At 37.5% G+C, this 1078070-nt stretch overlaps 2 protein-coding genes and 1 pseudogene across 6 annotated transcripts; 1 reads left to right on the top strand and 2 right to left on the bottom strand.

Moving 5' to 3' along the window:
* Positions 1-145244: 145244 nt before the first annotated feature.
* Positions 145245-1049745, top strand: IMMP2L (inner mitochondrial membrane peptidase subunit 2). 5 transcript variants are annotated; one of them, XM_067746751.1, is made up of 7 exons: positions 145245-145318; positions 145850-145922; positions 188310-188446; positions 229342-229445; positions 774288-774353; positions 850949-851051; positions 1049088-1049745. In XM_067746751.1, the coding sequence occupies exons 3-7, from the start codon at positions 188312-188314 to the stop codon at positions 1049223-1049225; spliced, it is 546 nt and encodes a 181-aa protein (XP_067602852.1). In that variant the 5' UTR covers positions 145245-145318; positions 145850-145922; positions 188310-188311; the 3' UTR covers positions 1049226-1049745. The 5 variants fall into 5 exon arrangements, with proteins under 5 accessions (XP_067602852.1, XP_067602854.1, XP_067602853.1 ...); XM_067746753.1 differs by lacking the exon at positions 1049088-1049745 and adding an exon at positions 854800-854993; XM_067746752.1 differs by lacking the exon at positions 774288-774353.
* Positions 464923-473900, bottom strand: LOC137229542 (mitochondrial import inner membrane translocase subunit TIM14 pseudogene; annotated as a pseudogene).
* On the bottom strand, positions 583809-621169 carry LRRN3 (leucine rich repeat neuronal 3). The gene is made up of 2 exons (XM_067746750.1): positions 620648-621169; positions 583809-586817 (listed from the first exon to the last, which is right to left on the bottom strand). The coding sequence occupies exon 2, from the start codon at positions 586457-586459 to the stop codon at positions 584333-584335; it is 2127 nt and encodes a 708-aa protein (XP_067602851.1). The 5' UTR covers positions 586460-586817; positions 620648-621169; the 3' UTR covers positions 583809-584332.
* Positions 1049746-1078070: the final 28325 nt, after the last annotated feature.

The raw sequence follows: 1078070 nt of genomic DNA, 5'->3' as shown, positions 1-1078070 counted from the left end.
AGCCTCATTACAATATGAATAGCTTCTTTTCCTACCTTAGTAGTCTTCTCTTCAGATTGATATTTTCTCTACAAAACAACAAAGAACATAACAAGTTACACAGCTTTGCCTTTATTTGATCTTTACACATTAAAAGATGGCTTTATCATCAGAATAAATAAATTCTTAGTTACTGAATGAAATAAACTTTGTCCTCATTACATAAGGATACCGTTCAAAAGACTTGAAAATTTGACAGAATACCAATCCCCCAACATAACTATTATTTTTACATATTCCTTTTGTCTTTTTCTTTATGCATATATGGCATAGTTTTCCTCCTTTGCTGAGTGCTGGTTTCCCACGTATCCCAACACAATCTAATGATAATACAGGGCTGAGATCACTGCCCACTGCCATAAGGGGGAGCACCACCTCAACAGAGCTTTGGCAGTGTCTTAGAGAGGCAAGGGCAAAAGCAGATTTTATTGAAATTCTGGAGTTTTGTTTAAGGTAGATCTTTCAATGAGCAGACCTTAAGATTGGGTAAAGATCATGATATAATTGTTGAGGGTTGGTTAGAAACAGCAGGTTTGAGGGGTTCTGTTAACTGATACTTTCTATTGACAATTTGATGGGTCTGTTGAGAAATTACGTTATGAAAAATAAACTTATTTACCTGGCAGAGAGACTCCTGGAAGAGTAAAGTTATGCCAGCAAACATTGGAATAGTGAGGTCATGTTCATGTAGACATAAGCTGTATAGAGTAGATGGTTTCAGTTTTCAACATGTGTATTTTACATAGTGCTAATCACGGTGTACCTGGATGGACTACTCTTATTTTTTGTTTAACGTTACAGTAAGTATTTTCATGTTATTACATGTACATAAAAAGCGAAGTATATATTCCCGCCATTTAATTAGCCATTCCCCTATTAATGGACATGATATCGTTTCCACTTTTTCACTACTACAAATAATACCACTGGGACTCTTCTGACATACAGCTTTTTCCATGTTTTGGTTTACTTCTTTAGCATGGAGTCCTAGACTAAAATTGCAAAGGCAAGGGAAGGATGATTTTTGTATTACCTTGCATACTGGCAAATTATTTCCCAAAAGAGTTGTACCAATTTTAGTGCCACCAGCAATATTTTTCCAAGATTGGATATTGATGGAGTGATTTTTTGCCGTGTGGGAAGAAAATATTGCTGCCTTACCTAAACTTTGAGAAAATGTTACTAAACCAGGTAAGTATTTTACAGAATTGTGTGTAAGGAAGTTGATACCCTACAAAGAAAATGAAAAGGAGAAATGAGACAACATTAAAGTAACAGGCACTAACAGTATAGCGTCTACTGAAAATACTTCATCTCAGAGAAGAGCTTGCTAGGAAGGCATTTTAGATTCTCTATTTGTATAGAATACTAGAAAATCCCCAACATTCTGAACACAAGTACCATCTCACTTATCCAGTTTACCCCTGTCATTCACAATCAGTGAAGAAGCCAAAAACCTAGAAGTGAGGGCACTGACCTGAGCAACCATAATAAATGCCAGAGTGCAATGTCCCAAAGAAGATGAGGCTAATGAAATGCTTGATGTGTTTCAATTTACCGAGAGGAGATTATACTTTTGTAAGATAGTTGAGGGATGGATAAGAGAGGTACCTGGCAAGCTATGCAAGTCAAGGGGGAAAAAATGAACTCCAGAAAAAACAAAAAAAAAAAAGTTTAGATAAGTAACGTAATTATAGTATACCATGGGGGTCAGCTATACGTAATATTTACATAGTCATGGAAATGCAAAATATATATTGGTCTAACTCCAAATTATATTGGAAGGATGAGGGTAAGGAAGGAATCTGTGTATGTGGAGAATAACAAATTCTCATCTTCCATATAGGGATGTCAATCAGTAATGCCTAAAATTTAAATACAAGCAAAAAGTAGCAATTTAATATACTTTAATTTAGATAAAAGAGCAAAAGTTAAGAAATAACTTGAAAATGATGGCCCCTCTGGAGTGAAAATGGCTGCAGGAGAGGAATGTTGCAGGAAACTCCTGTTTTTCACAATGGTTTAAACAACTGTATGCGTATTTGACTGATTTATTTTAAGAGATTTTTAAAAATGATTTCTACAACATTCATTCAGATACCACTACACTGGTTTCACTTATTTTTTTTCCCCTCCAAATCCAAAACAGATGTGGATTTGGAGCTCTTTGCGAAGCACATGCAGAGTTTGCCAGGAGATTTCTACTTCAAAGTCATGGATGTGGCAGATAGTAGGAAGTGAAGGGGAGGAGTTTCTGGTCCTATATGAAACTCCTCTGGGAGAAGTGGTTGGCAGTAATACAAGCAAATTTTAATTCCATTCATGAGTAAAGCCCATCTGTTAAGTCATTTGCAATAGGTTTAAGGGGCTGGCTCCTCTTTGTTCGTTAGCAGCAGCACTAAGCAGCCAATAGAAACAACTTTTAGACAGGTCTGAAAAGAATTCTGCACATATCCCCAGTTTACAAGTTCCATTTGTGTCAATAATGTGAATTTTCTCATCCTGAAAAAAGCACACACAGGTCTTAGCGTGACTGACTTGGGAACAAGAGGCGACAGTCCCACATTATTTCCCTCCAAGAGGGAGAAAATTAGCTTATTAGAAAATAATTAATTCTTTTAAAAAAGGTAAATACACAGCATTAAAAGAACTTCAAGCCTGTAATGAAACTTGGCAGAGGGTCTCCTGGTACATCCATCATCCCTCCCCTCACTGTACCTCAACCTCTTGCCTCACCACCTACAACTTACCCAAGTCCTTGTTCCAAACCCAGAAGAAGGGGCTCCCCTCATCAGGATTATGCTCTCTACCCATGAGTTGACCCCACCTCACCTCCCTCTGAATCCTTCCATATCTATGAGGAATCTATGAGGGGGAATCTGGCTGTGACTTTTGATCGAATTAATGCAACTGATCTGATGGCTGGGCCTGAAGACAAGAACAAATATAACTAAATGTTTACCAACTTCAGTTAACTTTTCTTTTCTCCCTTTTTTATTCCTCTTGGTAACGCAACTGTCTGAGCTTAAGAATTTACAAGTTGGCATGAAATTTCAAAACTTATGTAAGAGAAAAATATAGCCAAGATGAAAGAGCAAACAGACTAAAAAAACATTTGCACCATATATGACAATGTTAATATCCTTATGAAGAATTCACCTAAATTGATTTTTCAAAATAATAATTAAGACTGTTAAGAGACATAAGTATTGGAAAGGAAGGGAGAAAATATGCTAATAGGCAAATAAATAATTTACAAAAAATGAACCATAAACAAACATAGTAAAATAACTAACTGAACTACTAATCAAAGAAAAACAAATGAAAACAACAATAAAGTAACATTTGTTACTTATGAAATTAGCTATATGTATAAAATGACAGCACCCAATTCTGGGAAGAGTATGGTGATAAGTTGTCCTCATTGATCTAGCTGGTGGCACTAAATTAGGATAACCTTTTTGAAATGCAATTTGGCAGTATGGATCCAGAATCTAAAAAATGGTCATGTCCTTTGAGCTGTAACTCATGACTGGAAATCTATGAGAAGAAAATAATTCAAAATGCAACATGGGTATATGGAGAAACAACAGGCAAAAATTTAAAGTCATAGAAACGTTAGTATGGAGATGGCTACATAAAATATAACATCCAATCAAAAGAATGGGGGGGTGGAGTCAAGATGGCGTACTAGGAGGATGCAGAATTCACATCTCCTCACAACTAGGGCACCGGTGGGGGACCACGGACACCTAAGGGGACGGGAGGAAGCCCCAGCGACTGGGTAGGACGTGGGGCGTGGGGAGAGTGAAGAGGGAGGAGAAGCGGAGGCGGGATGGGACTGGTGCCCCTGAGGGGTGGGTGGGGGAGGGGAAGGGATCCCACGCCCAAAGGGGGAAATTGGGGAACCATTGGGAGGTCAGAGGATCAAAAGGCACCATGGCCATGTTTCCCCTGTCCACTTGGACACCCAGGAACCTGTTGAGATCCCGGGCCTGATCCTCTGCCCACCGAGGCCCCCTCCATCCATGTGGGTCCTAAGGGAGTGGGAGGGAAGGAAGGGGGAGCAAAAGTAAAGGCCAGACCTCCAGACCAGGACCCCTGAAGGGTGGTTGGGGGAGGGAAGGAGTTCCTACACCTACCACCCATGGTTAGGGGTCCAGTGGTGATGGGGGAGACCCTGAGGGAGACAGTGGGGGAGGGAATGAAGGAATGGAAGGGAATGGGGCCTGTCCACTTAGGCACTGGGAAGCCTGTTGGGCTCCTGGGCCTAATCCTCTGCCCTCGGAGCCTCCCTCCTGCTGCACAGAGCCCAAGTCCCGCTCTTACACCCCCTCCCAGGACCCTACTTCTACACTCAGAGACACCCTCCAACAAGCTGGGCCTAAACCCCACCTACACACCCTCACTCAGAGCCCTACCTCCAAACTCCAGAAACCCACTGTCCAGAGGCCCTCCTTTCAAGGTGCTGCCTCTCCCATTCTGCGCAGGTCCTAAGCAGAGGCCCCACCCCATGCTCAAACGTCACCCTCCAACCCACCTAGGTTCCACCCCACCCAAAACACGGGCCTTGCTTAAGTTCCAACCCCCACCTAAACTCTGCCCCCATAACCAAGGCTTTTCTTCTTTTTTTTCTTCTCTTTATTCCTCTTTTAGATTGAGGTTATATTTTACCTTGTTGATTCATTGTTGTTGATTCTTTTATATTTTTCTTTTTCCTAATAACCTTATTTTTCTAATTTTATTTTATTCTTTATACTTTGTTAGTGATCTCTCCTTTGGCTTGTTCTCCCCCCGCCTTTTTTTTTCTTTCTTTTTTCTGTTGTGGTTCTATTTTACCTTGTTGCAATTGTTTCAATTATACTTTTATTTTTCCTAATGTATTTTTTATCTAATTTTATTTTGTTTTTTATTCTTTGATGTTGTACTGCTCCTCTTTTCCTTTCTTCCATTTTTTTTTTTTTTTTACTGCACCACAAAGCTTGCGGGATCTTGGTTCCCAAGCCAGAGGTTGGGCCTGAGCTCCTGTGGTGGGAGCTCTGAGTCCAAACCGCTGGACTAACAGAGAACCTCAGAAACCAGGGAATATCAATAGGAGTAAGGCCTACCAGAGGTCCTCCTCTCAGCACCAGGACCCAGCTCTATCCAACTGCCTGCAAACTGCAGTGCTGGATGTCTCAGGCCAAACAACCAGTAAGACAGGAATACAGCACCATCCATCAAAAAAAAAAAAAAAGAAACAACAAGAAGTTTGTTACAGAAAAAGGAGCAAGGTAAAAACCTACAAGACCAAATGAAGATGAAATAAGCAACCTACCTGAAAAAGAATTCAGAGTACTGATAGCAAAGATGATCCAAAATCTCAGAAACAAAATGGAGAAAATACAAGAAACATTTAACAAGGATATAGAAGAATTAAAGAGCAAACAAACAGTGATGAACAACACAATTACTGAAATTAAAAATACTCTAGAAGGAATCAGTAACAGAATAACTCAGATAGAAGAACGGATAAGTGACCTGGAAGATAAAATGGTGGAAATAACTGCCAGGGAGCAGAAAAAAGAATGAAAATGAAAAGAATTGAGGACAGTCTCAGAGACCTCTGGGACAACATTAAATGCACCAACATTTGAATTATAGGGGTCCCAGAAGAAGAAGAGAAAAAGAAAGGGTCTGAGAAAATATTTGAAGAGATTATAGTTGAAAACTTCCCTAACATGTGATAGGAAATAGTCAATCAAGTCCAGGAAGCACTGAGAGTACCATAAAGGATAAACACAAAGAGAAACATGCCAAGACATATTAATCAAACTATCAAAAATCATTAAACAAAGAAAAAATATTGAAAGCAGCAAGGGAAAAGCAACAAATAACATACGAGGGAATCCCCATAAGGTTAACAGCTGATTTTTCAGCAGAAACTCTGCAAGCCAGAAGGGAGTGGCAGGACATATTTAAAGTGATGAAAGGAAAAACCTACAACCAAGATTACTCTACCCAGCAAGGATCTCATTCAGATTCAACGGAGAAATTAAAACCTTTACAGACAAGCAAAAGCTAAGAGAACTCAGCACAACCAAACCAGCTTTACAACAAATGATAAAGGAACTTCTCTAGACAGGAAACACAAGAGAAGGAAAAGACCTACAATAACTAACCCAAAACGATTAAGAAAAAGGTAGTAGGAACATACATATCAATAATTACCTTAAACATAAATGGATTAAATGCTCCAACCAAAAGACATAGACTGGCTGAATGGATACAAAAACAAGACTGGTCTACAGACTGTCTACAAGAGACCCACTTCAGACCTAGGGAAACACACAGACTGAAAGTGAGGGGATGGAAAAAGATATTCCATGCAAATGGAAATCAAAAGAAAACTGGTGTAGCAAGTCTCATATCGGATATAGCAATTCTCATATAGACTTTAAAATAAAGACTGTTACAAGAGACAAAGAAAGACACTACACAATGATCAAGGGATCAATCCAGGAAGAAGATATAACAATTGTAAATATTTATGCACCCAACATAGGAACACCTCAATACATAAGGCAAATGCTAACAGCCATAAGAGGGAAAATCAACAGTAACAATATAATACTAGGGGACTTTAACACCCCACTTTCACCAATGGACAGATGATCCAAAATGAAAATAAATAAGGAAACACAATCTTTGAATGACACATTAAACAAGATGGACCTAATTGATATTTACAGGACACTCCATCCAAAACCAACAGAATACACTTTCTTCTCAAGTGCTCATAGAACATTCTCCAGAACAGACCATATCTTGGGTCACATATCAAGCCCTGGTAAATTTAAGAAAATTGAAGTCATATCAGGTATCTTTTCCGAACACAACCCTATGAGACTAGATAACAATTACAGGAAAAAACTGTAAAAAATACAAACACATGGAGGCTAAACAATATGCTACTAAATAACCAAGAGATCACTGAGGAAATCAAAGAGGAAATCAAAAAATACCAGATACAAATAAAAATGAAAACACAATAACCTAAAACCTATGGGATACAGCTAAAGCAGTTCTAAGAGGGAAGTTTATAGCAATACACTCTTACCTCAAGAAACAAGAAACATCTCAAACAACCTAAGCTTACACCTAAACCAATTAGAGAAAGAAGAACAAATAAACCCCAAAGTTAGCAGAAGGAAAGAAATCATAAATATCAGATCAGAAACAAACGTAAAAGAAATGAAAGAAACAATAGCAAAGATCAGTAACTCTAAAAGTTGGTTCTTTGAGAAGATAAACAAAATTGATAAACCATTAGCCAGACTCATCAAGAAAAAAAGGCAGAAGACTCAACAGGATTAGAAATTAAAAAGGAGAAGTAACAACTGACACTGCAGAAATACAAAGGATCATGAGATAATACTACAAGCAACTATACGCCAATAAAATGGACAACCTGGAAGAAATAGACAAATTTTTAAAAATGCAAAAACTTCTGAGACTGAACCAGGAAGAAATAGAAAATATAAACAGACCAATCACAAGCACTGAAATAGAAACTGTAATTAAAAATTTTCCTACAAACAAAAGCCCAGGACCAGATGTCTTCACAAACGAATTCTATCAAACATGTAGCTAAGAGCTAACACCTATCCTTCTCAAACTCTTCCAAAACGTAGCAGAGGGAGGAACACTCCCAAACTCATTCTACGAGGCCATCATAACCCTGATACCAAAACCAGACAAAGATGTCACAAAAAAAGAAAACTACAGGCCAATATCTCTGATGAACATAGATGGAAAAATCCTTAACAAAATACTAGCAAACAGAATCCAACAGCACATTAAAAGGATCATACACGATGATCAAGTTGATGCAAGGATTCTTCAGTATACGCAAATCAATCAATGTGATACACCATATTAACAAATTGAAGGATAAAAACCATATGATCATCTCAACAGATGCAGAAAAAGCTTTTGACAAAATTCAACACCAATTTATGATAAAAACTCTCCAGAAAGTAGGCATATAGAGACCCTACCTCAACATAATAAAGGCCATATATGACAAACCCACAGCCAACGTCATTCTCAATGGTGAAAAACTGAAACCATTTCCTCTAAGATCAGGAACAAGACAAGGTTGCCCACTCTCACCACTGTTATTCAACATAGTTTTGGCAGTTTTAGCCATAACAATCAGAGAAGAAAAGAAATAAAAGGAATCCAAATCAGAAAAGAAGACAAAAAACTGTCACTGTTTGCAGATGACATGATACTATACATAGAGAATCCTAAAGATGCTACCAGAAAACTACTAGAGCTAATCAATGAATTTGGTAAAGTAGCAGGATACAAAATTAATGCACAGAAGTCTCTTGCCTTCTTATATACTAATGATCAAAATCTGAAAGAGAAATTAAGGAAACACTCCCATTTACCATTGCAACAAAAAGAATAAAATACCTAGGAATAAACCTACCTAAGGAGACCAAAGACCTGTATGCAGAAAACTTTAAGACACTGATGAAAGAAATTAAATAAATTAAATAAACAGATGGAGAGATATACCATGTCTTGGATTGGAAGAATCAACATTGTGAAAATGACTATACTACCCAAAGCAATCTACAGATTCAATGCAATCCCTATCAAACTACCAATGGCATGTTTCACAGAACTAAAACAAAAAATTGCACAATTTGTATGGAAACACAAAAGACACCAAATAGCCAAAGCAATCTTGAGAAAGAAAAATGGAGCTGGAAGAATCAGACTCCCTGACTTCAGACTATACTACAAAGATACAGTAATCAAGACAGTATGGTACTGGCACAAAAACAGAAATATAGATCAATGGAACAGGATAGAAAGCCCAGTGATAAACCCACACACATATGGTGACCTTATCTTTTATAAAGGAGGGAAGAATATACAATGGAGAAAAGACAGCCTCTTCAATAAGTGGTGTTGGGAAAACTGGACAGCTACATGTAAAAGAATGAAATTAGAACACTCCCTAACACCATACAATAATAAACTCAAAATGGATTAAAGACCTAAATGTAAGGTCAGACTCTATATATAAAATTCTTAGAGGAAAACATACGAAGAACACTCTGACATAAATCACAGCAAGATCCTTTTGACCCACCTCCTAGAGAAATGGAAATAAAAACACAAATAAACAAATGGGACCTAACGAAACTTAAAAGCTTTTGCACAGCAAAGGAAAACATAAACAAGACCGAAAGACAACCCTCAGAATGGGGGAAAATATTTGCAAATGAAGCAACTGACAAAGGATTAATCTCCAAAATTTACAAGCAGCTCATGCAGCTCAATAACAAAAAAACAAAGAACCCAATCCAAAAATGGGAAGATCTAAATAGACATTTCTCCAAAGAAAACATACAGATTGCCAACAAACACATGAAAGAATGCTCAACATCATTAATCATTAGAGAAATGCAAATCAAAACTACAATGAGATATCATCTCACACCAGTAAGAATGGCCATCATCAAAAAATCTAGAAACAATAAATGCTGGAGAGGGTGTGGAGAAAAGGGAACACTCCTGCACTGTTGGTGGGAATCTAAATTGAAACAGCCACTATGGAGAACAGTATGCAGTTTCCTTAAAAAACTAAAAAGAGAACTACCATACGACCCAGCAATCCCACTATTGGGCATATACCATGAGAAACATAATTCAAAAAGAGACGTGTACCACAATGTTCACTGCAGCTCTATTTACAATAGCCAGGACATGGAAGCAACCTAAGTGTCCATCGACAGATGAATGGATAAAGAAGATGTGGCACATATATACAGTGGAATATTACTCAGCCATAAAAAGGAATGAAACTGAGTTATTTGTAGTGAGGTGGATGGATCTAGAGACTGTCATACAGAGTGAAGTAAGTCAGAAAGAGAAAAACAAATACTGTATGCTAACACATATACGGAACCTAAGGGAAAAAAAAGATTATGAAGAACCTACGGGCAGGACAGGAATAAAGACACAGACATAGAGAATGGACTTGAGGACACGGGGAGGGGGAAGTGTAACATGGGACAAAGTGAGAGAGTGGCATGGACATATACACACTACCAAATGTAAAATAGATAGCTAATGGGAAGCAGCTGCATGGCACAGGGAGATCAGCTTAGTGCTTTGTGACCATCTAAAGGGGTGGGATAAGGAGGGTCGGAGGGAAACGCTAGAGGGAAGAGATATGGGGATATAAGTATGCATATAGCTGATTCACGTTGTTATACAGCAGAAACTAACACAACACTGTAAGGCAATTATAATCCAATAAAGATGTTTTTAAAAAAAGGAATGGTATATGCTAATTTGAAAAATGTATTTAAGGAATAGGAACAAGAAGGAAAAACTAATAGTGTTTGAAATGAAAAAAAGCAAGATTTAAAGTATATGCACACTGGTGGTATAGGAGAAGGAGATAAGATGGCAGAGTAGAAGGATGTGAGTTCACCCCTTCTTACAGAAACACCAAAATCACAATTGCTGAACAACCAGTGACAAAAAAGTGCTGGAACCTACCAAAAAAGATACCCTACATCCAAAGACAAAGAAGAAGCCACAACAAGACAGTAGGAGAGTCACAATCGTGATAAAATCAAATTTCATATATGCCAGGTGGGCAACCCACAAACTGGAAAACAATTATACAACAGAAGTTGTCCCACAGGAGTGAAAGTGTGTGTGTATAGCACAGGGAACTCTGCTAAATACTCTGTAATCATCTAAATGGGAAAAGAATTTGAAAAAGAATAGATACATATATATGTATAACTGAACCACTCTGCTGTACACAGGAGATTAACACAACATTATTTATATTGGAGTATAATTGATTAACAAAGATATAAATAAATAAAAGTATATGCAAACTATGATTACAGCAGTGTTTTCAAAGATGCATACTTAAAAAATACACCAAAGTGATACTAGTAATAGTTGTTTTAAGGAGTGAAATTATGGGTGACGTCTTTATTTTGAATTTTCTAAATTTATGAATAGTTATTTATATATATTTTTAAGTTTCAATGGAATTAGACGAGAAAGCCAAGGAACAACCAACTTAGAGTATCATCTAGAAATGGGTAAATTCTGGATCAGGAGAAGCAGGAGCAGCCTCAGGCCTGGATCTGGTCAAGTTCATCAATCTCCCAGAAGTGAGTGGGATAGACTGATTCCTCCTACTCAGTAATGCTGGGGTCCCCTGGCAATGGGGTGTAATCAGGATATCTGGGATGCAACTTAAAGGAGATGACTGGGGAGAAATAGAGTTAAGAGGCAAGAAAAAGGGGTACTGGCCCACAATAGAATCAGTGCACCACGGGCTTCAAGAAAAAAGATGTGTAAGCAGAGGAGGAGAAGTACTTGGGGAGGGGAGCAGGAGAGTGGTGGCCCAGAACAATAGACTGGAAACAGAAAGAAAGGAGTGTGGTTGGGAAAAGTGACAAGCAAACCAGCGCAGACTAATGGAGCTCCTCAAACGCCAATGTTGCTCCACTATGAAGTTTTCACACATTTTTTGTAAAATGAGAAAAATATATTTGGCTTATATACTGGCTTAAATTTCCAATTGTCTTAACTTGCGAAGAACTTTTCTTTGTGGGATCTTCTTTATCTAGGGTATTACAGTATTCTGTTTTTGAACTGTTAGTGGTAGTAGATGAGGTTTTTTCCCTGCAATATCTTTACTTGCACAATTAAAAGGTAACAACCTTATCACTGTCCCCCCATTTTTTTGTTGTTGTACTGCTTCATGAAACCTCAAAGGCTGAGAAGTAGGGTAAGAGGAGTGGAGGTGGAAGCCCAGTTCTCTGAGTGGAGCATTGTTTGGGTGTGGGTAGGTGACTAGGGGCTGGGGCTTCCATTACTCTTGATGAAATAAGATGGGACAGATGCAGAAAATACCTTTTTTTATTTTCTTCTTGGACGCATGGCATGTGGGATCTTAGTTCCCCGAGCAGGGATCAAACCTGCATCCCCCCTGCATTGGAAGCTCAGAGTCTTAACCACTGGACTGCCAGAGAAGTCCCCAGAAACTACTTTTAATACTCCTAATCCAAGAGTCAAAAGGACGCAACTAGAAATTACCATACTAAGTGAAGTAAGTCAGAAAGAGAAAGACAAATACCATATGATATCACTTATACGTGGAATCTAAAATTACCATATGATATCACTTATATGTGGAATCTAAAATATGACTCAAGTGAACTTATCTATGAAACAGAAACAGAATCGCGGACAAAGAGAACAGACTGGTGGTTGCCAAGTGGGAGGGAGGTGGGGGAGAGATAGAGTGGGAGGTTGGGGTTAGCAGATGTGAGCTTTTATATATAGAATGCATAAACAGTGTCGTACTGTACAGCACAGAGAACTATATTCAACATCCTATGATAAACCACAATGGAAAAGAATATTAAAAAATGTATCTATCTATCTATATATATAGATATATACATGTGTGTAGCTGAATCACTTTGCTGTACAGCAGAAATTAACACATCATAAATCAACTATATACTTCAATTAAAAAATTTAAAAAATAAAAGTCAAAATTTCAGAAATGAGCTGATTAGTTATCACCTTGACCTCATGTATTTAGTGAGATGTAGCCTCTTAATAGTAATTTTATGTTATTTAGTAAGTTTCAACCTGTTTTACTTCTTCCTCTCTACCTCATCATGCTCAGCTGTGATTTCAAAGACTTTCTAGACTAAGATCGTGGGGTTCATTTTGAACCTTGAGTGCTTGATTGCTGCAGATTTCAAGTCAAAAGCACTTGAGCAACCTGTTGAGGGGGTAATGGCTCCCATATTCCTGCTACTGGCTTTTAAAGAACATTCCCATATTCTTTAAATTGGTGGAAGGCTGTGTGTTTTTCAGAAAATTTGTTCAAGTCAGACGCATAAAATATTAGGAACACTGGTGGCACAGTGGTTAAGAATATGCCTGCCAATGCAGGAGACACGGGTTTGAGCCCTGGTCAGGGAAGATTCCCACATGCTGCGGAGCAACTAAGCCCATGCGCCACAACTACTGAGCCTGTGCTCTAGAGCCCGCGAGCCACAACTACTGAGCCCACGTGCCACAACTACTGAAGCCCATGTGCCTAGAGCCCGTGCTCTGCAACAAGAGAAGCCACCACAGTGAGAAGCCCATGCACCGCAGTGAAGAGCATCCCCGCTCAGCACAACTGGAGAAAGCGCATGCGTAGCAACAAAGACCCAACCCAGCCATAAATAAAAAAAATATATATATATATATATGTATTAGGAACATAGTGAAGAAACTAGTGGGCTGAAGGGTGGGGGCTGGGTGACAACAGTAACTATGCATTTATTTTGAGGTGCTGAAATTGTCCTTGACCTCCTATGTGACTCCTAGCAATGCCCACCAGCTGCCTCAGGCAAGACCATCCACTCATTACCACCCGTGAGTGACACTGAGCAGTCAGTTCCAACTATATTTAATGAGGATGCTGAGGGCTCACTGTGAAAGGCAGCTAATTCTCTTATTTGGCCCTTTATGAGGGGTGAAAACATTAGCAGAATGAGGCCCATGTCCCTCCCCCTAGCAGTTTCATGATCAAGATTAGATGTATTGGGGTAATTAAAAAATATTTATTGAGGGCCTACTGAGGGCACAAACTTACAGGCATACAAAGAAGTATAATCATCCGCATCTTCCAGGAATTTATTCTTAATTGAGAAAAAATGGAGGTATGTATGTTAACTAGTAAAAAAAAAATCACAAGAAGTGCCATGGAGAGCATGCACAAGTGATTAATCACCAAAGGAGTGGCAAGGCCCATAGATGCAGAATTTACATGATATATATCCCATTCAAAACATAGGTTCAGGGCTTCCTTGGTGGTGCAGTGATTGAGAGTGTGCCTGCCGATGCGGGGGACACGGGTTCGTGCCCCAGTCCGGGAAGATCCCACATGCTGCGGAGCGGCTGCACCCGTGAGCCATGGTCGCTGAGCCTGCGTCTGGAGCCTGTGCTCCGCAAGGAGAGAGGCCACAACAGTGAGAGGCCTGTGTACCGCAAAAAAAAAAAAAAAAAAAAAAAAAAACTTATGTTCAAATACCCTGTTTATCAGACTGTGTTGTTGATTTATTTCCATGAAAACACTGGAACTAAGTTTGTCTAGGGCTAATTGATCTTGACCTGTTTTGTGTTTTCTTATTCCTAGAAAAGGGCGATCAGCCAGATGGCATGAATCTGACATGCTTGATGTGAGGCAGTGATACTCCCAAGTATGGTCCTGGGGACACAGAAAATAACAAGACAATGTGTCCAGCTTGTAGGAGTCTCTACCCTGATGGGAAGGAAGAGAAATAGACCAATCTTTAAACAAAAGATGATTTTCCTATTGGGCAAATAACTACCAGCACTCTCTAAAATTCTCCTTGATCCAGAAATTGAACTTCTAAAAATTTATTCTAAGAAAATACGCTTATCAGAAATGTACACAAATATTTATGCATATCATTGCAACACTGATTATAATAAAAACTTGAAATATTCTAAATGGCTAACTGTAGGGAATAGCTTTAATAAAATATGTATACACTAATTCTCAGCAGTTATTAAAAATTATGATGTGTATGTATTTTTTTTGACATGGTAATATATTTATAACACTGCTAACTCAAAAACTATGATATAAAATGTTTATTTTTAAAGGGTAGTACAGGGACTTCTCTGGTGGCGCAGTGGTTAAGAATCCGCCTGCCAATGCAGGGGACGCAGGTTTGATACCTGGTCAGGGAAAATCCCACATCCCACATGCCACGGAGCAACTAAGCCTGTGTGCCACAACTACTGAGCCTGCACTCTAGAGCCCGCGAGCCACAACTACTGAGCCTGTGCGCCACAACTACGGAAGCCCACGTGCCTAGAGCCTGTGCTCCACAACAAAAGAAGCCACTGCAATGAGACGCCCATGCACCACAACAAAGAGTAGCCCTGCTCGCCACAACTAGAGAAAGCCCGAGCAGCAATGAAGACCCAACACAGCCATAAATAAATAAATAAATACGTTTTTTAAAAAAAGTGTATAATATATACAATATAAGCCCATTATCAAATAATTATTTACACATACATACTTGGAAATATATTCTAGAGTATATGCCCAAAAGTTAGTATTGATTAAATCTAGGTAGAGGAATTTTAGGTTTGGGTTTTTCTCTTTTTGCTTATATGTATTTTACATTTTTCTATGATTGATTTACTTCTGTAAAAACTAACTAGCTAAAATGATGAATAAATGATAAGGCATGATGAGGCCTATAAAAGAATCATGAGGAAGATGCTATGGTAGTTTTGAGGCATTTAACCTAGAGTGAGGGGGTACTGGGGTAAAGTGGGACAGAGCAGACATCACAGAGGTGGTAGCTCTTGATCAAAGACTTGAAGAGCCACCAGGAATGACATGACAGGGAAAAGACATTCCAGGAAGAGAAACCTGCACAACAGAGACCTGGGAGCAAGCATGTAGTGTTTAGGGGATGCTAAGTGGACTCTGACTGCAGGAGCACCTGGTAGCAAACCAAGAGTAGAGAGATGGAGCTAAAGAGGTGGGCAGGGACAGATTATGAAAAGCATGGTTTGTCATGCCAGGGATCTTGGGACATTTTTTCTAGTGGTGATGAGGAGCGTTTAAATGATTTCAAGCAGGAGGAAAGCATGCTCAGACTTATGTTTTAGAAAGATTGCTGTGCAAGATTACTCACAGTGGTGAGGAGGATAGACTGGAAGAAGCAAAGAATGGAGGAGGCTGGAAGACCAGCTAGGGGCTCCTTTGGGGGTTTGCAGGAAGGTCAGACTGACCTAAGGCAGAGTTGTGGAGAAGCAGGAAGGACAAACAGAACAGATCTGTCTGCAACAGAATACATCTGAGAGAGAAATCTTTGGCCTATAGGGTAGGTGAAGATGTTCCTGAGGATGAGAAGGAATCCAGAGGGTGGATGAAAAGGAGGGATGCCTATTCATCTCGAACTCTTGATGCTGAATATAGAACAGTAGAGATGTAGCAGGAGTTTATACAGTTTACTACTAGTGGCCCTCTTTTATCCATGTAGCAGGAAGAGACTTATTTACTGAGAGTAAGGACAGTGAGTTGGTAAAGTAGGCCTGAGGAGAGTTGCGAAGTTTTGGCCAAATTTGTTAGAGTCAGTGATGCTTAAATACCTATAAGAATCACCAGGCAGTGGAGGGCCCACTGAAATTAGAGATCCTGATTTTGTGATAGCACCAGTTGGTGCAATTTTGTAACTTTCTCCAAGGGCATTCAGTGGCCAAGGTCTAGCTCCCAGGAAGGCGGATGAAAGTTGCCTTTATCCTGGTTCATCATAGTTGAGGATTAGTAGGGCATGAAAGACCAAAGCCCAAAGACACATGTAAAGCAAAGGGTCATTGGGCTAGGCCAGGCAGGGAAGGAAGTAAAAACTTGTGGAGGTCTAACAGACTTGGAGGAATGTGACTGGAGGTTTAGATAAAGCCAAAGAGAGGATGTGGAAGGAGTGAGAACTGGAAGGAGAGGAAGTGGTGGGCCAAGGGTAGAGTATTGGGGATTATTTCAGAGCAGTTCTGGGGGATCAGCAGTCCATAGGATGCAGTGGAAGGGAGTGGTTGATGTTAAGGAGAAGTGAAAGTCAGAAATCAAAACACAGCACAATATATAACACTAATGTTTGTTCTAATGTAGATTGCTGTAATGGCCCTTGATGCAGTCTTTCTTGGAATACTTTACTTTTGATGTTTTATTATTTGAAGACTAATACAATTTCCTACCCCAAATATACTATTGCTCATGTCTTTAGAGAGCTTTTATTTTCCATTGGTCAGAATACTCAATTATTCCTCCTATTCTGTAGAGTCAGAATTTCTGGGAGGCGGGAGTGGCGGGGAGAATGAGGTGGAGTTTCCTGGCTCACTCACTGATACACACTGTAGACTTCTTCAGACCTTAACCTACATTTGGGAAGTTTCTTTATAACACCTTGATAGATTCATCACAGGAAGTTTTGGACTCTGGGACCCTTGTTTGGAATTGCTGAAAAACTCTTCTTCAGTGGAAATGAGCCAAGTTTTCAAACATTTCTATCTCCAAAGACCTGACAGTGAATCCAATGAACTTTTATTGACTCAAGCCCATGGAGGTACAATCTCAGAGGTATCTCTCTTCATGAACTGGTCCTAAGTGAGCCCCTCCACCTATATTTTTAGTCTCTAGATGACAATTTGCCATTTCTTTGTACCATCTTTTCTTATGCATTTCTTCATGCTCCAGTGCTTTCTTACTGACTAGTCATCACTTCAAATATGACCCCCCAGAATGTTGATATTCCACTAAAAACAGCAATAGGAAGATGAAAATGTTTGTTTCCTCTCCTTATTAAAAAAAAAAAAAAGCCCAAAGCAGCTTAGTTTCAGAGCCTTGGGAACCCCATGAGATATAATGATCCCAGAAACATCTGATCAACCAGATACATGCATTAAACCCAGGATGTGGTGCCCATAAGGCCTGAGTGGATTCTGAGTAGCAGAGGTGACCACAAAAGGCCTCAAAGATTGGATTTTACATTAAGCTTCTTTCCTATTTTCTACCATGAGGTGTCCAGATCATCTGTGTCACATGTGGAATCACTAGCTTAAATGCTGAGATCATTTTTCCCCCATGGAACTACAGCCATAAATCATGGTGTTAATCAGACAAGACAGCACTGGAAAGAATTAAAGACTCCTATTTTCCTTATCAATTACAACCAGACCACACTCCCTGAAGCTGTTCAGAAGACAGACTCTGAAAATAAAGCCCTGTTTTTACTTTGACCTCTGGGTTTCCCTGGTCTTAGTGACTTATTATCCATTCATTCACAATTATTAGGAGCCCAGTATATGTTCATATTAATACAAACAGCAGTTTCAGGATATTTTAATAATTAAAAATGTTAGCTAAAAAGCAATTAATTACCCCCAGTGGCTGCTAGGATATAAACTAGTATCAACTGAATGCTTGCAATAACCCAGGCACCGTTCCAAGCATTTTTCATTTCTATCATCCTTATGAGGAAATAAAGCACAAAAAAGTGAAGTCATTTACTCAAAGTCTCAGAGCCAGTACATAACAAAACTTGAATTATCAACCCAGAGATTTCCCATGCTCTTGACTCTAATGTTCAATTGTTTCTTCCCTCTAAAGAGCAGACAGGAAGAGTTTCCTTGTTCAATAGGACATTCTTCTCTGCACTTTATTGTAACAAGAATTGAGTCAACTGTGGAAAAACTGGTAAACTTTCACACATTAGCTGTCCCCTGATTTGGTGAAGGTTGCTAAACTAGTATCCATTTTTTCCTTCTTCCTTGAGGACTAGAACTTGTTTCTTTTAGCTGGGCTCATGGCAAAGACATTTCTCAGCCTCCTTTTCAGCTAGGAGTAGCCATGTGACTAAATTCAGGGCAATGGGATGTGATCATAAGTGATGTAAATTCTGGGGCAAATGCAAATTCTGGGGCAACTCTAATGTAAAGACAAGTTGCTTGCCCTGGACCACAGCCTTTCCTCCTTACTGCCAGTTGGAAATGGGATGAGCTATAGCAGTGGCCTTGGGTCTGGAGATGGAAACCACACACTGAGAGCAAAGATTACTAGTATGGAGCAGAGCCATTTACCCATCCTTGAATATTTAGATTATTATGTGGGGAGAAAGGAAAAAAAAACATCCAATTTAATCCACAGAACTTAAGCAGCTTAGGCTAAACCCTAACCAGCACATGTAGAATTTAAATTAGAGAATTGATGCAAGTGTGTCAGTAAAATTAAACCGTGTTTGCCAAGCGCTTCTTGTTGGATTTTTATACTGCGGCAAGCAGCCATAGGTAGAATGGGAAAAATCAAAGCAGATGCCTAGCATATTTTTACATATACAGGAAAGATTATTTTCAATGAATCTTCTTTATATGTGGATGCATGGGTTGAAAATACTTTAACTCCAGGAACATATGATGCCTTAAAAATACTTTTGAAGATTACACTCTCCCCCCACAATCTAGGCTGATCTAATTCATACCTCAAACCATCTAGACTAAGCCTATAGTTACAAGTGACAGCAAATCAGATATTTATATGTGAATTTGACTTATATTGAATCTCTGTCACTTAGCCAAGAGAATTTTATCTAAAGCATTCTTTTAAAGTAGACACAAAAATTTAACAAATAGTCTATGTATTTTTTGTTTGGGGAGGAATAGCAACCCAGAATCCAATTTCCATTCCCAATTGTGGATGCCTCCATTGTGGGTAGTATTGGTAGGAGGTAGTACTCAGTTTCCCACTATATAAGCCAAGAGTGCTAGACCTTATTTCTCTCTGCTCCCTGGAAGAAAGAGGTCTCTTTAACTGGATGGATCGTCTCAGAATTTTGAGTCTTGGTCTTGTGACACAAAGACAAAGGATACATTTAGAATTCATTCAGGCTTGCTTTCAAAGTGGCCCAATCTACCAGTCATACCACAGCCCCATAACCCTTTCTTGTGCCTTCTCTAACTTTCCAACACTGATCAACAGACTGTCTTATGTTTTTAACCTGTTTCCTGAACATTCCCTTGACTCTCTCTCTTAAGTAAAAAGTTGACACCTCAGGACATCGCCCTTGCAAGTTACAGCCCTGTCAAGTGGAGGCTGTTTTCTCTTATACCCCATGGACTTCTGGACCAGGACTTGGCTTAGGTGTTCTCCTTAGTCCTTCACAATTTACTCCAGCAGGAGTCCAACCTCAGCATTTTATAAACCTTCTTCCAAGGTCACAAATGACTTCCTGTTGCCAAACCTGTGGCTATTTCTCTGTCTTTGCTTTACCTGATCTCTCCCAGCGGGCAAAGCACAGTTGACCATGACACCAAAAGCACGAGCAACCAAATTAAAAACAGTTAAGTTGGACTTCGTCAAAATTAAAAACTTTTATACTTCAAAGTGCATCACTAAGAACGTGAAAAGACAACCCACAGAATGAGATAAAATATTTGCAAATTATATATCTGGTAAGAGACTGTAAGAATTCTTACAATAATAAAAGACAAATACCCCAATTAAAAATCTGCCAAAGGATCTCTCCAAAGAAGATTGACAAATGGCCGATTAACACGTGAAAATATACCCGACATCAGTAATCCTCAGAGAAATGCAAATCAAAGCCACTTCACATAGACTAGGATAGCCATAATCAAAAAGACAGACAATAACAAATGTTGATGAGGTTGTGGAGAAACTGGGGCCCTCGTTCACTGCTGCTGGGGAGAGTAAAATAGTGTAAATAATAAAATAGTGAAGCCATTTTGGAAAACAGTCTACCCGTTCCTCAAACAGTTAAACTAGAGCTACTGTATGACCCAACAATTCCACTTCCAAATATACCCGAGAGATCTGAAAACACGTATCCACACAAAAACTTATATATTAATGTTCCTAGCAGCATTATTTGTAATAGCCATAAAGTCAAACAACTCAAATGTTCATCAACGGATTAATAACAGATAAATAAAGTGTGGTATACTTATGTGATAAAATGTTATTTGGCAATAAACAGGAAGAAGGTATCAATAATGCTAAAACACGATGAATCTTGAAAACGTATGTGTAAGAAGTTAACCATAAAGGACTGCATATTGTATGATTCCATTGACATGAAATGTCCAGAATAGGTCAATTGATATTTTGGTGGGATAAAAATATTCTGGAATTAGATAGTGATAATGGATGCTCAAGTGTCTGAATTGTGTACTTTAAAATGGTAAACTTTATGGTATGTGAATTATTTCTCAATAAAGCTGTTATTAAAAAAAACCCTCAGTTGACCACCCCAGCCCTCCTGAAGCACTCTGGCTCCCAGCATACCACCACCTCCTAATTTTCTCTATGTGGCTGTTCTTCCTCAGTCTCCTTTGCATGCCCTACATTCTCTGCCAGGTCTCTAAAAGGAGATTTCAAGCTCATCCTAATTTCTCTTCTCTGTCTTTCCTCTCTCCCTAGAATATCCTCAACCCGTTCCCATGGTTTCATATAGCACTTTTATACTAACATCAGCATTTCTTTTCCAAGTTCACGATTGCTTGATCAAATAGCCTACTTGAAATCTCTTCTTGAATATCTTAGAAGCATCTTAGGTTTAGTTTGCCAAAAACCGAACTCTTGAAGCACACGAAATACACAAACTCTACTGGGAGCAAAACTATAGCTTAGGAGAGCTGCTAGGAATTTGAGTAGGTGACCACTGGGGAGGGAGAAAATAGAGGGATGCACCATAAAAACGGACAAGATGTAGACAGGAGACATTCCAAGGTCAATTTGTGCCCTTGAAATCCTTGACTGAATGCACAAGTGCTTTAGTTGTATCTGATACGACTTATGCATTGGGAGAGTGTGTGTGAATCCAGATAAGATATAGCCCTCACCATACTCTATCCATAATGAAGCACATAATAAAGCCACAATCTCTCTTACCCACAGGGAGGAGACAGAAAAATGTGGAGAAAGTCTTACGGCAAACAAACAAAATCAGCCTGGTACAAGTCCAACATTTTTCTGCAAGCAAGGCCTTGTGACCTAACTGTATGTTATAGCTTGGGTGTCCAGGAAACAGCCTCTGGGAAAGAGATTTGGGTGCAGGATTTTATTGGGGAACTCAGGAACAATGTTGTAAGGGGTAAGGGAAGCAAGATTAGGCAGAGGGAGAAGTTGAGCTGAGATAATCTTGCCAAAGAGCCTGAACTGATCCCATGGGGACCTCTGTAGCAGAGGTCATGTAACAGAGACAGGCATTTGCCTTTGACTAAGGGCAGTTCCTGGGGGAGGTGGGAGAGCACATCTGTGAGCCATCCCTGCCCAGACTCCCAGCAGCTGGGGAAATGAACAGCTTAGTCCTGAAAAGGACCCGAGTCAGGTACAGCAGCTCCACTACTCTGCCTGTTGTCTCACTGCCTCACTGCCATTATTATGCTATGTCACCATAGCTGGAGCCAGTTATCACAGCAAAGCAAGCACTTCAAGCTTCAGAATTCTTTGATGTGCAGCGATTCATTGACTGGATAAAAGAGAAAAGGGCTTAATTTACTTCCTTGGGTTTGGAGCAAGAATGGAATGGTTTAGATCTCCACCAACTGATTTTGGAAAATTGTTTTCTGGTTAGGGGGCCATAAATAAGTTGAGACGTAGGCAACCTTGGATTATACTGATAGATGAACTGTAAGTTCTGTGCAGGGCTGCTTGAAGGGGCCTGCACTAAACAGCGTTAACATTTCATAGAGCATAATATGCTCTACCCAGGAAGAGAAATGACAGCAGATGGTGAGGTCAGCTTGTTAGCTATATTTATCTAATTAAAGGCTTTACACACATTGTCAGGTAAAAATCAGCTGTCAAAGAGTCCACCTGGTCATAATAGATCATCATTACTAAGTCTGTTCTAGCCACTGCTGCCAAAATCTTTATGATCGTATAACCTCAATTAATTAAGAAAACAACTCAAAAAACTGAGCTTGGCATTACTTTCCTGAACAGGAATGAAGTGATGACTGACAGCAAGGAGGGGGACGGGACGGAGCATGTTTGTCATATGGATATACCTTGATTCTAGAGCCAGGTACCATTACAAATCAGGGAGATATGGTCAACCTTCTCTGCTGAGACTGAATTTGATTATGACGTGTATTGTGGGGGCAGCAAAATAATGATGAAAACAAATGATTCTGGAGTTCCCATTTGCCCTCTGAAACCAAATGCAGTTCAGGGTGTGGTCTTGACCTTGACTTTAGATATCTTCATCTAAAATATCAATTTGCATAAATCCATCTAGTGAAATTAGCCTTGACTTGTCAAGAGAGAAACCTTGATACCTGCTCTCTCTTCAGAGAAGCAAGGAAGACTGATTATGCATTTTCATTTGAAAGGAATTCCAAGCATCAATGGAATGTATTTCATCAATTCTTTTTCTTTTTTTAATTAATTAATTTATTTTTGGCTGCATTGGGTCTTCGTTGCTGCACACACGCTTTCTCTAGTTGCAGTGAGCAGGGGCTACTCTTTGTTGTGGCGCATTGAGGTGGTTTCTCTTGTTGCGGAGCGCAGGCTCTAGGTGTGTGGGCTTCAGTAGTTGTGGCGTGTGGGCTCAGTAGTTGTGGCTCACAGGCTCTAGAGAACAGGCTCAGTAGTTGTGGCTCACAGGCTCTAGAGAACAGGCTCAGTAGTTGTGGCACACAGGCTTAGTTGCTCTGCAGCCCGTGGGATCTTCCTGGACCAGGGATCAAACCCGTGTCCCCTGCATTGGCAGGTGGATTCTTTTTTTTTAACATCTTTATTGAAGTATAATTGCTTTACAATGGTGTGTTAGTTTCTGCTGTATAACAAAGTGAATCAGCTATATGTATACATATATCCCCATATCCCCTCCCTCTTGCATCTCACTACCACCCTCCTTATCCCACCCCTCCAGGTGGTCACAAAGCACAGAGCTCATCTCCCTGTGCTATGCAGCTGCTTCCCACTAGCTATCTATTTTACATTTGGTAGTGTATATATGTCCATGCCACTCTCTCACTTCATCCCATGTTACACTTCCCCCTCCCCGTGTCCTCAAGTCCATTCTCTATGCCTGTGTCTTTATTCCTGTCCTGCCCCTAGGTTCTTCATATCCTTTTTTTTTTTTTAGATTCCATATATATGTGTTAGCATACGGTATTTGTTTTTCTCTTTCTGACTTACTTCACTCTGTATGACAGTCTCTAGATCCATCCAGGTCTCAACAAATAACTCAGTTTAGTTTCTTTTTATGGCTGAGTAATATTCCATTGTATATATGTGCCACATCTTCTTTATCCATTCATCTGTCGACGGACACTCAGGTTGCTTCCATGTCCTGGCTATTGTGAATAGTGCTGCAATGAACATTGTGGTACATGACTCTTTTTGAATTATGGTTTTCTTAGGGTATATGCCCAGTAGTGGGATTGCTGGGTCATATGGTAGTTCTATTTTTAGTTTTTTAAGGAACCTCCATACTGTTTTCCACAGTGGCTGTATCAATTTACATTCCCACCAATAGTGCAAGAGAGTTCCCTTTTCTCCACACCCTCTCCAGGGTGAAGAAAATTTACTGTTTGTAGATTTTTTACCGAAAATTTACTGTTTCTCCACCCCTCTCCAGGGTGGAGAAAATTTACTGTTTGTAGATTTTTTGATGATGGACATTCTGACCGGTATGAGGTAATACCTCATTGTAGTATTGATTTGCATTTCTCTAATGATTAGTGACATTGAGCATCCTTTCATGTGTTTGTTGGCAATCTGTATATCTTCTTTGAAGAAATGTCTATTTAGGTCTTCTGCCCATTTTTGGATTGCGTTGTTTTTTTGATATTGAGCTGGCAGGTGGATTCTTAACCACTGTGTCACCAGGGAAGTCCCTCATCAATTTTTTTTTAATCAGTTGATTTTTTTAAAATTAATAAATTAATTTCGGCTGTGTTGGGTATTTGTTGCTCCATGCCAGCTTTCTTTTGTTGTGGCGAGCGGAGGCTACTCTTCTTGCGGTGCGTGGGCTTCTCATCATGGTGGCTTCTCTTGTTGCTGAGCACAGGCTCTAGGCGCACAGGCTTCAGTAGTTGCAGCATGTGGGCTCAGTAGCTGTGACTCACGGGCTGTAGAGAGCAGGCTCAGTAGTTGTGGCACACAGACTTAGTTGCTCCACGGTATGTGGGATATTCCCTAATCAGGCATCGAACCCGTGTCCCCTGCATTGGCAGGAGGATTCTTAACCACTGTGCCACCAGGGAAGCCCCATCAATTCTTAGAGATATCAAATAATTGGTAAAATTCAACCCTTTGGTATAGCTTCTCTACCCTCTTACATGACCCACACCTGCATTTCAAAAGCAATCTACCAGTGCAACAGAGCAAAAACAGAACACGTGTATCTTATCTGTGCATTCTGCCAATGCTGTGGACTGTATAGCTGTTTATAAAACACATACCCTAGTATTTTAAATACATGCTGGTATATTTTTGTTATTATATGTATTACAATGTGCAATTTGTCAGGAGTACGCCAAAAGAATTTTTCTTAAAATCTATGCAGTTGAAGCAAAGAGGAGAGACATTAATGCAAACTATCATGGGAGCTGTACCTATCCATTAATACACAGTCCACCAGAATTTTCAAACATCAAGGAACTAAAAAGAAGTAAAGAGAAATGGGAGATCACATAAGGGTAATATGCCTAGAAACATGATCTGGTTTCTAAGATGGGCAAAACTCCTTTTGAAGTCAAAAACAATTTTACTTACCTACAAAACAAAGGACTTAGTTCCCAAGGAATATTATATGAAATGATGTTAGCTTAAATTAGCTCTCAGTAAGTAGAAAGTAAATACGTCTATAATTGGCTTTGTCATATAAAAAAAATCACACCAACTCAGACCTTAGAGCTCTGTAGATTATATTTTCCTGTAAAGCAAATTTCTGAGCCTCTGGGCCTGTTTTAACCCCATTGGGATGGTTTCAATATTCCCAGTGAAAGTTTTACTGAGAAGTGATGGATGATTGTAAGTAAAATATTGAAGTTTACCTAATACTTTCCAAAAATGACTTCAAAGATGTAACATACTCAACAATTCTTGTTGCTTTTAAATTATTTTTTTGGTCATTATGTGGAAACAAACTTGAAATGTTCAAGGAAGTAGCTTAGCTCTATCTTATTTGACCAAAAATCAATGTTACATATTAGGAACTGCCTATTGAACTCTTGGCTCTTTTTCTTTTTTATAAGTTGGATGTGTTTAGGAGAGAATTATATCTCTGACATTACTGAATTTAAAAATCCAACTTGACTTATTAATAGTGATCTTGGAAGTTTGCGATATTATAAATTGGAACTTTGTTAAGACAATTTTTTTTATTGTAGTTGATTTACAATGTTGTGTTCATTTCTGCTGTACAGCAAAGTGATTCAGTTTTATATATATATATATATATATACACACACACACACGCACACACGTTCTTATTTTTTCGTTTTTTTAAATTTTATTTTATTTTTGGCTGTGTTGGGTCTTTGTTGCTGTGCGTGGGCTTTTCTCTAGTTGTGTTGAGTGGGGGCTACTCGTTGTTGTGGAGCACAGGCTCTAGGCATGTGGGCTTCAGTAGTTGTGGCGTGCAGGCTCAGTAGTTGTGGTGCACAGACTTAGTTACTCCGCGGCATGTGGGATCTTCCTGGACCAGGGCTTGAACCCATGTCCCCTGCATTGGCAGGTGGATTCTTAACCAATGAGCCACCAGGGAAGCCCCATACATTCTTTTTTATATTCTTTTCCATTATGGTTTGTCACAGGATATTGAATATAGTTCCCTGTACTATACAGCAGGACCTTGATGTTTATCCATCCTATATATATACTAATTTGCATCTGCTAAACCCAAACTCTTAATCCATCCCTCCCCCTCCCGCCTCGGCAACCAAGTCTGTTCTCTATGGCTAAGACACAAATTTGAATTCCATGAACTTCCAGTCACCTAACTAATATACGAGCCTAGTTCACCCCATGCAGAATCCCTATCTCAGGTCAACATTTTTGTCCTCTGTAATTGTTATTATGTTCTATATAATTGTAATTATACAATTATAATTAATTAATTGTAATTAATCTAAATCTAACATTAATTTAGCAATTACTATGTATCAAGTACTGTGATAAAACTTCCTATCACCTAGGTATCTTCTCTGTTCATTAACTGCTCTCTTTCTCTGAGATCTAACTTCTACCTATAGAGACAAACCCCAAGACCACATTTATACCACACACCACTGACCATCCAGAGCAGGTATGCATACCTTATCCAAACTCAGCCAATCAAAAATCTTTGCAAGAAATTTAGAAATTTGGAAATGGCTTTAAGCTTGCATGTAGAACTGTGAGGCAGCACTGTGTGTGGAAAAGCCAAGATAGCTCATCTGCCAACAGAAGAATGAAGCTAATGGGCTGATTACAGGTATAAAAAGACCACGTGGCCACAGAGTTCAAGATATACAGAGAGACAGACATGGAGGGAAACAGAGTGGCTGCCTTATGGCTCTCCCAGTTTGGATTCCATCATACATGACTGTACTTCCTGCCTTGTATTTTGTGAAATACCTCTGTTAAAACTTAAGAAAAATTTCACATTTTTCCTATGCTGGTTTGAAGTAAATGTCTTTGATTCACAGACACAAGAGCTCGATTCTCCAAGCAGGAGGTTACATGGCCCCAACTGCAGAGGCCAGAAAGCCTGAGTGTCAGGGCACCATGATATTTATGCACCCAACATAGGAGCACCTCAATACATAAGGCAACTGCCAACAGTTATAAAAGAGGAAATCAACAGTAACACAATAATAGTGGGAGAGTTTAACACCTCACTTACACCAATGGACAGATCATCCAAAATGAAAATAAATAAGGAAACAGAAGCTTTAAATGACACAATAGACCAGATAGATTTAATTGATATTTATAGGACATTCCATCCAAAACCAGCAGATTACACTTTCTTCTCAAGTGCACACGGAACATTCTCCAGGATAAATCACATCTTAGGTCACAAATCAAGCCTCAGTAAATTTAAGAAAACTGAAATCATATTGGGCATCTTTTCTGACCACAACGCTATGAGATTAGAAATGAATTACAGGGAAAAATACGTAAAAAACACAAACACATGGAGGCTAAATAATATGTTACTAAGTAACCAACAGTTCACTGAAGAAATAAGAAAATACCTAGAGACAAATGACAATGAAAACATGATGATCCAAAACCCATGGGATGCAGCAAAAGCAGTTCTAAGAAGGAAGTTTAGAGCTATACAAGCCTACCTCAAGAAACAAGAAAAATCTCAAGTAAACAATCTAACGTTACACCTAAAGGAACTAGAGAAAGAAGAACAAACAAAACCCAAAGTTAGCAGAAGGAAAGAATTCATAAAGATCAGAGCAGAAATAAATGAAATAGAAACAAAGAAAACAACTGCAAAGATCAATAAAACTAAAAGGAGGTTCTTTGAGAAGATAAACAAAATTGATAAACAATTAGCCAGACTCATCAAGAAAAAGAGGGAGAGGACTCAAATCAATAACATTAGAAATGAAAAAGGAGAACTTACAACAGTCACTGCAGAAATATAAAGCATCCTAAGAGACTACTACAAGCAACTCTATGCCAATAAAATGGACAACCTGGAAGAAACGGACAAATTCTTAGAAAGGTATAACCTTCCAAGACTGAACCAGGAAGAAACAGAAAATATGAACAGAACAAGCACAAATAATGAAATTGAAACTACGATTAAAAATCTTCCAACAAACAAAGTCCAGGACCGGATGGCTTCACAGGTGAATTCTATCAAACATTTAGAGAAGAGCTAACACCCATCCTTCTCAAACTCTTCCAAAAACTTGCAGAGGAAGGAACACTCCCAAACTCATTCTATGAGGCCACCATCACCCTGATACCAAAACCAAACAAAGATACTACAAAAAAAAGATAATTACAGACCAATATCACTGATGAATATAGATGCAAAAATCCTCAACAAAATACTAGCAAACAGAATCCAACAACACATTAAAAGGATCATACACCATGATCAAGTGGGATTTATCCCAGGGGTGCAAGGATTCTTCAATATATGCAAATCAATCAATGTGATACATCACATTAACAAATTGAAGAAGAAAAACCATATGATCATCTCAACAGATGCAGAAAGACTTTTGACAAAATTCAACACCCATTTATGATAAAAACTCTCCAGAAAGCAGGCATAGAGGGAACTTACCTCAACATAATAAAGGTCATATATGACAAACCCACAGCAAACATCATTCTTAATGGTGAAAAACTGAAAGCATTTCCTCTAAGATCAGGAACAAGACAAGGATGTCCACTCTCACCACTATTATTCTACATAGTTTTGGAAGTCCTAGCCACGGCATTCAGAGAAGAAAAAGAAATAAAAGGAATACGAATTGGAAAAGAAGAAGTAAAACTGTCACTGTTTGCAGATGACATGATACTATACATAGAGAATCCTAAAAATGCCACCAGAAAACTACTAGAGCTAATCAATGAATTTGGTAAACTTGCAGGATACAAAATTAATGCACAGAAATCTCTTTCATTCCTATACACTAATGATGAAAAATCTGAAAGAGAAATTATGGAAACATTCCCATTTACCATTGCAACAAAAAGAATAAAATACCTAGGAATAAATCTACCTAGGGAGACAAAACACCTGTATGCAGAAAACTATAAGACACTGATGAAAGAAATTAAAGATGATACCAACAGATGGAGAGATATACCATGTTCTTGGATTGGAAGAATCAATATTGTGAAAATGACTGTACTACCCAAAGCAATGTACAGATTCAATGCAATCCCTATCAAAGTACCAATGGCATTTTTTAACGGAACTAGAACAAATCATTTTAAAATTTGTATGGAGATAAAAAAGACCCCGAATAGCCAAAGCAGTCTTGAGGGGAAAAATACGGAGCTGGAGGAATCAGACTCCCTGACTTCACACTATAGGACAAAGCTACAGTAATCAAGACAATATGGTACTGGCACAAAAACAGAAACATAGATCAATGGAACAAGATAGAAAGCCCAGAGATAAACCCATGCACCTATTGTCAACTAATCTATGACAAAGAAGGCAAAGATATACAATGGAGAAAAGAGTCTCTTCAATAAGTGGTGCTGGGAAAACTGAACAGCTACATGTAAAAGAATGAAATTAGAACACTCCCTAACACCATACACAAAAATAAACTCAAAATGGATTAGAGACCTAAATGTGAGACCAGACACTATAAAATTCTTAGGAGAAAGCATAGGAAGAACACTCTTTGACATAAATCACAGCAAGATATTTTTTTTTTTTTTTGGCAAGATATTTTTTGATCCACCTCCTAGAGTAATGGAAATAAAAATTAAAATAAACAAATGGGACCTAGTGAAACTTCAAAGCTTTTGCACAGCAAAGGAAACCATAAACAAGACGAAAAGACAACTCTCAGAATGGGAGAAAATATTTGCAAACAAATCAATGGACAAAGGATTAATCTCCAAAATATATAAACAGCTCATGCAGCTCAATATCAAAGAAACAAACAACCCAATCCAAAAATGGGCAGAAGACCTAAATAGATATTTCTCCAAAGAAGACATACAAATGGCCAAGAGGCACATGAAAAGTTGCTCAACATCACTAATTATTAGAGAAATGCAAATCAAAACTACAATGAGGTATCATCTCACACCAGTTAGAATGGGCATCATCAGAAAATCTACAAACAACAAATGCTGGAGAGGATATGGAGAAAAGGGAACCCTCTTGCACTGTTGGTGGGAATGTAAATTGATACAGCCACTATGGAGAACAGTATGGAGGTTCCTTAAAAAACTAAAAATAGAATTACCATATGACCCAGCAATCCCATTACTGGGCATATACCCAGAGAAAACCATAGTTCAAAAAGACACATGCACCCCAATGTTCATTGCAGCACTATTTACAATAGCCAGGTCATGGAAGCAACCTAAATGCCCATCGACATACAAATGGATAAAGAAGATGTGGTACATATATACAATGGAATATTACTCAGCCACGAAAAGGAACGAAATTGTGTCATTTGTTGAGACCTGGATGGATCTAGAGACTGTCATACAGAGTGAAGTAAGTCATAAAGAGAAAAACAAATATCATATATTAATGCATGTATGTGGAACCTAGAAAAATGGTACAGATGAACCGGTTTGCAGAGCAGAAGTTGAGACACAGATGTAGAGAACAAACGTATGGACACCAAGGGAGGAAAACCGCGGTGGGGTGGGGATGGTGGTGTGCTGAATTGGGTGATTGGGATTGACATGTTTACACTGATGTGTATAAAATTGATGACTAATAAGAACCTGCAGTATAAAAACAAACAAATAAAAAAACAACTTAAGAAAAATTCCACATTTTTCCTATGCTGGTTTGAAGTAAATTTCTTTGATTCGCAGACACAAGAGCCCGATTCTCCAAGCAGGAGGTTACATCGCCCCAACTGCAGCGGCCAGAAAGCCCGAGTGTCAGGACACTATGTCAATGCACACAGATGTCTCTAAAGAGGGTTTCAACATTTTTTTTTTCAAGTTCTGAGTCACAACTAATATTCATCACTGAGCAGAGAATGAGTCCTTGTTGAACCTTCAGTGCTTAACACAGAATAATTTGTTAATTTAATTGATAAGTGTTGTCATTTAGTCAATGAGTTTCAGAACCTGAAGGGACTTTCCTATAATTTCCCTAGCAGATGGCCACCCAGCCTCTACTTGACTCAACTCACCCCCTCATGAGAAATTGCATTCTCTCCCTGAGGAGCTTTGGGGCACTTTGACAGAACAAAAGGCTTTCTTGCTGCAACATTAGCCCACTAAAGTCTAACTCTTTGGCAAACCAGTCTCTCTCTGCCCAAGGACAACTCTTCATGTGTTTGAATACAACTTAGTTGGCTGGGTGCCAGACTATATATTCCTTCAAACATTCTGTGTGCCATGGATCCAGGACCCCTTAGTACTCTGAGACAAGCTCTAACGTCATCTCCTCCACAGTGTGCTCAGAACCGAAGTGAGGTTCTGGTGTGCTCTGAGAGGATCTGGAATATCATATACAGTTAGGCACATTTTAAGAGAGACCATTATTTACAATAACCTGAATTCCAGACATATATGCAGCTTTTGAGTGCCTTAACCATTTTTTTTTGATGTACTGATTTTATTTTAGTTATGTGTTTATTTTTATTGTGGTAAAATAAGTGACATGAGATCTACACTTAACAAAAATTTCAGTGTACAGTACAGTATATTAACTATAAGCTCAGTGTTGTACAGCAGACGTCTAGAACTTTTTCATCTTATATGACTGAAACTCTAAACCCATTGAACGGCAACTTCCCATTTCCTCCTTCTCCCAGCCCTTGCAACCACCATTCTATTTTATGTTTCTCTGAGTTCAACTATTTTAGATACCTTATATAAGTGGGATCATGTGGTATTTATATTAATGGAAATTATATGTAATTACACAAGAAAGGAAATCCTGTCATATGCTACGACATGGATGAAGCTTGAGGATATTATGCTAAGTGAAATAAGCCAATCATAGAAGGACACCCAGGACAAAATTGCTTCATTGGTGAATTCTATCCAACAATTATAGAAGAAATAAATATAATCTTTCTCAAACTCCTCAAAAAAAATCTAAGAGGAGGAAACACTCCCAAACTCATTTTATGAGGCTGACATTACCTTGATACCAAAGACAGATAACAACACTGCAAGAAAAGAAAACTATAGACCAATATTTCTGATCAATTAGATGTAAAAATTCTCAACAGGATACTAGCAAACCCAATTCAACAGCACATTAAAATTATCATACACTGTGATCAAGTGGGATTCACCCCGGGATACAAGGAGGGTTCAACATGTGCAACTCAATCAGTGTGATGCATCACTTAATAAAATGAAAGATAAAAATCACAATCATCTCAATAGATGCAGAAAAAACATTTAACAAAATTAAATATCCATTTATGATAAAAACTCTCAAACTGGGTATACAAAGATCATACTTCAACATAATAAAGTCTATATATGACAAGCCTACATTATACCAGATGTTCTATGATCTATGGCTAGAATATTATACTCAATAGTGAAAGATTAAAAGCTTTTCTCTTAAGATCAGGAACAAAGCAAGGGTGCCCACTCTCACCACTCCTATTAAGAATAGTGCTGGGGGCTTCCCTGGTGGCGCAGTGGTTGAGAGTCCGCCTGCCAATGTAGGGGACACGGGTTCGTGCCCCGGTCTGGGAAGATCCCACATGCCGCGGAGCGGCTGGGCCCATGAGCCATGGCCGCCGAGCCTGCGTGTCCGGAGCCTGTGCTCCGCAACGGGAGAGGCCACAGCAGTGAGAGGCCCGCGTACCGCAAAAAAAAAAAAAAAAGAATAGTGCTGGAAGTTCCAGCCAGAGCAATCAAGCAAGGAAAAAATAAATAAATAAAAGGCATCCAAACAATCAGGAAGAAGTAAAATTTTCTCTATCTACATATGAAATAATCTTATACAGAATATCCTAAAGCCTCCACCAAAAAACTGAGAACTAATAAACCAATTTAGCAAAGTTGCAGGTTTCAAAATCGATATATAAAAATCAGTTGTGTTTCTATACATTAGCAATAAATTATCCAAAGAAGAAATAAAAAAGCAATTCCACTTACAATAGCATCAAAATAATAAAATACTTAGGGATAAATTTATCCAATGAGGTGAAAGATCTATACACTGAAAACTATAAGACATTAATGAAAGAAACTGAAGAAGACACAAATAAATGAAAAGATATTTGTGTTCATGGATTGGAAGTCTATGGCACCTCGCCTTTTAAAGAGAAAAGTGTCAAGTGAGAGAGAGGCATGGACATATATACACTACCAAACGTAAGGTAGATAGCTAGTGGGAAGCAGCCGCATAGCACAGGGAGATCAGCTCGGTGCTTTGTGACCGCCTGGAGGGGTGGGATAGGGAGGGTGGGAGGGAGGGAGACGCAAGAGGGAAGAGATATGGGAACATATGTATATGTATAACTGATTCACTTTGTTATAAAGCAGAAACTAACACACCATTGTAAAGCAATTATACTCCAATAAAGATGTAAAAAAAAAAAAGAAAAAGAAAAGTGTCAAAGAATTTGTGGCCACGTTATTAAACTGCCACAATTGGCCCAGTGGCCATAAGTATTTACATTCCTCCCACATACAAAACATACTCTCTGTCAAGAACTCACAAAAGTCCCATGATTCTACAATATTAAGTTCAGGATTGAGGTCTAGGATGTTGTTATCTAAATCAGGTCCAGATGTGGATGAGACCCCTGGGGTCCTCAGATATGATTTTTCCTGGTTTAAAAACCTGTGAACTGGGGCTTCCCTGGTGGCACAGTGGTTAAGAATCTGCCTGCCAATGCAGGGGACATGGATTCAAGCCCCGGTCCAGGAAGATCCCACATGCTGTGGAGCAACTAAGCCCGTGCGCCACAACTACTGAGTCTGTGCTCTAGAGCCTGCGAGCCACAACTACTGAAGCCTGTGAGCCTAGAGCCTGTGCTCCGCAACAAAGAGAAGCCACCACAATGAGAAGCCTGTGCACCGCAACGAACAGTAACCCCTGCTCGCTGCAACTAGAGAAAGTTCATGCACAGCAATGAAGACCCAACGCAGCCAAAAATAAATAAATTAAATAAATAAATTAAAAAAAAAAAAACCTGTGAACTAAAGGGACAAGTTATCTGCCCCCTATATAGCAAACATACAGAGGCAGGACAGGTCTAGAGTTACTGTGATACTCTTGATCAAAAATAGGGGAACCAAAAAGAAAAAAGAAAAAGAAGGGAACCAATAAATAAACAAGTGTATATTGTACAGCACAGGGAAACATAGCCATTATTTTGTAATAACTTTAAATGTAGTATAATCTTTAAAAATATTGAATCACTATGTTGTACACCTGAAACTAATATAATGTTATAAGTCAACCACACGTCAATTAAAAAAAGGGGGTGGTGGGGAGAACCAGAGGCACACAGCAGTCACTGGCCCATAGCAATTCTGAAACCAGTCAAGCCCATGTTGCCAGTTCCTTGATCAGGGTCTTCTTGGAAGTGGATCATCATGATTCTAGGTTCCATACTTTGGGTTCATGGTTTCACTTTCTATGTCATCCTTCTTTTCCCAAAATAAATCATCCAATTTTGCATCTGTTAAGTATTCTCAATTTGCTTCATGCCCATAGAAGTTCATGGGTTCAAAGCCCTCCTTTCATTTTATATTATTTCTGTCCCTTTTATTCCAAGCACATATAATTTCTTTAAAAATTATGTTTCCTGTTTATCCATTTATATTTCATTAGACATACCTAGAAATCTCTGCTAGGAAGCCTTTCTCTACTTTGGGCCTCCTCTGAGCCTGCTGTGGAACAATGCCTTTAAGGTTCTTAGGTTTGTCTATCATTACATTCAGCTGTTCTTCTTAGAAAGCCTATGTTTAATGGAGAATGTCTGTAAGGCACACCTTTAAGATCCCTAGAATATTTGGGGTTTTTTTGGGAAAGAGTCTGTGAGGTCCCACCTTAAATTTTTGTGAGTTTTAAACACAGGTTTATAAATCACACCCTGAGTACTGTCTTTTCCCCATGTTCCCATTTTCCTGACAGCAGCTAGGATCTGATCTTTCTTCTGAGGTCCTTTCTTACTTTGAGAACACTACTACTTACTAGCTGGGAAAACTCACTTGTGTCTTTTTCATTTTTTTCCAAACTCTACTCTTTAGTGTATCCTTCTTTTATCACATTTTTAAACAGGCAGATAGATGAAGCCAGGAGATACCTTTGATATTCTGCACAGAACGCTCTTCAGCTAGATCACTGAGTTCATTAGGTATATTTTCCATTTTCTATATTACCACAGGTGACAGTGTTACCAAACTTTCCACTAAGAGTAACAAGGATCCTCTTTCCTTCAACTTCCCAAAACATCTCTCTCAATTTCCTTCAATATTTCCCCTCAGTCCCCCAATGTCCATCAAGCTTCCATCTGCTCCCTGGCCCCAAAACCAATATAACATTTTTAGGTTTTATTATGATAGTCCCCCCTTTTCAGGTACCAAGCTACCTTCCAGTTACTATTACTGAATAACAAAAAACCCTAGAACTCAGAGGCATTTTATTGTGCTCATGGATTCTGTAAGTGATGAATTCATACAGAGCATGGTGAGGATGGATTGTCTCTGTTTCGTGATGTCTGGGACCTCAAGCTGCGGAGATGTAAATAGCTGGAGGTGATTCAAAGGACTGGGGACCAGAGTTCTATGGAGACATCTTTACTCATGTCTGGAGGCTTTGTGCAGATGGCAGGAAGGCTGGACTCAACCAGAACTGTCAGCTAGAAAACTTACAGGGAGCTTCTGAAGCATGATGCCCTCCAGGTAGCTGAACTTCTTACATGTGGCTTAGGGCTCCAAGAGCAAGTTTGCCAGCAAACAAGTTTCAGGTTTTCATAGATCATTTAATGTCGCTGCTGAACTATATCGTTGAAATCTTCAAAACCTACACAAATTCAATGGGAGGGGTATATACTTCACCTCTTAATGGGAGGAGATTCAAAGAATGTGAGGCCATATTGTAAAAGCTTTCTAAACAACCACAAGCTTATTTTATGTTATCATGTTTACCATAGTTCAGAAATTGAAGTCTTCTTAAGTTTCTTTACTTGACTAGCACATACTCTTATTTTTAAACACAATTTACTAAAATCATATCCAACTACTTATGAATAGAATAAGATGTCATGAATTGGAATTTCATATGAACAATAAGTATCATCATGTAGCTGGAGGAAACAGTTCAAATAACTTTAAGGAGCTGCTGAAATTAGATCTTGACTCAACATTAACCTCAATAAAAATGATATACGACTTGGGGAACAATTGTATTTAACCTTATGAAGTAAGATCAATGCAATTAAAATGAATTTTCTCTTTAGACTGCCATATGACTGTGCTGTCTCTTATATCATTTGCCTTTGGTTGGGGTAACAGAAAAGCAAAACTCTCAGAGAAAAGACTATTATTTGGAGCAGGTAATTTTAGTTGCCAGGACCAACATTTTTTATTTTATTTTATTTTTTTTTTTACTAAGAATCAGTATGCAAATACAAAGCTTAGAATATTCTAATTATGAATAACTCACAAAGATGAAATAGTTCTTAGAACTTCATCCTCTTAAATTATGAGTAAGATGGTTTTTGTAGGGAAAAAGTTACTATGTTTTCCCTACTCCCTAAAATTCCCTACAAGAATTTTAAATTCAACCATAATATGTGTATGTTTTTACTCCCTTTCATATATATTCCATACTTATATCAAAAAATTATATCAGGGAAAAGAATTTTATTTTCTCTGTATGAATATTAGAAAATAAGACGTTCTTAGATACTCACTGGAAATCTATTTCCAAACTGGTTATCTGGGGACTACTTACATTTAAAAGGGAAGAAAAATGGTGATTTGGTGCTTTAAAAACCATAGATAAATTTTCAAAATCACTTTTACTGAATTCCAGTTAACAAATTAAATGGTAAAATTCTTAAAAGACCAAAGCTGTTTTTGAACCTTTAAACTGGTCTTCAAACTTGGAAAAATATGATATATGAAATTGGAAATGAATTATGTAATCCATTTTATTTTGGACTTGTGCAGTCAGAGGCAAACAATTTTGGATTAAGGAATCACAAGCACAAAAATTGGCAAAACCTTATCGTGTATTTTGTGAAATTTATTTTTAACAGATTATAAAATCTCATGGAGGCATACAGTTCTAGTGGCTGTTTCTGTGAAATATGTAAGGCAGGAAAACTTTCCCTTCTTCCCTTTGTAGGGGAGCAAAATTTGCCATCCCAAAATATGTTTCTTTGACATATTAATTATTTTAAGCTGGTTATTTTCTAAGAAACAACAGACATGGGAAAAACTGATAACCAGGTAGGAGTTACCATTTTGTAAGAAACACTTATAAGAGAAATCTCCATTTGTAAGGGTATCTCCCTCCCTGTTCCTGGAAGAGGAGGAGAACTGAACCTCCAGGAACTTAACAATGGAGAAGGCCAGGACTTACATCAGAATAACAAACTTACCCTCATTTACTGTGCTTTTCCTGGTAACCTCCCTAACTGACTCCCCATTCTCAACATCCTCTTTTGTCTGTAGCTGAGGATGGTATTTAATGTGAGGGTTTCAGTCATTTTAGTGAGTTACTCAGTTTTCCTGAGTCTCTCCCATGTATACGTGTCATTAAACTTTAGTTTGGTTTTCTCCTGTTAATCTGTCTCATGTCAATTTAATTCATAGACCAGAAGAACCTAGAAGTGTAGAGGATAATTTCTCCCTTTCTGACACCTTCTAGGTTATTTGGCTGGCCTAATAATTAATTTGACATAATACAGATTGAAGGAGAAAAAAAAACTTTGTAAATGCTGAAGTCCCATAAAAATATCAGACTCAAAGGCAGTCAGGCAATTGATGCTTATGTGCCATCCTGAGCTAAAAAATGGAAGAGGGCTCTGGGGCTTCAAAGGGAAAGAAGACAAATCAGAGGCAGATGACAAGAGCAGATGTTTGGGAAACAAATGTATGCCCAGCCATGCCGATGAGTCTTTCTGATATAAAAAGTTATCTTTGGTACTAGCTTTCTCCTGGTACAGGCCCTCTATCTAAATTCTTTTAGGCAGTTAAGAGAGAGGCAAAGAGACTTTTCCTGAGTCTGCTTGGTCTTAATTGCCTTTAGCTCAAAAGAGTCCACGTGCCAAAGTGGTACATTTTGGAGTGGCGTATGCTGCTCCCCCTCTCAGGTACCTGTATTAGTTTATGCTATATCACCTTAGGTAGGTAGATAATATTGGGTTACGTGAAGAAGAGAAGTAATGAGGTTTGCTAGCACCTTCACAAAACTGAATTTAAATTTCATACTTGGGTAGCCCAAGAAGTAATGTGAAACCAAAAAGACAACTGCTACATTATAAATAAGGGGAGAAAATTGAAAGCATGTAAATGCTAACTGGGAAATGACCAAGCACATATGTATTTCCAGAAAAGATTACAGTAAGCATAGCAAATGCATAGTACTCATGCTGCCACTCCCTGCTCCAGAGCCTGTGGGAGACATCTCTAATTAATCATCCTTTCCTGAGAAACCCTGAAACAGTCTCCCAATGCAGAGCCCTAGGTAGTTTCTGCCTGTTGTTTGGCATTGACATTCAGATGAAACCTATCTGTCATCTCTGAATGAAATGGTCATAGTGATCCCAAACTGAAAATGAGTCATGGGCATACTGATTTGATTTTATCACTTGGAATATAGCAAGTAGGAACCTCGAGGCAGGGCTACCGCGATCCTCAGCCATGACTTGACTACTGAAAAAACTCCAGCTCATTCTCAGAGGCAGCACTGAGCAGGGGTGAACAAATGGGCCAGTTAAATCCTAGCTCTGTATTGATCAGCTGAATTTTCACATCATCTGTGAAGTAGGGATCATGATACCTATTTCTCAAGTTTGTTATGAGGATTAATAGAGACAGACCATGTAAATTACCTTAAAATAGGTGCTTGCTAAACGTCAGTTCCAAATTCTAACTGCACAATTTTTAAAGGGACATGGAGGGAGGCCCAGAGCAACACATCTGAAGTGGTTAAAAGGGATGGAAAGTAAAATAGGGAAGATGTTAAAGTAATCAGAATTGTTTGTGGCACATAAGTGAAAAATATCTGTACTACTCGACACAGATAGTAACAAGGTTTTCAACTATTTTGAGACTGAAAACTCCAGCAATGTCATCCAAAGTATGGTACATGTATCAGCAGTGGTCCGTGACACCATTGATGGCAATGAAAAAATTAATCAATGGTCGATCTAAAGAAAAAATGGGAATTTTTATTCGAACCAAACAGGATTATAACCTGGGAGAGAGTCTCTCAGAGAGTTCTGAGAACTGGTACAAAAAGATAAAGGGGGAGGTCAGTATCTATGTGATTTTGGCAAAGGAGTACATGCAATCGCAGGAGAAGATTGCTGCTGCCACTAGGAACAGATAGCTTAAAGGTTTAGTGCTTTCTAAGATGCAAGAATCCAGGTTCATAAAAAGTAGCTCCTGAAAATATCTAACTATCCGAAGCCCTGTTCTGCCAGTTTTCCTAGAGCACAGAGTGCTTCATCCTGATCTTTGCCCTGAAGTCCTTTCAGTGTGTATTGTAAGTCAACGATTGTAGTGGCTAATGGCTCGATTCTTGTAGAACTGAATGGTGGGCAACATTATTCCACAATCCCTTCCCTTTCTATCTTAATTTCAACCAAATTTGGGAAGCGTCTCGTGACCAATTTGTCCCATGGTGCTGGGAATGCTCATTCCCAGGTAAGGCAAGGATTTCATTGATGGGCCACTCAGTGTGCTATTACTGGACTAGGTCCTGTTAACAGTAGCCAAAAGCCTCTCAATCACCTGTCTTACTAGTCATTTATGGTCCAGGAAATGGTTTCCATCTAGTTGCTTCTTCCTATATCGAAAGTTACACTATTACAATCATTGATCTTATAGAACTATATATTTGGTCAATTGTTTCAAGTCACCTAATCATTAATTGTATCTGAGGCTCAGTCACACATTTGGTAATGCAAGAAACAATCTTGTAAAATAGGCAGAATGCCAGTAATATAGCTACTAACATGAATAGGTCATAATTAAGTATTTAAGCTAAGAACTTACATTAGGTGAGGCCTCGTACCTCCTTAGGTCATCTAACCAGTCTGTTCTGCACCAGTTGCTATCTCTAAGGGCAATGATATATTGGCATTTTACATAAAGTTTACCAAAGATGTCTGCATATTTAAGGTGAGTGCTGGGTCATTGTAACCCCTTACAGAATTTAGAAAGGAATATTATCATCTAAGGAGTTACATGGCTGGCACCAGAAGGAGAAAAACTGATCTTCATGGTTGAGCAGGTATTTCTGCCATTGAGGAGGTCTGGTTAACACATAATGCAGATGCACAAGGCACACTAGAGGGGAGGGAGAGAACAGGCAAGGAAAAATTTTGTTTAAATTTTTCTTGCCTTGGCTTAAAATGATGACTTGTAAGCTACCTGGCTTTAGGTAGGCCCTGAATGGTAATTTTAAACACAGCCTTTCAGCTCATGCAAAGCAGAGAATCCTCTAGAGGTAACCAGGATCCTAGGGAGGGGCCCCTTTGGAATTTTTCTGCTCCATCAGGGTGGAGATTTCCTGGCAGGCTAGAAACCTAGGATATGTTATATAGTTTGGGGGTGACTTTTGGGTCATGACACGCAATACTGGTTACTGTTTAAGGTAGTCACATCAAGTTTGCCTTTTGTGTGCATTGAGAAAATGAGAAAATAAGACATGAGCCACATAAAAATATAAATGGGACGTAAAATTGGCAGAAATTTTAGAAGTATCCTCTGTGGTAATGACTAAAATTTGGCCAAGAGTGAACTAAAATGTGAAAGAGAAAAAAGAGGAAGGCAAAAGAGAAAAGAATGTAGGGAGGGAGACCCTCATTTAGGTAGCCCAAGGTTTCCTTCTCGGGGCCCTGTTTTTGACATTGCAATGCCTGCCCCCCAGCTCTAATCTGGAGCTGAGGCCGGAAAGAAACTGAGGATGAATCTAAGAATTCAGCATGGTCACTTTAAACGATTACCAGATCATATAATGCAATTGCTTTCTCTCTTTAATTAAGAGACAATTCATGCTTTACAATTTAGTCTCTTTTGACATTTAATTAGGGCTTCTCATCTGTAAAGGGTGAGAGCTATCAATCAAATCAGAACAGCAGCAATGCTCATTCCCACATAAACAGCACAAAGGTGGTTATTGCCATAGCCCATCCACTTTAACCCTATGATCATTAATCAGGCAGATTTTTTTCCAGCAAACATTTATGAAGTACTTTCTCACCACATACCACATTACCTTGGAGTCTAATAGGGTTTTATCTGTTTCAAGGTAAGTAAATGGGAGACTTATAACACAATATGCCCAAACTAGTGTGGTAAGTACTCTGATGTAGGTAAACAACGTGCTATGAGTTGTGGAGGGGATTGAGGAAGGCTTCCAGAAAGGAGGGGATAGCTCTGTTTAGTCTTGAGGGATGATTTGGGACTAGCTGGAAAGATGAAGTGGGCAAGGAGTTCTGCCCAGTTGGTGTAGCTTGTGTAAATGCAGAGAGACCCAGGAGAACGTGGTGCTAATTGTAAGATGTGAATAGACCATGGGGCTGAGCACAGGGTTTGTTGGAAGAGCAGCAGAAGAGGAGCCTGGACTTGGACCATGAAGGGCCTTCTGTGAAATGCTAAAGAGTTTGGACTTGTGAAAGAAAATGCATCCAACAGTTAAGGAAATGATTTTACTCAGGCAATTTCAATAGAGAGAATATTCATTAATGAGGACGGTCTCAGAGAGGGAGAAAACAAGGTTTTATAAAATAGGCAAGTCCCTGAGGAAAGGTGGAGGTGGGTCTTATCTGGGACCATGCGAGCCCAGGTTAGTCCTTCAGTGAGTCTTTTCTCAGAACACAGAAGGATCACAAGGATAGGAGGGTGGTTTCTCTACCGCTGCTGCCTTGGGTAGCATGGAACCCAGACAGAGTTCAGGACTGTCAGATTTGAGCCTGGTTGTACCACAGAGGATATTCAAGGTACTCAAGGTTTGTAAGCAGGAGGGAGAACTAATCATGTGAGTGCTGTAGAGCAACAGTACAAGCAACCCAGCTGCAATTACTTGCCCCATCAGAAAAACTTGCCTTTGGCCCCTGTTCCTTGCTTTTGAAACTGAGTTCCCCTAAAACTGAGCTCCCCTGCAAAGTTTAAGATTAACCTCTCTATCAAGAGAAGTAATGATAATAGTTCAGCAATAAAACAATCCTAGTTCCTCCTCAAGGAATATAGCTAAAAATCTGACTCATATCTTTGAGTTGTTCTGAGAAACTAAAGATGCTGGTCCAGGTAGAAGATGGTGACCCCAGACTGGTTGGAACCAGAAGGTTGATTATTAAGATTCCCGAAACATCACTCTGTTACCTCACTACCAACAGATCAGAAGAAAGCCATGGACCTGGCAGCCCTCACCCCTAAGTTTGCCTTTAAAAATCCTTCCCGGAAAGCCACAGTGGATCTCAGGTCTTTTGAACATAAGCTGCCTGTTCTCGTTTGGAGCCTGCAATAACGCTGTATTTGCCTTCACTACAGCCAGGTGTCAATAAATTGGCTTCACAACAAGGCAGGAGAGCAGAACCAAGTTCAATTCAGCAACACTTTTGTCTTTGACATCATCTCTGGGTTCTCTGGATCCCACTCCAAGCAACATGTCTTAGTTTGATGACCAGGGGTCTCTAGTTCCTACCTCTTGCCCTGAGACTTGCACACACCTGAAACTTCAATGCCTAACAAAATCACCACCATATTTTGGCCTGTTCTCTTAGAGAACATTATCTTTTCACTCCCCTCCGTCTCACACCTGGCCAGAGCTTCTAATCCATTCCAGGAATGTCTTGGATCAACAGCCCTTCCTGGGTAAAGAAAGTTATTGGCAAATCCTGCATTGCTGCAGCAACCCAGCTGCTCTCCCAACAGTTGGGGGCATTGTCCCACAGACTGGGCAAGGGCTGGCTCTTGGGATCTAGACTCCAGCTCCTGTAGGTTGGTGTGTAAGCAGAAGTGTCTTTGGACCCAAGAGAAAGCACCGTTTGAGTTGGGTTGCTCAACTCCCAGCCATTCGAGCCCTGAGCCACACAGTAACTGGGGTTTGCAAACCTTGGTTTCTATGAATTGGCTTGAATAATGAGTCTACTTAATCCATTAGCCCTGAAGTGAGAATCAACAGATAAGATTAACATTGAACCATAAAATGGTCTGGGGGGTGGGGAAACCACTACAAGTTACATGGTTATGAAATTGTGTTATCAGACAAACAAGTTCAGCTCAGATGTTCTGCTTCAAAAAAAACCCAAAACTAATAAAATGCAAGTCACTTCTGATGTTGCTGAAGTTTGCCAAGAAATAATCCAACAAACACAATATGCAGCTCTGACAGACATCCAAAAGATATGTGGAGAAAGAAAGACCTCAAAGTAAATCCAATTACGATCTTGGTGGCTGGGGTATGTTTTCTGGTTCAAATTCATAGAAAACTAAATATCCTTATGCACAAGCATGTTTTTAGGAGACAGATATCATATAAACAGCAGATCTTAATCTCTGTAACAAATGGTTTTAATGTAGGTGGTTAGGTTTGTACTAATACTTGAGTTTAAACAAAATTAAACAGAGCCATGAGACAATACTTTGGATTTATAGACCATTATTCTTAAGATAACTCCCTTTATTCCTGGGTGCTTATAACATCAGTGCACTTCTGTCTGATATAATTTTCAAAGTAAAGCATAAGGTTTACCAATTAAACCCTCTTCCTCTCCTAGTAAGATTTACTAACATTTTCCCTCACAGTAATCTTTTGCAATTACATAGTAATTCTGTATAAGGTCCTCCAAGTGTTTTGCAAACATTAATCAAGCTTTGCAGTACCCCAGCAAGGAAGAAGACCAGCATCATACCCAGGAGTCCTCCTCCTGCAGAGAGGGTGATTGGAATGACATTTGTTCCTGTCACTCAGAATCAGCACATGGAGCTCTAACCTGTGCGAGGAGAGGATGTGCTGATTCTGCCAGAATTACAAATGACACTATGATGCCTCTGCTGGCTCCAACGGGAAGATGGGGTGACTTTTCCTATTAAATCATTTCACTTTTATAAAGATTTATTTTTATCTAGGATTATAACTGATCTGATTTTTCATTAATGTTTTGAAATCAGCTGAAATTCAATGTTCTACCTATACTGTTCTATTCATATATATTGTTTCAGTAGCACCACTTTAAATTTTATGCAACCAACCATTTGATAATGAGAAATTACACAGAGCATAGAGAGAAGTGTCTGCGTTTAGATACACATGGATCTCATCCCACCTTTGAAGGTACAATATATAACCTTAGCTTAAGAACAACAGGCACTTAAACAACAAGGATCAACTGTATAGCACAGGGAACTACACTCAATATTTTGTAATAACCTATATGGGGAAAGAATCTGAAAAAGAGAGATTCTATACTTCAATTAAAAAATAAATATAAAAAAGAAAAATAAACAAAGCAAAGCAAAAAAACAACAAACAAACAAACACCAAAAAAAAAACAGGCACATGGAGAAATGAAGAAAAGAAGGTACTAACTGGATAAGTCGATGACCCTTCTCTAGCCATGAGATGTGAACTGGAGAGATCAAGATGCTTAAACAACTAGATCCTTAATTTGTTTAGCTAAGTTAAAATTTACATGGGAATTCTTTTTAAGCTTTCTTTCCAATGTTATTTTACCAGTTATTACGGTGGTCACCCCTGGCCCAGGAATCTAGGCTGCCTGTTTCTCAGGAGACAGACAACACAGCTGGCCTAATCAAGCTACCAGCACAGTCTTAGCATCTAACCCTGGAGGAGCCTGCTTCACCTTCCCATCCCCAATCCAGGCTGGGGTCCTTGACTGCTGTTAAAGCCCCAGCAGTGGACACAGTCTGTTAAGTATGATGACTTCTTGGCTCTCAACCTTGACTGTACCTCATAACCTCTTGGGGAGCTCTTTGAAAATACTTCTGTACCTACTCCCCACCAATTAAAACACAGTCTCTAAGAATGAGGCTGGCTGTGGGCATTTTAAATGTCCCCAGGTGATTGATACCTGCAGCCCTGGTTAATGCCCCTTGGGGGGCAACTGTGGAGCTTCCCAGGAATCAGGTGAAGCTGCTAAGCTTCCCCTGCAGGATAATGACTATGTGACCAATTCTCAGAAAGGTCTGCTGTTAAAACCTTTTAAAGTCTTTGTGCTTGTCATGCTGCCTTTTACAATTTCCATCTTTCTCATGTTGTAAGTACCTGGCTGTTGGCTTGAAACATTGGCCAGTAGTAGGGAAGGACTGCCTGGGCTGAATCTGTTCTCACCTTTGAGGTCAAGTTATGTTCCTGCTGATGTATAATCCTTGGGGCATTGCCTAGTGCCCATCTGAGGCTTTGTCGGCCACCCCCATGATGATATTCCAGGCTTGGGTGCCTAGAGCCCTTGTTGAGCCAAAGGAGTATTGCAGAGGGGAATGAACTTAGCTTTGAAGAGCAGAAGGCAGATGCTGTGGTAATATAGGTCAATGGGTCAAGGGATACACACTATAAATACAGTTTGCAGAAATATTGCAAAACAGGTCAGCTGGGATGATCCCAAAAATGTTACCTAGATTAGCTTTTAGTGAAGTAAGACATTTTTTACTCCTATCCCCTACATAAATCTTTTGATAAGTCAGATTTTCTACATGAATTTTAATGGAGGAAGATGTACAATATTAGTTGTGAAAAAGAGGGGACATTTTGCTTCACAGCTGTTTGATACTCCTTTTGGTTTTAGGTGGTGCCACTGAAATGGCATTATGTATATGTTGAATTATAATTTTTTCTATTCTTTTTCAGTTTTCTTAATATTCAAAATTCTTTTAATTCTACCTTCTGATTTCCCAAGGTGGAAGACTCAGTTTGGTGTTACTAAGTCTGTAACATCTTTCTGGTACTGATAATATCTCTTTCTAACAAAAAATTTAGGAAGCAGTGGTAACCAGCTGGAATTTAAGAACAGTTTTTATGTGTATTTATCTTTTCCTCATGACAAGCAATACCGTTATCCAGTTTACAGTAGTGATTTAGAGCTTCATAAATTACATTTAAGCAAATATGAGTTGATTTAAAGAGATAATAATAGAGTTAGCACACATACATAGCAAAAATTGTGAAGGGGATATATAACTTTAGGTGAAAAGAATCTCACCACCACCTTTTTTAAGAGGGGATCATGTTTTTAAAACAAATATCATTGCCAGCTTGATCCTAGGACAAATGTAAAAAGCATCAGGTCTAACTTTTAAAAAGCAATTAATACTTTAAATTTAAATGCACCTTAGATGTATCATGCACACCTATCCCTAACTTTGTTTTCAAGTAGAAGCCCTTAATAGTGTCATATTTGACCATGCAAAAATCCAACAAATACTGGCAAACTGAATTCAACAACAAATTAAAAAGATCATATACCATGATCAAGTGGGATTCCAAAGTTGCAAGGGTGATTCAACATGCACGAATCAATAAATGTGATATATCATGTTAATACTGTACAATGAAGGATAAAAGTAACATGATCCTCTCAATAGAGGCAGAAAAAGCATTTGACAAAATTCAACATCCATTGATGATAAAAACTCTCAACAAACTGGGTATTGAGGAAACTTACCACAACATAGTAAAGGCCGTATATAGTTAAGTCCACGGCTAACATCATACTCAATGCTAAAGTGCTGAAAGTTTTTCCTCTAAGATAAGGAAGAAAATCAGGGTAACCACTCTCACAACTTTTATTCAACACAGTACTGGCAGTCCTAGCCAGAGCAATTAAGCAAGAAAAGAAAGTAAAAGGCATTCAAATGGCAAAAGAAAAAGTAAAATGTCTCTATCTGCAGATTACGTGACATTTAATATAGAAAGCTCAAAAGACAATACCTCCCCCCAAAAAACTGTTAGAACTAATAAATGAATTTAGTAAAGCTGCAGGCTACCAAATCAATATAACATTATTCACATTTCTATATACCACCACCAAACTAACAGAAAGAGAAGCAAATAATTCCATTTACAATATCATCAAAAGCAATACCTACAAATAAATTTAAGCAAGGAGGTAAAATATCTGTATTCCTAAAACTATAAAACATTCATAAAAGAAATTGAATAACACAAATAAATGGAAAGATATTCTGTGCTGATAGATTGGAATAATTAATACTGCAAAAATATCCATACTACTCAAAACCATCTACAGATTCAGTGGAATCCCTATCAAAATTTCAGTAGTATTTTTCACAGAAATAGACAAAACAATCCTAAAATTTGTATGGAACCACAAAAGAACCTGAATTGCCTAAGGGATCATGAGAATGAGGAACTAAACCTGGAGGTATCACACAGAGAGATAAGAAAACAGAGTAAGCTCCTTTACATCAGCCTTGGCAATGATGTTTTGGATTTGACACCAAAAGCAAAGGCAACAGAAGCAAAATAACCAAGTAGGACTCTATCAGACTTAAAAGCTTCTGCCCAGCAAAGGAAACAATTAACAAAATTAAAAGGCAACCAAGAAATGGAAGAAAATATTTCCAAACCACATCTGATAAGTGGTTAACATCCACAATATATAAGGAATACAACTCAATAGCAAAAAAAAGCAAATAAATCAATTTAAAAATGGACAAAGGATCTGACTAGACATTTTTCTAGAGAAAACATACAAATAGTCAATAGGTACATGGAAAGGTGCTTGACATCACTAATTATCAGGGAAATGCAGAATAAAACCACAATGAGCTACCACCTTATACTTGTTAGGATGTCTATTATTTTAAAAAAGATAACAAGGCAAGGATGTGGAGAAAGGGGAACACTTGTACGCTGTTGGTAGGAATGTAAACTGGTACAGCCACTATGGAAAAGAGTATAGAGTTTCCTGAAGAAATTTTATCTAGAAGTACCATATGATCCAACAATTTCACTTCTGGGTATATATCCCAAAGAAATGAAATCATCTCGGAAAACTATCTGCACCTTCATATTCATAGCAGCATTATTCACAATAGGCAAGGTATGAAAACAACCTAAGTGTCTGGCAACAAATGAATGGATAAAGAAAATATGATATATGGGGGAAAAAAATGTGGTCAAACTCATGGAAATGGTAGAAAAGTGGTTGCCAGGGGCTGGTGGATGGGAGAAATAGGGAGATGTTTGTGAAAAGGTACAAATTTTCAGTTATACAGTTATAAAACAAATAAGGTCTAAGGATCTAATATATCACACGGTGACTATAGCTGATAACACTATTATATAATTGAACTTTTCTAAGCGAGTAGAACTTAAATATTCTCACTAGAGAAAATATTCTCACTAGAAATATTTAAGTAGAACTTAAATATTCTCACTAGTGGAAATTGGTTCAAGATGGCAGAGTAGAAGGACATGCACTCACTCCCTCTTGCGAGACCACCAGAATCACAACTAACTGCTGAACAATCATCCACAGGAAGACACTGGAACTCACTAAAAAAGACACCCCACATCCAAAGACAAACGAGAAGTCACAATGAGATGGTAGGAGGGGTGAAATTACATTAAAATCAAATCCCATTACTGTTGGGTGGGTGAATCACCAACTGGAGAACAATTATAACAGAAGTCCACCCACTGGAGTGAAGGTTCTGAGCCTCATGTCAGGCTTCCCAACCTGGGGATCAGGCAACGGGAAGAAGAATTGCCAGAGAATCAGACTTTGAAAGCTAGCAGGACTTGATTGCAGGACTTCAACAGGACTGAGGGAAACAGAGACTCCACTCTTGGAGGGCACACATAAAGTAGTGTGCACATGAGGACCCAGGGGAAGGAGCAGTGACCCCATAGGAGACTGAACCAGACCTACCTGCTAGTGTTGGAGGGTTTCCTGCAGAGGCGGGGGTTGGCTGTGGCTCACCATGGGGACAAGGACACTGGGAGCAGAAGTTCTGGGAAGTACTCCTTGGTGCGAGCCCTCCCAGAGTCGGCCATTAGCCCCACCAAAGAGCCTCTAGGCTCCAGTGCTGAGTCTCCTAAGGACAAACAACCAACAGGGAGGGAACACAGCCCCACCCACCAGCAGACAAGGGGACTAAAGTTTAACTGAGCTCTACCCACCACAGCAACACCCAGCTCTACCCACCACCAGTCCCTCCCATCAGGAAGCTTGCACAAGCCCTTAGATAGCCTCATCCACCAGAGGGCAGAGACCAGAAGCAAGAAGAATTACAATCCTGCAGCCTGTGGAACAAAAACTACATTCACAGAAAGACAGACAAGATGAAAAGGCAGACGGCTATGTACCAGATGAAGGAACAAGATAAAACTCCAGAAAAACAACTAAATGAAGTGGAGATAGGCAACCTTCCAGAAAAAGAATTCAGAATAATGATAGTGAAGATAATCCAGGACCTCGGATAAAGTATAGAGGCAAAGATCGAGAAGATGCAAGAAATGTTTAACAAAGACATAAAAGAATTAAAGATCAAACACCTAGAAAGAATTAAAGAACAAACAAACAGAGATGAACAATACAATAACTGAAATATAAAATACACAAGAAGGAACCAATAGGAGAATAACTGAGACAGAAGAATGGGTAAGTGACCTGGAAGACAGAAAGGTGAGATTCACTGCTGTGGAACAGAATAAAGAAAAAAGAATGAAAAGAAATGAAGACAGCCTAAGAGACCTCTGGGACAACATTAAATGCAACAGCATTCGCATTACAGGGGTCCCAGAGGGAGAAGAGAAAGAGAAAGGACCTGAGAAAATATTTGAAGAGATTATAGTCGAAAACTTCCCTAATGTGGGAAAGGAAATAGCCACCCAAGTCCAGGATGCACAGAGAGTGTCAGGCAGGATAAACCCAAGGAGAAACATGCTGAGACACATAGTAATCAAGCTGACAAAAATTAAAGACAAAAAAAATTATTAAAAGCAACAAGGGAAAAATGACAAATAACATACAAGGAAACTCCCATACGGTTAACAGCTGATTTCTCGGCAGAAACTCTACATTCCAGTAGGGAGTGGGATGATACATTTAAAGTGATGAAAGGGAAGAATCTACAACCAAGATTATTCTACTTGGCAAGGATCTCATTCAGATTTGATGGAGAAATCAAAAGCTTTACAGACAAGCAAAAGCTAAGAGAATTCAGCACCACCAAATGAGCTGTATAACAAATGCTAAAGGAACTTCTCTAAGTGGGAAACAAAAGAGAAGTAGAGGACTTACAAAAACAAACCCAAAACAATAAAGAAAATGGTAATAGGAACGTACATATCGATAATTACCTTAAATGTGAATGGATTAAATGATCCAACCAAAAGACATAGACTGGCTGAATGGATACAGAAACAAGACTCATCTATATGCTGTCTACTAGAGATCCACTTCAGACCTAGGGTCACATAGAGACTGAAAGTGAGGGGATGAAGAAAGATATTCCATGCAAATGGAAATTAAAAGAAAGCTGGAGTAGCAATACTCATATCAGATAAAATAGACTTTAAATAAAGAATGCTACAAGAGACAAAGAAGGACACTACATAATGATCTAGGGAATCAATCCAAGAAGAAGATATAACAATTATAGATATGCACCCAACATAGGAGCACCTCAATATATAGGCAACTGCTAACAGCTATAAAAGAGGAAATTGACAGGAACACAATAATAGTGGGGGACTTTAATACCTCACTTACACCAATGGACAGATTAGCCAGACAGAAAATTAATAACGAAACACAAGCTTTAAGTGACACAATAGACAAGGTCGATTTAATTGATATTTATAGGACATTCCATCCAAAAATAGCAGATTACATTTTCTTTTCAAGTGCACACGGAACATTCTCCAGGATACGTCACAACTTGGGTCACAAATCAAGCCTCAGTAAATTTAAGAAAACTTAAATCGTATCAGGCATCTTTTCTGACCACAATACTATGAGGTTAGAAAGCAGTTACAGGGAAAAAAACTGTAAAAAACACAAACACATGGAGATTAAACAATGTTACTAAATAACCAAGAGTTCACTGACAAAATCAAACAGGAAATCAGAAAATACCTAGAGACAAATGACAACAAAAACACGACGATCCAAAACTTATGCGATGCAGCAAAAGCAGTTCTAAGAGAGAAGTTCATAGCTATACAAGCCTACCTCAAGAAACAAGAAAAATCTCAAACAATGTAACCTTACACCTAAAGGAACTAGAGAAAGAAGAACAAACAAAACCCAAAGTTAGTAGAAGAAAAGAAATCATAAAGATCAGAGCAGAAATAAATGAAATAGAAACAAAGAAAACAACTGCAAAGATCAATAAAACCAAAAGCTGGTTCTTTGAGAAGATAAACTAAATTGATAAGCCACTAGCCAGACTCATCAAAAAAAGAGGGAGAAGACTCAAATCCATAAAATTAGAAATGAAAAAGGAGAAGTCACAACAGCCACTGCAGAAATACAAAGCATCCTAAGAGACTACTACAAGCAACTCTATGCCAATAAAATGGATAACCTGGAAGAAACGGACAAATTCTTAGAAAGGTATAACCTTCCAAGACTGAACCAGGAAGAAACAGAAAATATGAACAGGCCAATCACAAGTAATGAAATTGAAACTGAGATTAAAACTCTTCCAACAAACAAAAGTCCAGCACCAGATGCCTTCACAGCTGAATTCTATCAAACATTTAGAGAAGAGCTAACACCCATCCTTCTCAAACTCTTCCAAAAATTTTCAGAGGAAGGAACACTCCCAAACTCATTCTATGAGGCCACCATCACCCTGATACCAAAACCAGACAAAGATACTACAAAAAGAGAAAATTACAGACCAATATCACTGATGAATTTAGATGCAAAAATCCTCAACAAAATACTAGCAAACAAAGGATCATACACCATGATCAAGTGGGATTTATCCCAGGGTTGCAAGGATTCTTCAATATATGCCAATCAATCAGTGTGATACACCATATTAACAAATTGAAGAAGAAAAACCATATGATCATCTCAATAGATGCAGAAAAAGCTTTTGACAAAATTCAACACCCATTTATGATAAAAAAAACTCTCCAGAAAGTGGGCATAGAGGGAACCTACCTCAACATAATAAAGGTCATATACGACAAACCCACAACAAACATCATTGTCAATGGTGAAAAACTGAAAGCATTTCCTCTAAGATCAGGAACAAGACAAAGATGTCCACACTTGCCACTATTATTCAACATAGTTTTGAAAGTCCTAGCCACAACAATCAGAGAAGAAAAAGAAGTAAAAGGAATACAAATTGGAAAAGAAGTAAAACTGTCACTGTTTGCAGATGCCATGATACTATACATAAAGAATGTTAAAAATGCCACCAAAAAACTACTAGACCTAATCAATGCATTTGGTAAAGTTGCAGGTTACAAAATTTAGGCACAGAAATCCCTTGCATTCCTATACACTAATGATGAAAAATCTGAAAGAGAAATTAAGGAAACATGCCCATTTACCATTGCAACAAAAAGAATAAAATACCTAGGAATAAACCTACCTAGGGAGACAAAAGACCTGTATGCAGAAAACTATAAGACACTGCTGAAAGAAATTAAAGATGATACCAACAGATGGAGAGATATACCATGTTCTTGGATTGGAAGAATCAATATTGCGAAAATGACTATACTACACAAAGCAATCTACAGATTCAATGCAATCCCTATCAAATTACCAATGGCATTTTTTTTTTTTTAACAGAACTAGAACAAAAAAATCTTAAAATTTGTATGGTGACAACAAAGACCCTGAACAGCTAAAGCAGTCTTGAGGGAAAAAAACGGAGTGGAGGAATGAGACTCACCTGACTTCACACTACAAAGCTACAGTAATCAAGACAATATGGTACTGGCACAAAAACAGAAATATAGATCAATGGAACAGGATAGAAAGCCCAGAGATAAACCCACGCACCTATGGTCAACTAATCCATGACAAAGGAGGCAAGGATATACAGTGGAGAAAAGACAGTCTCTTCAGTAAGTGGTGCCGGGAAAACTGGACAGCTACAGCTACAGAATAGAATTAGAACACTCCCTAACACCATACACAAAAATAAACTCAAAATGGATTAGAGACCTAAATGTAAGACCGGACACTATAAAACTCTTAGGGGAAAACATAGGAAGAACACTCTTTGACATTAATCACAGCAAGATCTTTTTTGACCCACCTCCTAGAGAAATGGAAATAAAAACAAAAATAAACAAATGGGACCTAATGAAACTTCAAATCTTTTGCACAGCAAAGGAAACCATAAACAAGACAAAAAGACAACCCTTGGGCTTCCCTGGTGGCTCAGTGGTTGAGAGTCGGCCTGCCGATGCAGGGGACACGGGTTCGTGCCCCAGTCCGGGAAGATCCCACATGCCGTGCAGCGGCTAGGCCCATGAGCCATGGCCACTGAGCCTGCGTGTCCGGAGCCTGTGCTCCGCAACTGGAGAGGCCACAACAGTGAGAGGCCCACGTACCGAGAAAAAAAAAAAAAAAGACAACCCTCAGAACGGGAGAAAATATTTGCAAACAAATCAATATACAAAGGATTAATCTCCAAAATATATAAACAGCTCATGCAGTTCAATATTAAAAAAACAAACCACCCAATCAAAAAATCGGCAGATGACCTAAACAGACATTTCTCCAAAGTTGACATACAGATGGCCAAGAGGCACATGAAAATGTGCTCAACATCTCTAATTATTAGGAAAATGCAAATCAAAACTACAATGAGGTATCACCTCACACCAGTTAGAATGGGCATCATCAGAAAATCTACGAACAACAAATGCTGGAGACGGTGTGGAGAAAAGGGAACCCTCTTGCACTGTTGGTGGGAATGTAAATTGATACAGCCACTATGGAGAACAGTACGGAGGTTCCTTAAAAAACTAAATATAGAATTACCATATGACCCAGCAATCCCACTACTGGGCATATACCCAGAGAAAACCATAATTCAAAAGACACATGCACCCCAATGTTCATTGCAGCACTATTTACAATAGCCAGGTCATGGAAGCAATCTAAATGCCCACTGACAGACGAATGGATATAGAAGATGTGGTACATATACACAATGGAATATTACTCAGCCATAAAAAGGAATGAAACTGGGTCATTTGTAGAGATGTGGCTGGACCTAGAGACTGTCATACAGAGTCAATTAAGTCAGAGAAAAATATCGTATATTGATGCATATATGTGGAATCTAGGAAAATGGTACAGATGAACCTGTTTGCAAGGCAGAAATAGAGACACAGATGTAGAGAAGAAATGTATGGACACCAAGGAGGGAAAGCATGGGTGGGGGTGGGATGAATTGGGAAATTTGGATTGACATATATACACTAATATGTATAAAATAGATAAGTAATAAGAACCTGCTGTATAAAGAAAAAATAAAATTCAAAAAAACAAAAATCAAAACAAACAAATAAAAAGTGAATATGTGACTTGATGGATGTATTAATTAACTTGACAGGGGAATTCTTTCACAATGTATATACATTTATCAAATATATCAAATCATCACATTGTATACTTTAAAAACCCTACTATTTTATTTGTGAAATATACCTCAGTAAACATGGAGAAAAACTTCTGTGTAAAAACAAACTAAATAATCATATCTTTGCAGAAAATGAAGTTTTTTTTAAGTTTTGCATTTTTGTGATATTAGACATTGAATTGAATCAAAGAGTATACTTCATAGCAAGATCACTCTTGGAATTTATCCCAGAGTAATGAAAATTTATGTCCTGCAAAAGTCTGTACATCAGTGTTCACAACAGCATTATTTTTAATAGCCCCAAACTGGAAACAACTCAGATGACCTTCAACAGATAAACAGTCAAACAAGGTTTATATCCATACAATGGAATACTACTCAGTAATAAAAAGGAATGAGCTACTGCAAAAACCTGGATGGTCCTCAAGGTCATTATGCTGAGTGAAAAAAAACCAATCTTAATAGGTTTACTCAGTGTGATTCCATTTATGTAACAGTCTTGAAATAACAAAACCATAGATATGGAGAATGGATTAATGCTTGTCAGGGGATGGGGAGAGGGATTGGGTGAAAATATACAGCGATAGCAAGAGAGAGTTCTTTTGTGGTGATGAAAATTTCTCTACCTTAATTCTGGTAATGATTACACAAACCTATACATGGGATAAAACTGCATAGAACTACGTGCACACGCGCACACATGCATGATTTCAAGTTAAAAGAAAGTGAGGGGGGCTTCCCTGGTGGCGCAGTGGTTGAGAGTCTGCCTGCCGATGCAGGGGACACGGGTTCGTGCCCTGGCCTGGGAAGACCCCACATGCCGTGGAGCGGCTGGGCTCGTGAGCCATGGCCACTGAGCCTGCGCGTCCGGAGCCTGTGCTCCGCAGTGGGAGAGGCCACAACAGTGAGAGGCCCGCGTACCGCAAAAAAAAAAAAAAAAAAAAAAGTGAGGGAAAACTCGCTTTTCCTCTCTTCTCAACAACACTTCTGACACCCAGTGCTTGGGGTTCTTCCCGACCCCAACCAATTCTCCAACTGACTGGGTACCAATTAGGTGTCCTACAATTCAATTATGCACAGGGAATTACACGACCCCACAGGTTAAGGGTTCAGTCTCCTAAAACTGCTCCCTCCTTCAGATGCCAATGCCAAGTACTCAGTTCCCAGGTTGCCTACAAATTGGTGTTTCCTATGACCCCCTCCTCAGGTTCAATAATTTGTTATAATGATTCACACAACTCAAAGGAAACACTGACTTACAATTACTGGCTTATTATAAAGGATATGATAAAGGATACAGATGAACAGCCAGATGCACAGGTACAGAGGGTGACATTTTGTGTCCCTGCCCCATTTCTCTGCAGGATACTCCTGCATTTTGCCCTGACCGGTCTGCAACAATGTTGGGATAAGAGTGACACATTTCCCCTTTCTCCCTTGAGAAACTGATTACAAACACAAAATAAATAGGCTTCAACCACAGTGAAACTCTGATCCTCCTTCCCGATGGTTTTTCTTGTTTTCTTTCTGTGGCCTTTGTCTAATCAGGCCCTCAGCGTGTGGTCACTCTGAGATTAGAAACAGGTGTTCTCATGCAGTGACTCTCCCCCCCACCCCTTAACTAATTCAAGAATTCTTTTCATCTAAAATCCTGGGACTTCAAACTCAGAAATTGTGTCTGAAGCAAAAATAGCAGATGGAGCTTAATATCAAGACAGATTCTCATCCTTTCAGGTGGTTCCACTTGCAAAACAGAGGGAAGAATCTGGAAATGAGCTTCGTTTTGTGGAGTGAATTGTGCTTTCCGTGTTCTGCAGTTGCTAAAACACCAGAACGTGCTTCTTGTGGCAGTTACCTCTCAGTACACCGGAAGGTCTGAGGTCTATATTCACATATACATCAAGAGGAGAAGAATTAAGGTTCATACCTGGATAACTCAGGTCTTCGCAAACCCTTCTTACCCTTCTTACCCCTCAGGCACAGGTGGCTTAGGGCTTAACTCGGTTTACACTTCCTATGTGGCTCCATAAAACCATTAGCGTCCCTGGTACCTGAGGAGCATTGGCATTTTATTTCCTCCGTGGTGAACACAGATTGATCAGGAACCCCACAGGCATGAGTGTATGCAAACCAACAATGACTTTGTTGTAGAAATGGTGTGCTGTATACTGACGGCCTTGTGATCCACTTGCTGTTTTCTTTTTTCTTTTTTCTTTTTTTTTTTGCGGTACGCGGGCCTCTCACTGCTGTGGCCTCTCCCGTTGCGGAGCACAGGCTCTGGACGCGCAGGCCCAGCGGCCATGGCTCACGGGCCCAGCCGCTCCGCGGCATGTGGGATCTTCCCTGACCGGGGCACGAACCCGTGTCCCCTGCATCGGCAGGCAGACTCTCAACCACTGTGCCACCAGGGAAGCCCCAGTTGGTGTTTTTTTAAAGAGTTTTGGTTTTTCTACTTACACACGGCCAGGAGTTAGGCTACTAGTTCTGGGACTGTTTTTCAAAGGCTACTCTCCCTGATTGTTTTGCTGACACCCAAAACAAAACTTTTTCTAACGATGAGGTAGATATTTAAAAAAACAACAGTGTGAAGCATCAGCCTACTCTCAAGGGACACTGGTATGCAATTGAAAACAGCTTCTACCCTAGAATCTGCATAGATCCGATGCTTAAAGACTGATGCTTGGCGCTTATTGAACACCTTGATGTCAGTCATCACACATCCAGAAATGTATATACCGAGAGGCTTGCTTTCTAACCCGAAACAAAAAGATGAAGGGCCTTGTATTACTTTTCTATTTCTGCCCTAACAAACAACTGCAGCAGCGTAAAACAATACAAACTTATTACCTTATAGTTCTGTAGGTCAGAAATCCGATATAATGGTCACTGGGCTAAAATCAAGGTGTTGGGAGGACTGCATTCCTTTCTGGAGGCTCCCGAATAGAATTGGTTACCTTATTTTTCCAGCTTCCTGAGACTTCCCACATTCCTCAGCTCACGGCCTCCTTCCTCCATTTTCAAAACCAGCAAGATGGGTTCCACTCACGCCCTCCGGTTCTCAGCAGCTGAGAGTGGTTCTCTGCTTTTAAAGACTCATGCGAGTAGATTGGTTCCACCTGCAAATCCAGACTACTCCCACCTTCTCCAGATCCTTAACGTTAACAATTCCTGCAAAGTCACTGTTGCCATGTAAGAAAAATTCAAAGGTTCCAGGGAGTAAGATGTGGGCATCTTTAGGGGGCATTTATGCTGCCTACCACAGGCCTTTATACAGAAGCATGCCAGGCTCATTGCATACACCATGTGTCTTAGTTTGCCCGGACTGCTATAACAAAGTGTCATAGACTGAGTAGCTGGTAAACAGCAGAAACATATTTCTCACTGTTCTGGAGGCTGGAAGTCTGAGATAGCAGCGCCAGCCTGGTCAGAGTCTAGTGAGAGCCCTCTCCTGGGCTGCAGACTGCCAATTTCTTATATCCTTACATGGTGAAGAGCAGAGAGAGAGAGGAAGCAAAGCTCTCTCCTGTCTTTTCATAAGCGTACTAATCCCATTCATGAGGACTTCACCCTCATGAACTAATTACCTCCCAAAGGCTCCCCTCTTAATATCATCACACGGGGGGGTTAGGATCTCAAAGCATAAATGTGTGGGAACACAAACATTCAGTTCATAGCACCATAACGACCTCCTAGTGCTACTGTTTTACCAAAACACAGGTAATTGAGAGCTTACAGGATGACTGCAGTCTACTCTCATCAGCTGTTACTGTTGGAGATTTACATTCCAAATCACGCACAGCCTGATGAAAGCCCTGTTGCCTTGGTGACAAAGCTGTGGCCCTTCTCTCAACAGTAAAATTTGGGGCTTTTTAGATCATGTGTTGAGAAACACACGATGCACAATCCAAGAGGAAGAGGAGTTTACATTCATTACGTTTCTACTCTTAAAAAAGTCTCACCTTTACGAGCTGTATCTCACAGGTGCCTCTGTCTTCTGCCTCAGGGTTGAGTTTGGACAATGGGATGCACTGGCAGATCAGAGGGTTTGATGAGAGCTCGAGGAATATATTCTGTCACTCTCCACCCCTTTGGGGCTCAGTTGGGCGGTGTCCGCTTTCCTCTCCCCAAGATGTCAGGGTCTATTGGGAATCCCCTCTCCTGTTCCCTGCCCTTGGCCTTGGAGGCCTAGGAGTTGTCATGGCTCCCATTGCTGATCCTGCCTGTCCCTGCCCACACCTCGACAAGCACTTCCTTCATTAAACTCTCCTCCATTATCCGGTTTAGGTGTGCCAACCTTGTCTGGCCAGAGCCCTGTCTGATACACCTGGGGCGCCAGCATCTCATGATCTTGGACACGTTACTTAACCTTCTCAAACCTCAGTATTTCATATCTGAAATGGAGATAAAAATAGCTACCTCATGGGGCAGTGATGATGACTGAATTATTTAATTCATATACATCTTAACACAGTCTTTGGCACATAGTAAACATTTAAATGTATTTTTTTGCCAAAACAAAGGAAATAGATCCTCTGAGGAACTGCAAGTTCCATTTGGATCCAAATATTCCGCCAAGTTATTTCTTAAAATGCACTTTTTGCTCCAATGAAAAAGTTATTTTGAGCAACTATTAAACTAAGGTCTTTGGATTTACCAATAAACAATTGCTAGTGATGTTGCTGGAGGTACCCAAACAGTCCCCACCTACTAACTGAGGGACGTTCAAATTCAAGCATCTTTACTTTATAACTTGATGCTTCCGAAATTTTCTAGTATGACACTGAGATTCTGCTTTCTAGTTTTCTGGATATAGAATGATTTAAATAATGTAAGCAGAGAACTGTGATGGTAGAATAGGTAATATTTCTAATGAAAGTCCGTCTATAAGTCAGTTCAGATGCATTAGCTGCTTCTCAGCTTACAAAGAGTTTACATCATGATCTGCTTATAAGTATAGGAATATAAAGGTAGAATTTTTAAAAGCACACTCAACATTTACAAGGCGATGCTTATCATGGAATCAGGAGAAGGATGAAATTGCAAAAAACTACAGCAAGTCTTTAGTATTTTGGTGCATAAAGAAACAAGTTCAGGGCTTCCCTGGTGGCACAGTGGTTAAGAATCCGCCTGCCAATGCAAGGGACAGGGGTTCAAGCCCTGGTCCAGGAAGATCCCACATGCCGTGGAGCAACTAAGCCCGTGTGCCACAACTACTGAGCCTGTGCTCTGGAGCCCACGAGCCACAACTACTGAGCCCGCATGCCACATCTATCAAAGCCTGTGCACCTAGAGCCTGTGCTCCACAACAAGAGAAACCACCACAGTGAGAAGCCCACGCACAGCAACGAAGAGTAACCCCTGCTCCCCACAACTAGAGAAAGCCTGTTCGCAGCAATGAAGACCCAACACAGCCAAAAGTAAAAATAAATTTTAAAAAAAAGAAACAAGTTCAGAGACAGGTAGATTTGGAATTGGAGCTTCTCATGTCACCTTTTCAGATATAGATGGAAAAACTAATTTAACAGCTGGCACCAGACCATTTAGGCAGTGTTGCTATTGTTGGTTTAAGACTACACACTGAAAGATCACCCTCAGAGGAAGATAAGGCCCTGAGGGTGTGATCTATAAGAAGACTGAACTGCTCTGAATAAGAAATAACAGAAATTTGGTGGTGAGGGAAAGCAGAGAAGGGAAGGAAGCAAAGGTGGGGTTAGGAGATACAAGAGGAAAAAGCCATGTTAGATGGCTAGAGCTGGAAAAAGTTAAAGTTGCGTGCCTTGCTGCTGTGGTTTAACCACCAATTCCCCAAATCATCGATAAAGACTGCTACACACTCAAATTCCTCACCTGTGAGATTTTCTCAAGAAGGAAATGGGGCAGTTGTCCACATCTGGGTCAGCACTCAGCAGAAAAAAGTGGAGTAGGAGTGAGGGTGGGGACCAGACAAAAGTGACACTAAGAGTTCAGCAGAAGTGGGAACTCAGAGCAGATACGTCCATAGAAATGTGAGTTCTAAGATCTTTGTGAAAATATCAGGGAAAGCATTAGACTTCCCACAGGGCAGAACAAAAAGACTTAGACCAATTTTATTTAAATCTGAAAGGGCAGGATGACCTCAGCTGATATCTGAATTACAATTTATCAGGGATCCAAGTGAAAAAAATAGAAATATGAAATTAGAGCTACTGGTGTCTATGTTGAGAGAGCTGTATTCTTATTGTTAGTATTTTCTGGAACCCATATTTTGGTAGTTCTTGCTGAATCCATACTAAACAGAGAGTAAGAGCTTCAAGTCTGTTAAAAGATCACTCAAATTTTTTCTTTGATAAGAGACAGCCATTGCTGAAACACTGTACCAACAGCGGGGAAAATGCAGTTCATGGCATTAGATTTACACACATGAAGGCTTTAAAATGGTTTATTTAATTAGTTGTTTACTGTCAAGCATCTATTGACTTCCAAATCTATGCTGGCACATTGAATGAATACAAACCATTGCCTTATTCTGTGACAGATCACCTTTTAGGGGTCAACTACAAAATACCACATGGCATCAGTGTTCACTCTTCAAGAACACTCTTTTCAATAAAATAAAAAGACACATGCACAGCATACACACAAACATACACACACCCACACACACATCCTCTTATTTTCTGAATCAACATGTTTTACAATGATCTCCAAAGCCATGTAGTTTGCATTGATCGTAACGGTTGCTAAGCTTTTGCAGTTTGCAACGATCATAGCCTCTTTGTGGACATTTTGTGTGGCTTAAGACTTTTGCCCTGGGCTTACGGCTTCACATTTTCGTCCAAGCGAAGAAGAGCTGTATATAACATTGATGTTCTAGGCCACTGTCAATTAAAGAACCCAGACTCTGTTGGGCCACCTCCAGTGGAAGTGTTGATGTTGGAAGATTTTCCATACTCACCTCTTAGCTTGTGAAAGGATATAAATGATCAAATATGACCTTGTTTGGAAAAACAACTGACTGAGCAATTTAGCAAGCGTTTCCCCAACATGATGGAGACCCCTCATGGTGAAAGTAAATTTTTCATTGTCATTCACCATGTTTCCTTGACCTCATTATATGAAAGTCACCTCACATCTATCAATCACCTGTTCTCCTGAAAACCAGTGTGCCCAGGGAGCTTATAAATAAGTGAAGAGACAAAGCAGGCAAAGCCTATATATATATATATATATATATATTCAGAATAACCTATCTGTGATGTCTAATTTTATGTGTCAACTTTTCTGAGCCACAGTGACTAGATTTTGGTCAAATGTTATTCCAAATGTTTCTGTGAAGGTGTTTTTTTTGGGGGGTGAGATTAACGTTTAAACTGGTAGACTTCAAGTAAAGAACATTACCCTCCATAGTGTGGGAGGGCCTCATCCAAAAAGTTGAGTCTTAATAGAACAATGACTGACCTCTCCTGAGCAAGAAGGAATTCTGCCAGCAGACAGCCTTGGGACTCAAACTACACTATTCCCTGAGTCTCCAGCCTACTGGCCTCCCCCATCAGACTTGCCAAACCTCCACAATCACATGAGCCAATTCCTTGAAATCAATCTCTCTCTCTCCATACACACACACACACACACACACACACACACACACACACACACACACACACACACAGTTGGTTCTGTTTCTTTGGATAACCCTAATGAATATACTACCAAAGCCATTTTTATATTTTAGTAGAAGTAACACCCACAACAAAAGTCTTGGCCTAGAATTCACACTTACTTTGAAGAATTATTCTAGAGAAAAATTTGGGTGTTATATATTGGTTTTTAAAGTATTCTAACTAATCCTAGCTTCAGCTCAATCTTCTGAAGCAAAGGTTGCAGCTATGAGCCATTTCATTGGCAGTACTTATGCGACAAATATTTTTGGAATACCTATTTCATGCAAAGCACTGTTCTAAATGTTGAGGATAAAGCAGAGGATAAAGAGACCAAAATCTCTGCTTTCATGGAGTTCATATCCTAATGGAAGGAGATAGAAAGGAAACAAATTTATATTAGTCAGGTGGTGATAAGTACAGAGAATTGAACTAAAATAGTTACCCTGCTTTAGGCTGGAGAGTGATGAGATAAGGTGTGTTTGTAGGATTTTATATGGAGTGTTTGGAGTAAGTGACTTTTTTTTTTTTTTTTGCTGTATGCAGGCCTCTCACTGCTGTGGCCTCTCCCATTGCAGAGCACAGGCTCCGGATGCACAGGCTCAGCGGCCATGGCCCACGGGCCCAGCCACTCCGTGGCATGTGGGATCTTCCTGAACTGGGGCACGAACCTGTGTCCCCTGCATCGGCAGGTGGACTCTCAACCACTGCGCCACCAGGGAAGCCCAGTAAGTGACATTTTAGCAGAGATCTAAATGAAGTGAAAGAGAGTCATGCAGATTGATGAGTGGGAAGAGATCCCAGCACAGAGCGCATCAAGGGCAAGCGCTGTGGGCAGAAATGTGTCCAGGGTATTAGAGAAACACAAGGAGGGCAGTGTGTCTGGAGAGGAGTGAGCAAGGGAGCGTGATAGGAGATGAAGCCAGAGAAGTTCCCAGGACTTGATCATGTAGGGCCTTGTGGGTCATGGAGATGACTTAGGATTTTGTTTGGAATTAGCTGGAAAACAAAGGGAATGTTTTGAGCAGACGCTTTACATAATTGAACTTAAGCTTTAGCAGGCTCCCTTAAGCTACTCTGGAGAACAGAGTACGTGTGTATGTAGAGCATTTGCAAAGGTTAGAGAGAGAAATGGTGGATGAAGGGGACTAGTTGGAGACGATGGCAATAATCCTACCAGGAAATGATGATAATGGAACAGTAGAGTTGGGTATATTTCAAAGGTAGAGCTGACAGAACTGAAAAAGAAAGAGAGGAGTCAAGGATGACTTCATGTTTTTTGACTTGAACAACTAGAAGAATGGCGTTGACTTTATTGAGACCGAAACGTCTGGGAGAGGAACAATGCGGGGGAGGGGTGTGAGTGGAGGCACAGGAGAATGCATTAAGGATCTGGTTTTGGACATGTTGCATTTGATACGTCAATTAGGCAATGAAGTACAAGTGTCAAGAAGATAGTTAGGTACATGAGTGTGGAGTTCAGGGGTGAGGTCTCAGCCCAAGATATATATTTGGGAATTGTCAGTGTTTAGGTGGTTTATAAAGGCCATGAGATTGGATGAAATGCCCCTGAAGATAAATACAGAAATTGAAAAGTCTGAGGACAAAGTCTTGGGACACTCCAGTGTTTAGAGGTCAGAAGAAGAGCTCCGTCAAGGCAAGGAGACTGAGGAGGAGCGGCCAATGATGTAGAAGAAAACCTCAGAGAAAGTGAGGTCTTGGAGGACAAGTGAAGGAAGTGTTTCAAATAAAGCAAAGTGATCGACAGGTCAAGTATAATGAGGACAGAGACTTTAACACTGGATTTATCAATGTGGAGGTTTATCAGAATCTTGTTAACAGGAATTTGAGTACAGTAGAGGAAACAAAAGCCTAATCAGAGTCTAATTCAAGAGTGACTTAGAGGAGAAGAGTATAGACAAAAATATAGACAACTCTTTTCAACAAAGAGTTAAAAGGGAACAGAGAATGGAGTTCTGGAAATGTTAACTGGAGAGGGATCTAGGGAGGGTTTTTTTAAAAATGTTTTTTGGATTTTTAATTTTTTAGGTTAGAGACTTAACAACAAGCATATAACCTAATGGGGATGATCAGGGTGGGGGGGCAGGGGGCAACTGATAAGGCAGGGGTGAAAAGGAATAGAATCAGTGCACAAGGTTGGATTAGATAGGGAAAGAGGCAAAGATGCAGAGAGGCTGGTAGATTTGGTGGTGGAAGTGTGGGGAAGCTCTCCTTTAACTGGCCAATTTATTTCAGTGAAATAAAAGTGGTAAGCCGAGAAAGAAGATAAGTGGAGAGATGTTAAATGCCAGAAACTTTCTTTTCTGGCAGTGGTTCTCTATTTTCCGTAGTTGAATTTAAGGAATTGGGAGAAGGAGACTTTTTATCTAATCCTTTACAAGCAGAAGGTGTTTACAGTTGAGAACATCTTTGAGTTTACTTTGGAAAGAGATTGACCAAGAACACCTGCCAGCTCTCTCTTTGCCTAACCTGCCTTTCACTGTTCCAAGCCCCAGCGTCTGTCCGGTGTCATTACTAATGGGAATACAAACTTGACTTTTTCTATCTCAACCTAGATAAGAATTTATGAGTGGTCCTGTTAGCAGTACCTTTCTGATGAATAATAACTTTTTTGCTCAAGTAAGGTATGAGCCTTTGAGCACGACTGTCATTTAGTATACGTGTTGACCAGAGATGTGCCCACTCTGCCCTGGAAACATACACAGTGTGTCACTGATATGTCTTTATGAAATTCCAGCAGGCTATCATTTTCTAGCAATAAAGATGGAAATATAGCAGCACTATTCACAATAGCCAAGACATGGAAACAACCTAAATGTCCATTGACAGGTGAATGGATAAAGAAGATATGGTATATATATATACAATGGAATACTACTCAGCCATAAAAAAGAATGAAATAATTCCATTTGCAGCAACATGGATGGACCTAGAGATTATCATACTAAGTGAATTAAGTCAAAAAGAGACAAACACCATATGATATCACTTATATGTGGAATCTAAAATATGACACAAATGAACTTCTCTATGAAACAGACTCACAAACATAGAGAACAGACTGGTTGCCAAGGTGGAGGAGGGTTGGGGGAGGGATGGATTGGGAGTTTGGGATTAGCAGATGAAAACTATTATGTATAGAACATATAAACAACAAGGTCCTACTGCATAGCACAGGGAACTAGATTCAATATCCTGGGATAAACCATAATGGAAAAGAATATGAAAAAGAGTATATACGTATGTGTAACTGACTCACTGTGCTGCACAGTAGAAATTAACACAACACTGTAAATCAGCTATACTTGAATAAAATAAATTTTAAAATGGAAAAAAAAGAATTTATGAGTAAAACTTGTTACAGGTGCTGCACTGGCCCTTGCTACTTGTTCCTTGTTCTCAAATGAAAGTCTAATCCCCAAAGGAGTTAAGAACACCTGCTTTGGAGTTATTACTAAGCACTCATTTTTAAAAACTCATTTCTCCTGACAACTTACAAAGAAAATAAAACAAGTACCTGTTGAGTACTCACTGTATGCATGGGACTAATTTTTTATAAGATCCGTGAAGTAAAAGAAGCAATAATTCTCTGACTCAACTGCTGAAGGTAAATTTCTTAAAATTCTTATAACTACTCATATAACTGCTCATCCTTGAAAAAGTATTCTACTTGATCGTTAAAATATTATTAAGGGGTAACATTTTGATGTGCCAGAGGGTGCTTTAAGGTTCAATACCAGTATTTTTGTTTCTTGGAAGATCCTTTTTTCCTTTTGAATTTCTATATTGAATTCAGGGCTTTCCCTTCCTGGGGCTGGTTCCACTATAACAAGTGTGGGAAAACAGGGAGGAGGAAGGAAACTAACATTTAGCATCCAATATCTGTCAGGCATTTTCAAGGAGTTATTTAAATTTTAAAAGAATATGGTGAGACATGTCTTTGAGTTTCTATTTTGCAAATTAGAAAACTGGTACAATAAAAGTAGCTCTAAACCACTGGCATCATGGAGAGTTGTTAATTAATTACAGTGCCTCAGAAAATTTTCGAAATAAAGCACTGCCGCGTTACACTGCAACATGCCGTAAGCCCTCCTGAATAGGAAATCTGCCCACTGTGTCTTGGCCTGGCATCCTGGCTTCGAGATTGTTCTACTCTACCAGCCCGACTTAATCAAGGTCATTGAAAACTATCCCCATCTTGCCAGGTGTAAGAGGCTGCTCCAGATTGGTGTTATCAGCAAATTTATTGAACTTATGCTCACTTCCATCACCCTGTGGATGACTCTGGCCCTCAACCAGCCATTATGGATGGACACCCCTGGATAAATGTCCTCAGGATGACAAGAAGTCACTGATAGCTCCTCTTTGATTGCAACTCTTCAGCCACTTGACAGCCCAGTGATCTAAGCTATGTATTACCAGCTTGTTGAAAAGATATGTCATGTGAAATGGTACCAAAAGCCTTACTGAAGTCTGGATATATTATATCTCTTACTTCTCCTTTGTCAGTGTGTCAAAGAAAGAAATTAAACTTCCTTGGCTGGTTCCTTCCTAAAGATATGTAGGTGACTACTCAACACCTCTTATTTTGTTAATTTGCCAGTCAATGGATTGTTTGTATCTTGCCACAAGTTGAGGTTTTTGCATGACAACTGCAAGCATCCCTAACACCATGTTCTAAAAATCTCTGGACACTTTCAGACTGTCTTTCATTAAATTTCTATTCTGATTCTATGAGGTATAGGAATAAGCCCTTAGGATCCAGGGAGTAGTGAAAATATTCCCTCTGTCCATTCACAAGTCCTGTATTTAAGGTCATTTCAAAAAAATAAGTACTGGCCACTAGAGAAGCGTTGTCCAGTTCTGACTGCAATATCGCAGGACCAAGAAGAGTTCTTATTTGTATGAAATCAGTCAGTTTTGTGAGATGAGGAGGACTGAGCATGTGAGTGTATGTGTGTGCACACGAAGGATGGTACGGAGGAAAAAGAGCCATCCTTTTTCAAGGAAAGGTGAATTCTTTCTTACCACAATGCCTTGCTTTCTTCCCTTAAACAAACTCAGAAAGATTTTTCCTCCAAATTTTCTATATCGCCAATGAGTATAATTCAATCCACAGAATAGAAAACTAAACTTAATGCACTTCTATTTGGAATGATAGACTTGGTTTTATGTTTTCTATCATCCCCACCGACAAGTCGTCTCTTTTCTGTGACATCACTCCCCCCCTCCTTGTTACCAACTTTTTTGACTTCCTATTCAACATCCTCGCATTTCTGGTGGAGATCATTAGGTGCTGGATTTGACACTGAAGCTACTCTTTTCCATCTCATACCTCCCGTCACGCTGTTCTGACTTCTGGGCAGGGCACAGAGCAGGCCTGATAAATATACGACACTCTTCCTCTGTGAACATAGCAGACATAAAAAAAAAATAAATCTTAGCATTCTTTCCTTCTAAGACTAGCGGAGGCCACAGCAGTCTTCCCAACATAATATTCTAGACCAGGAATCAGCAAACATTTTCCATAACAAACTAGACAGTAAATATTTTAGGCTTTGCGGACCATACAGTTTTTTGTTGCAGCTACTCAACTCCGCCCCTGTAGGGTGAAAGCAGCCACGGACAATAAGGAATGAATGAGCCTGGCTGTGTTCCAACAAAGCATTATTTACAAACAAAAGACTGGCTGGATTTGGCCTATGGGTTATAGTCCTGTGGTTTACTAGCTGTCATTTGCAGGTGCCTGCTCTAAATACCTACCACCAATCAGAGTTGCCGTCTGAAGATGGGACCCACCTGCTGTTCCTGGGCTGAAGTACAGGATGCTACAACATTTAAGTGTTGACTCCTTTCACGTGTTGATTTCCACCTGAGGAGCTGATTTACCTTAGTTTGGGGCCCTCTGCTCTGAGTGTCTTGAAGTTAAAAGTCACTTTGGGACCAAGGAGAGCAAGTTTCAGGCTTTACTCATTCTCTAACTTTGACATTGCTGGGGCTAGCATTGGATTTCTTTACATTCTTTTTTCAAAGATATGAGAAGAAATGACATGAATAGCTCAAAGTCATTGCCTTAGAATAGGTACTATTACATATATAGCAGTTCAATCACCAAAAGCTTTTCCCCGTAGATTTACAAACAAGAAAAAAAAAACCACCAATAAACATAAATTACATTACAATGGGATAGGATGAAATCAACTGCAGCCTAGCAACCATCCATTTTATCTCAATTATTTATGAGATTTAAAATGTGTGGAAGTAGTTTAACGGTCCTATTCCTGATTTCTGTGGGCTGACTCCTTAGTCAAATGGATGTTTGAAGAGAAGGTAGGTAGATAAGGCTTTGAAAACCTAATGGGACATTTCAGGCAAAAATTAAAATAAAATAAAATTTAAAAATAATAAAAAGAGAGATTAATTTTTCTCAGAAGAATATTGTTTGAATAGAACTTATCTTTTATTGTCTTCTAGCAAGGATAATTAACAAACCTCTTAGAACTGTTAGATATTATTATGTAGCACATCTTTATATTTTAAAAAGAAAACTGTGATTTCAATGATAGAATGTTAACATGGGCCCTCTCTTAGGAAGTTATTTAACAGAATTCATTCTCTTCTCTCAAGCTGGCGCTTATCCCCTATGTGATTTTTACTCTTGACATCACTGCCAGCAGAGGTCATAAATGTCCGCTTCCCAGATTATTATCCAGAAGAAAAAGTACAAAATACCTCATTTGATCCTTCCAAGTCTGACATTAAAAGAAAAGACAAGCAATCTATTTTTATATCCACTCATTACCTTCAAACTCTCTTTAATGTAGCTTTATCAATTTGGACAATAAAATCTCATTCATTTGTACTTCATCACCTTGGAATATGAGATAATTTGGGCAGGGTTAGCTTAAAGATGATCTGTTCAATATTTATGGGAAAATAAAATTATTCTAGCTGCTGATTAATGCAAATAACTTACCAAAGCAAGCTTAAAGTTCAACTCTTTGGTAGACTCTCAAGGTTCTCTCTGAATTAACCAGAACATACTTCTTCAGCTTCATAAGCCAACTCCATGTAGCTTCTGCCACAGCCATAGCCAAAGATCGTCCTGTATTTTCCTTTTTTATGCCCACTTTGTACTGTTCTCTGTATTGGGAATGCCTTTTTCTTCTTCTTCTAGTTCTCCATTTCAAAATTCTATTCTTCTTTTTAAAGCCAAACTGAAATGCCACCAGCATTATGAAGCCCTCTCCAATACTGCAGCCAAGATGAACTCTCCTCTAACATTCTGGAACATGGTGGTGTAGTGGGAAGTATAGTGGAGTGTGTTGATCTATGTGTGTGGCTGTGTCACTGACAGTGACTTCACAAATAGGTCTAAACCTCTGACTACTTCTTAATGGTTTTTCATAGCCATGCCTGAACATTTGCATGTTGATATAGATATTTTGTCCTCAATTACTTTCCTTTAGTTTATACTTTATCTTACTGTTGGGCCATTATGTTAAAAGTTTAAGAATGCTCTATATAAGTAGGTTATATTATCCATAAATTTTCAGTGTATGCAGGGGATATTAAAAATTTTTTTTACTGTAAAACAAGTGTGTTGGGTCTTGATAAACTGAGAACATCTGAAAGAGATTCTGGAAAGATCTGTTCCCCTTTCATTAATTTCCATTTCAAAGAATACCAGACACCTATTTGCCCAAGCCAGAAATTTTGGCAACATCATAAATTCTTCCTTCTGCCTCCTCTCTTCAGATGATTAATTGCTAAGACTTTTTGGTTCTACCCATGAAGAGTCCTGTCATCTCCAGCCCTACCACCACAATTGCTGTAGCTCACCAGGGTCTCGTTATCTGTGAACTAGATTATTTCAACTCCATCCAATTTCCTGAGGATCTGATTATGTGATATTCCCATTGAAAATTCTTGGCCATTCCCTATTGCACATAGTATAAATACTCAGCTTGTGAGCGTGACAAGTAAGACATTTCATGATATTACCCCATCTCCCTATCTAGTGTCATCTATCTAGTCTCATCTCTTGTTCCTCCAGTTCTCACCTTGCAGTTTCCACTCCAGCAACATGAATTACACTTTGATTTCTAACCTGCCTGCTCTTATAATCCTCAGTGACTTCACATGTTACTTCCTCTATGCCGCCTGGAAACCCCTTCTCTAAAAATATCCCTGACTTTTTCTAAAAGCAATTTTTTTAAATTGTTTTTTAAAAGCAATTGCCCTGTATTGATCTGTGTATGTATTTTGTATCTGTATTGCTATAGACAGTAAACTCATTGAGGGTAAGACCTATCTATATCTTTCCTCCCATACAGCCTCAAACTCAGCACAGTGCCTAACAATAAATGTTTATTGAATAAATGAATGAATGAACAAATGAATACATTTAACTTTCACTGAAATAAGTTATTATGTATGTTTGAAATAATCACCACTGCTTGAATAGTCTTCCTTTTAATAACTCTTATTGCGTTAAGTTTTCTTTTCTGGGTCTCTTTTAATCCTGCCTTCTTACAGTTTTGCTAAGTTTGCTCTGTTTTCTTCCATTTTGCCATATTCCAATTTAGTTGATTCTTTCTTTTGCATTTGTGGTCCCATTAATTTAATAAATGATAGGATTATGTGCTTCTACAATTATGTGTAGTTAAGTTTAACTCAAATAAAACACTCACTTCTTTAATATGAACCATGCTTACTAAGAATCTTTCTTTTCATTCTAACAGAAATGAGATTAAAAGAGGGATCTAAATCTTCTAGAAAACATAGAAGTCTCTACCTGGGTAATTTTAATACCAGATTTACAGTTTGAAATAGCACAGTCAACATATTATATAAATATATATCATATATAATATTCAGGGCAATATTGTTTATAATAATAAAAACTGGATAGATAAAAATGTATTAAACTTTAGTGCATATATTTAATGAAATACAGTGCGGCAGTTTAAAAGAATGAGGTAGAGCCCTATATACAGTATAGAGAGTTTGAGTGATACATTAAAAAGATGGAGAACAGTAAACATAGTATGATTCACTTTCTGGGCACAATACAAGGTATATGCATATATATGGTAACATTTTTCTGGGGGTAACAAGAAACTTGAGAGTGGTTATTTAGAGGAGGAGGAGTGTTTACACGTGTGTTGGGGGGATGTTGGTGATGAAGGGTGTGGTACAGAGGGGGATTTTACCTCTAACTTTCTATTTTACTGGAATTATTTAATGCACATTTTAATTTTTATAACAAGAGTAGAATTATGGGCCATTTTTACTTGCTTTTGTGTCTCTATTAAAATATGTATGAACATTACATTAAAAATGAATATTCTCAAGTGATAAACTTTATTGTGCACCAGAATCACCTGAAGTGCTTATTACAAAGCAAATTCCAGATTACTACCTCAAACCTCTGAGTTAAAACCTCTGCATGTTGGGAGCCTAAAAAAATGAATTTTTAATGGGGTCTCAGGTGATTCTGGTACAGGCAGTCTGAGCAATATACTTTGAGAAATACCGCAGAGCAACTAATTGATACTTCACGTTCATACCTCTGCAGGTCTTGGATATCTTCACCAGCAGTAATGATAATAGTACGTTGCTGTGAGGATAAAATTAGAGAGTCCATGTAGATCTCTTAGTACAGTGCTTTGCACACAGCAAATGCTTATTGGGGTTGGGAGCTATCTGTCGTTTGGTTTGGTTTGGGGGTTTTGTTGTTATTTTTGTCGGCCGTTATTAATTTTAGTTTAAAGATTACTGGAAGGAAACCAACCTATTTTTAAAAACTGAGATGAGAAAGCGTACTCTGAGAAAAACTGTTCTTTGAGAACCTTTAAAAAAGGCTTAGTGTTCTTTCCTATTCTTCACTGACAACAACCACTTTTTCATTAGGACAGCAGTTATATTTAAAATCATGTTTATTTAATGCTATTATTTTATTATAAAGTTTTATTTTTCAGTTTAAAATATGAATCTTTCACAATGTTTTTGAAGTTAAGATTTATGCTGTGAGGGAATATATACCTTAGAAAATGAAAAATCAATGGCAGAATATAATTTGATTTATAAGAGTGTGGTTTTCTTCAAACTTTTCAAAATGTGTTACTATGTGAAGTGGGATACACAAGACTCCGGGGAGGGCCTGAGTCGATTCTCTGCATTATGATTCATACTGTGTTTGCCATTTCTCTGGCCTGGAGAATGTTTGTAAGTCCTGTGGTCAAAAGGAAGACAGGATATATGCTGGCAAACATAGAAGTCAGCCTCTCATGCTTCACGTCTGCCAGAAAACTGACTTAGCAAAACACAGCGGACAGCACAAAGAAGAGCCAGGCAGATTTAGAGCGAGTTGTAAATCCTGATCAGCTAGTTCCACTTAATTCCATCTCTGATGACATATTTTGGAGCCCTGGGGACAAGCGGAAAAGTCTGCCACATATAACCCAGTTGATCCTTCAAGGCATTGCTCAAATGTCATAGCTATAAACAAAAAAGGGGCACAAGCCACCTCTTTTTCAGGGCATTCCAACCTTTTTTTTTTCCACAGCTGCCTGGGATCCCTTTTAGTGGTGCCTTACCCGAGGCTGCCCTCAACAAAGAGCTCTGCCTGGGAAGAATCTTGGTTTCCTCATCAAATGTTAACTCTACTAGAGATTTGGACCAATCTGATAAACGATATGCATAAAAGTACCAGTAGCTGAATTGCATTGTAACAGGAACCCTTTGTTTCCTTAATCCAAAGATTGAACTAAGATGGAAATTTCAAGCCCTAAAGTCAGTTGGTAGTGTTAAAAAACAAAAATTAAACTGAGCAAATTTTAAAGATCTAATTGGATTTATTGAATGATTCATGTATTGGGCAGCACCCCATCTAGTGAACAGAGGGACTCTACGGAAAGGGAGAGATTTTTAAAGGCAAGGCAAGGAAGCCAAAAACAGAAATGTTTATTTCAGGCTTAGGTAACCTACCTACAGGGGATGGAAAGGGTGAATGTGGAAGATTACCTCATCATCCTTTGGGGAATGGAGAGGGCCCATGTGACAGATTGCTTCATTAGAGCTGACCAGAAATTTCCACACCAACTGACCAATTAGGATTACATTCCTGAGGAAGGTTGTAACTGCAGTTAAGTTAGGTATTCAGTCTTGATTTCAGCACAAGTGAATCCATTTGGGGCCTGTTGTTTCTTTGTTAACAATTTCCCCCCTTTGATCAGACTCTCAGCTTAACTGAGAGATGTAATCAAAACTTAAGGCTTTCACGCCACTCTCAGCTACTGCTCTTAAGTTCAGCTTTGTTTTCCCTTGTGTGGTATTCGCAGGTCATGATGTTTTTGCTTAATCCCTGTGATATTCACAGGTCATGGCTTCAGGTTCAGCCTTTAAGCTGGTCAATTTCTTCATTCCTTTTCTACATTCCAGTATTGAAGAGATCATTGCTTGGTAGTTAGTGGCTGTGAACACACATTTAAAGCTGTTGAGAGAATACAATGCACCAGGGAGATTATTATGATTATAATAAGCAGGATAATTCCCAATGTTTGCAGTGCACTCTGGAGCCACGTCCCCAAGAATGAAACCAATCAAAAAAATCAAATAAGTCAAAGAAAGACCTCATTGAAGGAGTCACTTTTTAAGCCAATTGGCTTACTTAGTGACCTTATGTAATTGCATTTCACTTTCCAAGGAGCGTTAATCCAGGTGCAGTAGGTGGTGTTGGCCACAGCACAGATACCTCCTTATCCACTAGAAGATAATCAAGTGCTATCATATTATTATTATTTTTTTAAACATCTTTATTGGAGTATAATTGCTTTATAATGGTATGTTAGTTTCAGCTTCACAACAAAATGAATCAGTTATATATATACATATGTTCCCATATCTCTTCCTGCTTGCGTCTCCCTCCCTCCCACCCTCCCTATCCCACCCCTCCAGACGGTCACAAAGCACCGAGCTGATCTCCCTGTGCTATGCGGCTGCTTCCCACTAGCTATCTGCCTTACGTTTGGTAGTGTATATATGTCCATGCCTCTTTATCGCTTTGTCACCGTTTACCCTTCCCCCTCCCCATAGCCTCAAGTCCATTCTCTAGTAAGTCTGTGTCTTTATTCCTGTTTCACCCCTAGGTTTTTCATGACATTTTTTTTTCTTAAATTCCATATATATGTGTTAGCATACGGTATTTGTCTCTCTCTTTCTGACTTACTTCACTCTGTATGACAGACTCTAGGTCTATCCACCTCATTACAAATAGCTCAATTTCGTCTCTTTTTATGGCTGAGTAATATTCCATTGTATATATGTGCCACATCTTCTTTATCCATTCATCCGATGATGGACACTTAGGTTGCTTCCATGTCCTGGCTGTTGTAAATAGAGCTGCAATGAACATTGTGGTACATGACTCTTTTTGAATTATGGTTTTCTCAGGGTATATGCCCAGTAGTGGGATTGCTGGGTCATATGGTAGTTCTATTTGTAGCTTTTTAAGGAACCTCCAAACTGTTCTCCACAGTGTCTGTATCAATTTACATTCCCACCAACAGTGTAAGAGGGTTCCCTTTTCTCCACACCCTCTCCAGCATTTATTGTTTCTAGATTTTTTGATGATGGCCATTCTGACTGGTGTGAGATGATATCTCATTGTAGTTTTGATTTGTATTTCTCTAATGATTAGTGATGTTGAGCATTCTTTCATGTGTTTGTTGGCACTCTGTATATCTTCTTTGGAGAAATGTCTCTTTAGGTCTTCTGCCCATTTTTGGATTGGGTTGTTTGTTTTTTTGTTATTAAGCTGCATGAGCTGCTTATAAATTTTGGAGATTAATCCTTTGTCAGTTGCTTCATTTGCAAATATTTTCTCCCATTCTGAGGGTTGTCTTTTGGTCTTCTTTATGGTTTCCTTTGCTGCGCAAAAGCTTTTAAGTTTCATTAGGTCCCATTTGTTTACCTTTGTTTTTATTTCCATTTCCCTAGGAGGTGGGTCAAAAAGGACCTTGCTGTGATTTATGTCATAGAGTGTTCTGCCTATGTTTTCCTCTAAGAGTTTGATAGTTTCTGGCCTTACATTTAGGTCTTTAATCCATTTTGAGCTTATTTTTGTATATGGTGTTAGGGAGTGATCTAATCTCATACTTTTACATGTAGCTGTCCAGTTTTCCCAGCACCACTTATTGAATAGGCTGTCCTTTCTCCACTGTACATTTCTGCCTCCTTTGTCAAAGATAAGGTGACCATAAGTGCGTGGGTTTATCTCTGGGCTTTCTATCCTGTTCCATTGATCTATATTTCTGTTTTTGTGCCAGTACCATACTGTCTTGATTACTGTAGCTTTGTAGTATAGTCTGAAGTCAGGAAGCCTGATTCCTCCAGCTCCATTTTTCGTTCTCAATATTGCTTTGGCTATTCGGGGTCTTTTGTGTTTCCAAACAAATTGTGAAATTTTTTGTTCTAGTTCTGTGAAAAATGCCAGTGGTAGTTTCATAGGGATTGCATTGAATCTGTAGATTGCTTTGGGTAGTAGAGTCATTTTCACAATGTTGATTCTTCCAATCCAAGAACATGGTATATCTCTCCATCTATTTGTATCATCTTTAATTTCTTTCATCAGTGTCTTATAGTTTTCTGCATACAGGTCTTTTGTCTCCTTAGGTAGGTTTATTCCTAGGTATTTTATTCTTTTTGTTGCAATGGTAAATGGGAGTGTTTTCTTGATTTCACTTTCAGATTTTTCATCCTTAGTGTATAGGAATGCCAGAGATTTCTGTGCATTAATTTTGTATCCTGCTACTTTACCAAATTCATTGATTAGCTCTAGCAGTTTTCTGGTAGCATTTTTAGGATTCTCTATGTATAGTATCATGTCATCTGCAAACAGTGACAGCTTTACTTCTTCTTTTCTGATTTGGATTCCTTTTATTTCCTTTTCTTCTCTGATTGCTGTGGCTAAAACTTCCAAAACTATGTTGAATAAGAGTGGTGAGAGTGGGCAAACTTGTCTTGTTCCTGATCTTAGTGGAAATGCTTTCAGTTTTTCACCATTGAGGACGATGTTGGCTGTGGGTTTGTCATATATGGCCTTTATTATGGTGAGGAAAGTTCCCTCTATGCCTACTTTCTGCAGGGTTTTTATCATAAATGGGTGTTGAATTTTGTCAAAAGCTTTCTCTGCGTCTATTGAGATGATCATATGGTTTTTCTCCTTCAATTTGTTAATATGGTGTCTCACGTTGATTGATTTGCGTATATTGAAGAATCCTTGCATTCCTGGAATAAACCCCACTTGATCATGGTGTATGATCCGTTTAATGTGCTGTTGGATTCTGTTTGCTAGTATTTTGTTGAGGATCTTTGCATCTATGTTCATCAGTGATATTGGCCTGTAGTTTTCTTTCTTTGTGACATCCTTGTCTGGTTTTGGTATCAGGGTGATGGTGGCCTCGTAGAATGAGTTGGGGAGTGTTCCTCCCTCTGCTATATTTTGGAAGAGTCTGAGAAGGATAGGTGATAGCTCTTCTCTAAATGTTTGATAGAATTCGCCTGTGAAGCCATCTGGTCCTGGGCTTTTGCTTGTTGGAAGATTTTTAATCACAGTTTCAATTTCAGCGCTTGTGATTGGTCTGTTCATATTTTCTATTTCTTCCTGATTCAGTCTTGGCAGGTTGTGCCTTTCTAAGAATTTGTCCATGTCTTCCAGGTTGTCCATTTTATTGGCATAGAGTTGCTTGTAGTAATCTCTCATGATCTTTTGTATTTCTGCAGTGTCAGTTGTTACTTCTCCTTTTTCATTTCTAATTCTATTGATTTGAGTCTTCTCCCTTTTTTTCTTGATGAGTCTGGCTAATGGTTTATCAATTTTGTTTATCCTTTCAAAGAACCAGCTTTTAGTTTTATTGATCTTTGCTATCGTTTCCTTCATTTCTTTTTCATTTATTTCTGATCTGATTTTTATGATTTCTTTCCTCCTGCTAACTTTGGGGTTTTTTTGTTCTTCTTTCTCTAATTGCTTTAGGTGCAAGGTTAGGTTGTTTATTCGAGATGTTTCCTGATTCTTAAGGTAAGATTGTATTGCTATAAACTTCCCTCTTAGAACTGCTTTTGCTGCATCCCATAGATTTTGAGTCGTTGTGTCTCCATTGTCATTTGTTTCTAGGTATTTTTTGATTTCCTCTTTGATTTCTTCAGTGATCACTTCGTTATTAAGTAGTGTATTGTTTAGCCTCCATGTGTTTGTATTTTTTACAGATCTTCTGCTGTAATTGATATCGAGTCTCATAGCGTTGTGGTCGGAAAAGATACTTGATACAATTTCAATTTTCTTAAATTTACCAAGGCTTGATTTGTGACCCAAGATATGATCTATCCTGGAGAATGTTCCATGAGCACTTGAGAAAAATGTGTATTCTGTTGTTTTTGGATGGAATGTCCTATAAATATCAATTAACTCCATCTCGTTTAATGTATCATTTAAAGCTTGTGTTTCCTTATTTATTTTCATTTTGGATGATCTGTCCATTGGTGAAAGTGGGGTGTTAAAGTCCCCTACTATGAATGTGTTACTGTCGATTTCCCCTTTTATGGTTGTCAGTATTTGCCTTATGTATTGAGGTGCACCTATGTTGGGTGCATAAATGTTTACAATTGTTATATCTTCCTCTTGGATCGATCCCTTGATCATTATGTAGTGTCATTCTTTGTCTCTTCTAATAGTCTTTGTTTTAAAGTCTATTTTGTCTGATATGAGAATTGCTACTCCAGCTTTCTTTTGGTTTCCACTTGCATGAAATACCTTTTTCCATCCCCTTACTTTCAGTCTGTATGTGTCTCTAGATCTGAAGTGGGTCTCTTGTAGACAGCAAATATATGGGTCTTGTTTTTGTATCCATTCAGCCAATCTGTGTCTTTTGGTGGGAGCATTTAGTCCATTTACATTTAAGGTAATTATCGATATGTGTGTTCCCATTCCCATTTTCTTAATTGTTTTGGGTTAGTTATTGTAGGTCTTTTCCTTCTTTTGTGTTTCTTGCCTGGAGAAGTTCCTTTAGCAGTTGTTGTAGAGCTGGTTTGGTGGTGCTGAACTCTCTCAGCTTTTGCTTGTCTCTAAAGGTTTTAATTTCTCCATCAAATCTGAATGAGATCCTTGCTGGGTAGAGTAATCTTGGTTGCAGGTTTTTCTCCTTCAACACTTTCAATATGTCCTGTCACTCCCTTCTGGCTTGCAGAGTTTCTGCTGAAAGATCAGCTGTTAACCTTATGGGGATTCCCTTGTGTGTTATTTGTTGTTTTTCCCTTGCTGCTTTTAATATGTTTTCTTTGTATTTAATTTTTGACAGTTTGATTAATATGTGTCTTGGCGTATTTCTCCTTGGATTTATCCTGTATGGGACTCTCTGTGCTTCCTGGACTTGATTAACTATTTCCTTTCCCATATTAGGGAAGTTTTCAACTATAATCTCTTCAAATATTTTCTCAGTCCCTTTCTTTTTCTCTTCTTCTTCTGGAACCCCTATAATTCGAATGTTGGTGCGTTTAATGTTGTCCCAGAGGTCTCTGAGACTGTCCTCAGTTCTTTTCATTCTTTTTTCTTTATTCTGCTCTGCAGTAGTTATTTCCACTATTTTATCTTCCAGGTCACTTATCCGTTCTTCTGCCTCAGTTATTCTGCTATTGATCCTATCTAGAGTACTTTTAATTTCATTTATTGTGTTGTTCATGGTTGCTTGTTTCATCTTTAGTTCTTCTAGGTCCTTGTTAACTGATTCTTGCATTTTGTCCATTCTATTGTCCATTCTATCTCCAAGATTTCGGATCATATTTACTATCATTGTTCTGAATTCTCTTTCAGGTAGACTGCCTATTTCCTCTTCATTTGTTACGTCTGGTGGGTTTTTATCTTGCTCCTTCATCTGCTGTGTGTTTTTCTGTCTTTTCATTTTGCTTATCTTACTGTGTTTGGGGTCTCCTTTTTTGCAGGCTGAAGGTTCATAGTTCCTGTTGTTTTTTGTGTCTGTCCCCAGTGGCTAAGGTTGGTTCAGTGGGTTGTGTAGGCTTCCTGGTGGAGGGTACTAGTGCCTGTGTTCTGGTGGATGAGGCTAGTACTTGTCTTTCTGGTGGGCAGGTCCACGTCTGGTGGTGTGTTTTGGTTTGTCTGTAGACTTATTATGATTTTGGGCAGCCTCTCTGCTAATGGGTGGGGTTGTGTTCCTGTCTTGCTAGTTGTTTGGCATAGGATGTCCAGCACTGTAGCTTGCTGGTCGTTGAGTGAAGCTGGGTGCTGGCGTTGAGATGGAGATCTCTGGGAGATTTTTGCTGTTTGATATTATGTGCAGCTGGGAGGCCTCTTGCGGACCAGTGTCCTGAAGTTGGCTCTCCCACCTCAGAGGCACAGCACTGACTCCTGGCTGCAGCACCAAGAGCCTTTCATCCACAGGGCTCCTTAATTTGGGATGATTCCTTGTCTATTCAGGTATTCCACAGATGCAGGGTATATCAAGTTGATTGTGGAGCTTTAATCCGCTGCTTCTGAGGCTGCTGGGAGAGATTTCCCTTTCTCTTCTTTGTTCTCACAGTTCCCAGGGGCTCAGCTTTGGATTTGGCCCCGCCTGTGCGTGTAGGTCGCCGGAGGGCGTCTGTTCTTTGCTCAGACAGGACGGGGTTAAAGGAGCCGCTGATTCAGAGGCTCTGGCTCACTCAGGCCGGGGGGTAGGGAGGGTCACGGAGTGTGGGGCGGGCCTGCAGCGGCAGAGGCCGGCGTGACGTTGCAGCCTGAGGCGCGCTGTGCGTTCTCCCGGGGGAGTTGTCCCTGGATCCCGGGACCCTGGCAGTGGCGGGCTGCACAGGATCCCCGGAAGGGCGCGTGGCCAGTGACCTGTGTTCGCACACAGGCCTCCCGGTGGCCGCAGAAGCGGCCCTAGCGTCCCATGTCTGTCTCTGGGCCCCGCACCTTCAGCCGCGGCCCGCGCCCGTCCCTGGAGCTCTCTCAAGCAGCGTTCTTAATCCCCTCTCCTAGTGCACCAGGAAACAAAGAGGGACGTAAAAGTCTCTTGCCTCTTCGGCAGGTCCAGACCCACCCCCCGCCGGACTCTCTCCCGGCCAGCCGCGGCGCACCAACGCCCTGCAGGCTGTGTTCACGTCGCCAACCTCAGTCCTCTCCCGGCGCTCCGACAAAAGCCGGAACCTCAGCTCCCAGCCCCGCCCGCCCCGGCGGGCGAGCAGACAAGCCCCTCGGCTGGTGAGTTCCAGTCGGCCCGACCCTCTGCGCTGGAATCTGTCTGCTCTGCCCTCCGCACCCCTGCCGCTGTGCTCTCCTCCGCGGCTCCCAAGCTCCCCCACTCCGCCCCCGAAGTCTCCACCCGCGAAGGGGCTTCCCAGTGTGTGGACACTTCTCCTCCTTCACAGCTCCCTCCCGCTGGCGCAGGACCCGTCCCCATCCCCCTGTCTCTGTTTAGTTTTTTCTTTTGCCCTAACCAGGTACGTGGGGGGTTCCCTGCCCCCCAGGAAGTCTGAGGTCTTCTGCCAGCATCCAGCAGGTGCTCCGTAGGAGCCGTTCCACGCGTAGATGCACCTCTGGTGTATCTGTGGGGAGGAAGGCGACCTCCGCGTCCCACTCCTCCGCCATCCTCCCGGAAGTCTATCCTATTATTAATAACAGCTTTCACCAGAGAGTCTAAGGATTTTGGGGGGACAGTTATTGCTTTAGCAGCAGATTCTGGAATGTTTTCAAGAGTTAACAATAGATTCCTGATCATAGCCTTATTTACGTTTACTCCTAACCAAGGAATTAGGGATCTGTCAAAGGAAGCTAATTTTGCATCATGAATGCCTCCTGATAATTTCTGTTTGAATCTGTGGCTCAGGACTGGAAAGATGACAGCCATGGAGGTAGTTTTATTTGGGTTACTTTTGCCTTGTGTTCCTTTCTTTTCCCAAGTTTGGGGTGTTAAGCAGAGACAGGGAAACAGAACAGGGGGTCTCTAGCGTCATGAACAGATCATAGTTTCTAATGACAAGTCTAGCAGTATGGAAGGTTACTCCCCTTAGCAATGGCCTGGGAGATATGAACAATGGCATTATCTTTCCAGGCCAACGCCAGAGTAAAGAAAAGAAAGAGAAGAGAATGTTTCATGTTTGGTTAAAGTATCAAGTCTTGATCTGATGTCTTGGGAGGAAGCAGTCTACCTTGATGTCAGATTCTTCTCTTCCTAGTCAATTTGATTGACTAGGTCTCCAGCATTTAGATGTGACCAGATTTCAAGAGGACTCTTCTTTAGCTGTGAACTGTGTACCCAAAGCTCGAATCCCAGAAGTTTGACTGCCATCTGGGTGGTGAGGAGAATATGGTGTAGTCCTTTCCAAGGAGATTCAAGGGCAGTGTTTGCTCTTGCCAGTTCAGTTTTACAATCTTAAAATTATCAGACTTGTACCTGTCAAAAAGTCTATTTCTTGCATTTCTCTGAAGATGAAACACCTTTGTAGGAACACTTTTCCAAAGAATCAGAGTAGAATAATAACTCTCTCTAAATGACAAAATACCTAAAATACCCATTATTAAAGATCTGATGGAATTGACAAGGAAATTTATTTATTTATGTGACACACAATGTTTTTAGATAATAACTGGAATTACATCTGGCAACATTATACCAGGACATATCAGATTTCTAGGAATTTCATAGTTTCTGAAATACTTATAACATATACCTATATAAATACAACATGAAGAAGGATTTGTAGTACTTCTCATTAGGCAATGCTTCCCATGTAATTTAACATATCAAATAAGTCTAATTAGTTTAATATCTCTCTTTTTTATAAAGAGGGAGAACAAATCTTTTAAAATCTTCCAGGGGTCTTCTGGAAATTTTCAAAGTTAATTTAAGGTCAAAAAGATTTCATTTAGAATTTGATTTGTGGGAAGGGTGTCAAAAATGTCAAAAAAGTTTTATAACACTTGATCAAATAGGATCATAGGTTACTGTGAAACAATACTTAGTTATCTCTTCAACTAAAATAACAGTTAAAGACTTCATAGCAAATTTAAAAGCTTACACAGTACTGAGCAAAACCTAGCTCTTTTAATATTAAGAGGATTGGGTAAATTCAAGTAATACAAGATCTAATAAAAACAACATAAAACATAGGTGATTATTTTGATTAGACACAAGATCTTTTTTTTTTCTAGGCAGATTACTTAAAGGTAAAGAAAAATCTTCCATAAGATCCTATTATCAAGAGAAGAGTTTAAAAAAGAAAAAAAAAGAAAAAAAGAAACTTTGTCCTTTTAACAGAGAGAAAAACAAATTCCAATTTTGTATCAGATGACTTTTTTTTTTAATATATTTTTTGGCTGTGTTGGGTCTTCGTTGCTGCACGTGAGATTTCTCTAGTTGTGGCAAGTGGGGGCTACTCTTTGTTGCGGTGTGCAGGCTTCTCATTGCGATGGCTTCTCTTGTTGCACCGGCTCTAGTTGTGTGGGCTTCAGTAGTTGCAGCACACGGGCTCACTATTCACAGCACGCAGGCCCCAGAGCGTGCGCGCTTCAGTAGTTGTGGCGCACAGGCTCTAGAGCACAGGCTCAGTAATTGTGGCGCACGGGCTTAGATCCTCCACGGCATGTGGAATCTTCCCGGACCAGGGGTCAAACCCATGTACCCTGCACTGGCAGGCGGATTCTTAACCACTGAGCCACCAGGGAAGTCCCCATCAGATAACTTTTGATATTAAAACTCATTTACTTAATTAAATTTATTCCAATCTTATCCAGTCCTCACCACACATAAAATTTCTTTTCCTTATTATTTCTAGTAATTTTAATGACATATATTAGAATTATTAATCCTTAGAAACCTTTAGTTTCTAGTGAAAACTAAGAAGTAATCAATTATGAACTTTTACATTAGCATTCTGCGGATTGGCAGACTTATACTTTTATAGTTTCTAGAAACATGCTTCTCGGCATGACATTAAACATGTTTGCTAATAGACCAAAATATCTTTAATTCCTCTGTAAAAGGAAGTAAAACATGACTAAACCTATGTTCAGTAATTGATGTTTCAGTATTTTATCTTATTTGGAAGTGATCTGGATATTCAACGACTATCCATCATTTAAGTTAATTTAGCAAAACTTTAAGGTTTCAGCGTACCAAAAGGATTTAGGAAAACTAGTTTCAAAAGTTCACCTAGAAACTTTTGTCTCCCTTACACCCATTTAATTATTCTCAAAAATTATGTTTAGACCACACACAAAACTTCATGAGACATTAGACAAAGTCAGTTATCATTCTAGGTTATTTTTCTGGCAGAAAATTTTGTAAGAGATAACGTGAACTTATTTGACTACCAAATCAGGTAGAATAAAAAGTTGTATGCCTGCATTATATTCAATGTTGGCAACTCTAAAAACATACCCCCTTTAATTAAACCAACAAAGTTAAACTAGCTTTTTTTTTTTACTAAAGTTTATCCCAGATCACGTAAACTTGAAAAGCATTTGAGTTAGTTTTAATACTAAATTTATAAAAGCTCTTAATTTGTTCAACCAATTAAATAGAGCTCCTTACAAATTTATTTTATCAGTATCATCTGAAGGTAGAAAAATACCACACATCTACAACACGTTTATAGACACAAATGAACATACAGACAAAGGTAAACAGAGATCTTATAGTTTTTGTTTTAATATTTTCCTTGAATTAGGTTTTTGTGCGAGGGTGCTTCTATAGCAGTTCATATTTCATAATAGTCCCCTTTTCCCTTTTTCTTTCCTAGAGCTATATTTCTAGTTATGTAAAGTTTTATAAGATAAGGAGAATTGATCTCAGTTCCTCAAAGAACTGGGTTGTAGCCTGGGTGCTAAAGGGCTGACACACCCACCCACCTATGTTGGAATATTTCTCTCTGGTTACATTTAGCTAAGAGGAGATGGTCACAAAATTTTTTTCTTTCAGCCTCTGAATATCAGTTTTCAATTTGGCCAGAATTCTGGTTATAAAGTTATGAAATCCTTTTAAATATCTTGTCAGGTCTCAGCTGGGACAAGCAATGGTTATTTCTGGCAATATTAAACAACCTCTTGGACTCAAGAGGTGTCTCCCAAAAGGGTGCAAAACACATTGTCTTTGCAAGATCTAGAGTCACTCCCAAAGGTAGCCAAAAGAAAGAACTGACAACTTGCATGGCCCAGGCAGGCAGAAAGCCAAGTCCAGGTACTTAGGATGTAAAACAAGACAAGCAAGAAGGCAATAACTATCCCTAGGAGAGAAAGGATCAATAAACAATGGGTTTGGATTTGGAAAGGGAGGGACAGTGTGAAATTTTATTTCCCTCTCACAACTGGGCATTACAGACAGAGATTTGGGAGAACTTGCTCTGGTAAGAATTCTTACTTTTGCTGGCTTCTGCCAGTTTTCCCAGAGCCTTCTGCAGGCTATGGTTTTTCATTAATTTTGATTTAAGAGTCCCTTGGCTGTTTAAGGGAATAATGTGGCAGTTTATTAGAAAATTCTTCAGAGTCTCATCAACTCTGGGCAGGGTCCATACAGGGGTCCCCTTTGAAGGTAGATAGGGGGTGTCTAGAAGGTCATTAACTTCACTGTTAGAATGTTACTCAAAGGAACTCTAGTTGAGGAGTTCTACTTTTTTAAATAAAGTAATTTACTATACCAGTTCAAATTGTCCTGGAAAAAAAATCATACCCTTCTCAAAAGAGAGCAATTTACTGGCTTCTTACCAGCAAGCTCGGGCTGAACTCAAATGTCTTTTGAACCTGAAAACTCATAAGTGAGTGATTTCTTGATTGATTTTTAGGCTTCTAACAATGCTCTTTGGTGTTCCCATCCCAATCACTCCCTGAAATGTCACTAACCTTGGTTCTAGGGTACTGGGAAGTCTATTAGAAAAGGTAATCTAGAAAATGGGATTCTTATAGCCTGAAAGAGTTAGTGTAATACTAGAGAGCAAAAACTTAATTGCCTCTCATCTACAGGTGTCTTAGATTCTTAAATGTTCTTCAAATTGTAGCAACCTGTCAATAAATAAAGCAAAGATATCAACAGGCTAAAGAACCTAAATAATGGAGATTTGTTATATTCACAAGCAAGATTTATGTCTGATGACATACATTGTTAATTAAATATGAAAAGGTTTAAGAAAATATGAAAAATGGTAGATATATCTAAAAGCATTTTGCATTGACATTTTTTAGCCTTATGTATACTTTTGTATAATACTATATATATATATACACGTATATATATTAGATAACAAAATAAGTGAACAGTTATTATTTGATTGTTTAGAAACAGAAACTGTGTTCTTTCCTCTTGAATATTCTTGACAGAGTGTGAAACAGTCTTTCAGAGAATAATTACTTTTTTTCTAGCATTTCTAAAATGCTTAGGTAAACAGAATTTAAAGTTGCTCTCTAATCACTAAGATACTTTGAATGTGTTTTGAACTGTGTTGTTTCCATTAAAATCTGAAACTACACAGCTGGAATAATGTGGAGTAGAATGCTTAAAAAACATCTGCAGCAGAAAGTTAACCAAAAACTCTGTTATGAGCTACCAATGACAGATATGCACCTATTTCTTACAATCAAGCACTTCAAGGTAGTCATCTCCCTATTAAAATCCTTTTTTTTTTTTTTTTTTTTTTTTTGGTACGCGGGCCTCTCACTGTTGTGGCCTCTCCCGTTGCGGAGCACAGGCTCCGGACGCCCAGGCTCAGCGGCCATGGCTCACGGGCCTAGCCGCTCCGCGGCATGTGGGATCTTCCTGGACCGGGGCACGAACCTGTGTCCCCTGCATCAGCAGGCGGACTCTCAATCACTGCGCCACCAGGGAAGCCCTTAAAATCCTTCCTACAAGAAGAGATGTGATCACATACTGCTGTGAGCAGAAATATCTGGGCATTTTCTCCCCTTGGCTGACATTAAATAATAAGAAACCAACATGACATTACAAATGAGAGCTTCTTTATCTGCTTCCAGGAGTCCAGGCCAACCAGCCTGCCTGATAGTCTGGAATCATTTTGATGCAATTTACAAACACTCCTTCCCGGGAGAAGATGAATTGAGGTTAGCATTGAACAGCCTGAGATACATGGCAGCAGAGCTGAACACCATCGTGCTTGTAATGTCTTCCTGTTAAAGGTATTTTGTCTGTTCTTTTCCTTTCTTCTTTGGCATTTGGGAAAAACCTGGTGGATGTGTTAGTAAAATATTTTGCAGATTTTAAATGTACCATCGATACTGTCAATAAGTCCTCCACCGTGCTCTAAACTGAAGTAGGGCTCTTGTCCTTAGCTGCACCTTAGTCTGTGAATATTTTTCACCAGGTAGCCCATTCTTTCCAAGTCCCCACAAACCAGGACAGATTTCATAAGAAGTTCATCTAAGGGCAGTATCAGACATCCACAAAGATATAAAGTTTTCTCAAAAGAATAAATTGGTAACGTTTTTAGAGAGGAGGTTGATAAGAAAAGAAAATGGCATTGCAAGAGCATAGTAATGAGAAGGAACACGGTAATGAGAAAATGGCTGAGACTCAGGTTCTTAAACTATTTTTTGAGCCACTGATCCCTTTGGCATGCTGTGAAGGCTATAGACTCTCCTTTTCGGGAAAACTTTCAGATGCAGGGAGATACCGATTATTTTCCCATGTAAATGCACAGAACTGTTCTTCCCCAGGCTGAGACTCTCCTGAGGGTGGATGAACTTGGCCCTGGCTAAAAGTGTAAAGTGGGCTAAATATGTTTTGGGTGCTCGGCAGGTCTTCTCCTTCCACATGCACCTCCCCCTCCCAGGTTCCGGTGTCCATCGAGGCCCCTCGTTTTGATGTCCTGTCCAGGCTTAACCTCTCTGAGCAACACTCCATCTTTATACCCTTTCCCTCTCTTCTCACCTTTCCCACCCCCTCAATTCTTTTTTTTAAAAAGATTTATTTATTATTTATTCATTTAATTTACTTTTGGCTGCGTTGGGTCTTAGGTGTGGCATGTGGGATTTTTCGTTGCGACGCGTGGGCTTCTCTCTAGTCGTGGCATGTGGGTTTTCTCTCTCTAGTTGTTGTGCATGGGCTTAGTTGCCCCACAGCATGTGGGATCTTAGTTCCCTGACCAGAGGCTGAACCCGCATCCCCTGCATTGTAAGGTGGATTCTTTACCACTGGACCACCAGGGAAGTCCCTCCCACCTCCTCAATTTTATATGCTCCTCTCTCAGGTTTTATTCTCATAGATTAGAAATTCTTAAGAGTGGGATTCACTTTCTAGCAAGGCATATCAGATTGGGGAGACAGCAGTTTTTTGAATCACATCCATCACACACACACACCCCCCAAAAGATGTGTTTCCATGCGCATGCTGGGGGAGGGGTATCCCTGGCTTCTACTGCTAGTCCCCACTGAAAATTAGTGAAGGGAACAAGAGTCGTGATGATTGCCTTGTGTGGAGGACTTGTGTAGAGTCAGAAACAAAGCCCTGTGACCTCACGAAAGTAACTGGGGCTTGTTATTAATCAATGAATTTATACTAAAGTGTGTCCAAAGTGGAATCCATTTCAGTTAAAACAGGATTACGTTTTAAAAATAGAATTGATTTGGGCTTCCCTGGTGGCGCAGTGGTTGAGAGTCCGCCTGCCGATGCAGGGAACACGGGTTCGTGCCCCGGTCCGGGAAGATCCCGCATGCCGCGGAGCGGCTGGGCCCGTGAGCCATGGCCGCTGAGCCTGGGCGTCCGGAGCCTGTGCTCCGCAACGGGAGAGGCCACAACAGTGAGAGGCCCGCGTACCGCAAAAAAAAAAAAAAAAAAAAGAATTGATTTCAATGCTAGGAATTAGGATAGCACAGGGAGGCCAACATGGCACTTTTCCATTTAGTAAGAGGCAAATGCCTACCCCCTCACATCAACCTGAATAGGTGGAGTTAGCCATCAAATATGGACTCACACAATAGACTAGTGTTTCCTAACAAGAGAAAAAAGCCAAAAACAAACAAAACCCCTGCCACAACCCACACAACAATGAGCTCCAGATTATAGCCCTAAGAATAGCTCTTCCTAGAGTAGAGGTACAATTTGGAGAGTTCCAGCCAATACACTGATATGTACCTAGGAATGGAGTATGACCAGAGAAAAGCAAAGTGTGAGGGAGAGGAGTGGAAGTGAAACCACGTACCTCAGATTGGAACTTGAACCCACAAGGCTGGGACTTGAACCCGGCCAAAACCCAGACTGGGGACTTGAATCCACACAGCCGGGACTTAAACCCAGCCCAAATCCACAGTCTTCCAACTGAGATCACACACCTGGTTTCAAGACTTAATGAAACTCAGGTTCTTGATGTCTCATCACAGACAGAATTCAGTGAGAGACATAGTGATAGGTAAGAAGTGGATTCATTTAGAGAGAAACACCCTCCACAGAGTGTGCGCCATCTCAGAACGTGAGAAAAGGCACAAGGGTGTGGCGTTGTCAGTTTTTATAGTGGTGGGTAATTTCATAGGCTAAAGAGTGGGAGGAGTATTCCAGCTATTTTAGGAAGGGGTGGGGATTTCTAGGAATTGGGCCACCACCCACTTTTTGATCCTGATGGAACTGTCATGGAGCCTGTGGGTGTGTCATTTAGGTTGCTGACGTGAGCATATACTGAGGCTCAAGGTCTAGCGGAAGTCGACTTGTCCGCCATCTTGGACCCATTTGATTCTAATTAGTTTATGTCATGTCCTCGGGCTATGTCATTCTTTCAAAGGTTGTGCCTTGCCGCTCTCCCTCCTGTTTCATTACCCCTCAGAGATTTTACTCCCATATTGTCATGGGAAGCAGAAGGGTGATGGTCTGTCTTCTGTAACTGCTTCAAGGCAGAGTAGGGGAGTCGACCCTGCCTGTCAGGGAGTAAAAATCTCTGGATGCCTGATCTAGGGGCCCCAGGGGCAGGGCAGATCCCTGTTTTAAGTCAGTATGGGCTGGAATCTTCGCATAGCCATCATCTTGTTGTAGAACTGTTGTAATTGTTTCCATTGCCTTTCTATGAATCTTTCTGAAGATGAAGCACTTTTTATAACAGCATCAGAGTACAAAAATATCCATAAATGACAAAAGACTTAAAAGGCATGGTTAAACCTCTGATTACAGTGTAATCGATAAAGAAACTTGGTTACAATAACCACAATTACGAACGATTACATTGAACATACCAAATAATCCTAGTTAAATATTTCTCTTTAAGGTACCTCAGGGGACCTCTAAAGTACCCCAAAGTTAGCTGGAAATCAAAAGAAACTTAATTGAAATTTGATATTTGCGAAGTTTGTCAAAAAAGTTTGAAACACTTGGTCAAATAAGATCATAGGTTACTGTGAGACAATACTTATTCCTTAACCAAAGTTAACCAAAAGCAAATACAAGTCACTTAGAGGCAAAGAAAATCTGTTGTCAAAAGCATCATTTCAATAATACTCTGGAGGGAGAAACCAAATCCAGTCTCGTTCTAGCCCATTCCAAACAAAATCCATTTACCCAACTAAATTCAATCCAGTCCTAGAAAATCCTGATAATGCATAACTCTTTTCAGTATTTTTCATTCTTCACACCTTTTTTTTTTTTTACTAAAAACACATATCGTACTTCTCTTAAAAGTTTTTTTCATATATACACCACCAAACGTAAGGTAGCTAGCTAGTGGGAAGCAGCCACATAGCACAGGGAGATCAGCTCGGTGCTTTGTGACCGCCTGGAGGGGTGGGTTAGGGAGGGTGGGAGGGAGGGAGACACAAGAGGGAAGAGATATGGGAACATATATATATGTATAACTGATTCACTTTGTTATAGAGCAGAAACTAACACACCACTGTAAAGCAATTATACTCCAATAAAGATGTAAAAAAAAAAAGGAATTCCCTAACACCCAAAAAAAAAAAAGTTTTTTTCACACTGTGTTACTTTTCTTGTTGACAAATTTGTAACAGAATAAGGTCTTATTTGACCTCTGATAAACCTAGGTACAACAGAAGTATTATACTTAACATGGATGACTCTAACATGTCCATATTAATCAAACCAACAAGCTTAAGCCACGTTCAATACCAGATATCAGTTTAGTACTGAATATTTTCCAGATGACATGAACCTGAAATTCATTCTGGCCAGATTGCTTTTTATTTCTGAGTATTTATATAAGCGCTTAAATTTTTAAAAGCCAATTAAGTAGAACTCTTTTACAAAATAATTTTTGGCAATACCATACAACTACAACGCACATATAGATACATATGAACACACAAACAAACACAGAGGCCACACAGTTCCCATTCCAAAATTCAGCCCTGAGTCAGGTACAACATAAAAGCTATCATTTACAAGGGGTTGGATTCAAATTGGGCTTCTAGGAGGTGGAACAAATCAAGGTCACCTACCTAGATGGCTAAACCCTTTTTACTAGTTTTTACAGAAAGGATACTTAAGATTTCTATTGATCCTTGACAAGTCAAGTTCTAAATTTACTTTAAAATTTGCATTTAAAAAGGTGGCAGAGATATGCGTTCCTGAGAAGACCAGATAGGACATTTGCATCTCGAAGTTACAGGCAAGTTCCTCCTAGGATGACTCTGTTTCCCCTTTGTTTAATATTTACAAGCCTCTTAAGATAAATAGGGAAGGTCTGGGGAGTGGTAAAAGGATTGGTGGGTTTGGGATTATTTTTGGAGCCACACCTCTGGTCCTATATAGACTACATTTGTAAAACAAGGACAGTTTTGTTTTCTTTTTCAAAGAATTGGGTGGTTACCTCAATGGTATTGAAGGACTGACATACTCATTCACCTCTGTTGGAAAGTTTTACTTTTCCTCATTTAGCTTAGGGGAGAAGGCCTCTTCCAAAATTCCTACCAGGCTCTGAATATCAGCTATGGTCAGTTTACGCAGACCAGTGGCCTCCTATTTTGATAATCTACTTACAAACATTTTTAAGGATCTTCCCTACGTTTAAGAAATTTGTACCTTACATTTAGACACTATATTATCCTTTTTATTTAATAATCACTGGCTGGATATCTTTGGCCAAGCCCGGAACCTCGATATTCCACATTCCAGGGTCTACTAAGGCTTCTATTTTAGCTTCAGATTTTATCTGTTCCTTTTTGCTTTTTGTTAGAACCATTTGGTGATGAGAGTGGTTCCCCTGCCCCTCGAGAAACAGAGTGGCCCCTAACTTAGTTAATAAATCACTTCCCATTAAAGGGATGGGACAGTCAGGCACAAACAGGAAGGAATGTAAAAACAGCTGGCCATTGACCTTGCATAAAAAGTGTTCCAGGAAAGTGTGCCCATGTCTCTTCCCTGACAACCCCATTACATATTCCTTATGATTGCTAAGGTTTCCAATCCTTTGGGTGAAGACCGAGAAGGTTGCACCAGTGTCTATAAGAAATTCTATCACATTGATTTGCCACATCAATGACCACCCGAGGCTCAACATTAGTTATGTAGATGGTATCTCTAGGCCTTGGGTCCCTTCAGTCTTCTGATTGCAAAACCATCAATGGCCGAGGGGCCGGCATTGCTCTCTGGCATCTGGGGCATTCCCTCTTCCAGTGACCTGGCTGTTTGCAAGGGACACATGGATCACAATCCTCCCAGCAGTGCCCCTTTTGTCCACACAGGGTCCACTAGCCTTGTATGGGTAACCATGGGCCTTGTGGTCTGCCAGGGCCAGATTGGCCCAGAAAAGCTGGCTGCCATTTGGGTCGTCTCTGAGCGGACACAGACACTGCAATCATTTGGCCATTCTGCATATTTCTCTGGGTGTGTTCAGCCTTTTTCGTCATATCCCTATTACTGCAAACCAAAGCAGCCAGTTGGAACAAATCATTCATTGGACTCTGAGGACTAGCAGTTGCTTTCTGAATTTTGCACCTGAAATCTGGGGCAGACCGGGCTATGAAATGCAAAGCCAAAAGGGCCTGTACCTTGGGGGAGGAGGGATCCACATTCGTTTGGGATCCATGGCCCTGTAGGGTGGGTCAGTTAATGTCTGCTGTGTCCTTTTCAGAGTTATCTCTCCCGAACTACACATGCCTTAAATTCCTTTTGGGTTCCATTGTCTAGATAGAAGGCCATGAAAATTTGAACATAAGGTACTTAACTCCATTTTAAATTTCCTAACTCATATTGTGGCCAAACCTGATTACATAACCTACTAAGTTCTTTCCTTTTAATTCTTGTTGTCCAAATCTTTCCCAACCCTGGTGTATATGGCCCAGAAGGGTATTGGTTGGGATTGATGCAGCCTGACCCATTTCAGACAAGCCTGAGGTGACATCTCTAACTCCCGGGCTATCAAAAGTTCTACTCTCAAGTCAAAATCCACCGTGCAATTTAGTCAAGATTTGCACTTACGATTTTAGATGCTATCCCTTCCAAGGTAGTCTCCCAACCAGGTTTTAGTGCCCCAAAAGTTGCAAAGAAATGGCACAGAAGACATCCCCAATGGTGTTGATGATGAGCTGGAGTTGGTCTAGCTATAAGTTGGGAATAAAGGGTCAGCACTTGTAAGGGTCAGAGGAAGGGGAGTAAAAGCAATAAAAAGTACACCTTGGTAGTCACACAGGTCTTCTGGGGTTAATAGAAGAAAGAAATAGAGCAGGAATGAACAAGAATACAAGAATGTAGGAGAAAAACCTCAGAGTCAAATTGAAGAGTATAGAGATTAATAATTCTGTCCTGGACTTACTGTTGGATGTGCATAAGTATACGGGGTTGACCCGCTGGTCAAAAATGAGCAGACATCGGCAGAGCGTCTTCCCCAGTATACCTGGCTCATGGCATCCCACGGGCCTCTTTAGGACCAAGACCGAACTCTCAACATTTTCTTACCTTATCACTGTCCCTTCGTGGTTGCCAGCTGAAACCGTGCACCTCAGATTGGGACTTGAACCCACGTGCCAGGACTCGAACCCAGCCAAAACCCACATTGGGACTTGAATCCATGTGGCCGGGACTCGGCCAAAACCCACAGTCTTCCAACTGAGATCACACATCTGGTTTTAGGACTTAATGAAGCTCAGGTTCTTGATGTCTCATCACAGACAGAATTCAGTGAGAGACAAAGTGATATGTAAGAAGTGGATTTATTTAGAGAGAAACACACTCCACAGACAGAGTGTGCGCCATCTCAGAAGGTGAGAAAAGGCACAAGGGTGTGGCGTTGTCAGTTTTTATAGTGGTGGGTAATTTCATAGGCTAAAGAGTGGGAGGAGTATTCCAGCTATTTTAGGAAGGGGTGGGGATTTCCAGGAATTGGGCCACCACCCACTTTTCGATCCTGATGGAACTGTCATGGAGCCTGTGGGTGTGTCATTTAGGTTGCTGACGTGAGCATACACTGAGGCTCAAGGTCTAGCGGAAGTCGACTGTCCGCCATCTTGGACCCATTTGATTCTAATTAGTTTATGTCATGTCCTCGGGCTATGTCATTCTTTCAAAGGTTGTGCCTTGCATCCTTCACTCCTGTTTCAGAAGAATTAACTAAGAGGAGATGGGGAGGGCAGGGAGTGTGCTGATTTGTATTAAAAATCTGAAAGAGAGGTTGACTGGAGAGTAAGAGAAATAAGGGATGTGAGCCTAATACTAATTTTTCTCAGAGCTGGCTAAAACTTGACTGGGATTTATGGAGGTTTAAAGCGCTTTCTCTATGCCTGCTCCACATTTTTTGTATGGCTTATTTTTTCTTTCTGGTTTATTTTTTTCCCCCCTTTGAATCTTGTTAACTTTAGAGTTTCTTTAGGATTAGTAAACCAAATAAAAGTTCTTGGAGTAGGATTTTTGGGGTGAGAGTTTAAAGGATTGATGAGCATTTCATGTGACATCCATACAGAGTAGTGTAAGGCCAACTGGCCCGAGGCAGGGGAACACAATCAGATTCACAGGTTGCATCAGACCGAAATTCTCCGGACCACCCAGTTCCAGAAACTGCCCTGGAGACATTCCGGACGACCCAGTTCCAAGAACTGACCTGGGGACTTTGAACCCAGCCCAGCCTTCCCACCTTTCGAGGGGCGGGACTAACCGTCCTCCAGGATACCCGAAAAGACCACCAAATAAGGAATACCCTGCGCCCTCCCAGATTCACCACACCCCTTTCCCTTCTTCCCCTATAAAATCTTGCCCAACCCTCGCCGGGGTGCGACTTCTCTGGCCCCTTTCTCTCGGACCAGTGAACCTCGCCCGGGAGTGCTCCCTAATAAAGCTCACTTGAAGCTTTCCTCTGTTTCGCGGTGCCGTTTGTTAAGATCTGACCTTACAAGTAGTATAATGGGAATATGGTCACAGTGAAACAGGAGGGTAGTGGGCAGGGCACAACATTTAAAAGAATGACATAACTGTTGAGGACACGACAGAACTGGTTAGAACCGATTAGGCCCAAGATGGCAAAAGATTTGACTTCCGGTAGACCATGAGCCTCATTATAAGTTCACTGTAACACTTTAGCATAAGCTAAATGACACCCCCACCACCACCAGGACAGTTCTGAGGCCTACCATACAAGGCCAAAATGTGGGCGGTGGCCCAATTCCTGGATATCTCCACCCCTTCTCCAAAATAGTTGGAATAATCCTCCCACTCATTAGCCTATGAAATTACCCAGCCCATAAAAACTAACCATCCCATATTTTGGGGCCTCTTGCCTTCTGAGATGGTCCACACTCTGTTTGTGGAGTGTCTCCCTCAGGGCCACTCTTGCCTTTTGAGACAAACCACAATCTGTCTATGGAATGTGTATCTTTAAATAAATGCATTTCACACCTATCACTTTGCCTCTCACTGAATTCCTTCTGCGCCGAGACATAACCTAAGCTTCATTAAGTACTGAGACCAGGTGTGAGATTTTAATTAAAAGACAGTGGGTTCGAGCCCCAATTTGAGTTTTTGCTGGGTTCAAGACCCATCTGAGTTGTGCGGTTTCTACAGATTTGATTTTATTGTCAAACCAGGAAGAGCCCTTGCCTGAATACAGGATATCAGACCTTGAAGCAGGAAGGAAGGGGGCAGGGCACAACATTTAAAAGAATGCCATAGCCCGAGGACATGACATAAACGGATTAGAACCAAATGGGTCCAACATGGTGGACAAGCCAACTTCCACTAGACCTTGAGCCTCAGTATACACTCACTGTAACACATCAGCAAGCTAAATGACACACCCACAGGCGCCGTGAAGTTCTAAGGCGACCATAAGGATCAAAAAGTGGGTGGTGGTCCAATTCTTGGAAATCCCCGCCCCTTCCTGACATAGCTGGAATACTCCTCCCACTCATTAGCCTATGAAATTACCCACCACTATAAAAACTGACAACCCCACACCCTTGTGCCTTTTCTCACCTTCTGAGATGGTCCACACTCTGTCTGTGGTGAGTATTTCTCTCTAAATAAATCCACTTCTTACCTATCACTTTGTTTCTCACTGAAGTGTTTCTGCAATGGGACATCAAAAACCTGGACTTCATTAGGTCATAAAACCAGGTGTGTGATCTCAGTTGGAAGACTGGGTTTTGGCCGGGTTCGAGTCCCAACCGAGTGGGTTCAAGTCCCAATCTGAGGTGCACGGTTTCAACCTTGCACCACACTTGCTAAACTATAATTTTCAAAAAGGTAGAATTATGACTCTTAGACAAATAAAGAATGAATACATGTCAAATATTTTCTTTAACTCATTAATTGGTAAATGAACTAGAAAGATGTTAAAAACAGTTCAAAAATGTTTTTGGGGCTTCCCTGGTGGTGCAGTGGTTGGGGGTCCGCCTGCCGATGCAGGGGACGCGGGTTCGTGCCCCAGTCCAGGAGGATCCCACATGCCGCGGAGGGGCTGGGCCCGTGAGCCACGGCTGCTGAGCCTGCGCGTCCGGAGCCTGTGTTAAAAATAAGAAATTTCCATCCCCTCCTTCTTAAAACATTTACTTTGGAAAACTTTTAATCAGAAGTACTTTCTCCTCTCTTTGAAATGTATAAAATCCTTTTGAAAAGTAGATAGGCTTTATGTCTGCTTTATGACCCAGTAATCCTTTCTGAAGGACATGGGAGCCATCTCTTTGAAATGCAAACATTAAGAGATAGCGCCACTATCTCCTAATTTCTGTGGAAAGTGCAAGCCTCACTTATTTAGTCACCTTGCTCCAAGTTGCAGAACTCCTCCTGTCATGAAGCCACAAGAGGTTTGTGTTTCCTCTGAATAAAACCAATTAGCTAACATGGATGGTCATCCCAATTACCAGGTACAGCTAAGATGAATTATGTGTCACAGAAGGTGCCGTCCAGCCCTCTGAGTTGAGAACTAGTTACTGTTTATCTTGAGAACATATATGTCAAGGGTTGTATCTGTTTGGCTCCAGAAAAAAAAGTAAGTCTTCCTTCTGTCTTTGCAATCAATCTGTTAGTGGATTGAATGTGATGTGCATCACATTCTTGTTTGATGCTTATTTGATAATAAAACTGTTTTCTTTCTCTTCTCTCTATGGAGAGGTTTTCTGGGTTGGCAGATTTCACTTAAACTATGTTTCCCCAACAGTCTGTAACCTTAGGCAAGTTACTTTTAACTGTAAACCATGCCTCAGTTCCTTTGACTATAGAATAAGCATCCTAATAGTACTATCCCTGGAGTCACTGGGGAGATTCAATGAATTAATACCATAAAGAACTTCAGGCAGAACCTGTGGGGAAGAAGTGAAGGGCTCCCTGCCACAAGTGCAGAGCTCGGCCACCGAGAGCTCCACGTGCCGGCGCAGGTCCTGGAGCTGCAGCTCCGAGGGAGGAGCTCACGTGGGGCCTTCCCTGGTCTGTAGCTGCGGTCCCTGCAGGGCACATGGAAATCCCAGGCGGGGCAGAGTTCTCCCAGGCACACCCACACTCTGGGGATGGCCCTGGAGAAGGAAGGGTGAGGGGTGGCCCAGGTGGGCAGAGGAGCAGCTCCAGGCGAGGGTGAAGGGGGCCCGGGGGCCCGCCCTCCATCCCTGGACACGGATTCAGACAGAGACAGTGTATATTGAGCGCCTACCCTGTGCTGGGCGCTGTTCAAGGTGAGTCCTTGTCTTAAAGGGACAAAACCACGCAAGCAAATAATAAAATTTGAGGTATTGGTGAGGGCTGCAAAGAAGACAAAATAGATAATGTGGTGGATGAGCAGCTGGGCTGTTTTAGGTAGTTGGGCAGGGGACTATCTCCTGCTGGTAACCACTAAGACACTGTTCAACACTGTGCTGTTGTCCACTTGAAATGAGGCTGGTCAACACTGAGATGTGATGTCACACTCACACTGGATTTCGAAGATTTAGTTGGAAAAAAATGTAAAATACATTATTAATAATTTTATATTAATCATATGTTAAACTAATAATATTTTGGATATATTTGGTTAAATAAAATATGTTTTTACAATTTCAAAAAAAAAACCCACACAAATGCCTGTTATAAATCAAGTACTCAAAACACGTTGGCTGTTAATATCATACAAAAGTAATCACTATAGCAGCTTCTGGAGTTGATGCTCCAAGACATACCTGCATTAGAAATAGATCCTGGAGGCCACAGTGTTCTAGATATAAGTATTGATGGGGATTTGACAGGTAGAACGGAGAATGTTGCCACTTATCCAACGTCTGTGCTTTGCTGCATGTTGGTTAACTGTCTATCCAAGACTTATGGACAGTTCTGGACATATGTTTTCACATATTCTATACCTTAACTATTGATTATATATTTTTTAAAGGCCAGGACAGAGTTTTTATTCTTACTTGTCTTTTCAAACTCATCTAATAACTCAATATTCTCCCTGGTTCCAAATTACCCCTTTTGGTTACCTGCTGATTCTACACTTAGCCATTTCTGTTTTAGCTGCATTTTCAATATTCCAGTCTTGTATTTTTAGCAGTTCTCATTCCATTATGTTTCTATTTTAATTTCTTCCCAACGTAATTTTTTTTAAAAATGTATTATTAAATAGGAGGCGAGGCAATTTGAAGGGGAAAGCAAACTATTTTAGTGATAATACAATAATTATACTTTTGTAACAAATTATCCCTGTGGGTTCTATGATAAATTCTAAAGCAATAAAGTATGTTAGCTGCAAAGACTTGCAATAAAGCCAGTGCCAAGTGAATGGAGGTTGTTCCAGCAGTTGTAGGTCAGTGTCAGGGCTGAATTCAGTTAACGGGAGGCAATCCCTTAACATTTTAGCTGATAGGGCCACATTAGAAGTGCTGTTGTGTGATCACATTTTAGTGCCTATTATGTCTTGATTAAGACTCCCCTGGATACTCCTTTTTAATGGAATTTGAGGAATTAAAAATGGCTTCACAAATCACTTTTTAATCTGGTGAAGTAAGCAGGGAATGAAAAACACCACGCTGTTATCTTCAAGTGCAAAGAAAGTTGTAAATAAAGAAAACAAATTAGTGGCTGGTTCACACCTCATCAGCTACCTAACAACCTGTTACCAGTTAATTACACACCTTTAAAATGCACGTACAAGAGAAATTATTCAGAAATCAGTTTCTCTAAAGGGGAGGATGGCAGACAAGTACCATATCAGAAGAGGGTATATTTAACTATTTAGATAACCAACCATGAATGGGGAAAAATTTTTTTTTTCTCAAGGATTATAGTCCTGAAAGTGCCATCTATCAGTGGTTTAGCTTCTGTGGCTTCCACACCAACAATTCACTCTGGACAGATAAATATTTGTTGAGCACCTCCTGGGAAATAGAGTCTCCAGTATCCCTTTGGGACCCACTGTAATATTCTTGCTCTATCAGTAGCACCCACTGGTTGTTTACTATGTTCAGAGCCCAGTCCTGAGCAATGTGAGAATTAGACCACAGAGGACAAAGCTAAACATCACCATTGCCAAAAAGTTTGAACAGTCTGGTTGCATGATTTTTACTGCACAATATCCCTGTTGCCTCTTGTTGTAGCATTAGTGTAAATAGAAAGCAATTGGAAACCATGTACATTGAACAAAAAATAAATTTGGGATGGAAACTGTTGGGGACGATTATGTTATCTCGTCTATATACACAGCCTTGTTGAGGGACTTATATGTGTCTGTGTTTGATTTATTTCTCTAAAATTGTTTTCAATAAGTAAAAGACTCCAAAATATGGCTTCATAAATACTAACAAAATTATGGAGCTGTCCTACAGGAGATTGGTCTGCACACTTTATCTGGAATCAATCATTTTCTTGTCCTGTGCCCCTAGTTACCCCCTGTTAAACCAGGATAATCATAACCTACTTCACTGGGTTGCTTGGATGCACAACTGACAGAAGTAATTTCAATGCACTAACCCTGTGGTAAATGTTAATTATTATTTGCCATGGTATTTATGAATAGTGAACCATGACAGTGGTTTGGTTGGCTGATCAAATCTATTTCCTATAGCAGTTTAGTGTAACTTATGATCTAAATTCTTAAAGTGATAATATGTTATTCATCTAATAAGGGTCAGTTGCAAATTAGCCTGTTTTGAAATTGGAAGTATATGCAGTTTGAAATCAATTAACTCCACAAATAACTTTTAAAAATATATTGATTCTATCTGTATTATATTCACTTGGAAGTGATTATTTACATGATGAATATTCAGATCTTTTAACATTAATTCATCTTCTGGCAACTTAATTCTTCCCTGGGTATTACAGTCAAAAGACAATTAGTCATTTTCAATTTAAAATATATATATACACACATACGTACACGCACATACACACGCACACACTCATACATATATATTCCGTAGTCCATAAGTTATTCAAAATCATGTTGGTAAAATTCTCATGCTTATTTGCCCAAAGACAAATAGTCAGGTAAAGGGTATGATTAGTTTGGGCAGGGTGCGTGGATCTTTATTAGATCCTAGTCTGAATATTGTGCACATCCATAGAAAAATCTCAGAGAGTAATGACCTCTTTCCATCCCATGTAGGTCAATTTAAGAATGCTGTTCTACAACCTTCCCCATTCCTGCTGATAAACTTCCACTGAAGCATTGAAAAGATGAGTTAATTTGTATGATACGGTCCATCACATAATAGTGGACAAGATACTGCATCAAGTTTAAAAGATTGGATTTTCTTATAGTTACATCTTCACTGGATTATTTTTGCATGTTACAAAAGTAATACAAACATATAAAAAAAATATGTCTACTGGCGGACTTCCATAACTGCAGCCCCCTAAGATAACTACTTTATATATATGATTTTTAAAAAAATACATTATATGTACTCTATTCTGAAGCAACCCCTTATTTATGGAAATGTAGGGTATTCCCAAATTTTTCTAACAATACTAGAAATAAGTGTCCTTGAACATATATCATCAAATACTGTTGCCAGTCTTTCACTGATTAAATATCTAAAAGTAGAGTCACTGGGTTAAAGAGTAGCTGCATTTAAATTTTATTAAATATTACTAAATAGCCACCTAAAGAGTTTATAACTTACACACTCACTCACAAAGCAGGAGTGTGCCTATTCCAGCAACACCTTACTTGCTCTGGGTAGTATCACTCCTTTAAGTTCTTGCCACTCTCTTAGATAAGGAGATTTGAGGCCATTATGGGATTGAACATTTATTCACATGTTTTTGGTGATTTTACTATCTTTTCCATTAATTGTTGTTTACCCTTTACCTTTATCTCACCCCCATTTTCTTCTTCTATCACTTTGGGCAAGTCAATCTCCCTGAGGCTTTGTTCACTGTCTATACATTGTCCAAATGAGACACATTCAAAACCTGTGCATTTTGCTTGTCCCTTTCTCTCTTACTTGATTTTGTCTCCATCCCATTCTGAAATGTATTGTTAAACGATAATTTTCAAAAAAAAATAAAAGAATTATGACTCTCATGCAGTTACAAAGATGAACATGTGTTAAAGATTTTACTTTACTCATTTGTTCAGGGACACTGGCACATGTTATACCAGTTCGAAGAAAAGTCAAAAGGCACAAATCTATATGGAGTAAAGGAATGGAATAGCAAATGGAGGAAAAAGTGTTTTTTTCCTGAGGAAAGAGGGAAGTCAGTTGAAACTCTATCAGAATATGGCAGTCTATCAACTTAAAAGTTTTAAAATAGCTCAAAGACTATGAAAGGCTAGCATCTGTTAATACAGAAAGCTATGCTATATGCATATAATGCATAGTTTCCATCAAAACACAATTTTTTTCTACAATCTCTCCCCTTTTGATCAAAATTAATCTCAAAAGTTTATTCTTGATTACAAAATAAGATTTCCCAACAGCATATTAAAAGGATCATATACCATGATCAAGTGGGGTTTATCCCAGGAATGCAAGGATTCTTCAATATATACAAATCAATCAATGTGATAAACCATATCAACAACTGAAGGAGAAAAACCATATGATCATCTCAATATGTGCAGAAAAAGCTTTTGACAAAATTCAACACCCATTTATGATAAAAACGTTCCAGAAAGTAGGCATGGAGGGAATTTACCTCAACATAATAAAGGTCATGTATGACAAATCCACAGCCAACATTGTTCTCAATGGTGAAAAACAAACATTTCCTCTAAGGTCAGGAACAAGACAAGGTTGTCCACTCTCACCACTATTATTCAACATAGTTTTGCAGGTTTAAGCCACAGTAATCAGAGAAGAAAAGAAATAAGAAGATTCCAAATCAGAAAAGAAGAAGTAAAACTATCACTGTTTGCAATGACATGATACTATACATAGAGAATCCTAAAGATGCTACCAGAAAACTACTAGAGCTAATCAATGAATTTGGTAAAGTAGCAGGATACAAAATTAATGCACAGACATCTCTTGCATTCCTGGGTTTCCCTGGTGGCACACTGGTTAAGAATCTGCTTGCCAATGCAGGGTACATGGGTTTGAACCCTGGTCAGGAGGATCCCACATGCCGCAGAACAACTAAGCCCGTGTGCCACAACTACTGAGCCTGCACTCTACAGCCTGTGAGCCATAACTACTGAAGCCCACATGCCTAGAGCCCATGCTCCGCAACAAGACAAGCCACCTCAATGAGAAGCCCACACACTGCAATGAAGAGTAGCTGCTGCTCGCCGCAACTAGAGAAAACCCACGTGCAGCAATGAAGACCCAATGCAGACAAAAATAAATAAATACATTTATTTAAAAAAATAAAAAAGAAATCTCTTGCATTCCTATACACTAATGATGAAAAATCTGAAAGAGAAATTAAGGAAACACTCCCATTTACCACTGCAACAAAAAGAATAAAATACCGAGGAATAAACCTACCTAAGGAGACGAAAGACCTGTATGCAGAAAACTATAAGACACTGATGAAAGAACTTAAAGATGATACAAACAGATGGAGAGATATACCACGTTCTTGGATTGGAAGAATCAACGTTGTGAAAATGACTATACTACCCAAAGCAATCTACAGATTCAATGCAATCCCTATACAACAACCAATGGCATTTTTCACAGAACTAGAACAAAAAATTTCACAATTCGTATGGAAACACAAAAGACCCTGAATAGGCAAAGCTATCTTGAGAAAGAAAAACGGAGCCAGAGGAATCAGACTCTCTGACTACAGACTATACTACAAAGCTACAGTAATCAATACAGTATGGTACTGACACAAAAATAGTAATATAGATCAATGGAATAAGACAGAAAGCCCAGAGGTAAACCCACACACATATGGTCACCTTATCTTTGATAAAGGAGGCAAGAATATACAATGGAAAAAAGACACCCTTTTCAATAAATGGTGTTGGGAAAACTGGACAGCTACATGTAAAAGAATGAAATTAGAACACTCTCTAACACCATATACAAAAGTAAACTCAAAATGGATTAAACATCTAAATGTAAGGCCAGACACTATAAAACTCTTAGAGGAAAACATAGGCATAATACTCTATGACATAAATCACAGCAATATCCTTTTTGACCCACCTCCTAGAGAAATGGAAATAAAAACAAAAATAAACAAATGGGACCTAATGAAACCTAAAAGCTTTCACACAGCAAAGGAAACCTTAAAAACAGACAAAAAGACAACCCTCAGAATGGGAGGAAATATTTGCAAACGAAGCAACTGACAAAGGATTAATCTCCAAAATATACAAGCAGCTCAATATCAAAAAAAAAACAACCCAATCCATAAATGGGCAGAAGACCTAAATAGACATTTCTCCAAAGAAGATATACAGATTGCCAACATATGAAAGGATGCTCAACATCACTAATCATTAGAGAAATGCAAATCAAAACTACAATGAGGTATCACCTCACACAGGTCAGAATGGCCATCATCAAAAAATCTACACACAATAAATGCTGGAGAGGGTGTGGAGAAAAGGAAACCCTCTCGCACTGTTGGTGGGAATGTAAATTGGTGCAACCACTATGGAGAACAGTATGGAAGTTCCTTAAAAAACTAAAAATAGAACTACCATATGACCCAGCAATCCCAATACTGGGCATATACCCTGATAAACCATAATTTAAAAAGAGTCATGTACCACAATATTCATTGCAGCACTATTTATAATAGCCAGGATATGGAAGCAGCCTAAGTGTCCATTGCAAACGAATGGATAAAGAAGATGTGGCACATATATACAATGGAATATTATTCAGTCATAAAAAGAAACGAAATTGAGTTATTTGTAGTGAGGTGGATGGACCTAGAGTCTGTCATACAGAGTGAAGTAAGTCAGAAAGAGAAAAACAAATACTGTATGCAAACACATATATATGGAATCTAAAAAGAAAGGTTCTGAAGAACCTAAGAGCAGGACAGGAATAAAGACGCAGACATAGAGAGGGGGAAGGGTAAGCTGGGATGAAGTGAGAGAGTGGCATGGACATATATACACTACCAAATGTAAAATAGCTAGCTAGTGGGAAGCAGCCGCATAGCACAGGGAGATCAGCTTGGTGCTTTGTGACCACCTAGAGGGGTGGGATAGGGAGGGTGGGAGCGAGATGCAAGAGGGAGGGGATATGGGGATATATGTATACATATAGCTGATTCACTTTGTTATACAGTAGAAACTAACATACCATTTTAAAGCAATTATACTCCAATAAAGATATTAAAAAATACTTTAAAAAATTAACAAAAATAGAAACAAAATAAGATTGTTGTTAGTGGATTTGGTCTGGTTGTTTATATAGATGCAGCAAGAATACCATACCACATAGGCCTTCTTAAATTGGCTTTGCTGGAGGTTTTCATAAGGAATCTCAGAATGAACTTTTAAAAGCCTCTTGTTATGTGCTATTCTGAGGTTAGGAGGCCAAAGTAAGAACTCACCACCAGATTTCACATGCACTACCTATAAATGTGGGCAAATTCTTTTCTTTTCCAGTTCTCCCAAATATTCTAAGATTCTTGGGCCTACCAGGAAGTAAACTTCCACATTCACCTGGAAGGTTGGGAGCCCTGTAAGCCAAGTACCAGTCCAGTTTACCCAAGAGAGCTTTGTAAACATTTGTTTATAAAATCTAAAATGTTACTTGCTTAAAATACATGGTCATATTTGACTAAATTAGCGTCATTCTCAAATATAACAACTGAATATCCACATACAAAATAATAAAGTTGGGGGCTTCCCTGGTGGCGCAGTGGTTGAGAGTCCGCCTGCCGATGCAGGGAACACGGGTTCGTGCCCCGGTCTGGGAAGGTCCCACATGCCGCGGAGCGGCTGGGCCCGTGAGCCATGGCCGCTGAGCCTGCGCATCTGGAGCCTGTGCTCTGCAACAGGAGAGGCCACAACAGTGAGAGGCCCATGTACCGCAAAAAAAAAAAAAAACAATAAATAAAAAAAGATAAAGTTGGATGCTTTTCTTACATTATTCACAAGATTAATTCAAAATAGAACATAGACCTAAATATAAGAGCTAAAAAAATAAAATTCTTGGAAAAAAATATAAGAGGTAAATCTTTGTGACCTTGGGTTAAGCAAAGCCTTCTTAGATATAACACCAAAAACACAAGTGACCAATAAATAAAATAAAATAAAATAAGATGAGTTGGACTTCATCACAATTGTGCTTCAATGGACACCATTAAGAAAATGAAAAGACAACCCACAGAATGGGAGAAAACATTAGCAAAACATATATCTGATAAAGAACTTGTATCTAAACTATATAAAGAAGCCTTACAACTCAATAATAAAAAGAAAAGTATTTAAATTTTAAAATAGGCAGAGGATTTGTATAAAGATTTCTCAAAAAAGATGTAAGAATGGCCAATAAACACATGAAAAGTTGAACAATATCATTACCCATCGGGGAAATGTAAATCAAAATCACAGGGTGATACTAATTCACATTTATTAGGATGGCTATAATCAAAAAGACAGAAAATAACAAGTATTGACAAAGACGTAGAGAAATTGGAATCCTCATACACTCCTGTACATAATGTAAAACGGTACAGCCACCATTTTGGAAAACAGTCTGTCAGGTGACTGTGTGTTTATACAGTCACCATAAAAGCAGTTAAACACAGAGTTACCATATGACCTAGCAAATCTACTTCTAGGTATGCACTCAAGAGAAGTGAAAACATATGTCCACACAAAAATTTGTGCATGAATGTTTATAGCAGCATTCAAAAAAATTGAAAATGACACCAAATGTCCATCAACTGATGAATGGATAAAGTGTGTTATATTCATACAATGGAATAATATTTGACAATTATAAGGAATGAAATCCTGGTACATACTACAACATGGATGAATTTTGAAATGTTATACTAAGGGGAAGAAGTCGATTACAAAAGATCACATATTGTATGATTCTATTTATATGAAATGTCCAGAACAGGCAAATCTGGGTTGGTGGGTTTGCAGGGAAATGGGGAATTATTGCTCATGGGTACAGTGTTTAAAGGTGATAAAATTTTTCTAAAATGTATATGGTGATGGTTGCATAATATACCAAGGACCATTGAAGTATATACTTTAAATTGTATGGTATGTGAATTATACCTAAAGCTGGATAAAAAATAATAACTAAAATTATGACCTATAACTTTATACTGTTGTCTGATATTAAGCAAAACTGTAGCAGGACTCTGATAAATGGAAATACATCATGGACAGTGACGGCATTGACAGATCTCTAGAAATGTTTCATTTAGGTTTTAATTTCTGAAGTGGTTGTATTAACAAGCTTTTACTCATATAAATTTAACCTACAGTAGGCTAGCCATCTCTTCTGATTTGACAACTCTTTCTACATGACTCATCAATAATAACATATCAAATAAACCTAATTTTTTTTCTAGCACCTCTCTTTTCATAAGGTGAAAGAACAAATCTTTTTGATTTTCAAGGAGCCCTCTGGAAAATCTCAAAGACAGTTTTAGTTCTCTGAGGTCCTCAAGAAGCTTGATGATCCCAGAGGGGGTTGGAGACCACATATACCTGACTCCTTTAGGACAATATTACTCTTTTTCTCAAAAAATGGAAGTACATATGCAGCTGTATTTCTCTGAAGCGATGACTCCTAAGTATAGTCTAAACCATATAGTATTTATAACTTTTACCCCAAGTTGCTAACTTCTATTTCACAGAGGAAGCTGGGGAGTGGATAATTGTCTGCCACGCACCAGCATTCTGTAGCACATTTGCAGAGGCCATGAACACACCTAACACAGTTTTCTAAGCCACACACATCATTTATATCTGCCTCTCAAAGTGGTGAAAATGAGCACATCCATTACGGACTCAAGAGATAGAGTCATAACAATGAGAAGTAGATGGATATTAACTTAAAATTATGATTAGTAATCAGTATTTCAGTACTCTATCTTACTGTCTTAAGATACTTACTATCATATGAAAGTCCATTAATTAACTCAACTTAGTGTCAGCCCAAGGTTTTAAGTTACCTAGAGATCTTAGAACTTGTCTTGAAACTGACATATGACAAAACAATTATTGTTGACATAAGTTTATCAGAATAATAATTTAATCTGGGTAAACACAAATTTACATTTTTCATAATCTTAAACATTCAGTGGAAGTAATATTAAGTTTATTCAATCAGCAAATCTATTTAAGATTATGAAGTACATATCCAAGTAGAAATCTATACTTATGTATTATGCTTTTTAACACTGACAAATCATAGATGACATAACTTTTTTTTTATAAAACCAATAATATTAAACTTGTCTCATTAACTATATTATGTGAAAGTGAATTCTTAAAATATTTCTGGGCTGAAAACTTTTAAAATCTGGCACATTGAAAGTATGAGAAGTTCAATTTCCTTATTTTAGGAATATTCTAATTATATAAATACTTATTTCTTTAAGATATATATATATATATATATATTTTTTTTTTTTTTGCGGTATGCGGGCCTCTCACTGTTGTGGCCTCTCCCGTTGCGTAGCACAGGCTCTGGACGCGCAGGCCCAGCGGCCATGGCTCACGGGCCCAGCCGCTCTGCGGCATGTGGGATCCTCCCGGACTGGGGCATGAACCCGTGTCCCCTGCATCGGCAGGCGGACTCTCAACCACTGTGCCACCAGGGAAGCCCTCTTTAAGATATATTTTATAATTTAATTTATTAGTACTATTTGGAGTAATAAAATACTATACACTCACATGATGAGAGGTAAAAGCCTTTCTAAATTATAGTCACATACAAATATACACAGCGAGAGGGAGAAAGCTTATAGCTTTCATTCTAAAATTTTAGCCATGGGTCAAGAGTAAACATAGAAATATAAAACTCACCAGTGGGCAAGAAATTCTTAATTGATTTGATCTCAAAATAGGCAAACAGAAAAGACTAACACACTAGATTCTCTGTTGTTTCGCAGCCAGCTGAGTTCTCTATTAACTATTAATCCATTTATAGAGATGGTCAAATGATCAGGTCATAAAACCAAATTTTCAACAATTACTGGGAAATAACTTATTGGCCCCAAACAATCCAAACACAAAACATAAAATTGGTAGAGAGGAAAATTAAAACTAGAAAAGCAGAGAGGAAGCAAAGTTTTATTTCCATTTTGGATTCACATTTGGGAGCCAAAAGAAGGCTGCCATGGGCGTAGCTGCCCATGGAGTGTACTTCCCTCCTTATGAAGTTTTCCTGGTTCTGGTACATGAATCCACTGAGCATCTCAATGGAACCTCCAAAACTGTTAAAAGATAATTTTCTGGAAAAGGTAAAATCATGACTCTCATATGGATTTAAAAATGAGCATGTGTTGAAGATTTTATTTTACTTATTCAATGAGGGAACCAGGTAGACGGTATAACTGGTTTAAAGGAAAAGTCAAAGGGCACTAATTTCTATGGAGTAAAGGAATGGAGGGAAGTCAGTTGAAACTCTTCCAGACCAGACAGAATGTGAGTGTGTATCAACTTACAAAGAGTTGTAAAATAGTGCAAAGATTATGAAAGACTAAAACCTAATAACCCAGAAGGATATACTGTGTGTAGATAATGTATAGTTTTCCACTGAAACACAAATTTATTTTTTTCTACAGTCTGTTCTTCTGGATGTCTTTATATAGCATCTGTTCATGTCTCCTGCAGACCCCATAAATGTTTAATTGCTCTTCAAATAAAACCTTGTTCTCATATGACTAGCAGTTGAGAAAAGATTCCTACTTATGTGGTAAATGCAAAGCAATTTTATTAATAGTTTTCTCCTTTATATGATATTGAGGTACTGGTTTAACTGATTTTTAAAAAATTTCTCTATTAGTTGTTTTGGGCATCCTTTATAGATAATATGCAAAAGAAAAGAGATTGCTCATAGTTGGGAATCATTGAATTTATAGGCCAAAGTGGAAGGGCCCAAAGCTCATTTAATTGATTGATTGATTTAATAATCACTTATGGATTGTTCTTCATGTGCTAGGCACCATGCTTTAAGCTTTCAAGAATTTAATATTTATCAGGGGCAACAGACAAGGAAATAATCATTTCTAGATAGTGGTGAGAATATTATAATGCAGATATATAAATGGTGTCTTGAGAGCACAGCCTGGCAATCAAAGTCACCTAAGACACCTAAGCTCAGTCCTCTAGGAGTTATTTAGCAAGGTCAGGGTTGCTTATAGAAGGTTTCAGGCAAAGTGAGTAAACAAGTGCATGGGTTGGAAGGCAAGAAAGCAGGTAGCATTGTGAAAATTATGATTCCCTCCATGTAGCTGGAGCATAGAATTTGAGAGGAAGGGATGGCAAGAGATGTGGCTGGGAGGGAAGCAGGGTCAGCTGTGGGATGAGCCAATTGTGACAAGCTAAAGAGCTGGCTGTCTGCTGCAGGTAAAGCATTTTAAGCTAGAGAGTTCCAAGAGCAAATCTGCATTTTAGAAAGAGGTCTTAAGCAGCAGGATGGGGAAAGGATTGTTAACGCTAATGGTTTCCAGTGTATATTCTATTAATACTTTAGCACAGATTTTTTTTTTATATATATAGCGGTACGCGGGCCTCCCACTGTTGTGGCCTCTCCCCTTGCGGAGCACAGGCTCCGGACGCGCAGGCTCAGCGGCCATGGCTCACGGGCCTAGCCGCTCCGCAGCATGTGGGATCTTCCTGGACCGGGGCACGAACCCGTGTCTCCTGCATCGGCAACCGGATTCTCAACCACTGCGCCACCAGGGAAGCCCAAGCACAGATTTTTTCAAACTGATTTTCAGGTTCCCCCCCTGCAATCTTTGTTTACAATTTTTGGTCTGTAGCCAGTTTTTCTGCATTTTGAGTGCAAGACTGTGACTTTGTGGTAGAGGGTGAATGAAAAGAAATGAAGGGAAAGAAATGATGCTATGAGGCATGAGTCAGCGAACTAAGGCTTGTTGGCAAAAGTTCGTTGCCTGTTATTGTAAATAACGCTTTATTGGAACACAACCATGCCCGTTCACTTCCATAGAGCCTATGGCTGCTTTTGAGTCCCAACAGCAAAGTTCAGTAGTTGTGAAAGTGTGTCTGGAATGCAAAGGCTAACATATTTACTATCTGGCCCTTCAGAGAAAAAGTTTGCCAATCCCTGATACAAAGAGTTAAAAATTTGTATGTTAACTTATTTAGTTTATTTGATCATTTATTATTTATTCCCTGATTCAAAAGGATTTATGCAAATGTGTGTGGCCAGTCCCATGAAAAATTTTAAACCTTGAAAGCTGTGCTGGTAATACTACTTATCAAGATGACTATATTAACGCCATGTAGAAGAGCATTTGCATGACATTAATTCTTCTCGACACCTTCCAAGAAGAAGGAGCAGTAAGATCTGGTTTATATGCTATTGAGCTTGATTTATTTTTGTTCAAGGAAAGATACTTGATTACAGATACATTTTAAAATATTCTGCATAACTTTTAGGACCTTGAATTTGAAAATCTCGAGTTTGAGGATTGAATATAATGTTACAATTTTTCCTGGATTCCTGGTGTGATGTCTCTGGCCTTAGCACAATGCCTTATTTGTGGGAGAAATACACAGAAGTATTTTGTCATTGACAAATTTTAGTCACCTCTTAGAGTCCCTATTCTAAATGAGACTACCTTGGACTGCACTTACAGAGAGTACGGGACTCAAAGAGGTCAGACACAAACACTTCACAGCTAGTGTCCCACAAGCTGCCTGCTCAGCCATCCTTAGCTAGAACACCTTGAATATTTGAAAATTCAGAAAAGCAGCAAAAACCTGTCTCATTGTTAAATCTTCTGTAGTGCCTCAGTACTCATCTTGGGAGACTGTGACACAGGCATCAGTAGCATTTACTTAATAAGAAACTCCTTTGACGCGTTTAAGGCCAGAGAACAGTGATGTTAAAAAAAAAAAAAGTGTATTTCAGTCCTTGATTGAAATTATCCAACATTTTGGGAAAAGTCAATTTGCATAACAGTTGGTGTTTTACCTCCTGGTGTTAAACCCATCTTGCCTATGCTGTCTTTGTGGATCTGTTAATCAAGTTTCCTGCCTTCTCTAGACAGCAGCCTAACTGTTTATGTCCTGCAGAAACCCCTCACTGAGAAAGAGATTTAATTTGTAGCTGAATCTAATATTTTTATGCAGTATGGGAAAACACTATCACTTGTGTTTTGTCAGCCTCATCATTAGTCTCCTAATAGAATCCCTTCCTTTGATCTTAATCTGACTTCTCTTTTTCTATTCCCTCTGTCACAACTTTTGGTTTTGTTCTTTGACCCAGAATACCCTTTCCTGCCAGAGAAAAATCATCATCATCACTGTAAAGAAGTATTGATTGTTTGCCCACGGGGTGCATTTCATTGTACCGGGTGCTGTGGGATTTTTTACCAGGTTTCATTAGCTTTCTTCCCTGATGTAGCAGAAATAAAATAAAATAAAATAAAGCAACAAAAAAACCCCAAAACTACACACACAGACACAAAACCTTTACTTTGTGTCATTCCTTGTATTTGAAGAAAGTGAAAAACAGGAATCCAAAGTGTGAACCAGACATTAATATGGATCTCAAAACTAGGTGATTTAATTAGAAATGTATTCAAGCATGTAAGTATATTAGAACTGATCTTCCACCCTATTTGGTTTTCTGTTTCTTGCCAGCATGACTTTCTCTTCCATCTACCCTTTTCCTTTTTGCCCCATCTGGCCTTCTGACAGCCACAGAATGAGTGTTAGCTATGTACTATTATTTGACATCCTTCTTTTTATAAAACTGAATTTCTTTTGATAAATGTCAGAAGGGGACACACATTCTTCAGTAAAATGAGCTAAGCCTAGAACAGATCTGCCACTGCCACCTCCCCAGTCATCTCTTTGCTTCTGACAAATACAGTATGTCCTGAGCTTGTCTGTCCTTGGTGACCTTAAAGAAATGGAAAAGTGATTCCATCATTTCTGATTTCATCACTGTGAATTGTCACAGATGGCAGTTAGAAATGATTAAAATGTTTACATATTCTTCCTTCATTGCTGTCCTCTCTGGACAAATGTATGGACGTCAGAACAAAGCAATGGGAAAGGCTTTCTGGTAAATAAGACTAGCTTGCATTTTGGTTTGGAAACTTTTAATACTGTAAAGATTCTATTAGTTTTTATTTCCCAAATCCTTTTCAAGTCCCAAAAGAGGGATTGATTTTAAAAACAGCCAATTCTTCATCATTGAATTCCCCTCTATATGAACCACATTGAAAAAAAAGAAAATTCCCATAAAATAAACTTTATTCCAGTGGAGGGGAGGAAGAATATCTTTTTCCTCTACCTTTCTAAGTTCTCTGTTGGGACGCCTATAACAAAAGAAAGATTAACAAGGAAAATGCATAGCATTTAATGTAAGGTTTATGTGTCACAGGAGCCTTCATAAGGAAATGAAGACTCAAAGAAATGATTAAACCTGAGTGTTTTTATGCTGGGTTTGATGAAGAGTGGAAAATCCTGGAAAGACACAACAGGATAAAGAGTATGGGCCGTACAGTAAAAGGGGTGGCAGCGGGTAGGGGTGGGAGTGGGACTTAGAAAGGGCTGTGCGTTCAGATTCCTCTCCTTGGCCTTTTATCTTTGGAGATAAGGATACTCCTTTCCTCCAGGTATAGGGAGCGCCCTTCTCACATGAGCGTTTTATGACTTGCTTCAGGGGAAGGTAAGAAAGTCCTTCCTATACATGCCTTTTTTCAAATCTCATCAGCTAAAAATATCTAATATGCTAAGCTGCTGTATATTGGGGGTACCCTGTGTAGGGTGTCAGCTCATAGAAAAATGCACAACATAAGAGTTGTGAGTTAAGTTTTATTCAGGGTCTTACTGAAGACTATATAGTCTGGGAGACAGACTCTCAACTCTGAGGAAATAGCTTTGAAGAAGTAGGAGAGGAGCCAGTTTATATATGACTTTTTTTGGTTAAGAAATACATGCAGGAAAACATACATCTTGGTAAAAGATTACTGCTAATCACAAAGAACAAATATCTCAAGTTAATGATTTTAGAGCTTTTCTATATATGGAAGGTGCAAGAATCTGGGGTCATTGAAATTCTTCTGAGGTACGCATCTAACTACCTAAGGACTTGTTTATGCGAAGTACAGAGTACCTCCTGCTGTTTTTCATCCTGAATTCCTCTCTGATTGCACTGTTGGTCATGACTGCTGTGGGTTATGACTTAACCATTGTAGAACTGGGTGGTAAGCAACACTCATTGGTTCTTTGTTCACATGGGGAGGAAGAAATTTTCCTCTGTCCTTCTAGATTCTTCTGGCTGATCTAAGAATTAAATTGGCATGAGACAGATTAAAAGGAGAAAATCAAACAAAAGTTTAGTAACATGTATGCATGGAAGAGACCCAGGAAAACTGAGTGACTCACCAAAATGGCCAAAATGCTCACTTTACATACCATCTTCAGATAAAGACAAAAGAGAATGTTGGGGGTAGTGGTTCGGGACTTCAAAGGGGAGGAAGGCAATTCCCATGAAGATGAAAAAGCAAATCTTTGGTAAACAAATATTTGCTGGGCCATATGCAGAGACAATGGGACATAGAAAGAATTTTACAGTCTTTGCTCGGTTCTTCCCTGTCTACCACACCTAGTTCATACTATAGTTTTCTATGGTGATAGCTGCCTTCCTGGAACAGGTCCTCTATCTTATTCTTTTAGGTATCTAGGGGGAAGGTCAAAGTTTCTTCCTGAGGCTTTTGGGCATTGATTGTTTTCAGCTCGAAATAATCTGCAAGCCAACAAGGCACTTCAGGGCGGCAAATTTTGCTCCCTGAACCTGTCCTGAACCCTCTCACCCGTGAGTCATCAGTCTTTCTCTAAGAACATAATATTATTGTTAGTTGTTCCAATGTCAAAACTGCCCTGGAGCAGAAACAGGAGATAAAATGAGTATGTTCCTATAGTGATATAAGATATTATCTTATTTTCAGGTAGTTAGTCCTAGAAATGAGAGGAAGTCCTTCTTTCTCAGATCTGCCTGAAGGTCTGTTATGGCGCATTGCCTTTCTTTGAACTTCAAACTAGGAGTTTCAGTGTGTGAACTAAAAATGCCACCTGCCATATCACTAAAGGATGTTGCAGCCATCAAGCCATCACATTACAGTCGCCCTGATGGTGAGCCCTGAGGGAACTCAGGATGGACGCAGGATTTGTACCCCCATCTAGCAGTCAGCCACTGCAGCCATCCCTGATGGTATACCCTGAGGAGACTCAGGATGAGAAGCACGGGATACTGGCCCCAGATAGCTGAGGTGCATATCAAAGGGTTGATTTCAGTGAGCCCAGACTTTTGCATCTTCCCGTACACAGAAAACCACTAAATTCCTTAACTCAAGATATCTGGTTTTCTTTAATTAACAATGATCTTCCAATGTTTCAACTACCTGGTTTTTGTTGCAAAAACTCCTATATTTCCTGGCTTCTCCCCTTGCCTCTTCAGAGCAGTCCCTCAGAGTTATCTGAGATACTGTGTCCCGGGCTTAAGTCCTCAGTTTTGTCCGCTGAATAAAACATAACCCTCAGGCTTCCCTGGTGGCGCAGTGGTTGAGAGTTCACCTGCCGATGCAGGGGACACGGGTTCATGCCCCGGTCCGGGAAGATCCCACATGCCACGGAGTGGCTGGGCCCGTGAGCCACGGCCGCTGAGCCTGTGCGTCCAGAGCCTGTGCTCTGCAACGGGAGAGGCCACAATAGTGAGAGGCCCGCATACCGCAAAAAACAAACAAAAAAAACCACATAACCCTCAACTTTTAGGTTGTGCTTTTTTTTTTTCAGTCGACAAATGTTAGCTATGTGAGAAAGAGTTCAATTAGACTTTACAGATGAGTCATTCAATGATCATGGAATGAAATGGATCATTCATCAATTTATTCCTTTAACAAACTGTTGCTAATCTCTACTGTATGCAGATGAGGGGTTAAGCATGGACTACGTGGAAAACTAAACAGACAATGTTTTTGCCCTCATGGGATTTGTCAGTAGACAAGTAAGTGAATCTACAGATTATAATATTGTCATGAAGGAAATAGGAAGATGTAAAAGAAAATACAGAAGGCCTACTTTGGATAGCAGTATGGAATGTCAGAAGGCTTTATTCTACTTAATAATTCAATAGCATATTTACAGATATTGATCATGTATTGAGCATCTACCACATACTTAGTACTTTTCTAAGTGCTTTAAATGTGCTAATTTATTTAATCGTCACAACAATTTTATGAGGATTGCCTTGTTATTCCAGATTACGATGAGGAAACTGAGGCACCGAGAGGTTTAGTAATGTGCCCAAGGTCACCAAGATAATATGTAAGAGGCAAGATTTATCCTAGTTGGTCTAGCTCCAGAGCCTGGCCCTTAACTACTATTGTTATTGCAATTCATGCAACAATTATTACATAAATTACTTAAAGTATTGAATATTGCGCTAGGTAATTGAGATACAAATATGTATTAAAATGGTGCATTGCTCTCAAGAAACTCACAATTTAGAGTGGGAGACAGAATGAGAATTACAATGCATTGGGACAAATATAATACTAGAAATATGAACAAATTACATTATGAGCACTGAGGATATAGCAATGCTATGGTTAGTGTTTATTGTTTTCTTATTAAAACAAAAAACTAATAGAGACAGTACTCCATGGTGAACTTTAGAAAGGGCTGCTGAATTTGTTACTAGGGCAAATGGGAAGTTAAAGCACTGCTAGTGACTCTTTCTAAACTTGTGGAAATTTGTTGGTCCTTATAAACCAAATTCACTAACCCTCAATGATGCTAGCTTTCTCTCTACCCCTGACATACAGAAATAGACTTTGGAAACAGGAGGGAAACAACTGTGTTGAAGTGGGCAATTCAATACTATACTTATGTTCTAAGTTATAAACTATTGTTTGATGAAATTTACTTTTCTTTCAGCAGCAGTCTCTTTATTCTTCACTCTTCAAGCCTTAATCCACAACCCCAATCCCTGCCTAACATCCCCTCATGAATATTTCCCAGATGTCTCTTAGTCACCATGTTCAACCCACGGTATTGATGTCTTCCCAGGCTCCTATGCTTTGAAGCTTCTCTCCTTCACTCTGTATATTAGTTTCCTAGAGCTGCTGGAACAAATTGCCACAAACTAGGTGGCTTAAAACACCAGAAATTGGGCTTCCCTGGTGGCGCAGTGGTTAAGAATCTGCCTGCCAATGCAGGGGACACAGGTTTGAGCCCTGGCCGGGGAAGATCCCACATGACGTGGAGCAACTAAGCCCATGCGCCACAACTACTGAGTCTGCACTCTAGAGACTGTGAGCCACAACTACTGAAGCTCACGTGCCCTGGAGCCCACACACCGCAAATGCTGAGGCCCACGCGCGCCTGGAGCCCGTGCTCTGCAACAAGAGAAGCCACTGCAATGAGAAGCCCCCGCACTGAAACGAATAGGGGCCCCCACTCACCACAACTAGAGAAAGCCCGTGTGCAGCAATGAAGACCCAACGCAGCCAAAAATAAATAAATTTATTTTTAAAAACCCAGCAGAAATTGACTTTCTCAGAGTTCAAGAGGCCGGAAATTCAAAATCAAAATATCAGCAGAGCCATGCTCCTTCCAAACGTTTTGTGGGAGGATCTTACCTTGCCTCTTGCCTCTTCTGATGGCTCCTGGTGTTCCTTGGTTTGGGCAGCATAACTCTGATCTCTGTCTCCATCTTCACATGGCCCTCTTCACTGTGTCTGTCTCTTACGACAAAGATTCTCTCTTTTACCAAACTCTAGTCAGGCTCCTTTAAGCCATCTTCTTGACCAGGCCTCTACCTTGGTCTATTAAAACTGCAGGCTTGGGCTTCCCTAGTGGCGCAGTGGTTGAGAATCCGCCTGCCGATGCAGGGGACACGGGTTCGTGACCTGGTCCGGGAAGATCCCACATGCCGCAGAGTGGCTGGGCCCGTGAGCCATGGCCGCTGAGCCTGCGCGTCCGGAGCCTGTGCCCCGCAATGGGAGAGGCCGCAACAGTGAGAGGCCCGTGTACCGCAAAAAAAAAACAAACTGCAGGCTCAGCACAAATGATTTTTCCATCCTCCCTTCCCACCTACACACAAAGACTTGAATAAACACTAGTGTAATTTCTAACAGTTCAAGGTTGAATTCCTAGGATGACCAGTCCAGCCCTCTTAAATTCCTGCCTCAGAAAACTCAAGGCTGCCAAAAGAATTTACTGTTTGTTCCAGCCAACGCCTGAAGATAGGGCCTTTTCTCCCAGGCTCTGTGTGAGAGTAGGAGCCTAACTCTGATAAGTGCCAGTTAACAAACCCAGATGAATTTCACATGGACCAAATCTCCCTCCCACTTCACACTTTTTATAAATTTCTGCTTCCTTGACTCTTCTCAAACCCCTACCTTTCTCTTTCCCTACTCCTTCATTCTGCCTTTAGAACACCCAGTCACCTCTGCACAAATTGAATTCATGAAGGAGCCTCTTCCCTTTTATGATAGTTTATTACCGATTAAAGTCTGTCCTTACAACTTTAGCTACTGTCTGGCTTTATCTTTGATATTTACAAGGACACGCTCATTGTATACAGGGCACATCCTAATCCAGTAATGTTCTCATCACAATCCTTACCTTATTTACTTCTGCAAAGACCCTTTTTCTAAATAAAGCCTTATTCTCAGGCTCTGGGTGAACAGAAATTTTAGGGGGACACTATTCAATCCACTGCACCCTCTATATCCAGTTAGTCACTGTGGCAAACTCTATTAATTGTCCACCTACTATCCAATGCCTATTTATTCCATGCTAATTTTTTCTTTTTCCAAAAAGACATTGTGATCAGCCCCTAGTTATGGACCATGGGCAGTCTTAGGCAATCAAGGCCCTCCTGTCCCCTACTTTCCCAGCCTCCAATGCAGGTAGAGGCTGCCATGTGAGCCAGCTCTGGCCAACGACACCTAGAGCTGGCTGTGAAAGAGAGGGTTGTTCAATAGCATGAGGCAAAAACCGAGAGAACTGAGAAATGTCCCTGATATTGGTATATGGTCAGGCCACTCAAGATGGCTGTTCTCTTGCTCTCTGTACATCCCCTGCCCACTCAGTGTCTGCTTCACCTACACCCGACACACGTGACTGATCTTCCTACATACTTGCCCCAGGTTCCAGTTTGTGATTGTTCTTATCAAAGGGGCAATGAGGGGCGTGCCCCTCTACTGGTTTCTCTGGTAACTAATGAGCTTACCTGGCCCAATTCCCCTATAACTGGAGATCTCCCCTTCCCCCCGGGAGGGAAGCCTGCCACCATGTCCTGCCTACCTTCCATGGCGCGGGATGTGGGTGTCGCTCAAGGACCTTGCTCCAGACGTGTAAGTTCTCCCCCATCCATTAAACTACCAATGTCTCTGTTGCTGACTCCAGGCTCTTTCTTTGGTCTTGAAGCTGGGCAAGCACAGGCCTCCTGAGGCTGTGGGGTGCAGCCCAACAACTGGCGATTTTCTGCACCAACACCAGCAGCCACCTGCATTTACTTGAGTAAAATAAGTCCCTATGTGTTAAGCCCTAGTCAGCAGAAATTCTGTTTATTGCATCCAAATTCATTTCTAATTGATTTGCTCACCAAGCTCAGTTAATTTTCTTTTTGAAATATCTCTCCTATTTATTGCTTCCTTTCCATTCAATCAAATCTTCATCGTTTCTCACTAGACAATTATAACATCCTAATTAGGCTCCCAGCCTCCCTGCTTTATTCCAGACTCATCTATTCCCTGTGGGTCCACTAGAGTAATTGTTCTGAAACACAGATCATGCCCTCTGCTCAAAAATGTTCCTCAGCTCCCAATTACTTAGAGAATAAAGTCTAAAATTGTCAGCATTAATGACCTGGCCTCAATCTATTGTTTTCTAGTCTCATTTCACTTCCATATCCTCACTTGCTCTACCTTTTGCGCCACCAAATGGCTTTCCCAGACGTACTATGTATTTTCACATCTCAGCCTGTCTCGTCCATCTGGAATAATTTGCGGGAATCTTATTTATCCCTCAGAATCCAGCCCAAATATATCCTCCTCCATGAAGGCCTGTAGTCATCCAGTAGGAATTAATCCTTGAACTCACATAAGATGTTGTTCCTCTATTTCAGGCAGCTGCCAGCTTTGGAATGCTTTACTTTCAGAAAATTTGCATTTACACAGCTAAATACCAGTTTCCTATGCTGAGTGTACACTTTCATCCTTCACTGATAAACATTTCACACCGTCACAAGGGCCTTCTACCTGACAGCCAAATGTTTAATCTTGGCAGCTTCATCATCCCGTCCCTTTGTAATGCGCATGTAATTATTTGAATATCCTAATGCATTTAGTCAATATTTTATGAACATGAAAGTGATACTACTAATGAAAATATAATTGGGACCAACAGTAAAATCATGAAATGGGCTCAGATTTGCTGTATCTTTGGCTTTAATCAGATACCCATTTCACTTAAATTGGTCCACCATGTTTAATTGTGAAGAAATGGTTCAAAATTAGAGAACATGTAGAAAATGTGGGAGTATATTGTTGAAGGTTATGACTTGAAGTCCAGGTCTAGTAATGGGAGAAATGGAGACGTATATTAAATGATGGATTAAGAACAAGCTGCAAAATATAGTGCGATTATCCAAAGGCACGGATAATATCACAGGTCCTTACAGCTGTTAATCGGAATACAACTTAGTAGAAATATTGTACTTTTATCAAGAAAAAAAAATGAGAATTTGTGCTTTATTTTTTGTTAATTAAAAAGGTTTAGAAGATACAGACCACAAAGTCAGCATCACATTTTCTGCAAAATCTCCATTAGCAAGCCCTTCTCCCCAAAATGGAAATAACTTTTTAAAAAGAACATTAAAAGCCATCTAAAGGAGACAGTGAACTCTAAATTGAGGTAAGAAATTACTTTAGAAAATTACTTTTATTGTCTCTAACATTTAATCTATATTTTTAATTTTTTAAAAAATGTTAAAAATAATCATGTACACATGCTAGAACACTTAGGGATAAAATAAAATGCACATTCGTATCATAATCACACCTTGCATAACATATCTAGCCCTGCATAAAGAGAATCCCCGCCCCCCCATAGCTGGTACATCTGTAGCTCAGCTCCTGTATGCACAGTACAAGGGAGATATTAATTAACTGGGCTCCAAGAGGACAAAGAATTCCTGATCAAATAAGTTTAGGAAGCCCTTTACTAAGTCCCTGTCTTGGAGATTCAAAATACATAATAGCATATTAAAGAAGTCCCACATTTTAAAAACTCCATTTAATTTTCTTTCCCCCTCAGCACCCCTGTTAACAACACTTTCCCAACAAAAGAACACAAAACCATATTAAAAACGGAACAGCTTTCCTTTAATCGTAATTTAGGAAAACTAAATGATGGATTTCAGGGAAAGAAAGATGCCTTACTTTGACTTTTCTGCTGTGCCTAGCACAGTGTTTAGTACAAAAGCTCTCAACAAATGCTTAACAATTAACTTGAGAGGAAAAAAAGGAAGACAGTTTGGAGTGTTTGGAGCTCTGAAAAAGCTTTAAAACCGACTTGACTTCCACCGAATGAGCTTCTTTGGTGTGTGTTCAGTAAAATATATACAACATAAAATTTACCCTTTTAACTTTTTAAAAGTGTACAATTCAGTGGCCTTAAGTATATTCACATCATTGTGCAACCACCACCATTGTTTCTTTCTAGAACTCTGTGCCTATATAGTATGGGAGGAAAAAAAGTTTTCCTCTACCCTCTTAGGGTCCCTGGATGGGTCTGAAAATTAAACTGACAAAGATAGATTAACAGAAGAAGAGCATACAAACTGATTTAATGTAACTAATTTAATGTAATGTAAGCACATGACATGGGAGCCTTCATAAGGAAATGAAGACTCAAAGAAATGGTTAAACCTGAGCGTTTTCATGCCAGAAGTGATGAAGAAGGAAAAGTTGTGGGAAGATGTGATAGGACAAAGTGAGCCAAGTGTGGTAAACTGGGGGAAACCTAGCAAGGCCAGTTAGTTCAGATTCTTCTCAGTGTCCTTCCTTCTTAGAGATACTTGACTTGCTTTTGGGGTCTCATATTTTTATGGACTCCCGTATGTACAAAATTAAATTGGTTTTCTCCTGTTAATCTGTCTTATGCCAATTTGATTATTAGACCAGCTAAAAAACCCTAGAAGGGTAGAAGGAAAAGTGTTTCTCCCCTACAGTATCTATATACTGAAGGGGAGCAGAACATGCCATCCCAACGTATGCCACTTTGGCATATTAATTATTTTGAGCTGAAAGCACTTGAGAAGCAACTGATGCAGGAAGGGATCTCTCTCTCTCTCTTTTTTTGGCTGTGCTGCTTGGCATCCGGTATCTTAATTCCCTGATCAAGGATCGAAACTGTGTCCCCTGCAATGGAAGCACAGACCACCACTGGACCAACAGGGAAGTCCCACGAAGGGATCTCTGATCTCCCTCTTTCTACTTAAAAGTGGATCATAAAATTTCCCATGAGAGAGGTACCCTCTCTGTACCAGGAAGAGAACATTCTTATCACTGGAGACTGGGAACCTACACCAAAATGGATCTATACAAACAAATCTACTAAAATAAAACAAACCTATTAAAATAACTTCCATTAGTTTCCCTCATATATTTTCAAGTCACTGTTCCACAATTTACTGCCCCTACCCCAAACCCCTTTGTCTTGTCACATCTGCACGATTTCTCATTCTTTGTTTAAAAAGGTACTTAAGTTTTGGAACCTAATGGTTTATTCCAGTCTTCATTTTCCTTTTGAAGATTTCCTGTGTACATGAAAAAATATGAAATAAAATTTGTATGTTTTTCTCCAGTTGATCTGTTTTGTCAGTTTAATTCTTAGGCCCAGCCACAGAGCCTACAAAGGTAAAAGGAAGTTTTCCTATAATACCACATTTTGTTATCCATTCATCTGTTGATGTACACTTGGGTTATTTCTACTTTTTTTTTTTTTTGCTGTACGCGGGCCTCTCACTGCTGTGGCCTCTCCCATTGCGGAGCACAGGCTCCGGACGCGCAGGCTCAGCGGCCATGGCTCACGGGCCCAGCCGCTCCGCGGCATGTGGGATCTTCCCGGGTCGGGGCACGAACCCATGTCCCCTGCATCGGCAGGCGGACTCTCAACCACTGTGCCACCAGGGAAGCCCGGGTTATTTCTACTTTTTGGCTGTTGTGAATAATGCTGTGTAGAGCAAAGATGTTGCCCACCATCCAGTTCTATAAGGATAAAAGGTTCAAGTCATTAGCCACTGCAGTAGCTGACTGACAGTGCACACTGAAAGAAATTCAGGATGAAAAACAGGATAAGGCAGTCTGTGTTTTGGAAAAACAGACCCCTTAGATTGTTAGAGATATCTCTGGAAAAATTTTTAATGAACCCAGATTCTTGAATCTTCCCATACATAGAAAAGCACTAAAATCATTATCTGAGATATCTGATCCTTGTGACTAGCAATAACATTTTACTGAGATGTATGCTTGACTGCAAGCACTCCCTAACCAAAATCATATATATATGGCTCTCCTCCTACCTCGTAGGAGCATAACCTCAGAGCTGAGAGGCTATTTCCCAGGCTATAGTCCTCAGAAAGGTCCCTGAATAAAACAGAAGCCCACAACTCTGGCATTGTGCCTTTTTCTTTGTAGACAATTTTTATGAACATTGGTGTGCAAGTATCTGTTTGAACTGCTTTCCATTCTTTTGGGTATATTCCTGGAAGTGGAATGGCTGGATCTTATGTTTAACTTTATGAGGAATCACTATACTGTTCTCTACAGTGGCTCACCATTCCCTTCGGCAAAGCACAAGGAGTCCAATTTTTGTCATCCTCCTCACAAACACTTGTTATTTTCTCCTTTTTGATAAAAGCCTTCTAATGGGTATGAAATGGTATCTCATTGTGGTTTTGATTTGTATTTCCCTAATAACTAGGGATGCTGAACATCTTTTCATGTGCCTATTGGCCATTTTAATATTTTCTTTGTCCAGTTTTGAATTCCAACTAATCATCTTTTTTTTAAAACATCTTTATTGGAGTATAATTGCTCTACAATGGTGTGTTAGTTTCTGCTTTATAACAAAGTGAATCAGCTATACATATATCCCTGTATCTCGTCCATCTTGCGTCTCCCTCCCACCCTCCCTATTGAACCTCTCTAGGTGGTCACAAAGCACTGAGCTGATCTCCCTGTGCTATGCAGCTGCTTCCCACTAGCTATCTTACATTTGGTAGTACATATTAGTCCATGCCACTCTCTCACTTTGTCCCAGCTTACCTTTCTCCCTCCCCGTGACCTGAAATCCATTCTCTACATCTGCATCATTATTCATGTCCTGCCCCTAAGTTCTTCATAACCTTTATCTTTCTTTCTTTTTTTTATATTCCATATATATATGTGTTAGCACATGGTATTTGTTTTTCTCTTTCTGACTTACTTCACTCTATATGACAGACTCTAGGTGCATACACCTCACTACAAATAACTCAATTTCATTTCTTTTAATGGCTGAGTAATATCCCATTGTATATATGTGCCACATCTTCTTTATCCATTCATCTGTTGATGGACACTTAGGTTGCTTCCATGTCCTGGCTGTTGTAAATAGAGCTGCAATGAACATTGTGGTACATGACTCTTTTTGAATTATGGTTTTCTCAGGGTATATGCCCAGTAGTGAGATTGCTGGGTTGTATGGTAGCTGTATTTTTAGTTTTTTAAGGAACCCCCATACTGTTCTCTATAGTGGCTGTATCAATTTACATTCCCACCAACAGTGCAAGAGGGTTCGCATTTCTCCACACCCTCTCCAGTATTTTTTTTTTTTTTTTTTGCGGTTCGCGGGCCTCTCACTGTTGTGGCCTCCCCCGTTGCGGAGCACAGGCTCCGGACGCGCAGGCTCAGCGGCCATGGCTCACGGGTCCAGCTGCTCCGTGACATGTGGGATCTTCCCAGACTGGGGCACGAAACAGTGTCCCCTGCATCGGCAGGCGGTCTCTCAACCACTGCGCCACGAGGGCCATTGATGATGGCCATTCTGACTGGTTTGAGGTGACACCTCCTTGTAGTTTTGATTTGCATTTCTCTAATGATTAGTGATGTTGAGCATTCTTCCATGTGTTTATTGACTATTTGTATATCTTCTTTGGAGAAATGTCTATTTAGGTCTACTGCCCATTTTTGGAATGGGTTGTTTGTTTTTTGATATTGAGCTGCATGAGCTGCTTGTATATTTTGGAGATTAATCCTTTGTCAGTTGCTTCATTTGCAAATATTTTCTCCCATTCTGAGGGTTGTCTTTTCGTCTGTTCTTAAGGTTTCCTTTGCTGTGCAAAAGCTTTGAAGTTTCATTAGGTCCCATTTGTTTATTTTTCTTTTTTTTCCATTTCTCCTAGGAGGTGGGTAAAAAAGGATCTGCTGTGATTTATGTCATAGAGTGTACTTCCTATGTTTTCCTCTAAGAGTTTTATACTCTCTGGCCATACATTTAGGTCTGTGATCCATTTTGAGTTTATTTTTGTGTATGGTATAAAGGAGTGCTCTAATTTCATTCTTTTACATGTAGCTGTCCAGTTTTCCCAGCACCACTTATTGAAGAGGCTGTCTTTTCTCCATTCTGTATTCTTGCCTCCTTTATCAAAAATAAGGTGACCATATGTGCATGGGTTTATCTCTGGGCTTTCTATCCTGTTCCATTGATTTATATTTCTATTTTTGTGCCAGTACCATACTGCCTTGATTACTTGGCCTTTGTAGTATAGTCTGAAGTCAGGGAGCCTGATTCCTCCAGCTGTTTTTCTTTCTCAAGATTGCTTTAGCTATTCCGGGTCTTTTGTGTTTCCATAAAAATTGTGAAATTTTTTGTTCTAGGTCTGTGAAACATGCCATTGGTAGTTTAATAGGGATTGCACTGAATCTGTAGATTGCTTTGGGTAGTATAGTCATTTTCACAATGTTGAGTCTTCCAATCCAAGAATGTGGTATATGTCTCCATCTGTTTGTATCATCTTTAATTTCTTTCATCAGTGTCTTATAGTTTTCTGCATACAGGTCTTTTGTCTCCTTAGGTAGGTTTATTCCTAGGTATTTTATTCTTTTTGTTGCAATGATAAATGGGAGTGTTTCCTTAATTTCCCTTACAGATTTTTCATCATTGGTGTATACGAATGCAAGAGAATTCTGTGCATTAATTTTGTATCCTGCTACTTTACCAAATTCATTGATTAGCTTTAGTAGTTTTCTGGTAGCATCTTTAGGATTCTCTATGTATAGTATCATGTCATCTGCAAACAGTGACAGTTTTACGTCTTCTTTTCCAATTTGGATTCCTTTTATTTCTTTTTCTTCTCTGATTGCTGTGGCTAAAACTTTCAAAACTACGTTGAATAATAGTGGTGAGAGTGGGCATCGTTGTCTTGTTCCTGATCTTAGTGGAAATGGTTTCAGTTTTTCACCATTGAGAACAATGTTGGCTGTGGGTTTGTCATATATGGCCTTTATTATGTTGAGGTTAGTTCCCTCTATGCCTACTTTCTGGAGGGTGTTTATCATAAATAGGTGTGAAATTTTGTCAAAAGCTTTTTCTGCATCTATTGAGATGATCATATAGATTTATCCTTCAGTTTGTTAATATGGTGTAACACATTGATTGATTTGCATATACTGAAGAATCCTTGCATCAACTTGATCATGGTGTATGATCCTTTTAATGTGCTGTTGGATTCTGTTTGCTAGTGTTTTGTTGAGTATTTTTACATCTATGTTCATCAGTGATATTGGCCTGTAGTTTTCTTTCTTTGTGACATCTTTGTCTGGTTTTGGTATCAGGGTGATGGTGGCCTTGTAGAATGAGTTTGGGAGTGATCCTCCCTCTGCTATATTTTGGAAGAGTTTGAGAAGGATAGGTGTTAACTCTTCTCTAAATGTTTGATAGAATTCACCTGTGGAGCCATCTGGTCCTGGGCTTTTGTTTTTTGGAAGATTTTTAATCACAGTCTCAATTTTAGTGCTGTGATTTGTCTTTTTATATTTTCTGTTTCTTCCTGGTTCAGCCTTGGAAGGTGGTGTGCTTCTAAGAATTTGTCCATTTCTTTCAGGTTGTCCATTTTATTGGCATATAGTTGCTTGTAGTAATCCCTCATGATCCTCTGTATTTCTGCAGTGTTAGTTGTTCTTTTTCATTTCTAATTCTATTGACTTGAGTCTTCACCCTTTTATTCTTGATGAGTCTGGCTAATGGTTTATCAATTTTGTTTCTCTTCTCAAAGAACCAGCTTTTAGTTTTATTGATCTTTGCTATTGTTTCCTTCATTTCTTCATTTATTTCTGATGTGATATCTTTATGGTTTCTTTCCTTCTGTTAATTGTGGGTTTTTTTGTTTTTGTTTCTCTAATTGCTTTAGGTGTAAGGTTAGGTTGTTTATTTAAGATGTTTCTTGTTTCTTGAGGTAGGCTTGTATTGCTATAAACTTCCCTCTTAGAACTGCTTTTGTTGCATCCCATAGGTTTTGGGTCATCGTGTGTTCATTGTCATTTGTTACTACATATTTTTTTTGATCTCCTCTTTGATTTCTTCAGTGATCTTTTGGTTATTTAGTAGTGTATTGTTTAGCCTCCATGTGTTTGTATTTATTACAGATTTTTTTCCTGTAATTGATATCTAGTCTCATAGCGTTGTGGTTGGAAAAAATACTTGGTATGATTTCATATTTCTTAAATTTACCAAGGCTTGATTTGTGACCCCAGGTATGGTCTATTCTGGAGAATGTTCTATGAGCACTGGAGAAGAAAGTGTATTCTGTTGTTTTGGGATGGAATGTCCTATAAATATCAATTGAGTCCACTTTGTTTAATGTGTCATTTAAAGCTTGTGTTTCCTTATTTTTTTTCATTTCAGATGATCTGTCCATTGGTGAAAGTGGAGTGTTAAAGTCCCTTACTATGATTGTTGTACTGTCTATTTCCTCTTTTATAACTGTTAGCAGTTGCCTAATGTACTGAGGTGCTCCTATGTTGGGTGAATATATATTTATAATTGTTATATCTTCTTATTGGATTGATCCATTGATCCTTATGTAGTGTCCCTCCTTGTCTCTTGTAACATTCTTTATTTAAAGTCTAGTTTATCTGATATCAATATTGCTATTCCAGATTTCTTTTAATTTCCATTTGTATGGAATATCTTTTTCCATCTCCTCACTCTCAGTCTCCATGTGTCCCTACGTCTGAAGTGGGTCTCTTGTAGACAGCATGTAGATTGTTCTTGTTTTTGTATCCATTCAGCAAACCGGTGTCTTTTGGTTGGAACATTTAATCCATTCACATTTAAGGTAATTATCGATATGTATGTTCCTATTACCATTTTCTTAATTGTTTTGGGTTTGTTATTGAAGGTCTTTTCCTGCTCTTGTGTTTCCTGCCTAGAGAAGTTCCTTTAGCATTTGTTGTAAAGCTGGTTTGGTGGTGCTGACTTCTCTTAGCTTATGTTCGTCTGTAAAGTTTTTAATTTCTCCTTTGAATCTGAATGATTACTCTTGCTGGGTAGAGTAATCTTGGTTGTAGGTTTTTCCATTTCATTACTTTAAATATGTCCTGCCACTCCCTTCTGGCTTGCAGAGTTTCTGCTGAAAGATCAGCTGTTAACCTTATGGGGATTCCCTTGTGTGTTATTTGTTGTTTTTCCCTTGATGCTTTTAATATTTTTTTTTGTATTTAATTTTTGATAGTTTGATTAATATGTTTCTTGGCTTGTTTCTCCTTGGATTTATCCTGTATTGGACTCTCTGTGCTTCCTGGACTTGGTTAACAATTTCCTTTCCCATACTAGGGAAGTTTTCAACTATAATCTCTTCAAATATTTTCTCAGTCCCTTTCTTTTTCTCTTCTTCTTCTGGGACCCCTGTAATTTGAATGTTGGTGCGTTTAATATTGTCCCAGAGGTCTCTGAGACTGTCCTCAATTCTTTTCATTCTTTTTTCTTTATTCTGCTCTGCAGTAGTTATTTCCACTATTTTATCTTCCAGGTCAGTTCTCTGTTCTTCTGCCTCAGTTATTCTGCTATTGATCCCTTCTAGATAATTTTTAAGTTCATTAATTGTGTTGTTCATCATTGTTTGTTTGCTCTTTAGTTCTTCTATTCCTTGTTGAACATTTATTATATTTTCTCCATTCTATTTCCAATATTTTGGATCATCTTTACTATCATTACTCTGAATTTTTTGTCAGGTAGACTGCCTATTTCCTCTTCATTTGTTTTGTCTGGTGGGTTTTTACCTTGCTCCTTCATCTGCTGTGTGTTTCTCTGTCTTCTCATTTTGCTTAACTTACTGTGTTTGGGGTCTCCTTTTTGCAGGCTGAAGGTTTGTAGTTCCCATTGTTTTTGGTGTCTGCCCCCAGTGGCTAAGCTTGGTTCAGTGGGTCGTGTAGGCTTCCTGGTGGAGGAGACTTGTGCCTGTGTTCTGGAGGATGAGGCTGGATCTTGTCTTTCTGGTGGTGGGCAGGACTGCATCCAGTGGTGTGTTTTGCGCTGTCTGTGGCCTTATTATTATTTTAGGCAGCCTCTCTGCTAGTGAGTCAGGCTGTGTTCTTGTCTTGCTAGTTGTTTGGCATGGGGTGTCCAGTACTGTAGCTTGCTGGTTGTTGAGTAGAGCTGGGTCTTAGTGTTGAGATGGAAATCTCTGGGAGAGCTTTAGCCATTTGATATTACGTGGAGCTGGGAGAACTCTGGTGGACCAATGTCCTGAACTTGGCTCTGCCACCTCAGAGCCACAGGCCTGACACCCGACCCAAGCAACAAGACCCTGTCGGCCACACAGCTCAGAAGAAAAGGGAGAAAAAGAGAAATAAAATTAAATAAAGTTATTAAAATAAACAATAATTATTAAAAATAAAAAAAATAAAAAAGGAAGAAGAGAGCAACCAAAGGGAAAAAAAAATCCAGCAATGATAACAAGCGTTAAAAACCATACTAAAAAAAAAGAACACCACCCCACCCCCAAACAAACGGACAGAGAGAACCCTAGTACAAATGGTTAAAGCAAAGCTATACAGACAAAATCAGACAAAGAAGCATACACATACACACTCACAAAAAGAGAAAAAGGAAAAAAAAATATATATCGTTACTCCCAAAGTCCACTGCCTCAATTTTGGGATGATTCGTCGTCTATTCAGGTATTCCACCGTTGCAGGGTACATCAAGTTGATTGTGGAGATTTAATCCGCTGCTCCTGAGGCTGCTGGAAGAGATTTCCCTTTCTCTTCTTTGTTCGCACAGCTCCTGGGGTTCAGCTTTGGATTTGGACCCGCCTCTGCGTGTAGGTCGCCTGAGGGCGTCTGTTCTTCGCTCGGACAGGACGGGGTTAAAGGCGCGGCTGATTGGGCGCTCTGGCTCACTCAGGCCGCGGGGAGGGAGGCGTACGCATGCGGGGCGGGAGGCGTACGCATGCGGGGGGAGCCTGCGGCGGCAGAGGCCGGCGTGACGTTACTCCAGTCTGAGGCACGCCGTGTGTTCTCCCGGGGAAGTTGTCCCTGGATCGCGGGACCGTGGCAGTGGTGGGCTGCACAGCTCCCGGGAGGGGAGGTGTGGATAGTGACCTGTGCTCGCACACAGGCTTCTTGGTGGCGGCAGCAGCAGCCTTAGTGTCTCGTGCCCGTCTCTGGAGTACGCGCTGGTAGCCGCGGCTCGCGCCCGTCTCTGGAGCTTCTTTAAGCAGCGCTGTTAATCCCAACGAAGAGGCAAGAAAAAGTCTCCTGCCTCTTCAGCAGCTCCAGACTTTTTCCTGGACTTCGTCCCGGCTAGCTGTGGAGCACTAGCCCCCTTCAGGCTGTGTTCACGCCGCCAACCTCAGTCCTCTCCCTGGGATCTGACCTCTGAAGCCCGAGCCTGAGCTCCCAGCCCCGCCCGTCCCGGCCGGTGAGCAGACAAGCCTCTCAGCATGGTGAGTGCTGGTCAGCACCGATCCTCTGTGTGGGAATCTCTCCGCTTTGCCTTCCGCACCCATGTTGCTGCGCTGTCCTCTGCGGCTCTGAAGCCTCCCCTCTACCACCCCCGTCTCCGCCAGTGAAGGGGCTTCCTAGTGTGTGGAGACCTTTCCTCCTTAACAGCTCCCTCCCACTGGTGCAGGTCCCATCCCTATTCTTTTGTCTCTGTTTATTCTTTTTTCTTTTGCCCTACCCACGTACGTGGGGAGTTTCTTGCCTTTTGGGAGGTCTGAGGTCTTCTGCCAGCGTTCAGTAGGTGTTCTGTAGGAGTTGTTCCTCATGTAGATGTACTTCGGATGTATTTGTGGGGAGGAAGGTGATTTCCACGTCTCACTCCTCTGCCATCTTGAAGGTCTCCCAACCAATCATCTTTTAACACAAGATCAGGGAAAGCTTCAGCTTGTCATTGATCATATGGACATATAAAATAAGTTATATAACACTACTTTTTTAAATATAATTTTTGGCAGATGATTGAGAAGGTATATGAATAGAATTTATTACTTTTCTTTCCCTTTTTTCCAGTTCCCATCTTACCTTGTGTATGGTGAGTAACCAGGTTTATTTGAAGAATGTGACAAAGAAGAATCTAAGAAAATAATTTTATGATTTTTCTGGATTATTCAGTTTCTTGTAGATTTTCACATGTTTTTTAAAAAAAATATAAAATATTTCAAGCTTTGTAAATTTTCATTTAACCCAAGACTTTGTCAGTTTTTCTCCTTCATATCCCGTTAGGAAACCCCATCAGGATGAATTGTGAAAGATTTTGAAATGGGCGCCATTACTGGGTGTCCTTTCAATGGACTCTCTGACGTTGCCTGGCTCTCCCTTCAGGTTTTCTGATTCTCTTGGGGCCTGTGCTTTGAACTGTCCTTGATTTAGGTATTTTGTAACTCAGAACATTATAGAAAACCGACTGATAGTAAAATGCAAATAATTCTTGTTCGTAGACATGTAAATAAATTTTGTCATAGAAACACAACTGATTTCCTCTCTGTAGTAAAGATGATTCTAGCATTATAATTTAGTGCCTATAGGATCTATTTTTTTGCATCTATTAGCAAATTTACTTCAGGATTCCTGATTGCCTTACATATGTCTGTTCTGATTCTTTTTTGAACAGGTTGCAATATCTTACTGGTTCCCTTGAGGCAGGAGATAGTTGGGCCTTAGGCTGAGCTGTTGCGCTTTGTCCCCTGTGGACAGATACTCCAAAATAGCAGGAGCAGAGAGAAGCTGCACCCTGCCCAGATAAAAGATAGAGACCACATGTTTCTCATTTTCAAGGTCAAGGAGATCTTCCTTGCTATACATGCACAGGAGAGGCTCCTTGGAGGTCAAAAAGGAAGTGATGTCAACCTATTCATAGGCCTCTTCGCTAGAATCCTTCTTGGCTAAGAGATGCATGCACACACACACCCTGAGATAAACCAGATATGAACTCAGAACCAGGCAAAGCAAGATGATTGGTCAAAGGAAACCTGGAAGAAATGCCCCATATAAGTGATTCAAACTACCACGAGGGCACAACTCTCTCTCTGAGCCCACCCGTTTGTCTATCCACATGTACTCTTTTTCCTCCTAATAAACACTTTACTTATTTTACTACTTTCCGTCTCTTTGTAGGAATTTATTTCTACAAAACTGACAGGCGGGGGCCCTGTCACTGGTCACTGGTCTAGTGGCTAGGATTTAGCTCTCTCACTGCCATGGCCTGACTTGAATCTCTGGCCAGGGATCTGAAATCCTGCTTCATGCCACTTCATGCAGAGGCCACCGAGATTACCCTCATTAATTAATAAGTTAAATAAAATCTTTAACATATGTTCACTTAGTATTTTACCATTTTGAAAATCATCCTTTAACAACCTTCTTATTATCAATAGTGATTATGTACTTAGTTCTCTTGTCACTTTAAGTAAATTTTTAATGTAAGTAACACTTTACCTTTGAACAAGTTCAGTCTTTTCCACTTATAAAATAGTCAACATTTATAAAGTCAATATTGCCTATTTACCTATTAATAAGATAAATGCTTATTAATTTTAAGAAGCTTTATTTAATGTCCTCTCATCTTCTCTCCCTCCCTGCCCCGCCAAAACATTCTAATTGTCTGCTGCTTATCCAATCTAGGAGTCATTTCCCTTTTTGACCTTGTCTACAAGGTCACTCAGCTAGCAGATTAAGGAAATGTTGTAAAACAGTTTATCTGTATAGCTGGAGTTAACTATTATGTTTATTCTTTTCTTATAGTTTCTGTATAAATTAGAGAAATTCAAACTGGGTGAGAATACAATTAGTGCTGGCCCTGCCTTAATTAATATTTTATCAATGACTGTTATGCCCATTGCCGGGATGATTTAAATTAATTCTTATTGAACACATGCTGTTTTTTAGGCACTTTTACTGTACCATCTAATTTATGAAATATTATATTTATCTTGTGTTCAAGGGCCAAATTAAGATCTGTAACTGAAAATTACAGGGAAAATAATTTCACTGAATATAAAAGAGCAACTTTTTAGTAATTAGAGCTCTCTGAAAACAGAACAATATATTTCATGAGGCAGAAGATAGCAGAGTGGCTAAGAGCATAAAGTTTGATGTTAGGCAGACCTGTGTTTGTGTGTTCCAGGTCCATCATACACTAATTTTATGACCTTAGGAAAGCTTCTTTTTAGTTCCCTAATCTGTAAAATTAAAAAATAATAGTAGCTACTTCATAGTGGGTCTTTTTTTCCCCTTTCTTTCCAAGCAGTTAACCATGTCCTCACACCTTTCCTTCTATAGAGTATGCCTTTACCAAGTCTCTGTCCATTCTGTTGAAGTGGATATTCTGGTAGAACGGAAGGCAATTTGGTACTAGGATTGAGAGTCAACTTACTAAGATTTTTTATTAATACTTCAGAGATAGGTCGAGAGGCAGCTGGAACTTCCTGGGAATTTTCATCGATGAACATTGGAGGAGACTCCAGGGTCCAGTTTGGGTTAAGCTTTGATGAGTCCACTGGGAGTCTAGTCACAGCTTGAAGCTCCTCCTAGATCTTTGGGTTCCAAAGATCTTTGAGTAGGAGAAATCTTTACAGACTTCTAATAGCCTCCTTCACATCCTCAGGAATTTAGGAGTTCTCAGTTTATTTAAGATTCTAGTTCATTTTAGTTATTTATGCTCAACGATAATCTCTGTGCTTCATATCTGGTTTACTTTGAATTTTTAATCTAATCTTAGTCTTGTACAGTAAAATACAAATAGTAACTCTTGTGTATTTGGGACTGATTATTCAAGTCATTATTTCCCTTTCTTTTTAATTTTGCTCAATTTCAAAAATTATCTCCCTCACAGAAATCAAATAGGTCACTAAAAAGAGATAAACTTAGACCACACAGTTTAATTTTATATTACATGATGGAAAGTATTAGAATATTTTAAACATAATTTTCAATTAACTATGTGTTTAATCAGTAATTCATTACTTTGTCCTGTGTTAGCATAGTAGTGTTTAGGATACGCTTATATAGTTGAAAGAAATAGTAAAGTTTAATTAAGTAAGAAGTTATTTTGAAAGAACTGAGTTGTTGAATTGAATTCAGCCTTTTCTTCTTCTAAATTGTTTTCTAAGTTTGGTGGAAGAGTAGATTATTGAGATTCTGAAATGCTTATATTGGTTTTTCTATTAAAAAACCCTAGTTTTCACCACTAATTATTAATTTACAAGTTAAAATTAACCCTAAGGATAAAAGAATAAACTCAATGTTGATTGCTAAGACTTTTTTTTTAGAGTTCTGATATTAATCTCCTCTCTGGTCTTGGACAACTCACTGAATATCTGTGTAAAAAGATGCTTTTGGGGGGTATTTTCCCATCCTTTTTTTCCTGGGAATTGCTCTTGACATTCATGGGGTGGATCTCTGACAATCATGTTTCCTCTACAAGGGCCTGACCAACTGGTATAGCTGATTGCAAGACAGGCAAGCTCTGAGTTGTAAACAACACAAAATGATTCTGGCATATTTTAAAAGAAGAAATAATTATTTCAAGAATTTAAGAATGCTCACAGAATCCCTGAGAAGACCTGAAGAGCTGGGCTTGGGAAAAAATGAGCAACAACTAAAGAAGACAATAACATAGGAAGGACAAAGTCATGCTGCAGAAAGAACTTGGGTAGAATATGACTGCTGTCATTGCCCTGTAGTCATCAGTATATCACCAGATACTGGAAGCTGCTACTGTCACTACGGCCACAGAGAACTAGATTCTAAGGTTATTGGTGCCACAGTTATTGAAAAAAAATTCCAAATTGTTTGTATCACTTGCTCCAGATTCAAAGTTCCAGACAAGAGGATCTGCCTTTGACCGAGTGAGTTCAGTTCAAGGGAAAGTTGTAGAAAACTCCATTTCTGCCCCAAGAAAGATACAAGTCACATTATCCAACTCAGTTTTACTGTGGTTATTTATCACTTGGCATAGGAATCAGAAGGGAGAACGATGTGATGAATTGGTACCATAAAGTCCAAAATAATTGAGGCAGTCAGTCGTCCTGGGCTGGTCTCTTGAATGATAGAGATGTAAACTAGGGGGCTGTGGAATAAATATCTTCTACCTATCATGTGGCTGGGAAGCACAGAAAATACATCTGTAGAAGCAGAGAACAAAGCAATTTATTGAGAGATGCAGAGTCAGGACAGAGAGAGAGTTCTGCTGGCTTCTGTTTTCAGCTGCATTATACTAACCTTGGTTTCTATGAAATTGCATTCAATCTTATACTGTCTTTCATTTTTGCTTAGGCTAGCTCAAGTTGCTTTTATAATTTACCAAGGGTCCTAACCAATATACTCTCTGAGTTTCATTATTCTTATCCATAAATGGCAATTTTAATACTTGTCCTATGTATCTCACTAGGAGAATAGCATGAGATAATAGAGACGGAAAGAATCATAAACTCTTAAAGAGTCCATTTGATACAATCCCCAATAAGTGGTTATCCAGTCTTTTTCCTTGACAGGAAATCACTATTTCTGGAGGTACTCTTTTCAGAGTTCTCTGGTTGCTAGAAAATGGGTATACATATAAAATCAAAATTTTCTTCCCTGTAACTCCCTCTCATTTATCCTAATTCTATCCTCTTGGGTGTTAAAGAATAAACGCAGTTTCTCTTGTTCAGGACAGCCCTTGAAGTTTATGAAGATAGCTATCAAATTCTCACCTAAGCCTTTTCTTCTAAAGGCTGAATATTCTCATGTTCTTTAAGAATATGTCATGATTTCCCTGCATCAGAGAGCCTACAATGACCAAGTAAGTTTGGATATATGAGTTAGAGAGAGAAAAAATTTTGATTAAGGTCTGCATCATTGAAAAAAAAAAAGACTTTGTTAATAAGGCAATTAGTCTGTGTATTCACATTTTTACAGTGATTTCAAATTCCCAACAGATACTTTCATGATTAAGGAAATAAATAGGAATTCCAGGAATCATATGTTAATATGTATTTTTTAATGCACTTATGTTTTTAGATAATGATGGGTGACCATAATAATAAGGAGTGCATCATTTTTTGATAATAGGGTTATTCTAAAAGTTTTAGAGGTTTTCTGTAAAAATAAAGAGAACAAGTGCATATTACAAGAGTATATATTTGAATAACATATAAAAATGATCTCTACCTGATAATAGAAAAATTGAGATGAGAAAATTAATACCAATAATAAACACCAAATGAAGCTGACTAAAAATTGAAATTTATTAAAAAGTTATCATTCTTAAAATAAAAAAATTAAAATACAGAAAACATAAATTGCCCTGATAATCTTAATCTTTGTTTTGTAACAAATATTCTAGATGTAGAAAATTTTATTTTGCCTTGACACTTGTTGAATTGTTCAGAGTGTCTAAAAGCATCTTGAAGTTGAGTATTATTGCACATATAACGTCATATTAGCATCCTTATTTATTTTTATTTTGTCTGCTTGCCTTGCTTTTGGAAATTGATATTGCTTTAGATAATTGAGATATTAGATCAGTTTCAAATTTCATGCTGGAGTATTTCATAACAATTCATATTTTTGCATTTCTTCTATTAAAGTATTTACAAAGATGACTTCTGGTTCTGGTGAAACTGAAATAACCTCATTCCACCCAGGTCCTCCTTCTTAGAATGAAAAAGCCTGGGCATAACTCAACAAACAAGCATAGGAAGTCTCTGAAGTCTCAAAAGAAGGTGGACAATTTAGACACCTTGGGACCTGAGGACTGAGATGGCAGTGGGTTCCCTGAGTTTCCTTGCTGCCTCCCTTAGATCCCAGACAAGGCCTTGCAGAAGCTTCCAACCTGGAAGCAGCAACAGACATATACCGAAAAAGCTCCAAGAAAAGCCTGTTTAGCCAAAATTTTCCATAATACCCGCCCTACTCCAGTCAAACAACAATGGAAAAACCATACCCCTCTCTCTCTGGAGGTTTCATGGAGGCCAAGCAGAAAGCTGATTTTCCACCGCACTCACTGGAAGCAGGCAGCGGCACTCTGCTTCTCCCACAGGGTGGTGTTGACTGGTTGAGGGGACAGCTGTTCTCAGTCTGGCAGAAGCAGGTCTTCCTCAATTCCCTGCCAGGATAGTGTCAGCAGGGTCCAGCAATGAGCTGAGCTTACATCCACTCTTGGCAGCAACCAGACTTAATGAGGCAGTAGGATGCAGGTTTGTCACAACTATGTCTCAATTCACATGCCACCCCCAGTGCCAGCATCAACAAGACTGAACAAGAAGGCGTGACTCAAGTCTAGTCACATTCCACTTTCTCCTCCAGCCCCCCATTCCCCCATGGAAGCTGTGCCTTAGCCCAATGGGTTCTGAGCCTCCACTCCCAGAGGCAGGGCTAGTTGGCCCTCTGTTTACGGCCCTCTCCTCCCCTGGTGTCAGTGAGGCTCAAGGAGGAATTGAGAGCTGAGATTCCACTCAATTCTGCATCAACCCAATGCTGTCAATAGGGTGTCTGCTTCTCAGCTCCCTGGTGGCACCCCCATTAAGAGGTATCTAGATGGCGTGAGTGCCTTACTTCTACGGTGAAGGTGTCAGACTCAACCATGACAGGCAGTGTGAATGAGTGCTCCACTTTTGCCTGGGTGATGTTGGTGGAGTCCAGTGGGGGACTAAACATACAAAATCCCCTGGCTTCCTGCTATATGTCAACAGGGGGGACTGTCTGTTTAAAAAAGAAGATTAAGTGGGATTCAGAGTCCTATAATAGCCACAATATCCAAGATATAATTGAACATTACCCATCATACCAAAAACTAGGAAAATCGCCACTTGAATGAGAAAAGAAAATCAACAGATGTCAAACCCAAGATGAATTAGATGTTGCAGTGATCTGACACAGATTTTAAAGCAGCCATTATAAAAATGCTTCAATTAACAACTATAAATTATCTTGATACAAATGAAAAAAATATCAGCAAAGAAATAAATGTTATATAAGAAAAGAACCAAATGAAAATTATAGAACTAAAAAAATAAAAACAAAATAAAAAACTTGTTAGATGGGTTCAACTATAGATTGGAGATAACTATGGATTGAATTGGTGAACTTGAGGACAGATCAATAGAATTTACCCAACCTGAACAACAGAGAGAAAATCAACTGGGACAAAAAAATGGACAGAGTCTCAGGAACCTATGGGCAATAACAAAAGAGCTAACATTTGTGTCAGTGGAGGTTCAGAAGGAGAGGAGAAAGAATGTGAGATTTAGAGAATATTTGAAGAAATAATAGCTAATAACTTCCAAAATTTGGCGAAAGGCATAACCCTACTAATTTAAGAGGTTGAACAAACCCTAAGTAGGAAAAAAAAAAAAGAAAAAGAAAAGAAAAGAAATCCATGCCAAACTATCCCAATGCTTCTGAAAACTAAAGACAAATAAAAAATGTCTGGAGAGCAGCCAGAAACAACACACTATTTATAGAAGAACAACAATTTGAATGAGAGCAGATTTCTCATCTGGCAACAATGGAGGCCAGAAGGAAGTGGCACCACATTTTTCAAATACTGAGAGATAAGAATTGTCAATTCTATATCTGGTGAAAATAATCCTTTAGGAATGTGGGGGAAATAAAGGTATGCTGAGATGAAGGAAAACAGAATTTGTCAATTATGAATTATGCATTTTAATCATGTGCAGTTTTAGCCATTGCTTCATCATTTTGTACTGATTATTCCTACTAAATCTACAGTTCAGTGCTTTTTTTTTTTTTTTGCGGTACGCAGGCTTCTCACTGTTGTGGCCTCTCCCGTTGCAGAGCACAGGCTCCGGACGCGCAGGCTCAGTGGCCATGGCTCACGGGCCCAGCCGCTCCGCGGCATGTGGGATCTTCCCGGACCGGGGCACGAACCCGTGTCCCCTGCATCAGCAGGCGGACTCTCAACCACTGCACCACCAGGGAAGCCCCAACTGTTCAGTGTTTTTAGCTTTCAGAGTTACCAACAAGATATGGATCTTGTTTATTTTCCCTTTTAACAAATTTTTACTGTGTGCAGTTTTATTTTGAATTTTTCTCCCCATAAGTAGTTATTATGGATTTGTGGTTTGTAATTATTATATGGCTAATTCATGAGAAAATTTAAGCAATTCTTTCAGATATGTCAGAATTGTCAATCAAAAGCAAATTAAAAAACAGCAAAATGTGAGGCAGGCCAGGGTCCTCCAGGTAACTCTTTCCTTCCTTCGTGGGTCTAAGTACTTTGTTGTTGGTGATTTCTTTTGCAGTGAAGAAGCTTTTTAGTTTATTGTAGTCCTATTTGTCTATTTTTGATTTTGTTTCTTGTACCTTAGGAGTGATTTCCAAAATATCATTACCAAGGCCTATGTCAAAGAGCATTTGTCCTATGTTTTCTTCTACGAGTTTCACGGTTTCAGGTCTTAACATTTAAGTCTTTAATCTGTTTCAAGTTAATTTTTGTGAATGGTCTAAGACAGTGGTCAAATTTTATTCTTTTACATGTGACTATCCAATTTTCCCAGCATCATTTATTGAAGAGACTGTCTTTTCTCCATTGAGTACTCTTGGCCCCTTTGTCAAATACTAGTTGATCTTGTGTGCTTGGGTTTATTTCTGGGCTCTTGATTCTGTTCCCTGGGTCTATTTGTCTGTTCCATATTGTTTTAATGACTATAAAATAGCTTGGAATCAGGAAGTGTGATGTCTCCTTTGGTGTTCTTTCTCAGGATTTCAAAATTTATAGTGTATAGGAACACTACTAAGTTTTGAATGTTAATTTTGTGCCCTGCAGCTTTACTGAATTCGTTGACTAGTTTTAACAGTTTTTTGATTGAATCTTTAGGATTTTCCATATATAAAATCATGTCATCTGCAAATAGAGAAAATTTTACTTCTTCCTTTCCAATTCTGATGCCTATTGTTTCTTTTTCTTCCTGACTTCCCTAGCTAGGACTTCCAGTACTATGCTGAGAGTGGGCAATCTTGTCATTCCTGATCTTAGAGGAAAAGCTTCCAACCTTTCACCATTGAGTATGATGTTAGCTGTGGGCTTGTCATATATGGCCTTTATTATGTTGAACTATATTCCTTCTATGCTTAATCTGTTAAGATTATTTTTTATCATGAATAGATGTTGAAGTCTGTCAAATGCTTTTTCTGTTTTTATTGAGATGATCATGATTCTTTTCTTTCATTCTATTAATATGATGTATCATACTGATTGATTTGCCTATGTTGAACGATCCCAGGGATGAATCCTACTGGTTCAAATATCTTAAAGCAAATCCCAGATAGTATGTCATTTAACTTCAACACACTTCAGAATGTTTCCCCAAAGAAAATGGACATTTTCCAACATAAACACAATGCCATTATTACACCCAATACAATATCAATATTTCTTTGGCATTGTCTAATACCAGTCCATACTCAAATGTCTATGTGTGTCTTAAAGTTTTTTAACTGTTGTGATGTTTGAATCACAACAGTTGAAACTAAACAAGGTCACACCTTTCATTTTGCTGCTATATCTCTTTAATCCAGAGCTCTTCCTCACCTCTTCTCTCTCCTTTTTGCCCTGTTACTAACTTGCTGCAGAAACAGTGTCAGTTGTTTTATAGAGTGTGTCACATTCTAGACTTTATCTGTTACCTTCTTTGTGGTGTCATTTAACTTGTTCCTCTAATCCTCATGTTTCCTGTAAGCCTTTAAGTGGGAAGTCAGTTCTAAGGCTTGATGAGACTGTTTTGTTTCTGGTTAGCTTTGTTTTGTTTAGGGAAGAACACTTCATAGGTGTGCTGAGTACTTCAGATGGCATAAGATCAGGCAGCACACAATGGAGTCCCTTTTGTAGTGATACTTAAGAGTATTAGGCTGAGGTAGTGACACCCTGATCTCCATTGTAAAGTACCTTATTGACCTTCCATTTAATGGTTTAATCCATTGATGATTGTTGCCTGAATCATTTATTTCACAAAGGATTGCTAAATGGCAATTTTCCAATTCTGGTATTTCTTTCTATATTATAAAAATCAACTTACCCTCAACAACGATTTGGCTTTCTGAAATACAATTAAATCAGGAAAGGTAGTGTAAGTTCTAATTCTTTCCTTTCAATTGACAATTTTATTTTAATTTTTAAATTAATTTATTTTTTATTTGTTTATTTTTGTCTGCGTTGGGTCTTTGTTGCTGCATGCAGGCTTTCTCTAGTTGAGGCGAGCAGGGGCTACTCTTCGTTGTGGTGCGTGGGCTTCTCATTGCAGTGGCTTCTCTTGTGGAGCACGAGCTCTAGGTGCACGGGCTTCAGTAGTTGTGGCACACGGGCTCAGTAGTTGTGGCTCACGGGCTCTGGAGTGCAGGCTCAGTAGTTGTGGCACACGGGCTTAGCTGCTCCGCGGCATGTGGGATCTTCCCGGACCAGGGCTCGAACCTGTGTCCCCTGCATTGGCAGGTGGATTCTTAACCACTGTGTCACCAGGGAAGCCCCACAATTGACAATTTTAGAATAAGGGGTGTGTGCCCTAGTTACTTGCAGTAGTGTCCAGTGAATTGTTTTGTTTTTGTTGATTTTTGTCTCCCTCCTTTGGAGCATCATTAAGAATTCATGGATTTTTATATATTCAGTATGTTTCAAACAACTGTATTTATTACTTGTTTTGATTGTCCCATCTTTGACCAAAGAGATCCTTTGATTTTGGTTTCTGTTACCTTTTTTTTTTTTTTTTTTTGCGGTACGCGGGCCTCTCACCATTGTGGCCTCTCCAGTTGCGGAGCATAGGCTCTGGACGCGCAGGCTCAGCGGCCATGGCTCACGGGCCTACCTGCTCCGCAGCATGTGGGATCCTTCCGCACCGGGGCGCGAACCCGTGTCCCCTGCATCGGCAGGCAGACTCCCAACCACTGCGCCACCAGGGAAGCCCTCTGTTACCTTTTGACACACTTATTTATTGTGAATGGATTCCTTGTTTTGTGTCACAAGATATCCCACACTTGTCTTATATATATCTTGCCCCAGACCTGAAATCAGACATTCCTCTGAGTGGCCCTGGTTTCTTTTAGTTGGAAATTGTATTAAAAATTAGAACCTAGTATTTATTTAGGTAATAAAACTGTAATTGCCTGTTTTATTTTTATTTTAAGCTGACTTTTAAATTATTTATGTAAAAGGAGATGTATATCATTTATTATAAGTATACCTATAATTGGTTAATAACCATATACCAATGTTTCATTTTTCCAGATGGCACAATTTACATTCAAAATTTCCCAAAAACGTTTGAAATGAGGGATATAAATGAAATCTTAAATGTTTTTACACGTATTCAAAAAGAATATCAATTTAATCAGAGTTGCTATAGTAAAAGCCTTGAAAAAACTTTCAGATATGTGATGGGTTTGACATGAGCTGTCAAGTTTGAGTTTTAGCTTGGAATAAGAGAAGGGCTATAATTTCAGGTGTTAGCAAACTCTGATGTGGGAATGCATGATATTCAAATAAATAAAATGCAAAACGCTATTTGGCAGGAATTCTCAAAGTGAGGTCTGAGGACCTCTGGGGGTTTCTGAGACCCTTTTAGGGGATTTGCAAGGTCCTCCTTTTTTCAACCATGATTTTAATGAGGGCCAGTTTTCCTCATAATATCTTAGCTATAACAACATATCACAAAAGATTGAATGCAGAAGCAGAATGTGAGCTTCCAACACTCTCTCTTAAGCCGGAGAGTAAAGAGATTTGCAAAAAATGTGAAAAAGGCCACTTTTCTCACTAATTTTTAAAAAAATGTATTCATTATTCAAAAAAATGTTCTTTATAGTAAACATGAAATGGGTTTATTATTTAAAAATGAGTTAATAAACATACATCTAAATTTTTTGTTTTAATTTTTAATACAGTAAATATCGACATATATAACCCACACAAACAAAAGCTCTTTAAAGTCCTCAATCATTTTTAAGAATGTAAAGAGATCTTGAGACCAAGAATTTTGAAAACCTTTATTCTATGATATCTTGCACTGTTTGCTTACTAATTGTAAGTATGTATGAATAGGAGTAGATTCAAAATATAAATGTATTCATAGAATTTATAAACTTTATTTCAAGTTAACTTTGTTTAAATATCTCCTTGAGCATTAGACATGATCTCTAACCACAGTTCAATTTTATACCTTAGGAATAGATGATTCATTTTCTTCCTGATGACATAAATGCCAAACAGAATGCTGCTCTCATCTAAGGAAACAACTCATTATGTTTCAACTCCACACATAAAGCCAAATATTCAGTTTATAATTTAACTGATGAATTTGAAGAATATGGGATGTTCTGAAGTTTTAGCCAGCTTCTTTTTCTTTAGAAGTCTTTTTTTTTTTTAAAAGAGCAGTTTTAGGTTCACTGCAAAACTGAGGAGAAAGTACAGAGACCCGACACTTGCAGAGCCTCCCCAACTATCAACATCCCAGCATCAAAGTGGTACATTTGTTACAACCGATGAACCCACACAGACACATCATTATCACCCAGAGTCTATAGTTTACATCAAATTTCACTCTTGGTGTTATCCATTCCATGGGGTTTGACAAATGTATAAGGACATGCATCACCCTGACAGTATCATACAGAATATTTTCACTGCCCTAAATATTCTTTGTGCTCTGCCTATTCTTCCCTTCTTCCAGCATAACCCTTGTCAACCGCAACTCTTTTTACTGTCTCCATTGTTTTGCCTTTTCCAGAGTGTCAGATAGTTGGAGTCATATAGTGTACTGTACCCTTTTCAGATTACCTCAGCTTCCTAAGTACATTTCATGAATCTTAGTGACAAAGTCTGATCAGACTTATCAACTCTTTTTGTATGTTTATTTACATTCCTTTATAATAAAAATCACACATACCTGTCTTTGTTGTTTTTCCACATACATTCCATTCCACACAGTCAGCTTCTGGTGGCCAGGAGCTCCATCTATTTAATTTGGGACCACTTAATTAATTATTAATATTAATTATTAGTGCCAATAGATCCCAGTCCAATTTACAAATTGGTCCCCACTGCTATTCCATGAGGGTGGTCTTCCAAGCTAAGTGTTCTTGGAATTAAGTCCTTAAGCATTAGCAGAGAAGAGCTTACCTTACAGTAATTATTTCAGTGACAAATAAGAAAAACTACAAAACTGCTACACAACCCCTTCACAGGAGAGCAATTTTATTCTCCTCAGGAGACTAATAGTTCTAGTTATCAGGACCGTTTAAGTCTCTGACTAGGTTTTTAAAACTTTAGAATTAGTTTTGAACCCAAAGTACCAGAATGTCTGGTACTTAGATTTGTATTGAATGATTTGCACAGAATAGTTTGTCAGTATCCAGAAGGATGATAAAGACAGACACAATCAAGGATATAATTGGCGAAGGGTTAAAAAAAAAAAAAGTAGTAGGTTTCACTTTCTTCGAAGGTTTTAATAACCCAGTTAAGAGTTTGTGTCATTTGAATGCAAAAGCTTAGGTATGAAATTCCAGTTTCTCCAAAGTAAAACACTTGTTCTGGGTTATTCCTTCTGGCTTGTTTAGAAGCAGTAACATCGAATAGTTTTCCCGTACCCACATTAGTAGAAAAAACGCCGAAAGGACGAGTCCAGAGGGGAGAGCCCCAATAAGGCAGCTTGCCACTGTAGCTGTGCACTCAAAACAACTGCTGGGGTCTCGGTTTCCTCATCTGTAAAACAAGGGGAGAGGATGAAGTCACAGTCTCACAGATTTTCAACTCTTTGTTGCCCTCTCTCAGCCATTAGTACAGCGCTGAGCTCAGGGCAAACGGTCAATAATAGCCTGCTAGGCAAGAGTTGTTTTTCATCCGTTTCAGATCCAGGCCGGGTTTTGGGCCTATCCCGCGCAGGCGTTCGGAAGTACAGCTTTACCGCTGGGGGCGGAGCTTCGCGAAGCTCCCGCGCTCCGGGGGCGGGGGCGGAGCTTGCCGCCGGCGGAGGGCGGAACCCACGCGGGGACTTCTCTTGGGCAGAGCTGCGCAGCGGGTGCGGAGGGCGGGGGTTTGGGGGCAGGTAGGGGGCTGTGAGGTTGGCTGGGGTGGGCAGGTGGGGTGCCGCTGCCGACCCTTGGTGGCCCCCAGGGCTTGGGCCCCTCAGCCCGGAGTTAGCCCCAGAGGGGACGAGTGTTGCTGGGAGGCGGAGGGCTGCTTGGCCGCGAGTCCTGTGGTGACCGCGAGCATGTGTGCGGGCGCGTGTTTATCTGAGGCCCCCGCGGGGCGGCCAACCCCGGACCCCTCCTCCTTCCGCCAACGCGGGTAGGAAACCGGAGCTCAGAGACCGGGACGCCAGGCCTGGAGCCGACGCGCTCCTCCCCGCTGGCCAGGCGCCCCCAGGTCGCGCCCTCTCTTCGTGCCCCCCACCAGAGGGGACAACTCCGGCCCAAGTCCTGGCCGAGAGGGAGCGCTGTGGAGACGCGCTGCCTTCTGTCTGGACACGTTGGGCGAGTGGTGGGAGTTCCAGAGGCTTGAATGTCAGGGTTTTAAAACACGTGTTTGTCTCTGTCATTTTTACTTTTAGGGTTTTGGCCAAATTGGGCGAGGGCACAAAGTAACCACTTACCCCTTCTCACCGAGGAGGAACGGGAGAAAGGGTAAGTAAGGAATGGTTAGGGGTGGAAGGAGCTAGGACTTTATCCTGAAAGAGAGCGAGCCAGAGAGAGAAGGTCTAGATCCAGAACTGCCCTTGGATCTTGGGGCCAAATTGTACGTTTTCAGCAGGAACCGAAGGCCCACCTTCAAGGGTCACAGGCTCCAAGTCGAAGAGGTTTTTATTTTCAGGTGTTTTGGAGTCCGTAAGTTGGCTGGGACTTTGACAGCTGGCATAGGTCCCTGTTAGCCACTTGACCTGGCAGAAAACTGTCATTACCCTTCACCTCTCGGTAGTTGTCTGTCTTGTAGTTGTCCTGTAGTTGTCTGCCTCAGGCCCCCATCTCTTAGCTAACTTGGAATAATCTCTGAGACTGTGAAATTAAAGCATCATGGCTGTCCTTGATAATGAACAGGAACCCCTCCAAGGATCTTTACATTTTAAAAGGGGACTCCTGTAAAAATCCTTTAGGACTCCAAAGCATAAAGTTAATAACAGTGTTACAAGTGTTGAAGTTCTTTTGGGATCTTCTCTTAAGCTCATAGAGAAAGGTATTTTGGGAGGGAGAAATGACCAGACTGGGCGTTTTCTTCTTGACTTTCCCTTTGATACCTCCTCACCAGCATTCTTTTCACTTCTGAAACGTTGCCAAACAGCATATTGAAGTCTTTGAAGGTTTGCTGTGATTTTTCAGTGTGGGCTCTTTTAACAGTTCTTCTCTGGAACTTTTCCATGATCCCTCCCACCCCTAGTATTAGTGAAATGAGACACAACTGCTCTCAGAAGTTTGGAAACACCTTATGCATCCTCTGTGTCCCATATAAAGAAATGTTTTGAATTAGTTAAAACTCAGGTAAGCCACAGGCAAGGATTTTGTAAATCACATTCTTGGATACTTACACAGGAAAACTGGAATTGCCCTCCATGGCATCTTGACATTGTCTGCCTGTGTCCTGAATCTTTATTATTTGTGTGTGCTCAACTGGCAGATGGCCACATAACTTCATTTCTGAAAAAAACAGGAAATAGTTGTTTATTGGTGATAGGTTCATTTATTGATTCAATAGATATTTTTTTTTTACCAGAGTGCTGAGCACTTTGATGTGAGTAAGGTGGTGAGAATGAGGAGACTGTTGGAGATGACCATTTGGGGGCAGGCCTTTTACCGGTTTTCTGTGGTTTTTCTGAATAGTTAAGTGTTAATGTAGAAGACATTCACTGTACTGCTGATGGTGGTTGCAGTGGTGTGGGAGAACAGCGTTATTTCCTGCCTTACTGATACTTTCAGAAATGAACGTTCAAGGATGACTGACCATGGTGATTTGTGTCCTGTAGTAAAGTTATAGTCATTTTCCAGTGTAATAAATGTATTGAACCAGCATTATAATTAGATGAGGATAATGTTTTGAATTGTTTCAGAAAAATGACCTACGATTAGAAAGCATGGACAATGTTAAGGATGATGCACTTAGGAAAATAAATGCTAAAGTAGGCTGTGCACTTGTGTGGGTTTCTTTACATTTAGCCTCACTTTTTTTTGTTTCTTTTAATTTTTAAATTTATTTTTGTAATTTAATTTATTGGAGTATAGTTGATTTAAAATGTGTTAATTTTTGCTGTACAGCAAAGTGAATCAGTTATACATATACATATATCCACTTTTTTTTTTAGATTCTTTTCCCATATAGGTCATTACAGAGTATTAAGAGTTCCCTGTGCTATACAGTAGGTCCTTATTAGTTATCTGTTTTATATATAGTAGTGTGTATATGTCAATCCCAATTTTTTTTTTTGACCGTGCTGAGTGGCTTGCGGGGTCTTAGTTCGCTGACCAGGGATTGAACCCCAGGCCCCCGGCAGCAGAAGTGCTGAGTCCTAACCACTGGACTGCCAGGGAATTCTCATAACCTCTTTTTTTTTTTAAATTGAAGTGAAACAAGTTGTCTTTTTTTGGTTACAAAAGTTATATAAGGTAAAAAAAAGTTACTTAAAATTAAATCTTGCAAGGTTATAAAAGGTAGAATGTGAGTCTCATCTGAAATCAGTCTCAGACGACCACTGCTGGGTAAAAATGGTAGGTTTCTGCCTTTTACCTTCATATTCTTGGCTATTTACCTCTGCTCTTTGTTCCACTCCAAATCCTGTGTGGAAGTAGCATGGCTTTTATAGTCTTTCAGATATGGATGTGAATCCTGACTCTTCTTATATTAGCTCTGCGACTGTAGGCCAGTTAAAACTTCTTTACCCCTAACTTCTCATCTATCAAGAGAGAACAATGAGTATACTAAAAAGAAAGTGTAAAAACAGTGCCTGGTACACAGATACTGTTAACTTCCCTTCCTGTTTCTCTGTCGGGTCACCCACTTTCTTTTGATCTTGCTTGTGATTGTGGAAAGCATTCTAGTACTTACTTTCCTAAAGGTGCTAAGCTTCCTGGGTATTTGCATTTTCACAGGTGATCACTTTTTCTGTCTGATCCTAGAATTTCTGGGACAAGGACTGACACCTGATTCCCTCTATCAGATCATTCCACAGCGGAAAGAGTGTCAGCTTGAAAAGTGAAGAGGAAGGGTTTCCATAATGTGTTTAAAAAGCTCTGACGCTGTTCCCACAGTGAGAAAGACATACTACCACATTTAGCTGAGTGTTTAAAGTTAGGATTTTTATTTCAGAAATGTCTTTGGTTTATAAGAATTACAATAAAAATTCTGATGCTTCATGTCCAAACTGTCATGATTTTGCCAAGTCGTGGGTTTAATATACAGCTAAGCTGTGTATTTAGTGTAGCTAATACTGTTCTGGAAGCCAAGAAAGACAAGTCCACAGACATCTGATTTCACACCAGACATCTGGCTTCACTTTGCTAAAGACTACATTTTGTCAGTAGATTACAGGCAATCAGCTGTACTGCTGTAGTTTGTGGCATTTCTATCATAAGCTGCAGTCTGTAGGATTTAGTATGATGTTTTATTCAAATGACAGCACACTGTAAATGAGCACCTGGTCAGATAAGCATATTTCCCACAGGTGTCTTCTAGTGTCATGGTTCTTACAAGTTAACAAGGTGAAATAGTTTCTATCCTTGGTGATTTTTTGTGGAAGAAAATATTCTTAAGGAAAAGCCTCACTTAAGAACTCCTTGTATTCCTCAAATTTTCAAGACCACTTTTGTTTGTCATGTTGAACAAATAAAATAACAAATAGCATTTGGATTTCCAGGCCAGGACTCCAAAGCTTTCCTAACTCATTGTGTGCCTTTGTGTATTAGTGATACTATAGACTGTAACCAACACTTATAATAGTGTTTTGGAGAATAATGTATTCTGAGTTGCAACCTAGAATGGCTGGACCACATCTCTCCATTTCGAGGTGGTCAGGGGTGTAGAAATACTCTGGAGAAATATTCCTGGGTTCTTGGGCCAGCGCTGTCATTGCTGTGTGACCTTGGACACAAATTTCCCATCTGTAAAATGGGGTACTAATTATAAATGATTATTGTGAGATTTAGGGAGTGTTTTTTTTGCCTCACCTCGGAAATGCAGGATCTTAGTTCCCTGACCAGGGATAGAACCCGCACCCCCTGCTGTGGAAGCATGGAGTCTTAACCACTGGACTGCAGGGAAGTCCCAGTGAGTGTTCTTAAAGTAGCACAATGCCTGGTACGAAATAGGTTCTCAGTAAATAGCACTTTCATTTTCTTTCCTCTAGGTCCTGGCCACGAGAACAAAGACTTCCCCTCTCTTATATCCCAGGCTTGTGGCTCCAGCTGGAGGGAATCACCCACTGAAGCTGGGACTTGGTAGTGGGGCTGGGAAAGGGGTATGGAGAATCATGACAAAGGGGAGGAGTGGTGAACTGAGAGAGGAAGGTGCCAGTGTTTTGCTTAGTCCATGGACTCAGGTTGATGAATTACTTGACTCAGAGTAAGAACCACCTTTATCTCTGACCTTTCTGCTAATCTTTTGTCAGCTGCTCCCTTGGAGACTCTTAGCTCCTTATTGCCTGCTTAGTCTAATGACAGATTTTCTCTTTGTCACCTTTGTACTATGTTAATAACCATATGTTTCTATTTTTTAATGGGTGGGACTTAATAATAGATGTCTGTACTTCCTTAAGATCTGGATTCTTTTTCTATACTTAAAGTTCTGTTGATCTTTTTTCCTTTCATTGGCCTACAGTTCATACATTAATTCCTTTTTAAAATTTTCTGTATGCTGTGTGCATTGAACTAGTGCTGAGGATAGAAAGTTGAAAAGTTACTTTCCTTGACCAAGGAGCTTACAGTCTATAGGACAGTGGACATCTTGACCAACAGTTCAAATATTGTGTGCTATTTGCTCTAATGGAGATACCTACACATGCAAAACAAGCCTAGCAGAAGCTCTTGATCCCTGACAGGAATGCCAGAGAAGGGCTTTAGCCGTGGTTGTTTGAGCTGAGTCTTGACAGCTGAGTAGGATTGGGCAGGGTGACAAGCAGCACAGAGCATTTCCAGGTGGAGCTAATAACATGAATAGTCGTGTGGTATTATGAGAGCACAGTGTGTTCTGGGAACTGTAGGCAGGTCATTATATTAGAGTGTGAAGGGCAAAGTCAGGAGTGAAAGGAGATGAAAGTAGAAAGCTAATTCAGGGCGCATTTCCCATCCCATGTGTTGTAGTGAGCCACTGAAGAAATGTCAATGGCCCGAAAGATCACCCTGAAAGCAGTGTGCTGGGTAGATTGGGGTCCAGTGGGGTGGGGATGGGGTAAGATTGGGGGCCGGAGTGGACAGTGCAATTACTGTGGATGACAGGAGGTTGAGAGCACAAAGGCAGAAGTAGTAGGGGTGCTCAGAAGTGAGAATGTGTAGGAGAATATCTAGCAGGAGGGAGAGCTGGCTGGTCTTTGCGACTGTTTGAATGTGAAGGGAATGGGAGAGTGAGGCTGACTAGAATGCCTGCCAGGTTTCTGGGTAGTGGGAGGGAAAAGAGAAGAGGAAGCAGATCTGAGGGGGAAGGTGATAGTTCAGATTTGGACACGTTGTGTTTAACGTGCTTGTGGGGCATGTCATTGGTGAGTTGGAGGCATCTAGGGGGCAGTTGATAAGGTCTTGGAGCGTCACAAGAGCTGGGGAGGCTGGAGATACAGATTTCTGAGTGCTTGCCACATGGAGAGTGGTTGAAGGCATGGGTAAGGATAAAAGTGCTCAGAGGAACTGCATAGAAAGAGAAGAGAAAAAGGCTGAAAGTAAGTCCTAGAGGATATTAACATTTTAGGGACAAACCAAGAAAAAGAAAGATGTAAGGATGCTGAAGGAGAGTGGCCAGAGAGGCTGGGAGAAAAGAGAAAGCAAAACTTTTCAGGTTCTGGGCAGAGTAAACTGCCCTGGGTGAAGGGGTAAACAGGAGGGGAGGGAGTGGGGCTAGAGTAGATAGGCCTGGGTTCTTTCTCAGAGCTTCTGGCTTCATTGGTCTTCAGTTCAGAATTTTAAAAGCTCTGTCGAAAATACGAAAATATGGTTGCCTGTAATCAGTGTTCTTAGTCACACCTTCTTGTGAATGAAAATCAAGTTGTCCCTTTGCCTAATCTCTTGCTTAAAAAAAAATTCATACCTGATCTTACCTTCGGGTATCTCATTTTACCCCATTTATCCTATTCTTTCTTGGCCTAGGGTTCCACTGCTGTCTTGCTCTCAGCATGTCTGGCCTTTTTGCATACATTATGAGAAGTTGAAAAATTTCAGAAGAGTGTCTACTAGGAGGCCAAGGCGGAAATAACCATACCAAACATAAAAAAACAAAAACCATACAATTCAGCAAATACTTTTTAATATCTACTATCTATCTTCAAGGCTCTGGATACAAAGATATATAAATGGGAAGGATGAATAATATAGGGACCCTACCGTTAAGGAGCCCTCAGGCCAGTAAGAGAAATGGATGTGTAAATAAATGCCTTGTGCAGTATGTGCTATTTAGAGGTAGAGTTCAGGGTAAGATGGATGCCGAAAAATGGGCTTATTTTGTGTGATCCTGAAGGCTTCATGGAGGAGGTGATGCTTGAGTTAAAGCTTGCAGTGGAGTTAAGGTGTGGGGTGATGGGGTTCAGGGAGAGGAATCAGGGGAATAAAATATTCCTTGGTGGCTCCATGAAAGCAGCAGAATGGGTTTGAGTTTCCCATCTCTTCTTCCTTCTTGTTCTGCTTCGTTTATTGCAAGGTATCTTTGTCTTAGGAGATAAGGATGTTTTAGCTAACATGTAGGGATATCCACAGTTTCTCCCTTTGTGGCATAAACTTTCTGTGAATTTATCACTACTGGTTTATTATATATTAGATGGCTAAAACAGACCAAAGCAATTAAATCAGAATTTCTGGGGGATGATGTCCAGGTATGGGTAATTTCCAAAGTGCCCTAAGCATTCAGAGTAGAGAACCACTGGCTAAAACATGGTACAGAAGAAAAGTGTCAGGTTTGGGGCTAAAAAAATTGTAGGTTGAATTCTTGCAATTCCTTTTAATAATAATGTGTCCTTAGTTAAGTTACATTTACATGCAGATGTGGTTGTAACAGTGAAATGTTCCATTGACTTTCTCTAGGAGTAGACAGACTAAGAGCTAGCCACCTTGTCCTGCAAGATAGTAACCATTTTATGGATGGGACTTAAGATTTCACCATCATGAGCATTTTGATACTATATTTTACTATGTTTGTGTAATGCTAAAAGTTGAAGACTTAAAGCAAAAAAGCAAATCCTTAAAGAAACAATGAGCAGTGGAACTTTTCGTAGTGTGACATATTAATTCTGTTTAAAATTACACAAATGTTTATTGTGATTAAGGTTGTAAAGTGTATAAATATCCTCAATGTCAATAATATAATTGTTTAGTGTTAACATGCTATAAATATGTTAGGTTTTTATTTTCAAAATCTGTACACTTAAAAAAACCCCAGAATTCTTTCAGAAGATAGTAAAAACCCCAAAAAGTACCATGAAGAGTCACAAATTCAATTATATTGCAGGTCTCATCATGTCTGTTAAGTATGCGGCGACATGTGCTGTATCTCTGTGCTGTGGAAAGCCTGGTGTGTTAGTGCCGGTCGTGTAATCATACAGAAATGATCATTCTTACAGTATTATAACTTATTTTACTTGAGAAGTGGTGTCACTTAATGACAAGGAAACTGAATCTAAAGCCTAGAGACTAGGTTCCCGACGTGGTTTAAGTGCTAACTCCTATGTGGTAGTAGGTAAGTTAGCCTCTCTGAGCCTTTTATGTAAAATCTGGATGCATTTGTTCTCTGTTGCTTTGTACCATATCGAAAACTTTGTGGCTGAAAACAACAGTAATCGTTTATTATCTCATGGTTGCTATGGGTCCGCAATTCAGGTGGTTCTGGCTCAGGGTCCTGTGAGGTTGTCAGCAGATACCAGGTGGAGGTGCAGTTAGTGGAAGGTGTGCCTGGGGCTAAAAGATTCACTTCCATAGTGGCTGGCAAGTCGGTGCTGGCAAGTTGGTTCCTCTCCACGAGCTGTCCTCACTCAGGCTTCCCCAGAGTCCCATACCAAGAGACCAAGTTCTCTTCAGTGTCCTGCAGCACCTTTACCCTAGCGCTGGGTACTTTGTTGGTGCTTACTTGGTATTTACTGAACTGAGTTGGATCCCTGGTGAAACTCCAGCCTTTGTGCCTCCCCTGAAACTTTAGATACAGAAGGTTGATTTTTGCTCAGGTGGTGGTGGTGGTGATGGTGGTGACTCCTGCCAGAACCATTCTTAAGCCTGTCTTATGGGTCCCTGTTTTGCCACTGGAGTCCTTAGCCTCTCCCAAATGACTCAGGTGTTTGGGTCTGCTAGTGCTTAGCCCTGCCTCGTCTTTGATGAACAGAGCAAACAAGCACACACACCCCCCGCAGTGGTTCCGTGTGACTGTTTCAAGATCTCAGTGAACTCCTGCTCAGTTTGGTAACTCATAGCGTGTTTCTGACGTCTGAGATTAAAAATACCTAGAAGATAAAAATGTACGTCTTTCTTCCATGTAATATATCATAAAAATTAAAATTTTGCAATTTTATCCAAAACTTTATTCTGAGAGCCAGGTCTTTGTAATGGCACTTTGACACACACACTTTTATGTATCTTTCTGTTGAAAAATGTTTATAGCATTTACGGTCAACTTTTGAAAAATCATCTTGCTTGTGGCCGGAGGACACATTTTAAACACATTATCAAGTTCTAGTTTTGGAATCATGTTCAGCAAAGACATTTTTTAAAGAAGGGAAATGCTTGTAATATCATGTTTTGTATTTTAGGACAATTTAATTTCATATGATTTTCGCATTATGTAGACCAGTAAGTTCAGAGCATCTCAGGATTGTTTTCTCCTTTCTGTGCTCTCTTGTGGATTTTTCTGCAGATTTCCCTCTTTCGGAATTCTTTACCTTCTTAGCCACTACCTTCCTTCTGCATCTGTTGTCTATACTTAATTTTCTCCGAGTCTTTGGACTTAGTCTACCAATGTCATGTTAGATGCTGAGCAGGCTACGAGTGGCAGAGCAGGATTGGGAGGAGTGGTGGGTGTGTGAGGCAGAATGTCTCTGGAGGTTAGGGTTGATGGCCAAGGGTGTTCTTTTCTAAACAGGTGAAAGTGCACCTCTGAAGCAATGACTGAACAGATTAGAGTTGCCACAGATAATTTACCTTAATTTTTAAAATATACTTTATTTTTTGGAGTAGTTTTAGGTTTACAGCAAAATTGAGTGGAAGGTACAGAGATTTCCCACATGCTCTCCACCCCTACCCATGCAGAGCCTCTCCCATTATCAACATTACTTCCCAGAATGGTACATTTATTACAATTGATAAACCTACATTGACACATCATTATGCCTAATGCTCATAGTTTACATTAGGGTTCACTTTTTTTATAATTTAAATTTATTTATTTATTTTTTTAATTTTTGGCTGTGTTGGGTCTTCGTTTCTGTGCGAGGGCTTTCTCTAGTTGCGGCAAGTGGGGCCCACTCTTCATCGCGGTGCGTGGGCCTCTCACTATCGCGGCCTCTCTTGTTGCGGAGCACAGGCTCCAGACGCGCAGGCTCAGTAGTTGTGGCTCACGGGCCTAGTTGCTCCGCGGCATGTGGGATCTTCCCAGACCAGGGCTCGAACCTGTGTCCCCTGCATTGGCAGGCAGATTCTCAACCAGTGCGCCACCAGGGAAGCCCCTAGGGTTCACTCTTGGTGTGTACGTTCTATGGGTTTGGACAAATGTGTAATGTCATGGATTCACCATTATAGTATCATACAGAGTAGTTTCACTGCTCTAGAGATCCATTGTGCTCTACCCATTCATCAGTCTTTCCTAATCCTTGGCAACCACAGATCTTTTTACTGTCTGCATAGTTTTGCCTTTTCCAGAATATCATGTACTTGGAATACACACACACACACACACACACACACACACACACACACACACATACATACATATGTATGCCTGAATTTTTAGTTTGCCTGTGGTAGCAGGTTATTTACTAAGCATTTTGGTATTTTTCCAAGAGCTTATTTGTTTAATAGTTACTTTAATAAGAGTTTTATTAGTGTCAGATTAAGATACTAAATACCTATTATTTGGTTTGTTAAGTATTAACAATTTAGTGTTATTATCTAAGAGTAGTTTGAAGCACTTTATAAACTAATTAGCTTGTGTTTTTAATGAGTCTATTTTTTATGGGTAAGAGAAGTACTATAATCTGAACAAATGGGTTATGAAAACACATTAGAAGATTAATAGTTTGAGGCATATCTGGTGTATATGGCTGCATGACATTAATACTCTAAACATTTTATTAAAACTATTATTTTGAAATTAAAAAATAGGCATTAAATGTAAATTTCTAGACATTAAAGTGGTGATGTATAGTGACAAAAATATGGAATGGGGTTATGAAGACTTTTTATTCAAGTGCTAGCTCTACTATCAGCTATGTGAACATGAACTTTTGGTCTCTGAGTTTCATTTTCCTTTTGGGAAAATGGAGATTAAAGTGTACTTCATTGGTTAATTTTGAGGACTGTGTATGTAAGGTGTTTATTTGAAACCTATGTAAATTTTAACTCATTACAAAGAAATGTGAAGAATTATTTGGTTAATGAGTCATACTTGGTTACTGTCTCCAACTTAAATTTTTTTTTCTTTTTTTTTTAGTTTTGTAGAAGAGTCCTCAAGGGAAATAATGATTTGGGGTTAAGAAGGTAGTACTTCTGAAAAGATGCTTATTTATCTGTGCCTGGGGGCGGGTGCGGGGAACTGCATTTTTTTAATCTGAATTTATCTTACTGATTAAGCCTGCTTGTGTCTTCTTATGAAAGGTGTACATTTTGGGATATTCTGCTTGTGTGCTTGGCTCCTAATCATATTTATTACCTAGCTGCCAACTTGAAATGTTAGTCCTCCTTCCAAAAGCATGAATTATAGTGTCACATTCTGTATAGAGTCAGAGACACATTATTTCCTGGTTATGGTGAGAAAAACCTGGATTCTAAAGCTCTTATGACCAGGCTCTGTGTGGTTGAAGCCACTAGGGCAGGGTAGAGTTTGGTAGAGAGATTCTGGGGGGAGAGCATAAAAATAGTCCTGTGAAGTTGAAATCCTGAGGCAGTTGGTGTATTGAATATAATCCTAGTTTTCAATCAGAATGTCCCCCTCTTTTATAATACGTAGACCTGTGGTCAGTGACATTCTAATGAATTAAAATTATAGAAAACTTTACACTTCTGAGTTTGAGAATGCTCAAGAGAGCTTAATTAATACAAGACAAAACTGTAATAGTCATTTCCTGTCAGGACAGTTGATATCTTTATTATATTGTAATCTCAACTTTTTGTGTCTCTACTAATGTACAATATTTTAAGAGGATTAATCTGACAAGTGTATAGGATCAGTTGGAAGGTAGAGGGAGTAATGAAAAGTAGACCAGTTGGGAAGCTGTAATTTACTTACAAGGTAGTGAGGATTTTCACTATGATAATTGTGGGAATAGAAAGTAAGAAATGCACAGAAACCATAAAAGAGAAGAATAGTGAAACTTGACTATATTAAAATTCTGCACTGCCAAAAACAGATTAAAAAAACTATATCAAAAAGCAAAGGCAGGGCTTCCCTGGTGGCGCAGTGGTTGAGTCTGCCTGCCAATGCAGGGGGCACGGGTTCGAGCCCTGGTCTGGGAAGGTCCCACATGCCACGGAGCAACTAGGCCCGTGAGCCACAGCTACTGAGCCTGTGCTTCTGGAGGCTGTGCTCCGCAACGAGAGGCTGCGACAGTGAGACGCCCGCACACCGCGATGAAGAGTGGCCCCCGCTCGCCGCAACTAGAGAAAGCCCTCGCACAGCAACGAAGACCTGACACAGCCAAAAATAAATAAATAAATTTATTTAAAAAAAAAAAAAAAGCAAAGGCAAACTAGGATGATTTGCAATTCATATCATAGGAAAAGGGCTAATTTCATAAATATATTAATTCATATAATTGGAAAATTCATACTGTAGGAAAAGGGCTAATTCATAAATATATTGAAAATAACAACTCTGGGAAAAAGACCAACAATCAGAAAAATGGACAAAGATATGAAAGGATATGAAAGGCAGTTCATAAAAGAGAAATGCAAAATAAAACTTCAGTGAATACTCATTTTTCAACCTATCAAATTGGTAAAGAAACAAATTTTGAACACATGAGGTGTTACTAAGGGTATGGGAAAATAGGCAATGTCATTATTGCTAATGGATGTAGGAATTTTTGTAGTTTTTGTTGAGACCAACTTAGAAATAGTTATCAAAACTTAAAATACACATATTATTTGATCCCCCTACCAGAATTTAACCCACAAATCTTGTACTTATGTGAAATAATGTATATTTAAGGATATTCTTGGCAGCAATTGGAAACAAGTGCTCATCCTTAGGGGACTGGATAAATAAATTATGGTACATGTAGTGAAATATTTAGTGGTTGTTAAAAAGAATAAAGCAATTTATGTACACTGAAATGGAATAATTATTAAGTCAAAAAGGCAAGGTACAGAACAGTGGGTATTAGGTTATTTTGGAGGAGACTAAATTAAGATATGTATTTTCTTGTATATGCACAGAGTATCTCTGGAGGGAATTATAAGAAAATGGAAAATGTCTCTGGGGGTTGAAACTTGGTGGCTGGATAACAGGGATGGGAAGGAGTTTCATTTTCCACTGTATACCCCTTTTTGGATATCCTGAATTTTGTATTATACCCCCCGACCCCCTCCAAAAAAAAAAAACCTAAAAAAGGAAGAAACATCTTCGACTCAAAATATATTTCTGTAATACTTATAGCCAACTCTGAAAAATTAGGGAATAGAAAAGTGAATTAAAAAAGAGCTCTGGGGTTTCCCTGGTGGCGCAGTGGTTGAGAGTCCACCTGCCAATGCAGGGGACACGGGTTCGTGCCCCGATCCGGGAAGATCCCACATGCCGCGGAGCGGCTGGGCCCGTGAGCCATGGCCGCTGAGCCTGCGCGTCTGGAGCCTGTGCTCCGCAACGGGAGAGGCCACAACAGTGAGAGGCCCGTGTACCACACACACACAAAAAAAAGAGCTCTGGTTCATATATCTGATGAGGGGTTAATATCCAGAGTATATAAAAATTCTTACAACACAACAACAAGCACAAACAGTCCAATTAAAAATTGAGCAAAGGACCTGAAGAAACATTTCTTCAAAGAAGATATATAAATGGCTGATAAGCACATGAGAAGCTCAAAATCACTAATCATTAGGGAAATGCACGCTTGTTAGGATGGCTATTATTAAAAAACATAGAAATTAACAAGTGTTGGTGAGGATGTGGAGAAATTGGAAAATTTGTGCACTCTTAGTGAGAATGAATGCTACAGGTGCTTTGGAAGGCAGTTCCTCAAAAAAATGAAAATGTTTCCATATGATCCAACAGTTCCACTTCTGGGTATATGCCCTAAAGAATTTAAAGCAAGATCTCGAAGACCCATGTTCATAGCAGCACTATTCAAAATAGCCAGAAGGTGGGAGCAACCCAAGTGTCCATGGGCGGATGAATGGATAAACAAAATGTGGTATATGCACACAGTGGAATTTTATTCAGTCTTAAAGAGGCAGGAAATTCTGACACATGCTGCAGATGGATGAACCTTGAGGACATTATGGTAACCAAAATAAGTCAGTCATGAGAAGACAAATACTATATGATTCCATTTATATGAGGTACCTAGAATAGTCAAATTTATAGACACAGAAAGTAGAAAGTTGGGTGCCAGGGGCTGGATAGGAGGGAATTGGAGGAGGTGTTGCTTATTGGGTAAAGAGTTTCAGTTTTGCAAGATGAAGAGTTGTGGAGATTGGTTACAGAACAATGTGAATATACTTATCACTTGAACTGTATACTTAAAAATGGTTAAGACTGGGGCTTCCCTGGTGGTGCAGTGGTTGAGAGTCTGCCTGCCGATGCAGGGGACACGGGTTCGTGCCCTGGTCCGGGAAGATCCCACATGCCGCGGAGCGGCTGGGTCCGTGAGCCATGGCCGCTGAGCCTGTGTGTCTGGAGCCTGTGCTCCACAACGGGAGAGGCTACAACAGTGAGAGGCCCGTGTACCGGAAAAAAAAAAAAAAAGGTTAAGACAGTAAATTTTATACCATGTGTACTTTACCACAATTAAAAGAGATAATATAACTCCACCCCCACAACCCTGTGATATGGAGGTAGGGAAGATGAATATGTAAATAAATATCTGTGATTCAGAATATAATCTGTGTCCAAAATGGGTATAAACAAAGCTCTGGTGTAGCACAGAATGAGATGTAGCTAAGGGAGATTGCCTATGACTTTGCACAATAGGAGGTGATATCTTGAGCTGGTGTTAGAATGCAGTACTTATGCTGTAGAGAGGATGGAAAGAAATTCTAGGCTGAAGGAGTAGCACAAGTAAAGGCAAAAAAAGGGAAGGTGAAGGACACTATCATAGAACAGAACAAGATGATGCTGGAAAAGAATCAGGATAGATTCTCAACGTCGTTGAATGGTGGGTCACAGAATTTGGACTTTTTCAATGTCTAGTCATGAAAGATTTTGAATTGAGTAGTATCATGGTCTACGTTTTAGAAAGGTATATTTTTAGAAAGGATAGAGGGTCATGTGGGAGGTAAGGAGATTACTTAGGAGCCTGTTGAGATTCTGTGGACTCCTTAAATGTAGCCATTTTGCAGGATTGTGCCTTTGCTTTACCACAGTGGCCATGAATCCCTCTCTTGTCAGACAAAATTGGACAAACTCTGTGGTTGACTCTGGGAAATGAAGATGTGGTCAAAAGAGGTTCCATGGGGGCTTCCCTGGTGGCGCAGTGGTTGGGAGTCCGCCTGCCGATGCAGGGGACACGGGTTCGTGCCCCGGTCCGGGAGGATCCCACATGCCGTGGAGCGGCTGGGCCCGTGGGCCGTGGCCACTGGGCCTGCGCGTCCGGAGCCTGTGCTCCGCGACGGGGGGGGGACCACAGCAGTGAGGGGCCTGTGTACCGCACAAAAAAAAAAAAAGGAGGTTCCATGGAGTTTGTAGGAAACCTCTGTGGGCAGAGCTGACCAACCAGGCATAGCTGTTTTCTTCTTGGTCTTCTGTTAATGTTGTAAAATATGTTGTCCCTTTGCTCTGAGAGTATGAGAGAGAGAGGAGAGGGAGGGAGGGAGGGAGGGAGAGAACCAGAGCACCTGAATTCTAGGTTGAGACTTCTTTGTTGTTGGTGGTGTGTCTTATTCTGTCTCTCAGAGTAAGAGAGGCAGTTGGAGTTTTGTCTTTTTCCTACCTGAGTTTGTCTCACTCGTTTCTTGTTTGGGGGTGTAAACCACTCTCAGGCCTACTTAATCCTCTTGCTGTTTTGTTTCTTGCCAAGGTGATTCCGTCTATTTCATTCTTAGTGTTGCCGGTTACATTCCTTTCCCAGTAAAAAGCCAACGTGTATGATTTTTACATAAGTGGCATATAAACCTTCCCTCCCCAGCTGCTTTTCTCCCGTCTTGTTTTGCTTCTCCGTTAAAGTATAGCTTGAGTCCTATTTGCCCTCTACCCAGAGGCCATCTTCTTAAAGTTTTTTTCCAGCCAATGGAGCAGAATATGTTTAGTACACAAAAACCTAAAGACATTATATTTCAAAGTTTTTCCTTAAGTAAGTCTGTGTACAATATAAATTCATTGAGCCTTATTGATTTTCTCTGTGACAGGTGAGGTATCTAATTTAGTTGCTTTGTTGATGTTTCTCTGTTTTGTCTCTTCATGCTGTAACATTCTTCTTTCACTCTTTGAATTAAAGAAATATGAACTGAATTCCTAGAGTTGATAGAAACTGTATTCAATTTTTTTTTTTTTTTTTTTTTTTGAGGTACGTGGGCCTCTCACTGTTGTGGCCTCTCCCGTTGCGGAGCACAGGTTCCGGACGCGCAGGCTCAGCGGCCATGGCTCACGGACCCAGCCGCTCCGCGGCATGTGGGATCTTCCCAGACTGGGGCACGAACCCGTGTCCCCTGCATCGGCAGGCAGACTCTCAACCACTGAGCCACCAGGGAAGCCCTGTATTCAGTTTTAAAGATAGAATTTGTCCTTTAGCCAGATATTAGATTGCTCAGTTTGTTTTTCCTTGAACTCTTTTTCTTCCTAATTCTCAGGTGTTAAAGGCAATGGGATATACACATCTACACCATTTAGTAAGTGGGAATGGGGTGGATTCTGAATTCATTTTTCTTGCTAATTTTTCTCTACTGCTAGGAGCGGTGCAGGAAAAAAAAATAGTCTGAGAAAAAGTATTTTCTGATCAGCTTCTATTGAAAATACTTAATCAAAGTAGTCAAAAGGGAAAGAGAGGTTCTCAAGGATTGCTACTTGATTATGAAATAAAAAAATTATGAATGGCGATTTATCTGAAGTGTGATTCTCTCGGGGAAATTTTGCCAATCCATTAGCATTGATTTGCATATCGTTACTTTTAACAAATGTATGATAGGATCTGAAGATGGAAGACTACATTTGCTCTCATTCAAAATTTAATTTTATGATAATATCGACTACCTAATTATTATCTTTGCTTAAAGTATCTTTGGCTGAGGAGTCTGGTTGGTTTGAAAATGTGCTGTTGAGACCAGTGCCTTGGGGATTAATCAAGTGTGGTCTTGTTGGCTCACAGAGAGGGCCCATCTTGGCCTTTTGCCCGATACATAGTTTTGTTCTCAAGCAAACTAATATGGGTAAATTGGGGGAGAATTAGTCATTCAACTAGGCCCTACCAGTTGCAGGAGGTGACTGGGGTAGGGTGACAGTGGTTTCATCAGTTTTGTATTTGAAAAGCAGAGTACCCTTATAGGTTATGAATGTTTAAAATATATATGATGTAACTACTACGGAAAAAGTGGTAGTTTAAAATTAATTGCAGTTTTTGTTTAAAAAATGTGGTTGAGGGCTTCCCTGGTGGCGCAGTGGTTGAGAGACCGCCTGCCGATGCAGGGGACACGGGTTCCTGCCCCCGTCTGGGAAGATCCCACATGTCGCGGAGCGGCTGGGCCCGTGAGCCATGGCCGCTGAGCCTGCGCGTCCGGAGCCTGTGCTCCGCAACGGAAGAGGCCACAACAGTGAGAGGCCCACGTACCACACACACACACAAAAAAAGTGGTTGATTTTTAAGTACTTTGTTCTGTATTTGCTTTTATATTTGCTTCAAATATTACACATGAAGATTATGCTTTAAACACTGTAAAATGTTTTTCTAGTATTAACTAAACGATTGTGGGAAATGTTACACTTTAAAGGTCACGTTGATTTTGCAGCATTTCCAATTTTACATTTTACATATATCTTTGAATTGGTTTAGCTTCTAGTTGAGTGTTTTAAAGATCTGGGTAATAAATATGGAAGGGAAATTGCAAAAGGGTACAATGCTTTGGAATGCACATATTTTCCACCTTTCTTTTGTTTCAGCAGTGAAATGTCAAATTCTAACAGGCAACTGAAAGGGCTGAAAGGACAGCAGGACAATAAGCGTTTTCAATACTTGCTAAGTCCAAAGAGAACTCTAATTATATTTTTCTGTTAATTGATATGATATATAGATTTGTACTTTTCTTCCTTTTGTATCCTTTCCCAATTTGAAAATTTATTACAAATGAATGAGACTTAAGCATTTACCTTTTATATAGTGGATTGAACTAATTGTGTATTCAGACACTTCATATAAATTGCATCTCAATGCTATAATGGCAGTTATGGAATTAATAACTCATCCTGCTCTGTGTTTACTGGGAGTGGTGAATATTTACTGGGAGTGGTGACTAACTGGGAGGCAATGGAGAATAGTACTTAAGTGTGCAGGCCACCGGCCAGAAAATCTGGACTCAGCTCTGCTGCTTAATATCTGTGTGACCTTAGGAAGATTACTCAAATACGCTGAGCATAAGTTTACATCTGCATTTAGGGATAAAAATAGAGTTAGTGTAGGGATTATTTGATGTAATTAAAATAACAAAAATGTTTATTGTAATATCATTTATATAGTGATATACTATTTTAGACAATACAAAATGAATTTTCTTCACTAGACTAAAATTTTTATTTCATTGGTTTCACAAAATTGTTTTTTTACAGTTTTTCTTTCTTTCCAGTTAATGCTTCTTTCAGAGTTTATAGATTTGATAATAATTTGTGGAAGAGTACTTTTGGCTGATTTTGTATGAGTGGCAATCACTCTATCTCTGTTAAAAATGAAGCAAAACCTCATTGTTCTGTTAGTCAGAAATTTTTATGCAACTGTTTAATATTGGTACTAGGGTTAACAACCAAGATGTAGCAAAATGTTGGTCTAATTTTGGCCAAGGAAAAATAACATTTAAATATTTCCTGGAGGATTCAGTTACCTACATCTCACTTCTAAAACTGACCTTTTCATCTATGATTTTATCATGGTTGTTTTTGCTAGACAAGAAGAAGTGAAATTGCCACCTTCCTTTTTAATTAATTGGATAACAAGTTACTTGGCTAGGGAAAGGTCTGTGTGTTATATGCCTAGTCTTTTTGCAGAACAAAACTACATTAGGTTCTGAAAAACTTCTTCATTATTCAAAACTGATAGATATTAATTTAAATTGCTTTGAATTTCTATATGGCTCATATATTCTTATCTAGCTCATATATTCCCCCAAATCTATCAAAATTGTTACTGGCTTTTCTTTCTAAGCCATTTACTGTAACAACCATTGTGACATTCCCTAATATCATTTGATGTTGATTAGCCAATAAAAATAAGTTTCTTACAAAATTGGAAAGGTCAGGGAATTATTCTCAGGGCCACTGAGCTATTGATTAAGTTGGAAAGAACCTATCTCGTGACCAACATGAAAATAGTTTAATTTTATTTATTATTAGTGGTGCTTCTTTGTAAATAGGGTCGTACGTGTCTTTGCTGCTGAAAGCAGGAATGTATTAGAAATTTCCCCAAGTGTGTGTGTTGTCCTGTATTATCCAATTAGCCACGCGATGTGTATTTGTTAAATGAGCACAGGTATGAAGTAAAGATCAGATGAGAAATTTAAGTGTCATCATTAGACGTGAACATACTTTCATGAATATGTTAACCTTGCAGCCAAAGTCAGAAAGGTCTTGGAGCACAGGTGCAACAATGATGATGATGGGCGGTATCACGAAAGACAGGTAATTTTAGTTCTGGGAGAAACGGGCCATTCCATGGATTTCGGATATGGAAGGAAAAGGCTTGAAGTTAGTCTCATAGAATCATAGATAGTTAGAGCAAAGAACCTTAGAGGTAGTCTACTCAAGTAGATGAAATGAATTGCCCAGTCCCTGGCATAACTAAGACTTGAATCCAAGTTTTCTGATTTCTAATTTGGTACCTAGCATGGGAAGAGGAGGAAAGGTTTAGCTCTAGAAGAGGATGGGTGCTTTGTTCTTTGGGGGTGACACATGCATGGAGGTACTTTCAGATGGATCGGGTGGCTCTCAAAACAGCCTGCTCTGGTCACCCAATTTTTCCCTTACGCTCCTGACTGTCATTTAAAGGAATGGAGTGTCTGACACAGCCATACCAAGCTGTCTTTCCATCAACATTGTAAGTGGGTATTAATATAAACCACATCTAAAATGAAACAAGCAGTCAAAAAGTATTTATTTAGCACCTGCAAATGCTCAGTAAAATTCTCATATCTTCAGGGTGTATAGGGAGGAATGAGACATGGTGCTTACCCTTTCGTGGTTTACAATCTAGTTGGAGAGAATGGACCTTCTACAAAAAGTTAACTAACAATACTGGCTAGCAAATGTGGGTGTGGCTAGTACATGCCAGAGGAGTTTGGGGGTGAAAGATGGCTCTGTAAGTCAGAGTACTCATGTAATGTTTCCTGGAAGAGGTGAAAATTAGGTTGGTTGTTCTGTTAAATTAAACAAGGAGGCCATTAGACTGAGGTAGCTCTAATGCCGTGGGGTGACCTACTTAAGCCGAAATCTAAGCCTGTAGATGCCTCAAGGTTACAAAGTTGAAACCTAAGGACCACCAGTAACCAACGGCCAACTAGGCTTTCACCTATAGCCAATCAATTATTTCCTTTCTTTGCTTCCTCCTTTCCCCTGAACTCCTCTTGGTGGAGCACTTCTAACCACTTGCAGTTCGGCACTGCCCTATTTGAATTGATTTTTGCTCAGATAAATGCTTAACATTTTAATATGCCTCAGTTTATCTTTTAATCCTGCTCAGCTCAGTAGATCTTATAAATAATTATATGTGTTCACCTCTAAAGTTTTTGGATTCACCCAACTTACTGTTACAGAGCTGGGACTTGATTGCAGGTGTTTATCAGGTGTTTTCCAGTGAGTACCATTCCACAATCCCCATGCTGGTGTGCATAGGACAGCAGAAGGTTTCTGTCTGAGAGAATCCCATTTCTCCTTCTCATCCATGAGTGTATTCATCAGCAGATCAAATTCTCCCCACTGGTCTTCTGAATGTTGCATGAAGGAGGACCCCCTGGTTTCAGTTACCTTGTTCCCCTTTTGTTTCTTGGTAAAATAGCTAAAGTTGCTAGTTAAATGTGAGTTTGGTGGGGTTTTCCATTTAAGACGATCTTTTTCCTAAGACAATATTAAAGCAAGATGAGATATTTGTTGATAGTACATGAAAATATAGCAGCAGCTGGCATTTACAGTGGGCTTTTCTGTTTTTCAATTAGATTATTTTGGTATTCTGTGTTATGAATCGTTAGCTCGAAGATTGGTACATAAATAATGCCATTAAACATTATAAGAGAAATTAATTTAGAAACAGCTGCATCAGAGAATAAATATACTTCTCAAAACTTGTTGTTTTCTCTCTACCTGGATATTTCTGTATTCAAATGGTATTTCTCATTTTAGAAATAAACCAGCCAATAAACCTGACAGAGATGAATGTACAAGAAATAAACTACAAATATGAAAGACATTAAGGACTTGAATTATAGAGTGTGAGCCTCAATCCACCACTGATTCTTTAAGGTGGTGATTTTTAACCTTTTTCTTTTCTTCTTATTTTAGTGTAGTGAACTCTTCTTCAAGGAAAATCTTTTTTGGAATTCTATTATTAAAAAAAACAGATAAAAGCAGAGTGGCTCAGACTGAAGCAGGGAGTCGGGGCTCAAAGCTCTGCTCACTTAGTGCCTGCTCCTTTTGGCCCCTAACCCTCTAGGGAATCCTCAGGACACCATGGAGCATGGATTGAAAAACACTGCTTTTAAAGGAAAAACAAGCTAAATACTTTCTAAAAGTAAGCTGTTAATTGAAAAGAAAATTCATAATGCCTTATAGTTGAATGGGTTGTGAAAAGTTATTTGATTCTTGTTACCCATCTTTACTGCCTTTATACATGAGTGCTGTGCTATGATTTATTGAAGAAAAAAAGCACCCCCCGCAAACCTCTTGAAGTTACACACACACGCACACAAATTTTTTTTTAGAAAACCACTTTCTCCATAAATATCTTCAACTACCAAGTAGAACTATCAGGTGAGAGATGGGGATAATCAGATAAACATATGCACATGCTCACGTGTGTGCACACACATACACACAGTTTGTTGCATGTGATTGGGTAATGCCTTATTCTCAACCCATGCATCCCCAACATCCATCACATTCTGAATCTAATGTTTAGATAGTTTACATGGACAGGAAATTTTGGTAATTCTTTAATTACCAAAATTGTTAATTAAAGAATTATTTTTAGTAATGTTATTGGAAATGTTTTGTTAATTTCATTAATAACACTGTATTGAATATTGAACACTTCAGTGCAAGGCACTGAGGTATGGCAGTGAACAAGAGTCCCTCCCCTCACAGAACTCACAGCCAATTGGAGGTGAGGATGGGAAAATCAGGTGTGATAAATACTACACTAGGGGGAGCATAGGCTTTTTGTGAGAACACATAGGAGGGGCATCTAATTCAGCTTTGAAGAGTCAGGGTGGACTTCCAGTGGAGTGACATCTAAGCAGACCTGAAAGATGCATAAGAGGTGGCCAAGACAAGAAAGGTAGGGAGAGTTATGAAGACAAAAGGGAGAACATGTATAAGGGCCCAGAGACAAGTAAAAGCATGACACAATCTAGAAATTGTGTGTTGCTGGGTTTGGCTAGAACGTGACGTGCTAACGAAAGAGTAGAAGTAATGAAACTAGGGACCTAATCATAATTAGCTGTGTATGCTAAATATAAAGAGCTTGATATTATGCTATAGGAAGTGGAAAGTTATTGAAGGATTTCAAGCCAGAGAAGTTATGATTTGTATTTTTTCAGGAGAGGGCCCTTTGGTTAACTACCATGTTGACCTTGGGGCAGCTGTTTGGCTGATGGAGTCATTCTCTGAGAGTAGATGGGCCGAATATAGAATACTGTGTAGTTTGTCTTTCCATAACATCCCCACTTGCTTCTGTCTCTTACGAAATCCATCTTTATTTTATTTTTGTGGCCCTCACAAGGCTAGAGTAATTCAAAAGAACAATGGTTAATGTTCAGTATCTATATAGATGCACAGATACATCTTCACTCTTTCAGTATAGAAACTGGTATGATGCCCAGCACACAACAGGTACTCAATAACTGTTTATTGACATGAAAATACTGAAGGAAGAGATGCCAACTTAGTTCTCTTTTTTTGGTAATCATCACTCTGGTGCCCCGCCCTGGCCCCATGTTCTTTAGGTTTAGATAATTTTAACATCAGCTGTTTCTTAAACCTGCAAAGGTCCAATCATTGTATGCTACTGGTACTAATGATAATTACTAAAACTGTACGTTTTAAATAGTTCAGATTCACAAAATCTCCATTTTACGCTGGATCCCAAATTCACTTGACAGTTGGATGTGCTGATATAGTAATCAAAGAGCAGTGGAAAACTTTATTTAGTCAGGTCAACAATTATACTTTGGAAATTACGTAGAAGGATACTATGAATTGAAAAAAAATTCCCTGCCAGGAAACTGCATTTCTAAACGTATATCTGAGAATGATCACAAAGGAAAACACTATTTTGCATTTTATTAAACAACAGTTTATAGAATACTTTCATGGTATTAATTACTTATATGAAATTAAATTAGCATTACCCAGTTTACTTTTTGAGGCTAAATACTCAGTTCTTTTAATATTGCCCAATTTCAGAAGATAAGCAGATCCACAGGTATTTTTCAGTGGTTTATAATCATTACTGACCTTATTTATTTAGATGGTCACATTTTTTCATATTTAACCAGTAGGAACACCTTCAAGCAGGCCCCTGTGTCCTTTTGATGTGCTTCCATTGTTTTTCTGAGCACTTCGCGTAACAAGATGTTCCAGGCTCATTCTATACCTTGCTTGCCCAGCCCTGGAATCAACCCTTTCTTGAAGAGCCCTAGTTCCCTATTGTGAGGAACGGTATTAGAACCTAAGATCCACGTACTAGATATAGTCGTTGCTGCCAGGGTATCTTTGCTTTTATGTCTCCAGAGGGTTCTTCCTTGGCTCCCTGCTGTGTATTTATATCTCCCTTTTTCCATAGAGAGCACCCTGGCTCCCAGCTAACACGGGTTTCCCATTTGTTCAATGCTACAATGTATCTAAAATAGTTTCAGACCTGCTTCCCTCATTGTTTGCATTTCTCCTCCACTTACCTAATTTGAGGATATATAATTAAATACGATGTTCAAAAATTAATGGGATTAAAAGAGGGTGGGAGGAAACTTTTGGAGGTGTCTGGTATGTTTATGGAATATATTGTGGTGATGGTTCCATGAGTGTATACTTATCTCCAAACTCATCAAGTTGGATACATTAAATATGTGCAGCATTTGGTATGTCAGTCATACCTTAATAAAATAGTTAAAAAAAAAAAAAAGAAAGAAAGATGATGGGTGAATTGCCATGGTGGACAATACAGGGTCAGTTTGAATTGCCTGCCTGCAGAATTTTTTTATATGAGAAAGAAATAAATCTCTTTACTGTTTGTGCCACTTAAAAAAAAAGTTAATTTGATTAATCCCTCCTTCATCTACCACAATTGATGCCTGTTTAATTCTCTGTCTTGCTTAGATTTTAAGTGTCTAGTGGGGGCAAGGACCATTTCTCTTTTCTCTCTCTCTTCTTCCCTCCCTCTGTGTGTGTGTGTGTGTGTGTGTGTGTGTACATATGTATTTTTATATATATATATAAATTTGTGGTGTAAATCAAGATTATTGCGATTATTTTGTCCTGTGTTTCACATCTTTCATTAGAAACTATTGCTGAAGCAAAATAAAGTTTAATGTTTCTTTTCCTTTTTTACTTATGGAATGTTTCTCTACATCTTTGAGTTTTCCTCAGAACAGCAGAGGCATTTTTCTCTTCCTGCCATGTTTGCATTTCTGAAAAACCTTTAATTCTGCAAAATCATGTGCTAAACGTGATAGGGCTTCTAGAGGAAATGGGGTGAGGAACAGATGGTTGGAAACCAGTAGAATTTTGTAAACAGACCCGGCACCAAAAAGTGACAATTGTAATAAAAACAACAACGTGGTTATATCTCAACTGGCATTTATACCCAGCATCACAATCAGTCCTTGGCCTTAAATCCTGGTTTTCCTCCTTTAAATTGTTGGTCCTTAAAGTCACCCACTTCTAACAGAGACCAATTTCATCAAAGTTAAAAATCTGATCCAGGGTGTTGACTTAGTTTTATTTTAAACACAAGGGGAAATATTTGGATTTCTTCGTCTGCACTGTCAACTTCCTTGGATAGCTTACCTTAGGGGAGGGTCTTGAAGACAGGAAATACGACTTTCCTGCATGTGAACTAACTTACATTAAAGAAACATCTGTTGTAGCAGAAAAGGCTAATGTTAATTTGCTTTAGTATATAAAGATAATATATACCCATTATTGAGAATTTAAATAATATGGAAAAGAACAAAGAAGAAAGTAAAAATCTCTTGACTGCCAGTAAATACTACTGTCATCATTTGTGTGCCTGTTGTTCCTCACCCCACCCTTTTGATGATGATGTGTGTGTATAAAATTTCACATAAATTAGTTCATATTATACTTATAGTTTTCCAACTTTTTTTCAATACAGAATGTCAAACAGTATAGCTATACAATGTCCTTTTTAATGATTGAAAATTATTTCACTGTATGCCTGTTGTAGTTTATTTCTTTATTTTTTCATGGACATTTAGGCTGTTTTCAGTTTTTCACCGTTGTAAACAGTGGCGTACTGAAAATTCTTGATCATATCTTTGTGCCCTAGAAGTGGTGTCTCTGCATCAGAGGTGTGTGTTCATGTAACACTTTAGTACATATTATAATATTACTTTCAAGAAAGGTTGTACCCATTTACACTCCCAGGAGAGCATGATAAATTCTATGCTCCTACACTGGGTAGTTTTAGTTTTCTGAATCTTTGCCAGTCTGATAGGTTAAAAAGGTGATATATTTTTTTTATTTGTATCTGTTTTATTATTAATGTGGTTGAACATCTTTTTATATCTTTATATACTATCCATATTTTGCTTTTGGTGAAATGCCTTTCATGTATTTTACTCACTTTTCTCTCAGAACATTTACCTTTTTTCTTCTAAGAATTGTATAATTTTAGCGATATTAAACCTTTGGGATTAATATATATTGCAATTTTTAATATCATGCTGATTATCTTATAACCTTATTTATGGGATGTTTTGATTTTTATGAAGTTAAATCCATCAATCTTTTTTCTTTTATGTTTCCTGGGTTTTATAAAATGTTCAAAAATGCCTCTTTCCACTCTTAAAATACTGTCTGCCTTTATTTTCTTTCGTTGCTTTTATGTTTTTATTTTTTACATTTAACCTTTGAATTATCCAGAATTTATCTTTCTATAATGAGTAAAATATCCACCTTTGGTTTTTTTTTTTCTCCCTCCAAACTGTGGTTAGTTATTTCACATCATGTGTTAATTCAGGCTCCTCCCTATCAATGTGAACATCTCTGTCATATACCAGATTTCTTTGTGTCTTTGGATTTATTTCTGGGTTTACTATTGTATTAGTTATTTCTGCAAAACAAATTACCCTCAAACTCAGTGGCTTGAAACGTTTATTCTCTCTCACAGTTTCCACGGGTCAGAAATTTGGGAGCAGCTCAGCTCCACAATTCTAGTTCATGGTCCCTCTTAGGGTTGAAGGAAAGATTTCAACCGGAGCCACAGTCATCTGAGTGCTTAACTGAGGTGGGAGGGTCTTGCACCTTGCAGGTGGCTCACTCATGGCTGGTCAGGGGGTGCTGGCTCTTGTGGGGAGGGAGGCCTTAATTGCTCTCTAATTGGGCTTTTGCCAGGGTTGGCTGTCCTCAGGACATGGTGCTGGCTTGCCTAGAAGTAGTCATCCAGGAGAGAGAGGCAGGAGGAAGCTATCTGTTTTTTGACTAGCTTCAGTCATATAGCATCACTTCTGCCACATTGTGTTTGCTAGAAACAAGTCACTAAGTCCAGCCCACTCTTAAGAAGATGGGAGTTAGGCTCCTCGTTTTGAAGGGAGGGCTGTCAGGGGTTTGCAGGAACATTTTTAAACCACCACAGCTCCCTTGACTGTTCCATTCATGTATTTGACTACTGCACTAATATCACATTAATTCATTTAAAGAGTCTAATATTGAATTGATGGAATGTTCCATAATACCATGCTCGACTGTATGTGAGAGCCATTGACTCTTATTGGTCAAGTATCTAATAACAGATTCACAAAATAATATTGATAATAATGTGGTGACATTTAAGTTGCTTTATTCCCCCAACTTCTGATGCTTCTTTGGAATTATACAGTAGGGATCATTGTATTTCATTGCAGATACCTGCCTACAGTATTAAACAGTTTTTTGTTTTTTACACTATTTCATATTTCTATGAGTAATTTTAAATACTTTGATAGGCAGATACATTGTAACTTCAGGGCATTGCATGTTAATGAAATTTCACAGGTATCTTAAACAGAATCTTCTAATATACCAGCAAGTAGGCAAAATCAAAATAGGTCATTTATGTGTGGGGAGCAATCTAAATAAACATCTCAGCTCCATTTGCTATAATGTTCACCAGGGGCTCATTGTGATCCCTGGACTTTCTGTGCAGCAGTCTCTTTGAGTCCAGAGAGTGCTGTGCTCCATCTGCCTTAGTTCCCAGGCTGTACAGAAGGAGCCTCTTTGTACTCTGACCTCTTGACTGCCTTTCTTTTGTTGTTAAAAACATGTTGCCAGCCTGGCCTTTGTTGCCATTTCAACAAGTGCATGTGCCTGAGTGTGGGCTTACACTTGTAAGTTTAAAGGACCACAACCAGTCATTCCAAAGACCTTGGTCACTGTTGCTTTCACTTTAAATTGCATAAATCTTCTCATCTGGCTGAGTCTTTATCCAGTACTGAGCCTGCACTGCCACTGTTTGAGCGTCCCGTGGACATGCAGCTGCCATAGATGGGCCGTGGGCAGCCTTCCAAAACTTCCAACCATAGTTTGGACAGGCTTTATTTTTGACAGACTAATCAGAGCCTTAAAGTGTTTACCCTGCTGGGGGAGCCTGTGTTTCTAATTTTTAAATTTATCATTCTGTGAGAGTAGTATCAGTCCCTGGGCTGGCTGTAAGTTTTGCTGGTTACATTGTATTTCCCAGTCTTACTTTTTTGTGACCTTACCTTCCCATCTTTGCCCGTCGGCGGGCGGGCGGGCTTGGCTATTTTGAGAAACCTTCCTATTTCCTCTTCTCAATCCTGATCAAAGGAAAAGCCATGTTTTTGTTCCTTATCTCTTGATATGAATTTGAGTTAGTGTCTGGTTAAAGAAAGCAACACATTTGAGGCATGAGGGATAGGGGTCAGGATAGGATTTTCATGAGACCCTAAAATCACGTATTTAAAAAAAATTGACTATTCCACTTTACTGCTCAACCCATTGGAGACGCTTGTACCATTTAAAAATAGGGCAGAAGCAGAGATGTTGTGAAAAGTAATTAGGAGAAACGAGTATGAAGTAGTATTAGACAGTAGGCCAGGATCGGAGGTAGCAAGATAGGTCAGGGACAGCTGTGCTCCGGGAACTGTGTGTCATATGGAGTTTTAGGGGACATTTCCCCGGAAACTCATATTATCGCCTGGCGCTTACTTCCTATTATTCTTCTTGTTGATCTTGTGCCCTTCTTTTATAGGTTCTCAGTGTTATCATCTTTTCCTTATTTCCTCTGACTTCTATTGCTTAGTTTTGATTTTTGAAGGGTTTTGAGATTTTGTTTTTGGAAAGCATACTTTTTCCATTTACAGGCTCTCAATTTTTTAAAAACCAATTTCACTCACAGTCTAAATGCTAAATAATGCTGTATTTTCTTTTTAGCTGTTCAGCAAGTATTCTGATGCTGGAAATACGTTCTTTAGCTAATTCAAAGTATTATTGCTTCAGGAATAAATAGGTTTATGGTGAAATAGTCCAAAGTCCTCTAATTACTTTCTTTGGGGTGTAGATAAGTACCTGGTCTGTTTCATTTACACATATATTTAAGTTGCTACATTGTTAGCTTAATATCCACATTGCCTTTAGCTTCTACTTAATGACAGCAGTTATACTTTTCTATTACATTGGAAAAAAAATAGAGTACAGTGTTGAAATCTAAATTTTGTGGTTATTAGAGTTTAAATCTTGCCAAGCTTCTCCCTGCTAATGGTCATCATTTAATACGGTTTTCCTCATTTCATAGAAAGCTATTTTCTGTCCTGTTAATTTTTATGGTAAACTACTTTTGTAGAATCTATGGCATCTTAATAACTGAAATTTTAGATTGGGCCTTACTTGTAAATGCAGTCAAATGGTGTCTACATGGACTTAAAGGATAAGGATATAGGATTAGGGTGGCCTGAGCCAGCTCTTAGAGAGGGCAACTGTTGTGATGTGGATCTTGTTTTATATGGTTTCCAAAAACATTGGGACGGTGATTTCCATACTGCTAAGAAACAAAACAAAGCAAAATAAAAAATAAGCATTAAATCCAGTCTTATTCCTCACTGCTCTTAATATATCTCCTGTTCCCTGGTCTGGCCCGTATTCTCACTATCTGAAATAGCCCATTATGTACCTTTACTCTCATAATCACATTTTCCTCTTGTCTGAGAAATTTACCAAATGTAATTTATCCTTCTTTTAATTTCAACATTTTAATGAAAAATTTTAAACGTACAGAAAAATTGTAAGAATTTTAGAGTGAACATTCTTAAACTTACCACCTACATTCTAATTCATTTTTTTCTTTTCAGCTTTTTGCATGAATTTTTTTCTTGCAATTCAGCTCTTATTTTTCTTTTCTTTTTTCCCAATGTCTATTATATAAATTATTCCTCTGGTCCAATTTTGTTGCTAAGTCATATGTTTCTTATATTCTGCTTAAAAATAATTCTCAAAACACCTAGGACAGTGCTGGTGTTGGGACTCCATAATTCTTGTTATTTGGCAAACATCAGGAAAGATGATCATCCCTAACCCATCAAATCTGAGAACAAGATTAGATTCAAAGTAGAACAAAACTATCACTCTGGATATTAGGTGTCCCATTATTTAGAAGATAGGCTTTATAGGTTTTATTGTATGTAATGGACATCCTTAAGTCTCTTGCCCTTTTTTGATTTGTTATTGCTAGTCCTTTTCTTTGGACATGGCTAATGCTTTTATCTGAAGAAACACCTTTTATTTGATGATCTAGCCATTGTTCTCTAATACATTACACATAATATGTTCAGATGCTAGTTTTATGGGTTTTTTATTTCCCTTAATATTAATGCTTATTTTTTTAAAAAATGCCACACATCTGAACATTCTGAACTTCCAAAACACCCCGCAGAGTTTCTCATGTGGAAAAATTGTGGCTCAGGAAGATGAAGGAATTTGTCCAAAGTCACGTGATTGAATCATGATTTGTGCTGAGGTCTTTTGGATTCTCAGGGAATCCAGGGAAGTCCCACTATGTGGACTTTTATTTATTTATTTTAACATCTTTATTGGAGTATAATTGGTGCTTTACAATGGTGTGTTAGTTTCTGCTGTATAACAAAGTGAATCAGCCATACCTATACACATATCCCCATATCTCCTCCCTCTTGCGTCTCCCTCCCACCCTCCCTATCCCACCCTTCTAGTTAGACACAAAGCTCCGAGCTGATCTCCCTCTGCTATGTGACTGCTTCTCACTAGCTGTCTATTTTACATTTGGTAATGTATATATGTCAATGCCACTTTCTCACTTCGTTCCAGCATACCCTTCCCTCTCCCCACATCCTCAAGTCCATTCTCTATGTCTGCGTCTTTATTCCAGTCCTGCCCCTAGGTTCTTCAGAACCATTTTTTTTTTTTTTAGATTACATATATATGTGTTAGCATATGGTATTTGTTTTTCTTTTCCTGACTTACTTCACTCTGTATGACAGACTCTAGGTCCAACCATCTCACAACAAATAACTCAATTTCGTTTCCTTTTATGGCTGAGTAATATTCCATTGTATATATGTGCCACATCTTCTTTATCCAGTCATCTATCAATGGACATTTACATTGGTTCCATATCCTGGCTATTGTAAATGGTGCTGCAATGAACATTGTGGTACATGACTCTTTTTGAATTATGGTTTCCTCAGGGTATATGTCCAGTAGTGGGATTGCTGGGTCATATGGTAGTTCTGTTTTTAGTTTTTTAAGGAACCTCCATACTGTTCTCCATAGTGGTTGCACCAATTTACATTCCCACCAACAGTGCAAGAGGATTCCCTTTTCTCCACACCCTCTCCAGCATTTATTGTGTGTAGATTTTGATTATGGCCATTCTGACCTGTGTGAGGTGATACCTCATTGTAGTTTTGATTTGCATTTCTCTAATGATTATTGATGTTGAGCATCCTTTCATGTGTTTATTGGCAATCTGTATATCTTCTTTGGAGAAATGTTTGTTTAGGTCTTCTGCCTGTTTTTGGATTGGGTTGTTTGTGTTTTTGATATTGAGCTGCATGAGCTACTTGTAAATTTTGGAGATTAATCCTTTGTCAGTTGCTTCATTTGCAAATATTTTCTCCCATTCTGAGGGTTGTTGTTTTGTCTTATTTATGGTTTCCTTTGCTGTGCAAAAGCTTTTAGGTTGCAGTAGATCCCATTTGTTTATTTTTGTTTTTATTTCCATTTCTCTAGGAGGTGGGTCAAAAAGGATGTTGCTGTGATTTATGTCATAGAGTGTTCTGCCTATGTTTTCCTCTAAGAGCTTTATAGTGTCTGGCCTTACATTTAGGTCTTTAATCCATTTTGAGTTTATTTTTGTATATGGTGTTAGGGAGTGTTCTCATTTCATTCTTTTATATGTAGCTGTCCATTTTTCCCAACACCACTTATTGAAGAGGCTGTCTTTTCTCCATTATATATTCTTGCCTCCTTTATCAAAAATAAGATGACCATATGTGCATGGGTTTACCTCTGGGCTTTCTGTCCTCTTCCATTAATCTATATTTCTGTTTTTGTGCCAATCCCATACTGTCTTGATTACTGTAGCTTTGTAGTATAGTCTGATAGTATACTGATAGTATACTGTGTAGTCTGATGTCTGGGTCCTCCAGCTGTCCTCCAGCTCCGTTTTTCTTTCTTAAGATTGCTTTGGCTCTTTGGGGTCTTTTGTGTTTCCATACACATGGTGAAATTTTTGTTCTAGTTCTGTGAAAAATGCCATTGGTTGTTGTATAGGGATTGCATTGAATCTGTAGATTGCTTTGGGTAGTATAGTCATTTTCACAATGTTGATTCTTCCAATCCAAGAACATGGTATATCTCTCCATCTATTTGTATCATCTTTAATTTCTTTCATCAGTGTCTTATAGTTTTCTGCATACAGGTCTTTTTTCTCCTTATGTAGGTTTATTCCTAGGTATTTTATTCTTTTTGTTGCAGTGGTAAATGGGAGTGTTTCCTTAATTTCTCTTTCAAATTTTTCATCATTAGTGTATAGGAGTGCAACAGATTTCTGTGCATTAATTTTGTATCCTGCTACTTTACCAAATTCATTGATTAGCTTTAGTAGTTTTCTGGTAGCATCTTTAGGATTCTCTATGTATAGTATCATGTCATCTGCAAACAGTGACAGTTTTACTTCTTCTTTTCCAGTTTGGATTCCTTTTATTTCTTTTTCTCCTCTGATTTCTGTGGCTGAAACTTCCAAAACTATGTTGAATAATAGTAGTGAGAGTGGGCAACCTTGTCTTGTTCCTGATCTTAGAGGAAATGGTTTCAGTTTTTCACCATTGAGAACAATGTTGGCTGTGGTTGTGTCACGTATGACCTTTATTATGTTGAGCTAAGTTCCCTCTATGCCTCCTTTCTGGAGGGTTTTTATCATAAATGGGTGTTAAATTTTGTCAAAAGCTTTTTCTGCATCTATTGAGATGATCATATGGTTTTAATTCTTCAGTTTGTTAATATGGTTTATCACGTCAATTGATTTGTGTATACTGAAGAATCCTTGCATTCCTGGGATAAACCCCACTTGATCATGGTGTATGATCCTTTTAGTGTGCTGTTGGATTCTGTTTGCTAGTATTTTGTTGAGGATTTTTGCATCTGTGTTCATCAGTGATATTGGCCTGTAGTTTCTTTGTGACATCTTTGTTTGGTTTTGGTGTCAGGGTGATGGTGCCCTCATAGAATGAGTTTGGGAGTGTTCCTCTCTGCTATACTTTGGAAGAGTTTGAGAAGGATAGGTGTTAGCTCTTCTCTAAATGTTTGATAGAATTTGCCTGTGAAGCCATCTGGTCCTGGGCTTTTGTTTGTTGGAATATTTTTAATCACAGTCTCAATTTCAGTGCTTGTGATTGGTCTGTTTATATTTTTTATTTTTTCCTGGTTCAGTCTCGGAAGGTTGTGTTTTTCTAAGAATTTGTGCATTTCTTTCAGGTTGTCCATTTTACTGGCATATAGTTGCTTGTAGTAATCTCTCACGATCCTTTGTATTTCTGCAGTGTCAGTTGTTACTTCTCCTTTTTCATTTCTAATCCTATTGATTTGAGTGTTCTCCCTTTTTTTCTTGATGAGTCTGGCTAATGGTTTATCAATTTTGTTTATCTTCTCAAAGAACCAGCTTTAACTTTTATTGATCTTTGCTGTTGTTTCCTTCATTTGTTTTTCATTTATTTCTGATGTGATCTTTATGATTTCTTTGCTTCTGCTAACTTTGGGTTTTTTTTTTTTTCTTGTTTCTCTAATTGCTTTATGTGTAAGGTTAGGGTGTTTATTTGAGATGTTTCTTGTTTCTTGAGGAGGATTGTATTGCTATAAACTTCCCTCTTAGAACTGTTTTTCCTGCATCCCATAGGTTTTGGGTCGTCGTGTTTTCATTGTCATTTGTTTCTAGGTATTTTTTGATTTCCTCTTTGATTTCTTCAGTGATCTCTTGGTTATTTAGTAGTGTATTGTTTAGCCTCCATGTGTTTTTATTTTTTACATATTTTTTCCTGTAATTGATACCTAGTCTCATGCTGTTGTGGTCAGAAAAGAAACTTGATACAATTTCATTTTCTTAAGTTTACCAAGGCTTGATTTGTGACCCAAGATATGATCTGTCTTGGAGAATGTTTCATGAGCACCTGAGAAGAAAGTGTTTTCTGTTGTTTTTGGATGGAATGTCCTATATATATATCAATTAAGTCCATCTTTTTTAATGTAGCATTTCAAGCTTGTTTTTCCTTATTTATTTTCATTTCAGATGATCTGTCCATTGGTGAAAGTGGGGTGTTAAAGTCTCCTACTATGATTGTGTTACTGTCGATTTCCCCTTTTATGGCTGTTAGCATTTGCCTAATGTTTTGAGGTGCTCCTATGTTGGGTGCATAAATATTTATAATTGTTATATCTTCTGGATTGATCCCCTGATCGTTATGTAGTGTCCTTCTTTGTGTCTTGTAACATTCTTTATTTTAAAGTCTATTTTGTCTGATATGAGAATTGCTACTCTAGCTTTATTTTGATTTCCATTTGTATGGAATATCTTTTTCCATCCCGTCACTTTCAGTCTGTATGTGTCCCTAGGTCTGAAGTGGGTCCTTTGTAGACAGCCTATAGACGGGTCTTGTTTTTGTATCCATTCAGCCCGTCTCTGTCTTTTGGTTGGAGCATTTAATCCATTTACATTAAGGCAGTTATCAATATGTATGTTCCTATTACCATTTTCGTGACTGTTTTGGGTTTGTTATGGTAGGACTTTTCCTTCTCTTGTGTTTCCTGCCTAGAGAAGTTCCTTCAGCATTTGTTGTAAAGCTGGTTTGGTGGTGCTGAGTTCTCTTAGCTTTTGCTTGTAAAGGTTTTAATTTCTCCGTTGAATCTGAATGAGATCCTTGCTGGTTAGAGTAATCTTGGTTGTAGGATTTTCCCTTTCATCACTTTAAATATGTCCTGCCACACCCTTCTGGCTTATAGAGTTTCTGCTGAGAAATCAGCTGTTAACCTTATGGTGATTCCCTTATATGTTATTTGTTGCTTTTCCCTTGCTGCTTTTAATATTTTTTCTTTGTATTTAATTAAAAACATTAAAAAAATTTTTGGCTGCATTGGGTCTTCGTTGCTGCGCGTGGGCTTTTCTCTAGTTGCGATGAGTGGGGGTTACTCTTCATTTTGGTGCACTGGCTTCTCATTGCGGTGGTTTCTTTTGTTGCGGAGCACAGTCTCTAGGCACACGGGCTTCAGTAGTTGTGGGTCATGGGCTCTATAGTGCAGGCTTAGTAGTTGTGGCACACAGGCTTAGTTGCTCCATGGCATGTGGGATCTTCCTGGGCCAGGGCTCAAACCCCTGTCTCCTGCACTGGCAGGTGGATTTTTAACCACTGTTCCACCAGTGAAGCCCTGTATTTAATTTTTGATAGTTTGATTAATATGTGTCTTGGCGTGTTTCTTCTTGCATTTATCCTGTATGGGACTCTGCACTTTCTGGACTTGACTGACCATTTCCTTTCCCATATTTGGGAAGTTTTCCCTTATAATGTCTTCAAATATTTTCTCAGTCCCTTTCTTTTTCTCTTCTTCTTCTGGTACCGTTATAATTCGAATGTTGGTGTGTTTACTGTTGTCCCACAGGTCTCTGAGACTGTCCTCAGTTCTGTTCATTATTTTGTCTTTATTCTGCTTTGTGGTAGTTATTTCCACTATTTTATCTTCCAGGTCACTTATCTGTTCTTCTGTCTCAGTTATTCTGCTATGGATCCCTTCTAGAGAATTTTTAATTTCATTTTTTGTGTTCATCATTGTTTGTTTGCTCTTTAGTTCTTCTAGGTCCTTGTTAATCGTTTCTTCTGTTTTCTCCATTCTGTTTCCAAGATTTTGGATCATCTTTATTATCGTTACTCTGAATTCTGTTTCAGGTAGACTGCCTATTTCCTCTTCTTTTTTTGGTCTAGTGGGTTTTTACCTTGCTGTTTCATCTGCTGTGTATTTCTCTGTCTTCTCATTTTGCTTAATTTACGGTGTTTGGGGTTTCCATTTCACAGGCTGCAGGTTCATAATTCCCAATGTTTTTGCTGTCTGCTCCTAGTGGGTAAGGTTCGTTTAGTGGGTTGTGTAGGCTTCCTGCTGGAGGGAACTGATGCCTGTGTTCTGGTGGATGAGTCTGGATCTTGTCTTTCTGGTGGGCAGGACTGCATCCCAAGGTGTGTTTTGGGGTGTCTGTGGCCTTATTATGATTTTAGGCAGCCTCTCTGCTAATGGTTGGGTTTGTGTTCCTGTCTTGGTTGTTGTTTGACATGGGGTATCCAGCACTGTAGCTTACTCATTGTTGAGTGGAGCTGGTTCTTAGCATTGAGATGGAGATCTCTGGGAGAGCTTTCGCCATTTTATGTTACGTGGAGCTGGGAGGTCTCTGTTGGACCAATGTCCTGAACTTGGCTCTCCCATCTAAGAGGCTCCGTCCTGACACCCAGCCAGAGCACCAAGACCTTGTCAGCCACGTGGCTCAGGGGAAAAGGGAGAAAAAAAATGAAATAAAAAGTAAAATAAAATAAAATAAAGTTATTAAAATAAAAATTAAAAAATATTGTAAAAAATAAAAAAATAAGGAAGAAAGAAGAGAGCAACCACACCAATAAACAAATCCACCAATGATAACAAGCACTAAAAACTATACAAAAAAACCAAAAAAAACAAAACAGGCGGAACCCTAGGACAGATGGTGAAAGCAAAGCTATATAGACAAAATCACTAAAAGAAGCATATACATACACACTCACAAAAAGAGAAAAAAAGAAAAAAAAAATATATATAAAAGGAAGAGAGCAACCAAATCAGTAAACAAATCTACCAGTGATAGTAAGCTCTAAATACTAAATGAAGATCAGCATAAAACCGGAAACAAATTAGATGCAGGAAGCAAAGTCCAAGTCTGCAGTTGCTCCTAAAGTCCACCTCCTCAATTTTGGGATGATTTGTTGTCGATTCAGGTATTTCAGAGATGCAGGTACATCAAGTTGATTGTGGAGATTTAATCCACTGCTCCTGAGGCTGCTGGGAGAGATTTCCCTTTCTCTTCTTTGTTCACACAGCTCCTGGGGTTCAGCTTTGGATTTGGCCCCACCTCTGCATGTAGGTCACCCGAGGTGGTCTGTTCCCTGCGCAGACAGGATGGTGTTAAAGTCGCAGCTGATTAGGGGACTCTGGGTCACTTAGGCCGGTGGGAGGGAGGGGTACGGAATGTGGGGCAAGCCTGCAGCGACAAAAGCCAGCATGATGTTGCACCAGCTTGAAGCACGCCGTGTGTTCTCCCGGAAAAGTTGTCCCTGTATCACGGGACCCTGGCAGTGGCAGGCTGCACAGGCTCCCGGGAGGGGAGGTGTGGATAGTGACCTGTGCTCGCACACAGGCTTCTTGGTGGCGGCAGCAGCAGCCTTAGCGTCTCATGCCCGTCTCTGGGGTCTGCGCTGATAGCCGTGGCCCACGCCCATCTCTGGAGCTCATTTAGGTGGCGCTCTGAATCCCCTCTCCTTGCGCACCCCGAAACAATAATCTCTTGTCTCTTAGGGAGGTCCAGACTTTTTCCCGGACTCCCTCCAGGCTAGCTGTGGCACACTAGCCCCTTTTAGGCTGTGTTCACACAGCCAACCCCAGTGTGGACTTTTAAAATTGGGTTTCTTTTCCAGAACATGATTCACTTTATGTGTAACCCCATTAGATTTCTTTCTTTCTTTTATTTTTTAAAATAAATTTATTTATGTATGTATTTATTTATTTATGGCTGTGTTGGGTCTTCGTTGCTGTGCATGGGCTGTCTGTAGTTGCACTGAGCAGGGGCTACTCTTTGTTGTGGTGCTCAAGCTTCTCATTGCGGTGGCTTCTCTTATTGCGGAGCATGGGCTCTAGGCATGCAGGCTTTGGTAATTGTGCCTCATGGGCTTCAGTAGTTGTGGCTTGTGGGCTCTAGAGCGCAGGCTCAGTAGTCGTGGCGCATGGGCTTAATTGCTCTGCGGCATGTGTGACCTTCTTGGCCCAGGGCTTGAACCCGTGTCCCCTGCATTGGCAGGCGGAGTTTTAACCCCTGTGCCACCAGGGAAGCCCAGCTTTCTTTCCTTTATTATTTTTGACTAGTTTTTCTTCATACTTTATTTTTTCTTGCTGTTTTGTCCTTTCTGCACATTTTTGAGTGAGAACTATTAAGTCACACAAGTTAAAAGATAAATAATTTCATGCTGGAGTTCACATTCTAAAGATTACCAATTATCTATTTTTATAGTATTTATTTATAATCTGAAAGGAGGAAGGTGGCCCTGTAATTTATTTCAAATTGGTATCCATCAGTTACTTTCCCAGATCTGCTTCCAGTGGAATCAAAATTGTTCTAGTTCATCAGTTATTATTTTTCCCTTGATTCAGTGTAAACGTATCCTAATGCTTCCTGCCTCCTATTGCACATGCTTATACTTTGTTTGCAGAGTGAGGTTATTGGTACCAGGAGCTCCTGGAGAGATACATGGAGGAGGGTAGCCTGATCGTGTGTGGTCATCTACTCATTTCTTGTGATCTTATCACAGGGCCTTTGGGAAGGAACTATGACTCAGTGTACCATTTTACTTTTGGTATCTTAGCATAGTGAGTAGCACAAAGTAGGCACTTAATGTAGAGAGAATGAAAATGTAAGCTCCACGTGGCCAAGGACCAAGCCTGCCTTGTTCTGCATTATGTGCTCACCCCTTAGCACAGTTACATAGTAGGTGATCAATAAATATATATTGACTGAGTCAGGAATTGGGTGTCAGATTTGTTTGGGTCCCTGCTCTTTTATTCTCTGATATTCATAGTTTGAATTTACAAATAAAATCTTGATTTGGCTATCCAAATGTGCAGGCTGATTTCTATGATAGAAAGGTTACATTTTATATAAGATACTGCTTTGTAATTTATTGTTTTCCTCTTACCTTCAAACCTGCCACACAATTTTAAAATAGTTTTTATAATTAGGATGACTTGAGTTGTATTTATTCACCTGGTTGCTATGGATGAGTGACTTTGTATAAGCTAAAATATATGCAAATTTAAGAATGATTTTAGATGAATTCATGTATGATCAAACCATAACAAGTTGTGAGAGGAAAGAGAGGTATTTAGAGTATAGGTCATTATGTGGTTGAGGTCAGTAGCACCAAAAAACCTTTTACTTGCAGGTGTTTTATACCAGGTGGCAAATATGATTTCAGTGAACTCTGAAAGCTTATTTAAAAATATTCTCAGTTTATGTACTTTAGCAATGAACCAGATGTGCCTGCTACTTAAGCAATAATTTTCTCAGGAGCAGTGTTTTGAACCTAAATGACTTGCATGGTTACTAGAAGAATTGAGTTCACTAGTTCACTAGGAATAAAAATTATTCCTTTTTTGCCGGGGATGGTCACATTATTATTGCTTAAAGGAAATTTTGGCAGAGGAAGTGGATGCTAGGTGCTTATTAGTATGGTACTTTTAAACATTTAAGGTGTGAACAAAACACCAGATCATCCCAATGGTTCTTTATAGAAAAAGAAATACATTAACTTTAATGAAGTGTGAATGCCATAGCACTTTAAACATTTTATTTGATATGACTTGACATAGAAGTATAATATTCATTTCTTCATTTATGTATAGCTTTAGTATTCTAATGATAGTGAGAAGCTTCTAAAAGCGTTTTATTATGAGGTAGAGGTGTGGTTCACAATTCGGGTAGGACAGGACTGTACTGAGACTTTGCTTTTAAGCCTCTGAAAATAGTGACCCCTTATCTGCAAGGCAGCTTTTATTTTCCCCCTTGGCTTGGGGCAGAATCTGCACACCTTCAGATTGGCACACCTCCCACAGCTCCCACATGCTCTTTGAGAATCTCTCAGTAGAAAAATATTTGTCCTTACCGTTGTGCAGGACATGGCAGCAGTGCCCTGATGAGCAGTGGAGTTGTGAGTGTGAGAAGGGAAAGGGCAGTGGCTTTCAGGTCTTTACCTGTATTTAAAATGTCCTTTCACAGAAATTGCACTAGTTCCAACTTCCTCTTTGCTTCCCTTTTTAACTATTTGTTTAATAAAAGCAAAGTTATTTTTTCGTTTCAACATTAAAAAAAATCTCAAACCTAAAAGGCAACATAACATTTCTTCTTAGTCAATAATAATCTAAGTGCTTTTCTTAATTTTAGTACCTTTTCAACGTCCTGGAGAAGCAATCAAAAAATGTATAGAAATATAGAATGTTAACCCTAGAAAGGATCTTAGAAATTGAATCTAACCCCTTTCTTTTTATAGATGAGGAAACTGAGGACCAGAAGTGAGTTGATCAAAGTCATGCAGCTATTTGTAGACATAGAGAGGACACCACCTCAGGGCCCCTGACACTCGTTACCATGCTCCTTCCTGGGTGCCACAGTGACTGAATGGAGTAGCAGTATAGGGGGGAGTTTATATTGGAAAAGAATTGGAGGTGTAAAATTCTGGGAACCTGAATTTAATGCAACTTATGTTAATGTATTTTTCCCCTTTAATTTACATTGTAATCATGCATGCTACCTTACAACTGGGATAGCTGTGGCGTCATCGTATTTGAAGCTTTCCTAGTTTCTATCCTGCTGCTATCCCTAGTTATTTAGTGAAGGTGAAGGTCCATGCATGCAGGGCACAGGGAACAGCCAAGAGAACACATTATATTTTCATTCTGTCAATATATTTGCTACTTTTATTCTAAGAGCCACAGATATATAGAAGCAAGTTTTTCTATTTGTACTATCCGTTTTTTTTTTGAGTCTAACTCCTCTGGTTATCTAAGTCTCTTTGACCTGATTATTAAAATATATTTAAGCAAGCATAGGTTTGTGTGTTTAAAGCCAGTTTATTAATTACTTAAATAGTCAAGTGGTCAGGTTAGTTGTTATATGAATTGTCAGTATTTTTTTCCTGTTTGAACTGAAGTACTTACTATGGGTGAGTAGAAAGGTAAGAATTTCCAAGGCTCTTCAGACTTTCAAGATGTTTTCAAAAGCATGTAATATTCTGTCATAGTCTGAATCGGCTACATAAAAGAATTGCAGTCAGTTATAATATATCGATCGGTGCACAAACAGAGAAGAATCTTACTTGTTCTACTTGGAGCAGCAGGGACTAGACTGCAAAAGTGTGGTTTGTTTATTGTGATGGGAAAGAGAGCAAGACTAGTTTTACCCCATAGTATCTATACATTGAAGTGACTTCTGAGGACCATCTTTCTTTTTTAAATATTAGAAACCAACTGAAGTTCAAAGAAGAAAATAGTTCATCATCTACTTTCTCAACATCTAGAATGAACCATTTTTAGCATTTTGGTAAACCTGCTTTTTTATGTCTCTCTATATTTTAATAATTATTCAAGTGACATATGGGTGTTTATTAAATGATTAAAACAATACTGCAGATAACTATTTAAAATGCTTTTATATGCATACATTTATATAGAAAATATATTTAGTGAGAGTTTTTAAATATTATACTGTATATGTAGCTGCCTTTATATCCTCTGCACTTAGCATTGGTGTTTAGCAGGCAATGAATAAATGTTTACTGAATTAAAAATTGAGAATTAACATGGTAAAGTTTGTGTATACTCCATCCAAACTGAACTTCTTTTAGTTTCTATAATAACCATATTTTATTTTGCTCTGAAGACTTCATACATGCTGCTCCTTTTGCTGAAGAGCCCAGGTCTCACCTCAAATGCCATTTCCTTTGAGAGACCTTTCTGAATCATTTTCTGATGGATAGACTTCCTTGCTCCATGTTCCTGTGCTCCAGAGACATTGGCCCATTTTAATGCTCATTTCCATTGGAAATATTTGTTTAAGGGCAGTCTTCCCTGGCACTTTGTAACTCCTTGAGTGCAAGGACCGTATCTCCTTTTCACTCCTGTATCCCTAGCACCCACCTTATGACCTTGTACTTATTAGAAGTTTGAGGAATTGAATCATGAGCATGTTTTTAGTACTTTGGAATGCAATCCAAGGGAATGACAAAATAACAGTGCTTGGATAGGTCACAACTACCCCTTGACAGTTTTCTTGTCTCCTTTCCTCTCCCCAGCCTTTGCCCATCCATTTTCAATCCTGTCAGTTTAACTTCCAAAATAGGTATAAGTTTGCCCATGTTGGTCCCTCTCCACCACCACCACCACCACCATAATCCATCCTACCATCATCTCTTGCCCTGGACTGCTAGAATAATCTGGTCTCCCTGTATCTATCCAGTCCTGTTCAAGAAATAAAACAGACAAAAATTATAGTCTGTTACACAGTATGAATTAAGTATTGTTTTGAGAAACTGGTGAACTGGTCATTTGTCTTTTCCAGCCAGGAAGATTCTTCATCTGTTGGACTGAGTTTGGGTCCATTGGATCTTCTAGGGTAGCATATTTTGATCTCTCACTATTTTGTTTTTCATTGCTTGAGACAGTTTAAGGATTGCCTTAGCTAGGCAATCTGAAATCTGAAAATTAATCAAGTTACAGGGCTAAGTGAGGGCTGATAATTTTCTGTATTGAATTCATATGCAGTGATTTTTTTTTCTTGATTTTTCGTAGATTTCATTGTTGTATTAGTTAGGATCAGTCTGGCTGCTATAACATAGGCCCTATAGCATTGGCTTAAATATGATGGAAAATGATTTACCTCTTAATTAACAGCTCGAGTGTAAGCGATGCAGGGCAATGACAGTGTCTGCATGGTGCTGGGGACCTAGGACCCTTCTCTTTTGTTGCTTTGCCATCTTTAACTTGAGATAGCTACTCCTGATCCTACAACCACGTCCTTATCACAGGTATCACAAAATGGGAACAGAAAGTGGAGGGCATCCTTCTTTTAAGGGCACAGTGTGGAAGTATGTAATTGCTGCTCATATGCCATTCATCATACATAGTCACATGGTCACACTTAGCTGCAAGGGAGGCTGGGCAGCCATGTGTCCCACTAGAACTTCTATTATTGCAGAAGAGAACAGATATCAGGGCTTTAAGGAGCATCTCCACCATAGTCAGCAACAGGAAAGGATTTACTTTTGGAATGCTTATTTTTTTTCTAACTCATTGCTTTGTGAGGAGAAGTTTTCTATTGAAATTAGTAAGCTACTTGAGCTACTGAAAAGAGTTAACCTAAGTTAATGTATTTGCCTTTGGGATTTTAAGTCAAATTTATTCCAATGGTTATAGGGATGAGTGTGAAACATATTGAGATGAGGTTGCTTTTTCTTAACTCTTATTTTTCTTGGGCTGTTTTTATGTTTTTCTTTTTCACCTTATTGAGGCTAATTTCATATTTGTTTTCTTTGTGCTTTTAGGTATGGCACTGTCTCAAGGCTGGGTGAAGAGATACTTCAAGGCATTTTGTAAAGGCTTCTTTGTGGCGGTGCCTGTGGCAGTGACTTTCCTGGATCAGGTTGCCTGTGTGGCAAGAGTGGAAGGAGCATCAATGCAGGTGAGACTAATATGACTTCGTTCTTTAAAGCACATGCTTCACTGTTTCTCAGGCATTAGAAATGATATTTCTGTGTATTATCTCTATGCTGGAACTGAAAGGTTTTAAAAAGGCCTTGAACTGAAATTTAACATTGCTAAATTTCTTTACAAGGTCTTTTAATGTAGTCATATTAAAATCAGAGCAGAGGTGAATAAAATTAGCTATCAGATAGTTCTCTGTATCTGTGGCTTTTTTTTTTTTTGGAATTGTAAATGGAGATTCTAAAGAAATTTTACTACATGATACCATTTTTTGTGGCTGTGGCTTGAGATTTTAAGATTTTTAAGTTATCCATATTTGAATACATACTTAAATATCCTTTTAGGATCAAATTATTAGTACAGCTGCAAGATGGATTTGGCTCAAATTCAGTTACTCTATTGTTACACACACACACACACACACACATACACACACACACACACACACATACACACACACACTTCTGATAGGTAGAAAAGTCTAGAGCACTGATCTCAGATATTCTAGTGTATTCTTTAAGCCTGTTGCTGATTGAAAACATTAAGTGCTATTTACATTGAAAGAAATTTGGAGTGGAGATTTCCAAAAGTTATATGCAAATAGTCTTCTGGAGTAACTTAGAGAAAACTTGATTATTCTAAAATTGATGTCTGGAACCTAGCTGTTTAAGTAAGTTTATGCAACTAAGAAGAATTTGCATTTTGTAATATAATTTGTTTTCTTCTGTTATTAGCATGTATTAAGTTCATGCGTTGTGCTCAATATGTGTATAAAACATAAATAAAATGAATGTATAAGCTTCTAAAAGCTTAAAATTATACAGAGAATAAACAGCTTACTTTTTTTCTTTTTGTCTTAGAACTAGGTGAGGGCATAGACATCAGCTCTGAGGAGTTAGAATGAATTTGCTTTTTTAAAAATTTTTTGAATTTTATTTTATTTATTTTTTTATACAGAAGGTTCTTATTAGTCATCAATTTTATACACATCAGTGTATACATGTCAATCCCAATCGCCCAGTTCATCCCACCACCATCCCCACCCCCTGCCACTTTCCCCCCTTGGTGTCCATACATTTCTTCTCTACATCTGTGTCTCAATTTCTGCCCTAAAACCGGTTCATCTGTACCATTTTTCTAGGTTCCACATATATGTGTTAATATACAATATTTGTTTTTCTGTTTCTGACTTACTTCACTCTGTATAACAGCCTCTAGATCCATCCACATCTCTACGAATGACCCAATTTCGTTCCTTTTTATGGCTGAGTAATATTCGATTGTAGATATGTACCATATTTTCTTTATCCATTCATCTGTCGATGGGCATTTAGGTTCCTTCCATGACCTGGCTATTGTAAATAGTGCTGCAGTGAATATTGGGGTGGATGTGTCTTTTTGAATTATGGTTTTCTCTAGGTATATGCCCAGTAGTGGGATTGCTGGATCGTATGGTAGTTCTATTTCTAGTTTTTTAAGGAACCTCCATACTGTTCTCCATAGTGGCTGTATCAATTTACAATCCCACCAACAATGCAAGAGGTTTCCCTTTACTCTGCACCCTCTCCAGCATTTGTTGTTTGTAGATTTTCTGGTGATGCCCATTCTAACTGGTGTGAGGTGATATCTCATTGTAGTTTTGATTTGCATTTCTCTAATAATTAGTGATGTTGAGCAGCTTTTCATGTGCTTCTTGGCCATCTGTATGTCTTCTTTGGAGACATGTCTATTTAGGTTTTCTGCCCATTTTTGGATTGGTTTGTTTTTTTAATATTGAGCTGCAGGCTTCCCTGGTGACGCAGTGGTTGGGAGTCTGCCTGCGATGCAGGGGACACGGGTTCGTGCTCCAGTCTGGGAAGATCCCATGTGCCGTGAAGCTGCTGGGCACATGAGCCATGGCTGCTGAGCCTGTGCTTCCGGAGCCTGTGCTCTGCAACGGGAGAGGCCACAAGAGTGAGAGGCCCATGTACCGCAAAAAAAAAAAAAAAAAAAAAATATATATATATATATATATATATATTGAGCTGTTTATATATTTTGGAGATTAATCCTTTGTCCTTTGATTCGTTTGCAAATATTTTCTCCCATTCTGAGGGTTGTCTTTTCATCTTTTTTATGGTTTCCTTTGCTGTGCAAAAGCTTTGAAGTTTCATTAGGTCCCTTTGTTTATTTTTGTTTTTATTTCCATTACTCTAGGAGGTGGATCAAAAAAGATCCTGCTGTGATTTATATCAAAGAGCGTTCTTCCTATGTTTTCCTCTTAGAGTTTTAGAGTGTCCGGTCTTACATTTAGGTCTCTAATCCATTTTGAGTTTATTTTTGTGTATGCTGTTAGGGAGTGTTCTAATTTCATTCTTTTTCATGTAACTGTCCAGTTTTCCCAGCACCACTTATTGAAGAGACTGTCTTTTCTCCATTGTATATCCTTGCCTCTTTTGTCATAGATTAGTTGACCATAGGTGCGTGAGTTTATCTCTGGGCTTTATATCTTGTCCCATTGATCTATATTTCTGTTTTTGTGCCAATACCATATTGTCTTGATGACTGTAGCTTTGTAGTATAGTCTGAAGTCAGGGAGCCTGATTCCTCCAGCTCTGCTTTTTTCCCTCAAGACTGCATTGGCTATTCAGGGTCTTTTGTGTCTCCATACAAATTTTAAGATTTTTTGTTCTAGTTCTGTAAAAAATGCCATTGGTAATTTGATAGGAATTGCACTGAATCTGTAGATTGCTTTGGGTAGTATAGTCATTTTCACAATATTGATTCTTCCAATCCAAGAACATGGTATATCTCTCCATCTGTTGGTATCATCTTTAATTTCTTTCATCAGTGTCTTATAGTTTTCTGCATACAGGTCTTTTGTCTCCCTAGGTAGGTTTATTACTAGGCATTTTATTCTTTTTGTTGCAATGGTAAATGGGCGTGTTTCCTTAATTTCTGTTTCAGATTTTTCATCATTAGTGTATAGGAATGCAAGAGATTTCTGTGCATTAATTTGTATCTTGCAAGTTTACCAAATTCATTGATTAGCTCTAGTAGTTTTCTGGTGGCATTTTTAGGATTCTCTATGTATAGTATCATGTCATCTGCAAACAGTAACAGTTTTACTTCTTCTTTTCCAATTTGTATTCCTTTTATTTCTTTTTCTTCTCTGATAGCCATGGCTAAGACTTCCAACACTATGTTGAATAATAGTGGAGAGAGTGGACATCCTTGTCTTGTTCCTGATCTTAGAGGAAATGCTTTCAGATTTTCACCATTGAGAATGATGTTTGCTGTGGGTTTGTCGTATATGGCCTTTATTATGTGGATGTAGGTTCACTCTGTGCCCACTTTCTGGAAATTTTTTATCATAAATGGGTGTAGAATTTTGTCAGAAGCTTTTTCTGCATCTATTGACATGATCATATGGATTTTATTCTTCAATTTGTTAATATGGTGTTTCACACTGATTGATTGGCATATATTAAAGAATCCTTGCATCCCTGGGATAAATCCCACTTGATCATGGTGTATGATCCTTTTAATGTGTTGTTGGATTCTGTTTGCTAGTATTTTGCTGAGGATTTTTGCATCTATATTCATCAGTGATATTGGTCTGTAATATTCTTTTCTTGTAGTGTCTTTGTCTGGTTTTGGTATCAGGGTGATGGTGACCTCATAGAATGAGTTTAGGAGTGTTCCTTCCTCTGCAGTTTTTTGGAAGACTTTGAGAAGGATGGGTGTTAACTCTTCTCTAAATGTTTGATAGAATTTACCTGTGAAGCCATCTGGTCCTGGGCTTTTGTTTGTTGGAAGATTTTTAATCACAGTTTCAATTTCTTTACTTGTGATTGGTCAGTTCATATTTTCTGTTTCTTCCTGGTTCAGTTTGGAAGGTTATACCTTTCTAAGAATTTGTCCATTTCTTCCAGGTTGTCCATTTTATTGGCATAGAGTTGCTTGTAGTAGTCTCTTAGGATGCTTTGTATTTCTGCGGTGTCTGAGGTGTCTTCTCCTTTTTCCTTTCTAATTTTATTGATTTGAGTCCTCTCCCTCTTTTTCTTGATGAGTCTGGCTAATGGTTTATCAATTTTGTTTATCTTCTCAAGGAACCAGCTTTTAGTTTTATGGATCTCTGCTATATTGTTTTCTTTGTTTCTATTTCATTTATTTCCACTCTGATCTTTGATTTCTTTCCTTCTGCTAACTTTGGGGTTTTTTTGTTCTTCTTTCTCTAGTTCCTTTAGTTGTAAGGTTAGATTGTTTATATGAGATTTTTGTTGTTTCTTGAGGTAGGAATGTATTGCTATAAACTTCCCTCTTAGAATTGCTTTAGCTCCATCCCATAGGTTTTGGCTCGTCATGTTTTCATTGTCTATTGTTTCTAGGCATTTTTTGATTTCCTCTTTGATTTCTTCAGTGATCTCTTGGTTTTTTAGTGACGTATTGTTTCACCTCCATGTGTTTGTGTTTTTTTCCCTGTAATTGATTTCTAATCTCATAGTGTTGTGGTGTGAAAAGATGCTTGATATGATTTCAGTTTTCTTAAATTTACTGAGGCTTGATTTGTGACCCAAGATGTGATCTATCCTGGAAAATGTTCCGTTCGCACTTGAGAAGAAAGTGTAATCTGCTGTTTTTGGATGGAATGTCCTGTAAATATCATTTAAATCTATCTGGTCTGTTGTGTCGTTTAAAGCTTGTGTTTCCGTATTAATTTTCTGTTTGGTTGATCTGTTTGTTGGTGTAAGTGAGGTGTTAAAGTCCCCCACTATTATTGTGTTACTGTCGATTTCCTCTTTTATAGCTGTTAGCAGTTGCCTTAATATTGAGGTGCTCCTATGTTGGGTGCATATATGTTTATAATTGTTATATCTTCTTAGATTGATCCCTTGGTCATTATGTAGTGTCCTTCCTTTTCTCTTGTAACATTCTTTATTTTAAAGTCTATTTTATCAGATATGAGTATTGCTACTCCAGCTTTCTTTTGATTTTCATTTGCATGGAATATCTTTTTCCATCCCCTCACTTTCAGTTTGTATGTGTCCCTACGTCTGAAGTGGGTCCCTTGTAGATATCATATATATGGGTCTTGTTTTTGTATCCATTCATCAAGCCTGTGTCTTTTTGTTGGAGCATTTAATCCCTTCACGTTTAAGGTAATTATTGATATGTATGTTCCTACTACCATTTTCTTAATTGTTTTGGGTTTGTTTGTGTATGTCCTTTTCTTCTCTTGTGTTTCCCACTTAGAGAAGTTTCTTTAGCATTTGTTGTATAGCTGGCTTGGTGGTGCTGAATTGTCTTAGCTTTTGGTTGTCTGTAAAGCTTTTGATTTCTCCATTGAATCTGAGTGAGATCCTTGCCAGGTAGAGTGATCTTGGTTGTAGTTTCTCCCCTTTCATCACTTTAAGTATATCATGCTACTCTCTCTGGCTTACAGAGTTTCTGCTGAGAAATTAGCTGTTAACCTTATGGGAGTTCCCTTGTATGTCATTTGTCATTTTTTCCTTCCTGCTCTCAATAATTTTTCTTTGTCTTTAATTTTTGCCAATTTGATTACTGTGTGTCTTGGCGTGTTTCTCCTTGGGTTTATCCTGTATGGGACTCTCTGCACTTTCTGGACTTGGGTGGCTATTTCCTTTCCCATGTTAGGGAAGTTTTTGACTATAATCTCTTCAAATATTTTTTCGGGTCCTTTCTCTCTCTTTTCTCCTTCTGGGACCCCTATAATGTGAATGTTGTTGCATTTAATGTTGTTCCATAGATCTCTTAGGCTGTCTTCATTTCTTTTCATTCTTTTTCTTTATTCTGTTCCGCAGCAGTGAATTCCACCAGTGTTTCTTCCAGGTCACTTATCTGTTCTTCTGCCTCAGTTATTCTGGTATTGATTCGTTCTAGTGTAGTTTTCATTTCAGTTATTGTATTGTTCATCTCTGTTTGTTTTTTCTTTAATTCTTCTAAGTCTTTGTTAAACATTTCTTGCATCTTCTCGATCTTTGCCTTCATTCTTTTTCCAAGGTCCTGGATCATCTTCACTATCATTATTCTGAATTCTTTTTCTGGATGATTGCCTATCTCCATATAGTTGTTTTTCTGGGTTTTTATCTTGTTCCTTCATCTGGTACATAGTCCTCTGCCTTTTCATCTTGTCTGTCTTTCTGTGAATGTGGTTTTTGTTCCACAGGCTGCAGGATTGTAGTTCTTGCTTCTGCTGTCTGCCCTCTGGTGGATGAGGCTATCTATGAGGCTTGTGCAAGTTTCCTGATGGGAGGGACTGGTGGTGAGTGGAGCTGGCTGTTCCCCTCGGGACTCATTTATTTTTCCAGCATCTAGAGGTACCTGCACTTCTTGGCCTGTGGCCCCTTCATCTGCAGAGTGGGAATTGGCAGGCCAGGTCCTTATCTCACTGCCATCTCTCCGTTTCTCCTGCTTCTGCTGAATTTGCTTTTTTTAAATCGTAATTATTGTACTGAAAATCATGTCTCTTCCTGAGTTCAGGTGGTCAATGAGATCCTTAGCGTGTGTGCTCTTTGGGTGAAGCTAAACTTCTAAAGCAGGGCTGTCTGAATATTTACTTCTGCTTTCATCATTTGAGGGTGATTTAGGGCCTTCTCTTGGGCAATGGATTCTAAGCTCAACCCTGTCTCTCAGGTTCCCTCTAGGGTGGGTCACCAGCCCCAAGCAAACTGTTCACTTGCGTTGAATGCAAAAATATTGTATTGCATGGGGTACAGCAGGCATAGGAGGAGGGATTTACAGGTGTATGGCTTTATTTCTAAATGCAATTTAATACTTTGAACACAGATGGGATTTTACATTTCCTACTTCTTCAATTGTGAATTCCTAGCAGCCTCGTCTTAGACCCAATTCTTAGGGAAAGCTAAACTTTCTTTGTTGAGCTTTTGAGTCAGATGCTTCATTTGAGATTAAAACTGCCTTCTCCATAGCAAATTAGCGAAATTCCTTTTTGGTCCCTTTCATCCCTTTGAACCCATCCACAGGTATTATCCTTTGGTAACAAATAATCATGTGAATAATGATTATTCTCCAGTTTAGTTAGTGCTATCTTGCTACACAACCCTCACTGTCCTTAGATGGATTTTTCCAGAACACAAAACCTCCTAACCTGGGATCTCATGACATTCCAGAGGATCATATGGCAATCATAGTATCCCAATCTTCATGTTTGTAGCCCAGTATATACCCACGGAACATCTATGTTCATGGCTTGTGCTCAGAGGAAAAAAACACAAGGAACCAACCATGTTATGAAAAGAGAAGGCTTATCCCCAGTGAAGAACGTGTTAAATAGTGTCATCCTTAAATGCCACGTCTGTTAATTAAATAGTAAGTTTGTTGAACATACATTAGAGTTTCTTACAGTATTCCTGAACCACTACCCCCAAGAAGTCAAATTTGTTAACTTGTAGTTTGTTTGGTAGATTATGTAGAATATCCTTGGCTACTCGTTACAGAAAAACAGCTTGAATTGACTTAGATCTACAGGGGAATTGATTGGAAGGCTTATGATGTACCTAGGAGAAAGGAAGGAGTGTGGCAATTGTCAGAGACAACTGGAACCAGGGATTTGAATGCTGCCAGGGTGCTCAGTCTTTTCTATTTCAACGTCTGCTTCTGTCTGCATCTTGGCTTAGTTCTCTCAGACCAGCTTTCTTCTCAATGCAGGGCACATGGCAGCTGGCAGGTCTCATGCCTTTAGATGCCAATTTCATCACCGCCTGAGAGAGACTTCTCCTTATGACTTAATTTCACTTTGAAAAATCTTGAGGAAGGACTGTGATTGATTCTTCTTGGGCCATATGCCCTTACCCATACAAATACAGATCAACTTTGGCCAGAAGATTAGGGTGCCATGACTGGCCCAGCTTTGGACAGGTGCACACGCCTAGCCTGTGGCTAGTTGGAGTGAGAAAATGACAGCGTATATTTGAATCACATTGTGGGCTTTCATGGTGAGGTAAGGGTGACACTTCCCAGAAGAAGAGGGGGTGCTATTTTTGGAATAAAAGGGGAAAGAATATTCTGGGAAGAAAGGAAAAAAATGTATGTTTATTATGGTTTGACCTATATTTTAGGAATTTTAGACCACTTTTAAGTATAATAGATAACTTGTTTACACTTTCATTAGATATCACTAAATCATACTTAAAATTATTTAGGAGCTGAAAGTGCAATAAGAAATATGGTGATTAATTAATTCAGCATAGTTGAAGAGATCTTTGCTACTATACAGCTTTTATAACTGAACATGTTTAGACCATGGGGTTCAGCAGAATTTTTGGCAAAAAATTTGAAAAAACTCTTGTCTTCAAATTTCTTTAATGATTCAAGTACTAAATAGTTGGCAGGGTGTGTGGAGCTCTCTGGAAGTCCCTGAGCTTCCTTCAAGGAGCACATCTGCTTTTATTGACTCTGAGGCCTGAAAATTATATCCAGGTTATTGCAGTTGGTTGATTTGTTGTGGAACAGAAGGAGTATTCTGGATCCATGGTGATGTCTTCTTGTACCAAGGCTTAAAAGTATGAAAGGAAGGCAGAAAAAGCAATAGGCAAGAAAGAAGAAAAATGTGAAGAAGAGGTAAGAAAATAAAAGATCAGTTGGGTGATGGAGAAAATTAGATAACTGGGACACTGAGCAGGAGACAGAGTGGCACAGAGGACCAGTGATGAACAGACTCAAGACAGAAAAGTGCTCCAGTGAAGGGGCTCACGGACCCCTTTCTGGAAACTCCCTTGGAATTGTACCCTTGAATGCTGACCCATCTCTGCTACATGTTTGTGTGTAGCACCGTGAGATTCATCATCCAGGTATCCATTCTAAATCTCAGTATTCATTAAAGGAATCTGTGTGCCATTTTGAGGGAATTCCTACTGGTATAGGTTATCAGTCTTGAGCATCATTCATTGCATAGTACTTTAGTTCCCCTGTGTATTCAGGTAGAAAGATCATATCTGGTCATTTCTGTCATTTCAAATATATGAGTAATTTTGTGACTCGGGGTCATTTTGAGATATGGAAAATAATAATAAGCACTGGTAACTGAGAGTTGGAATAGGGAGTCATTTATCAAATGGCTAGTATGTGCAAAACTATTTTAGGTGCTATAGGGGTGGGTGAATCAGTTACAGATTCTGTCTTCAAGGTACTCTTGCTTTAGCAGAGGAGGTTCAAGAATTACTAATCCTAGTTGACAGATAAATCTTCAGATGAGATTTAATACAGAAGATATCAAGCTGTCAGACAAATGTTTGGTCAGTGCCTGGTACATCCAGAAATGAAAAAACTTGATTGGTTTAGCATACTATTTTAGAGAATGGACTTGGAAATTTTAATTTGAGACAGAGTGGTACCAGAAAAATAATACCTTTTATGGTTGGACACTGTATTAAGTTTGTTACTGTGGCAACAAACAACCCCAAGATTTCAGTGGTTTACTTAACAGGTCTTTATTTCTTACTCATGGGTCTGTAGATTGATTGTAGTCACTCTAGACTAAGGGTTTGGATCAGTCTGCTTCCTGTGTCTCTCACTGGAGCCTCTGCTGAAGGAATAGTGACAGCTTGGGACGTGCTCTTCTTATGGGTGATAGCAGGACACAGGCGGGTGAGTGGAAACACTCAGAATGTCTTAAAGCCTCAGTTCAGAACTTCTACCCTTCTGTCCACATTCCATTGGTAAAAACAAGTCACATGGCAAACCCCAAAGCAATTAGTTGGAAGTATATTCCACCCACAGGGAAGTCATGACGAAGGTGGGGAGGGAAGGAGGAATTGTGAATAGGTAAGTAAATCTACCACAGCTACTAAGATGCCAAAGACACATGATTGATTTCAGAGGTAATCTAAAAAGTTGTATTTACCTTTGAGTCTACCTAGAATGACCCTAGTCTTTGTAGTCCAAGTCCGACAAAATTGGAATAGATTGAAATTCTGAGTCACTGAATTCTGGAATGGATTGATCCAGTTTAGATGCCTTTAGGTTGGAAATAGCCCAGGGCCAATTGGTTCATCACTTTAGTGTGGCTTTTTTCAAAGGTCACTCTGCAACTTGTAGACGTGTTATTTAAGGAAATCCAAGAAATGAAAGTTAGAATTTTATTTAAAGGACATATAATACCAATCCTTTGGAGTTTATTGAATAAATACTGTTATAACAACACGAAATTCACTTTGAGTGACAAATTTTACATTAGAACTCTTTTTATGTCTTTAAAAAAATTCTGTTGGCTTGAGATTTAATAGGACAAGCTCATTTTCAGGATTCCCTCTTATAAGAAATAATTCTTTACTTTTTAAACAATACTCAGTGGTTCTTTTTTGAGGTTAGGTTTTCCAGTATTAATTTACAAATTCATTAGATATCTGACTAGAAGGATAGAGGTGATCAAACATGGGGAGTCACAGCTAGTTGAAGGTAAGTCATAAATGCAAATAAAGTTAATGATATAATTCAGTGGAAAATAGGATTCAGTTTATGAAATATTTGATTTTTTATCAAGTTATATAGGCATATCCCTTTTATTGGATGAGATGTAACTTTAGCAATGCTCTGCACACAAGGAACACTAGCAGATATTGTTGGTTAATGATTATTCATACTGACCTATTCCCTTCTCATGCACATGAATCACTTCTACTGGTTGCTTGAAAGGTTACCATGAAAGTAGATGCACTTTTTTTTTTTTTTAAAGAAATGCCATGTTACTCAACATTAATTTAACTCAGGAAACGAAAACTGGTATTGCATACAGTTGAAACTACAGAGGGAATTTATATTGGTGAGATGAAATTACTCAGATTAGGAGTTCAATCGCTTACAGAGACTTTTAGAGTAAAAAGTTACCCTAGGAAACGTTTAATGACCTCACACCAAAGTTTTAGATTTTATTTGAGTGAGAATGCCTGCAGCAGGGTCACTGGTTCTTATAAAAGGTGTATGCCTTCTACGTGTAAAATTAAGATTTAAGACATAAAAAAATAAGTGAAAGAAATAATTGTAAGTGACATTGTCCTGTTTTTGTTGCAGTTGCCACACAATTTTTAGGTAGTATGCCCTTTTCCTTTTACCATTTTTCATAGCCAGAAGGGAAAATACTTGAAAACATTACACAATACTAACTCTCTAGCTCAGACTTCAGGGAAGGATTTATGCAGAATAGATTAGAAAATTAGAGAATGTGAGGGAAAATAGAGTCTAATCAGCATTTAGGTCTTTATTCATCAATACCACACATTCATTGGTTCAAAATTGCCTTGACTTTCAGCTACCTGCAAATGATCTTGAAGAAACTCGTTTGTAATAAACCTCTTCGACTTCTACCTGGCTCTTTGCAGTCATTATCTTGTTCCCTGCTGAGTTTAAAATTAAAAGTTCTATCAAAAAAGCAAGCAAAGAGGCTGATGCTCTTTCTCTCTTTCTGTCATATTATTTTATTTTATTAAAAAAATTTAAAACCTATAGTGGGCTTAATATACAATGGTTATAGTGGTTGTAACTATTATTTTGACATTCTGAGAAGCTAGATACAAATAGACTCTCAAGAAAAGAGATGTACTGTGATTTATATGCCAGAATTTAAGGTGGATTACGGAGTTTTATGTTACTTGCTGAATTTTCGCTTCTAAGATGCTGGGAACCGCTGGGCACACATTTCCTGTGATGCTGACTGCTCTGTGCTCTTAGTCCCCTTGGTTGGCTGAGGCTGACTTTGAGGGAAGCCAGGTGTTAATGTTGGAAGGCTTTATTAGCTTACACGTGTGCTTTCTTCCCAAATTACTTTTCGCTCAAAAATCTCACCTGAGGTTTTTACCCCTTAGGATGTTATGCATTTTTATGTAGTTCTGCAACCTGTCATTAATAGAGAGTTTAAATAGATTAGTTTGTATTTATAGCAACAAACATATGTGATACTGAAACAGTGAGTGAGTGATAACTTTATAATGTCCCTTCATGGATTTTCTTCACGTCCCTTGATAGAATAGCAGTGAGCTTCTGTTCTATATAGCCATGGTTAGGTCTGTTGTTTAAACACTGACTTCACAGCACTCTCTCTTTTTTTAACGTTGAAGTAATTTTAGATTTACAGAAAAGTTTTAAGAGTAGTACAGATAACTCCCATGTGTTCTCTACTCAGATTCACCAGTTTTCAGTATTTTGCCGGGTTGATTTTATTCTCTTCCTTTCTCTTTCTTTCCTCTCCTCCCCCCATATATAACATATAATAGATAACATATAATATATGCATCTATGTTTCTATGTGTATATACTCACACATATGTATGTGTGAGTATATATACCCACAAACGTTGTTATTGAACCAGTTGAGAGTAGGCTGTATGCATCATGCCCCTTTAACAGTACTTCTGTATGCTCTGCTGAGTATACTCATGATGCTTGCTGATTGGTATAGTAATGATTTTTACAGATTTTTAAATTAAAAAAATTTTAATTAAAAATTTAAATTTAACATTTTATTCAGATTCATATGCCTAGAATTTTTGATACATTAAGAGATATTGATTCAGGTTCTAAACTTTACATTTGAGAAAACTGAGGCCAGACATTTGCTATGATTTACATTAACTTACATAGCCATTAGGTTTTAGAAGTGATTTGAACTAACTCTGATAATGCTTTCCATTTTACTAAATAATAACCAATAAAAGTTGTGCTTTATCACTGTGCTATAATGCCTCCTGATAGTATTCCTGTTCACAGAGATATTTCGTTCCATTTTGTTTTGGTTTATTGAATGATGTAATTAGTAAGTTATTTAATTTGGAGATGGTTTCATAGTACATTTGGCTTTTTTTTTTTTTTTTTTTTTTTTTTTTTGCGGTACGCGGGCCTCTCACTGTTGTGGCCTCTCCCGTTGCAGAGCACAGGCTCCAGACGCGCAGGCTCAGCGGCCATGGCTCACGGGCCCAGCCACTCCGCGGCATGTGGGATCTTCCCGGACTGGGGCACGAACCCGTGTCCCCTGCATCTGCAGGCGGACTCTCAACCACTGCGCCACGAGGGAAGCCCAGTACATTTGGCATTTAAACAAAGATAAAAATTAAGCTTATGTTATTTTTTTTGAATTTTATTTTATTTATTTTTTTATAGAGCAGGTTCTTATTACTCATCCATTTTATACACAACAGTTTATACATGTCAATCGCAATCACCCAATTCATCCCACCACCACCACTACCCCTGCTTCCCCCCTTGGTGTCCATACTTTTGTTCTCTACATCTTTGTCTCAATTTCTGCCCTGCAAACGAGTTCTACTGTACCATTTTTCTAGGTTGCACATATATGCATTAATATATGATATTTGTTTTGTCTTTCTGACTTACTTCACTCTGTATGACAGTCTCTAGATCCATCCACATCTCTACAAATGACCCAATTTCGTTCCTTTTTATGGCTGAGTAATATTCCATTGTATATATGTACCATCTGTTGATGGGCATTTAGGTTGCTTCCATGACCTGGCTATTGTAAATAGTGCTGCAATGAATATTGGGGTGCATGTGTCTTTTTGAATTATGGTTTTCTCAGGGTATATGCCCAGTAGTGGGATTGCTGGGTCGTATGGTAGTTCTATTTTTAGTTTTTTAAGGAACTTCCATACTGTTCTCCATAGTGGCTGTATCAATTTACAGTCCCACCAACAGGGCAAGAGGGTTCCCTTTTCTCCACACCCTCTCCAGCATTTGTTGTTTGTAGATTTTCTGATGATGCTCATTCTAACTGGTGTGAAGTGATATCTCATTGTAGTTTTGATGTACATTTCTCTAATAATTAGTGATGTTGAGCAGCTTTTCATGTGCTTCTTGGCCATCTCTATGTCTTCTTTGGAGAAATGTCTATTTAGGTCTTCTGCCCATCTTTGGATTGGGGTGTTGGTTTCTTTAATATGGAGCTGCATGAGCTGTTTATATATTTTGAAGATTAATCCTTTGTCCATTGATTCATTTGCAAATATTTTCTCCCATTCTGAGGGTTGTCTTTTCATTTTGTTTATAGTTTCCTTTGCTCTGCAAAAGCTTTGAAGTTTCATTAGGTCCCATTTGTTAATTTTTGTTTTTATTTCCATTACTCTAGGAGGTGGATCAAAAATGATCTTGTGATTTATGTCAGTGTTCGTCCTGTGTTTTCCTCTAAGAGTTTTATAGTGCCTGGTCTTACATTTAGGTCTCTAATCCATTTTGAGTTTATTTTTGTGTATGAAGTTAGGGAGTGTTCTAATTTCATTCTTTTACATGCAGCTGTCCTGTTTTCCCAACACCACTTATTGAAGAGTCTGTCTTTTCTCCATTGTATATCCTTGCCTCCTTTATCATAGACTAGTTGACCATAGGTGCGTGGGTTTATCTCTGGGCTTTCTATCTTGTTCCATTGATCTATATTTCTGTTTTTGTGCCAGTACCATATTGTCTTGATGACTGTAGCTTTGTAGTATAGTCTGAAGTCAGGGAGCCTGATTCCTCCAGCTCTGCTTTTTTCCCTCAAGACTGCGTTGGCTATTCAGGGTCTTTTGTGTCTCCATACAAATTTTAAGATTTTTTTGTTCTAGTTCTGTAAAAAATACCATTGGTAATTTGATAGGAATTGCATTGAATCTGTAGATTGCTTTGGGTAATATAGTCATTTTCACAATATTGATTCTTCCAATCCAAGAACATGGTATATCTCTCCATCTGTTGGTATCATCTTTAATTTCTTTCATCAGTGTCTTATAGTTTTCTGCATATAGATCTTTTGTCTCCCTAGGTAGGTTTATTCCTAGATATTTTATTCTTTATGTTACAATGGTAAACGGGAGTGTTTCCTTAATTTCTCTTTCAGATTTTTCATCATTAGCATATAGGAATGGAAGAGATTTCTGTGCATTAATTTTGTATCCTGCAAGTTTACCAATTCATTGATTAGCTCTAGTAGTTTTCTGGTGGCATTTTTAGGATTCTCTATGTATAGTATAATGTCATCTGCAAACAGTGACAGTTATACTTCTTCTTTTCCAACTTGTATTCCTTTTATTTCTTTTTCTTCTCTGATTGCTGTGGCTAGGACTTCCAACACTATGTTGAATAATAGTGGTGAGAGTGGACATCCTTGTCTTTTTCCTGATCTTAGAGGAAATGCTTTCAGATTTTCACCATTGAGAATGATGTTTCCTGTGGGTTTGTCATATAAGACCTTTATTATGTGGAGGTAGGTTTTCTCTATGCCCACTTTCTGGAGAGTTTTTATCATAAATGGGTGTTGAATTTTGTCAAAAACCTTTTCTGCATCTATTGAGATGATCATACGGTTTTTATTCTTCAATTTGTTAATATGGTGTATCACATGGATTGATTTGTATATATTGAAGAATCCTTGCATCCCAGGGATAAATCCCACTTGATCATGGTGTGTGATCCTTTTAATATGTTGTTGGATTCTGTTTGCTAGTTTTTTGTTGAGGATTTTTGAAGTGATATTATATCACATATAATATTTGCAGAAAATTACAGATCATTAGTGATATTGGTCTGTAATTTTCTTTTTCTGTAGTATGGTTATCTGGTTTTGGTATCAGGGTGATGGTGGCCTCATAGAATGAGTTTGGGAGTGCTCTTTCCTCTGCAGTTTTTTGGAAGACTTTGAGAAGGATGGGATTAGCTCTTCTCTAAATGTTTGATAGAATTCACCTGTGGAGCCATCTGGTCCTGGACTTTTGTTTGTTGCAAGATTTTTTTTTTTTTGTGGTACGCGGGCCTTTCACTGTTGTGGCCTGTCCCGTTGCGGAGCACAGGCTCCAGATGCGCAGGCTCAGCGGCCACGGCTCATGGGCCTAGCCACTCTGCGGCATGTGGGATCTTCCCAGACTGGGGCATGAACCCGTGTCCCCTGCATCAGCAGGCAGACTCTCAACCACTGCACCAGCAGGGAAGCCCTGTTGCAAGATTTTTAATTACAGTTTCAATTTCATTACTTGTGATTGGTCTGTTTATATTTTCTGTTTCTTTTTGGTTCAGTCTTGGAAGGTTATACCTTTCTAAGAATTTGTCCATTTCTTCGAGGTTGTCCATTTTATTGGCATAGAGTTGCTTGTAGTAGTGTCTTAGGCTGCTTTTTATTTCTGTGGTGTCTGTTGTAACTTCTCTTTTTTCATTTCTGATTTTATTGATTTGAGTCCTCTCCCTCTTTTTCTTGATGAGTCTGGCTAATGGTTTATCAATTTTGTTTATCTTCTTAAAGAACAAGCTTTTAGTTTTATGGATCTTTGCTACTGTTTTCTTTGTTTCTATTTCATTTATTTTTGCTGAGATCTTTATGCTTTATTTCCTTCTGCTAACTTTGGGTTTTGTTTCTTCTTCTTTCTCTAGTTCCTTTAGGTGTAAGATTGTTTATTTGAGATTTTTCTTGTTTCTTGAGGTAGCCTTGTATTGCTATAAACTTCTCTCTTAGAACTGCTTTAGCTGCATCCCATAGGTTTTGGATCATTGTTTTTTCATTGTCACTTGTCTCTAGGTATTTTTTTGATTTCCTTTTTTATTTTTTAGTGATCTCTTGGTTATTTAGGAACATATTATTTAGCCTCCATGTGTTTGTGTTTTTTATGTTTTTTTCCCTGTAATTGATTTCTAATCTCATAGCATTGTGTTCAGAAAAGATGCTTGATATGATTTCAGTTTTCTTAAATTTACTGAGGCTTGATTTGTAACCCAAGATGTGATCTATCCTGGACAAGGTTCTGTGCGAACTTGAGAAGAAAATTTAATCTGCTGTTTTTGGTGGAATATCCTATAAATATCAATTAAATCTCTCTGGTCTATTGTGTTACTTAAAGCTTGTGTTTCCGTATTAATTTTCTGTTTGGTTGATCTGTTTATTGGTGTAAGTGAGGTGTTAAAAGTCCCCCACTATTATTGTGTTACTGTCGATTTCCTCTTTTATAGCTGTTAGCGGTTGCCTTAATATTGAGGTGCTCCTATGTTGGGTGCATATATGTTTATAATTGTTATATCTTCTTCTTGGGTTGATCCCTTGATCATTATGTAGTGTCCTTCCTTGTCTCTTGTAACGTTCTTTATTTTTACGTCTCTGTTATCTGATACGAGTATTGCTACTCCAGCTTTCTTTTGATTTTAATTTGCATGGAATATCTTTTTCCATCCCTTCACTTTCTGTCTGTATGTGTCTGTATGTGTCTGTATGTATCTGAAGTGGGTCTCTTGTAGACAGCATATATATGGGTCTTGTTTTTGTATCCATTCAGCAAGCCTGTGTCTTTTTGTTGGAGCATTTAATCCCTTCACGTTTAAGGTAATTATCGATATGTATGTTCCTACTACCATTTTCTTAATTGTTTTGGGTTTGTTTTTGTATGTCGTTTTCTTCCCTTGTGTTTCCCCCTTGGAGAAGTTCCTTTAGCATTTGTTGTAGAGCTGGTTTGGTGATGCTGAGTTGTCTTAGCTTTTGCCTGCCTGTAAAGCTTTTGATTTCTCCATCGAATCTGAGTGAGATCCTTGCCGAGTAGAGTGATATTGGTTGTAGGTTTTTCCCTTTCATCACTTTAAGTATATCATGCCAGTCCTTCTGGCTTGTAGAGTTTCTACTGAGAAGTCAGCTGTTAACCTTATGGGAATTCCCTTGTATGTTATTTGTCGTTTTTTCCTTCCTGCTCTCAATAATTTTTCTTTGTCCTTAATTTTTGCCAATTTGATTACTGTGTCTCTTGGTATGTTTCTCCTTGGGTTTATCCTGTATGGGACTCTCTGCACTTTCTGGACTTGGGTGGCTATTTCCTTTCACATGTTAGGGAAGAGACTATAATCTCTTCAAATATTTTCTATGGTCCTTGCTGTCTCTCTTCTCCTTCTGGGACCCCTATTATGCGAATGTTGTTGCGTGTAATGTTGTCCTAGATGTCTCTTATGCTGTCTGCATTTCTTTTCATTCCTTTTTTCTTTATTCTGTTCCATTGCCATGAATTCCACCATTCTGTCTGCCACGTCACTTATCCATTCTTCTGCCTCAGTTATTCTGGTATTAATTCCTGCTAGTGTATTTTTCATTTCAGTTATTGTATTGTTCATCTCTGTTTGTTTTTTCTTTAATTCTTCTAAGTCTTTGTTAAACATTTCTTGCATCTTCTCGATCTTTGCCTCTATACTTTATCCGAGGTCCTGGATCATCTTCACTACCATTATTCTGAATTCTTTTTCTGGAGAGTTGCCTATTTCCACTTCATTTAGTTGTTTTTCTGGGGTTTTATCTTGTTCCTTCATGTGGTATATAGCTCTCTGCCTTTCATCTTGTCTTTCTGTGAATGTGGTTTTTGTTCCACAGGCTGCAGGATTGTAGTTCTTCTTGCTTCTGCTGTCTGCCCTCTGGTGGATGAGGCTATCTATGAGGCTTGTGCAAGTTTTCTGATGGGAGGGACTGGTGGTGGGTAGAGCTGGTTGTAGCTCTAGTGGGAAGAGCTCAGTCAAGCTTATGTTATAAGTGGGAGATGAAAGATTTTAAAGTTTGAAACTCAGGATGATGGAAGACACCCTATGTTAAACTGAAGATTATAGATTTTCTAAGAAGGAATTAGAATTCAGTTTCTGGAAAGACAGCAGAATAGACATCTTGAAAATATTTCCCATGCAGAACTCATTAAAAAGTAAAAATATTAAAAATCTTTAAAAATGCATAGTGACCTTGCAGGAAGGTAAGGGAAATGACCAGAGACGACACATAAGGGGGAATACATTCTAGAGTAGTAAGTACACATTAAAATAATCAGCTATCTTCTGGACATTTGTCGTTTCCTGGTAACTTAGAGTTTTGGTTTTAATGGCCACATGGGGATCAGGTAGAGAGTTGGGACAGAAATTCTGAATAAATTCAGGATCATGGAAGAGACACATCTTTGGGGAACTGATAAACTAAAACCAGAATCTGTTATGAGAGAAAAATGGTCAAGTCTCTGAGTACAGAGTAAAAGCCCTAATGTGGAATTGAGATTTGAATTCTCTTTCACTGTAACTGAAAAACCCTAAACAGAGATAGTAATTTACAGTGGACAGGGGTTTAGGGCAGCCTCAGGCACCTGGCAGAAGCTATCAGCAGTCCTCCTGGGCACATGCAAAGTTTGATGAACATGATATCACAGTAAAAAATATCATACAAGGAAGTGAGTGCTTTAAACGAGAGTCAATAACAACCCTTGCTAGAATCAGACCTTAAAGACTTTAGATATTAGAACTATCAGCTGTTAAATGTAGTTTGTTTAAAGAAGTAAAAAAGGAAACTGAAAATATGAGAAAGCAACAAAATATTATTTAAAATGGTCAAGCAAAGTGTGCTTTAATATATTTTTTAAGATGTAAAAATGATATTGTGATTAGGTTAAAAATCCTTATCTTCTATACTATGAATCTAATAAAATTTGCAATGAAATATACATACATACCTATACATATATATATATAAAATAGCTGAAATTTATTTTAATATTAGAGGAGGAAAAGTGGAGTGGGGTTACAGATGAAACAAGATTGGCCATGAGTTCATAATGTTGAATCTAGATGATGGATAACATGGTAGTTCATTGTTTTATTCCATCTAGTTTTTAAAAAACAGGTTTATACCCATTCTGAGTGACTTAATGATTTTTATTGAATTTGTAGCACTGTACAGTCATCACCTTTTAGAAAGTTTCCAAGATCCCTCATGCCTGTTTGAAGTTAATTCTTGCTTCCACCTTACCTTAGGCAGCCACTGATCTGCTTTATAGATTTGCCTTTTCTGGACATTTCCTGTGAATAGAACCAAACTATATGTGGTCTTTTTGTCCGGCTTCTTTTACTTACCATAATGTGTTTTGAGGTTTATCTATGTTGTACCATATATCAATAGTTGGTATAATTTTATTGCTGAATAGTATTCCATTGTATGGATATATCACATTTTGTTTATCTGTTCACCAGTCGAACATTTAGGTTGTTTCTACAGTTTCATTATTATGAATAATGCTGCTGTGGACATTTGTGTACAGGTTCTGTATAAACATGTTTTCATTTCTCTTGAGCAGATACCTAGGAGTGGAATTGCTAAGTTGTATGGTACATTTATGTTTAATTTTTAAAGAAATTGCCAAACTAACACTGGGGTAGGAGGAAGTGTGCTGATTAGCACTGCCTGCACTCTCATTCTACCTCTTTGTTGCTGAGTCAGGGGAAGTGAAGGGACCCTGCCCAGTCTCACTGCTGCTGGGTGAGGCTGGAAGTCTAGGTCCCTGCTCAGCCCACCGACACGACGGTGTTGGGCCAGTTTTTCCTTTGGTGTTTGGCTGGATTAGGACAGGTATCATAAAAAATGGTTTTTTTTGTTGCACTTGGCCATCCTTTTCCAGTCTTTTGGGTAAAAAATAGGCTCTTCTTCAGGCTTTTTTGTCCTGACTATTGGTGGTTCCTGGTTGCAGGCTTCTCCAGCACCTCATCTAGGATGCACGGGAAGCAAAAGGAAAACCCAGGGAACTCACCACCGTGTCACTCCTCAAGTCCTAAGGTCCCTAGCCTCCAGTATATCTTCTTTACATCTTTCAGAGTCTTCCTGTATTTGTTAATTACTTCTGGGATGTTTTAGTTGTGAGAGAGAGCTAGTGATGAATGGAGGTACACCATTTTGGTCCTAGGCTGTATTTTTTCCTTTCCTAGTAGTCAAATGTGACTGAGTTCTGGCTAGTGAAAAAAGACCAGAAAAATGAGGTGCCATTTCCAGGCCTGACCCATAAAAGCCTTCTTTGTAATCCATGCTCTCTCTTCTGTCTGCTGGCTGAATGCAGAGGATCCAGTTGAGGACTTGGAGGCCACAGGAGATGGTGGATCTACAAGATAGAAAGAACCTGGGTTTCCCAATGACTGGGTGTAGTACTGGGTGTATTGTACTACACCCAATAGTGGGTGTAGTAAATCCACTCACTATTGTATTATAGACTGAGTTTTGGAGATTCTTTTTATAGGCAGTTAGCCTAGTTTGACTATACAACAAGACTTAATACTGTACCTTTTCCTGTCTGCTTTTTCTTTATCTTACACTTCTTTTAAGGCTAAACTCAAGTCCTATCTTCTTTACACAACTTTCCCTAATTCCATCATTCACTTATTTGAAATCCTACAGCCCTGTAAATTTAACTTATGATTATAAATTCTTTTTTATTGTCATCTAGTCATCTTAACTATGGGTTAATACTAATTACTTTGTAAGCTTCTAAAAGAAAGGGACCATATTTCTCTCACCTACCTGTTCAAGGGGATGGTGAATAACTGCATATTAAATTTGTTCTTTGAAGCATTAAAGTGCCTGAATAATTAAACCCTATAGCAATATGATAAAATGAAATTATCATCATTAAAATTTTTTTCCTTTAAATTTGAGGGTGTTTCTGCACTTTGCACCTGAAAAACTTTTTAGCTCCCTGATGGATCCATCATATTCTTTATAGCAGAAATTTTCAAACCTTTTTGCCCATGACTCATATTATAGGTTTTCATTGTACACACAGACACACGACTGAAACAAAAGTTTCATGTAACAGTGCTTAAACTGTAATTACCATCATTATGTGCAATGCCCTCTGATATTTTCTATTCTGGTCACAACCCATTAAATTGATTCTACGACTCACTCACTGGTCATGACCTGTAATATGAAAAATGCTGCTTTATTGCTGGAGGGAGGATTGAAAGGGTGAAGCTGCTCAAATTGAGCTATAACTAAGGGAGTGGAGCATGTTAGCTCTTGATTCTGAAATTTTAAATGTGCACTTGTCATAACGGCTTCAAGCAGTAAATGCAACACAAAGGATAAGGAGGCGCATGGTCTGAGAAAGCCCTTTTGCAGTTAGTGTGGTTCTTGGGCCTTTTTTATTAACACTACCTGTGTACCCAAGCCCTATTTCAGATCTTTGAAATTAGAATCACTGCTAGGATCTTGGAATCTGCATTGTGACAAGCCTGTAAATGCTCAAGTTTGAGAACTGGTTTTTTACAGAGAGCCCCAGCTCGTGGGTATGACAGATTGTTGGGGGATTTGCCAAAATGCGAACAACTTTTGCTTGAAAAATCCTGATTGCCTTGGTTTGTTAAGCTTTTGAATTCTAACTCTTAGTATTTTTTAAAAATATATTTTTTATTCCCCATCCTTTTGTCTATTGAATTATTTACCATATATCTGTGCTAGTTTTAGCTTATTTTCTTGTTTCTAATCTCATACCAGTTGTTTTATCAATTTATATTATTTTCATTGTAGATTTTCTTACTAGTTTATAAACTTTGTTTTTATTTCCTCTTCCTAATTTTACTTTTATATTATCTTCCTACTTTATTAAAACTTTAAAATGTGTGTTCTGCACTTTGTAGCTTTAAGAATGTTTTTTAATTTTTTAAGACATTTTAAGAATGTTAATTTTTTTTGCTTTATTTAGTTTACTTGTTTTACCAGCTAATTTTCTTCCTCCCTCCCTCCTTTCCTTCCTTCCTTCCTCTCTTTCTTTTTTACAATATAAACCATCTTTTATTTCTGTAGTTTTTAAAATGACCGATAGGAAGCACAGAGTGTCAGCTGAGAGAATGGCACATTCACTTAGGGTGGGAGACTTGTAGATTTTTACAGTAATAGCTTCTCATTGATTTGTATAGTTCCCCCCACATTGACTCTGGCCATGTGACTTGCTTTAACCATGGGGCATCAGCAGATGTTATTCAAGTGGAAACATGGTGAGCACTTGTGAACTGGGAACATGCAAGAAACTCAGGCTGTCCTGCTAGAGGGCACATTGAAGGACAAATGAGACATTCTGACCAACAATCCCCAGGTAAATACCTGACATATGACTAGGGCCATCTAGGACTTCCAGCCCCATTTGAGCCCCATATGGTTACAACCACATGAGTGACCACAGGAGAAAGCAGCAGAGGATCTGCCCCCACTGAGTGGAGCCCGAATTGCAGCATCATGATCAAATAAATGGTTATTCTTTTAAGGCACAGTTTTGGAATGGTTTGTCATGCAGCAATAGGTGACTGAAACTAAAATTGGTATTATTAGTGAGGTGATGCCATAACAAAACCCTAAAATATGTTGCATTGGTTTTGGGACTAGGTTGCAGTTAAGGTCTAGAAAAACGGTAAAGGGATTGTTGGCAGAGGCTGGAAAAATGACAAACAACTGTTAATGGAATTTGGAGAGGTGGTGAGGAAACTGTTATTGGAGATTGGAATGATGATGATGCATTTTTATGGTTCTGAAACAATTTTAAAAATTGTCACTTACAGGAACTTAGAATACAGAAGATGTATGTACTGAATTTGCGGATCTGGCTTAAGGATCCAGGCAGAATGTTGAAATTGTCAACTGGCTTCTGATAGCTTTGTATAAGGTATGGGAAGAGAGAAATGAACTTAAAGCAGAAATTAGAGGAAATACAGGGTGTCCAGGAATTTCTGTATTGGAAAATAAAACCGTTTCTTTAGTAGTCTCTGGCAGGCAAAAGGTTCTTAAAGTAAAAAGTGGCCTGGAGTAAATATCAAGTACTCTTTATTAAGATCTTAGAAAGATTTAAGGTAGATCCTTTTATCTAGATGAAAGAGATGATAAGATGAAAAGAATCTTAAGGGTTTTGTGCCCTAACAACCTAACACTTCCAAATTAGAGCAAGATCTAGTTTGAAAGATTTATGGATATAGTTTTAGGGGGAATAGAATGAACCTCAGTTAGATGCATAGGAAGTCTACAAAATTTTAAGAGATTAGAATTGGCTTATACTAAAAGGGATGGTCAGTTTAAAAAGAGGCCTCTTGGCCTCAATTTACTATGAGTAGGAGCATTTCTGTTTAAAAAGAACCCCAAAGCCCAGACGGCAGAGCAAAGAGCCATGGAGAAGAATAGATTAGGAAACCATTCCAGATAACAGAAATGGGCCCTAATTAAAAGAATATTCCTGTCCCTGTGTTAGGAGGCTCTGACAACATCTGCTGCTGGATTTTAGACCTGTACGGATAAATGACTTCTGTGTTTCTCCTATTCCCTTTTAAAATCTATTGTAGTTATCCTGTCCCCTGTCTTTCCATTGTATGTTGGATATTTGGGGGACAGACAATTTTTTCTTTTTGCTTTGTAAACTTCTGATTCAAGATGAGCTGCGTTCAAGTTGTACCCTCATCCATACTTGGAGCTGATGCATATTATGAGGTAATAAAATTTGATCCTTTTGCAAAAGTCAGAGGAGATGTTGGAAATCCTGGGAAGGGTTGCATGGGTTTGCGTGTGGGAGGGATATGATTCATTGGGTCCAGATGGCAGAACTTTGATAGATTGTTACATTAACATCCCCTCCCCTCCCCCCAACTCCTATAAGCCATGCCTCTTGGTTCTCAAGCTCTTTTGTAGACTCCTACCCTGACTCTTGGCTTGGCCATATGACTTCCTTTGGCCAGTGGAATTATAGCGAACATGTCTACAGAGGTTTGTTAGATGCTTACACAGTGGAGCTTGTCCTCTGGGATCACTGCTATTTCTATGATTGCAGTTGCCTGAATGATCTCAGGTCACACTAGCTTACTAACCACCTGGTTAGTCATTTAGCATAGCCTAAATGCAGAGAATCAAGAGCAAACAGCTGATTACTGTTTTAAGTTTTGGAGTAGTTTGTTTTATAGCAGTAGATGAGTAATATAAGGATTGTATGCTTTTGTCCCTTTTATCTACCACAATGCTTTTTGATTCCTTTCAATAGATTGTTTTCTTCACAGTCGATCCCTTGAATTCTAATAGCTTTGATTTATGTAATTCAGAGGTCCCATGGACCAAAATTTCTCTTTATACCCACTTGTACTGCTAGAATGGGGGCTTTTTTTTTTTTCATATGATGCAGTATCAGGTTCAGCAATGAAAAGCTGAAGGATTTAAAATCCATGGTCTCATTTTCACAGATTTGTTTATAGATATTGTACACGTGAAGTGAATAGATTGCTGTGCACTGCACCTACTTGGGAGTTTGGCCTCTTTGGAGTTATGTACACCTGGGGAAATCATCCCAACAGCCTCCTAAAAACCTTTTTTTATTTGTTGAACCAAATTCTTTCTGTTGCTACACATCTTACTATGAACTTCTTTTTGGGTCAGGAGGGCACATCAGAGGGAAATGTGGTTTCTTCTGGGCAATGGAGAAGGATGTACTAGTGAATAAGAAGGCCTTATTCAGTTTTATGAGGACGTTAAAGATTCATCAGTATATAGATGTATCTTGGTGTCAGTACATAGATGTATCTATGTAGCTGGTTTAGATTACATATAGTAATCTGTCTTCTTGTTACTATGTAGAAATGTTTATTTATATCAATTTAATATTTCATTAATTATACATCATCTATTTCATTTTGTGATTAATTAGAACTATTAATTTGAATAGCTGTCTCAGTATGTTTTATTAGCAGGGAAACACCATACACATATTTAATGGTAGTGTTTTGTAGTAATTGCATTATTGCATTGAACCAGAAAGTTTGCAGATTGTAACCTTGCAGTCTAGTTACAGTGATGTGAATAAAGCGGATGCTTAAACACTAAGGAACTTAAGAAAGCAAACTTCAAAAATATTTGTAATAAAAAGATATAAGAATCAGATGCTTGGGGCTTCCCTGGTGGCGCAGTGGTTAAGAATCTACCTGCCAATGCAGAGGACACGGGTTCAGCCCTGGTCCAGGAAGATCCAACATGCTGCGGAGCAACTAAGCCCGTGCACCACAACTACTGAGCCTGCGCTCTACCCATGAACCACAACTACTGAGCCCGCATGATACAAATACTGAAGCCCGTGCACCTAGAGCCCATGCTCCACAACAAGAGAAGCCACCGCAATGAGAAGCCTGTGCACCACAACGAAGAGTAACCCCCGCTTGCTGCAACTAGAGAAAGCCCGTGTGCAGCAACGAAGACCCAATGCAGCCAAAAATAAATAAATAAAATAAATAAATAAATAAAATTGTGAAAAAGTATAAATAAAATTAGATACTCCTCTATTAAAAAAAAAAAGAATCAGATGCTTTTTTTCCTTTAAAAAGTTAATTGCTTCATTCTCTCTAAAGCACTGCATTTTGATTGAAGAAAACTTGGACAACATAGAAAAATACACAAATAAAAATAATTTACATCACCTTCCAGAATTAATTACTTTAAGATGTTATTGTATAATACTAATAGTTAAAAAGTACTGAGTGATCAGTGTGTTCCAGGTATTATAGTTTAGTATTCAGTTTAAATATAATAGTTTGTTTAATATCCCCGAAAATCCTATGATGAAGGTACTATTACTAATCCATTTTACAGATGAAGAAACAGGAGCAGAGAGATTAATCTGTTGAAGATTACACAGATTTAAGCCCAGACTTTTGACTAAAAGTTTGCATTTCTAAACCATTATAAGTTCTTCTCATACCTTTCTGCAGTTTTCCTTCCTCCTTCCCTCCCTCCTTCTCTCCCTTCCTCCCTTCCCTTTCTAAGCTGGATCACACCAATTTGTTTTTTTCCATTTATCACATTTTCATCTAATTTATTTTGCCAGACATATCCAAATATCCTTAAATATTTCTCTGCAGTGTGATTTTTAATGGCTTCTGGTATCCATATATAATATGGTTTAACCATTACTATTTTAATCAGTTTTCTATTATTGGTATTTAAGTTGGCTCAGTTATTCACCTATCATAAATAATATGAGCATCCTTGTACATATTTTTGATTATTTCCTTAGGATAAGTTTCTAAATATGACATTTCCAGGCCTAAGGATAAGACCACTTTAGATACATTTTGGCAAATTACCTTTCAGATAGTTTGTAAAGATTTTTATTTGTACAAGCAATATATGAGAGTGCCTGTAAAACTTTGATGTGTCCCTATATATACATAGAAAATATAATCTAAAGAATGAAAAATTAGCAACTCATTATTCTTCCAAGTTAAAATGGTATATGTCCATTTAAAAATTTTATTAATACAGCTTTAAAGGCTTTTTTAAAAAAGTTAAGAAATTTAGTATCTACAGAAATACAAATTATTTTTCAGTGAATAAAACTTCATGCAGAAATATCAAAAGGATGAGAAAATATTCACCTCAATTTAAAGTGAATATTTTTTAAAAGGCTCTTAAATCTCTGACTAAAATGTGATTCGAATCATATTTGGATTTTCAAGGGTGAGGAATCCCATTGCCTAGCACAATGCCTAGCAGAATTGGAATTCAGGAGTTTTTCAGCAATGAAGGAATGAATGAGTAAAAGAAAGCGTGAATTAATTTTTATAACTTCACTTCCTTAACAAAGGCATCCTTTGTTGTCTTTTAAGTTGGGCATATAAAAATATATCTCTGTTCCAGCTCATGTGAAACCTGTCCAAAGTCTACATGTGTGAACAAAGAGAGGCTGCCAGGATTATCTGGTCAAGGTGGAGTGACTGGTCTAGGCCAGAGCTCTAAAGTGACTCTGTGAAGCGGGAAGGTTTCTAATGGGGACTTCCTGGTATTGCCACATGCTCCTGTGGGGGCCTCTGGAAGCTGGAGCAAGTGTGAGGAGCCCATTATTCTAAACTTATTAATGAAGTGTCATATGTAACTAGGACTGAATAAGTTTACATTTCCTAAGATGCTTTATGATATGAATTTCTTCCCTTTAGCACTCAAGTGTAACTGAGTATGTATGTGTGAGTCTAGGTTTTAATCACCTTGCCAGGTTAAGGGCCCTGAGGTCAAAAGTTTGAATAATTTTTGAATTAGATGGATGGTCATTGTAGGGGGTCAAGTATTCAGGGCTATGGGTTATAAGTACCCTTTACCTGGAAAGAATGCTCCACTTCCAACTTAAAGCTTCATGCAGACTTGGGTACAGTATAGTCCATTTTATTATGCATACCTTGTAAGACAAGTCTGAGAACTCTAGAAGCCATGCAAACAATAAGACACCTGAATAGCAAGAGAAGGAAGATGACATTTTACACAATTTTATGCATGTTTTTTCAAAAGTATGGCATGTAATAATAATAATTGTTCTGTAATCAGAATATACTTATTTTACATGTACCTCATTGCTTGCTGGCTAGTGCTACAATGTTAGAAAGTTTACAATGAAGTATTATTTCAGTTTCTTCTCTTACTTTAACAGTCCCGCTCTGCCGCACCTCACCCCACCAATCAGTTCTCTAAAATAATGGTTCTTCCAAAGAAGTCTGGGGGCTGCTGTTGGTTCCTGTGGCTGCCACTGGGGACTGTCTTATTGAAAGGCACAAAATACTATTTAAACATTTTAGATTGAATATAGTCAGGGCGGGTAGTGCTCGTTATAGGTCTGAAAAGATTGACAGTACTGCTCCCAAAGATGTGAGGTTAAAACCGGGCTTTATTGGTAGACTATAGGTAGTGAATTGTGGCTGTGGACTTCTTTTGTTTTAATTAAAAAGTGAATGAGAGAATAAATGAATAAGAAATTTGTAGAAAAAATCAAAACCATAGTAATATCATTTATTATTTGGCTGTGGCTAAATCTTACAAGGTGAGAAATCTATCATGTCTCTGTTTAATTCTCTAGGGGAGTTGTATTTTCCTAAATCAAGACATATATTTCCCCCAAACTGTCATATGATTTGAACTTAGACACAAGCTGAGAATTTAGGATACCTTGACAATAATATTTGTTTTTAGGAGAAATAAAAATCCATCAGATTGATCAGAGAGAACGTTAAAGCTCAACTCCTGTGTTATATTTGTTTCAAAAGCAGGTTTGATATCTGCCATTTCAAGGTTCAACATAATTTATTAACATCTGTTGAATTCTGCTGACTTATATTGTCTTTCTTAGAGTGAATGATATAGTACTTTGGTCAGAGCAAAGCATATAACCTCTTTTTAATGTAACTTAAAGTTTTTCCAAAAAAAAAGATAGAAAAAGAAAATTATAATCTCATCAACCAGAGCTAATTTAAGATTTTTTTTTTACTGTGTACCTTTATTTATATATGTATGTATGTTTTAAAAATGAAACTTAAAAACATAATGGATATAATGTTTTGGGTTTTTAAAAAATTTTTATTTATTTTTCACTGCGTTGGGTATTCGTTGCTGCACACAGGCTTTCTCTAGTTGCAGCGAGCAAGGGCTACTCTTCGTTGTGGTGCACGGGCTTCTCGTTGCAGTGGCTTCTCTTGTTGTGGAGCGTGGGCTCTAGGCACACGGGCTTCAGTAGTTGTGGCTTGTGGGCTCCAGAGTGTAGGCTCAGTAGTTGTGGCGCACGGGCTTAGTTGCTCCGCGGCCTGTGGGATCTTCCCAGACCAGGGCTCGAACCCGTGTCCCCTGCATTGGCAGGTGTATTCTTAACCACTGCGCCACCAGGGAAGCCCAGGCATCATGGTTTTCTAGAAGATATTTTTCAATAGTTATGCACATTGAAATTTCATCTGGATTACTTCCTAGAGGCAGAACAATTGAGATCCAAAATAGAAGTATGCTTACTTTATTTGCTTAGCTGAAATGAAACAATGCACCAAGAATTTAGTAGTCGGTGCGGGGGGGGGTGATGGTGGTAAAAATTTCAGCCTGAGGACTTCCAGTTTAGTTCAGGCGTACCTCAGAAGTATTGCAAGTTTGGTTCCAGACCACCGCAATAAAGTGAATAGCACAATAAAGCAAGTCACATGACTTTTTTTGTTGTTGTTCGTTTCCCAGTGCATTTAAAAGTTATGTTTACATTATTCTGTAGTCTATTAAGTGCAATAGCATTATGTCTAAAAATAACAATGAACATATCTTAATTAAACAATACTTTATTGCTAAAAATTGCTAACCAGCTTTTGAGCTTTTAGTGAGTCATAATCTCTTTGCTGGTGTAGGGTTGTGCCTCATTGTTGTTGCTGCTGATTTATCAGGGTTGTGGTTGCTGAAAGTTGGGTGGCTCTAGCAATTTCTTTTTTTTTTTCCACAGCATGTATGTTTCTTTATCAATAGTAGAAATAGTAGACAAAAAAAAAAGTTGAAAGTTGAAATTCCTCCTTGATCCATGGGCTACAGAATGGATGTTGTGTTAGCAGGCATGAAAACAACATTAGTCTTATACATCCATCAGAGTTCTTCGATGACCAAATGCATTGTCAATAAGCAGTAATATTTTGAAAGGAATATTTTTTCTGAGCAGTAGGTCTCCACAGACCTTAAAATATTCAGTAAACCAGGCTTCCCTGGTGGCGCCGTGGTTGAGAGTCTGCCTGCCAATGCAGGGGACACGAGTTCATGCCCTGGTCTGGGAAGATCCCACATGCCACGGAGCGGCTGGGCCCGTGAGCCATGGCCACTGAGCCTGCGCGTCCAGAGCCTGTGCTCCACAACGGGAGAGGCCACAACAGTGAGAGGCCCGCATACCGCAAAAAAAAAAAAAAAAAAAAAAAAAATTCAGTAAACCATGTTGTAAAGAGATGTGCTGTAATTCAGACTTTGTTGTTCCATTTACAGAGCACAGGCAGAGTAGATTTAGCATAATTCTTGAAGGCCCTGTGATTTTCAGAATGGTAATTGAGCACTGGCTCTTTCATCTACATTGAAAATCTGTTGTTTAGTGTAGCCACCTTCATAAATTATCTTAGCTAGATCTTCTAGATAATTTGTGCAGCTTCTACATCAGCACTTGCTGCTTCACTTTGCACTTTGATGTTATGGAGATGGCTTCCTTCCTTAAACTTCATGAACCAACCTCCGCTAGCTTCAAACTTTTCTTCTGCAGCTTCTTCACCTCTCTCAGCCTTCACAGAATTGAAGAGAGTTAGGACCTTGCTCTGGATTTGGCTTTGGCTGAAGGGAATGTTGTGGCTTGTTTGATCTTCTCTCTAGACCACTAAAACTTCCTCCATATCAGCAATAAGGCTGTTTCACTTTCTTATCATTTGTGTGTTCACTAGAGTAGCACTTTTACTTTCTATCAATAACTTTTCCTTTGCAGTCACAATTTGGCTAACTGACCTAAGAGGCCTAGCTTTCAGCTTTTCTTGGCTTTCCACGTCCTTTAGTCACTAAGCTTAATCATTTTGAAACAGGAGGAAAGGGGGCAGGGCACAACCTTTAAAAGAATGACATAGCCCGAAGACACGATGTAAACTGATTAGAACCAAATAGGTCCAAGATGGTGGAAGATTTGACTTCCAGTGGACCTTGAATCTCATTATATGCTCATTGTAATACATTAGCATATGCTAAATGCACACACCCACCAGCTCCATAACAGTTCTGAGGCTGACCATCAAAGATCAAAAAGTGTGCAGTGGCCCAATCCTGGAAATCTCTGCCCCTTCCCCAAAATAACTGGAATACTTCTCCCACTCATTAGCCTATGAAATTACCTGCCCCTATGAAAACTGACAACCCCATACCCTGGTGCCTCTCTCGCCTTCTGTGATGGCCCACACTCTGTCTATGGAGTGTGTTTCTCTCTAAATAAATCCACTTTTTACCTATCACTTTGTCTCTCACTGAATTGTTTCTGCCATGAGACATCAAGAACCTGAAGTTCAGTAAGTCCTAAGACCAGGTGTGTGATCTCAGTTAAAAGAATGTGGGTTCAAGTCCCAATCTGAGTTTCATGGTTTTAATTTCTAGCTTTTGATTTAAAGTGAGATACCTATAACTCTTCCTTTCACTTGAACACTTATTGTAGGGGTATTGACTGACCTAATTTCAATATTGTTGTGTCTCAGGGAATGGGAAGGCTGGAGTGGGGGGAATGACCAGTCGGTGGAGCAGTCAGAACACACACAACATTTATTATCGATTAAATTTGCTGTTTTATATGGACACAGTTTGTGGTGCCCCAAAACAATTATAATAACAACATCAAAGATTACTGACCACAGGTCACCATAACAAGTATCATAAATGAAAAATTTGAAATATTGCTAGGATTACCAAAATGTGACACAGAGACACGAAGTGAGTATATATTGTTGGAAAAATAGAGCTGATAGACCCTTGATGCAGGGTTGAAACAAACCTTCAATTTGTAAAAACAAAATATCTGTGAAGCACAATAAAGTGAAGAGCAATAAAAAAAGGTATGCCAGTTTTTGAAAGGAAAAACATTCAGGGCAATAAGCAAAGGCTTAATCTTATCTTGAATCTTATGGAAAGGATGTTGTACTTGATTTTGTTTCCCTTTGTCCTGTTGTTGCTGTAGTCATCATTATCATCTTATTTGTTGACTGGTATCATGCACTGTTAAGAATGTTTCCTGGATCCTCTGATTTAATTCTCATATGAGAACCCTATGAGGTGGGTGGTACTGCAATTCCCCACTTTATAGATGTGGAAATCAGGTTTAGAAACGTTAAATAGTTTGTTTCAGGTAATCTGGCTAGTAAGCAAGTGGAGCCCAGTTTTGAACATAGTTTTCTGTCTTTAGAGCAAGGGCTATCCAAAAGACTTATCTAAGTTGTTTGATTTTTTTTTTCTTTTCTTTCTTTTTTTCAGTTATACATAAACATGTGTCTATTTTTTTCAAATTCTTTTCCCATTTAGGTTGTTACAGAACATTGTGCAGCGTTCCCTGTGCTATATAGTAGGTCCTTGTTGGTTATCTGTTTTAAATACAACAGTGTGTACAAGTCCAAAAGACTTATCTAAGCTGTTTGATTTTTAATCCTAGTGCTCCACAGTAGAAGCTAAGGAATTGATTGTGTGAGAATGTAAATCACTGAAGTAAAGAAGGGCAGAGCTGCTTTTGGGTTTATTTTCTTCTTTATGGGTAATCCCAATGACTAGCAGTGTTTTCCCCCTTGCTGCTGGAAATCTCTTTGACTGCAAGCAGGAACATCTGACACAGTCACACATTTTGAGATACAGGTAGAAACTCCTAGATTGGACAGGTTGTGGAGGAAAGGGAACCCTCCTACCTTGTTGGTGGGAACGTAAATTGGTGCAGCCACCATGGAAAACAGTATGGAGGTTCCTTAAAAGATTAAAAATAGAGTTGCTGAGTTGCTGTGTGATCCAGCACTCCCACTGCTGGGCAGATATTTGGAGAAAACTCTAATTCGAAAAGATACATGCACCCCAATGTTTATAGTAGCACTATTTACAATAGCCAAGACATGGAAGCAACGTAAATGTCCATCAACAGATGAATGGATAAAGAAGATGTGAGATATATATATATATATATATACACACACAGACGTGCGTGTGCATGTGCGCACACATACACACAAAGAAATATTAGTCATAAAAAAAGAATGAAATAATGTCATTTGCAGCAACATGGATGGACCTAGAGATTATCATACTAAGTGAAGTAAGTCAGAAAGAGAAAGACAAATATCATATAATATCACGTATGTGGACTCTAAAATATGATACAAATGAACTTATATACAAAACAGAAACAGACTCACAGACATAGAAAACAAACTTATGGTTACCAAAGGGGAAGGGGCGGGGAGGGATAAATTAGGAGTTTGGGATTAGCAGATACAAACTACTACATGCAAAATAGATAAACAATAAGCTCCTACTGTATAGCACAGGGAACTATATTCAGTAAGAATACATTCAGTTTTATATATATGGAAAATACTCTAAAAAAAATATATAACTGACCCAATTTGCCATATACCAGAAACTAACACAACATTGTAAATCAACTATACTTCAATTGAAACAAAAAAAGAAACTCCTAGATTAAATATTCTCTGAGGTTTCTTACTTCAGAAAACATTGTTATTTTCAGTTGGTTATAATTTTGACGTAATCTCTGGGAATCTAGGATTTAAAATATTAACAACATGACAAGAAAATATGGACTCTTTGGTTACATTGGGTTTCCAAAGTTTATGACTTTTAATTTAGATTTCATGTGTATACCTTTGGTTTGAAAAGATTGCTTTCTCTGTCTGAAGCAAACTGCCCTTCCACAGGGAAAAACAAGTTGTAAAATTTCCAAGAAATAACATGGTTTACTAATTTTTCTAAAATTGCATCATCCAAATGAAGTTTTCTTCATTTCTTATATAAAATTTTCATTTTGAAGTTAGTGCATTATTTTTCTTCTGAAAAGTTGTTTTAGAAAACTCAGGAAGTAAAGTGTACTTATTTTTTAAAAAAATTTTAATTGAAGTACAAACAACTATGGTTTTTATAGTGCTATAGGAACAGTTTCCCAATTACAGAAAGTTTCTCTTTATGAAAAGTGTTATTCATATTCATAAGTGTTATTTACACTTATAAATGAATTGTAAAGAAAATTTTATTCTGTTTTGATTAGCATTATCTTATTATGGCTACTAATAAAGCACTGTCCAACTTTATTCCTAATGCTTAAATTGCCTACTTGATGCAACACAAAAAATTTCTCACTGAACTTACTCATCCAGAGTATATTTTCTTGGAAGATGTATACATTGTTTATTTTTTAAAAATTAATTAATTAATTTTTGGCTGCGTTGGGTCTTTGTTGCTGCACGTGGGCTTTCTCTAGTTGCGGCGAGCAGGGGCTACTCTTCATTGTGGTGTGCGGGCTTCTCATTGCAGTGGCTTCTTTGTTGCAGAGCACGGACTCCAGAGCGCAGGCTCAGTAGTTGTGGCGCACGGGCTTAGTTGCTCTGAGGCATGTGGGATCTTCTCAGACCAGGGCTCGAACCCGTGTTCTCTGCATTGGCAGGCAGATTCTTAACCACTGTGCCACCAGGGAAGTCCAAGAGATGTATACATTGTTTAGATAACGTACATTGCTTGGGAAACATCTTAGTTAAATATGCTTTCAAACACCTTTAATCTTTTAAACTTCAAAGCATAGAAATACTATTTTCCAGCCACTGTTCTGGGATTGGGGATACAAAAATGAATAAAGTATGGTTCCTGCAACTGAGAAACTTACAGTGAAAGAGTCATATGTATAGGCTGATACCTGTAATAAGGTTTTAAGAGCTATCCCTGAAGTTTACCTAAATTGCTAAGGGAGCACAGGTGGGGGAATGATTAATTTAGCCTTGTGGAGGAGAGGAAAGGTAAAAGAAAACTATTGTTTCCTTTGTAAAAATCAAACAAGGTCTTCCAGGTGTTGACTAATGATTCTAATATTTTACTTCTTGAAATTAGACGTGCTTCCTTCTGGGTTTTTTTTCCCCTACATAAATCTTTTGTTTACAATGCATTACCTTTTGGTTCTAACAATTAACATTAGAAAAGTTGGTAGATGATTCATTCTGTAAGGGAAAGATGAATGCAAGTGTCAAGATTTGAGTCTATAGGGATTATTCGGTCCCTAACCATGGAGCACCAGGATGTAATTTCCTAATTTCTGCAAGGGAACTTCAAGTTTTGTTGTGTTTTGTTTTAAGGCTTCACAGAGAAGTCACCATCATCTGAGCTGGGCTTTGAAAGATAAACAGAATTTTTCCAAGTAGGGAAAAGGCATTCTGGGAAGAGGGAAAGTCTGGTGATAGGTGACTCGGAGAGAGAAGTTGAGAAGGACTCAGTAGTTTTCTAGTATGGGGGATAAGGTGAGTGGTGATACTGTTAACTAAGGAGGAGAGTATAGAAGTATATTCTGGGGCTAGGATGGAATATGGTCTCTGTTTTGGGCATGTTGATTTGGGGAGTCTTTGGAAATTTCATTAATTGATTTTTAAAAAATTCTTTCCACTAAAATTTATTAACATCCTTACTTGCCCACGTATCAAGAACACAGACATAAGAAATAATCTATTCTCAAAATGCTTATGGACTCTTGGAGAGAGAGAATCCAATAATTATAATATGTGCTTAAAACTGCTATGATAGCAGCAGTCACAGGTTTTGATGGGGAACTTGGGAGTTTTGATCACCTAATGGAGACTGAAGATGGGAATGGGGAGGAGAGATAAGGAGTGATAGGAAAGAATTCCTATGAGATTGCCTCATGGAATTCAAGTTTTTTTTTTTTTTTTCTGGATTTTAATCTTTAATATATAACATTATTGCTTTAGGACATGTTTTCCCTGAACCAGGAACAGAATGCTAATTATATAAAAATATACACATAGAAAAAGTAGTTCTCCATTTTCCCAGGGAAAAAACAGTAACTTCTAGAACACTCAAGTGTTTTGTTTTAATTATAAAAGTCTTGGTCATCTCATTTATTAGCTCTGTAACATACATATTTAAATTAAACATTATTAGACAACCATTACAACTTATAAATGTAAGGTGCCATTACTGAGTAAATAGAGTCTCCTGTGAGTGGATGTGTCCCTTCTCCCGCCCACTAACAAGGCAGTAATATGGTTAGTTTAATTTTATGAGTACATGATCCATCCCTGCAAACACTAATTCTCGTCTCCACCCTGTGCTTATCTGTGCAAGTGTATGAGCTGGTTAGATCTCACGGGCAACCTCTCTAACTTCAACAGCAAGATGAGCTGGGCTTGGGCTTTCAGTGCAGACTAATTGTGTCTGTCTGAATCAAGTGATCTGACCTATACTCGGTAGCAAGCACTCTTCGAACTGCTTCCTCAAAGGCCGCTGTGACATTCGTGGCATCTTTTGCACTTGTTTCAAAGTAAGGATGGTCGCTGTTGTCCCTGCACCAGGCTTGAGCTTCTTCTGCAGACACCTGCCGCTCGCTGATGTCAACCTTGTTACCCAAAATCACAAAAGGAAAGCTTTCGGGCTTTGTCACATCCGCATAATATATGAATTTTTTCTTCCAGTTTCTCAAGTTCTGGAAGCTTTGAGAATCATCGACGCTAAAAGTATGCAGACAACAGTCAGAACTTCTGTAAAATGGCGTCCTCAGGCTTCTGAATCACTCTTGACCGGCCGTGTCCCAAATCTGTATGGTAACAAAATGTCCATCCATGCAAAAAAAAAAACAAAAACAAAAACAAAACTATGGGGGCTTCCCTGGTGGCGCAGTGGTTGAGAGTCCGCCTGCCGATGCAGGGGACACGGGTTCGTGCCCCGGTCCGGGAAGATCCCATATGCTGCGGAGCGGCTGGGCCCGTGAGCCGTGGCCGCTGGGCCTGCGCGTCCGGAGCCTGTGGTCCGCAACGGGAGAGGCCACAACAGTGAGAGGCCCGTGTACTGCAAAAAAAAAAAAAAAAACAAAAAACAAAATGTCCATCCACCTCCAAATCTTTATTTAAAAATTCCACACCTATTGTATAGAAGAGCTGGGTATCCAACTTATTAGACACATATCTGTTCATTAGAGAACTCTTCCCAACTCCACCATCTCCAAGGAGAATTACTTTAAAAAGCAGTGATTTTCCTGCCATTTTTAATCTCAACATCTCTGATTTCAGAACCCTTAATTGTTCAGTTCAGATATCATCATTATCCCTAGGGCTGTCGGGAAAGATCCACTTGGGCACGGACCGCAGGAAAAGCCGTTCACCACTGTGCCAGGGTCATTATAGGAGTGCAGGGAGTTTCTCGCGGCCACACGGAGGAAGCCCGGGAGATCCGGGCCAGCCTGTCCGGGTGCAGAGAGGAAAGAGAGAAGGTCGAGGACCCGGCGCGCAGGAGGCGTCGGCGGCACTGCCCGGGTCCAACTGCAGTTGCTCCCGTCCAGCACCGAGGGAACAACGTGGCGACGGGGCGGGGCCCTTAAGTGTTGTTTTGAAGTATGAGTTAAACAGATTGTGGGAAGAGGGAAAGAGGGGGAAACATTTCAGGCAGGAATTTTGCTTAGATGATGCCTTGGGAGTGTGAGGAACTAACCTGTGTATAGGGAGCACTGCTTGTGGTTTAGTGTTAACTTGTAGGAACTATGTAAGTGGGGATTGGTAGGGTCCTGCAGATCATATGTCTCTTGATTTTTATGTTGAAGACAGTCATGTTGGTAGTGTCAGGAAGCTAGTGAAGGATTTTAAGTAGGGGAATGGCTTGATCAAATTTGATGCCCAGCAACCAGTTAGAATTATGTTCTAGAATTTCAGAAATGCAGTTGGGGGGTAGGGTATAAATTTAACTAGGGGTCACAATAATGGATAAAGTGCTTCCTGTTTAGATGTGGAGACAGGTTAATAAAACTGACATCACAGTATGCGAAGTGTTGTAGTATGCAGTGCTATGTATTGAGTATAGAGGAGGAAGTGATTTGGGACTTCACTTTTAACAGTCATAGGTATATGGGTGGTATTTGCAACTGAGAATATTGATGATCTTTTCTAAGGAAATAATATAAAGCAGAGATGAAAGAACTGATGGTAGAATTCCAGAAGAAAGCAGCTTTCATGGGATAATGGTTAAAGAAGAATCATCTAAAGCTATGATGTTAGCACTGTGGGCTACAACTGATTTGTAGGTTGCAAATCAATAATAGTGGATGGGAAATTAATATGGTTGGCTATAGACAGAATTTTAAAAATATGGATTAAGAGACAAAGAAAATATCAGGGTGTATGAAGTAAAGGTAATTATTATTTTGTGGCATTTTGTTCAGATGTGTGTATTCGTGCATGTGTGTATTGGGTAAAGTGTAAAATGTCTTTCTTATTAAGAGTTGTAATCACAAACTTTTGAAAAACAATAAAAGACACTAAGGAAGAGCAGTTGGAAATAATTAAATAACTTTTGTTCTTCACTACTCTGATGGCAAGGAAAAGAAATGGACCCAGAGCAAGTGCAGTAGAAAGGAGATTTTCTCTTTATGTGCAGGTGGTCTCCCCCAGGCCGCCTTTGCCACAGCAATTATGTAGGAAGAGAAATACAAAGAAATAAGGGGAAAGGACTTGCAAGATACAGAACTCAAAGACAGAGAGGGAGAGGAAGAAATAGAGAATATGAATGGGAAATATGGGTGAGAAAGAATAAACCCCTATGGAAGCGTGACTTTCAGCTTAACCCTACTGTGTGATGGCAAAAGCTCCATACCCTAGCACCATGGCCCAACAAAGCCCCTTGGATTTATCCTGCCATATCAGCTCTGTTCCTTATTAGGGATAGAGCCAGAGGAGGAACCTGGGGAAAGGGTACAAAACCACCTCTAATTAAAGTTGTGATTTAGTAATATCAATAATAGAAGTTATTGAGAGCTTAACTATGGGCTAAGAACTATTCTAAGCACTTTAAATGCATGATCTCACCGAATAAGTTAATATTTGTAAAGCCCTTAGAACGATGTCTTGCACGTGGTAAGTACTCGGCAAATATTGGCTATTATTATTATTTAATTATTAATTAGAGAATAGTTACTAAATATCACCATTTTACTAGTAAGGAAATTGGAGTATAATAAAGTTAAGTAACTTAAGATATTATAGTTATAAAGAAATAGAATCATGCACTTTTGAGTTGGAGGTGAGAGACTGACTAGTATAGGTGCATGAAGTTGTATGATGACTGGTGCTTGAAATATGATGGTAGAGAGGAGACAAGATGGGCCATAAGTGAAAGATATTATGAAAAGAAAATCCCTTTAGCTTGGTGACTGGTTGGATATGAAGTAAAAAGATAATTAAGATTTTAAGTTGGTTGACTGGGAAAATGGTAAATAAGGATGTAAGAAAATAAGGAAGAAAATTGTTTTGGTAGGAAATGATGACAAATTCCATTTAATCATGTTGAATTTTATGTCAGATAGTCAAGTGATGATTAGCAGGGAATTCAAAACTAAAGTTAGAGATATTTAGGCATTATCACATAAAGGAGTTGCAGAAGCTGTAGAAGGGTTTGAGACCCCCAAGGATAACCAGTATTTTTTGGCCACAAAAAATCTGGGGAGTCAAAAATAAGATCATGATAATAGCCCCCATGCAAAATTTCCACAGCTTTGCCCACATCTGCTTTGTAGAACCTACAAGTAATACCAGGAATCTTTAAAAAAGAGTATGTCACTACTGCTCCAGGGATGGGCTGTTGTCTGGCATGCACTGTTTTCCTCGCTCCTGCCCTGGTTGCTGTGGCTGTGTCTCCTCTTGCGGCCACCATCTGTGAAGGTGGAGCGCCTCAGCTGTGGTTTGGTACCTTTCCTACCACCGCAGAAATTGCTGTTTCCCCTATGACGTTCTCAGAGACCCTGGAGGGTCAATGGTGATAAAGCTTTCCTACTTTTTCTCATTCTTTTGTCCACCCTCAGGTTTCAGACTTGATATCCATTGGCTTTTTCTGCACCCCTGTCCAGGTGACAGGTATGTTGGCTTTATGGCTCCTCAGTCAGTTTTTTATGCCTAGATGATTCCTGACCTTCAGATGAATTCTTACACGAAATGTTTCTCAGTTTTTGCCCCATCAATCCTTAGGCACATCTAGACTTGTCTGAATCCTAAGGTGAAGGTTACTTATTAGGCTTAAACTGGAGCCAGGACCCTTGTTGCATGCTCTCTGGAGAAAAGAGAGGTCAAATAGGCAAATTCCCATATTTTCCAAGATTATCCCATCACTCGTTTCTTCTGGTCCCTTTACTTCTTCATGTGGGTGTTTTCCTGGTTGATTTGAGATTATTTCTTCTTTTCTCCAGATGGAATGATAATGTGTACTTACTGTGGAATTAGATCCTATCCGAATATTTTGTTGGGAGGTTTGATTCACTTTTTCCTTTTAATTCTTCTTACAGGTTTCCATGCTCTTTGTTGGAGTTTAGTAAAGATTTGAATATCTAGCACGTTTTCCTTTCAAATAAGTATTGGTAATGTATTTTTTTTTTCTGGTTCTCTGTGAAGAATCCCAATGAGCCTTTTTGAAAACTCATCATTTGCAGTTATTTTAGAAGAGCAATTTGTTGAAAGCTACCATATTAGAAATGTTTTATTGCACAGCACTACAGCTATGAAGTGCAAGGAACCATGAAGAATGAAAAATACAAATGATAGATGTGTCTCTTTCATCTTATTTTTTAGCCTTCTTTGAATCCTGGGGGGAGCCAGTCATCTGATGTGGTGCTTTTGAACCACTGGAAAGTGAGGAATTTTGAAGTACAACGTGGTGACATTGTGTCATTAGTGTAAGTAAATCAGAAACATACTATATTCATATATAAGATTATTTATAATTATCTGATTTAACTAGTAATTCACTGTTTATACCATATTGTCAATTATTAAATTAATAGGTCCATTTAAAATATTGATATAATGCATTTTTCAAAATCAATTTTGAAATGTAACAGTGCTATAAGAAAGGATTTTTCTTTTATACTTAAAATATATCAGTTGACTGACATACCTGGATTTGGTAGAACGTGTTTAATGAAATGTTGATTAGAAATTATTATATTGATGAGCTAGAGTACATGAACTTGGTATTTGGGTAATTTTGAAATTCCACATTTTGGAAGCAACTGTTAAGTTACTCTCATGGTTTATTAGCTTGTGTAGCTACAAAATATTTCTAGACGATGATAATTGTGACATGAAATTCAGTGGCATTTATATATATCGGTAATTTAACTGAAAAAAGGAAGTTTGGAAGACTAGTAGACTGGAGGCTTTTGTATGGGACCAAAAGGTGGCACTGTTTCTCTGTTAAAGTATTAAGACTGGTCCAGAACAAAAATTTCATAGTGTAGAAAAGGAATGTCAAAATGTACATAACTGACACAATGATAGTCCTAGTACATGCTTGAGATTTGTTTGTTTATTTTAAAAGTAAATTTACATTGAGAAGACTGCAACAGAACTTGCCTAATTTCTTCTGGTTTCAGCTACTTATAAAAATGTTTTAATATGATTCCCTGTTATGCCAGTTAGTGCTTAGTAATGTAGCAATTACTGTTACTTGTTTAGTGATAGTAAAAATCCTGTTTGATGAAGACTTCCAACTTATAGTTCTGATTCTTGAATTGGAATGATTGTTTTTTGTTGGGTGATAATTTATAATTGGTAAAAGCAAAACGTTATCTACTGGTTCATACTTACCTTTGGCTAGTACTTTGTGGAAGTAGATATTTTCTAAATGTGTCTCAGTCAAACCTGTTCTACCAAGATTTGAAAACATATTAAGTAAATCTGGTAAGTAACTAATGAAATAAATTTGAAGTTTTGTATGGCAGCCATCCGAGGATGGGAATTAAATGCTTCTCATGTTCTTGAGTGCTTTCTTTAATATTAACCTACTCTTTGGAGTATACTTTTATTTTGTCATTCAGGGAACTGTTTCTGCAACCTCCTTAACAACCTTTCCATGCTGGGTTAGCCTGTCGTGCACTCATTATTCTTTTGCCTTTGGTTTGACAAGGTTACATCCTCGCTTAGTGGTGGAGAGGATACCCACCCAAGTGAAAGAGGTCACACTATAAGCAGACAATCGTGCAGTAACTTTTTTCTCTGAGAAACATACTGACTATCTCTAACCAAGTGAATTTGAATAGGTAGTTGGGAAAAAAAAAAAGGCTGCTTAAAATTCAGGGTTGCGTGGGTCCATAACAGTACCCTAGCATATCATAGACTATGTAAAAAAGAGAACACTATTCATTTATGTAAATATTAAAGTAATTGATGTTTATTATATAAATTAATTTCAGAAATAGTGTATTCAAATTAAGGTTGATATACTGAATTGTAGCTACTTCGGTTGAACTGTATTTTTAATGAGTTAATTGTGCTATATCTCTGTCATGTACAAATAACACAAATTTTCTTTCATAATGCTTGTTGCTAGCAGGAACTATTTACATATATGAATGCTTAGTGATTGGTATCATGTTATTTAATAACAAATAATCATTAAGCAGTAATTGTTGCTTTCTTTTTATGAACCAAAAGTCTTATACTAAAATCTTCTTTAGCATGATGTAATATAGTAAAAGACACTGTTTAAAGTATCTTTTTAGTTTTAGAACAAAAATGCTTTCTAGACACATGTCCTTACATTAGAATATCCTATCTATGTAAGAAATGTGTGACTAATACGGAAATGCATGACTAAATTTTGAATTTATGGCTAAATATAAAATATGATAAATATAATATTGGTATTAATAACACATTTTATTGATATATAAGTAATCTTTGGAAACAAGGTAGTTTGACAGTTTATATTTTAAATTATCCTCGGACAGCATTTTATGTATTTAGAGTATGTGGAAATGCAGCATTTCTATGATAATATTATATATGCATTTCTGGAAAACGTAGTTCGTAAATTCATACTTAAGTTACTAGGGCTTATGCATGTTTGTAACCAGAGCACTAATGAAAATAACAACAATTCCAATAGCACCATTTAAAAGACACATGAACTTTCTAGTAAATAAACACTGCAGTAAATGTCGAATTTTACTTAAAAAAGGTGAAGGTAGCTTGATGGAAGACTATATAAGGAAGGGTTGAGGCTATCTATATTTACAAGGGCCAGGGGCATTATTATCAGAAGTTGCAAGTAGAGGAAAGATTGCAAGCTTTGTACGAAATGTACTGATCCCAGAGATGTATGCTCAGCTCATTGTTTTGTGTTACTTTGTTTTATTTATTTATTTATAACTTTATTTTTTAATGAAAACAAAGATCCCGGTTAACCTTGCTTTAAGCACTTCTAGGAGAAAGGTTGAATGTATAATACTGATTCCTTCTTACTTTGCTGCCTTTAGTGTACTTAGCCTTCAGCTGTTAATTATTAATGAGGCAAAACATTAATGATCTGGGAAGAAAATCAGATGTGAACCAGTGCAGCTTCTGCTTTGTACTGAAAATTCTTTCTCCATTCTTTCTCACCAGTTGCCTATGAGCTAATTCATGTTACAGGAACACAGGATGTAGCAGAGGAGACTTCTATTGTAAGAAATTTCATTCAGAGCTTATTGACCAAGGCCCGTTTCCTAAACCAAGGAAGGTCTGGGTGGGGGAAGTGTGCATATTGGAATACGCTTCTTTGCATCTCTTCCTTTTCCTGTCACTTTCTTTCTGTTGGTAGCAGTGGGGCTACTGTTTAAGCACATTATTCAGTAATGTTAAATCAAACGGTGTATTTGTTTGATAACGTTACTGGTCGCACAAAACATTATTTGCTGTCATCAAGTCCTCAGTGTTAGAGTGTAAGTAGGTGACATCATACTCTCTTAGTGGATTTGCAAACTAATAGTGGTGATTAAGGTGGATTTTCTATACCTTGGAATCGACTTTTCATTAACCTGTGTGATGGCCTTACTGCCATAGACTTAGCATAAGTAGCACTATTTTATAATGATATATCAATTACCATCCATTGGGACAGAGGTTCCTTCATAATAAAGTTTCAGATAATCACATTTAAAAGTGTTTTAACTTTTCACTTTGAAATGACTTAAAGAAAGGTTGTAAAAATAGTATAGAGAGTTCCCATATACCCCTAATTTTTTTTCCTGTTTTATTAAGGTAAAATTGACAAAATTGTAATATATTTAAAGTGTACACTGGGATGAATTGATATATGTATACATTGTGAAAGAATTCCCTCCATCAAGTTAATTAACACGTCCATCACCTATTTACGGTGAGAACATTTACTCTCTTAGCCAAGTTCATTATATAATACAGTGTTATTAACTATCATCACCATGTTATACATTAGCTCCTCAGACCTTACTCATCTTATATCCCCCCAATTTTAACATTATGCACAACCACAGGACAATTATGGAGACCAGGAAATTGACATTGATATAATACTATTAACTACTCTACAGACCTTGTTTGAATTTCACTGGTTTTCCCACTAATGTCCTCTTTCTATACCAAGATCCTACCCAGAATCCTATATTTCATTTTTATTTTTCGTGTCTCTCTAGTCTCTTTTAATCTGTGACAGTTCCTTGGTCACTCTATCTTTTTTGACCTTGACACTTTTGGAGGGTCTGGCCAGTTGTTTTGTAGAATGATCCTTTTCAGTGTTGGAGGGTCAGTCTGTCTCTGGTGACGAAGCATTGCTGTTGATGGCAGTTGCCGGGGAAGCTGCAGCAGTGGCAACTGCTGGGGAGATGGATGAGACAGGGTCAGAGGAGAAGGAAGTTTTCAGGCACAGCTCTCTTCATTTCTTAGGACCACATACTTAGGTCATGACTAAGAGGTTCCATGGCTTCTAAAAGTCCACACAGTGAAGTTTATAGATGATAGGAAGCCAGGAGGTAGAGCTGTGAAGGTGGGGGAAAAGGCTATAGTTTGTAGTAGGGGTAGAAGGGAAGGAAATAAGGCTAGGGCACAGAATATTCTATATTGAGCCAGCATTCAGTTTTAGAGTAGAAGGTTAGGGTGAGGGAATTCTCATTTAATGAGCACCCCTGTATGTCAGGCCTTGCATTAAGTGCTTTGTGTATGCCATTTTAATTCTCATAACAGTATCTGGAGATAGTTATTATTTTATTTTTGTGGGTGGTAGACATATTTACTTTTTAATTTATTGTTTATTTAGGTAACTGGTTTATAACATTATATGTTTCATATGTACAACATTATATTGCTACTTCTGTATACACTAAATCTTGTGGACATAGTTATTTTTACTGTGATGAAACTGAGATTTGGCAGGTAAATGGCAAGTAATTGGCAGAGCTAGAATTTGAATCCAGGTCCATTTGACTCTAAATCTCTATTGCCTGATATAGTAGGCATATGTGGCTATTGAGCACTTGAAGTGTGGCTACTGCCGCTTGTTAAAATGTTAATATTTTGGATATATTCAGTGAAATAAAATATATTATTATAGTCAATTTCACCTGTTTCTTTTTCCTTTTCTAATGTGGCTTGTAGAAAATTTGAAATTACCTATGTGATACACATTACGTTTCAGTTGGACAAATTCTGTGTCTAAACCTTTTTCCATTGTACACTGCTGCTTTCCTGGAGTGTTTCTAAGGTGAACTAAGATGAGATCCTAAAGTCTGAGGTGGAAAAATACTGATGTATCTCCTATGAAGCAAAGCAGACTCCCAAAGACAGGAAAACACTGTGTTGGTGAGAGTGTTGGGATGATCAAGTTCAAAGGGAAAGGGAAAAAGACATGCAATCTACAAAGAGAAAAAAAAGTAACCACAATATTTTTTTTCTTGTAGCACTGAAGTCCCTTTATTTTAAAAAAATCATTTATTTATTTATTCTTTACTGGAGTATAGTTGATTTACAATATTGTGTTAGTTTCAGGTACACAGCACAGTGATTCAGGTTATTTTCCACTACAGGTTATTACAAGATACTGAATATTGTTCCCTGTGCTATATAGTAAATCCTTGTTGCTTACCTATTTTATGTATACAGTTTGTATCTATTAATCCCATACTCCTAATTTATTCCTTTCCACCTCCTTTTCCCCTTTAGTAACCATAAGTTTGTTTTCTATGTCTGTGAATCTGTTTCTGTTTTGCATATATTCATTTGTATTATTTTTTAGATTCCACATGTAAGTGATATCATATAATATTTGTCTTTCTCTGACAACTTCACTCAGTATGATATTTTCTAGGTCCATCCATGTTGCTGCAAATGGCAATATTTCATTCTTTTTTTATGGCTGAGTAATATTCCATTGTGTGTATGTGTATGTTTGTGTGTGTGTGTGTGTGTGTGTGTGTGTGTGTATCTTTCTACTCACATCTTCTTACGTATATCTCACCAGTTGTCTCTTGATGGCCATTTGGATTGCTTCCATGTCTTGGCTATTGTAAATAGTGCTGCTATGAACATTGGGGTGCATGTATCTTTTTGAATTAGAGTTTTTGTCTTTTCCGGATATATGCCCAGGAGTGGGATTGTTGAATCATATGGTAGTTCTATTTTGAGTTTTTTAAGGAGCCTCCATACTGTTCTCCACAGTGGCTGCACCAATTTACATTCCCACCCACAGTGTAGGAGGGTTCCCTTTTCTCCACACCCTCTCCAGCATTTATTGTTTGTAGACTTTTTGTTGATAGCCATTTTGATTGGTATGAGGTGATACCTCATTGTAGTTTTGATTTGCATTTCTCTAATAATCAGTGATGTTGAGCATCTTTTCATGTGCCTCACAACAGTTTTTAATAGTTACTGACTTTATCATTTTCCAGTCACTGGGCTTAGTTCTACATTCATTTTTATTTAATCCTCATTAAAATAAACCCCAGTAAAGTAGGTACTGTTGTTATTCCTATTTTATAGATGAGAACATTGAGGTACAGAGAGGTAAACTAACTTGCTTGTGAACGTACAGCTGGCTGGTAAATGGAAGAGTGAAGGTTTGAAGGGCTTCCCATCAAATCCAGTGTTCTTTACTGTCAAACTATAAAGCCTCTGTATACTGTGGTGATGGTTTGGTTGAGGATACTTACTCATTCTTAGCAAAGAAGTCATGCAGACCCTTGTATCTCTGCATCTATCATATTATCCCCATTTCTGTAATGAAATTTCTGATACAGTGGTTCCTGAAATGTCTCTTTATTAATAGCAATAATACTTTATTACGAACATACAGTCTGCATACAGTTTTGACAGCTGGTTTGCAACATGGTAGACTAATTGCCATTTTCTGACTGTGATGGCTACGTCTGTAGTAGTAAATATGAGCAAAGAGTTATGAAGAATTGAGCCAGGGAAATAGATGACATAGAATAGAGCCCTTGGGGGCGGGGGAAAGGTGCTAGTTCCTTTGTGTCTTGAGCGCTTATAAATCTTTAAAGGTCCCTTGACCCACCAAGGGAAATTAATTGCAGTCTGCTAAAATACGAAATTCACGTTTTGAAACAAATGCCCAGGGCAATGATAATAATGAATAATGACCTATAATTGTATTAAAAGCCAGTTAATCTGTTGAGCTGGGAGAACATAATTGTGATTAGTAGTGTGATACTAGTCTATCTATACTTATTCCTAGTTTTTTTTTGGTTTAGAGCCAAATTTTTTTTTTGTTTGTTTGTAGTTAATATCGTACATTTCAGGAGCACAAATTTAGAAATAACATGACTTTCAAAGAAAGGTTCTATAGGTAGGAAGAAGTGCCTAGGTTTTTGTTTTTTGTCTTTAATTGATAGTAAAAGTGCTGGAGAGTGAAATCCTGGGCTGCAATTTGTTTTGATGAGAGATTTAGTTTTTGGCACTTTCAATTACACATAATAATTTGCATTCGTTACAAAGTATATTTACAAATAATACTTAAAAAATGAGATAGTGTAAGTATTGTTGCTATTGTCTGATATAGATTAAACTGATTTTATAAATACTCTTCAGAGGCATACAGAAAGTTGGTGCCCTTAAGGTAGTCCTTAAAAGCAATTTCCTTTCTTGAGTAGGATAAACTGCCTTCACAATTTTTATACATTTAATTATACAATAAAACATTTTCTTAGTTCAGGCTCAAATTATAGCATAGAAATGTTTCAGTGATCATAAATTTCAATTTTGAATTACTGAGATTTTATGGCAATGTAACTATAGGAGATATCCATAGCTTCTGCTCAACCCATTTCATAAATCTTATATGCTTTGAGAGATGACTAGAAGTTGTCAAAGAACAAAGTTATACATGCAGCATTCTTTGAAATAGTGGGTACTTACGTAACTTATTGTGAAAAAAAATCCAGTCTCTGTGAACACTATTACCCTATTTAAAAAAAAAGTGCAAGACAGCATTTACAATGAAGGTGCTCCCAAATGCTCCCAAATACACCTTTTATGTTATACATAAGGAGTCAGGTTGAACTATTAAGGAGAAACATTTGAATATAAGTTGAAATAATAATTCTAACAGAGAAATAATTGAAAAATTTAAGAAGTAAATGGTTTAGCTTTCAAGCAGAAGATAAAACACAGAAAAGTAAACTATCCCATAGGTATGTCAACCTGTGTTTAATACTTTTGGAACCAGTAAGATATGGATGCATACATAAAGCGAGGCCATTAAGATCACCAACATCTGATCTCCACTTTCAGGTACGATAGATTAGTTTATTTCAAGCTAAGGCCCATACTGAAAAAATGAGAAAGCTGTATTAAAAAGAGTATCTACAGGCATTGTAGTACTACCAAAGGGCAAAGATCCCAGAGTGAAGAGAAACACACTGAGGTGATCCCTGTATTCAGTGCCACTTTTCACCTTGGGTTATTTGTCACTTAATAACAGTACGGGCTGTGAGGCTGAGAAGCCAAGCAGCGGCAGCTAAGATGGGGGATGCTGGGTGTAATTTTTGGCAGTTTCACATTGCTAAGAGGTCACAAACTAGAATTCAGGGAGGAAGATGCAGGACCCTGGTAAAACACTCTAAACTTTTAATTGGGACCCCTGAAGGGCTACATCCTAGGAGTTACAGAGAACTAGAAATAGACTATTAAGTTACAAAAATTGAAATGCAGCCTCTGATAAACTCAATTGATTTTAAGGTGATCTTCCTTTACTTTAACTCTCTGTCATTGCCAGAAACAAGAGACATCATGCAGAATCTCTGTAAGTTTTAAACACAGTACATGACATTCTATAAAAATAAACCATGCCTATCGCAAGCCAGGACCAAGATTAAAAAAATATAAAACAACAATCGTTAGAAACATTCTCATAGTGTTCTAGCTTTTGGAATTATCAGACATGGGCTATAAAATAATTATAATCAATATATTAAAAAATTGATGAAAAGATGGATTTCATTAGAGAATCAGAATCTAGAAAAAGAATTGAAAGGAATTCTAGAAATGAAAACTAGTATAACTGAAGTGAAGGACTCAATAGATGAGTTTAACAGCAAATTAGACACAGCTGTGGGGAGGATCGTGAACTGGTTGATAGGTCAGTTAGAAAGTATCTAGGCCATGGGTGAGGGGAATAGCCTGAATAAATAAAGGCTAAGAATTTTGTAGAACTCATGAAAGATATCAACCTAAAGAATCAAGAAGTACTACAAATCCTATCAGGATAAATACAGTGAAAAACCACAATTAGGGCACAGGGTAGGTAGTCAAACCACTGAAAACCAAAAAAAAGAGAAACCTCTTAAAAGGAAAAAAAAGATATTACCTTCAAAGAAGCAAAAATAATAGCCGACTTTTCAATTGGGGGGATACAGGAGAGAACTGAATGACATCTTTAAAGTGCTAAAGGAAAAAAAAAATCCCAACCTAGAATTTTGTACCTATTGGAACTATTCTGCAAAAATGAAAGAGAAATATACTCTTTTTCAAACAAACCCTCAGTACATGCTCCATTGTCTATAGGACTTTACTTACAAAATAAAGTATTAAGAATTTCAAGATAGCACCTGAAGAGCATTAATTAAGCCCCAAGTGTGGGGCTTTTCTGAGTCTAGGCCCATGGGTGATTGCACTGGTTATGTCCCTACGAAGCTGGCCCTGTGATTGGACCTAAGCAGGGCCAATCTGAGCCATTCCTGGAAATGGACGTGTAAATGTTAGGGGTGAAAATTTACATTTTTGTTAGAGTTGTTAAGTTTGAACAATAGGATCTGTTAAAAAAAATGTAAATCTTTAAGGTTATGTTAGTAAAACAGGTGCTAAGTGTAGTAGGCAGAATTTTGGTCCTCAAGATTCCATGCCGTAATGCCCAGGACAGTGAATATGATGAGATATTGTGCTCATGAATATGTTACCTTGTACTGACAAAGGGACTTTGTGGTTGTAATTAAGGTTGACCTTCAGTTGTCAGTGAGGAGGCTAGCCTGGGTTATCCAGGTGGGCCCAATGTAATCTCAGGAGTCCTTAAAAGCAGAGGCAGAGGAGGAAGTTAGGAAGATGCCGTGAAACAAGTCAGAACGATCCAAAGCCAGAGAAAAGATTCGATGTGCTTTTGCTGGCTTTGGAGATTCAGGGGCCGTGAGCAGAGGAAAGCAAGCTGCCTCTAGAAACTAAGAATGACATTTAGCCAAAGGCCAGCAAAGAAATGAGGACCTCAGTCCCACACAGAATTGAATTTTGCCAACAACCTAATGATCCTGGAAATGAACTCTCCCCTAGTCTCTAGATAAGGGCCCAGACCAGCCGGCAGCTTGATTTTGGCCTTCTGAGACGCTAAGCAGAGTACCCAGCCGAACCTGCCAGACTTCAGTCCTGGAGAACGGTGAGATTATAAATGGCTGTTGTTTTAATTTTAAACCCCTTTGTTTGTTTTAATTTGTTAGAGTGGCAATAGAAAATTGTGTTAAGCAATGAAAAGATACAAACAGTTATACTACTACTGTTAGAATGTATAAGGAGATGAACTTTTACAGAAGATTCTTATTAAGCATTTGAAAAACACTTTTATTAAGTTACTTGCCTAACTAATTAAAAGTTATTATTTTCTTTTACATAAAACAAATTTGTAAGCCTCTACCTGCCAGTTCCTTGGTGCAAGAATATAGGAGTAGGCTTCAGGAAATCTTACTACTTTCAGCTGTTATCACTTATTAACTGGCTGAGTGACCTGGGAGAGGTTTTCTTAACTATGCTTAGGGTCAAGTCTTAGCACCTGCAAAGTAAGAGGTATAGACTAGTTGATTTCTAAGGTCTTTTCCATTTAAAAAATTGCATGAAAATAGTTTTAGAATCCAGATGGAATTGTTAGAGAGCTGGACATAAGAATCAATCCCTCAGAATATTGAAAAAATATTGTTCCATACTTTTGAAGCTGGAGTCAAATTTGATTTTTGTAAAGAAGAGAATGTACCATGTTGGTACATTAAACAGAAATTTTAGAATAGATAAGGAGACTTTGAACACCAGAGCTTTTTTAGTCAAAGGGATCAGATGAATAGGGCTTATTAAGGTTGAAATTATTGAAAATCAAAAAATTAAAAGTTGGCAGGTATTTTACAAGAGGATGAGCACAAAATCCTTTCCTTTCTGTTTAAAATTATTCAAAATAAGAAAGCTATAGAAATCTTATTTCTTTATCTCTTGTCGTTTATTCTGGGAGTTGAGTTTTTGGCTCTAATGGTTAATCTTGTTCTGGTTATCTCCATCTCTTTTGTCAACTTCAGATGCATTTCCCACCAGTCAACACTATGCACTTGTTCTTAGAAAAGAACTGATCCTAGATCCCATATTCTGTTTCATAGCTTAGGTCCCGGAAATGTGGAAGAAATCTCAAAATGAAACTTAAATATCACCTTATTTGATCTAAGGTCAGTAGCTACCTTTCCACTTTTTTTTTTTTTTCCCTTTTACAAAAAAAAAAAAGGCACTGTTTTGGAGAGGGGGTGGCAGTTCTTGGGAAATGTGTCTGTGACTGATAAGAAAAGGAAAGGACTTAAAGCGATAGCCCCCAAACTTTATCAGTGTTTTGGAGTTAAGGAAAATATTCTTTCCAAGAAGAACAGGAATACTTTTTTTTTTCTTTTTGGTAATTGTTTATTTACATTAATGAGACGCCTCAATGACCCATTATTATGAAAGGTAACTCTGCATAATCTAGTGACAGGTTACTCACATTCGGAGGTCACATTGATATTTACTGAAGGCACAATAAGTATAGGTTGCACTTTATTAAAAATTGTATAGCTCTTGAAATTGCTGACAGAGAGGCTGACTCAGTTTGATTTGGCTACGGATATGATAATTGTAATACGGCTCACTGTGGTTTTTAGAGGTCATAAGTTACATTGCAAAGATTTGTGTATTTGGATTGCGGGAAAGTTACCGTGGAGTACTAAGACAATACAATAGGAAATACTTAAGTGTGAGTAGTATGTCTCACATAAATTGTACCATAGAATTAAATATGAATCATTAAACTATTCCAGGTTTATTAAAAATTTATTATTCTAAAGCATCTTTAAAGAGCAGTAAGAACTTGAAGAAATAATAGGAAAGCTTTGCTAACTGACAGTGTGTTGAGTTGAAAGAAGGTAAATAATTTATTAACAAAAGGCATACAAAAAGATTTGTAGTAAATCAAGGGGGGAGATCAGTTAATAAAGAGGCCAGGGAGACCTTCAAGATGGCGGAAGAGTAAGACGTGGAGATCACCTTCCTCCCCACAAATACATCAGAAATACATCTACATGTGGAACAGCTCCTACAGAACACCTACTGAACGCTGGCAGAAGACCTCAGACCTCCCAAAAGGCAAGAAACTCCCCACGTACATGGGTAGGGAAAAAGAAAAAAGAAAAAACAGAGACAAAAGAATAGGGACGGGACCTGCACCTCTGGGAGGGAGCTGTGAAGGAGGAAAGGTTTCCACACACTAGGAAGCCCCTTCGCGGGCAGAGACTGCAGGTGGCGGAGGGGGAAGCTTCGGAGCCGCGGAGGAGAGCGCAGCAACAGGGGTGCGGAAGGCAAAGTGGAGAGATTCCCGCACAGAGGATCAGTGCCGACCAGCACTCACCAGCCCGAGAGGCCTGTCTGCTCACCCGCCGGGGCGGGCGGGGCTGGGAGCTGAGGCTCGGGCTTCAGAGGTCGGATCCCAGGGAGAGGACTGGGGTTGGCGGCGTGAACGCAGCCTGAAGGGGCTAGTGCGCCACAGCTAGCTGGGAGGGAGTCTGGGAAAAGTCTGGACCTAAGAGGCAAGAGACCATTGTTTCTGGGTGCACGAGGAGAGGGAATTCAGAGCACCACCTAAACAAGCTCCAGAAACGGGTGCGAGCTGCGGCTATCAGCGTGGACCGCAGAGACAGGCATGAGACGCTAAGGCTGCTGCTGCCGCCACCAAGAAGCCTGTGTGTGAGCACAGGTCACTATCCACACCTCCCCTCCTGGGAGCCTGTGCAGCCTGCCACTGCCAGGGTCCCGCGATCCAGGGACAACTTCCCCGGGAGAATGCATGGTGTGCCTCAGGCTGGTGCAACGTCACGCAGGCCTCTGCCGCCGCAGGCTCACCCCGCATCCATACCCCTCCCTCCCCCCGGCCTGAGTGAGCCAGAGCCCCGAATCAGCTGCTCCTTTAACCCCGTCCTGTCTGAGCGAAGAACAGACGCCCTCAGGCGACCTACACGCAGAGGCGGGCCCAAATCCAAAGCTGAACCCCAGGAGCTGTGTGAACAAAGAAGAGAAAGGGAAATCTCTCCCAGCAGCCTCAGGAGCAGCGGATTAAATCTCCACAATCAACTTGATGTACCCTGTATCTGATCTGTGGAATACCTGAAGAGACAACGAATCATGCGAAATTGAGGTGGTGGACTTTGGGAGCAAAGATATATATATTTCCATTTTTTCTTTTAGTGAGTGTGTATGTGTATGCTGCTTTGTGTGATTTTGTCTGTATAGCTTTGATTTTACAATTTGTCCTAGGGTTCTGTCTTTTTTTGTATAGTTTTTAGCGCTTGTTATAATTGGTGGATTTGTTTTTTGGTTTGGTTGCTCTCTTCTTTCTTTTTAAATTACTTAACATTTTTTAATTTTTAATATTTTTAATTTTAATAACTTTATTTTATTTTTTTCGTTCTTTGTTTTTTTCTCACTTTTCTTCTGAGCTGTGTGGCTGACAGGGTCTTGGTGGTCTGGCCGGGCATCAGGCCTGTGCCTCTGAGGTGGGAGAGCCAAGTTCAGGACATTGGTCCACCAGAGACCTCCCAGCTCCACGTAATATCAAACGGCGAAAATCTCCCACAGATCTCCATCTCAACGCCAAGACCCAGCTCCACTCAACGGCCAGCAAGCTACAGTGCTGGACACCCTATGGCAAACAACTAGCAAGACTGGAACACAGCCCCATCCATTAGCACAGAGGCTGCCTAAAATCATAATAAGGCCACAGACACCCCAACACACACCACCAGACGTGGACCTGCCCACCAGAAAGACAAGATCCAGCCTCATCCACCAGAACACAGGCCCCAGCCCCCTCCACCAGAAAGCCTACACAACCCACTGAACCAACCTTAGCTACTGGAGACAGACACCAAAAACAATGGGAACTATGAACCTGCAGCCTGTGAAAAGGAGACCCCAAACACAGTAAGTTAAGCAAAATGAGAAGACAGAAAAACACACAGAAGTTGAAGGAGCAAGGTAAAAACCCACCAGACCTAACAAATGAAGAGGAAATAGGCAGTTTACCTGAAAAAGAATTCAGAATAATGATAATAAAGATGATCCAAAATCTTGGAAATAGAATGGAGAAAATACAAGAGATGTTCAACAAGGACCTAGAAGAGCTAAAGAGCAAACAAACAATGATGTACAACACAATAAATGAAATTAAAAATTCTCTAGAAGGGATCCATAGCAGAATAACTGAGACAGAAGAACAGATAAGTGACCTGGAAGATAAAATAGTGGAAATAACTACAGCAGAGCAGATTAAAAAACAAGACTGAAAAGAATTGAGGACAGTCTGAGACACTACATTCAAATAAAGTCCTTTTAAGAAACTGGCTATAAGATTTAGAGAATGGACTTGAGGACACGGGGAGAGGGAAGGGTAAGCTGGGATGAAGTTAGAGAGTGGCATGGATATATATACGCTACCAAGTGTAAAATAGATAGCTAGAGGGAAGCAGCCGAATAGCACAGGGAGATCAGCTCGGTGCTTTTTGACCACCTAGAGGGGTGGGATAGAGAGGGTGGGAGGGAGACACAAGAGGGTGGAGATTCGGGGATATATGTATATGTATAGCTGATTCACTTTGTTATAAAGCAGAAATTAACACACCATTGTGAAGCAATTATACTCCAATAAAGATAGTATAAAAATAAAAAAGAGAGGCCAATTATCAGTGAAGGGGGGGTGTATTTAATGATTCTGAATGAAAGGTTAAACTGCTGTGAATTTCCGTTTAACAAAAAGGATGAAAAGCAATATGGATAATTAGACAGTAATAAGATCATACTGAAAAATATCAGAGAACTGCCTTAGGTGTTAGGGGAATATTGGCTAATGAACGTAACCTCCTGAAATTATCTTCGAATATTCACTTTGCTCTAGAAACAGAGGGAGTGTTGTTCTTAGTCATTTTCAAGGAGTTATGATTCTTTTGCACATTTATTTTTTTGTGGATTTAAAAAATGGTAGCAAATAATGAAATAGAGAATTTCTCATGAGAAAAATATCTAACATGTAATTTGTTAAAATACTGTAATTTTCACTATGTGTATATGTTATTGGTTAGTTGTTTACATTTGGGTTCTACTTATCTGTTTCATAATAGAAACAACTTGAGAGACTGTCAACCTACTTGAATCATTTATAGAAATTCAGTACAGGATATTATGATTCTTAGAAGAAAAAATATTTCTTTAGACAATATTTGGGATTTTTACTTATGTGTTTTTAATAAGACCTTAATTGAGATACACTTCTAGTTAGCCCAATAAGATATATATATAACATATGTATAATTGTATGTATAACATATATATAAATAATTGAAATCTTATAAAGATGTTGGTAGATTCTTGGCCATTTTTGAAGCTTCTTATGCCTCTGAATTAAGAGACGATCTTGGAATCTTTCTAGAATCAATATAAGGACTAATTTTATATGACCTCTGTACTAATGATCAGCTAGAGGGAATAATAACTAAGATAATTAAGTTCATAGATGATTCCAAATTTAAAGATGTTGTGAATATAGAAATTGAGCTAATCTCAGCTCCTATGATGCTTTGCTGAGAAAAAGGTCATTTGATATATAGAGAACTATACTTTATAATTATAGTCTCTCTTTGTCACTGATATCTTATGATTAGCTTGGCTTTTCTTTTATTAGATAGTATATCAAATGCAGTTCTGCACTGTATATTAATGTTGAAAACCAATGAAAAAATCTGCTTTTCATAATGTTAGCAGCTTCCCAACAGGTTAATAGCTCAAATAGGTAATAACCCAAGGGGCAGTTAATGATTATCTAGCCAAAAAAGATTTGGACCAGATACCAAGAGACCTGGGTTCTAGGCTCACTCTGGCACTGTGAGACTTTATGTCAATTAATTTGTCAATTAACTTCTGTGGATAGGTTTTCCTTTTTAATAAAATGAAGGGATTGCACCTGATAATTTTAAGGTAACTTTTAATTTTACAGTTCTTTTCTCTATGATTTTATTTCCCACATGTGTAAGTTAAATTTATTTTATGATGGGAGGCATATCACAGCTTCTATTGGATATTTATAGTATTTTCTTATATTTAAATTATTGAGAGTTTGTTCATTTGGCAAATATTTTCCAGGTGTTTACTCTGGGTACAGAACTATCTACTATGATACAGCAGTAAAGAAAATAGACAGGAAAAGCACCTTTCCTCATGGAACTTACTATTCCACTGGATAGATGTGTCTAGAATGAGCCAAATTGAAAAGAGACATTTTTGAAACTTGTCAAAAATGTAACAGGTGGGCATATTAGAAGGGAAGCTTGATATTCAATAAATCAGCAATTGTGCCAAGCATGGTACAGTGCTTTGCACTGGTTCCCAAGAGTCAGTCTGCCTACATGTTCCCATTCCAGCATTCAGCAACTTCATTTTTGTCGCTGAAGTCAGTCATGGTGGGAGTGTTTATATCATGAAAACTGGCAAACACTTCACATCCAGGCTTACAGTTAAAATTTTTTAAATTATGCTATTAAAATGGTTTGGTGGTAAATGTTGTCAGGTGGCACAGCAGAAATAGCAGACATAATTTCTCTCCATAGTTTCTATCCGCACACCTGGTGTGTGAGTTTATTGAGCCACGTGAACAACTACTGATATGATACTGAAAGTAATGAGTTAGTGAAGGGAGAGGAGCTGAAAGAAAAATAGGTGTGAATTTGTAATCCAATTTTAAAGATGGGGTGGTCCATGCTTGACCAGAGAAGAAGCGAGAGTTTCAGAGATGGCATGTGTAACAGTTCTGAGGCCAGAGTTAATAGTTGTGTGGGAGAAGTGGTTAAGTAGGTTTGTTGATCTTGAACAAGGTGTCAAAGCTTCACTTCATGGGAGCGTAACAATGTCTGAATCATGTGTTAGCCTGTACCAGCCAAGTCTTAAACATGGCCACGTTTTCGCTAGCAGTGAAAAATGGAAGACCGTTCTTGAATTTTGTGACCTTATCTCTTAGTGATCCTTTGAGAGTTAAGGAAATAAAAAAAATCCTTTATAGTAGATTATAGGCTCTATACCAACTGAAGGCGTATAAAATGTTGCCTGTGGTAAAAAATTTTGAGTATTGATACTGAATGTACCACAGATATTTATGTGATTTCCTCACCGTGAACTGCAAGTTACTCTTTTCATGGAGCAGGTTGACATAAACAGCACTGTGACTGGGTCTGCAAGCACTGAAGAAGCAGTGACTGTAACACCATGCTGCATTATGGTAGATGACAGTGGGACACCTAACACCTAGTATGTGTAGTAAGCTGAAAGAGGCCAGTACAAGCAGGGAAAACTGGAAAAATCTTTTAAAAATGTGCTGAAGCTCTGCTTTAAATGAGATACCTGGATGTGTACTTCTGGGAACTAACAGCAGCCAGTGGACAGGCTTCCATATAGGAATCTGGAATAGAATACCTTTAAAATAGATGAGTACACTAACTCCAGTTATGTGAAGAGCGGTCACAAACAGCAAGCAAAGAAACGAAAACATGTGGTTCAAAATTGAAAACACCTCTTTGGAAAACACAGTTGCTCTGTGCATGCCTGACTCCATTAGCTAGATTTGTATCAGCCTTTTATCAGTGTGGTACAATGAGATAGCACGTAGTCAAGAAATGGAAGCTGGTATTCTTTGTTTCTCTCAATAATGTCATTTTGGAATACCAATAGTAGTTTTATTAAAATAAATGCAGGGTGTATATATATAGAATGAAATAAACCTGCTGCCTAATCATTTTTCAGCACTGTAGTTTGGAGCAATAACTCTACAATGAAAATAACTATCATAATTTTGGTAGTTAATAGCTTAAGAAACTATCTCACAGAATTAAGTACTATGTACAGTTTAAAGCAATAAGTTTATTTTTCAATTTCTCATGGAAAATTAGCTTGAAAAGAAAATGTCATTAAAAATCTAATTGTGCCCTTTTTTACATGTGAAGTTTAAACAGATTTATAGTAGCTTGGAATATTGAAGAAATTACAACCAGAGAGTTTTGGTTGGTTATAATTATTGGAGATCCTGAAACTGTGGCTGACCTGTAACATAGAGGTTGAGTGAGCTTTGAAGATTTCATTGGGCAAAGTCAGACTTTAAATTCTACAAGAATTTGAAATATATATTAATATATACTGTAGTTTTACTTTGAACTTAGTAATTTTTAAAAAATAGACCTCTTTCTTAAAATAAATTTATTGATTGATTGATTGACTGATTTTGGCCGTGTTGGGTCTTCCTTGCTGCACACAGGCTTTCTCTAGTTGTGGCTAGTGAGGGCTACTCTTCGTTGTGGTGCACAGGCTTCTCATTGCGGTGGCTTCTCTTGTTGTGGAGCATGGGCTCTAGGCACGTGGGCTTCAGTAGTTGTGGCATGCGGGCTCAGTAGTTGTGGCTTGTGGGCTCTAGAGTGCAGGCTCAGTAGTTGTGGCGCACGGGCTTAGTTTCTCCACGGCATGTGGGATCTTACAGGACAAGGGCTTGAACCCATGTTCCCTGCATCGTCAGGTGGATTCTTAACCACTGCGCCACCAGGGAAGTCCCTGAACTTAGTAATTTTTAACTTCTCATGAGTATAAAAAGCCCTGATATTTTAGTGAGTTACCAATCTTGAATGGCAGACAACAACGCAAGAGTTGAGAAGTGAATTCTTTGAGCTTTTTCAAATGTTTTCTTAAAACTATTTTTTAAGAGACATATGCTTGAATGGATGATACTGTCTTTAATGTGGAGTTGTGTTGTTCAGAGTATATATATGTCCAAAACAAAAGCAAAACCTAGCATGGCTACCTTAAAAGATTAGTTACAATATGGGTTGAGCGGTGAACATAGGACACTGTTTATTGAGGTCATAATTTTAATATGTTTGGAGGTTGTGTTTTTTGCTACAAGCAAGATATTTTATTGGACATGGCATAGAACGAGATGGATGTATATAACAGCCCAGCTACTGTTAACTTTTTTTAATTCAAACTTTTAAATTTTCACTGATGTTTCAAGAGGTGGAATAAAAGAGGTAATACCCATGGTGAGTTATAGTTTGGGTTTTGCTTCGAACTAGCCAGAGGACCTGAGTAAGCAACCTAATCAGTTAGGACCTTAGTTTCTTAAGTTATACCATCATGAAGTTGTCCTGGGTGACCTCTTCATAAACTTTACCCTAATGTGATTCAGAAGGGCTGGTTTCGACAGAACCTTTCTGAATCCTGCCCTTATTCCAATTCCAGTGTTCATTCTCTAGGTCAGGGCTGTCCAATAGCAATATAATGTGAGCTCTGTGTAATTTTAAATTGTCTACTTGGCACATTAACAAAGTAAAAAGAAATAGGTGAAGTTAATTTTAATAATATACTTCAGCTCAACATAGTATATCCCCAATATTATTTCCATATGTAATTAATATTAAACTATTAATGAGACATTTTACCGTGTTTGAAGTGCTAAGTCTTGAACATCTGGTGTGGATTTCAGAGAACACATCTCAATTTGGACTCGCTACTTCCAGTGCTCAGTAGCCTCACTGAGGCTCATGGCTGCTGTATTGGACTGTGCACCTGAGGTGGCTGGATCCTCATAATCACTACCCATCAATCAAATTTAGGGACTTTGGAGTCACCTTTAATTCCTTTTGTTTTCTCCCCTTTTCTATTCAGTAGTGACAGATTGCACTTCCTAGAATCTGTCAGAATTTAGAGCTGAATGGGCACATTTTCTCTTTATTTTCAAACATCCAGAAAGAGTAACCTGAGTTCTCTTCAGTTCCTTAACTTATGAAATCAGACTTCTGTGTTCAGTAATTGACAGAAACTCCTTGAAAAAATTCCCAAACCTTCTCAGTGCTAAATACAATGGGCACAATATGAACGCTTCCTGATGCCATAGCAAACTCAGGCGCTGTAAATACTTCCTCCTGGAAATTTCCTTGTCCCTCATCACATTACACTCCTTTCTTGGTTCTTCCTTGAGTTCTCTGTTTTGCTGATTCTTTTCTTGGATCTCTTTTCTTTTCCCTTTGCCCTCTGTCCTTGACTTCTTGCCTGAGAATCATGCCTGTACTTTTAGCTATTTATTGGACATATCTATATGATGATATTCTGTGGATTCTCCCAACCTAGCCTTTGCTCCATACCAAACTTGTTTTCTTCCTCCGTGTTACTATTTTGGTTCTTGACATTTTTGCCATATTTGGTCACAAGTCAAAGTTAGAGACTTCACCATAATCTTTAACTTCTTCCAATTTTTTTTAACCATCTGTATGCAATTAGATACACAATCTTTTTGGGTCTACCTGTGAAATACATTCTGAACATTTTTCTTTCTTCTTTTTTGCAGTGTTTCACTTCATGTCCCCCTCACCCTTGCTAAGATCCCACCTGGTGCCTCTTACTTTGACTCTGTTTCCTCTAATACATTTTCGACATCGCTACCAGAGTTCTTACCAACACAGTTGGATAATACCGTTTTCCTGTTTGAAACTTACAGTGATTCCATTTGTCCTCTTCTTACGTGGCATGTAAATCCTAGGCTACTGTTCTATCTTTAACTCTAGACATTCTCTTCAGTATTTTCCTCTCCTCTGAAAACCATTAAGGCCTAAATTTAAAGATGAGATTTTAGTCTTCTTGATGATTAGTGGAAGAAACTAGTCATCAAGTGTGGATAGTATGGCCTGACAGCATTCATATACTCATAAGAAATGGGGAAATATATGGTATGCTTATGTAATACTCATAGCTAGGTTAACAAGCAGATTTCTGTATTTCCCTGTACAAGAAGCCCTGTATAGATATTTCAGTTTCCGAGCAGCAAGAATTAATAGCATCCTGGAAACAATGAATGATGTATGTCTTACTTACAGATATACTTTCTGTACTTGGAAACTAATGTAGAGAAATATCTTAGTTAAGGTTCGCAGCTTGGTTGAGTTTTACAGGAAAACAGTAGATCCCCTGAGGTAATACTAATGTAAGTAGAAAGTAACTGGCAGTTAGTACATCTGGTTGGGTTGAGAAAGAATGACTTTAATTGTCACCTATTTTCTAATATTTTTACAATTGGTTGTCTTCTGGACTCTTTATTCTCCTAGCATATTTCATTTGAATGAGATGTTAGTTCTTTATAATGCAACGTGTTATTTCATCCAGCCCAATCCTATTATTATTAACCTCACGTGCCTTAGCTGGCAATGGGCTTCCCTTAGGCAGCATAGTCATTGATGCTGTGGGAGGAAATGGATAAATATTAATTGGAAGGTGTTGCTTCTGGGAGACCTTAAAGAAGTACTAAATATGCTGAGGAAGTCATTTTTGCTGCTATTTCATGTGAGTTGGTTTAAAATCTAATTGCTTGATTTGAAAGAAAACTAGAGGTCAAACAGCAATGAATAAATTGTCAACAGGAAAATTTTTGCATATAGTGAAACTGTTTTGCCCTTTTCTCAAAAGGAAAACAAGGTAATAGCCAATCATTATATTTAAAATGGTAATTAACCTTCTCATCTCTGTAATTTCAAGCAAGTCTAGACATGAACTCAGGATTCAGCATATTGTTTTAATGTAAACATGGGTCATCAGTGAAAACTTATTCTCTAAAATCACTAATATTGTGCTAAAGTATGAGCACTGTGACTCATAAGTAGGAGAAAAAAGCCCCAAACTGTAACTGCAACAAAATATTTCCTTGAAAGTAAAAATGATCTCTTTTTTAAAAAAAAAAACAGTCACTACCATTTATTTGGCACATACAATCTGTTACACACTCTGCTAAATACTTCATAAACATTATCCCTCTTAGTTCTCAAATAATATCATGAAGCAGCTATTGTTATTTTCAGTTTAGAGGTTGAGGCCTAGAGAAATAATTTGCTTGGTTCCATTTACCTAGTAAGTGACAGAGCTGGGTTTATCTCAAATATGACTCCAAAGTTTAAGCTCTTTGTGCCATTTTGCTGTTAATTTTTAAGGAAAAAAGATGTGTGTTTCCCCCCCAGACTGTGTGCCAGGTTTCCTGTGGAGGATTAAGCATGAGGATGTTAAATGAATAAAATGGTTGACGTTCAGGTAGTCCCTCTCCCGATACTTATGGCTCTATTACTGGGAAATTTAGATCCCCCATGATTTCCTTATCACCACCACGTGCTCTTCCTCCTCCAGAGACTAGGGTGTAACAATGAGAATGATACATTGTACTCAACCTGGGCTTTATATAGTCATTGTTTCATTTGAACATCACAAGAAGCCCTTGAAACTAATTCCTGTTTTACTCATGAGGGCGTTGAGGCTAAGGGAAGTCAAGGAACCGGCCCACATTCTCAGCTAATAATTGGAAGAGCTGTCTGGAATATTATAAAAATGATCTTTTATGGAACTATATAGTTCTGGACTATTTATATACAGTTGGAAGTTATAGAATTAGAAGTGGTTGAGGGCTGGCTTTGTGTCAGGAGTTCTAAATGCTTTGTATATATTATGTCATTTAATCTTCCCAATGACGTGTGAGGTAAGAACAGTTATTTTACAATAAGGAACTTGTGGCCCATGGAGGTTTTAACTTGCCCAAGGTCATTTAGTAAATGTGGGAGTGAGGATTTGGACCAGAGCCTTCTCACCTCAGGGCTGTGCTCTTGGTCGCTTGGCTCTTTTGCCAAATTCGTAGTCACGTAGTCAGCCAGCCAGTCCATCTGCTTCTATAACAATGAACTCTATAGCTACCACTCAACTCATAGCTAGTACTCTCATTTCTAAGTTGAAGCTTTCTTGGGATGTAGATAAGATATTTTGATGTATTGGTAAATAAGTGCTTATATAAACACAAATACAGTACATTTAAATGTATCTCAAAGCCATTTTATACAGTAACAGTAAACACTTTTTGCAAATTAGTTATTGCAGTTGAGGTGTGTTTGGCTAAGTCAAGTAATGGAATATTTTCTAAAGTTTTTTGTTTATTTTTAACTTAAAAAGAAGGCTTATAGTTTGCAAAGATCAATGAGGGTTTCTTTTCCCAGGTTCCCTCCCCAATTACTTAACCCTTTCTTAAAATGCTACTGAATTTGATGATTTTTCATGTCCTTTTGGAGTGACATCTTCTCCACAATTAAACAAAACCAAGCATATACATCTTGGGATGAAAATCACTATTAAGGGCTGTCTCTGGCTGAAGGAGGGGTTTGATAACCGTTTAAAAGGCTGAGTAGAGCTTGGGGTAGGGGGTGGAGTGTGGTGTCTCACGTGTAGCCTGGAGTAGCCCAGGTGGGGGATTGATGAACGTCACACACTTGTCTGACAGCACGTGAAGTCATCAAAAATGAATTGTAAGGCAATAAAAATCCTAACGATTTAAAATGTTCTGCCACAGGGGTCAGAGAGCCAGGTATAGCAGGAGGGACAGGTCTTATTGCCCTTTTGAAGGACTGGTAGGTTGGTAGTAAAAGTTACATGCTTGGCTGTGCTTTTATATATTCCTAACATACCTTTGACTGGGCAGGTGGGGTCCACATAAAATGATGAGGCTAGATTGACTTAAAGCATAGATCAAGCACAAAACATCAAAGGAAAAGTTAATAATAGTAATAGCAGCTAATACAAAACACTTGTATAAGCCAGGCATTGTTCTAAGCACTTGATCTATATTAATTGATTTAGTTACCATAAAATTAATGTAAGTATCAATAATTTGATGTCTATCTCACGTGGCAACCCTATGACCTGTATACTATTGTTTTTATGTCCATTTTATTAACATACAGCAAGGTTAAGTAATTTGCTCAGTTTACACAGTCTAGTAAGTGGTGGAGGCAAGAGTCAAAGTGGAGTAGTCTGCCTCCACAATCCATGCTCTTAACCTCTGTCATACTGCTTCTCTAGAGGAAGACAGAAATGAGAGAGCGCCAAAGAGTCGCAAATGTGTATATGATACAGAGTGGTACCTTTACTACCAATTATTTTAAGTGTCGATTGGAGGCCTCCATACCTGAGGTTACACTTCTATTTAGAGTTTTGAAAAACAAATCATGTAGATCATCTGAAGTAAAGAAGTGGCTTATCCCAATATATCAGATGGGGTCTTTGTGAGAAACAGATGGTACATGAATGAGGGTGATGAAGAGAGGTTAATGAAGGGGCTGTTCACAAAGGAGTGGGCCGGATTCAACTGGGAAGAAATACTGAAGCACTCAAGGACTAGTAACAGTGGGAAGTCATGACAGCCTTATGCCGGAGGGTCAAGGAGAGGAAATGGAATTACTGTACTGGTGAGAGCTGGAAGCATGGAAGAGGGGCCAGTGGACAGGAATCGGGACCTTGAGTGACTGAATGTAGTGACTCCCAAAACAGCGTCCTGGTGGGAGGTCGGGGGTGACAAATTCCTCACCTTCTCTTTTCTATTAGCTTGTGATCTCCTGCAGGTGCCTCCCATTGTCTGAACCCAGCTGGAAGCTAGAAGTCAAGGAAGCTTGGGTAATGTAGTTCACAGACGTCAGCCTCTGGGGTAGAAGTCAGAAATGATCAGGAAGTGGATCTGGAGGGCAGCAGATTAACCAGTGTGCTATTTGTTATGGGTTGAATTGTGTCAACCTTCCCCTCACCCCCCAAAAAAACCAAAAAAAGAAAACCAACCAAACATATGTTAAAGTTCTAAACCTCAGTTTCTCAGAATGTGGAACTTATTTGGAAATAGGGTCTTTACAGAGGTAATCAAATTAAACTGAGCTTGTAAGGCTGAGCCCTAATCCAGTATGACGGGTGTCTTTATAAAACGGGGAAATTTGGACACAGACATACACAGAAGAAGTTGTTGACACAGGGAGAAGATGGCCATCTATAAGCCAAGGAGTAACTGCAGCTACTAGAAACTATGTGAGACGCCTGGAACGGATCCTTCCCTAGCCTCTTCAGAGGGAATATGGCTGTGCTGACACCTTTATTCACACTTCTGACCTCCAAAACTGTGACACAATACATTTCTGTTGCTCTAAGGCACCCAGTTCTTAGTACTTTGTTACAACTGCTCCAGGAAACTAATATACTGTATATCATGATAAAGTTTCTTATTGACCAACTTTATTTTCCATTTCTTTTAAGTTTATATAGAATCATAGAGTTCAAAGGCTTTAGAAATGAGCTAGTGTAAAACACTGATTTTGGAGATGAGAGCCTTGCCCAAGGTCACGAAACTTCATTGGCAAGGTCAGAGCTAGGGCCATACAGGTAAAGTATGTATCTAGACATTGTATCACTGAATTTTTAGGTAAGAAAAGCCTTGTCACTATAAATTTACAGGTTTCAATATCCTAATAATTAATTTGGGGGCATTAATTAATTATGCCTTGTTGGTATGTTCCTAATTCATTTTTGAACCAACATTTTCATGTTAATATGAGGTAAACAACAAACAATATGATAAACATCCCTGTAGGTAAATCATTGTTACCAATTCTTGTTCTGCATAAGATCATGTTTGCATGATAAACAACAGAGCATCAAAAAAGCAATTGCCTGTGTCCAGAATAAGTGAAAACTCAGTAGCATATCTCAATAGAAAAAAATTTCAGTAGGTTGGAGAGATGTGCTGAAGTCAATGTATAAACAAAGACTTCAAAGTTAAAAAGACTTCACAATAAAACCTTAAGCTATATGTTGGGAGTAAAAATGATTACAGCCCTTTAGGGAAGCAGTTTGGCAATGTGCAGAAAGAGCCTTAAACTTTCACTTTGCTATATTATATAATTTTGTATATATATATATATATATATATATATATATAAAATATACTTTTTTCTCCCTTAGGATGCTATCTGCTTTTTGTTTGAACACTGTTCTGGAAAATTTTAAATATATACAATCTTGTTTCATCTGTAACTCCCATCTACTTTGTTACCCTGTATAATTTTGATACAAATCCCAGACATCATCTTGCCCTTTGATTATTGTTTTTGATAAGTAGTTCAGTTTTGAGGAATATATTCTAATACAGGAATTTGAAATTATTGAAAAACTTTATACCCATTGTGTTCCTTACAGAATTATTTGTAATGGTGGAAGAAATTGAGAGCAACTATCTGGCACTAAGGCAAAGTATAAATTGTAAGATGTCCATTTGATGGAATGATGTATTAAAGTGAAGCCTGTGAACAGTTGTAGGTAACATGAGTAAAAGCTTACATTTAAATGATGAGAATTGAAAAAGTGGATAGAATAAAATAAGCAAGGAAAAACTTGGCTTGGAGAAATCATGAGAAGGAAATAGACCAAATATGAAATAATGATTTACTTGGATCACAGTGTTGCAGGTTATTTTCCCTTTTGTCTGCTCTTCAGTATGTTCCATATCTTCTATATTGATTAATTAGTTTTATGATGGGAAAAATACAATAAACTTGAATTGTGATTTAAAAATAAGGAACATCATATTCGGCTTTTGATTATCATACTACCTGGCTGTAAGCATTTATGGTAATTGTGGGACCTAATTATAAGAACAGATACCGTCACAAAAGGATATTAATAGGATTTTTCTGGATTGCAAAATTTGCAATTGACTGCTCTCTTTCCCTCCTTTTCTTAGTTAACTTTTCTACCTTTACCACTTAAAAAAAAAGGAGAGAAGGCAAACATTTATTAAATCTCCCACAAACACCTTTATTTACGAAATTCAAACAAAAAAATGATAAAATACCCGTTCTTCTAACTTCTGAAATGTTGATTGGCCTTAAACTTGGTTCTCATTTCTGATTGGGCTTCCTCTAATTCCTTGTACGTCTTGAAATTGCTACTAAAACTTGTAATCTCCAATGTGTTTAGCTGTATTTGTAGAAGAAATATTCCTTATCTCGTAGGATTTAGATAGTAGCAGTTAAAATGTCTTTAGAAACTCAGTTTACATGCCCACATCTTTATATGTTTATTCTGTTTGCTTTATTCATTGCAATTGAAATATATTGAGTTACATTCTATATCTGAGTTTCTGGCTGCTTTCTCTCCTTTACCCCCTCTACCCTTATGCTGGGGTGACATTTCAGCCCATACAGCTGAATTGTAACATGAAGCATTTTGCCTGGTTTCTAGCTGCCTTTTTGGAGCCTGTAGAGCTGCAGTAAAGCTATCTTAGAGCCATGCTATGAAGCATTTTTATTTCACTGAAATCTATCAAAACTTGATTAGAATTCTCTGATGTTCCAAGTCAGCTTGATTTCAACGATGCCTTCTAGGTTTTAGCAATTTCCTTTATTGCACCACATTTTATCTTAGAGGGGACCGCACACCTGCAATCCTCCTATCAAAGGGCCTCCTTGCATTGAGCTCTTTGTAAGGGAGTTCCCTGTGACTTTCTGCTCAATAAAGGGGATATGTTTTAAGGAAGAAAACTACATTTTACCATATGAAATATAATAATGATGATTAATAATAATAATAAAAGTAATAGAAACTTTTGCCTGTCATTTTGGTTGCTGTGACAGAGGGAAAAATATGAAAATACAAATGGCTCTTAAAACTTTTGTCTAGAAGTATCACAAGTCACTTTTGCTCATATTTTATTGGTCAAAGCAAATGACATGGTCACTTTTAAAGGTAAGTGGAAAAGTATAGTGAGTATATAAAAGAATGTTAAGTATTTGTGAGTACTTTCATAGGTATGATTGGTTGATTAATTTATTTAGCTAAACTGAGTCCTTTTGCTCTTCATTGTTGTATTACCATGCCTGTAATACGTACAAAACAAACAATATCTCAGCTGTCCTGGAACCAACATTCTTGTGACAGCACTATTCTGGAAATCAGCTTGTCAGTATTAATCAAGAAACTAACAAAAAAAAAAAAAAAGAAAAAAAAAAAAAAAAAGAATCTTAACCATGCTTCTGTCTTTTGGCCCCATAATTCCACTTCTGGATTGCTATGGTAAAGTGATATTCTTAAATACAAAATTATGTGTAATGATAAATATTGTAACTTGATTTGTATATACTGAAAAATTAGAAACAAATGTCCAGTAGGGAAATAGTGAACTATAAAAAATTTACTCATAGGTTATTCTGAGCTCATCAGTTAGTATTGAAAACAGTTGTTACATTTTAAGTGGCAACTTGGTGACCATTTTAGCCTCCTGTGATTAAATAAAGCAGGTAACATAATTGATTTTGGGCTTGGACTGGCAAGATGGTGAGGACTTTAAATAGGATTACATAGAAGGATTAGATGTCCCCAAGTATGAGTTTATGGACAGGGGGGTGAGGATTATGGAGAGAAGCTAGACGTTTTAAATTCTAATAGGATATTGAGTCATTCATGTAGACATATCCTGAAGGCAACTGGAAATCTGGGATCAGAGATTGGTTGGAGATTAGGACTAAAAACGTTCTTTGGGGATTCATCAGTATAGAAATGTTAATTGAACCTGGGGAAGTAGATGAGCTACCAAGAAGTGAATTAAGAGGAAGAGGAATGCAGGCAGAGAATCAAAGGTAAGTGGTGGCGGGAGAAAGGATGAAACGGATCCTGAAGAAAGTGATGAAAAGATCAGAGGGACTGGAGAACCAGAAAAACACGCAGTTTTGGGAAATTTCTAAGGAAAGAATTTTTTGGAGGGAAATAGAGCTGAGAGGCAAAGGAGAAAGAGATTGGGGGGGTAATTTTATTGGTCATTTCAAGCAGTTTTTTTTTGGTAATAGGGCGGTACGTGGTAGGTTACTTATTAAAATAGAAGCATATCATATTATTGATGGTAATAATGCCATTCCATAAAAATTGACCAAAGTTTTTTGTCCATTTTAAAACTACTTTTAGTAAAAGGCCCAAGTGATTAAGCAGAAATAATTTACATCTTAATAGACATTTACTCATGCAAAGAAAAAGTACTCATACAAGGAAAATTCATACAAAGCTTTATGCTAACCAAGTGGTCAAAAATACCAACCTTATTCACATATTGAAAAAATAATTGGTATCTCTGAGATCAGAGCAGATTAAGTGGTCTGAAAGATGTAAAAGAGAAAAGCAAAAGGTGAGAAATCTTAAAAATCTTTTAGGCAAAAATATCTGGGTAGTACGGTTCTATTCAGCAACTCGGTGATTTATATGCTATATCTTGAAGCAACTAGAGGACATGGTGACCATTTTTCATGACACAGAGTATTTTCTTCGTTTGCTTTAAAGGACAAATGAGTGACATTTGAAGACTTTACAATAACTTTGTGGGAAGAACTAGGGCATTTGCAATGAGAAAAATGTAGTTTTGCCATGTACAAAAAAATGCTATAAGCTAGTAAAATGTAACAGCATACTGTATACCCAGAAGGGCTGCTGTAACACTTGTATCTATGTAGATCTCTTTTATCCTCAAAACTTTATGGTTTTAAATGAGTACAGTTTTCTTAGGTAGTATGGCTGGAATGTATTTAAATTTTTGTTGATGGATTCTATGTTCTTCTCCCACTATAGAATCTAACGGCTAGGTTTCTGTAGTTTCCTCCTTTTCTTTGAACACATTACGAAAGGCTAAATATTAAGAAGTAAAAATTAGCAAGATATGCTTGGTATCACTGGTAAGGTTTTAGAATATTAGGTTTTTGATTAGGGAAAGACTTGGATTCTCTACATTTTACCTCACTTTTGCAAATGAAGAATTTGAGGCACAGGAAAATTAAGTGTTCTAGTCCTACTAGAACCTGGCCTTATCTGTCACTATTAGGTATTTCCAATAGACTGGGCTGTACCTAATTTTACAATATCAGTGCTAAAATGCTGGTGTAACTAGGTCGAGAATTTCCTCATGAGTAATGATGAACTCACTGATGTGGTTTCAGTCAGTAACTGAGCAAGCCATATCCATAGGGCAAGTACCATTTGTTATCTAAAGGAAGGGAAGGGAGGGAAGGACAGCTCCTAGGTAGGGGACATGGAGTCTGTGATAGTAAGAAACGTTCAGGACTCAGAGTCAGAGGGCCTGGGATTCAGATTTGATGGTGCCACTTACTAATGGTGTGACTTTGGGCAAAGTCCTAAACTCTGTAAAGTTTCTTCATGTATGGGATGGGAGTCATGATTGTTGCCATACTTACTTCATAGATTAATTGTGAAAATCAAGCTATTGTGAGAAAGAATCAAGTTTAAGTTTACCAGTATTCACGACTACTGCTACGTTCCAGGCAGTACTGCAGACCCCAGTAATAAAGGAGACAATTAAAACTTTTGTAACATATTATGAAAGGCCAAAAATTAAGTAAAGTTTACCAGGAAATCTGATCGATATCATTGATAAGTATTTAGAATAATAGGTACTTTTTCCAAGTTACAAACCTGACTATTCAAGACAGGACTTTGTCTTCTTTTATGCTCAAGGAGATTACAACTAGTTGTAGCTGTGTGTTGATGGAGATTGTTGTTATAATAAAGCAGTTTTACAAACTGTTAATATTAGATTGAAGATGGGAAATGAATGTCAGCAGTATATCAAAAAGGAGGAGGAAGATTATTTGCTTAGGAAGGATGGGGGTAATTCTTTTTTATTTTTCATTGTTTTATTTTAAACCATACCTTTTATGCTGTAACATCTTTCTTGTTCTTCTACTAGAGACCAAAGCACTATTACTACTCTTTGAGTCAGCAAGAGATTGAATAATTGTGCTTCAGTCAAGGACCTCATCTTTTATTTTTACCTCTAAAGGATTATTTGGCTTCACTGAGATTTAGGGTCTCAATTTTAAGGTCCATACATTGCTGGCAATCTTTATGGACTATACTGGCGCTAATATTTAAGCAAATGATGACCATCTAATGTTAGAGTTTCTGATTCTAAGCTATTTTTCATTTATAATTGTGTTAAATATTTTTTAACAACAACAACAAAAATCTTGTAAATTAAGAATTGACACATACTTACTGATCACATACCTTGTTAAATCCCAGCTAATTAAAATCATATTTTGTCCCAAGAATTAATTCTTAATAATGAAACTGTACAAATATTAAAATTCTAGCAATAGTTTCTAAAAATGTTTCTTAGAAAAGATATAAACAACAGATTCTTTTTTTTTTTTTTTGCGGTCCGCGGGCCTCTCACTGTTGTGGACTCTCCCGTTGCGGAGCACGGGCTCCGGACGCGCAGGCTCAGTGGCCATGGCTCACGGGCCTAGCCACTCCGTGGCATGTGGAATCTTCCCAGACCAGGGCACGAACCCGTGTCCCCTGCATCGGCAGGCGAACTCTCAACCACTGCGCCACCAGGGAAGCCCTTCTTACTGTTTTTGACTCATTAGTTTTGGAAACAGGTATTTCATTTTCTGGTAGGTATATGACTGAGCATAAATTGTCACTTGAGAATTACTTCAAAGCAAAATTGTTTCAATTTATTGTTATAAAATTGTCTTTGTGTTGAATATATGAATGCATACAGTTCTTATTGAGTATCCAGACACATTTATTTATCAATTGGTAATATACATTTTTGAGACATAACACTTTACATTTAAAAGTTTGGCATTTAATTTGGGCTGAACTTCCCAAACCACAAGGAAATACTCATTGATTCATTATTTAGCAAATATTTGAGTGCCTACTGTATATTAATCACTTACAAATGAATGTTATTTTAGAGAGCTTTTTCTTTCCACAACTTAAAAGAACAGGGATGATTGGGCTTTACGGTGTGAGAGTGATTTGGGGTTGGCTTGAGACGTTGGTAGGAGGTAGCCAATCAGTTAATACCTGCACTGCTCAAAATCATCCTGTGCACTAGTGGCAGCTCCCCTCCAGTCTTTTTTTCTTGTCCCTCACTGACTCAAGGGCAGATAGTTGAGTCTGTATTAATAGTAAGAGTCATCTTTGTTTCATCATGTCCTGTAGGTAGCCTTCACCTCTATATGTACTTTATCAGTTTAAGGCAGGATTTGACATCAAATAAAGCTACAACTTAATTTGAATACTTTTACAGTAATACCTGTCATAACATCTATTTATATATGTTAAATAGATTCACAAATGTGTCTATGAATCTATTACTAATGAACTTTTTTTTTTTTTTTTTTAACCGTACGCGGGCCTCTCACTGTTGTGGCCTCTCCCGTTGCGGAGCACAGGCTCCGGACGCGCAGGCTCAGCGGCCATGGCTCACAGGCCCAGCCGCTCCACGGCTTGTGGGATCTTCCCGGACCAGGGCATGAACCCGTGTCCCCTGCATCGGCAGGTGGACTCTCAACCACTGCGCCACCAGGGAAGCCCCTGAACTTTTTGATCTTAAACAACAGAAATTATTTTCTCAGAGTTCTAGAGGCTAGAAGTTGAGATCCAAGTGTTGGCAATGTTTCTTTTGAGGCCTCTCTCCTTGCCTTGTAGATGGCTAACTTCTCCTTGTGTCTTCACCTGGTGTCTCCTCTGCGCACAAGAATCCTTCCAAATTTCCTCTTCTTATAAGGAGACCAGTCAAGTTGGATTCGGGTCCACCCTAATGATTTAATTTCATCCTAATTACCTTTTTTGCTTTTTTAGTTTTTTTTTACTAATGGGCTTTTATGGAGATCATTGAGGGACTGTTTTGATCAGGGAAAATTCAGAGGAGTAGATCTATTGTAAAGGTGGGGAGAAGGCATAAAGGAAACAAGCTAAAGGATTAGATGCTTTGAGTTTTTATGGCCATAAAATGAAATCAGCCAAGAACAGAAGTATTGTGCTCACCTGTACTGTACAGATATCACTTCCAATTGTTGTAGCAACAGACTGTTACCCATGATAACGACAATAGGGTGAGAAAAGTCAAATGCAAATTAAGTAATCAGAATTGGAGCAACATGTGGTTTAGTAAGTGCTTCCCCAGATGGGGGATTTGTTACAGATAGAGCCTCAGGCAAAGTAATAGTCCCTTCCTTCATTATTTTTGAGTACCTGCTATGTGTCAGGCACTGCTCTAGGTACTTGGGATAGGTCAGTGAACAAAATGATATGGATCCCTGCCCTGTGAATAACGTAAGAATGTAGTATCTCCTAGAAGTATCTTCCTTCCTCAGACCCACTGCCCATTAGTGACTAGAATTGTTTTAAGTCTGTATGGAAAGACACTAGTTTTATATTTCCTGTGACCTATATATTTTCTCTTCTGCTTAAGCCTTCCTTTAAAAAAAAGTATTTACTGATTTCTTATGCTACTAGTGGTATGTCCAGAGAAAATGTAGGATTTCTTTCTTGATTAAGTAGTATTCAGGCATTTTGTTTTGGCAATATGGTGTTTCAGTCTCTAATTAAGCTCTATTAATTTGTGGCCTTTACGCAATTGGTCTGTTTAATAGCATTTCTTCCTTTAATACTAAATAAGTTTGCATTTCCTCCTCCTTTCTTTCCTACTTTATTTTCCTGTTGTTCCTTTTTCTTCAATTAATTCTGTTTTCCAACCTCTACTCTTTCAGCACTCCACAAAAAGGATCATCTAATTTGAGCTCTAAAACTTATTTGAAAATGCTCATAATATCTTGAGTGTGCTTGAACTCCTGTTCTCTATTTGTACTTTAAAGTTTCATTATTCTTAGTCTTCAAATTTGTGCTTTTTATTTGCCATGACCTTGTATGGTATTGCTCCTCTGAAGCCTAAAGTGCTTTAAACTAGTGTGTGTGTGTGTGTGTGTGTGTGTGTGTGTGTGTGTACGTGTGTACGTACATACACATGTTTGCCAGCGCATTAGCTGAGCTACAATAAAAATGTGTGTGTGTATTAACAGATATATGAATATGCAGGTTATTTTAAAACATAAGAGAAAGGACCTTATAATTAATGGAAAGAAACAAATTCGAGTCAGATAGTAGGGAAACAAAATTAAATAACAAACTTAAACTTCTCCCAAGTGATGAGGGAACTGGTTTTTTTTTTATAAAACGGCTGCATTTAAGAATTACTTTCATAGAAATTAAGGCTATACCTTTAATATTTACAAAGAAGTAATTTAAAAGCTTATTTAAACATTTTTTTATCTTTCAAAGTTGGTTACTGTCAAGATGCACACACAATATTCTTTACACTTAAATTTTCACATCTATAATGCATTTAAAAATTTCCTTCCTTTATAATTAGAAAATCAAGTCACTCACCTTCTAACTCCCCCACTTCTTTCCATTGTGCCTGTGTAGAAAAAATTGAAGATAAGTTTTAGAATGTTTACAGTGATTCACACATTTAAAAATGGAGGGAAAATGGGTAGTAGCTGAACACATTTGAATTAAATATAATATTGGGCTGGCCAAAAGGTTCGTTCGGGTTTTTCCATAAGATGGTTCTAGTAGCACTTAGTTGTCTTTTAACTCTTTCAAAACAATTTTGTTAGATTCTATTGTGACAGCTGTGCATTTAAAAAAAGACATCAAAATTGGTGAATTTTTGTGTAACCATTTTAATATTGAAGATAGAAGGAAAACAACATTTTCGGCATATGCTTTATTATTTCAAGAAAGGTAAAAGTGCAACCAAAATGCAGAAAAAGATTTGCGCAGTGTATGGAGGAGGTGCTGTGACTGATCGAATGTGTCAAAAGTGGTTTGTGAAGTTTCGTTCTAGAGATTTCTCATTGGATGATGCTCCGTGGTCGGGTAGACCAGTTGAAGTTGATAGCGATGAAATTGAGACATTAATTGAGAACAATCAACGTTTACCACGCTGGAGATAGCCGACATACTCAAAGTACCCAAATCAAGCGTTGAAAATCATTTGCACCAGCTTGGTTTTGTGAATCACTTTGATGTTTGCGTTCCACATAAGTTAAGCGACAAAAACTTCTTGACCATATTTCTGCATGGGATTCTCTACTGAAACGTAACGAAAGCATTTTGTTTTTAAAACTAATTGTGATGTGCGATGAAAAGTGGATACTGTACAATATTGTGGAACAGAAGAGATCGTGGAGCAAGGGAAATTAACGACCACCAACCACACCAAAGGCCAATCTTCATCCAAAGAAGGTGATGTTGTGTATATGGTGGGATTGGAAGGGAGTCCTCTATTATGAGCTCCTTCTGGAAAACCAAACAATTAATTCCAACAAGTACTGCTCCCAGTTAGACCAACTGAAAGCAGCACTTGATGAAAAACGACCAGAATTAATCAACAGAAAACGCATGATCTTCCATCAGGATAACGCAAGACCGCATGTTTCTTTAATGGCCAGGCAAAAGCTGTTACAGCTGGGCTGGGAAGTTCTGATTCATCTGCCGTATTCACCAGACATTGCACCTTTGGATTTCCATTTATTTCGGTCTTTACAAAATTCTCTTAATGGAAAAATTTCAATTCCCTGGAAGACTGTAAAAGGCACCTGGAACAGTTCTTTGCTCGAAAAGGTAAAAAGTTTTGGGAAGATAGAATTCTGAAGTTGCCTGAAAAATGGCAGAAGGTAGTGGAACAAAAGGGTGAATACATTGTTCAATAAAGTTCTTGGTGAAAATGAAATATGTGTCTTTTATTTTTACTTAAAACCCAAAGGCACTTTTTGGCTAGCCCAATAGCTTTTGAGACCTTAATAATTTCAGCCTTTTCAGTGTTGTGTCAGAAGATTTGAAAAAGTAGATTGTGAAGTCCCACTTAGATATTTTGAGAATTCTGTTGTGTGAAGCTTGGACTGGGAAGGAATGTAAAACAGTACACTAAGATGTCCTCATACTGAGAACTGTTCAGAGGAGACTTGATACATGTTTGAGCTCTACGTGCTCAGGTTTCCTGGGAAGTAAGGTTTACCAGGTTTCCTGGGAATTAAGTTCACACCATTAAGCTCTCCATGATTGTGTCCTCTGCATCCTTTACTAGCCCACTCAGGTTTCCTCCTCTGGTGACCGTGGTCATAATACTGTTTTTGAAGGTAGCCTGGTACTTGGAGAGACTCACAAAATAAATTATTCTATTGTATTTGAAAAATGAGCTATGTTATGGGGATAGGTATAAATAGTTAACAGAGGAAAATTTTTGTTTAATATAGTGTGTGGTCTTGTGTAACTCGCACTTTCTAGGTTTTATTTTCTCACTTTTAAAAGGGGATTGAATGAGATAATGTTCAGATCTCCATCTTAAAAAAATTCTATGCTATTACATGTATATATTTTCACTAACTGATTTAAAAGTTTTGTTGGATGTTCTGGAAAGAAAAGTGAAGTGAAAAACCCTCAGTACTTCCAAAGCATATGTGTAATTGAGACATTCTAGATGGTTGTGTTCCGCTTTGATGTTCTTGTCAACATAGAGGCTTTTGTTCTGTTGTATTTAAATGGTAATTATAACTAGGACCATGCCAGCTCAGTTTGGCTTTTCAGTTCACAGGATTTGCTTGGGTAGCAGCGGTTAATTATATGGGAAAACTTAAGGTTAAAAACACTTTTCCTTCTCGCATATAACTGCTCGCATATAACTTTAGAAAATTTTGTTAGTATTTACATTCAGCATTACAGTGTTATGTGCTTCATTAGATGCATCCAGTCCTACTTTATTTGTACCAGAGTTTTTTGGTTGGTAACTGGCAATTTTTTGAGGTAGCTACACATATATTGCAAGGAACATCTGGGCCTTCTACTTAGCACAGGTCACTACTGAAGATTAGAGATGTACCTTGTAGCCATCCTTAATCTGACGGATGGTTTCAGGGTTATTTCGTCCAATATCCTGGCATTGATGAAAATTTATATTGGGAGCAGAGGGCCATTAACGGGGTAAAATTCAGTATTTGGAAGGTCTAGAAAATCAGTCAACTGTAAATGATGAAGTTCTCAAATGTATGTCTCAAAAGCAACTTCCAGTGATTGAAACCAATTTTGAAAAGGCAAAAACTTGAAATAGTTTCTGATAAAACTTCCGGTAGAAAACATGCAATAAGACTATCTTGGGACTGATTTGTGGAACATGGTAGGTGGCTCCCAGAAGGGAATCTCTACTCTGCAGTGAACACTTAACTATATATCGTTAGATGTTCCTGAGATAACTAGCTCAGACGACAGTACCTGCAGAGCTCTTAAGCATTTTCACCCTGCCTTGTGTTCTAGGTAGCTGTGTACTTGTCTTTCTCTGACGTAATATGCAGACACAGGTTTGCCCTCCACAGGTGGTCAAGTCTGGGAGTGCAGTTTTGAGGAGGTGTGAGAATAGTTGAGTCAGAAAGAGTGCCTGAGATGGGGACCCTAGGGTGATAGAATGGAGATTGGAAGGGGTGATTGGGAAGAATCACTTTTGAAAACTAGAGATGAGAGGATTAGCTGTGGAGTATGCAGATGCCAATAGCTGGGCAAGGAGATAAGCTCCAGGGGGAAGCAGTTCCAGAAGAAGAGTAGATACGGGGGTGCAGGATAGCATGGTTTGAGATGAGTCAGCCCTGGGTCTAGGCATAGCAAGGCTGTTTCTAACTGCTGGACCCCACCTTGATTTGATAATGTGTCCATTGCTTCTTTGTTGCCAAATAATGTCCTCATAAGAGTGCGAAGCTCCTCTGGGGGCAAATAGTGTTTCCTAGTCATATTTTATCCTATCGTTGCCTAGCACATAGTGGACAAATTAAAAAATTGTTGAATGTAGTTCATATTTTCCAAGTGGGGAATAAGGGTTGTAATTTCTATTTTATGTGTGTGTGTGTGTGTGTGTGGATGAGAAAGTTATTATTCAGTAGCTGATCGCCTTACTGGTGAGCATCTGTCTTCTAGGAAGATGAATGACCAAGCCTACACATTCTTTTCACATTGGCCTTTGTATGCTTTTTGTTGGCTGTCAGCTTCATCCAGATTATAAACAACAACCTAGAAGACAAAGGTTTTATATTCCATTATCATTTCTTCTAGCCACACAGTTTTATGTGAATAGGACAGTCTAGTAAGGGAGAGGTTGTTTACCTTGAATTAGACTTCCCAGGAGATAGTTCTAGCTTTTACTTTTGATTAAAATTTGAGTTTTTGTTTTCCAGACATTATTATAAAAAGAACCATGTTTGGAAAGAGTGAGTATGGGACTCCTGAATAAAATACTAAACTAAAATGTCTTATTCTAATTAGTTTTATAAGTAGTTGTATAACTTTATTGTTTAAAATCCCTTTCTATGCTTAAAATTCTAATGGATTAGACTGTGTGTGTGTGTGTATTTATATATAAACAGTATTCTTTGAAACGACTAGGAAGTCACTTTAAAAATAATGAGACTTACCCAGTACTAAGAAACTCTGTGTTTTTTTGTTTGAGAGATACTTTAAAACATTTAATACTATCATAACTCATTATGATTGGCCTTTAATAGGTAAAGGATTGGTTTACCAATCTTGTGGATTGGTTTCTGCCTCAGGAATATTTTGCTTTTATAAATTCCATGGAATAACAAGGAACAAATTCATACATGCTCATGTGAAATAATGTTAAAGAAAACTTAGGAGTTGAAAACTTGGAGGAACAGCTTTTTCTGGCATACATGCTGAGAGTGGTGTTGCATCATCAGAGATACTGACATTGTTAAGATCCTGGTGCTTTATGACATGTATATAGTTAATCATTCATAAGCAGGTCATATTCAGTTGTGCAGGTTGTGTATTGCATAACTATAGTGATGTATGTAGAGCTTACAAGTTTGTATGAGGCAGCTCTGAGGGTGAATAAGACAGAATATATTCCCTCACTTCTAAAGTCTACGTCCTAGTGGGCCAGATAGATAATAAACAATTAGATAAATAGATATTTCTGTCAAATATATCAGATAAAAATAAGTGCTATACAAATAATAAAAAGTGTGATGTGGTAGTGGCCTGATAACTAGTTTAGATTAGGTGGTCAGAAAGAAATAATAAAATGAAAAGAAACAATTTAAAAACCTTTAATAAGTGGCACAATTAAAATTGTTTTATATACATCTTTCGAGATTGTCATTTTTATACTTCTTATTGCTGAGGATACTGAGTCTGTCACAGTTCTTTGTTTTCACTCTGGATTTTTTCAAACTGTTTTAGCAGTGGATGTGTTTTTTAAAAGATCCATTTTGGCTTTTCATAAATAGAGAACAACTATGTAATTTAATGTCAAATTCTTTGAGTTTAACTCTGACAAGATTCCACGTATAAAACAGGGTTTTGAAAAATTTGAGTAACTTTGTGTTTTTACACAATAAGAAAAATTCTTTTTTAAGTATTCAGTGATATGTATATCTAAGCTTGAGAAGAAAAGACTTGGAAGATAACTTAGTCCTGTCTTAGTTAAAAATGCATCTTTATTTAACTTTTCTACTGTCATTATGAAATGTATGAGCAATTTAGTTTTTGTATTCTTACATTGTTTGCTTAAAACTGTTTTTTTAGGGGGTAATGTATTTCCTTCCAGCCTATTTTCTATCTTTTTTTTTTTTTTTTTTAAACCAAGTGTTTCCATGTTTCCGCTTGGGTTTTATGTCGATCATTTTAAATAGCTTCAAAATAGAAGATCAAATTGGTATGCCAATTTGATATTTATGTAATCGTTCTCTTATTTTAATGATTTTTTTTTCTGGACTTTTGCTGTTATAAGTAATTCTGTGGTAGACATTTTGTGCTTACAGATTTTTTTCTACATATTGGATATCTTAAGGGAGATTGTCCAAATGTGAATTTCTAAGTACTAATTCCTTTTTTGCCAAAAGATCATAAACATTTTTTAATATAAATTAAGGAAGTTTTGATTTTATGATTATTAAAAATTATGATTAGCCATTCTATGAGGGTTTTAACTAGAAAAAAACAAAGCAAAATTTCTGAAAGAGAAACTATACTTTGTTCTACAAAGTTTAGAACTAGAGTTTTTGGTATAGTTTTGATAAAGTCTGATGGAGGCAACACGTTAGGAGGGTAATCAAAGCTTGGAACTGCTTATGTTTATCAAAAAACAATTTTAAAGTTCAACTGATATATAATTTATCTGCTCATGTCTTAATTTCTGTCTTTGGGATCCTCTAAAACTTTCTAGTAACAAAAAAAGATAAAAGCAGATAGTTCTTCAGCTAATCCTCAACTGTGCAAGTCATTTCTTTCTCTTATGGTCTTCAATTCATTCTACCACACTTTTATGGACCTTCCATGCTCTTATTTCTTCTACTACATTTTATGGACTTACCCACCCAAGGGTCAGACTTAAAAAGTCTTAGATTGAAGATTAAGTAGACTGGAGATTAAGTAGACTGGAGCCTTTGTCCTCTTGCAGTTTGAACGTTATTTTTCTGGCCACCTATTGTGCGTGGATGGGTATTAGGATACTATGGTCTTTTGCCTATAAAGAGTTTACAGGTTAATAAAATTAATAAGTAAAATACTTTATATGAGAACCTGAGATCCAGTAGGCAAAGTGACTTGCTCATGAGGATACAACATTCTCCTTTTCCATTGACCAGTGATATCATGAAAAGGCCTAAAGTACATTAGTGGTGGTTGTTACCAAGCAACGAATTGCGTTTCTTCTCGTGTTTATCTGTATTTTATTATCTAACAAAAGCACTATAAATCCTGGCCTTACACTATGGGAGTGCTGCATGTGTAGTAGCTGTTACTGAGATGGAGCATTTTTTGTCCTCAACATAAAATAGGGCACAGTAATTAAATTTAATAGTGTCTATTGTTTGTTTACTTCCTGGAGTAAAAGAGAAAACAATACAAATATTCATGAGCTGGTAAAGGTTCTTATTTTGTGCATCCAGCATCCAGAAAATACTTGGTTACCCTGCTTAGATCCTTTCAAACAAAGTTCAGGGACTTCTCTGCTGGTCCAGTGGTTCAGACTCTGTGCGTCCATTGTAGGGGGCATGGGTTTGATCCCTGGTCCAGGAACTAAGATCCCACATGCCATGCCGCAGAGGCGTGGCAAAAAAAAAAAAAAAAAAAATATATATATATATATATATGTGTGTGTGTGTGTGTGTGTGTATATATATATAATTTTTTTAATGAAGAGTTTAAAATAGAAAGTAGTGGGATAACTAAGTGACTAATTGGCTTAAGTAAGGATTTTGGCTTGAGGATGGAGTATCTGGTAATTTAGCAAGTTTTGGTGTAAAGTACAAAAATTTTATCTTCAATTACTTATCTCTTCCATAGGCTAGCAGCAACAGATACTCTCAGAGTTATAGAACTGTTATAAACCCAGATTAAAAAAAAAATTGGACCAGGTTAAAAAGCATACTCGATATCTAGCTTTCCCTAAAAATTTATATTTACATGCTTTAAAAACTTTTTTTTCCTACCAGGAAAGAAAGGAAGAATAATATTTTAGTGTGCACTGTTTTTAGATAAAATAGCAGTAGTTTTCGGACATATGTCATTTAGCTTATTTAGGAGGCATATTGCAGAAGTTGTGAAAATATCAAATACATTTTCCTCATCTGATTATTAATTTCCAATATCCTGACCTTATTATGTATTTTCCAATTTCACTTTTTTTTTTCCAATTAGAATGTTCTAATCAGGACCTCAAACAGGGCTTTGTTATTTATGAGATAAAGCCAGACAGACAGGAAGTAGAGTGACTTGAGTATAATGTGTTACCTTATGTTTGCTTTGTCTACATGTGGTTCTTGTCCAGGAACTCATGTCCATCCACCTAGTTTTAGAGCTAAGACCCTAAGCCTTCTGATGTGATTCTGGTCCAGCATGCTTTCCATGTTTCCTTCTTCTCTGTGAATTTGATTCTTGAGTCTGCATTTCTCAAAGTGTGAGCTGACCTGTCCATTAAAGAAACTTATGAAATTATATGCCATTATTATAAATGTTTGTGAAAAGCTTGAAAAGATCCCTGGGAAGGTATCATTTCTCTAAAGTTCTGTTGCCATTGAAAGGCAAGATTCAGCTGTTGAAGTCTCAATTTAAAAAAAACTGTTTCATCTGGGTTGAAGTTAAATTAGATGTGAATATTTAAATTCTTAATTCTTCTGGGCTATTGTGAAAGGATGATGCTTAATAAGTATGAAATCAGGACTGTTGTGTTAATTTTTTTTTTTTTTTAAGCTGACTTTCAGTGCTTTTGTTATCTACTAGGTAGATAGTATCCTGTTGCTCTTGATTCAGGTCCCATGCCTAGCACCATCTGTGAGTGCCAAAGCTTCCCTAGTCTGTGCATGGGAACTTTGCTTGTTCAAGCTGCCTAGTCAGCCTCTTCACTCAGGCCTTGCTGCTTTTGGTGACAGGTGAAAGACTCTGATGAAGTAGACTTTTAAAAAAGAGTAGGTTAATGTGTTTCTAGAGATCAGAAGAAGGGGCCCTTTTTGTGTGTGTACTCCAGTTATTAGAGAGATCGTTCTGTGTGCCTGCATGTTATCTTCAGGCACATTGTGGGAACTCAGGCCATGCTATGAAGAGTTTTCCCTGCACAAAGTACTGAATGCTGACACTTGAGAACTTTTGTGTCCTAACTTCAGTCTCATTAAAAGTAAGTTTTGAGAACATTAAAAGTAAGTTTTTGCCCATTTAGGATTTTAATTTCATTTTAAAAAAATGCTTTTTATGTTAAAACAATGCAATTTCTCACCTGTTTAGGGTAGCTAAGAGCTCTGGTAAATGAGAGCCCTGAGTTTGAGTCTGTCTTTAAGTTTGCTTGAAATTCTTAGCATGGGTCCCCAGCTTTGAGAAGACTACCTAGTATTGCCGTACCATTTAATTAACTAAGCAGAACACTTTACAGTAGTGGGTCTTAACCTTCTTCTAGGTCATGATACCTTTAAGAAGCTCTTAATTTACTTCAGAGATACATGCATGAGTGGATGTCTACACACACTCACCCCCACCCCCACGCCATTCATGTGTGTACCCGTATCACCATGCATCCCCATCCTTCATAGTTCCTGGAGATTCATAAATCCTCTCCTGAAGTGCATTGACAACCTCCAGATTAAGGACTTCCACAGGTATTACTTAAGTAAAAGGAGGAAAGAAAGACGGTGTGTGGTATTTTTTGCCCCCCCCCCCCCGTGCATGGAAAGCAGCTTATTTATTCATTTACCTGTCCTTCTTGAGCATCTGTTCATCCATCTACCTATGTATGCACCCACCCATCTATCCATGTCTTATCGGATACTTTCTTTTTGTCAAACACTTTGTGTTTTATTTTTCCGCTTTTCCTTTCTTTTCTTTCCTCTTAAATCAGGAACTAGACTGCTTTCTAAATACTTGTAGAAAATGAAAGAATGATTCATGGCAACTATAAAGCTGTTCAGGTAGAGAATATGTACATATTTGTTTGTGATTGTATAATACTATACTTTTAAGCATTTACAGATTTGGGAAGGTTATACAGATAGTCATTCTAGCTGTGGCTTGGTTTATCATCAACTTTTTTGTACTTTGGAAAGTATTCCTTTGAACTTTTTGTTCTGCTCTAGTTTTAAAATAAAGCACATTGTCAGTAAAGCAGAATAAGATCTTCTTGTGTAAAAATTCTATCTCCAAGTGATAATGTAGTTTTCTATTAAATAGTAACAGTCATTATTATATGTACTAATGGACAAAATCAGCCTTTCTATTTCATTTTTTTGTCCTAGAAATTTCTTTTCCCTAGAATTTCTGAATATTTAGCATCTCCTTTAATAATGCAGTGTTCAATCTTAAGAACTCTCCTAATATTATCTTTCTGACCTGACTTTTTCCCTAAGAACAAAAAACATCTCATTCAGCCTGGGGATCATTTGACAGTACCGATAGAAAATGGTTTGAAACAAATTACAGAGCATCTTGAGTCTGAACCTCTGGCCCAACTCAGTCACTCAGAATTTTTTTAGAGGATTATTTGAGGTGAAGGTCCAGTGATATTTCTATTCTCAGCCACTAACGGATAAATGATAAAAGAATTTTAAGGTCTTTGCTAGTGAACTCTGTAAAGAGTTCCAGTCTTGGGTGAGCAGTGAAGTAAGGAGTTTGGATCTGAAAGGGAGCAAATGAAAAACTGTCATGACATTGAAGTGATCAGTAATGCAGTGAGACTACGAGCTGGGACTTTGTAACTAAACTGAAATGATAAAATGAATTCTGGCTCACCTGGGCTCATGGCCCAGATTAAAAAAGCATGTCTGTGCAATTGTGTGAATATGCATGTGGATAAACATTTTTATTATTAATTACTATTATTTATTGAACAGTAAGCCCTAACTGCTTTTATTTTTAAACGACATCTCATTTAATCCTCATATTAAGCATGTGAGTATTTAGTGATACCTACATTTTGTAGATAAGGTACATTGAAGTAAACCCACATGAGCTAGAATTTTGCTGGAGTTGGTTAGAGAGGCAAACTGCTCATTAAAGGAAATGGGACCATCCACATGCCTTAAAAAGGAACATACAAAATATTTAAAATATCTAAGTAGATTATAGACAATTTAGACAGTACTTTGGATATTTGTCCTTTGTGCATTTTATAGTGGGCTAAGTTGCTATGTGAGACACTTGCATTTTCATTTGCTGTCTGGTCTAGGAAACCTTTCTAATCCCAGGGTATTCACTCTTGGGATTTTAACAGTTTAGAGCAGTGTTTCATGTAGTGAGTTCAAGGTAAAATTTGTTACGGAAAAAAATCCCAAAGAAGTAATAAAATCAGCTGTCGTCATACTTTCAATTACTTAAAATACTTGCAGCTTGGTTTGAATGGTAAACAAGAGACACCCAGATTATATTGGTAACTGAAAAGATTGCAGAATCTTTCAAAAGCAGTATATTAGATCGTAAAAGGAGGATCTAATATATATACATTTATTTAAAATATCTTGATATATTCAAGAAGCAACTACCATAAATATGTTGCTTTTTGCTGTAAATTTTTTGTATTATATGCTTATGTACACAATTTTCTACAGTCTAGAATGAGCTTCCTCCATCTGGAAAAAATTCACTTATCCTTTATGGTCCAGAAGATGCCCTTTCAGATACATTTAATTAATTTAAAAAGATTTTTAACCAGTTTTAACTGTTTGGATCAATTTATATAAATACCTGAAATGTTCAAGCAAACAAGCAACTAAGATCATAGTTCAGAGTCTTTGGGAACATTTGCTGATTCCTCTTTCTTTACTGGGTAAATTTTAAAGTAAAAAGGATTATGAATAATGATCTTCTAAATTTTAAAACATTGTGGAAATTTTCAAACATAGAGAAGTTGGAAAAATTTTACAGTGAATACCAGTTTACCTACCACTTATTTTAGCGAACATTTTTCAATTATGTATCTGTTCATCTGTTCATCTCTCTATTCATCCATCAATCAATCTTATGATGCATTTCAAAGTACATTGCAGGCATTTCCTCCTAAATACTTCAGCATGCATATCATCTAGAATTCAGTAATAGGCTCCATTATTTTTTCTTCTTGAGGTAAATTGAAATACAGTGGACATGCATAAATCTTAAGTGAACGTTTGCTGAGTTTTGACAGATACGTACACCTGTTAACCCAAACCTCTATCAAGATAATGTTACCATCTCCCCAGAAAGTTCCCTCTTGTCCATTACCAGTCAGCCTTTACCCTCACATGCCATAGGCAACAATGTGATTTTTTTCCTCTCCTGATTAGTTTTGCCAAAACATGAAATCTTTAAGGAATCAAAGTATGTAAATGTTTAACTGAAAAACATAGGAAGGTGACAAATTATTGTGTGAAATGATCTTAAGAATGACAACTGGGAAACCTGAGAGGGCAGTTGATGAAGGAAAGCTAGAAGGACTTCATGAAATGACTAATGACACAAATATAGGGCAATGCCAGAAGTACACACAACTAGCGGCCATTGAGCCTTGTAATTCCTTATAAGGGCATCAGACCATATAAACGAAAGTCCCTTGACAGAGATTTTTGCCTCTTAGTCAGCAAAAGTGACATAATTCTATGACCCAAATAAGCACATATTTTTACAAAGGTTATGAAGTTGAAATACGGCACTTGTTTCAGGTGTTTTGCTTTTGTAATAGAGTTGGTTAATATTTGGCTTTTAAAATGATCTATTATAAAATGGTGAAAATATAAAATTTTAATTGTACAATGGAGAAAAATATTTTGGAATATATAAAATCACTTTGTATTAAGAGTCTGCATTTAAAATATAATTTTAATAGTGTAGTTATACATCATACACAAATTATACAGGTGTAATGGATCAAAGGCATTAATCAGGTACTTTGTGTCTATCACTAATATATTTAAATTCTGAACTCCAGGCAATAGAGAAAGAAATCACCAATAAAATCTGTAAAATAGCACAGCCTAGTCTGGGAACTGATCCTCAGTTTATCATTACTTCTAGTCTCTAGCCTCTCTGACTTTTTGCATAAAGGCTGAATACTAGCTGATGGTTTGTTAGAAAATGATGGTATGTAAATTCTAACAAACCCCATACACCCCCCACCCTCCCACCTTCCCTCTCTTCCTTTTTTTCCTTAATTCTCTCCTTCTCTTTCTCCTTCCTTGCCTGCTAATTAAAAAGGTATTTATTGTGTGCCAACTGTGTAACACCGTATAAGATGCTGGAGATACTGTGATGAGTGGAAAGTATCTTAATGTAAATCAGATTCTACAGATGGTACTTAGATTTGTAAATATTAAATTCTAATGAATCAGAACTCCCTTTAAAAATAATCATGCATCTTAGAATTTGTCAGTAGGTTTTGTATTATACAGGACATTATGGTATACAGGATAAAGATAGATTCTTCGAAGTTGATTGAATATTTGTACTGTTGACGTAATTGTTTTCTTTTCACAACTGAAATGCTGGACTTGATTTATTGTGACACCTGCCCTGCCCCATCAACTCTTTATGCTCAATGTAGTCATCAGTACATTTAGCTATCTTTTACTTTAAAAAAGATTCACTTATGCCTTTACTTGTACAAATAGTTTTTTATATGTTTTAAAAGAACTATTCTTGGTCAGAGTTAGGAATTTCTTATGTGATCTCTCAATTTGCATAGTGTTAGAGAACAAAGTTCATGGAGCCAGAAGTCAGGAAATTGATTTTCTCCATCTTATTAGCTATGACTTGGGACAACTTAAGAGCTTAGTTGCTGTTATTAATAATGAAGTACTTTCCAATTCAGGCTGAATTGCAGAAAAGAAAAAAGTATATAAAAATAAAAGTATAATTACTTTAGCATGATTAAAACTTTTTTTATTGTGGTAAAATATACATAAAATGAATTACGTTAACCATTTTCAGTGCTATTAAACATATTCTCCTTGTTGCACAACTGTAACCCCCATCCATCTCCAGAATTTTTCATCCTTCCAAACTGATAGTCTGTACCCATTAAACAGTAACTCAGTAACTTCTCATTCCTCTCTCCCTGCAGCTTCTGGAAACCACTATTCCATCTTTTGTCTTTAGGAATATAGAACAAATGTTTTGATTAAGAATGCTAAGTTTTCTCTTTCCATTCGTCTTGGTTAAGAAGTGTTTTTCTTTTTAGTAACTGTATCTATCAGGGTTAACTACTAGAATATCTACATTCCAGGTCTAAATTCAGTTCTTTAAATTTTTTTTTTTTTTTTTGTGGTACGTGGGCCTCTCACTGTTGTGGCCTCTCCCGTTGCGGAGCACAGGCTCCGGATGCACAGGCTCAGCGGCCATGGCTCACGGGCCAAGCCGCTCTGCAGCATGTGGGATCCTCCCGGACCGGGGCATGAACCCGTGTCCCCTGCATCGGCAGGCGGACTCTCAACCACTGCGCCACCAGGGAAGCCCAGTTCTTTAAATTTTTAACATAACCTATAATTTTTATTTTACAGCTGTGGCAGGCATAACAAAAACACTTTGAAATAAGTGTGCCTAGGCAATTGTATAAATGCAATCCATTTAAAACTTTAGCCATTTATATGATATTAGGCATTTCATTTGATTTCCACCTGTGGTATGGCTTTGAGAAGTTTGCTTTACAATTTTTTGATATAATTTCAGGCTGAGAATATCTTTGCAATACAATAACTAGAAATTAGGTTATTTGAAGTGTGGCTTAATGAAGTGTAAAGGGTATGAAATGAAACATAAATAAAATGTAACCTAGGGAATATTTGTATAAAAGGTCTTTAGCTATTGGGCATTTTTATATTTATACTGTAAGTGTATTTTCGTAATACATAAAGGTAGTTTTACTAATGTTGGTATCATTTAGAACATTTTGTCAAGGTAATTAGATGATTGAAATTGTTGTTTTTTATTTTCTTAAATGAATTGGTATTTTCAGGCCAGCATTTGGTTCAATATATCGTGTACTAAAAGAAAAGTCTTAGTCATTTGAATACTCATAACTGTAATTATATTAAGAATTTCACTGGTATTAGCAGTACAAAGCTCAAAGGCACTCATTGTAACCTAATTACCAGGAATGACATTTGTTTAGTGCTAGTGAGATGTGAGTTTTTTGTGGTGGTTTTTTTTGGAACTGAAGGTTGAAGAGATATCAGGTAAAGTCCATAGTGGGGGGAACACGTGTTCCAAATTAACCTTTTTAAATCCTGGGATTCAATGACAGTGATGTATCTGGGTTATAAAATGTAACTCGTGGAATGAAGAAACAAAAATGTAGAGATTGCTAATTGGTAAATACTTATTTTGATCAAGACATAATTTCCTAGCATCGGGGCATTAAGGTTTTGTTGGGGATCTGAAATTTAGACTTTTTATGAGGGCAACTCCTCTTTAAGAAAGAAAATACAAAATTACGAATTGATATACAGAAGTTAAAACTTAGAATGAAAAAAGAAAACAGATGACAGACTTTTAAAAATGTGGCTAGTGGGGCTTCCCTGGTGGCACAGTGGTTGAGAGTCTGCCTGCCGATGTAGGGGACACGGGTTCGTGCCCCGGTCCAGGAAGATCCCATATGCCGCGGAGTGGCTGGGCCCGTGAGCCATGGCCGCTGCGCCTGCGCGTCAGGAACCTGTGCTCCACAACGGGAGAGGCCACAACAGTGAGAGGCCCGCGTACGCAAAAAAAAAAAAAAAAACGAAAAGGTGGCCAATGACATAATCATAATACTTAGAAATGTGGACATTTTAGAACTAATAACACTTTTAAAATACTTCTTAAAAATTTACATCTGTAGGATGTATAGTCTTTGATTGCCTCTCCCTGTGGCAAGGCTATTACAATATGATTACCTGGAAAGAGATTAGAAAGATGAGTTAGTCTTTCCTGTAGCCTGGCTAACAAATTTTTTTTTTATTACTGATAGTTGAAGTGTATAAAACATGCAGCTTCACTCAAAAAAATACTCAGTTGCTTGTAGAACTGCTACAGGTTTGTGCTCTACAAAGAGAGTTTGAGAAGTTCTATTTCGTAGGAGTCCCATAAAAAGAAAAAAGAACTGTATGATGCATTTATAATTATATAAGCCTTATCAACTATACTACAATAAGAGAGAACTTCTGATTTGACTAGGCACTGACTAAAAACTGAATTCTCTGCTTATACTATTTCATGTATCATGAATGGAAGAATTTACCATAGACTAGCTTCTAGCTGTGTACATTTCAGACTTTTTCTCCTCCACTTATCACATAACCTGTAGTTCTATTTTCCATGGGACACATATATGTCTCCATAGACCTCAGGCTCTGTACTTCCATTTAATGACTCCAGGTGAATTGGAGCAGTGGGTAAAAAGGTGTATTCCTTGAAGCCATTCCCACAATGGATCAGATGGCAATAATTAAGTACACATGGAAATAAGTGAGAACCACATACATATATTTCACTAAACCCAAATTGAATGTACCACCAATTTACCTTCCTCTTTGCTGGACCCCCAAGTTGCATACTGTGACTCATACCATTTGACACAAGAGAAAAGAATCCTGAAGCCTAAGCTTCATGCAGCAAATTTATGGTAAATCCACCTCTGTGGATTCTGTAGTGCTATTTCTACAGTGATGGAAATCTGCTGTCCAATATGGTAGCCATGAGACACATGTGGCTATTGCACACTTGAAATGTGATTCGTACCACTGAGGAAATGAATCTTTAATTTTTTAAAATTTTCTGAAGCCTTCTCTTGTGGCTTCTATTTTTTTATTTATTTATTTTTATACAGCAGGTTATCTATTTCATACATATTAGTGTATATATTGTCAATCCAAATATCCCAATTCGTCCCCCTGTGCCCCCCCCCCCCAGTTTCCCCATTGGTGTCCATACGTTTGTCCTCTACATCTGTGTTTCTATTTCTGCCCTGCAAACTGGTTCATCTGCACCATTTTTCTAGATTCCACGTATATACGTTAATATACAATACTTGTTTTTCTCTTTCTGACTTACTTCACTCTGTATGACAGACTCTAGTTCCATCCACGTCTCTACAAATGACCCAGTTTCTTTCCGTTTTATAACTGAGTATTATTCCATTGCATATATGTACCACATCTTCTTTATCCATTCGTCTGTCGATGGGCATTTTGGTTGCTTCCACGACCTGGCTATTGTAAATAGTGCTGCAATGAACATTGGGGTGCATATGTTTTTTTGAATTATGGTTTTCTCTGGGTATATGCCCAGGAGTGGGATTGTCGGGTCATATGGTAATTCTATTTTTAGTTTTTTAAGGAACCTCCATACTGTTGTCCATAGTGGCTGTATCAATTTACATTCCCACCAACAGGGCAAGAGGGTTCCCTTTTCTCCACATGCCCCCAGCATTTGTTGTTTGTAGATTTTCTGATGTTGGCGATTATGACCGGTGTGAGGTGATGATACCTCATTGTAGTTTTGATTTGCATTTCTATAATAATTTGTGATGTTGAGCAGCCTTTCATGTGCTTCTCGGCCATCTGTATGTCTTCTTTGGAGAAATGTCTATTTAGGTCTTCTGCCCATCTTTGGATTGGGGTGTTTGTTTTTTTAATATTGAGCTGCATGAGCTGTTTATATATTTTGGAGATTAATCCTTTGTTGATTCATTTGCAAATATTTTCTCCTATTCTGAGGGTTGTCTTTTCGTTTTGTTTATGGTTTCCTTTGCTGTGCAAAAGCTTTGAAGTTTCATTAGGTCCCATTTGTTAATTTTTGTTTTTATTTCCATAACTCTGGGAGGTGGATCAAAAAGATCTTGCTGTGACTTATGTCAGAGTGTTCTTCCTATGTTTTCCTCTAAGAGTTTTATAGTATCTGGTCTTACATTTAGGTCTCTAATCCATTTCGAGTTTATTTTTGTGTATGGTTTTAGGGAGTGTTCTAATTTCATTCTTTTACATGTAGCTGTCCAGTTTTCCCAGCACCACTTATTGAAGAGACTGTCTTTTCTCCATTGTATATCCTTGCCTCCTTTATCATAGATTAGTTGACCATAGGTGTGTGAGTTTATCTCTGGGCTTTCTATCTTGTTCCATTGATCTATGTTTCTGTTTTTGTGCCAGTACCATATTGTCTTGATGACTGTAGCTTTGTAGTATAGTCTGAAGTCAGGGAGTCTGATTCCTCCAGCTCTGTTTTGTTCCCTCAAGACTGCTTTGGCTATTCGGGATCTTTTGTGTCTCCACATAAATTTTAAGATTTTTTGTTCTAGTTCCGTAAAAAGTGCCATTGGTAATTGGATAGAGATTGCATTGAATCTGTAGATTGCTTTGTGTAGTATAGTCATTTTCACAATACTGATTCTTCCAATCCAAGAACATGGTATATCTCTCCATCTGTTGGTATCATCTTTAATTTCTTTCATCAGTGTCTTATAATTTTCTGCATACAGGTCTTTTGTCTCCCTAGGTAGGTTTATTCCTAGGTATTTTTTTCTTTTTGTTGCAATGGTAAATGGGAGTGTTTCCTTTATTTGTTTCAGATTTTTCATCATTAGTGTATAGGAATGCAAGAGACTTCTGTGCATTAATTTTGTATCCTGCAAGTTTATTTAATCCATTAATTAGCTCTAGTAGTTTTCTGGTGGCATCTGTAGGATTCTCTATGTATAGTATCATGTCATCTGCAAACAGTGGAAGTTTTACTTCTTCTTTTCAAATCTGTATTCCTTTTATTTCTTTTTCTCCTCTTATTGCCGCGGCTAGGACTTCCAACACTATGTTGCATGATAGTGGTGAGAGTGGACATCCTGGTCTTGTTCCTGATCTTAGAGGAAATGCTTTCAGTTTTTCACCATTGAGAATGATGTTTGCTGTAAGTTTGTTGTATATGGCCTTTATTATGTTGAGGTAGGTTCCCTCTATGCCCACTTTCTGGAGAGTTTTTATCATAAATGTGAGTTGAATCTTGTCAGAAGCATTTTCTGCATCTATTGAGCTGATCATATGGTTTTTATTCTTCAGTTTGCTAATATGGTGTATCACATTGATTTGCATATATTGAAGAATCCTTACATCTGTGGGATAAATCCCAGTTGATCATGGTGTATGATCTTTTTAATGTGCTGTTGGATTTTGTTTGCTAGTATTTTGTTGAGGATTTTTGCACCTATATTCATCAGTGATACTGGTCTGTAAATTTCTTTTTTTGTAGTATCTCTGTCTGGTTTTGGTAGCAGCATGATGGTGGCCTTGTAGAATGAGTTTGGGAGTGTTCCTTCCTCTGCAATTTTTGGAAGAGTTTGAGAAGGTTGGGTGTTAGCTCTTCTCTAAATGTTTGATAGAATTCACCTGTGAAGCCATCTGATCCTGGAGTTTTGTTTGTTGGAAGATTTTTAATTACAGTTTCAATTTCTTTACTTGTGATTGGTCTGTTCATATTTCCTGTTTCTTTCTGGTTCAATCTTGGAAGGTTATACGTTTCTAAGAATTTGTCCATTTCTTCCAGTTGTTCATTTTATTGGCATAGAGTTGCTTGTAGTAGTCTCTTAGGATGCTTTGTATCTCTGCGGTGTCTGTGGTGTCTTCCCCTTTTTCCTTTCTAATTTTATTGATTTGAGTCCTCTCCCTCTTTTTCTTGATGAGTCTAGCTAAAGGTTTATCAATTTTTTTTATCTTCTCAAAGAACCAGCTTTTAGTTTTATTGATCTTTGCTATTGGTTTTGTTGTTTCTGTTTCATTTATTTCTGCTCTGATCTTTATGATTTATTTCCATCTACTAACTTTGGGTTTTTTCTGTTCTTCTTTCTCTAGTTCCTTTAGGTGTAAGGTTAGATTGTTTGAGATTTTTGTTTCTTGAGGTAGGATTGCTTAGAACTGCTTTTGCTGCTTCCCTCTTGGAACTGCTTTTGCTGCATCCCATATGTTTTGGATCATTGTGTTTTTGTTTTCATTTGTCTCTAGGTATGTTTGATTTCCCCTTTGATTTCTTCAGCGATCTCTTGGTTAGTGAGTAACGTGTTGTTTGGCCTCCATGTGTGTGTGTATTTTGCATTTTTTCCCCTGCAGTTGATTTTTAATCTCATAACGTTGTGTTCAGAAATGATGCTTAATATGATTTTAGTTTTCTTAAATTTACTGAGGCTTGATTTGTGATCCAAGATGTGATCTATCTTGGAGAACGTTTCATTTGCTTTGAGAAGAAAGTGTAATCTGCTGTTTTTGGATGGAATGTCCTATAAATATCAATTACATTTATCTGGTCTATTGTGTCATTTAAAGCTTGTGTTTCCTCATTAATTTTCTGTCTGGATGATCTGTCCAGTGGTATAAGTGAGGTGTTAAAGTCCCCCACTATTATTGTGTTACTGTTGATTTTCTCTTTTGTAGGTGTTAGCATTTGCCTTATGTATTGAGGTGCTCCTATGTTGGGTGCATATGTATTTACAATTGTTGTATCTTCTTCTTGGATTGATCCCCTGATCATTGTTTAGTGTCCTTCCTTGTCTCTTGTAACAATCTTTATTTTAAAGTCTATTTTATCTGATATGAGTATTGCTACTGCAGCTTTCTTTTGATTTCCATTTGCATGGAATATCTTTTTCCATCCCCTCACTTTCATTCTGTGTGTGTCCCTAGGTCTGAAGTCGGTCTCTTGTAGATAGCATATATATGGGTCTTGTTTTTGTGTCCATTCAGCGAGCCTGTGTCTTTTGGTTGGAGCATTTAATCCATTCATGTTTATGGTAGTTATTGATATGTGTGTTCCTGTTACCATTTTCTTACTTGTTATGGGTTTGTTTTTGTTCGTGTTTTTCTTCTCTTGTGTTTTCCACTTAGAGAAGTTCCTTTAGCATTTGTTGTAGAGCTGGTTTGGTGGTGCTGAGTTGTCTTAGCTTTTGCTTGTCTGTAAGTCTTTTGATTTTCTGTCGAATCTGAATGAGATCCTTGCTGGGTAGAGTAATCTTGGTTGTAGGTTCTTCCCTTTCATCACTTTAAGTGTATCGTTCTACTCCCTTCTGGCTTGTAGAGTTTCTGCTGAGCAATCAGCTTTTAACCTTATTGGGGTTGCCTTGTATGTTATTAGTCATTTTTCCCTTGTTGCTTTCAATAATATTTCTTTGTCTTTAATTTTTGTCAATTTGATTACTATGTTTCTTGGCGTGTTTCCGCTTGGGTTTATCCTTTATGGGACTCTCTGTGCTTCCAGGACTTGGGTTGCTGTTTCCCTTGTTAGGGAAGTTTTCGACTATAATCTCTTCAGACATTTTCTTGGGTCCTTTCTCTCTTTTCTTTCTGGGACCCCTATAATGTGAATATTGTTGCATTTAATGTTGTCCCAGAGGTCTCTTAGGCTGTCTTCATTTCTTTTCATTCTTTTTTCTTTATTCTGTCCCGCAGCAGTGAATTCCATCATTCTGTCTTCTAGGTCACTTATCCGTTCCTCTGCCTCAGTTATTCTGCTATTGATTCCTTCTAATGTAGTTTTCTTTTCAGTTATTATATTGTTCATCTCTGTTTGTTTGGTCTTTAATTCTTCTAGGTCTTTGTTAAACATTTCTTGCATCTTCTCAATATTTGTCTCTATTCTTTTTCCGAGGTCCTGGATCATCTTCACTATTATTATTCTGAATTCTTTTTCTGGAAAGTTACCTATCTCCACTTCATTTAGTTGTTTTTCTGGGGTTTTATCTTTTTCCTTCGTCTGGTACATAATCCTCTGCCTTTTCATTTTGTCACTCCTTCTGTGAATGTGTTTTTTCCCACAGGGTGCAGGATTGTAGTTCTTGCTTCTACTGTCTGCCCTCCGGTGGATGAGGCTATCTAAGTAGCTTGTGCAAGCTTCCTGATGGTGGGGACTGGTGGTGGGTAGAGCTGGGTGTTGCTCTAGTGGGCAGAGCTCAGTAAATCTTTAAGCTGCTTGTCTGCTTATAGGTGGGCCTGGGTTTGCTCCCTGTTGGTTGTCTGGCCTGAGGCGACCCAGCACTGGAGCCTATATCACTCTTTGGTGGGGCTAGTGGCAGACTCTGGGAGGGCTCACGCCAAGGAATACTTCCCAGAACTTCTGTTGCCAGTGTCCTTGTTCCTGTGGTGAGCCACAGCCACCCCTCGCCTCTGCAGGAGACCCTGCAACACTAGCTAGCAGGTAGGTCTGGTTCAGTCTCCTGTAGGGTCACTGCTCCTTCCCCTGGGTTCTGATGTGCACACTACTTTGTGTGTGCCCTCCAAGAGTGGAGTTTCTCTTTCCCTCAGTCCTCTCGACGTCCTGCAGTCAAATCCCTCTAGCCTTCAAAGTCTGATTCTCTGCGAGTTCTTCCTCCTGTTGCTGGACCACCAGGTTGGGAAACCTGACGTGGGACTCAGAACCTTCACTGCAGTGGGTGGCCTTCTGTGGTATAAGTGTTCTCCAGTTTGTGAGTCACCCACCCAGCAGTTATGGGATTTGATTTTATTGTGATTGCGCCCCTCCTACCATCTCACTGTGCCTTTTTCTTTGTCTTTGGATGTGGGGTATCTTTTTTGGTGACTTCCAGTGTCTTCCTGTCAGTGATTGTTCAGCAGTTATTTGTGGTTTCGGTGGTCTCACAAGAGGGAGTGAGTGCACGTCCTTCTACTTTGCCATCTTGAACCAATTTTGAATGTTTAATTTTATGTAATTTTAATTACTTTAAAGTTGAAGAGGTATTTGTGATTAATGGCTACTATATTGGACAGTATAGGTCTAGCATCTTTTTTATTGTTTTATGTAAAATTAGTGCTTATGTAATTCCCTTGAAGATACTATGTATTATATCATATTCTGCTTTACTTAGTTTATTTAGGTATAAACCTCCATTGTAACCTAAATTCTTTATTATATATGCTGTTGCCTACTGAGCAAAGCAGGCAATTCTTATATTTATAGAGAAGATTTATATTTGAAGATCTATTTAAATTAAATTGAAAAACAACTTTAAAGTGTTTCTTATGGTGGGGATATTTTGAGTCTTGCTGGAAAATTATCTTGAACCAGTCTTATTAAAATATTAAATTATGTGTTAAAATGTGTGTTTTCCAAGCAGGGGTTAAAACCTTTTGTATGAAGTATTGTCTTTTATTTTTCTCTTTGGAAATCCAATGGAGCATTTCCAAAGACAAAGGGAAAGTGGAATGTTTGGTTGACATGCTTAATATTACATTTGACTGATTAGTTTGCTAATCCAGGTGCTCCAAACCAGATTCCAAGATTTGGGCTAGATCTTGTCTTGCTATGACTTGGCATTTGACAGTAATTTATGAATATTTAAATTGGTAGAAAAAAGAGAAAGCATGACTATTGTTCAGTAGAATTATGTGAACTACCTCTATGGTGTATCATTACCTGTAAGTTTCTGAGATTTTGCAAATTTTATTTATTATATGCCTACCACAGGATCTAGCATTTTTGTAATTGTTGCTGCAGTGGTACAGGTGACCTTTCAAAATTTGTGTATAAAATTTCAATGTGTACTGAAGTGGGATATTTAATGATTTTCTGTTCATGTGCTAGTGACTTTTATTTGAACAGCTGAGGGTTGATAGAAATTGGGATTAGATATTTTCTGTACATTTATATGTTATAATTGTAATTAATATTTAGATTTAGTAGATTGACTTTTTTTAGTTGAGGTAAAATTCACGTAATATAAAGTTAACTCTTTTAAAGTATAAAATTCATTGGCATTCACAATGTTGTGTCACCTCTGTTAAGTTTCAAAACATTTTCATCATCACCAAAGGAGTCTCCCATATCCAGAATGGATATAACCATTGCAAATATTTCATATAAATGAAATAATACAACACATGGACCTTTGTTTCTTGGCTTCTTTCACATTTTAGCATGATGTTTTCAAGGCTCATCCGTATTGTAGCATGTATTAGTGTTTTAATTCTTTTTAAGGTTGAATAATATTCTATTTTGTAGATATTCCACATTTTGTTTTTCCATTCATCCATTAGAATAACTTTAAATAAATTAAAATAAATTTCAAATTGAAGTATAATTGATTAACAGGGATATGTAGAATAACTTTCAAATACAATTGAAACTAAGTCCTTAAGTAATTTTTCTTAATCAGTTCTAAACCTTGACCATAAAAACTCTTGTTTATAGTTAGTTATTCAATACTCTTCAGGTTGAAATGAAATATGACCAGTATTCAATTTTTACCCTCAGTCCCATTCCCATTCATTAATTTTTTACACACTGTTTTGTGCTAAACCAACCTCCTTTAAAATTATTTTTTAATGTTAATAAGATAGTCTAATGCAAATGCTCTGAATTTAGTCTGATGAATCATAGAATGATAAAGCTGGAAGAAAGATAAAACTTGATCTATGAGACTGATAATCTTTTAAACTATAATTTGGTAAGAAAGTAAACAATTAAATCAAACATCCTTCTTATCCACCAATCATAAAAGGAAAGTCATAAAAATCTCCAGATATTAAATTTTTTATATTCTCTTTCATATCAGTGAATATAGAGTTTTTTAAAAAAATGGTGAGCTTCACCAGAATTTTAAATTCTGTGATATAAGATGTGTTGCATCATCTTGTAAGGGCTCATTGTTTTTAATCTTTTGTTCCACTATGCTGGGCCTCACTTTTCTGTTCTAGAGATTGGTACATAGAAAGACATGAACATTGACTTTGCTTATGGTAAATTTCTATTCAGAAACCCAGGACTCATGACATGTTTTATTTGCAGAGCTTTAAAACTTTTCTCTTGGCATTTTTTTTGGGTCAGAACCTGTCTGTTTGTTTTTAAACAATTATCACTTGGTTACCATTTACAGAATTCTCAGTAGCATCTTAAGAAGTTGCTTCCTGTTGGATTTGTTGTCGCATATTTTCTTGGTTGTGGATTTTTTTTTAAGAGGCTGTGGTTGTGTCATATATGCTAGTTATAATTTGGCTTTTCAAAATGTCAAATGCCAGCTACATGCAAAATAAAGTAATTTACATTTTTATGACTGTACAATTAAGTTCATTTTTCAGAGTAAACAAAAGCCTCAAATGACTTCTTTTAGTCTAATTTGTTGACTTTGGTGTTTTGTCAGTGTGTGAGTAACAGGCTGTATCAATTTTCCATCCCTAAATAACAAGTTCCCACAAACTGGGTGGCTTAAAAAACATAAATGAGGAATGTCAGTTTCCATGGGTCAAGAGTATGGGTCCAGTATAGCTGGATTCTGTGCTCAGGATCTCACAAGGTGAGATCAAGATCTTACCTGGGCTGAGGTCTCATGGGGTCTTCTTGCATATTTGTGTTGTTGTTGGCATAATTCAATTTCTTGGGGTTGTCTGAGGTCCTAATTTTTTTGCTAGCTTTTGACTGGAGACTGCTCTCAGTCTTTAGAGGCCCTCTTAGGGCCTTGCTACATGACCCCCTCATGAGGCCCTTTCCTTTCAGGCCAACAGGAGAGCCTCTTTGAGGCTCTTACTTCAGGAAAGGCCTAGTCCCTTCTGAGAGCTCACTTGATTAGCCCAGAATAATCTCCTTTTGACACACTTAAAGTCAACTACTTTGTAATTTTAATTACATCTGTAAAATCCTTTTACCTCTATCATAAAATGTCATCTAATACAGGGAATTGACCATATTTACAGTCCTGCCCATACTCAAGGGATAGACTGTGTACACCAGGGAGTAGGAATCCTCTAAGATGGAGGCCATCTTAGAATACTGCTGACCACACAGAAGTTAGGTGACAATTTTAAAGTGTATCAGTATATGTTTTAAAAATTACCATGAAATACAAAATAAAGATAACACATCAAAAAAAATAGTAGACTATATATATATTTTTTCTTTCTTTCTTTTTTTTTTTTTTTGCAGTACACGGGCCTCTCACTGTTGTGGCCTCTCCCGTTGCGGAGCACAGGCTCCAGACGCGCAGGCTCTTCCTGGACCGGGGCACAAACCCGTGTCCCCTGCATCGGCAGGCGGACTCTCAACCACTGCGCCACCAGGGAAGCCCAATAGACTATATTTTTAAGAGCAGCTTTAGGTTTACAGGAGAATGGACCATAAAGTACAGAGTTCCCATATACCCCCTCTCCCTCTACACAGTTTCCCTTATTATTCTTATTTTGCATTAGTGTAGTATATTTATTAAAATTGAACCAATACTCAAGTCCATAGTTTACATTAGGGTTTACTCCTCGTATTGTCCTATGGGTTTTGACAGATGCATACTATCATGTATCTACCATTACAGTATCAAACAGAATAGTTTCACCTCCCTAAGGATCCCCTCTGTTCTACCTGTTCATCATTCCCTTCTCCCTCCCCTGAAGCTCTGGCAATCTCTGGTCTTTTTGCTATCTCTAATAGTATTGCTTTTCCAGAATGTCATATAGGTGGGATCACAAAATAAATAGCCTTTTCAGACTGGCTTCTTTCACTTAATAGGCTTTTAATGTCCCTCCATGTCTTTCTGTGGCTTGATAGCTTATATCTTTTTATTATTGAATAATACTCCATTGTATGGACGTACCACCATTTGCTTAATCCAGTAAGCCGCCCTCTAGGTCCTATTGAGACTTGCTTGGAATTAGCCTGTAGAGGTGTCACTGAAACTCCCTGGGAGGCCTCCTTTGGGTAAGGAGGAAGGGGCCTCTCTTTCTGGTTTCAGTGTGCTTTATTCTCTTGCTCCTGTGATGTGTGTGGAGGTGAGCCAATCCCTGAGGAGTGGACAGTATCCACTGGGAAGATGCTCATGGGGTGCTACTGAAACTCTCTGGGAGACTGCTGTTTGGGGACATCTGTGAGACTTGCTGGGGAAACTACCTGGGGTGCTGGTGGAACTTGCTGCAGTGGGCTTATGGGGGTGTGGCTGAAAGCTGCTGGGGAGTGAGTGCCACTGGGTGCCCCTATGCTAGTGGCTGCCACGTGAGCAAGAAGAAAATAAAGCATACTGGAACCAGCAAGAGAAGTCCTTTACTCGAGCAGTGTTCCTCTAGCACCGTCTACCAATAAAGCTTAATGTTATGGCTACTGGCAAAGATGAAAAGATACAGGGTCCAGCTTCAGTATCACAAAGCAGGACAGTGAAGGGTAGAAGGACAGTTTGGAGCTGACAAGCAAGAAGTTGATAACCGACACACTTTCTGTTTCTACTTTGCTGAGAGTTTTTTGTTTGTTTGTTTAAATCAGGAGTGAGTATTGAATGTTGTCACATGCTTTTCTACAATATCAAGATAGTCATAAGGTTTTGTCTTTTAATCTGTTAATATGGTGTTACATTAATTAGATTTTTAAATGTTAAAGGAATCTTGCATTCCTGCATAAGCCATACTTGATGTAATAGCATTTAAAAAAATTTTTTTATTGGAGTATAGTTGCTTTACAATACTGTGTTAGTTTCTACTGTACAGCAAAGTGAATCAGCTATATGTATACATATATTCCCTCTTTTTTGGATTTCCTTCTCATTTAGGTCACCACAGAGCATTGAGTAGAGTTCCCTGTGCTATACGGTAGGTTCTCGTTAGTTATCTATTTTATACACAGTATCAATAGTGTATATATATCAATCCCAATCTCCCAATTCATCCCACCCCCCCCCTTTCCCCCTTGATATCCATACTTTGTTCTCTACGTCAGTCTCTATTTCTGCTTTGTAAATGAGATCGTCTATACCAATTTTTTCAGATTCCACGTGTATGTGTTAATATTCCTTTTTATATATAGTTGACCCTTAAACAATGCAGGAGTTAAGGACACTGATCCTCTGAGTAGTTGAAAATCCAAATATAATTTATAGTTGGCCCTCTGTCTCCCTGGTTCCTCTGTATCCCCAGTTCTGCATCTTTAGATTCAATAACTCGAATCTTACAGTAGTGTAATATTTACTCTTGAAAAAGAAGTCTGCATTTAAGTGGACCTGGGCAGTTCAAACCTATGTTGTTCAAGAATCAACTATATTGCTAGATTTGATTTGGTAATATTTTGTTAAAGATCTTTGTATCCATAAGCTATATTGGTCTATCATTTTCTTCTTCTGTAATGTCCATTTGGTTTTGGAGGTTTGATAGCTTCACAAAGTAGGGAAGTACTCCTTCTTCCTCTTTTTGAACAAGTTTATATGGGATTTGTCTCAATTCTTCCTTAAATGTTTGATAGAATTTGCCAGTGAAGCCATCTGGTCCTGGAATCTTCTTTCTGAGAAGACATTTAGTTATAAATTCAATTTTTGAGATTGATGATGGGCTTCTTTTTGAGTTAGTTTTGTACTTTGCATCTGTCAAGCAATTTATCCATTTAATCTGTTATCAAGGATATCGGATTAAAATTATTCTTAATATTCCCTTATTGTTTTAATATCTGAAGCATCTGTAGAATGAATCCTTTTTTATTTCTGGTATTCATAATTTGTGTCTTCCTTCTTTTATTCCCTGAGTCATTCTAGCTAGTAGTTTATCACTTAAAATTTTTTTTCTTTTAAAAAGCATCTTTGGTTTGTCTGTTTTCAATGTCTTTGATTATTTACTCTTCTAAAAACAATTTCCTCTTTTCTATGTACTTTGTTTTTAAGTTGCTTTGCTTTCTCTAATTTCTTAAGGTAGAAATATGTCTTTTAAAGCTACAAATTTTCCTCTAAACTAGTGGCTCTGAAGTTTTGTTGTAAATGAAAATGATCTAAGAGTCTTTAAAGTATACTAATGGCTTTTTCCCAACCCCAGACACTATGATTTAATTGTTGAAATATATATGGTGTACAATGGGATATTTAAAAACTCCCTAGTGGATTCTAATGTGTAGCACATTCTGTGAAGCACTGCTCTGAGCACTACTTTAGCTTCTCCCACAAATTTTGATAGGTTGTGTTTTCATTTTCATTCACTTCAAGATATTCAAAAATTTCCCTTGTGATTGTCTTCTTTTCTCCATTGGTTATTTAAGCATACTGTTTGGTTTCCAAATATTTCAGGCTTCTCTTTTTCTTTAATTTTTCTTGATTTCTAGTTTAATTCCACTGTGATCAAAGAAAGTATTGAGTGATTTCAACATTTTAAAATTTACTGGACCTTTTCTATTCGGGCCTGTCATGTGATGTCTCCTGGTTAACTTTTCACACGCACTGGAAAATTATGTGTACTCTGCCATCACTGGATGGAGTATTCTACAAATGTAAATTAGGTCAAGTGTGTTGATGGTGCTAATCAAGTATCCTGTATACCTACTGATTTTTTTGGTCTTTTTGTTCTGTGAATTACTGTGAGAAGTGTGTTAATCTCCAGGTATTACTGTAAGTTTGTTTATTTCACATTTAGTTCTGTTAGTTGTTGCTTCATGTGTCCTGATACTCTGTTATTAGCTGCATATACATTAAGGATTGTTAAGTATTCTTGATGAATTAACTCTTTTGTCATAATAAAATACCCATCTTTATCCTTGGTAATATCACTTGTTCTCAAATCTACTTCCATCTTTATGTAGCTACTTAAGCTTTTTTATGGTTAGTGTTTGCATGATAAATCTTAAAAAAATCATTTTTTAACGTCTGTTTTTATAATTAATTTGGGTTTAACTTAGCATGTATTGGGGCTCATTTTATTTAACTTAGCATATATTTGGTTTTGTTTTATTTACAATCTGACAATCTGTGCCTTTAAATTGAATACATACTAGCCTCACTCAGCTAGACTTCTGCGGGAGGAGTACCTACAGAAAATGGTTTGAATGGATATTTTCCCAATTTTCCTGAGTGTGGGACAAAGCAAGTCCCACTGTAGGTGCAGAGAGGAGAAGTTAATTTACTGCATACAATAAATGACTTAGGACATTAGGGCTTAATTCTTTTGGGGAGCCCTGCTAGAGAGGCTGGTTTAGGTTTCTGTATAAGGTAACTGCTTAAATCTGCCATACTGCTGTTTGTTTCTTTCTCTTTGTCTATGTTTTTGGTGTTTGTAATTTTGTCTTTTCTTGCAGCCTTTTGAGACAATAGAGTACATTTTATGTGCCATTTTATCTCCACTATTATATTGCTATATATTGTTACTTTTTTAGTGGTTACTTTGAAGTTTACATCATGGATTAATATATATTAGTACATCAATACCTTATGTATGGTATGTATTAGTAACACTTCATAGTATACTTTCAAATAATTTTATGCCTTTTCACTTATAATTATCTTACATTAGTATACTTCCAGTAGTCCCTTCCATCTTTTGTGCTATTATGGTCATACATTTTACTTCTACATGTGTATAAACTCCACAATGCATTATTTTTGCTACACACAGTCAATTATCTTTTAAAGAGATTAAAAATTAGGAAAAAGTCTTAGGTTTATTACACTTATATTCTTTCCACTGTTCTTTATGCCTTTATGCAGATGCAAGTTTCTATCTTGGTATTATTTTTCTTTTACTTGAAGAACTTCTTTCAGTGTTTCCTAAAAATATAGGTATGCTGACAACAACATATCTGCCTTTATTTTTTGTTTATTTTTGAGAGACATTTGGGCTGGATATAGAATTTTAGTTTCATTAATTTTTTTTTTTTTTTTTAGCATTTTAAAAATGGCATTCCATTTCCTCTGGCTTGCATAGTTCCTGACATCATGTCTGTGGTATTTTTATCTTTGTTCCTATGTACGTAATGTATCTTTATATTTTCCTGGCTGCTTTTAAGGTTTTCTGTTACTGGCTTTTAGCAATTTGGTTATAACATACCTTGTGGGTTTTTTTTTTTTTCCCTTTATAATTATTCTGCCTGGGCTTTGAACTTCTTGGATTTGTAGGTAGATGGTTTTTATTAAATTTAGAACATTTTTGGGCATGGTTTCTTTAAAATATTTTTAACCCTCTTTTCCTTCTCCTTTTAGGACTCTTAATTACACAAACGTTAGCTAATTGATACTGTCTCACATTTTACGGAGGCTGTATTCACTTCTTTGCCTTTTTTTCCCTTCATATTTGATTAAGACAATTTATATTGCTATGTCTTCAGTTCCCTGATAATTTTTTTTCTTCAGTGCTTAATTGCTGATAATCCCATCCTGTGAAATGTTTATGTCAAATACTATATTTTTTACCTTTAGACATTTAATCTGGTTTGTGTTGGTATCTTCCCTCTCTTATTATTCTCCTTTGAGTCTTTAATCTTATCAAGCCTATTTTAATAGCTATTTTAAATTCCTTTTATGTTAACTTTATCTGTTAATTCTGAATCTATCTTTATTGACCGATGTTTCTCCTGGTTATAGGTAACGTTTTCCTGCCTTTTGCCTGTTTCTTTTTTTTTTAGATAGGTAATGAGTATTAGGATTTATATTTTTTAGCTGAATTTTATGGTTTCCTTTAAATAAGGTTTAACCTTTATTTACAGATCAGTTTAATCATTTTGAGGCTCATTTTCATGCTTTTTATATTTCCATGATCTATGGTACTATTTACTCTAGAGCTAGTTTAGCCTCACTACTAAGAGTGATAGAGCTTTCTAGAGTCTTCACAGAATGCCCTGGTTATAAACAAGGTCTCTACATTCTGGAAATTGTTAAGTTTACAGCTCCCCTGAAATTGCTCTTTCCTTTCTTGTTTTTCTTCACTTGGCCTCTTGGAGTTTCACCCTATTCAGCACAGATGGGTACTCAAAGCCTGTCAGGATTAATGCCAATTACTGCAGCTTTTTTTTTTTTTTTTTTTTTGCAAAGCTCCCCACACCTTTTTTTTTTCTTTTTTTTTTTTTTACCAGACCCACAAATTCTGGCTATTTCAGCCTCCCCAAAGAGTAACTTTTGTTTCTTAACTTAGGCAGTCTCTGAGTTCTTTTTGGGTTCCCCATCCTATACCACAGATTGGACTTTGCCTTTAGGATAAAATATGGGCAGTCTTAGCCCCTCATTTGTTTCCTTTCTGTTATTTCGCAGGCCTGTATTGCCTTTTGTTCAATATTTGAAATAGCTTTATATATTTTGCTCACTTTTCTAGTTATATACGGAATTGGGAGAGCAATCTTGTAGCAGTCCAGCATAGTTACTTTTCCCACTTAAATTCATTGTGGTAAATGTAGTTGCTCCAAACCTGATTATTGAATCTGGTTGCTTTCAGAAGGAAGCTTTTGTGGTATATTATTTTCAGAGATTTTGAAGAATTTTTATAGATACCAAAAGATTATTTAATGAAAGTTATACCAATATCTTAAAATAATACCAACAGAGGTTTTATAGAGGTTAAGATACACTTTAGGTCATTCCTGCCCCCACCCCCAACCATTTTAGTGCACATTGGTTGTTTAATTCATTACATTGACAGCATCTACAGGTTCTTATAAAATTGGATTGGGACTCAAAATGAACACATGCTGTTGTAATGTTTCTTACCATAGTGTGTGTTGAATTATGAGAGTTACTCATGGTTATATGTTGCCCAGGAGGACTACTTAATGTGCTTGGTTATATAGATCTGCAAATTTTTAGCTATGGGCTGATATCCATATTGAATGATAAATTTATTATTGATGCATAGCTTTCTAGGCAGAGATGTTACACTCTAAGAGAATTAAAGATAGGAATTACATTTTTCTTATAGGATGGTTTCTTCAGCTTTAAATGAATGCTTTATATATTCACATTACTAATTTGTATAGCCAATACACAGAAAGAGTTGTTTAATTATTAGGAACATTAATTACAAATTTTTCTATTAAAAATACTAGAGAAAACATTTTGGGAAAAATATTTCCACGTAAAAGCAATTTAACTGACTGAAGCTTGTCAGCCCTTAGAAACATTTATTCTCAGTTATAAATGGCACATTTTTAAGCACCATTTTTATTCTAGCTTTCATCAATATATCATTTAGACAGAAAGCTGACGTGGATTTTTGTCTTGGCTTGGAAAGGTATTGAAGGCGAATTTGGTTTTAGTTACACATCCTATTTCTTCCACATTCTGAGGATTGTGTGGCTGGAAAATTAAATTGTCAAATATATGGGCTTGGTGATCATTTATACGAGGTGCTTTAATTAAAAAAACTACTAACTACATACAAGGTAGTTCATTTATCAGCTTTCTTATCTAGAGCTGTCTCTAAATTTGAGAATGTTTTACTGGAAGATGCACAAGAAGTTATTGTCCCCAAGTTTTCCATTCACGTTTACTGCATTGTGAAATTTATAACTAAACTTTCGTATGAAAAAGATAAAACACACTGTCATCTCATCTTGTCTCGTACTTTTCAGTTAAAGGAGCAATGATATGCCTTCAGTTTTGTGACACATTGCACTAGAATTTTTATTATAGAGTGTATGTGACTCAGTGTGTGTTTGTGTATGTTTATGCCTGACTCTTAGAGAATAAAGTTGTATTTACATGAACTATAGTGATATTTCTGTATATGTATGAACATATTGATTCAGTAGACAAGATCATAGGTGTTCTTTGTATTTGTTTACAATAATTCTCTCACTGAATATGTACCAGTTACTGACCAAACAGTCCTATAATGACATATTCATTACTGGTTTCAATGGCTAGTGGAGATAATTAGAAGTGTTGCAACATGGTCACTTATTGGACCGTCTTAAATGTGCTGTTTATGGTAAACTTACCATGTTTATACACATTTTGTACATATTGTGCTGTTTTCTGGTTTTGCTGGTAAGTTAGCTAAAGGCTGTTACTTAGCATTGTAAGGTAGAATGATTTATTTTTATGAGTATGAGTCAATTAATATATTTTCTTCTGTGGTATGAGCATGTTACTTAAATTTCCCTGAGCCTCAGTTACCTCATCTCTGAAATGAGGGTGAAATAGGTCCTGCTTAATGGGATTGTAGTAGAAATTAAATGAGTTAACACAAGTGAAGTTCGTAGAACAATTTTTGACCCCTAGCAAACTCAGTGAGTATTAGCTATTACCATCCTTACACTATTACTTTAGTTAATTTAAGAATTACTTAGCCAACAATCTTTTTTGTCCTTTTCCTTTACATCCCATAAAATTCACGCATGCTAAGTGTGGAAAACAATGATATTTCATGAATTCTGAGAGTTGTGTAGCCATCACCACAATCCAGTTTTAGAACATTTCCATGAACGCCAAAATATTCCTCATGCCTATTTGCAGTCACTCCTCTTTCCTACCCCCAGCTCCAGGCAACCAACAATCTGCTTTCTGCCCTTAATGGACATTTCATTTAAATGGAATCGTAAATTGTCTTTTGTGTCTGGCTTCTTTTACTGAACATAATGTTCTTGGGGCTCATCCATATTGTAGCAGATACCAGTATTTCATTCCTTTTTATTGCTGAATAGTATTCCTTGTATGGATGTAGTCCATGTTTAAAATTTATTCGCCATTTGATGGACCTTTGGTTTATTTGCAGTTTTTAGGTATTATAAAATGCTGCTATAAATATTCTTTACCAGTCTTTTCATAAACATATATTTTTGTTTGTTTTGGTAGGTTCCTAGATGTGTGATTGCTGGATTGTGTGATAAGTTTATGTTGAACTTTTAAAGAAACTATTAAAATGTTTTCCAGTGCAGCTGTAGTACCATTTTACATTTCTACCAGGAATTTATGAGGGTTCTAGTTTCTCCACATCCTTGTCAACACTTGTTATTTTCTTTTTAATTATAGGTGTTTTGTCACTGTGTAATGTAGTATTACATTCCCCTAATTTCCCTAAAGCATGTTCTCATGTGTCTTACACAAAATTATTCCCTCTGTCTGGAAGTACCCTGCATCTCATAATGCACCAGTATGTGGACTCAAAGACCTCTCAGGTTCTTGCCTCAGTTGGGAAATTCTGAAGGCCGTTCCCATTCAAGGTTCCAGTGGCTTTGACCGAAGCCTCCGTTACAACTGCATTGCAGTTCAACTTCTCTGTCTACCTGTCCTACTTTCTTCACTCCCTTCCAGATGTTGTTCCTGAAAGTGTTCCTCTAAATGCATGCAAATCTCACAGTCTTGGAGTCTGTTTCCCAAGGCATCTAACTACAGGGATATAGAGTTGACAGGAGTCACTAATTCAGAGAGAGTGATTGAGGGAAGGTAGTCTCTAGCTTAAAATAATATTTGAGCAGAGACCTGAATAAAATGCGGAAGCATGCCAACTTGGTATCTGGAGGGAAGAATTTTTCAGAGAGAACAGTAAGTGCAAAGAAACTGGGCAGGACCATGCTTGACAGTAAGGAGGCCCATGTGGAGAAACCAAAGGAGCCAGATCCTGAAGGGCTTTGATGGTTATACCCTGTGTGGCCTTTGAAGTATTTTCAGCAGTGGGATTCCATGATCACTCCAGATGCTTTGTGAAAATAGAATGTAAGGGGCTGAGAGCAGCAGTAAGGAGCCGGTCAGGAGCTATTGTAATGGTCCAGGTGAGAAATGGTTGTGGCTTGAGTTAGAGTGGTAGCATTGGAGTGGGCAAGAAGTGTCCGGATTCTGAGTATATTTTGAGAATATAATATTTTTGGTGGTTGGGATAAGGATGTGAGAAAAATGTGAGAGAAAGAGAGGAATCAAAGATGATTCTGAAGACTTTGGCCCGAGCAATTGGATGAATGCTGATGAGTGTGTTGAGACCTGAAAGGCATAGGAGCAGGTGGGGGTGGGTAGAAATCAAATTTCCAGCTTTAGACATATTACATTTGCTTGCCTATTAGAAATATGAGAGTAGATTGGTCTGAAAAGTTGGAATGCAAGTCTGGGTCCAGACTGAAGATAGAGTTTGAGGAGCTCTCAGGGTACACGTACAAAGTCGTGGATCTGAGTGAGTTCCTCTTGACAGGTGTTCAGATGCACCATGTTGTCTTTGTTGCAGTCATTAAACTCTGCTCTGGTATTGGTAAATACTGTGACAATAGTTAAACAAATGGGTGTGGCTGTGTTGTAATAAATCATTATTTATAAAAATTGGTGGTAAGTTGGATTTGGCCTGCAGGAAGTAGTTTGCTGACCTCTGAGTCAGATAGTGAATAGAGAAAGAGAAGAGATCTTAGCTTTTCACTTAGTGGGGCCCTGGGGTAGTATAACACGTAGAGCCAGGGAGATTGGAAGGAAGACACTGATGTAGAAGGAAAATTCAAAGAATGTGTTTAGGTTACAATTTATGTTTACCTTAATTTAACTTACATTTGTAATTGGATAAATAACTAATGTAAAAATATAAATATGAAATATTTTAATCTCTTTTGGTCTTAGACATACTATTTCTTTAATGTTATACTTTATTAATCATTCTCTAGAATGTATGGGGTAGTATCATGTAAAATGCTCAGAATTCTTTAGACATTTGAGTGTGAAGCTCTAATCAAAATTTTTAGTGCATTGTTCCAAATACATTTTTTTTTTGTGGTATACTCTGATATGTGCTGTTATTTGTTAAGATGATGTGGTTGGAGTTCCCTGTTCCTGAATTTTCAGCCAGTCTTTTTGTTTGGGGCACCTACATATTCAGAAATAGTGAAAGTAGAGGAAGAGAGTTTGAAAATAACAGATAAATCCTTTAAATTTGAGCATTTTCCATGTTTAAGGACCTTTGGAGTCTTAAAGAATATTGTTGCACACTTCCTATTAAGTAACTAAAGAACAAACTGTGTAAGCACATGCGAACTCACTAAACTATAGTTGGTATAAGGAATTTCACAGACTTGTAGTGTCTTAGCTTAGAAACATGACTGATAAGATATTATAAGAAATCTTGGTTAAACTTGCATTTAATTTGTAGAATTGGAGTTCTTGCAAGCTATACCTGGTATAATTTTTTTTTTTTTTTACGTTACGCAGGCCTCTCATTGTTGTGGCCTCTCCCGTTGTGGAGCACATGCTCCGGACGCGCAGGCTCAGCGGCCGTGGCTCACGGGCCCAGCCACTCCGTGGCATGTGGGATCTTCCCAGACCAGGGCACGAACCCGTGTCCCCTGCATCGGCAGGCGGACTCTCAACCACTGCGCCACCAGGGAAGCCCATTGGTATAATTTTAATTTTTCTGATACTGCAGTAAGCAGCAGATACAGGTGAAGTAGGAATTAAGGAACTGCTTAGACATATCTTTTTGGAGTTTCGGCACCAGAAGTGATTCTGAATTTTTTGCATTGCCTACTGATAGACATTATGTATAAGGAACTCACATTATTATAGGTTACTGAATTAATTTAAGAAATAGCAATTGACATGACTCCTTCCGGGAATCGTGGGCTGCTATTTGATATTATTGTCTTTGTCAAATACGGAAGTGTGGAATGAACTTTATTTCTAGTGTGTAGGGACTTTAAGAATGAATTGATTTTTTCTCTCCAAATTTAAATTTTTTCAAATGGATCAGAAGTGAAGTTTATAGACTTTCTTTCTACCTCTCTTCACTGAGATAGTTAAGTGTTTGAGTTTTCCATGAACTCTGTTGTATGTACTAGATTATTCCTAAATGAAAAAAGAGTTCCAAAAAGCAGTAAAAATGGAGTTGTGCTCAAAAGTCATTTTTTATTTGTGGGCGAGGGCGGTCATAATTGGTATTCCTTATGTGCCTATTATATTTGACAGCATCTATATGCTGTCAAATATAATGTGTTCCAGATGAGATCATTAAGAAATAAAATTTTTCATTGTCATTACAATAGCAGTTGGGCAAGCCCTCTTTTGCTAAAAGGCTCTCAGTAACTCCTAATACTCCTAAGGCTCTCTGTAATTTCTAACACTCCTAATGTTTCAGCTCTTTGTGGTAACCAATTTTAATTGTATCACATGAACCTGATTTTTTGTGTACTGGTTATCTTCTCAGATGAATTTATGTCCTTTATTCCAAAATATTTTAGATTGACTAGTGTGAATTTATGTGGGCTTTTATTTTCTAGTCAAGTAGATAAAGTACTGTGAGATACAGCAAAACATGATGGGTAGGTCATGCCTCCATGGTAAAACTCCTTCTATGTTACACTGTCATTTGATATTTATTAGTATATGTGTTTGGAGTTGTTGCAGGTATGGCCCTTACAATAATATGCTGGTTAAAAAAAACAAAACATAAACCATTCAGAAGGCTTCAAAACAGCTAATTTTGCCCAAATATTACCTTACATTTAACTATGGTCATTTCACATTTTGAATTCAAGCTACTTTTTAAATCATAGGATCCAAACTTTTAACAGTAGTATGTGAAAAATAAGGGATCTTTCCTTGTGCCCTTTTAGGGACCCTCTGCAGGATTCTTGGTAACCTGAATACAGAATTCTAGCTGTCGGACTTGGCTCTCAAACTCTTTGTGATTTGCAATAGCTATTTAACTTTTGTCCTGTTTTTGTTTCTGTTTTTGTTTTGTCCTGTTTTTCATGTGTAAAGAAATTTGTTAGACCAGATGATTTTATTGATGAATTTAAAACAGCACATACATTTTGAATACTTACTATCCAACAACTGGTATACTAAATATCCTAGGAAGTACAAAATAAATAAACGATAAACCATCTGACTTTAAAAATCTAACCTAGTTGGTATGAAAACAGCAGATAGTAATTTAAAACATGAGATTCATTACCAAAATGAATGATACACAATAAGGAAGAAAGTAGTATGGATTTGGATGATCAAGGAGGACTTTCTGGAAGGAATGGTGCTCGAGTTGAGCTGGAAAAAGTTTGGATAGGAGGGAAAGGATTTGTTGTGTTAAGATGACCATAGAAAAACAGATGTCAATAGATGTAAATGAAGATAATGTGCTTAGTACCAGGAGGGCATTGGGGTTGGAACAGAAAATTCCTGTTGGGAAGGTAACAGGAAACAAATTGGATGTTTAGAGAGATGGAGGGTTTCGAATGCCACCTTGTGAAGTTTCAGTTTGATTTTGCAGTATACGGAAGTTTTAAAGCTTTTGACCAAAAAAGTGATAAAAGAAACATATTAAGGAAAAGGGTGATTGCATTTCATTATGTGAATAATCTATAGATATGGAAAAGCACTTGATATTAGGGACCAGGAATACCAGCTGAGGTGTTTTATAAAGGTCGTTTCGGAGCAGAAGGCTTTTGCTTTGTTTTGTTTTGAATACATGGGACATTTACAGGATGAGTGAGTGAAGGATTGCTCTCTGAATTTATTATTATTATTTTTAGACCATGAATATATAACATGGGAGACAGTCTCCCAGAGTACATGTTTCCTGGATTTTATTCACTGATCTAGTGTTTTGCACAAAGGCTCTAAATAAAAGTTGGTTTAATAACGAAACTGTAGTTTTCCTAATTCTATTCCTTAATAGCATTCCAAGTTGTTCCTTCCACCTGACCTTGTATGTAGCTATCTAGTCCATGTTTTACCAATTGAATTGCTCTGTATGACCGTGCCTCGCCTGGTGTTTTTCCATTTTAGTCTTCACAGTTACTTGAGGAATCTCCTCAACAGCAAGCAGTGGTCCACTGCTAGTCAGGGCTCATTTGTACAGAAGTGCTACAGGAAGTATAATCTCCAGTGTACCTTTGAAAGGACATGGTTGGGTAATTTTTCCCTTATTTATTGCTCAAAGAAGTACCTTAAAATTTGGAAGGGTATTGGAGCTACAGTTTTAATCCTCTCTATTTATCTGTATATCCTTTAATGCTAAAACTTTTGTGCCGCTACAGAATTCATTTATTTTTCTTTAAAGAACCATTTTATTCTACCTTGTGTTATTGTTAGGTGAGCACAGGTCTCTCTATTTTACCAGCATGTACACTCGTTGGGACAGAAAACTGGTTTTAACTGCTTTTGCTCCCCCATAACTCTCAGCACAGGTAGGCAATCAGAAAATATTTAAGATCCTATCCTTAATAATTATACATATTCACTAGAAAATTTTATTTTACTGACTTCATTTTAAATCATGTTATAACTTGGTGGATTACACTTGGAACATAAGCTAAATTTTATTGCATCTCAGTGAGATAATCTCAACACATGTCATCAAATCCTTAGAAAATAAAAGCAAATCTGTTCAGTCCAAAGTGAAGTTATTACATAAATTTATGTAAATATTTAAGAAAAACTAGACTAGTGCAAGGAAAGCAGAAAATACAAAAATAAAAACAGAACCTTTTTTTTTTTTGACATTTTGGACAATGTGGATGGCCTTTGAGAGCATTATGCTAAGTGAAATAAGTTGGACAGAGGAAGACAAATAGTGTATGATCTCACTTATATGTGAAATCTCCAAAAAACAAAACACAAAAAATACTGAACTCATAAATACAGAGAACAGGTGGTTGCCAGAGACTGGGGGTAGGGTGTTGGTGAAGTGGGTGAAGGTAGTCAAAAGGTACAAACTTAGACTTATAAAATGAGTAAGTCCTGGGGATGTAATGTATACCATGGTGACTATAGTTAATAGTACTGTATTGTATTTTGAAAGTTGCTAGGAGAGATCTTAAAAGTTCTCATCCCATGAAAAAATATTTTAACTACGGGTGGTGATGAATGTTAACTAGAATTATTATGGTAATTATTTCACAATAGATACAAATATTGAATTATCATATTGTATACCTGAAACTAATAAAATGTGTGTCAATTATATCACAATTAAAACAAATAAACCCCACCCCCAAACAACATAAACCTTTCCTCATCAGAATATATTTGAGAAGGACTTAACAGAATAACTTTTTTTTTTTTTTTGGTGTGACTCTAAAATGTCTGTGTTATTTCTACTGGTGATCATTATGGAAATGAGAGTTGTAAAATTATAAAATGATATTAATAATCTTTACTACAGACATATTATTTCAGAGTAGAAATGCAGTCATGCCTCATGCCATATGATTTCCAAAGATGTAAGCAGATAGGCTGAGAGCTCTTCCCCAAGCCTCCGTGCCTGAATGTTCCACGTCACTAATACCTCTCCGTTGAGCCATGCAAGGTACCTGAATGTAAATTTAGCACAAAGAAGGTACATTAAAAGTTACTGTCATTCAGACTACATATATAGATGGTTGATCACATAGAAAAGCCTGAAAGAGAACAGGATAGGAACATTTTAAATGGACAGTGGGGTAAGGTGGAGAAGGTCAAGGGTGGAAGGTGGGAGCAAGGGAATTACCACCAAGGTGGAGGTGCAGCAGCAGGGAGTGTAAAACTGGATTCTGGAAATAGAGGTCATGTCGTCATTGAATCTTTAAGTTGAACAGACTTAATAGATAATCTTGTTAAGAAATTACCCATTTCTGAATTGAACACCATGGCCTATAAAGGTTAAATGACTTGTTTACTGTTGTAGTTACAGTTGACCTTTGAACAACACAGGTTTGAACCGGTGGGCCCACTTACATGCAGATTTTTTTCAGCAATACTACAGTACTACGCACTCCTATGTTTTTGAATACTCTTCAGGGAAATTTGCTGCTGTTAAATTGTGAAATTAAAAAAAAAAGCAAGCTACATGATGTTGCCATAATCCCAATAATTGAAAAATAAGGTATATATGTGTAGAAAAAGACTGCAGGAATATATAATATGTAGACATTGTGGATATGCCTATTAAATGTGATTTGTAATTTGAAAAAAATTTTTTTTTCTGTAGCCTTAAACATAACGACTGGCATTATATATTGAATTATATTGTATTTATACAAATAATTTGCTAACCAATATTTCTCTATTCTTAGGGCTACATGATACATCAACATTAAATAGTTAGAATTATGGTTTATGTAAATTTGTTGAATAACATTGTTCAGGCTTGGGTCCAGATTGAATCACTATTTAATAGGTTTTATTTAGGAATGTTACAGAATAATGTTACCACAGTTGGTTGTGTATTTTTGATATACCAGAGGTGAAATTATATCATGCTTTCAATTAAGTTATTTTAAATAGGGGAAAGGTTAAAATGAACAGCAAAATAAAGGTATAATTTCATCTATAAAATACCATAAAACTGTACTGTCTGTATTATTTTCTTTTAGAAATATTGTAGCTGTACTGTATTTTTCATTAAAATGTGGATATTATTAAACATTTTTATTGAAGTATAGTTGATTTACAATATTTTGTTAGTTTCAGGTATACAGCAAAGTGATTCAGTTATATATATATATATATATAATATATAATTGCAGATTATTTTTCCATTATAGGTTATTACAAGATATTGAATGTAGTTCCCTGTGCTATACAGCAAATTCTTGTTGCTTACCTATTTTATGTATAGTAGTTTGTATCTCTTAATCCCATACTCCTTCTTTATTCCTTTCTACCTCCTTTTCCTCCATGGTAACCATACGTTTTTTTCCTGTATCTGTGACTCTGTTTCTGTTCTGTACATAGATTAATTTGCATTATTTTTTAGATTCCATATATAAGTGATATCATATAATATTTGTCTTTGTCTGACTTCACTTACTATGATATTCTCTAGGTCCATCCATGTTGCTGCAAATGGCATTATTTCATTCCTTTTTTATGGCTGAATAATATTCCATTGTATATATATATCACATCTTCTTAAGCCAATCATCTATTGATGGACGTTTGGGATGTTTCTATGTCTTGGCTATTGCAAATAGTGCTGCTATGAACATTGGAGTGCATGTAACTTTTGGAGTTAGAGTTTTCATCTTTTTGAGGTATATGCCCAGGAGTGGGATTGCTGGGTCATATGGTAGCTCTATTTTTAGGTTTCTGAGGAATTTCCACACTGTTTTCCATAGTGGCTTCACCAATTTACATTCCCACCAGCAGTGCAAGAGGGTTCCCTTTTCTCCACACCCTCTCCAGCATTTATCATTTGTAGACTTTTTGATGATAGCCATTCTGACTGGTGTGAGGTGATACCTCGTGGTTGTCATTTGCATTTCTCTAATAATTACCAATGCTGAGCTTCTTTTAAAATGTGGATATTTCTTATACTAGCACATTCATTAACAAGAAGTAAAATGATTTTGCTGAAATGACTGTATGATACAGTATAAAGTAAAAATGAGTACCAGTAATGTGTGATCAGGCAAACAAAATTGGGCTACAATTTTTAAATTTAATTGACTGCTCTCTGATTTAAGTAGAAATACATTTCAGGTTACTGTGTATGGAGACAGAGAGAAAAAAATGTCAAAGTGTAGGAGAGTATGGAAGAAAAATAACTTATATCATTTGAAATTATGACTTGGTACTTTTAGTTTTAAAAAAAGTTTGAGCCATTTTCAAAGACTCCTAACTGTGGAATTGTCTTATAGTCTGTTATCTAGTGAGATATTTTTATAGTCTGTTATCCAAATAGTCTTTTGATTTGGTAGCCAGTGAAAGGATCTTACAGGATCTCAAAGGATATTAAAGTCCTTTGATATGAAAAGATCCTAATCTGTCAGGCTTGGATACTCTGAGCCAGATCATTTAGCACAACCTTTAGCAATTGCATCAGATTTTTTTTTTCAGTCGTCTCACACATGGAGACAAATGCAAAGTATAGAAAATTAGGACAGAAACAAATAAACAAAAGGCACTTAGAAAAAGTTGAATAAGGAGAATGCATTAGAACTCTAACTTAATCTATGTTTATTTTTAAATTTTCTGTTATTTGTTTAGAAACATGATGATGAACACAGCAAATTTATTGAATACTTCCTGTATGCCATATCCAATGCTAAGTGCTTTACATGGGTTATCTCTGGTGGTCAGCCAGAGGCTGCTGGGAGAGGAACTTATTATCAAATCTAAGATGAATCCTTATTTTTATATACCACTAAGAAAGAAAAAGGTACTGTTACTTAAACTATGCTGTGATTGACTAAAATAAATCCTGATTCCAGAGATGACAGAATATTTTAAAAATTGTATCCTAATAAATGAAATACGTTGGTTGGTGGATGGGAGAGTGGGCTAGCAAACTGATCAGTTGCTGATCCCTATCCTGAAGGTCAGTTTTTAACAAGGTTATTATCACTGAAAGGAGAAAATTTTGAAAATGTGAGAACAAGGCAATAAAAGACATTGGTGATTCAATTCAGAATGAAGTTTAATTGTCTATCTTGCATCTCTTGGCTATCTTTGGGTGTCTTCTTGTTGGGAAAAGTTTACATATATAGAACCCATTTATGTGAACAGAGAATCAGAGCAAAAAGATTCTGAGGGGACTGTGTATCTTCAGGTAGGGATACTTTTTTTATGTAGGCAGAGGCTAAGCTTTAATTTTCACTACTTGTAAACATTAGACTGTGAAGTTGTACCCTTGGCAGTCAGGAATGGTGATGGGAGGATTTTAAAAATAAAACAGTCAATGAACATTGAGCAACAGATATGTTCTTCCCAGAGGAATGGTCTTTCTAGACACACTGAACCTGTAAGCAATTCTTTCCTACATAAAATGTCAGGAGCAAAATTAAATAGCTACTTCTAGCATGCAGAGTTTACACACAGCAGATAGTCTGAGCAGAGCAGACAACAAAGTAAGTCTAACTGAAAATGTGTAATGATCTAAATCTTGCCTGTTACCTGGTACAAACTTGGGAAAGGTAGAGGGAAGGGAAGGAGAAATGGGAGAAGTTTCTTATAAGAGATAGTGTGAGAGGAGCCATTAAAGGGACTAGGTCACAGTAGAGAGCTATTACTTACAAGGTAGTTTGTGGAAAAATGGAAAAACGAAGAAAGAGTTAATGTATTATGGTACTAGAGAGAGAGAATTGGTCTTTGTCTCCACTTTCTGGCAGAGCTGCTAAAACACTTGGAATTTTCTGAGTGGTAAGAGTGATAAGAACATCTTTTGTTCTAATAATAACTCTTGATGGGCCCTATCTAGCTTTTGCATAGGGCTGGTCAAAGGACAGCAACCCTTGACTGGAAACTTAGAACTCTGAGCCCCACCCAACAACCTCTGGCTACTGGAGAGAGAGGGACTGGAGATTGAGTAGATCACCAATGGCCGGTGATTTAATCAATCTTGCTTGTGTAATGAAACCTCCCTAAAATCCCGTAAATGACAGGGTTCAGAGAGCTTTGCACTTGGTGAACACACCCACATGCTAGGAGGGTGGCACACCCCTTCTCCAAGGGGATGTAAGTCCTCGTGCTTGGGACCCTTTCGGACCTCACCGTATGTACCTCTTCATCTGGCTCTCCGCTTGTATCCATTATAATAAGCTGGCAATAGTATGTAAAGCGTTTTCCAGAGTTTAATGAGCTGTTCTGGTGAATTGTTGACTCTTGCAGTAAGAGTCAATTGTGGGAACCCCCTGACTTTGTAGCCAAGTTGGACAGAAATGTGGGTAACCCGGGGATTTGATACTTGTGACTGGCATTTGAAGTGAAAACATTTTGTGGGGAACCTGACATTAACCCCAGGAACTTAGTGTCAGAATTGACCAGAATTGTAGGACACCCAGTAGGTGTTACAATTGGTTGGTGTCAGGAGGAAAAATACTTCTCATTTGATGTCACAAGCGGTGTGAGCAAAACCTGTTCAAGCGTAATAAGGGAATTACCAAGTTACAGGCCAAAAAGTCCAAGGAGGGAGGTAAGGATATAATAGGTTGGTAGGAAATGAGGTGAGTGGTGGCTAAGGAATGTAAGACAATAGGCTAGAATAAGTAAAAAATAGATTAGATGCTTTAGGAGCTAAAGCTACAAATGCTGGGCCCATAGCAGAAAATTCAGTTTATGGTAGCTCTTGTACATTTCCAGTGTTCAGGGAACATTGACCATTAAAATGTGGCTAGAAGAAAAAGAGGCTTCAGTGGCCCGGGTACCCTTTTTCCTAGTTAGCCAATATATGCATTGGCAAGGGTGCTTAAAGCACTGGAAATGTGTCTAATCAAGTAATTGCCCACGTGGCTGTGGAGTCAAGAATAAATTCTTGTCTGAATGCCATCTTGGGGAGCAGATGTCCAAAGGGAAAATGCAGTTTGCAGATGGGATATGCTGGACACAAGTGAAATCTAGTTGGTAGTGAAGAATCCATATATACAAAGCAAGGCAAGGACTGTGAAGCAAGCAGGCGAAGAACACTTGCTGAGCTTCACCACAAACCAGGAAGAATTAGCCTGAGATGGAAGCAATGCCTGTTGCAGTCGGGGATGAGGGAGCAGTGCTGCATGTCATCCTTAAGAACAGAGGACGGGAATCCCACCTAGAGAGTGGAGGCAAATGAAAGAGGGGTGTGGTTGATTGCTTAATATTAAAGAATCCTATCCAGGCTTCCTTGAACTCCTACTCTTATCTCACTATTTATGTGTTTGCGAGTTTCTTTTGTAAGGCTGAAGTTCTCTCCTTTAAAAAGTCTGGAGGTTTGCATAATCGTTCTTGTATAAGGCACAGACACAATGGGTTATCTACAGTACATTAGTTTGGTTGATTAACAAGAAAAATTTAAGACACAAAGCATTCTGAGTATAGAATCCTTTTAGATTTGAATAATTTTTTTCTAATTGTCCAGTCTAGCCTTGTTCATACCCAGTATGTTTATATTTTTAGTAATTCATCTTTATTAAATCTTTGTGATGTATAGTACTTCTTTTTCTTAGATGCAATCATTCTTGCCTTTTTGCTCTTTGATTTCATCAGCTTGTGAACAATTTAAATTACACAGCAACAGGAACAACTGATAATAAGTGTGGGACCAAAACAACCACCTTTGAGTGTACAACTCAGGGGTTTGGGGGGTGGGGAGAAAAGCGGTGTATGGTAGAGAGAGTGGCTGCCCAAGGGTGTCAGCCTGCATGTTTCACAGGGCTTCTGAACAGAAAGGGCCAGCTAACTGGGTATGAGGCAAGAGATCTGCTATCGTATTTGTGATGCTCACAAACCCTGCAGTTCCTCTACTCCTGTGCTTTCTAAAGATTCTGTTGTCTTTTGAGAATCTTTCACTTACATATTAGCCATAAACCATACTTGTTTTTTTTGGGTTTTTTTTTGCGGTACGCGGGCCTCTCACTGTTGTGGTCTCTCCCGTTGCGGAGCACAGGCTCCGGACACGCAGGCTCAGCGGCCATGGCTCACGGGCCCAGCCGCTCCGCGGCATGTGGGATCTTCCCGGACCTGGGCACGAACCTGTGTCCCCTGCATCGGCAGGAGGACTCTCAACCACTGCGCCACCAGGGAAACCCCATACTTGTTTTTATTAGTAAAAATGAACGTAATGGGAGACATTAGTAACTGGAACTGAAATTATAGTAGATAATAGAGTTGCAAGTAAAAGTTGTAAAAAGGTCTCAAATTTCTAAGTAAAAAATTTTTTGTGATAGTTGAATGTATTTTGGTAGTAATGGTAGGGAGTGATAATACAAACTGATGATTGAGGTATAGTTTTTAAACTTTTACTATAATTAGAGTTTCACTCTTCCTAGTTCTGTGTGTATGAATTTCTGTTTTCTTTGTTTCAAAATGTGATACTAAAAGTACACACATGGAAATTAAAAATTTAGTCCCACTACAGTCCCGTAATCTCCTCTTATATTCTTCTGTTGGTAAGTCAGAATTCACATTTACTATATTATTCTCTATTGCCATGGAAGTCATTTTGTTATATTTCAATTCCACTTCAAGAACAAGCCGCAGGAGCTAATGGACCGTAAGAGGGAAATTTGCTGTTTAAACAACCATTATCTTTTATATTTGGCTAACATGAAAAGGGGAAAGTACAATTTTTCTGTCACACAGCATGAGAAGGTAAATGGATGGGAGTTAGAGGCAGAATTCACCTTAAGAAAATTCATACCTGTCTTATGAGTCAGAAATAATGTTACTCCCTCACAAGACAAAATTATAAAATGTGTCCATATCAAGCTATGTTTTAACAAATAGCGAAGGAGGGCCTGGTTGTAGGTTGGGTTCGCCAGAAGTAATCACTGAGATGGAATAGGGGTGCAAGATGTATGTCAGAAATCAACTGCTGTGAAAGGAAGGGGAAGCTACAGGATTGGGTAGAGAAAGAAGCCAAACTTCCACGCAAGCCTGACAAAGCCCCAGCCAGGCCAGTAGCAGGGGAGGGGTTTGAGGTGGTACTGCCCTCAGCATTGTCTCAGGTCACCCCTGCTCTGTGGAAGGATGTGGAATGCCCAGGGCAGGGCTGTCTGCAACTGAGCCACATGTTCAAGTCGGCTGACCTGGAGACCCTCTACTGACCACAATCCCCCCGGGCTCATCCTTGAAGCAGGATCTGGGTGACACATTTCTTTGTCTACGTGGGTCATCTTATTTCATGAATAGCAGGGATTTTCTGCAATTTTATCCTTAAAATATTTGTAATGCCCATAAAATATGTCACCTTTAATCAGCCAAGTGTTGCATAAGCATTACAATTTTTTTTTTTTTTTTTTTTTGGCCACGCTGTGCAGCATGTGGGATCTTAGCTCCCCGACTAGGGATCAAACCTGTTCCCCCTGCATTGAGAGTGCAGAGTCTTAACCACTGGACTGCCAGGGAAGTCCCATACAGTTCACATTTTTCAGACTTATTGATGATAAAAGCCCTTTTAATGTCCTTATTTTGTTTGAGTGCTTTTAGAATTATGTAGGCCATCTTTTGTCTGTAGCCACAGCATACCTTTTTTTATTTTACTTTTAAAATTTACAGCAGATTGTGGCCCTTCATAGAAAGTTAAGGTTTTTCTTAATAGTATATGAACATTTATGACCAAACATTTCTTTCTCTTTTAAACTTTTAATTTTACAATGATTTCAAACTTACAGAAACATTCTAAGAATAGGACAAAGAACTCTCATATGTTCTTTACTCGTATTTCCCTAGTATTAACATTTTATTACGATTGTCTTATCATATTCCCTCTCTTCTCTCTCTCTATCCCTTAACTCTCACAGATGATTTTGAAGATTTTGTTTTTCTTTTTTTTGGCTTGAGAGTAAAAGTTGCAGCCATGGTGCTCTAGTAATCTCTTAGTAATTCAGTGTTTCCTAAAAACAAGGACATTCTCCCACATAACCGTAATATAACCATCAAAATAGGAAATGCATATTGATATAATATTACCATCTAACCCACAGATCCCATTCATAATTCACTAGTCGCCCCAGCGATGTTATTTATAGGTCCAGCATCCAGTATCATGCCTTGTATCTATTATCCTGCCCTTTGGTCTCCTTCAACCGGACTGTTCCTTAGTCTTGCCTTGTCTTTCATGATCTGAACGTTTTTGAAGAATACAGCCAAATTATATTTGGGTTTATCTGATGTTTACTCATGAATAGCTTCAGATGTTGTTTTCAGACAGAATTACCACAGAACTGGTGCTATGTTCTCAATTCATTATATTAAAAGGTGGTCCAGGCGTATCTTATACTTTTTCTGCCTCAGCCTTGGAATTTTAGGCTTTCTGGTTCCTTTGGGTGGAAATGACATTTAGAAACCAAGGGGTTTCTAGAGGGTTCTAGAGGTGTCATTGCTGTTAGGATATCTTTGCTTCTAGATCTTCTTAGTAAATAAACTTAGGAAATAGAGGTTTGTATGTATGTGTGTGTATGTATATATGTATGCATGTATGTGTGTTTGTATATATACGCCATATACACGTATATATCTCTATGTATGTATATATCTATAGATCTATGTAAAAAAATAGTTTCACACTGATATCTCCAACTCCAACCCCAAACAGCAGGATTTATTCTTCCTTTCCCATTTTTATACTTGTAGATTCCTTCTGCAGTGTTGAAAACCTTGGCTTCCATTATCCTAAGTATGTTTACCTACTTGCTCAATTCCCCCTGTATGTAACCAATCTCTTATTGATTGGTCACCTCTTTTGGCTTGGCCCTACCATCTCCAACCAGCACTGTTGAATATTTGGTCTTGGCTTTGGTGACCCTGCCAGCTAATTCTTCTGCCTCAAACAAGAGGAAGAGGCCCTGATGCTTCTTATGTTTTCCCGCCCTGTTATTAACTTTCCTTTGGATATAAAGTGCTATACGGTCTCTAAAAGTGATTCTACTCAGGGTAGCATTTGTTATGGGTTATATCAAAAAAGAAATTACTAAGTTAAAAATGGAATTCTCTAGTATTTTAATTTTTTAAAAATTGAAGTATAATTTACAATGTTTTGTTTCAAATGTACAGCAAAGTGATAGTTATACCTATACATATATATACTTTTTCAGATTCTTTTACATTATAGGTTATTACAAGATATTGAGTATAGTTCCCTGTGCTATACAGTATGTCCTTGTTAGTTTTTTTTTTTTAATCATTATTCTAAGGTATGAATGACAAGGCTTTAGTGCTTAGTTTACGATTCTATTGTGGGTGATAATGATAGCAGTGGGATATGTGCTAGCGGTTTCTGATATTAAAGATAGCTTCTGAATAAGAAACCGTCTATATCGTAAAGGCAGATCTTTCTTTGGTTTCTTTTGGATTTATTTCTTGGCAGCTCAGTAAGCAACAGCTATTGGCAAGAACAGTTTCTGTTGAGCCTTGTTTATTGGTTTGCCATAATGAGCACAGTTATTGAGTCACAATAATTTTGTGCTTTTATTTTCAAATAACAAAGTGTTCTTGTTTTGTGATGATACCAAGGAAAGGTAGTTTAAAAGCTAGTTTGAAAGGATCTGTAGCTTTGAGAGGTTATAATGTAGAATGGAGGCATGGTGGTCAGAGGAAATGAGCCAAAGTTAAAAGCCTTTTCTGTGCCATTGCATCTGTAACCATCCTCAAAATACTCTGCACTTTATGTCACAAAACAGCCTCAAATCCTGTGTGTAATGTTATCTGCAGGAACCTCATCATTTCTAAAAACAGTTCCTTTATTCTTACAGTGTTTGAACAAGAAATACAACTAATAGTGTTTTATTTTTGCAGGACAACATATGGATATAGGGATTCTTCTCCTATTTTTGAATAAGTGCCTTGTGATGTAAAGAAAAATCAAATTTAAAATTAATGGATGGCAGGACAGAAACTGAAGGTGTTATCTTGGTTAAATCTTTTTTTTTTTTTGCCTCTTTTATGGAGCAAGGTTATTAGTTCTTATTTTTCTTGGGATTGTTTTATACCTAATTTTCTTTTGAAGGATAAAATATAATTACTTGTCAGCTAAAAGTTAATGGGAGAGATGTTTTTACAAGTAGCTTTAAAGGTAGGTCTTGATTATATTTAACCTGTAAGGAACACAGGGAGCGTACAGGATATGGGCAAAGCAGTTGATGTACAGTGAGTATGATTGTACAGGGAAGACAAGTGAGTAAAGGCTCACTTCATTCTTTTTCTTTTTAAATTTATTTATTTTATTTATTTTTGGCTGCGTTGGGTCTTCGTTGCTGCACGCGGGCTTTCTCTAGTTGCAGCAAAGGGGGGCTACTGTTTGTTGCCGTGCGCGGGCTTCTCATTGCAGTGGCTTCTCTTGCTGCAGAGCATGGGCTCTAGGGCTCAGTAGTTGTGGCACGCGGGCTCTAGAGCACAGGCTCAGTAGTTGTGGCACGCGGGCTCTAGAGCACAGGCTCAGTAGCTGTGGCACACTGGCTCTAGAGCACAGGCTCAGTAGTTGTGGCACCCAGGCCTAGTTGCTCCGTGGCATGTGGCATCTTCCTGGACCAGGGCTCAAACCCGTGTCCCCTGCATTGGCAGGCGGATTCTTAACCACTGTGCCACCAGGGAAGCCCTCATTCTTTTTCTTTAAATACATTTGCGTTTTCTCATGAGCCTTAGGATTTCTCCTGTCCTCGTCTAATGTAACTTTAGTTGTTGCTTATCCCATTCCCCTTCTCTTTGTTTCTGCCTCTCTCTCTGATACAGACTCACTCACACGTATATACACATACATTCGCACTTGAATCTACATAGTTGACATGTATAGAAATATTCCCAAATGGATCTCACACAGGACCTATGTATATAATTGGTGTGTGCTTTTGTGTATGTGTGTGTGTGTGTGTGTGTGTGTGTACACATGCACATACTGTTTGCAAGTAGTTAACCACTCAAAGTACTTGGCTTTTTGTAGGTATTCAGCTCAGTTCATTAAGTGAATAAATATGAGCTCCAAACCAGAAGTGATTGGAGCTCCAAACCAGAGCTCCAAACCAGAACAGGTGCAGATTGTAATAAATATGAGCTCCAAACCAGAAGTGATTGGAGCTCCAAACCAGAGCTCCAAACCAGAACAGGTGCAGATTGGGCAAAGGAAAAGGGCAAAGTCTCATGGAGACATCATTCATGCAGTGAATATTTATTTATTTGTTGTAGAGGTGGTTACTTCAGGTCACTTAGTAATTGTATGCAACAATTGTTAGCTTGTCTGCTCCTTTACCTCACCTTTCTGAATGGTACTTTACTTTTGATTGGTAGGGGGTGATTAACAGAGCTGGACAAAAATTTCACTGGGAAAAGTAAATCATGCCTTGGGTGAAGACATGATACGGGACCAGAATTTGTACTTTTCCCTCCTCTGAATAAGCTCTTCTTATTGCAGCCCATTTTCTGTCTCGTGATAGCCAAGTAACTCAGAATAGAGTCAAACGACTTTTGTATGATAGGAACCATAACAAAGCACTTAGGACATTCCCCTTTAAAAACAGCAGTAAAAAGATCAGACATTCTCTAGTTACAACTTTAACATTTTGCTATTTGCAGTGGTGCTGCTACTCCTGTGAATGACAGGTACCCCTTGGCATCTTTTTGGAGTATCCAACTCTGTGGTTGGGGACCCTTGTGGCCATGGGATAGTGTTCTCTGTGCCTTGTTCAGGATTTTTTTTTCTGATCTACTTTCCTAATGTGCCCTAAATGCTAAGAACAGGGCTCTGTTTCTCCTGCTACTTGCCTAAATGTCAACATCTTCCTCTCATAGAGGGAAGTTGCTGTATTTTGAAAAAGCATAAGCAGCGGGAATCCAAGATTTGGGTTACAGTTCAGACTGGGACACCACCCACTTAAGTTCTTTTCCTCCCCATTCTGGTCTCTGCTCTAATACATCTTGTCATGGAGGACTTCCTGGGCCATCAAAACCCCTACCTTCTGCCTAGCCTGCCTTATTTTCCCATTAGCACCATTTGACATATTTTATATTTTACTTCTTTTATTATGTCTCCCCCATAAGAAAAAGCTCCACAAGGGCAGGTCTGCTTCAGTCCCAGTGCATTGCATATGGGAGGAATTTATTGAATATTTGTTGATGAATGAGGCCTTACAGAACTCACCCAATTTATCGAAGACTTCACTTCCTTAGGTGTAAAATGGAAGTATTTAGAAGTACTTCATGTGCTTTATAAGGTGTGCTTTATAAGGTGTACTTTATAAGGTGCTTTGCCATTATTAATAGTCAAGTTAGAAACTCAGTATTTAGTAAGCACAATCTGTATACTTCCTAACTTACTTAGCCAGGTTGAAAATGCAAAGGGACAACCTCAACTGCTGGCTGTCTTTTTGGCTTCAGTCCCCATTGACTCATGACTGATTTCTACTGTCTGTGGACTCTCCTTTGAGCCTGATGATTTAAGAATTTCCATAGCTCCAGGCCAAATGGAGCACTGACTGGCTGATGAGTCAAAAGATTGCTCCTTTAGTTCTTCCTGTCTGGGCAGTCAGATTAATTCAGATTGTTTATCCGTGATACAGAATCCTTCTGGATCTTTCTTTCTTGGAAAAAAAGAGGGATAGTGGTGATTGTATGCTACTGGGCCCAGTAGCAGCCCCCAAAATTGTTGTGGAAGTTCAGGGGAAGGAGAGATGAGGTGTGACTTAGAGCAGAGACCAACCTTGACAATGTGCTCAAGGTTGGAGATACACAGCTGAAGTTAGTGATCTCTATCTGTTTTACTAGGAAAGATATATTTAAATAACTTATTATAACAAAGTACTTAATAGACATATAAATAAGGCCTATGAGAGGATAAACGAGGTGGTGATACTTAAATCTAACTGGACAGGTCGGGAAGACTTCCTTGAGAAGATGACATACGAAATTCATGGATTTGAACGTGTGGTAGTAGAAGAGGAGAGGACTTCAGGAGGGTCAGACTGAGGAAAAGAAAAATGAAAAATAGGCAGAAAAACTGAGTGCAAATTTTATTCTGTCTGTTGCTGAGGGCTTTTGGATGAGGGAGTTTCAGGGTGGTATTTTGATGTTTTAATCTTCCACTTTTACCCTTCCTGTGTTCTGGGGTTCTGGACTGAAGAATGATTTTTTCCCCCACCAGCAGGGAAATAACATGCTGCTTCATAGCTGGATGGATGCTTGGTAACCCTCCATGTCTGGCTTTTCCAGTGAGGGATTTGGAGGCTAAACTGTGTTTCCTACTCCGAGGAGCCTCAGTCCCACTTATCTCCCCAGTTGTAGGTTGCAAATTGGAGCAGAGGGGAGATGAGGAAGGCCAGATCTGATTTTTTAAAACCACACAAAATGATCATGACCGTTCTGCCTGGAGGTCCAGATTCTTCCTGGGCATGCATACTCACCTTTCCAATGCCAGAAATGGGAAGAGTAGAGGTAGAGGGAATCTGGGTTCCTGTCTTGAAGGCACAATAACTCCACCCACAAGGTTTAAACTGTGGCTCAGTGTGACAGATGTGACTCTTCCTTGGGAAGGAGCTAGTGAGGGGTTAGGCAGAGAGGATAGAAACTCTCCCACACCTTCCACTCCACATGTACACAGGTGGAAACCCTAGAGGGATAGAAAGGTTTTCTGTCCCTCCAATCCTCTTTGAGACTGACAGTCATTTCTGAGAGGTTACCTAATAGGTACTAGAACCTATTAAGTCAGTGGTCATGGAGTAGATTGAAGTTGACTTGCCCTGTGATAACTCTGTGTCCTTGGCTTTAGAACATTTGCTATGCATAAGTATTACTCAGATACTTGGAACTGTGGAGCCACATTTGCAGTTACCATTAATGAGAGGAGCCCAGTGATTCCTCTATACCATGAGTAATATTTTAATATAGAAACTAGAGTCCTTATTTGCATCAGAATTGATCGTTGTCTCTTAAGCCACCTTCTCTTCCATCTTTAGGGGAAGAGATGTTCTCTCTCCTGGTCAAAGTTACCTGTCCATCTGTGTTCTAGGTTTTCTCCTCGCCCAGCTCCTCAGGACTTTGATCCATTAGTTACTCCATTTCTTGCCTTTTTAACCACCCTCTCTGCACTAACTGCTTTTCTGAGCTTTTGAACATGTTGAAGTCTCTCTCATATCAAAACACAAAGATAGGGCTTCCCTGGTGGCGCAGTGGTTGAGAGTCCGCCTGCCAGTGCAAGGGACATGGGTTAGTGGCCCGATCCGGGAAGATTCCACATGCCGCAGAGTGGCTGGGCCCGTGAGCCATGGCCGCTGAGTCTGCGCATCCAGAGCCTGTGCTCCGCAACGGGAGAGGCCACAACAGTGAGAGGCCCGTGTACCGCAAAAAACAAAACAAAACAAAAACAAAAACAAAACACAAAGATGAAAGCACCCCAAACCCTCCCTCAAATCTGTGCTCACTACTTTTTTGTTCTTTTAGGGTTTTAGAAACAGCTGTCTCTGCTTGGCCTCTCTACTTCCTGGCCTCCCCTGTGCTCTTCAGCCTTCTGTAGTCTTGCTGTTTCCCACACTCTGCTGGAATCACCTTCATAAAGGTCATCAGTGATCTCTGACTTAGCAGATTTTGTACTCAGTGCTTCTCTGAAATTATTCTTCCAGTTTGATTTTATGGAATGTTACTTACTTAAAAACATTCTTCTCTTTTGGCATCTGTGACTCTACCCTTTATGGCTTTTTCTCCTTCATGTCTGGCTACTCCCTGTTAGTGGACTTGCTCTCTTTTTCTGCGTCCTTAGTAGTGTTGTTTCCCCTTGGACCTTGTGGCCCTTATCCCTCTACAGCCTCTCTCTGAGCAATCTCAACCCCTCCTAAGAATCTGCTGCCAAACTCTGTAGCTTCAGCTTAGACCTTTCTCTTCACTTCAGACCCTGCAATCCAAATGCTTTCCCAGATACTTCCATTTAAATATCCTTTAGGCTTCTCATTCTTGATGTATTTGATAACAGACAATTTCCTCCTCCTTCATTTGCTATTTCAGTGGATGGTAACAACCTCCACTCCATTCCCCACTCCAGAATGTTGATAAGCATTTTTGACTTTTATTTAGCTCCCTGTAGCACAACCAGCATGGGACGCAGCATATCTTAGGCATGCAGTGGTATGTTTGGATGAATGAATGAATGAATGCATGACTTCATCTCTCTCATCTCTTTTTTTTTTAATATTTATTTTTATTATTTATTTGGTTGCACTGGGCCTTAGTTGTGGCAGCTCATCTCTTATAACCAGTCAGTCACCAAGTCCTGTCTCTTCTTTCTTTTATCCTCTTAACTTTTCTCTCCTATTCCTTTGCATTCCTACTGTTGTGGATCAGGCTGTCGTCTTCTCTCACCTTGGCTATTTCAACAGCCTAACTTTGACCTAATCACTGTTAATGTGTTTTCCTTTCTCCAGTTCATCATCTACCACATTACTGTCCATTAAAATTTGTTATGCAAGCCATATATATAGTTTTACATATTCTAGTAGCCACATTAAAAAATAAGGAAGAAGTGATGTTGATTTTGCTAATATATTGTATTTGACCCAGTATATCCAAAATAATATTTCAGCATGTGGCCCTATTCATATTTTAGTGTGCTCAATCTGTACAGACTCTATTCTTCTTGTCTGGAAGCCTCCTATCCTTGTACTGAACAAACTTTTTCATATAGTATTAACCTGAATGCTGTTTCCTTGATGAAGCCTACCTTGACTTATTCAGGCAAATTTCATCTACTTGTGACTTTCAAAGATTTTTGACCATACCTAGGAAGAGTATTTTACATGGTGACCCAGATATATGTATGTACACACACATATAGAGATAAATATATACTTCTATATTTTTGTCTATAGCTATACTGAAATCTGTCTCTATGTTTACATCTAAATCTGTATCAATGTAAAACTGGAACAAAAGTTTAAAACAGTGTTTTCTTTCACGAGGTACATTTTAGTGTTTTGTATCCTATGCTATTATATTAAAAAAAATGATTGTGACTATGTTGATTCCATGGCTCACAAAATAAGTCAGAATCCATGGTTTGCTGCTAGTGTAGACCCATGTTTTTCAAACTTATACATAAGTTTATTACTGCATTTACCAGGTTACACTAAATTTTATTTAATTTTTTGCATATATCTCCTCACCAGACTCTAAATCTTAAAAAAATATTTTTTTAATTAAAAAAAAATTTAAAACCTTTATGTTTCTGTTGACAAATCCAATGCCTGGTGCAACATGCCTGCTCAGTATAAATATTGGATGACTCAAGTCCAGAAGTGTTGTTCACATGCATTCAAAGGCAATATTTTAACCATCCAAGTTAACTAGCTACAGCAGTTTGTACAGTGTTGTCTCAGCACTGGCTGACTGAAACACAAGCACCTGGATGAAAACATGGTTCCCTTTATTCCTAGATCCACTTGTATCTGAACAAGGAGCTCAGATCTGTTCTCTCATTCTAGCACTATGGAAAGTGGATAGCAGTGAGAACAATTGATGTTTTTCACTTAGAATCAACTCAGATACTTAAAAGAAACATTTGGGTTTTTTTGTTTTGTTTTGTTTTGTTTTTTACTTTTTGTAAAGGGAGCTGAACTTAAGTTTGTACTCTGAGGTTAGCAATTTATGCCTGGTATTCTAAAAAATTTCTGGTGACATGATACAATCCCAGAGTATATCAGAGATACGCCAGATGACTCGTTTCTAGACCAGTTTTACTGCTAATTAAGGGGCTAACTTTTCTCTCACATACTCAAGAGTGTGAATGTATTTATGTCAAAATATTCAATAGCTGGACAAGCTAATTGGTCTAGGAAAACCTAATTGGGTATTTTCCATCTTGCATAATTCTGGTGCTTCTATCTAAGAGAGCCTGGGGAATAGCTGTTAGTAAAGGTATTGATTATAAGTCTGCTACTATTTAATAGCTGTGTATTAACTTCAGTTAAATTTCAAGGGACTAAAATTTTAAAGAAGAATAAAAATCTAAGCAGTTCGAAGTAGTCCTGTCACTACCATTTAGGTGAATAGTTTTGCTTTGATTACATTCTGAGCATTGCTGTCAGTCTGTGTGAAGAGGACCACATGACTGGGTTGCTCTTATTTTGACAAAAGATCATTATCTGGCTGGAACATGTCCTAGGAGCCAATGAATAAATAACAGGCTATTTGAGATTCTTTGAAGATATTAAGCATAATCTCATTTTGACTGTAGACGGTGTTTCTTAGTAAATGTTTAAAAACTTTCTTAGCAGGGCCTTAATATGACAACTAATAAATATATCGTTGGATAAATAACAGAAAAACGTGTTACAGTGAAGTACCTTCAAATTATCTACGTGCAACAATAAAGTATCATTTTTTTTCTTGATAAATAAATTAGCAGTGAGTGACTTCTTTCATGTTAATTTATGTTGAGAAATACAGAAGTTTTTGCTGGGGTTATTTTTACTATCTTCTGGTAATTCACTTTTGATTTTTATTCAGGTAATTTATAATGCTAAATTCTCTTGAAGAGAACAGTTGCCACTGGCAATATGTATGGATTTTATTTTTTGCTTAAACTTACCGTGTATTTGTGAATCTTGTTATTAATGTTAGGAAAAAATGTAACCAAGATCCTGGCTTGGAAAGTTGCTCATGAATGCTCTTTCATCTAAAAATTCGACTTAAACCGACTTGCTACTTTTCTTAATCTTAAAATGAGTTCCTGTTTATTTGATGAGCAGAGAGTTTGCAATTAAATGTTAAGTAATTTTGTTATTTAGAGTTTGATATGTGCCATTTTGATATCTCTGGAGTTTTCTCTTCTTGAAGCTGAAAGCCTTCAGATACATATTGTTATGACTATTACCATTATTATTCAAGAAAGTGACTGGCATTTTGCTTGCCTTTCAGCATGGTGTCTTTCCACTATATTCACATGATTAGGGAACTACTTTTTGGCTCAGTGAAATATCAACAGTGTTTTTGTGAGATGCAGTAATCTAACGTGAGATTGTCTTAAAGTGCAACATTATGAAATTTTATTTCACCATGTAAGCATTATGGCCTTTTTTTTTAAAAAAAAAAAAAATTTATTTATTTATTTTTGGCTGTGTTGGGTCTTTGTTGCTGCACATGGGCCTTCTCTAGTCGCGGCGAGCGGGGGCTACTTTTGGTTGCGGCGCGCGGGCTTCTCACGGCAGTGGCTTCTCTTGTTGCAGAGCACAGGCCCTAGGTGCGCGGGCTTCAGTAGTTGTGGCGCACAGGGCTTAGTGGCTCCGCGGCATGTGGGATCTTCCCGGACCAGGGATCGAACCCATGTCCCCTGCATTGGCAGGTGGATTCTTAACCACTGTGCCACCAGGGAAGTCCCCATTATGGCCTATCTTGCAGTTTAAAAAATGACGTGTATTTAAATACTTATAACAACTGTAATCCTGAAAAATGTATATATAATTTACATATTATATCTAATTTATATACGCTCATTATGTAAGTTCTTTGACTAGAATATAAATTTGCCTTTACCTGTCAGTTTAAGTGGGAAGCTGACATTGTACATGGTCTTTCTTATCTGTGATATGACTTCTTTACTGGAAGGTTTATGAGAAGCTTTCAGTGATACTTTATTTTTAATTTCAGTCTTCTCTGACTTTGTACAGATGTCACATATCTTGTTCTTCAGTTAATAAACAGCTTGTATTCTACTGTCTCGTTAGCCTTTCAGTAAATGGGTTTCAAAATGGTCTCATTAGCCTTTTGATAAATATCATTTTAATTAAATATGCATAAATATGGAAAGATCTACTGTGTAACAATGCAGTAATTATGATGCATTCTATATTATTTTGTATTCTCATGGAACTGTGTACCTATTTCTCATGCAGAATAATTATTTCATTAAGAGTCTAGACTAACCTGTTTTCTGTGTTTGTAAAAGATCACAAGTCTATCAAGTAGGTAGCTTGAATTAATATGATTTCACCTTTATCAGAATGCTGAAGAAATTGATACTGTAACTTTTCATGTGCCAAGAAGTAAAGAACTCAGGTTTAATAACTGTGCTGATTCAGAAAAGTAATTTGTTGCTTGCAGGATTTTTGTAAATAAAGATGTTTTAATGTAATATTATAAAAACTTCAGTTCAATTCTTCAGCTAGTCATTAAAATCATTGTTAAGATATTACAAAGGTATTGGTTAAGAAAGGAACTTTTGAGATAGAAAGACTTGACTTTGAATCTGAGATTTGCCAGTTAAAACTATAATGCCCTTGGGTGATTATAATAACAATACCTGCCTCCTAGGATTGATTGCAGACATAAATGAGATAATAAGACTTCGTAAGTACTAAAAGATGTAGATGATTATTATAATCACAATAATCAAAACCCTAAACTTTTGTCCTAAATATATTTAATTTTGCTGGAAATTTTGTTTATCAACCTTTGTATATGTGACAGTTACAAAATGTTGACTAGTGGATGAGTATACCAAGCTGTAAACTATTTTTTGGATGCCCTGAAGGACAATATAATCAGCACATTGAAAAATATTACATAGTTGACATTTAATAAAATTGAATTGAATTTGCATGGCTTTAGCTGGTATGATTGTCGTACAATTTTGCTTATTTCCTGATATGTAATTGTTTTGTAATTGTTATATATTCTCTGTCAAACTGAATTGTAAACAAAAATAGATTAGAAATTATTTTTCAGCTTCCTCTCATCTAAAAGTATGTAAAAAAATTTTTTTCCAACCACCAAGTATATTCAGTAAATGTTTGTTGGATTTTAAGCTGATACATTTTTAATGGATGCTCCCTACTCCCCTTGATATTAAAAGAAAATGGAAAAATAAGACAATTAACTATTCATGGAAGAATGACAAAATTGATTACGGTGTAATCATACTATGCATAGTATCATGCTGTTAAGACATACATTTATATATGTGGACAAGTAACTATATATGCGTAGAAAAAATAGTTAGGATTTATAGCCCATTGTTTATGTAATTACTTTTAGAGAAGAGATTGGAGAAGTGTAGAGTATATACTAAATAGGGTGTTGGGATTACAAGCAACCTAAAATGAGAGATTAAGCAAAGAAAGAGGGGGGGGTTATTTGATAAAGTGCGGGTACATCACAGAGTGGAAAGCAGAGTTGAATAAGTAGGCCTCAGGAAGTAGAGAAATAGAAACCACTCCAGAGTTAAGTGGCAGAAAATTGTGAGCAGTTACTGTGGCAAGAGTGGGGTTTGAGGACTTCTTGTAAGTGACAGCCAACTAGAATTACAGAGAATGGGGGTAGTGGCAGTTCATCAAAGGAAAGGGTGCTGGGCATAAAGGGATGTTTTCCTTCTTATTTTAGATAAATCTTTTTAAAAAATAGCTTGAGATTTAATTCATATACCATATGATTCACCCATTTGAAGTTTATAATTGAGTGGCTTAGTATATTCAGAGTTTTGCATTCATCAGCACAATCAATTTTAGAATATTTGTATTACCCACAAAAGAAACCCTACTACCCCTTTAGCCATCATCTCCACACCACCCCACCTCTGCCCCTGGAAACCACTAATATGCTGTCTATCTCTATAGATTTTCCTATTCTGAACATTTTATATCAATGGAATTAAACAATATGTGGTCCTTTGTGACTGACTTCTTTCACTTATCACAATATTTTCAGGGTTTATCATGTTGCAGCATGTATCAGTACTCGATTTCTATTAATGGCTGAATAATATGCCATGATATGGATAATACCCCATTTTATTTATACACTCATCTGTTGATAGATGTTTGGATTGTTTCCACTTTTTGATTCTTATGAAAAATACTGCTATAAACATTTGTGTACAAGTTTTTGTTTGAATACTTGTTTTCAGTTCTCTTAGGTGTAAGGTCGGATCTTAACAAACGGCACTGCGAAACAAAGGAAAGCTTCAAGTGAGCTTTATTAGGGAGCGCTTCCAGGCGAGGTTCACTGATCCGAGAGAAAGGGGCCAGAGAAGTCGCGTCCAGTACTGGATGAGGGGGATTTTTATTGGGGTAAAAGCAGAAGGCGGCTTGCAAGGGGAGGGGGTGGTTTGCTATACAGAGTAATTCCTTATTTGGTGAGGATACAGCAGGGCCAGGTGTTGGTTGGTCTGTTGTGGGGCATAAGCCCATTTTCCCTTCCCGTCAGCCCCATTGTTTTCTGGGCAGGAAGTTAGAGTCTCTTGTTGATTCCCAGAACAGGTGAGGTCGTTATGTCCCAATGCCTCTCCTACCTCATACTGGTCGATGTTTTCTTTTACCCGCCGGGCCTCCTTTCACCAGGGCCAACGGACCTTACATTAGGTATATAGCTAGGAGTGAAATGTCTGGATCATATGGTAACTCATATTTAAGCATTTGAGGAACTGCCAAGCTGTTTTTCAAAAGTTGTTGTACCATTTTACATTCTCACCAGCAGGGTAGGAAGGTTTAAATTTCTCCAAATTCTCATCAACATGTTAAATGTCTTTTTGATGTTAACTATCCTTAGTGGGTGTGAAGTGGCATCTCACTGTGATTTTGATTTGCATTTACCTGATGACTAGCAATGTTTACTATCTTTTTATATGCTTATTGGCTATATATATATATTTTAAAGTAATGAGATAATAAATTTTTTTACTTTCATAATTTTTAACTAAAAATGTATCAGATTTGTCCATTTTTTCTTACCTTTACTTTTCATTCTTTATCATTTTTTTGTGAGTGTTTAACACAAAGTTAGTTAGTCCTCATAATTTCTCTGAGCTGAGTATTATACCCATAAAAAAATTGAGACTTAGAAAAAGTATGTAATTTGCCCAAGGCCACAAAGCTAGTAAGTGGTATAGGATTTGAAAGCAGGCTTGTTTTAAATCCAAAGCTTGATGTCTTAAACATGACATGATGGTACATCTCAAGTTATATATACTCTCAAGTTTACTGTGTTGTTGTTATTTTGTTTTACTTGCCTTCATAATCTCATAGAAACAAAGACAAATATCAAAGGGACCTCGTAGTTCATCAAATGCTGTTTTTGACCAAATGCATAAATCTGTCCACAGGTTTGCTAAGGCCTGGTTGTTTAGCTAGCATTGTATATCTTCTACCTACATCAGAATCAACTAGGTTGTTTGTTAGAATTGCATATTTCCAGGCCCCCCGCTTCCCCCGCCAATTCATGAACAAGCGAGTTGAGTACCAGGCCTAGGAAACAAAATTTTAAGCAAGTAGATTGAGAACCACTACTTTGGTGGTAGACATCTATCTCACAAGGTCAGTATTTTGTTGGATGCTTTTTCACCCGTTTGCTGGTAGCTTTTATCCTTTGATCTGTCTCTACTCTTTGTAGCAACACTCAACAAGCCTATTCCCCTTTGATGCTTGGTAAGCATGGCTCTGGCATGCAGAAAGACAGGACATTTATTCTGCAGTTTGATCCAGGAAGTTCTGCTGAGTTAATTATTGAGTTAAGAATCTCTTGCTCAGCACCTTCTGAATAGATGGGTGACAGCACCACCTCTGCTATGCATGACCTCTGCTATGAAAGAGGCAAAACTCTGGTAGGAATTTTAAACTTTAACCAAAAATACTAAAATCTTCTCAATAGATCATGAGATCATGTTTGAATATACCTGATGTGAAAATTTCTTGATTTCTTCGATAACAAAAGTCTAGTCTTAGTGATAACAGTTCTACCTGATTTCGTGTAAGAAATTTTCTGAACAGTGTGATAGCTACAGCTAATATCAGGTGCAGCATCCAGTGTCTTTGCACAAGTGATATCCCCTATACTTTGTTTTCTCACTTGAGTTGTCAAGCTAGGAGAGAATATTATTAAAGGGTCAGACTCATGTGTTTGGGCCCTGTTAGCTTTTGATTTATGACCAAAGCCATTTCACTTACATCCTTACTTGTTTGACTCTCAGGAGTTGACTGTCCTTTGGTTTTAACTTGATAAGAACTGTATGGATGTCATTCTTGCCTTTAACACTGTGAAAATGCAAGGAGCCTGCTAAGTTGTGATTGTCAGATAAAGGACAATAATAATGTGGGGATAGCATGGACTTGGTAAAACTCATCTTGTACAATTGTTAAGTCCTGTCACTTTTTTCTAATGTTGGATTTTTTTTTTTTTTTCCTCCTGGGAACTGGCTTCTCATTACCAAGTTCTAAAGCTTTTTCTTAGTCATTCCCCTAGGATGCATTTCTTTCCTTTGCAGTTTTTTTTTTTTTATTGTCATCAGCCAAGTTTAGGATCTTATCAGCTACAGAATGATCAATACTGGGAAAGGTTAAAAAGGTCAGATGTGAATTTATTACATGAGTATTCACTTGATTTATGCAGATGAATTGTCAACAGGTGACCAATTTACATTATTTGATATTCATTTATAGGCACTTATGATGATGTCAAACTCTAGCCTGTGAGCAATTTTTAAAGACCTGCTTTGTGCTTAGTACAAAGCAGCTCCCGTTAAATAATTTGAAGTAACGATGATAAAGGTTTGGTTTTTTTTTTAGGAATGAGGTCTTTACTGATGACTAAAGTAGGAAGAGTCGGAGCAAACCTAGAATTAGAAAGAGGTATTTGCATTTTTTCCTTCATAATTAAAAAAGCAGGGGATAAAAAAGCATTTTGTAACTTTGAATTGATTCAAAACAGTGTTTTCCGAAGTGTAAGCCATTCTTGTGATATGTGAGTTCCTTACCTTAAAAGTGGGTTCATTTAAATCTGATGTATTTCCCCAGGTTCTCCATTCATGCTTAAGAGGTAGGTGATTTATGAGGTACTGTACTCAGCAGAGGAGAAATTAATTTGGCACAAAATATGTAGAACCAAATCTTAGCCTTTTTTTTTTCTTGGTGTAAGAATTCATTCTACCCTTACCACCTCATCCTTGAAGGCGTTTTCCTTTAGTTCATAATCTTCACTAACCAATTTGTCTCCTGTAGGAACTTATAAGCATCAGCAAAGCTTATAACCAAAGTTGTCAAGAAAAATGGACAAGTGAAGATCTCTGTCTCAGTAGAGCTTTACAAGTGGCAGCACGTGGAGCACCAAGGAACCAGGAAAGGGATCCTAAATGCACTGCCTTGCCTTACTTTACAGCATCAAAAGGCAGTTTTCTCTCCTTTACTCAGTGTTTTTCTCAGGTTTTTTTTTTTTTTTTTTTTGCGGTACGCGGGCCTCTCACTGTTGTGGCCTCTCCCGTTGTGGAGCACAGGCTCCCGACGCGCAGGCTCAGCGGCCATGGCTCACAGGCCCAGCCGCTCCGCGGCATGTGGGATCCTCCCGGACCGGGGCACGAACCCGTGTCCCCTGCATCGGCAGGCGGACTCTCAACCACTGCGCCACCAGGGAAGCCCAAAGAAAGTAACATTATTTTTATTAATTTATTTTTTTCTCAGTTTTAATATTTTTACTGCCTGGTATTTTCCAAAGATATTTACAAACATAGTCTCATCCAGTTATCTAAACACTGCTGCTGGGTAGATGGTGCAAGCCTTTATTCCAGCATGCCACACCCCTGTCCTCCAATGTAATAACTTTTCTGATCATCTCTGATTTTTTTTCCTTTTCACAGAAAATTTCTTGTTTTCCTTTCCCTGATATATAATTTCAGTTAGATTTAAGAAATGTTTATTTAACAGCTGCTCTGTGAGAGGCTTTTGATCTCTTTTCCTCTGTAGTTAGTGGGTTTTTTTGTTGTTGTTTTTGTTTTTTGGGGCATTTGTACCACTTTTAAGTGTTTCGGGGTAAGTCACTTAATCCTCTATAATGAGAAAACTGTATAATTTTGTAGGCCCCTTCCCTTATCAAGTAACAAAACAGATGGAATCCACACTTGATTTTTCACTTTTATCTTGACTAATTGTTAACCTTGAGTATGTAGATTTATGGGCTTTTTGTGAAAATATGTTCCATGATCCCACAACACTTGAAACAGGAAAATGAAAATGATTAGGAATTCTGACTGCTCATACTATTGTTTATTTGGCTGTAGTCGTGTAAAACTTGTGTTTTTTACCATCCTCACTCGTAACTGTGTTCATGACCTCTTGGGGGGACTCATGGGGAAGGGGATGGCTATCACAGCTCAAACTTCCTTATCTGTCTGCTACCCTGCCCCCACTCTCACCGTTTTCTTTATGAAACAGGTTTTGCTTATATTAAAAAACTCATCAGGGGGCTTCCCTGGTAGCGCAGTGGTTGAGAGTCCGCCTGCCTATGCAGGGGACACGGGTTCGTGCCCCGGTCCGGGAAGATCCCACATGCGGTGGAGCGGCTGGGCCTGTGAGCCATGGCCGCTGAGCCTGCGCGTCTGGAGCCTGTGCTCCGCAACGGGAGAGGCCACAACAGTGAGAGGCCCGCATACCGCAAACAAAACAAAACAAAACAAAAAAACCTCATCAGAAGAGATGACAATGTCAGTGATCATTTGAAAGCTTGTAGGCAGTCTGTTTACACCTTTATTAAGTTTTTAAAATAATAGACTTTATTTTTTAGAGCAGTTTTAGGTTTATAGAAAATTGAGCAGGAAGAACAGAATTACCATATACCTGCCCCCAGTGCCCCGACTGCACAGAGTTTCTCCTGTTACTAACAACTTGAATTTTCGTGGAACGTTTGTTATAATTGGTGAGAAAATACTGATACATTACTATCAACTAAAATCCATAGTTTCCATTAGGGTTCACTTGTTGTGTTATACTTTGCTCTATGAACTTTAACAGATGCATAATGTCATGTATCCATCATTATCATACCTCACTGCCCTAAAAATACCCAGTGTTCCATCTCCCTCTTGCCCTTCCAGCCCACTCCTCAACCTCTGGAACCCCTGGCAACCACTGATCTGTTTGCTGTCTGTATAGTTTAGCCTTTTGCAGAATGTCGTATGGCTGGGATCATATAGTATATAGCCTTTTCAGACTGGCTTCTTTCACTTAGTAATATGCATTTAGGTCTCCTCCGTGGCTTTTCAGGGCTTGATAGTTCATTTATTTTTAGCACTAAATAATAATCCATTGTATAGATGTACCTCAGTTTATCCATTCATCTGTCAGAGAACGTCTGGTCGCTTCCAAGTTTTGGCAATTATGAATAAAACTGGTGTAAATAAATATTTGTGTGTGGGTTTTTTTTATGGGCATATGTTTTCAGCTCCTTTAGGTAAATGCAAGGAGTGTATACTCTTTTCTGACACTTCAGAAAATTAGAATGCCTATGAATATTTTAGAGCTTTAAAATAATCCATATAAAAGAAAACATGCTATTAAAATGATTATGTGTTTGATTCTGAAAATACATTGTGAAAAGAAAGTAATTAATTTTTGAGAATTACTGATGAGAGTGTATGTTTATATTATGTATGTAAAGTTATTAAAGAAGTAAAAAGTCAGAATAACTTTTGAAAACAGTGTTCCAGGGTTCATAGGTATAGTTTTGGTAGTCTTTGTATGTATTGAATGTATTAATTTCATTTATTATGAGTCTAAGCACTTTGTCATTCCTCAAAGACTAAAACCTGTCAAGTCCAGGAAAAAAACAAACAAACTTACTTTTCTCTCCCCCTTACTTTTTTTTTTCCTTAAATAACTTTTTTTGGATATTCCTTCATGAACAAATACTGAGTACTCTATATGCTGGGGATACAGCAGTTAACAGATGAAATTTTAATGGAAGAAACAAGTAAAATTCATAGTGCAGCAGATATTTGCAAGTGGTCATGGGAAGATTAAAGCAGGTATGAGGGACGAGGAGTCGCTGGTGGTCCTGGGGTTGCTGCACTGCCCCCAGAGCCTGGTAGGGATAGAGATGACCTGGAAGTCTGGGGCTTCTCCGGGAGCTGATGAGAAGGGGGAATAAAGGACATAATAAGATTAGTTTTGATGATCTCAAGGGTGATAAACATGGTAGGATTGTGAGTGTTGCTTTGGGAGGGGTGGGTTCTCAGTGTTCATTCCTGTCAATGGCTATGTAGACCCTGGGGAGGACTGGTCCTGTCTGTAACTGCTGGGCTCTCCCGTTGATTTGTGCTGATGGAGGCCAAGGAGTCAAGGGAGGTGATGTCTTATCCAAAGTACGAAAGCCCCAAGGATCTTTTTTGACAAACATAAGTGAGAAGACGGGAGCTGGGGCAGGTGTGTGTGAGGCTTGATCAGTGCCTTGATCGGTTCACCAAAGTCCCATTTCCATAGCTCTTCACTACCTTCCTCGGTATCTGCTTTCTTCTGAGGCAACGGATATCACCTTACAGGTGGGCTTTTTCCTGCCCACCATCAGAAAGAGAACCAGAGATGGGTGTCCTTGTCTTTTCTACGCCTCCATTATTTTATTGAAGTAATCTTTATAAACAAATTGTAACCCATAGTTTTTTTCATTGTTTTGTTTTGTAGTTGCTTGCAGTTTTTAAACACGAGGCCAGGACAGGACCCTCAGGCTAGCGGTCTTGCAATGCTGGCTGCCCCTTGCTGGTAAAAGTGGGGTGCTGAAGCTGGGGAAAAGACAGGCTGACGGCTCTCTCACCCAGAGTGGTGGCCATTTGTTAATGTACTCTGAGCTGCACACCTTGGAGACTGTCAGTTATGGTTGAGTAGTCGAAATCTAAGACATGCCACTCTGCAGTGCAAATTTGATGCTGACAGGCTCATCTTTAAAATTAATGATTTTAGTTTGTTTTGAGTGTATGTATGTATGTTTGTTTGTTTTGCTTTAAAGAAGAGTTTCCCAGGCTGAGCTTTTTTATTCTGAAACACATACCCACCTCTTTACACCTTTTTCTGAACTTTAAATTACGAGTATATGCCATATATATTTGCTTCCTGTGTCTTTAAAGAAGTGGCCTTACTTCGTGGACATGACTTGTGAATTCAGTCTCTGTACATACAGTCTCTGTGGTGAGACTATCTTTACGTAATGAACAGTCCATTGCAGGTGACTGGCAGTTATGGTGTATCTTTCTTACCTACTGTGCCATAATCTTCTTTTGAAGGGTGCCTTATGCATATAGTACCAAGTTGTCTGTGTACCATGTCACCCCATTATCCTGACCACTGACTATAGGAAAACAGGCAAAGGCGCATAATCATGGAAGGGGCTGGACATAAGAACTCTGTTCCACGGGGTGCTCTCTACAGGAAAGTGAGCACAACCCCTGTAAGATCGTTTCCCCTAAGGAGAGGGATGCAGTTAATAGAATGATGTAGAAGTGTGCAGATTTTCTGAGAGAAGGTAGGCAGCAGAATCCCGGAGGCTATAGCAGCCATAAAGAAGACATTGCCATGAGATAATGGGACGAGGCATACTGAGTAATTAGTAGATTAGTGAAAGAGAGAAGCAGACCCAGAGGAGGAGTCCAAATTGACTTGCCATGTGACTCCCCAAGTCACTGTGTATTCCGAGGGCAGGTCGATTCTGCTCTCACCGCATCTTGTATCCTTTCAACAATCCACATCCTCCCCCACAAGCCACCCCCCAAATTCCCTGTCTTCTGAGTTTCTGGAGCTGCCTGAAATCCCTGATGTCTTAAAATTGCTTACTTAAGAATAAATCAGTTTTTGAAAAGTGATAATATGATTCTCAAATAAAGACCTTGTGTAATGACATAGATGGTCTAAAACAAGGCACAGAATACCAGATACAGAAGTGGAATATCTGAAAAAGAAGTGATATTAGGTTTTTGTGATTATTTCTTACCATGTACAGATTTTATTTATCTGTAAGTAAAACTTACATAGTTTCTTGAGAGCTGTGATATAACCAGGTAATAGTTTAAATGAGGAAGAAAAGATGGCTATATACTAAATTGGTTTAAGAGATCTCATTAACATACTGCCTTTTTTGTCAGGTTGCTAAGGCTCACTGATTGTGAATTTAGAGAAACTATCATCTTGATGGCAGTGTTACCAACTGTACTTCATCTTCATTTAAATTTCTGTTTGTGTGTTAATGTTTGGTTATTTGTTTCCCAGTGGTAACTATTTCAAATACACATGTCAACCTTACAGGGAAATGATGTATGAACAAGGAGACAACCAAGCATTTATAAGTTTTTCAGTAGATATTTTCTGTGTAATTTCCATGTGATTTTGGGCTATTATGTTCACTGACATCTCCCGTGTGCCTAGAACAGTGCCTGATATATTGTTGGTAGTACTTGATAAATAGTTGCTAAATGAAGATATCCAACAGAGATAGGAATTTCTATAATGTAAAATATAGACTCATGTTAGAATCTGAGGGGAAATTAAAGATCTTAAAGCATGACTCCATGACTCCCTTCATAGATTAGGAAATTGAAGCCTAGAGAGGTGAAGTGAATTGCCTAAGATCACAACTAGTGGCAGAATGAAGGCTACTTTCTATGTTTCCAGACAACTTGATCAGTTTCACGTGGCCAACAGGAGGGTGGAGCTGGGGTTTAAACTCAGGTGTCAATGACTGTGAAGTCCAGTATCTACATAAGAGGTTACTGTTCACATTTCTGATATTTTTCTAAAGGCTTAATGTGTCACCTTCTCTGTAGCTCTTTCTGTGCCCTCAAGTAGAATTAATTGCTTCCTTGACAGATAGCACTAAACACCATCTCTTTTCTAGTATGTATGACATTATACTGAGTCGGTTTTCATGGCTATGTGTGCCTTAAAGCCAGCAACCGATTCTTATTCCTCTTTGTTACCCTAGAATTTAGTGTAATGACTTACATGAAAGATGGAGTTCCCTGTGTGTTGAATTGTGTTGAGAGTTAGTAACAAATAGTATCCGCAAGGTTAGGTTTAGAGAGATAAAACTTTGATGAGAGGAATAGAATCTCATAGCCTTTCAAATACAGTGAATGCTTGATAAATGATAATATTAAATAATCATGGTTCTGTAGACATAATGATAGTCTCCTTGGTTTGAATGGCTTTTTGAGGAAGACTTTGCAATTTTTAAAGAATTCATAATAGTACTTTGCTATGGATGTCTTGGTTTCAATACTAACACTTGTGACCTGATGGTGTGTCCTCCCATTGTTTCAGATTCTCATCAATCTGTGATTAATGCAGTTTAAACCATTTCAGCTGACAGTGACACTAGTAATTTTAGACCTCTTTGAAAAATTGAATCTCTAGTATTGTTATGGATATCTTCCTTAGTAAGTGCACCAATCAATTTTATACACATTTAACAGAACATGTCTACCAAATCATCAACGAATTTTGAAAGGAATTATTTATTCTTTTGAACTTGAAACTTTTAGGTAAGGTTGGTGTTGATACAACATTTGAAAACATGAAGGAAAGCACATTTCCGGAGAATATTTTGATATTAGAAAATGTAAAAATCTGTAAAAGTTGCATTGTTTTGCCTGTGGATATTAAAAATATAATAGTATTTACTGTGTAATAATATTTCAAACCTATTTATTTTTTATAGCGATATCTTCTGAGACATGCCATGTTATTCCCTTAGGGAAATAGTCTGAAAGTATTTGATTCCTAGTCTTTATGTTAGAAACCACTATAAATCTTAGTTATATAAAAAAAATATTTAAAAAAGAATGGGTAATACTAAAGTCAACAATTAACCATGTGCTGAATTCTTTAAAGAAGGTCTATATTTTTGGTGTTGTCATTAAGAATCTGATCTTCTTCACAAAACATATTTTATGAATGTAAGAAAACTTGCAGTTCAAACCACCTGCATTCACAGATGAGAAAAAAAAATTAAGAATGAGTGCATTCACCCTTGAAATGTTATAGCCTGCTAAAATGAAAGCCTGGACTAGCTTCTAAATCTTTATATTCTTTGGCCAGCATATCTTCCAACATACCAAACTAATGGAAAATAGTAAAAGTCATCCAAAGAAATACTCAATAAGATTATATAATTTCATCCCTTTATGGCTTTATATTCTATATGTTTGTTTTTTTGTCATCCTTGCCAGCAGAAGACACAGACTATGATTTAAAGTTAAAAAAGGAATTTACTGGAAATTCTTAGAATGAGGGAAGTTCTCTCAGAATTGAAGGGAGACTGCATAATTAGGCTTGGAACGGGGAAGAATCAGGCAGATCCAAAGGTCTTGGTAGCAGGAACACTCAACAAAAATACCTAGGCTCTGTTGCTGACATGAATCAACTCTAATCACATCTTTCGTATGTGCATAGACTCTGTTTAGTAAACCAAGTCCCAAGAGATTGTGTTTTATTGACTAACCCTGGGTTTTGTGCTAACCAACCTGTACCAGGAATTGTGCAGAAATCTTCCCGAAGCAGCCTCCGAGGGACACCTTTGGTTTCCATAGTTGGAGAGCATGTACTTAGATTTATGTTTCCATCAGGACGATATAGTGGAGGAGAAAATTCCCCAAAAGGGAGTTGAAGTGATGTCAGGAAAGGGGCTGGATGCTGGGTTGCCACAAAATGACATATGTTCACTTCATCCATCTGTCAGTGTCATCCATCTGTCATCTGCCAGTATGCTGGAAAGCTTGTTCTGTGTCCGATAAGATCTGCCTTTTCTGAATAGCATACTAAGTATTTTAAAAATGTGGTTATCTAGTGTATACAAATTGAGACTATTTTAAAACTTTTTCTCTATTGCTTTGTCTCTGGTAGCATTTTAATTGCTCAACAATACATTTTTTCCCCCCATGAGTGGTCAGAGGAAAGAAGAAATGGGAATTCAAATCTAAGATAGTATTGGTTTTTGAATTTTATATAGAGCATTTGCTGCCCACAGTGAATAGAAATAATAGTTATAATTTATTTTTTACCTACTGGTTTATAAAGTACTGGATTTAAAGTACTTGATGGTCATTTTACCTATATATTCGGCACAAGAAGAATTTGAGATCAGAAACTTAGGTTCAGGAAGGTAATAAAAACACAGTGGAGCATGGTGTTTAAGTATGAGGTCTAGAATGAGATTCCCTGGGTTCAAATTCTGACTCTGAAACTTACTAGCTGTGTGACGTTGCACAAGTTACCTAACCTTTCTGTTGCTGGTTTTTATCTGTGTGAAGAGGGGTGGAAATAATAGGACCTACGTCATAAGAGTGACTGTGATAGTTAAAAGATACGATCTATAATAAGCACTTATGGGCATAGTAGCATTAATAGTCTGGCACTTAGTAAGCAATAAATGTTAGCTATAATGATTTGCAATTAAACCTTGTTAACTGTACTATTTGTTACAGTACACACACACACACACAGACACACACACACACACACACAGACACACACACTCACACAGTTTTTGTTGAAGGGAAAAAGACCATCCAAATTGAGGAAGAAGGAAGAAACTAAAGAACTGGGCTTAAAACTGCTCTTAGTGGACTTAAAACAAATTGATCATTATTACCCCCAAAATACTTATTAGTCTGTGCTGTGCTGCATTGTGAAGGCTTTTCATATTCTTTAAATTTTTAAAAAATCGAGGTGTAACTGACATATAACAGTATTAGTCTTAGGTGTACAACATAATAATTCAGTATTTGTATACAGTACAGAATGATCACCACAATAAATCTAGTTAATATCCATCACCATGCAGAGTTACATTTTTTCCCCTTGTGATTAGAACTTTAATCCATTTTGAGTTAATTTTTGTGAATGGTTTAAGATATAATCGAGTTTTGTTCTTTTGCATATGGCTGTTCAGTTTCCTCAACACCATTTATTGAAGAGATTCTATCCCCATTGTATATTCTTGCCTCCTTTGTCATAAATTAGTTAGCTATATATGCATGGGTTTATTTCTGGGCTCTCTGTTCCATTGATCTGTGTGTCTGTTTTATGCTTATGCCGTACTGTTTTGATTACTATAGCTTTGTAATGTAGTTTGAAATCAGGGAGTGTGATGCCTCCAGCTTTTTCTTTCCCAATGTTGCTTTGGCTATTTGGGGTCTTTTGTGATTTTATACAAAATATAGGATTGTTTGTTCTATTTATGTGAAACATGCCATTGGAACTTTGACAGGGATTGCATTGAATCTGTTGATTATTTTGCATAGTATGGTCATTTAAAAAATGTTAATTCTTACAATCCGTGAACACAAAATATCTTTTCATTTATTTGTGTCTTCAGTTTTTGTGTCTTATAGTTTTCACTGTACAGGTCTTTAACTTCCTTGGTTAAATTTATTCCTAGGTATTTTATTCTTTTTGATGTAGTTCTAAATGTGACTGTTTTCTGAATTTCTCTTTCTGATAGCTTATTATTAGTGTATAGAAACACAGCAGATCTTTGTATATTGATTTTGTACCCTGAAACTTTGTTAATTCTCACAGTTTTTTTGTGGTGTCTTTAGGATTTTGTATATTTGAAATAGTGTCATCTGCAAGTAGTGTTAGTTTTACCTCTTTCTTTCCAGTTTGGTTGCCTGTTTCTTTTTCTTGCCTAATTGCTCTGGCTAGGACTTCCAATACTATGTGGAATAAAAGTGATGAGAGTGGACATCATTTTCTTCTTCCTGATTTTAGGGGAAAAGCTTTCGGTTTTTCACTGTTGAGTTTATTGTTAGCTATGGGCTTGTCATATATGGCCTTTATTAAGTTGATGTACGTTCCCTTTTTGCCCACTTTGTTGAGAGTTTTTGTCATAAATGTATGTTGAATTTTGTGAAATGCTTTTTCTGCATCTCCTGAGAAGACCATATGATTTTTATTCCTCATTTTGTTATTGTGGTTTATCACATTGATGGATTTGCTTATGTTGAACCATCCTCGTATCCCTGGAATAAATCTCACTTGATCATAATGTACAACTCTTTCAATGTTGTTGAATTCAGTTTGCTAATATTTTGTTGATGATTTTTGTATCTATGTTAATCTGTGATATTGGCCTTTAGTTTTCTTTTTTACTGGTGTCCTTGTCTAGTTTTTGTAATGCTGGCCTCCTAAAATGAGTTTGGAAATGTTCCCTCCTCTTAAATTTTTTGGACCAATTTGAGAAGGATAGTTATTAACTCTTCTTTGAATGTTTGGTGGAAATCATCAATGAAGCTGTCTGGTCCTGTTTTTTTTTTTCTTGCAGTGGGAAGGGGAGAGGCTTTTGATTACTTTTTTTACCTCCATGCTAGTAATTGGTCTATTCAGATTTGCTATTTCTTCATGATTCAGTCTGGGAAGATGGTATGTTCCTAGGAATTTATCCACTTTTTCTAGGTTGTTCAACTTTTTGGGCATATAATTTATAGTAGTTTCTTAAGCTCCTTTGTATTTTGGGGGTATCAGTTGTAACTTCTCTTTCATTTCTGATTCTATTTATTTGAGCCCCCTCTCTTTTTTTCTTGGTGAGCCTAGTTAAAGGTTTGTCAATTTTGTTTATCTTTTCAAAGAACCAACTCAATTTCATTGGTCTTTTCTCTTGTCTTTGTAGTCTCCATTTCAGTTACTTCCTTCTACTAACTTTGGGCTTTGTTTGTTCTTCATATTCTTAGAGTAGTTTTGAATGAATTATTAAAATAATTTACAGAGCATTATTTTATCTTTATTCTCCTTCATAATATGCTACTTTACACATGTGAGCTTAAGTAACATATATGTAGTTATAAAGCATAGTGAAAAGAGGAACAGTCATGCATCTGTCATAGAAAATATTACACCTCACATCCATCTGCCTGATTCCCCTGTCTGATTCCTCTGCCTCTCACATTAGTTGGAGTTTGTGTTTATCATACTTTCTGCTTTTATTAAACCAATTTTTATTTGGAAATAATTTTAAATTACACAAAAGTTGCAAGGGTAGTACAGAGAATACCTGTATGTATGTATTTAATTACACTTATGTATACACTGCACACATACATATGTAGAGTGATCATTTACATTCATCCTTTTCTCAGAGTCTTTTGAGAGTAAGTTGATGATATCATTGCCTTCCTTTACTGTTAAATATTTCAATGTGATTTCCTAAGAATAAGATATGTTTTTATGACCATAGTAACTTAATATTGATTAATTTTATCTAACTTATGATCCATATTAGAATTTGTCAGTGAACCTGATAATGTACTTTATACATCTTTGTTTTTCTCTCTTGTACAGGATCCAGTAGAGGGCTGCATACTGCATTTGTTTGTCATGTTTCTTTATAATCTGAAACAATTCTTAAGCTTTTTTTTGTCTTTTTATAACATTGACATGTTTGAAGAATACAGGGTTCTCCCTCTATTTTTTTTTAAATAGAATGATCCTCATTTAAGTCTGATGTTTCGTCACAATTTAGTTTCAGATTTCACATTCCCAGACAGAATACTATAAAAGTGATGTTTTCTTTCCAGATATTATATCTGGAAGCACTCAGTGTGCACCTGGTCAAAGTGTTGTCCAATTTCTCCCTTTTATAGTTACAAATGTTCCCCTTGTTGCTGGTGAGCAGGCAGTGAGGAGACATTCTGAGACCATGTATGTGTGTGTGTATATATATATATATATATATATACACACACACACACACACACACACACACACACACACACACACACATACTGTTCCTAGTAAAAATTTCTCCTCTTGATTTAGCATCTGTTGATAATTCTTGCCTGAACCCAGTGTTATTGTTGTGGTTGGAAAATGATGCCAGCAGCATGTCCACTTTTACCCGTCAGCTCTCAGCATTCTATTCTATCAACTTTCTTTCTTCCCCATTTCTATCTTTATTTATTATTTTCCTATTTTCCCCCCCAGCAATTTATAATTTTGAGTCTTTGTGACATGTCTTCTCATTCTTTGAGCATTTCCTTACTTTCTGGTGTAACAAGATGCTCCAGGCTCATCATGTACCTTCTCTGCTCAGCTCTGGAATCAGCCCTTTCTCCAAGGAGCTACGGTTCTTTAGTGAGGAATGGCATTAAAAAAGCAACATCTGGGTGCTAGGTTTACTGTCTTTGTAAGTTGATTAAACTGTGGTTTTAAACCAGTTGGCAATTCTTCTTTTCAGCCTTAAGCCAACTGGTTATTTATTGAGTTTCTCTGACTTAAGATACATCCTTCAAAACCTATGACATTTTAATTCTCCTTGCCTTTTTGATAGTCCTTTATGTATTTGTGATAGTATTCCTCATGAGTGTCAGGATTAGCCACCATGTTGTAGGACATCCAATAGCTGCCCTAACGTGGCGTGAAATGAACAGCTGTGTGGGGTTAGTAATGATACCTGTCTCAGGCAGGTGAAATAAGCATTAATGATGTGGGGTTGTTGAAAAGGATGAAAGTGTTTTCAACAAATGAAATGTTCGTGATAGCAGATTGTGTTTCGGAAGCTGAATAGTTTCACATAATCACTTATTTTTCTATATCCTTCTTGAAGTACAGGAAACTAAGGAAATAAAGAATTGTGCAAAGGCCACTCCAGGATATTAATACTATACTGAATTAAATTTTTAAAGTTCAGCAGTACAAAGGTTAGGACCTTCTCATTTAAAGTTTATCTTGGAACTTCCCTGGTGGTCCAGTGGTAAAGAATCCGCCTTACAGTGCAGGGGACGCAGGTTCGATCCCTGCCAGGGAACTAAGATCCCACATGCTGTGGGGCAGCTAAGCCTGCACGTCACAACTACTGAGCTCGTGTGCCTCAACTAGAGTCCGCGTGCCACAACTAGAAAGAAGCCTGCGTACCACAACAAAAGATCCTGCGCCACAATGAAGATTCCCCCACGCCACAACTAAGACCCGACACAGCCAATAAAACAAATAAATAATAAACTTTTTTAAAAAGTTTTATTTATTTATTTCTTAAGGAATTTCCTGTTGATTTAACATTGTAACCCATAAAATTTATGAAATTGAATATGATTTAAATAAAAATACTCTTATATAATGTTTATAGTTTATATAAAACATTTCATCCTAATTTGCAGCCCTGATTTGATACTTCCTACCTAATATGATCTTGCAGTTGCTATTTAATCAATATAAAGAAACTGTCGGGAATTCCCTGGCGGTCTAGTGGTTAGGACTCAGCATTTTCACTGCCAGGGCCGGATTCTATCCCTTGTTGGGGAGCTAGGATCCTGCAAGCCATGCAGCATGGCCACAAAAAAAAAAAAAAACTGAGACAGATTATGTAATTTTGCCAAAGTCACACAGCCATGTTCTGTATATGTAGTCAGACCCTGCCGAGTTGAAAAAAAGGAATTGAGGTAGCTTATTTTAAAAAATAGTTTTTATATCTTGGTTTTACTGTATCATATGACATAAAAACACTAAAGCGTAAGAGCAGGGAAGAAGCAAATATACCAATTGCAAGAGCTATTACAGTGCTATGATTAAGAATTAAATTTCAATTTATTCATTTTGACTCAGTCTTCGTCACCTGTTTCATGCCGTTAATTTTGTTAGTCCCTGGAGGAGGTTATTGTCTATTTAGGGAGACAGATTATTTGAATATAAAATAAGTGATGTGGGAGTACAAAGCAAATAAACTTTACCCATTGTGTGTGTGTGTGTGTGTGTGTGTGTGTGTGTGTGTGTGTTTCAGCACACAGGAAAGCTTCTTGGAGGAGAAGATGGCTGAGTGGGGCCTTGAAGGACAGGTAGGAATTAGCCAGAGAATAAATAGGGCAAGGGTATTCTTGCAAGGGTATTCTTGCAAGGGATAGCATGATGGACAGTTACCACATGGTGTGTGCAGGGAGCTAAAATAATTACAGTAGGCAATGGAAGGTGGTTGCATGATGAGGCTGGAGAGGTAGATAGGAGCCAGATAATCAGGTCCGCATGTACTTGTAATATCTCATTTTGGGTTGGAGGCACTTGAAGGGTTTTTAAGCAGGGGAGTGCCATGGTCAGATTTGTTAAATAGATTCTACTCTTGCAGCTGTGGAAGGGATAGGTTGAAGGGAGGAAGGACACTTCTGAAGTCCAGGAAAATGAGGAAGAAATGTGTTTCCAGTATATTTAGTTTGAGGTTTATGGTCTTATAAACTGGTTAGTTTACATAAGAAACACAAGGGTTATCAAGTTCTTAAGATCAGAAAGGGAGAATCATTATCTCTTCAAAAGAAAAATAGTTTTCTACATATTAAACTTTCAAAAAGTATTTCTCCCCTTCTTACATCAGTGTTTATATGCTTATCTGCATGTAAATCATGTGGGGATTTTGTTAAATCAGATTCTGATTTAGTAGTTGTCAGATGGGGCCCCCAAATTTGCATTTCTAACAAGATCACAGATGATACTTGTGCTGTGTTCTGAGGACCATACTTTGAGTAGCAGGGATTTAGATCATATTTAGTGTTCAGATGATTGTGCCACCAGCAGTAGTTTTATAATAAATACAGAGGTGATCTTCATATGATTACTTTCTATGAATGGGCTTTGAATTCTGTGTGTGAGAGAGAGGTGGGGAGGAAGGGGAGAGAGGTGAGGGAGAAGCTGGGAAAGGGGGATTAGTTTAAGATACTAAGATGAGTGAAAGGATAGTGTGCCCCTTGGACCTGAGGTCTTCAAATTGGTACATGATTACTTTGCAAGGGACACACAGTTGATTTTGAAGAAATCCCTTTCTAAGTCCTAAATTTCCATAGTCTTGCCTAAAACTGGTTCACCTGAGAAGGCATCGCTCTAGCAGGTTCTCCTTTAACTGCCTTCTCACAGTTGCTCTTTCATGTTGTAAGAAGAAATGCAGACAGGCCTCTCATCCATTCCTTTTCTTACTATGGTGCATTTTTCCAGGGTGGAAAATGCCCCTCGCATCAAGTAGAGGATCAGTTAGAAATATTGGTATTGGTATTGAGAAAGTGAATGACTTAAAAACACTAGGCAACAAATTCTTTTGCAACTCATGTGGTTTCCAGTTTCTTTCTCAACTTGTAGGAAGATGTAATTGAGTTATAAGCTGATTATTAAAAATATATGTATGATTCATTATGTGATTTTGAGGAATTAACATTGCTATAACAAAATGCTGTCCCTTTTCATCTATTATTTAAATAAACAGGATTTTTTCAGTCCTTTCATAAAAAGAGAAAAGAATAGAACAAAAATTGATGTGTAACCTTGTCTCATACTAGTAATAAGTAATGTTCATTCAGAGGCCTATGAACAATTAAAAAAAAAACTAGCCCCATCCTTCTCATCAAGAAATGCATTTCCAATATATATTTCTAGTTTGAACTTTACAGTTTTAGGAAATAAAATTAAAAGTTTAGATGTAAGATTTTAAGGAATATTTTTATTGTAGAAAAGTATGATAGAGTGATCAATAAAAACTTTTAGAAATAAAAAAATGTATTACATAAGGGTAAAATTCAGTGGGGACGTAAGTATAAATGAGTTCAAGCAAAAATGTGAACCCTGTAAAATTTCTTACTATTAAATATTGTATTTTAATAATGGGTGATGGTGTGTATCAAACGTCTGTGACATTTAGATTCCTTTGGTACCCTTAAAAGAGTGATGTGATGGTTGTGTTTAAAAATGAGAATATTTGCAACATACTGGAAGTTACATTCTTTGCAGCTGTTCAAACTTGTGAAAAATTTTGAATGTCAACTGAGAAAGTGTACTGCAAAATTTTAGAGAATTCTTTTGGGAACATGGGGGGAAAAATGGCGTCTACCGCTTTGGGGCTTTTTCTCAGACCCTAACTTTCCTTAATAAGGCTTTTCATAAAATTTAGATGATAAAAGAATTGATCATACTCATTGAGAGCATATTAAATTGTTAGTAATAGAGAGCAGATTTCTAGGCTTTGGATGCCTGATGAACAAGTTATGATAAAGTTTATCTTCTGCTGTCAAAGATGAGTGTCCTAGACAACTCTCTCAGATGAACACTTCTTCACTGAAAGGTAGGAGTATCCCTAGGCAACATCAAATTTTCCTGAGAAAGAAATCTTTGGATCAAGGCAGACATTTGAACAACTAAGCATTTTGTTGAGACTCCATAAAACAAGACAGGTATTTTAGGAAAAATTTTGTGATGGCTTCAGCTATACTTCATGATGCTGCAACTGCTACTACAGAATATATAACTCTTAACAGTGAGTTAGCTGTGAAATACACTCTCAGATAATTGAATTAATGTATATAATTATATAGAAATCAGTATATAATCCTTATTCAGTGTTCAAGAATGCTTGCAAAATGCAATAATTTTAGTTTTGATACGCTTACTGTTGAGTTTGTCATATTGGTATAAGTGAGAATGATAGGGACCAGATGTCCACATAGCTAATAAGTTGTGAAACTGGTATTTAAACCCGTGTATACAATACCATGTTTTTTCTACTACAGCAATTAGAAAGGCTTCCTGGTATTTTATACATACAGCAAGCTGGTTAAATTTAACACAGTTTGTTTACTAGAAGAAATTCTGGCAGTGTTACAGGATTTTGCTAATTAGTTTATAGTTTTAAAAAAAATCTTAAAAATTGAGGGCCCCAAAGAGCTTTTGTTTACGTGGATTAGATTTTTCAGTATTTAGCATATTAGAATTTAAAATTGGGAAAATTAAAAACTCATAAAAATAGTAAACCTATTATATATTAATATAAATAACTCTTTCCTACAACAAAAACACTTAGTGAGAAGAGTGGGACGTTTTTACATTTTTGTAAATCTCTTTAATGTGTAGCTTAATAGACACAGCTGGGTTCCCGTATCTGCTCTTGCATTCAATCTGACATATGTTGTTTTGTTTGAAGTACATGAAGAAAATCTACCCTTACACAGTTACGTACTTGGAAAACGGAGACCTTGTGAAACCCCTGAAAGGTTCTTGGGGATCACCAGAGTTCTTTGGACCACACTATGAGAAGTGCTGCTTTAAAATATTGTCATAAACATTATATTATACCTTCATAATTTGCACATGATAAAATAGTACAGTTTTTGCATATGCGTTATTTTGATGTCTGCATTCGATTTTAGCTTCATGTATTATGGAAGACTTTTAACTTGTAGATGTGTAATTAAGTTTATGACAAAATTGTAATCCTAACCTGAAAACATTTAACTAAAATTATGGGGTATATTAGAATATAAGTTTCTATAAGATGGGAATTTTGAACAAGTGTTTATCTCAATCAGAAAAATCAATAGAAAAGAAATTAAATATATTATTATTAACTAACACAGTTGTAATAATGCCAAAGAATTCTAAACTTCAGGAAAGTGTTTATCCCATAAATCCTTTAATCTAGATCTCTATCCATCTGTCCATCTTTTTCAGTTCTTTCCAGCTTTCCCTCCCTCTTCTCTCTTTCATTTCCATCTTCCTCTGCAAAATTCATTCAATAAATATTTGTTGGAATCTTTAGAGGTTAGGGTAAGCACTAGCTTGTATAACAAAGAGAGGAAAATGGGTAATGGTTCAGAAGTTTATTTGTTGCTTCATTTAATGAGCGTGTTTCTGTTTGAGGAGGGGCTGCTCATTGAGAGAGGTGGCCAGTCAGCTGGGGAGCTGCAGTTTGCACAGTTGAGGAACTGTCTAACGACTGCTGGCTCTAGGACCATATCATCTCTGCCATGATTCACACTGGTTAAGTGGACGGCTGGCCCTGGCTCTCGACACTCCTGAAAGTGGGAATTGGACTAAGATCTATGCTGCAGAAAAATCAAACTTCTCTGACTGATTCTGCGAGTAAAAACAGCAGAAGCCACAGCAGCCAGCCTGGCCTCTGCCTCACTGTGTTTTAACTCTGACTTAAAGTCCTGTCGGTGCATCTGCTGGGCAAGAGCTGGATTATGTGCCAAAGTCTAGCTGTCAGGGAGTTCAGGAAGTGAACTCTAGCCTTCTAGCTTAGCTTTCTAGTTTGACATGCATTAAAGAATGCAACTGGAATGGAGTTGAGGGAACCAATCTGTATACATAGAAAAAAAAACCCTAAAATGAAATGTTTTAAAATGTTGACAGTGAATATTTCTGGCTTATTAAATCAGAGCACCTACTCCTTCCTTTACTGTCTTGATTTCTGTCCCCATCCATGTCAATCTTCTTCACTTTAAAAGAACTTTTACATTTCTCCCCTGGTTTTACTTACTGTAAGACCATAAGACTAACAGAATTGGTCATTTCCAGCAGCTGCAGGAAGACTACTTCTAGTCTGAGAACTTTTCATAGTTCTCATGGGGATGGGGGTCACACAGTGAACTGGCTAAAGGAGCCTTTCAGTGCAACTACTATACATGTTGAAATGAGTCTAGATCGTTCTCATTTTGCTGCCAGCTGTGGATGCTTTGGCTTTCTAACGCCTAACTGAGCTTGGGCATTACGGTATATCGTGTCATGGAGGAAATCAAGATGATTTTATGCTTTGTGGTTTTTTTCTTGAGCAGGTCACAATTTCTTTTATCTCTTATGTTCTGCTGCCTGTTGAAGACTCTGTATGGCATATAATGGGAAAAGATACTTTCATTAATGCTTGGGAGTTGCCCTAAGTAACTGGTGGAGTAAATAATTTGTCCTCAACTCTGGGTGGCATCCTGGTCTTTGAGTGACAAGGGAATAGAGGGTAATAAGATAATGTCCTTATTGTGTAGGTGAGGAAAGGTGAAACAGTTGTTCAGGAAGGAAGCCAAATCCAGACATGCTGGGTGTTCAAATCAAATGGTTCTAGAGAGTGAGGCACCCAGGGGGTGTAGCAGAAACAGGCCAAATGGTTTTGTACTCTGAATAAAAAAGTAAGTGGTTGACAGGCCAGTAGAGAAAGGTTATCCAGAGCTGAGGTAGGGTGTCCAAAGGGTCTGGATTGCCTTATGGTAAAAAGCTTAGGGATTTTATGGACCGCAGAGATCAGTGAGTGTGGGGAGGGGTGGGCGTGTGTAGGAGTGGTACAGCAGTAATTCTAACACTGGCTGGTGCCTTTGCTTATCTTCAGTTTCCTAGTTCATGAGAAGATGAGTATGTCCCAGATGGTTAAAGGTACAGATAGAAATGGACAACAGCATTTATGTATATCTTTTCTATACATTCTTCATGATGACTCATGCTGTAGGAGGGTAAGAGACTTTTTTTTTTTTAACACATGGCTTACCTCATGACAGTCAGTTTGATGGATTTAATTACATTAATTTGTTTAATAAAAATATTTCGACATAATAGCTAGAGCTGGTGAATGTTACCAGTATTATAAATTAAAAAACCAAGTGCAACATTCAGACAAAACAAGTTAATTTAGTTGACACGATTCGGAGTAGTAAAAGCACGGACCAGCATCTGAAGGGATTTTAGGATGCATTTAGGATTTTTAATGTGGCAATTAAACATGGTTAGGGGGCTGTGTAAATTAGCATGTTTTTAACTGCAGTTATGGTCATCTTAATCTGATATGGCTGACTTAATTTCATAGTCATTTGAGGATAGTTAATTCTGCTTTATAGTTGCTTACCAGGATAATGTCTCATGCTGTGTGGTGAGGCTTTGTAAATGAATCTAAAGAAAATTAAAAAATTCTTTTTTTAAGTACCATCTAACATTGCTGCCTCTAAGGGATTGTTGCTGCATGGTATTTAAAAAAAGATTTTAAATGTGTTTTATATCTTGTCAGTTTTTGAACAGAAAAACACAGAGGTGTGTGTTTAGCAAAAAACTTAAATACCACTTTGGGGCCAGTCTGTGTCCACATCTTTCTCAAGTGTTGGTGATTAATCCCATGGCATAGATGAGTTTGCAGTTTATGAAGTACTGTACCATTTAATAATAATCTTATGGTTTGTACATACATGCTTTAAAAAAGATTTGACATTTTAACAGATATTTTATCTTTTAAAGTCAAGATTCTTTTAATCCCAGCTAATACAGAATGTTAATTAATTTACTCATAAATAGCGTCATTACCAAAAGCTTGGCCTCTCTGTATACCGGTGCTGAATCAAATCCCAGAGACAGAGTTCTGGGTGAAGTAGAAAAAGATAGCTTTATTGCTTTGCTAGGCAAGGGAGACACACTGGGCTTCTGCCTTGAAAAACTACGTATCTCCACCCCAGAGGATTTGGTGAGGGGTTTATAGCAGTGGTTCAAAGTGGGAGTCCTGACAAGATTAGGGTGTGAGCAGGGCTTGCGCTCCTTTAATCTCACCTCAGGTGGTCATCTCTGTTTTTTTTAAATTTAATTTTATTTTTTTAATTTGCGGTATCCGGGCCTCTCACTGTTGTGGCCTCTCTGGTTGCGGAGCACAGGCTCCGGACGCGCAGGCTCAGCGGCCATGGCTCACGGGCCCAGCCGCTCCTTGGCATGTGGGATCTTCCCGGACTGGGACACGAACCCGTGTCCCCTGCATCGGCAGGCGGACTGTCAACCACTGTGCTACCAGGGAAGTCCCTGTTTTTTTTTTTTAAATTTATTTATTTTTGGCTGCATTGGGTCTTCCTTGCTGTGCACAGGCTTTCTCTAGTTATGGCGAGCGGGGGCTCCTCTTCCTTGCGGTGCACGGGCTTCTCATTGTCGTGGCTTCTCTTGTTGTGGAGCATAGGCTCTGGGCGTGAGGTCTTCAGTAGTTGTGGCTTGTGGGCTCTAGAGCGCAGGCTCAGTAGTTGTGGTGCACGGGCTTAGTTCCTCCGCAGCATGTGGGATCCTCCCGGGCCAGGGCTCGAACCCGCGTCCCCTGCATTGGCAGGTGGACTCTTAACCACTGCACCACCAGGGAAGCCCTCAGGTGATCATCTCTTAATCTTGATGAGTTTCTCTGGTGCCTTTAATCTTGCCTCAGGTGATTTTTTGGCTGCTCCTCCCATGATTAGCAACTGTTCAAATCTGCCCTTTAGAACTTGGGGAAGGTTATGGAGGCTGGAGTCTTGCCTATAAGAAATGGTGGACAAAAGGAGGACTCAGTGCCCAGGCCCCATTCAGTTTCACTGCCTCGGAGCCCCATAGGGCCCCACTCAGTTTCAGTATTACTTATATGAGAGAAGTCTGCAAATTTTCAATTCTGTGTTAGAATGCAAACATTCTGGATTTGATATCAAATAAGGCATTATTTAAAGATGTTGAATGAATCAATTAGTGTAAAAAGGAATCTGGGTCTATTTATTCTATAACGGATTATATTTTATTTAAAATATGGCTCTGTGTGTGTATGTAGTGTGTGTGTCTGATTTTCTGAATTCTGTGTTAAATCCCATGTGGCTTAATTATTGTCCTTTGGAGTTTGTTTTTCAGATAATCATTGTTAAAAATACTCACGGAAACAAGTATTTTAAGAGTTGTAAAATTTTCGAACAGAATTAAATATTTTCAGATGATTAAAGACCTATTGATAGAAAAATAACTTGAAAAGTACTATTAATAAAGCTTAAACACAAATCTTTGAAATATAAAGCAAAATTAAAATAGGGGCTTCCCTGGTGGCGCAGTGGTTGAGAATCTGCGTGCCGATGCAGGGGACACGGGTTCGTGCCCTGGTCTGGGAAGATCCCACATGCCGCGGAGCGGCTGGGCCTGTGAGCCATGGCCGCTGAGCCTGTGTGTCTGGAGCCTGTGCTCCACAACGGGAGAGGCCACAGCAGTGAGAGGCCTGCGTACCGCAAAAAAAAAAAAAAAAAAATTATAATAGATTACACTGTATGTATGTTCTCCTTAATTAAAAAAATTTGTTTTGGGTATGTTTCAATCCTTCTTCAGAAGGAGGGTGATTTGTTGTATTACAAGATGTAGACTATACTTGTTCTATAGGTGAAAGTTTAAAAGGTTACTGTCAACATTTTTGTACGTCTTATGAGTGAGTAGAGGTTTTAATTTTTTTTTTCCTATTTTAAAAACTATTTTTCTGTTTTGAGTAGGTTTTCAAAAATGGTTTTTAAAATGCTGAAGGAAATTTGTGTAGGAAACTGAAGAAAAGCAAGAAAGTTTGGAAAAATATTGAACTAATAATTAAGAGGATGTTCATGGGTTGTGTAAATTAAGTAATATTACGCAGCACTGCAGTTTACATTGAAAAGTTTTGAAGACTCAGAGCACTTTGCATTTGCACAGTGCCTCTGGTTAAAGACTCAAAGTGTATGAATTACTTATTTTTATAATTTATGAAAAGAAAACAGTTTGCCAAACTTAATTTATGCATTAGTATTATCACCTACCTTATGTCCTCCCGGGCCAGGGCACGAACCCGTGTCCCCTGCATCGGCAGGCAGACTCTCAACCACTGCACCACCAGGGAAGCCCTGTTTATTCATTTTTGATATCAGAGATAGACTAGTTTTATATCTCTATTACTCATAAATCTAAAGCTCTACGCTCTATCCTTAACTTTATATTCTCCGTAAATAGTACCGCTTCTCACCACTCCAGTTACATGTCTACCTGTACCATCTTACCACCTAGGATCCTACCAGAAGACTCTCTGTAGGAAATAATATTTGATATTCCAAATGTTTTCAGAAAAAGAAAGAGGGGAAGGGGGAGAAGGTGGAGGAGGAGAAGGAATATTATCAAAATTTGTGGATAAAACCAATTTTTTTCCATAATTAATGTAATACATATAACTGAATATATTTGTGTTTATGGAACCTATCATTATACAAATGATCATAAGATTGTCTTTTGATATATTGATTTGTGCAATCTCTTTTTAGTAAATTATTTCCGGTTTACATATGTATATCAATATACATGTTTGTTTTTAATATCCACAGCCCTTTTCCCATTAAATCCGGTTGAAGCTTATTACCATTACTACAGTTTTATGTTGGAGAGGAGAGTTAAACTTTTAAAGAAAAGTTAAATTCTTATTTTCTGTGTTCTAGGTAGACTGCTAAAATTTACAGTTGATGCAGTAGTCTTGAAATCCAAGCTGTTTGAGTTGCAGGAGCTGGACTGTATTTGATAGAAAAGGTCGTGTTTTTAAAGCAAAGCTCTGAAGATACCAGTGCATAAATTTATTTATTTAAAAAAATTTAAACAATAGATTGGAATGAAATTAGCTAAAAAATGAGATGATCTCATTATTATGTTAAATAAACATTGTCTTGGCTAGAAAGAGATTTGTGTTAGAAGTGAGATTCAGTAGACACAGTGGCCCTGTACCTTACTTTCCTTTCCTCTTCAGGATGAGGTGTGGGAGGGATGTGATAGAAACTCCTTTAGGTGAAGATTTGAGTAGGGGATATTTGAGCTTCGCTCTCTAGGTGAAAGCCAGGGAGATGGCAAGACTTACATAAAAGCGTATATGGTTCTGTATGACCATGGGTGTGGTAGCAGTAACGTTGGAATGGGTGAATCCCTGCCCCTTCTGGAACTTTATGAAGCAACAATCTCATGGATGTGTCCCACATTAAAGTGACATGGGGTCAGTAGGGTAGAGATGCCTATGAGAGGAGCCTGGAGGCAAAGAAGATGTAATATTAATCCCCGGTTACCTGTGGATCAAGGGAGGCAGCTAGAACTTCTTAAATTCCAGGACAGGGAAGTTCGCTCAGAGAACCAGTGCTCTCTGTTATGATGAGGGGGATACAGCCAAGAATGGCAGTGTAGGGCACATGCTTGGAGGCCAGCGGGACTACAGATACATCTGAAAACCAGACTGCACAAACGTTGAGCAGGGCATTGCAGATCTGATGCCTCCCACTGATGACACAGGGTGAATTTGCCCCTCAGCCTGTAACCCTCACCTCAAGGACAAGAAAGATGAGGAGGCCTGAAATCCTGAATTGACCTTATACAGAAATTACTGAGGAAACCCAGAAGTGATTAAGTTTATCTAGAAAAGACTAGATTATGGCTTCTGACTTTAGGTGGAACAGGGTCTTGAGCAATAAGTATTAAGTTCCATTGCAGAAAACAAAAATTCTATATTTGCATGAACTTGTATTTTATATAGTAATGCATATGCAGTATCAGTAATATACTTCAGAAAGTGGTGTTCTCAAAATGTGAGAGATGTGGTTGAGGGTATGCCGATGGATCCCTGAAACACTCGGGGGGGGGGGGGCGTTTATGAGGTCAAAATAATTTGCATAATAATACTAAGAATTTATTTGCCTTTTTTTACTCATTCTCATGAATGTACAGTGCAATTTTGCTGAGACTAAAAGACATGTGACATCACAACAGATTAATTCAAAAGCAGATATGAGAATCCAGTTGTCTCTATTAAGATTCGCAAAAATGTAAAACAATGCCACTCTTTAAACTCTTTTGGGGAAAATATAGTTAGTTTTAAACAAAAAAGTGTTATTTGTGTTGACATGTAATAGGTTTGCTATTGTTAATTCGTTTAAAAATAACAAAAGTTTTAGATTGTCAAATTTAGTTTCTAATATGTTATAACTCATGGATACAGTCCATATAAAAGAAAGGCTTTGGGGGATCTTTAGTAACTTTTTAAAATGTTAAGGGGTTCTAAATCCAAAATGTTTGACAATCATTGGCTTAGACTACAGCCAGCACCTGGATTGGAGGCTGGAATCTGGCACCTGTATAACATTGGGTATGTTTCTCAAATTTTTTTTTTTTAATAAATTTATTTTTATTTTATTTTTGGCTGTGTTGGTTCTTAGTTGCTGGGCACAGGCTTTCTCTAGTTGTGGCGAGAGGGGTCTACTCTGTTGCTGTGTGCAGGCTTCTTATTGCGGTGGCTTCTCTTGTTGCGGAGCACGGGCTCTAGGTGCACAGGCTTCAGTAGTTGTGGCACACGGACTGAGTTGCTCTGCGGCATGTGGGATCTTCCTGGACCAGGGATCCAACCCGTGTCCCCTGCACTGGCAGGCAGATTCCTAACCACTGCGCCACCAGGGAAGTCCCTTCTGTTTCTCAAATTTTGAGTCTTACTTTCCTCATTTATAAAATTGGGATAATAACGTTTAACTCGTGAGAACTTGTGAAGATTAGAGATATGAACATTGTCCACTCTAATATCCTGCCCATATTAAGTACTCAACACTTTTTGGATAGGTGGATGATTAGATGGATAGTTATATTCCAGATGTCTTTGGGGACTTCTGTGTGGAGATAGCCTATAATTTTCTTTTCTACTTACTGTCTTTTTCTTACTCTTGAATGGGTTTCAAAGGTTGAGAAGATTATTAATTTTCTTTCCTAAGAGAAATAACCAAATTTATAGATACAGATGAGTCTATCTTACCCTAGCATTTTTGAACCAGTCATTCATCAAGTGTTACGTTTCCCTATGCCATATATTGTTAATTCTTTATTCTACATTTTCTCCTCTAACTGCATGTCCAGATTTTTGTCACCTCTATAGTATGCATATACTTTTTGTCTATTTTTTAAACACTTCTTCCATATCCTGCCAAGCATTACAATTCATGTAGGCTTTGTCATGCCTAAGGTGTTTATGCTCATGATTGCAAACATCTAGCTGATTGATTGCACTTATACGTTTTACTCATAAGTCTTGGTGATATGGATACATTTGTTGTCTTAATGACAGATAAAAAAATGCTACTTAAAAAATATGACACAGAAAAAGGAACTATTCCCAGTCAAATGCCATGTTTAAGTGAATGTCATTTCACTGAAAAGCTGAAGCCTAATCAGATTGAGTTTTATATTAATAAATCAAATGAAATATATTGAGGTACTCTGTAGCAGCCGTCTTGAAATACACAGGTCAGAACCTCCCTGAAGGGATGTTCATTGGATACGTGGTACAACATGGATGAAATTGAGATGGGACAGTGTGTCTGCATTTACTCATCTCAAAAGGATGGCTTAAAGTTTAACCTCATAATGAAATAATTGATAAAATGATAAAGAATAGTGAGAGGATGCCTCTGTTTTTGCAGTCTCATGTTACTCCAGCTACTCTTTTAGCAATTTTTATCTCTGACACCTGTTTGAAACTTACATATGTCAAAAGGAATATATATATATTTTTGGTTGGTCAGGAATGGAAGCAAAACTTGATGACAAAGTGATATTGGTGATGAATTGCTCCCATTGTTAGTTATCTTCCTGAATTGGTAGTTATCTACAGTGCAGTGGAAGAAAAATAGATGTCACCCTCATTCATTTTGATTTAATGGGTTGGTATAGAATACAAGATACAATTTTTTTTCCCCCCAGCGCATATGCAATAGTGAATTGAGTAAAAAATGTATTAAGTAAGCTTTTTAGTCTTATATCAAAATCAATACCAGACTGTTGTTGAAAATTTTAAGATTATGATTTCCTCATCAATTTGTGTTGTACTTTAATCTCTTAGAATGTAATAGTTGGCCACCTAACCTAATAATATTTAACGTCATGATTGAACATATACAACCAATTTTTCACCTGTTTCATCATCCTGGACAATGACAGTGTTCATCGTTCTGTTCTAAGTAAACAGAAGCTCTGTGAGGTAGTGTAGTGTAGTGTGGACTGAAATTAAATTAAATTGGAAGTAGATCAAAGGTGTAAAAGGTGAAAATCTTCATAGTGACTGTGAATAAACTGTTAGATGTTTTGGATTATTTTTGAAAAAGTGTTAAATTCTGTTTCTATTTACTATAAAATATTCTGCAGAGAGGAAGTGAAAGAGTGAATGTTCCATGGTAAAGTGAAGCTGAAATCTCCTCTCCTAATCAATTAGCCACTTCATATAAAATATTTTTCTGTTGTATGATTACTTATGGAGAATAATCTTGTAAGATTCAGATAATTAATAATCTAGACCCTCCTAGTTGTGGGAGGAATATTGTCTCATTGTAATGTATTGAACATCTACTATGTACTTCTAGACTCTGGGAATCTAAGATGACCCTGCCCTCAAGGAGTTCATTGCCTAATAATACAGTGCATTAATAAGTACAAAATAATAAGTCCAGCAATATATCTATATATGCAAATTTAATGATATGGAATATATTTTATTACTTTAACAATTGGTATCAGGAGTTCCCCTTAAGAAGGAAATATCTTTGAATAAATAACATAATCAATTCACATGGAGTAGATGATATTTGAGGGGGGTTGGGTGCAGAAACTTCATTTTGATTTGGACTGGGGGGGGCGGGGGAGGGTTCTGTGTGACCTAAGGAGAGAAGAGGGAGAGGCCCAGGAATGGATTTGGGAGGGTGGAGAGTCTGACCCTACCTGGAAAACACCCGTGGATTTCCCTGGCCTGCCTCTCCTGTTTCCCTTAGCAGTGCTTCTCTCTCCTTAAGTCAGGGACCGCCCTCTACTCCCCTCCCTGGCACTAGATGACCACCCTTCTTCTAGAGACATTGTTAGTTAAAGCCTATCACAGAGGTTTATCTGTTAATGTTTTAACACCTGCGTAGGTAAGGCTCACATGGCTCTATGAAAGCCAAGGCAAATTTATTTGCTTTACTAAAGTTTAGGAGGGAACGCTGATATTTAACGTTGGTAAAGGCACCTTGTTGTAAATTAACTGGCTGCATTTGTTGACTTCTTGATCAAAAGTCTTTCAACTATTTTGTTCTCTCATGTACTTTCCATCCCACTTGCCTGTATAATTCCTGGAGAGTAGGAATAACATTTCCTGCAGTTTTGTTACCATCCCAGTACCTAACATAGCAGCTGCCCAACATAGGTGCTCATTCATATATGTCACATAATTTATTATTCTTAATATCAGCAATTAATCTTTTTTGGTTGTGTTTTTCCTTAAATTTTAGAGAAAAATAGAATTGAGATAGTAATTCTATGTCTGATTCTGGAAATTAGGGTTCTAGGAGGCTCTTCTACTTTGATAATGTGGTTGTAGCTCAAAAAACATTCTTTCCCTTATGGCATACTACTAAGAATGCAAGAAAACTGTATCTGGGGGGAAACGCCTCTGATGTGTTCAGCATGCAAGACCAAGCTAATAAAGTATTAACTGGTACACACCAAAATCTGTCTACTTGGGAAGAAAATAAATAGTCGAAAGGATTTTTGATGAAGAAAAGATTTCTTTGCTAGTTTAAATTCATTCTAGGTAGGTCCTTAGGAATTTATGATGTGTATACATAAGAAGGAAAGAAAAAAGTATTCCTTGCTTTCAGGTGTCAGAACCTTTAGATGGCAAGTCAGCTAGTTAGTAAATGGCAGAGGTTTAGTTTCTACAAGGAGAACATCTAGGGCCAGTGAGACATAGTTTAATGCTATCTTAATAGTTTCCAAAGACTATCCCACAATTCTAGTTCTGTTAATGATACTAATAATACCATTTGGGCATATTGAAAACAAATCTATGGACCCAATGACCTTATTTGTAGGGCAGATTCATGTGAACTATTTGCTATTAGAAAAATACAAATTTTCTCTAGTTTACTGATTAAAAAACTGCATTGTTTGGTTTCTAACATTCTAACATGGAGAAGTATGTGGAATTACAGTACAATTAGATGGATCGATAACTGGCTTGCTTCTTTTAAGAAAAAAAGAGCACCTACTGTGTTTTAGAGAATGACTGGGAATTTTAGCATTGAACAAAACATGATCTAGTGGCAAAATAAACATATAACTTTTATCATAATAAGTGCTTTAATAAAAATTTAGAACCAAATATTGTATGACAGATAAAATTCCATTTATGGGAGGAAAGTAGGGGGAAATTTCACAGGCAACAAATGAATTGGGCTCTGAAAGTTAAGTTGAAGTTCATCGTAGGAACGCCTTTCCCTTGTCATTCTCACTCCATTCCCTTCAAATAATATCCTAAAGCTTTGCCGCCATTCTCAAGTTCAATTCCCTACTCCCCCCACCTCCCTCTACTCCCATGGAATTGACCTCAGGTTATTACAAGATGTGAAATTGGAGAGAAACTTCCTCAATTTCTTGCTATAGGACATATCTACCTCTGCATCTATAAATTTTTAAAAATTGAAGTATAGTTGATTTACAATATTAGTTTCAGGTATACAACATAGTGATTGAATATTTTTATAGTTTATACTCCATTTATAATTTGTTATAAAATATTGGCTATATTCCTTGTGCTATACACTATATCCTTGTAGCTTTTTTATTTTAGGGGTAGGGGATTAAGAGGTACAAACTATAATACTATCTCGCCACTCCCACCTTTCCTCTCCCCACTGTAACCACTAATTTGTTCTCTATATTTGTGAGTCTGATTCTGTTTTGTTATTCATTCACTTGTTTTATTTTTTAGATTCCACATACAAGTGATAACAAGAGTATTTGTCTTATTTCACTAAGCATAATACCCTTCAGGTCCATCCATGGTGTTGGAAATGGCAGAATTTCATTTCTTTTAATGGCTAAGTGATATTCTGTGGTGTGTGTATGTATATATATGTATATATATCACATCTTCTTTACCCTTTTATTCATTCATGTGTTGATGGCCACTTAAGTTGCTTCCATATCTTAGCTAATGTAAATAATGCTGCTGTGAACATTGTAGCGCATGTACCTTTTCGAATTAGTGTTTTCGTTTTCTTTGGATATGTACCCAGAAATGGAATTGCTGGGTAATATGGTATTTTTTTTAAGTAATTTTTTTGGAGTATAGTTGCTTTATAATGGTGTGTTAGTTTCTACTGTACAGCAAAGTGAATCAGATATACGAATAGATATACTCCCTCTTTTTTGGATTTCCTTCCCATTTAGGTCACCACATGGTATTCCTATTTTTAGTTTTTTGAAGAACCTCCATACTGCTTTCCATTGTGGCTGAACCAGTTTACATTCCCACAGATAGTGTATGAGGAATCCCTTTTCTCCATACCCTCACCAACATTTGTTATTTGTGTTCTTTTAATGATAGCCATTCTGAGAGATGTGAGGTGATATCTTATTATGATTTTGATTTGCATTTCCCTGATGATTAGTGATGTTGAGCATTTATTCATGTGCCTGTTAGCCATCTGCATTTCCTCTTTGGAAGAATGTCTGTTCAGTTCTTCTGGCCTTTTTAAAATCAGACTGTTTGTTTTTTTATATTGAGTTGAGTTGTATATGCTGTTTATATATTTTGAATATTAACCTGTTACCGGTTATATCATTTGCAAATATTTTGTCCCATCCTGTAGGTTGTCTTTGCATTTTGTTGGTGGTGCGTTTCCCTTGATGTGTAAAAAAAGCTTTTACATTTAATTAGGTCCCATTTAAAGATTTTTGTTTTTGTATCCTTTGACTGAGGAGACAGTTTCCAAAAAAATACTGCTATGGTTTATGTCAAAGAGTGTTCTGCCTATTGTTCCTTCTAGGAGTTTTATAGTTTCCAGTCTTAATCTGAATCTCTACTTTGCCTGTTTCCTGCTTTTCTAGGAGAAAGAGGAACTCTTGTTTCTGTTTGAGGCTTGTCCTTGTGCTCTGGACCCATTTCTCTCCAACTGCTCGGAAACTGGTTTCATCAGGTTAACCCCTTAATCCTTTGTACCTTTAGTCCCTCCCTGTCTCCAGGCTCTTCTCTTTCAAACTCTTAATTCTTGTGTCATCCATCAAAATAAGTTACTTTCCTCCCCTGGCTTTTACATCCTTTCTACTTGCCCTCATAGCCAAATTTCTTTAAAAGGCTAGACTACATCCAGGCATTTAATTTCTTACTCTTCAACACATTGTTACCTGGATAACGCTCAGACATCTCGGGCTCATCATCTTTGAAAGTAAACTCCTGACCTTCCTTCTCATGCCTGACTTTCTGCCCGTGTTCCATCTCTGAGTTCATCCAGTTACCTAAGCAAAGACATGGAGCCATCGTAGACTGCCTTCTCTGCCTCTCTCCTCTCCCTCCTTGTCATTGCTAACATTTAGTGAGCATTTATTATGTGACAGGGACTTTTATAAACCTTCTACATCTATTATCACAGTTAATGTTACGATCATCTCCATGAGGTAGGTACTCTGGTACCTCTTTTACAGTTGCAGACACTGAAGTACAGCGTCAATCACACAAATTAAATTGTGGAGCTGTAATTCATATCCCAGTCAGACCAGAGCCCACATTCTAAACCTGTAGTATACTACAGCTTATAATCTGAACCATCATTGAGTACTGTCAATTCTGCTTTTTAAAAATCTCTTGAAACCATGTACTTTGTTCCATCTCCCTGTGACTTATCTAGTTCAGACTCTTGTGCAGGGTTCACTTGGAATATTGGGAGAGTTATCTTACTGCTCTCAGCCTCCAGTGTAGCTTTCTTTCCATCCATCCATACATATCACCTCTTAGAGTTAATTTTTAAAGTCACTTCAGTAAATTATAATTCTATCACTTAAAATACTCAATGGCCTCATAACCCTAAGGTAAGTTCAGACATCTTCCTGTAGCATTTGGATAACTCCATCTTCAACCTTGTGTGGTTTAGCCTTTTTCTTCAATTACTTGGAGAAAAATGGTTGTTATATTGAACACATAGATGGTTCAAGTCAGTTTGTGTATTAAATAACATACTTAGGAGTTAACAGATGTTCAGAAGCTTCTCTTACCCCCATCCCCCCTCCACTCTGCTCAGGTCTCATCTGAAGTAAGTAGTCCAGGACAGGGGTTAGGATTTGCAGTCAGACATGTGTTCAATTCCCATACTTGTCTCTAACTATATAGGCTCTAGCAGGAATTTCTATTTCTGTAATCCTCCATATCTTCATTTTACGATGATGATTATAATTCCATCCTTATTAGGATTTGGTGGAACAAGACATGTTGGTTCTTTTTTTTTAAAATTAATTTATTTAATTTATTTATTTTTGGCTGTGTTGGGTCTTCACTGCTGCACGTGGGCTTTCTCTAGTTGCAGCGAGCGGGGGCTACCCTTTGTTGTGGTGCGTGGGCTTCTCATTGTGGTGGCTTCTCTTGTTGCGGAGCATGGGCTCTAGGTGCGCAGGCTTCAGTAGTTGCGGCATGCAGCCTCAGTAGTTGTGGCTCACGGGCTCTAGAGTGCAGGTTCAGTAGTTGTGGTGCACAGGCTTAGTTGCTCCGCGGCATGTGGGGCCTTCCCAGACCAGGGCTCGAACTCGTGTCCCCTGCAGTGGCAGGCAGATTCTTAACCACTGTGCCACGAGGGAAGCCCCTTATGTTGGTTCTTAATGTTAGGTTAGTGCATTTGGCTTTGATTGTTGAAATATAGCGATAGCAACATATTTAGAAGAAAGTGACTCAACACCGTGCCCTACAATCAAGGTTACAATTGAATAAGCTCCAGCAGTTTAATCTGAAGACAAGGAAAATGAGGCATGAGGGTATGTAATAGCTTCTTCCAAATTTTTGTAGGAATGTTTAAGGTGAATTTGATTTATTCTCTTGGTTCTAGGGAGTATATAACCTACTGAATGGGAATAAACTAAATAGTTGAGAGATAGATTTTCACTTAATATAAAGAATTCTATAAGAGAGCTGCCTTAAAACAATCTGCCCAGTATAGCAGGTGTTCTGGTGGAGGCCAGGGTTGTCAAATGGGACATTAGCCCTTTGACTAGCGATTCAGACCCATTAACCATTAGTCAGAACGACCACCAGCTAATCTGCCTGGTGCCCCTCATCTCTGCTGTTCTGTGAGTCAACTCAGTTTTTGCACAACATACTATTGTTCAGCATATCCCACCTGGGCCATTTACAGATCATAGTTTTGTGGTAACCAATCCCTGTAATAAGTTGCAGTCCTCAAATAATCAAGCAACATGCATTATTTCTCATTCTGTAGTTGCTTGCTGGCTTTTATATTTCCCCAAAGTGTTAAATCTGGCCTTTAGGAATCAACATTCTGTACGCCCCAGGAGACGGTCTAATGTTGTCTGCAACATGGGGCTTATTGCAAACAGCTGCTTATTGCAGAGTGGTGGGGAGCAAATTGTACCTCTGGTGACCAACATAAAATAAACCTGAGTGCATCCAGCTCTCGTGGAGCACAACTGAAACAATTTGCTGTGAGTAGATCTACTTGGCATTTTTACCCGACCTCAAGTTAGTAATATTACACATTCAGTAATATTAGACTGGCCTAGGAATTATAAAGGAATTGATTGACTCATAAAATTGGGATTACATTCTAGGTGATCCTATATGAATTTCCAATTTTCACGCTTAATATTTCTGTGCAGGGAAAATTCTAGGAAAAAACCATACGTGAGGGCTTCCCTGGTGGCGCAGTGGTTGAGAGTCCGCCTGCCGATGCAGGGGACACGGGTTAGTGTCCCGGTCTGGGAAGATCCTACATGCCGCGGAGTGGCTGGGCCCGTGAGCCTTGGCCGCTGAGCCTGCGCATCCGGAGCCTGTGCTCCGCAACGGGAGAGGCCACAGCAGTGAGAGGCCCGCGTACCGCAAAAAAAACAAAACAAAACCATACGTGAAATGTGAGATAATGAGGGTTTATGTTTGTTACTCTGTCTGTTCCCATCAGTATTATTCCTATTTAAAATCATGTATTTCTGGGACTCGAATGTTGTTTTGCCTCATTTTTTCCTCCAAAACCTTATCATGTGGTGGCTTCCTGATGCCACCACCCTTAGGTGGCACTTCAGTTTCAGAACTTTCTGGATTTATTTCTCTTATCAAAACTGTCAAGTATTTTATTTTCTGTTTCTCATGATCATATTTCATCCTTTCTGAGGTAATAGCTATCTACTTTTATTGACCCAATTATATCAACCCTTGCCTTATCTCAGGTAACTTATGCATTAACAGTAGTCTTGGGCTTCCCTGGTGGTGCAGTGGTTAAGAATCCGCCTGCCAATGCAGGGGACACGGGTTCGAGCCCTGGTCGGGGAAGATCCCATATGCCGCCGAGCAACTAAGCCCGTGAGCCACAACTACTGAGCCTGCGCTCTAGAGCCCGCGAACCACAACTACTGAAGCCTGTGCGCCTAGAGACCCTGCTCCGCAGTAAGAAGCCACCGCAATGAGAAGCCCGCACACCCTAACGAAGAGTAGCCCCCCAACACGTACACTAAAAAATTCAAATTTCTGTAAATATATATGCTTGAAATGCTGGAAAGTATAGAATCTCTGAGTGATAAGACTTGTCTTTTTTTCTTTATCTTTATTTTCATAAAAATTTCTATAATGTGAACATTTATATATAAATGCTTATATTGTTTTAAATCTGTAAAATTGATCAGTAAAGTTATTTTTCATTTACAAAAGTAATAAATTCTTGTCATAAGAAAATTTAAAAAGTAAATAAATTAATTAATAAAGAGTAGCCCCTGCTCACCGCAATTAGAGAAAGCCTGCGCACAGCAACGAAGACCCAACTCAGCCAAAAATAAATAATTAATAAATTAAAAAAAACACACACATGACCCCCCCTAAAAAAAGAATTAAATAAACAAAAGAAACAGTTGTCTTCATAACAGAAGGCATTTATCCAACTCTACTGATGGATGTCAGACTGTTGAAGGTGAAATTTAGAGAAAACAGAACCCATGCTCACATCAGAATAGACTGTACATGTTCTGCCCATGTACAGCTTCCCTTCTTTGCTTCCTTCCCGAAACATTTTTAGTCTGTTGCTGTGTGCTGAGCCATGGCTCTACACATTGGGAATTTGCTGAAAAGGGAAGAAGGAAAGTGTGGTAATAGAGAATAACAGGATTGCAGGCTTAGGGAACAATTTGGATACAGTGTTCAGGGAAAATCTCTCTGAAGAGAAATAACATTGAAGCTGAAGGAGGTAAAGGAACCAACCCTACGAAAACCAAAGGGAAGAGTGTGCTAGGCAGAGAGAACAGCATATGCAAAGGCTCTGAGGCAGGAAAAAGCTTGATAAGTTGCAAGATCTGGAAGGAGGCCAGTGTGTCGTGTGTTGGGAACTTTGGGCAAAGTTGGACGAGATGAGTTTGGAGATGTTGTTAGGGGCCACATCATTTAATAGGGTAGTAGGACATCACTGAGGGAGATTTTTTTTTTTTTTGCAGTACACGGGCATCTCACTGTTGTGGCCTCTCCCGTTGCGGAGCACAGGCTCTGGATGTGCAGGCTCAGCGGCCATGGCTCACGGGCCCAGCTGCTCCGCGGCATGTGGGATCTTCCCGGACCGGGGCACAAACCCATGTCCCCTGCAACGGCAGGTGGACTCTCAACCACTGTGCCACCAGGGACGCCCGAGGGAGATTTTAAGTAGAGTGACAGTTCACCTTATAGTTTGATAAAGGTTCTCTGACTGCTCTGTGATAAATAAGTTGGATGGGGCAAGAATGGGAAAATGTACTTGAAAATATAATAGAGAAGCTGGATTACTGTGGGGATAGAAAAAAATGGAGAGAAGCAGACAAATTGAAATATCTCTTTGGAGGTGGATACACAGACTTGGTTTGGATTGGGTATGATAGTAGAGGGAGAGAGAGGAAACAAGGATGATGACAGGTTTTCTGGTTTGATCAATGAGTGGATGGTTGCACCATATGATGAAATGGTGAAGGTTCCCCTCTTTAAAGTAGTGGAAGATAAAGCTTGAAGAGGTTAAGTAATTTGCCCAAGTTCACCTACTCTTCTACTCTGCTTTTTCAAATTAAGCAAATGCCCAGACTAGGAAACTATTTGTGTGGGAAATGTTTTATTGTGTGTAGTGTTCTAAGAACCTAGAACTCATATTACCTATATCAAGGACTGGCATTTATATTATTCACTCAATCCAACAGATAATGAATTTTCTAGGTATCATTGGGTACAGAGTAGTGACACAGAAATGATCTCTGTCTTGCTGTTTTGGGGGAAGGTAGGCCATTAAGTGGTATAACCCAGCTTGAGATTGCTGTAGGGGTGAAGCACTGGTATGTGGGGAACCAGGAAGGTCTTCTCCATGAGGATCATTCCTTCTTGCAGGTGAATATTGAAGACTCAGTAGAAGTTAGGGTGAGAGATCAGGAAATAGTGTTCTAGGTGGAAGTGACAGCTCATGTTTAGAACTGGGACTCCAAAAAGTTCAGAGAACCTGAAATTAAAGCCATGTGGTTGAAAAACTAAGTTCACATAGAGTGGGGAGAGGTAAGGCTGCACAAGTAACCAGGACATGCCACCTCAAAAGTCCTTTTAAGGAACTTAGATGTGATTCTGTGGTAGCAGGGAAAGCATTTATGTCTTTTAGAGGGGGCATGAGTTTATAAAATTATCATTTTAGAAAGACTGTTGTAACTGTAATGTGGAGAATGGATTAGAAAAGGCTACAACTACTCAATAAATATTTGTTGGTAATATTCTACAAATGTCTAGTGTGTATAATAGTTGCAAGGATTTTCAGCTTGGTTGCGTTTAACTGATGAATGATAATTTGAAGCCACTAGGGAGTGGCATAAACAGAGCCTCAGTAAGTTTCATTGCTATTTTATTCTGTTATTTGAATTTTCAGGCAGTTTGATTTTAGTGTATACATACATAAGTATTTTTTTCAGTTTGCTTGTTTTTTGCATTTTTGTCCTAGAAGGATGTTAAAACAGATTAAAAGAATTATGTTGCTTTTTAGAAATGTATGTATCTTTTTCTACTTAAAAAGCATGTATTTACTGATATAAACATTCTTGGTAACCTAGCTAGAATTACAGTAAAAATTAACGTATTAAAAATACTTGGAGATATAATGCTCACTAAAAAAGGAATATAAAATTTTATTTTTGTTATAATTATACCATATATGTATAATTATAATAACATTTTTAGATCTATAAGATAATAGAGTACTTTAAATGTCAGTTTATTATGAATGTAAGATTATGTATGACTGTTATTCTTTTTACTATTGTATATACACAGTAAGCATTTAAAAGTGTGCCATATTTTAATGTACTTTCAAAACTCCTAATTGATAATTCCTGTTCATAGAATTAAATCCTTCCTAGAAGGGTCTTATAGGTCAAATCAAACCTCCTTCCCAAGTACAAATTATTTCTTGTCTACAATCCAGTATCAAGTTTCTCTTTTAACACTGCCTTTTAAAATATTTTGGTTGTTTAAAGTTCCTTTTTAATTACTGACCTAATCTCTTTCTTTGAAAAATCTGCCTCTTTGGTTCCAGCTCTGTCCTCTGTGGTATTAAGGAAATGCTTAAATATTTCATGTGTTATAAAGACTTATTCATGAAGATTTATACTGGAATATTAACCCTGGGAGAGGATTTACTTCACAGCATAATGAAATAGTTATTTAAAGCTAGGTTCCCTTTTGTGTTTGTGTGTTCGGATGGGTTCATACTGGATGGAGTTTCATTTGGTGTGTATATATCTATTAATATAGCTATACTTTCTAATTACCGATTACAGTTTACATCTTCCTCCCTCCCTCCCTTCCATCCTTCCTTCCTTCCTCTGTGTGTTTTCTATTTCTTTCCACTAGAGTAAGAGCAATAAGTGCCTACAACACTGTCCTACATATAGTAAGCTCACATGAATAAAAATGATTTAAAGTCTTTCAGTAAAATCTCCAGAAGATCTCTGAGATTTATTGGCTATTAGAATTATCACTGGGAAGTTAAGTTATGTTAAAGATCACATAGTTAGTTAGTAGAAAGTCATTACTAGAATATTATTATTCTGATTAATACTGCTAGGATGAATTCACTACTCCAAGGTATAATCTTAGAAAAATTCTTTTTTTTTTTTTTTTGTGGTACGCGGGCCTCTCACTGCTGCGGCCTCTCCCGTTGCGGAGCACAGGCTCCGGATGCACAGGCTCAGCGGCCATGGCTCACGGGCCCAGCCGCTCTGCGGCATGTGGGATCTTCCTGGACTGGGGCACGAACCCGTGTCCCCTGCATCGGCAGGCGGACTCTCAACCACTGCGCCACCAGGGAAGCCCATGAAGTGATGATCTTAAATTGAATTATAACATTCAAGCAGAAATGAGTACACATCCTAAGAGTACAGCTTGGTGAACTTTTCCAAGGTGGTTGCACATGAAACCACCACACAGATGAAGGTAAAGAACATTATCTTTCTCATGCTCCCTTCCTGTCATTATGTCACTCAGATAATTATTATCTCCATAGATTAGTTTTGCCTGTTTTTAAAGGTGTACGTAAGTTGAATTATATAGTATGTACTCTTTTGTGTCTAACTTCTTTCACTCACCATTATGTAGATGATGCTCATCCACACTGTGTGTAGTGGAAGTTCAGTTTTATTGCTGTGAAGTGTTCCTTTGTAAGGTGACTCCACAATTTATTTTTCAGTTGTACTGTTAATAGACATTTAGGTCGTTACCTTTTGGATACTACAGATAACTACTTAAATTTTCCTGTATATGTATGAGTTTCTCTTGTCTATCGACCTCGGAGTGGAATTGCTGGGGACATAGGGTATATGTATGTCTAGCTCTAGGAGATATAGCTAAAGATTATTCTAAAGTGGTTGTATTATGTATTAGATTATGGTGAATATCAGAGATGTGTTGTGATGAAATAGGAATCATATTGGCAGAAAATATTCAGTTTTAAATTTTAAGAAATCTAAATAGTATATAATTTTTTAAAAAACAACTAGAATAATGTCTTTTATACTTTGTACCAACTTTTCAATTTGATATAGCGAAAACTTGAGTGGATAAGTATATTGTCTTGCAATAGTAATCTTGATGTACAAAGAGATCTGTAATGGAACTGAAAAAAAAAAAAGAATGTTCAGGGAACATATTAAATTACCAAAGAGGTACTTGATGCCCAGTACTAATGGTTTTTCTTGTCCTATTTATACTATAAAAAGTGACTCTTGGACTTGAAATCAGGAAAAGAAAAATTTGAAGATTTCAGTTCATTTGATATGCAATAAATTTTTCTTTGTTTGTTTCCCTCTACCAGAGTTTCTTGGTTATGTTTAACATGTTACAGACAATAAGCTGTGTCTACAGTACTCCGTATACAGAATGGTAGTATCAGTGATCAACCTATGCTCTTTGGCAATTATAATTGCTTTTTAATCCCAAATTAGCACTTTGGAGGGTATATGCAGGTCTCACCATGCATTTTAAAACAGGCATCCTTAATATGATTATTGAATGCTACTTCAGCTTCAGTTACATTAAGTACAGTGTTTGGAAAGTATCTTGATGTATTGCAGAGGCTAATTACTCAGTTTTCACCAAATTCCTTTACTATGCAAGTGTAGGCCCAGAAGAAAAAGTTGCGTTGAATTTTTTAAATGACATAGAAGAATGAAAATATCAGCAACTTTTATATCTTTGTTTCATGTTCAGTTGTACCGAATGGCTTTTATCTAGCTGAGAGAAGTGGTATAATATTTTTACCCCTCTTTATTTGTGGTTCTTTCAATCAGTATTTCTCCAGCTTTGATTGGATAAACCCTTTACTGAGTCTTAGTTTCATTATCTGTTAAATGAGGGCATGGGACTAAGCTGGCTCCTTCTAGAGCTAATTTCTCTGTGTGTGTGCTGTATATATTAATGCAGGGTATTAGATGTATATTTAATAAGTGTTGCTTAGGAAGGGCTCTCTGGTTTTCTTTCTTCTTCCTTACAAGTGAAAGGAAATATTTCAGAGAGAGAATAACTATCCTCCCCCTTCCAGATCTTCATAGCTGATGCTAAATGAACCAGGGAGGAGAGAGATCTGCTGATTCATGGCATTGAACTTGGAGTTCTAACCATTATAATTTCTAATGAATGGTGACTCAGGAGACTTCTTTAAAATGATACATTCTGACATCCAGTGACCTTTAAATTAATATTTCTATTATGTAACTCAGTTGCTTCTGTTTCCTGGAGGTAATAACATTAGTTTGTGCTGAGGTAGGTAATGATTTTGTTAGCAATTTCCTTTGTGGTAAGTGTTTTTACTATAATTCAGTTTGAAGGAAGGATTGTTTGTACAAGTAAAATCTAGAAGAACTCACCTGTAGTGTACTGTGATCAAGAAAAAAGGTGGTCATTAACTTCTGGGGCAATGTTCTTTTTTTTTTTTTTGCGGTTCGCGGGCCTCTCACTGCTGTGGCCTCTCCCGTTGCGGAGCACAGGCTCTGGACGCGCAGGCTCAGTGGCCATGGCTCACGGACCTCCTCCCGGACCGGGGCACGAACCGTGTTCCCTGCATCGGCAGGCAGACTCTCAACCACTGCGCCACCAGGGAAGCCCTGGGACAACATTCTTGACACTCTGGATGAATAGTCACATTGACTGAATTTATTGTGGTGAAAACTTGTTGCCAACTACAAATTTTTTTTAAATCACAAACACACACAGTGCTATGGCAAAGGAATGAGGCTGTGGAATCAGACCTATTGCTAGTTCTTTCATTGATGAGTAAGCAATACTACAAACTTGGGTTTCTTTATCCATAAAACAAGAGTAATAATACCTCACAACAGTGTACAGTAAGTATTAAGTGAAGGGATAACCTCATCAGATCTAATTTCTGTTGGGCCACTTTACCTTATCCACTATAAATGACATAAAAAACATGAAGAAATTTACTTTTGAGAAAGACAACTTGATAAATAGCACAAACAGGAATTTGCTTTATATAAAATTAGTGTAATGGATGGATCTGCTAAAAACTTTAAAATAAGTATGCTTGATGTTTTTTCATGGGAATAAATGAAAAAATAACTTCCATTGGACTAGAGCAAGAAATTACATAACCAAACAGGCAGAACCAAATATGAAGGTGTATATGAAAAAAGATCTAATTAGAAATTGAAGAATTGAAAAATGTTGTCACTAAAAGTAAAATACCATTATAGACAGGATAAACTTTTTAGAAAATTCACTGTTAGAATTTTTGAACTGGAAGATATTATTGTGGAATCCATATCAAAATCAAAGGTAGATTAAAAAAATAGGAAAGTATAAAAATACTGAGACCAAAGAATAGGTTGAGAAGTGCCATTATAACTAAAAGTATTTGAAACATTCTAAACACACACTATCTTCATTTTTTTAATCTACTATTTTCTTTAAAAATAACAAGAGGAAATTATACAACTATGTGTGAAAACATTCTTGACATAAAAATTCAAGCGTCAGGTAAGAATATATTGAAGTAAAAAGTAAAAGTACCTCTTTGCTCCTTTTAGCCATGCACAGTTGCCACCCCATAGTAACCACTATCCATTTGGTGTATATCATTCCAGACCTTTATTCCTTTATTTACATGAAAATATATACACATGTAGAAATATATAATCTGATTTTTTTTGTAAGAGACATGAAATTGTTCATATTATTACACACCTTTTAAAAAAATCACTATTAAGGGCTTCCCTGGTGGCGCAGTGGTTGAGAGTCCGCCTGCCGATGCAGGGGACACGGGTTCGTGCCCCGGTCCGGGAAGATCCCACATGCCGCAGAGCGGCTGGGCCTGTGAGCCGTGGCCGCTGAGCCTGCGCGTCCGGAGCCTGTGCTCCACACGGGAGAGGCCACAACAGTGAGAGGCCCGCGTAACCAAAAAAAACCACTATTAAAAGTGTCTTTGTAATTAAGTGTGAGTGTTTAGAATAATAGATGGTTAGATATGGAAATAAAATGGTATGTAGATTATTAATTTTGATAGGTATTGGCAATGTTGCCCTCCAGTAAAGTTGTGTAATTTTACATTCTCACCAACATTTTAAGAGAATCACTATTTTCTCATATTCTTGCTAATACTGGATATTATGAAATTCTTAAAATTGTAATTTCATGGCAAGGATATCCTGATTTTACTTACATTTCTTAAATTATTCATGATGTTGGAAATCTTTTAAATTTTTGTTTTTAATGTTAATTGATAGTGATAATTTTTACCTACTTGAGTTCTATTTATTAAATAGTAACCTTTGTCTGTTACATGTGTTCTAAATGTTTTCGTCCTGTCCATTTGCTATTTAGCTTGGGGTTTTTCTCTTCTATAAACATTTGGCCTTTTCATGATGTCCATTGAGTTTTTACAACTCTCCAGGGTTATATCATAGTATATGTACTTAGTTTATTTCTCCTTAAAATTGTTCTTATATAAAGATATGCATCATTTTATCAAATATGGTTTTAAATATTTAAGATATCCATTAAAAAGAGAAGGTAAAGGAGGCTAAAATACTGCTCTAGTTTTCTACCTTTTCTATTAGAAGGCCATTCTTGTCTCCCTTGCTTCTTGTACAATACATGTGTTAAAAGCTTAGATTCCAGAAGTGTATTAGTAAGTGTGAATCTCTGCGGAGCTTATGGGAGTTGGCTCGTAACCTGCTCCTGCCACAGGGTGCAAGGACAAGGAAAGCTGCTTGTTAGAGGTCTATATAACATGAGTCCTTAAAAGTAGAGAGCCTTTTCAGACTGGGTCAGAGCTGGTATAGAAGAAGAGAGAGATATAAAGTATGAGAGACTTGAGAGATATAAAGTATGAGACATTTCTGGCTCTGCAGATAATTCATAAGTTTTTACTCTTTCAATTTCATTAAAATGAGTGTTTAAGGCTATCAGTTTTCCTCTGATCAGTGCTTTAAAAATATCTGATGTGTAGGGTTTTCATTATTATTTTTAAAAGACATTTTTTGTTTGTATTTACTCTTTTACCCAAGAATTGCTTTAAAAAAATGTTTTTTAAATTTCCAAGTAGGAAGGGGCTTTTACAAATCTGCTTAAGTAATTTCTAGTTTTATTTCATTGAAACCAGAGAGTGTTGCTTATAATATATCTCTTTTATAGAACTTTCTGACATTTTCCTTGTGACCTAATACATGATTAATTTTTGTGATGTTCCATATAGAGTAAGGTTTATTTTCTATTTCCAGGGGGTAAAGTTTAATATATATTCATAGAGTCTTCATAATTCTATTTGTAGTGTTACAAAGTGTTTTCACATTTTTAGTCCACCTGATCTGTCAGTAGTATGTTAAAGTCTCCTATTGGTTTTGCTCTGTCTGTGTCTCCTGTCATCTCTGAGATTTTGCTTTACAAAGAGAAATGCTGTGTTATTTGTTACATAGATATTCATACTTATTATATCTTCATTGAGTCTTTTGGTTTTTAATATTAAACAGTGTCTTCCTTTTTTACATTTAATAGTTTTTGTTTTGTGTTTTACTTTGTTTATCAGTGTTACTATCCCTGCTCATCTGTTTAAAAATTTTCGTGGTATATTTTTGTTTAACTCTTTATATTTAGGCTTTTCACTCATTTTCTTTTAGGTATATACCTTATATATTGTATAAAGTGAGGTTCTGCTTTATGAACCAGAATAGAAGTCTTTTCCTTTTAATAGGTACGTTAATGCCTCTAAAGTTATTGGAAAGAATGTTATGTTTGGTCTCAATTCTATCATATTATTTCATATTATAATCATTCTGCATTTATGGTATATTTGCTGGGTTTCTTTTACTGCATGAGTTTTTATCTCTCTCTTATGTCTCTCTATTTGAACTTCTTTTCTAGCAGTGTTTTATTTTTGTTTTAGTAGTCACATTGTAATTATGGCTTTATTCTTAACTTAAAATTTTAACTCTTTAATGTCTGGTTTGTCAGCTTTTAATAGTATACCTACCTATTGCCTATACAAGTTTATTCTACTTTATTCTTTCCCTTTCCTTCTTATTCCATTGTTTTATCAGCATTGATTCTACTTTGTGAGAACATTTAGTACATAATATATTTGTGTATATCATATCGCATGTTATTTTCCTGTGTTTACCCTGTCTTTGTTTTATATATACAAATAAATATATAAATACACACTGTTAATTTTTGGCTTAACTTTCCCAATAATTGCTTAGTTGAATTAAATTCATCTTCTAATAGATTTCTCAAGGACTTGTGGACACAGAATTCTTTGAGTTATTACATGTTTAGAGCAGTTTTTCTATAGGCTTGATACTCAAAGGTAGCTTGGCTGGATATAAATATTTAGATTCCACTGTATTTCCTGGAATTTTATGAAAATGTTGCCCATTGGGACATCCCTTGTGGCACAGTGGTTGAGAATCCACTTGCCAATTCAGGGGACACGGGTTCGAGCCCTGGTCTGGGAAGATCCTACATGCTGCGGAGCAGCTAAGCCTGTGGGCCACAACTACTGAGCCTGCGCTCTAGAGCTCGTGAGCCACAACTGCTGAGTCCACATGCCACAACTACTGATGCCTGCGCACTTAGAGCCTGTGCTCCGCAATAAGAGAAGCCACCACAGTGAGAAACCTGCACACCGTGATGAAGAATAGCCCCCGCTCACCACAACTAGAGAAAACCTGCGCACAGCAACGAAGACCCAGTGCAGCCCAAAATTAATTAATTAATTAAAAAAATACATTAAAAAAAAAGAAAATGCTGCCCATCAGTACTTTGCACTGAGTCTTGTATTTGATAAAACTGTTGCCAATCTAATTCTCTTTCCTTTGTACATTATTTGAATTTTTTTGCCTTGATACCCTGAGAATTTTTCCTTTAATGTCTACTGGTCTTACTAGGAGTTGATCATTGGAGGTCCTTTTCCCTTGATACCCAGTGTCCCCTTTCAGTGTATAGATTCAGCTCTTTCATTTTTTAATACTTTATTGAAGTAGCGTTTCAAATATTAGTTCTATTCCATTAAAAAAATCTTCTTTAGGAATTCAATTGGTATGTAAATTGGATTTTATTTTGCCTGTCCTCCATTTCAATCACTTTCTCTGTGACCCTTTAATTGTTTTTCTCAGTTTCATTTTATTCCCTTAGTTGTTTCTGTTGTTTTTCTACTATCCCTTGTTATATTTTCATTGAAATCTATTTTTTGTTTAGAATTTTGTAATGTAGTTTCTATTTGTGGTATAGTTTTGTATTTTTCTTTTTTTTTTTTTGAGTTCAATCAACTCATTTGTTTTTCTGATCATGCATTTTCTCTTAGTTTTAAATGTCTGTTTCATCTACCTAAATGCTTGTTTGAGTATATTTAATTAAGGTTTGAGTGTTACGTTATAGTTTCCTTCTGTTTTGGCAATTTGTAGGGAGGGGATGGAATTTCTATCAGATGAATTGTTTGGCTTATCATTCTCAATTTTCTTTTTTATAGCAGTTTTTTTGTTTTTGTTTGTTTGTTTTTCCAGTGTGTTGGAATGGTTATGACATTCCTAGTTCAAGAGCACTCTCTTCTGTCATTGCAGACAAAGTATTGCTTCTTTACTGGATGGCATGGCTTTCGAATAGTTATGTGTCACTGGATTTTAAAACTTTGTTTTGTCGTAGGGGATTCTAAATATTTCCCCTTGCTTCTTTTCTTCTCTATGTATAGTTCCCAAAGAAACCTTTCCTTTTGTGCTAGCTCTCTTCTCCCTCCAACACGAAAGCTTTCTGAGGTTGCCTTGTCATCTCTAATATACCTTTTCAAGTCCCTTCTCTGTGTCAGTGCTTGTATCTAACTGTTGACTTTCAGTATTTTCACATATAGGATCGACTTTCTGGCAGTGGTTTTAAATCACATTCAGGTCTGCCATTAGCTCCCCTCTTATTTCCTTGTATTTCTCCTGAATTGCTGTTGGTTTCCATGAAGCCTGGTGGCAGGAGCACCAGTGAGAGCATGCTGGAATTTAATGTTTATGTTTATACTTACAAGTAATTGGAATTTGAGAGGTTTCTGTCTTCCATTTATGTTGAGTCACGAGTTTGTGTAGTTTTATTTGTCCTCCCTGTTTTTTTGTTTTATTTTTGTTTTTTCGGATATGTTGCGACTTTGAGATTTACACCACTCCCACTGCTTCGGCAAACCAGAATCTTCTGTATACATTGCTATCACTCAGTATCCTGTAGCAACTTAAATGTTTTAAAATTTTGCTTTGTATGAAATTCAAATATTGAATATATATGAAAACTTTCCAGAAGATGAGAAGATATTTTAAATAATTAAATCTATACATCATAGGCTTTATCAGACACATAGTTTGAGCAGGTTAGAAAAAAATGGATTCTGAGGTCTTACCAAGGTCTTACTAATGTAAAAATCAATGGCTTTTTGTCTCTGTGTTATTAATGTTTAGAGTCCCTAACGTGTTTTGTGGGACTAAATAATAAAACAGCGATCTTCTTTTTAACTGTGATTCACTGCTGATTCTTTTTGCTAAGGTTATCTGAAACAACTATCTGTGTTTAGTAAGTCCAAGGGAACGTTGAAGTTTCATGTGGAATAGTTACATGGGAATTTGCTGAAGCAATTACTCTATTTCCTAAGTAATTATCCACATCACTTCCCAAGCTATACATCTCTCTCTTGCTCTTTAGCATTATGAACATCCCACCCATTGGTACGCACATTTATTCTTCACAGTATCCAGCTGTTACCTACTCTAAGACATAACACACCTCTAATTTATATAGCTAAATCTTGCTTCACTGGGTCTTTTAAATCTGAAGCCTTAATTTTTTTGATGGCCAATTTTTTTGTATTCTTCAGACTTTGTAACGCTTTAAGAATCTGTGGCCCCTGAAATAAATTTTGTACCAATAAGGAGCAAGAAGGAACAGTAATTTTCCTACTTGGGAAAACTGAGTAATCTTGTAAATGCATTTCTAATTATCATTCTGTGAGCTCCTATTCATTTCTAGCTGCCATGGATTTCATTGTAACATATCATAATTGGTGTAATATAGTTAAAATTTTCTTGCATTATATCAAGTTTTAAAGCATCTTTAATATTCCTTTGTAACCTGCAGCTGAATTGAAAAGAACCCAGCCATATTGACAGTTCTCAAAATAACTTTTAAGAGGTTATAGGAAAGTATTCTGAGAGAGCTGTTCCAGTGGTACTCGTTTTAAAACTAATACAAGTTCTCTGAGTAAGATTGGATCATTGTACTTTCATTAGTTCTACTATGGCTGAGAGATCATCAAGTGGCTACCACAGTTCGCTTTTATATTCTCCAGCCTAGCAATGAGAAGATGGAAAAATATGAGTGGTTCCTGTGCTTAATAGTGCTTTATTCCTGTATTTATCTCCATATATCATATATGGCTATATTTACCTCTCCTCTCCAAACAGGTGATAATGTATGTAGTTAAACCCCATTTTCACATTGAGATCAGGAGCTTTTTCATACATAGACATCTGGAGAGTTCAGAATTGTTCATATTATATGCTCCATGTTTTTCTGCTTCCATTTCTGACCTCAAGCAATTTGTGGCTCTCTCCTTCTACCTCTGCACTTATCTTGGGTAAACCAGAGGACTTTATGATAGCATTTAAGTTATCAAGATAACGTAAGGTTGCTTTCTAGCTTCTAACTTATCTCTGAAAATAGTTAAATATTTTACTCTTGTATTCAGAAACAGTGCATTGATGAGCTAAGTTTTCCCATATTTCTTTAGCTTTTGTTTATTCACATATTGGAATATGGGATTTGGAATAGATTATTTTAGATCATGTCCGTAATAAGTACCAGTACCTTCTTTTAAAATAAGATAAGAAATACATTGCAAAAAGGTAAAGTTTAAACTGTAATGTCATTGTGAACCCAGAATGTTTACCATTTGTCAGCTAATTTAGGAGGATTAAAGAATTGCAAATTAACAATTCAGGTTATAGGGATCACCTTTCTAAATTTTTCTAAGTCAGTTTACTTGATAAGACAATAATCTGTAGTTGTCTATGTATAATTTAATATTATTTAGACTATGGCTTTTAGTGTTAATATTAACTAATTTAAACATTTATACTGGTCCTCTCCCCTCATATGCAAGATAATAGTAATCTTCATTTTCACCACTCTGTGAATATTATTACTCTTTCTAACTAATTTTGCTTTTCAGTAGAGCAATTTGGGATTAGACATTTGAAGACCAATACTTAACATGTTCATACTTACAGAAAAGAATAAAGCCATTCTTCTACATAAAACTGGGATTACCTCTTCACACCTAAGAAGTGTGTGAATACCTAAAATTCACACACAATTTTCCCCAAAAATGTTTTTGGTAGTTTTTTTTTTTTTTTCTGGTACTGAGACCAGTGAAAGTTTATAAGGTTGTTAAGTCTTATGCATCTTCTTGAATCAAATCCAGTGCTTTCTGTTTGATAGCTGTGACTGTGACAAAGAGAAGTGGCTCTCTTGCAGTGAATATTCTTTCTCTGGAAAAAGAAAAAAATAGGTTGGGAGTGTTTGCCAAAAAATCACTGTGTCATGTAGTGCTGAAGCCCTTGACTAGTCTCCTTTGTTGATGGAAATGGAATTAACCTTGGAGGAAGCGGTATCATTGGCCTCCTTTGTTTTTTCTCTCCTCTCCAACTTTTCTCTCCTTCTCTTTTCACTTTGCCCTTTGACTTCTGCTGTTCCATATTCATGAAGCAGGAATGTTACTGGAGACTAAATGTGGCTATGAGAATTTTTGAATCGGGCAGTATAGGAGACAACTGAAAACCGAGCCATCTTGTAACTTTTACTTCTGGAGGGAGATTATGTATTACAATTTTGGAATTATTTTAACTTTGTCTAAAATGAAGAGATATTTTATTTACTACCTTTGGTTTTCATTAAAAACTGTTTGCTGTGGTTTTGAAAACTTAAAAACCTTCATTAAATTTAACAATTATTGGCTAAGCACTCTTTTTTGCAGTCTCATTGTTAAATATGGATAATTCATGTTGTTAATTGCTGTGATGATGGACGAATTGCTTTTAAAATAACTAATACATGAAAAACTCTTAAGTAAAATTTTCTTCGTATCTGTATAAACTTGAAAGAAATTAGAAGTGAGGAGATAAGATATTTACTCTAACTTGCTTTGGGAGATTTTATGAAATGTAACTTAAAAAAAAAAGTACATAATTTAAGCACACCGTGTTTTACTGTATGTGACTTCAAGCAATAATAAATTAAAAATAGCAGTGTTGCTCACAGTTCAGGTATAGGCAGAACTACATTATAGTTTAAATTCAAATTCTAGTAGATTATTACTACGGTAAAATTTCACAAGGAGTTCAACCTTTCTAATAAAGAAATACAAATGAATCAACTGTGAGATGCTATTTTGACCTACCACATTGACAATGCTGAACAATAATATGTAGTATGGGCAGGGGTTCAAGGGAATAGAAGTTATATCCTTGTAGTGGAAATGTAAAATTCTTAAATCTTTTTGGAAGGAATTAGATGATATGCATTAAGATTTACATCCTTTGATCTAGTAATTCCACCTCAAGGAATTTTTCTTAAAGAAGTAATCAGAGAGCTACACAAACAATTACATGAAGTGTTTTATTACAGAAGGTTTCATAGTACTAAAGCATTAAAACAAAAACATAAACACTGAAAAATAATGGAATGATTAAAATTATTTTGGTAGGTCCAAATGATTATCACAGTATGCATTTATTTAAAATGACATTTTGGAATTTATTTACTGATACAGTAAAATACCTATAATATTAAATGAAAAAAATAGAATAGAAAATTGTATTTATTTTGCTTGCTTTCACATTTGTATTGTTTAAAAATATATATTTATCTCCATACAAGACTATTGAAGTAAAATTTAGCAAAATGTTAAAAATTATTACTTATAATTTAAAGATAACAGTTTTTTTAATGGTCCCATTTTACGTACTTTCTTGAGTCTTTGAAAGTTTCTACCACTAACAGGTGTTATTTTAAAAGTAAAAATGTATTTGCTTGAAAAAGCTATCACAGTTAGCTCAAAGAATATACATCTTTAAAAATGCATGTAAATTATTTTGTGACTAAAATCTCAGATTACCATTTTTTCCTGTTGACTAAACTATTGTTGGATTTTATGCTAGTAAATTAATATTCACCAAATACTGCATTCTCTATGGGATAGCATTTGCAAAACTCATATATTTAGAGAACACAATTATGTCAGTGAAATGAAATTAATGAAATGACATCCCACACAGGCACCATAATTTGCATATTAATTTCAGTTAATGTTTTTATGGATGTGACAGGCTTATTCTAGTCATATTTGATTAAAAAAAAAAAAGATTGTGAAGCAACCAAATGTTGAACAATTGTTCCAGTAGATTCACAGTATTCCAAAAAACAGCTTTAATATGTTATTTTTTGGCACTTTGACTTTGGTTTATTTACCTTTTATAGCTTTTTTTTTAAAGTGCAAATACATTTTGTCAATAAATAGGTAGTTGCTGATGCTGAGTATTTATTTTTTAATAATAATCACCCCCTGCCCCCAACACACATAACACCCCGGCAACCACCAATCTGTACTCTGTATCTTTGAGCTTGTTTTCTTTCTTTGTTTTGTTTTTTAGATTCTACATATAAGTAATATCGTAAAGTATTTGTCTTTCTCTGTCTTATTTCACTTAGCAAAATCCTATCAAGGTCCATCCATGTTTGTCACAATTGGCAAGATTTCATTCTTTTTTTATGGCTGAAGAGTATTCTATGTGTATATATATCACATCTTCTTTATCCATTTATCCATTATGGACACTTAGGTTGTTTCCCTATCTTGGCTATTGTAAATGATGCTGCAGTAAACATGGGGGTACATATATCTTTTTGAATTAGTGTTTTCATTTTCTTTGGATCAATCCCCAGAAGTAAATTGCTGGGTCATGTGGCAGTTCTACTTTTAATATTTTGAGGAATTTTCATACTGTTTTCCACAGTGGCTGCAGTAAGTTATGTTCCTGCCAACAGTGCACAGGGTTCCCTTTAATTCACATCTTCACCAACACATTATTTCTTGTCCCTTTGATAATAGCCATTCTATGATGGTGATGAGTTGATATCTTATGGTGGTTTTGATTTGCATTTCCCTGATGATTAGTGATGTTGAGCACCTTTTCATGAACCTATTGGCTATCTGTATGTCTTTTTTGGAAAAAAAATGTTTATTGAGATCCTCTGCCCATTTCTTTAATTGAATTTTTTTTTTGTTTTTGCTATTGTTTGACTTCTTTATATATTCTGCATATTAACCCCTTATTGAATATATGATTTGCAAATATTTTCTCCCATTTGGTATGTTGCTTTCATTTTGTTGTTGGTTTCCTTTGCTGTTCAGAAGACGTTTAGTTGTCATCCCACTTGTCTGTTTTTGCTTTTTTTGATTTTGCTTTTGGAGTCAGATTCAAAAAATCATCAAGACTGATGTCATATGAAGCTTATGACCTGTACTTTCTTCTAGAAGTTTTATGGTTTCCCGTCTTACATTCAAGTCATTAAGCCATGTCGAGTTGATTTTTGTATATGGTATAAGACAGTGGTCTCATTTCATTTCTTTTGCATGGGACTGTCCAGTTTACCCAACACCATTTATTAGGATACTGTCCTTTCCCCATTGTATATTCTTCCCTCCTTTGTTGTAAATTACTTGATCTTACATGTTTGTGTTTATTTCTGGGCTCTCTATTCTTGTTTTTTCTTTTTTTTTTTTTTCTTTGATCCATGTGTCTGTTAACAAGAACCAACTTCTTTATAAGTTTTACAGCTTTTCTGTTTTTATTTTCATTAATTTCTTCCTTCTGACTTTGTTTTACTTTGTTGATCTATTTCTAGCTTTGGAGTGGAATGGTTAAATCACTTTTTTTTTCAAAATTTATGTACGTAAACATTTAATGCTATGGATTTTCTTTAGAGAAGTGCTTTTGCTATGATCTATAAATATTAGTTGTTTAATAGCTTGTTTGTTAATTTCCAGGTGAAAAGGTTTTACATTATTATTAATTAGTGTTTTTTTTGGTTATTATATGGTGATCAGAGAACACTATTGGTGTATTTGTGTGTCAGTATTAATACACTAAAATATAGTATCAGTATTATTTTACTAATAGTAGTACAGGTGTACCTCGGAGGTATTGTGAGTCGGTTTCAGACTACTGCAATAAAGTGACTATTGCAATAAAGTAAGTCACACAAACTTTTTTGGTTTCCCAGTGCATAGAAAGGTTATATTTACATTATACTGTAGTCTATAAAGTGTGCAATAGCATTATAACTAAAAAGCCAATGTACATACTTTAATTAAAAAATACTGCTATTGAAAAAATGGCACAGATAGACTTTCTTGATACAGAGTTTCCACAAACCTTTAGTTTGTTAAAAACGTAATATCTGGGAAGTACAATAAAGCAAAGCATGATAAAACAAGGTATGCCTCTACTGGTATATTTCTTTTTTTTATATAAATTTATTTATTTAATTTATTTATTTTTGGCTGTGTTGGGTCTTTGTTGCTGCGTGTGGGCTTTCTCTAGTTGCGGTGAGCGGAGGCCACTCCCCCCTGCAGGTTTCTCATTGCGGTGGCCTCTCCTGTTGCAGAGCACGGGCTCTAGGCACGCGGGCCTCAGTAGCTGTGGCACTTGGGCTCAGCAGTTGTGGCACGTGGGCTCTAGAGTGCAGGCTCAGTAGTTGTGGCTCACAGGCTTAGTTGCTCTGTGGCATGTGGGATCTTCCTGGACCAGGGCTCGAACCCATGTCCCTTGCATTGGCAGGCGGATTCTTAACCACTGTGCGACCAGGGAAGGCCTATTGGTATATTTCTAAATTTTTGGATTCAATTCTTATTACCAACCAGACTTTGAGTTCCTTCTTCAAATTTGGCACCCAGAGATTTCTCTCCCTTGGTTTCAAATTTGTCTATGTCCCAAAATTCCCCTCTACCTTAGCATTTCATTGATTTGGAGGAGAAATTGATGATTCTGTCTGCATAATCCACTGTAAAATTGTGCTGAAGTTATGCTTGTATTTTCTTCAGTTTCAGGGGATCTTTACAGTGTAAACTAAAATTCTGCATGTAACCAGTCAGTTCGACTTCAGTGAATATTTATTGAGAATCTGTTATCTTGTGATGTACTATTCCAGTGGGTCAGGCATAAAGGAATTTCTGTAACAGCTTCTTATTTATTAGTAATTGCTCAGTAGATATCAAGTCCTAGAGTCATGGCATCCATGTTCAGGTCAATTATTCAGGCAAAACTATACATTGGAAGCCTTTATCTTAAATTCCTACAGGGATATTTCTTGGCATTGTTTTCTCTGGCAGAAATTATGAAGGTTTGGGCTTCCCTGGTGGTGCAGTGGTTAAGAATCCACCTACCAGTGCAGGGGATACGGGTTCGAGCCCTTATCTGGGAAGATCCCACATGCCGTGGAGCAACTAAACCTGTGCGCCACAACTACTGAGCCTGCGCTCTAGAGCCCGTGAGCCACAACTACTGAGCTCACGTGCCACAACTACTGAAGCCTAGAGCCTGTGCTCCACCACAAGAGAAGCCACTGCAATGAGAAGCCTGTGTACTGCAATAAAGAGTAGCCCCTGCTTGCTGCAACTAGAGAAAGCCTGCACACAGCAATGAAGACCCAGCGCAGGCAAAAATAATAAACAAATAAAATAAATCAAATAAATAAAAAAATAAAAATAAAGCTTTAAAAAAATGATAAAGGTTCAAAAATGAAGGAATGTACTTTTAAGTACTGTGAATGAAGAATGCTGCTTATTGTGCTTTCGGTTTTAACATACTTTGGGTTTTAACATAGGCATTTTAGGCTTAAGGATCATAACTGAAGGCATTTTAAGGTAAGTTACTTAGTCACAAAGGCAAAGATGAAAGTAAAGTTTTAGAAGTGTTTTACACAGCCTTTGAAAAGCCTTTCTATACTAATTACTGTACAGTTATACATCTCTTAATTAAATAAACTGCTATTGTTTTCCCATTATTCTTGGACTTTGAAGTTTTTGAGTCTAAGAGGATACTGAATTAATTCAAGGATTTCTGAATTTAAAGATTTAGGGCATAGTAACACCAGGGTTTGGATTTAGGACTACAATTTTGATTCACAGATTTTTTAAGGACTTATTTTTTATCACCCCCAGGATACGTTGCAAATACCTTGAAAAGCTCAATTTCGAAGGTAAATAATTTAGGAAAAAAAGATTTTTGTAAGTTTTTTTCCCCCAGTCGAGAATATTTGCATTTAACTTAAGACATTGAGCACATTATCTCAGATCAGAGATCTGAGCAGTTGTGAGCTTCCAAAGAGTACTTAGAATGGATGGAAAACATCCTTTATAATTACTGTCATTTATTTAATCAGTGTGGAGTGATTAAATCATGTAAGGAAGCAGGATTTTGATTAAAATCCTTTTCTTTCAGTAGAGGTTATAATCTGCTGACACAGAGCCACTTGGGTGCTGACTTAAACTCTCATAGTATGGACAGGTGCTTATTTGGTATGATGGGGAGACAAACAAGGGTAAGTCAGAGCTAAAGGCCAGCATCACTTGATAGATTCTCCATCAGTGAACTTTCCTGGATTTATTAGGAGTGTCCTGGAATTTCAGACAAACTCTTAGTTGTTATTTTTTTCTTTGGGCAGACCTAGAGAGTAGCTTAGCATAGTTCATGTACATTTTGGTAGCCATTTTTTCTTGAAGGAAGCACAGATTTGTGTACCCTCCCATCCCCATATTTATTTATGTATTCTTTTATTCAGTTAATATCTATCGAGAGTATCATGGGTTCCAAGTACTGGGCTAGGCATCATGATACACATATGAATGATGTTATTTCTACTTTTTAGGATCTTATAGTCAGGGATGGAGAGAGGGAGAAAAGAATGTGAACAGTACAATATAGTGTGATAATTGTAAGCTCGGGGTGCTTTTGGAGCACATAGATGGGCCAAATATGAGAGGTCTAAGAATGTTTCCTGGAGGACTACAAACTGAATTAAGCCCTGAGGAATAAGGAATGGTGGGGCTTGGTGCTGAGAGAGTATGGATTACTCTCAATATACTATCAATTTAAGCACTCCAAACTTTTAGTATTGTTGGGTATGAAAAGTAGCAGTGGTAAGAGAGGAGGCTTGAGAGTAAACAGATCATAAAGGACCTTGTAAGCTGTGGTAAAGAGTTTGAACTTGATCTGAGGATGGTGGGGAACTGCTTAAAGGTTTTAGGAAGATTACTCTGGCTGTGTTTTGAGGCATGAATTTTGGGGTCATAAAACCAGAGGCAGAGAAACGAGTTAAGAAACTGATTAAACAACCTGAGTTGGAAATGCTTAAGCAAACACTGAGGCAGTCAGTTGGAGAGAAATGAAGAGATTAAAGAGCTAACAAGAATTTGGACTGATTGACTGTGGGATGAAAGGGAAGAGGCAGGCATGACTCCCAAGCTTCTGAGTTGGGTGAGAAGGTGGATGTATGGTGATGACATTGACTGAGGTGAATGAGTGGAAGGCAGTTTGGGGGCCTGGAGTTGTTCAGATTCATACTATAGAATTAGCGGCTGTCCTGAAATGACTACATGAGCAGATGTTCTCCACTTGGCAGCAGTGTGCAGGCCAGGTGTGATCTGCTGTTTTCAAAGCTTCACATGACTTATGCCTGAGGATCAATGACTTGTCCTCTCTTTCTGAGTAGATGCCTTCCCAGGATGGAGGATGCTGTGGTGATGAGGGTACTTTTTAAAAAAGGCCTTTATATACAGAAATAAACAGTAATGAATAGCTTACGAGGGAGGAAAGAGTTTCATTTAATAGTACTTAATTAAAAATATAGATGAAAGAGAAAAATAGAAGCAATTTTCATATAAAGTCATTGTTATCACCTATAACATGTTGCATCTGAAATATTACCCATTAGTTATTCCCTAATAAGCCTTGGGCATTGCCTGGAAGTGTGCCCTGAAGGTATGTTTTCAGCCAACGTTCTGGCCTTCCTTTAATCTGTTTGTTTCCTTTTTTTACACTTCATGCTATTTTAACTTTCTAGGAAAACTTAGGTTTTAAATGATCTACACTGGAACTAAAACTGTCTGTTTCTTAAAATAATACCTATCCCTATAGAATATAGTCTCCCTTGAAACAGATTATGGGATTATTCTTGAGGGCTGGTCATTGGGACAATCAAATATATAACATTGGTAGATAATGAGAATTTCGGTAGTTTACTGGTAACATACTCTTCTGCCTTTGCTTCCTTACCTCCTTCCCTGATCCATTCCCACCATCTCACCGGCAAAATGAGTCCTGCTTGGATCTGCTTTTCTGTGAAGTTTTTACTCTTTTGAAAATAGCACCGTATCACATTTGGAGCATATTGGAGAAGGCTATAATATGTAGCACATTAGTATAGAAGGATATTCTACTTCTTGTGTAGAGGTGGCTTTTAGTGCTTGTGAGGACTTAAACTATGGTCTTTATGCCATAAAACATCAGGGTCACGACTTGATACTGCTGAACAGTTCTCTGGATTCTGTGAGGGTGAAAAAAAGAATGCTCTCAGCACTTCATCATTGAGTGTTGCATGATTACAAATGATTCTGCACAAATTCTTGAAAGCGTAAGCATGCCGTCAGCCTTGCCTTCCCACAGACATATTTGGTAGCTTCCACTCAGATTCTCAGTCTAATGGAGTCTTACCTTAAGGCATATGGTGATTTTCTGAATACTATGATGGTATGGAGGGATATATTTGTTACCACAATGTGTGAACAAAATTTAAGATAATGATACAGAGAAATAATTGTTGTAGATGGCTAACCTCTGGCTAATTAGCAGACTAATCTTTGAGTTATTCAGTACAGTCTGGGTAACCCTGAATCTTGTGAAGAACAGACAATATATTTGCTCTGTAATTAGTTTGAAAGAATTATTTCCATACTTGAAATGTAAATAACAGCAGATATTTAATAGTCCTGCTTTAGTAATGAAATTTTTTTTTTTGCCGTACGCAGGCCTCTCACTGTTATGGCCTCTCCCGTTGCGGAGCACAGGCTCCGGACGCGCAGGCTCAGAATGAAATATTTTTAAAAGAGTCTATTAACTAAGAGAAATCTTTCTTAATTATGTTATAGTTAGTTGTGGTCAGTCCTCCATATCCATGGGTTCCACATCTGTGAATACAGAGAACTAATTGTACTTCGTTGTGTTATGTAAAGGACTTGAGTATCTGCGGATTTTGGTATCCACAGGGGCTCCTGGAACCAATTCCTGTGGATACTGAGGGATGACTGTATTTAGTCTTAAAGTGGTTTGGTAAGGTATTGCCTTCAAAAAGTACTGTCTTCCAAGTTTGCCACTTTTCTAGTTTCTTTTCTGTCAGAACTAGAAAACTATTTTGTGGTTTGATCTGAGCCATACCAGTGTTTCACAATAAATATTTTGGTTGAGGTTTAGTCATGTTGAGGCCTGATGTAGTTTTGCATCTGATCTGAGGCTTCTTGTGATAGCTTTTGGGGTAAAATCTTTCATGGGGAGTGGGTTCCCAGACCTTCCTTTCTCTGCTTCCTTCGGACATCCGTATGTACCTGCTATCTGTTACCACCAGACTTCAACCCCCTTCCCTTGTACTCAACCTGGAATATTGTTTGTGTGCTCAAACCCTTTGCTGGTCTTTGTAAGGAACCCGAGTACCCTCTTAGCTCTCCCATCTGTATTAACCAGGCAGCTTGGGGAAAGGCTGCCATCTGCTTTGTGGACAGAATCAATCTGTACACTGATATTCAGGCCCCTTAAAGGCCCTCTCCTGCCACCTGTGGCCCTCTTTCACACTTTAACTTATTAGATTCTGGCCTATATTGGAAAGCATAACTGCAAAATCAAAGCCAACATGGTTTCTATTTCTCTAATCCTCCGTAGTTTGGTCAAGTATGGTATTATAAGTACTGTTTATAGTCTGTAAATGCTTATTTAACATATTTGGTGCTCAAAGGGTTGGAGCAAATGAAGATTTTTAAAATGTAACTGCCTACTTGATATTCTTTAACAACAACAACAAAAGGAACATATAGAACCTATAACAAATTTTATTCAGCCTTTCCTGACATTTTTAAAGTTTGATTTAACTCTGAGAGGATTAGGAAGTAATGAAATGTTAAGTTCACAAACTTAAAAAAAATCTTATTTTTAATAGGTTTAAGGAACTGTGTGAGGGTCTTAAATTTTCCTTAATTTGACAACAAAATAAACAGCCTTTACTAACCTCATGAAATCAGTGACTGACAGGCTTTTCCAAGCAGCCTTATAATGGTCTCTTTTGGGGCCATGATAATTAGACTTGAGAGATTGAAGATGAATTGTTGATTTTTGTGATTTTTTTAAAAGTTCCAAATTTAAGAGTTAAATAAAATCCCATACACTCTTTGTTAAGAATGTTTGCTTTTAATTTTTAGACCTTTGAATATTTTATTACTAGTTTATTCCTCTGATTCATTACTACTTAGTTCTTCAAAATACTGAATATCTAGGGTCTCTTTGAGTGATAAACCTCAATTTACAGGGAGCCATGGAATATTCTTTGCATATTTAATGTTGGCTCTTAACATACAAATCTTGCATTCAGCCAAATCACATTGAGCTTGGCTAAATCTTTGTTTCTACATTAGGTGTGAATAATGATGCACTGACAATTGGAGTCTTCATTTATCTCTAAATCAGAATGGCTTTAGATATTGTTGAATTTTGTGTCATATGTATCTCTTAGATGAAATCCTGGAGTGGGTAAAGGATTGAGGGTCTGAGGCCTGAGTAAGAATCTGGGTGTTCCATGTCCATTTAACCTCTTGAGCCACTTTTCACACCTATATAAAGAGCCAACAATACTTTTTTTAAAAAAAAATTTTATTGGAGTATAGTTGATTTACAATGTTGTATTCATTTCAGGTGTACAACAAAGTGAATCAGTTATACATATACATATATCCACTCTTTTCTTTTAGATTCTTTTCCAACAATACTTCCGTTTCAAAGTTGTGAGAATTCAGAGATAATATATGTGAGGTCCATTACAAATGCTCCTTTATAATTGCTTATAAATATGAGGATATAATTTTTCTTACTTGAGCATATAAATATATGAGATAATACTATCAGATATACTCATTCATTTCTTCATTTCCCTTTCTTCCATCTTTTTAAAAAAATTTGCTTATTTTTTCTACTCCTTCATAAAGGAATTTGTTAAGTTGAAGTCCCTGGTAGCTGGAGTCTTTTAAGCTGTAGCCCTTCAGAATGGAGTCTTAAAAGAATAATAAGAACCACTATAGTGGTATAATTTTATTCATTGCTAAAAATTTGAAGAGTTTTGTCTTTTATCTCTATTGATGTGTTCATCCCTAAATGATACATTTAGATCACAACAAAGAATTTTACTTTGTTGGCTCTTACAACAATGAAACATGTATACTGGTCTTTAGATTCTTGTTCCTACTAACTTTTTGCCATGTCTTCTCTTTGTCTATAAATCTTTCAGTTAGGGTGGCTGGCCTGTGCTTTGAACACATCCGACACCTTCCAGACTTTATGTCTCGTATGCCTTTGCTTATACTATCCACCCTCTTGCAATTCCTTTCCACTCAAGGTACTTTCCTATCAGTAAGGCATGAGGCATGGTGTGAGTCTCACCTCCTCCACGTCTTTCCAGACTACTGTAGCCAGAGTGGTTATTCTGTTTCTTACATTCCTACAGAATGATTAGCTCTAACACTCATTTTTGCATTAGCTGAAAGCCTTTTTTTCTAAAAGACTGTAAGATACCTTTTCTTGTGTATTGTTTGCCTAAACTGACTTAGTGTCATTCTCTGAAGCACTAGTTGGTGGTGAAGAGGTAGTACCATGATCAGTTTAGATTAAACAGAGCTTAACTCTAAAGCTGGGTTGGGATGAATTTGGGGGAGTATACTACATTGTATATGCAAATAATCTGACAACATTCCACCCTCCACCCCTCTGCCCCAGAAAATGTCCATGTAAGTTTTTAAGAAACCTAAGACTCTCAGAAATAGTTTAAAAATCAAAGTCATTTCTTTTTACGAATGCATTATGTCCAGAATCCCACTGAAGAAATTTTAATTTAATCTTTGATACTTGAAAGGAAATGCAATGTTTATATATGAGTGATGATAACTGTGAAAGGGCTAACTTATTTAAAAAAAAAAGTATTGTTAGAGATTGGATTGCCTTGGGCAATACAGAGTAGTAGGCATATTTTGTCTTTGACCTTTTCTCACTTTGTCTTTCAGTATCTGTCCCTTTTTACCACTTCTTTCCACTTCCCTTCTTTAAACATTCTTTGCGTGTTTATTGTGTGTCAGTCTTGTGCTTTGTGCAATGAAGACAAGAATGAATAATAATTGTTCCTGCTGTCAATGGCTTTCATAGACTACTCTCCAGTTAGATAATTTTGTGGTCAAGTATCATTAAGTACTATGATTCAAGTATAAGCAGGATGTTAAAGAAACACCCATGTTCTATTTTCCTCTCACCTGTCAAGGCTAGTTCTCTATTTCTTGCCCTGTTGTTTGGACCTCCTCCATAGCAAGAATTTAATAAAAGAAGTTTTGTGCAAAACTGTTGATTACAATTGAAGATGGCCACTTTTCTGGTTGGCAATATAAAATAGGCTGTGATAGCATCACAAATGATTGCCTTTTATTATGATATAAAAAAGTCAATGCTGTTCTGAGGGAGAGTGACCATAAAAACAATAAGAATTGATTCTTAATTTTTCTATGGGTGGGTTTTGCCACTGTACTTTAAAAATATTTTCCTCTTGGTTTGCTTTGGGCAACTTCTAGTTCTTCTAGTGATTATATATGAGGGAATATGGCAGAATTTAAATGATAACCTAAATAATATAATATTAGGAGGTAGATTTGCTGTAAAAGAATTAAAACAAAATAGGTAAATAAAAAATAGCATATATGCCACACTTACTTCAGATTACTTTTTACTAGCTACTCTTTTCAGTTACATTCCACAGGTTTCCGTCTTTTGTTTAGAAGAATCTATAGGATAATTTTATTAACCTCTATAGAGAAATAGGGTTATTAAAGTGGTCATTGAAAATACATAAATAGTTTTGAAATGAGCTTAACTGACAGATTGATTAGAAGCTGGGGAACTTACAAAAGGAAGGAGGAGGAGAGCCAGGCTTTTCTTAGACTATGAATATAGGACAAGTGGGGATTATTTCACTTTATTGTACCTTTAGTTCTAGTTTCTCTCACTAGAATGGAGAACTACTCTTCCATTCCCTGAGTGTTATCCTCTCTAATCAATCCTCCACTCCTCTAGCAGTTATCTTTCTAGAATGCAAATCAGATCTGACAGTGCTACTGTATAAAGCCCTAAAACACCATCTGATAAGCTGTAGGAGATGCAGAATCATACTCTGCTCACTGTAACCAGTCCAGCCTTTTTTTCCAGTTTACCCCTCTTCCCGCCCACAACTCGTCAGTTAATATTCCAACCACATAAAATTCTGCCACTTTCCAGGCATGCGTTGTCGTGTCTGTATGCCTCTTCACATGCTGTATTTCTGACATGGAATACCCTTTTCTTCCTGTATTCCGACCAAGCTCTAATTTTCTTCCAAGTGTCACTTCTTTCCTGAAGCCTTCATTGACTTATCTGTTGGTCGTGGTTCTCTCTTCTCTGTGCCTGGTACACATACATAGCCTAGTTCTTGTTACACTGTATTTTGTTTCTTTCCTCAAACTAGAGGAAAAACTCCTGTAGTTGATTTTGCATATTTAACTCCAGCATGGGATGCAAAATCAGGTTCAATAAACACAGTAAATACTTGTTGAATATTGAGAAAGCTAAGATAGAATGAAAATAGCATTTTGAGTACTTCTGTGCTACTTGGTTTTCTTTACATTTCTTAATTTGCCATTTAACTTTGTATATGGTTGAAGAAGGATAAAATGGTCATACTTTATTTAACCATTAGTGTTTGGTTTCATGCCAGCTAGGGCAATTATCTCTCAGCTCCACGCCTGCCCTATTACACTCCACTGCAGAGATACAAAACGTGTAAAGCACGTATGTCAGACACCACTGCTAGCAAGTTTTCTGTCAGATACAGCCAAAGGAAGGCAATGGTGAAAGATGGGAGGGTGGGGGGAAAGAGCAGTTGTTTATTTCCTTTTATTGGACCACCGTACTTCAGCATGCAGCAGGAGTAGATGATGGCTGATGGTGACCACAGGTGGCTGGATGTTTCACTAGCGCTGGGGTTGGTTTCATGAGCATCTCTGTCTATACTGCTGTAGAGTAATACGGACTCCACTGAACAAAAACAGAGCAGTCCCAGTGGCCGCTGTGGCAGTGTTTCCAGAAGGTGAACAATGATCGTAGGCTTGTGGGCCCCAGCCCAGCATAGTAGAACCCTGGCTTTGCTTTGCAGCCCTGTTTTTGTTGTATGCCTCTGGTTATGCCCCCTTCTCCTTTCTGTTCTTCTAATCCCTTCAACATCTGCATAATAGATTTCCTGTATTAACTGCCCTATGCTTGAAATACATAGAATACTTCCATTCTAGTGGATAATAACCAGGAGTGGTCTCAGAAAACAGGTTTCAAGGATGAGAATTTACTTATCTGAACTGACTGGGATTGAACACAGTAGGGTCTTACTGCCAGTGGAGAAGTGCCCTGACATGCACTTTCAGTTACTTAAATTATCAGATTTCTTACTGAAAGTGAAGTGTTCTCTAAAGTCAAAGCTTTGGGAAATCAAATGGAAGTTGTAATTGACTATTATGGTGGGAATAATGGCTTCTAGGACTCTTGGGTGGGTTGGCTGCTTTTGACTGCACAGAAAAATTTTAGCAAGGAAATGATGAGTTTAGGGCTTTAAACTCTCAATTCAGGTGTAGTGAGAGAAACAGCTCCATGATGGATTGTCCTGTCTTTTACTGTTGCAGTTCTGATGAAGCTGAAAATAAGACCCCAAATTTGACCCTGAAAGTTGTAGAATCACACGTTAAGTTGAATTCATAGCCTCCCAAGCTTTTTGATGTAAAAGATAAGAATTGATCAGATAGACATGGGATCATGAGAATTGAAATGAATATACTTAGGTAAACTTAGATGAATCTGAGAATTTTAAACCTCAGTTCTCTCTGTGCTTCATTTGCAGATTCACCTATGCTTTATTGTGGAAGCAGCCCCTCCTTAGTTCCCTGAGGGGGTTAATTTTTCCCAGCTTGAAGACCATATAATGGCCTCAACCTTGCTAGGAAAAAATCTAGGGAGAAGCATGGATGTATCATGTGTGACTCACAAATACTCCCTTTGTTGAGACATTGGGAAATGCATTGGTGAAGGGAGCACTCAAATCCTGGAAGAATTGTGGGATGCCTATGCTCTGATTGCCTTGGAATATGTTATGTGCCACTATTGAAATGGGCTGTCTCATTTAAATGGAATCATGGCATCCTGGAGTGACAGAGGCTGGGCATCTAGGTGTAACTGCCAGAGGTGTACAGTTACTGTAATGGGCAGAAGAGCCAGGATGACAATCAAAATTTTGTGACCCCAATGTTGTTATCATTGGTGGTGGCTAAACCATTAAAGTACAGCCTTTAGGGTACAGAAACTTTTGGGTCACGTGAGTAGAAACCTGATTTCATTCACCATCATGGCCTCTCACTACGTTTCCAGACCTGAGCCAGTTCACAAGTCCACAGCCCTTAAATAAAGTGGGAGAGCTAGATCCCTTTGAGGATAAACTGTTGCTATTGCTATAAATATATACTGAAAATCTTCCTTTAGTTTCTCCCTAGGGGGATCTCAGTTATTTACCAGAGTAACTGAACATTATGGAAAGGGAACCTCTCAGCTCTTTTAAGGATTACTAGACATGGCCCTTACTTGATACTAATCTTTTGAGGGAACCAAAACACTACCATCGTTCTTGGAAAAATGAGACCTTATGATGAGCAGATGATGGATTTATTTCGCTTCCTCCCTCCCTCCTTCTCTAGATTGAGTTTATCTCACTGTAGTTCCAGGGAGACTGTGTGTATCTACCTTATGATAATTGACCTAGTTCTTCAGTGTTTACCCTGAAGAACATCTACATTGTCTCTGAGTCATGGAATGAGGGATATTATGGAAGGGGGCCAAGCGAAAAGCCCTGGAAGTGTTGTCTCATCCAGGAGAGTAATCAAAAAATAATAACTGTATCACAGGAATTGCAGAGATTAGAGCCACCCTGAAATACTCAAGAAATGGAAAAGTAGAGATTTTTATCACATGCTCATTTTACTCACCTTGGCTTGTGCAAAAGGAGAGCAGACCTTGGAAGCTGTTTTATTATAAGCTGAATCAGGCTGTGGTTCCAATTGCAACTGCTGTTCCAGATGTGATGTTTTTACTAGAGCCAGTCATCTTGGTCTCTGGTCTTCGGTATAGTACACCTATTATTCTTGCAAATCCTTTCCCCCACCCACATCAATCAGCCAGGATTACAAGAAGCTGTTTACACTCACCTGGCATAGAAAGCAGTATACTTTACTGTCAGGGTTATGTAAAATCTGCTATTGTAATCTAGTATACCTTGAAGTTATTTTTTAAATGGCCAAGTAAGGGTAAAAAAAAAATTCATACTTTTCCCATTATTACTGTAAAATTTTAAACCAAAGAGCGTTTCTTAGAACCAATAAAGGGTGGAAGAGGAAGGTGTGAATTAGTGCTTAAAGTAGTATTTATTTGATTGACTTCAGCTAGGATGATTGTTCTTGCAGAATTAAAAAGTAGAGCAAAACTAAACAAAAACAAAAAGTTAACATGAAGTGTAATTTTAAGCTCCAGAATTTCTTGTCTTCTTACCCTTTCCCTCACCTTACCTTTTTAGACTAAAAATCAGAGGTGGTTAACAGTTTTTTTGTTTGTTTGTTTGTTTTGGTTCAGTGGACTCCTTTGCAATCTGGTGAAGTCTGGATGTCACAGAATGTTTTCAAATGCACAAAATAGCTTGCATAGGATTATAAAGCAAGTCAATTAGTTGAAATATAGTCAACAAAATATTTTAAAATCTCCAGTACAGTAACACATGTATAGTAATAATAAGTAAAAATTAGTATTACTTCTAGTAAGTATTTTAATGTTGGAGTTACTGATGAGTATAACAATATGTCAAATTATCTGTCAAATTACCTGTGATTACTGGTCACAGGTACTCTAATACTACTGTCATTTATTGTCTGCATTCTTAATAGAGGGCAATTTAAACCTTTAGTTAGATGTGAGTGAAAATAAATGTATGGTCTCTTTTCCATTCAAATACATGGACCATCCCTTCACCCTCCGCTCCCTAAGTCCTTCTATTGAACTTTTTGGTGGATGAGGGAGGGGTACATGAATCTCACTTAAATCTGTTTAGAGCAGAAGCTGTTTATGTAACACAATGGCCCTGAAAAAAGGAATATTTATTATCTTTTGAATGTATTTGCTTAATCATATATTTTACCACAATGCTGTATTTACTGTATGGAGAAATAAAATAACATAATGGAAAGTGGAGACCAGAATGAGTCAATGTGAATAAGTAGTAATTCTTTGGTCAGTGAGTTACCACATAGTAAATTAACTCCTCTGATATACTAGATGGTGCCTCACGGACCTTTTGAAGTAAAACTATTTCAAGATTATGCTGTTTTCCTCCATTTTGTCAACTGGTTCAAGCCCATTTACTTAATGCTCAACTAGACTGCATAATATCTAAAATTTTTGTTTATTTCTAAAAGATTGAGTTTCTGCAATAATCTGCACTAATTGATTGGTGTGAAATTCTTACTAGAGTATTTACAAAAGTATTACTTTTTATACATTTGTCAGCTCACTCAAATAAAACTGCACATAATGAAAACAATTGCATTTTTGACCACTATATCTACGAAATAATTTCTGTATTTTCTTCTTCCTTCTCCACATTTTCAGTCCCAAATTATGACAATTTCACTAGCATTTGAAAAATTATTATGTTTATTGGATTATTTGCAGGTGGGGCTCTGGGCTTTGGTCTACAAATCAGTGGTTAATTTAATGATGCACTAGTTTATATTTAGCAAAATGAAGCATAACAGGCTCAGCTGAAAAAATGATTCTTGTTTTAACCAGTGATCTTCACACAGCTGTTTAAATACCATATTGTACTTGTTTTTTGCCTCTTTCCTTATTTAGGATGGCACATGGTACTTGTGTAATCTTTGCTTATTTTAAGCCGGCATAAAAGAATGGCTCTCAGCAAACCGGAGGCAATTTGCAAAACTAAGGGATATTCTTATGAATTCAGGCCAAGTTAAATTATTATTGAAGAATACAGCTTTTCTCCCCAAAATTTTTCCTGAGACTTTTTTTCATTATAATGTTATGTTTCAAAGTTTATGACAGAGGTACATTATTTCATTTGTTCCATATAATTTTCTTTCTTCTGTATAATGATACCATTAAAGTAAGATTGGCCTGGAAAAGTCAGATGTTTTAAAACTGTAGTAGTTCCTTTCTGTGTTATCAATGTTATAATATTTTTCTACCTAGAAAAGATTGTGGCTCTTTGTATACAGATGGAAATGCTGACTTAAAACATAACCAATAGATGGAAATTTAAAATAATTTTCTGTGACTTGTTTTTCACTGCTTCCTCATCTTCACTGCCTGTCTGATCCAGCCCCCAACTACTACACCACCAATAACAATCAGTTCCTTTCCTTTTATATTTGTTATCAGGTGTACCAAATAAAACTTTCTCGTACGATTTCATGATTTTATTCACCCTTATATTTATGTAACTTCTATTTTTTCATGAAATGTACTGTAAATATTATCAGATGGTACCATTTTATCACAATACCTTTGTGAAGTAGGACACTGTGCCATGTGTAGATCTTATATCTGCTTTTTTTTGTGGAACTCTTTGCTGTCTATTTACTAACAAGCATATGATCTTGTAGACAATGATCACAATTGAGATTGGAAAGATAAGGAATAGAGATGCAGGAACATACTTACAACTTCAAAGACTATGTTGAAGTACACCAGTGTAATTCTTCTACTTAGTAAAACATCTCAGTCTGCCTCTCTATTTCCTGGAATGTGTGGTGTTGCTTAAAATGCTCAAGTATATTCTATATATTTATTCTGGATTCTCTGGATATCAGACCTGATTTTGGTTGATTGTACTCTTTTTTATTAGGTAGAATTGTTATGTTTTTGTCTTATTACTAGATTTAAATCTAACAGTTAGAAGCACTGTCCTAGGAACTGTTATACCAAGAAAAGTCGTACTGCTATGGGTTTTTAAAGAAAGTTAGAAATGCAATGAGAACATATAGGAAACAGCTATAAATAAGAAAAATAAATCTGTCAAAGAGTAAAGATATGCTGTGTAAATTATGACTATGGGTAAAACTTAAGAAAAACTTGTGACTTGATAGTTATTTTTTTGAATTAATAAACAATATAGGTAGAGTTACATTTTATAGTAATACATTAAATTTTCATACAGAATTAAACTTTATGTACTGTATATAGCACGTAGAATTTGGGAAACTGAGTATTACTCTGGGACCATCTATATTTTGACCTGCTGTGAGGTAGATAATCAAAGCTTTTCGTAAGTGTTTTTTTATAATTGAATATAGCATATATGATCATGTTTTGGACAAAATTCAGGACTAAAATACTGAAGTGAAATTAGAAAGAATGCAACCAAAAATCAAAACTCAGTGACTTGAAAGTAATGGTAAATGCTAATAAGAATAAAAAACCAAATGGTAACATTTATGATACAGCTCTCAGCCAAATAAGCAAATGTTTAAAAAAATTAAAATCTCTAAATTGTGAGCTACATCGATAAAAGACTATTTAGGGTTAAAAATTAGAATAAGGTGGGGGCTTCCCTGGTGGCGCAGTGGTTGAGAGTCCGCCTGCCGATGCAGGGGACACGGGTTCGTGCCCCGGTCCGGGAAGGTCCCACATGCCGCGGAGCGGCTGGGCCCGTGAGCCATGGCCGCTGAGCCTGCGTGTCCGGAGCCTGTGCTCCGCAACGGGAGAGGCCACAACAGTGAGAGGCCCGCGTACCGCAAAAAAAAAAAAAAAAAAAAAAAAAAAATTAGAATAAGTTTTTGTAACATAATTTAAGATGATGGTATATGCTATTTCTTTTCCTTTTTTGAGTTTTCCATCTTATTCACATGTGAAAAATGGGCTGAAATGATAAACTAAGAACTAAATGAAAAAATGTATTTAAAAAAATGCTTCTTACAGTTAATCAGATTTTTAAATATCAGAAAAGCTCTTTTAATAATGAGCAATCAATTCCATAAGCATACATTTTAAAAGTATAATGCTAATATATACTGATAATTCATACAGTTTTCCTCTCCATTTTGCTGAGGGTAGCAGGCTGTTAATCCTGTTAACTTCTTCATTTTCACTGATTCAGCCTGAGGGATAAAAGTTAGGAGACATCAGCAAATTGATAGAATAACTTGGTCAAGAGCTTGATCATTACTCCGTGAAATAAAAGACAGTTAGCATTCAACATCCAAATGTGACTGTTGTTTAGAGCATAGTTCAAAGAAATAGCCAGCTGTTTGTGAGTTCCACTTAAGATAAAAGACACGTAGCAACAGGGTGATAGGCCGTATCTCATTTGGCTTTTTCTTTCTAGATGCTGTCATGAGATTGTAGATTCTGATCTTAACGAGCCACCTTGAAACTAGTAATAAACTTTGGCAGTTTACTGGGCTTTGTCCAGTTCCCCAAAATTCACATCAAAATCCCTTTACACAACTGAGAATAATTGGCTCTATTTTTATCAAGCCCAACAAACGGCGAAAGTGCTAGATAACAGTTGTCATTTCATTCAATAAACATATGTTGGTAGCCTATTATGTGCTAGGTACTCTGATAGGAATACAGAGATGAATAACCCTTGGATTTTGCCCTCAAGGAGTAAGCAGATAATGGGGAAAACACACGCATGCATGCATGCACGCACACATACAGGCACACACATGTACTCTGTACAGGGTACAGTCCTGGGTTTTGAAGCCTGTGTAGGTCAGCATGTGGAAGAGAGGGGAAGGGGACCTATGTGCCATCATGTGAACAGGTGGAAGAAATATTAAAGGATTTTAAGTAGAAGAGTAATACTAATTTGTGAGTTGATACATTCTGTGAAGATCGAGTAATATATTTGAAACTGAAATTACCTCTGAAAATTCTAGATAAATTGATATAACCATGTTCCAGTCCCTTTGACAGTGTGTCTACAAAGATGAATGAAGTACATTTCTTGACTTCTCCCAACTCACTGTTGAATTGGGGGAGACAGATAATGCAAAACAAACCACAGTTCAATGTGGTAAGTGCTGCAGTAATGTTAGAAACAAAGTGCTAAGGAAAAAGTTCTAGGTGATTAACTTTTTCTTTTTATAAATTTGCTTCTCTTAATGGATATTTTTAATGTCTTCTCATCTTTGAAAATCAACTTTGTTGAGGTAAAATTATATAAAATACAACATACCCTTTTAAAAAAGAGGTGAAAAATATGTAGGAACATTTTTCCTGGTGAAGAATGGATGATGTAATCTTATTCTTTGTAAGGAAAAGATTCGAATTTGTTAAGGCCCAAATTTGGCTTCCTGTGTTTTGATTTTTATCACAATGAAAGTAGGCCTATATTTCAGAAACAGGCCTTTTGCTTAGAAGGTAGTTTGGGGGCATCAAACTGAGGGACAGTTTTTAGCAAGAATAGCAATCTCTGTAGTTTTGACTGGGAGGGATAAAAGAAAAAGCTCTAATTTTTATGCTATTTTTAAAACAGTGAAGGGAAGAATACTTTTAAAAGATATCAATTATGAAAAGACATTAGTTCTAAGAGTATCAAGGGAATCAACAATAAAACACTTTTAGGTTTCTCCAGTTAATCAGTTAGGCTGAAGATTAGAAGTATTATTTGTCCATTATATACCTCTTTATGTATGAGACCCCAATAACTGAGTTATTACATTCTGAAGATTGGCTTGGCCACATTATTTTATCAGAAGAGCCTATCATTACAGCACCTCAGTCAGTAACCTCTTTTCTGAATTAAAGGAAAAAAAACAGTGCCCATCCCAGTATCATCAATATGATTCCCTATACAAAAATGAAAAGCTTTTAAGTGTTTCTGAAAATGGATTGATGCCGATACCAGATAAAGTGAGATCTGTGCTAGATTTTTAAATAATTTTTTCTTATTAAACTTATAGGTGTTCACTTTGGAAAACTTAGAAATATAAAACAGAATGAAGAAGAAAAAGAAAAAGTAGTCATTACACACATTTTGATCTAAGTCAGTTTTATTTAAATAAGGACAGCATGGGCTTCCCTGGTGGCGCAGTTGTTGAGAGTCCACCTGCAGATGCAGGGGACACGGGTTCGTGCCCCGGTCCGGGAAGATCCCACATGCCGCAGAGCGGCTGGGCCCGTGAGCCATGGCCGCTGAGCCTGCGCGTCCGGAGCCTGTGCTCCGCCACGGGAGAGGCCACAACAGTGAGAGGCCCGCGTACTGCAAAAAAAAATAATAATAAATAAAAACAAACAAACAAATAAATAAATAAATAAGGACAGCAAAGTAATCCTTGAAAATTTGGCATACTATTTTATTGTACATTTCATGATATTTAGAGATCTATATATGCCTGAAATTTTTGATACTTTTTAGAAGGTATCTAAATCTTTCCTGCCCTACTCTTTCTTTCACCACTTTTCCTAGGAAACTGCTTCTTTAATTCTCAACTACTTTTTGTGTAAAACATTGCAGAGAGAGACCAATGGAATGGAGACCTCATCTAGGGTAGTGACAGTCTCAGAAGGAGGCTGTTGTTTCAAGGACCAAGTTCTGGGATTCAGTTCTCAGCTTTGCAGGTACTGAAAGTTGATTCTTCAGTGTCTAGAAGTTCATCAGTCTTTCTGGGCTAGACCCACCAAAGAAATGAATAAACCTGTATTTATTAATTAATTTTTTATTAATTTGCCATTCTAGTTTAGCTCTAAGGAAGTGGATTTTTTTGAAGCCCTGAAACCTATTGACGCTGTTCTAAGTTGCTGCCAAAATGCCAGTTCTTTTCCAATAATCTGGCCCTCTCCCTTGCTTAATTCATACTCTGATTTTTCCATAGCCAACTTCCCACTCTCCCCCCACCACCTCGCCACCCTCCAGAGACCCCATTTCATAGCAAAACAGAAGAAAACAACCTCCCAAAGCAGAACAATTTTTTTTTTCTACATTCTTATAATTGTCATGGAGTTCTCCTGTTCTACTTCCTTTCACAATTAACATCTACAATCTGGAGCCACCTTCCTCATCAGGAGACTCTTTCTTTCTTAGACAGTCATACTTTCAAATTCTAATTTCTGGGGCTTTCCTTTTATAGATGTCATGTAGATCATTGTTCTTGGAGCACATGTTTTAAAAATTTTTTTATTTAAGGAGAACAGGAAGGGTCATGTTTAAGCTTTCTTATTTATATGTTCCTTCTATCATGCTTTATGTGTGCGTTATTTTGATTTTGGATATTGATGTCCAGATAGTTTAACCTCCTGTTTCCTGACTTTTTCAGAAAATATACATATATATTATATATATAATTGTAATATATTGAATAAGATGTGTATTTAAAATTTATACATAAATATATATTTATGTACACATGTGTATATATGTATATGTGTGTATGTATATAAATGTATATACATTTTGACTCACAATATTTATACAAATGGCTGAACATTACATTTTGATTCTTTACAATTAATTCTCAGAGCATTAATTTCATTTTCGTTTGTGGCACAACATTTACTGTTTTTCTCTTTCTCCACCCTACCACCACTAGTATGTTTTTGCTTTGGAAAAAGCTATCTTCATAAATACTATGGCATTTATTTTCTGTAATAGCTTTATCTGCACATTTTACTTGAACATTGATTTCTCATCACATGACAGAAATGGCAAGGTTAGCATTTCAGGAGAGCTTCCCTTCTGTTAACAATATCTTCATCCTCTCATTAGTTTAATTCATGGTACTAACCGAGACAAACTTTGACCATTAAATCCTTTTAGGCAGCACAGTTTCCCAAAGGCCATTCTTTGTTTTTGAATAATAAGTTTCTTCAATTCATTTTAGTGTATGAAGTTAATACTATATGGGAATTCATTTCCTTTCTGATGCAATAAACTTTCCATAAATGTGTGAGGTTAACTTTTAAGTTTTTTCTTCTCTTATATAGCTGATGGTTAGAGTATCCAATAGAATATTTTGTTCTCTTCCAACTAAAGCTCTTTTTTTTTGTGGGGGTGGGATTGTGGTTTTGATAGTTGTTCCTGTAACTCTGTTTCTTCTATCACAACTTTTTCTTTCATTGTGCAGGAAAGGATTAGGTCTCTCCAAAAAGCATTTATGAAATCCCTGAAGAATCCTTGTGAAGGCGCTGAGATTGATTTTTTTGTTTCTTTTAAAAAAAATAAATACTCAAATTTGAGAAGTTCATATCTTCAGGAAGCTTAATATTCAAAAACTGTCTATTCAATTCTGAGGAACTGCCTGTTATGCCATTATTATTTCTGACAAATAGATCAGGTACGGTTCCAAAGAACAGGAGAATCAAATATAAGTTACTTCTTCCCCAGATTAGAAGGGAGTCTCACAGAATAAAATACAGGATATTCTAACTTTGCATAGTCATGATCATAGAATTGAAATCCCCAAGCACTTTCTAGAGATAAGGAGAGGCATTGCAGAAATAAATGGATACTGGCTGCTTCCAAACAGCGAGTGTATATAAGTACATTACAAAAATTTGCTTTATGAGGCTGAGCTTTTTAATTTATTCAGCCAAGGATCCATTGCTCCGATTTTTAAGTAATTTTCTGTTGAAGGAAGGACTGAGAACATATTCCTTCTTCAAGAGTTGCTAATGTTTACTGATTTGTAAATAGTAAATGTTTTAATTTTTCAGATTCCTGTACTTTGCTTAGTGGGGAAAAAGGCAGTACTTTGAGGATGCTTAGTAAGGAGCAGAGCAGGGCAATCAAAGGCAGAAGATGTTACTTAGAAATGCACTTGGGTTTTTAAAAGTTTGTATCTGGTTTCAAATTTTGAAACTTGTTTCAAAGGTTGAATTGTTTCAAATTTCCAAAAGATATTTATATAAGGCCATTTTTTGCTTTCTAAAACCAAGGGTGGGGGGCAAAGAAGGCAGTATAATCAACTCTCTTAAGGCTGGTATGATATGATTGGGTTTGAGGAGTGAATTTAGTGAATACTCTTTTTGGGGTTTAGGTCACTGAAGTCAAGTGAAAAGCTAGGGGTGTTGCAGCCCAGTAATTATCTCCTAAGTGAGTCACACTGAGGGAGTTCTCTTTAAAATCTCTTCTATGTCGTGCCCTTTCCTGATATAGCAATATTTTTCTTTAGGACTGGAACTAGAAGTAATCAAATAAAAGGTGCTAAGCAGTAAAGATTTGGGCAGTTGTCATAATCTCCATCAGAGAAGCCAAAGAGAAAAAAAGAAAACAGTCTTTATTTCACTGCTTCTTTTTAGTGTGATGACTAAGCACATAAACATGTGTAACCTTGGTTAAATATTGAACATGGCTGTGCCTCAGTTTCCTCATTTATAAAACGAGGACAGTATAAAACCTCTTAGGGTATCGTCAGGACTGAATGAGCATATATACGTATGGCTTTTTAAGGGAGGTGATATTTAATAAACTGAGAGCTGATGACAAACAAAACAAAACAAAAAAACGCCAGAAAACAATGTTGTGAAGATATGGAGGCAAGAGCGTTCGCGTGAAGAGTTTCTAATGTGTTCAGAAAACAAAAAGAAGACTCGTGATGCAAATGGGTGGCAGCCTGGGCGTGAGCAGTATGAGGTACGAATGGGAAGCTGGATGGGATCTGGTTTTGTAAGGCTCTGTGAGCCTGGATAAAGAATTAGGATATCATTTTCCATGCAGCAGGGAACTCTTGGAAGGTTTTTAAGTAGAAGACTGGCACATTTTTTTTTTTTTTTTGTACTTCTACATTTTATTTTATTTTTATTTTTTTTTTCCCCTTCTTTTTTTTTTTTTTTTTAAACATCTTTATTGGAGCATAATTGCTTTACAATGGTATGTTAGTTTCAGCTTCACAACAAAATGAATCAGTTATATATATACATATGTTCCCATATCTCTTCCCGCTTGCGTCACCCTCCCTCCCACCCTCCCTATCCCACCCCTCCAGGCGGTCACAAAGCACCGAGCTGATCTCCCTGTGCTATGCGGCTGCTTCCCACTAGCTATCTACCTTACGTTTGGTAGTGTATACATGTCCATGCCTCTTTATTGCTTTGTCACCGTTTACCCTTCCCCCTCCCCATAGCCTCAAGTCCATTCTCTAGTAAGTCTGTGTCTTTATTCCTGTTTCACCCCTAGGTTTTTCATGACATTTTTTTTTTTCTTAAATTCCATATATATGTGTTAGCATACGGGTCTCTTGTAGACAGCAAATATATGGGTCTTGTTTTTGTATCCATTCAGCCAATCTGTGTCTTTCGGTGGGAGCATTTAGTCCATTTACATTTAAGGTAATTATCGATATGTGTGTTCCCATTCCCATTTTCTTAATTGTTTTGGGTTTGTTATTGTAGGTCTTTTCCTTCTTTTGTGTTTCTTGCCTAGAGAAGTTCCTTTAGCAGTTGTTGTAGAGCTGGTTTGGTGGTGCTGAACTCTCTCAGCTTTTGCTTGTCTCTAAAGGTTTTAATTTCTCCATCAAATCTGAATGAGATCCTTGCTGGGTAGAGTAATCTTGGTTGCAGGTTTTTCTCCTTCAACACTTTCAATATGTCCTGCCACTCCCTTCTGGCTTGCAGAGTTTCTGCTGAAAGATCAGCTGTTAACCTTATGGGGATTCCCTTGTGTGTTATTTGTTGTTTTTCCCTTGCTGCTTTTAATATGTTTTCTTTGTATTTAATTTTTGACAGTTTGATTAATATGTGTCTTGGCGTATTTCTCCTTGGATTTATCCTGTATGGGACTCTCTGTGCTTCCTGGACTTGATTAACTATTTCCTTTCCCATATTAGGGAAGTTTTCAACTATAATCTCTTCAAATATTTTCTCAGTCCCTTTCTTTTTCTCTTCTTCTTCTGGAACCCCTATAATTCGAATGTTGGTACGTTTAATGTTGTCCCAGAGGTCTCTGAGACTGTCCTCAGTTCTTTTCATTCTTTTTTCTTTATTCTGCTCTGCAGTAGTTATTTCCACTATTTTATCTTCCAGGTCACTTATCCGTTCTTCTGCCTCAGTTATTCTGCTATTGATCCCATCTAGAGTACTTTTAATTTCATTTATTGTGTTGTTCATCGTTGCTTGTTTCATCTTTAGTTCTTCTGGGTCCTTGTTAACTGATTCTTGCATTTTGTCCATTCTATTGTCCATTCTATCTCCAAGATTTCGGATCAACCTTACTATCATTATTTTGAATTCTTTTTCAGGTAGACTGCCTATTTCCTCTTCATTTGTTAGGTCTGATGGGTTTTTATCTTGCTCCTTCATCTGCGGTGTGTTTTTCTGTCTTTTCATTTTGCTTATCTTACTGTGTTTGGGGTCTCCTTTTTTGCAGGCTGAAGGTTCGTAGTTCCTGTTGTTTTTTGTGTCTGTCCCCAGTGGCTAAGGTTGGTTCAGTGGGTTGTGTAGGCTTCCTGGTGGAGGGTACTAGTGCCTGTGTTCTGGTGGATGAGGCTAGATCTTGTCTTTCTGGTGGGCAGGTCCACGTCTGGTGGTGTGTTTTGGGGTGTCTGTAGACTTATTATGATTTTGGGCAGCCTCTCTGCTAATGGGTGGGGTTGTGTTCCTGTCTTGCTAGTTGTTTGGCATAGGATGTCCAGCACTGTAGCTTGCTGGTCGTTGAGTGAAGCTGGGTGCTGGCGTTGAGATGGAGATCTCTCGGAAATTTTTGCTGTTTGATATTATGTGCAGCTGGGAGGTCTCTTGTGGATCAGTGTCCTGAAGTTGGCTCTCCCACCTCAGAGGCACAGCACTGACTCCTGGCTGCAGCACCAAGAGCCTTTCATCCACACGGCTCCTTAATTTGGGATGATTGGTTGTCTATTCAGGTATTCCACAGATGCAGGGTATATCAAGTTGATTGTGGAGCTTTAATCCGCTGCTTCTGATGCTGCTGGGAGAGATTTCCCTTTCTCTTCTTTGTTCTCACAGCTCCCAGGGGCTCAGCTTTGGATTTAGCCCCGCCTGTGCGTGTAGGTCGCCGGAGGGCGTCTGTTCTTTGCTCAGACAGGACGGGGTTAAAGGAGCCACTGATTCGGAGGCTCTGGCTCACTCAGGCCCGGGGGTAGGGAGGGGCACGGAGTGTGGGGCGGGCCTGCGGCGGCAGAGGCCGGCGAGACGTTGCAGCCTGAGGCGCGCCTGTGCGTTCTCCCGGGGGAGTTGTCCCTGGATCCCGGGACCCTGGCAGTGGCGGGCTGCACAGGCTCCCCGGAAGGGCGTGTGGCTAGTGACCTGTGTTCGCACACAGGCCTCCCGGTGGCGGCAGCAGCGGCCCTAGCGTCTCATGTCTGTCTCTGGGCTCCGCACTTTTAGCCGCGGCTTGCGCCTGTCCCTGGAGCTCTCTCAAGCAGCGTTCTTAATCCCCTCTCCTCGTGCACCAGGAAACAAAGAGGGACATAAAAGTCTCTTGCCTCTTCGGCAGTTCCAGACTTCTCCCCGGACTCTCTCCCGGCCAGCCGCGGTGCACTAACGCCCTGCAGGCTGTGTTCACGCCGCCAACCTCAGTCCTCTCCCGGCGCTCCGACAAAAGCCGGAGCCTCAGCTCCCAGTCCCGCCCGCCCCGGCGGGTGAGCAGACAAGCCTCTCGGCTGGCGAGTTCCGGTCGGCCCGATCCTCTGCGCTGGAATCTGTCCGCTTTGTCCTCCGCACCCCTGTTGCTGTGCTCTCCTCCGCGGCTCCCAAGCTCCCCCACTCCGCCTCCCGAAGCCTCCACCCGCGAAGGGGCTTCCTAGTGTGTGGACACTTTTCCTCCTTCACAGCTCTCTCCCGCTGGTGCAGGACCCGTCCCTATCCTTTTGTCTCTGTTTAGTTTTTTCTTTTGTCCTACCCAGGTACGTGGGGGGTTTCTTGCCTTTTGGGAGGTCTGAGGTCTTCTGCCAGCGTTCAGTAGATGCTCTGTAGGAGTTGTTCCATGCGTAGATGTATTTCTGGTGTATCTGTGGGGAGGAACGTGATCTCCGCGTCTTACTCTTCCGCCATCTTCCCGGAAGTCCCTCAAGACTGGCACATTTTTATAACTATTTTGATTAAGGCCTACAATAATCAAGACAGTGAGGTTTAATGGTGGAGGGATAGACACATAAGTAAATAGCACTGAATATTGTCCCGAGAAGTATACCTGCACAGAATTTTGACACGCTGAATTTGACAAAGGGGCAAAAGCAATTCAATGGGGGAAGGATAACCATTTCAACAAATGGTGCTAGAGCAATTGGGCATTCACAGGTAAAATAATGAAATTGACCTAAAACTCACACCTTATAAAAACAATTAACTCCAAAAGGATCATTTGCACTTAAATGCAAAAGTATAAGAATTTTACAAACAAAAAAATAACAGGATGAGATCCTCAGGATCTAGGGCTATGCAAAGAGTTCCTAGACTTCATTACCAAAAACACAATCCATAGAAGGAGAAGTCAATAAATTTGACCTAATTTGTTCTGTGAAAGACCTGTGTTAAGAGAATGAAAAGATAAGCTACAGACTGGGAGAATATATTTGCAAGCCACATATCCGACAAAAAAACTAGTGTCTAAAATATGTAAATAACTCTCAAAATTTAGCTGTATAAACAGTCCAATTAGAAAATGGGCAAAAGACATGAAGAAACACTTCATCAGAGAGGATGTACACATGGCAAATAAATACATGAAAAGGGCTGCCTTTCTCTAATGGCATTATTAGCCACTAGAGAAAAGTAAATTAAAACCATGGTAAATTAATACTGCACACCTACCAGAATGACTAAAATAAGAAAGTGCAACACCAAATGCTGCTGAGGATGTGAGGAAAATGCATCACTCATACATTGCTGTGGGGAGGAATGTAAAATGGTGCAGCCACACTGGAAAACAGTGTGGTGGTTTCTTATAAGTCTAAACATCAGTTACTGTATGACCCAGCAAAAGCACTCTTAGGCATTTATCCTAGGGAAAATGGCAACCTACACAAAAACCTGTACATGAATATTCATAGTTGAACCTGTACTTGAATGTTCAACTTATATTCACACGAAAACCTGTATATGAATGTTCTAGCCCAAAGTGGAAATATTCCAGATGTTCTTCGAAGTTGATTTGTTACACTGTGACACATACGTCCTGTGGAATCCTACTCAGCAACAAAAAGGAATGATACATGAAGCAACTTGGCTGAATCTCTAGGCAGTTATTCTAAGTGAAAGAAACCAATCCCCAAAGGTCACATATGAATGACTCCATTTATATAACATTCTTGAAATGACACAGTTATGAAATAGAGAACATTAATGGTTGCCAGGGTTCAGGACCGGGGGTTGGGTGTGGGAAGAGGAAGGAGGTGATTGTGTCTATGAAAGGAAGACAAGAGGGATCCTAGTGGTGATGGAATCCCCCTATATCTTGACTGTTATCAGTGTCAGCATCCTGGTTGTGAATTTGTGCTGTAGTTTTGCAAGACGTTACCACTGAGAGAAACTGGATAAGAGGGTATGTGGCATCTGTTTGTATTATTTCTTACGACTGCATATGAATCTACAATTAACTCAAAATAACAAGTTTAATTACAGAAAAGCCCAATTATTTTAGCAGATCAGTAGAAAATATATGGCCTCCAGCCCTAGTTTTTCTGATTTAACTGGTCAGGAGTGCTATCTGTGTCTTGTACTTTTAGGAAGACTTTCAGGTGGTTCTGTTGTGCAGACAGGATTGAGGAGCTCTGCAAAGCTGCACACAGATCCCTCTGGGCTTTACATGTAGGATGTTACTCATGCCTTCTTTAGGCTGTGATACTTGTTGCAGGCATTCGACTCTACATGTCTGTGACCTGATCCTGGGGGACCAGTGTCACTTTCTCAGCTGAGACCACCAACTGAGAATGTTCGAGATCTGTATATCTATACATATGTTAATATTTTCCTCTTCAAAGTACATTTTACTCTGTTTCTTTCCAAGGTCCATTCAGCTTTTATTTCAGACACCTGTTGAAATAATTTCATAACTTGTAGTTACTGTAATTTTGTCAGCAAGGATGCAGGAACTGCTTATTCATGCTTGCATGTTGCTGTTTGTCCTTTTGTCCCCCCTTCTCTTGCATATGGGCCCTGGCTGGGCAATAAAATCCTGTGTGTAAACACAACATGTGCAAGTCTTTTTGCATGGCAGTTGCAGGAATCTATTTAAAAACAACAACAGCAGTATTTAATTCACATATGAGGTTCCTCTTTTAAGTGCCTGCTGCTTATGATCAGAAACCACAGTAAACTGTTACTTCATAAGTTTTATACTTTGTTTTCCATGAGAACTTCTTTCTTTTGTCTTTTTACAGTAGAGAAGCATGCATTTTTTCCCCTTTGCTTCAGCTACACTTTTAAAGAATACTCTGGCAAAACCCCACTGGTAATAGGTTTGTATTTGCTCCTGGAAATTCTAATCTCTTGTTTAATTACATTATTGACCACTTAATTCTGTGTTGCATTTTGAAGATTATTTATTTGATGCAGAGTTCAGCAGAATGCTTAACACATAGTAGGTGTTCAGTGATTGTTATTGAATAAGATTAACAATTGTTTAAGGGTTACTGCTGTGTATCAGCCCTGTGGACAGTTCTGTCTTCATGTAGCTTTCGATTTGGTGATGAGATATATAAATAATGAGAATGATTGAAGACTTGTTATACATGGCTCTACCATTTACTTACGGTGTGACCTTGAATAGTTAATGAATCTCAGTGTCTTACCTGTAACATTGCGATAATTCTTACTTCATAAAGCTACTGTAAAAATTCAAGGCAGTTGTACAGCATTCTGTACATCATCTATGCTCCATGAACGGTAATTTCTTCAGGTGACTCTCTTTTTTTTTTTTTTTTTTGCGGTACGCGGGCCTCTCACTGCTGTGGCCTCTCCCGTTGCGGAGCACAGGCTCCGGATGCGCAGGCTCAGCGGCCATGGCTCACGGGCCCAGCCGCTCGGCGGCATGTGGGATCTTACCGGGCCGGGGCACAAACCCGCGTCCCCTGCATCGGCAGGCGGACTCTCAACCACTGCGCCACCAGGGAAGCCCCCATTTTTTTCTTTTATCATTAGTGCTTTTTAATATCCTTTCTAACAAATCTTTGCTTACTCAAAGGTCATGAACATTTTCTCCTAGAAATTTTATAGTTGTATGTTTTACATTTAGGTCTAAGTTCTATTTGGAAGTTAATTTTTGTTCACGTGCACATTTGTGTTATCCAATCCCCTATTGATTGTTACTTAGGTTTACTAGCATAAACAACACTGATGACACACTGTCACGTATGGCTCCTTGTGGCTATATGGAAAAGTATCTCTGGCTGGTAAGGCATATATTCAATTCACTAAGTGTATGCAAATTGCTATCTACAATGGTTACACAAGTTTATACTCCCATTAGCATGGTGGGAGAGTCCCTGTTTCCTTTGTTTTTACTTCTTATGAATAATTATTTTTTCCTTCACTTCTAATCTCAGATTTTATATTATGTTGCTCTCAGCGTGCTTCCTTATGACAATCTGTGACTCTTTTCTAATTCACTTACTCTGATCTTTTCTGGAGGGAAGGGGAAACCAGTACTCTTACCCAGTTCAAATTGTGTCTGAATTATGAGTACATAGGCTGAGAGGGAAGGCCTTAGGTTCTGTACCATTAGTTCAGTGCGTAGGTGTTATGATAGGTGTTTTGTCAACTTGACCACTCTTATCTCCATTTTCATTCTCATCTTTGGTTCTTATTTTTCATGATGTTGAACTAGTGACCTCAGATAAGGTAGGTATTTCTTTTTTTTTTTTTACATCTTTATTGGAGTATAATTGCTTTACAATGGTGTGTTAGTTTCTGCTTTATAACAAAGTGAATCAGTTATACATATACATATATTACCATATCTCTTCCCTCTTGCGTCTCCCTCCCTCCCACCCTCCCTATCCCACCTCTCTAGGTGGTCACAAAGCACCGAGCTGATCTCCCTGTGCTATGGGGCTGCTTCCCACTAGCTATCTATTTTACGTTTGGTAGTGTATATATGTCCATGCCACTCTCTCACTTTGTCACAGCTTACCCTTCCCCCTCCCCATACCCTCAAGTCCATTCTCTAGTAGGTCTGTGTCTTTATTCCTGTCTTACCCCTAGGTTCTTCATGACATTTTTTTCCCCTTAAATTCCATATATAGGTGTTAGCGTACAGTATTTGTCTTTCTCATTCTGACTAACTTCACTCTGTATGACAGACTCTAGGTCCATCCACCTCATTACAAATAGCTCAATTTCATTTCTTTTTATGGCTGAGTAATATTCCATTGTATATATGTACCACACCTTCTTTATCCATTCATCTGATGATGGACACTTAGGTTGTTTCCATCTCCTGGCTATTGTAAATAGAGCTGCAATGAACATTTTGGTACATGACTCTTTTTGAATTATGGTTTACTTAGGGTATATGCCCAGTAGTGGGATTGCTGTGTCATATGGTAGTTCTATTTGTAGTTTTTTAAGGCACCTCCATACTGCTCTCCATAGTGGCTGTACCAATTCACATTCCCACCAGCAGTGCAAGAGTGTTCCCTTTTCTCCCCATCCTCTCCAGCATTTATTGTTTCTAGATTTTTTGATGATGGCCATTCTGACTGGTGTGAGATGATATCTCATTGTAGTTTTGATTTGCATTTCTCTAATGATTAATGATGTTGAGCATTCTTTCATGTGTTTGTTGGCAGTCTGTATATCTTCTTTGGAGAAATGTCTATTTAGGTCTTCTGCCCATTTTTGGATTGGGTTGTTTGTTGTTTTGTTATTGAGCTGCATGAGCTGCTTGTAAATTTTGGAGATTAATCCTTCATCAGTTGCTTCATTTGCAAATATGTTCTCCCATTCTGAGGGTTGTCTTTTGATCTTGTTTATGGTTTCCTTGGCTGTGCAAAAGCTTTGAAGTTTCATTAGGTCCCATTTGTTTATTTTTGTTTTTATTTCCATTTCTCTGGGAGGTGGGTCAAAAAGGATCTTGCTGTGATTTATGTCATACAGTGTGCTGCCTGTGTTTTCCTCCAAGAGTTTGATAGTTTCTGGCCTTACATTTAGGTCTTTAATCCATTTTGAGCTTATTTTTGTGTATGGTGTTAGGGAGTGATCTAATCTCATACTTTTACACATACCTATCCAGTTTTCCCAGAACCACTTATTGAAGAGGCTGTCCTTTCTCCACTGTACATTCCTGCCTCCTTTATCAAAGATAAGGTGACCATATGTGTGTGGGTTTATCTCTGGGCTTTCTATCCTGTTCCATTGATCTATATTTCTGTTTTTGTGCCAGTACCATACTGTCTTGATTACTGTAGCTTTGTAGTATAGTCCGAAGACAGGGAGCCTGATTCCTCCAGCTCCGTTTTTCTTTCTCAAGATTGCTTTGGCTATTCGGGGTCTTTTGTGTTTCCATACAAATTGTGAAATTTTTTGTTCTGGTTCTGTGAAAAATACCAGTGGTAGTTTGATAGGGATTACATTGAATCTGTAGATTGCTTTGGGTAGTAGAGTCATTTACACAGTGTTGATTCTTCCAATCCAAGAACATGATATATCTCTCCATCTATTTGTTTCATCTTTAATTTCTTTCATCAGTGTCTTATAATTTTCTGCATACAGGTCTTTTGTCTCCTTAGGTAGGTTTATTCCTAGATATTTTATTCTTTTTGTTGCAATGGTAAATGGGAGTGTTTCCTTGATTTCACTTTCAGATTTTTGATCATTAGTGTATAGGAATGCCAGAGATTTCTGTGCATTAATTTTGTATCCTGCTACTTTATGAAATTCATTGATTAGCTCCAGTAGTTTTCTGGTAGCATCTTTAGGATTCTCTATGTATAGTATCATGTCATCTGCAAACAGTGACAGCTTTACTTCTTCTTTTCCGATTTGGATTCCTTTTATTTCCTTTTCTTCTCTGATTGCTGTGGCTAAAACTTCCAAAACTATGTTGAATAAGAGTGGTGAGAGTGGGCAACCTTGTCTTGTTCCTGATCTTAGTGGAAGTGCTTTCAGTTTTTCACCATTGAGGACGATGTTGGCTGTGGGTTTGTCATATATGGCCTTTATTATGGTGAGGAAAGTTCCCTCTATGCCTACTTTCTGGAGGGTTTTTATCATAAATGGGTGTTGAATTTTGTTGAAAGCTTTCTCTGCACCTATTGAGATGACCGTATGGTTTTTGTTCTTCAATTTGTTAATATGGTGTATCACATTGATTGATTTGCGTATATTGAAGAATCCTTGCATTCCTGGGATACACGCCACTTGACCATGGTGTATGATCCTTTTAATGTGCTGTTGGATTCTGTTTGCTAGTATTTTGTTGAGGATTTTTGCATCTATGTTCATCAGTGATATTGGCCTGTAGTTTTCTTTCTTTGTGACATCCTTGTCTGGTTTTGGTATCAGGGTGATGGTGGCCTCGTAGAATGAGTTTGGGAGTGTTCCTCCCTCTGCTATATTTTGGAAGAGTTTGAGAAGGATAGGTGTTAGCTCTTCTCTAAATGTTTGATAGAATTTGCCTGTGAAGCCATCTGGTCCTGAGCTTTTGTTTGTTGGAAGATTTTCAATCACCATTTCAATTTCAGTGCTTGTGATTGTTCTGTTCATATTTTCTATTTCTTCCTGATCAGTCTTGGCAGGTTGTGCATTTCTAAGAATTTGTCCATTTCTTCCAAGTTGTCCATTTTATTGGCATAGAGTTGCTTGTAGTAACCTCTCATGATCTTTTGTATTTCTCCAGTGTCAGTTGTTACTTCTCCTTTTTCATTTCTAATTCTGTTTATTTGAGTCTTGTCCCTTTTTTTCTTGATGAGTCTGGCTAGGGGTTTATCAATTTTGTTTATCTTCTCAAAGAACCAGCTTTTAGTTTTATTGGTCTTTGCTATCATTTCCTTCATTTTTTTTTCGTTTATTTCTGATCTGATCTTTATGATTTCTTTCCTTCTGCCAACTTTGGGGTTTTTTTGTTCTTCTTTCTCTAATTGCTTTAGGTGCAAGTTTAGGTTGTTTAGTCGAGATGTTTCCTGTTTCTTAAGATAGGATTGTATTGCTGTAAACTTCCCTGTTAGAACTGCTTTTGCTGCATCACATAGGTTTTGGGTCATTGTGTCTCCACTGTCATTTGTTTGTAGGTATTTTTTGATTTCCTCTTTAATTTCTTCAGTGATCACTTCGTTATTACGTAGTGTATTGTTTAGCCTCCATGTGTTTGTATTTTTTATAGATATTTTCCTGTAATTGATGTCTAGTCTCATAGCATTGTGGTTGGAAAAGATACTTAATACAATTTCAATTTTCTTAAATTTACCAAGGCTTGATTTGTGACCCAAGATATGATCTATCCTAGAGAATGTTCCATGAGCACTTGAGAAAAATGTGTATTCTATTATTTTTGGATGGCATGTCCTATAAATATCAATTAAGCCCATCTTGTTTAATGTATCATTTAAAGCTCGTGTTCCCTTATTTATTTTCATTTTGGATGATCTGTCCATTGGTGAAAGTAGGATGTTAAAGTCTCCTACTATGAATGTGTTACTGTCAATTTCCCCTTTTATGGCTGTTAGTATTTGCCTTATGTATTGAGGTGCTCCTGTGTTGGGTGCATAAATATTTACAGTTGTTATATCTTGTTCTTGGATTGAACCCTTGATCATTATGTAGTGTCCTTCTTTGTCTCTTGTAATAGTCTTTATTTTAAAGTCTATTTTGTCTGATATGAGAATTGCTACTCCAGCTTTCTTTTGGTTTCCATTTCCATGGAATATCTTTTTCCATCCCCTCACTTTCAGTCTGTATGTGTCTCTAGGTCTGAAGTGTGTCTCTTGTAGACAGCATATATATGGGTCTTGTTTTTGTATCAATTCAGCCAGTCTGTGTCTTTTGGTGGGAGCATTTAATCCATTTACCTGTAAGGTAATTATCAATATGTATGTTCCTATTCCCGTTTTCTTAATTGTTTTGGGTTTGTTATTGTAGGCCTTTTCCTTCTCTTGTGTTTCTTGCCTAAAGAAGAACTTTTTGCATTTGTTGTAAAGCTGGTTTGGTGGTGCTGAACTCTCTCAGCCTTTGCTTGTCTGTAAAGGTTTTCATTTCTCCATCAAATCTGAATGAGATCCTTGCTGGTTAGAGTAATCTTGCTTGTAGGTTTTTCTCCTTCATCACTTTAAATATGTCCTGCCAGTCCCTTCTGGCTTGCAGAGTTTCTGCTGAAAAATCAGCTGTTAACCTTATGGGGATTCCCTTGGGTGTTATTTGTTGTTTTTCCCTTGCTGCTTTTAATATGTTTTCTTTGTATTTAATTTTTGACAGTTTGATTAATATGTGTCTTGGCGTGTTTCTCCTTGGATTTATTATTTATGGGACTCTCTGCTTCCTGGACTTGATTAACTATTTCCTTTCCCATATTAGGGAAGTTTTCAACTATAATCTCTTCAAATATTTTCTTAGTCCCTTTCTTTTTCTCTTCTTCTTCTGGAACCCCTATACTTAGAATGTTGGTGTGTTTAATGTTGTCCCAGAGGTCTCTGAGACTGTCCTCAGTTCTTTTCATTCTTTTTTCTTTATTCTGCTCTGCAGTAGTGATTTCCACTATTTTATCTTCCAGGTCACTTATCTTTCTTCTGCCTCAGTTATTCTACTATGGATCCCCTCTAGAGTATTTTTAATTTCATTTACTGTGTTGTTCATCTTTACTTGTTTCATCTTTAGTTCTTCTAGGTCTTTGTTAAATGTTTCTTGCATTTTCTCTATTCTATTTCCAAGATTTTGGATCATCTTCACTATCATTATTCTGAATTCTTTTTTAGGTTGACTGCCTATTTCCTCTTCGTTTGTTAGGTCTGGTGGGTTTTTATCTTGCTCCTTCATCTGCTGTGTGTTTTTCTGTCTTCTCAGTTTTCTTATCTTACTGTGTTTGGGGTCTCCTTTTTGCAGGCTGCAGGTTCGTAGTTCCCTTTGTTTTTAGTGTCTGTCTCCAGTGGTTAAAGTTGGTTCAGTGGGCTGTGTAGGCTTCCTGGTGGAGGGGACTGGTGCCTGTGTTCTGGTGGATGAGGCTGGATCTTGTCTTTCTTGTGGGCAGGTCCACGTCTGGTGGTGTGTTTTGGGGTGTCTGTGGACTTATTATGATTTTGGGCAGCCTCTCTGTTATGGGTGGGGTTGTGTTCCTGTCTTGATAGTTGTTTGCCATAGGATATCCAGCACTGTAGCTTGGTGGTCGTTGAGTGAAGCTGGGTTTTGGTGTTGAGATGATCTATGGGGGATTTTTGCCATTTGATATTAACGTGGAGCTGGGAGGTCTCTTGTGGACCAGTGTCCTGAAGTTGGCTCTCCCACCTTAGAGGCACAGCACTGACTCCTGGCTGCAGCAACATGAGCCTTTTATCCACACGGCTCAGAATAAAAGGGAGAAAAAGTTGAAAGAAAGAAAGAAAGAAAGAAAGAGGATAAAATAAAATAAAGTAAGGTAAAATAAAATAAAGTTATAAAAATAAAAAAATAATTATTAAGAAAAATATTTTTTTAAAAAGTAAAAAACAAACAAAATGGACAGATAGAACCCTAGGACAAATGGTGAAAGCAAAGCTATACAGAGAAAATCTCACAAACAAGCATACACATACACGCTCACAAAAAGAGGGAAATGGGAAAAAATCATGAATCTTTCTCTCAGAGTCCACCTCCTCAATTTGGGATGATTTGTTGTCTATTCATGTATTCCACAGATGCAGGGTACATCAAGTTGATTGTGAAGATTTAATCCGCTGCTCCTGAGGCTGCTGGGAGAGATTTCCCTTTCTCTTCTTTATTCTCGCAGCTCCCGGGGTTCAGCTTTGGATTTGGTCCCGCCTCTGCGTGTAGGTCGCCAGAGGGCGTCTGTTCTTCGCTCAGACAGGACGGGGTTAAAGAAGCCACTGATTCGGGGGCTCCGGCTCACTCAGGCTGGGGGGAGGGATGGGTACAGAGTTCTGGGCGAGTCTGCGGCGGCAGAGGCCAACATGACGTTGCACCAGCCTGAGGCGCGCCATGCGTTCTCCCGGGTAAGTTGTCCCTGGATTGCGGGACTCTGGCAGTGGCGCGCTCCACAGGCTCCCGAAAGGGGAGGTGTGGAGAGTGACCTGTGCTCGCACGCAGGCTTCCTTGTGGCGGCAGCAGCAGCCTTAGCGTCTCATGCCCGTCTCTGGGGTCCGCGCTGTTAGTCGCGGCTTGCGCCCGTCTCTGGAGCTCCTTTAAGCAGCGCTCTTAATCCCCTCTCCTCGCGCACCAGGAAACAAAGAGGGAAGAAGAAGTCTCGTGCTTCTTCGGCATGTCCAGACTTTTCCCCAGACTCCCTCCCGGCTAGCCGTGGTGCACTAACCCCTTCATGCTGTGTTCACGCCACCAGTCCTCTCCCTGCGCTCTGACTGAAGCCCGCGCCTCAGCTCCCAGCGCCCACTCGCCCCAGCGGGTGAGCAGACAAGCCTCTCAGGCTAGTGAATGCCGGTCGGCACTGATCCTCTGTGCGGGAATCTCTCCGCTTTGCCTTCCGCACCCCTGTTGCTGTGTTCTCCCACGCGGCTGCGAAGCTCCCCTCCTCAGACACCCGCTGTCTCCGCCGCAAAGGGTCTTCCTAGTGTGTGGAAACCTTTCCTCCTTCACAGCTCCCTCCCATGGGTGCAGGTCCCGTCCCTATCCTTTTGTCTCTGTTTATTCTTTTTTCTCTTGCCCTACACAGGTACGTGGGGAGTTTCTTGCCTTTTGGGAGGTCTGAGGTCTTCTGCCAGCGTTCAGTAGGTGTTCTATAGGAGTTGTTCCACGTGTAGATAGATGTATTTCTGGTGTATCTGTGGGGAGGAAGGTGATCTCCGCGTCTTACTCTTCCGCCATCTTCTCCCTCTCTCAAGTTAGGTATTAATACATATAATGAAGTGCCAAATTGTGTGAAGATAATTTGTAATATAGTTAGGAAGGCTATATAGTGTTAGGTGAAAATATCTGTGAGCATATGGTGATGTGAGCAATAACTTCAGTACCTCAACATGGGTCACACCTTAAAAGTCTTTTACCTAGTAAAGGACAAAACCACCATGTTCAAAATATACTGGAAAATGCTGTAGTATTCAGTTTGAAACTTTATGATTTTAAGAAAAACTTGTGTTGAACAGATGTTTCAAGTCTTAAGGGCTGTAGTATAAACCAGTTAAATTTACATGATGATTTTATAGGCTAAAATATTAGTTGTCTTCTCTCTGATTGAAAAGTTCATTCACTGCTACATAACAGAAACACCTGGACTAATCTCCACTCTGAAATAACGACTGAAAAAATAACATGTGAAAATGAAAGATTCCTTTTTTAAGTTTTCTTGGCTAAGTTCTTTGAATACTAATATTAGCTTTAAATTATAGAAACTCTCACCTGCATTAAATGTTGCTTCCATCTGGTGAGCATTATTTCACAGTGTCAGCAATTTAGTTTGAATCTGTCCTTGCCAGTTTTGGTGTCAAAACTGGAAAACACTGAGAAATCTTTGTGCACCTTTGACAAAGTCCTGATAGTTTCTTTGCTATGCATAATGTGTATATTGTTTTCCTCCTATTTCTTTGGCAGCTTAGTGTTTAAATTATGTAAGTATTGAAAAAAAGGGAAAAAAAATCACAGCATAGATATAAAGGCTATTACTTGATTTATGTGTAAGTTCAAACTGTTCTGCCTTGTTTAACAAAATGACTTTCACTGAACATAACTTTTTCCCCACCGTCTTTGATAGACAAATTTTTGTTTCTAAAGCCATATATTATACTTTCTGCTTTGCTCAGGACAGTTCAGGTTTATGCCTATGTTCTGGGTGTAATTATTGATAGCATGTTCTATCACATACTATTAAACGAAATGCTGGTCATGACCTACTAACTTGATTTCATGACCAGAACTGAGTTGGGTTGAGATTCATATCTTGATTCAGATATTCCCGGGTGTCAGTCTTAGCTGTGTGACCCTGAACAGTGGCTTACCTTCCATAAACTTCCATTTCCTCATCCAGCTCTGGTAAGGATGCTGTGAGGATTAAATGAGATCATCTGTATAAAGCACTTCATATAGTATCTGGTGAATGGAAGAACATACTGCGTGTTAGTTATTCTCATTATTTATTTATACTATAAGCACGATTTTCCTCTTCTAAAATACTGTTACACAGAATATAATTGATTAAAAGTTTTTGCCACATTATTGAGAAACCTTTTTAAATTATGGATAAAATTATATTCTTGTCAATCAGTAGTTTTAAAACATATCCATAAATGCTTTGTCAAATTGTAAAGTTTTTATACTACTGCTGTGAGGGAGGGAAATCTTTGGTTTTCCAGCTGAGTTGAGTTCCTCACTAAGTGGTCAAATGTAAGGGATGTCATTAGAGAAAATACATTATTTTGGTATTTCTTGCGCTGTTTTAGTTAGGATTCATTTGAATGTTTAAAAAAAATTAGAAAAATTTTCATCTTGTTTTGCATTTAAAATAATCTATAGCCTCTTGACATTGAAACATAGATGCCTTTTTGAAATATTAGAATCAAAAATTATTTTTGTAAAGCAAAAAGCATTAATATTTTGATTATCACTGAAACAATAAGCTGTTGACTTCATGTCTAAAATGAGGTGTTAAATTTATATCTGAGCAGCCTTTGGTCTAATATTCAATAATAACTGAGATAAATAGTCTAATTCAGATATTTGGCTTCTAAGTTTATTTTGCCTGTATCAAGTTACTGTTTTCTGAATTTCCGTGTGTTTCTTACCTGTGCATCATTGTCTGTATCCCATTCTACTTGTCATTACTGCTGTCTTACCTGAAAAGCAGGGCACGGTGAGGTATATGTGGAGAGTTAAGTCCTTTGACTTGTTAGTTTGACAAGCCTTGCATCCTCCACATTGCGTTTCATTCTGAGGAGGAATGAGTCCTCTTGACTTTGGCCATTGTGCTGTGAAAGTAGCTCATAATGGTTTGGATGGTTGTTCTATGAAGTTAAAATAATAAATACATATCAGTATTATGGCAGAGTACTTATTACTGTGCCATATTCCTTTTTTTTTTTTTTTTTTTGGCTGCATGGCATGTGCGATCTTAGTTCTCAGACCAGGGATTGGACCCACGCACCCCGCACTGGAAACGTGGAGTCTTAACCACTGGACTGCCAGGGAAATCCTACTCTGCTATAGTCTGTCCATTATTAAGTCATTTCTCATGATAGGCATTGCTATCCTCAGAATAGTTCTAGAAGATGACAGCGTTGAAATTTTAACTCAGTAGTGTCTGTTTCACATTATTTTAGGCTCCTCCTGGGAAGTTTGTGGAAGTGGTTTCTTAATAATACTCTCCAGATCACAGTAGTTAATTTAACCCTGGTGTTTTTCACTTTCATTAATGACATGTTATATGTCAATATCACCAAACCAGGCTAAGATTCCGGTACTCTGAAAAACAAGAAAAGGATTACAATTCAAAAAAAATGTCGAATTGGCAAGAACTAGTAACTGTAAACAGACTATAGCTCAGTAGAGATGCATGCAGTGTAATTCCCATAGGGAAGGAAACAAAGTGTACGAGTGCAAGAGTGAAAAATTAAGAGGCTGCCAGGCAATTCTCTTTTTCTCCTGCAGCTCTGGTCATGAATAAAGAATATAATGATATTCTTTATTATATAGAATTTGGAGAGAATCTAGAGGAATCCAACAGAAATTGTTAAAAGGTTTGAGAAATCTGTAAGTCTCAAGAACTGGCTTTATTTAGCCTAGAGAAGTGAGGTCTGCATAGGGACTTAATTACACTCTTCAAGTTCAGTGAAATCATAGACACAGAAGCCATGAGTTGTTCCCAGAAGAATTCTCTTTTGACAGGAACTTTCGAATGTGGTTGTTTTCTTGGTTTTCATTGTGCATAAAAGGATATCATATGAGTGATGATGAGCAGCTGTTCTTTCTTCACTGCAGGGAGACAGGTAAGAAAGAGCTTAAATCACCACAGGAGTGATTTAGGGAGACCTTTTCAACTATCCTTGGAAGCTGGTGGAGATTCCTTCAGTAAAGACTTTTTTTTTTTCTAAAGAGTTTAAAATTTTTGTGTATGCTGCTGGAATTTAGGGAATGGATTTTAGACTGAAAGGAAGAAAAAAGTTGCATTGCCCTTTTTTCCTGGTTTAAAGGTAAATACACATTTTTTAGATCCCTTCTCTCTGAGCTCTGTAAAAGTGTGAGACACCTGTCGAAAATAAGCCTGGATGATAGACATGTTCATGTTATAATTTTAAGCTTTAGTTCAGTTTGGTAGAACCACTTAGGCACCTTCTGATTGTGAGCTAAGGCCCAGGAAGACCCTGATCTTTGAGAAAGAGGGCTTTCAGATGATGTAAGCTGCTGTGACACTGGTCACCTGCAGAGATCTCCTCATTTTCTTTCTCTGCCTTGTTTTTGTTGTTGTTCCTTAAAAGCTCTTTTCTGACTGAATCTCCCCAGATTGAAAAATATTATCTGTGCCTCTTCATTGCCTCTTTATATCTGGAAAAACATTCTTTTCCTTAGTGGTTAGTCTCACCTAGGTTTTAAGGGAGGGTTGGTTTCAAATTAAAGGGACATCATAATGTATGAAACGTAGGTGAGTAGCTCCTATGGGATCTTTATTTGGATTCCTTCCTTTCTTCCTCCCTCCCATGAAATCCTGCTAGGTGCCAGGTACTGTTCTAGGCACTGGGGATACAAGACAGACAAAACTATCTGCCCTGGAGAGGTGGATAAAAAATAACATATACGGTGTGATAAACGGTGATACATGCCATTGGGGGGAACAAAGGAACACAAAAAGGGGATTATACAGGACCCAAAGTTCAATGTGAAATAGGTGTGTCAGGAAGGCCCCACATATCTAGGTAGCACGGATATGTTTGAGCTGCCTGTTCTGGGCTTCAGCTTCTTTCTGCACTTGCTTGGCAGAAACAGGAATCAGAAGCTTGGCACATCACTTCTGCAGGACTGCGGACCTCTGATACAAGTAGAGCCTGAAGGATTGAAGTCATTTAGTGTTTTTTTCCAAAAAAAGTCCATTGTGTTTTAATAAACGCTTATTATGTTTAAAACTTACCTCTGAAGACATTGAAAACATCCCAATGGCTGTAAATACGGCCAGAATTTAACAGTCATAAAGCAGTCCTTTTATCTCTTTCAGTATATGGGAGAAATGTGTCTCCTCGCTTTATATTTCATCTCATGTTGTGTTTTACAATTGTGAGCTTTGCAAAGGTCACTCGGCAGTGGAGTGTGAAAGGATTCAACAGCCCCAGTCCCAGAAAGCCCACTTAATGCACATGATCCACTGATGGTGGGTCAATAGCATAACCTTTATATTAAAAAAGAAGCCTTGTAAGACAAAATTAAGAATGATATGGAATTACTGCTGTAAGCATAGGAAATGACTGAACTATATATCCTTGACTTTTTTTTATAGTGGTGAGTTGGGGAAGGGAAGACAATAAGAGACAAGGTATAGGTTAGGGCTTTGCAGTAATCGCTATTCTAGTATAAATTAGTAATTTGCAGTAGGTGTGTTTGAATAGGATGTGACCCAATTCAAAGCTTTACTTTTGAGCTGGTGGATATTAGGAGATATTTAACTGTGCTAATAGTTACTATGTTCATTAATATAATTCCAGTTCAGTTGGCCTTTAAAATGATGTAAAAGCTGGAGCTGTGGGTACAGAATTCTGTGGGTACAGAACACTTAAATTCACTTAAATTCAAAGACACAACAATCAAGGATAAGGGTGGCGGGTGTATTTTCTATTTCTTTCTCGAGCTCTGAAATATATAGTTTGATCTCTTTCCTAAAATTTCCAGAATTGGCCTTCTGAATTGTATATCCTTTTGAAATCACTGAAAGAATAACATGGGATACTTACATAGTGTTGTAATTTAATGTCCAGGTTCAGTTCAACACTGTCACCATTGCTTAAACTGTCCCTCAACATTTAAGACTATTTAATTTGTCACTAACTTGTATTTCCAGGCTTTTCCCTACTTCTAAACAAATTGCCTAAGTCTGGGCAAACAGGAATTGCCTCTTTCAGAATACTTTCTGAAAGGAACTTTGGACAAAATTTAGTGTCCCCCACTACACATCTTTATTCCTACTTATGGCTACTTGTCTGCAATTGGAAGTGATGTCCTCTTTCTTTGAAACTCCTGTAGCTCTTTCTTAGCATACATATCTCAGTGCCTCAGAAACAACAGTAACAACAAAAGCAATAAGAAAAAATCCAAAATAAATTGCAGGGAAATCTTCAAGTGACTCTTCGAAATGTAATGTGAGCAGTTTTCAATATGTTTACCTATGGAATGAATTTGATTATTGTGCTTATGGAAACCTAGATTCTATTTTGTTGAAATTTGGATAGTTTACATTTCTCAGCTTCATGGACCACAATCAAATGTTTCAGACTTGATAGATGCCAAGTGTTCTTTCTCTTGCTTTCTTGTAACTATCCCTCATGTAGGAGGTGGCCCAGTGAATTTGCCCTGTCTGTGAAATTGCTTGAGGACCATTTCAAAGGGCTGGCTTCCTTTGCTCACACTGGTTGGCTCTACATTTCTGGTTCTCTGTGATTGGACACAAAAGTTTATACACTTTTTAAAAGAATGATCATCTTTCCTCCTAACTCTGGACACAAAAAAATGTATGGCAGCTTTTAAATGCATGCCAACTTTGAACAAAACTGGCAAGCTGCTTTTGCAGTTTTAATATTCAATACCTTGAGGGAAATCCCTTCTGAACATTGCAGCCTTTTTTTTTTCTTTTGTCACTTCACTTTTCAGTTTATTTCCAACATTATCACTTGTCCTTTTTTTTTTTGAAGTTTTGAATTTATTTATACAGCAAGCTCTGATTAGTTATCTATTTTATACATATTAGTGTATTTTGGAAGAGTTTGAGAAGGATGGGTGTTAGCTCTTTTCTAAATGTTTGATAGATTTCACCTGTGAAGCCATCTGGTCCTGGACTTTTGTTTGTTGGAAGATTTTTAATTACACTTTCAATTTCATTACTTGTGATTGCTCTGTTCATATTTTCTATTTCTTCCTGGTTCAGTCTTGGAAGCTTATAGCTTTCTAAGAATTTGTCCATTTCTTCCAGGTTGTCCATTTCATTGGCATAGAGTTGCTTGTAGTAGTCTCTTAGGATGCTTTGTATTTCTGCGGTGTGCATTGTAACTTCTCCTTTTTCATTTCTAATTTTATTGATTTGAGTCCACTCCCTTTTTCTGATGAGTCTGGCTAAAGGTTTATCAATTTAGTTTATCTTCTCAAAGAACCAGCTTTTTAGTTTTATTGATCTCTGCTGTTGTTTTTTTTTGTTTCTGTTTCATTTATTTCTGTTCTGATATTTATGATTTCTTTCCTTCTACTAACTGTGGGTTTTGTTTGTTCTTCTTCCTCTAGTTCCTTTAGGTATAAGTTTAGATTCTTTATTGGAGATTTGTCTTGTTTCTTGAGGTAGTGTTGTATTGCTATAAACTTCCCTCTTAGAACTGCTTTTGCTGCATTGCTTAGGTTTTGGATCATCGTGGTTTTGTTGTAATTTGTTTCTAGATATTTTTTGATTTCCTCAGTGATCTCTTGGTTATTTAGTAATGTATTGTTTAGACTTCATGTGTTTGTGTTTTTTATGTTTTTTTCCCTGTAATTGATTTCTTTTCTTAATTAATTAATTAATTTTGGTCTTTTCGTTTTTCTTTTTTTTGAATTTTATTTTATTTTTTTTATACAGCAGGTTCTTATTAGTTATCCACTTTATACATATCAGTGTAAATATGTCAATCCCAATCTCCCAATTCATCACACCACCACCCTCCCTGCCACTTTCCCCCCTTGGTGTCCATACGTTTGTTCTCAATTGTGTCTCAGTTTCTGCCCTGCAAACTGGTTAATCTGTACCATTTTTCTAGGTTCCACGTATATGCATTAATATGCAATATTTGTTTTTCTCTTTCTGACTTACTTCACTCTGTATTACAGTTTCTAGGTCCATCCACGTCTCTAATAATGACCCAATTCCATTGCTAATAATGACCCAATTCCATTGCTTTTTATGACTGAGTAATATTCCATTGTATATATGTACCACATCTTTGTCCATTTGGCTGTCGATGGGCATTTAGGTAGCTTCCATGTCCTGGCTTTTGTAAATAGTGCTGAAATGAACATTGGGGTGCATGTGTCTTTTTGAATTATGGTTTTCTCTGGGTATATGCCCAGTGGTGGGATTGCTGGGTCATATGGTAATTCTATTTTTAGTTTTTTAAGGAACCTCCATAGTGTTCTCCATAGTGGCTGTATCAATTTACATTCCCACCAACAGTGCAGGAGGGTTTCCTTTTCTCCACACCCTCTCCAGCATTTGTTGTTTGTAGATTTTCTGTTGATGCCTGTTCTAACTGGTGTGAGGTGATATCACATTGTAGTTTTGATTTGCATTTCTCTAATAATTAGGGGTGTTGAGCAGCTTTTCATCTGCTTCTTGGCCATCTGTATGTCTTCTTTGGAGAAATGTCTGTTTGGGTCTTCTGCCCATTTTTGGTTTGGGGTGTTTGTTTTTTAAATATTGAGCTACATGAGCTGTTTATATATTTTGGAGATTAGTCCTTTGTCCATTGATTCGTTTGCAAATATTTTCTCCCATTCTGAGGGTTGTCTATTTGTTTTGTTTGTAGTTTCCTTTGCTGTGCAAAAACTTTTAAGTTTCTTTAGATCCCATTTGTTAATTTTTTGTTTCTATTTCCATTACTCTAGGAGGTGGATCAAAAAAGATCTTGCTGTGATTTATGTCAAAGAGTGTTTTTCCTATGTTTTCCTCTAAGAGTTTTATAGTGTCCGGTCTTACATTTAGGTCTCTAACCCATTTTGAGTTTATTTTTGAGTATGGTGTTAGGCAGTGTTCTAATTTCATTCTTTTACATGTAGCTGTCCAGTTTTCCCAGCACCACTTATTGAAGAGACTGTCTTTTCTCCATTGTATATCCTTGCCTCCTTTTGTCATAGATTAGTTGACCATAGGTGCATGGTTTATTTCTGGGCTTTCGATCCTGTTCCATTGATCTATATTTCTGTTTTTGTGCCAGTACCATATTGAGTTGATTACTGTAGCTTTGTAGTATATTCTGAAGTCAGGGAGTCTGATTCCTCCAGCTCCTTTTTTTTTGCTTCAAGACCGCTTTGGCTATTCAGGGTCTTTTGTGTCTCCATACACATTTTAAGATTTTTTGTTCTAGCTCTGTAAAAAATGCCATTGGTAATTTGATAGGGATTTCTTGAATCTGAAGATTGCTTTCCGTAATATAGTCATTCTCACAATATTGATTCTTCCAATCCAAGAACACGGTATATCTCTCCATCTGTTTGTGTCATCTTTAATTTCTTTCATCAGTGTCTTACAGTTTTCCTCATACAGGTCTTTTGTCTCCTTAAGGAGGTTTATTCCTAGGTATTTTATTCTTTTTGTTGCGTGGTAAATGGGAGTGTTTCCTTAATTTCACTTTCAGATTTTTCATCATTAGTGTATAGGAATGGAAGAGATTTCTGTGCATTAATTTTGTATCCTGCTACTTTACCAAATTCATTGATTAGCTCTAGTAGTTTTCTGGTGGCATTTTTAGGATTCTCTATGTATAGTATCATGTCATCTGCAAACAGTGACAGTTTTATTTCTTCTTTTCCAATTTGTATTCATTTTATTTCTTTTCCTTTTTTGATTGCCGTGGCTAGGACTTCCAAAACTTTGTTGAAGAATAGTGGTGAGTGTGGACATCCTTGTCTTGTTCCTGATCTTAGAGGAAATGCTTTCAGTTTTTCACCATTGAGAATGATGTTTGCTGTGGGTTTGTTGTATATGGCCTTTATTATGTTGAGGTAGGTTCCCTCTTTGCCCACTTTCTGGAAACTTTTTATCATAAATGGGTGTTGAATTTTGTCAAAAGCTTTTTCTGCAACTATTGAGATGATCATATGGTTTTTCTTCTTCAGTTTGTTAATATGGTGTATCACATTGATTGATTTGCATATATTGAAGAATCCTTGCATCCTTGGGATAAATTCCACTTGGCCATGGTGTATGATCCTCTTAATGTGTTGTTGGATTCTCTTTGCTAGTATTTTGTTGAGGATTTTTGCATCTCTATTCATCAGTGATATTGTTGTGTAGTTTTCTTTTTTTGTAGTATCTTTGTCTGGTTTTGGTATCAGAGTGATGGTGGCCTCATACAATGAGTTTGGGAGTGTTCCTTCCTCCACAGTTTTTTGGAAGAGTTTGAGAAGGATGGATGTTAGCTCTTCTCTAAATGTTTGATAGAATTCACCTGTGAAGCCATCTGGTCCTGGACTTTGGTTTGTTGGAAGATTTTTAATCAGAGTTTCAATTTCATTCCTTGTGATTGGTCTGTTCATATTTTCTATTTCTTCCTGGTTCAGTCTTGGAAGGTTATACCTTTCTAAGATTTGTCCATTTCTTCCAGGTTTTCCATTTTATTGGCATATAGTTGCTTGTAGTAGTCTCTTAGGATGCTTTGTATTTCCGTGGTGCCCGTTGTAACTACTCCTTTTTCCTTTCTAATTTTATTGATTTGAGTCCTCTCCCTCTTTTTCTTGACGAGTCTGTTTTATCAATTTTGTTTATCTTCTTAAAGAACTAGATTTTAGTTTTATTGATCTTTGCAATTGTGTTCTTTGTTTTTATTTCATTTATTTCTGCTCTTATCTTTATGATTTCTTTCCTTCTACTATCTGTGGGTTTTGTTTGTTCTTCTTTCTCTAGTTCCTTTAGGTGTAAGATTAGATTGTTAATTTGAGATGTTTGTTGTTTCTTGAGGTAGGATTGTATTGCTATAAACTTCCCTCTTAGAACTGCTTTTGCTGCATCCCATAGGTTTTGGATATCGTGTTTTCATTGTCATTTGTCTCTAGGTATTTTTTGATTTCCTCTTTGATTTCTTCAGTGATCTCTTGGTTATTTAATAACTTATTGTTTAGCCTCCATGTGTTTGTGTTTTTAATGTTTTTTTCCCTGTAATTGAGTTCTAATCTCATAGCATTGTGGTCAGAAAAGATGCTTGACATGATTTCAATCTTCTTAAATTTACAGAGGCTTGATTTGTGACCCAAGATGTGATCTATCTTGGAGAATGTTCCATGCGCGCTTGAGAAGAAAGTGTATTCTGCTGTTTTTGGATGGAATGTCCTATAAATATCAATTAAATCTATCTGACCTATTGTGTCATTTAAAGCTTGTGTTTCCTTATTAATTTTCTTTTTGGATGATCTATTTATTGGTGTAAGTGAGGTGTTAAAGTCCCCCACTATTATTGTTACTTTTAATTTTCTTTTCTGTAGCTGTTAGCAGTTGCCTTATGTATTGAGGTACTCCTACGTTGGGTTCATATATATTTATAATTGTTATATCTTCGTCTTGTATTGATCTCTTGATCATTATGCAGTGTCCTTTCTTGTCTCTTGTAGCATTGTTTATTTTAATGTCTATTTTATCTGTTATGAGTACTGCTACTCCAGCTTTCTTTTGATTTCCATTTGCATGGAATATCTTTTTCCATCCCTTCCCTTTCAGTATGTATGTGTCCCTAGGTCTGAAATGGGTCTCTTGTAGACAGCATATAGATGGGTCTTGTTTTTGTGTCCATTTAGCAAGCCTGTGTCTTCTGGTTGGAGCATTTAATCCATTCACGTTTAAGGTAATTGTCGATATGTATGTTCCTATTACCATTTTCTTAATTGTTTTGGGCTTGTTTTCGTAGGTCCTTTTCTTCTCTTTTGTTTCCCACTTAGAGAAGTTCCTTTAGCCTTTGTTGTAGAGCTGGTGTGGTGGTGCTGAATTCTCTTAGCTTTTGCTTATCTGTACAGCTTTTGATTTCTCTTTTGAATCTGAATGAGATCCTTGCTGGGTAGAGTAATCTTGGTTGTAGGTTCTCTTTCATCACTTTAAACATGTCATGCCACTCCCTTCTGGCTTGTAGAGTTTCTGCTGAGAAATCAGGTGTTAACCTTATGGGAGTTCGCTTGTGTGTTGTCATTTTTCCCTTTTTGCTTTCAGTAATTTTTCTTTGTCTATATTTTTTTTCAATTTGATTACTGTGTGTCTCAGTGTGTTTCTCCTTGGGTTTATCCTGCTTGGGACTCTCTCAATACAGCCTTTGTTTATTAATTATTTTTAGTGGGGAAGGCTTGATTTGGGGGAACAGAAGACTCTTAAGTTACGTTTGTATCTGTGATATGAGTGCCCCCATCTCTTCCATGCAGTTAGGATGCCTGTACGTAATTCTTTGGTGCTTAATAGCAGCGTCAAATCCAGGGTTTGTAAATATTCTTTTGACAGCTTTGTACATACTTTTAATAGGTAAAACAGGAAATATGTTTGGAATTCCATTTTATATCTTAATAGCTTGGTAGATTTCTACATGAGCAGGATATATACACCTTCTCAGTTTTCTTCCTACCTAGAGATGAGAAAAATAAGGTCTTTTCTTATGCTGGTATTCTGAATTTATTACCACAAACTGGGAGGCAGGTGGGTGGTGGCGGTCTTTAAAGAAAACTTTCTAATATCTAATTATCAGCATTAAGTTTAAGTATGGTGTCATTGAAGTTTCTCTAAAATCAATGTCCTATGTCCTTTAACATTCTATTAGTTTGTAGCTGACAGTCCTGTAGAGCAAGTTATCTCACTCATCTCGCAAGAATATGTTTTGCAGCCAGTTTATTTTGAAAGATAACTTTAAACACTCCCTAACATGTATTATTTTAAAGATGGTATCTTATCAAGTCTTTGAAAGTGATTGGGAATGCCTACTTTGAAAATTGGGTGTCCTAAAATCACTGAGGCCAGGCTCCAAGTATCTGGGACCTCAAGCACCCATTGATGAATGTGTTAATGAGGACCTGTGACCATTTTCTGAGAGTGATAGTCTTCCTCTGCTTACCATTGGGATAATATCCACATACAGCTGTGAAGCTTTCATGAGATGATTGCAGCCTTCACTGTTGGCCAGCTGATGAGGAAGTTCAGTATGCCATTAATTGATTGCCAGTTCTTCTCAGAGATCACAGTTTCAAACTCTGTGTTGTTTTTTTCTTATCTGAACTCAGTCGTGATAAATAGCGATAGTATTTGTGAAATATTACTGAAGAATATGTAATCCATCCATTCGCTAGAGACTAGATCTTTTTCCTTAATTCAAGCCAGACCATCACAGAGCTACATTTTGCCTCCCTTGAGAATTGCTTTTACTGAGTTGTAATGTGGTGTTATGTTATTGGCCAGATTGAGGGTCATTATTAATAAGCATCCTCAGGAAAGTCATTACTGGATTCATCACAGTGGAGTGGGTAAGGAGAGGGTCCATACAACACACAGTGTTTGCTTTATAAACATTCATAGAAGAAAGTTCTCGAAGTTCTCAGTGTCAGGAGAGGCTGAACTTCTCGGGAGCAACTGTTGCTAAGAATCCTTTGACTAGTGTTTTTGTTGCCCAGCTCTAACTAAACGTCTGTTAAACTTTTCGTCAACTACACTGACCTCATTTTTTAAAAATTATTATTCCTTTTCCTTTATGCCAATAACTAATCGTTTTAAATGTTATGGTGTATTTCTGTAAGTGGTCAAAAATGCTTTTGGAATGAGCTTGGGAATGAATTAAAACAATTACACAAATGTATGCTTTGATTGTACCTTCTTCCTTGATTTTGTATCATAGTGACTTACTTCCTTACCTAATCTCCCTACCAAATGTGAGGTCTTTCAGGGTAGATATTGCGTCTCTCACTTCTTGATTGTGTAGAAATACTAAGAACAGTGCTTTGAATTAACTGGCTCTCCATGAATATTTTTGCATTAAATAAATATGCATTTATTGAATCTAGATGCTATTGAGTATACAAATATGAATTAACTATGGTCCATAGCCTTAGGAAATTTATGTACAATTCAGAGAGAAAAAAGGAAGATTGTGTTAAAAGTTGTCATATGCTGTAGAAGTCCTGGGGAGGAAAAAATGAGTTCCAATAGTGTGGGTCTAGAGTTGACATTAAGTGGTTCTGGAAGGGTGAGTGAGATTTTACCAGGGGAGACTACCTTGGACAAGTGGACTCTTAGCATTGAAAATTGAATTGTACGGGAAATTTACATAATTCTTATATGATCCAAAAATCACTTTCGTTTTCCCTCAAGCTTCAAGGATTCTCCTTTAAGCTTGTGTTCTGAAATTTAGAGAATAAGCCCTTGATACCATGATTGTACAGACTTCAGTCCTCTCTAGTTCCAAACTGTAGAACCTTAATCTTTGCAGTTTGTCTTGATATATTAACCTCTTCCCTTCATTTTCTCATCATTTTAAAAGCTTTTCACTGGACCTTCTCAAGTTTATTAGGTCTTTGCCAAGGAAACATTGTCTAAGCCATAATTTTATACATGGTGATTTCTGCTTCTTTTATAATTTTTGTTTCTATTTTTATTTTTCTCACAGTGCATCTTATTTAGAAGATCCTATGATTTGAGGGGTTGATCTTCAGGTCATGGCACTGTATTAAAGGCCATTGATGGTCTCCATCCTGATGACCTTTTCAGCCTGTGTGCCTTCACTGGCTTCTCATAAGCCATACTGTTTCATGTCATAGGCTCAGCTGCTGTCTCTCCCTGGGAGGCCCTTTTTGCCTCATGCTGTCTATGCAAATTCCTCCCCATCCTTCATGATGCTCATTCACCTGTGAAGCCTTTCCAGATCCCTCAGCACAGTCACTTCATCCCTGCGTCTCATGACTCTAGACACACAACTCTATCAATCCTCAGATTGCAGGTAGTGATCTACATTTCTCCCTCTCTGTTAGACTTGAGCTCCTAGAAGGCCAGGGCTGCATTTTACTTGACTTTCTTCAATGGTTGGTAGAGTGAGTTTCTCTGTATTTGCAGTTTCCTGTCTAACCGTAAAGATGCAGTCTTGCGGTATATGAAAAACCTCTTGACCTTTCATTGCCTCACAGAGCTTATCATCATGGTTGAGCTGGAGATTCCCCTCTGCACTTATCTGTAAACATGTTAAATAATCACTGTACTAGAAAGCGTCTCTAAGGAGCACTTGTTTAAACTACTTTTGTCAGAAAAGTTCCTGTTCATTACTGCCTTTTTTTTTCTTCTCCCTAAATTAATTATATGTGACTAATAGAGAATTAGGAAAATATTGTTAAATTTAAATTGTGGGTTTAAATTTAGTTTTTAGTTTTTTTAAAATAACTCTGAACCTGTTTTATCATTGATTTTGGGTGACAACAACTATATCCTGGCCACCCTCAATAATGTTAGGCAAAGCCCTCACCTATTTGTATGCTGCCAAAGACTTCCAATCTCATGTTAACCGGATTAAAAAAAATCTTTTTAGTGTGAAACTTGATGTGATGTTTCTCTGACTATGGATGCCCCCTTGGGAAATTTGAGTAGGTTGGTCAGATATCGTGTTTCCTTATGGAAGTTAGGTTTTTCCCTCCGTGGTTTATGTGTATGTAGGTATCTGTGGTTGAGATTCACATACCAATAGGAAAAATGTATTCTAATTATTTTTGTATTTTGCTTATGTATGTGTTCACCATAAACTGGGTGCAAATTTATCTAATATCTGGTTCTGTCTTTTACCTTCAGTTATTTTGCAGATCAGAAGAAATTCTTAGTAAAGCTGTGGGAATTTACAGCAAGCTAGAAAGCAGGACTATTTGCAAATTCTTTAATTCCTACATCTGGTTTCCACAAATGGTTCTTTGGCTTTAATTCTCACTGATAGTTAGACATCTAGTACTCTCCTGATATTTTTACAAAGGTAGGCAATGACTCAGAGCCCTATGGTGAGATCATTTTATGATGTTTTCCCTATGCAGTGTATAATTAGGCAAATATAATTTTACTTTTGTGATTACATTATTATTATTTTCTTGCAAACATTTTGAGTTTTGGAAAAATATCAGGAAAAACTGCGTCTGTATTGCTTTATCCAGTTGATTTTGGATGATAGGAAATATGTCCAGCCAGTATGAATTATGTTAAGCACTACTGTGGTTTAATTGTGTGCTCTGTAATTCCTTGCTGCTCATAGTGTAGTCAGTGAACCAGCAGCATCTGTACACCTAGGATATTCAGAAATGTGGACTATTTGGTCCCACTTTAGACTTATTAGCCATAATCTGCATTTTCACAAAATTCCAAAGTGGTTTCTGTGCCCATGAGAGTTTGAGAAAAGTTCCTCTAGTGCACATACACGTCACACATATTTCGAAGGTACTGAAATCTAGGTTCTTGTTACTCCTAGCAGTCTACATACCATCACATCAGTATCATCTGGGAGCTTATTTTCTATTCCTATCCAGACATTCAGGTGCAATCCCTGACCTATTGAATCCGAATTTACATTTTAACAAGATCCCCTGGTGATTGCTATGAACATTAAAATCTGGAAATTGATTTAGATTGCATCATTTTCCTGAAGCTAGCTTAACTTGAATTCTAGTTTTAGCATAAATACGTGGTATTCTTTTTTCAAAATGCCTCTTTAGTAGTCTTCGCTGGAACATGGCCAATTCAGTAAGTATGCCTATTGTCTCTGAATACACAAAGGAGGACTCTCCTGTGCTTCCTTAATAATTGACTTACACCTTCTGACATTTGTCCTTGACTACTTCTCTCTAAACTCTTCAGTGGATGGCTCTCCTACTCCCACCTATCCTCATGAAAATAGGAGTATGTCATATTTTCCCCTACCCATTATGCTCTCCAGAGCATTGTTATGCAAAATGAGTTAATGATTTCTCTTATGATAACACTGCTTCGTTTGCATTTCTTTTTCCATTCTCATTTTCCCCAGTCTCACCCCTGCTGTTTGCTCTCTTTCTGGGCATTTTTGCTCTTTCCTCAGTGGCAGCTCCTCTTTCTCTTGTTGTTAGCTGCATATGTGTTTAGAAGTTCTGTAGCTCCCTCGATAGATTGATCCTTTTGTCATTATAAAAGTGTCCCCTTTATCTCTGAACTAGGAGTGAGGACAGAGGGAAAAAGTCTTGGTTCAAATACCACAGACTCTTGCCTTTCTTGAATTTTCATAGATTTTCTGGAACAGATACTGTTTTCATTTGCTGCTTGCCCTTAGGACCATTTCCTGAAACTTTATATGTTTTTGTTCTTTAAAAAATACGTTTTACCACTTTCACTGGAGACCAGATCACCAGAGCTTTTCATGCTGCTATGCCAGAAGTTGATCCATATGCCTCTTTCTGTAATTTGTGTGTGTGTGTGTGTGTGTGTGTGTGTGTGTGTTTCTTTCTTTTCCTTAATAGCTGATGAGTTTTACAAGCCTCATGAGGCAATGATTTATTCATATTTATTTGCCCAGTACCTACCACGATGCTTGAAATACTGCACGTCAGTGATTCTCAAACATTTTCTATTTTGGACACAGTTTTGAATGCTGAAATGTTTGGTGGTGCATTTGAAGGTATTAAAAGGATCAAAACAACATTAAATAACTTAGCAATTATGAAGCATGTATTGGTTGTTTAATGGCATCCCGTAGTGCCCATAAAAAGAACCACAGTTGTCCTACCATTTTTATGGTCTCCTTCTAGTAACCTGTCACTTTCAGAGACGAGTTGCTTACTGCCTTGACTTACCTACCTTATAACCTTATGAAATCAAGTTCATTTGTTTGTTTTGTTTGTTTTTAGCGCCACTTGACATCAACTGCTATCCCTGACTTGTAGCTTAGTATCTCTATTTATGTAATACTGAAAACCAGCATATTTTAACACTGTTCAGCCCATAGTTCTTTCTGCTGAACATGGATATAATAATACGTCCACTTAGTTTTGGCAAAAATAACTTTTCCCACATTAGTCAGATTGGATGAAACCTCTGAAGTTTATTAAGCCTACTGAGTATCTCTGCTGGATTCCTAGTCCACATTTGGTTACTGTTGGATAAATCAAAAACTAAATTGTGAAGTGTAGACTCTAAATGTTATAGAAGTCTTCCATGTAACCTAAGCTATAAGGCTTGGGACAGTTTCTTGACTTTCAATATTCCTATTCCTCATATCCTGTATATTTAACCAATAAGTAAATTTTATTGCCTTTATCTTCTAGAGGTCTGTAAGACCTTAGGTTCAGTTCTTATCCAGACCTTTGAACACTCCTCAGTGGTTTGTAGTAATAGCCTTCTAATTTGTCTCTTTCTGTAGTTTGTGTCTTTTTTGGAAGCCCTCCTATACTCTCCTACCCAGACCAATTTTCTTTAAGTACCAGTCCATCACACCATTTTCTTAATGCTCACCACAGATGTTTTCTGATATTTGTTATGAGCCATTCACTGCTCTGGGTGCTGTGGTTTTTAGTAGTAAACAAGCTAGACTAGGTCCCTTCCCTCTTAGGCATTCTGTTCTGTGTTGCAGTGGGTAGTAAACAAGTAAATAAAGGAGATTCTCCCATTGTGATAAGTGCTATGCTAGTAAAGAGCATCATGAGGGGGTAACTTAGGGGGAACACCTGAGGTAGGTGGTGAGTGAAGACCTCTCTGAGGAGATGTCATATGAGCTGAGACCTGAAGGATCGGGATGAGGTAGCCACGCAGGAAGTAGAAAGAGGGCTTCCAGGGAACACCAAGTGCAAAAGCCCAAAGACAGAGGAGGGCTTGACCCATTTATGAAAGAGAAAGCAGGGCATAGTAGCTACAGTGTAATCAAGTGTTAAGAATGACAATATGAGATGATGTTGGAGAGGGTGGCAGATTATATAGGGCCTTGCTAAGTTATGGCAAGGAGTTTTTATTCTAAGAGCTCTGGGAAGTCACTGATGATTTTAAGATGAGTGAGATGACTTGTTTATAAAAGGTAAATATGGCTTCTATGTGGAGAATGCTTTAAATAGGGAAGAGTAGAACTAGGAGACTACTTAGGAGGTTGGTATCTGTTCTAGGCGAGTGATAGCGGCAGCTTATTCTAGAGGAGTGGCTTATAAAGGTGGAGAAAAGCATATAGGTGCAGGATACATGTTGGAGGTTGAGCCAATAGACTTGGCAATGCACTGAAAGCCTGACCTGTTTGTTGTTTATATGGTGTATCACGGACAAAATCCTTTGTGTTTTTCATGGTGGTCTCTGTAACCTGGCCTCTTCATATGTCTGTTTATTTCCCTTTATACCCAAAGGTACACTTATTCTTCAAGTAAAAGTGAGTATAATATAGTAGTTTAAAGCACGTTCTGTGGTATCAGACTTTCTGGGTTCAAATCCTGGCTTTTTCCCTTCCTATGTGATCTCAGATCGGACACTCTTTGTACCTTAGTTTCTTCATCTGTAAAATAGAGACAATAATATTTCTAACTTATAGGGTTGTTACTAGGATTAAACAAGTTTATGTAAAGTGTTTGGAAAACCCTTGGCCACAGTAAGTGTTCAGTAGATGATTAGTGTATTCATTTCCTTGCACTGTTGTAAGACATTACAGCAAATGGGGTGGCTTAAAATAATAAAACTTCTTTCTCCCGTAATGCTGGAGGCCAGAAGTCTGAAATCAAGGTGTCATCAGGATTAGTTCTTGCCAGAGGCCATGAGGGAGAATTTGTTCCATGCCCGTCTCCTAGCTTCTGGTGGTTGTTGGCGATCATTGGCGTTCTTTGGCTTGTAGAAGGAGCTCTGATCTCTGCCTCCATCTTCACGTGGTCTTCCCCTTTGTGTCCCTGCTTGTTTCCCCTTTTCTTCTGAGGATTTGTCTTTGAATTTAGGGCCAATCTTAATTCAAGATGCTCTTATCTCGGCATCGTTAGCTTAATCACAAAGACCCCTTTTGCAAATAAGGTCACACTTAGTTTCTTGGGGTTGGGACATGCACGTATCATCTTGGGAGGGGGTCACCATTCAGCTCACTGCAGTTGCCTGAGACCACTCATAGGACCACCTTTGTGCCTATTCTAATGTTTAGTAAAACCTAGCCACTTGTAAAAGTCTGGTTTAAGTCTTTTTGTGTTGGTTAAATCACCTCTGTAAAATAGTTCCTACTCTATGCGATTTGCTCTCTTCCTCAAGTAAAATCAAATACAAAAATATTTTTGACTCAATATAAAAACAGCACAGGTGACTTGCTCCCAACAGGCTACTTATGTGCCTTGCCTTTTATTGATTATTCAGGAAGTTCAAGTCCCCTTCTCCACGTTCTATTTCTTAATGTTTAAGACAAATATTTTATTCTCAGGGAAAGTTGTTTCAGTGACCCAGAAACTGTTAGAAATGAATGTTTCTAATTCTGTTGAGAAGAATGAGACATCTTGAAAGTTGGACTGGAGGTAGAGTTTTAAGTCTAATTGCTGGGGGCAGGTTAGGCATAGATTCCAAGGAAATAGTTTTGGTCACAAAAAAACTACATTGTTGGTATATGTGAGAAAGAGTAAGCCCAATGCACATGAGCTAGAAAATGATAAAAGTGTTACGGGTAAGAGACCATATGCTTCATTATGTTTTCCTTCTTCACGTTCAAATTCATAGCCTAAAGATGAGAAAGCATTCAGTTAGAGATTTAATACAAATACATATAAATCATGCACTATTACAGAGCTTCACACCCGATGTGCGTGAGTCATGTGTTTCTGTATATGCCTAAAGAGATAAGTGGAATAATGTTTACTGAAGTATTCACAGTGCTTATCTCTGAGTTGGTGGGATTTCAGGTGATTTTTGATTTTTAAAATCATCAGTTCTGATAGAATTTTTTTTACAGTATAAAGGTGTCATTTTACAAACACAGTGCTTGTGATGAGAGACCCAAAGAGTTAGAGAGTGGCTGGAGCCCCCAAGCCACTGACCTCTATCTGCACAAGCATGTTTGTATGTTTACCCATGTTCCATACAAAGAACACAATTTTTTTCCATATGCCCCAGGGTAGAAAAGGTTGGGAAGCAGTGCATAATATATATGTTAAGACTTAATTATATTGCCTTGTGACTCACTCATGGACACACACACACACACATAAACAGACACACACACACACACACACACACACACACCAGTCTAATTAAGGTCTATCTGATTGGTTAAAAGTGGACTCTTTATTATTAAAATTTCAGTGTAATTACTTGCTTCCCTCAGCAGTCTTCCACACGTGTTTTTGGAGTATGGGGTAGTTATGGGAAGTAGTTCAAGTTAGAAATACTAGGGTTGGAGGGACAAGAATTCTGTTCCAAAGCCGGTTAGAATTCATTCCAGAATATAACCGTCCTTTTTAACAAGCTGATGCCCCTCAGAAATATTAGAGTTTGTTGATAGAACTGTTTATGTGAGAGTGCTTTCCTGTTATTTGCAGAGGAAGAGGCATTCGGGCTGTATCCATGTCTCACTGGAGGGCGCTGCTCCATTAGTGGGCGATGTGGGCTTACTGACTTGCAGGCACTGACCTGTGGTCCCCAAGTCCTTCTGAGCAGATCCTCTGAGAGCCTCCATGGTATTCTTATAAATATGCACAGAGCAATTGCATTTTTCCCCAACACGAAGGAATTCACATGGGCTGGAAACTTGCCAAGTTTGATTCTGACACATGTCAAGATTAGAATGTTGTAAATGGAGAGGCAGAGTTGTGTCTTGGTGCTACCACTTTGGATCCGAGACTGAGGGGTGACCGGGGACAGAGCTGTAAATGCTGCTGCGTGTGTGCTTTACATACTGATGGGGAATGTTGGTGTCTGTTCATGTCTGCACTCTGTTAATTCTCTAAACCGTTGTAGTGTTACTCTTTCTGTTGGGAATAGCAAGAAAAGCCAATCTCTCTGTATTCCCTGCTGCTGGGACATGTGCCTATTTGCTTAAAGACTGGTCTTTGAAATTCGGGTTGCAAAACGGTTGTTGAGAAAACAATCATGGCAGTCTACTTCAGAAAACCCTTCTCTCTTTTGAGATATAACTGGATTGGTGATTTGTGTGTTTGTTAATTGCAGTAAAGCTGCTACTGTAATTTAGAATGCTTGTTAAGAACAGTCCAACAGTCCTCTAAGGGACGATAGATAACCCGCAGTGTGTCTGGCGTTGGGAGCTGGTAATTATTTTACTGTAAATGAATCTAACCATAGCCTATTGGAAAACCACAAGAGGGACAGGCTTTGAGGGAGGAGTGTTAAAATCAAGGCTCTTCTTTATTGACGACATTCATCAGCCTAAATTACTGGCAATAATGTTTCTAGAGAGGTTCAAGTAAAGAAAGGAAAATAATTAAGATTCTTTTCAGCTACTGTAAAAAATTCTTAGTATGAGTGCATCTTACTTAAGGATCATTCTAACCTGCCTTTTAATGGAAGTGTCAAGGTTTCATATTACGTAATGATGGATTTTGCTTTTTTAAAAGGCTGTCCTACCCGATCAGAGACTTGTAAATTTTTCCTGTAGGAATTGCTTGGCTAGTCTCACTAATTTTACATCTTAGAGCTACCTACCATGTCATATTTTGACTTTCATTTATTTTTTCTTTGTTGGGGAAAATAGGTGTAGGTAAAAACCAGGCACAAGTAATACTTTTTGGGTGGTATCGGCAGAGTATATAAAGGAAAAGCTAGAGAAGCACGTTTTCTTCCCATGAAAAGACTTTCAAAATTAGGTTTTGGCTGAGGAAGCTCTAGGCAAGTTACTAATGTTTAACAATTTCAAGAAATACATATAGTACTTAAAGCAAAATGGAGTTTGTTATCAAACTGATGGCTCAGCTATATGCATCCTTCCAGCATTAGGTTCAAACCTACTTTTAGTTCCACCCTATCACTTCTTCTCTTTATGCCACTCGTGCTCTAGCCAAGCATAACTATTAGTTCTCACACTCTTTAGTGCACCTTCGAGGTTTTGGGTGTGATTTTTTCCCCCAGCTTTGAATGCTCCTAACTTTAACTTCCAAATGACCAAAGCTTGGGACCCCTTCAGACGCAGCTCCCTCAAGAAGTGCCCCCTCATCAGAGAGAATGAATGTCCTCTATCTCTGAAGTCCCACAACAATGTACCTGCACCTCCTGTATCCTCAAGACAGAAGCTCATAAGCTCTATTCATGAGGACTCCACTCCCATGGTAAGATAGCTGTTTTTCTGTCCCCTAGCATGTCCTTTAATTTTGAGCTTATTACTCTGGAGTACATTTAGTTTTCCACATCTTCCCCATTAGGCTATGAGTTCCATCTCCTCCCATGCATTTCTTCTTCATTCCTATGGTTGCTTTGCTAGTTGAGCTCCTCCTCTTCTGTCATAGATGGCTGCAGTGACCCCTTTGTGCCTGTCCCTGGTCTTGTGCCCGTCCCTGGTCTTGTGCCCTTGAATCTCTTCTCCACACGGCCCTCTAGAAGTATCCATCACAGGGCAAATCTGACTGTGCCAGTCTCCTCCGTGAGACTTTACAGTGGTGTCATTTGCCGTGAGAACAAAGTCTAACCTCCTTAGTATGTCAAGTCAAATAAGGCCACCCATGACTTGACCCCGTCCATCTCTTCCAGCCCAAGTTCCCACTACTTGGGGCTTCACACCTTACGTTCCAGCAGTGCTGAGCTGTTTTTATTTCACAGTAAGGCCTTTGATATTTTATAATTCTGAACTTTTCTCAAGGTGCTCCTTCTGCTTGTAATGTTCTTTGAGACATAGTTAATTTCTGATTATCCATCAAGACTCCATTATCACCTCCTCCAGGAAGATATCTAGATCAGTTAGCTGATCTCTGGGCTCTTATGGCATCTCAGTACATACTTCTGTATTATAATCTTAGTGGTCTCTTTACAGGGCAAAGGTTATTTCTTATTTATTATTGTATCCTCCATGTCTAGCATTGTATTTGGCACACAGTAGGTTCCCAGTAAGTGTTTGAATGAATGGATGGAAGAGCAGAGATTAAAAATACCCCATGGGCCGTATGAAAGACAGGAGTACAAACCTTGGCAAAGTCAAGACATGAGTTTTATGGCAAAGCTTCTGTTGATAGCGTCCAATTTAAGAGATGCCTCTGTGGGGATAAGGACTGGTAGTGTAGCTCTTGTGGAAGGCCTGTACTGATTCTGCATAGGTGTCCATTTGGGGCAGGTATATACTTAGTGATGAGAAGGTGACCTTTCAAGATTGAGACAGGTGCCTGCTGTTGGGGATGATCTTAAAGGGATAGCCTAGATTTTAGTTTTAGTTGGGACTCAGAAGTATGCTGGATTTTGAGACAGGAAAGTACTTCCCGGGGAATCAGTCTGGAACACAGTCTTGGAGGGTTGGTAAAGAGTTGCAGAATAAGGAAAGTAGTCACAACTGTATGGAAGCTTGGCTATTGCAAAGCTGGGCTAGAACGTTTAGTCAGTGCAAGAGGATTACTGAGCAAATGAGACGCTTTCTTGGAGTCTTTATATTCTTGCTGCCAATGGCCGGGCTTGGTTTGGATTCTGGCGTGTGTGGACAAAAAGGAGGGCTAAGTGAGACCTGTTGAAAAGGTTGGAGCTATCCTGTGAGAGCAAGCCGAGGCCAGACATTACAGCGAGCTTGGCCAGCCACTTTCTACTTTTGCTCATTCCCCATCTCTATTAACATACCAAAATTTTTGCAATTGCATACATATCAGCCTATTAGTGCTTAGTTTGGGACTTTTACTACTTGTTAATAAGCAGTAAACAATGCTTGGGATTAAAATGGTGAACAAGACATAATGGTTCCTGTGGAGCTTAACCAGTGAGGTAAATGTACAAGGAACAAGCAATTTCAAATGTGATTAATCATACCAAAGGGACTGTGCACAGTGACTTGGGAGGACGTGGTTGTGATTTAATTTATTCTCGTGACTCAAGGAAGATTATTAGACATGACACTTAAGCTGAGATTCAAGGAATGGGGAGTTGGCTAGAAAAGTAAAGTGGATGATGTATAGAGGTGTCATCATAAGCAAAAGCCCTGAGGTAGGATTAAGAGACATGCGGCGGAAGGCCAGCATAGTAAGTGGGAGAGTTTACACTGGATGAGCCTGAAGAGATACAGTTAGGGGCCTTATTTAGAGGCTATGAGAAACCACAGGAAGGACTTTAGACCTTGTTTTAAAAGGCCTAGAAGTCCCTGGAGTGTTTTAACATCACCATGCTTATGTTTTAAGACGATTGCTCTGTCTACACTATGGAAAAAAGATCGTACGGGGGCAAAAGAAATGGAGTGTCTGATTAGGGAGTCTATTACTTTGTTCCAAGCGTGAGATGATGCTGGCCCTGATCAGGGTGGCAGTGGGAATGAAGTAAAGTGTATAGATTGGAAAGATGTGTAGGAATAGATATTTTGGCCCATTGATTAGATGTGGCCAGAGAGAGAATAATTAAGAATGACTTCTAAGCTTTGCACTTGAACAACTTGGTAGATGGTGGTACCATTTTTTTCTGATGTAGGTTTTGGATAGAGATTCAGTGCAGGATATTGTGCACTCAGGACACCTCAAGACATCCAAATGGGCAGTTGGTTAAATGGGCCTGATAATAAGATCGGATGACTCATGGAAGGCATCTGGGTGGATGCAGTTACCTGGCCAGTGGTTTTCAAAGTGTGATCCCCAGACCGGGAACATTAATGTCACCTGGGAACTTAGACACGCAAATTCTCAGGCCCCAACACCGACCTACTGTGTCAGAAAGTCTGAGTGTAGGGCCCAACAATCCGTATTAGTAAGCTTTTCACATGATTCTGATGTATGTGGAAGCTTAACAACCACTAGCTAAGGTAATGAAAGATAGACTGAGGGGAGAAAAAAAGCAGGTGTAGGGCTTATGTATTCAATATATTTGTTATTTTACTCCAAAAGCAGTTTAGTTTGTGATGAACTTTGTTACTCTACATTTGACCATTCCATCAGCTGGCCGTGTCAGTGGAGAATGCAACAGTTTTAACAGGAGCTATGTGGTCCTGAACCTGTACTTTACATTAAGAGTTTTGAACTTGTTCATATAAGGTAAGAGATAACTGCTCTTTTCAGAGATGCCCTTTTTGTATGTATAACATAAGCGAAATTCAATTGTTGTATCTTTTTGGAGGACTGAGGAAAAACTGCTCTGAGTAAGAAAATAAGCAGATAAATACTTGTGTTTTCATTAGATGGAGATCTCTTCAGGTCAAAATTACAGTCCTTAACTTGTTGAAATACAGGTATTGTGTAGAAGTTACTTAGATTAAACTCTTGACCTTGGAAAATGCTTTCCAAAAGGTAGGATGCTACTTGGTAAGCCTTTTAAAATTGCTTTTGACAGCTAATTTGCTCACATAATAGAGTAAGGTTTCTCCTCTTATGCTTCATATTTTTTAAAAGAGAATTTTTTTTCTTTATAATGAACTCTGATAAATAGATGAGTTAATTGATGGACTACATCTGCATAAAAAGAATTCAACTTGCTAAATACAATACTCATGACAAATGGAATGAATTTAGACTCTTCAGTTCTGGGACTGCATTCTGTCACTATGCTCAAGAATAATATGGAACATTATGAAAAAGTGAAAATCAGATCAGTAGAAGAGGTTTCTTTAAGGCAGCACTGAAGTTTATTTATCATAGTGGGAGGCAGGTAATGATAACTTTCAAGTAATGGAAGCTTTGCTATAGTACATTCACTTTTGACACATTTTCTTTGAATGAAGTTTTTTTTTTTTTTTTTTTTTAAATGTAAAAGGCAAGTTGGCTTCCTCTTGCCCCCATTTAATGGGCAGCTACATGGTAGGCACTAGAAAAAGCAAACTGGTGGTTTTCAGATCAGTGGGGAAGATACATACACATACAAACACAGATGGTAGGAATAGGAATTGTACAGATTCAAATGCAAATACCAGTGAATGATGCCTGAGCTGAATCTTGAAGGACAAGAGTTAGCCAGTGTGGAGAAAGGTAGTCTAGAATCAGAATACAGTGTGTGGAAATGGCGGATGGATGGAGGTGTTAAAGACCATGCCATATTCAGGGACGTGTGGTTGTCCAAGATAGCATGATCAGAATATTGGGTGCTTTAGGAGCTGCAGCGGTGATGCTAGAGAAATAGCTCGATACCTGATGGCAAATACCTTCCTGTGCAACACTAAGAATCCTGACTTTGATCTTGAAGTTTTGGGTTTCCATATAAGGATTTCAAAATAGGAAGTCATACACTCAGATTTGTGTTTTAGAAAGATCTCTGCATAATATTTTGTTAGTATATTAGAAGGTACTAGCCTGAGATAGGCATGGCTGGCTCCTAGGTTTTGGCTTCAAGCAGTAAGTTTGACTATCTCTTTGCCCACTTTTTTCTTTTTCAAGCAAAGTTTGAGGCTTGTACAGGTTACAGGCTTGGGAAAAGACCCAGGAAAAATCACAGAGAAGTGCTGATCACACAGGAGGAAAAGAAGAACATGTTTGTAGATGTAGGTGTGACTCAGAAGTGAAGAGAGGGGAGAGTTTCAAATAGGAACTAGTGGCCCACAGTCTCAAATGTTAGAGATGGAATAAGGGCTAAAGATTCTCTAAAGGGAGTGTCACCAGTGGGTTTGAAGAGTGCACTTTTGAGAGGGTTCTCCGGGTTAGGCAGATGTGGAATTGTTGAGAGCTGAGCACAACTTAAACGCTGAAGAATTAGAGTTGAGGTGTATAGTTGTTTCTTTAGGAAGTTGAGCAGAAAAGGAAGAAGGGGCATAGGTAGGAAGCGATGTTATGTGAGAGGAGTGGTTTTCAATTGCAGGAGGCTTGAGCTTATTTATGTGGTTAGGTAAAAGTGCAGTAGGGAGAGAGATTAAAGATGCAGAGGAGAGAAGGAAGCATTGATGGATGACAGTCTTTGAGGGAAGTAGATTGGATGGCATCCAGCACCAAGGTGGTGGGTCAGTGATAGAAAAAAAAATAGATGAGCTTGCTCTCAGAGAAGGTGCAAGTAGCCAAGGTATCCAAGGATGGTGTAGCGCCAGGTAAGCTTCTAAGGGCACTTTGATTATACTCTTTAGGAAAGCATTTCTATGTGGTGGGTTTGTGTTCTGTAAGTCTTCTTTCAGATGAGGTAGTGGGGCTTAGCTGATTTAAACACATAATTCCATATTTTGATAATAGAATTCCATAATTTACCTCTTCTTTCATGATGTCAACATTGGTTAGTTTTTTTAAACTGTAATACACACTGTGAGAAATTTAAAATTTGTATCTAATATCATCATACACATAGAGGAGAAAATACAGAATTCACTGTAGGATACTTAGGATAATTATTTACAACAACCATTTTAAGTAAATACGTCTTTTTATTCTTCAACTATTCTTCAACTTCAACTAAGATGATATAAGGGACTCTCAGAAGAGAGAGGCCAAAGTATATATCAAACACATATAGTTGTTGTATTTGCTACTTGATTTTACAATTATTTGTGTAACTGCATGTTTTTCAAGATAATATGTACTTGATTTGGCTTAAAAAACTCATCATTTGTTCCGTCTTCTCCTAGGAATGATTTTTTTACACACAGATTGCATTTCTTTTTTTTTTTTTTTGCGGTACGCGCGCCTCTCACTGTTGTGGCCTCCCCCGTTGGGGAGCACAGGCTCCAGACGCACAGGCCCAGCGGTCATGGCTCACAGGCCCAGCTGCTCCATGGCATGTGGGATCCTCCCGGACCGGGGCACGAACCCGTGTCCTCTGCATCGGCAGGCGGACTCTCAACCACTGTGCCACCAGGGAAGCCCCAGATTGCATTTCTTAATGTTTATGTATTTTTTTTAGGATGATGAGACAATGTAAAAATACAAAAACTTAAAGGTTGATATTTGTTTTGACAAGGAAATGAATCATGTAAAGGTGTTTCTTATATGGACAAATGCTGCTTTTGATATAAATTTTACCTGAAAGCCTCCTTCATCTCCACAATCTCTGCCCTGTCATGTAATCAAATCATGCCTGGGTGCGTGATCGCAGACACTGGCAGCTTTGCAGATAGACGGAGCACACTCCTGATGCAGGGGTCCTGAGTCTGGAGTCCTCTCTTCCTCTGTGGTCCTGGCTTTTGTGCCTTGTGTGGTCACTGGGCCTCGCTGCACCTACTTTAGAAGCAGAAAAGAATGGGCAAGATTTGCAGATGCTTCCAAGTTATCAAGGACCAGCAAAGATAGCAGTTTGTACAGAAATTTGAAGTTTTATTCATATCTCTACCCTAGGGGTATAGTTACCATTTTCTTTTTGTTTGTTTGTTTGTTTGTTTTTTTCTTTTTTTGGTGAGGTTGAATTTTGAAACCCGCAAGTTACCACTGTATTTTCCCATTGCTACTACCACAAAGCTAAAACCTATTAGTGGAAGCCTGCCCTGGGCAAAACCGTGAAATAGGTGAAGGTTGTCTTAGATCTGCTTCCTCCCTTTTCTAACTCTGCCAGCTCCCAAACACCTAATACTTTTGAGTTCCTCCTGCCTGGGAGGCTTTACACAGTGTTAGTGATTGATTGCATCCTAATATCTTACATCTTCCAAGGATATCAGCTTTTAAGAGACTACCTGGGGGAAATAATATATAACACAAAGAAATAAATCTCTAAGGGCAAAATTTAAAACGTCTTTGGGGGTGGGTTGATGATTGAGAAAATTGGGGGCAGAGATCTTATAATTCTAAAGCTAGCGTATAAGTGACTGCTTCCTCTGCTCTTTTTGTAAAGCTGGGATTATTAATAATTAGTGCTAATTAAAAATTCCTTGAATTATCATACTTAAATATGATAATATACAGGCATGAATGGGCTGGCATTTCCTTATTCTTCTTTGAAGCAGATACTCTGTAATGATAGAAAGAATGAATTGAGACTTTTTATGCAATGGCTCATGAACTCATAGACATGAGGGAATGATCCTTGTTTAGCATTTCAATTTGTGGTCTATCTTGGAATCATATTTTAATTAACCCAGCCAACACCTTTGTGGGTGATAAGTAATATCTATCCCTGGAGAATGGTATATAGAAAAAACGTAGTCTAATCTGAAAGCTTGAGAGGGAAAGAAGAATATTGCCCTTATCAAGTCTGTTAAAGATTAGGTTAAAGCGATAGCTCAAGGTTAAGTCTCCTGCTGAGAAGTTGCCCTGGTAAATCAGTGAGAGAATTGCAAGAAGAACATCTGAGCTTCTGGCCTCTTAGGGCATGGAGTCACTGTTTACTTTAAGGCCATGTTTATAATCACAGTTAGTGACCTCAGGAGACCAGCGCTCCTAGCAGTGAAGCAGATGGCACGCTTCCCCCATTACCCTACAGCTCATGAACCATAATGCTAACCAAGTGGGATAGGAATGTTAAATAATAACACATTAGGCTGTGTTGAAATCATGGCATTGAATATATCTCAATAACTTTGTTTCCAAAGGACTTTACAGTTATATTTATAACCCATTCAAACTACTTAAAATTCCTCTCATTCCAAATCACTACACTTCCTTTCAATGCTTAAAGAAATTGCTATCTGGTGGGACCATACATATTCTGATGGTGAATTTGTATTTAGAAGGAAGAAAGGTTATCAGCTCTACCACTGGGTGAGGTCCTATTAAAGTTTATAGAAATATAGCATATTAACACTAAAAGGGATCTTGGAGGTTGGGAGGAAATTAATTTGTAATTGGGGTCCTTGGACCAAACTCATTATCAAAACCACTCAGATAACAGAGTATTAAATCAGTTAAGGGTGGCCTTTGGAGAAACAAGCTTTCTGGAACACTGGAAAGCTAGGGCAGAGAGATTGATCAAGGACACCTGGGCCCTGCTCTGCTTTCTCCATCTGGAAGAGGCTGTGACCTTCCCCACACTGAGTATGATTCAAGAACTAGGAAAGCTACTGTTTGTAAACATTCCTTTAAATGGAAACATGTCTATAGCAGCATAAGTTCTTTCTGGGTAAATTATTTTAACCAAATGTATAAAAGGGTAGTGACATGACAAGAATTTGGCTGTTTCACAGATCTGGCAGGAAGGTCCCATATCATTGGCTAATTAAATTGGGACTTCGTTTACTCCTACAGTAGGCATATGTAAGTTTAATTAAACCTTGGTTTTACAGATGAGGGAAATACAGTTTATGGAGGAAAAATGACTCGTCTAAATTGACACATCACCTTAGTGCCAGAGCTGGAGATAGAACCCAGGTCTGTTGATCTTGCCGTAATCATCTATAGCCTCATGACTTGGAAAAGAAAACCCTGACCCCATTAAAACCATTAATTTTCTGTTCATGACACCATCAGATTTCAGTCATTTTGGTCTTTATTCATTAAGTTAACAAATACTTAGTAAATCCCTGCAGTGGTAGAGTGAACAAAACAGATCAAAGTCCTTGCCCTCATGAACCTTACTTTATGGTTGAGGAAGACGGACAATAAACTAAATGAGTAAGATGTGATTTAAAGTATGTTTAAATTTGTGTATGTTAAATGGTGGTAAGTGCCACGAAAAAAGATAAAATGGAAAAGAGGAGTGGGGTTGTGTGTGTGTGAGTGGACTGCTGTAATTTTGAATAGGGTGGTCAGGGAAGACCTCGCTGACTGGGTATCCAGTCGTTTCCTCAGTCATCATGTAGCGTCTACTCCTTAATGCGTACAACGTCTGTATTTCTCTTCCCATTTCCCTGAATAGAAACAGAAAGCTCCCATTGCATCTTTTCTTGACCACACATTCTCTCTGTCTCATATTCTAAGACATCCATTATCCTGCCTTGAGTCTGAAGAAATCAAACCTGAGTCCTCTCACCCACCCGCCTCTTAAGTCTTCCGTGATTCCTCATTAAGCACAGCCTCGCCACCAGGAGATTCAAGCCCTTTGTGACATGGCCGCATCTCCTCTTCCCGCCCACCTTCCTTCCTGCTTAGACAGGTCACTTTTCTGTTTTTGCTCATTGAATGCTCTTCTGCCAGTTGAAACTCTGACCATCTTTCACAGTCCACCTCAAACGATGTCCCTTTCCAGACAGTTTTCTTCCTATCTTCCCCCCACCCCACCCCACCCCCCACAAAAAAAAAAAAGAGTTCCAGTTCCCTCCTTTAGGGTAAGAATTGGTCTCTTAATCAGCTTTTCATTAGCACAGCTCTTGGTACATAGTAACTGCTCCATGAGGGTTTGTTGAATCAAGTTGAATGATATTTATCAGTTTCCACTGAGAATCAGAAATCTCAACAAAAAGTTGAGATTGCAGTCTGGATTCACTGCTGCTCATGAAAATACACTGCTCATGAAAATGTAGCCAAGACATAGGAGAAAAAAATGTTTAATAGAATATATTTTAACAGAGGCTTTCAGAAATATAGCCTGTTCTATGTTCAGGGACAGTTGGAGAGAATGAGTTCCCGTGAACTTAACGTGGGAAGCAGGCTGTCAGCTAAGCCATGTGGAAATGACTCTGCCTTAAATGGTTTTCTGCTAAAATAAGCAGGATTTGAGAAATGTTGTCTATATCTTTAGGTTAGTGCTAAATTATCTCACAGCTCTCTGAAGCTCATCAAGTTAATAATTGTTTCCAATGATCTGTAAACAAGCTTGCTTTAAACAATTAACCCTTTTACTTATTTGTATAAAAGACTTAGATAACAAAAGATTGGAAGTTGATGGGGTCAATTCGGGATATCTGTGTCCTCGCCCATTGGTTCCTGCCTTGAGTATCATGCTGCACAGCTATGGGTACCAAAGACTTGCCCCTGGGAGGCTTATTATTTTCTCCACCTGATCTACATTTACCACGACTTAGGAGCTGCTGCTTCACTAGTGGATGGAGTCTGGGGGTGGGTGGATGGTTGCTTCTATACACAGTGTCCTGGCAGTAGGGTGGAGGGGTAGCCTCCCTGTTGGCCACATGAATTTTCCCTGGATGCTAACCTTACTAGCTAATCTTCTCTGTAACTACTTGGTCAACTTCTGGTCTGTCAGTTTCGGTTTCTGGTTTGTAATTAATTCATGGCTACAGCTGGTATCCAGCCCTAAATTTCCCATCCATAACTAAACTCCTCTTGGGCAGAAACCTAAAAAAAAATTCCTGCTTCGAGGATTAGTTTCTTCTGGGCAAGTTTTCCAGAAGTGTACTTGCCAAGAGGGAACATATAAAACAAAACAAAACAAACAAAATCTCCATCTGCTGTTTCCAGCAGAAATGATTTGGAAGCATCTTTCCTACCTCAAGGATTAGACTGTTGGGCAAGCTAATAGACCCAAATCTGGATCTCTTCTCTTAGGTGAATGAGGCCTTTTAATCCTGCATAATTTTGATGATAGGCTTAACTCAGTGCCCTTCTTCGATAAGCACCATTCTTCTTAAAATGAGATCTGTTTAAGAAGTCTCCTTTTAAGAAGAGACAGGTAAAAAGCAATGAATTATTAGCCTTTGCAATTCCTTTTTTCAAGTTTTCTTTGTTAATATGTGGATATTTCACTCTAAGTGTTAATACTTTATTAGTAAGAGATGCAGTTGGGGATTTTTATTAAACTTCGAAGCTGAGTGTGGAGAATCATGACTGTATTTACTATGTCCGTCTGTTAATATACTATTACCGACCCAATCACCCTAGCCAGAACCTAAGGAATCATTTTTAGATAAAAACCTGTGTGTTCTACCTTTTAAATATCTCTTCTTATTAAGGTCACTAGTGATTTCCATGTTGCTAAAATCCAATGGACAAATCTTAATTCTCATTTTTCTTGACTATAAGGTGAGGTGACACAGATAAGCATTCCTTCTTCCTTGAAATAACTTTCTTCACTTGGCTTCCAGTGAAGCCACACTCTCCTGGTGTCCCCCACTATTTCCCTAGTCACTCTTCAGTTGTTCTTTCCTGTTCATCTTCCTCTTTCTGATCTCTAATTACTGGAGTCCCCCGGTGCTCAGTGCTTGGACCTCTTCTCTAACAACACTCTCTCTTGGTGATTTCATCCAGGCTCATGGTTTTAAATACCATCTAATGCTGATGAAGCCCAAACTTGTATGTCTATTCTAGACTTCTCGCCTGAACTGCAGATTCATATATCCAGTGGTCCACTTTCATCTCCATTTAGATGTCTGATTAGATTCCAAGTCCAAAATATCCAAGGCAGGGCTTTCCTGGTGGCACAGTGGTTGAGAGTCCGCCTGCCGATGCAGGGGACACGGGTTCGTGCCCCGGTCCGCGAGGATCCCACATGCCGCGGAGCGGCTGGGCCCGTGAGCCATGGCCTCTGAGCCTGCATGTCCGGAGCCTGTGCTTCGCAACGGGAGAGGCCACAACAGTGAGAGGTCCACATACTGGGGAAAAAAAAAAAAAAATCCAAGGCAGAACTCCTGATCATTCCTGTGAAACCTGCTTCTCCCATAGTCTTCCTCATCTCAGTAAATGGCTATTTTATCCTTCCAGGTTCTTAGGCTAGAAAACTTGGGTTTATGCTTAATTCCTCTTTTTCTTATACTCCTCAGCTAATCTGTCAGCAAATCTTGTTGGTTGTATCTTCAAAATATACCCAGAATATAAATATTTTCCACTACCTCTACCTCTCCAAGCCACCATCATCTTTCACCTACTTATTATAATAACAGGTGTCCCTGTTTTTGCCCTTGGCACCCCATTCTTTTCTCAAAACACAAGTCACAATTACTGTGTCATTGTTTTCACTCCAAATTCTTCAATGGTTTCCTATCTCTCAGTAAGTGGGAAAGGCCTTACGATGGCTTATTAGGCACTATAATTTCAGCCCCACATTTACCACTCTGAACTCACCTTTTTATGACTCTCTTTCCAATCATAATGTTCAGCACACTGGCCTCCCTGCTATTCCTCTCTGAGCAAACAAATAGGACTAGAATGTCAAATCAGACAAACGTGAATCAGAAATCTTACCCAGCGTTACTCTATTAAGTGATGTCAAGGATACAGGCAATCAAAGGGCTTAGGCAAACTAGAGAGAGGTCCAGGATGTCAAGGGAAACTCTCAAGGTCCTTCCCACATTCGACCTGATCCTCTGGCTTAGAATAGATGAGATATCCAAGTGGGGTTCATGAGATTAGCCCAGAGAGAAGGAATATTGAAATTATGAAACATCTCCATTTTAACCTCTAGAGAGTTGTATCTGTATATGATACAGATATGATATATATCTGATAAAATACTATACAAGGAGACATATCTCACAAATCTTAGGTTCTATTTACTATAGATAATCCTGAACTAGGGACCTCTGGCTACAGGCATTTCAGAGATTGTCTCTTCTTCCTGGGTGAATATCATTCATCTGCTTATTCAGAAGTCTAGGTAGCAAAGGGTTTAGAGAGCTAACTGCCTTCTCTGTTACCTTCGTCCAGCCCTTCCCATCCCACCCCCCCACTCTTTCCTCCCACTCATGCAAGCACAGTCCTGCTATAGGTCATTGCACTTGATCTTCTCTCTTACTGAAATGCTCTGGACCCAGATATTCTCATAGCCTGCCCCTTACCTTCCTTCAGCTCGGTACTGACCTTCTTGGTGAGATTTCAACCCCACTCCCAGATACATTGTTTTCCCAGCCTTTTCCCTTCTGTACTTCTTCCTGTATAAAATAGTATTATTTCACTTACTCATCTCGTTTATAGATCGTTTGTGCCATTAGAAAATAAGTTCCATGAGGGTTGAGATTTGTGCTTATTGCTGTATCCCTAGTTCCTAGAACAGGACCTGACAATAGTGGGTTCTCATTCTGTGCTTGTTGAATGGATTACCGTTTCTCCTTCCCTACTACCACTACTGTGGTTGAGGACCTCATCATTTCTCACATCGATTGCTGCCGTCATCTCCTAAAAGATTTCTGGCATATTGTTTCCAACGTGATCTTTCTAAAACGCAAAGCTGCTCTGTGATCATATCTTATTCCTGCTTAAAATTCTTCAGTGGCTCCCCATAGACTTCAGGATAAATTCCATATTTCTTATCATGACACCCAAGGTCCTGCTTAACTCTCCAACCTCATTGCAGTCTTTCTTTCACTCATGTGCTTTTCCCGTCATTTTGTTCCTGAAGTTTTGTGCCTGAAATGCCTATCTGAATCATCTGAAAAACTGGTTCCTTGATGACTTAGCCTAAGGCTCTTTCCTGTAATGTTTCACCTTAGTCCCCTTAGTCTGGATTAAATGTTCTTCTCCAATAGCAACCGTGCCTGTCTCTGCTGTAGCATTTATACATTACGTAATAATTGTCCTTAAATGTATGTCTTATTAACTAGACTTTAAGCTTCTTGAGTTCTATCCATTTTGTATCTCTAAGACATTTGGTAATTTGATACATAGTAGGCCCCCAAAATGTGTTGACTGTGTGAAGCTCTAAACCACAGATAAAAGGGCATTTAGATTAAGTAGTAGCTTTAAAAAATAGTTCTGACTTGGTTACACAAGACACAGAAGACTATCTTCTTAATCAGGTCTCATGGTATACACAAGGTAGTATACGCAGAGAGCAGCAACTAAGTAGGTACCCCTCCGAGGGTCAAGTCTGAGAGGGAAATGACATTGCTGGAGTTGGTGAATGCATAGGGAATATTATGCCATGCATTTACTTCAAAGTAAATGAGGAGGAGACTTGCTCATCTTTACCCCATCCTTAAAGGCTCTGGAAAAATTGGCCACAATTAAATCCTTGTCATTTTATTATATAGGTCAAGTTAAGGAAGTTAATAGGAATTTTTTGACCCACGATCTTGTTATATTATACTACGAGTCAAATGTTAGGGGGCACATTTTCCACTGAGATTCACAACTCTTGACTTCTTAGAATCTTTATTCTTCATTCCAAGTATCCAAATTTGTCATTTCTAGCACCGCACTTTATCATCCCCATGTGTGTTCATGCTGAAATCAAAGATTAATAAATGATAATTTTTAAATTACTATTTTTACCTACTGATACACTAATTTAGGCTGGTATGTTTTTTATTAAACTCATACACAAGGGAAACCTTATTGATAGGGTTAATTGAAAATTTCTATATTGTACTGTATTTTTTAAAACATAATTTATATTCCTGTAATTTGTAATACCTGTTGCAATTGCATAGCTCTTTAGAGAAAACAATCCTTTCCTCATATATTTCACATAAAAATAACTAATTCTTATAAATATTTTTAAGTAATGCAATCCATTATGATTAAAATGTTTTGAGAAATAGACTTATAAGGTATAAAAAAGTATTGTTATGAAAAGATTCTTATTAATATAGATCTTCACTTGGCTTATAGGTGTTCCCCCAAAATATCAAGTCTTTTTTGCTTCTTTAGTTAAACACAGTCTTTTTAGATCAAGTCAAAAAATGACCTACCTTACTACTAGTTTCTCCTCTGTAGAGAACTGGCCATGGGGCCAGTAGAGCTTGATCTCAGTATTGCAGAATTCAGGTTACAGTTTAGGTAAGCAATTACTTTGCTTCCTCAATTATCTTCTAGTAACCATAAATATAAGTATTAAAAAATGAAATTTTAACATGTTAATCTAAAAATATACTCTTATTCGTAAAGCCATTATTTCAGAGGGGATTGTTATAAATATGAGCCATTACATAGAAGATACACAAACATGAGAAGGTGCTTAGTGATTAATTGAAGGCCTTCATGCTGTTTTGTGAACATTTGTTAACAAATATTTGTATTTTACCCTTGACCTTCTTGTTTTCAATCGATTCACTTTTTTCTTCTCAAGTATGTACATTGTACTTCTTTGTGATCACCCCACATTTGAGGAATGACAGGTTAACTGATCTTCAATTCATTTCTCCAAATATCTGCTTCATTCAAATTTGTGATAGAAAGAAGCATATAGGAACACATCTTGTATGCTTCTTATCATTATTTTATTGATGTTCCAGCAATTTATTTATGAGCCTTCATGCAAAGTTGTGGGGTTTAGTAATAATACATTATAGTGCTGGAAAAGAAAACATGCTTTGTTTAGTTATTGATTCAAATGTCCTTTGGAAAAAGGTGTTTTAGAGATGTATAGGGCATATACTTTGTACCAGTGTAATCATTCACTGTGTTGTTTAAGCAAATAAGTTAGTTTAAATAAGCTCATAACAAGTTTTCAATTTATAGAGAAATGAATCAGTAGGACAATGAGAGGTGCAAAGTCTTAGAAGAATTTGCCTTGTATAATAATTGAAGAATCACTTGAGTAAAATCCCCACTGAACTAGCTTTTGTTGGACGAAACAATGCAATTATATTAAAAATTAATACTTCAGTGTAATGTGAAACCAATGCTGCCTGAATTATTATGTGCCAAATTAGGTTGCTGTAAACAATAGCAAAATGGGTAACTGCAAATGAAAGCACTGAGTTATTTATACTTGAAGTAGCATGTTTAATGAGATGCAGTGAAAGCAGAAAATGTTTAATTTTGTAACGGGTGACCTGAATCAATCTGTCCTACAGAATGTCAGGCTTCGGATTAATTTTCAGTTAAAAGAAGGTAACTGAACAACCACCCTTATTAATATATAATATGGACTATTTTATATTACTCTTTTTTAGTAAGAGATATGACATCTTTCGGGGGAAATATTCTAAGTTCCACATGAAACACTGCCAGCCAAATTAAGTCTTTGTTGGTTTTTTTCATCAGAGAATCTGAGAATGATTTGTTTCTTTCTAGTTGGATTATATTAAGATCATAATCTAATAAATCCCTTGAAGGAAAAACTTGTTTTGGTATTTGTCTGTAATATAATTGTGTGAGTCTAGTCTACTTTTATAAATTACTGGTAGTTTAAGATGATTAAGTTAAAATGATGGACTCGTGTCATATTTAGAAAGATCTCTGGACTTGTTGATCTACCCAGCTATTTTTTAGTTAAGTACCTGAAACTGCTTCTTGCCCTTGTGTTTTCTGTCTTTTAGAGGCATTACAATTCAGGTATTTTGAAAACTTCTTTCTCAGAGGGTGTGAATTCAGTGTATGATAATTTGGGCAATTCAGGGCAGAGAGCTGAATTATTGAAGGGCCATTTTGCACCACTTGAGGGGCGCTCAGTTTTATGAGTTTCCCGTGAGAGATACAGAAAAACACTTTACACTTTTACTCAAATTAAAAAACTTTTCACTCTAGGCAGCCTGGTCCTCTGTGAACAATGGACATAAAGTGAACATCTGTGTGATAATGAGAAGCTGCAAGTATCTTTTAAAAGTGAAACTGCTTATTTGTAAAAGTGAAGTGCATTTTGTCTTAATCCTCCTTCAATGGGAGGTTTCCTTGATACATCTTATTCATTTGGAGTTGGCTTCCAAACTGAATTAGAAGAAGAAATAACATGTAGCATCTTATACAATGAACCAAAATGTGTCCCTAACATCACACTTGTAACCACTTTAGTGTTAGGAATGTTATCTTATTTCTACATCTGAATTCTGCACAATTGTGAAAGTATGGTATTTTTAGAGAATATTGATTAGATTCAAACATTATTTTACAAATTCAAAAATTACTATAGTTCATTTGTGCATCAGTTGGAGATGTTTGGTTTAAAGGCAAAATGAAGTTTGATAAATGCCATTTTGTTATTCTGTAACTTTGGTAAATAAATGTTTTTGTATTCAAAAACTTAATTAGCAGAATACTTTAAAACAGGAAGAGCAGAAGCTATTTTTTTATGAGCTTGCTAGATTATTATCTAAATCAAGCACCTAACTCTTTTAAGTAAAAACAATCTCACTTTTCCAAAGAAACAACATGCAGTGTTGTTTAATCTCTGCATGCTTTAGTTTCCTTTCAGAGAGAAAATTTTTCATGGTTTATTCTTTTCAGTGGCGAGGCTTTAGACTGTTAGAGCTATTGAATATCTCTAAAAAATACAAGAAAAAGGTCAAAAGCATTTATTGTTTCCAGAAACATTCCTTGGTAATAGTGGCTTTGAATAATAGAAAGCAGATAAAGCTAGTATGTAGGAGTTATTTTCTGGTTAGAAACAGCATATACATAGATAACCTTTTCTTGAAAAGAATTTTAATGTTTAGTTAAAACTTTTGGTTTGGGCAATGATTACTACAGATGCTGTCTGTACTCTGATTGTTCTAGAAATGCTCATGTTAACCAGAGCATGAGCTTTGGAATTAGTAGACTTCATTTCAAATCCTGGGTCATCTATCTGTGGCTCCTTTATTTTTTAGATCTTGGACATAGTGCTTACCTTTCTTGAGGCTGATTTTTTCTTCACTTGTAAACTTGTATTCATAATTCGTAACCCCCAGGGTTTTATTAGGGTAAAGTTGACATACATGTGAAATTTTTTGTTAATTATACACTATAATAATATTATTGGACTTCCCTGTTAGCACAGTGTTAAGAATCTGCCTGCCAATGCAGGGGTCACAGGTTTGATCCCTGGTCCGGGAAGATCCCACATGCCACGGAGCAACTAAGCCCGTGCACCACAACTACTGAGCCCGTATGCCACAATTACTGAAGCCTGTGTACCTAGAACCTTTGTTCCGCATCAAGAGAAGCCACTGCAATGAGAAGCCTGTGCATTGCAATGAAGAGTAGCCCCCGCTCTCCGCAACTAGAGAAAGCCCACGTGCAGCAATGAAGACCCAATGTAGCCAAAAATAAATAAATAAATAATGTTATTATTTATTATTATTAGAAGGTGCTCTATAAAGCTATCTCATAATGAGTCATTTTAAGTGGAGAATTTTTTTGTAAAATGAATGATCTACACCTTCCTTTCCACCATTCCTCTGTTCCACTAATTTTATACTCTGAAATTTTCAAGCACTGTGTTTAAAATTGTATCTGTCAACATTGCACTTGTAATATGTCAGAACACATTCTACCCTCATGGAAAATATGGTATTCAATTTGTGGTTGAATTATTTTCTTTAATTATGATATTTGCAGTACTTTTGGAAGAGAAATTAGTCTCTCAGCATTGGCACCCATGTTGATCACTATGGGAAGAAATGCTTTAAAAATGTATTGGTAATAAGCTTTGAAGTTTTCTTCACGTCTTTTGGTGCTGAAAAATATTCCATTGTTTGGATGTACCACAGTATGTTTATTCATTCACCTACTGAAGGATATCTTAGTTGCTTCCAAGTTTTGGCAATTATGCATAAAGCTCTTGTAAACATCTGCATGCAGGCTTTTGTGTGGACATAAGTTTTTATTACTTTGGGTAAATACTGGGGTACTTGATTGCTACATTTGCAGTCAACTATGATTATAAGGAAAACAAACTTTGATTCCAAGTTAGGCAAAATATTAATTCCCAGTGAAGTATCCCATTGTTCCCATTAGTAGACATATATTACAAAATAAATCTATCCAGTTATTATTTGGGGGGTTTTTAAAAATAAAAATGTGAGGAAATGGAAAAAAATGCACTGATGTTAGTGATTATAATAGTAGGGGTTGTTGGAGTGCAGGTGGAATTGCTTACATAACTAGAAGTTTTCATCAGTCTAGAATTACTTGATGTATTAGTTTGGAATATAGATTAAAAATAGGAAGTGGTTATATCTGGGTATGGGATTGTGGATAATTAAAATTTTTTATATCATATTACTTGAATTTCATTTGAGAGTTGCATATAAGTTTACTATGTAAATTAGCATTGATAAGAGCTGAAGATTATTTTCCAGAAACAAAGTATACAGACTAGATAAGCATTTGTATGTAGCTTGATTTTTCTTTTCTTTTTTTTCTTTTTGTCTTTTTTTTTTAACACATTGGGCATCAGTTATCCAATAACCTAGTATTAGGTATACTGACATTCCACCATGAGGATTGAAGCAGTACTGTGAGTACCGTACTGGGCAGTGAAATGTCCCATTTCAGAGTGTCATCCATGAAATAGCATCCTTTTGTTCATTTCTGTTTACCAGATCAGAGATTGATAGGTGAATTAAAAAATGTTCCATAATGGCTATGGTCTATATTTGTAAGCTTTCCTCTTTGCAGATTTGCATATATTCAAAGGCTTTTAGGATCATTCCGGAATGCTTAGGACCATCCACTTTACTTTGAGATGAGAAAATTCAAACCAAACAAAGGCAAACAGATTTCTGCCCAAATGAGAACAGGTTAACTTACTTTTCTCTACCATTAATAGCCACCAAAGCAAAATTTTTCACTCAGAAATCTCTTCCAGTGAAGGTATTTGGGGAAAAAATGTTTAGCTCAAATCTGAGATAACTTGATACCTGTACTCTGTGTCTTAATGAATTTGTTCTAAATGATCTTGCTATTGTGGAGTTACATAATTTCTGCAAATATTTTCGTGTGGTACTTTAGCATTTTGAGAAACATTGATTTAGTTGCTGTTGTTTAAACATTAATGTATTTCACCGAAGAGTCTTGATTTCTGGTTTTCTTTAAATGTTATATCAGGACATGCTGCACCTAAAACTCTGCCTGGCAGTGGTTTTGGGGGCTGAGTTATCGCAAGTCCTCCCGAGTTCACCAAGGGCGCCACTGGGCCTGTTCACTTGCTTATATTACTTGCCTGGCTTTTGAAAGCATTTGACTTCATGAGCTTTGGCCTAAATACTTGTCTGACTTTAGATAAAGTTGTTTGCAGCAGGTTTTGAGAGCCTTAATACAAGTTGATACATACTTTGTGATTCTTTGGTAACTAACTTTGACCCCAATTAGTTTGTGTGATTTTGCTGAAACACAATCTTTAGATTCCCCTGACAAAAGCTCTTGGAGGGGTTCCTTCCATATATCATTGATGTTGCTTTTCATGACCTTGGCTTTGCCTTTCTGTAAAGGGCTTTATTTTCTGGCAGTCCCCACAACCAAGCAGAATCACATCTAGCTTCTAACCTCTGAGCCTTGCGTGTTCTGATGTCTGGAGCACTCGCCCACCCTCGTTCCTCTGGCTTCACATTGTCCTCCTCCTCCCTGGACAGCCTTCCTCACACTCCCTCTTCTTAGCCTGCCCACCATGCCTGGCTGAGGGCACGTTGAGACCTGACAGGCGCCATCTTTGTTGCACTCTATACCCACTCACTGCAGGTGAATATTCATTTAGTAAATGATTCTTAAGTTTTTCTCGTGTCATTTATGAGTCATAGTTCCCTCTTGGCATTGACCTTTAGGTAGTTTACATTTGGGGAAGTGTTTCATTTTAGTGGAGGAACGATAGACCTCCCCCAACCATGTCCCACCGCATCGCCCCACCTCCTCCCCTACCCCTCCTCTTCTTGCTTCCTGTAAAAACTCTAGGCGAGACCTTTTATCACATAGAATTTTATTGGATTACAATGTCTTTTATCTTCCATATTCTCTTTCTTACCATATTTTCCACTTACAATAAAGTTGGAAACATTTGTAGAAATTAGAGGAAGCCTAGGCAACATTAGTAAAATTTGTGAAATTTTTTAATGCTCATCACATCATTTTTACTTTAGAAAACATTTTATGTAGACTCAAACTAAATCTTCGTTCTTGTAAATAATGACATTGTCGATCTTAGAAACTAGTAACTCTTTAAATATATTTCCAGCGAGACTCTAAGGTTTTAGAATAATAATAGAAAACACCATTTTCTGACGATTGGGACTTGGAAAAAACAAGTTCATAAATCTGAAACAATATCAAAAGATATCTCTGAATAATTATCTTCATATTGTGCCAATATTACTAATTTTAAATAGACTCTTCACAGGTTCTCAAAAATATAATTTTAATTTAAATGTTCAAAATGCCCAGGTTAGCGTTGGCTCAAGCCTAATGCAATGTTGGAGCCACGTATTATTCTTTAGAGGCTGGTATTCGTTTCCTCTCCTGCCCTCCATCACAAGTTATTCCCTGTCCTTTATCCCTTTTCCAATGGCAATGTCCACTAACCTTTATCTTCTCAAATCTTGTGACAGCTATTTAAAATACCCTTGTGACAATATTTAGGGTGCTTGCTCATCTGTCATAATACTTTCGTATCTCTGTAATGTTTGCCAAGTCTGAGTTGATACTGCTCAATTCAGAATTTTTTTCATTGGCATATTTCTAATGGCCCCATACCCATTCATAAATGCGGGTGTGTGCATGTGCATGCACACACACAGGCACATTCTTTGACTTTCTCTTGTTGGTTGATGATGCTTACCTTTTACGTGATATATGATCATCCCTACCACCAGATGAATAAACCATTGCTTCATTTGAACCCATTCCTGAGGGAGAGAATCCTTCATGTGAGTTTGAGATAGAGAGGAAGATCATTCTTCATACTCTTGAATGACCTACTTTAAGAAGCGATGAGGGCTTCCCTGGTGGCACAGTGGTTAAGAGTCCGCCTGCCAATGCAGGGGACATGGGTTCGAGCTCTGGTCCAGGAAGACCCCACATGCCACGGAGCAACTAAGCCTGTGCACCACAACTACTGAGTCTGTGCCCTAGAGCCCACGAGCCACAACTACTGAGCCTGCGTGCCACAACTACTGAAGCTTGCGTGCCTAGAGCCCATGCTCTGCAATGAGAGAAGCCATCGCAATGAGAAGCCCACACACCACAACAAAGAGTAGCCCCGCTCGCTGCAACTAGAGAAAGCCCGTGTGCAGCAACGAAGACTCAATGCAGCCAAAAATAAAATAAAATAATAATTTTTAAAGAACAGTGATTATTGGTAAGATTCTGAGATATGTTCTCTTCTTCTTTTGTTAAAGCAAATTCTGTTTCTCTTTTCTGTTCTAGTCATAGCTTTCACAGATATGAAGTGTTTTGTTAGAAGAGAGTATACTAGGTGGGCCTTCAGAGCAGATCTTGTATTAGGGAATAAGACACATGAAGAAAGCAGTGACAGAGTGGCATTACATTTTTAGATGTAAGATGGAAGTTCAATAGAAATAGTACTGTTCCCCCAAATGGACAGCTTTTATCTTTAGAAGCAGTTTGTAAATTTTTAGTAACAAGAAGCAGATGTACGGAGTTAAGTCTTTTACTTCTCTAAAGTTGAAAATTTTACTTCTGTAATGGATGTAAGCTCCCTGTCATATAGGATTATAGCCCAATACAGGAAGGACTTTAAGATCTGTTGTTGAAATGACTACTCTCCATGCAAGAATATCAACCTTAACAACTTGAGAATTTGCTAGTGCAGTGTTTGTTCCTGACAGTTTGCTTCAGTTATATTGCAGCTTTTAATTCTATAAGAGATTTAGATGGAGAATTACTAGTGATGATGAACACTTTCAGCATAAGTATTTCATAATTCAACATATTAATAAATATATATTTCATATTCAGCATAATAAATATTTCTGGAATGATTGAATGGCAGGTGAACAAGGCAACATCAAGCTTAAAAAATGGTCTTTCTTCTGAAGTGAACTGCTGTTTACTTGGCATAAAAAGAATAAGGCAGGTTTTTCAGTAACAGTATTTTTCACCTTTAGACACTTGAGTCAGAAGAAAAGTGCACAAAAAGATTTGTTCTAGGACAAAAAAAATATCATACAGTCCTCTTTTCTTCCCTAGTAAAATACAGCTTACTAAATATAACAAAATAAGAAATGGTTATGGAAGACAGGATGATAGGTTGTTTCTAAATAATTGAATCATTATGGAAGATAATAGTATGTCAGAACCCAAACTTAATTCATTGAGGAATATTTATACGTTTATTTCTCTGCTTTTTGGAAAAATTCTAGCATGTTCCTGTTCCTAGCCTCCCAAATTTGCTCTCCTTCAATCAGTAGTCATGGTCTAGCTGTGCTTTTGGCTTTGGTTGAGTTGGAGGAGCATTTAGAGTGGTCATCTGACATGTCTGGAAATCTGGTGATGCACAAGGCCTTCAGAACTAAGAGAAATGGTTAAAAAAAAAAAAAAAAAAGCCCCAGCTAGCTCATTTGCATAACATGAATGGCTCACTATGTGAAATACAGCTGATGCCGGGCAGTTCAGGTGAATGAATTGTTCTCTGTGGCCTGTTAGATTTTTTTCTCCACTTCAGTAACTGCTTGGAAATGAAAATCATCTGGGCCCCTGGGTTGTGAAGTATTGTTGTCATGCAGTTCCCTTTTGTTTTCTTTTATGCTCGAGAGTTGGAGCTATTAAAGGCAGCTTCATTTATTGTTTAGTTGAATCAGAATGACTGCAATTCCACAAACAAATTGGACTTCAGTTAGGAGTGCTTTGTTATAAATAATCTTGGAAGAGATTGGATTCTTTCCTAGCTGATATACTTCAGCTGTATGTTAAAATCAAAATCTCAAAGGGATTGATTTATTGATGATCTGAGTGATAGCTGAGCTACACCTGTCCTCATCCTGCTCTCTTTTGCTGTCTCTAATTCCCTAGTGTATTCAGCAAAAGTTTATGGTAAGGGAAATAAATATTCTATTTTCTGAATTATTCTTTTCATTTTAGCCTCCACTTAAAAAACAAACAAACAAAAAAACACCAAAGTAGTTCTACAGTGCACAGCCCTTTCAGTGAATACTTCTTCATGATCTGGAAAGAAAACCTGTTTCATAGATTGGTTAAGGGCATTTTTCATGGTTGGGTTAGGTGAATCATATTTTCCATATACAATGTTAGGACATTTTGAAATTTAACAATATGTTTTTTGCTACAGGCTTCAAATACCTAAGCAATACCTGTAAGCACCTCCTTTCATTGACTGTAAAAAAAAAAAATTTTTTTTTTGTCCATTAAAGTGTATTTATTAAAGTGTCCATTAAAGTGCTTCAAGTTATTTGGTGCATAAATCATCTGGACACATGGAAAATCTGGTAGTTTCCTCCTTGGTGGAAAAGATATATGTGTGTATGTATGTATGTGTGTGCATATGGCATGTACTTCGTACTTACATATAAAGATAAAAGTCAAAACTGAGCATACATTTGCTTAGACCTTGGTCCTTAACTATAAATGCCATAATAAGTAGCACTTTGCTTCCTTGATTCATAAATGCTACTGTGGTCAGTTATACTGTCAGTAACAATCATTTCATGTAAGTAGACTAAGTTGGCATTAATTTTCTTATACATTGTTTTTTTCTTGCTAGACACTTTACGTGTGTTATTTAACTTGAAATAAATATTATCTCCTTTTTTACAGGTGAAAAAATTAACATTTAGAACTGTTAAGTGACTTACCCTTAAATCACACAGCTAGTAAGTTGTAGAGCGAATATTTACATCTCTGTCTATCTAGCTCCAAAGCTTATGTATTTCACCTTTCCTTTCTACTCACTGTCTCGTATAGAGATAAAGTTTTGACAAAGCAGATCATATTTTCAATTTGATACATGATAGAAAACAGTGGTGAATGTGTTTAAAGCGACCTTTTTTTTTCTGGAAAGATCTGTTTATAAATTAGAATTGTTATTTTCCTCAAATGAGGCACACCCATGGTGACTTGGAGTATATTAACATGTTTTAGATGAATACACTCTTATTCATAATATTCAAAAGCATATTAAATTAATAGTTTTAGAAAATAAGATGCAGGGCTTCCCTGGTGGCACAGTAGTTGAGAGTCCGCCTGCCAATGCAGGGGTCGCAGGTTTGTGCCCTGGTCCAGGGGGTTCCCACATGCCGCGGAGCGGCTGGGCCCGTGAGCCGTGGCCGCTGGACCTGCGCGTCCGGAGCCTGTGCTCCGCAACGGGAGAGGCCACAACAGTGAGAGGCCCGCGTACCGCAAAAAAAAAAAAAAAAAAGAAAATAAGATGCAAATGTGAATTAAATGTTTGTCTAATTCAAACATAAAAACATAAGGTATTGTTACCTTAAGGTGTTTCGAGCAAGAATGTGCACATAACACTGTAGGGTTGACCTGTGCTGATGTGCTGTTACTATTGTACCACATGTGTTTTAGGTGCTCTATGGTTTACCTTTTAAAAGCATTTAGTGTTCATAAGGTATAAGGTCTGATGTCTAATGTGCCGTTGATAAACAGTTCATTGTGGCAGAGACTTAGGAGTGGGGGTTGGAATGGGAATGATGATGTTTACTTTTTCTGACACGCCACTAGCATGCTTCAGAAAGAAATTTGGCAAAGCTAATTGGAGAGACTACCAATACTATAAATTAGGTCCATAGCTTAGACTTGTGAGTACTAGCCTTTATAACAGACTTGACAGCAACACAAATCTGTTAAAAGAAAATGGAACTGTCCTTGACATGAAAAATGGGATTGTCATAGATACAACACGTTGTGCAGTTTTTCCTTTTAATTACTGTATGAGAACAAAATCATGTTTTGCAGCTGGTCCTTCTTCATTTTCATTTGCCTTGACTAAATCTCACACCTAGGGGTTTGAAACATGACAGACAACAGGTGTGACTCTGTATCTAATAAACCACTGTAGTTTCTGTCCTTCCTTTAAAAATTGGCTATGTTGTAAACATCTGTAATACTAATCAAGACAGCCTTTTTCCCCTACTTCCCATACCATGGTTAGATTATATGTCTGAATCAAATCACAAACTTAAGTTATTAAATTACTCTTGCTAGAAGAATAGATTTTAAAGGAATGATGAGTTTCAGTCAGTTAAGTGCAGCTGGCAAGCAGCCATTCATTATGGCCTAGTGTGACGTTGATTTTTGACTAGAAGAAATGGAAACATAGCAGTAACTGTGTATCCTTAAGGAAACATTATATATTATTGATGTACTTTGTCTCCTTAAAAGCCACTACCAAAACCTTATTCAAATTGAATTTTGATTGTACTGATAAGGAAATCTATTCATAGTCGAAGTCAAAACGTTCATTATTGTGAAAATGAGATGCTAATCCCAAACTATGACCTTAGCAACTATTTCTACCACTGTTATTTAAGGACACAAGGTGTTTTATTATACACAAGACCTCTTTTTTTAAAGCAAAAATTACAAAATACACTTAATTACATTTAGTAGGAACACGTGGGCTGACTCATTGTGCGGATTAAATAGACTATCGAAACAAAATCAGTTGATTTGGCTCATTTTTTTTCTCCTACATTTTCTCCAGTGATTACTGCTCTCATCTACTTGCCAAATTGATGGGAGTTGGCAGTAAAAAATAAGCAGTTGAAAATGTGGGAGATTAAGTTTTCTGAATTTCATAGAGGGTCATCAGAGGGAAAAATTACAAAAAGAGTTGGTCTTAACGGGTTGATAGGTTGCATTATGAATTGTCTGTTTTCAGTTACAATCACCTAGACCTAATTTTAGAACCCTTGCCTTAAGAGAATGTTATTTTTGTTTTCCATATTTTGATAAATACGGTAGTTTTAACAAAGAAGGTGTTCATAATTCTTGCATGATTTGTCTTGTCATTAAGTGTCAGAACCTTAGATTCTAATTGTATTAAGTCTGTGAAAATTAACAGTGGAAAGTGGTACAGTGTTTAATTTGCATAAATTAGGCCTTGTTGAAATTAGTGTCTAGGATATTGAATATTGGCTTCAGGGTCTGATCATACTGAATGCTGTACATAATGAAGTCTATTTGTGTAAGGCAAATAAATGAAGGGGGTGGTTTCAGGGACAGTAGGTAGTATTTAGTCACAGCTGTAGCTTGAATAGCAAACTGGCTATGGGATAGTGTTGAATTTAATGGGGATTTGAGCCAGTCATTCTCGTTCCAATTGGCAGAGACCTGGAATGAGTCCAAATTTGCGTATGAGGAAGATGTTCTGAGGCAGAGGCCCTGGAAGGGTTGCTGCTGCTTTGGACATAATGACAACAAGCCTGATTCATCTTCTTCAGCTAGGTTGGGGGGTACATCTTGATCTTCTCTACTCCTCCTCCACTCTGATGATGAAAGCTACAATTATTGCAATTATGGCAAGTATTACACGCATTCCCACTTAATTTTCAGAATAATTCTGAAAGGTAGTGTTTTTTTTGTTTTTTTTTTTCGGTACGCGGACCTCTCACTGTTGTGGCCTCTCCTGTTGCGGAGCACAGGCTCCGGACGCACAGGCTCAGCGGCCATGGCTCACGGGCCTAGCCACTCCGCGGCATGCGGGACGTTCCTGGACCAGGGCATGAACCTGTGTCCCCTGCATCGGCAGGCGGACGCTCAACCACTGCGCCACCAGGGAAGCCCAGTTGTTATTCTTATTTTTACAGATGTGAAAATTAAGATTCAGAGAATTTAAAGAACTTAATCAAGGTCATTCAGCTAATAAGTGGCAAAATTTAGACTCAAACTAGGTCTGTCCGATTGCAAAACCTTGACTTTTCCATCCACCACCACTATTACAAATTATCAAAAAAAATTAGAATAATTTTTCTCTGTAACATGTCTATATTGGGTCAGCTTTCAGTTCAGCTTACATCATAAAAGCTATTTTCCCACATGACTATTTTACCTTCTAACAGATCTTTTATCACTCATATTCTTCTTTTAGGTTATTTGGAGTGGGGGCTTAAAAGACAGGCAGCTGCTGGATTCTGTTCCTAGACTGACCCTGGAATCACCCCTGCCCTGTTTTATCTGTCTCTACCAGCTTGCAAGTGATGCTTTTCTGCATCTCCAATCTTCCAGGCTTTTATAATATTAAGTTATTGAGTGTGTGCCATATATAAGGCTCTCATATATAGTATTAAATCAGTAAATCATGGAAGAAGGAGAAAAAGGAAGAGGAAAGAAGAAAGAAATTTGTTAGTTTGGGAAATTGAACATTTCAGAGACAGATTGGGTTTACTTCAGAAGCCACCTTACCAGTCCATCTCTGGTGTGCTGTCTGTGTTACTTTCCCACTGAGCTGAGGTCTCCCAAGTGATGGCTCCTGAGTTCATATACAACTAAGTGATTTTTTTTTCTTTTTTTTTAGCTTTGAGGCATTTTATTATAAAAAGCTGGTACTCATATACATAAATAAGAACTTAAAATTCATCATACATTTACTTCATTTTTTAGCTTGACCTTCTAGTAAATCTTTAGCTTCATTGATTTTGGCTGCTATATAAGGAGATCCTCCCTTGTCTGGGTGATTTAAAAGCATGATTCATTGATGAGCGTCTCTTATTTTTCCCTTATTGGCAGTAGGGCTTACACCTAGTATTAATGCTGCTTCCCGTTTTGTCATTTTGGGTTCAAACCCACCTCTGTAATAGACACCACTGAAGGCAGATTTTGGTAGACTTTGAAAAACTTGTTTTACTTGAGGCTCCATATGCTTCACGGCTTGCAAAGCGTAACAGCCTGCAAATCCTGCAGCAGCAATGGTCAGTCCAGCTGCTACCACTGTACTGGTTCCCGCTACCATGGGAACTACCATGGTTCCCCCTGGGCTCCTCTGCTTCCACTGGGAGCACAGTTCATCCCACCCCACCAACTCTACACCTTTCGATTTTTCTTTTTTTTTTTTTTATGAAAAAAGCCCCCCAAATGAGTCAGTATGGTGAATTAATTAGGAAAAAAGTATGCATTTCTGTGAGATTTGTAAGCTATTTTTATTGGTGCTTGTGAATGCTTTAAATTGAAGATTCTTTGTTCCTGACATTCTAAGCTGCTTCTAGGTCCACAGAAACAAACACACTGGCAAAAATTCTACATCCTAACTTCTATCTAAATTTCATAAGAAGGATAATTGAAGTGTCGTTATGTAAATTCACGTTTTTTTGGTCTACACTAAAAACTGAAGAAAATAGCTGTAGGAATATTAGGCATGCATTCATTCATTCCACATTTATTATTTCTTTTGTATCATGTGTGATATTGAATCTTTTTGTGTGTGAAAATGATTTTGTTTAGTCGGGGTTTTTATTTTTGAGGAGTTTTTTCCGTTTTCCATTTTGAATTGTCTTACGATTCAACTTGACTTTCTAGAAGGCACTCTGAAATTTGGCAGTATTCCTTATAGAAGAAATTACTATACTTGACAGTTGTATTACATGATATTCTGTGAGAAATTCTCAGAGGAGTATCTCAGTTATTTTCAAAGTGTCTCCACTTAAAAAACTTTTTTTTTTTTTCTGTGGTATGTGGGCCTCTCACTGTTGTGGCCTCTTCCGTTGCGGAGCACAGGCTCTGGACGCGCAGGCTCAGCGGCCATGGCTCATGGGCCCAGCCGCTCCGCGGCATGTGGGATCTTCCCGGACCGGGGCACGAACCCACGTCCCTTGCGTCGGCAGGCGGACTCTCAACCACTGCGCCACCAGGGAAGCCCTTAAAAAACTTTTTAATGAGCATTATAGTAGTATTTATTCATGATTCTCTGACTTACTTTATTTTGCTCATTTACTCAGTCATCGTTGATTCATTCATTTTCAGTTAATAAATATTTACTAAGCCCCTAACATATGTGTTGCTCTTGGCAGATGAAATGGATATATTTCCCTTATGACACGTATCCTGTGTTGGGGAAGACAGATTAAACAAAGAAACACACTAAGTTGACAACTGGTGTGAGGAAAAGAACAGTGTGTTATGAGAGAGACAGCAACTCACCTGAGAATGAGCAAGCAGGGAAGGCTTCATTGGGGAAGTAAAATTGAGCAGAGATCTGATGGATGCTGAAGAGTTATTTAGCTCCATCAAGATTTGGGAGGAAGGCTATGTACATGTAGTTAACCCTCTGTATCCACAGATTTTGTATCTGGGGATAAGGAAGGCCGACTGTACCGTGTCATTTTATATAACGGACCGGAGATTTGCGGATTTCAGTGTCCATGAGTGGTCCTGGAACCAATCCCCCCACAGATACTGAAGGAGGACTGTACCCTAAGGAGGGAACGAACTGGCCTTTTTGGAAGAACCAAAGAAAACCTATGTGGTAGTTAGAGTAAAGGCTAAAGTTATGCAAGATGGGGTTTGCCATTTGACGATTTTCATTTCCAGGCATGAAGTGAAGTTTGCTAAGCTTTCATGCATTGTTTATAGTAGTAGGAAATATATGATGGTGTAAATATCAGAATAATTTACCTTAACCATTTGAAAAATGGAGACAGCTTCGTGTTATGTTAGATGTCAGTTTTTAAATACTTGGAAAGGTAGACAGACCAAGTAATTTGATTGCTATAGGACTTGTGAACAATTCTTGGTTTTAGTTTTATAAATATTTTTCCTTGGGTTTTGCATGTACACCCATACACCACTTATTTAGCTGTTTTTCTTTAAAGGAAATCTTGTATTGTTTATTAAAGTGTTTAAGAAAATCTCTATCAAAATTTTTATTTACCTACCATATTATCTTTAAAAAGGCAGGGTGGAGTTAATTTCCTCATTTGCTTTGTGTGTTATCTTCTTGCAAAATGAAAACCCAAAGTCTTTTTCCAGATTACTGTTTTAAACTAAAGTAAAACATAAGACATACTAACCTATGGGTTTTTGGATGTGTACGAATGTGATTCTTTCAGGGACAGTGTGATCCTTGAAATAGCAATGTAACCTAAATATTTTATTAAAGAGCTGCTGGAAGTGAGCATATGTTTTGTTTGTGACTAGTATAATTCGTTTTGTATGTCACCGTCCAAAACTATTAACTCCTTTATTATGATATTTATTATTATAGAAGATTCCAGTTGCATTCTTTGTTAAACTAACTCCTCTTAAGTTCTGCCTTGTGGTACCAAGTGTTGTCTTGTTTTTGTCCCTTAAGGTGACTTGAAATTCTTTGTTGCTTCGGTGCAAAATTTAAATATATTCTCTCTTTATTCCTTCCAAACTCCAATATATTACTAGTTGACTAATCTGATAAAGTGGTTAAGGAGAATATGTTTATTGGTTAACGCTATTGTCTTGTACCTTAATTAATTCTTTCACTATTTTAAAACCAAAGGAATAACAAATGCAATAGAATATTACTGTGAGTTGAACGTAAGCAGTCTAAAATCTGTATATATTTCATAACTTTTTCTTAATTTACGTTTCTTAAGTACTGTTTTAGGCTAGATATATTATCTTAAAAAATGGCATTTTTGCCATTCTGCTATCCTATCTGATTGCTGTGCCGAATTCCTCGTCTGAGCTCCAGACATCTGCATCTAATTATCTGCCTGACATCTCCACCTGTATATCTCAAAGGCATCTCAAACTCAGCATCATTGCAGACTGGACCAGGTTCTCTGCCAGTGTTTTCTATCTTAGTGAAGAACAACCACAACACATCCAGTTGTGTAAGTGCCATGTCTCAAATTTATCCTTGAAACCTCTTGCTACCTCATTCCTTATATTGCTTCCACCACAAAGATCTATTGATCTTATGTTCATCCACTGCCGTCCATCTCCAGTGACATTATCTGAGTCCAGGACGACTACAAGCATTGATTAACCTGTGTCTCTTCATCTACTCGGCTTCATATAACCTTTTGTCCCACTTGATCCAAAGTGATCTTTTGAAAATTCAAGTTTCCTATCATGTGAATAGCCTTCATTATCTTCACTTATTTTAAGATGAAGACCATAGTTATTAAGGTAGCCTAAATGTCCGCATAAAGTCTGTTATCTGCCTGCCTCTCTAGCCTCACCCTCCCCATTTTCATGTAACATTTGAAATAAAATAATGTATGCAAAAAAACCTATAAGTTGTAAAACAAACAAACAAAAACACCAAAAAACCAAACCAAACAAAAAACTGAACAACCACGAATCTGCCCCCCAACTTAAAACTCACTGCATCTCCCTGTGGGTGCCTCTTCATTATCTTTATTATCATTATGTCTTCCTGCTGAGATGTAAACACTATCCTGATATTTGTATTTTTATAAACCTTTGCTTTACAAAAACAAATAGCATGATCTGAGAGAGAGTGAGAGAGAGATTGATTTTCCTTACTTAGAGATTTCCCTTACCAGCAGTGCATTAAAACTGTTTTGTTACTGAATCTACTTGTATGACCATTGAAGGTCTCCTCAAGAGTTAGTCCCTATGTCACCTGAGGTGAAAGTCTTTTTCAGATTCCTTTGCTTACTTAGCTGTCTATATTCCAGCTTCGTTGACTGTTAATTTTTGTTCCTTGGTGATCGCTCGTTTTTCCCTTCCTCCAATCCCTGCCCATCATAGGGATTCTGTTGCTTTTGTCGGATCTCGCCTGCTTCCTGTTAACATCTGCCCATTCTTTTTTTGTTGTTTTTTTTTTTGTTCGTTTGTTTCTTGCGGTACACGGGCCTCTCACTGTTGTGGCCTCTCTCATTGCGGAGCACAGGCTCCGGACGCGCAGGCTCAGCGGCCATGGCTCACGGGCCCAGCCGCTCTGCGGCATGTGGGATCTTCCCGGACTGGGGCACGAACCCGCGTCCCGTGCATCGGCAGGCGGACTCTCAACCACTGTGCCACCAGGGAAGCCCAACATCTGCCCATTCTTTACTCCCAACTCAGGCATTTCTTTTCCAAATAAAACTTTCTTTGTCCCCCTTCCTCAGTAACCCCAAGCCCAAGTCAGTTTCCTTTGTTCCAGATACTCCTAGGTCTGCATTTCCTTTCTTTAGATTGTACCTTATTTTGTAATTGCATAGTTGGTAATGTGTTTGATTACGGCCTCTCTCTCTCTCTCTCTCTCCCTCCCTCCCCCGCACCCACTCACTAAACTGAGGAAGGGGTATCATAGCATTATAATATCTTTAGGGCTTGACACAGAGCTTGGCATCTGAGTGGTGCACAGCAATTACTTAGTGAAAAAAGAAAAGAATGAAGAAATGAATGAGTAAACGTAACTCTACCTCAGCCTGAAGTTTCCTGTAAAACAGAGCTAGCATTTTCCCACATTCATTTTCTTTCAAGATAAGCTATGAAGTTTAAGGTTTCTTGAAATTATACAACACTTTTATAATATATTAATAGTGTCATCAAAACTATTTTAAAAATAAAGGTAAAATAAGTATTTGATCTCGTTGATCTTTCTTCTGCATTTCTTTGCTTTTCAATCTCTTTATTCCTCAGATCCCTATGTGATCTAGAGTATGGAGGACCTTGCTAATATTTGAGTTGATATCAGACCTCAGCAGGTACTTGTGAAGTGAAGAAGTGAATTATTTACAAGAAACTATCCTTCACGTGTATTAAATTGGTTGTAGAATGATCCAGTGTTGAAGAATACTGAGCACCAGGTACCCCACTTTCATCATTAAAACAATGCCCTCAGCACACCTTTCTCTTTCCTATGCCATCATAACAAATAAAGACCTTGTTACTTCATCAACTCATTATCGTTTGGTTTCTATTTGGTGAAATCTAAAGAGATCTTCTGTGGTTATGGTTAGAAATTTATTAAGACATGCAAATCCCCGTTTCTTAAAACTCAAAATAAACCATACGCTAGCCATCCTACACTATCCAGGGTCCTTTCTGGAATTACATCTAAGAGCTGAGAAAATGCAACACAGAGATTTTTACCAAAGCTTACATAATCTTCAGTTCTTTATGTTTGGGCTTTTTCTGAGCATTTCTCCAATGTAACATTTCCTGTATATTTAGACATAGTAAATGAAAAAATGCTTCTGATTGAACCTTATCAAACATTTGCCTTTGAAATGCAAAAGCCTAGTGCACCCTAATGGCATGGAGTATTCTAATATATGCAATAATTCCTTTTCTCTTTTAGTCAAACACCCTGGAAATTCCTCATTAAATCCTATTTTATCCCTCATTGAGGTCATTCCCCGTGATAAATTAAGCACTTAAATGACACATGTTATCCTAGAAAGATGGAAGATGGCTGGGAGGGGCCTGGGGTGAGGTGATACGGGAGCATTTGGAACACGTGTAGCACATTCAGCAGGACCTTTCCTATCAGAAACCAGGGAGGATTTCAACTCTAAGAAAAAGTGGTTTCCTTGATTGCCTGACTGTAATGTTCGTAGCCAGAGCTGATAAAATCATAGCTGGTACATATGTATCACTATCCTAACCCGTAGTTTAGATGCTTTTAATAATTGCAATATTTGAAGTACAAACTACTAGGTATAAAATGAATAATATTGTAACTCAACTATATTCTTCAATATAAAAAGGGAAAGGATTCTTAAAAAATAATGTTCAGTATTTTCTTTGAAACAGAAATTAAGCATTGCTTAAATCAATAGTTTTTTTTAAGAATGAGACATGTAATTACTAAGAATTGATTTTGTTTCCATTGGAATATATCTGTCATCAATTTGGAGAGAAATTATTTTATTATTTATTTATTTATTTATTTGCGGTACGCGGGCCTCTCACTGCTGTGGCCTCTCCTGTTGCGGAGCACAGGCTCCAGACGCGCAGGCTCAGCGGCCATGGCTCACGGGCCCAGCTGCTGCACGGCATGTGGGATCTTCCCATACCGGGGCACAAACCCGTGTTCCCTGCATCAGCAGGTGGACTCTCAACCACTGCGCCACCAGAGAAGCCCGAGAGAAATTATTTTATAATAAAGGTGACTGAGTAGAAGAACTGAAGGTTTGTGTACTGTTGGTGTGTTGGCAAGTTGTTAGTATTTCAGATATATGACAAATAAGGGCTTAGTGTGACATTAATAGTAGGTAATTAAAAGAAAAACTGGCATTGCTAGTGCTTGTTGACTTACCTGTTTTGTACTTTAATGCTTACTGTTATGTCTTGGTCATTTTTGAAAGGTATAAATTATTTTACCTTTTGTTTTTACATATATCCATATTTTTTACAATGTAATAAATTGCCTCTTTCCTAAAATGGAGGAAGCCCTTTGTTAAATTTCTTTTTAAAAATTGATAGCTAACTGTAAGAGCAGAGGCTATATTTAATCATAGTCTTTCTTTTGTAAATAACTATAGAATGTTTATGCATTTTGGACAAAGCTTCAGGGGCAGAAAAGCTGCCCTTGCTCAAGTTAAGAAGTCTCATACAAAATTCACTGGACTCGCTCAATATATGGTCAGTTTCTGGGAATGGATACAGCTGTGAACTTCAACTTGTTCCCCAGTCCTCTGTACATCCAACACATACTTGAGAGCTGACCTGTGGATGTGCTGGTCTTGGTCATTTAGTCCCCAGGATCATTAGGAAGCTACTTTGGTTCTTGTGCTTGAAGCTCCATGCTGCCTGGCTTTTGGAAGATATTTCCAGATAGAGACCTTTTTGCTTTTTGCCTCCCCCCGCCCCCCTGCCCCCATAAAAGGAAAGTTCTTCTTGTGGAGTCTGATTTTTTTTTTTTAAATGATAACCTAATGTTCTCCTGATACAAATTGATTGAAACAGACTTAGTTGTATTAAGTACTCTGATGCCACACACGTTGTATCCTGGCACACGTCCCAAATGCTCCTGTTCCCACCTTGACAGCTGTTTAGGTCTGTGGCTTTTATTTATATGCTGGCATCATGTGGCTAGTACTTACTCTTAAATTCAGTAGAAGAGAATTATTTTGTTTTCAATAAAGTTTTTTTTATAAAGTGCAAAGATGAAACTATTTCAACAGCAGATAATCTCTTAATGAAAGGATTCCTGGTTAACCCAAAGAAGCCAATCCTCACATTATTTCTGATAGATTTCTGTGGCCTAGGGTTATATTTCAATAGAAGTGGTTTAGGAATCTCTACATGCTGTTGAAACCAAAATTTGTCATGTTAGCCTCTCTAATAAATACAACTAATAAGAAAACAGATTAATAGTAGAAAGAAATTTTCAAAGTTTTGATTCACTTGAAATGTTATAAATACTAATCTGGATTAACTTTAAAATGGGCTATGATGTGATATGTTTTTTTCTTGTATGTGCTAGAATTCTGCTTATAAGAATGCTTTATTGTTAACATATTTAAATGTAAAGAGATATGTATTGACAAACATACACACTCATCATCAGATGTCTGTTACATGCTTGCAGTATTAAAAGTGATTCATTCCTGACTTATGCAGAATTATGAGAGCAGCCTTATTGAAGGTTTCTATTCAGTTTTTGTCTTTTTAGGCAGTGACTTTATAGACACATATATGCTTTGGGATTCCTTTTTACCATTGTCCTTAGAGACTGGCAAAGGAAGTTGTAGGTAGATATGGTTTTGTTCAGAACAGGTTTCTAATATGCATTTTTTCCTCTTGGGTGCTAAAAAAACCAAAAACAAAAAACAAAAAAAAAAAAACCTGGCTCTTACAGTAAGCCTAAAAGAAAACAGGTAGAAAGTGTATGATATATCCCACTTCCTTCTTTGCTTATTGATTTTTGGGAACATATGTTGACCAGAGGCAGAAAGTTTGTGGTCTCTTAACATAATGATTTGGGGAGCAACTGAAATGTAGAAAAAAGGGAAGAAGACAAAGAAGCAATGTTAATGGAATAATGCAGAATAGTGTGAGAAAATGCACACTGGTCTAAATGGAGTACTGCTGAGAAGGAAATAGTGGTGTGGCTCTTTGTACCTTGAAACTGGCAGTAGTGTCTGGTGAGTGCTGCTTTCTGTGCTACCAATGCCAGAGAAAAGATGTCTGGAACCTTTGAATGCTGCTTGCTCACCTCATCTCTCCTTCCCCTCCCTTTATTCCATGTCAACATTTTCTGTGTGCTCATTTGCCCTCTCATCTATTACATTCCTTTTTTATCCTGACCCCTCCCGTTTCATCAGGGATATCAATTCACCAGTCAACTAACCCTTGGAAGTTGGCGTTTTCCAGTCATTTCCTCTCCACTGATTATTATCTTCACACATATCTTGACCCATATCTTGCTCATGTGGTTCTATGTAGTCCTGTTCCTTCTGTCCCATCACAGTATTGCTCTATTATTTCCTTTTCCTTGTAGCCTATTTTCTAAAAGGATGTTACAATGCTGTGGACTCAAATATCACATGTGATCATGCCCTTTCTGGAAAATGAACCAAAGATCATAACCAAAATTTGCCTGCTTTTTTTTGTTGGCAGAGTTAAAATTTCTTCCTTCACATTTCATTTACTTTATATTTAGCTAGAATTATGTTGATATAAAATGAAATTGTACCCTAACCTTCCTGTTACTGTGATAATCAAGTTGATCATCATATACCAGGATTTCAAAGAGCAGCATTGATCAAATAACTGAATGGCTCTTAACTAGCTGTTTGATGTTGGATTCCCTAGAAGCTGATGCTAAGGTGAGGATTTATTTGCAAATAATAAAGTGAGAAACAAGTTAGGGAGTAATAAATGGGAAAGGCAGGACTGGGAAGGGAAAGAAGGGGTGTAATTTCAGGCAAAGTCTGTCCAAGTGCAGCTGAAGTTTAAAATTTCATGCAAGTTCTGTAGTATGAATTATGCCACTGTTCCAACCCAAGTTAAATGAACTGGACATTTATACTTCTATACCTGTCAACCACTGACTAAGGACCACAGGACTACAGGGTAAGGGAAGGTGGGTGCTTGCCACAGTTGGACAAAAGGGCTCTAGTTAGCCTTAGGACAGAACAACATTTATGAGTGCTATTTTTTGAAGCAAAATTACACTGAAGTGTAAGAGGCACAATATGTATTATAATGTGCACAGGTCTTGTTGAAGAATTGTGATAGAATTAGATAATTTCTTTTCCTTTCTACTCCATAACTCTGCTCCTTTCTACACCATTTTCTTTTCTTGTCTTTTCTTTGGTTGCAACCCATTTCATTGATTGATTAGAGAAGGGAGGAGTATTTTCATAGCGCTACTGGATAACTGTGGACATTCTTCTTTAGTAATATACCGAAATTCAACAAGTGGTAATTGCTTAAAGATTAGTTAGTTATAAACATATTAATGAATTTTTTGTATTTTGTTATTTTAAAATCCATTGCTCTACCATGCACTTTGAACAAATACTTTACCCAGGCATAATACTGTAACGTCAACTGTTGGTCATTTCGAAAATGTTAATTCACTGAGTTTCGTAGATTTTCCAAATGTTGATGCATTTCATTATACAGCATAAACAAATCCCATTTGTTAATATTACCACAGATCTAATCAGAAAAAATTGCACTGGGAAGCTTTTATGCTCCCAGAGGCCATTAGAAGTTTTTCAAATTTCTAGAAGATTTACCTCCCTCATTTTTGCAAAATACCTGCCCAATACCCAAGTCTGAAAAGTTGTAGGTTGTCTGTCAGTTGTTCCTTCAAGTAAAAATGGTGTTGCATGAAAAAAGTGGCTAGTTCAGCTGGCAACTAAAAAAAAACCACACAGGTGTGCTGCTCCTTGAAACACCTCTTACAGTTTAGTATGTAGCAATTGCTTTGTTTTTATTTACCATTTTATCACACAATAAAAAAAATTGAATCAAGGGTTGAGATATAACAGAATTAAGATTTTTTTACTGCTTCATCAAGGGCATTCTTAAATGAGACAAGCTTTGTTTGTTTCTTTTAAGGCATGCAAGTATGTGGCAGTGAAGAGTATAATGACAACTAATACAGTTTGCTGCCATGGCATTGACTTGTGCTAAGGCACCAGCAATTCTCCCATCAGTGCTTTTGCACCACACGGCAAAAAGGCAAATAACATCTTAATATTATTATGAAAATAATTTTGCCATCATGAATTCCTGGAAGGTTCTCAGGGATCCTAGGAGTCCATTGAGCAAACTTAATGAACCACTGCTTTAAGGAAAGCAACAACTCTTGGCATTCTTCACCTTGCCACCCCCTTTCAGCTAGTGTCCATTTTAATCTTTACACACAAATTGCAATCACCAATTAGTCCTTAAGTAATTTTGGAAGAGAGTACTTCACATACCTTCCTTCAACTTCCTTGTATACTCCAACTTTGAACAAAGTTCCATACTAAAATATCATTAGCAATTGTTTATTTTCTCTTGGAGATTTTCTTGTAGCAGTCTACTCACTCACATACAAACCATAGCTTGCTGAAACTACCAAATTAATTTTCCTTATCTGTTTCTGAGAATTTTATTGTATTCATTTTGCAAGGATATTTTTTGGTTCTGAAAGGATCAGAATAATGACAATCACACTTTGTGGTTTTTGAATGCTTTATCTTTCACAAAGCACTTCTGCATGTGTCATCTCTTTCAGGCCTAACACCAATCCTGGGAGGTTGGCAGGACATTGTCATTATCTCCGCATGAGTAATCCCAGGTTGAGAGAGGGGATGTGGGTTGCTTAAGGCCACAAGGAATGAGTGGCAGAACAAAACTGAGATGCTCTGTTTTCGATCTCCAGTTTCCTCCACTGTAGAGCACTGTTTCTTTTCTTGTAACAATTTAAAAGGCATTTCATACTTTTCTCCCTGGTCTATGCAGCACATTTCTGTTATCATTTATGTCATACGATGCCTGCACAGGCTGACTTTGATAAAAATACTGTGCAGCTGAAGAAATGATGACTGCCATAGGCACTGTGGTCTCAATGGAGGCCTGATGCTGCTCAGAATTCTGCTGTAACCATGAAGGTCAATGCCTCTTTAACCTTAATAAATATCAGCCAACCCAGGTATGAAATTTTCACCTGCAAGGGAAACCTCAGAACACAATCAGTCAATGTGAGGCAAAACAGTACAGAGAATGGAGATTTGCTGGGTAACTAAGTATATTACAAAATAAACTTGACTGACTCATCTATAATCATATGCTGGGATTCATAATACAAAAGGCTGAAGTACATGGTGTGAGTTAATGAAAATGGGTTTTGACGAGTTTACAATAGCAAAGAGTGTTTGCATATTGTAAAAATTAATTAAACATTGGTTTATTATATTTCATTGTGGTCCTCCTTTTTGGCCAAGAGGGTTGAACTGGGCTTCTCAGCATTCATTTTGTTTAATTAGAACTTTTAAAGTCTTAAAAAAGAATTTGTTAGGTAATATTTTGAAACACTGCAAATGATAGAGAATAATAATACATATCCATATAGCCACCATCCAGTTTTCTCATGTTTTAGCATTTTGCTGTTTGCTTCTTTTCTTACAGAAATAGTGTTATGAGACAACTGAAGCTCTGTCTGTACCCCTCCTAGGTTACACTGGTCACTCCCCAGAGTTAATTATTATTTTGAATTTGCTATTCAGTTTTCATAATGCTTTTTATATTTTGACACATGTATTTGCATTGATAAATATCTAAGATTTTTCGTGTTTTAGTACTTTAAAAATGTGGTATCATTATGTACATTTGGCAATAGTTTTTCCCCTCAACATTGCTTTTGGGATTATTCATTTTAACATGTGTAGCTCTGATTGAGGTATTCAATGCATAGTGTTCATTAATGACTATGCTGTAATTCACATATACATTCTATGATTGATGGCAATTTAGGTTGCTTCCAATTCTTCCTATATGAAACAGAGTTACAAGAAACATTCTTATATATACTTCCTTGTGTATATGGTCAAGAGTTTCTTTAAGGTATATACCTACAAGTAGAACTGCCCAGTCTGGACAGTATGCTTCTTCAGCTTTACTGAGTACTACTGCCAAATTGTTTTCTTTCTTTTTCTTTTTAATTTGAAAAAAATCAGATTTTATTTTGAAACAATTTTTTTTTAATTATTTCATTTTTGGCTGTGTTGGGTCTTCATTGCTGCGTGTGGGCTTTCTCTAGTTGCGTCGAGTGGGGGCTACTGTTTGTTGTGGTGCGCAGGTTTCTCATCGTGGTGGCTTCTCTTGTTGCAGAGCACAGGCTCTAGATGCGCAGGCTTCAGTAGTTGTGGCTCGCGGGCTCTAGAGTGCAGGCTCAGTAGTTGTGGCGCATGGGCTTAGTTGCTCCATGGCATGTAGGATCTTCCTGGACCAGGGCTTGAACCCATGTCCCCTGCATTGGCAGGCGGATTCTTAACCACTGTGCCACCAGGGAAGTCTGAAACAATTTTTACTTATAGAAAAGTTGTAACTGTAGTACAAAAACATGCTCACAAACCATTTACACAGATTAAAAAATGTTAACATTTTGTCCAGATCTTAACATTTTGTCTTTATATTGTGTGTGTGTGTATAAAGTATTTTTTTCCCCACCAGAACCATTTGAGAGTGGGTTGCTTTGACAATGTCTCTTCACCCTTTAATCTTTCAGTGTGTCTTTCTTAGAACTGGGAACCTTCTCTTACATAACCACAGTACAGTTATCAAGTCTGGTTTAACACTGAAAATACTTGTATCTAATCTGCAGTCCGTACTGCAACGTTGTCAGTTGTCCCAATAATGTCCTTATAGCAGTCCTCCCCCGCACCCCTCAGTCAGGGATGACATTGCGTTTACCTTTCACATCTCTTTATGCTTTTTTAATCTGGACGATTCTTTAGCTTTTCTTGATCTTTTGTGACATTGATGTTTCTAAAGAATAGAGGAAGTTAAAAGTTTCTCAATTTGTGTTTATCTAGTGTTTTCTCATGATTAGATTCAGATTATGCAGTTTTGGCTGGAATAAAACTAATGTTTTAGTGATGATGTATCCTTCTCAAGGATTAATCATTAGTATTAATAGAATTAACTATTTTGGGATGCTTTTGATATATTTTAATTGACTAACTAAAACTCTTAGCTCTTTTTTTGATATATATATATATAAGTGGAATTCAGATTCATATATATATTATATATTTTATATATTTTATATATATATATATATATCTCCATGTGTATATAAATGGAAATCTGTTATTCAGGCTGGTAGTGCTAAATTAGCTTTTTTTCCCTGACCCAAGTAGCAAATACCTTGGAGAATTTCAGTGTTTAGTAAGCTTTGTTACTTTCCCCCCTATGAATAGCACTTTATGACATAGGCTAAACTAGACAAATATGCAGTGTTATGTGGATCATTATGCAATAAAGCTGCTAAAGTCACATGGGTGGTAAAGTTTGATAGTCTCAAGCCTGTGAAGCACATATCATGTAGACATTTTAAACATAAAGCTTTAATAGGAATAGGAAAGCCACTTAAACCATTGTTTAGTTGCATACAAGTTGTTCTTCTGGACTTCTTTCATTTTTAATAAAAATTAAAAGTATTATTGTTGACATTATTTTGATTATTTGTTTCAAGAGTCATTCAGTTTCTCTACCATATTTACTTTTTTCCTTTGGAAATTAATAAGTAATTTATAGGGAAATACTTTGAGATGTTTTAAATATCCTGTTTGTAATTAAAGCTTTTCCCCTTAGATTTAGCATTTATTGATCATGCTTGCCTGAATCATGTTTTACTACTATAGTTGGAAAATTGTGACTTTCTAACTGAATTATTCCTTTGTTCTTTCTATACATAGTAACGTAGTTCTTTAGTTGAACTTGAATAGATACTTGTGAGCATGAATTCTTAGTCTAAATATTAGATTCAGGATTTATTTTGTGAAATTTCTTTTCCTATTAGCCATTTGTTGACTTCTGAGAATAGAAGTTAAAATGGTATTCCCATTGCCCGAATCAATCTAGAACTACTCTGAGATCACTTATTGATTAATTTATACCTCACTTCTATTAAGGATTAAAGAAAACTTTTCAAATTAAACACAATAAAACAGGACAAAAAAGGTAAAAATCATGATTAACTTAGTGGTACCGTTTAATCATTATAGTTGAACATTGAGTTCAGATCATAGAAAATAGGCAGCTAAGCCAAAGAGACAACCATATAAAATTAGATGTGATTTCACTGTTTCATAAGACAAAGCATCTTATAAGAGCTTAATAAAATATATAAGCAAGAATAGAAGCTCACTTAATTTGAATAACATATAACTTAATTTCATGTCACCAGGAGGGCTAATTTTTGTGTTGTGCTAGCTCTATTTATTGAAAATTTATGCACTGGTAAAAACAATAGCTCCAACCAGTGCAGACTTACTTAGAACTTTTGTTTCACACTTAGGGTCCTGGGTCTCAATTCCAGAGATTCTGGTTCATTAGGTCTTGAGAAGGGCCTGGGAACATCACAGGTGATCCTAAGATCACACTATGAGAAACAGTACCTCAAAGAAAAACGCAAAAGTTGTGATTTTATTGTGATCAAGTCAGTATTGCAGACTATATAAAGAGGCTTGTAAAATTCTTACAGTAGTCTCATATTTATAGTATAATAACTTTTAGAAATTCCTATTAATGAATACTTTGGGGTAGTAAATAAACAGCTAAATAGCTAAACTGAACCATTAGAGCATACACCAGTAGTCGATTTAGTAAGTCAGTAGTATAGTCTTTTACCACTCCAGCCTAATACCCATACTTCCTTAGTATTTTCATAACCTCCTTATTTTTTCATTTGTTTATTAACTTCGTTAGTTTTAGTGGCTCAACATACATGACTTTTTAACTTGTGTACATTTTCCAAGTTGTAGAAGTGTTTGTTATTTCACCTTTTTTTGTTTTTGCGGTACGTGGGCCTCTCACCGTTGCGGCCTCTCCCGTTGCGGAGCACAGGCTCCGGACACACAGGCTCAGCGGCCATGGCTCACGGGCCCAGCCGCTCCGCAGCATGTGGGATCTTCCCGGACCGGGGCACAAACCCATGTCCCCTGCATCGGCAGGTGGACTCTCAACCACTGTGCCACCAGGGAAGCCCTGTTATTTCACCTTTTAAGCAGAACCTTAGGTGTTTGTTTGTTTGTTTGTTTTTCAATATTCATTATTTTGTATTAGAAGAGACAGGCCACCAATTTCCAAGATTTATTACTCTTTTGCGATAACTGGCTTTAGCCAGGGGCCAAGATTTCAGAACTGTTCATAGGAAAGTAATTTCCACTGGTGTCATTGCTAACTAAGTGAGTGACTTTGACATACATAGCTCTGGCCTACAACTGGTCAGCCTGAAATAATCAGAAACAACAACTATTTTAGTAACACTGAATACCAACCTTACAGTTTATAAAGTAGGTTTATTGGATATCTTCCATCAGCAGAGACTTTCACAATGGCTTTTGGGTTAATGAAAATATTTTAGGTATAACTGAATGTATAAGCCTTGGACTGTTCTGTGATTTCTCTTAAGATTGTATGGGAGACATTTTATTTGTTGCCTGGGATTTATTGCTGCAGTTCTCTTGAACACTGTAATGGAAATAACTGATAAAACTTCTGAAAATATGCTGAAAGTTTACCCCTTTGTTTTATTAAATGTAGCAAATGTAGCATATAATAATAGCACTGGTACATGCATTCTTCATTTGCAGCTCTTTCAGGAGGAAGACATATATTTTCATAAGAAATGTGACATTTATAAGGATTGTACAGCTTAAGAGGTGTGCACAGAAATTGTTAAGACTTGTAAAACATTGGTTTACCATGCCTGGTTGATGACCTGTTCAAGACAACTTTAGAACAGGAGCAGTGACTTTGTTCCCAGCCTGGAACATTTGTTTATATTTTGGTGTTTATAAGATCATAGATGCTAGGCTAAACTATTTTCACATAGGGAAAGGATGACTAAGAGAAAATTCTTATTATTGTGCTTATGATTCAAATTTTCTGTCCACCATAGTCCTTTGAACTTTACTGCTTATAAAAGTACAAAAAGGGGCTCCCCTGGTGGCGCAGTGGTAGAGAGTCCGCCTGCCGATGCGGGGGACACGGGTTCGTGCCCCGGTCCGGGAGGATCCCACGTGCCGCGGAGCGGCTGGGCCCGTGAGCCATGGCCGCTGAGCCTGCGCGTCCGGAGCCTGTGCTCCGCGGCGGGAGAGGCCGCAGCAGTGAGAGGCCCGCGTACCGCAAAAAAAAAAAGAAGAAAAAAAAAAGTTCAAAGAGGCAGTAGCATTTCTGTAGCTCATTATTTTGAAAAGGAAAGTGAGAAATGAAAAATACTGTTGTGTCTCAGCATTCTGAGATCCCGGCCCCAAGAGAAGTACTGAAGACCTTCAATTCATAGTAGAGATCTAAGCATGTCAAAAATATTATATTTAATTTTATATTAAATATATGATTTCCAGAGTATATGGAGAAGGTCGATAATTACACCTCTAATACTTTTTCTGCCTTGTATTACAATTTCATTCATAGTGGTTATTTTTCAGCTTCATGATTTTGAGGTGAAGGGTTTCCTGAAATTATTATAGTTTGATTCTAATTAGATATAACTGGCTTTGTTGTTGTTTTTAAATGGAAAAAGTAAAGGAAGTAGAACAATTTAGTTACAACTTTGATTCTGATCATTGGACCTTGGTTAGATGTACTTAGCATCCATTTCACTTTGCTTCTTTCCCTACAGTACTCCTATTTTCTTCATGCAGCTATTCTGCTCTCTTGTAGGCCAAATGCTTCAGGAGAAGCTGAGCCCTATCCCAGCTCCAGGAGTGGGATTGATTTGTCTAAAGCAAACACCATCTTTTGTACCTCTAAAAGTTTCGTCTGAGAAAGGTCAGGTGAACACTTAAGCCTACTGATGCTAAGTGCAGTGCTCCTGGCGCCTTTTTGGAAGTCATCCTAATCTTCACCTGGACACCTTCCAAAACTGATTCCCTTTCTCTCCTGCTGGGCTACTGGCTGCATCCCAGTACCAGAGGGAAAACTAGCTTTATGATAAACATTCATTGTGGATTAAAGAGCAGAGAAAAACATTCCCAGCCAGGAACATTGTAACTCCACTGTGTTTGTGTGTATGTGTGTGTGAGTGTGTGTGTGTGTGAAAAAGAGAGAATGACAGAGACAGGTATCAGTAGATGAGGAACATCTTGGTAAGAATGCACATTTGCATTTTTTTCTAGAAATTTACAAAGGGAAAGCTAAAATATGCCATTTGGGGTTTTACTTTAAAGGCCTGTATGAACCAAATCATCTGCATGCTTTTGATAAAATGTCTTTTTTTCTGTTCCGCTCCCCCTCAAAGACGCTTATTTTTCTCACTGAAAAATTTCAGAATGCTAATGTGGTTGACTGGGTATAAAGTCATAAAGCCAAGCCTTCTGAAGTTGAAAGGCTTATTGCCTAAAATGATGTTCTTTTGATGATATAGTCAGTTTTCTAATATTTACATTTTTTGGTGCCTCATATGGTAGAATTGGACTTCTCATCTTTTGCCCAAAAGATGTTTGAATCTGAGAAACCATTTACTTGCAAATTTTGATTTATTAGAAATTATATCCTTAAAATTAAATTTCAATGCAAATGTAAAATGTGGGATACACTTTGAACCACTCCTTTTTTTCTTAGGGAAGAAAGAAAATACAGATATAGGTAGTCCTTCACATGTTTTTCTTCTCTTCATCTTGATAGACAACTTTTTAAAACAATGCTCTTAAAAAGAGAATACCTCAAAGAATATCTGCTTGGGGCTTCCTGGAAGGAAGGTGAGATGACAAAACTAGTGATGTGTGACTCTGCACTGCAGTGACAGAGAATATAATTGCAGCAAGGTCTCCAGAGTAATTTAGAGGTAAACTGGAATTTTCCAAGAGAGAGTGAAGTTACATTAGTGAAAAAGAGACAGTTGGGAGGAAATGTTATTTTAGCCACATATTCTGGTTGTACATAATTTAAAGAGTATCAATTTCAAGAGGACAATAAAAAAGAAATTATAGTAATCAAGATAGGAAATTATTAAGGGTTTGGGAGAAAATTTCAGCCAAGAGGGAATGTGAAGATTAGGTATAAATTCTCACAGCCTTGGCTGACAAGCTGATGAGCACATCTACAGATGAGAAATGTAGAAGGAACAAAAAGATGACTTGTGTGAGAGCCAATGTTAGGTTTGTATTAGAAAGAATAAAAGTAGAATTTGAACAGAGAAGTTTCTGAAAGGAGGAGAAAAGTAATGTTTTGCCAAAGTTTGCTTCTGAGGCTTCTCTGAAGATTGACATACTTCTCTTTCATAGTTGCCTGTTTGTGGGTAGTCTGATGCTTTCTGTATGTGACTTTTCTTTTACTATTGAGGGAAATAAGATGAGAATTCAGAGAGGAGAGAATATATATGGTTTTTGAAGTTAAACTAAATGGATGTCTTCTTATTTTGCCTATTGTGTGTAGTAAACTTAATCTTAGATGTAAAAATGGCTATACTCATATAGATAAGAGCATCTACCTAATTCCTGTTTGAAAAAATGAGTCTTACTCATTGCTAGCCATCTTAGCTGTGCCAAGGCCAGATAAGCACTGGATTTTGGGTCTGAACACGCAGATTAAAGGGTAAGTCTGTTAGTTAGCAGCTTTTTGAGTCTGAGGGAGATACGTAAAGACTTTAAATAAAAGGATATGTTCAGAAGTATGGATGGGAGGCTCTCGAAGGAATGGAATGGCTCTTGTAGGTGATCTAGAAAGTACCTACAGTGCAGAGGAAATAGTACTTCTTTTTTCTGTTACACTTACAATGTCTCCGTGAGGAGGCAACCACAGACTCTTTTAACCAATAGTAAACTATGAAGAGTGGTGGGGACCATGACAAACTGATCCGAACGCCAGATTAAAGAGTGTAGTTTTTAACTTAAAGTGATTGTTGACATGTGAGAATGCAGGCCTAGTTCTGCCAGAACTTCCAGTTTTTGTTTTGTTTTGATTTTTAGAACCCTGAAATTTGCATTTTTTCAGTGAAATTTCACACGCACACACACACACACACACACACAAACACACACGCATATGCAATTAATTAAAAAACAATTTTGCCACACTGGTGTGGGTCAAACAAAACAAGTCTTTGAGCCAGATGTGCCCTATGGCTACAGTTTAGATCTTCTTCTTTAATCTCTTTTTTCATGGATGTTTATTGAGATCCTGATAGGTTGCATGGCTTTGTACTAGACTCTCTTAAAATGTTGAATTATATTCCAAGAAATTCCTAATAACCTATATTTTATTTAGGTAATGTTTAAACCTTTACATAAATTTGGAAGAAAAATTATGGGATTGAAAGTAAGGTTCCTAATAGTACACATTTTATTGAAGCATGGGAAGGACTATAAAGGAAAGGGTGACTGATTTCGTATCTTTAATTTTGTTGAGTTGTTACCATAAACTTTGTCATCAGTGTTTCTTACAGAATTTTCTAAATAAGCAAGAAAAGATATGTTTTGAAGGTCCTACGGACAAAGGTAAAAAATGGTGAATATTTATTTTTAAAAAAGTCTCTTCAAAATAAAATCATTATCTCATTATTAAATTGACTTATGTATTTTTAAAAATATGTCTCTATTCTCAGGCTTACCAAAGTTAACTATTGATGATACATTTTATGTTGGAAAAATATGTATACTTACAACTCTTCATTATTTGTGTGATTCAGATCCTTCTATTTTTCCCACTATTTTTTAGCCATAGAATTGCAAATTAAGAATAATAACTTATTCTGGTCATTTGATAACTTTTTGGTTTTAGGGAAAACTCTAGAAATAGAGGAAGCTGCGATGATTTGAATCAAATTACCCTTGTAGGTGATTGTTTCTGGAGTGGGCACCTGTTACAAAGATCATCAAGCTATAGGTCACTGGTCCTGTGATACAGCCTGATTAAAAGATAGTAGTGGTTAGACAGATCAAGAGAAAGAGTTAACATTTGAGAGGAAGCTGAAAGAATGCCATGGAGTATCAGATGGCCATGAGGGATCATGGAAAGCCTAAACTTTATGATGAAACAAACTGTGGGTAAGATGAGGATGAAGACATTATATGAGAGAAATGAAAACATGCAGGATGTGAGGGGCAGGAGTGTTCTAGAAGAATCCAAGACAAAATAAAATTTCTACTCCAGGGAGCAGGCAGATGAGGAATAGCTGGACAATATTAATGCAATGAACCAGGACAAAGATCCATGAACCCTCGAGGCTGAAGTCTCTAAGCTCCCTTATATCCTTTCACTATCTGATCCATTCTTGTGTCAAGGCTCTTTCTTGGTTCTTCCATCGCAGTTTTCTCTTGTCCCTAGGTGCTCACACTGGTCCTTCTTCTTCAATTAATCCAATTTTCTCCTTCCCCTCACCCCTTTACTGTCTCCCACTCCCTTTATGCCGAGCTCTTACTCATTCAGCAAGTCTCACTCAAGATTTCTTTTCCTTCTAGAAACCTTTGTTGACTCCCTCCTCCTTTTTTTTTTTTCCAAAACCATGGGATGTTTTTAAACCTTCCTGGAATTGATTCCATCTCTGTTTTTTGCCCCTCCCCTTCTTATGATCTCTCAGTTTTCCCCTCTTTCTACCCTGTCAGACATGTTTACAGCCTCCAAGCCTTCCCTTTTTTCCATCCCATCTGACCCAGTGTTCGGTCCCCATTATCTCATTTGGATCATGGGATTTAGCCTCGAAGTAACTTTCTAACTGCAGTTTTCCCTATCCAGAATTTCAGATCCTTTTTCATAAAGTAAAGGAGAAAATCATATCACCCTGCTCAAAAATTATCACTAAATCTCTAATTGATATTTAATTAACTCTAATTTAATTAAGCCTAATATTGCAGACTTTCCAAAGTGAGGATCTAGTCTCCTGTACCTTTTCTGACCAATACTCACCCGTGAGGATTCTGAGGGCACCAAATTAAACCACTGGCTGCTTCTAACTGTTTTCCTTCCCAGTACCGCTCTTCATTCCATGCCCATCTTCTGGCTTTCCTCCTCCCCCTACCCCCATAAATTGTTTTTAGCTGTCTTTTAGGGTGCTGCTTCTTCCATTCTGCCATGATTTGCTTGTGTTTTGTTTTTCATAACACATATAGTCTCACATACAAAAGGAAATAGAATAGAGCTTAATCTTACACTGCTCTTAAGCACAGTGATTAAGAGCACTGGTCCTGGAGCCAAACTGCTTGAGTTCCAACAGTTCTGTCTCTACTTCTTATTCTGAGGCTTCAGAGATGTTATGCAACCTCTCTTTGCCTTAGTGTTCTCATCTGTAAAAAGGAAATAATTAGTGCCTACCCTATAGGGTCGTTGACCAGACTGAATGAATGAATACATGGAAAATACATAGGATAGTATCTGGCACATAGTAAGTGCTTAATAAATATTGTTATTGTTATAGATTGTCAAAGTCAGAAACATTTTATTGTAATGGGAGGGATTTTTTTCGTAAGTCAGCAAGTATACAAAAAGAAATGTAACAGAGAGACTCATCACCAGCATTATAAATTATTTAATTGAGTAAAGATTTAGTGAATTGGTAAATTAAGGCATTCTCTGCTTCATTTTGGGCTTGGGTATTAAGGCAATAACCATAGAACCATTTTAATCTAATTTTGAACAGTTTCCTTTGGAGTTTTAAGAGTTTCATTAAAGAAATCTCAATGTAAGGATGGCTACTTTTTCTTAACACTGAATTTTCAAGCTCTTTAGAGTAAAGGTAAGATCTGTGCTTATTTTTTTCCATTTGAGCTTTTGATGTCTTTTCTCTCTTATATCACTTCCATTAATGAGAACGCCTTCCAAATCATGGTTTAGCCTGTCTACTTAATTGTGTTTCTCAGGAATAACAGGCTGTTTTTTAATAATTGCCTGAATGACTAGATTAAAAGCAAAGATGAGGACAAGTTGAAGAACTCACTTCAGTTTCAAAATGTGACTTCCAGTTGACCCTTGAGAAGTGTGCTGTGCAGAATGTGTTTGCCTAGACAGAAGCACTGGTCAGTTTTAGTCTGTGTAGTTAAGTATCGAAGGTATGCCTTCGGTGAGATAATACAGGCAATGTCTAATAATATGCAAGTTCTTGATGAATTTGGGAAAATGAGAGTGGCCTGAAACAGGGACTACGGATACCCTAGCAGATACCACGTTTCTTTCATCTTCTCTGGCGAATCTAATGTCATTCGTCCCCCTCACCTCACCCTCTTGACCACAGCCCCTCTACCACCAAGGTTCTTAGAAGCTGAGATGATACTTAGATGGCACAGACCAATTTATTCTGGGTTGGCCATCATAACATATTTGTCTCTCAGGGGTTTTTGGATGGCAGATGACAGAAATCTAAATCAGTCTAGCTTACATTAACAGTGAAAAGGGACGGATTAAGGGATTTGGAGGATGGTGTATTGATGCATGAAATGGGGAGGTCCAGGGGTAAAACTGACCTCAGAAGTTGAGGTACTCAAATGCTGTTGTCACATTCTTCTTCCTCTTTGTCCCAACTTTCTCAGCTATGCCTCTCTGTATTTATTTTTTCCTACATGAGGCAAGGTTTCGAGGGACACATGGTGGCAATTATTTTCAGACATACTTTGCCTTAGCTCAGTTCCCCAGAAAGAAGACAGTCTTTTTCTCTCATTGAACATTTATAAAATCCCAGGGAACAGCTCTAATTGACTTTGCTTTGCTCTTCTTGTCAACTGTTGGCTTAGACTCTGTGGATAAAGGTTCAAAGATCTGTAATTGGCTAAGCCCTTGGCAGAATTCAAGTATAGGGATTGAGAACCCTACCAGAACATGTGAATTGAGAATGGGAAGTCCACCCAAGGAGAGAGCAGAAAATGGGGATGGCACCAGGCAGACACAAACAGCAGATGTCCCTTGGTATTCACAAATCTGACATTGAATTGTCTTTTACTTTCAGCACCATTGCTCTGCTTTTTTACCTGAACCTTCATATGTGTAGTAGTCATATTCTTTTATAATTGGGTTTGACCATCATTTTATTTATCCATTGAGTGTATTAAAGCATCTGTATTGTTGTGACGGCAGGAGTAATACATAATTAGGGAACAAAAGTTGCTTGCTTTTTAAAGGAAAATCTGTGATGTATTCTTTTATAAAGTGAAATGAACCTTCTAGATAAGGGTTCCCAGACCTGACTCATCGTTACAATTCCCTGGACATTTAAGAGAGAGAGATAATATGGTTCAATACAGCATGATAAAGACTGGGGGTATGAATGGTTAAGATGATTTAGTGATTATCCCAGTTCTGTTGATGATAAGAAAAAACAAGGACAACATTAAGCAGGATTTCAGTCTTCTGGTCTGGATTTTTGAAACTTTGAACCTCTCTTTGCTCAGTCTTCTTCGTTTTCATGTCTCCTGGAAGGTGAGCAGGGCTTTCCCACTGCTCTTTTATTGTAAGACTACCTACCTGTTTGTACTCTGGGCTTTTCCTTTCCTGTTTCCAGACTTATCTGTCTGGTGTTCTTGTCCCTCTCAATAACTTGAATGAAGCAAATTCTGTCAATATCCCTGAAGATCAAAAAAACTTTCTCCAAGAGCATGAGTTTCTAAAATGTAGAATGTTAAGTCCCATTGCATTCACCATATTGGCTAATGACTACTTTTACATGACAATGGTCGCCCATTTAGAGAAAAATTGGATGACAGAAAAATTAGTCCAGGGATGCTGTGATGTATCTAGTTAATTCTTGCTCTTTAGAATGTGTCCTCTTGAGAAATTATTCTCCGTATCTCACAAAGGCTACTTCCAACGCTTTCCACTCTCTCTAAGCTCCAATACTCTGCTCTTCCTTAGTGGACCATCTTGCCTCTTCAATTATCTAAAAAGCAGCGAAGGATTTTGGTTTAACATCCTTCACCATCCCTCTTCTTCCTAAGAAATTTCCCTGGACCTTATAACCTATTCCTTTCACCTTTTTCTCTGATCTTGTTTAAGAAATGATTTTCCCCTCACTCCTATATCTTCCATTGCTTCCTCTTCTCTAAGTCAATACACAGAATTCCTCCCCTTTATCTCAATATGTCTTCATATCTCAACCTTACCATTCACTATCAGATTTCTGCAAGGGAAGGGGGGAGGCAGCTGTGGGAGTTGCTGGTAGTCTGCTGAACTTTGCTAAATCTATATTTTTCCATACTTAATCTTTATTGTGAGTTCTCTTCCTTATTTTTAGCTGCCTATATCTAATATACCTTCCTTATTTTTAGGTATCTCTCAGCTTCTTAAACTGTGCTTATTCTACCTCATTGATGCCTCACGAGACATCTTCTATTTCATTTCAGCTAATGTATATGACCTCCCAGGCACAAGGGCAATACCTTGGAGTCACTATCATATTTTTCTATATCCCTTAATATTTATTTATTTTCCCAGTTATGTCAATTCTGAAATGTGTTCCAAATAACTTTAAGCTAAAATTAAATAGCAGTATATATATTATTTTGAACACACAAAATAATACATGATATACACAGTATAAATTTCATGTGTTTGTATATATGAGGCATAGTAACACAGTAAAAATTCATGAACCCATTATCCAGTCCAAGAACCAGATCATTGAATATTCCAAATTTTTCTTTTCTAATTTCAATTTAAGATTTGTGTTTCAATAACCCTCCAATTGTCCCCTTGTTACATAATATGCTTTAAAACTATATTTCTCTGCCAAGCTTCTGATGATGTGCCCTTGATCAAAAGCCTCAGGTTCCCCATTACTTTCAGAGTAAAATAGACTGTGCCTAATTCTCAATACCTTGTTGATCTGGCCCAACCTGTGATTCAGCTCCATTTTCTACTATTCCCATTGAATCACTCCATGCTTCAAACTCAAAGTGTCTTCCTTCCTTCTTTCATTTCTTCCTTTCTTTTCATGAACAAGCCACTGCTATTTTCTTTGCACACCTTTGCTCCTGTAATTCCACATTGAAGCAGTCCCTGGAATGTTCTCTGTCTTATCTCCTTTGGTTAAAATCCAATTCATGCTGTAGGGCCTATCTGAAATGCTTTCATATTTATGCAGACCAATCATACATGATCTCTGAAGCACTCATTCTCTCTGTCATTGCTTTGAAGTATTTGTAGTTTTCTTATATTTCTTTATACCCTTCATGTATTACATAAGGTCTTGTATAAAGAGTACACTTAATAAATATGTGTTAAATTAATTGTTGGAGAGAGTAACTGAACTGAATATTTGTTTCCTCCTATAAAAAAGGATATAATTTCTGCCTAAGTTAAATTTCTTATTCTGTCTTTTTCCTTTCATTCAAGGTAGGTGTAGGGAAGACCAGAGTCCCTATCCATATCTATACAGTTAGAGGACAAATCACAAGATTCTTAAGTTTTGGTATTTCCTATTTTGACTGGTGTACCAATTCTCACTCTAAGAAAACATTCTTCTTTGTAAATTTGAAGATTTCTTAACTGGGATTCTCCCTTCAATACTCACAATACTATAATAGTACAACGGCAATTTTTTATTTTCTTTTAGACTTTTCCTTAAATGGCAGTACTATGATTAAGAGTATAAGTGGATGCAATATTTCTTACATTTTACCAGTTGGTGAGCCTAGAAAAGGAAACACACATTAAAATGGGTGATACTTAACTATATTAGGCATAGAGAAAGGCAAATATTTCTTGCCTATGGCAGTAAAAAGACACCTTAATGGGGTTACAAGTAGGTTTGCAGATAATCCTTAGAGTCTGCCTGGTTGAGGAGATTTCTATCTAGAAACAGCAGAGTAGATTAGATGAATTTTATAAGTTTTTACAGCTTGCAGTTTATGTGTGAAACAAACACACCCAGCTTGAAAACTTCAAACTGACAAAGTAGAGAGAGCCACATAATTATGTTGGAAATATGCTCTATCTGTAAAGAAGAACTTTTTAATTTTTAAGACAAACATGCCACCGAAATCTCTAGTAATCTTCACATCAGGGGTCCCTTCCTATGGAACTGCTGAGGCTGAGGTAATTTTAATTAAGATGAGACGGGGAGTCAAGAACGTAAAAAACAAAGTCTCAGACAAAAGGCGTTACTTGGAAGGGAGGAAAAGGAGACGGGATTGATTGTTAGCTCTTAGAATCTGAACAGACAGGGAGAACATGAGGCCTCTCTCTGCAGATTGCAGCAGGGCTGATAGGCAGGTAGTATGGGGCCCAGAGACCAGGAACACTGGGTCGTTTTTCTCTACCTGACCCAAACCCTCAGGCCCACATATAAGTGTCCTCCTTACCTATTTCTGGGCAGGTTCTGGATGAGATACTTGTGCTTACAATAAAGATAAGTGGGGCTTCCCTGGTGGTGCAATGGTTGAGAGTCCGCCTGCCGATGCAGGGGATGCGGGTTCGTGCCCCGGTCCGGGAAGATCCCGCATGCCACGGAGCGGCTGGGCCTGTGAGCCATGGCCGCTGGGCCTGCGCGTCCGGAGCTTGTGCTCCGCAACAGGAGAGGCCACAACAGTGAGAGGCCCGCGTACCGCAAAAAAAAAAATAAAAAAAAAAATAAAGATAAGTGAAGAAAGGCTATTTTATAGCTCAAATACCATTCTGTATTATCGCTAGAGTAATAAGGAAGTGTGATCTTTAAAGACTTGTTTAATACAATTATGTCTTCCAAAAAGTCATTTGCTCTTAAAGAATGATTGAACCATACTTTGTGTTATTATTGGAGGGCATCTTACTGTGATAAAGGTGGTAATTATTTATCTAGATAAGCAATCTTGTTGATTGAATATAGCTAAACCTTTGGCTTTTAGGCTAAGAAATACCTTTAGGCTTTATTGGTATACGAGTAAATGGAACGTGAGTATTAGTTGTACCAGTTTTAACAGCTGAAGTTACATACTAATTTTTGAGTTTAAATGTAGTTAGTGGTTGCTTACTTTCTGAAACTAACTTTTAAATTGATTAAGAAATTTGTGCTCTTTTCCTTCTCATCACTGTATTTTCATAAACGCTCTTATTTTTAAACTATAAACATGGAGCCAGCACCCCTGTGCATAAAGTGCCTCAAAGGATAATTAGATGCTTATAATGGTACTTGCTTTGAGATAGCTAATTAAAAATATCTATTGCTCCCAAGTCTAATTTTTTTGAGTAATGATCACATAGTAGCAACTATGAAAGTTAAGTTACAGCCAACCTCACTGAAGAAAAAAAAAAAAGTAAATATGTTGACAGTATTTTATATAAAGACCTAGAGAATGGCACCAGACCAGTCTTTCCATTTTCTACTCTGTATTCTGTGCCCAGCCTCTCATACGTGTGGACACTAAACCACCTACACTATGCTTCATTCATCTGATTTCACTCTATTTGTTTTCATTTATTTTATAACGCTTCCTTTGGCACCAGGGAGATAATTTTCTCCCTCTTTTCTACCTTTTGTTGAACCTCTGAAAGAAGGCTTTTGTAATTGGGCTTCACAGTTTTAAGAAACACTTCATAACCTGCCAGTAAAAATGTCAGTTCTCTGGGCCCGGGCATAATTAAATAAGTATCAGTGTGGTAATTCAGCCACAAAATAAAGTAATTTTAAAGGGATTATTAATTGAGTACTTGCTTTGATTTTGGAATTCTAATCAGTAACAAGCTGTGTTATGGACAAAATCTTTCTTGCTTTCACCATTTCCATTACTTGGATTTAAAAATATTAAATGAAACTGTGTCAATAAAATTTTTACTTTATTTTTCTGAATGATTCTCCTGAGAGAATCTTGTTAAAATATCAACAAATTAGGTAGGGACAAAATGTTTAGCTGTGAGTCTTTAAAAGCAAAGCTGAGTGATACAAGCAATGTATAAAACTTTGTTATGGACTCTGTTGGAAGCCGTTACTTCCTGATTGAAGACTGAAAAAAAGTGCAAAATTGAATTTTGGAGGCTAATCATAGTTTGTTTGGTAGGGAGTCCTTTGAGCTGAGAGCAGCAGGAGGAAGACAAGTGTGTAAAGTGATGGGTACTGTAATGATGAGGTGTGGATTAACTAGTGGTCATTCTGGGAAAGGGTTAGTTTTCAGAGCAAACTGAAGGGTGATGTAGTAAAATCAGTCTTCTAAAACAGAAAAGCTCCAGAGTTCCCTGGTGCTCTGGTGGTTAGGATTTGGCACTTCCACTGCTGTGGCCCGGGTTCAATCCCTGGTTGAGGAACTGAGATCCTGCAAGCTGTGCAGCCTGGCTGAAAAACAAACAAACAAACAAACAAAACCCAAAAAACAAACCAAAAAACCACAAATGACTCCCTAAAACAAAGAAAACAAACAAACAAAACAAAAAGCTCTGTCTTTTGCTAGGAATTAATTGGTTGGTTGTATTGTTTTAAAGCTACATTTGAAGTCTGGGAATGGTAAGGGTGAGCAATGACTTAGAACTCAACATAATTATCACTGACATTAATTGAGCTTTTATTTTGTTCTAGGGGCTACAGTAAGTGCTTTAGTCTATCAACTCAATTCTTACACCCCTGTGAAATAAGTCAGACCCCCATGAGGAAACTGAGGCACAAAGGTTACTTTATTAGTGGCTGAGCTGAGGTGTTTAACTCAGGCAGCCCAATTCCAAAGCCCGAGTGTTTGGCTACCATTGTATGTCCCTTCCGAGGGAAATTTAATTGATAGTGATGCTTTAAGTACGTTTCAACCCAGTGCTGTATCCTAATGATAGTTTTTAAATGGCTATTACTAAATGGAGAGATAGGGATTTGTAGAAAGTTTGACATTAGATATCCCATAACAGGGAGAGACACCCCCCCTCCGCCAAGGTTAACTCATACAATAGATTTTTCTTGACAATCTTAAAAATATTTTTTTATATTTATTTATTTATTTACTTGGCTGCGTTGGGTCTTAGTTGCAGCATGCGGGATCTTCGTGTAGCATGCGGGATCTTTCATTGTGGCATGCAGGCTCTTCGTTGTGGCATGTGGGCTTCTCTCTAGTTGTGGCCCTCGCGGGCTCTCTAGTTGTGGCATATGGGCTCCAGAGCACGCGGGCTCAGTAGTTGCAGCACTCAGGCTCTCTAGTTGTGGCGCATGGGCTCTAGGCCACATGGGTTCAGTAATAGTGGTGCACGGGCTTAGTTGCTCTGTGGCATGTGGGATCTCCCCGACCAGGGATCAAACCCGTGTCCCCTGCATTGAAAGGTGGATTCTTAACCACTGGACCAGTAGGGAAGTCCCTTAAAAATATTTTTTGTAGGGCTTCCCTGGTGGCGTAGTGGTTGAGAGTCCGCCTGCTGATGCAGGAGACATGGGTTCGTGCCCCGGTCCAGGAGGATCCCACATGCCGCGGAGCGGCTGGGCCCGTGGGCCGTGGCTGCTGAGCCTGCGCGTCCGGAGCCTGTACTCCACAACGGGAGAGGCCACAGCAGTGAGAGGCCTGCGTACTGCAAAAAAAAAAAAAAATATATATATATATATATATATATATATTTTTTTTTGGTAAAAGTTATTTTTTTCCAGAAACAATTAAAGAATGGTAGATGGCAAGTGCTGGTCTTCTTTTATGTACTTACTTGAAATGTTTACTTGATGTGCCCATCTGGCCCCTAAGAGTAACACCTCAGCAAAGATGTCTCCCCCGATGAGGCTTACTGTCTGCTTATTTGTTTTGTTCTATTTTGTTTTCTTGTTCTCTTGCTTGTGAGATGAGAATAAGCTTCTAAGGCTGTGCTCTCACTTGAAACAATCTGAAGATCGGAGTCACTGATTGTGTTACTACACACCAGAAAGAACATAAACGTAGACCCTACCTTTACTGCAGTTTGAGAAGCTGATTTGCGGGAACAAACGGAGAGACTGGAAAATTGCCTAGCAAGTCTGGGCTTATGTAGTTTACAGCTGGAAAGCTAAGGGGGACTTAACTTGCATGAAGGGATATTAAAAGAAACATGTTCTTGTTTGTTTCCTCAGGATGAATGGAGAAGAAATAGGCTTAAGTTAAAGCAAGCAGGATCTAGTGTTCTAGGGTAGAGGTAATGAAAAACCTCAGGATTTTACTAATAGTGAGATCTGAAGGAGTTTATTGATCTTTTAAAAATCACAATTGTGTAAGAATAAGCTAGTATATGGGGTAGTTTTAAAGCAGTTTAGTGTACCATTAGGAAAACAGATTTAGTGTCCTGGAGCTTCTTTGGAGATTTAACCCTATGTATTGTAGCTTGTTTTAATTGTACGTGCTTGAGTTGGGAGCTGTCTAGGCAGTTCTCTACTTAGAGTGATTGTGTTTCTAGACGATGCAGAAAGGCTTCCAGCCAGTTTTACCGGTGTTATTGTGCAATGGCCCTTAATGCAAGCAGGGCACAAATGAACTTGCCCCAGCTAGTCTGATTCCTGTTGCGAATCAAATAAGGCCCCCTCATCGGCAGCCTCAGTTTGTTCCCATGGGCTGCTCTGTGAAACTCTGGACAGGATTAGCCCCAGCTCCAGAGCTGCAGCAGCCGAGAGAGCGCAGAGCAGGAGCAAAATCGCAGGGTCCCCACACGGCTCCTGAGGGGATCTTCTTTTTCTAGTATAAACCCTCTGCGTTTTTGTTGTTGTTGCTGTTTTCTGTAACTTAATGTTATTTATTGTTTTGTACTAAAATAGTTTATAAATTTCGCTCGTGAAATCAAATCAAAGAGGTAAAGCTAGAAGGAGAAAAAAATGTGTTTGGCTAGCAGAAGAGACCTCTTTGACCTATAATGTCCTGTGACATTCAGTGGGACTGATTTCCCAGAGGAGTTGGTAAATTGGCTCTGTGGCAATTCCCATAGAGAAGTTCTAAAAGTGGCAACGACAATGCCCTTGAAGCAAATATATAGGCTGTCCAGTAAAATACTTTGAAAGGCTGCACTCATTTGATGTGTGAGGTCTTGATGTCTTACATGTATGTATTATATTTGATGTATTTATGAAAAGAATTCAGTCTCAGCACTATATAGTCACACCTCACATCCCAATCTACCCTCCAAATAAAAATATAAACAGATCTCCCAGCAATAATGACTACACTAATAAAAGGATTTTTTTAGCTAGGATAGAAAGACTTGATTGTGTCAGTTTTGTACCTTTGGTATTTGCTGTTATTCAAGTCACAGCTTTAAAGGTTTTTTTGTTTGTTTGTTTGTTTTTACATTGTGAAGAAATAATGAGAGAGCTCAGAGCAAGGACAGTTTGGTGCCAGTGAGGATTGATTCACACATAAAGCTCTTGCATGTCAGCAAAGGCAAGTTGAGTGTTCGAGTGCTGCTGACCTGGTAGCTTGGACACTGCAGGACATTAGCTATTCGTCCAGAGAAACTTACTTGGGAAAATGAGAGTGCTACAACAAACTATTAAGGAGGTTTTCTCAAAAAAAAAAAAAAAAAGAAAAAAGAAAAATCATCAGGGATCACTGTTTCACCCAGAATCTCCTCTAAAGCGTTCTGTCCTTACACTTATAGACAACACTTAAAATTTTATGTTGTGATTATTTGTTTTTATTGCCTTTTTTTTAATGTCAAAAAGGACTTCTTCAAAGGTAAGAGCCTTGCTTTCATCTTTTTTTTTGCTTTTCCTGCCTTGCGTTGCACCTGGTACAGAGAGGTGCTCAGAATACTTCTGTTCAATAAATATCTGACTCCCAAAATATCTCTGCAAAAACCTTTCTAAATTCTGTGGTCTTGCAGTTTTTTTGTCTGTTTGTTTTACCTTTTTCCTCTATTTGTTTCTATAAAAATAGGTCAGGTGGACTTTTAGAAGGCAGTAGTAGCTTGGTGGAAACTTGGAATGGAAAAGTAAATAGAATTAAATCTAGATTATTATTATTTTTTTCTTTTTACGTACTTTAAATTTTAGTTTTCTATTGTGGTAAAAGACACGTAACACAGAGATTATTATTTTTAGGTTAATTTATAGATGTCTCTGAACTATAGTGTATGCAATAGGTAATTAAACATGTTCTTCTATGTTTCCAGATTCCTTTAGCATCAGGCCTTTGGTAAGGATTATAATTGCATATTATAATTTTATTTCTATGAGAAAATAGCATCAATTTATATAATTCGGATCTAAGGTTGTTTGTTTGTTTGTTTTCCTAGAGGGATTCTAGCAGTTGACTCTGTGAAAGACTGGGGTTGGAATACTAGGTTCTTACTCTGTGATCTTGGGTAGGTCAGTTAACTTCTCTGAGCCTCGGTTTCTTTATGTTTAAAACAGGGGTAGCAAAACATACCTCATAGGCTGTTGTGAAGACTAAATGACTTACTTTATGAAAGTATTCAGCATGTTACCTGAATGGTGGTGGTGGCCAAGAAGTTGTGTGTATTTGTGTATGTGTGTGTGTGTGTTTTAATTACTTGTCATTTTTTAACCTAAATAGCAAAGTATAGTATTATAGAATTTTCATGGGAAAAAAGAGCTTATCAATCATTACAGTATTATTAGATATAGCTACTTTGTGTGCTAATAATCATAATGTATATCAGCACTATTGAATACTTAGTATGCATGGAAAGTTGTACTGAATATTATATTTTAATCAGATTTTTAAAAAATATGTGTTGTAATGCAGAGGTGACTATATGCTCTGGGGTTAATTAGAGACTAGAATGAGATTTTTGTTTTATGCCTTGCAGTTCATATTGTAATTTATTTAAACAGAAGGGGGCTATAATTTGCATTTTAAAGCAGATATCTCTCATGAGACATTTGCTTCACTGAGCACTGTGGACTTGTGAAAGTATTTTCAAAACTCCTCACAGGAGGATTTGTCTCAGTCATTGAAGAATTCTTGGACAGGACATAATAATTTCTTATCCACTAGAGAAATGATATTATTTTAGAATAATATTTTAAAATGCAGATCCTGTAAAAGATGATAGATGACTATTCTAAAGTGAGATTTATTTCCTTTCTGAGTGTAGACTGGAGTGGTTAGACTTTGAGAGCATGACTGATCCGTGAATCTCATCTATTCAGCAGTTCTATAGTGTATAGATCCTTGGCATTATTAAAGCAACCATTTACAGTTTATTTCTAACAAAGTTCTTACAAGGGTAGTACGTGTAATGTGGTTCCAAAGACATGGAAATCATTTCCAAGAGAAGCTTTAGATTTTAGTGATTTTTCAAACAATTGGGAGCTATCTTTCGGGCATTTCATTGCTATGCTACTGATTGTACCGTGTGATATCCTGAGAATTCGTTTAGTTTTTATGCTTCTTTGTGTCAAACCCATGTCGCTCCTTCTAAAAAATGGAGAAGAGGAAGCCAGAGATAAAATATGTTACCTCATGTTTGACAGTGACAGAGGCAGAACAAGTAGCACTCCAAATCTAATTTCTTGGGTTTCTTTGGTTTTTCAATTTTAATTTTAAAAGAACCAATAGTTTTTTAAAAAGTAATGTAATCCTAGCCTATTTTTCCCCAAACATTATTACTTTTCTTCTTTTCTTTAAAAACATATGCCTTACCTTCCCTGACGACCTTATTTAAAATAACACCGTCCCCAGTGTTCCCTATCCTTCTGGGCCTTTTTATTTTTCTACATAGCACTATTGCTATCTGACATACTATATATTTTTCTTGTTATTATCTGTCTCCTTTATTATAAGAACTGTGCAAGAGTGGGACCATATATCTGTTTTGTTTACTGTTATATTCCAGTCCCAAGAATAGCACCTGACACATAGGATGCTGGCAATAAATATTTATTGCATGAATGAAGTCAAAACAAACAAACAAAAGAAAACCTATGCCTTGCTTTTTTGTATGATTGAGTAGTTCTTTTTATGAAAGCATTTGTTTCAAGAACAGTTCATCTTAAATATACCTTTAAACATTAGCCATTTCCTTTTCCTGGTATGTGTCTGAATATGTAGTTCTAGTTAGGGAGGTTTTAATTTTTACTTCTCATTTTCCAGATAGCAAATGGCCTTTTTGCAGAAAGTTAGGTTGCTTCCCCACGATTATCAGTGTTTGCAGTTTAGGGCAGGAGACCAGCTCTCAAGTCGTCTGTACTATACCTGGTCTCCCAAAATGGTGGGCACCTATGGATTTCTTTATTTGTTTGCTTACTTGTTTGCTTGTTTCTGCCCACCATTTTCCAAAATGAATTTCAGGAGGCCAGCTGTCTATGCATCCACAAAGTTCCATACATACTCATCTCTGTTTCTACTCTACTAATCGATCAGTGTTGGGTCAACTAGAGTTCAAGAGTAAAATCGCTTATTATCTCTTTATCCCGTTCCTATAGAGAAGTAGTCCATTTCCCCAAACTCCCTTCTTGCTCGTGTAATGTTTTCCTTTGATGCTATTTTTTTGGCTGCGTTTCACATAGTGTCTGTGAAGAGTCAATTCTACATATCCTCTTTACTGTCGATCATTAGAGGGCAGACACCTAGAACAAAGCAGCGACAATTGAATTGCTGGCTGGGTTCAGCAAGTGAAACTAACTGTGAGGACACTCATTTTTACCCCGTTGGGTATATTTGGAGTAGATCAATTTAAATGATGGGTCTCCATGGGATAAAGGAAGGCACTTCTCTAACAATGAATTCTACATGATGGGAAACTCTGAGTGTGTGACAAATGAGGTTATTTTTAATTCTTGAAACTTGTCATCAGAGAATTATCAGCCAGGTGGACTTTGGGGCCAGCACTTCAGTTGATAGTTCCCTTTTCCAGACAAATTTAAATTCCATTAATGGATTTTAATTGCACTGACTTTTTCTGCCAAGAGTGGGGATCGTGGAAGTTAATAACCTGGTGTTAAACGTCAGTAGAAATCCTTCATTTGGCTTCAGATTGTTTCTCAGTGACAATTCTGCTTTATCCTAGGAGTGATACATTTATCACATTTGAAACATGTTTTGTCAAGTTAAAGAAGCTACTTCTCTAAAGATGTGCTTTGAGATGAGTATCTAGTTTTTCATGTAGATTGGGTAGTGTAAATCTCCAAAACTTGCATGAAGATTGAATTCCTAAAATTGAGGCAATTGCCTGTGGATTTGACATGATAAATGTTGGTTGGGGACAACACATTGATTTTCATTATGTAGCTGTAGGACGCAGGCATGCTCTGCATATTCATTTAATGAACTGTTTGTGTTTAAATGATGTCTTTGGGCCCTCCAAGCAAATGTGCGTGATGCTAGGTTTTTCATATGAATTTCTTAGAAGAATAGATAAGAATTGTTCCTGAATATCTGAACAAGCTAAGATGGGAATCAAGACTGCATGATTAGGATCTGATTTTGCCCTTGTGGAAGAAAATATATAGGAAGTTTTTTTTTCCGCTGTAATACTATATTTTTGTTGAGATTGTTGTTGACTAAAGTAAATGTGAATTAAAATATTAATTGGTGCAAGGGTACTACATTTGATTAGCAATCATGCAAACATAGGGTTCTTCCTGTTGTTTGCCATGTCTTTGTGTCTTTTTATCTGTTTGGTGAACTCCTAGTTATCTTTCAAGTTCCAGGTGGCACATCACCTCCATGAGGTCTTCATCTCTCTGCGAAGCAGAGTTGGTAGCTCTTTCTCAGTGATCCCTTTATTGCTTGGAATTGTCTATTATAAATATAGATATCTATTACAGCCATATCGTAATGTATTATAATTATTTTTATGTCTCTTTTTTCCAGCAGATAGTGAGTTTTTTTTGGGCAGAGATGATGCCTTAGTCACTGTTTTAATCAGCTTCTTAATTAGGATCCCATATATAGTAAGTTCTTTCGCTGGGAAAGTAAACAGACAAAATTTCCTGTGTCTACCTTTAGTTCACTTGTAATAATCCCTACTTTGGGGCTTGAATTAGATTATGATGGTGTAAATAAAGCCAGTATGTCTGAAAATTTCATGTGGATATGTTAGATATAATAAAGAGACTGATTAAAGATCCACCAGGTTAAACAGTCATACTCTCCACTGCATCAGTAAGTCAATTTAAAAAGATTTTATTATACTTGATTCTGAAAAGGCATATCATGAATCCTGCTTTATTACTACCTAAATGTTATATACCTTGTATAGCCATTGGTTGGTTTTGAGAGGTTTTGTATGATGGAAAGGATATGGAAAGAATCAGACTAGAAAGAGATTTTAATCTTCTGTACTTTTCTCTGTAATTTGTAAACTTGCATTCCATACACGTCAGTAAGAATAACTCTATACATTTATTAAAACTTCAATATCTTCATTTATATTTAGAGGGGTAGCAACATAAAATTGAAAACCTGAGAGTTGTGAAGGATGTAAAGTCATCTTTTAATAAACTAAATTGCTCCTTCAAAGAGCCTATAAAACTGAAAAGCGTTCATTATAAATGTAATAAAAACTTATGAGTCCCATTTTATTAAAACTACACCCAGTTTCCTGAAGGTGCTGGATCTTTAGAGGTAAACCAGTGACACTTTATGTCTAGCAACATACATTCTGTGAGATAAGGTATCTACTGAAATGAGGTTGGTGGTTATAACTGGATCCCTAATGGATATCCATTCATGTTAAAAGACTGGAATTTTTACTTTAGCAGAGTTTGCAGCTTCTGATAATAATACACCCAGACCAGGTTAATGACAGTAGTAAATTACTTACTACTCTAAGTTCCTTGAAGAAACAGAACAATAGTGAAAGATAAAGCTTCTGCTTCTGCTAGTTGGTATGTTACATCATCCTATCATCCTGCAAAATTCTTAGTCAAGTCAAATTATATAGATTAACACTGTCACAGGATATTAACTTTCTAGTGATTACCATTGACCTTTCTTTTTTCCCTTCAGGTACAGTATTGTTTTTAATGTGTTACAGGAGAATCATTCTCTTTTAGTCTTGGGCTGCTTTTCATTGTTTTTCACTTCTACGTATTTCATATTTGGTTCTATTTTGCATATTCCATACACATATTTCCATATTTTTTAATTGATTATGGTTATATTGATGGAGGTGTTTTTAAAGCCCAAAAGGAAAAATGATGAAGTAACAGCCAGCTTGTCCAGTTACTCTTAGCTTTAGAATCAACTAACTTTAAACAGAGATACTTGCATGTTTAAATGAGAGAATTGAAGTATTTAAGTTAATATGCATAGGTTGTATTGATTTATTCAAAAAATAAGGCAAGGTTTCTGGTAAATGGTGGCAAACATTTTAACTGTGTTCATTCCAATTCCTTTCTTGAAACACATCCCACAAAGAAATAAATTAATTATATGATTGATTCTAAGGGCAGATCTGGAGCCATATTTAGAGGAATTGTCATGTCAGGCCAAACCGTCAGCCAGTTTATGCAGAGTAGAGAGAACATTTTCTTCCTCTTCTTCTTTTTTTAAAAAGAGTTATTTATTTTTGGCTGCGTTGGGTCTTAGTCGCAGCACGTGGGATCTTCCTTGAGGAATGTGGGATCTTTGGTTGTAGCGCGCGGGTTTCTCTCTAGTTGTAGCCTGTGGGTTTTCTCTTTTTACTTGAGGTGCGCGAGCTCAGTAGTTGTGGCACACAGGCTTAGTTGCCCTGCAGCACGTGGGATGTTAGTTCCCTGACCAGGGATCGAACCTGCATCCCCTGCATTGTAAGGCAGATTCTTTACCACTGGCCCACCAGGGAAGTACCCATTTTCATCTTTTTAAAAAAATGAGTAGAAGGAAAGCCTTGTTTATTCTCCCGTTAGTAATTGCGTTCTGGTGTCCTGGAGAACAAGAGAAGAGTACTTGCCCCAAAATATATTAGAATCCTTGGAGAAAGTTTTTAATTAAATTCTAAATATCCTTAACCGTAGCTCATCTATAAAATCTTCATTACTCTGTTTAATGTCATCTGTCTGAATTTCTAAATTATATTCAGTGTTTTTTCCTTCTTGTTGGTTGCTGTTATTACCGTAAGGCAGATATTTGTCTCCAAATCTCTTCTAATGTGTGAAAATTCCAAAATATGAGAAATCTTCTAATTTGAAAGTAATGATTTGGCAGCAAGAGAATTTTTCAGGGGAGCAAAATCATTTTAAACTTTTGAAACTTCAATTTCAGCATTAGGTCAATTTATCATTTGATAGAATGTAACAGTACTAAGTAAGCACATTGAATGCTATCATATGGTGTACTAGTTCTGGTGAATTTTTAATATGATTATTTTTCTTATCCTTCCAGCTGACATCTCCTTTAAAATTTCTTGGAATTGGGGTTTATATTTGAGAAGTACCGTTTTCATTTTTAACTGATGACATATTTCACTTTGGTTTGTTGAACCCCAATTCCATAATTATTTTTATCTTTTTAAAGATGTATGGAGATTTTTTTCATCAGATAATTAACTATATTGCTCTGAGATTTATTTTCCTATAAATGCTTAATTTACAAAGTAATTGATAGACTTATTGGAACTTATTGATGGCTGCTGTATTTCCTCAACCTTTTCAGTATTCTTCAGGTCATGTTAAAAAAAACCCAACTCATTATTTTAAGTAGTCTTTATGAATTCTAGAGAATGCATGGAAATTTAGGGTAGCTTTGTTTGTAATAGTGAAAAAGTGGAAGCAGCTGAAGTCAGCCTCAATAGGGGCAAAATAAATTGTGAAATACCCGTTCAATAAAATACTACACAGCTATGAAAATTAATGAGCTAGTTTGTATGTACTGTTAAAGAGAGATGTCTAAGGTATATATTAAGTGAAAATGAGTAAAATGTAGAATGCAAATAGTTTGCATTTATGTAAAGCTAAAGCTGTACAGATATGTAAATAACAAACATATATACAGAGAAAAATTTTAAGTGATTTCTGAGAACCATTATCAATGGTTACTTCTGGGGAAAGAAACTAGGAAAAATGAGAATAATTTGCATTTTCATATTAATTTCCTGTTTTTCTTCACTGCTTTGATTTTTCTTTTTTTTTCTTTAGCCTCTGTTTCTATGCCTTTTTTTTTTTTTAATGAGCATGTTTTATTTTTAAAACAGGAAAACTTTTTTTAAAATGTACCCATTTACTTAGGAAACAATGAATAGGAGACTATTCTTTTGGTGTCTTCCATAACCTTTTTTGAATGAAAATTGATTATCTTCTAATTTCCGATGATTGTCACGAAAGCTTTAAGAAAAATGCCACGTTGATTTTCATTTAAAACTTCTAGTGTTGAGTAGGTCATTTTATTGAACTCTTTTTTTTTTTATTCTTAGTTTGCTTTTACAGTTTGATTCTGAAAATGAAGAGCAGAGCTCTGCCTCTGCTTGTAAGGTGTCCCGTGAAAGGTCACTACCCTAAAGCAATTTGTTCTTCAGAATGAACAATGTAATCTTTTACTTCATTCTAAAATATTAATTATCTTGATTAGTTAGTTCTTGTAAGGCCAGAATTAAGCTTGGTTTAAAAACTTAAATTTGATTGAACACTGCAGCATTCTATTCACATTGCCAGACTAAATTTATAGATTTGGAGACAACTCAGACAAACTTTTTTGAGTGTGTTAATTTTAATTTATTTCATATTTTTCTGATAACTTCTAAACCTTAAGTTCGTAATGTTCTGGAAGAAACATGAATTTTGAAATCATACATATTTGTAAAAAGTACTCATAGCATGGTTAAAATTAAAATAAGTGAGATAACATATGTAAAGTACCCTGAAGAAAGACTTGGCCACATAACAGACCTTCAGTAATAATAGTTGTATGCATCTACTTTTAGAAACAAAACTTCATTCATGATAAAAATCATATACAGTGTAAAAGGTTAGTGTGGCAATTGGTAAAGTGATGCAATTAAAATTTTACCCTGATTTTTGACTCTTTACTTTGAACGTATTGACTCCTCTGGCTAGTGTTGCTTCTATGTTCTTCCAGCCTGTGTCACTTTTATTCCTTGTAACTTTATGCTTTGATGAAATTAGTCTTCAAAAGCAATTGATAAAGTCAGCTCGGTTTGTAATGAGATCACAGAAACTGGCATCACTTGAAACAGAACTGATAAGTTAAAAAAAATGTTTCTAGCCTCTCATTCCATCTTCCAAAGATATTAATGGGATTTAGGTTTCTACTGTCCTTATTACTTTAAATTAGAGAAATGCTGTTAATTCAGCAGATTTAATAAAAATCTTTGTAATTCTATATAAGTATAAATGGAAGCCAAAAATATATTACTTGGTAAATCTTTCATACACTTTACAATGTAAGTTTTATGTAGTGCCAATTAATGTTTAAAAACTGACATAGTAAATAACATACCAAACATCAGCAGTTTTTTATTAAAATAATTTATTCTTTTTTAACAATTCACTAAAATGCATTATTTGAAGCTTATACCTACAAAAATCTATTTCTGCATTTGAAATATTACCTCTGAAAATAATAAGTAAAAAATTGTTTTAGTGCAGGGGGGCGCAGTTTAAGTGTATAGCAAAATAAACTGGAAGTTTGGTGTCTGCATGCTTAAATCTAATTATAAGTTGATACTGACTGGAGCTAGACAGTTATGTTCTGTATCAGTGATTTTGTGATTTAAGGTTGGAAATAATGGTAAATCTCCTGCCTCACAGAGTTGGTGAGAATAATTTGTAAATGAACTTTCATAAAGGAAATACTGCGTTTTTGGTGTTACTCTTTTATTTAGAAACAAATACTGAGTAATATTTTTATCAACTGCATATGGTTTTATTGGATTGTGAGATAAGAACTATTCATTCCCAAACATTTATTCAGTACTTGGTATTTGCTACACATTGTGCCAGCAGTGGGTATAGTGATAAGATGAGGTTCTGGCATTGACAGCCTAAAAGGGAGTGGAGCATTAAAAGCAAATAATTATGATATACAGTAACAAATGTGGTTAACAGATGTAGTGGGACAAAGGAGGAATTGATTCTGTTGGGGATCTCAGGAATTCTTCCTAGAGGCTGTGCTTGAAGCATGGTAAGTAAGAGTGTTAACAGCAAAATGGGATAATGGTGATCATAAGTAGACTGAAATTAGGTAAATATTTACTTCAGCGTTGAACAAATACTAAAGGTAGAAAGAGAACAATAGTCAGTTCATTAGATGTTTACTGAATAGCTACAAGTGATAAGTCCCTGTGTTGGCCACCGAGGGGCTACAAAGCTGCCAAGGTCTGGTGCCTACTCTAAAGGAGCTCACAGTCTGGCATGTGTGTGTAGGAGCTGTGCCCCAGGGCAGGGGTGGAGTGACGGTGCTGTGGGAACTTCCTGCTGTCTGACCAGGCCAGGGCGTAACTGCTGAATCCCAAAGGGCAGCTGTGAGTTTGTAAGTAATTCGCCCTCTTGAGTACTGAGTTAAAAATGGACTGACATGAGAGAGGAGAGAAATTTTAAGAAATTAATAGTATTTTTAAAACATATGTGACATAGTCTTGAAGGCTTAAAGTCAGTTAATGGATAGGGTATGGTTTAAATAATGGGAAGCTGACCCATAGTAAGGCCAAAGTAAGTGTCAAAGTAATAGGTACAAACCATGCTATCAAAAGGGATCAAAATTATGCTGTCTACAGATACTATTGCTTATCTCATCTAGAATCTCTTAACTAGGTTTACCAGTCAACATATTTACTAAAGAGATTCCCTATTGATCTCTAAGTCATTGCCCATGTAAATGAGTTCTTTTCCTAATCTGGCCCCAGCTCTCTAGTCAAGATCTCTGGTTGTTGAGGACTTCCCGTGCAAAGAACTGTATTTAACACCCCTCTTTTTCATCTCAAATAATCACTCTTGAGAATTCTAAAACCTGGGTGAAATAAAAACTATTTTTTTCTTTAAAAAGGGTTGCAGATGTGTGCTCAAGGTTTTATTCTGTTTTTAAGAACATTTCTAGGTCTTTCATTGCAAATCTTTATCACACTTTTCCACCATTGGACATAATTTTGCTCAATTTTATTTTTACTAGGCCTTTAAATTTGTTGATCTGTTTACTCATTCTTTCCTCCCTCATTCCTGGAGTGGGAGAAAGGCACTCAAACTCAGATTGAAAAGCAAAGCTTCCTCCTATGTTCTTCATCTGTCACTCTCTGATTCTTACCAACTTCCTTTTGTATTTTAATTTCTTCCCTTTAGTCTTGAAACAGGCTAAATCCTTCAAAAAGGAAAAGAAAAAAAAAAAAAAGGAGGAAATTCCTTATACATATTTCCCCTCGCACTTTTCCTTTTTCTTTCTACCTTCATCTTTATTTTTTATTTATTTATTTAGTTTTTTTTTTTTTGCGGTACGCGGGCCTCTCACTGTTGTGGCCTCTCCCGTTGCGGAGCACAGGCTCCGGACGCGCAGGCTCAGCGGCCATGGCTCATGGGCCTAGCCGCTCCGTGGCATGTGGGATCTTCTTGGACCGGGGCACGAACCCGTGTCCCCTGCATCGGCAGGCAGCCTCTCAATCACTGCGCCACCATGGAAGCCCAGCCTTAGTCTTCTTACCTGCAGTTTGGGGGAGGAATATGGCAAAGAATTTTTTTAAAAAAAGGAATATCATTGAGAATGCAAAATAATATACTGTAAATTATATTAAGTCACTTAACAATATTAAACTGAAAACTTGTAAGCCAGGCTAGCCCTGGAAGAAAGTTGTGAGCAAGGCAATATGCCTTTGTTGCTTCTCACCCTTACCATCTCTACAAGGTTCTCTTATCTCTCATTTCAGGGTATGCTGTGGTCAGTTCATTTCTATTCTTCAAAGCCTGCTGTAAGGAAAAGGGAATAGCATGATTGATGTTCACTATGTGTCAGCCTTTTTATTAGAAGTTTTACATGTATTTTCATTTAGTTACTAAGGTGACAGTGAAACTTGTGACACCGGCCCTCCTTCCCCAGCTTCAAATTCTAGTTAGTCAAACTGCCTAGTCAAGTTTGTTATGAAATTTATTTACATCACATGAGGATACACACAAATACATATGTACCTACCTACCTAGGTAGATTAATAATCCTGTTTTGTGTAAAGAAGTAGTGTTCCCTCAGTGGTAAAGAGTTTAGCTTTTGAAGCCAGACTACTTGAGGAAACCAGGGCTCCAGAGATTGTCACCTGCCCAAGATCACATATCATTAGTGGCATATCTACTAAAAGGATTCAGACCTGCATGTGATTGACTCCAATACCCATTCTTACAACTCCTTTCAATCACTGCTCTCTACTCTTCTTTTCTGTTTATTCTGTTAGTACATGAAAGAGTGAAATATTTCCTAAAATCCTATATTTCTGTTATGTATGTCACATTTTATGCAAAACAAAAATTATTTTCACTTTTGGTGAGTCTAAAAGTACATTTGATGATAAATAAAGAAGCTCTGTAGTTAGAATTTGGTAATATGGTGATGCTAGATTTAACTTTACACTGGAGCCTGAAGGTCTAGTAGAATCAGAGAAAACCTTGTTTTTTCTTAGATGTCATTGTTTACCTTGAGCATGAAAAATAGAGCAAGTTGTTAGAAAGCTTAGAGGAATAAAAAATAATAACCATCTTGCTGCCCTGGAAGTAAAAGGAAATGATAAAGCATATACCTACAAGCTCAGTGATCAGTGATTTTAGCTATTGGCCAGACATTTAATTTACGTAAAAAATGGTGTGAGATGATGCTTTCAAGCGTGTATCTGCAGACAGTTTTTGTGTCATTATTTATTTTGATATACTGACAACTGGCCACTTTAATTTGCACTTGTAATACAACTGAAATTATCTCATGAACATATATATCAGCACCCCTCGCCCCACACTGGGTTGTCCTATAAACAAAACCTTATTATACTTGAACAGATATATTAAGGCTAATCTATGATAGCAGTTTGCTTGAATAAGCATTTAGACTGGGAAAGGCATCCTTTCATCTTAAAATGTATAGTGAGTCTTCGCTTCCCACCCTCAAGCCTGTCTCTTCTCCATCACTGGGCTGGGTTGGAGGTGGAGAAATCACCTTAAGCCAAGTCAGTGCAAGATCATAAAAGGTATGAAGAATGGGAATTCTCTGAAACGTCACTGTATTAAAAATATCATCCTTATTCTCTTACCTTACCTTTGCCCTAGTTCTTTGCTGATGGATGCCATCATTTCTTTGATACTTGTAGGGTTTAGGAGAATGTGGACCAATACATCTTTCTTCTTCTGATTACTTTCTATACGTGGGTTCTCAGTGATAGGAAAGTTAGAGAGTCCATGAATAGAGTGTAGCAACATTAAAGGAAAGCTGTTGAGAAAATATTTCTGCCATATTTATTAAGCAATAGCATGGTTTTCCTGGTCATTAATGTTGAGCTAATTTCCTTTCTGGCAGGCCCTTGCAGTATTTCATTTTTTTCATTAAAAAGGTGGGCTCTGTGAAAGCATTGATGTCTTACAACAGTCAAAATCGAAGCAGAGGACTCTCAGGTCTCTGGGACCACAGAGGCAAAGTTTCTGCTTTTGAGACAGGTTTCTCTTCTCTTTTTATCCCCCTTGAGATAAGCCTTGATTCTGAGATAAGCCTCTAGAGCTTTGATTAGAGAAATGGCCACAATAAAATGTGAATTTTCTCATGTTTTTTCAAGTAGCACACTTGAGTTTATGGTGCATATAGACTACTTACTAGAGCTCTCTCCCCTTTGCTGCTTGAGGGCAATTTTCTCTCCACGGTACTCTTAGTGTGACTAGGATAGCTGGCTGATGTTTGTAGGAAGCACTACTCTTAAGTCTTCTGGTGAAGGACTTCTCACTGGTTTGTACTGGATTCTCTTCAGTGGAACTGTTGATCTCTCTTTTCCATCTTGTGCATACCTGCCCACCCCTCCCCCAGTCAGTGTGTCAAAAGTGCTTTGTCAATAGCATGGTACTATATAAATATAAAGTCAGAATGGTGCTTGAACACGAGAAACTGTTTTGTAAGCTGTTTTCATAGGTCTGGTCTTACTTGAAGTTAACCAGTTGGAATGAGGTTCTTGGCTTAAAAATAGGTTTAAAAATCAGAAATCTTCCTATTAAATGAGTAGCAATTATTCTACAGATTAATAACTAAAGTACAAGCTAGTGTGAGTAATACCCTAAGTCTCCCTCTTTTAGGGGATGCCAGAAATGCCAAGTTTGTCAAGTGGCCACTCTCTGCGCCCTTTCCCATCACTCACACGTGCCTGAGTCTCCGTTACATCAGAAGGTTGACCCCTAGCTCCTCCCAGGACCAAATAGTTTTTTCCCTTGAGCTACAGGAACCAGCCACTTAAGGCAGATCCTGCTGGTGAGCACCATGAACTGACCTGAAATGCGGAATACCACCTTTATTTGAAGCCTTTATTAAAACAGCAACAGAGAATTTAAGTCACACCCCTAACCGAGGCTGACTAGAGCAGCAGAGGGAGAAAGAGTAGTAGAAGCTGGCAGGGGAGGACAAGCACAGGCTGCGACTTGTGTTCTCCAGAGGGACCCTGCCCAGCAGGCCCCAGCCCTTCCTGATGTAGCTTCTCCTTCTCTGACAGGTGTACATCAACCTGGCCTAAAATATTAAAAAACATTTTAATTTTTCCTTTTCAATGCAATATCATCAACATAGAGGTAAACCATATTCTGACTTGGCAGTATGGTGAAGTCGTTAAGACCCCAGACTCTGCCTGCATTTGCTTCCCGGATCTGTAGTTACTGGTGAAGTGATTTTGGACAGATGATTTAAGATCTCTGTGCTTCAGCTGCTTCTTCTGTAAATAACCCTCGTGAGCCTTATAAAGAGAGTTGGGTGCGTTAGTATTTGAAAAGCTCTTTAAAACAATATCTGCCATATGATAAGCTCTTTTTAAGTGTTTGCTATTATCATTGATGATTTCAATATAATCCTGAAAGAAGCCTAAGGCACTCTCTTCTGTCCTATTGAATACAGCATTCAATCACTCATTCAACAAATATTTATTAAGCGCATACTACGTGCTAGGCATGTTAGTCTGTCTCATTCCCAGTAGGCTTCATACTATGAGTATGACCCCAACCCAATTATATTATAGCAGTCTGAATTTCTGTCCCAATACTGCATTTGAAATCTAAGAGTGCAGATGGTTCTTATTCACACTCTAAAAGGTAAAGTGCATAATTTGGGCTTGGGTAGTATTGGCCTGAATGTCTGGGAGCTCTTGCTAAGTGACAGGATCATATTCAGCTGATCCTAATAGGGAGAGCCTGGTGGCCCTATAGCCTCAGGCAGCAAAACTTCCCCCTTGTCTGCGTAGTTACTCTGCTGCCAGAGACTCGCGGATGAGTTAAGGGCTAAGACTCCCTTTAACCAGCAAAGAAAGGACCTAGTTTCCTTGGGACCCACAGGCTGTTGGAACAGCCCCACCTTACTCCCCTTCTCCTACATCATTTTATGTCACACATCACAGGTGTGCAGTGGTCTCCAACATTATTGTTTACTTGTATTTTTCCCATACTTTTTGAGTCTTTTTTTTTTTCCTATATAAAAGTGTACACATTTGGGGAAAAATAGAGCCTACTACTAATTCTACTCCCAGAGATAAGTGGACTAATTTATACTCTATTGGGGAGACAAGAAGATACTAAAACTGAAAAAAAAGGGTAGAATTACAGAAAATTGTAAGGGGAGATTTCCAAAACACATATGTGGCCTCTTCCCAGTGTTGCCTAGGTCTGACCCTGTCCTTGATACATGAATCCCAGGGGTTCTCGAAGAACTGGGCAGTAAAAACCGTTCTTAGGTTATATATTGAAATTGATTTCCTCATCAACCTGCCTGATAAAAGATGAGATACGGTCCTGGGTGCTTAAAACAACAGAGTGGAATGATATTAGGATATATAGTAGGCAGAAGAGAGGAACAATGAAGGCCTAAGTAGGCATGAGGGAATGAGCAGTCCCATGGCTGTGACTTCAGCTGTGGTGACAGTTGTGTGTCAGAAGCATATACACTGGCATCACTGTGTGATGTTTTCTTTAAAAAAGATACTTGTACCCTTTCTTTGCATCATGGATTCCTTTGGTGGGAATCTTCTATAGCCTATAGACCCCTTCTCAGATTAAATTTTTAAATGAATAAAATATACAGGATTACAAGGGAAGCCAGTTATATGTATAGAATACATTTATCAAAAATTTTTAAAATTTGTATGTACTATATATGTGCTTCTTCATAAATGTATTAAATCATGTGATCTAACATTTAGAGTAAAAATGATTATAATTTCAAGGTGGTGTTGAAAGGAAAAAATTACTTCAAGATATGTAGGTGACCAAGTCACAGGAATTGCTAATATGACTGTAGTGGTGTTTTTTTTTTTGTTTTTGCATACATTCACAATAGGATGAAATGCTAACTTGGAGGGTGAGGTTAGCAAAAATAAAGATGTATATTTTTCTGGCCAGGCTTACAAATATCCCTGAATTCTCTGTGTGGACCCCTGGGTCCATGAGCCCAAGGTTGAGAACTCCTGTTTAGAAGCAGCATGGAAGGCAGTACTGCCAGAGTGAGGGGTATTATGTTAGATACTATGAAGACAGTGGAAAATTCTGTTTGTTGATAGGCTTTATGATAAAGGAAACTTGTCCTCCATTTTGGATTTTTTTTTTTTAAATCAAAGGTGTATGAATTTTTAATAAGATATTCTTCAAACTTCAGGGCCTTTTCATTTTCTGTATTAGTACCTTGACTTACCTGTAAAATTTGTAGAACCCTATGATCTTTTTAACTTAAACATTGAATATGTAATATTGTAATAAGAGATCATTTAGGATTGTATTTTTCTTTTTTTTAGGACTGTATTTTTCTATTCTGACACACGCATATATGTGTGTATATATATATATATGTAGTTCTCATTATAGTTTTTAGATTAAAGTGTATTCCCCTACATTTCAAAAAACTAGGCAGGCTAATCACTCATTTCTGTTTGTACTTATGCTATTTAATCTAAAATGTTTAGAACTATTGAAATAAATATTTGAATGAGCAAAGTCATTGGACAATAATCCAAAGGGATGTGGCAATCAGTTGGCTCTAATTTCCTTGCTATTCTTTTCATTAGGTTATAGAAACTGAAATTTTCTATTCTTGTTCTGACCCCCAAGAATACACATAAAGTGAGTTTTCAGTTGCTCTTTGCTTATATGTTGATTTTAATATATTTTTGTGTTTAATTGCTAAGTTCTTTTAGAAATAAATCCTTGGAGGTAATGTGCCAAGAAGCTCTAGATTTTTGAAATTTTGTTGTCACTTTTAGATCTTCATTCCTCCTGCCTCCTGACATCCAGACTGACTTCTCCCGGTTTATTTTATTTCCAGTTGCTAAATGCAATGAACACAGTCAGACATAGTCAGAAGGCAAAGGCCTGTGAGTTATGGGTGATTACTTTTTTGTATTAACAGTGCCTATGGAGGGTCTCATTAACACGCACAGCATGGGGAATTTTTGCAGCTACCACACACAGCTCAAAAAGCCCAACTGCAAAGCAGACTTGATTGTTTATGCCTCAGTATTTTTATTTGGAGCTTTAAAGGATGTTAACAAACTTCTTGGGGCAGGTGGAATGCCATATGGCACAGGGACTGGACCACCGCCATAGCTGTAGAGATTTATTGAAGCTTCTCCTTCTAGTGGGAGTGATATGAGCCCTTGGACTGTTTCCATTCAGTGATGACATTCATGTACAGATCGGCCATAAAGCTACTTAAAAGAGAACAAACCAGCAACCATCTAGAAAGAGACTTCTCGTTTTAATATATACTTATTGATAGTGCCTGAAAAAGAGCATCTTTGTTAACACTGTCTTTATTGGATTCAAACCTTTTTTTTTTTACATATTGACACATTTTAAAAATTTTATACAGATACTATTGTGGGGTAATCGGGGTGGTGGTGGGAGATACAGATGTACTGTTTTCCTATATACTAACTGAATACTCCTAAATTCAGATTTTATGTCACACACACACACACACACACACACACGCACACACACACACGCACACACACACACACACACACACACATCTATGGATAGTCCTGAATAAGAGGCAGTGTCTGGGGCCTGCTGGGGTAACACCAAAAGTCACACTGCTCTTTGAGTTCTACCATTAGCACAGCAACCTTCCTCACCACAGTGTGTTTATGCCTTCCTTGAGGCAGGGTGGAAAGAATTGCCTTTGCAGTACTGCTTGCGACAAGTGCGTCTCGTGGTCTCTGTAGTAAGACCAGAAGCTCTAGAGAAGGAGAGGGCGGGGAGGCTTTTTCAGTGCTTGAGAGAGTGAATGGATTATATCCTTGTTTAACAGAATTTGGAGAAATTGAATGTTTGTTACTATGTCACTGACTTCAAATTAATACATATGTACTATAGAATACTGTACATAATTCACATTATGTAATATAGTTTTTTATAAATGGAGGCTGTCATTTTATGTGGAAATTGACACTGCAAATAATTTTAAGTAAATATTAAACATAGAAGAACATTTACTTATTGACTCCTTTTTCACTATTTTTTTCCCCCATTTCTCTTTGATTCCTAAGGCAGAATTATAATTTCTCTCAGGAATACCCCAGAATACTCTTTGATTCTTCATGGCTGCTCGTATACCTATAATAAGGAGTGAACCAAACATATGAAGAAAAATTGTTTCATTGGATATAAAATATAAGAACGTCCATTCATGGGCACTTACTATTTTCATAAATAAGCTACACCCCTTATGGTTTCCCTATTATTGTGACAAGAATGCAAACTGGGTGCTATTATTTCCATTTTATAAATGCAGAAAATGAGACCAAGAGAAATCAAGTAACCTCCTCAAATTCTCATGGGCATAGCTATTAAGAGGCAGAACTGGCTTTTAAAAAACCATTATCACTTGAACTCCAGAGTCCATCTTCTTTCCTTTATGTCTAAAATTCTGTCTTTTGTTTCATGGCAAATATTTCATAGGGATTTGCAATTTCCTGATTCAGGCACTTTGCTCTTTTGAGTTAAAAGACCCACAATGATCTCCAAATATGCCTCATAGAAGGAAGTGCTCTTTTAACAACAGCCAAAACTTAGAAATGAGAGGTCATGCTAATGAGAAACAAGACACAATATAGCTGTTGAGGAAAGTGCCAACACAACTTCTGGCTAAGTCTCAGAATATAGCTTCTGCTTGTCCCAGTTAAGCTTTGAATGCATATGTAGTCATTTCCCTTTATAACTCTCTGTGGACAGAGTTTGCAGTATCAGATGTGAGATGATAGAAGTGGCTCCCAGTAAAGTGAAGCCTAGGAAGCTATGGCCTAAAATATAAACTCTTTTTAAAAAAACTTGTTTCCTTACTGAGCTTGCCAATCTCCATAATTAGTCAGAGGCAATTAAGTACTTTAATTAGTTTGATCTTTATGGAATTTCCAGCATATTTTTTTTTGCAATCAGAACTAAATTTGAGTATATGACTAATACCCTTATAAAGTCTTATGTTAACATGCATCAAAACGGTTTACTTCCATTCCAGGTTGGAGATATTTTATTGGCATAATTTTCACATGCATTTCACAAAAACACAGTGTTTATACATTATTACTTATTTGGAATATCACATCATCCATCTGCAGGCAGCATGGGGTTAAGCAGAACATAATGGCTTTTCTTCATTTTTTAGTTTAGATGCAGCCACAAAATAAACATTTAAGATGCATTTATTAATACTTAATGTCAGCATTTAATATAAATATCATTTAAATTTCTGTTATAAAATAATAGTGAATATAAAAATTTATGTAATCTAGCAAGGCACCAGTTTAAGAGAGAGCTGCCAATCTATGTCTGTAAGATTTAGCATTCAAATCATGGTACAAATTAGGGTTGATTTGATTAATGAATTGCTGACTTCCAAATTTAAATTTACATAAGCACTTCAGAGAATCCAAACTATTTGGAAACTATACTGAGTTATCTTATTTTTCTTGTACTTGTCTCTGCTTCTAGGTCCATTAAGTATATCTAATGGATCAGGTTTTTTTTTTTCCTTTCTTATTTGTGCCTAAATCCATTCTTAAAATGATGACTGTCCTCAACTCACAACACACTCTCACCTCTACCCTCCACTCCCAGTTATTTTCTCTGAGGAGCACGATTGATTTCTGTTTTAAGTTTTCATATCCCCTTAAAGTCATTTTCTGAACTACTTCATCACTGGGGATACTTTATGCTCTCTTTCCTAATTATAATTTTTCAAACTTATTATTTTCCTTTTCAATTGATAAATCAACTGACAAACTCTATCTTGAATCCAAGATGACTGCTTTCTTGAGTTTTCAAAGAATGTGAGGATTCCTTTCAGTGGAATCTATCACAGAGGGTGGGGGGACTGGACTCAGGTGCAGCCTGCCTCCTCTGTGATTGAATCATGTTGAGGCCTTGGCTTCCTTAGATCTAATAGGATCAAAGATGTGTAAACACCTGGTGGTAGTAGAACTAGAAAACAAACAATGGATTTAGTTCCATTAGTGCTATTAGCTTGGTAAATGGGAATTCTGTCCCAGAGTTCCACACTCTGAGTCCTGAAAACATAAAGGTGATGGGCACCTAAACAGAACTGACTGTACTGAGAATGGGACTCGGAAGGAAATAAATAAGATTCGGTATTATATATTTCAGTTCTACACTCATTCCCTCTTCTGCCACTTAGGGGAAAGAAGTTTAAAAATCTCCTTTTTTTATGCTTATTTCTTTTCTTGAAGTAAGAAATGACTGTGTGTATTGAAATGTTTGTTCTTAAAGCTTTTGGATCCAAAGAATTGTGTTCAATACTTGTTCTATATGTAAGTAAGGTTTGAGCATATCTAAAGTGAACGATTAGCTAGTTACAAAATTTATAGCTATAGGTTTTAGCTGTAAGAGGTAATCAACAGCATGGAGGCAAGGATAAGAAGCCCTCAGTGTACTTTATTCTTCTGTTAGATTTTATCATGCTATTGAAAAGCGTTAAGGGCAATTCTTTGTTATTGTTTGTGGCATGCAACTAGATTAAATAATGCTGGTCATTTGTTTAGGATTATATAAAACCTTTGCATTTATCCCAGTATCCACTTGCAAAATTGGAAAGTGCAACAGTGTGTTTTAGGGCAACAGAGCCTTCCTTTGTGCCTCTTACTGATCATCTGGGTTTGGATTCATTGTCGTGCTGCCAAATATTAGCTCTGTATGTTGGGCCACAGCCTATGAATCAAGCTGGGGGCACCCATAGGATGTGTGTATTAGTTCCTCCATATCTCTTTTCCAAACCATTACCTATTTCAGCAATTCAAGGGGCTCAAATACATGATTCACTCCTTTCTCTAATCTATTTATTGATCACTTATGATATGTCAGGGAGTATGTAGAGGATTGTATGTATATAACAATGAACAGGACAGGCAAGATCCCAGTTCACAGAGGTTACATTCTATTATCCAAACATAAATAAGAAAGTATCAGCATGGTGATAGGGTGACAAAGGTACAAGACTATTTGTTAGAAGCATGTTTATAGTATGTGGTTAGGGGAACTGTTATCCATCCCTGCTTTGGAAAATCACATGAAGATATTGCTTTACTTATTCTCCAGCAAATCACAGCAGGGGAAATTGGACTCAGTGATTTTAAGACATTCTTGTTATGTGGATCTCAAACATCTGTGCAGATTGTTTATTGGCAATGAAAATAGTATGGTAATAAGGAAATCAGGTAATGTATACTCCTAATTATAGTTAAATAGGTCTACATGTAGTGATAATAATGGTAAGCTAATATAGTCATAATTGTAGTATAGAAAAATAGTATAGAAATAATGGTATAATATTTGGTGGTTGTAAAATCTAAGTATCATTTTTATTTTTTCAGTAGCATCAGCTAAGCACTATAATATGTTTTTTTGGTGTGCTGGATTTAAATTTAAAGAATAGCATTTTTTCTATCCTGTAAACATCGTAAGAACCTAATAAACAGTATATCAAAATTCTTCCTAATTTATAAAATGAAGCACGTGTCTTAAATGGAGCAGCCAGAATGAAAAAGTAGAGGTTTTGTCAATATGTGTGCATAATTGAATTGAAAGTAATTAGTACATTCATTTCAGCACAATTTTATTATTTGGTTCTGTGATTCATGGGAAAGATGCTTGCTGGTTCTTGGGAGTATGTAGATGTCTGCTCGCTAGTCGGAAATAGTAATATGAAGAGCACTTAGCATACTCAGTCACATACTATGTCCCTCTCATGGTATTAGGTGCTTTCTTGTTTCATTTGAACATCAGTAGGACCCCATTTTTACAATAAAAGAAAGTGAAGATCCAGGCAAATACACATAGGGAATGGGGAAGCTAGGATTCAACTTCCTGCCCTCTGATTCCAAGTACCTTGTAGGCCCTTTCCACTCTTTGTAACAGGAAACCCCATCTTCCTGTCATATTTGATGTACCCACATGTAAATAAAAGAAATCTCACAGGTACTTAACTTTCAGTGAATATTTTATGGCAAAAACTAATCTAGGTAAATTAAATTTATGGGTCATCTCCAAAGGTCCTTGTAACAATGATTTTAGTTACTTCATGGACTAAAGGATCTACAGTTAGTGCATAGCAACATTAACTGATCTTCAGTTTTATATTCTATTACTCTATTTGACATCTACACCTTTAAAATTTGGAGATGTGGAAAGACAGAAAGTAATAATTAACAGAAGGGCGAAGAAAAGAGGATAAATTTTTAAAAAGTAGAGCAGTTTGAAATTCAGTAATTAAACCAGGTTTTTGTTGTAGTAACAAACTTTCCCTGACCATTTTCTTATGAACTTTTCATGGGGTACTTTGAAGATTCAACATTTTTCCTATTATTGTTTTCATCCACATTCATCAGTGAACTTGAGGATGGATAGTCATCAAATGAAGTGCATATTCTGGATGAAAAGAATTGTATGAATAAAGGAAAGGATATTAAGGGGACACATTCTTACTTGCTCTCTAATTTTTACTATGTGTAGAAAATAAACTATATTAAACAATATTCCATAACTAGAAGAGAATCACTGAGAAGCCATAGGCAATAAGATTGTCCACACAATGGATCATTTATTTTTCTTTATGATTTTATGTTATTTTTAAGCAGCATATTTTAATTTTCATGAATTAGCAAAAGGTGGGAGTATGATGCTTTTTTGTCCATCAACATTTGTAAGTAGATTTACAATATGCTGTAGACCCAACAAATGACATCCATATGACAAAACTCAATCTTCTAATCCTTTTTTTCATATATAACGCATATATGACACTTCAACAGTGAAAGATACTTTTTGATTGTAATGAGGCAAATACATTTCTTCTGTTGACTTGTGTAAAAATGTATTTCCCAATATAAAGTGAAATACTCTGCTTTTCATAAAAGAATATATTTCTTACACTGAAAAATATTCCACCTCTTATTTAAATTATTTTGTGCATTTTTGTTGTTAAAGTTCCATGCTGCAGATCCATACTGCATTTCTTCAGATAATTTCTGATATTATGAATCATGTGATCCCTAATGGAGTATGTACTTATGCATAAACAAATTATAGATTCCTCTTCACAACGAACCTAGGATGGTCTATACATATTTCTTTCCTACCCACCCCTATGTTATATTATTACTCAAAAGTGTATATATAGTACAACTTAGGAATTAAAAGAGTAGACAGTCTAGTTAAACTTCAGTGAGTTTACAATCTGTGCATCAGGGAAAGAAACTTCTGTGAAATGATTTGAAGTAACCGTTACAAGATACAGTTCAGATACGTCAAAAAATAAAACTAAAATGCATACATTCTGAGAATACTGCAGTGGTGATCATTATGTGAGGGAAAGGTTACCAGAAAGTGCTTGATGTTGCTATTTATTCCCCACCCTTTGCATTACACTTTTTTGGGGCTTTGCATTACACTTTTTGGGGGCTTATTTCTCATATAAATTTTTCTTTGGTATACAGTTTTACAGTTTTTTAAAAAAATTTTTACTTGAAGAAAGCTTTTTATGGCCAATAATTTTTAAGACAAAAATTTCCCTTTCTAAGTTGTTAATGATTTTTAAAGAGATTTAATTGAGATATAATTTACATATCATACAGTCTATTTACTGTGTACAATTCAGTGGTTTTTAGTATATTCACAGTATGTGCAACCATCACTAGAGTTTGTATTAGAATATTTTCATCACTTCAGAAAAGAAACCCAGGACCTGTTTGCTTTTACTTCCACCCTCTTCCCCTCATCCCTACCACCCCAGCCCTAAACAACCACATATCTTTTTTTTCTATGTAGAATCCTCTGTTTCAGACATTTTATATGTATGGAATCATATAAATGTGGTATTTTGTGATTGGCTTATTTCACTTAGCATAATGTCCTTTAGGTTCATTCATGTTGTAGTATATGTCAAAATTTCCTTCCTTTATATGACCGAATAATATTTCATTATATGGATTTTACACATTTTGCTTATTCATTCAGCCGTTGACATACATTTGGGTTGTTTTCACATTTTGACTGTTATGAATAATGCTGCTATGTTGGTATGTAAGTTTTTGTGTGGACATACGTTTTCTACTCTCTTGTGTATATACCTAGCAGTGGGATTCCTGGGTCCATGGTAACTCTCTATTTAATTATTCGAGGAACTGTTTTCCAAAGCAGCCGCACCATTTTACATTCCCACCAGTGTTGTATGAGTCTTCCAATGTCTCCATATTATGGACTGATTGTTTATATGCCCCCAAAATTCATATGACGAAGACTTAACTTCCCATGTGATGGTATTTAGAAATGGGGCCTTTGGGAGGTAATTAGGGTTAGACGAGGTCATGAGGGTGGAGTTTTCATAAGTGCCCTTATAAGAAGTGACCAGTACTTTTATAAGAAGAAAACCAGGTAAGGAATGATTAGTGCCCTTATAAGAAGATATGCCAGAGAGCTTGCTCTACCTCTCTCTGGATCCATGCACCAAGAAAAGGCCATGTGAGCGCACAGCAAGAAGAGAGCTTTCACGGGAAGCCTAACTGGCCCTCACCTTGTTCTTGGATTTCCAAGAACATGCTCCAGAACTGTGAGAAATAAATTTCTCTCATTTAAGCCTCTTAGTCTATGGTGTTCTGTTATGGCAACCCAAGCTGACTAATACACTCCATATTCTGGTCAACAGTTGTTATTATCTTCTTGATTATAGCAATCCTAGTAGGTATAAAGTGGTACCACATTGTGGTTTTGATTTACATTTCCCTAATGACTAACTGGTGCTGAGCATTTTTTTTTATGTGTATTGATTGGTCATTTGTATACCTTCCTTGGAGAAGTGTTAAACCAATTAACACTTAAACCAATTTTTAATTGGATTATTTGTCTTTTTATTATTTAATTGTAAGAATTCATTATATATTCTGAATGAAGAGTTGTAAAAGTTATTTATATATTATGGGCCAATTTCATTCTATAACTATCCAGTTATCCTAGTACCATTTGTTAAAAAGACTGTTCTTTTCCCATTGGATCGTCTTGGCACCTTTGTCAAAAATCAATTGACCATGGGCAGATATGTGGGTTTATTTCTGTACTCTCAATTCCATTAATATGTCTGTCCTTGTGCAAGTACCACACTGTCTTGAGTACCACTGCTTTATAGTAAGTTTGAAATCAAGAAGTAGGAGTCCTCCTACTTTGTTTTTTGTTTTCAATACTGTTTTGATTATTCTGGGTCCCTTGTGATTCCATATGAATTTTAGAATCAGCTTCTCATTTTCTACAAAGAAATGTTTGTTTTCTGTTGGGAATTGCATTGCATCTGTGTATCATTTTGGATAGTATTTCCATCTTAACAATGTTAAGGCCTCTGAACAATATATAGGTATATTTCCACTTATTTTGATCTTTGATTGCTTTCAACAATGATTTGTAGTTTTTAGAGTACATGTCTTGCACTTTTGTTAAATTTATTCCTCTGTATTTTGTTCTTTTTGATACTACTGTAGATGGAATTGTTTTCTTAATTTCTTTTTGGATGGTTCATTGCAAGTGTGTAGAAATACAGTTGACTTTTGTATATTGATCTTGTATCCTGCAACCTTACAGAACTTCTTTATTCTAAAAGTTTTTCAGTGGATTCTTTAAGATTTTCTGTATACAAGATTATGTCATCTGTGAATAGTTACTTTTACTTCTTCCTTTCTAATCTGAATGCATTTTATTTCTTTTTCATGCCTAATTGTCCTGCTAGAACCTCTAGTACAGTGTTGAATAGAAGTAGCAAGAGCATATATCAGTGTCTTGTTCCTGATCTTAGAGGGATCTTTTTAGAGGAAAAGCATTCATTTTTCACCATTAGGTATGATTTTTAACTGTAGGTTTTCATAGATGCCCTTTATCAGGTTGAGGAAGTTCACATCTCTTCCTAGTGCTTTTTGGTTTGGTGGTGGTGGTTGTTGTTTTACCGTGAAAAGGGTATTGAGTTTTTCAGAGGCTTTGTCTGTGTATACTGAGATAATCATGATTTTTGTTTTTTCTTATTTTGGTTTGAGTTATTACATTAACTGATTTTCAAGATGTTGAGCCAATCTAGTATCCTTGAGATAAATTCCCTTTGGTTATGGTGTATAAATATTTCTATACGTTGCTGCATTTAGTTTGCTGGCATTTTGTTGCTATATTTGCATCTATATTCATAAGAGACATTTGTGTTTTTCTTGTGATATTTTTGTCTGGTTATGGCATCAGGGAAATACTGGCCTCATAGAATGAGTTAGGATGTATTCTCTCCTTTAATACTTTGGAAGAGTTTTTGAATACATGGTATTAATTGTTTATATGTTTGTAAAATTTAATGGAAAAGCCCTCTAGACCTGTGCTTTTCTTTGTGGACAGGTTTTTTTAAAAAACTACTTTAATTGCTTCATTTGTTATACAATTTATATTGCATATTACTTATTGAGACGATTTTAGTAGTTTTTGTCTTTCTAGGAATTTTTCCATTTCATCTAAGTTATCTAATATGTTGCCATACAATTGTTCATAGTTTTTTTTTTTTAATAATCTTCTTTATTTCTGTAGGGTCAGTAGTAATGTCACCTCTTTCATTTCTGATTCTAGTAATTTGAATCTTCTCTCTCTTTTTCTTTTTTTTTGAAAAGGGTAAATTTTGCTCTGTAAACTATGCTTTCATAAAGTAAAAACAAAAACTATTGTTTGACCTATTTTTTTCATTTAATCTTGTAAAGAAAAACTCTTACTTCGTCTGCTGCTCTCTACTATTACTACACTCACAACACTTCTGACACAAGATGTGTGGGTTTAATCTCATACTGTCCAATTCTCTGATGCCAGCTGGGTGTCCTACAATTCAATTCCATTCTGACACTATCTACCTGGAGTTAGTGTCAGATCCTACAAGTTAAAAGTTCCACAAGACTGCCCTCACTTCAGAAGCCAGTCACAAGTCCCAAGTTGTCACTTGTGCTTCTGGCCAACCAGCTATACATTGGGCTTCCCTCTACTCCCTCCTCAGGTCTGATAATTTGCTAGAACGACTCACAGAACTCAGGGAAACACGTACTTATGTTTACCAGTTTATTATATAATAAAGGATACAAATGAATAGTCAGATTAAAGAGTTACATACAGCCAGGTCTGGAAGGTTCCTGAGTGCTGGAGCTTCTGTCCCTGTGGAGTTGGGTGTGCCTCCTAACCACCCACCCACCTCCTGGCATGTAGCTGTGTTCACTGACTCAGAAGCTCTCTGGACGCTATAGTTCAGGGCTTTTTATGGAGGCTTCATGATATAGACATGACTGATTTTTAACTCAGTTTCCAGCCCTCTCCCCTCTCCAGAGTTCTAAGCTTCTAACCATGGCTTGGTCTTTCCAGTGCCCAGCCTCCATCCTGAAGCTATCGCTGAGCCCACCAAGAGTCACCTCATTAGAACAAAGACGCTCCTGTTACCCAAGAAATCCCAATGGATTGGGAGCTCTGTATCAGGAACTGGGATCAAAGGCCAAATAGTAGAATGAAAGATGCTCCTGACACTTTTTATCATCTAGGAAATTACAAAGATTTTAGGAGCTCTGACCAGGAGCCGGGGACAAAGACCATATCAGCACTTCAGGATAGATAATCGTATTTTCTTCATTTCAGAGAGGAAGAAATCAAAATGTGGAAAAACTTAAGGGGAAAGGCAGGATCTAGGGGAAAGGCAGGATCTTTTTCATTCAGGCTGAGTGTTGTTTAATCTTTATCTCTTCTGGATGAAAATTGGATTTTAAGTTTAACTTTTTAAATTCAAAAGTGTGAAAGCTTTTAATTCCTATTGCTTAGGTAAAATTTTCAGGCTCTTAAATATGAGTGATGGCTTCAAACACAGCTTTTTGTGCCATAAGCCAGACATATTAGTGTTAACTCAGCTTCCTGGGAGCTGACCTACAGCCATTTCTTGGGCTATTCTGACTCCTCTCTTTGAGTAGGTGCGGGAAGTTTGTAATTAGCATGGGAGTGGATAGGTACACACTTCAGGGTTTTCTTTTGAACGTGACTAAGTCAGGATGGGGGAATTGTTGGCTGCTTCAGTAAAACCTTTTCCTTGACCTTCTACAGGCCCCCACAGTGGATGAGTTGTATGTGGAAGCAAGAAGTTACTAGTGTGCTAGTTAATCCTAACTGGCCTGCAGAGTTGGAAAACATAGTATCAGGAGGACTCCGAAATTAAGGCAGTAGTTTCTTCTGACTTTATTTCTGGTAGATTAAAAAAAAAAACAAAAAACAAAACACTTTTCAGTTTAATAGAGCTCATTATTTGCTTTTATAAAATGTAAAGGCTCCTTAAGGCAATGAGAAGCTATTAAGTGCCTACTGTATGCTTAGTATTTGTTGGCTTTTTATTATCTATTAGAAAGTCCAGCCCACTTAGAGGAATTCTTTTAATGTTAAACTTTATATATGTATACCTCTCCTGCTTTTCATCTTTCTCTCTCAACATTTATTGCATTGATTCCAAAACATCTTTCAGATTCTTTCCCAGCAATTTAAATTTGTGCATCTGTGCCAAGAAGGGATTATGTTTGTTGCCATGCACATGCTTTATGGGGCTATGTTCTTTTTTTCAATAATTCTTTTACCAGAGTCTTTATGAGGCTGGTTAATAGTTTTTCATACGGTAATAGAATTTTCTGAAGCAGAGAGAATGTAATTGTGAAATTTAAAAATACGCAAACAAGAGCCGGAAGATTTAGGCTGTGTATTTTCTGTAAGCACTGTGAACTTTGAAACCAGCAATATGTTTTTGCGTTGGGTGAGGTAATAGCTTCAAAAATATTACGTACAATAAAAATATAGATTATGGCTCTAGGCAGTGTGTGTGTTCCTGTGTGTGTGCATGGTAATATGCCTTGAATCAGGAATCAGAAGACTACGTTTTGTTACTTGTCAGCTATAGGAAGCCATTAATCCCTGTTTGATTCAGTTTTCTAATTCCTGATACCTGCCTCACCTCATTTTTAACTGTGCAATGAGATTTACTATGTGAAAGGGCTGGAAACTGTAGAGTTGTTAAATTGTGAAATAGTATTGTTATAAGTCCGTGTGTTTATAGCCAGTTCACTGTTGATTGTAGTATCATTTTAATGAGACTGTGGTCAGGGTCCCAAGATTTTAAAAAAATCTTACATGAATGTGTGTATGTGTCTATAAGTTTTCTTTATGATATGAGGCAGGTAGAAAAAAATTGAAGGAAGATGTTCCACACAGATGGATGCCCAGGGGAGGTTCATTTTGTGAGAAGTGTTGATGTTTAGAATTCTTTTTTTTCAGTACGTGGGCTTCTCACTGTTGTGGCCTCTCCCATTGCGGAGCACAGGCTCTGGACGCGCAGGCCCAGTGGCCATGGCTCACGGGCCCAGCCGCTCTGCGGCATGTGGGATCTTCCCGGACCGGGGCACGAACTCGTGTCCCCTGCATCGGCAGGCGGACTCCCAACCACCACGCCACCAGGGAAGCCCTAGAATTCATTTTAAGAGATGTTTAAAGTTACAAGTAAGCTTTGTTACATTAATATATTTAACTTCAGCGTAAGTTAGATGTTTTTAGAAAAGTTTGAAATTTTAGATTTGTTTATTTGTGGAGATGAGAAGATCATGAAATGCTAAAGCAGAGAAAGGCTGATTGCTGCTTGTGGTTCTCTTAAAAGTTAAAACAATCTTAGAAGCTCTTTTTGTCACAGTTTGTCTCCATTTTCTTGATAGATATTCTCTGTAATTGATAAATCTTAAATTCTTCTTACTCCCATTTAATATAAAGATTACATTTCAATCCTGGCTTGTTCTTCTGATAGTACGATAAACATCCCAGGAGGCACGCTGTATCTGCTATTCCACTAGGGATTGAAAGTTACACTGTTACACCTGAAATTCATTCATTCTTGCCCTCTGATAGGGCACATACAGAGTATAGTTCACTATTTACCAACCCTGAGAAAAAGAATTACTGTGTATATCCCCAAACCATTGTGGTCACCGATGGTTCAAGCCATGTATAAAAATCACAGACTTTATCTGTGGTGCTTTTTTTCTGTCGTGCAGACACAGACTTAACCATTTGCATCATCTTTAGAACGTTTACTAAGTAAGTCATAATCAATGTGTAAGAGAATGAGTGTAAGAGGCCAAAGTTTGGATGAGTAATTCAGTGCTTTAGGTGACCTCAATTTACTTCTTGTAACAGCAATGTTTTCTCCCTTGTGAGCATTTGTACTCAATCCTTTGTAGATTATTATAGGATATTATTCAAACTCTTCTGTAGAAATTGTTAAAATAGGCATGACAGTGTGCCCCTGATAGTATGTATGTTGTAGCACTTGATCCACAGTGCTTCCATTGCAGGTATGTCCCATGTATTGTACAAATATTAGCTCATTTAATCTCATAATAACCATATGATGTGTTTATTATTATTTTACAGATGAGGAAACTAAGGCAAAGAGGTGTTGTATTAACTTTTCACACAGGTAGCAGAGCTACATGGTAAACTCTCTAAAGTCCAAGCTCTTAACTACTCTTCTATGTTCCTTTCTGGTCAGTTCATCAAATCATTCATTAAGTTAAATGATACTTAGAAAATAGGAGTTATCCTACACGTCACCAGTGGGGAAATTAGACCATGGGGCGTACCAGTCAACAATTGTGAGTGTTCGTAGCCAGTAGAGTGTCTGCCCCTGTGGGAGAGAGAGATGATGGCACCTTTCCAGTTTCTCAGTTTAAACTTTGTTTGGAATATTTCTTGTGGGGGGTGGAGATGTTAGTCTTGCCATTCTTTCTCTGATTAAGTAGCTTGAGGAGTGAGAGAGTTGGCTGAATCCTGCCTTGATTCGACTAGGTACCAGGCACTACTCTGAACATAGGACACATAATGGAGATTAATACAATGTCAGAGCAGTTTACAGCCTAGTGGTGAGCACTGTGGCCTTTGGCAAGTTAATTTGTTGTGTGGATATAAGACTCTAGGTCTATAAAATGAAGGGATTATTTTGCTCATATTTTGTAATGTATAATACTTCTTAATTGTCAGTTAAATATAACATGAGTAAATGCAATAAAAATTAAGTGAGCATATTCCTACCTGATGTAACACTAATGCGTCTCAGTTAGATACTAGATTGTTTTTTGTTTTGTCTTTCCTTCTCGAATCAGTTACTAATTTTGTGTGTTGATATGAAAATTTTTATTCATGTAGAAAAGCTGGTTTAGAAATATCTTTCAAAAAGTCATTTTGTAAAAAATTTATCAGAAAAATGTACTATTTGACAAATAGACTTGTATTTTATCTAAAGGGAGAAGAAGTTTTCAGCTGCCATTATCTAATTATGTTAAATTCTGAAAAAGAAACTTCAGTTACTAAAAATCCCCTTTCTCTGACTACAGCAATTTGGTAGTGATGTTAAGGCTCTGAGAGAAAGCTTTACTTCCAGGAGATTAGGATCTCCTGGGGCTTTTATGACTGAAACTCTCAGTTATTCTCTGCTGGAATTCTTACTGACTTCATGTATTGTTCATTTGTCTGTAGCATATGGTGCAGTCACAGTCCCTTAGCAGGTTACATTTCCCTCTTAGCCATATAAAGAAGAGTAGTTCTGTTGTTTACATAGATTATCGCACAGTGGTTTTTCCAACATTTTACCATGCATTCTCTGCCATTTTGTCAACTTCAAGTTGATTTTTATTAATTTAATGGTATGTTACTTTTAAAAAATACTCCACATACAACTCCACATTGAAGAAATGTTGATAGAGATAAGAAATTGCCTCCTAGAGTGTTTCAATTTGTAGATTAAATTTAATACAGATCTGATATTAGTACTAAATAAAGCTGTGAAGTTTCATTTCTTCTTTTTCCAGAGAGCTTGAAGTTGAGCGGATTCTGCTTAGGAACCAGCACCATGATGCTACTTGTATTACAAAAGTCCCTTACATTTTATACCGTTTAGCAAGCAGATTTAGCAAGTGACATACATGATTTCTTTATCTTCAAAACAGTCTCAGCAATGCTTGTGTTCAGAATATTGAAGAAATTCTTCTGGGCATACATTACTTTCTTGATTGAGATTAATACTGGTTTCTATTAAACCAGAAAAGAAATTACTGAATGCCTGTGCCCTTTTTCATCAAGCCCACAGTATTCACTCATTCTTTCCTTCAAGTTACTGATTCCTTGTTCTGTTTCCCACCCCTAACCTTACTTTATTCATTGGCCCTTATCTCTTAATTCTTGATTTAATATATTTGTTAGTTACATTTCTCTCTGCCTTTAGTTTAAGCTACCCGAAGTGTTTGTTGTTGTTGCCATTGTTTTGGGGAGCAGCAGGGTTATAATGTAAAAGGAAAACTGTTCATGTTGCTTCTTGTCTAAAGAGCATCTTAAGACATATGCTAAGCAAATCCCAGCTTGATCAGGAAATTGGTAAGTTTCCTTCAGGGTTTTAGGCACTTTTCCCCTCAGATTCCTTTATTACAAACTATATGACTGTAGTCTTTAAACATTCAATGTTCTGCAGTGTATTTATCACAAATGTTTGACTGATCATGTTTCTTTCGAGGCAGAAGAATCTTGAACCTTGGGAACGGAAGCAAGAAAGGCTGAAATTATTTATTCTCTACAGGTTGTCTGTGGTTCTCTCTGCCTCTCTGGACATTAAAGGCAAATATTTAAATAGTTGTTGTGATATGTATAAAATTACGAGAGTTGAGTATTTCACTTGCGATCAGTGATTCCCAACATTGATTTTATGTTACCCTATGAATTTCTAATAATTGTGAGGTGGTACAGTATTGAAAATGTCTGGTGGGAAAATTTAATATATGGTAATTTTAAATATAAATGTATGTCGTATGGTACCCTCACTCTCTCCCTCTCTCCCTCTCTGCTCCTTCCTCTCTCCCTCAGTGTATGTGTATGTTTCTGTCTGTCCATCAGTCTGTCTATCTGTCTTGTAGGCATATTTTTCTGTTCAGAAAAGGATTGTTGCAGTGCTTGTGAAAAAAGTTGATTTCATTCACTGCTGGATACTTAGAAAAGTTTTGGATTTTTATACTGATTCCTGGAAGTAAAAATGGACCTATGAAATACAGATGCATATCAAACACATGCTCAGAACTTTTCTCTTGCTCTCTGAGCAACCAGACCTTTTCTGAATAGCCTGATTATAAGATAAAATCACTGTCTTTTAGTACATTATGATCATGTGTCTGAAGCTTTGTTTTTCTGTTTTAAGAATCTTTCCAAGTACAAGAAAACAAATGAAGGTGAAATGATACCACTGGTGAACAGGAGCTAGGAAGGCAGTGATGGGAAACCTCAGACCCTGTTATTTGTTGATTTATTGATTGAAGTATAGTTGATTTACAATATTAGTTTCAGGTGTATAACATAGTGATTTAATACTTTTATAAATTATATTCTATTTAAAGTTATTATAAAATATTGGCTATATTCCCTATGCTTTACAAGGATATACTTGTAGCTTATTTTTTTATACATAGTAGCTTGTACCTCTTAATGCCCTAACCTTATCCTGCCCCTCCCCACTACACCTCTTTGCACTGGTAACCACTAGTTTGTTCTCTATTTCTGCGAGTCTGTTTCTGTTTTGTTATATTCACTAGTTTGTTATATTTTTTAGATTTCACATATAAGTAATGGCATACAGTACTTGTCTTTCTTTGTTTAACTTATTTCACTAAGCATAATACCCTCCGGGTCCATCCATGTTGTTTCAGAATGCAAGATTTCATTCTTCATAGGGCTGAATAGTATTCCATTGTATATGTATCTTACAACTCCTTTATCCATCTGTCTGTTGACAGACACCTAGGTTGCTTCCGTATCTTGGCTGCTGTAAGTCTTGCTGCTAGGAACATTGGGGTGCATGTATCTTTTTCAATTAAGTGTTTTCATTTTCTTTGGATATATACCCAGGAGTGGAATTGCTGGATCAAGTGGTAGTTCTATTTTCAGTTTTTTGAGGACCCTCCATACTGTTTTCTATAGTTCAGAACTTGTTATTTAGACATGCCAGTTAGTGGCTAGGTTTGTAGGATTGTCCTCCCTGGAGCTATCCTGTCTACATTCTCTACTTTTATGTCTATTTCCAGTGCTATCAATTTCTTCTGGAAATGGGTGCCCTAGGCTGTAGTTCTTAAAATGTACTCGCCTAAACTCTTTTATCATGGGCTCCTCTTCAGGCCTTAGCCTTCTTTCAAACAACTGTGTTTCTGGCCTTTATGTTCCTGACAGTTGTTGTGGGTTTTTGCCCCTGCCAGGATCGTCTGGAGAAACTACAGAAACAAACAACTCTGTTCTTAAATTGGCCTTGATCTCCTTGCCAATCCATCTGTTTGCTGCATATCCAAATTCCCCAGCGTGGAAGGTCCTTGATTTCTTCTTAGTTTAGTTGTTGGATCTTCTGTGGGGTTGGGGGACCCAAGTTAACAAAGAAAGAGACCTTAGTTTCTTTTTTAGGAAAACATTCTTAGAATTAGTTTTTTCTTCCTAATGCTAATTCATAACAAGTGCCAAAATACAATGACTCCATTTCAGCAGTTTCACTGTTAAACCCTGGGCTGCTTTTTGAAACAAATCCTGAATGTATGCATAAAGAAACAAAAAATTTCTGTTGTTTAAGCCAGGCAGTTTGTTGTACTTTGTTACAGTAGCCCTAGCAGACTAACTAGATTTAATTCAGTAACAGATGATCTAATATCCATTTAAAAACCTACTGTACTTTTAGTGTCAGGTATAGAATCTAGGTTATTTTCTCATGACAATTTATTTCCTGTAGAAAGAATGCAGGGGAAGTCTCGACTATCATTTACAACCTTGCTTGAAAGGTATACAAGTAGATCTTGAAGATTATCTTTAGATCTGTTTTTCAAAATAAGGAAGTACTGTTAAGTCAGATCTATACAACAACATGGAAGATGCTTCAAAGGCAGGAGTACAAAACCAAAGTAAATTTAGCATAGGTTGATAAGTGTGTATATTGGCCCAGGAAGAAATGTAAGCTGGCTAAGCATCAAAACTCCTTTCTTCTTTAATGATGTGCTGGTTTAAAATGCACTGACCCACTCTCAACTTACAAGACTGGCTCACGTCCAGACCTCCTGTTTATAGATGCTGCTAGGTAGTTTGCTTAGCAACATACTTAATGGGACCACAGGGAATTTGGTTTTCCAGCTAAATGAGTTTGGATTGTTCAAATAAAAGCCAAATTCAGATGGAAAAAAAAAAAAGAAGAAGAGGAAGAACTTAAACCCACAAGTGAAAACCAATCACAGATAATTAGATCATATATCATATGCAAATAGCTTTTTCAAGGGTTTTTTTTTTTTTGGTAAATCTATATTCATAAATAATTCTCTAACACTCAGAATTAAGTTTATTTTTGCAGAAAGCATATCCAACAGAAAATCAGGTTTTAGATTTCACCGTAAAGGTATTCCTTAAATATGCCTAAATGAATTTACAAAGAAGAAAACTTTATTTTTCAATAATAGTAAATTTTCCTGGCAGTGTTGAACTTTTTCAGGCAGGCATTTTAAGGGAGGGGGGCTAGGTCATTCTGGAGTGTGCCCTTGAGCTATTAGAAATGATGTTAATATTTGTTCAAGTCTCTCAGTGTGTGTATGGGGGGGGGGGCAGGTGGCAGGGTGCATGGGGTAGACAAAATCATTTATGCCCAAAGTGCTGTTTTTATAGGCCAAGGTTGAGGCCTAGTTGACAAGAGGGCTTAGAGAATCCTGACTATAGTTTGGTAAAGGAGGGAGTCTTGGGCAAGAGCATGCCTGCATTGGAGCTTGGAGAGCACCCACAATGGGTAAGAAAGAGTATGATAACTCAACATCTAGAATCTTCTGAGCTTCACAGACATGGCTACTATAAAGGGAAAAAAACTTAAAATCAGATGATAAATTAATCCCCATGGAAATTGTGTCCTCCTTTAGCTGAGCACATTTGGTGACTCTCATATTTTTACAAAGTTTTATCTGTTTGTGCTGTACTCACCAATATTTTAAAATGCCACATTTTCTCTTTTTCATCATGCCAAACTTACTTATCCCGTATGACTCTGAAGAGTGTGTGGTTACTTGAGGTCATTGCTTCTCGAGATGATTTTAGGGAAAAATTCCAATACAAGTATAATTAAATCAAAATTCATTAGATTTCTTCAGATGTTCTTCAGGTCTTGGACATTTGTAAAACCCCTTGGAACCAGGTGCATATGTGCATTTAGAGAGATGGACAAGACATAACTGTTAACAAAAAGTTAGCAATCAACAATTTGCTGTTTGTAAACAACAAGTGTAAAAATACTAGTGTGTGATCACTGATTTCTTTTGGTTTGTGATCACTGATTTTAGGATACTGATACAAACAGTTTGAGTATGCTGATCCAGAGCCCAGACAGTCCTTTGGGTGAAAGTTAGATATCTACCAGTTGTTGAACACATACTCATATATTGTGGAGAGTCAGCCTCAGAATTCTATTTGAGGCAGTATCCTAATGTAAAACTGAAAAAAAAGCTTGTGTACTTTACTTGAAGTAGAAGCATTTTATTTTGTCAAAGTGTCTCAAATATAGATGGGTCGGTGAAAGTATTTACAAGTAAAATGCATGAACTGCTTCTTTGCTACCAAAAGACAATAAACAATTAATCTGATAGAATTAAAAACCCAAAACTTTTTTTTTTTTGACGTCTAATGTTTATTAAGCTTCTACTGTGTGCCAAGACTTTCTGCATCACCTCACTGGATCGTCTCAATAACTGCATGAGATGAGTACTTTTATTATCCCCATTTAATGGATGAAGAAAGTGGGTTCCAGAGGTGGAAGTAACTTACCAGGAGTCACATAGCTAGTGAGTGGCAGAGGCAGGCAGGGTACCCATAGATCTGACACCCCGACTCCACACCAGTGTGCCATACAACCTCGGGATGATGCCTCCATTAAAGCAAAGGAAACACAAGCAAGTTCCTGAAAGACATTATTCTAAAGCACAACAACTATGACAGAATGTTAAATCAAATTCAAAACCATGCAAAGAAAATAAAGCCCTGGTTCTTTCCCCTTACATTTTCTCATCAAAATTCACAATCCCATTATGTGTACTGCTCCCTTTGTTCCAGTTTCTTCTTACAAAGAAGTAAAAACCCAAAACTTTTTAGCTAATGAATATCCTGAAGTCTGTCTACCATATGTTAAGCAAATTGGCATTTATTAAAGTTCATCCATACTATTCACTTGTTTAGAATACTAATTGCTTAGATTGTTGAATTCTTGAGGAATATGTCCTGAAATGTTTGTGAAATTTGAATATGCCATGATAGGGTATTTAACAATTCATCATTAACAATTATTCCTGAAGGTTTCTTGGTGGGTGTCTTTTCCCTTTTCTGGTTTGCTAAGAGTTCTTACTACAACTAGGAGTTGAATTTTATCAAATGCTTTTTCTGCATCTGAGATGATTATGATTTTCTCTTTTAAACCTGTTAATGTGGTGAATGAATGACATTTATAGATCTGTCAGTGATAATTTTCTTAAGATTCCTGAAAGTTGAACTTAAGTCGAACAGTAGATATGTTTGTATGTGTCAGTGGATTTGCTTTTTAGTATTTTGTTCAGTATATCTATAACTTCATACGTGAGTGAGATGGACGTACTATTTTCTGTTCTCTAGCCATTTTCTGGTTTTGTTGTCAAGATTATGTTGGCTTCATAGAGTTGGGAAAAAAATCACTCCATTCTTTCTCCCCTCCCTTTTTTTCCCATTCTCTGGTAAGTATATGATTGAAAGGCTTTGTTTATTGAAAGTCTGAAAAGACTTGCATCTAAAGATCCCTGATTCTAGTATACTTACTGTGGAAAGATTTTTTAAGCTAGTAATTCCATTTCTTAGTTCTAAATATATCTGGATTTTCATTTTTATACCTTCTTGAGATTGATTATATTTTTATAAAGATACTTCCATTTCATGCAATTTTTCCAATTTACTGGCATAAAATTCAAGGAGGGGATTCCCTGGCGGTCCGGCGGTTAGGACTCCGCGCTTTCACTGCCATGGTCCAGGTTCAATCCCTGGTCTGGGAATTAAAATCCTGTAAGCCGCACAGCACAGCCAAAAAAATAAAAATAAAAATTATTCATGGAATTCTTTTAATATATTTTAGTTCTGTTGTATCTCTGATTATGTTCTCTTTTTCATTTCTAATATTTATTTGCCCTCTTTCTCTTTATCATTTTAATTTTTCACACTCACCAGAAATTTATCTGAGCTATTTCGTTTCTTCAGAGAATTAACTTCAGACTTATTGATTGCCTGTTTAACCTTTTTTTCTATTTAATTTTTGTTCTTATCTTTATCATTACTTTTCTTCCACTAACTTTATTTTTATTGTATTTTTCATCATCCAAATTCCTAAGTCCCATACTTAGCCCATGAATTTATAGCCTTTATTCTGTCTTAATAAACAAATTAAATGTCTTCACACTTTTAATATATGTGATAATGAGCCAGTTGGTTTATGGATTTTCATTGGTTTTCTTGGCTTATTTATAAGCAAAGTGACTTACCATAGGAGTCTTAAAAGTCTTATGATTTAAGTTTGAGTGTTAGTAAAAACTTCTTTTTGTAAAGTTCAGGGGTAGAATATGGAAATTTCAATGGACTATTCTGATATATATAAACCTAAACAGAAATACTGATCAGAGATTTATTAGTGAGGTTTATCATTTTTCCTATATATGATAATTCTGTTGAGCATTTTGTTTTTAACTTTTTAAAATTTTTGAGTAACTCTGTAATAATATAACCATAATTATATAACTTCATGAATGTAAGTAATATTTGGTGATATTTAATAATGATTTATTTTGTTTGTGCATATTTATGAGATGAGGAAGAACTTTGCATATCATCCTTAGAATTAGAATTTTGAAAACTGAGTGCTTAAATACCCTTTTCAAATCATATTATTCAGTAAATGAAAACCAAAAGCCTAAAGCTGCATTTTGCAATATGGTATTCTAGCTGTGGAGTACTTGAAATACAGCTAGTCCAAATCGAGATGTTTCATGTTTAAAATACATGTTGAGTTTTGAAAACTTAGCATGAACAAAATATAAAATATCTCATTAATAAATTTTATATTGATTACATGTTGAAGTGACAATATTTTGTTTATATTGGATCAAATGAAATATATTATCAAAATTAATTTTGTTTCTTTTTACCTTTTTAATGCGGCTATTAAAAAACTTAATATATGGCTCATCTTAATTTCTATTGGGCAGTGCTCGTCTAAGACTTTATTTCTCTATGTAAACCTCAACGCAAACTAGTGAGGAATTTAGAAACAAAACACAAACCTACTGATTCCCTAAAACATTTCGACGATTTCAAAAAGTAACTTATTTTCTTCTCTTCCTTTTTGTTTAGTGAGTTTATTTTTGCTGGCTTAATTTGAAGAAGTTATAAAACATCACAATAAAGGCTATTGTTTCATCAAAGCACATGAACCAGATAAAAGTTTTAAATCATAAACATTGTAAGCAACAGTATGAACAGAAAATAGTCTTTCTTAGTAGAATGCTTCCAGAAATATTTTAAATTTCAAAATAGTTTTAATTTTAAGCAACCAAGTTTAGAATTCGTAAAGTTACATTATGACACTGAGCAGATTAAGTGTCTAGATATTAAGCATATATGATAAAAGAGTCTCAATTTAATTTTGGTCATGCTTATTTCATTGACATTATACATTTAGGTGGATCCACAAACTATCTTTTGAAGAAAGGTTAAACTAGCTTCTGATTTCAAATTAGATTTTGTGTTTTCCATGAACTGAATAGTTTGAAGTGGAGGCTTAGATTCTACTCTATAGAACAATTTCATTGTTTTTTTGTTTGATAATTCAAGAAATCTGGAATAAACAATTCTATTTAATATCTACATTAACCAAGAGAAACATAGCTATGTGTGGATCTTTGAGAAAATGTGTACACTGGGTGGTTTCTTACCTGTTTAGAAAAGATATCACAGAGTGTTGAATAGAATCTGTGAATGTGGCAATGCCCTGAAATAACTGAAAGCAGTGTGATTTGAAAAATTAGCATTTTTGGATAGAAGTTAAATTTGCATTTCATAGCAGTTTTTCATTCTAAAATTACACTTAGCAATTGTAAAAGCATATAATTACCCCTAAGCTTAATTGCCACTACTTTCTGTATGAAGCGAACAGTGTTTAGTTGTTAAGTGCTATAATGGATTATATTACATAATTAAAAAATCTCACCCTTATGAATTGTGTGTTGACTGTCTGTCATTGGTATTGGGTTTATTTTGAATGCAACACTGTTTGGAGAGTGTGTGTGTATCTCTGTATACCTCTATCTATCTATCTATCTATCTATCTATCTATCTATCTATCTATCTACCTATCTCTGTATATCTATCATCAGAATACTTTGCAGAGCTGTAGAAACTGGAATGTGTTTTCTTTGACATGAAAAAATGCAGCAATCTTATTTTATAATTGTCTAATTATGTGCCATAATGCATGTTTGCTTCTTGAATAGTAAAAAGTTAAAATAAAATGTTCATTTTGTAAATAGAATAGGGGACCAGAGAACACTTACAGGCTAGAAAAGTGTGATATAAATTCTGACAAGCAGCGCTGACAGTAATGCCTTTTAATGTTGTCATCATTGAGGCCAGATTTTTCCCCTACTTGTCCTACTGTGTAGCAGAATAAATTATTATGTGTTTAATAACCAGTAGTTTCTAGAAGATGTGCTTTCTATTAAATTATGTTTTTCTTCTTTTATTGGAACTTAAAATTCTATAATTGAATGCTGTTTCAAAAATAGAGGTAGAGTTCTGTCACTTTATAAACTTTTACCTTTTCTCCCTCTTTGTGAAGTGTGTTCTGCCGTGTGGGAAAAATCAATTTTCAGTAATGAGTGCTTAAGATTATTCATAATAGAGAGAAATTTAAAACAGTTTTCTCCAGGAGATACAGATTTATTGGGTAGAATTCAGCAACACAGATGCTTCTGAGTAATTGTTCAGAATCACAGCATTCTGCCAAAGCCCACTCCTCCAGCCAGAGCAGAGAATCCACATATAAGACAGATTGCGTTCTGACCATTCTTACTTATTTCTAAGGATAGCAATTTGTGGTTCTTATCAATAAGAAGTTTTGACATTCAAAGTTCTATGGGCATTAAAATATCCTGCAGGATTATTTTGATTATAGAAGGGTAAATCTGTCAGAGGATAAAAGTCTTATCATATGCATAGTATTTAGTGATGCATGAGAGGAAGAAAATACCTGTTGCATTATTTATAATGAAAAATAAGTGGTTTACATGCTTCTATGATCTGTTATATAAATAATTATAAAATATTAAACTACTTGTACATGTGAGTCTTTTTATATTTTTAGTGCTATGGGGCTGCATTAGTATAAGACAATGATTTGATATTTTGTTCCGTAGTGTATCTGTGACCCATGAGATCAAACCCTTTCAAGGCAAGAAGACATTTTTGTGATTAGAACATCCTATATGTGCAAAATATTTGTCATAATTTGGTATTTTAAACTTAAAGCCATAAACATTTCACTGCAAGTCTGCTCTTTTTAACCCGAAATGTTCTCCAGACTAAATTGGTATTGTACAATTTTTCTAGACAGGAGTTTAGCAATATCATTAAGATTAATATTAACTTCTAGAAATTTATTTTATGGAAATAATCAAAGATGTATACAAAGATTTAGTATACAATAGTGTTTATATTTCATTTATTTATAAATGGTAAGCACTTGGAAACAACATAACTTCCAGAAAAAAAGTCATGATTGATTTAAAAAACATAAAGGACTTCTAATGTAATGGATTACTGTGTGGTTATTTAATACTGTCCTTTTAAAGATAGCCTGATAATTTTAAAAATGGTACATAATGCTAAGTGAAATAAAATGTTAACCACAAATATATCCTGTATGGTGTCAATTTTATATGAGAAAAATTGCACCAAATATATCCTAATTATTCAACCTTGATATGGGATTTGTTATCTTGAGGCAATAGGAGCATGCTTAATATTTTCTTGTTTTGACTGATTGTTTTTGAAATTGTGTTTAGATTGATTATGAGCTACTTCTATAATCAGAGTCAGTCACCATAAGTATTATTTCTAAAACCCAAAGCTCTTATAGGTTGTGCTGCTTCTGCATTTCATTTTCAGTCACCAGGCAACTGGGTGGCCTTAGCCCTTGATGGTGAAAGCAAGATTCTAGTTCATATTACTGTGAATTTCTTAAAGGTTAGGATCTTGAATTGTAAGTCTCTGCTTCCTCTTTATATTTCATAAAACACATTTATGCCCTATTCTCTTTAGGAGTTATTAATTATTTTCCTACTATATGTCATGTCCTGGGAGGATACAAATAAAAATAAGATAGAACCCTTGAGCCAAAGACTTTTCTTTTCTTATATGAAAGCAACAACAGCAAAAAAGTATAAAAATGGATAGCCAGCCTATATATATTTCTTTTCCAGATAAATTTATTATAGCTACACCATAGAGAATTGTTACCATCTCTTTTTTTCTCTTTGTAGATAATACAAAAGAAAATAGTGACACACATAGGTAAAAGTTTTTGATGTGAAACGACTATATTTCTAAGGTTAATTATTAATGATGAGCCATCAGGGTACAGGACCTAGGCAAGGTACTTGCTGACTTAATTCCATGAAATATGTGAAGAAATATGAGGATTCCTTATTTGCATGTAAGTGAATTCAACTCCAAAGGTGTTAAGTCTCTTGCCTAAAATCACACAGTAAATAGTGATTACACTGGGCTTTGAGCAAAGAATCATCTGACATTTTTCCTAAATTTACTCCAATTAGTGCTCATATAAGACTTCAAGTTTTAATAGTCCTCCTGGTTTAGATTTTATTCTCATTAAATACAATTGTGAAAGAATCAGCTGTGATGGAGGAGCTGGTACTAGTCTCTCCTTCCTGCCTAAAGGAACCAAAATATAACAGGATAAATAACAAGAAGAACCTGTTTAAAGGCACTAGAGCAAAACTAGGACATCTAAAGTTGTGGAGAAAAGAGCAGGGTAGATGTGTGAGCCCTGCCTTCTCAGCAGCTTTTTGCCCAAGGGCATTTGGAAATTCTCATCATAGGGCGGCATGGAGGAATAGAAAACAGTTGCTTGTAGCAGGAAAGGCACTGGTTTTAGAGATCAAAAATTGAAGTAGAGGGTTCTGAAACAGCCAGAACCTACTGGTCCTAGAGAAAAAGCAAAGATAGGGGAAAGCACCCCAGTGTTTAGTTTACAATATCTTTTTGAAGTACTTACTTACTTAGTGCGTATATGGAGAGTGAGACTCCCAGAAACTAAGTAGAGCTCATGTTGCTTCATAGGGCATAAAAAGTAGATTTTAGGACGAGCAAGGAGGAGTCCTGATTAATGCCTCAGACTTTTTATGGAATCCTCTGAAAAGACTTTTCCTTGGGAATAAAGGCAAATCAGAAATATACTAACTTCAAATGGATCCAAGGTAATTTTCTTTTTTTTCTTTTTAACATCTTTATTGGAGTATAATTGCTTTACAATGGTGTGTTAGTTTCTGCTGTATAACAAAGTGAATCAGATATACATATACATATATCCCCATATATCCTCTATCTTGCGTCTCCCTCCCACCCTCCTTATCCCACCCCTCTAGGTAGACACAAAGCACAAAGCACCATGCTGATCTCCCTGTGCTATGCGGCTGCTTCCTACTAGCTAACCATTTTACATTTGGTAGTGTATATATGTCCATGCCACTCTCTCACTTCGTCCCAGCTTACCCTTCCCCCTCCCTGTGTCCTCAAGTCCATTCTCTGCTTCTGCGTCTTTATTCCTGTCCTTCCCCTAGCGTCTTCAGAAGCTTTTTTTTTTTAGATTCCATATATATGTGTTAACACACGATATTAGTTTTTCCCTTTCTGACATACTTCACTCTGTATGACAGATTCTACATCCACCCACCACACTACAAATAACTCAATTTTGTTTCTTTTTATGGCTGAGTAATATTCCATTGTATATATGTGCTACATCTTCTTTATCCATTCATCTGTCACTAGACACTTAGGTTGCTTCCATGTCCTGGCTGTTGTAAACAGAACTGCAATGAACATTGTGGTACATGACTCTTTTTGAACTATGGTTTTCTCAGGGTATATGCCCAGTAGTGGGATTGCTGGGTCATATGGTAGTTCTGTTTTTAGTTTTCTAAGGAACCTCCATACTGTTGGTATCAATTTACATTCCCACTAAGAGTGCAAGAGCGTTCCCTTTTCTCCACAACCCTCTCCAGCATTTATTGTTTGTAGATTTTTTGATGATGGCCATTCTGACCAGTGTGAGGTGATACCTTACTGCAGTTTTGATTTGCATTTCTCTAATGATTAGGGATGTTGAACATCCTTTCATGTGTTTGTTGGCAATCTGTATATCTTCTTTGGAGAAATGTCTATTGAGATCTTCTGCCCAGTTTTGGATTGGGTTGTTTGTTTTTTGATATTGAGCTGCATGAGCTTCTTGTAAATTTTGGAGATTAATCCTTTGTCAGTTTCTTCATTCACAAATATGTTCTCCCATTCTGAGGGTTGTCTTTTTGTCTTGTTTATGGTTTCCTTTGCTGTGCAAAAGGTGTGAGGTTTCATTAGGTCCCATGTGTTTATTTTGGTTTTTATTTCCATTACTCTAGGAGGTGGGTCAAAGAGGATCTTGCTGTGAGTTATGTCAAAGAGTGTTCTGCCTATGTTTTCCTCTAAGAGTTTGATAGTGTCTGGCCTTACATTTAGGTCTTTATTCCATTTTGAGTATATTTTTGTGTATGGCTTTAGGGAGTGTTCTAATTTCATTCTTTTACATGTAGCTGTCCATTTTTCCCAGCACCACTTATTGAAGAGGCTGTCTTTTCTCCATTATATATTCTTGCCTCCTTTATCAAAAATAAGGTGACCATATGTGTGTAGGTTTATCTCTGGGCTTTCTATCCTGTTCCATTGATCTATATTTCTGTTTCTGTGTCAGTACCATACTGTCCTGATTACTGTAGCTTTGTAGTATAGTCAGAAGCCCAGGAGCCTGATTCCTCCAGCTCCGTTTTTTGTTCTCAAGATTGTTTTGGCTATTCGGGGTCTTTTCTGTTTCCATACAAATTGTGAAATATTTTGTTCAAGTTCTATGAAAAATACCATTGGTAGTTTGTTAGGGATTGCATTGAATCTGTAGATTGCTTTGGGTAGTATAGTCATTTTCACAATGTTGGTTTTTCCAATCCAAGAACATGGTATATCTCTCCACCTGTTTGTATCTTCTTTCATCAGTGTCTTATAATTTTCTGCATAGAGGTCTTTTGTCTCCTTAGGTAGGTTTATTCCTAGGTATTTTATTCTTTTTGTTGCAGTGGTAAATGGGAGTGTATCCTTAATTTCTCTTTCAGATTTTTTCCTCACTAGTGTATAGGAATGCAAGATATTTCTGTGCATTAATTTTATATCCTGCTACTTCACCAAATTCATTGGTCAACTCTAGTAATTCTCTGGTGGTGTCTTTAGGATTCTCTATGTATAGTATCATGTCATCTGCAAACAGTGACAGTTTTACTTCTTTTCCAATTTGGGTTCCTTTTATTTCTTTTTCTTTGGTTGCTGTGGCTAAAACTTCCAAAATTATGTTGAATAATAGTGGTGAGAGGGGGCAACTTTGTCTAGTTCCTGATCTTAGTGGAAATGGTTTCAGTTTTTCACCATTGAGAACGATGTTGGCTGTGTCATATATGGCCTTTATTGTGTTGAGGTAAGTTCCCTCTATGCGTGCTTTCTGGAGGGTTTTTATCAAAAATGGGTGTTGAATTTTGTCAAAAGCTTTTTCTGCATCTTTTGAAATGATCATTTTTTTTTCTCCTTCAACTTGTTAATATGGTTTATCACATTGATTGATTTGCATATATTGAAGGATCCTTGCATTCCTGTGATAAACCCCACTTGATCATGGTGTATGATCCTTTTAATGTGCTGTTGGATTCTGTTTGCTAATATTTTGTTGAGGATTTTTGCATCTATGTTCGTCAGTGATATTGGCCTGTAGTTTTCTTTTTTTGTGACATCTTTGTCTGGTATTGGTATCAGAGTGATGGTGGCCTCATAGAATGAGTTTGGGAGTGTTCCTCCCTCTGCTATATTTTGGAAGAGTTTGAGAAGGATAGGTGTTAGCTCTTCTCTAAATGTTTGATAGAATTCGTCTGTGAAACCATCTGTCTTGGGCTTTTCTTTGTTGGAAGATTTTTAATCACAGTCTCTTTTTCACTGCTGTGATTGGTCTGTTTATATTTTCTGTTTCTTCGTGGTTCAGTCTCAGAAGGTCGTACTTTTCTAAGAATTTGTCCATTTCTTCCAGGTTGTCCATTTTAATGGCATATAGTTGCTTGTAGTAATCTCTCATGATCCTTTGTATATCTGCAGTGTCAGTTGTTCATTCTTCTTTTTCATTTCTAATTCTATTGATTTGAGTCTACTCCCTTTTCTTCTTGATGAGTCTGGCTAATGGTTTATCAAGTTTGTTTATCTTCTCAAAGAGCCAGCTTTTAGTATTATTAATCTTCGGTATTGTTTCCTTCATTTCTTTTTCATTTATTTCTGTTCTGATCTTTATGATTTCTTTCCTTCTGCTACCTTTGGGGATTTTTTGTTCTTCTTTCTCTAGTTGCTTTAGGTGTAAGGTTAGGTTGTTTATTTGAGATGTTTCTTGTTTCTTGAGGTAGAATTGTATTGCTGTAAACTCCCCCTCTTAGAACTGCTTTTGCTGTATGCTGTAGGATTTGGGTTGTTGTGTTTCCATTGTCATTTGTTTCTAGGTATTTTTTGACTTCCTCTTTGATTTCTTCAGTGATCTCTTGGTTATTTAGTAGTGTATTCTTTAGCCTCCATGTCTTTGTGTTTTTTACGTTTTTTTCCCTGTAATTGATTTCTAATCTCATAGCATTGTGGTTGGAAAAGATACTTGATAACGATTTCAATATTCTTAAGTTTACCAAGGCTTGATTTGTGACCCAAGATATGGTCTATCCTGGACAATGTTCCATGAGCATTTGAGAAGAAAGTGTAATCTGCTGTTTTTGGATGGAATGTCCTGTAAATATCAATTAAGTCCATTGTGTTTAATGTATCATTTTAAGCTTCTATTTCCTTATTTATTTTCACTTTGGATGATCTGTCCATTGGTGAAAGTGGGGTGTTAAAGTCCCTTACTATGGTTGTATTACTGTCGATTTCCTCTTTTATGATTGTTAGCCTTTGTCTTTGTATTAAGGTGCTCCTATGTTGGGTGCATAAGTATTTACAATTTTTATATCTTCTCTTTGGATTGATCCATTGATCATTAGGTAGTGCCCTTTTTTGTCTCTTGTAATAGTTTTTATTTCAAAGTGTATTTTGTCTGATATGAGAATTGCTACTCCAGCTTTCTTTTGATTTACATTTGCATGAAATATCTTTTTCCATCCCCTTACTTTCAGTCTGTATATGTCCCTAGGTCTGAAATGGGTCTCTTGTAGAGAGACAATACAGGTCTTGTTTTTGTATCCGTTCAGCCCGTCTCTGTCTTTTGGTTGGACCATTTAATTCATTTACATTTAAGGTAGTTATCGATATGTATGTTCCTATTACCATTTTCTTAATTGTTTTGTGTTTGTTATTGTAAAGCAAATAATTTCCTTCTCTTCTGTTTCCTGCCTAGAGAAGTTCTTCTAGCATTTGTTGTAGAGCTTGCTTGGTGGTGCTGAATTCTCTTAGCTTTTGCTTGACTGTAAAGGTTTTAATTTCTCGGTTGAATCTGAATGATATCCTTGCTGGGTAAAGTGATATTGGTTGTAGGTTTTTCCCTTTCATCCCTTTAAATATGTCCTGCCAGTCCCTTCTGACTTTCAGAGTTTATGCTGAATGATCAGCTGTTAACCTTATGGGGATTCTCTTGTATGTTAACTGTTGCTTTTCACTTGCTCCTTTTAATATTTTTTCTTTGTATTTAATTTTTGATAGTTTGATTAATATGTGTCTTGGCATGTTTCTCCTTGGATTTATCCTGTATGGGACTCTCTGCGCTTCCTGTACTTGATTGAATATTTCCTTCCCCATATTAGGGAAGTTGTCAACTATAATCTCTTCAAATATTTTCTCAGTCCCTTTATTTTTCTCCTCTTCTTCTGGAACCCCTATAATTCGAATTTTGGTGTGTTTAATGTTGTCCCAGAGGACTCTGAGTCTGTCCTGTTCTATTCATTCTTTTTTCTTTATTCTGCTCTGTGGTAGTTATTTCCACTGTTTTATCTTCCAGGTCACTTATCCGTTCTCCTGCCTCAGTTATTCTGCTGTTGATTCCTTCTAGAGGATTTTAATTTTATTTATTGTGTTGTTCATCATTGTTTGTTTACTCTTTAGGTCTTCTAGGTCCTTGTTAAATGTTTCTTGAATTTCCTGCATTCTATTTCCAAGATTTTGGATCATCTTTACTATCTTTACTCTGAATTCTTTTTCAGGTAGACCACCTATTTCCTCTTCATTGGCTTGGCCTGGTGGGTTTTTACCTTGTTCCTTCATCTGCTTTGTGTTTCTCTGTCTTTTCATTATGCTTAACTTACTGTGTTTGAGGTCTCCGTTTCACAGGCTGCAGGTTCGTAGTTCCAGTTTTTGGTGTCTGCTCCCAGTGGCTACGGTTGGTTCAGTGGGTTGTGTAGGCTTCCTGGTGGAGGGTACTAGTGCCTGTGTTCTGGTGGATGAGGCTGGATCTTGTCTTTCTGGTGTGCAGGACCACATCCAGTGGTGTGTTTTGGGGTATCTCTGACCTTGTTATGATTTTTAGGCAGCCTCTCTGCTAATCGGTGGGTTTGTGTTTCTGTCTTGCTAGTTGTTTGGCATAGAGTGTCCAGCGCTGTAGCTTGCTGGTCGTTTAATGGAGCTGGGCTTAGCGTTGAGATAGAGATCTTTGGGAGAGCTTTCACTGTTTGATATTATGTGGGGCCGGGAGGTCTCTGGTGGACCGATGTCCTGAACTCGGCTCTCCCACCTCAGAGGCTTAGGCCTGACCCCTGGCCAGAGCACCAAGACCCTGTCAGCCACAGACCTAGAAGAAAAGCAAGAAAAAGAAAGAAAGAAAGAAAGAAAGAAAGAAAGAAAGAAAGAAAATAAATAAATTAAATAAGATAAAATAATTAAAATAGAAAAAATTATTAAAAATAAAAAAGTAATTAAAAAAAGAGAAAGAAGAGAGCAGCGAAACCAAAAAACAAATCCACCAATTATAACAAGCATTAAAAACTATACTAAAAATAGCCAAAAAAACCGGACAGTCAGAACTCTAGGACTAATGGCAAGATCAAAGCTATACAGACAAAATCACAAAGAAGCATACACATACACACTCACAAAAAGAGAAAAAGGAAGAAAAAAAAATATATATATAAAATATAAAACGGAAGAGAGCAATCAAATCAATAAACAAACCTACCAATGATAATAAGCTCTAAATAGTAAACTGAGATAAACGTAAAACCAGAAACAAATTAGATGCAGAAAGCAAACCCCAAGTCTACAGTTAATATCAAAGTCCATCGCCTCAATTTTGGGATGATTCGTTGTCTATTCAGGTATTCCACAGGTGCAGGGTACGTCAGGTTGATTATGGAGATTTAATACGTTGCTCCTGAGGCTATTGGGAGAAATTTCCCTTTCTCTTCTTTGTTCGCACAGCTCCTGGGGTTCAGCTTTGGATTTCGCCCCACCTCTGTGTGTAGGTCACCTGTGGGCATCCAGTTAGGGCATCCAGGTACATCTGGAGTTTCTTGCCTTTTGGGAAGTCTGAGGTCTTCTGCCAGCATTCAGTAGGTGTTCTGTAGGAGTCTTTCCACATGTAGATGTAGTTTTGATGTATTTGTGGGGAGGAAGGTGATCTCCATGTCTTACTCCTCCATCATCTTGAAATCACGCCCCTCCAAGGTAATTTTCAGTCTTCTATCTACTTGCCAGAAAAAATATCATATCTTCTTTTTAGGGAGATAATATCACACAGAGTCTTTATAGTTTTTATGTTTACTGTCTAGCATTCTTTGAAAAATTACCAGTAATGCCAAGGAAATATGGTGAAAAAGGATAATGCAATAGCAAAGGATGATCCTGATGTTAGAACGGTCAAACACAGACTTTAAAATAACTCTTGTTAATGTGATAAGAAAATAGATGAAAATATTGACTATGTCACCAGAAAGCTGGACTCCATAAAAGGCATAAAATGCAAATTTTACAACTAAAAAATATAAGTAAGAAATATTTACGCAACGGGAAACAAGTTTAGATAATACAAATAAGAAATACAAATAAGATATAAAGGACATGGTAAAAAGATTGAATAATTGTATATTTAGAGTTCCAAATGGGGAGGAAAGAGAGAATGTGACAGAAGAAATATTTGAAAAGGTACTGGCTGTCCTTTTTTTCAAACTAATGAAAGATACCAAGCTAGAGATCAGGAAAGGTTTCTGAATAGCCAACAGAATAATTAATTCCTAGACACATCCTAGTAAAACTGCTGAAATTTGAAGTCCAACAAAATAAAACAAAACACCTTAAAAGCAGCCATAGTGAAAAAGCGATATTTTACCTTCAGTAGAGCAATAATGAGACTGTTAGTTGGCACTTCAACAGAAAAATGGAGGCCATGCCATGACAATGGAATGACATCTTTAATGTGCTGATAGGAAATATTTGCCAATGCAATATTTTGTACCCATGGAAAATAGTGGTGAAAGGGTAAGGTAAAATATAGTTGCAAATAAAACCTGTGAGTAATTTTTTCTAGTAGACCAGTGCTTAAAGAAATATTAAGGCAGTTTGCGAGCAGAAGGGAAATCATTCCTGAAAGAAACATAGTAATATGGAAGAAAGGACAGCATAAAAAATATTAACAAAATTAATGTTTATAAAACAATAATTATGTGTCCTGGGTTTTAAAATATATTGTAACAACTAAAGGCAAAAGAAAATTAACAGTATTAAAATGTTGTGAATTTTTTTTTTTAATATTCTAGGAAATGGTGAAATCACTAATTTGGATTAAACTCTAATAGTGTCACTAATGTATGTTGTAATCCCTAAAGTAATATTGAAAGGATTAAAAAAATGTATTAATAACAAGCAAGTAGATGTAGGAAATAATATAATTAAAAATACATAATCCAAAGAAAATAAGGAAGGAGAAGGGAAAGAGTGATAAATAGAAAGTAATAGTAAAATGGTTGACTTAATTCATAATTAAATTTGTTAAAAGTAATCTAACAGAGACAGAGATTGTCTAGATTAAAATTAAAAGAATTATTTGCTGCTAACTCAGAGATATTACTTAAATAATAAAGACACAGAGTTTGAAAGTAAAAGGATGGAAAATGATATCTGATGTAGCTGTAATATTAAAAATGTAGCCCTTAAGGGAAGTATTACTGGATATTTCATAATAATAAAGATCAATTCAAGAAGATATAAAAATTCTAAATTTGTATGTACCTAATTATAAAATCTCAAATGAGATAAAGCATAATTTTACAGAGCTAAAATGAGAAATCTAAAAAACACCCCTACAATCATGGGAGATTTAAACACAGCTTTCACAGTAAGACAGTTAACAAACAATAATAGAGAAGATTTGAACAATACAATTAACAAGATTAAATCAATACACACATTACAGTCAGCAACTGGTAACTGTAGAATGTATATCTTATGAAGTTCACATGGAACTTTTAGTAACATAGACCATATACTGGGTCAGAAACCAAATTTCAATAAATATAAAAGAACTGAAATTATACAGAATATGTACACTGAGTATAGTGGAATCATGCTAAAATTCTAGAACAAAAAGTTAACTAAAATATGTCCTACTTTTTGGAAATTTAACAATACAAATCTCAATATATCTCAATATATCTCAGTACAATCTCAACAATACAAATCTCAATCCCTCAGTCAAAGAATAAGCTATAATACAAATTATGAAATATTTTTAATTGAATGAGAATTAAGATAATTCTCATTATCTTAATTATAAGAATTAAGATAAAAAATCTAACAGAAGGCTTGAAAGGAAACTTACATAAATGGAATGATATACCATGTGTTTATGGATTGTGTCAATGTCAGTGCTGCAAACTGACTATAGATTCACTGCAATCCCAATTAAAAATCTAGTAGGGATTTATGGGGAAGCTGACACACTGATTCTACAATGCAAATGGAAATGCAAGTGTCAAGAATAACTAGGTCAGGCTTGAAGAAGATAACAAAGTGGGTGGATTAATATTACCAGATACCAAAACTTATTATAATGTTGCAGTAATAGAATGTAATAGTGGTTTAAGTATGAAAAAAGCGATCAGTGGAGCAGAATAAAACGTCCAGAAATAGACCCATTCATTTGTGATCATCTGATTTATTGACAAAGTATCACTGAAATACAGTGTGGGGAAAAATAATGGAAATGTGTGCCACAGAATTATGTATATCTGAAACGAACTCAAATCGAGAATAAAGAACTCCTACTAATCCATGAGAAAAGCATAATATAATGAAAATGGGAGAAATAAGTAGACATTCTACAAAGAAGCTAATCAAATGGTCAATTAACATATGAAAAGGTAATCAGCAATTTAGTTCTCAGGAAAATGTAACTTAAAGCTAAGAGAGACCCCTAATTCCCATCTGAATGGCCTAATATTAAAAAATAAAGTAACTGAAAGTTATCAAGTGTTAGAAATGGAAGCTATGGAACAACTAGAACTTTTAAGCTGCTGACAGCAATGTAGGTTGGTATAACTGCTTTGGAAAACTGTTGGTATTGTTTTTTAAAACATTCCCTATGACCAAGCTATTCCACTCTTAGATATATGCCCAACGGAAAAATGTATGTAAGCACACCAAAAAGTCTGTATGAGAGTGTTCATAAACAACATTATTTTAAATATCCCACAGCTATAAACAACTGAACTTACTGTTAAGAATAGAATTGATAGGGCTTCCCTGGTGGCGCAGTGGTTGAGAGTCCGCCTGCCGATGCAGGGGACACGGGTTTGTGCCCCGGTCCGGGAAGATCCCACATGCCGCAGAGCGGCTGGGTCCGTGAGCCATGGCCGCGGAGCCTGTGCGTATGGAGCCTGTGCTCCACAACGGGAGAGGCCACAACAGTGAGAGGCCCGCGTACCACAAAAAAAAAAAAAAAAAAAAAAGAATAGAATTGATAAATGAATTGGGGATATAAATTTAAACTTTATAGATCAATGAAAAGGAATAAACTATTACAACCCAAGCAACATGTATAAATTTCACAGAGCAAAAGATGTCAGAAACAAAAAGAGTATATATCACATATTTCCATTTACATGAGTTCAAAGACAAAGTTAATTTGGGATGTTAGAAGTAGAAATTTTTGTTACCTTAGAAGTGGGGTAATGACTGAGATGGGGCATACACCTCCTGGTGTCTGCAAATGTGTCCCCTTCATGAAAATCCATCCAAGCTGTGTTAAAATTTGTGCATTTTATAGTATTTATGTTATGCAACAATGAAAGGCTTTAAAAAGTATATATTATTTTAGTTCAGTGGAAAACATGCATTGTGATGGAAAATAATATACAATTATATACATACAGACCAAGAGACAGGATATAAGCACAAGGTTTTCTAGTGAAACAATTTTTATTGAACACTTTGTCCCTTCAGGTCAATTAGTGATTGGTTGGAAGAGACGATCGTTTCTCACTATCGTGAGAAAGTCCCAATTTATTTAGCCGAAGTTATAGGACTTCACAGAAAGATAATGCCTACCTAGAACAGGTCTAAACACTGTTTTTTTTAGAGTGGATATTCCTTAGCCCTTTAGTTTCTTAGTGGACACACAGTTGCCAATGACATTGTACCATTAGGCAGAGCTAGCCAGAGTTGAAGGTTATGATCCAGCTTTGCAACTGCCCTTTTATCCTCAGGGCTTGTGTCACCAACCCCAAAGAAAGGGCATATACTGATATCTGCTTCTGCACAAGAAACTATCACAAACTTTGGAGTCTTCTGTTTCTTGAAACAAATTCAGAAGACCATATTCATCCTGACCCTGGAGAAGAAGGCAGAATTGTTGCCCATACACTTCTGAATATATCTCTTCCCCCAGCACAGTTTTAATGATGACTAATTTACAGTGATTTTTACATCCTGACAGTGTCCTGAGTGAACTGTAAACTAAAGCTGCTACTAAGGGGTTTATTGATTATCCCTAGTTCACAACAATTAGAATTCAGAGAATGAGGGTCTGTATTCCAGTTAAAATTCCTTTTTGTAAATATTACCTGTATTGGCCCAGCATCACCATTTTTGTCCTTTGTGAAGTTAATTTGTAGGTCAGATCCAACAACCTGAATGATAAAAAGGGATTTTTCCCCCCCATGTTGAAGTGTGGACTTTCTTGGTGTTGTTTTTCTTACTGTACTTTAAAAACAAAATTCTATTGTATTTTTTAATGTAGTACTTATAATCCTCACTGGGCAAATCCTGTATATATACATACATATATATATATATATATATATACACACACACGGTAGATAATAATGCTAATGCCTATCTATCTACTGTGATTTATCTTTCTAACATAACTTTAAAAATCTCAGTGAGAAAAAAGCCAGCCAGCCAGTCAGTCCAGGATAAATCAGGAAAGATAAGGCAGAAGGGTTTTAGAAATATCCATTAAAGATATTGTAGAATAGTTTTAATTTCATTTTTCATATTTTTTAGCCAACTATTGAATATAACACTGTGGCACAAAAGGGCATATGCGTCTTTAATTTTAATAGACTAAGAAACAAGATTAAGTAATGAATGAATCTTTGTACTGTGAAATTAGTGGGGATTCTTTTCTTTTTCATAAAAAGCAAAAAGCAGTGATACATCAGAGCCTTGTTAGTATGGATCTGACTGAGAGAATAATTTGATATGAAATGTGAAAACTATCTGCAGTGTAGTTTCTAGTCCAAAGAATTTGAATAAGTGTTATGAAATATGAATTTGTTTCTGCTTCATCTAACTAGATTTGGTACAATGGGGTGTGCAGTTAGGGAGAAAAAGTCTCTGGTATTTAATAAGGCAATAATTCATGCTGAATGGTTATGAGCAGTCATTCAATGAAAAATTGATTTTTATAGTGTTCTAGACTTGGTAACTTTTGGAGATTTGTGTGCTCATTGTGCAAGTACCATAAAGAAAATATATAGTTCTCATTAAAAGGTGAATACATTTTTTTCCTGTATTTGATAGATATTTGTTAAAAGTTCGAACATTTTTCTTTTGCAATTTTAGATATTCTTACTATGTTTCTAAGAAGAGTGTAGGTAAAGAGAAATAACATGGCTCCAGAGTTTACTCTTTTCTCTTAGTCATGAGTGGATTTATAAATAAACTGGCTGATTTCCATCCTTAGCAAGAGAAGCTAGTTATAGTTTAGTTTATATTTCAAATCAAGACATCTTTTAGCAGTTGAAAAGGTTACAAAGTGCAGATTACTCATCAGAACGTAAGACTATTTATTGAGTGTTGTTGGAAATAAAACTGCAGCACTAATTCTACATAGTAGCATAGTGTTTATCGTTAGAGGATGTCACAGTCTGTAAAACAAATAATTTACCTTTAATAGGTATAATGCCTCACGTTGACATTTTAATGACAGAGAAATCTGAGTACTTGTGAATTAATCTGCTTTAAAATTCCCAGATTCATCATGACTTTTAGATAGTGCTTTGATAAGAGCTTTTTAAAAAAAGTTGAAAAACTAGCTATTTGTCATAAGGTAGTACTCCCAAACACATAAAATGCTATTTTAAAGAGATACGACTATTTTCTCTCATTATAAGATATTCTCTTTTGGCTTATGTAAGGACCTTCAGAATTCTTTACAGTAAAACTGCAGATTTTTAATGCATTTATATTTAGCTAAGTTACACACAGAATATTACTTTGGAGCTTGATATCCATCCATCCAAATTTTTTAAAAAATATTTTTTTCTTCTTGTCATGGGACACTAACAATTGGTTCCTAACTTGTTAGCTCACAATCCAGTAGAGATAATAATTTAAAATGAGAAATTGAAGAGGTGGAATTAGAAGAAAGTAAAATAAGGATAGATGATTTTTGTAATTAAACCCCAGAGAGGATGAAATAATGGCCTATTACTGAGGAGGAGCTGAGTTATGGATAAAATATGCAGAACATCCTGCTAGTGTCTGCTGTGTTCTCGTAGAAAGTTTTATGGGCAGAGCTAATAATGTTAAGGAAGTGGTAATTCTTTTTGTTAGTGAGGATGATGAAGGAATGATTCTGGGTAGCTATTGGTTTTTACTATTCCAGGGTAAATTAAGATTGACTTTCCCAAAATATTTTCTGCAGAAGAAGTTGCCAGTGTGAGAAACAAACCACACTAAAGTACGATGCATGCAGTAAAAATGTGTGCAGGATGCAGTGGGAGGAAGAAGCACCATACTTGGCTGAATTAAGGAGGAACCTATAGAAAAGTTACACGTAAGAGGCCAGGTGGTGTAAATAAAGACACTGTGGTGGTAACATTAAGTACTCAGAGAGTACTTAATACTCCAGCTTCAATCACTCCACTTGCTTCCTCCCTTCTAAGATTATTTTAAAGCAAATCCCAGACATAACATTATTTTATTTGTAAATATTTCTGTCTGTATCCATAAAAGATAAGGTCTCCAAAACATCTTACCATTGTCACTTCTAAAATGTTGGTCGTAATTTCTTAATATCAAATATTGTGTTCAAATTTCCATGATTGCCTTGTAAATATTTGTTTAGCTTGGTTTTTTACATTTGGTTTGTTCAAATCAGGATCCTAAAAAAGATCCACATTATGAATTTTGTTTATGTTCTTTATATAGATTGTAAAATCCATAGATTGGTCAGTTTCTTTCTTTTTTTCTCTCTTTCTCTCTCGTTTTTTTTTTCTCTCTCTCATTACAATTAATTTGTTGAAGAAACCAAGTTAGCTGTCCTGTGAAAAGTTTCTCACATGTTGGATTTTGCTGATTAAATCCCTATGTGGTCATTGAACCTAATTCTCAGTGCCCTATATTTCATACAACTAGTAGTTAGATCTTTCTAGACATTTTAAAGATCTGGAGAAATGAATGAAAAATCACCTGGATTATCCCAGGTAAGTGTCAGTAGAACTGAGGCCTTCCCTCTCGCAATTATTATTTAAGTCTAACAAATGCTGATTGAATCTTTTCTATGCTGAGGTCCTCTGACACGTGGCCTAGGCATTGTGCACATCAATAAAACTCAAGTTCTGTTTTTAAGTGCTTATAATCATTCCCTGTTATACAGGAGCAATGCTGGCCAGATTGCTCAAGATTCCCTGGGACTATTTTCTCTGTAACATCCTGACCCTAACATAGGCAGACAGAGCAGCTCTCTGGTGGGAAACAGCTTTTCCTAAGGCATGAAAGCCATCAGTGTTTATAATCTCTTCAGGCATCAGGAATGGAGTGTGACTAATGAAATGGCACAGTTGGTCCTATGGAAGCCAAGCAGAAGAACAGGTAACCTCAAGTCATCCACAAGGAGAAAAGTGAACTGCAGAAAGATTAGTAGAGTGATTGAAATAAATAGGATCATTTTTCTGAGACGGGATTAGCAATAAGGCTTGCTTTTAGGACATAAAATGAATATATACATAGGTATGTCTGTAGACACACATACATAAATATTTATATAGGTATTGTTTTTACTTCAAATGCAAAGTTATAAAAACTGTTTTGAGTATTTGGCAGTAAAACAAAGCACAGAAAATATCCAAACCTTGCTTCTCCTTAGTTGGTTCTGTTTCCTGTTTGCAACATGCAAAGCCAGCCCAGTGGCAGAGCCAATGAAAGCAAAAGTCTGTCAGACTTAGTCCTAAGGACTCAGTCAGAGGTATGGTCCAAGATGGTACTGTCAAGACGCGTGCTTTGTTACATGATCTTAAAGGTAATGGCAGGTAATGTACTTTTTTTTTTTTTTTTTTTTTGCGGTACGCGGGCCTCTCACTGCTGTGGCCTCTCCCGTTGCGGAGCACAGGCTCCGGACACGCAGGCTCAGCGGCCATGGCTCACGGGCCCAGGCACTCCGCGGCATGTGGGATTTTCCCGGACCGGGGCATGAACCCGAGTCCTCTGCATCGGCAGGCGGACTCTCAACCCCTGCGCCACCAGGGAAGCCCAGTAATGTACTCTTTAATGCCAGGAAGTTCATTTGCCTGTGGTGAAAGCATATAGCTACAGAGGGAGGTTTGTCAGCCTGTCAGAACAAGGGCCCATGGACTGACTGCCTAGGGATGAGAACACACTGTGTGTCTTGGAGATGACTGAGAATTTAAAGAATTGCTTGAAGACATGATGAGAAGCCTTTTTTAAAAATTCAAAATAGAGAGCATGTATCTATGATGGTTTATATCAGTGCCTTTGTCAAACTTGAATGCAATATTTAACCCTGAAAAGGGATTATTGTATTGTGCCATTTCCATGTCATGGATGAGATTTTAAGATTTCTTGAAAGTTACCACTTGGTAAGGGCAGGTGTGATAAAATTAATAAAACAAAGTAGTAATGAAAATAAAATAAAAAGTAAAATAAAGTACTGCTAAGGTTTGGCTTTCTGACATTATCCAAATTTACTGGAGAACTAACAGTGTATTACTTCATGGAGTATGAGAATAACCAGGAGTTGTTTGGATGGTTTGAATAGAAAAGTGACTAGCTATTTATACCATATAGTCTCTCAAAGAAAAGTAACCTTGAACATAAAGTGATCTCCTGTTTTTTCATAGACACGATTGTAGGTGACTCAAATGTCTATTTAACAATTTATTAATTTTGTTACAATAGTTATTTAAAATCACATATATAATTTATTATTTTAAATTTATTTCTTTTTTCTGCTGTTACCCGTCATGAAGAAAGTTTCAGTTTTTTACATGTATCTTCATCATCAGTGTTTTCATCATTAGAGCCACTCTCCAAGTCATTTAACAGAGTTTCAGAGCACATGATCTTCCTTTCTGTCTAAGTTGAATTACACATGATGTTCTAACTGGAAATTATATCCCCAGCTATGAGAACCTATTTAGAAAACATTAGGAAATTGTTTTTGTTTCTCTTTTTTTAAAAAAAATTTTCCTGTGTTATATATTTGTGATGTCTTCAACATAATTGCTTATTGTATTGCTTTTAACATGTTCCTCAAAAGTTCTTATTACAAAAGCAGCATGGCATGTGGTTAAAAGCACAGGCTCTGGAGCCAGTCAGCCTAGATGCAGATTTCAGCCCCATCAGTTACTACATTTGTGACCTTGGCCTAGTTAACCCTGTTTTTGTTTCCCTATGGAGTTAATAACAGGAACAACCGGCTAGAGTTACTTTGAGAATTCATTGAGTTATTCCATGTGAAACACTTAAAAAAACTATATGTGTTTGATGACTAAGTGTAAGCATTTGATAATAAACTAATATAAGCATTTGGTAATAATACCACTCTACACTCTCTCTCTCTCCCACCCACAATGCTTGCTATTGTGAGCTTATCTTCCCAGATGGAATTTGTAGAATGAATAAAGTTGGAAGCCAATAAATCTGTCAGGTGACTTCTGCTAAACTCAAAATACATGATTGTCTTCATATTTTCACGTTAAAATGTCTTCTTTAAATGGTATTTTTGCCTCAGGTGAAAACTGTCATCTACTGAAATGTTTTTAAAAAGAACTTTATTGAGATACAATTCTTATACTATAAATGTCATTGTTTTAAAGTGTATAATTCAGTGGGTTTTTGTATATTCACAAAGTTGGTCAGTTATCACCACTCTGCAATTTCAGAACATTTTCATCATCCCAAGGAGAAGCCCATGCTCTTTAGATTCGTTTCCTATTCTCTTCTCCTGCAGCTCTAGCAAGCGCTAATCTACTTTTACTTTCTTTCTATGGATTTGCCTATTCTGGTCAGTTCATATAGATGGAGTCATACAATATTTGACCTATTATGACTGGCTTCTTTCACTCAGCATGTTTTCAAGGTTCCTGAGATTGTAGCATATGTCAGAACTTCATTTCTTTTTATTGTCAAATAAAATTCTATTGTATAGATATATCATATTTTATTTAACCATTCATCAGTTGCTGGAGATTTGGGTTATTTCTCCTTTTGCCTATTATGAATATGCTGCTATGAACAATTGGTGTCGAGGTTTTTGTGTGGACATTATGTTTTCAACTCTCTAGGTATATACCTAGGAGTGGGATTGCTGGGTCATAGGATAACTCTGTGTTTAACATTTTCAAGGACTGCCAGATTGTTTAACAAAATGACAGTTTAAAATGCCACTAAGTTCATAGTTCTTAGCAAGATTCATCCATTTTTTGTTCAGTAGGTGCCTCTCAGATTATTTCAAACCTTTGGTTAATTTGTAGAATTGTGAAAGAGTTTAACAGTCATGTTTTGGTTGCTTTTATGGAAGAGCACGTTTTCAGAGGTCCTTACTTTGTTGTTCCATAAATGTTTCCTGGAAAAAATGGGCCTGGGGGAGGGGTAAAGCCTCTAATGTGATTTCAGTACCAGAGAGTAAGGCAGGATTAAGACTGAGGTGTCTCTGAAGCTCATAATAGGAGAGAAAAGAGAGGAGATAGGAGCTGTGCCTAAGGAAAGCATGCATTGCAGTGACCCATAGGATAGATCTTTTTTTGTTGGGACATTCATAAATGTTACTGATGCGTTTTCTGATTTTTCCTATACACATTGATGTTATGCTTCCCAGTTCTCATAAAAGGGTTTGTTATAGTAACAAGGATGGTCCAGATCCATTCATTTTGAATTAATAGGCTTTTATGTTTTTAGTTAAAAGTTTTGGTTAAAATTTTTAGCTACCTGAAAGCTATTTTTAGCTATTAAACTCATTTGTGGGTGTATCACATTGTATCCTCTCTCCATTTTTTTTTTTTTCTATTCATCTGATTTTTTTTTTTATATTCTTTTCCTTTACGGTTTATTACAGCATATTGAATATAGTTCCCTGTGCTGTACAGTAGGACCTTGTGGTTTATCCATTCTAAACGTAATAGTTTGCATCTGCTAACCCCAAACTCCCCGTCCATCCCTCTCCCTCCCGCTCCCCCTCCCCTTTGGCAACCACAAGTCTGTTCTCTGTGTCTATGAGTCAGTTTCTGTTTTGTAGGTAGGTTCATTCGTGCCATATTTTAAATTCCACATATAAGTGATATCATATGGTATTTATTTTTCTCTTTCCGACTTGCTTCAGCTTGGTATGATAATCTCCAGTTGCTGCAAATGGCGTTATTTTATTATTATTTTTTTTTGCGGTACGCGGGCCACTCACTGTTGTGGCCTCTCCCGTTGCGGAGCACAGGCTCCGGACGCGCAGACCCAGCGGCCGTGGCTCACGGGCCCAGCCGCTCCTATTTCGTTCTTTTTTTATGGCCGAATAGTATTGAATCAATACTATTTATTGATTGTACTATTGAATCAATCTTGTTTAACTTACACATAAAAGGAATGTACTGGAGGGCTATGGGACATTCTTAAACTAAAAGGAAACTCTGTAGGGCTTTTTCTTTGGACAGGATGGGGACCCAGGCAGCTCTGGGCGTTCAGGACACCATCAGGTCACGATACATTGGCTCTGTTTTCTGTCCTCCAGTCAGTTGACCCAAGAGTGGGAGAAACAGAATCTGATTGGCTGTAGTTTGCGTCACTCACCAGAGGTGGGCGGGGAAACATGATTGATAGTCTCAGCCAGACCGGAAGCTTCGGTGGCAGGGGTCTCAGGAAGAAATGAGTCTGCCGGGCGAGGAAGCTTCAGCCTCAATGAGGGGAAGGTCTGCGTTCCGCGTGCGGGGCACCAGACGCTTGTTCCCAGCCCTTCTTCCTTCCCGGGTTCTGGCGGACTCTGCTGGTCTCCTCTCCTCACCTGCAGCCATACTTACCCCCAGGTAGGTGGGGACCTGACCTGGTCCTACGTGGAACTTTCTAGTGCTTGGTGATGCCAACCTGTGCTCGGCCCTGCGCACTCCTTCTTGGTTAGGTCTCTGTCTTTCCAGTTGGGAAAGAATCATAAACTTTGGAAATTCGGTGTCAGGAGTGAAAGTACAGTAACAATAGGTGTTTTTGTCGCTCACCCCATGAGCTACATGAGGTACTGTGCTGAGTAGTTTACCTGCATTATTCCATTTGATCCCCCTGTGATAGTAAAAATTAGAGGCTACAAGTCAGTAGCTGGTAGAGTTCAAATCTAAATCAGGTTGGTCCAAAGCCCAGGGTTCTACCCACCACACAGACTAGGTGACACACAGAAGCCTTTGGACTCTGAATAAACTTCAGGCGGTTCTTAGGCTCTGAGTTATAGGACTTTTTGGATGCAGCTTGTCTAGTAAATTCCAGCTCACTGAGGGCTTGGAATTTGGGTTGTCATGTATAATTGTTGTTTGTTAACAATTTTTTTGGCAATGGAGTTTTCCTCCAGTTCCAACAGATGAGAGAACCCCTAAGTCTGGATTCTGCCCCACAATGCATCACGTTCTAATACTCCATGTCCTAAGCAAGGTGACTTGATAAAAGCCCAAACCGCCAGAGTTTCGTTTTTTTGTCAATTGCCAAGTTTTTACTGGTTGTTCAGAGGACATAGAGATTCTTCATAAATCCAAATTTATTCTGGGTAAGGGACAGTGCTTCATTCTGGGATTATATCCATTCATCTGTACCTTTTTGTGATAAAATGTCCTTTCTTGTGTGAAAAGGTGATGTTAGTAAATAACATTTTATGTTTAAATAACGTTTTGTGCCATTTCCAACAGTCCTTATGCCACTTTTTTGGGGAGGTGAAGTCATCTGATTTTTTTTTTTATTCTTTTTTTTTTTATTATTCTTTAGAAAAAATTATTTTTGATTGGCATTCCTTTATTAATCTCCCCTAGCAACTCAACTGTCCTGGCTTTCATACTATTCAGTAACTACTCTGACTTGACTTCAAATGACAATAGAGCCAGCAAGTCCAGAGAGCAGCTGCCCGTTGGCATTTGCTCTAATAGCATGTTCCAGAGCCATCCTTTGGGATTACGTTTTTATTTACTAATTTATTTTTAATTGCCTGTGAGTTTTTAACATTGTTTCTCCCACTGCGCCGGACTTTGCTTCACAGAATTATGCTCCTTAATTAGAAGCGGCTCATAATCCATATAGTCCATTAGTATTGTTTTAATGTCTGTGCTGACCAGACTAAGCATTTGCCCTGATGCTCATTTGACACCGTCAGACGGAGTGGGTGAGTTCACCTAATGACTCGTCTAGGAGACACACCGTTCCTGTGATATCTTCTTATTTGTCAGTTCCTGGTTTAGGTGGTCCAGCTGATTCATATATATCCATCCTGGGCGATTCCTTTCATGTTCATACTTACAGTGGATATTTGCCATCCGTGACTTGTTTATAATTAGATCCAGATGTCCAAAAAGTCAGTCCCATGCTGACTCATGTTCCATTTTGTGTTGCTCAAGAGATCCTAGATCTGTTTTTGCTTTACTTTTGATAAGACTTTACCAAGATCAGTATATATTATTAAAATGTAGTTATTTGGAAAAAGAAATCGATCTTCTCAATTTAATGCTAATATGTTAAAAGAAATTGCAATAGGGGATGGCTCTAGGTGATATCATTTATACCCGTGGCTTAGTTATCGTTTATATGTTAATGGTTCAGAGGTGTGGCTTTAGCCCAGCTTTCTCCTTTGCACTCCCAGTATCCATACTTGACTTCTCTATTTGGATTCCTTAAAGGCCTCTCAAATGGAAGCATGTGCCAAGCTGACTTTCAGTTCAAATCTGTCTTTTAGTGTTTCCTCAGAGTGAATGTGATACTGCCATCCATACAGGTTCAGGTCAGAGATGTAGGATTCATTTTTGACAGATTCTCTCTCTGACCTCCATTTTGCTATCCGTGAGAAAGAATTGCTGACCTCTTCTCGTAAAGCTGTCATCATTCTGATCTTAGTATCTCCACTGCCACCCAACCCTACACACGCCACTGCCAGTAGCCTTCAGTTTGTTCTCTTAGCCTTCACCCTCCCACTCATCAATTCTTCCTAATAGAGCCAGTGATTTCAATATATTTCACATTGTTTTCCTTTAAACAGGTAATAAAAGTGCAAAGATAAATTTCAAAAGGCACAACTGGCTGTACAGTGAAAAGTAAATCTCCTTCTGACCTCTGTCCTCCAGAGCCCCTCAGTTCCTCTCTTCGGAGGCACTACTTGTATTCCCTTCAGACATACCATGTGTATATTTTAGCAAAACAGCTTCTTACTGAGTAAGCCCTAAATCTGTAAATTGGCTTTTCAGGCCTTGCTTGAAGTACTTGCCAGAGTGTATTTCCTTAGCTGTGTTTCTCAGCGCTTTCTTTAGTCCCCTTGCCTCCAACCACACTGTACCTTCATCCTTTCTTTTAGTTGTTGACCCTGCCTGGCTTTCTCCAAACTCTTTACACACGCTGTGCACATCTCTACCAGAAGGTTCTTCTTCTTTCTCTTCATTTAGCAATAGTGTACCCGCTCAGCTCTAATATTCCAAGTTAAACCGTACTTTGCCAGGGGAATCGTCATGACCCCACAGTCCAGATCTGGCCCCTCTGAAACAGGATCTCATATTTAGCCTTCATAGCATTTATCACTGTTTGTGTTTATATATGCAGTGATTGTTTGGTTAATTTCTTTCACCTTTGCAAGACTACAGGTGCCTTTAGGGCTGTATTTTGCTCAGTGTTGTTATTCAGTATTAGCCCATGAATAGTGGATAAACACTTGAGAGTGCTAGCTTGAGAGGGCTAGTTTGCCTTTGGGAAGCACCCTCTCCAAGTAACCCATTCAGTTTCTTTCTTGTCTGCTGTTACACACAGCCAGTCCTCCAGAACTTCCACCCACTGTGGGTTTAATGTATTTCCCTGAGCAACCCTTAAATAAGCAGTGGTAAGTATTTTGAATAGTAAGAAAGGGGGAAAAGAAGTGAAAACTATGGGAGCACAAGGGAAAGGATGATTCTGGGGGTGGACAAGTTGTATTTAAGCTACTCTACCAGTCAGCGTTATGATCTGCTTCTCTATGGAAGGCATGATTTCTTCCTTTGCAAACTCTCCAAATATATCCAACTTCTGGCTTACATGGCTTTTCAACTCTAAGATCCATGAGGGCAGAATTGTCATCTGTCTTGCTCAATGCTTCTATCCCCAGTACAGTCATTCCTTGGTATCAGGGGGGCGGTATTGGTTCCTGTTTCTCGCCTACCCCCAGATACCAACATTCATGGATGCCCAAGTCCTTTAGTTGGCCTCCTTATCCATGGGATTCAACCATGGATCGTAAACATATTACATGATCTGTGGTTGGTTGACTCTGCAGATATGGAACCCGTGGATATGGAGGTCAGACTACACTTACTATTGTGCCTGGCAAATAGGCACTAAATAAATATTGGTAACTTGAAATTTAAATTGATTGTGGAGGGATTGTGTATTGACTTAGAAGTATTGTAGGAAAAGGAATAAATAGTTATTCAGGGAGACTGGCACATTGTCACTAAAGGCAAATAGTGGAGATGCATAAAGAAGTGTTATTTGCACTCATAGTTTTGGCTCCTTTTGCCTAGTAAATGTTGTGGACTTCATAACGTGGTGGGTTTGCCTTGCAAGCAAAATTGTCTTACAGTGTGGAGGTTTTGTTAGTCCAGCAATTAAATCTCCTCATTTGACAAGGTTGCAGTATATGTTATGACACTAAAACAGAAATTATAATTTCTAAAAAGTTTTACAAAACAAGTCAGGGTAAAGAATGAATAAAATAAAACTGTTTTAAAGATTTGATTACATCATTAGTTTGTGCATAAGAGTAGTTTTGAATATACAGTATCTGAGTTGGTTTCTCTTAAGGCACGACATGATTACTACCGTTATCATTTAAAACAAGAGTGTATTTTCCCACAGTGGAGAGCAAGGTAGATATCCTGAGTCTCCTAATGGCCCTGCTGAAAGTTATTGGGTGTGGTTTCAGTTTACTTTGGTGTCCTTCAATTGTGAGAGCCATTTTCATTAAAGGTATTATTCCTTCTCTTAGCCTCAGTAAGAAGTGTCTGTAAAGAATGCTTTCATTTGAAATCAGTGGAACAAGAAACTTGGAAGCAAAGGAAATAAATTTCTAAGAAATAAATGTTTGTAAAATGATCCAAGGTGAGATTTTTAAAATGTAGACAGGATAGGGCATTTGTATTTTTCTTTTAAAAAATATAATCCAACAATTGTTGCCCTTTTACAGGGAATAGCTTCTCAGTATTTTAAAGGTAACCCATGGTGTCACAGAGTTATTCCTGGAGTTTTTGACCTAAGAGTCACTGCTGTGTGGTCTGGAGTCATGGCTATCTACTCCACTTATTTAGCCTGGGAGGGGGTTGGGGGAATAGGTGGGGGATGTATCAGAAAAGTAAGTTACTTCTTGGTAACTTACGAATTTATTATGTAGTACCATAATTATGTAATATGTCACCTCTTTTTAAAATCAGTGCTTTTGCTTATTTCTCATTTGTATAATAAAAGAGCAGTTTCTAATGGACATCTTTCTTAAGACACTGATTTTTTTAAATTATATTTGAAAACATTTTTCTGTCTTTTTTGATCTCAAAACAAACATGCAAACATAAAACATTGATCAGAGCTCACACAACAGTTAGGAAATAGGGTGCTTCAGCTACTGAGTGATTAGAACTTAGAAAATGTGTACATTTTTAAACTTAAAGAAAAAAAGGTACACAACTGTCCTGTGTAGACAGTGATATAGGATGGGTTATGTTCTGCTCTCTGTCCACAACAACAAAGATGTCACAATCTAAAAATAAAATCAGAATGATAAATTTCAGCTACAACAATAAAAGTTTGGGGACCAGGAGAGTTGTTCATCTAATTGAGGGCACTGCCTTCTCCTGTCCTCAGGTACAGGATATTGTTCCATTTTAAGCCGTTGAGGGAGAAATGCTTTATATTTTAAATTGTGAGCTAATAAATGTTCTTTTTCTCATTAACACACATGACCTCTATGATGTATGCTCTCATGCACGCTGGCCCAGTTTCTCAGTCGCTGTTAATGATGTTGAGAACCTCTGTTTAACATGAATTATTTTCCAACTGAATCCCTGTAAATTCACAATAGATATTCATTGTAGTATTCTGCTTGTCCTGTTCAGGAAAGAGAAATAGCAAAATGAACCCTGATTGTTGTACCTTTTCTGATTTCTTCAATATGTGTATAAAATTATTCCATTTATTGGAATTATGCAGACAGCTTTGTCATACTTCTGATACTAGAGATAACACGAGTTTCTTATTTCATACAATAAGATATTTGCTGTTCAAATAACAATAGAGTTGGAATGAGAAAGACAGATGAAGGATAACTGATAATTAAGTTTAGAGGGCTCTGTCTAATTTTATGTTCTTCTTAATTTATGGTGGATTAAATAGTTTCATATTGTTTTGCCTTCCTTGACACAGGTAGGTATGGAATTTGGCTTTAACTCCAAATCCATAATGTCTGCAGTAAAGTCCTAGAAAATGATAATAATTGCATTCCTAAATCTGCATAATTAATTGCTAGACTTAGTTTTTAGTTGTTTTTTTTTTGCGGTATGCAGGCCTCTCACTGTTGTGGCCTCTCCCGTTGCGGAGCACAGGCTCTGGACACGCAGGCTCAGTGGCCATGGCTCACAGGCCTAGCCGCTCCGTGGCATGTGAGATCTTACCAGACTGGTGCACGAACCCGTGCCCCCTGCATCGGCAGGCGGACTCTCAACCACTGCGCCACCAGGGAAGCCCAATTTTTAGTTTTTAAAGTTAGGGAAGAAGATAATTTAGAGAATAGGGCTTAGAAAATTATGCAGCTCAGGGCAAGCTTATACTATAACCTTTTTTCCGCCCCCCATCATTTGACTTGACTGTTGGAATATCATTTTACTATAATTACCACAAAGATATTTCTAATAGCCTTCATTTTGACCAGCCTAGGAGGCGATATTGTTGGCAGCTAGCAAAATCACTCCATAACTGGGCAAATGAATAAAGCAGATTTTGTAAACTCATGGGATTATAGAATATTAAAGTCAGAAATTGCTAGGGAGGTTATTCAATTCAGTCCCTTACTGATATTGGGAGGAAACTAAGACTCAGTGAGGTACAGTGATTTGTCATGTACATTTTGCCAGGTTAGTGAGGAGACAAACTAGAATTCAGTTTTTAAAATTGTTTGTCTTTATCACCTCACTTTCTCTCTTAACTCATTTCTAATAAGAATGTATTTATATTTTAATTAAGATAAAAGGGAATGCAGTGAAATTTACCAAATATAATGAATGGAAGCTGTTGTATAGTAATTTGACTGGTCTTTGTCCTGGGCTATGGATATATAGGAATGTCTTTGTTATTTATGAGCCCTTTGGACAACATCTAAGTTTATGTTAATAAAGTGACTGATGATGGGCCCCTAGATAGCATCAGGAGGGGGCTGGTCAGCTGAAAAGACCAATGTGATTAGAATGTTAGGGCTTTGAGCCACATGATATCAGCCCAACTTCCCTGGAGACTGAGTTCAATCACATGACCAAAATCCCAATAGCAACTGGGCACTGAGCTCACTGGAGCTTCCTGGTTGGTGAACACACTGATGTGCTGGAAGGGTAACATGCCCGGATTTCACGGGGAAAGAACACAGACACTGTTTGGGACCCTTCGGGACCTTGCCCCATGCTTCCTTTCATTTGGATGGTCTGGTTTGTATTCTTTATAATACAGCTATAATTGTAAGTATAGCACTTTTCTGAGTTCTGTGAATCGTTCTATAGAGTTATCAATCCTGAGGGTGGTCATTAGAAGCCCCCATATTTAGCTATTTAGTCAGATATGCCGGTGACCTGGGAGGCCACTTGTGGCTGGCTTCTGAAGTGACAGCAGTCTTGTGGAGCCCTGAAGTCCTTAACTTGTGGGGTCTGTACTAACTTTGAGTGGTTAGCGTCAGACTTGAAATGTATTGCACAATGCCAGTTGGGGTTGGTGTCAGAATAGAAGCCTTGAAACATACATGCTATGCAGTTCCCCAGTACTCCACGTGATCTTTTTGTTCACAGCTGATTTGGTGCAGAAAAACTGGTTAAGTGAGAGTCTAGTTGACCATGGATTGTGAGCATTGACCTGGAATGCCTGTTCCTCTTCCTTTGGATGACATTGTGCTTTCTCTGGTAGGGAACTTGTGCTTAGAAACATGAATTGGAAAACTTAAGGTATGTGCTAAGAATATTTTCCATGTTTGAGTAGGTCTCTTCCAGTTTCTACCCTTCTTGTAACACGGTTAAATGATACTTTCTAAAGCCTTGCTAGTCAGAGTGTAATTCTTAGACCAAAATCATTGGTATCATCTGGGGGCTTGTTAGAAATGAAGACTTAAACATAATCTGTAGTGTAACAAGCTCCCAGGATGAGTCATAAGCACAGTAAAGTTTGAGAAACGTTAATCTAGAATTTGGAGATAATGAGAAAGATTTATATTAAACTAAAATCCAAACCCTTCTCTTGAAAAAATGAAGATGAAAATTCTGACTTATATTTTTGACCTGTTATTTTCCTCAATAATCAAAACCAATTTGTAAATTCTTCCACACCTACTTAACTGTCATGGTACTGTCTTTCATGACTTTGGGCATTTGTTAACATCGTTAATGTTTCAATATTGCATACAGGCGTTAAAAATCAGTCTCTAGCTCCTTGTTAAATATGGTTGATTGAACACATGCATTTATCTTCTCTTCTTGAAATGTCACTAAAATAGCAATAAGGAATAAAAAGAAAACATCAACCCACAATGATAAAGAGAATGGGAAAGATACTGTATTAAGCAAGAGATGTTAGCAGATTCTGTTCTTTACAGAATTTGAGAATGAAATGTTCTAGGTACATTGAAAATTAAGCAAGTGAAAAAAAAAAAGGCAATGATTATCTGTAGGGAATCCAAAACTGTACAGGAAACAGTGTAATCATAGTCATAGTATACTATGTGGTTTAGCACTAAGAATTTATAATATGTGTATATGAGTGTTGATTTAACAAAAAGTTTGTGGTAAAATTATATTTTGAGAGAAGATTGAGAGGGAAAGTGTGGAAGTATATAAGGGAACTAAATTCTCATTCTTCAGAATATTATTTCTAGTCAGTAAATTGTATCTAAGACTTTAACATTTAGTATTAGTGGTATAGGTTTGGAATGCGGTAGGTAATACTACCAGAAACAATAGTTGAGTTAATGTTCTCTCGTTTGCTTTCTCTCAGTCCCAAATATGCCAGAATTTATGGATACTGATGCACAGTGTAGAGACTGTTGGATTAACAGTCAGAAGATCTGTGTGCTAGTCCTACTCTGCCGCCAATGAACCATGTATTTTTCAATGAAAAAGGCATAATGTTCCATGATTCTTATACCATTTTATCATCCAAGTTCTATACTATGTGTCATAGATATTTTCCTCTGTTGTAAGTAGAGTAGATAAGAAGAGACAATTTCTAGTAGCTCCCTCAATGATATTAAATTTTGCTTTGCTTTGTCACTCAGCCATTTACCCAAGTGGCTTTAAAATTACCCTTTCAGGGGAAGAATAGACAGGTTTTCTTCTCAAGCAGCCAAATAGTCTTAATAACTTGGAGAACAGCATGGAATTAGCATGAATGAGGAGCAATAGTTCCTTTAGTTTAGGCAGATGGAAATATTTTCAGTTCTCACACCCTATGACATTTGTGAGAGTTCAGATATTTCCCAAATTGCAATCTGGCCAAAATGCCTTGGCCTTGTTAACTTATTTCACCCCTGCCCAATTATATTTTTTAGCTTTCTCATCATTTGTGTTCCAAGCTTTTGTTTATTCAACAGCACATCTATAATATTAAGTGAAATCTAGTATTTTTGAAAGGCACACGGCTATGACTTTGAATTTTGTTTAGATTTTAGAACCCTGTAGATTGAATGTGCAAGCAGAAAACATCTAGTATTGACTCATCTGGGCTCAAGAATATGTGTTCCTTTCCAAAAGGTTCATATTAGCCAGGTCATTGCCACTTCGTGTCATATCTGCCTTTGCCAGCCAATTTTCTAAAGGGCAGTATTGAGCAGGTGATAACAGAGACAAGGCAATATTTAATGAGGGCAAATAAGCTAACAATTCAAGTGGACAGAGGGCTTTGACCTCTCAACGCCTCCTGACTCTCTGTCTGCCTCTTTCACCCCAACTCTGCCCGTTGTCTGTTCCTTTTTTCTTCACTTGCTTTTTAGTTTCTTGAGTCTCACTTTTTCAGGATTGATGTGTTCTGTTCTTGTCTCTCCTCCTTTCTTTTCTGCTCTTGTTTTTTTTTTTTTGCTCCTGTTCATTTTTCTCAGAGAAAATAACAAACTAGGAAATTGAACTGTAATGGTAACTGGGAAATTGAACTGTAATGGTAACTGGGGTTTAGTAGATGAGACAATAGAAAGCTGGAAGGTAGCTGTAGAAATAAAATTAGAGTTTCAGTTTTCAAAGTAGCAATGCCAACAGCATAAGGCAATCTTGTCAGAGAAAGAATATCCTAGTTTTTCCTTTTGCTGGGGAATTGTGAGGTGAACCACATTTATAGCAGGTGAAATATATCTTAATAGGTGTTCTCTTTTCCTAGCTTAAAATAGGATTTTTTAATTCAGAGGAAAATGTACCTTTTTCTCTTTTAGAAAATGAAGATTTATTCCTATTTTTATAAAGAGAACAAGCACTGTTTTATGTGTCTTCTGTCACAAAAACAACTTTTTAGATAGGGGAAATGGTTATCTTGCATATCAGGGCCAGTTTAATTACTGTTATCTGGAATTTTCACAAAATATATCTGGAAGCTACTTAATTGCTGTAGCATTTCTTACTCTCTTTCCTCCTGTGTAGTTTTTCCCATCATAGATAATTCTCTAAACTCTTGCAGGGCAAGTACATATCTGGTTCATCCTTGTATATCCTGCAGCTTCTAACATTTTAATTTCATAGTAAATACCAATGAATAAAGAAATATCAACTGAGTCCAGTCTCTGGCCATTGTTACCGTTTATTACCTGTTCATGGAATCATTTAGGCTTTTTGCCTCGGGGTAGTAGTGCTGCTGAGGTTCCCAGAGCACTAAAATTGTGTCTTAATTTATCCTTTTATTAGCTCAGTTCCAAAAGATTTTCTTCAATGTACAATGTATATAGGGCAAAGATAAAAATTCCAGATTTATCCCTCTGTTCATGAAATACTTGACATCAAATGGACACCATATTCATTTGTTTGCAGTTTTTTTCCACAAAGCCAAACAATTTTAAATAAAGGTTTCAATGGAGATAAATTTTTAAAATCACGTTAACTGAAACATTTTTAGCAGTATGGTATGTTCTGATATATTTGTGGCATTTGAATGCATCCTAATTTTCAAGATTTTTCCTTCCTAGAATATAGATGCAGGCAGTTCTCTTTTGCCGTAAAGGGTTTTACAAGTAAGTTATCTCTTATCTCTAATCTTTTTCTAGCTATATTCCACTTTTCCTTAAGGATTATTTTAATTTATTGCAAGTCATTTTGCAGGGTTTTCCATCTGTAAGTTACACCTAACTTGGAACAAGTGATATCATTTGTTTGTTTATGGATGGCTATTAAAATTTAAGATAGGTTAGCAGTTACATAAGAAACAATGAATTATATTGCCCATGTAATAAAAAGTAGCTACCACAACTAAACAGAGAGGCACACTATTTCCCTCTTACTTTGGTACTGTGGCCCCACAAGTTAATGTAGGGCACGAAGTATCAGAGAATCCATCTGTATTCCTACTGTATTTCGAAGTGAGATTTTTAAAAGTATAATTTCTTAATTTATTCACATTAAAGTTCTTACAAAAAATAAACACTGACTTCTGGTCTTTAGTAAAGCTGTTGAAATGCCTCTTGGTCTTAAGAAACTGAACTGCTTTTGACTCCGTGCTTTTATTATTCAGAGCGTCGTGGTGGTAATTTAATATCTTTACTCCTCAAATTATTTTTTTTCGTGTCATTTGTCTGCTTCTTGGCTTATCAAGCTTGATTACATTTGCCTTTTCTTACTTTGAGCAATGTGGTCTGAAAGTGTGAAACAGAAAAAAATTGATCTTCCTAACTATATAAAGGAATATGCCAGTGTTTTGTATAAGTTTTGTTTTGCATGATGGAAAACTGTAATTCTGGCTTAACATCTTTTTTTGCTGAGATTAGGGAATGGTGAAACGGATCATCAGCAACTTAAATAAACACTGATTTTAAAAATTCCTTCAAACAGAAAAAAAAATTTTTATAAGGCATCTAAATGGCTCTTTCAGCATGATAGTATAAATTGAACACAGAATGAATCCTTCTTGACAATTAATTTTACTTTATTTTGGTTTGCATTTTTGTTATACTGTTGTAAATGCTATCAAAGAACTGAGATGGAGGAAGTTTAACACTGTTCAATCCATTCCCTGTTGCCATTTGAAGTTGAACTGAGCTGCTGTGTATCTTTGTAACTTTCCAATTTTTGAGAACTGTATAGTTGACATCCTAGATTTATCCATTTCTGTCTGCTTGTAGTGGGTTGAGTTGTGTCCCTAGAAAAGACATATTCAAGTCATAACCCCAGTACCTGTGAATATGACCTTATTTTGAAGTAAGGTCTCTGCAGACATAATCAAATGAGTCCAATGACTAGTTCCTTTATAAGAGAAAGTGGGAGATTTGTGTATAGACACAGGGGAGAAGGCTGTATGGTACTTTCTTATGGCAGCCCTAGGAAATGACTCCTCCTTTCCTTAAAGGGAACTCAAGAAAACATTCCCAGCTGACAGCCTGGGAATCTACCATTCAGTGTATGTTCTTGTTTAGAAATCTATAAAAAGTTTATCTAATAGTCTCCTGATTTAATTATTTTAAGATTTTTTTTCTACCTTTGAGAGGTTTTTAGTGTAGTATCATCAGACAGATGCATTTTAGAAATATTAACTATATTCCTGTAGACTATTCTCTAACCTATGTAAAAATTACAAACTTTGGAGTCATGTAGATTTGGGTTTTAATCCCAGCCCTTCTTTGGGCAAGTTATTCAACTCTTCTAAGCCTCAGTATGTATGTAACATGCTCTTCCTTCCTTTTCCCCTTCACAAAGCACCTCTTCAATAGCTGCTGTTGCCATCTTTTCCTCTCTTCTACTTTCCCTTATTATGTTGGAATAAAAAAATAATAATATTAAGCTTTGAACTAATAACTACAAAAAGAGGAGCTAAATGGCAATTCTACAGATATTTCTTGACTTGTGGTTTATTTCTGACCATGGGTACTGGTAGGTGTTTAATGTTTTTCAAATTGCAGGTTATGACTAATTGGTAGTTAATAAAATCAATTAATAGATCATATCAGCATTTTTTTTAAAAAAAGAACTAGAATAGAATAGAAAATATAGTGAGTTGGAATTGCACAGTTAGAATTTTTTTTGTGAAACTTAAATTTTGTTTATGTGTGTGTCACACTGTATTATATTTACTTTAATGTGGAGCACAGTTAAAAACAAGTTTAGAAGCCAATAGCTAAACAAAAACAAGCTTTAGTTATTCTCATCTATACTTTTCTCCTCAGCATCCTGTTAACTCATGATGGGGTTAGACTACTGTTAGTAAGTTAAGCAATGGAATAACCTTGATGTATGGGAATACCTTTCATTAGTTTCCCTTTTGGATTGTCTTTCTTTTGTTGACTGAAAGCCTTGTAGTTCTATCAATTTCTCTAATGACCATAGCATCATGGAGGTGTAATTGCTCATGTTTCTGTTTTCCAGTTCTTAGTTGGTGTCAGGCTTTATTTCCAAAAGTATGCTATCAATGAAATACTATTTCTAACTATAGAGATTCTTAATTTTCTGCTCTTGTGATAATTGCTGATGCTAATTGAGTTATCATAATACCCACCCCTACTACCTGCTGAGTGACTTTTATCTAAGAGGTCATATCAGTTCATATGAGAAATTCCAAGGTTTATAGTAGGTGTTAGCAAACTAACAACCTGTCAATTTGCTTTTACACGGAGACCAAATCCCTCTTACCCATAAAAACTTACTAGCGAAATCTTGGTAAGTCACTTAAACTTTCTAAACCTAAATTTTCTCACCTGTCATATAAAATATGGCTACTGATAGACCTTCCTCATAGGGGTTAAATTAGGTTATATGTCTGCTAGGGCTTAGCATTTACTAAGTGCTGGTGATGCTGGTCTTGGTGATGTTGCTAACCACAAGATTTGGCGTCAAGTATGAAGACCCTTGTTTGCTTAGAGTTGGCTCTGCTTTCGATTGAAAATAGTGCAGAAATTGTGTTAACATTGCTCCCCAACCAAATAGAGAGCTTAGCACACCTACAGGGTGGCATTCTGTTTCTGGTACTGTATTTTAAGAGAGACTTTGATGACTTAGATCATCTTCAGAGAAGAGTGACCTGAATAGCTTTAAGGACATGGACTTCTTCAGTGTGGAGCAAAGAACAGGGCTTCCATGGTGGCGCAGTGGTTGAGAATCTGCCTGCCAATGCAGGGGACACGGGTTCGAGCCCTGGTCTGGGAGGATCCCACATGCCGTGGAGCAACTAGGCCTGTGAGCCACAACTATTGAGCCTGCGTGTCTGGAGCCTGTGCTCCACAACAAGAGAGGCCACAATAGTGAGAGGCCCGTGCACCGCGATGAAGAGTGGCCCCCGCTTGCCACAACTAGAGAAAGCCCTTGCACAGAAACAAAGACCCAACAGCCAAAAATAAAAAATAAATAAATTTTTTAAAAAAAGAACATATAGGGACATGATAGCATGATCCACTTGCAGGGCTGCCCTGTAGTACATACATTAAATTCATTCTTTTTTTGCTCCCTAAAATAAAACTAGTGAAAAATAGAAAGAAGCAAATTCTCAGCTGAACATGAGAGTGAAACCTTTTTACTCCTAAAGCTTTGCAAAAATGTAATAGGCTGATACATAAGGGACTGATGTATAATACTAGAGGATGGTAATCTCTGTCAATCATGTCATTGGGAGCTTTGGGGCTGGGTGAGGAAATGATGGGGTGAGCAGTTGAAGTCTTCTTTCATCCTGAGATTGGAAGTCTTTCATGTCTTAACAATCACATGTTACTTTAGTAGTAAAATATATTAAGGCAAAATAATATAAAATTATGTACTTTAAAATAATATATTTTAAAGGAATAATATGACATTATTTTAAGCTTGGAATTTCAAGTCAAGGAGATCTTGAGGAGAAGTTTAATATAAAAACTCATTTCTGAAACCAGATTATTTAAAGATCATAGGGTTGGCTTTTCCCACTATAGCAAAAATCTTTATTGGTAAGCCCATTGCCCCTGTGAAAGCATGCACAGGTGTTTGACAGTGTTCACTTTGGAGCAGGGGAAAGATTCAGTGGGTTTGCAAATTTGATGATAATTTTATTTGATATTTCCATTGCCAGGACCAATAATTCATCAAAGTAGGTTAGCATGATTTTTCTGAAATCACAGAGTAGCTACGGAGGATATATTCAAATGTCAGACATATGTAAAAATGTCTTATATCTTAGAAAGTACTTGACAAATGTGTAATCAGAGGTTTATGACATTTAAGATTGTAACTTTAGTTCGACGTCTAGAACTACTGATCTCATAGACCTTCTAGTATTTTATATATTCTGGCTTCAGTGAACCTAAAACTTGACTTGTTTTTTCCGGAATGAGATGAGAGTTTGTGCTAAGCCACATACATGTTCTTACCTGGTGTGAGTAGTCACACTGAAAAACCTAAGTACTGCAGCCTAGTGCTGGGGCAGAGTTACTCATATCAATAAAACAAAAATCACCTGTTTTTACATTTGCTTGGTATCATTTTGTCTGAAGCCTTCTCTGTTATTCATACCAGAGTGAAATGGAACAGACACACTTGCCATGGTGAACTGTAGTCCTCTACACAATTAGGAGCTCACTTCAGAGTGTTGTAGGAGTCTTTCTGGGCATACTAAGACCTTGGCATTTAAAATGTTATGAGAAGGTGGATGTGCTTTCACCCCCCCCCCCTTGGTTTCAGGTAAAAACCTCAAACAGACCTTTCAAACAAAAGATTTTGAAGGATTGAAAAGTAACTAATTTAATAGTCTTTGTATCACAGTTCCCCAAAACCTTTTTGAGATTTTTTGATTTTTTTTTATTTTGATTTTTGATTTTTTTGCTAATTTTTTGATTTTGATTTTTTATGCTAAAAAATTTTTGATTTTTTTATGCTAATGCTTATCTTTTCTGTTAAGTTTATTATGTCTATTATGTTTATGTCTATTAATGCTTATCTCCTCTATTAATTTTTAAGTACATCTTCAAAATTAAACTTTAAATTATTGACATAATTTACTTCCTTAGTAATCTATATTAGACTTGTGTTAGACAATCTTAATAAGATTTTCTTCTTAAGAGAGCTCAGTGTTGAGAAACCATAAAAAATGTGGAATGAGTGTCCTATTCATGGGTGAGTACTTCTACGTATTCTACTCTTTCTTATTTTAAGTTATTTTGAATTCAGGGTCTCAACTGGAAACATAAGAGAGCAATTTTTTTTTCTATTATCTGAGGAAAGTGATATCTGTGAGATCCAGTTAGAACTATGTGTGATATGGTAGAAAACATAATCCAAGGAAATGAGACACACTGTTTGTTCCTGGTGTTCCTGAATCTGTTTTTATACTTACATACTTATTAAACTCTATGTAACATATGTGTGAAATTTCTGAAAGAGAAATACAATTAACAGTGGAAATAGAATTAGATCGGTCTTAAATTCAAACACATAGACCCTAATTTTACATTACATGGGTTTTAATGTACAAAACTGGTCAGAATACCTAAGGTCTCTTTCATTGATTTTCCCTTTGGGGAAATAATGTAACATTTGGAGTAACATTTTGACCCTCTGTTAATTTCATGGGAGGTGTATTTTTTTAATATCTGAAAATAGGATATCTTACATATAATGGACCATACTTACTCTGAACATGAATAGTTTGTGTCTGAGTGTATGCTTCTAAGGGTCTTGAGAGTCTGTGCGTGTGTTGGATGTGGTTTCAATTGAGGGGACACCTGAGCAGTAGTGTATAGAGTGTGCCTGTATCTATTTCCTTTTCTCTTTTATTTTCCACTTCTTCTCATATTCCCAACTATGGAGGACTAGGGATTGGATGAGAAACTGGGGCTTGGTTATAGAGGGAGACAGGCGTGAAATATGGAACTAATATTTGTAGCCTTATAAATTAGTCCTGGTGTTTTAAATTTGGCCTAGTCATTCTCCCTGGGACATTAGTTTCCACCATGTTTAGCACCAAGTAAAGTTTGATTTTTTTACCCATATCTTCATTTATCTTTTGAAGCCAGCTCTGGCTTTTTTCTTCTTCAGAACTTTCTCCCAGTTACTCAGCATGCTGTTGCTATTCAAATTCTTCAGCTTGTTGTCATCTTCACACTATCCCTAGCCTGCTCCCAACATTTCTCAGCTTTTTAATTGGGAGATTGTGTAAAGGCAGTCTTAGTTGTTAGAGCCCTTTCTGGGCTCCTTTATAATAACCTGTACCCCAGCATATGTGTAAGCTATCCCCATTCCTATCATATTTCTATTAACTTATATTGCAATTACCAGATTCATTTGTTGATATCTGCCTGTAGACTAAGCTTTATGATGTCAGGGAATTTGTCTATCGCAGTCAATGTTGCATCTCTAGCAGCTAATACCATGTCTGGCACATAGCAGGTCCTCAATAAATGAAGAGCACATGGAAAAAAATCATGTATGAATGAAAACGTGGGCCACTACTTGCTTCTCTGTTTGGGAAGTTTACTCCTATTATTTTCCAAATAATACTAGCAAAGGAGTTCTGCCATATCAATGATTCATTAAAAAAAAAATCAAGGTGGGGTGGTATCTTTGGAGTGAGAACAAGGTTCAGCATAGTGACTATGAAATATTAGCAAGCAAAAATTAGTACTCATTAAATACTGAGATACTTCTCTACACATAAAATCTGCATGCCAGTTTAATTTCATAGAAGCTTACTAATCTGTGGAGATGTTTGCTTGTTTTAATGAATCACCTTGTTGCTTCTACTGGGACATAGAGACAGTCAACTTCCTATATGGGCATTGGAGGTTTTAATCTCAGGGATAAGTTTGATGGTGTCAAGTTTTTATTTAATATTTTTTGCTGCCCCATTTATGAACATATAATCCATGTTATCTATCCTATATTAATTAGTTTTGTTCTTCTAGAACAAATTCATTTATTAGAACTCCTCAGAATCAATTCATAAACTCCAATTCATAACTTAGAACTTTTCAGAACCCATTTGTAATAGACTACAAGTCGTCCAACAGACTAAACTCTATCAGAGTGCACTGACATATGACCCTCTAAGCTGTTAGTGTTTATGGCACCAATACATGCAAGGATGGGGATGTTGGCAGAAAGTTGAAGGGAAAAATTTTTGCCCTCAGTCCTTACTCTTTTTTTGACATACACCACTCAAGTGTGAGAGTAATCTTTTGCTTTAATCCTTTATTCAAGAGCTAGCCTGGTGTTTTTTTTGTTTGTTTTTTGGGGTTTTTTTTTGCGGTACGCGGGCCTCTCACTGTTGTGGCCTCTCCCGTTGCGGAGCACAGGCTCCAGACGCGCAGGCTCAGCAGCCATGGCTCACGGGCCCAGCCTCTCCGCGGCATGTGGGATCTTCCTGGACCGGGGCATGAACCCGTGTCCCCTGCATCGGCAGGAGGACTCTCAACCACTGCGCCACCAGGGAAGCCCAGTCCTTACTCTTTATGCACCTCCTTCTAAGGTCAGAATTATCATGTATGACAAATATAAGCTAGAGTCAGAAAACAAGTAAAACAGGTAATTGACTATCCTTTTCTGTAATGGGATAGAAAAACAGGAGAGCATTATGCATGGGGACTGTGAAATGGATGCATGGAAATAATTACAGTAGAGTCTTTTATAAGTCTCTAGAAGTACCTTGCAGCCAGTGAGTACTTAGTGAATATGCTTATTTTAAAAGTTCAATTTATAATATATGCAGGTTTTTGGAGGTTGTTTTGTGTGTGTGTGTGTGTTTTTTTTGCTAAACCAGTGCTCATAGTTGTGCCTTTGGCGAGTAATAACTGAAAGTTGGCAAACTGGAGCCCTTTACCCCAATCCCTCATGCAGAACCAACATAGGAATATTATAAGTGAACATGTTGATGGAGATAGTTAGAAGACAATAGCACAATTAATGAATCTGGTATATTATTGATGGAGTGTTCCCTCCTCAAAATACCACCTATTAGTTATTTTTTGTATGGCATGCCAGAAAAGTACCTGGGTATTATTATTTTTCATGATGTTGTACCTTTTGGTTTCTCTGCTCTATGATATTATTATCTTGGGAAAGAAAATTACTTCTCTGAGACTGATGTATAAAATGGGAGTGTTAACACTGAACCCACAAGGATTTCATGAAAATTGAATTAATAGAAGTGTGTGTGTGTGTCACACGCATGTGAGAGAGAGGCGTGCATATAGAGAAACAGAGACCAGGAGGGTGAGCAAGCACATTCCTCAGGATGCCTGACACATAGTAAGATGGTAAATATTGTGGGCTTCCCTGGTGGCACAGTGGTTGAGAGTCCGCCTGCCGATGCAGGGGACGCGGGTTTGTGCCCTGGTCCGGGAAGACCCCACATACCACGGAGCGGCTGGGCCCGTGAGCCATGGCCGCTGAGCCTGAGCATCCGGAGCCTGTGCTCCGCAACGGGAGAGGCCACAGTGGTGAGAGGCCCGCGTACCGCAAGAAAAAAAAAAAAAGATGGTAAATATTCATTTTTCCCACACCCCTTCTCCTTTAGATCTGTAGTGGATTTCTTATGACCATAGCAAATTTTTAGTCTGGCACATATTCAGCATTCAGTAAGTGTTTGTTTCCTTCCTTTCTAGTTTTTATCTTGTTACTCAAGGAAATATGAATGTATATTTATTCAAATATAATGTTGATAATATATTTATTAATTGCTATGCATTATATGTGCCAAGAAAATCTCTCAAGCATCATATTGTGACTTCAGGCCTGAGCCTGGACTGAGATGCACGTAACCCATTGGTTGGAAGAACCTAACTCCCCTTATCTAACACGGTTGTTTTTGATGTAGCTCGTTTTTTCAATGCAGTCTATTAAATCTATATGAATATATGTAGATAAGCATTTTGATAGAAAAAAGAAATAAATGTTTTATTTCCTTCTATTTTTATACCTTTTCTCTATTGAAGGATTCTTATTTTTACACTCAAGGGTTTGAATTGGGTAGTTAGAATCACATAGTTATATAAATTCATGCATTTTGTATGTAAATGTGTTTTTAAACTCTAATAAAATAAACAATTTAATGTAAAAACCATATATTGGAATGTTGGTTTGTTGATTGACTAGGAAACAGGGATGGGAATCCCGGAAGCCTTAAAGTTATTTTGGGGACATGATTTTTTTGTTCTTTATTGACTACATGACTCCTCTCTGCAATCATTATTAAAGGGATGTTTACCAGAGGTATCTGTCTTTAATCCCAGTTTTGATAGTGAATTTCAATTTTATATAGTATTCTTTTGAAGAACTCTTTCAGTGTGTTTGATCATATTCCTGTAGTTATAACACCTCTGATGGTTTAAGAACTGTTTGTCTTTACCAACCTTGAATCTGGTACCTCAACTGACAGGGAAGGTATTTTATTACACTCTGATTCCTTCAGTGCTAGGATTAGGAAGGTCAATTTATGTCCTAAGTTTACTCCATTGTTTGTTGTAGAGGCTGATAAACATTATAAATGGATATCACAATTGGATTTTGAATCAATGACTTGACATCAAACCATATATTTTAATGAGAAGCTGGATTTTCCTTACAATGGTCACATAATGGTATTAGTTTCTTGAAGATGTATTAGAGTTAGAAAAGATAAAGACACAAAGCACTGTGAGGTCTTCAAATGCCATTATAGTTCACTCTTTTGAAAGACTTGCCAAGGTTAACCACAGTTCTTTTTGCATGCTTTGTTACTCTGGACCACACTACAATGATTTTGAAATCATATGTGATAAATTTGCTCTGAATTTATTACTTATTTAAATACCTCACTTTGCTTTTAAGAGAAAACTGTATCGATGTATCTGTTATATACATGACCTCTTATTTGGTATTGACTATATGGCTTTATTCAAAGGTAAGCTAAGAGCCCTCTAATATATATGTAAAGTGAACTAGAATAGGTAGATTGAAATCTCTATGGGCTTGTCTATTTTCAGTAGGAATAAAAAGGAATTGTGTTCTATTTCATGTATTTTCTCACTTGAGAATACTGAATGCTTACTAGTCAATTCAAAAGCACCTTTGTTATATCATTAATGGAAAGTTTAGGCCAGATTTTGGAAAAAAATCTATATTTTACTAGAATATTCTTCTTTAAAGCTTGTATTTTAATAATTTTACTTGGAATTGGATATATGTGGCTATTACAATTAACTCAGATTTTGCCATTTTATTCCTGTGTACAAATAGTGTTTTTATTTTTCCCTTGCTTCAGAGAAATAATATAAACCAAATTGGTGGTCACCCCTAACAATAAAGTCCTCACTTTTCAAATTAACACATGAAAGTAGCCACTATTGTGTTGAAACTGGAGTCAGTTTCTTTCATTTTCCAGAACTCCATGACAGGCATGGCTTTTTCATTCCAGTACAATACTGCCATGCTCCCAAGCAACAGCCTAGTTAGCAATGCATTAGTCAGGGTAAAATATTATAAAGGTGGGGGCTAGAGAACTCAGGGTGAAAATACTACCATTTGAAAGAAAAGATGATTTTAGTCTTTCTGTTTAGATTTATCCCCAAATGACCATTTGGGATGCTTGATATACTAAACATACCTGTAACAACCATATTCTTTGAAAAAACTTTTACTTATTTGTCATCATTTGTTTTGGCAAGTTAGAGAAAGAGAGACAAGAGAGACAGAGATTGAATCAAAGAAAATGTAGCCACAATATAATTACTATTTATAATTCCCTGTCTCCTAGAAAGTCAGCATTGTGATGAAGCTAAAGATGTTGCTTTATGTTTACATATACGAGAATTTTTTCCTGCTATTTATGACAGCTGTGAGAACATTTTATTGGAGTTTTCTCTTTCTTTAGCAAATATATGCTCTTAAACTTTTAGTTGTTTTGTTTGCTTTATTGGTTACTGACCTATCACTTCTAATTTTTCATGTAAAAGGCTAATCTATGGAATTTTTCTTCATAGTTGTTGGAAGATTTTATAAGAGTGGATAGAGTAAGTTGGTCTTCCTCATAAAATACATAAACATTTTAGCAGTGCTAGATTACCTTCTTGAATTTAACTTATATTTATTGGGTGATCATTCTATGTTGAAAATAGGGGAAACATATTAGTTATCCATGTTTTTGTGCCTAGGAATAATTTATGGTAAGTAGACATGCCTGTTTATTTAACCAGTCTGAGGATGGTTAAATAAAGGCTAGTATCTATCTATCTATCTATCTTTCTATCTATTGTGAATAAAATCAATAATAAATTTGAATTAAGTTCCTATATCAACATGTTGTGATAGATAAAATATTTTAGACCAAAGAAAAAAAATTTGATTTTCTGAACATTACCATTCTGTGAAAGTATGGATTGAAGCTGGGTCTCCACTAGGTAACATAGTTAACACATATTTGTGAAATCAGTGATACATAACCAGAATGCAAACCAGTTGATAAGCCCCTTAATGGTGGGGAATTTGTCCTGTTCACTTCTGTTTTTCCAGTGACTAATAGCCATACAATACATATATATTGAATATAAACAAAAGAAAATATAGTTAAATGAATAGACTAAGGAGTTATAATGTTAAAATTATGCTTGCTGTTATATAGTGTTGCTTAAGAAATTTTTACCTAATTAGAATAAATTTAAGAACTGCAGTAAGTATCAACAGACTGACATATGTACCATAAATCTATTTTATTTCTTTCTAGGTAAAATGGTTACATATGACTGGCAGCATATTGTTTTACTTGGCTTTGCTGACAATTGCACATTTTGCTTCACATTGTATGCATTTTTGTATTCAACTAGACATGCTTATTTATAGAAAATTTGGATTTATTTTGTAGTGTAAATTATAACATTTATAACATATATAATTCTTGTCAAATTATTTTTTTCTAAAATTATAACATATATAATTCTTGTAAAATTTTTTTCTAAAAAAATGTTTTCCTTCATGCAATGTGAGGGGATCATGTGGCATTCATAGAGATATAAACTTTAGAATTTTATTTATTTTAGGCAAAGTTTGCCTTTGTATCCATTTGGTATCCCCAAATTGTAAGTTACATGCTTTGAGTACTTTAACCAGTGCTTAGTTAATTTTGTGTGGGGTTTAGGAGGTAATATAGGGAGTATGAAATGCCATTCTGTTGTTGAAGCAAATGTCTTTTTCTTTTTCTCACTGGCAATTTAGATTAAAATTTGAGCAAGTAAATAGGATCATGATTTGCTTTGAGCATCTGTATTTATTCAGCTGTAACAAAAATACTTCATTTTAGCGCTCACCGTTAGGTATCTATTCCGAGTACTTATTTACTGCAATTTCTCTAAGAAGAATTTAGCTTGAAATGGATTCTCAGCTTCACCATATGTTTGATATAGTTCTTCATGAAAATAGAAACATACAAGAAATCTGAGCAAGTTCTTGCTGACCTATACAATACCTGCATCCTAATAGGTCATATTTCAGCTCCTATATTTTTGATAAATAGCCCAGCTCTTTTAAAAAGCTCTGTCCGTGGTGCTGAAACCTCTTGTGATGTATGAGCATGTCTTACTGATAAATTCTAATGTCAGCCTCTCTGTGATAGTGATTCATCAAGTTGTAAAATTTGTGTTAGGGAAACACATTTAATTAGCAAGTTTCATATTTTGGTTGTGTTAAAATTAACACAGTTGTCCTTTCGTTTTAAAGAGTTCATAACAATTACTTTCCAACATTGTCAAAAACAGCTAATACTTAATTAGAAACTGTCAGTGCTATCACAAAAGCAAATGTCTAGTATTAACAAATAAACTGATATGATTTCAGTGGTAGAAATGTTTACAGGCCAGTGACATGTTGATGATATGCAGAAAGCTATGGTAAGAAAACTTAAACACTTGATTATGAACAGATTAAGTAGCAGTTATAATGGAAGACTTGTAGCTTTGTAGAGATAAGCAATTTGCCTATAAAAAGTAAGGCTTATTACCTTCTGTAAATTTTTTTTTTAGTGTTTCAGGATGTTTTCTTTGTACACAAATACATTGGTTTTGTAGGACTATGGGTTTTTGTTTGTAAATATGACTAAAGCCCTAAAAATCTTGGTGGTTTTTTCCAGGTAAACTTCTTGTATTTTCTGTATAAGACTCTAAAATAATTAGTAATGTTATTAGCACTTCAATTCAGTGATTCTCAATTTTTCTAAGCTGTGTTATTTAGGTGCCTTACAGTCATGGAAAACTGCACTTAATTTTTTAGTCTCAGAAGCTTTTCATGAGCAAAACTGTCCTCTTAAATTTCTATTGAACTCTGGAACTTCTTCCACTATGAATTCAGTATATCTTACAATAAAATTTAAAAATCCTAGTCTCCTGGAGTTCTAAAATCCATTGTTATCCTGGGGAAAAGAACCATCCGCTTTGATCATAACTGTCTTTAACTCAGTATCGACTAGGTTAGTTGCTATACAAGTATATAAACCTCCTTCTTTGGGGGTCATGTAGAACATGTTTCCTTGCTGTATTTGCAACATAGAAGATTATTAGATTGTTTGCTTGTTATTGCAGTGAAGCTCATTAAGTGTTTACAATCACAGCAAGATTTGAAAATTACACCTAGATCATAAGTCCTACTGAAATTTGGCAATATTTTCTGCAAAGCAAGCAGCCTAATGTTGAGCTACTACCAATTATTAAAATAAGACTTTCATTTCCCTAGATATTGGATTTATATTGTATGAACTTAGTAACTAGATCCACTCCAAAAGCTGCTTGTTAAGAAAAGAAAATCTATAAGTGAATACATAATTTCCAAGAGGATTTGTTTCTGTCAATAAAGGGTTAAGTACAATGTTATTATTTTCTTTCAATATTGATAAAGTGCCTTCTAAAATCCATTTTTGTGCATTATAAAAATGTAGTTACATCACCCAGTAAAAGTGTCTTACTCTTAGCATTCCAAATTTCATTATAGAAAAACACTTTTTGAAAACATTGTCATTTAAATGATATCTGATCAAATGATATTTCCCAGAAGTTATTCTTTATTTAGAAACAAAAACAAGACAAAAGCAATTGATTTTAATCCAAAATGTATTTTTCCTTATAAAAGAGGTCCACATATTCACTGTGTCTACTCTACAGAATTTGTCCATTTTATTACACCACGTGTCAATTCAAGTTTATCTGGTCACTGCAAAAACTCGTGGCTAACGTGTAATACAACACAGGAGGAGGTATTGCTCAGTTCAACTACTCTTATATACTTAAAAAAAATACAGAAATGTTTTTGTCCACTTTAACTGTAGTCCAGACATAAAAGTTACATGAAAGTTCTAGAAAATGGAATTGTTTTATTTGGTTGCCACAGTACCCTTCGAAGCCAGTTAATTAAAATGCTGAACTTGTACATATGTCCATTGGTCAGGAGCAGCATTGGTGAAGCTTAAACTTCCTTCTACAAAATATTATTTCTCTGCCTTTTTTTTTTTTAAAGTACAACCACAGTTTTGAGTTTTCTTTGAAGTAGATTTAGTTAGTTATTTTTAGGACATGTTTGTTGGCACACCTATAACAGTTGCTTTTACTTCCAATGCTGTACCTTTTTCTTTGCCTGCTTCCCAGAGGTTGATCAGAGGAGGATAAAGCTCACTGAATGCAAAGGTTGGTTTCTGTAAGTAATTTCTCACATAGTTATGTCCACCATCACAGTTCATTTCTTGAGAGAGGCAGCTGAAAAGACATATCATACCAATAATCCCCAGAAAACCTCCAAGGTAGGCCATAAATGTTGTGGTGTTACTCTTATCATACTCTTTTCGATCAGGGTGCAAACCTTTTGTGGTGACATTTACACATTGTTTTCTGCTTTTTTGATAGATGGTGGGGATATCAATACAAATCTTATACTCAGTTGATGGGTTCAGATGAGTAAGATTATATACCTTGACATCAGATGGTATTCGAGCACTTTGGGCAGCATGGGAATTTTGAGTCTTGACAAAGGCTGTCCACTTAACACTGGATTTGAGAATTTTAGAACTTGCTTTCCAAGACACCAGAACTGAGTTGGCCTGAACATCTTTTATTTTAATATTCAGGGATCCATTGTTATCCTGGGGAAAAGAGCCATCCACTTTGATCATAATAGACTTCAAGTCAGCACCAACCAGGTTAGTTGCTATACAGGTATATAAACCCCCTTCTGTTGGGGAGATGCCACTTATATCTAGTGTGCCTTCAGAATGGACATAGAACTTGTCTGTCAGAGTATTAGGCAAGAGTTTTTTACCAGAAGGTATGATCCAGGAGATTTCAGGCTGTGGCTCTGCAGTAGCTCTGCAGTGTAAGGAAACATAGCTCCCAGTTTCTAAATCCAGATTAGAAGGAAAACTCTCTGGAGCTATAAGAGGGAGACAGATTTCCATCATTTCCCTGAAATGCACCTGCCGAACATTCTGGCCTTGGAATTCAGGTGGGTCCACGCAAAACAGTGAATCTGGCTCCATAAATCGAATGTTGGTTTTGTTCATATTAATCCAACGGATGACACAATCACACCTGATGGGATTGCTGTGTATGCTGATTTCCTTGAGGTTTGGCAGAGACTCAATGGTACTGCGGTACAGGGCACTAAGGGCATTGCTGTTAAGCATGAGTGATTCCAGCTTGGGTAGTCTGAAAAATGCATTTGGGTGAATGTAAGACAACCTTGGGTTGTTAGTAGCTTCTATTTTTCTTAAATCTGGAAGATTATCCACAGCAAGACTGTCGATGGAAATCAGCTCAGGCATATTGTTTATCCCCAATTCTTTTAAATGTAGCATATTGCTAAAATCACCCCTCCGTATTCTATTAATGGGATTTTTATTTAGATCCAAAAATTTGAGGTTTACCACTTTTTGAAGAGCAACATGGGGCACTTTAATAAGCCTGTTGTCATAAAAAGAGATGCTTTCTAAGTTTTCAAGTCCAACCAAGGCATTATCTGGTATTTCCGTGAGATTTATACCAGCTATAACCAGGCTGCGAAGATTGATAAGAGGCTTAAAGTTCATGTCTTTGATTCTGATGATTGGATTTTCCCCAATCATCAGAATCTCCAGATTGGGAAGAGCCTCAAACCACTTACTGTTGATCATCTGCAATCTATTTGAATTGAGATGAAGTCGAAGAAGATTATGTAGGCCAATAAAGGCTCCAGGTGAAATTGTAGAAAGCAAGTTGTGATTAATATAGAGTTCTTGTAAGTTACTAAGTCCAGACAGACATTTTTCAGGCAGCTCAGTAAGTTTGTTTTCCTCTAGGTACACAGAAAGAAGCTGAGGCATCTTTTTTACATTAATATTGGTAACTGAAGATAAATTGTTTTGAGATAAGTCCAGGCCAGTAAGATTTACTGGAAAGTCTATGGAGTATTCAATTTTTGCAATATTGTTAGTCTGTAGGAGCAGAATCTGTGTGTCAGCAGGCAATCTGGCTGGGAAATTTGAAAGACCTAAATCATTACAATCCACTGTAGATGCTTCCATATAAATGGATCTAGGTGTAAACCAGGGCCGGATTTCACATGTACATAATCGTGGGCAATCTGCTTTTTTATCTACAGCTTGAACTAGCGTAGTGATAGCTAGGCCAAGTAGCACATGAATTTGGAGTGGCAGGTCCTTCATCTTAGCTTTCTTCTTCAGAGATTTAATGGGTCCTTAAGGATTCCACGGCCACTGCTAGTAAGATCAGTAAGAGCTGATAGATAAGGAAAATAGTTGCTTTTGTCAAATGATGAATGCCATAGAACTGCAAATATTTTCTTCATGGAAAAACGTGCCAGTGCCACAATTGCATTGTCCAGAAATGTCATGCATATTGAAGAAAAGGTTCCTATCTCCTTTATGTTAGAATATTGATATACTTTTTGAAGATGGAGTATGTATAGATGGTCAGAGGAAATTAAGCAATTCATTTATTTAGAGTGTAATATTCAAATCCCATGCTTGTTCAGTACTTGCAGGAATAGCAGCATGATGCTAACTATAATAAAATAAAATATAAAAGAAAAAAGAGAAAAATAATTAGTCCAAAGGGAAAAAAACACAATATCCATTAACTGATTATGATTATCTTATATATAATATTCTTAGTTTACAGTTAATTCAGTATGTTTTGATGACTTTATCCTTGTTATGACTGTCCTTAATAGTTATTGGCCCAGACATTGGATAGGCTGGATTTTTTTTTTATTGGAGTATAGTTGATTTACAATGTTGTATTAGTTTCAGGTGTGTACATCAAAGTGAATCAGTTATACATATACATATATACACTCTTTTTCCATATAGGCCATTACAGAGTATTGAGTAGACTAGCCTGTGTTTTATAGTAGGTCTTTATTAGTTATCTATTTTATATATAGTATATGTCAATCCCAATCTCCCAACTTATCCCTCCCCTCCTTTCCCCTCTGGTAACCATAAGTTTGTTTTCTACATCTGTGACTCTATTTCTGTTTTGTAAATAAGTTCATTTGCACCATTTTTTTAGATCCACATATAAGCAATATACTTGTCTTTCTCTGTCTCATTTACTTTACTCAGTATGACAATCTCTAAGTCCATCCATACTGCTGCAAATGGCATTATTTCGTTCTTTTTTATGGCTGTGAAAGTGGATCTTTAGAAGACTGAAGTTGCATTAAACGTAAAAATTATTCTGCCAGAATTTGTCTTTGTTTTCAGATATTTGCTTGTTTATAGCCTGTAATTTATTATTTGTCGTTCTCTTTGACAATTAGTTATAGGGGAAAAAAAGAAAACCTTTCAGTGATGACTTTTTTATTTTCTCTTAGAGAGGCAAAATTAAAAGTTTATAAATAAATAATACTGTTCAGTTACAATCAAATGAGTTAGCCTGTGGTTCCTCAGGTTCCCAGGAGATGACATTAAGAAATAAAATTATAAAATGAACTAGAAATTGGGGAATTTTGCTGAATTTTTCATTTTAATTCATAGTTCTCTCCATAGTCTCCTTTGTATAAAGTGACTTGAATTTTGCAGCATTTGGAAAAGGTAGTCTAACTTGCTGTAGATGTACCTGTATATTGTCATACTTGACTGAAATTCAGATTAATGTTAGACTGTTTTATTTTTCCCTGAAAATAACTTACATTCCATTAGTTACTAACAATGAAAAAGTAACTTTGATTACATCACTAATACAGGCACTTAGATGTACCTTCTTTTAAATGGTTACTGATGTCTTTATCATAACAATAAGCAATCTGAAACCAAGTTGCAATTTTGATATGTGCTGTATTGTAAAACACCACATTACTTTTACATGTACACTCCATCCGTTGGACTGCCCGTGAGCTCTCCCCGCAAGTGTGCAGGACAGCTGGAGCATGGCTGGACTGTTCATTCTGAGACTTCTTGCCTACCAGTAGTAATGGTCTGCTGAATAATCAGTCTGTGAATACTCTTCTTTTCTTTCATCTCTGCCCAATATTGACATTTATAATGGCATTGTTGAGTGACTCTAAGGTAGGTACTTCAGTGACAGAGATCAATGTATTTGGAGATATGGTCTCTACAGAGAGATAAAACACTTTCTTTTCAATTTAAAACATTCTTTGGTTTTCAAAATTGTTGGAATATTTATAGTTCAAAGTCACACCTAATTCTCCTCTTATCCTTTAAGAGATGTGATAAAACTGGATCATGAAGTTCAGATAACTCCTAAGTTATCTTGAATTAAGTGTCTTTGCTTTTTATGTTTGTTTGTTTTGTTTTGTTACTTCACCTATTTGCTGATCAAAATTCCTTTTTTAAATACTGTTCACCTATTACTCTTAATCTGTTTTAAGTAAGCTCTAAGCCCCTTGAGGAAAGAATTTAATACAACTGCTTCTTCCCTGAAGATGTTTTATAAATCCTTAACCCTACACAATCTGGGGTCCCTCCTCTTTTTCTCTGTGTTTCTTGTCATTTTTTGCCATTCTTCTATATGCAGCCTTCTCTCTGCCAGTAGAACTGTGGGTGCCTCACCCTTTTCTCTCTGCCTGGACTGCCTGTTTCTTTGTTTTACATTAATTATTGCTGTTTTATCAACCCTCAGTTCAAGCATCACCTCTCTGTGAAGTCTTCCATATAACCCCTCCCTGCAGTTGTACTTTAGCTGCCCTCTGAGGTCGTTCAATGGCCCCAGCACACACCTCTGTCAGAATATTTAGTTGGTTCTCTGCCCCACCAGGCACTCACTTCCTTGAGAGCCTGAGGCCTGCCAGCTCCTGGGCATGGTAATTAGAACATAGTAGATGCTCAAGAAATGTTTTCAGTGAACTGATAAATGAATTATATTACTTAATAAATGGACATATTCATGTTTGCTACATACAATTTAAGCAATTCGGTTTGTTTGATTTCCTAATTTCAGTATTCAACTGGTTTAACTTGGGTAAATCTATTAGTTACACAGAATGTGTGTTACCTTTATTACTAAAATCCAAAGATTAAATTTGAGTGTAATACAAAGGAACTAGACTTTTAAGTCAATCTAATATTATATCTTAGTTTATTCCTCAATTTATCCAGTCAACATTTAATGAACACCTTTTATGTGCCAGTTATTGGGTTAATAGTTGGAGGATAAAAAGATGACTTAAATATGGTCTCTTCCCTTCATAAGTTTTCAGTCTTTCTGGGGAGACACAGGTAAACAGATGGTTACAATTCAGTGTCAGTGATGAAATGGGAGCACATAGGAGAGGCATCTGGATAAAACTTAAAATAGAAATCTATTGCCTCTTTATTCTCAAAATGAAGAAAAAAACCTAGGTACAAAGTATAAATTTCTGCATGTTGCCATAAATCACTCGGTTGAGAACTGAGCAATCATAATTTCTGCCAAATAACCAGTTATATCCACTTTCTCTGGCAGAGCAAAAAGACTCCTATATTCTCCTTTATGTTAACTAGAGGATTAGAAATGTTCAAGGTGAAACATTCTTTTTGGGGGGATGTTAACCTAATAATACCACTTTTTGTTTTAAAATTTTTGTATTTTCTTAAATTTATATTTATGTTTAATTAGAAACTCTATTCTGACCTCATTTCATCATTTTGGCATAGCCATATGCCAGAAACAACCCTATTTGAACTATATTTATTCTGCAAGCTTTTGAAAATAAGGAGGGTTCTTAAAGTGGTGAACAAATTCAAATTTTATTTCTCCAGGTCTGTAGGAAGAAATTATCAGTATGGGAAGTACAACAGAGGATATGTAAATTTTGCCTTTATTGTAATATTGATTTTTTTCTCATGTTTTTGAAAATGATTATGATACTTTCACTATTGGATTATTTGGCATGGATTGTTTGCAGGATAGTAAGGCAGTAATAATATCTTACATCTTAGAGCTTTGTGGTTTTCCAAGCCCTTTGTTATTCATTGTTTTATGTTAATAATGGCCTTGAAACAGATTGGAGAGGGATTTTAACCACTATTATTTATTTATTTATTTGTTTGTTTGTTTGTTTGTTTGTAAGGGTATTGACACCTATCTGCCTGAAATCACACAGCTAATAATTGATGAGGTGGGATTAGAACCCAGGTTTTATCCTTAGGCTTGCATCCATATGTAGAGTTGCTATGAAATTATTTTAACAGAAGGTAATGTAGTGATGTTTTTCTTAGGAAGGGCTGGCATTACCTTTGACTTCAGCTTTTCAAATTTAGAAAATTAATTTTATCAATCTACTAATAGTGACTAGGGTATGATTCACACTAACCAAACTCACAAGGAACAAAACCCAAATGCCAATACATTACAGTGAGAAATATGACTGTCAAGAGAGTACAAATACTTGAATCTGCTGGTCAGTGCTTTTGCTCCATTTAAAAAAATCTACTTAGAAATACAAATTATGAATATGCAATTTGTTTGTAATTATAGAGTCAGGTACAGGGAAGTTAGGTTAGACTTCTTAATTATCATCATCATCAGAAATGATAGCCTGACATACCTGCTTTAGTAAAGAGCATATCATTGCCAGAAACTGGACCTCTTGAGTCTCATGGCCCTTAGCATGACCTCAGCCCCCAAACATCTATGCTGGGAAGCTTTTCCTGGATTCATTCTTGGTCACCTCTCATCTGTGTCATGATAATCATTTGTTTACACTTCTTTTTTCCCTTACTGGCCATAAAATTATTAGTAGATTATTACTAGACATTAGATTATTAGACTATTTCCTTACTAGATATAAGATTATTAGATTATTATTTTCCTACTAGATTTTGAGATTATTATTATTAATAGGAACTGTGTTCAGCTTACTTTTGATTATATTAGTACATTTGATCGGTTGATTAGTACCTAGGCCAGTATATAGGTCATTAAACAAATGTTTGCTACATGCTAACTCACAATTGTGTCTTTCTATAATTTGTGTTGGATGATAGAATATGGAATAATGATTAAAATGACTGTTTCCCTTCTTAAGTAACTTAAAATAAACAACATAGAAAAAAAATAAAGAGAAAAAGATATGCTCCCAGTTTTTTACAGAATATTTTTCTTATTGTTTGGTGGTTAGAGAGTAGAAATAGGGGACTTCCCTGGTGGCTCAGTGGTTAAGAATCTGCCTGCCAATGCAGGGGACATGGGTTCGAGCCCTGGTTTGGGAAGATCCCACATGACGCGGAGTCACTAAGCCCATGTGCCACAACTACTGAGCCTGCGCTCTAGTGACTGTGAGCCACAGCTACTGAAGCCCACGTGCCTGGAGCCTGTGCTCCACAACAAGAGAAGCCACTGCAATCAGAAGCCTGTGCACTGCAACAAAGAGTAGCCCCTGCTCGCCTCAACTAGGGAAAGCCTGTGTGCAGCAACAAAGACCCAACACAGCCAAAAATAAATAAATAAATGAAATAAAAATTTATATAAAAAACAAGAAAGTAGAAATAACACAGGTATACTGCCAACTTTCCACTGGCAAAACAGAAAGTGGTTCACTTTACCAGCACCAATTTAAAAACATAGCTGTTCTTTAGGTACACTTTAGCTTTATCAGTGAGAAAATGGTTTCTGCTGGTGGCTATTTTGAGATTTGGGCTAGATAACAGTGATAATGGTGACGTTGATTTTAGAAGGAGATATTGTCATTTGTTTTTTTATGTGCATTGGTGTAAAATTTTTTAAAATAAACTAATTATGTCATTAAAAAATAGATGGGCCAGCTGAATCCCATTTTCACTTTTTGAGAATTTCAATGCGTGTGCCCTAAACCCTCTCACTTCTGTCCTCTCTCATCTTTCCCTCTTCTACTTTTACTTTTTGAATATAATGAAAAAAATAAACTCTCTGAAAAATGTTTTCAAACTTAGAAAATTTGTATTATGTAATTATTGATATACTTACATAATTTCCCATACTCCCATCAATTTGCTGGGATTATTTTTTCTTCTAAAGAGTAGGAAAATTATACTTCAAAAAGTCAGTATTTCAACTTAGGTTTTGAAGGTTTTAGGACTGTTGCCTTGATAGATGATCTGGAGCCTAGCATTGGGACTGGGACATAATAAGTCTTCAAATAAATATTATATTATGGATGGATGGGTAATAAGTCTTCAAATAAATATTATATTATGGATGGATGGGTGGATGGATGGATGTAAAATAGATAAAATATTTTGCTTCTCTTCTTTAAAATAAATTAAGCCATATACAAGTAAATCTTAATAGTGGATGAATTTTCATTAAATGATTTCTTGTTGTTAGGGTACACATTCATATATGTAGTCATATGTAGGAGCTAAGGACCAACTCATAATTAACTATTGTTCTTTTCAGTTGTTTTTTCATCTAAAACTAGTTTATAAGGTTATTTTTTGTACCTCCTTTTAGTTTTTTTAAAAATTTTATTTATTTATTTATTTTTGGCTGCATTGGGTCTTCGTTGCCATGCGTGGGCTTTCTCTAGTTGCCTTGAGCGGAGCTACTCTTCGTTATAGCGTGCAGGCTTCTCATTGCAATGGCTTCTCTTGTTGCAGAGCACAGGCTCTAGGCATGTGGGCTTCAGTAGTTGTGGCATGCGGGCTCAGTAGCTATGGCTCGTGGGCTCTAGAGCACAGGCTCTGTAGCTGTGGCGCATGAGCTTAGTTGCTCCGTGGCATGTGGGATCTTCCCAGACCAGGGCTCGAACCTGTGTCCCCTGCCTTGGCAGGTGGATTCTTAACCACTGCACTACCAGGGAAGTCCCCTTTCTTTTAGTTTTAAAGGCAACAGAATCATATATTAAAGCAAAGTAAGTTATAATTGAATGTTATACAAGTTCAAAAGGCAAAGTTAATGAAATGTCACCAGGAATGAAAACTGACATATCAATGAAATGTATTATATAAAGGTTCTTTTAAATGACTTGCATGAATGACTCATACAGTCCAAAATCAACCCTTATGTAGAGCTTATCATCTATCTAGTTTTTCATTTATTCTTCCCTTTGATCTGTCAATAAATATTTGCTGAGGGCCTACTGCATCAGTCACTGTGCTTGCATTTCTAATCTTTACATTTTATAAGATTTTTAAGAATTGAAAGATTAAAAATGATTTTTCTTTGACAAAGAATAATTGGCAGTGAACTTAAGGCCCTTTTTCTGGGGGTGTGGGTGGTAAATTCAAAGACCTTTTTTTTTAAATTTAGAAAGCATTTTAAGATGTGGAATTTTCCTAATACATATGTCCTTTTGTGCTTTCTAAATTTTTCTCACGGTGTCTTTAATTTTTTTGTTGGCTTCCCCATGTAGATTTTGCCTAAGGGAGAGTCAAAGATCTAAAGTGTTTTCTGTGTTTTAAATTAAACAAGTAATATATGTATAATTAGACTCTGACCAGCAGCATGAAACCTCCCAGTTTAGGCCATTAAATGAAACAATTTTAAGAGTTCTCATATCTTATGATATTTTTTAATACCTGTGGACACTCGTAACTTTAGATTTCTTTAAATAAAAATAGAAATTATTTCTAGATATAATTATGTATGCAACTTTTAAGAGCAAAAGCTACTTTTCTCTTGTAAAAAGATCTTAATTCTTTAGCTTATTCTGTTTTTCTACATTTATGAAACATTGACCAGACACCTCCTTTTTGGCAGGCACTGTTGTAGCTACTGCAAAGTCAACAATAAATAAGGTGAACTCTCTGCTCACCAAGTTCTGAGTTACTGAAGGGGAAAATAGCAGAGGATGATGCACAGTAGAGTTGACTTGTTGTAATAGTAGTATGTGTACTACTCTATGGATGCACAAAGGAAGAGGCTTAGTTCTGTCCATCCAACGGAAGTAACCTGAATGTTCTGTGTTCTTTTATGATGCTTATAAAAAATCAACTGAAGTAGTGGGGAAACACATGAGTAAGAAAATGTAAAATCCCGAAATTCACCTTTCAGGTGAATTTTTACAATCCTAAAGCTTAAGAACAAAGTGTGGCTTCTTCTCCGTATCTCATTATGTGTATTATAAAGACTACAGAGTCTGAAGAAGAGAAACATTTGGATGCTTAAGATAAAAAATTGTTCAAGATAGGAGGTTGCTATGGCTACATTAAAGCCCAGTTTTTCCTTTTCTTCTATAGCAAATTGCTAGCTAAGTTCATTTGTATAAAGTACTTAAATTCTATTCTCCCATTATCTGACTTTATATTGCTTTGTTGTAAGACTCAGTCTTTCTTCAATTCTAATTGAAGGTTCCATATCCCAAAGGTATTGTTACATTATTCTAAATGCATCCCTATAAAAGGCTATTCTTTTTTCCTTGAGAAATATTTATTTTCCAGTTTTTCAGAATTAACTGTTTAAATATCTGTGTCAACTTTCAGGGAGTGGATAATGATGACTAGAGTAGTTTAATGGATATTAGAATATTTATCTGTTAATAAAAAATTGATATAGGGGAAGAAAATTTGCTTTGCATTATGAAACATGGATCAGGTTTACTCAGCGACTGTGTGATTGTAGACGGGACATTTTACTTTCCTGTGCCTCAAGTTATTGATCATTAAAACTTAGAAACTGGTTATATGATCGTTAAGGTTTCTTCATATTCTAAACTGACACTACTCTGAACATGAAACATATTTTAAAAGATGACCAAAAAATAGCTGTGGGTAAGCTGACTTATTCAGTTTTAACCTTTGTATTTAATTGATCACTAATTTGTTTAGTGCTGTAACCCTATGTCATAGACACATTAGGATCACTGAATTTTAGTCATTATGGGGCTTTAAAATGCTATCAGATTAATTACCTGTCATTCCTATTTCATTTTACGTTTGCATCTAGCTGGTAGTAAATGAGGAAGAGAGTTACTTTAGTCATCATATTGAGGCACACTACACTGGGTAAGTAAATTGCCTGGATTAGGTCCCTTGATGGAATAACTGAGACAAAAATGAGTTGCCAGTAACTATTAATATTGACATATGAACAATATATTCAATATGATATTTTTGCTAATTTGAAAGACATAGATTTTTAATAATATCAAGTTCCAGCCACCTGAGTAAATTTAGTATCATATAAAATTAGCATATTTTTGATGTCATAAAATTTTTTAGCTGGAATTGGGCGTACAGATCTGTTGATTCTCAAGCTCATCTCAGTTGTGAAAACCTTTGTTCAAATAAAGTCTCGCCTAGATTCAGAATAAGTCAAACATAGGAAGGAAGATCTATTCGGGTTAGCATGGGACGTGGGATGGTGGAGGAGAGTGTGGTTTCTGGAAAGATTTAGATGGTACCCAGCTTAGCCTTTCTGCCCATAGCATCTGATCCTGAAGAGGCTCCAAAGACCTCAGTTTTCTGAACCATCCATTTATTCCCATCCTCTCTTAAAATGAGGTAAAGGAGGCCCTCAGAGTGAAATGACTCATACAAAGTGGTTCATTCTAAAACGATGTTGAAAATTTGGAGAGACTTTAGGCATTCTTTCTAACACAAATTCCCCCACTGTCATCTCAATCTATAAACCTGCCACAGTGAGGTCTCCTCCCCTTGACCTTGACTGATCCTAATTGGTCTTTCTCCTTTCAAGTGAAAAATCCCTAAGTGTGTTATGATAGCACTCAGCTTCCATGGTAAGTATTTGCCAAGTAAGGGATGGGGCAAGGAAGAAGGAAGTGCTCTGGAGGAGGGTGGGTATGGTAAGACCAGTTAGTAACAATACATCAATGGCAAGCATGTCCCATGTACCACTGGTCTCATGCCTCATGTAAATTCTCACAGGTACTCTTCATGTCATCTCTTTTTGTAGACGCTAATATCATCCTTAATTTTTACATGAGGCCAAAGAGGTTAAATGACTTGCCAGTTTACACCCCCTCAGATTCAAATCCCTTTATTTTGCCTCTGAACCACTGTTAAATTAATTAAACAAGGAGGCCATTAACTGATAGGACTCTAATTCTATGGTGACCTGTGTAAGCAAACCAAAATCTAAGCCTGCAAATGCCTCAAGGTTACAAAATCAAAATGCTAAGGACAAGCAGGCAAATAGCTTACTAGGCTTTAAGCTATAGCCAATCAATAACTCCCTTTTTTTGCTTCCACATTTTCTCTCTCAAAGCCTCTCTCTGAGCTCCGGCCAAAGGAGCCTCCTAACCACTTCCAGTTTGGCTCTACCCTATTCGAATCGATTTTTGCTCAAACTCTTAAAATCTTAATATTCCTCAGTTTATCTTTCACTACCACTAAGCTCTACTTCCTCTCAAATGTTTATTAACATAGTACCACTCATCTTAGTAACTATTCAGAAATGTATTTCCTATAACTGGATGAGTACACTGGCTTTTGTTGTTGTTTGTTTCTCCTTCTCTGATAGAAAAGTTTTACTCAGATGAAATTTAGAAGGCAGTTGAGTGTTGCAGAAGGGGAACTAGAATAAGAAAACCTTTTTTCTAGGCCTAGTTTTGCTGTGTGATTCAGATAAATCATATTGCTCTCTGAGTCTTAGTTTCCCACAAAATGTGGGGTTTGGACAAAATTTTCACTATTATTTCCAAATTGATTGTTAATGTTCTGGGAAATCCCATAAAGATTTTTTATAGAGTTACTATTATACAGAAATCTCCTTTTTTAGAACAAAATTATTTTTGTTATTTTACAGAATTTATGCACTAAAATGTATGTTATTACCCATATATTTAGTGGATACTATTTTTGAGGATGATTTCCTTAGATTCTGATATTTTGAGAATCTCAAATCAGATATTTTGAGATTCTCAAACTGGATAACATGCTCTTTTGTCATTATGATAGGAATAGCTGTAGCTAAAAAGAAAAAAAAAGGAGAGGAGATTTGATATTATTTTGTGTCCTTGTCATATTCCGGACATTCTACTTGAACAGAGAATATTAGTGCAGATCTTAAACAAGTCATGTACTATTTTCATCCCTCATGAAACTAGGCTCAGCTGACTCTCTTAGATTAAAATGTAGGCCTTGCAATGAATTTCTTTTAGAGAAACCAGGAGTAACTTAAACAGCACAATTCTTTTTTTCTCCCGATTCTTAAAATATGCTTTGGGCAGATTGTGAGGTAGTCTTTAGATTTTTTATCTTTTTTCTTCTGCTGTTTTCAAAATTTGGGGCTTGTGCTATGTGAGGAGATCCATAGGGATAAAATAAAAAAGGATCAAGATAGCTTTCTTTAAAAAATAATGCTAAACATGGCACCCCAAAGCAGCAGATTTGTGGCAGCTAGTTATAGCATAGCTACAATCAGGAAGGATAATTCGCAGTGCAGAAATTCCTCATTTATAATATTCTTTTAGAGAGCGGGGAATGCCATCTGAGTCTCAGGAGTGTTTCATATTGGTGTAGTGATTTCTGTATACTTAAAAATAACAGGTTGTCATAATTCAAAAAGACACATGCACCCTGATGTTCATTGCAGCACTGTTTACAATAGCCAGGTCATGGAAGCAACCTAAATGCCCATCGACAGACGAATGGATAAAGAAGATGTGGTACATATATACAATGGAGTATTACCCAGCCATAAAAAGGAATGAAATTGGGTCGTTTATAGAGACGTGGATGGATCTAGAGACTGTCATACAGAGTGAAGTAAGTCAGAAAGAGAAAAACAAATATCATATATTAACGCATATATGTGGAACCTAGAAAAATGGTACAGTTGAACCGGTTTGCAGGGCAGAAATAGAGACACAGATGTAGAGAACAAGCATATGGACACCAAGGGGGGAAAGTGGCGGGGGGGGTGGGGGGGATGTATTGGGCGATTGGGATTGACATGTATACACTGATGTGTATAAAATGGATGACTAATAAGAACCTGCTGTATAAAAAAATAAATAAAATTCTAAAATTAAAAAAAAGGTTGTGATACTGTCATTTCTTATCATGAAAAAAATTCTGATTTGTATTTATTTTTAATTACAGTTTTTGTTCAACTGAGCACTTCATTAATAGCGTTATTTGTGAAGTTGATTTTTGTATGTAATTAGCCAAACAAATGATATTTCTAAGCCGGAACTTGTTCTGTTTATTTATGCTTGTATTTCTTCTGTGAAAATCATTCCATGTATTGGGGAGCTGTAATTTATAACATAGCATAACAGTACTTCATTCAGTATTGTGTGAGAGCCAATGGAATTTGACTGTCTGATTTGCTTTTTAACTTCCTTTTTTTCATTCTCTTGTTATTTAGCATTTGTATAGTCCCAAGTGTAGGTGTCTGTGGGGAAAAGCACTCATTTATGCATTATCCTTAACATTCACTCATCTTAGATTGAAGTATAATTATCTTATTTTCCAAATTAGAAAACAGAATAATGGAAAATTTGCTTCAGGTTATAATTAAACTATAGATCTCTATTTGGGTGATTAATAGTAATTTAGCAGCAGGGTATTGTGAAAGCATGCAGACCCCAAAATTAGGAGAAGACCTCATGACCTTTAGTGAGTTGATTTCTAAAATGAGAGATCCCTCCATGCTCTATAATTAAATAATTTTTGTAATAATCTTAAATAAGTTCAAAACTGTTTAAATATATTTCCTGAGCAAATATAATATATTACTGACAGATAGTGACAGAATTTACATGGATATTTCATGATATTTTCAGATTTTCATGATGTTTATTCACATGTTTTACACGTGTGTCCAACTGTGGCATATAGATAGGGTGGGAATTTTACTAGGATCAGAAGTAGTCTATAAAAGGATTCTTAGGACCTGGACAATTCATAGGAAATTTGGAGACTTTTTTTTTTACTCGTATGTCAGGAACAATTTTTATATGTGTAAAAAATAATTATTCTCTTTGCAAAATGTTCATGCACATGTGTAAGATCCATTAGTTCAGAAAATTCCCAATGTGATTGACTAAACTTATGTACTAAGGTTTCCCATTTTGTTCCAACTTTTATTCCTATCAGTAGAGTTTTGGGTAATTGACTTAATTAGGCATCGATTTGTATTTGAAAACTTTCACATGGATAAAGAGGACAAGTCTGCCTAAATAAACTTTCCTTTTTCCCTTGATACTTTTGTTTTCTGAAAGCCTGTTCTTATTGTCCAGTTCCAGTTCATTTGGGTAGTGCAGTGGGACGATTTGTAAATGATGCCATCCTTCTGTCTTAAGAGGCATTTCCAGCTGCATTTAGACAGTCTCTCTAGCAAATTCCCCTGATTGTGTGACAGGAGAAATACTTATATGGTACCTTGCAGTATGATGGTTTGGAAATGCATGTCTCAATGTAGACCTACTTTCAGTTACCCTCCATTTATGATGAAAACATTTGGGGTAATTTTCCAGACAATTCAAACAATTTTTAAATATTTTCTTCTTCATTATAAGGTAGCCAGATACCCTAACCTGTCTTTGAAGTCTCCATTCTTTGAGTCATCTGAAGACTGTCCATCTCCCTGGTGTAGTTAAAAGAAACATAGAGTGATTCCAGCCTGCGTAGACCAGGTACACGTATGCTGCCCAGTGCTTTCTGATCACAAGCACTGCTCTCCCTGGCATTTTATACATGGGGCGACATGGTAGGCATATATACCACCCCCACCAAAAAAAAAGAAAAGAAAAAAAGTGTTCTATACTGATCGTCACAAGTACAAGTAAATGCTTTCATCCTGATCTCAGGAGGGTTGGTTTTTGAAGCAGAGACATGCCATAAAAGGATGACAGGAGAGAGATTTTCATCATGCTTGTGTTCTTTCATTAGCTCAGTTTGGCAGAACAGAAAGTCTTTGTTTTGTAAAGAAGATAAGGACGCCTCTGAACAAGAGTCCAATGATGTACTGTAGATAGAGAGTGAAGAATATTTTAGTTGCAGTATTATTACAGAAAACTGAAAGTTACATTTTAGAAAGGAATGTTCCTCTGACAGGAACTCAGAGTGCAGGGTCTCTGGGTACTTCAGCTTCTGTTCTGCATATAATAAAAAAATTGGTTTTCATTGCTCTTAAACAAAGCAGCATGAATACCAGAGTTTGATATTTTTACTAAGAATTGTGAAAATAAAACACATTTTGAAAGGAATTGACATAAAATGAGCTCCTATGGTCAAATAATTTCTTCAAATGCAGTGAACAAGGGGATGAATCATAGCATTACATTTCAGGTGTGCCGTGGGTCAGCGCTTGTCTGCCAGTGAGTTCAGTGATGGATGATGCTTTTCTGTTACTGTAACTGAGGGAGCTGATAATACAGATAGGGTCTGTATTATTAGTTCCTTATAGTGAGCGTGGAATTGCTTGTATATTTTCATTTGAAAAGCGTGTCAGATTTCCCTCATGCTCTGTGGTTTCCCCCTTATACTCTTGTCAAACTGCTTAAGACAAGTGCTATCTTTGAGTCCAGGGGCTACAAGAAAGATTTTAAAATAGAACAATAATAAAAACTCATTTGAAAGCTTGAGAAAACCTTTCCAAATTACGGTTTTGAGTTTCAAAAGTAATCATCTAAACACGGTATAGGGGGAGTTTTCATGCCTGTGTGCATGTCTGTGCATCTCTCAGTAAGAAGAAGCTCGCTACTGGACATGTCGTGTGCTCTTTAACACTTGTGTTGACAAATGATCATTGTGAGATGATCTGGTGGTACTTGGAGGAAGTCTGAAGGGGCAGACAGAGTTAGTTCTTGATGCGCCCTAAGTCAGTGAAGCTTTATTATTTATCTCGTGTGGAAGTAAAAGGTACTATATGCAACTTAAAGCTTTGAGTTTCCTTCTTCCTGTCACTTGACAACTTATAGCCACTTAACTTTCCAGTAGCCTCCCAATTGCTCTTTACTTGGAGGCCCTTGCTAACATTACTTCTTTTACAACAGCTACCTCATGAGGAGCTTGGGCAATATGCCAACTGAAGCTTTTTTTTTTTTGAGGTTCCACTTTAGCTAGAAGACCAGTCATGGAAAGGATTCTAAATCTTAATTGGAGAAAGGATTCTTTCAAAACAAGGTTGTAAATTTGCATCCACTTTACACTTAAAAGCCTGGTATTCATCTAATATATGGATTAGGTGAAAAACTAGGTGACAAATCACCTGTTTGGAAGAATTTCTTAGTGATAAACTCTCTACACAAAATTTAGGAATACATTTAAAACTATCATTTTAAGGTAAGAGAAGTAAATAGTTTTACATTATGTTATAACAGCTTCACAGAGTCAGATTTAATATGTTTTTATTTTTGATTACTGAATTTGAGTCAGGAGAAAAAACTTTTCCTTCACACAGTTGCATGATTCAAAACCTAGAATCCTTTAAATTTGATCTGGGACATTCACCAAAATTTACTATTCCCGTGTGCCCAAACAAAATTATTTTGCGAAGTGAAGTTGATTTACCATTAATTTGTATCGCAGGAATATTTCACATTGTTCAGCCAAGAATTATTCAACATTAATTTCATATTATGAAGAAACTTTCTTTGAAGCTTAAGAATTTTTATATTTAATACTTGTATTTTTTATATCATATTTACGTTTTAGATGTCTTCTTCAAAGATAGCCATGTAGTAAAGTTTAGATTAAACCCCTAGGGAGTTGGAGTTTAAGATCTAAATTTCAAGTAGACTAATTTTTTTTTCATGGTGTTTTAAAATTGTAATACATGACCCTGGTTAGTAAGATATATCTTTGTCATTACTCCTGGTGTTGTGTAGGTTTTCTTGGAAGGTATAGTTTTGTTTCAGTGAATGAAAGCTATCCTCAGTGTATGAGAAGAATAATTAAACTGTGTCAGAATGATGAAAGATACAGAGTTGAAAATTCTAGCTTTGTGATTTTCTTTAATGACTGATCCCCAGCAATTATATGGAGAAACATAGATTAAAGAATATAACTTTCTCTAATGTAGACTTAATTCCAACATCCATGGACAGATAAGGTCTTTTTTTTTTTTTTTTTTTTTTTTTTGCGGACGCGGGCCTCTCACTGTTGTGCCTTTCCCGTTGCGGAGCACAGGCTCTGGACGCGCAGGCTCAGCGGCCATGGCTCACGGGCCCAGCCGCTCCGCGGCATGTGGAATCTTCCCGGACTCGGGCATGAACCTGTGTCCCCTGCGTAGGCAGGCAGACTCCCAACCACTGCGCCACCAGGGAAGCCCCAGATAAGGTCTTTGATGCTTTAATTTCACATTTTACTGTAGTTCTGATCCTAACATTTCTTAAAGGTCTTTGTCATTTCCATGAATTTTTTGCTATCATATAACAATAGCAACAAATAAGAAACAATGAAAGTAATAGCAGTCATAATATGCTACATTGCAAACAAAAAGCTAAATTCATTTTTCATATATATCCCAGAATAATCCTGTCAGCTTGTGCTGTTATACCTGCTTAACAGTGATGAAGTGAGGCTCAGAAAAATTTAACGAGTTGGTCAAAGTCTAAGGGCTGGTAAGTGATGGCTCCTGAGCTTGATCCCAGCTTCCCGATTCCATTATCGGTCATCTTTCTGTTAGGCTGTACTGCATAAAGCTTTGTGTTATAGATGCATAGGTGCTTGATTAGCCCCTTTATTAGTTGTTAATAAAGTACTTCCAGGTCTACACCAATGTCTTATTTACTTCATGAGCATACACAAGGCTGAATATTCCTTTTTTTGTATGATAAAATTAGATGATAGTTCTTTTTAAAACTTAGGAAGGAAAAGTTAATGGTTTATCACATAGTTGGCAATGAACATGTTACATTGTACTGAAATTATTTTAGGCATTTTAGACATTTGTTCTTTAATTTGGCTTTTAATTTTCCTATTTGGTGATGTTTATAGACCACCTTACCAAAAGTACTGCTTCGAGTCCCTGTTTGGTTTTCCTTATATAGCATTCAGGACCACTAGAACCTATTTATTTATTTACTTTTTGTTTATTGCCGGTTTCCCACCACCTCCAACTAGAAAGTTAGCTTTATTAAAGAGTTCCTGTTTTGTTCATGGCTATGTCTCCAATGTCTAGCTAGGATAGTGCCTGGCTAGTTAAGAAAGTATTGAATGAATGAGTGAATATCAGTTGACTTTAATTGTAAATTCCTGAAATAGCATTATAAGAAATATTTAATGTGTAAGACACTCATTTGTGACCTCGGTTTTGCTGATGAATGCTGAGTTCCCGACAATAGCTTCTATGAGTGGAATACTGAATAACATAAACTTGGCAAACTGAGAAATAAATATGTATGTGTTTATAATTTGAGCGACTAAGGAAACTGTAGCAAAAGCCACTTATAAATAGTAGCATGTATAAAAGTATAGTTAGATACAGATTGCTTAAATCTAATCATGAGAATACCTCTAATCCAATCGTCACCCTCATAATTGTATCTTGAATAAATATGTCTGGAGAGAACTAATGAAGGTAATGTTTTGTGAAAATGAGATAGGTTTTTTCATTTGATTTTTATAGATTATGTCTGTAGTAGTAGTATAGTGTAATGAGTGTGTAAGGGATATGGATTAATTTCTTAAATTTTGTGGCATTTCTACTTGGAGAACGGAGAAAACCATGTAAATTTGGTCATAGTATGTTCTTAATATCTCGACTTGTCACAGACTTAAAAAAATTAAAATGCTATAACAACAATAAAAAAGAATAATAATAAGCATTAAGATAATTGAATGTAGGTGTTGAGAAAAGTTCTCTAGAAAACTGGGTTGGAGTGGCTGGCAGGCCTTGCTCATGGCCAGCTGATAGTGATCGAATGGGAAGTGGTCATTACATCAACAATCTGTGAAGTTTGCATCTTTAGGGAAGCCTAGATTGGAGTAAAGAATCTGTGCTGGAAAATGATACTTGCAGAAAATAGTGTGTTTCCCTAAATACCTTGGGGCATAAAAACACCCTTGTTGTAAAGGAATTCATATATACCCTGTTAAGGAAAAAAGTTGATGCAAACCAAAACAATATCTGCTGTTAGTCAAGATGTGCAAAGATTGTTGGTACCAAGTTTTGGCAGAAGTACTTAGAATCCATGCAGCACATGTAAAAATGAGTAAAATTTACTTAAATGTCAGCTCTGTATACCAGATTCTGTAATATTATCAGCAGAATTGGAAGTACTCTACAGTACAACTCAGAGCTTTGAAATGGACAGTGAGTGTTACAAATAAATCTATCCAACAAAATTATTGCTCACTGTATCTGAAATAACAAATCTATGGCTTTGACATTTAATCAGAGCATGAACACATTTATTGAATCTCATATTTGAGATTATTACTCCAGAAGCGCTCCAATTAAAGCATGTGGATTTAAAAAATTCCTTTCAGACAAAGTAAAATGCACAATGCTTGTTATACATGCAGATTCTTTTTATTCTCTGCTTCATGTTCAGTTGCCTTTTCTTTAACATGCTTATTTTGAGTTTTTAATGAACAGAAATGGCTTTAATATAAGTATACAAAGAACAAACCAAGAATTTTTTTGTGTGTAACAATGGACCTAGAAGGTTGAAGCTGCCCATATTCCCCTGTGACTGTTCAGTTGAATGTAAACTATTTATAACCGAATGTGAAAGGAAGTTTCTATCTGCTAAGGCTGGTATTATAATACAAGATGATTTTACATGCCTACATAATTTGAATTTTTAGGCTTTAAATAAAGACTCCCCTTGGTCTGAGTCCAAGAAGAAAGGAAGGAAGAGAAGGAGAGAAGGAAAAAAGAGGGAGAGAAGAGGGAAGGGAAAATGGGAAGGAATCTGGGTCTGTACCACTCTTTCACTTTCTAGTGAGAAACTCTAAGTATTGTCTATTCATGAGCTTCTGCAAATCACATTGCAGCTTAACTGTCTCTTCTCTTCTCTGATTTAATAGAAACTTTGATTGTTTTTCTAGGATTTACATCCAGAGTAATTGTTTTTGCATTTTAATGTAGTAAGAAGTAGATTGAATAAATGCATAACATATTAGAAATGCTATTAAGCAAATGATTCTATGTGGTACTGTTGAATGAATGTTTTCCTTTTCTCTTATGAACAAAACACAGATTTCTCCAATTATTTTTAAAATGATTGTTCTCTATTGTTGCCAAAGGAAAAGTGAAAAAAGAATCTTTGTGTGTTCACTCCATTTACTCTTTCATGTGATTAACTGGAGCGACAGAAGACTAATATATACAGTCAGGAACTTTTGCCTCCAAGATCTGTAAGGAACACTTTTATCTGCATCTTTAGATACATAGTGTTTTCACACACTGAGACTTTAGTTCCTGTTATCTTGTTATTTATATTATAAATCCCTAGTATCTTTTAGCTGCCATACCTCACCAATCCTTACCCTCTTTGAGTCCCTGCCTCAAAATAGTCAGCCCTTAACTCAAGCCTTGGGTGGTGAGGAACCCTAGAGAGGGTTTTCATATGGCAGTAGTGGTGGTAGAAGAGGACATATCTGCTTTGTTTTATTTCTTTGCTTTTTAAGTAGGCCATTTTTCTAAATGAGCTTTCTCAGAATCAGTGAACTTCCAGAAAGAAGAGACTTGTGTTGTTTCAAGGGCTGGTAATTGAGCTCTTTGAAGAAAAGTTGACCTTCCCAGTCAGAATAGCATCAGGAAAGTTTAAAAATTTATCAAACTTGCCGCTGAACAAGGACAACAATAACTCGAGTTTTTATTTTCAAGGCCTTAAAGGATCTACTAATTTATGTCCATTCTTTTAGGTCCCATTGGAGAAGTAAGTAGGTAAAGGATAAGTATTCTTCTTCCCATTTTATTCAGAGTAGAGATGTTTATTTGCTTTCTCCACTGTGCACAGATGTTGGTAACGTGATGTGTTCTAGGGTCCTGCACAGTCTCCTTGTGAACAGACTCTGATGTGCATTATTGTGAGGTTAAGAATATGCTTCCCAGAAAATTAATGACCTCCGATTTGCACCTTGCTTTTGGTTTTGGTCCAGAAAAATAAGACTGCTCTTGCTGATGCTTTAGGCATTGAGCTCTCAGTATATTCCTGGGAGTATCATGCACAGATTTGGTACATCAACGGACTTAAATTGGTTACAAGAGCTGTCGATGATAAAAGTGGGGATGCTATAAAAGACAATGGCCCAATCACATTCGTGTGACTCAGGCAATCTGTATCCATCTCTTTTATATTTCTATGGATTTTTTTCTTTACCATTTGCATAAATTGGTAGTATACATAATTTTAAAAATGCAAATGACAGAAAGCAAGCCCAGTTTTAAAACTATGAAAAAATAGTTTCTGTCATGAGATTTGTTCTCTTGGGGTGGGAGGAACAATAAAAATACATGCTGTATTTGTGTTTTACAAGGTACGTTGAGGGTTGTTGTTGTTATTGTTTTCCTCCCAGTAAACTAAATAGCAGTTGCTACAGCAAGCCATTTTTGTGATTTGCAGAATAAGGGAGCAAACCAAATGTAAATGGTCAGTCAATACACTTCTGTTATCATAGAAGATGGTAACATATGCAGTCTTATTTGGTCAATTTATATACTTTTGTGGTGTTTTGTTCTCATCTGTTCCTTTCCACATGCTGTGAGGAATTAGTATTCTGTTCTTTGGCTGCATAATTTCTGAGTTTTATACATGATGTCAACTGGACTAACTAGATGTCAGAATCACAAGGTTTTGTTGCAAAATTAAGGTTATTTGACATCAATTTTGTCATTTTTTTAGCATATTGACACATGGATTCCTTGGTTTATCTCATGGAAAAGAGTCAAATTAATTTTTAAAGGGCACCTTAAAAGGTATTGTGATTATTTTATTTGTAAATACATAGTTTCAGTCTACAGAGATGAGTGCACTTTTGTCTCCATGATTCCTTTGCTGTGGAAATTGAAATTGCTCTCTGCTGTGAACTTTTGGAAGTCTCTGGCCATGCTTTTGCTCTCCGTGTCCTGGGAAGTGGACCCACATTTTGGGCCCAACTCACTTCTAACAGCTATTGTACTTGCACCTTCTCTTCCTTCCTCTTATCTTTTCTCTGTTCTTGTATATAAGACTCTCCCCTTCCCTCTGCTTGCCTTTACTTTCTTCCCCATTATTCTGGAAGTCACGATCCTCTCCTCCTGAAGAGATTTTGCCCCTGCTTCCAATGGAATGAGAGCCTGGATGTGTGCGTATTTTTACATTTGATGAGTAGTACAGCTTACAGCTGATTAGGATACACTAATATCTCTTCCCCTGCTGCCCATTGGCAAGTCCTCCACCTTTTCTATTCCTAATAACAAACCTCCTTTCCCCTACATTTAAGAATCTTTCTTTAGCATTTGTTCCGAAAAGCCAAAGCCTGAAACGACTAGGTAGGGGAATTCATGATGAGACATTTCTAGTATTTAGAACTATTTTCAACTATTGTTGACAACCATACTGAGTAGTTTCATGTATAATATCCCCTCCTTCCTTTTAAAACTGCGATCAGCAGCAATCAAAGTGATGGTGTTTGTTGCTACACTGACAACATAAGGATACATGAAATACATAAACTTGGAGCTTTAGCAACAGATGTGAAAACATTTCTAGAACAAAAGATGGCATTTGGTAAATCTAAAGCAGATGACATTAGAAATTGTTTCACTCTCTATAATAATATTGAATTGAGGCTTATAAAACTATGTATTTATGGGAAAGAGGGAGCGGGAGAAAGACAATTGTTTGGCTACTGTCTCTTCTCTACCTGGGGTTTCATCACTTCCCCTCTACAAAACTAGCTCATGCTGTGAAAAATGGAGGTGTGTATGTGCATGCATGAAGGGAAGGAAAGATGGAGCTCTTCAACAGCAGGAGACATTTCTCCAGCAAATTTGGTTTTCAGAACGGTTGCCTGAATATAGGCCCAAACCCAGAGATATGAGTGGTGTTATGCTTGGGAAGTGAAAGTGAAATTGTAGCCTTTCCACCAAACCTGTATTACAGACGTATCACTTTTTACTGTTCCCACTTTGCCCCACATTTAACCCCAATACTTCTTACGTAGCCAATGCAAATGCTTTGTTGTATTCTCTTGCTCTCCAGTACTCTCAGTAGAGGCAGCCTAGTGATTAAGGGATCAGACACAGACTCTAGTTCTTCTTCCTCCTCTGTCGCTGATTTCTCATCTATTAAATGGTGGGTGATAATAGTGCCTACCTCAGAGGGATGGCATGAAGATTAAATAATGCATTAAAAGCTCTTAGTATAAAAAAAAAAGAGCTCTTAATGTTAACTGAACAGGAAACAAAGTAATTACTAAATATTAATCACTATCAAATTAATAATAGTCATAATAATGGTCAAGTTTATTAGAATTTGTTGTAACTTAGTTTGGAGGTGGTGATGTGAGAACAGAAGTGGAAGAGCAAAATAGAGCTACTTGAATGGCATTTGACTGATTTGCATAAAAGTTTGTAGAATTTTACTTGCCTTGTTGATTTTTTCTTTTTTTGCTTATTTCTGTGAGAATAACTCTTAAAATGCACCACAGTATTTGTCATCTCAGTTCTATGGCATGTCTTAGGAGATGAAAAATTATTGGAAACCAGGTACAGGTCAGTGTGGCTAGACTTATTTGAAATATTTATACACTGGTAAGAACTATTAACAGTTGACAGGTGTTAAGAAAAATCCAGTATTTGTGTGTGTGCAAGTGTGTACATGTATGCCTACATGCTTGTATTAAGGTGGCCTTGAAATAGATAGAGCTATAGAGGTACAATGGTTAACTATATAAATCTACAAAAGTGATAGCATAACTTTTTTGAGATGATGGGATAGGACAGTTGTTATTTCTTGAGATATGGTTACATTTGGGGGGAAATAAATCTTAAAGAGATAGTTAAAATGTTATTTAAACGTCTTTCATTAGAACTTGCAAGAAGGATTTTTCAAATGAGAGAAAATAAAACTATCTCTGAAGCTATTTTGATAAATGGAAACTCTACACTCTAAAAGAAGATCATGTTATCATCAGCAATTTAAACGTTTTAATTTAGCAACTCAGAGCTTCTAGTGCTCATTATTCTATATTATGCATTCTTTTGGGAGAAAACTTATGACAGGGTTTTTATAAAAAGTTAAAAAAAAATAAGTTTGAAATGAGATTTATAATTTCAAAAATTATAATTATTTTGTGTGTTATAAGGCTTCTTATGTTCCCAGCAAAGAGGATTAGGGCAGAATGATCTCAGAGGCTTTTAAATTTGGAATGGAATATCCAAGAGGCGTAGAAATTTCCAATAGAATAGCACAAAGAACTGTATCATTCTATTTCTATTTTGGATAATTATGAAACTTGCTTTTTGTATGGTTGCCATTTTTTAATTTGTGAGTTTTCCATTTAATAATTTCTCTCTCTGTCTCTGTCTCTCTCTCTCTTATTTGACTGATTTAAAAATGAAACAAAACAACTCTTCAGCTAAGACCACTTTAGGGCACAAATTCAAAACCCAGGTCTCAAGTAATTAACATGCTTGATGCAGAGCAGCAGCAACACATTAATGTCAGTAAAATGTCAATCTAAAGAGGCATCTTGAAGAGCGACTGGATGATAGAGGGTTGGGCTTCTGCCAGACTCCAGCAGCTAACACTTGTACAAATATGGGCCCTTCACAGGGAAGGCACTGCTGAATTTCTCTACAAGGTTGAGTTTGGGAATTTTTGGTCATAATGGTGCTTAAGAAAAGGAATGATTTGATAGGAGCATGTGGTCCAATCTTTGTGAAGCTCTGCCATCACAGTCAATGTGCTGTGCAATAACTGCTGGGCAAGGATTGCAGTAAGTAGTGAGGTCACTTTGAGCAAGTGACTTAATATCTGTAAAATCTCTCTCAGCTTCACAATTCTGTTATACCGGGTCTGACTTGTATTATTCAGTGGCATTTGAAGGCAAATCAATAGGCAGTGTAGAATTCATTCATTAATGATGCCAGTGGTGGTTTCTGGGTAACCGTCAGTTGAGTTCCACATAGAATGTGATATAGCATTTGAAAACAGGAGTTCATGAACATGTGGGAAAAAGGGTTTTGTCCATTTCTGGTAGACACTCCTCCTAAGGATACCTGATCTACCACCATATAGACATCATCTGAGAGCCAAGAATGACTATAGGTGGTGGTCCTCTTTAGACTAGGGACTATTCTTACCATAGTCTCACAGGTATATTAACTAAGAACATCCACTTAAATATCTCCGTCATATCCCTAACAAATAGTCAAACCCCTATCTCATTTAGCCCTACCCTATTCCCAGTCTTCTCTTGGGAAAAATACAACACAGTATTCCTACTGTATGCATATTCTGTATAAAGCAAGAAATTGTTCATCGCTAATAAGCAATTTTTCTAAACCTAAAACAAAAATGGCAGACAATGGACAATGAAAAAAGACTTGAATCTTTAACCACGAGTTCTGAAACTTTGAAAAATAATTAGGTGTCACTCTTATAGACTGAGATTCTGTGTTAAAAATAAGCACTGTGAATTCTATGGTCATCGTACTTACAGGTTAATAAACTTTGTTTAATGTTGAAAATGAATCAAAATGTACAAACATATATATATCGATATATTAACTCTAGACAATGTGTTTCGCAATACTTTTGGAATATGATGGCTTGGAAAATCTTGATAGAATGGCATGTGTTAAGATGAGAAAATTTAGATAGATAGATAGACAGATAAATAGATATGGTTCTATTTGTTGTATTATACATCAGCAAATAGATGTTATACATCATTTCTTATCAATACCTCAAGGTTCTTTTCATTGATTTTAGATGTATCCATGGTCATTGATTAAATAACCATGATGGGGCATGTCTAAATGAATGACTAAAAGATAAATTATTTTAGAATATCTTTCCTTTCAAAGATTCATAGAAGTCTCTATCAAGTAAAGTACAGAGTAGCACATTGATTTATAATTAAACATAGTTATCTCAAAAGGGAAACTTCATGCTTAAATGAAATTAAGAACTGAATATACTATGACTTTCAGTGTTGTGTGGGAAGGATGGGGTCAGGATGTGGTGGTCGAGGAGGAGTTACTATTCTAGATATGAAAAAATTCTTTATGAAGCAGATTTGAGCTTATAGGTGCTTGTCATCTTTCCTAGGTGTACACAATATAGAAAAATATAAAGAAGTTTCAAATATTTCCTAAATCTGGTGAGCTACATTCAGTGGGGAAGGATAGGGTTAAAACATTGTTCTGCATGTTCAGTTTGCAAGGTATTTATGGTCTGGAAAACATTCCTCATTTTATTCCTGATATCCATTCCCTAAGAAATGGTAAATATCTTAGATATTCACAAGTGCTTTTGGAATTCAACTATGATCATTTTTTTTTCCATTACACTTCTGAAATTACACAGATTAATGGCAATGTTCAAGTAGAAAATCCACAAATAATACTTTTCTTTTAGATTAGTTATATTATATTAAGTGTTCATTATATTATTCATGAAATACTAATCAGGTTGCCCCATGTGGTAAAACTGAAGTTTGATTAATTATTATATAAGCTTTCTGAACTTTGCTGAGAAACTTACAACTATAGAAAGAGGCTGTTGTTGGATGCTTCTGTATGAAAAGTAAAATGCTTCCCAAAGGAGAAATATATTATGCTTATTCTAATATATATATATGACATGGGAGGCAAATAGCATGATTTTAATAGCATGGGCTTTGGAGTCAGACATTCAGGGTTCAAATCAGGACCCTGATACAATGGGAAGTTGGGCAAATGCTTCCCCATCCTGAGCCTCTGCTCCCTCACAGAGCTGTGACGTCAGGTGAGATGAGGCGTGTAAAAAGCTTAACCAGGGTCCAGGTTGTGGTACATGTTGAATAACTGTTGCCCAGCATCCCCCTTTTCTCTTTCTCCATCTCACTGTTATGTATGAATGTAAGAAATAGCAGGAATAAAACAATCAAAAGTTTAATTTAAAATTCTGAAAGTCTTTCTTTATTTCGTACCTGCTTTGAGTTAGGTTATTCATGATGCACAGATATTTTAACCTTTTATCACCTTCAGCTTGAATTCATTTTTCAGTTGCCTAATTATAATGGTTAAAAAAAAAAAAAACTTCATTCTGATAAGAAAAGACATCTGAGCATGAGCTCTCTAAACCCTATTCCTTATCATTGGAAGAATCCTCAGTAACATTTTGGCCTTAATTTCACATTCAGCTTTCTCTATGTAGGACAGTCAGATTGAAGGACTCCCCTGATAATCAGCTCTCTGAGGAGGTCACTCAGAAGAAATGCTGAAGTTTTGCAAGCAGCTGTGATAGAACAGTTCTGCTGAAGTTTTAGGTTTGGTTCAGCATGTTCCTTTTGAAAAACGGATTATGGCTTTCATCAATTATCTTTACAGAGCTGGAAGCTTATTGATAATGAGGAGGATTGATGCATTTCATTGACAATTGATAATCATACTAGCAGTGAAATAGTATTCAGATTGTTTTCACCTTCCTTGTTTAAAGGAGATTGCATGAGGAAAGGAAGGATCCACAGATTGGAGTTGGACCCAGGAAGGATTGTTATAAATAATGAAAATTGAGACCTGCGGGCTAAGTTTTGCATTTCTCCTTTGTGTCAGTTATTGTGCCTAGCGACCTCGGTTAAAGAAACATGTTGAATTCTACTTGACGGAAAAATGGTGAAGGAAGAAGTCTGTAAGCCACCAGTCAAAGGTTGGCCTGTGAACTGCAGAAATCATTTTAGTTAATCAAATGGATAGTGATACTCAAGTACAACTAAGTAAATCATTACTTTTTTCTCAGAAACCAAAAAAAGAAGAAAATATGAATGAATCCTGCCAAGAGATAATATCCTAGTATGAGAAGAACGCATGCTATGAAATGCTAAGTGGGCTGATTGTATTTGGATAGAGAATCTGACTCCTCGAAGGCAGTACAGACTAGTTATATTTAGGTAATACCAACAGGGAAGCAGTGCTGCCTGGTGTACAAAGGCATGATATTTAGAGCCAAACTGACCTGGTTCCTTTATTTAGTTCTGCCTTTAATTAGGTGAGGCAAGTTGCTTTTCTTCACTAAGCCTTATTTCTCTCATTTGTAAAATGGGATTAATAATAATTACTATTAAAATAATTAATAATAATAAAAAACTTGCTTCATATGATTATTATGAGGGTTAAATGAGAAAATTCACATGAAGTGTTCAGCAGTGTTGGGCACGGAAAATGCCTGTATATAGTAAATGAGATCTGCTAATTCTGTGATCATTCCCTTAGCCAATAAGGGATTGTCAAAGAGACATAATGCGATTTGAACTCATAAGGTCTGCGCTAACAGTATTTTATGTCATAAAACATGTAATTCTTCATTTCTTTGATCATTTTGTCCAACAGCAGCAGAGTGTGTGACACAGTTTATAGTGTAAATGAAAATGAGACTTTGATATTTACATGGAATTTGCTTGCTTGTTAAAAGTAAAGTAACTGATTAAGGAAATGGTACTTTGGCAAATGCCTCATTGATTTTAAAAAGTTAGCTGAACATCACCTTACGACACACTTTGAGCCGCTTTAGTGTTTGTGTAAAAAATGCGTGGGTGATAGACTACAGTAAGAGGAACAAATATAAATTGTATGTTTGGTGAGTGAATCAGTTCAGCTATTCACACAAAGAATTGACTTGTTGGATGAATACAATCTAAGCTCTATCTTATAATGGCATTTTACATGTTTTTCATTCCAGAACTATTAGGAAAAGAGCTTCCAAGTTTTCTAAATGCTTAGAATATATTTCTTTTTCATATATGGTTGTAGCATTGTTTTTCTCATTCCATTCTACTGCACTTTCTCTTCAGTGATACAGCATTGCAACTTACACTCAGGCCCATTTTCACCCACTCCATTGTTTTACTGTCAGTGCCTTAAACATGTGCAGTGTAAGGCCATTAACCCTTTGGTCTTTGTAGAAATCAAAATACGATCAGTCTAGATGTATACTGAAATTACCTCCTGCAACTACTGAAATTTCAGAAAAGTCCATTGTGGTCCCATATACTCTGTAGAATATATTCAGTATTTGGTGTTTCTGAGTGACTGATTTTTTGATGACAATAGAATTAAACGTGGAGCCCAGAGACATTGTTAGCAAACAATGATAAGACCAGTATGTCTTGGGGATATGAATAAAGCAGTGAGAAAACTACTCTAATGACATAAAGGCCAATATGAATTATACCTCTGAAAATACATGTCTGCTGTTAGCATTTTTTTGAGTTTTTAGTTTTTCGTAACAAAAGTAAATTTCTGACAATGTAATTTAAATGCCCTGACCTTTCAGTGTTATGAGACTGTAAGATATTATGGAGCAAATTTTACCAGTGGAATGAATCTACTAGAATATTTGCCCTTGTTCCTTTATAGTCATTTTATTAATTTAATTTCCTAATTTTAGAGAGCGTTTGTAATAAAGCGCATTCAGTCCTCTCTATCACAATGCAAATGAGGCCTCTTTAAGTATTTTCTGTAATCAGAATATTCAGTATTACTCATGTCATTGGCAAGTGTTGCAAGTCCTGAGACTTGCTGAAGGCCATTGCTTAGCCATGGCCCGTTAGCAGGCTCAGTTCCAGGGGCATACATTCTCCCCTTCCTGGAGTCAGTGCTTTGTACAAGTCAGGAAACACTGCCTCCTTTCTCACTCCTCAGGGAATTAAATCCCAGGGGTTTCAGGTTTATGGAAATAGAAAATATTGCTTGTTGATGCTAAGCCTTTCAAGTGGGTCACTGGGGAGTCCATGGACCTTTTCAATGCAGACATGGAAAAAAGTGGTGATGTTTACACCCCTTCTTAAACAGAGTAGCTGATTATCTGTAGAATGCTTCACCTTCTGCAAGTAAAGCTTTACATGATAACCTTTAGAACATGTGTTTCAGGGATTTTCATTTATTCTGACGATGACATTACTTTTGAAAGATAAAATCTCCCTTAGAAAGGGCCCTCAGTAATCTGAATAAATTTACTGGCATTTTGAGGTCTTTGTGTGCCATTTTCTCTCCAAAATTAACTAGAAAGGAGATGCCAAAGAAGCTGCTTTACTAGTAAACTTTATCCATTGGTGTTGCTCCAAATGACTTTGAGGACTTTGCTCTTAATTTTCCAACAACCTGGAACATGCCTGAATAATTTACTCATCCCATTTTATCCAATTTTTGAGACCTTTGCCAAGTATCTGTTTATCAGAGTGCTAATGCTGTCAGACAAACGTATGGATGAGTAGGTAGAAGACATGAATCTTTTTATCCAAGAGTAGATGTTGGTTGTGTGTTGTTGTTATTGTTGTTTTTCAAATTTAACTTGGGCATATTATTAGCTGTGATGTAAATTAAGAAGTACAGATTTTTAGTTGCAGAAATCTATCCTCATATAGTGTGGTATGGTACAAAGGGCATAAAACTTGAAAGGGTTAGGCTAGAGTGGGATTTCAGGAAAAAGGGAACGAACATTTACTAATGGGCTCACAAAGTGCCAAGTACTATGATCATTGCTGTACCATCTTTGGAGTGAGGCTACCCAACTCCTCCACACGTTAGCTCCCTGACTGTCACAATTCTCTAACCTCACAGAACTTAATTCTCCAATCTTAAAAGAGAGGTGATCATCATTACTCCCTCAGCAGGTTGTCGGGAGGAGCAACAATACTGTTTACTCTGTACACAGTATAGCTCTTAAACAAATAGTCACAATTACTGTGTTACTTTTTTGTATCCTCCTTTACTTCCCCAAAGTTTTGGGGTCAATTCATTGCTATTACCTTAGGGAAATGTGGAGAGCACATTTAGAAACAGAGAAATTTGCCAAAAAGAAAAAAATAGGGCTGTGAAATTAAGGAGGTATGTCACTGTCTACAAAGGCTCTTACTTTTGACTTTGGAAATGAAAAGGTAAGGTAGAATGGGGGAGATGGAGAGAGGAAAGTAGGGATTGCTATTCTGAGAATTTCCTCTGTGAGGTGTAGAAGCAAAGCATGAGAATGGACACTGCATATAAAGAGGACACATGTAAGTGCCTTAAAATATTACTGGTAAACCCAGTAAAAAAGGATTGGAGAGTCTCTTCAGAATTCCTGGGAAAACTTACAGTGGCTGATCAATAGCTGAATTTCTATAGGTGAAGGAGAGCAGTATTATTATTAAAATGTTTTAAAAACAGGGCAAATCTCTAATTTTTATGACTTATTACAGAATATAGTAGACTACATCCCAAAGACAAATATTTGGTTGTGAGGTACTTAACAAATCATATTGCTTCTATTGTTGAATGTCTGCTTTTACTTTTAGAGTGCTTGATTATCTGGATAAACACCTCCTTAAGTTTTTTTTCTTTTGCATATATCTATGAGTCTTTTCTTTTACTTTTTTTTTTTTTTTTGCCGTACGTGGGCCTCTCACTGCTGTGGCCTCTCCCGTTGCGGAGCACAGGCTCCGGACGCGCAGGCTCAGTGGCCATGGCTCACGGGCCCAGCCGCTCCGCGGCATATGGGATCTTCCCCGACCTGGGCACGAACCCGTGTCTCCTGCATCGGCAGGTGGACTCTCAACCACAGCGCCACCAGGGAAGCCCTTATTTTACTTTTTAAAGAATATTATCTTTGGAAGAGTGAGCAGGCAGACCTTTAACAGACTGCTGGAGGGAGCACCCTGAGGGGTTCTACCCTAGGCCTCCAATAAAGAACTGAGTGATTTGGGGTAAAGATGTTAAACCCTTTGGGCCTCAGTTTCTTCCCCAGTAAAACGAGCATATTAGACCATTTACCAAAGGTCCCATTCAATCCTAAAATTCTACTATTATACCAAAACCTCTTCCCCTTCTTCATTTCCTGGTGCTGAGGTTGTGTAATGTGCTTTTATGAATGGCACCTTAAAAACTAGCCCTCCCTCATCACAACCTAAAGATAAATTAACATAGTAGCAAACAGTTATATACAAATATAACAATTATGCAAATACAGTAGATGGCCCAGTGGGCACTGCATTTCTTCACAAAATTTGAGAGGAACATTTTGTCATCTCTGCTCCCCTTGACTTAATGACTTCTAAATAGCGCCAAGTGAGATCTATTTCTACCCCTCCCATCAGGTTAAAGAAACATTTATATCTCTCCCTGTTACTTTTTCTATCCTCTGGCACCACCTACTTTCTTTCTATGAAGTTTGATTTCCTTCTACTTTGTGGCCGAGGGAATGATTGCTGTCATGTACTACTTGCTAAGTGTCCAACCAGACATCACTTCATCAGAAGAGAGCCAGGGAGGCATGCACTGCACAGTGTGCGGGACCTGTGTTCAGTTGCTACGCTGGGAAGCTTTCCGAAGTGCTGCTCTCGCAGCCAGCATAAAAGAGCTTTACCTTTGGCAGCCCTGATGAGATATACTGTTGCTTTATGTTTACCTGCTTTTTTTAGTTGCATGGGGCCGAGGAGTGATACCTAAGTGATCACACCCTCAGAACCAGGTCTCCATGGAACATCTTAAGTGGCAGCAGATGTGTCCAGTGTTTCTCCAGATTGGCTGGAGCTACATTATTTTAAACCGTTCTTTGGGGGCATCCTCACTGAGGTTAGAAGTAGGGACTCATTTTTTAGCATGCTATATTACCTTCCTTTTAAATGATCTCCTTCAGATTCCCCAACAGATATCTCATCTATGACCATCTTCAGGGGCTGCTAATTAGGTAATACTATTTAACTTACATAAGTGTTATTTTTTAACTCAGATTACAAACCTTTCTCATCAACATAATTATTTTGTAGCAAATATCGCAGTGGCATTTTACACAGGCATTTTGCACCAGAAAAAATTCAGAGTTGGGGGAAGAAAGTAAAACATCGAACCCATCTTGTGGCCAAAAAAAAAAAAAGAGTAGGTGTAAAAAAGATGAAAAATAATAAAATACAGTTAGTGACTTATAAGTTGATTGCTGGGCTAGAAGGCTGATATCACTGTTTTTAAGCTATTAACAGCAGCAACAATAACCAAAGAAAAAAATTCCACCTACTAATCAGCATTCTAACTCAGCATGTTGCCTGTGAAAAGCAACACTCTGAAAACATGGTTCTTTGAAGCTTGTCTTGCCAGAAAGCTATTATTTCTGGTATAGCTACATGATTGGGGAAGACTGTAGTTAAGTCTTGCAGGCATGCTCATACGTCCATCATCTGGCATTGGTAGATGCTGATCAGATCACCAAACTCCCTGGCACACACTGAGTGACAACCCCGGGGTTCTGGAGTGATTGTATTTCTCAGACTCAAGTGGGCACACTATTGATCTCTGTAATCCACAAAATATGTATGTGAGCTTTACCAAGGTTAAAGAGTGAATCCACTGTTCTTAGGTGTCATTGATTGCAATTTTAAAATAGCTTGGGTAGGATTTAAGAGTGTGTGTGTTTGGTATGGAAAGTTTCCCCAGAAAAGGTCTAGGAAAAACTGAAATCAATACTGCAATGCTACATCATACAGGAGTTTGAAATCCGGAGGTTGAATATCTGCTTCAAGCTTTTTCTCTTGGCTAGGAACTTAGGAGTTACCTCAAAAATATCACATCTGTTCTGTGACAGAAGGCACACTTCTAATGAATAGCAGAAAAGCAAATATACCTTTTCCTCCTTGTAGTGAATCATTTTGTTTTCCTATAGATTACGTGTGGCGTTTGAGGCAGAGCGAGCAAACTTGCCAATATTTTGAGCTAATGCTTCACCACCTTTCATTTTTCACTCTGAGCAGGAAACCTCTTCTTAAACTTGTTCGTTTTACAGAGGGAAAATTGAAGCCCATGGCATATTGTCAGAGCTGCTTTATTGTCATCATTTACAAAGGTCCCTGGAATTGACTTCTTACATTACATATTGTAAAGTGACTCATTTTTTGACACATTTATGGGAAAGTGGCAGGGTCTAAGTGGCTGGTTACTGTCTCTTGGTTTGGGCTCATATTATAAACTAGAAAACCAATAAACACTCTGAAATTACAGTTGTAGAGAAAAATAACGTGCAGTTCGAAAGAAGCAGTCTCCATTAACTATTTGGTTAGTTGACCTAAAGGAAAGGAGGAGGGAGCTGCAGAAGATGAAATGTAAATACTTGGTTTGTTTTAATGTCTTTACAGGATCCATTAAAGGGGGTAGTGAATGTTGCCATGAACATCCTCAATTGATGTTGTCTGTTTGAAAGCATATTCTAAGTAGCTAGCTTCCTTTCATACGACTGGAAGTATAAATTAACCCACACTGTATACCATGAATCATCACTGCATAGATGCTCATAGTTTACTGAGAGTAATTCTGTCTCAAAGGCATTGCTTCTGAAGCTAAAGAGGAGAAATACAGGGTATAAGCAGTATTTATAGTGCCAGGGCACACTGTTTTCTAGGTAGATATTTTGAATCGTTGTTTTTTTTTTTTTCACATCGTCCCCTTTTCACTAAATGAGGAAGGTTCGACTCATTCTCATAGCTTGCTTTCACAAAAATTAGACGCACGGAAACAAGGACATATTGTTAAAAATGAATAAATTAGAGGAGAATTAAACCTTCTAGCTCAGTAACAGCACAGGGAATATAGCCGTTGGTTTGAACAAACAATCTTCTTAAGTAGGAAATGTACTTTAAAGCCATCCTGCTGTGATCCTGTTAATTACCAAAAAAAGATTAGAAGTCTTCTGGTTCATGGGATCCTTTTACCTAGAGTTGCAGCTGCATAAGCAATCAGACATTTGCACTGTCCCTTCAGACCAGCGAGGGGATGTTATTAAAGGGAAGTCATTTACCCCGATCCGTAAGATGTAGCCTGGCAGAAATTCAATAACTGTTTGTGATATGCTTATTCTGCCACTCTGCTTAGTGGTTTTGGCTCTTGACATACAGCAGCATTTGTGTTAAATCTCCAACCACTAGGTGAAAGGGAGAAAAATGCCCCATTTGGGAGGTTGTTTTCAAAACAGAATGATGTGTGATCTGCTTTTCATTACAAGTACTGTGAAGAAAAAGCAAAATTCCCTCGCCCCCTCTCCCTCTCCTTTTCTCCTCTGGTCTTCTCTCCCACTGTCCCCTTATCTTCTCTGTCCCTCCTTTCTCTCCTCCTCCCCCCCACCCCAGCACTGCTTTTTCTCTCCCACTCACATCCTCTGATGGGCGTTCAAGCTAGTAAAATTCATGTTGGAGAATCCCACAAACACAGCTAGGCATACACAGAGCCGGAGGGCTTTTGCATTTGAATTTCCTCTCAAAAATGAAATGGAAAGAAAACTGCTTTCAGAATTCAGACAAGAAGAGAACATCAGAGGAGAATTTAGGTGTAAAAAAAAAAAAGAGCATCAACTAAACAAGAAATAGAGCGTATTTATATAGAAATGCATATTTCAAACTTACCCTGTAAAAGCGGTTTCTGTGCTACACCACCTTCTGTGTCCCTGCGTGCTGGATTCCTCAGTTCCTTAGTTGCTATAATCACATGGTTGTGTTCTTGCCCGGGTGTAAATAGGTGCATACGTGTGTGTACTAAAGTATACACAAACGTGTACTATAGATATGCACACATGCAAGCAATCTTATCTCTGTATTCTAAAATGTAAACGAAGGCGGGAGGCTACAGCTAGGATTCCTTCTTTTTCCTGGAACTCTTTCTCTCAGTCGGCAGGCTGAAGCCCTCAATCCAGTGAAGAGAGATCCTGGGAGCTGGCTTTATTTCTCCTTGTTTCCATGGTGGTTAGTGGTGCATCGTTCACCCGATCAGTTGTCACACTGACATGGTGCTGCCTGCTCAGCGGTCATTAATAACTGAACACCCTCCACTCCCCAGAGAGGGGCCAATCGCTTCGGACTGCCAAGATGTAGCGCTCGCAGCTGCTTCCGTCTGGTTGGCTGAAACAACCTGTCTGTTCTATGACACTGCTACTTAGGATACAAATAAGTGGAACAGCCTTGCTTATTTTCCTAGGTATCATTCCCTTCCTTCCCTCCTCCTTTCCTCCCTTTTTTCCTCCCTTCCTTCCCTCCTTCCCTCCCTCCCTCCCTCCTTTCCCCCTCCCTTCTTCCTTTCTTTTTTTGAGGGGGAGGAATTTTTGACAAGTTTTCCCATTTTTGGATTCTCAGTCATTCAGAGAAACTGTGTTTTCTCTCTGAAAATAGCAGGGCACATTACTAATAAGGATTTCCCAAATATTAAAAGCACCAGGGAGGGATGCAGAGCTTCCGACTCCTTCTCTGTGAAGTTCACCAAGGGCTGTATTATTTAAGAAGAGTGTCTTAAAACTGTTTGAGTGGCATTTGGTTTTCTGTAGGTCCTACTTAATTTAGCATATGTGCTTGTTGTTCAATAACACTTTTTTCGTTTGTTTTTAAAGCAATGACATTTCTTACCTGGACTGACCAGTTTTTTAAAATTAAGCATATATTTGCTTCTCTATAATTCACAACATTGGCATATTAAGAGGGTATTTTTAAAAATACATTTTTCCAGTTAACATTCACTCACTTCTCCTTATGTGATGAAATTAATTTGCCAGCCACATATGAATGGGTACGTGTGTCAGGGTGTTAGTGGGTATCTGTGTGTGTGTGTTAGGGTGCATGCTTTACTAACTCTGGGGAAGAATTTCACCTGCAATAAAATTAAACCCTCAAGAAAATGATTTCTCTTTGTTCTTAGACCTATTAACTCAGAATTTATATTTACCAGGAAAATGTACTATATACACCACATGTAAAACACCCACTGAATTATCAGAAATTTGAAAAGAAACACAGAAAAGCATAGCGATGTATGTTTCTGCAAGGACACCTGTGAGTAAATAGGCAGCAGTTTTTTAAAATGCATGTTTTACAACCTTAATTAGCATCCTAGAGAAACATCTTGTTGAAAAGGACGGAACATGAGGATTAATTTATCAACAGGTCCAAAACAGGTTGGATTTATGACTCCAGCCCTGGTTTTGAGAGACTACCCTCTAGTGGAGTAAAAAGAAATGGCGTTTTCATGTTACTGGATTTACTTGGGGAGGGGAAAAAAACAGATATAGACCAAGAGTTTACATTTATTATAATCATAATACCAGTTTTGTTTCTAAATACTAAATGTTTTCTCTCTGTGGCTTTCTTTAAAATGTTCCCAAATGCTTTATTTTTTTCTTTTATAAAACTTTATTCAAATGGTTCTTAACCTTTTGAATAAAAATAAGTTCAAGACATAAGTAGTGTCTTGTTTAACCTAGTAACACTTGTTTCAGAATGCTCCCGTAAGAGTTTCTTCTTTACTAGACACTCTAGTGCTTACGCCGTAAATGTTAGGCACCTACGGTCCAGTATCGGGAACGTTGTGATGCACTGTGTCTACGTTTACTTTAATGTACTTGTGATAATAGTAACTCCCCCAATCTTACTCTCTCCAGCGCCAATTTCTTGCCTATTCCAAATAATTTCACCACTGGCAGATTTTTATTTCCACATATAGAAGAATTAGATTAAAATTGTGATAACTACGTGAAAAAGGAATTTTAGTTTTATACCATTGGTTCCTTAAGCATTTCATTGTGGTTGGTGTTGACTGTATAATTGACAAATCCAGTTATCAAACCAATTATAATGGACTCCCATAATGAAAGGAAGTGGTGATAATCAAACAGATGATTAAACTCCTTTCTTGGTTTATAAATGAAACAACAGTCATAACTAATATTATAAATTTCAGTCTCTTTCAGAATTCAAATAAAAATCTAAGTTTTAATTCAGTGAGAGTGGAATATTTTAAATGCTACCTTATGCTCTATCATAGGAAGTTGTTTTAACTTCCTGTGATTACCTTTTTCTGGCATATGGGAGATGAGATAGCTTTTCTTGCAATTGTCCTTTTGGTGTAGGCACATGATAAATTCAAAAGATTTCATACTCATTTTTATAAATTTAATATCATGGAACATTAGAAATGAGATTTCAGTGTGAGAGAGAAAATAACTCTGGCTTTGGATAAAAAGAGTGAGGGTTTTGTTCTTTGGCTGTAGTTTCCTTTTGATACAAGAGCACCAGCAGCTGAGTAGAAGCAGTATATGTTTCAGGTGATTTTTTACTTTTGCATCAGGTCCATCATTTGTTAGTAATGAAAGGTAGCCCTCCAAAAAGATACGTTAAAAACTTATTTAATTATCATATCTATATAATAAAATACCATGTGAAGACATTAAATTGTGACAGGATGAGGATTTGGGGGCTTTTGAATTAGTACAATTGTGAATGGTCATCAAATGAGAAACAAAGTCTTAAAACTCTAATGCCGTGAGTCCTAAAAGTTCAAGAAATGTGATATGTGCACACAACTGGTCAGAGAGAGCAAGACTAGAGCCCCACAGGTCTTCCAAGATTTTTCCGCTATATCACCCTCTTATGATTGATAGGTCTCTGCTTTTTCTTCTTTTCCTCCTTCCCTTTTTTCTTCTTTCCAAGTTTTTTTTTTTTTCCTTTAGAATCCATTGCAAATACAGTGTATTGCATGGATGTGCATGTCAGCTGCCTCATAATAAATATCTGCAGGGCTTCCTGAATGAGTACTCAGTTCTAATGAAAATGTATTGAAATGATTTTTAAACATAAATGAGTAATTACAGCCCTTAAATTATGGAAAGAGTTCTGCCTGGATCATCAAATAAGAAAATATAGGGGTGCAATAAATATGTATTTGTTGATTTAATGGTTGAAGTTAAGCTACTCATTTGTGAAGGTTTATTGCTGTTTCGTGGAATCCTAGGCAGCGTTTGCCTGTGTGCTTTTGTTAGAGAAGTAGTCTGGGTAGTGGGTCAGAGTGCAGGTTCTGGGGAGAGACAACCTGGGTTTCAACGCTTACCTTGCCGTTTTCTACCTTTGTGACCCTCAGCAAGAACTTAACATCTCTGCATCTCAGTTTCCTCCTAGGATTGTTTTGAGGATTAAAGTAGTTCATATATTTAAAAGCTTAGAAAAGTACCTGGAATATAGTAAGCTTGAATGAATGTTTGACATCACCATTATTTTCATTATTATCATTGTCATTGTCATCATATCATCATTTGTTCCAACTATCCCCTTTGTTTGGGGTGCTCTTTGTACCTTCCATTCTAAGTCCCTGCCTCTCACTTCATCTACCTACTCTGAAATAAGTTAGTTCAGTTCACATGCTGCTTCCCCTGTGGAATCTTCTCTGATCCTCTAACAAGATAGGAGCTCTCATTTGACCCACGCTAGCTTTCTTTATCCCTGCTATCACTTATCACTTTTTTTTAATATATTACAACTGTTTCTGTAGTTTGACCCTTTTTAGTCTCTAAGATTCTCCTGGATGGGGGAGGGGTGTCTGTGTCTTAATCATCTTTAACATCTATAGCATGTAAAAACATGGAGAAAAAAATGTTTTTTGCATACTGTTTGTTTTAAAAATTATTTGATCTTCACAACATTTTAATAAGGTAGATATTTTTATCCCCATTTGACAGTGTAGAAACATTGGCTCAGAGAAGTTAAGTTACTTGCCCAGTGTCCCAAAACTGTTAAATAATGGAGCTAAAATTTGAACTCAGTTTCGTCTGCCTACAGAGCCAAGGCTCTTTTTACTGCACAGGGCACTCAGTATTCATTTGTAAAATAAGCGAATGCTTGATTGATGACTGAGTCAACCGATTAAATGTAGTCAGCACCAAGGGATGCTAAAAATAAAAATACTATTTTAAAAAAGGAATAAATTGTATGCACTCGACAGTGGATGTTTTTATATAGTTACTGTTGGTTCAGTGTTAATGACAGAATTTTTATTGCTGGCACCATTTGGGAAATAGAGCTCTGAAGAGATGCAGTGCCTGGTTGGAAAGATGAACTGACAAGTTAAATACATGTGAATGGCCACTGATGAAGAGGGGCTGACACTGAGCTGAGAAGATCTTCAGTGGCACTGTCCATCCTCATCTGATTCTGATAGCAGATTTGCTCTTAAGTTAGAAACAGGATGTAAAGTGAGGAAACTTGGCTGTTTGTTAGAATGTTGAACTAAAGCAAGTTGGAGTAGTGTTCTCATTTTCTTTTTCAAGGGAGTTTTGAAAAGTAGAATTGGAAAAAAAATGAGATCCTTATTTAACTATAGGTCTTTTTTTTTTTTTTTTTTTTTTTTGCGGTACGCGGGCCTCTCACTGCTGTGGCCTCTTCCGCCACGGAGCACAGGCTCCGGACGCGCAGGCCCAGCAGCCACGGCTCACGGGCCCAGCCTCTCCACGGCATGTGGGATCTTCCCGGACCGGGGCGTGAACCCGCGTCCCCTGCATCGGCAGGCTGATTCTCAACCACTGCGCCACCAGGGAAGCCCTAGGTCTTGTTTTTTAATATGGGATATGACTCCAGTTGAAGGAGAAAAGTAATTTAACCTCTTAAGGAAATTCACAACCAAAAATGAGAAAGATGTCAGAAGTCAAGGAGATAAATCTCTGTCTTTCTGTCTCTTCCTCAGATTCCTCTCTTCTTCACTCTCGTCCTCCTTGTCTTTCTCTAAGTCTAAAACTGTCTCTCATCTTGGCTTCTCTCTGCTCATCCCTCATCTCTCTGCATCTTCCCTTTCAGGGGATTGACTTTAACTTCTTCTCTAGCCATGTAAAAAATAGTGAAATAGTAAAGTACATTTTTAGAAAATATATACAGGTAAATAGGTAAGTAGCCAGATAGGTAGTTCATAGGTTGCACAGAAATAACTGGAAAGAAATCTATCAAAAAAGAAAATATGGGGCTTCCCTAGTGGTGCAGTGGTTGAGAGTCCGCCTGCCAGTGCAGGGGACGCGGGCTCGTGCCCCGGTCCGGGAAGATCCCACACGCCGCGGAGTGGCTGGGCCCGTGAGCCATGGCCGCTGAGCCTGCGCGTCCGGAGCCTATGCTCCGCAATGGGAGAGGCCACAACAGGGAGAGGCCACAACAGTGAGAGGCCCGCGTACCGCAAAAAAAAAAAAAAAAGAAAGAAAGAAAATATTCTAAACTATTGGTAGTAGTTATCTTTGATGGGATAATGGTTGTTTTTCGTTTTTGGTTTTGTTTTTGATAAAGTGCTGACCTGTATATGACATCATTTTTTAAAATTGAAGCATAGTTGAAATGCTGTTAGTTTCAGGTGTACAGCAAAGTGAAGTGATTCAGTTATGTGTGTGTGTATTCTTTTTCAGATTATTTTCCATTATAGATTATTACAAGATATTGACTATAGTTCCCTGTGCTATACAGTAGGACCCTGTAGTTTATTTTATATATAGTAGTGTATATCTGTTAATCCCAAATTCCTAATTTATCCCTCCTCAACCCTTTTCCCTTTGGTAACCATAAGTTTGTTTTCTATGTCTGTGGGTCTATTTCTGTTTTGTAAATAAATTCATTTATATCATTCTTTTAGATTCCACATTTAAATGATATCATATGATATTTGTCTTTCTCTGCTTCATTAAGTATGAGGGTTTCTTGGTCCACCCACGTTGCTGCAAATGGCATTATTTCATTCTTTTACAGCTGAGTAATACTCCATTGTGTGTATATGTATATATATACACACACACACACCACATCTTCTTTATCCATTCATCTGTTGATGGACATTTAGTTTGCTTCCATGTCTTGGCTATTGTTAACAGTACTTCTGTGAACATTGAGTGCATGTATCTTTTCATATTAGAGTTTTCATCTTTTCTGGCTATATGCCCAGGAGTGGGCTTGCTGGGTCACATGGGAGTTCTATTTTTAGTTTTTTAAGGAACCTCCATATTGTTCTCGATAGTGGCTGCACCAATTTACATTCCCACCAATAGTGTAGGAGGGTTCCCTTTTCTCCACATGATAATGGGTGGTTTTAAATTTTCTTTCTATGCTTCTCAGACTTTCTGCAGTCACTATGTATTATTTTTATAATCAGAAATAATAGCTATTTTTGAAAAAAAGGTATGAATTTCTTTTGGGGTAAAATTTTACTTCTATACCTGGAGCTGTTTTGTTTAGTAAAACATCTAACTTTCTTAACTTAATATTCACTTCTATCTATGATATAATAATTTAAATTGCAACACAACAGTAATAATAGTAGACACCATTTATTGAGCTCTTGTCTTGTGCCAAGTAGTCTGTTAAGAGTTTTTCATGAACTGTATCATTCAGTCCTCCTTATTAGAATACCAGGTAACCATTAGTCTCATTTTACAGATCAGAAAACTGAGGGCCGAGTATGCAAAAACTCACTTAGTTGCTTATTAGCAGAGTCAGCAATCAAACCAAAGTCTGTCTGAGTCTAAGGCTAACACTTGTAACCACTGTGCTACACTGACTCTGATGTTTCCCATATCGCTGTCCAGTCATTCTCTCTATTCCTATTTCACATCCCATCCCTCAGCTACATCAAATGCCTTATCATTTCCTGAACAAATCTTGTCTGTTGGATTCTTCACAGTTTATTTCTTCTTAAGTGTATCAGGTCTACAAGGCTTCTGCTCAAAAATCCCATCTTTTAAGAAGGCCCCCTCCATCTCAATGAGATAAGTATTTCCTTATTTTATCATAATTTAAATTTACCTTTTATTATTGTATTTCTCTCACTCCAATACATGTTATCTTTTATGGTTTATTTGTGCCTAAATAGTAAGCAACTTGAAGGCAGAAAATATGTCCTGTTTGCTTTGTATATTCAGTAGTGCATTTTACATATTAAAAGGTCAACGTTTGATTAATTAAACCCCATCATGTGACTGAAGGAATAATTTACTACTCTCACGTGTGTGCTGGTTTTCTTCCAAGCATTTGAGTAAAATCAGAGAATTGTTTAGTTAATTAAAAACCTGCCTCTCAAGGTGGTAGATTTTGTCGGATCAGTTACACATGAGGCTATTCATGAGAGAGCTGTTATTTATGGGAGAACAGAGTGTCTCTTGACTTGGCTTCTTCCTCTTTTGCTATTCTTTGATTAGTACATGTTAAATGCAATTGTGTTCATATAACTACTAAGATTCATGTAAGTTCTAGGCAAAAATTAAACTCCAAGAACCAAATGGCAGGTAGGTTCATAAGAATTCTAGGCAAAAATTAAGAACGAACATAGCATGAGATAACACTTTGTGCAATATTCTTAGGCAAAGTCTGCTGGTATTTTCTTGCTTTTTCATGAGTTATTTTGTAAGGTGGGCTAATGAAAGTTATCAGTTTTTTATGTCTAAGCAGGAGATCAAGGCAATGATTTCTGAGCCAGAGAAAAGCTTTTTTTGTCAGTAAAATATTTAGGCATCTTGTTATATTGCACCATAGAGGTTAAGAGTTGTTTGAATTTTCATGAATATTTCATGTCACTTTTGCTTGATTTCTACTAAATGGGAAAACAAAGGTGACTCTTATCATTCTCATCTGGTTCTCTTTCTTCATTGATGGAACATACAGGAGGCCCAGAGCCAAAGTTCTCTGTCTGATCTTTTAGTGATTGTTCGCAGAGTTATTCCTTTTAGGGTAGGGAAGGTGCTTTCAGGAATGAAAGCCATTTACTACAACTAGCAACGATGGCAGAAGAGATGGGAGATTCTTGTAGTTACTACCTATACTGATGCCACTGCTGAATTTTCAGCTTTAAATCTTAAAATTTTCTTCAACTCTATCTTATAATCCTACTCTATTCTACTAGAACTATTTGGGACGGCAGGTTCTACTCCAACCTTTGGTCTTTACTTTCAGAAATGAGTTGATAAGATGAGCAAGTAAAGGTAGTTCTGAGCAGACACTGGACACTCCATACTTATTTATTTTTGACAGTTACTGCTTCGTTTATTATCACTCTGTATATTTAAGTCAGGCCTGGCTCTCTTTGGATTTGGCCTGTTCATCAGCTGGTTTCTGATTCAGGAGCTGGGGAGGGTAAAATAAGTTCTGAGTAATATAAGAAGTAGTGAAATCTAGTCAAATGCAGGTGGATAAATGTGCAGACTTTGCCTGGCAGAATTCGAGTTTTGTCTGTTAGTGGCATTTGTTGACCTCTGAGTGTGTATAGAGAATTCTTCAAGGAATTAGGACACCGTCCCTGCCAGTGTCTTCTATTTTAAAACTGTTAGTAGCTGTTCATACTAAGTGTGTGTGTTAATCAGGATACTTTTGGCTGCCAGGGAGACAAATGCTATTTTAACTAGCTTAGGTTAAAATTAGCTTAAGTTTAAACCAGCTCAAGTTACAAGGTGGGGTTATGGGCAGGGTAGCGAAGTCTTACATGCAACAATAATATGGGCGGGAGAGAAAGTGGACGTCAGAGACAAATTGGCCGTGAACTCACATGATGCCAGGAGATTCTTTTTCTGTTCTCCTGTGTCTGCTTTTCTTGGAGTATTGGGTTTATTCTCTTCTACTGCTGGTCAGCTTTCTTTACATGTCTGACAGCATGGCCACCAACAGCTCTCATGTTCTTCATCTCGCAGTTTTACCACCAGGGAGACTATCCCTTTCTCTTAGTTCCAATGTGAAAAATTTGGAGGGAATTCCTACTTGGGCCACATGCTTATTCCTGGATAAAGCACTATTCTGTCGTCCCTGCCAAAATTAAAGGGTAGGGGACAAGGAGAAGTTCCCCAGGAAAAGGAAGGTGTCCACTAGGTAAGCAATAAGGACTTAATAATATTAGATACTATTTATGAAGTGCTGTCTACCAGACGCTGAGCTAAATAAGGGCTTTGCTTATAGCGTCTCTTTAATGTCTTAGAGTTAGATTGTAAGCAGATACTGTTTCCTCCTTTTACAGATAAAGAGGAAGCAGGTTTCTTCACTCCCTACGATAACATGGCTTGTGAATGGCTCAGCCAGGGGTGGAATCCACATCAATCTGACTCCCAAGCTTGAGTTTGGAACCACTCACTGTGCCAAGTGTCACGTGGTTATCAAATGAAACTTAGAGCAGTGTGCACGGAGCACACAGTTTACGCTTTTCCTCAGCACAGCAGTGTTGGACAGCCAGTCAGGCTATGCTCCCTGCCATCAGTAGCCACAGTGCCAGCGGTTGAGGACCTGCTGGCCACCTTGTATCCTCCCTGGAAGTGTTAAGAGTTAGACAGGGTGGGCACTGGAGCCCCTGCCTGGCCTGAACCATGTCCTCCCTCCTGTCCTCTGAACTGTGAATAGCCTTTAACTGAGATCAAAGTTTTGTAACCTTCGCCATCTGTTGGATTCTCAGTGAGTCACTCTCTGAGACTCATCCTTGTATGAGGTAGGCCTCTCCTCACCCTGCCTCTCATTCCACATGCTTTTCTTGTCACAGATCACACGGCTCCAGCACCCTCTCGCATACCATCATCCAGCTGCTGTATGCTTCATTCTACACGAATCCTCCCAATTCTTTCCGCTTTTTCTATTTTTCTTTTGTAAGCAGATTTCCCACCCTTTCAACGATATCCCAGACCTCTTCTTCTGTTTCCTGCTTCAGCTGAAATCTAATCTCCTTTCAGGACTTGATTATTTTTATGGCCATCTCTGCTTGGAGACCACTCCTTTTCCCACCCTTTAGGGCTGTGTGTGTGTATGTATGCGTGCACATGCATGTGTGTGCATGTTGATGGCGGATCATGTTTCTGCACCTCCTCTGGCTGCCCAGTACCAATTTCAAGCCACTAATTATTAACTTCTGTAAGGTGCATACCATTCCTTACCTGCCCAGTTGGCTATCACTTACCTACTTCTCAGTAGAGGCCTGTCTTTTTTTAAAAAAAATAAATTTATTTATTTATTTTTGGCTGCATTGTGTCTTCATTGCTGCGCACAGGCTTTCTCTAGTTGCGGTGAGCGGGGGCTACTCTTCGTTGTGGTGCGTGGGCATCTTATTGCGGTGGCTTCTCTTGTTGCAGAGCACGGGCTCTAGGCATGCAGGCTTCAGTAGTTGTGGTACGCGGGCTCAGTAGCTGTGGCTCGCAGGCTTAGTTGTTCCACAGCATGTGGGATCAGGGCTCAAAGAGGGCTCGAACCAGGGCTCGAACCATCAGCCCCGGACCAGGGCTCGAACCCGTGTCCCCTGCATTGGCAGGTGGATTCTTAACCACTGTGCCACCAGTGAAGCCCTAGAGTCCTGTCTTGATATCTGGAAAATGATATGCTTTTCCACCCAGGCTGCTGCTAAAATACTGGGAGATTTCAACTTTTAAGCATAAAACCAGCACAAAATTTTTAAGTCTCCTTAAATGAAAATAACTTTCACTTTCACTGCATTTCAAAAACCCACTGCCAGGTATGCTCCATTGATGATGTTGGTAACTGGAATTATTCTACCCTGGAACTCTTGAACTTGAGTGTCCTGCTTTCTACCATTAGCGTTCTATCTATCTGGCTCTTTTAGAACTGTGCTCCTCCTATGTCTGCTTTTTGACACCATAGAGACCTCAGATCTTCTGAGGCCATTTCTCTCCTAGTCATTCTTTTTTTTTTGCGGTACGCGGGCCGCTCACTGCTCTGGCCCCTCCCGTTGCGGAGCACAGGCTCTGGACACACAGGCTCAGCGGCCACGGCCCACGGGCCCAGCCACTCCGCGGCACGTGGGATCTTCCCGGACTGGAGCACGAACCCACGTCCCCTGCATCGGCAGGCGGACTCTCAACCACTGCGCCACCAGGGGAGCCCCCTCCTAGTCATTCTTAACTCTCTTCCTTTCCTACCTGCCAAGGTTGATCATCTAAACTACTCACCATTCAGTCACCTTGGGTCTCTTGCTCTGGTCTTCCACCATACCTGCCCAGTCAGAACCTCTGAACAACACCATATTGTTCTCTGCTCTTGTCTCCAAGAGGTAGATTGGTCGTGGAGGAAATCATAGTAAGTGCAGAGTGTCCTGTTTCAGCTGGGTCTTCAGCAGTGGCCTCCCATTCTTGTATTTGTCCTAAGCCAGCTCTTTATCCAGTTATCTTCAGAGAGGACTCCAAATTTTGCAGCCTCTTCAGCATCCATTGTCACTCTCTGAATATTCTTAGGAACATGCCATTGATTTTAGTTTCATTGAACTCAGGCCTGGAGGTGTGAACTCCCTTTATTTCACAACCTTGCAACATGCTGATGACTCTTTATCCACACTCATCATTATCTTTCTTTTGTAGTCTTAAAGGATGAGACTTTTTTCTCTCTACAGCCCTCCCTTTTTTCCCTCAAATTCATCTACTTCTGTGTTCACAGGAATTCATTTGTAGAAGCCTTTATCCCCATTCCACCCTGTAATTGACAAATTGCCATGAAGTTCATAGACACGCTTAATTCTTACTCATACTAAAATAATAACAACATTCTCTTCACCTTTAATCCTACTCTGTCACTCTATATCTGTCCTCCTCATAGAAATTTCTCAAGAGAGCTATCAGCATTTGATCTTACTTCATCATCACTTTCTACTTACTTTTCCAGCTCATGTTTTTCTGGCCTCTGCTCTAGCCATGCTACCAAAATGTCCGTTTGGAATCTCATCAGTGCCCTCCCAACTTGGTTCTTGTACATCAAAGCCTCCCAGTCATGCTCATGCTTGCCTACACATTTGTTCTGTTGTCACTGTGGGCTCATCTACCTTTTAAATGTTTATCCTAGGTTTCGTCTTTTGCCTCTGCTCTTCATATTGTCTTAGATAATATAATCTCTTCTACTTATACATTCATTACTCTCCAATGTATATCCCTGCTCTTGCAAATAAAATTCTTCCTCCATATCCATTTAGATATGCTCCTCAGACTGTCTGATAAATGTCTCTACTTGCATGAGCACGGGCACTTCATACTCTCCATGTCTAAAACTGATGTCTTAAGCTTGTCTCTAAAGTGGTTTTTCTTCCTTTTTTTTTTTTTTTTAACAACTTTACTTGCTTGCTTATTTATTTATTTATTTATTTATTTATGGCTGCGTTGGGTCTTCATTGCTGCGCATGGGCTTTCTCTAGTTGTGGCTACTCTTCGTTGCAGTGCACAGGCATCTCATCATGGTGGCTTCTCTTGTTGTGAAGCATGGGCTCTAGGCATGCAGGCTTCAGTAGTTGTGGTGCACAGGCTCAGTAGTTGTGGCTCACAGGCTCTTAGAGCACAGGCTCAGTAGTTGTGGCACACGGGCTTAGTTGCTCTGTGGCATGTGGGATCTTCCCAGACCAGGGCTCGAACCCACATCCCCCGCACTGGCAGGTGGATTCCTAACCACTGCACCACCAGGGAAGTCCCCCTCTTTTTTTTTTAAATTTATTTTAGTTGTAGTAGCAGTACCCAGTTACCTGAAGGAGTCCAGGGTCTTTGAGCCTCCTTCTGTCTTATACCCTTCATTCAACAGTTTGCTAAATTCTGCCAATTTTACTCTAAAATTTTCTTAAATCACGTTCTCTATCAGCTAGGCCTTCAATCCTCTCTTGCCCTGGTCACTGCAGTCATTCCAAACTTGCCTGCTTCCAGTCTCATTTCCTGTAGTCCATTCTGCAAAAAAACCAATTTGTTTCTCATCACAAACAGAATATTATTCCAAGCTCCTTAGCGTTGAGGTCCTTCTGTAACCTGCCTCTTGGATCCAGATACTCCTTACTGGTCACATTGTACTCCAGTCATGTACAGCGTTTGTTGTTCTTCAAGCACCATGCTGGCTTTTCTCTCCTCTGTGTCTTTGCTGATTCCATCCAGGACACTTGGAGTGCTTGCCACCTGTAACACACAGTCAGGCACATAACTTCCTTTAGCAAGACTGCCTCCCACTGTTCACCTTTAACGCTCACTTTAAATATTCCTTCTTGTGACAAATCTGTCCCCTGCCAAAAGAGACTGGGTTTACTGCTCTGCCGCTGGGCCCATAGTACAAAATAATTGATCAGAATGTATTATTGAATAAATGAATGAGTGAAATTTGAGTAGAGGTTCAATGGATAAGAAAGTAAAATTGCAAAGTGTTTAAGCACAGCAGCGTTAAGTCTTTAAATCTGTAATTGTGGATGTGTAGCCATGTATAAATGAGAGCAGAGTTATTCTTTGGTTCTTGTGTGAGACGGTTAAGCCATAATCCACTGCTAATGGGTCAGAGTTACCTACTTTTGATTACATAGAGAACCAATGTGCGAATATGAACCAAGAAGAGGAATCCATCACAATTTCTTGGGGCGGGGAGAAAAAGAAGAGCTCACACCTATCAATGATAGGGAGGCAATATTCTCTTTGACAGCAAATTTAATATTGTTGTTATATCTATTATTATTTAATTTATTTATTTTTGGCTGCATTGGGTCTTTGTTGCTGCACACGCAGGCTTTCTCTAGTTGCAGTGAGCAGGGGCTACTCTTGGTTGTGGTCCACGGACTTCTCATTGCGTTGGCTTCTCTTGTTGCGGAGCACGGGCTCTAGGCACGTGGCCTTCAGTAGTTGTGGCACGTGGGCTCAGTAGTTGTGGCACACAGGCTTACTTGCTCTGTGGCATGTGGGATCTTCCTGGACCAAGGCTCGAACCTGTGTCCCCTGCATTGGCAGGTGGATTGTTTACCACTGTACCACCAAGGAAGCCTGTTGTTATATCTATTATTGTTGTTGGTTAAGGAAATACAAATGATTTTCCTTGAGCTATCCACAAAACACAAGAGAATAGATCAGAATTTGCAATACATCACTCTACACATGTGGAAATTATGTGTGCTGAGATAATAAAAGTACCTAGAATAATAATAATATTCATTGAGAGTTAACTATGTGCCAGACACTGAAGTGTGGTTAACTCTGCGTATGTTCAGTTTTATTCTTACAATGCTGTGAGACATTCAGGCACCTGCCCTTTTTCACAGAAGACGAAACTGAGGTTGGTAAACTTTTGCAGTCATAGAGGCAGTGAGGAACTAGGGCTGGAAAACAGGTCGAACTCCAAAGCCAACACTCTTAAAACTATCTTCTTGCCTCTAGGTATCTTCTGAGGTTCTCATTCTCTTATCTTTGCATGCTCTACAGAACAGCTTTTGCTTCTTGTATTTGCTTATTTGTAACCAGATTGACACAGCACATTCATAGCAGAATGCTAACAGTAATTTAGCTGTATCTCACTTTTCTCACTTCAGAATCTTTGAGTGCATTCCTGTCTTCCTAACTGGATGATTTCATCGTATTGTGGCGATACCTATAAACAAGTATCCTCAAAGGCAAGCATTATATCAACTCAGATAATTTTTTTAAAGTTTTCATGTTGGCTTTTATTACTCTAGGATAGTGTCTGTATTTGGCTGCCTTTTAGAGTCAATATTTAAGATTAATGACAGTTGTATTAGAGAAGCCAGCTCTTTTTCTAATTGTTGTGTTGGCCTGAAAATGGATACGTAAATGGATAAATAGAAACCGCTCCATAAAACTTCAACATTGCTATACATAAAACTAATTTACTATTTTATTTTTAAAAATATATTTGAGACTTTCAAAAGGCAAAATTTTCACCTTTTCCTAACAACAGAATTTCAAATCTTTATCAAAGATGACTGCTATGCAGAAAACTGGAAAATCAGAAGCAGCAGACTTTAGGCATAGACAGAAAAAGAATAAGGCAAGCTTAGGCTTTAAGGTAAGAAAATGTTTTAAAATACATTCAAATGAAAGAACAAAATGTGTCTCTTTTGTGAAATCCCTTATCTTTCTTTCCATTCTGTAGACATGCTGCAAAAAAATGAGTAAATTAACCCGCATAGTAAGAGTACTTCTTACATCCTTAACCTTCTATAAAGGGTATGTTTTATTAGAAATGCAATGAATAGTCAGTGTTTTAGCCATTTTAGACTTTGGGGGTGCTCCCCAGCTGTATAATGCTCACTGAGAGCCTATGTGTGGACTGCGGGGCTGGGAGAAGCCTGGACGGAGGGGCTGTGCTGAGCGCTTTCACATAGTTCCCATTACTAGGGAAACCACTCGTTTTGTCTGAACATGCTCTGAATAGATGTCTCATTTGAAGTCTAGTGCTCAAACCATGAGGATTGAATTATGGAGCTGAGAAAGAAATGAGGGGAACAAAAACTGTTTGAAAATGCCACCAAGCATTCACAAAGCGTCGTACTGTAATAACATTCCACGAGACAGAAGGTGCATTTATTTTTACCGCATTCCAAGTTATTTTGGTGTTTTAAAAGCAAATTCCTTTGCCTGCCCACGTAATCAAAATAAGCAAAGCAGATGTTCTTCTGACCTATTCTTAATTCTTGCTCTTGTTAGGGTCTCACTCAGATGTGTGACATACAGCATAGGAAGGACAAAATATGGATTCTTATATTAATCTAGATTTGCTCCGTTGTGCTTTGTAACTAAATGTATAGTGCTATCTCTGTGCCAATAAACAAATGCATGTTCAAAGTCAGACCTCAGAATTTGCAGCCTCCAAATTGTCACTGTTAAATTCAGAATGGCTACTGTGAGGTGGTGCTTGTTGTTCTTTACTGAGCCTCCAGTTCAGATTCTGAGTGACAAAACCCTGCTTCTAGAAGCCTCCTGCCCCCTTCTCTCGCTTCTGGCAACCCACAGCAAAGAAAGTAGCTCCTGCTGGACAATCAGCTGACCTTTCTTTCTTCCTCACCCTGGAAAGTAGGGTTTATGGGACTTCGATTACAATATAATCTTTATCATCCCATTCCCCATTCTTTGATAAGGGCTATTAGCATTTTCTTAAATGTACGTAAAGCGCTGTACGGACACCCTAAGCAGAGGTTGCCACCTCTAAACCCATAAAGAAAGTCAGGAGCCACCACTGCAAGGAAGGAAGGCATTGTTATCTTCATTTTGAGCTACTTTAATCCTTTCAGCAAACAAGAGGTATATCAATACATCAGCTAATCCACAAATGCAGAAATTAATACACATTTATAGATTCCTTGCCATTTTACTGTTTTGCTGATGCTTGTAGCAGTAAGATAACTTGTCTGAACAAGAGTCAGTGGCTGAATGAGGTATTGGACTTGTAGCCTCACACTTTAGCTCTGCATTGTGGACAGAGGATACTGAGGACTCCTCAGAATACCAGTGTTACAAAGAGCTGCTGTCAAGCCTAAGACCTAGAAACAAGCATAGAAAGCGAGTACAGTTTTATTTCCTTAATAATCATACAAAGCCAACAGCATTGTCAGGTCTTGTTTTTATAGAACTTTTCCTTTTTCACCCGTCATGCATGTTTAATAAACATGTATTTCAAGTAGATGTCTTTTACAGATTTCCTGCCTGGCCAAGTTTAAGAAATACCAACAACTGTTTTCTAGAATTCAGTTGCATACCAACACCACTTAAACGGCCCTAGATTTGAAAGAAAGCTTATTCTTATGAAAGTACGTAAGTACTTACCCTATCAGTAACCTCCTCACTAGTTCAGATTACGAGTCTTCAATTCATTTTGAAACGAACAGCCTGAAGCGTGCCAGCTGTTTCTAGTCTGAGGTGCCTATGGAGTATTTACTCAGAGTGTATGTTTAGCACTTTAGCTCTTGTGGCTGCTGACAAGAGAATTCTAATACTTAGACTTACTATGAAGTTCGTTTTCAAAATGAATATACATTCGGTTCCTTACAGTTTATCCCCTCAAGGTTTGGCAGAGATCAGGATGTATGCATCTTCCTGTTCTTAGGCCTGACATAAAGCAAGCGTTCAGCAGAGGAGATTGAACTGAATTATTTGATATGAGAAAAATACAGCAAGCTCAGCATTTTTAATGACTCTTAGCCTGGCGTAACGGAGTGTGAAATGATGGAAACATCAAATGTTTAACCTGATTTAACATTTAGCTAATAAAGTCTAATTTTTCCATGGCCCTTCAATCACCTATAGCCCTTTTTGAAATATTTTTTGTGTGTATATAAAAGTGGTAAAATTTCACTGAAAGTATTGAGCCAAACCTGTCATACACCCTTTGCTTTGTTTCAAGCGTGCATGGTTATATTTGTATTTCATTCTCTTAATGGGAGAGTTCTCAGAACGTCTCCAGTTACCGCAAATCATCAGATATTCATTATAATTCTGTTTCTGCCTGCAGCCATATATTTGCGGTCTGTTGTAACAATCATACATTTCCATTAACACCAAGAATCATTTTATTTGGAGAAGAGAGTCCTGTTTAGAAGACTTAAATTTGTTAGTAGACCAAAGAGATTTTAATTTGAACAGGAATGGAGAATTTACAATTATTAAAATTACTAGTACATAGCTATGATTTGGTAAAGTTAGAAGCTCATTTAGTAATTTTTTAGGGAAGTTATAGTCTTTACCATGCATCTTCAAACATACATACATTTTGAATCATGAACTAGCTCATATATGATTTAGGACATTGTGTTAATACCCAAGTCAAAACTTAACTTCCCAGGACAGATAACATTGTGAGGGTGATTAAAATATAGTGAATTTAAATATAAGTAAACACCCATCCATGCAGTACTGTACTTAGAAAGAGTGAGTTGAGAAAAAATTAATGCCATTTTTAACTCAATGAGACTTGTATTGATTCTTTATTCCTTTTACATTGTTTAACTAAATATATGTCTGTTTAAGATTGTTTATAACAAAATAGCTCAGGTATATTTTAGAAAATTTGGAAAATTTAGAAAGGATCAAGAAGGGAGAAAAAACCTTTGCCATCAAAGGAGGTGTATACTTTGGTATGCTTTTTTTTTTTTTTCCCCGGTTCGCGGGCCTCTCACTGTTGTGGCCTCTCCCGTTGCGGAGCACAGGCTTCGGATGCGCAGGCTCAGCAGCCATGGCCCACGGGCCTAGCCGCTCCGCGGCATGTGGGATCTTCCCGGACCGGGGCATGAACCCGTGTCCCCTGCATTGGCAGGCGGACTCCCAACTACTGCGCCACCAGGGAAGCCCGAATCTTTATTATTTCAAGTGCATATATTAATACCATATAGATGACCCATTCCCCAAATACTGGATATTTGTTAAATTTTTTTTCATTGTTTTTTTTTTTTTTTTGGCGGTACGCGGGCCTCTCACTGTTGTGGCCTCTCCCGTTGCGGAGCACAGGCTCTGGACGCGCAGGCTCAGCGGCCATGGCTCACAGGCCCAGCCGCTCCACGGCATGTGGGATCTTCCCGGACCGGGGCACGAACCCACGTCCCCTGCATCGGCAGGCGGATTCTCAACCACTGCGCCACCAGGGAAGCCCTTTTCATTGTTTTATGTTGTAAATAATGCTATGGTAAACATCATAGGATAGGATTACCATTAGAGACTTTTTGACTGAAGGATTTGGGCATTTTAAGACTCCTGTTATGTATTAGAGCTAACTTTCCTGAAACCACACACAACAATGTGTAAATCTCCTTCCTACCATGCCCATGCCAGCATTCGTTCATTCATTCATTCATTCATTCATCCATTCGTTCATTTATTTAAGAAATATATTTGAATACCAAAGTATTGTGCTGAGACAATAAAGGTGAAAAACAAAGTCACTGATTTTAGAAATTTTACTTGTTGGGGAGATTTAGTAGATGGATGATAAATAGGCAATGATAAACATGCAAGTATGTAATAAGTTGATTCCAGAGATTGGTATGAATTTTTTTTTAAGTTAAAATAAATAATAGCATGGTGAATAACAAAGAGTCTAACATGCAATATTAAAGTGGTTCCTCCTGAGAAGGTGCCATTTGAGCTCGGACATCAGTGTTGAAAAGAGAGTCAGTTAGGCTGTGGTGTTCCAGGCAGAAGAACAGAGCATGCAAAAGTCCTAAGACAAGAATGAGGTTAACGTGTCCTAGGGATAGAAAAAGGCCAGTGCGCCTAAGTGTGATAAACAAAGAGGAAATGGTAGGACATGAGACCCAAATGGTGCCCTGAGCTGAGATCATCTATGATCTTACAAACCATGTGAAGGAGTTGGATTTTCATTGTAATGTGTGGCCATTAAATGGTTTTATTAAGGGAGAGATATTATTGGATATATCGTTTTTATTCACTGTTTCAAAAATCACAAGGGTGCTGCATTCACAATTAGTGAGAGAAAGGTGGGAGTTAAGGGGAGAAACAAGCTAATGGCTAGACTTCCATGGGAGCTGAATAGATGGTGAGAGATGGTAGGATTCTAGAGATATTTTAAATTTAGACATAAAAGGACTGCTAACTGATTGTATGTAAAGGATTTAGAAAAAGATGATTTAAGCATGACTCCTACATTGTGGTGCAACTATCTTGGTGGATGGATGGTGATGATAATAAGGGAGATGTGGGATTGTGCAGGAAGAATGAGTTGCCCCACCCCCAGAGTTGTTTGGCCTTTATAATGGAGGCATAATGTTGCAAAATGCTTAAAATGCTGTCATATTTTGCTCAACTGCATAAAGCAAAAACCAAAAAAATGTTACCCTCATCGGTTCTACTCATTCACTTCCCTGAAGGGAGATAAATATATAATTATGCAATGATCAGAAGCAACAATTAGTACAAAGGCCCTAAGGTGTGGATTTCTAGACCAAATATGGCAAGCTAGGCTTTCATCTTGAGATAAGATTTCCCTGATTCCGTCTGAGCTCAACTGTCTCAGCTCACATAAATTTTCCCAAGTTGGGAAGAGACTATCTGCTGTTTGGTAAATCAGAAGGAAGAAAAATAAGATGTCATGGAAGGAAAAGAAAAGCTTTTTATTTGGTCTAGTCTGAGGCTTTATAAGAAGAAAAGAGGGGAGAGAGATGACAGTTAGGTGGTTGCAGAGGTATCTTCTAAAGTGCCCTCTTGGAGATGGGTGAATGAATTAAGTAAATAAAATCATTGTTTATGTCTCTGGTAACATGTCACCTCTTTACTCTCCCATCTCTCTTACACCATGCCACAACAATTTCACCACACCACACAGTCATCCAAAAGAATTAGCTTTCCTGAGCCACAGGAGCTGGGTTGAGCGACAGTGGTCTAATGGCTAGAGTCCCTGCAGCAGAGGCTGGGCTGGTGCCTGAGCTACACACTGAATGAAGGACAAGTCAGTCATTCCAGAGTTTGCTACTAGTGGGAGCTGGGGTGAGGATGATTGGGCTACTCAGAACTGCCAGGCTCTGAGCAAACAGACGGAAACAAACAAAAAAAACCAAACACAAAAATGCCAAGCCCAGGGCTTCCCTGGTGGCGCAGTGGTTGAGAGTCTGCCTGCCGATGCAGGGGACATGGGTTCGTGCCCCGGTCGGGGAAGATCCCACATGCCGCGGAGCAGCTGGGCCCATGAGCCATGGCCGCTGAGCCTGCGCGTCCGGAGCCTGTGCTCCGCAACGGGAGAGGCCACAACAGTGAGAGGCCCGCGTACCGCAAAAAAAAAAAAAAAAAAAAAAAAAAAAAAGCCAAGCCAAACAACCAAAATCCCACAAAAATTGTAGCAATCCTAGATTGCAGCTCAGAACATCAGCAGGGTGAGAGGCATCCAGGGGCATCCAGAGTGGATGCCAGCTCTGCTGTGCTTCTCAGACTTGTGAATCACTTAAGGATCTGGTTAAAATGCAGATCCTGATCCAGTAGGGCTGGAGTGTAGACAGGGGCTGTGCATCTCCAACAAGCTCCCAGGTGATATCAGTGCCGATGGTCACAGACCACAATTTGAGTAGCAAAGAGCTAGTACATAAAAGGATCATCATGAAAGCCAGTGGACCCCTCCCACCAACGTCATGAGGGCAGATATGTGAAGAACCAAGTGTTCTTTTTTCTCCTTGAGAGAAATTAAATATTATCTGAAGGATCTCTCCAACTATCAGACTAGGCCAAGTTTAAACTAGGTAACATGTTTTGTTCATGTGATTTTCTTACAGCTAGCAGGTAGAAGGCTGGGGAGAACAATTTCACTGGCTGTAAATAAAAGTATAGCATTCTTTTTTTTTTTTTCTCTGTGCGTTCCAGAACAGCCAGTTAAGCTTGGGTTGCCTTTTAGCTAGATAATGGCCACATCCCATTTTGGATGTATGAGCATAGCTCCCAGAGGAGAAGTCAGAGTTGAAGATACAAATTTGGAAGTCATCCACTTGTCCTTAGATGAAACTTCCTGGGGAAGGAGTGTACAGAGACAAAGAGGTCCGGAGATCTGACCTGAGGCCGTCTATCATTTAATGTGAACTGAAGGTGGAACAGCTCCCAAGGGAGGAGGAGAAGGAACAACCAGCAAGAAGGCAGCCAGAAGACCTCAGTGTTAGGGAAACCCAAAGAAGAATGGAGTGGCTAGCTGTTGTAATGCTCATGCGATTTTGAGTATTAGGAAAACAAAATATTGACCATCAGCTTTGGCCACTACTAATAGAGATTTATGATGTATATCAAGAAAACTTTTAAGAGTTTGGAAGCAAGCTATTTAAAAATATAACTGCTAGAATTTTCTGCTGCCATTAGAATCAAAATTCTTGAGAACATTGCCTTAGAGCCATTGTCTTTACTTCCTGACTTCCCCTGATCTTTCCATTCCACTCTAATTGGCCTTTGATTTTTGTCCTTCCATTGACTACTTCTTATCAGTCACCTGTATGTTGCCCCAGAATTCCCCCAGATTTCTTTTTTCTTACGGATTCTATACGAATAGGGTTTCTTGAGATTTTCAGCATTTCTGTTTTTTGGTTGTAGCAAAAAGGACTACAAAACTACCCTTATTGCTGAAATTTGATATGGGATTACAATCTTGGTCAGAATCAGAAGTGGAAGGAAAAACAAACATTCAAATGTTTCTGGAAGTAAAAAAACATTGTATTTTAAGAAAAATTGGGACTCTGTTACCCTCTTCTTTTGTAATCAAGCCTCATTAGCAAGAATATTAGAATGTTGGTTTCCAGCAGTGCCTGTGTAGATGAAATCTCCATGAGCCAACTTCCCTTTCCAGAGTGTGATAAATGCTGTTCAGAGAATTCTAGATAGCTGGCAGAGGAACAAACATTTAGGCAGAACTACGTTCAAAAATGAGAGAACTAAAGATATGCTTCATGGGTCCATGTATTTTACATGGGACCAGGATTAACTGGGTTTTGCTCTGAACCTTAAGAAATAAAGCTCTTTCAGCTTTGTTAGAAATAAACGTTGCTTTGAAAGATTATTGTACGTGTAGTGTTTATGAAAAGCAAATTAGTATTCTCTAATTTTTCTCAGACATTTAAGGCGGAAATCAGTTAAAAGAAAGACCCTGCACCCTTTGATGAGGCATCGTGTAGGTGGAGAGATTACAGGTCAGGGAATGAATAGACCAGGTTTCTTACTCTCACTCTGACCTAAACTTAATGTCTTAGTTTGGGTAAGTCATTTAAACTTTCTGGACCCTGTGCTTTACCTAAAAAATGAAGGGATTAAACCTGGTTGTCTCTGAGATCCCTTTCAGCTCTGATGTTTTGTGAGACTATAGTTCAATAGTCAAAATCACAAAGAAGCCAGAGGTTAATAATTAAAGGAGGTTGGTGTACAGACCATTGGAAATAAGAATTATCTTCCTGAGCGGCAAGTTCTGCTACATAATTGGTGGCACAACTAAGGAAGCATTTAAGGAAGACCTCTATTTCAGCAAGCGACAGTTAAGAGAAGATACCTCTCAAGGGAATGGTGGAATCCCACACATTTGAGCCTCCTAAAAGTGGACCCAAAATAGCAGTAAAAGTGATGCCATGGGGAATAATCTCGCACTGGCAAGCAGATAGACTTGATAAGCAAATGGGATTTCTCATTTCCGTTTGCCATGCTTCTAAGAGGAAAATGGCAATTAAGAGATAGTATGGGGCTTCCCTGGTGGCGCAGTGGTTGAGAGTCCGCCTGCCGATGCAGGGGACAGGAGTTCGTGCCCCGGTCCGGGAAGATCCCACATGCCGTGGAGCGGCTGGGCCCGTGAGCCATGGCCACTGAGCCTGCGCGTCCGGAGCCTGTGCTCCGCAACGGGAGGGGCCACAACAGTGAGAGGCCCGCGTACTGCATAAAAAAAAAAAAAAAAAAAAAAGAGATAGTATGGCTATGAACATAGTCTCTGATCTGTGTAACCATATAGGCTTGAACGAAATTAAACTTATTTCAGAAACACAATTTTTAAAAATTTAGTTCTTAAGTAAAAAATTCCAAACTTACAGAAAAGCTGCAAGGATAGTACAATGAATTCCCAAATACCCACAACAATTGATAGCATTTTGGCTTGCTCCCTCTCTCTATATATGTGCACACACATCACACACACACACACACACACACACACACACACACACATATTGTTGTCATTTTTATTGCTATCATTATTGCTGACCAACATGATTGTAAATTGTAGATATGATGACCCTTTAGCACTAAGTCCTTTCTAAGAAGCGTTTCTCTTATATAATCATAGTACAACTATCAGATTCAGGATTTTTGACAACAGCACAATGCTTTTATCTAATGTATAGTCCATATTCAAGTTTTATCAATTGTTCTAATAGTGTTCGTGTTAGCCATTTCTCTGTCCTAACTAAGAATCCAATTGAGCATCACACATTGCCTTTAGTTGTCAGGTGTCTTTCTACTGTTTTTCATGACACTGACATGTTTTGAATTTTGTATCATTTCCCTTATTTTCGGTTTTTCTAATGTTTCCTCATGATTGGATTGAGGTTTTGCATTTTGAGAGTAATACAACTTTAGTACCTCATATCAGGAGGCACACAATGTCAGTTTGCCTCAGTTTTAGTGATGTCAAGATTGATCCCTTAGCAAAGGTAGTATCTGCCATGTTTATCCACTGTAACATTAACTTTTTTTTGGTATTAAGTAATATGTTTTGTCTAAATATTCTATTCCTTATAAACTCTTATGCAGTAGGTCTAGCATTCATTGACGATTCTTGCCTGAATCAAGTATTATTATGATGTTGCACAACGGTCATTTCTATCATTCCTTTTACAGTTGTCCTTCAGTATCCATGAGGGACTGGTCCCAGGGCCTCCCTCCCCCACCCCAGAAATACCAAAGTCCGTGGATGCTCAAGTCTTTTATATAAGATGGCATAGCACTGTTGGCCCTCAAGCTGCTGGAGGTTCCATAATCCAGGGATTCAACCAGCCATGGATTCTAAATGTGGAACCCGTGGATACAGAGGACCAACAGTATATTTATTAGTTGGCCCTTAGCTCTTATAAGGAATAGTTTTCTCTTCTCCCTTTTTGTTTAGTACCAGTAAGGGACTAGTAGATTCATCTTCCCCACAGTGAGTCATAACCATCATTATTCATTGTGATTCTCACATTGTCCCAGGTTTGGCAGTGGGCAATATTTCCTTTTAAAATTCGTTCACTCATTTGTAATGACCCCATCATTTTTTATGGGTACTTATCATCGACAAAGTCTTGGGAAGTCTGCTATAAACTTAAAAAAATGAAGTGAAATTCATATAACATAAAATTAACCATTTTGTAGTGTCCAGTGTAAGTGGAATTTAGTGCCTTCACGGTGTTGTGCAACTACCACCTACATCAAGTCCCAAAACATTTTCACTATTCCAAAAGAAAACCCTAAACCCATTAAGTAATCACATCTTGTCCTTCCCTTTGTTCTAGCCCTTGACAACCACCAATCTGCTTTCTATCTCTATGAATTTACCTACTCTGCATATTTCATATAAATGGAATCATACAGTATGTGACCTTTTGTGTCTGGGTTCTTTCACTTAGCGTAATTTTTTATAGGCTCATCCACATTGTAGCATGTATCAGTACTTCATTCCATTTTATGGCTGAATAATATTCCATTGTATGCATATCTATATTTTTTTTATTCATCACTTATGGGCATTTGGATTGTTTCTACCTTTTGGCTGTTGTGAATAGTGCTGCTATGAACATTTGTGTACAAGTATTTGTTTGAGTACCTATTTTCAGTTTTGGAGGGTATATACCTAGGAGTGGAATTGCTGGGTTACATGGTGATTCTATGTTTAACTTTTTAAGGAACCACCAAACTGTTTTCCACAGTGGCTGTACTAGTTTACATTCCCACTAGCTGTATGTAAGGGTTACAGTTTCTCTACATCCTTGCAAACACTTGTTATTTTCATTTTTTTGATTCTCAACATTCTAGTAGGTATGAAGTAGTATCTTATAGTTTTGATTTGTATTTCTTTAATGCCCAATTATTTTAAGCATCTTTTCGTATGCTTTTTGGCCATTTGTATATCTTCTTTGCAGAAATGTCTATTGAAGTTCTTTGCCCGTTTTGAAATGAGTTGTTTGGTTTTTTGTTGTTGAGTTGTAAGAGTTCTTTATATGTTATAAACTTTTAGTAATACATAGCATCATTTACTTAAAAACTAAAAAGTACAAATGTTTTTAAACTCATGATTTTTTCTGATCTGAGATTTAAGTTGTGGGACTTGAATTAACAATAGTGTCAAGAAAAATATCAAATAGGCAATCATTTTTAATTACTTAAGTGAAATTTGAAGATAAGTCTATTTATATATACAACCAAGAAATGTAGGTTTGTTCTGTCTGGGGTTTAGTTAAAATATTATATGATATGCCTGTTGTCCAAGGCTCCTTCAGTGTGGCTATGATGGTGCAGCAGACTTTTAGAATCCCCAGTGAATCAGGAGTCCACACTCATTGGGGAAAATCACTTTACACTCAGTATTTCCCCAGTGAGGCTCAATGTGGCAGACATGTTAAAGTCTAGTTTGCAAAAACAACTTGCTCTGGCTAAGTTTTGACCAAATTTTCTTATTTTCTTGATAAAAATTCTCCAATCACCAGTTCCTTTCTAGTCAGATAATGTTTTTATTTAACAACAAAAAACAGACTTTTCTAACCATCACCTCCATATATAATTACTTCCCTAAACTATTATTCATCAACTGAATGCTAATCACTATTTGCCATGACATTTATCAGCAGTGCCACCGTGGGATATGCTGCTTCAAACTTTGGTGGAATGTTTTGTAGCATATCAATGCTGTCATTTTCGGATGCAGAGGCTGCCTTTTGAGGTGGAGCCTGCAACCCTTTACAGTTTTGTGTTGCTCACTATTTTTTCCAATGGAATTTTTAGCTTTCTTTTCATTATTCAAAGTTTCTTTGGACTTTACCCATTGGCAGGTGTTTTTTTCACTATAATTTTACATCTAGTTTTATATTTCAGACAAAAATGTGAACCACTTTTGCTAAAAACTGTTTTCCTTTCAACCTACAAATCTGTGTTGTGAGCTTCTGGGTAATATTTATCACCTCTCTTCTGTTACATATGGACTATCTTTGGAGAAGGGTAGGAATGGCAGAGATGCTGGATGTTAAACTTCCAGGACGACTGTACTAGAGACAGAAATGTGACTTGTTTCATCATATATTTGCAAATAGAAAATAACTTTCAGGGGGGACATCGTCCTGTCTTTGCCCCTGGAAACTCGTTCAATAGTACATTCTAGACAGATTTGAAGGTTGTTTCTTTGAAATTGGTGCGGCTGTCTTTCCACCTTAGCTATCTCTCCAGAAAGGAGACCAGTTCCAGATGGCCCCATTTCCCCTGGACATCTGGGCCCTAAATGGTAACTGGGAGGGGATTAGTGAGAAGTACAGCAAGGATCCCAGGAGAATCACTGCTTTGTATATCTATATGGTTAGAATCTAAATGCTACTTAACATTGGTCAATATAATCATCAGTGTTCATTATAATTATTAATCTCCAAATAGCAGTTAAGACACATTTCAGAATCTTTTCTACCTAGAAGCACAGAATGTTCTAGTTATAAGAGACCTTAGATGTTATGTTATTCACTATAATTTTCTAATTTTATAGACAAAAAAACTCAAGTCCAGTGTTCTTTATGGCCTATTGTTATAGACTAGTTCATTATTAATCCTAATTGTACCAAATGTTTGTGTTCAAAGGACATCTAACAATTGTCTAGGAACTAAACAAGATGCCTATTGCAGCTTACCCATCCGCAGACATTGCTAATAGATCAAAGTGCTCCTTCCTACTGAGCACAAAGCCTCTTTCTTACATGCTCAGCCGTCATTACCAGTAAAAGGACGTTGGTAAAAGGTAAAGAATCTATTTGCCTTACCAGATCTAGTCCAGTCCCTTCAATTTAAAGAAGAGATTAAAGAAAAACAATAGTGAGGTTCTTTGCTTAGGTTGCAAAAGAAATCATTTGCTGAGCAGACCTCTTGCCTCCTGGTATAGCATCCATTCTACTTTGCCAGAGAGTATCCATGCACCCAGCCTCTGTCATGGCTGAGTACCAGACTGAAAGCTGAGTAAAAACGTACTCTCTCAAGAAATTCCTCTTTTATTGTTATCGGCAGAGAGATAGCTGGCTTCACCGCCTGATTAGCCCATTAATTCAATGAACAAAAGAACAAAAAGGATTTGAGTTAGACTTCTGAGATGTCTTTTCTAAAATTAGAATGACCTCACTGTTTGTTCTGGGAAGTTTAAAGTTTGGAGAATAGGGTGTCTTTCAACATTGCTATTGTCTATATTAAATTTTAGTTGGAAATTAAAGGGATCTTTTTAATTGCTTTTGATAACACTGAGATTTCTCTTTCAGTTGCCTGAAGTTGATATATATGCTATTAAAAATATAAAAACAATAATAACTTGGAGAGATCATAATTTATTGTTTGATGTTTTTTCTTAAAATTTTTTTTTGTTTCATTTAAGAATCTTTGCTCAGTTTTAGAGCCTATACCTTGTGCTTTCTGTCACTTTACCCCCTGGAACTGGAAAGTAGTACTGTTTTACAAAATATGAATAAAGTGACAAATTTAAGCTGCATATTGATTTCATAAAAATATGAAAATCAATCTTTTTTCTTCTTGCTGCTTTTTGCATATTAATTTAAACCAGCTTGGAAATGTGAGAAATTATTTCATACAGAATACATTTTTCTCTGCCAGAGTTTATCATGAAATGTTCCTTTTCCACAATGAAAAATGCTGCCCATCAGTCACAGACATTTCTGCAAAATTATTAGTGATACATGAAACAAATTTTGCCATCTGCCTTCTCACACACTTTCCTTCTCTCATTCTATATTCCCTCTGGTCTTTTTATGTATGTGCATTTGTATGTATGTATGTAAGTGTGTATGCATTTACTGATTCACATACACACACACTCACACACTCTATTCTTCACGATTAATTGACCGGCATAATGTTTACATAATTTTATTTATTTATTTATTTGTTTGTTTGTTTTTTTATGTATTTATTTTTTTACTCTTCAAATGTCCTGGTGTCACATTGGTTTAATCCAGGGTTTACTAAGCACTCAGTCTTCTTTGAAGGATTTTATATCTTCACACTGCTCCCCACCCCATCCTCAATCTCTTGCTGAAATCCTGTTAGAAACTGTGACCATGCATCTTCCTGGTTCTCTGCTTATTCCCTTGCTTTTCCTTCATTATCCCCTTTGTCAATTGTTGTCATGGAAAGAGCATATGCTCTGCTGTTAGACAAATACAGGTTCCAGTCTCACTTTTACCCTTAGTATGTGACTTTAAACAAGTTCTTTTTACCTCTTTGAGGCTCTGTTTTTTTCATCTGTAAAATGTTATAGTGCTTTCCTGTATGAGTGAGGCTCCTGACAGGGTAAGAAAAAAAAGACCTCCTCAGTTTAGGAAAAATTGAGAAGGATTTTTTAATAGGAGGACTAATTATGAAAGTATGTGGGATATTGAGGAGTAACAAGGAGAGGATGTGCAGGAATCCATTGAAACTGCTGTCACTCACCTTCACTTCTGCATCTTCCTTTTCCAGCCAAAGGGAGAAAGGGAGGGAAGAGTTAATGGAATCATGTAGAACATTTTGCCTTAAGAGAAGCACTGACTTTCTATCAAAGAGGGGCACAGCCAATCTGAGGCAGTCCTGCTGAGAGGGAACCACATGAATAAATACCAGCTTCTCTCTCCTCCCTCTCTCTAGCCTTCATCTGGGCTCCTCATTGGCTGTACTCAACCTTCAGTTAAAGATTGAGCTCATTTGTGTAATCCATACGGTTCAGCTCCCAAGTCAGAGATCATGGTGGATGCAAGAGTGTAAGCCAACTACAGAGTCAGAGGGAACCGCCCGCACCTCTGCCTCCAACTGCATTTTGGGGAGGGGGTTCTCAAAACTACCTTCAACTTTGATAGTCTGCTAGGAGGACTCACATAACCTACTGGAAGCTCTTATACTCACAGTTATGGTTTATTATAGGGAAAAGGTACTGATTAAAATTGGCCCATGGATGAAACACATAGAGCAGCATCTGAGAAAGTACAAATGCGACGCTTCTATTATCTTGTCCTTATGGAGTCACATTATGACACATTATTTTCCTGGCACCAGTGTGTGACAGTATGCACATAGTATTGCCAACCAGGGAAGCTCACCGGAGCCTTGGCATTCTGAATTCCTATTGAGTCTCTATTACATAGGCAAGATTGATTGATTGCCCATGTGGTTGGTCTCAGTCTCTGGGTTGACTGACACTGTGTGACCCAAAGCGCCCACCCTAAATCCCATTGTTGTTTTTCTCTGTCATGGTCAACCCCTACCCTAAATCATACAGTTAGACTATCCAGCATGACTCAAGGCTCCCAGGCAATTGAAGATACTCCTAACTTTTCCAGGGCACAGAGATTACTTCCCATAAGCCAAGGGCAAAGGCGAAGGTTAGATTTTTACTACACAGTGAAAAGAACGGAGAATGGATCTAGAGGGGCAAAAGTGAGCTATCAGGCCCATTGCCTTTAAGAATTACTTCAAAGATTAAAGGAAATAACCAATGTAAATCACCTCCTGTGTTACCTGGAACATGACCCTTATCTATTTAAAGTGTTATCTTCCTAAGCAGTTTCTTTGATCCTTTTCTCCTTTTACTTTGAAAATAGCATATGTTCCTATGACTTCTCCTTTGTTTTGTTAATGATTCTCATATTTTAAAATCTCATTCATTTTTTTAGTCTTTGTTCATCTACTTTATTCATTAAGTATTTATTAAGTACCTACTTTATTCTGGTACAGATGTGGTTTCTGCCCTCATAGAATTTATAGCTTAGTATGGGAAACAAACAACAAAAAACCCAAATCAATCAATCACATACATAAAACGCGCACGCGCACACACACATAGACATATATACACTTTAACATACACACTGGTAAACAAAAAATAGAATAGCTCTAAATAGCAGAAAGTACTTTAAAGAAAAGAAAAGGTGCTATGTCAGAGAATAACAGTGGAACCCCTCTGAATGGGGAAGGAGAAAATCTTAAAGTTGAGATGCTATGGCTGGAAAGGAGCCAGGTCTGAAATGATTTGGTGGTGGTCGAAGAACACTCCATAAAGAAGGAATAGTATTTCCTGAGACAGGAAAGAGCTCGTTATGAAGAGTAAGTGAAAAAATATATATGTGGGTAGAATATATTGTGAGTGAAGAGCTATGAAGAAGAACATAGATTTTAATGGAAGCGTCACAGGCAAATTGTTAAAAGGCCTTCAGTTAACACTTTAAAATATTATGTTGCTTGCACTGTGAAGAATCAATAAGTCTTAGAAAGTGGAAAGGAATAGGACAAATTGGAATCCAAAAGACCCCTTAGAAGTCTATTTGGGCAGTAAAAGAGATGCTAGTAGCTTGGACATTGAGATGGTAGTGAATATGGTGAGTCCTAAGCCTGTGAACTTGAGATATATTTGGAGGTAGGTTTGACAGGACTTGCAGATGAGGAATGTGGAGGAGGGGTAGGAATGGATCATGACTCCCAGCCACCTATATTACTCACCCCATCTCTCTTTGAGAAGTTGGTACCAGTCCCTGTGCTAGAAGGGAATTCCTCATAGAATCAGAGCTTCATCATTTCCAGTGTCTATAGACAATCCTACCTGGAATTCCAACTATCCAAGACCAACAATCATCATCAGGGAAGCCACCAGGGAAGCCCCAGATGACAATAATTTTGATAGTTCTTGGGTTTCTATATGCTGATGTATTTTAGGGGTTTTTAAAGCTTCACACTTAAGAAAAATGGGTTAGAAGGTAGTGTGGCATGCTGAACTAAGTAGATTTACTCTTCTGCCCTTAGTTGTCTATCTTTTGTTTATCTATTTTCATATATATTGAAAACTTAATTTAAAAAAATATATAACAAATTGTAATACTATTTATGATTCCTTTCTGAGTTCATATTTACTGGGTACAGACTGTCCTACAAACACAAAGAACTCTTCTAAACCTAAGCTTATTCTTTACAAGAACTGTTTGTTCTTTCATATCTGAAGTTTGAATTATTTCAAATAGGCTAGCCAGCACATTTCAGAAATAAGTCTACATGGATGGACCCAGAGATTGTCATATTAAGTGAAGTAAGTCAGACAGAGAAAGACAAGTATCATATGATATCACTTACATGTGTAATCTAAAAAAAGTAATAATATAAATGAATTTATTTACAAAACAGAAATCGACTCACAGACAGATAAAAAACTTAACGGTTATGAAAGGGGATAGTGGTGGCAAGGGGAGATAAATTAGAAGTTTGGGATTAACATATACATACTGTATATAAAATAGATAAACAACACGGACCTACTGTATAGCACAGGGAACTATATTCAAAATCTCGTAATAACCTATAATGGAAAAGAATCTGAAATAATATATATATATAATAACTGAATCACTTTGCTGTACATATGAAACTAACACAACATTGTAACTTAACTATACTTCAATTTTAAAAACAGGTTAAAAGTTTTTAAAAAAGAAAGAAGTCTAAAATACACATAATTCTATATAGTCATGGTATAATTTTTTTTAAAATAAATTTATGTATTTATTTATTTTTGGCTGCGTTGGGTCTTCCTTGCTGCACGCGGGCTTTCTCTAGTTGTGGCGAGAGGGGCTACGCTTCGTTGCGGTGCACAGCCTTCTCATTGCGGTGGCTTCTTTTGTTGCGGAGCATGGGCTCCAAGCTTGCGGGCTTCAACAGTTGTGTCATGCAGGCTCAGTAGTTGTGGCTCGCGGGCTTTAGAGCACAGGCTCAGTAGTTGTGGCAAACGGGATTAGTTGCTCTGCGGCATGTGGGATCTTCCTGGACCAGGACTCGAACCTGTGTTGCCTGCATTGGCAGGCGGATTCTTAACCACTGCACCACCAGGGAGGTCCCGGTATAAATTTTTATAGATACATTTTTATTGTCCTTTATTCGAACTCATAATAACTGGAAGTTACCTTTGATTGAAGTGACAGCCTAAGTTAGGAAGAATGTGGCTTTACTCTCCCTTTGGGGTGCCTGTGTATACTTTTATACGACTTTGTAGAAGAAAGGAGTTACATTCCTTTGCAGAAATTCAAGGCATTATAATTTTTAGTTGACCAAATTCTGCCTTTTGCAGAAATGGAAATGTTAGTTACTTTGGGCTTGTATATTGTGATGGTGAGAGAATCTGCTGAAGAATGTGTAGTTTGAATAATCTTTCATTTAGAATACATATAATATACACACATATGCTGTACAGAACTGAGGACATTTCTCATGGATAAGAATGTTTTACAGTTACACATGTTTTATATTAAAGAAGGAAGTTTTTACAGCGATTAGTTTCTTTCTGTTGTTGAGTAAATGTGGCATTTCATCTGTCTTGAAAGGACCAAATAATGCTTAATGAGCATCCAGTTGTTGAGAGTTTTATCCTGAGGGATTTATGATCCCAAAAGATACATTTATTAGATTTAAAGGTATTGGTGCCACTGACAAGTATTATTTCACTGAAAAGTCTTGACTTATAGGTTACCATTTATTCAGTTATTCATAGGAATCTGCATACATTTAATATGTATGCAGATTCCTATGAATGGTAAATATTATTAAACCCTCTTTAAAATAACTGCCTATAGGAATTAACCAAGAGATCACTTTTATTTGTCATATTATTTTTAAAATTCTTAAATTTTTCTTCAGTGAGACTTGTTTTAGTGTTTAGCTATAATGAATAAGGATTACAATGGAAAAAGTTTATTATTTTGAAGTCTACTTTGTATCACCTTTTCTGCTCTGAGGATGATTGACTCAAAGCAATATAAGTCCCTCCAACCTTCTGGAGAGATGAAAGAGGCAGATGGCTAATGCCTACCTCATGGAAGCCATCAGTCTGTACTAGGTGAAAGTACTACATCAATGAATCAAATCTAGGAAGTGGGCTCAGGAAAATTCAGAGAAGGGGAAATATGATTCAGGAGCGAACATTCTTAAATTAGTTACTATCCCTGGAAGTCAAAATGTCATGTCCTTTATGAAGTCAAAAAAGAAAGTTACTTACAATTTGGAAAAATTGTATCTGTGAGTGAGCAAAAATGATAGAATTCAAGGTAATTACACCTGGCAGTGAAATCCAGCTGAATACGATAAACTCTATTAAGTATTGATAGATATGGGGTTCTGTTGTAATGATTATAAAAGAGTTTCATATTAAACATTTTTTTTTTTTTTTTTTTTGCGGTATGTGGGCCTCTCACTGTTGTGGCCTCTCCCATTGCGGAGCACAGGCTCCGGACGCGCAGGCTTAGCGGCCATGGCTCACGGGCCCAGCCGCTCCGCGGCATGTGGGATCTTCCCGGACCGGGGCACGAACCCGTGTCCCCTGCATCGGCAGGCGGACTCTCAACCACTGCGCCACCAGGGAAGCCCTAAACATTTTAAATAACTAAAATTTATAGCTATTTGGAACAACGTTGATAATATCAACATATTTAGAGATATTTAACCCTACAAATGTCTTTCCAAGTAAATAGTTAAAATAGTATACAAATATAAGAGCTTCCTTTTCTTCTACTTTTTTAGCTCAGGCTTCATCTTGACTCCAGGTCTAAGAGGCAGGAAGAAGATACCACTGAGCAAAATCATTAGTGCTGTGGCCCAGACTTATGTGGTTGGCAGAATGACATTACTGTAGTGTTTTATATAATTGAGTATGCTATACATGATAAAGCCTGCATTAGTGTTATTCACTTTATTTTTACTAGAAGACTCCTATTAATAACATTAATTCTGTTAAATGTTATGTATGCTAAATTGGTATGAATATACTCAAAAACACATTACTTTCTATTTATTTTTATTTTTTTGAATTTTATTTTATTTTTATACAGCAGCTTATTACTTATCTATTTTATACATAATAGTGTATATATGTCATTCCCAATCTCCCAATTCATCCCACCACCACCACCACCCCTCCCCTGCTTTCCCCCCTTGGTGTCCATACGTATGTTCTCCACATCTGTGTCTCTGTTTCTGCCTTGCAAACCATTTCATCTGTACCATTTTTCTAGATTCCACATACATGCGTTAATATACGATATTTGTTTTCCTGACTTACTTCGCTCTGTATGACAGTCTCTAGATCCATCCATGTCTCAACAGATGACTCAATTTCGTTACTTTTTATGGCTGAGTAATATTCCATCGTATATATGTACCACAACTTCTTTCTCTGTTCGTCTGTCGATGGGCATTTAGGTTGTTTCCATGACCTGGCTATTGTAAATAGTGCTGCAATGAATATTGGGGTGCATGTCTCTTTTTGAATTATGGTTTTCTCTGGGTATATGCCCAGTAGTGGGATTGCTGGGTCATATGGTAGTTCTATTTTTAGTTTTTTAAGGAACCTCCAAAGTGTTCTCCACAGTGGCTGTATCAATTTACAGTCCCACCAACAGTGTAATAGGGTTCCCTTTTCTCCACACCCTCTCCAGCCTTTGGTGTTTGTACATTTTCTGATGATGCCCATTCTAACAGGTGTGAGGTGATACCTCATTGTAGTTTTGACTTGTATTCCTCTAATAATTAGTGATGTTGAGCAGTTTTTCACCTGCCTCTTGGCCATCTGTATGTCTTCTTTGGAGAAATGTCTATTTAGGTCTTCTGCCCATTTTTGGATTGGGATGTTTGTTTTTTAAATATTGAGCTGCATGAGCTGTTTATATATTTTGGAGATAAATCCTTTGTCCGATGATTCGTTTGCAAACGTTTTCTCCCATTTTGAGGGTTGTCCTTTTGTCTTGTTTATGGTTTCCTTTGCTGTGCAAAAGCTTTGAACTTTCATTAGGTCCCGTTTGTTTATTTTTGGTTTTATTTCCATTACTCTAGGAGGTGGATCAAAAAAGATCTTGCTGTGATTTATATCAAAGCATGTTCTTCCTATGTTTTCCTTTAAGAGTTTTATAGTGTCCAGTCTTACATTTAGGTCTCGAATCCATTTTGAGTTTGTTTTTGTGTATGGTGTTAGGGAGTGTTCTAATTTCATTCTTTTACATGTAGCTGTCTAGTTTTCCCAGCACCACTTATTGAAGAGACTGTATTTCCTCCATTGTATATATTTGCCTCCTTTGTCATAGATTAGTTGACCATAGGTACATGGGTTTATCTCTGGGCTTTCTATCTTGTTCCATTGATCTGTGTTTCTGTTTTTGTGCCAGTACCATATTGTCTTGATTACTGTAGCTTTGTAGTATAGTCTGAAGTCAGGGAGTCTGATTCCTCCAGCTCAGTTTTTTTCCCTCAAGTCTGCTTTGGCTATTCAGGGTCTTTTGTGTCTCCATACAAATTTTAACATGATTTCTTCTAGTTCTGTAAAAAATGCCATTGGTAATTTGATCGGGATTACATTGAATCTGTAGATTGCTTTGGGTAGTCTAGTCATTTTCACAATATTGATTCTTCCAATCCAGGAACATGGTATATCTCTCCATCTGTTGGTATCATATTTAATTTCTTTCATCAGTGTCTTACAGTTTTCCTCATACAGGTCTTTTGTCTCCCTAGGTAGGTTTATGCCTAGATATTTTATTATTTTTGTTGCAGTGGTAAATGGGAGTGTTTCCATAATTTCTCTTTCAGAGTTTTCATCATTAGTGTATAGGAATGCAAGAGATTTCTGTGCATTGATTTTGTATCCTGCAACTTTACCAGATTCATTGATTAGCTCTAGTAGTTTTCTGGTGGCATTTTTAGGATTCTCTGTATACAGTATCATGTCATCTGCAAAGAGTGACAGTTTTAATTCTTCTTTTCCAATTTGTATTCCTTTTATTTCTTTTTCTTCTCTGATTGCTGTGGCTCTGACTCCAAAACTCTGTTGAATAATAGTGGTGAGAGTGGACATCCTTGTCTCGTTCATGATCTTAGAGGAAATGCTTTCAGTTTTTCACCATTGAGAGTAATGTTTGCTGTGGGTTTGTCGTATATGGCCTTTATTATGCTGAGGTAGTTTCCCTCTATGCCCACTTTCTGGAGAGTTTTTATAAATGGGTGTTGAATTTTTTCAAAAGATTTTCTGCATCTATTGAGATGGTCATATGGTTTTTATTCTTCAGTTTGTTACTATGGTGTATCACGTTGATTGATTTGTGTATATTGAAGAATCCTTGCATCCCTGGGGTAAATCCCACTTGATCGTGGTGTATGATCATTTTAATGTGTGGTTGGATTCTGTTCGCTAGTATTTTGTTGAGCAATTTTGCATCTATATTCATGAGTGATATTGGTCTCTAATTTTCTTTTCTTGTAGTATCGTTGTCTGGTTTTGGTATCAGGGTGATGGTGGCCTCATAGAATGAGTAGGGGGGTGGTCCTTCCTCTGCAGTTTTTTGGAAGAGTTTGAGAAGGATGGGTGTTAACTCTTCTCTAAATGTTTGATAGAATTCACCTGTGAAGCCACCTGGTCCTGGACTTCTGTTTGTTGGAAAATTTTTAATCAGAGTTTCAATTTCATTACTTTGATTGGTCTGTTTATATTTTCTTTTTCTTCCTGGTTCAGTCTTGGAAGGTTATGCCTTTCTAAGAATTTGTCCATTTCTTCCAGGTTTTCCATTTTATTGGCATGGAGTTGCTTGTAGTAGTCTCTTAGCATGCTTTGTATTTCTGCGGTGTCTGTTGTCACTTCTCCTTTTTCATTTCTAATTTTAATGATTTGAGTCCTCTCCCTCTTTTTCTTGATGAGTCTGGCTAATGGTTTATAAATTTTGTTTATCTTCTCAAAGAACCAGCTTTTAGTTTTATTGATCTTTGCTATTGTTTTCTTTGTTTCTATTTCATTTATTTCTGCTCTGATCTTTATGATTTCTTTCCCTATGCTAACTTTGAGGGTTTTTTTCTTTCTTTCTCTAGTTCCTTTAGGTGATTGTTTAGTTGGATTGTTTACTTGAAGTGTTTCTTGTTTCTTGTGGTAGGCTTGTATAGCTATAAACCTCCCTCTTAGAACTGCTTTTGCTGCATCCCATGGGTTTTGGATCGTCGTGTTTTTCTCCTCATTTGTCTCTAGGTATTTTTTGATTTCCTCTTTGATTTCTTCAGTGATCTCTTGGTTACTTAGTAACGTATTGTTTAGCCTCCCTGTATTTGTGTTTTTTAGGTTTTTTTCCCTGTAATTCATTTCTAATCTCATAGCGCTGTGGTCAGAAAAGGTGCTTGAGAGGATTTCAATTTTCTTAAATTTACTGAGGCTTGATTTGTGACCCAAGATGTGATATATCCTGGAGGATGTTCCATGGGCACTTGAGAAGAAGGTGTAATCTGATGTTTTTAGATGGAATGTCCTATAAATATCAATTAAATCTATCTGCTCTATTGTGTCATTTAAAGCTTCTGTTTCCTTATTTATTTTCATTTTGGATGATCTGTTCATTGATGTAAGTGAGGTGTTAAAGTCCCCCACTATTATTGTGTTACTGTCGATTTCCTCTTTCATAGCTGTTAGCAGATGCCTTATATATTGAGGTCCTCCTATGTTGGGTGCATATATAGTTACAATTGTTATATCTTCTTCTTGGATTGATCCCTTGATCATTATGTAGTGTCCTTCCTTGTCTCTTGTAACATTCTTTATTTTAAAGTCTATTTTATCTGATATGAGTATTGCTACTGCAGCTTTCTTTTGATTTCCATTTGCATGGAATATCTTTATCCATCCCCTCACTTTCAGTCTGAATGTGTCACTAGGTCTGAAGTGGGTCTCTTTTAGATAGCATATATATGGGTCTTGTTTTTGTACCCATTCAGGAAGTCTGTGTCTCTTGGTTGGAGCATTAATCCATTCACATTTAAGGTAATTATTGATATGTATGTTCCTTTGACCATTTTCTTAATTTTGGGGGGTTTGCTTTTGTAGATTCTTTTCTTCTCTTGTGTTTCCCACTTAGAGAAGTTCCTTTAGCATTTGTTGTAGAGCTGGTTTGCTGGTGCTGAATTCTCTTAGCTTTTGCTTGTCTGTAAAGCTTTTGATTTCTCCATTGAATCTGAATGAGATCCTTGCTGGGTAGAGTAATCTTGGTTGTAGGTTCTTCCCTTTCATCACTTTAATATATCATGCCACTCCTTTCTGGCTTGTAGAGTTTCTGCTGAGAAATCAGCTGTTAACCTCATGGGAGTTCCCTTGTGTGTTACTTGTCATTTTCCCTTGCTGCTTTTAATAATTTTTCTCTGTTTTTAATTTTTGCCAATTTGATTACTATGTATCTCGGCGTGTTTCTCCATGGGTGTATCCTGTATGGGACTCGCTGTGCTTCCTGGACTTGGGTGGCTATTCCTTTTCATTTGGGGGAAGTTTTCGACTATAATCTCTTCAAATATTTTATCTGGTCCTTTCTGTCTTTCTTCTCCTTCTGGGACCCTGTAATGTGAATGTTGTTGCATTTAATCTTGTCCCAGACGTCTCTTAGGCTGTCTTCATTTCTTTTAATTCTTTTTTCTTTAGCCTGTTCCGCAGCAGTGAATTCCACCATTCTGTCTTCCAGGTCACTTATCGGTTGTCCTGCCTCAGTTATTCTGCTATTGATTCCTTCTAGTGTAGTTTTCATTTCAGTTATTGTATTGTTCATCTCTGTTTGTTTGTTCTTTAATTCTTCTAGGTCTTTGTTAAACATTTCTTGCATCTTCTCAATTTTGCCTCCAATCTATTTCTGAGGTCCTGCATCATCTTTACTATCATTATTCTGAATTCTTTTTCTGGAAGGTTGCCTATCTCCACTTCATTTAGTTGTTTTTCTGGGTTTTATCTTGTTCCTTCATCTGATATATAGCCCTCTGCCTTTTCATCTTGTCTGTCTTACTGTGAATGTGTTCCACAGGCTGCAGGATTGTAGTTCTTCTAGCTTCTGCTGTCTGCCCTCTGGTGGATGAGGCTATCTAAGAGGCTTGATGGGAGGGACTGGTGGTGGGTAGAGCTGACTGTTGCTTGGGTGGGCAGAGCTCAGTAAAACTTTAATCCACTTGACTGTTGATGGGTGGGGCTGGGTTCCCTCCCTGTTGGTTGTTTGGCCTGAGGCAACCCAACACTGGAGCCTACCTGGGCTCTTTGTTGGGGCTAATGACAGACTCTGGGAGGGCTCTCGCCAAGGAATACTTCCCAGAACTTCTACTGCCAGTGTCCTTGTCCCCGTGGTGAACCACAGCCACCTCCCACCTCTGCAGGATACCCTCCAACACTAGCAGGTACGTCTGGTTCAGTCTCCAGTGGGGTCTCTGCTCCTTCCCCCCGGTCTTGATTCACACACACTTTTGTGTGTGCCCTCCAAGAGTAGAGTCTCTGTTTCCCCCAGTCCTGTTGAAGTCCTGCAATCAAATCCTGCTAGCCTTCAAAGTCTGATTCTCTGTGAATTCCTCCTCCCATTGCAGGACCCCTAGGTTGGGAATCCTGACATGGGGCATAGAACCTTCACTCCAGTGGGTGGATTTCTGTAGTATAATTGATCTCTAGTTTGTGAGTCACCCACTCAGTGGATATGGGATTTGATTTTATTTTGATTGCACCCCTCCTACCATCTCATTGTGGCCTCTCCTTTGTCTTTGGATGTGGGGTCTCTTTTTTGGTGAGTTCCAGTATCTTCCTGTCAATGATTATTCAGCAGATAGTTGTGATTCTGGTGCTCTTGCAAGAGGGAGTGAGCACATGTCTTTCTACTCTGCCATCTTAATAAGCTCTAAAGATACATTACTTTTTAAAATAAACAGCTCACTCTGAAATGCATCTTTAAAGATAAAATTAGAGATGAATGAAAAATAACTGCTGTTGATCAATTAGATTAATAATTGATAAAATATAAATCGTATAAATATTAAAAAACAGTTGTTTCAGGAGTTATTAAACGTGCCAACTCCCAAAGCACCAGCCTAAGCATGTTATTCCCACACAAAAATCAATCTAATAAATGTCTGATATTAGCATGTATAAGCCCCTAGAATTTATCCATCATATCCCAAGGTTATAAGAAGGCATGTTTAAATGCCAGTATCTGCGGGTTAGGCTGGTGCTTAGAGCCTTGCAAGTCATCCTCTCCCTCCCCTGAATTCCCTCATTCCTCTGCCCACTATGTCCTTTGAAGCCTAATGGATCATTTTCCATCAGACATTATTATACATTCCAAACCATGGACAATAATTAAGCTTGGGCAGAGGGGCATAGAACTGTGTTCCCGGGATCCAACCCAATAAAGTGGTTGAGTTTCACTAAGGCAGGCAGGGGTCTGAACAGAACTGGAGCCAGCCCCCAGCAGAAAGGCAGATAGTACAGCTGAGAGCATAGATCCAGGCACAGCTTGGGAACCAGTTATGTAGGGTTTCTGACAGGTATCTTAGCAACGGAAAGAAGCTTCCAAAGAGGAAGTAAGGGCAGTGAGGTATTAATTAGAGCTCCTGCCTTCTGAGGTAGGGGCTTCCTGGCTTAGAACCACATTCGGAGATAGGCCAACCCCTAGACTGGAGAAAGGAGAGAGGGTGGAGTCAGTGCTCTTCTGCTATTCTTGGTGGCCCCTTTTGAGCCAGCCCAACAATTTTGTTTTCTGTTAATTTATTGCCATTTTTCTTTTTTCAAATAGAGAACCTGTACATTGAGACTGTAATTTTACTAATCATTCTCTTTTATCCTTTACAATGTTCTCCTTCAAATTTATCACATTGAGAAGTCTTTTGGAGAATTGGTAGAGAACGGAAAATGGACAGAGGCTTTCTTCCTGCTGTTGTTTTTTAGGGCCTGATGCAGGGAATACTCTTTATAATAGAGACAGGTGTTGGCCATTTCTCCTAGCCACACTGCTTCTCCTGAAGAAGACATTTCTTGCCATCCTGTACAGCTTGAAAAGTCTCTTCTCTTGTGTGGTAACTAACATCCCCCAGTGTGTGTCTGAGGCAAACATCTGCAGGGATTTATGTGCTCAGTTCCTGAGGCATAGCTCATTGGTAAAGATAATTCTGCATGAGAAACCATTTGACATTTCTTGGGTACATTTAAATTGCATATTGCAAAGACTGCAAATGGTTTAATTGGGCCATTTGGTGTGCCCTGATGCCAAGCATACGTGCCAACTGATGTCCCTTTGATAGTTTCTTCAAAATGAAGTATTTTTAAATATCTTCAAGATAGGGAAGCTCTTATGGTTAAAAAAAAACAGCTGAAAGAGAGAAAAGGACATTTAAAAAGTCAAAACAACAGAGTGATTAAAAAATCTTGTCTCTAGGGCATAGATTTTTTTTAAAACTGAGGTATCTATGTATAGTCGAATTTCTAAATGCCTATATGTTAAAATACATCAAATAGAATTATTTTTAAGTGCAGTCTTAAAGATGTGTTTTCACCAAGACGATGATGGTTTTAAAGATTTTAGTGCACTGATTTGCTTCTTTCCCTAGTGACCCATTTTTTTCTTTTCTTTTTAGTACAAATTACCACTGCATGGATTCCTCTCTTAGTAACAATTCACATAAATCTAACTTCTCTTTAAAAAGGTTTCCTGTTTTTTTTTTACCTTACCTCACTACCATAAAGACCTTGATTAATTACAAAATTATTGATTTGTTTAGCAATTAAAGGTTTTAATATTCTGTAGTCTGATATAGTTCCCTCTTGCTAAGTCTTGTGGAATTGATTCAACAGTGATACACTTATTTATCAGAAGATCATTTGGTGTACTGGCACTGAATGGAGTTTTCTCTGCAAGCTGTATTTCTTGGGATTCTTTCTTGACTACATTTTATTGTCTGTTCTCTGATACAGAGGTAAGCTTCTATGATGCTGAATTTTGGTGGGAGAAAACAGAAACCCAGTAGGAGGAGAGGGAAAGAGCAGGGTAATGACCAAACTTAGAAGCTGGTTATTTATTTAGACCCTAGAGCTGGAGAAGCACCTATTTAGAAGGGGGAACCAGACCATAAAAACTTTCTCCTTTCTATGGAGGCTATTGATAGTTACCAATACTCTTTGTTACCTGTTCTGAAAAAGAGGCCACTTGTGGTATAATCAATCATGATTCTTCTTAAAATGGTACAAACTATGGTTTTAAAAAAAGGTGTTTCAATGTATAACTGCTTTGAAGATTTTTTATGGTGCCTTATGTGATTAGTCACAATTAGAATGAATCCACTTTTTTTATTATAGCCAACTTATATGTCAAAACGTAGACCTATCTCAAATATTTTTTCCTAGGAGATTTTAAAGTATGAAAGCTTGAGTTCTTGTGAATCTCTGAGAATTTTTATATTGACCTCAGCAGCCTTATATTAGTAGCAAAAATTGTATTTAAGCCTTTCTAAAACACTTTAGAAATGTTTCCTGATGATAATGAAAATAGATGTGACTCCTCAGAATGCACAGATCCAAGACGTATCTCAGGTTTCTTTGTCCTGTGTTCCATTCACTGGAAGCATTTAGTCAGGGAAGTTCCTGGATGCTTTCTCAGGCTCCTCAGGGGAAATATTCAGTGGTCTCAGAAACAAAATAACATAGCGACATAGGAGAAAAACCAAAGCATCATTTTAGTAAAAATGCTGACAAAATAGAAATAAGCAGTGACATGCTAGCTGTTCTTTGCCTTTGTTTTGGGAGTAGAGGAGATGCATAAAAGCACTTAGACCATTTAAAAACAACAACAAAAACAAAAACAAAAAAACACTACCCCATGGCCTGCCTTTGTAGAATGCTGAATAGTTTTCTTTTATCCATTGTTTCCCCATAACTCTTAAGTCAGCTTTCTTACTTGTTAATTTCCTTTCCTGCCATCAGCTCACTTTGCTTTCACTGAGGTTTTTCAGACAAGAGGCCTGATGACTAAAACAGATTGAGTATATCCTGTGCTTTTCAACTCACCTAACCTACTTCTTAGATCTGTTAGACATATCCCATGGATACCACAGATGCATGTTTTTATGAGAGGGGAAAAAAAACTTTTGAAAGGATATGGTACATAGTAGACAAAAATGTGGTTGAACCCAAAAGGGTGTATTTTCTAGGCTTGCATCAGCAGTTAAGCAGTAATTATGCCCAACATTGAGTCATCTATAAACTCAAAGTAGACTTAAACTACTTAAATCCACACACAGTAGATAATTCACACATCTGGCAAAATCACTTAAAAAACACTGGCAATCTGCCAGGCAAAAGGCAGAAAACAGAGATTTTCCCTTTAATCCAGATTATATAACATTAACACACCTAAAGAATGAATATATCAATAGCAAGGAGGTGAGAGAGGGTGGGCTAACATTTTATGAGGATGCCTCACATTGGTTGTTTTCTTTGTTTGACACAACTTGCCTTCAATTAGGTTTTATTATCCCTGTTTTACAGATGAGGGAACTGAGCTCACAGAGGTTAATTTAATTTCCCCCAAAGTTTTAGAAAGGAGAGATGACAGTAACTACTTGAAATATGGTGAATTTAGCTTCAAAATAGGTAAGGTTTTTTATTGCCCCCAGCAGCATAAATTTCCATAGTAAAAGCTTTGGGGGAATTAGAAAAAGGTTTCTGTGAATGAGCAATTCAGGATTATCCAACAAGTGCTTATTGAATGCTTATTATATACTTTATTCATAGAAACGGAACTATTGGAACACAGTCATTTTACTTTACTAGCATGGTTGGAATGAAAATAAATCTTAGGTTTTGGGGATCCCCCCCACCTCCACCTAATCAATCTTCCTCATACCTGGTCCAAGGAAAACTCAACACTCAAACCTTTGACCAGGGAGAGATGAGTTATGTCCCTTAGGTTTCTAGGTGGGGGTCAGACCACTATGTCCACTGTGCTCCCAGTGGCGTATTGCAGTGGTTCCTTGATTCCCAGTCCTTCAGTAAACTTTCCCTAAGGATCTAGTCCTTCCAAAAGGTTGAAACCTTTATACCCTCAAGGTGGGTATTGAACTGCAAAAGCATTTTTTGACTACTTTTCTTTGCAAGTTCTGCAAACGTGAGCTAGCATTTTACTTGTGCTTTAGAGTTTGTTTTCAAAGTATTGACTTTACCTTGGAAGTACTTTGAGAACTTTTGTTCCCAACCTTTTGGGGCTTCAGATCAACTGGGACAAAGAGAGCCATCTTGTTATATACCATTTTACAGAGAAAGAAAATTTACTAAGTAATACAGAACTTAGGTGGATCAAAGGGAAGAAGTGTTCCAGCTTCTTACTAAGAGTGATTGGTTATTAGAATTTTAAAGAGATAAAAAAGTCAATTAACTGTGGGCTGAAGTCACGATATCCTGTAACACTTTTTAAAAGTATCATAAAGATCAATATACCCTAAGTTTTAAACAGGGCAGTTTCTTTAGTATTGTAATTTTATAAGATGCCCTGGAGGTATTTGGCTATCAGATATAACGGTATATAGTTAAGTTGGTTTCTGCTGGTGGTTGTGAACATGCCAATGTAACAATTCTTGGTCCACTTAGTAGACGATTTTTCTTAGATTTCAAACTGATGTATATAGGATTGGAATATTCTGATCCCCTTTAGTGGCATTTACCAGCTTGTCTAAGAGGGGTACAGCTTACAGAGTCTCACTGCCCAAGAATGGGTCTTGGGATCAGTCTGTTATATCAGTTCAGTGCCTGTAGCAGCTTTTTTAGCTTATACAGCTTATAATTGATTAAATCCATGAGCCTAGAGAAGTATATTTTTAATAAAAAACTGACAGACTTCATTACATAGCTCTGCCCCAATTACCCTTTTTCTAAGATTACTATAGTCATTTTAAAAAAGAATCTATGTTCTTTTTCCAACATAGAATAGAAAAGGTGGAAGATTTAAATCTGAGTGAGACTAAGAAGATGAAGTTATTGGGATTCTATTCTGTGGGGCAGCTGACTGTCAGCTTAAACAGACGTCAGGGAAGTCCTCACCTGATTACAGAGTTTGGGGGTTTGGTATCCTGCTGATTTGCAAACCCACTCTCAAGAGCTGGGGAGGGAATTCTGGTCAGCATTACCCCAACTCACTTTGTGCCTCATGGTTTCCTCAATTAAGAAAGGAATCATTTATGATCTTTTAATAAGGGACTAGTCACTTAGCTCCCGCCATGAGATCACTGTCAATACCAACTCATTGTTGTCCTAGGGCAAATAACCAGATAACTTGCGAAGTGAAATATGCCTGCATATCATTTTCCTGTTCCTTTTGTCAACTTATGTGATATTGACCATCTTCTCCTCGCTCCTCTCCTTTTCCTTGGATGGACATTGACATTTGAATCCCACTTACAAATTTCTAAGGAAATGCCACGTAGGAACTGGCAAAATATTCATCAGATGTGTGTCCTGATTTTCAGACTTAAATGAAGCACAGTTACTTATACATAGTATATTCCAATAAAATGCTGAACAGGTCTGTACTAGCTAATGATACCAACTCTCAGAAACATTTAGAATAACTCTTTATACTGAGCCTGTTTTCCATCTCCTCTACTAAAATCTCGTAAAAATATTTCTCCATGACACTGAAATGTTTCTTATGTATCTTATTTCCTTTGGTTGCTCTGTGTCCTTATCTTTAGCATTACTATTTCTGGGGATAGTGGGTCTCTGGTGAGTTACCAGTTTAGTGATTAAATGGTTGGAAAGTTTCACCAGTATTTAAGCTCTTTGTATAAATGGCTCCCAAACTTGTCTCCACATTGGAATCCCCTGGGAAGCTTCAAGAAATCCTGATGCCTGGGCCCCGTTTCCAGAGGGTGATTTAATTATCTGGGAGTATGGCTTGGGTTTGGAATTTTAAAAAAGAACCCAAGTAATTCCAATATGCAGACAATTTGGGGGATCACTGCCTTAGAATCATCTAGGAAGCTTTGAAGAATACTAAATGTTTAAACCCCAGCTCACACCAATCAAACTGGAACATTTGGGATTGGGGCTAAGTTTAGAGTATAGCCAAGATTGCCAACCACTGCTTCAGGGAAACTCAAAAGTTGACATCTTTCTTGAAAACGGAGGCTTTCAATAAAACCGGTAATTTATTTACTAGTCCTTCGGTCAATTATTGAGTAGTTTCTAAATAGTTAGGTCTATGACTTAATTTACTAAGCATTCTAAATACACATGCAATTAATTAAGAATGTGTGTTATCCATCCTATCTCTAAGTAACCTAGAGAAAATGAGTATGGGTTGGCTCACTAATACTTCCTGATAAAAACAATTGACAACAAGTCATGAGAGCTGGGTTTCCTGGCTGCTGGCTATCTTGCTTGTAGTCATTATAACAACTGTCTCTCTTGCTGGGCTCCCCCTGTCATCTCTTGAAGTGCCACTGACTTGTGGCTATAGATGTTGCTAGAGGTTTATAGATCCTCCCCCACCTTGAATTAGCTCAAGAATCACCTGTGACCAAATGTATTGTAGTCAGCAACCACCCTTCCTTACCAAGGATTTTTCCAGCTACCTAGAAATTCAGTTCCCTTTGTTCATTAATTCTGCAAATGTCGTTAGCACTTTCTATGTACCGTGTATTGTGATAGGTACTGGGAATATAATTTATGAATAAAACATAGTCCTTGGCCTCAAGGGACTCACAGGCTATTCTAATTCATGATGAATGCTAAGAAAGTGGTAAATACAGATGCCAATTACCTATTTTTTTTTTGACGTGACCACTAGGAAAGTGGCTCAGCAGGCCATGAACACTTGTTCTCTTGTTCCTTTCTTGAAATTGGATTCAGCAGGTTACTTCACTGTCCTCAGGCAGAGATATGCATAACCCTCCTGTATCCCTTTTCCTCCTTAAACCGATCAGAAGTCCCCTGAGGAGAGAGACTTAAAAATAATCCCAACACTGGTAACATTGTTATCTATTAGTATGTTGGTTCACACACATTTTCTGTGTACCTCTTAAATGGCAAATGGAGTATATTCTCTGAAAGGCTAGGCTCACTTTAGTTTATGATTTTCATTTAATTTATTTTATAATACTTCCTCTGAGGTGGTTATCTTCATTTCATTTTCTAGATAGGAATAGCAGGAATCTACATAAAAAAAATGTAGCAGATGTTAAAGAATGTGGGGTAAAACTCAGCTTCCTTTTTTACAGTCCAGTGCCTTTTCTATTTAATGACGTAAACTTTGAAAAGTCGTTAATGTTAGACTTTGTTCTGTGTAGAGCTTCCTTCATAAAATATATGAAGGGCTTCCAGACCATTCTGAGTGGGTCCTTTATACTCTACAGCTATTACCATCTTAAGCAGAACAAGCACCAAGGGAAGCTGTTTTGCCCTCTTGAGGGTTTGAGGATCCGTCCTAAAAGTGGATGCTGAGCCTTGCTAACTACTTTCCCATTGCCAACGCTAAGAGCGTGGCCCAGCATTCTTGGGTGCAGAGCCAAGAATCTCATTTGGAAAGGGAGCGATTCTTCATTACCCCAGATTATAAAAAGACTCAATTAATAGCTATCCCATCTAACGACGTGTCAAATTTTCTGCTATATAAACTGTAAGCCTAGACTTTTGAGGCCAGTGAGTTTATACATTTACACTATTTTCCTTAACAAAGGACTTTAGTATAATAACTAGCCTTGTTAATCTCAATTAGAATTTTTGATTATTCTGTTTATTATAAAATTTACTTTTTTTTTTTTTTTTTTTTTTGCGGTACGCGGGCCTCTCACTGCTGTGGCCTCTCCCGTTGCGGAGCACAGGCTCCGGACGCGCAGGCTCAGCGGCCATGGCTCACGGGCCCAGCCGCTCCGCGGCATGTGGGATCTTCCTGGACCGGGGCACGAACCCGTGTCCCCTGCATCGGCAGGCGGACTCTCAACCACTGCACCACCAGGGAAGCCCATAAAATTTACTTATTTTTAAAATCAGTTCAGCTTCTGAAAACATTTTACCAATTTCTATGTTTACTATTACTTCAACTCCTGTTTCTGGGTTCACTTTTCTTATTGCTGAAGTCCAGGGCAGATCTGATTTTGTGCAGTATGCAGCTAATACACTCTGAGACCTTCTTTTAATGTTGCGTTGGCCAAAAAGTAACATCTTACAGAAAAGCCTGAATGAACTTTTTGGCCAAACCTATAAAATGCAAAGTTAGGCATGGAAGTGTTTTTTTTTTTAAACAGGGAAAGAAGACCCAATACTTGAAGACTCCTTTTGAAATCTCTGTAGGCAGTTTTCCAGAAATGCCTGACTGATATATTTTCCCTCTCTGTCTGGAACACTCTTCAGCTTCCAACAACTCCCAGCATAATAGGGTAGGGGCCTGTGCAAATGTGAAGGTTTACAGCTTAAGTTTCATTAGTTTATATTAAGTCTGGCTCATTCTTTTTTTTTTTTTTTAAGAGTAAAGTTAAACTTTACAGTAATTTTTTTTTTATATATACAAAGAATTACAGTACATGTTTATGGGGATAGGTTGACTCATTCTTGATTAATAGTTTAGGCAGTATTGAGTTCTATTTCCTTCAACATGTTTAAGATAATACTTAGTAGTCTTCTGTAATGTTGCTAATGAGAAATCTGCTACCAGTCTAATTGTTCTCTTCTATAGACAGTCATTTCTTTCTGGTAACATTTAAGCTTTTCTCTTTATCTTGGTGTACTACAGTTTCCCTGTGGTGGTTTTACAGGTTGATTTATTTTTTGTTTTCTTGTTTGGTCTTCAGTGTATAGTTTACCACACAACTTTTTTCAGTTCTGGAAACTTCTTATCCACCTTCTTTCCTAGTTTTTTCTACGTTTCTCACTTTGTCTTCTTCTATAACTTCTACTGGATGTATGTTGGAGCTTCCCAATCTCTCCTCCGTGTCCCTTAAGTACTCTGTTATATTTCTTATTGCATTATCTTCCTGGAATGCATTTTGAGTCTCTGCTCAATACTCTTTGGAATTAGTAATTACTAAATCTCTCTTTGACTACAGTAAATTTACAGATTATTCAATCTATTTGTTATTTCAGTAACTATATATTTTCATCCCCAAATTTCTAATTGGTTCTTTCATACATACTTGGTGTTGATTAATTTCTACCTGTTTTAAACTTTTTATGTTCTATTTTATGGACTTATTCCTTTTATCTTTTTGAGTTTTAAAGCTATTCTTATGTTCAAATCATTTTAGATTATATTATTATTTTTTCTGATGAATATCCCACATTTTATTTTATTTGCTTTCCTTTATTTTTTTAGATGTATTTTGGAATTTTTGACTGTGTTCTTATCTCATGTGGGAGGTTTTAATTACAATCTGTATTATTTTCCTATTGCTGCTATAACAAATTACCACAAACTTAGTAGCTTAAAACAACACAGATTTATTATTTTACAGTTCTGTAGGTCAGAAGTCTGACATGTGTTTCATTGGGCTAAAAACCAGATGTCTGTAAGGCTACATTCCTCTGGAGGCTCTAGAGTAGAATTTGTTTCCTCACCTTTTCTAGTCTCAGGAGGCTGCCTGCATTTTTGGCTCGTGGCCTCCTTTCATCTTCAAAGCCTGATGAGTCTTTCTTACATCACATCACTCTGACCCTGACTCTTCTTCTGCCTTCTGCTTTTACTTTTAAGGACCCTAGATGATTATATTGGGCTGACTGGTAATCCAGAATGGTCTCCCTGTTTTAAGGTCATCTAATTAGCAGTTTTAATTCTATGTGCAACATAGTAAGTGTTTGCCCAGAAATGTCACATTTTCACAGGTTCCAGGGATTAGGACATGGATATCTTTGGGGGGTGGGGGGCATTATCCTGTCTACTATACAACCACCACTATTTTTGCAAATTATTTTGCAAATAATTTGCATTTGCCTCTAGCCAGTCTCCTGGGTCTTGCAGTCTGTAAGTCCCAGCTGCCTTTACATGCTTCTGAGTTTGGAGGCCAATAGTGTAGAGCCTCAGGCTCTTTGACTACTTGATGTTTCTGTTCGTGGAAGCTGTGTTAGACAATTCAAAGGGGCACCGTTTACATTTAAGCTGTGTAGCTTATTATTTTTGGTGGTAAAAATGTATAGGTGGAAGGGTTAAGAGGGTTGACTTGTGCTGAGATTATTTTTTAAATGCAGAAATTTCTAAGTTTTTCTTCACATATTTACCTTTTGTGGCTTTGTGTTTGTCACACAGGCATGGCCTTAAAGAGTAAATCACAGTGTCATCTTGGCTGGAAATTTTCCCAAAATTACCTTCTAAGAAATATATTTGTCAGTCCTTTGGTTCAACTAGGAATGGAAGTTAAATTAGATTTTTTTCTGAATTTCCACTAGTGTGACTAATTATTACTGCACCATCTCTGCCATTACCTGGCTGATTAGAGGAGCTACTTTTCATGTCTGGTAAGCAAGCAGCCTCTGAAACTCATTGCTGCTCCTTTCAGAGTCTTGGCTGAGAGAAACAGAAGTTTATGGGGGGGTATACAGTTCACAGCCCCTTCTAGATACTCTTAAGACCTACTCATTGATTACATCAGACCACAGGGAGCTGAATGCAGGGATTAAATGCACTGGTGTTCACCTCTCCTATACAGCTACCTTACTGAATTATATGCTGTTGTATAAATGTTGGCCTCTATTTTAGGGAAATTCTATTTATTGTGGAGAAGTTCTTGATCCCAGTATCTGGAATTTTCATTGTATTGAGCACGATTCCATGTTATGGGGCTGACAGGTTCTCTCCTGACACGAAGCATACATTTTATTTGGGGGCGGAGAGACAGACAACAGCCAAGGAAATTAATAAGATGATTTCATCAGGAAATGTTATAAGGAAAATAAAATTGGGTTATATGACTGTATGGGTGTGAGTGTGTACATACACATATTTATTTGGGTTTCTAGTCAAGGTTTCATTAAGGAGGTGATATTTCAAGTGAGTTCTGGCAAAATGTTAGTCACGCTGAGGTTCAAAGACTGAGTGTTCTGGGTAAGTGCAACGGTTCTGAAGCAGAAATGAGTGTGGCATATACTGAAAAATAGAAAGAATTTGCTGGAGTATGGTGGGCCAGGGGGAGAGTCACAGGAGAAGTGTTCTAAGAGGAAGTCGAGGTACAGGTCACAAAGGTCATGGGAAGGGGCTGGAATTCATTGAAAGTACATTAAGAAGCCGTGGATAGTTGTATACAGAGGAGTGACAAGACTTGATCTGTGTTTTATAAATGACCCTCCTGGCTCCTATGTGGAGAATAAGTTGTAAGGAGACCAGACAGTAGGTCTTTTGAATAATCTAGATAAGAGAGGGTAGTATGTTGGAGTAGAGTGGCAGCATTGGAAATGGAGAAGAGTGATCATATGTTGAGGATATATTTTGGCAATAAAGCCTACAGGGTTTACTAATGGAAAAATCTGGAAAGAGAGGGGAAAGGAAAGATCAAGGCTGACTCTTGTTGATTTGGCTGAGTAGGTTAACGAGCAAGCCAAATACTTGTGCTTCTAGGTTCCAGTCTTTTTTTTTAATCAATGGCTGTCCAGCAGCTAGTTGTGATTTTGGTGTGCTCATGAGAGGAGGTGAGCTCAAGGTCCTTCTACTCTGCCATCTTGTCTGTCTCCTCGTCCAAACAGTGGTGCTTCTACAGAGAAGCAGGTTTTGCTTTACTATAGCTATTGTGATCTTTGTGTCTGGAAGCAAAGAATGAAGTTTGTGAGTTGCTTTTAGCAATTTCTTCTAGCAGGGTTTCATTACAGAAATTTGTATGTTCATCACACTATTATGTCCGTAATACTTTTCTGTTTATATTCTACCTTATTTTTCTCATTTTTAAATTACTTTTCTCATTATATTATTCACATCTCTGTAAGCTGCCTTGAATCAGGGTAGATCATAAATAAATTATAAGTAAATATAAATAAATCATAATCAGACAGCATCCTGAGTTTTCAATAATCAACTGTTCACATAGGTAACCTTTAAAATGATCATCATTCATTAGTTTATGTAACACACACACACACACACACACACACACACACACACACACACACACACACCCCTTAACTTGCTGATGGTACAAAAAAGTATCAGATTTGATCAATTGTTAAGTTTTTGTTTGTTAGTCCTTCCTTCTTGCATCTGTGTTGTCTATCTAAATTTATTATTGTTCTGTCACTCATCAATCAATTTTGAATAGTTAAGAAATAAGACATTAATAGACTGACAAAGGGTTGATCTAGCTTGTTCATAATATCCAAGACTACAATATTAGATTCTAAGTCTGTAGAAGTCAAAGGCATTGTTGATTTAATTTTATCCATTCTTTCAATCCTATGCTGTGTAAAGATGAGATGGTAATGTTGCTTTTAATGATGATGGTGAGGAAACTTCCAAATAGATCAGAAGGCATCTAGGGAACAGTAGGTTCACTCTACTAAAAATGGTTCAGAGAACACAATTGCTTGACATAACATCTTTTGATTGATACTGAAATGACAAGAATCAACTTGGTGAATGCCTCAGTGTTTTATTCGTTTTGTTAAAGGATCACTACCTCTTGGACTATGAACTTTCTTACATATCCCTATCAAATCCCTTCACTGACAAAACAGCTGACAAATTATTAGTCATTCTCATATTTGAAGGTAGAGTAATGATCTCTATTTAATATTCCTGTCCACAACTGTTTTTTGTCTCACATTTAGCAATTCAAACATTTCCTTCTATGCAACTTTCTTGTCTAGTACATATTAACTTAGACTTTTTCATTATGCCTCTGCAAAGATGGCATGAAGAAGGCCACAGATACAATTATTTGTTTTAGACTAAAAACTACTATATCACACAATAATACTAGCATATTCTAGCATTGAAACACTGCTCTTTACTGTTCTGTTTGTTCTCTCTTTTTAAAAACCTGATTTTTAACCCATAACATTTATAAAGGAATGAATTTCTGCCTAAAGAAGAATCTCAAATTCAACTAAGATGGAGAATATAAAGTTCTGCAAGACTGAACTGGCAGATATCGAACTTGTATGTCCTTTAATGTTCATGTATTTCCTACAGGCATTTTGGGGTACTGTATAAATAAACTGTTAAGATGTTAATGTTGGAGGGAGGAGGAACAAGAAGGTGAGACATTAAGTAGCCATGAAATTCTAGGCTTCTTGGTTGAGTTAATTATAATTCCACATTACTGTACTATATTAACACTTTTGTTAATTTCTCACAGCTTTTTAAAAATCACCTTGCTGTGTGTAATTCGAGAGACCTTTAAGAAACCATCTTTTGACAATTAAAGGAGGATATGATAGAATGCCCTTGGCACTTACCACAGCTCCCAGTGAGAATTATAGGAGGGACTTCCCTGGTGGTCCAGTGGTAAAGAATCTGCCTTACAAGGCAGGGGACTTGGGTTTGATCCCTGGGCAGGGAACTAAGATACCACATGCCACGGGGCAACTAAGCCCACACGCCACAACAACTGAGCTTGCATGCCTCAACTAGAGAGCCTTCGTTCCGCAAACTACAGAGCCCACGTGCCCTGGAGCCCGCGTACCACAACCATAGAGAGAAAACCCGCGTGCCACAACTAGAGAGAAGCCTGCGTGCCGCAACAAAAGATCCCGTGTGCTGCAACTAAGACCCAACACAGCCAAAAATAAATTAAATAAATAAATAAATAAATAAATAAATAAATAAATAAATAATAAACCTTAAAAAAAAGAATTATAGGCATGTGTGTGGATGGGGTGAGGTGGAATAGGACTATGGCATGTGATTGTTTCAGAAGAAAGTATAGTCAGTAGAATCAGCTATAGAACTAGGAATTTAACTTCTTTTGTCTTATTCACTTTTGACTTTTATTCTTTGATTCAAGATATATTCATTAAACTCCAGTTATATGCCAGGCACTCTGCTAGGTGCTGGGGTATAGTGAACAAGATGTGGACCCCATTCGAAACTTATAGCCGTCTTTCATTTCTTTATTATTTTTCCTAGCCTTGGAAAACCAGTGCATGGGAAGAAATAAGGTTGTCATGGATTAGAGGGAATAGAGGAAAGTTGAGATTTGTAAGCTTCTTTCAAACCCTGAAATCCCACTTGAGTTGTTAGCTGTCTGTTGTAGCAGGGCAAACCATGCTGTTCAGGGCGTCTTGGTCATCACTAGAATCCTTGTCAGAGTATTAAATAGATCATTCTCTTACCTGGCCTGCCCTACCTCCCTGTTTCTTTTTGCCTACCCAGGGACCACATGATTCTTGCCAGCATCTATCTGCCTGCTTGAGTTTATTGTTTTCCCAAGTGCCTCAAACTTAGATATTATCAATAGGTTGACCTTTACAGGAGATAAAATATCTAAGTGTTATATATGATGGCCATATTAAAAATCAAGACAGGTGGTTTTACAGATACAAGTGTACATAGAGAATTATAGGGAATATTTTAAGAATCTTAAATTATAGTATTAATTATTCTATTTAACAAATGCTTTATTTAGCCCTTATTATATGACAGGCTCCATTCTAAGTTCATTTTACTCTTATAGCAGCCCTATAAGGTAAATTATTATTATTATCTCTTTTTTACTGATAAGGAAACTGAGGCACAGAGGGATTAATGGCTTGTTTAGATTCGTACACCTAGTGGACCTGGGATTCCAACTCAGGCATTCTGGCTCCAGAATCTATGCTTTTTTTTTTTTTTTTTTTTGTGGTACACGGGCCTCTCACTGTTGTGGCCTCTCCCATTGCGGAGCACAGGCTCCGGACGCGCAGGCTCAGCGGCCATGGCTCACGGGCCTAGCCGCTCCGTGGCATGTGGGATCTTCCCAGACCGGGGCACGAACGCGTGTCCCCTGCATCGGCAGGCAGACTCTCAACCACTGCACCACCAGGGAAGCCCCAGAATCTATGCTTTTAACATTAACTAAAATAGGTTGCCTTATCTCTCTATAATTATGCATGGGATATCCACATGTCCATGCTCCAGTACGATGTATGGACTGGAAATTCATATGAAAGACCTGGGCTGAGAACAGATCAGAATTCACATATATAACGATGGTGGTCGAAGCCATGGGAGTACATAAAATCCCATTAGGAGAGGACAGATAGAATGAGGAAAGGAAATTCTCAAGTATGTGGTGCTGGGATCTAGCAACATTTAAGTGACTGGTGAAAAAAGAACAATCAGGGCTTCCCTGGTGGCACAGTGGTTGAGAGTCCGCCTGCCGATGCAGGGGACATGGGTTCGTGCCCCGGTCCGGGAAGATCCCACATGCCGTGAAGCGGCTGGGCCCGTGAGCCATGGCCGCTGAGCCTGCGCGTCCGGAGCCTGTGCTCCGCAACGGGAGAGGCCACAACAGTGAGAGGCCCGCGTACCGCAAAAAAAAAAAAAAAAAAAAAAAACAGAGAAAAGAACAATCAGAAATGTTGACTGAGAATGAAGCACTTCAGGAAAATGGTATCTTGCATGCCAAGGGAAGATAGAGTTTCAACGAGAGTTTAACTTTGCCACATACCCCTGAGAGGTTAAAAGAATGTAGGCTGAAAAACATGCTGTATCTGGCAGTTGAGGTCATTGATGCCTTTTGCTAGAATTGGATGTTTCTAGCGAAGAAGATAGAAATGAAATGCTACAAAGACAAATTTTAAGAAAACATAAGTACATGCTTACACTTTTATATTACTCATTTTCAAAACAAATTCAGTGGATTTCAAGGCTTTTAAAAAAAATAAGCTTTTTTTTTTTTTTTTTTTTTTTACCACAACCCAGCTTAGCTTAGTATACTTTACCTTGTAGGCACTTAGATATTTCTCCAATAAAGGAATATCAAAAATTTATGAGCCTCAGGAAAATGATAATTGAAGTTTCCTTAGGTGGTACATGGCCATCAGAATTAGCTACTAATCCCTAAGCAGGCTTATCTTCTGGAATATTTATCATACCAAAATACTAGTTGTGAATCATAATTCAGAACAGCTGGAATTACATGATGACATTATACATTTGTAATTGAATGCGTGCTAAAGTGAGCAATTTGAATATTTCCCTTCAGTGCAATATTTGAGCCAAATAATGGCATCATTATTAATTTATGATATTTTCTGATTTAACTAAAACTTGATTTATCATACAGTGCTTTACTGCTGTGGTTAAAGTCTTACACATCTTTTTTATGTGTCATTCTTGAAGAATATGTCCCGAAAACCTGGGAGCAGTAATAGATTTTTTTAAAATAAAGGAAAAGAGAGTTTCAGATTAAAAGATATGCCAGGGGACTTCCCTGGTGGCGCAGTGGTTGAGAGTCTGCCTGCCGATGCAGGGGACACGGGTTCGTGCCCCGGTCCGGGAAGATCCCACATGCCGCGGAGCGGCTGGGCCCATGAGCCATGACCACTGAGCCTGTGCATCTGGAGCCTGTGCTCCGCAACGGGAGAGGCCACAACAGTGAGAGGCCCGCGTACCGCAAAAAAAAAAAAAAAAAAAAAAAAAAAGATATGCCAGGATGTATAGTCCAATGTTAGGTAAATTTGATTGAATACTCTTTGCTATAATCGTTTAATGTGATACATTTCTTTAAACTTGGGAGGAAAGCCCCCTAAACTGGTCGTTGGCTTCAGTTAAGAATGAAAACTCAAGTTGTTTGAATTAAGTTTTCAATGCCACTGTTGTTATCACTTTATGTATACTGACATTTCCCAGTTTGTGAAATGTTGTGGGTCATTTTGGTAACTCCGGTAACTATGTAAGGAGTTTAGTTACTTAATGGAAGTATCAAATTCTCTTCAAATAAACCATTTTAGGGAATTTAGCTTAAATTCTCATTGTTGGAAATAACCATCTAGTGTGGCGACCGTATCCTTTTATAGGTGGGCCTCGGCGTATAGAACTGGGCTGATAGATTGTTGGTGTGGAATGGTAGCTGGTAGAATACATGGAGAAATGGAAAAACATTCTTTAGGTGACATTTGCACATGATTAAGCGAGCAGCAGAGCAGCCGGAATTATTTCCTGACTTCCATAGTTTTGTGAACTTTGGATTAATGCAGTAAAACTTGATAGTTTTTGCTGCTATTTTAAAAAATCATTACCATGTTTATACTTGATTATACAGGCATTAAATAAATAGGGGATACAAAGAAGAGAGCTGACTGACCTGAACTTACATAAATTTCTTTGAATTGGGCTCACTATACTTGATGCTAAATATAATGTTTTACTGTGCAGGTAACACCTGCCTTCTAACGAGCATTGCCAAACAGGATCTAAACATACCTTCCTTAAAGTGCCATAAGTATAATATTTATGTTAATCATAATGGTTAGTAGATTTGCTTATGATATGTTTAGAGAAGTATATTCTGTTTTTATTAAAGAATAAATCAGCTGTTTTGAAAATTTTTATGATTCCTGAAGTGGAACACCCCACTATATTTTTTCATCCCAGTTGACATATGAAAAAGTGAGTCAATAAATAAATTCTGAAACTTGAGCTTTCTAATTTGAGATTTTATGTTTTCCAAATTTAAAATGAAATACTGAATTCATGGTTGAAACAGAGTCAGTGACCTCATATATAAAAAAAATGATGATGAAAGCTATGAGATCAAAATTATCTTCATGTTACTAATTGCATACTCTCCTATTCTGTATATTGCAGTTACCAGAATTCGGAATAGAAATTACATTCAAAAGGAAATGACACCTGTTTCCCAAATATTTTAAATCTGAGATGAAAAAGAAAACAATTCCCTGAATTCCAAGGCTTAGAAATGTATTTCTATTACCTTCTTTATATTAGGTCATGAGTGGAAGCCTTATTTCAGTTAGTGAGTTATCATTCCCAAGGTTGACCTTAACTATTACCTATACTATGAGAAATTTACCAATATGCTGTTCCCCAGAGTTTTAAACTTGTTTTCTATTAATAGCATGATCTATGAGAATGATCCCCTTTGATTTTAAACTGTGCTTCATTTCAACTTATTTCAGATAAAACATTGGCTCCAGAAAAGTATTATAATGGTACTCTCTTCTGTACATACTGAAGAACCAGTATACCCTTTTTACTGTTCATTGTATTTCCACTGAGTGCTAGAAGCAGTGTAGTTGTATGCCCAAGCACTCATTTTACTGAACGAGCTAGAACTCTTTACCTCACCATTTTAGTTAAATGCTGGTGCCTAGGTCATTGCGACTGCTTGGTGCACACCATTCAGGATCACAGTTGTATTTGGTAAGCTTGCTAACCTAGGTTAGGGTCTTTGAACCTACCGTGTCTGTTTCCAACCAGAAGATGGCTTTAGCAGGGTGAAAAAGAGAATGATTTTCACTCCTTCCCTTCCCCTCCTTCCCTTTTACTTTTAGTTATTGTTGAAGATAAAATTCTCAAAAATAACTGAACCAGACAGCGCTGTATATTAACTCTTTTTCTATTGCTCTTCCAGATCACTATCTACTAATCTGCTGCTATCTTTCCATTTCTGCCACCAAGGTATTTCGGATTTTTTTTTTTTTTTTTTTTTGGCGGTACGCGGGCCTCTCACTGCTGCGGCCCCTCCCGTCGCGGAACACAGGACGCGCAGGCTCAGCGGCCATGGCTCACGGGCCCAGCCGCTCCGCGGCATGTGGGATCCTCCCGGACCGGGGCACGAACCCGCATCCTCCGCATCAGCAGGCGGACTCCCAACCACTGCGCCGCCAGGGAAGCCCGGAATCTTGGATTTTATAAAAATAAGGATCTTTGGATCCTTACTCTCTTTCTTTGCCTTTAAAATTTTGTAAGTCCTTTTGGATGGACACGAGCTAGCCTCTTAACTTAGGATATGGTGCGAATACATACTGATGATCATGAGAAAATATTTTAACTTCAAATTAGGGTTCTTCATTGCAACACTTGATAACTATGGTGTGGTTGATGTACCAGTTTGTTAATAATCTCATGCTGACCTATGGGAGTTTTTTCTGATTTTTTTTTTTTTTTTTTGGTATGCGGGCGTCTCGCTGTTGTGGCCTCTCCCGTTGCGGAGCACAGGCTCCGGACGCGCAGGCTCAGCGGCCATGGCTCACAGGCCCAGCCGCTCCGTGGCATGTGGGATCTTCTCGGACCGGGGCACGAACCCGTGTCCCCTGCATCGGCAGGCGGACTCTCAACCAGTGCACCACCAGGGAAGCCCTGTGATAGATTTTTTTACCCACAGACTTTAGGTAGGGAGAGCACATCAACGCAACCTTTTTACTTCTTAATAAAATACAGTGCATTTTAAACAGTCGTCTGGAAATAGATAAGTTAACTTGAATACCTCTGTATCTCATTTTCTGTATTGTCTGCAAATGATTAGTCTTTTTTCATTACCCCCCCTTATTATTTTATTTATTTATTATTTATTTATTTATTTATTTATTTTGCGGTACGCGGGCCTCTCACTCCCGGACCGGGGCACGAACCCGTGTCCCCTGCATCGGCAGGGGGACTCTCAACCACTGCGCCACCAGGGAAGCCCCCGCTTATTATTTTAAATTATACACAATTAAGTACCTTAAGTTGCTTTTGTAAAGTTTACTTTCTGTCTAATATTGAAAAGGCCAAGATTCTATTATGTAAATCTTGATACATGAGAGAACCCAAAAAGTAAATACTTGAATAATAACTACCTGCTTTGAAGACAGTTGAGTTTATTTACATTGTAAATGTTATTTCACAGTTCAGTGAGTTACCTTACTGGGTAATAAAGACCCTGAAATTAAAATGACCCCTTTTCACAAAATACAGCTGTAGGATTCATTTACTACAAAGCTGCCTCGGTTTGATATTCCTTCTCCTGAAATCGAAAATGATATCCTACTAATGTATCTGAAGTGGCTTTAAAACCATCCAAGGCATAGTTGTGAAATTAATGACTTCTTGCTTTTGGCCTCAATTACATCTTGTTATTCTCTTGAACTATGCTTACTTTTCCTCTGTTTTTTCTCTGACTTTACAATGTATCTTACTGGTTGCATTCCAGATTTTTTAGAAACCTCTACTTCAGAAAGACTGTGTGTTTACAGCTGCCTTGAAATCCTTTAGACCTGTACAAATTTGAGCACTTAATTCTTAAGATTAATGTTCTATACTAGATATGGTAGTTTAAGGTTATCTTAGCCTTTTAAGTATATGAGCACCTAACAGCTTGATGAGATAAATCACCTTACAACAAAACAGTGTAATGATGACAAAATGTTAATTAAGTTTTTCCTTGTAAAAAGATTCATTTTCAGTCTGAGTGAGCTTATACAACAGTGTTACTAAGAGCAAGGGATTTACTCAGGAGTTAAGACTGCTTATTATTGGTTCTTGACATTTAGTTCCTGTGCATATTTATTCTGTTGCAAAATACTATATCACTTGAAAACATTAATAGACAAAAATGTTTCCTTTTATTGGCAAAACTCCCACGTGGTGATTTCTTATGATATTAGGGAGAAGCTTATAATCTTAATGTATGCATTAGGAAAATATGTGGCTACTGATTTTGAACACATTAAGTCTCTTACTTACCTATCCAAAACTACAGAAACAATAAAGTTATCTGGTTTGTAAAATACCCTTAATATACCCTATAACTGGGTGTATTACCCTTAAAAATACCCTTTTCTACGATAGAATTGAACAGCTTTTTGATAACTAGTAGTATTAGTAAAAGATAAGTGTAACATCAGTAAAATTCTAGATTGCTTCTGGAACTACTGATGGCTGTATCAATCCTTTATTTTTCACTCCCTGGACATGTTTTGGCTAATCATCTAATTTCTGAATGACCAAAGGGCTGTGGAGAGAAAAGAAGAATAAAGATCCTGCCCTAGAGGATCTTGATGCTTATAATCTACTTAAGTGTCTAGAGATAAATTCTAAAGTGTCAAAATGTCAAATAAATACATTAAAGAACACTAAAGGATTTACTGAATCAGAATATTAGCACTGAAAGGGACCTTAGCAATTCTCAAGTGCAAACACTTTATTTTAGGGATGAGTAAGCTGAAGCCACCAAACGGAAGGTGATTTACCTGGGGCTCACTGGTTGTCCTTGGTAAAGATGGGCCCAGAATTTAATTCACAGTGTTTTCTGACTGTCCTTAAGGGGGCTGGTTTATGCAGGAGAAGGTTTTCTAGAAAATGTAAATCTTGAGCTTACAGGAAATAACATTATAAACAGCAGGAGCTAGATATAGAGATTTGGGTTTCTTGTGTCCTCTCTAAGGTTTTTCTAGTTCTAAAATTCCATATCTTTGGTTTAGATTGATATGAAAGAGGGAATAATAGGAGTAAATAACAATGAAAAGTAGTAAGAACAATAGGACTAAAATTTACAGAACTTCCTATGTGCTAGGCTCTCCCTTAAGCACTTTACATTCATTAGCTCATCTAATCCTTACAATAACCTTATGAGGTAAGTGCTGTTTTCATTTCCATTTTACAGATGAGCAAACTGAGGCCCAGAGGAGTAACTTGCCCAATATAAAACATGGAATGTTATAAGAGTATGTATATGTGGAATGACCAGCCCAGTCAATGTCAGGTGACTATGTTTAGGAGAAGAACTACTATGCTGAGGAATAGAGATAAGGGTTTCTCCAGGGAAAAAAATTTTTGACGGGGTAAAAAAAAAGCAACCTAGTAATTCCTTATTGTTACATAAAATGGTGGTGTCCAATATTTCTGTAGCTGCAAACAGTTAGTAATTTGAGTGTCCAGGGTTCAAGGTCTCATTTTAACTAAGCAACCCCATCTTCGAAAGCATTTATGGCTAACTACTAATACACAATACTCCATATTTTTGTTTCCAGTGTGTGTCTCTTCTGTTCCTTGCTTGCTTTAGAAAATGTTATTTAGCTTTTTCACTTCAGTTTACTCAATGCCAGCTGTTTATGTGAGAAGATGTGAACAGGGTTAACTGATGATACCTTTTTATTCTTGTCCTTGTCTTTCCAATTTTAGGTATCAACGAGCATTATTGGTCTAAGTGATGCAAAAGATACAGAATAAAGAAGTAGTAGTAGTTCTAGTAAAATACCCACTTTTGTACACTTGGAGAAGCTCATGCCTTTTTTTTTTTTTCTTAACATCTTTATTGGAGTATAATTGTTTTACAATGGTGTGTTAGTTTCTGCTTTATAATAAAGTGTATCAGCTATACATATACATATACCACATATCTCCTCCCTCTTGCATCTCCCTCCCACCCTCCCTATCCCAGCCCTCGCAGTGGTCACAAAGCACCGAGCAGATCTCCCTGTGCTATGCGGCTACTTCCCACTAGCTATCTATTTTACATTTGGTAGTGTATATATGTCCATGCCACTCTCTCACTTCGTCCCAGCTTCCCCTTCCCCTTCCCTGTGTCCTCAAGTCCATTCTCTACGTCTGCATCTTTATTCCTGTCCTGCCCATAGGTTCCTCTGAAGTTTTTTTTTTTTTTTTTTAAGATTCCATATATATGTGTTAGCATACGGTATTTGTTTTTCTCTTTCTGACTTACTTCACTCTGTATGACAGTCTCTAGGTCCATCCACCTCACTACAAATAACTCAATTTCGTTTCTTTTTATGGCTGAGTAATAGTCCATTGTATATATGTGCCACATCTTCTTTATCCATTCATGTGTATAAGGACACTTAGGTTGCTTCCATGTCCCGGCTATTGTAAATAGAGCTGCAGTGAACATTGTGGTACATGACTCATTTTGAATTATGGTTTTCTCAGGGTATATGCCCAGTAATGGGATTGCTGGGTCGAATGATAGTTCTGTTTTTAGTTTTCTAAGGAACCTCCATACTGTTCTCCATAGTGGCTGTATCAATTTACATTCCCAACAACAGTGCAGGAAGGTACCCTTTTCTCTACACCCTCTCCAGCATTTATTGTTTGTAGATTTCTTGATGATGGCCATTCTGACTGGTGTGAGGTAATACCTCATTATAGTTTTGATTTGCATTTCTCTAATGATTAGTGATGTTGAGAATTCTTTCATGTGTTTGTTGGCAATCTGTATATCTTGTTTGGAGAAATGTCTATTTAGGTCTACTGCCCATTTTTGGAATGGGTTGTTTGTTTTTTGATATTGAGCTGCATGAGCTGCTTGTATATTTTGGAGATTAATTCTTTGTCAGTTGCTTCATTTGCCAGTATTTTCTCCCATTCTGAGGGTTGTCTTTTCTTCTTGTTTATGGTTTCTTTTGCTCTGCAAAAACTTTTAAGTTTCACTAGGTCCCATTTGTTTACTTTTGTTTTTATTTCCATTTCTCTAGGAAGTGGATCAAAAAGGTTCTTGCTGTGATTTATGTCATAGAGTGTTCTACCTATGTTTTCCTCTAAGAGTTTTCTAGTGTCTGAAATTACATTTAGGTCTTTAATCCATTTTGAATTTATTTTTGTGTATGGCTTTAGGGAGTGTTCTAATTTCATTCTTTTACATGTAGCTGTCCATTTTTCCTAGCACCACTTATTGAAGAGGCTGTCTTTTCTCCATTGTATAGTCTTACCTCCTTTATCAAAAATAAGGTGACCATATGACTGTGGGTTTATCTCTGGGCTTTCTATCCTGTTCCATTGATCTATACTTCTGTTTTTGTGCCAGTACCAGACTGTCTTGATTACTGTAGCTCTGTACTTTGTGCTTTGTACTTTGTACTGTCTTGATTACTGTAGCTTTGTACTGTAGCTTTGTAGTGTAGTCTGAAGTTCCATTTTTCTTTCTCAAAATTGCTTTGGCTATTCGGTGTCTTTTGTGTTTCCATACAAATTGTGAATTTTTTTGTTCTAGTTCTGTGAAAAATGCCAGCGGTAGTTTGACAGGGATTACATTGAATCTGTAGATTGCTTTTGGTAGTATAGTAATTTTCACAATGTTGATTCTTCCAATCCAAGAACATGGTATATCGCTCCATCTGTTGGTATCATCTTTAATTTCTTTCATCAGTGTCTTATAATTTTCTGCATACAGGTCTTTTGTCTTCCTAGGTAGGTTTATTCCTAGGTATTTAATGCTTTTTGTTGCAATGGTAAATGGGAGTGTTTCCTTAATTTCTCTTTCAGATTTTTCATCATTAATATATAAGAATGCAAGAGATTTCTGTGCATTAATTTTGTATCCTGCTACTTTACCAGATTCATTGATTAGCTCTAGTAATATTCTGGTAGCATCTTTAGGATTCTCTATGTATAGTATGTCATCTGCAAACAGTGGCAGTTTTACTTCTTCTTTTCCAATTTGGATTCCTTTTTATTTCTTCTCTGATTGCTGTGTCTCTGACTTCAAAAACTAGGTTGAATAATAGTGGTGAGACTGGATAACCATGTCTTGTTCCTGATCTTAGAAAAGATGGTTTCAGTATTTCACCCTTGAGAATGATGTTGGCTATGGGTTTCTCATATATGGCCTTTATTATGTTGAGATAAGTTCCCTCTGTGCCTACTTTCTGGAGGGTTTTTATCATAAATGGGTGCTGAATTTTGTCAAAAGCTTTTTCTGCATCTATTGAGATGATCATATGGTTTTTCTCCTTCAATTTTTAATATGGTTTATCACATTGACTGATTTGCGTATACTGAAGAATCCTTGCATTCCTGGGATATACCCCTCTTGATCATGCTGTATGATCTTTTCAATATGCTGTTGGATTCTGTTTGCTAGTATTTTGTTGAGGATTTTTGCATCTATGTTCATCAGTGATATTGGCCTATAGTTTTCTTTCTTTGTGACATCTTGGTCTGGTTTTGGTATCAGGGTAAGGTGGCCTCATAGAATGAGTTTGAGGGTGTTCCTTCCTCTGCTATATTTTGGAAGAGTTTGAGAAAGGTAGGTGTTAGCTCTTCTCTAAATGTTTGATAGAATTTGCCTGTGAAGCCATCTGGTACTGGGCTTTTGCTTGTTGGAAGATTTTTAATCACAGTCTCAATTTCAGTGCTTATGATTGGTCTGTTTATATTTTCTATTTCGTCCTGGTTCAGTCTCAGAAGGTTGTGCATTTCTAAGAATTTGTCCATTTCTTCCAGGTTGTCCATTTTATTGGCATATGGTTGCTTGTAGTAATCTCTCATGTTCCTTTGTATTTCTGCAGTGTCAGTTGTTACTTCTCCTTTTTCATTTTTAATTCTCTTCATTTGAGTCTTCTCCTTTTCTTTTGATGAGTCTGGCTAATTGTTTACCAATTTTGTTTATCTTCTCAAAGAACCAGTTTTTAGTTTTATTGATCTTTGCTATTGTTTCCTTCATTTCTTTTTCATTTATTTCTAATTTGATTTTTATGATCTCTTTCCTTCTGCTAACTTTGGGGGTTTTTTGTTCTTCTTTCTCTAATTGCTTTAGGTGTAAGGTTAATTTGTTTATTTGAGATGTTTCTTGTTTCCTGAGGTAGGATTGTATTGCTATAAACTTCCCTCTTAGAACTGCTTTTGCTGCATCCCATAGGTTTTGGGTCATCATGGTTTTTTTGTTTTTTTTTAACATCTTTATTGGAGTATAACTGCTTTGTAATGGTGTGTTAGCTTCTGCTTTATAACAAATTGAATCAGTTATACATATACATATATCCCTATATCTCTTCCCTCTTGCATCTCCCTCCCTCTAACCCTCCCTATGGTCTTCATGTTTTCACTGACATTTATTACTAGGTTTTGTTTTTGTTTTTGTTTTGTGGTATGCGGACCTCTCACTGTTGTGGCCTCTCCCGTTGTGGAGCACAGGCTCCGGACGCACAGGCTCAGCAGTCATGGCCCACGGGCCCAGCCGCTCTGCAGCATGTGAGACCCTCCCGGACTGGGGCACGAACCTGTATCCCCTGCATCGGCAGGCGGACTATCAACCACTGTGCCACCAGGGAAGCCCTCTAGGTATTTTTAATTTCCTATTTGATTACTTCAGTGATCTCTTGGTTATTTAGTAGTGTATTATTTAGCTTCCATGCCTTTGCATTTTTTACACATTTTTTTCTGTATTTGATATCTAGTCTTATAGTATTGTGGCTGGTAAAGACACTTGATACGATTTCAATTTTCTTAAATTTACCAAGGCTTGATTTGTGACCCAAGGTATGATCTCTCCTGGAGAATGTTCCATGAGCACTTGAGAAGAAAGTGTATTCTGTTCTTTTTAGATGGAATGTCCTATAAATATCAGTTAAGTCCATTTTGTTTAATGTATCATTTAAAGCTTGTGTTTCCTTATTTATTTTCATTTTGGGGGATCTCTCTGTCGGTGAAAGTGGGGTGTTAAAGTTCCCTATTATGATTTTGTTACTGTTGATTTCTCCTTTTATGGCTGTTAACATTTGCCTTATGTACTGAGGTACTCCTATGTTGGGTGCATAAATATTTACAATTGTTATATCTTCTTCTTGGATTGATCCCTTGATCATTATGTAGTGTCCTTCTTGGTCTCTTGTAATCGTTTTTATTTTAAAGTCTACTTTTTCTGATATGAGAATTGCTACTCCAGCTTTCTTTTGATTTCCACTTGCATGGAATATCTTTTTCCATCCCCTTACTTTCAGTCTGTATGTGTCCCTAGGTCTTTAGTGGGTCTCTTGTGGACAGCATATACATGGGTTTTCTTTTTGTATCCAGTCAGCCAGTCTGTGTCTTTTGGTTGGAGCATTTAATCCATTTACATTTAAGGTAGTTGTCGATATGTATGTTCCTATTACCATTTTCTTAATTGTTTTGGGCTTGTTATTGTAGGTTTTTTCCGTCTCTAGCATTTCCTGCCTAGAGAAGTTTCTTTAGCATTTGTTGTAAAGCTGGTTTGGTGGTGCTGAACTCTCTCAGCTTTTGCTTTTCTTTAAAGATTTTAATATCTCTGTCGAATCTGAATGAGATCCTTGCTGGGTAGAGTAATCTTGGTTGCAGTTTTTTCCCTTTCATCACTTTAAATATGCCCTGCCACTCCCTTCTGGCTTGCAGAGTTTCTGCTGAGATGTCAGCTGTTAACCTTATGGGGATTCCCTTGTATGCTATTTGTTGTTTTTCCCTTGCTGCTTTTAACATTTTTCCCTTGTATTTAATTTTTGATAGTTTGATTAGTATGTGTCTTTGTGTGTTTCTCCTTGGATTTATCCTGTGTGGGACTCTCTGCACTTCCTGGACTTGATTGACTATTTCCTTTCCCATATTAGGGAAGTTTTCAACTATAATCTCTTCAAATATTTTCTCAGACCCTTTCTTTTCCTCTTCTTCTGGGACTCGTATAATTTGAGTGTTGGTACATTTAATGTTGTCCCAGAGGTCTCTGATACTGTCCTCAGTTCTTTTCATTCTTTTTTCTTCTGCTTTGCAGTAGTTATTTCCACTATTTTATGTTCCAGGTCACTTATCCATTCTTCTGCCTCAGTTATTCTGCTATCATTTCCTTCTAGAGAATTTTTAATTTCATTTACTGTGTTGTTCATGATGGTTTGTTTGCTCTTTAATTCTTCCAGGTCCTTGTTAAACTTTTCTTGTATTTTCTCCTTTCTATTTCCAAGATTTTGGATCATCTTTACTATGATTACTCTGAATTCTTTTTCAGGTAGACTGCCTATTTCCTCTTCATTTGTTTGTTCTTTTGGGTTTTTACCTTGCTCCTTCATCTGCTGTGTGTTTCTCTGTCTTTTCATTTTGCTTAACTTACTGTGTTTGGAGTCTCCTTTTTGCAGGCTGCAAGTTTGTAGTTCCCGTTGTTTTTGTTGTCTGCCCCCAGTGGCTAAGATTGGTTCAGTGGGTTGTTTAGGCTTCCTGCTGGAGGGCACTGGTGCCTGTGTTATGGTGGATGAGGCTGGATCTTGTCTTTCTGGTGGGCAGGACCATGCCTGGTGGTGTGTTTTGGCGTGTCTGTGACCCAGTTGTGATTTTAGGCCGCCTCTCTGCTAATGGGTGGGATTGTGTTCCTGTCTTGCTAGTTGTTTGGCATGGGGTGTCCAGCACTGTTGCTTGCTGTTAAATTATTAAAAATTAAAAAAAAAGGAATGAAAGAAGGAAGTGAGCAACCAAACCAAAAAAGAAAGCCACCAATGATAACAAGAGCTAAAAAAAACTATACTAAAAAAAAAAACCCGAAAAACGGACAGACAGAACGCCTAGCACAAATGGTGAAAGCAAAGCTATACAGACAGAATCACACAAATAACCATATACATACACACTCACAAAAAGAGAAAAAGGAAAAAAAAATATATATATATATCCATATATAAAAAAATAAAAGGAAGAGAGCAACAAAATCAATAAAGAAATCTACCAATGATAGTAAACTCTAAATACTAAACTAAGATAAACATAAAACCAGAAACAAATTAGATGCAGAAAGCAACCCCCAAGTCTACACTTGTTTGCACAGTCCACCGCCTCAATTTTGGGATGATTCATTGTCTATTCAGGTATTACTGAGATGCAGTGTACATCAAGTTGATTGTGGAGATTTAATCTGCTGCTCCTGGGGCTGCTGGGAAAAATTTCCCTTTCTCTGTTCGCACAGCTCCTGGGGTTCAGCTTTGGATTTGGCCCTGCCTCTGCGTGTAGGTCGCCTGTGGGCATCTGTTCCCACCCAGACAGGAGGAGGTAAAATTAGCAACTCATTAGGGGGCTCTGGCTCACTCTAGTCCCCTTCAGGCTGTGTTCACACAGCCAACCCCAGTCCTCTCCCTGGGATCTGACCTCCGAAGCCCCAGCCTCAGCTCCCAGGCCCCACCCATCCCGGCAGGTGAGTAGACAAGCCTCTCAGGCTGGTGAGCACTGTTCAGCACCGATCCTCTGTGTGGGAATCTCTCAGTTTGCCCTCTGCACCCCTATTGCTGCGCTCTCCTCCGTGGCTCTGATGCTTCCCCCCCTCCAACCCCCATCTCCCCCAGTGAAGGGGCTTCATAATGTGTGGAAAGTTTTCCTCCTTCACAGCTCCCTCCCCAAGGTGCAAGTCCCGTCCCTATTCTTTTGTCTCTATTTTTTCTTTTTTCTTTTGCCCTACCCAGGTACGTGGGGAGTTTCTTGCCTTTTGGGAAGTCTGAGGTCTTCTGCCAGCATTCAGTAGTTGTTCTGTAGGAGTTGTTCCACATGTAGATGTATTTCTGAAGTATTTGTGGGGAGGAAGATGATCTCCACATCTTACTCCTCTGCCATCTTGAAGGTCTCTGCAGATGCCTTTTTGATGAGGGACTTTATTTGATCCTCTCAAAGGAATATTGGATTTCTTAATGTTCCCTAGTGTCCTTTAACATTTTATTATTGACTTTACTAATAAAATGGTAAAAAATACATATAACTGTTGAGGATCTGTGCTGGAAGTACAGTTTGGTTATACGTGGAGTTTTCCTGTGTGTCGTTCGATACGCTTTAGTTAACAATCTGTCTGCTCTGTTTTCATTCAACAGTATTTACTCAGCTCCCACTAGGCATTAGGTTCTGATGTGGGTGCTGGAGTGTGAGTTTGCCACTATGTTCATTAGCCTGTTATTACTCAAGGTTACACATTGAAGTAGATAAGTTTCTCTTTGGATCAGATTTAGCAGAAATAATTCTGAAGCCAAGTAAAAGCAGATACACAGTGTTATAGAGCCTACATTTATTCTAGCTGTTCCACAGAAATTATTAGACATAAAGCACAAGGTAATAAATTCTTATGATACAGACTATGTCTGGAGTATTACTATTCTGCAATACACGATTTTGTCTACAACTGGGTTTTTTCTCCCTCCCTCCTTTCTCCTTTTCCTCCTTTTTGTCACAGAATCATTAGAAAAAATTTTAAATGAGATCTATAAATTAAACACATTTTCTATTTGTTCTAGCTAGTGAAAAACAGACCATTATTTGGAACATTTGGTAATATGTAGAGAGCATATTGAGTTAACTGTAAAAATCCCCTACAATCTAAGTATACTTAAAGTTTGGAATAATGTTTTATAAGGTAATATCAAATGAGAGTTCAGTAACCAGTCATATGGAGATTGATGTACTCATAAATTTTGTATCTGTCACTTTACTCATAAATTTTGTATCTGTCACTTTAATTACCTTGTTGATATATCTGGGATGATCAAGTCTTCCCTGTTTGTCTGGGACTCTTCCAGTTTTAGTGCTCGAAGTCCCAAATCCCAGGAAAGCCTTCAGTCCTGAGAAACCAGGATAGTTGGTCACCCTAATTATATCTAAATCTGAAGATTTAATTTTCTCCATTTCAGGGATAAAGTAGTTAGTGAACAAATATTGTGTGTGAACCTTTTTAGCTAAAGGGCACATATTAACATATTAATGTTTATCGAAATACAGTGATAGATAATTGAAAGATGAGGGAATAGATGAATGGATGGATGGATGGATGGATGGATGGATGGATAGATAGGTAAATATATAGGAAAATGACTGTGTAATACCTTCTGAATGGTTAGGAAACATTATCTGTTAAAATCCTAATCACCTCTTAAGGCTCAACATAGCTCTCATCTTTTTGTCAAGATTTCTCTGAATCTTGTAGGATTAATCACTCTACTCTGTGCCTACAAAATTCTGTTTATGCCTTTATTACTGGACTTACCATAGTTGTATTATATTTGGTTGTATGCATATCTGTATTTGCCACTGAACTATGAATTCCTAGCAGAGCAAGAATTGTGCCTTAATACGTCTTTGTCCTTCAGCTTCCGTGTACTGCCTTGTGCCGAGTACAAGCTGAATATGGTATTGTTGAATTGAGCATTCACTTTCCCTCCAATTTTAATACTCTTTATTGAAATGTAACTTACCTACAATAAAATTCACCAGTTTTAAATATACAGTTCAATAAGTTGTAACAAAATCAAGATAAAAAACACTCCAATCACCCCAAAAAGCCCCCTGTGCCACTTTGAAGTTACTCTCTCCCTGTCACCCTTCTTTGACTTAACATAATACTTTTTGAGAATTATCTCTATTGTGGCTTCCATCAGGAATTTGTTTCATTTTATTGCTGGGTAGTATTCCATTATATGGATATACCACAATTTGTTTATCCATTAACCTGTTGATGGGCATTTAGTTATTTCCAGTTTGGGGCTATTATAAATAACACTGCTGTAAATATTAGCATACACATTTTGTATTGACATCTGTTTTAATTTCCTACAGGTAAATATCTAGGATTGCAATTGCTGAATCTAACAATAAGTGTACATGTAAGTTTATAAGAGATTGTTAAATGTTGTGCAAAGTGGCTGTACCACTTTGCATTCCCACCAGCAATGCATGAGAATTCAGCTTGCTCTGTATCCTTGCCAACACTTGAAATTTTAGTCATTCTAGTATGTGTTTGGTATTATCCCACTGTGGTTTTATTTTGCATTTCCCTAATGACTAAAGATTTTAACCATCTTTTGATATATTTTTCATTTGCATAGCTTCTTTGCTGAAGCATCCATTCAAATCTTTTAACCATTTTTAAAATTCATTTTTTTTTGTCTCCTTGCTACTGAATTGTAAGAGCTCTTTTTATTTTCTGGATACAAGCCTTTATCAGCTATATGTCTTTAAATTATTTTCTACCAGTTTTAATATTTTATTTAATTTTTTATTGACAAAGAGTGAAATTTTTAACTTTAACAAAGTACAGTTAGCCAGTTGTTTCTTTTATGGTTCATACATTTGGTGTTCTATCTAATAAATATTTATCTAACATAATGTGACAAAAATTTTCTCTTATGTTTTCTTCTAAAAGTGTTATTGTATTAAGTTTTTAATTTAAGTCTATGATTCATTTTGAGATATTTTTTGCATATAGTTAAAATAAAGGTCATGTTTTTTCTTTTCCATATGTATACCCAATTGTTTTAGTACTGTTTGTTGAAAAAGATTATCTTTTCCCTATTTAATTACCCTGGCACCTTTGAAAAAAGAAAAGAATTGACCATATAAATGATGGTCTATTTCTGCACTATTTTTTCCATTAATCTTTATGCTACTAGCACACTGCCTTTATTAAAATGATTTTGCAAGAAATCTTAATATCAGGTAATGTAAGTTGGTCAGCTTAGGCTTTTTAAAAAATGTTTTGACTGTTCTAAATCCTTTGCACATCTGTGTAAATGTTAGAATCAGCTTGCCAATTTCTGCTAGGATTTTTATTTCTGGCACTTTTCATTCTTCTGTATTTATCCACATTTCCAACTAGTGTTATTTTTCTTCTACCTGAAGAATTTCTTTAAACATTTCTTTTAGTGCACATCTGGAGATGAAAAGGAAGTTGTAAGATAAAAAATAAGACCAATATCCTTCATAAACGCAAGTGTAAAAATCCTTAACAAAATTTTAGCGAATTACATCCATAACATATAAAAAGATTAATATATTATGACTGAGTAGGGTTTATTCCAGGAATGCAAAGTTGGTGTAACATTAAAACAACGTAATGTAATCTACCAAGTTTATAAACTAAAAGAGTAGAAATGTATAAGCATCTCAATAGATGCAGGTAAAGTATTTGGTAAAATTCAATACCCATTCATAATGAAAACTATCATCGAACTGTGAACAGAAGGGAAATCCTACGGCCTAGATTTCAAAGAGAGTCTATGAAAAAAATCAACATGTAACATTATACTTAGTGGCAAAAGAATAAACATGTCCCTTTTAAGATTAGTAAAAGTATGTTCACACTCTTCTGTTCAACACTGTACTGTCCACCTTCTATTGAACTGTTGTTCAGCACTGCCCTGGAGCACCTAGTCAAGGCCAAATTTAGAAATCTGGGTAAAGATGTCTTGCTCCACTCTTTTATTCAATATATTTCATGAGAAAACATATTTACTGAGAATTTTGCTAAGCTTTGTGGAAGGTTACACTCTCTTGGTAAATACCTATACTTTTCCCCTGTCTTCTCCTGGAGAAGATCAACTTTGGCAGTCAACATTTCTTACTAATACATATACTTCCTTGATAATGCACAGTAAATCTAATGAATAGGAATTAATATGTAGAATAATAGGCTAGTTAGATTATGTGGATGACATGGCTGCTCTTTGCAAGAAAGGAAGTATGTAACTAGACTGAAGACTATGTATATAATTTTGTATAACCTCATGAAAAAATGTTACTCTCTTAATAACTTTTTTAATGTAATAAAAATTGCTATATCAAGATTGAACAACTTCCTATTGATGAAAAATAGTAGTAGTGTGGCAACATAAAATAATTCACATCTATCAAAACAACATCTTATAAATGACTTCAAAGCATATTGGAGCCATATTGAGAGAAATGTAATTTAATTTTGTTTCAGGCAGATTGCATGTTAATAATTAACTATTAGTGAGTTCTTTTCTTATCTAAATACCACCCACATATCAGAGAACAGCTCATATTTCTGCTACTTGAATTTCTTCCTGATCAGCCTTATTGGAAATGATTTCTACCTCTAAATTTTCTTATGAGTTATAATCCTTACCACTCAACATATTAGAGTTTACATTGTATTGTCTTTTAACTTATATTACCATATATATAATCATTTTAATTTGGTAGACTTAATTTTTAGAGTTTAAAATTGACATAAAAATTAAACAGAAAGTACAGAGTTCCTATATATCCATTACCCTCCACCCCCACACACAATTTCCCCTATTATTAACATCTTATTAACATGGTACATTTGTTAAAATTGATGAGTCAATACTGATGTATTGTTATTAATTAAAGTTCATACTTTACATTAGATTTCTTTCTGTGGGTTGTACATTCTGTGGGTTTTGCCAGATGTATAATGGCCTATATCTTCCATGACAGTATCATACAGAAGAGTTTCACTGCCCTAAAAATGCTCTATGCTCCACCTGTTTATCCCTCCCTTCTTCCCCCTTGCTCCCAGTCGCTGGGACCACTGATATTTTTACTGCCTCCATTGTTTTGCTTTTTTTCAGAATGTTATATAGTTGGAATCATACAGTAGGTAGCCTTCTCACATTGCCTTCTTTCATTTAGTAATATGTATTTAAGATTCTGCCATGTGTTTTCATAAGATGATAGCTCAGTTCTTTTTTTTTTTTTACATCTTTATTGGAGTATAATTGCTTTACAATGGTGTGTTAGTTTCTGCTTTATACAAAAGTAAATCAGCTATACATATACATGTATCCCCATATCTCCTTCCTCTTGCATTTCCCACCCTCCCTATCCCACCCCTCTAGGTGGTCACAATAGCTCAGTTCTTTTTAGCGCCAATATTCCATTTTCTGGGCGTACCACAGTTTATTTATCCATTTGTCTATTGAAGGACATTTTGGTTGCTTCCAAGCTTTAGCAGTTATGAACAAAGCTGCTATAAACATCCCTTAACAGTTTTTGCATAGGTGTAACTTTTCAACTTTTGGGGATAAATACCAAATAGAGCGATTGCTGGGTTGTACTGTAAGAGTATGCTTAGTTTTGTGAGGAACTGCCAAGTTATCTTCCAAAGTGACTTTATCATTTTTCATTCCCACCAACAATAATGAGTTCTTATTGATCCACATCCTTGCTAGTGTTCGGTGTTGTCAATGTTTTGGATTTTAGCTATTCTGTTAGATGTGTATCTGATTGTTTTAACTTGCAGTTCCTTAATGACATATCAGGTTAAGTATCTCTTCATGTACTTATTGGCCATCTTTATATTTTCTTTGGTGAGGTATCTGTTCAGATTTTTGCCCATTTTTTAATCGAATTGTTTTATTCTTATTGACTTTTAAGAATTCTTGCTATATTTTGGCTATATCATTTATCAGATATGTGTTTTGTAAATTTTTCTCCCAGTTTATGAATTACCTTTTCATTTTTGTAACAGTGTTTTTCATATAGCAGAAGTTCGTAATTGTAGTGAAATCCAAGTTACCAGCTCTTTTCATGGACTGTACTTTTGGTATTAGATCTAAAAAGCCATCATCAAACCCAAGGTCACCTATCTTTTTTCTTATGTTATCTCCTAGGAGTTTTATATTTTTGTGTTTTACATTTAGGTCTATGATCTATTTTGAGTTAATTTTTGTGAAGGGTGTAAGGTCTGTGTCTAGATTCATTTTTTTGCACATGGATGTCCAGTTATTCTAGTACCATTTGTTCAAAAGGCCACCCTTTCTCCATGGAATTACCTTTGTCAAAGATCAGTTGACTATATGTGTGCTGGTCTATTTCTGGGTTCTTTTTTCTGTTTCATTGGTCTGTTTGTTCTTTTGCCTTTACCACATAGTCTTGATTATTATAGTTTTATACTAAGTTTTGAAGTCCGATAATGTCAATCCTCTGACTTTGTTCTTCTCCTTCAATATTGTGTTGGCTACTCTGGGTCTTTTGTCCTTTCATATAAACTTTAGAGTAAGTTTGTGGATACCCTCAAAATAACTTGCTGTGATTTTGATTGGAATTGTGCTCAATCTGTATATAACATTGGGGGCACCTTGACAATATGGAGCCTTCCTATCTACATATATGGAATAACTGTCATTTAGATCATTTATATCTTCTTTGATTTCTTACATCTAGGTTTTACAGTTTTCCTCATATAGGATCTTATATATATTTTGTTAGACATCTACCTCAGTATTTCTTTCTTTGCATATTTTTTTGGCAGGGGGGTGGGATGCCTAGTGGTGCTTATATTAGTCAAGGTTCTCCTGAGAAATAGAAACAAGATCTGTGCACAAGGTTCATTACTATTCAGGGATGGTTGCTTATAGGACCTGTCACCTTAAAGAGCAAAGAAATATATCTATATATTACTTACCTGTGTATGTACACACGACTATAGACATTTTTATACATAACTATCTGGATCTACTTTAAGCTAAACATGAGTTCATAGTTAAGTCTTACTCTAATACATTACCATAGGGATCATTCTTACCCCCCACCCCCACGGCTTTCCCCCCTTGGTGTCCATATGTTTTTTCTCTACTTCTGTGTCTCAATTTCTGCTCTGCAAACTGGTTCATCTGAACCATTTTCTAGGTTCCACATATATGCGTTAATATATGATATTTGTTTTTCTCTTTCTAACTTACTTCACTGTGTATGACAGTCTCTGGATGCATTCACTTCTCTACAAATGACCCAATTTGGTTCCTTTTTATGGCTGAGTAATATTCCATTGTATATATGTACCACGTGTTCTTTATCCATTCGTCTGTTGATGGGCATTTAGGTTGCTTCTATGACCTGGCTATAGTAAATACTGTTGCAATGAACATTGGAGTGCATGTGTCTTTTTGAATTATGGTTCTCTCTGGGTATAGTAGGATTGCTGGGTCATATAGTAATTCTATTTTTAGTTCTTTAAGGAACCTCCGTACTGTTCTCCATAGTGGATATATCAATTTACATTCCCACCAACAGTGCAAGAGGGTTCCCTTTTCTCAACACACTCTCCAGCATTTGTTGTTTGTAGATTTTCTGATAATTACCATTCTAACTGGTGTGAGGTGATACCTCATTGTAGTTTTGATTTGCATTTCTCTAATAATTAGTGATGTTGACCAGTTTTCATGTGCTTCTTGGACATCTGTATGTCTTGTTTGGAGAAATGTCTATTTAGGTCTTCTGCCCATTTTTGGATTGGGTTGTTTGTTTTTATAATATTGAGCTGCATGAGCTGTTTATATATTTTGGAGATTAATTCTTTGTCTGATGATTCATTTGCAAATATTTTCTCCCATTTTGAGGGTTGTCTTTTCATCTTGTTTATGGTTTCCTTTGCTGTGCAAAAGCTTTTAAGTTACATTAGGTCCCATTTGTTTATTTTTGTTTTTATTTCCATTACTCTAGGAGGTGGATCAAAAAAGATCTTGCTGGGGGCTTCCCTGGTGGCACAGTGGTTGAGAGTCTGCCTGCCGATGCAAGGGACACGGGTTCATGCCCCGGTCTGGGAAGATCCCACATGCCGCGGAGCGGCTGGGCCTGTGAGCCATAGCCACTGGGCCTGTGCGTGCAGAGCCTGTGCTCCGCAATGGGAGAGGCCACAACAGTGAGAGGCCCACGTACCGCAAAAAAAAAAAAAAAGATCTTGCTGTGATTTATGTCAAAGCGTGTTCTTCCTATGTTTTCCTCTAAGAGTTTTATAGTGCCTGGCCTTACATTTAGGTCTTTATTCCATTTTGAGTTTATTTTTGTGTATGGTGTTAGGCAGTGTTCTAATTGCATTCTTTTACATGTAGCTGTGCAGTTTTCCCAGCACGACTTACTGAAGAGACTGTCTTTTCTTAATTGTATATCCTTGCCTCCTTTGTCATAGATTAGTTGACCATAAGTGCGTGGGTTTATCGCTGGGATTTCTATCCTGTTCCATTGATCTATATTTCTGTTTTTGTGCCAGTACCATACTGTCTTGATTACTGTAGCTTTGTAGTATAGTCTGAAGGCAGGGAGTCTCATTCCTTTAGCTCCGTTTTTTTCCCTCAAGACCGCTTTGGCTATTCGAGGTCTTTTGTGTCTCCATACAAATTTTAAGACTTTTTGTTCCAGTTCAGTAAAAAATGCCATTGGTAATTTGATAGGGATTGCATTGAATCTGTAGATTGCTTTGGGTAGTATAGTCATTTTCACAACATTGATTCTTCCTATCCAAGGACATGGCATATCTCTCCATCTGTTGGTATTATCTTTAATTTCTTTCATCAGTGTCTTATAGTTTTCTGCATACAGGTCTTTTGTCTCCCTAGGTAGGTTTATTCCTAGGTATTTTATTCTTTTTGTTGCATTGGTAAATGGGAATGTTTCCTTAATTTCTCTTTCAGATTTTTCATCATTAGTGTATGGGAATGCAAGAGATTTCTGTACATTAATTTTGTATCCTGCAACTTTACCAACTTCATTGATTAGCTCTAGTAGGTTTCTGGTGGCTTCTTTAGGATTCTCTATGTATAGCATCACGTCATCTGCAAACAGTGACAGTTTTACTTCTTCTTTTCCAATTTGTATTCCTTTTATTTTGTTTTCTTCTCTGTTTGCCGTGGCTAGGACTTCCAAAATTATGTTGAATAATAGTGGTGAGAGTGGACATCCTTGTCTTGTTCCTGATCTTAAAGTAAATGCTTTCAGTTTTTCACCATTGTGAATGATGTTTACTGTGGGTTTGTCATATATGGCATTTATTATGTTGAAGAAGGTTCCATCTATGCCCACTTTCTGGAGAGTTTTTATCATAAATGGGTGTTGAATTTTGTTAAAGCTTTTTCTTCATCTATTTAGATGATCATATGGTTTTTCTCCTTCAATTTGTTAATATGGTGTATCATGTTGTTTGATTTGCATATATTGAAGAATCCTTGCATTACTGAGATACACCCCACTTGATTGTAGTGTATGATCCTTTTAATGTGCTGTTGTATGCTGTTTGCTAGTATTATGTCAAGGATTTTTGCATCTATGTTCATCAGTCATATTGGCCTGTAGTTTTCTTTCTTCGTGACATCTTTGTCTGGTTTTGGTATCAGAGGTATGGTGGCCTCGTAGAATGACTTTGGAGGGTTCCTCACTCTGCTATATTTTGGAAGAGTTTGAGAAGGATAGGTGATAGCTCTTTTCTAAATGTTTGTAGAATTCACCTGTGAAGCCATCTGGTCCTGGCCTTTGTTTCTTGGAAGATTTTTTTTTTTTTTTTTGCGGTAAGCGGGCCTCTCACTCTTGTGGCCTCTCCCGTTGTGGAGCACAGGCTCCGGATGCGCAGGCTCAGCGGCCATGGCTCACGGACCCAGCCGCTTCATGGCATGTGGGATATTCCCAGACCGGGGCACGAACCCGTGTCCCCTGCATCGGCAGGCGGACTCTTAACCACTGCGCCACCAGGGAAGCCCTGTTGGAATATTTTAAATCACAGTTTCAATTTCAGTGCTTGTGATTGGTCTGCTCATATTTTGCATTTCCTCCTGGTTCAGTCTCAGAAGGTTGTGCATTTCTAAGAATTTGTCCATTTTTTCCAGGTTGTCCATTGTTTGGCATATACTTGCTTATAGTAATGTCTCATGATCCTTTGTATTTCTGCAGTGTCAGTTGTTACTTCTCCGCTTTCATTTTTAATTCTCTTCATTTGAGTCTTCTGCTTTTCTTTTCTTTTGATGAGTCTGGCTAATGGTTTATCATTTTTGTTTATCTTCTCAAAGAACCAGCTTTTAGTTTAATTGATCTTTGCTATCGTTTCCTTCATTTCCTTTTCATTTATTTCTGATCGGATATTTATGATTTTTTTTTTCTGCTAGCTTTGGGTTGTTTTTGTTCTTCTTTCTCATTGCATTAGGTGTAATGTTAGGTTGTTTATTTGAGATGTTTCTTGTTTTCTGAGGTAGAATTGTATTGCTATAAACTTCCCTTTTTTGCTGCTTTCATAGGTTTTGGGTTGTCGTGTTTTCATTGTCATTTGTTTCTAGGTATTTTTTGATTTCTTCAGTGATCTCTTGGTTATTAAGTAGTGTGTTGTTTAGCCTCCATGTGTTTGTATTTCTTACAGATTTTTTCCTGTAATTGATATTTAGTCTCATAGCGTTGTGATCGGAAAAGATACTTGATACGATTTCAATTTTTTTTAATTTACCAAGGCTTGATTTGTGACCCAAGATGTGATCTATCCTGGAGAATGTTCCATGAGCGCTTGAGAATATGTGTCTTCTGTTGTTTTAGGATGGAATGTCCTATAATATCAATTAAGTCCATCTTGTTTAATGTATCATTTAAAGCTTCTGTTTCCTTATTTATTTTCACTTTGGATGATCTTCCCATTGTTGAAAGTGGGGTGTTAAAGTTCCCTACTATGATTGTGTTACTGTCAATTTCCCCTTTTATGGCTGTTAGTATTTGCCTTATGTATTGAGGTGCTCCTATGTTGGTGCATAAATATTTACAATTGTTATGTCTTCTTGGGTTGATCCCTTGTTCATTATGTAGTGTCCTACTTTGTCTCTTGTAATAGTCTTTGTTTTAAAGTCTATTTTATTTGACATGAGTGTTGCTCCTCCAGCTTTCTTTTGATTTTCATTTGCATGGAATATCTTTTTCCTTCCCCTCCCTTTCAGTCTGTATGTGTCCCTAGGTCTGAACTGGGTCTTCTGTAGACAGCATATATGAGTCTTGTTTTTGTATCAATTCAGCCAATCTCTCTCTTTTGGTTGGAGCATTTAATACATTTACATTTAAAGTAATTATCAATATGTATGTTCCTATTCCCATTTTCTTAATTGTTTTGGGTTTGTTACTGTAGGTCTTTTCCTTCTCTTGTGTTCCTGCCTAGAGAAGTTTCTTTAGCATTTGTTGTAAAGCTGGTTTGGTGGTGCTGAATTCTCTTAGCTTTTGCTTGTCTTTAAAGGTTTTAATTTCTCCATCAAATCTGAATGATATCCTTGCTGGGTACAGTAATCTTGGTTGTAGGTTTTTCTCCTTCATCACTTTAAATATGTCCTGCCACTCCCTTCTGGCTTGCAGAATTTCTGCTGATAGATCAGCTGTTAACCTTATGGGGATTCCCTTGTGTGTTATTTGTTGTTTTTCCCTTGCTGCGTTTAATATTTTTTCTTTGTATTTAATTTTTGATTGTTTGATTAATATGTGTCTTGGAGTGTTTCACCTTCTTTTTTTCCTGTACGGGACTCTCTGTGCTTCCTGGACTTGATTAACTATTTTCTTTCCCATATTAGGGAAGTTTTCGACTATAATCTCTTCAAATATTTTCTCAATCCCTTTCTTTTTCTCTTCTTCCTCTGGGACCCCTATAATTCGAATGTTGGTGCATTTAAGGTTGTTTCTAGGGTTCTCCGAGACTGGGCCTCAATTCTTTTTTCATTCTTTTTTTTATTCAGCTCTGCGGTAGTTATTTCCACTATTTTATCTTCCAGGTCACTTATCCATTCTTCTTTCTCAGTTATTCTGCTATTGATCCCTTCTAGAGAATTTTTAATTTCATTTATTGTGTTGTTCATCACTGTTGGTTTGCTCTTTAGTTCCTGTAGATCCTTGTTAAACGTTTCTTGTATTTTCTCCATTGTATTTCCAAGACTTTGGATCATGTTTACTATCATTATTCTGAATTCTTTTTGAGGTATACTGCCTATTTCCTCTTCATTTGTTAGGTCTGGTGGGTTTCTGCCTTGCTCCTTCATCTGCTGTGTGTTTCTCTGTCTTCTCATTTTGCTTAACTTACTGTGTTTGGGGTCTGCTTTTTGCAGGCTGCAGGTTCGTAGTTCCCATTGTTTTTGGTGTCTGTCCGCAGTTGGTTGGGCCAAGGTTGGTTCAGTGGGTTGTGTAGGCTTCCTGTTGGAGGCGAGCATTGCCTGTGTGCTGGTGGATGAGGCTGGATCCTGTCTTTCTGATGAGCAGGTCCATGTCTGGTGGTGTGTTTTGGGGTGTCTGTGGCCTTATGATTGTAGGCAGCCTCTCTGCTAATGGATGGGGTTGTGTTCCTGTCTTGCTAGTTGTTTGGCATAGGGTGTCCAGCATTGTAGCTTGCTGGTCGTTGAGTGGAGTTGGGTCTTGGCGTTGAGATGGAGATCTCTGGGAGATTTTCACCATTTGGTATTACGTGGATCTGGGAGGTCTCTTGTGGACCAGTGTTCTGAACTTGGCTCTCCCACCTCAGTTGCACAGCCCTGATGCCTGGCTGGAGCACCAAGTGCCTGTCCTCCATATGGCTCAGAATAAAAAGGAGAAAAGAAAAAAAGAAGAAGATAAAATAAAATAAAGTAAAATAAAATTATTAAAATAAAAAATAATTATTAAGAAAAAAAAATTTTAAGTAAAAAGAAACAGACAGACAGAACCGTAGGACAAATGGTAAAAGCAAAGCTATACAGACAAAATCACACACAGAAGCATACATATACACACTTACAAAAAGAGAAAAAGTGAAAAAAAAAATATATATATCATTTCTCCCAAAGTCCACCTCCTCAATTTGGGATGATTCGTTGTCTATTCTATTCAGGTGTTCCACAGATGCTGGGTACATCAAGTTGATTGTGGAGATTTAATCCGCTGCTCCTGAGGCTGCTGGGAGACATTTCCCTTCTCTTCTTTGTTCACACAGCTCCCAGGTTTCAGCTTTGGATTTGGACCCGCCTCTGCATGTAGGTTGCCTGAGGGTGTCTGTTCTTTGCTCAGACAGGACGGGGTTAAAGGAACAGCTGATTCGGGGGCTCTGGCTCACTCAGGCCAGGAGGAGGGAGGGGTGCGGATGCAGGGTGAGCCTGTGGAGGCAGAGGACAGCATGAGGCATGCCATGCATTCTCTGGGGGAAGTTGTCGCTGGATCACGGGACCCTGGCAGTGTCAGGCTGCACAGGCTCTCAGGAGTGGAGGTGTGGATAGTGACCTGTGCTTGCACACAGGCTTCTTGGTGGCTGCAGCAGCAACCTTAGCATCTCATGCCCGTCTCTGGGGTCCATGCTGATAGCTGCGGCTCGTGCCCATCTCTGGAGCTCCTTTAAGCAGCGCTCTTAATCCCCTCTCCTCCCGCACCAGGAAACAAAGAGGCAAGAAAAAGTCTTTTGTCTCTTCGGCAGCTCCAGACTTTTTCCCACACTCCCTCCCGGCTAGCTGTGGTGCACTAGCACCTTTCAGGCTGTGTTCACGCAGCCAACCCCAGTCCTCTCCCTGGGATCCAACCTCTGAAGCCCGAGCCTCAGCTCCCAGCCACCACCCGTCCCAGTGGGTGAGCAGACAAGCCTCTCGGGCTGGTGAGCGTTGGTTGGCACCAATGCTCTGTGCGGGAATCTCTCCACTTTGCCCTCCGCACCCCTGTTGCTGTGCTCTCCTCCGTGGCCCCAAAGCTTCCCCACTCCACCACCCACAGTCTCCGCCCATGAAGGGGCTTTCAAGTGTGTGGAAACATTTCCTCCTTCACAGCTCCCTCCCACTGGGGCAGGTCCCGTCACTATTCTTTTGTCTCTGTTCTTTCTTTTTTCTTTTGCCCTACCCAGTTACGTGGAGAGTTTCTTGCCTTTTGGGAGGGCTGAGGTCTTCTGCCAGCATTCAGTAGGTGTTCTGTAGGAGTTGTTCCACGTGTAGATGTATTTCTGATGTATCTGTGGGGAGGAAGATGATCTCCGCGTCTTACTCTTCCGCCATCTTGAAGCTCCTCCTAACTTTGGGTTGTGTTTGTTCTTCTTTCTCTAGTTCCTTTAGGTGTAAATTTAGATTGTTTATTTGAGATTTTTCTTGTTTCTTGAGGTAGGGTTGTATAGCTATAAACTTCCCTCTTAGAACTGCTTTCGCTGCATCACATAGGTTTTGGATCGTCGTGTTTTCATTGTCATTAGTCTCTAGGTATATTTTTTATTTCCTCTTTGATTTCTTCAGCAATCTCTTGGTTAGTTAGTAATGAATTGTTTAGCCTCCATGTGTTTGTGTATTTTAAGTTTTTTCCCCCGTAATTGATTTCTAATCTCATAGCGTAGTGGTCAGAAAAGATGCTTCATATGATTTCAATTTTCTTAAATTTACTGAGGCTTGATTAGTGACCCAAGATGTGATCTATCCTGGAGAATGTTCTGTGTGCACTTTAGAAGAAGTTGTAATCTGCTGTTTTTGGATGGAATGTCCTATAAATATCGATTAAATCTCCCTGGACTATTGTGTCATTTAAAGCTTGTGTTTCCTTATTAATTTTCTATTTGGATGATCTGTCCATTAGTGTAAGCGAGGTGTTCAAGTCCCCCACTATTACTGTGTTACTGTCGATTTCCCCTTTTATAGCTGTTAGCAGTTGCCTTATGTATTGAGGTCCTCCTATGTTGGGTGCATATATAGTTATAATTGTTATATTTTCTTCTTGGATTGATCCCTTGATCATTATGTAGTGTCCTTCCTTGTCTCTTCTGACATTCTTTATTTTAAATTCTATTTTATCTGATATGAGTATTGCTATTCCAGCTTTCTTTTGATTTCCATTTGCATGGAATATCTTTTTCCATCCCCTCCCTTTCAGTCTGTATGTGTCCCTAGGTCTGACGTGGATCTGTTGTAGACAGCATATATATGGGTCTTGGTTTGGTATCCATTCAGCAAGCCTGTGTGTTTTGGTTGGAGCATTTAATCCATTCACGTTTAAGGTAATTATCTATATGTATGTTCCTATTACCATTTTCTTAATTGTTTGGGGTTTGTTTTTGTAGGTCCTTTTCTTCTCTTGTGTTTCCCACTTAGAGAAGTTCCTTTAGCATTTGTTGTACAGCTGGTTTGGTGATGCTGAATTCTCTTAGCTTTTGCTTGTCTGTAAAGCTTTTGATTTCTCCATAGAATCTGAATGAGATCCTTGCTGGGTAGAGAAATCTTGGTTGTAGTTTCTTCCCTTTCATCACTTTAAGTATATCGTGCAACTCCCTTCTGGCTTGTAGAGTTTCTGCTGAAAAATCAGCTGTTAACCTTATGGGAGTTCCCTTGTATGTTATTTGTCATTTTTCCCTTGCTGCTTTCAATAATTTTTCTTCATCTTTAATTTTTGTCAATTTGATTACTATGTGTCTCAGCGTGTTTCTCCTTGGGTTTATCCTGTATGGAACTCTGTGCTTACTGGACTTGGGTGGCTATTTCCTTTCCCATGTTGGGGAAGTTTTCGACTATAATCTCTTCAAATATTTTCTTGAGTCCTTTCTCTCTTCTTCTTCTGGGACCCCTATAATGCGAATGTTGTTGCGTTTAATGTTGTCCCAGAGGTCTCTTAGGCTGTCGTCATTTCTTTTCATTATTTTTTCTTTATCCTGTTCCATGGCAGCAAATTCCACCATTCTGTCTTCCAGGTAACTTATCCGTTCTTCTGCCTCAGTTTTTCTGCTATTGATTTCTTCTAGTGTATTCTTCAGTTCAGTTATTGTATTGTTCATCTCTGTTTGTTTGTTCTTTAATTCTTCTAGATCTTTGTTAAACATTTCTTGCATCTTCCCGATTGTTGCCTCCATTCTTTTTCCGAGGTCCTGGATCATCTTCACTATCTTTATTCTGAATTCTTTTTCTGGAAGATTGCCTATCTCCATTTCCTTTAGTTGTTTTTCTGGGGTTTTATCTTGTTCCTTCATCTGGTACATAGCCCTTTGCCTTTTTCATCTTGTCTATCTTTCTGTGAATGTGTTTTTTGTTCCAGAGTTCTTCTTGCTTTTCCCATGTGTATCATTCTAATCACCACTACCCCCTTGTTTGTCTCTGTCCTCCCACTCCAACAGTAAAAAGATCTGGCTCCCACCATCTTTCATTTATTAATTGTTAAGTTTGTGTGTATCTTTGTGTGTGTGTATATATTCAGTTTTGTTGTTATCTTCATTTTGACGTGGTTTGTCTCCAAAGTTCTTGGACATTTTGTAAGTTGATGCACTTCATTTATCAGCTTACTCTAGGGTCAGCTATACAAAATATACAAATGAGAAGTAGAAATTTATTTGGGCAAATGAGAAAATGTACAAGAAAATGCATTTTCATTTGGGAAGTTCTATGATAATATGAGGTAGTTATCCAGTTGTCACTAATACTATCAATATTTCTATGTTGTTATTTTATCAAATCAGTAATTCAGCATGAAGTTCATTTTATACAGAATAGTATCACGATGACTTTTTTAGCTTTCATCTTTTGTTCTCACCATATATTTTTGCTTAATAATATAGTAAATACAATGGGTAACTATGTAATTAATAATTTTTTACTAATGTAGATAGTGTTAATATTATTCTTAACAGCTACTCATAGTTGTAACTTCAGTAGCCCATCCCCACTTCCAGAGAGTTTCTGGGCTTGAGTCTTAATGAGAGCAACTCAATGCGATTTCTTTAGGAGCTGCAAAACTAAATGTTTAATCCAAGTCAAAATTGGCATCGTCTTTGACTTCCCCGTGTTTGTTCTGTAGATCATTCCAACTGTACAAAGCCCATGTGAAGAAAAGGAAAAGAAGCAAAGATATTTCCTTGTAACAAAATGAATTTCGTAATCTACTGACATTCATTATATGATTACGTGTTTTCACACGTAAATGGGAAAATTGGGAAATAAGAGTTTGTCTACTGAAAGGAACAAAAAAATATTTTAAAATTAAGTGGTAAATTTTTCAGCACAGTTATGGGGTTTTTTTCACATATTTCTTCATTTTAGGTGATGAAATTGTAGAACATGGCTGATTTTTTTTTTTAAGTAATTGCCTGAACTCTAATTTCTTTACAGTGATTAGATGCAATAGTCTCAATCCAAAACTCTGAACCTCTTTTTCACTGCCATTTGGCTCTTGAGGTAGAATCTCACCTGGCCGGATCTAAACTTAGTAATGAGCTGGAATTAGCTAGATTGTGGCCTCCTTGAAGGAATCGGGAATTTGGGAGAAGAATCGATTTTGGCAGATTAGGTTTTATAATTCTGTGACTGTGATTCTGTCACTGTCCCGTTGGAGTGACTGCCATTTTGTTCTCTTTTTACATTGCTTGTGAAACATGATCTGGAATCTTGCCAGAAACCACTCTCAGGCTGTCAGTATTTTTTTAAAGCTGTTTTTCTTTCTGACTAACAAGGGTTTTCTTAAAACTCGGGACTATCAGTTTCACTCTTTCTTTCAGCTGTGTCAGAAATATATTGTTGTATTGAAGTGGCTCAAGTTATAGCTGCTGTGGAAAGTGGCGAGCAGTAAATTGAAATGCCCAAATATCTTATTTTCCAAGTATAAGAGTCATTTTAATTTATTTTTCTAACCTGGTAGGCTTAGATTTATATATGCTTTTAGATTCACCACAAAAGAGTCCTAAGGCGTTTGAGCATTACTAGTGGACTCCAGATATGACAGGTTAATTTGGGGTATTTAGTTCTCTGCTGAGGCTAAGTGATTTTAATTACAACCTTTGGTTCTTCGGACGGAACAAGTCTTAGAAGGTTCGTTCCTATCTGGCCAGAACCACCTGATGTGGAGAGACAGGTAGCTCTTTCTCTTTGGCGGCTTACTGGTAGCTTGTTCTAATTGTATTACTTGACCTCTCTATATTTCATTTGTCACCTCTAAAATGGAGAGAGTACCTTCCCAGAGGACCCCAGTGCTCAGAAGAGCACTTCGGAAAGTGTGGAGACATCATCTCCTCTGCTCTCAGCTGGCCCTGAGGAAGCAGTGAGCTGAAACCAGAGCTCTCCCTGATGTAATTCTCTGCTCAACCTTCCCTGAACTATGTCCCATGGAAGTTGTTAAACTCTATTATTGCACCTACATTATGCCACTGCTGTATGAAAATTGGATCAATGTCCATGAGTTCTTAATCTGTTGAAAACTCTTGTCATAAGTGATCGTTTTACAATGACATCTGATCGGCTCTAACTACTTAGAAGAATCATATTTGCTTACTTTAAAATAATTCTGTATAGTTTCTCTAATGTATTTTAAATAGTGATTTTTCAGAAGACTGTTTCATAAAAACTGTTTACTAGAATTTTATATGAAATACTTTAAAAATTGATTTAAACATTCCCCTTGAATATTAAAGAGTAGTAGTTACTTTATGTCAAGATCAGATAATTTTAATTGATGTACAGTGTATCCTAATCCATTAGGTTATCTCAGGTTTTCTTAGGAGGAAGGTTCAGATTCCAGGGACATTTGAAGAAAATCTGATTTTATAACTTAGTTTCCACAGTGCTACACGTAAGATATTTTTCCCTATTCTAAACCCAATCATTTTAGTTTACAAATATATGTCATTTCTTTTTTTTAATACGTAGTTTTTCCTTGGCAACATATTGTGATATTAAGAGAAAATAAGAGAGAGAGAGCAAGGAAAACCATGGAATACTAACAAAAAGTTTAGTATGTTAGCAGCATCTTGTACATATCAGAGAAATGAGTTCTCAAATAATGAGGCCCATATTGAAAAACAGCATAGTTATTTTTTTCCCAGAGAATCTCTTTTTGATGGTATATTTAATAAGCAGTTTCATAGACAGTTGTACCATATTCATTCCAAATAAATTACATAGTTTTTCCATTGCATAAAAATCTCATCATAGCTTTTTGCTGTTATCTTTGTTTAGAAAGAAGGTGATTATTAAGTATATTCGGTAGTAATGGCAGACAAAGAGATTTCTCTATGCTGATGGAAAAATCTAATTTGTATAATTTGTAGAGCAAGAGAAGCAGAGAATGTGGTACAGTACAAGAGAAAAACACATGCCAAGCAATGTATTTTCAGTTTGTCACTGACCCTGGTGTTCAGTATGAGTTTCTTTGATGTGGAAGCTAATGGCAGAGCTGCCAAGTTTATGATTACTGGACTTGACAGTGCAAATTCATTTTACCAAGATTTGGCTAAGGTTACCAAAAAAATTTCATTTTTCATGCTGAATTTGGTGACTTATTTGCAAACATTAATAAAGATTAATTTAACCCCTCAGGGTTTTTCAGATGTATGTGAAAAGAAAGAAACAACAGAGGTTGATTAACAGTTGTTGTACTTTTATTTTTTTTTATTTATGTCTGCTATGTGTTTTTGAGCTTCTTAAATTTTTAAGAGCATGGACCTTTAAACTATAAGCTTTAAGAAATTAATTCTAGTGGCTGGGGTGGTGGTGGTGGTATGAATTGGGCAATTGGGATTGACATATGTGCACCAATATGTATGAAATAGATAACTAATAAGAACCTGCTGTATAAAAAGATAAATAAAACTTTAAAAAAGAAATTAATTCTATAAAATACATAAGACTTATTTTTGCCCCCACGTATTCAAATCTGTTAGCCAAATATGTGTTTAATTTTGCCTTTGCCTTCTATTTTTAAGAAATCATTTCTCCTAGTCTGTCTTTCTACATCAAGAAGCTTTTGTGGTAAAAAAAATAATAACAGTAATCCTGCTTTAGTCTGTGAATTTAGATTTCTTCCTTTTCTGAATTTCTATCCAATTAAATATAAAGTTAGATTTTTTCGGTCCTTCCTATACATGTATAAGTGTTTGTGTCTGAATACTGTTGACCTCATAGATGAACAGTATTAGCCTTCCCTGCACATGGTAGATACTCAATAATGTATGTGGTTTATCCGCTGAAGATGAAACTTATCAGAGTAGTCATTTTTGCAAGTCCTTCAACTGTGTCTGTAGATCAGTAGTGTTTCCTCCTTGTGCACTGGCCAGAAGCTCTCCCTGGACCAAGGGCTTCCCACTAAACACCCTCAGTCATCTCGATTACAGAATGCTCAGCAGCTCTTGTTCTCTCTCTCTATCCCTCTCTCTCTCTCTCTCTCTCTGTCTCTTTCTGTCTTCACTCACACACACATACCTCCCATTACTAGGAGGAGACATTTTAGCCATTTTAGCTTGTGTCATTTTATCTGCAAAATTCAGTGAATTAAATATTTTCAGGTATTTACACAAAACAAATCATTGTAATCTCATTTGTAAAATATAAAACATCACCAATGTTATTTCAGTGCATGAATAGTTAGCAAAAGTAGCCTCCTTTTCTCTATGTATCTATCTAGATCCACAAGTAAACTCAGAAAATGAGAAATCAGCACATATTGGTCACATACAGAGTTGTTTGTTTTCTGCCATGCTGAGTTGTTTGTTTATACCATCTATCAAATCCAGCTGTGAAACTGCAGCAGAAGGTGAAGTGACTCTTTATAAGTACCGGATCAGTAAATGGAGTGGTTAATCTGTGGTGAGTTAGTGGTTAGAGACTGCTTATGAGGTTATACTCATTAAAAAATGTCTTCCAGTGGGAGAGAACAAGATAAGGATTGAAAATTTAAACCAAGTTATACAGAAAGATAAAAGCACCTAAAGTTGGACAAATGCACCTTGTTTCATTTATATCTTTTGTAAGGTGCTAACCAGCTCAAGAACCATCTCTGATGTAGACAGGAAAAACCTAAGAGAGAAAAAATAAACAAAAAACCAGCAGTATATAATCCCAAACATGACACCACAACTCTGTACGATATTCAATCCTTCTTCTTTTTCCAGCAAAAAAAAAAAAACAAAACTAACAGCATGCTAAAAGAAACCTTGACTGAAGGGCTTAAGAGTAGTGTGGGAATAATTTCAATAATTTAAAAAGACATTGCTTGCTGTAATAAACATTGATTCCATTTCTTTTATTTACTTGAATACATGCTTGCTGTAACACCTTAAAGTTAAATTGAAATGCACCTAGTCCATGTTCTTCTGAACTACTTGATTCAGTGTTTTCAAGTACATTTGTGTTGGAATTTCTGAGCTATTTATATGTAAATGGCAAGTCTTCTGTAATTGGCACAGGGAGATCCTGCTAGAAGCCCAGTAATCTAATCTAAGTTGCACATGTATTTTTCCTCTCTGTTATACATTCATAATGGCATTTGAGGGCAAACAGTTTGATCCTTATGTCAACATCATTCTCTTTTGCAATAAGGGAAAGAATAGGGAAACTTTGTTTTAAGGATTAAATGGTGAAATTTTTCTATGACACATCATCTTAGAGCTGCCAGGTTTTATAGAGAGCAAAAAGATATCATTAACTTCTAACTACTAGGAATAGGAATTCAAATTATTTGTTTCAGGTAGTACAATGAAAGTAAAATTGCACAATTGTTCTGGCAGTGATAGACTGTTTTATTGAATTTTATTTTATTTTTATGAATATGTGCTACTTGAGATTTTGGTGACAATGGTACTGAAACAGTTTTTCTGGTTTTGCACTTTTCCTGATTTGTGTTTATTGGGGAAAATATTAGCAAAAAGACCGATCAGGTAAACAAGGACATTTAACTATGTTAAATACCATGGGAACTTGTTATATTCCTATTATAAATCATGGGATGTTTAAACTTCAAAGGCCCTGAGAGAAAAAATACCTGAATCCCAAATTGCATTCTGGAGCAAGCAATATTTTAAAAAAAGTTTTCTTACTAAATTAGTTAAAATGAGATTTATTATTCAATGCAGCCATATAGCCATCCATTCAGGTATTTATCCATTCATCCATTCCTTCAGTAAATATCATGCCCAACTAGGCCTAAGCAGTGGGCTGGATGCTGGGAGTACAAGAGCAAGCAGGAAACTCACATGGCCCTCATATAGAGCACCTTCTTGTAATTAGAACTGTAAACCAAAGTATATAGTTGAATGAAAGTTACATTAAAAATTTAAGTGTTTCCCATTTTCAAGAACTGCATGGTTCTGAATATTTGCCTTTTCTAGATAGTTAGTAGTTATCCATTTAAGCACAACCTGTTTTAGTTGGATCTCTTGCTAATGTATGACCCCTAGATGGAAAGTATTGGATATAATCTTTCTTTATGTTCTCAGGATCATGGTTTTAGATATTATACTGACCTGGAATTCAATACCTAAATAATCTAGATTATTAGAATTACTGATTACTGAATTATTATATTTGATTTTGATTTGTAGTTCATTTTTGACTACAAGACTATCTTCTTGCTAGTTAGTGTGTCCGCTTCTGTAGCAGAACTCTGCTTCCCCTGCTCCTCCCATTATTCTTTCTAATTCTTCATGGATATGGATACAAGTTCCCTAGGGTTACTACAATTATTCCAATTATTTTCAAAATAAGAGACACTGTATAAAGTAAGATGGCTTCTCCTGTAAATAAAATGCATCTTCTTTGCTAAATTTATTTTTGTTGCCTACAGGTCTTTCATTTTACTGTTGACCCTCAAACAGTGCAGGGGTTAGGGGCACCAACCCCTGCACAGTCAAAATTCCCAGTATAACTTCCGATTCTCCCAAAACTTGACTACTACTAACCTACTGTTGACCAGAAACTTTGCCAATAGCATGAGCAGTTGATTGACACGTATTTTGTATGCTATATGTATTATATACTGTGTTCTTACAATAAAGCTAGAGAAAATGCTATTAAGAAAATCATAAGGAAGAGAAAATACATTTACAGTACTCTTCTGTATTTACTGATACTGTAAATTTATGTCATCTGTTTACAAGATGAATCATCTGTCAGTACCTACATCAATATTGTCTTATATAAAATAAAACACTGTAGATGTTACATGCATTATTAACACCAGACATCAAAAAGGAAAAGATAATGTAAAAAATAAATTTATATTTATTTACAGGAGTAACAATTCATACATTAATAATGAAGAAGGAGCAGTATGATTGCTATATGGTAGCCTAGTGTAATTGATGTGTTTGCTTCATGGTAGCCTAACCTATACACTAATGAATGAATCATTATAAAATGCTTATGGCATACAGAGTTACAGTCGTATTCATAATACAGTTGTGGAAACATCGTTACATTTTTTTTAAAACCACTTACCTGTGATGATAGGCTGATACACAGTTTCTCTAATTATGAGAGAGGCATTTGTACAGTAATATAATTCCTTGAAAGCAAAGTTATAAAACAGTAAGAAAACTAACATTATTAATTTTACATTAAATATCACTCACCTTAAGCCTACATAAGAATATATCAGTATCTACATATATTTTATGCATTCATGACATACCTATATTTTTCTTAATTTGGGGGGTATTTCTAGGCTGTGTGGCTCATCTACAAGTTTTTTCAAATTGATGCAGATATCCAAACTTTTTCAGATATATTTATCTGCATATAAATGGACCTGCACATTTCAAACCTATATTGTTCAAGGGTCAATTGTATTCTTGGCCCTGTTCCTAACAGATGAAACATTATTTTAACCAAACTTTTACCAGTTCAGAAAATCAAGTCAAAAGGATGGCAGTACAACAATTCAATGTAAATCAAAGAACATATTTGTTAGTATTTGTGGCAAGACACGCTGAATTTTGTGGATTACAAACGTTATGTACAACACTAATACTCTAGGCTATGCCATGAAAAATAGCTGGTTTGACTCTCCTAATTCTTATGGGTAAAAGTAACTAGTATTGGCATAAAACTTTGAGATTTACCAAAGGAAACCTTTTTGTCGTTTAATCCTCACATATCAATAGCATCACTAACTACATCTTATAGACAATGAAACTGGATCATTTACACTACTTGCCTGGTGCCCGTAGACATACGAGTTTTTGACAAGTGTTTTGATCAAAATCACACAAGCCCCATGTGGTGTAATTGACAAATTTCAGAGTGATATGCAAAATGGAGTGTGGTGGGAGAGTGGGAGTGGTGATGGGATGGAAGGAGCTGAAGGGATCCCGTAGATGAATCTGGAAGTGACAATAGCGAGGTTTCAGAACTATCTTCATTCCCATTTGGAGAACCTGATAATTTGATGAGGATTATTAATAGGTAACCAAAATGTCAGTATTTCTCTGCAATTGAAAATACGCTTGACTATTCACCCAGATCTCTAAATGAATGATTCTTAACCTTTCTGGAGTCATTTACTCTCTTGGAAATTTGATCAGAGTCATGGACTCTTGGCCCATAGACATGTGCATGTGATTCCTGATGGTTTCATAAGCCTCTAAAGTCCATACACTAACCACCCCACCCATAATGGTCACGGACTTTAAGAACCCATGACTTGAATGAAGTTACAAATTATTATTTGTTTGAAAGAGAGCATTTTGAAATATAATAATCTAGATGATTTGTCTATGTATTATTTACCAAGGCCATAAACACTTGAATATTTATCAATTTAACAAGGAAATGATGTCATTTTGTGTGCACATGTGTTTAGCTGATACAGAAAATGTGTGAACTCAAAAGTTTACTTTCAGTAAGCTTTTACATTACTGCAGATGCTAAGTAAACAACAAGAACTTGCCTCCAGGACACTGTTAAAAGAGATGCGAAATCTCATCAGGCTGGCTTTCCACATCACATCCTCATGTCCACAGCAACAAATATGCAGGGTCTTCTGTGACCACGTAGCCCTGTCAACAGCTTCACTGCTACATTATGTATGACTCTCTTCTACTGAGGGCATGAGCAGTTGGTACAAAGCTGCAGGGGTGATTTTGTATTGTGTCTGGTTGGGAGCTCAGAAATGAGTTGGATCTGCCTTGTGTATTTGCTGTCTTTTTCATTCAGCTTTGTAACATCTTCCCATCAGAAAAGAAAAAGGAAGTTCAACATTAGAAATGAATAAAATTTATTTTTGGTCAGAGTTCCAGGATGTTTTTAAAGACCATCTCAGGTCTGTTACACAGGTGTTTGGGGAAAGGATCAGCTGATTTGGTGACCCAGAAATTGGATGTCATGATACGAATTGGTGACCCCTCTGCTTCTGTTTTTAGTCCTGGAGCTACGGGATATAGATCATCCTTGAGGAGGGCCAAGGTTTTTAGTGAGTGTAGTTCTGTGTTTCTCTTTTTTCCCCCCAACACCCACTAGGGGCATGACACCTTCCCATCAACAGCAGCTAATGCCTAAATTATTAAGGGAACAGGGCGTCTCAGAATGTCTGCATGGAAAAGAGTTTTAAAAGTCCCACCCCCTCCCAATGCTCTGGAGAGCCTATTCATCCCCATACCCCAAGATGGGAAAAACACTTGTAGAGATTGACTCGTGACACTAAATCTGTCACAGAAGAATGGCGACATAAACCAAGCTTTAAGCTTAGGTGTTGTTTCCTTTGTTGGGTCAGTGGGGGGACTTCATTCTAAGGATGCCACTTAAATCCTGAAATTATGATGCCAGAGAGCTGCAGTTTCTGCTGTGGCCAACCTTTCTTTATCCCTATCACCCTAGTCTCCTTAGAAATTTTTAAAGCTAAGGCCATGTCTCACCTGTACTGAGGTGGGAAATGAGATTTAGACGATGGCTTTATCTTCAGACTGGGTTTTGTTGGGTGAACAGGATGAGTTTTAGTTCATTTGGAAGGAGGGTAGCATAATGCTGAGAGCAAGTCATTCTACTTAAGAAATGCTGTTGATGGATTAGGGTGACTGAGGAATCAAATTGTGAAGAATGGTTATTATTTACTTCTACTTGATTTCAGATAGAATTTCCTAAGGCTTATGAAAAATTAAATATTTGCTAAATAGGATAGAAAAGGACATGAGAGAGAGAAGAGAAGGAGGAAAGATGGGTTGGGTCACGGAAAGAGCTTCATCTCCCCTGAGGAATTGGGTGACCCCTAACTTAAGTGTTTGATGGTGATTTCCTGGTGTAAATAATAGTGTGTTGTAGACTCACCATCTTTATTGATCAAACAGTATCTCTCTCAATAGTGTTATCAGTTACTAAGTGATTTATGAGTGAGTTAAATGTATTAGAGGTATTAATTATGTTGCAGTTCCCGTCAGTGCACTTGACTGTTTTGGAGATTAAAGTCAGATGAGGAAGTATTCCATCTCTTCTAGTTATTACAGATTGTCATGCTTTCTCAAAATGAACAGGAATTTAAGAAACACCTCGTGACACACTTTTTAAGATTCCTTTGAAAATAATTTGAATTATGTCAGTCAGTGATTTTAAACTTGCTTCCTCCTTCCCTTCCCTTTAACTTATTTTAATAAACACCCCTTTCGGAAATAGTTTTAATAATATAATTTTTTTTGTCACATCATTGTTAGTACACTGGAAAGAGAAATGAAGTTCTTCTTTTCCTCTGACCAAGTGTATGTGTATCCACTTTTTTATGTCTAGAATATGTGCTAAAATATGAGAATTTATACCAAATTCACAGGTGAAATATTCTCCTGAAAGTCCATCAAAGGTAGCATGTGCTAATACTGTATGGGGAAATATAGATTTCCTTTTGATTTAAAAAGGTTGAACTCAATTCTTTTTTTTAAGGTAATGCCTGCTCTGTTTAAGACAGTCCGCTAGACAAGGTGAGAATTCGAAAGTGTAAGCAGTATAAAGGTTGCTTATTATAAGCTTACTGTCCGATAAGAGGCTTATAAAATATGTCATACAAAGTATAACAACTATAATTTAAGGTATACTGTAGTAAATAGAAGGTAAGCTCCCTGGATGCAGGAATTTGTGTCTGTTTTATTCATCACTTTATCTCCAGTGTCTAGAAGGATGCCCAGCACATGACAGGCATGCAATAAATGTATGTTGAATAAGTGAATAGGATACACAAGTGACAGCTAAGAGCTTTCTAGATCAAGTGTCATTCCAGTGATCAGGAAGGACTTCATGGAAAAGATGGCATTTTGGTGGCAACAAAATGGAGATGTGTGGCAGTGTTTCACAAAAAGGTGAAGGTATGAAGCAGGAAAGCAGGGGGAAGGAAGGTCATTGAGTTTCTATTTATGCCCTTCCTTGCAATAATTTTTTTTCGGGAAATAATTAACAGTGTCAGCAGGCCAGTCTCTAGTACCCTGCGGTAGCATGTTCCTTCCAAAGACATTAACTGCTGATTTACACTGGCTCTGAAAATGTTTTAACTCTCTAGGCATGAATCTGACTTTCTTCTGTGTTCCATTTCAACTCTGCCTTTTCTTTTCTAACGTCATTTTCAAAGGAAGACAGAAGACCCTGAGTAAGAGGAGGCAAAATCCTTTTTCTTTCAGTTACTTCTTGGTTCTTTGAAAAAGAGTTGGGGGGCCCATTGCTGCCTGACTCCCCCTCCGGGATGCCTCCCCGGCCCATGCTCCCAGGTGCGGGTGTGACTCTAGCCACTGCCGCTCCCCTGCCGTGGGACCCTCTCTCATTTCCCCGGCCCCTTGGCCTGTGGTCTGAACTCCCTCCCAGTACAGCAAGGATGCAGTGCATAGGCTGTGGAGCTCTGCAGAGAGTAGGGAAGCCAAGGCAGCAAGGAGGAGCTCTCCATCACCTTTGTCTCCCCTCCTCCCCGCCGCGCCCGCGTGCTGGCCCCTTTGCGCTACCAGACATTTCTTTTATGTAGTGTTGATTTATTTACCTTTTATCCTCATTCAACACATTTATTGAGCGTTGATACTAGGTGCTCAGAATACAAAGACAGTAATCTCCTCTTTGAAAGAGGAGAATTTTCAGTGTGGTATCTAGATACAAAATAACTAGTCATCACAGTGACTCCGTCATTTGACTTGTCTACACCCCTTCTAGTCTGAGCGGGTTCACTAACACAGTTGATCTTAATTAACCAAGCACGTTTATTGGAAAGATTGAGCCATGTATATGTAAGTGCAGCCTATGTAATTTTTTAAAAAAATAAATGCCACTGTGAAATGGATATTTATAAAAAAAACACTGATTTTTTTTACTGATTAAGAGCATGGACTCTGAAGACAAACTATGCAATTCAAATTTTAGTTTCTCCATTGGCTAGCTGTGTGGTATCAGGCAAGTCACTGAACCTCTCTGAGCCTCAGTTTTCTAATGTGAATTGGGAACAATAATGTTACCTACCTTTTGGGATTGTTGGGGTGATTGTTTGAAGATTAAATGAGTATATGCAAAGTACTTAGAGCAGTGGCTGGTGCATACCAAGTGCTATACAAATGTTAGTCACTGTTGAAAGTGTGTCTACTTTTTAAGGTCTTAACCATGGAACAGCCTGGAGTTAAATTCCTCATTTGAACAAGAGAAAATGTTTCTTTTCTTTAGAAACTGTCCTGTGTTTCAGTGCCCTATCTCTTACACACAATTTCACACTTCATCAGTGAAAGATCTAGAGATTCTAATATATGTTATCATGTGCAATTTGCATTCAGCATCAATGCTTGTTTCTGAAGACCTGCTAACACTGTGTCCCATTAATACTGGGTCTCACGCTCTGCCTGGTACTTTTAATGAACACCCAAGCTGGCTCTGCATCGATGAAAATTGTCTTGCTACCTTTCAGAATAATGTGCTTGTAGACAATTATTAGATTTTTCCTACTTCTGAGAAATAACTTGAGTTCAAATAATAGTAGAATAATGATGCTGCCTTAGATTTGAAAAATAAAAAAGCAGGCAGTTTAAGAATAGCTGTAACTTGCATGTGATCGATATTCCATATGAATCTAAGTACACTAAAGATACCCATCTCTTTCATTTTACAAGATAATAGTTTGTCTAGAAGATATTGTTAAGTGGGTTTCTTGCCTTGGAAAAATAAGCCTTTGTATAATTCAGAATGACATCTTTTTGTAAAGTCAGGAACCTTTCTTTCTGCTCAATGAGTGTTTTCTTTGGCATTGTTTCTGTAGGGTCTATTCTCCTGGAGGTTCCTGCTATGTCTGTCTACCTTCTAGGGGGCTTGTCTAAAGCTGCCTGAGCCCTGGGTGGAGGACTTGTGCCGGGGTCTGAGTTGGGTGTCTTGGGGGAGAGAATATGAGTACAGCATCAAAGGTCAGAACCAGAGAGACCTCCACCTATGGTAGGACTGGTAAAGAAGGAATCGTATCAAACATAAGGCCAGTTGAAAGTAAACTGAATGCGGAGTAAAAAGAAAGGACAGTGTAAAAGTAAGAGGATCTAAGAAAATCTCTGTAACCAGGACCGGGTTGTTTAAGCCTCCTGTTTTTTGCTCACTGATCCATGGTCTTTGGGATGACAGGCACAAGGTTGGGATATACCTAACCCTCCTTCCTGCCGACCCACATAATCATTTCTGTTAAAAGCAAGAGGTATTACATTATCCTGGGCTTTTGAGAATACTGGAAAATAAGTAACAGCAATAGAGTTACAGTTACGCAAATATATTTAGAAAATAGAATTTGAAGTTCTATTGATTATCATCATTATGAAATGTCTATTGAGATGAAGTGAATGCTGTCATCTTAGTGAAATTCCTACTTTATTTTTTCTGTTCAAAATGTTATTAAAAGTGTAAACATAATACATCTTCAAAACAGTTATATTACTCTGAGAGATTTACAAAGTATTGAACTTTCTTTTATTTTTTCAAATTTGAGGGGGGGAAAGAAGACAAATAAGTATTCTTGTAACTAATCTTCTTCGTACTAAATCCTTATCTGAGTTTAACCTAGATGAAACACAAGGCTTTTAGTGCAAATTGAAGATGTAGTTTTAATTTTAGATGCTGAGATAAGATGTCAAAACATGTTATTCAAGCTGACAGATCCATACAGTTGTGTTTTGAAATGCACACTCAATCTCAGGCAAGGGGATTTCATATTTTTATCCTTGAAATTCTCTGGCATTATGGCATTGTTTTTTAGCACAGCATTATTAATGCTGCATTCTAGTTTGTTGCCTTAGGATTCCTAGGGAGTTGAATGCAGTGACTCAAAGAAAATAATTATTGAGCTATCTGAAAGAACTACTTTATAATATTTCTTAGTGTTTGAAGGGGTTGCTGAATGGTTTGAAATTGCTTAATAGCCTTTGTTTGGCAGGTAAAAGAGGCTGTATAGAGGGAGACAGTGTGTCAATCACTAGGCATCAGAAGCCTGTTTTTAATTGTACAATTCAACAGTTTTTAATATATTCAGAGTTGTGCAACCATCACCAATATTTAATTCCAGTGCATTTTCATGACCCTCAGAAGAAACCCTATACCCATTAGCAGTCATTCTCCACTTACCTCAGTCTCCCCAACCCTAGGCAACAATTAATCTATTTTCTGTTTCTATAGATTTGCCTATTCTGGACATTCCATGTAGATAGAATCATACAATGTGTGGTCTTTTTTTTTAATTGTGGTAAAAAAGCACAGAATATAACATTGACAGTTTCAAAAAATCTTAGCCATTTTTAAGTGTACAGTTCAGTAGTGTTAGGTGTGTTCACACTGTTGTGAGACAGTTCTCCAGAACATTCTCGTTTTGCAAATCTGAAACTATGCCCATTAAATAACAACTCCCTTTTGCCCTCCTCCCCTAGATCCCTGGTAACCCCTGTTCTACTTTCTGTTTCTATGTATTTGACTGCTTGAGAGATGCAGAATCATACAGTATTTGCCTTTCTGCGACTGGCTTATTTCACTTAGCATAATGTCTTCAAGGTTCATCTATGTATTAGCATGTGACAGGGCTTCCTTCCATTTGAAGTCTGATAATATTCCATTGTATGTATATACCACATTTTGTTCGTTCATTCACCTGCCAGTGAACATTTAGGTTGCCTCCACCTCTTGGCTATTGTGACTAGTGCTATGAACAGATGTACAAATATCTCTTTGAGACCCTGCCTTCAGTTATTTTGGATGTATACCTAGAAGTGGCATTGCTAGATCATATAGTAGTTCTACTTTTAATTTTTTGAGGAACCGCTATACTGTTATTCCATAACAATTGCATTATGTTACAATGCCACCTGTAGTGCACAGGGATTCCAATTTCTCTACATCCCCATGACCACCTGTCATTTTCTGTTTGCTTGTTTTTATTGTAGCCATCCTAATGGTGTGAAATGGTATTTCATTGTTCTTTTGATTTGCATTCCTTTAATGATTAGTGATGTTGAGCTTTTTGTATACTTGTTGGCCATTTTGTATAATCTTTGTAGAAATATCTATTAAAGTTCTTTGCCCATTTTAAATTGAATTATTTGATTTTTTGTTGTTGAGTTGTTGGAATTTTTTTTAAATTCTAGATATCAACCACTTATCAGATATATGACTTGAAAACATTTTCTCCCATTCCCTAGGTGGCCTTTTCACTCTGTTGATTGTGCCCTTTGATGCACAAGTTTCTAAGTTTGATGTAGTCCCATTTGTTAATTTTTGCTTTGTTTCCTGTGCTATTAGTGCTCTATTCAAGAAGTCATTCCAAAAGCCTTTTACAAATTCATATATATATAGCCAACTTTTGATTATAAGGACTGAGGTCAGTCATTCAAACAAAGCTTAATCCAGGAATCATTTATATTTACATTTAAAATGCAATTTATATTTATATCTGATTATGAATGTCTTACAGTTCTGAAAGGTAATTGCAGCTTTATTGTAAATATATGACTATATGATCAAGAAAAGCTGGAAATATGTCTGGTTTTCATGGCTTGACCCCCTGAGGGAACGTTTTACATGTCCTTCTTTCAAAGAATTTTCTTGGTAGGACGCCGACTGTACAAAGAAGTAAACTTGATTTGTTTTATTAAAAAGAAAGAAAAAAACGTAAGCTGACTAGTTTGTTTAATCTGTTGAGATAGGCTGCCAACTAAACCCGAATAAAAGATATGCATAATTAAGGTTTAACTCTATAATAATGCTCAAGTTACAGGGACTTAGGCTACTTTGCTATAAAATGAATTCTGTTTCCCACTTGTCAGCAGGGGTGTATACGTGAGTGTGTATGTGCGAGGGGTTAGTTTGGAATGAGGCATATCCTAACCTCAAAGCTTGCTCTTTCTCCTTCTCTCTCTATTTTTATGTGTGAATGACTTACTGTCACCCACTTAGTAAAACAAGGTCCTGGACACCATTCCTCAGTCTTCATCTCCCTCACACATCACATCCAGTCAGTCACCAGATTATTTCAGTTTTACCTTCAGAAACCTAAGGCCACTTTTCTATCCCAGCTGCTGCTTTCCTTGTGCAGGAGGTCGTGTTGTGCCTTAAAGTACCGTGGCAGCCTTTCTGTCATTTATCTGCCTGCCTTGACGTGCCTTCTTTAATCAGAAGGCAACTTTCTAATACATAATTTGCTCACGTCTATCTCTTTCTTAAAGCTCTTACACGATTCTCACTCTTAGAACGAATACTAAACTTCTTAGCCTGGCTCACAAGCCTTCTGCAGTCTGGCACGTGCTTACCCCAACGATCTCATCTGCTGTCGTTTACTTACCCCTTTTATAGCTTTTATCTCAGGGTCTTCTAACTGCCTCTCTACTTGTCTGTATCTTTCAGTGGACTGTGTGCTCCCTGAGGTCCAGAACCTTGTGGTCTATCTAGCCCACCGCTTTAGCCCTCTTGCCTACCGAGCACAATGTGCAATGCATTAGGCATGCAATGAAAGTGTGTTGAATGAATGAAAGCAGCAGTGAGTGTAAGCTATATGGAACCCCCGTCCTCTTCCTAATTGCAGATTTTCTTTCAGTAACTTAGTGTGTTCACTAGTTTCTTTCTTCCGAGGAGGCTTGAACAAGTTCTCAAGAAATAAGATACGGTGAATCCTTTCAGCTTCCATTTCCTCATATGTAAGATAAAGGCTAAATCCTTGGCAGATAAATCTGTAATCTAAAGGGGTTGGGCCAGGTCATCCGTGAAATTCAATGCTGTGATCCTATATATACATAGCCACCTAACTTTACCAAAACTCCAGAGTAGCTACCACATATGTTTATATATATGTATATATAATATTTATAAAATTAAGTTTATTAAATATTTTATATATGTGTTAGTTCTGTACCTATTAACCTGTAAAGCTTAATCTCTATTAATGTTTGTTTAAACTTTTTCAGTGTGAAATATGTGTCTTTTTCAACTTATGTTTGATTTGCCTCAATGTTAGTATCATGTAAAGATTACTATATGTGAATACCTTCATTGTAAACTGAGAAACTATAAAATAGAGGAAATGAATATATTCCTGCCTATATGAAATATGTATTTGTTTTTATTTTACCAGCTGCATAATATGAGGTACTATTACCACTGTAGTGAGGTATTTCTGAGGGTAATTGCCATATTGTATGAGACACTGAAGTTCCCTAGAGGAAGAACATGATATAAATTCAAAATAATAATGGAAATAATTGCATTGTTTACTTTGAAAAACTCCTGCTTATACAGCTCATCAGAATTGCTGTGTATTAGAATTAGCTAGATCGAATATTAACTGAAATAACCATAGACATTTCTTTTATTTGTGTACCTTGGATCTACATCACATTTCATCTTCTTTTTTAATAGAGTCTTCTTTCCTTGCATATCTTTTCCCACTCTAGCTCACTCAATACCTGAGTTATAGCAGGAGGCTATAAGAATTGACATACTTGCTCTCTTGCCATCCTACGCAAGAGCAGAAATGACTAGAAAAGCAAGTTCCAGTTATATGCTTCCCAGGCTGCAAAGTCCCAGAGGGACATGTGGCATGAAAGGGAGTACTGACCATGAGATTTTCCTCTGACTCTCCTACCAAAGACAGCAATTCCAAGCTTTTGTCGTACCCTTCCCCATGCGAGGCATAGTTTCTTCCTGGTGAGAATTGATCCATAACCAACCAAAATCACACAAGCAATGGACAGTTTCTTCTTTTGTTCATTTGCTTATTCATGCATTCATTTTTTATGGAGAATTTAATCACTTGACACTCTTTCTTAGTTGTTTCAGTCTTCAACACAACACGGTGCCAAAATTCATTCCTTGTCTAGCGGCAAAGTTGCAGACTCTCAGATCGTGCCAAGGAAACGTCTTGGCTTGGAGTAGAATTACTGAGCCATTGGAAAAGATCCTGGCCCACAAAAAAAGAATAAAGGATCCCACAGATTCTCCCTTTATTACTTCCCTCTCCCAGGTTTCCTTTCAGAGGGATGACAACACAAGCAAACTGTTTTTCAAATGTGCTGCATCCCTGAAGGAAGATGTCTCTTGAACATGTGTTTTTATGTATATTTTATTCTTTAATGATAGCACATATTCCTATCCATTTTGGGTGCACGTGGCTTCAGGAAAAGGGCAAGAGCAGCCTTTCTCCAGGTATACAGTTTGGCCAACACTTTTTAAGTGTTAAGACTGAATTAGGTATTAATGAATACTGCTCTGAGCAAATGGAAGTCCATTTAAAATTTAGTTTCAGTAACACAACATGATTAACCCAGCACACTGCAGACTCACTTTACACTGGCGACTGGACCCGTGAATTTGAAAATCCTCTTTGGTGGATACTTTTCCTTCTCTCCTCAGTCACTGCCCATCCTCCCATCTCTACCTCTCATCAGTGCCATTCACTTCCCTTCCTAATTGTCACCCTCATCTACTGATCTCTGGGGCACTCTCTTGCCTTCCATGGTGATGGGCACCTGACACATCTCATCCTACGGACACTTTCAACACCTGGGCCTGCAACTTGGCTTTAACTCTGACAGCCTCATTAAGAAGACAACTTTGAAGCCATTCCTCCAATTTGTCTTCAGTTGAAATTGTGCTGCATTTATAGTCCTGAGCCCTGAGTGTTCTTTCTTTGTCTGAAATATAGCCTATTCTTGCAACTTTCTCCTTTTATACTCACTGAGCCTACCCTATGCCCTAGAATGAGCTTCATGTGATTTCTCTCAGTGTACCTGTGGTTGAACACCCAGCGGGCTCTGTGACCTTAAGAAATCCACCAGATGCCCACAAACCACAGTCTCCTTCTGTGTCTAATAGTTGTCTGGCCAAAGCCTGTATGCGCCCTTCCAACTCCAAAATTTTATAAACTTTATCAGTAGTAAGAGTCTTTTGGAGGTAAGCATGCTTATGAGTCAAATTATAAATTATTTATAGCACTAATATAAAGTATCCGTTTTTGACCCCTTATACCGGTGAGCACGTGCTGCTTGATTGTTTATTTTTTTTCTAGTCTGAAGACATCTAAGTGAATATACTGCCATGTAAATGGAGGAACTCACTAAAACGTTTAAAGATGACTATTGCTGCTAGAAGGAAAAAGAACCAGTATAACAGGGAGAAAGTTAAGCTCTGTCTCCATACAAATAATCGTTAAACTAAAATATCTGCTACGTTACTGAAGACATAAGACTCTATGATTTCTCTAAAACCTCTTATTTGGTGTTAATGAAAACATTTGTAGTTTGAATAGCAGGTCTTTTGAAATTGTGTGTCAGAAATAACTAAGAAAATATGGAACAGATATAACCAAGAAAAATAAGCAGAATGATATGCTAAGTATTCTAGAGAATCTTGTCTGCTCTAAGGCTCTCTTTACTCTTTACTTTGCCTGTGAAATCTATGGGAAATGCTTGGAATATTTATCTAAAGAACCTGAAGATAATGCTGATATAGTTAAAACCATAACTGTTCAATTAGGATTCCATTGTAAATCAGCCCATGGCTAGGTTGTTTTAGTAGCAGGGACACTGACACAGGGAGTTCATTTCTTAATTTCCTGAGTAAATGAGGACATACATTTAAAAATAAAAATGTTACCTTGAACAGTGTTACAGAACACAAATAAGGTTCAGAGCTTTTGTTCAATTTCTCTTCAGCACTTTTGCAGTACTTTCAAAACCACAGCATTTGTTTTATAACTTCTACTCAGGGTGTTCCAAGAACCCTAAATCCTTTTTCCAGAATGGAATACGAATATGAACGCGAGTGGTTTTGTGAGCCTTTGGACTGCACTTACAGTGTTGCCAAAAGTCAACTTTCTCTTTTTATTCGCTTTGGAGACAGCCTGAGGACAAAAACAAAATTAAAGATGGTTAAAGCCAAATATAACGTGTGCCTTTTCAGTTTGTCAAAATTGTAATGTTTCACATACTAACAACTTAAGTTGGAACTATTTCATCAGCAAGGTACTTTTATTTACCTGTGCTTCATGCCAGCGTTTATCGTTGCTGGCATTATTTTAGTGCCTTCTACGTGTGAGGTCCTCTGTTAGGTGCCCTGAGCAATACATCGTCTCTGCCCTCGTAGCATTTACAGTCCTAGAAGAATTGTTAAGATCAAAACTAAAATAAAAAAATAGACTGAGAAATATATATCTGCTCTGCATAATCTGCAATTAATTTGACTTGCTAATACAGTGTTAATGAAATCATTGCAATTACAGTTTTTTACTAAATTAAGGACACCCATTTTGGCTAAACGAAAGAAATGGTTTGTAACAGAAAAGTTACTTACAGGCACAATTTTCTTATCTAGAACAGTCTGATAAGGCCAGATATTCAAGTTTTGTTTTGTTTTCAGAGAGAAGTTTCCCTGGCAGATCGTTACGGCAGGCACATAGTAGATAAACAATAAATACTTACTGATTTTATTAAAAGAACAACCAGAAAAAAGTATTAAATAATACTGAAGTAAATACTGGAACCTGTGTTATAGATCACACATGCAAAAGAAATTTCTGTATGAGAACAGTCACTATAAGCTGAGACTAGTCAGTGGGGGAGGGGTGTTCATAAATAACCGACCACTTTGGCGACCCAAAGTGGCACAAGATCAGCACATATTCCTGCTTTTGCTTAGACTATCCTATTCCATTTCTGAGAATCTCCAACTTACTCTTTGTAACTCTACAGGCCATTATTGGATCTTTTCATTGTAACTTTGCTGGGCCTTCCTGTATGATTTCCTATTCACTACTACTTCAACAAATAGTTTTGAGTTCTGACTTTGTGCCAGGCATCATTCTAGCCCTTGAGGATACAGCAGTAAACCCACCTGATCCAAGTCCCTGTGAATGTGCAACCGACACTGTTTTGTGTGTATGTGGAGATGGGGGAGGAAACAAAAATAAACAGTAACAGCAGTGTTGTGTGTGGGGGGATGGGGCGCATGTGCGTGTGTGTGTGTCTCCATATATATGAGTGTTATGGAGAAAAATAAGGTACAAGAGGGATAAGAAGTGCCTAGAAGCCTGGAAGGGGGCGTCTTTTACATGATTGTCATGGAAGACTTTTTCTAATATGGTGACATGTGACCAGAGACTTGCAGGAAATGAGAGAGGGAACTGTGTGGACATCTGGGGGAAGAGTGGTCTAGACAGAGGAATCATCAATTGCCAAGCCCCTGAGACAGTAGCAGTCTTTTTCTGCACAAAGAACAGCAAGATTAGACCAGGTGAAGGTGGAAGATGACTTCAGACAAGTATCAGGTGAGTCATGATGTGTAGGGCCTTAAAAGCCATTGGTGGATGTGAGCAGAAGAATATACAGATCTGGCCTGGTGAAAGATTCACACTGGCATTGTGTTGAGAATTGAGAATAGAGAAGGGCAAGAGAAAAAAATAGAAAAAAGGATCAGGAGACTGTTGTAGTAGTCCAGAAGAAAGATGATCATGGCTGGGGCCGATGGTAGGAGAGATGGTGAGAAGTAGTTGGATTCTGGATAAATTTTGAAGAGAGAGTGAACAGGATTTGCTGATTTGGTGATAGAGAAAGAGAATAGCCAATAATGCCTTAAGGTTTTTAGTCTGGAGGGTTGGAGTTGTTATTAACTGCAGTTTGGAAGACTGGGAAGACTGAGGAACAGGGCGGAAAGTGAGGAGTCAGGCTTTGGTTAGGGGCATGCTACGTTTTCGATGCGTAGGATACATCCAAGTGGAGATAATAGATAGGCAGTTGGATATATGACTTTGAAATTCAGAGAAGTTGGGAATGAATATATTACATACATGCATACATGTGTATGTATGCACTGACGTGTGTGTGTGTGTATGTGTATACACACACATTATACATATGACTTGCGTTTAGACACATGAGACAGGGCGAAGTTAACTGGGAAGTGAGTGTAGATGAAGAGAGGTGTGAGGTCTGAGTCCTGAGGAATTCTAACATTTAGAGGTCAGGGAGAGGAGGACACATCATCAAGGGAGACTGAAAAAGGTACAGCTGATGAGGCAGAAGGAGAATTAAGAAACGATTGTAATTCTTCTGAATTACATGATGAAGTACATGTTCCAAGGAGTGATCAGCTGTGTCAAACGGAGCTGACTCTATAACAGCTGTTTTGATGGAGTGGTAGGAACCAAAGTCTAAGTGACTTAAGTTCAAGAGAAAAGCACAAGAAACTGGGGAAGTCAGAAATATGGCAGAGATATGGGGTCAAGGGAGCCTATTTTTGTGGTGATAGGAATAATCTAGCAGAGAGAGAGAAGTTGATGGAGCAGAAGTGATAGAGGTGATAGAGTGATTTCCTTGACTCAGTGATAGTAGGTGGATCTCAGGGAGCTTACTTCATTACGATGGGATTTCAGAAATAAAGAGGAAAGTAGACTCAAAATGTGAGAGCCTGATGGCAGTGCTTTTACGTAAGGAAGCAGCTGAACAATCAGATGTTGAGATTCTCAAAGGAACTGGTGGCACAGTCACCTGATGACAGTGATAACTTTGGAATGTGAGCACACTGGATAAAACTATTGCTCTTGAAAGAAACAGAAAAACAGGCAAATATGCTTCCCCAAGTATGGCATCTGTTAAACATTTGTGCTTAATAAATGTCTTGTGAATGAATAAATATTAAAGTAAATAGCTACTGTGGGAAAATGTGCTTTTGCTTTAGGGGATTAAACTGGTTGGTGGTTCTGTTTTTGTTTTTTTTAAAATCACTTTTAGTGTTAAAAGTCTATGAGCATATAAAAAAAAGCCCTTTACACAATGCAAAGACAAAATATATCATACAGATGTCATCATTTTTCCTTTGTTATATCTTTATTGATCTTTGCAAATCAATCATTGTATTTTTTTTTTCTCATTGAGTCAAGAGTTGTCCTTAGAATCTTTTTCATGTCAGTCACTACTTTTTGATTGGTGTTGGCATTCAAGGTCAAATCTGTATATCATCACTAGTATATATTTATAAGATGACAGTAGCAATTAAGTCTTTCCTAAACCACATGTGAGTTATAGGCAAAATTCACCCTAAAACATGTGCATGCCTCCCAGGCCCAGATGATCTCCATGAGAGTCGGTATTAGGGAAAGGGTATGTGGAAGGACAACAGCAACTCATTTTTCATTGGTTACACTTGACCAAGGGGTCTGTGACTTTAACAAATTGGAAAAACCACTACCCGAGGTGAAATTAGTTTCCATTATCTGCCTCATATTATGTCATTCACTGAGCAGTGATCCATCTGCTAGTTCAGTTCATGTACATCCTGAAGCTAGAATTATCCTGGAGGGCAGTCTTTAGCATTTAGTGACTAGAAAGGAAGACCTTGTTTTCAAAGATTGCAGTTGCACTCTAGTGAGCCGTTGTCTTAATATCAAATCTGAATAAAGGAATAAAGGAGTCCTTTAGTAACTCTTTAATTGCAGGAGACTAGATTTTCTAGAACAGAAACTAATCAGGCCATTCGTACTTTTGACTCTCTTTACAGGGACATTAGTAAGTGATGAACTGTGTAGACTAAGTATCTGCTTAATTGAGGCAACTGCAGTTTCAGGACTTGATTGCATGTGATTAGTTGTTTTGTGCATTGGTGATGTATATGCTGGATTTAAATAGTGTCCCCAAACTTTATCACAGCAAGGTATGCAGATGTTTGCATATGTTTGTTCTCTCTGGGTGATTTGGGTCTTACTTAGCTTGACATATAGGTCCAAACATTAATTTCCAAGATCTACTTTATGGAACAGTAGAAGTATTATTGCTAATAAGAGACACTGTATCTGGTTTTCTTCTCTTTCAGCCTATGGGAGAGATAGCATAATGATGAAACAATTTTGACTGGATATACGCCAGTCATTCTGGGAGGACCAATAGCAGGCCTGTAGTAAGGCAGGCGGGATTCTAAATGTAACTACCGACTGGGAAAGCAACAGAATGAAGGGCTGAAGTGACGGCCACATAAATAGGAGTATGGGCACAAGTTCTTGGATTATTAAATTCACATATTCCAACCCTTCTCATGATAAAAGTAACTTCCCATAGGATGGGCTCCCAAGCTGTTCATGACTTAGTAGCTGTTCCGTATATTGGATCTTTTTGCAACTTGGGACAGTTTGAATTAGTTTGAGCTACACTTATTTAATAACTTTGATGTAATAAGTAAGAATATTTTTGTTTTCCGTGTACATCTACCCTGAGGTTTCAAAATCCAACTTTTATTTGTATTCCTAAATGCCTAGTTTTATTAATGGACTTATTTCTAGAAGGTAAGGAAATAAACTGCTCATATAGCGTATGCTGAAGGAATAACCATGCCCAGATCCAGCAGGTGCTGAGTATATAACCAGAAACACATCTTTCGTGCAGAGCTTTGCATCCCTTGAAAGGGACAGCTGGCTGAGGACTCTCTGTATTTTATTCAGCTCTGATCAGATTTTAGGGGCCATGGGATTGTTTTTATTCTGGGGATAATGACTTGTTTCTCAGAAGATCATAGAACACCGCTTTTGCAAGGAGGTAGGAATGGAAGCTTGAGACCGTAATGTAATAACAATCATATTAATTAACACCAGATCTTCACTCAGTGACAAGCACTGACCTCAGTGTTTTGTGAGAATTAAACCTCACGGCAGCCCTATGAAAAACTTGCATAAGGTCCTTAAGGTAATATGCAGTAAAATCAAGCTTCCAAACCTAGGCAGTCTGCTTCCAGACTCATAGCCTCCACTGAGCTGTGTTGGGGTACACTGTTCTCACTGTTTCCTGCCCTTTCATTCAGAGAATCCATGATGTTTGTCAATGATTTATTGCTTTCTTTCTAAAATTTATCCATATGTATTAGTTGAGAATATATGAAGTGGTATATATCAACTTATAATATTAAGTATGTATTTTTCAGAAAATCTGCTTTATGTGAATCACCCAGCTATCTTTTTCTTATTTTACTAAATTTAATGTTTATTTTGATATTTTGTACTTTAATCTATGTGGGATTTAAAAAAATTAAGAACACTAACTTTTTTCTGTCAGTAACAATTTTTTTATTTGCATAGTACTTTATAGTTTACAAAAGCAAAAGAATTTGTTATACCTCTGACTTTATCTAAGGGATATTTCAATTAAGTAAGTGGGTGAATATGTAATTAAGTAATGGATAAGTAGTTTTATAGTTTATATATTGTTTTATGAAGAATATATTATTTGCCTTTGTATCATACAGGTATCTAAGATGGGAGAGGAAAGGATATGGATTAGTGTTATCTCCACTTACAGTTAAGAAAAGTTATCAGTAATAAATTTTTAGCGCCAGACTAAACCCAGTATGTTCTGATTCAGTATATAATAAAATGCTAACATAAACTAATTACAATAGTAGCAATAATGATACAGTAGTAGAAAAATCCTCCCAAAGGGCATTTATGGTATGAGGGTTCCAGACAGAATGTCTTTGTCACCAAGAGAGTATTCTGGATTCTCAGAGGAGAACATATATGGAAGCATTACCTGCATAGTGTGATTACCACAGTCCTGGAGTGTGCAGCTTGGGAAACTTGGTTTTACCCCCATTTCCCGAGCTACTGTATTCAATCTCCTGGGCCCTGACTCACCCTCGGCAAACTCACAAGAGTCCATGAAAACAAAACAAAATAATCAGAGTACAGTTGTGTTGTTTCCAAAAAGACTCTTCCTTTCTAGTGACCTGAATTGCTCGAGACTGCTGTCCAGGGTAACTTCCAGAGTCAGGATTCATGGAAACTGGAAAACTGTCTGGAATACAATGTGCTGAACCTGCAGTCAGAATAGCAGAAACAATTTGAACTAAGCCAGGAGTTTTCCCATTTTTTAAAAGACATGGATCCCTTGGTCAAATGTATGACAGATGGACACAGAACTGTGCTTGTATCTTCATACCCTGCACCTCACCCCTGCTTGTTGCAGCTTCTGAAGGGGCTACAAGAACTCAAGGCCCAAGATTTGAAACCACTTATTTGTACTCTAGAGAATTATAAAGAAGTATCTCTACCTTAAAACAGATCTGTATCTTTCATGAAAGTGGCAGGCGGCCCAACTCCCCCAAAAATTCATCATCTCTTTCCCTGAGGACTTTGCTGGATAAAACTTTGGCCAGTTTGGTTGCTCCCTGACTTTTTTCTTGCTCTTTTTTCTGACCAACCTCATTGGTAGTTAAGCATTCCTTCTCCTGAGATGTTTATGCCTTCTATTGGATAATAGTAAGCCTTGATCCTCCCTCTTTGGGCCTGAAAAGAATTCTGTCACTTTAGGGTAACTTTTACCTATATCTTACATATCCTCTATGCTGATTACCTTAAAATTATTTTCAGAATTCTGCTGGTGCTTCACAGGGTCTCTTCATTCATCTTCATTCTTCTCTGCCTGTACTTCACTCTCATAGTGTTAGGAAGTTCACTTAATGTTTTATGTACCAGTGGGTACTGAAGTTCAATTTTAGTTTGCTCAGTTCAATTGTAATTCCTTAGATTATACTGGCATGCTGGAGGAACTTCGTTGTGGTCAGTTTTGTAACCCTTAGCTGTTGGAAATTCTCTACCTCTAATTGCTTACTTCTTTCTCACAAACATTGAAATGTCGAAATGGATTGTATGTCTGTTTCTCTTTTTTTTTTTTTTTTTTTTTTTGATGTGGACCATTTTTTAAAAGTCTTTGTTGAATTTGTTACAATATTGCTTCTGTTTTACCTTTTGGTTTTTTGGCCACGTGGCACGTGGGATCTTAACTCCCCGACCAGGGATTGAACCCGCACTCCCTGCATTGGAAGGTGAAGTCTTCACCACTGGACCACCAGGGAAGTCCCTGTCTGTTTTTCTTGATCACTGATTTTGGGACTGGTGTTGGACTGAAATCTCATGGTGAGGAAAGAGTCTAATCCTATTACAAATTGGGAATTATAGTTTGACTTCAGTTTACCACTAATGCTCACTGTTCACTGTTCGTATTTGAACCTGGCCTGACACTTAAATATCATTTTCATTATGTTTTAGCAATGAAGGAGTTTGTCAGAGTATTGAGAAATTCTAATAAATGTTTCTTTAATTGAGCTATGTGAGATATAATTAACGACTTTCCAAATTTCATAATAGTTTTTATTCAAATACTTAGTTATAATGAAACAAGCTCTCCTTTTTGACATAAAAGCAGCTGATTTTAACCTGCCCTCTCAAGTTTTAGTTAATATCTTTGGAACTAATCTGTCAAAGCTTTTATAAAGGACACTATATTTATTTAATAGTTTTATATCTTTATCACACTTTCATACATGATTGAATACAATCATATAAGATATGAAAAATATGTAAGTTGAAGTTATGCTTCAATGGATTTTAATTACATTGGGACCCTAATAGAAGACTGGCTTAAAAAGATGTTTGAAATAATTAACATTACATTATTTTATTTTATAGGAGCAAAGTAATCCTTTGTACAAGAACAACTCATAGGTGTTTTGGCACCAGTGTTAGAAATTAAAAAATCATGTCTTTGCAAATCCTCTGTGACACTGGAATCCTTATGCTGTGATTCTACATGCATGAGGTTACTTGTGTTCCATTGATAATGCTCTGTTCATGCCTTACCACCGTCTTGTGACATGTTGATGAATTGGCCAATCAATATCACTGTCTACGTAGAATGTCTATAAGTAGTTCTTGTTCAGTGCTCTTGCTACTAACTTTGGCTTTTCTAGCTCTTTTATTATCTTTTTTTTTTGTATATTTGCCAAACAAACAAAAATGTTTCAAAATATTGGTGAGAAGTTCCATATTTTCAGCCTACCACAGGGGAATCACCCATCTGTTTTCTAATGAGCATTTGTTAATAACAGATACATTGTAAATGGTATATAATAAAAGGTATTTACAAAATGAAGTCTCCCTTTATCCAAATATATTATCACCTAATTGCATTTTCTATTATATCATCTTCTGGTGATCCTTTGAAATTTGTTCTTCTAAAGGCGAGAGCTGTTACCGTGGCTAAATTGGGACTACACGTAACTGATTATTAAGAACTTTTAGCTAGAAGCAGTAGACAGGAATATGTGTTTGCCTTCCATCCCTAGTGAAGTATCTTTAAAAAGATAAACCTTTAACAGAGGAGAGGAACTCTGGACTGAAAGTTAGCAAGGTCCACAGAGGTTTTGGTAAGATGTGTGGCTATAAACAGAGGTTAATTGAGAGAACCTCCATCCCTCTCCCTAATTCCTGTTCTTAGAACAAAGTCATGTGGCAGGTGTTCAGTTAAAACAACAACAACAAAACCGATGGTTCTTCTCTAAAGAAATTGAAGGAATCGACTTGGGAAAGCTAAGGCTTCTAGAGGGATATTGATGCTCCAGCTTAAAGGGAGTAAAGTCTTCTTGTTCTGTCAGTTGAGGGGACTGGACTAAATCTGTCTGGTGGCTCCCTGCGCTTTTACCTTAACCTGCAAGTTGACAAATGTCGCTCTTTGCCTTTGATTCCTTCCCATGATGCTGCCCTACCCCACACAAATATCCCAGTCAGAGTTTCCACTCAAGGAAAAGACTTAGGGAAAAGTCCTTCTTAAACAACAGTGGATGAAACCTACATTAGCAACTCCATCTTCTGACCCAACAACATGAAAGTAAAAGATGAAAAAAAAAGGAAGGAAGAAAGTTGATTCCAGATGACAATGTAATAATTCAGGGAGCCTATCTCTTTTTTTAAAATTTAATCTGATATATTCAGAAATACTTGAGAGCATATTGTACCTGTAAACCAAGAATTAGGGATACTATGGTGAAGGACAATTAGAGGACTAGAGAAAATGATTGTGGAAATATATCAATAAAGTTAGAAAACAGTTTTGAGAAAATCATGCAGAAAATAGAGCAAGAGGTTAAATAGATGAAAAATATGAAAAATAAAGGTATAAGACATAGATACCAATAAAGGAGGTACAGTATAGGAATCTCCAGAAAAATATGAAAAACAAAAAAAAATTAGTAAGAAAATAGAAGACAATAACCTAGATCTGAAGGTGGAAATTTCTCATTTGATTGCTCCCATACAGCAATCTACACCAAGATACTGAAGTTTTGAAACACCAAAGATAAACATGAGATCATAAAAGTTTCAAGAGAAGAAAAAAAATGTCTTAAAAAGATCATAGATCAGATTTGCATCTGACTTCTCAGGCCCAGCAGTGAACATCAGAAGACAGAGCATTGTTTTCAAAGTTACGAGGGAAAACCTCTTTTGCAACTTTAGATGGTATTTACCATCCATTCTATAATGGCAGACTGAAGACATGTTCAGATATCTAAAAACTCAGAACATTTCTCCCCTAATCCACCAGCAAATCATGTGGTGAAGTGAAGATCCCTGTAAATTCTTCCCATCAAGAGATGTGACCCTGTATTCCCTCCCCCTTGAATCTGAGTGGGCTTTATGAACGCTTTAAGCAGTTGAGTGCAGTGGAAGTGACACTGTGCCAGTTTCCTAGCTCAGACCTTAAGAAATTACCAGCTTTCATTTCCCATCACTTGGAAAACTCTTTACGAGATCCCCTGAGAATGCCATGTAAGGAGTCCAACTATCCTGTGCCTGCCGTCTTGAAGTGGCCCCATTTAGGCATTCTAGTTGAAAATCATAGCTGAGCCCAGCCCTCCAGTCATCCCTACCACGGGAATGTGAGTGATAACATATTTGAATTAACCAAATTTTCATGGAAAACAACTTAAACATATGAAATTTGCTAGAGCAGAATATATATTGCCAAATAAGTGAACTTTTATTTACTTAGATGAATATTTATTACTTTGCAATGTTTAGCTTGTAATTGCTGGGGAAAGTAGATATGGGAGAGACATTCAGTTTCACAGTAAGAGGATTATGTGCCTTGTGTTATATAACTCCACCTGCTCTTCATTCTAGTAACAACCCCAACCTGGTAGAGCAAGTCCAGTCTTTAGTATAAGGAAACATTAGACTTTTGGAAGTAAATTGCAGGGTAATGACCATGGTAGAAATTTTAGGACAGAGGAAGTAAGAATAAAGAGGTACCTTGGGTCATTATGTGGTAACCCTTAAACACAAGGTTTACAAATTCGTGTTTTTTTGTAGGCAGTGGGAACACCTGAAGACTTTTCAGCTGGTAAGCAGAAGGCAAGGTCTCTTTCTGGTCATACTGAGAAAATGGCGAAAGCCCAGTGATCTGAGACTCATCTAGGCAGATATCCTGACAAACATCAGTTTTTGGCAAGGAGATATGCAGTCACCTATATTGATTACTGATTAAGAATAATGATACATTATGGAAGGAAAGAGTCCATATGAACAATAGGCAGATGTGGTAGTGGGGGAAACAGGTTAAAGTGCAACAAAGCTTCCATTTTCTGTTTCTGGAGCATGTCAGAAACTATAGTTTTATTGATGGGGTCCAGTATTTAAGGAACTTTGCAAGTTCTGAGTGTTCCACATATATATTACTTTTTAATTCCCTGCTCCTTCATAATGATTATTGTTTATAATCACTGATAAGACAAGGTAAAGACTGGACTAAAATATGGCAAAACATATATCTGACAAAGGATTTGTATCTAGAATATGTAAAGAACTCTCAAAACTCAGTTAAAAAAGCCAAACAGTCCAATTAGAAAATATGCAAAAGATGTGAAGAAAAAATCATTGAATAGGGTATGCATATGGTAGATAAGCACATGAAATGCAAATCAAAACCAAGATGAGATATTACTACACAAGTGTTAGAATGGCTAAAATGAATAATTGTGAAAGCATCAAATGTCATCAAGGTCGTAGAGTCCCTGGACAATTCATGTATTATTGGTAATACCACTGCTCTGGAAAACAATTTGACAGTTTCTTATATAACTCAACATGCAACTACCGTATGCAACTACATACCAGCAGTTGTACACGTGGGCATTTATCCCAGAGAAGTGAAAATTTATGTTCACACAAAAACCTGAACATGTATAGCAAAACTTTATTTGTAATAGCCAAAAACTGGGAAAAAATTATATATCCTTCATCAGGTGAATGGTTAAACAAAACTCTGGTACATCCATACCATGACATACTACTCAGCACTGAAAGTAATGAACTACTGAAGCATGGAATGACTTGGATGGATCATAAAAGGATTATACTAAGTAAAAATAATCCAAAAAAGCTATGTTTTATATGATTCCATTTATATTACATTCTTGAAATTACAAAATTATAGAGATGAAGAACAGGTTAGTGGTTACCAGGGTTTAGGGAGATGCAGAGGGAGGTGGTCATGGCTATTACAGGTTAACATGAGGGCCCCTTGTGGTAGAACTATTCTGTATCTTGACTGTGGCCATAGTCACATGTATCTACGTGTGTGGTAAAATTGCATAGAACTCAGTATACACACCAACACACATACACACACAAAAGCATGTAAACCTGGTGAGATCCGAATAAGTTCAGTGGATTATATTAATGGCAGTATTGTGGTGGTGATAATGTACTGTAGTTATGCAAGAGGTTACCATTGGGGGAACTGAATGAAGGCTGCACAGCACCTCTCTTTATTATTTTTTCAACTGCATGTGAGTCTACAATTATCTCAAAATTTTTAAATTGAGAAAAATAAGAAAAAGGCCTGTGTGTTTTTGTAGCCCATTCAGACAGAAGGAGCCTTTAAAGATACCATTCTCTAAGAAGAGACTGCTTACAAATTCTCTCTCTCCTGGTCCCAGAATCAATGACCATAAGGCAGTGTCTCCCCAGCCCAGGTGTTACCTCCCAACAGTGGTGATAGAAGTAACATTTACTGAATACTTAGTACGTGCACGTCACCTGCTACTTCAAACCCTTGGTTGAACGATGGCTTATGCTGTCCCGTATTGTCTGGCACCTGCATACACCTCCAGCTTCCTTATACTGACCTATCCCTCACCCTCTGTTCTCCAGCTAGACTTGCTTTTAATGTGAGCTGTGTTTTCTCCCACCAGGAGCCATTTTCCCTTGGCGTTCTCCTGCCTAGGACACTCTTTATCAACCCTTGGTTAACCCTTTGCATCCTTCAGATCTTAGCTGCCATATCACTTCTTCAAGAAGCCTTCCCAGATTCTCCAAACTAGGTCAGGTGTCTTGTTACATCTTCCTGCAGTATTTTGACTGTTCATAGCATTTATTATTATTTTTAATTAATTAATTTTTGGCTGTGTTGGGTCTTCATTGCTGTGTGCGGACTTTCTCTAGTTGCAGCGAGCGCAGGCTACTTTTCGTTGTGGTGCATGGGCTTCTCATTGTGGTGGCTTCTCTTGTTTCAGAGCATGGGCTCTAGGCACGCGGGCTTCAGTAGCTGTGGCTCGCGGGCTCAGTAGTTGCAGCGTGCGGGCTCTAGAGCGCAGGTTCAGTAGTTGTGGCTCACAGGCTTAGTTGCTCCATGGCATGTGGGATCTTCCTGGACCAGGGCTTGAACCCGTGCCCCCTGCATTGGCAGTCGGATTCTTAACCACTGCGCCACCAGGGAAGTCCCCTCATAGCACTTATTATACATGCAGATGTATGCTTGTCTGTGTTGTTACTTGATCTTAATTTTGCAGTAGAATATACCGAAGTTTAGAGATGTTTTATGAGTTACACACTACTAAGATGATAAAGCTGGGGTTTAACCCCAGGTCCGTCTGACAGTGAAACCCATGCTTTTACCACTATGCTCTAAGGCATCTTATATGTATTACATCTAGAGGGATTTCTTACTTTGGGATTTTACAAATGCTGCATAAGGGTTTGTTGAAAATCACCTAACCTTAGGATTATATTTCTTTACTATTGTGGTATTTCTGGCGGCTTATGGATAGGTAGAAAACACACACATGCAGCTTGTGATTCATTTGGCTAAGAATACAAAGACTGGCAGAAACTAGGGAGGAGATGTAGCACATCTTAGCCTGGTTTTCCTTTATCCAGGATCCTTAATGGGCTTCAGGCCTCCTTGTGATGATGCAAGAATATTTAGCCTTGCCAGATATGGGAAAACACCTAATTAGAAACTTGAACCAGAAAGAACTGAAATACAAAATCTATGCACTAGACATGTCCATTTCAAGGGCTCTTTATGGAGGTTGGACTCTCCTTGTCATTGAACCAAACTCAGTAACAGCAACTCACTTCCTTATCTCAGGGAAGAAACAAAGTAATTTCACTGTGTCCCTGATTTTTGCCTCTTGCTGATCAGCATCTTGGGAAAACAGTTTACTTACAACTACTCTTTAACGTAAGTACAAGTATTATCAGTAACTAGATGACTATAAATGGGTTTCAGTGGAGTTCAGGTAACTCAAGAGTTTTCCTTTCTACGGAAATTGTCTTAACTTTTAGCTTAGGTTCTAGCATCTGTTCTGATCTACTCTAGGTTCCTCTTCTTGGGCTTTTCCAATTCCATTTCTCCTCTTTAATAGACCCGGTAATGTTCGAACTCCATGTTCATCTTCATTGGGACTGTAGCTTCTGTTTCTCCTGATTTTCATTTCCAAGTTCTGAGTCTTTGTATGAGCCAATGACTAATGTTCATGTTAGTTTTACTTCTCTCTGTTGTGCTCTTCAAAATGTCTCCTTTTCTTTCTAATAGAAATGGTGTGATTGCTGCAGCTCTCTAATTTTCTATCTGCCTCGAATGTACTGTAGCTGTGGACCTTCTTCTAGGAAGATGGCTTCCTAGCCCAAACTGAAAATATGCTTCTCTATTTCTTGCACTATGTTCCTTTCTGTGTAATACCAATTAAACCTTTCTCCTGGCATTAGAAGCTCAGGACAGTGACTGCTTGACTCCTTGCTATACAGTATCTCGTGAACCACATGTGTCATCGTTGTTCACAAGTAGGAGAGGTGTTGAAGAGATTGTGTCTATGTATTTGATAGCCTGTTGTATTAGCTACTTTAACAGAAACCAAAATAACAAAGGCTTAAACAAGGGCAAACTTTATTTCTCTCACAAACAAACATCTAAATTACAACTGGTCCAGAAAAGGAGGATGGGGGAACATGGCACTGCTCCAAGAGGCTGTTCAGGAACCAGACTCCTTGTTGGTCCCCAGCCTCTAAGGTGTTTCTGGCACCTACATGATGAAAGATGGAAAGGGGGAAAGAAGTGGGGGGCCTACTTTTACAGGCATGATCTGAGAGTTGTATGTGTGATTTCTGCTCATATCCCATTGGCCAAAATATAGTCATATGGTTACACTTAGCAAAAAGAGAGACTAGGAAATGTAGTGTTTAGCTGAAGACTACACTTTTCCTATTGGTAAAAAGACGAAAGTGAGAGCAGACATTCAGGGACAACTTATCTTATTTTGTATTTTGGCTTGAGGTGGGGGAAATTACCCCAAGAACAGAGTTAAATGTAGGATGAGTTCCTGTGGCTTGTGGCAAAAGATGAGAGATCATAGGAAACTGATCTGGACCTGAACAAAGATCACCTGGGGCTGTCAGTAGAAAGCCAGGTGTGTGGTTTCTCGACACAAAATGACGTGGCACAAGGATAATAGTGAATATTTAGGGAATGGATGAATACTCACAGCTATTCCCCAGCATATTAACGTGGGACTGGCATTAGGGATGGAATGCAGAGGGACAAATAAGAGACTTGTTTTCTTTTTATTCCAGGTAAGAGCCAGTGAGAACTAGCTCTGGAGTGTATATAGTGATAAGGACAGAGACAGGACAGACAGCAGAGACATTGGCGAGGCAGGGTCCCCTGAAACTGGCAGAGAGGAACCGGAAAAGTCAAATCTGACTGCAATGTCCAGCATGGTTCTCTAGAAAGAGAGCGTCTTCAGCAAGAGAAGTAGGGAAGTCTGGAGGAGGGTTTCTGTTCTGTGGTTTGTTTTGTTTGTGGTTTGTGGCAGTAGGGGAGAAGATAGAGAGGTGTATTTTGGTTTTGGCTGTTTGAGTCTGAGGTATCAATGCAACACCCAGGTGACTATATGTTCACAAGAAAGTCACACTTTGGAAAGAAGTAAGGAGAGCTCTAGAACTTTGAGGGAAAGAGATTTTAGATCCTCCTGTCATTTTTAATGGATCTAATACAGTAGTTGAAGACATGAGAATACCAAGGCAAAGAGAGAAAAATGTCAACTTTGGGGAAGACCTGTTTATTGGAGGATGGCAAGAAGGGCTGGAAAGGGAACTTTAAAAAGAAAACAACAAATCCATGGATCTTCATTAATGTTGATAAGATTTTCAAGAAGGAGAGGCTCAGTCATCAGGGTAGAATTTTTAGAGAAAACAAGGACAAGGAAATAAGCCCAGTTGATTTACTCATCGGGAAATCATTATAACTTTTAAGAGACCAGTTTTAGTAGAGTGACAGGAGCATGAGCCCCAGCCGTGCAATTAACTAATTTGCAGAGCTGGCAGCCGGGAGGAAGGAGAGGAGGGTGCTGTTATGATGTTTCCTTTCCTTTTCATTTAGGCTATTCACGTGGCATGTGTCTGTCTGTGATTGTGAGCTGTAAGGAGCTGACGACGTATGTTGAAAGGTTGAAAGGCAGGAAAGTCTTAGGAAAACCAGGCCTTTTTCTTTAAATTATTTGATAAGATACTGTAATACCATTTCTTTCTCAATTGCATTATTCTCCTTGTGATTTTAAATTATATACTTTTGTTTTTATATAACAAGATGAGGTTGAGAACTCAGTAAGTATAAGTAGGTTATTATTTTCTATATGGTGTATCCCATTTGATGCAGTGAATTCTCACTAAAGAAATGATCTTTTTCCTTCCTAAATGATTCATCGTTGGAGTCCAGCCAAGTTGCTTTAACTCCAGGGACTGAATACAAGTGGCCTACAAGGACAACATTAATTTATTTGCCAAGAATTTGGCAATTTGAATAAAGCATTAATTATGGCATTATTTCTGAATATATTCTTAATTATAGTTATATTGATATTGGCTAAGAGTTTTGATACATTTGGATGAATTTTCCATATGAACAAATGCTTGAGTGATCTGATTAAACATCCTAATGAATCTGTTGTATATTATAAAGCTCTTGCCAAGACATTTCGGAACTCAGTTAAGTTAAAAAAAAAAAGTAATACATCTTTATTTGAATTTCAAGTATGGCTAAGATTCTGTTTGGAAAATTAAGCTAGACCGTGATTATGATTCATCTAAATTTTGAGGGCTGTTAAATGTTATTGCATTAGTGATGCATTATCATTATACTTTCTTCTTTGTTTACTATTTATGAAGTGCATACTTTATGCCTGATATACTTGAAATGGGTGGTAAATCTATAATTATTATACATGTTATTTAATAACGCAGCTGTTAAGTACATAGTTGGGTATTTAAGTTACTGAAACCACCAGAAATATTTACTTCAATAAGCTTGTTGCCAAAGTCTTGTGGCTATTGTAATTTCTAATTAATATATATTTATCAAATGTTTACCATGTCTAATACATTAGGCCAGGGGACACAGAGAATGTAGAGATGCATACAAGATTTTCCTTGCCCTCAGTAGACTTATAATCTCTTGGAGAAATAAAATAAATATGCATATAATTGTATCACATAACTTATGTAATGAAAAATATATGAAATACAATCAAGGATGAAAAAAGCAGAAGGTCAGAAAAAGTGACAGTTTCATAAAAGAGCAGATATTGCTGATGAGTGGGATTTTGGTGGCAGAAATGGGAAGGGCAGAATGAACAGCCTCACAAAAACAAAGAGGATAACAGGGTCTAAATTTGGAGTTGAATAGATAGGCCAGGTGCAAAAGGTAAGCGTGAAGTGTGATAAGTAAGGAGTGATTGTGGAGAGCATGTTAACTGGAAGAAGGTCCTTAGGAGTATTTCAGTTCACAGATAATAGGAAGCCATTGTGGTGGTGGTTATTGTTGTTAGAGCCATGCATTTCCTATGCAATTAGCAGGGTCTAATAGTCTGTGTCTGAGGACAAGAACAAGAAACATCTCAGGGAGGGCCAGGATGGTCCTGTGGACCCAGGTTCCCATTCCGAAGAGGCCTAAGTGGGTGATTTTGATGTTATCATGTAGTGATAAAGACACACTGACAAGATTGCAAAAAGATGATCATCAAAAAACTTGAAGCTTTGCTCCTATTACTGAACCACATCACCTTTAGTAAACTGTGAAATATTCGTTATAATGATACTGAATCTTAATTTTCGAGTAGCACAGTTATATGGCATTGCGTTTTTAAGTGTTGAACACATTAATCTGTTGAATATAAACACTTAGAACAAGCCATCCTATATGTAGTTGTGTTTTGGCCCTTCCCCATTTTTTTTAATATGCTGAGAGGCTCAAAAAATGAAGGTGACCTCATCCTTTCTCAACTGCTGAGAGGCTGTGTCAGGGCTATAACATTTTCTTGTATGTACAGAACATTATCATTTATTAATCTTCTGTAGACTTTGCTTTGATCACCCTAAGTGATGTGGTTGGAAATACCAGTACTATGTAAACAGTTCATAGGATTTGTGCTAATCCAGTGTAACTCATGAAATTTACTTTTAATTATGAAATACACATTTTTATCTTATTGCATAAAAATCAGAAAATTTTCCTATCCAAGAGAGAAAAAAGAAAAAACTTTAAAATGCGCCATTAATAAAAATGTGCCACATATGACTATGAGTCTACTCTTGTCCAGCAACACATCAGAATCTGCCATAGTTAAGATTGTATAGCCAAGGAAAGCAAGGTCAGGTCTAATAAATCTAACTTTCTATATATCACATAACTGGAGAACCAACAAAGGTTCTCAAGTAGGAAATGGGGTCCCCAGGCTTATGTCTTTAACAGCCATCTCTTGGTAGTATGGTAGCCAAGAGAACATCGGCACTGGAGTTAGGGAGGTTGGTTATGAGGTTTATGCGGTAATGTAGGTGTCAGATAATAAAGGCCTGGATTTAGAAAGTGGCAAGGAGAAGGAGGCTTTCCAAGGCAAAAACTCCTGCCCCCAATGCCTGTGATCTTTCTGCTATTCCAGGTTGCCTGTGAAAAATACGTACGAGTTCTATCCTCTTGGTACTTACCACGTAATTAGGATATAACTAAGATAATGGAGATTAAGTATTTAGAGGAATGGAGCTAACTAGGAGTACAGAGTACAGCACGGGTGATAGATGTAGGTGGAAAAATAGTTATCCTATGATCTTAAATATGGCCTGTTCATATTTCTTATTAATCTATTGTATCAGCATGTTTACATTTAAATTTTTGCCTGGTATTATTTGTGAAGGCAATGGCCATGAATTTTACAGTATTCTGAAAGAAGTTGACAAATATAGTTACTTAAATATAACTTAATCTCTTCATGATTATGGGAGATAATTATAAATTAACTTATAATTACAAAGTATTAAGGATCTTGTCACAATATATATTACTAAAATTCCTTATTCGTGTGGCTATGTAGATATATATGTATATATTTGAATCATTGTTTATAAGCCGTATGTGCTGCTGTATGCTTCTCATCAGAATCAATAAGCAGAAAATAATGTATGGGTTTTTACTGAGCAAGGCTCTGGATGGAAAGTAATTGCTTGTCCATCGGTCAACACAGATAATTGGTGGCACAAAGTTACATTGGTCTTTGTCTCTATAGGTTCATAGTGAAAACTCAGAAATATTTGTTGTTTGTTGAAGTTATAAAATAAAGATTGCAATAAAAGTTGAAGTTATTAATTTTTTCCCTACCAACAATCACTTTTACAATTTTTTCCTCATGTCTTAAAAGAATGTGCCCATCAGATGTGTGTGGAAAGAGATCAAGTATATGTTTTTTTAATTTTGTCTTTGCTTTTTACTATAAAACAGCTTCAGAATTTTGTCATTGGTACATATTTAGTTACATATTGATATTTTTATTTAGAAATATTGCTTATTATAGCTATACTACATATTTAATTTCAAAAAGAAGAAATTGCAGATAAAAATTTAAAAATCGAACATCTATAATTCCAACTCCCAAATATAGCTATTCAGAAATAATATCTTAATGACTGTCTTTCCAGGCTTTTTTTCCATATGCTCATAACCATATATATTTTACTCTATTTGTACATCTTAATATTGTGAAATCCGCTGCAGATTTTCAGACATTATGACATTTCACAACATGATGTTTATTGAGTACATGATACTCTACTTTAGGAACAGGAATACTATACTTCATTTAATTGCTCCATTTTTGATGTTTGAATTAACTTATATTTTTTCAATAATAGCTTTTTATGTTCTTTTTTTGTTTGTTTGTTTTTGATGGTAGAAACAGTTCTAACACTGGGCAACTGTATAGACCACATTTGTTTTTTTGTTGTCCTTGTTGTGCTTTGTGACTTTTTGCTACTGTACGTCATTCAACCTCTTTTTCCTTACACATATATAGCAAAGGCTACTATTTGTTCACTAAAATGTATGTTTTCCTCTTCTTCCTGTGCACCAGCTGGACCACATTTCACAGTTTCTTCTGTAGTTATTGTGGTTACATGACTGTATTTTAGCCAAAGAAATATGAGTAGAAGTGATGTGCATAAAGTACAGGTCTGGCTCAAAACATCCCCCATGCTTGCACCTCTATTTTCTATTCTTTCCCACTGACTGGGACGGAGGCAACCCCAAGGGTGACCTTGGAAGCCATGTGTTGAAAATGGAAGAGCCATTGACGACAAACAGAGTTGAGGTGCACGCCCCCCATGGCTCCTACCAAACCGAAGCACTTTGCACTGTTATTTGAGCCATAAATGAACTTTGCTTAGGTTTGAATCATGACACATTTTGGGGTCACTTTGTTAGAGCAGTTAGCCTACACTTCACAGTAGCCCTAAAACGTCTTCCTTAAGCCTCCAAAGACTGAGAATTGAGGCTCTGCTTTGCCCTACATATTCAGCTTACCCTACTTCTTAAGTATCTCTTTTTTTTCCTTTCTCCCATTTATTTTTCTGGCATTCTCTGTTAAACTGATCTGGAACCAAGCTGTTAGAGATTGATAATGGGATAATATTCCATCTTTCTCAAGAGTATTTTTGTTTTAATGGAATATTCTGGGAGATTAGGGACCTTAGTTGACAGGAACAACTATAATTTTTAATTAATATCTTTAAATGAATGTAATGCTTCTTAACTAAATCATAGAGCAGTGTCATCCATACCATCTGTGAGATGTTAACACATTTTAGGCAAAAAAGAGATTCTATTCTTAAAGACATTTTGGACACCTGCATACTATACCCATCTGTTTGCAACGTGCAGTTCATGTTAGCATTTGAAAGGCTCTAAGAAACCTTGCAGTAAAGAAACTCATCTCCCTTCTCTAACCTAGTGTTTCCAAAGCTTAGTTTCCCATAGAAGCCTTGCCTTAAGGTTCTACCATTAACATCTTGGAATCAATACAACTAGTGTTCCATGAAACACAGCTTGGGAAGTACTATCCCAGGATATTAGAGTCGAAGAAACCTTTGAAAGGATTAACGAAAAAGCAAATGGAAAGGAACATTTAAAATTTTGCATGTAGTTTTAAAAAGATAACTGTTTCAGTTCAAATAGAGTTGTCATTGTATTTTCAAAAACAGGTTTATTGGGTAAAATACAGTGCATTGTGAAGACCTGTCAACTCTGATTATCCTTTTCTCTGTCAAGAGTTTTAAAATAACAAGAACACTTGTTTTTGTGAGAATTCAAATATTATTTTCTTTCTTGACATCTTTATAAATATTAAAGATTATTTAACTCAGTTAAGTACATTCTTCAACCTGTCTCTTCTTGAATTTTAACCTGTTACCTGCCCGTACGTTATAGGTATATATAAAAATGATGGAATGATCTTGAAAAGAAACATTTATGATAACTTTAAATTTTCTATTCTCCCTTTCCACTAGTTTGATATATGTTTTTCATACTCTGCTATTTGTCATTTGGGTTAAGAATTTTTTACTATTTCATTGGGAGTTAACTGGAGGTCCCAATCATAACATTATATAGTACTTTATCTCTCCTTAAGAAAATAGGTAATCTAAGAGGAAAAATAATTAAAAGATAAAATATGTGAAGCATTATATAAAGTCCTAAGTTGTTTTCTTGAGGGGGGGGGAATTTATTATTGTGTGATTTTTTTTTTTTCTTTTTAATCAAGTGTGAAGATGTGTTTCACCCTACCCTAGTCATAGTGTCACAGCCCTGGAGGGGTTGTTGAGGAGATTGTGTTTTACAAACAGGCCAGCAGAGGCCCAGAGAAGCTCTGAGATTTGAGCAGGAATCAAAACTAAGTTTCCCTACTTGAAGTTGTGTTCATTCCTCTATATTATGTTGTTTCTTAGTTATATTTTAAAAATTCTCTTAGCTGGGACAGGCTTCACTCTGGGGACAGTAGAGGACAATCTCTTTGGCAGGATTTGCAAGAGACCTAGGAAGTCTTAGCATTAGGACTAGATAGACTATTATTTTTAGAAAGGAGGACAGATCTTTTATTCGTGTCTGCATCACCTGGACAGTTAGGCTCTTAGGCTTCCTTGAAGTCTGGGGTCAAATGATTTGCTTCTCTACTTCCTTTCGATACTTAGTTACTTTTTGTTTTGTATACAGTAACTGCCAATAACTTCTATTTAATGACAGAGCTGACCAATTTATATTTCTTTATGAAAATTGCTTATGTGGAGTTTATCAGATGTTTTCACTTCAAAGAGGATTTATTTGTTGATAATTGTATGAGTATAAATAAAATCAAAATTATGCATGTGTGATGTTTAATGACAATAAGCTTAATTTTAAAGATTTTCCCCCTAAATTGAGGGGGAAAGATGTTAAGAGGTTATAGTTAATGTTAAGAGGTTAATGATCTTTCACCTATGGCTTTCTGTTTTGGGTCATTAAGGGGTCATAGTTAATGGTTCTATCTTATAACTTTTCAAATTAGATGAGAAAAATTATGTGACTTAAGGAAATTCACAAACTACCATTTCCATAAGAGACTTGAATTGCAAAAATCCTATCTAAAAAAATACCTTTATCTACATGATGAAGTTGAAACCAGGTTATTTAATTTATGATAATTAAGAAAACCTTAATTTATAAGAAAAAATAAATGTGATTGGTATATGCTGTTCATATCTTTTCAAATATCCATTAGTTCTCACAAAGCATACTTGTACAGTGACAGTAGAGTCTTTTTAGGTAGTTCATGGACCCTGTTGTGTTAGCTTCTTCATGGTGCCCACCAATTTGCTTCATTTTTGACCTAATGGGACCTCCTCCAGGGATCAGAGAGTTGCTAGGTCTTCATGTCTATTCAGCCCCAGGATTCTCTACTGAGACTGCCAACAGAGGTGCAAATTTTGATGTTCTGTATATCCTTTTCCTCCTAATATGAGCACTTATGCAGTAAGAGCTCAACTAAAACTACTTGACTCTGAGTAACTAGTGATCTAGCCAGGGTCAAAATGTTGCCCTAAATAGGGAGTTCTGAATCAATGGCTCCTTCATGGAGTGTATACTTGGGTATGTGACCTGATTCAGTTTTATATCTTTGCCTCAATGACGCAGCAGGGTCTTGCTTTGGAAGACAGTAGCTCAAATGTATCTGTGTTATTTTTGATAACATGAGAATTAAATAGGGGAAATCACTATGTTGTCTCAGATTTTCTAATAGAACCTGAAATCAGATGCAGGTATTCATAAATTTTCCCAGTTTATACATGAGCAGTCCTCACTGGGACATTTTGAAAAGTCTTTGAAAAAGGTCTCGCAACGTATGTTTCACCTTAAATCATCCTACTATCATTTTTTAATTAATACATTTATATTTAGTTTCTGCATTCATTTTTTCCAAGAAATGAGAAAGCAAAGGTTAAGAGAAGGTAGTTATTATTCCAGACATTGAATACAGTTGTTTCAACTCTCCTAACTGAGAAAGTGGCAGGTGTTGATTTTGTGCAGTGCTTGTCTTGACAGAGCAAAAATAAGGAGGGCAGCAGAAGTGGAAGAGGACCAGATGCAGGGAAAAAAAAGTTAGTGAAAAGTTAGTAAGACAGTCCTCAAATTTTATTTTAAACATTTTGTCATGCCCCAGGAAAGTAGTTTTAATTGTTTATTTTGTTGGATCTGATCTTAATGGTAAATTTAGCAAGGTTTTCCTAAATGCTGTATAAAGCATGACCAATTGTTTTGATTTGCCAAATATAAACCTAACTGTAGGCAAGAATTGTTAATTACCCACATAGTTTTAACAGTGTGACTGCTGCCAAACCCAATAATTCAGTTCTCTCGAAGCTCTAATTTGGGTTATTATCTCATTGAACACCAGTATTGATAGAATTAATCAGATAATCACAGATCACTTTTAATTTGTGTTAGTCCCACCTGAAACTTCTCATTCTGTTGCGAGTTAAGAATTGGAAAATCTTGTCATTATAAACTATGAAATTTTGAAAAAAGGTACAAAACAGTATATACCGTTCTATTTTTTAAAAGTTAAGTATGTATAGAGTTAGAAAAAAAGGAAAAAGATGAACACCAAAATGTTTGCTAGCAGTAATGTCTGGGTGATGGGGAAAAGAGTGTTTTCAGAAAAAAATAAAAAAAATAAATAGTGGGAAACTGAAAGTACTAGAAAAGTCTTTGGAGCAATTTGTAGTGATAGCCAGACAACATTGTACCTTCTGCCCCAGAGAAAATTAGCATATGCTACATGGATTCATGTGGATATACATGTCATACATATATTCTAGAAAAGTTGTATCGATTTTTTTAAGTTATATGTATTTTTTTAAAGTTATGTATGTTTTTAAAGTCATAAATTGTAAAATGTTTTAGCAAAATTATAGATTTTTCTTTTTTTAAAAGAGGGATTAGTGTTTTTGATATATACCTTAGAAAGATTTATCAAAGAATACTTTAGAAATCAAAGCTTTAGAAAATTAACCGGAGGCTTCTACGGGGTCTTTATATCAATCATTAATCTATTCATACTGGGATTAAATACTTTTATCTTTCTCACTTGGAAATATGGAACGTTTAGTATAGATGATAATCTTATTTTAAGTAGGATTTGTCCCTTTTAACAATTAATAGTTTGATCTATTTATTTCATATCAAAATTCATTGTGAATATACAACTTTTTAGAAAGAATGAAAATAATTTTAGACTGTCACCATCAGTTTCTCTTTGGTGTTACTTATACATTTCTTTATACTGATTTCTTAAAAATGAAATCCCATTGCAAATAATAATGGCAACCATGAGAAATTATAATTAAGTGTTCTCACTAATACATGAAGAGTCTCATACACATGGTTCTGGTCTCAGTTCTAACAATCTGATTTGTGCTTTTTAGAAAATATTTATTTGTCTATGGCGTACCTTTCTTATTATAAAATATAGGTACCCATTACTTCAGTTTAAAAATATTGCCATAATTAAGTCAATTAGGACATTTTAAAATACTCAGGATAAAAGCCTAGAAAATATATTAATAAATGGCTTAGTCCATTATCCTAGACAGGAAACAGTGAAACAGTAAACATGAGACTAAAAGGTGGACAAATGCCTGTCATGTGTCAACTTGCTGGTGGCTTATTCTGAATCTCTTAGGCCTTGGATTTCTCCAAGGCCTGCTTGTTTTAAGGATGCTTTATGACCCGTTTGCTGAATTTCCTGAGCATTTTTAATACAATATCATTGTTTTCGTTACCTAGTTTTTAAGTGAGGAGCAATTAATTAAAATACTCAACAGATAGAACAATTAGATTCCCTTCGCTTTCCGCACAGAATTGGTTGATTGAAATTTTGCATTTCACTGGAGCAATTAAATTGCCCGGTAAGAATACATTTAGCTACAAATTTAACAGCTCATGAACTAATGAAAACAATCAACAAATTACTGGGCCTAAAAATGGCTTAATCTCTCTATACCATCTTCAGTTATTAACAGGTTTTATGAAGAAGGTTCTAAGAAGGAAGGAAGGTAGGAAGGGAAAGAAGGGAAGGAGGGAGTGTAGAAAGAAGGAGGAAAGCAGGAAGAGAGCTGGGGATGCTGAGAGAGAAAAGCTATTTGACATTTATTTGGAAGTTGAGTCAAGCTTTCTCCTTGGTGGCAGAATCCTTGCATGTAATAGACCACAACACACACCTCACAGAGTGTTTCATATTGATCTTTGCAGTGAGAAGTTCATTTTGTGGTCTCAGTTTCAGAGATTATAGCTTCTTTCCTTAAGTAGGAATTGGACCCTTGGGGTCTGTCAATACAACTTCTTATCTCCTGAGGCTCATTTTATAAAAAGCAGATGCTCAGAAGCTTTTGTTTAGTAATTCTTTTTTTGTTTGTTTGTTTGTTTTTGGGGTACGCGGGCCTCTCACTGTTGTGGCCTCTCCTGTTGCGGAGCACAGGCTCCGGACGCGCAGGCTCAGCGGCCATGGCTCACGGGCCCAGCCGCTCCACGGCATGTGGGATCTTCCCGGACCGGGGCACGAACCCGTGTCCCCGGCAGGCGGACTCTCAACCACTGCGCCACCAGGGAAGCCCTGTTTAGTAATTCTTTTGATTTCTGAAGCAAGATTTGGGGGTCAGCAGTGCCAATTGTCATCACCTCTTTTTATTCATGACACAATAGATGCTAAGAGAGGTAAATGACTTGCTCGAGGTGATACAGCTCACATTTGGGCCTGAATCCTAAAAATACCATGAGTGCCATAAATTGTAATAAGGTCTGTTTTGTAAACTAGTGCCATGCAGAGTGCCTTGTACCTGGTTGTAGTTCAGCAAACATTTGTTGAATGAACTAATGATTGTAAGAAATAAATTCTTCTATATCTAATACCATAGCCTTTCTGTTACATCATAGCTTCTCATCATTATGTCTACTCTGGGTGAGGTTTTTATATTCTAAGGAACCCTGGAAATGGAACGTTTTGCTCTTTCTTACTTGAGTTATGTTGTTCCATACTAGTTGTAGGTCCAATTCCAGGTTGGAGTTAAATATGGAATTATTAGAATGTTGGTTTTTTTCCTAGTAGATTTTGTTTTCCCACTAGTTTACAATTTTGTACATGTTTTGAAATCAATATTTTGTGTCCTGTTCGTTTTGGAAATATTTTATAGCTTTTCTTTGTGGCTTATGTCTTTATTGAATGTGTGGGGATCCAGTATGCTGAATTTCATAGAGTTTTCATGTGAAGGTTTCCAGCTGTGTCTGTCAAAGGTGGGCTAGGAACATCTACATCAGAATCATCTATGTGCTTTTTAAAATGTGTATTTCACATTCCTAGGATTCAACCCTAGACTTTAAAGTTTCAGAACCACTAATCCATAGACTAAGATCTATCATTCATTTTCATGTCAGTATAAATTCTCTTGGAAAGAATTAAGGAATTATGAGTTTTTTCAAAATTTCAGCTGCCATTTTTTATTAGATCATAAGAAATATACCAAGATATTGCTACTAGGTTGCTAAATCATTTTGAATATTCATGAGCAAGGACTAGTATCAGTCATGAAAATGACAATTAAGGTACAGAATTCAGATATTCACAACAACCTGGGATAAACCTTGAAGACACTATGCTAACTGAAATAAGCCAGACACAAAAGAATATTGTATGATTTTACTTATATGGGATACCTAGTAGCAATTTCTTGGTATATTTCTTATAAACTAATCACTATGAAATACTACTTGTTTTTTTTTTTAAGCCCTAGTAACTGACTTGGGACTGTATGCAATGAGAAATTTCAGACAATCACTACTTTCATATCTTCCCTTCGACTTGAGGAGACCAAGTAATCTAAAAATAAATAAGTAGCAAATGGGAACTTCTAAAATGCTTCATGGTATCAATATTAAAGGAATTCAAGAGGAGCGAGAATATTCTTGATAGATTCCAGACTAGCTTTTGGCTTTATGGGTAGTGTTTCACATTTAGAATTTAAATGGTATCAGCTCTATCTATACATTGCAAAAGCCATTTTTACATTATTTTGAAGCTGTTATGTTCTAGTTTGGTGTTTCAGAATTTAAATATGAGATCACACAACTGAGCTTAATGTAACCTGAAAGCATATAGGAAAAACTAAAAGTATGCAGGAAAAACCAATACGCTGTTAATCAGCATACCTTCCGTTTACACTGAGAGCATTCCATTTTTGTGTTTGGTAATATTTCTAATGAAACCAGAGTTTCACTGTAACTGTGACAATAAAACCCATTGCAGTACTAGTTTGTCACCTCACCTATATCCAGGAAACAACTTAGCACCAAGAGGCCGTTCAAAACAAAGAGGCTGAGTGTCACTGCACTGCCCAATTGTACCTGACTAGGTTTTTCTCCTTGTTGTTTGACCCTAGAAGGTATATATTAGAAAGTCTTCGGAGGCAAAAGAAAAAAATTACTGTGAATTATTATGACGTTTTGCAGGAAAATCCCCTATTGTATGAATGAGAATAAAAGCCTCAAAATACCTATGTGTGATAGTGAATTCCACATTACAGTGCAAATAAACATGCTTTTGAAAAAAAACAAAAACAAAGAGGCTTTCTTGGAAGGGGATGTGTGCCACCAGGTCAGTATGTTACTTCAGCTGACTCCAGCATAAGACATATAGGAGCTATGGTCCTGAAAATTAGCTCTCTCTGTCAAGTTGGCAGTTAAGAAATTCTGCATGCGTTCTCCAAAGCTAAGGTTAAGGTGATAAAGTAATTGAGCCTTTTAACACTCAAAGAAAGGTGGAGGTGAAATGAAATCACCATTCAAAACAGCAAATAATTAATTGAGTCTCTGTTAACAGGCAGGAGGTCAAGTACACATGGCCACAGCAACCACACAGCCTGCATTCTAAACAGCTGCGTCTTTGACTTGAAAGTGATTAGATTGCATTGTTGGGAACTCATTAAAATGAGATTTTAGCTTAGAAAGGTAGTAATATAGTTTGAAAGATACTGTAAGAGATGATCATTTACTTTTTGTCTTCTAACTTGTTCTGTAGAGTTGCAACCCTTGAGTTCCATTTCCTTGCTTTTTCTTTATTAAATTATGCTACATATTTGCTTTAAACCTGTAACTAATAGTTCTACTCTAGTATATTGATTATGTGACTAGATCAGTGTAACTATGAACAGTTAGACTTTTATGTATTAAAAGTTAATAAAAAGAAAATAAGACTTTTCCAGAAACACTCTTTTGTTTTTTAGTTGTTTTTTTTCCTCTAGCTTGAATATGAAATGCCTAGGTGTAGTTTTTTTTTAATTTATTTTTTGAACAATGTGTTCATTGTATTTTATTTTTTTTTACTTGAATGATATGTATATATTTTATGCAGCAGGTTCTTATTAGTCATCAATTTTATACACATCACTGTATACATGTCAATCCCAATCGCCCAATTCATCACACCACCACCCCCATGCCCTGCCGTTTTCCCCCCATGGTGTCCATATGTTTGTTCTCTACATCTGTGTCTCAATTTGTGCCCTGCAAACCAGTTCATCTGTACCATTTTTCTAGGTTCCACAGATATGTATTAATATACGATATTTGTTTTCCTCTTTCTGACTTACTTCACTCTGTGTGACAGTCTCTAGATCCATCCACGTCTCAACAAATGACCCAATTTCGTTCCTTTTTCTGGCTGAGTAATATTCCATTGTATATATGTACCACATCTTCTTTATCCATTCATCTGTTGATAAGCATTTAGGTTGATTCCATGACCTGGCTATTGTAAATAGTGTTGCAGTGAACATCGGGGTACAAGTGTCTTTTTGAATTCTGGATTTCTCTGGGTATATACCCAGTACTGGGATTGCTGGATCATATGGTAATTCTATTTTTAGATTTTTAAGGAACCACCATACTGTTCTCCATAGTGGCTGTATCAATTTACATTCCCACCAACAGTGCAAGAGGGTTCCCTTTTCTCCACACCCTCTCCAGAATTTGTTGTTTGTAGATTTTCTGACGATGCCCATTCTAACTGGTGTGAGGTGATACCGCACTGTAGATTTGATTTGCATTTCTCTACTAATTAGTGATGTTGAGCAGCTTTTCATGTGCTTCTTGGCCATCTGTATGTCTTCTTTAGAGAAATGTCTATTTAGGTCTTCTGCCCATTTTTGCTTTGGGTTGTTTGTTTTTTTAATATTGAGCTGCATGAGCTGTTTATATATTTTGGAGATTAATCCTTTGTCTCTTGATTCGTTTGCAAATATTTTCTCCCATTCTGAGCATTGTCTTTTCATCTTATTTATGGTTTTCTTTGCTGTGCAAAAGCTTTGAAGTTTCACTAGGTCCCATTTGTTTATTTTTGTTTTTATTTCCATTACTCTAGGCGGTGGATCAAAAAAGATCTTGCTGTGATTTATGTCAAAGAGCATTCTTCCGATGTTTTCCTCTAAGAGTTTTATAGTGTCTGGCCTTATATTTAGGTCTCTAATCCATTTTGAGTTTATTTTTGTGTATGGTGTTAGGGAGTGTTCTAATTTCATTCGTTTACATGTAGCTGTCCAGTTTTCCCAGCACCACTTATTGAAGAGACTGTCTTTTCTCCATTGGATATCCTTGCCTCCTTTGTCATAGATTAGTTGACCATAGGTGCGTGGGTTTATCTCTGGACTTTCTATCTTGTTCCATTGATCTATGTTTCTGTTTTTGTGCCAATACCATATTGTCTTGATTGTAGCTTTATAGTATAGTCTGAAGTCAGGGAGTCTGATTCCTCCAGCTCCTTTTTTTTTCCCTCAAGACTGCTTTGGCTATTCGGGGTCTTTTCTGTCTCCATACAAATTTTAAGATTTTCTGTCCTAGTTCCGTAAAAAATGCCATTGGTAATTTGATAGATATTGCATTGAATCTGTAGATTGCTTTGGGTAGTATAGTCATTTTCACAATATTGATTCTTCCTATCCAAAGACATGGTATATCTCTCCATCTTTTGGTATCATCTTTAATTTCTTTCATCAGTGTCTTATAGTTTTCTGCATACAGGTCTTTTGTCTCCCTAGGTAGGTTTATTCCTAGGTATTTTATTCTTTTTGTTGCAGTGGTAAATGGGAGTGTTTCCTTAAATTCTCTTTCAGATTTTTCATCATTAGTGTATAGGAATGCAAGAGATTTCTGTGCATTAATTTTGTATCCTGCAACTTTACCAACTTCATTGATTAGCTCTAGTAGTTTTCTGGTGGCATCTTTAGGATTCTCTATGTATAGTATCATGTCATCTGCAAACAATGACCGTTTTACTTCTTTTCTGATTTGGATTCCTTTTATTTCTTTTTCTTCTCTGGTTGTTGTGGCTAGGACTTCCAACACTATGTTGAATAATAGTGGTGAGAGTGGACATCCTTGTCTTGTTCCTGATCTTAGAGGAAATGCTTTCCGTTTTTTGCCATTGAGAGTGATGTTTGCTGTGGGTTTGTCGTATATGTCCTTTATTATGTTGAGGTAGGTTCCGTCTGTGCCCACTTTCTGGAGAGTTTTTATCATAAATGGGTGTTGAATTTTGTCAAAAGCTTTTTCTGCAACTATTGAGATGATCATATGGTTTTTCTTCTTCAATTTGTTAATATGGTGTATCACATTGATTGATTTGCATATATTGAAGAATCCTTGCATTCTTGGGATAAATTCCACTTGGCCATGGTGTATGATCCTTTTAATGTGTTGTTGGATTCTGTTTGCTAGTATTTTGTTGAGGATTTTTGCATCTCTATTCATCAGTGATATTGTTGTGTAGTTTTCTGATTTTGTAGTATCTTTGTCTGGTTTTGGTATCAGAGTGATGGTGGCCTCATAGAATGAGTTTGGGAGTGTTCCTTCCTCTGCAATTTTTTGGAAGAGTTTGAGAAGGATGGGTGTTAGCTCTTCTCTAAATGTTTGATAGAATTCACCTGTGAAGCCATCTGGTCCTGGACTTTGGTTTGTTGGAAGATTTTTAATCAGAGTTTCAATTTCATTCCTTGTGATTGGTCTGTTCATATTTTCTATTTCTTCCTGGTTCAGTCTTGGAAGGTTATACCTTTCTAAGAATTTGTCCATTTCTTCCAGGTTGTCCATTTTATTTTCATAGGGTTGCTTGTAGTAGTCTCTTAGCATGCTTTGTATTTCTGCGGTGTCTGTTGTCACTTCTCCTTTTTCCTTTCTAATTTTATTGATTTGAGTCCTCTCCCTCTTTTTCTTGATGAGTCTGGCTAATGGTTTATCAATTTTGCTTATCTTCTCAAGAACCAGCTTTTAGTTATTTGATCTTTGCTATTGTTTTCTTTGTTTCTATTTCATTTATTTCTGCTCTGATTTTTATGATTTCTTTCCTTCTGCTAACTTTGGGTTTTCTTTGTTCTTCTTTCTCTAGTTCCTTTAGGTGTAAGGTTAGATTATTTATTTGAGATTTTTCTTTTTTCTTGAGGCAGGCTTGTATACCTATAAAATTCCCTCTTAGAACTGCTTTTGCTGCATCCCATACATTTTGGATCATTGTGTTTTCATTGTCATTTGTCTCTAGGTATTTTCTGATTTCCTCTTTGATCTCTTCAGTGACCTCTTGGTAATTTAGTAACGTATTATTTAGCCTCCATGTGTTTGTGTATTTTACGTTTTTTTCCCTGTAAATCATTTCTAATCTCATAGCATGTCGTCAGAAAAGATGCTTGATATGATTTCAATTTTCTTAAATTTACTGAGGCTTGATTTGTGACCCAAGATGTGACCTATCCTGGAGAACGTTCTGTGTGCACTTGAGAAGACAGCATACTCTGCTGTTTTTGGATGGAATGTCCTCTAAATATCAATTAAATCTGTCTCGTCTGTTATGTCATTTAAAGCTTCTGTTTCCTTATTTATTTTCATTTTGGATGATCTATCCATTGGTGTAAATGAGGTGTTAAAGTCCCCCACTATTATTGTGTTACTGTTGATTTCCTCTTTTACAGCTGTTAGCAGTTGCCTTATGTATTGAGGTACTCCTATGTTGGGTGCATATATATTTATAATTGTTATATCTTATTCTTGGATTGATCCCCTGATCATTATGTAGTGTCCTTCCTTGTCTCTTTTAACATTCTTTATTTTAAATTCTATTTTATCTGATATGAGTATTGCTACTCTAGCTTTCTTTTGATTTCCATTTGCATGGAATATCTTTTTCCATCTCCTCACTTTCAGTCTGAATGTGTCCCTAGGTCTGAAGTGGGTCTCTTGTAGACAGCACATATATGGGTCTTGTTTTTGTATCCATTCAGCAACCCTGTGTCTTTTGGTTGGAGAATTTAATCCATTCACATTTAGGGTAATTATTGATATGTGTGTTTCTAGTACCATTTTCTTAATTGTTTTGGGTTTGTTTTTGTAGGTCCTGTTCTTCTCTCGTGTCCCCAGTTAGAGAAGTTCCTTTAGCATTTGTTGTAGAGCTGGTTTGGTGGTGCTGAATTCTCTTAGCTTTTGCTTGTTGTAAAGCTGTTGATTTCTCCATTGAATCTGAATGAGATCCTTGCCGGGTAGAGTAATGTTGGTTGTACATTCTTCCCTTTCATCACTTTAAGTATATCATGCCACTCCCTTCTGGCTTGTAGAGTTTCTGCTGAGAAATCAGCTGTTAACCTAATGGTAGTTCCCTTGTATGTTATTTGTCGTTTTTCCCTTGCTGATTTTAATAATTTTTCTCTGTTTTTAATTTTTGCCAGTTTGATTACTATGTGTCTTGGCATGTTTCTCCTTGGGTTTATCCTATATGGAACTCTCTGCACTTCCTGGACTTGGGTGGCTATTTCCTTTCCCATGTTAGGGAAGTTTTCGACTATAATCTCTTCAAATATTTTCTCTGGTCCTTTCTCTCTCTCTTCTCCTTCTGGGACCCCTATAATGCGAATGTTGTTGCATTTAATGTTGTCCCAGAGGTCTCTTAGGCTGTCTTCATTTCTTTTCATTCTTTTTTCTTTATTCTGTTCCATGGCAGTGAATTCCACCATTCTGTCTTCCAGGTCACTTCTGTAATTCTGTCTTCCAGGTCACTTATCCATTCTTCTACCTCAGTTATTCTGCTATTGATTCCTTCTAGTATAGTTTTCATTTCAGTTATTGTATTGTTCATCTCTGTTTGTTTGTTCTTTAATTCTTCTAGGTCTTTGTTAAACACTTCTTGCATCTTCTCGATCGTTGCCTCCATTCTTTTTCCGAGGTCCTGGATCATCTTCACTATCATTTTTCTGAATTCTTTTTCTCGAAGGTTGCATATCTCCACTTCTTTTAGTTGTTTTTCTGGGGTTTTATCCTTCATCTGGTACATAGCCCTCTGCTTTTTCATCTTGTCTATCCTTCTGTGGATGTAGTTTTTGTTCCACAGGCTGCAGGATTGTAGTTCTTGCTTCTGCTGTCTGCCCTCTGGTGGATGAGGCTATCTCCAGAAACACTTGAATTAGCTACATCTTCATCATATAACTCCTCTGAGTATTGTATTTAAATCTTTAAAGCCTGGAATGATAAGGGTTTAGGGAATGGTGATTGTAAAAGATGAGATGTTTAGAAAGTTTTCCTCCTATGTATAACACAAAACAGTGTAAAAGGAAATAATTGTGTTTGAAAGAGAAGGCCAGAAGAAACTTAGATATTAGCTCATTGAAAAAATTATATCTGAGGAGGATAGTGTCCAAAGTATACAGGGGTAGTGTTGAAGAAAAGCTTTGGGAAGAAGAATTGGAAACGGCCCGGGGCATTTCTTGGATGGTGGGATGGAGAATTAGAGGGAGGCATCTGAGTGCCAGTGAACAGCCTGGAGGGATGGGCAATGCGCTGGAAAAAAGCAAGCAAACAGATGGTAGTGGCAAGAAAGAGCTGATAAAAGGTGGGAGAGATACGGTGGTGTGCATCAGTAAGGCTTTGGGGTTATACATCTTTAAAGGAAGCTGAATCAGGATTTTTGTGAGAAGTATTTTTGTGATTTTGTTATATCTTTTCAAGAAAGGCATTTTATTTTAGAGCGTAGACTTAGGTTAGTTAAAAGTCCCAAACAAAGTTTAATAATGTTGCATAAGTGAAAACATCTCTCCATGTGTTCAGTCCAAAACATGATGCCATTGCCTATAAACCCACTCCAAAGAAGATTAGCCCCCTGAAAACGTATTCTATACTGGAGATCTTTCTTAATCACTGATGTTTGTGCTCTTGTTTCTTGGCAAAGCTCCCCTGCTACAGTGAAATGAAACTCATAAATTTCTACCATTCGGATGAAGAATGGTGGGTGGTGAGCATATGTTTCTGAGAATCTGCTCTTATTTAAATCAAAGCCTCCTTCATGCATTTAACCGATAGGCATGTAAGACCAGTTGGAGATTATTTCCCTTAATTCTATTTGGCCTTGTTTTACTCCATTGTAGAAGTATTTGAGAGTTATTAATGGTTATACCTGTGTCTGGAAGATATTCATTAAGCTTCAGCTGTGGGAGCCATATGGAAATCAGGCCCCCTGTGGATTTCCTGCACACATGAAGAGGAGAGTTTGCTTCCATTTTGACTTAATAATCTCTCACTGCTGTTCTGGTTTTGAGGAAAGCCGTTGATCATGTTTGAGCTGTAGAGTGGTTTCAGAGCCTGTGAAATGTACAGCTCACGAAGAGCAACAAAGTGACAGCTGGAGAGATTAGAGTCCATTTTGTGTGTGTACAGAATTAGAGGACTGAGGCTCACAAAAGCAGGCAAGCCTTCTCACATTAATCAACGTCTTTTAAAGTAGAATCAAAGTGGTTTTCTATAAGGAAAAACAAATGTGGGTAGACACTGTATATTCCATTTTAAGTGGGTCCCCATTATTTGCAATAAAGCTTTATGGACTAGAAAAAACATGTCTACCATATATTTATATTAAAGAATGGTAGAAAAGGGTAAATCATCTGGCAAGTTGTAGCCTCAACATACTCAGTTTTTATTTAAAAAGACATACCTGAACATATTTTATAGTTATTGCTGACTGTATACAGTCAACTAAAAATAGCAAGGTGATCTTTAGCCTTGTGAAAGAATGCATCACAGATTGAGATATAGTTGTAATTTTTGAAACGGGATTCCTTTGGTGTTCTGTATCTAGAACACTTGCAACTAGGGATATTTTGACCTCTGAATTTTCTTACAAAGGATAAAACTTTTCCAGGATAACCTAATGGGAAAGGACAGTCATGAGATTGTAACAACAGCATAACTGACTTTGTCGGATTCTGAGGCTCTGTTAAACCAATTTGGCTAGAAACCAAATTTAGCAACTCTAAGGGTCTTCTGTCTTCAAGTGGTTTCTTCGGTGCATCTATTGGCCCTGCACTCTCTTCCTACTTACCTGGTGGTCTGTATCTCTGTGGCTTGGTTTACCCTAATAACTTGGTAACTTCTGTTAGTTCTTGGAAATAGTCTCCCCCTTTTTCCTTCTATTGTCCCCAAAATTCCCTTACAATCTCTCACAATTCTTTTAACCCCTCCAAAGTACCATCCTCAACCTGCCTCCTTTTATCAGACATTTATTCTCAGCCACTAAAAACCCATTTTAAATGTAAGCCCTTCTAGCTTATCAGACACTAAACTCTTACCCTTTCTGTAACTCTGTGTATTCCACCCAGCAGAGAGGAAGGAGGTAATACTAGGAGGCTTAGAAACAAATAGGAGTTAAACATCTGATTTAATGGTAGCATTTTTTTTAGTTTAAAGCTTCATAAATAAACTATCATAGTAACAAGTTATTGCAGTATAAACAGCAGGAAATAAAATACTAAGAAAAAGTTTCTGATAACTTAGAAACTAGAGCTATATAAGTGGCTATCAAGCTGAGCAAGTAGATGATAATGCTGGTTTCAGAGGTGACCAGTTGAGTTGATTTCGCAGAATCCCAAACCTCATGTATTTTTTTCTGAAGACAGTTCATGAATGCTATTCAGTGTACTACTGGGGGCATAATGTTGACACTTTCAAGGGAGCAAATTGTGTGTAGTTATTGGAACCTAACAGAATTCCTCCTCAAAACAATAGTACTGTATTTTAAAAATTAATAAGTCCAACAGGGTTAGAACAGAAATGAGCCAGGAAGCTTCATATTGTACTTATATTCTAACTTCTACGTTGTCAACCTCCTCCATGAGATCGAGCATTTTAGAGAAATTAGGATAGTTTCCATGACTGTGTGGAATTTCACCTCTCCTCACGCATATACCTAACTCAGTTTTACTAGGAAATTTTGAATCTGCAGCACAGTAGATACATTAATAATGCATGTCACCACGGTAACTAGAAATGGTAATCCACAGATATATGCAGTAGAAGAAAGAAAATGGAATGGGTGCAAATTCTCAGGCCATAAAAACCAAGTATGCAAAAGTATATACCTTTATTTTGCCGTTTCTGGATTTAAGTTTCTTATTGCTAACAAAACCTAGTATTTTCAAGCTGAGGTAAACTTAAGAGCCTTCTGAGGCAATTCAGAGCAATTTAAGTCTGTTTATGGTTCTGCATCTTGTCAGAGTAGTATCTTGGCTTTGGGGAGTTTATATTGTGTTAGCATCAGGGGAAGGACAGCTTGACCTCAGTTCATGCTGGTATCTACTGAGAGGTATGTTGGCCTGTCTGGTTCTCAGTTGTAAACCCACCCCCCAACCCGCCACCCTCCGCTCTCATGCTGGCATCCACTGAAATACCCCCATTCCCATCTGACTCTTTATTTATTTATTGCCTGACCCTGAGAAGTATCACATGGTAACCACAGTCATGAGATAAAAGGGCCGGGGTTTAGTACATCAGTTTATATGTCACCTTTTTATCTGATCATAGAAAGTTACATTGAAGACATTCTGGCCATGTTGTTTGGAGGGCACACCTCTGAGGGGCACGTGTGAATTTAACAGCTTCTGTCCATTGCAAGCACCTGTTGGGCTCAATTAGGCAAACTTCAAAAGCTTAATGCACCATAGGTAAAGTATTCATTTTTGTATTTATAAGGATAAAAATTCTGTCTCATTTATTCCAGATATTTGGTTATTCATTCTGGTTAGAAATGAATTATGGGTGAAAAAGTGGGTGGGTGCTAAGTGCTGGCTGCGGTAAAAATGGTCGAGACTGTCTTTGTTCCTCACTTTTACTAGGATGTCCCCTGCCCTGAGCTTGGCATCTCACACGTCACAATATGACCAATATCATGGCAAACTTGTGAGTGAGCTAAGTTAGAGACAGGATGATCCTTGTGCCATTTTCCAATAGCCTTTTTCAGGTGACTGCAGGTACCACTAACGTCTTGTATGAGCATTGGTGTAAATGTCCTCACTTCAGCTCTTACATACTAGGACAGTTGTCCCTCGGTATCCGAGGGGGACTTCAGATACAAAAATTTACAGATGTTCAAGTCCCTTACATAAAAAGGGGTAGTATTTGCATATAACCTATGCACATCCTCCTGTATACTGTAAATCATCTCTAGATTACATCTAATACCTAATACAATGTAAATGCTATGTAAATAGTTGTTATACTGTATTGTTTAGAAAATAATGACAAGAAAAATCTGTATACATTCACTACAGATGCAACCATGGCAGGCGTAACTGCACAGTACATGTCAGCAGCAATGTAACATTTTCTTTCTTTGAATACTTACAGATTGCTTTCATTTAATGACCTGAAAGAGAAATATATAGAATAAAACACAGAATATTTAAAATACAAGTACATATAGAAAATATAATTATAAACAGAGAAAATATAAATTCACTTCTCTCTCACACTCACACACACACTGTGTTAACCCTCATCAAAACCCTGATTATTCTCTCTTGATAACCCTCATATGATGATAATGATGATGGTGATGACGACGACAACGATGATTGTTGTATTATTTTACCATGCTGATGGGGTGAGGGGATGAGATGTCTGTAGGTAAATGGTGAGACACCAGGCTAACTTGAACCTTCTGGCAGGACATCAGAAGGATGAACTGGGTTTCAGTTGCAGATGTTGAGACTTTGGAGGAGGCTCAGTGATACTAATGTCAGGATCTGTAGAGGCTGAGGGCTGAGGATCTTCAAGCTTGAAGGCCAGAGCTTCACAATTGCAGGTGCTTTAGTTAGAAACATTGTTCTAGGAAGCTGTTTTCTTCTTTTCTTTTCATCATCAAACAAATCTTGCAGTGGTTCTAGGCGCATCATTATCCCTCAGGTAATACAGAGGCTTCATTCCATCAAAGAATCATACTTGAAGCTCATGTCCTTTTTAATGCATGAAACTGTCAAAGAAAAAACAAAACTGCTGCAGATTTTTCAAGCATCCAAACTGATAGTTCTGCCTCCTCTAAGTCTTCTGCATCACTATCGTCATCATCTGTAGAGGATTTCAGCAGATCTTTGAGTTCCTTGTTGGTAAAAGTTTCTCTATGCTATTAGGTGTTCCTCAACATTGTCCCCAATCATGTTAGAGAAGCTTTCCCCACTAAATTCCCTTGGAACATTCCTGACTTTTGCATCAGTAGTGGGGATGCCCCTGAAATCATAGACAACCTCACTCCATAATGGCTCCCAACATGCACTCCTGTCTTGGGCATTGGGACATCTACAGTTTCTGTAATTGTGAAGCTCTTCCATAAATCCCCAAGTCGTCCTGAAGGTGAGGCAAGTGTAAGTTGCTTCAATGCACCTGATGATGCCTTGATCAAGTGGCTGCAGCAGTGACATAGTGTTAGGAGGCAGGAACATTACTTCTACATTCTTGTCGGTGAAGCAGAGACATTGGGGTGGCTGGGAACATTGCCAATGCAGAGGCCCTTGAATGACAGCCCCTTCTTTTCGAGGTATTTTTTTCACTTCAGGAATGAAGCCCTGGTGGAACTATCCCAAGAACAAGATGGCCATCACCCAAGCCTCCTTGTTGTGTTGCCAGAACACAGGCAGGCGATTTGGGGTTTTCATCACATTTCATCACTATTGAAGACTTGCTCTGGAAGGTAGCCTTTCTCTTCTATGAATTTCTTGAGCTCTTCTGGGGGCACTGATGACGCTTGGCATCAGTCAATGCTGATTCTCCCGTGATCTTCTCGTAGCTCGCCAGCCATCCCTTAGCAGCCTTCATCTCCTTCCTCTCGCTCTCCCCAGCCCCTTCACAGTAATGCTCGTAGAGATGAAATGCTTTTCACGCATAACTTTGCCATCAACAGGGATACGCTCCTGTGGCATGTCCTCTAGCCGCACACTTCATGCTTTCTCAGTCTTTGCAAGCACTTTAACATCAACCAGAGAGACTATTGTTGCAATTGTAGGTGAAGCACTAACACTTCCGCAAATTTTAGCTTCTTTCTCCTTTATTGTGTGAATGCTCAGTTCGTTCTTACCGACCTTACTGCCCACTTTGGCAAGCGACATGACACTTTTCAAAAGATCTAGGATTTTCATTTTCTCTTCGAGAGAAAGCACTTTACGCTCCCTCTTAACCTTTGAGGGATGCTTTGACCACTTAATGGCTTTTTAGGAGCCATTTGCTTCACAGAAACGAAGGGTGCCTACAGCATAAGCAGCCAACGAACAAGATGCGAGGTGAACAGTGTTCAAATGACTAGGTGCTGGAGAGAGACTGAGTGTCTGTGGAATGGCAGGAGGCTGCAGCAGCCTACACATCACTCGATTCAGTGGATTTAGTGTAGTGCTCAATGCACGGCAAATTGAAGTTTTGCTTTCTGGGACTTTCTGGAATTTCTCTTTTATCCAAATGTTTTCAACCTGTGGTTGGTTGAATTCGTGGATGCAGAAAGAACCCAGGGATACAGAGAACTGAATTTATTCATTTTGCATTTCAGTTGGTCTGCTTTTTCTGTGCCATATTCATGCATATAAATATGGCTTGATATGGAAAATATCAGTAGCTTACACTTTCAAGTTCTGTTGTTTGTATATTCTTCAAGCCTACCGCATGTATGTGGCACTATTTCCCAACCTGTTTAAAGCTTAAAGTATAAATCCAGTTAGCTTAATCATGATATTAGGGTTATGAGACTAGACTGATGGCTTTAATTCATTTGAAGACCAGTTAATTTTGTTTTATTCCATAGCCTTAAGTGGTACTCTACAAAAAAGTCATACTCAATGAGATAGTGTGGCTAGAGGGGTAAAACCTGTCTTGAGTACAGCAAAAACCGCTCAGACACTCCTGAGTGCATACTTTGGGGACAGAGTAGTAGTATTTCTATATGAATGTCTGCACTTTGAGAGTCTATACTGAAAGAATAGTCAATATTTATATTTATGTTAGGTATTCATCTCCTCCACTTCCACAGATATGGTCAACTTTAAGCATATTCAATGTGTGAAAACACAAATTTATAAAATAAATAAATGAGGGAATGTATTTTTCAGCCCAGAATTTTCTTTATAGTTCAGAGGAGTTTCTTTAAATAGTATGATTCCATATTGTATGGTGGAATATACACACATACACACATGTGTGTATTACATAAGTGCTATATATTTTATGTATGTACTATATATATTCATTTACATACAATTCTAGACAATGAAGTGTAAGTGCAATTATGTTCACAACTGAATATTGCAGTGTTCTGTGTTTTGAAATGCTTGAATTAATAAACATTGGTAGAAATTAGCTCATTGTTATGATTATACTAAATTTCTTAGATTTTTCACAGTTAAGTGAAGACATTTATTTTTCAGAATCAAAACAGTCAATTACAAAACCATTTCAGCTTTTTCAGTTACGGAAGTTAGAGTCATAATACACATTTAATTGATTTTGTATAATCAAGGCTGATTTACTAATAAGACAGGTTGTCACTATTTGCATATTAAACTTCTTCTAATCGTAGTTAGTGACGGTGAGACAACTCTTAAATTTAACCAAGAAAATGTTTATCAATAGACAACAGTTTAATTCTTTAAAGTTCATACTTTTGTTGTTTCATAAGTCCTATTAGAATATATTTATTTGTATAAGGAATTATCTGCCATAAATCTGAAACATAAGCTTATTGTTCCTGCTGCTACATTCTTGGATCACTAGAACCCCGACTGGAATCTCTCAGGGTCTCTATAGGATCATATTGCTACTGCTCAGGAGCCTGAGTCAGCGAGGGTTTGCTTTGAGAGAATAAGCCGGATATCCGTTCCTTACCCCATCCCCACCCACAAAATATGTCTGCCCAAGAGCACTGTCCCCAGTGCTCTGAAATTCTACTCACTTCCCACTAGGATTTTCTACACACATAACAACCCTCTGCCCCTGCCTGATGGTGATCCTTTCCCAGGATTTCCCTTCCCCAAAGGCCCGTTCCCTATGTAAGAAAATATGGTATCATAGAAGAAAAATTTGAAGCATTAACCTGGGTTCTTGCCACCTCATCTGTAATTCACTTTCCTAACAAGGAGGCCCTTGGATTGGAGCGTTTTATGAGATATCTGAGCAAGAGTAATTGTTAGGAATTGCATATATACACACATACATACACTTTTTTTTTAAAGGTTATTCTATGACATATAGGTTTTTTGGGTTTGTTTTTTAAATTAATTAATTTTTGGCTGCATTGGGTCTCCGTTGCTGTGAGCGGGCTTTCTCTAGTTGCGGCAAGTGGGGGCTACTCTTGGTTGTGGTGCTTGGGCTTCTCATTGTGGTGGCTCCTCTTGTTGCAGAGCGTGGGCTCTAGGCACACAGCCTTCAGTAGTTGTGGCTTGCGGGCTCTAGAGCGCAGGCTCAGTAGTTGTGGCACATGGGCTTAGTTGCTCCATGGCATGTGGGATCTTCCCGGACCAGGGATTGAACCCGTGTCCCTTGCATTGGCAGGTGGATTTTTAACCACTGCACCACCAGGGAAGTCCCATACATACACTTTTCTGAAACTGTATCTGAGGTTATAAGCTTCACACTTGTGAAGATTTCAAGAATAAACCCAAAGAGCAACAAAAAAGTCTTGATAATTTCTTTTGTTTAAGTTTCAAAGATTCACATGATACAAAGAGAAGTCTGCAAGGGGCAAAAATGTAGCTGAAATGCTGACCTAAGTAAGAACTTTTAGAGTGCTAATTAATAAAACTGCATTGAATTTAGAAAATAGATCATTATAAAAGGGGCTGTTTGCACAAAGTTCGAGCTACTACTGATAGTGAAGCAAGAATACAGAATTTAACATAGAAAAAAGTCATTTTTATCATGATTCTACAGATAACACCCATTTAATTTAAAACTGACATGTGACTTTCCAATATGAATACAGTTATATTTAGTTTTCATGTTTCTTTAGTTAATTGTGTAATAAAATTTGACCAAACCTTTAAAAATGCCTTTCTTGCCCTCTAATGCAACAGACTCTGAAATTATTGGAGGGTTTTTGAAATAAATATTCTATCTATGTAAGTCTTAAAAAAAAATCCTAATGATTTGCTTGTGTCCAGTTAATTGATCTCCTTTATGAATTTATTTTAGGAAGAGATGCCTCTAAGATTTACCAATTTCCTACTATGCGTTAGACCCTCTGCTGGAGTTTTCATGTGTTCTCTCAGTTGTTATATGATGCTAGAGGTGGAAGAAATCATCAGGATTTCTAGGGGTTCCCAAACTCATGTGTCCTCAGACACTGAGACCGACATGAAACAAGCTGTTGGCACTGGGGCAACTTCTCAGAATCGGCTTCTCAGATCCAGTGGACTCTTTTCATGGAAGAATGTAGGCTTGGGGTGCCAGATCTTTGTATTTTTCTAAGAGGAACAAGAAATTAGAATTTTTATGTGAAGTCTCCTGTTTGTTTGGCCAGCTCCAGATTAAAAAATAAATAAATAAATGATGTGCGGACCAAACAAAACATTTCTACAAGCTAGATCTGATTGTCTGACTTCTGGTTTAGGACTTCTGAGCTAGCCTTATCTCTCCGAAAATGAGACCCAGATTGTTTACAGGGCTTGCCTACAGTCAGCAGCTGTCTGTACCAAAGGTGGAACAGTGACCATAGATTCCATTTCCAATGTCCCCCAGTCCATGCATTTGTAGGGCACAAGGCGCCCAAGCAGAAACCCTTAGGCCATGGAGAATGGGTGAGACTGAATATTGCCAGGAAAGGACTAGGTACACTCATAGGCCTTTTCTAGCTCTAACCTATGAAAATCATGTGAAACCCAGGCAATATTTTCCAAAATTAAAAAAAAAAAAAAGAGAGAGAAGAAGAGAAGCTATCGTTTGCTAAGGTTTTTCATGACTTTTTATTCTGTTGTGGACTTTTCATTTTGATAATAAAGTAGCAATACTTTTTTTTTTTTTTACCATTTTGATGATGTAAAATTAGTTGATTTAATGCATGTCCATCCTTTCGACAGTATAAAAAATAGTCTATCTATTATAGGTCATTCCTAGAATATTAGTTCTTAGTTTTACCTCATTAATGAAGAGTTAAAATTTAGACCTTTCTGTGATATATGCCAAGGTGAGTTCTAATCCTGAGATGAATTCTATAATAATCTGGGCCAATCCTGAACCATATAAATATAAAAATCTACACAACCCACAGAGGGAGGTTTTAGAATTTTACTATAAATGGGAGAAGGGTGAACGTGCTCAGACACAGGGTTCAGGTATATGTCTGACATCAGGATGAGCACAAGTGTGGTGCTCAAGAGAGGGTGGTACACTTGCTAATCTCCTCATTCCCACAGAACACAAGAGGGTCTCTCTTGAGTTTTCCAGAGTACCTTCCCAGTGTTCCAAACAGGATCAAAATAACAACCTTTTGGGAACATACACAAACATGAAATTAGCTATAAAGGTTATGAGACTGAAGACATGGCTCTGTTGGCTTGTCACAGGGTAAAAATGGCAACACTTCTATCAAGATAGGAAGTGAAATTCAAGGAGAGGTACATTACATAACACAGGAATCTTATTATGTCTATGCTAACCCTTCACCCTTCCCCACAACCATTCTTGTTAGAGATAAGTCTGCCACATCAAACTGATCTACTGAGACCTACGCAGTAGAGAGACGATTCTAGGCATCTTGTCCAAACCTCTGGAGAACCTTGCCTAATTAAATCTTTGGCATAAAACAGAATGCTTAAAATTCAGACTCCAGAAATAAATATTGTAAAACAATGCTTATTATGAAAACACTAAAATTTCAAATTTAAATGCAAATTTTATTGGGCAGCATACATCGTGTCCCTAAAGTAAGGTGTAATCCTTCACTTGTTATTTTTCTTACTTCTAGAAGACAGGCAAGTGGCCAAGAAAATGTAGACAAAGGGAAGTTCAGTGACCTTCACAGTGTAAATCTGTAATAACTCTCGTACCAGTTGTACTTACATCCAAGTAATGCATTCAGCAGCCTAATGATTAAAATATAGTTATAGATTTTGAACAGTAATGGGATTAGTGTTAGTAATAGCCTTTTTAAAAAATTTTGAATCATGTGATTAGATTCATGAGATTAATATTACATTAAAATTTATAGATACATTTGAAGTAGTAATTCATAAGACTTTAATTATATACGTAGCTCACTTTGTATATTCTATTTTGCCTCATGATCTTACTATGTAGGTTATTTTAAAATATAAAATACTTTTCAAGTATATCTCAAAAGCTTAAAGGTTGTGGCATAAATACTATTTTATGCTGATAAGGGTTGCATTTCATGTTATTTCATTAATGTTAATAGCGCGTCAATATTAGGTGGGGAGACTTGATAATTAGTTCAGGTCTCACTCCTGTCTTGGAACGTTTCTTCTCAGTTAACATCATGTGACACAAATATTTGTCATTTTCTAATGGACTTCCCAGTAATCTGAACCAAAAATCCAGGCATGTGTTTTATCAAACACAGAACTATGCCCCCCACCTTTTGCTTTATATCCTTCCTAATTTTTCCCAGTACAGTTGCATGCACGTTTTCTCTTTATACTTACTGAAGCAAGGTCATGGTACACATAAATTTTCTAGCTCGCATGTTAAATCTATGTATCCTGTTGACATTTCCACATCATTAAAAATTCTTTTATAGCGTCATTTTTAATGATTGAAGAATATTTTATAATGTGGATGGACTATAATTTATTTCACCAATCATTTCTTGTTGATTTTTTCTCTCTTTTTTAAAATAGACAACATCCATGTAGCTAAAATTTTGTATACATCCACAACCATTTCATAAGGATACGTTCCTAAAAGCATAATTGATATGTTAAAGAGAATATAAAATCTTAACCTATTTACCAAAAGGTATGTTACATGATCCTGTACTTTAGGACATGTACTAAATCCTCAACAACAAACTGTATTAAGAGTATTATTACTATTTCTTTGTCAATATAATAGGAAAGTGGTGTCCTATTGTTTTAATATACAATTCTTTGGTGATCACTGAGGTTGAATTTTTTTTATACATTTCTGGTTATCTAAACAGAGAGACACGGGGGCAAATTTTTCTAAAGATCTATAAGTAACCCTGCACAGAAGATATGAATTCTGTCATCTTGAATGTGCCCAGATCCCTCACTCTAGCTGTACATAAATGACATTAAATTTATAGTAATATAATGTTTAGTCAATTCAGTGAAGGGGACAGTTCAGTCAAAAACTCTGATCAAATTTCCTTTTAAAATAAAGAATATTAATAGTTAATTTAGTGGAAAGTTATGTCGCTAAGTTTCACAAGTAGACTCAAATGGTTTAGATGATTTTGTTTTCTCTGCAAGATATAATGTGAAATATAAATCTTATTGAAACTGCATATTTCCTTTGGCAAAGTATTACATTTTGAATGTATTTAATCTTTTTAGTATTTGTCCATTTACCTTCCTTTTTAAAGGTAATTCAATTCAAAATGTGACTTGAATTGAAAATATTTTTATCTATCTCTGATTTTTAAATACATTTAAGTGATCATTTATGTGATATGTGAGCTGTTTCTTGAAACACATGTTAAATCAAAAGACTAAAAATGTTATTGGCAGGAAATTGAACATACTAAGATTGAGTTATCCGTTGCTGTGTAACCTCTAGCAGCTTAAAACAACAAACATTATCTCACACATTTTTCTAAGGATCAGGAAACCAGAAGCAGCTTCAGTGGGTGGTATGGCTCAGGGTCTCTCATGAGGTTGCCATGAAGCTATTGGCCACAGCTGCACTTCATGAAGACTTGACTGGGACTGAAGGATCTACTGGTTTTTGTTTGTTTGTTTGCTTGCTTGCTTGTTTTTAATTGAAATGTAGTTGATGTACAATATTGTGTTAGTTTCAGGTGTACTACCTAGTGATTCGACATTTACATACATTAGGAAATGATCACCACAATAAGTCTAGTAACCATTTGTACCCATACAAAGGTATGAAAATATTATTGGCCATGTTCCTTTTGCTGTATATTACATCCCAGTGGCTTATTTATCTTATAACTGGAAGTTTGTACCTCTTAATCGCTTTTGCCTATTTCACCCAACCTCCCACTCCCCTCCCTCCTGGCGACCACCCATTTGTTCTCTGTTATCTATGAGTGTGTTGAAGGATCTACTTCTAAGTTCATTCACATGAAGGTTGGCCAACCTTAGTTCCTCACTAAATGAGTTTCTCAGTAGGACTGCTGAGAAACAGTCATGGCTTCTCCTAGAGTGAGGAATCCCAGAGATAGAGTAAGTGGGGGGAGGAGGGAAGAGAAGGGGAGGGGAGTATTTATTTGAGTAAATAGTATTACCTTAAGTAAACATTTACCATAAGCTACTAATCATAGATTAAAATAAATGATGTCTGCATTAAGTATATCAGAACCTATCAATTTCTTTTAGTCTTGTCTTAGCATTCTGAATTACATAATCTTTAAATGGCTAAACCTAGTTGTGCTTTAAAAGAATTTCCTCCCCTTGTCCCTCCTCATCAAGCTCTACCATACCCTAAAACCCGAACCCCAGATTCTCCCTGCATCTGCCTCTCTCTCCAGGACTGTCCAGTATTATGCCCCAAAGAGGGTAGGGTCTTGGAGGAAGGAAAACACAGAGTTTAGGGGGACCTCAAACACTGTGTCCTCTGTGCTTCTGTAGAAAGACGTGAGTACAAGTGACAAGACTCCAGCAAGGCTGGGCCCTGCCCCTCTCCAACTGATCCTTTGGCACAAGGGTCAGAAGCAGCTTTAAGTAGGAAATGTGGCAAGGGACCAAGGGGTTAAGAACAGCCCCAAACTTCAAGTCCTTGAGGAAGTGACATCCTCTCCTCTGGGTGGGCCTGGTCTAAGTGCTTTGTTAGAAATAAACCAACATGGAAAAAAAAAAAAAAAAAAGAATTTCCTAATTGTTTTTTTTTTTCAAAAAAATTCCTCTCTTCATTGTTTTCTTTGTTTAAATCAAACTCTGTTTATTTTAAATAAAATGAAGAAACTTAAGTATGTTATCATTTTAAAGAAATGCCTAATTATTTTATGTATGAATCCTCTTTCCTACAGGTACTTAGATTTAATAATGAAAATCTTTATACTTCTGGGGTTTTATTAATTTTTTTTTTTTTTTTAGTTTTTGAAAAGTTTCAGTGTGATCCTTTTCCCTCAGAGGTTTAAAATAAGAATTCTTTCACTCTTAGCTCTATCTCACTTGGGACCTAAGTAGGACTGATGTCATGTCATGGTTGCAAAGGATCCTGTAATGACTTTAATATAGCATATTTTCTTGTAAAATTTCTTCTCATTTTCTTAAAACAACAGACACAACTGATTATGTAACCTTATCTTTTTCTAGGTCTCCTAAAAACCCAGAACAGAAGATCATTAAGAGAGTGATTGCTCTTGAAGGAGATATTGTAAAGTAAGAACTTAAACTGGTTTTTGTTGTTGTTTTTTTTGTTTTTATTGAGTTTAGGTTGTAAATATCTAGATTTTTGTTGAGTTTTAAATCACATCACATGGAAAGTACATTTCAATCCAAAGAGGTGTCTTTGAAGTCTTCAAACCTTTGGAGACTTTCCAAATGAACTGGTACATCTTTAGTGAGTATCATCAACCATTTCAGGATATAACACGTAAATAAACTGACTGATGGTATTGTTATCCTTTACTGGGAAGCACAAGAGAAATAAATATTAATTAAGCTGAAATTAACCACATTTTATAAAAAGACCATTAAATAACTGTTTTTCAGTATTGAAATTAGTATGATTGTTTTAGGTTATGATGTCAAGGTTCGTTTTAGAAAAAATTCAATAACATTTTGTTGTTTTAGAAGCAAACACAGGAACTAAGGGGGAGCTTTTATTATAATAGAGACGGGGGAAGATGGAAAAGAATGTGAAACAGAAGCTTCTGAATCAGTGAAAAAAACAGTAGTTTTAAAAAATAACATTGTAACAATCAGGTGTTTTAACAATGTGTAGTAACATCTTATTTATTCTGCTTGCTGATAAGTCTAGAATAATGTTTGAGGTTCAACAAGTTAATATTGATGTGGCATGATATGTCTCATATTGATTGCTTACTTTAAGTTACAGCCAAGTCTGTACAATGTGGGATTCAATATACTTTGAAAACTATATTCAGAAAGTTTTTTGATCCCATTTTCCTAAAAAGCTTGTATTAATGACAATACAGTTTAAGTAATCTCATTAAAATGAACCTCAATTAAAATGGTCTAGAGCAGAATCTAGACCAACAGTTCTCAAAGGATGGCCCAAAGACCACTAGGAGTTTCCAAGACCCTTTGTGGGGTTCTGTGAGATCAAAACTACTTTCCTAGTAATACTAAGGTGTTATTTGCCTTTTCATTGCCATTTCTCATGAGTGTACAGTGGAGTTTTCCAGAGGCTACATGATGTATGATATTGCAGCAGATTGAAGGCAGGAGCAGATAAGAGAATGTGGCTGTCTTCTATTAAGCCAGATACTAAAAAGATTGCCAAACATGTAAAAGAAAACAAAGCCACTCTTCTCACTACTTTTTCTCTTGTTTTGGAAAACAGCTATACTTTTCATTAAATATGTTCTTTGTGTTAACTTACAAGTTTATTATTGTTATTTTACATTGAATCACTAAAGATTTTTTTAATTCTTTTAATTTCTAATATGATAAATATTGACATCTAATATGCACATAAAAGTTCTTTGAGACCTCAGTTATTTTTAAGAGTGTAAGGGTGTCCTCAGACCAAACAGTTTGAGAACTTGCTGATGTAGTAATGAATGGCAAACATTTTCATGTCCAGATTAAGTAATCATTAATAGCCTGCATGGTATCAATGGAGCTATCGAGGTATGGTATGTTTAGTTTATATCCATGAGTATTTGTTTGGTCTTTTTTTCTTCTAAAATCTTTATTCAATTATAAAGCAGAAACTAACACGCCATTGTAAAGCAATTATACTCCAATAAAGATGTTAAAAAATTCTTTATTGAGGTATAATTTATATACATATATACATATATATAATTCACCCATTTTAAATATACAGTTCAGTGAGCTTTAATATAAATGTATGCAGTTGTGCAACCCTCACTGCAATCTAGTTTTTGAGCCTTCCTATTACCCTCAAACATTCCCTCACCTGATTTGCCCTTAACACTGGTTCCCATCATTCCCCATTGCCAATGCCACACAACCATGGACCTGCTTTCTGTCTCTATAGGTTAGCCTTTTCTAGAAATTTTATTTACATGGTAATATACAATATGTAGTCCTTTGTACCTGGTTTCTTTCACTTAGCATAGTGTTTTTTGGTTCCTCCGTGTTGTGCACCTATAGTTTGTTCCTTTATATTATTGATTACATTCCATGATCTGGATGCACAACTCTTATGAATATATTAGAAACAATGAGCTCTACCTTTTAAATGGGTAAATCATATGTTATATGAGTTACACCTCAGTAAAGCTATTAAAAAACAAAACGACAGATCAATGAAGTAGGCAAAAGTTTCATCTAAAGTAATCTAACAGGATTAGGAATGCCAAGAGATACATTTTATAGTATAATCCAAAGGTAACACAAATTTCATTCAGATTATCATTATTGCTCACTAGCTGACTAGTCCACAACGTGAGATTGCAAAGCTTGTTCAGACATAAAAAAAAAAAAAAGAAACCTCTGTGCAATCAGAAGTCCTACAACAGACCTCTCGGAAAAAAAGGATGGGTTCTTGCTTTCCTCAGTAAATGTAAATATTGGGTTCACAGAGGAGAAGCTGAGCTAGAAAGAGGGCTAATGGTACAGGATTGAAGGGTGAGAAAAGGGGATACGGGAATGCAGTAGGTTTACACCTTTTTTCCCCACTGCTGCAACCCACGTGTGCAAAGTCTAGGTTCTTTGTTCCATCCTGCAAACTGACACTTGGACGTGCATCCCATTCTGGCCCCTTCACTATGCCTCTATCATGCAGCAATGAATAATATAAAGAGTGGAAGTGGCAAGGATCAAGACTTTGCTACTGTGTGGCCTCTAAAGACTAGTAAATAATTGATTAGAAGGAAGTTACTTTTGTATTTGGTGTTTTAAAAGAAAATTTTAAATTTCATTTCTCTGAATCTTTGGTACCTAAATATCCTAACCTTCCTGGACTTTCAATTAATAATTGAATATATTCCTATAATTTTCTAACAGCATCGAAAAACATTAAGGGACATTTAGGGAATAAAATACTGTTTACTCATGTGCTTACTTCTTTTCTCTGTGACCCATTTTTTAAAATATAAGAACATATTAAAAATTTTTTTAATATGCTGTCTGTCTACCACTGGAAGTCATTAGTCGACTGGTGTCCTGACTTGTAGTAGGCAAGGTGCTTTGGTCTGTGATAGGACTTTCCAGTCCCACCTTTGTCTTGGTTAATACTGGTTTACCTAGCAGGCAAGCTAAGCACTAATGTAGGTCTGTAGAAAAATTTTTTTTTGAAAAAAATTGTTATTTTATTAAATGACCAAAGAAAACAAATTGGACTTATCAGGACTTGGTTATACTTACTGTGGGGTTTTATATTATTTTTATTTTGAATTACACAGAATTAGAGACTATAAAGGGAACCATCATCTTTTCAGAGGTTAAGCCCTTAAAAGGCTTAATCCAGTCCTCAATTTAATGTTCTGTTAGTTAAACTCCTTCAGATTACAATAATAGAGAGTAAAATATAGTTTAAAGAGGACTCATTTTAAAGCTACCTGGGGAAGGAAGGGTGATAGAGCCCAGGAGCAGCCTAGCCTCACTAAAGAACAGGAATGGCAGTGCAGCATTTCCGGTTTCTGTACCCTTGTGCCCTGCCTGCTGTCACGTTGCTTCTGCCTGTCTTGTCTGTGTTTCAGTTGGCTTTTGCCCCATTGTCAACTGCTGACTTCCTTGGGTGTGCCCCATGTTTAAACTACCTGAGAGAAATCTGAGCGTGCCCCTTTGAGGTGTAGATCTAGAATCTGTCCACCTGACAGGCCACTGTCAACCAAGTGATCAGTTGCCTTTGGGACAGGTGCCCTTCCCTAGTCCAGTCAGCTGTGTCTAGGCCTGCCATTTACCTGGTACAAACCCTGTAATTATAAGGAACCTCTTGGAAAGGGCTTGTAGGTATGGCAGGTACCCTGAGGCCTCCCATATTCTGGCAGTGAGATTAGCAGTCCTTTACTCAGCACTACCCTTCAAAACCTCACTTTCTTTTTTTTAAATTTATTTATTTTATTTTTTTGGCTGTGTTGGGTCTTCATGGCTGCTCGCTGGCTTTCTCTAGTTGCGGCGAGCGGGGACTGCTTTTCGTTGCAGTGTGCGGGCTTCTCACTGTGGTGGCTTCTCTCGTTGAGGAGCACGGGCTCTAGGCGTGCAGGCTTTAGTAACCGTGGCACACGGGCTCAGTAGTTGTGGCTCGTGGGCTCTAGAGCTCAGGCTCAGTAGTTGTGGCGCACGGGCTTAGTTGCTCCACGGCATGTGGGATCTTCCCGGACCAGGGATCGAACCTGTGTCCCCTACATTGGCAGGCGGATTCTTAACCACTGCACCACCAGGGGAGCCCAAAACCTCACTTTCAATTAGACTGTAATCTGCTCTCCTTAGTAGTTGCTTAGACCTTACTCTCTAGGGAAGATATTTTGTTTGTTTAAATTATAGAAGTAACACAAGCTTGAAAAATGCAGAGTGCTTTAATGAACATCCTTGCACACATACCTTCATACACTTGTGTGTTTATTCTTACAGAATAGATATCTAGAAGTGGAAATACTCAGTCAACATATGTTTTGGTGTTGCTGTTGTTGCTTTTAGTTCTAATATATATACAGCCAAATTTCCCTCCCAAGAGGTTTGTGTATGTTTATACTCTTACCAACACTGCATGAAATACCCTTTCAGAGGAAATTGATTTAAATATCATGTGCAGTGGGAAAGCTGCGGGCTTCAGATTCAGAAACCAAAATATGGCAACACAAAATTTGGAAATAGTTCTCGATGATCAGGTTATATTTAATGTAATCAGTTCACTGATGGTGTAGGCCTTAGAACTATTCATTTAGAACACTAGTCCAGACACCAGAGAGATGTAGTTGAACAAAAGAGACGAAGTCTCTGCCTTCATGGAGCTTACATTTTAGTGGTTGGAAGCTAATAATAAACAGACGAACATGTAACACGTAATGCAATGTCATGAGCTAGAAGTGCTGTGAAGAAAAATAAAGTAGGAAAGGATGTGTAGGGTGATGGTAGGGTCTGGGATTGCTATTTTAGGTAGGATATTTACTGTAAACCTCTCTAATGAGAAGATATTTGAGCAGACTTCTAAATTAAGGGAGGAGAGGGGAAAGAGAGCCATACTAGAATCTGGGGAAGGACAGTTCAGCCCAAAGGAATAACAAATGCAATTCTGAGATGGATACACGTTGGTTGGGTGAGTTTAAGGAATTGCCAGCCAGCATGTTGCACCTTTGGGAAGGAAGACAATGGAGGTAGAAGATTAGGTCTGAGAGGTTTGCAGAAACTTGTGGGTCATAGGAAGGATGGCAGGTGTTTATTCTAGTGGGATGGCAGGCCAGTGGAGAGTTTTGAGCCCTGGAGCAGTATGATCTGATTGGTGTTTTGTTTGTTTGTTTGTTTTTGCTTTACAATGCTGTGTTAATTTCTGCTTTATAAGAAAGTGAATTAGCTATACATATACATATATCCCCATATCTCTTCCCGCTTGCGTCTCCCTCCCTCCCACCCTCCCTATCCCACCCCTCTAGGTGGTCACAAAGCACTGAGCTGATCTCCCTGTGCTATGCGGCTGCTTCCCACTAGCTATCTATTTTACATTTGGTAGTGTATATATGTCCATGCCACTGTCTCACTTTGTCCCAGCTTACCCTTCCCCTCCCCGTGTCCTCAAGTCCATTCTCTAGTAGGTCTGCGTTGGTGTTTTTAGAGACTCACTCTGCCTGCTGTGAGAATAGGTTAAAGCGAGGCAGTCTGACCCAATTAACTGGTCAAAGTATTTTTCTTTTGAGAAAAGTCACATCCAGCTTCTTCTAACAGTAGTTAAGTGTCCTTGTTTATGACATGAATGATGACTACTTTGATTTGTTATTTTCGGAGTGACTCATAAAAGTAGTCACATTATTTGTAATCACCGTCATTATGATTATATTGGCAAGGTGAAAAGTAAAGTTGAAATATTTGTTCAAAGAATTCAGATGACTGTTTCTAATATAGTAAAAGAGGAGACTTTCAGGGGTCTGAATGTTCTCTCTTGATGTCAACATTGATTAAAATCACAAGGCAATTGCTTGATTCTCTGGATAGCTTAGCTAGGAATGTTAGTTATTGTCATAAAGTTAACCCAAACGGGGATGCTTATCTATAACATGAACAGTCAAAAACTAATGAAAGTAATATTTAGACCCATTAGTTCCACCAAAATGTTTTTCATAGTTATTTGCTTTTTCTCATTAATTTGTTATGACTCACAGAGAAGACCTGTTTTAGAAAAGCATAAAATGAATACAAAGCACTAAACTGCAGCAAGTCAGTGTGAATCAACCACAGTCGGAATTTCGAAGGCATCAGCATTTTTTATTGGGACACTTGTATTTTTGTTTCACAGATTTTGTCAGCCCAGTCAGAAATGAAATCTAGCATCATTTCTCCTCGTACCTGATGAAATATACTTTACAGACATCTGGAATCTGGGCTTCCATGTAGTTAGAAACCTCAATGAAGTAAATGAATAGTCTTTTTAGTCTCCAGTGAAGAGGGAACCCATATAATTCATCACCTAAGCTAGGACACTTTCGAGAGTGAAAGGGGATGATATTAATTATTACATTGGAATAATCAGCAGAAACTGACCTGCTCAAACTGCACCAAATGGTCACCCTAGCAGTAAATGTAAGCTACTTTCTAATTCACTTCACATAATTTGATTTTGTTTTGTTTGTGGCCATCCTTGTTCAGGAGAATTCCAAGAAGTGATCATAGAAAGCAATCACTTTGTGGCCTTCGAGAGGAATTAAGTCTGGTGGGATCAATGGTGTTGTGCTCACAGCACAGTGATTTTTCTGCTGTGAAGTACAGTGCAAGACTTTCTCTCACAAGTATTGATATTGCAAAGTAGTCTGAGGTAGAGAATCATGAGACTTCTCTCACTGCAAAATATTTAAATAATAATTCCTCTTCAAGTCCAGAGACTGTTTTGTGAAATGTCAAAACATCCTGATTTACTAAAAATAACTTTCTGCTATTAGCAAAAAAAAAAATCCATTGAATCACTAGAAATTAAACATTTTAAAGCTTGTTGATCTTAAATGCGCTATTGAAGATAGGGAAATCAATATTAACCTACCACAGATGGTTGGAACATACTATGTTCCAGCATATGATGAAGCTTTATAGGAAGAAAAAGAGAACTAAATTGAGTTTTCCCCAGTAAAACTAAATATGATGCCTGTTTAATAACTTCTTTTTATGGTTGGTGCAGAAGCTCTGAATAATAGAAGTCTAATGTGTCTACATGGCTCTCTTTGAAGACCATGCATTGGTTTATGGCATTTTTGGTAGATTAGTAATTAGGAATGTATCTGTCCTAAAAGGAAGGATAGAATGAAAAAGAAACTTGGAAAGAAGCTTGTGTCCAGGACCCTGATAAAGATTGGTGAAGGCAATGTTTTAGAGCATGGAAAATAATGGTTTTATTTTATAATTCTCAGATGGGAGCCAGATAGATGGTTGCTTCTGAGGACGGAAGGATATTTACACACTGGGTCCTAGCTGTTGGTAACTTGAACAGCAAGTTTTCAGAATGCTCTAAGGCCCTTTAGCCTGGTTTAATTTGAGCCCTGAATTTTTCCAAAGCAAAATAGCATGACACATCCTTGCTTAGTACTTAGGATCTAACCAATGCTGTTAGCTAATAGGTAAGGGCTTGAATTGTGAAAGTAAGTGTCCCAGAGTCTGTCCAAGGGTTTATTTACCACTAAATAAGAGACATTTGTGAAAAATCATCAGCTTCCCTCTGATGTGAACCTGAAAAATTATTAATATATTCTGGACATTTTTACCTTCTTCTTGCTAAAGAATTTTAATTCTTCTTTAATCAAGAATTAAGGACCGGTAGGTAACCCATACCTTTTTGGAAATATTTCTTTCTTTTATGTAGTTGTAAATGATTATTTATCACACTACTGCTATATCCATGAATAAAAATGGAATTGCTAATAAAAGCTCTATGCCCTAGCAATAGGTATTTCTTTCTAACTATCAAAGTGATAGTTACCTTAAGTTTACATATAGAAATGTTGATCTTGGTTTTCTAAAGCTGAGACCGTTTCTGTAATCAATTTAGCAATATAGGGAGATTTCCAGAGGGACTACCTCTGGAAACATAGTATGTATACCTCCACCTAGGAGGATGCAGTACTTGCTGGAAGTTACTAGAATATTTAGATTGAATTGCTTTTTCCAATAATGATAACATCTATTATGTGGTATTCTCCCCACCCCCATCGGTGGTTCTCTGGTTTCATTTTCTACCTTAGTCGTCTTGTCTCTTGAAGAGGAGTCTTCTTTAGATATGAAACTCTTCCACATTTATTCGTTCATGCATAGTCATTCATTTATTCATTCACTATGATGTAGAAGTTACGAGCACAAACTATGAATTCAGACTTCCTTGATTCGTTTCCCAGTTTTGCTTCTTATTGTGTTACTTTGCCAAATTACTTAATTCTCTAAACTTAATTTTTCTCATCTGTCTGTGAAATAGAAATTATAATAGTACATACTCCATAGAGTTTTCTTGAGAATTACATGCAATAGTGAATATAATTTGGTTAGCACAGCACTTGGCACATAAGTATGTGTTCAGTAAATATTAGATATTATTATTAGTAGGCATTATGATTTAATCATTTATTGAGTGCCTAGAGTATTTACTATATGCTAGACACTGTGCAGAATTCTGAGATTATAAAAAGCCATAGATAGTCCTTGCCTTCTAAAGCTTACAGTTTGGTATGAAAACAACAAAAATAACAAAAAACAAACAAAAAAAAATACAGTGTAATGAAAGAACTGCCCCCATGGAGATGTACCAAAGGTCCCTGGAACATTGGAGGAGGAGCATCTGGTCGACCTGAGGAGTTGGGCTGTGTTGGAGACAACTTTCAGGTTGATGTTTGAGATGAAGAGGACATCTCCAGCCTCTTCCTTAATTGTGAAAGTAATACAGGGTTAGTACAGAAAATTCAAACAATACTGGAGCGTATGAAGAAAAAAGGAAAGGTCCCTTTTTCTCTTAGCCCTAATTGAATTCCCAGAGGTACATCTGGTGTATATCCTTCTAATCTGTGTCTCATAGTAGGATATTGAAAGGATTTGTCAAATATTTATCTTTCAGCAGTTTTTTCCTTGAATACTCCATAAAGAAAAATATATACTTGAGATATATCTGTAAGTATTTATGTTTCCCAATGTATGTTATGTATGTTTCCCAATGTATGTGTGTATGTTATGTTATACTAGTATACTCATATGTCTATCCTAGGTATTTATTTGTAAACATGACAATTCCAGAATTGCTTATTTAGTAAGTCCTAAATAATAAATAATAGTCCTAGGAGTAACGTACACAAAGATACCATAGGCGTATTATTGGGTAGCAATGATATATGATTTAGACAAAACCATTTATAGAAAATTAAAGGGGAGAACATGAAAATAAATATTAACTGATATCCTCATTATTTAATGTTCTTCAAACTAAACTCGCCATATCTAAAAGGAAATATTAGCACTGTCATGGCCTCTCTAGGTAGTTCATGGAGTGAAATAACTGGGGTGCTTCAGGTAGGAAACCCATTGGCTTAGCTTAATTAGGGAAAATCTTTGCAACAGAAAGCTTAGCAGGATGCTGTGATCTGGCTCCATCCTCGTCCACATTTCCTTGTTTCTCTTTAAAAGATAGTAGTCAGTTTCTAACTTTATGCTTTTCACTAACCTCCTTTTCTCTCTTCTTGGGCTGGCTTTGGGACTTTGCTCCTCAGTTCTGCCATTAGTCTCATCCCCCTCCCCCAGTACAGATAGATTATGTGAAGTGCTCTTTTGGAATCTGATTTCTTCCTGGCAGGAAGTACATCACATCTGAAGCTGGCTGCTGCATTAGTGTATTAGCCTTCTTTGCTGCTGGCTTAATTACATTTCTTAGTATTATTACTTTCTGAAGTTGTGGACTCCAAGTTAAAATATAGACAAATACTAACTTTTGTACACTTCTTTGAACTAAATATTGATTTTTTTCCTCTGCTCACAGTAATGTAAGTCTGTCAAATATTTTGAAAAGACATATAAGTATAATTATCTCAGTAGGAAACTAAAAAGATTGTCTTTAAGTACCTTTTTAACTAAGCTTAAGAAGCATGCCAGGAAGATTCAAGAATATTTCAGGCTGAATAATTACTTAATAATTAAGGAACAGATAGTTCTTCTATTTTTGTGCAATTTCAGCTAACCTTGTTTAAACTTAACATTGACTGTGGTTTCTCTTTAAAATGTTTGAAGGAAGATTTTCATGTAGGGAGCAGATGTGTCTGAGGTATTGATTTAATTAGTTGTGGTTGCTCTAAAATTTTTGTTAATTTTTTTCTTATAAAAGTATCTTTTTTTTAAAGACGCCTAAGAACAATAAGGGGTAGCATGACAAAGTAGAAGAGTGTTACACTTGGGCTAAGATAATAGGAGATTCAATCTCAGCTCTGTTTTCTTACAAGCTAGGTGACCTTGGGAAAGTTACTGACCTCTCTGAGTTTTGATTTTTTTTTTAAATCTCTCTATTTTCAGGGTTATTTTGAAGACCAAAGGAGGTAAATTAATATATGTACTAACCCTTTGTGAATTTCAACACACTATCAAAATGTAATGAAATTTAATTTAATTTTCTACATGAAATAATGGATATAATTTGGTTAGCACAGAGCTAACCCAGAGCTTAGCAGAATGTCTTGCCCATTTTAGATTATCATATTTTTGTCATTGTTGAAATAATTTGATTGTACTGCTAGGTTAAGACATAGCTCCATATTTAGTGAATCCAGGAGGTGGAAGAAAGAACACTTTTAAAACTTTCCATGCAAGTACTCAAAGGCTGGCTATGTTATATCTTTGGGATCTTGACCTGCGTCCTCCTGCACATTGTTACCTGTTGGCAAGATATTTCACAGTTGTGATATTTGTTTCTTATTATACCTACAGCAGGGATCAGTATACTTTCTCTGTAAAAGGCCCATAAGAAATCGTTTTGGCTTTGCAGGCCATACTGTCTCTGTCAAAAATACTCTACACTGATACTGTAGCAAGAAAGCGACTCTCAATGATACATAAAATGAATGGTGTAATAAAAATCTCTTTACAAAAGCAGATGTTGGACTAGATTTGGCCCATAGGTCATAGTTTGCCAATCCTTGGTCTGTGTTATCTACTTTTATTCCCTTAACTTGGAAATCAATAGAAAATACAAAACTTATTTCTAGTCCTGGCCAATAGTTTAAATAGAAGAGAAGAATTAGCCTAAAAGCCATGGGTTCTTTGATTATATGTTGGTTGAGGCAGAGGGCAGTGGGAGGGAAAATACTGAGTTGCTACTTTGAGATCTTTGCGGAATTGCTAGAAGCCTCATGGGTGGACCTCTACAATGAAGATATTTGTCTTGGGCTTCCCTGGTGGCGCAGTGGTTGATAGTCCGCCTGCCGATGCAGGGGACACGGGTTCGTGCCCCGGTCCGGGAAGATCTCACGTGCCACGGAGTGGCTAGGCCCGTGAGCCATGGCCACTGAGCCTGAGCGTCCGGAGCCTGTGCACCGCAACGAGAGAGGCCCACATACCGCAAAAAAAAAAAAAAAAAAAAAAAAAAAAATTTATCTTGAGCTGGATGGGGAAGAGCTATTATACTATAGGAACCTTGCAAAACATCTTCACTGGAGAGCAGTCCCAATGCTCACAAAAGAGTAGAATAAATTTCATTGCCTAGATAGTTTCTTTTAATACAAAAGGAACAGCCCTGCAGTTGGAAAAACTCTGTATCAGAATATTACCCTCATGCTATTTATATCTCATCTTATAAGCCCAACAGAGAACTCCAATGATCTTTTGGCTTTTATTTTGGCTCAGTCTGCCTATGCTGGACCAAACTGAGAGTCCAGAGAAGAAGGAGCTAGTAACCTAGGGGATCTATTTGCTTTAAGTAATTTAGTTCCTCAGTTCATTTCATTGTGTTATGGAAAACATTCAAATGTTATCTAACTCATTATGACAGGTACCCATGTGTTTAATAGCATCATAATCACAAGCAGTAATTATTCCCATACTTAAAATGTTGATTTTGACACTAAAGTGTATGCGGTTTTATAAAATTGGAAAATATTTGTTTATCAGAAATATTAATTGTAAATTATTCATTAAAAAGGGAGTGTCTTGGACTTACCTGGAGGTCCAGTGGTTAAGACTCCAAGCTTCCACTGCAGGGGGCATGGGCTCGACCCCTGGTCAGGGAACTAAGATCCCACATGCCCAGTGGCGTGGACAAAAAAAAATAAAAACTAAAAAGGGGTGTCTTCCTAGTTTTTTTACTATAGAGTGATCCTGTGTGAGAATCTGAATGGTTCATGCTAGCAGAACTAATAAGATTTGAAATTGATCATCCTTGTTGTGATTCAAATGAGAATCGGAGTGAAAATAATTAAAAATTTCTTAATTATTAGGAGCCTGACAGTTGTTGATATTTTCTTTCAGAAGGGGAAATTATGTGATGAAACTTGTATGTTTGGTTTATGATGAATAGCAAGTCATTAAATTCAGGCTTCTGCAACTGGTCACCTGGGAACCCAGGAGGTTTTCTACTTTGCTTATTACACAAATAAATTCTACTTCCTGACTGTTATGCAATACCTGATTTTAATATGCAGCCTGGAGCAGGAAGTGATAAACACTTAGTCCCATGCTGCTGCACCTCCAGGTGTATTGATACTTCCAAGGAACATTTCTGCAGTCTGAATTTCAATTTTACATAATTGATGTAATTTTACATCAAAAAGTAAATGGCTATTTAATCTTTTACTCTAACATGAAGAGGAGTAAGTGATACATACTGGAATGGAGTTTAGTAAGATGGAAAGCCAAACTGAAGGATTTTCTATTTGAGATGAAAGTATAATAAGCAGTAGGCTTTACAAAAGCGTGGAATATGATAATAGAAGAGGGAGCGAATGAGCGGATTAGAATTTGGTATATGTATGGGAAACTAAGGTAACCTTTAATGGATTTCTGGGACCGTTTGGGGGGGATTATGTAAATCAAGCCTGAATTCTAAATCTAATACAGCTATCATTAAAATCAAGAGAATGCTCACTGCATGATGGGAATTGAAATGACTCCTAACTTAATAATGTTTCTGAGCTCTAGTATTCTCACAGAACTTTCAAAAAAAATCATGCTTTTTTATTAAAACTTGCAGTATCCTTAGTTATAAAGTGAAGGGAATCAAGGAGTATATAGGAAAATTTGTGTGAAAGTTTTACTTTTCACATTGCTAGCAAGGTATGAAAATTTCACTGTGCATTGATCCAGCAATGAGTATTAACATCATTTTAGTCTTTGCTAATAAGAAAAGTGAAAAAAATGTTTCTTATTGTTGTTTTCATTTATTATTATTATTGCTAAAAAGAATGAATATTTTATACAATTATTAATCTTTCATTTCCTTTTCTAAGAACTGTCTTTTCCAGAATTGGCCATTTTAAAAGGGTAGTAAATGTTTTCTTCTCAATTTGAATATATTATGTATGTTAGCTCCTTGTCATATTTAGATCAAATATATTTCCAGTTTGTGGTTTGCCTTTTAGTTTAATTCATTCTCATAGATTATTTAAGGAGATAAGTTTTTTTTTAAGTTATTTCATCTTATTTTTGACGATTAAAGGTCCAAAATGTAGAACTTTAGAACCTGAATTCTTTGAAATAACTTTTATACATTTATCTACTATGAGTTAACGCTATTAGTGTGTTAATGCTAATCTATGAGTTTAATGAATATAGAGAAATGGGAGTTCACTATAAAGTTTCCAACATGTTTTTCTCAATATTTTAAAGCTATGAAAATCTAGAAACATTGTATTGTAGAAGACCATACATATGTCTATGTACTTTCTATAGGCAACATAGCTACCACGTGGAAGGTGGCATTGTTCTAGCAGAATGTTTCTCAAAGTGTGATCTCCAGATGGCAACATTAGTGTCAGGTTTTAGGAATTCATTTCCACTTTCTTTGTAATGACCTCCCTAGGATCTCACACATTTAGGAAAATGGAAAGCAGCTCACAATAAATTTGAGGACCCTTGGACTAAATGAGATTCAAAGATTTCTGACATGTGTTCCAGCTCTTAAATTCTATAATAGGTATTTTTTTGTAGAAAAGAAGGAAGCAGTCCGTACCTAACATTTTGTAGATGGATTAGCACCCAAAGAATCTCTCCCCATTCCAGGGTAGAAAGGTGGATCCCAACGCTGGGTCATTCCCTACAGCTGCTGCTTTACCCTGAGGCATCTTAGACATTGGCCTTGGATGTGATGTGCCCAAAAGGAGAAAGCACAAGAGGCAAGCAAGGGAGAACCTTCTTTCACAGTGCCCCAAAGATGATTTACCAGGCCTTTGTTATTTCCTCCCAGATTACTGTGCCTGTATCCTACTGGTTACCCTATTATACCCTTGCCAATCCATCCCCCACACTTCCACAAGAATGATTTCATTAAAATGTTAGTCTTATTATGTCTCCCGCACTCAGGAGCACGGCATGTACTACCCCTCATGATCTGATGACCCCTGAGTGTCTCTCCAGCTGTATTTTCTCCAGTAAGTTCTAGCCACCCTGGTAGTTTGCAGTTTCATGGCAGTTATGCACCTTTTCACATACCATTGCATTTGGAGGAAGCACCCTTCCTTTTGTCTTGTTCCTTTTGTTTTGTTTTTGCCTGGGTAACTTCTACTCAGCAATTCCCTTTCTATGAATTCATCTGGAGATGGACTTGCACATGAGTGAAAAGGAGTGTTTCCAAGGCATCATTGTTTATAATAGCAAAAGGCTGCAGTCTTCTAAAGGTATGTCAGTATAGTTAAGGACATGATGGTACAGTCATAAAATAAAACACTCTGGAACAATTAAAAAGAAAAGGATAGCTGTATATGTGTGCACGTGCGCGTGCACACACACACACACACACACACACGGTGTACTAGAGTTGTATTATTCCAGACTTTTAAAAAATGTGCTGCTTCTCTACATATGCTCACATGTTATCCTGTGCTTGGCAGACCTCCCCATCCCTGACCCATTTAACAAAATCCTGTACCCTTTCTCTGACAGAAATGATTGTTCTCTAAATCACAGCAAGGTCCTTTTTGACCCACCTCCTAGAGAAATGGAAATAAAAACAAAAATAAACAAATGGGACCTAATGAAACTTAAAAGCTTTTGCGCAGCAAAGGAAACCATAAACAAGACCAAAAGACAACCCTCAGAATGGGAGAAAATATTTGCAAATGAAGCAACTGACAAAGGATTAATCTCCAAAATTTATAAGCAGCTCATGCAGCTTAATAAAAAAAAAACAGACAACCCAATCCAAAAATGGGCAGAAGACCTAAATAGACATTTCTCCTAAGAAGATATACAGACTGCCAACAAACACATGAAAGAATGCTCAACATCATTAATCATTAGAGAAATGCAAATCAAAACTACAATGAGATATCATCTCACACCAGTCAGAATGGCCATCATCAAAAAATCTAGAAACAATAAATGCTGGAGAGGGTGTGGAGAAAAGGGAACACTCTTGCACTGCTGGTGGGAATGTGAATTGGTTCAGCCACTATGGAGAACAGTATGGAGGTTCCTTAAAAAGCTACAAATAGAACTACCATATGACCCAGCAATCCCACTACTGGGCATATACCCTGAGAAAACCATAATTCAAAAAGAGTCATGTACCAAAATGTTCATTGCAGCTCTATTTACAATAGCCCGGAGATGGAAACAACCTAAGTGTCCATCATCGGATGAATGGATAAAGAAGATGTGGCACATATATACAATGGAATATTACTCAGCCATAAAAAGAAACGAAATTGAGCTATTTGTAGTGAGGTGGATAGACCTAGAGTCTGTCATACAGAGTGAAGTAAGTCCGAAAGAGAGAGACAAATACCCTATGCTAACACATATATATGGAATCTAAGAAAAAAAAATGTCATGAAAAATCTAGGGGTGAAACAGGAATAAAGACACAGACTTACTAGAGAATGGACTTGAGGCTATGGGGAGGGGGGAAGGGTAAACTGTGACAAAGCGAGAGAGAGGCATGGACATGTATACACTACCAAACGTAAGGTAGATAACTAGTGGGAATCAGCCGCATAGCACAGGGAGATCAGCTCGGTGCTTTGTGACCGCCTGGAGGAGTGGGATAGGGAGGGTGGGAGGGAGGGAGACGCAAGAGGGAAGAGATATGGGAACATATGTATATATATATAAAAAAATTGTATTGTCTTCTTACATTATGTAGAAATTCTTTATACATTTTGGATAGAAGTCCTTTGTCAGATATATGTATTGCAGATACCTTTTCCCAATCTTGCCTTACCTTTTGACTTGCTTAATAGTTTCTTTTAATGAGCATAAATTCTTAATTTTAATGAAGCCTACTTTATTAATCTTTTATGGTTCTTTTCTGTGTCCTAATTAATATATCTTTGTCCACTCTAAGGTTATGAAGATTCATCCTCCATATTTCTTTCTAGAAGGTATTATTGACTTTCATTCTATGATTCATCTGTAATTTGTGTTAGTGGTGTAAGATGGGGGGGAGGGTGGTTCAAGGTTTCTTTGGGTTTTGGTTTTTGGTTTTTACCACATGGCTATCCAGTTGACCTAGTGCTATTTATTTAAAAGACCGTTTCCCCAATGAATTGTAGATGCACCTTTGTCGTAAATCAGGCAAATCTGTATGTGTAGGTCTGTTTCTAGACCCTCTATTCTGTTCCATTTTTCTATTTCTTCTTATGTGTAAACCACACCGTCTTAATTATTATAGCTTTATAAGTCTTGATATCTGGTATCTAATACTCAACTTTGTCTTAATTCTTCAGATTTGCTTCGGCTATTCTAGTTATTTTGCTTTTCCATAGAATTCTTTGCATTTCCAAAAATCATCTGTCAGTTACCCCATACGCACAAAATTATCAAAAATCTGCTGTCATTTTGATTGGGATTACGTGGAATCCATAAATCAATTTGTGGAGAAAAAAAAAAAAGAAAAAGAAATGATTGTTCTCTTCTCTGTTACCATAGTACTTTATTGATCTTACAGGTGTACAATGCATCTAATTGTATTACAGCCATTTGAACATATGTCTCTCTGCCTGTGAGCACCCTGAAGTCAAGGGCAACAACTCATTTCTGGAGCCCAGCATTTAGCAGGGTCCAGTCTTCTGAAATCTAGCATACTGAGACATGTGCTCAGCAAGGATTTGTCATATTTAATGACTGCAGAAGGCTCCTGTGCAATATTTATAAAACTTCAATCCTGCCTCTCACTCTGTGAAATGATTCTATTTATTCCAGAAATATTTCAACTTAGTCCAATTAGCATCAGTCCCAACTCCTTATCTTTAAAAATGTAAACTCTCTAAATTGCTGAACATTAGTTTTTCATGCATGTTGCTGAAGGTTAAGGAAAGCAAGTGGTAAAGAACATGAGTCCCAGCCATCTGTTTTCCTTTACTCTCTCCAGCAGCATCAGTGCTGCAGGGATTGTCCCTGCATAGCAAGAGGGATGAGGATGTGCTTCTTTTTTATTGAAAAGGCTTGCACAGGCCCTCTGTCAGTCATCTTATGCTGACTTACTTGCTGATAACAAACTACCCCCAAATCTCAATGGTTTATTGTAATAGCTTTTTTCTCACTTGGCTGTGTGAAGCTCTGCTCCGTGATTCCTTCCCTTAGGGACTCAGGCTGACAGGGTATTTATAGTCACAGGGGAGATGGAAGAGGAAGCATGGTGCAACCATGGGATGGACCTTAACACTTCTGTTTCGAAGAGGCACGTATCATTTCTATTCACGTGTCATTGGCCAAACAAGTCATATGGCCATGCCTGTTTTCAGCAGGGTGGGTATATACAACCATTCCTCAGGGGTGGGAAGCAAATATTTTGAACAGTAACATGCTCTACTAAAGCCTCTTTTAGAGTTCTTCTCTTGTAAATGAATAGGTTTTGCTCTTGCATCAATGTGCCTCTTCAACACACATTAATTGAATGTGCACCACAAACAGAGCACAATGGCAGGATGTGAGGTGAAATCAGACTCTTTTTAAGGATCTATCAGAAGGGCCTAAAAATACATGTGATACTTGCCTCCATGGTGGTCACTTCGGTATGCTGGCAAGAACACTTGGAGGAGAGAAAGCTGATAGTGTGAAATTGTATGCATTTGCTACTGATATCTGAACAGATTTTTGTATTGTTATTTTTTAATTTCACATGTAAAGGTGTACTATTCAAGGATTCACCACGTCTATTTGTCCTCTAATTCTTGTCATCATTTCAGAAATTTATGTTATACACACACATATATAATTATTTAATAAATATTTGCATGTGTGGTGATAAAGTGGTAACGCTGATCAAAATAGCTGGTGTTACCTTATTAGTCATACTATTTGGGTGTTGGATGTGTAGAGTCATATCCAGAAATCTTACAAAACCCATTAAATATTATATTTTATTTTTACCTTCTGCTTATTTATTTAATTTTCTTTTTACTTATTTGTTGTTTTGTGTAGCTCTCATTTTATTTCTGAAGGAAGAGATCTGCTTGTGCCCCATGCGGGCCTTGGATTTTCTGGCTTGGGTATTACTTTCTTGTCTACCCACTGAATACATGGTGCTGATACCCTAAGCTGTCAGTGTTTTCCTCTTGGAAGACTATTCCATGTCCATTGCTTTTTAAATATATATTCAGAAGGATCATATTTTAGGAAAGGATTAAGTATTTCAAGGGAGAAAAATCATTATTCTGTTTCTAAAGTGTACACAGCTGTTAAACTTTAATTAAACAGGTTTGTAGAAGAGGGGATTGGAGACCAACTTCATAAAACCAGACAGATATGCTTTGAAAGTGAAGAAGAAAACTAATTAAGCCAAGCATTGCAGCTTAATATTAATTTTTAGAACACATCCAGTATATTTGCTGTAAATCTTGACACTGCTATTGCTTGTTTCCTAATGAGTTAGTCTACAATTTCAGTTCAGCATTTGGATATCAAGGATTCCTAGTCCTTTGAAAAATTATAAGATCTTCCCACATTATGTTAACATTTATTAACATTATGTTAATTATGTTAATATTTATTGCAAGAAACCTAACTCTTGAATGACATGCAATTCATCAGTGAAAATAAACAGTGAATTTATACCTTGGGAGTAGAATTTGTCATGTTATCCACAAAAATAATCCAGAGTAACCCACAGGTTTTTAAAAAATTACTTGATTACCGACAGATTCTGTGCACCAAAACAAGACTGATAAAACAGATTTAGTATTCAGTTAGTGGTGTTTTTGAACTTATTCTTAAGTCTTTTCAACAAGTTATGATTTTTTGAAAAAATTACTAACGGGTAGCTATGCCATTTTAACAAAAAAATTGAGCTCAACAGTGCACTCAGAATTCTGTGAAGGAAGAGGAACAGAATAAACCTAATGAATTAGAATTTGTTTCCTCACTGTTGGACGCTAAGAAACCTGCAGATACCTTGTTATGAAATTGAGTTTATGTTTTCCTTTGTATTCTATTGTGCACGGACTCTGTGATGAAACACTTTAAGATTTAGATTTTACCTTCTCAATGAGGAAGGCGTACAGGAAAAACTTTCAAAGCTTAAAGGTATTTAAATTAAGCCTGCGGGGAATGAATGCAGTAAGTAAAACCAAATAGTGATTTATTTCAGTTACTCACAAGTTGAAAGCTCTTTTTTCTCTTTGAACGATAAGTGTCCTCTTTTATTCTCTAAATAGACTTATCACCAATAAATTAAACATTGACTGTATACTTAAATGCATTAATATAATTATGAGAATTTCAAACTATTAGTTAATCATAACTGAAAAGATCTCTTCTGCTGTGTTGAGCAAAAGGATCACAGGCACTGTTCATTCAAAAGACCACCAGAGGATAGGAAGATATTTGAGACCATCAATAGTTTTTCCAGACAGTCACAAAAGCTGCAAATAAATGAAGATTTAGAAACATTATGCTGAGCAACGTACATTGTGTGGCATGTTGTCTGGTGGTGCTTCAGTTGATATATTGTGTAGCCATAATACTGTCATCAACAGAATATCTCTGAAAATGGGATGTTTCTCCCAGTAGGTTTCTGGATAAAATGAAATATTTTACTTGTGTTGGAGATGAGACATGCACAAACCACTCTTCTGAGAGATGCATTCAATCTAAAAGGGGGCTGTTACTCTAGGTTCTGATTTCCATTTTAAAGACAGCATTATCACTGATTATGCTGAATGTAATTCTCCATAGTAGCAGTTTCCTGTGTCATGCTGGATGAATGGCAACAGTGCTGATTGGTCCCCTAAGTATTTTATCAGGTTTGCTTTCTTCATGTAACACACTGTCAACATGTGATGAGGTCATGATTAAAACCCCACTTATAAGCATATTGGTCAGAAAGACTTTCTAAGTTCTTCCATGTTTTTCCTTAAGCCATCTAGTACTCTAAAATATAATCTTGTGGTTTTTCTTTCTCATGACACCTGAGGCATTTCCTGATAGTCAGGAGAGTTACTCCAGGATGTCAGACTTCTATAGGGCACCTGCTGGGTGGGCCAACACATCTAAAGATGTTTGTCTTCTTTGTTTAATGACTAAATTACTAAAACTTAGTGATATACATTTGCATAACTGGATCCAAGAATTTCAAAGATCAACTTCACTTCACTCATATCATAGATGAGGAAATCGAAACCTGAAAAGTTTTGTGACTTGCCCACGTTTATGTAGCTAGCTAATGAATTAAATGTGGGTAGGTTATTCAACTCCCTTAACCCTTAGTCTAGCTGGATCAGATGATACTTGTTGGAAATCTGTAAACTTCACCACAGTTGTCCTTTGTTCTATTGGGTTGATGGGCAGTTGAATCTCTGAAGACCCTTGTATTCCTGAGATACTGTAATTATGTGATTTCTAATGAATAACCACCAACTATGCACATGTGAAATTTTATTTGTCTATATTATTACACAATATTTATGTTATTTTAAACTTTTTTGATGGTTACTCCACTGTGATATTTCTGAAATTAGATCTCCTTTATTTCCAAATAAGACTATGGGCCAATTGTGGGCTCATAATGTAGTACTATTTATCTTGTCCGATTGAATTTATAATGCCAGGTTCTGTTTCACCTTTCAACAAAATTCAGCAGAGGATTCCCCTCTGTTGAGTGTCGGTGTCAAAACTCTCAGTGGCCTTTTCTGTGTAAAATTTCTTTTGTTGCACTTATGCTTTTGGGGTGGCAGCTTTTCTATTCAGTAACAGCCCACTAGATCATTCTCTGTTGATACAATGAGTACAGTGAGATGCCCACACTTTATTTAATCACTGAGCTGTACCTTGATGCCTGTTTATATGGCCGCTTATTGTGGGCATGCTTTTCTAGAGAGATAGATTTGTCTTCCTTAAGTAGGGACAGAGGAGAAGTCATTTGGTCTGCCTTTTTAGAGCTGAGGGTTCAAGAAGGGGAGGCTTACTCACTGCTTCATAGTGTTGTGAACATTACTTTCCTGGTAACCCAGGAAATCATGAGGGCTTCAGGGGCCCTAGGACAGCCTTTGTCTGATAGCAAAAGGATTCCCAGTACATTACATTTTGAGCCCTGTGTACTAGCTTTATGCTTTTGGAACCAACCAACTCCACTTTCTGCAATTCTGCATTAGATCAGTGGTTTTTAAAACTTGGCTAAGCACAGAAGCTCTTGGGACACTTTTATTTATTTATTTTAAAAAATTTTTTGTTAAATGTTATTTTTTTAAAAATTTATTTAATTTATTTATTTTTGTCTGCATTGGGTCTTCGTTGCTGCATGCAGGCTTTCTCTAGTCATGCTGAGCGGGGGCTACTCTTCGTTACAGTGTGCGGGCTTCCCACTGTGGTGGCTTCTCTTGTTGTGGACCATGGGCTCTAGGCACGCGGGCTTCAGTAGTTGTGGCGCATGGGCTCAGTAGTTGTGGCTTGCAGGCTCTAGAGCGCAGGTTCGGTAGCTGTGGCGCACGGGCTTAGTTGCTCCGTGGCATGTGGGATCTTCCTGGACCCAGGCTCGAACCCATGTCCCCTGCAATGGCAGGTGGATTCTTGGGACACTTTTAAAAACAAAGATTCCTGGAAGTCATTTCAAATCAACCGAATTGGAAATACTCAGGAATGGAGCCCAGGAATCTATAATTCTTAAGAGCTTACCTGGGACATTTAAAAAAAAAAAAAAGGCTGGGTTCCATGCCAGACCATTTAAATCCAAATCGATGGAGGTGATGCCCCAGGATCCAGCATTTTAAAAGCTCTCCCTAAGGGATTCTCATATGTAACCAGGGTTGAAAACCAAGGCTCTAAGCTTTCTTCCATCTCTTAAGCATTTTTTGCTTAGAGGATCTAGCAGTATAAGCTTTGCTCTTCAAGAGCAAATAAAAGAATCCCTGACTATCATTTGTGTGTTCCTGAGTGAAGTGGTTTGGTAACCTCCATGCCAGTTGCAGAATCTGTACTATCGGAAGCTTAAATTTAGTGGTATATTTAGACTTCCTTATAGATTCAAGGAAAGTGATTTGCATATAAAATCATCTGACATTTAGATCTCCATTCTGTCTCACTCTCTGCTATCTCATCTTCTAGTAGGAACTAAGTATTATATTTTAAGGATATTCTTCTTCTTTCCCATTAGAAAAAATAATAATTTTTTCGATCAAAACTCCATCAGCACTTACTTTATTCAAATGTGTAAGCTGTAATTGGCATACATATATGAATTCATATTAGAGGGACTGTTTGGAATTCTTGTTGTTTCATTTAAAGTAAGGTGTTCATTGGATGTATCTTTTCAGTAAAGATATGTGTTTCCTGTCTTATTTCTTCTCAGTCAGTCTGGCTCAAAAAATGTCACAGATGCCACAAATGTCAAAATATCCCCTGTCCCTTGACCGAGTTGCTTTTTTAATGAAATGTCTGCCTACCCAACCAGACTGAATTCCTCAGCCATGAGGCTTTTTGGAGCCATTGTTTAATATGATTCCCTCCCTACTAGCACCTAACATAGTGCTGACCACAGATAAGTAGATTAATAGGCCATAAATGTGTGTTGACTCATGTACTGATAACTCGGACTGCATTTTGAGAGAGTAGATCCTGTTGAATTGTTTTGCCATCTGCCTAATAGATGATAACATGGAAATTGGGAGGTCATAAGCCAGGAAGAGTTGAACTGATACCATAAAAGAAGGAGACAAATCTGGAGTAGGCCTGGAAGGGAGGGCACAGGAGCAGGAAAAGGAGCGGGAAGGGGTCAAGGGGGCTGGTGAGATAAAGAGAGCTACTCAGATGGCAGGAGGATACTCCTTAGGGTTCCCAGGTTTTTAATAAGCCTTTTTAAAATCCAAATGTATGTGGATTTCTTGTAGAAACCAGCAGGGGCTTTGTAGGCATCCTTGTTGGTACAGTTGACACTTAGACAAGAATCACCGTAGGAGGATCCAGAGGCTGAGTTACTATGAGAGCATCAAAGGTTCCTTCTGCCAGGACATAGGATAAAGTATAAAATGAGTTTGTACCTCCACAAATGAGAGACCGGTTATAGGAGCTAAACTGAACTGGCTTTGCAAAGTGTAACAAGTCTGAAAGTGAACTCCTTCTTCCCACTCCCATTCTTACACTTAGTTGTATGTTGTTGAACCAAATGATACTGCCATCTTGGAAGTAAAATAGTCCAGTATGAGCAATTGCCTGACCTCAGGGTTAGAATGACTAGAATCATTCAGCAGAGACTCTTGCCATTAAGTCTCAGGGCTATAAGTCACTCCTGGAATTTAGAGTACTCTGAACCTGTCCTCAGATATGTAACTCTCTCAGCTGGAGTCCAGCCAGAGAGGGGACCTTTGTCATATATGCCATTTCTTTCCATCTTTGCTTTTTCTGTTTGTTTTCATCATTAATTAGGAACGGAAGTCTGGGGAGGGAGAATCTGTTCTTTCTCCTTATTGAAAAAGAGCCTCTAGGGCCAGGGCTGGCCTTATAGTAGTCGAGGCTGAAGGGCCTAATCCATGGAGGAGGATTTGAGGAAAGACTGAAAACATCTCCTGAACCAATAATCATACAGGCTGGAATTTTAGCATCAAAGATGAAAAGCACAGAGTGAGGCTGAAGGCTTTCTAAAAACCTTTAAGAGTCCTGTGTTTAAAAAGCACATACTTATTACAAAAGCATCATATAATTTCTCTCTTCTGGTATCACAAGAAGGCTTAATTCAGGGAATTCTCCCCTTTGTATCTACTGCAAAGAAAAGTATCTTGGAGTAGAGGGAGAAATAGGTAGGGTGGAGGATATCTTTAAATGAGGTGGAAATTATGCAAAGACAAACCTTGTGGACTTAACCACGCCTTCCCTTGGGTCATCTGCCTGGGGCACTTCTAGATATTTCATCTGATCCCTGTGGTGTGAGCCAGAAAACCCAGTGTTTGATCAATGCCTTGTTACCCGCCTCCAGTCTGTGGGCATCTGGCTGTACCGGTCAAGTTTACTGCAGCTCTGTCTCCACCAGGCCCTTCCTCCAAGTCTATTTCTCTAGCTAGCACACTGTGAAAACGAAGGAGCAGTGCTTTCAAGTGTGTGGAATACTTAACTGTACATGATAAAGTTAATACAGCTGTCGTTTCCACACACTTCTTATTTGTGATTGTTTCAAGTAAGCATGGTAACAGCAATCTTAAAAACCCTGTGGCAAAAGTGAAGAGAGTTAGAGCTCTTCCCTGATATAATATTCTGAAATAACATTTTTGCAGGTTCCCCTTATTACTGAGGGCATGTATAGTAATATGTCATTTTAGAAAATGCTATTGCATTCTCCCGAAAGGCAACATGCAATTTTTTACACTATTTCAATTATCTCTTTCATCCTTACATTATAATTCTAAAGTTAGATTCCCATAGGGAGGACCACAGTACTCAAAATATGTGTGTAAGAAAAATATAGGTGACATATCCTCCCTTTTTTTGCTGTGGCAAATATATCAGATATTTTCTCTGCTATCATCTGAGAATGTAAAAAAGTATTCAACATGCTTAAAGTAAATTCTTAAGCAGCAATTTCAGAGAAGGCTTAAGCACAAAAGACGTTTCATGTGATTTATTTATTCTGGAAATAGTTATTGAGCCTTACTATGTAACTGGTGTTCTAAGTAATGTGGATAAATTAGTAAGTGTCCCTACGCTCATGAGTCTGTGTGAACTATGGTGTAAGTGTTAACAAACCAAACTTGGGTCTGCTTGCCCACACGCAGTGAAACCAATCTACTGACGCTGGGTTGTGGTGAAGGCAAGTGCAGTGTTCATTGCAGGCACCAAGCAAGGAGTCCAGGTAGCTAGTGCTTAAAAGGCCTGAGTTCCCCGAAGGCTGTCAGGGAAAGATTTTTAAAGACAGGGTGAGGAAGGGGGGTTGTGGGGTGTGTGATCAGCTTGTGGACATTCTTCTGATTGGTTGGTGGTGAGGTAATCAGGAGTCAACACCATCAACCTTCTGATTCCACCTGGTCTGGGGTCTATGTGCTTGTGGGCAGCACACACTTAACTTCTTCCAGCTGGTGGGGGTTTCAGTGTCAGCAAAACAGCTTGAAGGACATGGCTCAGAATATTATCTATAGCCCTTGAAGAGGAGCTAAAGGTCCTTGACTTTGTTTAATGGCTAAACTATTTGTTTTGTCTTGCTTGACTGTTTTCCTTTCTTCTGCATTTTCTCACTTCTCTGATTAAATTTACTCTTTGGAACTTGGGAAAAGCCTAAGAGGCTAAGGTTTTTCTACAGACATGAGGAAGGAGGAGGACCTGGGGCAAGGGGTCTGTTCCGGGAAAGCCCCATAGGGTCCTGCTCAGTTACATAAGGAAGTGGGATCTAAAAATAGGACATACAGACAGACCATACACAAGTAAATAAATAAATAAATGATAGCTGTAGGTGCTGTGAAGATATAGAAGAGGGTGTGGTGATATCCATTGACTGGATTCAGTAGAGTAGGAGTGTTTGGGCACTTAAGCAGTCAGGGAAGGTGGCCCAGACCTGATTAATAGAAAGGAGTAGTCCTGTGAAGATACAGGGTTGATGTATTTAAGGTAGAGGGAAAGGCAAGATCTTAAGGTATTAATGAGCTCAGCATGTATAAGGGAGGCAAAGCAGGTCCTATGACAGTATATGGAGAGTAGTGGAATGAGGCCAGAGAAGGAGATAGGGTCAGACTACTTAAAGCCTGCGGGCCACGGCAGTGCTAGCCTAGACTGTTTGAAGCAAAGGAGTTATGTGATCTGATTAATATGTTTAAATGATCATGAGGCTGGTATATATCAGACTTAACTGGAGAGGGTTAGAATAGAAGCAGGAAGCTAGGTAGTGGGGGTGAGGGGCTATAATAATCTGGATAAGAGATGAGAGCAACTTCAACCAGGGTGATAGAAAAGAAATGGAAAGAAACTGCTGTAGAAGGAGTCTGGATATGTTTTGAAAATCAAGTCAAAAGACTTGATAATGATTAGATATAGGGACTGAGGGAAAGAGGAATGGAAGGTAGTTCCTTAGCTTGGCTTTTGGTCTGAACAACTAGGTACATGGTAGGAATGGTTACTGAGAAGGAATATTCAAGGTGGAGAAGAGAATAAGTTAGACAGGAATAAGGGTCAATGGAAATGAGGTATACATTACCTGAACCCTGTACTCAGTTAAGAAGAGTTAGTTTTGCTGCTGCCAATGATATCCTGTCTTCGGGGTTAGTGACATCCTTTCATTTCCATATGTTTCAGGCCAGAAAAATTCCTGATGCTCTTCTTTGTTCCCAAGGAAACACTTGGAACATTCCTGTAAGACACAGAATGAAATAAACTATGTCTCTTATGTATTTCCAACCCAGGGCTCTCATCCTAGTCTTGATACTCTACTTTCCATCATTTGCTTGTCTGTCTGAGCTCTTCCTAAGCATAGTGCCCCACCTTTTATCCCCCCGCCCTCTTCCTTCCCTGGACCACAGTAACTCTTGTTTCTGTCCCTCAGCACCTCCCCTCCCTGGAAAAACTGCACTCGTCAGATTTCAGGAACCTATCCCTTTAAGACCCTCAGAGAGTATTTTGAGATTACACAATATACCATTGATTCAATCATTGTATACTGACCATTTTTATGAAGAACACTGTGTTTGACACTAAAGAAGAAATTTTAACTTGTAAACATAGCTGTTGCTCCTCATGAACTTAGAATATAATTGAAGATATAAACACATTCATATGAAATAACTAGGTAATGATACTAGATAATTTGGCTTATGTGGAAAGCACAGGGCTGAGTTTATCATCCAGCATGGTATGGTTACATGCTTCAGTATGGTGAGGGTGACATGGTGATGACTCGGATCTCCTCTTATGACTTTAAACTTTACTAGTAGTGCAAATTAATAATGTGATGACTAAGTGCATTGGGTTTTAAGTCATAGTTTAAGCCCTTACTCTGTCACTTCTTGTGACCCTTGGCAAGTTTTATAAGTCTTCTAAACCTCACTGTCCTCTTCTGTAAAAAAGAGAATAATATAACCTACTGTATGTTTTTTGTGACAAAAATGTGAAGAAATTGTCTGACACGTGGTGAGAACTAAATGAACATTTGTTCTCCTCCTCCTGGTGATATCACCGTTATGCCTTGCTGGCATGAGTGGTGTCAACAAAGCTTCTTCAGGTACAGGCTGCCTGAGGATGGGCCAATTGATAACAAAAGGTTTACTATCTCCCAAGGCCAAGTCACAGTGGAAGGATAATGACCTTGGTAAAAGAAGATAAAAGAAGCAGGAGACAATGAAGGAATCTGGTTGGTACAGGAGTTGGTCACCATCTTTCCAAATAATTGTACCACAGAGGAAAAGGAGGTAAAGGTTTCAGCACACTAATGAAGTTTTATCGTTATGCGACGTTGAAGCACCTACTAACTATATATTGACTTAATGGGGTTTCTGATTTACTTTGCTCAGTCCTAAATAGAATGAAATGATTAAAAGCAGTATACTCAATAGCTCCAGAACTGATTACTTCTGCAGAGCTAAGACTAAATCCATCACCAAGACTCTGATAAATGTTTCTCTTGACAAACCAGTATTTAATAGCAGTTATCATCCCCCATCTACCACCTCCTTTTGTGGTCATTTTCTTATTTTTGAGAAGACAAGAGAAAGGCCAGATGCACCAGGTTTATAGAGTAATTGTTGAGAGAGAGATATCATGTTAAAACCCAGTGTAATATCAGAAATCCTCAGTAAGAATATCAAAAAAAAGGCATATGCTGGGAGTGTTAATTATGTCATGAAAGTGCCTTTTTCTTCTTTCTGAATGTACCTCTTTTTGTTACTGTTTGACTGTCTCCTATGTGTCTCTGTGAGGATCTCTCTCTCCCCACCATACTTTTTTTGTTTTCTAATCATCTCCTTTTTCCTTCTGTTTCTATGTCTTTCTCTGTCAACTCCTGAGTTTTGTCTTTTTTTATACTCTCTTAAGCAGCCACAATTCAAAGCTGAAATGTATATATATCAAGTGTGTGTATACATGTACACATATACATACACATATATAGTTTTTTGGTTTTTTTGTTTTTGGCGGTACGTGGGCCTCTCACTGTTGCAGCCTCTCCCTTTGCAGAGCACAGGCTCCGGACACGCAGTCTCAGTGGCCATGGCTCACGGGCACAGCCGCTCCGCGGCATGTGGGATCTTCCCGGACCGGGGCACGAACCCGTGTCCCCTGCATCGGCAGGCGGACTCTCAACCACTGTGCCACCAGGGAAGCCCCATATATAGTTTTTTATTGTAGTTTGAATAAGAAGTTTTATTTCATGTTCTTAAATTGAAAAACAGAAGAGTTAAATACTTTATTTCTCTAATTTTAGAAAATATTAAATTAAATTGAATGTTTGCTTCTGTCTTGTGTTGATGCCCTCCATAGGTGTTGATCTGCTTTAGAGGTTTGGTTTGGTTTTTGCTAGAGAAAAGATACTTTTCATTCTGTCTATTTCACTACTTGTGATAGGTCATGGTAAATATATTGTTTTAGTCAACCTTATTTATTTATTTCTGGCCCTGTTCTAAAAGGATTTGAGGTAGTATATAAAAAATAAGCATAGTACCAGGGAGAAAACATAGCAAAAGAAAGGGAAAATTAGAGTGGAGATATGAGATCCTGTGGAGTGGTCCAAGATGGCTCATTGATTGGGTTTGAACTTCCTATAGGCCAAAACTGAGAATTAAGCAAGGTCCCTGTCCCAATTATAGAATTAATGATAAGAAATCCCCCTAAACTTAGAGGCTTAAGAGTATATAGTTTTCTATTGCTACAATAATAAATTGTCACAAACTTAGTGACTTAACACAAATTTACTGTCAAAGTTCTGGATGAAAGAAGTCTCACATAGATCTTATCAGACTAAAATCAAGTAGGACCCTATTTCTTTCTAGAAGTTCTGGCAGAGAATCTGTTTCTTTGCCTTTTCCAACATCTATAGGTTACCTCATTCCTTGGCTTATGGTTCCTTACCTCCATCTTCAAAGCCAGTGATGTTTCATCTCTCTGAACTTTCTTCTGTACTCACATCTCCCTCTGACTCTCTTCTTCTTCCTCACTCCTCCCCTTTTAAGGACCCTTGTGATTACATTAGCCTACCTGGATAATCGAGGATAATCTCCCTATCTTGAGGGCAGCTAATTTCAAGCAAACTTAATCCCAACTGAAACCTTAATTCCCCTTATCATACCTGTAGACTCCAGGGTGCAGGATATGGACATCTTTGGGGGGCCATTACTACTCCTGTCACACCAGAATAACAACATTTATTCTGCTCGTGAATCTGCAATTTGGACAGAGCTTAACGTGGGCAGCTCATTTCTATACTACCTGGCATTAGCCAGTTTAGGTGGAAAGTTGGGGCTGGAATCATCTCAGCATTTTCTTACTCAAATACTTGGCATTTGATACTGGGATGACTCAAAGAGCAGAGGCTGGAACAGTTGGCATTCCTTGAGCATCTCTGTCTGTCTCTATGGTCCTTCCATGTGGTTTCTCCAGCACAGTGGCTCAGGTAGCTGAACATCTGTATGTTGGCTAAGGTCTCCAAGGCATGAGGGTGAGAGGAGAGAGAGAGAGAGAGAGAGAGAGAGAGAGAGAGAGAGAGATAGGTAGAAGTTGTGTTGCTTTTTATATTCTAGCCTTCCAAATCATGCAGTATCACTTCTGTCACTTTCTGCCAACTACAACTGAGACACTAAAGCAAGGCCATATTCGAGAGAGGGAAATTAGATTGAAGGAATGTCAAAGAAATTGCACACATGTTTTAAAACTACCACAGTCAGTTAAAATATTTACAGTGTCCCCTGAACAGCTTTTCTGGGGGATAACAAGTAAATAAAATTTTTTTCACGGGTCTCATAAAAGGACACTATGTGTGAAATAAAAGATGATGGCCTCACCAATGTCTGTACAAAAAAAAAATGTGACGATAAAATTCATAGAGATATTTATTATGGCATTTCTAGGTGCTAGTACCAAAATACATTTAGGGAAAAAAAAACTGTACAAGTTTCTAAAGTTATTCCAAGGTCTCTAATGGACTAAAGAGAATCCAGGCAAAATCTTAAAGGCTACAGAAAAATTAATGGACTATACATCCTTCAGCTGATCCTCCATGAATATTATATTTTATGATAAAACATTTAAAAGACTTGGGCATCAAAGAGATCATGATTATATTTCTTGACAAGAACCAGAAGTAAGAGTAATCTTTGTGGCTAAAGGCAGGTCTTTAGGTTTTTAAATTACTTTGGTGTTGAGTTCTTAGATGAAATCAATAAATTGTGCTCCTCCTTATGTAATCACCAATTTCAGACAGAAATCAGCACAGACCATTTTTAATATACGGAGGATGAAAACATGTCACCTTGAACATGGTTGTTTTCAAGTTTCAGTGGAACAGCCTTTTAGCAAATGTCCATTTGCTACTCTTGAGCTCCCATCCTTGCACATAAAATGGTTATAATAATTGGCTTTTCATCATTAATATTTCTTTGCAGATGTTTGAATCTGATGTGAAATATTTTTTTAAATTTAGAATAAAATTAATGAATAAAATGAGTAAGATCAAGTGTGGGGGTTAACTAACTTAGTTCTTAGACTACCTGTTCTTCAATCATGTTTTTATAAGAGGGCAGTATATATTTTTGTGGATTATGTCCTATTTTTGGCTTCTTTTTTTTTTTTGCGGTACATGGGCCTCTCACTGCTGTGGCCTCTCCCATTGCGGAGCACAGGCTCCGGACGCGCAGGCTCAGTGGCCATGGCTCACGGGCCCAGCCGCTCCACGGCATGTGGGATCTTCGTGGACCGGGGCACGAACCCGTGTCCCCTGCATCGGCAGGCGGACTCTCAACCACTGCGCCACCAGGGAAGCCCCTATTTTTGCCTTCTTTATATTGTCTTCATTAATATATTTTTTGCTCTCAAGAATTGAGAACAGGATCATTCAATCACTTACAGTTAGTGTACACATGAGCAGTCTGCTCTTTTCTTTGCAATTAAGTAATATAGGACACAGACTGTGAAATGAATGAATAAAAGGTAATTACATGGCATACTTTATAGAAAGCCAAGTTCACCAGCTTTTTAATGTTCTTTCATTTAAGTATCCATACTTGATTATTGTTATGTTTTTCCCTACTGCTACCTAATAAAACAGGAAATTACAAAGAACTTCTGAATGCTGTCAAATAACCTAACACCATTTTATCACAGATATAAGGTCAGTAGATCTACATGGAAATTGAATACAGTGTCTGCTCTAAAAGTCTACAGCAAAGTGGAGCTATGAGAGTATTTGGGGGTGGGACCCTTTGGAGTTTGTTTTCATTTTTATAGATAGCTCCTCATATACTCTTTAGGCCTATAAAGGCTGATGTCCTTGTTTGAGGCCATGCCCTCAAAGTGAGAGTTGCTGATTAAGACCAAATATCTGAACTTATGTGTAACTTTATTTTCCGTTCATTCAACCTACTAAAAACAACATAATTTACTTGTTTGAATAGCTCTGTGTAGAAAATAAAAGCTGGTCTTCCTTTGCTCTTCCTCTTTAGCTCGAAAATATTTTTTATAATTGTTTTTCCCACATCTTGTGCCATGATCTGTTTACCCCAGCAATACAAGTTTTACAAGACCTTCTTTCCCTGCCAGCTTCTATTCTTTGCCTTCATTATCATGTATAGTCATGAATGGTTAGATGGAGTTAAAATTTTTCAACTGTTCCTTTCATTTTTGCTTCTCTTAAGAAAATATCCTTAACCTTTTCTTGAATTATATATATGTAAGGCTGTAGGGCAGTATAGGGACAGAGGCATAAAAAAAGCATTTCTCCAAATTGTTTAATTGACTGTATAGCAGTTCCATTTTGGAGTAATAATTATAACACATAGATGTGATATAAAGTGAAACAGGGACTTCCCTGGAGGTCCAGTGGTTAGGACTTCTCCTTCCAATGTAGGGGGTGTGGGTTCAGTCCCTGGTCGGGGAGCTAAGATCCCACATGCCTCGTGACCAAAAAATCAAAACATAAAACAGAAGCAGTATTGTAACACATTCACTAAAGACTTTAAAAATGGTCCACATCAGGGGGCTTCCCTGGTGGCGCAGTGGTTGAGAGTCTGCCTGCCGATGCAGGGTTCGTGCCCCGGTCCAGGAGGATCCCACATGGCGCGGAGTGGCTGGGCCTGTGAGCCGTGGCCGCTGAGCCTGCACGTCTGGAGCCTGTGCCTCGCAATGGGAGAGGCCGCAGCAGTGAGGCCCGCGTACCACAAAAAAAAAAAAAAAAAAAAAAAGGGAAACAGCCAACAGCTATCTTTATATTTTTCTCAAACTTGAGAATCCTGTTCTCCAAGTGAGGATCTTATTATCTATCGTTTATTAATATTATTAGAATATTTGATATTTAAAATAAAACCAAACTGCCTGGTTTCCCACTGTGACAGAAATATACGATAAATGTGATACCTTCAGCCAGAGTACCCTGTGATGTGAGGCGATGGTGCCCTTGTGCATCTTTTGCAGGAATTCTTTGGCAAAGGTTCTACCAAATTGGAACCTCCAGAGGCCTTCTAACATCCCAGCGATCTTTTTCCCTGAGAATTAACATTGATTCTAAAATATTCAGGCAGAAATAAAACTGAATAAATCCTCATCCATACCTACACGTTTTTATCTGCCTAAAGAACTACAAATGTTGTCACCAGAAACCTCTTCTCAGTTTTGCTTTAATAAAGTGGATTGAAGAAACGCTGGGGAGAAAGAGAAGCAGCTCTGTCCCTGTCTTCATCAGACAACACCTGGCTTCATGCTGATAAAGGCTGACTATTCAAATAAAGCAGTGTTCCATGTGAAATCACAAAGTGAGGGGAAAAAAGTTTTAGAAGACAGAATTTAAAATAATCCTGTGAACTGTTACTTTGTCACACATAAGAATCAATTAGGTAAACTTGCCACCAAGTGACAAGGTGAACTGAATGCTACCTTAAAGCCACTGAAAAGGGTAGGCTTTTAATTCCCTTGTACATCCATCTGGGGGGACTATTCCTAGGCAAGTGTGAATCTGCCCTTCTGTTGTCAATCACTAGAAGGAAGGCTACAATGTGAAATAATCTGCAGTGCACTGGGATACGGAGCTCTCATTAACCTAAGTTCTGGGAAATCGGTTTCAGTCTTCCTCAAAGGATTGCTTAAATAAAGACTGTAATGTTATAGTGATAAGAAATAGTGTTCTAATTAAAAAATGAGATCTTTTGAGTCACAATATAGACCAAATTAACAATGTGTTAACAGTATATTTCAGTTATTAGCCAAAAATTAACTGTGGCCAAAATATTTATGTGTGTAGTTTATTTGATAAACTTTACTTTATGAAAAAGTAATGCTTAAATATAGCAGGCTTGGTGAATTATTTTTATATGTCCTAGTATTACTGAACCAAACTTGGGTCCACTCACCTGCACACAGTAAAGCCAATCTACTGACATCGGGTTGTGGTGAAGAAACCACAACCGTGTACAAGGTTGTAAGGCCGTGTACAAGGAGTCCAGGCAGCTAGTACTCAAAAAACCTAAACTCCCCCGTGGGTTTCAGGAAAGCATTTTTATTTTTTTTAATTTTTTAATTTTATTTAATTTATTTTTTTATACAGCAGGTTCTTATTAGTTATCCATTTTATACACATCACTGTATACATGTCAATCCCAATCTCCCAAATTCATCACACCACCCCCCCAACCCCCTGCCACTTTCCCCCCTTGGTGTCCGTACATTTGTTCTCTATATCTGTGTCTCTATTTCTGCCCTGCAAACCAGTTCATCTGTACCATTTTTCTAGGTTCCACATATATGTATTAATATACGATATTTGTTTTTCTCTTTCTGACTTAACTTCACTCTGTATGACAGTCTCTAGATCCATCCACATCTCTACAAATGACCAATTTCTTTCCTCTTAATGGCTAATATTCCATTGTATATATGTACTACATCTTCTTTATCCATTCATCTGTCGATGGGCATTTAGGCTGGCTATTGTAAATAGTGCTGCAATGAACATTGGGGTGCATGTGTCTTTTTGAATTATGGTTTTCTTTGGGTGTATGCCCAGTAGTGGGATTGCTGGGTCATATGGTAATTCTATTTTTAGATTTTTAAGGAACCTCCATACTGTTCTCCATAGTGGCTGTATCAATTTACATTCCCACCAGCAGTGCAAGAGGGTTCCCTTTTCTCCACTTCCTCTCCAGCATTTGTTGTTTGTAGATTTTCTGATGATGCCCATTCTAACTGGTGTGAGGTGTTACCTCATTGTAGTTTTGATTTGCATTTCTCTAATAATTAGTGATGTTGAGCAGCTTTTCATGTGCTTCTTGGCCATCTGTATGTCCTCTTTGGAGAAATGTCTATTTAGGTCTTCTACCCATTTCTTGATTGGGCTTTTTTTTTTTTTAATATTGAGCTGCATGAACTGTTTATATATTTTGGAGATTAATCCTTTGTTGATTCATTTGCAAATATTTTCTCCCATTCTGAGGTTTGTTGTTTCGTCTTGTTTGTAGTTTCCTTTGATTTGCAAATGCTTTTAAGTTTGATTAGGTCCCATTTGTTTATTTTTGTTATTTCCATTACTCTAGGATGTGGATCAAAAAAGATCTTTCTGTGATTTATGTCAAAGAGTGTTCTTCCTATGTTTTCCTCTAAGAGTTTTATAGTGTCCTGACTTATATATAGGTCTCTAATCCATTTTGAGTTTAGTTTTGTGTATGGTGATAGGGAGTGTTCTAATTTCATTCTTTTACATGTAGCTGTCCAGGTTTCCCAGCACCACTTACTGAAGAGACTTTCTTTTCTTCATTGTATATCCTTACCTCCTTTGTCATAGTTAGTTGACCATAGGTGCGTGGGTTTATCTCTAGGCTTTCTATCCTGTTCCACTGATCTATATTTCTGTTTTTGTGCCAGTACCATATTGTCTTGATTACTGTAGCTTTGTAGTGTAGTCTGAAGTCAGGGAGTCTGATTCCTTCAGCTCCATTTTTTTCCCTCAAGACCACTTTGGCTATTCAGGGTCTTTTGTGTCTCCATACAAATTTTAAGACTTTTTGTTCTAGTTCTGAATAAAATGCCATTGGTAATTTGATAGGGATTTCATTGAATCTGTAGATTGATTTGGGTAGTATAGTCATTTTCACAACATAGATTCTTCCACTCTAAGAATATGGTATATCTTTCCATCTGTTTGTATCATTTTTAATTTCTTTCATCAGTGTCTTATAGTTTTCTGCATACAGGTCTTCTGTCTGCTTAGGTAGACTTATTCCTAGGTATTTTATACTTTTTGTTGCAATGGTAGATGGGACTGTTTCCTTAATTTCTCTTTCATATTTTTCATCATTAGAGTATAGGAATGCAAGAGATTTCTGTGCATTAATTTTGTATCCTGCAACTTTACCAACTTCATTGATTAGCTCTAGTAGTTTTCTGATGGCATCTTTAGGATTCTCTATGTATAGTATCATGTCATCTGCAAGCAGTGACAGTTTTACTTCTTGTTTTCCAATTTGTATTCCTTTTATTTCTTTTCTTTTTTTTTTTTTTTTTTTTTTTTTTTTTTTTTTTTTTTTTTGCGGTACACAGGCCTCTCACTGCTGTGGCCTCTCCCATTGCAGAGCACAGGCTCCGGACGCACAGGCTCAGCGGCCATGGCTCATGGGCCCAGCCGCTCAGCGGCATGTCGGATCTTCCCGGACCGGGGCACAAACCCGTGTCCCCTGCATCAGCAGGCGGACTCTCAACCACTGCCCCACCAGGGAAGCCCTCCTTTTATTTCTTTGTATTCTCTGATTGCCAGGGCTTGGACTTCCCAAACTATGTTGAATAATAGTGGCGAGAGTGGACATCCTTGTCTTGTTCCTGATCTTAGAGGAAATACTTTCAGTTTTTCACCATTGAGAATGTTTGCTGTGGGTTTGTCATATATGACCTTTATTATGTTGAGGTAGGTTCCCTCTATGCCCGCTTTCTGCAGAGTTTTTATCATAAATGGGTGTTGAATTTTGTCAACAGCTTTTTCTGCATCTATTGAGATGATCATATAGTTTTTATTGTTCACTTCGTTAATATGGTATATCACATTGATTTATTTGCATATATTGAAGATTCCTTGTATCCCAGGGATAAATCCCACTTGATCATGGTGTATGATCCTTTTAATGTGTTGTTGGATTCTGTTTGCTAGTATATTGTTGAGGATTCTTGCATCTATATTCATCAGTGATATTGGTCTGTAATTTTCTCTTTTTGTAGTATCTTTGTCTAGTTTTGGTATCAGGGTGATGCTGGCCTCATAGAATGAGTTTGGGAGTGTTCCTTCCTCTGTAAGTTTTTCGAAGAGTTTGAAAAGGATGAGTGTTAGCTCTTCTCTAAATGTTTGATAGAATTCACCTATGAAGCCATTTGGTCCTGCACTTTTGTTTGTTGGAAGATTTTTAATCACAGTTTCAATTTCATTACTTGTGATTGGTCTGTTCATATTTTCTATTTCTTCCTGGTTCAGTCTTGGAAGGTTATAAGTTTCCAAGAATTTGTCCATTTCTTCCACGTTGTCCATTTTATTGGCATAGGGTTGCTTGTAGTAGTCTCTTAGGATGCTTTGTATTTCTGTGGTGTCTTTTGTAACTTCTCCTTTTTCATTTCTAATTTTATTGATTTGAGTCCTCTCCCTCTTTTTCTTGATGAGTCTGGCTAGTGGTTTATCAATTTTGTTTATCTTCTCAAAGAACAAGCTTTTAGTTTTATTGATCTTTGTATTGTTTTCTTTGTTTCTATTTCTTTTATTTCTGCTCTGATTTTTATGATTTCTTTCCTTCTAGTAACTTTGGGTTTTGTTTCTTCTTCTTCCTCTTGTTCCTTTAGGTGTAGGGTTAAATTGTTTATTTGAGATTTTTCTTGTTTCTTGAGGTAGGCTTGTATTGCTGTAGACTTCCCTCTTAGAACTGTTTTTACTGCATCCCATAAGTTTTGGATCATTGTGTTTTCATTGTCATTTGTCTGTAGGTAGTTTTTGATTTTCTCCTTGATTTCTTCAGTGATCTCTTGGTTATTTGGTAACATATTGTTTATCCTCCATGTGTTTGTGCTTTTTACATTTTTTTCCCTATAATTCATTTCTAATCTCATAGCGTTGTGGTCAGAAAAGATGCTTGATAGGATTTCAATTTTCTTAAATTTACTGAGGCTTGATTTGTCACCCAAGGTGTGCTCTATCCTGGAGAATGTTCTATGCGCACTTGAGAAGAAAGTGTAATCTGCTGTTTTTGGTTGGAATGTCTTATAAATATCAATTAAATCTCTCTGGTGTATTGTGTCATTTAAAGCTTGTGTTTCCTTATTAATTTTCTGTTCGGATGTTCTGTCCATTGGTGTAACAGGTGTTAGAGTCCCCCACTATTATTGTGTTACTGTCAATTTCCTCTTTTATAGCTGTTAGCAGTTGCCTTATGTATTGAGGTGCTCCTATGTTGAGTGCATATATCTTCTTGGATTGATCCCTTGATCATTATGTAGTGTCCTTCCTCGTCTGTTGTTACATTCTTTATTTTAAAGTCTATTTTATCTGACACAAGAATTGCTATTCCAGCTTTCTTTTGATTTCCATTTGCATGGAATACCTTTTTCCATCCCCTCACTTTCAGTCTGTATGTGTCCCTAGGTCTGAAGTGGGTCTCTTGTAGACAGCATATATATGGGTCTTGTTTTTGTATCCATTCAGCAAGCCTGTGTCTTTTGGTTGGTGCATTTAATCCATTCATGTTTAGGGTAATTATTGATATGTATGTCCCTATTATCATATTCGTAATTGTTATGGGTTTGTTTTTGTAGGTCCTTTTCTTCTCTTGTGTTTCCCACTTAGAGAAGATCCTTTAGCATTTGTTGTAGAGCTGGTTTGGTGGTGCTGAATTCTCTTAGCTTTTGATTGTCTGTAAAGCTTTTGATTTCTCTGTCGAATGTGAAGAAGTCCTTGCTGGGTAGAGTAATCTTGGTTGTAGGTTCTTCCCTTTCATCACTTTAAATATATCATGCCAGTCCCTTCTGGCTTGTAGAGCTTCTGCTGAGAAATCAGCTGTTAACCTTATGGGAGTTCCCTTGTATGTTATTTGTCATTTTTCCCTTGTTGCTTCCAATAATTTTTCTTTGTCTTTAATTTTTGTCAGTTTGATTACTGTGTGTCTCTGCATGTTTCTCCTTGGGTTTATCCTGCCTGGGACTCTCTGTGCTTCCTGGACTTGGGTGGCTATTGCCTTTCCCATGTTAGGGAAGTTTTCGACTATCATCTCTTCAAATATTTTCTTGGGTCGTTTCTCTCACTCTTCTCCTTCTGGGATGCCTACTATGTGAATGTTTTTGCATTTAGTGTTGTCCCAGACGTCTCTTAGGGTGTCTTCATTTCTTTCATTCTTTTCTCTTTATTCTGTTCCATGGCAGTGAATTCCACCATTCTGTCTTCCAGGTCACTTATCCTTTCTTCTGCCTCAGGTATTCTGCTATTGATTACTTCTAGTGTATTTTTCATTTCATTTATTGTATTTTTCATCTCTGTTTGTTTGTTCTTTAATTCTTCTAGGTCTTTGTTAAACATTTCTTGCATCTTCTTTATCTTTGCTTCTATTCTTTTTCCAAGGTCCTGGATCATCTTCACTATCATCATTCTGAATTCTTTTTCTGGAAGGTTGCCTATCTCCACTTCGTTTTGTTGTTTTTCTGGGGTTTTATAGTGTTTCTTCATCTGGGACAAAGTCCTCTGCCTTTTCATTTTGTGTATCTGTCTGTGAATGTGGTTTTCCTTCCATAGGCTGCAGAATTGTAACTCTTCTTGCTTCGGCTTTCTGCCCTCTGATGGATGAGTCTATCTAAGAGACTTGTGCAAGTTTCCTGATGGGCAGGACTGGTGGTGAGTAGAGCTGGGTGTTGCTCTGTTGGGCAGAGCTCAGTAGTACTTTAATCCTCTTCTCTTCTGATGGGTGGAGCTGGATTCCCTCCCTGTTGGTTGTTTGACCTGAGTCGACCCAGCACTGGAGCCTACCCAGGTCTTTGTTGGGCCTAATGGAGGACTCTGGGAGGGCTCACACCAAGGAGTACTTCCCAGAACTTCTGCTGCCAGCATCCTTGTCCCTGTGGTGAGCCACAGCCACCACCTGCCTCTACAGGAGACCCCCGAACTGTAGCAGGTAGGTCTGGTTGTTCAGTCTCCTATCCGGTCACTGCTCCTTCCCGTGGGTCCCGATGCGCACACTACTTTGTGTGTGCCCTCCAGGACTGGAGTATCTGTTTCCCCCAGTCCTGTCAAAGTCCTGCAATGAAATTTCACTAGCCTTCAAAGTCTGATTCTCTAGGAATTCCTCCTCCTGTTGCCAGCCGCCCTGGTTGGAAAGCCTGACGTGGGGCTCAGAGCCTTCACTCCAGTGGGTGGGCTTCTGTGGTATAAGTGTTCTCCAGTCTGTGAGTCACCCACTCAGCAGTTATGGGATTTGATTTTATTGTTATTGAGCCCCTCCTGCTGTCTCATTGTGGCTTCTCCTTTGTCTTTGGATGTGGGGTATCTTTTTTAGTGAGTTCCAGTGTCTTCCTGCTGATGATTGTTCAGCAGTTAGTTGTGATTCTGGTGCTCTCGCAAGAGGGAGTGAGCCAGGAAAGCATTTTTAAAGGCCAAATGAGGGAGGGGAATCCCCGGTGTGTGATAAGCTTATGCACAGTACTCTGATTGGTTCATGGTGAGGTAACAGGGCGGTGTCACAGGGGTTAACATTATCAATCCTTAGGCTCTAATAGACCTGGGGGCTATGTGCTCACAGTCATCAAGTAGTTAATTCTTCCATTTGGTGGGGGTTTTAGCCTCTGTAAATCAACTCGGGAAATGTGCATCCCATACTGCTGCCTAGGTATACAGAGGATATGGGGGAGGGGTCTGTCCCAGGAAGGCCCCATATGGTCCTGCTTGGTTACACTAGTAATCAAAAGGTAGAATCTTCCTTAAAAGTGAAATGATAGTAAAGCCTACTTTCAGGTAATATCTGTATTCAAGAATTCATTTTTTATGAGTTCATTTTCTATCTTCTTTTTCTTTTGAAAGTTTGTCTTCTATTTGTTTTTCTTTTTTCATGGCATTAATGACACCAAATGCACATGTACTTTGATTTCATATAGAAAGGTAATTTGCTGGTGAGTGACCCTATCAAATGCTTTCTTTTAATTAATTCTCAGAATGGTACTTTATAATAAAAAGGAACTTATCTTTTTCTTGTATTTATGGTCAAGCAATCAAAATTTTCTCCATTAGTACAGAATTACTTATTCCTGAGAATAAAATCTAGAATAATAGTTGTATTTATTGTTTCTTCATCAGGTAAAGTTGATTCATGATCAATAAATGATTCATCATTTATGTATTCTTTGTCCTTACTATACTCAAAGAACTAAAATTCAAGAGATGGTTACTGGTGGGGCAGTGTGTTTATGCCTGGGGGCCTAGCCATGGGCATGGTCACCATAGCAACTGCCCCAGGCTTGCCTCTTCCCAGGTGAAGATTTGGAATGCTGAAACTCTGACACAATTAATCTGTTGACTGTGCCATGCAATGGGGCAAATCAGAAAATCAGTCCAATTCCACCAGTTTACAACTTCTACCCTGTTACACATTAAATGAAAGTCTTGACTGTCAAACTGATGAGAAAATCATTACATCCAGAATTTAGCAAGAAATCACATGACTTGCTCATATTATACATCTGAAGCACCAGGGCCTCCTTGTATTCTCACAATGGGTGGTAGAATTTTTCATAATTCTAAATCCTGCTTGAAGAATATAAAACAGGACACAGTTTTAGACCAGAGTCTTTCTAATTTCTGTGGTCCCCTCAGCCCAACCCAAACAACAGAGTAAGTGAAGAGGAGAAAAATGACACTTTAAAGCTTCAAACATTTATTACAGGTTTTGAGTCATTTAATTTTTTAAAAAATAAATTTATTTATTTTTGGATGCGTTGGGTCTTCGTTGCTGCGCGTAGCCTTTCTCTAGTTGCAGCGAGTGAGGGCTATTCTTCATTGTGGTGTGTGGGCTTCTAATTGCAGTGGCTTCTCTTGTTGCGGAGCACGGGCTCTAGGTTCTTGGACTTCAGTTGTTGTGGCTCGCGGGCTCTAGAGCGCAGGCTCAGTAGTTGTGGCACATGGGCTTAGTTGCTCTGTGGCATGTGGGACTTTCCCGGACCAGGGCTCAAACCTGTGTCCCCTGCATTGGCAGGCAGATTCTTAACTGCTGTGCCACCAGGGAAGTCCCAAGCCATTTAATTTTTAAAGTCTTCTTCTAGGGATATGAATATGTCAAACAGATTTAGATGGTTCACGTAAATTATATTAAAATAACCTTCTAAAATATGATAAATTATAGCAAGCTCCAAGTTGATTGAGCGTTTTATATCTTGTATATATGTTTCGACTGTGTTTATTTAAATGTAATTTATAACTTTGGCATCTGTTTTTACTACCAGGGTCCTTTGGACCAAATAGACAATAGACAATAGACAACTGACAAACATTTTAGGATTTTTATATGCAACTATCCGTGGAAGAAGTAAAACTGCATTTAATCCTGAAGTTTGCATACTTTTGTACAGTTCATTAACATGAGCACATACCTTCTTTCCTAGTGCTAGGCCTCCTAACAACCTCTTAAGTAAGAAACAATTATTTCCACAATTTTATAAATGCTTCTATTTCCAGAGCAGAGTGGAATTATTATTTTCATAGCATCTGGGCACTGTGAGTGTTGTATGGGAGTGGTAGAAAATACTAATGGACTGAACTTTATTCTTATTTAACCAAAAGAAATACTGTAGCTGTAAATATTTTTTTCTACCTAATGAACCCAATCTATAATAAGGCTCCAAGTTTCAGTAGAGCTGAAGGTGCTTTAGATATGACACTACAAGAAAAGATAATTTCTGACTAATGCCGAGGACTCTGGAGAATTACTAAAACATGACTCCCCGACCAGTTGTACTGAAGTCGTCTACTGTTAACTTCTAGGAGAGATGGAGTGTCCTCCTCGTGCCAGAGCAATTTATACTTCCAGTTTTCATATATGTGTCAAAATAATGTTCCTGGTGGTATGCCATGGGTAGTTAAGCACATTTGTTATTCCAAGATTCAAACTTTCACATTATGGAATACATGAAAATATAATGTGATCCCAGCCAGTGCTGCCAGTCTGAAAAGGAGAACAGAAGAAGAAACAAGCAGGGGGTGTCATCCCAGGCGCTTCTCTCCCTGGCCTGGTTTTCTAGAATTCTTAGGTACCCTTTACATTGAAATTCTTCAAAGGGATAGTAATTTGAAGCAAAGTGCATTGGCCTCTATTGTCTAATTGGATAAGAGCTAATGCACAGTTAGAAGAGAGATGTGCATAGGTGCTGGTAGCAGATCACCTCGCTTTGATGTTAGACAGTGGAGGAGCTCGTGTTTTTAGCAGATGTGGATCTCAATGTGGGTGTCTGCAGCTACCACTCTTCTACTAGGAGGGGCACTCCTAGACGCTACACTCTTGTGAAACCTTACCAGACAGGACTTAGCCTTCCATCCCCAGTTTAACGAACTACCTTTAGTTTTAAATAACAGGGGAGAGTAGAGAATGTGAAAAATATATTTTTGTGCATCTATTTATTATGTCAGAGTTCAGCCAAGGTTATATAATAAGTAACACATAAAATAACATTGAACAAAGCTTATCCCATTGAACAATTATATTTCAAACATAAAACAAAAAATACTTTTAATCATGTATGTCTCATTTAAGAAGCTGACAATTCTAATTCCTATTCCTTTTTCTTTCTCAAATAACTGGTCATTCACTAAATTAGTTTTTAAAATGTCAAGATGTCAGAGGAGAAAAAAGACATCAGTGGAAGAACTGTTGAAATCGGAATAAAGTTTGTAGTTAATAGTATTAAACCAATGTTGATTTCCTATTTTGATACAATTATTTTGATAATTATGTAAGATATTAACATTAGGGAAATCTGGTTGAAAGGTATATGGGCACTCTCTCTATTGTTTTTCTAACTGCAAGTCGGTAATTATGTAAAAATACTTTTTCTAACAAAAACTCAGACCAGTTACTGGGGAAAAGGTGTGGCATGGGTAAGAACTATGATAATTAATGGGACATACCCTATAGTGATCATTTCTTTTTTAAAACCTACAAGTATAATGAGAGCTAGAAGCTTAGGAAAGCATATTAAATATGAAAATACTATTTCAAAAGTGTAGGAACTCATAGGATCAATTCCTAGCATTCTGACTTTCAAATTTACCTGATAGCTGGCAGTCACCTCAATAATACAGGGTAAATTATGGGATACCTCATCTGAAAGCAAAAAGCCATTATTACTTCTAAAACCTTTAAAAGAATAGCTCTTGAATGGCCTTTCTGTCTAAGACATCTGTGAATTTCTGAACTCTCCAGAACAAATCAGCTACCCTGTCCCCTGTAGGCCCCTGGCTTCACACATCGCCACCACTTAGCACATCCCACAGTGTCCCTAACTGGGGGACCCACTCTGCAAGACAGGCACCTAATTGTTTATCTTCACTAATACCTTAGTCCATAGTAAGTACTTGTAGAATATTTTTTTTCAGGGGATGAGTGAATTCGTGGGGAAAAAAAGGTATACATGGTAAAACCGTTTTTGTAAGAGCACCTTTGGTTCAGCGTCCTCCCGAGAATTCACGGGAGGAACAGCCATGAGATAAACACTTCACTGAAGTCCTTGCCATGCTGAGGGTGCTGAAAACACACCCTCACTGCTCCATAGAATTAGATGTAAATGATCCTGAACACAACTGGCGCCGCTATGAGAAAAGCCCTGGGTAGTATGGGCTCAATTTATTTGCTGATGCTCCTCTTTCTGAGTTCCGTTTGTGATTCCTAATATTAAAATCCTGGTTATTTGAAGGTTTAGGTTTGTTGACTGTACCTTCGCCACAATTTTCTACCCCAGCCAGTTTCTGTATCTAATGTTTCATTTCAGTGAGTCATAATACGGCAAGTCAATCAAAGATTAATGATCAGTAATCAGTTTGTCATTTTAAATACTGTATTGAAAATAGTGAAATAAGTGTTACATTTGCAAGTAAATATACTGAAAAAAGAAAGTCGTACAAAAGTCACCATATGGAAATACATCATTCTCAGAAGTCCCTGAATTGGTTTTGGCTTCATCAAAACGTCTTGTTCATGGTTGGTGCATTTAGTATGCACCATAGTTGCTACTGTTTGAAGGTTATTAAGTTTGACCTAGATTTTATTGGTGTTCACTCTAATCTACTCAATTATCTTTTGGGGTTTGCATGTGTCTCTGGAAAAGATGAAGCACCGGCTATGATTGGTGGCGTATTGAGTAGTTGTAAAGATTTGATAAAATGCTAATTGATAATAATGAAAAATTGAGTCACTATTTTGATAAAAATTTATTTTCTTGTTCTTTTGAAAATTATTAGAGAAATTCTTTTTTAATGAAAAAAGAAGTGCTTAGTAAGGAAGAATCCTGGGAAGAGGAATATAACAATAAGAATCCTGTTTGTTGGCATTTTTGTCGCTTACGCATTTCAGATAGCAGGATTACAGTGAAAGGCACTAAAATTTTAGAATTGTACGTTCAGGAATAGCTATTAGAGATCATAAATATTCCCTTCTCCTAATTCTAAGTCTAAATGAAAATCACTTACGACAGAAAATTTCAATTTTCTTAATTAACATCCAAAGAATACAGATTTATAACTCCCTTGATAATAATTTCATAATCTATGTTTTAAGACCCCTAATTTCTACAGTCTCTTAGGGTACGTTTGTAAACTTTTAAGAATTACAGCAAAAGGACAGCAGAGAGATGCCTGAGGGAGAGACCTGTGCATTGAACACTGGGATGTTTAGTCACTGTTGTCCAGTTGGCATATTGTCAGTGGATACTTCTGAGTGGAGCAGAAGGCAGGGAATTAGCACATATTGTAGGAAAGAGTTGACTTTATTTAAATAACTACAAAAAGTCAGCAGTACTCCGCTAGTCACCTAATACTTTCTGGACCTGTTTCCTTGTTTTCTAAGTCCAGTATGATTTTAGTTCTATTCTCAAAATTGTTTCTTTTGCTCATAAATTTATATTTTTATTAATTTCTTGTTATTCATTTGGGGATTTAACTGTTTCACTAAGTAACTGCTATTTTCTTTGGTTATTTTTTAATATATCCATACAATACATTAACAGGATTCAGAAACTTTTAATAATGTAATAGAATGGAAGATACCCTCTCACCTTGCCTTCCATCTCCCCCTTCTCCCCCCTTCTTCCAGAGACTTTATTAATGCGTGTGCCGGTAAGGAAGTATTCATTTACTTTATACTCCCCCTTATTCTTTAGTGTTTTTAGTGGAGGATGATAGACTGAAATCAGACTGACTTGGGTCTGAATTCTGGTCGTCACTTTCTTCCTCTATGATGAGTTAATAATAATGTCATCCTCACGGGGTTGTTAGGAAGGTTAAATGATAAAAAGACTGTAAAAAAATTTATCACTATTTCTGACATACAAATAGTACTTGGTGAGGGTGATGATCATTACTTATAATCTTTGAATGAAAGGAAGGGCATGAAAAGAAAAAAATGTTGGATTAGTTCCCTAGGGTTGCCAGAACAAATAAATTACCACAAACTTGGTGGCTTAAAACAATAGAAACGTTATTTCTCACAATTCTGGAGCCAGAAGCCTGAAATCAAGGTGTTTACAGCGCTATGCCCTCTCCAGAGGCTCTAGGAGACATTCTGTCCTTTGCCACCTGCAGCTTCTGCTGGTCATCAGCATTCCTGGGTTTGTGGCTGTATTTTTCTAATCTCTGCCACTCTCTTTACATTGCCTTCTCTCTTCTCTATGTGTTGTGCTCCTTCGTGTCTCTGTGTATAGCCTCTCACCTATTGTCCATTACCCAGTGGTTATTAATCTACCAGGACCTTCCCAGGCAGAAGTAAGACCTCTGCTCCTGTTTCCTTCTTATCTGACTATGAGGAAGACTAGACATATCCTAGCCATCCTAAGTTAGACTTGAGATTGTCTTTGGTGACAGAACATGTAAAACTACAACTTCCAGACGTTACTGCTCCCAGAGTTCTTCTTGACTCCCCTCACTTGCATGTCTTTATCAGGAGAGGATCTCAGCCTTTCAAAATGTCCTATGACCCTGTCCATTCCCTCTCTATCCATGTTTGTTCTCCCTGTCATTGCCATGTGCTGGGAATTGTAGTCAGTAAATGGATGCAAAATAACAGACTCATAGCATGGGTTGGGACGGGCCCCAGCTTTGATGTCTCAGGGTACCAGGGCAGTAGGCAAGGTGTTTACCTCAATTTTCAGATGGTTGTAGACCTTGATTATCATCTAGGAGCAAATGGCAACTACTTCCCAGACAGTCTCTGGCATTTAGTCAACATATTTTTTTGCTTCCTTGTTCGTACATGACATTTCAAAAAAATTCAAATACTGAATTGTATAAAAGAAATGTAAGAGGTTTTCTTCCTAAAATAATGTCCCGTTATCCGACTCCCACAAGATGAACAATCTTAACATTTAAATGTGTTTCCTTCTATAATTTTTAATTCTCATAGAAACACATACGTATGTACCTGGGTGTATTTTGGGTTTTTTTAATCCAAAACGTGGGTTTTCTGTAACTCCATGTTTCCAATCTGAGATCCATCATGAACTTTAGCTATAGCATCACAAATCTAACTCATTGTTTGTAATCTATGCCCAGCATTCCACAGTTTAAATGTATTATAATTTGTAAGCCATTTATTTATTGTTCAACACTTACATTGTCTGTCATTTATTTATTTATTTTTTTTTTGCTATTACAAATTATGTTTCAGTGACCATGCTCATACGTATGTCCTTATGCAGTTTTGCAATTCCTTCTGCTGGATAGAATTTCAGGTTTGCTGGGTCAAAAGATTCACACATGTTAAAATCTTTTAGATGCAGACAACTTGCATATTTTAAAAAAAGAGGAGAGGAATAAATGATTCAGCCCTCCTTCATTTTCCATGTGCTTGAGAGTTTTTGTCTTTGGTTTGTTTGTATATTTGTTTCTTCTTTTGCATTTTGACTGGGTTTCAGCAAAGGCTAGACCTACCGTTTTAGAATGTGGTTGCCTAACCAATATTTGTAATTTGTAATGTTGTGTGTGCTATAGAAAGCTACCTTCTTCTAGGAAATTTTTCTACCTTCCAGGAGAAGAAATTTCTCAGTGCATTTACTGTGAGTTCAGAAGAAGAAATTATTTTGATACATATTTACTATTCCATCAAGTACCTGAAAATAAGTACCTGAATTTTTCAGGAAGTCCTGAATAGAAATTGAAGAATTAAACAGGTTAAAGTAGATAGCAGTAATATTTGCCTCTTTATTCCTTGATAAATGTGGCTGAAGCTAGAGAAAATATTTTGTTTGTACTGCCAGAAGAGAAAATAGGGATATTGCTGTCAAGATGGGTAAGTAAAAGCATATGCAGTTCTGTTTCATGGCATCCATTTGATACCCGGCCCCCAGAGGATTTTTCAAAACTGCCCTTTCAGTGTCTTTTAGCCAGTTTGGTTTATTAGAAGTACTTAGTATTTACAAGTATGGATCCCTTTATTTGTTCAGTTTCTGATGTACTGTTTAAATCAGGGACAGGTCATTTATTCTTTATTCTTCTGTTTTTGTGTTCATGAATATAGAATAATTCTCACACAATTGAAATTAGAGCATGACTGCTAAAATCAGGGTTTTGCGTGCTTAAAAATCCTTGGAGGGAAAGGCAATTTTAGCATAAAATAATGCTGTCTGATTTACATTTTGTAATGTATTTTTAATTTTACTTTTAAGGCTGAATTTGAATTCATTTTTATAACTTCTGTATGTTAGATTTATCTTGCTATGCAAGATAGTTTAGGTAAATGGTGGTTAGAAAGCCTGCAGTTCTTAGTTGAGTCATTTCCTCTTTTGTGGCTTTGTGTATATTATAATTTTGATTTCTAGTTGCTCATAAAAACCCATATTTATGACTTGCCTTAAATAATAAAAAAATATGTAAAAATACCTTTTAAAAGTATATGTGGAATTTTTTTTTTTTTTTTTTTTTTTTTTTTGTGGTATGCGGGCCTCTCACTGTTGCGGCCTCTCCCATTGCGGAGCACAGGCTCCGGAGGCACAGGCTCAGCGGCCGTGGCTCACGGGCCCAGCTGCTCAGCGGCATGTGGGATCTTCCCGGACTGGGGCACGAACCCGTGTCCCCTGCATCGGCAGGCGGACTCTCAACCACTGCGCCACCAGGGAGGCCCCCTATGTGGAATTATCGATGGAATTTGCATGGAGTCTTGAATAAATGTTTGGGTCTCTTCCACTGCTTGATTCTGAAAAGCTCCACCATCTACATCTCTGTTGAAAGAAATGTGTACAAACATGAATATATATATTTTATGTGTGTGTACACAGACACATTTATTTACATATATGCATATATGTGATTATATAGTCATAAACGCATAAATATACTTCACATATATTTAAGAGTAAATTAAAATGTTCTTTCCTAAATATCTTTGATTTTCACACATTCTGCAATCCTCCCATTAGGCACCTTCTCTATTAAATCTCATGAACATGCAGTCAGAATATTGATGTAAACGCATTATGCATTGTCAACCAAAAATAATGAGTGAAAAGAGAGGATTATCACGTCCTATATTTCTCAGTGGGACCTCCCCACTTGATGAAATCACTCATCACCTGAAACTCAACTTTTATAGATGAGATTAATCACTTTTCTCCCAAATATGACCCAGTTTTCTGCTTGATACAATAGTTTCATCATTTCAGAGTTCCAACAGTGGAGTCACCTTTAATTCCTCTCTTTTGACTCTATGATTTAATCTATGATAAAAATTTCACAGTCTCTTGGATACCTCCTTTCTATCACTACATCAGACTTTTCAACGCTTACATTAATGAATATCCTCCTTACTGGTTTATTGTGTATCCTCCTAGCTCCTAGCACTGTGTTGGGCGGCATTATAGGAATTGAATAAATATGTGTTGAATACATGGATAAACACTACAAGGTTCATTGTTGTAGTTTATTAAAATACAGCTCACATCAAGTTACTCCCTGTGGATCTCAGATACCAACAGGGGAAAAGACCAAACTCCTCACTGTAGTGTTTGGGGCTCATTAAGGTTTTTCTCTCCTTATTTTATTGTTATCACTACTCTCCCTGTAAATGCTCTGTTGCAGTCATGAGAGTTCTTAAATTTTCCCTAGTACTTCATGCTTTATCCCAAGCCTGACATGCATCATTCCTTTATTCTGTGTTTTCATGCCTGGGTTACTTACTCTAGAATGACCCCGAGAGTTCAGTCTCCTTCTCTAAGCCTAAGGCTTAACTCAAGTTTCCATACTTAAAAGTTCTCTTAGCTTTGGCCCACACTAGTATTTTCTTCCTTGGCACTCTGATTGATTTAATGTATCACTCTTCTTTTTTTCTTTTTTTTGTGGTACGCGGGCCTCTCACTGTTGTGGCCTCTCCCATTGCGGAGCACAGGCTCCGGACGTGCAGGCTCAGTGGCCATGGCTCACGGGCCCATCGGCTCTGCGGCATGTAGGATCTTCCCGGACCAGGGCAAGAACCCGTGTCCCCTGCATCGGCAGGCGGACTCTCAACCACTGCATCACCAGGGAAGCCCCTGTATCACTCTTTTTTTTAGCACTGCTACTTTCTTGAAGGTAAGGCTTCTTCTCCAAATTCATGAGACTAAGAACCCACCCTTCCCTTTCCTTGGAAAATACAGATATAGTTGATTGAATAGTGGGAATGGTAGATGGAGTTAATAAGCCCTAGGCGTCTGCAGGTGGAAGATGGAGAGGGATGGAATGCTAGATGAATGGAGTGGGAGTTTGTTTTTGGAGGGCTGCGTCAGGACGGAGAGGCACTCAAGAGGGCCTGGAGGTGGGGATAGTTCATGTTAGACCAGAGAGTGGTTTCTCAAAGAGAAGAATGTTCACCAACAAAAGGCTATAGAGGTGAATGTTTCCTTCTTCAGGATTTTACCTTAACAGAGCCTAGCCCATGTTTCCTGGGCAGTAGTAGTAGAGTAATTTCATGGCATTGTTCTCTGGGTGTCAGCACGTTAGACATTTTCTCCAGTACCTTTAGGTGAAAGTCCTGTAACCTCATTACACCCTGTCCTGCTGCACAGTCCTCTCTGCTCAGGTACTTCTTTTAGGGCCATTAAAAACTGCATTTCTATGAAACATGAACTCATTTCCTTGTGATTAAATATGCAGTTATTTCATCTACCTTAACTAAACTATTTATTTAGGCACCTAATCAACTGAATAAAGAAAATCATTGGACAATAATTCTTAATTCTCCCAGCAGAGTGCAGCACAGTTTGGTCCCTGCTCATCACTCTTTCATCATTTTATTCTCCTTTCCCACTCCTTTTGCCATCCTGCTACTCTGGCCTTCTTTCAGTCTCCTAAATGTCCTGGATTTCCTTTGGACATGGGACTTCTGCATATGCTCTCAATCTGCCTGAAGCTAACTTTCTCTTCACACCTCCCTTCATTCTCCCAGACTAGGTCGGATTCCTCTATTATAAGTATTTGTGGCTTCAAGTTTCTTTCTTTCACAGTTCTTAGCATAGCTATGATATTACATCTTTTTGAACTGAAGTATAGTTGATTTACAATGTTGTGTTAGTTTTAGGAGTACAGCATAGTAATTGAGTTATATATATATATATATATATATATATATATATTCTTTTTCAGATTCTTTTCCATCATAGGTTATTACAAGATACTGAATATGGTTCCCTGTGCTATACAGTAGATCCTTGTTTATCTGTTTTATATATAGTAGCGTGTATCTGTATCCCCACCCCCATTGCCTTTGATAACTATAAGTTTGTTTTCTATGTCTGTGAGTCTATTTCTGTTTTGTAAATAAGTTCATTTGTATCATTTTTTTAGATTCCACGTATAAGTGATACGATATTTGTCTTTATCTGACTTACTTCACTTAGTATGATAATCTCTGGGTCCATCCATGTTGCTGCAAATGCCATTACTTCATTCTTTTTGATGTCTGAGTAATATTCCATTATATATTGATACACACACACACACACACACACACACACACACACACACACACACCATATCTTCTTTATCCATTCATCTGTCGATTTAGGTTGCTTCCATGTCTTGGCTATTGTAAATAGTGCTGCTATGAACATTGGGGTGTATGTATCTTTTCGAATTAGAGTTTTCTCCAGATATATGCCCATGAGTGAGATTGCTGTATCATATGGTAGCTCTATTTTTAGTTTTTTTTTAAGGAAACTCCATACTGTTCTTCATAGTGACTGCAGCAATTTTACATTCCCACAAATACTGTTGGAGGGTTCCCTTTTCTCCACACCCTCTCCAGAATTTATTATTTGTAGACTTTTTGATGATGGCCTTTCTGACTGGTGTGAGGTCATACCTCATTGTGGTTTTGATTTGCATTTCTCTATTAATTAGCAATGTTGAGCATCTCTTCATGTGTCTGTTGGCCATCTATATGCCTTTGGAGAAATGTCTATTTATGTCTTCTGCCCATTTTTTGATTGGGTTGTTTTTTTCATATTGAGCTATATCAGCTGTTTGTATATTTTGGAACTTGATCCCTTGTCAGTCACACATGATATTACATTTTAAATGATTACTTGATTAACGTCCATCTTTCCCACTAAATTTGAAGTTCCTTGAAAAAATGGACTGTATCTGTCTTTGTTCATTTTTATATCCCAGTGTATGGCACCTACAAAGTACTCAATAAATGTTTATTAAATTAAGTGAGTTGAGAACTTAAATTTCACTTGTGAATCCACTTATTTTACTACTCCATAAACCCAGCTTTATTGTGTAAATTGTTACCCTATTATCTAAATTCTCTAAAACAAAAAGGAATCCAAATACATATGAAAAGGCTTCTATGCATAAAAAGTTGAAAACAGGGCTTCTGTAGTTACATGGTTACCTATTTAGCCAAATATTAGTTTTTGTCTTTTACATAATAAAGAGGGCATGTTGGCAGTTCTTTAAGGTTAGGGTATGTTTCTCCCTCTGTGTGGTTTTTAGAAAACTTAATTACACTTTAAGGATAAATATTTGCCTAATTCTAGGGACGATTGTACACCGAAAAATCTGAAACATCCTCAAAAGCTTTCACATTTCCATAGAGGGAGCATAATGATTTTACTACTTGACTTTGTTGTACAGAGTTTTCTCAGAATGAACACTAAATCAGTATCCAGCAAGTTCATATTAAAAGAAAGATGTTCAAAGAATTGTTCCACAAGACTTCTCATGTCTGGATCTTCAGACTACCTGCATGGTTTAGTGATACTAAAGTATAAATAATTTTGAAGGGGAGAGAGAAGTTTGATGGCTTAATAAGAAAGGGGTCAGTTAATTCTGGTCACTGAGGTTGCTGGATGCAGAGAGACTGTTGATAAAGATAAGGCTTTTGCTCCTTTTGTAGCTGATTTTGTGCATTTCTTAGAAATACCTGCTTTGACTTTCTTACTGCTTTCCTGAGTTTACCCATAAACCAAAAGAGATGTAGTATTTGAGTGCAGCTGCATGGAAAAAAGCATCTGTGATAAATGTCTTCAGTTCCTCCCTCTCGCTCCTAAGCTGCCTCCAATCAGGCAGCCAGCACTCCCAGTTCTGTCACATGAGTAAGTCCTGACCTCTACTTGTCCTCTTACCTGTCCGCCCTGGGAGTGTCTTAGCTCAGCACCTATCACCAACCAAGCATTCTCTCCTGATTTGACCCCCACCTCACTCCCCGATCTCTCCCACTCACTGTTGGCATGGTTCCTTCTAAAGTGCAAACCTGATCACTCTTTCATTTAAAACTTATAAATGGCTCATAACAACAAATTAATACAAAAATGTTATTACATGCCAGGCCCTATTCAAAGTTCTTTGCACATATTAAGTCATGATTATGCCCTGGGACGGTATATCTAGAAACTTATTGTTCTACACTTTGGCATAATAATAAAGTTGATGAGGGCTTCCCTGGTGGCGCAGTGGTTGAGAGTCCGCCTGCCGATGCAGGGGACGCGGGTTCGTGCCCCGGTCTGGGAAGATCCCACATGCCGCGGAGCGGCTGGGCCCGTGAGCCATGACCGCTGAGCCTGCGCATCCGGAGCCTGTGCTCCGCAACGGGAGAGGCCACAACAGTGAGAGGCCCGCGTACCGCAAAAAATAATAATAATAATAAAGTTGATGTTAATTGAGTGCCTCTTTTGAGCACATAATTACAATATTAGCTCTTCTAATCCTAACAACATCTCAGGAATAAGGACTTCTTTTTAAGTTGTGGGGACTGATTGACTATTAAGAGTTGTATAGTATAAGGAACTTGCCCAAAGTCACATGACTAATGAATAGAGAGAGAGCATTCACACTCAGGCAGACTAGCTCCTGAGTCCATGTTCTGAAGCACTGCTCCTACTGCCTTTCCTAATAAGCTCCCTAGTTCTAGAGGCTTGCTCACAAGCACTGTGAGCGAGGCTCAACTGGTTCTTCTCTCCAACCTTCATTTTCCTTGGCGTTGCATCCTCCTGTCTGGCTGATCTGCTGCACTGAACTAAACAGATGCTCTCTTAAATGATGCCTTCAGCTGGACAAGCTTGATTCACTCAAGCTCTCTATTCCTTCTGTAAAACATTTGTCTGAGCCCTGTAACCCAGAATATTCACAGCTAAAAGGTTATACTCTAGGGGCTTCCCTGGTGGCGCAGTGGTTGAGAGTCCGCCTGCCGATGCAGGGGACATGGGTTCGTTCCCCGGTCCGGGAAGATCCCACATGCCGCGGAGCGGCTGGGCCCGTGAGCCATGGCCGCTGAGCCTGCGCGTCCGGAGCCTGTGCTCCGCAACGGGAGAGGCCACAGCAGTGAGAGGCCCGCGTACCACAAAAGAAAAACAAAAAAAAAGGTTATACTCTATAATACTATGTACTTTCTTTCCCACCAGCTAAAATGTATGCCTAAAAGAAATCAGTTGTGTTTATTCCCATGCATGTTTATGCTAGTTAATACCTATTATCATACACATCTAATTTAATTAAATGTTATACAAATTGATGAAACGTGGAAAAGAAAAAAAAAACTGTCAGATGTTTTGAAAGACTAACTTGTAATGAGTTTTCTTTTCTAAATGGCTGTCAAATGTGGTGAGACAACTGTGAAAGCCTGCGGAGAATTTGTAAAAGTCTAGAAGGATTCTGCATTCAGATTTTGTCACAAATATCTTTAAGTTTTCACTCCAATGTAAAGAAACTAAAACTGGGAATTATAAACAGTGTAGTATGAGTATGATTTATAAAAGACTTCTCAGAATTTCAACTTGTGCACTTATACCCAAAGAGAATGACTTCTTATCTCAAATGACTGGTGAATTAATTGGGCATTATACGTTTTATAATACAATGATATGATTAAGAAATGAATGTATGAGATTTTGGTATAATTCCTTGCCTTGCCAACTTAAAAAACATTACCTGACACTTATCAATCTGGAATGTGTTGGATGAGAGGATTTCTAATCTCTTTGAAATATGGTACCATATGTACCATCATACCCATGCTCCAGACAAACTACAGAACTCAAGAGTTCTTCTAATATTAACCTATGAGGCACTTTCTGCTCTCATTTCCTGCCTTTGAACATGCTTTCCTTTTGCCTGAAATGCCTTTTCCTAACATTCTTTTTGCTACCTTTGATTCGTCTCTTAGCGTTAGATATTACTTGTTCTGCAATACCTTTCCAGATCTCCCGAGACTAGCTGTGTGCTCCTCTAAATGTCTATTAGACACAACTACCCAGAAAAAATTTATTGTAATTGAAAATTTAGGGGAAATGATGAATGTATTCATCCTTTTCACTTTTGTTTCTTTTATGGGACAGAAGTAATAGGATAGTTTTAAAAAATATAATTATAAGGATAAGTAATAAGTGAAACTTTTCTAATCCTAATATCCTATCCAAAATAAATCCACAGGGCAATCACAGACTTGACCATGACTTGAAGATTAATAATATTGTGCTAAGGATAGAATGCTTATGACAAGGGAATCATGCAGAATTTTGATTTGGGAATAATCAGCTCCAAAAACTTGTGTGTATTTTTGTTTTTTGTTCATTTTTTTTAGGTATTATGGTTATAGGCTGATCATTTGTAGGAGGGAAAGCTGTTAGTAGTAGATATGCAATTATCATCATCTAATATCCCAGATCAGGATCAGCCTAGTCAGAATTAATCTTTTTGTTAAAGGAGTGCAGAGTAGTAGTTAAGTACACAGTTTTTTGTGTATCAATGTTCAAATCCTTTACTATTTTCTTTGCTTGAGAAAGTCTAAATTACTATCATTTAGTCTACTACTTGGTCCATAATAAGGACTCAACAGATAGTAGTCAATTATCATCATTATTATGTCTCAAATCCAGCATTTATCAGATTCTGTTTGTGTTGTGATTTCCATGTACTTACTTCATCTCTTGTACTATATTATATTATAAGGTTTTTTAGGTCAGACGCTTTGCCATTCTTAGCTTTTTAATCTTCCTGAACCCTCCAAAATAGTGTACGTTTTAGATGCTCATTTTAATAAATGTAAATTGAGTTGAATTGATAGGAATGAATCTCACTACTCATGTTAAAAATTATCATAAACTACAGTGTATGTTTGTTTCAGTAATGTTTATTCCCCATGTAGTCCTACAACTTTGATGCAAATCAGTCTATAAAGTCCATAAAATGAATCCATTCAAATAGTACTTATGCCAAGTATCTAATTCTATGCTTTACATATTCTGAATTATTTTAGTTTATAACCATAAATTAATGCAATTTCTATGAACTATAGGCCATTGATATTCTCTCATTGACTCCTTTTACAATCTGATATGTTACTGAGTGATTTTCCTATCTAAATATCTAAGACAAATCGTCTTTACTTAATAAGATGGCAACTAATAGCCTTCTTAAATAATGATCTTATACTCAATGCCTATATCCACATTCAGTTCATATTTTCTAAAAGTTTAGTTTGTAAGTGAAATGTCCATTAATGAGAGTAAAATACCCAAAAGGAAGATTATAAGAGAAGCCCTGAAAAATTTTGGTTTTCATCATTTTGATTTTTAAAGGTCAATTAAGATAAACTAAGTCTAATCATTGTTGACAAAGTAACCTTTCCAGGCCTCAAATTTCTTACTTGTAAAATGACCGTGTTACCTGAAGACTTCTAAAATCCTCTTCAGTTTAGGATATTATATGAAGCTATTATCAAAATTAGAGAAACAGCAACCACAAATTGTTTACAGTATTCTAAAGAGGACTACTACCAGAATTCACACTTATTCACCCATTTAGTCAGTATATACTTACTGAACACCTATGGAAAATATAGACAGGCGCTGTTTTAGAAATTAGGAAGACAGTGTTAAACAAAACAGTTCAAGTCTCTGGCATTGTGGAATTTTGTCAAGTCAGGGAGATAGACAAAAATCACGTAAACAGTGAGATAGATTATTAAGCTAAGGAGCAGATAAGTGCTATGCAGAAAAGTATGCTAAGGGGTAGAGGGTGGCAGGCGGAGCTGTTTTAGGGAAAGAGAGAGAACATTTAAGCAGGGATATAGAACACAAAGAGCATTCCATGCAGAGAACAGGAAGTGCAGAAAAGGGCCGGAGTCAGGTGGGCTCTTGGTCTGTGGGAGGCACATGGAAGAGGCTGCTGTGATTGAAGTCGAGTGAGCCAGAGGAGATGAGGACAGAGGCATAGTGAGGGCCCACATCACGCAGAGCAGTGATTCCTGGAGGGGGAGACTCTGCCCCCAAGTTGGCAATGCCTGGTGGGGGCAACGCCCCCAATTTGGCACTGCCTGGTGACATTTTTGGGTGTCACAGCTGTGAAAGGGACGCTACTGGCATCTAGTGGGTGGAAGCCAGGGGTACTACTAAGCATCCCAAATTGCACAGGACAGCTCCTCATGGCTAAGAAATATCTTGTTCAAAATATCTATAGTTCCAAGGCCCAGAATCTTGGATGTAAGGGCTTGTAGGTTACAGTAGGAAATTTGGACTTTATTCTAAGTGTGAGGGGAAGCCCCTGGAAATTTTTCAGCACAGCAGAGATATGACATGATTAGACTTGTATGGAGAACGACTAAAGATAGAGGAGAGTAGATACATGAAAACCAGTGAGGAGGTAACTGCAGGAGTCCAGGAAGGAGATGCTGGTGGTTTGGACCAGTGTGGGAGCTAAGGAGGACACAAGTAGTTGTTGGACCCCAGGTATAAATAAAAATGATCTTTTTTTCCCTTTTAGCTGTGGCTTTTCCATCTGGTTTCAAAGTTTCACAAGGTGATTTATATTATTTAAAAATTTACTTTATGAGGATAGCAATTGGCCTACATGGCAGAACATCAAGAGGATGTGTCTATGAAGGGAGGATTTACTCATCAATTTATATCTTCACAACAAGATGAAAAAAATTACATCTTTTTAAGATTTACTTTATCCACATGAATCCAGTTTCTTACGGTTCAGCCTTCACCATACGAACTCAGTGGATATAGAAGTCAATTTTATGCTGTTTAATATTATTCTGGGTTGCATTAGAAGTTTAATAAGACCTCATTAAAAGTGATTTCCTGTTCTTTCTATCTGAATTGAACATTCCCTGTATTTTCTCTTCCACAATGGAAAAGTCAGGCTTCTACTCCAGAGCACATTTCTTGGAAGCTGATAAAATTGCTGTCTACTTCCCTGAAACTTAGGTCATTGGTAGCAAATATTCAAAGGTAATTATGAAACAGAATATCCTAGGAAGCCTTAAGTAAACTTTATGTTTACAGCAAATCATTTGACGGGGAGACCCTGGGGGAGATAGGGGGAGGGGTGCAAAGGAACAGAAGGGAACGGGGCCAGTGCTTTCCCTGTCCACTTAGGCACCGGGAAGTCTGTTGGGCTCCTGGGCCTAATCCTCTGCCCTCGGAGCCTCCCTCCTGCTGCAGAGCCCAAGCCCCTCCCCTACATTCCTACCCAGGGCCCCACCTCTACACTCGGAGACCCCCTCCAATGCGCTGGGCCTAAACCCCACCCACACACCCTCACTCAGAGCCCTACCTCCACGTGCTGCCTCTCCCCTTCTGTGAGCAGGTCCTGAGCAGAGGCCCCGCCCCATGCTCAAACGACACCCCCCCACCTGCCTAAACTCCGCTCCACCCTAAACCCTATCCCTGCTTAAGTTACAACCCTTGCCTAAACTCTGCCCGCATAGCCAAGGCTTTTTTTTCCTTTCTTTTCTTTTTTCCTCTTTTGGATTGGGGCTCTGTTTTACCTTGTTATTTCATTGTTGTTGATTCTTTTACATTTTTATTTTCCCTAATCTTTTATTTTTCTAATTTTATTTTATTCTTTATACTTTGTCAGTGATCTCTCTTTATGGCTTGTTCCCCCCCCCCACTCCTTTTTTATTTTCTTTTTTCTGTTGTGGTTTTAATTTTCCTTGTTGCAGTTGTTTCAATTATAGTTTTATTTTTCCTAATATATTTTTTATCTTTCCATTTTTATTTTATTTTTTGATATTTTACTGCTCCCCTTTTTCTTTCTTTCTTCCTTTTTTTATTTTTTTAACCACACCACGAAGCTTGTGGGATCTTGGTTCCCAGGCAGGGGGTTGGGCCCGAGCTCCTGTGGTGGGGGCTCCAAGTCCAAACCACTGGACTAACAGAGAAACTCAGACCGCAGGAAATATCAGTCAGAGTGAGACCTCCCAAAAGTCCTCGTCTCAGCACCAAGACCCAGCTCTATCCAACTGCCTGCAAACTCCGGTGCCAAACTCAAGCCAAACAACCAGTAAGACAGGAATACAACACCACCCATCAAAAAAAAAAAAAAAAAAAAAAAGAAATGAAAAAAAATACGTTACAGACGAAGGAACAAAGTAAAAACCTACAAGACCAAATAAATGAAGATGAAATAGGCAACCTACCTGAAAATGAATTCAGAGTGATGATAGTAAAGATGATCCAAAATCTCAGAAACTGAATGGAGAAAATACAAGAAACATTTAACGAGGATCTAGGAGAACTGAAGAGCAAACAAACAGTGATGAACAACACATTAAATAAAATTTAAAATTCTCTAGAAGGAAGCAATAAGAGAATAACTGAGGTAGAAGAACGGATAAGTGAGCTGGAAGATAAAATGGTGGAAATAACTGCCAGGGGGCAGAATAAAGAAAAAAGAATGAAAAGAATTGAGGACAGTCTCAGACACCACTGGGACGACACTAAACACACCGACATTCGAATTATAGGGGTCCCAGAAGAAGAGAAAAAGAAAGGGTCTGAGAAAATACTTGAAGAGATTATAGTTCAAAACTTCCCTAACATGGGAAAGGAAATAGGCAATCAGGCCCAGGAAGACCAGAGAGTACCATACAGGATAAACCCAAAGAGAAACACACTGAGACACATATTAATCAAACTATCAAAAATTAAATACAATGAAAAAATATTAAAAGCAGCAAGGGAAAAGCAACAAATAACATACAAGGGAATGCCCATAAGGTTAACAGCTGATCTTTCAGCAGGAGCTCTGCAAGCCAGAAGGGAGTGGTAAGACATGTTTAAAGTTATGAAAGGGAAAAAGCTGCAACTAAGATTACTCTACCCAGCAAGGATCTCATTCAGATTTGAAGGAGAAATTAAAACCTTTACGGACAAACAAAAGCTAAGAGAATTCAGCACCACCAAACCAGCTTTACAACAAATGCTAAAGAAACTTCTCTAGGCAGGAAATACAAGAGAAGGAAAAGACCTACAATAACAAACCCAAAAGAATTAAGAAAATGGAAATAGGAACACACATATTGATAATTACCTTAAATGTAAATGCATTAAATGTTCTAACCAAAAGAGATAGACTGGCTGAATAAAACAAAAACAAGACCCATACATATGCTGTCTACAAGAGACCCACTTCAGACCTAGGGACACATACAGACTGAAAGTGAGGGGATGGAAAAAGATATTCCATGCAAATGGAAAGCAAAACAAAGCTGGAGTAGCAATTCTCATATCAGACAAAGTAGACTTCAAAATAAAGACCATTACAAGAGACAAAGAGGGACAACTTCATAATGATCAAGGGATCAATCCAAGAAGAAGATACAACAATTGTAAATATTTATGCACCCAGCATAAGAGCACCTCAACACATAAGGCAAATGTTAACAGCCATAAAAGGGGAAATCAACAGTAACACAAAATTAGTGTGGGACTGTAACACCCCGCTTTCATCAATGGACACATCAACCAAAATGAAAATAAATAAGGAAACACAAGCTTTAAATGACACATTAAACATGATGGACTTAACTGATAATTACAGGACATTCCATCCAAAAACAACAGAATACACTTTCTTTCCAAGTGCTCATGGAACATTCTCCATGACGGACCATATCTTGGGTCACAAATCAAGCCTTGGTAAATTTAACAAAATTGAAATCATATCAAGTATCTTTTCTGAACACAGCATTATGAGACTAGATATCAATTACAGGAAAAAAATGTAAAAAATACAAACACATGGAGGCTAAACAATACACTACGAAATAACCAAGAGATCACTGAAGAAATCAAAGAGGAGGTCAAAAAATACCTAGCAAAAAAACAACAATGAAAACACGATGACCCAAAACCTATGGGTTGCAGCAAAAGCAGTTCTAAGAGGGAAGTTTATAGCAATACAGTCCTACCTTAGGAAACAAGAAACATCTCAAAGAAACAATGTAACCTTACAACTAAAGAAATTAGAAAAAGATGAAGAAAAAAATGCCACAGTTAGCAGAGGAAAGAAATCATAAAGATCAGGTCAGAAATAAATGAAAAAGAAATGAAGGAAATGAGAGCAAAGACTAATAAAACTAAAAGCTGGTTCTTTGAGAAAATAAATAAAATTGATAAACCATCAGCCAGACTCATCAAGAAAAGAAGGGAGAAGAATCAAATCAACAGAATTAGAAATGAAAAAGGAGAAGTAACAACTGACACTGCAGAAATACAGAGGATCATGAGAAATTACCAGAAGCAACTATATGCCAATCAAATGGACAACCTAGAAGAAATGGACAAATTCTTAGAAAAGCACAACCTTCCAAGACTGAACCAGGAAGAAAAAGAAAATATGAACAGACCAATCAGAAGGAATGAAATTGAAACTCTGATTAAAAATCTTCCAACAAACCAAAGTCCAGGACCAGATGGCTTCACAGGTGAATTCTATCAAACATTTAGAGAAGAGCTAACACCTATCCTTTTCAAACTCTTCCAAAATATAGCATAGGGAGGGAGACTCCCAAACTCATTCTATGAGGCCACCATCACCATGATACCAAAACCAGACAAAAGTGCCACAAAAAAGAAAACTATAGGCCTATATCACTGATGAACATACATGCAAAAATCCTCAAAAAATACTAGCAAACAGAATCCAACAGCACATTAAAAGGATCATACATCCTGATCAACTGGGGTTTATCCCAGGAATGCAAGGATTCTTCAATATATGCAAATTAATCAGTGTGATACACCATATTAACAAATTGAAGGAGAAAAACCATATGATCATCTCAATAGATGAAGTAAAAGCTTTTGACAAGATTCAACACCCATTTATGATAAAAACTCTCCAGAAAGTAGGCATAGAGGGAACCTACCTCACCGTAATAAAGGCCAAATATGACAAACAAACAGCCAACATCATTCTCAATGGTGAAAAACTGAAAACTTTTCCTCTAAGATCAGGAGCAAGACAAGGTGGCCCATTCTCACCACTATTATTCAACGTAGTTTTGGAAGTTTTAGCCACAGCAGTCAGAGAAGAAAACGAAATAAAAGGAATCCGAATCGGAAAAGAAGAAGTAAAATTGTCACTGTTTGCAGATGACATGATACTATACATAGAGAATCCTAAAGATGCCACCAGAAAACCACTAGAGCTAATCAATGAGTTAGGTAGAGTAGCAGGATACAATATTAATGCACAGAAAACTTGCATTCCTATACACTGATAATGAAAAATCTGAAAGAGAAACTAAGGAAACACTCCCATTTACCATTGCAACAAAAAGAATAAAATACCTAGGAATAAACTCACCTAAGGAGACAAAAAACCTGTATGCAGAAAACTGTAAGTCACTGATGAAAGAAATTAGAGATGATACCAACAGATGGAGAGATATACCATGTTCTTGAATTGGAAGAATCTATGTTGTGAAAATGACTATACTACCCAAAGCAATCTACAGGTTCAATGCAATCCCTATCAAACTACCAATGGCATTTTTCACAGAATTAGAACAAAAAAGTGTACAATTTGTATGGAAACACAAAAGACCCCGAATAGCCAAAACAATCTTGAGAAGGAAACGGAGCTGGAACAATCAGGCTCCCTGACCTCATACTATTCTACAAAGCTACAGTAATCAAGACAATATGGTACTGGCACCAAAACAGGAATGTAGACCAATGGAACAGGATAGAAAGCCCAGAGATAAACTCACACACCAATGGTCACCTTATCTTTGATAAAGGAGGTAAGAATATACAATGGAGAAAAGACATCCTCTTCAGTAAGTGGTGCTGGGAAAACTGTCCAGCTACATGTTAAAGAATGAAATTAGAACACTCCCTAACACCATACACAAAAATAAACTCAAAATGGATTAAAGACCTAAATGTAAGACCAGACACTATAAAATCTTACAGGAAAACATAGGCAGAATGCCCTATGACATAAATCAAAGCAAGATCCTTTTTGACCCACCTCCTAGAGAAATGAAAATAAAAACCAAAATAAACAAATGGGACCTAATGAAACTTCAAAGTTTTGCACAGCAAAGGAAACCATAAACAAGATGAAAAGACAACCCTCATGACGGGAGAAAATATTTGCAAACGAAGCAACTGACACAGATTAATCTCCAAACTTTACAAGCAGCTCAAGCAGCTCAATATCAAAACAAACAACCCAATCCAAAAATGGGCAGAAGACCTAAATAGACATTTCTCCAAAGAAGATATACAGAGTGCCAACAAACACATGAAAGAATGCTCAATATCACTAATCATTAGAGAAATGCAAATCAAAACTACAATGAAGTATCACCTCACACCAGTCAACATCAAGAATGGTCAACATCAAAAAATCTACAAACAATAAATGCTGGAGAGGGTGTGGAGAAAAGGGATCCCTCTTGCACTGTTGGTGGGAATGTAAATTGATACATCCACTATGGAGAACAGTATGGAGTTTCCTTAAAAAGCTAAAAATAGAACTAACATATGACCCAGCACTCCCACTACTGGGCATATACCCTGAGAAAAACCATAATTCAAAAAAGTCATGTACCACAATGTTCATTGCAGCACTATTTCCTATAGCCAGGACATGGAAGCAACCTGAGTCCATCGACAATGGATAAAGAAGATGTGGCACACATATACAATGGAATATTACTCAGCCATAAAAAAAATGAAATTGAGTTATTTGTAGTGCAGTGGATGGACCTAGAGTCTGTCCAACAGTGAAGTAAGTCAGAAAGGAAAAACAAATAGCTAATACACATATATGGAATTCAAAAAAAAGGTTCTGATGAACCCAGGGGCCGGACAGGAATAAAGATTCAGACGTAGAGAATGCACTTGAGGACACAGGCGGTGGGGGAAGGGGAAGCTAGGACGAAGTGCAAGAGTAGTATATATACACTACCAAGTGTAAAATAGATAGCTAGTGGAAAACAACTACATTGCACAGAGAAATCATCTCAGTGCTTTGCTACCACCTAGCAGGGTGGGATAAGGAAGGTGGGAGGGAGATGCAAGAGGGGATATGGGGGTATACATTTGCATATAGCTGATTCACTTTGTTATACAGCAGAAACTAACACAACACTGTAATTATACTCCAATAAAGATGTTAAAAAATAAAGATACTGCATCATGCTACACTTTGAAGATCAAATATTTTCATAACCATTGTAGGCAATAAATAATGAGTAGAGTTAACAGAGGAACAGATTCTTAAAAAATAAAATTGCAGGCCTCCACAACGAAGAGAGGAAAAGAAAGCAAATTGGTCAGTTCATATGCCTTGATTAGACTGTTCTTTTTGTCCTAGAAGGCCTAAACAGTGGCTTAAAAACATTAAGTCATCAACTCTGAAACAGGAGTGCAGAGGCAGAAGGTTTCCGGAGCTTTCCACCCCACGGAGGATAATAAGTTTCATTCTAATGACTATGTTGAATGGTGGCTAAGTTTTTTCATTAAAGTGAACCCAGGAAAAACAACTGATTTTGCAGCTAGAGGCTCTCTTTTGATTCTTTATGAATTTTATGTCAGGGGGGACCAGAGCAGCCTCAGCCCTTCATTAGGTACCCCCCACTCTTATATCTTTCTCAATTAATTTTAATCACAGATGGGGAGCCATCTCTCAGGAAGTCGACAACATGGTTTCTTTCATTGTTGTTCGTATTTGGTTTGACGGTTTTGTTGTGTTTTATATTTTTCGTTTGTTTTTGTGTTTTGCCTGTGAAGGGTGGCAGAATATGCCACTCCAAAATATGCCACCTTGGCATAAGGATTATTTTGATTTAAAAGGACTTGAAAAATAGCAAATCCTATTCCCTTTTTTTTCTTAAAAGTAGGAGATGAAATTCTCATGTGAGTTATGTCCTCTGTAATAGAAGCAAAGTAACATTCTTATCATCAAGGACAAGAAGCTGAGACCCAGAGAATTCTACACAAATGGACCTTCTATAATAATTCTTATCTTCATTTAGCCTCTGCACATAATTCATTTACTTCTCCATAATTATCTCTCTTTGTTCAGCCAACTATAAAAAATCATGTAGGTTCTGCCTTTCTTTGTGTCTTCATTCCTTATGAGGGCTCCTGTGTAACATAAAGTTTATATAAATTTGTGTATATTTATACAGGTATATTCCTCAGTATCGGAGGGGAATTGGTTCCAGGACCCCCCTCAAATACCAATATCCAGGGATGCTCAAGTCCCTTATACACAATGGCGCAGTACAGTTGGCCCTCCATATCTGGGGCCAAATTTGCTTTTCTCCGGTTAATCAGTTTCTGTCAGTTTACTTCTCAGGCTCAGCTGAAAATTCTAAGAGGGCAGAGGTGAAAATTTGCCTGCCCTATACCTTCGGCATCTGTGGACTGAATCCAAATTTTTTGGACTTCTAAATATGAAGACATTTCATAATCATTACTTCAATAGAAATGATTTATGTTAATAGGCATCCTACTGGAACTAACATTTGACAGATCCTTTACTTCGTGCAGTGAGTGGCTAATTGAGGACCCTTAAGTATAACAAAATGAAGGATATTTCCATAAACTGGTATACCATTGTCCCTGCTCCCCTGCAACATTTATCTGCTGATGCATTCAGCCTAAGAGGAAAGACCCGAGATGGGAGGACCCCTGGAAATATTACACCCAATTAACACTTCTGGCTTTTATAAAGTAGTGTTTATTTTACTCTTTATTGTTATTTTTTGTCTAGTTTCTGCTAGAACTGCTATGAAGCCATGCTTTTTAGCTCTTCTCTAAATGTTTATTTTATGCTTTGCATTTATATATGTACATATAAATATATTTGTATTTTGTCTATTGTAGTTAGCTTTGATATGAATCCACTTAAAATTAACATGAAGGCATGAATATGGTAATATCATAATGCGTTATTTAGAAATGCCTTTTTTTCTTTTTTTTTTTTTTTTTTTTTTTTTGCTTTTTTGTCTTTGCTCTTCCTTCTTTCTCCTTTCTCTTGTGTTAGTTTCCCCATCCCTCACTCAGGTCTATAGCCTCTTGTGTATCCCCAATATGATTTTCTTTATTCTGAAACAGTGCTTCCTATATTCACATTTATATATATACTGACTTTTTGTCAACATTTTTTTCACAAAAGTGGAAACATATCACGTGTACTTTTCTACTTTTATCATTCAATAGTACTTTTTGAAAAATCTCTCAAGTCAGTTAATGGCTTTATTTTTGTTCTCTTTATGGGTTGTACAGTATTCTATGGTATGGGCCCTGCATCATTTATTAAACCATTCCTCTGTTTTTAGTAATTTTCTTTGGTTCCAATTTTTTTTGCCATAATGAACAACGTTGTAATAAACATTGTTGTACCTGTGTCCTTATACAATTATTTTTATGGCATTGAATCCCAGGAGTGGAATTGCTAGGTCATAAGGCAAATGAATTTTTAAAATTTTATAGATGTTGCCAGATTGCTTTCCAAAAAGATTATAACTCTTCATATTTCTACCAGTAATGTGAAAGAGTATACTTTTCCTATACTTCTGCCAGCAGTAGGTATTAAAGCTCTTTTTAATTTTTCAGCTGTTGGTTATAAAGTAGTATCTTGTGTTTAATTTGTATTTTCCTGAATGCTAGCAAATTTGAGTGGTTTTTCATATGTCTCATCTGTAACTTGCCTATTTATATCTTTTACCCATTTTCTGTTGGATTGTTTGTCTTTTTTTTTTTTTTTTTTTAATGTGAGTGACTGTGAGGATATTTTTATGGTGTAGAATTTTCCCTTTGTATGGCATTTGGGCAATTTTTTTTTTCCAAAGCTAGTGTTAATCTTTTGATTTTGTATGGTACAAAAGAGTTTTTAATTCTTAAATATTCAGATATTTGTATATTTTATAACTTTTGGTTTTTAGTCTTGCTTAAAAAGGCTTTCCTCAATCCTAGCTTGTACATGAAGCTTTCAGATTCTTTTTTTTATTTTTTAAAATACTGATTTTTTTAATTGGTTGTGTCAGTTGAAAAAAATGCACAGCCTAAAATTTGAGAGTTAATGTTTTCTTTGGCCGACTTTCTGAGGACTCAAACATGGAGGCAGCCTCTCAGATAGAGCTGAGGGACGGCTCCCAAGAGGTAAGGGAGGAGCCCGGATATATAGAAGTTTTTGCAACAAAAGCCAGGCAGTCAGAACATCAAACGATTACTGTTAATTAAAGAAAGCCAGACATCTCAAGTTAATGAATTTAGCGCTTTTCTATGTATGGGAAGATACCAGAGTCTGTCTGGGCTCATTGAAATCATTCCTTTGACATGTACCTTATCTATCTAGGGCCAGTATCCTGCTTTCCCATCCTGAGTCCTCTCAGGGTGCACAGTCTGGGAGCAGCTATGGTGGCTGATGGCTTGATGGCTGCAAAATCCTTTGTTTACTGATATGGCAGGTGACATTCTTCATCCACAATTGCAATATTATGTACCTTTTCCTTGGCTTAAATTTGGTGGTTTAGGGATGCTGATAATTTATACCCATCATGTTGGATACCCATCATGGATGTTGATAATTTCAGAAATATGGGTATAATATATGAAAGGTATTACCTTTTCCTGAAGACTACCCTGTAACCCTAGCTGAGTTGGATATCTCTTGCCCACCTCCTTATTTTGCCCTCTTTGCACCTGTAACATTGACTTACCACTTTGAGTTGAAATTGTATGCTTAAAAAATAGTCTATTTACTTAGCTAAGCTAAGAATTCTTCCAGGGCAGGTCTGTGTCATATTTATGTTTACATTTATAGTGCCTAACAGTTCTTGATACCACTGGGTAATAAATATTTGTGGAATTAATTTGAATTAGAGAAGTTTTTTTTTCTAGCTGCCTTAATTATTGTATCATAAGAATAGCTAAACTTATTCCCTAATTCTGATAATGAAGCTTACCATTTATTAGGGTCTATTCTGCCAGACACTATTCTAAAAATGTTACATGCCTTATCTCATATGTCATCACACCTCTATGAAGCAGATAGTGTTATCCTCTATTACAACTGATGAGCTCAAGGCCATGCAAGTAGGAAGGGGCAGAACCAGAGTCTGGCTAGTTTGAAAACCTATATTAATTTTCCCTCTGCCACACTGCTTTCCAGCTTCAAAATTGTCTATTATTCCTATTCTAAAGAAATATTTTTAAAGAAGAGCCATTGTTTGGTGATCTCTTTAGCTCTGAGGCATTTATTTTTTGTTTTACTAGTAATTAATCCAAGGCTCATTAATTTTGTTTGTAGGAAATAAAGAGAATAGTAACCATTCCTTTTAATACTAAAAAGTTAAAGTTATAAGACTGGGATCAGAGCAAACAGATGGAAAATTGTTCATAGTTCCTCTAATACCTAAGTATTATTGGACCTTACGTTAAGAAAGCACTGAAATATGTTTACCCCGCCCCCTTCTGTAACTAGCATGTGGGAAAAACCTGTGGAACTAAACGATGAATGATGTGGACACACAGGAAATCATTTTGAAAGAAAACTTTGTAAACAAGCACAACAATACCATTTATAATACATATTGATTTTTTTTTGAAAAATAAAATTATGCATTACAAGTTCATTGTTCTATTTAAATTTGTTTGCTAGGAAGCCATGCGTGGAATGAATCACTATATATATTACATGATAAGATCCAGTTAACAGTAGGTAAACTGATTATGGTATTTACACCTTTGACATGTCATGTAATTGGTGATCATTTTAGCAAAAACTAATTTTAAATATATGTGAGTTAGATACATTATTTACTTTGTGGAGTTATCTTTTATATATTCAGATAGCTTACATAATGTTTATAATTATGCTATATATAATTCAATAATATATTTACCTTAAACTTTTTTTGTTTTTTTTTTTGTGGTACGCGTGCCTCTCACTGTTGTGGCCTCTCCCGTTGCGGAGCACAGGCTCCGGACGCGCAGGCTCAGCGGACATGGCTCACTGGCCCAGCTGCTCCGCAGCATGTGGGATCTTCCCAGACCGGGGCACGAACCCGTGTCCCCTGCATCGGCAGGCGGACTCTCAACCACTGCACCATCAGGGAAGCCCTACCTTAAACTTTTTGACTCAATATGATCTAGGTTAATATTAGGTGTATTGTAATAACAAATAGAATATATGAGAAAAATCAATAATACATTTTTAGAATAAAATAATTTAAATATATTTAATTTTTCTGTGCAATTATAATCATTGAATGTCCTCATTAGAAAGTGAGTTATGAAATATCTCCCTTAATTTATAGTGGTATATCTCCAGAAAATAATGTACTAAGGAAAAAGAAATCTTTTTTTCTATAAGCGAATGGGATTTGAAACCCACACTATCTTCCTTACCTTTTAGGTTTTATCTGTTCTTCATATCTGGATTCAAATATACATAGTGCCTTTTCTGACTATTCCAGCCTAAAACAATATCATCCTTTGAACACCTCTGCAGTTAGCAACATTTGACATTCGTTCATTTATTTATTCCTCCATTCACCAATTATTTTCTTGCAGATGTTTCCAGCTTGTGAAATTTTGTCTATGGTAGTTTAGATTGTTATCTGCTATATATATATAATAGACTGCTTTGTGGCTTATGTTTTGAATCATGGTATAAGTTATAATCTTGGTAGGCCCCTAAAATGGCTAAAATTTAAAAGAATGGTGATTATCAAGTGTCAGTGGTGTATGGAACAACTGGAACCCACACATTGTTGGTACAGCTGCATTGGAAGCCAGTCTGACATGTTGCAAGGCTAAACATTCGGTTACTATAGGACTCAGCCATTTCATTTGTAGATATTTACCCAGGAGAAATGAAAACATGTATCCACATAAATACCTATAGGTTCATGGTGGCTTTATTGATAATAGCCAAAAACTGGAAAGAACCCAAGTGTCCTTGAACTATTGATTGATAAACTAATTGTGGTGTATCTCTATAGCAGTATACTATTAAGAAAAACGTAACAAATGACTAACATGTGCAACAACACAGATTAATCTCAAAAGCAAATAGACTACATTAAAGAAAGAAAACCAGAAATCAAAGAATGCATATAGAATGATCCCATTTATGTGAAATTCTAGAAGAGGCACAACTATGGTGACAAAAAGCTCAGCTGTGTTTGCTGGGAGACGAGGATGGAGGGAGGCAGGTCTGCCTGCAGAAGGGCATGAGGGGCCTTTTCTGGGTGATCGGATGTTTCATATCTTGATCTAGTGATTATGGGCTTGGGTAGATTTTTAAAATTCATTGAACTGTACACTTAAAATTGCTGGATTATATTTATCTCCTAACAAGGGAACTCTGCTGTCAGTTTGCTATTCCTTTGAAGATAATCTCTTTTTTCTCCGGCAGCTTTTCAAAAATTTTTTAGGGAAGAAAGGTTCCTTAGTGTTCTGCAGTTTCATTACAATGTATCACGGTGTGATTTCTTTCCATTTATTTATCTTACTTGTGATTCACTTTGATTACTGAAGCTGTAATTCATGCTTTCATCAGTTCTGGAAAATTCTCCATCACTAACTCTCAAATATTATCTCTTCCTTGTTCCTTTTTATTCTCTTCCTTTGGGACTCTCATTACACTTATATTACATTTTCTAATAATATTCTCCATCTCTCCTACTTTTCATTTCCTTACCTCTCTGTGCTAAAGTCTAAGTAATCTTTTAGATATATATTCCAGTTCTTCTTTCTTTCATTTATATTCATCTGCTTTTTAATCCACCTATTTAATAGTATATTTTAATTTTTAGAAGCTGTTTGATTTTTTCTCAAATATCTGTCTTTTAAAAATGTATATTGTTCCTTGTTCATGTTTTTAATTCCCTTTTTTAATTTTAAAAAATATTTGAATTTGTATAAATTATATTCTATGTTTGAGAAATCCAGCAGTTTAAGTCCTTGGTGGTCAAATTCTTCTGTTTGTTAATGAGTTCTGACTCATTAATGCTGGTTATTTCCTTGTGAGTTCTGTTTTTTGGATTGTGAGTGCCTATTGACTGGGACTTATCTGTAGAAACCTTGAAAACTCTGAATTGAGAGATTATCCCTGAAGAGATTTATAGTTCCTTCTGCCAGATTGAAAACATGTATCCACATAAATACTTATAGGTTCATGGTGGCTTTATTGATAATAGCCAAAAACTGGAAAGAACCCAAGTGTCCTTGAACTATTGATTGATAAACTAATTGTTTAAACTAACTTGTCCAAGATTCCTGGAGCCAATTAAACTTAATTCTTGACTATCCCAGACCACATAAGCAGTGTGAATTTGAACCCGTCTCACCTTGAGAGCAGAATGTGGACTCTCAAGAGAGAATTTTTCCCTTCCAGAGGTCACCCTAGATAGGCAAATGGCCTTTTCATTTTCCTTTCCTGATGGTAGATTACTTTTTTCTAGTCAGTCTATTAATGATGATAAAAGAGATCTAGTTCCAACTCTTGATCTTACTGAATCCTGAGCTCTATACTCATGATCCCTTCTGGACAGTGAAAACCCAGGGGGTCTGGGATCCAGGGAGTGTCCAGTAAACACCTTCAGGGCAGCCACTACTTTGGACAATGAAAAAAATTCAATAGAATGGTTTGAAAAATAAATAAATAAAAACACCTTAATCAATTATGAATTATTAATACTAATTACCTACATTAAGAACGTGTGTGTGTGTATTTGGGAAATACTTTAAATATGAATTTGTTTCCTTCTTGTGACATCAAGGATTACATAGACAATTTTGTATTCAACTGATGACACTCAAAACTGAGACCTAAAAAAAGAAATAATAAACCATTGTTTTCAAGGTCAAATCAAATTGGAAAAAACCATTCTTCATTCCATTTATAAGACCTAGGTAACTTGGTAAAGCTAGTACTAAAAATGCCTTTTTGTAGACAGGTAGTTAGAATACCATACAGAACTCATTTTTGACAGTCAAAACCAAAATTATTTGCAAGCCATAGATACATACAACCTTGTAGGCTGACACCTCACTTAACTGTTAAATCGCCTAAAAGATTACCTTGTCTTTCTTTTATGTGAATTCAGGAGCACAAAGCTATTTAAAATTCCTTCTCTAGAGAGATTCTATTAGAAGTATTATATTTCTTTGGCAGTCCTAAAAGGAACCAGCTCAATATTTTAACGTCATATTTTTTAAAGCTACTTTGGGTTATTTTTTTTTAAGTTAGATTGAAGCCTGAGAAATTAAATATGTGTATATGGCATGAATTTTAGCAGGGTTCTACAGCTCAAAGAGTTATTTCACACCCTGTCTAGTGTCTAGGTGAACCATTCTCTATTAGCATAGCAACATTCAAATATGTAAGTGATTAGTAAGTGAAAACAAATAGATTGTGCTTTCACCTGCTACTCTCTGCATGCTTGCATATGTACAAACAGGTAGATTGTGTTTTCACATGTAAGTTTTAGAATATCCCAGAAGGGCATAAGAATGAAAGAAAAATAAGATTCACTGTACCATTAATCTATAGCCCCAGTGCAAATGTGAGGGAAAGAAATTATTGAAGCATAACTCAGGTAATTTTAAAAGACTGATGCTAATAGACAGTAGAGGCTGAACACATTCTGAATTATAAAATGAAAGAAAACAGTGGACAAAGGAAGATAATAGCAATAATAACTATGGCTTACTGAGTTCTTACTGTACCTAAGAACTAGATTGAGTGCTTTACTTAAAAAGTCTCAACTGTAAGAGAATCCATTTATCAAGTGTTTAATACATGCCACTTTTATCCATAGAACCACTTTTTGACTTAGGTACTATTATTTGCCCCATTCTGCAAATGAAACCAACGCTTGAGTTTTATCAACTTGTCCAAGATTACATAAACTTGGAAGTGTTAAGTCAGACATCAAAGCCAAGATAGGCTGATTGCAGAAACCATGCTCTATAACAACCTCTCCATTATATTCTCATCTAACTACTAACCTGCATCTCAATCCAGTTAGGGCGTGTCTAATCCATCCCATTTCAAAGGTAGACAAATGGAGATAGAAACTAAGTAATTTGCACAAGATTACTTGTAACTGCATAAAGATTAAAACTGGTTTAGTCTGTTTCCAGAATCTATGCACTTTCTTCTGTATTATTCAACCTTTGTGAAAGTGTTTTTCATTCTTCAGTTATACATTCATTTGGTCATTCATTTAACAAATGTTTATTGAGCACTTTGTATGGTGCATTCTTTTGCGCTCTGGGAATACTCTCATGAACATGAAACACAAAGTTCCAAAATTTACGTTCTAGTGGGTGAAAGATAGGCAATAAACCAATAAACTAGGAAGTAGATATCGTGTTAGTGGGTGCAATGAAGAAAAATAAAGCATTGCAAGGGGCTAGAAAATGTTGGGAAGTTGGATGTATTTAAAAATTTTAAATAAGATAGTCAATGCAAGGAAATGTGCAATTGTCACTGGTAATTTTATGATACTGTTATTTTCTATCACAAGTATCTTGACTCCTTGGTTTATATGACATTGAAACTGAATCTGAGTTTTATATCAGATTCATTTTCCAGAAGAATATGCTTGACTTAGAACCTACCATTTAATTGCAGAAATGATCGGTTTTATTTCATATTTCTGCTTGAATGGTTATTTGAGGAGACAAAATAGGTAATTGTTTCCTTTCTAAGTACTTAGCCAAACTAGCCAGCTTAATAAAGTAAACAAATACTTGGACTTATTAGGAGAATGTGCCTTGCCAACAATTAAGTAAAAGGGTCTTCTCCCCATCATTAATACTTGATGTGGGATATTAGTTCTTAGAAGGAATCTCATGATAAAATAACTAGTGATGTCAACAACTAATTGATTTTAATTGAGGAACATTTATATGACAGTATGATGTATTCAACTTGTTTCTGCATTTCTTTTTTTTTTTTTTCTTTTTGCGGTACGCGGGCCTCTCACCGTTGTGGCCTCTCCCGTTGCGGAGCACAGGCTCCGGACGTGCAGGCTCAGCGGCCATAGCTCATGGGCCCAGCCGGGGCATGTGGGATCTTCCCGGACTGGGGCACGAACCCGTGTCCCCTGCATCGGCAGGTGGACTCTCAACCACTGCGCCACCAGGGAAGCCCTCTGCTTTTCTTTAAAAAGCTGCAACTCTTCTTCCCAGTAGTAATTAAAAATAAACAGCAGTCATTTACTTACTGTGGGCTTCTAATGGTCACAACACCTTGCATGAATGATTTAGTGATCTAAAGCAAAGCAATTCAACACTGAAATTATCTTGAAAATTAAAAACCATTCTAGACAGTGAATAGTTTCAATTTCTATAGCACCGACTTATGTACAGTTTTCCTTTTTTATGTATTCTTCTGCATATATACAACTTACTAACAGAAATGGTCTGATTGGGACTCCACCTCAAAGAACAGTGTATAAAGCTCAGTCTCTGGGGTTAAGTCTATAGACTTGGGGGTGACATTTATTCATTCAAATATTATTTATTGAGAAGCTTCTTTAAGCTAGACATTGTCTGGAATGCTTTGGGGAATGAAAGAAGAAAAAAATAGTCCCTTCCCTGAAAAGAATTTATTATTATAGACTTGGGATAATATTTAATCTAATTCCATCCCATTTATTTAATTAGTTATATTATAATTTATGTAACCAATCTCTTGTTGATTATTTAGAAAGATTGTTGTTGTTGTTGTTGTTACAAAAGGCCTGTGTTGAACATCTCTGGTAATAAATATTTGTCCATATTTCTGATTATTTCTTTGGAATGGATTTCTATCAGTAAAATAACTAGGTCAAAAGGCACATACATTTTAGTTTATTAATAAATTTGACAAAAATGGGCCCCCAATGGCAAAATAGGAAAAAAGTTGTATCATTTTACATTGCCACCAACACAGTATGAGAGAGCCTTTCCTTACTTGGTTTCCTTGTCAGCCTTAAGAAGACAGAATGTTCCACTAAATGTATATCGTCGATCATTGCTCTCTAAATATTGTCTTCAAAATTGTTGAAAAGTTTCTCATTTTCAAGAATGATTTATGGGATTTCCCTGGTGGCGCAGTGGTTAAGAATATGCCTGCCAATGCAGGGATATGGGTTCGATCCCTGGTCCAGGAAGATCCCACATGCCATGGAACCACTAAACCTGTGCGCCACAACTACTGAGCCTGCGCTTTAGAGCCCACGAGCCACGACTACTGAGCCCTGCGCACCTAGAGCCCATGTTCTGCAACAAGAGAAGCCACCACAATGAGAAGCCAACGTAGCACAACAAAGAGTAGCCCCCGCTCACTGCAGCTAGAGAACACCCTCACACAGCAACGAAGACCCAACGCAGCCAAAAATTTTAAAAAAAAGAATTATTTATGAAATTGAATGGTGCTAACCAAAAATTTTCAGTTGGCTTTGATAGCTTATATTTGACAAGAGATCATCTAGGGTTTTTTTTTTCTTATATATTCTGAATTTTAAAGTATTAAGAGGTTATGAAAATTCTCTCAGTTGGTTTGAGAAGTTTATTTGACTAAAAAAATGAAGATTGCAGCTGGCCAAGTTGACCATTGAGGTAAAAGCAGATGTCAGAAATAAAATAGATCTGCATTTTGTTGGGGCTTATTGAGTTTTATAAAAACATAGGATATTATGAATTAAGTTAAGTAGCAAACCATTATCTGGTACTAGTGCATCTTGTTTAAGCACAAAATTCCTACCTACAGAAACATGAAAAAAAATACTGTGGATAGGTTTACAGGGTCTTAACCACATCTTATTTAAAAGAAAATTCAAGAGTAGCCTTACATGTAACCTATAATAATCCGTTGCATCTTTACAGCAGTATTTTTACCTTTCCTGAATTTGTATGCTTAACTGTTTGATCTCTGTCTTTTCTGATCTTTTCTCAATGGTTATGCTGTTTATTTCTAGAACTATGGGACACAAAAACCGCTATGTCAAAGTCCCCCGTGGTCACATCTGGGTTGAAGGTGATCATCATGGACACAGTTTTGACAGTAATTCGTTTGGACCGGTAAGTCTTCTTATTACTGCTATGATTGGATTTCAAATGTAGGAACAAAAGTATGCCACACAGGTTGCTCAGGTAGCCCAGCCAAGAGTAGTCGTGAATTTTATAGTGGAACAGTTTATATTTGAAAATTTCCTTTTAAATATCATATAGATAATGTAAGCTGTCAATGGGTGTGTGTATGTGTGTGTGTGTGTGTGTGTGTGTAAATCTAGAAAAGAACTTCGACAACTCAATAAAGTGCCAAAAGATGCTTTCAGCTGACTACCTGATCCCAGTGGCAACGGTTGTTTTTTCCTCACATAAATGCTTTGTACTTTATGTTTTTAGTTAGTGTTTAACAGAAATAATGTGTAAAAGACCTATAGACATCAATTTTCTAAGTAATTAGTTAAAAACTCATGTATAATAGAAATCATATTGGTAACTAACATTTTTCAGCTTTTAATTTATAACAAATGCCCACATTCCTTATACCATGTTTACATTCCATAAAATATGTGACTAAATTCATATATTATAATTTTTTTCATTTTTGAATACGTACAGAAATTCTCTATTTATGAACCCCTGCAACAAATCATTATATAAAGTGAAGAATATTTTAGTTAATGGAAACTGCACCTGATTTCTGGTCACCTATGTCTCTTTAAAAACTTGGATCTTCAACCCATTAGATTTTCCTACATCTAGATGTAGCCATACTTGTATGTATGTAGAAGTTAACATTGAGCACCTTTAGATAGGTTTGCAAAAAAAGTTATCCACATCCTTTTGTCTAAAACTAAATGTTGGTGGTCTCTATGAAACAATTTCCTTCACCTATCATGAGGGACCACTATTATTGTCACAGGAGAAGCAGTCACTTGACTCACTTTTGGCTAAAAGTATAGCAAGAGACTTGAGGTTGGATAAGTGTTGTGCGTAAGTGGAAGGGAACTTTAGGTGATGACCCCTACTTCTTTTTTCTAGCTGCAGTGATGATAAGAAAAACATCTAAGGTCTTTCTTGCTTTTGAGTAGTACTTATTATAAAAATACAATTTAATCGTTGTAGGGTATATCAAAGATGGAATGAACAGATTGGAAATGTTGTAGATCACTTAGAGAGTATAATAGAAGTGACTGTCATGAAGAAGCTTAGTAGCAACTTGAAAGTGAAAATAAATCACCTAAAAGCAGTTTTATTTCTCTCTAATCAGTAAGATTAAATCTATTAAATGTAGCATATTGTCCAAGTCCACATTAAAATGTTAACTTTAGTTTGGGTTTTAATTGGTAGGGTAGTGACTCTGAAATGAAGTGTTAAAAATGTTGTTGTTTTGTTATTAGTTGTGGGGTGTGGGGTAAATAATTACTAATAATAAAGTACTAAAGTTTGAGATTGGTTTGCTTTTTCTGTATTAGTAAATAAAGCTAGTGCAATCTTATCTATATAATTGTATAATTGTCAGTCACTCGTATTCCAGATGCTTTCTTATTTGGGAGAGAAAAATGATAAGGTTGATAGCCAGAATATTGGGAATTGCACATAACCTTCAGTATCATATCTATTGTGTAGTTCTTTCTGGGCTGTCTTTCCTGCTGTGTACTTAATAATAGTATTATGAACCACTGAAGTGTAAGTAGACACATGAAAGTTGAAAATATATCACGTATGGAAATATCCTCTGTCACTTATATCTTAAAAAAATAAAAAGTGAGAACCATGTGGGAAGGCCAGTTTCATTGTGTTTATTACAGTAAGAAACTATGATATGCAAAACACTGACAAATACATTCTGTGCAGGACTTTAATGCCATTGGTTTACATCACGTTTTTAAAAGAAATCTACTCATTAATTTTAACTTGAACCAGTAATATGAGTCAGAGACACAAAACCATTTTGAAATTTAGTGGTTGTTTTCTTTTTTTTTTAAATGGATATAAATATATAGATGCAGAATGGCTTTTGGTTCATAAGTTGGACTAAATATAAATTTCCATTCACTTAATTCATATTGTTTTTACTTGTCAAAATTAGATGAAGAACCTGTACTAGGATGAAGGAAAACATTTGTCACATCATATACTAACCTACTGTATTTGATGAGTTTTAGTACATATATTTTTACCCTTACAGTGAGCTCTCATGTTTTATGTTCCAATAACATTTATGACTAGGAAAAATAATTAATAATGATGCTCCCAAATAAGTTTTAAAAGGACAGAGGGGAAAAAATTGAATTAAAGACCTACAATTTTTATTTAAAGCTAAGTTGTGATGTTTGAGTATAGAGATTTCTTATTTTTTATTAATTAATGGTTATCTGAATAATTAAATTATTTTAATATTTTTATAATTCCCAGAAATAAAAACTCAAGTTTTACAATTCTAAAAAAACCAGAATAATCTTGAATCTTACACTGCATATACACTTGAAAGTTGTTACATTTTTCCAATAATTCTCAGTTGGATTCTTTGGCTTATCCATCAATATATTTGGAGATTGTCTGTGGAAGGTCAGTTCAGTTTCAGGCTTTCTGGATTGTTGATTCACTTCTCCCCTTGGAAGCAGGGAATGCACTTTTCCAGAAAGTAAACATCCTATCTAAAAATCAGCCCTTCATATCTCTCCCAAATAACTTCAGAATTGTATCCAAATCTGTTTAATATGCTTTAACTCTTTGAATTATAATTATACTGTATCATAGCATCTCCTCAGTTTATTTTAAATTGTTGCCTATGGGTAATCACAATGGAGCTTTTTCCATATTTGAATAGATTTTTACTTGTAATCTAGTGAAAAATGAGAAAAGAATGTCTTACTTTTTTTTTCCTAGTTTGTTTTAATATTTCCTATGTATTTCTTAATATTTGAATTTGCTTTTCTGATTTGGTTTATTGCCACTATATGTAGGCTGGAGAGGGAATTAAATAGTTTTATGAGTGAAAGATGAATAATGGATTATGAATTTAAAGATACCAATGTTAAGTTATAGTAATAGAATGCATCACAACAGAATGAGATCCAACATCTGTGCTTTTAACTTGTAGAGGATGACATTATGGAAATAAACTAGTAGACTCCTTTATGAACGTGGATAGAGTAAAACAGGAAATTAGATAACCTTAGTTTTGGACCTCATCAGTCACGTAACTGTATGGGTCTACATTTCCTCATGTATAAAAGGATGAATTTCCTCTCCTCTGAATTCATCTTAAATGATTATTTAGTAAAATGAGCATATATTATATATATATATATATATATATATACACACACACACACATATATAAATATATAATTTATTTAAGGTACTCCTATTTTACATTGCTGAGGATGTTTACTAAAAATTTAATAATATATTTAAATATATATATATATATAAAATCTTTTGATTACGTATATAGAAAAGTTTGGTTTTTTTTGCGGTACGCGGGCCTCTCACTGTTGTGGCCTCTCCCCTTGCGGAGCACAGGCTCCGGACACGCAGGCCCATCAGCCATGGCTCATGGGCCTAGCCACTCCGCGGCATGTGGGATCTTCCCTGACCGGGCCACGAACCCGTGTCCCCTGCATTGACAGGCAGACTCTCACCGCTGCGCCACCAAGGAAGCACTAGAAAAGTTTTAATGAACATCCTCAGCAACCTAAAATAGGACTACAATTAAAGTATGTTTCCTCCAGAGGATGAACTATTATGCAGTTGTTAAAAATCTATATTTGTGAAGAATTTTAATAACATCATGTTCATGATATTGTTTTAGGTGAATACATGAAAATAAAGAAGAGAATACACAGTATTATGTTAATTGTGCCAGTTGTTATGATTATGGTCAATTCTTTTTTATACCTTTGTACTTCGCTATATTCTTAAAGGTCTGCAACAAATTTTTATTACCTTATAATCAGAAGAAAACAAATTGGTCAAAAAAATAAGATTAAAGGTGAGTAAAGTAAATGACTTCTAAGTTTATGAATTTGTCTCCATGGAAGATCTCTGTGCCAAACCTTGAATATATCATCATTGCACAATGATAGAAAATGTCCTATCGCATCATAATATGGATTCACTAACGTATGACTTTAGCTCAGATTTCTAGTTTGAGAAATATATTTTGTTAGTATCCTTTAAGATTGTTGTCTAGAAGTGTTTTTCAGTGCATATTACTACTTGATGTCACTGGATTGTGTATTAAAGATATCTGATGATCGCTTAGAAAATTCAGAAGGAACTTCTGTTAGTAATTCCTTTGCTCTATGAAAGACATTAGTCTTTCCCTTTACCATCCCTACTTCCACGTAGATGACATTAATACATTTCTATTGTGGCCATGTTCTTTGCCAGCACCCAAAAGTAACTGATTACAATGAATATTGATGAATTTTCTGCTTGCTATAAAAGGAAATCACATAAAAGTCAAATTTTATATTTCTATGTATGTGAACATAGCAGTGAATTTTCTTTCTTTTTTTAATGAATTTTATTTTTTTATACAGCAGGTTCTTATTAGTTATCTATTTTATACACATCAGTGTATACATGTCAATCCCAATCTCCCAATTCATCCCACCACCGCCCCACACTGTCACCCCCTTGGTGTCCATATGTTTGTTCTCTATATCAGTGTCTCTATTGCTGCCTTACAAACAGGTTCATCTGTACGATTTTTCTAGATTCCACATATATGCATTAATATATGATATTTGTTTTTCTCTTTCTGACTTACTTCACTCTGTATGACAGTCTCTAGGCTCATATACCTCTCTACAAATGACCCAATTTCATTCCTCTTTATGGCTGAGTAATATTCCATTGTATATATGTACCACATCTTCTGTATCCATTCATCTTTCAGTGGGCATTTAGGTTGTTTCCATGACCTGGCTATTGTAAATAGTGCTGCAAAGAACATTAGGGTGCATGTGTCTTTTTGAATTATGGTTTTCTCTGGGCATATGCCCAGTAGTAGAATTGCTGGGTCATATGGTAATTCTATTTTTAGGTTTTTAAGGAACCTCCATACTGTTCTCCATAGTGGCTGTATCAATTTACATTCCCACCAACAGTGCAAGAGGGTTTCCTTTTCTCCACACCCTCTCCAGCATTTGTTGTTTGTAGATTTTCTGATGATGCCCATACTAACTGCTGTGAGGTGATACCTCATTGTAGTTTTGATTTGCATTTCTCTAGTAATTAGGGATGTTGAGCAGCTTTTCATATGCCTCTTGGCCATCTGTCTGTGTTCTTTGGAGAGATATTTATTTAGGTCTTCTGCCCATTTTTGGATTGGGTTGTTTGTTTTTTTAATATTGTGCTGCATGAGCTGTTTATATATTTTGGAGATTAACCCTTTGTCCATTGATTTGTTTACAAATATTTTCTCCCATTCTGAGTGTTGTCTTTTCATCTTGTTTATAGTTTCTTTTGCTGTGCAAAAGCTTTTACGTTTCATTAGATCCCATTTGTTTCTTTTTGGTTTTTATTTCCATCTAGAAATGGGTCAAAAAAGATCTTGCTGTGATTTATGTCAAAGAGTGTTCTTCCTATCTTTTCCTCTAAGAGTTTTATAGTGTCTGCTCTTACATTTAGGTGTTTAATCCATTTTGAGTTTATTTTTGTGTATGGTATTAGGGAGTGTTTTAATTTCATTCTTTTACATGTAGCTGTCCAGTTTTCCCAGCACCACTTATTGAAGAGACTGTCTTTTCTCCATTGTATATCCTTGCCTCCTTTGTCATAGATTAGTTGACCATAGGTGCATGGGTTTATCTCTGGGCTTTCTATCCTGTTCCATTGATACATATTTCTGGTTTTGTGCCAGTACCATATTGCCTTGATTACTGTAGCTTTGTAGTATAGTCTGAAGTCAGGGAGTCTCATTCCTCCAGCTCCGTTTTTTTCCCTCAAGACTGCTTTGGCTATTCGGGGTCTTTTGTATCTCCATTCAAAATTTAAGACTTTTGTTCTAGTTCTGTAAAAACTGCCAGTGGTAATTTGATAGGGATTGCATTGAATCTATAGATTGCTTTGGGTAGTATAGTCATTTTCACAATATTGATTCTTCCAATCCAAGAACAGGGTATATCTCTCCATCTGTTTGTGTCATCTTTGAGTTCTTTCATCAGTGTCTTATAGTTTTCTGTATACAGGTCTTTGACTTCCTTAGGTAGGTTTATTCCTCGGTATTTTATTCTTTTTGTTGTAATAGTGAATGGGATTGTTTCCTTAATTTCTCTTTCTGATCTTTTGTTGTTAGAATATAGGAATGCAAGAGATTTCTGTGCATTAATTTTGTATCCTGCAACTTTACCAGATTCATTGATTAGGTCTAGTAATTTTATGGTTGCATCTTTAGGATTATCCATGTATAGTATCATGTCATCTGCAAACAGTGACAGTTCTACTTCTTTTCCAATTTGTATTCATTTTATTTCTTTTTCTTCTCTGATTGCCATGGCTACGACTTCTAAAACTGTGTTGAATAATAGTGGCGAGAGTGTACATCCTTGTCTAGCTTCCTGACCTTAGAGGAAATACTTTCAGTTTTTGACCATTGAGAATGATGTTTGCTGTGGGTTTGTTGTATGTGGCCTTTATTATGTTGAGGTAGGTTCCCTCTATGCCTACTTTCTGGAGAGTTTTTATCATAAATGGGTGTTGAATTTTGTCAGCAGCTTCTTCTGCATCTATTGAGATGATCATATGGTTTTTTCCTTCAATTTGTTAATATGGTGTATCACATTGATTGATTTGTGTCTATTGAAGAATCCTTGCATCCATGGGATAAATCCCACTTGATCATGGTGTATAATCCTTTTAATGTGCTGTTGGATTCTGTTTGCTAGTATTTTGTTGTGGATTTTTGCATCTATATTCATCACTGCTATTGATCTACAATTTTCTCTTTTTATATTATCTTTGTCTGGTTTTGGTATCAGGGTGATGCTGGCCTTGTAGATTGAGTTTGGGAGTGTTCCTTTGTCTGCAGTTTTTTGGAAGAGCTTGAGAAGGATGGGTGTTAGCTCTTCTCTAAATGATAGAATTCACCTGTGAAGCCATCTGGTCCTGGACTTTTGTTTGTTGAAAGATTTTAGCACGGTTTCAATTTCTTTACTGGTGATTGGTCTGTTCATATTTTGTATCTTCCTGATTCAGTCTTCCAAGTTTATACCTTTTTAAGAATTTGTCCATTTCTTCCAGGTTGTTCATTTTATTGGCATAGAGTTGCTTGTAGTAGTCTCTTAGGATGCTTTGTATTTCTGCAGTGTCCATTGTAACTCTCCTTTTTCATTTCTAACTTTATTGATTTGAGTCCTCTCCCTCTTCTTCTTGATGAGTCTGGCTAAAGGTTTAGCAATTTTATTTATTTTCTCAAAGAACCAGCTTTTAGTTGTTTTGATCTTTGCTATTGTTTTCTTTGTTTCTATTTCATTTATTTCTGCTCTGATCTTTATGATTTCCTTCCTTCTACTAACTTTGGGTTTTGTTTGTTATTCTTTCTCTAGTTCCTTTAGGTATAAAGTTAGTTTGTTTATTTGAGATTTTTCTTGTTTCTTGAGGTAGGATTGTATTGCTATAAACTTCTGTCTTAGAACTGCTTTGGCTGCATCCTATAGGTTTTGGATCATCGCGTTTTTGTTGTCATTTGTCTCTAGGTAATTTTTGATATCCTCTTTGATTTCTTCAGTGATCCCCTGGTTATTTAGTAACACGTTGTTTATCCTCCATGTGTTTGTGTTTTTTACATTTCTTTCCCCTGTAATATATTTCTAATCTCATAGTGTTGTGGTTGGATAAGATGCCTGATATGATTTCAGTTTTCTTAAATTTACCAGAGCTTGATTTGTGACCCAAGATATGATCTATCCTAGAAAATGTTCCATGTGCACTTGAGAAGAAAGTGTAATCTGCTGTTTTTGGATGCAATATCCTATAAATATCAATTAAATCTATGTGGTCTGTTGTGTCATTTAAAGCTTGTATTTCCTGACTAATTTTCTCTCTGGATGATTGCCCATTGGTGTAAGTGAGGTGTTAGAGTCCCCCACTGTTATTGTGTTACCACTGATTTCCTCTTTTATAGCTGTTAGAATTTGCCTTATGTATTGATGTGCTCCTATGTTCGGTGCATATATATTTATAATTGTTATATCTTCTCCTTGGATTGATCCCTTCATCATTATGTAGTGCCCTTCCTTGTGTCTTATAACATTCTTTATTTTAAAGTCCATTTTATCTGATATGAGTATTGCTACTCCAGCTTTCTTTTGATTTACATTTGCATGGAATATCTTTTTCCTACCCCTCACTTTCAGTCTGTAGGTGTCCCTAGGTCTGAAGTGGGTCTCTTGTAGACAGCATATATATGGGTCTTGTTTTTGTATCCGTTCAGCAACCCTGTGTCTTTTGGTTGGAGCATTTAACCCATTTACATTTAAGGTAATTATTGATATGTATATTCCTATTACCATTTTCTTCATTGTTATGGGTTTGTTTTTGTAGGTCCTTTTCTTCTCTTGTGTTTCCCACTTAGAGAAGTTCCTTTAGCATTTGCTGTAGAGCTGGTTTGGTGGTGCTGAATTCTCTTAGCTTTTGCTTGTCTGTAAAGCTTTTGATTTCTCTGTCGAATCTGAATGGGATCCTTGCCGCGTAGAGTAATCTTGGTTCTAGCTTCTTCCCTTTCCTCACTTTAAATATGTCCTGCCACTCCCTTCTGGCTTGTAGAGTTTCTTCTGAGGAATCAGCTGTTAACCTTATGAGAGTTCCTTTGTATGTTATTTGTCATTTTTCCCTTGTTGCTTTCCATAATTTTTGTCTTTAATTTTTTTCAGTTTGATTACTATGTGTCTTGGCAACTTTCTCCTTAGCTTTATCCTGCCTGGGACTCTTTGTGCTTCCTGGCCTTGGGTGGCTATTTCCTTTCCCATGTTAGGGAAGTTTTCAACTATAGTCTCTTCAAATATTTTCTCGGGTCCTTTCTCTCTCTCTTCTCCTTTTGAGACCCCTATAATGTGAATGTTGTTTTGTTTAATGTTGTCCCAGAGGTCTCTTAGACTGTCTTCATTTCTTTTCATTCTTTTTTCTTTATTGTTCTGTGGCAGTGAATTCCACCATTCTGTCTTCCAGGTCACTTATCCATTCTTCTGCCTCAGTTATTCTGCTGTTGATTTCTTCTAGTGTATTTATCATTTCAGTTATTGTTTGTTCATCTCTGTTTGTTTGTTCTTTAATTCTTCTTTGTCTCTGTTAAATATTTCTTGAATCTTCTTGATCTTTGCCTCCATTGTTTTTCTTAGGTCCTGGATCATCTTCATTATCATTATTCTGAATTCTTTTTCTGGAAGGTTGCCTTTCTCCACTTCATTTCGTTGTTTTTCTGGGGTTTTATCATGTTCCTTCATCTGGTACATAGTCCTCTGCCTTTTCATTTTGTCTGTCTTTCTGTGAATGTGTTTTTTGTTCCACAGGCTGCAGAATTGTAGTTCTTCTTGCTTCTGCTGTCTGCCCTTTGGTGGATGAGGCTATCTAAGAGGCTTGTGCAAGCTTCCTGATGGGAGGGACTGGTGGTGGGTAGAGCTGGATGTTGCTCTGGTGGGTAAAGGTCAGTAAAACTTTAATCCTTTTGTCTGCTGATGGGTGGGACTGAGTTCCCTCTGTGTTGTTTTGGCATGAGGTGACCCACCACTGGAGGCTACAGCTCTTTTTTGGTGCTGATGGTGGATTCTGGGAAGGCTCATACCAAGGAGTCCTTCCCACAACTTTTGCTCAGTGTCCTTGTCCCTGTGGTGAGCCACAGGCACACCCCACGTCTGCAGGAGACCCTCCAACACTAGCAGTTAGGTCTGGTTCAGTCTCCTATGAGGTCACTGCTCCTTCCCCTGCGTCCTGATGCACACACTACTTTGTGTGTGCCCTCCAAGATTGGAGTCTCTGTTTCCCCCAGTCCTGTCAAAGGCCTGCAATCAAATTCCACTAGCCTTCAAAGTCTGATTTTCTGGGAATTCCTCCTCCCATTGCCAGACCCCCAGGTTGGTAAGTCTGACTTGGGGCTCAGAACCTTCACTCCACTGGGTGGAGTTCTGTGGTATATTTGTTCTCTAGTTTGTGCGTCAGTCACCCAGCAGTTATAGGATTTGATTTTATTGTGATTTTGCCCCTCCTACCATCCCATTGTGGCTTCTCCTTTGTCTTTTGATGTGTGGTCTGTTTTTTGGTGAGTTCCAGTGTCTTCCTGTTGATGATTGTTCAGCAGTTAGTTGTGATTCTGGTGTTCTTGCAAGAGGAAGTGAGCTCATGTCCTTCTACTCCACCATCTTCTATAGCTATGAATTTTCAAATAGTGATTCTTAAATATTTCAGATTAGCAGACTCTTCATAAATTAAAAGTGCAGGCAGCAGTTCTTTAATCCATTTATTATAAATATTTATTTAATTACTTATATTGGAAATGATCTCATAGATGTCCATTCCTTTTGGTGAAAACACAGATGGACCTTTTCCATGGCTTCCATTTATCTTGTACATTTCCTATCTTTGAATTTTTTTCTATTCTTTTAATTTAGTTTTAAGTCACAAACCACTGAAATATGTTCACTGCTTGCTGTATAATGATTTGATGTATGTCATAATAGAAATTCTAGGTTTTTAGTATCTAAAATAAATAATTTATTTTAACTTTACTGAGCAAAGTATATTAAGGAAAAAAAATCTTTTGGCTTCAACATTTCAGGGTGAAGATAACCTTTCCACACTGTATAAAAGTATTTTGATTTTTAGGTTTGTGGTCTTAGTATCACCTTGTTAACAATTTGTGTGTAGGAACCATGAAGCAGGACTGAACAATTTGGTGCAGAAACTATGCATGATATACTGCCTCTATCTGAGAGTGGAAACTGGGAGTTGTACTAAATATGAATTCTTTTTAGTTCCAAATCATTTGGAAAAGAGCTAACCTAATCTCTTACTTCATAGATGCCTAATTAAATAAAATACTAGACCCCTAGAATGTTTTCTTGAAGGAAATATGCCTAATAGATGATAGTTTTCAAATAAATGAGTATTAGAAATATTGTTTGTTAATTAAATGAGCTAATGATCTGAAAATGATAATCTATAAGAAAGCATTGAAATTAAGATTAAAATTCCATAGAATTCCTTTTGAACTTAGTGAGGTTCAAAACATTTTTTACTTTTTAAAAAAGTACTGAAAAAGTCAAGGAGAGCAGAAGTAAGCTTTATGAGTTCATATCATGCAGGCCTTTCATTTATGTCTTCAGGACACATTTTGAGCATCTACCAATTATCCAAATTGATTTTGGCCGGGATTCCAATGGGCGGAGTGGATCAGGAGAGATGAGGATTGTGTTAACTACAAAGATGGTGCTAGATTAGGTAATGTGTGGGAAGTGAACTTTCAAAGAGGTTTATTAGTCATGCCTGTTTTGAATTTTCTCCCTATGTTATACATTTTTGGTAAAAAAGAAATACACTATGAGATTAACTAGGGTAGCAAAACAAGATTCTTGGAGACAGAAGGAGTCTGAACGGAAGAGAACGGGAAGCGAAATTATGACATTTTTGAGACCAACTGACAAAGGGTTGAGTTGGAATGGAATTTGGGGAGATGTTTAAAAGCTTCAGAGAGTATAAAGACAGAGATTCAAGTTGTGGATAATAAGGAGTGCACTAAGCCTGTGAGTATTCCCAGTCCTTTGGCCACTGTCATCAAGAGATGCCCTGATGCCTAGGAAGATCATAAGATGGTCAATAGATACAACAGTGACTGAGGTATATAAGGCCTACCTGCAAGGAGGCAGACAAATAATAGGGCAGAACCAACACAGCAGTCTTAAGTAGAGGTGTAAGTCAGAGCCTCTTAGAGGAATAGACATTTGTGTACTGAAATCTCATAAGAAAAACCTATGAAATCTTCTGGGAGGATTTGGTAGAACAGTGTTCTGAAATTGTGAAAATAATAAATATTTGGTGCAATCTTGTATTGCATAAAACACTCTGGATTCTGCATGTTTTGTGAATGAAGTGGTTTATGCCTGGAGTGGTTAATATGTTTCAGCTGCATTGAAAACACTCTGTTTATACAGTGCAGAATAATTTTGTGGACATATGAGAATGAATTGACATTTCATTTTATGTATTGTTGAACTGTAGTATTTTCCTTGTGTAAATTCTCTTCAGCAGCTAGAATAACTTTTACTTAAAATTAGCCATTTTCAAATAAAGAAAAAGGTCATTAGACTATGTTGACAGGATCCAAGGAAAGTGTTCTGTTCACACTTTCTCTAAAACATGTTACTTGGACTTTAATTGATTGTATTTTCTTGTTTCCTTGTGGTACATGCTTTTGTTCATTAAAAATTTTGTTAGGAACTAAAGCAAGCTCTATTTATAGAAAAATATTTGTGACAGAAGTCCCTTGGTTCCTAAAATCATAAAACCTTACCTTGGGGTTTTCCTTCAATTGTTTTTCACAATTCCTTTAAACAGCGCCAGAACCTAGCAACCCCACATGTTTTACTCAGGTATAATTCTTATTTGGTTGGTGTAGAAAAAGGCATGCATTTCATAAAAAGGCCAAAGGCAATGGAAAGAAATGCCATAATAATTAAAATATCTGTATATCCAAAGATAGTTAAGTCTCAGAAAAGAGCCCAACCTCTGGAGCAATATTCAAAGCAAAGAAAAGGAAAAAAAGAAAAGGAAACAAGAAACCACAAAAGTACCTAAGGTTTAGCATCGCTATTGGTTGGCTCTAATTACAATACAGTTAGAACATCAAAAACTATATAAGATTTTTTAAAAAGAGCATGGAAACATAATATCAACTAGAGAACAGAGAGACAAACTAAGCTTCCATTTCTACCAAATCAAATTTTGTTTCTGTCTTAATTATTCTGCTAGTGTAGAAATCATTTTCCACATGATTTCATTTTCAGATAGGAGAGATGTCAGCAGAATTGTCATTAGACTTCATTGCTATGGCAGATACTGTTCCTTTGGGCCATTTAGTTTAGAACTAAGCATGTCCATTACACCAGAAATGTTATATTTACTGACAGTGGGTCAGGAAACAAGATTTAGTGAAATATATTCAGTATTATTAATTTAGCAATTTTATAAGTTCTCAAATTTTTTTAAGTGGGATTGAAATCCTTATTGTATTATTTACAAGACATAATCAGTGTCTACATCACATGTCTACATAGAAAAATAAAATGGAAGATATAAGAAGCCCAAAAGAGAAGGAAAATCTTCCACTGCCTAGCCTAGACAATACAAGGAGAAAAAATGAGCTATTGAATATACAGTGATTCAAGGTATGAGATTGAATTTCCTCATTTAAATAGATATTTACTTATGAAATATTTACTGAGTAATTGGGCTCTACTCCTCATAATATGCAAGCACAAAACTATGGAAATGACTTCGTATTTCGACTGAGCTTCTGGGAGATGACTTTCTTTAGAAATTTTTAATTTTCCTAAAGCTTTTTTGGGTAATCCAAAAAATGACTTTGCTTTGTGTCAGCATCTTATTGGTTTTGTTTTGTTTTGTTTTCCTGAAAAAGAAAACTTGCAAGAGAATTAAAAGATCAGTTTGATTGTCAGTGACTTGGATGACTTTTTTCTGTGTAATGGAGCCTGTAATGAATCACAGTAACCACAGTTTTAGATATTATCCATTGGAAGACCCATGTGGGTTTGTGTTATGTTAAAATTTTTCTAACTTGGTGAATCAAGCAAGTGAAAATGCAGTTCTTTATTTCAGTGGTCAGAATTAGAACCATGTGGTGTGTTCTGTTGATAGGGCATCACAGGCCCCATGGCTTTTTCACTGAAAAACATTGATTCCTGTAACATGAATGATGAGCAGAAATCCTAGGTATTTCTGCTCCAACTCATCCTCCTATCACTAAGAATTTTTCTGAAAAGAATTCCGATCACATCATTCCACTTCTTAAAACAATATCATCAGCCTACAACACTTATCATACTTAATAAAGAAATGTTAGAAGCTTTCCCTTTTAAATCAGACAAAACAAGAAGGTTCTCTTACCACTTCTGTTCAACATTGTGCCAAAGGTCATTGCCCGTGCACATTAAGGCAAGAAAGAAATAAGAGATGTGGCAATAGGAAAGGAAAATTCCAGAGTTTCTTTTTTTCTTTTGTCAAGTATGTTATTGTCTAATTAGAAAATCTAAGAAGCAGACTTCCCTAGTGGAGCAGTGGTTAAGAATCCGCCTGCCAATGCATGGGAAACAGGTTGGATCCTTGGTCCGGGAAGATCCCACATGCTGTGCAGCAACTAAGCCAGTGTGTCAGAACTACTGAGCCTGCTCTCTATAACCCATGAGGCACAACTACTAAGCCTGCCTGCCACAACTACTGAAGCCTGTGCATCTAAAGCCTGTGATCCACAACAAGAGAATCCACTGCAATGAGAAGCCCGCACACTGCAACGAAGAGTAGCACCCGCTTGCCGCAACTACAGAAAGCCCGCGTGCAGCAACCAAAACACAAAGCAGCCAAAAATAAATAAATTAATTAATAATAAAAAAAGAAAATGTAAGAAGCATCTGCAGAATTACTAAGACAGTTCCGCAAGTTTATTAGTATAAGAGCAATCACATACAGTGATCAAACAGGCCTAGACCTCATCAACAAACAGAAAACACACTTTTAAAGAACTTGATATTTAAAATAGCAATAAAAAACTCAGGATAGGGCTGGTAGTGGCTTCCAGTTCCAACTCGAGGCCTTGCCTGCTGGCGTGTGGAACAGCGAGTTGCTCTGGGTTGATTAAGTTTGTAAAGTGTCCTCTTCATTTCTGGAAAAAAATAAAAAGACCCTCAAGATAAGATAATACCTCTTATGTTATAGAAGATGAATTTGAAGGAAAATATTGGAAATTACTTATTGAAGTTGAAGCTGCAGAGCAGTGACTGAAGCCATGTGGCTGACAGGGTCATGGTGCTCCAGCTGGTTGTCAGCCCTGAGCCTCTGAGGTGAGAGAGCAGAGTTCAGGACATTGGGCCACCAACTCCCAAAGATCTCCATCGCAATACTAAGACCCAGCTCCACTCAGTGACCAGCAAGCTCCAGTGATGGGCAACCTATGTCAAACAACTAGCAACACAGGAACACAACCCCATCCATTAGCAGAGAGACTGCCTAAACTCATAATGTCACAGACACCCCAAAACACAGCACTGGATGTGGTCCTTCCTACCAGAAAGACAAGATCCAGCCTCATCCACCAGAACACAGGCAGCAGTCCCCTCCACTAGGAAGCCTACACAGCCCATTGAACCAACCTCACCCACGGGGGGCACACACCAAAAACAACGGGAACTGCAGAACTGCAGCCTGTGAACAGGACACCCCAAACACAGTAAATTAAGCAAAATGAGAAGACAGAGAAATATGCAGCAGATGAAGGAGCAAGGTAAAAACCCACCAGACCAAAGAAATGAAAAGGAAATAGGCAGTCTACCTGAAAAAGAATTCAGAGTAATGATAGTAAAGATGATCCAAAATCTTGGAAATAGAATGGAGAAAATAGAAGAAACGTTTAACAAGGACCTATAAGAAGTAAAGTTCAAACAAACAATGATGAACAACACAATAAATGAAATTTAAAATTCTCTAGAGGGAAACGATAGCAGAATAATTGAGGCAGAAGAATAGATAAGTGACCTGGAAGATAAAATAGTGGAAATAACTACTGCAGAGCAGAATAAAGAAAAAAGAATGAAGAGAATTGAGAAAAGTCTCAGAGATGTCTGGGACAACATTAAATGCACCAAAATTCGAACTATAGGGGTCCCAGAAGAAGAAGAGAAAAAGAAAGGAATTGAGAAAATATTTGAAGAGATTATAGTTGAAAAGTTCCCTAATATGGGAAAGGAAGTAGTTAATCAAGTCCAGGGAGTGCAGAGAGTCCCACACAGGATAATTCCAAGGAGAAACACACCACGACACGTACTAATCAAACTATCAAAAATTAAATACAAAGAAAAAATATTAAAAGCAGCAAGGGAAAAACAACAAATAACATACAAGGGAATCCCCATAAGGTTAATAGCTGATCTTTCAGAAGAAACTCTGCAAGCCAGAAGGGAGTGGCAGGACATATATAAAGTGATGAAAGGGAAAAACCTACAACTAAGATTACTCTACCCAGCAAGGATCTCATTCAGATTTGATGGAGAAATTAAAACTTTTACAGACAAGCAAAAGCTAAGAGAATTCAGCACCACCAAACCAGCTTTACAACAAATGCTTAAGGAACTTCTCCAGGCAGGAAATGCAAGAGAAGGAAAAGACCTATAATAACAAACCCAAAAGAATTAAGAAAATGGTAATAGGAACATACATATTGATAATTACCTTAAATGTAAATGGATTAAATGCTCCAACCAAAAGACATAGACTGGCTGAATGGATACAAAAACAAGACCCATATATATGCTGTCTACAAGAGACCCACTTCAGACCTAGGGACACATACAGACTGAAACTGAGGGGATGGAAAAAGATATTCCATACAAATGGAAATCAAAAGAAAGCTGGAGTAGCAATTCTCATATAAGACAAAATAGACTTTAAAATAAAGACTATTACAAGGGACAAAGAAGGACACTACATAATGATCAAGGGATCAATACAAGAAGAAGATATAACAATTGTAAATATTTATGCACCAACATAGGAGCACCTCAATACATAAGGCAAATGCTAACAGCCATAAAAGGGGAAATCGACAGTAACACAATCATAGTAGGGGATTTTAACACTCCACTTTCACCAGTGGACAGATCATCGAGAATGAAAATAAATAAGGAAACACAAGCTTTGAATGACACATTAAACAAGATGGACTTAATTGATATTTATATGACATTCCATCCAAAAACAACAGAATACACTTTCTTCTCAAGTGCTCATGGAACATTCTCCAGGATAGACCATATCTTGGGTCACAAATCAAGCCTTGGTAAATTTAAGAAAATTGAAATGCTATCAAGTATCTTTTCCGACCACAATGTTATGAGGCTAGATATCAATTACAGGAAAAAAAACTGTAAAAAATACAAACACGGGCTTCCCTGGTGGCGCAGTGGTTGAGAGTCTGCCTGCCGATGCAGGGGACACGGGTTCGTGCCTCGGTCCGGGAAGATCCCACATGCCACGGAGCGGCTGGGCCCGTAAGCCATGGCCTCTGGGCCCGCGCGTCCGGAACCTGTGCTCTGCAACGGGAGAGGCCACAACAGTGAGAGGCTCGCGTACCACAAAAAAAAAAAAAAAAAAAATACAAACGCATGGGGGCTAAACAATAAACTACTAAATAACCAAGAGATCATGGAAGAAATCAAAGTGGAAATGAAAAAATACCTAGAAAAATATGACAGTGAAAACACGACGACCCAAAACATGATGATCCAAAACCTGCAGCAAAAGCATTTCTAAGACGGAAGTTGATAGGAATACAGTCCTACCTCAAGAAACAAGAAAAGTCTCAAATAAACAACCTAACTGTACACCTAAAGCAATTAGAGAAAGAATTAAAAAGAACCCCAAACTTAGAAGAAGGAAATAAAACATAAATATCAGATCAGAAATAAATGAAAAAGAAATGAAGGAAATGATAGAAAATACCAATAAAAGTGAAAGCTGGTTCTTTGAGAACATAAACAAAATTGATAAACCATTAGCCAGAGTCATCAAGCAAAAAAGGGAGAAGACTCAAATCAACAGAATTAGAAATGAAAAAGAAGTAACAACTGACAAGCAGAAATCAAAGGATCATGAGAGATTACTACAAGCAACTATATGCCAATAAAATGGAAAACCTGGAAGAAATGGACAAATTCTTAGAAAAGCACAACCTTCCAAGACTGAACCAGGAAGAAATAGAAAATATGAACAGATCACTCACAAGCACTGAAACTGAAACTGTGATTAAAAATCTTCCAACAAGCAAAAGCTCAGGACCAGATGGCTTCACAGGTGAATTCTATCAAACATTTAGAGAAGAGCTAACACCTATCCTTCTCAAACTCTTCCAAAATATAGCAGAGGGAGGAACACTCCCAAACTCATTCTGTGAGGCCACCATAACCCTGATACCAATACCAAAGATGTCACAAAAAAAGAAATCTACAGGCCAATATCACTGATGAACATAGATGCAAAAATCCTCAACAAAATACTAGCAAACAGAATCCAGCAGCATAATGAAAGGATCATACACCATGATAAAGTGGGATTTATCCCAGGAATGCAAGGATTCTTCAATATATGCAAATCAATGTGATAAACCACACACAATAAAAAATTGAAGGAGAAAAACCATATGATCATCTCAATAGAGGCAGAAAAAGCTTTCAACAATATTCAACACCTATTTATGATAAAACCCTCCAGAAAGTAGGCATAGAGGGAACTTACCTCAACATAATAAAGGCCATATATGACAAACCCACAGACAACATTGTTCTCAATGGTGAAAAAGTGAAACCATTTCCACTAAGATCAGGAACAAGACAAGGTTGCCCACTCTCACTGCTGTTATTCAACATAGTTTTGGAAGTTTTAGCCATAACAGTCAAAGAAGAAAAAGGAATAAAACGAATCCAAATCAGAAAAGAAGAAGTAAAACTGTCACTGTTTGCAGATGACATGATACTATACATAGAGAATCCTAAAGATGCTACCAGAAAACTACTAGGACTAATCAATGAATTTGGTAAAGTAGCAGGATACACAATTAATGCACAGAAATCTCTTGCATTCCTATACACTAATGATGAAAAATCTGAAAGAGAAATTAAGGAAACACTCCCATTTACCATTGCAACAAAAAGAATAAAATACCTAGGAATAAACCTACCTAAGGAGACAAAAGACCTGTATGCAGAAAACTATAAGACACTGATGAAAGAAATTAAAGGTAATACAAACAGACGGTGAGATATACCATGTTCTTGGATTGGAAGAATCAACATTGTGAAAATGACTGTACTACCGAAAGCAATCTACACATTCAGTGCAATCCCTATCAAACTACTGATGGCATTTTTCACAGAGCTAGAACAAAAAACTTCACAATTTATATGGAAACACAAAAGATCCTGAATAGCCAAAGCAATCTTGGAAAGAAAAACGGAGCTGGAGGAATCAGGCTCTCTGACTTCAGACTATACTGCAAAGCTACAGTAATCAAGACAGTATGGTACTGGCACAGAAACAGAAATATAGATCAATGGAACAGGATGGAAAGCCCAGAGATAAACCCACACACATACAGTCCCCTTATCTTTGATAAAGGATGGAAGAATATACAGTGGAGAAAAGACAGCCTCTTCAATAAGTGGTGCTGGGAAAACTGGACAGCTACATGTAAAAGAATAAAATTAGATCACTTCCTAATACCATACATAAAAATAAACACAAAATAGATTAAAAACCTTAAAATAAGGCCAGACACTATAAAACTCTTAGAGGAAAACATAGACAGAACACTCTATGACATTAATCACAGCAAGATCCTTTTTGACCCACCTCCTAGAGAAATGGAAATAAAAACAAAAATAAACAAATGGGACCTAATGAAACTTACAAGGTATTGCACAGCAAAGGAAATCATAAACAAGACGAAAAGACAACCCTCAGAATGGTAGAAAATATTTGCAAACAAAGCAACTGACAAAGAGTTAATCTCCATAATATACAAGCAGCTCATGCAGCTCGATATGATAAAAACAAACAACCCAATCCAAAAATGGGCAAAAGACCTAAACAGACATTTCTTCAAAGAAGATATACAGATGGCCAACAAACACATGAAAGGATGCTGAACATCACTAATCATTAGAGAAATGCATATCAAAATTACAATGAGGTATAACTTCACACCAGTCATAATGGCCATCATGAAGAAATCTACAAACAATAAATGCTGGCGAGGGTGTGGAGCAAAGGGAACCCTCTTGCCCTGTTGGTGGGAATGTAAATTGATACAGCCACTAAGGAGAACAGTACGGAGGTTCCTTAAAAAACTAAAAATAGAGCTACCATATGACCCAGCAATACCACTATGGGCATATACCCTAATAAAACCATAATTCAAAAAGGGTCATTTCCTACAATATTCATTGCAGCTCTGTTTATAATAGCCAGGACATGGAAACAACCTAAGTGTCCATCGACAGATGAATGGATAAAAAAGATGTGGCACATATATACAATGGAATATTACTCAGCCATAAAAAGAAATGAAATTGAGTTATTTGTAGTGAGATGGAGGGACCTAGAGACTGTCATACAGAGTGAAGTAAGTCAGAAAGAGAAAAACAAATATCGTATGCTAACTCATATATATGGGATCTAAAAAAAAGAAAAAAAAATGGTTCTGAAGAACCTCGAGGCCAGACAGGAATAAAGACACAGATGTAGAGAATGGACTTGAGGACACGAGGAGGGGGAAGGGTAAACTGGGACGAAGTGAGAGAGTGACATGGACATATATACAGTACCAAATATAAAATAGATAGCTAGTGGGAAGCAGCCGTATAGCACAGTGAGATCAGCTCCGTGCTTTGTATCCACCTAGAGGGGTGGGTGGGATAAGGAGGGTGAGAGATAGATGCAAGAGGGAGGGGATATGGGGATATATGTATACGTATGGTGAATAACTTTGTTATACAGCAGAAACTAACACACCATTGTAAAGCAATTATACTCCAATAAACATATATATATATATATATATATATATATATGGAAAAAAAACCCTCAGGATAGTGCTTACCTTTGGAAGGGATGGGAGTGAATGTTGGAGAGGGGTGTACAGTGACACCAGATTACTGATACTGTCTCAAATCTTAAGCAGGCTGGTGAGTATATAGCTGTTCATTATATTATTCTGTATACCATTTATGTCTGAAATGTAATAGAATATTTTTAATAACTACAGAAAAATATTAAAAGTTGGCCTCAGTGACTACACATTACTCACAGCAGGTCTCTTTCTAAGGGGCTTAGGGCATGGAGGTCCACATACCACATATCCAAATATTTTATAGCTGTAAATCAAGTTTATAAACTGTTAAATGTGTTCCTTTCTCTTCACTTGATAAATATACCTACACGTGGCTAAAAGCAGCAAACATATCAAAGATGACTGAATTTAATTTTTGTGAGTCTGTATATTCTGCTGGAAGGCTTGGGATGTTTGGAAGTGTAATATAAAAACACATGTAATTCATAAATTATTATATGTTTATTCATAAAATTTTTCTGACCTCCATTTTAGCAAAATCACTATCTTGCTATAATAAAGATTTTCACATAATTTGCATTTTACTTTTAATAATTATATAAAGGATTAAAATAATTGAATTAGAGTATAGAAAATTTGAATATATATTTATTGAAATGTAAATGAAAAGTAAATGAAAAAAATTGAAAAGTAAATTTTTTCAAATTTTTGTAAATTTTTTTTGTAAAATATCTAAAGTACATTTTAAAATCAAAAGGCAAAATAAAATAACTACTAATGAACATAAAAATTATATAAAAATTATTTGAATAGAACTGAATTTTTAAGTATTTAAAGAATTAAATCTTATCACATATTTTTATAAAAGTAAATCTTTTTACAGTTTGAGGATTCAGTTTCCATATAGTTTTTCACAGAAAGAGTCTGTAGAAGGCTTTATGCATATCATATCCTGAACTACATACATGCAAATTTAAGAGGCACTAAAAAGCCATTTAAATTTTTTGCTCAGGAGGGTAATGACTACGAAGAGCCATGTCAGCAAGACTGATCTGGGAACATTATGAATGAAAGATTAGATTGCAAATAGACTACAGGTAGAGAATGCAATTACTCAATGGTATTATTGGTTCAAGTGGGAGATGATTAGTCCTTAGACTAAGGTGGCAATAATAAAAAATATGAAGAAGTGTGTTGATTTGAGAGTCCTTAGGAACCAAGAATTGATTGGATGCATGTTAGATTCCACTGACTGGAATTAACTCACCATATCTGTTAGAAAAGTTCCCCAGCTGAAATACTGAGCTGCCTTCACGCTCACCTGTGGTGGATCAAACCTTAAAATTAAGCATGATAAGCTTAAATCACAGTGATATTATTGTCATCACCTTTATGTGGAAGACCAAAAGAAGTGACAACATGATGTCTCCAAGCTTCTTTAGTTTGCAAAGTACTTGTAGAGACATTGCAGCGGGCAGCCTGGTTATCTGGTGAGAATTGTGCTGCGTCATACTGATTAGACTTGCTGTTCTGACCTTGGGAGAGAGAATTGAGCCTTGCTCATGACTCATTAAAACTTAAAGGCAGGTATTATTCCATGAAATTCTGTTCTCTTACACTTAGCATCCATGTCAGCTGATCCCCATCGATTTCACAGGCCTTCTCTGCTCTTTTTCTAAAGTTCTCACGTATTTCAAAAGGTGACGGGCGAATCCAAGAATGCAGAGGCTAATGAGAGGGAAATAAATTATGTAAATACTTTGACTGTTAAACTCACTGATAGAAAAGCAAGTTTAAAAATTTCTTTTTCACTATTGTTATTTAATATTATTATTTAAAACGTAAACATGTAGGATATAGTTCAAAATTTAAATAGTTTTAAAAAGCAAAAAGAAATTGTTAGTTTCGCTGAAGGAATGATGTAGAATATTTGTACTAATTTCAATTTACATTAACTGATCTTCCCTTTAAATAAAATTACAATATTAAAATAAATATAATGGTATTATGATCAGTGTAAGGCAAGGGGAAATTATAAGCATTCGTCAAGTTGTGGAATTGTGGGCTTAGTCTTTTTTTAATCACTAAACCTGATTTTCAGAAAGATAATAATTATTAACTAGAATTTACTTTAGACTAACAACAACATTAGGCTAAAGTTTTACATAGACCTCCAGTGATTTTATTTATAGTTGAAGAGCTTTAACTGAACCATTTTCAAAGCTACTTAAATCTCCCTCGTTGTGAAATGTATTTGCCTATTTCCTGCAGAGGCTTTAAACTCTATCTGCCTGGTATTTGCTGAGAAGCTGTAGGAAAATGAAAGATTCCTCTCAAATGAGCCATGATTTTATTTTGGTTGTTCACTAAATTAAGTTTCACTTCAAAAATAAACTAATAAGATTATAGATCATGTCATTTCTCCAAGTCATTATGGAATTATCTAGTCTCTGGTCAAGGAAGAGTTCTCATCTTAAAATGTTTGGTCCAGAGGCTCTTAAAACAAACTTAATTCTGTGCCTCTTTTGACATTAAAACAAAAAACAAACCAAAAAAAAAAAGGTATTTGTTCAGTCTTTCAAACAAAGAAAATTTATGTACTTCATAGGGAATGGTAATGCCATTAAATGAACGAATTCTTTACATCTAAAGGCATGGTTTCCGTGGGCTGTTGTTTTCCGATTCAGTGCATTACCCTGAAATGACTGAAAACTAATAGTACAAAATGGGCAAGGCCATTTAAAAGGTCATTCATCAAAGTGCATGGTATTTAAATAAGCTTTTTTTGCCCAGATGGGCATTGTTGGTTAACTGTTACATCTTTTCAAATAGTAGTATACTGTTGAGTCACAAAAGTATACTTTATAAGAACTTTAAACAATTTTTAAGAGTAAGTTCTCATTTGATTTTATTATAGTCACACAATACTTCATTTTAATTTGGAAAAAAAAAAAAACCCCAAAACCTCCCATGCTTTAGCTGAAGTATTTTTCCCTTTAGATGAAACTACTATTTGACTGCAGGGAAGTCTCTCTACAGCCTTTATGTATTTCACATAACAATATTGTATTAATGTGAATTTTTATTATATTCTTCTTCACTCTGTCACTACCCACAACTGTCTCACTCCTCATTCTTTTGGAGTCCGTTGTCCATAACACCTTTTTTTGTTTGTTTTACCAAAGGAAATTTAGTATTTGGTTTTAAGGAAGAATATGAATCAAAGGCCCCTTTATGAAAAGGGTTTAAATAGGATATGCCTGTGTATGAGGACATTACCCTAAATTGATATATCATTATCCTTTAGGTTCAGGAAGATTGCCTTCTTTATGAAGTTATTTTCTATAGTCTCTGTTTTTAATTCCTGAAAGGCTCCAACATGGCTATGGGGACTATTACCATGATCCTTTGATGAGTATATCTGTTTGAATGTGCTTTTCTATAACTTCAGTCTGGTTTAAAAATAAACCAGCCAAAAACATCATGAATCATGCAAAGCAGAATCATTTACAGATGCATGGGAAATATACTCTATATATTCTTCCTGCTCAATTGAAAATAAACTGGGTCTAGAGTAAATTATAATGTCTTCAAAGCTCATTATACATTCTATATTCTTAGCCCCTATTTCTTTTAACCCACAGTAGAAGCCCCTCCTTCTGCCGTAGCAGTCCAGATCTCTCCTGCTCTCAAAATTCTCTTCCCTACCCCTCCCCAAAGGAGGCAATCTAATAACTTTTCAGAGACAAAAAGAAAGAGAGAGTGTGGAGGCATCAGGAAAAATTGGGGGAAAATAAATACTATCTTTTGCAAATATTACTTTCAACTTTTTATAAATGTAGCATGAACCTTTCACCTCCACATCACCATGCAGAGAAAAACTAATAAAGCAGTAGAAATAAGCTAGCAAGCAGAGGAATTATTTGTGCGGTGATGGCTCCCCCAAAGTGTCACAAGGTCCCCTTGCTTGTCCCTGAGGGCGATGTGACCTCCAGCCTCACCCTGACTAGATGCCTGTCTCCCCCATCCCAAGGCCTTCTAAACTGGGGGAGCCCCAATCCCATGGTCACAGCTGTGGACTGCTTCCCAGTGTTACACAGCACCGTTGGAGCCAGAGGAGAGAATACTCTGACCTCAGACTCTCAATCCAGAGGTTCAGTCTGGGTCATGTGCCAATCCTGAACCAATTACCTATGACCTGTGGAACAAAATCTAGTTGAGAAAGGGCTATGATTGGCCCAAGGTGCCCATCCTGGAACAATCAATCATTGTCAAGGGGTGGAACACTATGGAGCCATAGTTTGTATCAGGCATCTACTTCTAGATCAACTAATGTGGCCATTATTACATAGAAATTGTGACAGTCCCATGGAAACCTTATTTTGTTGATGCCAACATAGAGAAAGGGGCTGTTGTTCCCAGCTTCTGCAGGGTGCTGGGCAGACCAAAGAATAATCCACACTATCATATAATAAAAGGTAGAAAGCGTACACCCTATAGCAAGAGACAGAGATAAAACACTATGACGTTCACAGAAATGATTACTTCCAGCAGGAAAGAAATGGATAGGCTTCCATGAGTTCAACCTCAAAGAAAAGACAGGATTCGGGCTTGTGGGCAAATGGGAAAGTAACTTTCTAGAAGTAAAGAGCAAGTTAGAAGCAGGGAGGTAGAATCCTGTAGGACAGGTACTGGGTATCTGAGCAATTTTATTTGGGTGAAAATTCAACCATGGGAAGGGCAAATTCTGAAGCTATGACTAAGAACCTTGAACGTCACAAAAAGAAGTCTGGACATTACTCTTCATGAAGCACCCAGAAGGCTTTTGGTCAGGGTAGAGAAATGATTCCAACAGCAAGTTAGGGACAATAATCTGGCAGTGTGGTGTAAAATGATCTGGAGAATGAAACAAAAGGTGAAAAACCTTATCCTACAAAAATCCTGCAGTATCATCTCACAGTACACAAATTAGGATAAGGGTTCTCAGGCTTCAGAGTACCTAGAAAACACTAAGGGAGCTTATTAGAAATGCAGCTGCCTGTGCCTCCCCCTTGCAGATTTTGGTGTATAAGTGTGAAGTGGGGCTTTGGGATTTGCTTTTTTTTTTTTAAGCACCAACGACCAGGTGAATGTGGCAAAAGAACCACACTTTGAGGAAAGCAGATCTTGGGATGTAATTTGGAGAATCACTTAAAGAATTGAGTATGAAAGAGCCTTGGTTCATCCTTGCAACTTGCTGGGCTTTCAGAGCTCTGGATTTCAGCCCTGGTCTTGGTGTAATATATCCTGAAGTCAGAGCCAAAGCAGAAGGTGAAGACACGAAGGCTCACTTCCCTCTGAAGTTTCCGTGGGCTCTGTTTCATGTAGCGCCATCTCTCTGTGGATAAGTCAACTGGAAACTTTACAGCATGACTCACCCGAAGAACAGCATTGAGATACGTGGTTTCAGTGGGGAGCAGTGCCAGAAAAGATTAATATGTTCTGTTTTAAGACGAAGTGTGATTATTTTATGTGGCTTCAAGATTCCATTTTTTTTTACTTGCAATCTATGCAGATTCAAATTCAGTGCAGTTTAAATGACAAAGGGTGATTTGGGCTGTTTAACAAATGGGAGATTGGTATTAATCATCAGGTTTTTGGAGTGGAGTGGTAAGTCCTCCTAGGAGTACTTACACAGATGCAGTGCTTTAGTAGACTTTGCTTGGCTATTCTTTGTTCAATAATTAATTAGAAGCCTTTTCAAAAATCTCCTTATGTCTCCTGAATTAGGAGCAATAACATTTTTATCCTGTGCTGATAAATTCTAAGCTCTATCTTTGGACTGATTTAGGCATGTGCCAGATAGTATGTTATATTTGTTTTGTTTTTAATTCTATTGTTAGTCGTTCTTGTGTGACAGTTTTAGATTAAAATCTAATAAGGGTCTGAACCTGTGCTAAGATTTTCTTTGTATCTCCTTCCTTTTTACCATGCTACCTTTCTTCGATCATTTTCTTTTGCAGCCCAGCTAGATGCCTAAGCTTTGAAGAGATAATTCACTCGTTTGTCTCAGGGTTTGCCAGGGTTACTTTAGTGTTGCCAAAACCAGTGATCTTTCCGAGGTATTCCTCTTATTCAGCCTTTCAGCAGTATTCGATATAGTTGACCACTTCCTCTTTAAAACATATTGAGACTTCTTTTCTCTTAGCTTTCTTGAACCTGTACAACCAGCATTTTTTTCTCAGTCTCTTTTTCCCTTTCGTCTTTCTCTGTGAGACTCTAAATGTGGCCTGCCCCTGAGCTCTACCCTGATCTTTCATCCCTATTTAAACTCTCCCTAAGAAATGGATCCCATGTCTTTAAAAGATGTTTTTTATGCATTGGTGCTCAGAATTATATCTCCAGATTGATCTTATCACACTTGGATATTCAATAAGCATCTCAAATTTAACATGTCTAGATAGAAATTCTTTGTTCCTTCCCACTCCCGTCTTCTTTCCTCAGATTTCCCAGATTTTAGTAGATGATATCACCATCTACCCAGTTACTCAAGCCAAAAAGTTAGGAGGCATCCTTAATGTCTCTTTTTATCACTCCCACCTGCAACCCACCATCAAAGCCTAGTAGTTCTACCACCATCATATCCTAAACTTGCCCACTTTCATCCACCTCTGCTGCTGCTTCCCTAACCCAGGTTATCATCATGTCTCACCACAAGAGCTCCCTAACTGGCCCACAGCCTTTCCTTCTTCATCTTCTAAACTCCAGTATCTAGATAGCAGCTGGGGTCATCTTACCCTCAAACCAGGTCCCTCTCCTACATGAAACACTTCAGTGGCCTCTTGTTGCTCTTAGAATTAAAAGCCTTCCCCACAGTATTTTCTCTGACTCACTTGACCGTGGCCTTCAGGGGTCTCACACCATGCAGCTCTTGTATCTCAGTCCTTGCTATGCTTTGCACCACTCAGGTCTTTCAGTTCCTTGACTAGGCCACAGGTCTTTTGTATTAGCTGGATATTTTTCCTTGAGTTCTCTTCCCTTAGAGCTTTCTGTAGCTGGCTCCTTATCTTCCCCACTTCAGAGAAGATTTTTCTGTGCACCCAATCTAAAATGGAACACACACACACACACAAATCACTATCATTACTGTTATTTTCTTCATAACTCTTATCACTATCTTATATTATTTTACTTTTTTATTTTCTTTCTTTTTTTATCCCCTTTAATAGAAATTAAGCTTCATGAGGTCAGGGACCATGTCTTCTGGGGTCACTGCTACGAAACAGTGCCTGGCTCATTACAGGCACTTAATACATCTTTTTAAAATGGATAAGTGGATTTCTGATCTGTGAATGAGCTTAGCTCTAATGGTGCCTCCTGGTTCAGAAATAAGAAGTTAGTGGAACATATACAAGGACATCTTTGAAAAAAAGAGACTGTCTGCTTATAGTGCCTATTAGAGGTTGGAATTAGGCTCATGGCATGATGCACTTTCTAGGAAGTATGTCATGAGAGAGTGATATGCATTCCACCTTAAAAACAAAATGATGATCTAGCAATCTCACTTCTGGGTATATATCCAAAGGAAACAAAACCATTATCTCGAAGAGGTATCTGTACTCCCATGTTCATTGCAGCATTATTCATAATAGCCAAGATATGAAGACAACTTAAGTGTCCATGAAAGGATAAGTGAAGAATAAAGAAAATGTGGTGTGTATATATATACACACATGTATATATACACACGCACATATATGTACACACACACACACATACACACACACACAAGTATATTATTCAGCCATGAGAAAGAAGGAAATTTTACCATTTGCTACAACATGATGGACCTTGAGGGCATTATGCTAATTGAAATAAATCAGACAGAGAAAGACAAATAGTGCATGGTATCTCTTATATGTGACTTCTAAAGAAAAAAAGTCAAATTCATAGAAACAGAGTAGTAAAGAGGTTGCCAGGGGCTGGAGGGTGGAGGAAGTAGGGAGAGGGTGGTAAAAGGGTACAAACTTTTACCTATAAGATGAATAAGGTCTGAAGAGCTAATGCATAACATGGTAACTACAGGTGATAACACTGCATGTATAATTGAAATTAGCTGAGAGAGTAGAATTTAAATGTTCTCATCAACCCCATCCCCCAAACTGTATATGTAATGATAGACGTGTTGATAACTAGATGAGTGGAATCCTTTCACAATATGAATATCAAATCATCATATTGTACACTTAAAATATCTTACAATTTTATTTGTCAGTTATACCTCAAAGTTGAAAATAATTTTTAATTCAAAAGATGGTAGGGAAAATAAAATAAAGCTCAACTAAGTAGGTTTTTTTGTTTGTTTGTTTGTATTTGTTTGTGGGGTTTTTTTTGCGGTACGCGGGCCTCTCACTGTTGTGGCCTCTCGCGTTGCAGGGCACAGGCTCCGGATGCACAGGCTCAGCGGCCATGGCTCACGGGCCCAGCCGCTCCGCAGCATGTGGGATCTTCCCGGACCGGGGCACGAACCCGTGTCCCCTGCATCGGCAGGCAGACTCTCAACCACTGCGCCACCAGGGAAGCCCCTAAATAGGTTTTTGCTCTAAAACATTCACACTCTAATACTAACAATAAAAGAAGCTGATCAAAAAAAAAAAAGTGATTTAACCAAAGCAAACAGGACAAGGAGAAACAGCCAAGGTTTCTCATAGATGGAGCACAGGGCTTTTGTGATAGGTAAGTGGACCAGGCTGGCTGAAACCTGGAAGAAGGACATAGTACAAATAAGGGTGGTGGGAATCTTTGGTGACATCAAAAAATACCTTCCTTATATAGAAAGCCAGAAGTAGGACTATAAGATATTGGTGCTCTCAAGGTATTACTGGGATGTTAAGAATACAAAGTCTCATTTAGTACAGAATGACCTGAAATCTAGGGGTTAAAAGAAAACATCTCCCTGAGAAGATAGAAAGAGGGATAGAGCCAAAGTTTCTGATTCCATTCTGAAGCTCTCTAAACCGAATCCTTGTTATCCGTAACTAAAATTTTACAGCACTGTTTTACAAAGTTTAGTGTGTGTCAAAATCACCTGTGGTGCTTGATTAAAAATAGAGATTTCCCATCCTCCATGAGATACTGATTTGGTAGTACTTGTGTGAGTTTTGGCAAGCTGCATTTCAGCAAGTATTCCCCAAGTCAAACTAATGCTGTTCTAGTGTAAGGTCAAGCCATGCCTTGATAAACAGTGGCTTAGAGGAGCCCATAGTTTTCCCTATTGTCACATAGCATTTAGACATAGTTCAAAAATGTTGTGAATGCTTGAACTTTCATTTTGTTTTAATTGTTGGTTATTTAGATATAGTGGGACTCTAAGACATCTCTCATTCTAAAAATCAAACGTTCTCATTTTTATTACAGTTATGCATACTCTGCCTTTTTTCTTTTTTGGTTGAGTTTTGAAAAATGTAATGAGTTTCAGATAACTTACAAATTATTTGAATTTATAGAATCAGACTTTAAATTATAAAATTAGATTGGAGAAATGAGAAAGTATGTTAATTAAATACATATTTTCTCTTATTAGAAGTTTTAATGGCCCCACATACAATTACTTCTACCCACATGATTTTTTTGAATTCTGGGAGCAGAAATTCCACTATTTGGTATCTATGTAAGTGGTTTGTGTATGACCACTGAAGAAACTATTTAAATTGTAAACATGATTGCATACCCTAGAAAAAAAATTGTCTTAGAAAAACTTAGAGCTTCTTAATCAAGACACTATTAAAATAATTGGAATTTTCCTTATTTTTAAAAAAATTTTTCCAGAAATTTTGTTTCTTTTTTACTTTTTTAAATTTCTATTTTATTTTTGGCTGTGTTGGGTCTTTGCTGCTGCATGTGGGCTTCTCACTGCGGTGGCTTGTTGCAGAGCACGGGTTCTAAGCGCTCAGACTTCAGTAGTTGTGGCTCATGGGTTCTAGAGCACAGGCTCAGTAGTTGTGGCACACAGGCCCAGGTGCTCCATGGCATGTGGGATCTTCCCGGACCAGGAATTGAACCCGTGTCCCCTCCTGTGTCAGGCAGATTCTTAACTACTGTGCCACCAGGGAAGTCCCTTTGTTTCTTTTTTAAAAATTTCTTTTTATATTCAGTTCAGAACTTCTTAAAACTTGGCTATTTTCCAAAACAAAAATTGATTACACTATAGAAAGAATAATGGAGATAAGCTAGTTGATTCAAGGAAAATTGTATGTGTAGGAAGCACCAAATACAGTGCTTAGTGGCTATTCTGTGCATTTAATTATTCATTTAAGGACAGTGGCTGGCTGATGCTTGCATAAACAGAGCAGTGCCTGCCCTATGCCAGTTCATATATCCTACTGTTAGAGATTTTCTGAAGATAAAACATGCCTGAGTAACCTTTGTGTCTGTTCTCTTTGCCCAGCCCAAATCCTAACACTCACAGGTTTAATGCATGTCTAGATTAGACCACTGCAGTTTGGAATACAATATGCAATCATTGTACTATGATTTGAACCCTCTAGTCCCTTTTGATGATCAAAATTATAACGATATAACCTACTAGGTTACAGTTATACTTGGGGTGATTGATTGGGGTTCTTGTGGCGAAACTAGCTCAGAGGGTTGTCTTGATCTCACATAGCTACTCTTGCTGTAATGACTGAATCAACAAATTTCATGCCTCTTGTTTCAAACAGAAAAATGGGCTAGGGGAATAAGAAAAACAAAGAAACCCTTAGCCAACATAATATACACCAGGTGTTCTTTTTCTCAGCTTGACTTAGTTTTGTTCATCCAGTACCTCATGTTTGTCTGTATCTATCACTGAATTTTAAAGTCGGTTACACATTTTTTTTTAATTCACAAGAATCTTGTATTCAAAATAAAAAGATCTCTGGATAGAAACTTTTCAGTTTGAGTTTGTGTCTCTTTGAAGGTCAGCTGCCTTTAGTTAATTACTCTGTTTTCTGGCGCTGTATGTTGATTATTTTCATCTGGAGCCCTAAGGACCCACGAGGAGCTCCTAGGGTGACAGAGCTGTGACTGAGCAGTGCGGGTGAAGGGCTGAGAAATGTCAGCCTCGGAAACCTCAAAATGAGGATAATGAATTCAGGCATTTCAGAAACCAACCAGCTTCCGAGAATGGCACTTGAGTGGAGTCATGCTTATTTTTGAAATTTAAGAGCTTGAGGCTCACCTGCTAAAATAAAGAGCTTTCAAACAAAAGCCTGGAGGAACCTGGATTGACGGTTGCTTCCATGTGCACAGGAATGGCCTTGCCGTTCAGCTTGATCCGAAGTGAAATCTAGAGATGAAGGCAAAGAAAAGATACTCAGGAACAGTTAAACTCACAGAAAGTTCTTCTTAAAAAAATAGGTGGTAAGGGGGCTTCCCTGGTGGTGCAGTGGTTGAGGGTCCATCTGCCGATGCAGGGGACACGGGTTCATGCCCCAGTTCGGGAAGATCCCACATGCCGCGGAGCGGCTGGGCCCGTGAGCCATGGCCGCTGAGCCTGCACATCCGGAGCCTGTGCTCCGCAACGGGAGAGGCCATAGCAGTGAGAGGCCCGCGTGCCGCAAAAAAAAAAAAAAAAAAAAGTGGTAAGATTTTTGGGGTAGTAAAAATCTCCCCACATACACATACATTATTCTATTGCTCATACATTTTTTTTTTCTTTTGAGGAGGTGTGAATAAAAATATCTAAATAAAATTTCCTTTAACCAGTAGTGTACATAGGAGTGTAATTTTTCTGGTATATGAAAATTTATCATTGTATTTGCAATTGGTAATTGTAGCTTGAGGTCCTTTTCATTCATTTTGGGTTCTTTGAACATCTTGTAAAATGCTCCATGGCCAGTGTACAGAAAAACAGGCAGTGGCACATGTATGATTTGATTTAGGGAACACTGGAATCTCCCAAGAACCAAGCAATAGATGTGAAATGCCCAAGATGTGAGATTCATTGCTTTAGATTTAAGGCTTTGTGTCTCAGGGAAACTCTCAGTCAAATGTCAATATCCCTCAAAGACTAATGTATTGATACTTCACTAATATTTTTCTCAGCATAGAGTAATCTTTTAAGATTGGCAAGTTCTTATTTTAGAAATGATGGTTAAGACTCTGATAAAGAGGAGATAAGAATAGGGAGGTTTCACAAAGAAGGTGGGGTGTTAGAGGGAAGAGCACCCACGGGAGAGCTCAGATGGCAAAGGGAGAGCCCGTTGGCACAGAGTGACCGGACTGTGCCAAGAGGAGGAGATGCTCTGTTCTGTCTGCTCTGTGGCTCGGTTTTTCTTCTCTCTGCCTCTACTTTATACTGTGAATATTCTCCAACCACTGCATTTGTGTTTTTAATCCTTGCTCTCATCTTCCAGATATTTACATGACTCTTAACACTGTGCTTACCTCCATTTCCCTTCCTGTCACTTAAGCTTCTTGATGAAATTAATGGTTTTCATCTTTTCTTCTCTTTATGCCACTAAGAAATCACCCAAAGTACAATAATAGCAAAGAGCCTTAAGTTTGAACCAAAACAACAAATATAATAAATACTCATGGATAAGGATTTGTGATCAGGCTTTGCTATTGGAAGAAACCACAATTTTTAAAGCATGTCAGTTATGTTCTTAAAATATTTCCGCAAAATTATAGAAATCTCTTTGCTGTTCAGAATCCTTTAATGGCTTTTTTTCAGAGATACTTTTGCCTTTTTTCTACCCCTTTATTTTCGTAGCTCTGAATACTTAGATTCACCTTGACATGCCTAGATGATTTTTTTTTTTTTTTTTTTTGCGGTACACAGGCCTCTCACTGTTGTGGCCTCTCCCGTTGCGGAGCACAGGCTCCGGACGCGCAGGCTCAGCGGCCATGGCTCACGGGCCCAGCCGCTCCGCGGCATGTGGGATCTTCCCGGGTCGGGGCACGAACCCATGTCCCCTGCATCGGCAGGCGGACTCTCAACCACTGCGCCACCAGGGAAGCCCCCTAGATGATTTTTGAAGTAATTCTGCCTTGTATAAATTTTTTAATCTATACTTAAGTGCACTGATACCCACATACTCCTTGAAAAATAATTAATTTGAGGAATAAGTGCAGGACTCTTGCTTTATTTCCCCCATGGAAACTGAAGCTGAAATCAAGTTAAATCCTATAAATAGAAACCTGCTTTAACTGTGAGCCTGCTTAATTAATGAAAAGAGAAAAATACAGAAAAGTCTGTATCTAAGATGACTTTTTTCTTTGGGTTCATCCCTGCTGCCTAGCTGATTGTTTTTTGAAGGAGAGTGTCTTTTGTGATTAAGTCACTTGTCAGATTTGCATTGATATGCAAAGTCCCATTTTATATCTCAAGAAGCTCCACCATCTGTTACTAACATTCTTCCAGCAGGAAGTTCAAGAGGATAGCATTTGTAAGGTAAAAATACATCAGCCATAGCTAGAGCTTCAAACAATTGTTTATAATTAAGAAATAGAACTCAGAGTAAATGCCGACTGAATGCAGTTGATAAGAATGAAATGAAGGATAACAGTGGAGAGCTGAGACAAGATGTGAAAATGCTGAAGGACAGGAAGTATATTTACATTTCTTTCTGGAAAAATTTCAGAAAAGTCTGTCTTAGTTTTTACTTTAAGAAGATGGTTCAAATTTAGGGTTTGTTTTAATTTGTCTTTTCATTCATTCAATTAACACTTACTGGACCCAACAATGAATAAAGAATGGGTGTGTGTGTGTGTGTGTGTGTGTGCGTGCGTGCACGCAAATATGCACTTCTTGTACTTAAAGTCTCATATAAGTAATACAGGATATAGCTAACATTTACTTTTAAATATATAAATTTCAAATACTGAAGTAAAAGCACTTACGTTAAACATGGATAAGAATAGTGGAACAGGACTTCCCTGGTGGGGCAGTGGTTGGGAATTCTCCTGCCAATGCAGGGGACATGGGTTTGAACCCTGGTCTGGGAAGATCCCACATGCTGCAGAGCAACTAAGCCTGTGAGCCACAACTACTGAGCCTGTGCTTTAGAGCCCGCGAGCCACAACTACTGAGCCCGTATGCCACAACTACGGGGCTAGAGCCCGTGCTCTGCAACAAGAGAAGCCACCACAATGAGAAGCCCGCACACCACAACAAAGAGTAGCCCCCGCTCACTGCAACTAGAGAAAGCCCACGCACAGCAACGAAGACCCAATGCAGCCAAAAAAAATTAATTAATTAATTAAAACAAAAAAAGAATAGTGAAACAAGTGAATATCCCAAATAATGTTATATAAATTGCATAATAACAGGTGAACATTAGATATTAAATATTTGGGTATTTAAACACTTAGATAATTTAGAAAATATCCCCTGAACAGAATATAGGCAGTTTAAAAAGGAGGGATGTGGTCGGTAGATCAAGGCACATGGGATTATTAAATTGAAGAGAAAATAGTTAAGGGTAAAAAGACTTGGTAGAATGGAGTTGCTTGACATAGTTCTTAGAATCCCAAAATTATGACTTAATATTATTTGATTAATTCCTTAATATTATTTGATTAACTCCATGTAAGTGTGTGTATTTGAGCTTTCAAAATTGAAAGCACTACTCTGATTTTTTTAAACAAACAAGGAAATTTAGTTAACCTCAGTTTTAGTTGTCTTAGGTTTTCATTTTTCCAAAATGGCTTTAAGAAATGCAAAGGAAGTAGGTAAGTTCACTTACAAACTTTGTTTAAAAGAGAGCACATTATGATTTTGGAGCTGTTGATGACAGATGTAAAGGCAGGTACTGTAACTTTAATCTCTGTATTAGTGAACTGTCAGTACAGTTGTAGCATCAGTGAAAGGATACATTATTTTTCTCCATCTGTATAGAAAATGACACCACTCCTAATCCAGTTACAAGCTCAAAGCCAAGCTTCTGATAATACTTTTATTGTACTAACTATACAGTAGTGACAGACATGCTTTCAGGGAATAGGAAATTTTTTCTTTGGCTTCCAGGAAGTACGTTTTTCAACTCTATAAGTGTGTCTGTCAACGTTAAATTGGCCAATAAAAAATATTACCCTCAACTTGGCATTTTATTTTAACTAATATGAGGGAATCCAAGAACACACTATATATGCAAAGCCTCTCTATGGAAGATAATATTTACTATCAACTTACCTCTTTAGTCATAGCATATTCAAATGAATGGAATATTTTAGAAATATGAGGGAAAGTAGAAAATGTGTTACTTATAAGTTAGGTGGTTTAATCCTCTTGTATTTTCCTTTTTTCCCCCAATCCAGTTTGTTTACCTTGCTTATTCTACACAATAGAACATAATGCTGCCCCGCAGTTGATTTGTTTATTCTGACCAGCCTAAACATTGATGTTGATCTCTACTTAATCAATTTGGAATAGACTAAATGTTGATTATAACAATAGCAAAAGTAAATAGTGATTCATGTTGCAGATTAGTTCATGAATTCCTAATATTAATATTTTAGGCTAAAAATATAACAGCCATTTAAGTCCATGGTAGATAAGATCAAGTAATAAATTTATAATTCAGAATTCTATATGATTGTGAAGAACAGTCTCTAATAACTTGGATACTTGTTTATTCTAAGTTTCAAACTGAAAAACTATACCCCTGGGAAAGGAGATGGTTAAGATTTTATTTGCATGACATTTTACTCAAAAAAATACATATTTTTTAGTAGACTTTAATTTTTAGAGCAGTTTTAGGTTTACTACAATATTGAGCAGAAGGTACAGAAATTTCCTTTATATTCCCTGTGCCATATCCCTCACTATCAAAATCCCACACTAGAGTAGTACATTTGCTACAATCAATGAACTTGCACTGATACGTCATTATCACCCAAAGTCTATGTTTTACATTAGGGTTCACTTCCTGGTGTTGTACATTCATTCTGTGAGTTTTGACAAATGTATAATAACATGTATTTACCATTTTAGTATCACACAGAATAGTATCACTGCCCTAAAAATCTTTTGTGCTCTACCAAATTCATCTCTCATTCCTCCCTAATCCCTGACAATCACAGATTCTTTGTTATCCCTGTAGTTTTACCTTCTCTAGAATGTTATATAGTTGGAATCGTACAGCGTGCAGCCTTTTCAGATTGACTTATTTCACTTAGTAATACGCATTTAAGTCCTCTCATGTCTTTTCATGGTTTGATAGGTCATTTCTTTTGAGCACTGAATAAAATTTCGTTGTCTAGATGTACCACCATTTATTTATCCTTTCCCCTGGTGAAGGACATCATGGTTGCTTCTGAGTTCTGGCAATTATGAATAAAGCTGCTATAAACATCCATATGCAGGTTTTTGTGTGGACACAAGTCTTCAGCTAATTTGAGTAAATACCAATGAGTGTGATTGCTGGATTGTTTGGTAAATGTATGTTTGGTTTTATAAGAAACTGCCAGACTGTCTTCCAGAGTAGCTGTACCACTTTTGTTTCTTTTTCAATTAGCAATGTATGAGAGTTCCTATTGCTCCATATCCTCTTCAACACTTGGTGTTGTCAGTATTCTAGATTTTGGCCACTCTACTAGGTGTATAGTGGTATCTCATTATTGTTTTCATTTGTAATTCCCTAATAACAAGTAATGTACAAATTTTTTCATATGCTTATTTGTCATCTATGTATCTTCATTGAGAAGTGTCTGTTGAGAGGTCTTTTGCCTATTTTTTAAATTGGGTTGTTTGTTTTCTTGTTGTTGAGCTTTAATAGGTCTTTGTATATTTTGGATAACAGTCCTTTATAAGACATGTATTTTACAAATATTTTCTCTAGATCTGTGACTTGTCTTCTCATTCTCTTCACAGTTTCTTTTATAGGGCAGAAGTTTTCATTTTAATGGAGTTCAGCTTTTCAATGATTTCTTTCATGGATTATGGGCTTCATATTTCATCTAAAAGTCCTCCTTTGTACCCAGAGCCATCTCGATTTTCTCCTGTGTTGTCCTCAAGGTGTTTTATAGTTTTGTGTTTTACATATAGGTCTATGATCCATTTTCAGGTAATTTTTGTAAATAGTATAGAGTCTGGTCTAGATTCACCTTTTTGCATGTGGATATTCAATTGTTCCAGCACCATTTACTGACATATCAAATTTTATTGGCAAAAAACAGTATGTGCACTAAACATTTTAATCTCATTTTTGGCTCTGAAATATTTTCTAAGAATTTTCTTTGCCTGAATTTCTAAAATTTTGCATTTAGGTTTTTCTGTGTGGCAAAGATACAAGACTACCATAGTTAAAGACTGAATAAAGACTTTGGAAAACTCTAAATTCTCTAATAGTACAGTTATTTCAGTTAAAAGCCTTTAAAGAGACCTTGAAATCCACAGAATTTTGATGAGCACTCTCAGTTTGATTATGAAATTGTCATTTTGGCCTAAAGAATTCTAAATTCCCCTGTTACATTAATCGAAGGAGGTAACCCACTAGTCATTTCCAGTTAAATGAAAAAGAAACAGTAAAGGAAAAGAACATGAGCCAGTTGTTTATGTGTTATGAACTATCTATACACCAAAATTGTTGATCTAATGATCTTAGATGTGATCAGAAAGCAGAACAGTGATTTCCAAGTTCTTCCAAATTGGTACAGGCTTCTAGCTAGGCTAACAGGCTTCAGTTAATCCTGTGGGTTCCAGGTATTTCTAATACACAAAGCTGAATTCTGAGTCATGACTTTGGATTGGCCATGGGCCATAGGTTTCAAACTGGTTAATAATTGTTTTTCATTCTCTCCCCCTCTGCTATTTCAAGGAATTTTATTTCTTTTAGAATGCTCCAAAACCTTCAGTTTGGAAACAGTAATCATCTCTCTGGAGTTCTTAGTGACTAAGGATGGCTTGTGACTAATCTAGATCTACAACATTTCTGTACAGGTAAATACATGGAGAAAAATAGAACAAGCCCATCCCCAAATTGATACCAATTAATAATCTAAATCAAAGAGGACAAAAATTATAAAACCACTATAATTTTTATTTGAGATTTTTTTCATATCTTTCTTTTTTCTAAGAGAACTTTGGGAGTTTTTTGTTTTGTTTTGTTTTGTTTTTGCCTAAAAACTATTAATACAAATGTCATTGAAAGGGAAAAGAGATAGAAGAGAAGGGAGGAAACAAGTATGCTTACTGTGAAGATGAGTGTGATTGCTATAGTTAGGCATCAGTTTGGTTCTGAGCTTCCTGGCAGCCCAGGGGAAAAGAGAGATATTATGACTAACATAGTTTTTATAATCAGGAAAATGAATTCATACCATTTCTTATAAAGAGAGAGCGTTGACCCTGGGTGATGTATTAGCAGTGTCCTTCACATTTTTATGGCAAAGACAGAAGAAGAAATCACATAGCTGATTGTGATAGTGATCAAAATAAAAGATTATGATGTAACATTGAAAGAAACACTTGTAAATCAAGCTAATATTTCATATGGTGAAGTTGTAGTTAATCTCAGCAGAGGTTTAATGAACCCAAAGACAGAAGAGCCTTGTATACCCTGAGGACTGACTGGATTCTGAATCCCATAGACTGGTCATTTTCAATTTGAGTATTCATAAGAATCAAATAAAGTTCTTGTTAAAAATACAGGTTCTTTGGCTCTATTCCTGGAATGTCTGATTTAGGCAGTTCAAGATGAGATCAAGTCATCTGATTTTTTTTTAATGTTTGTTTATTTATTTATTTGTTTATTTGGTTACGCTGGGTCTTAGCTGTGGCAGGTGGGCCTCTTCGTTGCGGCTCATGGGCTCCTTAGTTGTGGCTCACTGGCTCCTTAGTTGCAGCGCACAGACTCCTAGGTTAGGGCATGCAAACTCTTAGTTGTGGCATGCACGTGGTATCTAGTTCCCTGACCAGGGATCGAACCCAGGCCCCCTGCCCTGGGATCACAGAGTCTTAACCACTGTGCCACCAGGGAAGTCCCTCATCTGATTTTTTAACAGGTCCGTGGTAGGATTCTAATGCAACTGGTCTGGCGTTTGAGAACCACTGTCTTGGATTCTCTTTTTCAGATTTCTTTTATGTGAGTTAAATTTTTTATAGGAATTGGACAACAATTAGCTCAATGTTATACTATCTGAAGACAGCCTAGATGGCAGATATTCTATAGTACTGATTAAAGGCAAAACTATGAGTGATCAAACAGATGGTAGGGCTTTCATTCTATTATGAAAATTATAGAGTGAGACCAGTACCCTAGGCTAGACAGGCCAGCCACCCAAAGGTTTCTTCTGGTCAAGGCCAGATTTTCCTCAAGAAAAGGTTTTGAGTTTGCTCCAGCACTTGGGTCACTGATGAATTCAAATGTCAAGTTAGAGCAAGTCAGAGATAGTTTTTATTTGGAAATCTTTGAAGAAGTGTTACCAATGTCACACCATAGCTATCCACAAAGCCTTAATATGACCCTGTGCAGGTGTCCAGATGTGTCTGCCAGGATGAGTGAGCTGCTAAATGTTCCCCAGACAATTGAACACATTGACCTGTTACATGGTGTGATTTAATATCGATCAGATGAATGTCTGCCAGAGACAGTAGTTTTTGTTACATCAAGGTTAATGAAGAGTCATTCTTCCAAACAGCTGGTGGATCCCAGAACTCCTTGCCTCTTAAGACCACTCCTGTTTAATGAACATCAAGCCATTTCATTAGCATTTAGGAAACCTAAAATACTGAGGTTTTTTGGGGTTTTTTTCCTTATTAATTAAAGGGCCCTGGTCTCAGCCTCTGTTGGTTAACTGCTAACATTCCAAAGAATATCTTCATATAAAACTTCATTTCACATACATTACTGTTTTTTTATTTTTTATTTTATTTATTTATTTTTGTACCAGAAAGAAAGAGAAAATGGACATTCTCCCTTTTCCAAATCAGTTTCTCTTAAGTAGAAAACTGATTGGACATGTCAGGTCTTGCTAGCTGCTCAAGACACATATAATTTTTGATCTTTTATAAGAAAATACCCTGATTTTCCCTTTTCATGAATTTGTAGCAGATAAAATAATGTCACTCTCACTATACATCAGCAGGCTTATGGACGGCTGCTTCTGTCTTGCCTTCATTTCTAAGTGGGCATGTTCTAGGTGATTGGTTTCCCTTTTAGAAATTAACATCATTTTGTCTACCTGCTTGGCAGTGGCATCACTCTGCCCTTAACTAAGTGGACTTATAACCTTTTAAAATCTGTACACGCTTTTTAGCTGAGGACTGTTTTAAAAGTTTGACAGGAAAAGGAACCCTTGCCTTAAAAAGATAAAGTCCCTTAACCTGCTTCTCTGTACAATCTCATTTTAACCAACTTGATGATGAGTGTTTTTAAGTGGTAGTCTTGATCCAGTTCTCACTGTTTTTTTTTTTAACTGAAAGTTCAATTATTTGGTAGTTTTGGAAGAAAGTACATTTAGTCCGAAGAATACTTGCTGTAGTGGATGAGCCACTCAAAGCCTGTAAGAGTTATGTGAAAAAAGCAGATCGAGACTTTACGTATTTTCAAAACTTTTTCTAAAACTTCAGGAAAAATACAGTTTACTATAAGCATATTGTTTTCCATTGATGGGTCTGTCACATTATTTTATGAGCCTTGAGTTGATTGATTAGTCAGTGCTCCTATATTAAGTATAAGTTGTAAAGAGATTACCCAGATAGGTGCCCATATATAAATTAAAATATAGATTGACAAGTTCATGTCTAATTTTAACTTTAAGGAGTGGCATATCTAACTGAATTATTGTGGGACTGATTATAATGATCAAATAAAGGTGAGATGTTTGGCAAGGAACCTTGGAGAAGATGAGTTTTGGCAGAGTTTTGAAAGAAAGAGGAGGGACAGATTTGGACTGGGAAAATAGAAATATCATTCAAGTTGAATAGACAGATGGCTAAGGGTACAAGGGATACCAAATGTTCCCTTAGAATCATGAAGAATTATCCTCCTTCTTTTGCAGAGTCTGCTTCTGCTCAGAATGGTTTTTAGTGTAGAATTGGGTGTTTGAAAGATTGTCTCATTCATTTTGCAAATTGCACGGTATAAAACAGCCCTGAGAAGTGATCTGACTTCCCCCCTGCCCAAACTACTGGCAGTGGTGGAGGTGGAGCCAGAATGCCCAATTCTAATATAGAGTTTATTATGCTGCATTGCAGTACTGTATCACCCCCTGGGTGTTAGATCTCTATTATCCTAAACATTGTAGTCTTATAGAGAAGATAGAAGTGTCTATTGTAGAGGGCTTTAGGTTATGTAACTTAAATTGACCTTTTTTTTTTTTTCCTGTTACAATCTTATTTCTTCTTAGGCAGAAACTTTGGTACTCATTTAAGATCTCTTTCTAAATTGTGATTGACCTTGATTCTCCACCACACTGGTATATTTTGCCTGTTATCTTCTAAGCGTGTCTTCTCAGATTGACTGAATGTTTTTGGACTGTCTCCTGTTGGTGTGTTTTCTTAAATCATGATGGAAATGGCCTTCAAAAATGTAAATGTCCCTTCTCAGGTTTTATTGTTAACATGGATTTGATTTTGGAATATGATGAATATTCTTTAGGGGAAAAAGCCCCACAACTATAGAAACCTCACTTTCTTTTCTCTTTATTCAAGGGCAGATTGTTTTACACTTGCCATATATCAGGCCTTGTCTAAGCTCTGGGAATACAAAGCTGTATGTGGACAGTCACTGTCTTCTAGAACATTACAGTCTAGTAGGGGACAGACATGAGTAAGCAGACAATTGCTAGAGACTCAGGCATACTATTTTATTTCAAGAATGTGGCATGCAATTTGAGGTCTGACCATTTGATAAAAACTCCTTTTAGCTGATTTTTATGTAAATGTATGCAGAGTTTGTGTGAGTTAGATATGTTTTGTAAAGTGATAATCTTGAAATTTTAATGTGTTCGCATATCAATTAGTCTTTATTGTTATTTCATTTGGCTAGATTAGCTATTTGTCATGAGACCCAAGGTCTAGTCATACAGCGTTCTATTCAGTAACGTTTTAAGTGTATGTTTCAAGTTACAACATGATTAAGACGGATGAGCAAAATACGCATTTGTATTATTTTGACACAATAAATTTTAATGCAGAACACTTTTAAAGACCAGCATTTTATATTAATAATAAAAAAAAGACTACATTGTTCTTTCCTATGGATTTTCAAAAATTACTCAGAGTAAGTACGTGTTCACTGTTACTATTCCAGATTCATTCCAGAGGGATTTAGTAAAGTATAGTGGGTTTAATATTAAATTTGTCCTTTATGTTTCCCGCTGATACATAACAATTGTCAAAATTTTTTTAAAAAGGAAAATATAAATATGTTAAATGAAAAAAGTAGGTAGTTACTATTTCTTTCTAAATTTATGTTATTCTTATGTACTTGTAGAATATTAGAATGCATATATTTAAAAGATATGTGCACTATCTGAGTAACACTAATTCATTTTAAGAATTTGGAGCTATTTATTGATGATTATAAGAAATACACTCTTGTTTTTAGTTGATTTAATAATATTCTTAGTAAATATTGAGCCCACAGTTTTAAACAGAAAAATTATTGCCTAATGTGAGAACAGCATTTTTAATATGTATTAAAGTCAATAGATTTTTGTGGTTATTACTTACTATGGAAGTTATAGTTTCTTTGGCTATTTCATATTTAAAGCCAGATAACCTACATAATTAGTCATTATTGACTATTTTGCTTTGAAACTCTCTTTAATGGAATATTTATTTCATGATAAAAGTTAGATAAAATTATGTCTACCATTTTATTTTTAACAATTGTAATTTCAATTTTTAGCGTTTTCTTAAATCTGTCTTTAACAAGGTACTTCTGAAAAGAAAAATAGGAACATGATAGTCAAGATCAAGTGTCAAAATAATGATAGAACAGGACATATTTATCTTCATGTATAGGAGAGCACTTTCTTCTTTAAAAGTCCCCTAAAGGTCCTATCATCTTGTATGCTATAGAAAATGGCCTGACATTTCTACTTTAAAAGAAACCAGCTTTTACTGTCTGAAAGCATTCCCACTGCTATCCTGATTACCTCACATCACTATAGATGTACTCAATGCCTACTGTTTATAGAAACTTTGGGAGGAAGGAAGGAACTATAAGGAAGAATAAAAATTCATGAACTCATAATCCAGAGATTAAGGTGTATACACACTATTTTATAAAAGCAAAAAATTTTTTTCTAATGAAACTAATACATATCTTTGGTTTTTTAAAAAATAAATCAACTAATACATATATGTATAAAACAGAAATTTCAGATCCCACCAGAATGAACAATTTTGGTATATCATCATAATATTTTTGTGTTTGTGTATGTTTGTGTTTGTCTTCTTCCTACTTCTCTGTATGCATGTATGTACTCAGAGATATATCTTCAAATGAAACCAAGTTATAATTTTGTTCTACAACTGCTTGTATAATTTAAGTTGTCACAGACATTTTCCCCTGTTGTTCGATAATCTATTAATGCATAAGAAGCCACCTCAAATTTTAGTGGCTTAAAACAACAGCAGCATCTCCAGTCTTGGGTGGGGCTTACTGGGGACAGCCCATCTATGCTCCACGTGGCATCAACTGGGATGGCTCGAAGTCTGGGGGCTGCAATCATGGGAAAACTTGTTCACTCATGTATCTGGCAATGGATGCTGGCGCTTGGCTGGGCCTGTCCTTTGGAATGTCTCCACTTGTGCTCTCCATGTGGCCTGGCTTCCTGTTGGGAGACCATTCTCCATGAATATTTCATGTTTCTGCATGGTCCAGGTCTTCTGAACAAAGGCATTTACAGCCAACTTTTATTTTATATTTTATAAGGAGAATATTTTCCTTATAAGAATATTTTATAAGGAGATATTCCAGGATAGTAAAGCTTAGAGACATCTCCCTCCCTGGAGAGCCCAAGATAGTGAAAATAAAAACCTGTCCTTCCCTTCCCCAGAAGTTTTCCTTACATTCCGGAGCCAAGATAAAGTCTCTCTCTCCCGAGGGGAGGACTGGACATCACTAGCAGCCCTATGTTAGATCAGAGTTTCCTAATGTGCGGTTCTTCTCCTACAGTGCACCCCACTGCATGGGCAGGTACCATTTGGCCTCCTCCATGTTACCCTGAAGGGACGGGGGTTTGGGAAACTCATGCAAGATGTTGCTCTGGTTGCTGCTTTTACTGTGAATAATAAACTATCTTTGTTTCTAACCCTGAGGCCTCATGTTTTCTCTCTCTCTCTCTCTGTGTGTGTGTGTGTGTGTGTGTGTGTGTGTGTGTGTGTGTGTATGTGTATGTGTGTGTGTGTGTGAGACAGAGAGAGAGAGAGAAAGAGAGATAGGACTCAAAATATTATATGTATATATGTATGTACATAAATACATACATACTGTGTCAGTCTAAATCATTTACTTGCAAATAAGGTTAAATCTCATTCCCTTCGCAGTATCTGACAATGGTTTCCTCACAAAGTAGTCTCTGTGTTCAAAAGGCAATTGTCTAGAGAGAGACAGAACCAGGTGGAAGAAGTATCACTTTGAATATCATAGCGTCAGAAGCCATGCTATGTCAGTCTGGATGGATTTCATTGGTTGATCACACACAAGGGCCTGTCTAGGTTCAAGGTTAGAGGAAGTAGACACAAACTCTTAATAGGAGAGTGGTACGATTCTGGAAGAAAATGTGAGACCAGAAATATTGCTGGGACATTTTTGGAAATATCAATACAACTTGGATCGATATGATCAATAAAAGTTGTCTATCAGTACAACTGAAGGTATCTCATCCTGTTTAACTTCTGCATAGTTTAAGTTCCTATTGATGGACATTGAGAAATTCCACTTTTCCTTTAGCTTGGGATTCCTAAGATAGTAATGTGTAAAGCAAAGGCTTATATGCCATAATATTATAGGTTTGTCCAATCGTAGGGGGTTAGTGAGAGAGAAAAGGGGAGTGAGACAGGATGGCGGGAGAGCCAAACTGGGGATGATTTATTGAGCTGCCCACTGCTCAGTATCCAGCACAACTGATCACTCAGTTTTGCAGAACCATGTTCTAAGAGGCGATATAAACATTGTCTCAGGACAAGGAAGGAAGGGAGAGTAATTTATCTGCTGACTCCCATCTCACACTGTTCAAAATCTTCTCATGGGACATCCTTTCCTCTGCATCACGTGTGTGCTTGGGAGCTGCCACTTGTACCTTAGACTCAGTAAATATGAAGTACTTACAAGAGATGTTGAATATTTTTTTAACATGTCCTGAATTTTGGTATAAAGATCATCTATCTACATAAATTCATGTGTACTTTCCAAATTATATCCTTAAAATAAGTTACAGAATTGAAATGTCAAGATTATCACATGTACATTTTAAATTTTGCTTTCTACTGACAAATATTACTAATTTTCCCCCTGTACAATTTATACTCTACCAAGGAATCAGAGAACTTAATCTCATATTCTAGACTTAATTAATGTCCTAACTGCTAACAATCTAAACGGAAAAAAGAATTTTTTTGTTTTCCTAGTTTCTGTCTGATTTGTTTTCTGAGGATGAACATCTTTTTCCATGCTTATGGTTTATCTTCATTTTTCCTTTAGTAAGTTGTTTTTCATATTTTTAAAAATTTTTTTCATGGAGGGTATTCCCTTTTTCTTTTTGATGGTTTAGCTATATGGATAATGAAGAAGTAGTGTTTGTCTAAGTTTGCACATATGTTTTTCAGTTCTCATTTCTCTTTTATTTTAATTTTGTTTTTCATCTCTTTTACCAAACAAAGGATGAAAATCTATCACTCTTTTGCTTTCTGACTATTAAGCCTTTGATCTTATATTTTATTATATTTTCTAATTTATCATTGCCTGGTATATATCTTTTTTTTCCCTGAACTTATTTGTTCATTAGACATTATACTATCTGTTTCTAGTAGTTTTCCCATTGATTTTCTTTGAATTTCTAGTTAGATAATTACATCATCTTTAAATACTATTATTTTCTCTATATATTTACATGTACATATTTTCAGTTTTTTAAAATATTTTAAAATTATTACATTATGAAAAATTTCTCAGACCACTAAAAATATGAATTTAAATTCATGAATTATTTTCTACCTGTGTACCATAATCTAATTCTGGACCCTCAGTTTGTTAGTATTTTTTAACATTTATAAGTAATGCTATAATAGCTGTCTTTATAAATGAATCTTTTCTACATTTCTGAAAATTGCCATGGAACCAATTTCTAGAGGCAGAATTAGTGGGTTAAAAGTAGGACCAGTTTTACACCTCTTAATGCATATTGTTATATTGTCAAATTGCTTGCCAGAAGTGTTTATTGCTACTTAATTCCAGTGGCAGTGTATGGGAATGTCCATCTCACTTGTACTTTATTACCACTGTGTTCTATCACTTATTTTAATTTTTATTAATTTGATAAGTGATAAATATTATTGTTTTAATTTACATTTTGCTTTGATTCCTAGTACAGTGGAGTATTTTCTCATATGTTCATTTGTGATTTGTGTTTCATCTGGGATTTTTTTCTTTCATGAACTTAGTCCATTTTAAAATTTCAGTTTTTTAAAAATATTGATTTATATAATAAGTACATTAATCAATCATGAGTTATACTTGGGGGCAAGTATGTTTCCTACATAGTAGTTTGCATTTTAATTTCATAGACACATATACTTTTTGTTTCAGTAAAGTCAAATCTCTTTATTATTATACCTCTCTGATTTCTTTTGGTTCTTGCAAATTCTCTTTCATCAAAAGGTCAGATGGATAAATATACTGATTTTTTTAAATTAATAGCATTTATTTTTAGAGCAGTTTTAGATTCACAGTAAAACTGAGGAGAAAGTATAGACAGTGCCCTTATACCATCTATCTCCATACATGCACAACTTCCCCCAGTCTATATTCTGCCCCACAGTGGTGTATTTGTTACAAATGATTAACCTACATTAGCACATCATTATCACCCAAAGTCCATCGTTTACATTAGGCTTCATTCTTGGTGGTGTCCTTTCTATTGGTTTTGACAAATATATAACATGAATGCACCATTGTGGTACATTCATAACAGTTTCACTCCCTTAAACATCTCCTGTGCTCTGCCTATTCGTCCTTCTCTCCCCCAACCTCTGGCAACCACAGATTCTTTAACTATCTCAATAGTTTTGCCTTTTCCAGAATGTAAAGTACAGTTGACTCTTGAGCAACTGAGGGGGTGTTCAAGAGTCAACTGGGGGGTGGAGGTGGGGTTAGGAGCGCTGACTCCCAACTCAGTGGAAAATCCTACTATAACTTTACAGTTGGCCCTCCTTAACTACAGTTCCATATCTACAGATTCAACCAATCTCGGATCATGTGGTACCATAGTATGTATTTAGTGAAAAAAATCCACATGCAAGTGGACCTGTACAGTTCAATAAATTCAGGAAGAAAAAAAAAGATATATACCAGGTATGATAAATTAGAAAATATAATAAAAATAAAATATAAGATTGAATGCTTAATAGAAAACAAAAGCAAAACACTGATAGATTTTCATTCTTTGTTTGATAAAAGATGAAAAACAAAATTAAAATAAATGAGAAATGAAAAACATATGTGCAGACTTAGACAAACACTACTTCTTCAAGGGTCAACTCTAGTTAGAATCACAGTATGCAGCCTTTTCAGATGGGCTTCTTTCATGTAGTAATAATCATTTAAGATTACACCATTCCAATTTCTCAGTCTTGCAATTAGTTCAGCTCTTTTTTTTTTTTTTTTTCCACTTTGGTTTCTCCTTTGCTGTGGGGTTGATATACCCTTGGGAACTTAGCATCTCCTTAACCTCAACTTTCAGCCCTGGTCATTAATTCTGGGTCGAGACTCATTCATTGCCCTGTTACAGCGAAACAAAATTGGAAAACCATATATACCAAAATATATTACAGTGATTAATAGAGAAAGGAATGAATTTTACTTTCTTCTTTGTACTTTCTCTATTATCTGAAATTTTTTCAAGTAAGTATGTGTTACATTTATTATAATCAGGCTAAAAGAAATATATTTAAAATAAAATATATGTTGCTAGTGCAAAAATACAAGCAGAAAGTCAGTTGCTTTATGTATATTATATTACATTTTCCCCCACCCATGCTGTACATTTTTAAAAGCTTTACAACAAACCTTTTTTTTTTTATTGAAATATAGTTGATTGACAATGTTGTGTTAGTTTCAGGTATACAGCCAAGTGATTCAGTGATATATATATATATATATATATATATATAATTTTTAGATTCATTTCCATTGTAGGTTATTACAAGATATTGAGTATAGTTTCCTGTGCTATACAGTAGGTCCTTGTTGATTATCTGTTTTATATATAGTAGTGTGTGTATTTTAATCCCAACTCCCAATTGATCTCTCTCCCCTCTTGCCCCTTTGGTAACCATGAGTTTGTTTTCTATGTGAGTCTATTTCTATAGCAAACCTTTTTAATGTATACTGGCTAAAATTTTCTACATCTTACTGAAACAATCCTATAACTTTAATTTAATAGAATGTATTTTAATTCTTAAAAATTGGCATAATTCAACAAGTATTTCCTGAGTATGTGTGATAAGCAACATTTTTTGTGCCCATGTTGTGAAACATATAGAAATGCAATATTTGAGAATGCAACATAACAGGAGTTTATAGGACAAGAGTTCTTAACCTGGTTACAGAGGAGAATTACCTGGGAGCTTTTTAAAAATACCAATGATCAGACCCCACCCAAGATAATTCTGAATCTGGGGCTTGGGGAGTGGAACTGATACTTTTCCAAAGCTCTCAGACTGAAACAAAAATAAATAATGAACATGTATTTTCATTCATCTGTTCATTCATCAATTGCTATCATTATAAATGAACATTAAACAGATATTAAGTGTGTACTGCTTGCTAAGAACTGTGCTAGATGCTAAGGAAGACTGATATGCAAATAAATAATATAAGACAATGAATGAAAGAGAGGGGCAAGAAAGGTGAGAGAGAGAGGTCTGAGCATGTTCTGGCGCAGAATCAGCTGCTCTCTTGGATTTTAGGCTGAAATGCTAAAATTATGGCGCACGTTACTTTAAAATTTCAGCTTCTGAGAGTTCGGAGGTAGAAACACACGCCATACAATTTCGTAGACAAAATGAGGAAGTAGGGAAATTTGTGCCTGGGGCTCCCTGGTCTCCATTTCTGGGACTCTTCTTCTAATCTTCCTCATTGCATCTTGACTCCAGAGGTTCTCACATTGTCTTTGTTGTGCATATAATGGAAACCCGTGGCTCTCCAGTAAAATTCCTGGCCATAGGTGGTTGTGGGAGAAGCAAAGATAGAAGTATAAAGGAATTGGGAGAGCAATTCTGTCCATCCTTGGTGTCTCCACACTCTCCCTTGTGGTAGGTTATGCCTTTACCATCTTAGTCAGCTTGGGCTGCTATAAAAAACGAACGCAGACTTGTTGACTTATAAATAACAGAAATTAATTTATTACATTTCTAAGGCCTGAAAATCTGAGATCAAGGTTACCAGTATGGTCATATTCTGGTGAAGACCTTCCAGGTTGTAGACTGATGACTTCTTGTGTCCTTACATGGCAGAAAGAGAACTAGTCAGGTCTCTTGCCTCTTCCCATAAGGGCACTAATCCCATTCATGGGGGCTCCACCCTCATGACCTAATTACCTCCCAGGTGGCACCTCTAAGTGCCATCACACTGGGGATTAGATTTTAACATATGAATCGGTGGCGGGGGTGGGGGGAACACAAACATTCAGTCCATAACAACATCTCTCCTCTGAACTACTGGAGAAATTTCTTAACTATCCTCCATGTTACTATAGTAGTACCTTCCTCCTCGTTACTCTTCTGCATGGGTCTATAATTATCTTTCTAAAATACAATGTCTGGTCTGACTTGAATTCATCCAAGTTTCCTCATTAACCATAGGATAAGGTTCAAATCCCTTAGCACATAAAATCGCCCCATCCATCCCATCCATTTGTCACAGGTTTACCTTTCCCAGCCTTTACTTTTTTTCTAAGTTCAGCATTGCTGAACTTCTTTTGTCTCCATTCCATTCCATACTCTTATATGCCTCCATTATTTTGCAATTGCTACTGGCTGGAATATTTTCCCCTTATAAGACACAGTTCAATGTTTATTACTTTTGGGCTTCCCTGGTGGTGGAGTGGTTAAGAATCCGCCTGCCAATGCAGGGGACACAGGATCAAGCCCTGGTCTGGGAAGATCCTACATGCCACAGAGCAACTAAGCCCATGCGCCACAACTACTGAGCCTGTGCTCTAGAGCTTGCGAGCCACAACTACTGAGCCCATGTGCCACAACTACTGAAGCCTGCAATGCCTAGAGTACATTCTCTGCAACAAGAGAAGCCACTGCAATGAGAAGCCCATGTGTGCAAAGAAGAGTAGCCCCCACTCGCTGCAACTAGAGAAAGCCCGTGCACAGCAATGAAGACCCAATGCAGCCAAAAATAAATTAATAAAATTAATTAATTAAAAAAATGTTTATATCATTTTTGTAACATTTCCCCTTGTTTCCCTTAGCATTTTTTTTTTTTTTTTTTTTGTACAGAGGCCTCTCACTGTTGTGGCCTCTCCTGTTGCGGAGCACAGGTTCCGGACGCGCAGGCTAAGTGACCATGGCTCACGGGCCCAGCCGCTCCATGGCATTTGGGATCTTCCCGGACCGGGGCACGAACCCATGTCCCCTGCATCGGCAGGCGGACTCTCAACCACTGCACCACCAGGGAAACTCTCCTTTAGCATTTTTTTTTTTAAATAATATTCATTTTTCTTTTTTTTTTTTTAAACCCCACATTTGTTTATTTATTTACTTTTAGCTGTGTTGGGTCTTCGTTTCTGTGCAAGGGCTTTCTCTAGTTGTGGCAAGCGGGAGCCACTCTTTATCGCGGTGCGCGGGGCTCTCACTGTTGCGGCCTTTCTTGTTGTGGAGCACAGGCTCCAGACTGGAGTCCAGACGCATGGGTTCAATAGTTGTGGCTCACGGGCCTAGTTGCTCTGCGGCATGTGGGATCTTCCCAGACCACGGCTCAAACCCGTGTCCCCTGCATTAGCAGGCAGATTCTCAACCACTGCGCCACCAGGGAAGCCCTCCCTTAGCATTTTATATATGCCTCTAAATACACATTTACCTCTAATAAATCATATTTATTTAATAATGTGTTATATTTCTGGAAAGCAAAATCTAAGCCCGTTTGATCTTTGCATTTCCCACCTCTTCAGTGGAACTGGCAAACAATAGATGTTGAAAAATGTTTCTCAAATGAATATTAAATGAATGCACTAACTGGTGTGCTCTAGGGATCCAGAGACCTTTCTGGAAACAGTGTTGGCTCAGCAATGACAGCAATCTTTTAAAAATGCAAATCTAATCATGTCACTTTTCTGCTTAAATCCATACAAAGGCTTCATGCTTCACTTAGATCCTAAGCCTTGGTGTGAAATCCACAATCTTTACTAGCCTGTCTCCTCTTCCTCCTCCTCCAGGCTTGTCTCTCCTCACCTTCCCCGACCAGTCAGCAGGCCTCAGCTGTCCTCGCTCCCTCTGCCTGGGATATTCTTCCCTGGGCACTCGTTAGCTGTTCCTTCCTCCAACTTCAGGTCTGAGTGTGGATACCACTTCCTCCTTGAGGCCCTATCCAAATCCTATTTCCCTAGCATCATCTCACTTCGGTGCTTTATACATTTTATGGTGCTTATTTCAATGTGTACTTTATATTTATCTCTGTCATTTTTGTTTAAAGTCTATCCTGTTTACTAGCCTTTAATCTCCACTATGGCAGGGACCTTGTATATTTTGTTCTAAGATGTATTCCCAGCATAGTGCTTGAGACTTACTTGCCCAATAAATATGAATGAACGAGTAACAAGCTTTAGGATTGTACTTACTATAGATATTTTTCTCCTCCTCTAGTCTCTCTTTATTTTTAACCCTAATGCCCCATTCTTATCTAATAATTATAGTATTCTGTTAACTGTTTGGCTGGCCCCTTCCATATCCATACTATTATCACCTTTGAATCACCCAGTGTTATATAAATTTCTAGCTCTCAAATGAATAATAAATTGGTGTGTTTCTTCTAATATTTTGCCCAACAAACTTGAAATTAAGCTTTTCTTTGCTTACCTTTTTGGATTTCTTCAAGATAATATGGCAGAAGGCAGTTGCTAAATCATCTTCTTAAAACCTTTACTGTAATGTTAGGAATGAATGCAGTACTATTTAAAGTTCACGCTCACTATCCTCTTTGTCTTTTTGTTATTGTTGTTACTCCTTATAAAAGCTGAATTTTAGCATCACCAGTACAACGCTGTACAGACCATCATGAGTAATCCAATAATAACCATGCATTTTATCTCAGATTTTTTTTATCTGATTCGATAAAGCTAATTTAGTTTTTCTAAGCTCTGGTTTTAAATCTAATTAAGACATCTTAAATTGCTCCATCTCCATTTGGGTAGTCTGCTTTGCCCATAATTTTCAGGTTTCAAGACTTCTCTAATGAATTTCTTCCATTGCTTTTTCTGCAATTAAGCTTCTCTTCCATTAAACTGTCAGACTTAGTCATAAAGCAAACTGCTAGCCAATCAGTCTCATTAATTAAGAGCAAAAGAAGATTTTTTAAGAAATTCCCTTTTATACAAGGTAATTTAGAGGAATGACTTATCATTTCGCAAATGTCCACATATCCTTTTTCAGCATGGCCAGTTATGGGTATTTTGGAAACTTATTTCTTCCCCCTCTTCCTCACATCTTTTGTGTCTCTGACCTCTCAAAATCATCTGTCCTTCCAACCCCCACTAAAGGTTAAAACACGGTAGCAGCCACATACTAAGAGGCAGGGGCTGAGGAAGGTGGCCTGTGGTTTGCCCTTTGGCTGCAGAGTACAGCAGCACTTGCCAGCCCCAGGCCTTCCTAGTTGAATATGTCACTTCCCCATCACAATCTGCCTCTGTTGTCCTGTGGCCTGAGGACCTGAACTCAAGCTTCCATTTCAAAGGCATTATGCTACGGCACACCATCTGGTCAGCTGGCCCCGCATCCAAAGAGATTTGGAATCACAGTGCAGAGGAGCTAATTATGTTCTGTGAGTGTTTCGTGATTTGCTATTCTAGCCAAATAAACAAAACTAAATTATTTAAATATTTCCTTTCTGTTCTCCCTGTTCATCAGATTCAAAAGTATAGGAGAAAAAAATCTCTAAATAGTGAGAAAATTATTGGAGAAGCTATTGAGTCCATTTTGCATAACTGATCCTGCATATGTCCTAAATTGTAACCCTTTTGGACTTGAGATTGATAAGAATATTTAATGTGTTTCTGCCCTATTTTACAGCAGACGGTTTTCATGCTAAGTGCTTTAATATATGTCTGTACCGTTAATGTATCACTTGAGGCTCTACAGTTGAAAGCTTTGAGTGTACTTTATGAATTTGAGATTTACTGACCTAGTGTTTATTTTAACGAAGACATATTTATGTTTGTACCCTTTTGAAAAGCAGGCCATTGGGATAGAGGCACATTTTAAAATCTTAAATCTGTTCTTAGATGTAATTTGATAATGGACTCATTCTTTCCGGTTACTTCTGCAAATGCTTAAGCACCTTCTGTTTGCCAATCTAGATACTATCCAACTTGTACTCAGTAGCTCTTACCTACAAATTAATTTTCCCCTAAACCCCAGTTCTTAAAAGAAGACTTCAAGCAATAATATTTCAATATTTGTTAATTCTATAATATGTCTACTGAAGTTGTGTAAAATTTGATTTGAAATGCAGTGTGAATGGCAAATCTATTATGATGAAGGAAAGCCAGGAAGCTATAAAGCAAGCATGAACATATTCATGTGGAATATTTGTCTAAAGTCTAATTAAACTAAGTGATTCTAGATTAGCCTTACTAGTTATCTAAAAATAAATACCTATAGACAAAAGATCCTGCTTTGTAATCTATCGTTAATTTTCATGCATAGATTTCTCATTATAAACTTTAAGGATACGAGCTATCTCTTTTCAGTCATCTTATCTGTTGTTCATATATTGAGAACATATAAATGTCAAAACTTTTTTTTTTTTTTTTTTTTTTTGCGTTACACGGGCCTCTCACGGTTGTGGCCTGTCCCGTTGCGGAGCACAGGCTCTGGACGCACAGGCTCAGAGGCCATGGCTCACGGGCCTGGCCTTTTCGCGGCTTGTGGGATCTTCCCGGACCAGGGCACGAACCCGTGTCCCCTGCATCGGCAGGCGGACTCTCAACCACTACACCACCAGGAAAGCCCGGGAAGCCCTTTTGTCAAAACTTTTGAAGTAAATGTTCTATTGAGAAGCATGTATTAAACGCTTGTTAATCCATCTGGTATGGACTTTAAAATCCAGGGGTTTGGGGGCTTCCCTGGTGGCACAGTGGTTGAGAGTCCGCCTGCCAATGCAGGGGACACGGGTTCGTGCCCCGGTCCGGGAGATCCCACATGCCGCGGAGCGTCTGGGCCCGTGAGCCATGGCCGCTGAGCCTGCGTGTCCGGAGCCGGTGCTCCGCGGCGGGAGAGGCCACAGCAGCGAGAGGCCCGCGTACCGCAAAAAAAAAAAAAAAATCCAGGGCGTTAAAATCTAAAGCTAATTATACATGTAAAAGTGCTACTTTTTTCTACTTTATTGAATGGACCCCTGAATTAAATAAACATCATTACATAGTATCCTTTTTGCTTGAACACTTAGTGCCTTCTCACTGCTAGAACCCAGCCAATTGTTTGTAATAATTAAATATTACCAAAATTGAGTTTATCCCCACCAGATTGCTAAAATGTATAATTAAAAGTTCCATTAATACCAGATAGTTTTAAGTATTCTTTGAGAGAAAGTTTAGCCTGTGGGCTTGTATGCAGAAGTTTAAAAAAAAAGCATATAGTGGAGCGGCTAGGCCTGTGAGCTATGGCCGCTGAGCCTGCGCGTCCGGAGCCTGTGCTCTGCAACGGGAGAGGCCACAACAGTGAGAAGCCCGTGTACCGCAAAAAAAAAAAAGAATGTGTATGTGAAATAATCATTTGGGGCGAGGGCACATAATTTTTTATTGCCCTTTCAAATATCACATTGTATGCGCACAAATTATAAAAGACAGACACTTTAAAGTCTTGATATAATGTTTCTAAATATAGTTTCATTCTGTCACATGTAAATTTAAATTATTTCAAGCCAGCATATAGATAACAAGTCATCCCATGGAATATTCTACCTTTCTTTTTTCCCCTTCTCAATCATATCTAAACAGAACTTAACCAATATCAGATGAACCACAGTTATCTCCTGTATCAGACTGTAAACTGTTTGAGAAAAGAATCAATTTCTAATTTATTTTTATATGTTATAGAGCTCTTAATAAATTCTTAGCATATCAATGGGTGGGTCAGGATCCCATAAGGAAAGAGATGGTACACTTCATTGGTGTAATTGTGGAGTGTTTAGTAAGGAGACTAGTTATAAAGATATGAGCAGGGATAAGGGAGAGACAGCAAAGATGGTGAAGCACTCTTGGACTAGCAATAGCGGGAAGCTATTATCACTCCTAGGTCTGAGGGCCAAAAGTGGGGAGAGGTTACTAGGATCTGAAAAGAGCTGTGGCTGAGATTGTAGCTGTAGGAGAGAACTGCTGGCAAGAGCTGTGGCCTTTTGAGGGGTTCAGGCTATGGCAGAAGTGAAACCCAGCAGAAATAGAGCCTCATTCCCTTATGCCTTCTCAATGCTTTTCATTGGCCTATTACTGGCTAAACCCAAACAAAAGCCAGGGACTAGGGAAGTGCATCAATATACTCCATCAGAGACTGCATCCACAAGCACACAGAAAGATGGAGAAAGGTAAAGAGTAGATGGAAACAAGGGAAGGAGGGTTGTGTGCAAGCAGGGAATGTCTGTCTTAGTAGATGCTCAGTTAATGAGTGGGACAATGATGAAGTCATGTGTTAACTCAAATATGTTTGCTTAATTGTGGTGCTTAAATTTCACTGCACTCTCTCAAACCATTAATCTGGGTGTATATATAATTGAGTACTTGGGTAAGAGGAAAGCTGTAAGAGAAGGCAGCAGTTCAGGGAGACATACCCCACATACACTTTTAAGGACTGATCTTTTCTGTCATAAATATGATTTTTGGTAAATCTATACCCAGGTCAACAGAGAATGAAATTTGTGTTAACCTAAGTTGAAAATGAATTAACCTTTTAGCACAGCCTGTATTAGTCTAATATGCCTTCTGTTTTCTTGTTTGATTGGCTAAGCATTGTTTACAAGTCCTAATGATTACTTTGTTCATTTGATGTTTCTGCTTATGTCTATCTATAACTAATGCATATAAATAGCATAATTTTACAAATAACTAATGGAGTTAGTTATTTAAAGATATTCCAAGATCTGTCTTTCACTGAACAAAATAATCCCTTCATTATGTGAATCAACATCTCCTAATTTATCTTTTGTTTACGTCTGTATGTTCGTATATTAAAATGGCTTAAATCAAGGGATTTAAGGGACAAACAACAACACTGAAATGAATTGTTGAACTGAAGAATGCAGTGATATTGTGTTGTTAAATCAGTCATATTAATAAGGACATCTAATAGACCTAAAGTGTTAAGTATTTGTGGGAAACAAAATTACTAGATCTTAAAACATTTAAGGCTACATTAATTGATGACAGAGATTTCTCCTTGTGATTTTTTCTTTTTTCTAGCTCAAACTAACTGTTCCATGTTTCTAATGGAACTTATAAGTGCATTTAATAGATGAATCATTAGGACCTGTAAAACCATAGATCCCAAAGAAACACAAAGAACAATCCATTGGGATACATTAAGAAAAACTAATAATATATCTACTTCTATTTAATTTCATCAAAAATTAAGTCAAAATGTTGATCAACAGTAGAACGTATATATTGGTTATAAATAAATTTACATTTATTAGGAGGGCATGCTCAGAGATTCTTTAGGAATATATGATTGAAGGCCCAGATAACTACTGGCTGAACCTGATGATTTAGGAGGCTAAGAATTAGTCTATTAAAAATTGTAACTACTATTTCAACCTAAGACCATAAGTATATATCTTAAGCCAAGGCTTCTTCTGGCAGAACGGTAACATTTACTCTTCCAGAGATTTATTTATTAGGAAAAAACAAAATGGATCCCCCTAGTCTAGGCCCCAAAGCCAGTATGTTCATAGTCTGTTGGTCTGTCACCATGAGTCATCCCCAACCTATAAATTGGAACTGACAGGTAGAAATTGAAGACCAAATTGCCAGGCCTTCTGGGCATTTTCATGTCCAAACCATGCTGGAATTCCTGCTGGGAAAGAAAGCACATTTAAGTCTTCACCCTCAACTCCACCCCAATCATCTTATAGCTTCAACCAACTAAAAAGTAGCTGGAGGTCCCTACATGGTCTACATCACCCTATCTTCTTTAGATTGTATTACTGTTTTTTTTTTTAAACAAAGGTGAGCAACAATAGTTATTGTTCTCTGTGTCAAATAAAACCGTACTGAACTATCTATGTACAGACAAATGAACAACTTCACCTTCTCTTCTTCATCTCATTCCTCTGAGTAACCAGTGTTAGATAGTTATCTTCAGCATAGCGTCCCTTCTCTATGCTCATTTAAAGATAGATACACACCCACCAAAACAGATTTTTGCATTTTCCCTTCACTTACCTGTTTCCTTCTCTCTCTCCCCCCACCCCCTGCCTGCCTTTCTCTTCTTTCTCCCTCCCTCTTTTTCTCCCTCCCTTTACTAAACTGGAATGATACTATATACATATATTCTGTCACTTGCTCCTTTTTGTACAATGTATCACATTCATTCCCCTGATGTCAATACCTATAGATGTAATTCATTCTTTTTAATAGCTGTATGATATTCCATAATATGGAGGTAGCATGTTTTCTTTAATCATTCCTCTATTGATGAACGTTCAGGTTGTTTCTAGCTTTGTGCCTCTACTGACAATACTGCAATAAACACCTTTGTACAGAAATCCTTATGTATGCTCCTTTAAACGTGTATGAAAAAATCCCCCAAATTTAGATTACCAATTCAAAGGGTACCTTTACCTTTAAATTGTAATGTATATTATCCTATTACTTTCCAGAAAGGTGGTGGCAATAAACATGGCCATTAGCAGTAAGTGAGTTTCCCTTCATCCCTGGGCATCCTTACTAATACTGGACGTTATCAATCTTTTCCATTTTTTCCAATTCGATAGGTAAAAATAAAATAAAATTTCATTAATGCTTTATGTTTCATTATACCACACCAGCTACCCGAGGTACAAGGGCAACAAATAGAAGGCCTAGGGTCACAGAAGTTTTTAAGGGGTTTCTCTAATAATTGATGATGCATGAGACGATTTTGCCATGTGTGTTTATGCATGTACCCCCCCCCCCTCCAAATTACAACAATACTTGTACATTCAGGTCTTACCCTCAGAGAAATTCTGGGAAACAGTCAACTGGAACATATGAATTGAGTAGGCTGACAGAACAGTGAGAATACAAGGGCTAATATTAATTCAACCTTATCATTTCTTCACTCTCTCTAGAGGAATTCCATCCTACCAAGTCATATGTTTTCAAAGAGCTCAGCTTCTCCTCACCCCAATTTATGCAATACTGGCTGAGATTTGTTATCCTATTAACTCACCACAGGATCTGTAATTCATTAAAACATGTCATTTGTAGGTGCTTCCAGCTACAAATGAGAGTGAACAATTGGGTGTTGCCCTGGGTCTAAATGTAATTACAATGTTCAATTCAGCATATGCCATACTCTACAAAGTCAATGACCCATCAGGGTAGACAGCAACCCCCCTAATGTGATATATGTGAAGAAAGATTTGTTAAATGAGAAGAACAAGAGAAAAGAGACAATGAGAATAATTCACAGGATTATTAAAAGATTTTAAATCTTCTATTATTTAGCATTTATTGAATGCAGTTTCATACATGCAATAAAAATAGATCTTATTATTGCCCAGTTAAATTCACAAAGAAAGAAAAAAGATTTAGGAATAAAAATATAGCTACTAAGTTTAGCTCAGAACTATCTTTAGGGAACAAAGTCAAGTATGTCTGTTAGGAGAAATAATTTGAAATTTACAACCAAACAGCTTCATTTTCCTGGCTCAGCTACCCCGGGTTGTTTTCTCCACTTTCTGGTTTTCCGTGGTCCCAGGGCTCTCTGGATGTTTGAGGAGACTTTTTGGCAGCTTTCTAAGAGTCTTTGCTTGATAATCTGAGACTTTTGAGGACAAAAATTTCAGAGTCTGTATGCCATACCCCATATTTGGTTGGTGTATCAGATCTTTGGTCTCAGGTAATAAACACCTTTATTCCTCAGCATACCATAGTAGAGTCATACTACCCCCATCCAGACAAGTTCTTTCGCATCACCCCTAAAATGGGTCCCTCAGCCCCACTTTTTTTTGAGACTTTTGCAATAAGGATTTGTTTTGTTTTTTGTTTTCTTTTGTTCTATTTTGTTTCTTTGGTGAAGCAAATGCTTCTTCTGCTCTGAGCACTAGAGGTGATTTAGTTACCTATTTTACATAATTATTCCTTCCTTGGGTGTCTTGTGGCGACATTATGAGCTCACATGACACAGATGACTAGTCCATAGTCAGGAAGAAATTTCCAGATGAGTGTTTCCACCTGAAGCCCACCCTGCAGATGGCTCTCAGTGTTTACCCTCTCATCTGTTCTTCTGAGACTGACTGGTTACATGGTAAGGGAGTGGACTTCTGGCAGGAGGCAAAAGGCACCTGTGTCATGGAACCATATTCTGGTTTGCTTCAATAAGTTAGGATCTCTGAAAGGTTCACCATTGCCTACTGTGATCAGTTCTTCTATTGCTTTCTGTTAAGGTTTTATTAACCCCTACAATTCTCTTTGTAGCAGGAGACAAAGCCAACCCTAGTCTATTTTCATAGCCTGTGCTGTCACAAGCCATAAGTTTCTCTTCTTTAACCTGACTGGAATTCAGCGATAAGTTTTTCATTATATAATGAATACTAAACTACAAAAACAGTAAACATAAATATTTAGTTCTTTGTTCCAATAATGGTGACACAGTTGGAAGAAAGGAAGACAAAGCTTTCTTCCTCCCTGTGACTGTCTGCTATTTTGTCACAGGTTTCTCTTATGATCAGTTGTTAGAACAATGATTAGAAACATCCTTGCAGGACTGTTTTGGGCTCATTTGTATATGCGTTCGTTGTAGGGGAGGAAAATCTTCCTCTGTCCTCTTAAGTTCTGTGGCTGGGCCTGAGAATTAAATTGATATAAGACAGATTAATGAGAGAAAGTTTTTAAATACTTTATGGGCACATGAGAGTCCTCATAAGAAAAGGGAAGACTCAAAGAAGCAGTTAGGACTGAGAGTTTATATACATTTTTAACAAAGAATGATAAATTTGTAGAGAAATGACAAGACAGGGATTTCAGTTAGGGGCAGTAAATTGTGGGAAAATGATTAGGAAGTGTATGGGGGAAACTAATGGAAGACAAGGGTTATTTTAGTGGGTTTGTTTGTATAGATCCATTTCTGCATAGGTTCCCAGTTTCCAGTGATAAGAACGTTCTCTTCCTGGTACAGGGAGGTCATCTCTCTCATGGGAAATTGTATGACCTGCTTTTAAGTATAAAGGAGGAAGAGAGAGCCCTTCCTACATCTGCTGTCTCTTAAGTGCCTTTAGCTCAAAATAATCAGCATGCCAAAGTGGCACATTCTGATCCCCTTAGGTATGTAACGTGTACATTGGCTTAAGCCCCTCTTAACTTCTTTGTGTTAATATGGCAGATGAGGCCTGATTTATGTCTGGTGGCCATTTCTTAAATGATAGACTGCTGTGCTAGGCTGGGAAAGGGCTGTACTAAATTGAATGCACTACAGAGGTAACTACATCTGGTATGTTTCTTTGGAGGCCCCTATTTACAAAATATCATTTTTATAATAAAAACTTGAGGAAACTTTATGAATAAATTGCAGTAAAAACTAGGAAATTCGAAATAAACTCAGAACAAGCAATGAAATTATACGGAGGAAAAGTTAGAAGCAACTTCAAATGCATTTATTAATGTGGATGAGCACTAAACCTAACTGAAGTTACTGGCAACTAAAGTAAAAAAAAGAAAATACTTTGGTTTACCTAGTTCTCCTTGTTGAACTCAAGAGAGCTTTCATATTCGTCTCAGGGGTCCACAGTGCACAGGCTGGTAAGCAAAAGTGAGAAGAGGCTTGGTGTGAACCGTAGAAAATGGTATAGCTTGTGTTTGCCCCATGCAAAGAAATTCAAACTAAAACCAAACCAAAACCGAGTCTTTCCTGGCCAGATAAAACCAGAGGCGGGGATAGGGATAGATACCAATTAATAACTCCTGAGCTAGAATTGAAATCCAGGAGAAATTTACCACATAGGTCTGTCTATTTGGCATTCTGTAATATAAAATGCAATGGATAATGTATAAATTATTTTATTGAAAGAGCACAGAAATGGCTGTTGCTATAAAAGGTCTTTCTAATATTGAACCTCTGAAAAAGCTGAAGATTTAATATTATTGTTTTGCCTTAATGAATATACTATGAAGTTGCTAGAAATCAGACATGCCCCCAAATGGTCTAAGAATGCCAGTAGGTGGAAGGACATAATTAAGGATACTTCAATTTAGTGATAGAGTTTTTCTAAGAGATCCACTTTCCCTTAATTCTGGAGGGAATATCTCCCATGATTTTGAGTGAGCAGTGTAAAAAACCTTCTGCGGCCCTTCAGTTAGATATTTAAGAGCAGCGCCATTCAAGGTGTATTGATTACATCTTGTGTATGAGATAGGGGATGGCGGGGAGGAGGCAGGCATTGTACATCATCTGTAGAGTTCCCAGAGGAAAACAAGTCAGCAATGCACTGGAAGGAGCAAAGAAAACACGTCTAGTCCTTTCTCCTACTCACTTGGTTCCTAACGTCAGCTTCTCAGGTCAGAAAGTCATCTTTACATCATACGTGGTTATGTCCTTTAGATGGGGAGAATAAACTGAATCCTGCTCCCCTCCCCCATTTTCTTACTACTCAGTGATTTTTCATCTCTAGAATTTCTATGAAAAATTCTAAGTTGCTTGCTGGTACTTGTGGGGGAAAAAGAACCTTTTCACTATTTTCACCATTCTGTGTCAAATACCTATAAAATGCCTGTTTAAGGTTAACTGGCAGGTCATGTGATATAAACTCAGTTCTTGGTAGATGTGGGGAGGAGGTACAGAGCACACTTGGGTTTCACATTGTTCTGAGCCAACCCAAGGTCCCCAGACCAGGTAAAGCAACAGAGAAGCTACAAAACATGCCACCAGCAGTCCCCTTTCAGACTGTGAAAGAATTAAGGGAGGCCAGCTTGTCTCCTGAAGACAGTGGCGAAACCTTTGACCACTGGCCCCAGACAAAGGAAGTGTTAGCTCCTGGGAATCCCTGGCTTCCAGGATGGCTGACTCTGCTCAGAGGTCATTTAGTGAAACCCAAGAATATGCAAGGATAAAGACAGTACAGTGCAAACACTGGCTCAAATCAGAATGACAGAGTGGGCAGGTTAGTTTGGAAGCATCTCAGACCCCAGCTGGAAGCTTTAGATTCAGTTAAGGACTTTCACCTGGGCCTTTAAACGTCTTTGTTTCAAAGCGCTGAGCACTTTAGACTTCGCCTGGCAAAAAGTAACACCTGGGCACCTCTCAATAAATCAGTGGCCCCAAATGTCTAAAGAGCAAATGAAACTTCTGAAGGCTCTTTCCCTCTAGAATTTTTGTCGGTCTTCCTTTAGTGCATGCTTATTTTCATACTTGCTACTTCAACTCTTTGAAGTTTTCAGATATTTGTAATGTCTTGTAATAGTCCTCTTTGATATGTTTTCATTTCGTTCTTCATTTTGCAGTGAGATCTTAATTGCCAACCTGGCCACCTGTGAGTTCTGGCTAAATGTGCAATATAATTTAGGGGATGTAAGGAATGTCTTTGAGGGGCTAAGAATTTGTCATTACAGTGAGGTACGCAGAATACTAAAGGTGTCCTCTCAAGAGGACGTTTTTCAATCAAACCCTCCCCTAGGAACTGCTGTGAAAGGACTTTACAGACAGTTAAGGTTAATAATCAGCTGATCTTAAAAGAGGGCGAGGAGCTTGGGTTTTTCCAGGTGGGTCCAGTATAATCACGAGTCTTTAAAATCAGAGGAGGAAGACCAGCGAATCGGTCAGAGGGATGCAGTTGGAGAGAGGGGCAGAGAAGGAGGAGGCGGAGGGAGAGGTCTAGAGATGTGGGACACGAGATGGACTCAGTTCATTGCCGCTGGCTTTGAATGCGGAGAAAGGGGTCCAGGAGACAAAGTGCGGTCTCTAGAAGCTGACAGTAACCCCTGGCGCACAGCTAGCGAGGAAGTAAGACCTCCGTCCTGCAGTTGCCTGGAAGTAAATTCAGCCAACGACCTGAATCATTTTCCAAGTGGATGCTCCCGCAGAGCCAGGCAGCGGACACCTTGATTTCGGCTGTGGGAAACCCAGGCCCACCTTCTGACCTTCAGAACTGTAAGGTAATCGATCTGTGTTGTTTCAAGCCTGCGTATGATCAGTTGTTTGAAGTTTGCGTAATTGGTTACGGCGGCGATAAAAAACTGATACACGTAAGGCTCAGAATGCCTAGGAGTGCCTTAGTGCCCAGGGTGACTTGAATTCGACTATAACTAGTCAGGAAGAGGGGTGGCTGAATGAAGGAAAGAGAGAATGAAAGCAGAAGGAGGAGAGAAGGGGTCTAACATTACAAAGTGGAGGCACTTCCGCCTGCATTCCTTTTCTAGAGACTGTGACCCCAAGTGGCTTCTCGCATGCCTGACGGTATTAGTTTCTCACAAGACTGATTCTAATCTTTAAATATTTCAATGGCTTTTGTGGGGGGTACAAGATGGACTTCTTGATTAGAAACTGTATACTATCAAGTACATTGTATTTATGTATAATTAGAGGGTTATGTTTGGAAAACCATACCTACTGTACTTTAAAGAAAATATAAGGGATTTTCAAGGGTATTTTGATTTCAGGCTATTTTTGCCTAATAGGCTGATTTTAGAAACCAACTCCCACATTAAGATGCAACCATTGTCCTGCGTGCTACCTCTCCTGGCCACAGCCTCAGGAGAACTTGGGCTTCTAGAGGGAGGCAGGCTGCAGGAAAGTGGAGTAGCCTCACTCTCTGTTGCTTAGGAAGTCATTTGACTCATGTGCCCACTGTCAGCCCATGAATTCCCCCAACTTGCTCCACACAAGAGTGGAATGTACCTTTCTCCTTTCCAAGGATTCCACAAATTATTCCTTTCTTACCTTTCTCTCATAAAAGGTAACCTGGGACATTAGTGGTAAACAACCTTATTTAATCTGTGAACAGTTGGAGAGTGAGTGAAAGGGAAGAGAGCCAGGCATACATATGATTTGCTCCAGTGCTGTTCGCCCCTTGGTATCCTCTAAACCCAGGGAAAATAAACTCATTGAGATGAATTTCCTCATCCATATTAGCCTTTCTCTTTGGATAACCAAGCTTCGAATTCCTGCTTTCTCAAATCTCTTTGTAGTTTTCTTTGAAGGAAACTGTGGAGACCTCCCACAGATTGACTCATTTGAATAAAAATGCATTTCTTCTGACCTCTATGACCTTCAGGAGTCTTCAAAGATGAATTTAATTATACATATTAAAAAAACGAAACCAAACTCAAAATTTTGAGGGTTTCAGCTCTGAAACCAAATTTATTATGTTCAAAGTTGTGTCTGGATAAAAGGCAAGTATAACATTAAAATATTAATCCATTCATGCCATTTAGTGATTTGAATTATTCACAGCTGCTTGTATTTTATTTTTATAAGAATATGGCTTTTGTCTATGAAGCCAATCAAATTGAAAGGAATATTCTTTGCTTTTAAAATCCTTCCTAGTCGAGGTTGTTTTAATATAGAACACCCCGTCTCCCCATCGTACGTTTTATGAGCTATCTTCATAAAGCATCTACATTTGGTTGAAGCACTTAGGAAAACTAGGTAAATTGAACGCTAAGAGCTAAAGCAAAAGGCTAGGCAACTATTTCCAAATTTACAGTGCTTTGTTGCTGGTAAGCTGTTAAATCCCACTCACCCAAACTCTCCTTCCTCCTAGAATACAAAGAAGATGATGCTTTACAAAATATTTTTTGGTGTTTGTTTTTTAGTGTTCAGTATATACTGTCTAAGCTGATTTGGGAGCTTAGCTTTAACCCCTCCCCTTTTTATGACATATGTCAAGAGTCTTCTAGGTGGAGGGCAATCCTTTTGAATTTGGGTTTCTTATTTGTAAAAAGGCAATAGTATTTATCTTTGACAATCTCATAGGGCCAGGGAGCTCGAATGATATACTACACAAGGATATAAACTCTAAATGATATTACTTCAATGTTATTACTAGCAATGACTTTACAGACTTAACATATTACAGAGTTTCAGAAGGCACAGAACTTAAAATTGGTCAGAACCAAGGACTCAGAAATATCATTCAGACCTAGGATGTTTTAAGTTCTAATCTTTGTTTGATTCCAAGCATTTGAAGAAGAATATTATGCCTACTATATTTCTGCTTTACTCTTTACACGGGTCTTTCAAACCTATTTGATTTGCTAAAATTTCCAGAGTTTGTTAGGTCCCTGGTTGCTTTCTTATGGACAGTCTTTTTAGTGTTTTACTCATAATTGAACTTTACCTTTATGGAGTGAAGTAGACCTGCCCTCTTTTCATTTGAGGTAAACGTTTCTATTAATATCATTGAAGGTCACACTGTTTATTTCATGATGGAATGAATTAGGAATACTGTGGGGAAGAGAGTTACTTTGAGGTAATTCTTTGGAATTTAGGAAGGGCCATTATTGATCATATAATCTAAGGATCCTCGATTTGATAAAAGAAACACGGGCCAGAGTAGTAAAGCAATTTGCCTAAGATCACCCAGCTGGTTATGAGCGAGGTAGAATTAAAAGCCAGTTCTCCTGATTCCAAGTCTAATGTTCTTTGCATTATACAGTGAAAAGGAGGAGGGCATAAAAGGAAAGATGGCTTAGAGCAGGAGTCAGCAAACTATGGCCTGTGGGCCATATGTGGTCCACTGCCTGTGTTGTAAATAAAGTTTTATTGGAACCCTGCCATGACCATTCATTTACATATTGTCTCTGGCTGTTTTCACACTGTAAGGCAGAGCTGGATAGTTATGTCAGAGATCATCTGGCCTACAAAGCATAGAATATTTACTGTCTGGTCCTTTACAGAAAAAGTTTTCTGACCTCTGGATTAGAGGAAAGATGGCTAAAAAGTCTGGTTGGGGCATTTTGTGAACAGTCTCTTTAGTTTGTGCATCTGTCCCTAATTGTGGTTTGGCATAAGCTATTTAGATATTAGGCAAAATCAGCGGGCTCTCATGATTATTTAAAGGCTGATGTTAACAAATGTGAAAATATATTTGGGACTTCCCTGGTGACACAGTGGTTAAGAATCCACCTGCCAATGCAGGGGACACGGGTTTGAGCCCTGGCCTGGGAAGATCCCACATGCCGCGGAGCAACTAAGCCCGTGAGCCACAACTACTGAGCCTGCGTGCCACAGCTACTGAGGCCCCCGCACCTAGAGCCCATGCTCCGCAACAAGAGAAGCCACCACAGTGAGAAGCCCGCACACCACAGCGAAGGGTAGCCCTCACTCGCCACAACTAGAGAAAGCCTGTGTGCAGCAACAAAGACCCAACCCAGCCATAAATAAATAAATAAATAAAATATTCTTTTAAAAAAGGAAAATATATTTGCAAAAGAATGATAGATACATATTTTTAGAAGACATTTCCCATAATAGAGGGATTTATTTCCTATATTCATCCTCTTAATACATTCTTCAAGCAATGGAAATACTTAATTCAAAGAAGTGAAAACTTATGCAGGACACACAGTAGCTGTATTCAAGTATGTGAAGGACTATCCCGTGAATAAAAGGATTAGAAGATGTATTTGTCCTTCAAGTCAGACTCAAATGCACTTTCACTCTTAAGCCCCTGTTCACCCTCTCCCCCTCCTCCCTTCTTTGGACGGAATTAATCACTCTTCTGTGCTTCCAAAATACTTTGTACGGAGTACTACTATAGCATTTATCACACGCATTACAGGTAGTTGTTTACACATTTATCTCCCCAGTCAATTGTGAACTCCTTGAAAGTGAGGACAATACCTTATTCATTTTGGCATCCCCATCATGGGGCTCAGTCCCTGGCTCATAGTAGAAGCAATCTAAATACTTGATGAATGAATGTATATTATGATATCAGAGGGCAAAGCAAGGACCAATGTGAAATTTCAGTGAAAAGAACTTTGTGACAATTTTGGCAACAATATGTCCTAAGCAGTGCTGCATAGTCATCAGAAACCGGAACTTGGGGTTAGACTGCCTGGGTTTGAATTTCTGCTGTCCTGTTCACTGTTTGTCTTTAGGTAGGTTACTTAATGTCATAGTTTCCTTACTTTTGAAATAGAGATGATTTAGGCAGCAGTTTTCTAACTGTGGTCTGCAGACCCCTGGGCATCCCAAAGACCCTTTTAAGACGTCTGTGAGGTCAAAACTATTTTTATAAGAATGCTAAGGCAGTATTTACCTTTTTCGCTGAGTTTCATTGATGGTGCAAAAGCGATGGTGGGAAAACTACTGGTGCTTTAGCACAAATCAAGTCACAAAGTTGAACTAGTATTAATGTTTTCTTCATTATACACTGGCAGAAAAAAGTATGCCAGTTTCATTTAAGAATGTCCTGGATGAAGGAGTAAAATTACTAATTTTATTAAGTCTCAACCTTTGGGTACAATGTCCTTTTTAATACTCCGTGTGATGAAATCAAAAGTACACATTTTTGCTACAGTTTGAAGTACAGTGCTATCTTGAGGAAAAGTACTTGTGCTATTGAGTTGCCAGCTGAACTAGCCACTACTGTACATGGTAACACATTTTTTACTTGATTCACTGATAAATTACAGTATGGTTATCCAGACTTTGGTGTTTGACAGATACCTTCCCAAAAGTTGATGAAGTGAACCTATCATTTCAAGGAAAATGACTAATAGTATTTGTTTCCAATGATCAAATTATGCTTCTAAGCATTATTTTTAATTTTGGAAAACTTATATCTTTCACCATGAGCTTTAGAGCTGCTCAATTCATAAGGACTTCTGTGAAAATATCAGTGGTGTTATAAATTATTTTAAAATATTATATAATGAAATAAAACAACATTTGGAAGATCTGCATAATATAGTGAACTGGGATTTCCAAATGACCAGTACATGATGTTACAAAAGTATGCATTAAAATCATGCATAGGTAAAGATCATTCAAAGTACATATTACAATATGGATGCCTCGAGACCAATAAATATATTTTAATGTAAGAGAGCTATTACATTAAGATCTTTGCAATTATTCTTTAAGAAACTACCACTGTCAAGTTTTGGTGTGCTATCAAAGAAGAATATCTGCAGTTATGTGAAAAGACTATTAAAGTGCACCTCCCTTTTCCAACTACATACCTGCTATGTGAGGCCAATTTCTTTTCATATACTTCAAGCAAAACAACATATTGTAAGAGAGTGAATGCAGAACCAGATATGGAAATTCGGCTTTCATCTCGGAAACATTAAAAAGATTTATAAAAAATGTAAAACAAAGCCATTAGCTTCACTAATTTTTTTTGTTGTTGTTTAGTGTAGGTTACTTAATCTTTGAACTTCAATTCAAAGTTCAGACTATGATTACTTATCAAAATGTTATTTATGTTCATATGTAATGGGATCTTCATTTTAATTAAAATATTTAATTGAAAATATTTATAATATTTAAAATATTTAATTTAAAAATAATTCAAAATATTTAAAAAATATCTACAATTGCCAAGATACGGAAGCAACCTAAGTGTCCATCAACAGATGAATGGATAAAGAAGATGTGGCATATATATATATGTGTGTGTGTGTGTGTGTATATATATATATATATATATATACACACACACACATACAATGGAATACTACTCAGACATAAAGAAAATGAAATTTTGCCATTTGCAGTAGTATGGATGGACTTGGAGGGTATTATGCTAAGTGAGATAAGTCTGATAAAGAAAGACAAATACTGTACGATACTACTTACATGAGGAATCTAAAAACTACAACAAACTAGTGAATATAACAAAACAGAAACAGACTCACAGATACAGAGAACAAACTAGAGGTTACCAGTGGGGAGGGGGAAAGGAAAGGGGCAATATAGTGGATTAAGAGGTACAAACTATTAGATATAAAATAAGCTATGAGGATATATTGTACAACATGAATATAGCCAATATTTTATAACCATAAATGGAATATAACCTTTAAAAACTGAATCACTATATAGTACACCTATAACATATAACACTTACATCAACTATACTTAAATTTTAAAAATGGTTAAAAAGGAAAAGAATAATAACTTTAAACTTTTTAATATCTCAATTTTAACTTCTAATATGGTAAATTTGGATAGATGCAACTCATAATGAAAACTCTTTAAGTTCCTCCACTTTTAAGAGTAGGAAGAGGTCTTGAGCAGATGTGGAGAAACATATTTTCATATACTTCTTTGGAACTATGAAAATATTTCCAGGATATTAAAGTACTTTTTTAAAAATACAGAAAATTATTCTGAATATGATATCATGTGTAAATAATTAGTGGATCTCTGTAGAGATAAATGCCTAGAAACTGGAAACCAGAATTTTGTTGGGGGAAAAAATGATGAGGGGTTGAGAGGGGTGGAAGGAGGCATTCGTTTTTCATTTCATACCTTTCCAAGCTTGATTTTTTTTTTTTAACTACATTCAATTTTTTGTATAAAAAATTGAGGTGAGGGCTTCCCTGGTGGCGCAGTGGTTGAGAGTCTGCCTGCCAATGCAGGGGACACGGGTTCGTGCCCCAGTCCGGGAAGATCCCACATGCCGCGGAGCGGCTGGGCCCATGAGCCATGGCCGCTGGGCCTGCGCGTCCGGAAGCCTGTTTGTTGTCCGCAACGGGAGAGGCCACAACAGTGAGAGGCCTGCGTACCGCAAAAAAAAAAAAGAAAAAAAAAAAATTGAGGTGATAATACTTGTAATGAAAACTAGTAGAGATAATGTTTAATCTCCTGACCTATAGTGAATCACTCTGTAAGTATTGCTTGGATAAGTGAAAGACTGCTTCATGAACTTGTGTGGTGCCATCAATAGACCATTCTCCAAGCGATTACTGAAGGATAGCTTGATAGAAATATCATAAAGAATTCTGCCTAATTGACCTCTAGGGTTGAATTCTGATTACCTTTGATCCTGCCTTTTTATGAAAGAATAGCTGTAACATTTGAAAATGAAAGTTCTATACCAAATGTCTTTCAGATCTCTGAGCAACTTTAAAATTTTTCAGAACTTCATTTGCGGCTATTAATTGTCATAGCATTCACGTTTCCCATTCAATTTTGTTCTCAAAGAATAGAGGGGGGCTTCCCTGGTGGCGCAGTGTTTGGAAGTCCAACTGCCGATGCAGGGGACATGGGTTCTTGCCCCGGTCCGGGAAGATCCCACATGCCGCAGAGCGGCTGGGCCCATGAGCCATGGCCGCTGAGTCTGTGCGTCCAGAGCCTGTTCTCTGCAGCGGGAGAGGCCACAGCAGTGAGAGGCCCGCATATCGCAAAAAAAAAAAAAAAAAAAAAAAGAAGAGAGGTGCCACTGGGACAAATAAGCCAATATTCTCTTAGTTTTGTACTATGCCATGGCAGGAGGCACTTTTTTATAATCTTATGACAAGAATTTAGTATACTTGTCTCACAATTGCCAATTCCATAAAATAGAATTTATTTAGTAGAATGCCCCCATTCTTAGGTTAAACTTATTTTACAACAGGTTGAGGGTAAGAAAAAAATGACGCAATTTGCCTTCTTAAAATAGAGAACGTTCCAGGTTTTACTCTATTCCTTAAAAATTACTTAGTGATGGCCAGTACTGCCTTTTGAAGAGTCAAAATACGATTGCACATATAGACTGTGTATGCAATATATTTTTATAAATCAGGGCTTAGGTCGTTGTGTGAAAAATGGATTTACCTTTCTGGAAGAACAGATTAATAATTTATCCCAAACATAGAAAGAAAAAAGCCAATTTGAATAATGTTGGGAGATGAAGCATACCAATATTATTCTTTATTTCTTTTATTAATGAGTTAGGATATGAGAAACTCAATAAAAATTACATTAAAAACTCAAACATTGTTCAAATCTTCTTTCCCCATCAGTCACATTTATGAAACTGGCATTTCTATTTAAATGATATTTAATAAAACAAGGTTTTATATAGTGAGGCAAACAATTCATGGGCTCATTCATTTACTCACCAGACGCTTGTTGAGTGCCAGACTGTGTACCAGGTACTGAGGCCTCCATGATGAATAAGGTATATTTCTTGTATTTTAAGAGTTCAATGGCCAGTGGAGCAGACAGACGTATAAACAAATAATAACGTCCTATGGTACAATAGGAAGAGCATGGGATTTTGGAAATATCAACAAATTTTAGACCTGGCCTTCACTTCTGAATTCTATAGCCTTCTAATCTCTCTGTATTTCAGGGATTTCATCTGTAAAATGGGATAATATTTTCATTGCATGGCTGTTTTATGGATTAAAGAAAACATATTCAAAACACAAGACCTACACAACAGTGAGAGGCCCACATACCACAAAAACAAACAAATAAACAAACAAAAGAAAACACAAGGCCTAGAACTAAATCTCATCAAATGGAATATATTACCCTAAAACTACAATATGAAAGGTACCATAATATGGGCATGGACAAAAAAAGAGTAATTCATGTGGGGATGGGGACAGAAAAGGAAAAATTTCTTAGAGGAGGAGATGTTTAAGATAAGGAGGTGCTCATAACCAAGAGAAGAATTCCAGGCAGAGAGATTTTCATGCATAGGAGCATGGAACTTGTGCTAAAATATAAGGAATAGTTCGGTGAGGTTATAGCCTAGGGTGTAGAATGAGGATGGTGAGTTTATGGTCCTCAATCACAGAGGACCTTTCATAGCCTGCAAATGATTCAAGATTTTTAGCAACAGCAATGGGAATGAGACATATAAACAGATGTGAGCAATATTTTGAAGGTAGGATTTGTGGAATTGAGTGACAACATGGGATTGATGGAGAGAAAGAATAGACTTCCCAATTTGGGGTTTGGATCAGTAATTGTTGATATCATTAACCAGAAGAAGGAATTTAGGAGAAAAAGTAGGTTTGAGGAGAAAATGATGAACTATATTTCATTTTATAAATTCTGATTTGTCAGGACCTTAGGCAGGAGAGAGACCTACCTTGCAGAAAGAATTTGAGAGGGCTAAACATTTAGGCGACAGTAGAAGCCAGGAATCTGAAGTTTCTAACTGAGCTGCATTGTCCATTGGCTTTGTGACTAGTTTGTTTTACCTTTCCTTGTTCTATTAGAGATTTAACGCAGCTTAACTTTGTAATTTGGAAGTCTTTAAATGTCTAGGTCTTAGCTCTAAATTCTCATAAATGAAAGGAAAACGTAAAAAACTACTAAATATCCTTCACAAGGTTGTTTTAAGAAACATATTTTTTGATAACTGAAATCCCTATAAAATGTTGCATATATAAGTAGAGAGTTACAGATGTAGCACTTAAAGATTTAAATTAAATTAATATCAACAGAAATGGAACTATTAGTAAATTCATTGATAAGGACTCTATAGTTACACTGAAAAGCATGATCAGATATTGTAAATTAGCATCAGTTAGGAGTGTGGGCTCCCAGTCAAACTGCCTGTGTTTGATGTCAGCCACTTATTAGCTCTTGACTTTAGGCAAGTTGTTTAACCTCTGTTCTAAAATAGAAATGACCGGAGTATCTACCTCACAGGTTGCTGCGAAGATTAGATGAGTATATATAAAGTATATAGGATAGTGGCTGACGAATAATTAAGGCCTCAGTGTGTAATTGACATCATTAGAGGCAGTAGCAGCATCATAATCATTTATTGTCATAAAATGGCAGCATTTTAGTCAGTGAGGGGGATGTTGGAGATACAGTAATCATATCAGTGTTATAGATGAGAAAGAGGAAGCCCGCAATCAGTAAGATATATTCAAGCATGAACACCTAGCGAAAGACAGGCCTGAAAATCTAATACTGCTCATCTCAGTGTCTTTCTTGTCACCATTTGTTAAACAGGACCTTGTGCCTTCATGAGTAGGTTAGGAAAATGTGTAATTTTAGTTGATAATTAGTATGTGTTACAATAGAATAAAAATATTCTTTATTAATGAATTTGCTAATGGTCAGAAGTTCAGTCTTTGTGGATATTAGTTCAAGTTAGACATTAACTATTATGGCTGTGTGTGTGTGTATGTCAGAATTATCTATTCATAATATTGGATATTATGGAATTGATCTAAGTAACACACATTTATCCAGTCTAATTTAAGCACACCATTAAAATGAACGATTACAGTTTTACTTGGATGATGGAGTTTATGATTATTTAACTAGGCGTTTCACCCTCTTCTTCCTTTTAATTTGCACTATCACTCATTTCTTTCTCATTCTGAGCTCCTTTAGCTCTAAAATTCACAGGATTCTTTGCAGTGGGGCATTTTATTTAGTAAAATCATTGGGGCCTTGCTTATTAAAAAAATATATTGGGTAGTTTAAGTTTGTAATGAATATTTCAGCGCCTCACCTGCTGTGGTCACTGCTTTTGTTACTTTTGATCTTGGGGCCTTGGATTTGACCAAGTGGATGAAACAGTGGAAAGCAAGTGGATAAAAGCAACCCTTCCTTCAACACATTTATCGAGTCCCTTTCCTTGCTTTTGCCGTGTTTTTGCCAGACCTCCTGAGCACGCTTCACCTGCTCCCAAATGGACATACTTTTGCAGATGAGCCAAAACGTGTGCCTCACATCTGCATGTAGAGTAATGTCCAGATCACACAGCAGCTGCTTCAGCCTGAAGGCCTTGCTCAGTTCCACTACAGCCTCATTCCCCGCCACCCCACCCCCCAGGCCTCTGAGCCTACCCAGACAGACACCAAGCTGCTTCTCTTCTTTGACTCACCTACACCCTTCTTTCCATCAAGGGCCCGCACAAGTCTCAGCTCTTGCATGAACCCTCTGTGGACTCCTACAGTCCACGTTGATTTACTGTGTCATACTCCCAGAGCACTTTTTACCAGCACCTCACAGCTGAGCAATTATTATTCAGTGTGGTTTTATGAGGCTTGCTATTATCTCAATTATATTTTAAGCTTCTAAAGGAAAAGGACCATGTGTTTCATTTCTGTAACCTGCATAGTACCCAGCACAGTGAGGAAGAGATAGATTAAACATCATAATAAATGCCTGTTAGCAAGTTAAGTACTGTGACTGCATTGTGTCATAGAGTTCATTGTATATTTACAATACCCGTTTATAATGAGATTAAATTTTTCTGAGCAATAAATTACTAGAAATCTACATGAAATTATATTTTAATTATACATAGTTCAATACTTGACAAATTTTTTTGTTGAAAAAGAAATCAGGATTTTTTTTTGGTAAATACAGGACATATGCTAACAACCAAGATAGTTTATTGGTTTGTGATAGCATTTTTAGACAAAAGCGTTACCTGATTTAATTCTTAGAATATTATACTCTGATAATTTTTTTTTTTCTGCTACATAGAACTGTTTTCTCAGAGTCATGGATGTTTTAATCCTAGAGAGGACTGAATTGAGAGTAGATGCTGTTTAATTTTTGTGTAGTCATAGTGAAGTATATTTAGATGCCAATATATGCAAGACTCTGATCAAAATATAAAATTTGAGTGGGCCCTCAAAGATTTTGTTGTCTACCAAAAAAAAAAAATAGGAATTGTGTATAAAGACATTATACACCATCATTTCTGTGACACTGGAAAAATTCCCGTTAGAGGAAAAGTAGAATGGAATTTGGAATGTTGCTTGACTCTCCATCCAGAACTGGTCCTGAAAAGAATACAGTGAAATTGAAATGTAGCAATTTCCTGGCTAATTGCATAAGCACAGAGAGCCCAATCTGGCCCATCAAATGAACATACTTGTGCTATTGGTTTCCTTGGGGATTGATGCCTTTAGTTAATCTACACTCAAAAGCATGAAAGATAGTTTATGTTCTGAATTAAGTATAGAAAATATTTTTCTGTCTAGGAAGTTAGTTTCGATGAAATTATTTTATCTGAGGAAACAGCACAGTAAAATGACTTCCCTTTGGGTGTAATTTTAGTGTTCTTTTTTATCTTAAACTCAGTTTAAAAAGTACTAAAAATGTACTTTAGTAGAACTTAATAAATATTAAATTAGCCTGGGGCAGTATCTATATGGAAATGATTAAATTCCTGAGTATTTACTTGGAATTTCTGATCTTTCTAAGCAGAATTAAAATCTTTAGTTTCTTTATGTCAGAGCTACAGTTAGCTACAGTAATACATTCTTCTCCCATTCTCCCTGGCAGCTCCATTTTGATTAAACTTGATGTTTTTAGATAATCCAAAATCTACAGACAATTAAGAATTACCGTACGAAGTACAGACATGAAGTAAATGCTGCAAAATGGTAAATTTTTCCTGCTAAAATGGTTCAATCGAAAAGGAACAAAAGTTTGACCCGTTTTCTCTTGCTCAAATGAGAGAAGTTTCCACTTAGAATGGGAATTAGTTATTGAATAAGGTACAAAAATAAGATGATCGGGAAAGTTAGAAAAACTCTTCATGTACTTCTTTGTACTCAATATCCTTTGATTTTTATGACAACTTTTTTACAGTGTACTTAATCCTGAAAAGAGAGGATGGTGTTAAAGCAAGGGGAAAAACACGTTACTGCAGAGTGATTTTACATAACTTTTGCTCAGTTTCATGGTGCTTTAGGTCTCCTGGGGGGTTTATTAAGTAAACTAGCTGGCAAAAAATTCAATACCATTTGAAAATGCCACTTACATGAGTATACATGCATTTTGATATAATAAAAATAGAATTGGCATTTTGCTTGATCTGCCTTTTTGAGAAGGGAGAAATGTGTAAGGAAATATGGTCTATATATAGAATTTTAGACAAGAATAGAAGAAAAGCAAAATGGAGCCATTATAATCTTTCTTCAAACCATCCTGTTCTTAGCTACTTTGCAAAAAAGATCTCATCTTCATGGAATAGTATTACGGATTAATGTACTTGATCTTGAAATGAGTTTTTTCTTTTCTTCTTTAGGCTCTTTATCCTCCATTTCCTTTTTCATTTCTTCTCCCCTTTTTCTCTTCTCCTTTTTCCCCCACTCATTATTGCTCACAGATAACATTGAACCAAATGTATTGGTTAGGCCAATCACATGGCATATGTGCCAGGGATATACTACAGAATTAAACGGATGTGGTTCCTGTCCCAGAGGAACTTAATCCTATAAACTAAAGACTAAGCAAATCATTGCAGTTAATTAAATTTTCAATAAGTATGAAAAAGTAAAGGGTGAGGGGATATCAATCTTCAGTAACTGCTCTGCATATAATATATTGTGTGTATGTAAAAACATAATTTTTGTGAATATTAAGTAAACATGAGTCCTGACCTAAGGAATTAATACTTTAGGATGTACTAGTTGCTATGGTTCACATATGGAAACTTTCTGTTTAACAATCAATTAGATGAACACATGCAGTTTTGGACTTCGATAAGGCCAACTCACATGTTTTACATATGAGCCTAATGAACAGCCAGTGGTCCCCTAGGTCTCAGTCTTTACATACTTGTAATTTCCTTGGATCCTGCATTCATTCACCACCAACTTCCATCTCCTTTGAGTCAACTGAGATCTTAATCCCAAACTCCCAATCCTGATTCAGGAGTTGGGGCTCAATTCCAAGGCCAACCTAAGCCTGGTTTTACTAGAAGCAAAGTATGATTTTTTTTGTCCTCCTGCTAAATAAAGCCTTCTGATGTTAAATTCTGCTCTCTTGGGTGGGAATCTGAGGAAGATAGCAGTGAGACTGGGTGCAAATGACATCTTTTTTTTTTCCCCCTGAGTTTTACTGAATTTCTTTACCTTTTCTCAGGCCCAATTTATTCAATAGGACTCTCTCCCCTCAGCATTGACTACTTCTAAATCTTATGGCATTCCTGAGGTGCCAAGTAATGATAGTGCTTCAGAAATGAGGTTATTGCTTTAGCCAGTGTTTATGTCCTATCATAGCTCACTGTGGGATAGAATACCCTACTGGTTATGTTATAAAGTATGTCTTTTCTATATGATAGAATATTATCTGTGATTAAGCAAATTAAGCTACCTCTGTTGCCCTAAAATGAAAAGATGTTAAGTAAAAGAAGTAAATTAGTTTCATATACTTTACCACTCTATTTAGAAACTTTATATGTGTATATACATAAATATCAGTATGTATACATATGTATGTATAGGCTTATTTTATTGACAAATATATGTGACAGAGAAATAAGTCTGGATGGAAACATACCAAACTAATATCAATGATTATACCTGGAGAATGGAAATAGAGGCAGAAGAAGCAGCAGAGTTACAAAATTGAATCTTGGTAAATGGCTTATGTCATTGGCTTACATGTGAGCCAGTCTCTTTGGCCAGAGGATTAGAGTACTGTTATTACGTGGGCTCACCCTAAAGCCGGGAGGTGGTCCACCCAAACCACAAGTATTAACAGCTGGGGAAGGGTGGCTTTTCCATGAGCAACACCAGGAGGCTGTTTCCAGAAAGGACAATCAATGCTGAACAGTCAATACAGCAGCTGTGCCTCCCCCCGGATTTCTTGCTTTGTTTATAACATTTGTGTACTACTATAGCAATCAAAGGTTCGTAGGGTAAATCTTAAAATATATATAAAACAAAAAATACACAGAAGATTTTCAATTTGAAGTAAATTTTTTATGCAAGTTGAACTAATACTTATGACAAATCAGAAGAGTAAACATAAACAGTAAAGAAAAGGAAAAGTTTTTTGTACACCCACCTTTCACCTGTATAGGCGCTTTGATGAATAAGCCCAGTATGCTATTTATAATAAATTACCACCCCTTAGTTGTTTCTGAATATGTTAGCCTTTATCACATTTCTCACTAGACTGATGTTTCATTAAGGCCGTGTAGATGTGAGTTTTAGGATTTCCTGTGACATCGTCTTTATTAGTCGCTAAGGTTATTCTAGAATTGGCAAAGTGAGTCTTTCTGTTCATTAAACCTTATGGTGCTTTTGGATTTCATGCAAAAATTAAAGTATTTTGCAATGTTTTAGGAATAGAGAAAATAGCTAAAAAGTAATAGCATTCCTTAGGAAAAAGGACCAACAATCCAACAAAGAACTAATAAATTGTACTGGTCTCATTACTTAAGCATCATTACCTGCCAAGCAAGTAAAAAGTATCCAAGCATATGGGGCGTGGCATCATCAGAAACCTGCCTGGAAAGTCTTTCATTCACCCCAGGCTCTGTTCCCTGTGCCCTCACTTGCGCTTCTTGTGTCATCCTAGGGTAGGCACAAGGTGTTCTGTGTTGCAGACCTGACACAAATGGAAATGGTTTCAACTTTACCCATCTCTGTGCATTTTCAGGGAAACATAAGCTTTTAATAATGAGTTATGGTACCCATAATTGAAGTTTCACAGAGATTAATTGTATTATTATTTTGAAGAAAACCACATATTTGAGACCCAAATAATTTCCCAGTACTATGTAATGAATTAAGGTGTCTCTCGTCATGACTAACCCATTCTCAAGCTGAATTAGGCCGTAGACTCTTTCTCCTCCAGCTTCAAGTTCTGCTGCTGAGAAGCGCTAGGACCCTTAGGATATTTGAGGCCCATTAAAGCCCTCCTCACGGCCAAAGGACTGACAAGCAGCTGTGTGTATTAGACTTAAGCATTAATTCCCATGTCAACAACTCAGCATTTCTTTTTAGGCGGGTTAGTAACTAATGTAACCAAAAAGGGATCCTATGCCTCCCAGTATATTAAGATCACCTTCCCAGCTTCTTTGGAAACGTAGTCTATCAAATTTTAATCAATTATTTCTTCAGTGTGTTATAGCACAACTTTTCTGGTTGAAGGATTCAAATGTGAAGCGTCTTTTTACTCATTGGGCTGCAACTGATAGCAGCAGCCGTATGTGAATTCTGTATAGTCCTTTTTAGCTGAACATTGGTAAGATAATTAAATGCAGCCGTGGTAGTGTTTTACCAAGTTAAGCGAAAGGCAAGCAAGTGAGAAGAAAGGAATTAAGAGGAGTAAACAAGGGATAAGCAAAACAGTTTTAGCTGGAACTTGGGAATGAGATGGATGCTGGCAAGGCAGAGCAGTGAGGATGCCGGCTCCAGGTGGCAGACATTTAGGAAAAAAGACGTCACATCAGCGACCAACCATTCAGAGCTGGCGTTGGCGTGCTTTGTCTTTGCTTTTTTTCCATAATGCAAGTCTATTGCTATTTGCCAAAATGTGTGAAAAGCTTATGAAACACAAATATGGGGAAGAGTAGAGCAGTGGAGAAGAGGAAGAGTGCATTTTCATGTAGGTTATTTTGGGTTTGATCTCATTGGATAGTAGGGCTTCAGAACATAATTTGACTGAATCGTTTTGCTGTTTACAACTCAAGAACTGTCCAACTGATGAACTGCATAGTTGCTCTGTTAGAGAAAAGCAGCAACTGTTTATTTCAGTTATGAGGAGCTCTTCATTTAAACACTTGACTTTGAGGAAGTTTGGAAACACAAAGTATTCTAGGGCTTCCCTGGTGGTGCAGTGGTTGAGAGTCCGCCTGCCGATGCAGGGGACACGGGTTCGTGCCCCGGTCCGGGAAGATCCCACATGCCGCGGAGCGGCTGGGCCCGTGAGCCATGGCCGCTGGGCCTGCGCGTCCGGAGCCTGTGCTCCGCAATGGGAGAGGCCACAGCAGTGAGAGGCCCACGTACCGCAAAAGAAAAAGAAAGTATTCTATTTACTAAATGCATAACTTACTTCTACATAAAGTAATACCACCTTTGGGTTGGGACCTGCTTATTATTAATAAAGTATATGACATAGTTTTTTAAATAACTTTTTACTATGAAAGTTAATTGTTTATTTTAGAAAGTCCAGACAGCATCTGACCAAAAACAAGTCAGTTAAGAAAAATTATCCATAAGTACTTGCCATAATCCTATCCATAATTAGGAACTAAAAGTGGTAGTATTTTGGTGTTCTTCTTTCTAGTTATGTATGAAATACTATGCATGTGTATTTATATGCATGACAGTTACTGCTGCAACCCAGATGTCTAGAAGAGTATCAAGCATGTTCAGATAACTAGATTTGTGTTTAGTGTTAATATCTTAGTGCTTTCCAGTGGACTTAATATACTATTATTATTTCCTAGCATGTTAACAGGCCAAACCCAGTCATTGACAGGACTTTGCTCTCTTCCTGCCTACTGACCAGTCTGCAATGTAGTATTTTCTTTCTGTCACAGTAGAATAGATGATGTGAAGTTGAAATGGTAACCAAGCTTCACGGTACATTTTTATTGAAAAGGAAGCCGGTACGTTATGCTGCCGCACCAAAGAGAAAGAATGAAGGTTAACAGATGTTGCCATGATTTTCAAGTACCTCCTTTAGGGCAAGGTGATTTTAGCTTTACTCATCTCAGCATATTTTCAGGGAAACCTAAACTTTTGATGATGTCGAGGATTATGAATCATGACACCCATAATTGAAGTTTCAGAGAGATTTAATTATATTGTTACTTTGAAGAAAACCACACAGAACCATATTTAGGTACAATTTCAAAATCATTTTATTCCATTTTCACATCTCTGTTTTTCTTTTAAACTATCTGGTAAACATCCAGGGTTTCTGAATGCTTCTCTCTGATAGATGCAAAGAGCATTTAAGCTAACACTCAGCTGTTTGTTTGTTATGTTTTCAAACTTTTTCCAGTTTCTGTTTAGTATTCAGTGAAATGGTGTAAAGAAAACCATCTGCACTGCAGCTGCAAAGGGATTACCTTCGGTTCTACTTTTCAAAAAGAAGCCAAATGCCCCCTGTGCGTAGCCCTGGACAGTTGCTTGGATCTTACGCCATACGTTTTATACAGTCATCCTGGAGCTAAGTCAATTAATAGCTCAGAAGATACAGTTAGCCTTTTAGTGACTGCACTCTTTCATAAAGTGCTGCCTAAAATAAAGAAACCCTTGATTCCCTGCCCCTATTATGATTTCAGGCTAAAGATCTGAAGTGTTGGATGACAGCAAGTGTACTGAGATCATCAGCTGCTGGTAGATGCTCTGGCTTATACAGCCTTCTGCCACCATGTCAAATTCCTAGGTGTGTGTAGGATATGGGCACAGAATAAAAATGAAATTATTCTCCACAGAACATATTTAAATGAAATTTTACAGTCTTTACTGTATCTTGATCGCTTTTGTCTCTCTCCAAATATATATTTTAAGCAGACTTGAGTGAGGAATATATAGTGAAATGTCATTATTATAGTGAAAATTCATTATTTTACAATTTGCCGTCTTTACCTTGGCAATCTTCTTTTTTTTTTTTTTCAGGTAAAATTAAAACCCTTTGAAAATATTACACCCAACTCGCTTGTAACTTTTTCTTAAGCAAAAGCCTCTAGGCATTGTGCAGCTTTAGAAACCATTGTAGTCATAACACACGGATACCATCAACTGGAGCAGAAGTTACACTGATTTCTTGTGACTTACATCTGGTTTGAAGGAAGGTCCAGAATGAGTCAGTGGTGTAGCTGGGGGTCAGTTTTGTGAGGATGACAGGACTTGCATATGAAATTAAAAATTTACTTTTTCCTAGGTAGGATGACACCTTTAATAACTATAAGGTTAATAAGGTAGTATTCAAAGGATAAATTTAGATTTCTGTACATAGAGTTTGAATCATTTTTAAAACATAAGTATACATGTATTTAAATGATTTTCCTGAATAACTGTTTAGGGAATACCAGTAGTTTTCATGTGAGTCCTAAGTAATTTATTTCAAATTTTCTTATACTTACTTGGCAGAAATTAGACTTTGTGTCTGGTTGACTACAAGAAGGAAGGCGCCACTAACAAGGAAAGTCATTAGGAAGAGATGGGGATGTTTTTTCTTTTCTGTTTTGTTCAAGATGGAGATGGGTAAAACAAACACAGGACATGGGACTGAGTGAACTGATGAGGATGATGATAATTTTTGTGACTTTCTGTTTGACTAAAAAACAAACAAAACAAACAAAACCCACAGGATTTTCTAATACACAGACAATTCAGATACACCCTTCAAATTGGTTTTTCCATGGCCAAACAGAGAAATGTCCTCCTAGGTTGAGAGTAAGGAAAAGGATACTGCATTAGACAGAATGCAGCTAACTGTATCAGCATTACAGTGGGGCAGAACTCCATGATGACTAGAAGAATCAGCTCCAAGAATAAAGGTGCTGAGAAGAGGGAAACCAAAGTAAGTATCTACAAGGAGTGTATAAAATTAGAGCCTTCCTGGCTTTAATGTACACACAAGCAAAATTTTAACACTAAGACCCAAAACAAACCTTACCAACAGTGACCAAAAAGTGATGCGGAGAATGGAGACTACTTGATTATCAGAGCAATTCATCCTAAGAAAATATTTAACATTTTTTTCTGAATGCTTCTTATTGGGTTGGCCAAAAAGTTTGCTTGGGTTTTTCCATAATATCTCATGAAAAAGATGTCAAGGGAAAACCCGAACAAACTTTTTAGCCAACCCAGTACTTTCTAAGATTCCCTTATACTTTCTGGCAAGATTAATATTTTCTGAATATGCCAGGATATTTGAACGGGGGGGGTTAAAAAAAAAAAGGCGTTTGAATTGGAGCATATTTCTATATTGGGAAGTTAACCAGACATTGGCAGTCATAGAGCTGAGCACAGAAATATTTTATTATCGTAATTAATTGCTATTTTAGTGTGTAGTATCCCTTGAATTGGATACATATTTTTTGAGACCATTTTTCTTTCTTGCTTTCTTCTTTTTTTTTTTGGAAAATTTGTTAAAAATTCTTCATGCTTAACCTAGAATGAAGAGCATTATCTTCTAAAGCACAGAAGTAATGACTGAGACATGGAATACTTTTGAAACTGGATAAATCTTCTCAGTAATAAAATAGGTTTAATGCTATCTTGGATCCATACCATCTCTTTCTTCCATAGTCCCTATTCTATTTTAATGCATTTTGTCCTGTTATTTTGTTAATGTTTCTATGAGTTAAGGGATGGGAAATAATGTCTGCAGTAAACATTGAAAACTTATGGCATAGTGTAGTCTAAAGCGAGTCACCCTGAATGATGAACCTCAGAGCCAGAACATGAGCCAACTCTTTTTTTTTTTAAACATCTTTATTGGAGTATAATTGCTTTACAATCGTGTGTTAGTTTCTGCTGTATAACAAAGTGAATCAGCTATACGTATACATATATCCCCATATCCCCTCCCTCTTGCGTCTCCCTCCCACGCTCCGTATCCCACCCCTCTAAGCGGTCACAAAGCACCGAGCTGATCTCTCTGTGCTATGTGAACTAACTCTTTTAAACTTACACTGACACTTGAGCTCATTACCTTAAACAGTGCAATGGGGTTGAGCTTTTCCTAATAATTTTATAGATTTACCTATCCATCTTATTACTCACTAGGATCCCTCTGTGATCAATAGCAACCATTCCTAGTTGAGTGTATTCTTTGGGCTTAAAATGGAACAAAGATAACTGGTTCACTAATTGACTTATTGAATTAATGGTTTTGCCCACTTTAGCAAGGGTTGATCCTACTAGAGTAGTTCACTGAAGGCCTGAAGATAGACTAGATAATGACGAACCTAAAGTCTTTTTGATCTTTTTTACCTGGTATAAAGTATGTGCTTTGGGTTTAGCATTATACCACTTCATTCATTTGTAGATTTAAGAAAAGTTTCCAAATATTCTCTCTAAAACATAGCTATAGGGCTTCCCTGGTGGCGCAGTGGTTGAGAGTCCGCCTGCCGATGCAGGGGACGTGGGTTCGTGCCCCGGTCCAGGAGGATCCCACATGCCGCCGAGCGGCTGGGCCCGTGAGCCATGGCCGCTGAGCCTGCGCGTCCGGAGCCTGTGCTCCGCAACGGGAGAGGCCACAGCAGTGAGAGGCCCGCGTACCACCAAAACAAAAAAAAAACAAACAAACCCCCATAGCTCTATACAGTAAAAGCCATGTTTAAAACAAGCCAGGATTGTAAGGCCAGTATTAGTCCAGTATTATAAGGGAGTTCACTGTTTATTTGATAGAATACAATTTTATATTCTACTACATTTTTCTTAAGAGTTCTAGGAGTTCATTTTTCCAATGACAGCTGCTCATAAATCTTGAATTTAATCAGGAAGTCCAATAGCAAAAGTTTTGTGAATTATAGAGTCATGGGATTTTTTTTTCTTTATGTAATTTAAACAAATAGACTGTGGTTGATTTTGAGAAGGTTTAATGTATTTCAGGATAGATGAAAATCTTTCAATACTCTCTCTGTAGGTATTTGTTCTGGTTTTTTACAAATGTTAGACCATGAAAGAAGTCACATTCATTCATTTGGCAATCTTATACACTGCCCATTATGTACCAGGAATATTTTCTAGGTTCTGTGTATTTGGCAAACAAACCATTCACTACTGTCATGGAGCTTACCTTGTGGTAGTGATTTATACTATTAACCAAAAGTTATCAGATACCATGCCGGTAAGGCTTGGTCTTAGAAATGTTCTACTTACAGAAAATTTCTATTAAGTTTTCTGTTAAACTTTAAGTAATTTACATTATGTCAGTAATAGATAAAGCACTTCCTGCGTACTTTTGTTACTTATTCATCTGAATTACCTATCTTAAAACTGGTTTGACTTAATTTGCACTCTCTTCGAGAACAGGAAATACTTCCATATGGCATCGATGATGATACTTGAAATTAAGTTGAACTTCTTTCCAAGTGGTTAAGGAGCATGAAGGACATCAATGACCTTATTTCCTTATTTAATTCTAAGTACTTTTTTCTGACACAGCCATAAATGTACAATTTAGAATAAAGGTTAGGCAGTCAAACAAAAAGAATAGACGTCTGTTTCTCTCTCACGTAACAGTTCTGTCCTAGAGTGACAGTTTTGTTCTGCACATTTAGGTCATTTGGAGGCCCAGTTCATTACATGCTGTACTTCCATCTTCTAAATTGTCCTCATCTGCCAAGTTGAAACTAGACTGCTACCTCATCTGCATTCCAGCCCCTGATGGGAGTGAGTTGGGGAGGAGTTTCGGGGAACGCTGATTGTCTTTAAGTTGAAGATAAGCAGAAGTTTCATGCTTCACTTTTCTTATGTCCTGTTGACCTACACTTACGTGGCTACACCACACCACAAGAAAGGCTGGGACGTGTAGTCTCCAGATGAGCCACCATGTGCCCAGGAAGAATAATAGCAGAATGCGTTTGGAGGACAGCTAGTGTGCCACAGGAGGATCCAGTGTACGTTAGAAATGAGAGTTCCAAAGTACTGGGGCTTTTGACGGGGTTTTGTCAATCCTACGGGGGATAGGTGAATTATTACTCTTCTAGACATGAGACTCCGTGAATTTAGGTTTTGCTCCAGTAGCCTAGGACCAGAGTTCATTGTGATACGAACATTTGCTATGCAAATAGTCGGTGTCCAGAAGGTTCTCTTAGGAATGCTGCACGGAATGTTTTTTTCATCTGAAAACAGTAATTGGGGTAGAAGAAGGATCTAGCATTTAAATGAATATTAAATCTCCAACAACATGATCATAAAGTGAGCGTTTACCACCCAAATCCTGGATATTTAAGTCTATTAGCATGTGGATAATAAAAAAGGGGGGGTATCTCCTATTTCATTAATTTTAAGAGCATTTACATGTAGATTCACAGCAGTACAACTAAGAAGTTAATTGTAGAACTCTGGGAAATGAGACACTCTTCTTTAGTTTACTCAGTGACTCACTCATCTTTCAAACACCCATTTTACCAGTTTCAGCTCCAGAGCTTCTTATGGAGTCAGCTGACTTCTCCCTGGGCTTCATAATGCTTTCTGCTCCTTCCTGTCTAAGTGTTAACCCCAAGGGCACTCTCTAATAAACACCCTGAACACCAGACTGTTCAGAGTCTGTCTTTCTAGAGACCTCAGTCTGTAACAGGAATGATTCAGCCCACAGTGTTTCTCTGTGGCCCATCAAATTGAGTCCACTCTCTGAGTTGATACTCAAGGTTGACCTTCAACTAACCATCCCTAAGCTCTGCAGCTCATGGCTCACAGCCACTTTATAACCCCCACCTCCTGTCTGTCTTATCCGGAGCACGAACCTGTGTCCCCTGCATCGGCAGGTGGGCTCTCAACCACTGCGCCACCAGGGAAGCCCCTGCCTTAGGGTTTTTATCTATTTTGTTCTTAACACCCAAAATGCCTCTGCAGAGCTGTCCCTTTACCTGTCCGAATCCTATGTGTCCTTCAAGGCTCAGATCCAAACTTGCCTATTTCAAGAAGCCTTCCCTATTAAAGCACTGTAGAGCTGATCTTGAGAATCTCCTAGTAATTATGTTTATAATCTGTACTTGTGCATATTTCTATAACATTATGTGGTATTGAAAAATGAACATTTTTAATATTCATTTGTCTATCCTTCTAGACAGTGAACTCCCTGAGGGCAAGGATCATACCTTTAGTTATCCATGAACAGATAACTGGCCCGCAAGTATGTCCTGTTGCACAGGGCCACTCAGTGTGCTCATGCTACCTTGTAATTTCTCTACTACTACTCCTTACATATCTTTGCACTTCATTCTCTTTACATGCTCCTCAGGGACAAGCTTTGTTTTTTAGCTTTATGTTCTCATGGTTCTTAGTGCTGCACTTTGAAGAAAGCAGATGTTCCATTAATACTTACTGAATAAAGGAACCTTGTATATAGTTGGTGGTCTTTATGGCCCATACAAAGAACATGCTAATACGTGTGAGCTCTCTGTGTCAGATGTGCATGGTTTTGATTTTCTAGCCAGATCTAGAAAGCTGGTAGAAACCTAGGACTGGCATCATTTTCAGCTATGTACAGCAAAGTCAATGAGTTAAAGGAATCACAGATAATAGCCTGCTGCCATCCATACATAAAAAACGAATCTATCAAATCATGGACTGTAAGCCATGTGCTTTGATTTTATTTGATTAGGATTTTAAAAAATACTTGATCCATATTCCCTATTAAGGTACCCCCCTATGTCCAGTGGCCCCCATTTATGAAATAGTGGTCTAAGGCTGTGGAACAGACCAGGTTCATCTTGGGAGCCACTCCTTCACCCTACATCATTGGCATTCTACCCTTACCAACTGCACCATGTAAAGAAGTTATGATTGATTAATATCCAGTTGCATGAGTCTTGCAATGGTTGGGGCCAAATGGTGCTAACCTGTCATTGTTTTCAAGAAAATGTACAGATGCCCTTTGTGACAGTGAGTAAAAATACTATGATAATCTTAAAAGTATTATCTTAGGGAAAGTTTCTTATGAGAAAAATGGTTTATATAAATATATTTTCATTCAAACAAGAATATGAACTTTGTGGGGTGAAACCATACTTCATTCTTTTTATAATTTACCAAGGAGTTGGTGGGTATGCACACACAGGTGACACTATATGAATTTTGTAGATTTAATATTTTTTGTTGCTTAAGATGTGTCTGCATGTTTTCTGGTTTTGTTCTCATTCCTACTTGGTTATTCAAAAATTCTCTACAGATCCATGGGAAAATCTAAAAATTAGCTTCCACAGGAAAGAGACATCACTAGATCAGATGCACATGCCGTTCAGCTGTGGGTAGGAGGGAGCTTGCTTATTTACTCTCTGTAATGTCATATTCGTTCTCAAACTGCTTCTAATACTCCAGTTGTACCTGTTTCCTCAGATTTCTCACTTAATACTTCCTCACATTTCCTGATGATCTCTATTAGATAAATGCTTCGTTTGTGGAATATACAGCCACCACAAACTAGAAACTTGGAAGTTATAAGAAAACAGCGATCAGAGAAGAAACCATCAGATTCCTCTTTCAAGTGTGTGAATTCTATTTGAACAGATATGACTTTGCAATAAAGAATAAATGATTAATAAATATTTTAAACATTATGCATTTAATATTTTAGCAAATCTTTAAGGTCAGTTTCGTGTTAAAATAATTTAGAGCACAATTTCAGGGAACTTTTATGGCAATGCATTTCAGAATCCACCCTCATTGTCATTGGATGATGTACAATGGAGTTGGACTGGCATATATTGCTGCTAAGTTGGTTATTTTAGAGACTCTTGGGTGAACCGCAGCAAAGCTTCAGCCAGTAGAATTGGTAATTCAGACAAAGTCGTCAATACTGCCAATCTCCTTGGCCTATGGGGATTGACTTTGCCTGCACATGCTACTACTGAACATTTTCTATCTTTAGTTGGTGTAATAAAATTATTGATAGTAAGGAAAAACAGTAAATTGTCATCTTCAGTATTTTCTTCTAGAAATTATATATTCTAGTTCCTTGAGTAAATGTGACTCTACTATGTTCCTCCTTACTAAGGTATTCGGGAAATTATGTAGATAATTAAACATGGATGATAGTTCATACTTTACATGAAGTGCTTCCAAAAATAAGTTCAAAGATAGAAAAACAGAAAAATTTTAATATCTTTTAAAAAACCTTAAGGTAAATTGGTTTTATGATATCCTCAATAAATTAGTCTCAAAGATATGTTCTGACCTGAATTTCAGAAATAAAAGCAAGTTGTTCACTTAAAATGTACTGAATTGTCTTTAAAGTTCCTTTTCACTTGGTTTTAGTGAAAGAGTTCCCTTTTAAAACAACTGGTTTTTAACACCCTCAAATTCAGGCCTTTATTTCCCAGCTCTGCTTACCACATGTATGTTTAAAGCTTATTCAGTGAACAAGCCTAGGAGCCTATTCTCTGAGCATTCTTCACCGAGACCTCAACCTTGAAGTGACTACTGTCTAGCTCCTGCCAATAGAATAACAGGGAAACTACTGGTGTTTGAGACGGGTCACAGTCACCACTTATTCCTCTACATTTTCCCCAACTTTATGTTAAAACCACCACCAGAAAGCAACAAGCTTAGCTACCAATAAAAATGCTTTATTTGGGTTACAGTTTATTACCATTCTTTTAGTTTTTATCAAAAGACACTTAAAACAGTTGACCACAGGAAGAGCTTTTCTCCATCTTCTGCAAGAAGGTATTGACATCATTGCCCATTAAGTTACCCAGAGTTCCTTTTCCACAAGAAAAAATTTTCTTATAGTTCTAAGAAAATGTCTTTCTCTAAAGACTGGTGTTCTCCTTTAGTCAGACAATAAGAACTGCAAAATTATTTCCCTTTTTCCTTGACTGCTACGTATCTCAGAGAGATGATATTCAGTTTATGTAACCATCTTTCCTCAACTCTGAGTGTTTTTTCTCTTTCCTTTCTCTTTGGGTTCTAATCTTTTTTAGCATTGATCTTATTGTACCAACTTGCAATTGGAAAGCTATTTTTCTAGGAATAGGTTGAAAATAACATAAATGCCAGAAGTTAGGGATTCAGTCATTCATTCATTCCTCTGAGTTTATTTCCTAAAAGTACTAACTGATTATCTCCTTTGGACCAGTGCTAAGCACTATGGATAGACTTGTGAATAAGGTATATTCCCTACCTCCAGGAGCTTCCCCTCTGATTCTTCTCTATACCTTCCATAATGGTAGGCACAGGGTGAATGTTCAACAGATCTGTGTTATGTGCTTACCTCTTCTCTTAATTATTTTTCAGGCTTGCTTTCTTTGAGTGTTTCAAAATAAGATGATTTTTCACCGGTCTGTATAGTTAATTATAGCACCTAAACTTTAAAATGTACGTGCATTTTTTTCTGTATTGTGTCATGGTATGGTTAGAATCAAACACAATATTTTATATTTTGCTTAATAAAAACTAGGCATAAACTCCAAGACGTCCAAGAATTCTTAAGACTTTGTGATTAATTGCAAAGCATACCTTGTGCTTTGATATTTCTTTTGCTTAAATAACCATTGTTTGCCCTTCTGTTACTTCAGGGATCGTAGTTATTCTTTAAATCTGTCTTCCTGATCATTTAATTTTTTATAGGCAAATGCAGGAATTCATTTCAAAACAAATAACTTATGTTAGGTGATTTGGCATTTCTTGAGGCAGACATGACACTTACAGTCACGCACTGTAAGCCTTCACACATGTATTTTACTTCTGTTAGTAGATCTCAGCTTCTAAGAGGTCAAGGATTATTTTATAACTTGACTCTCCCATAGGGCCTTGCAGAGTGTCTTCCAAATGGTGAGTAACGAATAAATATCAGATGAATAAATTTGTTCCTAATGTATAATATAGGTGTGTAAAACGTTAGGCATTCTTACACTAGTACCTAGTGTGCTCACACTTACAGGCATGCACTTTCTCTAGCACAACAGAAATGTGCTGTCTGACTGCTTCTTCTCTTAACTAATTTTCAGGCTCGATTTACTTGAATGTTTCAAAATAAGATGAATTTTATCTTTCTGAATTAGTTAAAGCAAGGACAAGAAAGATATAAAAAGTATATTTTAATTCACACTAAAAATTTGAACTTTTTTTCTCGTAGCTTTTTATCCTTATACAATGGCAGTTTCTTAAAATTAACACTATTTCCCCCCTCAAGCTGCTTCTGGTATTTTGTGTATGGCATATCATACGATTTTGCTGAGGATTCAAATTAGGTGAGATGGTCCATTTAGAGGTGGTGTTTTTTGTTTTTTTCATTTAGATGTTTCAGTGTGTTGCAAAAAGATAATGGTAATTTAAGTTTCGTAGCAATTTTTTTTTTTTTGCATGAGCTGAGACAGAAGCAAAGACAGAACTTATTCCCTGAGCAAAAGGATCATGAAAGATAACCTTGCTCTTAGCTTTTAAATTGAGAAGCCAAGCTCTCTAGATCCCTGCATTTTAATACTTACCTAGGAGTTCTTTACTAATAGGGGGTGAGGAAAATGAGATACTGAAGGGGACCTTTCTAGGAGAGGGGCTTGTAGTAAATTAACTCATTACTTGCTGAGCTTCCAGTTCTCATTAAGAGAGCAGCTAATGTGGGTTAAGGCATTTAGCTCTGCTATGTATATTTTGCAAATGCAATATTTTCTGGAGGTCTTGGGTAGCACCCTATAAATAGATAATTTTAATCAAATATTCAAAGAAGAAACCCTGTCTTTTCATCTGTGGTCTTGCTTATGAGGTAACAAGAGCTGTGGGTTGTGACATCAGATTCCTGTTGGTATGCAGAATCTGTTCAAGTCCTTTCATATCTAGCTTCAACGGTTTCCTCTTCCTTTTAAATATATTCTGTGATATAGCATAGGGTATATTTTTAATATTGGGGGGAATCTCTCAATCTGAAATTGTTTTAAGCTATCATAGGATGAGGACATGGTTCAGTGAAAAAGTTTTGGCTAGCAAACCTCCTTCTAAAAGTCAGAAACAAAGATTTTGAACCCTGAAGAAAAGAAAAGATGGTCAAATAAAGTGTATTTTCATTTTGAGCTCGTGCATTAAAAACAGCTCTCAGGGGCTTCCCTAGTGGCACAGTGGTTGAGGGTCCGCCTGCCGATGCAGGGGACGCGGGTTCGTGCCCCGGTCCGGGAAGATCCCACGTGCCGCGGAGCGGCTGGGACCGTGAGCCATGGCCACTGAGCCTGTGCATCTGGAGTCTGTGCTCTGCAACGGGAGAGGCCCCGGCGGTGAGAGGCCCGTGTACCGGAAAAAAACAAAAAAAACAACAACAAAAAAAACCCAGCGCTCAGCCAGGAGTCAGGAGACTGGAGTTCTGTTTCTGCTACTGCCTTGAACTCATTACCTTTCTGTGCTTTGGCTTCTAGGGGGAGCATTGGATGAGTTCTAAGTCCATCTATCTCTGCCTCACTGCAAGACTAAGCATTGCTTTGTAGTGCTGTTCTTGAGGGTAAGAAAGGTGCCTTATCCTCTGTATTCCAGAGCCTGGAACTTAGTAGCTGCTTCCTGAATATTAGTTAATTCCTACTGAATTCCCAGATGCATAACCGGTCTTAGACTGATCGCCTGATTCAATGCACAGAGCATCAGCTCTGGGGCTAAAAAGCAGGATATAGACTTGAATCCCAGAGCGCCTGTATTTCCAGAGCTGTCTTCTCTTTTGGTCATAGATTTAATGTGTCTTCATATTTCTGGCTCAGCAGATGTTTCTCTATGGCTGCTATGCCTATGCTTGAATTGGTTATCAGGGCTGATAGGAAAAAGCACTGTCAGCACACTACCTTGCCCTCAGGAGACAATTGTACGACAGTGTTCATCATTACTCATACAGGAAAGGAAGTCCCGTGCCTATTTCTAGCCCACTTGCTCAATATCTCTTATTTAACCCATGCTAGGATACTGATTTTTACAAATAGTGTGCTTGCTTTAGGTTTTTAGTCACAAAGTAGAAGAATATGGAATCCTGTGACAAATGTTGAGTCAACAGCCAAGGCAGCTGTACTAGCTTGCTTCTGTGATCAGGATAAGAAGCAGGGCCAGGTACAAATAGCAAACTCAGGAGCACAACGTAGTCACAAAGCATATTTTGCTTGGGACCCCATCACAAAGTTAGGCAGGTTTGTTTTCAGAATGTTCTGGCCACTTGCAGTCATCTCTTTTATCGTTCTCTTTGTTCCCAAAGCACTTGTCTCTAGTCACCCCTGAGTCCCAAGTGCATCCCCTCCTCCATATTTTTCTCCCTGTGTCTGAACCAGAGGTAAGAGCACTGATCTGAGAGTCAGAAGACCAAGTCCTGTTGTTAACTGCTAATTGTGTAACATCAAGTCATTTAAACTTTATATGTATGTAATTTTTTAAATTACAGGGTTGGAATTATAAAGTTCTTTCTAATTCGATATGTATGATTCTGTAGGATCTTCATCGTATGATCAAAACATTCTTCTTTCCACATGCCCAGTATAAGTAAACCTGGAAAGTACTGTGTCCCAAGGTGGAAATGGCAATGGTCATCTACTGTGGTAGAGTCATCAGGATGCTGAGGATGTGTGTTTTGTGGTAGTGGTTTGTTTTGTTGTTGTTGTTGTTGCATTTTCTTTAAAGACACGTCTTAAATGTCTTAACTAAAAACAAACAAACAAACAGAAGAAAGAATAGCTGAAAGAATTTAAGCACTAGGTGAGAAAAAAGGAAGATGTATTCTTTTTTAAAGTAATCTTTCATCAGCACTGAAAACAAGACTACATAAGCCTAAGGTTTAGTCCCGATGACTATGGAGGTCAACCAAGTGACACAGTCTAGAAAAAAATTGTGGAATTTGGTTCAGTACAAATTTTAATCCCTGTCCTAGTACTGAATCAGTCAGGGAAAGGAAGAAAGTGGCATTAATTCAGCACTCATATGCCAAGCCTTTCAAATTTATTTCCATTTAATTCTAATAAAACCCTAGGAGATGGTATAGCCACTTTTCAGGTTTAAAAAAAAAAAAAAAAACGGTACTGGGAAGACAGTTTATTTGCTGAACTTCATAAAGCTATAGATGGAGGGAGTAAGTTTCAAACCACTCCGTGTCTCTGCCCAGCCAGTTGCCTCATTCATGTATGTGAAGAAAAATGAAAGGGGGAAGCTTTATGTAGATGTTGGTAAAAATCCAGCTCTAGAGTTGAAGATAAAATAGTTCCCTCCTCCAACTTTGGATGGTGAGGTGGAACATTTATTCCTAACTCCTCATGTTTTCATGGAGGAAGGTAATTTCCACTCCACTCTCCAGGAGAGTGCCTGTGCCTGTGAGGAAGGTGTGTTCTTCTCTCCACCTCATTATTTACTCCTTCCAGGACAGGAGGAATGGCTTCTTTTTAAAGTGGAGTTTGGCAGAAGGAAATGATTGTGCCCAAATCACTCTTTTCAGCAATACAGACATTCTCTGCTTCTTGGGGAGCTTTCAGTCCAGGGTCTCCCCTGAGAGACTGGTTGGCAATTGTCCAACATTGCTGGAAACTGCAATTCAGGGGGATTAGAAGGTATTAGAGGGATCACTAGGGTGGCATCTTTAAGCCACATTCTTTGATCAGCTTTGTCAGTAAGAAAGCTAGCATTTTGATCTTCTTTGTCTATCTCTCAGCTGGTTTCAAACTGGGAAAAGAAAATTATTTTATTTTTTGGCTACTGGAAACCTCAAAAATAGGCAGGACAAAGTCCAGAGGATCAATGTTGTTTTAAAAAAATTCATATATAGATGTATACATATATTTATGAATTTCATATATAAAATTATCACTAAAGATAATGTAATAATTTTCATTTCTACTTCTGAAGGAGAAAGAAAAATCACTGCCAAAATATTTTGGGGAAATTGAATGACTAATATGTTAAAGGAAGAGCAGAGAAAGGATGTTGAGGTCAGCTTGCTTTTTCTGCTGGGATAACACCAAGTCAGCAGAGCCCATTTTAATGGCTGCTCCCTACAGAGCTGTACTTCTTATGATGTTTCAATATTTTACATTCCTTTTTAGCCCTGGTCAGCAGCTGCCCTACAAATTTGTTTTCTTTTATGTGCATGTTGGGAGAAAGACATGGGAGTACTTCTTTGTATGAGTGGTTTCATATTAGGGTTTTAGTGTGATTTTTTTTTTTTCCCCCAGAGTATCTGTAAATGTTCTGAAGAGGTGTGTCTCTGCGGACAGAAGTCTGTCTATGAAATTTTCTTGATGGCTCGCCTGCCAGATATAAATCCTGTCAATCTTCAGGGTGTCCAGTTAGGCCATCTGTGCATGCAGGTGTCAGGGGTGCTTCTTCAAGACAGTGGCACACACAGGTCTCTGTTATGTGTGGGTGTCACTATTAATCTCTTGGTATATTTTTATTCCAGTTAGGTATTGCGTCCAGGGGTCTCTGAGAATCGAAGAATTTACCCATCAGTTCTTAGAACTTCTGTTCATCTAAACTATCATATGTTTGAACATTGCTTTGGAACTTGCTTGCCAACTCTGAATCCATCCTATGAAAATAGGACCCTTTAAAGTAAAACTACTCCTAAAATAGTACCACTGTTTAACCACTTGCTAAGGCCAAAAATCTAGGCGTAATCTTTGATTGTTCTTATTATCTTGTATCTAAACTATCAAGTCTGTTCAAGTCTACTTTCAAAATATATCTTGTATCTGACCACCTTGGAGTCCTCTGTCATTATTATCACAGTTCAAGGTACTATCATCTTTTGCTTGTCTGAATTACTGCAAAAGCCTCCGGACTAGTTTCCCTAGCAGTGCTTCCCCTCTGTTCTTCATACAGGCTATTTTCTACAGACATTCAGAATTATATTTTTAAAAGGCCAATTAGATCGCATCACTGTCCTTCAGTTTCTTCCCATTAGTCTTTATCATAGCCTATAAGGACCTGCCTGATGTGGCCTTTGATTTGTTCTGTTACCTCATCTGATTCACTCTCCCCCATACACATTCTGTCATGGTCACACTGTTTCTCACACAAGTCAAGTTAGTTCCTATTTCAGCATCTTTGCACTTCATTGTCCCTCTGCTTGGAACAGTCTTTAACAAGCAATGCTTACCGAGTTCCTGCTATACTAGGGACTACCCCAGTCCTGGGAACTAGAGCTTTCAACAAGACAAAATTTTTGTTCTCAGAAAGCCTTCATCAAATAGGAGAAAAACGGACAATAAGCAAAAAACCAAATGTATAATAATTTAGGAGATCGGAAATCAGGAGAAGAAGAATAGAAAATGATAAGTATAAGACACACTATTTTATGTAAACTACTTGGCGAAGACCTCTCTGATGAGATGACTCGTGAGCAAGACCTGGAGGGAATGAGTGAGTGGCCACGTGGCTATTTGGGGGAAGCGTATTCCAGGCAGAACAGCAAGTACAAAGGCCCTGAGGCATGAGAGTGCTAGATGCTTTTAAGGAAGAGCAGGGAGACCGGTGTACCTAGAATGCAACAAGCAAGGCAGGGAGAGTGGTAGGAGAATAAAAATTAGCAAGGTGGTGGAGGTCCAGATCATGAAGAGTTCTGTAGGCCATTAAGGACTTTAGCTTTTAAGCTGTATCACGAAGAAAGCCATGGGAAGGTTTTGAGCATTGAAGTAACATGATCTTACTTAAACTTTTAGAAGAGTAATCTTCCTACTCTGTTTGAGAGTAGACAGTATAAGAGGGAAGATAGAAGCAAAAAATGACTAGTTAGGAGGTGTCTGTAATAGTCAAGACAAGACGGATAGTGGTGTGAAGTCATAGATCCTGGATGTATTTCAAAGGAAGACCTAGATTTCACAGGGTCTGCTGATAGATTGAGAGAAAGGAAAAATGGAAGGCAACTCTAAGGATTTTGGCCTCAGCAGTTGGTAAATCCATCCTAGTTACTATTGTTGTAATAAACTTAGTGACCTAAAATACCATATTATTTTGCTCTCAGGTTCAATGGGTTAGGAATTCAAACAAGGCCCAGGAGGGAGCCCTCGTCTCTGTTCCACAGTATCTGGAGCCTCAGTTGGGACAACTCATTGATAAGGGACTAGAGTTATCTGGAAGTGTCTTCATTCACATGTGTAACAGCTGATGCTAGATTTTGGTTAGGGCCTCAGCTTTGTTGTTAGCTGGAACACCTACCCATGGCCTCTCCGGGTAGTCTCCAGTTTGGGCTTCCACATAGCAAAGCAGCTAGGTTCTAAGAGCGAGTGACCCAAGAAAAGCAAATGAAGATGCATGGAATTTTCATAATCTAGTCTTAGAAATCACATAAGGCTACTTTCCCAATATTCTATTGGACAAAGCAGTCACAAAGTTCCACCCAGATTAAAGGAAGAGGGGAAGACACATTACCACTCAATGGAAGGCATGTCAAGGCAAGAGGAGCACATCCAGTGGATGTTATTGTGGCAGCCATCTTTGCAATACACAGTCTGCAATGGGGAAGACTGTGAGAGTAGCAAGTATGTGTGGGATCTCAAAATTAAGAATTAGATTAGAAGCATTTTATTTGTGATACATATTAGACAACTAAGTGGAAACGTCGATTAAGCAGTTGGATACCTGAATCTGGAGACGGTCTGTGGGCTGCAGATACATTTGGAAGTCATTAATCTACTTAAAAACATGGCCTGGATGATGCAGAGTGAGTGTAAATAGGGAAGAGAAGTCCCCAGGACTGAGGCCTGAACCACTTCAATGTTCCAAGTCAGGAAGATGAGAAGGAACCAGCCAGGAAGACTGAGATGGGTAGTCAGTCCTGCTAAGAGGGTGGTGTGCTCAAAACCAAAAGAGGAAAAAATTTCAAGAGAATGCACTGTGTCAAGTGCTGTTGGAAGATGGAGACTGTGGATTGACTTTAGCAATAAGACAGTTATTGATGACTCTGAAGAGCTATCTCCTTGAGTGGTGGAGCTCAAAACCAGTTGGGGTGGGTTCAAGAACAAATTGGAGGAAAAGAAGGCTTTGAGTAGAAAGAGCTATTTGGAAGATTTCAGCTGCAAAGGGAAATAGATGAACGGTGTGGAATGGTTTTTAGAGGGAGCTATTAGGTCAAAAATAAATATGATTTATCTTTTCTCAGGATGGATGATATTAGTGCATATTTGTATGCTAGTGGGGAAGAAAGTGGAATAAATAATGGAGAGGGCACATCTGCAAGAGTGAAGTCCTTGAGCAGGCAAGAGGGTATGGCATGCAGTATAATCAATATTTGCTTGTTTCCCTTCCTCAGCTCATCCAGATACCTGCTCAAATGTCCCTCCTCAGAAAAATCTGCTCTAACTACTATGTAGAAGCTCATACCCTTCTCTCTTAACCTGCTCTATTGTTCGTGGCATTCTGCCATTAGACATTTGTTTCCTATCACCCATCAGAATGTAAGCTCTATGAGAGCAAGGATTTTGCCTGTCTTGTTCATTGACCTATTCCTAGCACCTAGAACCTGGTGTGTAGAGGGTATTTAGAAAAATGTTTTGAGTGAATGACTGCTGAATGAATGGAAGAGTGTGTATTTCTATGTGAATCTTTTTGTTTGGCTTAGTACTTTTTAAAAATTATTTTATAAACATTAGCAGTTCAAATGTGATTTTGACATCACTTTTTAATTAGGACATCATTTTGAGACTTCTAGGAATGAAAGCATGACTTAATGGGAAAATAATTTGGCAGATTTTATACAGCATAATACTCATCCTTCGCAACTTGATGACTTTGGAAAATGGATCCTCATTTGACAGACTCCCTAGATAAGAAATTGTCATATACACTTGTTTAATACCCTCCTACACCCTCCAGTGTTCACGTTAAATAGCAGTTCAGTTGCTCAGGAGAGGGGACTGAATATCAAGAGGAAAGATATAAGGAAGGTCCTGCAAGGTTCTTAGAAAAGTACCTGTCCATCCTCTAACCCATCTTACCTGCTAGGAAAATGTGCACGATAACATGTTGGTAGTTCACTGGGTAAAGAGAGTATTGAGACATTTCCAATTAATGTTAGGGAAACATTTTCCTCAGACAATCGTAAGTTCACAGTATCGTTATCTTGGTAACTATGACAAATGAAAACATTCACTCCACTTTCCTCTTTTATAAGTCACTTCTTATTGATTTGTCATGTCAGGCAGTACTGGATTTTCATACACTTCTTTTTTTCTTTAGAGTAAGAACGTAATTTCACAGCAAGAAAAGAATAATATCGTTGTAGAATATCATCCTGTATATCCTAAGTTTCTTTTATTTGGCGAGCACTCCAAATTCAACTATCGACTTACAAAGCTGTGTTATTTTTCATGATGTTTTTGGCTTTCAGTATTATGGAGAAATGCCTGATTAAAAGGAAGTCTGCAAGTAAATTCCCAACATGCCCTTTGGCGGCTTTTTCATTTCACTTAGAGGTGGGAGCAGGTGGTGTCATTTAAATTAAATGCATCATGTCTCAGTTGGCAGGAGAACAGCGTTCAGTGATGAAATATCCCTGCAATGAATCTCATTAATTGTTTACCAATTTGTGAACTTTATTTATATTTGCATACAGTAATACAAGTACAATGAGGTGTTGTATATTTGGATTACGCTTAGTGTTAAGTTTAACTATAAGCTGTAAAAGGCCTTTGGTATAACAGCACTGAAGTGGTGATGTATGAGTGCCAATCCATCATCTACACAGGCCCTCCCCGCCCACCCAACAGACTTGTTTCATTTCCTCCATTTTCCAGTGAAGTGATAGCAATTTCACAAAACTGTGGCCCAGCTTAAGCCCACACTATTTTTAGCATCTTCACTCTGGAAGAAGATAGAACAGATCCTATTTGAACTTTCATGTGTTTCCAAAGTCATAATACTCCTGCAAATTATAATGTTTAGCTAGCATGTAAATGTTTTTAAATGTCCAGTTGCAACTAAAAATCCATCTGGTCTTTTTACTGAAAGATATACTTTTAGATTCAAGTAACTATGTATTATATTCAATACAGCTTATTAGAAAAATAACTCTAGGAACATTAGACTAAAATAATTACTTTCTTTTTATGTGGCTGTTTCCATCATGGAATATTTGAGCAAATATAAAAACTTACAGTAGTTAAGAAATATATATTGGTAGGTAATGTGCAAAAAAATACAGCATTATTTCTTTTTGTTGTTTTGTTTTTATTTAATACTATTTTTTATTGAAGTATAGTTGATTTATAGTATAGTGCCAATCTCGGCTGTACAGCAAAGTGACTCAGTTATACAGATATATACATTCTATTTTAATATTCTTTTCCCATATGGTTTATCACAGGATATTAAATATAGTTCCCTGTGCTATACATTTGGACTTTGTTGTTTATCCATTCCAAAGGTAATAGTTTGCATCTACTAACCCCAAACTCCCCTCCCCCTTGGCAACCACAACTCTGTTCTCTATGTCAGTGAGTCTGTTTCTATTTTGTATATAGGTTCATTTGTGCCATATTTTAGATTCCACATAAAAGTGATATCATGTGGTATTTGTCTTTCTTTCTGACTTCACTTAGTGTGATAATCTCTAGTTGCATCCATGTTGCCGCAAATGGCATTATTTTCTTCTTTTTTATGGCTGAGTAGTATTCCGCTGTATATATGTACCACATCTTCTTTATCTATTCATCTGTCAATGGACATTGAGATTGTTTTCATGTTTTGGCTATTGTGAACAGTGCTGCTGTGAACATAGGGGCGCATGTATCTTTTTGAATTATAGTTTTGTCCAGGTATATGCCCATGAGTGGGATTACTGGATCATATGGTAATTCTATTTTTAGTTTTCTGAGGAACCTCCATACTGTTTTGCATCCATGCAAACAGTGGCTTTACCAGCTTAGATTCCCACCAACAGCATAGGAGGGTTCCCTTTTCTCCACACCCTCTCCAGCATTTTTCGTTTGTAGATTTTCTGATGATGCCCATTCTGACTGGTGTGAGGTGACACCTCATTGTAGTTTTGATTTGCATTTCTCTAATGATTAGTGATGTTGAGCAGCTTTTCACGTGCTTCTTGGCCATCTGTATGTCTTCTTTGGAGAAATGTCTATTAAGGTCTTCTGCCCATTTTTCGATTGGGTTGTTTATTTTGTTAAGTTGTATGAACTGTTTGTATATTTTGGAGATTAAGCTCTTGTCTGTCCCATCATTTGCAAATATTTTCTCATTGGCTGTCTTTTTTTTTTTTTTTTATGGTTTCCTTTGCTGTGCAAAAGCTTGTAAGTTTGATTAGGTCCCATTTGTTTATTTTTGTTTTTATTTCTATTGCCTTGGGAGACTGACCTAAGGAAACATTAGTATGTTTTATGTCGGAGAATGTTTTGCCTATTGTCTCTTCTAGGAGTTTGATGGTGTCATGTCTTATGTTTAAGTCTTTAAGCCATTTTGAGTTTATTTTTGTGCATGATGGCAATATTTGTAATAAGTATCCTTTTTCTGAATTCATCATTTTCATTTCTAAAAGGACTTATGTGCCAAGGTCTGGGCTGCCTTGTGGAAAATGTGAAAAAAAACTTAAGATAGCCTCTCTCTTTCAAGGAATATAAAGTATCTTTGAAAAACTAGGTACAGACATATGAAAAAAAGAAATATCAATGTACAATTGACAAATTATGTGGAACCAAACAGGTATTATTACAGATCAGAGTAAAGACATTTTGTTGCAGTACTTTCCATCATTAAAAGTTTTTACTTATGATAGGTACCTAGTGATACAGCCTATTGGACAATAAGACATTGCCCCAATAAAATAAAGCCAATATGGTTTATAGTGACTTTATATTGTTAAATATGCATTTCTGTCATTGGTGAGCCAAGATATTATCTTGAAAAGACTAATAGGGGATGGAAGACATTGATTCTATCTTTGCTTCACCACTTGTGCTATGTGGCCTTGAAGAAGTCACTCCTTTTCTTTTCTTTTTTAAAAAAAATTTTTATTGGAGTATAGTTGATTTACAATGTTTTGTTAGCTTCTGCTGTACAGCCAAGTGAATCATTTATACATATACATACATCCACTCTTTTTTAGATTCTCGTCCCATATAGGTCATTACAGAGTATTGAGTAGAGTTCCCTGTGCTATACAGTAGGTTCTTATTAGTCATCTATTTTATATATAGTAGAAGTCAGTGATTTTCTGATTATTTATCTAGTAATAAAATGGGAAGTTGCGTGGAAAATCTAATGTGTTAGAGCTCATTTTTGCTCTCCCAACTGATCGTATAGTTCTAATTCTGGAAAAGATCCATGGGACTCTATACCACTGCAGAGAGTGAGAACATCTGATTTTCAAGTTTACAGGAACCATTTCTAAGCCCAGCCATGTTAATGCTGAATCACCAGCAACAGAACTAGAAATATAAATAAGAAGGTATGCTATTGAAAAATAACAAAGTGATAAGTGGGAGATTACATTGATGCAGATTTTTAAAAGATGGTAAGTTTTGTTTCGAGGATATTTGTCTGGTTAAAACACACGCTTTCAGTTTTAATCTCTTTTTACCAATAGCTTTTGGGTCAAAAGGACCTCAGCCATAATTGAACATTCTGAATTCTTCTGCTACCTGTTGTAATTTTAATACCAAAATTTATGTATTACATCTGAATCTAATCCTCTAAAAAGAACATATCATGGAATTAATGACAAATTACAATTGACTTTATTTCTGACAAAATATAACTTCTAATTTCATGTATTAGAAAATATATTACAAATATGGTTAAGTGTCCGATTTAAGAAGTATTAAGACTTTATTTAACAGGAGAATATAATTAAAATTTTAAGATTTCCAGTGGAGAAATACACATGCATGCACACACACACTAAACTTCAAGTTAGAACTGTGTTTGGCTTCCAGCTCTGCTTTCTATGCCTGTATGACATTAAGAGAATCATTTCATATAGCTGACCTCAACTTCCTCAATTACTGAATGGGAAGCAGTAAGAGCTACCTTACAGAGTTCTTGTTAGAAGTCATCAGGTAACATATATGCAAGCATATGTAAAGCAAGATGCAGTTATAAGAAAAAAACATTGATCTCTAAGAATTAAATATTGTAATAAAATTTCAGCTGGGAAGTTGTCTGCATAGTCTCCTTTTGATGAGTCCATGGTTACTTTTCTAGAGCCATTTACTTTTCTTCTAAATCTGGAATTAGCCAACAATAGCTCACAGGCCAAACCCAGCCCACCACCTATATTGCAGTAAAGTTATATTGGAACACAGCCGTGCTCATTCGTTAACCTGATGTCTGTGGCTGCTTTCATGCCATGACAACAGAGATGAATATGTGCAACAGAGACCATTGGGCCCCCAAAGCCTAAAATATTTACCATCTGGCTCTTTATGAAAAAAGTTCACTGACTTCTGACCTAAATCATCACGTTTAGCTGAATCTCATTTAATGAAGAATGAGGAGAAGGTTAATTTTTCTGCTGTTTCAAACGAGAATTTGAATACAGTTATTGGAGATTATGTAGGACAAAGTAATTCTCCAACTAGGTCAGTGGCCATATAGTTTGATACTTTTGCCTTGATCACCCTCTTGGGAGTTATATCACACACTCTTAAAATAGGAAAAATTGGATCTTGGTAATGGGCAAATCAGGAAGAAAATGAAGAAGGCTTACACCTCATTGACCTCCCTCAGGGAGACCCAGTTTAGCAGAGCAAGGAGCTGACGGAGACTCCTCAGCTTGGTTTGTAGAGTAAGACCGGGGACGAGGGTCACGTTAGCTCTTTTTCAAGTCTCTTCTTGCGTTGAGTATCATCATTGCCTCTTCAAACTGTAATAAAATAGAACTCATATATTTATTCGGCAGTAAACTCCAAAGCTAAACAATGATTCACATTAAAAAAGAACATGGAGGTTACTCTTGAGCAAATTTTACTCAGGCAAAGAGGATTATTTGTTAAAATGTTGGAGAATTATATGCTTTCCACTCTGAAATGTGGACAGACTTTCTGAAGAATCAAGCAGCATTCTTTGAGATATTTCCTTCTGTTCATATAGAAAGTAGTATCTTTCTTTAGTATCTTTATAAAAAACAAAGTTTCTATTGCCATGATAAAGCAGATTTTTATCCCTGTGAATAGATTTTAGCAATAAAATATTAAAATATGAAAAATAACCTTAAGAACACAAGTATACATGTAAATATATATGTACAGAAATGTGTGTATGTATATATGAATATATGTGTACATAATTAGCTTACACTCCCAGGGTATCACTGTGGGAGGTGAAGAGTATACGTGTCCTAATCCACAAAGTTATCTAAAGTTTATTTTACATATTAGCAACGGACTCTCTGGCACATGGACAAATGTTTTGTAGATTCAGTATTTCTAATATGATAGTTTCTATACTTTTGCTTCTGGTATTATATCATTTATTCAGCAGATACTTAAATCTGAGTCATGCAAAAGCAGATATTAACCTGTGTTTACAGAGCTTACTAATTGGAGAAATGGACATTATATAGTCTCTGAAATATGTGTGTGGGAGAGAGAGATGCCCATATTAAGGGTGTGTGGTGTATTATCCCTTCAGATGAAATCTGGAGGATAACTTGGAGTTAACTAGAAAAAAAAAGAAGGAAAAGAATAAAGCTCAGGCAGAGAGCATACAAAGACCTTGTGGTGAGAAGAAGGAAAATACCGGAAACTAAGAGAAGGCGAGGGGCAAAGCAGGAGAGGGGGAGTGTAGTGCTCGATGAGGCTCTTCAGTGGTGATGTCTGATAGAAATAGAATACAAGCCACATAGGTAATCTTTAAATTTGTTAGCCATGTTAAAAAGTGGAAGAACATGGAATTACTTTTCATAGTGTTTTATTTAACTCAGTATTTCCAAAATATTATCTCAACATGTAATCGATATTAAAAATTACTGAGATATCTTACTGTTTTTCACACTGTCTTTAAAATCTAGTATATGTTTTATAGTCACAGCATGTCAATATTCAGACCAGCCACACTTCAAGTGCATAATGGCCACATATGGTAAGTGGCTACCACATCGGATGATTGAACTCTAGAGCACTGGTTCTCAGCCCTGGTGGAACAGGAGAGCTCTCAGTGGAACTTGTAAAAATCTGGCTGCCTAGGCCCATCCCGGACTAATTACACCAGAATCTTTGAGCATCAGAGTTTTTATTAAAGTTTTCTGAGCGATTCCAGTGTGCAGTCAAGTATGAGGACCACTGTGTGGACTGGGGACCTTGTTGAGGGGTTTTGCATTTATCCAAGAACAATGATAAACCTTTAAAGAGTTTTAAACAGGGATATAGCATGATTGGATTTACATTTTTATAAGAGCACTCTGGTGAAATCACAGAGAACAGACGAGAGGGAAAAAAGTAGATAAAAATGCTGGCTGATCCTTTAGGTGGCTTTGGCAGTAGCCCAGTTCAGAGATAATGACTTCATGGTAGATAGAGATGGAATCAAGAGTTTTTTAGAAGATAAAGAGTCTTGATTACAGATTGAATGTGGAGTGGGAGGGGAGAGATGCTGTTCAGTGTGATGGAGGAAGCTGCAAAAAAAGATGCAAGAGTTACATGACTTTTACATGGCTTTTTTTGCATTGTTAGTTTTAACTGGAAACTTTAATAGCTTGGCTACTGATAATAAATTATAAAACTTTGATAGTTAAATTGTGCTATCCTTTATGAGTTGTTTATTCATTTTGTAGACCTGAAAGAAACTGCACACTTGTATTTTCTGTTCACCATTTCAGAGGAAGATGATGAAGAGAGCATCTTAAAAGGCAAATATAAACGTTTTTGCATATCATGAGTTTTGAGTCTGTGTATCCAGATACTTTAAAATGTACAATAAGACCTTTCCATTGCTGAAGGAGCTTATAGGTTTTTCTATTATTTATTCATTAACTGACACTGTAGGAGTTAAGAATTTTATCATTGAAGAGGAATATTACCTGTTTAATTTTTGTCACCTAAGTCATCCAGGGGAAAGGCAAATTGGAGGGTTAATTCTTCGATTGTCAGCCTCATGATTCATTTAGGTCCTTGTGAAGAAAAGATTTATTTGTTCCAGAGTTAGAGCATGTTACGGTCTTCCCTGTTCTGTATATCCTCTGACAGCTGAGTTTAAGCTAGTTAGACCCAAGATAGGGAACAAGAAAACATGTTAGCATATATACTCCTCTGAAATTCACCGTTCCTATGCCAACCCCAGTGTACTCCAGTACTCCCATCCCTAGCTCATATCCTTCCAGGAAAAATCACGATTCTTCCTTATTTATTCCTCTTCTATTACTTGAACCTATGCACTGAAATTTATTTATCTTCACTAAGGCTTCTGGGTTGTTATCCTTTCTGAAGTTTTATTTTCAGGGTCTCTTCTGTTCTTTCTATACCTCTGTTCTGCAAACCTCTTTATTCTCTTAGTCCCAGGAGGCAACAAATCTCCACACTCCTGAAAATACCACCTGGTCATATTATCTATCCAAGGCAAGTGAGAGTTTTGTACATCACTCAAGATTTAATGCAAGTCTAAACCAAGAATTTCTGGAGGATCTGGTGCTCTTAAACAAATTAGATATCTGGCTGAGTACCTATTGTTAGCTTAAGTGTTGAGTCTATATGAATATAAACAGAACTTTCTCATATATATTTTTTTAATTGAAGAGACATTGTGTTAAAATAAACATGGCTTAAAGGGACTACTTGGTCAAATTGCCTTAAAGACCATCAAAACACTGTTTAAAAAAAAGTTTGCAAATAACCTATATGGTTTTGGTGCTCATCTGTTCCCCTTTCCCAACGGAGTTGCATTAACACACTTAAGCAAATGACACGTTGTCAGGAAATGAAGCTGTCAATTGGAAATGCTAAGGTAAAGCCTCCTAGAGCTGTTAGAATCATACGGCCAGGTAGACTCTTATACGCTGTTGTTGATTTTCCCTGTATTGTTAATTCTAATCGAAAGTAGTCATGTCTTTTGTCTGTTTTTGAACATATAATCTTCCTGAGGATTGGAGTTTGTACCCTGTCCACCTCAGGCTTAAAATATGTTTGCAGTCATAAATTATAAGTCCAGTGAGTGTCTCAGAATCTTTTTTTTTTTTTCGGTATATGTCTGGATTTAAAGGCCAGAGATGGCCAAGGAGTCATACTGAAACAAGGCTGAATGGAGTGGAGATTTTTCTGCCTTGGACTCAACCATACCCCATTTAGGTCCTTATTGGGTGGACTCAACCCTATAAATTAATCTTCAGGTCACATCTCTTCTACCCACAACCAGGTTAGAAAGAAACTTGGATAAGAAGCTAATCTTTTCCCATTTCATATTCAAAGAAGGTACCTTTAAATTAATTGAATAAAGTGATTATTCTCCTTTATTGGAAGAAAGAATTTGATTTATATTGCCTATTAATTTTTCAAAGAAGTTTAAGGGCTATATAGCAGATCACCTCAGGTATATAACTATAATGAAACTTTATGTGTAATTTTTGTTATTAAAATAAGTATAATTAGGCTGACTTCCCTTATAATTATCTCTTTAAAGTTTTATTTCGGGCAAAGGCTATTGTTAATATTTTATATGGGTCTGTTTTATTTTGGATCAAGATTTTTGACAATTCATAACGTGTTGTCAGATAAGTTCCATTTATATCTTGCCTAAATTTTACTTGAATGTGGAAAAGGAGTATTTCAGTTCATTTTGGGAACATATCCTGTGGATGGTTTTCTTGAAATAAATTATCTTTATTTTAGAAATAAAAATAATATATTGAACTAATATTTGATGTTATTGATAACTAATAATACCATAATGGCAAATTAAAATTTGGTAATTTATTTTTTACCATTCTGAAGCTGGAGATTAAGGGAAAAGCAATGCATTCAATTCATTTAAAATTATTTGAAAAATGTACGTCTTTTAGCTTATATTTGCAATATGTGGAACAAAACATAGGCTGCACTAGGCTGAGAATTTTTACTTAGTGTAGTGAATATAGATGCTCTACATTATTGGAGAAAAGAAAGGAGCACATTTCTTCAACTGCTAATTTAATAAATGGATGATTTTTGTAGCACAGGATCATATACATTACTGAGGGAAGCGTACAACTTTTTGGTTTGCCCTGTATTAATGTCAAACCTGGTATATATAACTAAAAGCCTCTTCAGCGATCCATGAGTTCCTATAAAATCATGATCAAAATTATCCTTACATTCTGCAAGGTTAACAAATGGTGTGTACGTATAAATCCTAACTTCAAACATTTTAGTCTCCTACCGAAAATCCTGCATTAACACGTAATAAGCCCACACTAGTGGAGCTACTGTCTTATGCAGCTTGTAAACTCAGGAGACAGAGAAGCCAAATCATAAGAGGTAGGGACTCGTGCAGAAGCCTGGCACCTGCCCCTTTGCTGTGAGGAACTAGAAGGGTGTGGTGAAGGCAGCCTCCTTCTCTAAATAAGATAGGTACACTTGAGTTTAGCTAAATAAAAGTCACATTTAAATGCAGATAGGTTTAAGGTAAGGCTTCCAGACTTCTTTTTAATCAACTTACACTTTACCAGGAATCAATTGACTGACTCCTAATTAAGAACAAACCACAGTGAGAATGGAGAAGGGGCACTGACCATAGGGAGAGGTATTGTGAGGGGTTAGGCAGGTTGTGGGCTTGAAGAATTGTGACATGAGAGGGTGGAGGTGCCCAAAATAATAGGATCGATCGATGTCTGAAAGTTTACCTCTGAATATACTCTTGATGTCTACATGGGAGTTAGTTCTACATCTGCAGAGAAAGACATCGGGAAGATGGTTTTTTTAAGTAGTACTTTTCTTTTTTTCCGGTGGTGAATTATCACATCTCTTTATAGCACCAGTGTAAACCATAACAGTTGGTGTTTTTAAACACAATATCATTTTTCCATCTACTGTATAGAGAAATAATCCAGAGAGTCAGCTTCTAATTCAATTACAGGAATTAAACAGTACACTTAATTTTCTGAATACTAATTTATATCAACCTTGTTTCTGAAGCTTTGGTGCAAGGCACTCAAAATACAATGAAGTAGGAAAGGGAACAAGGAGATCTCAGAGCTTCCTAAAGAGATTCATATCTAGGCAGCCAGATAAATAAATTGTGTATCAAAGATGACTTTAAAGACAGTACAAAAAGTAGAAAAATGACCTACCAATTTTATTTAATTAGCATTAGAGGATATGCTCTTAGTAGTACTCATGCTAAAAAGCTTGTAGGAAATACTCATTCCATGTATTTCCTTTACAGCCAACCTGTGGTTTAAAAAACGATTGACCTCAAAGTTCCGATCTGCTACTAACTTCTTGGGTAGAAAATTCCCTAGGAAATTTATTCCTCTGTTTCCTTTACTGTGGAAAGAACAATAGTAATTATTGCTGTTACCACGGCCCATGGAAAACTGTTTAGAGTTTCAGAGCTAGCTACATAGAGTAGCACATGACCAAAAATGCCCATGAGTTAGAAGTACAATATTTCCTGTGCCATGCTTCATTCCAAGTCATGCCCTGCTCAGTGTCTGAACCTCCAACATGTTGGAAAAGAATAGACGCTGTTTCAGTTCTCAGGGCAGTGATGGTATCTCAAGTGGTGGTTCTTATAGCACCTATGTTACAGCCCTCTCCTGGGCTTGTTTAAAACTGTAGTTTCTTTGGTCCCACCCCTGACTCTCTCAATAGGGTTCTTTTGTCCAAGTAAGTTATTTTCTACACTAAAATTTGAGAACCATTGTCTCAGAGGTTTCTAAATTATGGAAGAAATAAAAATAATTTTGCTTTGCTCTGTTTTCGTTTATTTTTACATTGAAAAAGGATAACTGATAAGAATAATATCAGAGCAATGAGGATAAAAACATTGACTAACTTACAACAGAAGTAAATGATGATGCATGTATATCCTAAGAGATTGTCTTCATCTTTATATCTCCAATGCTGCTTTCATTATATGGCATAGGTGCTAAGTAGGTGTTTCTTGAATAGAAGACGACGTTCTGAATTGTTCAGTGTCTTCTATTTGCTAATTTTGTTTTAAAAAAAACTAGTTTCTTTAAGATCTATATTTACTCACATGTAAAAACACCAAATTTTAACTCTATTTTTTTTTAATCCACAAAAGCTTTTGGATTCTCTGTCCATTAGGTTTTCCACCAAAAAACTTTTACATGACAAAATATTTTTTACATCCTACATTTTTGCCTTCATTTGGTGCCTCTAGAAGCCAGATGTTCATCTTAGTTAAGTTGACATACTCTCATCATCTTCTTTCTAACCCAGCCTTGCCTTAAAAACTGCCAAGAAGTTTTAAGTGTGGGTGTTCTCAGTAAAAGAATTCACTGCTGTCCATCAGTTGGAAAATGTTAGGTTTCCTTTTTTAGACTAGCAGAACAATAAATGAAAAACAAGTCAAACTCTTAGAACAGGAAAGACTTATTTTCTGCTTCTTAAAATTAAAATAATCTATTCATTTTAAAATAAGAGACTGTACCCACAACCACCGAACCGTATCTTTTTTGGCAGTTTATTTGGTATTAAGATTATTTTCTCTCTTGTAACTGTCAATATGGAAATTTTAGTGTAGTGGATCTGCAAGCCACCACTATAACATGCTCAGAATAACACATATTGTAGCAAAAATAATGCAGAATGACACTTCTGCCAAACACATTTATAGAATGAAGCTTATATAATACAAGACATCCTATTCTAGAAGCAATGTTCATTCTCTAGCTCTGCAGCTTTCTTAGCAGCATTCCTCAATATTATTTTTGGTATAGAATGTTCTCACTAAATTAACGGGCTAAAGAAACTATTCGATTTATGGGGTCTTACTGGAGCAGCAAGATTTAAACTATTTTTTCTAGGGAAAAAATATAGTGTAGGAAATGTGTATGAGTGGGAGGTTTGATTGCTCCCAAAGTCTCCAAAATAATTGTGTCTTGCTTATTAGTATTGCTACAAACTCATTTTTTCCCCTCATGGGAAACAATAGCCTGTGGGGTGGCAATAGCCTAGAGGGGTTGCATTCATGTACTTGTTGTCTGTATCTTCCAAATATGGCCTGACCAGGTGATTGTCAGGCACATGAGGTGGGCTCCTATGATTTTTGCACAGGGATACAGAGTTTTTATCCAAGAAGCCCACAGCTCAGAATGGGGTGCTGGTGAAAAGAAGGCACGTGGAAAAGGATTTGAGACATTCCCAGGAATTTTCAGCGATGCTAAGCCCTCACTTTCTTTTTTTTTTTTTTTTAACATCTTTATTGGGGTATAATTGCTTTACAATGGTGGTCAGTTTCAGCTGTATAACAAAGTGAATCCGTTATACATATACATATGTTCCCATATCTCTTCCCTCTTGCGTCTCCCTCCCTCCCACCCTCCCTATCCCACCCCTCCAGGCGGTCACAAAGCACCGAGCCGATATCCCTGTGCTATGCGGCTGCTTCCCACTAGCTATGTTTGATAGTGTATATATGTCCATGCCTCTCTCTTGCTTTGTCACAGCTCACCCTTCCGCCTCCCCATATCCTCAAGTCCGTTCTCCAGTAGGTTTGTGTCTTTATTCCTGTCTTAACCCTAGGTTCTTCATGACATTTTTTTTCTTAAATTCCATATATATGTGTTAGCATAGGGTATTTGTCTTTCTCTTTCTGACTTACTTCACTCTGTATGACAGACTCTAGGTCTATCCACCTCATTACAAATGGCTCAATTTCGTTTCTTTTTATGGCTGAGTAATATTCCATTGTATATATGTGCCACATCATCTTTATCCATTCATCCGATGATGGGCTCTTAGGTTGTTTCCATCTCCGGGCTATTGTAAATAGAGCTGCAATGAACATTTTGGTACATGACTCTTTTTTTTTTTTTTTTTTTTTTTTTTTTTTTTTTTTTGCGGTACACGGGCCTCTCACTGTTGTGGCCTCTCCCGTTGCGGAGCACAGGCTCCGGACGTGCAGGCTCAGCGGCCATGGCTCACGGGCCCAGCCGCTCTGCGGCATGTGGGATCTTCCCGGACAGGGGCACGAACCCGTGTCCCCTGCATCGGCAGGCGGACTCTCAACCACTGCGCCACCAGGGAAGCCCAACATGACTCTTTTTGAATTATGGTTTTCTCAGGGTATATGCCCAGTAGTGGGATTGCTGGGTCATATGGTAGTTCTATTTGTAGTTTTTTAAGGAACCTCCATGCTGTTCTCCATAGTGGCTGAACCAATTCACATTCCCACCAGCAGTGCAAGAGTGTTCCCTTTTCTCCACACCCTCTCCAGCATTTATTGTTTCTAGATTTTTTGATGATGGCCATTCTGACTGGTGTGAGATGATATCTCATTGTAGTTTTGATTTGCATTTCTCTAATGATTAATGATGTTGAGCAGCCTTTCATGTGTTTGTTGGCAGTCTGTATATCTTCTTTGGAGAAATGTCTGTTTAGGTCTTCTGCCCATTTTTTGATTGGGTGGTTTGTTTTTTTGTTATTGAGCTGCATGAGCTGCTTGTAAATTTTGGGAATTAATCCTTTGTCAGTTGCTTCATTTGCAAATATTTTCTCCCATTCTGAGGGTTGTCTTTTGGTCTTGTTTATGGTTTCCTTGGCTGTGCAAAAGCTTTGAAGTTTTATTAGGTCCCATTTGTTTATTTTTGTTTGTATTTCCATTTCTCTGGGAGGTGGGTCAAAAAGGATATTGCTGTGATTGATGTCATAGAGTGTTCTGCCTATGTTTTCCTCTAAGAGTTTGATAGTTTCTGGCCTTACATTTAGGTCTTTAATCCATTTTGAGTTTATTTTTGTGTATGGTGTTAGGGAGTGATCTAATTTCATACTTTTACATGTACCTGTCCAGTTTTCCCAGCACCACTTATTGAAGAGGCTGTCCTTTCTCCACTGTACATTCCTGCCTCCTTTATCAAAGATAAGATGACCATATGTGCGCCCTCACTATTTTTTTTTTAACTAAAGTTTCACATAGAGCCACTGTCAAATTTATAACTACAAATATTGAAGTGCACCATTCTGGGATGAAGTTAAAATGGTCCCTACTCTAAACTTTTAAGTGTAAAGAAACACACAATCAGTAAAGACGTACATGCCAAAAAAAAGAAAAAAAGTCAATGCTCTGCAGTATGATATAATAAATACAGTACCCTGTACCGTGGGAAGCATAAAGGAGAAAAGGGAAATGTTGGCCGAGAAGGTGACCCTTGAGCTGAGTTATGTAGTTGTCAGGCTTTTGTGTTAAATACCAGTAACTTCCAGAAATTGAAGGTAAATGAGAGATACAGGTTTTTCCCCCTATATTAAAATGAAAGCAAATCTTAGTCTGAATCCTGCCATACTTTTATTAGCATGCAGGCATAAAAACAGTCTACTCCTTGCCCACTTAGGAACTCCTGACAATTAGCTTTAATGCAAACTTCCCTCGGAAGAAGATGCAAGATATTAAAGGTGGCAAGACCACAGGTCCTCTGTTTTCTCAGATAGATGATGGGGTCCTCCATTAAAGGGGCACACAGCTACAAGAGATGTTACACCTTGAGCGCTACTTGTCCCGCTGAGTTCTTCAATTTCGTACATGGAAGGGCAGAGATATCTGTATAATTTTTCTAGGAACCCACCTCTCAAATACCACTCATTTTATTAGAATAGTTACTTTTAACATTACTCTGACCCTGTGGTACAGATATACTGGTGATATTTGAAGTGTATGACACAGCCATCCCTAGACTGTGAACTCTTGATAATGATATTCAGATGCTAACTACGGAGTGTGAATTCTGATTAGAGTACTTAGGTGTTCATTAAACTTACACATGGTATAGGTTAAAGATAATTTACACGTGCACAGTCACTGTTCATTATTGATTTTATTTTTTTTTTTGTAAATTGCAGACAATTTATTATTGGCCAGAGTTTGACTTTTAACTCTGTTTTGAGGTTTATAAGTTCTTTCCTCAAGAAGTTATTTTTTCGTGGGTGTTTTGTTGTTGTTGTTTGTGTGTGTGTACTTTGGTTTTCAACAGCAAGTTGACTTTGTTGCTCTGGGCTTGTGCAAAACCAGGTTGATGTGTGGGCATGGTATTCTGAAGGAGAGCTAGCTTTCCTTCTCAAGGGCAGCTTCCTTTTTTTTTTTTTTTTTTTTTTTTCCTGTAGGAGAAAACTGAGTTCTTTTCATCTCTGATAGCTGCTTTACTTTAACTGTACATTTACTTTACACTTAATGTTTTGTTTTCAAGTAAAGAAGAATAACATTAGGTACAGCAAAAACAGAATATCTTTTTCTTCAGCACTTTCACTTATGAAAGAATAGCACTTGAACAAGATGGAAAGTATTTGAGGGTTCCTCTAGGAGTGGCTTTGAACTAAAGACAAATGTGTTTGAGAGTTTAAATTCAACATACATTTTTATATGGTGGAATGACAGAATGAAACCTGCATGGCCTTTTCTCTAGTAATGGTTTCTCTATCCAGTTTAGGTCTAGAAAACATTTCATACAATTGCGTCCTTCTTTAGGTTTCCAATTCTCTCAGGTATTTACTTGGAATTTAAATAGAATATTTCTATTTCAGGTGACATTAACCTTAACAATGAACTTGACCCTCTGTCATTACTATATTTGAAACTGTTCACACTTAAGCAACAAATACAAGCTAATGTTAGATCAGAACCACACATGCACATGATTGACTTAAGCTTTACATGTTCACAGTAAAAAATTTGGAAAATTCAGAAAAGTGTAAGAAAACATGCATAATCTCACTATCAAGAAATGGTTAACACTAATGTCCTAGTATTTTTTATATGCATGCATTATTTTAAAATTGCAATACAACATATAAAGTTTTATGTCTTCCATTTGACCCACTATGGGCATCTTCCTATATCATGAAATAATCAATGAAGGAGGTATGATTTTTATTGGCTGCATAATATTCTATCCTATGGATTTTCCATGATTTATTTAGCTCTTTTGCTATTTTTCTTGACACTTAGAATTTTTGTTTGCAATTTAAAATTTAGTCTCTAAAGACATGGGCATACATATACATATGTGTTTAAATGCAAAAAAAAAGGTTTTAAAACAGATTTAAATTATTTTATCATACAATGATGGTTAATTTGTTTACATCTAAGTAAAAGTAATAAAAATTATCTTTAGAGATAAAATAATATTTTTATAGGTGATCATTTGCTTTGGGATGTGGAAAGGCAGCTGGGAGTATTCACTTAGTGCCATATTTACATAGGAATTTTGCCCTTTCCATCCTTGCTTGGTGAGATTTGCAGTGCTGAAAAGCAGTTTTGAAACCACAGAAATGTGTCTCAGGGGGCTCTGAGGAGCTCCAGTTCTTTATGTCTCAGTGCGGTAAGAATTAGGAGAGAGGCAAAGCGATAGACAGAAAGTGATTTATTAGAATAGGATGCTTGTGAGGCTTACAAGTGGGTGGGCAAGAGGATGCTGCCCTGAGAACTTAGTGGGCTACAGTTTCATAATCAAAGGAAGAATGGGGAGGGGGAGAAGACCACCTCCTTCCTCAATTTTGAGTAGACAGCAGGCTTCCACCATCAGCTCCTCCCCCACAGCAGATGAGGGAGTTTTCTTGTCCCTACATGGTCAATCCGGGACTGTCTTGGCGCAATGGAAATGAGCAAAAAGGCAGTAACATATGCTAAAAATGGTAAATCATCTCAGGTGTTAGTCTAATGCCATCTTTTCCCTATATTTTTGTTTTTAGTGTGGGCAGAGGAGTATGTCCTGGGAATCATTAACTTACCTCGCTGACAGGATGTGGGTCTCATTTTACAATTATTTTATTGTTTGGGGGCATGTCTCATGCTTCTGTTGCATGGTTTTGTTGTTAGGCAAGCCTGCTTTCTCAAGTGATCATTAACTTACAGGGGTCTTCCATATTTTTTTCTTTACTTATGATCCCTTAGTGGGATTAACTATTTAGTCATCTACTTTGTCCCTTTACTCTGTCCCTATCAGTTTCGACTTCTAGCTAACCAAAGAGCATGATCGAATTTTGGGTAACCGAGGGTTTACCAATCCCTGATTCCACTTTCTTTTCCCTTGCAAAGCGCTTTCCACTATTCTGTAGACTCGTTGTCTTTAAACTTGGTGAAACTACAAATTGCTAGACAATATTTTTACGGGGCTCACGTGTCATTTAAATACAAACCATCTCAAACAGCAACAGTTATCAAAGACAAAAAGGAAGTAATTTCATTTCAAAAGATACAGAAAATAAATGTTTCCAATACTACCCTTTTTTAAATGACTACTCATAGAAATTTTTAAATTATTTTCCCCAATGTTATGATTTGGAACTCTAGTGAAAAATAGTTTTAAAATTACAAGTGCAGAATCTTTAGAAAATTTAAAAATTGAAAAAAATAGCAGGCTGGTCAGTTGCCGTTGAGGTTGCCTGATTGGCCTCCAGGAAGATCTAACTCCCAGGTGAAATGGATGATTGAATATGCTGGCCCTTCTCACGTACAACTCTTAGTTTGGATGGCTGTGTTGCTAGATACATTTCTGGACAACCAGGTTAGATTGTGTAATAATATTAGCATAGCTTTTTTGTTGTGGTTGTTGTTTTTATGTTTATAGCTCTTTGAAAATACAGTCGAAGGAAAATTGTTTGTACAGCAATATATTAGAAGACAGCCTTTGGCCAGATTTCCAAATTTAATCTATTTCTGCACCTGACACTTAATGACTGATTTTTTTAACCTTATAGACAAGACCCCCGATGTAAAGTATTCCATAATATTCGATTGATATGCTGGTTCAGGCTACCTTCAGAAAAGAGTGATCTAATGAATCATTTTAACTGTTTTCTGAAATAACCGGAATTTTCTGTGTGTCTCAGCCAATTAAGAGATAGATTTAGCGCTGTTTGCTTAAAGCAATTGCAAGATTATAGCCTCAGGCAGCTTGTGAACATTTTGTCAGTATAGAGACCTTGAAATATTGAAAGGTTTAAACCTTCATTTGTTTATACAGTTGAAAATCCTTGGTTTTCTAGCATACACCTACTAAACTAATAATGCCACTTTTTCTGCTTGGCAGTCTCATGAAACCTTGCTCCAAGATGACCAGAAACCTTTTTAGGTCTTGTTATTTGAAAAATATATATTGCCTTGGGACCATCTATGTACATGTACATATATATATATACACACACACACACACATATATGTACATATGTGTATGTGTTCACATTTATATGTGTGTATGTATATATGTATATTCACACATGTTAGTAGAATTACTTCCTAAGATTCTATGTTTGTAATTATTTCAGGAGTAACACACATTTGAAAGGACAAAGGAAGAAAGAAATGAGAACGGCAGATAGTTCTAGTTCTAGCGTTTCCCTCGATACAATTCAATGCAAGTACTGTACTGCAGTTAGTCCCTAGAATGCTGCGCTTGAGACCTCCTACCAGTAAGAGTGTGAAGACTGGAAGTCTGAGTTTTCCCCTCCCACCGATCTACACCCTAGATCAGGGTTGTGTGGTGCTTCAAACGACAGGAGCAAGGGAGTCAAGACTGACTTGGTCCTATCTCACAGTAGTCAAGAGGCCCTGGCTATTGAATAGAACCTTGGTGAGCTTTGTCCAAAGCCAAGAATCCTGAACAGAATGCCCCCTCCAGCAGAAACCACAAATGCTGAAGCAGCATCTTTCCTTTTGAGAGAGAATTTGCTGACTCCTCAGCATCACATTCATTGATGGACACCCAGCCAAGCTGGCCATGTGAGGAACAGCTGTGGGTTAAGGAAGCAGGTGGCTGCCAGTGTTAGTCCTTGTTTCAGATGAGGAAACTGGGATCCGGGTAAGTTCAGTAACTCGCCCGAGGGCACACAGCTAAGTGGCAGAGCTGGGTGTCAGGCAGTCTGGTGGTCCCTGTTCCTCACCATTCTGCCATTCTAAATCTCCACTTCCAAGGTCTTTTCTATTTATTTAGCAGCCCCATATTCCCCTATTAGGATCAACCTTGCTTTTTTCTCATTATTTCTCAAAGGTATAGATAGCCTAATTGGTTGGAGGTATTGCTCCCTAGCAAGGAGGCCCGGGGCAACTCCCTCATCCTACTTAATAACAGCATCAATAATTTTGCTCCACTGGATCCTACTCATGAGATTCTCTTCCAGTATCTCAATCCCACAGTGGCTTTCTTGACCTAATCTCACCTCCCAACTTGAAGTAATTCTGCCATAAAATCACATAAACAGCAATCCCTTCTTGAGGGCAATTCAAGTTATTTACCATTGGGATCCTCCAGAGATGAAGTTTCCCTGGCCCTTGTCATGTTTTCTTCCCCTTCTTACTATCAGCATTTCAGTCTCCTGCCCAGGTCTCAATGGTTAAGCCAACTTTAGGTGTCCCTGATGGACCCTAGGAGTATAGCACAGGCCCACGGAGCAAGTGTGTAAATATTACCAAGGACAAATCGGCTCTGTGGGAGTCATATGAATTACATGGTGATTTTGCCAGAGGGATATTCTTTTCACTATAAAGTGATGTGTCCTGCACAGGAGCCCCAGATCTTCCTGGAATATCTTCTATAGGGTCAGATATTCCAGGAATGCTCTATCTACCTGATAACACAATGCCTTCAGGTAAACCTCCTTCACCCAACAATGGCCGTTTTCTGTATATCCCTAAGGTAATAATTACCCAAATAAGCACAGCTTTCAATACCTTCCTTTGAAGATTCAGAGCAGTTCAAAAGGAACATTTGCCATATTGTATATATAAAAATAACTCAGGAAACATCTACTACTACCAAACACATCAAAAAGATTTTGACAGGAACAAGACAATGCTTGACAGTGTAAGGACTTGAACTTCTATGAGGTTTGACGGGGAGGTGGGAGAGGGCATACTTCATTGTTAATCAATGTATTCATAAAAGTCCATGAAATAAAATACATTTTCACTGATGTTTTCTACTTATAAACAAAGGCTAATTTTTTAAACCTTTTAATATATTCACAGAAGTGTACGTTTGCTAATGAGTACCATTATATTGAGGGGCACATTGCACACAGAGGATTGCATTAATGCAGGAATGACCCTGCATAAATACAGATGGCTTCATATTAGCTATAAGGGAATTAAGGATGAGACCCTCCATCCTCGTGCCTAAGACTTCATAGCACTATTAGATTTTTCTTGTAGATTTTCTTAAGAAAAAAATTCAAGTCTCTAGGTCCCTTTGGGATTAGGAAAACACTACGTATATGCCATATAGTTGTGTGTGTATGTGTGTGCGTCTGTTTGTGTGAGCATTTGGGGGCTGGGGACTCTTCAGTGGCTCATATCTACTTGAACAAACAAGACCGCTATAGAGCAGAATGGTTCAGACAGTCAACCTGTTGGCTCTTTAGTCTATAGTACACTAGATAATCAGTACAGCAGATAAATACAACATCAGATGGATGTTTATCCACAGATTTGCACTGTTTCCCCATCCAGAAACACAGTGGAAACTGCTTCAAATCCAGGGCGGTCTCCACCCAATCTTTGGTTGAGCTGTATTGGACTATAACTACTCTCTCACTTCTTGCTCTCTCTTTTCATTTATCTCTGAATTTTTCCCCCTTCTGTCCATTTTCTTTCCAATTATCCATGTTAAATGATGGCCAGAAATAACATGGATAGATGACATCCACTGACAGTTTATAATTCTCCATTAAACCAATTATTTCATCCTTGTTTTCCATCAAATCCTTTTATGAGGGCTGCTCAAAATGGATTCACTTGCATTTCACTGCCTCTCTTCACCTCATATTATCTAGTGAAAATACAAACATGCTGTGGCCAGAAGATGGAGAATGAAGTGGGAAAATGAAGGAGGAGACCTTACGTAGGAATTAGCTGACTACTGAATTACAAGCCTGTATGCAAACAAAGGGTGATAGGGAGCAAGCGAGGGTTCCCTGTGCTGGAGGTCATTCCTGCCACACCGGATGATACGGAATGGCTCAGGAGTGTGGCAGTTCATGAGCTTAAGAGGCTGGGCGTAAAATGAGAGGTGCAACTAGGAAAGAGTGAGTACTAGTCTAGGAAGGTAAAGGAAATAACAAGGAGAGAGCACTGGCAATCAAGGAAATAATTTAGAAAAATAGTAAAGAAGAGTTGGAGAATACAGTTGCACTTTAGAAATGTGTGCTGAGAAAATGAAAATGCATTCAAAAGGTTGGACCAAACATACTGACGTACTTAAGAAACTGTGCTATGAGACAAAGAGGAACCAGGACATTTACAAGGAGTTTTGGAGCATACTCTGTTTATTTTCTTTGAAACATTTTAAGCATACCTACTTCTATGCTTGTTTCCATAAAGCCATCTTTACCTGTACGCACTCAATAGCCACTATTACTTTAAAAAGTCACTATATTCATTCAGAAAATGGTTTGAATGCCTGCTCTACATCAGGGCTCTGTGCTGGTGCAGAATAAACAGGAATTGCCTAGGCAATGTGTGTTTTCAAGAAGTTGATGAGCTAGTGAGGGAGATAGACAGCTAAGGAATCTCAACGTGTTGGAATAACTGCTATGAAACTGAAGCTTGAAAGCGTAGAGAAGGGATACGTGTCTCATTCTGGGAGGGAGCAGAGACTTCCTCCAGGCAGTAATGTCTGCACTGAGAGGTCCAAAGGATAAATGGAAGCCGGCAGGAAGAGACAGAGGAAGGCAGGTGCGGATGAAGTATTCTAGGCAGAGGGAGCCGCATGCACACAAGCCTGGAGAGAGAGCATTGGAGCTTTGTGGGACCAAAAGTAGTTCAGCATGGCTACAGAATCATATGAGGAGAGAGGAGGAAGTAGAAAAGGCTGAAGGGATATTTTTAAAAATTTTTTCCCCAGCTTTATAGAGACATAATTGACATAGAACATTGTGTAAGTTTAAGGTACACAATGTGATTATTTGATACACATTTATATTGTGAAATGTTTACCACCTGATGTTAGCACATTCTTCACCTCACATAATTATCATTTTGTCATCGTTAAGGTGAGAACATTAAAGCTCTAATCTCAGAGCAACTTTCGAGTGTACAATTCACTATTGTTAACTACCATGGTCACCATGCTGTATATTAGATCCCCGGGATTTATTCATCTTATTATTGAAAGTTTGACCAATGTCTCCCCATTTCCCTCACCCTCTAGCCCCTGAAAGCCACCATTCTGTTTTGTTTCTATGAGTTCGATGTTTTAGATTTCACATATGAGATCATACAGTATTTGTCTGATGTATTTCACTTAGCATAATGCTCTCAAGTTCCATCCATGTTGTCATAAATGGGGGATTTTCTTTTTTGTGAATGAATAATATTCTTTTATATTTATTCCATTTTTAAATATATATGTATATATATCACTATATTTCACATATAGATCATTATATATCATATTTATATTTAACATATAAAGATCACATATCACATTTTCTTTATCCATTCATCTGACAATGGATACTTAGGTTGTGTCCACATCTTGGGTATTGTTAATAATGCTGCAAAGAACATGGGAGTGCAGATATCTCCTCAAAATAGTGATTTCACCTCCTTCAGATATAAACCCAGAAGTGGGATTGTTGAATCAAATGTTAATTCTATTTCTAGTTTTTTAGGAACCTCTAGGAACCTCCATACTTTTCCCATAGTGGCTGTACCAATTTATATTCCCACCAACAGTGCAAAAAAAAATTTTTTTTCTTTCACATCCTCACCAGCACTTCTTATCTCTTGTCTTTTTGATAATAGCCATTTTAACAGGTGTGAGGTGATCTCATTGTGGTTTTGACTTTCTTGATATGCATTTCTCTGATGATTAGTGATGTTGAGAATCTTTTCATGTACCCATTGGCAATCTGTGTATCTTCTCTGGAAAAACTATTAGAGATATATTTAATTCCTCTGTCCATTTCTTAATCAGATTTGTTGTTTGTTTTTTTGCTATTGTGCTATGTGAGTCCCTCATATATTTGGGATTTTAACCTCTTATCAGATATATGGTTTGGAAATACTTTCTCATATTCTATAGATTGTCTTTTCATTTTGTTGATGGTGTCTTTTGCTGTTCAGAAGGTTTTTAGTTTGATGTAGTCCCGCTTGTTGATTTTGGTTTTGTTACTTATGCTTTGGGTGTCATATCCAAAGCATCATTACCAAGATTGATGTCTAGGAGCTTTTCTCTATGTTTTCTTCTAGGAGTTTTATGGTTTGGGGTCTTACGTTTACGTTCTTAATCCATTTTGCGTTAATTTTTGTGAATAGTGTAAGTTATGGGTCCAGTTTCATTCTTTTGCATGTGGTTGTCCAATTTTTCCAACAACATTTATTAAAGAGACTGTCCTTTCCCATTGAGTATCTTGGCTCCCTTGTCAAATATTAGTTGACCATATATGCATGGGTTTATTTCTGGGCTCTTGAGTCTGTTCTGTTGATGTGTCTGTTTTTATGCCAGTAACATACTATTTTGATTACTGTAGCTTTGTAATATAGTTTAAAATCAGGACGCATGATACCTCCAGCTTTGTTCTTCTTTTTCAAGATTTCTTTGACTATTTGGGGTCTTTTGTGGTTCCATAAAAATTTCAGGATTGTTTGTTCTATTTCTGTGAAAAATGCCATTGGAATTTTGATAGGGATTCCATTGAATCTATAGATGACTTTGAGTAGTATGGACATTTAAACAATATTAACTCTTCCAACCCATGAATACAGGGTGTCTTTTCATATATTTACATTATCTTCAACTTCTTTCATCAGTGTCTTACAGTTTTTGGCATATAGATAAGGGAAACTTTTAATCTTGTAAATCAGGTCACCCCTCTCTCTAATTAAAACACTCCAGTGGTTTTACATTGCAAGTAAAATAGAATTCAAACTCTGCATCATGACCTTCAAAATCCTGTGCATCTGGCCCCCTTTTAACACTCTGGCTTCATATTTTTTGTTTTGGCTTTTTTTTTCCCTGTCCCTTAAATATATCAAGCTCATGTCAGTCCCAGCGTCTTTATATCAGGATTTTCTCTGGTTTTCACATGTTTCTGCTTATTATTCAAGACGCCACTCACATACCACCCCTTCTTTGATGCCTTCCCCAAGCAGTGTATAATAAACCAGCATTCTAACCCACTCTCTGTAATGTCTTATTTTTTCATAGCACCTATCAATCCTAAAATTGGAAAATACATGTTCATATATTTGTTTTCTACCTTCCTTCACTAACAGTGAGACTTGGTGGGCAGAGACTATATACCAATTTACTGCTGTATTCTCAGTATCTGGAACAGTGTTTGGCACATAATATGTATTCAATAAAATTCCCCTCAAGCACTGATAGGAGAGTAAGCATAGAACAACTCCATAAAGTGCCTTATACACCATGCTTAGGGCTTTACGCCAAAAATGCTAGGTTTTTAAGCAGAGTAGGGGCATTATCACAAGTGCGTGTCTTAGAAAAATCATCCTGGCAGTATCATAAAGCACGAATGTGGGGCTGGATGAAAGTAGAAAGACTGGTTAGGAGAGTGCTGAGATTGTTCCAGTCCTCTCCCCACTCTAACTGCTGACTTGAACCAAGGGAATGGCATTGGAAATAGAGTGGGGTAGAAACAAAATACAGTTGACCCTTGAACAACATGAATTTGAACTGCATGAGTCCACTTATATGTGGACTTTTTTTTAAACAAATATGTACTATAGTACTACACCATGTGTAGTTGATTGAATCTGTGGACGCAGAACAATGGATATGGAGGGCCAACTGTAAACTCCTCTTTAGATTTTCCACTGTATGGAGGGTTAGCAGTCCTACCCCTCCATTGTTCAAAGGTCAGCTTTACATTGTACTTGATTAATTGGATAAGCATAGGAGGGAAGAGGAGTCAAGATGATATTTAAGGATATTTAGGTGTTTTTCTTCTATAACTGAGTAGAGGGAGAGAGAGAGATGTAACAAGAGGTCTGGATTTGAGAGTTATCAGCAAAGAGATGAAAATGGATGAGATCATTCTGAGGGAGAGGGTGGCATGAATGAGACTGAGAGGGTTAAGGCTGAAATCCTGAGGTACCCATGTAAGTTCAAAATCAAATTGAAAAAATTTAAGCCCATATCAAAAGCATTTTTAAAATTTACATTTGAGAAAGTTCTCCTTTGTGTGAAGTCTTTCTAGTTCCACCTGCTTGTGTCTCTGGTCAATTGTCAACTTCGCTAAAATAGGTAACCTGTTCTCTAGTAGGTAAGGTTACATTGAGGTAAGTCTCCCTGACTCATAAGCAACAACAGTATGGCTTAATAGGATAAATAAATTATGTGACAGACTGAAACGCCACTTTTGCATCTTGCAAAATAAATATTAGCACAAGAAAAACAGGAAATACTGATGGCATCATAATACTCTAATGCTTCCAGGTAATCATTAATCAAATCATTTTAAATGCCAAACAAGCAAGACCTTGTTTCCTCCCCTCATACAGACAGGATCCAGTGGCCCAATTAAGCATGAAAACTGCCAGAAGTTTCATCATGAGCACCAGGAACTCAAACACCAGGTCCTACCCTCTGAATACTTATTGCCTGAAGTTTCTGATTACAACTCGCCAAGTTCATCAGAATTTCTAATTAGTTATGATTGTGTTTTCTTTATAGGAGACTAGAAATCAAGATATTAAGCATGTTCTCTTGAAGAACTAAACAACCACATGTAAATTCTCAATTTTCATAAGGGAAACATAGTTTAACGGGATTTAAAAATGAGTGTGATTTTTATTCCCTATCTCCATCCCCACCATAAAATCTCCTATTCCCAAATAAGAAATGAAAAACTGCTTTTCTAGGTCACATACATTTATATTGTTTCACTAATAGTTCGCAAATAAAGCCCTTCAGGATTGGAGTCAAATATGTTTATTAAGAGCCAGAAAATAGTTGGCAATAGCCTACCTTTAGCTTGCGTTTCACCAATTAATTCATTTAATTTATTCTATTTGTAGATAACTCAATAGCCAATACAGTCACAACAAATTCTATCATTTAATAAAATTATCAGAACCGATAATTATATATCAAATAAATTATAACCAAGCAATACAGAATTTCTGACATAGCATGATATATGTAGGCTTGAAAATACCCACAATCTGTAAGACCACACACCAAAAATAGCCAAGTTTATAGGGAAAAATAGACCACTGAAAACTTTGCGACCAGAACACTACCAAAAACAATTTTTTAAAAATCTAGTAAAAATACCAGCCCAGTTGAAAAGGCATGTTCAATTCCAGTTTCATAAATAGATGAGTATTATAGTTTATCCAGGACTTGGTGTTGAAGAAATATGGAAGGTGTCTTGATGAAAGAGGCAGAAGGAAGGATTGAGGCTGTTCAACTATGAAAAAAGACAAAATGAAGCAGTGTGTGGGAGAAGTAAACCGCGAGCCCTTCCCATAGGTAGTGTAGCAAACCTGAGTTAGGAAGGATTGAATGAGATGATTGGGTGTCATGCACAGTATTGTATCCAGATATGTGTAGCTGCTAATTCTTGCTGGGGAAAATGTTAGAAAATTGCGTATGAAACAACGTTACATCCATGTTTTTCTGACTTCATTCCATAGCAGAAGAAACTATACCTGCATTTGAGTAACTAGTATAACATAGACCATATATATATAACATATAATGGAGGCTCAAATTGATACATAAAATAGAGCTAAAGCTGTAAAGTTCTTACCCTAATGATCTCTGGGTAAGATCATTTATAATTTATAATAAATTATAAATAGTAAGTTTATAATTTCTGATATCTGAGAGAGGAACAGCATCACCTTTGGAGACAAATTACCTGATTTCAAGTCCAGGGTTGTTCTCCTCCAGTTTGGGTTGTTTGGGGCAAGTTGCACAACTTCTGTAACCCACTGTCTGTTGCTTATCCTTAAAACAGAGCAAGTAGCATCAGTTGTCTCCTACGTTGTTGTGAAGGTTAGAAAAGATAAATGTGGAGAAGACACTGCCACAGTAGCCAACCCACAGAAAGTGCTCCATAAATTATGTTGTTATGATTAAGTGAAACTCCTTTTGACAGTCAGCCCTCCAAACTGGCTACATTCACTCCTTACCAAGAAGGCCTTTCCTTAGAGAATATCCCCATTTTCAGCCAGAGGATGTCATCCTGGTCAACCTTGCACCAAAGGCTTTTTTCAAAGGAGCAGGTTAGATCTCCAAAAGCATCCAGATGAGTCCTAGTTCTATCCCCAAATGATGGATCCCCTTGGGGCATTTCCTCACAGTGAATCAGAGCAATTAGGGGGAAAAAAAGTCTAGATTTAATTGATAAACTTTCCTTTTTGTAGTAAATTTAGATTTGTTTTGAGATATTTATAATATAGACTTTTCTCCAGCCCCCATAAAGGAATCTTAGGAAATGATCTTTGGGATTCTTTTGGTCTCTACTTCTGAAAGGATAGTATACCGAATGGAATATTTCTTTTTTACCAAGTAATAATGATGGAGTTTTACTGTACAGTCTTATGACATTAATTGCTCTGCCATGAACTTTGTAGGAAGAGCAAAAAAGCCAGAAATTAAAAAAACAAAAATCTCCCTGATGAGTTTTGCTTCTGGAAGTGTAGGAAACTGTAAGTTCTGAAGCACGTTTATAGCACTACAACTAGATGTGGAAAAAGTGCGCCAAAAATTATTTTTTAATGCCTTCTAGACTTAGAAGAAAATAAGAAATTTCCACAGATTAAAACAAATCTCATTCATAAACATATTTAAGATTCTTTAATTATTAAAGAATTTTAAAATTCTTTAAATAGTGTAGACCAAGTCCAACACTAAATAAAAAGTAATCTCTCATGACCACATGGGTTTATTACATAAACAAAGGATTTAACATTAGAAAATATAAAATGTATTTCACCTTTATTAGCAGATTAATGGAGAAAAGGACGTGATCTTCTCATTAGATGAAGAAAATGTTTGCTAATATTTTACCTTGATTCCTTATTGTAAAAATTCTCCAAGCAAACTAAGAATAGAAGGGGGGGCCCTGTTGTCCTAATAAAATGTATCTACCAAAAGCCAACGACAAATACTACTCTGAGGTAAAAGTTTAGAAACATTCCCTTTAAAATCAGGAAGAAAACGATATCCGTTGCCATCACTTCTTAGTGACGTCTTAGGCAAGACCTCTTAGGCAAGAAAAAGGAAATGAAATAAAAGAATTGGAAAGGAAGAAATCAATAAAATATGCATAGTTACATTTCTATGCAAATCACCAAAGGAGTACATGTAGATGTAAACTGCCGAGCCAGTAAAAGAAAAAAGTGAAATTGTACAACATAATCAGTGCAAAAGAACCAAGAGGGAGAAACGTAGAAAAATAGGAAAGGTGGAATGGATTTAAAGTGTGTGCACGCACATATACACACACATGCACACGAAGATGCTGGGAAAAAATCTGCATGTATCAGCAATGGAAGTAAATGAAATTGAGCTAAAATCAGTTAAAAACCAACATTTAAAAAAATCAAAAAATGATAAACACAAAAGGCTGGATAGGGATTGCCTCTTGGTGGGGGCAGCAAAGAATGGAATCGGGATGAAGCATAGATAGCCTAAACAATATTTGTCATTATCTAATTCTGATATATATTGATGAGGCCTTGGGTATTCTTTTTATTGGTATGCTCTATACCAAATATTATAAAAATAACTATATCAAAAACTATATATCAAGTATTACAAAATTAAAGTATATATATTTAAACTTCCTAAGAAGCCTTAAAATATAAACTAACCCCTTCATTTCAAATTAATATAACAAGTTTAGCAGTATAAGAATCCTGTAGGTAAAATGGAAGAATACTTCAAAGAAATAGAGTATTATTGTTAGAAACTGCTTATGACACCAAAATACGCTGTCTCAGGACTGTTCCCAGATTTGAGAATCAACCATAGGAAGGGCCAAAATCCAAAAAAGATTTCAAAAAAGTTATTAAGGATATTCTGATTAATGTATAAGAATGATTAGGGATTAAATCAGAAATAAGGTAAATCTCATTATTCAGATTTTTTAAAAAATGTGTTCTCCACGACTATGGAATTTGTTGTCTTAATACAGCTTAGTTGACATGTAAAGATTTATATAAAAGTAAGCTTTATATAATATAAACAGAATTTTTAGTAGGTACTTTAGAGATTTCTTGAATGAATGAATTTTATCCCCAGTAGTAATGACCTAACCATTACTGCCATCTAGTGACAGCATACCCTAATTATAGGCAAAGCACTGAATACTGAATTTATACTCTTAAGTAATCATGGTAATGTCAGGTTGGGGAAAGTCATTTGAAAAATATTTGGCATTCTCTTCTGTCCATACTGCCTCCCTCCAACATCATTTTTAATGGGCATATATTGAGAGTCATGATAACTGTTTCAGCCTACCCAACAATTTTTGCAAACTTGGGATCTCATTGGAAATCTTGCCTTCTCTTCTGGGGTATAAACAGGTCTGTCACTTTCCTCTATAAGTATTTAATTTCCTATGATAATGTTTATGGTCAGAAACTTCTGTTCATCATTAACCTTAGTGATTTGACTTATTGTAGGCATACAATATTTTATGAAGGGAAGAGGAAACTGTTCCTCTTCTTCTACCCAGTTTTGCATAGCAATTATGCACCCTTCAAATCTACAGAATATCTGGCACCTTGATCTTGCACTATAGTACAGACATTAAGTCTTTTCCCTTCAGATTGCTGACTAAGATTATACCAGTAGAATGTCTAGGTCAGCAGTATTTCTTCATTTTACAGGTGAAGACATTGAGGTTTGGGATTCGGATTTGAGCCTTTACTGAAATGGTGTAGTTTTCAGTCTTTTCCTGTTGTCACCTTGGATCCTTACAAGAAATCACAAAGATATTATGTCGTTTTTTTAATGTTTTTAATCACATCTTGTTTGGCTAGAAGATTAGAAGTAAAATAATAGTAGCATTTGTTTTGAGTTTGATGGATTTATGAGTATCACATTCGGGGGTAGTGATGCTACGTTTAAATACTAACATTTTCTCCCCAAGTGATTTAGTAACACAGAAAAGAAGCTGGATATCTGTTTTCCCTCTTTGGAGTCATAACTCTCTTTCACTGACGTACTCACTTCTTCTACATTTGAATTTTTTATTATTGTAATTAAGTGCTACTTTATGAGCAATCATTTCAAAATAGATGTTTGTTGATTTGGTAAGTTCACATTTTTTTACACAAGTTTTATTGAAATGAAATTAACTGTGCCTTGTAATGAGGGTTCCCAGTACCAATGCATTATTGAAAAGTTTAAACATGTTATGCTGATGCGGTAGAAAATATTTTGTGTAACTATATTATCTCATCTACTCATTTTCTTTTTGGTGAAATCATATAAATAGGAATTTTTGGCATTTTGGAGGAGGAGAGGTTCTTATGCTGTTTTATGACTAAACGAATTAAAGCCCTGACAATCAGAAACTGTCTTTAGTTAATATGCAGTAAGGTTATAAGTACTTATGTAATAGTGTGAGCCTGACTGCACGTGAGAAAGGAGAATACGTCACTTTCTGTTCCCCTTCAAACGGTGTGTAGTTGCACTGTCAGTGGATGGTCAGAGCCCTCTCATTTTGCCAGGGGTTAGACTTTGAAGGTGATTTCAATGTTGGCACGTAGTTATCCAGCTCTGTTACCCTGCGATCAAGACAGATTTACATTTCCTGACTGTTATTTTCATTAAATGGAAACGAGGATGTGTGGCTTCATTTAAGCCTCCTGTGAATTCAAAGCTTTGAGGAAAACCTCATTAATCTGTACCCCATCTGTTCAGAGGATGTAATAATTTAGAAAAGTGCTGGGCTGAAGTTTACTTTCCTGGTATCTATAAAGAAAGGATTACTAACCCATTAACGAAATTAATAGTGCAAACAAGATTGGAAGAACAAATGGTATTAAACACCCTAAAGCACTTTAGAAGCACCCATATACTTAAGGCCTATCTCAACTCAAAATATAAAATATTCCCAGAGTTTCTTAAAGCAGGATCACTGTCCAGCAACAATGATGAGGATTTTAAATGTCCCTTATTTGGAACAGTCCCCTAATTCACTATTCCCCTGCTTTCAACCCGGTTATTCCAAATCCCTGAGGCTAGGTTGAACTTGACAAACAAGTTATTAAGTTTGTGTAAAGACTAGGTTGCTTGTCAGTGTTACAAAGTGATCCCAAAGTGGAGACCATCCTTCCCAGTGAGCAATGTTCAGGTGGACTTCTGGTGTCCAGCTTCTAGAACAGTCAGAGATGAGAACATTCAAATCATTCTGCGTATAATACTTTTTAAAGGTTTTAAACAAATTTTAAAGACTTCAGTTTTTTTAGAGGAGTTTTAAGTTTACAACAAAATTAAGGAGGTACAGAAGTCTCCCGTATGCTCCCTGTCTCCACACGTGCAAAGCCTCCCCCGTTATCAATATCACTCACCAGAATGCTACATTTTTTACCAAGAATGAACCTACATTACTACATTATAATCAGCCAGAGTCTCTAGTTTAACTCAGGGTTCACTGTTGATGCAGTACATTCTATGGGTTTGGACAAATGTTATAAGAACATGTATCCATCATTATAATATCATGCAAAGTATTTTTACTGCCCTAAAAATCTTTTGTGCTCTACCTATTCATTGCTCTCCACTGCCCCAGCAACCAGTGATCTTTTTTATAGTCTCCATAGTTTTGCCTTTTCCAGAATGTCAAAGAGTTGTAATCGGGGCTTCCCTGGTGGCGCGGTGGTTGAGAGTCCCCCTGCCAATGCAGGCGACATGGGTTCGTGCCCCGGTCCGGGAGGGATCCCACACGCCGCGGAGCGGCTATGCCCGTGAGCCATGGCCGCTGAGCCTGCGCGTCCGGAGCCTGTGCTCCGCAACGGGAGAGGCCACAACAGTGAAAGGCCCGCGTACCGCGAAAAAAAAAAAAAAAAAAAAAAACCCATAGGCTTGGACCCTAGCACACTACCTACCACGGGGCTTTGCTTGCAAATACTAGGCATGTGAATTTTGAGCGAGTGAATGAATTAGTCTATTTCTGTATGCGCTGGAAAGTGTGGCATCATGGTAGAGAGTTCTTTTCTGCTTTCTTGAGTAGGAAATGCTTTTTTCATCTCTCTAGGGAACTAAAATAAAGGATTTATTTCAAACCTTGAAATTCCATAACTAGTTTAATAACATTTTAAGCGTGATCTGTCACTTGACCATATTTTCCTTCCCCACCTCCCAGTTACCTCCTGAGACTGCAGATTTCTTTCTCAGGATATTATCCCAAGGAAGGAAAGAAACTCATCATTTCCTTATCCTCCTTTTCTGAACTGTGATCACACACTGAAAGCTCCATCCTGAGCTGGTGTTTGAGAATCTGTTACCATGGAGCTATTCCCCAGCTCAAAGGATGGTTTTATTGCATACAGTGTTATAGGAAAAGAGAATGATAAAAATTAAACTTAAAAAAAAATCCTTATTAATAATGGAAATGGGGAAAATGTTTTTAAAATCAAATACATGTTGAAGTACAATGCATTTTTATGGTCTCCCTTTCTCTCCTAAGGGCAAAACATTGGGCAAAAAGTAAGGGCAAAACATTGCCCTTATTTTTTGCTTTGTGTTTGTGGTAATTGTGTTGTGTTGTTTTTAAAAGACCCTGCTATCTACTAGCTTCTGGGCATATGTCCAAAATACACTTGGACATTAACTCAATTCAGCAGTTCAGATTCGTAGAGACCTCCAGAAGACTCCACTAGTCCATTCCTACCAACCTGCCTCTGACCTGTGCCCTCCCAGACAAAGCTACTTAAAGAAAAAATAATAAGATTCAGTGCTTGTGTGGAGGTCAAAAAGGATACAAAAGAGTGAAAGATAAATACCAGATTTTGAAGCAGAGGTGACTTTGAGAATGAGGGTAACCCTGACACTGAGGCAAGTCTGAAGGGGACTTGATGTTGAGGCAATGTGATAAGCTATTCAAGTGAAGTATGCATCAGCCCCAGACCCCGTCACTTTGCAGCCAGTAATGAGCCTACTGTGATGGTTGTGATCTTTTTTCTTACATGGATTGAGTGATCAGGATTTATTGTTTTTGTAAACCCACAAGTTTAACAGTTCAGAGTTTTTCAGCTGTACTCTATTTCAAGTATTTTGTCCATTTTGTAGCACTTGGAAGCACATTAATTATGGAAGAAAAAATGGTATGTTTACCAAAAGTCTCTTTTCCTGGTAAAACCTCTGAAAAGTTATTATTATTATTGTTTTACAACTTTTAGGAGAAATGAAATTTAGAAATGCATTAGGAGCAAACAAAATGAGTTGCAATTAAATCTTTCAAAATGTCTTAAAATAGCTGTTAAGATAGTTGTCAAGTTTCCTGATTCTTTGGAAAGTAAGGAACAATAGCTTTGTTGGAGACAGAATTCAAAACATTCTCTGCTTCTAGGACCTTGGTCTAGATAGAAATTCAGGAGTGTGTCAGGTGCTGGGAGATGGGGTGTGGACCCACTGTTGGCCAGGAGCAGTATTTAGCTTTGGCACAAACAACACGAGGTATGCTAGACAGACCTGACAATTGTCCTTGTGACACCAGGGATCAGAAGTTAGAGAAATGAACAGGTTGTGACTGGTAGCATGGAATAGAGGTTAAGAGCTCAGCCTTCCAATTAATGGTTAAGTGTTGTTTAAACCCTTTAAGCCTCAGGCTTCTCATCTGTGAAACTGGATTCATAATTGTATTTACCTCATAAGGTGGTTGTAATGATGGAATCAGACAATATGTGTAAATTAGCTTAGCCATTTACACATAGTATGTTCCAGCATGGAGTAAGCATCCGCTAAATATGAAAGTTACTTTTGTAAAACTCCAAAATCTCTTGAGAGGTACTTCGTGGATGCATATCTACTTCAGCTTTACGGTGATACGGATCTCCCAGGAGAATATGTTGAATTTTGGAGATCATTTTGAAGGATTCTATTATATTCTTGATTTCTTATAACTAGTGTAGATGGGTCTAATTCTATATCTCAATCTAGGTGGAGAGTTCAAAATTTTTCTGTCATGGAAACGGCATCACTGATCAATGGAAAGCTTCATGCTGTACTTATTCATCAGGGCTTGATGTGAGGTAGATAAAGAGGAATGGCTATACTTTCCTTTTTTTCTTTTTCCTTTCTTTCTATATATATATATTTTTTTAACCATCTCCATCCTCCAGATATCATGATTTCTATTAAGCAGTCTCTTGTTTCTCTGGTGGAGTGCTAGTATTCCACAGATGGAGAAACCACTTAATCTGAAGTCTCACATTGTTAGAGATATTCGCAGAGACCAACAATTTAAAATCTGGTTGGCTGAGCAGTGGACTACTTTAGAATCTCAGCTGTCCAGAGAGAGCTATTCTGATGCAACCAACAGCTCCCCTTCTCAGTGATCCACCAGCAAATGCTCTTAATTCGCTAATTTCCTTGCTATAACTGCATTGCGATATTTGCTCTCTCTTTTTCCTTCACCCCAATAGGCCTATTTATGTAACATAGAAATCTGGTTTGACGTACGGTCTGGCTGCTATGGTTGGTTGGGCCCAGAATTCCTCTGGGGTCTGCATGACGCTTGTGAGGCACTGATTGCGATTACCATATGCAGTGTTCTACACTTGTCCTAAGAAATGGGTGTTTAGTCAGAGCTGTTACAGTAGTCAACAGACCTTTGCAGATTTCCGAGGTATGGAGTGCTGTGAGAGATTTTCAAATAATCATGTCACAGAACGAAAATAAAATGCACACAGAAAACCAATTCTGTGGTGTGTTCAGAGGAAAACAAAACCAGAGCTTTGTTTTCTCCCTTTCATTGTGGTCTGGTATCTTCTAGACACTTAATTCCTTCCCAGAAGTTGCCCTCCTGGGAGATGGGGACAACAAAAGCTCTTTTTTTTTTTTTTTTTTTTTTAATAAGTTGAAAGCAGTAAGTGGTAGATGAGAGCCTCTGACTTCATAGTGATCAGTGTGGGCATTTCATTTCTGACCTTCAGTGTATTTACCTCCACAAGCCTCTGTAAATGGAAAACATTGGCTTCAAAGCCCTTCATGGCTCTGAAACATTTTCATGTATTGCTGAATGATTATATTTCCTGGAGACTAGTGGGATATAGATTATCTTCACTGGGAAAAAAAATGTTTCCAATTTAAACTTAATGTGGAGGGTGGTTCAATACTGGATATAAACAGCATGCGTTGAGGCAGTTGCAGATAAACACTAACAGAAAGGTAATGAATCTATCTTAGGCCTGGACGTGGGGGAATTAAGACTGAATTCTCAAGGTGGCACAAAGGCAAGTGAATTCTCACCCCAAGGCTGATAAATAGATAATAATGAGAAAAATAAAACTGTTTGCTTATTTGTTGACAAAGCACAGATGTCTCCACTTGATTTCATATTAAATGGAAGGTTTAACTGTCATTCTGGCGGGGAAATGAAGCTTTTTTTTTCCCCCTCAGAAAATGCTGAAGCAGATTGTCTATTAAAAAGCCTAATGGAGAATTTGAAGACAGAAACCTCACAGCAAGGCAAAGAGAGTAACTAGGCTGGGAAAGAGTGAATCTAATAGTGATAAGTCAACTTTGCTTCTGCCAGGAAGTTCAATGCTGAAAATTCACATTATATAAACTCGATTTATTTATCTCCTTTCTTATTTGAGAGTATTAGAGCTATGGCTTCAATAGTTCATTGCTGTCAGTATTCTCCTAAAATAAAAGGTGGTCAAAGGCATTTGTGTATTTTCTTAAGGAAATAAACCCCTAAGTCTGTTTAACATAGTTACCAAGAGAGGAAGTAGAACAGGTCAGAAATCCGTTTTTAATATTGAATCAAGAAAATGTCTCCTGACTCTTTACCAAAGCAGTCCTTGAAAACTAGAGTCTTTTCATAACACACTCTGAACTGGTAAGTATATGTACCACGAGTCTCCCTTTCTTGTGAACATTTACACAAGCCTCCTATCTTAGGACCCATTTACTCCATTTCCTTCCTTGCGTATCATGCCATGTTATTTGATCAGCCTCCATTCGGAAATGTATACATTGAAGTTCATTCATTCAGCAAATATTTATCTTCTGTCTACTCTGTGTCTACACTGACAACTCAGGGAAGAATAGGATAAGGTGCTTATAAACTGGAAGAGGAGACAGAAATGTCAACAGATTACAGCCTGGTCAGTGTCATAGCACAGGTGTAAACAGAGTGCGGTGGGGACACACACAGAGAAGGAGATATTCTCCTCAAGGGGACCCAGGAATGCCTCCCAGTGGTGGTGATACTTAAGCTGTATCTCCAGGGATGAACAGGGTATGTTTAGAGTCTGTAGTCAAGCTCAGCATGTGAGAACCTTGTGGAAATAATGGCAACTAGAAGGTTATAAACGTATGTTGTTTATATAAAAGGTAAGTCTTCTCAGAAATTAAACTTAATTGTAGAGGGTGTTAAGACATGGAGAGTAAATATCTTTCATTTGGAGGAAATTTCAGATATACAAGCGGGAATAATACACTATGAAAAGACCTGTACGTGGCTATTGCTAGGTAGACACTGGAGTCTACAAGTACCTTTCTTTTTTTTTTTTCCTCTATCTGGAGTTCTACAGGAGCAAGAATCAGAGAGATTTGGTGCCTGGCTAGGCTTACTTAGATAACTTATTAATTTGCCAGGCACTACAATGACCAGTAGATACTGTATTTCATAATTAAAAGCAAACTAAGTCAAGGAGAAAGGTTGGATGTCTTGTTTGGGCGGGGGGGGGGGCGGTTTCAGAGCTCATCAGTGACAAAACCGTGAATTGAACTTGAAGCTCTGGGTTATGTACTAATGCCCTAACTGTTCACAAAGTATTAGAAGGTTTCACTGTAGGAAGACTGAAAATCAATATTGATTGACTGAGTATTTACTAAATAGCACAGTGTCACATGCCCTGAGATGTCTCCCTGCAGGTCGCTAAGGCTGGTGCTTTCTTACTAGACCTCATCCCCTTTCACCTACAGGGACATAGCTTGAGCAATTCTTTCCCCCTCTTCCTGCATCACCAATATTTTCCTGTCTATAAGATTTTTCCTAACAGCATACCAACGTGCTGGTTTTTATTCCATTATTAAAAAGAAAAAAAGGCTGAGTACAGAGATTAACTCTAGCAATTTTTCTCATTTTCGTCACTGCCCAACTCAGAGTGGCTGTACTCCTGGTCTGTGTTTCCTCTCCTCCTATTCTCTCTTAAGCCCGCTCCCATCAGGCTTTTCACCCACAGCACTCCACAGAAACTGCTCCTGTGAAGCTCATCGGTGACCTCCAAGTTGTTGACTTCAGTGGTCCCTTCTTCAACCTCATCGTCATGGACCTGCAGCTGCACTGAGCAGTAAAAAGGCCAATGCAGTAGAGCCTTCTCCTGCTCTAGTAGAGCCACCTTCCTTCCTTCTTGAAACAGTTTCTTCCTTACCTCTCCTATGAGATAGGAGGACAACACATTTTCCTCCTATCTCATAGCTACTTGGATGTTTAATCAAACTTGAAAGCTCATAATGTCTGACCTCATGAGCTAAGCCACTCTGACTCCCACCCCTAACCCTATATCCCTCTCCCCTTCCACCAACTTCCCCACCTCAGTTCACGACAGCTCCACACTTGCAGTTCCTCATGAGAGAAAATTGTGGCTCAGCTCCTTTTTCTCACACTCTACGTTCAATCCATCAGCAAATTAACTTGGCCCTGTCATGACTGTGGTGGACTTTGACCACTTCTCAGCAGCTCTGCTGCTACTAAGCTATCGTCACTTGATTCCTGGCTTATTGCAGTGGTGTCCCCTACCCCTACCCCATCTCTCAGCCTTTATCCTTGCTTAAGACTACTTTTAAGGCAATAACCATAGTTATCTTGGTAAAATTTAAGTTCTTGCCTCAAAACATTCCATAGGCTCTTAAGGCCCCATATCACCTGTCCTCCTATTTCCTCTGTGGCATTGTCTTCTACAACTCTCCCCCTCACCCACTAAACTCCAGACTCTCCAGCCTCCTTCCTGTTCCCCTGATCTAGGGATTAGCAAACTATCTGTAACGGAAAATATAGTACATAATTCAGACTTTGTGGGTATGTGGTTTCTGTCACAACTACTGAACTCTGACATTGTAACATGAAGATAGCCATAAACAGTTCACACATGAATGGATGTGGCTTTGTTCCAATTACACTTTGTTTATCGTAACAGGCAGCAGCTGGATTTGTCTGCAGGCTGTGGTTTGCAGACCCTTTCTGATTCACCAGGTAACCCCTCCCTTAGAATCCTGGCTGTTTCCAATGCTTAGAATTGTCTTCTCCGGATAGCCACATTGCTTCCCCCTCACCTCTCACCAGAATCTACTCAAGTGTCACCTTCTTAACGAGGTGTTTTTCAACATGAGTACTGGCAGGACAGACATGGCATACTCAAATGAGAAAAGTTTAAGAAAGGTCTAATGAAGGTATGGGCAGGGAGTAGGTAGACCAGGAGGCGTATGTATATGCCAGGCCTGGTAAGTAGATGGGCCTTAGATGGATAAGGAGTAGAAGCAGTTGTAGCACCTATAGCACAAGAGAAGTGGGTAGCCAGGATATCCTGAGAAGCAGTGACTTCTTGAACTCCTGCTTGGGTGCCCTATTACTGGGACCAAATCTTCAGCCAGAGGGCAAAGGAGGTCCCTGATACAGTCCATGTGGTCAGCCTCCTGGGACAGAAGAGTTCAGAGAAAGGTGGAGAATATATCTGATGAGCCAGAGGAAAGATAAGACTCACAAGGGGCTTCCTCATCCACCATTTTGAAAATTACAACCAGGACCAAGTGTACCATTTAAGGGGCCACTTGTTTAAAAATTAAGAAGTTCTAGACAGTGGGAGTGAAGCACTGCACCCAACGTGGAGCCCTTCTGATCTCAGGGCCCTGTGTGATTGCATAGGCTGTGCACCCATGAAGCCAGCCTTGATTTCAACCCTTTCCCCAGCACTGAATTCCCTATTCCTCTTCTCTACTTTGTTTTCTCCACTACACCTGTCTCAGTCTCACATGCTATATAATTTAACTGATTTGTTTAGTTTATTATCCTTCTGCTGCACTTGAATTTGAGCCCCCCAGGCAGAGATTTTAATCTTTTGTTACATGCTGCATATAATGTCTTAAACACTCCCTGGTACATAGTAAATGCAACAGATATGTGTAAATATATGCAATTCTCCTGGAAAAGGGAAGAAGAAAGGCCACAGAAAGGGATCATCACACTTATTGATTTAGCTTGGTTCCCTTTCCATAGCCCTTCTCTTCATAAGCCAAAACCCAAAGCTGAGTGCAGGCCAGTATCTCTCACTGGAAAGGATAATTTTTAAAATTCTCGGTATTTAAGATCATCTGCCTTAATAATTTCTTATATAGAGGAAGTAATCAAAACAAGACCTCTAACTTAAATTAACAGTTGGCATTTAGAATAGAAATGTGTGCATGAGTATAATTTTTAAGTTTTCTAAGGATTATTTCCATGTTATGAACTTAGCTAATATTTATTCTTTGTGGTCTGCCTATCCTAGAATGATTGTTTCTCAGAGTTCTGTGCTTGGCCTACGTCTTCTCTCATTATACACACTTCGCAGCAAACTCATCTGCAGCCAGTGAATCAAAACAGCACTTAAAGTAGATGAGGCACAAACACGATCTCCAGCCTGTATCTTCCACCTGGGCTTCAAAATGTGTATGCTACAGTCCAACTGCCTACTACATATCGTTACTTGTAAGTCTCATAGGGATAGCAAACCCACTCAGAACGGATGTCGCTGTATCCCCCTTCTCCCACTCCAGCCACCAGCCTGCTCTTCCTGCTTTGCCTCTGAGAACAGCATCTTCATCGCTCATGATCCCTGCCAGAAACCTAGGGGTCTCTGGTGACTTCTCCCTCTTCCTCATTTACCATCTGATTAGCCCAACAGCCTATTGTTTTTCACCTCCTAAATACCTCTCATATCTGAGTCTCCTTTTCATCTTCACATCTGTTACCCTAATTCATTTTGACAGTAGTCCCCTAAGTAGCCTTCTTGCCTTTAACCATGCTGTTAAATCTGTCATTCACCATGCTGCTAATGCAGGCTTCTTACCATGTCTCTTCTGTTATTTTTTCAGTAGCTTCTCTTCACCTATAACATAAAACCTGAGCTTCTTTAGATGGCGAGTAGAATCCTCCAATGTATTATCTCCCTCAATGTCTTGCCAATGTATGATACTTTAATGAGTGACTTGTACTTATCCAGCCAAATCTTTTCCATGGTCTCTAATGCCTCTCCCTGCCTTAGCACCCAGTGTTGTTCCTCCTACAGAGAATGCTTTCCCCAGTATATCCAACCCAGCAAATTTCTGCTTCTCCTTTAAACCCACCTCTTTCCCTCTGTGCCCCCTGCACATTGTAATGAGCCCATTACAGCTTTGCATCTCACATTGTGACAGTTGGTTTAGATATCTGGCTCTCCACTAGATTCTAGGTTCCTTTGGAGAAGAGACATCTTTTTATATTTGTAGCCCCATGTCTAGCACAGTGACCAGCACACAGTAGGTGCTAAATAAATGAGATGAACAGATGCTACATTTCCATTTTGGCTATTACACAATGTTCATATGTGTGCATAAATTTAAACCACAGGTCTAGAACTACACAATCATAATTTGAAATACTTAAGTCTTAAAGTCTTTTAAACAATATTCAAAGTAACTATTAACTACTCTCTAATGATTTTTGCCTAGAAAGTACTAAAGGAAGCTAATTTTATTTTTTTCTTAATGACTGTGAAAAAGTTACCTTTTAAACAAAAAATTAGTAGTTTATAACTGTCAAATTTATTTATAAGCTTCAAAAAGAAAATACAGTATCTCTTCAAATGTATATACACAAGTACACAACACTTAATCACACTTAGGAACAAAATATTTCAAGAGTTTAAAAAACTATAATTGTATAGACTAAACTGAGTATCAGTCATATTTAATTAAAAGTTAATATTTTAGACACATAGTTTATGTTGCAATTATTATTTATGTCTTAACCCCATAGCTATGTCATTCTGCTTCAAATAATAACTCCTTTTAGTTCAGATATATACTAATTTTAGAATGTATTGTCAGAGCCTAAAGGCCAGATTAAAATTTGGCTCTAATATTTGAAAAGAGTAGCATGTGCTATAACCATGCCATGTTCCCTGGTTTTCTGAGGGGCACATTAAAAGGATTATATTCTTGTTGGAGGAATATATAGGGCAATAAACAGTTCTGTGGGTAATTAAACAGTGCAATGAAGCCGAATCTTCCAATTACCAGCAAAAGGCTCTTATTGCAAATATGTTATGGTACCATGAAAATTTCCTTTTGTATATTAGTGTTTTTTAGAGATATATTAGTTTTTATAACGTATTATTTTAAGAGCTTGATTATTATTAGCTTTATACTGAGCAGTAGCAGATGTGTACACTGAAAAGCATCTTAAACTGAATTTCCAAAATTCAAAATCCAAGTTAATATCACTAGATCCAAAAATAACTTTTCACTTTCTATAAACTATTTCTGTACCCATAGAAAAGCAGGGAGAAGAGAAGGGAGGACTGACATTTAATCCAGAATAGATATGCCTTTGGGTAGAGATAGCTGCTGAGTAAAGCTGACAGATTTGTACAAAAAGTGCAGTTCGTAGATGGAAAAACTGTATCTACAGGCTATTAAATCTGAACTTTCTGAACAAACACAGTGTAGCTAACCCTAGTCATCTCTGAAATAAGATATTATTCATCTTAGAGTAGCAGTGATATTCACGGATTATAGTAACTGAATTATGATTATTTAAAACATAGTAAAATATACAAAAAGAACTGGAAAATCATTACGTTATTTTTCTTCTCTGGCACTGTGAATTGAATGTTGATATCTTTTACCCTTTGACTCCATTTTTAAAGACTGGCTTCAAAAAGAGAGACATTACTTGACAGGGATGTGTAAGCTTGGAGAAAGTTTGGAAAAATGGTAGCTGGAAAAATTTCCCTGATACTGTAATACATGTGATGGTGGTTTTATTCTGTGCACCAAATTTTGTAGAAAGAAACTCAATACCAGTCTGCTGGGAAGCTTGGCTGGCACTCCAGAGCCTTTATGACAGGAAGTAGGGTTGGCTGGGCCTCCATCTATCCATCCACATTCATTGTAAAGTGACTCAACTCTCCTGAATAAGGACTATTCATTATAGTGATGTTCAGACACAATTTTCTTCTATTGCTCACATTCTCTTCTATTTCATCTCTCTTCTTGTTTCCCTAACTATACACACACACACACACACACACACACACACACACACACACACACACACACACACACACACACACACACACACACACACACACACACTGACACACATAAATAAACTTTCAAACAAAAGGTTCTCACCTCTACGGCCATTTCCCTTTGGCTGTTCTTTGAAAAATCAGACATGATGTGCTATCACATGTCCTTGTTATGTCCCGGTATGCATGTCCATTTAAGGGCCATCAGTCATGAATAAGTTATGATTCCTGTGTATGGTTGTTAGAAAATTAAGATATCTTGACGTTGCTCTGATAGTTTAGGATTCCACATTTCACTGAAGCATGGGCTTCTTCATATATAGTTCCATTATAACATTGTGTGGGATCTTGTCATAAGAGTTAAATGTCAGATGGCAAGTGCCCATTTGCAGGGGTCAGTAATGAAAATAAACTGAATCTCAGCTTTTTGGTTATGAATTAGAAAATGAAAAAAAGTATTCTGATTGAGGGAAGTCACCATGGATCACTTATAATCCCTCCTATTCCTTTTCTAACATCTAGATCTTTTTTTTTTTTTTTTGCGGTACACGGGCCTCTCACTGTTGTGGCCTCTCCCGTTGCGGAGCACAGGCTCCGGACGCACAGGCTCAGCGGCCATGGCTCATGGGCCCAGCCGCTCCGCGGCATGTGGGATCTTCCCAGACCGGAGCACGAACCCATGTCCCCTGCGTCGGCAGGCAGACTCTCAACCACTGCACCACCAGGGAAGCCCTAACATCTAGATCTTTTTGAGTAGTCTTTTATTTGAGTAGGTGGTTTGAAAGCTAATTTGACTCCTTAAGTAGACTATTTGAGGTAGAAATATTCACGGAGATTTAAAACGTAACTTGATTTACAAAAAAAGTGATCCGTTCAGGGAACATTTGCAGTATTTTCTTTCATCCCTTTACCTTCAACTTTCCCAAGATTGATCAAGCATTGCCCATAGAGTATAATTACTATGGAGGGAAAGCTTACATATTCCATTATGGGTTAAAGAGACTTCATGGAGACCATAATAAACAGTGTTACTGTGGTGATCCATAAGATCTTCTCTTTTAAAGGATCTAACAATTTACTTAACTGCTCCCTGCTTTTACTTTCTCATTGGTAAAATGAAGGGCCTTATTTATATATTCCCTTAAATCTGTTCTAGCATTAGTAGTCTATAATCTATGATGCTTGATTTGCTTCCGATTCGGTTCTCCTGTTTCCCACTGATGGATGGGGATGTATTCTCAGCCCAACCTCTTCTTTTTTTTTTTTACATTGTTTATTCAGGATATCTTGTTAATTCTTTTTTTTTTTTTCACATATAGAATCTAAAAAAAAAAATGTTTCTGAAAAACCTAGGGGCAGGACAGGAATAAAGACGCAGACGTAGAGAATGGACTTGAGGACATGGGGAGGGGGAAGGGTCAGCTGGGACGAAGTGAGAGAGTGGCATGGACATATATGCACTACCAGGCTCTTTAGACAAGCTGTCCCTTCTCTCCTACACATCTCTTCGCAGTGGGGCTTTCCTCCTTGACTGCCTAAAGGTGGGCCCGCCTGCCTCCACCACTGCCTCCCTCAAGTGTTGGCAAAGTGTGTATCAGAGGATCTTCATGCTGCTAAAACAACCATGCTGCCATGTCAATGGAGGACTGAGGGTCCAAAGATCTTGAAATATTAGATTTGAAAACAATAGCAACATTAACAGTGAGTGTCTCAGTCATTTTCTGTTTTTTAACAGAATTGAAACCAAGATTTAAAAATATAAATAGAATTATTTTATATATAAATAGTGAACAAGTTAGTAATCATAAGCTTTCATAATGTATGACACTGACACATTAAAAAAAAAAAAACCCACCAAAACACTGTAATCTTTACTTAGACATTCCAAGACTGAGACAGTGAAGCATTGGAACACACTTTTTAAGGTTGTTTTTTTTCCCTGCGATAATGGCCAATTATGCTATTGTAATTACCTAAGCAAGCTATTGTAATTACCATCAGTCAACCTCAGTTCGACTGAATCAGAGGAAGAGATCTTAAATCCTATCAAATGCTTTATAGCTGACTATTTCTATAGTACTAAACCTCAGAATTTGGCCCATGAACTATTTCCATCATGCCTATTTTTAAAAATCCAAATTAAAACTCTACCCTCAGCAATGGTTCTCAAACTTGGATTTATAAGCATTGCCAGGGGTGCTGTTTAAAAGTGTAGTTTCTCGTGTCCTAACCCTAGAGATACTCATTGAGAAAATTTGATGTGGGAATTAGGAATTAGCAATTTCAATAATCTTACCTCATCAAGGAGATGAGAATTTATCAGATGAGAATCTAGAGTGGAATAGAGCAACTCAGAGGTTAATCAATTTTTTGGATATGTATAATCTTCTGAAGTGATATTCATATATTCATTTATTTTAAAATAGTATTAATTTACTTTAAAAAATCTTCCAACATTTAATATAAATGAAGTATTTAAATGTTACATGTAATCACTGAATTATTTGGAAGTGACCATTTTCATTCAAAGAATATAGTACAGGTTTAAACGAAATAGTCTTTAGTTCACTAAATATCAGAGTTTCCTAGTTTTTAATTTGATATGTCCCAACTCTGCAGTTACGTTCTTTACCTTATTATAACATACTATGTTACAGCTAGATCTTGTTTCAGTGTTCCAGAGAAAATTTCCTGGAGCACTGGCTGGTTATCAGGGCTATTCTTTTTTCTAGTCAGTGTTCTTACTTTTGTTTCTTGTGTATATTTCATCTTATTTCCTCAAGGCCTCTCAGAGTGGCTTGAATGTTGGCTTTCAAAAAGATTGCTTGTGAAAAGTGTGGGGAAATAAGTTGAAATGTCTAGACAATGAAAAAAAGGAGGTTAGCCAAATATTAAATGCATGTTTCTAAAGGAGTATCATAATGATTTCTAAAAAAAGGTTCTCTTTCTGTAACCATCCATCATAAAGAATGAGATTTGCTTTGTAAATACCAATGTGTTATTTTTCCATAATGGCTTTCTTCTGAAGACCCGCCTTATCTTACACATGGTTTCCTTTCTGTCTCTTAATGAGGGACAAAGCTGAAATATTCTGGATGGTGTTTTATCTTGATGTTCTCGAGAGAGAATTATGTGAGATCCTAAAGTCTTAAAGACATTCTATGGAAAAGGTTTATCTTCTCTTCATTTTAAGAACGTTTTTCCTGTAATTTTAAATTCTTTTTTAATTGCAATATAGTTGACATATAACATTATATTACATATATGTTTCAAGTATACAACATACTGACTTGATGTTTACATCGTGTATGCTATTTGTATATACAACAGTATACACAATGTTTACATTTGTGTATATTGTAAAATGATCACCACAGTAAGTCTAGCTAACATTTGTCACCATACATAGGTGCAATGTTTTTCTTGTGATGAGAACTTTTAAGGTCTACTGTCTTATCAACTTTCAAATATGAATTACACTATTATTAACGATAGTCATCTTGCTATATATTATGTCCCTATGACATTTATTTTATAACTGGAAGTTAGTACCTAAAAGCATTTTTTTTTTTTTTTTTTGCGGTACGCGGGCCTCTCACTGCTGTGGCCTCTCCCGTTGCTGAGCACAGGCTCCGGACGCGCAGGCTCAGCGGCCATGGCTCATGGGCCCAGCCACTCTGTGGCATGTGGGATCCTCCTGGACCGGGGCACGAACCCGTGTCCCCTGCATCGGCAGGTGGACTCTCAACCACTGCACCACCAGGGAAGCCCTAAAAGCATTTTTTTTTTTTTTTCGGTACGCGGGCCTCGCACTGTTGTAGCCTCTGCCGTTACGGAGCACAGGCTCCGGACGCGCAGGCTCAGCGGCCATGGCTCACGGGCCCAGCCGCTCCGCGGCACGTGGGATCGTCCCGGACCGGGGCACAAACCCGCGCCCCCCGCATCGGCAGGCAGACTCTCAACCACTGCGCCACCAGGGAAGCCCCCTATAAGCATTTTTTGACATGTAATTTTTTTTTTATCATTTCCATTTGAAATAAGTAGTGTTTGGTACATGCTTTCTGACAGGTCTTACCTATATTAAAATTTGGATAGTTTTATCATGCATTTCTTGCATTAGTTTTATTTTTTAATATTTCATTAAAGTATCGTGTATCTTGATTAATAAGGGTTTTTTTATGACCCTTAAATTTGGTTCCCGAGGTAAATGCCTAAGTGGCCTTACCCTAGACCGGCCCTATTCCCTATTAGTAATATGCTCTGTAGAGAGAAAGCACAGTATTAAAGAAGCATTAACAGTGTATCTCAGCAACCACTGAGGTATCTAATGTGGGGCAGAACCTCATTAAATTGAATTGACGTTTTGGTCAGCATTTAGTTGCAAGTTTTCCTTATTTTGTGTTATCTTAAATTTTCCAGAATGAATCACTGTAATTGCCACTGATTTATTATTTTCTTTATGGTATTTATATTTCTTTCTATTGTGAAATAAGGACTTTTAGTTATGTGAAGATATATGCAAAAAATATATATTTTAAAATACACTCTTTGCTTTTATTTGTAACATAATCCAAAAATATCCCAATAGATATTCTGAGTTTTCTCCAAAGTTGTCTGTTCTTCCAGGGGTTTCAGTGTTCTTCAGAATCATTCTTTTAGAATCTGCCCTTGAACAATCCCTTTTGGAAGTGAAATAAACAGTGCTGAGTCTTCCTATAATGCAGTGACCTTGCTTTGTATTGACAAAAATATCTCTTACAGCTGCTTCTTATGTACTGCATGTATTGATGTGTTTCTGAAGGCCCAGATCAGTGAGTAGAAGCTATAACTGTACACTCTCTTTGTAGATGTTAGAAAAAACAAAAATCCTTTAGACCACAGAGATTTTTGGCAATATCATTTCAGATTGAATTTGCACTTGGAAACTTAAACCAGGTAATCCTTGTAGTGTTTAGCTATTGAAAAGTTTTTATATTAATGATATATTTATGCTGTTATAGTTTGGTCCTAGTAGTTTTTCTAAGTAAAACAATTACTTTCTTGGAGCTGAATCTTAGCTGCAAAAGATTTGCTCTGATCTGAAGTTTAGCATAATGGCTGTTGTGTAATATAACAGTTTAAATAAATAGCATACCTTATTTTGATGAACTTTTACTTAATACTCTGAAAGTTACCTTGAAATAATATAGGTATGGCTTCTGCATATTCAGATTCAAATGCATTATTTGATAATACACTGTTACTACAATATGAATAATTACTATCTAAATTATAATTTAGACATTTCCTGCCACGTGAAGTAAAATTGACTCTCTAAATGTCCTTTAAACTACCCTTTCTCCGACCCAGAAGCCATGTGTCTCTCCATTGCCTAGCACTATAAACCTATAGGTTTCTTTTTAATATTTATTAACTATGAGAATCTACATGCTTACATTTTCTTTCAAGATAACTTTCTTTCCCCAGTTAATATTACATCATGTATTTTTTATGTCATAAAATAGTCTTTGAAAGTACAATTTTTAGTACTTGCAGAATGTTTGATTGTATGGCTATATCATAATTCACTTAACTATTTTTGCCTATTTTGGGGTTTATAAGCTGTTTCTAATTATTATATTGTATTATACATTGGTTTTCAATGCACATCTTTATTTATAAATGCATTATAAATATATCACCCCATCTCAGATTCTTTCCCTAGGATTAATTTTTAGAATTTTATTCATGAAATAAAAACATTTGTAAGGCTTTTGGATACATACTGCCATTGTACTTTCCAAAAGCATTGGTATAATTTCATTTTTAGAAACAAGTCCCCATTTAGAGAAATATACAAAGATAACCTGAAAGTCTTCATGTACTAACACCTAGTAATTTATATTGTTTCTGCTTTCCACATTGTTCTATAGGACTGGCGTTTTTGCATGCTAACGTTCTGATCCTTGCAGTGATGCTGAGGCTTTTTTCTAGTCTAGCCAATGCTCAGAATTAGCCCAGCTGTCTGAGTGGTCACTTTTCTCAGTGGAGATAGGCTTTTCCTCAATAAACTGGGGAATAGCTCATATCCATATAGACTTTCTAGATTCCGTGACTATTTCCTTGACAATCTGAAGAAGTAGAATCTAAGTGTTTTTACTGATTACTTTGTAGAGCAGTAGTCTTTAAAGTGATGTATACATTACAATCCCCTGAGGTTTAAAAAGACAGTATAAGAAATTTTAATTTTAGTTTTTAACAAAATTCTTTGTCCAGATTTTATAAATTCTATAAACTAATAGTATAATAGAGTGTGTATATAATTTATAAATAAACATATATTGGGGTTAAATGCTCACATTTTTAAACTCATGAGTGTGTACTTATGGCAGAGATTGAAAATTGCCTTCCAAAATCCATCTATCCTTCCTTCCTTCCTCCTTACTTAGAAAAACACACTTTTTCGGTTCGGCACTTTGCCACATGTCTAAAAAATTGCACTCCCTGGACTCTCTTTGTAGTTAGTTGGAGCCTCATGACTAAATTTTGGCAAATAAAATTTCAGCAGAACTGTGTACAACTTCCCAGAGGGTGCCTTGAAAGGGAAAAGACATGCCATTCCTCACCTTCTTCCTCCCTCTTACATCTTAAACTCCAGATGTGATGCCTGGCATCTCAGCAGCTAGTTTGGACTATGAGGTGACTATGAGGGGAATAACACCTACCGTAGTAGAAAATAAGATGGAAGGAGATTAAACCCTGATAACCCTGTAGAGCTGTCATACTAGCACCCACCAGCATAATTACAACTTGTATCTTGTTTAAACCACTGTTTTGGGGGCTGGGGGCTCTGTTTCTTGCATGCAAATCCAATCTTAATTGATAATGTATCAAAGATTTGGAGTCCATTGTACTTGAGTGTTTCTCCTTTCCATTTAGCAACTCTTATACCAGATGCCTGAGCCATTTATTAGGCAGGAAGAATGTAGGTGCTTGTTCTGCACTTAGGAAATCATTTGTCTATCAATAAATTGAAACTGTTGAGATGTTTCTAAAAGTCCATGATTTGGCTTCAGGAACATTAATTTTTCCATGAGTTCCTGGTGTTCATGGACAGAGTATAAAATCTTTATAAAGGCACACTAGTATAAGGCCAAAGGAAAAGGCTCCTTTCTGCTATCTGTCCATTCTTTCTAAGAGAAGGTGAAATCAGTACCATTTTCCAAGCTCGTAAATCATAATGTACATTGCCAAAAGTGGAGAGATGTAGTTTTTTGTGGCCTCTCCCGTTGCAGAGCACAGGCTCCGGAGGCGCAGGCTCAGCGGCCATGGCTCACGGGCCCAGCCGCTCCGCGGCATGTGGGATCTTCCCGGACCGGGGCACAAACCCGTGTCCCCTGCATCAGCAGGCGGACTCTCAACCACTGCACCACCAGGGAAGCCCGAGGTGCAGTTTTAAAGATCTCTTTATTGTTGATTAGAAAAGGATTTAGAATGGCTTCTTTTAGGTCTTACACTCTTTCTTTTTGATTAAATTTTGAAGTTTTTAAAAAAGCAACTAGCTATTGTTAATAATAATAGCAGGCAAGAAAGGAATATGTTTGACGAACAGGGAAATACTTTTATTCAGGATTCTTAAAGTGTTTCCTGAGGAGTCATAGCTCCTAAGGCATTTTATAATCCCTGGTCACCTCTTCTGCCTGCCCCTTCCCACTCGTACTCGCCCAGGTCACTGAATTCTTCATGCTGTCCAGCTCCCTGAACATTCGCCATCGTACATGTTCTCACAGTACAGCGCCCCTCCCCCACCATCCAAGGCTCAGCTTTGACATCACTTTGCACAGGGACCTCTTCCAAAAAATCCCTCTCATGGGTTCCTATGGCCTTCAGAACTTACGCATTCCCAGCAGATATCATACACTTTCCTAAGTGCTGGTTGATCGTGTGTGTTCCTAACTCATTGAGAACTCCTCAAAGGGGCCACTCTTTTATCCAGCACTTAATTTAAGTACCTGGCACATAGTAGATACTTAATAACAATGGAATGATGAATACATTATACATTATTAGTGATGGCACTTTTATCTATCTCATGCTAATGAATAGGTTTCTCCATCTCATACTCAAGACATAAACACCATAATATTTGAGCATGTCAATAATCCTTCACCTAATTATTGCAAGGTATTATTTTTAATGTCACTTTTCATGGTTGTAGTTGTACATTTGCCAGTGTGCTTACAGAAGATAAAAGCTACAAAAACAGTAACACGAGTTTGAATTCCAGATTCAGAACCGTTGTATATACTGTGTGTCTTTGTAAGCTTCTCTCTCCTGTGTTTCCTTAAACTACAGAGGCTCTAGGTAGAGTTCATTATCGTAATAACAAACATATGAGGTCACTGTTCACCTCATTTCTGAATGCTAGATGCGTTCGTGCCGTTAGTAAGGAACTAAGAGCATCTGCCTCTATTAATTAACATTTTGAAGCACCTTCTGTATCTCAAGCATTGTATACATTTGGGCAGCTAAATATTTATATTTAAATTTTTGATGATATTTTGTATATTAAAATACAGTAGTATCTCATAACAAACAAATGCTAACATTTTGCAGCCTTTTACAGCTAAAAAAGTCATTCTTATATGTATATACATACTTTAATTCCTCTATATGTACATAATACTTTCCTTTTATATGTATATATATACTTTCATTTAAATAATCCCCATTTTAAATAGCAGGGACCTGAGGCTAAGAGAAGTTAAAAGAAGGCATGAAGGAAAAACTGACTTTTTAGAAGGGTTTACCTGATTGGATATTGTGCTTTAACTTCATTTAAATTGCTACCTCTTCTTATTCACACCCATTAAAGAGTGAAGCGATCAGTTACAATATGTGTTTAATTACTGTTTGGCTTTGTACGTGCTCTAACATGAAAACCTTTCACTTGAAATGAAAGGGCAGTCTGTTTGATTTTGCTTCATCATGTCCAATATATTCTAAAGATACTTCTTTGATATGACTAAAGAAGGATTGCTTCTTCATCAAAGTTGCATTGCTTTATTTTGAGTTACTCGTAGTCTTTAGTGAAATCCCTATGAACATGTAGCATATTACATATCTGGCCCCCAAAAGAAACTAGTTTTCATTAGCAAAATAATTTTTTGATTACCATAAATTGACGAAAATGTTGACAATAACCATTTATCCTGGATCAACCACACACAGTTGTTACTGTGGACGAGGTTCTTAACCTTTCTAAGTCTTCGTTTCTCAAGAAGAAAATGCAATAATAAGAGTAGCCACCTCCAGGGGTGTGGGAAGGAATGAATGAGAGAATGTGTGCAGAGCCCAGAGTACAATGTGTGGTGATAGCAGGCACGCAATAAACATTAGCAGTTAGTATTCTTATTTTTGTTTTTTTGTGGCTGGATTTACTACCTTGGTCTTGGTTGGGAGGGGCGGCAGCGGCAATATTTGGGTCTGTTGATTCGCAAGTGGTTAGAAGTTTAGATAAAACATGATACTGGTGAGCTTCCTGCTCTGGCTGTTCTTTGCAGGTAAGGTGGGTCCAAAAGAACCTTTTACTGTTAATAATGATAATGACAACTAGCATGGCAGGTATCATTTGTGGAGTGCTTACTAGGCACTACATTAAATGCTTCCGCTTATTGCTTCATGTAATCCTCCCAGCAACACTAAGAAGTATACACTGTTATTACTTCTGTTTTACAGATAAAGAAAGTGAGGCACGCTCGGGCAAACTGGCTCCAGAGCTCAGACCCTGAAGCTGTTTGTGCCGCCTTTTACATTGTAAATAGAAGTGAGCAGAATTCCATGTGTACATGTGCTCAGTGCAGAGATGGTCACATGTGTAGCTGCCTTGTTGACTACGCGCAATTTGTTAAATGTAATTATAAAACAAATTTTCTTTAAATCCCCTTACATCCACTCTATGCAGCAAGTTTTTTCCTTGCCCACTGATACATGTTCAGGCAGGCCTCGTGACTTTTCTGGACACTCTTGGATAATAATATGTGTTATAGTACTTTTTAGGCAAAATCACAGATTCAATCTAATAATTTAAATCTCCAAGCCATGTAATATTTAATATTCTAAACTTTATTTAAAGTTTCTCCCCTCGAGCTCCAAGCTCAGGGCTCCCAGAGACAGGAACTATCCCTTTCCCTGCCATGGTCTCCTGTCTGTTTCACCACCTGGCTTTCTGCTTCTCCATCCTGTTTGGTAATATCGGGTTCTGACTCCTCTGGGTTTGGATCACTGGGATGGAGGGAAGGATAGGAAAGTTCTTCCTTAATAAATACCATAGTGTTAGTCTAGCATGCCTGCTCTCTGAACTTGGGGAAGTGGGATTAAAGCGACTTGATTGTGAAAGCTTCCCTTGGTTCTGTGTCCCTGCTGCAGTTGTTTTAATGGGGCAAAACATCTCTCTTCTGCCTAAGAAAGGCAGTGGTCTGTCCAGTTTTTGAGATCTGTTGATCCTATCCAGATGGTCGTCTTGGATATGACCCATTCTGATTCCCTCTTCCAAAATGCCCACATCTAGTCCAAAGAAACGACTCACACATTAGGAACCCCAGTGTATGCTGGGAATTGGTAATTCTTAACTGAGCAATCTTCCTTTTGCTCTACCATAAATGGAACTAACCGATCACTTGGCATTTAGGTATCTTGTGCATGAGTCAGACACCAATCCACATGCCCATCAAACTGCAGGGGGCAAATATTGAGGTCTCCATGAGGTCCTGTTGAAGTCTCTCCCCAGTCTGAGGTAAGGGGTAGACATCTCCTATCCTCCAGAGTTGAATTCACAGCTTACCAATAACTTTCTCCAAAAAAAATTCTCCTACCTAATTTCCAGCTCTAGAAGTTGAATGGGGATGTGGCATTTAAGAATTGCATAATTGGTTCTTAGAATCCTCCTTTGGGAATTCAGCATATGGTCTAACTCCTCCTTTGGAATGTGTTAATTATTGTGTTGGTGCTTCAGCCCAAAACTCCTATTTTAATATTCTACTATGTATGTAATAATTACTTTCAGATAAACTGGATTTCCATTGTGTGCTTTCTTTTCTTCAACCATTTTCTTCCCTTTCTCTCTCTCTCTCCTCTCAAGAGAACTGAATTGGAGGCATATGGTGGGAAGAATAAGGGAGTGCTGTATATTTCACATATCCACTCACATGGGGAGGGAGATGTTCAAGCAGCCCAGTGGTTGAAGATAGCACCATCATTTATCTCATAACTCATCCTCTGTTACTATTCCCTGTGTTTAGGTTGGCTTGTTGACTCTCTTCCTTGGTGACTTTTTATAGGAGGGGCAGTTTACTATACAAGTTGTGAACTACAGACTCTGGGGTTAGATCATCTGGATCAAATCCCAGCCCCACCACTTATTAGTTTTGTGTCCTTGGGCAAGTCATTTAATCTCTTTGAACCTCAGTTTCCTCATCTGAAGAATAGGGATAATAATACTTGCTTTATAGCATTATTGTGAGAATTAAATGACATAATATACATGGGGCTCTTAGAGCAATGCCTGGCCTATAGCAAGACCTATGTAAGGGGTAGTAGCAGTAGTTGTAATTATTGTTATTACCAGTACTATTACTATTCATCTTTTAAGATTCAGTTTAAATATCTCCTGCTTTCTGAATTCTTGGGGGATCATCCCAATCAGAATAGGCTAGCTCTTAATCTGTGGTCTCACAGCACTGTCTTTGCTTTGCTGCCACCCTTGTCACAAGGTACCCAGGTTAGTGCTAGCATATTGCCTTCTCCACTAGCCAGTGTTCATTTCAAGGTCATTGTATCTCTTTCTGGGCACAGTGCTTAAACATAGCAGACATGGTCAACAAACGATAATTTCTTTCCCCTCTCATTATTGTTGAATAGTTTAATCTAACTCTTAAGATCTAAAAATTAATTTATAATATTTAAAGAATATTATAAAATAGGAATATTCTTTTAAAAATGTGTGCAGAAGGCAAATACCATGTAAGTTAAAAGAAAATAATTTTCTAATTATTAATAAAGTCTGCCAAATATTTGCAACCGATATTAGACCAAGAAAACATTCTGTTTTGTACATATAGTAACAAAAGCCAACATTTACCAAAATATTGGCTTCTTAAAGAAAGTAGAAAAGCAAAATATTTAGAACAAGAATGTGTTTAGTAACTGAGCACATGTTAATGAAAAATGTGAGCCTGGATTCAGTTGTTTATACATATTGTCACCTTTGGTTTTCTCTGTATAAAGCAGAGATGGGCAAGTCTGATCTTTGTCTGAAATGCTTTTGTGGCAGCAGTGATAAGGTGAACCCTGGCATAATCAGCATAGTTTCCAGAGCAAACACTTTGAAAACACCACAACTAGTTATAACAATGTGTTGTTTAAATAGGTTCTGCCTCATTTTTTTTTCTTTTTTTTTTTTTTTTTTTTTTTTTTTTTTTTTTTTTTGCAAAACTCGGGCTTCTCACTGTTGTGGCCTCTCCCGTTGCGGAGCACAGGCTCCGGACGCGCAGGTTCAGCGGCCATGGCTCACGGGCCCAGCCGCTCCGCGGCATGTGGGATCTTCGCGGACCGGGGCACAAACCCGTGTCCCCTGCATCGGCAGGCGGACTCTCAACCACTGCGCCACCAGGGAAGCCCCAGGTTCTGCCTCATTTTATCTGTCTACGCCAAGGGGCTTGGAGCTTTACTATTCTCAAACTCCCTCAGTCTCAGCCCTGTCATCCAGTATAATGGTCTACTTAAATGCACTGTACTTGGAAATGCTTTCACTTGAGTCAAGGTCATGAAGGTCTTAACATCTCACAGCCAAGTCATGATAAGCCACTCACAGGTATAGATGCCCTTAATGTTAGTAATTTGGGGGTGAAAAGGGAGGGGTCAGACAATTATTGATTAGGAAGAGGCTTAGTTCTTGTGAATTTGGTAGTCATTAAAAAAGAACCTGAGGGGTAAGAACTCTATTTCTGAAAACACATTTACAAAACTATTGAGATTATTGATTGGAATGCCTTTTTTCTTTTCTGAATCTAACTTTTAAAATACCTCTTTTGACACACACAAAAAAAGGATGAGGACATTTTCCCCTCATCCTTAGCAACCTTGAAGAGTCCACACCACTATTCCTCAGGGAATCTACAATATTACTCTAAAAGAAGTTTTACTAGTGTACTATTATACTATTGTATATCAGTGTCCCTGACAATTGCTTTCCTTCACTGCAACAAACAGACACTTTGTTTCCAGAATATTCCTGAGTGCAACTCAGTAAAATTTTTTGATAGGAATGCTTTGCCAAAGATGTCATTGACAGGAATCAGTTTGGAAGTTACGGGGTTGAGTCTGACAGTAGTTCCTCCCCCAGCCTCCCCATTAAGCTTAGTTTGGGAGAATTGGATATGGGAAGGATCTAGCTAATAGTTCTTCTTAAACTACTGAAGCATAATTCTATCTCACATGGAATAGCGCACCAACAAAAACTTTGAACCAAATAAACAGTGACCGTTTGAAATCTGTTTTATAGTTATAAATCTCAAAATACTATGCATGCTTAACATATGAAAAGATATTTTGACAACCACAAATCAGTTCAAATATCATGTGTTCTACAGTATTTTGAGGGTTGTTAAGAATTGCATAAGGAACAGAAAATAACTAGAAATGATATTCGTCAAAGATATCAAAATTTAGCATAAACACTTCAGTTACTATTATAATTCTATAAATTATTTATAAATCCTTTCTCCTAAGCATTTGCAAGTGTGTGCGCTAAATATTTGCAAAGTAGTGTTTCCCTCCTAAATTCCTTGTTGTTACTAATCCAGAATATCTATTCCTGGATGTGGGAATCATTCAAGATTGAAGCTGAGGGTTCCACAGTTTATCTCTATAATTACCTCTGTTTTCTAATTCATTTGTCTCCATGGCCATAACCAGAGACTATAAAATAAAGGTTCCAGTAAGTATATCTCAATGCTGTGGGTGTTTTTTTAATATGTTTTTCACAGAAAGCATTTTTTTAAAACATATTGTCAGACGTATGGGCTGTGTCTTTCTCCATCAGTCATTTTTAAGAACTGCTTCAATTGCTAATCAACAGAGATTCATTAAGAGCATAAAAAATAATAATAACCCCAAAGGATGAGTCACTACCTGTTCCTTTTTATTCCCTTTGGTCAGTGAAAATATCAATCTCAATTAAAAACCGGACACTCATACACATGTGGATTTCAGTTTGCTTGTGAGTAGGATTGTCCTGTGGCAGCTACATACCAACTATAGGATCAAAGTCTTGGGTCAGGGTTTTGCATCAGACTGGTGGTGGCTTATTCCATTAGCTGATGTGACAGTGACTTCCAGCCATCCTCCCTGCTTGGAGGGGAATGTTTACACACATGCATAACTTGTGTCCCTATTTGTGAATACCTCAAAATCCTCACCGTAATTCAGTTTGGCATCCCCATTTATGGTCCAATGACTAAAGTTTCAGACTATAGTGTATCGGCCATTTTATTATTTATTACTTATAAAAGTGTTTTTTCAGCTTTCAGTTGGCATGTCTATTTTAGAAAAGCACTGCGATATACTACATACCAGGAAATCTTCCTTTTAAGGAGGACTTGATGAGTAGGACAGAGCTAAAGAGAGCTTTGACAGGTTTGCCAAGGTTGCCAGCACCCCAGCTTGAGTATTTTCTGCTCAGGTTGTACCAAATTCCAGATTTTAATGGCATGAGAAGCACAATAGTGAAGAATGAAAAGCTTTTATTTTCAGAAAATTGTTTTGCCCACACATTTCTGTGCTCCAACACCCTAACCCAACCTCCTACCATTTATATCTTCAAACCATCCCAGGTGGTAATTTTAGGAAAAACTGGCTGAGTTAGGATCTATTCTCTTCTCATTGTAGCAAGGACCTAGAAGATAGGCCTTTATTTCCTTACCAGAAAGAATGATATATTTTAAGTTTGCCTTTTAAATTTTTAATAACATTTTTTCATAAAAACAAAAGTTGGAATATGTTTTCAGACTGATTACAATGTGTAGCGTTGTAATTTGCAAAAAAAAAAAGAGAAAAAAAATAGTAGATACAACTATGTGGAGAAGATGGATTATGTGATGTCCTAGTTTTCATATCAAAGAGAAAATATTCATGTGAATTAAGTAAATGGGTTTTGGAGTCAGTGAGATCTGTTTGAACCCCAACTTACCATTTATTACTTGTATCACTTCTGGCAAGTTTCTTAACTCCCTTGAACCTGGTTTCTCATTTTAAAAATCAGAGACGGTACCTATCTTAAAGAGTGGTTTTTAAGCAATAACTGAGATCAGGAACATGAAACTCTTATTAAGTGCCTGGCATGTAGTGAATACTAAATAAGCATTAGCTACTTAACTAGTCCTACTATTCCTGACAGATTTCTGCTGCTTCTCCCACTGCTGTTTCTATTCATATTTTTTTAACATCTTTATTGGAGTATAATTGCTTTACAATGCTGTGTTAGTTTCTGCTGTATAACAAAGTGAATCAGCTATATGTATACATATATCCCCATATCCCCTCCCTCTTGCATCTCCCTCCCACCCTCCCTATCCCACCCCTCTAGGTGGTCACAAAGCACCGAGCTGATTTCTCTATGCTATGCAGCTGCTTTCCACTAGCTAGCTATTTCACATTTGGTAGTGTATATATGTCCATGCCACTCTCTCACTTCATCCCAGCTTACCTTTCCTCCTCCCTGTGACCTCAAGTCCATTCTCTACATCTGCATCTTTATTCCTCTCCTGCCCCTAGGTTTTTTTTTTTTTTTAGACTCCATATATGTGTTAGCCTATGGTATTTGTCTTTCTCTTTCTGACTTACTTCACTCTGTATGAGAGACTCTAGGTCCATCCACCTCACTACAAATAACTCAATTTCATTTCTTTTTATGGCTGAGTAGTATTCTATTGTATATATGTGCCACATCTTCTTTATCCATTCATCTGTCAATGGACACTTAATTAATTAATTAATCTTTGCTATTGTTTCCTTCATTTCTTTTTCATTTATTTCTGATCTGATCTTTATGATTTCTTTCCTTCTGCTGACTTAGGGTTTTTTTGGTTCTTCTTTCTCTAATTGCTTTAGGTGTAAAGTTAGGTTGTTTATTTGAGATATTTCTTGTTTCTTCTTTTTTTTTTGAATTTTAGAATTTTATTTTTTTTACAGCAGGTTCTTATTAGTTATCCATTTTATACATATTTAGTGTATGTATGTCAGAAGAAGAAAGAGAAGTCTGTTTTTGGATGGAATGTGCTATAAATATCAATTAAGTCCATCTTGTTTAATGTATCATTTAAAGCTTGTGTTTCCTTATTTATTTTCATTTTGGATGATCTGTCCATTGGTGAAAGTGGGGTGTTAAAGTCCGCTACTCTTAATCTGTTACTGTCGATTTCCCCTTTTATGGCTGTTAGTATTTGCCTTATGTATTGAGGTGCTCCTATTTTGGGTGCATAAATATTTACAATTGTTATATTTTCATCTTGGATCGATCCCTTGATCATTATGTCGTGTCCTTCTTTGTCTCTTGTAATAGTCTTTATTTTAAAGTCTATTTTGTCTGATATGAGAATTGCTACTCCAGGTTTCTTTTGATTTCCATTTGCATGGAATATCTTTTTCCAGCCCCTCACTTTAGTCCGTATGTGTCCCTAGGTCTGAAGTGGGTCTTTTGTAGACTACATATATACGGGTCTTGTTTTTGTATCCATTCAGCCCATCTATGTCTTTAGGCTGCAGCATTTAATCCATTTACATTTAAGGTAGTTATCAACATGTATGTTCCTATTCCCATTTTCTAAATTGTTTTGGATTGTTACTGTAGGTCTTTTCCTTCTCTTGTGTTTCCTGCCTAGAGAAGTTCCTTTAGCATTTGTTGTAAAGCTGGTTTGGTGGTGCTGAATTCTCTTAACTTTTGTTTGTCTGTAAAGGTTTTAATTTCTCCATCGAATCTGAATGAGATCCTTGCTGGGTAGAGTAATCTTAGTTGTAGGTTTTTCCCTTTCATCACTTTAAATATGTCCTGCCACTCCCTTTTGGCTTGCAGAGTTTCTGCTGAAAGATCAGCTGTTAACCTTTTGGGGATTCCCTTGTATGTTATTTGTTACTTTTCCCTTGCTGCTTTTAATATTTGTTCTTTGTATTTAATTTTTGATAGTTTGATTAATATGTATCTTGGGGTGTTTCTCCTTGGATTTATCCTGTATGGGATTCTCTTTGCTTACTGGACTTGACTATTTCCTTTCCCATGTTAGGGAAGTTTTCAAATATAGTCTCTACAATTTTTTTCTCAGACCCTTTCTTTTTTCTCTTCTTCTTCTGGGACCCCTATAATTGGAATGTTGGTGTGTTTAATGTTGTCCTAGAGGTCTCTGAGACTGTCCTCAGTTCTCTTCATTCTTTTTTCTTCATTCTGCTCTGCAGTAGTTATTTCCACTATTTTATCTTCCAGGTCACTTATCTCTTCTTCTGCCTCAGTAATTCTGCTATTGATTCCTTCTAGAGAATTTTTAATTTCATTTATTGTGTTGTTCATCATTGTTTGTTTGCTCTTTAGTTCTTCTAGCTCCTTGTTAAACCTTTCTTGTATTTTCTCCATTTTATTTCCAAGATTTTGGATCATCTTTACTATCATTACTCTGAATTCTTTTTAAGGTAGACTGCCTATTTCCTGTTCATTTGTTTGGTCTGGTCGTTTTTTACCTTGCTCCTTCATCTGCCGTGTGCTTCCCTGTCTTCTCATTTTGTTTAACTTACTGTGATTTGGGTCTTCTTTTCGCAGCCTGCAGGTTTGTAGTTCCCGTTGTTTTTGGTGTCTTCCTCCAGTGGGTGAGGTTGGTTCTGTGGCTTGTGTAGGCTTCCTGGTGGAGTGGACTGGTGCCTGTGTTCTGGTGGGTGGGGCTGGATCTTGTCTTTCTGGTGGGCAGGGCTGCATCTGGTGGTGTTTTTTGGGGTGTCTGTGAACTTAGTATGATTTTACGCAGCCTCTCTGCTAATGGGTGGGGTTGTGTTCCTGGTGCTAGTTGTTTGGCATGGTCTGTCCAGCACTGGATCTTGCTGGCCATTGGGTGGACCTGGCTCTTAGTGTTGAGATGGAGATCTCTGGGAGAGCTCTTGCTGACTGATATTATGTGGGGCCAGGAGGTCTCTGGTGTTCCAATGTCCTGAACTGAGCTCTCTCACCTCAGAGGCTCAGGCCTGACACCAGGCCAGAGCACCTAGACCCTGTCAGCCACATGGCTCAGAGTAAAAAGGAGAAAAAAAGAAAAAAAATAAATTAAAAAAAGTATGAAAATAAAAAATAATAATAATAATAAAGAGAAGAAAGCAACCAAACCAATAAACAAATCCACCGATGATAACAAGCGCTAAAAGCTAAACTAAGATAAACATAAAAATCAGAACAAATCAGTTGCAGACAGCAAACCCAAAGTCTACAGTAGCTCCCAAAGTCTACTGCTTCAGTTTTGGGATGATTCATTGTCTATTCAGGTATTCCACAGATGCAGGGTGCATCAGGTTGATTGTGGGGATTTAATCCAGTGCTTCTGTAGCTGCACAGAAAAATTTCCCTTTCTCTTCTTTGTTCACACAGCTCCTGGGGTTCACCTTTGGTTTTGGCCCCACCTCCGTGTGTAGGTCACTCTCAGGCACCTCTTCCCACCCAGGCAGGATGGGATTATAGCAGCAGCTGATTAGGGGGCTCTTGCTCATTCAGGCCAGGGGGAGGGAGGGGTATGGTAGTTATAATTGGAATGCAGGGTGAGCCTGCAGTGGCAGAGGCCAGCGTGATGTTGCAACAGCCTGAGGTGCACCGTGTGTTGTCCTGGGGAAGTTGTCCCTGGATCAGAGGACCCTGGCAGTGGCAGGCTGCACAGACTCCCAGAGGGGTGTAGATAGTGGCCTGTGCTTTGCACACAGGATTCTTGATGGCTGCGGCAGCGTTAGCGTTTCAGGCCCATCTCTGGTGTCCAAGCTGATAGCCATGGCTCATGCCTGTCTCTGGAGCTTGTTTAGATGGTGCTCTGCCTTCTGTGGGCAAACAGGAAAGGAATCCCCTCTCCTCGCACACCCCAAAACAATGGTCTCTTGCCTCTTAGGTCCAGACTCCCTCCCGGCTAGCTGTGGCACAGTAGCCCCCTTCATGCTGTGTTCACACAGTCAACCCCAGTCCTCTTCCTGGGATCCGACCTCCGAAGCCCAAGCCTCAGCTCCCAGCCCCCACCTGCCCCAGCGGGTGAGCAGACAAGCCTCTCAGGCTGGTGAGTGCTGGTCAGCACCGATTCTCTGTGCGGAAATCTCTCCGCTTTGCCCTCCGCACCACTGTTGCTGCGCTCTCCTCCGTGGCTCTGAAGCTTCCCCGCTGCTCACCCCCCATCTCCACCAGTGAAGGGTCTTCCTAGTGTGTGGAAACTTTTCCCCCTTCCCAGCTCCCTCCCAGAGATGCAGCTCCCATCTCTATTATTTTGTCTCTGTTTTTTCTCTTTTCTTTTTCCCTACCCAGGTACGTGGGGACTTTCCTGCCTTTTGGGAAGTCTGATGTCTTCTGCCAGCATTCAGTAGGTGTTCTGTAGGAGTTGTTCCACATGTAGATGTATCTTTGATGTATTTGTGGGGAGGAAGGTGATCTCCACATCTTACTCTTCTGCCATCTTGAAGGACCCACCCTCTATTAATATTTGTTATTTGTCCACCATGCTACTCAAAACCCTTCAGGCTTTCCATTGCTCCATCCTCACCCTATTCTATTTATCTGACCATTGCCCTTACCTATGTTTTCCCAATATCCCAAAATAATTTTATCCTGTTGTTTATTCTTGGAATGCTCTCTTCCCTCCCACCTGTTGAAATCCTATTCATCTTTTAAGTACCAGCTGAAATGTGTCTTCTCAACTAAATCTTTATCAGTGTACCAAGGTAAAAATCAATCTTTCACACAGCTTTCAAATCCCTAGGTCTTCACATTTATTATAGCATTTTTATTCTTATCTAATGGTTGTTTACACCTCTCTCTCTCTCTCATTATATTGTAAAGTATTTGAATACTTTCTTACTTATCTTTATTCTCTCCCGCTACATACAGTCCTCACCAGTGAGTACAAGGCTTTTCTGTTTGGTGACAACTCAATCAATACTTGTTAAAATAAATTGTTATCCAGAATTCTCTAATAGCAAGGATTTCCATTCTTTGCTGGTAGAATGAAAATTGATGGTCATACAGATAACTCTAAGACAATATAAGAGACCAAAATACTCTCTAAATAACCAAATGACCTTCAACATGTTTTAGAATTGTGGGGGGATTTTTGTCATACTGTTATTTTGTTAGTTGGTTACCCATAGATGGTGTATCAATTTACTAGGGCTGCTCTAACAAAATACCACTGACTGGGTGGCTTAAACAGAAGTTATTTTCTCATCCTTCTGGAGGCTGGAAGTCCAAGATCAAGGTTGTTGCAGGGTTGGTTTCCTCTGAAGCCTCTCTCCTTGACTCAAAGATGACTGCCTCTTGCTGCTTCTTCACGTGGCTGTCCCTCTGGGCTCATGTACCCCTGGTATCTCTCTGTCTCTCCTAATCTCTTCTTAAAATGACATCAGTCAGATTGGGTTAGGGCTCATCCTGAGGGCCTCATTTTAAGTAAATGCCTTCTTTAAAGACTCTACATCTAAATATAGTCACATTCTGAGGTATTGGGTGTTAGGACTTCAACATATGCATTTGGGGAGAACACAATTCAGTCCGTAACAGATGACAACTCATTTTCTAATCAGAATTTTTTGTTTTCCAGAAAACCTCATTTCCTAATAATTAGTCCCTCTCATCACAATATAACTTATGGTCCTATGATTCCTCACACATGAAATTTTCAAAGTGAGTAATAGAATAAGAGTACCTGTGGGGTACTACGTACTGCTTATTAGTAAGAAAAAACCTTATATCTTCATTTCCTATAATTTTTCATGGTTATTATTGTCAATTTTTCATTAAACAATTTGCAGGGGAAAATTGCAAGAAACATAAATAATACTGGTAACAGTAATATTAAAAATGACTGGCTTTGATTGAGTACTTCCTACTTGCCCAAGCACTTCACAGAACATTATTTCATTTAGTCCTTGCAACTACCCTAAACAATCTGAGACTTAGGGAGGTTAAAAGTTTCCCAAGGTCACACACATATAGAAAGAGATGGTGTTGGTCCCTTTTAGCTTGTCTCTGGTATAGGCCAGAGTCTATCTGATGCCCAGGTCCATGTATTTGACCAGTATACTACAACTGCCACTCAGTGATGACACCAGATATAGGAAGGGTCTAGGATAGACCCTTCCATTGGACGGGAAGCAAGAGGACTCTTCCTGAAACTGATTTTGCGTAACAGACACTATTTTTATGTATCGTGTATTAATCTTTTTTTTTTTTTTTCGGTACGCGGGCCTCTCACTGTTGTGGCCTCTCCCGTTGTGGAGCACATGCTCTGGACGCACAGGTTCAGCAGCCATGGCTCACGGGCCTAGCCGCTCCGTGGCATGTGGGATCTTCCCAGACCGGGCCACAAACCCACGTCCCCTGCATCAGCAGGCAGACTCTCAACCACTGCACCACCAGGGAAGCCCCCGTGTATTAATCTTGATTAATGTTGGGTGTGGGGGGGCAGTGGGACAGCTGGGAGAAAGGAGACCTAAGCCCTCCCAAAGCACCAGTTGGTTCTACAGTTCTGGCCAATCCAGAGTCAAAAGTAGAAATCTGGGTTCCTAGGTACTTAACGCAAGTTCACCTTTGGATGCCACCAATTCTGGAAAACCAGGGTGGCATGAATCAAAAAATATTTCTGTGTTGTTTTAAAGTAGTAGTCACAACCACTAAGAGAAATGCACTTAAAAGATTTCAGAAATATTCAGCATAAATTTTGAGTTTCCAAGGGTTATGTTCCCATCAGTACAAGACAGCTCACATAAAAACAGAAGGGCCACAGGCCCAGCTCCCCACCTCTGGTTGCTGTCAGTATATTTCTCAGCCATTAGTAGTAGAGCAAAGACTACATTACATCTTATTTTCCAGAATTTAAATTGTTTTAGTGCATGTGTGTAAATCATCCTGTGGCTTCATTAAATTATTTTCAGATAATAATACTGACAGAGTCACTTTTACTTACAAAACCTCAAACAATTATAACAGTATCCCCCTGTGGTGCTGAACTGTTTCATTAGTGTTTATATTCTTGCTTTAGCACATCCCTTTTGTCCTCTTTTATTTCTTTTACTAATTGTTACAACAGGCTTAAATAAGAGTGATTACTTTCTACATAAATGTTTTGTTAGTATAATTACCAGACTCACCTGGGACTCTGACTCTTTCACCTTAGCTGACTTTCTAGAATAAACCAATATATCTGTATTTTATCATCCTGTAATAGCCTTCATTCCAGTTTGGGTATCTCTTAAAATTTTGTTTTTTATAATCTCTTACTTTTGGTTGCTTAGTCAATGGCCCCTTACTATGATTGTCCTGTGGGTTTCATCCAGTAACAATGATCTGCTTATGGCCCGCTTAGCTAATTTCCCAGACATCATGAAGTTTCCAGGATTTCAGTTGGAATGTATCCGGTCATCCAAAATTGTGATTTTTTACACTTCAAACCCTGAAATGTAAAATAACTCTCTGGTTTTACAGCTGTCAGGAGCAAGAACATATTGAATTGGTTTATGCCAAAAATATTTCATCCTCAATTTGATTTACTGGATATTTTGGCCACAGGTGCCGAAATACCATAAATAGTGGGTAGCGATTTACAGCGTAACTGCATAAAAGAGTGCTATAATTCCGAACCACAGGATAGAGCATGTGATGAGCTCTTGTATTGTAATATGGCCAGATTGACAGCTTTTTCTCATTTAAAGCTGTTTGTTTTCTATGAAGATCACAGGCCAAGGTCATTTGACAATACAAATACAATTCTGCTTCTTTGATCGTTCCTTCAAAGATGTTCAAGCAGAATAAAAAGCATCTTTAATTCTACCGACACAAAAAAATGGTTATTCTTTTTTTTTTTTTCTTGCGGTACGCGGGCCTCTCACTGTTGTGGCCTCTCCCGTTGCAGAGCACAGGCTCTGGACGCACAGGTTCCAGACGCACAGGCTCAGCAGCCATGGCTCACGGGCCCAGCCGCTCCGCAGCATGTGGGATCTTCCCGGACCGGGGCACGAACCTGCATCCCCCGCATCTGCAGGCGGACTCCCAACCACTGTGCCACCAGGGAAGCCCCAAAAAAGGGTTATTCTTACAAGCATCCCAGACTTAAAAGAACTTTCTGTTAGTTTGTGCAATTGCCAAAGAGAAAAACGTTAGGATATATTCTGAGAAGTGAACTTTTGTATTTAAACAATGGGTTGGATTTTTTTCCAGAGCCCTATTATTTCATTTGTAAAAACTCTACAGCTTTTAAATTACTTCTCTTAAAAAAAAAATTCCTGATCGCCTGTAATACTTGGTTGTGTATTATATGAGTAATTTAAATTAGTAGGAGAAAGCCTTACTTCTTACCACCTTGAAATACTCATTCCTGAATTCAAGGACTCTAAATGTCACCTTCATGTTGGGCTCACTTCTGTGCTGACTCATTCCTACACCACGAGGCCCACGTCAGGTGGCACACAAGGCCATCAGTACAACAGTCATAGATTCTTACGTTATATCCTATCCTTGCTTTTTTCTCCTAGGTCTACTTCAGTGTTTGCTTGGATTTAGATCCTATTATCTTTGTTTTGAACCTCTCATCATTACCTTTCTGAGCTATGTCAGTAGTAATTTGATTACCCTGATTTGACCTTCAATGTTTCCTAAGGCAGTTTTCCTAAATCAAGTGTGTTCTGTTGCCTAGGCAGTGAATAGATTGGAATGAGTGACAGGTGTCTGGGATGTGTGTCACGGAGTAGGACGCCTTGTCAGCAGTCACTGACAGCTTCAGGCAGCCTCGTTCTTTTATTCGGGGGTGCCAGACAAATATTAGCATTTTTAATGTGTGTCCTGACTGCCCTTAGGTGCTTACACCCATCGTCCTGTTCTTGCAGCTTCTGCCTTTTTCATTTAAGCCCTGAGCTGACCTACTGTCTGCACTGAAGAGCCCGTCTCAGTCTGGAACCACATCCAGATAAGTCTGCCTTTCTTTCTTTCCCTCCCTAAGGGAAGGATTCAGAAACATAATTCTTTCTTATCCTTGAGGCTTCCACACTCCCTTATTCCCTCTAATTCCTCTTGCCCTTCATACTCTTGAAGTCCTTTCATCACTTCCACCCCCTCCTTTTAAACCTAAAATGCTAACACCTTTCTCTCTCACCACGCAGCCTAACTTCCAAGTGTGTCGATTTCAGCACTGTCAACTCCCCAGTTCCTACCCATCCTATTGTACTTCTCTGCCAACGTCCAGCCTTGGATTAAACCTGCCCTTCACCTTTTGGTCCCTATACCAGGACTGCTGAATGCCAGTGGAGAAAACTAGACTGTTGAATCCAATTGGTGCTGTCAACCCAAATTTATCGTCTCCTCTTCAGCTGCATAGTGGCAGCCCTTTCCATGCATCCCTGTTAACTTCCCTAATCCGGTGTCAGAGTTTGCCCCAAATATCTTCAAAATCCCTACTTTACCCTTAACCCTTCTAAAAAGATGGCTTCATTGCTGCTTCACTGAGAAATCTGAGGAATAAGTGCCCTCAAACTTCCTATTTTTATACCAATAAACATGCCTGTAGTTGCCCCTATTCTTACCTATCGATGGAGGTTTGAGGTAAGAGGTATAGACCACCGCCGTATACCAGAAGCCTGGGAGTGATCTTTGACTCTTCTTTTCCCTCACTCTCGACTTTTAATTGCTACATGGATAGAGAGGACGTGCCTCTGGTCTTAGACTGATTCTTCCATCTCTGCTGTAGAATTTATCTCCTCCATGTCCCAGCGACCACACTTTATCAATTATGCCCTTTTTGGCCTTTTCCATTCTTCCTCCTTTTGGCTTATTTCCCAGCACGTACACCTTCTCAGATCTCCCCCAACTTACAAAAAACAGTTCTCAATAATGTTTCCTCCTCTATTTTTTTTTTTGTTTGTTTGTTTTGCGGTACGCGGGCCTCTCACTGTTGTGGCCTCTCCTGCTGCGGAGCGCAGGCTCCGGACGCGCAGGCTCAGCGGCCATGGCTCACGGGCCCAGTCGCTCCGCGGCAGGTGGGATCCTCCCGGACTGGGGCACGAACCCGTGTCCCCTGCATCGGCAGGCAGACTCTCAACCACTGCACCGCCAGGGAAGCCCAGAATAAGGGCTTTTAAATCTCCTCACCTTTCACTGCCACAGTCTATTCAACACTTTACTGACAGCTGTCAAAGCACTTCACCCTTCATTGCAAATATGTAAGAACAATTACTATGTCATTCGCATTTACTTAAAAAAATATGAATTCAAGGTATTTCTCGAAGTAGCTTAGATGGACACAAGGCCACAGACCATCCAGGCACGTGCTGGTGTCTTTCCGTACTTGGATATTTGTGAAAACCTTCAAATGAATTGCAAACATTATAGCTTTGAATTACGCAGCATCTTAGGCCTAGAATGGTGGAGTGAAAAGGTGAGGAGGTGAATACTGGATACATAATGTGTGTATTAGTTGTGGTTAAAGTTAACTGTATATAAGAAAAATCCATGTGGCTTTCTCCCACTCTTAAGAAGTCCAGAACTCCATCTGTCTTCCAGCCCTGCCATCCTTAGAGCACAACTTTTAGTCCTAATGGCAGGTAACTGAAATTTCTATGTCCATTTCTCTGGCTGCTGAGTTTCTGAAGCCAGCCATCACTTCTGAATTCTAGGAAGGATGAAAGAGGAAGGCAATAGAGGGTAAGAGAGACGGTATCCTCTCAGCCCCCTTTTAAAAAGCCTTTGTGGAAATTTTACCCATTAACTTCCATTTTCATCTCCTTGACCAAACTTGGTAATGAAGGAGGCTGGGAAACGCAGCCTTTACTGGTATATTGCCACAGGAAGAAAATCAGTGTTATTGTAATACGGAGAGGAAGCGCGTTGATTTTGCAAGTAGCAGTCTCTGCCACATACTGTAAACTCTGATCTTGTAGTGGTGTCTAAACTGGGGAGAAGGTTACTTATCTATCCATCCATTTATCCTTTACAATTCTGGATTCTAAAGGTAGAGTTATAATGATATAATATGACTCATATATTTAGGGGTAACTACTTTGTAAGTGCCAATAGTAAGGGATAATGTAACTTATGTTTTATACTGAGACATAACATTAATATCTCAATGACTAAACCTATTTATTCCATCAGGCAGCAGTTAGGGATGATGGATTTCTCTTTGCAGAGAACATGTTGTCTTTGTTAGGCACTTTTCTAATACTTTATTTTCAGTGTGTTTTGCAAATTATACATTGGCTCTTTCTGCCAGTACATAGTGACTTTATGGTGGAGAGTTTGGAGAGGAACTCAATCTCTGCATCTTCCCTTGTGCTTAATTCCCAGACCCTGCTGACTCCTCATGGAATTTTACTGATAATTCTTCAAATGGAAATTGCTGATGGTTCTGAGAGGCAGAATACTGAGAGGCAACATTTTTATGACAAATATTTTGACAAAGATTAACATATAGGGGCTTCCCTGGTAGCGCAGTGGTTGAGAGTCCGCCTGCCGATACAGGGGACACGGGTTCGTGCCCCGGTCCGGGAGGGTCCCACATGCCGCGGAGCGGCTGGTCCCGTGAGCCATGGCCGCTGAGCCTGCGCGTCCGGAGCCTGTGCTCCGCAACGGGAGAGGCCACACCAGTGAGAGGCCCGCATACCGCAAAAAAAAAAAAAAGATATAGTGACATGTACATTTAGCCATGGTATTTTAGCAAAAAAAAAAAAAAATTTAAGCCTTCCAAATTATTAAAAAGGAAAGCTTACATGTATACACTGTACAAAGACAACATGCTGTGTTGAGCAGTTTCCTTCCAAATAATATTCACAAGTAACAAGTATCTTATTCGAGATGATTTCTTAGAAATCTTTCTGTGTTCAGTTTTAGTTAAAATTCCAGACCATGGAATAGCACTTTAAGCCAACAAAATATTTTGGTAGGGTTCTACTGGAGTTTCCTTTCAACCACTAAATGAGATAAATAAGACGTTCCTTTAAGGTAATGAACATTTTAGTGTAAAGTTTATGCGTTTTTAGGTTCTCCTGTGTTTGCGGTCATGTCATAATAGATGTGTTTCAGGCACGATTACTCAGTCCACTCTGAATCCATCTGGATCTGCTCCCCTAGTTAACCTTTGCAGTGTCCAGGGTATAGGTCGCCATCGGAATACATCATTCATCTTTTGTCTCTATATTTTGCATTCTTAATTAGAAAGCATTGTTCTTAATGGTCTGTCTGGCTGGGTTGTCTGTGTCTTCCTTTGATCATCTGGTGGCTTCTGCGTGTCTCTACGCTGTTAGCCTTGTGAAGTACCCCACGTTATGCTGCTACTCTTAGGTCTGGGCTATTCCTATAAGCATATCCCTTTCTATCATGTACCACCTGCCACTCCCTCTCCTCCCCTCCCCACCCCTCACTGTCTTTTAAAAAATTTATTTAAGAAATATTTTTCACCTTTGAGACTATTTTTTTACTGAGATAAAATTCACATAACTTGAAATTATTTTAAAATGAACAATTTTATAGCATTTAGTACATTTACAATGCTGTGCAATCAGCCCATCTAGCTAATTCCAAAACATTTTCATCACCTTGAAAGGAAACTCACCCATTAAGGAACTAATCCCCATTTTCCCCTCCGCCAAGCCCCTGGCAACATGATCTGTCTACTTTCTATCTCTAGATTTACCTATTCTGGATATTTCATATAAATGGAACCATATAATATACGACCTTTTGTGTCCGGCTTCTTGTACTTAGCACAATGCTTTCTAGGTTCATCCGTGTTCATGTATCAGTCCTTCATTCTTTTTTATAACGAATAATCCATTGTATGCATATATCACATTTTGGTTATCCATTCATTCATTAGTGGATTAGTGGTTGTTTCCACTTTGGACTGTTGTGAATAGTGCTGATGTGAGCATGCATGCACAGGTATTTGTTTGAGTACCTGTTTTCAGTTCTTTTGGATATATACCTAGGAGGGGAACTGCCGGGTCATATGGCAATTCGATGTTTAACTTTTTGAGGAACTACCAAACACACGCACTCTCTCTCTTAATCAGTGGTGTGTTCAGTCCTGAGTACCTTTCTCGTAAAGCCTTAATAATATCTAAGAGATCACATTTACTCCTCTGTGTCAGAATTTATTCTCTGATTCACAGACGAATAAGGACCTAAATACTAGACTTAATTTCCCTTCCCCTTAATATTCCCCTGAGACTTACTAGACTCTCTCTGCCATGTGGTTCTTTTTTCTGTATCACATCTATTGTTCTCTTTTGTATCTGATTTTATCTGGGTTTAGAACATCTTTATCCAGTGGGCAAGGCTGCCAAACACTTTCTTCCTTGTCTTCTTGTGATTGTGTTCTGTCCCTGCCAGGAGCCAATCATTCCAAAATTAGAAGTCACCATCCAGAGAAACAAATTCTACTCTATTCCTCTTTTTCAGCCAGCTATTCACTTACATGTGATTTTTTATCAAAGGCCAGATTTTGAACTGGAAAAAGAAAGAAAAAAACTTCATTCTTATGTATCCCAGGGTTTCACAAATCTGTAGGGAAATGGTTTTATATATTTTTTTGATTCCAGGGTTAGACATCAGAAATGGTGATGCCTGCATTCTTCTGTATTTGGGATACTCATCCCAGGTAGGAAACATAGCACCTGATGGCGATGATGGCCCACCCATGGTCCCTCAAAAGGGAAGCATCCATAATGAGCACATGACCTCCCACTTGCTAGGGTCTCTGTAGCTTCCCTTGCATCATTGCTACTGCTGTTATTCCAGAAGGACTGGTTTGACCTAATATTACAAGAAACTGATTTCTGTCAAAGAGTTCCAGGAGCACAGAAGTTCTTCCTTTCTCTCCCTTTGGTTTGAGAGTCCTCTCCACATCAAACTCATGACCCTGGTTGGGTTTGCCCAACATCCACAAGACATCTTCCTTTCTGGTCCTTCTCTGGATTATTTTCCTGTTCTCTCTAGGAATCCCCTATCCTCTCTAATCGAAAAGGAAGAGAGGACTTCCTTAAGCCCATTCATTTATTTATTCAGTAAGTATTTCTTGACCCTTGACGTGTGCCAGGCAGTCTTCTAGGCACGAGGGATACAGCAGTTAACAAAATTAAGTCCTTGTTTTCATAGTTTTATAGTCTAGTGAGTGGATATATATCAATCTCATGTGATAACTGATAAATACTCTGAAGAAAAGTAGCACAGGATAAGGAGAACCGGATGATCCTATTTTAAATATGGAAGTCATAGAAAGCTTTTCTGACAAGGTGACCTTTGAAACCAAAGGGGACTAATGAAATAGTCCTATAAAAGATGATGGTGTCTCGGACTAGAGTGGTTGGGATAGCTGTAATTTTTCTTCTTTTGTGTTCTCTTCTGCTGGGAGATCACTTTGCATTAGAGCACACTAAACCCCTGCCCTTCCTGAAAAGCAGACCATTTAGTGCATATCCTATAGTTCATAAAATGTACCTTTGCTTTTCATTCTTCTTTGTCTCAAATGGAACTTCAGTTCTTTTTGACATGCCTTGTATTTTCTCACAAAAATTCTTTTACATACTTAACCAGTTGATCTCAAGCTTGAGTGTGGAGAAGCATCACCAGTAAGAATTGTTTAAAATGGACCTTCAAATATGCACTCTGGGAGAGTTTTATGCCAATGTCTTGGCTGCACTTGAGAAACACTGCTTTTAGCCTCAGTCTCTCCTAAGGCCCAGACTGCTATCAATAACAAAAGCAATAAAATAAGTTATTAAGCAACTTCTGCCTTCTGATCATCACAACTTTAAAAGAATGTATTATTAATATTAGCTTAAAAGTTTTGTCTGAATTTACATGGCTAGAAACAGGCAGATACAGGATTCAAACCTACTCTGTCCTATTTCTTGAACTCTGCTGGTTCCTCTGTGCTATATTGCTAAACTAATAGACTGTCATACTGCTAGCAACTAATAAATTACTAACTGATTACACTGGCACTTACATTATCTAATGGAATCTCCTGCCTTTCATAGGAATAAGCAATATATATATATTTTTTTGCGGTACGTGGGCCTCTCACTGTTGTGGCCCCTCCCATTGCGGAGCACAGGCTCCGGACGTGCAGGCTCAGCGGCCATGGCTCACGGGCCCAGCTGCTCCATGGCACGTGGGATCTTCCCGGACTGGGGCACGAACCCGTGTCCCCTGCATCGGCAGGCAGACTCTCAACCACTGCGCCACCAGGAAAGCCCTTAAGTAATATTTTAATTTCCTGCTTCTAGCTGTTTTCACACTGGTTCAAATTCCTCAGAGTTTTCTTCCTAGAAAGAGCTATTTACACCTCCAGTGATAATCTATACCAAGAAAATTAAAATTTTTAAACATTAAATCTTATATAATCATCAAGTTTTGAGACTTATTTTCTTTAATAAAAGACTATTTTCAGTTCCTAAAATCAACACAATGGTTCTATTTAATAATTTATAGCTTAGAATCAAAGGTACTATATTAAGTGGAGCACATTTTCAATAACTGAGGTTTTTAAAAATTAATTGCAAGAGCAATATAGTAACAAAATTAAAGAAAATGTGGAGGTTCCATCAATATGGCAGACTGAATGTTAAATTCCCTCCTATAAACACTTAAAAATGCTGAATATAATACAAAGTTGACCTTGAGAAAAAAATTGTAGAGAAAACAAAGAGAAGTGAACTCAGGATGTGAAGCTGTTGCAGTTTGGGCAGTTACCAAACCAGATCCAGATCCTAGCATCCTATGACAGGAGATGTGGCTTTGTGTGAGCTGAGGTGTGCATGAGAGTTGAGACAGAAACCTCTGCAGAAGGCCTGGGCTTTAAAGGCCTGACCCCTTCAGGGAAAGTCTAACAAGCAAACTTTAGTTAGTTGTTTCCTTATACTTTGGGTAGTTTGTTTTGTCTCAGGACTCTGAATGACAATTAAACAAAAAACAAAAACCACCAAAAAAAAAAGAAAGAAAAGAAGGCCTAGGCTCTCACTGTGGAGAGTGTATAGTCTAAATTTACACTGCATGCATGGTGCATGAAATTCTATACTTAGAAATTAGGGAACAAAGTGGTTTAGACTAGAGAAACTCCTCAGGTACCTGGCAAAAATATATGCAAATCCATGTTGAAACACTTGTACAACCTATCTCTTGAGACGTGTACAGATGAAACAATTCTCTAAAGATCAAGTCAAAATCAAAAGTTATAGACCACGTGAATGATCTCAAAGAGACTAATAAAAATGTATGCTTATAAGAATTAAAGACATAAAAGAAGGGATACATCCTGAAAGGAAAATGAGATCACTATGAGAGAAAGTAGATAGATTTGAAAGAGAACAAAATAGAACCATTAGAAATGAAAAATACAGCAGTTTGAAATTAAAACTTAATGGACAGGTAAAAGAGGCTGATTTTACAAAGCTAAAAAGAAAATCAGGCTTCCCTGGTGGCGCAGTAGTTGAGAGTCCGCCTGCCGATGCAGGGGACACAGGTTCGTGCCCCAGTCTGGGAAGATCCCACATGCTGCAGAGCGTCTGGGCCCGTGAGCCATGGCCATTGAGCCTGCGCATCCAGGGCCTGTGCTCCACAACGGGAGAGGCCACAACAGTGAGAGGCCCGCGTACCGCAAAAAAAAAATAATAATCAGTGAACTGGGAACTAAGTACAGGGAGATGAGTTAAAAATAAATGAGAAAAGCTAAAATTTGTGAAAAGGAGAATAAAAGAAATAAATAGAATATAAAGGAGAGAAAAACTTAATGTACATACGATCTTTAACTTTCTTTTACTAAGTTTCTAAAAAAAATTTTTATTGGAGTATAGTTGCTTTACAATGTTGTTAGTTTCTACTGTATAGCAAAGTGAATCAGCTATACATATACATATATCCCCTCTTTTCTGGATTTTCTTCTCATTCAGGTCACCACAGAGCACTCTGTGCTATACAGTAGGTTCTCATTAGTTATCTATTTTATACAGAGTATCAAGTGTATATGTGTTAACACTAATATGTATAAAATGGATAACTAATAAGAACCTGCTGTATAAAAAAATAAAATTCTAAAATTCAAAAGAAAAATAGTGTATATATGTCAATCTCCCAATTCATACCACACCCCCCTTTTCCCCCTTGGTATCCATACATATGTTCTTTATGTCTTTGTCTCTATTTCTGCTTTGTAAATCATCTATACCAACTGTTTCAGATTCCACATATATGCGTTAATATACGATATTTATTTTTCTCTTTCTGACTTACTTCACTCTGTATGATAGTCTCTAGATCCATCCACATCTCTACAAATGACCCAATTTCATTCCTTTTTATGGCTGAGTAATATTCCATTGTATACATGTACCACATCTTTATCCATTCGTCTGTGGATGGGCATTTAGGTTGCTTCCATGACCTGGCTATTGTAAATAGTGCTGCAATGAACATTGGGGTGCATGTGTCTTTTTGAATTATGGTTGTCTCTGGGTATATGCCCAGTAGTGGGATTGCTGGGTCGTATAGTAGTTCTATTTTTAGTTTTTTAAGGAACCTCCATACTGTTCTCCATAGTGGCTGTATCAATTTACATTCCCACCAACAGTGCAAGAGGGTTCCCTTTTCTCCACACCCTCTCCAGCATTTATTGTTTGTAGATTTTGTTATGGTGACCATTCTGACTGGTGTGAGGTGATATCTCATTGTAGTTTTGATTTGCATTTCTCTGATAATTAGTGATGTTGAGCATTTTTTCATGTGTTTGTTGGCCATCTGTATGTCTTCTTCGGAGAAATGTCTATCCTACCTAAGGAGGCAAAAGACCCATACACAGAAAACTGTAAGATGCTGGTGAAAGAAATCAAAGAAGACACAAACAGATGGAGAGATATACCATGTTCTTGGATTGGAAGAATCAATATTGTGAAAATGACAATACTATCCAAAGCAATCTATAGATTCAGTGCAATCCCTACCAAATTATCAATGGCATTTTTCACAGAACTGGAACAAAAAAATTTTACAAGTTGTATGGAAACACAAAAGACCTTGAATAGCAAAAGCAATCTTGAGGAAAAAGAAAACAGAGCTGGAGGATTTAGGCTCCCTGACTTCAGACTATACTACAGGGCTACAATAATCAAGACAATATGGTACTGGCACAAAATCAGAAATTTAGATCAGTGGAACAGGATAGAAAGCCCAGAGATAAACCCATGCACCTATGGTCACCTAATCTATGACAGAGGAAGCCAGAATATACAATGGAGCAAAGACAGCCTTTTCAATAAGTGGTGCTGGGAAAACTGGACAGCTACATGTAAAAGAATGAAATTAGAACACTCCCTAACACCATACACAAAAATAAATTCAAAATGGATTAAAGGCCTAAATGTAAGGTCAGACACTATAAAACTCTTACAGGAAAACTTAGAACACTCTTTGACTTAAATCTCAGCAAGATCTTTATTGACCCACCTCCTAGAATAATGAGAATAAAAACAAAAATAAACAAATGGGACCTAAGTTCTTTTTTTAAAAATGGCCTTTTAAATTTTTTATAAAGGAAACACATTCACTTTTTTAAAATTAGAAAATAGAAGTAAAGCTGTAGTTCCCATGTTTTCACATACATCAGAATTACCAGTAGGGGTACAGAAACACAGAATGCTGAACCCCACACTAGACTTTCTGATTGGTAGGACCAAGGTAGGGGCTACAAATATGCATTTCTGACAAGTTCGCAAGTGATACTGGTTCTGTGGTTGGGGAGCATAGTTTAAGAATTACTGCCTTAAAATAAGAGAAGAAAATAGGGATGAACTGTAATATAACCCCCTAAGGATAATGACATTGAGAGGCATCTTTCTTTTTTTAAATTTTTTATTTATTTTTGGCTGCATTGGGTCTTCATTGCTGCGTGCGGGCTTTCTCTAGTTGCAGCAAGCAGGGACTACTGTCTTCGTTGTGGTGTGTGGGCTTCTTGTTGCAGTGGCTTCTCTTGTTGCGGAGCACGGGGCCTAGGCACGCACGCTTCAGTAGTTGCGGCACGTAGGCTCAGTAGTTGTGGCTCATGGGCTCTAGAGCACAGGCTCAGTAGTTGTGGCACACGGGCTTAGTTGCTCTGTGGCATGTGGGATCTTCCTGGACCAGGGCTCGAACCCATGCCCCCTGCATTGGCAGGCAGATTCTTAACCACTGCGCCACCAGGGGAGCCCAGTATGCATCGTTTTTAATCTTTTTTTCCCCGCAGGAAAAAAGATCTGTATGTGTGTTGGGTGTTGAGGGAAGAGGGGACAAATACATAACTTTTTTTTTTTTAAATAGCCTAAAATGAGATTGTGTTATTCATAGTTTTGTACTTGGCTTTTTCCATTTAACATATTATGAACATTTTTACTGTCAGTATAGCTATATCACCATTTTTAATGGCTATGTAGAATTTTAGTGTTGGGATACATCATAATTCATATGAACTAATAATGTACTTACCAGAATACATGTTTGCAAACTTTTCCAATTATTTACTTATATCCTATGTTTCTTTGATAGTCTTCAGCTTATTTTTTAACGTACTCTTTAGTGTACCTTCCATAATGGAGGCTTGACTTGGAAAATATTAGAGATATGTAATCCATTTTTCATATTAATTTTTTGCTAAGGACATAGTTAAAGGGGAATTCATAAATTGGTCAGTATTAGGTTTTCTTTAGCACTTAGGTTGTATAACATATAAGTTTACTGTTTGTAAGATTAGCTGTCTGCTTTGTCAGCATACCATTTTAAGTTTGTATTTGCATGGACACAGTTCTACATGTCCGAAGTGGTGATAGTAGTGTTTATATATTGCTGTGTAACAAACTGCACCAAAATTACTGGTATAAAACAACCATTTTATTTTACCCACAATTTTATGCATCAGGAATTTGGGAAGGACTCAGCTAGGTGGTTTGTGTTTGACTCGCGTGGCATCAACTGTAGTGGGAAGGGCTGGAGGACCCACATTCAACATCTTCCCTGAGATGTTTGGTGCCTCGGTGTTCTTTGTTCTTTCTCTCACTCTCTCTCCATGTGACATTTCATTCTCCGAGGCTTCTCACAGCATGGTGATCTCACAGAGTCACAATTCTCATATGATGGATAGTTTCTAAGAAGCACAAGCTGCCAGACCACTTAAGGGCTATGCCCAGAATTGATCAAAGCAGTCACAGGTACCCACTCCCGACCAGATGAAGAAATAGACTTTACCTTTTAAAGGGAGAGTGGGGTGGAAAGGTTACATTGCAGAGGAGCATTTGAGTTGTGAGGTACTTTTGTGGTCATCTTTGAAAAATACAATGTGCCATAGGTAGTTTGTTTACATAAAGAAATAATTAGACCCGTTTACGTACACAAGCTTTGACTATTTTGCCAAGAAGTATAAAATCTTAAAAACTGATTTTTAAAGATGTAGTTCTTTGCTCAAAAAAAGATCTATATTCTGAAGTAATCAGTGTTGTGAAATATACTTCATGCTACAATTAAAAAACAGGTCCATGTTGTCAGCCACACAGTTAATGATTCTTTCCTAAACTCGTCTTGTCTAAGGGAATGTGGTTATTTTTGACATTGTATTGTTTATGAAGAAGGTATTTGTTGAGTGCCCATCATGGATAAAACGCTACACTGAGTAAGGAATAAAAAGACATTAGACAGGGGTCTGCCTTAGAGGACCACATAGTCAGCTAGGGAAGATAGGGCATAATATGTAATTACAAATAAGGTAACAAGAGAGAAATCTATAGCATTGAGGATGGAAGAGAGTCGTTTTTAAAAAGCTGTATGGAAAATGTTGCTGGAGGGCTTCCTTGGTGGAGCAGTGGTTAAGAATCCGCCTGCCAATGCAGGGGACACGGGTTCGAGCCCTGGTCCAGGAAGATCCCACATGCTGCGGAGCAACTAAGCCCATGCACCACAACTATTGAGCCTGTGCTCTAGAGCCTGTGAGCCACAACTACTGAGCCTACGTGCCACAACTACTGAAGCTCATGTGCTTAGGGCCTGTGCTCTGCACCAAGAGAAGCCACCGCAATGAGAAGCCCACGCACTGCAACGAAGAGTAGCCCCTGCTCGCCGCAACTAGAGAAAAGCCCTCGCGCAGCAATGAAGACCCAACGCCACCAAAAATAAATAAATAAAATTTTTTTTAAAAAAAGAAAGAAAATGTTGCTGGAAGTCAAGGGAGGGGTAGAATGAGGATGTGGAGGTGGTGATGAAGGATGCTTAGAGGAGTGGCAAGAGTAAAGCCATAGGTGCAGAGGAGTCAGGAAATTGTTGTGACCATTTCACTTTGGTAGTTTAGGGCATTAGTTCTCAAGCTTTGATGGACACTGAAGTCACCCTGGAGAACCTGTACGGAGCTTGTGTAGGGTACATGATAAGGGAATAGTGAGAGAAAAGATTGGAAAGGTAGGTAAGTGGGCCTCTTACTGTCTTGCATGCTACGCCGTTCCTCTTTTACTTACATGAGTAGGCAGTGAAGAACCACTGAAGTGTGATAATCCTGGGAATTGTCTGATTGAAGCCAAGCTTAAGAAAATTAATCTGGTACCAGTACGTATAGCAGCTGGAGCAAAACAAGGTTGGAACTGGGGAGTTTGGAATAGAGGTTACTGTGTTCATTCAGGGAAGAGGAAATCAGAACCTGTCCCTGGATGATGGCAGTGAGAATGGGAAGGAGCAGAGGGATTCAAGCGAGGACGAATCTGGCAACTAATTTTAATAAGATGGTGGTGAAGCAAAGCCAGAAGTCTAATTATGGCTCTAAGACTGCAGTTAAGACTGGGCAACAGGGAGATCCCCAAATCAAAAAACCAGGGTAAGAGGGCTTCCCTGGTGGCACAGTGGTTGAGAGTCCGCCTGCCGATGCAGGGGACACGAGTTCGTGCCCCAGTCCGGGAAGATCCCACATGCCGCGGAGCGGCTGGGCCCGTGAGCCATGGCCGCTGAGCCTGCACGTCCGGAGCCTGTGCTCCGCAACGGGAGAGGCCACAACGGTAAGAGGCCTGCGTACCGCAAAAAAAAAAAAAAAAAAACAGGGTAAGACACTCACTTGGGGGGAAGTGCTGATGAGCTGGTGTGTTGTGTACATCATATTTGCATAATGAGGAGGACTCCCTGTTGGGAGTGTCCAACAGGCCACTGAGAATCAAGTCTGGATGTCAGGAAAAAGGGCAAGGCTGGAAATAGGGATTTGAGGGTTATTGGCAAAGTGGTGGGAGTTCAAGATACGGCAATGGGTGAGCTTACCAAGGGAGTGCATATAAAGAGAAAACATAACCACAGGGAATACCTAGATTCAGGAAATTGGGATGATGATAAGCCAGCAAAACTGGAGCACCTTTAGAGCACTAGGAAGGTGACTTTCTAGCAGGGAATGATCAGCAGGGTTGAAAATTACAGAGGAAGATGGAGACTGAAGACAGGCCACTGATGTTTAAGGGCACTATTTAACAGAATCGTGTAAACAGAAGTCAGCAAACGTTAAGGAATGAGTCAGTGGTCAGGAACTGGCACCATTTACAGTGCAGTGTTATTTTGTTAAGAAAATTCATACTTCCCGGGGACCTTTTAACTGCTGTTAAAGAGTGGGAGAAAATCAAGAAAATATTGCTCATTTACCTAAAAGCAACTCTTTGTGATCTGTCACACATGTAATTTAAAGCAACAATGGAGTCCTCTGATCCTGTTTTTCATTACTGCAAATGTCTTTACCAGAGCTAGAAGTCTCTTAGGGATGTTACCTTAATCCAGAGGATTTTGTTTTTATTGAGCTCATCTCAGTATATAGAAAAGCTCCTTCAAAGTTTAGCCTTGTATCCAAAAATGAAACATAACAGCACCCATGTTTTATTGCCATTGTTGATAGAGCTCCTAAGAAGGAACTTTATTGGAACAAGAATTCTTGCAATCATTTTTGTACTTATAAACTGACATCATCAGCTAACCAAAAACATTTTTTCTCAAAGGCATAACCCCTAATTGGACACTATTCATGGTTAACAATGGGATACAATATAAGGTAGCTATTTTCAACACCTCATTTTCTTCTCTTTTGGTGTTATTTTATTATACTTCAGGCTTCCCCTGCACCTAATTTACTATGGGGTAACATAGTAATTAGTATGTATCAAGGCTCTGCCCTAGAGCTGTGCACTTTGCACCCTTTCATTCTTGTGGCAACCTTGCAAAGTTGATATTTTTGTTCCCATTTCGACACTGAGAAAAATAAGGCTGAAAGACGTGGAGTCACTTAACCCAAGGTGGTGCAGCTATTCATTTTTCCAGTACGGATCCCACTGTGATTTCTTGACTCCAAAGCTTATGTTCTCAGCACTCTGCTACTGATGCTTACTTACTCTCTCCTCTACCCTTGGACCATCTGCGTATCATGTTATTTCAGGAACATGGACAGTGTGCTACTGATACTGAATCATCAGGATTTTTGATGATTAGAGAGCATCTCTTTTGACTCTGTCTTTAACAAATTTGTTTGGGTTGAGATAGCCCCTCCAACTTCTTGTGTTAAAAAAAATTTTTTAAGTAATGAAGCAGTTGTCTTTTCAGGTTTAAGAAGGTATGGAAAAGCCAGCCGGGGCGGTTGGGGGGAAGTGCTAAAAGGAAAGGGAAAGCTAATTGGAACTGTTGCTTCAAATACTGTTAGTACTGGCTACAGTGGGCTAAATATGGCCAGGAATCCTCATGAAAAGGCTTCATCCAAAGGCAGGGCAGGTTCTACTCCTGGCGCTTTGTGCACTCCACCCCCACTTTGGTAAGGAAAATGATTGATGACACTTTCTTAATACTGGGAAGCTGGCACAGAGATGAAGACAGAGCACCAGATATGTGGAAACCTTCATCAGCAGCCAAGTCTCTGTTCCTCTCCCCAGGGCAGTGTGTGTCTCCAGCAGTGGGGCCACGAGGCTAAGCCCAGTCTCTCTTTGGGCTGAAGTCCTGACAATTTAACATTATCTCTGAATTTATAAAGCACCAAGAGTTTTAACAGTACATATCAGCCTGTTGTACTCTCAACATTAACCTATATGTTAAACAACATAATTGTTTGGTACAACACTAAGAATTTATCAATTAGAGCCAGCATTCAGTTATCTGAGTCAGTGGAGTAAAGTCATGTATAATCCATAGTGTCAGATCAAAGATAATTTGTAACTTTGTGCTGGAAAAATAAATTTGCCCTTGTTATATTTTCCTTAGGCTACTACTGAACTTATCAGCCTTTTCCAAGGTGTGTGCGAGTGTGTGTGTGTGTATACAGCCAATATAGAGAAAAGAGATATGACTTCGAATCATTCAATCTAATTGAGCAAATAGTTTGGAATATAGAAATTTTCTGTAAATAAGCCACACACGGTCCATAGTTAGCTCTCAGGAATTCTTTTTGTTTCTTAGTAATCCGACCAGTATTTTTCTTATTGTTGCTATGCCATATTGGACATGGATCATCTATCATTACATAAACTTGAACTTTAAACATCGTCAATAATTAACTTTCAGACAATAACTGTGCATAGTCAAAGTCAAAAGACTAAATTTACCCTAATTTCAGTATACTGCAATTGCTATCTCATGCAGAGCATCCCAGCTCCTGGCATTGTGCTAGCATGTTTATTGATTGAATGTCGGATAACCCTCGAGAGATTTCTCTGAATTAACTACTGTAATCAAAGTACAAAAGCAAGAAAACTATTATTTGCAGGAGCTCAAAATCTAACCAAAAAAACCATAGAGGCAATTCAGGAACTTAATATCAGTATTAGAATTGACATTGGGCAATATGCTTCCCCCTCCCAACTTTATTGAGGAATAACTGACAGATATAATTGTATATATTTAAAATGTAGAAAGGGATGGTTTGATATGCGTGTACACTGTGGGATGATTACCAAGATCCAGATAATTAACACACCCATCACCTCACATAGTTAACTTTTTCTTTGTGTGTGTGCTTTTAACATGATCACAGCACCATTATTTCTTTGTTGCTTCAAACTATACTAACAAGATGACTTCTCAAGAAGGCAACAAGATCCTTTACAACTAATAAAAGTAGCAAAAATCTATTCAATAGTTTACATTTCTTTTGTTTTTATTTACTTAGTAGTGAACCTGATTAAAAATAAATAGATCATAATATTTAATCTAAAAGATTTATAATTACCCTCCATAAATAGTATTATTCTTCATAAATAATACAGCCATTTAAGTAGCATTTTTGGTTCACACAATTTATTTCTGACCAAAGTGGTATTAAGAGTGTGAAATTAATTTAAAACTCAGCTAAAAATCTTAGAAAGCATTTTACTTACCCTTCTGAAAGAAAAATGTTTAAAAGTAACAAAACATTTATTTCCATTAGAGGAGATATTTTGATCAGTCTGCTGATTTGTTTTTATATTATATATTTAGTCCACGAGTTACATACATATATACAAATGTATAACCACACTAGGTGAACATCAGTTTCAGAATTTTAATAGGTTTTTTCTGGATCTTTACATGTTCTCTAGGCACAGTCAAAAAAAAAATAGCAACTACAGTTTTAAAGGTGACTTACAACTATTTCCTCCCCTAATCTCTGCTCTATTGTCAGTGCTTACCTTTTTACAAGCTGAGAGCAGTATGTCTCTACTTGTGCAAAAGTCTCACAAGCCTTGGAGGTGGGTGTGTTACTGCTCAGCAAAATGTATTGATTCTTGCATGTAGCTGACAGCTTCCTAGCGTTACGTTTGAAATGCAATGTCCCCCCAGGTCTGTTTCCTTAGCACTCTTACTTTCTTCTCTAGGTGAGCACATTAATTCCTGTGGGTACAACTGCGTGATTCCTGAATGTCTAAGTTCTACTTGCCACCACTGTCTGGACTCTTGCACAGAATTTTCAGTTGCGTTCGGGATGTCTTCCCGTGACATTCAACAGGATCCTCAGATTGATAATCCCAAACTGAACTCATCATTTCCCATATCTGCTCCTTCTACTGTGATCCCTCTATTATTAATAGCATTACCATCTTTCCAGGCAGGTGAGAAATGAGCTATCTCTACACCTCGTTCTTTTCTCAGCTCCCAGGTCCAATCAGTTGCTAAATTATATGTAGTCTAAATCCACATCATCTCCTGTTTCATTAATTTAATCAGTCGACATTTTTTGAGCTTCTTTCTACTTTCATTCCCTTGATTTAGAATATGACAGTGCCTGCTTCAAGAAGCTCATACTTAGTAAGATACAAAGAACTAAATAGACCCTCATTGTACAGGGTGGTAATTGCTAGTTATCATAAGTAAGCCCAGACTGCAGAGAATGGCAAGAGGGCTCGGAGGCCTTCCAGGAGGAAGTACCATGTAAGCTATGTCTGGAAGGATGAAGGGGACTTATCCAGGTAAACAGTGAAAGAAAGCCTTTCAGGAGGCAGAGAAAGCAGTATGTGCAAATGTGCAGAGGTGTGGGAGTGATTCTGGTACAAGTTGAGGAGCACTGAGACGTAAAGCGGAGGTCCATTAATGACGGACCAGACATACCGTGCCAGGAAATGTGGATTTCATTCCCGAAGGCTCCTTTCCTTTCTTTTCTCTTATACACAATCATATCTCTTGGCAGCACCGTTGCAAAAAATCTCCTGACTGTTCTCTTGCTCTCCACTTTCTTGGCTTTCTTTTTCTTTCCTTCGACTGTGGGCAGAGGTGGCGTCCCCTGTTACAGGGTTGGACATATATCTCCTCCTAATCCTTCAATGGCCTGTGTTGCTCACCAGATCACTCTCATCTCCTGCAACCTCTGCTTCTGCCAAACACATCCTGTGGATCAAGCTTGTGACAACCATCTTCCCATCTGAGTTGTAAGCTCCTCAAGGCCAGAGTCTATGGCTCATACATCTTGGTACATTTAGAACATCATGCCCTGTGCTCTGCACATAGTAGGCTTTTTAAAAAATATTTTAAGTCCTTTATTAATTTGAAGAGTAAATATATTAAGAATAATAGTTATGATTAAGGTTTTTTTTGTAGGCTTTTATGTATCTATGGTGTTGATTTCCCCACTTCTTCGTTTTCCAGGCTCTTTTATGCACATGCACGTAACCCCATTGCTGTAGTAAGCACTGCCTTTCTTGTCACCGCCAGCAAGCATTCCTTACAGCCCAGTGACTTGTAATGTGTTCTGCTGCTACAAATCAGCAACAGTTCCCAAAGTGGCATGGATGTGTACAAACCTTAATGTGCAATGTTTGTTTTTTTTCCTGCAGAAAATGAAAGGCCTCACTATTCCCTGGGGAGAAAGCAGGTTTAGAAAGCATCAATGCAGGGCCCCATGCCAAACATTACAATTTCCAGGGCTCTACACTTTGTATCGCTAACAGGTATGGTGAAAACGGCTTTGAACTAGGAGCCAGTGCTGAGTCCCAGCGCTAACTGACTGGGCAGCATTTCTGAGCCTTGATTTCCTCATCTGTGGGACTGGGGATTAGACCTAATTTCTAAATATCCTTATAAACATTATTCATATGGAAGGATTTCCATGGCAGTGTATTCATCAGATATCTTGGTTGCAAATAACACAAACTCACCCTGACTAATTTAAGTAGAAAAGATGTCATTGGAAGGATATCGATATTGGTTATCACTGAATGGATGGGATGAAAACAAGGCTTGAGAATTAGACAGTTAGCAACATAGGACACCCTTATGTCACACACAGGAGCAGGATGATGGGTTTGGCAATTGGTGTCCCTGCACACTTCCTGGCACTCTCATCTCTGCCAGTAATCTCTGACTATTCCTGTGTCTTTGCATCGCTCCCTCCACATTCATAGCCCTGGATGTGAGTATCCAATTGGTTGAGCCCTGGTCATGTGCCTACCCTCAGCTATTGGCAATGGAGAGAAGGAATATCTGGACCATCCAGCTTGGGGTGTTAGGCAGTGGATGAAGGCATTTCTTCTCACCAAGACTTGTACAGACACAAAAAGGTGGTTGAGATGGGCAGTACCCACGCACGCCACACCCATACCTATAATGATCTCAGTGATCCTTAAGATCCTGCTTCACCATGTGTACCTTTATCACTTCAGATACCTGGTGGATATTTCTTCTAGAGAAGCCAGTTTTGCTAGGGTTTAGACCATTCTTTCAATTACCTTTTATTATACTGCATAATTTCTTTTTTCCTTATCAACACAATTCTTTGGATTTTGGTAAGCTTAAATTTAAGAACAGTAGTTATAGCGCTGACCACTAAGATATTGTTCTGGGATGAGGAAAACGGCTGAGTGCAGTAGATCATCAATTCCAACTCATCCTTCATTTGTAGATACACAGCCAGAGTTTTGGATCAGGAATTATCTCCAGCCACAAACAACACAGAACAGATCTTGTATGTCAAAAACACAGGTGAAAGAAATATTTAGAAAAGATCATTTAAAGGGCATTCTATCTATCTGTGCTGCCAGGTAATCTAAGTACTTATCATTGGAATAAGTTAGGTCTCTAGATTACATACAAGACGACATCGCCTTAATCATTTGGCAGAACAGCTAATTGCCAGTAAGCGGAACTGTCCTACTGTCTTTTAGGTGGAACCTACTTCCGTGGACATTGTCCATTTTGATGCTTCGAGTATCCTGTGACAGAGCCCATGTGAGAAATAGCTTGCAGAAATTTAATCAGATAAAAACTTAGCTTCCCTTAAAAATTGGGACACTTCCCCCTCTCCTATGAGAGCTGTGTAAGCTAGCTAGCTGAGAGCCACCATGAGGAAGAAAACATGCTACGTACCAAGTGTGCTCTCCACAGCAACTGTCTTGGCTCTTGTAGTTGTCACTTTTATTCATCTTCTTTTGTTCCTGGTTGGTTGTTTTGTAAGCCTCCTCGATTTCTTTTTTTTTTTTTTTGAAAAAAGAAAAAAGAGGGATGGGAAGTAGGGAGGGATGGTAAGATAGAGACTGGATGCCAGGTAACCACCCAAATGAACAGAGGTAACCATGGTAGGGATGTGACTGCACCCACCATAGCAGCAGGTCTGGCAACGGCTACTGGATACCTTGTTGTCCCAAATCCTCTCCTACCAATGGCAGTCTGGTTTGTCTCAGCAGCTGTCTGCCCAGTGGCCTACATATGGTTTTAAAAAATGTCAACAACAATAAAGACTTTTACGCCTCTCCCCTCATGTATTTATATGAACTGTTTTATCTCCTACATAAAAATAGCATGTGGGACACGAGCTACTAGAGAGAACAGAAGTAAGCAATGAGACATCATCAGTAATGTCATCCTCCACTGTGGTTTATTGTTGATACTGTGAGTTTCTAACTATCCAAATTATATTCAAGTATTTCATCACCTGCTTAATCAAGCTGCAAAATAAGGAGTTAGACCACTTCAACTCCAGTGATTTGATTATGTGGTGAAGAGACTGGTGCATAAACATTAATCCTGGGAAATTAATTCATGAAAATTAGCTGGAGATACCCCTAGAGGCCTGTTTTGTTTCTATTTCTGCATAAAATGTTGAACTAACTATTTACTGAAGGTGCCGGGGTTGGGGGGGGGGACGGGAATGATTATGCATGATTCTGTAGTTATCTAGAGAGAATCCTGAAGAGGCCATGAAGTGACCTGAAGATGCATTCTGATTAAAGCTCAGTCTTGAACAGGAAAATTGCTTTGAAATGATTAAAGTTAAAATTGTTGATAATGAAGGAAAACACTTGTCCTAGAATGAGGTCTTTAGAAGGGAGAATCTCATTTTGAATCTTTTGTAAAGCATATGACTTTCTTTTTCGATGGCAAAGTACTGGGTTGTATCAACCTATCACATTGTCTCAATTTTGCAACTCAGTGGGGGCGGCAAGGAGGATTAGGAGAATGCTCTAGACAGAAATCTGGCAGGGGATGTCACTGGGTAAAGGTCTACCCTCAGGAGAGGGAAGTCTCCGTCATCCCTGGCAGCCAGCTTAGATGCATCGGCTCAGTGGAACCTTCCCAAGGCCTGACTGCAGTCTCTGCTCCCAGGGCACTTGGCTCCTTTATATGTCTGTCGTATTGGATTGTATTTTGATGCTCTGTTTAAACATCTGTCTTTCCCGCCAGTTGGTGAGGTCCTAGACGGGGTCCCATCCCACCTAGGACTGAGCCCAAAACTCTGGTTACATTTATCCTCTTTGGTAAATATTCATCTTTGCAGATATTTAAAGATAGTAATACTATATCTAAAACTTGGAGGGCAAATGTGTTTCAGAAATCAGACTGTTTGGATGTTGGAAAGGTGGTATCAGTGTCTATACACAGCATCTAAACAGTATCTATGCCATGTAACATAACGTTCCCAGCAGAGTCTGGGGCAACTTGTATAATCAAGCACGTTAATACTTCTGCAGCAAGAATTATGAATAGGCACACTGCAGGGGATAAATAAAGGATATGATTTCGTAACAGTTTAGGTCATGTCTGGTTTTGCTACCAGAGAGTTACAAAACAATTGAACTTTCGGAGCTCTTTGGATTTTGGAATTGTAGATAAGGTATTGTGAGCCTGTATTATACATCTTTAGGAAGGAAAGCGTTCTCATCCAAGGGAAATATTCCCAGGTACCAGGACCCTTCCTCTTGTCACTTCAGGGAGGAGAAAGAGAACAGCGCTGGGATTTTCTGGATGGTGATGTGTTCTCATAACTGGTGCTGCTACTAGGGTCCCTGTAGGAGGGGGGCAATGGAAGTGGTCCATTCCCCACAAATAAAGCTTTCTCAGTGTGCCACCACTGCCTCTGTGCCTTTTACCTTACCTGCTGCTGCTTCCCCTCTAACTTATTTCTCCATTTTTCTAGCGCTTTCCTTCTCCCCTCCTTTCTTCCTATATATTCTTTTGCTCACCAGCTTAGGTCTTAGGAGTGTTGATACTTTCCTTGTTTGTCTTCTGCATAATTCTTTAGTACATGACCCTCCTGCCTCTCATTCACCTCTACAACCAAAGCTTTGCCATTACTAGTTTGTGTTTGAGTAGATGCCAGTCAGTGCTTGCTTAGACTTCAAGCAGTCTCCCTACATGTTTTTGTTTAGAAGACTATGTTTATCTGCTCAGCACTGTGTAGATAAGCATCTTGGGAATGTGTGCTGGTTGACAAGCCACTACTACTCTCCTTCTGACCCTTGTCTACTGTATCAAACAATGTTAATGAAAACCTCAGATTTATATATGTTAATCCATGTGTAAAAATAAAGTAGGTGCTATCATTTCTATCCTTCAGACTTACAAAAAATATCCTTTTCATAGTATTTTAAAACAGTGCCGTTGCTTATTTTTCCATATGGTATGTTTTTGCCTGTCTTTATTTCTAATTCTTTTTGATTCACTTAGACCACGCATCTGCTTTTGTTCACAATTTCAAGAGAGCTCACTTTTATGCTCTCTGATAAAGGAATTATTTTGTTCTCCTCAACCTCTTTCTCTTAGTCTTTTAGGTTGTTTTTAAGTACCTGCCTTGAGTGTTGTTGTTGTGTAACACTGACATTCCCAGAAAATGGTGGCCACAGAGGCAGGGCCAGGAGGGTAAATCTCTGCGCTATCAGGGCATCCTTCTCTGTGGAGCTGAGTACCAGCAACACCCACAGTGGAAGCCGATGTTGCTCTGTCTCTTCTCTGCGTGAGCGATGCACTGTTCCATCCAGCGATTGATGGCGTTGTGTTTTCCTTGGTGACGCACACCAAGATGCAGTGGGTGAGATGTTAGACGTCTGTTCCTTGTGGCTGGCATTGTGATGATCTTTGCTGTCCTCCATTTAGTTGGAGTCCTTCCACGGGATTAGTAACTGGTGTACAGTGCTCTGCTCCCTCGGGATTGATCACCAGTGCACAGAACCTGCCCTGCACTCTCCACTTGCAGCATCATATTGAATGCACAGTACCAAAGCATGGGCCCTGAGTGAAGTCCCATGTTTCTCTCCTGTGTCCTGCTCTCCAGGTGCCACTCGCATCTCTGGTCTTATCAGTAGTTATCAAGACAACATCCTCTTTTGTGGTACTCCAGTCCAGAAAAAGTTTGTCAATACAGCAGTGAGCAGTGTTCCCTGGCTGCCACTGTGAGCAGACTGATGTGGATGTTGTATTCAGGAAAAGTTTAATGTGTGGAAGAGGACAAGTAGCCAGAATTTTGGTCTGTTACTCAAAAACCAATGGTACTCATCCCAGGAGACTGAGGACCAGTCACTATACATTTCTCTCCTCCCTAATATTGTTCATTTGTTTTGGAGGTAAATGGTGGTCACCAGAGGCAATCCAAACCAATTTTCTTTGCCTGTGTAATATATTTAAAAATTCTTAAGAGGCAGTAAATATAACAATTTTAAATCTATGTATTTCATGTTTTAAATTCCATACTGTAACTTTAAAAAATTCTTTTGAGACTCGACCAAAGAACTGTATCAAGAACTGTATCACTAGTTTGTGGTCAATCCACAGTGGCACATCATCTGTAAAGCTCTTATGTCACTTAATATTGTTTTCCAGCAAACTATGGATGTTTCTCTTAAGATAAGTTAGGGAATTTCCTTGATGCCCAGATCAGAAAATATAGCATTTCCAGATCTTAGCTTTCCTCTTTAATGAACATTCACTCATTCAACAAATATTTGTTGCTGAAAAGTAATTCCTAATCTTGGATGAAACATTGTCCTTCTCAGAAAACATTTTAATCACATAAACTTGGAAGTTTTATGCTTCACCTGATTTTTCATATTGGTCCTCTTCTGACCTGGCTCTAGTTCTGAACATCTTTTTAAAAAGGAGTTTGCTCACATTAACAGTCATCTTCTTCCTTCCTTAACTTCTTTTCTGTGTTTTCCCCTCTGTCCTATCTCTAGACTCATGTGCTTATGTTTGTCCTTGCTCAGCAATGACCAGTACAAAGTAACTGGTTTTATTTTTAGTATTTTACCACAGTACTCACAGACTGTCCTTGCAAGCTCTTCCTTCAACAGAGGGTGCCCTGAAGCCAAGAATCAGAAGAGTGTTCTGTAGACTGTAGCCCTGTGGAAATGGGTGGAGGGAACCAGAGTAACACACACCTGTGCCCCTGGCACATGAAGCAAAGGCTGGGCCCATGAAGGCTGTGCCTGCCAGATGCCAAAATAACTTCTTAGTGGAGCCAATTCGATCAAAGACAGGCAGTTCACTGTAAATTTAGTCCATGTGGTCCCTTGGCAGCATTTGGACAAAACAAACCAGTTGACTGATAGCACTGATCACTTTCCAGACAGTAATTTTGGTGTTTGCCAGAGAAGGGATTTCTAAAGAGGGAGCAGGAATATATAGGGGGTGTTTATAGTGATCCCTTGGATGCAAAATAAATAAATAAATAATTAGAACTTTGGATCTGAAAAATAAGAATTTGAGCTTTACTAACATTTGGTTTTATAGAGTGTTAATACTAATACATATGTATATATAATTTTAATATACTTTTATATAATTATATATTATATAATTTTATATTTATATATTATATATACAATTTTAAATATATAAATACAAAGGTGAATTCTCAAGTATTTTTGCTAGTGGGGTACACAATCAAAATAGTTTGGTGACAAATATTCTAGATCCTTGATTCCCCATCTTTGGGCAAAAGACTTATTGTAAGAGGCTCATTAATACATGTAAATGGACCTGTTTTCTCATTCAGTAGATACTAAAAATACAATGATCTGCTAAGGGTTTATAATGTTTAATGCGTTTTTGGTGTTGTGTTTTAAAATCTACTGTAAAAGTGAATTCCTCAAGCCTAAAAATACTGTGAATCCATTGGAGGAGACACATCTACACAGGGAACACAAACGAGCAAAGAGAGGGGAGTGTTGAGTCCCAATAAAATATTAGGTTGGTTGGTCAGAGTATTTAAGCTATTGAAAAAAATTGTATTCAATACATGCGTAAGCATCTCTCTTTCTCTCTCGCTCTTTAATAACAGATTTTTTTTCCTTTTTTTTCTCATCCTCTTCCTTTGTTCCCCTATTTTGTGTGCATATTGGGACATCTCAGGAGCTGGCTTCCAGCACAGTGTTCCTTTTTATTTATGTCTGTATTGGTTTACTAGGGCTGTCATAACAAGATACTACAGACTGCATGGCTTAAACAAATTTTCTCACAGTTCTGGAGCCTAGAAGTCCAAGATCACTGTGTTGGTGAGTTTGGTTTCTTCCAAGGCCACTCTCATTGGCGTGCAAGTGACTGTCCTTTTGCTGTGTGCCTACATGGTCTTTCACCTGTCTACATGCAACCCTGTTACCTCTTTGTGTGCCTTAATCTCCTCTTCTTACAAGCATACCATCAGATTGGGTTAGGGCCTCCCCTAATGACCTCATTTTATCTTAGTCCCTTCTTTAAAGGCCCTATCTCCAAACACAGTCACATTCTGAGGTACTAGGGGTTAGGGCTTCAGTATATGAATTTGGGGGGAACACAATTCTGCCCATAATGTGCATTTCCTTTTGATAAATCTGCTTGTTTCAGGAAAGTATGTGGGACCTAGGAATATCAAGAAGTAGTATGATTAGGGTGACCGTATCTTAATTTGTCCAGGACAGTCTTGGACAAATTATTATCCTGACTTAATTTAAAAAGTGCCCCCATTGACTGTCAGAAGTGTCTCATTTGTATAATAAATTATATGGTGATGATCCTGATATAGATATTCGAGAGCCAGAGGGCATGTATTAAAGCCTCAGCTCAAAAAATGTATTGTTATACCTGAGTTTCCTCAACTATGAAGTAGAGACAATAATAGTACCTGCATCAGGGTTATTGTGAGAATTAAATGAGTCAGTATGTATAAGTAAGTCGTTTGGAACATCACCCTGAAAATAGTGAACACTGTGTGTGACACTGAGTAAGCACAGAGGAAATATGTTTGTCAGAGGTGATTATATTTGTAGGTATGATGGTTACTTTTGTCGGTCAACTTGGCTGGGCCAAGATGCCTAGATATTTGGTCAAACATCATTCAGCGAGAGTGGTTTTGGATGAGATTTACATTTAGATGGGTGGACTTTGAAAGCAGGTTGGATAAGTCACACCCACATACTGCAGATCTGTCAGTTGAAGGCCTGAAAAGAACAAAAGGCTGACATTCCCCCAACCAGGGAGGAATTTACCAGCAGATTGCCTTTGAACTTGCTTAAACTACAGCTCTTTCCTGAGTCTCTAGCCTACTGGCCCTCTGCATCAGATTTTTGGACTCACCAAGTCTCCATAATTGGGTGAGCTAATTCCTTAAAATAAATCTCTTCCTATATATACACACATCTTATTGGTTCTGTTTCTCTGGAAGACCATGCCTAACACAGTATGTGTGGACACCAAAGCTGTACCTGAAGAGAACTTTTAATTTGTTTAAAGTTTAATATATTTCTGGATTTTTATGCCCTTTTAAATTCACTGTGTTCTTTGCATGTCTATGTACATACCAACCAAAAAAAATAAAGATCCGTGACAAGATAGCTAAGAGAGTGACTAGGCACTCTCTATCTTAATCTCAGTCTTTAAAAAACAGTTATATTTTGCATTCCCATACCATATTTTAAAATGATACTGACATTATCCATCTGTGGGAATTTTCACCATTATTTATAATTATGAAGATGAATCATTTTTTTCAGGAAGTTCAGAGTAGCATCTCTAATAAATGTTTGGAATAAAATTATAATAGGTTTTGGTCAACTGAATGTTGATTTAAAAAAATTGAATCACTCTGTAAAAATTGATCTCCGAAACTAGGAAATCAGGCAAAAATATTGGCAAGAGTTCAGCCAAGTTAAAAGATTGGCAGATCAACCTTATGAAAAAAGTTAAACAACTTGGAAAAGCAAATAAAGGCTTGAGGAACAACTGAGTAGCAGCTATCAAATCTAAAAAGGGTTATTGTGGAGGGGATGGAGACCAGCTGTTCTCTAGCTCAGCTGAGCCCAGACAAGAACAAAAATAGATTAAAAAACGGCAGCATGACAGACCATTTAGATCTAGGCTTCTGCAGTTAATATGGTTAGAATGGTTACTCAGGAGTTCCAGATATATTCAAGAGAGTTTTTAAAGTTGGTTAGGTTTACCTTTTTTCTTGGTGTGAAGCCAAGTGGAAAGTCCAGATCCAGATTTCTAGTGGGGTTAATCAGAATCGCTTGGATGTGGGATAGGGCTTTTGTAAAAGCCACAGGCTCCATATTTATGAAGTGATAGGAAGTGGTTTCCAGGATATGCTGTTAAGAATAAAGGTACCATGCAAAAGGGAACATATACCTTCAGTATGAGAAAAAAGGGAAATAAGAATGTAATAGATAAAAACTGATAAAAATATGTATTTGGGTTTCTTTTTGGGGGAAAAAAAAGGATAAACCAGAAACTAATTAATTTAGTTAGCCTATTAGAGAGGTAAGGTAGCAGATGGGAGTGGAACTTCTGTGTATCTTTTATTAGTTTATTATTTCCTATTGCTGCTGTAATAAATCACCACAAGTTTAGTGGCTTAAGACAACGTAAGTTTATTATTTTACAGTTCTGGAGGCCAGAAGTCCAAAATGGGCACTAGGCTAAAATTAAGGTATCAGTGGGGCTGCCTTTATTCTGGAAGCTTTAGGAGATAATTTGTTTCCTTGCCAGCTTTCAGAGTCCACCTGCATTCCTTGGCTCATGGCCCTGTTCTGCATCAGCATCTTCAAATAGCTCTCTGAATCTGACCCTTCTGCCTAGCTGGTCTACATTTAAGACCCTTGTGATTACATTTGTATCCATGGGATCCTACAGGATAGTCTCCTTATCTTAAGACCAACTGATCAGCAACCTTAAATCCATCTGTAACCTTAATTCCCCTTTTGCCCTGGAACATTACATATTCACACCTTCTGGGGATCAGGATATGCACCTTGGGAGTTTGTGTGGGGACATTATTCTGCATGCCATACCTTTTAAGAATAATTTTACTCTTAAACCATTTAAATATTTATTCAAAAGTTAAGTTGAATCAAAAAGGATAACAAAAGCGAACTCTAAAATTGAATACAAATAGAAACAAATGGGCCTAACTATATATCGAATGGAAATATAACTGTATATTGGGAAGAAAAAAAGACTGAATTCAACTAAGTTTTGAATACAGGACTCTGCCAATACACCCTTAAAATGAGATCTATTTTAAGGACCAAAGTAATTGCAAAGAAATCTCGATTTTTACTCAGGAAATTTGTTGTTGGTAGTATTCATAGTATAGTGATCTCAAAACTATTTTTTGTGTATTTTAGGATAGTGTAAATGTGTTGTTATGGGGAGACAGAGTGCTCACTCTGGAAGAAGGGAGATAGAAATAGGGAATGCAGGAAGGTAAGAGAGAATCCTGTGGTTTGGGGCTTTTTATGTTTATCCCCTGAAATGGCATAGAAGATTGACACCCCCAGGAGCAATGAGCACATCTAGTACCAGATCTTGATTTCTAAATAGCATTCCTTGATAAAAGAAACCAAGGCTCTTTAAAGAGATGTCTAATTTCAGAGGGAACAGGTATAAAGAACAAGGTAAGCCCACAACACCTAATGGTACCAAAAAGTTAGGAAGTGCTCAAAGATTCATGGAGACATATCCAAGAATGAACAAAGGACTCCCACTGGCCCAATGTAGGACATCTGAGTATCAAAAAAAAAAACCAAATGATTGATAGTAAGATTTTCAATTTAAAAAGGAATCTTTTATGTTAAAATATAGGCATTTGGGGACTTCCCTGGTGGTTCAGAGGCTAAGACTCCATGCTCCCAATGCAGGGGGCCTGGGTTTGATCCCTGTTCAGGGACCTAGATCCCACAAGCCACAACTAAAAGATCCTGTGTGCCACAATTAAAAAAAAACTATATATATATATATGTATATATATATATATATATATATAGGCATTTGAGGTTGGAGGGGACAGCACTTCTTAAGAAGGGAAGCTAATAAACGTAAAAGAAATAACAAATTTAGAAAGGATAATTGATTATCCTGTTTCAGGCAGGATAATCAATAGATTTTAAAATTATTAGATGCTTTAGAAACCAGCTTCCTTCAGAGAGCAGTGAGATGATATGTTGTTGACATACAGGATATTTACATTTCAAAATATCATCCCCCTGATTACTTATTACAAAAGGAAAATGGTTTGCAAGAGAAACCTGGTCAACATCACCTTAATCGAATGATCAAACGTCACATGACATGAGATGAACTGATATTTTGTGCCTCCTGATGTGATAAAATGGTAAGAATATAATATCAACTATATGGTATTCTTGCCAAGAATACTTGACTCTAATCAGGAGGGGAAAAAAATCGGGCAATTACAGATGTAGAACCTCTAGATTAAGCCAAATGGAAACTGAAGCATCCTAGTGACAATCATGATGCAATTTGTGATCCTCAGTTGAAAATTTAAAAAAAATCGCTCTGAAACACATTTGGACAATTGAAAATATTTGTATATGGGCTGTACATTAAGTAATATTGTATCAATATTAAATGTCTTGCATATAATGTATTGTGTTCATGTAGGAAAGTGTCTTAGGTGATACATGCTGAAGTATTTGGGGATAAATTCAGCATAATGACAACTTTCAAATGTTTCAGGAAAAAGTATATGTGTAGAAATACATATATGCACATATGAGAGGGGAATGAATGCAGCAAAATGTAAATAACTGGTGAATTTTGGTGAACAGAGCTGTTTTTATACAACATTTTCAAATTTTCTGTAGGTTTGATTTTTACAGTAACAAGTTGAAGAAAAATTCCTTTATTGGGCCCATGGGCTTCTTGGTACCCTTTGGGCTTATTTTGTTTGTATTTCAAGATGTTGTGAATGTTTTCTTTACTTTTTTTTTTTTTAAGGTTTCTGGTTATCTATTTGGAAGTGTCTCCCTTGACATCCAGCTCTGAGTCTCTGGGCAGTGTTTTTTTTCAAATGCATATAAATAGAAGAACTTTAATGAAAGCAGTGTCATATGTTAATTACTATGGAGCACCAATTTATAGGGAAAACATTTGAAAATAAAATGGACACATAGTATCTGGTTTATAGATGGCACTCAATATGAGTGTGTTTTGTAAGCTTCTGCATACCATTAAAATACTACCTGATAGCACCAACAAAAGGCACAGATTCCCCTTCACAGGTCTGAGGGAGGGCCTGGAAATCTCTGAGTATAGGGCCTTGATCTGCATTTTAAACCGGTTTGCTACACTTTTTTTTTTTTTTTTTTTGCTACATTCTTTGGAGCATTGCAGTTCATGTCCCTAGGGAGCCCTGACATGTCTTTAAGGGCTCCCTCCCTCTCAGAACTCAGTCTTATATCCTCCAGGAGAAGTTCCCTTCCCTTGCTTCCTCTTCCATCCTGGTATGTCTTTTACCATCTGCAATGATTTTCATATAGATTTTCCTCCACTTATGATAGGGTTACATCCTGATAAACCCACTGAAGGTTGAAAATATCTTAAGTAAAAAATGCATTCAATAAACTTAACTTACCAAGCATCATGGCTTCGTCTAGCCTACCTTAAACGTGCTCAGAACATTTAACATTAGCCTACGGTTGGGCAAAATTAGCTAACACAAAGCCTATTTTATAATAAAGTACTGACTATCTCATGTAAGGTATTGAATACTGTACTGAAAGTGAAAAACAAAATGGTTGTAAGTGTATCAATTGTTTACCCTTGTAATTGTGCAGCTCAAAGACACTGCCCAGCATCACAAGAAAGTATCAGTATCATACCGTATATTGCTAGCCTGGGAAAAGATCAAAATTGGAAGTACGGTTTCTACTGAGTGCGTCTTGCTTTCACACCATCATATTCTACTGAGCGCATCTTGCTTTCACACCATCATAAAGTCAAAAGTCATAAGTCGAACCATCATCAGTAGAAGACCATACACTGGATTTTTCTCCCTTGGTTTCCCGCCTCTCCTCGTGAGCAGCAGATCCAAATTGCTCAGTGTACTTTCGGTGGAGGCACCCTACCCAGCCTCACACCTAACTTCTGCTGCTCATCCAGTATGTGGGACAGGATTTTTTACAACATATAGATATTTTTAAGGTATCTCTGATTTTCCACCAAAAAAAAAAAAAAAGAAAGAAAGAAAAAGTCTCTCTGAGATACTGGGAACGCTGGAGGAAATTCTGAGAATGTAAACCAGATTCATGCCTCCAGGGGTTAAGCAACCAGTCTACCGACGATAGAGGTTAAGGGTGCAGCCCCTGAACTTGGACTACTCAGCCTTGAAGCCAGCCTCTGTGGCTTGAGAGCTATGTGACCTCTGGCTAGTGCTTTAACCTCCCTGAACATAGTTTTCTCTTATGCAAAAAGGGGATATCAGTACCTACCTCAAATGGTTGTATTAAAGGAACTTACATATATAAAGCACCTAGAAAAAATGCCACTAAGGGTTTACTCTCTTAATCATCATCGTTATCTTTCCATGGAACATCAGACCTGGATCAAATTCTGTTTTCAAGATATTAATGATGATCCTGTATAAAAGAACATCTTTCTCACTTTGTGTTTCTCACGAGTTCAGGTTTCCCTGGGACTCCTGCATGGTCATGCTACTCACATCCTGTGGCCTCCAGAGCGCTGGCAGAAATTGGAATCTGTTCTTCCTCCAGAGCGCTTGCCCATTCAGAGTGAAGAGGACTGCCTGCATGGATCTCCCTGAGCTGCTGTGATGGGGAGGCACCACCACCAACCCCAGGAAGAGGGATGGAGAAGAGGAACACCATAGGGTCAACGCTTCCCCCAAGATGATGCTGTGCAAGAAACATTTCTATCACATTAAGATGATCTGTATTAGTAGAGAAAGAGTTGTAAAATATTAAATAGTATTAAATGTCACCTGATTTTGTGTTAAATTGTAATACCCTGTTCAATGCCAAAAAAATGCAGACCTTTGGGAATATGAAAATTTTATTCCCATGTCTCAAAGGCATACATTTTGGATTTTTTACGCATACATATTCTGTTGATAGATTTTGATTTTGGAGCTTACTGCTGGAAGAATATGAAGACTAATATGTGATGGAAGTAAATAACATTACTCAGTTACTCTGAAGATGGAAGATGAAGAAACATTATACACATAGTGTTAGGAATTATAATTGACAGTATCTACAATGCAGTGACTGTCAGGAAGAACAGTAAACTATGATGTAACAATAAAACACTGATTTGCTCAGGTACTGTTTTGGGTGTTTATTATTTGACCTGTAATAATCATCCATTAATAAGGAATACATTCTCTCTTTGGGAAGGGAGGAAGCAATGGGGAATCAATCTCTCAATATTTTCATATAGCCAAATCTTTCTTACTGGCCCTTTTTTAATCCAGAACTTCTTAGTGATCTCATGCCTATGCACATTGATGAGTAAACCTATTTGTCAATATTCGGATACTGTTTGGTAAAATGTTCTGAGTGAAATGGAAAAATCACTCTAGATCAAGTTTGATTTTTTTCCCCCTCCCAATGATTTTTCAGTGCTCATGTCTATAATTCTGAAATCACCTATTGAAAAGTGGAGTAATAGTGGCATAATAGATTTTATAATTGTATAGCTAAGGAGGTAAATTCCCTGCATGCTAGTCTATATGTATGAAGCTTTTCTTTTTTCCCTCCCATTGGTTGGAGGTTTGTGCTTATGGAAACTACATCTCTAGCTCAATCTCCTCTGTGTGCCTCGTCTCATTTTCTTTTGTTTCATCAGCAGATAAGATCCCAGACAAGGATTAGTCATCTTTCAAATGTGGATGCAAACTCATTAGCTGGCAGGAACAGAAAGAGCAACAGCAAAAAACATATGCAAAGTAAGAGTATATGTTACTAATAATAATTCATTAGCATCATAATAGCTAGTTCAACACACATCAATGAGTGCTTATATACTAAGGTTGGTCAAAATTATCATTTTATAAAAAATATCTGCTTAATATCTCTCTGTGGGTCTATATTATCCTTATGAGTTCTTCATTTCCATTTCCCTCTCTTCCCCAACTTGAACTTCACACTTTGGCCTTTAACTGCAGATTACCAAATTCTCATTGCTATTTCAAGGCTTGAAACTTTTTTACCTCTTGGTGAAGTGCATCCCCTGGGATTATATGTAAAATGTTGACTGCATAAAAGTATTAAACCTTTAGTTACTAGAACACAGGAAAGTTCGGGGACTATGGAAGACAGGATTGGGGGTGATAATGAGGCAGGACAGAGTAGAGAACAAATAAAGGGGTACCTGGATTAGCTGCTACTTACCCTGGTATGGAAGAATTTGGTATTTTAACAGTTCAGCAAATTGGCTATCAGCCTTACTACCTTATTGACTATTTGTGTCTTCCTATTCAAACTATTAATTCAAGATTGTAAATCTTCAGACAGGAGACAAATGCCCCTTCTATTTAATTTTGTATTCTCAGGCCATCTAGCATATCACCAGCAGAGTTAATTCTTGATGCTTGTTGAACAACCCAGCTCATAAGCTACCTCCTCAAAGATGAAACTCCAGGTAGAGTTTATAACTGTGTTCCCTAGTATGTACTTTCATGAGTGCCTCAATCACTGTCACTATTAACCAACCAAGAAAGAGTTCTTAATTGTCAACACTCCCAGGGCCAGCAAGAGGCAATAGACCCAGGAGCCCAGTCTTTCTGTGAAAAAGGCCTATTAGCTTATATTCATAGTTATGACCTGAGGGACAGGATTCTAATTAAACACACATATAAGGGCTGACTGGAATCCTTTCCAGAGACCTCAGAGGGCCGGCACTATCTTTGCACTCTCCCTCTGTCATGTTGCAGAGCACCAGTATCTCTCAGAGAAGAGCCCTATGCATGTCTGGTGCCCTGGTTTTTGTGACTGCCACCCATGGGACACCCTTTGATCACCAGCTCTGGTGGCCAGCAGCGCTGGCATTCATGTGTCCCATGGGACTACAATAATTGGAGAGTCACTTCTTGGCTGGCTACCAACCCCAGGGCACTGCACAGTCAGGAGACTGAAACCTGCACCCAGTCTTTCTGTGACAGAGGCCTATTTGCTTGACCTGGAACTTTATTCTGAGGGCAGGGATCTGGTTTAGCACACATCTAGGGGCCTACTGAGTTAAGAACAGCATGGACAGAGGTGGGTGGATGCCATATTTGTGCTCTCCCTCTGCCTCATTCCAGGTTACCAGCATGTCCCGGAAGACAGCTTGTCTGGCACCCTGATTTTTGTAATTGCCACCCAGAAGACTCCTCTAGATTTCCTGGCCCTGGTGGCCAGTGAGATTTATGCTTGTGACCCCACAGGACTACATGTATTTACGTACTTTAAAAGCTGCTGCCTGAGGGCCTGGCTTCCAAACCACTTGAATCTAGGTACTGACAGATCCTCCCCTCCACTGACAGGTCTTGGCACACCCTCAACTACAAGGAGCCACTAAAAATAAAACAGCCTGCATGAACAATCACAAAGGATTGACAGACAACCAAGAGCTAAGGCAAAGTAGAACAATAAGTTTCATCTCCTACACAAGGCCACTCCTTTAAGACTGGGAGAGATGGTTGTTTTATTTAGTGCATAGAAACCGACACAGAGAGTCGAGGAAAATGAAGAAATAGGAATATATTCCAAATGAAAGAACAAGATAAAACCTCAGAAAAAATCAATAATGAAACAGATGAGTGATTTACCTGAAAAAAATTTCAAAATAGTGGTAATAAAGATGGTCACCAAACTTGGGAGAAGAAAGAATGAACCCAACAAAGAGACAGAAAATATACAAAAGTGCCAAAGAGAAGTCACAGAGCTGAAGAATATAATAACTGAACTGAAAAATACACTAGAGGGATTTAACAGCAGACTAGATAAAACGAAAGAAAGGATCAATGGAATTGAAGACAGAGTGGTGGAACTCACACAATAGGAGCAGCAAAAAGAATAAAGAATGAGAAAAAGTAGAGATAGTTGAAGGGGCTTATGGGACAACATCAAGAAGACCAACATTTTCATTATAAGGGTCCCAGAAGGAGAAGAGAGAGGAGAAAACTCATTTGAATAATGCCTGAAAACTTTCCTAACCTGGGGAAGGAAACAGATATCCAGATCAAGAAAACCCAGAAAGTTCCAAAAAAGATGAACTCAAATAGACCCACATCAAGACACATTATAATTACACTGTCGAAAGTTAAAGACAAGAAGAGAATCCAAGCAGCAAGAGACAAATAACTTATGTTATGCACAAGGCAACCCCCATAAGATCATCAGCAGATTTTTCAGCAGAAACTTTGTAGGCTAGAAGGGAGTGACACAGTATACTCAAAATGCTGGAAAAAAAACAAAAAAACAAAAGAACAACTTCCAATCAAGAATACTCCACCTGGCAAAGTTGTTGAAGGAGAGGTAAAGAGTTTTCCAGACAAGCAAAAGATAAAGGAGTTCATTGTCACTAAACCAGCCTTACAAGAAAAGTTAAGGAGACTTCTTTAAGCTGAAATGAAATGGTGCTAATTAGTAACAGGAAAACATATGAAAGTATAAATCTCATGGGAGAAGTTAAATATATAGTAAAATTCAGAATAATGTAAAGGTGATGGCTGAATCACTTATAAAGCTAGTATGAAGGTTAAAAGACAATGGTAATAAAAATAACTATAGCTACAACAATTAGTTAAAGGATACACAAGATAAAAAGATGTAAAATGTGACATCAAAACTATAAAACATGGGGGGGAATAAAAATATAAAAAGCTGTAGATTGCATTCAAACTTAACTTGTTTTATGTAAACCTCATGATAACCACAAAGCAAAAACCTAGACACATAAAAGGAAAATAGAAAAGAAACTAAGCACACCATTACAGAAAATCATCAAGTCACAAAGGAAGAGAGCAAGAGAAGAAGAAAGACACAGAGGAACTATGAAACATCCAGAAAACAATTAACAAAATGGGAATAAGTACAAACCTATCAATAATTATTTTAAATGTAAATGTCTTTTGATTGGAGAATTTAGTCCATAGAGTGGCTGAATGGATTAAAAAAAGAAAAAAAGACCCATCTATAGGCTTCCTACAAGATACTAACTTGAGATGTAAGACACACTGAAAATTATAAGACATTGATGGGAAAAATTGATGAAGACACAAATGAAAAGATATCCAGTGCTTATGGATTGGAAACATTAATATTGTTAAAATGTCTATACTACCCAAAGCAATCTATAGATTTAATGCAATCCCTATCAAAAGATGCATGGCATTTTTCACAGAACTAGAACAAATATTCCCAAAATTCATATGGAACCATAAAAGAGCCTGAATTGCGAAAGCAACCTTGAGAAAAAAGAACAAAGCTGGAGGTTTCACACTTCCTGACTTCACACTATACTCAAAACTACAGTCATCAAAACAGTACAGTACTGGCACAAAAAGAGACACATAGATCAGTGGAACATAATAGAAATCCCAGAAATAAACCTATTCACTTATGGTCGGTTAATCAATGGAGAAAAGACAGTCTCTTCAATAGGTGGTACTGGAAAAACTGGACAGTTACATGTAAAAAAATGAGATTAGAACATTTCTCCTATCAAACTTTCAATGGCATTTTTCACAGAAATAGATCAAAAAATCCTAAAATTTATAAAGAACCACAAAAGACCCTGAATATTCAAAAGCAATCTTGAGAAAGTACAAAGCTTGAGTCATCATCCTTCTTGACTTCAAACTATATATCAAAGCTATAGTAATCAAAACAGTATGGTACTAGCATAAAAAAGACACATAGATCAATGGAACAGAATAGACAGCCCAAAAATAAACCCATACATATACGGTCAGTTAGTTTATGACTAAAGGAGCTAAGAATATACAATAGTTTCCAGGACAGTTTTTCAATAAATGGTGCTGGGAAAACTGGACAGCCACACACAAAAGAATGAAACTGGACCACCATCTTACACCATACACAAAAGCTGCCTCAACACGGATTAAAAACTTAAATGTAATATCTGAAACCATTAAAAGAAAACATAGGTGGTAAGTTCCTTGACATTGGTCTTGGTGATGAATTTTTGGATTTGACACCAAAAGCAAAGGCAACCAAAGCAAAAATAAACAAGTGGGACTACATCAAACTAAAAGCTCTGCACAGCAAAGGAAACCATCAACAAAAGAGAAAGTCAACCTACCGAATGGGAGAAAATATTTGCAAATCATATATCTGATAAGGGCTTAATATCCAGAATATATTTTTTTAAAAACTCAACAGCAAAAAAATCCAATTAAGAAATGGGCAAAGGCTCTGAATAGACATTTTTCCAAAGAAGACATACAGATGAACAACAGGTACAAGCACATATAAAGGGGCTCAACATCACAATCATCAGGGAAATGAAAATCAAAACCACAATGAGATATCACCTACCACCAGTTAAAATGTCTACCAAAAAGAAAAGAAATAAATGTTGGCAAGGATGCAGAAAAAAGGGAACTCTTATGCACTGTTGGTGGGAATGTAAATTGGTGCAGCTGCTATGGAAAACAATATGTACATTCCTCAGAAAATTACAACTACCATATGATCCAGCAATTCTGCTTCTGGGTATTTAATCTGAAGGAAACAAAAATACTAACTCAAAAAGATATAGGCACCCCTATTTTTATTGCAGTATTATTACAATAGACAAGACTTGGATACAACCTAAGTATCCACTAACAGATGAATAGATAGAGAAAATGTGGTATATATATCCAATGGAATATTATTCAACCATTTTGAAAAAGGAAATCTTGTCATTTATGGCAACATAAACCTTGAGGACATTATACTAAGTGAAATAATTCAGACAGAAAAAGACAAATATTGTATGATTTCACTTATATGTGAAAACCAAAAAAAAAAAAAAAAAAAAGACAGAAAAAAAGGAAAAAACAAGCTCATAGATTCAGAGAACAGATTGGCAGTTGCCAGAGGTGGGGGCAGGCAGGCAGTGGTGAGGTGTGAAATGGATACAGGGTGTCAAAAGTACAAACTTTCAGTTATAAGTCATGGAGATGCAATGTACAGCATGGTGACTACAGCTAATGATACTGTATGCCATATATAAAAGTTGTTTCAGAGAATAGATCTTAAAAGTTCTTATCACAAGAAAAAAATTATAACTATGTATGGTGGTGGATGTTAACTTATTGTGTTGATCGTTTCATAATACATGGAAATACTGAGTCATCATGTTGCATACCTGATACCAATATAATGCTATATGTCAATTATACCTCAAAAAAAATTTGAAGACACCCATTTCTCCAATTTGGGTTTTGATTTCTTGTTATCTTTTAAATTCTCTCCTCTCCTGCTAAATTTAAGAAGTGAAAGTGATCCAAACTATAAATTTCTCACCAAGAGCTGCCTTCCTACACTACCAGTTTTCCTTCTTAAACACATGAGAATAAAGCTCTTAAAAATTTATATTTTAAAAGTCAGAAATCTCTCGAGCATCTCTCTTACAACCGACTTCCAATAAACAAAATCCTCAGCAATGTCCTTATTTTGCCACAGTCACTCTTTCCTTCATTAGTATGGCAGAGGCTTCAAGCAGTTCACCAAAATCATTTACCTCTTTTTCCTAGAAATACCACTAAGTTATGTTCTCCAGGTTCCCCTGCAGTTAGTTATGACCATGTTTCTGAGTTCTTGCCAACTCAGATTATGATTAAAAATGATTAATGTATCTGGCGCATAAAACCTTTCATGGGCTCCTCCAGCCTCTTCCCATGTCTTCCGGTGGGAGGCTTATGATTATAAGACCTTAAGGGTAACAGAAGCACATGATGGAAAATGTCTGGGTCCCTGAGTGACTATCTGAAAAAAGGCCAACACAACTGAAATATTTTCCCTGGACTATTAAGTGAGCAAGAAACACATTTCTATTCTGTAAAGTCATTGAGATGTTGAAGTCTGTTAACACAACCACGTCTCCCTTAACTAACATAGGTTAATTAATAGAGATTCCTATAGTGGAGGATTCCTAGTATAGCTTAAAGGACTGTCTCTGAGTTAGCTCTTCTTTGAATCAAGACTATCATGCCTCTCTTTCAAAGGTTAAGGTCTCTATCTCCAAAATTTGATAACAAATTTCATATGCATTTCAGTCTCAAAATCAGCTGATTACTTAATTTTTGATCTTCAAATAGGAAAGACAACATTACGAACCATTCTAGTATATTGACAGTTGGAAAGATTATCGAATGGAAACTTTCACCTGGCAGGGCAAAATGGGAAGGGTATCAAATTCACCTGGGAAAATATATCAAATCCAGGAGGAATTTGTTATGTTAAATAGTTTACACGATGACAGAGATTCAATTTGGGCTTTTACATTAGTTTGATCTTATTGACATTTAAGTTGAAGGTACAGTAAGTTTTTCATTACTTTATATACTTTAAATCACAAGATTAGCAAGTCTTTAATCAGTCCTACTAACAGGGTGGTATCCAATCCTCAGCTGCAAAGAGTCCAGATCCACCCACTAGCGAGATGGGAGTACATACAAAGAAACTGAGGACCCTAGTAAGAGGTTTCATATCCGAACATAGCATCCAAGGGCTGACAAGAAGTGAGGTCCCACTGACATTCTCCAATGCAGGCCTCTAGTTCTACTCTTTTCAGTCTTCTCACAAAACATATATCCTCTATTTTGGGTGAAACATTACTTCTTCAAGGAGAATGGGAGCCGTAAGCATACATATTTTCCCCTCAGATCATCCTTTTGGAACCCCATTCCTCCTTTTTGAAAGAACAAAATACTTCTCACCAATTTTCTCATATTGTTGCAGTTTCTGTGGTCTTTATACAGAGCTTTACTCTCTCTGGGCGATGTCATAGATAAAAACGCTGCCCAGACTCAAAACCACAAGCATGTCTCTATCCCTCTCCTAGTATATTTATCTAATTCATCTATTCACCTTCTTCGAAGATTACTTCATACCCTCTCCACTTTTACACCTTCTCCTAATGCTCTCCCTGAACTAATGATCTTGCTTCCAATTTAATGAGAATATATAAGGAATAAGAAGAGGACTTCATCAGTCTGCCATAACCATGTCTAACAGCCTATGTGTACCTGTATCCATGTATTCTGCTTCCTGACTGTCTGATAAACTAATTAAAATGCAGCTTTCCATTTCAGAAAATTGAATCCATGACTAGGAAGATAAATCTGAAAATATATTCAGACTACAGTACAAATTACTTTAAAAATGTATCTATAAGAATTCTCTTTTGTCCACTTTGTATTAGATCCAAGCCCTTCTACCTAGTCAAGGAAATTACTCTTGTAATTGACCCCCCTCTCTACATTACCAATTTTTCCTTTCTCCGCAGCATTCCCATCAGCATATAAATATGCTGTAATTTCTCCCACCTGACAACTCTTTCCATTGACACATGCCCCCTTGTACTCTACTCACTCTCTTCAATCCCTTCTCCTTTTATAAAATAACTCCTCAAAAGAGTTGTCCACATTCTCTGTCTCTATTTCTTCCTTTCTGATTCCCTTTGAAACCAAATCCATTCAAGCTTTGACCCCTACCACTCAACTAGAACTTTTTGTGTTAAGGTCACCAGAGACCTCCAATATGCCAAAGACAATTCACAGCCTTCATTTAACTTGACCTTTCAACAACATTTGATATTGCTTTCCACTCCCACCCTTATATATTTTATTCACTTGCCTCCTGGGGATCGACTATCTCTTGGTATCCCTATAGTTCACTAACAATTCCTACTCAGTAGCCTTGGTAGGTTCCTTCTCACCTTGTCAACTTCTAACTATTAGCATCCTCTAGGGATCTTTCAACCTCTTCTGTCTATGATCATTCTATTGACAACCCCTGAGCCTTGGAGAGAAAAAGCTTTCTGCCCAGGCTGCTGTGAGCCCTGTAGCCATCTGAGAATCACAACTAGAAAAATACTGCATTGCAAGTATTTTCTCCCATTCCACTGATTACTTTATCATTTTGTTGATTGCTTCCTTTGCTCTGCAGAAACTTTTTTTTTTTTTTTTTTGAGGTACGCGGGCCTCTCACTGCTGTGGCCTCTCCCATTGTGGAGCACAGGCTCCGGACATGCAGGCTCAGAGGCCATGGCTCACGGGCCCAGCCACTCCGCGGCATGTGGGATCTTCCCAGACTGCAGCACGAACCCGCGTCCCCTGCATCAGCAGGCGGACTCTTAACCACTGCACCACCAGGGAAGCCCCAGAAACTTTTTAGTTTGATGTAGTCCTACATGTTTTTAGCTTAATTATGGTAATCATTTCACAATGTATATCAAATCATCACATTGTGCACCTTAAATATATACAATTTTTATTTGTCAATCATACCTTAATGAAGCTGGAAATAAATGAAGAGGAAAATACAGTTTTCACTTTTCAGAGGAAAATAACAGTTTTCACTTTTCAAAACTAAATATGAGTATCAAAATCACCTAGAAGGGCTTCCCTGGTGGTGCAGTGGTTAAGAGTCCACCTGCTGATGCAGGGGATGTGGGTTCGTGCCCCGGTCCGGGAAGATCCCACATGCCGCGGAGTGGCTGGGCCCGTGAGCCATGGCCACTGAGCCTGCGCATCCAAAATCACCTGGAAAAATCTTCTCAAATCTTATGTCCAGAGAAAAGATCACTCCAAAATATTCATTGAGTGAAGAAACCTGAATTTCCTATTATATTTTTTATTTTAATTAAATGTAAAGCACCAAGCACCACTTATTTCTTTAGTGAGGTATCTTTTTTGTAGAATAGAAAAATGAGACTAATTCTACACCCACTCCCACAACCATCAATATAATGACAATGGTGATAGACATATTCTGGCTATGTAGGAGGATGTAATTATTTTTAGGAAATATATGTGGAAATATATCAGGTTAAAGTATTCTACAAAAATGTTTAAATTCTTGAATATAAATGAGGGGCATATACGGACCCATTGCATTGTTCTTCCAATTTTTCTACAGGTTTGAAAGTTTTCAACATTTTAAAAATGAGAGAAGAAAAGGCTGAGTCAAGACGGCATACTAGGAGGACGTGGAATTTGCGTCTCCTCACAACAATGGCACCTACCAGGCACCGGTGGGGGACCATGGACACCTAAGGGGACAGGAGGAACCCCAGCGATGGGGTAGGACGAGGGGCATGGGGGAAGTGAAGGGGGAGGAGAAGTGGAGGTGGGATGGGACTGGCATCCCTGAGGGGCAGCTGGGGGAAGGGAAGGGACCCCACGCCCGAAGGGGGAAATTGGGGAGCCATTGGGAGGGCAGAGGATCAAAAGGGAGCATGGCCAGGTTTCTCCTGCCCATTTGGACTCCCAGGAACCTGTAGAGATCCCAGGCCTGATCCTCTGACCATCTAGGCCCCCTCCACCCACTCGGGTGCTGAGGGAGTGGGAGGGATGGAAGGGGGAGCAAAAGTAAAGGCTGGACCTCTGGGACCAGGACCCCTGAGGAATGACTGCAGAAGGGAAGGAGTTCCCACACTCAGAGGGACCCACCCACGGTTAGGGGTCCAGCGGCGATGGGGAAGACCCTGGGGGATACAGTGGGGGAGGGCTGCAAAGGAACAGAAGGGAACAGGGCCAGTGCTTTCCCTGTCCACTTAGGCACAGGGAAGCCTATTGGGCTCCCAGGCCTAATCCTCTGCCCTCGGAGCCTCCCTCCTGCAGCTTAGAGCCCAAGCACCTCCCCTACATCCCCACCTAGGGCCCTACCTCTACATTCGGAGACTCCCTCCAACGCACTGGGCCTAAACCCCACCCACACACCGTCACTCATGGTCCTACCTCCAAACTCTGGAACCCCACACTCTAGAGGCCCTCCTTTCCATGTGCTGCCTCTCCCATTCTGTGCAGGTCCTAAGAAAAGGCCCCGCACCACGTTCAAATGTCACCACCCCACCCGCCTAGGTCCCACACCACCATAAACCCCACCCCTGCCTAAGTTCCACCCCCACCTACACTCCGGCCCCATAGCCAAGGGTTTTTTTTCTTTCTTTTTCTTTTCCTTTTTCCTCTTTCAGATTGGGGTTCTGTTTTACCTTCTTGATTCATTGTTGTTGATACTTTTATATTTTCATTTTTCCTAATTAATCTTTTATTTTTCTAATTTTATTTTATTCTTTATACTTTGTTAGTGATCTCTCCTTTTGGCTTGTTCCCTCATTCCTTTTTTTTTCCTTTTTCAGTTGTGGTTTTATTTTACTTTGTTGCACTTTTTCCAATTACAGTTTTATTTTTCCTAATATATTTTTTATCTTTCCAATTTTATTTTGTTTTTTATTCTTCAGTATTTTACTGCTCCATTTTATTTTCTTTCCTCCTTTTTTTTTTTTTTTAACCACAAAACGAAGCTTGCAGGACCTTGGTTCCCAGCAGGGAGGTAGGGCCCAAGCTCCTGTGGTGGGAGCTCCAAGTCCAAACCGCTGGGCTAACAGAGAACCTCAGACACCAGGGAATGTCAAATGGAGTGAGGGCCCCCAGAAGTCCTCATCTCAGCACCAAGACCCAGCTGTATCCAACTGCCTGCAAACGTCACGGCTGGACCTCTCAGGCCAAACAACGAGTAAGACAGGAATCCAGCACCACCCATTAAAAAAAAAAAAAAAAAAGAAACGACAAAAAACTACGTTACAATTGAAGGAGAAAGGTAAAAACCTACAATACCAAATAAATGAAGACGAAATAGGCAATATACCTGAAAAAGAATTCAGAGTAATGACAGTAAAGATGATCCAAAATCTTGGACACAGAATGGAGAAAATACAGGAAACGTTTAACAAGAATCTAGAAGAATTAAAGAGCAAACAAACAGTGATGAACAACACAATTACTGAAATTAAAAAGACTCTAGAAGGAATCAATAGCAGAATAACTGAGGCAGAAGAACAGATAAGTGACCTGGAAGATAAAATCGTGGAAATAACTACCACAGAGCAGAATAAAGAAAAAAGAATGAAAAGAATTAAGGACAGTCTCAGATACCACTGGGACTATATTAAACACACCAACATTCAAATTATAGGGGTCCCAGAAGAAGAATAGAAAAATAAAGCGTCTGAGAAAATATTTGAAGACATTATAGTTGAAAACTTCCCTAACATGGGAAAGGATATAGTCAATCCATTCCAGGAAGCACAGAGAGTACCATAAAGGATAAACCCAAAGAGGAACACACTGAGACACATATTAATCAAACTATGAAAATTAAATACAAAGAAAAAATATTAAAAGTAGCAAGGGAAGAGCAACAAATAACATATAAGGAAATCCCCATGAGGTGAACAGCTAATTTCTCAGCAGAAACTCTGCAAGCCAGAAGGGAGTAGCAGAACATATATAAAGTGATGAAAGGGAAAACCCTACAAAAAAGATTACCCTACCCAGCAAGGATCTCATTCAGATTTGATGGAGAAATTAAAACCTTTACAGATAAGCAAAACTTAAGAGAATTCAGCACTATCAAACCAGCTTTACAGCAAATGCTAAACGAACTTCTCTAGGCAGGAAACACAAGAGAAGGAAAAGACCTACAAAAATAAACCCAGAACAATTAAGAAAATGGTAATAGGAACATACATATCAATAATGACCTTAAATGTAAATGGATTAAATGTTCAAAACAAAAGACACAGACTGGCTGAATGGATACAAAAACAAGACCCATCTATAGGCTGTCTACAAGAGACCCACTTCAAACCTAGGGACACATACAGACTGAAAGTGAGGGGATGGATAAAGATATTCCATGCAGATGGAAATCAAAAGAAACCTGGAGTAGCAATTCTTATATCAGACAAAATAGACTTTAAAATAAAGACTATTATGAAAGACAAAGGACAGTATATAATGATCTAGAGATCAATCCAAGAAGAAGATATAACAATTGTAAATATTTATGTACCCAACGTAGGAGCACTGCAATACACAAGGCAAATGCTAACATTCATAAAAGGGGAAATCGAAAGCAAATACAATAATAAGAGTAGTGGATTTTAACACCCACTTTCACCAATGGACAGATAATCCAAAATGAAAATAAATAAGGAAACACAAGCTTTAAATGACACATTAAACAGGATAGACTTAATTGATATTTATAGGACATTCCATCCATAAACAACAGAATACACATTCTAGTCAAGTGCTCATGGAACATTCTCCAGGATAGATCATATCTTGGGTCACAATTCAAGCCTTGGTAAATTTAATAAAACTGAAATCATATGAGGTAACTTTTCCAACTACAATGCTATGAGACTAGATATCAATTACAGGAAAATAACTGTAAAAAATACAAACAAATGGAGGCTAAACAGTACATTACTAAATAACCAAGAGATCACTGAAGAAATCAAAGAGGAAATCAAAAAATACCTAGAAACAAATGACAATGAAAACACGATGACCCAAAAACTATGGGATGCAGCAAAATCAGTTCTAAGAGGGAAGTTTATAGCAATACAATCCTACCTCAAGAAACAAGAAACATCTCAAATAAACAACCTACCCTTACACCTAAAGCAATTAGAGAAAGAACAAAAAAACCCAAAGTTAGCAGAAGGAAAGAAATCATAAAGATAAGATCAGAAATAAGTGAAAAAGAAATGAAGGAAACTATAGCAAAGATCAATAAAACTAAAAGCTGGTTCTTTGAGAAGATAAACAAAATTGATAAATCATTAGCCAGACTCATCAAGAAAAAAAGGGAGAAGACTCAAATCAACAGAATTAGAAATGAAAGACGAGAAGTAACAAATGACAGTGCAGAAATACAAAGGATCATGAGAGATTACTACAAGCAATTGTATGCCAATAAAATGGACAACCTGGAAGAAATGGACAAATTCTTAGAAAAGCACAACCTTCTAACATTGAACCAGTAAGAAATAGAAAATATAAACAGACCAATTGCAGCACTGAAATTGAGAGTGTGATTAAAAATCTTCCAACAAACAAAAGCCCAGGACCAGATGGCTTCACAGGCGAATTCTATCAGACATTTAGGGAAGAGCTAACACCTACCCTTCTCAAACTCTTACAAAATATAGCAGAGATTGGAACACTCTGCAACTCATTCTACGAGGCCACCATCACCCTGATACCAAAATCAGAAAGAGATATCACAGAAAAAGAAAACTACAGGCCAATAACTCTGATGAACCTAGATGCAAATATCCTCAACAAAATACTAGCAAACAGAATCCAACAGCACATTAAAAGGATCATACACCATGATCAAGTCGGGTTTATCCCAGGAATGCAAGGATTCTTCAATATACACAAATAAATCAATGTGATAAACCATATTAACAACTTGAAGGAGAAAAACCGTATGATCATCTCAATAGATGCAGAAAAAGGTTTTGACAAAATTCAACACCCATTTATGATAACAACTCTCCAGAAAGTAGGCATCGAGTGAACTTACCTCAACATAATAAAGGCCATATATGACAAAACCATAGCCAACATCATTCTCAATGGTGAAAATCTGAAACCATTTCCTCTAAGTTCAGGAATAAGACAAGGTTGTCCACTCACCACTATTATCCAACATAATTTTGGAAGCTTTAGCCACAGCAATCAGAAAAGAAAAAGAAATAAAAGGAATCTAAACTGGAAAAGAAGAAGTAAAAGTGTCACTGTTTGCAGATGACATGATACTATACATAGAGAATCCTAAAGATACCACCAGAAAACCATGAGGGCTAATCAATGAATTAGGTAGAGTAGCAGGATACATAATTAATGCCCAGAAATCTCTTGCATTCCTATACACTGATGATGAAAAATCTGAAAGAGAAATTATGGAAACACTCCCATTTCCCGTTGCAACAAAAAGAATAAAATACCTGGGAATAAACCTACCTAAGGAGACATAACACCTGTATGCAGAAAACCATAAGACACTGATGATCGAAATTAAAGATGACAGCAACAGATGGAGAGATATACCACACTCTTGGATTGGAAGAATCAACATTGTGAAAATGACTATACTACCCAAAGCAATTTACAGATTCAATGCAATCCTTATCAAACTACCAATGTCATTTTTCACAGAATTGCAACAAAAAAACCCACAATTTCTATGGAAAAACAAAAGACCCCGAATAGCCAAAGCCATCTTGAGAAAGAAAAACGGAGCTGGAGGAATCAGGCTCCCTGACTTCAGACTATACTAAAAATCTACAGTAATCAAGACAGTATAGTACTGGCACAAAAACAGAAATATAGATCAATGGAACAGGACAGAAACCCCAAATATAAACCCACGCACATATGGTTGTCTTATCTTTGAAAAAGGAGGCAAAAATATACAATGGAGAAAAGACAGCCTCTTCAATAAGTGGTGCTGGGAAAACTGGACAGCTGCATGTAAAAGAATGAAATTAGAACACTCCCTAACACCACACACAAAAATAAACTCAAAATGGATTAAAGACCTAAATGTAAGGCCATTTACTATAAAACTCTTAGAGGAAAACAAAGGCAGAATATTCTATGACATAAATCACAGCAAGATCTTTTTTGACCTACCTCCTAGAGAAATGGAAATAAAAACAAAAATAAACAAATGGGACCTAATGAAACTTCAAGGATTTTGCATAGCAAAGGAAACCATAAACAAGAAAAAAAGACAACCTTCAGAATGGGAGAAAATATTTGTAAACAAACCAACAGACAAAGATTAATCTCCAAAATATACAAGCAGCTCATGTAGCTCAATGTCAAAAAAACAAACAACACAATCCAAAAATGGGCAGAAGATCTAAATAGACATTTGTCCAAAGAAGACATACACATTGCCAACAAACACATGAAAAAATGCTCAACATCACTGATAATTAGAGAAATACAAATCAAAACTACAATGAGGTATCACCTCACACTAGTCAGAATGTCCATCATCAAAAAATCTACAAACAATAAATGCTGGAGAGGGTGTGGAGAAAGGGAACCCTCTTGCACTGTTGGTGGGAATGTGAATTGATGCAGCCACTATGGAGAACAGTGTGGAGGCTCCTTAAAAAACTAAAAATAGAACTACCATATGACCCAGCAATCCCACTACTGGGCATATTCCCTGAGAAAACCATAATTCAAAAGGAGTCATGTACCACAATCTTCATTGCAGCTCTATTTACAATAGCCAGGATATGGAAGCAACCTAAGTGTCCATTGCAAACGAATGTATAAAGAAGATGTGGCACATATATACAATGGAATATTATTCAGCCATAAAAAGAAATGAAATTGAGTTATTTGTAGTGAGGTGGATGGAACTAGATTCTGTTATACAGAGTGAAGTAAGTCAGAAAGAGAAAACAAATACCCTATGCTAACACATATGTATGTAATCTAAAAATATATATATATTTGTGATGAACCTAGGGCCAGGACAGGAATAAAGACACAGACATAGAGAATGGTCTTGAGGACATGGGGAGAGGGAAAGGTAAGCTGGGATGAAGTGAGAGAGTAGCACTGACATATATACACTACCAAATGTAAAACAGATAGCTATTGGGAAGCAGCTGCAAGGCACAGGGAAATCAGCTCAGTGCTTTGTGACCATGTAGAGGGGTGGGATAGGGAGGGTGGGAGGTATATGCAAGAGGGAGGGGATTTGGGGATATACATATGCATATAGCTGATTCACTTTGTTATACAGCAGAAACTAACACAACTCTGTAAAACAATTATACTGCAATAAAGATGTTAAAAAAAGAAACAAATGGGGAGAGCTTCAAGATGGCAGAAGAGTAAGACGCGATCACCTTCCAGAACACCCACTGAATGCTGGCAGAAGACCTAAGACTTCCCAAAAGGCAAGAAACTCCCCACGTACCTGGGTACGGCAAAAGAAAAAAGAAAAAACAGAGACAAAAAACAGGGGCGGGACTTGCACCTCAGGGAGGGAGCTGTGAAGGAGGAAAGGTTTCTACACATTAGGAAGCCCCTTCATGGGCAGAGACTGCTGGGGAGTTGGAGGAGGGAAGCTTCAGAGCCACGGAGGAGAGCGCAGCAACACGGGTGCGGAAGGCAAGGCAGAGAGATTCCCGCACAGAGGATCAGTGCCGACCAGCACTCACCAGCCCTAGAGGCTTGTCTGCTCACCCACAGGCTCGGGTCGGGGCTGGGAGCTAAGGCTCCAGCTTCGGAGTTCAGATCCCAGGGAGAGGACTGGGGTTGGCTGCATGAACACAGCCTGAAGTGGGCTAGTGCGCCACAGCTGGCCGGAGGGAGTAGGGGGAAAAAGTCTGGAGCTGCTGAAGAGGCAAGAAACTTTTTCTTGCCTCTTTGTTTCCTGGTGCGCAAGGAGAGGGAATTAAGAACAACGCTTAAAGGACCTTCGGAGACAGGCGCGAGCTGCGGCTATCAGCATAGACCCCAGAGACGGGCATGAGACTCTAAGGCTGCTGCTGCCACCACAAAGAAGCCTGTTTGCAACCACAGGTCACTATCCACACATCCCCTCCCAGGAGCCTGTGCAGCCCGCCACTGCCAGGGTCCTGTGATGCAGTGACAACTTCCCCGAGAGAAAGCTCGGCGCGCCTCAGGCTGGTGCAACGTCACGCCGGCCTCTGCCACCGCAGGGTCGCCCCGCATCCGTACCCCTCCCTCGCCCCAGCGTGAGTGAGCCAGAACCCCGAAGCAGCTGCTTCTTTAACCCCGTCCTTTCTGAGTGAAGAACAGATGCCCTCAGGCGACCAACATGCAGAGGCGTGGCCAAATCCAAAGCTGAACCCCAGGAGCTGTGTGAACAAAGAAGAGAAAGGGAAATCTCTCCCAGCAGCCTCAGGAGCAGCGGATTAAATCTCCATAATCAACTTGATGTACCCTGCATCTGTGGAACACCTGAATAGACAACGAATCATCCCAAATTGAGGAGGTGGACTTTGGGAGCAATGATATATATATTTTTTTCCCCTTTTTCTCTTTTTGTGAGTGTGTATGTGTATGCTTCTGTGTGTGATTTTGTCTGTATAGCTTTGCTTTTACCATATGTCCTAGGGTTCTGTCTGCCCGTTGTTTTTTTTTTTTTCTTTATTACTTAAAAAATTTTTTTTCTTAATAATTATTTTTTATTTTAATAATTTTATTTTACTTTTCCTTTCTTCCTTTCTTTTTTTTCCTCCCTTTATTCTGAGCCATGCGGAGGACAGGCTCTTGGTGCTCCAGCCAGGCGTCAGGGCTGTGCCACTGAGGTTGGAGAGCCAAGTTTAGGACACTTATGCACAAGAGACCTCCCAGCTTCACGTAACATCAAATGACGAAAATCTCCCAGAGTTCTCCATCTCAACACCAAGAACCAGCTCTACTCAAAAACCAGCAAGATACAGTGCTGGACACCCTATGCCAAACAACTAGCAAGACAGGAACAAAACCCCATCCATTAGCACAGAGGTTCCCTAAAATCATAATAAGGCCACAGACACCCAAACACACACCGCAAGACATGGAACTGCCCAAAAGAAAGACAAGATCCAGACTCATCCACCAGAACATAGGCACTGGTCCCCTCCACCAGAAAGCCTACACAGCCCACTGAACCAAAAACAATGGGAACTATGAACCTGCAGCCTGCCAAAAGCAGACCCCAAACACAGTAAGTTAAGCAAAATGAGAAGACAGAGAAACACACAGCAGATAAAGGAGCAAGGCAAAAACCCACCAGTCCTAACAAATGAAGAAGAAAAGGGCAGTCTACATGAAAAAGAATTCAGAATAATGATAGTGAAGATGATCCAAAATCTTGGAAATAGAATGGAGAAAATACAAGAAACGTTTAACAAGGATGTAGAAGAACTAAAGAGCAAACAGACAGAGATGAACAACACAATAAATGAAATTAAAAATTCTCTAGAAGGAATCAATAGCAGAATAACTGAGGTAGAAGAACGGATAAGTGACCTGGAATATAAAATAGTGGATATCACTACTGCAGAGCAGAATAAAGAAAAAAGAATGAAAAGAATTGAGGACAGTCTCAGAGACCTCTGGGACAACATTAAATGCACTAACATTCGAATTATAGGGGTCCCAGAAGAAGAAGAGAAAATGAAAGGGACTGAGAAAGTATTTGAAAAGATTATAGTTGAAAACTTCCCTAATATGGGAAAGGAAATAATCAAGTCCAGGAAGCACAGAGTCCCATACAGGATAAATCCAAGGAGAAACACGCCAAGACACATATTAAACAAACTATCAAAAATTAAATACAAAGAAAAAATATTAAAAGCAGCAAGGGAAAAACAACAAATAACACATAAGGGAATCCCCATAAGGTTAACAGCTGATCTTTCAGCAGAAACTCTGCAGGCCAGAAAGGAGTGTCAGGACATATTTAAAGTGATGAAGGAGAAAAACCTACAACCAAGATTATTCTACCCAGCAAGGATCTCATTCAGATTTGACGGAGAAATTAAAATCTCTACAGACAAGCAAAAGCTAAGAGAATTCAGTACCACCAAACCAGCTTTACAACAAATGCTAAAGGAACTTCTCTAGGCAGGGAACACAAGAGAAGGAAAAGACCTACAATACTACACCCAAAACAATTTAAAAAATGGTAATAGGAACATGCATATCGATAATTACCTTAAATGTAAATGGATTAAATGGTCCAACCAAAAAACAGAGATTGGCTGAATGGATCGAAAAACAAGACCCATATATATGCTATCTACAAGAGACCCACTTCAGACCAAGGGACACATACAGATTGAAAGTGAGGGGATGGTAAAAATATTCCATACAAATGGAAATCAAAAGAAAGCTGGGGGGCTTCCCTGGTGGCACAGTGGTTGAGAGTCTGCCTGCCGATGCGGGGGACACGGGTTTGTGCCCCGGTCTGAGAAGATCCCGCATGCCATGGAGCAGCTGGGCCCGTGAGACTTGGCTGCTGAGCCTGCGCATCCAGAGCCTGTGCTCCGCAATGGAAGAGGCCACAACAGTGAGAGGCCCGTGTACCACCAAAAAAAAAAAAAAGAAAGAAGAGTAGCAATTCTCATACATATCAGACAAAATTGGCTTTAAAATAAAGCCTATTACAAGAGTCAAAGAAAGACATGACATAATGATCAAGGGATCAATCCAAGAAGAAGATATACATATTATAAATATTTATGCACCCAACATAGGAGCACCTCAATACAGCAAATACTAACAGCCATAAAAGGGGAAATGGACAGTAACACAATCATAGTAGGGGACTTTAACACCCCACTTTCACCAATGGACAGATCATCCAAAATGAAAATAAATAAGGAAACACAAGCTTTAAATGATACATTAAACAAAATGGACTTAATTGACATTTATAGGACAGTCCATCCAAAAACAACAGAATACACATTCTTCTCAAGTGCTCATGGAACATTCTCCAGGATAGATCATATCTTGGGTCACAATTCAAGCGTTGGTTAATTTAGGAAAACTGAAATCGTATCAAGTATCTTTTCCGACAACAATGCTATGAGACTAGATATCAATTACAGGAAAAAATCTGTAAGAAATACAAACACATGGAGGCTAAATAACCCACTACTTAATAACCAAGAGATCACTTAAGAAATCAAAGAGGAAATCAAAAAATACCTAGAAAAAAATGACAATGAAAACACCAGGACCCAAAATCTATGGGATGCAGCAAAAGCAGTTCTAAGAGGGAAATTTATAGCAACACAATCCTACCTTTAGAAACAAGAAACATCTCAAATAAACAACGTAACCTTACACCTAAAGCAATTAGAGAAAGAACAAAAAAACCCAAAGTTAGCAGAAGGAAAGAAATCATAAAGATCAGATCAGAAATAAATGAAATGAAGGAAACAATAGCAAAGATCAATAAAACTAAAAGCTGGTTCTTTCAGAAGATAAACAAAATTGATAAACCATTAGCCAGACTCATCAAGAAAAAAAGGGAGAAGAGTCAAATCAACAGAATTAGAAATGAGAAAGGAGAAGTAACAATTGACACTGCAGAAATACAAAGGATCATGAGAGATTACTACAAGCGTCTGTATGCCAATATAATGGACAACCTGGAAGAAATGGACAAATTCTTAGAAATACACAACCTTCTGAGACCGAAGCAGGAAGAAATAGAAAATATGAACAGACCAATCACAAGCACTGAAATTGAAACTGTGATTAAAAATCTTCCAACAAACAAAAGCTCCGGATCAGACAGCTTCACAGGCAAATTCTATCAAACATTTATACAAGAGCTAACATGTATCCTTCTCAAACTCTTCCAAAATATAGCAGAGGGAGGAACACTCCACAACTCATTCTGCTAGGCCACCATCACTCTGATACCAAAACCAGAGAAAGAGGTAACAAAGAAAGGAAACTACAGGCCAATATCAATGATGAACATAGATGCAAAAATCTTCAACAAAATACTAGCAAACAGAATCCAACAGCACATTAAAAGGATCATACACTACGATCAAGTGGGGTTTATCCCAGGAATGCAAGGATTCTTCAATATATGCAAATCAATCAACTTGATACACCATATTAACAAACTGAAGGAGAAAAACCATAGTTTCATCTCATAGGTGCAGAGAAAGCTTTTGACAAAATTCAACACCTATTTATGATAATAACCCTCCAGAAAGTAGGCATAGAGGGAACTTTCCTCAACATAATAAAGGCCATATAAGATAAACCCATAGCCAGCATCATCCTTAATGGTGAAAAACTGAAACCATTTCCACTAAGATCAGAAACAAGACAAGGTTGCCCACTCTCACCACTACTATTCAACACTGTTTTGGAAGTTTTAGCCACAGCAATCAGAAGAAAAAGAAATAAATGGAATTCAAATCGGAAAAGAAGAAATAAAGCTGTCACTGTTTGCAGATGACATGACACTATACATAGGGAATCCTAAAGAAGCTACCAGAAAACTACTAGAGCTACTAGTAGTAGTACTAAAACTACTAGATAGATCATCCAGAAAGAAAACCAATGAGGAGACATTGAACTTAAACTATACTTTAAACTATAGTTTAAACTATACTTTAAACTATACTTAAACTATACTTAAACTATACTTTACATCCAATGTACCTAACAGATATATATACAGAACATTTCAATGAAGGGCAGCAGAATATACATTCTTCTCAAGCACATATGGAACATTCTCCAGGATGGATCAGATATTGGGTTCAAAACAAGTATAAGCAAATTTTAAAAGACGGGGCTTCCCTGGTGGTGCAGTAGTTGAGAGTCTGCCTGCCGATGCAGGGAACACGGTTTCGTGCCCCAGTCTGAGAGGATCCCATATGCCACGGAGCGGCTGGGCCTGTGAGCCATGGCCGCTGAGCCTGTGCGTCCGGAGCCTGTGCTCCGCAACGGGAGAGGCCACAACAGTGAGAGGCCCGCATACCACAAAAAAAAAAAAAAAAAAATTTTAAAAGACTGAAATCATATGAAGTACCTTTTCCAACGACAACGGTCAAATATGTGGAAATTAACACACTCCTGGAAACCAGTGGGTCAAAGATGAAATCAATGGCAAATTCAAAAATATCTTGAAACAAGTGCAAATGAAAACACAACATATCAAAACTTATGAGGTGAAGCATAAGGAGTGCTACGAGGGAAGTTTATAGCGATAAATGCCTACATTAAGAGAAAATGACCTCACTTATGTGGAATCTAACAAACAAACTCATAGATACAGAGAACAAGTTGGGAGTTGCCAGATGCAAGGTGCGAAGGGTGGGTGATATGGGTGAAGGTGGTCAAAAGGGACAAACTGACAGTTATAAAATAAATAAGTCCTGGTGATGTAATGTGCAGCATGGTGACTATAGTTAATAATGCTGTATTATATATTTGAAAGTTGCTAAAGAATAGAGCTTAAAAGTTCTCATTAGAAGAAAAAAAATTTGTAACTATGTATAGTGATGAACGTTAAGTAGATTTATTGTGGTGATCATTTCACAATATATACAAATATTGAATCATTAGGTTGTGCCCCTGAAACTAATAGTATTATATGTCAATTATACTTTTTTAATTAAATTAAATTTAAAAATAAAAAATGAGAGAAGCATGTTAGAATAGTAAGGATAAAGCAATGGCTCTCCACTTTACTGCTTTCCCTCTACACCTTCCTGGAAAAATGCATGAATAAAACCAGGACAATGATATTGTAATCTGTTTCAGTACAACCTCAGTGCTATTCTTTCAGCGATTAGTTTATATTTTGGCCTTTTCTTCTCCTTTTATAACAAGAAGTCTTTCCAAGTACTTTCATATATCACCTCCAAGAAAAACCAAAAGATAAAACAGGGAAATGGCTATTCATCATGAAAAAAAATAGTTTTTTAAAAAAGCTTCCAGGATGCTTACTATTCATGACTCTATTTGGAATCAATATTTTACTTTCTCCTCTTGCCTGGTTGCCAGTCATTTTTCTGTGGGTGGTTTGGGGCAGGTGGGGTGTTGGAATTCACATCCAAAGAATACAGTAGTGAGTAGGAGCAGGGGGGAAAAAAATAAGAACGTGGGAGACGAGTAACAGATTAAGAAGTGTAGTCAGAAGGAAAGTGAATGATTTTGGCAACTTGTGGGACTATTTTTGCAATTTCTGAGACTAGAAATAGTGCCCTCACTCATAAGATCTCTTTCTGTCCTAAACTGTTTTAGTGTTCCTGAGGGCAAGGGGACATTAAAGGTGGTGTAGAGAAAGAGGAGTTGAAAAGATCTTGAGAGCAAACGAAGATGAGAGGTTCTTAGAGAAAAAAAGGAGATGATGGTAATAGAAAGAAAGTTGGTGGTGGCTTTTTATTTTATTTTATTATTTATTTTTTAATTTATTTTTTTGGCCGTGCCACACTTGCAGGATCTTAGTTCCCCAACCAGGGATTGAACCCAGGCCACAGTAGTGAAAGCACTAACTTCTAACCACTAAACCTCCAAAGGGAATTCCTGGTGGTGGCATTTTAAATAGGGAGTGGTGAGAACTAAAACCAGCATAATACCCTATTTCTGGGTTAAACAATACTAGGGCCAGAGGCATACTTTTTCATTCCTGTGAATGAAAGACTAAGCAAAGTAACCTATATGAAACACTGTTCTGGAAGTTAAGACTGTGACCCAACCAGACAGCTTTTTCACCAAGACTAATTTCGAGACTCTCATTTTGTCCACCAATCCAAAGCTATTATATCATACACTTTGTCTAGTCCAGATAAGTCTCCCTCCTTGTCAGATCCATCTTACACAGACACATCCCAGGTGCTGAATCCCAACAGATACCTTTTCCTAATTTCCCCATTTTCAGACATTATTACCAAAATTTTGACAGTGATAGTTTCCCTTACTGCAGTACATCTTTGTGTAATCAGGTTTTTCTGGTGGTCTTTTGAGAAATTGGCAATGAACACATGGAAGAGGATATTATAATTGTAGGAGATGAGAAGGTTTGGGGTTCTAGAAAGAAAAGGCATTTGAGTAGTTGTGAGATACAAAAAAAAGTGGGGAAATTATAGGGAAGAAAATTGGGAGTTTCTAAAAATATATATAGTCCTAATAGTGAAGAAAGCTTGAGATAATGTGAGGCGAGAACTGCGATAGAAAATGTTAATTCTTTTCTTGCTGCAAAAATTTGACAAAATAATGACTTCTTTTAAGATTCTCCATTAAAATTCCATCAGAAGATACCTCAAGAGCAGACTTTTGGCCCAATTCCTTTTATTACCTCATGAGGCCTATCACTTTTGGAATATACTAAAGAGTCAACCTAGCAAAGCAATACTTTTGTGGGACTCTCCGTGGTCTTTGCCCTACCTGCCTGTTCTGCCAGCTCTCAGGGACATTGTGTGGACAGCAATTACTCCACCTAATTAATGCCCAAACCTCCCAGATCATCATCTTTATACAAGGTACAAGTCAGGACTCCAAAATATTAAACGATTTACAGATGTTTTATATTAATAGAAGGCATGCCCTAACGGACACCTAATAGTCTACATCTTCAATTGACAAGAAATGGAATACTGAAATACGTAAAAATAAAAAATATTTTTAAATATGCAAATCATAGGCCAAACACTGATCCCTACCAGTGAAGAACAAAAGTTATTTTCAAATGTCCAAGAAGTATTTTTAAAAGTTAGTCACACCACAGATTACAAAGAAAACATTGACAAATTCCAATTGGAAATTATGATAATCACATTTTCTGACAATAATTTAATACATCAGGCAATTAACAGAATTGCACATAAACACATACACATCAGGCAAATTGGAAACCTAAAAATCTAACCTTAAAGAAAAAAAAATCCCTAAACTCTTGGGTTGGTGAACTAAACTTGGGTTGGTAAACTCTTGGGTTGTCTGTTGGTGGCAAATACAGACAATTTAGAATATAATTAAAATAATATAATATATAATACATAAAAATTAATGAATATGGCCAGGGCGTGCTTAGAGAAAAAAATTTTAAATTCTGTTTATATTATTTAAAATAAAAGGTATGGAGGAAATTTACTAAGAATTTAATTCAAAACAAGAAGAAAAGTAAAATAAAGGTATAGGCTTAAATTAATGTACTGACAAGTAAAAAAGCAATACAATGGATAAATAAATACACTAGTTCTTTGAAGAGATTGACACAAGACAGACCTTTGACAAACGTGATCACAGTCATGACTGAATCCCCAGGCCTTGGTCCCGGTTCAGAGCCCTGAATTAACTAAAAATACAGGAAGAGGGAGAGAGAAAAATTTCAAGGGATGTTTCTTTCAAGCCTTCCCTGAAGGAGAGGCTTTCATGTAACTTTTAGTCCCTAAGTATAGCTTCCCAAGTTTCTCTTCCAGTACTGAGAGAAAAAAAATGAGGAAAAGAAGGTATAGTCCCTAACTCAATTTGGTTCAATGCCAAATTTGTCCTTGTATTTTTAAGCAGCAAATTACCTAAATCTTTTACCTCATTTGGAAGGGGATTCTATTTCTGATTATTGAACCATACTACGGGTGGAACCTAGAAACGCCTTGGAGAAATAGATGAAGAAGCAAGTGTTCTAACTGAATTTTAAAATTCCCTCTAAATACTATCAGGATTATACATGATGATTAATAGTATACTTTGTAATGAGAAAAAAACATAATGAGAAAGGGACATAACCATGAGTATGAGATTATGACACATAACTCTATCTTGGTCATTTTTAAAAACAAGTAAGAAAAAAAATCTGACAAAAAGAAACAAAAATAGCTCGAGAAAAGTGCTCATACTTTTGGTTAACCAAATAAAACTGCAACTTGAAATAATACTCTTCACAACAGTCTTATTTTCCCAACTCTTAAATTACTTTATTCTTTCCCAATTCTTACCCTTATTGCTACCTCCATCACAAATAATGAGTATAACATTATATTTTAACTTAAAATTGCCCAAGTACACTAACCCTAACCTATACACTAACCCTATCACGTACCCTAACCCTCTCCCGTACATTAACCCAAACCCTTACCCTAACCCTAACTCATAGCTGTACCCTAACCTGTACCCTAAACTCTACCCATTCCCTAACCCTAACCCTTACCCTAAACCGTACCATAAACCTAACCCGTACGCTAACACTAACCCGTACCCTAACACATACCCTAACCCTAACCCGTAGCCATACCCTAAACTGTACCCTAACCCTATCCCGTACCCTAACCCTAAACCGTACCCTAACCCGTACCCTAATCCTAACTCATACCCTAACACTAACCCGTAATCTAACCCGTACTGAAAAAAAAAAAAAAAATTGCCCAAGTAAGGAGAGGAGCTGCTTATATATCACTATGGAAGCACAAACTATTACATTTCTAGAGGAGTATCAACCTCCTAAAATGTCAGCATGACCTTCAGCCTATAACATTAATTCTGTTGATTTATGCTACAAAAATAATCAAAATGTATACAAAGTTCTGTGCACATAAATTTCAGTGTCTAGAAGAGTACTTAGCTAACAGTATGTCTAGCACATTTTAATTAATAAATGATCATCAAAGTATTTTTGAATACTGTGAAAAATTGGAAACTACTTAAATGTCTAAATAAACGATGGCACATCTATGAGGTACACCAATGTGCATTCATTAGGATTCTTTTTATCTTTTAAAAATATTCAGTGGCTTTGGAAAAAGATCACAGTAAAGCTTTTAGCAGAAAAAGTGAAAGTACTACATCACATACACAGCATGATGACAGGAGTCTATGTGAGAGTCCTCACATATAAATTTGGGTAGATATGTATCTATATGTAAATATCATCTCTGTTATACAATTATTGGTGGTTTTTTATTTACTTCTTTTTTATTTCTATATTTTCAACATCTTTTGGCATAAAAATCCATTAGTTACAATCATATGTTAGCAATATATAGTATAAAGAATAAATTTAAAATTTTTTCTGATATTTACAATTGTGAGTAATTACTATTATATTTTATAGTGTACATAGTATTTTTTAGTATCTAGTTTAGTATCTCGTCCCTGGCCTGAAGGACTCACCATCTAATAAGGAAGAGAAATGGATAAATAGGTAACTATAGTAAAATACTTTATATTCTGTAATAGAGAAACATGTAGGATGCTATAAGAACATAAAGGAAGAAGAAACTACTCCATTAAAGATATTTCTAAAGCAGAGAGGGTAACACTGGAGCAGCAGTTTCAAGAGTTTATTTGCTGAGAGCCAGAGAGAAGGAATAAAACAGTGGGCTTAAGTAATACTCACCCAGTTGTTTGCCCTGAGGTAGAATGATTTAAGTGTTAATGAGTAGTTGAGTCAAGATCAAACCTATAATTAAAGAGTGATAATTGTGTGGCACAATACACATTGAGCATCAAACAGTAGATGGAAAAAATATTTAGGGGCAAGAAGTTGTTTCCCCAACCCAGCCCTAGATCATATAGGATGTATTTCTATACCATTATCTCCCCATGTAGGTGTTCACTCTCACTCATCTAAGCAGCCGTAGTGCTTTATCTATTCCTTTCACATGGCATTTATTTTTAAGCCTGAAATAAGCCATACCTAGCTAAGCTTTTTGAAATTTTATGTCTCGTTTTTGTATCTTCTAAAACACCTTCCCCAGCCTTGCATATAGAAGTGCTCAATAAATACTGATAGAATGAATCGCTAATATAGAATACTGGAATTTGTAAAAAAAATGTTATTCATTTAGATTTATGGTCTTTCTTTTCAGAGTTGAGAGGCTGACTGAAGAAGTAATGACAGAGTGGAAAATGAGACAAGCAGGAGGTAAGGTGAAAACAGATGCTAACACGGAAGGGAGGTGACCATGCTGAAAATGTTGACAGTCACAAGGAGAAAGATTCCATTTCATTTCCATGATTCCCTTGGAGCAACTCCAAGATTTCTGTTCTAAATATATTAAGTCTCACTCAAAATGTATTGTGTATGTACGTATGCACAGTTACTGC

This window comes from Pseudorca crassidens, chromosome 8 (genome assembly GCF_039906515.1).
Source record: "Pseudorca crassidens isolate mPseCra1 chromosome 8, mPseCra1.hap1, whole genome shotgun sequence".
NCBI classification, from domain to species: Eukaryota; Metazoa; Chordata; class Mammalia; order Artiodactyla; family Delphinidae; genus Pseudorca; species Pseudorca crassidens.
The sequence above is the reverse complement of the archived record's forward strand: the minus strand, read 5'-3'. Positions and strand labels throughout refer to the sequence as shown.

Bases quoted from the DNA above. Each gene is read 5' to 3' on its own strand.
- LRRN3 (XM_067746750.1), bottom strand. From the start codon at position 586,459: ATGAAGGACCTGCCACTCCAAATTCATGTGCTACTTGGCCTAGCTATC.
- IMMP2L (XM_067746751.1), top strand. From the start codon at position 188,312: ATGGCACTGTCTCAAGGCTGGGTGAAGAGATACTTCAAGGCATTTTGT. The intron at 774,354-850,948 runs GTAAGAACTTAA...GTTTATTTCTAG, and splicing joins CTTGAAGGAGATATTGTAAA to AACTATGGGACACAAAAACC. The intron at 851,052-1,049,087 runs GTAAGTCTTCTT...TCACGAGTTCAG, and splicing joins ACAGTAATTCGTTTGGACCG to GTTTCCCTGGGACTCCTGCA.